This window comes from Ovis canadensis, chromosome 12, assembly GCF_042477335.2.
Source record: "Ovis canadensis isolate MfBH-ARS-UI-01 breed Bighorn chromosome 12, ARS-UI_OviCan_v2, whole genome shotgun sequence".
NCBI lineage: Eukaryota > Metazoa > Chordata > Mammalia > Artiodactyla > Bovidae > Ovis > Ovis canadensis.
This window is the reverse complement of record NC_091256.1, coordinates 25,288,982-26,442,414: the sequence shown is the minus strand read 5'-3', so window position 1 is coordinate 26,442,414 and position 1,153,433 is coordinate 25,288,982. Positions and strand designations below refer to the sequence as shown.

Sequence of the window (1,153,433 nt, the reverse complement as noted above, 5' to 3'; positions counted from 1 at the left end):
CTAGACAGCATATTCAAAAGCAGAGACATTACTTGGCCAACAAAGGTCCATCTAGTCAAGGCTATAGTTTTCCCCGTAGTCATGTATGAATATGAGACTTGAACTATAAAGAAAGCTGAGGGCCAAAGAATTTATGCTTTTGAACTGTGGTGTTGGAGAAGACTCTTGAGAGTCCCTTGGACTGCAAGGAGATCCAACCAGTCCATCCTAAAGGAAATCAACCCTGAATATTCATTGGAAGGACTGATACTGAAGCTGAAACTCCAAAACTTTGGCCATTCGATGGGAAGAACTGATTCATTTGAAAAGACCCTGATCCTGGGAAAGATTGAAGCCTGGGGGAAAAAGAGACAGAGGATGAGATGGTTGGATGGCATCACCGACTCAACGGACATGAGTTTGAGTAAGATCTGGGGGTTGGTGATGGACAGGGAGTCCTGGCGTGTTGCAATCCATGGGGTCTCAAGGATTGGGACACAACTGAGCAAATGAACTGAACTGATATATTTACTCATTTTAGCAATTTGACTGTTCACACATTGGAAATTTTAAGACTAATACAAATATACTGAAGTAATGCCACAGGTTCATAAATAAAAATAAAGTGATGATAACAAAAAAAAATCAAGAGTTTCTCAGAATTATGCAAGATGTTCCTAAAATACATAAAGCTTCTATGATCCTGTCCTTAGAGACTATGATCCTGTCAACTGTAAACATCAAATATTAACAGAGTGGTTCTCAACTGCAGGTAATTGCCCTTGCCCCCAGGAATATTTGTCAATGTTTGAAGAAATTTTGGTTGTCATCAAGCAGGTGAGGGAGCTTGGCAGAGGACTAAACATTCTGCAATGTACAGGACACCTCTCCTCAAGACAAAGAAATCCAACTCAAATGTCTATAGTGCCAGGTCTGTGTCTAAATATTGATCTAAATCAAGAGAGGATGGGTCAAAACAAATTGAAGCTTCTTAACTTGAACTAGTTCTGGTTTAACTATTCCAAATCAATTCTTACTCTTTTACCTATATCATTCCACCATAAATATAACTAATCATCATAATTGAAAACATCTAAAACTAAACAAATAAACCTGCAAAACATAATGTCTTCAGTAGTTTATTTTGAAAGATTCTATGTTTTATTCAAGTAAAACCGTATTGTAAGAAGCTTCTTTGAATTGTGTTACTGCCATTTTGCTGACAGAAGTACAAGGAGAGGCTGAAATGGTTGCTTTCTGACAAGAGGGGAAATCAGTGAAAGTGATGAACTCACTGATTTGGGCATTATGAAGCAAAATGCCCAAAGCCTATTTTCATGTAACTCTGGTACATCTAAATGTGGATATTTTGGCTTTCTGCAGACTGATGACTCATTTGATAGCTGACTTTTTGTGCATGGTGAATAATATCATATTATAGATATATGAAAATTATAAAGGAATAGATTATTGTTTATCTAGTGTGATTTCAACTTCAAAGAGTAAAATCCTTTGACAAAGCAAAAAATAAATCACTCAACTGTCATTTTATGATCCTTAGATTCTATCACTACTATTAGAAATACAAAAATTCTGGGGCAGAACAGCCTATTGAACTTGGTGAGTCATAACGTTTAAGAGGAATAAATCAGAAGGTTTACAAATTCACAATAAGATGAAACTTCTTGCTTTTTTAGAGTTGAGGAAGAAACAGAAAGAGAGTTCAGACTTTAGTAGGTCACTTAGATATGGAAGGAGCCAACCTTAAAGAAACATGAAGTTCTGAAAATAAGCTAGGGAAATATAATTCATTGACTACATTATGGTTTGAATTAATGCTCCAACTAGCTAATTTATTTAAGAGTAATAGGTTTTCTCTTTTTTTCTCACCATAATCTGGCAAAGTTGCTATGACTTTAGTTATGTAGAAATTGAGGCTTAAAGACATTTATAATTGTGTGTGTCATTCAATGAGTGAACCGCAGAAAAAAGTTTTGAATCAAGGTCTTGCTGAAAAACAAGATTATATTATTTTTAATTTTCAAAAATTCTTTTCATGAAGATTGTATGAACTCATTCATGAGTGGTTATTTCTTAATTCTTCATAAATAGCAGAATTAAAATGGAATAGTTTAGACAAAATATGTTTATTTTTCTAGTATCAAGAATCCTATGGGGTGTAATCCAGCCCTAGCATTTGTTAGCCAAGTCCTGAAAAGCCTATTAGAATATCTTCTTCATAAAATAAAGATAATTTCTGTTCTCACTTAAGTGAGACTTTGAAGGCGTCATATCATCTGTTTAGAGTCGGGAGGCTTTGGGCAGAATAGTTATAGGTTTTTGACATCTAGTTTAAGATCATTCTCTCAATGCTGGGAACTGTTTGAGGGTGGGTAAAACACAAATTATAATAGTTTAGATTTAGTGAACACAGGGAGACAGGAATGTAGGACAACCTCATTTGGACAAGTTTATGGGATAAGAAAAGTCACATTAGCGCCTTCCCAGGTGGCTCAGTGGTAAAGAATCCACCTGCAAATGCAGGAGATGCAAGAGATGCAGGTTCTATGCCTGGGTTGGGAAGACTCCCTAGGGGAGGAAATAGCACCCCCTCAGTATTCTTACCTGGAAAACTCCATGGACAGAGAAGCCTAGTGGGCTACAGTACATGGAGTCGCAGAGTTGGACACAACTGAGTGACTGAGCGCACGCACACAGACACAAAACACACACACACAAAGTCACATTAATTGGCGATACATTGCTTCTCCTATTTTAGTTCAAAAACGTTATAAAAAATTCAGGTTCATTTTTCTTTCTCCCTACCATCTTATGACTGTGGCACTTATTTTTTTAATTAAAGGGTAACTTGAACAGTTTTATACATCACACCTGTATCCCAGGGATTATAAAGATAAAAGAGAAGCAAAAAGGGACCAAGTCTGCCCCTTTAAAAATGTTTTTTTCAGGAATGATATTGCTTCTCCTCCCCAATCCCCAGCTCCACTCCGCGGTCACAGCTAAGTAACCAGGTCTCCTGTGTAGCTCTAAGAGGAAATGTGTGTGTGCGTGTGTGCGTGTGTGTGTGTGTGTGTGTGTTAGTCACTCAGTTGTGTTCAACTCTTTGTGACCCCATAGACTGTAGCCCACCAGGCTCCTCTGTCCATGGAATTCTCCAGGCAAGAATACTGGAGTGAGTTCCCACGCCCTTCTCCAGAGGATCTTCCTGAACCAGAAATCGAACCCAGGTCCCCCGCATTGCAGGCAGATTATTTACATCTGAGCCATCAGGGAAGGAAATGGGGAAGGTAAATGTTGGACTTTATAGCCTCTAAAGCAGAGAAAGGAAGTGAAAAAGGTTAGTGAGTTGATTTTGTTGCTAATACACAATGGTTGCAATTGATTTTAGATGAATAATTCCCTAGCTGGCACAGTTGTTCATATTTTAAGAGATTGTACCGAGTCATATGATGTCCCCAAGTACTCTGCTATGTTATGTCCATGCATCACTTCATGAAACTTCACTCCAAGCTTATTTGGTAAATCATAACATTGTTCCTTTTACAGATGAAGAAATTGATGGTAGGTAACTTATCTAAAGACACAATGAGCCAGCAAATGTCAGAGATGGGATTTAGAAGCCTGAACAATTTTTTTAAATATTATTATTGGAATATAATTGGCTTATGATATTATGTTAGTTTCTGCTGTACAACAAAGTGAACCAACTATATATAGACACATTTATCCCCTCCCTCTTAAGCCTCCCTTCCCCATCCCATCCCTAGGGGTCAGTACAGAGCTGAGCTCCTTGTGCTATACAATAGCTTTCCAGTAGCTATCTATTTGACACATGGTAGTGTATGTATCGGAGAAGGCAATGGCAACCCATTCCAGTACTCTTGCCTGGAAAATCCCATGGACAGAGGAGCCTAGTGGGCTGCAGTCCATGGGGTCGCTAAGAGTCGGACACGACTGAGCGACTTCACTTTCACTTTTCACTTTCATGCATTGGAGAAGGAAATGGCAACTCACTCCAGTACTCCTTCCTGGAGAATCCCAGGGACAGCAGAGCCTGGTGGGCTGCCGTCTACGAGGTCGCACAGAGTTGGACACGACTGAAGCGACTTAGTAACAGCAGCAGCAGTGTATGTATGTCATTGCTACTCTCCTAATTCATTCCACACTCCCCTTCTGCTCAACCATGTGTCTACATATCCATTCTCTATGTCTGCATCTCTATTCCCGTCCTGCAAATAGGTGAACCCATAACAAATTTTCTCTAAAGCTTGTGCTATGCCCATCATAGCCTCTACCTCTTTGGATGTAAAGATACAATGTACAACTGAAATGGACATATTAATTGTGATTTATTATTCTATTAATCTTATTATTTATCCCAATTGTGATTCATTTATTATTCTATTATTTTATTATTTATCCTATTATAATTGTTTTATTAATTATTCTGCAGCCAAATACTTTCTCATTAGAATCAAACCTTCCTATAATCAGATAAATTATTTGTCTAGTATCCCGAATATGTTTTGTCATTTTTTGCACAATAAAGTCTGTCTTAAAAAAAATATATTCCACCTAATGTGGAACAGGGTGTCATAGTATTTTTTTCTATACTGAAGTCAATGAAATGGAACTTGTGTTATGAGCCATGTTTTTGTCAGCAACTGTTATCACCCAAGGACATATAGTCAAAATAATTTAATAATTTTATTTTAAAGTGCAAATGCAAAAATGTTTTTAAAAACTCATCTAAAAACAAGTCAGCATGAAATTTTTCATTCTCATATGATATCCCTACAGCTGATTATTTTAAATAGCAATCTCAGTAAAATTTCAAGTTCAGTAAAATAATTTTCTCCCTCCATGCTGCAAAATTCTTTTATGTTTAAGTTGTAAAATCAACAGAGTCAAAATTAGAAACACTGTGTTGCCTGTTACTTTTTCTGAGGCTGATATGAAAACATAATTTGTAATCCACTGAGAAAATACTTAAACCAAAACCAAGCAATCTAACAATAACAAAATATCTATTACAACTGGTGCCTTGCAGATTTTTTCTTAAACCCACTCCTTCTTGGTTGCTGATTGTAACTCAGAGTTGAAATTCTGACCTGACCTTATAGATTTGTTGGGGAGAGTTTCACCTGTAAATAGATACCTTCACTTACATTAAACAAAACACTTACAAATTAGGTCAAACATTGCTCCCTTACAGAACTGAACTTTTTCATGCACAGAGCACCCAGTTGCCACAAAATGTGACTTGAAAGAGATTTAGAAAGTCATTTTATCAATATAACCAAAAAAAGGCAGCCTCCCCCTTAAAAAAAATCAATCCGTTTTTGATTGCCATCCTCAATTATTTCTTTAATATGAAGTATATGAAGAACTCTCTAAGTATGAACTATCTCCAAATAATACATTGAACCATGAGTTACTAATCAATAAATGAACTATTGTGCATGAGATTGGCTATTTAATCTCTGAGAAGGAACCATAGAGAATAAAAGTCAGACAGAGCCAATACGTTTGGAGTCTTGTTATCATATCATTAGTCTTGTTGTTTATAGACTGTTCTAGAATGGTCTAGCTTGGGTCTAACTGGCACGTTAGGAAGTCTGCCTTCTCCTTGGGGAGATTTTAACATATATGCAATGCATTCTGACAATTCTACTATTTCTTTTCCTTCAATACTACCATATATGAATAGCAGCCATGATTAATGACAGCCATTAAGAATATCTTGTTCCCCAAAAGTTCCATAAAACAATCATGGGAAAATAACTGGTTTCCTGAATGTTTGCTTTAAAGCCTAATTCTGATACCTGCTTATCTCCTTTTCTTCCTTCCTCTGCTCCTTCCTTCTTTCCTTCCTAAAAATTTCATTCTAAAGGTCATTAGGTGGGATCCAGGAAGGTCAGAACTCTTTGCTCTAGAGAGGGAGCATAGCACAGGAGTTAAGAACCCAAGTGGAGCATAGCGCAGGAGCAGAGCACATGGCCATCCAGTAAGTTAATAAAAGAAGGTAGCCTGCACGGAGCCCTAGAGCCTCCTGTGTCTCGGAGGCCAAGTAGGGCAAGCAGGCCATTTGCATAGGAAGAGCTGCAATGGTATATAGGCATTGGTGACATGCAAGAGGAACTTGTCAAAAAAGAAAAAAAAAAAAAAAAATATATATATATATATATATATATATGAGGAATGGTGGAAGTCAAGTTCCTGTCTGTGAGATAATACATAATAAGGGAAAAATTAAAATGATTTCTGTGAAGTTGATATCAGCATGACATTATCATTTTGAATATACAGTTGCACCTCAGTATCCACAGTATCCACAGGTGATGATTCCCTAATCTTCTAATTCCAAAATCCACTAACTCTCAAGTTCCTTACATAAAATGTCACTGTATAGTCAGCCCTCCATATGCATGGTTCCGAATCATGGATTCAACCAATGGCACATCACATCCCTGAGGTTGGTTCAGTCTGAAAAAAGGAGCCCCCAGGTATGGAGGGCCAACAGTATATACAGAGACATAACTATGCATGGGAGAGGGAGGGAGTTAATATATTCTTTAGCTCAGTCTTCTGAAAGGCTGTGAAAGCTGAGGATCAAAAGTGACTTGAAAACATATTTTTTTTTTAAATACCGTTGTATATGAAAAAGAACCAGAGCTCTTTGGTAAAATTGCTGATTTCAAAGTTGGAATAGTGAAATATTAAAATGTAAGGACTTCCTCTAAGAAAAGATTAAGGTTTGTCAAAAACAACTGGAAGTCCCCTTGAAGGATCTATTACAGGCCATTTTGGGGGTAATCTGACCAGCAAAATAAATAATGATAGGTGTGGATTATTATAAACAAACAGGAATCCATGATTTTTTGTTGTTGTTTTGTTTACTGAATTAATTATTTCCAGAGGAGAAAACTTTTCCTTAACTTGCATGCCAATAGAAGACTGTAGATGGAATGAAGGAAAGATGTTATAGCCATTTGGCATCTATGACATTGATTATTTATCCAAGAAACAGAAATAGATGTTAAAGTAATGGATGAAGTTTTGATGAGCAATGTAACAGTTTTAATTGCCTCCCTACAAAATCCTTATAAAGACAAAAGATTACTATATCTTGGAGAAACCTGGCCAGGAACACTCAATTCAAGGTATCAAGTTTAGCATTATAAGCAAGGGGACAGATTGAAATTGTGTCTTGTCTGATAAAATGGAAGAAGGGGACATCTTTTCTGTGTTATTCCTACCAAAACTCTATAACCTACATTTGACATTTCAAATAAATGTAATCTAAAGGACATCCTATAAAATAATTGGTCTATAATCTTTATAATGTTACAGTCATCAAAGTCAAACAACAGTTTTGGAGTAAAACAAAACAAAACAAAACAAAAGCAAAAAAAAAAAGAGCTAAAGACTCATAACCTCTAAGTATAAGAGGTGATACTGACTTGATCCTATTTGCAATAAAGGGCATTATTGAGAAAACACACAAAACTTGGATGAAGCTTTTGGATTAGATGATAGTAATATATCACTGTTAATGACCTTGTTTGATTGCTGTGTTGTGACCAGTATACAGAAGGATGTCCTTATTTGTAGTTGGTACATATCGAAGTGTTCAGCTTTGACAGGGCATCATCTAGGCAACTTACTCTTAAGTAGTTCAAGAACAGAAAGGTTTTTTAAGATTTTCTTTCAGTAACAGAAGGTTGTGGTTGTATCAAAATAAAAAGACCCAGATTTTGGAGAATTATAATTCCATATGGAACTTGCTCCAATACATTAACTCTAAAAAATTTGATCCACTATTTTCCATAAAAACTTCTCTTGGAAGTCAAGGGGAACAAAGTTATTTGAAAACGATTATATGATAATTGTGTCTTTAAGAGTCTAACCATAGTTGCAGAAATCTTCGAAGGAGTTCTCATTTAAAAATAATGTTTAAAATGTGTATTTCTAAATGACTCTAATATTATATCTACCAATTACAGCACTTATTCCTTTATGGCTTCTAAAATTAATTTATTTTCCCATTACTCTTTTTCTTTTCTTGGCTGAAATCCATGTTTCCGTATCTCTTTAGGCTATTTAAAGAGAAGCATAGTTCTTTGGATTCTCTTTCAAAGTATTTCTCTGCCATCTCAAGGGGCAAATTTTAAGAGGGTAAATTTGCTTACATAAATTTCAATGTAGTTAGTAGCTCAAATTGTAGAAAATAAGACAAAACACACAAAAGGATTATTTCCTAGATAAGAGGAAAATAATTGATAGATTGTGCTAAGTTATTAAAACTGCTGAGAATCTAAGTTTAAAAATATGGTAAAGTTTTAATTCTTCACAATAAATTGTAGCCCATCCAATTATTAGCACCTATATCACCTTAAATATTTCAAGCTTGGGTCTAAAAAACATGTAGTAGAACTCCTGATAGAAATATAATATTTAGTCTATGTATTATATTGTCTTCTTACTATACTTCCTTTAAAATGTTTCTGAGGTTGAGTACTGCACTTGTGCAAATTGAAAATTAAATATTTCACCCTGCCATCCATCCTCCCTATCTCTTAAGAGGCATGTGGCAAACATCTTATTGTAAAACTCTACTGGAATGAGCTAACTTACAGCTAACATTTTGCTCCATTGTATCAAATGACTTATTTTGTGTGCAGTATGACAAATACATGATTAATTCTCTTTCTGTACAAGAACTTCTCTGCTTGCGTGGCTTTGAAGGGAAAGGTGCCTTTGAGGATGAATGAGTAAGTTCCATAGAGACAAATAGCCTTGAGGGCAGCAGGTTAACTCACTCAATCTGTAGTGAAGCAGTGCTCCCCTGGAGATGCTCCAAAAAGCCAAGAATCAAAAATAAGGAAGTTTTTAATTTTTGTGTTCAAACCCAGAAAAGTTCAGTGTTTGCTTTATATAATATTTTTAGGTGTAAGTGACCTGGAAAAGTAATAGGCAACCTACTGCGTGTGGTCAGTCACTCAGTCATGTCCGACTCTTTGTGACCTCATGGACTGTAGCCCAGCAGGCTCCTTGGTCCATGGGATTTTCCTGCCAGGAATACTGGAGTGGCTTGCCATTTCCTTCTCCACATCTTACTATAAGACATTATACAAGTATTTTCAAATTTAAAAAGAGAAGCTTGAAAGCATTTGAGGACATGGCTTTCTCACCTGCACTCAATTGAGTATTTTACTATGTAATTGTTCCTCAACATTTTAAAACATGATACTAAAGGAATAAAATTCTATAATGCCATTAGCTAGACTTAACAAAAATCTTGCAGATGAGCATATTTATCATGGAATTTAATATAGTGACACAGAGATGCTATATAATTAGATATGCAATATGTCCGTCATGAAAATGAGTTCAAAGTTGACTGGGGATTAAAAATGAGAGAATTTCCATAAGGAAGCAATTTAGTGTTATCAAAAAGGTACAGAATTCAGAATTGGAAACCTGGTAATAAGAATCCATAGGAATATAACATACAAAGTTGTTGTTGTTCAGTCACTAAGTCCTTTGTGATCTTTGCGACCCCATGGACTGCAGCACTCCAGGCTCCTCTGTTCTCCATTATCTCTGAGAGTTTGCTCAAATTTATGTCCATTGAGTCAGTGATGCTATCTAGCATCGCATCCTCTGCCACCTCCTTCTCCTTTTGCCTTCAATCTTTCCCAGCATCAGGGTTTCTTCGCATCAGGTGGCCAAAGTTTTGGAGCTTCAGCTTCACAACAGTCCTTGAAATGAATATTCAGGGTTGATATCCTTTAGAATTGACTGGCTTGATCTCCAAGCAGTCTAGAAGACTCTCTATAATCTTCTCCAGCACCATAGTTTGAAAGAACAATATTCATAGCAGCACTGTTTAAATAGCCAGGACATGAAAGTATATAGATTACTGAGAGCTTATATGATCTACTTCCCAGTCAGTGACACATAAGGCAGTAAACTTGCAGTTACTTTGTTCCTCTAAATCAAAGGGTCCTCAAATTCCACACTGACTATTGAACTTTAGGCCCCCCATGTGAGGAGCTGCATCCTCCCCCAACAGCCTTTTGTGCATGGATATAGAGTAGTCCCTGTTCTGCTTGTTTACTGATAATCCTGTCAAGTGTAGGGGAAACAACCCTGGAAAAAGTCCATATGCTCCATCTTCCCAATTCTCATACCAGGATTATAGTTCTTGTTCTGTTTTTGCTCATTTGGAATAAAGCAGACCAGGATTTTTGGTAAATTACCTAATTTCAACTTTCTCGTCTTTAAAATGCCACTGATACAATTTACTTTCCAGAGTAGCTGTAGAATTTAAATGAGATAAAAGAAATAGACATTCTTTTATATTTTAAGTTGCAGCAATTACTAGAGTTTTATTTTCTTTCTTAGCTTTTTGTTACGTGAAGATGGTCTACTCTATAGCTGAGATTTATGTGCTCCCAGTGAGAATAAATAAATAGCCTCTTTATATGAATGATCATAATGTATAATGGTATTGCTTGAATATATTTTACTTTTCCTTCCAGACTCACTTTTATCTATTTCTTCTAAAATTTTTGCACTTCTGGGAACATGGCAACTTCCTGTAATGGTCCTTCTTGTGTTATTCTCTCTTCAATGACATTCCAAGTTCATTAGTAACAGTGGGATACATTGTTGTCAAGTATCATCTTTAATTATCACACATACTGGGCATGAGATTTAGTTGCCTTTTAATGAAGAGGTAAAATCTGGACTGCTTTGGCTAAGAGGATATTGAAAAAATAGCACCATGCAGGAATAGCCCTAAAGTTAGGCCTCAAGAGGACTTATAGGTTTGACTTTTGATCTTCTAGAGTCATGAGATCACCTTATTATGAAAATGTCAGTCTGCTTAATGGTAAGTGAGATTGTGAAGGGAACTTAAAGTCCCCACGCTGACATCCAGCAGAAACTGGCTGAAGGTGAATGGAGTGCCTTGATCTCTCTGAGCCCAGTTATTATGTCAGATGATACAGTAGTCTTTATGTGTACAAATTCATTTAATTGCCATGTCTTACTGTGTTGGAAGCATAAAAGGGGTAATTTTACCTAGTACAGTCTTTAGTTCTGTAAGCAATTCATGGTTGCTTATATTTTCTTCCTCACTACTCAATTTGTTCTTTGAGAAATGAAATGGTTTTAGGTAAGTATTTTGAATAAATGAGGAAGTCAAGGATGTAAAGTGAGATTAAATCACATATTATTCTTTTACATAAAACATGTTGATTGAGAAGATGTACTAGTCTATTCCAAGAGGAGCCAAAAATATGGCTCCAAGATTTCTTGCACTTGATTTGAACAGAGACACATTATCCTAAATGGACCTAAGGTGATATAATGATAAACATATTTAACTACAAATAGGGGAAGAAAAAGCATGGCAAATTTCCAAGGACTGTTTCTTTTAATATTTTCAACTTAATCTGATTCTGTCATGGCCAAGGCACAAAAAGGTTTGGATAACCCTCTGGGAATTTCCTAATTGTGGCATTTAATCCAATAATGTATTTTAGAATTATTTAATGAGTATATGGACTACAAATTCCTCAGGCTATGTTCCATAAATACTTTCTTTACTTTGGATTTTTATCGTAATTCAGAGATAGTGATTTTTTTTTTTTTAGACTACATATAGTTGGATTGTTGATATTTTTCTTTGTCATTAAATATATGTGATGATGAGCATGACATTTTAGGAAGGACATTGGAAAAAAAAAATAATGTGTGTTCATGGAAAATGACCACAGAAGTCAAGAGAATTGGAGGATATAACCCAGGGAATAAATTCAAGAACTATAATCTATTTCCCAAATATTTGGTAACCTTTACATATAGATGCATTAGACTTTGCTGTGTAATCTCAAAAGACAGAACTTGAAGTTATAGCTTAAAGTTGTAAGAAGTTATATTTCAGCCTAACATAAATTTATGATACCTCACATTCTGCAAATATGATAAAGACTATTTCAGAGTACCTCAGTGGTTTACAAACTTTGTTATTCAGAGAGGTATAAGTATGCAACAAACTTTTTCATCAATTAAGGCAAAATGGTGCAAGAGGCATGTGTGTGTGTGTAACTGTGTAGGATAGCTCATTGCCAATGATCTATTATTTGGAAAATGACTGGTCTTATGTTCATCTTCATTTTCTGTTTTAAAAATGTCCATACAATTTTTGATTACTTTTTTTGGTTCAAAATATTAATCTTGAAGTTAAAATCTACAACCTTTGTAGTAGATAATGATTTAGTAATTATGTTCATGAAGGAATTCAAGCAAACAGTATTTGGAATAATCAGCTCATGGGGTCACTGTAATCCAAAATTCTCTAACTCAATTCTCTAACTCAAAACTCACAATCAAAGGATTTAAGTGATAGTGGTCTTTTGTTGTATCATGATCCTAGATATATATTTTTAGCTTTCAGATAAGGCCTTTGCTTTGTTACCAGAGAACATCTCTTTGTTTTAGTCTTAATAGACACCAAACTCCCTATCATAGATTTCATACCCTGTGGCATGGAAATAAAACCATATAAATTGAATCAGTATTTTTTACAATTGAAGAAAACTCTCACAATGATTACATAAGGATTTACATTTCCTAAGAGGAATTTGTATTTCATATTTCCTAACATAAAATAATAAGACTATAAGCCATATACATTTTTTGCATCTAATAGCAAGTTAGTGTCTTAATGACATTCAGCACTTTGGATATTGAACAGATGGTCATATAAACATTGCCAGCCACAATAAATAATGTAATGGGTGTAAAAATGTCCAGACATTATTTGATATTAATGCCATTTTCATTGTCATTCAATTGTGTTCTCATATTTTCTATATTGTTAATATTTCATCAGCTAACATTTGTTTTTCCCAGTAACTATTATATAACTATTTAAAATTTAACATGAAATAGAATTGAAATACATAGTTCATTAAACTTTGAATCTGTTTATGACTGCTTGAATCTAAGAATCTGATCAAGCAAGAGATATTCCTATTAATAACTAATGCAAGACTGAAACATGGAAGACATCTATATTCTAGCAGTAAAGAGGAAGATAGAACAAAGTAAATTCGCATGTAAAAAGCAAAGCATTAGTGTTATATAAACAATAATAACAGACTTCTTTACAAAAAAAAGTCTTAAAATAATACACCATATATTTTTTTCTAAATGATGGGGAAAATGCATATATATATATCATGTACCCAATCTCTCTTTTCCCCCAAACAATATCACTCATCCTCCAGGGCATTTTCTCTCCAGATGAACTCAAATGTAGCTTCAGAGCATACCTCACATTAATGCTCTGAACAACCGCTACCAATCCATGAGAATTGACACTCAAGTTAAAATCAATTTACCTTTTTATTTGTTACTCCAAAAAGATCATTAGAAGCTGGAAATCCATTCTGGAATGCAAACATGAATTTAGCAGACAGCCAGAAACTTGGATGGTGAAGTTGCCTGTAATCTACAACAGAATAGGTGAATTTCTGAGGCCTAAAACTATCCATTAGTTTAAAGGACATCTAATCTATGAAGATGAAGGATGTTCTTTTGTTCAGCCTACTGCTTTCAAAAGTCATTATTGAAAACATTTAATAAAATCAAAGCCATTTTTAAACAATTCAAAGCAAAAACTGGTAGATTTTCCACAGTAAATAACTTATCTAGATTGGGTATGTGTAGTAGAAAAATGACATTATGCCCTTCAGAGAACTAAGAATTTCCCCTTAATGCCCATCGCATTTCAGGCACCACTGTAAATACAATAAACAGTATCTTTCCTCATAGATCTTGCTCTCTAGCTGAGGGATAGTAGGAAACAAACAAACAAATAAATAAAACATTTTACATAGTGAAAAGGGCTTCCTTGGTGGCTCAGCGGTAGAGGATCTGCCTGCAATGCAGGGGTCACAGGAGATGTCGGTTCAATCCCTGGATCGGGACGATCCCCTAGAGAAGGGAATGGCTACCCACTCCAGTATTCTTCTCTGGAGATTTCCATGGACAGTGGAGCCTGATGGGATACAGGGCATAGGGTCTCATTGAGTTAGACACAACTGAAACTACTTAATAGCACAGCATAGCACCTAGTGAAAAGTGCTCTGATAGAAATTCAACAGAATAAGGAAATAGAGAGCAAGAGGGGGTGTGGGGCTGCTAAGATGCCAGGAAGTCCTCTCTGAGGGCTGAGAACTAAATTACAAAAAGGGAGACCTGGAACATTATATAAATGTTAATGGTATTGTCACTAAATAATGGCTTCTACTTCTTATTGAACTATTAATATTGTTTTGGTAAAACTGTTTTCATGGAAAAGAATGAAAGAAGAGAAGTGCAAAAATAGAAAATGGTATGCACAAAAGACATGGAGCAGGAATGGCTCAGTTCTTTTGTAAAATAAAGGAATGACATTAATCATTCTATACAGAGACTTTCAACTGCCTACACTTGATACAGCATGTTTACTTTAAGTGGAACAAATTCAAGATCAAATGGATTACAACCCACTGCATATAGATTACTAGCATATTGCTATTTCTTTTTCAATATTATTATTCAAACCACTATTACTAGAGGTAGATATTGCTTCAGTGAATAAGCCCACATCTTACTTTACTGTCTACAATAACAATCTGTCTAATCAATGGGACACAAATTTTACTTTCTGCTGAATGTCAGTAGCTCAGACTTGGTTCAGGGTTATTAAACATCTCTCAATTATGTAATATTTTATCCAACAAATTAAAAGCATTGGAAAAATTCACAATTAGTCTAATTATTGTCTGAAGCAGTGGTCAGCAAACCACCAACCACAAGCCAAACGATTTGCAGCCTATTTTGTTAAATAAAGTTTATTTGGACCAAAGCCAGCACCATTCATTTACATTTTGTTGGTGGCTATTTTCTTCCTGCAACAGGCAGAGTTGATCAGTTGCAACAGAGACCATATGGCCTGCAATTCTTAAATACTCACTACCTGGCCCTTTACAGAAAAAGTTTCCAAACACCTTGTGTGAAGTGCTTCAGTAATACTGGAGGACACTTAAAGCACCAGTGTGTTTCATCAAAGCTCTCAGTGATAATTTCAGTCCTTGAATTATATTGCTTCTTATTTTCATCTACTTTCCTCCTCTCCACTTCACCTGAGCCAAGTCATTTAATTTTGTTTTCAGTTCTGTAGAAATAGGAGCCTTTTAAATTTATTCTGCAAAAATATTTTCTTTGTTTTGTAAGCCAAAGTTCAACTTGCTTTCTGCACCAACTGGATTAAGTCTCTCTCTCTCTCTTTTTTTTTTTTCCTCTTTAACTTCCATTAGGTTAAAAATACTTTCTCTTTATCCCTCTTCTGGAACAATTTTAGAAAATATTACTCAAGTTTATATAGTAGAGTGCCTATATAGGCTAAATTTCCGCTGTCAACGTGGAAAAGAGGCTTTGGATCAGTGAAAAATACCTTAGTCCTTTTTGGAGGGTAAGAATCTTATTGGGTTAAGTGAGATCCTTTCATCCTTGATCAGGAATTTTGGCTGTTCAGCTCAAATGAGCAATTTGGGAGGGATTTGCTTCATCAGATGTTTTCTGATAACTAGTAAAGCAGATACCTATCTCCTTTTTTTTTTTGTTATCTTACTTTTTGCAGTGGAACTATCGTTAACTGAAAATGTTGTATTAGTCTCTTGCATATAGCAAAGTGATTTGGTGATATACATACATATATATATAAAACTTTTCAGATATTTTCCTATTATAGGTTATTATTACAAGATGTTGAGTATAGTTTCCTGTACTACGCAATAGGTCTTGCTGTTTATCTATTATATATGTAGTAGTAGTGTACATCTATTAATTCCAAACTCCTAATTTACCCTTTCCCCACCCTTTCCCTTTTAATAACCATAGATTTGTTTTCTGTCTGTGAGTCTGTTTCTGTCTTGAAAATAGATTCGCTTTTATCATTTCCTTTATATTTTACATGTAAGTGGTATCATATGACATTTTTCTTTCTCTGTCTGACTTATTTCACTTAGTGTGATAATCTCTTGGTCCATTCATATTGCTGCAATGGCATGTTTTTATGGCTGAGTAGTATTCCCTTGTATATATGGACTAAATCTTCTTCATTCAGAAAATTGAATGAATTTTCTTCATCTGTTAGAAAACTCTTAGGTTGCTTACATGTCTTGGCTGTTGTAAATAGTGTACCTATCTTGTTTTCCATTTGGAACATTACATTAAGAGGGTCCACGTTAGGAAGACTGATACTTGGAGATGGTTGTCAGAATTGTGACTAACATCTTGCTTTATCACTGCACTTTAACTCTCTTCTTACAGTAACTTGGCCACCTGAAAGGCAGCAAATCAAAGGCAGAATCTTGCAGTTAAGTCCCAAATTACATCATATACAAATGTATGAGTTGGCCTAGTTGTTCACTTTTTCTTTGTTTAAGTTATCTGTGGGATAAGAGCAAAAATCAAGAGAATTCTTTTCACGTATACATCATTTGCAATAATGTGGAAGACTTTGAGCACATTGCACTTAATGAAATAAGAGAAAAGCAAGTTCTGGATGATATCACATACAGGTGGCATTTTAAAAAGTCAAATTCATAATGAATAGAGCAAAATGGTGGCTACCAGGGCCTGGGGGATAAGGATATTGCTTAAGGTTCAAACTTGCAATATGTAGTAAATAAGCCATAAAAATGTAATGCCCTGTATAAGGAATAGAGACAATGATGTTGTGCTACAATCATGTAATGCATTATCACTATACAGGCATTCATATTACAATATATAATCCTATCAAAATAACATGTACATTTCATTTTATTTTAATTTTTTTATTTAGAGGAAGATATATATTTTAAATTTATAGAATTGTATATGTATATAGACAATTAAAAAAGAATCTCTGTTATTAAAAAAATAGCATACTAATATTGTCTAGCAAGATATTTATAAAAATATTGACATTATAATTGCTTCCAATAAGGAGTATTCAAAAATCATAAATGTTCAGGAAAAAAATCATTTGTACATGGTCAAAAATTTATAGAATCTATGCAGGGTCTTATAAGATTAGGATTTTGATGATAACTGATAATAGAGTGCAAAGTATTTCAGGCTTAAAATTACTTTTTTCATTCATTCATTTATTTAACAATTATTTATTAAGCAGTTTTTTCATGTAGATTCTGTGCTTGGCTGTGAATCAACAGTGGTAGACCAGAATATATGCTAATATTCTTAATAGAGTTTGCTGTCAAGTTGAAGGATTGGTCAATAAAGAAATAAAAGCAGAAAGAACATATGCAATGAAAGAGAATGTAGCTGAGAAGAAAAACACAGAAAAAAAATCAACTAAGGGGCAAATGGGAAACAGACATCAGTGTATTCAAATTATTTTTGTTTCATGCTTTAAGAAATTGAATTTTTCATATTACATTTGCCCAGCAATTACAGATACTGCCAAACAAAGAGTGTGTGTATGTGCATTTATATTTATCTTTCGAAAAAAAAAAAAAAGTTCATTTTGTTTTTTTCTGAATTGCATTTGTCATTCATTGACTTTGTGCTAGCTCTTTTATCTTGTTCATTATTATACAAACATTTCCCTTAAAATGGAAAATTATAGTATCCATATAGTCTGATGTGCTCATGCTCAGTCGCTAAGTCATGTCCAGCTTTTCGCAACCCTGTGGACTGTAGCCCACCAGCCTCCTCTGACCATGGGATTTCCCAGGGAAGAAAATGGGTTGTCATTTTCTTCTCCAGGGGATCTTCCCAACCCAGGGACTGAACCCAAGTCTCTTGCATTGGCAGGCGAGTTCTTTACCACTGAGCCACCAGAGAAGCCCTATATACAGTATGGTATGGTGATTTAAGTTACGTATCTCAGACTGTTTTAAAAGTTCAAGTACTACATTTATTATTTTAACTATTTATTTAACTCCTGCTGTGTCCCTTATAGGACTTCCCTGGTGGCTCAGACGGTACAGCGTCTGTCTATAATGTGGGAGACCTGGGTTCAACCCCTGGGTTGGGAAGATCTGCTGGAGAAGAAAATGGCAATCCACTCCAGTACTATTGCCTGGAAAATCCCATGGACAGAGGAGCCTGGCAGGCTGCAGTCCATAGGGTCTCAAAGAGTCGGACACGACTGAGCGACTTGTGTCTCTTATACTGGTCTAACCTTTGACAGGCATGCATGGGTCTTGCCTTCTTGGCATATATATTACAGGGAGTGAAAGAAAGAAAAAAGTAAACAACATGCATTTAAGAAAATTTCGAGATGCTTTCAGATAATAGAAATAAAATGGAGAGACATGATATTGATTGAGATTTGGATGGGAATAATAGTTTTAATATTGAGGGTTCAAAGCAGGTGACTCTGGAAAAAGAATACAGAGCTGAAGCTTATTAACTTAGTCCATTTGTGGGCCAGGCAGAGCAAACACAGACTGAATAGAAGAAACAGCTTGAAAACATCAGTGTAGGCATGGATTTTATGTGTTTTGCAAACATAAAAATAGAGTGATTGGACAATTGTGTGTAGAGGAGAAAGTAATAGTATTTGTCAAGAGAATTGCTGGTCCTGGATACCATGGTAAGGGGTCTGCATTCATGATAGAGAATGAGATGGTTGGATGGCATCACCAACTCAATGGACATGAGTTTGAATAAACTCTGGGAGATAGTGAAGGACAACAAGGCCTGACATGCTGCAGTCCATGGGGTCATAAAGAGTCAGACACAATTTAGCAACTGAACAACATTCATTTTAAATAGGATCTTAGACTATTATAAAGCGTAATTGATAAAACCAATTTATATTTTTAAGATACTTCAGTTGCTTCATACAGAAAGTTTTGGGCCGGGCAAAAGCAAAGAAACCATTGTGAGGGTGGAGTCATTGTACTTGTTTAGTTAAGAGAGGAGAAACATTTGGATCCGGGCATAACGGGCTACCCTGGTAGCTCAGTGGTAAAGAATTCACAATGCAGGAAATGCAGTTTCAATCCCTGGGTCAGGAAGATCTCTTGGAAAAGGAAATGGCAGCCCACTCCAGTATTCTTGCCTGGGAAATTTCATGGGCAGAGAAGGCAGACAGGTTACAATCCATGGGGCTGCAAAGGAGTCAAACACAACTTAGCAACTAAAACAACAAATAGTATAACATGTAGAGAAACATGAAATGTGGGTATGTTATAGATGAAGAGCTGGCAGGATTTGATGATGGAGAAGACGTAAAAGAGGAAACAAGTAAGAATTAAGCAGCTGCTAGTTTGGAGAAGTCAATGGCACCCCACTCCAGTACTCTTGCCTGGAAAATCCCATGGACAGAGGAGCCTGGTGGGCTGCAGTCCATGGGGTCGCTAAGAGTCGGACACGACTGAGCAACTTCACTTTCACTTTTCACTTTCGTGCATTGGAGAAGGAAATGGCAACCCACTCCACTGTTCTTCCCTGGAGAATCCCAGAGACAGTGGGCCCCCGTCTATGGGGTCACACAGAGTTGGACACGACATTTGGAAGTATAAATATTAATACACAAGTTCTAAAAGTTCTAAAGAGGATGTGTAGATTAAGAAAGTTCTAAAGAAGATGTGTAGATTAGGAAGAAATAAACAAGAAATAAATCAGCAACAAATCTTGAGGCTTTCCACTATTTAAAAGTTGGAAAAAGGGGAAGAGCCACATGAAGAGAGAACAAGAATGTTGACCACTGATGAGGAATGAAAATCAGTAGAGGTGGGGGGCCAGAAAAATCAAGAGAAGAAAGGGTCTCAGGGAAGAAGAAATGAATCAAATCAGGTATTCCTGACTGATCTACTGAGGTGAGATACTGAAGAGACCATTGGATTTATCACCATGGAGTTCAGGTGACAAAAGAATTGTCAGGGAAAAAATAAGGACAAAACATTTTTAGAGAAGGTAAAAGAGATAATAAGCAGGAAGAAAGACACAGCAAGAAATAAAAGCAGATATTTGTGAAAATCTTGGTACTTCCCTGGAGGTCCAGTGATTAAAACTCTGTGCTTCCAAAGCTTGGGCTTCAGATTCAATCCCTGTGGTGTGGCAAAAAAAAAAAAAAAAAAGAAAGAAATATCTTAATTTATCTCAGAATTCTGCCTTTAACAATTTGCTTTTTGTAATGTATATATAATGTACATTCAGTGGAAATATACAACTTATTATTTTTGAATGTGTAGACTATAAACCACAATAAGTGCATACCTTTAAATATTGATGCCAGGAATAATTAATTAACTCTAAAGGGAAATAAAAGTATCACCCCACTTTGGTATATTCTCTGCTAACCTGTCTTTCCATTTTGTCATGAGAAGAGCTTTAGTTCTCAAATTTTATTTCATAAAGCATGCTTAAAAAGAAAACATTAAATGTTTTCTTAATTTTAGAATTTAATTCCATGATGATAAGGACATAGAAAAGTCCTTAAAGAGTTATACTGATTCATGACTTATGGAGTATTATGTTAAAATATGCAAGCTGATATTTTATAACTAGATTTACACAGTATGCCTGCAAGAATGCCTGGATTCCTGATTCCTTTAGAAGCGATTATGTATTGCATTTATAATGGTGCTACAGAATATGAACTGCACAAGCTAGAAATATAGTTTTAAAATGTAAATAAAAATAGAACTTTGTATGTTATATAAGTATGCTTTATGTGTTAAATGTGATTTAAAACTTTGAAATATTAATTCACCGAAATCTCCATTAGCTATACGATCTGTACTAATCCCCTTAACAGTTTCTTAAAATAATCAGAATTATAGTATTGTACCCTATTTCATTAGTACCCATAGCTGAGGAACTGCATGTAACCTTTTTATATTACAGAGGAATGGATTTATGGCATGATTACAGCTGTTTTCAAATCAAGTATTTCACTTTAATATTTGCAGAAAAAAAAAAATCCTCTTTTCCTTTGATGGATTTCCACTCCTGCTCTACCTACAAAATAAATCACAGATGTTTTGATATTAGAGCCCTCTGAAAAGTAATCCAGAACATTTGAAAAATGTTAGTATAATATTACTAATTTGTTTTGCTTCCTGTTAATAATAAGAGCTATGTGGTGATTATCGGATGTTAAGATCTAGATTACAACTTGTAAGTGGAACTTGAGCCATTATAAATTATGTTGCTTCTTCTTATGCTACTGCAGTCAAGAAATCCCTAACATGTTCATTATAAATCTTTATCTTTCAGGCTTTCATATATCATACAGCGGTTTTTAGATATGTCATAAAACACTACAGTTTGGGAAAATATAACTTTTCAGAATATCCAGAGAAAAGATTGCAGATAGGATAATTTGTATTTATGGTCTCACTAGTAACAATAACTCCATTTAAGCTAAATATTGAAAGTAATATCAAGATATATGTTGCCAGAAATTGTGAAAGATCTGAACTGTCACCCTACTTACCCAGTATATATCTCAAACACAAACCTGGGTCAGAGTAAAGAACTGTTAGACTTGCAGCACAGTCATTAGCTAAAATAACCTTGCATTGTCTGTTCTCCCATGCCCAGCAATCCAGAAGAGCTTCATTTTGAGAACCAGATGGAAAAATACCTTGTGCACATGGCGGCTCACTCCAAAGGTGAAGGTTAGGAAAATGCACATTTTCTTCATTTTTAAAGAAGAAAGAGATCACTTTCTTTCCTCCCATTCTGAGAGAGTTGCCTCCTGGGGAATGTAAATTTTGGCTCTTGCACAGATAAGAAAAAGTTTGTTGGATCAAAGTAATTGTGGGACCATTAGGCTGCAGAAATAATCCCCATGGTATGTGAAAAGTAAAATATTTCTGGAAGTGAAGGTAAATATTCTTTGCCTTTATAATGTTTATAGGGTATACATTTTTCACTACTCAGGAAGGTGAGATAAGCACTGAGAAAGTCAATGAATATTTATTTCCCCACAATATACAGGCCATACAATTTAGCCTTATTTATTATCTTATAATAGCAAATATCTTCCTTAAATTCTGCAATAAGTACCAAAATTTTATCAAAAAGATTATTATTTTAGACATGCATATTTTATTCTCTATTTATGGTATATGAATTGTATATGCTAAATAATTTTTCTAGGTTTAAAATTATATAGTTTACAAAAAGCTTCTAGAGGACAATTTTTATTTTAAACAATGAAAAATAAAACTTTTAATTTTATCTACTAATTCATATTAAATTACTAAATTTAACTTGAATAAAAATAAAGTTAAATTTAAGGTTATTGAGCTTTAAATTTTATGTTTATTTATTTTAATTTATTTTTAATAGCTTTATTGAGGTTTTCTCTGTCCATGGGGATTCTTCAGTATTCTTGCCTGGAGAATCCCCATGGGCAGAGGAGCCTGGCTGGCTACAGTCCATGGGTTCACAAAGAGCTGGACACAACTGAGTGACTAAGCAGAAGCAGCAGAGATATAGGGCTTCCTTGGTGTCTCAGTGGTAAAGAATCTGCCTGCCAATGCAGGAGGTATGAGTTTGATCCCTTGGTTGGGAAGATACTCTGAAGAAGGAAATGGCAACACACTCCAGTATCCTTGCCTAGGAAATGCCATGGACAGAAGAGCCTGGCAAGCTACAGTCCATAGTGTTGCAAAGAGTTGGACACAACTTAAGAGACTAAACAACAACCAAATTATGGTTGATATTCAAAGATCTCACACGTTTAATATACATGATTTAATGAGCTGGGACATTTGCAATCTCCCCAAAATATATGTGTATTTTAATTGTTTTTATGTAGAACATATTCATTTGAAGATTTCTTTGAAGAGAAATAAAATGGTGCTCATAATAAGAAGTAGAAGTAAATATTACATAAAGGAATAAATGTATATATAGACAGCCAAAATAAAATTGTTTTATTCCAATGCCACTTTTGTGGTATTATGCATTGCCATTATATATCAATATTTAAGCCTGACAAGGCATCATGATTATGTTCTATATACAAAATAATCCCCTTTTCTACAACATAGGCAGTAGAGATAGCATGGTTCTAGAATCAGCATGGCAAATTTGGGGTCCTGATATATTACACTTTCTGATTCTGCATCAGTTTGCATTGGACAAAAACAATTTGGTTCTCAGATGTTGTTTGAGAGTTGTTTTGAATATATAACCAACAGACTTTTTTTAAGGCTTCCTGTAATTCTAAGGGCTATGTATGCCATTTATTTATCTCTTCTGAAATCATCTGGACTTCCCTGGTGGCTCAGAGGTTAAAGCATCTGCCCGCAATGTGGGAGATTTGGGTTTGATCCCTGGGTCAGGAAGATCCCCTGGAGAAGGAAATGGCAACCCACTCCAGTATTCTTGCCTGGAAAGTCCCATAGACAGAGGACCCTGGTAGGCTGCAGTTCACAGGGTCGCAAAGAGTTGGACACGACTGAATGACTTCACTTTCTTTTTTTCTGAAATCATCTAGATGTTATCTTCTTCAACCAAGAGCTCTGTGTTACAAACACAAACTTGTATTTCCTGTTAGAGGAATGCAATGATTTATATTAATTTTTGAGGAGTGGTATTTTTTAGTAAATGTATGATAAAACGGATATGTTGTATAATTAAAGTATGATTTTTGTGAAATGACATTTTCCTCTCTTATACACTCTGATTCAGGTTTATTGTTACTGTTAAAGCATGTGATGTGTGCTCAGTCACTAAGTCATGTCCAACTCTGTGACCTCATAGACTATTTCTTGCCAGGCTCCCCTGTCCATGGGATTTCCCAGGCAAGAACACTGGATTGGGTTGCCATTTCTTCCTCTAGGAGATTTTCCCAACCCAGAGACTGAACCCACGTCTTCTGCATTGACAGGTAGATTCTTTACCACTGAGCCATTTGGGAAGCCCCACTCTGATTTGGGACAGGATGCTAAAGTTCTGTCCAAATTTGTAGAACAATACACTTTTCATTAGAGTTTATACCCTTAAGTAGAAATAAATATTCTAGACAAATACTGTTACTCAGTTCTATACAGTGATTCAAAGGATTGTATTTGAAGTCAAGACTTATTTATGTACATTTTTAAGTTGGAATCTCAGCGGATTATTTTTTACATAAGATTGATCTAAACATATCTTTCCTTTCTTCGGCAGGAGAAGAAAAATCAGAGGACCCAAGAAGTTCATTGAGGTAGCCTGACTCTTGTTATTTCAATGCTTTGACCTAATGTTGTACTTTTCTGTTCAGAACTGCTTGACAAACACCTGGGAATAATGTCAAAATATTTGAAGATTATAAGAAAAAAGAAGATAAAGATTTGAACTTTGTATTTCTAGCTGTCTTTTTCTCCTTACACTGGTGAATACAGTTCAAAGAAATAAGATTATTAAAATATGCTGTTTATAGGGGCTCTGTATCAACCTAGAAGAGTGGGATGGGGAGGTAGATGGAATGGAGGTTCAAAAGGGAGGAGATATATGTATACCTATGGCTGATTCATGTTGAGGTTTGACAGAAAACAACAAAATTCTGTAAAGAAATTATGCTTCAGTAAAAAAATAAATTTGAAAAAAAAGTGCTGTTTATATTTTGAGATTATAGAAGTGATAAATATTTATGGTGGGAAAATTTAAAAATTCATCATGGTAAATTTAAAAAACATATAACCGTCCACCCAAAATTGACCAAACATGCCATAAGTACTTAAAAACATTCACTGTTAATAAAATCATCCAATGCATCTATCTTCAAAATATAGACATGTGTAAAGACATGACTATCACTATAAAATATGTTTATACATATACTTGTTTTATGTGTATGTACTTATATATTCTGCAATTTAGATTATGAACATAGTATTAAAATCTGCTAGGTCATAGCATCATATCATAACTCACTTCATGAAAAACTTTCACATTGTTTTATCAAGAACATTTTTTTGCTTAATATTAGTTTGTATGAACATATAAACATTGATCTGAATAAACATTATTCTGCTACTAGGTATTTGTCTACCTATATTATTTTATATCATCTCTAGTTATTAAAAAAACACAGATATGAGCATTCTTTTATTTAACTGCTACCTGAATTTTAAATTATTTTCTTAGTTTAAATATCTAGAGTTTGTCTATCAAAGGGTCTGTATTTTATAAGAAACTTTGATAAATACTGCAACATTAACTCCAGACAGGTTAAAGTGATTTACTTTGCTAATACTGGACTACAACCTGGACATTTATTATACTCTCATGAACACTACGTGTTATTTTTGAAAGCATTTTCTTCCTTTGGTAATATAAAAGTGTCATTTAATTTGTGCTAAGATGTATGCTGGGCTTCCCTGATGGCTCAGCAGATGAAGAGTCTGCCTGCAGTGCAGGAAACACAGGAGACATGGCTTCGATCCTTGGGTCAGGAAGATTCCTGGAGAAGAAAATGGCAACCCGCTCCAGTATTCTTGCCTGGAAAACCCCATGAACAGAGGAGCCTTTCAGGTTACTGTACAAAGGGATGTAATGAGTTGGACATGACTAAGCACACAGGCATGGCATGATGTATGCTGGAATAATGAATGTCATGTCAAGTATACTATATTGTGATTCAATAAATAGTAATTTGTACATTTCTGTCATATGTTATTGGCCATTGCAGTTCTTCTTCTGGGATTTTATGAACTTTTCCATAGAATAATCAATCTGTTATTTTCCAAAATTTCCAAGGGCATTATTTGTCATATTTGTGGAAAAGTCTTAGCAATTTCTTATTAACATTTTTCTTTTATTCATTTGTTGTGAAATCTTGATTTGCAAATTAAAAAAATGTAAAATATAATGCAATTCTTTTTGATTTTTTAAAATTATTTGATGATTAAGATCCTCTTTGCTTCTGAAATCAGACAAATTTTCCATTCAAAATCCTAATTGTTCTCTGCTCATATAAAGGTGCTGAGGGCTTACATAGTCAGTGATTCTGTTTCTTTACAGTGTTCTCATTAGTGACTTCATTTCTCTGAAAATGTTTGCTTTTATTTATTCTGTTTTTATGTGTTGAGTTACTTCTTAGTTACAAAAATGTTAATAGTACTGTACCCTCCAGACTTTTGTTCACATGATTTATGATTCCATATATGTATAAATATATGTATGGATTATACATATTATTTTATGGAAACAGCAAAAATAAAATAAAACAATTTGAAAGAAGTATGTCACTTATACTATTTTAATTTTATTTACTTTTTCCCTTTTCATAGAGAAATAAAAGTTAGAAATTTTTAAATGTATAATGACTCAGTCAGTGAATACTCAGTAACTGTCGTGATAAGCATGGTATCGGCTAACTTACAAGTGTCCCATGGTTCTAAAATTTAACCAATTCAATACAAATTTCATGTCAGATTCCTCTGTTTCCTATGTATACATAGGAATATGTATATTTTTCTCCTAATTATCTTTGATTATCTGACAGTAACCACTATCAACATCATGACTGCAAACAAGAGAGATTTATTTGACAAAACTATATACCCACTTCTGCATACAGATAGTTAATAATTGAATACATAATAAATTGGGAGAAGGGACAGTTCTTTTCAAAGAAAGATTTGAATTAATAAATGTAGAAAGAGTAATGGAAATAGAAATCATCTTAAGTAAACACTAGTATAAATGAGCACTGCAATTAGAATCGACAATAGATATATCAGAGTCTAAAGTTATCTCCCCATAAGAGACTTACTCATCAAAAGAGAATATTAAATAATGTTATAATTAGGCAAACTTGGAAGACAGCACACTTATCCAGTGATCAAAGTTAGCCTCACCAATAAGATAAATATACCCTAACAACTCTGGATGTGAGGCATAGAGAAAAGTGCCACGATACTGCTGTTTTATTCTTGCCCTCAAATGCACAAACTCCCATCTAATCATGAGGAAACATCAGACAAATCCTACCTAAGGGGCATTCTACAAAATATCTGGTCAGTATTCTTCAAAACTGTCAAGGTCACAAAACAAAGAAAAATTGATGTACTGTTACATATTAGAGGAGACTAAAATGACATGACAACTAAGTACAATGTGTACTTCCAGAATGAATCCTGGACCCAGAAAAGGACAGCACTGATAAACCAGTGAAATTCAAATGACTTCTGTCATTTAATGACAGTGTATCAATGTCAATTTCCAAGTTGATATAATTGCACCATGGTTGTATAAGAGATTATCATTAGGGGAAGCTTGGTGAAGGGTACAAGAGAGAAATATTATATTTGCAAGTCTTCTATAAATCTAAATTACTTTAAAGCAAAAGGCTTAAAAATGACTTGAAACTTAGTGACAATAATAAGTAGTATTTTCAAGATTTGCTGTATTCCCTGATGATTCCAAGTATTTCTTATACATTAATCATTTAATCTCAAGAAATGTATTAGATGTGTACTATTATCAACTCCTCTTAATAACCAAGCAAATAGGTACAAACTGATTAAGAAACATAGCCAGTCATGCGAAACAATACTTCAAAGGTAGGCAGGTGATTGCTCTCCTTGGTGCTCTTAACAACTCCAGTACATACTGCTAATTAATTTCCTCATATTACTATGCTTAATATGTTCTGTCTAATTTAATATTCACAAATTTAAAGTATTTTCAGATTGACTATATTTTTTAATAAACTTTATTTTGGAACCAATTTATAGCTACCGAAAAATTTAGAAGAGAGTACCAAGTTTTCATATGTCCCATAGTTTTCACCATTTTAACATCTTACATTAGAGTCATGTATTTGTCACATTTAAAGATACAATGTTGATATATTATTATTAAATATTACTATTATTATCTCAGTTTGGGGTTCTCAGTTTGTCTCTATTGTTCTCCTATTACAGATCCCACTGGGTTTAGCAGTCAAGTCTCCTTAAGTTCCTCTAGGTGAGCACAATTTCTCAAGTTGTCCTTGTTTTTGATGACTTTGATAGTCTGAGAAGTATTGATCAGGTATGAAAGAGAATGGCCCTCAATTGGGATTTCTCTGATCTTTTTCCTCACGATGAGATCTGGGTGAAATGGTCAGAATCACATTATATCATGGGGACATACTATAGATATAGGTCATCATTGTAGAAGATGGCTGCTACTGCTAAGTCACTTCAGTAGTGTCCAACTCTGTGCGACCCCATAGACAGCAGCCCAACAGGCTCCCCGATCCCTGGAATTCTCCAGGCAAGAACCCTGGAGTGGGGTTGCCATTTTCTTCTCCAATCCATGAAAGGGAAAACTGAAAGTGAAGTCGCTCAGTTGTGTCCGACTCTTAGCGACCCCATGGACTGCAGCCTACCAGGCTCCTTCACCCATGGGATTTTTCAGGCAAGAGTACTGGAGTGGGGTTCCATTGCCTAGATGACCTGAAAGAGAGTTTGTCAGATTCCTCTCCTATAAAGTTGTTCTCCACTCCCTTCCCTTTTCACATCCTACTTTGTGAAAATGAGTTGTTATGCACAGTTTGCACTTAAGGAGTGGGAAGTCATGCTTCATCTCCCTGAGAGCAGAGCATCTCCATAAATTATCTGGAATTCTTCTGCTCTTGAGATTTTTCTCTTCTGCACCATTTACTTATCTATTCTTATCAGTATTACTTTGATGGTGTGTTTATGATTATTTATAATTTATATCGCTGTTGCTGTTGTTTAGTCACTAAGTTGTGTCTAAATCTTTGTAACATGACTTCTCAGTCCATGGAATTTTTTATTGAGTGGGTTGCTATCTTTCTCCAGATGATCTTCCTGACCCAAGGATCAAACATGCATCTCTTGTGTCTACTGGATTGGCAGGTGGACTTTTTACCATAGAGTCACCTGGGAAACCCAAAATTTGTATTATGGTTCACTACATTTTTGTAGTTGTGGCTAAAATTGTTCTAAGTTTGGCCGTTGAGTCCTGTGTCCTTTTGACATAGCTCCATTATTATGGGGATTAGCTTCTCCCCCAAATTACAGGCAAGATGAGAAGAATAGAGGAGACTAAGATCAGAGGGATATATATCTTACAGGTGGGATACTATACTGGTAAAGTCTTTGTCCTTTGAGAGTAGGAGTTTGTTAAAAAGAATATTCTAGGCAGACCACAATTGTTACTTTTTCCCTCTTCCTGCCTCCAGGAGAAATTCCTTGACTCCTCACCGTGAGAACTCTTAAGAGTTCTTGGAGGTAAAATCTATTGAGATCCTGAAGCAATTTAAGACCACAGAGTTCAGGAATTTCTTACTCTCAAGCTAGTCCACAAACAGCCTTTAGGTATTCTTCAAAATCATCAGTTAAGCTGTCCTTCCAGTTGACTGCATCAGAGACTTTTGCTCTACTTACACAGATCTTAATTATGACTTTCTGGATTTACATGTCCCTTCAGATTTGTCCCTGGTAGTGATAAAGAATCTGCCTGTAATGTGGAAGACCCAGGTTTGATCCCTAGGTTGGGGATATTCTCTAGAGAAGGAAATGGCAACCCACTCCAGTACTCTTGCCTGGAGAATTCCATAGACAGAGGAGCCTGACTACAGTCCATGGGGTCGAAAAGAGTCAGACACAACTAAAGGAATAACATTTTCACTTTCCAGATTTCACAGGGTGGCTGCCCTGGGAATTCAGTTTTTTAATGACTCCAAGAAAAGTCATTGATTTTCAACTTGTTCAGTTTGTTTCTTGGGTGATGACATCTATGCTCTTTGTCAAGACATGAAATGGAAGACCAGATTTATCATTTTTCCATTGTTTTTTCAGAGGATATTCATCTTCTTTAACAACAATTTTCTCACTATTATATTGAGAAATAAGAAATTAAATTAATATTTAAATTTCTTGTTATTAAAAATTCTTAATTTTTTTATATCTTATTTTATCTCCACACCATTAACAAGGTATTTAACCACATGGTAAGTACATATTAATACTAGACTCACAAGTGAGTCAATGGAGTTTGACACTTGACTTAAGTTTTCTTATCAAAATACCTATTTGTATTTTATACTTTTTCATTTTACACAATGATCTCATCATCTTATTCATTAAAAACCTTCTATTATGATATGACTAATCCTACAAGTTATATAAATATAAGGTACTTTGAAAACAGTAATCATATAATCATTAAAGAAATAACATTTTGATTCCTATTGTTGACACATTTTGAGGTCATTTCTCAGACTGTAGATTCACTTGGTAGATCAGCATTGTTTTTCTCACCTAAAACACAGCTTTATACATCATTAATAATTGCTTATTTCAACTTATTATGAATAAAATGAAAACATAAAGATTTATGAATGTAAATGAGTACAAACTCCTAGATTTTCACATAAAATTTTCCAATCTTTTGTCGTTGTCAATTCCACAGCTAATTTTCAAAACCTTAAAAAAAAAAACAAAACCTTGAATTTATAAAATCTTTTCAAAGGACATGTTTCCAAAGAATTCAGCCTTCAAGAGAGCACATTCTTTTTTGCTTCCATTTTAACTTGATGATTTTTAATTGCAGCGACTTGTACCATTGGTAAACAAAACTTTGTGAATAAATGCCACCAAATTTTTACCAAAAGTAAAAATTTAGTTGCAGGCCAATGAGGGCACTGTACAGTCTAAGAAGCACACAAGAAAAACAGCATTTTGGATTCTTTGTATCGCTGCACCAGTTTGGAGAGTAAATAGTTTATTACAGGAAATGGAGAGTAATAGTTTATTTCATGAAAGTTAAATAAGTAGTAGTAAAATATATCTTCCATTTTTTCGCTAGTAAAATTCTTGTAATAGAAACCTTTTACTCCTAGATGAGAGACTAAGGATTTTAACATGATAACAAGAGAGAAATGTGTTTAACTTTCAAACTGATTAACCTGTGTTTGATAGCTAGGAAAAACATTTTCAAATTAAAAAGATAGGCAGTATTATTTGCAAAAAACTGTCACTTTATTTTTTTTCATATGGGAATAAAGTACCAAGTACCTTGCATTTTTAAGAAATTTGAGAATATTAAATATCATATTAGGAATGATATTTAAATATTGTATAAGGAAGGCATCCAAGAAAGATCACATATCAGGAAAAAAATTATTAGCAAGCAAGTAGATCCTAACTTATGCTGATAATTCAATATGAAATATATTTCAAACACAAAAACAACTAAAATTGACATCTTATTATCTAATATTATTAAACTTTCAATATTTAGCAAATAAACTATTTACTTCTTTTTTCCTTAAATACTTTCTACATATAATGAAGATACAATTTCAAATAGAGTACATAATTTCTTTCAAAAAATTTTTTAATTGGTTCTTATTCTGAAAATGCAAAATAAGTCAATTTTTTTTTCATTTTTCTTGACATAGAAAGTGGAACAGTTATAAAAGTGAGTAATAAGAGGTTAAAGACAATTTTTAATTGGGAGATCATTTGATATGAAGAAATTCAGAGAATATATGCATGATTATGTTTGAAGACATTAAAATGTGTAAGAAAAAAGGCTGAAGTAACTTTCATCTTGATACACTTAGCAAATCGTCTAACAGATGTTACCAGATTTGCAATTTCCAATTAGAATTTGTTAAACACAATTAAAGAGGATAACCAGCTCTGTTTTTAATTAGTTAGAAAGCCATTATTTTGGTTGAGTTGTTTTGTTTTGTAAAACTTTACAGCAAGTTATTTTGTGTTATAGGCTAAAGTGACTCTTGTACCATTAGTAGGCCTTTTCCAATTTTAATGATCTAAAAGATGTTCTATGCCCAAACTCTGAGGTTTTCCTTCTTAGTTTCTGATAACTCCCTACATCACCACACCATCCAAAACCAGCTCCTACCCTGACCCCCAGGGAATAATGATTGATGTTTGCTTTGGGACATAGACTACTTATTTCTTGTATTCCGTGTCTTCAAATATTGATTTTATTCCCATAAATAATTTGGCTCAGGGTAATCCTAACCAACTTTTACCTCTTTTCTTTCATATGAAAAATGTTAGTTTCCAAATGGTTGCTTTTGAATATATTTTTTGTTAAATACAGAATGATTTATTTAAAGAGGATTAAATCTTGGCTTTCTACACTCATGTTCACCAAGTATAAATATACTGTTTCTCAAACTTTGAAAAACAAAAGCAAACACTATTACTTTTTTGGTATTTTTGCTTCTTTGTTTTTCTCTATTCCTCTCCCCAAATAGATCTATTTCTACCACTTTGAAAAATTTTGAAACAAATAAAATTGTAAAGTGTCCTGAGAAATACAGTAGAGAAAAATTGTTTTCTCAAACCGAGTTGCTACTCTCTGGACCATGCTGTGTTATGCTTAGTTGCTCAGTCATGTCTGACTCTTTGCCACCCCCTGGGCTGTAGCCAGCTAGATGGCTCTGTCCATGGGGATTCTTCAGGCAAGAGTACTGGAGTGGGTTGCCATGTCCTCCTCCAAGAGATCTTCTCAACCCATGGATTGACCCAGGTCCCTGGCATTGCAGGCAGATTCTTTACCATCTGAACCACCAGGGAACCCCAAGAACACTGGAGTGGGTAGCCTATCCCTTCTCCAGGGATCTTCCTGGCCCAGGAATCGAACAGGGATCTCCTGCATTGTAAGCGGATCCTTTACCAGCTGAGCAACCAGGGAAGCCCACTCTCTGGGCTGCTGCTGCTGCTAAGTCGCTTCAGTCGTGCCCGACTCTGCGTGACCCCATAGACGGCAGCCCACCAGGCTCCCCGTCCCTGGGATTCTCCAGGCAAGAACCCTGGAGTGGGCTGCCATTTCCTTCTCCAATGCATGAAAGTGAAAAGTGAAAGTGAAGTCGCTCATCCGTGTCCAACTCTTCTGACCCCATGGACTGCAGCCCACCAGGCTCCTCCGTCCATGGGATTTTCCAGGCAAGAGTACTGGAGTGGGTTGCCATTGCCTTCTCCGGCTCTCTGGGCAGCTGTGGGTTTTTTTCGACTAAAATTCATCACCCAGTTCTAGTGGGTGTGAGGAGGGGGTGGTTTCCACTTAACAAGTAATTCTCAGACACCACCTGGGTGTCCTTCACTTCAACTCATTTCTGGCACTATCTGCCCCCAGCATCAGATTCCACAGGTTGATGCTATAGTTTGAGGACTTAATCTTCTGAGACTGTCTCCCATGCCCACACACACATTTCTGATGCCAGTTGCAAACCCAGGTTATTATTTGTTCTTCTGGCTGCTGGGCAAGAGATTCCAATTATCACATCCTGGAATTCCATTAATTTGCTAGAGGGTGTCAAAGAACTGAAGAAATATTTTACTTTATAGATTATGTAGACATGTGTAATTAAATTGTTAGCCATTGGTGTTTAATTCAACCTCCAGCCCCTCGCTCTCCTTGGGAGGTCAGGGGTGGGGGTTGAAAATTCCAAGCTTCTGTTCCTGATTGGTTCTCTGGCGTAGGAAATGGCAACCCACTTCAGTATTCTTGCTTGGAAAATCCCATGCACAGAGGAGCCTGGTGTACTGCAGTCCAGTGGGATTGCAAAGAGTCAGACACAATTGAGCTACTAAGCACACAAGGACACTTTCCTGATTGAGTCCCCTGGCAACTAGCCCCCATCCTTGGTGCTTTACAAAAGTAACCATATCATCATAAGCACAGTAGTGATGGAAAAGGGGTTGTTGCAAATAACAAGACACTCTTTGATCTTTATGTCTTTGAAGTGATTTTAGTAACCAAGAACAAATATTATAACAAAAGGTACTCTCATTGCTCTTATCATTTAAAACTTCTAAGAGTCTTGGGAACTGTGAGTCAGGAACCATGGATGAAGATCAAATATATATTAGAAATATATATTCGGCCATCTGGATGACCAACTATATGTTTCTTATGAATTACAATAGGGCATTGACCATAGGAACAAATTGTAGCTTGCTGTAGACTTTAATTTGCTGCTTTATTATGCTAAGTCTTGACTTCTAAAACAACACCTTAACTTCTTCTGAATTCATATATATATATATATATATATATATATATATATATATATATTTGGCTTACTTATGATTATTAATGACATTTTGTTCATTATTTCTTACATACTGTATTCAGTGTTGGAAAGTAACAGAATATGGAACCCCAGAATATGCCACCCCAAAATGTGCAGCTTTGACATAATGATTATTTTGAGTTGAAGTTCTTCTCAATAAAGAAGAAACAGATTTAAGAAAAGCTTTCTGAACTTCTCCTATTTGTCTAAAATTAAGGCATGCATTTGTAAAAGTGTCCCCACCCCCTCTATCAGGAGGACACAAGTTAGTCACTGAGACAATTCTAAATCCTTATCAGCCCATGAGGGTGTCAGAGTACTCGACATAAAGAAGTTTATCAGCCCTTATCTACCACTTCCTCTGGTGGACTTCCCTGGTGGCTCAGAAGGTAAAGCATCTGCCTACAATGCAGGAGACCCGGGTTTGATCCCTGGGTTGGGAAAATACTCTTGAGAAGGAAATGGCAACCCACTCCGGTACTCTTGCCTGGAAAACCCCATGGATGGAGAACCTGGTAGGCTACAGTCTACAGGGTTGCAAAGAGTCAGACACAACTGAACGACTTCACTTTTACTGCTTCCCCATGTATTTACCTTTCTATAATTTCCTTCCCAAGAAACTCAAAGTCCTTTTCCTTCATCCTGTCATTTATCTTCAAATTTATTGGTTTTTTTGTAAAGATGAGCCCAGGTTCTAATCATCTGTTTTAGTCTACTCAGGTTGCTAAACCATGTAGCAGTAGTGTAGCCACTCAATTGTGTCTGACTCTATGTGACCTCACAGACTGTAGCCCACCATGCTCCTCTGTCCATGGGATTCTCCAGGCAAGAATACTGGAGTGCCTGCTGTCCCTTTCCCAACCCAGGGATCGAACCTGGATCTCCTGCACTGCAGGCAGATTCTCTCTGATCTACAGGGGGAAAAAAACATAGATCAGGTTAAATAAAAACAGAAATTTATTTCTCACAGTTCTGAAAGATAAGAAGTCCCAGACAGATGCCCTTAAGACTGTGCCTCCCTAGAAGACAGAAGTTTTATAGGAGTTGTTCAAAGACGGTGTCATCAGCTCCTTGCCATTCTTCTGATGCGTTGGTGGTAAGGTAAGTAGGAGTCAGCATCACTGATCTTCAGATCCAACTGGTCTGGAATCTACATGCTTGAAGGTAGAATGTCCTGTCCTATGTTAGTTGCTCAGTTGTGTCTGACTCTTTGTGACTCCATGGACTGTAGCCCACCAGATTCTTCTGCCCATGGAATTCTCCAGGCCTGTAAGCAGCATACCAATACTAATTGTTAACTTCCCCCAACTGGAGGGGATTTCAGTATCTTCAAAATAGCTCAAAGATATAGTTGTGTGTAACCCTTGATAAAGAAATAGGACCTTGCCTCAAGGCTGTTCTTGACTGTTTCTCCCTCCCTTCACCAACAACTGTCTGAATCTGTACATTGGAACTTTGGGAAGGTCATAGAGGTTGAAAGAAGGCTGTTCCTGTAATCAAAGAAATGGGAGACACAGAAAGACTTGTGCCCAGGACCCCCACAGGGCCCTTCCTGGTATCAGTGAGAGGCTACTTCTTGGTTCATAAATAGTCATCTTTTTGCTGTCTTCGCATGAGAAAAGGGGGAGGAATCTCTCTGAGCTCTCTTTTAGAAGGATACTAATCCTATTCATGAGGTCTCTGCTCTTATGAATGAATCTCCTCCACACGACCCCACTTGTAAATACCATAACCTTGAGGATTATGTTTTAACATATGCATTTTGGGAGGACACAAGGCATCTACAGAACCACATTTTTGAGCTACTCATCACTATATGCTCCCATGTGTATGTGTGATGTCTCTGTTAATAAACCTTTTTATCCTCTTGTTATTTAACCTTTAATGAGTCTGATTTACAGAGTCCCAGCCAATGAGTCCAGGCTGGGTAGAGGGAAAACAATTATTCCCCCTCCCTTGCAATCTTATCATGTATTATTTCAGTTAGTTATTACGAAAACATGATAGATGTCATTATCCTCATTGTCTAGAAACAATGGAAAGGTTAAGAAATTTATCCAAAGAAGTGTAATCAGTGAAGAGTCAGTAGGCAATGTAAGGGTCAACACAAATAGGAAAAAAAAAAATTAACAAAAAGACATACTGTAAGATCCAGAGAAATCATCTCTTTTTGAAATATATCTATTAAAAAAAGACAGCATCACTATCTACCAGTTTCTGTGGAAGAATAAGAACCTAACTTTGGGGTCTGCCTCACTTGAAAACTACATCCCCTCATAAAGACATGACAAAATTATTGTTCCTTTGGATTAAGCCAATTAGTTAGTACACATGTTGAATTACCTGTTGAATCTAGAATAAACCATGTATGACAAATGGTGCTGTCAAGTTCCATTGAGGACTCACTTGTCATGTGAGGACTAGTTTTTGTTTATGTTGAAAAGCAAAAGCGAAAGTTGGTCATTTGTGTCTGACTCTGCAACCCTATGGACTATACAGTCCATGGAATTCTCCAGGCCAGAATGTTGGAGTGGGTGGCAGTCACGGGAGTGTATGCTCCTCAGTTTTTGTCTCATCACAACAAAGATTTGGAGTGATGGACATTGAAGCCCCCTCAGCGTGTCACAGCTCTCGGGTCCTGGACAGACTGTGTTATAGCTCTCAGGTCTCAAATGGACTATGTTATACCTCTTAGACAAATCAGTGTTACAACTCAGTGTTACAGCTCTATTTTATTTATAAGATAGCAGGAAAATTCATCTTCGAGGCGTGAGGGCATGTCGATCCAAAGACAGGAAGAGAAGAGCACCCCAGCATGCAGGACACAGAGAGAGAGAGATAGCTTTGACTCCTTTTTGTATATGCCCCGCCCCAGGCCTGTCCTATGTAAATTGGGCCAGCCAGGAGTGTTGTTTGTTTTACTTGAAGTCCTCACTCGGGTCCTCGGACCTTCCTTTGTTCTATTTTCACAGGCTTTTCCCTTCCTTGTCTTTTAACCACCACCATGTTGGACTCCTTTTCCCTATTCTAATGACCTAATAGTAGCCTTTCCCTTCTCCAGGGGATCCTTTCAACCCAGGGATTGAACCCAGGTCTTTAGGATTGCAGGTGGATCATTTACCAGCTGAGCCACCAGGAAAGTCCAAGAATACTGGGGTGTGTAGCCTATCCATTCTCCAGGGGATCTTCTGAAGAACCTAAGCTACTCCATTTTGTTAACAGAAAAACTCCATTTTTTAAGGTTCTGGGAAAAGAGCCGTTGGAAATCCCTTGACTTCACCCCACCATCCACGAGCCAATCGGACCCCAGACCAGAATCTCCTGACTTAACGTTCAGGAACTTGTGGTCTACCTAGGTAATAGGGACCAATCAGAAACCAACACACAACCCTTCGAAAGAAAGTGACCAATCAGACATCCTACCTAGAAATTCTTTTTTTCAGGAACACTCCCTATATAAGCAATGTAATCCAAAACCCAGGGCTCTTCCCTATAGCTGCTGCATCGGTAAGGGTGGGAGCCCCGGCTTGAGCTTGGTAATAAAAACTCTCTTGTTTTTGCATCGGATATCGGCTCCCTGTTGGTCATTGGGAGATTTCGAGACTTGGGCATAACACTTCCAGACCCAGGAATCAAACCAGGGTCTTGTGTACTGCAGGTAGATTCTTTACCAGCTGAGCTACCAGGGAAGCCCTTTTTGTTTATCTTAAGGATGGATACATAATAGTGTGTATCTTCTTGGTTACATAACATGGTGAGATGTCTGTTTTTGCAATCTGTGATGCACAATACATTCTAGATTGATGCTTATTCAATGATAAAACGTTTGTCTTTTTCTTATACTTTAGAAGAGAGGATTACTGGGTCAGGAGATTATTTTTAGGTATGTTCCTTCAACTGCACTCAGTATTGATGCTGACAATATTAAGCATCATGCTTTCAAAAAGCAGGAACTGCTAAGACATAACCTCAATTGTTTTTGTTCTTGAAAAGGGCTGATCAAGAAGAACCACCATATATTCTGAAATAAAGCCTATTTCTATACTCCTCATGAATCACTCAACACTCATGGAGAGCTCCTTTGTTTAGCTGGCTCCATCAAAGCCCAGGCTCACTTCCTTTTCTTTGTCACATTCCTTGTTAATGAATGTTCTCCCTATTGCAACAGCTTTAACACAATCACCTCTTTAATTTGCATTTTGTGTTTAATAATGTGTGTTTTGTATTTAATAATGCTAATACAGTGTATTTTGCATTTAATAATGTTACTAATTTAATACAATGCATTTTTTATTTAATAATGCTAATCTTTTACCAACCCCTTGGATAGTTGTGCTGTGTTTTATTGTCATCATTTTGTTGGTTTTTTTTTTTTTCTTTCTGAATTTTGTCAGTTGGTCTGGGACAGCAGTTTGCTCTCTTTTTCCTTCAGAGGTAATACAGACAAGCTTAAAAGTTAACTTGTTGTCTTGACTCTTATTTTAATTTTACTTCTTTCTGTTGTGGAAATTAATGAAGACCACTCAAAGAAGGACATGCAAAGGTTATTTATTAAGAATTTGCTATAGCAAGCATCAGTCACACCTTGCATTAGCAAAGACTCAAGGCATGTAAAAGAATGTGAATGCTTTAAAACTGGAAGGAAAGGAAGCATCAGGTATGCCCTGATTGGAGGTCACTGGTTTTAGAAAGCTGAGGAAAGATGACTACAAGTGGTGTGTCTTGCCTGTTTTTTCTTTCATGGGAATATTTTTGCCTTTTTCCAGTTGGCCCTAAGTTTGGAAAGAGTGTAGGGAATCTGTCAGTTATTCATCAAATCCTGACAATTGCTGCAGAAATGGTGGTGATCTGGCTTCTGGCACTATTTGCTGAAGATTTTAGGTCAAATTTCTAGTTTCCTTTATGATCTGACCATTGCCTGTTTGTATATTGTCTGTAACAGTTAATGTCATTGCCATTCTTCCTGTCACCTAGGCCCAAAACAATAGAGAGTCCTCTAAGTATTTTTGTTATAATATTCATATTTTCAGTTTTACCTTTTAAAAAATCTTTCACCTTTTTTTATTATATAGTCCTGAACTACAAACTATGAAACTGCAGTACTTTTTCCTACTGCCACATCTTTAATTCAGGTCTTTATTTCTTCATCTAGAAGAGGAGCTGGTGTTCTCATTGGTGATTTCTCTCAGTATCTCACTCTCTGCACAGTCATTAACTAAATAAAATTTTGTTTTAAGTTCTTCACCACCAACCCCAAATGGTCGTTCTTCCTTCTTCCTGTGGCATAGCTGTCAGTTCTGTGCACACTCAGACAACCTACCTTCCTTGTACATAAAATCAGTAAACTATATTTACTGAATGAATAATATTGAAAAAAAAAATAATTAACCCTATAGGCACCCCCACCTTTCACTCTCTCCACAAATCAGTCATTTTTGTCCTGTTCAAAGTTTTATTGAATAAAATGAGTGGATTTGAAGTTTTAAATTTTGCAATGTTATAAATGTTTCCCTAAGATTAACCTTTTACTAAACTTAATGACATTTACATTTTTAGATACAAATAATTCCAGATAAATAAAATGTTTTCTCTAAATAGTTGAGTAACCCTAGTGGAAAATAATTACCATAGCTGTGTCCTGTTGCTGGGATTCCTGCAGCCCAAGGTGGTCATTCTGAAGCATTTCTCCAGGGCCGCCTGTCAGTCATCCCAGTGACGCCATTGACAGCAAGAATCCTGTTATTATCATGGCAAAGAAAGGGCAGCTACCATGCTGTCTCTATTTAGTAGCACCCCAGGAGCACTGCCCTCACCTCAGCAAGGTTTCATTTAATAAATTACACTTGTAATGCACTGGATCCTATCATAGGATTCTCTCTCTCTCTTTTTATCTTTCTCTTTCCCCTTCCTTCTTGTTTTTTTAATTCAATAGTACACCTTCAAAATACCTGTTACAACTTACAGTGTAAATTACAGAGCATGCTCAGCCCTTTTACAAATTGCATAATCTTTAGGTTTTGATGTCAGTCTAGAAGTAAAATATGTTGATTAAAAACATCTTCAAGTAGGACTATCTTTATAGAAAAATTAAATAATTATATGCAAATCAACTGAGATAAACCATCAGCTAAAATCATGTTTGTATTCTTTCGTAGACATAAATTGAGGTAAGCTGGTGGGGAATTCTCCTATTGAATTTTTACAAATTCAATTTTTTACAAATTATTGAAGTACAGTTGCTTTACAATGTTTTATAGTTTCTACTGTACAACAAAATGAATTAGCTATCCATATGCACATATCCCCAACCTTTTGGACTTCCTTCCCATCGAGGTCACCACAGTGTATTAAGTAGAATTTCCTGTGCTATACGGTAGGTTCTCATTAATTATCTATTTTATACATAGTAGTAAAAGCTACCTCAACATAGAAAGGCCATGACAAACACACAGTAAACATTCTCAATGGTGAAAAACTCCCATTGGATTCTCTGTTTAGTCGGATCATAAGCTATTTCCTCCTTATCCTGAATCCTACCATAATACTTTGGAAATAGCATATATGGCAACAAGTCATTTTTAATTGTTTAATTACGCATAACTCTCAGTGCTGTGAATCTTTGTGTGACATGCATTAGATCTTAATGTAATCACTGAAGGCCTGATAATGTAAATGGTGAAAAAGCTGGGAGAGTTGTTAGCCAGTCATATGCAACTCTTTGTGATCTCATGGACTGTAGCCTGCCAGGCTCCTCTGTCCATGGAATTCTTCAGGCAACAGTGCTGGATTGGGTAGTCATTCCCTTCTCCAGGGAATCGTCTTGACCCAGGAGTTGTAGGCAGGATCCTTACCATCTGAGCTATTAGAGATCTGAATGGTAGGATTTTATAATTCCCAGTACTTATCTTGGTCATTTTAAGATTTAATCCTGGTCAATTTTGCAGTGGTGGTGGGAGGAGGTTTGTATGGCTAGAAGGACTCAATGCACACCTTGGGTGAACAGTTCTGGAAGCATCTCCTGTTTCTATGCATCACAGGGTGTGTATCCCTCCTGGAAAAGTGTTCCAGGACACTTATCCTCTATCACACCACTGTTCACATCAATTCATCTTTCTCCCCTAGCTGTCTGTTGTTCCTTAAATAAAAGACTTTTTTTTTTCCCCCTTGGTCCTTATTTACGGTATTTGTAAGGGGAAGGAAATGGCAACCCACTCCAGCATTCTTGCCTAGAGAATCCCATGGACAGAGGAGCCTGGTGGGCTGCTGTTCATAGGGTCACACAGAGTCAGACATGACTGCAGTGATTTAGCATGCATGTATGCATGCATCAGAGAAGGAAATGGCAACCAACTCCAGTATTCTTGCCTGGAGAATCCCAGTGACAGAGGAGCCTGGTGGGCTGCCATCTATGGGATTGCACAGAGTAGGACATGACTGAAACAACTTAGCAGCAGCAGCAGCATGGTATTTATATGTCAGCTATATAATGAATTAATTAATTAAAATTAATAGTAGTAAATATTTAGTATATAATGTGACAAAGCATTAAAGCACTTTTAATAACTCATATTACATATTACAATTTTCAAAAACACAAGAGTTAATTCATATGGAATATAGGTTAGATATAAGATTTTGCTTATATTTCTTCTCCATTGCTCATGACTCTCATTTTTATAATGAATAACATTGCTCAAAATTCTCCAAGCTAGACTTCAGCAATACTTGAACCGTGAACTTCCAGATGTTCAAGCTGGTTTTAGAAAAGGCAGAGGAACCAGAGATCAAATTCCCAACATCTGCTGTATCATCAAAAAAGTAAGAGAGTTCCAGAAAAACATCTATTTCTGCTTTATTGACTATGCCAAAGCCTTTGACTGTGTGGATCACAATAAACTGCGGAAAATTCTGAAAGAGATGGAAATGCCAGACCACCTAACCTGCCTCTTGAGAAATCTGTATGCAGGTCAGGAAGCAACAGTTAGAACTGGACATCGAACAACAGACTGGTTCCAAATAGGAAAAGGAGTACGTCAAGGCTGTATATTGACACCCTACTTATTTAACTTATATGCAGAGTACATCATGAGAAATGCTGGACTGGAAGAAACACAAGCTGGAATCAAGATTGCCGGGAAAATTATCAATAACCTCAGATATGCAGATGACACCACCCTTATGGCAGAAAGTGAAGAGGAGCTAAAAAACCTCTTCATGAAAGTGAGAGAGGAGAGTGAAAAAGTTGGCTTAAAGCTCAACATTCAGAAAACAAAGATCATGGCATCTGGTCCCATCACTTCATGGGAAATAGATGGGGAAACAGTAGAAACAGTGTCAGATTTTATTCTTGGGGGGGCTCCAAAATCACTGCAGATGGTGACTGCAGCCATGAAATTAAAAGACGCTTACCCCTTGGAAGAAAAGTTGTGACCAACCTAGATAGTATATTCAAAAGCAGAGACATAACTTTGCCGACTAAGGTCCGCCTAGTCAAGGCTATGGTTTTTCCTGTGGTCATGTATGGACGTGAGAGTTGGACTGTGAAGAAGGCTGAGCGCCGGAAGAATTGACGCATTTGAACTGTGGTGTTAGAGAAGACTCTTGAGAGTCCCTTGAACTACAAGGAGATCCAACCAGTCCATTCTGAAGGAGATCAACCCTGGGATTTCTTTGGAAGGAATGATGCTAAAGCTGAAGCTCCAGTACTTTGGCCTCCTCATGCGAAGAGTTGACTCATTGGAAAAGACTCTGATGCTGGGAGAAATTGGGGGCAGGAGGAGAAGGGGACGACCGAGGATGAGGTGGCTGGATGGCATCACAGACTCAATGGACGTGAGTCTGAGTGAACTCCAGGAGTTGTTGATGGACAGGGAGACCTGGCCTGCTGTGATTCATGGGGTCACAAAGAGTAGGACACGAGTAAGCGACTGAACTGAACTGAAGAAAACAAAATATTTAAGAGCATCTGAGTTTCCACTTTCAAGAAGGAAAAAAAAAAAACTGAAAGAACATAGTTTGGATATTTTTGTTTGTAATACTTGGAATGTTAGCTCTAATATTGAAAATAAACTAAAATCCACCCTATTAAACTACAGAAATAATCAACTATAATAGCAACAAAGAAATAAATATGTCATATGTAGTCATGATGCCCTTTAATTTTTTCATGATTTTCTAATTTGTGTCCAAAATACATTCTAGATGAAAATAAATCCATCAGATTGATGAGGCTTACTGTTTTCTGTAATTTTTCTTCCTATCAATGAGGGGGAAATATTATTTTACTCTGTGATTCAAAGATTATCCATGTATTTAAAAAAATTCATGTATTAAATTAACATTCTATAGCAATTATCACTAAATATAGCGTCTTTCACCTTATGTGAGTTAAATAACAGTTTTAATCCATGAATTGAAACCCAGAAACCATTTAGTTTCAAGGAGGGAAAAGGAGGCAAGTGAATATGGTAAAAACTTAGAAAAAATAAATTTTTCTCATGGATGTCTGCAGAAATTAGAATGATGATGACTGAAAAGAAACAGACTGGCTTTTACAGACTGAAGGAAATAATGTATCTTCAAACCATGCATTGAAAATTCAAGTCATTACTATTGGATTTGTCAGAATCAGGACAGAAGAGAAAAACTAAAGAATACTGTGTTTCCACAGTTTCAAAATTATCCCAGTATGAAAGACTTATAGCTAGCTACATGTAAGAATGTAGTGCCACTTAATGTACCGATGGTATATAGCTAAAGGTCTATTTACATAAGAAATGGAAAAGTAGCAATGTGTAGAACAAGCATAATATCTGCCTCTAAAATATTCTGGTCTGATAAGGAAGATAGACACACAACTATGGCTACAATTAATTGTTAAGCAGGAGAAAGTGAAAGTGTTACAGAGGCATATAAATTAAGAACTTACATTAATCTCTTTTTATATGAGTGAGAAAGGATTGTTCAGGTAAATCTTTGTTAATGTATCAAGCAGTCTTGAAAGATTAGCTGCTGTTGTTCAGTTGCTCAGTCATGTCCAACTCTTTGAAACCCCATGGACTGCAGCACACCAGGCCTCTCTGTCCTTCGAGCTTGCTCATACTTGTCCATTGAGTTGGTGCTACCATCCAACCATCTCATCCTCTGCCATCCCTTTGCCCTCCCTTCAATCTTTCCAGCATCAGTCCAATGAGTTGGCGAGCTTTAGCCTCAGCATCAGTACCTCCAATGAATGTTCAGGATTGATTTCCTTTAGGATTGACTGGTTTGATCTCCTTGTAGTCCAAGGGACTCTCAAGAGTCTTCCCCAAAACCACAGTTTGAAAGTATCAATTATTTAGCATTCAGCCTTCTTTATGGTTCAACTTTCATATCCATATATGACTATTGGAAAAACCATAGTGTTGACTACATGGACCTTTGTTGGCAAAGTAACATCTCTGCCTTTTAACATACTAAGTTTGTCATGCCTTTTCTTCCAAAGAGCAAGTGTCTTTTAATTTCATGGCTGCCATCGTCATATGTAGTAATTTTAGAGCCCAAGAAAATAAAGTCTGTCACTGTTTCCGATGTTTCCCCATCTATTTGCCATGAAGTGATGGGACCAGATGCCATGATCGTCATCTTTTGAATGTTGAGTTTTAAGCCAGTTTTTTCACTCTCCTCTTTCACCTTCATCAAGATGCTCTTTATTTCTTTTTCTGCCATAAGTGTGGTGTCATTTGCATACCCAAAGTTATTGACTTTCCCCTGTCAATCTTGATTCCAGCTTGTGCTTCATCTACCCCAGCATTTCCAATGATGTACTTGGCTTCTCTGGTGGCTTAGAGAGTAGAGAGTCCATCTGCAATGGAGAGCTGGGTTTGATCCCTGGGTTGGGAAGATCCCCTAGAGGAAGGCATGGCAACCTACTCCAGCAACCCTCTCCAGTGTTCTTGCCTGGAGTATCCCCATGGATAGAAGAGCCTGGCAGGCTATAATCCATGCAGTCACAAAGAGTTGGACATGACTGAGCAACTAAGTACACAGCACTAGGCATAGCAGTTAAATAAGCAGGGTGAAAACATACAGCCGTGGTGCACTCCTTTTGCAGTTGTGAACCAGTTTGTTGTTCCGTGTCTGGTTCTAACTGTTGCTTCTTGACCTGCATACAGGTTTCTCAGGAAGCAGATAAGATGTTTTGGTATTCCATATCTTTAACAATCTTCCACAGTTTGTTGTGATTCACACAGTCAAAGGCTTTAGCACAGTCAATGAAGCACAAGTAGATGTTTCTCTGGAATACTCTTGATTTTTCTATGATCCAACAGATGTTGGAAATTTAATCTCTGTTTCCTCTGCTTTTTCTAAATTCAGCTTGAACATCTGAAAGTTCTCAGTTCACGTGGTGTTGAAGCCTAGCGTGGAGAATTTTAAGGATTACTTTGCTAGCATGTGAAATGAGTGCAATTGTGCAATAGTTTGAACATTCTTTGGTGTTTCCCTTCTTTGGGAATGGAATGAAAACTGACCTTTTACCAGTCCTGTGGCCACTTTTTTTTTTTCCCAAATTTACTAGAATATTGAGTACAGCATGTTAACAACATTTGCAGAAAGAGTTGACCAGTGTGCTCCAGGTCTTGAGGACAGCACATGTGAATATGCTCAAATTACAAAGAACATACTGCTTTCAAGTAAGTAACAATAGCTTGCTAAGGAAATAAATTTAAAAATAAAGACTGGTGGAACTAATACACAATTATAGCAAGATTGTATGACTCAAGGTTAATACAAATTTAATTTATTTCTTATATACCATCAAGGAACAATTGGAATTTGAAATTAGGAACCCAATATCATTTATATCACCAAAACAAATGAAATCCTCAGTTATAAATCTAACAAAATATGTACAAGATCTATATGAGAAAAGTAAAATTCTGATGATAGATGTCAAAGAAGTTCTAATTAAATAGAGAGATATTCTATGTACATGACTAAAAATACTAAAAACTATCAAGCTATCAGTTCTTCCAAAATAGATCTGTAGGTTTAACACAATTCAAATCAAAATGTCAGCATGTTATTTTGTGCCTATAGACAAACTGATTCTAAATTTTAAATGAAAAGGTGAAAAAGAAAAAGCTTCAGCATAATCAAAACAATATTGAAGAAGAACAAAAGTAGTGAAGTAAAGTTACTTGATTTTAACATTTCCTATAAAAATACAGTAATTGAGACAGTGTAATATTAATAAAATAATATGCATACTGATCAATGGAACAAAGAGGTTGCCTAGAAATAAACCTACACAAACATAATCAATTGGTCAGAGTCAAGAAGTAAAGGGAATTCAGTGGAGAAAAGATAGTCTCAATGAATGATGGTAAGACAACTGGACATCCACATGTCACAAAATGAATCTAAATAAAGATGTCACAACTGTTGAATAGGTTTCTCTGGTGGCTCAGATGGTAAAGAATATGCCTGCAATGCCAGAGACCTGGTTTTGATCCTGGGTTAGGAAGATCCCCTGGTGGAGGGCATGGCAACCCACTCCAGTATTCTTGCCTGGAGAATCCCCATGGACAGAGGAGCCTAATGGGCTACAGTCCATGGGGTGGCAAAGAGTCAGACATCCCTGAGTGACTAAGCAGAGCACAACTGTTGGAAAAATTAATTCACAATGGGTTATATATCCAAAAAGAAAATGCAAAATTATGACTCCTAGTATATACTATAAGAAGAATTCAAGTGACTTTTGGTTTAGTGAAGATTTTTTAGATATAACACTGAAATCATGATCTACGAAAGAAAAAAGATTAAATCATTCAAAAAAAAAAAAAAAACCCTTCTGCTCTGCATAAGCCACTGTTAAGAGCATATAAAGATGAGCCACACAATGAGAGATGATATTTATAAAGATACCTGTTAAAGGACTATTATTTAACACATACAAAGAACACTTTAGCATCAACAATAAGAAAATAAGAAACTTAATTTTAAAAATGGGCAAAAATTCTGACATACTCCTCATGAAAGAAGATATACAGATAGAAACATATGAAAGGATGCTCAACATTGTATTGAGTTGTTGTTGTTTAGTCGCTAAGTCTTGTCTGACTTTTGTGACCCCATGGACCATAGCCCACCAGCCTCCTCTGTCCATGGATTTCCTAGGCAAGAATATCAGAGTGGATTGTTATTTCTTTCTCCAGGGGATCTTCTTGGCCCAAGAATCAAACCCACACCTCCTGCTTGGCAGGCTGATTCTTTACCACTGAGCCACCAGGGAAGCCCTGTACCTCAAGGGCTACAATCCATGGTATCACAAAGAGTTGGGCACAATTGAGTGACTGACTGTATTTCATTAGAGAACTACAAATTAAAGCAGTAATGAGATACCACTACACATGTTGGTAAAGATACAAAGCAACAGGAATTCTTGTTCATTGCTGGTGGTGATATAAAATGGTACAGCCACCTTAAATGGCACAGCCAAGAGAGCTTGGCAGATTCCTACAGAAATGAAGCATTCTCTTACCACATAATTCAACAAATATGCTCTTTATCATTTGCTTAAAAGAGTCAAAATCTTTATCTACTCATAATCCACATTCAAATAATTATAGCAGTTTTATTCATGATTGACAAGACTTGGAAGCAACCAAAATATCCTTTAACAGATAAATGGAAAAACAAACTGTGTTACCCCCATATAATTGAATACCAGTCAACATTAAAGGAAATAAAAAGTAAATTCTGTGTCAAAGAAGCATATTATAAAATAACTTTTCAATGATAATATTTTAGTGGTTTCAGTTCAGTTCAGTTCAGTCCCTCAGTCGTGTCTGACTCTTTGCAACCCCATGAACCAAAGCACACCAGGCCTCCCTGTCCATCACCAACTCCTGGAATTCACTCAGACTCACGTCCATCGAGTCAGTGATGCCATCCAGCCGTCTCATCCTCTGTCGTCCCCTTCTCCTCCTGCTCCTAATCCCTCCCAGCATCAGAGTCTTTTCCAATGAGTCAACTCTTTGCATGAGGTGGCCAAAGTACTGGAGTTTCAGTTTTAACATCATTCCTTCCAAAGAAATCCCAGGGCTGATCTCCTTCAGAATGGACTGGTTGGCTCTCCTTGCAGTCCAAGGGACTCTCAAGAGTCTTCTCCAACACCACAGTTCAAAAGCATCAATTCTTTGGCGCTCAGCCTTCTTCACAGTCCAACTCTCATATCCATACATGACCACAGGAAAAGCCATAGCCTTGACTAGATGGACCTTAGTCGGCAAATTAATGTCTCTGCTTTTGAATATGTTATCTAAGTTGGTCATAACTTTCCTTCCAAGGAGTAAGCGTCTTTTAATGTCATGGCTACAGTCACCATCTGCAGTGATTTTGGAGCCCCCCCAAAATAAAGTCTGACACTGTTTCTACTGTTGCCCCATCTATTTCCCATGAAGTGATGAGACTGGATGCCATGATCTTTGTTTTCTGAATGTCGAGTTTTAAGCCAACTTTTTCACTCTCCACTTTCACTTTCATGAAGAGGTTTTTTAGTTCCTCTTCATTTTCTTCCACTTAGTGGTTTAAGATTCCATAAATATGTATTTGAATTTGGGCTACATGTGTCTGTATCTATGTATCTGTGAGTGCTTAATACCTAGATCTCACAGTGTAATTAGTGAGTTATCTAGTGAATATGGATAATAGTTCATGCAATCAACACTGAGCCCTGTGTCAGCTTTAAAGCTCATTTTTATGCATGGTATTTATTTATGTACAGTCACAAATATTTTATTAAAAAATGAAGCTCATTAAAAAAATAGCTATTGCTATCTCTTCAGTACACTTTGTTTTTTTTACTTATCATTTTATTTAAATTTCATTTTCACCTATATGAACACACAGCTATAAATATTTAAATGTCTTGTTATTTTAAAAATATTATTCATATCTGAAAAAATGTGGTACACATTAAACTTTCATTTCAACATATAATCACTTCGGACACTGACTGCAGCCATGAAATTAAGACACACTTGCTCCTTGGAAGAAAAGCTATGACAAACCTAGATAGCGAACTTTGTCAACAAAGGTCCATATAGTCAAAGCTATGGTTTTCCTAGCAGTGTTATACAGATGTGAGAGCTGGACAATAAAAAAAGCTGAGCACCAAAGAACTGATGCCTTTGAACTGTGGTGCTGGAGAAGGTTCTTGAGAGTCCCTTGGACAGCAAGAAAATCAAATCGGCCAATCCTAAAGAAAATAAATCCTGAATATTCATTAGAAGGACTGACACTGAAGCTGAAGTTCCAATACTTTGGCACCTGATGCAGAGCTGACTTATTGGAAAAGACCTTGATCCTGGGAAAGATTGGGGCAACAGGAAAAGGGGAAGACAAAGCATGAGATGGTTGGATGGTATCACCAACTCAATGGACGTGAGTTTGAGTTAATTCCAGGAAATAGCAAATGCCAGGGAAGCCTGATGTGCTGCACTCCATGGGATCACAAAGAGTCAGACACGAATGAGTAACTGAACAACAACATATAATCGTTATTTGAATGACCTAAAAAGAATGTATCTCACTTTGATAAAAATTAACTGCTGAAATATCTCTAAATTAAAAACATTATATGACCTCCAACTTAGTTGATAGTTATGACATGTTTCAGTCTCAAAAAATAAATAAATGGAAATATTCTAATCAAAAGCAACAAGGCATTTTTCAAATGTTAGATAATCTATTTTTTGTAATGGTCAGTTGGTCCTAAGTCACTTCAGCTGACTCTTTGCAACCCCATTTAATGTAATCTTCCAGGCTCCTCTGTCCATGGGGATTCTCCAGGCAGGAATACTGGAATGGATTGCCATTTCCTCCTTGAGGGGAGCTTCCTGACCCAGAGACTAAACCAGTGTCTCTTGTGTCTCCTGTATTGCCAGGCTGGTTCTTTACCACTAGTGCCACATGGGAAGTATATGTACCCAAATGGCTACAGTACAAAAAGACACTGATTTCATAAAATATTCAAATGAATTCAAAGGAATTTTCCAAGAAAAACTATATCTTGACACATAGAAGCAAGCTTGGTGGCATAGAGAAGATCATTTTCCCACCTTAAAAACTGAATAAAACCAGGGTAAGGTATTATTATATATTTTCAGGAACTGTTGACACTTGAAATCTTGGTTGATGCTCTAAGTATGTACCCCAGTTTCGCCATTTTACTGTGATTTTCTCTATTCACACTTACATCAGTTAAAAGCTAACCACCACTCACCCAACCATGCAACAAGGAAATCACAATTATCTAACACAATTCTCTAGTTCATATCTTTACAGTGAGCCAAACAGGGCTTTTGCAACTTTCATTAAACATTCATATGTTAGATCAAATTGCCTTTAAACAGGTGTAGATTGAACTTGATCTCAAGCAAAAGTGTACCTTCATGATCCCCTCATTACTGGCATCTCCATGACACCTGTCAGTTGCAGGAAATCAGGAACAGCTTGATGGAAAACTGTCATAATACATAAAGGGAAGGTATGCCAACCCTTCTGTAATTATATACTCATGTGCTGAAAAGCTGTACGATAGATTTTCATTTGAGTTCGAACTCTTTTAATTCTATTTCAATATTTTCCTGTTACAGTTGTTTGTTAATTTTAAAACACTAAATGAATGAAATTTCTACCTTCTTTGGTTAAGAGGTATTTGAGTTAGAGTTAGCAATACTTTCCTTAGTTACCTTGCAGGAATAAGATACCAAAAAAAAAAAAAAGAAGAAGAAGAAGAAAAGAAAAAAGGTGTTTTCTCCAACATAAAGATATCAAATAAATCTAAGAACCTGAATCCTTGGAGAATTGTCAGAAACTTATTTCAGTTTGAACTCCAAAAGCAATAAAGAAAGGTTTATGTGAGAAAATAAAATAAAAGTAGAAATAAAGTCTGGCCTTCATCCAAATGAGACCTAGATTGGCCTATAAAGTCAAACCAAAAGGAAGTTGCACCTTGTCTTGTTGGTTTGACATCACACCAAAACTATTGAGATAATCTATTTTTCAGGTCTTCAAATTCTTGATATTTTTTAATTTCATAAATATAATTCAGATGTTGAAAAAAATAATAAAATTTTACCCCTCATTGTTTGTATTACAGCCGTCTACAAGTTCTTTTTTTTTTTTCATGTGGCAAACTTGGACATATTTAATATTAGTGCAGGATATTTTAGCTTCAGATTTCTATGTATGTCAAAACAAAAAATTTTATTTGTACATGGTATTTTGGGCGTCCCTGGTGGCTCAAACAGTAGAAGAATACACCTGCAATGTAGGAAACCTGAGTTCAATCCCTGGGTTGGGAAGATCCCCAAAGAAGGGAATGGCTCCCTGAAGAAGGGAATGGCTAGTATTCTTGCCTAGAGGATTCCACGGATAGAGGAGCCTGGTGGGCTATGGTCCATGGGATTGCAAAGTTGGATAAGACTGAGCAACTAACACTTTCACCTTTAGGAAACATAATTAAATCTGAACAATTTTAATTTTCTTTCTTTAAAATAATCATTTAAATACCATTTATTGTTAATAATAAATAGTGTCATGCAATTTAATGTGAATTTATTCTGACTGAAACATTTTTACTGTCAAAATTTTATGAATTTAGAGTTTACTTTACAATATAAATGATCCATTCCAGCATTCAAAAGTATGATGCATATGTTTCATGATTACTAAAAATGAGATCCATTTATCAAAAATAATCTGCTTGCACTTCTGAGCTCTATATCTGTACTTATGACTATTCACATATATCTTTATAGTAATGTTATTTATTTTTGTTTTCACATTTGGTAAATGCCAGTAAAGATTTTCAACTTAAAATGTAAAACTTCTCTAATTATATAAAAAATATTTTTGTTTGAATATTTGACTCTCCAAAGTTAAAAAATCCGTTTATCTAAAACAATTTGTAAAATGAAAGCACAAATGTAATTTGGTATTGGCAGTCATCCTTAGTTCTTTTCAGCCTAACTACCATCTCATTATTTTTCCTGAGGTTAATTAGAAGCAATAATAAAAGAAATCACCACTCATTACTAAAGTTGGCTACCATTTTTTTGCATAATCAGTTTAATATATTTGAACACTAAATTCAACCATGCATAAAAATAGTAATTTCATTATTTTCTCAGGACTCAAAAAGTATTTCTTAAAATCTCAGAGAGGAACTGAACATCTAAAATACAAACATGAATTATTATCAGTATGTGTAGATATGTTTAATTCAAAATAGGGTTTAAACATTATTTTAACATTATTATTATCCTTATTCTAGAAAAAGAAAGCCAAATATTCATTTTTATACCTAATAAGCAAGGATGATACCTTAAAACAGTTGAATTAAAGAAATAAAAGACAGGAAACTTTATTTTCCATAACATAATTTTTACCAGTTTTTTTTTAATGACTAATTGTGGTTCTTTCCTTTGTAGTAGTACTTTAAATCACTTAAGCCTAATTTCATAGCAAAATTCAACAATATTGTAAGGGAAGTAAAATAATCCCTTCTAAAGTACAATCAAAGTACATTAAAATGATGAAAACTTAGTTTTAAAAGTATCTTTCAAACTGCCAAAGGCATTTTTACTCACAAGTTATACTGTATTTCAAGCAAATATTAGGATAAACATTACTCTGGCAACCCAAATATCATGCTTTCTGGTGGTATGTATCATCTTGTTCCTCTTTTCCTTCACTTTGGCCACTATTTGGACGATGTTTATGTATTTTAATGGTCTTAGACTCTTATCTGGATCTACTGTCAAATTTTTGGAAGCATGCAGGTAAATGTCTCTCTTGACTGTCTCTAGGGCACCTTGAAATCAACATACATAAGGTATTTTCTTCTCTGTCAAATTAAAAATGCCTGATAAGTACCCATTTTTCTTACAATATCTCTGAGCATGATGTCTTATTCTTCATTTCTATCATCACCAGTTCTCATGATATCCTACTGTGACATCTCTGCTGATTCTAAGCAGACTGTTTTCATCTTTAGTGTCTCCCCTTTCTAGAACATGTTATATTTCCAATTAACTGGCCCAAGTTGCTGTTCATCATGTCACTCTTTTGATTAAGAAAATACTGTAGATCCCTATTGCCTTTGTGAATAAATCAAACATCCCAAAATTACCATTCAATTAGTGTTCCTATCAGTACTCATGTACTATTATAACTTAACTTATACGAGGCATGACCTAAAGACTAGTCTCCTTTCATCACCCTTAAATACTTTCCGATGACACTGACTCAGCATAGAATGATGTTAAGAACATGGAGTCCAGTGGAGTTTTGCCCAAGAATCTTCTGGAGTTCTTCGGAGACGGAGGTGACTTATAATGAGGTCAGTAAGAGTTAAGAGGACTGGTACCACAGACAGGGTAGAGTTGGAGACCTCAACTTTCAGCCTTCGACAGAGATTAATAATTAGACAGCTATCCATCCCTGGAGAAAAAAATAGCAACCAACTTCTTGCCTAGAAAATTCCATGGACAGAAGAGCCAGGTGGGCCATGAGAAGAAAGAAAGAAACTCACCATCTCAACCGCATCATCACCTGTCTTCTGCCTACCCAAGCCAAGGGGGACCAACCCAGCTCGAAATAGTTCCTCTCACTGGGACAGGGAAAGCAGGTTATATGATCAGCTACCTCAGCATTTTGGGGCTTTGTGTGAGGAACCCCCTTTGTTTTTCCCCACCCAGGCACCAGCTGAGCTGAGACAGGCCACAGAGATGGCTGGTGCAAGGAAGAAAAGTGAGAACTCCCCAACCAGCCAGGTACCTGGAGATAATTCCAGTTCCCACTGCCTGCTCTGCAGAGGACTCAGAGGTTCTTGTCACTGAGAAAATCTACCTCCTTGGAACAGCTTCTGTGAAATCCCTACCTATTTCTTTTATTTTCACACTCCTCCCTGGCAGGTTATTGGAGTTTGCAGATGACAGCTGCCTGAGTTCCTCGCCCACCCCACCCCACCCCACCTCCCCGCCCCAGCAGGACCCCAGCATCTGTGGTGGTGACCAGCTCAGGCCTTTGGGCTTGGGTAAAGGCAATGCCCCCATGGCCACATGAGTGCTCAGGGCCAGCCCCTCCTGAATGGCCCATCACCAGGGTCCACCGATTTGTGTGCATCCTTAGTGACACCTTGCTACCACAGCTCTGGACTCTGACAGCCAGGGCCCCACATCTGCCTGTGAACTCGGATTTGGGTCTATTTCTTCTTACTGGCCGGCACTGTTGGGCTCATCTGCTGCTCTGCTAGCCTTCCCTCTGGGCACCTACACTCTTGTAGTCAGAATTCCATCACAGCAATGCCTGCACTGCTACCTGTGCCCCTGGGGTTAAGACCCAGCCACCCCAGGAGTACCCGCAGGCAGCCATGTACCCATGCCGTTGCCACTGTTGACTGGCCCTTGCTGTTGACCCTGCGTGTGTACTGTTGACCTAAAATAAACAGACTGCCAGATATTTTCCCAGTGAAAATAGGTTTATTGGGATCAGTAGAGAATTGCAATTCAGGTTTTACAACCACACTGAGCCCATGGCAAGGGAAGAACCCTTATGGAGAGGAAAATGATTTGAGAGGACTGTGGTAATCAGAGGCTCAGGGCTTTTCATTGGCTGAGTCCTCGTGAGGGAGGAAGAGGAGTCTTTCACCTTCCTGTTGGGCTCTGCTGTGGTCTCATACTTGAGACCTCCCCATTGTGTTCTCCCAACTCTGTTTAATTGAAGTTTTTGTTTATTATTTTCTTACAGAGTCTACAACCAGACTCTGCCATACACAGGCACTTCCATTGGTCCCTACAACCAACCGTGTGCAAGCTACCACTTTACCTACCACAGCTACCTGTCCTGGTCCCTTGCTGCTGGCCCTAGAGGTGCAACTGACGACCTAAACTGTCTGTGCAGTCAAATGCTTGTTGATGCTGTAATGTGGATTCCAGCAGCCCAGACTGAGGAAACATCATGCCTCATACCTTCACCTCAAGCCACCAAAAGCTCCTGCACTTGGCGGCCTGACCCACTGGACCCAGCCTGACCCACTGGACCCAGCATGCCCCATGTGTGAGAGAAGGGCTTTTCTCATTCAAGTCAGTTCAAAAGCATGAATCAAAACCACAGTTAGATGCCCCCTCAGACTTGTTAGAAGGTCTATTATATAAAAGACAAGGGATTTTTAAGTGTTGAGGAGGACGTGAAGAAAAGGAACAGTTGTGCACCGTTGGTGAGGATGTAAATTGATGCAGCCACTGTAGAAAACAGTACGGAGGTACCCAAGAAATTCAAAATTGTTTTAAAATTATAGTAGAACAGCCTCCGATTTCATTTAATATCTTCTACCATGGACATAAGGCAACCCAAAACCTAGTAAGAGCATCAGCACAGACAGAGAGAAATCTTCAAGTCTGAGCTCAAAGAATGGAACAGGGGTCTCTTGACAGTGACAGGAGAGGCATCAAAGAATCACAGATACTAAAACTGTGAAGAAGGAGAAACTTCCTCTCTGACTGTAGACATGGTCACCCCAAGAGTACAAACCTCAATTGCTTTTTCTCTCTCTCTGACATCGAGCAGCTTGGTTCTGGACATGAATGTTATATTCCTCCAATGCAAGAAGTATGAGACAGAGCAGGTTACATACAACCTGCGCTTCCTGGAAAAAGGAAATTGGGGGCCTCCAGGGAAACAGAAAGTACCCAGGATACTGCTGACAAAGGAAAAGTTTTGCAAAGTGGCCCCATAAAATTGATTATAAATGCTTCAGCTCATCCCCAAATTTCATGCATGAATCTGATAGTATGCACTATCACGGGCTTCCCTGGTGGCTCAGAGGGTAAAGAATCTGCCTGCAATGCAGAAGACCCAGGTTTGATCCCTAGGTTGGGAAGATTCCCCTGGAGAAGGGAAGGGCAACTCACTCCAGTATTCTTGCCTGGAGAATTCCATGGTCAGAGGAGCCTTGGAGGGCTATAGTCCATGGGGTCACATAGAGTCAGACACGACTGAGAAACTAACACACATACACTATTGCAAAGAAAACATGCTGAATTTTGATTATTGATCACTTCCAAAAGAATTTGGAGCAAGTGAGTTGATTGCAATTAAAATAATGAAGGACAACAAAGAGGAATATGAGAGAAAGGAGAATAAATAAAAGTCATTAAGCGGTCCTATGAGGTGGGAGAAGGGTTCAGGATGGGAATACAGGTACACGTGTGGCTGATTTGTGTCGATGTGTGGTGAAAGCCACTACAATATTGTAAAGTAATTAGCCTCCAATTAAAATAAATTAATTAATTTTTAAAAAGAATACAAAAAAATAAAAATTGAGGTAACTTGGTGGAACAAATAACCTGAGAATAATGCACAAAAAAAAGGAAGAAAGAACAGCTTCATCTCATCTGCATCATCCTGTCCCTGTCTCCCAGCAGGGGAGGGGCCAAGAGAGACTAAGCTAGCTGGGCCACAGGACCTGTCGCTGGGAAAGGGAAAGCAGATTAAGTGACCAGATTTATAATACAGTAAGTCCCGTACATAAGAACAAGTTCCATTCTGAGAACACCTTCGTAAGTCCAACTTGTAAGCAAGCCCAACAAAGCCTCAGTTCAGTCCAGTTCAGTCCAGTTCAGTCGCTCAGTTGTGTCCCACTCTTTGCGACCCCACGGACTACAGCACACCAGGCCACCCTGTCCATCACCAACTCCCAAAGCTTGCCCAAACTCATGTCCACTGTGTCAGTGATGACATCCAACCATCTCATCCTCTGTTGTCCCCTTCTCTTCCCGCCTTCGATCTTTCCCAGCATCAGTCTTTTCAAATGAGTCAGTTCTTCGCATCAGGTGGCCAAAGTATTGGAGCTTCAGCATCAGTCCTTTCAATGAATATTCAGGACTGATTTCCTTCATGATGGACTGGTTGGATCTCCTTGCACTCCAAGGGACTCCCAAGAGTCTTCTCCACACCTAAATAAAACAATCTGCTATATAGTACTGTACTGTAATAGGTATATAGTACTTTTCACACAAATAATGCAGAACAAACAGAAAATAAAACATTTTAAATCTTATAGTACACTACCCTGAAAAGTGTAGTATAATATCAACTACCTTATTGATGTTTTTATGCTTTCTTCTTTTATGCTATCCTGAGCTTGAAACAAACTGTACTACTGTGTTCTATACAGTACCATACAGTAAAGTACATAAAAGCATATCTATTTGTAGAGGATGTACCAATGTGACTTACACCAGACACATGAGCTTACTTACCTATTGAACATGTGAACACATATTTGTAATCTTTGAAAGTCTGCAACTTGAAAGTTCGTATGTAGGGGAATTACTCCACTGTGTTGGTTTTGGGTAATTCAGTTTTTATACATATATTTTTTTCAGATTATTTTATATTATAGTTATTATAAGATATTGAATATAGTTCCCTGTATTTTACAGTAAATCCTATTGCTTATCTATTTTATGTATAGTTGTTTGTATCTGTTAATCCCATACTCCTAATTTATCCTCCCCACATACTCCTCCCTTTTGGTAACTATTAGTTTGTTTGTACATCTGTGAGTCTGTTTCTGCTTTGTATATAGATTCGTTTTTATTGTTTTCTAGATTCCACATACAAGCCATGTATTATATTTGTGTAATATTTTTCTTTCTCTGCATGACTTGTTTTTTACATTTGAAGAATTATAGAATCTGAGATGGATGGGAATTTAAAGGTCAATGTTAGCTTGATTCAATTTATTTCAATTTCATAAATACCCTGAAATGCACTCACAGGTGGAAGGTGCTGAATGACTACAGATGTAGAGCAGGGCAGGTCTATTAGGAAAAACTGAGCTCCAGATCATTTTGGCATCTAGTGTTAGAGTGAAGTGCAAATAAATATTAGATGGCATTGTGCTTATCACACTCTAGGCATTCAATAAATATTTGCTAATGGATGAAGGGTAAACTAAAGACATGTTTTTAGAAAGTTTTAAAAACCATTACAATGTGAACTCGGCCCTGCTACTTCCTGTCTCTCTTTTTTTATAATTGTTTCCCTGTTCTCAGGGGTAAACATGAAGTCCAGTTCAAGCCAATAATTGCCTTCTTCAGCTGGGTCCAGTGACTTCCCAAGAGATAAGTATATGACCCAAGTTAAGCCAATCAAACTGTTTCAAAAGAAATGTTCAATTGGGAACTGGAAGAGGTACATTTTTTATTTGCACTTTATTTTGTTTTTAGTTTTTATTTCCTGACACTGGGTTTTGAGATTGTGAGTAGGACCCCAGCAATCATCATGCTTCCTCCTTGACATCCTGATCAGCATTGAGAGAGAATGAGGATGATGTTTAGATATAAACAGAAGTAAAGAGAAGTAGAATATATGAGAACCACTTCTCCCCAAGTCATGTTTTCTTTCATTTGGAAAAAAATTCAATTAAAGTAACTCAGTGACCTTTCTGCCCTCTTACACAAGCAAATGAAACGGTTTATCTACTTATATATTTGGAGAAAACTTTGGACATATTCAGTTCAGTTCTGCCACTTCCTTTTGGAATGGAGTAGCTTGAGCCTGCAAAGGCTATTATCTTCTCCACAAAGAAAATAATTTACCATCATTGCCTGTGACTTCTGGGTAAGTCTGTCTAAATCAAAGTTTCACTTTGAAAGTAAACATGGGTTTTCCCTAGTGGCTCAGTGGTAAAGAATTTGCCTGCTAATGCAGGAGACAGGAGTTCAATCCCTAATCTGGAAAAATTCCACATGCCTTGGAGCAAATAAGCCAATGCACCACAGCTAGTGAGCCTGTGCTCTAGAGCCCAGGAGCCACAACTACGGAAGCCCAAGTGCCCCAGAGCTTGTCCTCCACAACAAGAGAAGCCCGTGCACCGCAATTAGAGAGTAGCCTCAGCTTGCTGCACCTAGGGAAATACTCACGCAGCAGTGAAGACTCAGTACAGCCAAAAATAAATTAACTAATTTAAAAAAATCAGCATGGCTAAGATATCTAAGCCATTTCTTTCAATCTGGCATCATCTGTAATAATGTTGATCTTAGTTTTCCGAATGTTGAGCTATAAGCCAACTTTTTCACTCTCCTCTTTCACTTTCATCCAGAGGCTTTTTAGTTCCTCTTCACTTTCTGCCATAAGGGTGGTGTCATCTGCATATCTGAGGTTACTGATATTTCTCCCAGCAATCTAGTCTCTAGTATGTGCTTCATCCAGCCTGGCACTTCACATGATGTACTCTGAATATGAGTTAAATAAGCAGAGTGACAATACATAGCCTTGAAATAGTCCTTTCCCAATTTGGAATCAGTCCATTGTTCCATGTCCATTTCTAACTTGCTTCTTGGCCTGCATACAGATTACTCAGGAGGCAGATCAGGTGGTCTGGTATTCCCATCTCTTTCAGAATTTTGCACAGTTTGTTCTTATCCACAAAGTCAAATGCTTTGGTGTAGTCAATAAAGCAGAATTAGATGATTTTTCTGGAACTCTAATGCTTTTTCTATGATCCAACAATGTTGGCAATTTGATCGCTGGTTCCTCTGCCTTTTCTAAATCCAGCTTGAACATCCGGAAGTTCTTGGTTGACATATTGTTGAAGCCTGGCTTGGGTAATTTTGCTATGTGTGAGATGAATGCAATTGTTCCATAGTTTAAACATTCTTTGGTATTGCTTTTCTTTGGAACTGGAAAGAAAACTGACCTTTTCCAGTCCTGTGGGCACTGCTGAGTTTTCCAAATTTGCTGACATATTGAGTGCAGCACTTTCACAGCATCATCTTTATTACTTGAAATAACTCAGTTGGAATCCCATCATCTCCACTAGCTTTATTTGTAGTGATGCTTACTAAGACCCACCTGACTTCACATTCCAGGATATCTAGCTCCAGGTGAGTGATCACACAATCGTGGTTATCTGGATCATTAGGATATTTTTTGAATATTTCTTCTGTTTATTCTGGCCACCTCTTCTTAATATCTTCTGCTTCTGTTAGGTCTATACCATTTCTGTCCTTTATTATGCCCATCTTTGTAGGAAATGTTCCCTTGGTATTTCTAACTTTCTTGAAAAGATCCTTAGTCTTTCGCATTCTATTCTTTTCCTCTATTTCTTTGCATTGTTCACTGAGGAAGACTTTCTTATATCTCCTTGCTAGTCTTTGGAATTTTGCATTCATATAGGTATATTTTTCCTTTTCTCTTTCGCCTTAGTGTCTCTTCTTTTCTCAGCTGTTTGAAAGGCCTCCTGAGACAACCATTTTGTCTTCTTGCTTTTCTTTTTCTTGGGGATGGTCTTGATCACTGCCTCCTGTACAATATCATGAATCTCCACCCATAGTTCTTCAGGCACTTGCTCTAGCAGATCTAACCCCTTGAATCTATTTGTCAGTTCCACTGTATAATTGTAAGGGATCTGATTTAGGTCATACCTGAATGGTCTAGTGGTTTTCCCTACTTTCTTCAATTTAAGTCTGAGTTTTGCAATAAGGATATCATGATTTAAGCCACAGTCAACTCCTGGTCTTGTTTTTGCTGACAGTGTAGAGCTTCTCCATCTTTGGCTGCAAAGAATATAATCAATCTGATTTTGGTATTGACCATCTGGTGATGTCCACGTGTAGAGTTGTCTCTTTGTTGTTGGAAGAGGGTATTTGCTATGACCAGTGCATTCTCTTGGAAAAACTCAGTTAGCCTTTGCCCTGCTCCATTTTGCAGTCCAAGGTCAAACTTGCTTGTTACTCCAGGTATCTCTTGACTTTTATGTATAATACTTTTATATTTCAGTTGCCTATAATGAAAATGACATCTTTTTTTGATGTTAGTAGTAGAAAGACTTGTAAGTCATCAAAGAACCATTCAACTTCAGTTTCTACAGCATTAGTGGTTGGGACATAGACTGGGATCACTGTAATATTGAATGGTTTGTCTCAGAAATGAGCACAAATCATTCTGTCACTTTTGAGATTGCACCCAAGTTCTCTGTTTTGGACTCTTGTTGACTTTGAGGGCTGCTCCATTTCTTCCAAGGGATTCTTGCCAACAGTTCAATTCAGTTCAGTCGCTCAGTCATGTCCAACTCTTCACGACCCCATGGACTGCAGCATGCCAGACGTCCTTCTCCATCACCAACTCCTGGAGTTTACTCAAACTCATGTCCATTGAGTCAGTGATGCCATTCAACCATCTCATCACCTGTTGCCCATTCTCCTCCTACCTTCAATCTTTCCCAGCATCAGGGTCTTTTCAAATGAGTCAGTTCTTCCCATCAGGTGGCCAAAGTATTGGAGTTTCAGCTTTAGAATCAGCCCTTCCAGTGAATATTCAGGATTGATTTCCTTTAGAATGGACTGGTTGGATCTCCTTGTTGCCCAGGAGTAGATACAATGATCATCTGAATTGAATTCCCCCATTCAAGTCCATTTTAGTTCACTGATTCCTAAAATATTCATTCTTGCCATATCCTGTTTGACCACTTCTAACTTACCTTTATTCATGGATTTAATATTCTAGGTTCCTATGCAGTATTGTTCTTTGCAGCATTGAGCTTTACTTCCATCACCAGGCACATCCTCAACTGGGTGTTTTTTTTTGTTTTTTTGTTTGTTTGTTTATTCCACTTTGGCTCTGTCTCTTTATTCTTAATGGAGTTATTTCTCCACTCTTCCCCAGTAGCATATTGGGCACTTAGCAACCTGGGGAGTTTATCTTTCAGTGCCATATCTTTTTGCCTTTTCATACTTTTCATGAGGTTTCAGGCAAGAATACTGAAGTGGTTTGTCATTCCCTTCTCCAGTGGACCATGGTTTGCCAGAAATTTCCACCATGACCTGTCCATCTTGGGTGGCCCTACATAGCATGGCTCATTGTTTCATTGAGTTGGACAAGGCTATGGTCCATGTGATCAGTGTGATTAGTTTTCTGTGATTGTTGTTTTCATTCTGTTTATCCTCTAATGAATAAGGATAAGAGGCTTATGGAAGCTTCCTGATGTGAGAGACTGATTGTGGTGGAAACTGGGTCTTCTTCTGATGGGTGGGATCCTGCTCAGTAAATCTTTAATCCAATTTTCTGTTGACACAGCTGGGGCTGTGTTACCTCCCTGTTTGGCCTGAGGCCAATACTGTTGGCCTACACCAAAACTGTTGGCCTGAGACTCCAGAACATTCAGGGCAAATCTGGCTTGGTGTCTTGTGGGGACACTGCTCCTTTCTCCTGGCTCCTGGTGCACACAAGGTTTTGCTTGTGCCCTCCAGGAGTCTGTTTCCTCAGTCCTGTGAAGGTTCTGTAATCAAATCCCACTGGCCTCCATGAGTCCTGGTGTGCACAAGTGCCAGAGTCCAACTCCAGCAGCCAGGGATTCAACCTGAAGAGATGAACGGTGTCAGCGAATGAGACAGCCTCTCATTTTTCTATGCACTGCCTGTTTATTCCAAGTTTAAGATTCTTTTCTATACTTTTACAAAAGCATTAGGCCAGAGGTTTGACATTTTCAGTTCCCCCTCTCCCAGATTTATTATCTCCATAAATCATTGTTGCTCCTCAAACAGAGTTCCTGCTTCAGTGATTCTCTCGGAATCAACCTTATCATCTATTATCTCTCTCTTCTAATGTGTCTTATAGTTAACTTGTGATTACATTGTAACTCATGCTACATTCCTCAGTTTACTACTTATTTTCCTAAGTCCTGTTTGCCCCTAACATCCTGAGCTCACTATCTCTCAAAAAGGCTTCTAGCTATCAGTTCAATTCAGTTCAGTCGCTCAGTCATGTCTGACTCGGTGACCCCATGAATCGCAGCACGCCAGGCCTCCCTGTCCATCACCAACATCTATACCTACCTTCTATAAGCTATAGTAAAATATGCTAACTTTACAATAGTCCTTAAATCTTCAACTTCTAACTGTTATAATTATTTCTAAGCCCTAAATTCAGTAAATTCCTTTGCCATAAACATTCTCCTCACAAATAAGCTTCAGATATCAATCTCTCCCATGGCCTCAAGCTGCGGCCTATGTGCTCATCCTGGAACACTTTTTTGTAAAAGTCCTTGAATGAATGTCAATGATTAACTTTATGAATTATTTTCTGAGCAATGCTGAAGAAGCCTTTGTGCCTTCTCATGCTCCTCTCAAGAACAATAAGCACCTTAATATTACTTTTCAGCCAACTCAGCCGAGGAGAGGAAAAGACAAGTCAGAATTACAAGGCCTAACTCCTTCATCCCGTGATCTGTGCCTGCGGAATGAGTAGAGGGGGCTGAGGACCATGCCTCCATTTTGTCAGTAATGCCTAACATGGCTCCCAACACACAAGGTTTTGTTTGAGCCCTCCAAGTGTCTCTGGCAGGTATGGGGTTTGTTTCTAAACACAATTTTGTGTCTTGTACCATCTTGTTGGGGCTTCTCCTTTGCCCCTGGATGTGGGATATCTTTTTTTTTGGTGAGATCCAGCATTCTCCTGTCCATGATTGTTCAGCAGAGAGTTGTAATTTTGGAGTCCTCTCAGGAGAACATGAGCTCAGATCCTTCTACTTTACCATCCCACTCGAGGACCTTGGCCACTAACCTGTCGATGCACAGGACTGAGTGGCTGCGCTCAGTGTACAGGCAGATGAGCACGTCAAGCAGTGTCTCCATGCTCAGGGCACTCTCATTGCACCTGGGCCCATCCAAGAGCAGCTACTCCAGCTTCTTGAGTCACACCTTGGCTGACATGGTGCTGTATGGCCCATTCCCAATGTGCAGGCCTCTCGCGGCCTACTCAGCCAGTCCATCAGGGACTGAGAAGAGGAGGACAGGCTACTTTCTGCAACATTTTCTTCATAGATTCTTTTTAGCATCAGTAGAAAAATGAATATGTTATCATTCTAATATTTTTCTGAAATACAGATATTTTTGTCTAGTTGCTTCTAATGGTCACAACAAATTTGAACTGCTGACACATTCAATGACTCTATTCATCATTCAAAATATGTGTAATTTTTATTGCAGGACATTGCCTTGGACTTTTCCAAGATTTTTCCAAGATTTTTCCCTTTGTCTCAATACAACTCTTCAGACACAAGTCACTCATTTGTTACCAGTATGAACAAATCACATCATTGATATATGCTATGTTTCCATAAATCTTATAATTTATCAAAATTTTTATTTTTGAGATATTATAGGCAATTTTAGAAGCTTTATTTACTTATTGTGTTTTTTTAAACAAGCTAGATTTATAATTTTTACCATCAAACTTATGATTTTAAGTTCATGAAAACTTGTATTTTTTTGTATTTGAAGTAAACTTTGGATTTTATATTACCTTTGAAACCTATACGTATAGCTACAGATAATGATTATATAACAGTTCTTGATAATTTGAAGAGGCCAAAGACTGCTTTGAGTATCTAAAGGAAGATATTTTCAATTTTTCTTACAGTGTTAAACATCAATGTGCATACTCAGTCGCTCAGTCATGTCCAACTCTTGTGACCCCTTGGACTGTAGGCCACCAGACTCGTCTATTCATGGGATTTTCCAGGAAAGAATACTGGGGTGGGTTGCTATTTCCTCTTCTTGAGTATCTTCCCAACCCAGGGATCAAACTAGCCTAGCATGTCATCTCTGTCTCTTGTGTCTTCTGCATTGGCAGGTGGATTCTTAACCACTTGCGCCATCTGGGAAGTACCAAGTTATACATCAATAGATTTCAATCAATGTTTGACTCTCCTGAACTGCACCCATGTACCATTTTGGACATTACATATCCCAGGGTAAAGCAAGGACCTCAGGCAAGTATAAGAAGTGGACACTTGCTCTATTCTCACATCAGCTTTTATTATCTGCACTTCATTAATGCGTTGGTGAAACCTGTAAAGAGAAAGCAAAGATATTCTTATAATTTTCTTTTCATTCTCTTGGTTTAATTTTATCTGACTGTCTTCTTTAACTGTCCTAATTTTTGTAATAGTCGATTCATGTTATATCAATTACGAAAATAGTCTCTTCTTCTGAAAGGTCTCAAAACTTACACCTTAAAGGCAGAGTCTTCATTTGCAGCATTTCTGAAGTGTTCAATATTCTAATTTCAAATAACCCTTGCACTAACTTACATAAAGCTGAAATCCATACTTAGTCACTATGTCATGTCTCACATTTTTTGACTCCATGACTGCAGACCATCAGGCTCTTCTGTTTGATTTCTCAGGCAAGAATACTGAAGTGGGTTGCCATTTCCTCCTCCAGGGGATCTTCCTGACCCAGGGATCAAACTTGCATCTTCTGTGTCTCCTGCATTGACAAGCAGATTCTGTACCACTGAGCAACCTGGGAAGCCCCTAGAAGCTGAGATGTTCACCCTGTATTTTGCAAAATGGTCGCCTTTTGTATTTGTATAAGTATAGGGGTCGCACAGGGTCGGACACGACTGAAGTGACTTAGCAGCAGCAGCAGCAGCAGCAGCAGCAGCAGCAGCAGCAGCAGCAGCAGCAGCAGCAGCCTTTCTCTGTGTGAACTTCCCTTTAGGACATCTTTAATTATACTTCATCCTCTGAGATGTGCTGTGAAAGTGGATGTGAATTTATTTTCTGATCCGAAATATGGTGAGATGGGAACAGGTTTCAGATTGGTAGAACCTGAAAATGTTTCTCTCCCATTGAAAACTCTTTGTGTCCTGTAGGTATTTCTAACTTACTGCATCAGCCTGAGGTCTCATCCCTTCAGGTTCTAGCACCTTAAAGTCTACACTGGCTCAATGCTAATTTCATCATGTTGAAATTACCACTGTGACAAGCTAAAACTTCTCCCTGTTCAGAATAATTTCCAGGATTGAATTAATTGCTAAATAATTCTTTGTGCACACATCTAATTGGTGATATAAATTAAGTTTAAATACTGCTTGGATATTTACTAAGTACTGATATTATACATCAAAAAGTCATAGATCCTTAGCAAGACATTTCAGTATCTTGATATTATATTGTCAGCAAATGTATCCACTTCTTTTTCCCCCTCTATACCTTAAAAATATTCATCTTAAATTATCAGCAATTTTAACACCTAACATATATTAAATGTATACTTTTATCAGATACTGGCTAAGAGCTTAATATTATTTTAATACTACAAACACCCTTTGAAGTAGCAGATATTGCTATTTCCATTTAACATATAAAACAAGAGAGGTGTAAACAGATAACCTGATTCGCCCAAGATCACCAAACAGTCATCCACTTCAAAAAAAAAAACAAAAAAAATCTATTGGGGAAATTCTATTAAGGTAAGACTTTGGTTGGATTGGTTCTATGACAGATTCCAAACAGATGCAATAGTACTAAAACATATGGAAAACTATCATAGTTTTCAGAATCTAGTGGGTATTCTTCCTTTGTTCCTCCAAATATACTCTCCACCATCTTTCACTTTGACTATTTCCTGGGTAGGGTTGGGGATGCTTTATGAACTGCATTAACTGATCTCCCTGGCTTTCTAGCTTCCTATTGGGCTTAGTTCATACTACCTTGGCAAGAAATTTAGGTCACCACAATGCTGTTCTGCCTGTTTCATGTGACGCAACAAATCCAGTGGTATTTCAAGTAACTATTACTGACAGCAAGGCTAAACAGAATGATTGGCAAAAGTCTGAGGGCAAATTCTTCTCCCTTTCAAACTGCCAATGGGCTGGTGGGAGACAATAGTTTCATATAACTTCAGATGGCAAGTTTGACTAATCAGCATTTCTTTGTAATTTCTCTAACCCTGTCTTACTCCTCTTTTCTCTTATTTCTGTTTCCACATGACGGTATTATTCCCTAAGAATTTGTCTCAGTCTTTGTTTTCAAGAAAACCCAATTTAAGACACCCCAAAGCTCATAAATATTGCATGCACACAAAGTTCCGTATTTGCACAGATGCCTTGATCAAAAATATTAATGCTTTTGTCATATATGTATTATATTTTCTCTTCTGCTGACTCTGTGTACTATATCATTTAATTGAATTTGTATGTCTTTAGATCTTTAGAGATTTTAAATCTTCTCTTCACAAAAACTTTTCATCCTTGCTGGAAATACTTTTCTTTGTAAATTTTCTCACCTGTTAAAGCGATAAAATCTATGACGCATAGAGATTCTCACTCAGCTTTTCTTGATTACGTGCTTGTAGAATTCTAATAAAATCCTTCTCAAACTTGAGCATGCATTAGAGTTACCAGGAAATATGTTGAAAATATAAATTACTGGGCCTCACTGTCAGAGTTTCTGATTCAGTAGGTAGAGAAAGGGTTGAAAATTCCAATTTCTTACAAGTTCCAAAGTGATGTGGATGCTGCTGAACTGGAAACCTCATTCTGGAAGACATTGTTCTAAGGTTGCACCACTGATATATATCATGTCAGAAGTCTTACTCTAGAGCTGTAACTTAAGTGTGTGATATTAACAGGATAGCCAAGTAAACAGCAGAGAAAAACCTATGGGGAAAAATGTAACTGAACATTTGATGATATATAATTGCAATGTGTTTATTTTTAAAATTTTTAAAATTATTATTTATTTATTTTATTTTTGGCTGTGCTAGGTCTTTGTTGCTGCTCCAGCTTTTCTCTAGGTGCAGTGAGCAGGCTTCTCATTGTGGTGTCTTCTCTTGTTGTGGAGCACAGACTTTAGGGCACATTGAAAGTGATGTTGCTCAGTAGTGTCTGACTCTACAACCCCATGGACTGTAGCCCACTCTGTCCATGGGATTTTTCAGGCAAGAATACTGGAGTGTGTTGCCATTTCCTTCTCCAGGAGATCTTCCAAACCCAGGGATTGAACCCAGGTCTCTTGCATTGCAGGCAGATGCTTTAACATTTGAGCTACCAGGAAAGTCCTTAGGACACATGGTTTTCAGTAACTGCAGTGCATGGACTCATTAGTAGCTGCTTCTAGGCTACAGAGCCCTGGCTCAATAGTTATGGCACATGAGATTATTTGCTTCATGGCATGCGGGATCTTCCTGAATCAGGGATAAAACCCGTGTCTCCTGTATTGGCAAGCTGATTCGTTACCACTGAGCCACCAAGGAAGCTCTATAATGTGTTTCTTAAGTAAGATAAAATTGTCCTAAAGATTGATATTTGATCTTTTATGAGAGATAGCCTATTTTATTAAAAAATCCTTTAAGTAAATTGAATTGACATTTTCTTCATAACCATCCTGTTAAGTAGCACTGTTATTACATGTGCTTTAAAGACTAGTAAGTTGGGTGAGCAAACTCCTTCAAAGCACAAGTAGGTAAGTGGCAGAACCAGGCAGTCTGTCTCCAGAGCCCATGCTTTGTTGCCTAAGAAGAGATCTGAACATGAAAAGCAAGACCAGAAAAGGTTAGTGGTGACAGAGCAAACTCTTAACCAGGTTGTGCCACTCCTGAGTCTGGGCTTTCAATCACTGCACAATGACTCACAGTGGGTGTTTTGTTTTGTTTTGTAATGATAGGTAGTTTTTAATCAGAAATAACTATGTTCCAATCACTGCAGTTACCACTTAGCACAAATTCGTTTATTTAGTACTGTAAAACCTGAGATACTAAATACTTAAAAATATTCTCATTTTATGGTTAAGGACACTGGGTCTTAGAGCAAGTTAAGCATTTAGACAGGTTAAAGAGATTGTGATTTTGAGAATCAGAGGCAATCACAGATGTAATTATGCTCTACATTCCAAAATTTTTACAAAATTAATTTGAAAACCTACAACTTCAATTTAATATAAAAATAGCAATAACCACATCAATAAAACAAACATTCAAAAATACCCCCTTTCAACCTTGCAGTAACAATTCTTTTTTGTTGAATCAAAACCAGTTTGTCATCATCTAAACGCCATGAGCTCAAGAAAAAAAAAAAAAGAGACATTAGTCATCCCAGTGATTTCCTCATTTATATAATAATCATTTACTGAGTGTTGTCAACTTATTCTTTCATTTATTTCTCAGCATACATTTTCTGAGTACCTAGAATACCCCCAAAGACTCTTCAATACAGTGGCTCATGGATGAACAAATGAGAAGAGTACCCTGATTCCTTGCTGTTTTAGGTTCCAGCAAGTTATTTTAGGGGAGAAAGCTGATAAGTAAATAAAACCCAATTAAGCAAGGGGATTTCTATTTAAAAAAAAAAAAAAAAAGGCACAAAATCATTCAAACAAGACCGTGAAATGAAAGTTGTAAAAGGGATTTGTAAGGAAAGTTCAAGATGCCATTTGAATTAAAACAGGGATGTCCAAAAGGAGCTAGCCATGTAAAGTCATCCCAGGGTGAGGAAACAAGGGGAACTGGTACTAAGTCCCATGGAGATAAATTTCCTTTATTCCCATTTCCCTCTTTCTCACCCTGAACTTCATTATTCTTATGGAGCCTTATTATGGTTCCCTAACTGATCTCTTTGCCTTTACATGCTCTGATTTCAAGGTTAATATTTGTCCATCTGACAGGCTTATCTTTTTGAAGCACAGATTTCACCATTTAACATCCTTGTCCAAACATTCTCAATAATTTTTCTCTGTCTGTGGTATCACATCTAAACTCAGTAGACTATATTGTTCATGGCAGCCCTTCTTTGTTCTCTAATTTGTATTATATTGGAATTTTCAGCCAATTTTTCAGTATATCCTTTTGTACTCATATATGTTGGCCATTTATTTGTGTTCTTTACATCACTCCATATCCAAATTTTTTTTCCTGTTTTTGTTAACCTAAATTCCATAATTCCTTGCATTTATACATGTCCAGAATGTTCCTATATTTTAATGGTTAATAAAAGTTCTGACCCAACTCAGATTTTTCTAAATTAGTAAATTATTTGAAATCACTATCCCATGATTTACATAACCAGAAAAATAAAATGAACTAAGGAAGTGATTTTTTTTCTTTTCCTTTTTTATTTTTAAATAATAAAAGTATGATAACTCATTTACAGGAGACTTGGAAAATACAAAGCAAAGTCACACGTAGCTCCACTATATATTGAAATTATTTTTAAGTAAATAAATTAAGATTTTTAGTTAGAGTTTCAATATCAAACTTTCAAAAATTAATAGAATGAATATACAGAAAATAGAGGGATGTAGCCAACCAGGAAAGCACTATGAACCAGTTCAAAATAATTAAGATTTATGCAATTTTCACACAACAGTAGGATACAAATTCAATTCAAATTCCCATAGATTATAAGCTAGGTGACACTGGGACATATTCAGGGACATAAAACAAGGTACAAAAATGTCATTGTCTAAAAGTATTGAAATCATACAAAATCTATTCTCTTACCACTGTGGAATTATGTTAGAATTCAATATCAAAGATATTTGAAAATAACCCACATATTTTCAAGTGCAATGTGACATTTCCCAAGAGAGATCTTTGACTTTTGAACAAAATCTGTACTTCAGTTAATAATACTGTATGATTGTTGTTCAGTAGATAAGTCTTGTCTGACTCTTTTCGACCCCGTGCACTGCAGCCTCCCAGGCTCTCCTGGCCTCTACTGTCTCCTGGAGTTTGCCCAAATTCACATCCACTGAGCTGTGATGCTATGTAACTATCTCCTCCTTTGCTGCCCTCTTCTCTTTTTGCCTACAATCTTTCCCAGCATCAGGGTCTTTTCCAATAAACCAGCTCTTTGCATCAGGTGGCCAAAGTATTGGACTTTCAGCTTCTGCATCAGTCCTTCCAATGAATATTCAGGGTTTATTTCCTTTAGGATTGACTGGTTTGATCTCCTTGCTGTCCAAGAGACTCAAGAGTTTTCTCCAGCACCACAATTTGAAAGCATCACATGTTAATTTCCTGTTTTTTGTGCTTTTTTTTTCCACATCATAGTATTTCTTTATATTTTCAGAATTGGATTAAAAGCTTCAAGCCTCATTCAACTTTTTTTTTTTAATCATTAAGCTAATAAACTTTCTAGACTTTTAGCAGTAATACTAGATGCCAAAATACATGGAACTATATTAGAGTTTTGAGTGATTATAAATTAGAAATCTAGCATTCTATTCATACTATGTCAAATAAATGGAATCAAAATGTCATACAGTTTTAGGCTAGGGGAAAAATTCATAAACATATATATATAATATATATATTTATAAAATGCATGTTATTTGTATATATATATGTACATATATATATACACACACACACACACACACACACAAAAGCTTTTCTTCTATTCTTGATAGAGACTTCAGAAAAACAACAACAATGGAAAAAAAGAGATAGAGTAACTGGAAAACATAAACTAGATGAAATGGAAGCCCTGAAGAGGAAATAGAAAAATTGAAACAAACTAAATGCAAGTAGAAGACCATCAAACACTCCAATTGTTTTTAAACATGGCTGTTCACTAGAATTACACATAGAGCTTTGAAGAAAATAAAGCAACACCTGGGCATTTGCATTTTTCAAAAAATTACAAGAAAATTCTCATATGCATCTGGATTATAATAAGCAATTAGAGGTTTTTCTATTAAATGGTAGGTTTAGTGATATAGAATTCTATTATTTTCTGTTGACCAATCATGATACAATGGTATTGAACAAATAACAGTTACGTAATCACAATTGTAAAAGATGTTTACAGAGGGATGGTATGGGGAGGGAGGAGGGAGGGGTTTCAGGATGGGGAACACATGTATACCTGTGGTGGATTCATGTTGATGTATGGCAAAACCAATACAATATTGTAAAGTAATTAGCCTCCAATTAAAATAAATAAATTTATATATAAAAAATTTAAAAAAACAAAATAAAAACAATAAAAAAGTAAAAGATGTTTATCAGTTATCACAATCAATATCACAACCAGTTATCACAACCAGATTTAAAGAATCAAAAGATAATTACATCTGCAAACCATAATAGAAACATGATTCACTTAACCATGTAAAATAATTACATACAATTTGAGGGGTTAAATAGAGTAATGTGGTACATGGAAGGGTACACATAAAAATTACCATCTGCCCAGCCAGTCTATGCCTTTTGGTGGTGCATTTGATCCATTTACATTCAAGATAATTATCTACATGTATGAATAAAAGGTCCATCTAGTCAAGGCTATGGTTTTTCCAGTAGTCATGTTATGTTGTGAGAGTTGGACTATAAAGAAAGCTGAGTGAAGAAGAATTGATGCTTTTGAACTGTGGTGTTGCAGAAGACTCTTAGGAGTCCCTTGGACTGCAAGGAGATCCAATCAGTCCATCCTAAAGGAGATCAGCCCTGGGTGTTCATTGGAAGGACTGATGTTGAAGCTGAAACTCTAATACTTTGGCCACCTGATGCGAAGAGCTGACTCTTTTAAAGACCCTGATGCTAGAAAAGGCAGGAAAAGGGCATGACATAGGATGAGATGGTTGGATGGCACCACTGACTCAATGGACATGAGTTTGGATGAACTTTGGGAGTTGGTGATGGGAAGAGAGGCCTGACGTGCTGCAGTTCATGGGGTCTCAAAGAGTCGGACATGACTGAGAGACTGAATTGAGCTGATGATACTATTCACATTTTCTTCATTGTTTTGGGTTTATTTTGTGTACCTTCTCTTGTGTTTCCTACATAGGGAAGTTCTTTTAGCATTTGTTGTAAAGATGGTTTGGTGGTGCTAAATTCTCTTAACTTTTGCTGATCTGGAAAGCCTTGATTGCTTCATCAGATCTGAACAAGAGTCTTGCTGGGTAGAGCATTCTTGGTTGTAGATTCTTCCCTTTCACCACTTTAAATATATCATGCCATTCCCTTCAGGCTTGTCGAGTTTCTGTTGAGAAATCAGCAATAACCTTATGATAGTTTCTTCATGTTATATGTCATTTTTTCCCTTCTTGTTTTTAATATTTCATCTTTTTCTTTAATTTTTGCCACTTTGATTACTATGTGTCTCAGTGTGTTCCTCTTTGGATTTATTCTGCCTGGGACTCTCTTATTTCCTGGGTTTGGTTGACTATTTCCTTTTCCATGTCAGGGAAGTTTTCAGCCATTATCTCTTCAAATATTTTCCCTGGCCCTTTCTCTGTCTCTTCTCCTTCTGACACGTCTCTGGTGACTCAGATTGTAAAGAACCTATCTGTAATGCAGGACACCCAGGTTTGATCCCTGGGTGGAGAAGATCCCCTGGAGAAAGGAATGGCTACCCACTCCAGTATTTTGCCTGGAGAATTCCATAGACAGAGGAACCTGGTGGGCTACAGTCCATGGGGTCACAAAGAGTCAGACATGACTGAGTGACTAACACACTTTACACGCACATAATGCAAATGTTAGTGTTTTTAATGTTGTCCCAGAAGTTTCTTATGCTGTCTTCATTTTGTTTTTCATTCTTTTTTCTATATTCTGTTCTGCCTCAGTGATTTCTACTATTACATCTTTAGGGAAGTGACTTTTAAAAGCCATAAAAAGGAATGAAATTGTGCCGTTTGAAGAGACATGGATGGACCTACAGACTATCATACAGAAAGTCAGAAAGAGAAAAACACATCATAGAGATGGAAATTTAAAAAAAGAAAAAAGACGGTGTATATGTATACATACTGCTGATTCACTTTGCTATACAGGAGAAAATAACAGATTATAAAGCAACTCTACTTGAATAAAAATTTTTAAAAGAGAAATTGACTTTTTTAGCAGATTCATGTGTTACAATGAATACATTAAGTTTTCTTTCATTCTACTCACTGGTTGATTTATCTCCTTATGAAAAACATATCTCCTAGGTTGGAGCCTTAACACTCACTCTTGATTGTCCTTTGAAGTTGATGCAAGGCATATCACCTTTTGCTTTATCAATCCACTGAAGGAGCATTTGATTTTAAATAAATAGGATGTAGTTTCTGGAAAAATCTTATTTTTTTTTTATTGCTATTTGACATCCTTCAACAACTGTAATCATTTCAAGTTTAGGAAAATGCATATTTGTATATTTTTTTCATGAATTCTCCTAATGATGTCATGCAGTGAAACTTAAAAAAAAAAATCTGTATTCTCACCTTTTGTGTAAACTCTCATAATGTACATGTACTGTCTTCAGGAACTATGGGGAAGTATATGATATTTTTATATTGTGCTACTTTGTTTAATTAGAATTGACTCAGAATGAAGTACAATTCTGCCCTCTGTGCAACTGCCTTGAACTTTCTTCACTTATATGGAGTGCTCAGCTTCGTTGCCAAGCAACCATGCTCAGATTGCTACTTTGCCTTTGCACTGAGAGCAGTCAACTCTACCACATATACTTTGCTTTGCATTTTTTAAGCACAAATAATTTTCTCTTTTCTTTAAGGCAATTGTATCTTTTAGTTCTGTATTCTTGACAGATCTGCTTCATAAGCTATGCATATTCTATATCTTATACGTGACAAGTTTCTTATTTTGTCAATTTAGAAAATTGGAATTTACCTTCTTTTTGCCTTCTTAGTTTATCAGAGATGCAGTTGTGTCTTCAGCTAATGAATAAAATGCCAAGAACATTTACAATAAATGTGAAAAAGAATCAAACAGATGAAAAAACTAATTCAGCAAATATTTATTATATTCTATTTACCCTTTTTGGAGCTGGGGAAATAACAGTAACCAAAGCAGACAAAATACCTACCGCCATGAAGCTAAGATTTTATTCATGGAAAATAGGCAATACTTAAGTGAACAAATAAGAATGCAATTTTATATATATATATATATATATATATAGCTGGTGTCAATAAGTTATATATATATATATAATATATATATAGCTGGTGTCAATAAGTTATAAGGAGGAGAACATTTACTTTTTTTGGCCTCTTTGTATTTACTTATGGCACCCCACTCCAGTACTCTTGTCTGGAAAATCCCATGGATGGAGTAGCCTGGTAGGCTGCAATCCATGGGGTCTCGAAGACTAAGTGACTTCACTTTCACTTTTCACTTTCATGCATTGGGGAAGGAAATGGCAACCCACTCCAGTGTTCTTGCCTGGAGAATCCCAGGGACGGGGGAGCCTGGTGGGCTGCCGTCTATGGGGTCGCACAGAGTTGGACATGACTGAAGCGGCTTAGCAGCAGCAGTGCTCAGTTGCTTCAGTCATGTCTGCCATAGGTGGGCCTTATGGAACATGGACTACGGACCACCAGGCTCCTCTGTCCATGGGATTCTCCAGGCAGGAAAACTGGAGTGGGTTGCCATTCCCTTCTCCAGGGGATCTTTCCAACACAGGGATCGAACCCACATCTCCTGCATCTCCTGCATTGGCAGGCAGGTTCTTTACAGCTGAGCCACCATGGAAACCCCATCTTTGTATACATACATGCCTCTATATATATACACACATATTATATTTATAATTAAACATATTATATTTATAATTCGTCTACAGTTTGATGGCAATTTTTAAAGAAATAAAATTATAAATACAAAATTAGAAGAACTTACAAGGGGCTATACAGATGAGGGATGTGACATGTAAGTATCAGTTTTCTAGTACACCCACCATTGATGTTTGGCTTAAAACAAAACTGACAAGAAAGATGTGGAGCTCAAGGCAGTTAGGCAGTTACCATGCTGTTATTTGGTAGCCAAGGAAAGGCTCACTGAGAAGATGCCATTTGAATAATGATTTAAAATAACTGAGGGAAGTGTTGGCATGGTTGATAAATGGTTACAGGTGGGTCAAGATAAAAAACAGGAAGCTAAAATGGAAAGACAAGATAGAAAGTTGTTGCTGCAGAGTAGAATTTTATGAGTGTTAAAGATGTTGGTAATAAAGAATAGGGTTGTCTGTGAGAATGAACAATTGAAGCAGAATGAAGAATATGATCATTGGAGGATTCAGATAAAAAAACTGAGTAGCAAACTTATTAGATGGTTTTTATACACATATTCTTAACTAATCAAACGTTAAGGCAATATTAATTTTATAGTGTATTACAGTCATGTGCTAAAATCTGTAAATGATGGGTAATGACCTGGATGATAGTAGTGATAAGACTGATAATATTATAAGGAATGGAGGAGGGGCAAGGGTCTCACCAGGAACAACCAGAGCTGTTCAAAGTTAACTATTCCTGTGTGTGTGTGCTTGCGGCCTCAATGGTGTCTGACTCTTTGTGACCACATGGACAGTAGCCCGCCAGGCTCCTCAGTTTATGGAATTTTCCAGGCAAGAATACTGGAGTGGGTTTCCATTTCCTTCTCCAAAGGATCTTCCTGACCCAGGGATCAGGCCCGAATCTCTTGAATCTCCTTCATTGTCAGGCAGGTTCTTTACCAGCTGAGCCACCGGGGAACATTCCTATGTACTTGACAAGTAAAAATCGGTACTGAGTGGTAAATTTTGGTGACCTGAAATTTACAACTGAGGTATTTTAGTGAGTAGAGAGGAAGAACACTGTGAAAATAAAGATGAGGAGCGTTCCAAGATCTGCAGTACATAAGACATGGGGAATGAAAACAGTTCTCACTTGAGGACTACAAATGGAGCATTGTTCTGAGGGAAATCTTGGCGTCATTTCCACTAAGACAAAGGGAATCTTCAAAGAAAGTATTTAGAATACAATGTTTTTGCTGATTAACAACAAAGACACCCTGAAGTCATGATAAAAAAATTCAAATTTTGGAGAGCAGCTTACAACAGCTGACAGGGGCAACTGACAGAGAAAAAGGGACACACAAGATAAATGGAGTTTCCACGATGACAAATGATATATAGGTCTACTGGATAGACTTGCTGTCTGGTGAAATCAAGGAGATTAGTCTTAATGGTCTTAAAGAATATTTAGAGTTACAGAAGGCAATGGCACCCCACTCCAGTACTCTTGCCTGGAAAATCCCATGGATGGAGGAGCCTGGAAGACTGCAGTCCATGGGGTCGCAAAGAGTCGGACGCTATTGAGCGACTTCACTTTCACGTTCGCTTTTCACCATGCATTGGAGAAGGAAATGGCAACCCACTCCAGGGTTCTTGCCTGGAGAATCCCAGGGACGGGGGAGCCTGGTGGGCTGCCGTCTATGGGGTCGCACAGAGTCGGACACAACTGAAGCGACTTAGCAGTAGCATCACACCTATGCATTTATTATATTTGCATATATATCATATGTGTGTGTGCTAAGTCGCTTTAGTCATGTCCTACTGTTTGCAGCCCTATGGACTGCAACCTGCCTGGTTCCTCTGTCCATGAGATTCTCCAGGCAAAAATAATGGAGTGAGTTGCCTTTTCCTTCTCCAGGGGATCTTCCCAACTCAGGGATAGAATCTGCATCTCTTTAAGTCTCCTGCATTGGCAGGTGGGTTCTTTACCACTAGTGCCACCTGGAAAGCCCTATATATAACATATTCATGTATTTATAGACACTTGCAAGAATATAAACACACAGAAATTTTACATTGGAACTTTCAGACTACAGGCTAAAGATGAGATATTAATATTAATTATCATGTGTATGGCTTGCAACCAGCTACTTTCTCTGAAGTTCTATAAGCATTTATCTAAAGAGCAAAATCCAGTGAGAAAAGTCTATTATGTCCAAATTTCAGAGGACCAAACCAAGAAGAAAATTCCCTTGTAACTTAAATCAAAATGGACAATATCATCCTGCTACATTGCTAAACTTATAAGCCCAAGATTAAAATACAGATATCTTTTATGTAATCTCAACATTAAATTCCGTGTTAATTAAGTTAACATATTGGTTAACAGGAATAATATCAATTAAAGTAAAAACAGATAACACATTCTCACATTGCCAGATCTAGTTAATGAGTTCTGAATATATGTGTGCATGCTCAGTCATCTCAGATTCTGCATCTCCCTAGACTGTAGATCACTAGGCTCCTCTGTCCATGGAAGTTTCCAGGCAAGAATTTTGGAGTGGGTTGCCACTTCCTACTCCAGGGAATTTTCCCCACCCAGGGATGGAATCCGCATATCCTGCATCTCTTAAGTCTCCTTCATTGTTAGGGGCATTCTATGCCACCTGGGAAGCCCCTTAATGAGTTCTACTCATCCACTAATCTCACGTTATTGAGCAAACCTTGAATATATGTTTTTGAATTCTTATATTTAAAAGGAAGAAAACCATTTCATAAAGAAATCTTGTGCTTCTTAATTATATTATAAATTTCATTATGTGACTCAGTGCTCTTTATCTCTCTGGTTCTCTAATTTAAATTGAATTTGCATAAACTTTCCTAAAGCCCACACTGGCAATTTATTTGTAAAATCACACTTTGGAAAACGATGTTGCAAATGTCTTTATCTCATTTGAAACATAAAACAGTTAAAGTGTTTTAAAAAAATTCAAACTAACTGACAGTTTCAGTATATTTCATTCATGTACAGGAGGGAAGGCTTATTTTTTATTTCAGAAAGTAATGGAATCAACCCTAAATATTCATTGGAAAAACCAATGCGGAAGCTGAAGCCCACTACTTTGGACACCTGAGGTGAGGAGCTGACTCATTGGAAAAGACCTTGATGCTGGAAAAAACTGAAGATAAAAGGAGAAGGGGGCAGCATGAGATCGATATCATCACTGACTCAATGGACATGAGGTTGAGCAGATGCCAGAAGATAGTAAAGGACATGGAAGCCTGGTGTGCTGCAGTTCATGGGGTCACAAAGAGTCAGACACCATTTAGCAACTGAACAACAACAACAAAAGCATGTTACAGAGTCAGTACTTTAAAAAAGCTTTTAAAAGCTATCAGGTTGTCTGTTCTAAGATTCTGAATAGAAGGAAATGCCCCAGAATAATCACTGTGTACATCAAATATGGACTAGAAAGCCATGGGGCACTGTGGCCTAGTTCAACGGTTGTCTTAATTTTTTACTGCTTTTGCCGGAAACTCTTTAAGCAGTCAATGGGAGTGAGTTATCTGGAAGGAAATGTACGATTTTAAGAAGAAATGCTTTCACATCTTCAGTGAATCTAGATAATGTTTTATGTATCTAAAGATTGCAGCTGTCTGGGAGGGCTGATCCAGATCCTAAATATCTTAAGCCTCAGCTTGCAGAAAAGAATTTAAATGAGGACTTTTGTTTCTGGAGGATTAAAGTATAACAGGGGCTGCTCAGAAGAATTGAGTGTAGGAAAAGAGGGTTAGAGCATTTCAATTCACAGACTAGAGCTTTTTCTCTGAGAGGGCCCTCACTTATTTCCTCACTTTGAGGCTTAAGAAGCACCAGGTCCGGTAAGTGAGAAAAGGCCCCCATGTGAAAAGCACAATCTGAGTTACCAGATGTATGTGTGTGTTCAGTTGCTAAGCCGTGTCTGACTCTCTGCTGTCCCATGGACTATAGCCCACCAGGCTCCTCTGCCCATGGAATTTTCCAGGCAAGACTACTGGAGTGGGTTGCCATTTCCTACTTCAGGAGATCTTGCTGATCCAGGGGTTGAACTTATGTCTCCTGCATTGGCAAGCACATTCTTTACCACTAGAGCCATCTAGGAAATTCTGACTCCTCAGGATCCCCATGGTCAACAAAACATAGCAGCTCAAAGTGTTAGCTAGGAATGATATATTTTTTATTTTATTTTAATTTTATTGGAGCATAGTTGATTTACAGTCTGAAAGGATACATGTAGATTTCTTTGTCTCCATCCTGGGTGAACTTTTCTGGCAATAAATGAATCATCTCCAAAGTAAGATTTTTGAGACTTAGACAAATTCATTAGTTACCAAACGGGGTGCCCTATGGCTTCAGCCAGAAGCTGGTACCTCTCATGGTAGAAGAGGGAGGGAGGACAACTTCCTTACTAGGACCCTGAAGGTGGAAAAGGACACTTCAGTGTAACTGAGACGGGGGCCTGACAAAGAAAATTCTATGTTTACACCATTATTAGCTTACACTTATTATTTCCATATCAACTAGAAATAGTAAAAAAAAAAAAAAAAATGCTTTTTCACATGAATGATGTTACAGATGGTGACTGCAGCCATGAAATTAAGAAGTTTGCTCTTCGGAAGAAAAGTTATGATCAACCTAGACAGCATACTAAAAAGCAGAAACATTACTTTGTCAACAAAGGTCCGATTAGTCAAGGCTATGGTTTTACCAGTAGTCATGTACGGATGAGAGAGCTGGGCTATAAAGAAAGCTGAGTGTCGAAGAATTGATGCTTTTGAACTGTGATATTGGAGAAGACTCTTGGGAGTCTCTTGGACTGCAAGGAGATCCAAATAATCAATCCTAAAGGAAATCAGTCATGAATATTCATTGGAAGGACTGATGCTGAAGCTGAAACTCCAATACTTTGGCTAACTGATGCAAAGAACTGACTCATTGGAAAAGACCCAGGAATGATGCTAGGAAAGACTGAAGGCAGGAGGAGAAGCAGATGACAGAGGATGAGATGGTTGCGTGGCATCACCAGCTCAAGGAACATGAGTTTGAGTAACCTCTGGAGTTGATGATGGACAGAGAAACCTGGGGTGTTCCAGTCCACAGAGTCAGAAAGAGTTGGAAATGACTGAGCAACTGAACTGAACTGAACTGGTGTTGATGGAAATCTCAAATCACTAATATATGTGAAACAAAAAGCCAATTTACCTTTTTTTTTTTTTTTCTTGACCAGGATAGAAGTGTTAGCAAATATAGAAAATCATCTTCTCATTGAGCAAATAAGTTGGCAAGTAATTTAGATTTGGGGAAAATGTGGAATCTGAAATAGATTTCAGCAAAGCAGGGTTTTAATTAAAGTTTATCACTGAATGAATGCTTTCTACATTCCAAAATGGATCTGCTCCTTGGGGGTGCACTGATTGACAGGGATTCAGTGCAAAAGAGACTTCTGCAGCTTCCTGCATATATTTAAGTCACATTCTTCAAGAAGAGTAGGGTTTACAGATTCTTCTGTGTATGTGCAAAGAAAATCTTCAAGCAAGTATAGACATTTTTTGTTTGTTTGTTTTCATTATCCCCCTTTGTCCCTCTTTGGCTAGATCACAGAGGAGACCATTAAATATATTGTCTGGCTCTATACACTATCACAAAAAAGATCTTCACAACCCAGATAATCACGAAGGTGTGATCACTCACTTAGAGCCAGACATCCTGGAATGTGAAGTCAAGTGGGCCTTAGGAAGCATCACTATGAACAGATAGTGGAGGTGATGGAATTCCAGTTGAGCTATTTCAAATCCTGAAAGATGATGCTGTCAAAGTGCTGCACTCAATATGCCAGCAAATTTGGAAAACTCAGCAGTGGCCACAAGACTGGGAAAGGTCAGTTTTCATTCCAATCCCAAAGAAAGACAATGCCAAAGAATGCTCAAACTACCGCACAATTGCACTCATCTCACATGCTAGTAAAGTAATGCTCAAATTTCTCCAAGCCAGGCTTCAGCAATACGTGAACAGTGAGCTTCCTGATGTTCAACCTGGTTTTAGAAAAGGCAGAGGAACCAGAGATCAAACTGCCAACATCTGCTGGATCATCGAAAAAGCAAGAGAGTTCCAGAAAAACATCTATTTTTGCTTTATTGACTATGCCAAAGCCTTTGACTCTGTGGATCACAATAAACTGTGGAAAATTCTGAAAGAGATGGGAATACCAGACCACCTGACCTGCCTCTTAAGAAATCTGTATGCAGGTCAGGAAGCAGCAGTTAGAACTGGACATGGAACAACAGACTGGTTCCAAACAGCAAAAGGAGTACATCAAGGCTGTATACTGTCACCTTGCTTATTTAACTTATATGCAGAGTACATCATGAGAAACGCTGGACTGGAAGAAACACAAGCTGGAATCAAGATTGCCGGGAAAAATATCAATAACCTCAGATATGCAGATGACACCACCCTTATGTCAGAAAGTGAAGAGGAGCTAAAAAGCCTCTTGATGAAAGTGAAAGTAGAGAGTGGAAAAGTTGGCTTAAAGCTCAACATTCAGAAAATAAATATCATGGCATCTGGTCCCATCACTTCATGGGAAATAGATGCGGAAACAGTGGAAACAGTGTCAGACTTTATTTTTTGGGCTCCAAAATCACTGCAGATGGTGACTGCAGCCATGAAATTAAAAGACGCTTATTCTTTGGAAGAAAAGTTATGAGCAACCTAGTTAGCATATTGAAAAGCAGAGACATTACTTTGCCGACTAAGGTCTATCTAGTCAAGGCTATGGTTTTTCCCGTAGTCATGTATGGATGTGAGAGTTGGACTATGAAGAAGGCTGAGCACCGAAGAATTGATGCTTTCGAACTGTGGTGTTGAAGAAGACTCTTGAGAGTCCCTTGGACTGCAAGGAGATCCAACCAGTCCATTGTGAAGGAGATCCACCCTGGGATTTCTTTGGAAGGACTGATGCTAAAGCTGAAACTCCAGTACTTTGGCCACCTCCTTTGAAGAGTTGACTCATTGGAAAAGACTTTGATGCTGGCAGGGATTGTGGACAGGTGGAGAAGGGGACGACAGAGGATGAGATGGCTGGATGGCATCACTGACTCGATGGATGAGAATCTGAGTGATCTCCGAGAGTTGGTGATAGACAGGGAGGCCTGGCATGCTGCGATTCATGGGGTTGCAAAGAGTCAGACACTACTGAGTGACTGAACTGAACTGACTGAACCATGACTATCAGTCATGGTTCCATTTAGGAAAATGTCATATAACATACAGAAAAGGTTCTGGAACTTTCACTTTTTTAGTGAAAGAAGGTTACAGTGTGGACAGACAATACTACACCAAGAAAGCAATTTTTATCATAATGTTCATTTTATAACTGCAAAAGTTTCAAGAGTCATACAATGCACACAAAAGTATAAAAATATACACCAAGAATGCACTACAAACAAACAAACCAATCCCCATCCCCCAAACTCCAGACCTAAAGGCTACACAGTTTTAGGATAGAAAGATAAATTTAGTCTGATTCAGTTGATATTATTCTACAAACTCTTTTGAGATCTCAGATTACCATGTAGACACTCACCCATCTAGGAAAAATGGTTCGAATGTGATTACTATGGGAAATGTATGTTATGCTTGCAGGTCTCTTGACTATAATGAATGGAATGAGCAAGCTCTCAAGGAAATGTTACTGTAAAACCTCACAATCTACTGAAATCTGCCAAGAAAAATATAAAATTATTCATAAACAACACAGTTTCTCACTAGACAAAAATAAAAATGCAATATAAAATACAGACAATACAGGAGGATTTTTTTGGGGGGAGGAGGGGGAGAGGAGGTGATGTCTAGACTACATTTAAACAAAGCAAGACTTGTTGTTCAGTCACTCAGTTGTGTTCGACTTTTTGTGACCCCATGGACTGCAGCACACCAGGCTTCCCTGTCCTTCACCATCTCCCAGAGCTTGCTCAAACTCATGTCCATTGAATCAGTGATGCCATCCAACTGTTTCATCCTCTGTCATCTCCTTCTCCTTCTGCCTTCAATCTTACCCAGCATCAGGGTCTTTTTCAGTGATTCAACTTGTCACATCAGTTGGCAAATATTGGAACTTCAGCTTCAGCTTCAGTCCTTCCAATGAATATTCAGGGTTGATTTCCTTTAGGATTGATTGGTTTGATCTTCCTGCAGTCCAAAGGACTCTCAAAAGTATTCTGCAATATCACAGTTCAAAAATGTCAGTTATTCAGAACTCAGCCTTCTTTATAGTTCAGTTCTCACATCCATACATGACTAATGGAAAAACCATAGCTATGGTTATACAGATCTTTGCCAGCAGAGTAATGTCTCTGCTTATTAATAACGTGTATAGTTTTGTCACGGCTTTTCTTCTAAGGAGCAAGCATCATAATTTCATGACTGCAGTCACTGTCTTCTGTGATTTTGGAGAATTTAAAGTCTGTCACTGTTTCCATTGTTTACCAGTCTATTTGCCATGAAGTGATGGGATCAGATGCCATGATCTTAGTTTTTTGAATGTTGAGTTTTAAGCCAACTTTTTCATTCTCCTCTTTCACTGTCATCAAGAGTCTCTTTAGTTCTTCTTTGCTTTCTGCCATAAAGGTGGTGTTATCTGCATATCTGAGGTTGTTGATATTTCTCCCAGCAATTTTGATTTCAACTTGTGATTCATCAGGCCTGACATTTTGCATAATGTACTCTGCATATAAGTTAAATAGACAGGGTTGACACACTCCTTTCCCAATTTTGAACCAGTCTGTTGTTCCATGTTCAGTTCTAACTGTTACTTCTTGACCTGCATACAGGTTTCTCAGGAGGTAGGTAAGGTGGTCTGATATTCTCATCTTTTCAAGAATTTTCCACAGTTTGTTGTGATCCACATAGTCAAAGGTTTTAGTGTAGTCAATGAAGCAGAAGTAGATGTTTTTTCTGGAACTCTCTTGCTTTTTTGATGACTGAATTAATGTTGATGATTTGATCTCTGGTTCCTCTGCCTTTTCTAAATCCAGCTTGTACATCTGAAAGTTCTCAGTTCACATTCTGTGAAGCCTCACTTGGAGGATTTTGATCATGACCTTGGTAGCATGTGACATGAGTGCAACTGTGTGGTAGTTTGAACATTCTTTAGGATCATCTTTCTTTGGGATTGAAATGAAAACAGAACTTTTCCAGTTCCATGGCCACTGCTGAGTTTTCCAAATTTGCTTTCATATTGAGTGCAGCACTTTAACAGCATCATCTTTTAGAATTTTAAATAGCTCAGCTGGAATTCCATCACCTCCACTAGCTTTGTTCTTAGTAAAGCAAGATTAGAATTTGAACAAATTAATATGGGTCTGTTATCTAAATAAAATTAAGAACAGATCTGTTCATGACTGGAGTCTACCTGTAGTATGTGATTCTACACAAAACCACAAAATCTTAAACTTATGTGTCAGTTATGCCCTTTAGGATCCTTAGAGCATTTGATTAAATTTTAAAGATTCTTTTAGTTATGTTGTATACATGCCTCTAAGAATTAACCTTTGGTACAGGAAGCTAAATGATTGGTTAATCTTTGTTGCATCAATCTGTTTATAAACCACTCATAGCTTTCAGGAATTAGTGAAGATTTGGTGACATGCATATTTTCCTCTGTTATGGGGAAACCTTTGCTTCACTTCAGTTCAGTTTGGTCACTCAGTCGTGTCTGACTCTTTGTGACCCCATGAATTGCAGCATGCCAGGCCTACCTGTCCATCACCATCTCCTAGATTTCACTCATACTCACATCCATAGAGTTGATGATGCCATCCAGCCATCTCATCCTCTGTTGTCCCCTTCTCCAATTGCCCCCAATCCCTCCCAGCATCAGAGTTTTTTCCAATGAGGTAGCTCTTTGCACGAGGTGGCCAGAATACTGGAGTTTCAGCTTTAGCATCATTTCTTCCAAAGAACACTCAAGACTGATCTCCTTCAGAATAGACTGGTTGTACCTCCTTGCAGTCCAAGGGACTCTCAAGAGTCTTCTTCAACACCACAGTTCAAAAGCATCAATTATTTGATGCTCAGCTTTCTTCACAGTCCAACTCTCACATCCATACATGACCACTGGAAAAAGCTTTGACTAGACAGACCTATGTTGGCAAAATAATGTCTCTGCTTTTCAATATACTATCTAGGTTGGCCATAACTTTTCTTCCAAGGAGTAAGCGTCTTTTAATTTCATGGCTGCAGTCACCATCTGCAGTGATTTTGGAGCCCCAAAATATAAAGTCTTTCACTGCTTCCACTGTTTCCCCATCTATTTCCCATGAAGTGATGGGACCAGATGCCATGATCTTCGTTTTCTGAATGTTGAGCTTTAAGCCAACTTTTCCACTCTCCACTTTCACTTTCATCCAAGAGGCTTTTTAGTTCCTCTTCACTTTCTGCCATAAGGGTGGTGTCATCTGCATATCTGAGGTTATTGATATTTTTCTGGGAAATCTTGATTCCAGCTTGTGCTTTTCCAGTCCAGCGTTTCTCATGATGTACTCTACATAGAAGTTAAATAAGAAGGGTGACAATATACAGCCTTGACATACTCCTTTTCCTGTTTGGAACCATTCTGTTTTTCCATGTCCAGTTCTAACTGACCTGCATATAGGTTTCTCAAGAGACAGGTCAGGTGGTCTGGTATTCCTATCTCTTTCAGAATTTTCCACAGTTTATTGTGATCCACACAGTGAAAGGCTTTGGCATAGTCAATAAAGCAAAAATAGATGTTTTTCTGGAACTCTTGCCTTTTCAATGATCCAGCAGATGTTGGCAATTTGTTCTCTGGTTCCTCTGCCTTTTCTAAAACCAGCTTGAACATCTGCAAGTTCACGGTTTAGATAGCCTTTATTCAGATGATAGGTACTTTTTTTTTGCTTATAATAATACATTGTAAATAATGTGCAGATCAAAGCCTGTTATATTTCTTGATTATTTTTCAATATTGTTTAAAAATAAGGGAGAATGATAAGTACATATGGTGACAGTTTAAAACTAACTGAATAGCCAGTGAGGTCACATTATTGTGAAGGATTCATTATTATTTTAGTGTGTCATAAAATCATATGCAATATATGAACTGCCAAGTCTGAATTCTATGCCTTCAGAGAATCCCCACAAATTCTAAGACATGGCTTCACCTTTAATAACAACTTGATTAATATCAACTGTTAGATGGACCAACAAACAAAGCATACATTATCTTTTTTAAAAAATGATGAAATTATAGGGAAGGTTTGGTTCAGGAAAACAGAAGCAATAAGGAATTAGAGCACAGATAACCACTGGATGAGCTGGGAGAACAAAGGTGATGATCTTTTGGTAACAGTGATGTCATTGAAACTGAAGCAGTCAAACACCAGGGGTCCACAATCTCTGCTGGAAGCTGCTGGATGTGCTGCTCTTATTTGGCTCCAGCTGTCTCTACAGGTGCTTCTGGAAATTGATGGCCTGTTCTCTTGGCCTTCCAAACTCATACACGATGCTCATTAAAAATATTACTTTAGTGATGAAAAATATTTCATCGTATACTTCTCAGAGTGCCATATTAAAAAATGCATGGATATTGGATTCTCTTAAATCCATGGAAAAAATTATATTGTCTGCAATGTGGAAAGTGATTTGAAATATAATTTTATAAAACGATAGTGCATAGCATCTTTATATCTCACAACTTGGATAAACAATAAAGCACACATTTTAAGAATCTGAGTATTTTCTAATAAATACTGTTTTTTCCTTTTCCTGTTCCAGTATTCTTCCTATCTTACCTTGCCAAGTAGTTTTATAAGGTCTTGAACTTCTAAGTTATTTAAACTTTATAACAATCCTCATAGACAAGTCATCATTCATTTTATACATTAAGACAATAAGCCATAGAGAGATTGAAGAATTTGTCTAAACATACAGTATACAGTCCTAATTGACCAAGCCAGAAATGAAGGTCAAGAAAACTTAAGAGAAGGCCCAGAAAAAGACTAAATATCAGTTATTATGCATTTCTGCTCTGTATATGCCTGAAGATTACGCATGGTGAAAAGCTATATCTCTTGTATTAACGTCCAACATGTTTAAATAGTTTGCTATGTTTTTCTTCCACTCAAGTGCCTTAATAATGATAATAATCATAACAACTTGGGTTTCCATGGCATTTAATTTTTTTACAAGTTAGTTCATACTTTTAATGTGTGAATATATTCATAACAGCTCACTGTTATCAGTTTTATTCACCTGGAAAATTAAGCTTTAAAGTCAGAATTTATAATATGGCATTTATATTCCCTTTCCTTTGGGAATATATATGTATAATTTTATATTTATTTTTATATATCAAATTATTATAATTATATAGGCATGTACACTAATTACACATAAATATCCATGTTTTCCATGGGCTTCAAAGTTACGTAATTACTCATTGTTTTCTATGCCTATGTACAGTGAATGAATTGATTATACTTTTAGATTAGCAACTTTTATAGACATTTTAAAAACAGAATGTAAGCAATTTTTACCACGTTTTTGTTTTTTGTTGATGTTGTTACTAAATAAGCCAGAAATGTCACCTATTTTTCTGTAGTGTTTAAGTGCTTTGGCAGAAAATGCTGCAAAGATATATACAATGAGGGATAATACTTTTGCCTTTGGTTTAGCAAATAATACAAAGGGAAAAGGCATGATATGCAGTATTTCTCAAAATTATTTAATATGTACCCATATTTTGGTGGGAAGAAAATATGTAAACTTAGGTTTACATCTGACTTAAACATGTATTTAATATTATGCAAAAAGTTCAAAAATAGACCTGGATATAAAACCCATATGCTTTTACAGCTATATAACCAAAACTATTTTAAAAATTAATTATAAACACTATAAAGTTAATAATATTCAAATTAAGAACATTAATTTAATGTCACAAATAATATTTTGCTGAGACTTAATTGCAATAACCAGCCATGCTGGGCAGAAGTGGTTTTTTAATTCAGCATACCTACAAGTTTGTACTCTGTGATAGCTAAATTTTCTTACCAGTATTTCTATTCAAACTGTGGTGGACACTTCACCATTCTAAATCACTAGGCATAAGTGCAGAATTTGCAATTAATATACCCTGTCATTGCCTCATTATTAGTAGAATGTGGCAATCTTTCCATTTCTCATTGAAAATAATACTATGTGGATTCAAAATATCTTTAAAAGCAAAATTTAAACTGAGGCAGGTGATCAGTTCATATTTTTCAATATAGGTCTTAATAAAAATAAAATATTATGTATTTATTCACTTACATGTTAAAAATATTGATTAAATGCCTACTTTGTATCAGGAGCTGGGTACAAAGGAAAATTTATACAAAATCCATTTTCTCATAGAGCTAGCATCTTACTGTAAGAAAAAAGGAATTAAAATCTATGTCTATCTTTCTATATATCTATATCTGTATATTCTAGAACTTTTAAAAATCCAGAGTAGAGTCTCTCTTTTTCCTTGCAATATTAGATATGTAAAAATATACAATGATGTATCAAGGTATAAACATGATGTCTATAAATATTTATATTATGCCCATTTATAAATTATAATACTATTCTGTGGTATCACTTTTAACAGCAAAGCTGATAAATATCCTAAATGCCAATAAGGAGCAACTAGTTGATTAAACCTTAATGAAATGGAATATAACACAGCCATAATAAAATATACTTGTACTATAACAAAATGAAAAGCTTTGCAAATTTTATTATAAGTAAAAAGGCAAGGACTAGATTATTTTATATCATTTGCTTAAAATGGTTCATATCTATCAATTCATCTATCTAGATATTTAGAAGGACCCACAGTGACTATCTGCTTGCAAGAGAACAAAATACAGGTAGAGACATTTCACTGCCTACACCTTTCTCTACTTTTTGCTTTGTGACTCATGAGAATTTTCCAGCTATTCAAAAGTTGAATCAAAATATAGTTTTATAAAGATTTTGCAATGGACTTAAAATTGTAGGGTTCAGAAAGACCAGATGGAGCAACATTGCAGTGTTTGTATTGATATATGAGGGGGATAGCAGTGGAGACCTGTTAAGAAGAGGTTTTCATCTTCAAGATAGCTTTGGAAAACCTTCAAAGGAGTTGGGAGCCTATGGCCCTTGATTGAAATCAGGCTCAATGTCTGTTTTGTAAATAAAATTTTATTGGAACACAGCTACACCTTTTTTTTTTTAATAGATAGTCTGTTCCTGCTTTCACATTGTAACAGCAGAGTTGAGTACTTGGACAATTATTACCTGCAAAGACTAAACATTTGCAGTTTTTGCTTTTACAGAAAAAAAGCTTACTGATCCCTGATGTAGAGTACAGAATTTTATAATGGACAAACTGTGTGGTATTGACTAATGATGAGAGTAAATACTGACTCCACCATTTTTAGCTGAAACAAAGTGGTGAATAAATTTACCAGTTTTTGCCACATATTCAAATAGGATACGGATCACTTGGAGAGGAACAAATACAGGGTGAGGAAGAATAAAACTCAGGATCTCAACAGGATATTGGTGAATTCCTTGAGTGCATCTGTATGATCATGTAGGGCTACAAAATCCTGCTGGAGAAGCAGTTAGGTAGTAGGATAGAAAGTGGATAATTATAGGTTCTAAAACTAATAACCTTTGGAGTAAATCACTCAATGTTTGTGATTCTCAATTTTCTCATGAATATAATAGTAAGTTCATCTTAATAATTGCTAAAGTCCTTTCCTAAACCAAAATTTGTTAAATAATTACTGAAATTTTACTACGTAAGTCCACTAGGTGCTGCTTTTAAGGATTTTTAAGTTAGTGAAAGACGCAAGATATCGAGTTAGAATAGGTAATCTGTCCATTGAAACTCACAGGTAGAAAAGACTTCATTGTGAAGATTTTTATTCAAATAGATACATTATCAAACATTTTAATTTGATTTCAGTCAGTTCAGTTCAGTCTCTCAGTCGTGTCCGACTCTTTGCGACCCCATGAATTGCAACACGCCAGGCCCACCTGTTCATCACCATCTCCCGGAGTTCAGACTCACGTCCATTAAGTCCGTGATGCCATCCAGCCATCTCATCCTCGGTCGTCCCCTTCTCCTCCTGCCCCCAATCCCTCCCAGTATCAGAGTCTTTTCCAATGAGTCAGTTCTTCTCGTGAGGTGGCCAATTGCATCATATTTCACTTTAAAACTACTTACACTTAAAACTCAATAAGGGAAAAAAGCCACCACTCTGGGCGGGAGTGGGGGCAGGGGTGGGGGCTGGAGATATGTGGAGAGAGTGGGAAAAAAAAAAAAAAATAAGGAAAAAGTAACCAATCTGGATGTCACATAGACTGCCATCAAGCTAGCATCACACCTCCACTTTGTATTTATTTTGATAACTTTTCATAAACAGAAGATTTTGATGGCAAGCAATTTCAGAGTTAATTGGTGAAGAACATAAGGCATTCCTTTGCAAGTATAACACCTTATTGAGATGTTTGTCTTAAAAAATAAATATAGCAAGAATGCAATAAAAGCCAGAGAATTTCTTAATGTTTCTTATCTTTTCTCTCTTTTCATTAGAAACAAAAATGATTTTAAAAAGTCACACGCTTAAAAGAGATTTGAACAGATATGAAGACAAAGAACCATTTCAGCATTTTTAATAGCCAGTCGGTTTCTGTCACAACTAAATCTTCAAGCCCTTTTTAGGCCTTTCCAAATTATTGAATACTTTCAAATCCTCCTTGACCTATTTTGCAAAAGTGCTGGTCATTATTTTTTTAGATGACGATGTCTATGATTATTATTTGCCTACACACATTCTCTTTCTTATTCTACACACCATGATGAAGAAATCTGCTAAATACAGAAGTTCATTATATTCAATTTCCATGAGAGAAGAAGTTAATGTTCTTTATTAAGGTTCTACAATGACTAAATTTTCATCCTTCCAAATATAAAATGGCAGTGTCAACACGTTTCCACACCTTCAGTGAAGTTCCATTTCCTCTGTAAACTTTGCCCCTTTCCTCTATTTGATCAGATTATATTCTCAGATCAGTCAGGAACTGACTACATGGAGCTTTATGTGATCACATTATATGAAATTCAAAGTTGCACCAATTTGTTATATTATCTTGCACATCTTAATAAGTAACATAAAACATTTATAAACATATGTGCTAGTATGCATAACAGTTTTTTGCTTTTCTTGTCCAAGTTCCCTTCTTTATTCTGCAACACCTTATCATCAAAATTTCCTTTAGTTATATGTACTTCCAAATGTATTATTTATAAGTGCATAGAGAAATTCCTCCTTGGGCATGAGCAAATAATTTACATTTTAAAATTATATAAAGGTATCAGAATATTTACTAAAAAAAATTTGGGAAGCAATCTAAGGTAATGGCATAGTTGGTGACACTCTAGAAAGATAAGTTTACAGGTAAGTTATGAAAGAACTATGTGTTGGGACTTTCCTGTTGGTCCAGTGATTAAGACTCTGTGCTTCCAATGCAGGGGGCATGTGTTCAATTCCTGGTTGGGGAACTGAGATCAAACATGCCACATAGCCAAAAAAAGAAATGACTACATGTTCTCTCCTGCCAGTGTACACAGAGAACAGAAACACACCTGTACTAATTTTATAAACAAGTTCAGTTTCCTCACCGTAAATACTTCAAAGTACAATTATCTCATACTTTATTTCAAGATAGATACATGATTTTCTATTAATGACAAATATACCAACGTCATATTTTCTTTCTTATGTTTTTATTATAATATTAAACAGAAAAATTTGTGTTTTAAACCAACAAAAATATATAAAGATTTCTCAATTTCCTTTTTCTTGCTTTCTCCTGTCCCCTCCCACCCAATCTCAGCATCCTATTCCCCCTCCCACAAGTATCCTAGAAATTTTGCTATGAATTTACATATCCATTTCCATACACATATTGAGCTATTGTCAACATATCATAATTTACATCTTGCTTTATCTTTTTCCTTAGCAATAAATACATGGAAAGTATGCTTCTGTGTAGGTACATATAGGTCTGCCTTATTCAAATAACTGCAGTCTTCCATATTAAGGATGTGCTGCTGCCAAGTCGCTTCAGTCGTGTCCGACTCTGTGCAACCCCATAGACGGCAGCCCAGCAGGCTCCCCCATCCCTGGGATTCTCCAGGCAAGAACAGGTGGGAATCCAGGCAAGAAAAGGAGTGGGTTGCCACTTCCTTGTCCAATGCATGAAAGTGAAAAGTGAAAGGGAAGTCGCCCAGTTGTGTCTGACTCTTCCTGACCCCATGGACCGCAGCCCACCAGGCTCCTCCGTCCATGGGATTTTCCCTACTGGAGTAGGGTGCCATCACCTTCTCCGATTAAGGATGTAACATAAGTCATTTCACTGACCTTTGGTGAAGCAGTGGTAAAGAATCCACCTGTCAATGCAGGAAACACAGGAGATGAGGTTTGATACCTGGGTCAGGAAGATCCCCTGGAGAAGGAAATGGCTACCCATTACAGTATGAACTTCCCTGGTGGCTCAGACAGTAAAACATCTGTCTACAAGGCAGGGGACCTGGGTTTGATCCCTGCGTTGGGAAGATGCCCTGGAGAAGGAAATGGCAACCCACTCCAGCACTCTTGCCTGGAAAATCCCATGGACGGAGGATCCTGGTAGGCTACAGTCCATGGGGTCGCGAAGAGTTGGACACAACTGAGCGACTTCACTTCACTTCTTCACCCATTCCAGTATTCTGGCCTGGTGAATCCCATGGACAGAGGAGCCTGGTGAGCTATAGTCCACATTCTATCACAACTGAACGACTAACACTTTCAAACAGGGCAACCTATGTTACACTTTTTTCTATAATGCAGTGTACTGGCTAAGAGTATAGGTTCTAGATTCAAACCTATGTATCAGTTTTCTCTGTGTAAAAATGGTAACGAGAGCATATGTCTCAGGCTTATTTTGACAAATGATAGAATACAAGCAAAGTACAAGGGCTGCCAAAAGTATACCAAGCCCTGGTGGCTAAGAGGGTAAAGCGAAGCGCCTACCTGAAACGCAGGACATCTGGGTTTGATCTCTGGGTCGGGAAGATCCCCTGGAGAAGGAAGTGGCAGCCCAATCCAGTATTCTTGCCTGGAAAATCCCATGGATGGAGGAGCCTGATAGGCTATATTCCATGGGGTCGCAAAGAGTCAGTATTCAATAGATGTGGTAATAGATAATAGATAATTGTCAGGAAGCATTTAACAGGAGGCTGCCTGTGTGCTGTTTTGGATTTGTCAGGAATTCTCTGTTTCTTATTAATTCCTGAATACTCAGGAATTAAGAGGAGAGGTAAGCCTCTCCTGGGTGCTGAGGAATCCAGGCATTTCCTTCATTAGTTTTTCTATACGGTGATAAGTATCCTCTTCCTTCTTGTGAACCATATGGTAAAAGTGATTGCTTATAACTCTGTCTTTAATATGGATCACCTATGTAAGTCTGGAATTTTAATATGTATCTTTGCTGAGAATAACTACCTTGTAAGACAGTATATCAGAGAAGGCAATGGCAGCCCACTCCAGTACTCTTGCCTGGAAAATCCCGTGGATTGGAGGAGCCTGGTAGGCTGCAGTCCATGGGGTGGTGAAGGTCAGACACGACTGAGCAACTTCACTTTCACGTCTCACTTTCATGCATTGGAGAAGGAACTGGCAACCCACTCCAGTGTTCTTATCTGGAGAATCCCAAGGATGGGGGAACCTGGTGGGCTGCTGTCCATGGAGTCGCAGAGTCGGACACGACTGAAGCGACTTAGCAGCAGCAGCAGCAAGACAGTATATATGCCCACACCATGTTGATTAAAATACCTTTGCTCCATCAGAGCTCTGGTCCCGTGTCTTTCTTTCTCTCTATCCCTCTCTCTCTTTTTCAGGCTGATCCCCTGGAGCACAGAGGCTCTCTGAGTTCACTTCCCTGCCTGGGCTTCTAAGACCCTCTCCAGAAGGCGTTCTGCGCCTTCACCCCATCAAGAGAGCACCTGAGGCCTTTGTGAACAGAGCAAGCCCCGTGCAGAGGCTTTATTGGCTTTCTGCGTAAACCAAAGAATATCAGCCTCTTTCTCTCTCCTTTACTTTCTTATTGGTCGACTCTGGACCACCAAGTTCTGGTCCATTAAAGGACCTCAACAGATACTAATAGATAACTATTATCATATTCATAATAATAAAACTGTTCATGAATATGAGGTATAGGTTGTTATACTACCGGAATGTTTCCAATATGTTTCATAATCACTATCTCTCTGAGTCCTGAAAGTGGTACCTAACTCCCTCAGCTACTTCCATCCTAGGGACACTCATATAAATATTGTCTGTTGAGATTTTCATCTTCTGCTCTTCTGAAAATCTTCCAGTTTCTGAAGTTTTTGTGTGAACCCCAAGTAACAGAGGGCTTTCACCCTGGAGGCTGATAAGAAAGATGACAAACTAGAGGGTGTAAATATCTAGGCTCTGCTGCCTGTCCTGATGCATCTCCATCAACCAGTTGTCAAAACTACAGTGTGCTTGCTACCTTTAATAATATAGGGTTTCCCTGGTTGCTCAGATGATAAAGAATCCACTTGCAATGTGGGAGACCTGGGTTCAATCCCTGGATTGGGAAGATCTCCTGGAAAAGGGAATGACAACCCACTCCAGTATTCTTGCCTGGAGAACTCCATGGACAGAGGAGCCTGGTGGGCTACAGTCCATGAGGTTGCAAAGAATCAGACACAACTGAGAGATTTTCATCTAATAGTAATTTTTTTTTTTACTATTTCTGTATATTATTATTTATAGTATTTAAATATTATGAATTATAATTAACCAATATACATACAATTATAAAATATTGCTCTTATTATACAGATTTCATATAGACAATCTATGTGGGGGATTATCTAAATATATATTTTTTGTGACAGTTTGCTAGATACAAAATTCCAGGTAGGCAGGTGTTTTATTTTCTTACAGCAGTTTCAAGGTAGCATTGCATTTTTTCCTTTCAGCTTTCACCCCCATTTCTTTGAGTTTGAAATCTTAATCTTGTTCCACTGAAAAAACCTTAACTCTACCCTTTATTTCCTTCCTTTTAATCTTTTTTCTCTAGTCATTTTAGTTTCACCACTTTTACTATGATGCACTTATTTGCTGTTTTCTTTATATCTATATTTCAATGCCATGGTCTGAATGTTTGTGTTCTCCATAATCCATATATTGAAATCCTGACCCCAAAATTAATGTTATTAGGATGTGGGGCCTTTGGAATGTGCTTTAGTCCTGAGAGTGGAGTGCTCATGAATGGGAATCATACTCTCATAAAACAGGCCTGAGGAGAGCTCAGCAACATAAACCCAAAAGAGGGTCCCCACCAAAATCCAGCTTTGCTAACTTGGACTTCACCTCTGGAATGGGGAGCAATAATTTTCTGCTGTTTATAAAACATGTGGTCTATGATGATTTGATATAGTAGCCCAAACAGATTAAAACATGTGCCTGTTTGTTTTCTTTTTATTTATATTTCTCACTTTTAAAATCTATGAATGGCAGTTTTTCAGAAATTTTGGAAAATACTTTGATATTACTGTTTCAGATCTTGATTCTGCTATTGTTTCTCTATTTCCCTATTTGGGGCTCTGTTTTAAACAGAATTCTAAGACAGCCCTCCTTGTTACTGACCAGTGTTCTGGCCTCCTTAATCAATAGAAATTAATAACACGCCAGACAAGAAATTTTGGCAAGACTTTACTGGGGCCCTGCTATAGCAGGGAAACTTGAAAACAAGTAACAGTGTTTCCAGGCTCACTCCCTGAGGTGAGGGAGCTGGTTCCTTATATGAGGGGGGGTGGGAGGTGGATCTAGGAGTTGGGCCAGAGGAGTGGCTTAGGTAGACTACCCACCACCTTGGTGATGCTGTGTGCAGGGAGCATGAATAGCATTCTACTTTTGCTCATGGCTCCCCAGAATTAGCCATCAGGTTTCGGGTCTTTTTATAGCTTGTTGTTCACAATTTGCCCAAACTGCTTATGCACAGTTATTTTTAGCCCTTTGCAGTTTCTTTGCATTTTGCTGCTGGAGGAGACATTTATTTGTCCAGGTGCAAGCACTGAAGCAAACGGTCCCAGGTCCCAGGTTTCAGGTCCCAGCCAGTCTCAGCGTCATCTCCATTTTCTGTTGATACTACCATGGTTATATCATGTTTCATATTTAAATTTTATACACAATTAACCTTACAATAGATCCAACCAGTCTGTTCTAAAGGAGATCAGTCCTGGGTGTTCAATGGAAGGACTGATGCTGAGGCTGAAACTCCAATACTTTGGCCACCTCATGCAAAGAGTTGACTCATTGGAAAAGACCCTGATGCTGGGAGGGATTGGGGTCAGGAGGAGAAGGGGACGGCAGAGGATGAGATGGCGTCACTGACTCGCTGCACATGAGTTTGGGTGAAGTCCAGGAGTTGGTGATGGACAGGGAGGCCTGGCGTGCAGCGATTCATGGGGTTGCAAAGAGTCTGATACGACTGAGAGACTGAACTGAACTGAATCTTACAATAGAAAGATTATCCAATTAGGTTTAACTCATTCATATGAGCACATTAAAAGAGTTTTTTCCAGCTGGTTACAAATAGAAAGTCAGATATTAGAAGCCTGAGGGAAATCTGAGTCTCCTGGGGTAGCTGTAATGTGACAGGGCCTGTGAGACTGGCCCAAGGCACAACACTGCAAGCAGAATGTAGGAGCTGAGAGTATTTTCCAGCTCACAGTCTGCAAGAGAAAGAAGCCCTCAGTCCTACAACCACAAGGAACTGAATTTTGCCAACTAACTCAATGAGCTAGTTGATAAGTTATTTTCTAGAATCTCCAGTGAAGAGTTTAGCTCTGTTGAGCTAAATTACAAAACTACAAAACTAAATTGCTAACCTACAAAACTGCAAGATGCTAAACAGATGCTGTTTCAAGGCTTCTAGATTTATGGTAAGCAGAAAATAAAATTAAAGATCTTTTTTGTACTGTATAGTCTTTCTGTCCTGCCTCCCACAGACAGGGAGTGTGTGTCCCTGTGTTCTCTGCTTCCATAATATTTCATATCTACACAAACATCCATGAATTAAAAAAAATCATAAGTAGATCATTGCTTTATCTTCTCTAGTCAAATGCAATCTCTTGAAAGATAAGAACCATGATCTTCACTTTTTTTTTTTTGCTTCCAGATGTATCAGGTTGGCCAAAAAGCTTATTCAGGTTTTTCTGTAAGATGTTATGGAAAAACCAAATGAACTTTTGAACAACACAATAAATAGCCACACCTGGCCATAGAAGGAATTTTGTTTGAATGAAGTCAACAACAAAGTTTATTGAAATATTTGGTCTTTAAGAGATCAAATTTTAAAGTGGTAAGTTTTGTCATTAATGTAAGCTGAAAATTTTCAAGAATTGGAGGGTTCAAGTACTCTAGGATATAGAGATCCTGAAAAAAAAAAATTAGATTTTCTTTCAGCAATTTAGGTTTACACGCACAGTTATGCACAAAATACACAAACACACATATATAAAAGTAATGCCAAATACTTTTATTATTATTAGACAAATTATATTTTCTGTCTCTTTCCCAAACTTGCTAAACAATTACAAAAAATACTTACTGGCCATCTTCTCCATATGTATTTTCTTTTTTAGTTGATGTTTACTAATTGACTATTAGTCATTTATCAATACTTTTAACCTATTGGGAGACTCCCAAATTCAGAACAATTTACCCTGATCATTTTCCCCAGTGCTGAATTATTTTGAACTTCTGAAGCATTTTTATGTGACTTTAGAGACATAAAATATATCAAACTGAAACTTTTAATAAAACTTTAATGAAGTAAAAAGATGACTTTTGCAAAAAAATGTAAAAGTACAATTGTACCATTAAATGATGTAAGAATCATATCTAGTTTAAATGAGTTGCTTGAAAAATCAAAGAAGCATCAATCTAATACTTTCTTTAAAATGATTCTTCAAACTTTATTTTTTAAAGCAAAATAACGTGTTTCAGTTCAGTTGTGATTTTTGCAAGCATTTATCAGCAATCATGGTTTTAAATATACTAACTCTCAAAAATGGTAAAATGCAACTTCATATTTATTATTTTATTTTAAAATTTAATCTGTGCTAATGAAGCACTCCCATGCCATTTTTACTGTGAACTGACATTAATACTTTAAGAACATACATATCAACATTGTTAGGATCACTAGTGTGACCAAATTTGCATCAAACAGTGATTGATGGAATTACATTATTACATGCTTACTTTCATCAAAGCATATATATAAAACCTTTGAGATTCAATATGCTTTTGAGGTTTTCAAGATTGTTGTGAAGATGTTGCTGTTATTATTGCTTTCTTCATATATTTCCTCTAGTCTCCAAAAGACCTATTGCAAAAGGATTACGACATCTATTATTGAAAGAAATCTTTTTCCAACATGACTGGCAAAATAAATCAATAATTCACTCAAGTTAGCTTTTTCTCTTTTATATCCTGTATATTAAAAAGGAATGAGAATGCATAAACTTAGGTTTTCTTGACATTCATTCTGGCTCTGTGTAAAGATTACTAGCATATATAACAAAATCCAATAGACTCAATATTTAAGTTGTTTACACAACTGTTGAATTCACATTATGTAGTTACCTAAGGAAGTTTTGCACTGTCAGAAAATTCCTGGACTTGATTAGTGTAGTTGATTGTGATGAGAATCTGAAATTCTTGCTGGGACTCTACACCTAAATTCTTCCACCATCAAGATGGAGAAATGGGTTTCCATACCTGAAAGTGGCAACGCTTTCCTCTTTTAATAGTGTATCAACACATGTGAAGCTAAAGAAAACTTTCTTGGAGCATATGTATGCTCTAGAGTTGAAAAGATGAGCATTCATTTCAAAAGATTCACTCTTCTTTTGAAAATTGTTTCAGCAAAAGGGGAGGGCAGTCATAGATGGGTAAGACAAGAATTAGGGCATAACATTTATATCTCAAAAAATTCACTGCACCCAGTTGATTATCAGCTAGGTTGTTTTTCCCTTTCAGTCCTTCATGACGTACCAGCTCTAAATGAAGTGGGAATCCACAGCATGCAAATCTCCCAGTCTACTGAACAGAGAGATCGGAACTAGAAGTCTAATACTCTTTACTTTATTCCCTATGGAAATAACCACTGCAAAACAGAAGAAAAAATATCATTTCAATTGTAATAGCAAATTTTGTTTATTCATGTTTTTATATTTTTGTTGCTGTTTAAAAAGCATACCTTCTTCAGACAAATGCAATTCTCAAATTTAGAGAATCCTATCAAGTATATCAAATATTCTTTTTGTTGTCTTTGCCATACATTATAGTATTGCTGTCTTGCTTTGTGATCTCAAGTTTCTGTGGTGAGTCATTCAATAAAGAAATGTTCCAGCGAATAACTATTATTAAAACTCTACAGATATTATCAGGCATTATTTCCCTAACAGTAATTTGTAGAAAAACTTGGAAGCAGAGAGAGGTGAAAATCACTACACTAAACAAATTATATTTTAACTCTTTAAATTTAACTAGGAAGATCCCTGGAGAAGGAAATGGCAACCCACTCCAGTACTCTCGTCTGGAAAATCCCAAGTACTGAGGAGCCTGATAGGCTACAGTCCATGGGGTCATGAAGAGTCGGACACCTGAGCGAGTTTCAATCATGTCCGACTCTTTGAGACCCCATGGACTGTATAGTCCATGGAATTCTCCAGGCCAGAATACTGGAGTGAGCAGCCTTTCCCTTTTCCAGGGGATCGTCCCAGCCCAGGGATCGAACTCAGGTCTCCCTCATTGCAGGCGGATTCTGTACCAGCTGAGCCACCAGGAAGCTGTAATGTTTCACCACGTACAGCATAAAGAAATTGGGTGCTTGCGCGTGTGCCAGTCTTCTCTCTTTTCGACCCTATGGACTCTAGCCTGCCAGGCTCCTCTGTCCATAGGATTCTCCAAGCAAGAATACTGGAGTGGGTTGCTGTATGTGGGTAGTGCGCAAATAAGCCAAGAGGCGTGCTCAGGCTCTCTCACCGCACGTTTTGTAAATAACGACTATGTAAAAGCTGAGATCACTGATAGCACTGCACATGCGCGTCAGGAGGCACTGGCTTGGTCACGGGTAACTTTGTGCAGTACGCATATGTGAGCCCTGTCTAGAAAACGGCTCCATTACTGTTACATCACGGCTGTGTTGATTGGGTCAGCCATTAGAGGAGAGAATATAAGTGTGTCCTCTGCTACAGCTGCTGCGCCAAGCAGCAGAGAGGTCGTGTTGTGTTAGGTTACGCCATGGCTGCAGCTACAGCTGCTGCATTAGCCAGGAGAAAAGAAACCTGTCTTCAGTTCCTACAGCTCCTGGAATCTTCCAGCCTCTTAGCTCGCAGCTTACCTACCCTGGTTTCAATGAACAATGCGCACAGTGAGGTACAGTGAGACAACTGGCATCACAAACAGGATCGGCAATACACTGTGCCCTCCTCCAGGGGATCTTCCTGGCCCAGGGTTTGAATCTTGCATCTCCTGCTTTGGCAGGTGGACTATTTACCACCAGTGCCACCTGGGAAGCCCCAAATAAACTGTGTGCAAATTATTAAATTTGAATTATTTTGCTCTATTTGAGAAGCTATTAAATAGCAGTATGTCTAAACTTGTATCTGATATTCAGCAGCCACTTGTATAGGGAAAAAGTAGATTTGCACAATATTACATCACTATAAATATGTGGAAAGATTATTACAATGGTTAAGGAGTTGAGCCAACAGATAATTTTTCTGGAACCCTCAACCATCTCTGGGATTGATTCACATTCGTGTTTCAATTTTATCATTCTACCATTTTAATATTAACCTACAGGAAATACATTTATTAAAATTTCAAGTTTGTAACTACTAGGCGTTTGCTGTTATTGTCACTTTCACTACTCTTAGCCAGAAAATAATGGAAGTTTTGTCCAAAGTTAGTTTATTTACCTTAACTTCCAAATCCTACTCTTTTATAAATGTGTGCAGTTTTGAAAATCTACAGCCCATGGGGTCACAAAGAGTCGGACACGACTGAGCGATTTTCATTCACTCGCTTCAAAATGGTAGGCAGCCATAAAATGACAACTGGTCCCTATACATGTTATTTTGTCAATATTGTTAAAGAAAACATTTATGCAAAATCATCAACTACATGCCAAAGAAATTTAGTAGACTAAACTTTTCAATGAAATTTTTAGGATGTTTTTCCTCTCTTTTTTAATTGGAGGATTATTGTTTTAACATACTGTGTTGACCTCTGCCATACATCAACATTAATCATCCACAGTTAAACATGTTTCCTCCCTCCTGAATCTCCCTCCCATCTCTTCTATATGTCAGTCCAAAGACTACATAATCAAATTAGTCACAAACCACACACCCAGAAAAGAAGTGAGCTATATATTTTAAATAAAAATCTATTAAAAAAAACTTTATTTCCATAAGTATTACTTTCTGGAGTACTCGGTAATGTAGGATAGATATTCTATAGCACATCAACTAATATACTTTGAACACTAGTAAGATTTTGATCTTATGCTTCCCTTGTATCTCTACAGTGCTGTAGACAGTATTTTCTGGATTCCTGTTGTTGTTGTTTTTTTTCTTCTAACTGTGTCCTAAGAAAGTGTACATAAGAATAATTTTCTAAGTTGTTTTAGGGCTAAAAATATTTTTTATTTCTTCCTGTCTGATTAATACTTTCTCTGTATATGTAGTTCTGGCTGGAAGTTATGTTTCCTTAGGAATTTGAAGAAGCTGTTATATTTTATTCTAGTGTCTGATGCTGTATTGAGAAATCTTGTGCCTTCTGCTTCATATACTGTAATAGAGTTGCTAACCCTGAACCGATCCCTTTCAGGTTTTAGCATCCTTTAACCTCACTATTCTAAAGAGTGACAGTGATATGTTTTAGCCACAAATAATTTGTGATGTAAGCCACTATACTGTAAACAAAACAAAGCAAAACATAGGCAAAGCAAACAAAAGCCATAGGAAGCTAGTTTCCACTCAACATCCCATAGAAAATATAAGAGCGGAAATCATAATACCAGATGAATGGCTTATCTTCTCAGCATGCAGAGGCTTCTCATATTGTGAGAAAATCCTCTTTTGGTAAAAAGTTGAATATTGAATTTCCATTAGTTTTATTTTAAGAGTTTTTGAAAATGTATAGATCTTGGTTATCAGTTGAACATATTTACCGAATCCGAATTTTTAAAAGAAAAGTTGACTTAAATTTCTAGATCAATAAAATTTTTTTTTGTTTCTTCCAATTTAAAATTCACAGTTTGACTTTTTATCAGTTTGATATAGACATATTTGTCTTCCCTGCTTCCTTTTTCAAGGTACAAAATGATTATTGAAAACAAAGATTTCCTTCTCCAAGGCACACATGAGAGTGTAAACTAACAGATTTGTTAAATTCATTTTTTCCTATAGCTATTTAAGTTTTTGCTATATTTTAGTTTTAAATAACTTTTCTCTGTTAGCAATAATTTCTACATGATATTCACATTTTCTAAATATTTATTATAGTGTATTATTAATTTTCTCTAATTCTTCAAATATATATTTCAATTGCAGACTAATAATTTATCCAATCATGGACTGTGTTTAACTACATTCTTATAAAATAACTTTTTTGCATGCCTTTTTTGCTCATCTTAACATTAAATGAGAGTTATCTAAACTACTTGAAAGCTCTATGTCAAATTTTCCACATGATTTGGACATGACTGCATTTCCAAAATATATAGATATTATTTTCTTATAAACTTTATATTGCTTCAGTTCAGTTCAGTCACTCAGTTGTGTCCAACTCTTTGCGACCACATGGACCTCTGCACGCCAGGTTTCCCTGTCCATCATCAACTCCCGGAGTTTACTGAAACTCATATCTATTGAGTCAGTGATGCCATCTAACCATCTCATCCTCTGGCGTCCCCTTCTCCCGCCTTCGATCTTTCCCAGCATCACGGTCTTTTCCAAGCAGTCAGTTCTTCCCATCAGGTGGCCAAATGAGTTTCAACTTCAGCATCAGTCTTTTCAATGAATATTCGGGACTGATTTCCTTTAGGATGGACTGGTTGTATCTCCTTGTTATATTGCTTAGTAGTACTATTACTCCAATTAATTAATTAAAAGGCATCAGAACTTAAGCTACTGAGTGTTTTTGACTGTTGTTGTTCAGTCACACTGCACTGTTGCTGCTGCTGCTAAGTCGCTTCAGTCGTGTCCGACTCTGTGCGACCCCATAGATGGCAGCCCACCAGGCCCTCCCCCGTCCCTGGGATTCTCCAGGCAAGAACACTGGAGTGGGTTGCCATTTCCTTCTCCAATGCATGAAAGTGAAAAGTGAAAGTGAAGTCGCGCAGTCGTGTCCAACTCTTGGCGACCCCATGGACTGTAGCGCTTTTGCCTCCCTGTTCCTCACCATCTCCTAGAGTTTGCCCAAGTTCATGTTCATTGCATCAGTGATGCTGTCCAGCCATCTCATCCTCTGTTGCCATTTTCTTCTTCTGCCTTCAAACTTTCCCAGCATCAGAGACTTTTCTAATGAGTCATCTGTTCACATCACATGACCAAAATACTGGAGCTTCAGCTTCAGCATCAGTCCTTCCAGTGAATATTCAGGGTTGATCTCCCTTAAGATGTTTGACTGGTTTGATCTCCTTGCTGTCTAAGGGACTTTCAGGAATCTTCTCCAGCACCATAATTTGAAGGCATCAATTCTTTTCACTGTTAAGTTTTTTCACTGTAACAATGAAAAATGATTTTTTAAAGATGCTTCATGTTTGTATTTTTTGCAATTAAAATGTGTCTAATAACATTAATGGCTAATTTTTGTTGCAACTATAACTTAGTCAAACTTACTACCTCCTGAAGACATAAAGATACATACAACTTTATAATTTCCTTATATTTTTAATATAGGATGGTTTAGAATCCATATAAAATGTGCAATATAATACTTAGAATAATTGCTTAATACTTTTTAAAACCCAACTATATATTAAAATTATTTAACAACTAAAAAGTGGAAAAGTTTGGTGTTTTAATAATAATCAGGTCAAATGGTGGTAGAACTTATAACCTGATATATATATATATATATATATATATATATATACATTATTTGGTTTGACAAGATGACATTTACTATGGGTAAATTTTCCCTGCCCAGTATCTTTACTTCACCTTTGTGAAGTCAGCTATTTGGCTTTTGACAACAGAATGACTACTTCATTCTCTAACAGGTGGACTTAACAAAACTCATAGACATTGATATAAAATATATATTCTCTGATTATTAATATAAAACTTTAGAAAAATAAAACTTCCCTACATTTTTCTGTACTCCTTCAAAAAGCACTAGCTTCTGAGCCATGGAAATATATACTATATAGCTTATGTTTATATAGAATAAATGGTGGTGGTTTAGCTGAGAAGTCACCTCTGACTCTTGCGACCTCACGGACTATAGCTCACCAGACTCCTCTGTCTATTATGGAATTCTCCAGGCAAGAATATGGGAGTGGGTTTCCATTTCCTTCTCCAGGGGATTTTCCTGACCCAGGGGTCAAACCCATGCCTTCTGCATTGGCAGGTAGATGCTTTACTACTGAGTTTTCAGGGAAGCCCATATAGAATATATAGAAACATATATACTTAGAGTATGTTTATATAGAATAGAGTGCTTTTTTTCCCCCTGAGAAACAGCTCACATACTCTAAAACTTATATCTGTAGTCATTTTTTTTTGGTTAAATTGTCTGATCAAAATGATTAATGAAATTTCTGTGTCCATTTCTGGGACAGCCAGGTTAAAACCAGGTGCCAGGAAGACTGGAACAATATCTATCTGGTCTTTACATGTCAAAAAATCAGAGACTTCAGGGTCTGTCCGAGTCCTGAAGAAATGTTTTTGTATACTAAATAGTTGGAGCTAGAATTTGAAGTATTTATATTTCCTAGGAACTCCTTTAGGAAGGAAGAACAATTGCCTTCTGCTTTAAAAGCAGAGAGAAATTTCTTTCTCATTCTTAGCCTGTGGGGCCTCTGGCTACTGCTGTAATTAATCTTGCTCTCATGACCCCACATTAGGCATAACAACTCGGGCAAGAGGAGCCAATACACTTATCATTTACTGTATGGTATTTCATTGGAAATCTGTCTCTGATTCAGAATTTCTCATATTGTAAAGATATAATTCTTAAAGATGAATATTAAAAACCTGGCAGTAGTCAGATATTTGCTGGTTGTCCAGTCACTAAGTCATGCCCTACTCTTTGCGATCCAGGGACTAGAGCTTACTGGACGCCTCTGTCCTCCACTGTCTCCCAGAGTTTGTTGAAACTCGTGTCAACTGAGTCCTTGATGCTATCTAACCATCTCATCTATGCTGCCCCCTTCTCCTTTTGCCTTCAGTTTTTCTCAGCATCAGGGCTGTATCCAATTAGTCAGTTTTTCGCATCAGGTGGCCAAAACATTAGAGCTTCAGCTTCAGCACCAGTCTTTCCAATGAATACTTAGGGTTGATTTCCTTTAGGATTGACTGGTTGGATCTCTTTGCTGTCCAAGGGACTCTCAAGAGTCTTCTCCAGCACCACAGTTCAAAGCATCATTTTTCAATAGTCAGAAATAGGACTTGAGTATTTGTGTTGATCAAAAAAATGCACTTAGTTGAACATTCAAGCAAGGGGAATTATTTTTACATGTTAATGACATCAAGACTCTTTGCCAGAGACTTCATCTCCATGATGGGGATATATCTGATACAGAGATGTCAATGTCTGAACTTATGGGACAGACATATCCTACACATTAATTTTATTTTGTCCACATTGTTTTTTTGACTAGCCTAAGGTAAATTTACACTGTTTAAATCTTAGAACGTACCTTATTTTTCTTGCTTCAGAGTTTTTGTCCTAGTGTGAGATAAAATAATAGAGTAAAAAAATTCTATCTTCTCTCATGGGTTCCCCCAGTGGCTCAGCAGTAAAGGATCCATCTTCAGTGCAGGAGACACAGGAGATGCAGGTTCAATCCCTGGGTCAGGAAGATCCTCTGGAAGATGAAATGGCAGCCCAGTCCAGTATTTTTGCCTGGGAAATTCCATGGACAGAGGAGCCTGGTAGTCCATCAGGTCCCAGAGTAGACATGACTGAGCAACTGAACACATTTTTCTCTCATGTATCTCTTACAAATGTCTCTCCTAAAGTTTCTTATTAACAAATAGGCCTGAGTGACATTGGTATCATGGTGGCCTCCTTTTTGTCTCCCTTGTAACAACTGGCATCCATCCATGAGCAAAAGTGCCTCAGTAGAGGCTATGGGACTTGGCACTATGCACCAAGAAGCCTAGGAGGAGTCTTGCCCACCTGTGTACCAGGTAATAGCAAACAGATTTAGGTAAAAAAAAAAAGAAAAGAAAAAACTTGAATAAAAATTGTAGCAATAATAATGCCAGGAACTATGTCTATCTAATTATGTTTTTTCATTTCAATTTGTATTTTATCATTTAATTATTGCTATAACTGGTGCAATATTCCCAACTATAATCATTATGTGATCAAGAGATTAAGGCTCATTTTGGTTCACATATATTTCTTCAGATAATTTGTTTAGAATGAAGCATAGTTAAGACTAAAGATTTCAATTACCTTACTTTCAGAAAAAGCCCTGACACAGTGAAATTATATCATAATAGAATTCTACAATCTAGGTTTTATCAACAACCATTTGTGTTATCTAAAAGTTCACTTAACACCAAACTTTATAAAATGCTGTGTGTTTAAGTTCAGTTCAGTTCAATAACTAAGGCATGTCCAACTCTTTATGGCCCCATGGACAGAGGCACACCAGGCTTCCCTGACCATTACCAACTCCCAGAGCTTGCTCAAACTTATGTTATCCAATCATATCATTCTCTGTCATCCCCTTATCCTCCTGCCTTTAATCTTTCCCAACAGCAGGGTCTTTTCCAATAAATCAGTTCTTTGCACCAGGTGGCCAAAGTATTGAAACTTCAGCTTTAGCATCAATCCTTAAAAGGAATATTCCTTTAGGATTGACTGGTTTGATCTCCTTGCTGTGTGGCTAAGCACAGCACAGCACATCGATAGTGTATATATGTCAATTCCAATCTCCCAATTCATTGCTCCCCCCTTTACCTCCTTGCTACCCTTATGATTGTTCTCAGTACTTCTCTATGTTCAGAAAGATGTATGCTTCCCCCCTGCCCTTAGTTCAATGTGCTTGTTCTCTACATATCTGTATCTCTGTTTTGCAAATAAGATCATTTATATAGTTTTCTAGATTCCACATATATGGGTTAATATGTTATATATATCTTTTATCTTTCTTGTTTATTTCACTGTGTGGCAGGACCTAGGTTTATCCACATCTCTAGAAATGACCTGATTTCATTTCTTTTTAGGGATGAGTGATATTCAATAGCATACATGTACCACATCTTCTTTATTAACTCCTCCAGCAGTGGGTATTTGGGTTGCTTCCATGTTCTGACTATTTTAAATAGTACTTCAAAGAACATTGGGGTGCATGTGTTTTTTGAATTATGATCTTCTCTGGGTATACGTCCAGTAGTGGAATTGCTGGGCCATCAGTTCAGTTCAGTCACTCAGTCGTGTCCAACTCTTTGCAACCCTATGAATCGCAGCACGCCAGGCCTCCCTGTCCATCATCAACTCCTGGAGTTCACTCAGACTCACGCCCATCGAGTCGGTGATGCCATCCAGCCATCTCATCCTCTGTCGTCCCCTTCTCCTCCTGCCCTCAATCCCTCCCAGCATCAGAGTCTTTTCCAATCAGTCAACTCTTCACATGAGGTGGCCAAAGTATTGGAGTTTCAGCTTTAGCGTCATTCCTTCCAATAAACACCCAGGACTGATCTCCTTCAGAATGGACTGGTGGGATCTCCTTGCAGTCCAAGGGACTCTCAAGAGTCTTCTCCAACACCACAGTTCAAAAGCATCAATGCTTCAGCACTCAGCCTTCTTCACAGTCCAACTCTCACATCCATACATGACCACTGGAAAAACCATAGCCTTGACTAGACGGACCTTAGTCGGCAAAGTAATGTCTCTGGTTTTGAATATGCTATCTAGGTTGGTCATAACTTCCCTTCCAATGAGTAAACGTCTGTTAATTTCATGGCTGCAGTCACCATCTGCAGTGATTTTGGAGCCCCCAAAAATAAAGTCTGACACTGTTTCCACTGTTTCCCCATCTATTTCCCATGAAGTGATGGCACCAGATGGCATGATCTTCGTTTTCTGAATGTTGAGCTTTAAACCAACTTTTTCACTTTCCTCTTTCACTTTCATCAAGAGGCTTTTTAGTTCTTCACTTTCTGCCATAAGGGTGGTGTCATCTGCATATCTGAGGTTATTGATATTTCTCCCGGCAATCTTGATTCCAGCCTGTGTTTCTTCCAGTCCAGTGTTTCTCATGATGTACTCTGCATAGAAGTTAAATAGCAGGGTGACAATATACAGCCTTGACGCACTCCTTTTCCTACTATTTGGAATCAGTCTATTGTTCCATGTCCAGTTCTAACTGTTGCTTCCTGACTTGCATGCAGATTTCTCAAGAGGCAGGTCAGGTGGTCTGGTATTCCCATGTCTTTCAGAATTTTCCACAGTTGATTGTGGTCCACATAGTCAAAGGCTTTGGCATAGTCAATAAAGCAGAAATAGATGTTTTTCTGGAACTCTTTTGCTTTTTCCATGATCCACCGGATGTTGACAATTTGATCTCTGGTTCAGGCCATAAGGTAATTCTATTCTTTATTTTGTAGACTTAGTTTATTTTATACTAGAAAATAGTATCAATCTAGTTAAAACATCTACTATAATATTTTTCTTCCATTTTCCCACTTGTTTTACGTTTAAATAATTTTAATCCTGCATCATCTGGTGGGATTTACCATATCTTTGCTAACTTACTATTTTAGAGTTATTAGAAGTTCATTTAAGTTTTTATTTACACTCTGAAAGAATAAAAGAGTGGAAAACTCAACCCAAATTAAGAGAATATTTCCAATCTCCATCTGAATGTCATTCATTGTCTAAACACAGAAATTGTCAAATGAAGCAGCAAAACACAGGACCTGGATAAAATACTATTTCCTGCTGAGTAGATTCCTAGAAGCACTGAAAGTCTTGAAAGAAAAATAGAGAGTTGACTTTGAAATAAGTATGATGTTTCATGCTGAGACAAACCACATTCACAGGATACATGAACATTGAAAATAGAATTGCAAACCAGAAACAGGAGATAATATAATGCTAGCTAGAGATTCTATCTCCCCCGCAAAAAAAGGAAAGCAAAATTTTTGCACTTAGAGGAATTTGAGACATGAGGTTAAAATAAATAGAACAACAGCAACAACCCCTAAGGGTTATACATGATTCCTTTAAAAAGAAGTAAATAAATTCTGTGTTGCAGGTGTATTCCTCTAAAGGTGGATGCCAAAAGTGTAACAGTTGCAAACCTAATTAGATGAGCCAGATGTGAATATGGTGAAAGTCATTTCAGCAAAAAAAAAGAGCTCGGGCATGCTGGCTTTTAAATTTTCCAATCCCCCCTTTCTTAAGTGAGTGTAAATGCAAGCATTTTTAATATAAATTTTTCTATCTTATACATCTTTAGAAAAATTTTTTGTATGTTTTGCCCAAAGCATTGGTATTCATTTAGCTGACAGCAGTTTCACAAAATGCTATCTGCCCAGAATTCCATGTAACTTGTATTAATATTACCACATACTCCTACAAATAAAAGATGAAAAAGAAAAGCAAATCAAAATAGCTTGAAGATCAATCACTACCTAGTAAATTCCAAATAACAATGATCAAATTAAAAGAGAAATATATTTAAGGATATATTTATTTTCATTATAAATCTTCTTAAAGTGGGATAATATTACCATTCTATTTTTGTTTTTCTACTCCTTTCACAAGCAAACCAGACCTTAGTATTAGATGAACTAACAGGTTGAAGAAATAAAACCTAAACACAGGTGTTTAATATGTTATGTGAAATATTGAAGCTGTGAGAAATTAATTGATGTGCTGTGTTGTATCTGAGAAATGATGCAAAGGTGGCATATTTGTCATTTATTAGAAATGTCAAATTTGTAAAAAAACTTACTATAAAAGAGTGAAAAATAATACAATTATGGTTTATATTTATTATATAAGCTATACAAGTAGAGCACTTTATTTTCACTTTTAATTGAACTATGTCATACTTTTAAGATCAAGAAATAAAGCAATAAAAATTAAGATGATCTAGAAAATATTTCAGCTTCTAACAGAATATAAGAACTGCTTATATATAAATTAGGTGCCTTTAAGGTTTTTCTAACAGAATCTTTCAGAAAAGAGTTCAACTAGTGAATGAAGATAATATGTAAGATTACGTAGCAAACAATTTATTGCTATGTAGTTTCTTAAGAATTTATATCTATTCACTTATCCAGGGCTTCCCACGTGGGTTAGTGGTAAAGAATCTGCCTACTATGCAAGAGACCCAGGTTTCATCACTGGGTCAGCAATAACCCAATATTTTTGCCTGGGAAATCCCAGGGAGAAAGGAACCTGGCAGGCTACCATCCATGGTGTAGCATAAAGTCGAACACAGCTTAGCAACTCAAAAACAACACATATCCAATCTCTTCAGAACATGTAAGACATAATTTCTTCTAAAAACTATGAGAGATAAGATACAGCCTTATCCTTAACATACTTATGATAAAGTTGAAAGGACAGAATTTAAAACTTCATAATTTTTAAATAATGCTATATGGCTTGTTATGAACAAACATTCTCTTTAAATCATACAATGTTTTGGAAAACCTTAAAGAAACTATAGGTTTAAGGGTATATGAGGAAGAATAGTTATTATTTACTAAGAGAATGCAGTTGAGACAATAAAGCATGAAAAAAAGGCATTGAGGACCAGTGTGATGGTCTGAAGATGAGTGATCTAGATGATACTAGAGATCACATTAGACAGGGTATCACATGTCTGAAAGGGCAGTTTGAAAGCTCCATATGATGGTAGAGCATAGATAGTGTCTAGTTGCTTGAAAACTGGAAACATATTTTTGGTTTCCAGTCTGGTTCTCCCACTTAGCTGTTGAACATCGGACAACTTGTTCAAGTTCTCTGTGGCTCTGTTTTCTCACACATAAAATAGGTGCAATAATGCTTTCTGGCTCATGGGATTGTCGTGAGGATTAAATAAATTTGTACGTGTGAAGTGCTTAAAACAGTATTTGTTATTAAGAAAGATAAATGTAAGTTATTGCAATTATTTAGCACTCTATATATACATATAGCTGATTCACTTCATTGTACAGCTGAACATAACACATTATAAAACAATTATATACCAATTAAAAAAACTAATGATCTACTATTAAACCAGAAAAAAAATTAAATATGTGTGTGCTTCACAGAAGCAGAACTTCCTTGAATAGAAATGTGAGGACTTCTGTAAATTCTTTCTTCCATAAAATTAATAATAAAAGAATCTTGAATGAAGATCAAAATGAACTTTTTCAGAACTCTGAAAATTAACCAACATTTTACAAGAATTAGGACAGTATTTATTTATTTAATTGGATAAATGCCCAACAGATGTTTTATTAAAGAGGATATACAAAGTTTAAAACATTGATCAACATAATTACTTATAGGGGAAATGAAAATTAAACCTACAATTTGATAACAATTTAACCTCTACTAAAATATCTATAGTAAATAAGGCAGATGATAGTCAAAGTGGGTGAGAATATGGAAAAACAGAAACTTACATATTATTGTTTGATGGGAATGTAAAATGGTGCAGTCACTAGAAAGTAAGTCTGGCAGTTTCTAGAAAGATTAAACATAAAATGACCACATGACCTAGAATTTTGTATCTAACTGACACGTGAAATTTTTGTCCACACAAAATTTTGTGTGTGATTGTAAAGAAAAGCATTATCATAATAGCTAAGTCTATGGGGTCGCACAGAGTCGGACACGACTGAAGCGACTTAGCAGCAGCAGCAGCAGAGAATCCCATGGATGGAGGAGCCTGGTGGGCTGCAGTCCATGGGGTCGCTAAGAGTCCAGGCACGACTGAGCGACTTCACTTTGACTTTTCACTCTCATGCATTGGAGAAGGAAATGGCGACCCATTCCAGTGTTCTTGCCTGGAGAATCCCAGGGATGGGGGAGCCGGGTGGGCTGCCGTCTATGGGGTCGCACAGAGTCTGACACAACTGAAGTGACTTAGCAGTAGCAGAGCGACTTCATTTTCACTTTTCCCTTTCATGCATTGGAGAAGGAAATGACGACCCACTCCAGTGTTGTTGCCTGGAAAATCCCAGGGTCGGGGGAGCCCAGTGGGCTGTCATCTATGGGGCCGCACAGAGTCAGACACGACTGAAGCGACTTAGCAGCAGCAGCAGCCGCAGAAACAATTTAAGTGGAATGGAGAGATAAAATGTGTTTGGTCTATAAAATGGAAAATTATTCATCAATAAAAGAAAATATCATAATATTCCGTGAACTTCAAAAATGTTAAGTGACCATATACAAGGTACCACATATTATATGATTTTATCTATATGTATAGATTCTGAAAGAAGCAAATGTATAGTGACAAAAAATACAGTAGTGGAAATCTGAGGCTGGGCGTAGGATGGGGGCTAACTGTATATGGATATCTGCGATCTCATGGACTGTAGCCTGCCGGACACCATGTGATTGTGATTGTGATGTGATTGTGATGTCCATGTGATTTTCTAGGCAAGAATACAGGAGTGGGTTGCCATTTCCTTCTCCAGGGCATCTTCCTGACCCAGAGGTGGAACCATTTCTCCTGCTTGGCAGCTGGATTCTTTGCTACTGAGGTGTATATGGACATGAGGGGTCTTTTTTTTTTCCTTTGGAGGGATAAAAATATTCTAATTTTGTGACGGATGAAACACTCAGTAAAGGTAATAAAAATTACTGAAATGTAATACTCAAAATAGATGCAATTTCTGTTATGTTAAAAAAACAATATATCTGCTTATAAAAATAATGTCTTAATAAGTTTGTGGAAGGACACGAAAGCCAGATGTAAGCTTTAATTATATCTATCCTTATTTTGACACTATTTTAGAATGTGCACAACATTATGATTTCTCACATTTCATCTCACACCGTCCAGTAAGATAGAAATAGCATCTAACCAAATATCCTTTAACTGATTATTAAAGTGAAAGTAAATATAGACTGCAATAGTTGAACCCAGCTGCTTACCTGTACTTGGGTTTCATTATTATCTAGATTGAATTGGATTGAGTTGGAGATAAATGCAAGATGTAAATTAAGAGAATATTATAGTAATTCGTATTTTCTGTGTCAATACCACCAGGAAAAATGGCAATACTCCAAAGGCACTGCTTTAATAATTAATAAAAATGACAACTTAAAGTCAATACTTGTATAATTAGTCATTTGAAGTTTTCGAATATTTATAGCTCTCCTTAGCACTCTTTGTGGACATGCTTTATTCACAAAAGAATAAGGATTTACCCTTATGGCTCAGTGGTTAAAGAATCTGTCTGTAATGCAGAAGCCACAGAAGATGTGGTTTTGATTCCTGAATCAGAGAGATCCCTTTAAGAAGGAAGTTGGCAATCTACTTCTGTATTCTTGCTTCAAAAATCTATGGACAGAGGAGCATGGCGGGCTACTTGTCCAAAGGGGTGTTCAGTTCAGCCGCTCAGTCATGTCCAACTCTATGCAACCCCATGAATCGCAGCACGCCAGGCCTCCCTGTCCATCACCATCTCCCGGAGTTCACTCAGACTCACGTCCATCGAGTCAGTGATGCCATCCAGCCATCTCATCCTCGGTCGTCCCCTTCTCCTCCTGCCCGAAATCCCTCCCAGCATCAGAGTCTTTTCCAAAGGGGTATAACGGATTTGAAATGACTGAACACAGTGCCTCTCTCTCTCCCTCAGAACCATAGAAATGAGCAATAGAATAACTGTCTGTATAAGGTATTTCAGAATGAATTTTACACGAATCCCAACATGGATGCCTATATTTTAATTTTGTGCACTGAATTCAAAATGTGCAATTACTACTTTGATACTATTCCAACCATCATTAATTCTGTAAAATTTAATGAAGGTGCTGCTGATAACCCAAGCTTCTAGATGGAGGTAATATTTTAGAAGTAACCTACAATTTCAGCTGGAGAGTAGTCAGAGATAAACATTCATGCAAGACTTCAGAACCTAATTGACTTGGTTATATTTCACTTTGAATGGTAGAGATTAGTATTTGTAGATCACATGTTTAAGATCAGAATAATGAGAGAAAAAATTCTATTAGATTCAGGCATTATTTCTCAGTGAGTACAGTTCAGTGAATCAGATTTCTTTCCCATGCCATTTGAGTGAAGCTGCCGAATTCAAAATGCCTTTCCCAATATACCTAAGAAATTGAAAGATTAAACTCTTGGTGATTTTAATGACTTTATAATTGGACTATAAATAATATCCCTAATATACTAATATGAAATTAATATTAAGCTAAATATTCTAAACTCTTTAATTTTTCTTATGGTAAAAGCATTTTCATTAAGTATAATACTATTTCAGAAACTCATCAGTCTAGTTTTGATTTAAAATATGGCCAAGATAATTATATAAAAAGATAATTTTCTGAAATTTTTTTATTAAAATATAAAAAGTAGTGTGTGTGTGCTTATTCCTCAGTCATGTCTGACTCAAAAGTAGTATCTTCCCTAAAAAATTTACATGTTTTTAAGACTATAACAATAGGATGCAAAAATAAGTAACAAGGTTATTGGGCAAAACTTTTGCTTCTAAGTTAAATGTTTACCACAAAATGTATTAATAAAATCATTTCTGGATGTTCTTTAGGATTTCTGTTACAACAACCAATATTCACTGAATATCTACTATGTAATGAAGCATTATAATTGCTTTTTGTTAATCCATAAAATCACTGAACACATATTTATTTGATTTTTCTCATGTACCAGAAATTATTCCAGGGTTTGGAAATGCACGAGCAAACAAACAAGCAAAAAAAAAAAAAAAAATCTCTTCATTCACGAAGATTATTTCTGGGAGAAAATGCAGCTAAGGAAAAAAATAAGCATATTTTGAGACCTAGACCACTTTAATGCTGCTGCTTTCATGATATTAGAAGGCATAGCTAGAATATTTTTCACACAGTTGGGTCACTAATGATATTGGACTAACAGTGATTGTTAGATACAATAAGACTTCCATAATGTTAAGCGTGGAAAGAAAAACAAAAACACAAAAGCCCGCAGAACTCTGTACTGCAGACACATTGAAATAGTAAATAGGCTTATAGAGTCAGAATATAGTAAATATTGTAGAAAATAAAACTGGACAATGTGACAGGCCTTGAGACTGCTGGGGGACTTAGGATTTCAGAAGGCACACTCAGTAGAAATATCATTCTCAGAAGAGGAGAAAGGGAGCTATGAAGTTGTTTGGAGGAAAATAGGAAAAATAGGAAGAAGAAAACTTGCTTTCAGAAAGCAGAAAGAGCCACTGCAAAACCTTTTTATATCAGAGCAAGCATAGAATGTTGAGGAATGATTAAGAGCTGTATGAGGCTAACAGGAAGGGAGGTTTAAAAAGAAAAAAAAAAGACAAGAGAGAAGGAGTGTGGAGTCAGGTAGGGCATCAGAGGTCGTTGGAAAGAACCACAGGGTGTGCCCATTCCAGAGAAGTTATTGTTCAGTCACTAATTCATGTCCAACTCTTTGTGACCCCATGGACTGCATCATGCCAGGCTTTCCTGCCTTTCACTGTCTCCCAGAATTTGCTCAAACTTATATATCTATCGGTTTGTCATCCAACCATCTCATTGCCTGTTGCCCCCTTCTCCTCCTGAGCTCAAACCTTCCCAGCATTAAAGTCTTCTCCAATGAGTCAACTGTTAGCATTAGGTGCCCAAAGTGTTGGAGTTTCATTACAAATACTTCAGTCCAAGTATTTCAGCATCAGTCCTTCCAATGAATATTCAGGATTGATTCCCTTTAAGATCGACTGTTTTGATCTCCTTGCTGTCCAAGGGACATCTCACAGAAGTGATATGGTCAGTCTCACAGGGCCATGCTGAACTTCATGTTGTGGATGAACAGTGATAATTTGAAGGTCACAGCAGGGAGATCAGTTAGGATGCTACTGCAAAAAACCTTGGGAAGAATGATGGACATGTAGACCAAAGTTGTAGAGGAGTAGATACATTTTGAAAGTAAAGCCAGAAAGATTTCTTTGACAAACAATGCAAGGTATGAGAGAGATATAGGACTCAAGTTGATTGCAAAGGTTAGGGAATTATTAATAATAATAAGAACTGTGGAGAAGTTTAAAAATGAAAGTGCAATGTACTTAACTGATTTGTAGAACACAGTAATTCCAAAGTAAACTTGCTGGAGATCTTACAGATGAATTATTTCAATAAGATGATTCAATATATACCAATATGTACCATTTGGCAGAATTAAAAATGCTTTCCCTTACTGTTTAAGTTTGTAACTCTGATAGCTAAAGTGACCTTTTTACCATTTAATAGTTATTTACTTGACTTGTATTAGGAACTAGATGCTAAATAGCTTTTAAGTTTTTCTGTTGATAACTTTTTCTTAAGTTATGAAAATACCTCATGTACTATATAGGACACTCATTCTTTAATCCAAAAAAGTAGCTGCCTATATTTTATTATTTTATATTCAGTTCAGTTCAGTTCACTCCCTCACTTGTTCATGTTTGACTCTTTGAGACCCATGGACTACAGCACGCCAGGCTTCCCTATCCATCACCAACTCCCAGAGCTTGCTCAAGCTCACATCCATCAAGTTGGTGATGCCATACAACCATCTCATCCTCTGTTGCCCATTCTCCTCCTGCCTTCAATCTTTCCCAACATCAGGGTCTTTTCCAATGAGTCATTTCTTCACATCAGGTGCCAAGGTAATGGACTTTCAGCTTCAGCTTTAATTCATATTAATTTATAAGCATTTAATGTACATAAAACTATGTAATGATGTAATGAACACATTTATAAAAATAATTGCATTAATACCCTAAGGTGGCTTTATCAAATCACCACCCATTTTGTGACTTAAACAACATAAATGTACTCTCATATGGTCTGGAGGCCAGAGTCTGTAAATGTTCCCTGGGGTGACATCAGCATCAGCAGCTCCCTCTGCTGACCCCAGGAGAGAACACATTTTCTTGCCTTTAGCTTCTGGAGGCTTGTTCACTGGTCGGCTCATGGCCCCATATCACACCACCTTTATCCCTAGCTTCCGTGGTCACATGGTTTTCTTCCTCTTCTACCTTCAAATCCCTCTCTGCCTCCCTCTCATAAGGACAATTGTGAGTACATGTATGACTCACCCTGAAAATACAAGATGATCTCACCACATCAAGGTCCTTAATCACACCTGTGAAATCCTAGCTAAGATCTAAACTCACACTCACAGCTTAGAGGAGTTAGGACCTGGGAAACCAAACTAGAGAACCAAAAATTATCAGTAGACTTGAAGAACTCTCTACCAATCACTTCTAACTTTTCAATTCAATTTTAAATTAATTTAATGGATTATGTAAGGTAGGCATATAAATTAAATATTTTCTGATGTCATGAGCCAATTTTCCAGCAATCTGAATAATTGCTGATCACTGACACAAACATATATACTTGTCTGTGCATACTCTGTCACTTCAGTTGAGTCCGACTCTTTGTGACTCCATGGACAGTAGCCCACCAGGCTCCTCTGTCCATGAGAACATATGTTGACTGGTTGAATTTTTACTTTCAAAAAACTGTTTTTTTCCTAAAATCATACTGAATTAATTTCCTATTTTAGTGTTGTAGTCAAGTATACTAACTGCCATACTCCTTCACCTGAAGCTTCCCTAATTTGTTCTGTTTTGCTTTTTCACAAATATAGCACTTGGTATATGTCTTTTTAATTAATTTTCTGGCAAAAGTATTTTTTTTTTGCAAAATTCCCTGCCATCTATAATTTTCTTTTACTTCTGTAAGTGTATGTTAAAAGAAAAAAGAAGAAAAAAATCCTTAGACTAAATAGCCGGCCTCAGGTATCCTATAACTCCTATGACTAAAAAGTACAGATAATTTGCTTGTTTTCCCAAGGAAGTGGGCAGGCAGCCAAACCTCACAAGCGAAATTAGTTCCCAATTTAGTGTTCGATGTCATTTCACAAGGACTAGAATGAAAAATGAGACATCGGACATGTTAGCTCTGAGGAAAATTATCACTTCACCTTGTATAGGGCGTCTTTACTGGATGAAATCAGAGGAGATAAATCATCTCTCCCCATGACAGATCTGCCTGTCATCAAAGGAAAGATGTCCCACAGTGAGAGGGCAGGCGCTGTCTGAGGTTCCCTCCGGTTGCAACCAGATATATTTTGTGCCTCAAAATAATTATTGAGATGTGAAAATGTGGATGGTGTATGCAGGACACACTTCCCAAGTCGATTTTTCCAAATATCTTAAGCGAATATACACAAATACGAATAGAAATGCATTCATATTTGTGAACTGCGTATACCCTTGAAACAGTTACTGGGTAAAAAAAACATTTACCAAATGCTATCTGCGGTCAGGTTTCCTAGTGTCTGGTGGTGATCAACATAAGTAAACTCATAAGCCCAAGTAAGATTCATGGGGTTTGTCCCTCAAATTTTCCTTCAGAAAGCAGGAAATCAGCTTAAATTTAAGCACCTACAAAAGCAGTTATATTATGGTCAAATCTCTCATGAAATTTATTTTGAAATCTAAAGTGCCTGTTTAGAAAAAGAGGCATTAACCAGAAATGATATCACTCCTCATCAAATTTTGGGTACATAGAGAGGTGACCTTATGGAAACACAAACAATGGAGGTCAAGATTTCACTCTGACTTTGTGTTTATTCTTGTGCTATGGCATTGCAATTCGGTTTTGGTTGCGGTCTTTAAAAAGGATTCTAAATAGTAGAGAACGTGTTGATGGTGAAGTTGAATACATGCCTTCGGAAATAATAATTACCCAAATGTTTAATAAATGAGTCTTTGTGGCTACAGATAAAATACTGAAAGGCAGCAAAATGAGCATTTTAAAAGGTCGCTCTCATTTCTGAAGGAAGTCAAAGTCTAAACTGCTAGATAACTCAAAAATAGCTCTAGATTTAATAAAACTAAAGCTATATAAACTCCTAGAATCTAAAAAAAAAAAAAAATCTAAATCTACTATTACAAAGTTAAAGCTTTGCTGTAAGATGTCCAAATAAAATATATTTTTTCTCCTAAATTGCTATTCTAGTTTTGCCCCCAAACATCCTTTTGAAGTGATCTTATAAAATAAACACTCTGTCACCTTCTATTTTCATCTATTTGATTAAAAAAATGAAACTTTAAAAATAAATTAATACTCCCATGCAAAAATTGATACAATTCTTTAAAAATTGCACTATTTCTAACATCAATAATATATTTAAATTAAAATAATTAAAATAATTGAGAATAGTCATCTGAGTTTACTTCTCCAAAGAAAGTCAAACATGTGATAAGCCTGTCTGTGATTTTCTATAAGGTTTTATTATATCTTTTTTTCAGCTTGTAGTAATAATAGCTCAGGGCTCATTGACAACTTGTTTATTGATTATGCAAATACTGAGCTTATCCTCTTGTCTGGGTCCTGTCTGGACATAAGACGTACAAGGGTAAACAAAACAGACGTGTCTTCTCAGAAACTGAATTCTAGTGATCGAAAATTCAGTTCATATTGTTGATGAAGTAACTGGAATACTTTAGGGTCAGGTGAACCAGACAGAGAAAAGTGCAGACTGGGACCAGTTAGATCAGCAGGAAAAAGAAAATCATAAGAGATGCTCAAAGCTAAGACCAGGCAGGCCATCAACACAGAAAGAACTGCATGTTTCAAACAAAATAATCTGGATTTAGGGATTATGATTTAGAGTGTGTGTTAATTTCAATAAAGTTGATAGAAGCAGTAATGTAGGAACTGTCTCCAAAGTGATCTAAGAGAAAAATACGTTTGCTGGTTCTGTCCGTTAAGGGTAAAGAAAACCATCTGATTTCATTCACACATTCATTTCTTCATTCTCTTGTCCATTTATTCATCAAAAATGTATTAAGCACTCTCTATATATCAGGAATTTTTCTATTTCATGGGCGTAGAAAGTTAAAACAGAGTCCCTGCCCTCATGGAATTTACAGTTAACTAGAGAAATAAAGGACAATAAAATATGCCATATATTTGAAAGGTAGTAATTATATGTAAATCTACGGATATGGATTATGTGTAATATGCCTATTATATATTCGTATAGATGACATTGTCTATATCAATATCTCTATCTGCCTCTCTTTATTTCTAGAAATATACAGAAATAATAAAAAAAGAAACCTGAGATATATAATGGAAGGAGAAGAAATAGAGATTTGGAAGGTTTCATAAATCATTCTGATTTGATATTTTAGATGAAGCTTTTTTCTAGAAATATTGAACATGATACTATATATATCCCCAGTTTTTCAAATACCTTACTCTCTCCCTCCTCCATGCCTTAATTATCCTGCTCTATCTACTAGGATGCTGTTCCCAAAGTTCCTTAAGATTAAAATACAAAAACCTGACTTTTGCTTCAAAGCCTTCGTTAATAGGACCCCCTCATACATAATGTGTCCTTTCATCCAGGCAGTCAGTTACTCCTTCCCCACTGGTGTCTGAGAGCCCTAAAATATGCTCTCTAGTCCCGTTACTTCACCGTCATGAAGGATTCTCCTAATCACCCTTCAACATTAAAACAAAATAATTTTGAATGCTACTACATATTTATTGATTGCTTAATGTCATCAAGTTCTCTAGTAAATTTTTTATTTTCCATTGTGTAACTTCTTAGTTCAATGTCAATTGTTTGGGAAAGTTGGCTATTTTAAAAGACAGTAACTTTATCTCAGAAATCATCATAGACCAAAATTATACTACTCAAACGTGTGGCAAGGAAGAAGAATCCAGGATACAGAAGACTCCCTTGATGAAAATTTATGCTCTTCATTAATTACAAGTAGTTGTAAAGTGAAAATGAAAGTGAAGTCACTCAGTTGTGTCCGACTCTTTGCGACCCCATGGACTATAGCCTACCCGGTTCCTCCATCCAAGGGATTTTCCAGGCAAGAATACTAGAGTGGGGTGCCATTTCTTTCTATTTATGTTGTTGTTCAGTCACTAAGTTGTGTCCAACTCTTTGCTACCCCATGGACTGAAGCACACCAGGCCTCCCTGTCCCTCACTATCTTTAGGAGTTTGCCCAAGTTCATGTCTGTTAAATCAGTGATGCTATCCAACTGTCTCATCCTCTGCCACTCTCTTCTCCTTTTGCCTTTAATATTTTCCAGCATCAGGGTCTTTTCCAATGAGTTGGCTGTTGGCATCAGTTGGCCAGAGTATTGGAGTAAATCTTAAATGGTACTATGGATATTGATAAGAAGTTTTGACATTGAAAGAAAGCTATAAAATTTCCTCTTACCTGCAAGATAATGAATATACGGCATAATATATGACTCATGACCATTATGAACAAAGGTAATTATTAGTAGAAATTAGGAATTGGATGACTTCCCCTTTGGCTCAGCCGGTAAAGAACCTGCCTGCAATGCAGGGGACACAAGAGACATGGGTTCGATCCCTTGTTTGGGAAGATCCCCCTGGAGAAGGAAATGGCAACCCACTCCAGTATTCTTGCGTGGAAAATCCCATGGACAGAGAAGCCTGCCAGGCTACTGTCCATAGGGTCACAAAGTCAGACACAACTGAAGCGAGGCGGTATTTGCTCATATAAAGAAAAGAAAACGATTGTTGTTAATTACAATAACAACTTCAGCAAATGAGACTAGAGTTAACATAGGGCAAGTGATTTTTTGCTGTAAGAGTGCTTTTTATACATAATATTAAACCAAAATCGTATTGCTTCACATCACTATGCAAGTGATATCTCACTGGCAGTTTATTTCCCTGCCTTCATAAACACACTATCCTAATTTAAAATCTGCTTAAAAGACAGATCTAAAATGCAGATTTGACCATTGTACAATGTTATGTAAAAACTATCTTTAGTTTCCCCAAATCTCAGAGAAAAGAATCAAAACTTCTTCCTTCAATGCCTATCAGTGTAACACCTGTGTACTTACGATGCCACCTGCATTTCTTTTCTATGTCAGAGAAGCAATTCTATTTCCAGGACCACTATGGTTGTGTAACTACACTGACTTCAGAAATTTTGGATTTTTCACATGCTATCCTCTGGGCTCATAAAACTTATTCTCTCCTTCTTACTATCCTGTCTCCAACTCTATATTTTAATATCAGCTGACACTATTTCCTTCAGGATTAGCAATCTGCCTTCCACACTAGCAATCTGTTATTTCCAGGATGGGAGAAGTAATTAAGCTCCCCCTGTATCTTGTGTGTAATCTCAGTTTAATTGTTGTCGCGAGTACCATTTCCATGTTATCCTTGCATATTTCCCCGTCTGTTTCCAGCATTGTTGCGTGACATCCCATAGCTTTAGCTTACACATTTTTTAGGATTCATGACTCAGTTTCATCCCCAGAGATTTTTGCTTAACCACGTCTTAAATTATACCTGAGTCATGAATTTAAAAGAAGAAATGAAAGAACAAAAAAGGTATTTGAATACAATTAATTGTATTGAATGTTTAGAACCATTGTCCTAAAAGGAATTCTGTAATCTTAATGCATTACTTTGTTCCTGGAACAGTATAAGAAGAGAAAAAAAAAAAAATCTGAAAAAAAGACCTTCTTCAGTACAAGTATCTACTAGAAAAAAAATGATTGTGGTTCTGTTGAATTAAAAATATTCAAACTATTGGATTATCTTATTTCCCACCTTTATCCAAAACTCTGTGGCCAAGAGTGCCTACAATCTTTGTGGTTTTCAAATGTATCTTAACAATACATGATAACAAAGGCAACACAATTTCTGATAAGGTCATTCTAAGGCAAACTGGTCCCATGGGTTTAGGGGATCTTAGACAATGCCAGGCAGAAGTCTCTACCCTACTCCAGAGACCACAAAGCCTCTAGTCCTGTTATCACAAGCCAGTAACAAACAGTCTTATCTCTTCATGGGCTTCCCAGCTGGCACAGTGGTAAAGAATCTGCCTGCCAATGCCGGTGACACAGGAGACGTGAGTTCAATCCCTGGGTCAGGAAGATCCCCTGGATTAGGAAATGGCAACCCACTCCAGTGTTCTTGCCTGGAGAATTCCATGGACAAAGGAGCCTGATGGGCTACAGTCCATGGGGTCACAAAGAGTCAAACATGACTGAGTGACTGAGCACGCACTCACACTGTCTCTACTTCTCAATGAAGTTCACCTTCCATAAGCCCATCCCCCCAGGTTCTATGTTGGCTTAGATAAGCAGCTTATGTTATTAAATACAGAGGTAAAGTATATCAAAGGTTTATGTAGGATATGTTTCTAATCCTATGTTTTTATCTTCTATTTATACTTAAACAGGGGATTTTCTGGACTTAGAATAACTTGATGGAAATCAGAAACATCCATCAAACAATTCAGGAGTGAGATAAGTTCTTGAGATTCTTCCCCCCCACCCCCACCTTTGGAATATAGTCAACAATGTTATGTTACTTTCACGTGGACAGCAAACTGATTCAGTTATACATACACATGTAATTTTTCTTTTTCAAATTTTTTTCCTATTTAGGTTTTTACAGAACATTGAGCAGGATTCCCTGTCTACACAGTAGGTCATTATCCTTGTTGGTTATTTCTTAATATTTTAAATATAGTAGTGTATATTTTGCAAGAAAAACATTTAAACAGCTACTATATGGCCACAACTAAAATGTGATTGAATATTCATGATTATTTATGTTTTTAATAAATGAGATTAAATTTAAATTATGTATTTATAGCTTTTCGATTATTTAGCATTTCATGCAACTATATATTGACTCTTTTGCATGGCACCATTGTCTGGTATTTGATTTGGCAGAAGAATAACATAGCATAGTAGATAGTACAATAAAATGCTAGTGACCTTTTAGCGACCTTGTAGAAATTAAATTAGATTTAATTCTCTAGGGAACTCTAAAATGTCTCAATTAACTTAGCATTGAGTAATTAAGAATATGAATATTTTTAATATAAAAAACACCAGGATCCATTTTATAAAAGTTGTTTAAACATAATAACAATCAACATTAAAATAGAGTATCACATAGAAGACATGCAGAGTATACAAATAAAATATAATGATAGTGTAATGACCACAATGTTGTAAGACTAAAATGTTTTAAAATTAAGAGCATAAATTTATTTTCTAACATATTATAAAATTAACATATTCCACAATGCTATCACTGGTTTATCTTTAACTTTTGCTAAAAAAAGTCCAGAATTATAACATTTAATTACAGTAATCCAACAAACATTAAACAAAAAATATACTGACTTAATTCTCTTTTGATGAAGTTATCATATTAAACAAATATGGTACCTCTCAGAGATGGAAAATGAAAAAGAACAAGCACTGCATTAAATCATGGAATCAAATACAGACCCCTTGGGTCAAAATACATTATCTGTCAGAACTTGAGCAATTCATTGCTTTGTTAAAAACTTATGAAATTGAGAGGAAACCACCTAACTCTAGTGCTTGATATTTTAATTGTCAATGTTTCACTATTCACCTTAAAAAGAGATATTTTTCTGATTTTCCTTGCTTGTTGATTTGTTTTTTAGTGTTCTCAAAAGTATTGTAGCCAGGTTATTGCAATTTCCTTTGGCACCTGGTAATTGCATATTAGATCACCAAGGTCAAATTTTGCCACTGCCAGCTCGTATTAACTCTAATTTTTTCCTTCAAACATATCTCAGTTCATATTCTGCAATAAGCTGCTGCAATTTAAAGCTATACCCTAATGACTCCCCTGTGATGTAGGCCACCTTGCTTAAATGGCTCTTGGAATCAGATAAAAATTTATTAAAATTATTAATCCAGAAAATAGCTTTCAGTCATGTAAATGTCAATCAGTAACCTGAATTCCCTAACCAAACACTGTAGTAATTGTCTTCCGCTTGTCCTGTCACTCACAACATCTTACTCTGCATTCAAAATACTAAAATTTCATTATCAAAAATTCTTCTTAAGTAAACAATTCAACCTTAATATTTACATTGTATATGCAGCATAAAAGTAACCTGTAGAGAATTTTCCTTTATAGCTGGACAGAGGAGTCTCTGGGTATTTCAAAAAAATATGTGGTTCTACCAGTGGTTTCCTCTGATAGCTCTTATACATTACTTGCATGACACATTTCAACTTCTTTTCTTTCCTCTTATTACTACAGATTTTTAAATAACATACATACCTGAATGTTGTCTAATAGTTTGCATCTAGCCACGACTTCAATAATGTTATAATTAAATATTTTAGCTCGGCATTTTGGATTATAGTTTTCAGAAATTAACTTGAGATGGCTTAAGAAAAACAGGGTATTTTTTTTAAGTACAAAAGGGTGTGTCATATCTGGACAGAAAAGCTGCTGGGCTTAGGAAGGACTGTGAACAAAACAGGGCGAGCTATCAGAAACACAGAACCTGGGAGTTTACTTTTTTTTTTTTTTTTAAATATCTAATTCTTTAGAGTTGGCTTTGCTCAGTTTTTCTAGAACAATAGATTCTATATTATTTAATGCTCATGATAAGAAAAACAGAATCATCCAATTCTAGGGAAGTAAAAGGATTTCTTTTTTTTTTCCCTTTTCTCCAATCCTACTTTTCCAGGGGAGGGGCTCTGTGACCAGTCTTGAGGTGGGGACTCCTCAACTACACCAACTCCAAAGGGGCCATGTTTCACAGCAACAAAACATGCCCCATTCTGGATGTAAACTTCTGGCCCTACCTCTTGACCAGAACTAAGCATGGAAAATAGGGACCAATTTTCTGTGCTGAAATTTATTCTCAGAGTGAAAGTAAATTGAAAAGTAGAAGAGTTACCAAAGGAAAAAATAAACAGAAAATGGGGTCACAGAAAACAAGGCAACGTATAAATAATAGACTATCATCAGTGAAACAGAGTCATATCCTGCTTATGCTACTTTATAGTTGCACATGGCATGGCATTTAATTTATCTGAGCATCATTTCCTCAATTATACAAATGTAGATTAAATAGCATGAGGCATATAAGTTTAATGGCTGATACAGTGCATTAATTCAGTGAGTCAATATGGCTAGTCCTGCTAATGGTTCATGTTTCTAAGTCTATGAAATCTTTTTAGACAATCATTCCCAGATTATCTAATGACTTACTTCACCTTATATTTCTCATGGCATATTTTATTCTTTAAATTATATAATCTCTATGCATCTTTACTTGTTAACTATCTCTTCCATCAGATTGCAAAGTTTTTGAAGCAGGGCCTCCATCCAAATTGTTCACTAATGCAGTTCCAATTTCTGGAACAATGTCTAGTAGATACATTTTTAGTGAAGAGGAAGTATACTAAATACAAGATGGTCATTCTATTTCAGTGAAATTGTAAAGCATGTAGTTCATCTTACAGATCTTTGACTATATGGTGACATGACAAAAATCACTCTTTAATAAAATTCTGATAGTTTTCAAGGGACTTTTTAAGGTATTAAATGTAAAGAGAATGTTTGATAATAAAAAAGAAGAAAAAATACAATTATATTAGAAAATGGAGTTAGTACGATCTCCATTATTTCAGTGATGTAAGAAGTAAAATGAAATATCTAAAAATGCTTTGTTTTTCTAAAGTGAGAGAGTAGAGTGAAAAAGTTGACTTAAAAATCAACATTCAAAAAACTAAGATCATGGCATCTGGTCCCACCATTTCATGGTGAATAGATGGGGGAAACAATGGAAACAGTGAGACTTTATTTTCTTGGGGTCCAAAATCACTGCAAATGTTGACTGCAACCATAAAATTAAAAGACACTTGTTTCTTGGAAGAAAAGCTATGGTCAACATAGTTCATTTCATTTCAGTCACTCAGTCGTGTCCAACTCTCTGTGATCCCATGGACTGCAGCACGCCAGGCTTCCCTGTCCATCACCAACTCCCGGAGCTTACTCAAACTCATGTCCATCAGGTCAGTGATGCCATCCAACCATTTCATCCTCTGTTGTCCCCTTCTCTTCCCGCCTTCAATCTTTCCGAGCATCAGGGTCATTTCAAATGAGTCAGCTCTTCGCATCAGGTGGCCAAAGTATTGGAGTTTAAGCTGCAACATCAGTCCTTCCAACGAACACCCAGGACTGATCTCCTTTAGGATGGACTGGTTGGATCTCCTTGCAGTCCAAGGGACTCTCAAGAGTCTTCTCCAAAACCACAGTTCAAAAGCATCAATTATTCAGTGCTCAGCTTTCTTTATAGTCCAACTATCACGTCCATACATGATTATGGGAAAAACCATAGCATTGACTAGACAGACCTTTGTTGGCAAGGTAATGTCTTTGCTTTTTAATATGCTGTCTAGGTTGGTCATAGCTTTTCTTCCAAGGAGCAAGTGTCTTTTAATTTCATGATTGCAGTCACCATCAGCAGTGATTTTGGAGCCCCCAAAATAAAGTCTGTCACTGTTTCCATGGTTCCCCATTTATTTGCCATGAAGTGATAGGACCAGATGCCATGATCTTAGTTTGCTGAATGCTGAATTTTAAGCCAACTTTTTCACTCTCTTCTTTCACTTTCATCAAGAGGCTCTTTAGTTCTTCTTTGCTTTCTGCCATAAGGGTGGTGCCATCTGCATATCTGAGGTTACCTAGACAGCATATTAAAAAGCAGAGACATTACTTTGCTGACAAAGGTCCATCTAGTCAAATCTATGTTTTTTCTAGTAATCATGTATGGATGTGAGAGTTGGACTATAAAGAAAGCTGAGCACCAAAGAACTGATGCTTTTGAACTGTGATATTGAATAAGATTATTGAGAGTCCCTTGGACTGCAAGGAGATCAAACCAGTCAATCCTAAAGAAATCAGTCCTGAATATTCATTGGAAGGACTGATGCTGAAGCTGAAGCTCCAACACTTTGGCCAGCTGATGCAAAGAACTGACTCACTGGAAAAGATCCTGGTGCTGAGGAAGGCTGAAGGCAGGAGAAGGGGATGACAGAGAATAAGAAGGTTGAATGGCATCAGCAACTCAATGGACATGAGTTGAGCAAACTCCAGGAGTTTCATGATGGACAGGGAAGCCTGGGGGTGTACTGCAGTCCATGGGGTAGCAAAGAGTCGGACATGGTTGAGTGACTGAACTGAACTGAATCCAAAGAAGCTCTTTCTGGATGTTGATTGCATGCATAAATTTAAACTATTTTGTAGTGTTCTGCACTATGTTCTCAATAAGGAATATATAGTACCAGTTTACACTGAAATAAACGTTCTGTTTTAAATATAACATGGTGTTTTTGAAATAATGTTGTAATCCATATAAAAGCTATTAAATCAAACAATCATTAAATTGGAAGGGGTTAATTGAGATGCTATGAGTTATTGGTCACCAGATGAGATGTAAATAAGTATACCAATAGGAGAGAAGAATTTCTACCATTGAAGGAATGAGTTAGCATCTTTTTAATGGAATGAAAAAAAAAGAGTATTGGATTAGAGATAAAAATAGAAACTAAGACAGACAGATGAGCACTGACAGGTAGATAATATTACCTATAAATGTGTGAAAGACTAGTTACTCTAACCCGAAATGTGAAAGATTCATTCTAGAATGTTCCCTAAGTTTCCCTTTAACAGGCAACTCAATGATTCTATATTTTTAAAGGTCACAAATGGTTGATGAGATTAGTAAAAGCATGAATATCTGACTAGAAACAAGAGCACGTGAGAAATTAGTGAAATAATTGTTTCTTTGAACATAAGAAGTCAATCATGCAAAAATATTTTTGCAAAGTAATTTTATAGTTTCCTCATGGTATCCAACTTCATCCTTTCTGAATCTGATCTTCAAACACCATTCTTTTTCAGGTTCAATATGGTTATCCTGAAATGTTTCAATGTTCTGAGAGAGAAGTGAGGCTTTAGGATAAAAATTCATTGGATTTCCATCTGCTATATCCAAAAACAGATGAAGAATAGGAAGACGTGATGGAATCAGTCTTCAGAAATACATGACCTAAATGGGATGACAAAAATATACATTACATGAAAAGCACTCATTGTACAAATAACAAAATATAGGCAGAATTTCTGAAATTACATGTAATCATATACTGAGGATACTTCATGATGAAGTTAAATTTATGTTAATTGTATAAAGAAAAGAAGAATGACTATTAAAATAATTTATAATGGGCAATAACTTGGCTTTATTAAAAAGGTAAATTAAGTTATTTAAAATCATATCTTATCCATGTAATGTATAATATATAATGTATATAAAGGAACAAACTACTTTGATGACCTTAGAATACTTTTTGTTTAATTAAATAACATAGTCTCTCCTAGACAGAGAACATATAACGTCATTGAGGCTCCTTTTCAAAATTATTCCCCACTCTACCTATACAGAATGAAAATGTATGTTAAGGTATAAAGATTAAGATAAATAATATCTACAAGCATTCCCTGAAAAAAAAAATGCTCTAAAAAAGAAATAATGTGGTTGGTCTTAAAAAAAGTATTGGAGGAAACCATCAAAAAGATAGAATCACCAGTAGACCCAAGTGCTGGACCTTATGAATTGAAGACTCCACCACACCTCTTTCCTTGTAGTTCCAATTGTGCTATTCTTCCCATTTCCAGGAGTTGTTCAAGGATACGTCCTTGACACAGCAATGTGGTATTGAAGCCACCTGGACTGGTTACCTGACTGAGCCCTATTAAGTTCTCTATATAAAGTTTTAAGATGCTGTGGGCAGGTGGAGAAATCTACTCATCTTGAGATCATCTAAGGCAGAGTCCCTAACCTGAGGGATCTAATACCTGATGATCCAAGTTGGAGTTGATGTAATAATAATAGAAACAAAGTGCACAATAAATGTAACATACTTGAATCACCCTGAAACTATGTCCCTCCTGTCTGTGAAAAAAATGTCTTCCATGAAGCTGGTCCCTGGTGCCAAAAATGTTGGGGACCACTGACCTGAGAGGAGCCTGGCAAGTTCCCCTGCTTATTAAAAACTGCTGCTTATCAAGCTGAAGCTGCATGACTCTTTATTTGTTATCTCCCTTCCCTTCAGGGCATACCCCTCTCAATAACAGGGCTGGTTTCAGATTATATTGAGGAAGATTTAAGGAGGATGCAAAACAACAAGAAGGTGTAGGTGATGCAATGAGCCAAACATGAAAAAGCTAAATATTGATGATAGAACAAAGTTATACTATGTCTGAAAAATAATAATGCTCCTTTTGAATATCTATGTCAACATTCATCTTTAGCACAGAAACATGTGTCAAGCTGACCTCTGTTCTACCAGTATTATTTTTCCAGAAATCATAATTAGCAAGTCCCAAACAATATTTACACTAACCAGCCTTTTATTTAGGTGCTTTACAAGGATAGTATTAGAATAAAAGAAGCTTCAGGCACTTCTGTTGCAATAATGGATGTTTCCTGAGATGTGATGATGTCCAAGTTATATCATTCTGATCATAATTTCTAATGCATTACAGAGGAGTGAGGACTCTTGAGAATCAGATGAAATTCTCTTTCATCTAGATTGCATTTTTTCATTGTCCCAATGTGCTTGATATGAACTGACACAGCCATAAATATGTTTATATGAATGGCATGCTGTCATATGAGATAGAGAAATATATAGCCCTGTGTGAAAAATAATTTCAGATACCTTTCAAGGGCTTTCTTGGTTGTTGTAACAGTAATTCTTGCAAATCACATAGTAGACTATGCAAAATAACAATTCTGCCTACAGATTGAGTGAATCGTGTATTCTTCAGAAAGGTTGAACATTTGTGTTCTAATAGTACCAATGGGTAATATGTAGGATAATTTAACTTTCTGGAGGTTTATAGATCTCCAAATTTCCTGAACTACCTCTTGAGAAAGAAACCAAGTGTTCTTGCCCTTCTAATAATTTATGAATGTACCAATGAGCACTGAATGTGTACTCAATTAACTAGAGAAATAGGCTCACAATATTCTAAATATATACACAGAAAAGATACCTACACTACCTATGTTGTGGATAAAGGAAATATTGATTTCATTAACCCTCATTGGGTTATTATCAATGCTAGTGAAATTGAAATGGATCAAGTGATTAGCTCAATGCCTGACAGTAAGTACAGCACAAGTTGTTGAAAATTGGAAGGAGTTGCTACATGAAAGTTACAAGTATCTTCAAAATTTTTACATTATCTGCACAAATAATTGAATAAAATTTATTTCACATTTTGGGTATGACTTTACTTTTTTCTTTTTTTTAAAGGAAATTTAGTTTCCTTTTGGTTTAAGATTTGTTTTGAAGCTGACAATTTTTAGAGTCTTTATTGAATTTGTTACAATATTGTTTCTGTTTTGCCTTTTTAGCCACCAGGTATGTGGGATCTTAGCTCTTCAGTCAGGAATCAAACCTGTACCATCTGCATTGAAAGGGGAAATCTTAACCTCTGGACCACTAGGGAAGTACCCTTTTGTTCTTTTACTTCCCCTAAATAACTAGTGGTGTTAGGTGTGATTGAGTCCTGTGAATGATTTGATTCACTAAATGTACTATTCAGGTTTTTCAAACAGTAGGCTGATATTCCGGATATTCTGGGATGTTGTGTGACTATTCAAATTGCTTCAATATTTTAGCATTATAGATGTAAGTTGTAGCATTTGAGATGAATTTTATATCCAACAATTTATCATACTCATGACCACTATGCTTGCTCTATGTCTCTGCAGTTTTAAACTTGCCATTATGTAGAGATTGATTAAAACACCAACTTCATCATAAACCATTCTCCAAATTCTATACTAATTTTCTTCTTCCTTAAACTAGGGCTAAATGTAAAGGCAGAAGGAATATTTTTGAAAAATCTGTACCTTTTCTTATCCAATCTCTAATTTTGTTTCCACCCTGGCTGAAAAATTCAAGAAAGTTTGTTTGGGAAATTTGCAAATGGGCTCTAGAATTTATGTTAAAATTCAAAGGTCCAACAGTGTCAAAGGGAATCAGGACGAAAGAAGAGCAAAGTTGGACATAAGTTATTGAATTTCAAGATATATGTGCAATAAAGGATACGAGTATGCATGCTCAGTCACTTCACTTGGTGTTCAACACTGTATGATGCTATGGACTGTAGCCTGCCAGCTTCCTTAGTCCATGGGATTCTCCAGGCAAGAATACTGGAGTGGGTTGCCATGCCCACCTCTAGGGGATCTTCCCGACCCAGGGATCAAACCCGGATCTCCTACACTGCAGGAGGACTCCTTACCAACCGAGCCATCAGGGAAGCCCCTCAATAAAGGATAAGCATTGTCTAAAGTAAGGTTTGGCCTTTTGTCCTCATGTCTTAGGGAGTAACCACTAAGCCTACCTAATAAAATTTTTTTGTTTACCTGGACATCTTGGGCCTTGCCACTTAATTGATGCCAACAACATGATTTATAGTGAGGATTTTGGGCCATTTGGTGTCAGCTCCACCGCTGGAGTGGTACAAGATTATCATCAATTATGCGGGTGGTCAGCCATGTCTACCTGTACAATCTCTGGTACATCTATTGACACCAGGACTTGTATGATCTCTCCCAGTTGGCAATACTCTACAGGAAGTGTCAAACATCATTTCTGGGAGAAATGCAGGCTGTTTGCACCACTTTTGTGGGAGATGACAACAGATAGTCTTGTGTCTATTCTGTCCTGGACTTTGCCCAATATGCCTTTTCCTATTGCTTGTCATAATCTATATCCTTTCACTGTAATGAACTGGAACCATGAGTATAATAACACTACTGACTTCTATGAGACTATTATTTATGCACCTGAAGATTATCTTGGAGGCCTCCTCAACCATATGGTAATTATGAATTTGGTGTGAAATTCAGAAAAATAGATCAATGAAACAGAACTCATTGTGTAGTCCAATATGGTACCCACCAGCCGCATGTAGTAGTTTAAATTTCAAATTCAATGAAGTAAAACTAAATATTCATTTATTCAAATGTATTATACATATATCAAATGTTCAACAGTGTGTGGTTATTGTATTGAAGCTATACAGATATAAAATATTTCCATCATTATAGAAAATCCTATTAAATAAATACTCAAGTAGGGAGTTCAATAAGAGACCCAGTTAGGTAGATAGAAAGATATGTCTTGGGTAACTTGTACATTAGAATTTGAGAAGTAAAACTATAAAACTTCTAAAAAGTCACATATGAAACTTTCTTCATGTCCTTTGTTAGGGAAAATCTTCTTAGAACAAAAATACTAATTGTTAGTGAAAGCTATAAATAATTAGGCTGCATTAAATAAAAATTCAGTTCATCAGATGACACCATTAAGAATGAAATGTAGAGAACAGATCTTTGGAAATTAGGGAGGAAGAAGGAGGGTGGGATGGATTGGTAGACTGGGATTGGCATATATACACTACCATGTGTAAGGCAGATGGTTCATGGGAAATGCAGGAAGCTCAACTCTGTGATGATCTAGAGGAATGGGATAGGGAGATAAGATGGTGGCTCAAAAGGGAGGAGTTATATGTGTAAATATGGCTGATTCACTTCATTGTACATAAGAAACTAACAATTTATTGTAAAGCAACTATATTGCAATAAAATAAACAAAAAAATTTTTTAATGAATGAAATGAAAAGTTAAAGAGTAGGTGAACAAATCTGTAATACATATAATGGTCAAAGAGCAAATATGTAGAATATAAAAGAAATTCTACAAAATGAAAGGACAAACATTCCAGTAGAAAAATAGAAGGGACTATGGGGTATTCCTCAAAAGAGGCAACCTGCATATTACACACACACACAGAGACACTTGTACACAACCTCAGTAGGAGTTAGAGAAAAGCCATACAGTGAGATGCTACCATACACCACTGACCAAGAAAAATTAAGAATATTGATTGTCGGTGAGAAAGTGAAACCACTGGAATGCTGGAAAGATTGTAAATAGTGCTTAGATGCTAAAATGATGCTTAGAAAGCTTTTAATACCATTTTCATGTTCAGTTCAATTCAGTCACTCAGTTGTATCCAACTCTGTGACCCCATGAACTGCAGCACACCAGGCTTCCCTGTCCATCACCAGCTCCCGGAGCTTACCCAAACTCAAGTCCATTGAGTCGGTGATGCCATCCTACCACCTCATCCTCTGTTGTCCCCTTCTCCTCCTGCCTTCAATCTTTCCCAGCATCAGGGTCTTTTCAAATGAGTCAGCTCTTCACATAAGGTGGCCAAAGTATTGGAGTTTCAGCTTCAACATCAGTCCTTCCAATAAACACCCCCAGGACTGATCTCCTTCAGGATGGACTGGTTGGATCTCCTTGCAGTCCAAGGGACTCTCATGAGTCTCCTCCAACACCACAGTTCAGTTTCAGTTTCAGTTCAGTTCAGTCGCTCAGTCGTGTCCGAATCTTTGTGACTCCATGAATCGCAGCACTCCAGGCCTCCCTGTCCATCACCAACTCCCGGAGTTCACTCAGACTCACGTCCATCGAGTCTGTGATGCTATCCAGCCATCTCATCCTCTGTCGTCCCCTTTTCCTCCTGTCCCCAATCCCTCCCAGCATCAGAGTCTTTTCCAATGAGTCAACTCTTCCATTGAGGTGGCCAAAGTACCAGAGTTTCAGCCTTTAGCATCATTCCTTCCAAAGAACCCCTTGGCCTGATCTCCTTTAGAATGGACTGGTTGGATCTCCTTGCAGTCCAAGGGACTCTCAAGCGTCTTCTCCAACACCACAGTTCAAAAGCATCAATTCTTCAGTGCTCAGCTTTCTTTATAGTCCAACTTTCACATCCATACCCAACTACTGGAAAAACCACAGCCTTGACTAGACGGACCTTTGTTGGGTAAGTAACATCTCTGCTTTTTAATACGCTGTCTAGGTTGGTCATAACTTTTCTTCCAAGGAGCAAGCGTCTTTTAATTTAATGGCGGCAATCACCATCTGCAGTGATTTTAGAGCCCCCCAAAATAAAGTCAGCTACTGTTTCCCCATCTATTTGCCATGAAGTGATGGGACCAGATGTTAAACAAATACATATGTGTGTACCTGTACCCGTGTGTGTTCAGTCGCTAAGTTGTGGCCAACACTTTGTGGCCCCATGGACTGTAGCCCCCCAGGCTCCTCTGCCTATGGGATTTCCCAGGCAAGAATACTGGAGTGGGTTGCCATTTTCTTTTCCAGGGGATCTTGCCAACTCAGGGATCAAACCCACATCTCCTGCATTGCAGGTGAATTCTTTACCACTGAGCCACCAGGGAAGTCACTATGACCAATAATTCCTCCCTTGGAAATATCTCAGTGACAGAATTACCCTTCCATGTACATCCAAGAAATATACAAGAATATTTATTGCAGCATTATCATTAATAGACCAAAACCTGGAAATAGGATGAATTTTATTATTTACTCTAGCATATTGCATTGTAGTGGTGAGATGCAGAAGAATATATTGTTTATTTTTGCATATAAGGCTCACTAGAGAGGAAACTAATTTACACTATTAGAAACTATGAAGGTTGTTTTCTTTGAGGAACAGAAGCATATGGATTTGGGGAGCCTACATATGAGGAGGTTATATATTGCTAGTCATGCACTATTTCCTGATCTGGGGGTAGTTATAAAATATGTTTACATTGTGATAATTTGTCAGGCTATACACATGATAAATGTCCTTCTATGATGCAAAGTATGCTTTAATAAAATGATTTTAAAATCTTATAGTCTAAGTAAAAAGGAGTATGAAACCTGTTAAATGATAATCATACACATTCTGGAAAGATACTGGTCCCATTTTAACATGATAAAATAAGGTGAAACAAAATGATTGTGGATAACCTTAGCAAATGAAAAGAACAATTAATTATTAATAATAACTACTTAAGTATTTAAGGCAACCTAATAAGTTTTTAAACTAAATTTGTTTTAAACTAAATTTCAACTAAAACGCTTACCTAATTTATGAATTCAGTCAGCCAATTATTATTATCTTTTTTAATCTGGCCTAGTTTTATTTAGAGAATAGATATATACATTGGAATGGTTTCTGAGGTCTTGTATTACTTTCTGTCAGCCAATTATTTATTGAGCAACTACTAAATGCTAATTACTGACCTATAAATATAGAATGTTATAATAAATTAGACTGACACTTTGCATATTTTAGTGAATTTAACAATATAAAGGAAATAGAAGAAAAATTTAACTCCTCTGAGTTTTTAATGAAGATTGTTATAATACCATCACATTTATCAACCAATATGTCATTGATGTATTTATTATCCTATTAAATAAAAAAGTCATAAACCATTATGTGCCCTGGTAAAAAAATGATTTAAAAATTAATTATTTCAGACATGACAATTTCAACTTGAGCAGTACAGTTTTCGTGGCACAGTCAAGACAGCTTATGACCTAAGGTATACAATAGGCATGTGCTTACTGTGTCAGCCACTGAATTGATGGCCAAGGACAAAGGATTAAACAAAATATTCCGTGATCCTCATGGGGTTTGGAACCTGACAGTCTACATACACTTTCGACAAAAATAATAAACATAAAAATAAATCTACAATAGTGATAATTGTTATGAAATAGAAGTTTGCTGAAGTTTGCTGTGAAAACACATGTACTGATACTCAGTTTAGACTAATTGTGGGAAAAAAAACTTCCCTGAATTTCTCAGTGTTCTTGTAAAAAGTCCCAGTTTCCTACAACATTTTCACATGCCGTGAGTTGTGTGGACATTTGCCTAGTTAATTGCTCTGATCCAGAAGTGTAGTAAAATATCTCTCTTTATTTTTTCTTGAAAGGCCCTAACTGTTACAGCCATGAACTAGGCCCTTAAGTTAAATACATGAGGTGGCCAGGGAGACTGGTACTTTATCTTCTTTGGATTTATATATAAATGAGGAATAAGGCCCAGACACTTGGAAATAACTCTAGGTCTTAAAGGCTGAGACACACAGAGTTATTAGACATTTGCCGAGATTCTACTCCCATCTCAAAGGGCTTAAGGAAGGAGGAGAGCTTTTCTGGGGTAAAGGAAACGTTATAAGCAGAGAGAAATAATTTACTCATGGTTTGCTATGGGATTTCCAGTTACTCATGCAGGAAAATTCCCATTATTGGCTCTGGTGATATCCCCATGGGGTAAAGACTGGCGGGGGAGGAAGAACACATATATATTTGCTATGAAGTAATAATAAATCTGTCTTTGATCCAGTACAGCTTGTGTGTCCATTCTGGATAAAATTAATAAAGGTGAATATTAAAAGTTCAACTGGGGCATTTATAGGGATGCAGATGTACCTACAGTCTATCACACAGAGTGAAGTAAGTTCGGAAGAGAAAAGCCAATTTCACACATTAATGTATATATATGGAATCTAGACAAATGGTACAGATAAACATATATGCAGGACAGAAATGGAGATTCAGACATAGAGAACAGATGTGTACGTGTGAGGGGAGGGGAGTGGAATGAATTAAAAGAGCAGCATTGACATATGTGTAAAATAGTAGCTAGGAGGAAGCTGCTAGTAGGAATTTAGTATGAAGTATAGTATGAAGCTAGTAGGAAGTATGACACAGGGAGCCCAGCTTGGTGGTCTGTGTTGACCTAGAGGAGTGGGATGGGAGGGTAGGGGGAAGGTTCAGGAGGAAATGGACACACACACACACACACACACACACACACACACACAGCTGATTACGTTTTTCATACAGCAGAAACTATTATTAACAAAACATTTATAAAACAGCTACACTCCAATAATAAAGTTTTTCATAGTTGTAGAAAAACAAAAGCCCAATGCAAAGAAATAGAGGAAAAGAACAGAATGGGAAAGACTAGAGATCTCTTCAAGAAAATAAGAGATACCAAGGGAACATTTCATGCAAAGATGGGCTCGATAAAGGACAGAAATGGTATGGACCTAACAGAAGCAGAAGATATTAAGAAGAGATGGCAAGAATACACAGAAGAACTGTACAAAAAAGATCTTCACGACCCGGATAATCATGATGGTGTGATCACTCATCTAGAGTCAGACATCCTGGAATGTGAAGTCAAGTGGGCCTTAGAAAGCATCGCTACGAACAAAGCTAGTGGAGATGATGGAATTCCAGTTGAGCTGTTTCAAATCCTGAAAGATGATGCTGTGAAGGTGCTGCACTCAATATGCCAACAAATTTGGAAAGCTTGGAAGTGGCCACAGGACTGGAAAAGGTCAGTTTTCATTCCAATCCCAAAGAAAGACAATGCAAAAGAATGCTCAGACTACCGTACAATTGCACTCATCTCGCATGCTAGTAAAGTAATGCTCTAAATTCTCCAAGCCAGGCTTCAGCAATATGTGAACCATGAACTTCCTGATGTTCAAGCTGGTTTTAGAAAAGGAGAGGAACCAGAGATAAAATTGCCAACATCATGGATCATGGAAAAAGCAAGAGAGTTCCAGAAAAACATCTATTTCTGCTTTATTGACTATGCCAAAGCCTTTGACAGTGTGGATCACAATAAAATGTGGAAAATTCTGAGAGAGATGAGAATACCAGACCACCTGACCTGCCTCTTGAGAAACCTGTATGTAGGTCAGGAAGTAACAGTTAGAACTGGACATGGAACAACAGACTAGTTCCAAATAGGAAAAGGAGTACATCAAGGCTGTATAATGACACCCTGCTTATTTAACTTATATGCAGAGTACATCATGAGAAATGCTGGACTGGAAGAAACACAAGCTGGAATCAAGATTCCCGGGAGAAACATCAAAAACCTCAGATATGCAGATGACACCACCCTTATGGCAGAGAGTGAAGAGGAACTAAAAAGCCTCTTGATGAAAGTGAAAGTGGAGAGTGAAAAAGTTGGCTTAAAGCTCAACATTCAGAAAATGAAGATCATGGCATCCGGTCTCATCACTTCATGGGAAATAGATGGGGAAACAGTGGAAACAGTGTCAGACTTCATTTTTTGGGGCTTCAAAATTGCTACAGATGGTGATTGCAGCCATAAAATTAAAAGACACTTACTCTTTGGAAGAAAAGTTATGAGCAACCTAGATAGTATATTCAAAAGAAGAGACATTACTTTGCTGACTAAGGTTCATCTAGTCAAGGCTATGGTTTTTCCTGTGGTCATGTACGGATGTGAGAGTTGGACCGTGAAGAAGGCTGAGAGCCGAAGAATTGATGTTTTTGAACTGTGGCGTTGGAGAAGACTCTTGAGAGTCCCTTGGACTGCGAGGAGATCCAACCAGTCCATTCTGAAGGAGATCAGCCCTGGGATTTCTTTGGAAAGAATGATGCTGAAGCTGAAACTGCAGTACTTTGGCCACCTCAATGGAAGAGTTGACTCATTGGAAAAGACTTTGATGCTGGGAGGGATTGGGGGCAGGAGAAGAAAGGGACGACAGAGGATGAGATGGCTGGATAGCATCACTGACTCGATGGATGCGAGTCTGAGTGAACTCCGGGAGATGGTGATGGACAGGGAGGCCTGGCATGCTGCGATTCATGGGGTCGCAAAGATTCGGACATGACTGAGCGACTGAACTGAACTGAACTGAATACTAAAATTAAAACTTTGTGAATGCTTTAATTGTGCCAGACACATATGTTAAGTTCTTTATATGTGTTAGGTCACTGAATAGCCACAGTAACAACATATACCATTTATATGCTAGAGGCATAGAGAAGGAAAATATCTTGCCTAATTAATGTGGCTATCTCATAAGTTGTCTTAAAAATACTTCTGATTTCAGAGTCTGGTGATTAAAATTGATGATGTAGGTTGAAAAGACCTTGAGAAAGTTTCACTGAAGATGGTACTTGAAAGAATAAAACAAATGTGAATGGTAGAAATGTTGGTCCCAGCAGATGGGACACTGTCCTCTATAAGATGATAAGGCCATAAGAGTTTAAGATATATAGAAAAGAAAGAAAAAGGTGAAGATGGAGGAAGAAATTATTGAATTATGAATTCAATAGGTCTATGAGGTCTATGGGTCAGGAGGTCAATAGGTCAGGAGGTCTATGAATTATTATAGACCTCCTGACATTACATTTTTATTTTTCAGCCCACTCCTAAGAATTATGTACAAAAAAATATATATTATATGTATATATATATATATATTTGCTGTAACACTATATAGGTGTTCCTGAATAGTCTCACATTTTGCTAAATTGCACACTAAAATTGGAAGACTTACGACAAAAAAGGAGATGAACTTCTAAACAGACCACTTAAAACTCATGCAACTCTACAACTGCAGAGCCCTATAGATGCAACATAAATTCAAAGAAAAACAACAGCATGGGTAGCACCCTGCTGGCATTCACAACAAGCATCACATCCTTGTGTGCCTGCTAAGTTGCTCAGTCATGCCCGCCTCTTTGTGACCCTATGGACTGTAGCCCACAAGGCTCTTCTGTATATGGGGATTCTCCAGGCAAGAATACTGGAGTGGGTTGCCGTACCCTCCTCCAGGGGATCTTTCCCAGCACAGTGATCTTCCCAATCCAGGGATTGAACGCTCTTCTTTTAAGTCTCCTGCATTGGTAGGCAGGTTCTTTACTACTAGAGCCACCTGGAAACCTCTACTTAGTAGACCACATACTTAGTAGACTTAAAACCTTAATTCTGTTACCCTCATCAAATGTGGGGCCTTAAGACGATTCACTTCCAAAAGGGACCAGTGTCATCAACATTTTAAACTATCAGATCCCAGATATGTACGGCTCTTTCATCTTTTTTTTTTTTTAAACATGGAGTAAATATGTTCACATCATCGTCATCTGTGTAGATTCCCCAAATAATTTAACAGAATCAAAGACAATCTGGAAGCAATCAAACAGATAAGATTTCTATGAAACAAAGGCACTTCTATAGGATTTTTAGCTGTTTCTTAAGGTTTTCATGTTAAATACTTGACCTTTCCTTGTAAGAAGGTCTGTCAAGCTAAGTTTTAAAACATTAATGTCCCTGAAAAAAGTTCCTATACAAGTTGACTTATGATTTATACTAATTTACCAATCATATGTGAGCTAATTTGCCTGAGAGTAATATACTTTGTGGCAGAACAGGATGGACTCAGAATAAGTCATAAATGTTATTACTCTTTTCTAAAATAATTTATGTATTAGGAAATTACAGCCTTTTAAATTTTTATGACTGACAATTTATTTTCCAGATAAAATTTATATTATTACTCAGTAATGGATCTTTCCTCACCCAGATGGGAACTGTTAAAAACAATTTCAAGTCTTTGTCTTTATTATTTACTGGGAGTTTACCTCTCTGTTTACAGAGGTAAAGTCAATGAATTCTCAGATCCTTTAATTGTTCATCTGTAAGTTGAAGAGGTTAAAATAGATACGTGTTTTCTACATTTTGATCAATTCTGGCCCAAACTTAGGAGAGGAGAAATGTACATTTACTTTTTGAACTCATTTAGGAAAGAAGAGAAATATTCAAATTATATATGTGTAATATAAATATTCTAAATTATATATATTTATATAACCAAATGTATATAATGGGTTTCCCTGATAGCTCAATTGATAAAGAATCTACCTGCAATGTAGGAGACCCTGGTTTGATTCCTGGGTTGGGAAGATCCCCTGGAGAAGGGAAAGGCTACCCACTCCAGTATTCTGGCCTGGAAAATTCCAAGGACTGTATAGTCTATCGGTCTCAAAGAGTCGGACACAACTGAGTGACTTTCACTTTCACTTCAAATGTATATAATGACTCTATTTAAGTTAGCAGAGGGGTGGTAACATAGGCTTGTTAAGTAGTTAGAATAGGAAAAAGGAGTCCAAAATGGTGGAGGCTAAAACACAAAGAAGAAAAAAGCCCACAAAAATAGAACAAAGGAAGGTCCAAGGACTGGAGTGAGGACCTCAGATAAAACAAACAGCCTTCCTAGCTAGCCCAATTTACATAGAGCAGGCTCAGGGGGAGGAGAAAAAGCATATAACAGTAGGAGCCAAAATTGAGCCAGGGGCTTCTTTTTCCTTTGCTGTCTTTTGGTTTAGCCCATCCTCTTGCCTCGAGGATATATTTTCCTTTGCTTGCCAATAAAGCTGAGCTATAACACTGGTCCATCCGTCGCTTCAAATTTTTGCTGCAGGGAGACAGAACCGAGGAAATTACATACTCCCCTGACATATATCGTGCCGCTTCCCAGATTTAACCTGGCTCAAACAACCTCAGCTCAGCCCCTGTGAGGTGGAGGCCAAGCACAGCAGAAGCTCAACTCAGAGAAAACTCTTGGGAAGGTGAATGTGAAGAAAACCCAGCTCGGTGGAAGTGACAAGAAGCCCACCTTACTGGAAACCAGGACAACAAAAACAGTCAGCAGAAAGCTCACACGGCTCAGTCTCCTACTCCAGAGCTCCGGTTGGGGTAGGAAGTCCTCGCTCCTATGTTTGGAAGGACATATGGCTAATAAAATCTTAATTCCTTTACAATCCCTCATTTCTTGTTTCCTCCAACCCCCTGCAAATAAGTGAGCAGCAGTGGGTGCCCCAGGGTGTCCTGAAGCCTCCACTGTCTGAGGTGCCCTAGTAGCTGTTGCCCAAGCCAGTAGGGGTTCTTCTGTCCTTAATCTTCTTTGTGCCAAGGATCAGGCCAATGAGAATTGTGGGCACAGGTCAGTGTATTTAGCATATTTTCCAGCAGGTTATGAAGGGAATTTCTCAGCATGTTTTTTTCCCACTGCTTTTTCCTCCAGACCTTCAGCTCTTCTTTCTTGGCCAAAACCCTCAGTGCCTAGTTTCAGGGCCTAATGAAGCTCAGGTTCTTGATATCTCATTGAAAAAAACTTCAGCAAAAGACACAGCAATAGTTAAGAGGTGGATTTGTTCAGATTCAGAAAGAAGCACACGCCACAGGGTGTGGGCCATGGCCGAGGGCAAGTGCAGCGCATTGGCCATAGAATGTCTTGCGGTTAGTTTCAGCTGTGAGATTTCATGTGTTAATGAGTGGAAGGATCACCCCAACAATTAGGGAACCACACACTCCTGTCTTTTGACAGTGCCTTGGAACTGTCCTGGTGCTTCTGGGTGTGTCATTCAGCTTGCAGATTGAGAATCAAGGTTTAATTGATTTGACTTGTCATCTTGGATCCATTTGATTTTAATCAGTTTATGTTATGCTGTTGGGCTACATCTTCTTTCAAAAGTTGTGCCCTGCCCCCTTGCTTTCTGCTTCATGCTCTTTTCCTGAGCCCCATCTGAGCCCACAGTGTTGCCTCTACAATCTTCTGGAGCGACAAACAGAAAATAGCTGGCCCTTGGGAGAGAAACACTGTATAATATCCAATCACTCTTTACATTCAGGCCTTCATCCTCCATGTTTCTTACAGCATGTGCCACAATAGCATCTTTCAGTGAATACCCTAGGGCTGGTGACAGGCACACAATGCCTGCCAGAAGTCCATCTGTTGGCGGTATCCTTTCAAGGGGGCAATTTGGCTTCTGGTGATAATGTTTACCACTTTGGGAGTTAGCCCTGCAGGCCCTTTGGGCCAAAATCCTTACCACCCTTCTCCTAAAGTTACAAACATACCCAAACAGATCAAATCTCCACTCCACTTTTATGGAACATCTGGTTTGTTTCCTCTTGTCAATTTGTTCTTAAGCCACTTACTAACTCCTACAAATAGGACCCTTCCCCCTTTTAGGCATTACCAATGGCACCCCACTCCAGTACTCTTGCCTGGAAAATCCCATGGATCGAGGAGCCTGGTAGGCTGCAGTCCTTGGGGTCGCTGAGGGTCAGACACGACTGAGCGACTTCACTTTCACTTTTCCCTTTCATGCATTGGAGAAGGAAATGGCAACCCACTCCAGTGTTCTTGCCTGGAGAATCCCAGGGACGGGGGAGCCTGGTGGGCTGCTATCTATGGGGTCGCACAGAGTTGGACACCACTGAAGTAACTTAGCATTAGCCACTTACTATTAAAATACTCCTAGTACCCCTAAAAGAATCAGATAACCCACTCCTTTATTATTACTTCTGTTATTACCTAAAGTGGGTCTATGACAATGAGATGTTTACCGTTGGAAACACCCTAAACTGCTCTTATGGAGGAGAAGGGGAAGAAATCAGTGACTCAATTTTCTCAGAGCAATAAGAGGATAAGGCTTATGGCTGTTTCCCCAGGTTTCAAGTCTCAGGACACAGGCTTGGGTTGTTTTACATCATGGTACCTATTCCTGTCCACAGTGGACAAACCAGCAATGAGTCAAGATTACAACCCCTTAATCCTACCCAGCACTGGTCACGTTGGAGACCTCTGGGATGCCCAACTCCAGTCTGGGGGTCCCATGAGGTCAACCTGCCTCGACCTTCCTAGGGATCTGGTCCCTGGGAGGTTGTCACACTTCAGCCTGCTCAGGGATCTGGCAGTCTGGGGGTCCAAGGAAGTTGATCTACCTCGACCTGCCTAGGGATCTGGTCATCAGAGATTGTCACGCCTCAACCTGTTTGGGGATCCACCAGTCCAGGGGTTCCAGGAGGTCAACATGCCTCGACTTGCCCAGGGGCCCAATTCTCAGGAGGCTGACATGGCTTGACGAGCCCAGGTATTCAATCCCCAGGAGACTGTCACGCCTCAATCTGCCTGGGCATCTGCACCCTGACCCATGGACGCCTGGCTCTCAGGTTGCAACAGTACAGAGTAGGATAAGCTTCAGAAAGACTCATCCCTAACCCAGTTACCCACGGAAATAGAACGAAGCCTATTAGTTGTGGGACTGTGCAGTCTCAGCAGTAACTCAGGAGCACAACGAGAACCCCATTGCCTTTCTAGAAAGGCTAAATGAGACCCTCCAAAAGTTTACCAATCTGTACTTAGACTCTTACAAGGAACAGGTGATTTTAAAGGACAAATTCCTGTCACAGTGTGCATCAGACATCGGGATAAAGTTACAACAGCTACAGCAGCAGGACCCTCCTGCCTCTTTAAATGAGATGGTCCAAACAGCCATCAATATCCTTTGTAGCAGAGAACAGGAGAGGGAAGACAAGGGCCAGAAAGGGAGAAAAAGAAAGAGACAAGGCATGCCCAGATGCTGGCCACCCTCCAGGCAAACCCCGAGTCTTTAAAAGACAAGGCACAAGGCAAATGCCTAATCTGTAGTCAGGTGGGACACTGGGCCAAAGAGTGTCCAAACCATGACAAGTCTCCTAAAACAGCTTGCTACAAATGCCATCAGTTGGGACATTGGGTGACACTCTGCCCTGGGGACCCAAGAGCCTCAAGATCAAGCCCCAAATCTTCTTTCAGCATGATTCAACATTACTGAAGTGGCCTGTTACATCCAGCCCATCTGTCACAGATAACCAACATGGGGCTGGAGCCAAGGATGAAACTGGATGTGGCAGGTAGGTCCGAGAATTTCTTGGTTGACACAGAGGCTACCTAGTCTTTCCTGACCTCCTACTCTAGAGCCTTCTCCTCCCAAGCCTGTACTTGTTTGGGTGCTACAGGAAAAACAATTATGAAAATATTCACCTGAACACTTCTTTTTTGCTGTGATGGGCAAATATTTTCCCACCAGTTTCTGGTGATCCCTGAGTGTCCTACTCCCTTATTGAGAAGAAATATTTCCCTGTCTTCAAAATCTTGCAGCTTTTGCAGTCCTGATGGAAGATGCTTTAAAACTCTCTTTTGGGGGAAAACTGTTTTCACCAGCCCCCAAGTAAAAAACTCCCGAATGGGACAGGCCATTTATGGGTGTCTGATCAAAGGATCCTCAGATATCAAGTAGTGCTGATGGAAAATCCAGGCCTGACTATATCCCCTTGTGAGGTTCTTAACTCTGCCACTCTTCTGCCTACCACCAAGGGCTCTCTCCCCTTTCAGTCTTGCTTGGAAACTTTGGACCACTGGAAAAAAACCCCGAGAGGGATTGTCAGAAGATCCTCTGACCAATCCTGAGGAAATCTGGTACAGTAATGGAAGCAGGTTTGTGTTGGATGGAGAAAGAAGAGCTGGATACACAGTTGTCTCCAATTTTGAGACCATGGAAGCTACACCTTTGCTACCAGGTACCAATTAACTGAACTCATAGCCCTGATTTGAGCTTTAGAGCTGGGAAAAGGAAAAGGAGTAGCCATTTACACTGACTCTAAGTATGCCTTTCTGGTGCTACATGCACATGCTGTTGTTTGGAAAGAAAGAGGTAACTTGACCATCTGAGGGTTTTCAGTCGAATATGGTGATTAAATCCTTAGGTTCTTGGAGGCAGTCCATCTGCCTGCTGAGGTTTCAGTCTCCCACTGTAAAGGACACCAAAAAGGAAACACAGAAGTGGCATGGGGAACCAAGCAGCCAATCAGGCAGCTAAGAGCAGCATTACAGAACAAGGACCTAATAGGGGTTGCCACCTTAGTTCCACAGATTAATTTGTCAGAAACTCTTTCATATTCTGAAAGTGAGACTCTTTAAGCTAATAGAGTGAGGAGCTTCAAGAAGATCATATGGGGTGGTTCTAAAAGGAGGGGCTCCTTTTTATGCCTGGGAACCTCCAATGGAAGTTGGTTAACTCCTTACATGCCACCACTCATTTAGGGGAGAAGGCCCTCCAAAGATTACTAGAAAGGTCCTTCAGAAGAACAGGCCTCCAAACTACTATAAGGCAAGTGGTCTCCTCTTGTCCCACTTGCCAGTTAACCCCCAAGGAGCTCAAAGACCCCAGCTGGCCTAACTGACCCAATGATGTAGAACCTACCCAGGAGAGGACTAGCAGATGGACTTCACCCAGATGCTAACTTCTCAAGGGTATAAATACTTATTAGTCATGATAGATCCATTCACAGGATGGATTGAAGGCTTTCCCACCCAGACTGAGAAGGCTGAGGAGGTAGTAAAAAAACTGTTCTATGAAATCATTCTGAGATTTGGTTTGCCCAGGTCATTACAAAGTACAATGGGACATCAATTACTTCTAAGGTTGCCCAAGGGGTCTCTAAAGCATTGGGCATTGCTTATTATCTCCATTGTGCCTGGAGGCCTCAGTCTTCAGGAAAAGTAGTAAGAGCCAACCAATTCTTAAAAATCAGTGATAAAAAAGATAACCCAGGAGACCTCACTCAAATGCAAGGAGGCTTTACCAATGGCTCTCCTCTGCATCTGTATTGCCCCTAAGGAACAGATTGGTCTTAGTCCTTATGAGATGCTATATAGGATATCTTTTGTTTATTTCAATGACCTCTCCCTAGATCCAGAGGTTCAAACCCTCCTTTTTTATACCATAGCCATCGGACAATTCCAACAGGATATATGCCTGTGGGGTGTGAACCAGAACCCAAAATATTCTAAAAAGCCACCACTATATGCTCCAGGGACTCAAGTCCTAATTAAAGTCTGGAAAAATGGGCCCCAAAGGCTCAACGCCAGCCCATATGGAAGGTCCCCTACCCTGCAATACTTTCAACCCCCATAGCAGTCAAAGTACCAGGACACAACTCCTAGATTCACTACTCAGGAGTCAAGCTGTGGAAGAAAACAGAAGAGGACACTAAATATACCTGTGAGCCCCTGGGAGATCTCAGATATCTATTCAGAACTACAAATGATATCATTCCAATGAACACACCCAAAATTAAATTTCTGGGAATAAGATTTCTCAGGACAGCTCTAAATGGCCAACACATCTTGCCAGGGATTGTACTCCAAAACAGACAGGAGATAGATCTCTTGATCCCTGAACAAGGAGGGACTTGAGCCATTTTGAATGAGATGTGTTGTTTCTGGGTAAATACCTCCAGCTATGTTAAAGGTAGTTTCACAGTCCTCGAGAAAAACATTTTAGATCCTACAGGACCTCAAGGAATGAGCTGGAGATTTCTTGGGGTGGCTACAATCTCTCTTTGGAGAATCTTTTTCCTGGTGATGGGGAATTTGGAATTGGCTAATGTCCCTACTAATCTTGTTATCACTGAATTGATGCTGTTTGATTGCTTAATGTATTATCAATTGTCTAACCCATTTTGTCTCTGCCCAGGTCAACAGGCTACAACATGCAGTGCCAGTTTAACAAGGATATATAAAACTACAGCCAGCCACTGAAAATATCACCCACCTTTAGATGGACACTGCTATAAGGACTCTGAGGCTTGAGACCAGCAAGAGTGGAGGCCCAATGCCCCTCATCATCCAAGTTCAGCAGGAAGTAGCCAGAGACACCTCAACGCCCCATTCTCAAAAATTGGGCCTCCCATTTCTTGAAGGAGGAACGTTAGGCAGGAATGTTAGGCAGTTAGAATCGGAAAATGGAGTCCAAAATGGCTGTGGCTGAAAGACAGAGAAGGGAAAAGCCTGCTAAAATAGAACAATGAAAGGTGCAAGGACCAGAGTGAGGACCTCAGGTAAAACAACTAGCCCTCCTGGCTAGCCCAATTTACATAGGACAGGCTTAGGGGGAGGAGAAAAAGCATATCAAAGGAGGAGTCAAAATTGAGGCGGGGGCTCCTCTTCTCTTCTCTTCATGTCTTTTGGGTGGGCCAGCTCTCATGCTTTGAGGATGTATTTTCCTTTGCTTGCCAATAAAACTGAGCTATAACACTGGTCTGTCCATTATTTCAAATTTTTGCTGTGGCAAGACAGAACCAAGGAAATTACACACTCCCCTGGCAGGCTAAACCTGGTAAATCATCTCCAATTTTACCATAATGTCACCTTTTCCTTATATTTTTGTTTTTAATGTGCACAGAGGAGCATTTCCTAGGAATCGTTGAATTATTGAACTCCTGGAAAGAAAGTGGGTGTCATATCACCATTGTTGTATTGTTTGGGAGTGTGTCTTATGCTTCTGTTGCATGGTTTTGATGCTAAGCAAGCCCATTTGGCTCTATGGTTAAGCAAACCTGCTTTCTTGAGTGATCATTAACTTACAGGGCTCTCCCATACTTTTTTCTTTATTTATAATCACCTACTGGGATTAAGCATTTAATCATATACTTTGGCCCTTGACTCTCCTTATCAAATTTGGTTAGAACATCTTAAAGTCTTCTCTTTTCAGTTAGTTTATAATCCATGTTCCTCATCATGACCTTCTTACTTTGTAGACAGTGAAAATTATTTTAAGAAATTAGCACTTATTAGGTGAACCTCAAGAAACTAAGGAAGTATAAAAAATACTGAACTTTGCTGTGTAAATAGCCATAATATGATAAAATATAAATTTTTTTAAACTGGAAACTATTTCTTGGGTTACTGACAGTCAAGATTCTTCTGTCCCAAAAGCTGAGCAGAACTCCCTTTTGTCTGGATCAGTAAAAGTTGTATATTTTTATATACAATTTTAAAGAATACACTGATCAGTCAATAAAAATATTTCAATAAAAAAAATTTCCTGAAGTTTCTGGGATATTTTCTATTTTAAAGGAATCTCAGAGATCACATGTATGTTTCCTCCTAAATTAAAATTTAAAATATTCAAGATTATTCTGACCTTTTCTTGATTAAAATGCTGATATATTCCTTAATCTAGAGCTTTCTTCACAATGCTGGTATATCTTAAAGTACCAAAAATGAATTATAAATCCTGGATGGAAGAACAAGAATGATATGATGCAAACACCTATCCTAAGATGCATAACACATGCTATGAAAATGCATGCAGACTTTTTAATGTCCTTTTCAATTACACTGCACATAATTTAATATATTCATGAAATGTCATTCAATTATAAACAATGAAAAGCAAAGAAGTGCTCATTTTCAATATTCCATGATATCCTTTATGCTGATATAGATTTATATATTTTGGTTTAACCAAAAATTTACAATATGTAAAATACTGTAGAATTTCTAATAACATAAGGAAAGAAAATTTGTCATTTGTCACATAATATGATGGTGCCTGCTATGTTATGCCTATGGTTATGGGAATTATTTAAATCTAATGTTAGCATTCCATTGAGACTGTGGCTTTTGTAATATTAAAATAATAATGAAAAAATTTTACTTTAGTTTAATGAAATTTTGTAATGAAGCAATTCCTAGATAATTCTTACAGGAAAAAAATACTCCAAAGTAATGAGCATGTTATGTTTCAAATGCAAAATACTGGAAAAAATAGTCATCTATCTAGGAAGATAGCAGAGGCACCGGTTTCTAATTTTTCATTCAATAATTGATAATTCATACACCCAACACTACTGAGCTTAAGTTCTCCAGGAACTCCACTGAATTTAGAAGCCCCAATGGTGAGATCTTCTAATACTCTGCAGAGCTCCCTCCAAGTCCTTGTACTTAATTGCCTTTCTTTCTAGAATCTTAAATCATAGATGGTAAAGAAAATGCCTACATTAACTGATTATTGAAGATTCCCTAGAGAAGAAAATGGCTACCCATTCCAATATCCTTGCCTGAGAAATCCCATGGACAGAGGAGCCTGGTAGCCTAGAGTCCATGGGACAAAAAGTTAGACACAACTGAGTGTCTAGCACACTTTTCACTTTTTTCAGTTCAGTAACCTATAAGGGAAAATAATATGAATATATATAAATATATATAACTGAATCACTTTGCTGTAAACCTGAAATTAACACAACATTGTAAATCATCTTTACTTTGTTTCCTGAAAAAAAAAAAATTCACAATGTGAGAGTTGTGAGGTAAGTTTTATATGGGGCAAAATGGAGACTATTGCCTGGGAGACAGCATTTCAGATAGCTCTGAGAAACTTCTCCAAAGAGGTAGCAGCAGAGGTCAGTGTATATGGGACTTTGGTGAAAGAGAGCATGCAAACAAGTACATATATTTTGCAGGTTTCTGCTAGACTTGGAAAGGTTACTGCTAGTCAGGAGTCACCATGAAGGATTTTAGTGCTTTTCCAGATGCAAGGAGATGCAAGAATTGAGCTCATAAAATGCCTGAAAATATCCAACTACCTGAAGACCTGTTCAGCCAGTTTCTCCCAAAACACATGTTTACTCATTCCTGATCTACACTCTGAACTCCTTTCAGAGGGTGTTGAAGGTCAGCAGCTGCAGCGGCTCATAACTTGATCCTTGTAGAGGTACATGGCAAGTGTCAATTTGAAGGAGACAACTTCACCTTTAAAAAACTTCAAGTTCAACTTAAAAAAAGACCTAATTTAAAGTAAAAACCAAACAAACAAATAAGAAAAACAAAGAGGATTTTCTCTCTCTCTCTTCAAATTGCATATAAAGAGATATGTATGGAGATAGTTTACTGCAGTGAAAAAGAGTATCAGAATGTGTATCCTGCCATCATATCTGCATATTTCAATACACGTTTTCAATGTGATCCTCATCAAGTTACTTAACTTTTCATGATTGAATTTCCTCATTTGTAAATTAGGCATGATAATAGTACTGACCTCATTTTGGTTTTGCAAAAATTAAATCAGATGCTAATCATGTAAATACTTGTACTTCCTGACACATATTAAGTGCTTAGAAAATGTTTCAGTGGTCTATTACTCATATTATTTATGACCCTTTGTTTTGTTCTATGCTTTCTATTTGTGTCATGACTATGAGAGTTCACACTCTTACACATTGTGTCAATGACTTACCAATTAAGATCTTACTCTTGATCTCTACATCATTTACCCAAATTCCTGTTTCACATCGCCTTTAATATAATTGGGCTTCCCTGGTGGCTCAGTCGTTAAAGAATCTGCCTGCAAATCAGAAGATCCATGTTCGATCCTTTGGTCAGGAAGATCCCCCAGAGAATGGAATGGCTACTCACTCGAGTATTTTTGCCTGGGAAATCCCATGGACTAAGGAGCTTGGTGAGCTACAGTCCACGGGCTTACAAAGAGTCGTCCATGACTGAGTGACTAACACTTTCACTTCACTTTAATATAGATTACTCGGGGCTGCAGATTGCTCCCCTCTGTTCTCCAATTAAACCCACACCTAACTCTAGCTTCTTCAGCCTGAAAGGACTCTATTATCTTCACAGAAATTCAAAGAAATACAAAGGTTTTTCTTACCCTCATCTACCATATCCAATTAACTTAAAAACCTTGGAGGTTCTTCAAAACATAACTCATATCCATTTATATAGAGACTACATCTCATTTTGAAGTATCTATAAAGCTTTAAAGCTCTTTATCAAGAATTGCATCAAGTTTTGTATCAGTTAACTCTAAAAAGCATAAATTATTCAGGTCATTCTCTGCTCCCAAGACAAAACAATTAGATCAAATGATAAAATTCACAAGAATATATTTAGCAATTTTAATATTTCTAACTAAGATTTAATAGTAACAAAAGTTTCCTGATAAAAATCCATCAATGACATATCAAATTACCAAGAAAGATCAAATGAAAATTTGAATAGGAGATTTGAAGATATTTTAAATATTTTTTCTCTCATTTCCAATTTTAATCATTTTCTAAAAAATGAATAAAAGTTTACTTTTGACTTTAATCTGTCACAATAAACGTATTTAAACCAACTTCTTAAAATTAACAATCTACATTATATCCTTCCTCTACAAGTTAATATTAAAATGAATAGTGTGAGATTATTGACATGATAACAAGAATAACTAGAACATAGCATAGTTAACTATGGAAAGGACAGTGCAAGGTTATCTATGGTAGTGGTGGTGGTTTAGTCACTAAGTCATGTCCAACTCTTGCAACCCCATGAATTGCAGCCCATTAGGCTCCTCTGTCCATGGGATTTCCCAGGCAAACATACTGGAGCCAGTACCCTTCCATTCTCCAAGGGATCTTCTGACCCAGAAATTGAACCTGGGTCTCTTGCATCACCATAAAGAAAGTAGATTCTTTACCAACAGAGCCACTAGGGAATCCTAAGGTTATCTATGTTCATGAGGAACAGACATAAATGATAAGCTGCTAAAATTGATAGCTTCTCCTCAGGATAAACAATATGATTTCAAAGAATTATTTACCCCCTCTTCTTAATTTCTACTGAAATAACCACACACATACAAATAAGAGTAAACTTGTACCTGAACTAAAAATTAGAACTACACACACAAAGAAAATTATAATTTCAGCAATAACATCAAAACCAAAATGACTAATGGTCCCAAATCTAGGTGACAAACAGAACCATTTGGAGAATTTCATAAAAATACAGTAGAACTAGAGTACATTTTAAGTTTTATTTTATTTTTGTACTTCTTATATACTATAATATGGGCTTCCCAGGTGGTAGGTATTAGTGATAAAGAACCCACCTGACAATGCAAAAGATGTAAGAGACACAGGTTTGATCCCTGGGTCAGGAAGATCCCCTGGAAGATGACATGGCAGCCCATTCCAATATTCTTGCCTGGAGAATGTCATGGACAGAGGAGGCTGGTGGGCTACTCATAGGGTCACAGAGTCAGCCACTACTGAAGGAAACTAGCTTGCGTGCATATACTCCAATGATCAGATAACTTAGGAAGTGGTTAGTGTAAGAGTCAAAAGCCAATCCTATAGCAATTAGCAGTCTAAAACATAAGGTTAATAAAATTAATAATCAGATTAATAAAGTGAAAGTAAATTAATAATCTGGTTAATAAAGTGAAAGTAAACCCAGAAGAAATTCTCTAGTCCTCATAACATTGAGTGATTTGAGATGTTAGAATGAAATGGGTCATATGGCAACTGTTGATGGGAAGACAAAACTTATTCTGTGGATTTTTGAATCAATCTAACCTAGTGTTAAAGTCAGTATAGCAATTATCTCTTATGGTACATGCTTTTACTTCCTCCTTAAATTTGGCATGGTTAGCAAATATTGCTTGTTCCAGCTGATTCATAAAGAGATAGTTGCATTTGATACTGGCAGCACATGGCTAGGAGAACACAACTAATATTAACGCAACAAATACAGAAATTAAATGCTGACAAAGGGAAGACTGTTTCTTCCTTCCTTATTTCTTCTCTGCGTAGGCACTCCAACCTGCTCTCCTCGAAATTCTAAGTTTATATAAAGCAATTAGGTACTTTAAAAGAAAACCACCAATTTAAGAAATCAAATGAAGATCCCCAGATTAGCAGTTGCTGAAAGAAAGGAAAGTTAGCACCTAGAATATTTTTCCCTTCCAAGTGGTGTGTCTGAGCTTCATGAGGAGCACAAAATCCAGGAAGCTAAAATCAGTAGGTTAGTTTGAAATTGAACCTGTAATTGTCACATCTGAAATGTGTTAGAGGCATTAAACAACAAGTTAAATAATACAGAAAGCTAAATCAGAGACTATTACAAGAGGCATGAGTTCTTAGAGAACTCTGCATGAATATAAATCTTAGACAAGTAAAAAAAAAAAAAAGAGAGATAACTGAAAGAGGACTCTTCACTGCCAATTCACCAAACACAAAGAAACATTCCCAAGTAAGAAGTATAAAAGACATCCATAATGAAACAAAACATCTCTAGCCCTTCTACCTTGGAGTGAGGTGCATGGGATATGATGGACACAGGAGAATCACTAGCAGAAAGATATCTTTCCCAGTGCAATTTCAACAGATTTGGAGGGCAGAACTGGAAGCTTCAGTATATGTTAGAAATAACTCCATACTCATTTAACAAAAGCACATAAAGCAGAGTTCCCTATAATATACCGAAAGCCCTTGTTGGAACTCTGTTCAATATTATGTAAAAACCTAAAGGGAAAATAATTTGAAAAAGATTTTATATATATATATATATATACACAAAATAAAACTTAAAAACTGTAAACAATCTTAAAAACTGTAACCAAGTGTGATTGGAAAATGGCAACTAGACTTATTATGGCAATCGTTTCACTTGATGAAATGATATATAAATATCGGCTCATGGTGTCCTACACCTAAAAATAAAATATATAAATATTGACTCAAGATGTTCTACACCTAAAACTTGGGATGACCCAGAGAGATGTTATGGGGAGGGAAGTGGGAGGGGGGTTCATGTTTGGGAATTCATGTAAGAATTAAAGATTTTAAAATTTAAAAAATAAAAAAGTTAAAAAAAAAATCGAAAGTTAAAAAAATTTCAGCAAGTTTTCTGAACAAACTAAACATTGTGATCTTTTCCTTAAAATATTGCATCATCATTAACTTTATACCAGATATTTATTTAATGCTTAACCGACACCTAGTAGGGGCTTCTACAATGGCTCAGCAGATAAAGGATCCATCTGAAATTCAGGAGACACAGGAGATGTGGGTTCCATCCTTGGGTCAGGAAGATCACTGGAGAAGGAAATGGCAACCGACTACAGTATTCTTGGCAAGAAATTCCCATTGGCATAGGAGCCTGGAGGGCCACTGTCCAAAGGGTCACAAAGAGTTGGACACAACTGAGCATGCGTGTATGCACATATCTGGAAATGTATTAGCCTCTTAGTCTGTAACAATGAACAAGATACAATCCTTACTTTGATGTCAGAGGGATTGTGCATCTTGTGAAGGGTGCAAACAAACGGGTAAGTAAGTTGATGTGCCAATTAACAGCTGTGTAACCTTGAGCAAGTTGTTTAATATCTTTATGTTATTTCCTCATTTACAAAATGAGGTAATTTAACTTCTATCTTGTGATAGGTTGGCTATGGTCAACTTGGCATAACCATGTCTTTCTAAGGTCTCTTCTGGATTTCCAAAACTACTTTTGCCATACGTTTCCTTGTTAGAGTTTGCCAACAATAGATACTTGTGTGAGCTTTGGAAGACAGAAGAGCCAGAAAAGCCATTATTCTCTGGAGGCTGTCACAATGAGACAAATGAGCAGATGGGAGATTTCACTGCATCATTTCAAAGAGCATTGGAGAACTACCTGCTTGGTTGCTGCATACTAAGACAATGAGTGAGAGTTTCACATAGACTCAGCACTGTAGCCCTTTCCAAGACAGTTCTCGGGAGCTTCCGACCAAGATATCTGGTAGCTTTACTGAAATTTGTTCCTGGACTTCTTATCTTTCAGAATCGGCCTTTTATCTTTCAAAATCAGCCTTCTTGATCTTTTTTTTTTTTTTTTTTTCCTTTCAGTCCTTCTAACTTTTCTGTAAGCTTTTAATTCCTGCATTAACTCTTTTATACCTGGAAAAGCTAATGTGGCTACTGTTGGCTGTTGGGTATTAGATTGTTACAATTCTGGTAAAAAGAATGAGGTTGATTTCTCACTTATGGAACACATGTGTTCTGTTAACCAAATATGTGAGGGCTTTAAAACTTTCTGCTTTAAAGTCCAACCACATGATTGTAAACCATCATGTCAAGAGCTGCACAAGGGAACAGATCTTCAGCAGTAACGTGATTAGAAACTGCAGGGGACAGTTTATGGTAACCCATTCACATTCTCCAAGGTCTTTCAGATTCTGCACTGTCCAAACAGGCTAGCTTAACTGGGGTATGACAGAAGACTTCAGCCCTCCATCTTTCAAAACTTTCATTGTGGCACTAAGCTTATCATCTATTTCTGCTTTATTGACTATGCCAAAGCCTTTGACTGTGTGGATCACAATAAACTGTGGAAATTTCTGAAAGAGATGGGAATACCAGACTACCTGACCTGCCCCTTCAGAAATCTGTATGCAGGTCAGGAAGCAACAGTTAGAACTGGACATGGAACAGACTGGTTCCAAATAGGAAAAGGAGTACGTCAAGGCTGTATATTGTCACCCTGCTATTTAACTTCTATGCAGAGTACATCATGAGAAAAGCTGGGCTGGAGGAAGCACAAGCTGGAATCAAGATTGCCGGGAGAAATATCAATAACCTCAGATATGCAGATGACACCACCCTTATGGAAGAAAGTGAAGAGGAACTAAAAAGCCTCTTGATGAAACTGAAAGAGAAGAGTGAAAAGGTTGGCTTAAAGCTCAACATTCAGAAAACGAAGATCGTGGCATCCGGTCCCATCACTTCATGGGAAATAGATGGGGAAACAGTGGAAACAGTGTCAGACTTTATTTTTCTGGGCTCCAGAATCACTGCAGATGGTGACAGCAGCCATGAAATTAAAAGACGCTTACTCCTTGGAAGAAAAGTTATGACCAACCTAGATAGTATATTCAAAAGCAGAGACATTACTTTGCCGACTAAGGTCTGTCTAGTCAAGCCTATGGTTTTTCCTGTGGTCATGTATGGATGTGAGAGTTGGACTGTGAAGAAATCTGAGCACCGAAGAATTGATGCTTTTGAACTGTGGTGTTGGAGAAGACTCTTGAGAGTCCCTTGGACTGCAAGGAGATCCAACCAGTCCATTCTGAAGGAGATCAGCCCTGGGATTTCTTTGGAAGGAATGATACTAAAAGTGCAACTCCAGTACTTTGGTCACCTCATGCGAAGAGTTGACTCATTAGAAAAGACTCTAATGCTGGGAGGGATTGGGAGCAGGAGGAGAAGGGGACGACAGAGGATGAGATGGCTGGATGGCATCACTGACTCAATGGACGTGAGTCTGAGTGAACTCTGGGCGTTGGTGATGGACAGGGAGGCCTGGCGTGCTGCGATTCATGGGGTCGCAAAGAGTTGGACACGACTGAGTGACTGAACTGAACTGAAGCTTATCAGTTCCTACAGAAATGGGATTTTGGTTTAAATCTTAAAGAAGAGGAGAGGGAGAATGGTCTAGGGGGTTCACTTGGCTTTATGACCAATAGGCCCATTCTGAAGCAGACTTGAGCCAAAATTGGATCATCATGCTTAAAACAGGTAAGTTTATATGATAATAAAATTAAACCTTTTAAAAATATGAATCACAATGTATTTTAGATCTCTTGAAGATAGCATCAGCTCACAGCCAACGTACAGCAATCCCTTAACATTCTGGTATATGGTTAAGATAGATACCTTTGGAAATGTAGAGAAAGATTACACCTATATATGTATACATGCCTATTAACATTTTAAAATAATTTTATTAAAATATAAAAAACGTATATAGTGAGAGCTTTTCTCTATAACTAACATATATTTTAAACAAAAAAATAAAATGAAATATCACATACAAATGTACATATATTTATGAAATAGATGAAAATTTAAGGGATTAATTTTGATAAATTAAGGAAATCTAATGTAATCTGCCTATCCAGAAGTCCAATAAATATTATAATTGTGACAAAAACTAATATATGTAATCAACATTTCATTGTAAAACATTTGAAAATTAAGCATAGAGCTATTATTTAGCTGATTTTCTGAATGGGATGATAAATCCAGATAGGCTGATCAAGGAAAACATTACAGAAAGTGAGAAGACACAAATTATCAGTATCAGGAGGAGGTGAAGGGCACATAATTATGGTCTAAATGCAGTTTATCTTTGAAATTCAAGGTTGAGCTAATGTTTGAAAATTAGTCTCTAATAAGTTAAGAGACTAAAGGAAAAAGTAATATAATTTATTCAATATTTATTAAGCCACCATGGCTTAATTACCAGCCAATCAGAAAAAAAGCAAAGAATTTCTTCAGTTTGGTAGAAGAGCATCTATAAAACCTATAGCTAGTATAACACTTCATGATGAAATGCTTTCTCACTCAGAACAAAAGCAAGCATACCTGCTTTCTTTTTCCATGTAACACTGCAGAAAGAAAAATTGATAGAAATAGGAACCATAATGATTGAAAAGGAAGAAGTAAGCATTCCTTTATTCATAAAAAAATTTTTTACAGAAAATCTAATGGAGTCTACAAAAAGACTACTAGAACTAAATCCTTCTAGCAAAGTCGTAAGGCCAATATAAAATGTCAATTGTGTTTGTAAACTACAAAACATTGCTCAAATGATTATGAATATCTTGTATCAGTAAATGTAGATTTTATTCTAAAATATATCTCTTTTGAAATTCTCTTTTTATTGAAGTCTATCTGCTATTGGTATAAACAGATTAGTGCTGAAAATATGAAATATTTTTTATATTCACATATTATTAGTATTTGGTTTATTGCTGTTAAAATTTCAAGTGTCCCTAAATGATCTATATATTCAACAAAATCTCGATAATTCTGAAAGTCTTTTTGTAAAAATAACCAAGTCAAATGTATATCTACACAGGTGCACTCACAGGATATCTGGCATCGTTGAGTGCACAAAGGTATCTAGAGTGCCAGAATGGCTATATGAAGCCCAGAATCCACAGTGGCCTAATGTGAATGAGTTTGAAATGACATCCATCCTGGAAGGAGTATACAGTCTTAAGGAAGTGGGAATGGTGTAATGAATATATTGTGTTAAAACTCTGGAATCCTGCAAGGGCACTATAGATACAAAATATGAAGGAAAGTTGAGAAGATATATTTTAAAAATTATTACTGAGGAGGAGCATCCTTAATAGTTCAGCAGTGATTGTTCTATAGGTCAGAGATTATGCTCTAATGTAAAGGATTTAAGTTTCTTGATATCAATAGAAATAATGGAATCTTACAATTGTATTTATTTCTTTATTTTTGACTGTGCTGAGTTTTTGTAACTACATTGTAGTTACAGCATGTGGGCTTCTCATTGCAGCGGCTCCTCTTGCTGTGGAGCACAGGCTCTAGGTAAGCGGGCCTCAAGTAGTTGTGGCACATGGGCTAGGTAGCTGCAGCTCCTGGGCTCTGGAGCACAGTCTCAGGAGTTGTGTTTCATGGGCTTAGTTGCTGCACAGCACGTGGGATCTTCCTGTATCAGGGATCAAACCCACATCTCCTGATTGGCAGGTGGATTCTTTACCAGTGGGCCACCAGGGAAGCCCCAAGAATTTTATAGCTATGGATAGTAAGTTGAGATACTTAAGAGCCAATGACAAAGTATAGTATAATTACTATATCTAACCACAGAATGGAAGGGTGCGTTAAGAGTGTTTTCAGGTCTGCAGAAGTTTGTGTTAATGTTTGAATTCTTATTGGATGTGTAGTATTAGAGCAGTTTGCCATCACATGGTGCAAAATTTTTATGTAGAGCGGGGAAAAAAAGCTAAATTGTATCATTAAGCAGGCATTCAAAATCTCTTATTCAATCCCCCTACTTACTCAAATTTACTCAAAGATACCTCAAATTGAAGGGAGGCAATAAATGTTTGGGGAAGGACACTGGGATCATGTAATAGTTACACACCATTACTCATTCCCAAAGCTTTGCCTCGTGGAACCTGAAGCCATTTACTGAGGATCTATGCATTGGGAAGGAGAAGGCAATGGCAACCCACTCTAGTACTCTTGCCTGGAAAATTCCATGGGCGGAGGAGCCTGGTAAGCTGCAGTCCATGGGGTCGCTATGAGTTGGACACAACTGAGCGACTTCACTTTCACTTTCCTGCATTGGAGAAAGAAATGGCAACCCACTCCAGTGTTCTTGCCTGGAGAATCCCAGGGACGGGGAAGCCTTGTGGGCTGCCATCTATGGGGTCGCACAGAGTTGAACATGACTGAGGCAACTTAGCAGCAGCATGCATTGGGAAAAATGAATTTCTCTTCCCTTTCAAGTTGTAAGTTGCTGACTTTTTAAATGACATATATGCTTGAAGACCAAAAACCTCACATTCTACCAGTTAGATTTGGGCTTAAAAAAACAATTGGTGATAGTACAGTCTTGGGACAAATCCATTTCACTGAGAATTTAGAAAAACTGTGGTTACTTCTCTATGTTTAGAATCCATGATGGGATTAGGCACTCTTAGTAACTGACCAGATACTTGTATTACTAACTTTATCAATGAACTCAAGATATAGTTAAGGAGAGCTTGCAATGCAGGAGACCTGTGTTTGATCCTTGGTTTGGGAAGATCCCCTGGGGAAGGGAAAGGCTACCCACTCCAGTACATTGGCCTGGAGAATTCCATGGACTGTATAGTATAGTCCATAGTGTCACAACAACTAGGACATGACTGAGTGACTTTCACTTTCACTTCTTGAATAACATCCTCTACAGCTACCCAAGTACCAAATTAATCAATCAACTAAAAATAATACTGTAGCCCTGGGTGAAATTCAGTGATCAGATTCATCAGAAAATACTTGAAAGATGCAATAACAATGCTTAGAATAAGACTGTTACAGAAGTGAATCAAAGATGACCTCTGTTTATTGGCTTTTGAATTATTTATTGCTCCACATACACAGAAATTTGTTATCTTAAAATCTTACCATGGCCAAACTCAAATTTCAACACATCCAATTATTTTTTCTTCCTTTTAAAAATGTATTTTATTTTATTTTTTTAATTAATTCATTTTTAATAGAAGGGTAATTGCCTTACAATATTGTGTAGACTTCTGTCATACAACAATGTGAATCAGCCACAAAAATAATAGGGCTTCCCTTGTAGCTTAGTCGGTTAAGAATCTGCCTGCTATGCAGAAGACCTGGGTTCATTCCCTTAGTTGGGAAGATTCCCTGGAGAAGGAAATGGCAACCCACTCCAGTATCCTTACCTGGCAAATCTCCTCTCCACGAGAGGAGCCTAGGGGGCTGCAGTCCATGGGGTCGCAAAGAGTTAGACATGACTGAGCAACTAACACTTACTTACACTTACTTACTCATTGGTCCCCTCCCATCTGAACCTCCCCTCCACCCCATCTTACCTCTCTAGGTAGCTTACAAAGCAGATTTTAGAGCCTGCTTACTTTGTGTATCCTAGAAAACTGTTGCTTATAGGTGCTAACCTAATTTATCTTTATAGATTAGATAAACCCTGTGGCTATGAAGACTAATCACTGCCTTTTGGAGCTCTGAGCCAGACTCTAGTCAGTTCAGTTCAGTTCAGTCACTCAGTCATGTCCAACTCTTTGTGACCCCATGAATCGCAGTAAGCCAGGCCTCCCTGTCCATCACCATCTCCCAGAGTTCACTCAGACTCACGTCCATCGAGTCCGTGATGCCATCCAGCCATCTCATCCTCTGTCGTCCCCTTCTCCTCCTGCCCCCAATCACTCCCTGCATCAGAGTCTTTTCCAATGAGTCAACTCTTCGCATGAGGTGGCCAAAGTACTGGAGTTTCAGCTTTAGCATCATTCCTTCCTAAGAAATCCCAGGGCTGATCTCCTTCAGAATGGACTGGTTGGATCTCCTTGCAGTCCAAGGGACTCTCAGGAGTCTTTTCCAACACCACAGTTCAAAGGCATCAATTCTTCTGCGCTCAGCCTTCTTCACAGTCCAACTCTCACATCCATACATGACCACAGGAAAAACCATAGCCTTGACTAGATGGACCTTAGTTGGCAAAGTAATGTCTCTGCATTTGAATATAGCATCCAGGTTGCTCATAATTTTTCTTCCAAGGAGTAAGCGTCTTTTAATTTCATGGCTGCAGTCACCATCTGCAGTGATTTTGGAGCCCCCAAAAAATAAAGTCTGACACTGTTTCTACTGTTTCCCCATCTATTTCCCAGGAAGTGATGGGACCAGATGCCACGATCTTCGTTTTCTGAATGTTGAGCTTTAAGCCAACTTTTTCACTCTCTTTCACTTTCATCCAAGAGGCTTTTTAGCTCCTCTTCACTTTCTTCCATAAGGGTGGTGTCATCTGCATATCTGAGGTTATTGATATTTCTCCCGGCAATCTTGATTCCAGCTTGTGTTTCTTCCAGGCCAGCGTTTCTCATGATGTACTCTGCATAAAAGTTAAATAAGCAGGGTAACAATATACAGCCTTGACGTACTCCTTTCCCAATTTGGAACCAGTGTATTGTTCCGTGTCTAGTTCTAAATGTTGCTTCCTGACCTGCATATAGGTCTCTCAAGAGGCAGGTCAGGTGGTCTGTTATTCCCATCTCTTTCAGAATTTTCCACAGTTGATTGCGATCCACACAGTCAAAGGCTTTGGCACAGTCAATAAAGCAGAAATAGATGTGTTTCTGGAACTCTCTTACTTTTTCCATGATCCAGCGGATGTTGGCAATTTGATGTTTTGTTCCTCTGCCTTTTCTAAAACCAGCTTGAACATCTGGAAGTTCACAGTTCACGTATTGCTGAAGCCTGGCTTGGACAATTTTGAGCATTACTTTACTAGCATGTGAGATGAGTGCAATTGTGCGGTAGTTTGAGCATTCTTTGGCATTGCCTTTCTTAAGGATTGGAATGAAAACTGACCTTTTCCAGTCCTGTGACCACTGCTGAGTTTTCCAAATGTGCTGGCATATTGAATGCAGCACTTTCACAGCATCATCTTTCAGGATTTGAAACAGCTCAACTGAAATTCCATCACCTCCACTAGCTTTGTTCGTAGTGATGCTTTCTAAGGCCCACTTGACTTCACATTCCAAGATGTCTGGCTCTAGATTAGTGATCACATCATCATGATTATCTAGGTCGTGAAGATATTTTTTTTGTACAGTTCTTCCGTGTATTCTTGCCACCTCTTCTTAATATCTTCTGCTTCTGTTAGGTCCAGACCATTTCTGTCCTTTATTGAGCCCATCTTTGCATGAAATGTTCCCTTGGTATCTCTAATTTTCTTGAAGAGATTTCTAGTCTTTCCCATTCTGTTGTTTTCCTCTATTTCTTTGCATTGATAGCTGAAGAAGGCTTTCTTATCTCTTTTTGCTATTCTTTGGAACTCTGCATTCAGATGCTTATATCTTTCCTTTTCTCCTTTGCTTTTCACTTCTCTTCTTTTCACAGCTATTTGTAAGGCCTCCCCAGACAGCCATTTTGCTTTTTTACATTTCTTTTCCATGGGAATGGTCTTGATCCCTGTCTCCTGTACAATGTCACAAACCTGATTCCATAGTTCATCAGGCGCTCTATCTATCAGATCTAGACCCTTAAATCTATTTCTCACTTCCACTGTATAATTATAAGGGATTTGATAATATCTGAATGACGCTAGTCACTGTGCCTCTAAGAGTCCCATCTCTGATCCCTCTCTTTGTTCCTCACCTTCTGCATTAAAAAAAAAAAGAAAAAAAAGAAAAGTGAAGAAAAAGAAAAGTCACTCAGTCTTGTTGGACTCTTTGCGACCCTATGGACTGTAGCCCACCAGGCTCCTCCGTCTGTCCATGGGATTCTCCAGGCAAGAATACTGGAGTGTAGTGCCTGGATTATCTCATATGATGAGAGATTTTCCTTGCACATATATATGCTATATATGGTCCTTACACATTCATGGATTATCTTTCCATTCTCCAGCACACGTACAACTTAAGAAGATATTTAGATTGCTTTATCCCAAAGCAGTGGTCAAATAAACTGGGCATAATACTGTTACACTGAGATCATCTTTTTTTCCTTGATCATCCCTAAATTCCTATTATGAAATCAAATTTATGGTTTCTACTTGGCCAGTACAAAATTCAAGTGTTCCTTGAGTTCAGTTCAATTCAGTCACTCACTTGTGTCTGACTCTTTGCAAATCCACAGACTGAAGCAGGCTAGGACTCCCATTCCATCACCAGCTCTTGGAGTTTTATGTCCATTGAGTTGGTGATACCATCCAACCATCTCATCCTCTGTTGTTCTCTTCTCCTCCCCACTTCAATCATTCCCATCATCAGAGTCTTTTCAAATGAGTCAGTTCTTTTCATGAGGTGGCCAAAGTATTGGAGTTTCAGCTTCAACATCAGTCCTTCCAATGAATATTCAGGACTGATCTCCTTTAGGATGGACTGGTTGGATCTCCTTGCAGTTCAAGGGACTCTCAAGAATCTTCTCCAACACCACAGTTCAAAAGCATCTGTTCTTCAGCACTCAGCTTTCTTTATAGTCCAACTCTCACATCCATACATAACTGCTGGAAAACCAATAGTTTTGAATAGACAGACCTTGTTGCCAAAGTAATGTCTCTGTTTATTAATATTCTGTCTAGACTGGTCATAACTTTTCTTCCAAAGAGCAAGCCTCTTTTCATTTCATGGCTGCAGTCACCATCTGTAGTGATTTTGGAGCCCCCCAAAATAAAGTCTGTCACTGTTTCCACTGTTTCCCTATCTATTTCCCATGAAATGATGGGACCAGATGCCATGATCTTAGTTTTCTGAATGTTGAGCTTTAAGCCAACATTTCCACTCTCCTCTTTCACTTTCCTCAAGAGGCTCTTTGGTTCTTTGCTTTCTGCCATAAGGGTGGTGTCATCTGCATGGCTTAGGTTATTGATATTTCTCCTGGGGATCTTGATTACAACTTGTGCTTCATCCAGCACAGCGTTTCTCATATACTCTGCATATATGTAAAAAAGCAGAGTGGCAATATACAACCTTGATCTTCTCCTTTCCCTGTTTAGAACCAGTCTGTTGTTCCATGTCCAGTTCTGTTGCTTCCTGACCTGCATACAGACTTCTCAAGAGGCAGGTCAGATGGTCTGGTATTCCCATCATTCAGAATTTCCCACAGTTTGTTGTGATCCACACAGTCACAGGCTTTGGCATAGTCAATAAAACAGAAATAGATGTTTTTCTGGAACTCTCTTGCTTTTTCCATGATCCAGCGGATGTTGGCAATTTGATCTCTGGTTCCTCTGCCTTTTCTAAAACCAGCTTGAACATCTCGAAGTTCATGGTTCATGTATTGCTGAAGCTTGGCTTGGAGCATTTTTCCTTAGTATCTCTAATTTTCTTGATGAGTTCTCTATTCTTTCCTATTCTATTGTTTTCCTCGATTTCTTTGCATTTATCACTGAGGAAGGCTTTCTTATCTCTCCTTGCTATGCTTTTTAAACTTTGTATTCAAATGGGTATATCTTTCCTTTTCTCCTTTGCCTTTTATTTCTTTTCTTTTCTCAGCTATTTGTAAGGCCTTGTCAGACAATCATTTTGCTTTTTTGCATTTTTTTTTTTTTTGAGATGGTCTTGATCCCTGCCTTGTGTACAATGTCATGGACCTCCATTCATATTTCTTCAGGCATTCTCTCTATCAGATCTAATCCCTTGAATCTATTTCTCACTTCCACTGTGTAATTGTAAGGGATTTGATTTAGGTCATAATGTTGAATGGTCTAGTGTTTTTCCCTACTTTCTTCAATTTAAGTCTGACTTTGGCAATAAGTAGTTCAGCATGTGAGCCATCATCAGCTCCCAGTCTTGCTTTTGCTGACTGTACAGAGCTTCTGCATCTTTAGCTGCAAAGAATATCATCAATCTTATTTCAGCATTGACCATCAGGTGTGTTTTTCCCTACTTTCTTCAATTTAAGTCTGACTTTGGCAATAAGTAGTTCAGCATGTGAGCCATCATCAGCTCCCAGTCTTGCTTTTGCTGACTGTATAGAGCTTCTGAATCTTTGGCTGCAAAGAATATCATCAATTTTATTTCAGTGTTGACCATCTGGTGATGTCCATGTGTAAATCTTGTGTTGTTGAAAGAGGATGTTTGCTATGACCAGTGCATACTTTTGGCCAAACTCTGTTAGCATTTGATCTGCCACCTTTTGTATTCCAAGGCCAATTTGCCTGTTACTCCAGGTAGCTCTTGACTTCATACTTTTGCATTCCAGTTCCCCATAATGAAAAAGACATCTTTTGGGGGGGCATTAGTTCTCAAAGGTCTTCATCAAACTGTTCAGTTTCAACTTCTTCAGCATCATTCATTGGGACATAGACTTGGATTACTGTAATACTGAATGGTTTGCCTTTGAAAGGAGCAGAGATTATTCTGTCACTTTTGAGATTGCATCCAAGGACTGTATTTCAGACTCTTTTGTTGACTATGACGGCTACTCCATTTCTTTTAAGGAATTCTTGCCCACAGTAGTAGATATAATGGTCATCTGAATTAAATTCACCCATTTCAGACCACTTTATTTTGCTGATTCTTCAAATGTCGATGTTCAGTCTTGCCATCTCCTGTTTGACCACTTCCAATTTGCCTTGAGTCATGGACCTAACATTACAGGTTCCTATGCAATACTGCTCTCTACAGCATTGGACTTTACTTCCATCACCAGTCACATCCACAACTGAGGGTTGTTTTTCTTTGGATCCATTTCTTCATTCTTTCTGGAGTTATTTCTCCACTGATCTCCAGTAGCATATTGGGCACCTACCGATCTGGGGAATTCATCTTTCAGTGTCCTTTCTTTTTGCCTATTCATACTGTTCATTTGGTTCTCAAAGCAAAAACGCTGAAGTGGTTTGACATTCCCTTCTCCAGTGGACCATGTTTTGTCAGAACTCTCCACCATGACCCATCTTTCTTGGGTGGCCCTACATGGCATGGCTCATAGTTTCATTGACTTAGACAAGGCTATAGTCCATGTGATCGGATTGGTTAGTTTTCTGTGATTGCGGTTTCCAGTCTGTCTGCCCTCTGATGGAGAAGGATAAGAGGCTAATGGAAGCTTCCTGATGGGAGAGACTGACTGAGGAAGGATGATGTTTATATCCACATTAACCAATTGATAATGCCAATCAAAACTGTCATTCTGGATGTAATATCTTTACTGGAGCAAATACTTATCTCTGTAACTGACATCAGAAATTTATCAAGCATATAATTTTAATAAAATTTTATCGCAAATTAAATTAGTGGCAATTTGCCTTCATGTGAATGGATGGTCACTTTCATTGCTTTTCATCTTGGTCTATCAAATGCCTTGCCTTTGCTATAGTCAACAGTGACATTAATTATCTTGATATCAGAACATCAACATGAGCCTATTGAGCAAGACATACAAAGCAGCCTAGATATCTTCTTAATTTATATGCATTGTATAGAAGGAGAAATAAAACCCATGCATGTATGAAAAACCCCGTACAGCAAGAAGCTTTCTAAGTTTCCATGGTCTGAAGGCATGAAGTGATATTCCCTTAAAGAAAAAGTAAAATCGCTATGCTTTATGCTACCACAAAGCAGAGAAAGAATGATGAAATGCTTTGTATACATATAAAACGATATATAGCTGTTTATATAAATAAATACATAGTTATTTATTTTATTTTTATCTGGGTTGCATCTTCATTGCTTTGCACTGGCTTTCTCTAGTTGTGGAAAGCAAGGGCTGCTCTTCTTTGCAGCACATGGGCCTCTCCTTGTAGTGGCCTTCCTTGTGCAGAGTGTCAACTCTAGGGATCTAGGTTTCAGTAGTTGCAGCTTGCAGACCCTAGAGCATGGGCTCAGTATTTATGGCACACAGACTTAGTTGCTCCATGGCATGTGGGATCTTCCTGGATCAAGGATCGAATCCATGCCCACTGCATTGATAGGTGGATTCTTATCCACTGCACCACCAGGGAAGTCCAAAATGTTTTTAATTTAGGAGGCAAAGCAGAATATATTTAAGTATGCTTCTCTAACTTATCTTCTAGGTGAACACAAGAGACTTTTTAGTGACAAAGCCAGACAATCATACTTTTCACTTAACCAACCAATGACATTGAAAATGTCTGTGGTTCTACGTTAAGCCTTGGACGATATGAAACTCATAGTTTAGACCCTTAAAGATTTTATGTGATACAACTGTTTTCCATTTGAAAAACTGCTTCTGGTTTGCAGCTATGCTTCAATAGAAACTATATACGTGTCCAAGGGACATCAATCATAAAACAAACTAAATTTCCCCTGATAAAATAAATTTTATTCAATTGACAGGACCATGAAATTGGTCATGCACAGCAGTAATCTCTTGCAAAATGGAAATCGTGTATGCACCACCAGATCTAGAAAGGAAAAACTTCACAACTGCTGGCCCAGACTTCCATGGTATCTACCCCTGCTGTTTTGTCAACTTTCCCTCCAATTCACATACCTAGGGAAATTCACTATGACCAGGTAATTGAGAAGAAAAGAAAGAAAAGATAAGCCTGGTTTATAGATGAATCTTCACTGTGTGCTGGTGCTAGTAGGAATTGTCTGACTGGTACAGTATATACACACTGAGAAGTAAGGAGTGTCTCTAAGAGATAACGGAGAAAGAAACACCTTTCAGGGGACAGAATTTCCAGAAACCTTTTAGTTGCTCACAATATTTGGGGTTGATAAATGGCTTTAAGTAGGTGCTAGAACTTTAAGTAGGAATTTACATTAATTCATTAGCAATGGCTAAGAGTTTTTCAGATGAATAGGAACTTGGAAGATGGAGGGCAGGATGTCTTTGTGAGAAGTACATGATTGAACCCTTCAGGATGAGTATTCGATGAGAAGATATGCTAATCTGTGCTGCTGGTTGCTAAGTCTGCATTATTACCAGTCATATCTATGGGCTTTGTTGATTGCAACGGAGAAGCCAGAAAACATCTCAAAAGACTCTTTTTTCCTTTCAAGAGTCTATATTAGGAATGCATATCAGGCTTGTGGGGTGAAAGTGAGGAGAAAGCATTATTAAGATTTTGCAGTGATCAGGCATATGAACAACCACAAGCTGTATAGCAGCTTCTCCAGTCAACAGTTTCCAGAGACTTGAGAATTACAGTTCCCCAATGAAATTTTGAAAACTAACTTCTTCAGCTCATTTAGCTGATGCCATCAGTTATTCTTCTAAACTACCAAGTTCCAAGCTGTTCTCATATTCATTCTCAGTTGCTTAATCATGTCCAGCTCTTTACGATCTCATGGACTGTAGCCCACCAGGTTCCTATGTCCATGGAATTTCTCTTCAGGCAAGAATATTGGACTGGGTTGTCATTCCTCCTCTAGGGAATCTTCCTGACCCAGGGATTGAACCCACAACTCCTGCACTGGTAAACAGATTCTTTTACCACCAAACTACCTGGGAAGCCTGACTATCATGTGGTCTCAAAGGAGTTACCATAGATATAAAAAAATATTTTTTCACAAGGTGGCAAACATGTTCCAAAAGTAGAAAGTGAGAAATCCCCAATTTGTTAATATTCAACTGGCTTAACTGAATCATAGACCTGCCCAGATTTATGCAAAGGAAAAATAGACTCCATTTGTGAAATCCTTCTCTCCAAGTCAAGGGAACATTCATAAGTAGATGAGAAAAATCTTGGCCATTTTTCCTATCAATTAGTCACAAGGCTCAAACTTTAATTTGTCTCAGGGCCCCACCTGCCAACATAAGCTTTGAAAGTAGAAATAAACACTTGAGGAAAAAGTGAGCCACCTGGTGGCAGATTGACCAGATTGGACCCATTCCACCAAGGAATGAGGCAGCAAATTTTCCTTCCTGGGAAGATAACTTGCTCTGTATTTATGTAAGGACTTACCTTCTTACCCACATGCTTTTGTTCAAACCACATTGTTGAGCTTACAATTCAGTTCAGTTCAGTTCAGTCTCTCAGTCATGTCCAACTTTTTGCGACCCCATGGACTGCAGCATGCCAGGCCTCCCTGTCCATCACCAACTCCTGGAGTCCAGCCAAACCCATGTCCATTTGAGTCAGTGATGCCATCCAACCATCTCATCCTCTGTCGTCCCCTTCTCCTCCTGCCATCAATCTTTGCCAGCATCAGGGTCTTTTCCAATGAGTCAGCTCTTGCATCAGGTGGCCAAACTATTGGAGTTTTGGTTACAACATCAGTCCTTACAATTAACAACCAGGACTGATCTCCTTTAGAATGGACTGGTTGGATCTCCTTGCAGTCCAAGGGACTCTCAAGAGTCTTTTCCAGCACCACAGTTCAAAAGCACCCATTTTTCTGCACTCACCTTTCTTTATAGTCCAACTCTCACATCCATACATGACCACTGGAAAAACCATAGCCTTGACTAAATGGACCTTTGTTGGCAAAGTAATGTCTCTGCTTTTTAATATTCTGTCTAGGTTGGTCATAACTTTCCTTTCAAGGAGTAAGTGTCTTTTAATTTCATGGCTGTGATCACCATCTGCAGTGATTTTGGAGCCCCCCAAAATAAAGTCAGCCATTGTTTGCACTGTTTCCTCATCTATTTGCCATGAAGTGATGGGACCGGATGCCATGGTCTTAGTTTTCTGAATGTTGAGCTTTAAACCAACTTTTTCACTCTCCTCTTTCACTTTCATCAAGAGGCTTCTTAGTTCCTCTTCACTTTCTGCCATAAGGGTGGTGTCATCTGCATATCTGAAAGTGAAAGTGAAGTCGCTCAGTCGTGTCCGACTCTTTGAGACCCGTGGACTGTAGCCCACCAAGCTCCTCCATCCGTGGGATTCTCCAGGCAAGAATACTGGAGTGGGTTGCCATTTCCTACTCCAGGGGATCTTCCCGACCCAGGGATCGAACCCAGGTCTCCCACATTGCAGGCAGACGCTTTAACCTCTGTGCCGCCAGGGAAGCCCCTGCATATCTGAGGTTATTGATATTTCTCCTGGCAATCTTGATTCCATCTTGTGCTTCCCCCAGCCCAGCATTTCTCTTGATGTACTCTGCATAGAAGTTAAATAAACAAGGTGACAATATACAGCCTTGACGTACTCCTTTTTCTATTTGAAACCAGACTGTTGTTCCATGTCTAGTTCTAACTGTTGCTTCCTGACCTGCATACAGATTTCTTAAGAGGCAGGTCAGGTAGTCTGGTATTCCCATCTCTTTCAGAATTTTCCATAGTTTATTGTGATCCACATAGTCAAAGGCTTTGGCATAGTCAATAAAGCAGAAATATATGTTTCTCTGGGACTCTCTTGCTTTTTCGATGATCCAGCAGATGTTGGCAATTTGATCTCTGGTTCCTCTGCCTTTTCTAAAACCAGCTTGAACATCTGGAAGTTCACAGTTTACGTATTGCTGAAGCCTGGCTTGGAGAATTTTGAGCATTACATTACTAGCCTGTGAGATGAGTGCAATTGTGCGGTAGTTTGAGCATTCTTTGGCATTGCCTTTCTTTGGGATTGCAATGAAAACTGACCTTTTCCAGTCCTGTGGTTGAGCTTACAGAATGACCTATTCTTACGTCCAAGAAACTTTATTTTACAGAAAAGAAGGGGAAGCCATGGGCTCATGTCTATGGAATTGATTGACTTTACTGTGCGTGCCATTACCTTTAAAGAAGCTGAAACCCCAATTGTGTTGCAACTTCAATGGCTTCTTGTCAACAGCTGCCTGCTATTGTATTCCAAGGGAGTTTGTGGATCTTTCCTAAGTGCCTTGCAAATTGCAGGGTTTTTGTTAGTCTTTGAGAATTATTCACTATTGTGCTGTAGGTTTTTAGTCAGACTAGATCTAAAATGATATAGTGTCCCAGTTAAATGAAAATGGATGGCTGTAAAGCAGACACGTCCTCAGTAAGCAGAAGGAAAATGTGACTGCTCACTCTTTCCCCAGTCATATTGGTGCTTGCTCAATGGACGTAGACACAGTGGCAATGAAAACAAAGATGGAAGCCATGCATGGGCTCAAATTTACAAAGTTTTTGTACCAAGACTGATCTGGCTACTGTCACTGCCGAGTGCCCAATCTGCAAATGACAAAAGCCAACAGTGAAATCTACTTTGCACATGTTTCAGAGTTCCAGCCAAGCATCTCCAAACAGATTGATTGTTTGGGACTCCTCTCATCACAGAGAGAGCAATAGTTTAGAATACATGTCCACAGAGATACAATATTTCCTTACTGCCCATGGTGTCTCTACCAACACTACCATTCATAAACTTACAGAAAGCCATATCCATTGCCAGAGTATCACATACAGCATCTCCAAAGAACATGCTTTATAGTGAGTGAAGGAATTAGAGCAGTCGGCTCATAGCCACAAATTCATTGGTGCAACATCCTTCATCAACCAGAAGCAGTTGTTTGAGAAAATTGTGAGATAAGCTGCTGTAGTCCTAGTTAGGACTTCCCTGGTGGCTCAGACAGTAAAGAATCTGCCTGCAATATGGGAGACCTGGGTTTGATCCCTGGATTGGGAAGATCCCCTGGAGGAGAGCATGGCAAACCACTCCAGTTTACTTGCCTGGAGAATTCCCATGGACAAAGGTCCTGGTTGGCTTCAAGCTATGGGGTTGCAAAGAGTCAGACATGACTGAGCAATTAAGCATGGCACAGAACAGTCTAAGTTATGGGACCATCTTGGAGAAATAAAATCTTGAGTCCTGATCGTGTCATATATGTCTTCAGCTAGTACTTAGTATGTGATGGTCTTTCTCCCATAATTAGAATGTATGGACCCCACAATTCAGGAGATGGGATATGACTCTTTTTTACTCTATATCCAAAGAATCTGCTGTCATAGTCCCCCTTCCCACCCATTCCTGTCATATTGGGCTCAGTGAGTTCTATTCCCAAGGGAGAAAGGTTGCCACCAGGAAACAAGTCATGGTTCCATGAAATTGGATGCCAAGACTGCCACTGGCCATTTTTGTCCCCTTATGCTGCTAAATCAGCAGGAAATAAAGGGCATTACTGTAAAAGCTAGGATGATTAATCAATCACTTTCAGAGAGTTCATCGATTCAATCTAGTAGCTAGTAGCCAAATTGCCCTTCAGCTGTGTTTATTCTACTATTCAGCTCACTTATTGACTTTTCTTTTCCAACAGACAGACTGCCACCTTGGGCCAGTGCTGGTCATAAATTTTTTTACTGCTTTGGACAGATGTTGGTAAGTTTATTCTTACTTGGTAGATAGCAGTTCAGACAAATTGAGAAGCACAAATCTTCCATTTGTACTTGGAATGGCATGCACAATAACAAAGAATTCTAGTTTAAAAAATCAAACTATATTTTATGACCTAGTATATCTAGGTAAAATAAAATATGCAATTTTAGAATATGAGCAGAATCAGCTTCCCCCTGAAAATATTCCTCATGGTCTTCTTGTATTTAGAAGTAGTTTGGAAAGATAATTTCAAGTATTTGTTTAATTACAGAGACTTTCTTCAGGGAAACACTGTTTAACTATTTGAGAAGAGAATTTCTTGATGGTCCAGTGGTTAAGGCTCACCATTTCCAATGCAGGGATTGTGGGTTTGATTCCTGGTTCATAAACTAAGATCCCACATGCCTTGCAGTGCAGTCAAAAGAAAGAGGCTTTTTATTATTTGAAGAGAGATAAATATTTTTTCCAACCACAGAAGAGTGTCAAGAACAAATCTAGAACCTCAACAGTTTCCACTGTCAATTTGAACTTGAATGTTAGTAATATTACTTCTTTTTAAAAATATTTATTTATTTACTTATCTTTGGTTGTGCTGGATCTTGTGACTATGTGTGGGTTTTCTCTGGTTGCAGCATGTGGGAATTACTTCTAAGACTTTATAGCTAACACACCTTCTGCCTCCTTTTGTATTTATAAAGTGGAAATTTCTCAGAATGAAAAATTAAATACTGTTATCATTGAATCTATCAATATATATATAGTCATTTACTATTCAATATTTTTATTGCTTACTTTGTAACAGGTACTATTCTAGTAAATATAGGATACATGGAACAACTATAGCATACATGGAACTTGTAGTCTACTGGGGAAGGAACAGACAATAAATATAAATATAAAAGAAAATGATAAATAACTAAAATATATAGTGTATTATAAAGTGTCACATGCAATGAGTGAAAAGAAATAATAGAATAATTTAAGGGATAATCAGGAATTTTATTCTGTCTCAATAAGAGCAAGAAAACTGTACTAACATCAGGCTGTTGAATTTTTTATTTACTTAAGAATAAAGTGCCAATCAAAAATATTTAATCCATCATGCTGTCCTTCAGGTCTTGAAGCCATAGAAAAATGTACCAGAAATCAGGGAAAGCTGTGCACCTGTGTCTTTCCCAAGGAAACAAAGAGAAGATGAAAATTATCTCAACAAAAAGTGGGAAAATTCATGTTGAACATTTCATATGTTTAACTGTAGAGCTAACACTAACACATAGTGAGGTTTTCAGATGAGAATGTGTTGAGCATCATATGTCTGACTGAGTAAAACAATGCAAATAAAAGTGTCTGAAGGGGGAGGTTTAAAGGGAAAGGTAAATATTATTAACTATTTTTTAAAATTATGTAGGAGTCAAAGGATTGCTTTTTTAAAACTAACAGTAAAAGATTAAGTTAGAAAAAACATGATATTAGGATAATTATAGAACCATGGATGGAGGTTCATAACATTGTACAGGAGGCAGTGATCAAGACCATCCCAAAGAAAAACAAATGTGAAAAGGAAAAAGTAACTTTCTCTAAGAAGCCTTAAAAATAGCTGAGAAAAGAAGAAAAGCAAAAGGCAAAGGAGGAAAGGAAAGATATACCCATCTAAATGCAGAATTCCAAACAAGAGCAAGGAGAGATAAGACAGCCTTCCAAACTGAGCAATGCAAAGAAAAAGAGGGAAAAAAAAAGGGGGGGGGGAGTGGGGAGAGTAGAGATTTCTTCAAGAAAATTAAGATAATAAGGGAACATTTCATGTGAAGATGGGCACAGTAAAAGACAGAAATGGTATGGAACTAACAGAAGCAGAAAGATATTAAGAAGAGGTGGCACGAATACACAGAAAAACTATACAAAAAATATCTTCATGACCTAGATAATCACAATGGTGTGATCACTCACCTAGAGTGAGATATCTTGAAATGTGAAGTCAAGTGGGCCTTGGGAAGCATCACTACAAACAAAGCTAGTGGATATGATGGAATTCCAGGTGAGCTATTTCAAATCCTAAAATATGATGCTGCTAAAATACTGCACTCAATATGCCAGCAAATTTCGAAAACTCAGTAGTGGCCACAGGACTGGAAAATGTCAGTTTTCATTCCAATCCCATAGAAAGGAAATGCCAAAGAATGTTCAAACTGCTGCACAATTGCACTCATTACACAGGCTGGCAAAGTAATGCTCAAAATGCTCCAACCTAGGCTTCACCAATACTTGAACCAAGAACTTCCAATGTTTAAGCTGGATTTAGAAAAGGCAGAGCAAATTGCCAACATCCATTGGATTACAGAAAAAGCAAGAGAATTCCAGAAAAAAATCTACTTTTGCTTCATTGACTTCGCTAAAGCCTTGACTCTGTGGATCACAGCAAACGGTGGAAAATTCTTAAAGAGATGGGAATACCAGACCACCTTACCTACTTCCTGAGAAACCTGTATGAAGGTCAAGATGCAACAGTTAGAGCCAGACATGGAACAACAGACTGGTTCAACACTGGGAAAGGAATATGCCAAGGCTGTATATTGTCACCTTATTTATTTAACTTATATACAGAATACATCTTGTGAAATGCCAGGTTGGATGAAGCACAAGCTGGAATCAATATTGCTGGGAGAAATATCAATAACTTTAGATATGCAGATGACACCACCCTTGTGGCAGAAAGCAAGGAAGAATTAAAGAGCCTCTGAATGAAGGTGAAAAAGGAGAGTGAAAAAGCTGGCTTGAAACTAAACATTCAAAAAACAAAGATCATGGCCTCTTGTCCCCCATGTCATTGCAAATAGAAGAGGAAACAATGGAAACAGTGACAGACTTTATTGTCTTGGGCTGTAAAATCACTGCAGATGGTGACTTCAGCCATGAAATTAAAAAATGCTTGCTCCTTGGAAGCAAAGCTATGACAAACTTAGCACATTAAAAAGCCAGAGACATTACTTTGCCTAAAAATATCTGTATAGCTAAAGCTATAGTTTTTCCAGTATGGTTGTGAGAGTTGGATCATAAGGAAGGCTGAATGCCAAAGAATTGATGCCTTTGAGCTGTGGTATTGGAGAAGACTTGAGAGTCCCTTGGACAGCAGGGAGATCCAAGCAGTCAATCCTAAAGGAGATCAGTCCTGAATATCCATTGGAAGGACTGATCATGAAGCTGAAGCTCCAATATTTTGGCTGCCTGGTGCAAAGAGCAAATTTATTAGAAAAGACCTTGATGCTGGGAAAGATTGAAGGCAGAAGGAGAAGGGAATGGTAGAGGATGAGATTGTTGGATGGCATCACCAACTCGATGGACATGAGTTTAAGCAAGTTCTGGGAGATGGTGAAGGCCAGTGAAGCCTGGCATGATGCCTTCCGTGGGATCACAAAGAGTTGGGCACAACTGAGTGACTGAACAACAACAACAGAATAATAAAAAGTGTTTCAAAAACCCAGAAAACTAGTAGAATAAAAAATACAAAGCTTCCAAAATAACAAATAAAATGATTTGCCTATTAGAAAACAATTTTAAAGTTCTATTACTTCTTACTTCACAAATTGTTTCATACCTAGTATTATCAAGAAGTATTTGTTGAAATGTGGAATGAAGGCAGAAGTTAGAAGGGGTTAAAAAAGAAATGACATTTTAAAATTACACAATAGATAAATTTTTGTAGATGCTTAAGAGAGACTGTTAAACAGAACATTAAGAAAAAAAAAGCTCTCCTTCACGTAGCTCAGTATGACTATTCTAATACAGATACAAAAGAGAAACAAGTGAAACACAATTTTTCTTGAGATTTCTTTCTGTTTCATACTAATGTTTTCCATTTGTGGTTCTATTAATACTGTTGATGAGGCAGTTCTATATTATTGAGTCATAAGTTGCTCAGTTAAGGTAATCATATATGTTTTTGGTAGGTATTTTGGGGGACAAGAAACAAGAATACATTTATTACTTGAAAACATTTTTTTTTTAATCTAATGCCACCTATCAGCAGTTGTGTCAATGCTTAGATATTTTAATCTCCATCTCTCTTTCTTTCTCTCAGCTTTATTTGGCCTGCTCATCATTTTCTGCAAGGCCACATCACATGTCACAGGAAGCTCTGATTCAGTTAAGTTTCCACTAGTGGTACAATCAGACCAGGAATTATGTGAGCTTGGTATTACTGTGGCATCACTCATGTCTAAATCTTCAAGGTATTTTTTTTTTTATTCAACAAAAAATTGGGACTAAGACCTAAACATTTATTACACAGCAGTTCTTTCAAGTTTGAAAACCATAGAGAAAAAGTTCAATTAATAATACAATATTATAAAAATTTAAACAGTTCTTAGTAACTAAAATGCAAATGTAGCAAGAATCCTAAGGGTATTTTTCATATTTGAACCTACATAATACAAAGGCCAACAAAATATTAGCATAATTCTGAGAGAAAACAAGTTGCTTTAGATAGCATAGTAAGGCTAAGAAAGGTTGGAGGGATCTTTCCAAATGCACTGATTAGTAAAATTAAAATTGAAATGTTCTATACCAAGTAGATAATAAGCTTAAGGGTAAAGCTGTTCCTAATGGAAAAACTTACCCTTAAGAGAAATGTAATACCATTTTAAGGAGAACAAAAACAGCACAAAATCCTTTAGATTATCAGATACCTATGAAGAAATTTTAATATGCTTAAAAATGAAACTAAAGAAAAATATCTTAACTATTGGAATATGAGCCACTAGGTTCATGTTCTGCTGTTTTAAAAATGTGATCAAAACAGCATATAGATTTAGAATGAGTGACTTAAAAAGCTGATGTATTTCAAAACACTGTTTTTGGTGGGCTTGTTTGTGTTTATTGTTGTTCCTAAATGATCTTTAAGCATACAGTTCATCTGATTTCACTGTGTCATTTATTTTGAATAATTATGTTGTGTAACTGATACCCAAGAATATAAATTTATAACTCTCTCTATATATTGTATTTTATTTTACAATTTCTTTCATATATATCTCCCAAAGTATTCAAATGAAGTAATGTTGGTAGAAGGGTGATCATGGATCTTTATTAGATCAAAAAAACAAAAAGAAAAAAGAAACACGGAAGAAATGAAACAAACAAAGATCATAAATAAATGTAGCCTAGATATTCCATTTGTAAAAGATTACATATATGTTTGTATTCTTTATAAATAAGAGCCTTTAAAGTTGAAGCCTATGAATGTCAGTAGCTAGAAATCACTTGTCAATATTGCATAAGCTTGTAACATAGAAAATAATCAAGGAAAGGGAAAAAAATTCAGCATGCGTAAGACACCATAGCACATAGTAAGCAAAAGTAGCCCTATTAGTCAACATTCTTAATTCTTTTTAATTTGGAAGTTTCTTAGTGTTTAAATAGATAAATGTGCTACCATGTTGCTACAAATTAATGCTAATACTACCTTTGAAGAAAATTCTTCATAATTTATAAAAGCTGTTCTTTCAACAGTACATTTTATAGCCTCTGATAATTATTTTCAGCCACTAGCATGCAAAAAAGATACCATCAATGTTATGAACAGAGACATTTAGCACACTAAAAGTCTGACAGAATACACTTTAATGCTCTACTTTTAATTTCTTTGTACTTGTCTGGTGTTTAATTGTGTTCATATTCCTTTTAAAGTTTATAATATGCATCTGGTTCTTCTGGATTCTTTAAAGCTTCCAGGATGTGCCACAGTCTTACAATAAAAGACAGAAATTACTTTTAAAAAGTCTCCAGCATGAAAATTTAAACAGTATATTCTTCAGATCCAGGGAACACAAGTGATAAAACCAAACAACTTATATTTTAGTGGCAAAATTCCTTATTTGCTTAAAATTTAATATATGTTATTTTACCCAAATCTTTCAAAAATAGATCATAGACTGAGTTCTCAAAGGAGAACCTGACACTTTTGAACTGCTAACAAAACTGTGATCATAAAATTCAAGTTTCCTTGTGTTTCTTTGCTTAAGAATCTATAAATATTTATGAGTTGTTGGACATATATCTATTCAACAAAAATGGTCACCTTTGAATAGACTAAGTAAATGCTTGTTTCTTTGTACTCAAAATATGAGTAATCTTTACAATGAATTATTTTTACATAAATAATGTGAGATAACAATGCTAGTATCTCCAGGATAAACTCTATTCTTTATTGCAATTAAATTTTCTATTGAAATAAAGTTAATTTACAATGTTGTTTTACTTTCAAGTGTATAGCAAAGTGATTCATATATATATATATATATATATATATATATATATATATATATGGCTTTCCTGGTGACTCAGTGGTAAGCAATTCACCTGCCAAGGCAGGAGACACAGGATTGATCTCTGGGTGGGGAAGATCCCCTGGAGAAGGCAAGCCAACCTACTCCAGTATTCTTGTCTGGGAAATCTCTTGAACAGAAGAGCCTGGCAGGCTACAGTACATGGGGTCAAAAAGAGTCGGATATGATTTAGTGACTAAACAACAACAAAATTATATATATATACATACACACACACATATATGTGTGTGTGTGTTCTTTTTCATATTCTTTTTCATTATGTTATTAAAGAACTTTGAGTAGAACTCCCTGTGTTATACAACAGGTCCTTATAGCTATCTATTTTATATATAGTAGTATATTTATGTTAAACGCAAACTCCTAATTTATCTCCCCCACTATGCCATACACTCTGGAAACCATAAGTTCGTTTTCTATATAGACTCACACACAATTGCATTTTAAATTTGAACAAAATAAATCAGAGAAGGAATGGCTGTTAAATTCTGAGAAAATATTTCATATATTAATATATTTAACAAATTATTTTTATTTGAATCATACAGAGTATGATTCATTTTCTCTTTTGTGAAAAAATGAATAAGCATTAAGAAGAAATAACTGTCATAAATAACTGTCATATAAATATGAATTTTCACCAGTCTTATTTGTTAAAATAGCATTTTGGGTATAACATGCAGTATTTAAAATATGTACTGAAAACAAATTGTAAAATTGTAGGATTTATTTTCATTCACAGAGTAAAAATATCTTTTGAAATGTTCTATTGTTAAATAAATCCATGTTGCCATGACCTGAATACATTACAGTGAAAGTTTCAACTCATAAAAGACTACACATATAGTGATAAAGAGTGGTATATTATAATCCAGTATAATATATTTAAATATAAAAATGAATATCTTAAGTTGTTTTTATTAAATCTGAGAGTGATATTTCTTCTCCTGCTTTTCAATTTACTTGGCTGTCCTTGGTCTTAGTTTCAACACGCGGGATCTAGTTTCCTGATCAAGGACTGAACCTGAGCCCCCTGCACTGGGAACTTGGAGTCTTAACCACCGGACCTTAGGGAAGTCCCCTATAATTCAATAGAATATACATATAACCTGCTCAAAAAAGAGTTAGGGTTCAATAAAATTATGGTATATATTCTGGAATTCAGACAATTGCAGAAAAGCTGTTTCTCATTTTTAAAAAACAGTCTATGACTTAACTGCATATTTATAGTTTCACAGGAAGGCTATGATATCGTCTTTCCTTTCCATCAGTACAATTATATACATGCCACTCTTCTCAAGATATCAGTTCAGTTCAGTTCAGTCGCTCAGTCGTGTCCGACTCTTTGCGACCCCATGAATCGCAGCACGCCAGGTTTCCCTGTTCATCACCATCTCCTGGAGTTCACTCAGACTCACGTCCATTGAGTCTGTGATGCCATCCAGCCATCTCATCCTCGGTCGTCCCCTTCTCCTCCTGCCCCCAATCCCTCCCAGCATCAGAGTCTTTTCCAATGAGTCAACTCTTCACATGAGGTGGCCAAAGTACTGGAGCTTCACCTTTAGCATCATTCCTTCCAAAGAAATTCCAGGGTTGATCTCCTTCAGAATGGACTGGTTGGATCTCCTTACAGTCCAAGGGACCCTCAAGAGTCTTCTCCAACGCCACAGTTCAAAAGCATCAATACTTCGGGGCTCAGCCTTCTTCACAGTCCAACTCTCACATCCATACATGACCACTGGAAAAACCATAGCCTTGACTAGACAGACCTTAGTCGGCAAAGTAATGTCTCTGCTTTTGAATATACTGTCTAGGTTGGTCATAAGTATCCTTACAAGGAGTAAGCGTCTTTTAATTTCATGGCTGCAGTCACCATCTGCAGTGATTTTGGAGCCCCCAAAAATAAAGTCTGACACTGTTTCTACTGTTTCCCCATCTATTTCCCATGAAGTGATGGGACCAGATGCCATGATCTTCGTTTTCTGGATGTTGAGTTTTAAGCCAACTTTTTCACTCTCCTCTTTCACTTTCATCAAGAGGCTTTTTAGCTCATCTCAAGATATAAGTCAATACAAATCCTGGTAAGCAGACTGTCAGCTGGCTGGATAGACAGATTTTTTTTGTAGAATGGATTAGGATATAGTAAGCTAAAGTATCATCTGTATAGTCAAGGCTATGGTCTTTCCAGTAGTTATCTATAATTGTGAGAGCTGGACTGTAAAGAAGGCAGAGCACTGAAGAATGTATGCTTTCAAACTGTGATGCTGTAAAAGACTCTTGAGAGTCTCTTGGACAGCAAGAAGATCAAACCAATCTGTCTTAAAGGAAATCAACCCTGAATACACATTGGAAGGACTGATGCTGAAGCTGAAGTTCCAATACTTTAACCACCTGATGCGAAGAGATGACTCATTGGAAAAGACCCTGACATATTGAGGACAGATGGAGAAGAGGGTGACAGAGGATGAGATAGTTGGAAGACATCACTGATACAATGGACATAAGCTTGGGCAGTCTCCAGGACATGATGACAGACAGGGAGGCCTGGCAAGCTGCAGTCCAAGGGGTCATGAAGAGTTGGGCATAACTTGAAGACTGAACAATAACAAGCTAAAGCTAACAATGTTTAAGTTAAACAAGGAGTGTTGTTAGAGAGCAAATGGTTATAATTCCCTTTTATCATTAAAACATTATATCTTTTTAACTTACTATTCTGTAGAGCAGAGTGACTCAGAAGAAGCATGCTGGACCCATAACCCAGAGGTCAATGGATCAAAACCATCCTCTGCTATTGGTGTATTTTGGGCTTCCCTTGTGGCTCAGCTGGTAAAGAATCCAGCTGCAATGTGGGTAGACCTGGATTCAATCCCTGGGTTGGGAAGATTCCCTGAAGGAGGGCATGGCAACCTCATTTCAATATTCTTGCCTGGAGAATCCCCAAGGACAAAGGAGCCTGGTAGGTTATAGTCCATGAGATTGCAAAGAGTTGGACTCTACTAAGTGACTAAGCACAAGATTTTGATAGAGGATATTGAAAAGGTTCATGAGAATAAAACATACATATAAAGAGGTAGAATATAAATATTTCTACAGAACTCATGTTAGTGAAAGTTGCTCAGTCATGTCCAGCTCTTTGTGATTCCCATGGACTGAAACCCGCCCATCTCCTTTGTTCATGGGGATTCTCCAAGCAAGAATACTGGAGTGAGGTTGCCATGCCCTCCTCCAGAGGATCTTCCCAACCCAGGGATCGAACCCAGCTCCACCCACATTGCAGGCAGATTCTTTACCAGCTGAGCCAACCAGAGAAACCCTCAAAATCTTAGTTTTAAGAACTGCCTTGTTGGGTAAAAACATGAAATTATAGACGTTAACACAAAGCTTTTCATAATATGTTTATCAGACATTGAACATACAGAATATACTTGCTACCTTTAGCACTATAGTTGTTGGCATTTGGGGAGTAGGTGAAGATAATTTTGAAAATATTCCAACTTCATGGTCATGATTGCATAAATATTAGATGGTCAGTCTTTATCTGGAACTTCCACCTCTGACAGAGTCACTAATGCCTCTATCATGGACAGAAGAAACCTTTGCAATTCTAGCAAAATATAAAGTCAGAGAACACTGCTTCAAAGCTGAGTCTATGACATGTTAAAGTAACTAACAGAAATAGATGTGGGAGCTTTTAAAAAGGTCTTTCTTCAACTGTGCATTAGACTTTCTGTACTTGAATAGTAGCTTCAGTATTTTATAGTTGATATTTAGATGTAACTTAATTCACAGATATCTCATTACATAGGTCATGTGGCCCTGCTCAGTTACTGGTGCTATATTATTCTTGAATTTGTTTATTTTCTATTTCTCCAACTAGAATATATACATCCTAGATGCAATGATTTTTACATCCTGTTCAATGCTGTATCCTCAATTAATAACATACTGCCTGACACATATTAGGTTTTTGTAGGTCAGTCAGATATATGAATACATGCATGAATGATGTAATGCAAAACACAAGAATTGTTTGCTTAGCTGTGTTTTGCATTCTCCATCAGGTTGCAAGAGTTACTAATATATTGGGAAGACAAGTGTCACAAAGTGGTGATCTGGTGTAGGATTATGTCCCGTAGAGAAAGTGGTGACCTCCGCCAAGCACTCTGAGCACTGAGCACTCTGACAGGTCTGTGACCACACAAATGAGATTTCCTTTTTTAACTCACAAAATAGTGCTGTGTAGGCTGAGACATCTTTGAGTATAGTAGTCTAAGAAAGTAAGGTGAAAATAACTTTGGATTATGGGAGGTTTATGTCACAGATGGGTATGAGACATATCATGGGACTTACTAAACATTACTAAGCAAAATATGCAAAGTAAGAGGCTCAGGAAAATATATGAAGTGAGAGGATGCTGGTGAGAGAGTTAATTATAGATAGATTCTAAAAGAAAATTGATATATCTCAAATGTAGGTACAAAGGTGGGGGTATAAGAAACTAGCCACCTGATGCAAAGAGCCAACTCATTGGAAAAGACCCTGATGCTGGGAAAGATTGGGGGCAAAAGGAGAAGAGGGAGGCAGAGAATAAGATGGTTAGATAGCATCATCGACTCAATGCACATGAATCTGAGCAAACTGTGGAGGATAGAGAAGGATAGGGAATCCAGTTGTGCTGCAGTCCATGCGGTGGCAAAGAGTCACATGTGTCTTAGCGACTGAACGACAACAAATAAGGAACTAGCAGGGAATGAGGCAGTAAGTTGGCTAAAGAGCTTGTGCTCCATCTGACTATCAAATGTTTATTTTGAAGACAGAGTGAAAAAAATAAAGACGTATGAAGGAAATTAATGTTCATTAGAAACAGTAAGATAATTTTATATAATTATTATAACAATGGATCATCCAATATGTTTTAATCTAATAAGGTAAAATCTTAAGAATTAATGTATATCATGTAATGTGTCATGCAGAAATAAAGAAAATGTTGTCTTTTCTACAGAATAAAATATAAATTGCTAAATCTTATTTACATTTTTTTCCACTAAAAAGTAGCCATGTTTTTTTCCCCATCAATCTTTAGAATTCTTGTCATTATAATATCATTAATGTTCTACTGTTTGTCAAGATAAAGCTGATATTTCCATCACAAAGTAGAGTATTTTACTAAAAAATTTTTCATGATTCCTCTTAAGTTCTGTACTTCAACAACATTCTCTGTAAAGATATTTAAATTCTTTGAACATATTGTATATTTAACCTCTTCAAATATAAGTGATTCATTAGATTATCATTATTTAATTATAATTTTTTATATTTAAGTCCCTTAGTAAACTAGCTGTTTGAGATTACCAAATACAAATCACTAAATACAAAATAGATAACAAAAAAATAATAAAACAGATAACAAAGTTCTACTATTTTCAATATCCCATAATAAATCACAATGGAAAAGAATAGGAAAGAGAATATATATATATTCTCTCTATATATGTATATATAACACACACATATATATGCACTATATATATATATATATATATATATATAAAACACACATGTGTAACTGAATCACTTTGTAGAAAATAACACCTTATTACAAATCAACTAAACTTCAGTAAAATATTTTAAAAATTAAATTCCTTAGAACTTCTAAATCCTTTGTTCTTCACTCTTGCTCCTCTAAAACATGAGCCAGAAAAAATGATATGTGAGAGTTTCAACTTGATTTTCAAGATTACTTAGATAATGTTGTCTCAACTTGTATTCAGAATTTCACAGAAATGAGTCTGGCTCCAATTATAGAATGTGTAATGACTGATTTTGCCAGAAATCTCAGTTATAATTGTTCACTAATTCAGTAGTATCCATTTTGTGGTTGTTCAGTTGCTATGTTGTGTCTTACTCTTTGCAACTCAATGAACTGCAGCACACCAGGCTTCCCTATCCTTCTCTATCTACTGGAGCTTGCTCAAACTTACGTCTATTGAGACAGTGATGCCATTCAACTGTCTCATCTTCTGCCACCCCCTTCTCCTCCCACCCTCAATCTTTCCCAGTATCAGTGTTTTTTCAAATGAGTCATCTCTTTGCATCAGGTGGCCAAAGTATTGGAGCTTCAGCTTTAGCATCAGTCCTTCCAGCAAATTCTTGTTGTTGATTTCCTTTACGATTAACTGATTTGATCTCCTTGCTGTCCAAGGGACTCTCAAGAGTTTTCTCTAGCACTGCAGTTCAAAAACATCAATTCTTAGGCCCTCAGTCTTCTTTATCATCCAAATCTCTCATCCATAGATGACTACTGGAAAAACTATAACTTTGACTATGCAAACCTTTTTCAGCAAAGTGATGTCTTTGATTTTTAATATATTGCCTAGGTTTGTCATAGCTTTTCTTCCAAGGAGCAAGTTAATTCAATAATATCCATGCATATGGAAAAAGACAAACTTTGTCAGAAGACAAACACATAGTTATTTTTAAAAGAACAAATCATCAATTTATAGGCCAAATTGTGTCTAGTATACATTATTTTATTAAAAATAGGATTCATCATATTTATTATAATCAGAAACTTTTAAAATTCTGTAAGTAGTTTAACTCAGAAATAACAAGGTGAATGCAGTTAAACACTCAAATCTGGTAAATGGAATTTGCAGAAAAACTTCTGCACCCTCCAATTTATGTATGTATTTTTATTGTCCTGTGGAAAGTTATAAAAATTAGTCATATCCAAAGGCGAAAAATATCCTCAGTAAAAGAGAAAATCAGAAGACTTTCATAAACATATTGAAATGAAGCAGGATATAGAGAACAAAATGATAATTATAACCACACAGACAACAAAAATTCATTCATGTGAAAATTTAATAAATATTTTTCCAAAGAATTCAGGCCAAAGACTAATCACATCTAAAATGACAAATTCATATTTGCAGAATATTTGTAATGGTATAATTCATATTATCCCTAGGAATAATTTGTATTATCCCTAACTCTGAATCTAAAGATGTTGAGTGACTTTTGAATTTGGGTTATGAAAGAGGAGTCAGCCTTTGCATAATTCAGAAATACCTGAACTGGAAGCCACCATGTATGAAGTTCAGTCACCCTGAGTGTGCCATGCTGTGAGGAAGTCAAACCATATAGAAAACAGTCATTCTTTCTATATCCTGCCTAAATTCCTGACCCACAAAACCTGTGAGCATAATAAAAGGTTGTTTCAACCCTGAGTTTTCAGGTGGCTTGTATTCAGCACAGTAACTGGGTTCTAATTTAAATGCCAGTATTTTTAATGGATTTTATTTTCAAGATATACAGTCTTAAAAAAAATAGTTAAGATTTAGATTTCAATATAGGCAGAAACCTTTGAATTCCCAGATGTTTGCAACTTTCTAAGCATGTGGATAAGCCTGAATTAGAAATGCTAGGAATTATTTTTGTGAAGTCTGGCAGCAGTTCTGCTACGTGAGAGCAGCTGCTGGCTTTAAAAGTAAGAGTTGCACATATTTAATAGCAAAACTAATATCAGCTTATTAAAAATGCATTATCACATTGTTTATTCTGTCCAATGACAGATGCAAAACATGTATTTCTTTATTTAAAATTCAGAGTCTTGAACTGTTTTAGATAAATGGGCCGCTCCTTCATTCACAACAGATAACAAAATAAAAATAGAGGTTTCAAGAGTGCATATAGAGTGAAATTCAATTTCCAAGAAATACTTTTATTTTTACCTTCCCATAGTCAAGAAAGTCCTTGGTGACATTTATTTCGAGAAAAAACCTGAAATAAAGAACATCCGTGACAGGATATGCTGCTGATTCTACATCACTCCATCAGCTAACGGTGACATGCTGGTGGCTTAGCTATAGATTGATTATATTACTGAATCGAATACATTTAATATAATTTGATCCATTAAGTAACTTCTGCCATGCACTTTTATTAATAATCTTACCGGACATGGGTAAATCAGACAATTCTTAAAACTAACAAAAACATAGCTTGTAACTAATTTCTTTAATTCTGCTAAAGACCAAAATATGGAATTGTATTCAGCTTCTGTTTACACAGCCACCTGAGAACATCTTCCCCTTTGTCTGCCATCATGTTTCATTTCTACTGAGGCTTGATTATTTAATTCACTAGAATTGGCCCCAAATATTTTTGCCTGTTTATCAGAATTCAAATTCTATTTCAACAGATAAGGTTATGGAAATATGGAAACAACTGAAAAGAATTTGAAAACCATTGTTTAAATTTCAAATTTATCTTAAACATTAATACTAACAATAGGTGGATCTTCTGAAAGAAACAACTTTGAAGAGGAAGCATTAGTGTTCAGTTAAGTTCAGTTCCGTCCCGTCACTCAGTCGAGTCCAACTCTTTGCGACCCCATGAATCGCAGCACACCAGGCCTCCCTGTCCATCACCATCTCCTGGAGTTCACTCAGACTCGCGTCCATTGAGTCAGTGATGCCATGCAGCCATCCTATCCTCTGTCGTCTCCTTCTCCTCCTGCCCCCAATCCCTCCCAGCATCAGAGTCTTTTCCAATGAGTCAACTCTTCACATGAGGTGGCCAAAGTACTGGAGTTTCAGCTTTAGCATCATTCCTTCCAAAGAAATCCCAGGGTTGATCTCCTTCAGAATGGACTGGTTGGATCTCCTTGCAGTCCAAGGGACTCTCAAGAGTCTTCTCCAACACCACAGTTCAAAAGCATTAGTGTGCTTTTAAACAAAAGTATCTTACTGTATACAAAAATCTTACTGTACTCAGAAATATAACTTACGGTAGTTCTGTCCCAGTTTACATTTCTATGTACACTATGTGGTAAATCTTGAAAATATTAACATAATGATCAAATGCCTGGGATCTTTGCAATTTTCTTTACTTTGATCTCAACAAAGATAGCTAACAAGGATCAACAGGCTAAATCACATCAAATATGGCACATGGTTCAGTCTTTTAGGAAAAGAATAAAGATTAGTACAATAGTATTAATGTAAAGAGTGGAGATGACCTCATATCAATGCTGAATCTGTAACAATCTCATCAATGTAATTGCATCAACATGGCAATTTTCTTACCCAGGGCTTTTTGCCTAAGTGATATATAACCTACAAGACTGTTAAATTTCTAGGGAAGCTCACAGAATCATTTTTACCATTTATAACAAAATGACATAAGGTTTTTTTACTGGGGGAGGGGAGGGCAATCTTTTGAATCAAATAAAAACATAGAAAAATAGGAGTTTGGCATTATTATGACTATATTGATGATATAGCTTTTTATTTTTTCTTTTCAGTCAATGTCACAGAAAGAATTTCTAAAATGATTTTTTTTCTTGCTACTACTTTTCAGAAAGCAATACAGACAGAGAAGTTAAATAATACCCTTCAAACTGAGGTTTATTTGATGTTTCAAACCCTGGAACACCTTTAGAATTATACCTATAACAGTGGCATGGTATTTAATGTTATGTTTTTTTTTTTCCCCTTCTTTCTCATCTGTTTTTAAGTAGGTTTATAGACTAGCATTCAAACCCTGTTAAACAGGGAGATGAAAGTTTACAGAGATAATAGAAAGAATGAAAGGAAGGCTTTATTGATAGCAGTAATAGAGGGGAGAGAAACTAGTCAAACAGGACTGAACCAATAGCTGAAGTAAAAGAAAGTAATCTTGAGAAAATAATAGTACTACTATAACAGTTCAGTTTTTTACTGAGAGTGTTTAAAATGAACTTAACGTTGGCATGTTCAGAAGTTTTAAGTCCGGAGAAAGAGGTTTTTAAAAAAATTATTTTTGATATTATATTTGCAAATATTCAGTGGGACAGGGCTCTCCTTTTCTCTCCTGCTGTTTGCCTTGAGGCTATTTCGCTGTTCATTAGCACCTTCACCAGAGAGTGGGCTGGAGGAAAAAATGAGCTGAAACAGGAGTCAGTCAATTACAGCTCTCATTAGGGGCGCTGGCAAAAAAAAAATATATGGGTGGGCGGAGTCTGAAACTAACAGCTAAAGAGAGGTGTGGGGATTATCCAGGGTATTTTCTTGTCCAAATCATTCTGCTCCCTGAATATCAGAGATAATTGCATGTTGACTATATTATAATACATTTCCATAGCAATTACTGACATGTTTGCAGAAGGGAAACAAAGCAAAAGGGTGAAGTAATTATCTAGGTCAGTGGTTCTCAAATTTGAGCTCATATTGGAATCATCTGCAGAGCTTTATGTAAAGACAGATTGTCAGACTGCACCTATAGAGTTTCTGATGGAATAGGCGTAGGTCGGTGCCCAAGAACATGACTTTCAGGCAAGTTTTCAAGTACTACTGCTACTGCTGCTAGTCCACAGAGATCATATTCCAAAGACAGCTGATCTAGATAATTCAAAAAACATTACACAGTTGCTAACAAGCAATATAGTTGATTGATTTTAATTTTTCCTTCTTGTAGGGCTTATGAATCCTTCTAGTATTCCTTACCAGAATTCTGGAACCCTTTGAAATTATGCTAGCCTGATATGCAAAAAGAGAACATTGAGTTGCTACCCAATATCTAGATAACATCCTAAAATGTAATGGTAAAAATAAGGGTAACATTTAAACATTTGCTTTCAAGTTCATTTATATTGCATTGAGATGTATTGTTTGTCAATTCAAACTGTTAATTTATCAATGAAGTCTCCTAAGTCTATAGTTTTTCTTTTCTTTTCATTTGTTTTAGGTTATCAAAATAGCATCTAGTCTTTGAAAAAAATACCTATAGAAATCTAAAGGAAAAAAATGTAAAAACCTTTACTTTCTGCTTCTGCTTAACCCATAATCTAGCACTAGAGACATATTGATATCTATAGCTACCCAAAAAGAAACATAGACTTGCAAATATATTAGCATATATTGATAGTATTAATATATTTATGTGACTATTATATATTTTGGATGTGACCATTATATATTCTTCTGTAGGCAGTTTTGTTTTTTGATTGACAGTCTACCATGGATATAGCAGAAACTGTTTATTGCTTCCTTTATTCATTTATTTTTAATACCACTGTAAGATTTTAGATCTTCTTATGCCCATGAACAGAGAAGCCTGGTGGGCTGCAGTCCATGGGGTCGCTGAGGGTCAGACATGACTGAGCGACTTCCCTTTCACTTTTCACTTTCACGCATTGGAGAAGGAAGTGGCAACCCACTCCAGTGTTCTTGCCTGGAGAATCCCAGGGACGGGGGAGCCTGGTGGGCTACAGTCCACGGGGTCTCTAAGAGTTGGAGACGACTGAGCGACTTCACTCTGACTTTTCACTTTCATGCATTGGAGGAGGAAATGGCAACCCACTCCAGTATTCTTGCCTGGAGAATCCCAGGGACAGGGGAACCTGGTGGGCTGCCGTCTATGGGGTCGCATAGAATCGGACACAACTGAAGTGACTTAGCAGCAGCAGCAGCAGCATGACCACCTAGATTAGATTTTATTTTCCCATTGTGATTTCCAGTTTTGTGTGGCCATGTGACAAACTTAATAACTGTAATGTGTCATAGTAAAACTGGGCAGGACTCTGTGGGACTCTGCTGCATATAAATTCTTTACATGTTCCCCATTTCTTGTTCCTAGGAAAGAGGCTTCATTTGGTCTCCTAGTCCTTCCCTGAGTTCCAGCAAGCAGATTCAAATAGTTGTGGGCTTTCCAAGTGGCACAGTGCTAAAGAATCTGCCTGCCAATGCAGAAGATGCGAGACATGGGTTTGATCTCTGGTTCAGGAAGATCGCCTGGAGAAGGAAACGGCAACCCACTCCAGTATTCTTGCCTGGATAATTCCATGGACAGAGGAGACTGCCAGGCTATAGCCCATGGGGTTGGAAAGAGTCAGACATGACTGAGTGGCTGAGCACACAGGGAAGGGGGAGAATGAAGAAACAAAGGACGAGTACTCAAGAAATCATAGCTCAATGATGAACTGGGGTCCCGGTTTCTCATCAAGGGATATGCATAACAATATCTTTGAGTTCTTTGGCAGGAACTCAGTCCCCTACACAGTTAGAGGATGATAACTTCAGCCTGAGCACAAGAATTCTGGAACTCTAACCAGTCAGAATAAAACCACATTCTCTGAAGCTTCACCTCATATTTTGCCTATAACATCTTCTCCCACAAACCATCATGGAGTCTGAGGATTTTGAACACAAACCACTCATTCTTCTTGCTTGGCTCTGCAATAAACCTTTTTGTTTTGTTTTGTTTTTTCCTGTTTCATTTTGTTTTACCTCACTGTGTTCGGGTTCACAAACTTGAGTTGTTAACAATTTTGGTGAGACTAGAAGTCCTTGTCCATGGCAGGTCAACTCTGGCAGAGAGCAGCCCTTTCTCTGAGTCTTCAGCAGCTGCTTAAGCTCATTTCTCTCCAGGGAACTTGGAGGGATTCTCCTTGACAGTTGCCAGCCACCCTGGCATGAAGATGTTTGGAGCTGAGAAATGTCCTGATTCAGCATTGCTTGGAGGTGATAGACATGCTGCCGTCCATGGGGTCACAAAGAGTTGGGCATGACTGAGTGACTGAACTGAACTGAACTGTGTCATTCCAGTGTGTGCAGGATGGGAAAATTCTACCCACTCCATCAGGGCTCATTTCCCTTTCAGAAAGTGAGCCACTTCATGGCCCATTAGATTAAGAATTGGTCTAATCTGTTAGGAGAACTTTGTTGGGGAGTGGAAGTATAATTTTTGGCCTACATCTCATCCAATCTCTTGTTTGTGCACCCATGTTTGTTGTTTGTATGTGTGTGTGTTTGAGTATTTGCATTGACTGGTTGAGATATCTCTGGTCTCTGAGTTCTGATGACACTAGGCTATTCTTCCCTATTTCATTGGCTTCACCTATGGTGGACAATTGGTGGGCAATATCCCTTTCTGGATCTAGGGATCTGCAACCCTGAGAGACCATCCTGCATTGCATTAGTTTGCTTTTGGCTGTGCATAGTTAAAAACAGATGATCAGAGATCTATTCCAACTTATATCCTGCAAGGGGGTATATTATGCAAAACTGGTAAATATTCAACTCAGTTCAGTTCAGTTCAGTCGCTCAGTCATGTCAGACACTTTTGAGACCCCATGGACTGCAGGCTTCCCTATCCATCACCAACTCCCAGAGCTTACTCAGACTCATGTGCATTGAGTTGGTGGTGCCATTTAACCATTTTATCCTCTGTAGTCCTCCTCTCCTCTGCCTTCAATCTTTCCCAGTATCACGATCTTTTCGAATGAGTCAGTTCTTTACATCAAGTGGCTAAAGGATCGGAGTTTCAGCTTCAGCACCAGTGTTTCCAATGAATATTCAGGATGGATTTCCATTAGGATGGGTTGGTTGATCTCCTCTCAGTCCAAGGGATTCTCAAGAGTCTTCTTCAACATCCCAGTTCAAAAGCATGAATTTTTTAGCACACAGCTTTCTTTATACTCCAACTCTCACATCCATACATGACTACCAGAAAAGTCATAGCTTTGACTAGATGGACCTTTATTAGCAAAGTGATGTCTCTGCTTTTTAATAGGCTGTGTAGGTTGGCCATAGCTTTTCTTCCAAGGAACAAGCATCTTTTAATCTCATGGTTGCAGTCACTATCTACAGTGATTTGGGTGTCCACAAAATAAAATCTGTCACTATTTCTATTGTTCCCAAATCTATTTGCCATAAAGTGATGGGACCAGATGCAATGATCAGACTTTTTTGAAAGTTGAGTTTTAAGCCAGCTTTTTCACTCTTCTCTTTCACTTTCATCAAGAGGCTCTTTAGTTCCTCCTCACTTTCTGCCATAAGGGTGATGTCATCTGCATATCTGATGTTATCGATATTTCTCCTGGCAATCTTGATTCCAGCTTGTGTTTCCTCCAGCCCAGCATTTCTCATGATGTACTCTGTATATATGTTAAATAGCTAGGGTGACAAAATACAGCCTGATGTACTCCTTTCCTGATTTGGAACCAGTCTGTTGTTCCATATCAGGTTCTAACTGCTGCTTCTTGACTTGCATACAGATTTCTGAGGAGGCAGGTAAGGTTATCTGCAACTCACATCTCTTGAAGAATTTTCCACAGTTTGTTGTGATCTATACATTACTTTGCCAACTAAGGTCCATCTAGTCAAGGGTATGGTTATTCCTGTGGTCATGTATGGATGTGAGAGTTGGACTGTGAAGAAGGCTGAGTGCCGAAGAATTGATGCTTTTGAACTGTGGTGTTGGAGAAGACTCTTGAGAGTCCCTTGGACTGCAAGGAGATCCAACCAGTCCATTCTGAAGGAGATCAACCCTGGGATTTCTTTGGAAGGAATGATGCTAAAGCTGAAACTCCAGTACTTTGGCCACCTCATGCGAAGAGTTGACTCATTGGAAGAGACTCTAATGCTGGGAGGGATTGGGGGCAGGAGGAGAATGGGACGACAGAGAATGAGATGGCTGGATGGCATCACCGACTCGATGGATGTGAGTCTTGGTGAATTCCGGGAGTTGGTGATGGACAGGGAGGCCTGGCATGCTGCGATTCATGGGGTCCAAAGAGTCGGACATGACTGAGTGGCTGAACTGAACTGATACAGTCAAAGGCTTTGGCATAATCAATGAAGCAGAAGTAGATGTTTTTTTTCTGGAATTCTCTTGCTTTTTCGATGATCCAGCAGATGTTTGCAATTTGATCTCTGGTTCCTCTGGCTTTTCTAAATCCACTTGAACATCTGAAAGTTCTCAATTCAAGTACTGTTTAAGCCTGGCTTGGAGAATTTTGAGCAATACTTTACTAGCGTGTGAAAGTGAAGTCGCTCAGCTGTGTCTGACTCTTTGCGACCCCATGGACTGTAGCCTACAAGGCTGCTCTGTCCATGGGATTTTCCAGGCAATAGTACTGGAGTCGATTGCCATTTCCTTCCCCAGGGGATCTTCCCAACCCAGGGACTGAACCTCGGTCTCCCGCATTATAGACAGACGTTTTACCATCTGAGCCACTAGCGTGTGAGATGAGTGCAACTGTGCGGTAGTTTGAGCATTCCTTGGCATTGACTTTCTTTGGGATTAGAATGAAAATTGACCTTTCCCAGTCTTGTGGCCACTACTGAGTTTTCCAAATTTCCTGGCATATTGAGTGCAGCACTTTCACAGCATCATCTTTTATGATTCAAAACAGTTCAAGTGGAATTCCATCACCTCCACTAGCTTTGTTCATAGTGATGCTTTCTAAGGCCCACTTGACTTCACATTCCATGATGTCTGGCTCTAGGTGAGTGATCACACCATCATGATTATCAGGGTTGTGAAGATCTTTTTTGTACAGTTCTTCTGCGTATTCTTGCCACCTCTTCTTAATATCTTCTCCTTCTGTTAGGTCCATATCATTTCTGTGCTTTATTGAGCCCATCTTTGCATGAAATATTCCCTTGCTATCACTAATTTTCTTGAAGAGATCTCTAGTCTTTCCCATTCTATTGTTTTCCTCCATTTCTTTGCACTGATCACTGAGGAAGGCTTTCTTATCTCTCTTTGCTATTCTCTGGAAGTCTGCTTTCAAATGGGTATATCTTTCCTTTTCTCCTTTGCCTTTAGCTTCTCTTCTTTTCTCAGCTATTTGTGAGGCATCCTTAGACAACCATTTTGCCTTTTTGAATTTCTTTCCTTGGGGGTGTACTTGATGACTGCCTCCTATACAATGTCATGTACTTCCATCCATACATCTTCAGGTATTCTGTCTATGAGATCTAATGCCTTGAATCTATTTCTCACTTCCAGTGTATAATCATAAGGGATTTAATTTAGGTCATAACTGAATGGTCTAGTGGTTTTCTGTACTTTCTTCAATATGAGTCTGAATTTGGCAATAATTAGTTCATGATCTGAGCCACAGTCAGCTCCCAGTATTGTTTTTGCTTACTGTATAGAGCTTCTCCATCTTTGGCTATAAAGAATATAATCAATCTGATTTCAGTATTCACCATCTGGTGATGTCCATGTGTAGAGTCTTTTCTTGTACTGTTGCGAGAGGATATTTGCTATAATCTTCAACTATGCTCCCACAAATTAAACAAAATTCTGGGGTTTTTTTGGTAACACTGTTTAACCTCCAGATTCCTTGAGATCTGGGTAACAATGCCCCCTGATATTTCTGCTACTGTATCAGAGTGAACCTCTTGGAATTGTTTTGGCTTTTATCAATATCTTGGGTGTATATATGTTATCTCAGTACATGAGCTCTAGTCCTGTTCTCTTTTTCTTGTTCGATCTTTGTTTATGGGGTCCAGGTAGCTTCAATGCAGATTCAAGTTTATCTGAAAGTGATACATGTGAACACAAATGAGCATTGTGTATTTTTTCTATTACTGTTATTGATTATAACTGAATTGGCAATTTAGCAACTGAAGAAACAATCCCTGAAAATGGCCAAGATGAGTCTCTTTCAATATTCCAAATCTGGGTTTTGCTTTTCAGTTAGAGGAAGCTACTACTACTACTACTTCCAGTAAGTCACTTCAGTCGTGTCCGACTCTGTGCGACCCCATAGATGGCAGCCTACCAGGCTCTACCATCCCTGGGATTCTCCAGGCAAGAATACTGGATTGGGCTGCCATTTCCTACTCCAATCCATGAAAGGGAAAAGTGAGAGTGAAGTCCCTCAGTCATCTCCGACTCTTAGCGACCCCATGGACTATAGCCCACCAGGCTCCTCCGTCCATAGGATTTTCCAGGCAAGAGTACTGGAGTGGGGTGCCATTGCCTTCTCCAAGAGGAAGCTAGCTCTCTTAAAAGACTTGTTATTTCTCTTTCTGTGTCATTGAGATGTAAGTGATATATCTTAATTTTAAGTCTAGTTATCTGTTATCCCTGAGACTGAAGGAAAAAAGGGGGCTTTGTTGTTATTTCGTGGGCTTCCCAGGTGTCCTTAGTGGTAAAGAACTGCCTGCCAATGCAGGTAGCTATAAGAGATGTGGGTTTGATCCCTGGGTTGGGAAGATCCCCCTGGAGGAAGGCACAGTAACCCACTCCAGTATTCTTGCCTGGAGAATCCCATGGACAGAGGAACCTGGCAGGCTACAGTCCATGGAGTCTCAAGAGGAAAGACTGAAGCCATTTAGCACACATGCACCTGATCTGGTATGTGAAGTTGCATGAGAAGCATTGTCAAATGACTGAGAAGCTTTTTCAGGTTATATTGTTTAAGTAAACATTTTCAATATAAGTATCCTAAAAATGATATGGAATTCCTAAAAATATGGTATGTCCCGATAAGATATTGTCAGTCCTAATTTCTAACATATGGTAAATGATTAATGGATATATTTGAAGTGATTATATATGTAATTTTTATTTAAAAACTTACTTAGAAAATATTTATTTTCTGTAAATATTATACTTCTTAGATTATCTTAGAGCTTCCAGTAAGATTCTATATATGAGAAATACTAATTACTATATTTGACATTTATTCACAGGAATTATAATTTTGTTGTCATATTTTACAGCTTTATTACCCCATTGAATAATTTTTCTGCCTACGTGCAGTCCACGCAGTCTTGAAGATGACTTGGTTAGTGAACACATTGTGCACTTTTAGAGTCCATCTCTTTTTATTTTTTTTGTCTGCACTTGGTCTTCATTGCTGCACTGGCTTTTCTCTAGCTGTGGTGAACAGGGGCTGCTCTCTAGCAGCGGCGTGCAAGCTTCTCATTGCAGTGGCCTCCCTTGTTGTGGAGCACAGGCTCTAGGGCCCATGGGCTTCTGTAGTTACAGCACCCTCCCTCAGAACCTGTGGCTCCCGAGCTCTAAAACACAGTCTCAGTAGTCGTGACACATGGACTTAGTTGCTTCCTCGGTATGTGGGATCTTCACAGGGATTGAATCTGTGTCTCATTCATTGGCTGGTGGATTCTTTATCACTGAGCCACTAGTGAAGACCCAGATTCCATCATTTTGTAAAGTTTCTTTAAATTGCCTTTTTAAATTTTTGGCAATTTGATGTGTAAAAAGAATGCTCTTTCTTTGTTGCTTTAATTTGACTTCCTTAGTAATAGAATCAACTATCTTTTTTATGCTGAATACTCATTTATATTTATGCTTCTGTGAAATATCTGATTTAAATATTTCCTTATTTTTCTTTTGAGAATAATTACATTATTATATTCTGGATGGATACCATTTGGCTATTATATTATTGCAAATATTTTCTCCTTGAGAGCCAGTAGTCTTTAAAATTTTGTTTGTGGTCATTTTTTTCCATGATTAGGTATCTAATCTTTATATATTCAGATTTATTATATTATTATGTTTCCCTTTGTGGCTTTAGCTTTTCATGCATTCTTGAAAAAATTCTCCCTTGATTAAAGGCATATATTTAGTCTTCCATCAGATCATTTCAGTTCAGTTCAGTCCCTCAGTCGTGTTCGACTCTTTGCGACCCCATGAATCGCAGCACGCCAGGCCTCCCTGTCCATCACCAACTCCCGGAGTTCACTCAGACTCGCGTCCATCGAGTCAGTGATGCCATCCAGCCATCTGATCCTCGGTCGTCCCCTTCTTCTCCTGCCCCCAACCCCTCCCAGCATCAAAGTCTTTTCCGAAGAGTCAACTCTTCGCATGAGGTGGCCAAAGGACTGGAGTTTCAGCTTTAGCATCATTCCTTCCAAAGAAATCCCAGGGTTGATCTCCCATAGTTTCCTTTATTTTTTAAATAGAATATTTTATTTATGATTTTTAATATATCAGCAGTTATGTTTGAAACAGTGTGAAGTGGAGACTTAATGGATATGATTTTGAAAACTTTTCTCAGAATCATTTACTGAACATCCTTTCTGATTTGAAATGTGACTTGTATATTATAATAAGTTATCATATCTACATGGACCTTAAGGAAGTTTTTCTTTTTATCCTCAGGTCCTAGAGGCCAGGTATAAATTTTAAGCTTCATGAAATTCTCAGTAATTTTACGTAAAGCTTTGTGAGTTCAAATGTGCCTTTCTCTGTAGTGAATAACCTTAACTTTAATTAGATCCTTAAATAGTTATACATACACACACACACACACACACACACACACAATGCAATGTGTTAAAAGAGATTGCATTAAATGAAGGAGTAAGTAGGTGGACCATTCCACTAGAATCGCTGCTATGGAATCGTGTTGGTTCTCCTAAGCAGGCAGAAATCAAAAAGCATTAGAGATGATGCTGAAAGTTATTGTTTGCTAGGTAGGCAGCAAACCGTTGTTTCATTGTATGTAGAGAAAGGCTTTTTAATGTGTTCACTTAAAAATTTCCTTGAAAGTTTTATAGTTTGCCCTATCGCCATCTGGATTTGAGTTTTATTTCTTTTGAATCACTGATCACTGTTTCTAGTTCTAGTACCATAGGGGCAAGTCGGTTCTCTGCTTGAGCTCTCGAGAGCTGAGGCAAATCTGAATTAATCAAAAATTGGCATGTTCCCTCTGCTAAATTTTCAAGGGAGTTTCTTCTATATAGAGTGTTTGATAATATTGAAAACAGCATCTGTTGCAGTTTTTGCTTTGTTCACTGCTTTGCTGAAATTGGATTGTTGGTTCATTGTCACTATACGCAGGCTTATTGTTTTCTTAATTGAAAGGCCAACAGCTGGCTCTTTTTGTTGTGCTCTTCCCCACGTGGTTTTAAAACACTCCTTGGTTTAAAATATGAAGGTGCAATTGTAAATATCTAAAAATTATCGTATATAGATGAGAGAAGGTTCTGATGCAAAATAGGAAAAAACACATGTTAAATTTTGAACAACGCTTTTATTTTAAGCCCAGATGTTATTTATCTAAAATTTCTCAATAAATGAGCATCCTTCAAAATTAAAATATTATTTGTTGTACAAAATAGTTTAACTTGCATTATTCATTAACTTTGTTCCTTCTGCAATATATATGTGTTTACCCCAAAGAAACTGTTCTGATATGGAAGGTAGTCAGAAATTCTCTATAAGGAGGAAGGGCTGAAATAAAACTAAACTTTGGACTTAATGGTTGGTTTTGCACAATACTTAAATTTATTGAATTAAACACCATAGGTTCATGAGAAAGGTTCACTGGGTAAAGAGGAAAAAACAGTGGAGCTATTGGCAGTCGTGTGGATATAAAGTACAATATGGAAAACTTGAAAGGTCTCAAACACGCAGCTGTTTCTTTCTATAAACTATTTGCTGAGTTTCAAGGCTTACAACAGTACATAGAACTAGGTCAATAGTTTCTAAAATGCAGAGTCAAGGGGGGTGGGATGGGGATAGGAGAGAGGCTCAGGAGAGAGGAGATACATGTATATAAATAACATTTACGTCATCATACAGCAGAAATCAACATAACATTGTAAAGCAATTATACTTTAAAAATAAATAACTAAAAAGTTAAGTGCAGCGTGAAAGCTCTGCATTGTGGTGTTAGAAAAGAAAATACCTGCTAGAAGGAGTGGACCTGTCCCACGCACTCTGCTGCTCTCCTCTTCAAGGCATGTGCCAAATTCTGAGGCTGAGGGGTAGGTGGTTGGAGAACTGAATTAGGAACCTCTAAAGAACAGAGAAAGACATCCCTCTGTCTTTCAGTGTTATTGATAAAGAGATATGCCAGGCACTCAATCAGAAATCAGAGGTACATTCATGTGCAACCCAGTTGAAGACGGTGCAGAGGAAATTTATACTCTCCAAAATGTAAATGAACCCCAGGCCAGCCCAGTGCCTGTCTAGTCTGAAGTGAATAGACCCAACCCTGTGCCTAACAGAAGAAAGAGGGGACACCATGCAAACATAACCTTCTCAGAGCCTCTGTGGTTCTTTTGCCATGAAGTCCAGGATATCATAAAGGCATATAATACATATACAAGAGTCAACAGTGTATGACCAGCAATGAAGAGAATAAGAAAACAGAGATAGACACATTACACAAAATCAATTTAATATTATTATATTGTAGGATATGCTTGTAATTTCCCTTTTTTTATTTTTCTGTCTTTGATTATAGCATATATGAAGAGGCCACATAGGAATTTTAACGATAAAGCATTTACTATGTACTTACTGCCTAAATCTTGAATAGCTTCATTTTTATTAATTTCAATTCATAATGACAATCTCAAGTGTTGTTTAAGTTAATAATTTGGAATTATCAATAACATGATAAATGTTAATATCAGACATAATTTGGAACATAAGATGGAAAAATCAAATAGATGAATTTGCAGCCATAATTTTTTAATTGGCTAAATGTGTAGCTGCTTTTCTTTTTCAAATAAAAATTTGTGCAGTACTTTCAGTGGATACAAAAACATCCCTTTTTTAACACTGAGAGTTTCTTTTAGGGAGAAGAAATTTAATCTATGATTATCATTAATTAAGGGTGGTTCAGTACAGTTGATGGGCTGCTACTGTTGACCTCCCAAAATGAAATATAATTGAGTGGATATCACAAAGATAATAATTAACTGAACTGAGAGAGGTCTTTTTAAATATTATATAAGTTAAGATTAATTGGAACATTCCCCAAGCTCCTCAAGTAACTCATTTTTCATTGATAGGGTAGTAGAGAAATTGCATTCAGGGCAGCTATCATCAAAAATGTGATTTCTGTAATTCCCTGCTCTTTGTTAGTAAACTGCTAAATTAGAGATATAACATAAATTGAATTTTTCAAATAAATCAAAGAGAATTTTAACTTATTTTTTTCTTATTTTAATATAAATGTCAATTAACATATGTTAATCATCTAAAGTGAAAGTCATTTAATCGTTTCTGACTCTTTGCGACCCCATGGACTATATAGTCCATGGAATTCTCCAAGCCAGATACTGGAGTGGATAGCCATTACCTTCTCCAGGGGATCTTCCCAACCCAGAGATTGAACCCAGATCTCCTGCATTGCAGGCGGATTCTTTATTGTCTTAGCCACCAGGGAAGCCCATTTAGCATCTAAAGTATTCATGATATGGATTTCAGTGCTGGGAAAACAGTTAACAAAAGATAACCTCAATATATTTTGGGTATTAAAATCTTTATTTTCAGAGAAATTGTATGAGTGTACATTTCTTTTTACAATAAGAAAAATATTAAATTCTTCCATCAAAGGTCATCAGTTTTTTGTGCCTCAGATTATTCTAATAGCTTAAATCCAACAGACTTTGAACCCAAATATAATAACTGAGCACATATTTAATCACATGGTTACTAGATCCAAAGTCTGCTTATAATACAATTGAACATTATTATTGAATGTAGTAGAAGTAAAACTTAAAACCATATCGACTGTTTTCACTTCAATTTATTTCTGTGAAATTCAAGTATATTTTAATGATTCCTGGAGATCAGATCATAGTTTCCTTTTCTGTTTAACCTGTCACTATTATAGACAACTATTTTACATTTTCTCTTCTTTCCTCAAATAGCCAACACTTCTCTGCCATCCTCACTTTTAACTTCATATTTCTCCTCATTGATATGTTGTTTCACTTTACTCCTCCACCGAATCTGTTCTTTACAAAACTGTCAATAACTTTAATATGAGTAAAATAAATGGCCAATTCACAGCATTCATCTTATGTGATGAAATATATCAGAGCTATTCATGTTATGCAGTGACAAAAATGTAGTAAACCACTTGCCTATAATAGCTTAAAGCTCTCAATCTGGGGTTAGCAGACATTGTTTTTACAAAGGACTAGAGTGTGTGGGGTTTTGTGGGTCATTTGACCTCTGTTAAAATTACTCACTTCTGCCACCACAGCAAGAAAATGATCATAAATGAAATGCAAGTAAATAGGTATGTCTGTATCCTAATAAAATGTTCTTTACTGGAACAAGTGTCCTGCTGGATGCAGAGGCTTACAAAGAGAATTTAAGAGTACAGGCTTATAATCACTGGCTACTTCACACAAGGCACAGCAAAGAAATCTTACCTCAGAAAAGAATTGGCCATTATGAAAGCTGAAATTCAGAGACTTACAGGTTGGAAGAAAAACATTTCTTAAACCTAAATAGTCAAAGATACAATTAAAAAATATTTTTTAGGATTTTCCTAATGGTCCAGTGGTTAAGAATTCACCTTGCAGTGCGGGAGGCCAGAGTTCGATCCCTGCTCCAGGAACCAGGATCCCATATGCTGAATCCATGGGGTCGCAAAGAGTCGGACAAAACTGAGTGACTGAACTGACTGACTGAATTGACTAAGGATATGAGGGTCTGTGTGACCCTATGGACTGTAGCCTGCCAGGCTCCTCTGTCCATTGGATTTTCTAGGTAAGAATACTAGAGTGGGTTACCATGTTTTTCTCCAGGGGATTTTCCTGACCCAGGTATTGAACCTGAGTTTCTTATGTCTCCAGCACTGGCAGGCAGGTTCTTTATCACTAGTGCCACCTGGAAAACCCAGGACATGAGAGTAGGGGCTCTGCCCAATATTTGTCAGCTGGAATTTCACTATTGCTATGTAGAGGGATTCTTATATGGCTCCAATGATCTCTTCCCAAAAGGTGAGTGTTTACTGTGGTTACTCTGCCCCAAAGCTACATTTTACTGGGTTTGTGGAGAGTATACCATGCGTGTGCACATGTTCAGTCACTTCAGTCATGTTTGACTCGTTGTGACCCTATGGACAGTAGCCCGCCAGGCTCCCATGCAAGACTACTGGAGTGGGTTGCCTTGCCCTCCTCCAGGGGAATCTTCCCTGGTATTATATTGTCTTCTTAATTCATGAGCTTCCAGACTTAGACCAAATATGAGGTTTTCCAAATAGCCTGAACATGGAGTATGATAAATTACTGCAAATGATTTTTGAGTTGTCTTCCTTGAGTAGGGGTCAGTATATTATGTGTGAGTGAAAGACTGAATATTCTATCCACTAGAATTATTTACAAACATAGAGTGCTGTCATTTCAGAAACAAGCCACATCTCTTTTCATTTAGTTTATTTGGAACCTGATCTGCTCCCTAAGTAAAAGAAAATAAAGCAATAATAAACAAATGAGACCTAATTAAACTCAAAAGCTTTTGCATAGCAAAGGAAACCATCAACAAAACAAAAACAAAAAACAACCAAATGCACAGGAATCCCACAAACTATGAGCGAAGTTCTAAAAAAAAAAAAAACAATAAATAAATGGTTTTAATTCCAGGGCTTATCTGTGTCTAGAAGGTCATTCACAGTATATACAATATTTACATATAAAATACTTAAAGAAACAAATCAGATAGTTTCTTAAATAAGCAGTCAACAGAGAAAATGTGATAAATAGATTTGGAAATAGGCTGAAAATAAAAGTTGTAGAAAAAAAGAAAACTTATACTAAAAAATCAATAGGCGGTTGAGACAATTACTAAATTACAGGAAAAGAGCCTATGATCATCACACTAAATATAGTTTTAAAAAGTAAAATAAAATTTGACATTTAATTATTTTTTTAATTTCTGAGATAGAAGGTTTTAGAATATTTGAGATACAGACAAAATTATTTAACCTAATAAAGATAGGTGGAAAATGTTTTCCATAAAAATAGCTCTAGATGAGAATAGTGAGAATTTGTCCTTTGTAAGTAGGGACAAATCCATTATCACTACTTACATTTGATAATATAGGTGATAGAGCAGAGGGTAAAAGACACACAAAAGCTTGAGGATTAGAAAGATGGCAATTATTTGTCATTTGCAGTTAATGTGATTGTTTAGATGAGAAGAAGATACAGACACGTTATCAGTATTAAAGAAAATAGGATAAAATGGCAAAGTTGGAAACAGGAAAAATATACAAAAGGAATCAGTGTTAGGGAACTCTGCTCAGTACTCTGTAATAACCTACAAGGAAAAAGAATTTGAAAAGGAATCAGTTCAGTTCAGTTCAGTCGCTCAGTCCTATCTGACTCTTTGTGACACCATGAATAGCAGCACACCAGGCCTCCCACTCCATCACCAACTCCCAGAGTTCACTCAAACTTATGTCCATCGAGTCGGTAATGCCATACAACCATCTCATCCTCTGTCGTCCCCTTCTCCTCCTGCCCCCAATCCCTCCCAGCATCAGAGTCTTTTCCAATGAGTCAACTCTTCCCATGAGGTGGCCAAAGTATTGGAATTTCAGCTTTAGCATCAGTCCTTCCAATGAACACCCGGGACTGATCTCCTTTAGAATGGACTGGTTGGATCTCCTTGCAGTCCAAGGGACTCTCAAGAGTCTTCTCCAACACTGCAGTTCAAAAGCATCAATTCTTCGGCACTCAGCTTTCTTCACAGTCCAACTCTCACATCCATACATGACCACTGGAAAAACCATAGCCTTGACTAGACGGACCTTCGTTGGCAAAGTAATGTCTCTGCTTATTTTAATATGCTATCTAGATTGGCCATAACTTTCCTTCCAAGGAGTAAGCGTCTTTTAATTTCATGGCTGCAATCACTATCTGCAGTGATTTTGGAGCCCCCCCAAATAAAGTCTGATACTGTTTCCGCTGTTTCCCCATCTATTTCCCATGAAGTGATGGGACCATATGCCATGATCTTAGTTTTCTGAATGTTGAGCTTTAAGCCAACTTTTTCACTCTCCTCTTTCACTTTCATCAAGAGGCTTTTTTAAAGAATAGATGCACACATATGTATAACTTTTCCATACACCTGAAACTAGCACAGTGTTGTTAACCAGTTATGGTGAAGTTGCTCAGTCGTGTCCGACTCTTTGCGACCCTATGGACTGTAGCCTACCAGGCTCCTCCATCCATGGGATTCTCCAGGCAAGAATAGTGGAGTGGGATACCCCCAATATAAAATTAAAACATAAATTTTTTAAAAGAAAAATAAAAAAGTCAGTGTTTACCAACAACACTAAGACACTTAAATATCACAGTAAAATAAATATCTAGAAGTTAATGTAACTAAAAATATGCAATATATGTGGCAAGACTGAAAATGTAAATCTAGTGAAAAATCACTGAAAATCTGAAACAAAGAATTATACCCAATATCAATAGATAGAATGAACGAGTATCAGAAAGATGTTATGGGGAGGGAGGTGGGAGGGGGGTTCATGTTTGGGAATGCATGTAAGAATTAAAGATTTTAAAATTTAAAAAATAAAAAACTAAAAAGAAAAAATTAAAAAAAAATGCCATGTCTTCTCTATAGATACAAACAGAACTACACACTCAATGATATGAAAATTTATATAGAAAAACAAAGAACTGAAAATAGTTTAAATCTTTCTGAAGAAGAAAAATGTGGAAGGGAAAAAGCCTTTACAAAATCCATAGACTTACTTGAAGCTATAGCAATTTAGAAAGTGTAAAATGTGTACAAGGAGAGGCAAATTGACAAATAGAAGAAAATAGTGAACCTGGAAATAGATCCACACAAATATGCCACTTTAATTTAGAGCTGAAGTGGCAAAATGATCAGCAAATATTTGTTATCCATATGGAAAGAAAAGTGAAATTGAATTCTTCAGTTCATTTCATTAAAACTAAATTCTTCCTCAAAACATATCCATAATTCATTCTAGATGGCTTAAAACTGAAAATTACATATACAAAGCTTTATAGTGTTTGGGGGAATATATAGACAACTATATTTTTTATATTGGGAGATAGAAGTCTTCTTAAACAGGTCATGAAAGCTTTTTTCAGTATTAAAGAAAATGAACATTCAAAATGCGGCAATATTAAGTTCAAACATTTCTGGCCTTCAAAAAATATCTTATAAAGTGGAAAATCAAGCCATAAACTTAGGAAATTATTGGAAACACATACAATATAAAACAATATTTTTTGAATAACAAATAATAACATGTATTATTATAACTGGAAAATTGGATTAAAGATTTACTGAGCAAGACCCTGTCGACCAGAGCTAGCTAGGTTTTACCCACAGCCAGTCTCTCCCACCAAAAAGCTTCCACAAGCCTCTTATCAGCCTTCAAAGGAAAGACAGAATGAAAACTACAATCATAGAAAACTAACCAAACTGATCACACGGACCACAGCCTTGTTTGACTCAATGAAACTATGAGCTATGCCATGTAGGGCCACCCAAAACAGACAGGTCATGGTGGAGAGTTCTGACAAAATGTGGTGCACGGGAGAAGGGAATGGCAAACCACTTCAGTATTCTTGCCATACGAATCCCAAGAACAGTATGAAAAGGCAAAAAGATAGGACACTGAAAGAAGAACCTCCCAGGTCATTAGGTGTCCAATATACTACTAGAGAAGAGCAGAGAAATAGCTCCAGAAGGAATGAAGAGGCTGAGCCAAAGTAGAAACAACACCCAGTTGTGGATCTATCTGGTGGTAATTTAAAGTCCAATGCTGTGAAGAACAATAGTGCATAGGAACCTGGAATGTTAGGTCTAGGAATCAAAGTAATTGGGAAATGGTCGAACAGGAGATGGCAGCAGTGAGCATCAACATTCCAGGAATCCTCGAACTAAAATGGACTGGAATGGGTGAAATTAATTTAGATGGCCATTGTATCTATTATTGTGGGCAAGAATCCTTTAGTAGAAATGGAGAAGCCCTCGTAGTTAACAAAAGAGTCCAAAATGCAGTACTTGGGTGCAATCTCAAAACTGACAGAATGATCTCTGTTTGTCTCCAAGGCAAGCCATTCAATATTACGATAATCCAAGTCTATACCTCAACCACTAATGTCAAAGAAGCTTAAGTTGAATGGTTCTATGAATACCTACAAGACCTTCTAGAACTAACACACACACACACAAAAGATGCCCTTGTCATCATAGGGGACTGGAAAGCAAAGTAGGAAGTCAAAAGACACCTGGAGTGCCAGACAAGTTTGCCTTGGAGTACAAAATGAAGCAGGGCAAAGGCTAACAATTTTGCCAAGAGAATGCACTGGTTATAGCAAACACTTTCTTCAAACAACACAAGAGATGACTCTACGCATGGACAGCACAAGATGGTCAATACTGTAATCAGATTGATTATATTCTTTGCAGCCTAAGAGAAAGTGAAAGTGAAAGAGGAGAGTGAAAAAGATGGCTTAAATTTCAACATTCAGAAAATGAAGATCATGGCATCTGGCCCCATCACTTCATGGCAAATAGGTGGGAAAACAGTGGAAACAGTGACAGACTTTATTTTCTTGGACTCCAAAATCACTGCAGATGGTGATTGCAGCCATGAAATTAAAAGATGCTTGTGCCTTAGAAGGAAAGATATGACCAACCAAGACAGCGTATTAAAAAGCAGAGACATTACTTTGCCAACAAAGGTCCATCCAGTCAAGGCTATGGTTTTTCCAGGAGTCATATATGGATGTGAGACTTGGACTACAAAGAAAACTGAGAGCAAAAGAATTGATGCTTTTGAACTGTGGTGTTGGAGAAGACTCTTGAGTACCCTTGGACTGCAAGAAGATCCCACCAGTCCATCCTAAAGGAAATCAGTCCTGAATATTCATTGGAAGGATTGATGCTGAAGCTTAAACTGCCAATATTTTGGCCACCAGATGTGAAGAACTGACTGATTGGAAAAGACCCTGATGCTGGGAAAGACTGAAGGCAGGAGGAGAAGGGGATGACAGAGAATGAGATGGTTGGATGGCATCACTGACTCTATGGACATGAATCTGAGTAAATTCTGGGAGCTGGCAATGGACAGGGAGGCCTAGCATGCTGCAGCTCGTGGTGTCACAAAGAGTCGGACACCACTGAGCAACTGAACTGAACTGAAGTGAAGATGGAGAAGCTTATACAGTCAGCAAGAAGAAGACTGGAGCTGACTGTGTCTCATGTCATGAACTCCTTATTGCAAAATTCAGACCTAAGTTGAAAAAACTAGGGGAAAACCCACTAGACCATTAAGTTATGACCTAAATCAAATCTTTTACTATTATACAGTGAAAGTAGCAAATAGATTGAAGGGGTTACATCTGATAGAAAGAGTGCCTAAGGCACTGTGGATGAAGGTTCATGATATTGTATAGGAGGCAGTGATCAAAATCATTCCCAATAAGAAGAAATGCAAAGAGGCAAAATAGCTGTTTGAGGAGAACTTAAAAATATTTGAGAAAAGAAGAAAAGCAAAAGAAAAAATGTACCCATTATTGCAGAGTTCCAAAGAATAGCAAGGAGATATAAGAAAGCCTTGTTAAGTGAACATTGAAAAGAAAAAGAGGTAAACAATAGAATGGAAAAAAAAAAAAAAACTAGAGATCTCTTCAAGAAAATTAGAGATACCAGGGGATCATTTCATGCAAAGATGGGCACAATAAGGGATAGAAATTGTATGGACCTAACAGAAGCAGAAAATATTAAGAAGAGGTGGCAAGAATACAAAGAAGAACTATACAAAAAAAGATATTAATGACCCAAATAACCACAATTGTTTGATCCCTCACCGAGAGCAAAACATCTTGGAATGTAAAGCCATGTGGGCCTTAGGAAGCATCACTACAGTAAAAGCTAGTGGAGGTGACGGAATTCTAGCTAAGCTATTTCAGATCCTAAAAGATGATGTTTTTAAAGTGATGCACACAATATGCCAGCAAATTTGGAAAACTCAGCAGTGGCCACAGGACTGAAAAAGGTCAGTTTTTATTCCTGTCCCAAAGAAAGGCAATGTCAAAAAATGTTCAAACTACTGCAAAATTGCCCTCATTTCACACACTAGCAAAGTAATATTGAAAATTCTCCAAACTAGATTTCAACAGTACAATGTCCGAGAACTTCCAGATGTTCAAGTTGGATTTAGTAAAGTCAGAGGAACCAGAGATCAAACTGAATTGCCAACATCCATTGAATCACAGAAAAAGAAAGAGAATTCCAGAAAAACATCTACTTCTGTTTCATTGACTACGCTAAAGCCTTTGTGTGGATCACAGTGATCTGCAAAAATACTTAAAGAGAGGTGAACACCAGACCACTTTATCTGCCTCCTGAGAAACCTATGCAGGTCAAGAGGCAATAGTTTAAAATAGTCATGGGACAAAGGACTGGTTCAAAGTTGGGAAGGGAATACATCAAGGCTGTTTATTGTCACCCTGCTTATTTAACTTATGCAGAGTACAACAGGAGAAATGAGGGGCTGGATGAAGCACAAGCTGGAATCAAGATTTCCGGGAGAAATATCAATAGCCTCAGATATGCAGATGACACCATCCACTACCTAATGGCAGAAAGTAAATCTATGACAAATCTAGGCTGCATATTAAAAAGCAGAGACATTACTTTGCTGACAAAGTTTGTATAATCAAAGCTATGGTTTTTGCAATACTAGTGTATGGATGTGAGAGTTGGCCCATAAGGAAGGCTGGATGCCAAAGAATTGATGCTTTTGAGCTATGGTGTTGGAGAAGACTTTTGAGAGTTCCTTGGACTGTAAGGAGATCCAACCAGTAAACCCTAAAGGAAATCAATTCAGAATATTCATTGGAAGGACTGATGCTGAAGCGGAAGCTCCAATACTTTGGCCACCTAATGTGAAGAACTGACTCATTGGAAAAGCCCCTGATGCTGGGAAGGATTGAAGGCAGGTGGAGAAGACAACAACAGAGGATAGGATGGATTATGGTATCCCCAACTCAATGGGCATGAGTTTGAACAAGCTCTGGGAGATGGGCATGCTGCAGTCCATGGCATCACAAATAGTCAGATACGACTGAGCAATGATGATCTATATAAAGAATATAAAATAGGAAGACAATGTTTTAATAATCTTCTCCTGCATAACAAACAATTCTAAAATGCTTGGTGAAAACAAGTACCATACATTTTTTTCATAGTTCTGAGACATAATGCGTTTTGGATGGCTTGCTTATGGACTACTTTGCTGACTTGGGTTGAGAGACAGAAGCAAAAAAAATCCTGGACGTCATGACCTCATTTCAGCCACCAGCTTTTGCGTGGCTCTGTGGTTGGCTGGCTGGGACTGGCTGGGACTGGCTGGGACTGGCTGGGACTGTCTCATTTCATTCTCACATCTTCCAAATCCTCTCACCATATGACTCCTCCATACTCTTTTTTAGTCAGGCTTCTTTACATGATGGCTTAGAGCTCAGAGAGTAGAGAAGGACATACTAATGGCTTTTTAAGCCTAGGCACAGGAATAACACAGCATTCCTTCTGTCTCATTCTATATGTCAAAATAAGTCACATATTGGAGGGGAGTAAACACAGATACTAACTTTTGTTAAGAGAAATGGCTTTAGAAAACCTTTAGGATAAGGGAATCTTTGAGATTCTCTCTTTTTTTCTTTTTTTGGTAAATTAATTTATTTATTTTAATTGCAGGCTAATTACTTTACAATATTGTAGTGGTTTTTGCCATACATTCACATGAATCAGCTACAGGTGTACATGCGTCCCCCATCCTGAACTCCTCTCCCACCTCCCTCCCCATCCCATCTCTGAGGGTCATCCCAGTGCACCAGCCCTGAGCACCCTATTTCATGCATCAAACCTGGACTGGAGATCTATTTCACATATGGTAATATACATGTTTCAATGCTAGTCTCTCAAATCATCCCACCCTCGCCTTCTCCCGCAGAGTCCAAAAGTCTGTTCTTTACATCTTTGTCTCTTTTGCTGTCTCGCATATAGGGTCATCATTACCATCTTTCTAAATTCCATATATATGCGTTATTATACTGTATTGGTGTTTTTCTTTCTGACTTACTTCACTCTGTATAATAAGCTCCAGTTTCATCTACCTCATTAGAATTGATTCAAATGCATTCTTTTTAATAGCTGAGTAATATTCCATTGTGTATATGTACCACAGCTTTTTTATCCATTCATCTGCTGATGGACATCTAGTTTTTAAACACTTTTTTAAAAATAATCTACCATGAAAACTCATACAAAAAGAGCAAATGTCATAAGCAGACATTCTCCACCAGAAAAAAAAACTAATAACCAGAAAAAGAATCACTCAGCAGCATCAGCCTCATGATTAATCAAAATAAAATAAGACCACCATGAATTTCTGTTTCTCAAGCATTTAACTGACTGGCAAATGAAATAAAATAAAATCTGGCAACATCAAATACTGGGGAACTTCATATTTCTGAGGTTCCTTATTTTTTAATAAATGAGGGTATTAAGTGGTACCACTTTCAGGTAAATGATTCAGCATTGTCTTGAAATGTTGAGCATCTCCATATTTTGGGTGCTAAGTCGCCTTAGTCATGTCTGACTCTTTGTGACCCCCCCTGGATTGTGGTCCACCAGGCTCCTCTGTCCATGGGATTCTCTAGGCAAGAATAATGGAGTGGGTCGCCACACCCTCCTCCAGAGGATCTTCCTGACAAGGGATTGAACCAATGTCTCCTACTTCTCTTGCATTGGCAGGTGGGTTCTTTACCACTATCACCACATGGGAATCCATTTATGCTATCATCCCCAAATTACACTTATATGCATGACACTATTTTGCTGCAATAGACCAGAAGACGTGTAGGAATGCTTCTGATGGCATCATTTGTAAGAACAAAACCTGGAAACAATACCAATGTCCATGAATTGAAAAGCAGATAAATAAAATTTCATAACCTGTTTGGATATCAGGAGTTCAAGGTGCATAGTGCATCATCATTAAATGTTTTTACCACACTGAGAGGTGTTCCTTGGGTGCAGAGTCTATGCTCCTTGCCACCAGTGTTCCCAAGCATGTTCCTCCTTTGTACTTAATTAAGAGCTTATTCATATGTCTAGTATTTTATGCCCAATGAATGGCCATTGTTACATTTATACAATTAAATAATACTGCAAAATTTCAGATTTAAGAACAGTAATTATAGTGTGTGAATCAGAATAAATGATAGGTGAAGCCACTTCTAATATGTTTTAATTCTAATGTTTGCAAAATATTTCATGTATTATAGGAGCAATTTTCCAATTCAATTGTGCCATATTGTTTCTGTGTATATATGTATATTACAGATCTTTCTCCATTTAAAAGATTTTATTTTATCAAATAATTGATATTGATTCATTTCATATTAATTCAGTTAAGTTCAGTCACTCAGTCATGTCTGACTCTTTGTGACCCCATAAACTGCAGCATGCTAGGCTTCCCTGTCCGTCACCAAATCCCAGAGCTTGCTCACATTCCTGTTCATTGTCGGTGATACCATACAACCATCTCTTCCTCTGTCATCCCCTTCTCCTCCTGCCTTCAATCTTTCCCAGCATCAGGATCTTTTCGAATGAGTCAGCTGTTCACATCAGGTGACCAAAGTATTGGAGTTTTAGCTTCAGCACCAGTACTTTCAATTAATATTCTGGACTGATTTCCTTTAGGATTGACTGGTTTGATCTCTTTGCAGTCCAAGGGACTCTCAATCAACACCACAGTTCAAAAGCATCAATTCTGCACTCAGCTTTCTTTATAGTCCAACTCTCACATCCACACATGAATACTGGAAAAATCATAACTTTGACTAGACAAACCTTTGTTGGCAAAGTAATGTATCTGTTCTTTAATATGCTGTCTAGGTTGGTCTTAGCTTTTCTTCCAAGGAGCAAGCATCTTTTAATTTCATGGCTGCAGTCACCATCTGCAGTGATTTTGGAGCCTCCAAAAATCAAGTCTGCCGCTGTTTCCATTTTTACTCCATCTATTTGTCATGAAGTATGAGGAAACATTGGAAACAGTGTCAGACTTTATTTTTTGGGGCTCCAAAATCACTGCAGATGGTGATTGCAGCCATGAAATTAAAAGATGCTTACTCCTTATTGGAAGAAAAGTTATGACCAACCTAGATAGCATATTGAAAAGCAGAGACATTACTTTGCCAACAAAGGTCTGTCTAGTCAAGGTTATTGTTTTTCCAGTGGTCATGTATGAATTTGAGAGTTGGACTATGAAGAAAGCTGAGTGCCGAAGAACTGATGCTTTTGAACTGTGGTGTTGGAGAAGACTCTTGCGAGTCCCTTGGACTGCAAGGAGATCTAACCAGTCCATTCTAAAGGAGATCAGCCCTGGGATTTCTTTGGAAGGAATGATGCTAAAGCTGAAACTCCAGTACTTTGGCCACCTCATGCAAAGAGTTGACTCATTGGGAAAGACTCTGATGTTGGGAGGGATTGGGGCAGGAGAAAAAGGGGACAACAGAGGATAAGATGGCTGGATGGCATCACCAACTCGATAGACGTGAGTTTGAGTGCACTCCGGGAGATGGTGATGGACAGGGAGGCCTGGCATGCTTTGATTCATGGGGTCGCAAAGAGTTGGACACGATTGAGCAACTGAACTGAACTGAACTGATGTGACCAGATGCCATTATCTTAGTTTTCTGAATGTTGAAATTTAACCCAACTTTTTCACTCTCCTCTTTCACTTTCATCAAGAGACTCTTTAGTTCTTCCTCGCTTTCTGCCATAAGGGTGGTGTCCTCTGCATATCTGAGGTTATCAATATTTTTTCCAGCAAACTTGATTCCTGCTTGTGCTTCATTCAGCCCAGGGTTCCTCATGATGTATTCTGCATATAAGTTAAATAAGCTGTGTGATAATATATAGCCTTAATGTACTACTTTCCTGATTTGGAATCAGTCTGTTGTTCCATGTCCAGTTCTAACTGTTGCTTCTTGCCTTGAGTATAGATTTCTCAAGAGGCATGTCAGGTGGTCTTGTATACCCATCTGTTGGGGAATTTTCCACAGTTTGTTGTGATACACATAGTCAAAGGCTTTGGCGTAGTTAATAAAGCAGAAGTAGATATTTTTATGGAACTCTATTCTTTTTCCTTGATCCAACAGATGTTGGCAATTTGATCTCTGGTTCATCTGCCTTTTGTAAATCCAGCTTGAACATCTGGAAGTTCATGGTTTATATGCTGTTGAAGCCTGACTTGGAGAATCATTTCATATAACTGTGCTATATTCTATGGATTTGTATTTTACAAACACTCTGCATTAACAATAGGAATTCTGTTTTGTAATAATAGATATTTACTAGGGAAAATAGTACTCCTTTAGTGCCTTCTGGTCCTCTAACACTTTCTGTGTCTACATAAGCTATGAGAGCTAGTTTTGATAGTTTCTATTCTGCATTTTTGAAAACACACTAATCATATATTACCTAGGGAATTTCTATATAGACATGATGCAGAAATAGTCCTGGATGATCTTTTTATTTTTAGCTGTGCTGCATCTTTGTTGCCTGGCACAGGTTTTCTCTAGTTTTGGTGAGCGTGGGCTACTCCCTAGTTGCGTTGCACAGGCTGCTCATTGTGGTGGCTTCTCTTGTTGCAGAGCGTGGACTCTGGGTGCACAGGCTTCAGTAATTGTAGCTCATGGCTCTAGACCACAGGCTCAGGAGTTGTGGTGCATTGGCTTAGTTGCTCCAGTGCATATGGAATATCCCAGGATGAGGGATTGAACCCATGTCTTCTGAACTGTCAGATTCTTCACCACTCAGTCACCAGGGAAGCCCCTAGCTGATAAAGTAGCTGTGATATTTATTTCTAAGAATATTTTGACCAATTTTAGGAGCTTTTTTCAAAATTCATATATGCCTAGCAGGCTTTTCTAACCATAAATATATGAGAGATGCTGGTTAATTTTATATGGTTTCACTGGTTTCTTAAATCTAAGACTTTGGATCTTTTTCTTCAGTTCCTTATTGTTGTTCAGTCGCTCAGTTGTGTTTGACTTTTGCAACCCCATGAATGGCAGAACACCAGATTCCCTATCCTTCACCATCTCCCAGAGTTTTTTCAGACTTGTGTCCATTGAGTTGGTGATGCCATCCAAACATCTCATCCTCTGTCGCCCCCTTCTCCTATACTCAAATTTTTCCAACATCAGTGTCTTTTCCAATAAGTCAGCTCTTCGCTTCGCATCTGTAGCCAAAGTACTAGAGCTTGAGCTTTGGCATCATTCCTTCCAATGAATATTCAGGATTGATTTCCTTTAGAATTGGCTGGCTTTATCTTCTTACTGTCCAAGGGACTCTCAAGAGTCATCTCCAGCACCACAGTTCAAAAGCATCAGTTCTTTGGTGCTCAGTCTTCTTTATGGTCCAACACTCACAACCATACACAGCTATTGGAAAAACCATAGCTTTGACCATATGGACCTTTGTCAGCAAAGTGATGTCTCTTCTTTTTAATGTACTGTTTAGCTTTATGATAATTTTTCTTCCAAGGAGCATGTGTCTTTTAATTTCATGACTTCAGTCACTGTCCACAGTGATTCTGAAACCCAACAAAATAAATCCTGTCACTGTTTCTATTTTTCCCCCATCTATTTGCCATGAAGTAATGGGACCAGATGCCATGATCTTCGTTTTCTGAATGTTGAGTTTTAAGACAGCTTTTTCAGTGTTTTCAGCTCTATATATTTAATTTTATTATTCCATCTTTTTCAGCAAATTTACAAGGAAATGTAGTGCATTGAGTAAAATACTGAAAGCATTTGGATGGTTAGACATTTTAATTATGAAGCTTCTCATTTCATGTCTTTGTTTGTCATAAAAGCAGATAGTTATTGAGGCAGTTTTAGCTACCTGAACATAAAGAGCCAGGACTATTTCAAATGTTCATGCCAACATCATGCATATATCTAACATTGAGATGGAGTATTCTGTCTGCAATTATGTTTGATTGGTTTTATTTGTCTTTTCCAGGCAGTCTTAAATGAATCACCAAAAAATAGTCCATCAATTCCTCAATATAAAATGATTCATTATCATAGAATGTGATAGTCTCAAAACATTGTTTCCAAAAAATGATTACCTTGCCAAAAGTAAAAGTGTCCCATCTCCTCTGAGAGCATAATAATTCAAGGCTGGAAATGTAGTTTTGTTCCATGCCTCGGTGGATTGAGCACATTTTAGCATACTGTCTAAACTCATGAATAAAAGGACAGGAAAAAATGCAAATGAAATTTATGAAGTACAGTATGTTCTTCTATTGTTAACCTAACTTTCCAGCTGGAAAGAATATGGCTATCTTAAAAGAGTTATTTCTCCCTATATCTCTATCATTTAATCAATTGTATAATTAATACTACTTATAGAGGATATAGAATTCAGTAATCTTTCTAATAATGGAATGAAACAAAGATGTAATCTAAGGACATAAAAGTAATGGACAAATTGACACAGATTTTAATGAGAATTCCATTTTACATTTTTAATGTAAAAATCTTTAACAATTATCCTTTTGGAAGTGAAGGGACTTTTTTTCTTAGTAAGGCTCATTGTTAAAGCAGAAATATAATGCAAGAAAGATACAGAACTAGAATACTGGAATACATAGAAAATCCTAAGAGTTGAGATTATGGAGTCAGTAACATTTTGTTGACTCAAACTTATGCTTTATTATTTCTGAAAGCTCTTTGTAAGACTAGTTTTTATAGAAAGACATGTTTGAAGTACATTTAAACTGTATTTCAATTAAGATTATGTATAAATAACTCTTTTAATCCAAGATTGCCCCTTACTAACTGTGTAATTTTAGACAAGTGATTTAATTTTTCTATGCCTCTGTTTCCTCATCTGTAAACTAGAATAATAAAAATGACAAACTATAGTCCTATTACAAGAATTACATCAAGTTATAAATGTAAGGATCTGGCTTTACCCAAGTTATGCCCTAATCTTTGTGATCCCATGGACTGTAGCCCACCATGCTCCTCTGTCCATGGGATTCTCCAGGAAAAAATATTGGAGTGGGTAGCCATTCTTTTCTCCAGGGGATCTTCCCAACCCAGGGATCAAACCCAGGTCTCCTGTATTGCAGGCAGGTTCTTTACCATCTGAGGCACTAAGGGAAAATGCAGGCCTTAATGTTTGTTTGTGAAGGTGATCCCTCTCCCTTCCCAGGAATGAGAGAAGAATCATTATCACTAGAGATAGAGAAGGCACTGGGTTCAGTCTGGATAAACAGAGCTTACCAAATTAATCCTTATTTATAACTAGTTTAACCAATATATTTGCCTGTCCCCAATGTACAACCCCCAGAAATCTAAAGCCTCTTCCTTTCTCCAATCACTTATATAATTGCATTTTTGAAAAATGGCATATAACTGCCTGAGACTTTGTTGTTTCTTCAAGTTCTCACTTCTTTTCTGGGAAATCCTTTGCATATAAAAATATTAACATCAGTAACATTTTTATGTCTTTTATCTTGTTCATCCGCCTTTTATCAGTTTAATATTCAGGCCCCACTTATATATATAAAGAGGGTAGAGGAAAAATCTTTCCTCCCCTACAGGATGCTTTTGGGAGTTGTTAAGTATGAGGATTGGTTTTGGGAAAGATTTCATAGAGGAAATTGTATTTGAACTACTTCCTAAAAGATGAAGGAGATTGCTAAGGTAGGAAATGGACAGATGATAGAAAAATCATGGACTTTATTGTGTGAATAGTGGGGGATTGATGCTGATCTGGGACATTGGGAAGTGATGAAACATTGTGTGTGTGTGTGTGTGTGTGTGTGCGCGCGCACACGCAGGCGTGCTTAGTCATGTCTGATTCTTTATGACCCCATGGACTGTAGCCCTTCAGACTCCTCCATCTATGGGGTTTTCCAGGTAAGAATACTGGAGTGGGTTGCAATTTCCTTCTCCAGGTGACCTTCCTGATCAAGGGATCTAACCCAAGTCTCTTACATCTTCTACATTAGGAGGCAGATTCTTTACCACCTGAGAAGCTGCTGTGTAATATTAGAGCCTGCTTAATATTAGTTAAAAGGGAAAACCTAAGCTTCTCATGTGGGGTAGCAGGTCACACAGAGGGAGATATTTTAATAGCTTTAGCCTCTGAACGTCTGTGGTTTTGATTAATGATGGATGTTTTTCCAAAAAACTAGGTAGAATATAACTTTCCCTATTACCACAACATTGCAGGTGAAAGGCAGAGGGTTTACAAATTAGAGAAAGAACAAAAGACAAATGCAGATCAGTTATTTTCAGGTTAAAAAGCAAAAACAATATTCAAAGAGTTTATTGGTAGAAAGAATTCTCATTCACAACAAAATAGTGACACCGCATTAACGTTAACTTTGAACAACTGCACAGATTCTGAATACTTTGCAAACAGTACTAAAAACTGACATATATCACAACTACATTGTAACACAAATTTCCTGTTACTTTTTTCTCCCACTAGATTATAACTTCCAGAATAGAAATTGTATTATTATCTATTGTATTATTTCCATGGAACAGTTATAGATCTAGTTATTTGCTGAATAATTTAATGATTGAAAGACAGCAAAAGAGGGGGAATAGTGATATAAAATACTTCATTAAAATAGGGAGTAAAGGATCTCAGATGACACCAGAAAGGAAACTATTCTCACAGTTAAAATTAACTGATGAATTTTTCTAGTTCTTGCTAAAGAGGAACTGGAGATTTATATTTAAGCCAAACTGTAAACCCTTCAGAAATATGAATATATACAGTTAATTGATTGCAAAATGTAACTAGTTTTTCTTCTTCAGTTTGTTCATCCTGTTATGTCCACTTTTTTTAAGTCCTAGGTGAAAACTCCTAGCAATTTTTTCTGGGCAGCTGTCTCAACTCCATATTATATTTGACTATTATAATTAAATACTGATGCCAAATAGCAGATAAAATGAGGAAAGAAATATCATCTTCTGAATTAGGCTTTTATAAGATTTATTTCTCCTTGTACATGTCACCAGTGCAACAGAGTTTTAAAAAGTAATAAAAATAATCACAGGTCGTTATATTGGTAAAGACCCTGCCTGCCAATGCAGGGGATATAAAAGACACGGGTTCATTTCCTGGGTCAGGAAGATCCCCTGAAGGAGGGCATGGCAACCCACTCCAGTGTTCTTGTCTGAAGACTGACATGGACAGAGGATCCTGGGAGTCTACAGTCCATGGAGTCACAAAGAGTCAGACATGACTAAAGCGACTTAGCATTCAATCAAAATAATCACAGAGGTTTCCGAGTGGTAGAAAGAATCCTCTGCCAATGCAGAAGATGAGGAGACATGGGTTGCATACCTGGGTCGGGAAGATCCCCTGGAGGAGGAAATTGTAACACTCCAGTATTCTTGCCTGAAAAATTCCATGGACAGAGAAGCCTGGCAGGCTAAGGTCGTGAAAGAGTGGAACATGACTAAACCACTAAACAACAACAGATCTTTGTCTCAGAAAAAGAAAAAAAAAAATCATTGGAAGTAAAAGGAAGTATCAGTTTACTAGTTTTAAATGTACAATTACATATAGAATAAGATCATGAACAATTACAACAACTAAATGTAAGTTTTTTTTTTTCTGTTGTCTGATGCTAATTGGCTTCGGTCTTGTCTGACTCTCTGCGACTTTATGTAGCCCTCCAGGCTCCTCTCTCCAGGTGATTTTCCAGGCAAGAATACTGGAGTAGGTTGCCATTTGCTCCTCCAGAAGGTCTTCCTGACTCAGGGATCCTCTCTTCGGTAACCAGCATTGGCGGGCAGATTTTTTTACCACTAGCCTCACCTGGGAAGCCCCTTTCTTTCTGTTGCTGCTGCTAAGTCACTTCAGTCGTGTCCAACTCTGTGCGACCCCATTGACGGCAGCCCACCAGGCTCCCTCGTCCCTGGGATTCTCCAGGCAAGAATACTGGAGTGGGTTGCCATTTCCTTCTCCAGTGCATGAAAGTGAAAAGTGAAAGTGAAGTCGCTCAGTTGTGTCTGACTCTTAGCAACCCCATGGACTGCAGCCTTCCAGGCTCCTCCACCCATGGGATGTTCCAGGCAAGAGTACTGGAGTGGGGTGCCATTCTTTCTGTTAGATATATGTAAAATATAGTTTTAATTATTACAAAATTCTGCTGAAAGTGATATTTTGAAAACATAAGGTTGTTCAATATGAAGAACTCAGCTATAATAAGTGTTTACTTTCTTTGTATTAAGCACATACTATTCTAGATAAGACGATTAGACTTTCTAGGCATAACTCAAGAGACTTTACTGTTTTGGGCTCCAAAATCACTGCAGATGGTGACTGCAGCCATGAAATTAAAAGACACTTGCTCCTTGGAAGAAAAGCTATGACCAACTTAGACATCATATTAGAAAGCAGAGACATTACTTTGCCACCAAAAGTCCATCTAGTCAAAGCTTTGGTTTTTCCAGTAGTCATGTATGGATGGGAGTGTTGGGCTATAAAGAAAGCTGAGCACTGGAGAATTGATACTTTTGAACTGTGGTGTTAGAGAAGACTCTTGGGAGTCCCTTGGACTGCAAGGAGATCAAACCAGTCAATCCTAAAAAAAATCAATCTGGAATATTCATTGGAAGGACTGGTGCTGAAGCTGAAGCTCCAATACTTTGGCCACCTGATGTGAAGAACTAACTTATTGGAAAAGACCCTGATACTGGGAAAGATCAAAGGCAGGAGGAGAAGGGGAAGACAGAGGATGAGATAGTTGAATGGCATCACCAACTCAGTGGACATGAGTTTGAGTAAGCTCTGGGATTTGGTGAGGGACAGGGAAGCCTGGTGTGCTGTAGTCCATGGGGTCACAAAGAGTCAGATACGACTGAGTAACTGAACTGAACTGAACTGAGGCATAACTCAGATTGCAGGTAAGCAAACCTAGAGGAAGAATCTTCAGCTTCCTTTACACGTTTTTCAATTAACACTTACCCTTTGGATCAGCTTGCCTCTCTCTCAGGTAATGCCATGGGCAGCTAAATGATGAACTTGCTCTCCCCAGCTCCCTCAAAAGCCCTGATCTATTTTAATTGTTGATCCATGAGGAGAGATGATTGATGTGAGAAAGAAACTAAGGTTGCTCTCTATCACACTTTATAAAATTCCTTTCCATTTATCATTCACTATACAAAAGCCCTCAAGATTAGTTTTGTTTAAAGATTATTTGCATTTAAATTGTGAGGCTATTGTAGAGTACTTGTATTTATGGCTGAGGTTAAAAGCTGAAATCATCAGTGGTTTCATCATTTTTGAAGCAATATTCCCTAAAGCAACCCAAAGCACTGAATGTGCTACAATATCTTGTGGAAATTTCTTTGGCTAGAACAATACGTGGGGTCAACAAAGTAAAAGAGAAAAAAGTGTCTCTATTTTCTACTATGTTGTAGCCAAACATATATCCCAGTAGAATAATAGTCCTTGATGTGAGCTACTCTTTACAAACAAAAATGAAGGTTTTTATTTTCTGAAATTGCAATTGTATAAGCTGATTTTTCTCAAGTATCATGCAGAGTTAATTGACTTCCAGTAACCTAAATTATGCTGTTACCTTACAGTTCAATTTAAAATTGTTAAGCAGAGAAATTTAGAAATGTTAAAATGAAAACATTAGGCATAAAACAGACTGTAAAGTAACATCATACTGCTTCTAAATAGATTGTGCACAATGTGGGTTGTGGCTGTAAATGTAAAACACAATTATATATCTTCTTCCATTGATTTCAAAGAGTTCACAGGGTTATTCCCATGAAACAAGCAAGAACATTATTGAGTTTTACCAGTAAAGATATCTTATTGGAATAACTCCCAAACATCTTTTATTTTAAAAGTTTTGAGATACTTATTAAATAGCCTATACATAATACTTCCAAAAGGATAATTTTTTATGTTAAAAGGTTTTTTTTTTTAACCCGATAAATGAAAGAATCTAGTTTTATGTGTTTAAAAGGTTTAGCAAACAAGACTAATTGCTTAAGGTCTAACTAGAACTGAAGACTGTGTATATCTAAAATGAATTTTTTGAAGGAGTAAAATGTTATTTACTCTGCTTGGTGCAGGCTGACCTATTCATCTTTATGTAAAACATATATCTGAAATCTAATAATTTAATTTTATAATCATGTATTTGGTTTATCATGATTGGTAGAATCTACTTTGGAATTATGTGTTATACTATCAATGGTATACTAATTATTAAAGGTTTATTTTTCCTTTCTGTCTTGAAGCAGAAGACATGGAAAAGACACACATAATTAAAACATAACAAAGCTATTTTCTCATTTATGAATATTTGTTCAATATAGTAACCAAAATATGAAAATTAACAATATCAGTTTATGTTCAGGGTGTTCATGGTTACATGGTCATGAAAACTTTTTGTCAAGTTTCCTAGTGGCTCAGAAGGGATGGTAAAGAATCCGCCTGCAGTTCAAGAGACCCAGGTTTGATTCTTGGGTCAGAAGACTCCCTGGCGGAGGAAATGGCTACCCACTCCAGTATTCTTGCCTGAAGAATCCTGTGGACAGAAGAGCCCGGTGGGCTGCAGTCCACGGGTTTGCAAAGAGTCCGACAGGACTGAGCTACAAACACTTTCACTTTCCATATCCGTTTATTCAGGGTGTTCATGGCTACACATTCATGAAAACGTCATCAAATATTCACTCATAGTTTTACAATTATATATATGCATATAATCTTTTATGTATCTTTGTACATAAAAGATTTTAAACAAAATTCTAAAATAGATACATTTAGTCTATATACCATGTGGACTCTTAACTGACTTGAGGCTGAGGCACAGAGTAAATAAAATAAAATACAAATAAAAAGCATTTTTATAAGAGGTCACAATGACACATAGTTGTAATATTATTCTTTGTTGGACACAGTGCTCACCAGAAATCATAATTTTCTTGATGTTCCTAGATGTCAGGTAAAACCATTTTTACGAACACAGTACATTTAAACTTCACAGCAGCCCTCTTCCTTCATTCAAAGATATACATCATGTATTTAATCCCCAGATATTGCCTGTGTTCAACTCTTTGCAACCCCATGGACTGTAGTCTGCCAAGCTCCTCTGTCTGTAGGACTTTCCAGGCAAGAATACTGGAGATGTTTATTAATTTTAAGTAGTCTTCAGTAGGTTGCAGGTCCTGGATCTAGTTACAGCAGAACATTATTTTGGAACAAGGAGACTTCTAAATACTCATCTATTTTATGTGATTACATCCTCTCCATTTCATAGGGTATTGACACAGAATGTATCCTTGGAACAAAATTGTCATTATTACCAGAGCTTTTTAAATTTGTATCAGCCTGGTCACAAATTTTAAACATCATTTGGAATTTTTTCCAATGGTTATGGCATAAATATATTTCTATATTTTTAAGGATGCATGTGTGCGTGCTATGTCGCTTCAGTCATGTCCAACCCCTTGGACTATAGCTTGCCAGGCTACTCTGTCCATGGGAATCTCCAGGCAAGAGATACTGGAGTGGGTTGCCACGCCCTTTTCCAGGGGATTTCCCTGACCCAAGGATCAAACCCGCGTCTCGTACATCTCCTGCATTGGCGTGCAGGTTCTTTACCACTAGCACCAGCTGGGAAGCCCTTCTTTAAGGATACTGCATAGTTATTTATTTATTATAACAGAAAACTATTACACATAAAAGTAAAAATTGCATATAAGTCCCTAAAATGTTTCCATTATTTAAATAAGATCAGAAATTAAATATTTTTGCATTTTCTCAAAAATACTTAAGAACAATAAAAGTGATATTTTGCTAATGTTTCATTATCAGAATAGAGTGAGAGAAAAAATGAGTGCCTCTTTCTTATTTTTAAAATGTTTCAGATGCTTTAGAGTTTATCCAAATAGTATATCCCTCTTAAACCACTCCAAATATCAGTACATGTTACGCTATTAAGAAATTTTCAGTAAAATTTCAGCTCTCTGATTTCCTCAAGAGACTAAAACAAAATCATTTCAACAATCATAGTAAACATTTGATTGTTGCAAAATCTTTGGGAACATATTTCAACTTTTAGCACAAACTTAAGTCACCATAAGAAGGGACCAGCAGAGGAAGAGATGGTCAGATAGCATCACTGACTCAAAAGAGGTGAATTTGAGCAATCTGTGGGAGATAGTGAAGAACATGGAAGCCTGGCACGCTGCAGTCCATGGAGTTGCAAAAAGTAAGACACAACTTAGCAACTGAAACAATAACAACAACAAAGTCACCATATGTATATTTGAATCTCCTTCCCTTATAATAATAATTCTTAAATCCTAACTACAATGATAGAGATTTAGTTATTTAGTCTTTTATTTGATCTTGATTCATATTAAATCTTTTCAGGTATTTTGGCAATTACAAATATTCCTTGAGTAAATATATTGCCAAATCACAACAAAAATCTTCCTCTACAAGTCGCTTTCACCAACTATGTTGTTTTCCACCAGTGTTTACCCCTTCAAGTTTTTCCTTTCCATATATAAGAGACAAAGTGAAAATGCAGCTAGGAGTTAGTAAAGGAACAACCAGTATCCCTGAGCACATGCTCCAGTTATCTTAGATAATGAGATGACATGGGGATTGCTAAAACTTAATATATAATGTGCATGCATGTGAAAGAGAAATAGAGACAGAGAAAAGAAAATGAAGGGGAAAGAGAAGAAGGAGGAGGGAAAAGAAGGAGTAGGGAAAAGAAGGAGAAAGAGAAAGAAGAAGAAAATAAGTCAATCAGACACTCAGATAAAAAGAGTCAGTCACATCTGAGGCTTCCTCAACCAGCCCCAGATGATTGTAAGCTCCTCGTCTTGTTCGTATGTTCCCTCATCTACAACCCGGCATCTCAGATTCCATCCTTAACCTTATACCACAAGCAGTTAGAACAGAGTTGTGCCAGATCGATTGCAGGAATGGCCCATTCATTCACACCATCCTGTATCTAGGCCCTTGGATAGTGCCCTCCCTCATTGACTGTACACTTGACTTCATGTAGAGGAACAACAGGAGCAAACAACTCAGATGGAGGCTTGAAAAGACACTTTCACACTTTTACTTTTCTTCTTGAAACACTGTCACTGCCACCAAGACTAACCTCTGGAAGGGTGTGAGAGGTATATGGGGAGAGCAGAGTTAGCTACTGAGACCTTCTGAGACGGCAGCGCCTAGCCAACCACAGATGGAGATGCATGAGCAAGCTCAGCCAGAGAAGCAGAACTTCGCAGCCAATACATACACTAGTGAGAAATCATAAAATGGCTGTCTAAGTCATTACTTCTTGCAGCACTTCATTACCAACAATAACTAATTCATGTAGGAATGGTTATTGAAAGTGTCTAATAAAGGGCTAATTTTCACAGACTCAGCCACTGGATCTCCAGACTCAGAGAACCCAGGCACTTCAGTCATTCTAGCTGATGGATAATAATAACAGCACTGCTCAGCCAGTGCAGTAGCTGTTGAGCTCCCCAAAGCTCTCTGTAGCAGCAGCACTTGACTCTGGTATATATATATATAAAAGGAGGAAACAATAAGATAGAGGTGACCAGAAAAAATAAAATTGACTTCTCTAAATATAGATGTTTTTTTTCTAGATTTAATTTTGAAATGTAAAATATTTACACTTATAAATTATGCAATTATAACTATAAATCAAGGCTCAATTCATAAAAATCAGAGGTAAACTGAAAGAAGTGAAACTGTGTTAAGTCTCTATTACAATCAGTTTTAAAAACAGAATTTGACTGCACATGTTAATACTATGGATAAAAAATAAAGATAAAATATCATAGCATTGTGATACCCCAGATATCCATTTGCAAGACAAACAAAGTAAAAGATTAAATAATAATAAAGCATGAAAGTGAATGGTTTAGTTGCTCAGGCCTGTCTGACTCTCTGTTGCTCCATGGATTGCAGCCTGCCAGTCTCCTTTGTCCATGGAATTCTCCAGGGAAGAATAGTGGAGACGGTTACCATTCTCTTTTGCAGGGAATCTTCCCAACCCAGGGATTGAACTTGGGTCTCCTGTGTTGCAGGCAAATTATTTATCATCTGAACCACCATGGAAGTCCAGTGATAAAGCATACCTCAATACTCTTATTATATAATTACTGAGCAATGACTGAAGCCCATGGCCTTCTCTAACATGGCTGTCTCTTTTATCTGCTCTCTTGCTTTCTTTATTTATAAAAAGTTTGCTAAATATGTTTTACTTAAATACATACAATTACTATTAAATTGTACTTCATAATTTAATTTCACCTTATTTAAAAAATTATATATTTAAAAAGAGGAAACTCTTACCATTTGCAATATCCTGAATGGATCTTGAGGGCATTATGCTACATGAATCATGAAGAAAAAGGCAAAGACCATATGATCTCATTGGAATCTAAAAATACAAAAACAAAATAAAGCAAAAAACAAACTAATAAATACAGGGAACATATTCATGCTGGTAGATTTGAGAGATATACATGAAATCCCTCGTCTTTCTCCTCTACATTTTAAAATATAATATTTTAGTATAGTTTTTAAATATGTAGGTATTTACTTAAGCAAGATGAATAAAAAACAAATATTATATATCATCAGTTACACAGGTAATCTAAAAACAACACATACAATGTTTCTACAAAACAGAAACACACTCATAGATACAGAGCACAAACTGGTGGTTGCCAGTAGGGAGAGGGAAAGAAAATGGGCAAAATAGGAGGAGAGGATTAAGAGTTACAAACTACCATGTATAAAATTAATAAACTACAAGCATATATTATACAGCACAGGGAATATAGCCATTATTCTATTCTAACTTAAAATGGAGTATAATCTATAAAACCACTAGGCCATTTAGGAATGACCTAAATCAAATCCCTTACTACTATACAGTGGAAATGACTAATAGATTCAAGGGATTAGATCTGATAAACAGAGTGCCTGAAGAACTATGGGTGGAGGTTCATAATAATGTACAGGAGACAATGGTCAAAATCATCTTCAAGGAAAAGAAATACAAGAAGGCAATATGGTTGTCTGAGGAGGCCTTACAAACAGCTGAGAAAAGAAGAGAAGCAAAAGGCAGAGGAGATACCCATGTGAATGCAGAGTTCTAAAGAATAGCAAGGAGAGATAAGAAAGCTTTCCTTAATGATCAATGCAAAGAAACAGAGGAAAACAATAGAATGGGAAAGACTGGAAATCTCTCTAAGAAAATTAGTGATACCAAGGGATCATTTCAGCAAAGATGAGCACAATAAAGGACAAAAATGGCATAGACTTAACAGAAGCAGAAGATATTAAGAAGAGGTGACAAGAATACACAGATGAACTATATAAAAAAGATCTTAATGACCCAGATAACCCTGATGGTGTGATCACTCACCTAGAGCCAGACATCCTGGAATGCAAAGTCAAGAGGGCCTGAGGAAGCATCACAATGAACGAAGCTAATGGAGGTGATAGAATTCCAGCCAATCTATTCAGATCCTAAAAGATGATGCTGTGAAAGTTCTGCACTCAATATGCCAGCAAATTTGGAAAACTCAGCAGTGGCCACAGGACTGGGAAAGGTCAGTTATCAATCCCAAAGAAAGGCAATGCCAAAGAATGTTCAAACTACTGCACAACTGCACTCGTCTCACATGCTAGCAAAGTAACACTGAAAATTCTTGAGTTAGGCTCAACAGTACATGAACTGAGAACTTCCAGATGTTCAAGCTGGAATTAGGAAAGGCAGAGGAACCAGAGATCAAAATGTCAACATCCACTGGATCATAGAAAAAGCAAGAAAATTCCAGAAAAAGCATTTACTTCTGCTTCATTGACTACACTAAAGTCTTTTACTGTGTGGATCACAATAAACTCTGGTGAATTCTTCAAGAGATGAGAATACCAGACCACCTTACCTACCTTCTGAGAAACCTATATGCATGTCAAGAAGCAACAGTTAGAACTGAACATAGAACAACAGACTGGTTCCAAATCGGGAAAAGAGTATGTCAAGGCTGTATATTGTCACCATGCTTATTTAACTTATATGCATCATGAGAAATCCTGGTACTGAATGAAGAACAAACTGGAATCAAGATTGCCAGGAGAAATAACAATAACCTGAGATAGGCAGCTGACACCACCCTATGACAGAAAGCAAAGAGGAACTAAAGAATCTCTTGATGAAGGTGAAAGAGGAGAGTGAAAAATCTGGCTTAAAACTGAACTTTCAAAAAACTAAAATAATGGAATTCAGTCCCATCACTTCATGTCAAGTACATGGGGAAACAATGGGAAGAGTGAAAGACTTTATTTTCTTGGGCTCCAAATAACTGCAGATGGTGATTGCAGCCATGAAATTAAAACACTCTTGCTCCTTGGAAAAAAAAGCTATGATCAACCTAGACAGCTTATTAAAAAGCAGAGACATTATTTTGACCATAAAGGTCTATTTAGTCAAAGCTGTGGTTTTTCCAGTGGTCATGTATAGATGTGAGAGTTGGACTATAAAGAAAGCTGAGCATCAAAGAATTGATGATTTTGAACTGCGGTGTTGGAGAAGACTCCTGAGAGTCCCTTGGACTGCAAGGAGATCCACCAGCCCATCCTAAAGGAAATCAATATTGAATATTCACTGGAAGGACTGATGCTGAACCTGAAGCTCCAGTACTTTGGGCCACCTGATGAAAAAAGCCAACTCATTAGAAAATACCGTGATGTCAGGAAAGATTGATGGTGGGAGGAGAGGTGGACAATAGAGGATGAGATGGTTGAATGGCATCACCAACTCGATGGACATGAGTTTGAGCAAGCTCTGGGAGATGGTGAAGGCCATGGAAACCTAACATGCTGTGGTACAAATGTTTGCAAAGAGTTGGACACAACTGAGTGACTGAACAATAACAATCTATAAAAATATTGAATCACTATGTTGTATCCCTGAAACTAATGTAATATTGCAAATCAACTATGCTTTGATAAAAGTATTTTAAAATGAAAAACATTAAAATTCTTGTCTTTGTACTAGACACAATAGGATATTATTAAAGTGTTTTCAAGATTGCCATGGCCAGATTTTTTATCGTATTGAATATTTCCTTTTAGGTCCAGACAGCTAGAAAAATACTCTGGTTTCAAAATGCACCATGTTAAAGAATTAATCTAGCAAAATGATAAAAAATAATTATTATTATACACATTGTGAATTTATTATAAATAATAATTATAATGTGATTTTATCATGAAAAGAGCAACACTAGGTATAATAAGACCAGTTAGAATAAATTTGCAATAATCCAAGAGAGCAATTATGATAAATTTTGTACATCTCTACAGTGTAAATAGAGATATGTATGACAGATAATTTAGTGGCAGAATATACAAGATGTGAATGTACAAGATGTTAATATATGGATTGAAATAAAAAAATATCACAGAAAGAGTCTTGAGAGTTTTGAGGAGGAGGTGAATGGCAGTAGTAGCAGAGCCTGGCAGTGCTGACCCAGGCTCTTTTTTGGTGCCCTTGTGGATTACTCTATGCCACTGCCTGCTTTGCTCTTCTTGATGGCTTCTCCCTGCTTGCCCCAAAACTGTGGAAAGTAAAACATCTGTGGGCCCCAACAAAAAGCACCAGAGGAGGAATGTCTTCACTCGACAAGAGCAGCTTTCAGCCAAAGACTCTTGAAAGCTGATATGAAAATATCTCAGCTCCCTCAGCTCCTCAAACTTCGGGTCAGATGAAGAATCTGTTTTGTACTATTTCCAGCATTTCCACATAGAGTTGGCTCCAGGAGCCACTCTCATCCTGTTGTTCCCAGATAAAAGACTGCTTGCTATCAAATTCTGGTCTCAGGAAATCCTTAGAGACTCTAAGACAATAGTGACCTTTACTTGACTAGACACAACTGGAAAGCCTAGCTATTAAAATAGTTATGGCACCTTGCTACTTCAATGGTTAACAATCCACACTTTCACCGGAAGGAGAACGGGTTCAGTTCCTGGTCATGAAACTAAGATCCCACATGCCTGTGCTGTCCAGTCAAAAACAATTTTTTTAAATTGAAAAAATTAAATAGTTATACTAATTTGAGAGGTAAGTTAAGTTATATGTCTAATATGGGTAAAAACTATCCACCAGAAATAGTATTTACAGTTAGTTGATTCAGAAAAAAAAACAAAAAACAATTATTGAAAATATAGAAAATCTGTGGTTATGTTGAACAAGTAACTTTAAAAGACATATTTCTATATATTATCCTTTCAATTATATTTAATTATTAGATTAATAAATTCACCTGTAAGTAAATATGCCTGGTTCTAGCTAACAGCCATGGTATATTGCTATTTCTTATTATAGAGCAATAATATTATTGATAATTTATCCAACCATCCAATCTGTTATAGCTCAAAATAATAAAAATTCATTTCACCAGTTCAGATATATAGTTAAATCAATGGTTCCATTTCAAAATACATGGGAGCTATTTTATAGTTGATTAAATATGAAACAATTCACTTAATGAGAAATCCTTTCAAAGAGATAATTGTTAATTTATAGATAATAAGCATGTGGAGAGAAATCTCTGATAAAAGTTTCTAAACCAACCCATAGTTTTGGAAATTTTTTTTAAAGAAATAAAACAAATATGTTGTTAAAATTACTCCTTTAAAAAAGATGATAAAGTAAACTGAAAGAGAGAGGCAACATTTTTCTAACTCAAAATTTCAGGTCACATACATACTATTCTGTATTTTCTTTTTAATTCAACTCTATCCTATATTTGATGGAAATTTTCTGAAATCATCATGTATAAAAGGGAATATACAAATTGCCCCAGTTTTGTATATTTTCTTTTCCCAAAGAGCTCAAGGCAAGGTTATCTTGAAGTCATCACCGGACCATTTCACCTTGGGAATTTCCAGCTATGCCAGATTCCTGTCTTTCTTTTTTCTTCCAAAATGAAGTTATTAGTTTGAATTCAATATGATTGATTCCTAACACACTGGGTCAGATACTGAAATAGTTACAGGGCTTCTTCTTTTTTTTCTTTTAATGTGCTTTCCCATAAATACACTTCCAGAAGAAAACTGGAAAGAGATACCTTTCACCATTGTGTTTGCTTCGATTCTATCCAGGTGCAAAACTCTGAATAGCCAGTCAAGGTGGGCAGGACAATGCAAACACAATCCTGTCCTGGCCTTTCTATGGTGCCAGCACCTCTGTCAGGAGAACCCATACGTGAGTCATGCACAATATTTTCTGAAACAGTCTTCCCCATCTAGACTAGCAACTTTAAATCATGTATCTTTCTTTTCAATTTGCTAAAAAGCTATATTTTATTTGTACATTTGAAAGCTTGAGGATCATTCATTTTAGTATAAATAGAAGGAAATAGAATTGATATTTTTTTCTCTCAATTTTTTTTTTCTAATAGTATAAAGATACTTCTGTGTACTGGATCTGTTGCCTTCGAGACTTTTTAATCCTGGAATTTTGATATAGCAAAATGGTGCTGTAAATTATAAAACAAGATATTTTAAAAAATGAACCATTGCCTTTAAGACTACTCACACTATGAAATATTTTTGATTTCTAATGCCCCACTCAAAAGTATGCACCCTACCCCAGCCCATCCCCACCCATCCAGTGGTATTTATCTGGAAATACTGCATTTTCCATTGCTTGAATATATTTATAATATTATCACTAATAGTATGAAAGTAAAAGTCACTCAGTCATTGCGACCCATGGTCTATACAGTCCATGATATTCTCCAGGCCAGAATACTGGAGTAGGAAGCCCTTCCCTTCTCCAGAGATCTTTCCAACCCAGGGATTGAACCCAGGTCTCCTGCATTGTGGGCAGATTCTTTATCAGCTGAGCCACAAGGGAAGCTCAAGAATACTGGAGTGGGTAGCCTATGCCTTCTCCAGTGGATCTCCTGACCCAGGAATCAAACTGGGGTCTCCTGCTTTGCAGGAGGATTCTTTACCAACTGAGCTATCAGGGAAGTAGATAGCAGAATATGCAGAGGGCCAACTATACCTCTGTTTTTCATCCATTCTGCTCCTGAATATTAGGGAATTTTAACTTTTATCTGTTATAAATTTTATTGCCATAAACTTTCTTGAAAATACCTGCTGGGATACCTGTCTATATAGTACCATTTTTACAAAATTTAAAGCAACCAAACATTGAATATCTTTATAATGCCAAACTAATTTTCAAAATATTTCTGCCCACATAGACTCTCACTTTGAAGTTTCTAATTTATTATTTGTATTTAATGTGTGCAAAGCATATCACCTATAGGTTTTAAAACATTTCCCCAATTATCTGTTTCTGGGAGTAATTAATATTATTTTAAAACCTAGCTTAATATTCTTCTCTAATCACTTAGCTAAACCTTGGTTATCACATTCATCATCACTGAACTTTTTTACATGGTGAAAACCAACTACAAGTAAGTTCCCTGGGTGATTCATAGCCTGGTTGTTTGTCCTCTGCCTTACACTTGCTCCTGGTTTCAGTTAATAATGGCTTTTCTTTCTGTTTGTGGGTCAGAGAGGCTTAAAGCATCATTTCCCTTTATCTTCCCCACTGAATAGTTTCCTGCCATGCTTTACCCCTGTGTCTGTAATGCAAAAAACATCCGTCCTACCTAAATTACCATTCAAGTGTAATACCTTTTTTATTTAACCCTGAGTGCATGACTGCTCCCTTTAATCCTACTCAATCTACCCTGGACAGGGAAATATCTAAAGGAGAATTTATGGTCCCAAGCTTCAAATGCTATTCCTCCGTGTACTTAGAAATGGTTTCAAAATTGATGTTCACTGAAGTTTTAGATCAAAAATTGAGCATAGATAAAGCCAAGGTCGTGACTAGTCAGCTCACAATTATTTCTGTAAAAGCTTACCTAGGGAGAGTAACCCTGCTGTGCTTTGTATCTCAAATGATGAATTACCATGAGATGCTGAAATCAAGTATTATGGAATATGGGCCCATGCTCTGGCCAAAAAAGAACTCAGGCATGACCTCACTAATTAAGCCAGTGAAGTGATATGACAGACAGGTCAGACTGGTTTAAAGGGTGTCCAGAACTCTAATAGCAGCCACGCTCAGGTAAGCATACACAGAGGAACAGGACAGATTAGAGCAACCATTAACACATTTTTAAATAAAAAGTCAAAACCACTGGCATGGGCTCTCTAGAAAGTTCTCAGCAAGTATGCTGCCTGATACTAGAATATTTTCCTCTTTTTCAGACATTTGATAAGCATTGAATAGTATTCATTTGCCTCCCAAGCTACAATTTCCCATGCTTGCAAAGCAGATGTAATAACGTACAAAATTTATATTACCTGTAGTTCCAGGGGAAATATTCTCTCTGACGCCTTCTCCAATATGCAAAAGACCAACAATCACCAGAAACTGCTAGCAATTTTCTGTATGTATTGTCCTTTTACTTTTACCTTTTCTGCTTTATAGTGTATTACTTGAGTTTTAATTAACTTACATTAATAGCAATATAGGCATATTTGTAAACTTATCTGAAATTTCTGCACAAATTTTGATGAGATGACAAAGGATCACATGTCCCAACATTTCAAATACAGATAATTTATAGAAATAGAGAAATTTAGTACTAGTAATACAATTGCTTTTTAGTTATTGCATTAATTCTTATTTCAGCATCCCCATGGAGAGAAAAAATTTTTTTAATAAAATTACATTTTATGAGTTTTCAATATTCTTCACCACATTTTTTCTCAGAGCATATCTGACAGCTGCCTTAGCTGTGTGTTTCTTGACTCATTGTGAAAACTTACCCCGCACATATTTGTCTGACCCATGAACTGTGAAAAATTACTTCTGACTTTTTAAACCCAGGCTTGAGGTTAAGCCTGGATCAAGCTTAGATCAAGCAGGGACAAGATATAAGGAAGCCCAGAAGGAGTGCAGTGCAAAGCTTGAGGGGCAGAACTGAGATGAGAAAATGATCAAATCAAAGATATCTAACTCTTAATTTTGTTCTCCTGCATCAAGTGCTCTCACATTAAAGTTAAAGGAAACAAGAAATGAATGTAAAATATGAATAAGACGGGGTAAGGGTGATGTTACTGAAGCAAGTTAATTTACCTAACAGAACGTTCTAACCATGTTGTGAATGTTGAGAAAATAATACAGTTTTCTAATTTCCTTTATAAACCCATCCTTTCCCCACTCAGTAGGCGTAAATGAGATGTAAGAAAGCCTGGATTCTAGCCCTCACATCATATAAGTTCACAAATGAGGTGATAAGGATAGAGCCACTTTGAAAAGTATGAAGTGACTACAAAATATTTTCCAGTTTTAGGTTATTTCTTCAATTGTAGAATAAATCCATTAGCCAGCATAGCAATGTTTGAACGACTTAACCACGACTTTTTCAAAAATGTGAATGTAATCAAGGCCTCTGCATGTCAGCATCACAGAGAACTCATGGCTCCTAGGACGCCTTCCAGATGCACCAACAAGTTGACCCCTGTGCACTTCTCCAGCCTCACGGCTCGACAGTCTGCAACTGATTTAGAATTTACCTCCAGATCTTTAGAGGTCTTTTTTTTTTTTTTTAATTTTTAGTTTTTTATTTTTTAAATTTTAAAATCTTTAATTCTTACATGCATTCCCAAACATGAACCCCCCTCCCACCTCCCTCCCCAGAACATCTTTCTGGGTCATCCCCATGCACCAGCCCCAAGCATGCTGCATCCTGCGTCAGACATAGACTGGCGATTCAATTCACATGATAGTATACATGTTAGAATGTCATTCTCCCAAATCATCCCACCCTCTCCCTCTCCCTCTGAGTCCAAAAGTCCGTTATACACATCTGTGTCTCTTTCCCTGTCTTGCATACAGGGTCGTCATTGCCATCTTCCTAAATTCCATATATATGTGTTAGTATACTGTATTGGTGTTTTTCTTTCTGGCTTACTTCACTCTGTATAATCGGCTCCAGTTTCATCCATCTCATCAGAACTGATTCAAATGAATTCTTTTTAACGGCTGAGTAATACTCCATTGTGTATATGTACCACAGCTTTCTTATCCATTCATCTGCTGATGGACATCTAGGTTGTTTCCATGTCCTGGCTATTATAAACAGTGCTGCAATGAACATTGGGGTACATGTGTCTCTTTCAATTCTGGTTTCCTCGGTGTGTATGCCCAGAAGTGGGATTGCTGGGTCATAAGGTAGTTCTATTTGCAATTTTTTAAGGAATCTCCACACTGTTCTCCATAGTGGCTGTACTAGTTTGCATTCCCACCAACAGTGTAGGAGGGTTCCCTTTTCTCCACACCCTCTCCAGCATTTATTGCTTGCAGATTTTTGGATCGCAGCCATTCTGACTGGTGTGAAGTGGTACCTCATTGTGGTTTTGATTTGCATTTCTCTAATAATGAGTGATGTTGAGCATCTTTTCATGTGTTTGTTAGCCATCCGTATGTCTTCTTTGGAGAAATGTCTATTTAGTTCTTTGGCCCATTTTTTGATTGGGTCGTTTATTTTTCTGGAGTTGAGCTGCAGAAGTTGGTTGTATATTTTTGAGATTAGTTGTTTGTCAGTTGCTTCATTTGCTATTATTTTCTCCCATTCAGATGGCTGTCTTTTCACCTTGCTTATATTTTCCTTTGTTGTGCAGAAGCTTTTAATTTTAATTAGATCCCATTTGTTTATTTTTGCTTTTATTTCCAGAATTCTGGGAGGTGGATCATAGAGGATCCTGCTGTGATGTATGTCTGAGAGTGTTTTGCCTATGTTCTCCTCTAGGAGTTTTATAGTTTCTGGTCTTACATTTAGATCTTTAATCCATTTTGAGTTTATTTTTGTGTGCGGTGTTAGAAAGTGATCTAGTTTCATTCTTTTACAAGTGGTTGACCAGTTTTCCCAGCACCACTTGTTAAAGAGATTGTCTTTACTCCATTGTATATTCTTGCCTCCTTTGTCAAAGATAAGGTGTCCATATGTGTGTGGATTTATCTCTGGGCTTTCTATTTTGTTCCATTGATCTATATGTCTGTCTTTGTGCCAGTACCATACTGTCTTGATGACTGTGGCTTTGTAGTAGAGCCTGAAGTCAGCATACATCATGACCAAGTGGGCTTTATCCCAGGGATGCAAGGATTCTTCAATATCCGCAAATCAATCAATGTAATTCACCACATTAACAAATTGAAAAATAAAAACCATATGATTATCTCAATAGATGCAGAGAAGGCCTTTGACAAAATTCAACATCCATTTATGATAAAAACTCTCCAGAAAGCAGGAATAGAAGGAACAGATCTCAACATAATAAAAGCTATTTATGACAAACCCACAGCAAACATTATCCTCAATGGTGAAAAATTGAAAGCATTTCCCCTAAAGTCAGGAACAAGACAAGGGTGTCCACTTTCACCGCTACTATTCAACATAGTTCTGGAAGTTTTGGCCACAGCAATCAGAGCAGAAAAAGAAATAAAAGGAATCCAAATTGGAAAAGAAGAAGTAAAACTCTCACTGTTTGCAGATGACATGATCCTCTACATGGAAAACCCTAAAGACTCCACCAGAAAATTACTAGAGCTCATCAATGAATATAGTAAAGTTGCAGGATATAAAATCAACACACAGAAATCCCTTGCATTCCTATACACGAATAATGAGAAAGTAGAAAAAGAAATTAAGGAAACAATTCCATTCACCATTGCAACGAAAAGAATAAAATACTTAGGAATATATCTACCTAAAGAAACTAAAGACCTATATATAGAAAACTATAAAACACTGATGAAAGAAATCAAAGAGGACACTAATAGATGGAGAAATATACCATGTTCATGGATTGGAAGAATCAATATAGTGCAAATGAGTATACTACCCAAAGCAATTTACAAATTCAATGCAATCCCTATCAAGCTACCAGCCACATTTTTCACAGAACTAGAACAAATAATTTCAAGCTTTGTATGGAAATACAAAAAACCTCGAATAGCCAAAGCAATCTTGAGAAAGAAGAATGGAACTAGAGGTCTTTAATAATGCTAAGAGATGCTGGAATATCTCAGTGCCTTTGCCAAATGGTTCTAGTTCTATCATGAGTATGTATGCTATTTTCGTGCTCACCTACACACTGCCTTCTTTTCATTTAACTATTCATTCATTTATTTGGTTGTGTAGGGTGTTAGTTGCTGGCTCGCTGGATATGTTTATATCCAACATTGCTGGATACTGCAGCATGTGGCAGGATACTCTCTAGTGGCAGCACAGGGGCTTGATTTCCCCATGGCATGTGGGATCTTAGTTCCCAGCCAAGGGATTGAACCTGTGTCCTCTGTGTTGCAACACAGATTCTTAAACACTGGACCACCAAGGAAGTCCCACACACTACCTTCTGTTGCCTTTCTTTTTTTTTTTTCCACACTGCCGTCTTGATGGAACTTACCTGACCATGCAGAGAGCACTTACCTTTTTCTCACGTGGATCTTTACTTCGCTTGTACATATTCAGTTCAGTTCAGTCACTAGGGTGTGTCCAACTCTTTGTGATCCCATGGACTACAGAACCCCAGGCTTCCAAGTCCATTACCAACTCCCAGAGCTCATGCCCATCGAGCCAGTGATGCCATTTAACCATCTCCTGTCATCCCCTTCTCCTCTTGTCTTCAATCTTTCCGAGCATCAGGGTCTTTTCCAGTGAGTCAGTTCTTCGCATCAGGTGGCCAAAGTGTTGGAGTTTCATCTTCAACATCAGTCCTCCCAATGAATATTCAGGATTGATTTCCTTTAGGATGGACTCGTTGAATCTCCTTGCAGTCCAAGGGACCCTCAGGAGTCTTTTCCAACACCACAGTTCAAAAGCCTCAATTCTTCTGTGCTCAGCTTTCTTTATAGTCCAACTCTCACATCCATACATGACTATTGGAAAAACCATAGCTGTGACTACAAAGAACTTTGTTGGCAAAGTAATGTCTCTGCTTTTTAATATGCTATCTAGATTGGTCATAGCTTTTCTTCCAAGGAGCAAGCATCTTTTAATTTCATGGCTGCAGTCACCATCTGCAGTGATTTTGGAGCCCCCTCAAAAAAGGCTCTCACTGTTTCTACTGCTTCCCCATCTATTTCCCATGAAGTGATGGGACCAGATGCCATGATCTTCATTTTCTGAATGTTGAGCTTTAAGCCAACTTTTCCACTCTCCTCTTGCAGTTTCATCAAGAGGCTTTTTAGTTCCTCTTCACTTTCTGCTATAAGAGTGGTGTCATCTGCATATCTGAGGTCATTGATATTTCTCCCTGAAATCTTGATTCCAGCTTGTGCTTCTTCCAGCCCAGTGTTTCTCATGATGTACTCTGCGTATGAGTTAAATAAGCAGGGTGACAATATACAGCCTTGACGTACTCCTTTTCCTATTTGGAAACAGTCTGTTGTTCCATGTCCAGTTCTAACTATTGCTTCCAGATCTGCATACAGATTTGTCAGGAGGCAAGTCAGATGGTCTGGTATTTCCATCTCTTGAAGAATTTCCACAAGTTTGTTCTGATCCACACAGTCAAAGGCTTTGATAAAGTCAATAAAGCAAAAGTAGATATTTTTCTGGAATGGATGTTGACAATCTGATCTCTGGTTCCTCTGCCTTTTCTAAATCCAGCTTGAACATCTGGAAGTTCATGGTTCACAAACTGTTGAAGCCTGGCTTGGAGAATTTTGAGCATTACTTTGCTGGCATGTGAAATAAGTGCAATTGTTTGGTAGTTTGAACATTCTTTGGCATTACCTTTCTTTGGGATTGGAATGAAACTTGATCTCTCCCAATCTTGTGACCACTGCTGAGTTTTCCAAATTTGCTAGCATATTGAGTACAGCACTTTCACAACATCACCTTTCAGGGTTTGAAATAGCTCAACTGGAATTCATCATCTCCACTGACTTTGTTGGTAGTGATGCTTCCTAAGGTGCACTTGACTTTGCATTCCACGATGTCTGGCTGTAGATGACTGGTCACATCTTTGCGGTGTCATGAATATCTTTTTCGTGCAGTTCTTCTGTGTGTTCTTGCCATGCTGTCTTAATACCTTCTGCTTCTGTCAGGTCCATACCATTTCTGTCATTTACTGAGCCCATCTTTGCATGAAATGTTACCCTGGTATCTCTAATTTTCTTGAAGAGATCTCTAGTCTTTCCCATTATATTGTTTTCCTCTATTTCTTTGCATTGATCACTGAGGAAGGCTTTCTTATCTCTCCTTGCTATTCTTTGGAACTCTGTATTCAGATAGGTATAATCTTTCCTTTTCTCCTTTGCCTTTAGCTTCTCTTCTTTTCTCAGCTATTAGTAAGGACTTACCAGACAACCATCTTGCCTTTTTACATTTCTTTTTCTTGGGGATGCTTTTGATCACTGCCTCCTGTACAATGTCACAAACCTCCATCCATAGTTTTTCAGGCACTCTGTCTATCAGATCTAATCCCTCTGAATCAATTCTACTGTATAATGGTAAGGGATTTGATTTAGGTCATACCTGAATGACCTAAATCACTCAGGAGTGGTTTTTCCTACTTTCTTCAATTTAAGTCTGAATTTGACAATAAGAGAGTCATGATCTGAGCCACAGTTAGCGCCTGGTCTTGTTTTTGATGACCATATAGAGCTGCTCCATCTTTGGCTGCCAAGAATATAATCAATCTGATTTCAATATTGGCCATGTGGTGATGTCCATGTGTAGAGACTTCTCTTGTGTTGTTGGAAGAGAGTGTTTGCTATGACCAGAGTGTTCTCTAGGCAAAACTCTGTTAGCCTTTGACCTGCCTCGTTTTGTACTCCAAGGCCAAATTTGCCTGTTACTCTACGTAGCTCCTGACTTCCTACTTTTGCATTTCAGTCCCCTACAATGAAGAGGACATCTTTCTTGTGTGTTAGTTCTAGAAGGTCTTTTAGGTCTTCATAGAGTCATTCAACTTCAACCTCTTCAAGATTGCTGATCGAAGCATAGACTTGGATTCCTCTAATAATGAGTGGTTTGCCTTGGAAACGAACAGAGATCCTTCTGTCATTTTTGAGACTGCATCCAAGTACTGCATTTTGAACTCATTTGTTGCCTAGGAGGGCTACTCCATTTCTTCTATGGAATTCCTGCCCACAGTAGTAGATATAATGGTCATCTGAGTTAAATTCACCCATTCCAGTCTATTTTAGTTCTGATTCCTAAAATATTGATGTTCACTCTTGCCATCTCCTGTTTGACCACTTCCAATTGCCTTGATTCATGGACCTAACATTCCAGGTTCCGATGCAATATTACTCTTTACAGCATTGGACTTTACTTCTATCATCTGTCACACCCACAACTGGGTGTTTTTTTGTTATTGTTGTTTTTTGCTTTGGCTCTGTTTCTTCATTCTTTCAGGAGTTATTTCTCTATTCTTCTCTAGTAACATATTGGGCACCTAATTGGTCTGCGTTTATGTCTTATTTATTTAAGAATAGAAATGATGGGATACTAGATAGTTCAGAGAATTTTTTTTTTTTTAGAGAATCACTATGTCTAAGTGAAAGAGTTCGTAAAAGTAATTTCCTATGAAGAAAAACATTTTTCTTGGTGATTCACTTAATAACCTAAATAATGACTATTCTATTAAGACATTGCTCTTGCAGATCTAAATTGTTATTTCATCTGTGTGTTTGGGTGACTTTGTAAAATGATTCACTGTGTGATAGAGACTTAATAGAATAACAATGAAGATTTAATTTTTATTATAATAATTTAATTATTTTCTCTTAATATTAAAAATATACAGATGACATTCATTCTATACTTTCTACTTGACTAAGAATCATTTTTAAATACATATTTGATAGCTTAGATTACTTGAAAAGTTTTCAATTGGCAAGTTGTACACACAAAAGTGATAATTATATGTTATGCTCAGTTGTGTCTGACTCATTGGAGCTCCATGAACTGTAGCCTGCCAGGCTCTTCTGACCATGAATTTTTCCCAGCAAGAATACTGGAGTGGAGCCATTTCCTTCTCCAAGGGATCTTCCCAACCCAAGTGTCAAACTTGTGTCTCTTGCATCTCCCTCACTGGCAGGAAGGAAGCCCCAGTGATATGTTATATCAAACATTTGCTTGTGGCTTTTGGTGTATGTTTTTATACACTATTATGCACAATCAGGTATTTTGACTGACAGCATTTATTATAAACAATTTCACAACTTCACTTGTGTGCCCAGACATACTGAACCTATGAATGCCAGCCTATGAATGCTTCATCCCTTTTCTTTAGCCATTCAACATTAAGCACATAATTATTGAGTTCTTATTCAAGTCAAACATTATCTTAAGAGGCAAAAGATACAAACAATGAATAAAAGTTACAAACATTCCTGTCTTTATCATTTTGTATATCACTTATCATCTAAAATCTATTTTATCTACAACCTAGGCCCCAAATTAGGAGAAGGCAATGCAACCCACTCCAATACTTTTGCCTGGAAGATCCTATGGACAGAGGAGCCTGGTAGGCTGCAGTCCATGGGGTCGCGAAGAGCCAGACATGACTGAGCGAATTCACTTTCACTTTTCACTTTCATGCATTGGAGAAGGAAATAGCAAGCCACTCCAGTGTTCTTGCCTGGAGACTCCCAGGGATGGTGGAGCCTGGCGGGCTGCCATCTACGGGGTCGCACAGAGTTGGACACAACTGAAGCAACTTAGCAGCAACAGCAGGCCCCAGAATTAAATCTGGCATTAGCCAGAGAAACTTAAGGAACTCTACCTTGAGTCAATTATCTGACATTTAGTATTAACTCACTCTTACTACTTACCTGAGTCTAAACATGTGCAATAATTCCACTAGCTGAGTTTTTGCCTTAGACCTGATCAAATTCCTAACAACTAGCCTATTTCTCACAATACTTGCATTAGACTTTCTGCTTCTGAAGCCTGGTTGGAACGAAAGGCCTAGCACCCTGGCTGCTCAAGTACTAAAGCTGTTCTTTTCCATCATTTTATAAATGTACAGTGGAGACCTGGGTTTAGCTTCCTGCAGATAGACATAGCCAACGTCTACTGACCAACTTGATAGAGCTGCAGATTTTACCTGCCACTAGATTGTCTTTAGTAATTCCTGTAGGAACACCCATTACTTTGTGATACAACTGCTTTTTACTTTTGCCAAGCACAATGAATGCCTACTAACCTTCATCCTTAACATCCCTGGCCTTGCTCCAGGTTAACAATCAATACTAGTTCCAGACTATTATCCTTCTCACTCAGCCCCTAATGCAGGGAACTAAGTCATCCATATCTGTGTCTCAATCTATAACAGCTCCGCAGGGGTTGTGGAAGACATAGACCAAGATGTTGTGTTAGGCAAAGGAAAAGCTGCAGTAAAAGACACGGACATTCCAGCACAACTTTCCAATGTGTAGGCAGGGTTGCAAAACATCAAGTTCAGAAATTCTATCTAAAATTAGAGATCAGTTAATCAGAAGTCGAACAGAGGAGATATAATTACATTAATCAAGTTCTATGAAGAGTTTAAAACTTTAAGGCATTTCCTCTAAGCAGATTTGAAGGATTATTACAGGGTCAATCAGGCAAGTATGCCATCAAAGAGATCCAGCTATAGCTGTTTCTTACATAGTGTCTTTGAAAGAAGCCCAGCTGGATTTGAAACAACCAAGCTGGGTATGGAAACCCAGGTTTGACTTACTGTGATCAATGTGAAAAGGTACCTAAGAGCAACACTTAATCACTGTTGAATTGATAACTTCCTGGGCTTCTCAGGTCATGCTTGTAGTAAAGAATCCACCTGCCAATGAGGGAGACATAAGAGAGGCAGGTTCAGTTCCGGGGTTGGGAAGATCCCCTGGAGGAGGGCATGGCAACCCACTCTGGTATTCTTGCCTGGAGAATCCCATGGACAGAGGAGCCTTGTGGACTACAGTGCTTGGGGTTGTAAAGAGTCTGACAGGACTGAAGTGACTTAGCACAAATACATGATAACTTACTAGTATGTGTCCAGCAGGCCTCTTATATGTGATGTGTGACTCAGTAGATACAGGGTCAGCTGTACTAGACACCAAGCTTGGAGGGTTACGGGGGCACTCAGATGTATGATTGCAATAGCATTTGTGAGAGTTGGAATATTTAGAAAACTCAGAGATTACAGAGTTCTGCAATTGAATATTTAAAATAAATAGTAGAAACGAAACTTAAAAATATACATGCATAGACACCACATGAAAGAAATTATAGCTTGGTAAAATGTCATTGATATGTTTTGTTAAAAATCAAGTTTCAATGACTTTTATATTTCCTTTGGCATCCAGTTGCTTCTATTAATGTTCACACCTGTAGAAAAGAGAAACTCTTGACTCTACTAATCACCCATTTTTCTAAGCTACATCTGTACAGATAAAAATATACAATTAACTGTGATTTTGAGGTATCACTCAGAATAAATTAATTGCATCAAACTATACATGATTTTGGTAATATCAAAAAAAACCACAAGTTCAAGTTCTTAAAGTTACACATTTCAAAATAAACTAACTCCTCCAGTTTCTCATACCAGCAGGAATTTCTTAATTGGCAGGCAAAGAAACTTGTTCCAAATTGCTAAGATGCATTTTGTCTTATATGGCAAAGGAAGAAAATTTGAGGTATGGCTACTTAGCTGGAGACAAAGAAGCAATTCATTACATTGGAAAGACAAGGGGCACAAAAATATACCTGAGGAAGCATATGCAGGCAATTGTGTTCCTTCGCTTTCTGATTAGAAAGGGCCTAAGACTGTAGCTATAGATTAAAATTAAAAAAAAAAAAACACTAAAAGCACAAGGGCAAGAAAAGACTAGCTATAACAACTAAATTAAAGACTGATGTGAATTATTATGGGGTTATTTAGATTATTGATTCATTACATAGCTATAGTCAAAATACCTCGGTCGTATTGTGATCGAGTTGATAGTTTTCAAAGTTCAGTTCAGTTCAGTCTCTCAGTCATGTCCAGCTCTTTGTGATCCCATGGACTGCAGCACACCAGGCCTCCCTATCTATCACCAATTCCCAGAGTTTACTCAAACTCATGTCCATTAAGTCAGTGATGCCATCCAACCATCTCATTCACTGTCATCCCCTTCTCCTCTCACCTTCAATCTTTCCCAGCATCAGGGTCTTCTCAAATGAGTCAGTTCTTCGGATCAGGTCACCAAAGTATTGGAGTTTCAGCTTCAACATCAGTCCTTGCAATGAATATTCAAGACTGACTTTCCTTAGGATTGACTGGTTGGATCTTTTTGCAGTCCAAAGGACTCTCAAGAGTCTTCTCCAACACCACAGTTTAAAAGCATCAATTATTTGGCACTCAGCTTTCATTATTGTCCAACTCTCACATCTATACATGACTACTGGAAAAACCATAGCCTTGACTAGATGGACCTTTTTTGGCAAAGCAATATCTCTGCTTTTTAATATGCTGTCTAGTTTGGTCATAACTTTTCTTTCAAGGAGTAAGTGTATTTTAATTTTATGGCTGCAATCACTATCTGCAGTGATTTTTGAGCCCCCCAAAATAAAGTCTGTCACTGTTTCCACTGTTTCCTCATCTATTTGCCATGAAGTAATGGGACCTGATGACATGATCTTAATTTTCTGAATGTTGAGCTTTCAAAGTTAATTTTTGAAGGAGCCTAAATAATAAATTTGAACAGTATAACCAAAAAAATGTTATTTAAGTTTTCTTTGGGTTTTCATTGTTCATTTTTTGGTGCCTAATCCACAATATTTATTCTTAATGAAGAGACTACTTGTGTTAGTATTGTATATAACCAGTCTCTACCAAAACTCTTAGTTAAATTTTTGGTGTTTGAGAGTCTTTTAAACAAGAAGAATATTTGCTATTAATTACACATTCTATGTTTCTTTATAAATCTTATAAATCTGCTAACCAATGGTTCTTCATATATTTAAATACTACTTACGTAATATTGGATTAAAATTTGATAAAATTAAAAATAATTTGGGGGGACTTCCCTGATGGTCCAATGGTTAAGAAACTGAGCTTCCAAGGCAAGGGGCATGGGTTCAAGCCCTGGTTGTGGAACTAATATTCCACAGGATATTTTTAAAAATAAAATGATATTTTTTGAAGAAATAATTGCTCCTGAAAATAAAAGCCATCTTAAGTTTCAATCTATAAATTTAACAAAGTTGTTTTTTAGAGCATTTAGAAATATCTTAAATTGTAGGTAGAGCATAAAAAGTGAAATATCACAGTACTCATTATTACATTATTACTCATTAATATGCAGAGAAGTTAATGGCACCCCACTCCAGTACTCTTGCCTGGAAACTCCCATGGATGGAAGAGCCTGGTGGGCTGCGGTCCATGGAGTTGTTAAGAGTTGGACAGGACTGAGCAACTTCACTATCACTTTTCACTTTCATGCATTGGAGAAGGAAATGGCAACCCACTCCAGTGTTTTTGCCTGGAGAATCCCAGGGACGGGGGAGGGCCTGGTGGGCTGCTGTCTATGGGGTCGCAGAGTCGGACACCACTGATGGGACTTAGCAGCAGCAGCAGCATTTATTTGAAAACAATATTGAGTATTTAATATAGTCATTATCTTCATATATTCTAGTATTCCCTCAGAATTCATTATCTTTAGACATATTTTTCTGTATTGTGGGGGTTATGCTAACATTATTAGGTTCAAGTAAAAAAGACTAATTCAACGAACAGAAGAATTTAAGTTATGGTTTACTAAACAATTGATTTGGGGGAAAGATTTGGAACTGGCTAACAAAGCTAAACCTATACCCTGCTGTAGTCAAATTCCATGTTTATACAAAAGAGGGTTTTTTTTTTTAGCTCATAAATTTTACAGAAGTGTAATTCTCCTGAAAGCTTTCTTGTTTTTGTTTTTGTTTTTTTTTTTTCCCACGCTTGTCTCCTTTTAGCTTTGCTTTTCAGACATTACCTGGTCAATTGCTCTGTCATTTTTTTCATATTGACCTGGTACTTAGCACTATCAAAAAACTGTGCCTGTTGTCTTTAGTAGCTCATTCTAATTAGCAGCATAATTGTTAAGTTTTGGTTCCCAGATCACAATGTGTTATGTCTATAGCATCAGATTATCCATTTAGAATATTTTCCTAATCCATAATCTTTGGAAAACCCAGGTTAAGCCCTTTTTTTCTTGTCATCTGGTCAATAGCTCACAGGTGTTAAAAACAAGTCCACAAGTTATTTGCTGCCTTCATCTTTAAAGGATGAACTCTAATTCTTCCCTCTTAAATGTGGCAAGACTTAACGCTTTCAGTTCAGTTCAGTTCAGTCGCTCAGTTGTGTCCGACTCTTTGTGACCCCATGAATTGCAGCACGCCAGGCCTCCCTGTCCAACACCAACTCTTGGAGTTCACTCAGACTCACGTCCATCGAGTCAGTGATGCCATCCAAACATCTCATCCTCTGTCGTCCCCTTCTCCTCCTGCCCCCAATCCTTCCCAGCATCAGTCTTTTCCAATGAGTAAACTCTTCGCATGAGGTGGCCAAAGTGCTGGAGGTACACCTTTAGCATCATTCCTTCCAAAGAAATCGCAGGGCTCATCTCCTTCAGAATGGACTGGTTGGATCTCCTTGCAGTCCAAGGGACTCTCAAGAGTCTTCTCCAACACCACAGTTCAAAAGCATCAATTCTTCGGTGCTCAGACTTCTTCACAGTCCAACTCTCACATCCATACATGACTACAGGAAAAACCATAGCCTTGACTATAGACGGACCTTAGTTGGCAAAGTAATGTCTCTGCTTTTGAATACGTTATCTAGGTTGGTCACAACTTTTCTTCCAAGGAGTAAGCGTCTTTTTAATTTCATGGCTGCAGTCACCATCTGCAGTGATTTTGGAGCCCCCAAAAATAAAATCAGCCACTGTTTCCACTGTTTCCCCATCTATTTCCCATGAAGTGATGGGACCAGATTCCATGATCTTCATTTTCTGAATGTTGAGCTTTAAGCCAACTTTTTCACTCTCCACTTTCACTTTCATCAAGAGGCTTTTTAGTTCCTCTTCACTTTCTGCCATAAGGGTGGTGTCATCTACATATCTGAGGTTATTGATATTTCTCCTGGCAATCTTGATTCCAGCTTGTGTTTCTTCCAGTTCAGCCTTTCTCACTTCTATTAAATAACAATCAAAGTCAAGTGGAAGAACCCTTGTTTGGTTTTCTGTTTTGGGGAGAGGGGGTTGTCTTTATATGTATTTTTTGTTTTCTTTTGATTTTTGCCCTGTTCCATGGCATGCAAGATCCTTTCTCCTTAACCAGTGATTGAACCTGTGCCCCCTGCAGCGCAAGAATGGATTCTTAATGACTGGACTGCCAAATAAGTCTAGTGTTCGTATTCAGAGACCAGGTTATAAATAAACACTTTGACTTCTGTCTTGATTGCTTCATCCTGTGCTCCCTTTTGGGCTTCCCTTGTGGCCCAGATGGTAAAGAAGCTGCCTGCAATGAAGGAGATCTGGGTTTGATCCCTCGGTTGAAAAGATCCCCTGGAGGAAGGCATGCAACTCAATCCAGTATTCTTGCCTGGAGAATCCCCATAGACAAAAGAGCCTGGAGGGCTACAATCCATGAGTCTCAAAGAACCAGACAGGACTGAGCCACTAACCACAGCACTCTCTCTTCTGAAGAAATCTCACTTTGGCAAAGGCCAAGAACTGGGAGCCACTGAGACAGCCTTCAGTCTAATAACTCTCATAACTGAAAACGAAGACCATAGGAGTTTGCTTTGAAGCAGATCTTCATCTGTGGTCAAGCCTTGAGGCAACTGAAGCCAGAGTAGGGGGCAGAACTACCCTGAAAAGCCATTCCTTCTGGCCTGCTCCTTGGAAACTGAAATCGTGAATGTCCCCTGTTTTAAGCTCTAAACTTGAGGGAACAGCAATACATAATGTTGAGGAATGAAACTTATCACCCCAGAATGTCTTTTTGGCATGTGGATTATTTTGAGCTGAAAGCAATCAAGACCTAAAACAGTCAGAAAGAAACTTTGACATTCCCCCTGACTACCTAAAATAATGTAGACAGAAGACTTATTTCAGGAAGGGAACTACTACCATAGATAATTACATTATGAACTGAACACCATGCTAGACAGGGAGGAATCTAGCAAAGTCTGTTAAAATTCCTCCTTATGTCTCCATGTCTTCCTGTTTGTTTATCAAACATTTGCTTTTTCATCTCCATGTAAATTGCCTTCTTCCCCTCTGAAGTCCCAAACTATGACCCCCAACATGTTCATTTGTCTTTAACTGTAGATGGTTCATCAGGTGAAGAATCTACCTGCAGTGCAGGAGACACAGGAGATATGGGTTCGATCCCTGGGTCAGGAAGATCCACTGGAGAAGGAAATGGCAATGCACTTCAGTATTCTTCTCTGGGAAACCCCATGGACAGAGAAGCCTGGCAGTCTACAGTCCATGGGTTTGCAAAGAGTCACATACGACTGAGTGACTAAGCAACAACAAATACATGTTATGTATTATATTTTATTCCTTATAAAAATACATTCATATTTTCATGGATTGAGGTTGTGAGGTGCTTATGCTCTAAGATGGACTCAACATATTATTCTCTTAAAGTTATTATTCTCTTTTTGATGCCCAAATTATCACAACATGGCCAAAAGCAAGTAGGCTCTTTGGCCTTTCAGCAAGAATTCAAGTATCTTTAACAGTTTTGTTCTTCTGACTTGAAATCACTAAAACTTCCTAGTAAGAGAACGTTTTAAACACATTTTGTTTTGGAGGAGGAGAGGGGATGCCTTTGCAGGATGATAGGATGCCTCACAGCTGTACTGTGCGTTCCTCTCAGCTTGTTGTCCAGATTCTACTTGCCTCCCTCCCTCTCTTCATTCGTCTACATAATTCAGCCTTCCAGAAAAGTGTCCATGACTCTCTAGGTAGAAGGGATCCATCGCCAGTACTTTCTAGTCTTGTTTGTTATGGTTTTTAGCCATAAGTGAAATTATGTTATGTAAATTATTTGTATCCTTTTGTATTTTGAATAATGAGAACATACTTTAAAAAAAATTTGATCTAAGGGAATGCATTGCCTTTTTCTTTTTCTAAAATAAGTAAATACATTTAAACTATGAGGCTGTATCCTATTCTCTCTTTAAACTTGCCCAACAACAAAGTAGATGGTTATTCTGCACCTGAGAATAGATTCAATTTTCACTTTTATGATTTAAAAAGAAAGTCCCTAAATTAATTCCTAGCTCCATGGGTTATGCTGAAAATAACAAAAGCTAAGATTTATTGAAGACCAATGATTGCCCTGCCCAGAGCTATCTTCTTTATGTGTCAACTCATTTAATCCTTGGGATTACCCTATGAGGTTTTGAACAGATTTACCCTTATTTTAAACTAAAGATATTAAGTCAGAAGAAGATTTAGTAACTAGTTCAAGGTCACAGAGTCAGGGCACTGTAATATTCAAAGTTAAACAGTTTGAATTCTCAAATCTATGCCATCCAAATCACAGTGCTATAATTAGTACACTACCAGCAGATTTCTGGAAAAATCTGTTTCATGAACTATACCAGGCACCATTTCATGTATCATAAAATTTGCAAAGTATTTTAACAGACAGACATTTTTAATTTATTATTTTATAGAAATATAATTTATCTAGAAATAAAGCACTTAAAGGGATCTCAAGTAAGGGGAAAATTTTTCCAGTTCAATTATTCACAGAAAATCTTCAGATGTACACATATTTAGTAATACTTGAATGTGTACAAGTGGAAATTTAATATTTGTCCCTGTAGTGGAAAATACTGGAGGAGAAGTTAAAATCAACTGAATACTTATTACATTTTTCTTGTATTACAGGAAAAAAATAATGAAAGATTTTTGTTTTTATTCCTATCTATAGCTTTCTAAAAGTAAACTCTCATGTTGGCCTTGTTTATTTTTCACATTTTGTAAACATGAGCAGCTTCAGGATATAAAGATGTACATTATATGTATTATGTGTCAAATTATAAATATCAATATTGCAGCCCAAAAATTCAAATTAGCTTACCAGAAATCCGCAGGTGATTTGAGTATAAGCTTTCAAACAGCTCAGTCTTTATTCAAAGTTTGGAACTAGATCTTTCTTGCTGACCCTTCTTTATCCCACATGAAAGACTGCATTAACCCTGAAAGCATATTTCACTTGTCTTCACATAATATTATTCTAAAATTTAGACAGTTTATAAACTATGCTCTCCTCTACTTATTTTTAATTTTAAGATATATTGGACTCCCAATTCTACAAAGTTGGATTATAAAAGTTAAAGTAGATGTTTTTCTCTTTAACCAACTTACATCCCCACAGACAATCTAGGAGAGGTCTCTTTTTTCTGCACTCCTTCCAGCATTTATTATTTATAGACTTTTTGATGATGGCACTTCTAACCAATACGAAGTGATACCTCATTGGTGTTTTGATATGAATTTCTCTAATAATAAGCATTATTGAGCATCTTTTCATGTGCCATTTTGCCTTGGTTAGTATATTCATTTTGACAATTTTGATTCTTCTAAGCTAAGAACATTGTATCTTTCCATCTGTTTGTGTCATCTTCAGTTTCTTCCAGCAACAGCTTAAAGTTTTTGGAGTACAAGTCTTTTGTCTCCTTAGGTAGGTTTACTCCTACATGTTTTATTCTTCTTGAGGCAATGGTAAATTTTAACAGAGAAAAATAAAGGAGCTGTTGGACACAGTTCCACTTCATTTGCACATGTTTAGAGTTTTACTATAAATTGTTTTAAGTATGATGTTATATTTTCAAAACCTACAATGCTTCCATATCCAAAGGCAAGATAAAGAATCCAAAGACAGAAGAAACTTGAATATTGACTATTTTCTAAATGTATGCTTATGACCATCCTATTGAGCTTTAATAAACTGAAACACATTTTGCACTGATCACAAATGCATATTAGAAATAATCAGGACTTTTTTAGTTTGAATTTATAAAAAACTACATTTAAGGCAAACATAACTCATCATCTACAGACTCAAGCACAGTTTTTAAATGCTTAAAAGGACTTCCTTGTAAACCTGCTACACCCCACCCCATCCAAAGATTTCAGTTCACTGTGCTAGGGCTTCTCTGGTGGCTCAGATGGTAAAGAATCTACCTGCAATGCGGGAGGTTGAACCCTGGGTCAGAGAAATTCCCCTGGAGAAGGAATGGCTACCTACTCCAGTATTCTCGCTTGGAGAATTCCATGGACGGAGGAACCCGGTGGCTACTACAGCAGTGGGCTACAGTCCATGGGATCACAAAGTGTTGAACACAACTAAGTGACTAACACTTTCAATTTTCTTTTCTGATTAATTTCTGATTAATCTGATTAATTCTCAATCAGATGCCACCTGAATGAAACATCCTTAGGGTTTTCGAACTCATGATTCAAAAAAGCTCTGTGCTCCTAGTGGGTATGACTAGGCTCTCCCTTCATGCCTATTTACCCACACATTAAGAATTCCTCATAAAAAAATCCATTTTACCTTTTTATATTTTGTGCATGTGTGTGTGAGTTTCTCCGTCCTTTCCGACTCTTTGCATCCCCTTAGACAGGGGCATAACCATGGAATACTCCAGGCAAGAATACTGGAGTTGATTGCTAATTTCCTCCTCCAGGGAACCTTTCTGACCCAGGGTTCAAACCCTGGTCTCCTGCACTGCAGGCAGATTCTTTACCAGCTGAGTCACCAGGAAGCATGAATCCTATTAAAATGTACTTTGGGAGTTTCCTTCATTAACATAAGCCAAGACTTTAAAAATCTATCAGCTGAATTTTTGTATAAAAGCATGGCTTATTTTGTATATTGTATTTGTATCTTCAACAATTCAGTCATTAAAAAAATAAATATTTGAACAAAATCAGTTTCCTCTGGAATTTGGCCCTGTTCTGTTCATTTCTATTGCAAACTGCTAGTCAGGATGTGTTTCTTTTTGCTTGAATTATTGTAAAAAATTACTGTTTTCTATACTACCTAATTCTTTACTCTAGTGCCTAGCAAACCGCTTGAATCTCAGCTCTAATAATGGCAATGTTCTACCTATACTTTAGAAGGAGATAAAACTGATTGGCTTGATAGTTGGTACTTAATATTTGTCCAGAGCTGATTTAACTAGCTCCTCTATATTTACAAAGCTGAGCACTGAAAAATTGATACTTTTAAACTGTGGTGTTGGAGAAGACTCCTGAGAGTCCCTTGGACAGCAAGGAGATCCAACCCATCCATGCTGAAGGAAATCAGTCCTGAATATTCATTGGAAGGACTGATGCTGAAGCTGAAACTCCAATACTTTGGCCACCTGGTGTGAAGAACTGACTCGTTGGGAAAGACCCTGATGCTGGGAAAGATTGAAGGCAGGAGGAGAAGGGGATGATAGAGGATGAGATGTTTGAATGGCAACATGGACCCAATGGACATGAGTTTGAGCAGGCTCTGGGAGTTGGTGATGGACAGGGTGGCCTGGCGTGCTGCAGTTGATGGGGTCACAAAAAGTTGGACATGACTGAGAGACTGAACTGAACTGAACTATATTTATTAGCCCAAAGTTCCCTGATTGCCCCTGGTTATGCCCTTCTTTCTGCCCATAGGCAGCTTTTGATTATGTGGTTCTCTAAAGCATTTGTTTATCCCATAGTTCTCCATCTCCCCAGTTTCAAATTTTCAGTTCCTAAAAATGAAACGACGTACTCCCATCTGTGACTTCTCAGTCGATAAGTATCTAGTATTACTCTCTTCATCTGTGCTCTGATAACACTTAATTTATGACTCCCTAAAGACTCTAATCAGTTTCTACTGTCTTTGAGTTTTTGTGTTCATGTTTTACTTCTCCCAATGGACCCATATTTGAGAGCCAGTCATTTCTTATTTATGACTGAATCACCGTCAGAGCACAGTGCAACATCTTAACCAGAGTAGGAGCTCCAGAATCTTTATTTTGAAGGCAAAATTGCAATTAATAAATTATGTGAAGTATATACAGCCCAAAGTATGAAAATTAGAGACTAAATATATTTTTAGAAGCTATAGAAATAGTTGCGAAAGCAAATGCATGTGTTTCTACATCTAACCACATACAAAAAAAACCATCTAATTAACAGATCCTTCAATTTTAGAATACTGAAGTAGCTGAGTTTTTGAGCTTTTCAAAACAACCATGACAAAAACTTCATAGAAGAACTTAATGTGTGTATAGGTGTTTAGAGAAAATGCCTTTATTTTAATTTCCATTTACCACTATCCTTCCCTAAAATGTCAGAACAGAAAATCAGTAGAATATGTGTAATTTTGTCTTTTTTGTATGAATGTAATGAAATAATTTTCTCATTCCCAAAATAAACTTTTACTGAACAACATTATGTACTAAGCAATATAAATTAATTTTGTCTTTCTAACTCTAGTTGAATGTAGAGAAGAAATTCTCAATTTCAGTCAAGAGATGTAGGACACCTTATTTAGTGCTGTTTTTCAAAATTATATTCTTAAGATATTGATTGGAAATTGAAAATAAGAATATTGATCCTTTAATCATTACCATCCTTACAAAAAATCTAAATATGCTTCTTGACTTAACACCAGTATCTTACTAGAAGAGTCATTTTATGTTCTTCAATTACTTCACATTATCAAATAGAATACTTAATAATGATTGATTAATACAAATTATTTTCATTTCTAAGATTTCAAGATAAAGTGAAGAAGCTCTGTCTGGGATTGTGCATTTCAACTTTTTTTTTTAAGTTATTTGACCTGAATTTTCCAGTTTATATACCCATTTTAAGTGATAAGGACCAATGTGAAACAGCAAAATAAACCTTCTGGAATTTTATTTTCTCCTACTAATTAATTAATCTATTTAAGAACAGTTTTTCTGACATTATTTTTCTGACTTTAGTTGTCTGAAGTGTAACAAATCACTCCCAAGCATAGGCATCTTAAACTGTGATAATAATCATTTGTATTTTTCACAAATTCTGTGCACCAGGAATTTTAGGGCAAGTGACTGTGCAAAACAGATCTCTGCTTTTTTCTGAGATCAATCTCATTCTAAAGAAAGAAAATGAAGTGAAAATACAAGATATCTTAAGAAAATTATTGAAACTGTATAAAATATTTCTGAAAAATATATCTACGTATAGGTATTTATCCCAACTGCTCATTCCCAATGGGTTATTGTTACCATGAATTTTCCCTGTAGGAAGATATGGAGGTTTACATGTGTGTGTGTGTGTGCATGCAGCTGTATGATGAATAAATCTGCTGTAAAATGCAGCAGAAGCTGTCTGCAATGGATGGAGGTAATAAGAGGAGTGAAACTTTCTCTGTAGAAAAATTTAAAATATTCTAAGCTTGGCTAAAACTCAGTCTACTTATTTCATCATCCCAATGCACTGAAAATTCTAAATATTGCCAATGACACAATATTTCTCTGTAAAAATTTTCTTATCTGGTTTAAAATCAAAGAACTTCCTGTAGTTATTGTAGAGTTTTAACAATGTGATAAAAATTCAAATTGCAAATCATCACATTTTTATTACTCCCTTTAATAATCTTTGCATTCTTCATGAAAGATAATTCTGAGAACTCTCAGTTATACAGTAAAATTTGACTCAAACAGATCGGTTGGAGTTAAGAACGCAGTGTGATTCAGAATCAGTCAAACTAATTTTGGGGGCCAGTCTTACCTGCAACCACCATATAATTACAATTTCCTACATATAACAGTAGAATTAAAATAAACCATGAGAGCACAGTGATTGTAAACAGCAGAAATAAAGTTTGAGTTGCATTTATTGTCACTCTCTGTGCAAATTATTCCCTAATTTCGGCAGAAGAATTTCTACTGGGAACATTTCCTCTGGTGTATATTTCCCTTCTTTCAGAGAACACAATAATGCAAAAGATAAAGGACTGTCATCCAAAGGGTACAGAAAACTCCTAAAACTCAACATTTGGAAAACAAACAACTCAATTAAAAATGAGCCAAAGACCTTAGCAGACACATCACCAAAGATATACAAATGACAAATAAGAATATTAAAAGATGCTCCACATCATATGTCATCAAGGAAATGCAAATTAAAACAACAATGAGATACCAAGGCTGTATATGTCACCCTGCTTATTTAACTTATATGTAGAGTACATCATGTGAAATGCCAGGCTGGATGAAGCACAATCTGGAATCAAGTTTGCTGGGGGAAATATCAATAACCTCAGATACGCAGATGACAACACCCTTATGGCAGAAAGTGAAGAACTAAAGAGTCTCTTGATAAAAGTGAAAGAGGAGAGTGAAAAGGTTAAAACCCAACATTCAGAAAACTAAGATCATGGCATCTGGTCCCACCACTTGACAGCAAATAGATGGGGAAACAATGGAAACAATGACAGACTTTATTTTGGGGAGCTCCAAAATCACTGCAAATGGTGACTGCAATTAGGACATTTGCTCTTTGGAAGAAAAGCTATGACCAACCTATACAGCATAGTAAAAAGCAGAGACATTACTTTGCCAACAAAAGTCCATCTGCTCAAAGCTATGGTTTTTCCAGTAGTCATGTGTGGGCATAAGAGTTGGACCATAAAAAAGCTGAGCACTGAATAATTGATGCTTTTGAACTGTGGTGTTGGAGAAGACTCTTCAGAGTCTCTCGGACTGCAAGGAGATGCAACCAGTCAAACCTAAAGAAAATAAGTCTTGAATATTCATTGGAAGGACTGATGCTGAGGTTGAAACTCCAATCTAATGCAAAGAACTGACTCCTTAGAAAAGACCCTGATGCTGGGAAAGATTGAAGGCAGGAGGAGAAGGGGATGACAGAGGATGAGATGGTTGGATGGCATCACTGACTCAGTGGACATGAGTTTGAGTAAGCTCCAGGAATTGGTGACCAATAGGGAAGCCTGGAGTCCTGCAGTCCATGGGGTCCCAAAGAGTCAGACACGACTGAGTGACTGAACTGAACAGAGAAGGCCCGAAACAACACTAACAAAAATCAAGTGCTGGTGAGGATGTGGAACAACAGGAACTCTTGCTTATGATGGTGGAAATGCAAAATGGTTCAACCACTTTGAAAGACTAGACTTACCTTAAGATCCAGCAGCCATGCTCCTTGATATCTGCCCAAAAGAATTTGGACTTCGGATGATGATGCTGAGTCAGTGTAGACTCATCAGCTGTAACAAATGTATCACCCTCATGTGGGATATTGATCTTGAAGGAGGCTGTGGGTGTTTGAAGGCTGTCAGGAGTAATATAGGAACTCTCTGAACTTTCTACTCAGTTTTGATATGAACTCTGTTCTCAAAAAGTCTATTTAAAACTTTAAATGTAATATATTTACCTATCACTTTTGTCTTTTTGTATTGTAGTATATTTTAATGTTTACACATATCCATTTTAACAAAAGAAAATTTTAGTGTGTGAATAACTTTTGCAGCCATTATCAATATTTTTTACTTCTTAGATAGTAAATTTTCAAAATAATCTTGTGATATAGAGAATATATTAAAAAACAATTTGTTCCAGGTGTTACAATTTATTTAACCATTGTTCTTAGTTGCTCCCTCATGTCCAACTCTTTGTGATCTCGTGCACTGTAGCCTAACAGGTTCCTCTGTCCATGGGGATTCTCCAGGCAAGACTACCAGAATGGGTTGCCATGCCCTCCTCCAGGGGATCTTCCCAACCCAGGGACTGAACCCAAGTTTCCTTCATTGCATGTAGATTCTCTACTATCTGAGCCACCAGGGAAACCCATATAACCACTGGTTATAAGCCCATAAGTACCATATATCACTGGTACTTTGCCTCAAGCCTTCATTTTTAAAGCTATCATTCTCTTCAAAAGCTAACTTATTGCTTTAGACAATGAATGCACCTGAAATATGTGTCCATTTCAGATTTTTTTGTTGTTGTTGATCCCATCAGTCCACCAGTAATTGCTACGCTGAAGAAATTTTAGAAGCTGCATCTTGAATTTCTTTTAAGAAATACTTTAGGATTATTGATCTAGTGAATTCACAATCAAGTATATTTTTCTGTTAAGTTTTCAGTTTTTCAGGACACATTGGTGGTGTGGATAAGATTATAATTACACAGGCGTTCCTTAAAGCTAAGGGCTTTCCAGGTGACTCAGTGGTAAAGAATCCACCTGCCAATTCAGAAGATGCAGGAGACTTAGGTTTGGAAGATCTCCTAGAGTAAGAAACGCCAATCCACTCCAGAATACTTGCCTAGAAAAATCCCATGGACAGAGGAGCCTGGTGAGCTACAGTCCATGGGGTAACAAAGAGTTGGACATGATTGATCACACATACACACATCTTCACCAGGCATGCTATGACAAATTTATAGGTTAAAATGTTTGCTTGGTGTCTCATTTCCTATTCAGAAATTAGTAATCAGATTGAGGTCTTCTTTCAAATGTTTTTTAGTCAAATGTTTTTGAGACAGTTCTCAAAAACTATTCCTTGCCATTTTCTGAACTTTAAACTTTTAATCTCAATGTCCTCAAACTTTTGTTAAATGGGTTTCCTGCTATAACTATGCATCACTATGATCGAAAAGAGAAAAGTTTAAGAATACTTTCGTTCATTGCAGAGACTAATAGCATAGTAATAGCATTTACTTTTCATGAAGAACTTCTGATCCCAATTATTTGCGTAACCTGATTTTATGATATTAAGGAAACTCTATTTCTTCTAAAAGTATAAAGTAAGGCGTCAGCCATCTGGCACTCGGCTGCGTAGAGGCAGCAAACCCAAAGATGCATAGGCCATTTATTAATAAATTTGTAAAGGGAATAAGAGGAGAAAGAAATTTAAATAATTTTACCTGATTTCATACTCTCTGTATTTTACACTTACACTTTTTAAGTTCTAAATTTGCTAGATACTTTTCTGGTGACTTTGCATTTACATATTTCTGCTGGTGAATGTCTATGAGAATAAAACGTTTAACTTATTTACAGAAATGATTCACTATTGACATCAAGTTTATGTTGCAGTGCCTACTGCAAGGACTTGGCAAGGGTAAAAAAAAGTCTTGATCCAAAGAACATTCAATCTCTTTTCTTGTTCAGTCATTAATTCTTGACCAACTCTTTGTAGTCCCATGGACTGCACCAGCCAAAGTATTAGAGCTTCAGCTTCACCATCAGTCCTTCCAATGAATATTCAGGGTTGGTTTTTTTTTTTAGGATTGACTGGTTTGCTCTCCTTGCAGTTCGACTCTCAAGAGTTTTCTCCAGCACCACAATTTGAAGGCATCAGTTCTTTGACACTCAGCCTTCTTTATGGCACAACTCTCACATTCATATATGACTAGTAGAAAAAACATAGCTTTGACTAGACAGGTCTTTGTTGGCACAGTGATGTCTTTGCTTCTTAATAAACTGTCTAGGTTTGTCATAGCTTTCCTTTCAAGGAGCAAGTGTCTTTTAATTTTATGGCTACAGTCACCATCCTCAGTGATTTAGAGGTCAAGAAAATAAAATCTGTCACTGCTTCCACTTTTTTCCCCATCTATTGCCATGAAGTAATGGGACTGGATGCCATGATCTTCATTTTTTAAATGTTGAGGTTTTAAGCCAGCTTTTTCACTCTCCTCTTTCACCTACCTCAAGAGGTTTTTAGTTCTTTTCTGCTTTCTGCCATAAGTGTGGTGTCATCAGCACATATGAGATTAGTGATATTTCTCCCAGCAATCTTGATTCCAGTCTGTGCTTCATCCAGCCCAGCATTTCACATGATGTACTTTGCATATAAGTTCAATAAAGAGGGTGACAATATATAGCCTAGTGCTCCTTTCCTGTTTTTGAACCAGTCTGTTGTTCCATGTAAAGTTCTAACTGTTGCTTCTTGATTCACATACAGGCTTCTCAGGAGACAAGTAAATGGTCCAGTATTCCCATCTCTTTAAGAATTTTCCACAGTTTGTTGTGATCCACACAGTCAAATGCTTTAGCCTAGTCAGTGAAGCAGAAGTAGGTACTTTTTTTTTTTCCTGAAATTCCTTTTCTTATTCTATGATCAAGGGAATGTTGCTCTCTTGTTCTTCTGCCTTTTCCAAACCCAGCTTGTACATCTAGAAGTTCTCAGTTCACATAATGCTGAACACTAACTTGAACAAATTTGAGCATAACTTTACTAGCATGCCTGGTGCCTGGAGAAGGAAATGACAACCCACTCCAGTACTCTTGCATGGAAAACTCCGTGGACTGAGGAGCCTGGTAGGCTACAGTCCATGGGTTCACAGAGAGTTGGACACAACTGAGCCACTTCACTTCACTTTACTAGCATGGGAAATAAGTGCAATATACATTCTTTGGCATGTCCTTTCTTTGGGATTGGAATGGAAATTGACCTTTCTCAGTCCTGTGACCACTGCTGAGTTTTCAAATTTTGCTGACATTGAGTGTAGTGCTCTTACTCATTTTACAACTCAACACAGATGTTAACACCTGTTTTGTCAGTGCCAACTTTTCTCTGTGGTTAAAAATATCTAATTATTATCCACTCAATGGCTTCCCTGGTGGCTCAGATGGTAAAGTGTCTGCCTACAATGAGGAAGACCCGGTTCAATCCCTGGGTGGGGAAGCTTTCCTGGGGAAGGAAATGGCAACCCATTCCAGTACTCTTGGCTGGAAAATCCCATGGACTAAGGAGCCTGGTAGGCTACAGTCCATGGGGTCACAAAGAGTAGGACACGACTGAGTGATTTCACTTTCACTTTTCACTTTCACTATATCCACTCAAAATAAAAGTGTAGTTTTCTTAGATTTTATTTGTTATTACATTTATTTTTATGGTATGCATTACTTATAAACTCATCACTATAAAATAGTTGAGATGACAGAACTTCAAAAAATTAAAATGGAAATGAATAGTTTAATAAAATGTTATAACAGAAAGGACTGGGGTATTCTGGATGTTTGGATATTAACTTATCTTTGAGAAACTGAATTCATATTTAATTGGCTTTTGGAAGTTGAAGCAGTTATTATACATTAACACCTAACAGTTCAGTTCAGTTCAGTTCAGTTGCTCAATCGTGTCCGACTCTTTGCGACCCCATGAATCACAGCACGCCAGGCCTCCCTGTCCATCACCAACTCCTGGAGTTCACTCAGACTCACGTCCATCGAGTCTGTGATGCCATCCAGCCATCTCATCCTCTGTCATCCCCTTCTCCTCCTGCCCCCAATCCCTCCCATAATCAGAGTCTTTTCCAATGAGTCAACTCTTCGCATGAGGTGGCCAAAGTACTGGAGTTTCCACTTCAGCATCATTGCATTCAAAGAAATCCCAGGGCTGATCTCCTTCAGAATGGACTGGTTGGATCTCCTTGCAGTCCAAGGGACTCTCAAGAGTCTTCTCCAACACCACACTTCAAAAGCATCAATTCTTCAGTGCTCAGCTTCCTTCACAGTCAAACGCTCACATACATACATGACCACTGGAAAAACAATAGCCTTGACTAGACAGACCTTTGTTGGCAAAGTAATGTCTCTGCTTTTGAATATGCTGTCTAGGTTGGTCATAACTTTCCTTCCAAGGAGTAAATGTCTTTTAATTTCATGGCTGCAGTTACCATCTGTAGTGATTTCGGAGCCCCCAAAAATAAAGTCTGACACTGTTTCCACTGTTTCCCCATCTATTTCCCATGAAGTGATGGGATCAGATGCCATGATCTTCGTTTTCTGAATGTTGAGCTTTATGCCAACTTTTTCACTCTCCACTTTCACTTTCATCCAAGAGGCTTTTTAGTTCCTCTTCACTTTCTGCCATAAGGGTGGTGTTATCTGCATATCTGAGATTATTGATATTTCTCCTGGCAATCTTGTTCCAGCTTGTGCTTCTTCCAGCCCAGTGTTTCTCATGATGTACTCTGCATAGAAGTCAAACAAGCAGGGTGACAATATACAGAATTGGTATAAATTATGAATTTCATTTAGAGCTGTGGTGTGTGTGATGTTTAGTTGTTTAAACAACTCTTTACGACCCCATGGACTGTAGCCCATCAAGTTCCTTTGCCCGTGGGATTTCCCAGAAAAAGAATACTGGAGTAGTTTGCCATTCCCTTTTCTAGTTATTTAGAGTTGTATTAGTTGCTTATTAGTATTGAATGAGGAAAATTGTACAACAGTATACATAGAGACACACATTTAAATAGTACCCACCAAGACAAACTGGGCACATTTTGAGCTTGGTTTAATAAATGAATCATACTACTCAGTGAACTCATTTGCTATGATATGAGTTTAAAATATGGTATGAGTCTCATTTATTAGATATGACTTTACAACTGAAATTTGTAAACAAATTGAAAAAAGCTGAAGACCTTTGAAAAATGTTAGTTTAGCATTATTTTCAAAAGTATGTGATGAATTTTATTAAATATACCTTTAATTTTTATTACCTGCATTGTAATCCCAAGACATAAAGTATAAGACACAGAATACACCAACACAGTGAAATTTATTCAAAATGAGAGATATTTGTAAATAATTTTTTTGAATTGTCAAACTTACTCCTGAGACTTTTAAACTCTAAAAATTTAGATACTAATTTTTATTCAATATTCAACAAGTCAATTAGTAGGTTTTCTGACATGCTACCCTGAGACTGTATGAAATTGAAAATAGATTCTAAATATTCAGTGCTTATGGTGATGCAAGTAAATTGTTGTGAAAACCATGTTGGATAAATACCCAACATTAACTATTAATAAATCATCCACATTAGATAAGGTTGTATTTGCATAAATGAAGAAATAGAAAAGAAATTGTGATATTTTCAACAAACAGTAAAAATTTTCTGTGCATTCCTCAGCTATTTTTTTGCATTTAAAAAGGAAATCTTTTTTTTTTTTAATCTTGGTATTATTCTTCGGATAATTGGCACTTTGTCATAGTTTTTTTGTTGACAATACTTGGGAACACATGCCTATGTATAATATTCTCATGAAGTAGGAGGGAATAGATTTTTCTCAAATTGCTGATTTTAATTTTCTATTTCTTAAGAGATTTTGTAATAGTACATATGCAGATCGATTCATGGTTTATGAAAAGCAAACATTCTGTAATTTAGAAATAAATATTATTTTGTTTAAATATATTTTATTTTGAAGATATGCCAGAAGCTAAATCCTTTAGAAATAATAATTCTAACATCTTGTATACCAATGCAGCAGTGTAAAGCAATTATTCTCCAGTTAAAAACAAAAAATCTAGTATTTAATTACTAGGTTAATAAGTAATTTATTACTTACTATGTAAAAATTTACTCTAAAATCACATTTATGTTTGATTCCAGTTTTAGTATATACTTAACTCTCTAACAAAAAATTTTCTTTTGAGTTATAATTTCATAAGCATCGTCATTGCAATTTATTCACTCTGTCAGTGTTTATCATCTTTTTAACTAACTTTCTGAAAGTCGATTACTCATTTCTGTTTTCAAATGTACCTGGAACTTTTCACATATTTGGGTAATGTTTTCTGAAGTTTTGAGAGCACTGAGCCAGATGTGGAGTTCTTCCATATCCTCACTAAATAGCATTAGGGAAAAATTCCAAGTATGTGGCTGACAGTACTGTGAAAATTGTGTCCCTGCTTCTTACAGGTGCTGAAACCCCATTAAATTTTAAAGTTGGCCACATATCATATAGTCAAGTGAGCTTTGATTCTCCACATTGAGCAAGTTAGTCACATTCATTCCAACATCTTTGAAACCCAAAGAATATCTTCTTAAATGAAATGGCTGCTAGTGCTTTGTGCAAGTTCTTGAAAAATGGGATCTACAAAAGTTTAGTCTAGCATGCCAGTGGATTTTACATGAATTTATGCATTTTGTATAAATAAATCTTAAAATCAAAAACAAACTGTGGTCTTCCCTATTTAATTTCTAAATCTTTAACATACTGCCATTATATATATATATATAATTGAAGACTGATTAAAGTATTCATTGATTCAACGTAATTTTAAAACACCGACTCTGTCCATGTAGGCAGCTACTTGGGGTATGTTGGTTGGTTGGTTTAATCACTAAGTCATGTCCAGCTCTTGAGACCCCCTGGACAGTAGCCCACCATGCTCATCTGGAATGGGATTTCCCAGGCATGAACACTGGAGTGGGTTGCCATTTCCTCCTCCAGGGGATCTTCCCAGGGGATCATTCCTGGATTGCAAGTGAGTTCTTTTTTACTGCTGAAGCCCCACTAGGGGTATAGCAAAGGGGAAAATAAAAGCAAAAGAGACAAGATTCCTCCCTTCCTATAGGTTTTAAGTTATAAGATTAATAAAATAAATTTATATGCTTCACATTTGAGCATATATGTTTATATGTTGATCTAAATATTTCATCACATGTAAATAAATAATTGTAAAGGATGTACTTTCATTTATTATAAGTATTATAAATGTATTTGTCAAGAACTGCAAAGGATCTAAGATTTCACTCTACCTGCAAGCTGACAGTTTAACATGGCACAGTTTTATAGAGGCTTGCAAAAACACGTGAACCTCCGGAGTCATTGACAAAGATCTTCATTATTTGTGGCTGAGCAAAAAGCATAAGCTTCAAGTTTTTAAATCTTATGTGGGCAATGCCGTGGTGGGCTCTGGTAGATGCTGTGCACACAAGCGAGAAATGGTGACCGTGTGGGCTAAAAATCTGTCCAGTTTGTATGTGGATGGAGGGATTATACTGCTTGGACTACAAAGTGAACTCTATACCCCTTGGTAAATACTATCTTCCAAGGCTATTTGCTACACAACTGATCTTGGAAAGAGCATCTGAGAAAAACTGTCACAAAAGACATAGAGTTGTTTTACTACACTCTATGAAATCTTTTTACTATAATGATACAATGAAATCGTTGCAATACTATTAAACAAAGTCAGTGGAATCTAAAAACTATCATGCTTGTATAGTTGTCATCACTCTTTTTTACATTTGACTCAAATTTCTAATTATGCACTATCAGAATATTATTCATCTTCTATTATATTTCATGCAAAAGAGTATATAAGTTGAAATTTAATGACTTTTTCCCACTTGATGTTAGACTTTACAATTTTTTTCTGCACTCAGCTATCTTGTAACTATTATTAGCAGTAATTGATCAAAAGAATACATTCATTATAACACATAAATATATAATAATTCAAATTTTATTTAACAAAAGTATACTTTTATTAAAATATATCTCTGAATGAGATTGACATCCTTGCCCCTAATATACCCATTAATGAATATTACACATTGATGGACTGAATCAACTTTCATTAGAAATTAACTATCCTTTTAAAGAAAAATTAATTTTAAGTGCTAAAATTTTTGTTCATATAAGTAGATGACAATATAATAATTTTATTATAGATTGTCAGAGTTACTTGAATTTTTTAATTACATGGAAAAGTTGCATAGTGATTAATTGATAAATTTATTTTATAAGATATTAGCTGATAAATAAGATTCCCCTTTAATTTGTTAAAGCAAGATTTGAAAAGCAACTGACTTACAAAAAACAAAATTCTTAGTGTGCCAACAGATCATTCATGCCCTGAATTCTGGGAAGCAAACCAAAAATGATTTACAAAATATTATCAACTGACTATTAATTACATCTGTTATGTTTTCACCTAGAGACATGTATTTAATCTTATGTATTCAAAAAGGGTAATGAAAGCTGGAATACTTTTCATGCTAATTTACATTTGCCAATGCAATATTTGTTAATAACAATTTGATCCCTTCACATAACCCAATTAAGAAAGCCAGTCTTCATGGTTAAACTAATTAGGCATATCATAGTTAGTTTCTGTCAGAACAAAAGCTTGCCTTCATTGTACAATTCAAATACATATGCTAATACAAAGTTCAAGATATAAAATCACTGAGAAAATGAATTTCATATCAGCAAGAATATCATTGTGCCATTTTCTACTGAGATATAAAATATTAAGCATTTAATAAAGATTACTTGAAAGAAAAAAAAGCTTTATAAAATGCTTTGCGCATTAATCTGAGCAAACTCTGGAAGATAGTGAAAGGTAAGGGAGCCTGGCATTCTGCAATCCATAAGATGGCAAAGAGTCAGACACAACTTAGTGACTGAACAACAACAAAAGCATTATTTCCCCTTTAGGATCAAGTAATGCTTCATTTGGACTTCCCTGGTGGCTCAGATGGTAAAGTGTCTGCCCACAATGCAGGAGACCCGGGTTCAACCCCTGGGTCAGGAAGATCTCCTGGAGAAGGAAATGGTAATGCTTCATTTAATGTTTACTATTAATGTATTACATGTGCTTGAAAAAAAGATTATCTATGTTAGGGGTGAAGAGTTTCTTTTAAACAATGCAGGCTGCCATGATATAACACTATGGACTGGGTGGCTTAAACAAGGATTCCCAGATGGTGCTAAAGGTAAGAACCTGTGTCTCCTGCCAATGCAGGAAATACAGGTTCAATCCCTGTGTCTGGAAGATACCCTGGAGGAGGAAATGGCTACCCACTCCAGTATTCTTGCCTGAAAACTCCATGGACAGAGGAGCCTGGCAGGCTACAGTTCATGTGGTTGCAAAGAGTTAGACACAACTCAGCAACTGACCATGTCACCACGGTGGCTTAAAAAACAAAAATTTACTTGTCACAGTCCTATCAGCTAAGAAATAAAAGATTAGGGCATGTACAGATTTGAAGGTGATCTGATGAGAGCCCTCTTCTTGGTTTCCAGAAGATCTTCTTTCTGTACCCTCAAATGACAGAAAGACAGCAAGAAAGTTCTCTCTCTCTTTTTTTTTTTTTAAGAATGATAATCCTATTTATGTGGTCTGAATGATTGAATTATCTCCTAAAGCCCTACCTCCTAGAACCATCACTTAGGGTTAAGAATTTCAGCATACAATTTTGGGGGAACAAAAACATTCAGTGTATGACAGTGCTCCTTCCACATTTAGTAATTGAGTACATTGATTACATTGCTCAGATCTTCAATGGCTCTCTTTATTTTTATTTTTTTTAATTTAAATTTATTTATTTTAATTGCAGGCTAATTACTTTACAATATTGTATTGGTTTTGCCATACATCAACATGAATCCACCACAGGGGTACACGTGTTCCCCATCCTGAACCCCCCTCCCTCCTCCATCCCTGTACCATCCCTCTGGGTCATCCCAGTGCACCAGCCCCAAGCATCCTGTATCATGCATTGAACCTGGTCTGGCGATTAGTTTTTTATATGATATTATACATGTTTCAATGCCATTCTCCCAAATCATCCCTCCCTCTCCCTCTCCCTCTCCCACAGAGTCCAAAAGACTGTTCTATACATCTGTGTCTCTTTTGCTGTCTTGCATACAGGGTTATCATTACCGTCTTTCTAAATTCCATTAGTATACTGTATTGGTGTTTTTCTTTCTGGCTTACTTCACTCTGTATAATAGGCTCCAGTTTCATCCACATCATTAGAACTGATTCAAATGTATTCTTTTTAATGGCTGAGTAATACTCCATTGTGTATATGTACCACAGCTTTCTTATCCATTCATCTGCTGATGGACATCTAGGCTGTTTCCATGACCTGGCTATTATAAACAGTGCTATGATGAACATTGGGGTACATGTGTCTCTTTCAATTCTGGTTTCCTCTGTGTGTATGCCCAGCAGTGGGATTGCTGGATCATAAGGCAACTCTATTTCCAGTTTTTTAAGGAATCTCCACACTGTTCTCCATAGTGGCTGTACTAGTTTGCATTCCCACCAACAGTGTAAGAAGGTTCCCTTTTCTTCACACCCTCTCCAGCATTTATTGCTTGTTGACTTTTGGATTGCAGCCATTCTGACTGGTGTGAAATGGTACCTCGCTGTGGTTTTGATTTGCATTTCTCTGATAATGAGTGATGTTGAGCATCTTTTCATGTGTTTGTTAGCCATCTGTATGTCTTCTTTGGAGAAATGTCTATTTAGTTCTTTGGCCCATTTTTTGATTGGGTTATTAATTTTTCTGGAATTGAGCTGCATAAGTTGCTTGTATATTTTTGAGATTAGTTGTTTGGCAGTTGCTTCATTTTTTATTATTTTCTCCCATTCTGAAGGCTGTCTTTTCACCTTGCTTATAGTTTCCTTGTTGTGCAGAGGTTTTAATGAAAACATTTCCCCTAAATTCAGGAACAAGACAAGGGTACCCACTTTCACCACCACTATTCAACATAGTTTTGGAAGTTTTGGCCACAGCAATCAGAGCAGAAAAAGAAATAAAAGGAATCCAAAATGGAAAAGAAGAAGTAAAACTCTCACTGTTTGCAGATGACATGATCCTCTACATAGAAAACCCTAAAGACTCCACCAGAAAATTACTAGAGCTAATCAATGAATATAGTAAAGTTGCAAGATATAAATGAATCAACACACAGAAATCCCTTGCATTCCTATACATTAATAATGAGAAAATAGAAAGAGAAATTAAGGAAAGAATTCCCTTCACCATTGCAATGAAAAGAATAAAATACTAAGGAATATATCTACCTAAAGAAACTAAAGACCTACATATAGAAAACTATAAAACACTGATGAAAGAAATCAATGAGGACACTAATAGATGGAGAAATATACCATGTTCATGGATTGGAAGAATCAATATAGTGAAAATGAGTATACTACCCAAAGCAATCTACCGATTCAATGCAATCCCTATCAAGCTACCAACAGTATTTTTCACAGAGTTAGAACAAATAATTTCACAATTTGGATGGAAATCCAAAAAACCTCGAGTAGCCAAAACAATCTTGAGAAAGAAGAATGGAACTGGAGGAATCAACCTGCCTGACTTCAGGCTCTACTACTAAGCCACAGTCATCAAGACAGTATGGTACTGGCACAAAGACAGAAATATAGATCAGTGGAACAAAATAGAAAGCCCAGAGATAAATCCACACATCTATGGACATCTTATCTTTGACAAAGGAGGCGAGAATATACAATGGAGAAAAGACAAACTCTTTAACAAGTGGTGCTGGGAAAACTGGTCAACCACTTGTAAAAGAATGAAACTAGAACACTTTCTAACACCATAAACAAAAATAAACTCAAAATGGATTAAAGATCTAAATGTAAGACCAGAAAGTGTAAAACTCTTAGAGGAGAACATAGGCAAAACACTCTCCAACATAAATCACAGCAGGATTCTCTATGATCCACCTCCCAGAATTTTGGAAATAAAAGCAATAATAAACAAATGGAACTTAATTAAAATTAAAAGCTCTCTTTATTTTTTAAATTAAAACCAATTTTTTGGTCTACTTCATTTATAAATTTTTGCCACAGCTATGACCTTTTATCAAAATTTCCAGTTTGAATTGATTTATAATCCTTTATTTTTCCATCATGTATGTACTAATGTTCCATCTTTTATTTTTTATATTAGTAACTGGCATCTTTCTTTTTTTTTTTTTTTTGGTGTTTGGTCTAGCTAGAGGCTAAACAATTTTATTGATCTTTTCAAAGAACCAACTTTTACTTTTATTGATTTTTTTCTTACTGATTTCCTGTTTTAAAATCCTGTTTCATGGATTTCTGCTTTAAATCTTATGATATATTTTCCTTCTTGTTCCCTCAACACAATTTCTGCTAGAGAGTCTGTTATGAACTCACGACTCCCTATCTCTCCAATCTTGAGGTCAGTGGTTTCTGCTCTCGTAGAACCAAGAAATGTTGGTGATTTTCCAGCCTGACCAAATTTTTGCTTGCTGTTAGGAACTCAGGAGGAACTTCTAAGCTGCTTCCATGTGGAACCAGAAACTGGAAGCCTAAGGTCTTTTTTACTGTAATTTTTGTTTTATGTTGCTAGTATTTTACCTACACCCTTAAGAAATGGGCTTCTCTTGTGGCTCAGCTGGTAAAGAATCAGCCTGCAATGCAGGAGATCTCCATTTGATTCCTCAGTCAGGAAGATCCCCCTGGAAAAGGGATAGGCTACCCACTCCAATATTCTGGCCTGGAGAATTCCATCGACTGTATATTCATTGGGTCGCAAAGAGTCGGACATGACTGAGTGACTTTCACTTAAGAAATAATCTTACTTTTAATTATTTGTCTTTCTCTTCAAATAACTACCTTTTAGTGGAATATGTTCTTTAGTGTATTATATATGTTTAATGAATGTATGCTTTTTAGATATTTAGCTTTGGTCTATGAGTTTGTGCTTTCTTGGTTGAATAAGTTACTTTGATGATGAGATTGGTTCATGAGTTTGAAGAGTGGAAAGCCCCAAGCACCTCTCCAATCCATCTGATCCAACCTACATGTTTCCTCACCTTAATACTCCTCCTCCTTCACCTGCACATATCAGGTTAACCTCTTTGGTCTTGATTTCATCATCAAATTATTAGCAGAAGCTGCTCTTGCAGAAACTATTTTTTCGGGTGTAATTTATGCTGAAAGGCAAGGGAGAAGTGAAAACTCGAGAAACCAAATATCAGGCAAGAGAATACATTTAGAAATCAACTCTTTCCTCCACCCAAACCTTTGCTTTGCAATGCCTTGATATCCTGTGTGCACCACCATCAGCTGTTTTTGTCAGTTTCTGCAGAAAAAGGAAAAGTAGTCATTGTTGCAAAGCACTGTTGAAAGTATACACAAGAGTCAATTCTTCCTGAAATTTGAGATGCATTTAAAAATAAAGAATTAAAGATTTTAAAATTTAAAAAATAAAAAACTAAAATTAAAAAAAAAATAAAAATAAAAATAAAAATAATCACTAGTTGTGGTGACCTAAAAGGGAAGGAAATCCAAAAAATAGGAGATATATAGTAGATTTCTACTAGATATATAGTAGATATCTAGTAGATTTCTAGTAATTATGTATGGATATGAGAGTTGGACCATAAAGAAGGCTGATCATGGAAAAATTGATGCTTTCAAACTGTGGTGAAGACTGGAGAAGACTCTTCAGAGTCCCTTGGACAGCAAGGAGATCCAACCTGTCCATCCTAAAGGAAATCAATCCTGAATATTCATTGGAAGGACTGATGCTGAAACTGAAGTTCCAATAGTTTGGCCACCTGATATGAAGAGCAAACTCATTGGAAAAGACTTTGGTGCTGGTACAGATTGAGGGCAAGAGGAGAAGGGGGTGACAGAGGATGAGATGATTGGATGGCATCACTGATTCAGTGGGCATGAGTTTGAGCAAACTCCAAGAGATAGTGAAGGACAGAGAAGCATGGCATGCTTCAGTCCACGGGGTTGAAAAGAGCTGGACACGATTTAGTGACTGAACAACAACAAATATATATAGCTGTACCATAGAAGCTAACACAACATTATAAAGCAACTATACTCCAATTAAAATTTAAACTAATGATGAAACGTAAGAGAAAATATTTTTCCATGCACAGCCTTCTTTATGGTCCAACCCTCATATCCATACATGACTACTAGAAAAAACACAGGTTTGGTTATAGGGGCCTTTGTCAACAAAGTGATGTCTCTGCTTTTTAATACACTAAGTTAGTCATAGCTTTCCTTCCAATGAGCAAGTGTGTTAATTTAATGGCTTCAGGCACCATCCACAGTAAATATGGAGCCCAAGAAAATAAAATCTTCCACCGTTTCCACTTTTTCCCATTCTATTTGCCATGAAAGGATGGGACTGGATGCCATGATCTTTGTTTTTTGAATGTTGAGTTTTAAGCCATCTTTCTCACATTCCTCTTTTACCCTCAGCAAGAGACTCTTTATTTCCTCTTTGCTTTCTTCCATTGAAGTGGTATCATCTGCACATCTGAGGTTGTTGGTATTTCTCCAGGCAACCCTGATTCCAGCTATGATATACTCTGCCTATAAGTTAAATAAACATGTGGCAATATGTAGGGATGTATATGTATACACACACACACACACACACACACACACACACATGCATAACTCTCTCTCTCTCTCTCTCTAACTGTTGCTTCTTGACCTGCATACAGATTTCTCAGGAGGCAGTTCAGGTGGTCTGATATTCCCATCTCTTGAAGAATTTTTCAGTTTGTTGTGATATACACAAAGGCTTTAGCATAATCAGTAAAGCAGTAGTTGTTTTTCTGGAATTCTCTTGTTTTTTTCTAATCCAATGGATATTGACAATTTAATCTCTGGTTCCTCTGCCTTTTCTAAATCCAGCTTGAACATTTGGAAGTTCTCGGTTCATGTACCGTTGAAGCCTGGATTGGAGAATTTTGAGCATTACTTGGCTAGCATGTGAAATGAGTGCAACGGTGCGGTAGTTTGAACATTCTTTGTCATCATCCTTAGAGATTGGAATGAAAACTGACCTCTTCCAATCCTATGGCCACTGCTGAGCTTTCCAACTTTGCTGGAATACTGAATGCAGCACTTTCACAGCATCATCTTTTAGGGTTTGAAATAGCTCAACTGGAATTCCATCACCTCCACTAGCTTTTTTCCTAGTGATGCTTCCTAAGGTCCACCTGACTTAGCATTCCAGGATGTCTAGCTCTAGCTGAGTGATCACATCGTCATGGTTATCTGGGTCATGAAGAACTTTTTTGTATAGTTCTTCTGTGTTTTCCTGCCACCTGTTCTTATATCTTCTGCTTCTGTTAGGTCCATACTGTTTCTGTCCTTTATTGTGCCCATCTTTGCATGAAATGTTCCCTTGGTATCTCTAGTTTTCTCGAAGAAATCTCTAGTCTTTCCCATTCTGTTGTTTTCTTCTATTTCTTTGGATTGATCACTGGGGAAGGCTTTCTTATCTTTCCTTACTATTCTTTGGAATTCTACATTCAAATGGATATATTTTTCCTTTCCTCCTTTCCCTTTAGCTTCTCTTCTTTTCACAGCTATTTGTAAGGCCTTGTCAGAAAACCATTTTGCCTTTTTGCATTTCTTTTTGTTGGAGATGATTATGATATATTTTAATTCAGTACTAAAGTTTCCACAAAATTTAAAAGAAAGCTCTAAAATAAAAATATTTTCTCCATGGTCGAAGAAATAATGTATGCTTTATGATTTTGTTCACAAAAGAGGCAAAATATGATATAACAAATGAAAAGCCCTTAATAAATAGAAACATATCAAATAAAACACATCCTTAAATGACTTGTAAATCAGTGTAAAACCCATTCCAGAGAACTGAACAAATAAAGATAATGTGATCATTTATTTATTTTTATTTATTTCACAGAATAAGGACCTCTTTTAATAAAAGACGATTCATAAAATTGTTTTCATAATTATTTTAATATTTTATTGTTTAATGGATAATATTAAACAAAAATACAGTCTTCTAATACTTAAGTATAGAGTTTGTTTTTTTAACTTAACTCTGGGAGATAGAGAAAGACAGGGTATACTGGCCTGCGGCAGTCCACAAGATCCTAGAGAGTCAAACTCAAGTTAGTGACTGAACAATATTCACTAACAGTTAATATATCTGTGATTTAAGAAGAGAATATCCCTCTCTGGGGAGTCTTAGTTCAGTAAAGGTCACAACATTTACATGTCTGCCTTACAAAGAGGTATTCATATGTATTATATATGTTATTGACATTGCTAACCAAAAAAGAAGAAATCTAAAAAATTTTAAAGACTATCTTTTGAAAAACAAATTTCAAAAATGTAAAAATTATAATGAAGCAGAAAGAAAAAAAAAACCCACTAGATTTGTATAACATAATGCTAAAGAAGCTGAAGTTGAAAGGTTCTATGAAGACCTACAAGACCTTTTAGAACTAACACCCAAAAAAGATGTCCTTTTCATTATAGGGGACTGGAATGCAAAAGTAGGAAGTCAAGAAACACCTGGAGTAACAGGCAAATTTGGCATTGGAATATGGAATGAAGCAGGGCAAAGACTAAAAGAAAATGCACTGGTCATAGCAAACACCCTCTTCCAACAACACAAGAAAAGACTCTACACATGGACATCACCAGATGGTCAACACCAAAATCAGATTGATTATATGCTTTGCAGCCAAAGTTGGAGAAGCTCTATACAGTCAACAAATACAAGACCAGGAGCTGACTGTGGTTCAGATCATGAACTCCTTATAGCCAACTTCAGACTTAAATTAAATAAAGTGGGGAAAACCACTAGACCATTTAGGTATGACCTAAATCAAATCCCTTATGATTATACAGTGGAAGTGAGAAATAGATTTAAGGGCCTAGATCTGATAGATAGAGTGCCTGATGAACTATGAACATGAACCATGAACTTCCAGATGTTCAAGCTGGTTTTAGAAAAGGCAGAGGAACCAGAGATTAAATTCCCAACATCCACTGAATCATCTAAAAAGCAAGAGAGTTCCAGAAAAACATTTATTTCTGCTTTATTAACTATTCCAAAGCCTTTGACTGTGTGGATCACAATAAACTGTGGAAAATTCTGGAAGAGATGGACATATCAGAGCACTTGACCTGCCTCTTGAGAAACCTATATGCAGGTCAGGAAGCAACAGTTAGAACTTGACATGGAACAACAGACTAGTTTCAAATAGGAAAAGGAGTACACCAAGGCTGTGTATTGTCATCCTGCTTATTTAACTTATATGCAGAGTACATCATGAGAAACGCTGGACTGGAAGAAACACAAGCTGGAATCAAGATTGCCGGGAGAAATATCAATAACCTCAGATATGCAGATGACACCACCCTTATGGCAGAAAGTGAAGAGGAACTAAAAAGCCTCTTGATGAAAGTGAAAGAGGATAGTGACAAAGTTGGCTTAAAGCTCAACATTCAGAAAATGAAGATCATGGCATCTGGTCCCATCACTTCATCGGAAATAGATGGGGAAACAGTGGAAACAGTGTCAGACTTTATTTTGGGGGGCTTCAGAATCACTGCAGATGGTGATTGCAGCCATGAAATTAAAAGACGCTTACTCCTTGGAAGGAAAGTTATGACCAACCTAGATAGCATATTCAAAAGCAGAGACATTACTTTGCCAACAAAGGTCCATCTAGTCAAGGCTATGGTTTTTCCTGTGGTCATGTATGGATGTGAGAGTTGGACTGTGAAGAAAGCTGAGTGCCGAAGAATTGATGTTTTTGAACTGTGGCTTTGGAGAAGACTCTTGAGAGTCCCTTGGACTACAAGGAGATCCAACCAGTCCATTCTAAAGGAGATCAGCCCTGGATGTTCTTTGGAAGGAATGATGCTAAAGCTGAAGCTCCAGTACTTTGGCCACCTCATGCAAAGAGTTGACTCATTGGAAAAGACTCTGATGCTGGAAGGGATTGGGGGCAGATGGAGAAGTGGACGACAGAGGAGATGACTGGATGGCATCACCGACTCGATGGATGTGAGTTTGAGTGAACTCCGGGAGATGGTGATGGACAGGGAGGCCTGGCATGCTGTGATTCACGGGGTTGCAAAGAGTCGGACATGACTGAGCAACTGAACTGAATGCACTTTTTTGTGTTTGTATTCAACATTATCCTAATAACTCAAACATATTGTTATCCTCAAGCATTTCATTAGATATTCTTTTTGTCTGCGTAATATCTAGCTTTCAAGGAATGGAACCATCACAATGAGAGTAAGGAAAATTCTAAATTGTACTTTTCTTCTTCCAAGAAGAGTATTAGAACAAATTTCATAAGAAGAGACAATTATTTTTGAAACACTTATTGTGCAAGTGTAGTTAAAAAAACAAACAAACAAAAATGTGTATACAAATGCACAAGAAGGGAAAAATGTATCTTATGCAGTATTGCTTAGGAAAAGTAGCCAAACTTCAAATAGCACTATATAGTTGCATTTTTATTATAATGGTATTGATTAATAGTCTTATTTTACTAAAATAAAGAATTATACTAATGGGAAGATCCAGATACACACTATTCTCTATGAATAATGCGGATGAAATGTACTAGAAATGATGATACACGTGGCTAAGTAGAAATAACTCTCTTTCATTAGATTATAATTTAAATACTTTTAAAATAATCATAAATATGCACTATGAGGACCCCAGTCAACATACTCTGCTCTTCCTGTACATATGGATTTCAGTATTCACATATTCCTTATATGAACTGCACTTTAGCATACTGAGAAGTCAGCTTCTCAGTCTTCTGGAAAGAACATTGTTGTAAGTGTTAGTAAGCTAACTTCATTGCCTTTTTATGTTTTTAATTGGTTAGCTTGAATAGCTTCATAATGTCAATAGTCATTGAGAAAATGGGGTTATTTGAGAGAAAGTAATCTCCCTTTCCCTATTGGCATCTTCAGGCCAGACTTCCACAGCCAAAGGGATGAGGAGCCATAAGGCGATTAAACAATAAATGTGAAGTCAGCCTCTTTGCTTTTACTCAGAACTGCACTAATTCCATCAAACTGATTGGGACAAACACCCACAATAGCCAAAACCAGAGGCAACAATTCCAAAGAAAAGAAGGTGTTGTAAATTTCCAGGCATATGCTCTAGGACACAGGCCAAAGGGAGAATTTTCTATTGGTTGATGTGAAGGTACAATCCTATTTTATTCTTAAAGTGATTGCCTTAGTCATCCCCTCATATCATCTATTCACAGAGCAAATAGGATATACAGGCTCCTCTGTCCATGGGATTTCCCACTCAAGAATGCTGGAGTTGATTGCCATTTCCTTCTCCAAGGGATCTTCTTGACCCTGGGATTAAACCCCTGTCACCAGCCTTGAAAGGCGGACTCTTTACTGCTGAGCCACCAGGGAAGCCTAGATATGCTTTTCTAATTTTCCCCAATTGAAAATCCAAGTCTAAGTTAAATATGAATGATCAGAATTATAAACCAGAACTATATAGACAGATGCTGTGAAAGTGCTGCACTCAATATGCCACCAAATTTGGAAAACTCAGCAGTGGCCACAGGACTGGAAAAGGTCAGTTTTCATTCCAATCCCTAAGAAAGGCAATGCCAAAGAATGCTCAAACTACTGCACAATTGCAATCATCTCACATGCTAGTAAAGTAATGCTCAAAATTCTCCAAGCCAGGCTTTGGCAATATGTGAACTGTGAACTCCCTGATGTTCAAGCTGGTTTTAGAAAAGGCAGAGGAACCAGAGATCAAATTCCCAACATCTGCTGGATCATGGAAAAAGCAAGAGAGTTCCAGAAAAAACATCTATTTCTGCTTTATTGACTATGCCAAAGCCTTTGACTGTGTGGATCACAATCAACTGTGGAAAATTCTGAAAGAGATGGAAATACCAGACCACCTGACCTGCCTCTTGAGAAATCTGTAAGCAGGTCAGGAAGCAACAGTTAGAACTGGACATGGAACAACAGACTGGTTTCAAATAGGAAAGGGAGTACATCAAGGCTGTATATTGTCACCCTGCTTATTTAACTTATATGCAGAGTACATTATGAGAAACGCTAGACTGGAAGAAGCACAAGCTGGAATCAAGATTGCCAGGAGAAATATCAATAACCTCAGATATGTAGATGACACCACCCTTATGGCAGAAAGTGAAGAGAAACTAAAAAGCCTCTTGATGAAAGTGAAAGAGGAGAGTGAAAAAGTTAGCTTAAAGCTCAACATTCGGAAAACAAAGATCATGGCATCTGGTCCCATCACTTCATGGGAAATAGATGGGGAAACAGTAGAAACAGTGTTAGACTTTATTTTCTTGGATTCCAAAATCACTGCAGATGGTGACTGCAGCCATGAAATTAAAAGACACTTACTCCTTGGAAGAAAAGTTATGAGCAACCTAGATAGCATCTTCAAAAGCAGAGACATTGCTTTGCCGACTAAGGTCCGTCCAGTCAAGGCTATGGTTTTTCCTGTGGTCATGTATGGATGTGAGATTTGGACTGTGAAGAAGGCTGAGCGCCGAAGAATTGATGTTTTTGAATTGTGGTGTTGGAGAAGACTCTTGAGAGTCCCTTGGACTGCAAGGAGATCCAACCAGTCCATTCTGAAGGAGATCAGCCCTGGGATTTCTTTGGAAGGAATGATGCTAAAGCTGAAGCTCCAGTACTTTGGCCACCTCATGCGAAGAGTTGACTCATTGGAAAAGACTCTGATTATGGGAGGGAGTGGGGGCAGGAGGAGAAGGGGATGACCGAGGATCAGATGGCTGGATGGCATCACAGACTCGGAGGACGTGAGTCTGAGTGAACTCCGGGAGATGGTGATGGACAGGGAGGCCTGGCATGCTGCAATTCATGGGGTCGCAAAGAGTCAGACATGACTTAGCGACTGAACTTAACTCGACTGAACATATATATGGGGCTTTCCAGGTGGCTCAGTGGTAAAGAACCCACCTGCTAATGCAGGAGACATAAGAGATACGAGTTTGATCCCTGGGTCAGCAAGATTCCAAGGAGGAGGCATGGCAGCCCACACCAGTATTCTTGTCTGGAAAATCTCACAGACAGAAGAGCCTAGCGGGCTACAGTCCATAGAGTTACAAAGAGTCAGACAGGACTTCATGACTGAGCATGCACACACACAATGTAGAAAAGTCATCATTACATATCCTAACCTCTTTTCATGATCTATCCTTTCTCTAACCCTTGGATGTAGAAATACTAATATTGTGTCTTCAAAAGTTATAACCTCTGAGCAACCTCTGAGAAATCTGTTTTACTCTGTCAAAGTTAATGACATCTTCTTATATATTTTTCCTCTTACATTTGTAATGAAAAAATTGTGCTTCAGTGGAAATCTATGCATTGTCTAAGGCACACCCTTCCAGGTTACCTCCTTCTGATATTATTAGAAGCATTTCATAATTTTGTGAGTTATAGGTAACTTATAGCAATGCAAAAATATATGGATATATGAGGACTTTTGTTTGTGGAAGGATGCTCTGTGGAGATAACATTAAATAATAGAGAACTTTAAATTGTATTCCACTTTAAATTTTTTTGAGTGCCATAATTTCATCTTAAAAAAAAAATTATGTCTGGGGACTTCCCTGGTTTTCCAGAGATTAAAACTCCACCATTCCAATGCAAGGGCACAGGTTTGATCCTTGACTGGGGAACTAAGATCTCACATGCCTCAGGACATGGCCAAATAAATCAGTAATTTTAAAGTTTTTTTTTTTTTTTTAAAGTCTGTATGTTTACGTTGCTGGATATACTTTGGCCAGTAGTCCCCATTTTATGCAGCTAAATTCACCAGCCCTGCTGCAAGTAGAATGAAAAGATACTTGGTATTAAATATAGTATATCATTACTTTCCATGGTCTTCCACCCTTTCATTTAAGAACAGACATCATTATAAAGTTTCATTAATTGCCTGTTATAGCAGGATATTGAATTAGTCAAGTAAAAAATAGACTATAAGCCTCAATGTAATGAAAATTACATGAACAAACTTAAAGGAGTTCAAAGTGCAACAGAGTAACAATTACATCAGATTAACTGGAATTCTGACTAAATAACTAGGAGAACCTGAAAAACAAAATGTCAGAAAAATCTAAAGAAAATGTTTTGAGGAGGAAGAGTGACCAGTTATGTGCAATACTTTGTCTTAAAAATCCTCTTTAGTTTTGCATTTGAATAATAGAAATAGGTGACTTTAGTTTATGCTTTTCTTATATATGTAAAAATACTGTAATTAAATTAATTATCCAAATGTGTGTTTTTGGCTTCTCAGATTTTCTATTAGCTATAGCATTGCAGTAAAACACATATATATTTAATTACTGTATGAAATATGTTATCCAATGATTTTGACAAGAGTTAGGAGAATCATGCACAAATGGCTATTTCAATGTACATTGAAAAACATACATATCTACATTTTTTCTTATTACATTTCTTGAGTAATAATTAGTATTCACACTACTGTTCTTTAGTAGCATATATTTCTCAATCTTCCTAACTTTGTAATGTTTGCAACATATAGTGACTTTACAGTGTGACATAAGGTTGTTTGTGAAATGCTGTTTTCAAAAATGACCAATGAATACACACACTGCCAGTGATACAGATTTTAGTATACCGTGCTGAGTGTGCAGTCTGTCTGTCTCTTTTTCTCTGTTTATTTAATGGACTCTGCCCCTGGATACTGCTCAGAGAAGAAGCAGTCAAAATTGCTTCTTCTTCCTTTGGCTCAATCATCTTAGAAAAATTGAGAACCCCACAGAGTTCAAAGGAAGAGCAGCCATAGGATTGGGGAACTTTCCTATTTTTAGTTTTCTTTTCCTTTGTTATGAACCTTTAAAGACTAAGATTTGTTGTAGTTTAAAGAGGAAGGATTTCAAAGAAGAGCAAAACATTTGTGAAATGATAAATGTTGTGTTTATACCTTGTTAGTGAGCTTCTTGAAAGTGCTTACAACTTTTAGGGAGGGTAAAGAATATTGAGTAAATAATATTCCCTGCAGAGCAAAAGTTGTGCATAGAGAGGCATCAAGCAGAGAAACTTAGAAAGTCTACAACACAAGAAATGCTTTTCAGCAGGGAAGTCTCCCTCTGAACTTACACACAAGTTAGTATGACATAAATTGCTTTTTTTCAAATTGATAATGAGAGAAGTTAAAATATCTTCCAGGTGATGTCTATACAAAAATTACAAATTTAATGATAATTCAAAATTTCATTTCAATCCAGTAATCTTACTTTTAGAGCCTAAGATACTTTTGGTGTGATACATCAAAATGGAATACAGAGTCCATACAATTTTCTCATGAAATATTTCATTTTTCTCACAGAACTGCTATTTATAAATAGGTTAAAAATCAAACTATATTTGACAAAACTATTCGACTTACATACCTACTACGTGTAGGCATGATTCTAAGTGCTTGAAATACAACAAGAACAGATATAATACTTGCTTTTATTGAGTACATTCTACTAGAGAGGGCAGACTATAAATATATAAACAAATGTATACATAATGAAATTTTAAAAGAGTGGCAAGTGGGTTCCCTATTTCATCACACTCTCCAGGAAACAGTACAGATGGACCCAGTTGCAGGGCAGGAATAGAGACACATACATAGAGAATAGACTGGACCTGTGGACACAATGAGCGGGGAGAAGGGGAGAGCGGGATGAGGTGGAGATTGGGACTGACATGTAACACTGCCTTGTGTAAGATAGCTGGCTGGTAGGAAGCTGATTTACAGCAGTGGAAGCTCAGATGGCTGTTCTGTGATGACTTACAGGGGTGGTGGTGGGATGGAGGTCCAAGATGGAGGGGATATATGTATACACATAGCTTATTTACTTCATTGTTCAGTAGAAACTAATACAACATTGTAAAGCAACTATCAGTTCAGTTCACTTTGGTCACTCAGTCGTGTCCAGCTCTTTGCGGACACCATGAACTGCAGCACGCCAGGCTTCCCTGTGGATCAGCAACTCCTGGAGCTTGCTCAAACTCATGTCCATCAGGTCGGTGATGCCATCCAACCATTTCATCCTTTGTCATCCCCTTCTCCTCCCGCCTTCAATCTTTCCCAGTATCAGAGTCTTTTCCAATGAGTCATTCACATCAAGTGGCCAAAGTATTGGAGTTTCAGCTTCAACATCAGTCCTTCCAATTAACACCCAGGACTGATTTCCTTTAGGATGGACTGGTTGTATCCCCTTGCAGTCCAAGGGGACTCAAGAGTCTTCTCCAACACCACAGTTCAAAAACATCAATTCTTCAGCACTCAGCTTTCTTTATAGTCCAACTCTCACATCCATACATGACTACTGGAAAAACCATAGCTTTGACTAGATTGACCCTTGTTGGCAAAGTGATGTCTCTGCTTTTTACTATGCGGTGAGGGTTGGTCATAACTTTCCTCCCAAGGAGTAAGCTTATCTTAATTTCATGGCTGCAATCACCATCTGCAGTGATTTTGGATCCTAAGAAAATAAAGTCTTTCACTGTTTCCCCATCTATTTGCCATGAAGTGGTGGGACCAGAGGCCATGATCTTAGTTTTCTGAGTGTTGAGTTTTAAGCCAGCTTTTTCACTCTCCTCTTTCACTCTCATCAAGAGGCTCATTCGTTCTTTGCTTTTTGCTGTAAGGGTGGTGTCATCTTCATATCTGAGGTTATTGATATTTCTCCTGGCAACCTTGATTCCACCTTGTGCTTCATCCAGCCCAGCATTTCTCATGATGTACTCTGTGTATAAGTTAAATAAGCAGACTGTTGTACTCCTTTTTCTATTGGAGCTAGTCTGCTGTTCCATGTCTGGTTCTAACTGTTGCTTCTTGACCTGCATACAGATTTCTCAGGAGGCAGGTCAGATGGTCTGGTATTTCCATCTCTTTAAGAATTTTCCACATTTTGTTGTGTTCCACACTGTCAAAGGCTTTGGCATAGTCAATAAAGCAGAAGTAGATGCAATAAAGCAGAAACAACTCTACCCCAGTACAATAAGAGAAAGAAGGAGAGAGAAAAGTGACAAGTATTCTGAATAAAAACAAATAGAGTAGTTGTAGGGAAGGGATAGCTAGAAAAATTGAGGATGTGGGATTCTTTGGCTAGAGTGCCCATAAAATGTGACAGAATGGGAAAAATTTGAACAGAGATCTGGATAATAAGAAGGATTTAAGCATATGAATAACCAGGGCAGGCACATTCAAATAGAGGGAAGGTGATGCCCAAAGATTTTGAGGCTACAAAGAGTTTTGGAGGTGGAACAAATTCCAGGGTAGACTGAGCATCATGAATATTGAGAAAAGGAGAAGTAGAAATGAGGGCAGAGTTGATTTTCTCTGGTAAAGGCATAAGCTGCCAAGAATGCACACAGAGTGAAAGAAATAGGTCAAAAAGATGGAACTTGGCTAAACCCCCTTCAAAAATCATACTTAGTCCAAACTAGGATACAGGCTAAAATCTGTGTTGACCTATATGGGATGGTTAATTTTCTGTGTCCGCTTAATTCGGTTAAAGGTTACTTAGATAGCTTGTAAAATATTATATCCGAATGTGTCTGTAAGTATGTTCCAGAAATGATTAATATTTGAATCAGTAGACTTAGTAAAGAAGATCTGCCCTTAGCAATGTGAGATGAGACACCATTCAAACTGTTAACGGCCTGAGCAGAACACAAAGGCAGACCAAGGGCTAGCTCTCACTCCTTCTTTTTGAGCTGGGACATCTATCTTAACTTGTGCTCCAACATTGGTGTTTCTGGTTCTCGAGCCTTTGGTGTCTTGGACTTTATTGAGAAGTGGTCTAAGAACCATTGGATCAGAGCTGAATACTGAAGTTCTAACATCTTAGTGTGGCAAGTGTATTCACAGAATCAATGGTGTTTAGAAGACAGTACTTTGAGGGAGATAAAAGAAACTTGGAAGAGAAAGGCACCACTCAGATTCTTGATGGCGGGGGGTGGGGGGTTGCGGTGGGGGTGGGGGCTGCGGGGAAGAACAAATAAGAAGGATGAAAAGTAAGGATGCCATCACAAAATCAGCCAGTTCACTAAAACTTCTTAATCAAGAAAAAGGTGCTCTGAATTTAAGAAACTGCATTTAACTGCATTTAACTACCCAGAAAAGGGTATCTAGAATGTTGACCTCTCTTTAAAAATACTTGTAACTGTTAGTCCAAAAATTTTAAAAAGTATGAATTAAAATAAATGGGAAATGGCAGAAATCAACTATAAAAAGATACAATAAGAGTGGTGAAGCAGAAGGAACTAATCAATACTAATTAGCTAATAAAAACATGACCCAAAATCTAATCACAAAGTTGAGAACAATAATAACACAATATTTCAACATTAATTGATTTTAATTATATAGGCAATTAAAGATATGACAGGATACTGAAAGTCAGAAATTAGAATAGAAATATACAAAGTTGTGAAATCAGAGTAGATAGCACTCAGGGAAAAAATTAAATATGAAAAATTTAATTGTAGGAAGAGAGCAGCATCGAAGTGTACCAAGGGGATCATCTTTTGTGAGGTACAGAGAACTATTCTAGAGGATTGAAACTCAATTGTGGTGACAATTATAGGAGTGCACACGACTGTCAAAACTTTTCAAGTATATACTTAACTGAGTGAATTTTACTACTGCCAAAGCTGACTAAATCATTAAAAAAAATTTTTAACAACTTGGTCAAAATTTAGAATCCAGCAACCAGTATACAGGTCAGGAAGCAACAGGTAGAACTGGATATAGAACAACAGACTGGTTCCAAATAGGAAAAGGAGTACCTCAAGGATGTATATTGTCACCCTGCTTATTTAACTCATATGTAGAGTACATTATGAGAAAAGCTGGGCTGGAAGAAGCACAAGCTGGAATCAAGATTGTCAGGAGAAATATCAATAGTCTCAGATATGCAGATGACACCACCCTCATGGCAGAGAGTGAAGAGGAACTAAAAAGCCTCTTGATGAAAGTGAAAGAGGAGAGTGAAAAAGTTGGCTTAAAGCTCAACATTCAGAAAACGAAGATCATGGCATCCAGTCCAATCACTTCATAAGAAATAGATGGGGAAACAGTGGAAACAGTGTCAGACTTTATTTTTCTGGGCTCCAAAATCACTGCAGATGTTGATTGCAGCCATGAAATTAAATGACACTTACTCCCTGGGAGGAAAGTTATGACCAACCTAGACAGCATATTCAAAAGCAGAGGTATTACTTTGCCAACAAAGGTTCATCTAGTCAAGGCTATGGTTTTTCCAGTGGTCATGTACGGATGTGAGAGTTGGACTGTGAAGAAAGCTGAGTGCCGAAGAATTGATGCATTTGAACTGTGGTGTTGGAGAAGACTCTTGAGAGTCCCTTGGACTGCAAGGAGAGCCAACCAGTCCATTCTAACGGAGATCAGCCCTGGGTGTTCATTAGAAGGACTGATGCTAAAGCTGAAACTCCAGTACTTTAGCCACCTCATGAGAAGTGTTGACTCATTGGAAAAGACTTTGATGCTGGGAGGGATTGGGGGCAGGAGGAGAAGGGGATGACAGACGATGAGATGGCTGGATGGCATCACCAACTCAATGGACATGAGTTTGAGTCAACTCTGGGAGTTGGTTCTGGACAGGGAGGCCTGGCATGCTGTGATTCACGGGGTCGCAAAGAGTCAGACACGACTACACAACTGAACTGAACTGAACTGAATGATGTCAAGATCAAATATTATGCAATTAATTAATTCAGTCATTGTTTACTTCAAGGTAATTTGATAATCTCTCTGTGTGTGTATGTGTGTCTGTGTTAGTCACTCATTTGTGTCTGACTCTTTGCAACCCCACTGACTGTAGCCTGCCAGGCTGCTCTGTCCATGGGGTTTTCCAGGCAAGAATATTGGTGTGGATTCATTTCTTCAGGATCTTCCCAACACAGGGGTCAAACCTGGGTCTCCTGCATTGCAGGCAGATTCTTTACTGTTTGAGCCATCAGAGGCACCTGTAACCTGAGTTTAAAAAGACTGTAAGTGGTCTAAAAGGGAGAGAGACTGGTAACTTATTATGAAAGATTAGAAAGAGATCCCACATTAATCTGGGACTGTTAAATAGTAATGGTGTCAAATGTAAGAGATACAATAATGGAACAAAGGGCACTTTGGCTGGTATGGCACTCTAGCTTGACAGTTATTTCTCTCAAAATATTTCAGATATTGTACAGTCATTCTTACTCTCCTATTGCTGCTCTTGAGGCATTCATTATCAGTCTGTTGGTCCTTTTTAATCCATTCAGTCTCCTATGTGGCTATTTGTAAAATCGTCTATATTGTTTTAAGTTGCTGTAACTTCTCTATAGAAACTGTGTGTGTCTAGGTGTGAATTTCTATTCCATTAATATTCTTCCTGCTTACGATTTTTTGAACTGTTCAACATTGGGGTTAATACCTTTTATCTGTTTAAGAAAATCTCCAGCTCTGATTTATGCACACGTTACCTCTGCTGTATTCTCTATCTCGTTTCCTTAGGCTTCAACTAAATGGATGTTAGGGCTTTCCTGCATTTTCCAATTTTATTAATTATTTTCTGTATTTACAATCATTTTATCTTTTGTGTTTCATTCTAGATATTTTCTTCTAATTATCCTTGATATAATATTTTTATTAAGTTCTGTATAATATACTGTTGAACTACTCAATTCTAATTTCAGTCACTTAAATATTAGAATTTCTACTAATTCTTAATTTCTCTTAAGATTAGAATTTCTAGGGATCTTTAAAAATCTGTTGCAACTTTTCTGCAGTTTCTAGGTTCTTGCTAGTTTTATAAATTAGCTTAGATTTAAGTCTATGAAATATCAACCATACTTGTTTTAGTCTTTGTGTGTTAATATACTACAGCATAGGTCCATTTCATGTGCTGTTTGTTATTCACTATTTTTAAGTCACACTTAAATGTTTTTGATTGTGTGATAGACATTATGCTTGGAATATAAAATAATTGCAAAATTAATTTTAGTGTAAAACATGTACTGTTTTTAAATTTATTTTTGAATGGTATTTGGCAGCACTTTATCACTTTAATTCAGTTTTACTTCTTGAGATTTTTTTGTAGGCAAGGACAATGACTTTCAGTTTAGTTCAGTTCAGTTCAGTCACTTAGTCATGTCCGACTCTTTGCAACCCCATGGACTGCAGCATACCAGGCCTCCTTGTCCATCACCAACTCCCAGAGCTTGCTCAAACTCATGTCCATCGAGTCAGGGATGCCATCCAACCATCTCATCCTCTGTCATCCCCTTCTCCTCCCGCCTTCAATCTTTCCCAGCATCAGGGTCTTTTTCAATGAGTCAGTTCTTCGCATCAGGTGGCCAAAGTATTGGAGTTTCAGCTTCAGCATCAGTCCTTCCAATGAATATTCAGGACTGATTTCCCTTAGCATGGACTGGTTGGATCTCCTTGTAGTCTAAGGGACTCTCAATAAGACTATTGAGAACACCACAGTTCAAAGGCATTAATTCTTTGGTGCTCAGCTTTCTTTATAGTTCAACTCTCACATCCATACATGACTACTGGAAAAACCATAACCTTGACTAGACTGACCTTTGTTGGCAAAGTAATGTCTCTGTTTTTTAATATGCTATGTAGCTTGGTCATAACTTTCCTTCATGGCTACAGTCACCATCTGCAGTGGTTTTGGAGCCCCCCAAAATAAAGTCTGCCACTGTTTTCACTGTTTCCCCATCTATTTTCCATGAAGTTATGTGACTGGATGCCATGATCTTAGTTTTCTTAATGTTGAGTTTGAAGCCAACTTTTTCATTCCCCTCTTTCACTTTCATCAAGAGGCTCTTTAGTTCTTTGCTTTTTGCCATAAGGGTGGTGTCATCTGCATATCTGAGGTTATTGATATTTCTCCCAGTAATCTTGATTCTAGCTAGTGCTTCATCCAATCCAGCATTTCCCATAATCTACTCTGTATATATATTAAATAATTAGGGTGACATTAAACAGCCTTGACACACTCCTTTCCCAATTTGGAACCAGTCTTTTGTTCCATGACTTTCATCAGGATGAAAATTCTTATCAAGGAAAATTTATTCTGATTTGCAGTTACTACTTTTAAAGTCCCTCACATTCATTCTTGCCAAAGATCTCTTTTATCTCAGGCACCTGAGATATTCCCAAGTTCTTCCCATTAATTACTGGGTTTATCTGTTTAAAATTCTGTCTTTCCTCTCTGTTGTGGCCAGTGATTTTTCACTATTTTGTTAGTTATTTCGTATTTAAGAAGATATTTAGTTAAGAATAAGCAGTTCAATTTTAGGTCAAGCAATATACAGATGATTTTTATAAGACAATGTAAGTTTTATAATCTTTGAAAAACACTTGAAATACCATTCAATTTCAGGATTTTGTCCAATGGAGTTTTAATTGGTTTAACTCTGCTCTGTTATAAGTGAACTCAATTAAAGGAGACTATTAATTGCTACATTTGTGCCATTTCATTTGCAAGGAATTACCAAAGCCAGTATAACACTAAAGAAAAGAACTTTTTTTTTCTTTCTCCTCAAAGCAGCTGGGCATAGAGAAGGATTGTTCCCTTAAGAACCATAAAACTCTTCCATTTGACAGCCAAGCAGAAAGGTGAGAACAAAATAAACACCGCTGCTAACCGGAGCTGTCACCATGATGAATGCTGATGAGCAATAATTAATGTGGATTCTTTTAAGCAAAGCCCAGAGGTCTAAGCTGATGTCCACTCAGTGATGGGGAAGCAGGAAAAAGTACCAAACAGTGAAGAAACCAGAGGAAGTACTGCTCTTTTTTAAAACAGGAAGCAAGAATTTTAGAGCTGTGTAAATGGCTGATACTCCACATTGTTTGAGCTATTGAATACTATTCAGTTCTAGAACCAGTGTTCAACAAATATTACCTATAATATATATGATTACTCTGCCTATATTTACTTACTTGTTCACAGTTTGTCTTACTGATACATTGTCTGACATACACCTACTAATAAAAAAAAATACAGCTTTGAGAAAAAAAAATCTTGTTCTTTTATCTGAATGCTATTTAGATTTATCACATAAAAATGTCAAATTTACATTAAATTATTTCAGTAATAAAATAATTCTGAAGAAAAGTAATCACATTTTAAAAGAATGGATAGTATTATTGTGTCAGCATTGTAGTATAAATAATATCAATTCATTTATATATTTAGTATAAATGATATTATTTAATTAATTTAGTATAGTATAATTTAGTATAAATGTTTTAATAGTCATTTTGTTCAATGCCAGAGCTTAGAAATAAACACCAGCATGCTTCTTGACACATTATCAAGTCACTTAATTTCTTCAACAAATCATTCATTGGCAAAGAAATATTTTCTATAAATTATCCACCCCAGACTCAGATTTAGGTCTTGGATTATTAGCATGATCCCCATTAATCATTGCTGTACAGCTATGTGTGATAAGTTTAACAGTCAGGGTTCATACACAGAGCAGGGTAGCATATTCCAGGATTATTTTTCCAAACACTTTTTGCTAACTCCTTAACTCTCTGTGCCTTTATTGTAATCTCTGAGACACCTGCAAGGAATTTTCAGCAATCTTCTCTCAGGTGCTGGAAATGTTACTTCAGAAAAACACATTTATGATGATGAGTTCTTTTCAGCTTTGAGGCAAACTCCAGAAACCACCAGGCAATCCTTCTATGGAAGCATAGGTCACATTTTTTCAAGGACTGATTTTCACCAGGGGAATTCATCTGATGTAGTTTCAAGTTTTTTTCTTTTTATAATTTTTCCTTCTTAAATTAGTTCTTCTCTAATGACAGACAGCATGGTTATTTTAGAAAGACTGTTTGATTCTTGGCTTCTAGTTTGTAAGCTAATTTGTAATGCTTTAGTGAGGTGGTCATTTTCAAAATGGCAGGAGAATAAGATTACCTCTGTAGGTAAGAGGAAGGGAAAGGGCCGAGACACCTGAGTTACCATTTACAAAGTCACAGGTCAATCACAGTCTCTTCCAGGAATAGCTGAGAAGCTTCTCTTTGAACACTTCCCTGATACCATAAATTGCCCTCCACTGATCCAGTCTTAGCAGAATCCCTTCTGGGTCACTGCAAGTATAAAAAGGAAAGCTGAGCCATAAAACCTTTAAAACAATTGCCTTATTCTCTCTGAGAGACATTTTTTCCAAATTTTTTTATGTTCATAAGCACATACATACCTCTGTGTGTGGGTGTGTGTTTGCAAAGTGATACAGAGATATTTTATAGGTATATTTGCCAATTTAGTCTTCCTTTCATGAATTATCTGTTAATATCCTTTGATTATTAGAATCATTAAAAAAGACCCCGATGCTGGGACAGATTGAAAGTAGGAAGAACAGGGGATGACAGAGGATGAGATAGTTGGATGGCATCGCTGACTCAATGGACATAAGTTTGAGCAAGCTCTAAGAACTGGTGATGGACAGGGACGCAGTCCATGGGATCACAAAGAGTCGGACATGACTGAGCAACTGAACTGAACTGAACTGATCCTTTGATTAGTTTTTCTTCTTTTGATATTGTTTCTTTTTTCTGAATGTTATTTCTTTAAAAATCATTGGAACAAAGGATTGAGACACACGAGTGTACCTTGCATACTGTTGGTGGGAATGTAAATATGTATACAAACACCATGAAAAACAGTATGAAGTTTCTTCAAAAAATTAAAAATCGAACTGCCACGTGATCTAGCAGTTCCACTTGTGGCTACACATCCAAAGGACACAAAATCATGAGTCTAAAGACATATCTGTACCCCTTGTTCACTGCAGCTTATTCACAATAGTCAAAATGAGAAAACAACCCAGGTTTCCATCAATTGATGAATGGATAAAGAAAATATGAAATAAACACACACACAGTGGAACAGTATTTAGTTATGCAAAGGAAAACATTGCCATTTGCGACAACATGGATGGACTTTGAGGGCATTATGCTAAGCAAAATCAATCAGACAAAGACAGATATTGTATAATATCACTTATATGTGGAATCCATAAACAAATGAACAAAAAACCAAACCCAGAGAAACAGAGATCTGATTTTCAATTATCAGGAGTGGGAGGTGTGGGGCGAAAGAATTGGGCAAAGGTGGTCAAAATGTACTTCCAGTTATAAGATGATTTCTGAGGTAATATAGACAATGATGACTATAGTTCATGACACTAAATTATATATTTGAAAGTTGTCAAGAGAGTAGATCTTAAAAGTTCTCATCACATGGAAACAAAAATTGTAGCTATGTGAGGTGAGAGGTATTAACTAAACTTATTGGGGTGATCATTTCATAATATATGGATATATCAAATAATCACACTGTACACTTGAACTTACACAAATTTATATCTCAATGAAATTGGAAAACACAAAGTAATAAAAGAAATATAGTGACTTCCCTGGTAGTCCAGTGGTTAAGACTGTGCTTACAGGATTGGCCTGATTTTGATTCCTGGTCAGGGAACTAAGACCCCACAAGTGGCACAGCATAAAGAAAGAAAGAAAGAAATATAATTGAAAAAATATTCTATTGAAAAATAATTTTAGAGTAAAAGTAAATTTCTGTGATACAGTTTCAATTTAAGTGATGACAAGCTTTCAAAATAACCATAATATTACAAAAAATAAAATTGTGAAGTTACAAATATTTGGGGCTGAAATATCACAAAAGTGAAAGTGCAGTGGCTTCCAAGAATGAGAGACATGAATGCTTTTTAAAAAGATTGTTGTGATCTTTTGTTTGTTTAATTTGATGTCCTAATAAATCGGTTTGGAAGAATGCACAGTATGCTAATAGTGCCAGTTACCTCTGGGAAGGAAAACGTGGGGTGTGGAAATGGGGATTTTAAGGAGCATTTTCCCTTTTCAAAAGTGTTGGAATATTTGACAGCAAAAATGTATGTATGTCTACTTGTCAATAAGTCAGATGAAAAACCACCTAACCATTCATCGACAGAAGGATGAATTCAGACAATGGGACTATATACTATACTATATAGTGTGTAAAATGAATACATTACAGCTACATGTATCATCATTCCCTGGTGGCTGAGCTGGTGAGGGATCTGACTGCAAAGGGGGAGACCTACATTTGATCCCTGGGTTGAGAGGATCCCCTGGAGGAGGGAACGGCTACCCACTCCAGTATTCCTGGAGAATTCCATGGACTGCCTGGTCCATGGGATCGCAAAGAGTTGTATACAACTGGGAGACTTTCACATGTACCATCATAGCTAAATCTCAAAAACAGTGATGAGAAAAAAAAGCTACAGAGATATCTGTCCATTATGATGCCATTTATATTAATTTTGAAAGCATAAACAATACTATATGTTATTTATGAATATACATGGTATTAATATAATTATGCACATGAAATAATAAATTCAAGATGTGGATTTATCTGGGGAGGCATGAGATTAAAATTGAGAAAAGGTACACAGTGAGTTTCAGCTGAATTTGTACTTTAAAATATTAGAATAAAATGTGGCAAAACGCTAGGAAAAAAAAAGAAATTAGAATAAAAGTATGTTCATTATGCTTTAAAAATATTAAACATCATTGTGATGTAGTTAGTCATTGATTGTATAGAGCAAAACATCAACTAGCATTGGAATTAATGCACTAACCACAAGTGCAAACCAAGCACAATATCCTGACCCAGTCCTTAATAAGAGTGCATTTTGGTTAGATGACGGTTGATATTGTTCAGTGCAGGTCAGTCATTGTTTTGAGGACAAGCTTTGAATAGCTTCATTCATTCACTTATTAATCAATGTAACAAATCATATCAGATCCAAAAAGTCAACTTGTAAGTGATAAATGACTCCAAGCTTTCATAAAAATTTTCCAAATACAGATAATTGTCATACAGCAGGGGTGTAAGCTTGAACATTATTCATGTTTACACTAGGCTTCAGTGATGTTCAGTTAGTACAAGCCTACCGTTGTTCCATATAGAACAGAGCAAGCTTAGCAGACATATGACAGAAAGATTTAAGGTGCACAAATAACTTTTAGGAGTCTTGGAGATTAAAAGTACAGAATAGTCCAAAAGGTGCTTGTTAAACTTTACAGCTGTGCTTCAGTCATAGGTAGAAAAAAAGCAACAAAAATAAGCAATCACACATACAAACACATATACATAAGAAATAGTAAAACTATGAAATATTAAATACATGCCATCACCTGCAGTTTTTAATGCTGCTTCCCTGATATTTCAGTTGGTAAAGAATCCACCTGCAATGCAGGAAACCTGGTTCAGTTGCTCGGTTGGGAAGATCCACTGGAGAAGGGATAGGCTACCCACTCCAGTATTCTCAGGCTTTCTTTGTGGCTCTTCAGGCATAGAAAGTCTGAAGTAGATATTGGCAGATGCAGGCTCACATACAGTGGTTTAGTGGGCAGGGATAATGGAAATTGGTGGTTTCAATGCAACCCATCATGACATTATATAATATTCATCTCAACTCACAAGTCAGAGAGCATTGCAAGTAGTAATATCTTTGTGGGATAACAATAAAACTGTTGTTTTTTGAATTGGGAGGAATAGAAATACACATATATACATACAGAGGAAACAAAGCAAGGAAGGTAGCAAATGATGGGAAGGATAACAGAACCAAAAAGACCTATTTGAGCAGCACACAGGAACACTTCTAGACACTAAAATATGAACTTGAAGACATTCAAGGAGGACTGGGATGTAGTGCTGAAGTAACTGTTTTACAGCTATGGGAGACTGTGGCTTTGTTTTGCTTTTAGTCATATATGTGATACTTTTCTTTCTTTTAATTGAAATATAGGTGATATACATGGTGGCTCAACTGTAAAAATCTGCCTGCAATGCAGAAGATACAGGTTTGATCCCTGGGTTGGGAAGATTCCCTGGAGAATGCAATGGCTACCTTCTGCAGTATTCTTGCCTGGGATATTCCATGGACAGAGGAACCTGGCAGACTACAGTCCATGGGGTTGCAAAGAGTCAGACATGACTGAGCAACTAACACTATAGGTGATGTACATTATATAAGTTTCAGGTGTACAAAATGGCAATTCAGTTTTTAAAGCTTATATGTCATTTATAGTTAATATACAATATTAGCTATATTTCCTATGCTATACAATATATCCTTGTAGCTTATTTTATGCATAACTGTTTGTTCCTCTTATTCCCCTACACCTGAATGGTCCCTCTCTAATCTATCTTTACAGGAAAAAATAAGATAGAAAATTAATATGATGCTAGAACTTATCAAAGAAGTTGGTTGTGTACACAAAATGGGTGAAAATTCTACCCTGATTTTGCTTCCCATAAAAGAGATTCTGTGAGTAATTTAGTTAAGCACACATTTAGTAATAGGTTAATTACTAGTACATTCTGCCAGAACAGTTAAACTGATTTGCATACCTAGGTGCCATCAATAATTGAATGTCTTTAGATTGAATGTCTTTAAAATGAATAAAACTCATCTGAATAAGCAGACTTGACATTACATGCATTCAACAGGATTTACACAACTAAGAGAAAACTCTCATTACCATCTTCATTAAGAAACATAGAAACCAAAGCAGTCTCGAAAAGTTTGCTCCCAAGACCTTAAGAGAGAAAAGGAAAACTTGACAGGGCAAAACAATCATCTCATATCAGTTCAAGAAATAATATTTCAAAGATTTTTTTTCCTAGACCAATTAAGTAAAAGCATTATACACACATGTATTTTTTTATGGCTCAGCTGTAAAGTATCCATCTGCAATGCAGGAGACACGGTTTGGATTCCTGGGTTGGGAAGATCCCCTGGAGGATGAAATGGCAACCCATTCCAGTATTTTTACTTGGAGAAAGCCATGGATAGAGGAGCCTGGTGGATTACAGTCCATGGGGTTAAATAACTTATCATGCACGTAAAAAGAATTGGATATGTGAGGAATTTGGTACCAATGATGCATATATGGCAACCTTAATTTTTGAAAAAGAGAGTGCCAAATAATATTTCACTTTGCCAGGTAATTTTTGATTGATGTTGTGAACTCCCTTGAGAACCTCTGTATTTTGAATATTTACCTCCATATCTCTGTGCAACATTTTTAGATCCCATACACTCTACAGTTCTCCCCATGTAGCCCCATCGTATATGTGCTTCATTTGAAATAATTTTCTGCTTGGAAAATAGGCTGCAGAAAATAGAAAGAAAAAAAAATCACTGCCTTGGATGTTACAATGGCTATTTTATGAGGTATAACTCAAAAAGAAATTTAAAAAAGAGTTTAAAGGGTTGATGTTTCAGGAACTTTTCTTAGAAAATAATCAGGTAAATATCGAAAGATGTAGATGGATCTGATAAAAATATTATATGATAGGAGCCAAAACCAAAGGAGCCAAATAGATATATGTTAATATATTTACATCTATTTTGGCTCCTATCATATATTTATATGTTAAATAAACATATCAATAAGTGCCTGTTAGATATTTGATTTTAAATATCATTGAGGAAAATCTGATCTAACCTTTTAAATTACCACTGACAAGATTGAGTAAATATCTATGATAGATATTTATTTATATGTATTAAATAAATATCAAATAATTTAAAATATATGGTATGCCAGTACATAACATTTTATAAATATTAGCTCATTTAACATGCATAGATGACTTTATAGTCATTAAGTAGATACAATTACCAAGCTTACTTAGCAGATAATATTGTGGTAGAAAATGGTATAAACAAACAAACATTAGTCTAGGTCATACTGCTAGAAAGTGGCAAGGCTTTTTAATGCAAACCAAGGTTATCTGCCTCGAAGCTTATCCTGTACCAATTTGCCAAGAATCCTAAGGAAAATAGTAGAACCAAGAACGATGAATTGGAATATAATAGACTATTTCATTCTATTCACCCAATTCATTTGCCTTTCTGTATCTTAGAGACAGTTGACTTCATTCATCCTCATGTCTCCATCTCGTTCATCCTGCACCAGTGTGCAACAAGAGGCTTTTTTTTTTAATCTATTATATGATCCAGCTATCAAACTTCTGGGTATTTATTCAAAGAATAGAAAAACACTAGTTCTAAAAGATATATGTATCTTTGTATTCACTACATCATTCTTTATAATTAGTTTTACCAATTTTTTTTTTTTTTTTTTTTAAAGACTAGCCAGGACCATTGCATCCTTTCATTACCCAGTAAATAACTTGCTGGGAAATTGATTTCCACCAATAAAGCTGATATTTACATAAGGAGGAAAGTTGTTTCCTACATAGATTGTCACTGTGAAAACAGACTGCAACTGAATAAATTTTAGTAACAATATACTCTGGGATTTTTACTTTCCAGTCACTTTTTAAAATTGAGAGACACAACTAAAACTACAGACTACTGTATATTATTCAGAAATGAAATCCAGTCCTGAACACTTTGGGAGAGAAAATAAATAGATCCTTTTTTGGGGGGCACTGATCTAGATATTAAATTCACATCTGCAAAAGCTCAGGAGAGTTTGCTGTGCACCTTTGCCAACTTACAATACATTATCCATAAGGAGAATACTTCAAGCAGACTCATGTTTAAGAAGTGAAGATAAGGTAATCCATAGGCCTGTTTTTGAAAATAGGTTTGTATAGTTCTTTCATCACTCACAGATGTATAAACAGGAAAAATGGGGGAAAATAAGAATGAGTACCTACAAAATAAAGTGTAACCTTCACACCATCAATACACAATTACTGTATTTTGAAATAGATTTATTACTGAACATAGAATAAATACTAGAAAGCATCTGCTTTTCACATTATGAAATTTGAGAAAATGGATTATATGAAACAAGAAAGGAAGAAAGGTAATAAGAAAACAGCTGAATTTAAAGGGAAACTAAGACTCAAGAAAAAAAAAAAGCCACTTAGACCCACATAAGTGTACTCTTTGACAAAGGAGCAAAATGATACAATGGGACAAAAAAAAATTCCATGAACACAGGATATGTTTATACTTATTTTTTTCAATTCTGTTCATCAATGTCATAATTTTTACCTCCTTGCATAAATTTATTCTTATTTTTGATGCTACTATAAGTAAGATTGCTTTCTTTAGTTTTCAGTGAATTAATTGCTAGTATATAGAAATGTTACTAATTGTTGTGTGTTGATTTTGTATGTTAAAAATTTACTGAACTTATTGATTAAACCCAACAGATTTTTAGTGGCATCTTTAGGATGTTTTATGTATAAAATCCTGTCAACTGCAAATAGAGACAATTTTACTTCTCTGGTCTAATTCTAATGACTTTTCTTTTCCTTACCTGATTGCTTGGTTACAACTTCTGTATTTTGTTGAATAGGATTGGTGAAAGTGGGCACCCTTGCCTTATCCCTGGTCTTAGAAAAAAAGAGCTTTTAATCTTTTGCCACTAAGTCTAATGTGAGCTGTGTGCTTGTCATATATGGTCTTTATAATGTTAATGTGTGTTACTTTTATATCTAATTTGTTGAGAGTTTTTCTCATAAATGGATGTTGAATTTTCTCACTTTTCCAGCAATAATTAAGATGATCATATGATGTTTATATGTCATTCTATCAATAGGATGTATCACATTTTTCGATTTGTGTATGTTGAATGAGTTGACTTTCTTATCTGGTTGTGAGCACAGAACAGATGCCTAGGCTGAAAGGTTTTGATTCTTTGAGGACCAAATCAAGCAGAATGGTGCTCTAAGTTCCCTGCCCAAGCAAAGCCACTGGTTTACTGGGTGGGCTCTCTGCTGGAGTGCTGTGGGTCACACAGCTTCCCTGGTGCTCTGGCCAGGTTTTCTAGTTACGCAGCACTGAGGACTGAATTCAGCAGTGGGCAGGGATATTAACTACCTTCCCTTTCTGGGTGAAAAGGCAGATCAGGCTCCAACGCCAGCAAGGTTTTTTGTTTGGGCACAGGAGAGTTTGCTGTGCACATTTGCCGACTTACAATGCATTATCCATAAGGAAAAGGCTTCAAGCAGACTCATATTTAAGAAGTGAAGGTAAGGTAATCCAAAGGCCTGTTTTTGAAAATAACATTCCCTGGTCAAATGAGGCCATCATCTTGGCTCTCTAGATGTACAAACCTGCTGGCTGGGATTTCTCCTAGATGCTGCTGTAAATTCAGTCTGCCAAGGTCTGAGTTCTAGATGTTGTATGTCCAACCTTCTTTCCCATCGCAATCTGATCTCCAATATTCAAGCTCCATAAATTCCTGCCCCTCTGATCTTCGTGAGGCAAGACCTGCCCAGGCCCCCTGGGAAGTGAACCACAATGTGGAGGGAGCTGGATACCTGCCTAGGGCCCTCTCCTTCCCACTGGAGAAAGAATGGCCCTCTTGGTGTGACTTGGTGACAGCCTGGGGGCAAGAGAGTGTGGCCAGAGAGTGGCCATTCCTCTTATCTTGCTAATACAGTCCTTTGTGGTCTCTGTGGTCAAGGGGGTGCTTCAACTTCACCTTCATACTATAGAATTTTCACAGTGGTGCATCCTCTATGAATCATCGCTAATTGATCTTATGAGGGAGACTGAAGTCTCAACCTTTGTTGCCATCTTGATGATGTCACCTTTTAAAGATAATGTACTCTAAAATTTTATTGTTACTCTAAGGATATTTAAGTACAAACAATAAGTCACTGCCCACAGCTGAATACCTGGAAATAATATTAGTCTTCAAATGATAAGATAAGGCTTTGGTTCTTAGCCTACCATTTAATTCCTGTGGGGACCTTGAGAAAGTCATTTAATTCTCTGAGCCCAGTTGTTTTCGCATGTAAGAGAGGGAACAGCATACTATTGCTCTGCTGATGATGACACTAACGCATGCCAAGTTAGTCTGAGAAAATAGAAAGCCTGTTCGGTCTGTAACTCCTTTGTGCTCAGGTGTTTTAGTCATGTACTGACTCTTTGTGACCCTATGGACTATAGCTCACCAGTCTCCTCTGTCCATGGGATTCTCCAAGCAAGAATGCTGGGGTTGATTACCATTTCCTCCTCCAGGGGATCTTCCTTACCTAAGGATCGAACCCATGTTTCTTGCACAGCAGGCTGATTATTTACCTCTAAACCACTGGGGAAGAATATGAGTAAATAGGTCACTGGGGTCTATTTTTTCATGTATATACTTTACCTGTCTTTTTCCTAGAGTCTCTTTGTTCTAGCCTTTGGTGACTTTTGTCACCAAATGAAAATGAAGAAAGACAATGAATTGTTACAAGCATTTGTGAATAAGCATTTATTCATTTCTATATTGATGAATGAATGAGCATGTGTGTTTATATATAAACACATAAGGCAGCGCTTTGTTTACTATAAAGCAATAGTCTAAAGTTAGCAAAATTTTAATCTATACCTTTTATATTTATTCTTTGATATATTTATCTAATTTTTTTTTCGTGTGTGTGTGTGTGTGTTTTAGCATGCACACATACATATTTTATAAAGCTAGATTCTGGGTTCATTTCATAAGATCTGAAATTCTGATTTCTATGTACCGCAAACAGCCCCAAGTCAGTTGAGGCTGCCCTTTTTTTTTTTTTTTTAATTTTCATCAGTATTTTTATATATTTTTTATTTTACTTTACAATACTGTATTGGTTTTGCCATACATTGAAATGAATCCACCACGGGTGTACATGAGTTCCCAATCCTGAATCCCTCCCCCGACCTCTCTCCCCATATCATCTCTCTGGGTCATCCCAGTGCACCAGCCCCAAGCATCCTGTATCCTGTATCCAATATTTTAAAAAGAAATATCGAGTGTCTATGCATTCAGGCTGTGAGATATGAAAGATATTGCTATCATTGTCTTAACTTTCCTACTAGGCAAATTTTACATATGACTATCAAGACCAGTCCCCACAAAAAATACTAACTACACAGAACTCAATCAAAATTGCTTTTCACTATATATCTACATGGAATTTTAAAGAAAAGTATTCATACAACCTAGCAAATACATCGGAGGAGGCACTGGCGACCCACTCCAGTACTCTTGCCTGGAAAATCCCATGGACAGAGGAGCCTGATAGGCTGCAGTCTATGAGGTCTCTAAGAGTCGGACACGACTGAGCGACTTCACTTTCACTTTTCACTTTCATGCATTGGAGAGGGAAATGGCAACCCACTCCAGTGTTCTTTCCTGGAGAATCCCAGGGATGGTGGAGCCTGGTGGGCTGCCATCTATGGGGTCGCACAGAGTCAGACACGACAGATGCAACTTAGCAGCAGCAGCAGCAGCAGCAGCAAATACATAATTTACATGAAGGAATGCATAAATGCATAATAAGTGAATGAATGCATAAAGGAAGAAAAAGTGAAAAGGCTCTATGTTATACTCTTTATTCTTAAGATAAGAATTTTTTAAAAATTTAAGGCAGTAAATGATATACTTAATCTTAAGTACTAGATATTTTATAAACTCATTTCTCTTATCAAAATATGTGCCTAAATTCTGGTTAGTAACTGATGAATTGGGAAATTGACTCAGGGATTTAGAACTAGTGATGATGAAATAGTCAAACAAATATCTCTATCTTGGGTTAGCCCTCCATAATCAGTGAGAGTATTTAGTTATTTTAATAAGCAATATATCAAAAGTGCCATAATATGTTTTGTCTCTAAAATGTGGGTCTTTGAGCATACACACAACATCCATGTGTTTTACCTGATGGCATTAGCTGTAATAGTCACTTATCATGCAGAGAAGTAGTACTGGTGTGTGTATCACAAAATATGGAGCAACTGCTTCAACAGATTTCCTATTTGTTAAACATGGCAGCCCATGTGTAGAAGAGCTATATTCCAACAGAAAGCACGGGCCAAAAATATAAGCTTAAAGCAGAATTAAATTAGATACAAGAAGAAATCTTTAGCTGGGAATGCCAACTCTACAACATACATACTTCTGTTGGTAAATACACACAGACACAAAAATTTACTTGTTTCCTTTCAACTAGCATGCTCAGAGTAACATATTAAAAGAGAATGCAGTAATATTTCAGTCTCTCTTTGTTCATAAAGAGATAACATCCTTACAACCTGTGTGCTAAATGGCTTCAATCATGTCTGACTCTTTGTGACCCTATGGACTGTGGCCTGCCAGGCTCCTCTGTCCTTGGGATTCTCCAGACAAAAATACTGGAGTGGATTGCCATTCCCTCCTTCAGTGGACCTTCCAAACCCAAGGATGGAACCTGCGTCTCTTATGTCTCCTGCATTGGCAAGCAGGTTCTTTACCTCTAGCGCTACCTGAGAAGCCCTATTTTAACAATGAAAGTGAAAGTGAAAGTCACTCAGTCATGTCCAACTCTTTGCAACCCCTTGTACTATAGAGTTCATGGAATTCTCCAGGCCAGAATACTGAAATATGTAGCCTTTCCCTTCTCCAGGGGATCTTCCCAACCCAGGGATTGAACCCAGGTCTCCCGCATTGCAGGTGGATTCTTTACCAGCTGAGCCACAGTGAAACCCAAGAATACTGGAGTAGGTAGCCTATCCATTCTCCAGGGGGTCTTCCAGACCCAGGAATCAAACTGGGGTCTCCTGCATGGCAGGCAGATTCTTTACCAGCTGAGCTACCAGGGAAGCCCCCAATACCAGTATATAAAACATGTTTATAATTGATAAACTTTATCTTGAAAGGCATATAAACATATAAACAGCATCTGAAAGGCATCACATATTTTGTTACTATTCAGGGCTAGAGAAAAATAATAATAACAAAATGTCAACTAAATTATTCATGACTTTTCAGTTTTAAAATATTTTATGTCTATTTTTTGCACTAAATAATTGAGAGCAAAAGGAGAAGTGGGCAGTGGATGTTGAGATGGTTTGACAGCATCTACAGCTCAATGGACACAAATCTGAGCAAACTCCAAAAGAGAGTGGAATGGAGGGCAGAGGAGCCTGGCATGTTCCAGTCCTTGGGATTGAAAAGAGTGGGACACAATTTTGTGTCTAAACAATAATTTTTCATAAGATGCCCCCAATCCACAGTGTGGATGGGGAAATTTACAATAGCTCTCATTTTCCAGTGAGGATACTAAAGTTTCAGAGGCTGTGTATGAAGACCACACATTGCAAACTCTCTGGTTAAAATACTTATCTTCAGAACCATGCTGAGTAATTAACATTAAAATTTAGCACCATGTCACTAATTAAAACTTTTGTCTTATATTAAAACAATATATTTCGCATAAGACCCTTTGTTGATATGGTTCCTTGGATTTAGAATTTGTATTCCTTTTAAAAAGTCTGTAATTCAAAATACATCATCATTTTTTACTGACCTTATGCTGATTTATTAGTGTTTTATATAAGTCAAATGTCTTTCATGTACATTTTATCTTAATTTAGTTTCCATTGTCACTTTTCACTATATTTATTTATTGATTGTAATGTGGCATTAAATCTCTTTGTAAATTAAATCTAACAGAGATGCTTTCACAAAGAGAGATTGTGTGACAATCTGAACTTCAGAAAAGTCCATGCAATTGGATTTTAAACTCTGTGATAATGTCAATTGCCTTTAGCTTAGCCTTACCTTCTACAGTCTTTGGGAATCCATAACATTTGGTCACGCATGAGCATCTTAAACGTCAACGCTCTTTTTGGTCCTAACACAACACAAAACAATAATTTATTCAGTGAAGCTTGTGCAGCTGAGCTTTCAAATGCACACAGGATTTGTGAAATACATCATAAATGCATATATATATTTATCTGTGTACATATAATTCAAATTATATTACAGAAGAGCTTCTTCTCAGTGAAGGTTGGAAAACACTAAATATTTCATCAACTGAACTTCAATTTTCTTCTAAATATTCACTGTGATAAATTTATGCTCTAATCTGATTCCTTCTTCTTCTTCTTCTTCTTCTTCTTCTTCTTCTTCTTCTTCTTCTTCTTTTAAGTGTATGGGTCAGAGGGTTCTATAGCTGTAGTCCAGCCTTTAGTTGTCTATGTTTTACATTTTAGAGTGCTTCATTAGGTTTGGAGATTTTCCACTAAGTTTTATTAAACGAATTCAGCTGAAAGAGTAAATGTAACTTTATATACAAAGAACAAAAGACTCAGAGAAACTTCACTGCGAGACCAAAAAACCTATTATAATTACTGCCTATGTATTTGCTTTATGCATATTTTTTTTACAGTGAAACAAAAATTAGAATCCTAAATGCAGAGTCTACTAAATAATTTGTCAGATGTTTCACTTGCTCAATTTGGCAAGTATATTATATTTGAAATGTTTCCACAGGTAAACAAGTTGGGAGAACTGTAAAGATGGCGGAGGAATAGGACGGGAAGACCACTTTCTCCCTCACAAATTCCTCAAAAGAACATTTCAACGCCGAGCAAACTCCACAAAACAACTTCTGTAGGCTGGCAGAGGGCATCAGGCAACCAGAAAAGCAGACCATTGTCTTCAAAAACAGGTAGGAAAAAATATAAAAGAAGAAAAAGGAGACAAAGGAGGTGGGGAGGGAGCTCCGTCCCGGGAAGGGAAGCCTGTCCCGGGAAGGGAATTTTAAGAAGAGAGGTTTCCAAACACCAGGAAACACTCTCCCTGCTGAGTCCGTGGTGAGCCTTGGAAACACAGAGGGCAACATAACAGGAAGGAAAAATAAAGAAATAATTAAAACCAAGAGATTACAAGCCCAACAGTAACTCCCCCAGCGGAAAAGCAGCACAGACGCCTGCATCCGCCATTGGGAAGTGGGGGCAGGGCAGGGACGCGCGGGAGGCGCGGGCTGCAGTGCTTTGTAAGAATCGGGCAGGAACGCCCCAAGCGCAACCAGAACGATCTAACTTGGGCTAGCAAACCAGACTATGGGATAGCTACCGCACGAAAAGCTCGAACATAAGACACCACCAGGACCGAGCACAGAACAAAGGACGGAACGGAAAAAGCCAGCTGCAGACCATCCCCCGCTGGGGACAGGCAGCCAGAGCCGTAAGGACTGGAAAGGGGCAATTGCAGACCCGGAGAGACTTTACTTACCTAACTGCAAGCAGGCTCCTTTGCTAAGACTTCTGGGGGTGCTGGACAGTCACCATCTGCCTCACAGGGGGCACCAGCGGTCCACCCAGAAAGCTGAGCAGCAGCGGCAGAAAAGGTGACAAGCCGCGGCGATCGCGCTTGCCAAACTCCTGAGCTACTCGGACCTGGGAAGGGCACAAAGTGCAGTCCCAGCCGAATCCGTGCCTCTGAGGGCTGCCTGAGCGCCAAACCTGAGTGGCTTGGACCGGGGAAGTGCACGCAGCCTAGGGCTGGCCCCAGACAGTTCCCGGCTGAGCATCGTAGAGCTGGAGCGGTTTGTGCGCAGCAAGAAGGGACAGGTCAAGCGGGGCTGAGACACTGTGTGCACACGACAGTGCTATTTGTTTGCAGCATCCCCCCTCCCCACAGCGCGACTGAACTAGTGAGCCTAAAAAACCAGCAAACAGAAGTTAAACAGAGGGAACCACCTTGGAAGTGATCCCACACGGCCCACAACATCAGAGAAGGGCTAGATATATTTTTACTATTTTTACCATCATTCCTTTTTTTTGTTTGTTTGTTTGTTTTGTTTTGTTTTTTATTTTTTTCTACCTTTTTTTTAATTGTTGTCTTCTATTTCTCCTCTAATTTTTCTTTCTATAACCTACTATTACTATTAAAAAAAAAAAGACTTTTTTTTTTTTTTTAAGGCAAACACCATATATAGTCTTTGGATGGTTGTTGGTGGTTTTTTGTTTTTTGTTTTTGATGTGCTTTTTTTTGTTTTTGTTTTTTTTTAATAATTCTTTTTTTTTTCTTTCTTCCTTTTTCCTTCTGCTTCTTTTCTTTAATATTGTATTTTTGAAAATCCAACCTCTACTCTAGATTTTTAATCTTTGCTCTTAGGTTTTTGTTGTCAATTTTGTACATTTAAAAACCCAAACTTCACTACCCAAGTTTACCTGAGAGCGAGATTACTGGCTTGACCACTCTCTCCTCCTTTGGACTCTCCTTTTTCTCCACCAGGTGGCCTCTGTCTCTTTTCTCCCCCATCTCTTCTCTATCCAACTCTGTGAATCGCTGTGTGTTCCAGACGGTGGAGAACACCTAAGGAACTGGTTGCTGGCAGGATTTGTCTCTCTCCTTCTCATTCCTCTCTCTTATCCTCCTGGTCACCTCTGTCTACTTCCTCCCTCTCCTCTTCCCCGTATAACTCCGTAAATATCTCTGAGCAGTCCAGACTATAGAGCGCACATAAGGAAGTGACTACTGGCTAGCTTGCTCTCTCCTCTTGTGATCTCACCGCATCTCATTCCAGTTACCTCTAACTACCCCCTCCATCTTCTCTTCTCCTTGTAACTCAGTGAACCTCTCTGAGTGTCCCTCAATGTGGAGAAACTTTTCATCTTTAACCTAGATGTTTTATCATCGGTGCTATATAGATGGAGAAGTCTAGAGGCTACTGTAAAAATAAAACTGAAAACCAGAAGCAGGAAGCTTAAATCCAAAGCCTGAAAACATTAGAGAAATCTTGAATTCAGGGAACATTAAGCAATAGGAGCTCATCAAATGCCTTCATACCTACACCGAAACCAAGCTCCACCCAAGGGCCAACAAGTTCCAAAACAAGACATACCACGCAAATTCTCCAACAACACAGGAACACTCCCCTGAGCTTCAATATATAGGCAGCTCAAAATTATTCCAAAACCTTTGATGTCTCATAACCCATTACGGGTCACTCCACTGCACTCCAGAGAGAAGAAACCCAGCTCCACCCACCCGAACTCCAACACAAGCCTCCCTAGCCAGGAAACCTTGACAAGCCACTGATACAACCCCACCCACAGTGAGGAAGCTCCATAATAAAGAGAACTCCACAAATTACCAGAATATAAAAAGGCCACCCCAAACGCAGCAATATAACCAAGATGAAGAGACAGAGGAATACTCAGCAGGTAAAGGAACAGGAGAGTTGCCCACCAAACCAAACCAAAGAGGAAGAAGTAGGGAATCTACCTGAGAAGGAATTCTGAATATTGATAGTGAAAATGATCCAAAATCTTGAAATCAAAATGGAATCACAGATAAATAGCCTAGAGACAAGAACTGAGAAGATGCAAGAAAGGTTTAACAAAGACCTAGAAGAAATAAAAAAGAGTCAAAATATAATGAATAACGCAATAAATGAGATCCGAAACACTCTGGAGGCAACAAATAGTAGAATAACGGAGGCAGAAGATAGGATTAGTAAAATAGAAGATAAAATGGTAGGAATAAATGAATCAGAGAGGAAACAAGAAAAACGAATTAAAAGAAATGAGGACAATCTCAGAGACCTCCAGGACAATATGAAATGCTCCAACATTCGAATTATAGGAGTCCCAGAAGAAGAAGACAGAAAGAAAGATCATGAGAAAATCCTTGAGGAGATAATAGTTGAAAGCTTCCCTAAAATGGGGAAGGAAATAATCACCCAAGTCCAAGAAACACAGAGAGTTCCAAATAGGATAAACCCAAGGCGAAACACCCCAAGACACATATTAATCAAATTAACAAAGATCAAACACAAAGAACAAATATTAAAAGCAGCAAGGGAAAAACAACAAATAACACACAAGGGGATTCCCATAAGGATAACAGCTGATCTTTCAATAGAAACTCTTCAGGCCAGGAGGGAATGGCAAGACATACTTAAAGTGATGAAAGACAATATCCTACAGCCCAGATTACTGTACCCAGCAAGGATCTCATTCAAATATGAAGGAGAAATCAAAAGCTTTACAGACAAGCAAAAGCTGAGAGAATTCAGCACCACCAAACCAGCTCTCCAACAAATTCTAAAGGATATTCTCTAGACAGGAAACATGAAAAGGGTGTATAAACCCGAACCCAAAACAATAAAGAAAATGGTAACGGGATCATACTTATCAATAATTACCTTAAACGTAAATGGGTTGAACGGCCCAACCAAAAGGCAAAGACTGGCCGAATGGATACAAAAACAAGACCCCTCTATATGCTGCTTACAAGAGACCTACCTCAAAACAAGGGACACATACAGACTGAAAGTGAAGGGCTGGAAAAAGATATACCACGCAAACAGAGACCAAAAGAAAGCAGGAGTGGCAATACTCATATCCGATAAAATAGACTTTAAAACAACGGCTGTAAAAAGAGACAAAGAAGGCCACTACATAATGATCAAAGGATCAATCCAAGAAGAAGATATAACAATTATAAATATATATGCACCCAATATAGGAGCACCACAATATGTAAGACAAATGCTAACAAGTATGAAAGGGGAAATCAACAATAACACAATAATAGTGGGAGACTTTAATACCCCACTCACACTTATGGACAGATCAACTAAACAGAAAATTTACAAAGAAATGCAAACTTTAAATGATACATTAGATCAGTTAGACATAATTGATATCTATAGGACATTTCACCCCAAAACAATGAATTTCACCTTTTTTTCAAGTGCTCATGGAACCTTCTCCAGGATAGATCACATCCTGGGCCACAAATCTAAACTTGATAAATTCAAAAACAATCGAAATCATTCCAAGCATCTTTTCTGACCATAATGCATTAAGATTAGATCTCAATTACAGGAGAAAAACTATTAAAAATTCCAACATATGGAGGTTGAACAACACACTTCTGAATAACCAACAAATCACAGAAGAAATCAAAAAAGAAATCAAAATATGCATAGAAACTAATGAAAATGAAAACACAACAACCCAAAACCTGTGGGACACTATGAAAGCAGTGCTAAGAGGAAAGTTCATAGCAATACAGGCATACCTCAAGAAACAAGAAAAAAGTCAAATAAATAACCTAACTCTACAACTAAAGCAACTAGAAAAGGAAGAATTGGAGAACCCCAGAGTTAGTAGAAGGAAAGAACTCTTAAAAATTAGGGCAGAAATAAATGCAAAAGAAACAAAAGAGACCATAGCAAAAATCAACAAAGCCAAAAGCTGGTTCTTTGAAAGGATAAATAAAATTGACAAACCATTAGCCAGACTCATCAAGAAGCAAAGAGAGAAAAATCAAATCAATAAAATTAGAAATGAAAATGGAGAGATCACAACAGACAACACAGAAATACAAAGGATCATAAGAGACTACTATCAGCAGTTGTATGCCAATAAAATGGACAACGTGGAAGAAATGGACAAATTCTTAGAAAAGTACAATTTTCCAAAACTGAACCAGGAAGAAATAGAAAATCTTAACAGACCCATCACAAGCACGGAAATTGAAACGGTAATCAGAAATCTTCCAGCAAACAAAAGCCCAGGTCCAGACGGCTTCACAGCTGAATTCTACCAAAAATTTCGAGAAGAGCTAACACCTATCCTACTAAAACTCTTCCAGAAAATTGCAGAGGAAGGTAAACTTCCAAACTCATTCTATGAGGCCACCATTACCCTAATACCAAAACCTGACAAAAATGTCACAAAAAAAGAAAACTACAGGCCAATATCACTGATGAACATAGATGCAAAAATCCTCAACAAAATTCTAGCAATCAGAATCCAACAACACATTAAAAAGATCATACACCATGACCAAGTGGGCTTTATCCCAGGGATGCAAGGATTCTTCAATATCTGCAAATCAATCAATGTAATTCACCACATTAACAAATTGAAAAATAAAAACCATATGATTATCTCAATAGATGCAGAGAAGGCCTTTGATAAAATTCAACATCCATTTATGATAAAAACTCTCCAGAAAGCAGGAATAGAAGGAACATACCTCAACATAATAAAAGCTATCTATGACAAACCCACAGCAAACATTATCCTCAATGGTGGAAAATTGAAAGCATTTCCCCTAAAGTCAGGAACAAGACAAGGGTGTCCACTTTCACCACTACTATTCAACATAGTTCTGGAAATTTTGGCCACAGCAGTCAGAGCAGAAAAAGAAATAAAAGGAATCCAAATTGGAAAAGAAGAAGTAAAACACTCACTGTTTGTAGATGACATGATCCTCTACATGGAAAACCCTAAAGACTCCACCAGAAAATTACTAGAGCTCATCAATGAATATAGTAAAGTTACAGGATATAAAATCAGCACACAGAAATCCCTTGCATTCCTATACATGAATAATGAGAAAGTAGAAAAAGAAATGAAGGAAACAATTCCATTCACCATTGCAACGAAAAGAATAAAATACTTAGGAATATATCTACCTAAAGAAACTAAAGACCTATATATAGAAAACTATAAAACACTGATGAAAGAAATCAAAGAGGACACTAATAGATGGAGAAATATACCATGTTCATGGATCGGAAGAACCAATATAGTGAAAATGAGTATACTACCCAAAGCAATTTACAAATTCAATGCAATCCCTATCAAGCTATCAGCCATATTTTTCACAGAACTAGAACAAATAATTTCAAGATTTGTATGGAAATACAAAAAAACCTCGAATTGCCAAAGCAATCTTGAGAAATAAGAATGGAACTGGAGGAATCAACTTGCCTGGCTTCAGGCTCTACTACAAAGCCACAGTCATCAAAACAGTATGGTACTGGCACAAAGACAGACATATAGATCAATGGAACAAAATAGAAAGCCCAGAGATAAATCCACACACATATGGACACCTTATCTTTGACAAAGGAGGCAAGAATATACAATGGTGTAAAGACAATCTCTTTAACAAGTGGTGCTGGGAAAACTGGTCAACCGCTTGTAAAAGAATGAAACTAGATCACTTTCTAACACCACACACAAAAATAAACTCAAAATGGATTAAAGATCTAAATGTAAGACCAGAAACTATAAAACTCCTAGAGGAGAACATAGGCAAAACGCTCTCCAACATAAATCACCACAGGATTCTCTATGATCCACCTCCCAGAATTCTGGAAATAAAAGCAAAAATAAACAAATGGGATCTAATTAAAATTAAAAGCTTCTGCACAACAAAGGAAAATATAAGCAAGGTGAAAAGACAGCCTTCTGAATGGGAGAAAATAATAGCAAATGAAGCAACTGACAAACAACTAATCTCAAAAATATACAAGCAACTCATGCAGCTCAATTCCAGAAAAATAAACGACCCAATCAGAAAATGGGCCAAAGAACTAAATAGACATTTCTCCAAAGAAGACATACGGATGGCTAACAAACACATGAAAAGATGCTCAACATCACTCATTATCAGAGAAATGCAAATCAAAACCACAATGAGGTACCACTTCACACCAGTCAGAATGGCTGCGATCCAAAAATCTGCAAGAAATAAATGCTGGAGAGGGTGTGGAGAAAAGGGAACCCTCCTACACTGTTGGTGGGAATGCAAACTAGTACAGCCACTATGGAGAACAGTGTGGAGATTCCTTAAAAAATTGCAAATAGAACTACCTTATGACCCAGCAATCCCACTTCTGGGCATACACACTGAGGAAACCAGAATTGAAAGAGACACATGTACCCCAATGTTCATCGCAGCACTGTTTATAATAGCCAGGACATGGAAACAACCTAGATGTCCATCAGCAGATGAATGGATAAGAAAGCAGTGGTACATATACACAATGGAGTATTACTCAGCCGTTAAGAAGAATTCATTTGAATCAGTTCTGATGAGATGGATGAAACTGTAGCCAATTATACAGAGTGAAGTAAGCCAGAAAGAAAAACACCAATACAGTCTACCAGCACATATATATGGAATTTAGAAAGATGGCAATGACGACCCTGTATGCAAGACAGCAAAAAGACACAGCTGTGTATAACGGACTTTTGGACTCAGAGGGAGAGGGTGCGGGTGGGATGATTTGGGAGAATGGCATTCTAACATGTATACTACCATGTAAGAATTGAATCGCCAGTCTATGTCAGACGCAGGATGCAGCATGCTTGGGGCTGGTGCATGGGGATGACCCACAGAGATGTTATGGGGAGGGAGGTGGGAGGGGGGTTCATGTTTGGGAACACATGTAAGAATTAAAGATTTTAAAATCAAAAAAATAAAAAACTAAAAAAAAAATGTAAACTGTGGAGAGTAGGATCATTCTTTTGAGAAAATCAGCAGTTTTTAAGCTTATAAAAAAAAACAAGTTGGAACCATCTGCACTTGCTTTTATATAAAATTTATAAGGCATTTCATTGAGATATTTAAAAATAATTTTAGTCATATGTTGTGTCTTCAAACACAAGTTTTCCCAATCATCAAAAATTTTAGATACTGTAAGTACAGTGAATTCTGTCACCTTTGAGATAGTAGAGGTGCAAAAATATGTTCTTACATCTTCACTTATGCAAATGCCTTCTTGACATGTGTGACTTTGTTCAATGTATCTCTTTGAAGCACAGAATCGATCTTCATGAGCTAAAACAATATTTTATGGAATCTAATTTTACAATGGAGAACATGGGCTGGAATTATTGTTGTTCATTTCTGTTTATGTATCAGCCTGAAAACTGCTAAACTAAGGAGATAGTCTAACTCAAGTTTTATAGGAACACCTGGGTAGATAAGATAAAATCCTATAAGAAGAATGTTTAATTCTTTGGAAGAAATCACAAAAGAGCATAATCTTGCAGAATCCCATATACTATAGGTTTCTTAAGAGTTTAGGATACTTAGTTGAGTAAATGGGCTTCCCTTTGGTTCAGCTGGTAAAGAATCCTCTTGCAATGCTGGAGATGAGTAGAAGGACATGGTCTCATCTTCTCCTGTGAAAATCCCCAAATTAGAACTTGCTGCTGAACAACCATTGACAGGAGAATGTTGGATCCCACCAGGAAAAGATACCCCATGCCCAATGGCAAAGGAGAAACTCCAGCAAGATGGTAGGAGGGGCGAAACTGCATTTAGAATCAAACCCCATAACCACCAGAGACACTTGAAGGGCTCAAACAACACTTAGTGTGCACCAGGAGACCCTACAGAGACTGAGACAGACCTGCTTTTGAGTGTTTGAGTGTCTCCTGTGGAGGTATGGGTCAGCAGTGGCCTGCCTCAGGGGCATGGGCTCTGGGGGCAGCAATCCTGGTTGTGGCATCAGGCTTCTTGGAGGAGTTCACCATTAATCCCACCATACAATTTCCTAGCAGATGACCCATAAACTGCAGAACAATTATACCAAATAAATTCTTGCACTGTTAAGAAAGTTCTAGGACCCACAACAGATTTCCCAACCTGGGAATCTGGCAAAGGGACTGAGAACCTCCAGGGAATTTGACTTTGGAGACCAGTGGGATTTGATTACAGAACTCACACAGGATTGGGGAAACAGTAAGTTGGAGGGCACAAACAAAACCTTGTGCACACCAGGACCCAGGAGAAAGGAGCAGTGATCCCACAAGAGACTGACCCAGACTTGTCTGTGAGTGTCCAGGACTCTGGCAGAGGCATGGGCTGGTGGTGGCCTGCTGCAGGGTCCAGGGCACTGGGCGCAACAGTGCCTTATACAGGACCTTTTGAAGGTGGTCACCATTATCTCCATTACCTCTACCATAGTTTGGTCTTAGGTCAAACAACAAGAAGGGAACACAGCCCGGCCCATCAGAAAATCCAGAAAATTGCATTAATGATTTACTGAGAATGGCCCCACCCATCAGAACAAGTCCCAGTTTCACCCACAGCCAGTCTCTCCCGTCAGCAAGCTTCCATAAGCTTATCCTTATCCCTCAGGGGGCAGACATAATGAAAACCACAGTCACAGAAAACTAACGAAACTGATCACATGGACCACAGCCTTGCTTAAGTCAGTGAAACTATGAGCCATGCAGTACTTGGATGCAATCTCAAAAATGACAGAATGATTTCTGTTCGTTTCCAAGGCAAACCATTCAGTATCATGGTAATCCAACTCTATGACCCAACAAGTAATGCTGAAGAAGCTGGAGCAGTGAGCAGTGGCTTCACAGCACTGGAGCAGCAAGTGGCCTAGAGGAGATACCTTACATCCAAGGTCAGTAGCAATGGCCGTGAGGACATACTCCAGGTCCAAGGTAAGAGACACCCCAGTAAGATGGTAGGCGCTGAGAGAGGGGATCAGAGGGCAGACAGACTGAAACCACAATCACAGAAAACTGACCCATCTAATCACATGGACCACAGCCTTGTCTAACTCAATGAAAGTAAGCCATGTCATGTAGGGCCACACAAAATAGATGGGTCTTGGTGGAGAGTTCTGACAAAATGTGGTCCACTGGAGAAGCGGATGGCAAACTACTTCAGTATTCTTGCCTTGAGAACCCCATGAACAGTACGAAAAGGCAAAAAGACAGGAGAGTGAAAGATGAACTTCCCAGGTTGGTAGGTGCCCAATGTGCTACTGGGGATTAGTGAAAAAATAACTCCGGAAAGAATGAAGAGATGGAGCCAAAGGAAAAACAGCACCCAGTTGTGGATGTGACCGGTGATAGAAGAAAGGTCCGATGCTGTAAAGAGCAATATTATATAGGAACCTAGAATGTTAGGTCCATGAGTCAAGGTAAGTTGGAAGTGGTCAAACAGCAGATGGCAAGAGTGAACATCTACATCTTAGGAATCAGAGAACTAAAATGGACTGGAATGAGTGAATTTAACTCAGATGACCATTATATCTACTATTGTGGGCAAGCATCTCTTGGAAGAAATGGAGTGGCCATTATAGTCAACAAGAATCCAAAATCCAGTATTTAGATGCAATCTCAATGCTCTTTTCCAAGACAAATCATTCAATATCAGAGTAATCCAAGCCTATGCCCCAACCAGCAATGCTGAAGACTAAAGTTGAATGGTTCTATGCAGACCTACAAGACCTTCTAAAACTAACACCCCCAAAAGATGTTTTTTTCATTTTCATTATAGGTGACGGGAATGCAAAAGTAGAAAGTCAAGAAACACCTGGAGTAACAGGCAAGTTTGGCCTTAGAGTACAGAATGAAGCAGGGCAAAGACTAATACAGTTTTGCCAAGAGAATGCACTGGTCATAGGAAACACTCTCTTCCAACAACACAAGAGAAGACTTTACATGTGAACATCACCAGATGGTTAACACTGAAATCAGATTGATTATATTCTTTGCAGCCAAAGAAGGAGAAGCTTTATACAGTCAGCAAAAACAAGTCCAGGAGCTGACTATGGCTGAGATCATGAACTCCTTATTGCCAAATTCAAACTTAAAATAAAGAAAGTAGGGAAAACCACTAGACCATTCAGGTATGACCTAAATCAAATTCCTAAAGATTATACAGTGGAAGTGAGAAATAGATTTAAGGGATTAGATCTGATAGACAGAGTGTCTGACAAACTATGGACAGAGGTTCATGACACTGTCCTGGAGACAGGGAGCAAGACCATCCCCATGGAAAAGAAATGCAAAAAAGAAAATATGTGTCAGAGGAAGCCTTACAAATACCTGAGAGAATAAGAGAAGTGAAAAGCAAAAGAGAAAAGGAAAATATACCCATTCGAATGCAGAGTTCCAAAGAATAGCAAGGAGAGATAAGAAAGGATTCCTCAGTGATCAGTGCAAAGAAACAGAGGAAAACAATATAATGGGAAAGACTAGTGATCTCTTCAAAATTTAGAGATACCAAGGGAACATTTCATGCAAAGATGGGCTCGATAAAGGACAGAAATGGTATGGACCTAACAGAAGCACAACATACTAAGAAGAGGTGGCAAGAATATAGAGAACTGTACAAAAAGAGATCTTCACTATCAAGATAATCACTAGGGTGTGATCACTCGTCTAGAAGCAGACATCCTGGATGTGAAGTCAAGTGGGCATTAAGAAACATCACTATGAACACAGCTAGTGGAGGTGATGGAATTCCAGTTGAGCTATTTCAATCTTAAAAGTAGATGCTGTGAAAGTGCTGCACTCAATATGCCAACAAATTTGGAAAACTCAGCAGTGGCCACAGGACTGGAAAAGATCAGTCTTCATTCTAGTCTCTAAGAAAGGCAATCCCAAAGAATGTTCAAACTACCACACAATTGTACTCATCTCACACACCAGGAAAGTAATGCTCAAAATTCTCCAAGCCAGGCTTCAGCAATACATGAACTGTTAACTTCCAGATGTTCAAGCTGGTTTTAGAAAAGGCAGAGAAACCAGAGATCAAATTCCCAACATCCGCTGGATCATGGAAAAAGCAAGAGAGTTCCAGAAAAACATCTATTTCTGCTTTATTGTCTATGCCAAAACCTTTGACTATGTGGATCACAATAAACTATGGAAAATTCTTCAAGAGATGGGAATACCAGACCACCTGAGCTGCCTCTTGAGAAATCTGTATGCAGGTCAAGAAGCAAAAGTTAGAACTGGACATGGAAGAGCGGACTGATTGCAAACAGGAAAAGGAGTACATCAAGACTATATATTGTCACCCTGCTTATTTAACTTATATGCAGATTACATCATGAGAATGCTGGGTTGGAAGAAGCACAAGCTGGAATCAAAATTGATGGGAGAAATATCACTAACCTCAGATATGCAGATGACACCAACATTATGGGAGAAAATGAAGAAGAACTAAAGACTTATTGATGAAAGTGAAAGAAGAGAGTGAAAGTTGGCTTAAAGCTCAACATTCAAAAAACTAAGATCTTGGCATCCAATCCCATCACTTCATGGCAAATAAATGGGGAAACAGTGGTAGATTTTATTTTTAGGGGGCTCCAAAATCAATGCAAATGATGATTGCAGCCATGAAATTAAAAGAGGCTTACTCCTTGGAAGGAAACTTATGACCAACCTAGATACCATATTCAAAAGCAGAGACATTACTTTGCCAACGAAGGTCTGCCTAGTCAAGGCTGTTGTTTTTCCAGTGGTCATGTATGGATGTGAGAGTTGGACTGTGAAGAAAGCGGAGGGCCAAAGAATTGATGCTTTTAAACTGTGGTGTTGGAAAAGACTCTTGAGAGTCCCTTGGACTGCAAGGAGATCCAACCAGTTCATCCTAAAGGAAATCAGTCCTGGGTGTTCATTGGAAGGACTGATGTTGAAGCTGAAACTCCAATACTTTGGCCACCTGATTGGAAGAACTAACCCATTGGAAAAGACCCTGATGCTGGGAAAGATTGAGGGCCAGAGAAGGGGAAGACAGATGATCAGATGGTTAGATGGCATCACTGACTCAGTGGAGATGAGTTTGAGTAAATCTGGGAGTTGGTGATTGACAGGGAGGCCTGGCGAGCTGTGGTCCATAGGGTCCCTAAGAATCAGACACAACTGAGTGACTGAACTGAATGAAAAAACATTTCAACAAGGATGGGCACAATAAAGTATAGAAATGTTATGGACTTACCAGAAGCCAAAGATATTAAGAAGAGTTGACAAGAATGCGCAGAAGAACTATACAAAAAAAATCTTCATTACCCAGATAACCACAATGATGTGATTACTCACCTAGAGCCAGACATCCTGGAATGCAAAGTCAATTGGCCCTAGGAACCATCACTATGAACAAAGTTAGGGGAGGTGATGGAATTCCAGTTGAGTTATTTCCAATCCTAAAAGATGATGCTGTGAAAATGTTGCAGTCAATATGCCACCAAATTTGGAAAACAACAGTGGCCACAGGGCTGGAAAATGTCAGTTTTCATTCCAATCCCTAAGAAAGGCAAAGCCCAAAATTTTCAAAGTACCACACAATTGCACTTGTCTCACATGCTAGCAAAGTAATGCTCAAAATTCTCCAAGCCAGTCTTCAACAGTACATTAATCATGAATTTCCAGATGTTCAAGCTGGTTTTAGAAAAGGCAGTGGAACCGGTATTCAAGTTGCCTATATCCGTTGGATCATAGAAAAAGCAAGAGAGTTCCAGAAAAATATCTATTTCTGCTTTATTGACTATACCAAAGCCTTTGACTGTGTGGATCACAGTAACCTGTGGAAAATTCTGAAGGAGATGGGAATACCAGACCACATGACTTGGCTCCTGAGAAATCTGTACACAGGTCAAGAAGCAAAAGTTAGAAACAAACATGGAACTGCAGACTGGTTCCAAATCAGAAAAGGAGTATGTCAAGGCTATATATTGCCACCCTGCTTATTTAACTTATATGCAGAGTACATCATGAGAACTGCTGGACTGGATGAAGCACAAGCTGGAATCAAGATTGCCAGGAGAAATATCAGTAGCCTCAGATATGCAGATGACACCACACTTATGGCAAAAGGTGAAGAAGAACTAAAGAGTCTCTTGATGAAAGTGAAAGAGGAGAGCGAAAAAGTTGGCTTAAAGCTCAGCATTCAGAAAACTAAGATCATAGGCATCCAGTCACATCCCTTCATGGCAAATAGATGGGGAAACAATGGAAAGAGTGAGAGATTTTATTTGGAGAGGGGGGCTCCAAAATCATTGCAGATGGTGAGTGCAGCCTTGAAATTAAAAGATACTTGCTCCTTGGAAGAAAAGCTATGATTAACCTGACAGCATATTAAAAAGCAGAGACATTTTTTTGCCAATAAAGGCCCATCTAGTTAAAACTATGGTTTTTCCAGTAGTCATGTATAGATGTGAGAGTTGGACTATAAAGTTGAGTGCCGAAGAACTGATGCTTTTGAACTATGGTGTTGGAGAAGACTCTTGAGAGTCCCTTGGACTGCAAGGAGATCCAACCTGTCAATCCTAAAGGAAATCTGTCTTGAATATTCTTTAGAAGGACTGATGCTGAAGCTGAAACTTCAATACTGACAACCTGATGTGAATAACTGACTCATTGGAGAAGACCATGATGCTAGGAAAGATTGAAGGTAGGAGGAGAAGGGGATGACAAAGAATGAGATGCTTGTATGGGATCACTTACTCAATGGACATGAATTTTAGTAAGTTCCAGGAAGTTGGTGATGGACAGGGAAGCCTTGCATGCTCCAGTCCATGGGGTCACAGAGTCAGAAACAACTGAGTGACTGAACAGAACTTAACTGAGTTGAGTAAATCTGGCATTGGAAATTTTGAAGCTACAGGTAAGAACATGATAATAAGAATAAATTTTATAAGCTGGGGTATGATAACAAGAAGCAGGACCTATCAGGATTGGCATACACTTTTATTTATAACTGAGATGGTCAACTATGTATTAGAATTCAATGAGTATGGATAAACTAATGAAACAAATATGGAGAAACTTCAGGTGTATTGAAATTTCTTACATTTTGTTCAATTTGATTTACTGCAGTAAAACATGTAAATCCATGGGAAATTTACTTTCAATCATTGAGACAGCAAGGCCAAATAGATAAACTGTTCTACAAAAATAACCCATCTTTCTTGCTGCTTTTGACTAAAGTCAAAAGATGACTTGCTAAAATAAAAGAACTCTCTTGCAAAAAAACTCTAGTAAGTTTCAAGAAAATGTTAATCATATATTCACTGAGAATTTATTTTAACTTAAATCCTATGGCAAGTAATATAAAGGCACAAAATATATATATGATAGTTCAGTTCAGTTCAGTCACTCAGTCATGTCCGACTCTTTGAGACCCCATGAATTGCAGCACGCCAGGCCTCCCTGTCCATCACCAACTCCCGGAGTTCACTCAAACTCATGTCTATCGAGTCGGTGGTGCCATCCAGCCATCTCATCCTCTGTCATCCCCTTCTCCTCCTGCCCCCAATCTCTCTCAGCATCAGGGTTTTCCCAATGAGTAAACTCTTCGCATGAGGTGGCCAAAGTACTGGAGTTTCAGCTTTAGCCTCATTCTTTCCAAAGAACACCCAGGGCTGATCTCCTTTAGAATGGACTGGTTGGATCTCCTTGCAGTCCAAGGGACTCTCAAGAGTCTTCTCCAACACCACAGTTCAAAAGCATCAATTCTTCAGTGCTCAACTTTATTCACAGTCCAACTCTCAAATCCATACATGACTACTGGGAAAACCATAGCCTTGACTAGACGGACCTTTGTTGGCAAAGTAATGTCTCTGCTTTTGAATATGGTATCTAGGTTGGTCATAACTTTACTTCCAAGGAGTAAGAGTCTTTTAATTTCATGGCTGTAATCACCATCTGCAGTGATTTTGGAGCCTCCAAAAATAAAATCTGAAACAACAGAATGATCTCTGTTCATTTTCAAGGCAAACCATTCAATATCACAGTAATCCAAGTCTATGCCCCAACCAGTAATGCTGAAGAAGCTGAAGTTGAAAAGTTCTATGAAGACCTACAAGACCTTTTAGAACTAACACCCAAAAAAGATGTCCTTTTCATTATAGGGGACTGGAATGCAAAAGTAGGAAGTCAAGAAACACCTGGAGTAACAGACAAATTTGGCCTTGGATTACAGAATGAAGCAGGGCTAAGGCTAATACAGTTTTGCCAAGAGAACAAACTGGTCATAGCAAACACCCTCTTTGAACAACATAAGAGAAACTCTACACATGGACATCACCAGATGGTCAACACCAAAATCAGACTGACTTTGCAGCCAAAGATGGAGAAGTTCTATACAGTCAGCAGAAAAAAGACTAGGAGCAGCCTGTGGCTCAGATCATGAACTCCTTATTGCCAAATTCAGACTTAAATTGAAGAAAGTAGGGAAAACCGCTAGACCATTCAGGTATGACCTAAATCAAATATCTTATGATTATACAGTGGAAGTGATAAATAGATTTAAGGGACTAGATATGATAGAGTGCCTGATGAACTATGGACTGAGGTTCATGACATTGTACAGGAGACAGGGATCAAGACCATCCCCATGGAAAAGAAATGCAAAAAAGCAAAATGGCTGTCTGGGGAGGCCTTACAAATAACTGTGAAAAGAGAAGCGAAAAGCAAAGGAGAAAAGGAAAGTTATAAGCATCTGAATGCAGAGTTCCATAGAATAGCAAAAAGAGATACATATGATAAGGTAGTCCCAATTTTTGGTAAATGTAAATGTTATTTAGAGAAAATAAATAAACAATGATGCTTTTTCCCTGTAATATCCTCATTTTCCTGTACTCACTGATCTCTCTACTCATCTCTCTAAATTCTTAAAATAATTGTGATTTGTATACATCCATATTTATATGTTAAAGGGATATATGTGTGTGTGTATATATATATATATATATATATATATATATATATATATACCAGTTCAGTTCATTTCAGTAGCTCAGTCGTGTCCAACTCTTTGCGACCCCATGAATTGCAGCACCCCAGGTCTCCATATATATATATATATATATATATATATATATATATATATATATATATATGTATGTAAAATTTCACTTCTATTTATCCTAAGCCCTTTGAATGGAATCCTTTTCTGGAAGTAGCAAGGAGGTAATTAAGGCAGAAAGATCTTCAAATTTTTTGAACAATCAGACTTATTACCAGAACTCATAACGGTAATCGAATAAAATCTACAGTGTGTCTCTCACACTGGATTACCACAGTCGTCTACAGCCTGGATTACCTCCTATTCCACCAACTAGAACAGCTAAAGTAACCCAGAAGGCATCATCTTCTATTAGCATGTCTCTTTTCTGTGTGATCTTAATCTTTTACCACTATTCAAATATCTCTTAAATTCCTCTTTAAACATTTCCCCAGAATGATCTCGTCCACTTTTTAGCTATTTGCTTCGTGTATTTTTTTTTATTATTATGTTTCTTAGTGTCAGAAAGTTGCCCTGAACATGGACGTCCAGAAGTGATACCTGCACTGTGTGGCTTAATTTGGAATTCTCTGCCAAAACGATGGATTTCGACTCCTAGTTCACCACATTCACCCACTGGAACTATGTAAATCCTGTGCATATTCTCCTTATCTTATTCATTCCTGCCAATATCTCCTCTTATTTCAGTGATGTTATGCCCCCTATCTTTTTACCTAGCTGAATTTAAGACATTTCTCTATGGATTACGATAACTATTATTTACATATTTATTTCTGAAAATTGCATTTCCCTGTAAAATGTAGCCTAACTTTGTCTCCTTCAAACCTTTTTATTTTAAACAGTGATGGTTATCATTCTTCTGTGACTTTAATTTTGAGGGGAGGGGAGATTACATGAGCTCAGAAAAAGATCAAATTAAATATTTTAATGATCTTGTGGCAAAGTGTGCCTGGCTAATGTTGATCCAGAGGACACTTTTTTCCTGAACAAGAGACATTTGATGTTCTTTTTCAGTCCTGGATTGTCAGACTTTGGAGTGGCCCTGGGATTATGGCCTAATTATGAGTTCAAACTGTAGAATCCTTTTGGAAAATATATTTATTATAACTGGAAAACCTGAAACGAAGTTTGAGCCAACCTTTAGTGTACAAAAAAGAGTTATTAAAAAACACTGAGGAGCTGGCAGATATCAGAATGGGAAGCAGAATGACATTGCTTCATATTAGCTATTAATCCCATGAAATATTGTCACACTATAACATATGTTTGTCTTACCTTAAACGTTTAGCAAATTTTAGAATGTATAAATTTAAACTATAATATGTCTCTAACATCTACTTAGATAACTATAGTTTGTTCTACTTTTAAATTCTCACAACTTTTGGAAATTACACGAACTGTTTCCCAAAAACTAGGATACAACTTATTATCCATTCCATCTCCATATATTTTTAAAGAAACTGAACTCATAAAAAAATGACAAATTAGTTTCCTTTATGTCACTGCATTTTTTACAGAAATTCTACATAGAAAACTTTGAATTGGTAAATAAATAAGTTAAAACAACCAAAAATATTTTCTAGTTATCTATGGTATATATAAATTCTTTGGATTGAAATAAAGCATAGAAACAATTAATAGCAGTACTTTAATAAGATTCAAGACAAATTAAAGTATGACTTATGCATTAGGGATATGGCAATATGTCATATCTATCTACAGGTAATTAATGAAAAAAAATGTGGATGAGAAGACTGAACAAATGTAAGAAGTCCCACCTCACTCCCCAAATACGTATGTCAAAATGATGCAGTCAACAAATATAATTTTGAAAGTTTTAATTCAATAAAATTTTTCTGGATATCAAAAATTAATTGCTAGACCACAAAGTGATTAGCAGTTGTCATGATTTATCTGATGGGGGCAAAGATCAGATGCACTCTTGAATGATTGTAGTGAAAATGACATCATAGGGAAACTGTAGTTTAGGCCACAGGATTGGATCAGGGATGAAATATTTGGGATGGGGCCAGAAAGCATCTATCACGCCCAGAAAATAAACCTTGAAATTATCTGCCTAGTATTTTAGCATCGTTGCTGAGGTTAGTCTGTGGGTAGAAATGAACTTACCTTTGAGAAATTAAAATCCCAGACTCAAAAAGTTGAGTCACAGGGGAATATTAATATAATTAGAGAGGTGTAAAAGGTCAAAAGAAAAGTGAACAATCAAGGAAAGGAGAGATAATAGAGCAAAATAAAGTATATAAATAATGCTTATGTTTCAAATATTCCATCAGTTTTAAAACATAGATCACAAAATAAGAAAGTGAAAATGCAGAAATTGTATTGATGAATATTAAATGACCACTACAGTTCTCAAAATATATTAAAATTTAAAAATACAATATATTTTTAAAAACTTTAGGAAAGTAGGTAATTCAGAGATAAAAAATGTTTAAACATGCAAATATTTAATTTTAAAATTGTTATTTTATTTATATTCTTTCATATACTCATCTATTTAGTCATCATTCATTTGTTCTTCTATGTATACAATACATATATCTACATAGTTATTAACAATTTTGGCTAACATTAACAAGTTATATTTTATTCTGATTTAAATATAGAACTTTGGAATATAAAAACAAAAATATTGAAAGTAAGCTATGATATAAAATACAGATATATTACACATATCTTTTAATATCTTTTCCAGAAGTCTTTTTTCCTTATATTTAAATGTTATTTATCTGAATAATGCATTTTTATGTAATGTGACGAAGAAGTCAAATTTTGTTTTAGTCCAGGTGTACAGTTAATTATGAAATCACAGTTTTTTAAAACAAAAATAGCTTTCTCATTGAATTATAGAGAAAATTTTGTCATGTATCAAAGTCAGAAATAGAAACTTAGGAATGGTGATATAAGAATAATAGGAAATTTGGAAAATAAATATTTATACATTTTTAAACATGCAGAAATTTAAAAAAATGAAAATCAATGTGAATGGGAAACTGACCCAGCTATCCCACTGCTGGGCATACACACCGAGGAAACCAGAATTGAAAGAAACACGTGTACCCCAATGTTTATCGCAGCACTGTTTATAATAGCCAGGACAGGGAAGCAACCTAGATGTCCATCAGCAGATGAATGAATAAGAAAGTTGTGGTACATATACACAACGGAGTATTACTCAGCCATTAAAAGAATACATTTGAATCAGTTCTAATGAGGTGGATGAAACTGGAACCTATTCTACAGAGTGAAGCAAGCCAGAAAGAAAAACACCAATACAGTATACTAATACATATATATGGAATTTACAAAGATGGTAATGATGACCCTGTATGTGAGACAGCAAAAGAGACACAGATGTATAGAACAGTCTTTTGGACTCTGTGGGAGAGGGAGAGGGTGGGATGATTTGGGAGAATGGCATTGAGGCATGCATAATATCATATGTGAAACGAATCGCCAGTCCAGGTTCAATACAGGGTGCAGGATGGTTGGGGCTGGTGCACTGGGATGACCCAGAGGGATGGTGGGGGGTAGGGGTGGGAAGGGGGTTCGGGATTGGGAGCACGTGTATACCAGTGGCAGATTCATGTTGATGTGTGGCAAAACCAATACAATATTGTAAAGTAAAAATAATAATAATAATTAATAAAATTTTTAAAGGTGTATTAAAGATAAATAGTTATACTAAAATATACAGAAAGTTTTTCTATCAATTGTAAGGGAAAGATAACAACATCTAAAGAAAAGTGAATCAAAGAACTTTGACCAGAAATTTCACAAAATAAGCATGGCAGCACATACATTTAAAGGTACTTTCAATATCTCTACTTGTGAGGGAATTTCAAGATAACTTCAAATTAAAAGTTCACAAATACAAAAGCCAAACAATTTTAGTTTTGGAGCTCTATATGAAGAAATAAAACATGCTGTTACCATAATTCAAGATTGATACATACAAGAATTACATAAAGATCAATTAGAAAAGAGTTAGTCAAATCTTTGTCTAGTAAATGGTAAGAATTCTCATGTTACATTGTTTATGGAGAAAAAGTAACTTCTGAGTGGAATGACCCAACCTTTGTAAAATAGAAAAGGGAACAATTCCTCATTTGTACATGCATGTACACACATGTGTGAATGTGTTTATGAGCATGATGTTATTGCTACTTTAGAGAGATAGAGGGCTTCCCTTGTAGCTCAGCTGGTAAAGAATCTGGCTGCAGTGTAGGAAACCCCGCTCGATTACTGGGTCAGGAAGATGCACTGGAGAAGCGATAGGGTACCCACTCCAGTGTAATTAGGCTTCCCTAGTGGTTCAGCTGGTGAAGAATCTGCCTACAATGCAGGAGACCTGGGTTAGGAAAATCTCTTAGAGAAGGGAATAGCTACCCACTCCAGTATTCTGGCCTGGAGCGTTCCACGGGCTATATATCCATGAGGTCGGAAAGAGTCAGACATGACTGAGCGACTGTCACTTTCACTTTAGAGTGATAAAAGATGGAAAGGAAGAAGATTGGGAAAGGAAAACAAGAAAAAAAGATATCAAAGAATTGGAAGGGAAGAAATAAAATTGTCTCTGTTTACAGATTATATGTTTTTATATATGGAAGCTGGAATAGTTTTTAATTGAAAACAATATCAAACTATTTTTAAGAAATACATACACATTGAATGAGTGTATGGAAAGTTTACAAGTTGAGATTAATAACAATGATTGAGATATAGACAAAGCTAGTCTTGGACTTTCATCATCTTAATATACAGTCTATAATAAACTAATACTTTTAAAAAACTGATACATTACCTTTTGCCTTATACATGTGTATATTCAAACATCTTGTTAACTAAAGAGGTCCATTAAGTCTAAATATATCCATAAAAGTCATCTCTATTCATTTCAGTTTAGTCACTCAGTCGGGTCTGACTCTTTGCCACCCCATGGACTGTAGCACACCAGGCCTCCCAGTCCATCAACAACTCCCAGAACTTACTCAGACTCGTCCATTGAGTCAGTGATGCCATCCAATGTTCTAATCCTCTGTCATCCCCTTCTAACCCTATTTCAATCTTTCCCAGCATCAGGGTTTTTCAGTTCACATTAGGTGGCCAAAGTATTAGAGTTTCAGACTCAACATCAGTCCTTCCAAAGAATATTCAGGACGGATCTCCTTTAAGATGGACTGGTTGGATCTCCTTGCAGTCCAAGGGACTCTCAAGGGTCTTCTCCAACACCACAGTTCAAAAGCATCAATTATTCAGCACTCAGCTTTCTTTCTTTATAGCCCAACTCTCACATCCATACATGACTATTGGAAAAACCATAGCTTTGACTAGACAGAGATTTGTTGGCAAAGTAATGTCTCTGCTTTTTAATATGCTGTCTAGGTTGATCATAGCTTTTCTTCCAAGGAGCAAGCGTCTTTTAATTTCATGCCTGCAGTCACCATCTGCAGTGATTTTGGAGCCCTTCCCACCGAAAAAGTCTGCCACTGTTTCCATTGTTTCCCCATCTACTTGCCATGAACTGATGGTACCGGATGCCATGATCTTAGTTTTCTGAATGTTGAACTTTAAGCCAATTTTTTCACTCCCCTCTTTCACTTTTATCAAGAGGACTTTAGTTCTTTGCTTTCTGCCATAAGGGTGGTGTCATCTGCATATCTGAGGTCATAGATATTTCTCCCTGCAACCTTAATTTCAATTTGTGCTTCATCCAGTCCAGAATTTCTCATGATGTTCTCTGCATATAAGTTAAATAAGCAGGGTGACAATATACAGCCTTGGCGTATTCTTTTCCCAATTTGGAACCAGTCTGTTGTTCCATGTCCAGTTCTAACTGTTGCTTCCTGGCCTGCATACAGATTTCTCAGAAGGCAGGTCAGGTTGTCTGGTATTCCCATCTCTTGAAGAATTTTTCACAGTCTGTTGTGATCCACATAGACAAAGCTTTGGCATAGTCAATAAAGCAGAAATAGGTGTTCTTCTGATACTCTTGCTTTTTCGATGATCCAACGGATGTTGTCAATTCAATCTCTGATTCCTCTGCCTTTTAACATCTGCAAGTGCATAGTTCATGTACTGTTGAAGCCTGGCTTGGAGAATTTTGAGCATTACTTTGCTAGCCTGTGAGATGAGTGTTATTGTTCAGTAGTTTGAACTTTCTTTGCTATTGTCTTTTTGGGGGACTGGAATGAAAACTAACTTTTTCCAGTCCTGTGGCTACTGCTGAGTTTTCCAAATTTGTTGGCATATTGAATGCAGCACTTTCCTAGCATCATCTTTTAGAATTTGAAATAGCTCAACTGGAATTCATCACCTCCAGTAGCTTTATTCATAGTGATGCTTCTTAAGGCCCACTTGACTTCGCATTTCAGAATGTCTGATTCTAGATGAATGATCACACCATCATGGTCATCTGGATCATGAAGATCTTTTTTGTACAGTTCTTCTGTGTATTCTTGCCACATCTTCTTAATATCTTCTGCTTCTGTTAGGTCCATACCTTTTCTGTCTTTTATTGTGCCCATCTTTGCATGAAATATTCCCTTTGTATCTCTAATTTTCTTGAAGAGATATCTAGTCTTTCCCGTTCTATTATCTCACCACGTTTATTAGCCTTTCAAAAACAGCCCAGTCCTGGCTATTAGGCACTTTGGAAAAAAATTGCTCCATTGTTTTCTCAGACTAATAAAGATGTTCATTCAAGTTGTCAGCTAGGATAGATATAATAAGAAATCAATTTTAGCTGTAAAATTATAGTTTCATCTTGGCAGTGGTCTAGGAATATCACTTACTTTATTACTAATTCTGAGATATATATGAGATATAAGTAGGCATTTGAAATTCTTTAAAAAATTTATACCAAGGAAATACTGGAACTTAGATTTTATGAAAAAAAATCTAGATTTCAAGTTATGTTTCTGTTTCCTCAGTAACATATAATTACTCATTTCAATTAACTGATTTGAACCCAGTCACCATATTAACTAAATTAATTGAGCATATTAAATTATTAACTTATCTTCTAACTCTATGAATTTATAATTTTTAACATTTATGATTTTATTGAATTGCAATTTTTCAATTATGAAACAATAGCCATTGTTGCATTACTATTTCACTGAGAATGAGAAATACATTGATGATGTATTTCTGCAGGCCAATTTTTTCCCATACATCTGAAAAGTCATTAATATATTCATGCCCTTTGATCTGGCTATTCTAATCCTAGAAATTTATTTTAAGGAAATAATTAGAAACCCTTGGAAAGTTTTGTCAACAAGAAATTTTACCGCATGTTATATGTGTGTTCATGTGTGCTAAGTCACTTCGGTTGTGTCTGACACTTTGTGATCCTATGGACTCCTCTGTTTTAGGAGTTTCCAGGCAAGAATACTGGAGTGGGTTGCCATGCCCTCCTCAAGAGGACTTTCCTGACCCATGGGTCCCTGAACCTAAGTCTGTTATATCTCCTGTGTTTTAGCAGGCTGGTTCTTTACCACTAGCACAACTTGGAAGACCCACCACATGTTTTATACTATAATATAAAAAGAGAGGTTAATATAAGACACTTAACTGATAGTGTGTGAAGTCATTTTATAGGATGTTCTTAAGTCTAGAAACAGAATAAACTTGTGTTTAAAAACAATGTTAGTTAAAACAGATAATGTATACTTTTATTTCTTTCCAGGTGAAGCACCTCTAAATTCAAAACATGTAATATAGTTGTTAGCTTAAAAGTACAATAAATATGCTAAACATCCCAACATGGGAGAAACAGAGTAAATGAATAAATGTGCTATCCAGAAAGGGCAATATTAAAGCAGCTACTGAGTAAAACATTTAACAATTGTGTAACAAATTGTTTTTTTAATAATACATACCCCACTACCCCTATATTTATTTCCATTACCTGATTCTCAGATCACATGCTGCATAAGTTTTTACCTGCCATCTACACTAATCTGGAGTCTGCAGTGCCAACCTTTTAACCTAACAAACTCCTTTAAGTGCTTTTAGGCTAGGAAATTCCCTAACATTGTAAGTTAGGCCAACAGCTTCTATAATCCTCTCAAAGTTTGTTAAATATAATTTTCCTTATCTTATGTGAAGTTTTAAAATTTGCGGAGATCTTAACTTCCATAAAAAGTGCCTTTATCCCCAGGTCCCAGAAACGTTCTGTTCTACAAATGTTTATCATCATTACAGTAAAGACATACACAGGAAATATTAGCAGTAATCAATTATCTCTAATCAAAACTCAAGCTAGTTTTACCCAATTACCTGTTGAATCTATTGCTGAATGAACATTGATGAAAAAGAGAAAATGAGAGTGAGAGAAAGATGAGGGAAATCAGAAGAGACATAATTAACCAAAAAAGAAATAAATTCTAAAGCCTGAACGCCATGCACCTGAATATTGTAAAAGATTTTCAAGTTCACAGCACCATAAGAAAGAAAAATTGACATGAAATTTCAGAACACTATCAATATAGACTTACAAATGAGAAGAGAAAGAAAGAGAGAAAGAGAGAGAGAAAGGGAATATCCCTCAGTTCTAAGCTTAGGAGAATCTCATAAATCCCATACAATCAGACATGTTAATAAAAACATACAATTTGATAATACAAAGTTCCTCAGAAAAAAAACTTAGCTTTGATGTAGTCTGTGCAGATGTAGAGACAGAATTTTTCACATTTGATAAAAACTGACTAGATAGAAGCCATTCTTCAACAAACCGGTATGGTGTACAAAGTAGTGCATCAGCAAAACGTGTGCCTAGGAAGAACCTCTGCACACAAATTACCAGAAAAATATAATTTAAAATGATTAATAGAAATGCATGTCATAGTAAATGAGCTTTGAGGGGCATTATATGTATGAGTGTACTTTTGTGTCCATGTATATGTTGAATTGTTTTGAAATTGATATCATTATGATTAGGTCATATAACATCCTTAGTTCTTGTAAACCATTTATTGATCTTTACAATTCCTATGCTGCACAACTCTTTCAGATATCATCAAAAGTAAAGTAAAACCTGAAAGGATTTAACATTTGGCATAACGGTAAATTATCAAAAATATTTGTTCTTTAGTAAAAGACCCTGACGCTAGAAAAGATTGAGGGCAGAAGGAGAAGAGGACTGCAGAGAATGAGATGGTTGGGTGACATCACTGACTCAGTGGACATGAGTTTGAGCAAACACAGGGAGATAGTGAAGAACAGGAAAGCCTAGCATGTTGCAGTCCATGGGGGTCTCAAAAAGTCAAACATGACTTAGCTACTGAACAACAATGAAAAAATTTATTGGTAATTATGTCCACTTAAGTAAGGAACTTTTCTGATTTGTTTATGTAATTAACTTAAAATCCTTATTTAAGTTTTCATCTATGTGTGTAAGAGTGAGACTGCTGCTGCTGCTGCTAAGTCACTTCAGTCGTGTCTGACTCTGTGAGACCTCATAGATGGCAGCCCACCAGGCTTCTCTGTCCCTGGGATTCTCTAGGAAAGAATGCTGGAGTGGGTTGCCATTTCCTTCTCCAGGGGATTTTCCCAATCCAGGGATCAAACCCAGGTCTCCTGCCCTGCAGGTGGATTCTTTACTTTCTTAGCCACTGGGCTATCCTAGGGAATATAAATTGTCTTCACTGGGCTGTGTGTTGGATGGTGTAACTGGTGGCCTCTTCTATTGGAACAAGTCATTCATGGTGGTGGCTTAACCATCCTTGATGGTGTTATTTCCATCTTCATTCTAGCTGGTGCTGCTGAATTTCAAAGAACAATTTGCCTTCTCAATCTGCACAGTCACCTCACCTCACACCTCAGGCAGGCACATGAGGTTTATTCCTCAGCTGTCACCATTCTTTCTCAAAAGATTATTTGAGAGTTAATATATATTTTCAAATGGATAAGTACCATGAGGAACAAGAAGGTCGCTGGTCTCTGATTCACACATTACATAGTTTTGTCTAACTTAATCTGACTAAGAACATATTGATTTAGTGCTTGTCTGAGAAACACATAACATCCAAAGTCTATGTCAAGATATGAAGCAATAGGTCCTGTGTTCGTTTGCTTGGGCTTCCAAAAAATTTACTACAAACTAGTGGATTAAAAAATAGAAATGTAACTTTTCATAGTTCCATGGGCTGGAAAGTCCAAGAATGAGGGTTCAGCAGGTATAATTTCTCCTGAGGTCTGTGTTCTCGGATTGCAAATGTCTGTCACCTTGCTGTGTCCTCACATATTTTCTCTGTGAACATGTTTAACTGGCTATTCTTCTTCTTCTCATAAGAAACCACCATAATGTATTTCTCTCATATCTTTATGATATCCAGGTGGCTCAGTGGTAAAGCCAAATTGAGATTAAATTGAAGAAAGAAGGAAAAAATACTAGACCATTCAGGTATGACCTAAATCAAATTACTTATGATTATACAGTGAAAATGAGAAATAGATTAAAGGGATTAGATCTGATAGACAGAGTGCCTGAAGAACTATGGATGGATATTCGTGACATTGTATAGGAAAGAGGAATCAAGATTATCTTCAAGAAAAAGAAATGCAAAAAGCAAAATGTCTGTCTGGGGAGGCCTTACAAATAGCTGTGAAAAGAAGAGAAGTGAAACACAAAGGAGAAAAGAACAGATATGCCCATTTGAATGCAGAGTTCCAAAGACAGCAAGGAGAGATAAGAAAGCCTTCCTCAGCAATCAATGTAAAGAAATAGAGGAAAACAATAGAATGGGAAAGACTAGAGATCTCTTCAAGAAAATTAGAGATACCAAGGGAACATTTCATGAAGAAATGAGCACAATAAAGGACAGAAATGGTCTGGACCTAACAGAAGCAGAAGATATTAAGAAGAGGTGGCAAGAATACACAGAAGAACTGTACAAAAAAGATCTTCATGACCCAAATAATCACAATGGTGTGATCACTCACCTAGAGCCAGACATCCTGGAATGAGAGGTCAAGGACTTAGGAAGCATCACTAGGAACAAAGCTAGTGGAGGTGATGGAATTCCAGTGGAGCTCTTACAAATCCTAAAAGATGATGGTGTGAAAGTGCTGAACTCAAGATGCCAGCAAATTTGGAAAACTCAGCAGTGGCCACAGGACTGGAAAATGTCAGTTTTCATCCCAATCGCCAAAAAGTCAATTCCAAAGAATGTGCAAACCACCACACGATTGCACTCATCTCACATGCCAGCAAATCAATGCTCAAAATTCTCCAAGCCAGGCTTCAACAGTATGTGAGCTGTGAACTTCCAGATGTTTAAACTGGATTTAGAAAAGGCAGAGGAGTCAGAGATCAAATTGCCAATATCCGTTGGATCACTGAAAAAGAAAGAGTTCCAGAAAAACATCTACTTCTGCTTTGTTGACTATGCCAAAGCCTTTGACTGTGTGGATCACAACAGACCGTGGAAAATTCTTCAACAGATGGGAATACCAGACCACATGACTTGCCTCTTGAGAAATCTGTACGCAGGTCAAGAAGCAACAGTTAGAACTGGACATGGATCAACAGACTGGTTCCAAATTGGGAAAGGAGTATGTCAAGGCTGTATATTGTCACCCTGCTTATTTAACTTATATGCAGAGTACATCATGAGAAATGCTGGAATGAATGAAGCACAAGCTGGAATCAAGATTGATGGGAGAAATATCAGTAACCTCAGATATGCAGATGACACCACCCTTATGGCAGAAAGTGAAGAAGAACTAAAGAATCTCTTGATGAAAGTGAAAGAGGAGAGTGAAAAAGTTGGCTTAAAGCACAACATTCAGAAAACAAAGATCATGGCATCTGGTCCCATCACTTCCTGAAAAATAGACGGTGAAACAGTAGAAACAGTGGCAGACTTTATTTTCTTGGGCTCTGAAATCACTCCAGATGGTGACTGCAGCCATGAAATTAAAAGATGCTTACTCCTTGGAAGGAAAGTTGTGAGCAACCTATACAGCATATTAAAAAGCAGAGACATTACTTTGCCAACAAATGTCAGTCTAGTCAAAGCTATGGTTTTTCCAGTAGTGTGTATTGATGTGGGACTTGGACTATAAAGAAATCTGAGCGTGGAAGAATTTATGCTTTTAAACAGTGGTGTTGGAGAAGACTCTTGAGAGTCCCCTGGACTACAGGAAGCTCCAACCAGTCTATCCTAAAGGAAATCAGCCCTGAATATTCATTGGAAGGAATAATGTTGAAGCTGAAACTCCAATACTTTGACCTCCTGATATGAAGAACTGACTTATTTGAAAAGAGCCTGATGATCAGAAAGATGGAAGGAGGAAGGAGAAGATGATGACAGAGGTTGAGATGGTTGGATAGCATAATTGCTTCAGTGGACATGAGTTGAGTAATCTCCGGGAGTTGGTGATAAACAGGGAGGCCTGGCAGGTTGCATTCCATGGGGTCGCAAATAGTCATACACGACTGAGCGACTGAACTGATTGATGGTAAAAAATCCACTTTCTGCCATAAGGGTGGTGTCATCTGCATATCTGAGGTTACTGATATTTCTCCCATCAATCTTGATTCCAGCTTGTGCTTCATTCATTCCAGCATTTCTTCTGTGTGCAGAAGACACAGGAGAGCTGGGTTTGCTCCCTGGGTTGGGAAGATCCCTGGATGAGAAAATGACAACCCACTCCAGTACTCTTACCTGGAGAATCTCATGGGCTGAGGAGACTGTATAGGGTCACAAAGAGTCAGACATAACTAAGCATGCACAGACAACCTTATTTACTTATTTAAAGATGTTATCTTTGAACATAGCGATATCAGAGTTTAAAGATATCAAAGTTTAAACATATGAATTGCAGAGCAATGGGATTTCAGTCTGTAAGTTTCAATATTCTCAATTATTCAACACAATTCAATATTCTGAAAAACTAATGGATACACCCAGGGACCTGACTCACACTTTCCTCAATGAATACCCACTTCTGTAAGTTCAGTGAAAACTCCAAATTCTCCAGTAGCCCAATCTTTTCTCCAGAATTACCTAAATACTTTGTGCTTCAGTAAATGAAACTGCGCCTCTGACTGCTGGAGGCCTCCTTGACCCTGTTCTGATCTCTGACAGGCTTGGTTTGTTAGGATTAATCATATTTCCTCTCTTTCTTATGACAAGGATTTTAATAAGACTTTTATATGATCCATACTGCCTAAGATGACAAATATTTAAAGGCATTAAAGTATTAGTATAGTAAGTAAAATGTGATTTAGCCAATGTTTATTGGTGTTCTTATTGCCTATTTAGACAAAGACTAAAATTAGAATTTCAAATTATTATTTAATATGTCATATATGTAGATAGGGTGGTTAAAAAAATTGTAAACAAGATCTGAAATATGCTGCTTACAAGAAACTCAATTTCACTTAAGAAACCATGAAGCGGAAACTAAAGTAGTCAAAAATGATATTCTAAACAAATAACCAAAAGAAAACATGAGAGGCTGTATTTATATCACACAAAATAGATGACTGTAAATGCCAAACTATAACATGGGACAAAAGAAGGCCACTAGATAATGAGAAAAAGGTCAATTCACCAAGGAGATATAGTGGCTATAAAAATATATTCACCCAACTTTGGAGTACATAAATATATAAGGCAAATACTAACAGAACGGAGGGGGAAAAAAAGACAGCAAGCAGTACAATATTGATGGAAACTTCAATATCCCACTCACGACATTGAATCATCCCAACAGAAAAATCAATAAGAAAACAGCAGACTTGAATAAGCCTTTGATCAAGTGGAACTAAGAGACATATACATAAGATTACATCCAACAGCAGTAGAATAAACATTCTTTTCAAGTACTCACAGAACATTCTCAGGATAGATCAGACATTAGACTACAAAACAAGCTGTAATAAATTTAAGAAGACAGAAATAATATCGGAGATCTTTTGTAATCACAATGGTAAAGAACTAGAAATCAATAATAGAAAAATTGGAAAATTCACGAATATTAAACAAGACAGTGCTGAACAGTCAGTGGAAAAGAAGTCAAAAGGAAAATTAAAACAAATACCTTGAGACAAATGAAAATCAACTCAAAATGGATGAAATACTTAAGCATCAGATCTGCAATTGTCAGCCTACTAGAAGAGAAGAGAGGGTTAAAGCCCCTTGATATTCGTCTTGGCAGGGATTTTTTAATTTTTTTTGGTCTGACACCAAAAGCATAAGTAATAAAAGAAAAAAGAAACAAGTAAGGAATAGTGAGGCAACATCAAACTGAAAGCTTCTGCACAACAAAGGAAACAAGCAACATACTGAAGATACATCTATGGGATGTGGGAAATGTATTTGCAAATCACCTGTCTGATAAGGGCTTAAAATCCAAAATATTTAAGAAATTCAAATAACTCAAAAGCAAAAATACAAAAAATAAAAAATTATCAGATTTTACAAACGGACAAGAGCTTTGAATAGACATTTCTTAAAAGAAGGAATGCATATGAATCAACGAATATATGGATGTGTGCTCAGCATCTTTCAATCATAGAAATGCAAATGAAAATCACAATGAGATATCACTTTACAGCTATTGACACGGTTATTATCAAGAAGAAAAGTTGATAAGTGTTGGTAACAGGGGGCATTAGTACACTGTTGCTGGTACTATAAATTGGTGTAGTCATTATGGAAAGTGATACAGAGGTTTCTCAAAAACTAAAAATAGAGCTATCATATGACCCCAAAATCCTACTTCTGGTCATCCACACAAAATAAATGAAATCAATATCTTTAAGAAATATATGCCCCCTCATGTTCACTGTAGTATTATTCACAATATCCAAAGAATGACAACAACTAAAATGCCCATTTATGGGCAAATGGATAAAGAAAATGTGGCATATATATCCAGTGGAATATTATCCAGCCTTATAAAAAGTGGTATTACCATTTGGGACACATGGATGAATCTGAAAGACATTATACTAAGTAAAATGTCTGAAATGGATAGACAAATACTGCATGATCCCACTTATATGTGAAACCTAAAAAAGGCAAATTCATAAAAGCACAATTGAGGGGTTGTTACTACAGGTTGAAAGGTGGGGTAAAATGGGAGATGTTGGTCAAAAGTTCCAGCTACACAGAATTAATAAATTCTGGAGAAATAATGTACTATATGGTGATTATCATTTAAAATATAGTATTACATGCTTGAAATTTGCAAAGAAAATAGATATGAAGTGTTCTTACTACCAAAAAAATGTACTATGTGAGGTGATAGATATGTTACTTATCTTGATTGTGGTAATTATCTCACAATGTATTTGTATATCAATCTTCATTTTATACAAGATAAATATATATAATTTCTGATTGTCAAATACTCATCAATAAATCTGGAGGGGAAAATAATATGGTCCTTAAGTCCATGCTAGTGCTATAATTTTTAAGTGAGCCAAAATACTGATTTAAATATTTAAAACAGTTAGTGTTTATTTCTCTGTTACTAATACCTGAAATGATCCTAACAGATGCAATAGGGGCATATGATAACCAGGAATTAAAAATGACTTCAATATTTCAAAAATATAATTCCTTATGGTCTTATTAAGTTGTATATGAGGGTGAATGCAAATAAACCTGAGAACTAAAATAATCTTTCAAGTCTTTGTGTGTGTGCCTATGTTCAATCACTTAGTTGTGTTCGACTCCTTCAACCCTATGGACTGTAGCCCACCAGGCTCCTCTGTCCATGGAATTTTCTAGGCAAGAATACTGAAGTGGGTTGTTGTTTCCTACTCCAGGGAATATTGCCTACCCAGGGATCAAATCAGCATCTCTTGCATCTGCTGCATTGACAGGCGGATTCTTTTCCAGTAGCACCACAAAATGTGTTATGTTTAACAACATGAACTTATGGAACGAGAGTTTGGGTTACATACTGTATCCTCTATAAATTATTTTGAAAGAGCATAATATTTTGAAATGTATTAAAAAACTCAAAACCAAAAAAATAATAAAATAAAGACACCAAATTGTCTATCCACAATTTGGAATTCAGTTCTACTTGTTCATTATTTCTACTTGTTTCATTATTTCAACCAGTATCAATTGCCACTTAATTTACCCTAACTCTGCTTTCCTTTCACTCCGATTAGAATTTCCTTTGAAGTTTCCTGGTCATTGAAATGCAGCCCCAGTGTTAGCTTCTATGTAGCCAATAGTGATTCAGATGTCAATACAACAGACTATGAACCATCAGAGTTTCATTAGCTTGAAAAAAGTGATTTATTTAGCTTGCCTTCTAGCAAGTTTGAACATTCAATAGCTGCTAAAAATCTGCAAATAAAAGGCCACTCTGTACACTGTGAGCCTTTAAATGCTTTTTCACTCAGCAGGGTCAAAAAAAAATAGTTTCCTCAAACTGTATTTCAAGCTTTTATACAAAGTATTGGCTTCTATGGGTCTCCCTTGTAGTTCAGTTGGTAAAGAATCTGCCTGCAATGCAGAAGACCTAGCTTCCATCCCTGGGTCAGGAAGATAACCAGGAGAAGGAAGTAGCAAACCACTCCATTATTATTGCCTGAAGAATCCCATGGACAGAGAAGCCTGGCGGGCTACAGTCCATGGGGTTGCAAGAATCAGACATGAGTTAGGGACTAAACCACCACCACCACTGACTATTACAAAATGATTAAAAAAAAAGATAGACTTGAGGAATTACCTTATATCTGTAGACAGAGTTATAAATTTTCTGTTGCAGGGCAAGGCTATGTTTCCTCCCTGTTATTTGACCTGAGGCCAAACTATGGTGGAGATAATGGAGATAATGGTGACCTCCTTCAAAAGGTCCCATGCATTCACTGCTACACTCAGTGCCCCCAACCATGCAGCAGGCCACCGCAGATGCACGCCTCCACCAGAGGCTCCTGGACAATCCCGAGTGAGTCTGAGTCAGTCTCTTGTGGGGTCACTGCTCCTTTTTCCGGGGTCCTAGTGCACACGAGGTTCTGATTGTGTCTTCCAATAGTCTATTTCCCTGTCCTGTGTAAGTTCTGGCAGCTTTGTGGTGGGTTAATGGTGACCTCCTTCAAGAGGGCTGATGCCATACCCAGGTCTACGGCACCCAGAGCCCCTGCCCCTGCAACAGACGACTGATGACCCATACTTTTGCAGGAGACACCCAAACACAGTTCTGTTTCAGTTTCTATGGGGTCTCTGGGTCCTGGTGCATACAGGGTATGTGTGAGCCCTCTGAGCATCTCTGGCGAGTATGGGGTTTGACTCCAAAAATAATTTCACCCCTCCTACCATTTTGCTGGGGCTTCTCCTTTGCCCTTAGATGTGGGGTATCTCCTAGTCCTCGTTCTAGTACCATGCAGCTGCTGCTCCAGCTCTGAGTAGCTGCATATGCATTCATTTCAGTTCAGTTGCTAGGTCATGTTTCACTCTTTGCGGCCCTATGAATTGCAGCACTCCAGGCCTCCCTGTCCATCACAAACTCCCAGAGTTTACTCAGACTCATGTCCATCAAGTTGTGATGCCATGCAGCCATCTTATCCTCTGTCGTCCACTTCTCCTCCTGCCCCCAATTCCTCCCAGCATCAGGGTCTTTTCCAATGAGTCAACTCTTCACATGAGGTGGCCAAAGTATTCGAGTTTCAGCTTTAGCATCAGTCCTTCCACTAAGCACTCAGGACTGATTTTCTTTAGGATAGACTGGTTGGATCTCCTTGCAGTCCAAGGGACTCTCAAGAGTCTTCTCCAACGCCACAGTTCAAAAGCATCAATTCTTCAGTGCTCAGCTTTCTTCACAGTCCAACTCTCACATCTATACGTAACCACTGGAAAAACCATAGCCTTGACTAGACCAACCTTTGTTGGCAAAGTAATGTCTCTGCTTTTGAATATGCTGTCTAGGTTGGTCATAACTTTCCTTCCAAGGAGTAAGTGTCTTTTAATTTCATGGCTGCAATCAACATCTGCGGTGATTTTGGAGCCCAGGAAATAAAGTCTGAAACTGTTTCCACTGTTTCCCCATCTATTTCTCATGCAGTGATGGGACCAGATGCCATGATCTTAGTTTTCTGAATGTTGAACTTTAAGCCAACTTTTTCACTCTCCTCTTTCACTTTCATCAAGAGGCTTTTTAGTTCCTCTTCACTTTCTGACATAAGGGTGTTGTCATCTGTATATCTGAGGTTATTGATCTTTCTCCTGACAATCTTGATTCCAGCTTGTGCTTCTTCCATCCCAGCGTTTCTCATAATGTACACTGCATATAAGTTAAATAAGCAGGGTGACAATATACAGCCTTGACATACTCCTTTTCTTATTTGGAACCAGTCTGTTGTTCCATGTCCAGTTCTAACTGTTGCTTCCTGACCTGCATATAGGTTTCTCAAGAGGCAGGTCAGGTTGTCTGGTATTCCCATCTCTTTCAGAATTTTCCACAGTTTATTGTGATCCACATAGTCAAAGGCTTTGGCATAGTCAATAAAGCAGAAATAGACGTGTTTCTGGAACTCTCTTGCTTTTCTGATGATCCAGTGGGTGTTGGCAATTTGATCTCTGGTTCCTCTGCCTTTCCTAAAACCAGATTGAACATCTGGAAGTTCACGGTTCATGTATTGCTGAAGCCTGGCTTGGAGAATTTTGAGCCTTACTTTACTAGCATGCAAGAGAATGCAATTGTGCAGAAGTTTGAGCATTCTTTGGCATTGCCTTTCATTGGGATTGGAATGAAATCTGACCTTTTCCAGTCCTGTGGCCACTGCTGAATTTTCCAAATTTGCTGGCATATATTACCATATGTAAAAATATAAATATGACTGCTTTATTGACTATGCCAAAGATTTTGACTGTATGGATCACAACAAACTGTGGAAAATTCTTCAAGAGATGAGAATACCAGACAACCTGACCTGCCTCCCAAGAAATCTGTATGCAGGTCAAGAAGCAACAGTTAGAACTGGACATGGAACAACAGACTGGTTCCAAATAGGAAAAGGAGTACATCAAGTCTGTATATTGTCACCCTGCTTGTTTAACTTATATTCAGAGCACATCATGAGAAAAGCTGGGATGGAAGAAGCACAAGCTGGAATCAAGACTGCTGGGAGAAATATCAATAACCTCAGATATGCCGATGATACCACCCTTATGTCAGAAAGTGAAGAGGAACTAAAAAGCCTCTTGATAAAAGTGAAAGAGGAGAGTGAAAAAGTTGGCTTAAAACTCAACATTCAGGAAGCTAAGATCATGGTATCTGGTCCCATCACTTCATGGCAAATAGATGGGGAAGCAATGACAGACTTTAATTTTTTCGGCTCCAAAATCACTGCAGATGTTGATTGCAGCCATGAAATTAAAAGACGCTTGCTCCTTGGAAAAAAAGCTATGACCAATCTAGACAGCATATTAAAAAGCAGAGACATTACTTTACCAATAAAGGCCCATCTAGTCAAAGCTGTGGTTTTTCTAGTAGTCATGTATGAATGTGAGAGTTGGACTATAAAGAAAGCCAAGCACCAAAGAATTGATGCTTTTGAACTGTGGTGTTGGAGAAGACTCTTGAGAGTCCCTTGGACTGCAGGGAGATCCAACCAGTCCATCCTAAAGGAAATCACTCCTGAGTATTCATTGGGAGGAGTGATACTGAAGCTGAAACTCCAATACTTTGGCTCCTGATGTGAAGAACTGACTCACTGGAAAAGACCCTGATGCTGGAAAAGATTGAAGGCAGAAAGAGAAGGGGACAACATAGCATGCGATGGTTGGATGGCATCACCAACCAATGGACATGAGTTTGAGTAAGCTCCGGGAGTTGGTGATGGACAAAGAGGCTTGGCATGCTGCCATATATGGAGTCGCAAAGAGCCAGACACGACTGAGTAACTGTACTGAACTGAGATATACAAATATGTTTTGTTCTTGTGAGTTTGTTTAAAAATCAATTCAAAGTCATCAATAGATGTCCATCCACTGATGGTATAACATTTTGCTTAGCTAAAGAACTAATAAGCAATATGTATAAAATAAAATTGAGCAAGGAACTTTCTGTTTCACTTTTATAGTCAATTTAATAGGAATTTAGAAAACAGTGAGCTTCCTAAGCAAGTAACATAAAAATCTTTCTATGTTTCCATTCACATATCACTTAAATATGACATACAATCTTAGTCAATAATTTCAATTTTCACTACAGTTTGCAAAGACATATGCCACATACACACACACATATATATAAGTATATACACGGTGTCTCTGCAAAAACAAATTCAGACTTTTTTGCTCAGTTCTCTTGAAATACACTCTTGTGAAAATTTTATTCCTTTAAAAATTCTTGCACATTTTGATATTACACCAAACTATTGATATGTATCACATAAAAATTTGACTAGGGAGAAATATGGTTCAAGCCCTTTTTTAAAAAATATAAATTTATTTATTTTAATTGGAGGTTAATTACTTTACAATATTGTATTGGTTTTGCCATACATCAACATGTATCCACCAAAGGTATACACGTGTTCCCCATCCTGAACCCCCCTCCATCCTCCCTCCCCATACCATCCCTCTGGGACGTCCCAGTGCACCAGCCCCAAGCATCCAGTTTCATGCGTTGAACCTGGGCTGGCGACTCATTTCATATATGATATTAAACATGTTTCAATGCCATTCTCCCAAATCATCCTACCCTCTCCCTCTCCCACAGAGTCCAAAAGACTGTTCTATACATCTGTGTCTCTTTTGCTGTCTTGCATACAGGGTTACCATTACCATCTTTCTAAATTCTATATATATATGCGTTAGTATACTGTATTAGTGTTTTTCTTTCTGGCTTACTTCGCTCTGTATAAATGGCTCCAGTTTCATCCACCTCATTAGAACTGATTCAAATGTATTCTTTTTAATGACTGAGTAATACTCCCTTGTGTATATGTACCACAGCTTTCTTATCCATTCATCTGCTGATGGACATCTAGGTTGCTTCCCTGTCCTGGCTATTATAAACAGTGCTGCAATGAACATTGGGGTACATGTGTCTCTTTCAGTTCTGGTTTCCTCGGTGTGTATGCCCAGCAGTGGGATTGCTGGGTCATAAGGCAGCTCTATTTCCAGTTTTTTAAGGAATCTCCACACTGTTCTCCATAGTGGCTGTACTAGTTTGCATTCCCACCAACAGTGTAATAGGCTTCCCTTTTCCCCACACCCTCTCCAGCGTTTATTGCTTGTAGACTTTTGGATCACAGCCATTCTGACTGGCATGAAATGGTACCTCATTGTGGTTTTGACTTGCATTTCTCTGATAATCAAGCCCTTTTTAAAATCTTTTTTTTTCTTGGCAGAGGTGGGGGTGGGTGGGTTTTCTCTCTCACAATGTTTGTCCATATAAATGAGAAAGAATGGCTTGAAGTAATTTACGTTCATAACCAAGTCAAAAATAACCTAAAGTACCCTTTAATACTATTGATGATTCTCCCACACCCAGTCCTGCTTTTTTTAAAATTAATTTTTATTGTAGTATATCTGATTCAAAATGTTGTGGTTGTTTCAGGTGTACAACAAAATGAATCAATTATACATATACATATATCCACTCTTTTCTTTTTTTAGATCAATTTCCCATATAGGTCATTACAGACTGCTGAGTAGATTCCCTGTGCTATACAGTAGGGTTTTATTAGTTATCTGTTTTACACAGAGTAGTATATATTTGTCAGTCCCAATCTCCCAATTTATTGAAACCAAGCTTGTCTTTTAATAGCACTGATTCTTGATCAACACCTCCATCTTCCTCAGGATCACTCATGCAGTACCCATATGTGTTCATTTATATTGTCATGGTTTCCTTGAAACTCCTAATTTTACTATTTTTCATCTCACAATCTTGTTTCTGTATGTGGTTAAGCCAGCAATGCTAATGTTTACCATCTCACCGCCATATATCCCTTGATTTCCTTTTTCTCCTTCATGGACCCTTATTCATTCCACTAGTTCCTCATCTCAGTATATGCATGTGACTATGAGCCTTCCAGTCTAAGGCATAACTTTAAAATAGCAATTTTACCGTAACCCCTCTTCTATTGATACACATGGGATCTATTCTAAACGCCTTTTTAAGGAGCTTTTAGAGCTAAACTTTCTTCTTTTCACTGTACTTTCCATGATTTTCCCAAAGACTGAGAAGCAGGGAGGCTGTCCCAAGAAAGCTAAAGACAAGAAAAGACAAAAAAAAAAAAAAGCACGTGTTCAGCATGGGGAACACGTGTATACCTGTGGTGCATTCATGTTGATGTATGGCAAAACCAATACAATATTGTAAAGTAATTAACCTCTAATTAAAATAAATAAATTTATATTTAAAAAGAAAAAAAAAGGAAAAAAGCATGGGTGCAGAGTAGTAATAGAAGTTAGCTTACTTTGGAAAATGTGCAAATACTCATAAATGTTTTATTCCATGTGCTGCCCTTGTTCAGCATTTCTCAGGAACATATTTCAAAACATCTGCATGCTTTATATCTTTGACAAAATATGTAAAGGTATTAGTCCAATGTGCAGTGACCCCTTAGCCCAGATAACATAATCAAGCTTCTAAAAAAAAGATGCTGTGCTTTCCTACCTTTATTTTCTCATCATCCAACCTCTCCTTAGATAAAGAAGAAACCCATCAGATTATTTCATAGTCTTTCTATAGCTATGAATTGCTAAGAATGACATAGGGAACAGACCTGTGGACACAATGGAGGCAGGGGAGGCTGAGATGAATTGAGAGGGCAGCAGGGTAATGTATATATTATCATATGTAAAGTATATTAACAGCCAGTGGGAATTTGCTATATGACTCAAGGGGTTCAAATCAGTGCCCTGTGACAACCTAGAGGGTTGGGATACAGTGGGAAGGAGATTCAAGAGGGAGGGGACATATGTCTGCCTATGGCTGATTCATGTTGATGTATGGCAGAAATCGACACAATATTGTAAAGCAGTTATCTCACAATTCAAAATAAATATTTTTAAAAAAGAATGACAGTCTTTGTCCTAGCTGCTACCCATGGCCTTGACTGTACTGAATATTGTCTCCTTTTATCTATCAGTTTGTAGGAAGAAACCTAGCTTTTCTGTTTTTTTAAGTTATTTGTTACCACTTCTTTGTTCCTTCTGTCAGTGTCTCTTATTTATATTTATTTGTTCAGAGTTCCATCCGCGATACATTTCTGATGATTCATCCTTGTTCTGTAATATTTTGTCCATGCCTCGGGTTCTACACTATTCAAACATGTCTGATATCTAATATATTTCCTACTCAGGTTGAGCTATAAACCTATACATCAAGATACTCCTTAGATAATTTCACTCGAAAGTTTCCTCAAAGTTTAAGTATGCTTAATATTAAATCCCTTATCCTTTTGGCCAATTTTGCTCTTACTGCCAGATTGCCTGTCCTGTTGATGTTATATACTATTTTTGATCAGATGACCATGGTCATTATGTTAAGTGATATAAGTCAGTCACAAAAAGACAGATACTGCATAATTCCACTCATATGAAGAATCTAATGTAGTGAAATCATAGAAACAAAATAGGCTGTTGGGGGAGGTGGAATTAATGTTTAATAAGTAAAGAGTTCTGGTTTTGCAAGGTAAGAATTTCCACATATCTCTTGCACAACAATGTGAAATACTTAACACTTTTGTACTGTACACTTAAAATAGTTCAGAGAGTAAATACAATACATGTATTTTACCAAAATAAAAAATTAATACATGAATAACTTGATAATTCAGAACTAATGCTTAAAAATAAAAGACATTCATATTTACACGTATTTTATCTCTCTAGGCATTTAGAAGTCAGCCTAGAAAACCATAATCCTGACCTTATTTGAACTTTAATTTTAGGTAAAGTGGTACTTGGGGCTTTCCCAGTGGCTCAGCAGTAAAGAACCTGACTGCCAAGGCAGGAGATGCAAGATACATGGGTTTGATCCCTGGTTCAGGAAGATCCCCTGGAGAAGGAAATAGTAACCCCCTCAAGTATTCATGACTGGAAAACTCCATGGCTAGAGGAGCCTGGTGGGCTATGGTCCATGGGATTGAAAGAAAGTTGGAGACAATTAAGTGACTGAAACATTCAAGATATACTCAGACATCAGGCCTATGTTCATAAATCCTCTTTTCAATTTTCAAGAAAACATGGATTAATTTTCTAGCAACTCTTCTTCATTATTATAGTAGGTTAAATAATAGCTTACAAAAATGTCAAGTCCTAATTCCTTTAAATGTTATCCTACTTTGAAAATGGGATTTCAAAGATGTGATTACATTAAGCTTTTTGAGATGATGAGATTATCCTAGCCTTGACATGCTAGTATGCCTCCTCAGTCTTTCAGTGTCTGACTGTTTGAGACCTCATGGACTGTAGCCCACCAGGCTCCTCTGTCCATAGAACTCTCCAGGCAAGAATACTGGGGTGGATTGCCATCTCCCTCTTCAGGGGATCTTCCTGACCCAGGGATCAAACCCATGTCTCTTGGCTTCCCTGCCTAGGCAGGCAGATTCTTTACCACTGAGCCACCTGGGAAGCCCTAAATAGAATCACGAGCCTTCTTCTCAGGGTGGGTTCAGAAGAAGACCTGACTTCAGCAGAGCACAGCGGAAAAGACAATGTGAATCAGAGGCAGAGAAAGGAGAGATGTTTCCAGGAGCTAAAATGCAGCCACCAAGCTCCAAGAGACAAGGAATGGATTCTCACCACGAGCCTTGGCAGGGAGGGCAGCCATACTGGCAACTTGATTTTAACCCAGTATACTGACTTCCTACTTCTGGCCTCCAGAAATGTGAGAAAATAAGTTTAAATTGTTTCAAGCTACGCACTTTGTGGTAATTTGTTACAGAGGCAATAGAAAAATAAAACGGTGACTAACTTCATAGGAACCTGACTTGTGCTTTGAATGCAAATAAACAAGTAAAAGCCATGAAATAAATGGTACTGACTGAGTCAAAAAGACCTAGGAAAGAAAGAAATTAAGAATTAAGGACCTATGGGATATGGTTAGTATCTGAAATTTTAATTTGATTATAATATTAAGTATGCAGTAATTTGCATATAACTAAAGCAAAATTAATTTGCAAGGTTTTCATAGTATCATGTGTAAACACTCAATTATCATTTTAAAAAAACATAAGCACAATGAATGAAGTAATTGAAGTGAATGGATAATTATTAATATAGTTATAAGTTGCTAAAATTATTGTTATGAACCTAAAGGCATGAGTCACTTATAGACTCCAAGGTTATCTTGCAGTTAATAGAGACAATGAATCTTAAGATACTAAAAAGTTGTTCATATGATATAACATCTTGCAATTTTTTAAAGTGATCAAAAGTATAATCCTTAAGAGCATAGGGTCTGGAACTAAATTTTTTTCCATCTAAATCCCACTTGTAAAATATTGTTACCAGTTGTGAGAACTTGGGCAAATTATTTCACCTTTCTGAACCTTGGTTTATTCAATCTGTAAACTAGTGATAAAAATAGACTTCATTAAGTCTCTCTGTGATGAAGTGGGTTGATATACATATAAAACTTAGAATTATGCTTGGTATTCAGTTCTTTTAAAATATCTGCTAATAAATGAAAGATACTGAAGTACTCATGACCACCCAGGACACAAGCTAAATTTATGATTTTTAAGACACCAGTGATTTTAAGGAATTTTACCAAAATTTACCAAATTTTATAAAAGTCTTAGTCTGTTCTGACTGTTATAACAAAAATATCGCTTAAAGAAGAAACATTTATTTCTCACCAATCTGGAGGCTGTGAAATCCAAGATACAGGCAGATTCAGTCTTATGAGAGTATGTATACCAGTGCACAGAAGACTGTCTTCTCCCCATGTTGTCACCTGGTAGAAGGGGTGAAGGAACCCTGTGGAACCTCTTTTAAAAGGATAGGCATCCCATTCATGAAGGCTCACCCCTCAAGACCTAATCACTTCCCAAAGGCTATACTTTCTAATAACATTACTTTGTGAACTGGATTTCAACAGATGAATTTGATGAAATATGGACATTCAGTCAATAGCTATAAAAAATTGCTAGTTTTGGAAACAAAAATAAAGTAAAATAATACTTCTGTATTAATGCTATTAGGAGTTTCAAAAGTGTTAACAGAGAAAACAAATATTTAAAAGAGGATATAGCCTGATCAGGGCATGGATGCCTCAGGATAGTACTGGAAAACTAGAGTTGAATTATGAATCTTGGATCCCCTTTCTTTAGAATCCATGTAGGCAACTTTACTTTTGTTGAGATATTCTTCCATAGTAAATGGCAATGTGACTGAAAAAATTATTGGTTTCTTTTCCATTGATCTATTTTGAAGGCTTTCTTAAAAAGAATTAACATTTATGAATAGGCAGGTAAATCTCTTATGTGTTGATTTTAGTGATTCACCTTTTTGAAAGGCAGCATATCTCTAAATTTTAGGTATACTTTTCTATAATCTCTGTATTCAACATGACTAACATAAATTTTCAGGAATTTAATCTATTGTAGAAAGTGAGCTAATCTACTGAATTGGATTTTCTTTCTACTCCATCTCACCCTTCAATCATCATGGGACAATAGACATTATGATTTTAACAGCTGCTGTATTGGCAACTCAATTGTGGCTTTGTAATGACAAAGGGCAAATATATCTAATTGTGCATATGAACTCTTGCCAGTAAAAAGCAGCATTAATTTTGAAATCGATCTGAACTGAATATATCATTGTGTTCAGCAATGTTTTAAAAAATTGTTTACCCTTTCAAAATCAAAGTGTTTCAATCAAAATGTGAAAATTAAGCTTTCAAGTGTTGATAAACACCTATATATCTTGTTGCCAGCACATATGCTTGCATTCCTAAATTATATGTAAAGTCCTCTCAAACCCTTTGAATTTATTAAGGTTCTACCCATATTTCAAGGCTCAGACACAAGCCACCATCACCAACAATTTTTACCCAAATAGAGCTATATTATTTGAATCATTTGCACGTGAAGTCATAAAAATTTTCAAGTTGAAAACGAGCTTAAAACACAAGCAGACTTAACTTTATATGGGAGAAACGCAGTTCTCAGGGGAGTTAAGTGCTTCTTCACTGCAACAAAATGCTTAGCACGTGCATGTGTATGTGCACGCACACACACACACACACAATTAGAGTCCCTGGCTACAATTTATTATTAAAATAGTGATTTTTAAATCTGATATGTTTCTGTTCTTAGGGGTCCATGAAAATCAATCAAGTGCCTCAAAAGAGATCAATTGTGTTGCTGAATGACTTAGCTTCTCACATGATACTTCAACCTGATTTCACCCAGAGTACAAGGACCATTTTAATCTGCATTGCTTACATGGGTTTCTGTTAAAAGAGGAGGTCTTCCTGTTAAAAATTAAGCTACTGCATTGAAAATTTCCTCCGTCTCCTGTACTTTTTATATAGCATTCTACCTATAATTTATATATCCGTTCCTCTGTCCATCTTTGTGAGTAGATGAGCATGCACATTGGTGGCACTAGTGGTAAAGAACTCACCTGCCAAAGCAGGTAGACATAGGAGACTTGGGTTCTGTCCCTGATTTGGGAAGATCTCCTGAAGGAGGGCATGGCAACCCACTCCAGTATTCCTGCCTGGAGAATGCCATGGACAGAGGAGCCTGGCAGCCTACGGTCTATAGGATCTCAGATTTGGATATGACTGAAGTGACTCAAGAGGCAGGTCAGGTGGTCTGGGATTCCCATCTCTTTCAGAATTTTCCACAGTTTATTGTGATCCACACAGTCAAAGGCTTTGGCATAGTCAATAAAGCAGAAGTAGATGTTTTTCTGGAACTCTCTTGCTTTTTCAATGATCCAGCAGATGTTGGCAATTTGATCTCTGGTTCCTCTGCCTTTTCTAAAACCAGCTTGAACATCTGGAAGTTCATGGTTCACGTATTGCTGAAGCCTGGCTTGGAGAAATTTGAGCATTACTTTACTAGTGTGTGAGATGAGTGCAATTGTGCAGTAGTTTGAGCATTCTTTGGCATTGCCTTTCTTTGGGATTGGAATGAAAACTGACGTTTGGAAGGAATGATGCTAAAGCTGGAACTCCAGTACTTTGGCCACCTCATGAGAAGAGTTGACTCATTGGAAAAGACTGTGATGCTGGGAGGGATTGGGGGCAGGAGGAGAAGGGGATGACAGAGGATGAGATGGCTGGATGGCATCACTGACTTGATGGACATGAGTCTGATTGAACTCCAGGAGTTGGTGATGGACAGGGAGGCCTGACATGCTGCAATTCATGGGGTCACAAAGAGTCAGACATGACTGAGCGACTGAACTGAACTGAACTGAACTGAACTGAACTGAAGTGACTCAGCACACAAGCCAGCACACAAGAATGTATATCACACAATTTAAATGTCATTGTCTTCAGAGGGGATGACAATGCCTTCTATCATCTCTCACTACCCAGATTATTTTCAACTGCCTACAATAAACCATGTAATCAGTATACTTTCTGATATTGATGATAATGAGAGTAATTCATCAGCTGAAGTGGAAACAGTATGCAAATTTTATATGTATCAACAGTTTGACATAACTGACACCAACATTAATTAATGAAATTAATGATTCACTAAATGAAACTAAATTATCAGGGAAACATGCTTTATAAAGTGGGATGCAATAAACATTTGCTAAACCATATTAAAGTTAGTTTAAGAGCACTTAAATAAATAACATAGTTCTAGTAGACTCAGGGATGGGGGAGCCTGGTGGGCTGCCATCTATGGGGTTGCACAGAGTCAGACACGACTGAAGTGACTTAGCAGCAGCAGCACCAGCAGTAGTCCCTCTTAGAGAGTCCCTTGGACAGCAAGGAGATCCAACCAGTCCATCCTAAAGGAAATCAGTCCTGAATATTCATTGGGAGGACTGATGCTGAAGCTGAAACTCCAATACTTTGGCCATCTGATGAGAACTGACTCATTGGAAAAGACCCTGATGCTGGGAAAGATTGAAAGTGGGAGGAGAAAGGGACGGCACAGGATGAGACGGTTGGTTGGCATCACCAGCTCAATGGACATGAGTTTGAGTAAACTCTGGGAGTTGGTGATGGACAAGGAGGCCTGTTGTGCTGCAGTTCATGGGGCTGCAAAGAGTAGGACACGACTGAGCAACTGAAGTGAACTGAGTAGACCTATTCAGCTTTAAATTATAAATCTAGAAATTAAATATAAGGAAAAAGAAAAATTAGCTCTGTGGGTATTGAAATAACATAGTCAAATTGATCAAGTGGCCTTTTGAAAATGCCTGTGTGTAACTCTGGCATATGTCTATGGTGAAGGGACTAAAACTTACAACAGCTGATATAAGATTTCTATTTCATCGCACATAGTACTGAAGGGATAGGTAGGTGGTCTGAGGATAATGGGTACCTGTTTCATTTATTACTTGGCTTTTTTCTTTGGATCCACAGCTCTTCCAGGGAACTATATTCAATATCTTATATACACTATTATGCTAAAGAAAGAAGAATATACATACAGATGTATGCATGTAGCTGAGTCACTTTGCTGTACACCTGAAACTAACACAATATTGTAAATCAACTATGCTTCTATTAAAAATGAATATTGCCTATATCTAGTGAACTCAACTATAGTGTCTGCATTTTTCATTATCATTTCCAGAACCTAGTGATATGACAGGCACATGGTCAGTGTTTGGTAGTTGTTGCTGAATAAACGAACGTGTGGATCAATAACAGAATCAACTGAACAGCAACAAATTGTTCAGTTTTAGGTAGATGCATGCATGCAATCAAGGACACTAAGACAATGAGACCAGTCAGATCTAATGATAAATTAGGCACATTATAATGTTTCTGGTATTTCCAAAAATTAGAAAATGCTTCCAAAATTTTTGGCTCTTTATAAGCAAAAGTAGACGAGTAATAGTGCTGTGGAGTTCTATTTTCATAAATATAAATCATATTTGATCAAACCATATGTTACAGAGACTTAGAACCTCATAAAACCTCATGTTCCCTAATTACTCACTGTGCTCTGTTATTCTGGATAAAGAGAACTTAATTCAGACACTTCTGAGCATCCTAACTTCCTTTCTGTAATCACCTTAACTAAGAGAAACACATTTCTAAAAAAAGGACAATGGCTGCTGCTGCTGCTGCTGCTAAGTCACTTCAGTCATGTCCAATTCTGTGTGACCCCATAGATGGCAGTCCACCAGGCTCCCCCGTCCCTGGGATTCTCCAGGCAAGAACATTGGAGTGGGTTGCCATTTTCTTCTCCAGTGAAGGAAAGTGAAAGATGAAAGTGAAGTCATTCAGTCGTGTCCGACCCTCAGGGACCCCATGGACTGAAGCCTTCCAGGCTCCTCTGTCCATGGGATTTTCCAGGCAGGAGTACTGGAATGGGGTGCCATTGCCTTCTCCACGACAATGGCCAGGTGATGTTAAGTTTTCAGATGATAGGATGATGTTCATGAAACAGACATAAATACAAAAATTATAGCAATGTATAGCCAGTTACTATAGACTAAAACAAGCTTATGTGCCAAAATGATCACTATGTTTTACATACTGTTACAACAACATGGGGAAACTAAAGGTCATTTTGATTAGTTAGCATATTTATAAATGAAATTTAGAAAAAGTGTCATCAAAACAATCACACCAAAGCAGTGAGGACATAAAATGGGTATAACATTTTCATTTCATATAAAAAAGTTTAGTTCCTGCTAAGTTACTGAATAAAGAATTTCTTCTTGTAAGTTACAAATTTTATGCCCATTGCTATAAAATGCGTTAGAATAGTTAGATGTTTAATTGGAGGAATCATTCGAGGTAAAGTAGTATATAGGATACATTACTATATTAGAATGAAAACTGAACAAAAAAAAGTTTAAGCCCTAAGATAGAATAAATAAGAAAGAGATACATTCATTTCTCTTATGTAACATGTAGGGTGGGTATGACTGGCCTCCTTAGAGTATTCATATCAGGAATAGATACTCTGTCACCTTTGAAAAGGGCTTCTATGGTGGCTCAGTGGTAAAGAATATCCCTGCCAAAGCAGGAGATGTGGGTTCAATTCCTGGGTCAAAGATCCTCTGGAGAAGGAAAGGGCAACCCACAACCAATGGCACTGTGGTCTTTTCCCAAAAACACATAGCCTTAGTGTAATCCCAGTAATATGTGTTCAACTGCATTGGATGGAAAATTCTATCAATGTTAATTACAACAACTTGACTGATATGTCTAGGTGTAAAATGTTTTTATGTTTATTCTATTTGTTGCTTTTTAAGCTTCTTAGACAGAGATGGGCATGGCAACTGACTCCAGTATTCTCATCTGGAGAATCTTATGGACAGAGGAGCCTGGTGGGCTACACGCATGGGGTCGTAAAGAGTCGGACATGACTGAGTGACTAAGCACAGCACAAGCTTCTTGGATCTGTAGCTTGGTGTTCATCATGGATTTTGGTGAGTTCTTTACCATGGATACTTCAAATAAGCTTTTGTTCTTTCTTTTTCTGTTATTCTGATTATCTCTGTGTTGAAGCATTTGAAATTGTTTCATGGTTAGATTAGCTTGGTGTGCTCAGTCACTTAGTCGTGTCTGACTCTTTGCAACCTTATAGACAGTAGTCTGCTACGCTCCTTTATCCATGGGATTTTCCAGGCAAGAATACTGGAGTGGGTTGCCATTTCCTTCTCCAGGGGATCTTTCCAATCCAGGGATCGAACTTGTGTCTCTTGCTTCTCCTGCATTGGCAGGTGGATTCTTTGCCACTATGCCGCCTGGGAAGCCCAATAATTTGATAGGGCTGCCATAATAAAATACAACAAACTAAGTGGCTTAAAGAATAGAAATTTATTTTCTCACAATGCTGGAGTCTAGAAGTCTGAAATCAAGGTGACTGCGGTATTAGTTTCTTCTGAAGAGTCTCTCCTTGGCTAGTAGGTGGTGATTTTTGCCAGCCTTCACTCTGTGTATCTGTGTCTTAATCTTTCTAAGGACATCAATCTTATTTTATCAGGCCCCACTCTAATGACTCTCATTTTAATTTCATTACCTCTTTAGAGTCCCTAACTCCAAACACAGTCACATTCTGAGATACCCCTGCCAACACAGGAGATGTGGGTTAGGATGGTTTGTGGTTAGGATGTCAACAAGCCATCCTAACCAGCTGGTTAGGATGTGCTGGTTGTGGTTAGGATGTCAACATGAATTTTGGGGGTGCACAGTTCAGCCCATATTAGCAGTTCTTGGATATTCTGTTGTGTTGTTGTTCTCATTCTTTTTTCTTCTTTGATTTTCAGTTTAGGAAATTTCTAATGAACTAAGTTTAAGCACATGGATTCCTTGATTTCCTTTTCAACTGGATACAGTCTACTAATAAACTTATCAATGACATTTTTCCTTTCTGCTATTTTTTTTCCCAACCATTTCCCTTTGGTACTTTATTAAATTTCTTTTTCTCTGCTTATATTATTAATATGTTCTTGGTGTTGCGTATTTTTTTCCATTAGCGGATTTAACATATTAATCATCCACATTTTAAATTCTTAGAAAATTCTAATATAGTGTTTCTCTCTCTCTTTTTTTCTCTCTCTTTGGTATGTCTTGTAATTTTTTGCTAACGTAGACATATAATAGGATTTCCCTGGTGGTGCTCGTGGTAAAGAACCTGCCTGCCAGTACAGGAGATGTACGAGATGCTGCTTTGATCGCTGGGTCAGGAAGATACCCTGGAGGAGGGCATGGCAACACACCCTGGTATTCTTTCTCATCGACAGAGGAGCCTGGTAGGCTACAGTCCACAGGGTGCAAACAGTTGGTCATGACTGAAGAGACTTAGCATGCACACAGATGTATTATATTATGTAATAGACACTGAGGTGAATATTCCTTAGTGAGAACCGTCAATGGAAATCTTCCAGTTGAGCTGAGTTTAATGCTTGCTGGAGCTATAGGTGCTAGAGGCTTCAGATTCCTCTATCTCTCTTGTTTCTGTCTCCCCTTTCACTTTGTTCCTTAGTACTTCTTCTCAGAAAGAGTCTGTGACTTGCAGTTTCAGCTGCAATTTCAACAGTTTCAGCTGTGATCCACTGTTGTGTTATTATATATAGTAATATTGGAGCCCTGATGGTGTAATGTTACGGTATGAGAGAAATAGGGAATGTATTCTATAATCGTTTGATTAAACATTCATCTTGTATTGGCTCTCTGGCTCTGGTTGTGAACAAGTGTTTTTCCTTAATGGTACAGCTGTCTTGCCACCCCTTCCACAAGACAAGAAGTTGCTGTGTGTTATTCTAGTGGGAGTTAGAATAAGCAAAATGCCCTTACACTGAGTGAAATAACTCTGGTAAAGGAGTGAAACTCTGGGATCGCAAAGAATCAGACACAATTTAGCACCTGAACAACAACAAAGGCTTTTCACCTGGAGAGTAATCCTTTGTTACAGAGAAAGTTCTGGGCATATTTCACAATGACTTCTCTCCCCCATCCTCTGTCAGACCTATGTGCTTATTCTTTCTGATTTCCACCATGAGAACTTGTTGGTGTTTCTAAAGTAAAATTCACAAAAGTGGAAGTGAGAGGAGCTAAAAATGTCCCTAGGAGATTCTTAGCATTGTGCTGGACCATACTCAGCTTCCAGCAATTAATCCAAATTACCATTATAACTTTCCATCAGGTTATGACCCCAGTAACTGCTGTTCCAGGTATGCATATCTTGGCTTTTCTTCTCTACATTTATCTGTTTCTCCAGATTTGGGAGTGGTGGTTTGTTCTGCAAACTCAGTTCTCTAATAGATTCAATGAAAGTTATTGATTTTAAGTTAGATTCATTAATGACTTCCAAGCTCTTTATATGTTGACACTGAAACTAAAAATTGAATTATAATAGCTTACTTTGTATATTTAACACATTATTATTTTTAATTGCATATCATTTTGCTATTAATTTGACTTATAAAATTTAATTATAATCATATTTGTTTGGCTTGGTGATGCTATCCAACCATCTCACTCTCATAGTAACAAATACTTACCTGACAATCAATAAGAGATTGAGTAAATACTGATCACAATGGAATGACAAATGCAAGAAAAGATAAATAGTAAACAATAATTTGGAAAGTTAATGATCATCATGGCTTTGATGCTCTATGCGAACATAAATTAATTTTAATTTATTCAATTCAAATTTGTTTGTTAGATTAATCAAATTAGAATGAATTTAGAATTCATGTTAGAATTTTTAAGTTAAAAGCAAGCATATTATCATTTTAAACTAAATTCATGCTATTAAAATCTGTAAAAGAATCTTTCTAGGAAAAGTATTATAGATGGTAATGTAGTAAACTGGATAGCAGAAATTTGTTGTGTGTTTTTTCCCCTAATTCTCTCTTTTTAAAGACTAATGTAAGAATTGAATCACCAGTCCATGTCTGACGTAGGGTGCAGCATGCTTGGGGCTGGTGCATGGGGATGACCCAGAGAGATGTTGTGGGGAGGGAGGTGGGAGGGGGGGTCATGTTTGGGAACGCATGTAAGAATTAAAGATTTTAAAATTTAAAAAAAGAAAATAAAATAAAGACTAATGTTAAATAATAGCTACAAAAATAACAAAACAATATTTGAATTCCTTTAGTGGGGCATTACTCTACAATCTATTTCCTGCTGTTATTTTGCCTCATATATTTCAATTTCCTAGTGAAACTGAATGTCTTTGTGATTAGTACATCAGGTTTAGATTTTTGCTGTTTCAAAAAATAATACTACTTAGATGTAGTGTGAATTGATGAAAACATTTCCATCATGAAGAGGCATGTATTAAATTGTGATCTTAGTGTAGGAGATAATAGACTATCTGGTAAAGTTGTTTATAAGAGATGAGGAATGTAAAAATGAATTTAAAATATTATAAAATATATACTTATTAAATTATTGTATTACTAGAATTTTCTGATCAAATGAAACAAGACAATCTAACACTAGAGTGTAGATTTCTTCAAATCAAGATCATAACACTTTTTGTAAATATAATTGAGATATTACCACACTCAATCCTTCCTTATAACTAACAAGTAAAGCTCCTTTTAAGTATGTAAACTTATCTCATGCATTTTATAGCTGTAATATGTATTTAAATGATTTAATACAATACAATATTTTTTCATTAATTTTAATGCTTAAATTTTTCTTTTAAAGAAATATATGCCTTTATATTTATCAAGCTCTATATAGTCATCATATAAGTATTATAGATTCTAAAAATTGAGAAAATTATTTGGCATGGCTAAATTTTATTTTAGAAAATACATAAATGTTGTATTTCTTAAAATATTGTTGCTGCTGGCCTGTCTTTTACCTTAGTATCCTCAAAGTGGAGGAGGGTTTTCCATTACAGGAAATAGTATATATCCATCATTTACTTTAAAAAATTCATAAACTAATAGCTAATAATAACCCAACTATTCCAGTTATTGTGGTTTTCTACCAAAAATATTTTATTTAAAAATTTGAATATATTAGCTCTGTTGTATAAAAGTCAATGTAGTAAATTTCTTGAGAAAGTTACTCATGTCCCATCTTTTTATCATTTGTGTTGGGGAGTTTAGGAGCTTTTTAAAAGAAGGACATATAAGTTAATATTTGAAATAGATATTTAAGTCATCATTTTAAATTAAATACAGTGTGTCTTAGGTGAGCTCTACCAGTGGAAACAGTCATATGTTGCCAACAAAATGACCAATGAATACTATTAAAAGGATTGAATGATGATGCTTAAATTTAGAACAAAAATGGTTATCACTCATATAGTGTTGACTTTTAGCTATGATGATTTCAAGTTTACTCTAATACAAGGAATGTGGAAATCAAAGCAACCTTGAGAAAGAAAAACAAGCTAAAGTACCACACTCCCTGATTTTAAATGATATAACAAAGCTAAAGGAATCAAAAAAGCATGATGCTCCCACAGAATGAGACACATAGCTCAATGGAAGAGAATAGAGAGCTCAGAAGTGAATTTACACTTATATGAAATATTTATTTATGACAAAGAAGGCAAGAATATGCAGTACAATGGGGAAAAGACATCCTCTTCAATAGATGGTATTGGGGAAACTAGACAACTACTAAAAGAATCACTGGACTACCATTTCACATCATACAAACATAAATTTAAAATGGACTAAAGATTTAATGTAAGACCTGAAACCATAAAACTTCTAGAGGAAAACATAGCCAATATGCTCTTTGACATCAGTCTTAGCAATGTTTTTTGGATATGTCCCTTCTGCCAAGGGAAAAAAAAAATGGGACTACATCAAACTAAAAACCTTCTGTAGAGTGAAGGAAAGTGGCAACAGCCTACTGAATGGGAGAAGATATCTGCAAATGATATACAGTTGACTGTTGAAAAACAAGCATTTAAACTGTGTGAGTCCACTTACACGCGGACTTTTTCACTAAATTTGCACTAAATTTGCTGCTGCTAAGTTGCTTCAGTCATGTCTGACTTTGTGCGAAACCATAGACTGCAGCCCACCAGGCTCCCCCGTCCCTGGGATTCTCCAGGAAAGAACACTGGAGTGGGTTGCCATTTCCTTCTCCAATGCCTGAAAGTGAAAAGTGAAAGTGAAGTTGCTCAGTCATGCCCGGCTCTTAGTGATCCCATGGACTGCAGCCTACCAGGCTCCTCTGTCCGTGGGATTTTCCAGGCAAGAGTACTGGAGTGAGGTGCCATTGCCTTCTCCAAAATTTGTACTACAGTACTACACAGTCTGGCATTGGTTGAATCAGAGAATGTGTAACCAGAAATGCAGAGGGTCAGCTGTTAAGTTGTACACAGATATTTTACCACACAGACGATCATTGACCCTAAACCTTGCATCATTCAAGTGTCAACTATATTCTAAAAGGGTTTAATATCATATATATATATATATATATAAACAATTCAAAATTTAAAAAACAATTAAACAACTCAATTTTTAAAAATGGGCACAGGACCTGAATAGACACTTTTCCAAAGTAGACATATAGAAGCTCAACAGGCACATGAAAAAATGCTTCGCATCACTAATAGTCAGGAAATGCAAATCAAATACACAATGAGATACTACCTCACACCTGCCAGAATGGTTACAAGCAGAAACACAACAAATAACAAGTTTTGATGAGGGTGTGGAGAAAAAGAAAGCCTCATGCACTGTTGGTGGGATTATAAATTGGTGCAGCCACTATGGAAAACAGTACAGAGTTTCTTCAAAAAGTTAAAAACAGAACCATAAAATCTAGCATTTCCATTTCTGGGTATTTACCCAAAGACAACAAAAACATTAATTTGAAGTTCATTGCAGTATTATTTACAATAGTCAAGGTATGGAAGCAACCTAAAGTTTCATGGATAGATGAATGAATAAAGAGAAGATGTGAGATATATGGATATATTTTGTCCATAAGGATATCTTGCCTTTTGTGGCAATATAGTTGGATCTAAATTCTGGATGATATTATGTTAAGTGAAATATGTCCAACAGAGAAAGACAGATACCATATGATCTCACTTATATGTGGAATCTAAAAGCCAACCAACAAACAAAAAATTAAAATACTCATAGATTCAGAGAAAAAAAATGCATAGTTACCAGAAGAAAGGGTGGTAGGGTAGGTAAAATAGGTAAAGGGGTTTAAGAAGTACACACTTATATTATAAAATAAATAAGACATTGGAGTTTAAGTATGTAGCATAAGAAATATGGTCAGTTATATTGTAGTAACATTTTATGGGGGCTTATGGAAGGAATCATTTCAGAATATATATAAATGTCAAATCACTATACAGTACATCTAAAAGTAACCTAATATTGTATGTCAATTATATGTATATTTTTCTCAGTTGATATAATTTATTGCAGTTAGCACACAGCTTTAAAATTTACCAGCACACCAATAGTACAAAACTAACCATCATTATAAGGCTTCCCAGGTGGCACAGTGGTAAAGAATTTTCCTGCTAATTCAGGAGACTCACAGAGACTCAAGAGAATTAGACACCTAGACTGGGAAGATCCCCTGGAGGAGAAAATGGCAGCCTACTCCAGTATTCTTGCCTGGGAAATTTCATGGACAGAGGAGCCTGGTGTGCTACAGTCCTCGTAGCCACAAAAAGTCAGACATGACTGAGCACATGTGCACGTGTGTGCGCACACACACACACACACACACACAGCATTATAAGTTATTCCTCCCTTAGGAAATACTAGCAACAACAAAGAAAGGCTGCACAGGGATAAAATAATCACAAATAGGAACTTTTAGAAAGAATCTTTAAATTTAGAACCACCTTTCACATTATTCATTCACTGAACCAGTTATAGAATGCACTGTGTACCAGAAATTTTGACCTTAGGCTTATCTCTTAACAGTACATATTACAGATTAAAACTTAAGAACATGAATGTATATGGTTTCTGATTTTTAGGGATCTACAATCTGATAGATAGATATATATAATTAAGTTCACTAAAATATCAAAACTTTGTTTACTTTTACCATTTTTACCTTTTTTGTAATTAGGGTATAAAAGGTAATGGCCCCTTTTTGCTAATGGTAAGATGAAAATCAAATTCAAATATGAGACAATTTTTCATCTGATCCATGAGTGAGAATTACAGTTATAATTTTTTAGAAGGCAATCCAGGATGGAGGATGAAAAAAATGTCACAGGCTGAATGGAGAAGAAAAAGTCTGTAGGCATGAAAAAGCATGCCGTTTTTGCACCGAATACACATTTATATAGGTACGTTATAGTTCCGTGTGAAACAAATGCATCTGAAGAGATAAAGAAATAGGCAAGGACCTGCTTAAGAAAGGAATCATATGCCAGATAAAGGGTTAGTTAGATCCCTATCCTGCAGAGATATGTACAACACTTTCAAGGTAAACGTTTTATAATTGAAGAGTTCACTCTGGTGTTTAGATATAAGTTTGTAATGGTATAGAGGAGAATAATGGGAGAAAATAAATGGTGGGCTTCCATCAATACAGCACACACAGCAATTTAAAAGGGCAGGGTGGGAGGGGGAGAAAACTCCCGAACAAACACTTAAAACTGACAAATTAAATAAACAACTATTTAACCATTCTTTTAAGCACAGCTAGCAAGTAAGGAAGCAAGAGATATTGTCTGAGCTCCCAAATTAAGCAAAAATTGAAAAGCAGAAGCTGCTGTCAACCTTGGGATAAGATGAAGTGTGGAGAGGATGATGATGAAGGAGAGGGAAAAATTGGAATTTTGCTAAACTATTAGTTTCGTTTGCCCACAGTGGAAAAACACGAGGAGGGACCTTGAAAATACATAAAGAAAACCTTTGAAAGTGCAGATAACGAAGTTAAATCAAGATGGCAGGATATTGTCTCATCTAGAACACGTCACTTTGGAAGTGAAACTGCTCAGGTAAAACAAGAAGTCGGAAAGGGACACACCCAGGGGCTGCACTGTTAAAACAGTGGATACGTGGGACTTTTAAGCTCTAGAACTGTGACTGGTCCAAACTGATAGGGGTGTAAACATAAAATATTAACCAGATTTCCAAGACTTGGTACCAGAAAGCAATATAAAATACCCACTTATTAACACTGTTTCTTACTAATTACTTTTGAAATTATAATGTTTTAGATATACTGTTAAAATGTTAAACTCTACTTCTCTTTTTCTTCTACTTTTTAGAAATATGACTACAGAAAAAATTTAAATTACATATACTCTTGCATGTATGGCTCAAATTATCTTTTATTGGACTGCTCTATCCTGGGGAATAATCTTTTAACACTGGAGATCTCCCTGGCTAGTCACTGTATTATTCTTTGTTGATAATGTTAACTCCCTAAGCAACTAGAATTTAGTTTCTTCTTTGCTTTTGCTTTAAACTATCAACTTAATTATAGAATCTTCTTTTCTAAATAGAAAATCAAATGGTCTAGCCTGTATGAACCATTCCTTTTATTATTTAAAATGAGAATTTTATCACAAATGCCATTTCCACAACTACCTCACTGTGCTTCAGGATATCTTATTTTTCTACTACTTATTTCAATATTATTGTTATTGGAAGTTCCCATTAACTAGTTTTACTTACAAATTTCATTTCTTTGTTTATAATCACTTGTTCTTCCAAACATATTTTGATTCTTTTGTTGTATTTATAATAAAATATTACATTAATATGTTCTTTGATTATAAATTAACTTAAAAATGACATTGAGATAGAGTTTACATCTTTTGGAGGCTTCCCAGTTGGCTCAGTGGTAAAGAATCCACTTGCCAATGTGGAAGAGGCAAGAGACTCAGACTGGATCCCTAGGTGAGCAAGAGCCACTGGAGCAGGAAATGGCAATCTACCCCAGTATTCTTGCCTGGAAAATCCCACAGACAGAAGAGTCTGGTGGGCGATAGTGCATGGGGGTCACAAAAAATCAGACAGGACTGAGCACATGTGCCTGCATGCACACACACACAGATTACATTTTTTAAAATATTGATCCAATCTTCTGAAAGCATATATGCATTTCCCAAGTAGTAGGTTTAGTTTTGTATTTTTTCTTGCAATAGTTTTATTTCTTATATTTATCTGATTAGCTCCTGTCCTTTATATTATAGTCTTTACATTAAGAACTTTTTCAATTTATGTTGAGAGAAATATCCAACTATATTAGAAATTAGATTTTAATAGCATAATTTTTTGCTATAAAAATTGAGTGTTTTTTTTTAAATTCCCATTACAAACTCATTGGTGGTTTATTTAGAAGCATTTACAACATTTATGATTTGTACTTTATAATAGCTTTTTATGTTAATTTACCTGGATCTTTTAAATACTAAGCATATAACATACATGGGCTTCCTTGGTGGTTCAGATGGTAAAAGGTCAGGAAGAACCCCTGAAGAAGGGAATAGGGAATGACAACTCAGCATTCTTGCCTGGAAAATTTCATGGACAGAGAAGGCTGATAGGCTACAAGCACAGGGTCGCAAAGAGTCAAACATGACTAAGCCACTAGTGAAAGTGAAGTCTCTCAGTTGTGTCCAACACTTTGAGACTCCATGGACTGTACAGGCGATGGAATTCTCCAGGCCAGAATACTATATGCTACTGCCAATTTAGAAGATGTAGGAGCCATGGGTTCTATCCCTGGATGAGGAAGATACTCTGGAGTAGGAAATGGCAATCCACCTGTGTATTCTTGTCTGGGAAACCCAAGAGTCTGAAGACTCTGGTGGGATAGAGTCCATGGGGTCACACACACACATGCAACATTACATCTTTTCACTATTGATCTAATCTTCTGAAAACATATATGCATTCCCCAAACTGTAGGTTTCAGTTAAATTCAGTTCAGTCGCTCAGTCGTGTCCAACTCTTTGTAACTCTATGAACCGCAGCATGCCAGGCCTCCCTGTCCATCACCAACTCCCAGAGTCCATCGAGTCAGTGATGCCATCCAACCATCTCATCCTCTATCATCCTTTCTCCTGCTGCCCTCAATCTTTCTCAGCATCTGGGTCTTTTCAAATGAGTCAGCTCTTCGGATCAGGTGGCCAAAGTATGGGAGCTTCAGCTTCAACATCAGTACTTCCAATTAACACCCAGGACTGATCTCCTTTAGGATGGACCAGTTGGATCTCCTTGCAGTCCAAGGGACTCTCAAGAGTCTTTTCCAACACTGCAGTTCAAAAGCATCAATTCTTCAGTGTTCAGTACACTTTTCAGTTCAACTCTCACATCCATACATGACCACTGGAAAAACCATAGCCTTGACTAGATAGACTTTTGTTGACAAAGTAATGTCTCTGGTTTTTAATATCCTGTCTAGGTTGGTCATAACTTTCCTTCCAAGGAGTAAGCATTTTTTAATTTCATGGCTGCAATCACCATCTGCACTGATTTTGGAGCCCAGAAAAATAGTCAGCCACTGTTTCCCTATCGATTTGCCATGAAGTAATGGGACCAGATGCCATGATCTTAATTTTCTGAATGTTGAGCTTTAAGCCAACTTTTTCTCTCTTCTCTTTCATTTTCATCAAGAGGCTCTTTAGTTCTTCTTCACTTTCTGCCATAAAGGTGATGTCATCTGCATATCTAAGGTTATTGATATTTCTCCCTGAAATCTTGATTCCAGCTTGTACTTCCTCCAGCCCAGCATTTCTCATGATGTACTCTGCATATAAGTTAAATAAGCTGGGGGACCATATACAGCCTTGACGTACTCCTTTTCCTGTTTGGAACCAGTCTGTTGTTCCATGCCCATTTCTAACTGTTGCTTCTTGACTTGCATATAGGTTTCTCAAGAGGCAGGTCAGGTGGTCTGGTATGCCAATCGTTTTCAGAATTTTTCACAGTTTATTGTGGTCCACATAGTCAAAGTCTTTGGCATAGACAATAAAACAGAAATAGATGTTTTTCTGGAACTCTCTTGCTTTTTCCATGATCCAGCAGATGTTGGAAATTTGATCTCTGATTCCTCTGCCTTTTCTAAAACCAAATTGAACATGTGGAAGTTCACAGTTCACATATTGCTGAAGCCTGGCTTGGAGAATTTTAAGCATTACTTTACTAGCGTGTGAGATGAGTGCAATTGTGTGGTAGTTTGAGCATTCCTTTGCACTTTTTTCTTTGGGATTGGAATGAAAACTGACCTTTTCCAGTCCTCTGGCCACTGCTGAGTTTTCCAAATTTCCTGGCATATTGAGTTCAACACTTTCACAGCATCGTTTTCCAGTATTTGAAATAGCTCCACTGGAATTCCATCACCTCCACTAGTTTTGTTTGTAGTGATGCTTTCTAAGTCCCACTTGACTTCACATTCCAGGATGTCTGGCTCTAGGTGAGTGATCACACCATTGTGATGATCTAGGTCATGAAGATCTTTTTTGTACAGTTCTTCAGTGTATTCTTTTTTTTTAATTTTTACTTTATTTTACTTTACAATACTGTATTGGTTTTGCCATACATTGACATGAAGCCGCCATGGGTGTACATGAGTTCCCAATCCTGCACCCCCCTCCCACCTCCCACCTCCCACCTCCCACACCATATCATCTCTCTGGATCATCCCCAAGCACCAGGCCCAAGCATCCTGTATCCTGTATCAAACATAGACTGATGATTCGTTTCTTACATGATAGTATACATGTTTCAATGCCATTCTCCCACATCATCCCACCCTCTCCCTCTCCCTCAGAGTCCAAAAGTCCATTCTATACATCTGTGTCTCTTTTGCTGTCTCACATACAGGATTATCATTACTATCTTTCTAAATTCCATATATATGTGTTAGTATACTGTATTGGTGTTTTTCTTTCTGGCTTACTTCACTCTGTATAATTGGATCCAGTTTCATCCATCTCATTAGAACTGATTCAAATGTATTCTTTTTAATGGCTAATACTCCATTGTGTATATGTACCACAGCTTTCTTATCCATTCATCTGCTGATGCTGGAGAGGGTGTGGAGGAAAGGGAACCTTCTTACACTGTTGGTGGGAATGCAAACTAGTACAGCCACTATGGAGAACATTGTGGAGATTCCTTAAAAATTTGCAAATAGAACTGCCTTATGACCCAGCAATCCCACTGCTGGGCATACACACTGAGGAAACCAGAACTGAAAGAGACATATGTACCTCAATGTTCATTGCAGCACTGCTTATAATAGCCAGGACATGGAAACAATCTTCTGTGTATTCTTGCCACCTCTTCTTAATATCTTCTGCTTCTGTTAGGTCCCTACCATTTCTGTCCTTTATTGAGCCCATCTTTGCATGAAAATTCCCTTGGTATCTCTAATATTCTTGAAGAAATCTCTAGTCTTTCCCATTCTATTGTTTTCCTCCACTTCCTTGCATTGATTGCTGAGGAAGTCCCTCCTATCTCTCCTTGCTATTCTTTGCAACTCTGCATTCTAATAGGTATATATTTCTTTTTTTCCTTTGCTTTCTACTTCTCTTCTTTTCACAGCTATTTGTAATACCTCCTCCAACAGCCATTTTGCTTTTTTGCATTTCTTTTTCTTGGTGATGGTCTTGATTCCTGTCTCCTGCACAATGTCATGAACCTCTATCCATAGTTCATCAAACACTCTGTCTATCAGATCTACTGCCTTAAATCTATTTCTCACTTCTACTGTATAGTTATAAGGGATAAGATTTAGGTCATACCTGATTGGTCTAGTGGCTTTCCCCACTTTCTTCAATTTCAGTCTGAATTTGACAATAAGGAGTTCATGATCCAAGCCTTAGTCAGCTCTCAGTACTGTGTTTGCTGACTGTGTAGAGCTTCTCCATCTTTGGCTGCAGAGAATTTAATCAATCTGATTTCGGTGTTGACCATCTGGTGATGTCCATTGTAGTCTTTTGTTGTGTTGTTGGAAGAGGGTGTTTGTTATGACCAGTTCATTCTCTTGTCAGAACTCTATTAGCCTTTGCCCTGCTTCATTCTGTACTCCAAGGCCAAATTTGCCTGTTAATTCAGCTGCTTCTTGACTTCCTACTTTTGCATTCCAGCCCCCTATAATGAAAAGGACATCTTTTTTGGGTGTTAGTTGTAGAAGGTTTTGTAAGTCTTCATATAACTGTTCAATTTCAGCTTCTTCAGCATTACTGGTCAGGGCATAGACTTGGATTACCGTGATATTGAGAGGTTTGCCTTGGAAATGAACAGAGAGTATTCTGTCGTTTTTGAGATTGCATCCAAGTACAGCATTTTGCACTCTTTTGTTGACCATGATGGCTTCTCCATTTCTTCTAAGGGATTCCTGCCCACAGTAGTAGATATAATGGTCATCTGAGTTAAATTCACCCATTCCAGTCCATCTTAGTTCACTGATTCCTAGAATGTCGATGTTCACTCTTGTCATCTCCTGTTTGACCACTTCCAAATTGCTTGATTCATGGACCTAACATTCAAGAATGTGCCTGGCTGCAACATGCATGAGCTCAGCTGAGTGAAGATACCTGGGGCCAGTGGTCAGGGGCAGAGGCCAAGAAGAGCTACCCTGCACCCGAGGACAGAGGTGGTGGCCAGAAGGAGCTACCCCCCGCCTGAGGTCAGGGAGGTGGCCAATAGGAGCTATCCCATGTCCGAGTAAAGGAGCAGTGGCTGTGCTTTGCTGGAGCAGCAGTGAAGAGAGACCCCACGTCCAAGGTAAGTGAAACCCAAGTAAGATGGTAGGCACTGAGAGAGGGGATCAGAGGGCAGACAGACTGAAACCACAATCACAAACAACTAGCCAGTCTGATCACATGGATCACAGCCTTGTCTAACTCAATGAAACTAAGACATGCTGTGTGGGGCCATGCAAGACTGATGGGTCATGGTGGAGAGGTCTGACAGAATGTGGTCCACTGAAGAAGGGAATGGCAAGCCACTTCAGTATTCTTGCCTTGAGAACCCCATGAACCGTATGAAAAGGGAAAAAGATCGGACACTGAGAGAGGAACTCCCCAGGTCGGTAGGTGCCCAATATGTTACTGGAGATCAGTGGAGAAATAACTCCAGAAAGAATGAAGGGATGGAGCCAAAGCAAAAACAACACTGAGTTGTGGATGGGACTGGTGATAGAAGCAAGGTTCGATGCTGTAAAGAGCAATATTGCATAATAAGTATAGCTTTAGTTTGTTTTTCTTTGCAATAATATTATTTCTTATATTTATCTGGTTAAGCTCCAATATGCTACTGGTGAAGAGTGGAGAAATAGCTCTAAAAATAATGAAGAGACAGAGCCAAAGCAAAATCAACACCCAGTTGTAGATATGACTGGTGATGGTAGTAATGTCTGATGCTGTAAAGAAAAAGATTGCATAGGAACCTGGAATGTTAGGTCCATGAATCAGTGTAAATTGGAAGTGGTCAGACAGGAGATGGCAAGAGTGAACATTAAAATGGACCAGAATGGATGAACTTAAATCAGATGACCAGTATATCTACAATTGTGGGCAAGAATCCCTTAGAAGTAATGCAGTAGCCCTCATAATCAACAAAAGTCTGAAATGCAATACTTGGATGCAGTCTCAAAAATGACAGAATGATCTCTGTTCATTTCCAAGGTAAACCATTCAATATCACAGTAATCCAAGTCTATGCTCCAACCACTAATGATGAAGGAGCTGAAGTTGAAAGGTTCTATGATGACATAAAAGATCTTCTAGAATTAATTCTAGGGCCAAAATAAATGTCTTTTTCATCATAGATGACTGGAATGCAAAAATAGGAAGTCAAGAGATACCTGGAGTAACAGGCAAATTTGTCCTTGGACTACAGAATGAAGTAGGGCAAAGGCTAGCAGAGTTTTGCCAAGAGAATGCACTGGTCATAGCAAACACACTTTCCCAACAACACAAGGATGATGTTACACATGGACATCACCAGATGGTCAATATCACAATCAGATTGATTATATTTTTTGCAGTCAAAGAGGAGAAACTCTACGCAGTCAGCAAAAACAAGACCAGGAGCTGACTGTGGCTCAGATCATGAAATGCTTATTGCAAAATCCAGACTTAAGTTGAAGAAAGTGGGGAAAACCACTTGACCATTCAGGTATGACCTAAATCAAATCCCTTATGATTACACAGTGCAGGTGACAAATAGATTTAAGGGGTTAGATCTGATAGAGTGCCTGAGACACTGTGGACAGAGGTTCATGGCATTGTCTAAGCTAAGCTTCAACAGTATGTGAACTGAGAACTTCCAGCTGTTCAAGTTGGATTTAGAAAGGGCAGGAGAATCAAAGATCAAATTGCCAACATCTGCTGGATCATTGGAAAAACAAGAGAGTTCCAGAAAAACATCTACTTATGCTTCATTGACTACACCAAAGCTGTGTGGATCATAACAAAATGTAGAAAATTCTTAAAGAGATGGGAATACTAGACCACATTACTTGCCTTCTGAGAAATCTGTATGCAGATCAAAAGCAACAGAACCAGACATGGAACAATGGACTGGTTCAAAATTGGGAAAGGAGTATGACAAGGGTGTATATTGCCACCTTACTTATCTAACTCATATGTAGATTATATCACGCAAAATGCCAGGCTGGATGAAATACAAGATGGAATCAAGATTGCCTGGAGAAATATCAATAACTTCAGATGTGCAGATGATACCACCTTTATAGTAGAAAGCCAAGAGAAACTTAAGAGGCTCTTGATGAGAGTGAAAGAGGAGAGTGAAAAACCTGGCAGTGGTCTTAGCTGATTAACAGGTATTTATTTTAAATACTTCAAAGCATAAAATAAAATTTCTTTCTAAAAAAATAAAAGCTTCAACATTTAAAAAAAAAAAAAAGGATCATGGCATCCAGTCCCATAACTCCATGGTAAATATAAGGGGAAACAATGAAATCAGTGAGAGACTTTATTTTCTCTGGCTCCAAAATCACTGCGGATGGTGACTGCAGCCATGAAATTAAAAGACACTTCCTCCTTGGAAGAAAAACTATGACAAACCTAAATAGCATATTAAAAAGCAGAGACATTGTTTTGCCAACAAAGGTCCATCTGGTCAAAGCCATGGTTTTTCCAGTAGCCATGTATGGATGTGACAGTTGAACAGTGAAGAAAGCTGAGCGCCGAAGAACTGATGCTTTTGAACTGTGGTGTTGGAGAAGACTCTTGAGAGTCCCTTGGACAACAAGAAGATCAAACCAGTCAATCATAAAAGAAATCAGTCCTGAATATTCATTGGAAAGACTGATGCTGAAGCTGAAGCTCCAATACTTTGGTCACCTGGTGAAAGCGAACTGACTCCTTAGCAAAGACCCTGATGCTGGGAAAGATTGAAAGTAGGGAAAGATTGAAGGCAGGCAAAAAAGGGGATGACAGATGATGCAGTGATTCGATGGCATCACCAACTCAGTGGACATGACTTTGAGCAAGGTCCGGAAGTTGTTGATGGACAGGAAAGCCTGGCGTGCTGCAGTCCATGGGGCCATAAAAGTTGGACATGACTGAACGACTGAACTGAACTGTGAGTACTGGAGTGGGTAGCCATTCCCTTCTCCCGGTATTCCTCTCAACCCAGGGATCGAACCCAGGTCTCCCACACTGCAGGTGGATTCTTTACCAGCTAAGCCATCAGGAAAGTCCATGAATACTGGAGTGGGTAGCTTATCCCTTCTCCAGAGAATTTTCCCGAACCAGGAATCAAACCAGGGTCTCCTGCCTTGCAGGCGGATTTTTTACCAGTTGAGCTACCAGGGAAGCCAAATCACTAACACTTTCACTTTTTTTTCATTTAACCTGCATGTTGCTGTGCTGTGGTTAGTTCATCAGGCATGTCTGATTCTTTGCGACACCATGGACTGTGTCCTGCCAGACTCCTTTGTCCATGGGGATTCTCCAGGCAAGAATACTGGAGTAGGTTGCCATGCCTCCTGCAGGACATCTTCCCAACCCAGGGATTGAACTCGTGTCTCCTGCACTGCAAGTGAATTCTTTACCATCTGAGCCACCGGGGAAGTCCATGAATGCTGTAGTGGGTATCTATCCCTTTTCCAAGGGAACTTCCTGAACCAGGAACTGAACTGGGGTCCCCTGGATTGCAGGTGGATTCTTTACCAGCTGAACTACCAGAAAAGCTCATAACCTATGTAAGTGTAGAGTACCATCAATCTATAGATAAATCTTTATTTTTTCTGTCATTTTAATGATTTGGGATGGATAAATTTTAAATAAATTGCCCAACTTATTATAAAAGAGCAAAAATATACATTTCAAAGTCACAAATTACTTCTATGTAAAATGATTAAGCTGATTTCAGTTTTCTGTAGTAAATAGCTAATTTTATTAGGCTTCCCTGGTGGCTCAGCTGTAAAGAATCCACCTTCAATGCAGAAGCCACAGGAGATGGGGGTTTGATCCCTGGGTGGGGAAGATCCCGTGGAGGAGGGCATGGCAACCCACTCAAATTTTCCTGCCTCGAGAAAACCATGGACATGGACATAGGAGACTGGCAGACTACAGTCCATGAGGTCTCATAGATTCAGACACGACTGAAGCAACTAAGGACATGCACACATACAGTTAATTTTAAAGTGTATTACTGCTAGCATTTTGAGTGTCATAGCCTGTATTTTTGCTACAATTTTTTTAAGGGCTCATATTTTCCTATTTATTTATTGTTGCACTTTGAAGATGCTTTCAGAACTCTTGATACCATTTTAATGGTGACTGAAGGGAGAGGTTAAGTTAGAAACCTGGGATCAGTTCACCAGATTACCACAAAATCCTTGAATTCACTATGCTCTCTGAACACTGCTTTATTGTACATACTGCATAGATATTTAAGTAATCAAACATTATGTAGTATGGTTTTATTTGACAGTTATACTGTAAAATCATAGAATGAGATAGTACTTCAGTCATTAAATAATCATTGAATCTTCTGATTGCCAGCCCATGAGATAATTTCAAATGTGGAATTTTTGCTTTGGATTGAATTTCATTTACATGTACTAATTTACCAAACTTCGCTGCATGTCCTCGTATCAAATAATTTGACATGGATATTTTAATTCATTAGTCATTCATAGCTCATTAAAATAGTTAATGTTGCTTTCATATAAAAAATGGAGATGTTTGTAAAATTTTTCAGCTAAGAAAATTTTCCAGATATTAGAGTATTATACAGTGATTAAATTATAATATATATGTCTATCTCTAGGAAAGCCTGGAGGTAGAAACATAACTGTGATGACAGAGATTGAGAAGAGGAAAGTAGAAGGTTGATAGCTGTAGAAAAGTAGCTCAGTAAACTCTCAGGTTTTAAAAATTCAGATGAGGGGCTTCCTTTGTGGTCCAGTGGTTAAGAATATGTTTTGCAATGCAAAGTATGGTTAGGGAACTAGATGCAACTAAGCCCATGCTCTACAACTACTGGACTCCTCAGGCCATAGCTAGAAAAACTGTGTGCCACAGTGAAAGATCCTGCAAGACCTGACACCACCAAATAAATAAATACAAATTTTAAAAAATATCAGATGATTGCACTATTATTGCCAAAGAATATCACAAGCTTAACATCTGTGACTCTGAGGTTTCAATTATAAGCACCTTATTTATGGCCAGGTGATGCATAGGGAAGATGCATTTTTCCTAAAGAATTATTATTCTAGTTAAATGCTGTAGGAAACAAATCAGAATGAAGTTGTTTTTAGTTTCTCTAAGGCTGATTTTTTGGTAGGTTCTTTTCAATTGTCACATGGATTTGGAAGACATCTATGTAGCTTCTTAAAATCTTAAGCCAAGTTTATTATTTAAAAGTTATATTTTCTACTGGATTTCTGAAACTTTCAACTTTCCATCCAGGTGAATTCCTATATTCTATAATTCCCACTTAACAAACATATATATATATATATATATATATATATACATATATATGTATATATATATGTATATATATATAGTTTTATTTTGCTCTTACAGTTTTAAAAATTATTTGTTTTCTAGATCTGTTCAAACTGGAGATCTTAAATAACCTCCATAAAGAAAGAAGGAAGCATAGTTACAAAAAGGGGACATACCTGATTAGAGGGCAATACACGGACCTGATTCCTTCCAATATATTTCTATATTCTGAAGAGTCATCACAAAAATTTTAAAAAAGAGGAGGAAAGGAAAATCAACTTTCTGGCACTATTTATTTATTTATTTATTTATTTATTTATTTTTTAGTATTCTTTACACTTGTAATCACTTTTTTATTTTTTATTTTTTGTTTGTTTTTTTAATTTTAGTTTTTTATTTTTTAAATTTTAAAATCTTTAATTCTTACATGCATTCCCAAACATATTTAAATCAGGGAAGACCATTAGCCATTTCAGAAATTTTTTTGAGCTGACAGTGATCACCGATTAACTTGCAAAAAGTCAACTTGGGACAGGAACAGGAAAGCAAGTCAAATTTATGACAGTGATCAAAAAAATCTAGAGCAATATGAGATGTTTCTGGAAACAAAATATATTCTCAATACATTTTTGAATTTTCAGAATTTCAAATTTCACTGAATTTTTTAAGGTCAATTAACTGCTAATTTAGAAGCTTACATTAGAAATATCAAAAAAGAAATCAAATGTTGTCTTTTAAAATATGATTTTTCAATTTTTGATCTAAGTAAGATTTTGAATAAAATTATTTTTATTAAAAATTTTCAAAATCATAAAGCATTTTTCCCATATGTTGACAAACAAATGTTGAATTAAGTAGATTTTATATTGTCTATTGCTTGTTGACTTTACTGGTAGCATATGAGAAACATAAATATTAAAAGATGTTGATCACTTATCCTTTAAATCTGTGTAGTGCTTTAGAATCTGCTTGGTAGGTTTACTTACACTGTAGTCATATTATTCATGTGTTAGACCCAACAGTCAGAGAAAGACATTCATATTACTTTTCCATTTTCAAGGGAAAAATGCAGTCAGAGATACTGAATATTCACTGAGGTTGTTACCAAGGCAGAATGAAGATGATTAATCATCTTTCAATAGCCTTCTGTGGCAACACATGTCAAATCTCAGGATAAATCCCTAGGCACCCTAGCCAGGTATATCCTTACCTTTAGCCATAGGAGCTTCTCTATCATAAGCCTGTCAGCACAGAGTGAGCTGAGCAATAAGTAGGATTGCTGACATTTTGCTTAGGTTCCAAGAAAGGTTGCTGTTCTGAGTCCACTGGTGACCGCATACATTGCTCAGGTGGTTTCTGAGATCAGTGGCTTTGGACATCTGGGCCTCCCAAATGCTTCTGGAAAAAGTCTTAGTTGCAATTCTGACTTTTATAGCAAATGTCTTTTTAAATATATGGTCTATCTATATTCAATAAGCTTGGTCATTTTGTGGGTGATCAATTTTGGATGATACATTCTGGTTTATTTAATTACTCCAGTGTACTGTGAAGGTATGTGTTTTATAACGATTTAGATCTCAATATTATAAACGATTCTTGTTTCACCATAAACCTGTCCATGTAATGAGATTAAATACAGAAATAGGATGGTTCATTTAAAGCTCAGTGGCACATTGAAAAGAAGACAATTCATTCCAGAAAAGTTGTGTTGGTAGGCTGATTTTTTATCTTATTGGTTTGTGATCTTGGGGAATTTGACAAACCATTCTGAGCCTCTGTTTGTTTTTCTTCCACCAAGAAAATGGGAATGATAATCTATAGCTTAGTGTTGTCAGAATTAAATAAAAAGTATATCTGCTATGATATCAGAAAAATGGTGTTAAATAATGGTGTATATTTTCAGTTGATTTACTGATAATAGTAAAAGTAAGGGGAAAAAAATCAGATGATTAAAGAAAGAAAATCAGTTATCCAGGCAAGGGTTAGAAGGCTATGCCATACTTACGGTGACTGAATTCGTATGTGATGTCTGAGCTACCTTTTCTTAAAATGCTTTGGAATCTAAACAAACAGCTTAAGAATCCAGAATGTGGATGTGATGTTTTCATCATCAGTCTTACTATGTTCAATCATGTCATAGGTTCTCTTCTTTGTGCTCTGAGAAATAACTTCATGACCTCAACAGGAAACCTGGGCTGGACAGTGCATTGGTTAACATTATAAGAAATGTTTATGAAATATTTAAACAAGAGCAGTGACATGATCATCATCATACTTTACAAACATATTCATATATCTAAACAAAAATGCAACTTAAGTTCATTAGATAAAAAACATTAATTATATATCTAAAAGTGTATGTGATAAGTCCCTTTAGTCGTGTCCAACTCTGAGACCCTATGGACTATAGCCTGCCAGGTTCCACTGTCCGTGGGATTCTCCAGGCAAGAATACTGGAGTGAGTTGTCATGGCCTCCTCCAGGGGATCTCCCTGACTCAGGGATTGAACCTGCATCTCTTATGTCTCCTGCACTGGCAGGCAGGTTCTTTACCATTAGTGCCACCTGGGAAGCCCCACATATCTGATATTACATATTGGTAATATGGAATTTCAACCAAAAAATTTGGACTAAAAATAGTTTGTATTGAAAGAGTTTGCACTTCAAAACATATTTTAATAATACTAGTTTCTATGAGAGGAAAAAATGTCTATTTACACTTGAACTAGTTATTTGACCATTTATTTTACACCAGCACATTACAATTTATGATTTCTAGAAATGTTATCTTATTGACATTGCTAAAGTACTGGAATAACTAGGCTTTTAGTATTTAAAATGAAAATGAGTGTTTAGAGTATGCTGATTGTTGGTTATTAGAATGTAGAAAGAGAATGACAAAGCAAGTTGCCGAGGAAATGAAGGCTTTACTTTCTCCATGATGTGCTTATAAGCACAGTGACTTTCTGTGTGTTTGCTAGAATGTTTGGATATTTAGTTGAGAAATAAGTTGTCTGTTTATTTAAATAATGATGGTGTCTGGTTTATAAATATAGGTAATAAAGCACCACCATTATGCTGTTAACCATAAAAATACAACTGAATCCTAGGCATTCTACCTAGTTGGGTTTTCCCTAAAGGCTTTTGAAAGGAACTGTCAAATGTTTCAATTAAAAAATCTTGGGAATTTTCCCCAGGTTCTAACAAGCTATATCAAAATAGAACTCACTTCATGGAAAAAAGGAATCCCACAGCATTTCTTTTTAATAACTGTTCAGCTACAAAATTTTATTGGTATCTTTTTATGTTCCCTCTAGAGGATGTAATGCACAAAAGCATTGCCACGGAACATATAAAATTACAAATGAAATTTATTGTAAAAAGTAGAATGTCTTCTAGACTGGTGTCAGTATTTATTTCATTCAGAAACCAAAACTGCAGTATAATATATTCATTGTCAGCAAGTCCATGTGTGTAAATTGCCATCCAATGTTATTGACGGATATAAGACAGATATTGAAAAGACAATTTAAAGGTACTCTTCCAAACATAAACTGTTCCACAAAAGCACTGTAAAAACTCCTTCAAGATTTTGGGTTGTGCTTCACATGTATGGTTAACTACATAATTTGGTCGTGTCATAATCCACTGTGTTTGGCAATTTGGCATTAAACGCCTGCAGAGCAGATTGGATTCTCACCACCTCACTAGTAGACAGCTTGAGTCTATGACGAAGCAAGCAAGAGAAGAGATCTAGACGACGCTGACCAGGTGGGGAGAGTTTATTTACACGGTCTCTTATCTCTAGAAGCTGCAAAAGTGCTGAGTCCTGGGATCCCTGAGTGTAGGGGTAGTCCAGCTGCAGAATCAGGTCCCGGATGGCTTCCGGGTCAAAGTGCATGCTGTAGCCAAACACTTGAATGTTATTGATTTTCATATAACCCAGGTTCCGAGATGGGTCAATAAACTCCAGGGGTTCGTAGTAGATGCTCTCGTTGCCATTGGGGCCGTTTGACTTGATGCGACTCCTCAGGTAGATGTGCACGGTCTCAAAAAACGTCTTCCACTTGTTCCCTAGAGTCAGCGACCAGTTGTAACACTGCAGGGGGAGGTCCAGCTTAGTCCGTTCCCAGTCGGGGAAGCTGTTTTCATTCACAGGCATAAACCAGCTCTCAGAGTGGCTGCCTCCGAAAGGGTTGATGTAGATGGCCAACACGGGCTCCAGGGTGCTGTTTTTCGTCAAACAGATCTGTAAAGAGAGACCCAGGATCATGTGGACCAGGCTCGACTTGTACTTGTTGCTCTTTAAGGTGAGGAGCATCCTCTTGCGCCAGGAGGGGTCAAACCAGCTGTTGAGGCGCATGTCGTTGCTGATGAAGATGGCGTGCACCTCCAGCCGCCTGTCGGTTTTCTGCAACAGGTACTTCATCTCCAGGTCTTGCAGGTCAGTCTCGAAGCCGATGTAGTGGTCGGTGGACTCGGCGACCTCGGGTTTGCAGAAGCCCTGGCTCAGCATGTAGCCCGTGTTGCAGGTGCCGCAGCGGGTGCGGTTGTCTGGGGCGCAGGTGAGGCAGGCGGCAGCGTCGCCCACCGTGCAGGGCAGGAAGGCCGTGCAGACCACCTGGTCGTTGGGACACGTGCAGGAGTGCGTCTCTTCTGAAAAACTGCCCAGAAGGCCGTTCTCATTGCAGTAGAGAAAAGACTGGATGCGAGTGAGCCAGTAAGTTGAAGTTCTAAAGACAGAAAACAAAAGGAAACTATATTAATACAAAAGCATTCGTTTGTGTGTGTGTGTGTATCCTGCAGTCAAGTTACCTTGTGTCTGAAAGCTTCACTATTATGTTCTTAGGACCTTTCCAGTCAGTTATTTAACTGAGATTAAAAAAAAAAAACAATCCGTGTAGTTCACCATTTTAAAAATATAAATATAATTATATAATATTTATATATTTAAATTATGTATATATTTCATTCATCATTGAATAAGATTAAAGATAGATACATTTGATTTGAACTGGAAAACTGCACAAAATATCTTCTGAAGAGATTGCATGGCATCTCATTAGTGTCCTTGGAAGTTGATTGTGAATATAATTGGGTTTGTTATAGTTTTGGAATGATATCCAACGAAAGGAAATAAAATGTTTTATCATTAAATATCTGCAGTAGAATTAGAGTGCATAAATGACGATTGTTCGTTCATTCACTCTTAGCTTCATAGAGCACTATGAAGCAGGAATCCTAATTAGAAAGTGAAAAATGAAATTAAAACAACTCTAAATATTCAATCAATGGATTTAAATCCTAGGGTTCCATCAACATTGAAAGAACAAGTACCCACTGAGAGGGAAAATATTATTAAAACATGTTTGATTTTTATCCTTCCAGGCTGCTCAAGAAAATTGTTGGAAAAAATCTCATTAAAACCAACTACAAGTTCTTTTAATAAGGGTTAAGTGTGTTAGTTGAATGGGTTTGATTTGAATAATTAACATTTTGAAATTTATATTTAGAAATCAGGCTAATCTTCATGCAAATTTAAGGTCTCACTTCTCTTCTTTTCCCACATTATTCAAATTCTTTTAGTGTATTTAAAATCTCAGTAAAATAATTAAGGAAAAGCATGTGGCTGTGTAATCAGAAAATTCTTTGTTTTTATCTTGCTACTTTCTCATACTAGCTGCAAAATAATGGAAATGTTGAATGACCTAAGTTAGTAAAGGGCTTCCCAGGTAGTGCTAGTGGTAAAGAACCCATCTACCAATGCAGGAGACAAGAGATGGGAGTTTGCTCTCTGGGTAGGGAAGATCTCCTGGAGGAGGAAATGACAACCTACTCCAGTATTCTTGCCTGGAGAGACCCGTGGACAGAGGAGCCTGGAGGGGTACAGTCCATAGGGTGGCAAAGAGTCAACATGACTCAAGTGACTTAGCGCTAAAGTTAGTAATATCTTCCATATTAAGTTCTTGTGAGAAATAGTTGGCCTCAGCCTGGCTGCATGTGTTTTGACTATTGTACAGAGCATGTGTCACAGTAGACACCAAAAATTGTATATTTCTTGGTGTTTTTTATGCCTTTCCAGTGTTGATTATTCAGTACATATAAGGTTTTCTGCAAATTGTATATATTGTACCCAATCCTTTAGACATTACATTGCTACCATTTAAATAATCTGTATATGCAGTAAAATATAGATATGAATGTGTAAATAATCAGTCAGAACAGTTTATTATCACATTCAGAACAATATTAGAGTTATATATTCATTTTTGGTCCTTGCTCATTCTCCTATTGTGATATAACACTTTTTTTTTTTTTAAGGAAGCTCTTCCCTGTTTTTTTTTTCCAAATAAATTGAATAACTCCTTTATTCCTACTCATAATATTTACTTATTTTTATTCATAGTGCCTTTTTCCACTTAAAATGTTATATCATGTACTTACTTGTTTATACTCCATTTATCCCATTAAGTATAATATTCAACTTGCCAAAATCATATATACTTTGGTTGCAGCTTTAGATCTTGGGCCTAGCAGAATGCTGGGAGATCACAATGCTCTAATACTTAATGAAACTAGATAAAATCCACAGACAAAGGAACATTTTCTCAATGTGCATATTTTTCAGTGAAAAGTTAAAGCACCAAACTTCATATTTCATACCATTGTGAAGACCTAACTCCCGAGATGCAGGAGGTGGAGTTACATAACATATTCTTGACATCTGTACAATTAAATCTATATAAAAATCTCAGTAAATGTATATTTTAAAAACTTTTCTTTTCCAGAGTCCCTAAATGCAACTGTTTTCTATAGACCTGGAATAGAAGGTAAAACCTAATTAAGTTCAACAAAAACACAAAATATTTTCCTCCTAATTGTCTCTTGCACTGAAAAAACACTAACTGGGAAACTACACCTATTAAAATCATTTCTAACTTTCCCAAGATACTTTAAAAATAAGTTCTTAGAAAACTCTCCCAGGAGGCTGCCCAGGGGTTATGAAATAGCAATGACTGGCACTTGGTTAGCCATACAACTATGTAAGCATCTTTTCTCTTCTCTTCTCCTCTGGTTCCTTGTTTTCTTGCTGTGCAATATATATACATATATATATACATATATATACACACACACACACACACACATATGCAAAAACTTTCTTTTTCTGACTGAGGAAATAGCTTGATTCATGATTTCTGTATTTAGTCTCAGAATCCAGAAATTATTACTGACTTGTGATCTGCAGTTACTGATATATTTATTTAATCAATTCACTCTCAATGAATTAATCTCTCTCGTTACCTCCTTTCTTTTTCTCTTTTCCCTCCCTTCCGTTCTATCCTTCTTTCTTTCTTCCTTATTTCTATATTTTCTTTCTCTCTGTAGCCCTATTTATATCTATCAAATATAAAGCATATAAAATATATACCTTATCTGGATTGAACATTATATTTTCTTCCCTAGAATCAAAGCATAAATTCTCTGAGCCAATCCATGTCTTACTGTAAGCTCTCATTGTGTTTCCAAATCATAAGGACAAACCAAAAAAATGAAATAGATAGACCCAAGTCTATAGACAGAGCTCACAAAACTAGGGTGTCATAGAAAGACTCATTTGGACACTTTAGAAAAGCAATGACTTTTTCAGCCTTTTCAAATTCTTTTCACATCCCCCACAGATGCATTATTGAAGGAATGCATTACTGAAGGTTCGTGGGTTTCAGCTTGTCATGTATGAATACTGATAACTCAGTATGCTGTCAGAGCTCCTGTTCCCTAGGACAGAAGAGCTTACACGTGTTTGCTTCCTTGCTGTTTCTTGTCCTTTATTCCCTATTACCTATGTTTTTACTTCTTTAATTACTTCATAGGTAGGGAATAGATTTTTAAAGTAACAAAATTCAATAATCATTCATTGCTACTTGTAAAACCTTGTGAAGGCAGTGTTCAAAAAATAGAAAATGGAGCAAATTTCACGTTTGTACATGGGTTTTCACTTTATCCAAAAGATCATGTAGTTCTTTTTTTTTTTTTTTTCTGACAAAGTAAACTTTAACTGTAGTTTTAAAATTTAAACTTAAAGTTTTGAAGAGAAATATATTCCACATTAAAGAAGCCTGGCATGCTGCATCCATGGGGTTACAAAGAGTCGAACACAGCAGCGACTAAACTTTACTGAAGTATTTTTTTAAAACTCCCTTTCTTTTATGTTGTTGCTCAGTTGCTAAGTCATGTCTGACTCTTTGTGACTCTATGGACCGTAGCATACCAGGCTTTGCTGTCCTTCACTGCCTCCCAGAGTTTGGTCAAACTTATGTCCATTGAGTCTGTGATACTATCTAACATCTCATCCTCTGTCACACCCTTCTCCTTTTGCCTTCAATCTGTCCTAGGATCAGGGTCTTTTCCAGTGAGTTGGCTCTTCACATCAGGTGGCCAATGTATTGGAGCTTCAGCTTCAGCATTAGTCTTTCCAGTGAATATTCAGGGTTGATTTCCTTTTAGGATTGACTCGTCTGAGTTCCTTGCTGTCCAAGAAACTCTCATGAGTCTTCTCCAGCACCACAATTCAAAAGCATCAATCTTTTCTTTTATACTTAAGTATTAAAACAAAGTAATGCCATATTTTTATTCTCATACATAACTTTTTTTCTCATAAACTACTTAGGGTCTACTGGGGTTAGGTTTAGAAGATGCAGTTTGAAAGATGAACTCCTGGCAGGCAAGTAAATCCTTTGTTGCTTTTTATCAAACATGTGGCATTGTTTCTAATAATTACTTAATAGCACTTCAAAAAATATTTACTAAGCAAAGGAAATAGGAAAGAAAAGGGAGAGAAGGAGTAAAGGGAGGGAGAGAATATAAATTAAAGTGAAGGAACTGTACAAATTATAGAAGCATAGAAGAAAGAACATTAAAGTCAATGAATTGATAAGGACAATTACATGAAGTGATTCAAGGGGTTTAAAAACTCCTTATCTATCAGGAAGTAAGTGCATTTGAAACTAATTTCTAAAAAAACAAACAAAAAAACACTTTTATGTGATAGCGTTACAAAAAGAAAATACCTTCCAGAGTTAAGTTAAACTTTTGGAAAAAAAATATAATTAGTTAAAAGCCTATAGCATGTTTATATTTGAGAAATCAGGTACAAACCAAGGTGAGATTAGACATAAGTTTGGTTCTGTTGTCTCTGTTCACCGACAACATTCTTTCTTTCTTTCTTCATGAAAGAATTTTTTTTTTATGTAGATCCTTTTTAAAGCCTTTATTGAATTTGTGACAATATTGTTTCTGTTTTATTTATTTATTTTTTGTGTTTTGGGCCAGGAGACATAGGGGAATCTTAGCTCCCAATGAGGGATTAAACCCCACACCTCTAGCATTAGAAGACGAAGTCTTAACCGCTGGACCACCAGGGAATTCCTTCTCTGTGTATTTAAAATCTGTTCTTCTCCACAGAACATACATTATGTGAGTGTCAAAAGAGCGCTAGACCAGAAGTATGGACACTGGATTTCTAGGACAGTCTTTACCTGGTGACTGGGGACAAGCCACTTTAGTCTCTTTGAGAGAAGACTTTAGAATTCAAAGAAACACTGGTTCAGATTTTGATTCTACAGGACGCTGGGGAATGTGTACAGCTTTCTGAACCTCAGAAGCTCACCCTCAGTTTGCCTGTTGCCCTATTGTCAGGAGGAAATGATGTAACAAATTCCATCGTCACAGAGCCCCCACACATGGTAGCTGCCAACAATGCAACAATAAGAATGAAATGCTAGTAGTCAAATATTGTTGTTATGAAGAATATCAAAGAAGATATTGTCTTGGCCTTGTAGTTTTGAATGATGTTGCCAACTAAAAATTCGCACGTGCCATCTGCCTCTATAAGGACTAAGTCACTAGTCACTGCAGCCACTGATCTTCAACACCCCCCTCATTCAGGAATGAGGCATCTGAGCTCTGGGAAAAACTGGCAGAACAGACCTTTAGATAGTTAGATATTTTCAAAAGAAGATTTTATAGGCCTAACTCTTACATCTCCTCATATGTAGAAAAGCACTAAAGTCATTCAAGATGGCATCTGTTCTTCATTACAAGCAGCAAGCTTAGGCCAAAATGTATGCTTGACTGCATGGACTTCCTTATCTAAAATTATATATAACACTGACCTCCCCTCCTACCTCTTCAGAGCAGCTCTCAGAGTTATCTGAAATGCTCTCTCCCAGACTATTAGTCCTCATTTTGCTCCAAATCAAATAAACTCACACCTCTCACCTTTCACATTCTCTTTCCATCAGCAGTGTTTAGTGGGATTGGTAAAATAGATTCCTAGACCCCACTCCAGACATATTATATGAATCCCTAGAAGCAGGGCCCAGGAAGCTCTTTTGAAAATATCCAGCCCCAAAGACAAAGCCAGTGTGGTCAAAGCAAAGAGCATTGCACTAAAAGAGCTGTATGTACAGAGGACTTGGTAGGAAGGGTCTTGTTTTCAGGAACTAAATGAAAGCCTGTAGAGCTGGAACAGAGAGCATATCAATGCAGTATTAGACTGTGAACTTAGTAGTGGCCAGATCAGCCAGAATTTTGTTTCGGTTTTAAATTTATTCTGTGTGCAGTAAAGAGTGGCAAACGGATTTAGGCAAGAGTCAATGAAATCACTCAGTTGTGTCCGACTCTTTGTGACCCCATAGACTGCAGCCTACCAGGCTTCTCTGTCCATGGGAATTTCCAGGCAAGAGTACTGGAGTGGATTGACATTTCCTTCTCCAAGGCATCTTCACAACCTAGGGATTGAACCCGGGTCTCCTGCATTGCCGGCAGATGCTTTACTGTCTGAGCCACCAAGGAAGCCCCATGCACATAATTAGCAACTATCTTTCTCTTTATGGACTTCCCTGGTGGCTCAGCTGGTAAAGAATCTGCCTGCAATGCAGGGAGCCTGGGTTTGATCCCTGGGTGGGGAAGATCCCCTGGAGAAAGGAACGGCTACTCACTCCAGTTTTCTGGCCTGGAGAATTCCATGGACTGTATAGTCTTTGGGGTCACAAAGAGTTGGACATGACTGAGTGACTTTCACTTCACTTTCTCTTTGTATTATACCAATAGTATTTCACTTTAATTAAAATAAAACATGCAGCCTCAGAGAACTGGTATATACACAGACACTGTTCTATATGAAAATTAACAACCACAGTAGCTATTAGGGGCTCTTTAGGGCTTTCCAGGTGGTGCTAGTGGTAAAGAATCTGTCTGCCAATGCAGGAGACGCAAGAGACAGGTTTGATCCCTGGATCAGGAAATCCTCTGGAGAAGGATGTGGCAACCTGCTCCAGGATTCTTGCCTAGAGAATTCCATGGACAGAGGAGCCTGACAGTAAACAGTCCATGGGTTCGCACAGAGTCAGACATGACTGAGTGGGCACTCACACACAGAAATACCAGGTAGCCATGAACCTTTAAGAACATGTCCAGAAGAAGACAAAGAGAAGTTAAAATGTCTGTATAGCAGCAGACAGCTTTGAATTAATATACATTTGGGGCCTTGTGTCCACAATGTATGCTAAATTTGCAAGCCCTAAAATAGCAATTTTGGGCATACACACACAGAACAAAAAGTGAAGGTGAAAGTTGCATCCAACTCTTTGCGACCCCATGGACTATACAGTCCATGGAATTCTTCTTGCAATTCTACTGGAGTGTGTAGCTATTCCTTTCTCCAGGGGATCTTCTCAACCCAGGGATCGAAACCAGGTCTCCTGCATTGCAGGTGGATTTTTACCAGCTGAGCCACCAGAGAAGTCCAAGAATAAAGGTAATCTATCCTTTCTCCAGTGTATCTTCCTGACCCAGGAATCAAACTGGGGTTACCTACATTGCAGGCAGATTCTTTACCAGCTGAGCTACCAGGGAAATAAACCAAAACCCTAAAGCCTACTTTTAGAATTCTACTCTGTTACAGTTACATTAATAAATTATTTACTGAATTACCCTCATATCATGGGCCAGTCACTTTGTTATTTTTAATCCTTCAACAGTAGATGTAAAATTTAAACCCATTTTACAATTTGAGAAATACATAGAGTCATAGTTTCAACAGCTTTCATATTTATATATATATGTACTAGGTATTACAATGAAAAAGGACTCAAACCAAATCTCATTTTTAATGTGTGTCTAATAGTAAGGAAAAATGAGTTAAGGAAAGATATCCATTTATTGTCATACTGGAAAGCATCAAAGATAAAGCATCAAATATAAAAGATATCTTTATTTTTTTTTACTTAATATGTTCTGTTTATTCATTAAATTATTACATAAAATTAGGAACCTGAGTTACAGCCCACTCTATTGACTTCAATCATCTTTTGGGAGCTAAACTATCAGTGAACCTTATTTTCCTTGAGTCAGATGGAATTTGGAATGAAATATACACTGTTGTAAGAATTAAAGGGAAATAACAAGAAAATCCAGTAAGAGTGCTTGTGCACAGAAAAAAATGATAAATAAATGTGAATGTTTACTCTTATGATGATGATTATAACTACTGTTAACCTTTCAAAGAAATAATATCATATGCAGTTTCTTTATTATAAATGCTATTTTCCCTCTAAAAAGTGGAAATTTCTCTGTATTAATTTGGAAACTCAAAAATCTGAACAAACAATATTTTTCAAATTTGGGACATACATTCTGATGCATGACAGTTTGCACTGAGGTATTAGAACATATGTTGATACAAAAACAATTACCTTCTCTCACAGCTAAATCCTCTTTGAGCGCTAATAATCTTATTTCAAAGGTCCTTTTTTTCCAACCTTCTAATCTTTTTTGGCTTTCCAAATCTGTGCAGTGTGGATCTGAATTTTAAAATCTAAACAACACAACTTCAGTCTATTTTTGAAGTTAAATATTATTCATTTCATTCATTATTCATTTCAGCCTTCATAAATTTGTTCTTCTTCAACCCTAATACTTTAAACTGAATAAGAATTTGGGATTAAGTGCCCACAGCCATTTAAACAGTCATAAAGTGATTATTAGCACAGTCACAGACAAATGATGCCAAATAATAGCCTGTCACTCACTCTCCCCCAGCTCTGCGGTTGTGTCCGTCTCAGCCTTGACAACAGGACCTGGGGCTCATGTTGACACATTCATCACACAATAGTCTCACTCTTGGAGATAATATCACATCCTGAGAAACAGGATATCATTGTCAAAGTTCCCTTGGCTATGAGTCTCCCAAAGAAGCATCATTTATGTATATGTATACGTATATATGGGCTTCCCTGGTGGCACAGTGGTAAAGAATCTGCCTGAAATGCAGGAGCTGCAGGAGACCTGAGTTCAATCCCTGGGTGAGGAAGATCCCCTGGAGGAAGGCATGGCAATCCACTCCAGTATGCTTGCGTAGAGAATCCCATGGACAGAAGAGCTTGGTGAGCTGCAGTCCGTGGGATCACAGAGAGTCAGACACAACTGAAGTGAATAAGCACATATATGTGTGTGTGTGTGTGTGTGTGTGTGTGTGTGTGTATCACGTGTATATAGATACATATCTATAAACCTATAGATGCATATATACACACACGTTTTATTTTTATGAACTTGAATTCACATATCTACTAAAACTTTCGCCTTGTAGGAGGATGATGAAAAAGTGAGTGAAGCAGTTGAAAATGTAGGTGATATTTTAAAGATAATACTAGCTGAGGTTTTTTCAAGTGCACAGTCCATTTACAGGCATTTCATTAACTCTCCCAATTCTCAACTACACCTTGAAGTATGGACTCTTGTTATCCCAATCTGTCTTTAAAGATATGAATTGTAAAAAGCTTAATTAATTAGAACTTGTAGAAGGTCAATGGCACCCCACTCTGGTAATCTTGCCTGGAAAATCCCATGGATGGAGGAGCCTGGTGGGCTGCAGTGCATGGGGTTGCGAAGAGTCCGACACGACTGAGTGATTTCACTCTCACTTTTCACTTTCATGCATTGGAGAAGGAAGTGGCAACCCACTCCAGTGTTCTTGCCTGGAGAATCCCAGGGATGGGGGAGCCTGGTGGGTTGCTGTCTATGGGGTGGCACAGAGTCGGAAATGACTGAAGTGACCTAGCAGCGGCAGCAGCAGAAAGTCAACTAGCTAGTAAGTGACAAAACTCAAAGTATATCCCAGTCATTGTTACTCCTGACAATATGGGGATATAACACGAAAAGTGCTGTGTAAGTTCTGGCAGCTCTATAGTGGGGTTAATGGCAACCTCCTTCGAGGGGACTTATGTCACACCCACATACCCAGAGCCCCTGTCGCCGCAGCAGACCACTGCCGACCTATACCTCCTCAGGAGATGCCCAAACACAGTTCTGTCTCAGTCTTTGTGGGGTCCCTGGGTCCTGGTACACACAAGATTTGTTTGAGCCCTCTGGGCATCTCTGGCGGGAATGGCAGGAAGTGAAGAACTAAAGAGTCTCTTGATGAAAGTGAAACAGGAGAGTGAAAAAATTGGCTTAAAGCTCACCATTCAGAAAACTAAGATCATGGCATCCAGTCCCATCACTTCATTCCAAATAGATGGAGAAACAGTGGAAACAGTGGCAGACTTTAATTTTGGGGGGCTCCAAAATCACTGCAGATGGTGACTGCAGCCATAAAATAAAAAGATGCTTACTCCTTGGAAGAAAAGTTATGAACAACCTAGACAGCACATTTTTTAAGAGACATTACTTTCCCAACAAAGGTCCATCTAGTCAAGGCTATGGTTTTTCCAGTGGTCATATATGGATGTGAGAGTTGGACTATAAAGAAAGCTGAGCGCCAAAGAATTGATGCTTTTGAACTGTGGTGTTGGAGAAGATTCTTGACAGTCCCTTGGACTTCAAGGAGACCAATCAGTCCATCCTAAAGGAAATCAGTCCTGAATATTCATTGGAAGGACTGATGTTGAAGCTGAAATTCCAATATTTTGGCCACCTGATGCAAAGAGCTGACTCATTGGAAAAGACCTTGGTGCTGGGAAAGATTGAGGGCAGGAGGAGAAGGGGACAACAGAGGATGAGATGGTTGGATGGCATCACCGACTCAATGAACATGAGTTTGAGTAAACTCTAGGAGCTGGTGATGGACAGGGAGGCCTGGCATGCTGCAGTCCATGGGGTCGCAAAGTGACAGACAGGATTGAACTGAACTGAACACCAAAAGTACAAACAGTAAGAGCAAAAAGTTCTAAGTGGGACAATATCAAACCAGAAAGTTTCAGTCCAGCTAAACTGTAATTCATTTAATTGAATAGTATACACAGAAAAATCTGCAACTGAAACATTCTGTCCACATTTGTGCTGCATTTAATAGTATAGTTAAAAACCGGTAGTTATGTTTTCCATCTTATGACATAAAATATGAAAAGAAAAAGGCAACATTCAGGATGTGAAATATGAGAAATACAACTCAATTATTTTACTGTATATTAAGGGAATATATTATTTTAAAAATAGAGTCTACATTTAATTTCCTCCAAATTAAAAACTGAACTATTTTGCCAATTGAATCACTTACATGATAAGTTAATAAAACTTGGAAAGTATTTATTATGTGCAAGTTCATTCTATTAAGTAGTATAATTGAGGAATATTGACACAAATGCAATGGTCTCTCCTATGTGCTTTTATAACACCCTTGTTTTTATCCAGCATAATATTCATTATACCAAGTCATTATTACCCAATCGTCTGTATACTTCATTACATTATACATGCTGTGAGGGAGAAGATATATTTGTTTACTTCACCATTTTATTATCATAAAGTACCTTAATCAGGTTATAGTGTTTATGCTTAAGTTTTCACATTAAAACCTTCTGAACCTTTATTAGTCTTGAAATATGTTAATGATGAATCCAAATTTGAAAATCTAAATAATATAAATAGAAGTTTCTAAAAGTAAAATATTCATGAAGAGGCCATTTTATCTTATCCTTCATAGATCTATTCATCTCTGACCCTAATGTTTCAAACTAAATATAAATATCACATGAATGTGTAAATTAAGAACAAAAAAAGAGAAGAAGCTAAAAAAAGCATATTCAAGGCTAAATTGTGAATGTTCTTGCTTGTATTCATTTATTTATCTTTAGCATTTCATATGATTTTCTTGATATTCAGTGTGTGATAAACATTTTCAAAATTATCTTAATTTAATAATTCATAACCAATTTCTCATCAATTAAAAAAATACAATAAAATGTTTCTGTTGGATACCGAAAACTTGAAAACAAAAGGAAATTGTATTATTTAAATAATTTAACCAAAATTTAATGTTTCTATTGGTGACACTATTCATATCTAAATCATATTTTCAATTAAATAAAGAAAACATAATTTGTCCAAATCCAATGTCCATCTATTCATATAATCAGAATGCAATTATGGTATGAATTGTTTTTGACATGCCTGCATTTGTGTGATAAGCATCTCTCCAAACTGAATGTCTCTGGCCTTATTTTCTTCTCTCCTAACACAGCTATCCTTGTTATCTATAATGACGAATATCAACTCATCCCTTTCTGTATCAATTAAAGTAAGATCTAGCTTCTGGAGGCCCTGTACCTGTTCTTTTTGTCATTTTATTACATTTGTGTGCTTCCAAGCTAATCTTCCTAAAATGTATTTATCTCTTATTGTATAATACCTAATAACCTTCATATAAAGTGTATATTGCCTAACTTTTAAAGCCCTTTACAATCATGCAATACCCACCTAGGCTTCAGTACTCTATAAAATATATTCTCCATTTAGGCTCTCTTTGTTCCCCTCCCTAAATATGTCATGCTCAATTTCAACCACAGTGAATTTTGTCATTACAGAATTGTCCTTTTCCCTCTGCTTAGCCAGTTCAAGATGCAAATTTAATCTTTTTTTTTTTTACTGTAAACAGTTCTTCTTAATAAGCCTCCTTATGACAACTTAATTCTTTGATTCTTATATATAATTATATATATTTTATATTCTTATATATACTATATTCTTAATTATATAATTTAATCTATATTACTATACTTGTTAATTAAGTAATGTACAACCAATATTATTGGTAAATATGTTCTTGATGTTTCAACCAAAGTGTATTGTTTATTATAATATCTATATTTTTACATGTTAGTTTTGGTAGTTGGAATATAAGCTTCTCAGAAAGAAGAAAATGAATGTTGTTTCATTGGAATTTTTAGAGATAAGCAAAATCTCTTTCCATGCAACCCCTTTAAAAAAAACTGCTAAATCAAAATTGAATTATGGATTTATATTTGTGAGAAAATGTCAAAGGAAATACTTTAAAGAACTCCTCAGCACAAAATGCCAAATAATTCTAACAAAAATGTCTTAAATGCATTTATGATCTGGAAAAAAATATGGGGTAAAGTTCAGAGGCTAAAATTGAAGTAAAAGGACAAATGTGAAGGAAGATATGGGTGTACCTGATCTAGAGGTTTCAGTGGCTATGTCAGGTATAAGAAACAAAGTCCAGTGACTTGAAAGGCAAGAAGTTGAATTGGAGACCTCTATGAGGCTGGGGAAACACCCTCTTCCAACAACAGAGAAGACTCTACACATGGACATCACCAGACGGTCAACACCGAAGTCAGATTGATTATATTCTTTGCAGCCAAAGATGGAGAAGCTCTATATAGTCAGCAAAAACAAGACCAGGAGCTGACTGTGGCTCAGATCATGAACCCCTTATTGCCAAATTCAGACTTAAATTGAAGAAAGTAGGGAAAACCACTAGACCATTCAGGTATGACCTAAATGAAATCTAGAAAAACATCTATTTCTGCTTTATTGACTATGCCAAAGCCTTTGACTGTGTGGATCACAATAAACTGTGGAAGATTCTGAAAGAGATGGGAATCCCAGACCACCTGACCTGCCTCTTGAGAAACCTGTATGCAGGTCAGGAAGCAGCAGTTAGAAGTGTACATGGAACAACTGACTGGTTCCAAATAGGAAAAGGAGTACGTCAAGGCTGTATATTGTCACCCTGCTTATTTAACTTATATGCAGAGTACATCATGAGAAATGCTGGACTGGAAGAGGCACAAGCTGGAATCAAGATTGCCGGGAGAAGTATCAATAACCTCAGATACACAGATGACACCACCCTAACGCCTCATGATGAAAGTGAAAGAGGAGAGTGGAAAAGTTGGCTTAAAGCTCAACATTCAGAAAACTAAGATCATGGCATCTGGTCCCATCACTTCATGGCAAATAGATGGGGAAACTGTGGAAACAGTGTCAGACTTTTTTGGGGGGGGGCTCCAAAATCACTGCAGATGGTGATTACAGCCATGAAATTAAAAGAGGCTTACTCTTTGGAAGGAAAGTTATGACCAACCTAGATAGCATATTCAAAAGCAGAGACATTATTTTGCCAACAAAGTTCCATCTAGTCAAGGCTGTGATTTTTCCAGTAGTCGTATATGGATGTGAGAGTTGGACTGTGATGAAAGTTGAATGCTGAAGAATTGATGTTTTGAACTGCAGTGTTGGAGAAGACTCTTCAGAGTCCCTTGGACTGCAAGGAGATCCAACCAGTCCATTCTAAAGGAGATCAGTCCTGGGTGTTCATTGGAAGGTCTGATGTTATAGCTGAAACTCCAATACTTTGGCCACCTCATGAGAAGAGTTGACTTATTGGAAAAGACTCTCATGCTGGGAGGGATTGGGGGCAGGAGGAGAAGAGGATGACATGGTTGAGATGGCTGGATGGTTCACCAACTCCATGGACATGAGTTTGAGTAAACTCTGGGAGTTGGTGATGAACAGGGAGGCCTGGCGTGCTGTGATTCATGGGGTCGCAAAGAGTGGGACACGACTGAGCAACTGAACTGAACTGAACCGATGAGGCTGGGAAGACTGAGACTATGAATTTAAAGCGAGTCCGTTTAAAAGCAAAACAAGCAATTAAGCAAACAAATAAGCATTCTAGAAAAGAAGAGAGCAAGATGAGTGCCTACAGTAACCACACTGGGAGTAGAAGAGAAAATATTAATACATAATCTACAAATTCAAAGTATTTTTTTAGAAAACATATAATCTAAAAATTCAAAACCACCAATGAAAATAGTAATTTATTTTAAAGTGATCCCAAGTTGTTTCACTGTGGTGACATTAAATATATATATTTTCTACATCGGTGTATATCTTTTATATTTTGTAAAGGACTTGAAGAATCAATACAGATGAAATTATTTTTGACCATGAACTCACAATAGGAAAAAAAAACAAAAACCCAAAGAGGAACCAGGGTTACCAAGGTTGAAAATGTGCAAAAATCAGAATCGTATCAGCATTGATTACAGAAATGGAAAGCATTTTATATTGAAGTCAATTACCAGCAACATATTTAAATATTGAGAAATAAATTAATTATTTAAAATATGAGAGAGACACAAGTGGTTACCAAAACAAATTGGAAAAATCAGAATCGTATCAGCATTGATTACAGAAATGGAAAGCATTTTATATTGAAGTCAATTACCAGCAACATATTTAAATAATGAGAAATAAATTAATAAATTAAAATATGAGAGACACAAGTGGTTACCAAAACAAATTGGAAAAAAGAAAGGAAATATGATGATGATGATGATTTAAATTTAAACAGTATGAGGTAAAACATCAGATTAGCAAAGCTGAGCAGAAAATTAGTAAATTAAATATAATTGAGATAATGATACTGAGAATATGCACCACAGAGAGAAGAGATTGAAAATATAAAATAGATCAAGAGGATAACATTAGAGAAACTGATAAATACCTAATCAGAGTTCCAGAAGAAGAAAATAGAGAGGAGGTTCCATATAAAGGGGAGATTCCATATAAAATGACAGTAAGTGAGGATTCTCCAAAGTCTATGAAATTCATAAATCTTGAGACAGATGAAGCTCAAAAAGATTCCAAGAAGAATAACTATTCACATTGTACTTAACTTGTGGTTCTTGTTATATGTAACAAAAATTTTTTACAAATAACAAAGATTATATATAACAAAAGATAAAAATATACAAATATTTAAAAGATATTAAAGCATATGTAATCAATGCAGTTATATTCACAATATGCACAAATAGAAAGACTCACTAGGAAAGATACCAATTCTTCCCAAATGTATTTCTATATTTATGAAACTCCAATAAAAACTGCTTCAAGTTTTCTTTTTGTTTTTAGTTATGATAAAAAATATCTGCCTGGCAATGAAAATGACTGAATTCCATCCCTGGATCAGGAGGATCCACTGGAGAAAGGAATGGCAATCCACTCCAGTATTCTTGCCTGGAGAATTCCATGGACAGAAGAGCCTGGCAGGCTATAGTCCATGGGGTTGCAAAGAATCAGACATGACTAAGTGACTTACACTAGAGTAGCTTGTTTTCAGTGAATGCTCCCAATAATAATTTATAAAATTTGACCAAAATAGAAAGAACTACTACTTAAAAGAGTTATACAATGTCCAAAAGCAAAAGCAAAATGAGTTTTTGTCTTTAAAGAAGGGGACACTACCAATGGAGAGATAAGTTTTGCCTTAGGGAACTCCCTAATCTGTACAAAGTGGGAAGGATGGAACTCAATCAGAAACAATACTCTTAAAGGCTCAATGTGTACAGAATGAAAATGGAGAGTTGCCAGAGAAGATATCAAGTGAGGCAATTGTGAGACACATTTTGAGGAATCAACCAGAAAGCAAATGTAAAGACTGTATTCCTTGCCTATCACAGAGGAGACAGTGTTTGCAGTTTGGATGTCTCCAAGGTAGAATGGCTTGGTAAACACATTCAAATACGAGAAAAGCCATGCCTTCGCAGTAAAGAGTGTCACAAGACTAATGATTATTCCTAAACTAACTGTTGAACTAAAAAGACTCACTGTAATAATAAAAAAAAAAAAATCTGTAAAGACAATGTGGTCAACAAATAATAAAACAGCCTGTCAAATTAAAAATCAATACTATTCTAATAAAATAACATACTTCAGAGTCAATATATAATATCACCTACAAAACCCAATAAAAATATGCAGTTACAAGAACTGTGAACAAACAAGTAGATGCCATTCATTGCAAAAAGACAAAGCTATTGATAGAAATAGGTCCCATGACAACCTACATAATTGCTATTGACTGATAAATGTTGACTTGAAACAGAGACTGACAGATATTTCTCCATTAAAGATAGGTTTACTCAAATTACAATTTTACCTATTAAAATAAAACCTAATTCTCTATTTATTCAGGACAAAAAACAGGATAGGGCATTCTGTGCTTTGGAAAAACAGGTCCCTTAGATAATCACAGCTATCTCAGAAAAATTTAAAAAAAATATGAACCCAGATTCTTGCATCTTCTCATTCACAGAAAATCACTAAAATCATTAATGGAGATATGTAAACTTCATGACCAGCAGTAAACTTTTATTGAGCTGTATGCTTGACTACATGTATTTCCTAGGCAAAATTGTGTATATCTGGCCACTCTCTCAACTCTTTGGGGCAATTTCTCAAGAGCTTTCTGAGAAGCAATCTCCTGAGTAAGAGTCCCCAGGAATGCCCTGAATAAAACACAACTCAGCTCTTACATTATGTGTGTTTGTGTTTTTCAGTCAACAGTTTTGACAACCAGGAGGATTCAGAGCAGACTTCTTTCCTTCATCTGAACTCTACAGAGATCTAGGTCTTTGGTACCAGCAAGGGTTCAATGTGCCCATCCACCTCCTTGATGTGTCCAGATGAACTGGGTGAGTCTCTCATGTGGTCTTGGATCTCCCATCTTGCTGACTTCCTGAGCCTTATTCAGTTGTTATAAAACTCCTTGATATGAGGACTAGGGTTTCCTTGAACTTAAGTTCAAGAAGCGGTATCTGGATTCTCCAGTTGAAAGACAATGACAAGATTTTGCTCAGATGAAAGACACCTAGGTGGTTTGGACTGAGTCATTAGGTAGGAGCTATCTGATGTCCTTGCTGGAACTGGCTATTTAACAGGACTGGTCAGAGTAAATTAAAGACATCAAATGAGAGCTTTCAGCTGCAAAGATAAGGACTACAGATCCTCCAAGCTGATACAGCTTTCTCAAGCAACTGAGAAGTTTATGGGAGTGGTAGAAGCAAATCCTCATACCATTTGGGACTCTCATAAGGAAAGCCGCTCAAACTACAAGACTCACTTGTCTAGGGATGCACACATATGTTTGCCCATCCAGCATTCTGAGCACCCAAGCTGGTTTTAGACTGCCAGTGAGAGAAGTCAGAAACAGACACATAAAATTGCTGAAACAACTTGAGGGTAACACCTACAGGATGTAAGCTCACAAATAGCACAACAGCCTACCACACAGCTTTTGATAGTAATATCTTGACAAACCAACTTTAAAATGGGGGATTGTTGTTCCTCTTCTTGTTTAGTTGCTAAGTTGCGTCTGACTCTGTGACCCCATGGACTGTATCCTGCCAGGCTCCTCTGTCCATGGGATTTCCCAGGCAAGAACACTGGAGTGGGTTACCATTTCCTTCTCTAGGAGATCTTCCCGACCCAGGGGTCACACTCATATCTTCTGTGGCTCCTGCCCTGGCTGGTTGATTCTTTACCAATGAGCCACCAGATAAAGCCTCCTAAACAGAAGACAGAGGCAAGTCAGATAGCCAACCTCCAACCAGGTTCATGAACATTTTGTATGTAGCAATAAGCACTAACTTTATTGGAAACTAAGAAAATCTTGCACAGAAATGGCCAAGATAGGGCTCTTTTCACATTCCCAAACTGACTTTTGTGTATGCAGCTTAAAAAAAAAAAAAAAAGGCCAGTTTGATAAATCATCTTTTCAAAATTCTGAACCTAAGGGAACAGAAGTCCTTCTAGGAGGAACTTACATTTTCTCTCACTATGCCTTTGAGATATAAATGTTGTACAGATCAGGGAACTGTATCTAAACCCTCCCCAATTCCTGAGATTAAGTTAAAAAAGAAAAAGGAAAAGAGGACTTTTAAACTTAAGCAAGGACACAACTTATTCTAATTGTTATTTATAAACTAGTGAGATTTATATTGTAATACCTGATTTATAACTTAGTTTTAGAAATGAAAGCTATGAAATCTATATGTATCTGGATATATGTATATCTAGGTTTCTACACTATAAATATATGTTTCTACCTTTGATGGTATTGCAAAATTAATTATAATTGAACTCTATTTCATTGACTTAAAGGAAAATAAGTGCTTCTATAAACTCAGAAACATAAACTAAACCAAATGAATTTCAGTTTCATGTGATCTAGGAAATATTCAGTATTAAATTAATTTTTATTGTTAAAGTTAGTTTAAATTTGTTGGTTTAACTCACATGGACAATCAGGCAAAGGCATTGGAGTGGGTTGCCATTTCCTTCTCCAATAACCAAGTTTACTAAAACTTAAATAAGTTCACATTATCTCTGTCACAAAATTTGTTAGCAAGAGAAATGGGGGGTGATGGCTGGTGTGGTCCAATCTTATGAAGATTTCATGAGTAATCTGAACATAATTATTGAGGAAAAGTGAACTAACTTGACATAAATGAAGTGAGAGCTTTTAGGTGAACTATTTAAGAATAATTATGTTTTATGGTATATCTACTTAAAAGCAGTTTCTTTGAAATTTTAGTAACTTGAAACTTTAGAGATTTGCTAAATTAAGTTAAATGATGGAAGTTATTAAATATCTAGATCACTCCCAAATAAAATTACTGAAACATTAATTACTGAGCATAGGTTCTTACAACGAAACTAAAGATATTTAGAACTATTAATAAATATGTTTGGTGCCACGCTGAGACATTTTCTATAAGAAAGCATGTTTTGGAAAGTATGAATAATATTTATGCTTGCTATTCTACAGAAATCTGATACAAAAGACAGTTTATAATTGCTTACTTCTTAGTTTTCACTAGAAATTAAGGTTTTAAAAGTTGATAATTCTAATTAAAACGTAATTAAAATAGAAAAAATTAAGAAGAAAATCATGTTTATATGTAAAGGAAAAAGAATGTATAAGGAATTTAAATGCCTATAGTTAAGGGAAAAGTAAGTAATTTTGCTCTAAAGTGAAAGTGTTAGTCTCTTAGTCATGTCTGACTCTTTGTGACTCCATGGACTGCAGCCCACAAGTCTTCTCTGTCCATGGAATTTTGCAGGCAATACTGGAGTGGGTTGCCATTCTCTTCTCCAGGGGATCTTCCTGACCCAGGGATGAAACCTATGTCTCCCATGTTGCCAGCAGATTCCTTACTGTCTGAGTCATCAGGGAAGGCCTAATTTTGCTCGAAAGAAAGGCTCAAATGAGACAAGAGAAAAGGACAGAATCTGAAAGGAAAAAAGGAAGTTATAGAAGATTTGTGGAAAAGAAATAATGGGAAAAACAATATATGGTCAGGACAGATTAATTAAAATAAATTTGAGCAAATACATTTTAATATTAAAAGTAAGTTGATACAAAACTACAATTTGGTTTTTTCTCTGTTAAAAGGACAAGATATTTGGGGATATTTATCTGCTTTTGATAACATATTGTAATGTTTCTTCATTGTTTAATCAATATGCTTTAACTTTCTGTATTTGCCTTTGAAATCATGTACTGTCATTTTGCTTAAGTGAATAAGCATTGTTTTATAGTGATCTATAATCTTATTTGACCAAGTGTTTTAAATTTTTGTTATATTTAACTTTCCAAGTCAAATACTAACTTAAGTTTCTCTGACCTCTAGCTAATTGGGACATATCAAAGTGCCCCTGAAATCAAATCCCTCAGAGAGATATTAAACTATATATGTTTATTTGTTATGCTAAAGTACATAGAAAGCATTGTCAAATGAGTGGGAATAAACCTTCTTAGGTTATAGTGTATCAGTTCAGTTCAAGTCGCTCAGTCATGTCCGACTCTTTGCGACCCCATGAATCTCAGCACGCCAAGCCTCCCTGTCCATCACCAACTCTCGGAGTTCACTCACACTCACGTCCATTGAGTCAGTGATGCCATCCAGCCATCTCATCCTCTGTCGTCCCCTTCTCCTCCTGCCCCCAATCCCTCCCAGCATCGTTTTTACCAATGAGGTGGCCAAAGTACTGGAGTTTCAGCTTTAGCATCATTCCTTCCAAAGAAATCCCAGGGTTGATCTTCAGAATGGACTGGTTCGATCTCCTTGCAGTCCAAGGGACTCTCAAGAGTCTTCTCCAACACCACAGTTCAGAAGCATCAATTCTTTCGGCACTCAGCCTTCTTCACAGTCCAACTCTCACATCCATACATGACCATTGGAAAAACCATAGCCTTGACTAGACGGACCTTAGTTGGCAAAGTAATGTCTCTGCTTTTCAATATGCTATCTAGGTTGGTCATAAATTTTCTTCCTAGGAATAAGTGTCTTTTAATTCATGGCTGTAGTCACCATCTGTAGTGATTTTGGAGCCCCCCAAAATAAAGTCTGACACTGTTTCCACTGTTTCCCCATCTATTTCCCATGAAGTGATGGGACTGGATGCCATGATATTGATTTTCTGAATGTTATAGTGTATGGATAGATGTTATTATTATAAATGTTCTAGAAATTATTAGAAATGTTTAAAATTTGGATATGTCTTGGTATTATGAGTCATAATTCTAGTTATTAAGATGTAAAATGCCATAGAAATAACCAAATTTCTTTGACAACTGTATTGTAATCAGATATTTAGCCATTTCATGTTGTCTTGTCACTTACAGATAGTTACTGTTTTATCTGATGCTTTTGCAAAACTGCTTCATATCCTAGAAGATTTATGGAAACCACTTTTTGATAACTATAAGTTTCTGATATCTTTCACATCCTACTGATGAACTGGTGATAATAAATCACAGAATTCTAATTAAAAATCTGTTTCATAAAGCTGTTAACAGAAAATAAAGATCAACAATAATTAGTTATATCTGTCTGAATAATGATATTACTGGCTTTAAAATTTTTTTCAGATGTAAGGAAACCTTTCCCTTTAAACTAATTATGGCTTAGAACAGCTTGATAAATTATACCTTTGTAAACAGAATGGAAACATTTATCTTTTCTCTCTACCTGATGCCTTTAGAATTTGGAAACATTGGTTATCGGTTGACTATAATGTCACATTTGAGAATGTGCATAGAATCAGATATGACCAGACAGCTTTAAACAAATAAGGTGGACTTTGTGGAGCCATAAAGCCCCTTGGAAGAACAGCCCTGGCACTTTGCTCACAGGGTTCCGGGCAGCCTCATCAGCTGACTAAGGAAATCCACTTCCTGGCAGGTGCAGGGACCTCAACGTATATTGCAGACCTTCAAGAAGAGAAGAATCCATCCAAATTTGTAGATATTGCAGGCAGAATCCAACGGCAAGTCCTTAGCATGGCTTTTCCATCTTTGAGAAGCCTTTTAAAAGTTTAATCTGAGATTCCGAAATGTTCCAGTAAAGGCAATTTTAAAAGCCTATGCAATCCACTACTTACATAAATCATCAGGCCAAATTTATTGAAATAAGACTTATTTTGCAAACAATTTAATCTATTATATTTTGGTAGAACATCTGGCTATATTTTGTAGAAGTAAGGGTAATTTTATAAAAGAAAAGTAGGTTTCAGTGGATATGAAGTTCTGGCATTATAAATTATATTTGGTGTTTTATATTTATTGCCTAAGACTCACTACCAAGATGCTGTATTACTGTAAAGCTTAATTGAATTATTAAATGGATCATCTAAGCTTGTTTCTGAAGCTTATCAGAATGATTTTTCTTTGGAGAAAGATCAGATGCTTCATGACTTGCAACACATACTGGAAAAGACATCATTTAAAGGATGCTCTCCAACCTAGCTGAAAGGAACCTCATCAGCTACTCTTAACTAGCTCAGGCACAGCAAAGCTGAAGGGAACTGATTCTTGTATTCATATTTCCCACTTAAAAAAGGTTCTTGCATCAGCCTGGCCTACAGAGAGGACTGCTAACCTCAAACTCGCTTAAAAACAATGCACAAACAGAGGAGAAATCACACCAGGACAAGAAGACGGCATCAGAAGTAGACAACTTGTAAACCAATTATCCTCCTTAAAAATGAAAAAAAAAAAAAAAAAAAAAAGAAGTAGACAGCTATCGCAAGATGCTAAACCTGACCCGTATGGTTATTTATAGTGTTTTCTTGATTTCTTGGACTTTTGTGTATAAGTCAAATGTTTCTCTATTGTGTGTACAATCTTATGCAGCATTTAAAAGTCAATGAAATTCTTGGGTTTATGGTAAATTACCTAAGTTTAGAACTTCTGGTTAACTTGGTGAATTTCTTCTTTCGTGGACTCTGATTAGACAACTCTTAGGACATTTATTCTAGACAAAAGAAATATACTTCTATTATTGATATTACTAAGTGGGTTCCCTTAATTGGCCAATATTCATACTTGCTTTGATTATAACCATAAGATGAATTTTCTTTAAAAGTACCTCAAGCTCAATCAGAGCAATTGGCTAAATTTCAGTTAAAAACCATAACTCCCTATTTAGTAAGAGGGACCCTTCCTCAGTTATAGGATAGGTTTATATGGGTAACAGCATGCTTCAGTCATTTAAGGTTCTCCTTATACTGGGAACAATTAAATCATACTAAAAATAGTCATAAGTCTTGGAAAAGACCCTGTTGCTGGGAAAGATTGAAGGCAAAAGGAGAAGAGGGCAGCAGAAGATGAGATAGATAACATCACTGACTCAATGAACATGAATTTTTGCAAACTCTGGGAAGGAGTTTACAGAGGAGGGCAGAGGAGCCTGGTGTGCTACAGTCCATAAGGTTGCAAAGAGTCAGACATAACTTAGCAACTGAACAAGAGCAATAATAATCAGCATAATGAGGCTAGGAAATTGGGCTGAGTACCTTATAAATAATGCCAATATATCATTACCCTTAAAGATAGCAATTGGTATGGGACAGACTGGAACAGATGATTGGGGATATATTGGCCTTCACCTTAAGAAAGTTCTTGGCTTTAATTCTTGCTTATGACTTTATTAATGCTACCAGTTATATTACTTAAATTCTGCCTCTTTTATAAGATTGCTGTTTCTTCTATTACCCAGTATATAACCAAGCCTCTGACAAATGACAACTAAACAACTGAAAATAATTGATGAAATACACAGTTTTATATAAGATTAGTATGATCACAACAGTGTAACTCTACAATTGGGAGAATCATTTCCTAGTGTTTAACAGACTAGTAAGGTTGGTGGGTAAGATAATTTTATGGCTACCTATAGCAGGACTTAGTCCAGTAACAGCACATCCAGTGGCCTATCAATGAAATATTTTCCTGACCTAGGAATAAGCTTTCCCATCACTGTGGAACAAATTGGTCGTGAAATGATTCCCAAAGCTGGGTTTAACTGACAACCAAAAGAGGAGCATTGTTGTCCATCATCTAGTTCGACAAGAATCAGGTCATTAGCCACTGTTGTCACTGACTGACAGTACACCCTGAAAGGAATCCAAGACAAAAGCAAAATAAAGTGCTCTGTGCTTCAGAAAAACAGGCCTGTTAGATAGTTAGGAACATTTCAGGACAAAAAATTAACAAATTCAGATTTTTGCATCTTCTTGAGATGTCTGATGCTTTTATTGAGATATACTCTTGAGTGCATGTATTCCATAGCCAAACTCATATATACGGGCCACTCACCTTGCCTCTTTGGAGTAGTTCCTCAGAGTTAAAGCTATGACCAACCTAGATAGTGTATTGAAAAGAAGAGACATTATTTTGCCAGCAAAGGTCCATTTAGTCAAAGCTATGGTTTTTCTAGTAGTCATGTGTGGATGTGAGAGTTGGACTATTAAGAAAGCCGAGCACCGAAGAACTGATGCTTTTGAACTGTGGTGATGGAGAAGACTCTTGAGAATCCCTTGGACTGCAAGATCAAACCTGTCAATTCTAAGGAATTCAGTCCTGAATATTCATTGAAAGGACTGATGTTGAAGCTAAAGCTCCAATAATCTGGCCATCTGATGCAAAGAACTGACTCATTGGAAAAGACCCCGATGATGGGAAAGATTGAAGGCAGGAGGACAAAGGGATGACAGAGGATGAGATGGTTGGATGGAATCACCAACTCGATGGACAAGTTTGAGTAAGCTCTGGGAATTGGTGAAGGACAGGGAAATCTGCTGTGCTGCACTCCATGTGGTTGCAAAGAGTCAGACATGACTTAGCACCTGAACAACAACAACAACAATAACGCTAACCACAGAACTGCAAAGGTCTTACTGAACTTAATGTGAATTATGAGTGTGATAGTACACAGGAACACTCAGAGTGCTGATTTAATCATTAATATTTAATGCATAGACAAGACAGATATGATATTACACCTTCAACACAATGGCTCTATATGAACACTACCTGTGCTGGGTGCAAGGCTCTGTGCTCTTTATTATAAACTTGGTTAATGGTTAAACCACAACATCACTTAAAATGAATGGGTGCTCCTGATCTTAACAAATGTCATGTTTTATGGAAATAAACAAGTACTGTGGTTTGTGGCTATGTTAAATGTTGCAAAATTTATACAAAGATTTAAGGAATGACAATTTACATCTCTAAAAATTGGCTTGCTTACCATGAAAATACAAGAAATAACCTTTAACCTTATTTCACATGATATTGTTCATCAGAATGAAAAAGAATGTAGGTATTGCAATGGATGGAATATTTGTATTCACTCAAAATTTATTTGCTAAAACCCTAATCCCCAGTGTGAAAGTACTGGGAGTTAAGGCCTTGGAAGTAATTAGGTAAAAAGGGTGAAGCTCTCATGAATGGCATTAGCACCTTTATATAAGAACTAGAGAGTTATCTCACACTCCTTCTGCTATGTAACAGCATAGTGAGGCGATGGCCATCTATGAAACAGAAAGATTTCTTACCAGACACTGAGTCTTCCAGTGCCTTGATCTCAGTCTTCCATCTTTTTCCTCCTTATGTGAGAAATAAATGTGTGTGATTTGAACCACTCCATCTATGGTATTTATGTTAGAGCATCCCATACTATGATAAGTATTATCTTCTAATTTATTTTTTTTTTAATCTCTACCAATTTAATATTACATTTAAGTCTATGGAAAATGAAAGCAGAATGTGTGGAATGACTGTTTAGAAAATGGAAGCAATCCAGCATGGGTAGTCTTAGGCCCCATTACTTTCTAGACGAATCCACAGTAAATGATGGGTTAGCTTAAAGGACTGTTCCACATCTATTCATAAAACAAAGAGTAGAGTAAGCACTTTTATACTTGGATTCTCAGGCAGACATGAAATGTAGAATATCTTGTTTTCAGTGTACAAGATGTTCCATTAACCATAATATATCTGATTGGGGAAAAAAAATGAGTCACTTGGGATGATGTCAGCAGTGACATAAATCAAATGGGTATTTGAAACAAACTGTTCTCTTTTATTTTCAGGGTAAACCACAATACAAATGGGAACCTCTCATCAATTGGAAGAAAGATAGAAACTTGTGTCACTTGAAGAACTTAATCTGTTCTGTTGGCAGGGGAAACATCCCTAAGTTCATTCCTTAGTGTTGCCAGTTTACCCTTTATTTAATTTTAGACAGTAAATCCAGTTTCAAATCATTTGAAAATGTAGTACTATTAAATTTTGGTTCAAAATTTATTTGAAATTAACTTTGTTTTTCTAATTATTTATTACCTTTGTCATTTATCATCTTTTGCTAATAAAATAATTCCTTGGAGGATAAGAGGCAAATGACACACTATATTCCAAAAACTGCTGAGACCATGATGTGAAAATATTATATGATTAATTTATTTCATGTGTTTACATATAACACATATAGTAAGTACCTATTCTAATAAAAATGGTTTGACCTAATAAAATCATATGTAATTTTCAAGCCAAGGAATAACAAAGGCCATTCCAGACATGGTTTATCAGATACATCAGGATGTAGGTACTGGAAGTCAAAATCACATTCTCTCCAGTCCTCAGGTGCACATTATGTAATAATCACAGTCCTTGTAACAACTCTGTGAGGTGAGTATTATCATCATCCACACTTCCATATTAGGAACTAAGGTACACAGGGTGCCCCTTAAGTAACAGTACAGAATATAAAATGGGCCAAAGCCCATGCTCTTTGCCACTCCTCTCTATGATCTGTGTTATAATTGGCCTAAAAAATACATATAAAGACAATAAATGTTGAAAAAGGACAGCTTTCTAGAAAATTAAAATTTTAGCTTACCTTCTAATACGACAGCTGTCTGAAGTGTTTTGACAGCCCAGATTACCTTTGGAAAAAATGTGAACTGCTATCCTGTTTCAAGATTTAACTAATACAAAGTGAGATGAGAATGTGACTCACATTGACATTCAATATCCAAAGGTTTCTTCTTGCTAGTAACAGGACCTTGGCTTTGTTCAACGCCAGGTGCCCAAATAAAACTACTTTCCCAGGTTCCCTTGAAGTTAGAGGTGGCTTTGACGCACATTTCTAAGGTCGGAGAGTCTGAGATAGCTTTTTTCTCTTGAAAGAAGTCAAAGGCCATGACTTGCTGCACCTCTTCTTGCTACTTATGTAATGAGGAAGAACAAATCTGACTCTATATTAGATCTGTTCCTTTTACTTTGTTCTCTGTTGTCTGTGCTTAGTCATGCTGCCTCTGCACCTTTTGTAGAAGAATATTGCCTATAGCCTGAAATATACAAGGTAGCCTATTCTCAGGGCTCTGACCTTTGAGTCCATTCATATAGTGATAAGTTTCAGAAACTTGTTTCATTGGAGATTTACAGGAACATCATGACTGACCTACAAGGACAGCAGCAAGAACATAGGATTCTAATACCAAGAAGTTTGTAACAACTAACCCCCACCCCCCACCTTGCCTTTAAAAGTATATTGCTAAAACCCTTTGGGGAGTTTGGGGTTTGGAGGGCCATAAGCCACCCATCTCCTTCCATGTCCCTACAATAAACCTTTCTCTGATGCAAACTCTGACTTTTAGTTTGCTTGGTCTCACTGTGCTTCAGGCATAGGGACCTGCAGTCGGAGACACACTGAAAATAGTTGTGATGTCTGAAGCTATAGACACCGTCTTCTGATTTCAAGGGAAAAAGCCAAAAACAAAAAACGTATACATTGAGGGAAATGAAAAAACAGAACCAAAAAACCAGAGATAACTGATCCTGAAATCATCAAGTTGCAAAACCACTGCCAATAGTTAGTTTCCATGGAATTCCTCTTCCTTGAAAAAGAAAGATCCTGTTTTTAGGCTTCAATTAATCAAGTTTTCTGTTAGTTGTAGTAGAATATTGATTACTAGGAACCAGATGAAGTTTCTGAGAAGCATTCAAACTTTGAAAATAAGCAGTCTGTTGATCTTGCTTCTGAGACATCAAGAAACCTGCTGTGTTGGGTTATTGAGGGACAGAGATCTCAGGTGGAGCAACTGGAAATAATCTGCATACTAACTGTGAAAAGGTTTTAGAGGAAATATTGCAAAAAGTAACTTGTTTTCAGCAACTCTAAAAAGAAAGTCAAGAAGGCCAAATTCTTGGAACTGATGTGGAATTAAAATGTTCAGGATGGGGAACACATGTATACCCGTGGCGGATTCATGTTGATATATGGCAAAACCAATACAATATTGTAAAGTAAAAAAATAAAAAATGTACAAAGACTGTTATCCTTAAACAGAATCTATTAGCTCCATGGACAGATGATTTTATGTTCCTGAACAAAGAGTGAAAACACTTAACACAACAATCAACAACACAACAATCAACAGAAGTATTAACAACTTGGAAAAGCATTATTGGATAGACCTGAAATCTTTATAATTCTTGTTTGAAATAAATGCTGTTAAAAAACCTGTGAGCTTTTAGCCTCAGTTAGCTATAACCGTATAATCCATTTGTCTCTAAACAGTCAAGTTAACATTGAGATTTTATACTGTTTCTTCGTTCATGAGGATTTACTCAAATTTCAAATAATAATATATTATTAACTTAGTTATGCTGACATCATTGACTATTTCTATGTATTTGTATATTGTGAAATCCTTGAATATGTCACCACAGAATCCAAGGAGAATATTGTATCTATATACTTCATAATTTAGAGGGGGGAGAGTTGCACTGAAAACTTTAGAATATTCATTCACAGTTTTAGATTTGGAAACAAAGCCAGTAAGCCAATAAACAAATACTGAATTTTTTAAACCAATGTTGCCTTTCCTCCAAAGTAGCCTAAAGTATCTTTTTAGTGTCTTCTAAACAGGTATTTGGGATTTTATAAGAAGTGTTTCATTTCTCAATTCAGTTTATTCCCACATATATCACTTCTGTAAAAGATCTGAAGTACAAACTCTTCCTATTTCTCTAAATTGAAAGAAATGTGTCATCATATATCAATGCCTTAAATTGTTTTGGTGAGAACTGTGCTGAAGCATTACATTTCCCAGGGAAGAACCTAGGATTAAATCAAACCTACAACTTTCATTTCAGTATTCAAAGCATAGTTTTTCATGTTAAATGAAAATAACAGAGTATGTTTTCTTCATAAAAGTGTGAGAAACAACTCTGTCAAATCCTTGTATTTGATACCTTTTCCATTCCTCCTAATCTTTTTATTTCCCCCACTTCTTCTGAAAACATCTTTCACAAAATGCTTTAGATTATCTTATTTTTATCTTGAGAGGATATAGGTAGAGGTGACAGAGGCTGTGCCCATGAACATAAATTGCCAAATCAACGAATCAATTCCTTTGCCATAAAGTCAGCCCATTTGAAATATATGTGTAAAACCAAGAAAATAAACCAAATCTCCCTGACAGAACTGTGTTAATTAAGTCAACCAATTATTTCACTTTTAAGGATACACATTTAGTAAATTTTTATTCAGTAATTCATGTTCAGACATCTGGAATTCTATAAAAATAAAGTTGGGTAACAATCAAATCAAGCAGAACAATATTCTCATTTTTAAATAGTGTACATATATTATAGTGTGCATTTCCTCATTACATTGATAATCTGATAGAACAACAATGGCAAGATTTAAAATCTGAGATGACATTTGTCCAACCAGGTTTGGGGACTTAAAAGCTATGTGATTAGGGAATATCATTAGCCTTTCTATGATTTTTTTTTTTCCTTTAACACACAAGCTAGGTTGTACTAGACTTTTTTTTTTTTTTTTTACCCTGGAAACAATATTTTACTTATTTATTACTTTATTTTTTCAATTAAATTTTTATTGGATTATATTCGATTTACACTGGTTTTTTGGTTTCTGCTGTACAGCAAAATGAGTAATTTATACAGACATGTACATATATCCACTATATTTTTAGACTCTCTTCCCATATAGGTCATTAGAGAGAGTATTGAATAGAATTTCCTGTGCTATTCAGGAGGTTTTTTTTACTCATTATTTATTCCATATTAGACTATTCTTAACTTCCCTGGTGGCTTAGCTGGTAAATAACTCAGCTGCCAATGCAGGAAACTCAATAGATATGGGTTTAATTGCTGTGTTGGGAGGATCATCTGAAGAAGGAAATGGCAATCTGTTCCAGTAAACTTGCCTGCAAAATTCCATGGACGGAGGAGCCTGGTGGGCTACAGTCCATGGGGTCCCAAAGAGTCAGACACAACTGAGCACTCACGCACATGGAATGCTATTTCTAGGCTTTTCTCCAGCGTGAACATTTGACTTTCTACCTGAAGACTCAATAATTCTGTTTTTCTTTTTCCACTAACTTATATAATACCTCCCTGCCCCACCAAATTAGTATCTACAAAAAAGGTTGTAATACCTATGAAAGTTTTCTAAGTAAGAGCTGAGTAGTACTATCCAGAAGAAGGCAACCACCTTCTATTCTCTACATGTATTTTAGAAATATTTGCCACATTGTGTATGTATGTATTTACATTTATACTGGTCTCTTGTGAACTCATCTTGATTCCATTAGCAATTAATTCGGGTTGTATTATTTCTCAGATCAAAACTTTCCAATCATCTCTTTTATTTTATTTTTTTTTAATTTTAATTTTTATTTTAATTTACTTTACGATACTGTATTGGTTTTGCCATACATTGACATGAATCCACATCTCTTTTAAAGTAAAGGTGGAAATCCTTAGTGAATCCTTGAAGACCCTACATAATCAACCCCGCATCCCCCTGATACTGCTCTCTGCCCTCCCCAGGACCTCTTTCTCACTTTCTCACTCCATACACATATTTGCTCCAGCCTCTAGGTCTTTACATTTGCTGGTTCCTATTTCCAGTACTAGATGCATTGATCACATGTCTATATGACTTCCTCTTTCATTTCCTTCAGATCCATAAATTCATTATTTTCTTACTTGAGTTTTTTCAAAGATACCTATTCAAATTTCTCATCACTCCAGCCATCCCTAGCACCCTTCTCTGTCTTGTTTTTCTTATAACTCTAACATTTCATTTCATTTTAAATGTCTCTCTTCACTAGAATGTTAACTTCAGTAAAGGTAGGAATTCTTCTTTTACTCATTTATGGTGGTATTTCCAGAAACACGATCTGGCTTATGGTAAGAATTCAATAAATTATGTTGAAGGATGAATGAATTCATTTAGACAATTTATAAGGGGAGAGGCATATTTAGTAGATGCAAGTAAGTACAGTCTGTTCAATTTGCCTATGTTCAATTTAGAGAAGTTTCTCTTAGCTATAGTGCATTTCTCAGCAAAGCAGAAGCACATTTACTTGAAAATTATTATGCATCACTTCTCCCTTTAGCTCCCAATCCCAGGCTTTGTGTTTCAACCATCAAAGCTCCACTCCATTCCATCTTCTTTTTATCAAGTGCTGGGATATCTGAAATAAAAATTTTTAGTTACAGCAAACTTGTGTGTGTGTTCACTCAGTTGTGTCCAACTCTTTGTGACACTTTGCACTGTAGCCCGTCATGCTCCTCTGTCCATGAGCTTTTTCAGGCAAGAATACTAGAGACAGTTGCCATTTCCTTCTCCAGGGGATCTTCCTGACCCTGGGGTCGAACTTATGTCTCTTGTGTCTCTTCCCCTGCAGATGGATTCTTTACCATTAGCACCACATAGGAAAGGAAAATTTTTAGAATAAAGCAAAAGTGAAGAACAAAGGGAAGGATCAACCCTTGAAGATATTTCTCCCTTAAAAATTGACAAATATTTCTCAGATCCCAGCTTCTCTTATCATGTTCTACATAGATCTAGCTGCCTTTCCCCTGAAAAGTAAATGAATGTCACTCCCATCCAATAATGAAAAATGTCTTGCTCTATCATCAGTATTGGAGTACATTATTTTTCAGTTTCTTAAAGAGACAAAGAGTATGGGAAAGAAACATCTGTGCTTTTACATGATATTAGAATTAGAAATCAAAGCTAAACAAATAAAGCAATAATAACTTTAGGCATCCTCATCCTTCATTTTCTTGGGCTCCAAAATCACTGTGGATGATGACTGAAGCCATGAAATGAAAGGAAACTTGCTCCTTGGACGAAAAGCTATGACAAACCTAGACAGCACATTAAAAAGAAGAAACATTACTTTGCTTACAAAGGTCCATTAATCAAAGCTATGGTTTTTCCTGTAGTCATGTATGGATGTGAGATCTGGGAAAAAAAAAAAAAAAAAAACGCTGAGCACCAAAGAACTGATGCTTTTGAACTGTGGTGTTGGAGAAGACTCTGGAGAGTCCCATGGACTGCAAGGAGATCTAACCAGACAATCCTAAAGGAAATCAACCCTGAATATTCATTGATGGTGAAGCTGAAGCTCCAATACTTTGGCCACCTGATTGAAGAGCTGACTCTTTGGAATAGACCTTGATGCTGGGAAAGACTGAAGGTAGGAGGAGAAGGGGAAGACAGAGGATGGGATGGTTGGATGGCATCACCAACTCAATGGACATGAGTTTGGGTAAACTACTCAAGATAGTGAAGATAGTGAGGGGCAGTGAACATGGTGAAGGGAAGTAGTGAAGGACAGGGAAGCCTGGTGCGCTGCAGTTCATGGAGCTGCAAAGAGTCACACGTGACTGAACAACATCCCTCATGTTCAATGTTTTTTGGACAGAGATGTGGACTATCTCTGAGACTAAGAGCAACCCCCTGGATGGACATAGTGATAACTGTGGAAAAATAAACATGACAGATAATTTCTCAGATTTACCATTTAATGTAAGACTATTTTAATGGCTTTAATTACAATTACATATAAAATATGGGGGGTGCAATTGATTTTCTGAACATGCTCTAAAGAGCTTTCTATTTGTTTTTTTATATTTTAGTAAGAAAATGAAATTTCAAGTAAATATATTATATATGTTTCTCTGAAGAATCCTCTGAGAAAGAAAGCAACATTATGAGAAAGAAAGGTCACTATGCAGTTTTGTGGTCCATCTAATTCATTTTGTGGTCCTTTCTAATTCATTCACTCCATTCTTTTTCTTTTCATTCCATAACACAAAGGGTAATCATCGTTCACTGTTTATATGTATAAACATTGTTTTTATGTTCATTGTCTATATAGTGTAAAATCAGAGGAAAAATGAATTTGTTCTCTAAAGCTGTGTACCATACAGTCTTGTTTTTACAGATAATTTTGATCTACATAATGATGTGTTACAATAGATCCTGGCAGCCTTAAATTTATCCTCAGATTAAGTGTCATGTTGCTCCTGACAAATACTAATTGAATGTATCTGCCTTTCACAAATACAGTTAAAAGCTACCATTAATAGCTGAAAATTGATTGAAGTAGACAACATCTGCTTTTAGAACCAAAGACTCTGAGAAGTAATGTGTTAGTCTGGCAAGTGGGAATACACTCCATTCAGATATGCTATGGCATGTCCTCCACACAAGAAAATTAGCTTGCAAAGTGGCATGTCAACATTCATTTTCATAGGTTTGTAATATCTCTAATCATAACCAATGGGGTTAGACAAAAACACCTGCTGTCTTCTGTTATTTGTCTGACAAATTAAATTCAGAACAGCATGACTACCATATAACTGGATACCCACCCTGAGTTAAGTGTCCTCAAGTGTTCTTGCAGTGTCACTTGTTGGTGTTAGCATTCTAAAGGGACTAAACAATTTCAAATGAACACATTTCCATGACCATTCTTAATAGATTTTTCTGATTAAGACAGTGAGTGAGGTAAATATGTGTATTTATTCATAGAGTAGTTATATGTAGAAAACTTGGGGGGATGGATTGAAGCTATAAAAACATTTGGTTTTTTCCATATGAAATACTTTTGATTCTCTACAGTTCTCTTATTTCTCATTGAATTTGAGTGTTTTGTGTTCCTTGATATTTCTGTACAGATTCTTGTTTTTCCATATGACTTTAAAAGCAATAATTTGGGTATTGTTGTTGTTCAGTTGCTAAGTTGTGTCCAACTCTCTGCAACCCCTTGGACTGCAACACGCCTGACTCCTCTGTCCTTCACCATGTCCCGGAGTTTGCTCAAACTAATGTCCATTGAATCAGTAATGCTATCAAACCACCTCATTCTCTGCCACCCTATTCTTTTGCCTTCAGTCTTTCCCAGAATCAGGGTCTTTTCCAATGAGTTGGCTCTTCACATCAGGTGACCAAAATATTGGATCTTTAGCTTCAGCATCAGTCCTTCCAATAAATATTCAGGATTGATTTCTTTTAGGATTGACTGGTTTGATCTCCTTGCAGTCCAAGGGACTCTCAAGAGTCTTCTCCAACACCGCACTTCAAAAGCATCAATTCTTTGTTGCTCAGCCTTCTTTATGGTTCAATTCTCACATCCATACATGACTCTTGGAAAAACCATAGCTTTGACTATATGGACCTTTGCAGCAAGTTGATGTCTCTGCGTTTTAATATGCTATTTGGGTTTGTCATAGCTTTCCTTCTAATGAGGAAGCATCTTTTCATTTCATGGCTTTAGTTACCATCCACAGTTATTTTGGAGCCCAAGAAAATAAAATCTGCCACTGCTTCCACTTTCCCCCCTTTTATTTACCATGAGTTTTTTTAATGTTGAGTTTCAAGCCAGCTTTTTCACTCTCCTCTTTCACCTTCATTTAGAGACTCTTTAGTTCCTTTTCCTTCTCTGCCATTAGAGTGATATCATCTGCATATTTGAGGTTGTTGATATTTCTGCCAACAATCTTGATTTCAGCTTGTGATTCATCCAGCCTTGCATTTCACATGATGTATATGGACACCATAATCTTCACACTTATTCCTCAACTTACAAAGATTACTAGATCTTTAAATCAAGTTACAGTTGATGAAAAGTTAGCAATTGACACTATTTGGTATTTAAACTACTACTCCATACAAGATATACCTAACCTCAACATAATGCCTTTGCAGAATAGGAAACTAAAAGACCTAAATCCTTTTGTAATCTAGTTGCTACATGTTAGAGCTAACTGTCTCATTGTTATTCAGTATAAATTAATCTAAGGAGAGATAGCTTGTTAAAGGTTTTAAACTGTAGTATCAATCTTTAAACTTTTTTTTTTCTTAACAAATTGCTGCAAAAATCTTGTGTTAGTATAAATGTAATATGCACATAACAACATATGCAGATTTGGATGTATTTATTAATTTTTTACTCTGCAAATACTTGTTTAAAACCCTAAAAGACATAAGAACTAAGAGTAAGGCACCTACATTCAATATCTATCATTTTTAACAATTGTTTTAGCATACAGTTTTCAAATGTACACAAACAGTAGAGGTTTTCCCTGAGGTTTCAAGTATTCATCAACCAGCCTCAACACCTACCGTTTTTTTTTTTTTTTTAATTTTTACTTTATTTTACTTTACAATACTGTATTGGTTTTGCCATACATTGACATGATGAAGCGTTGTTTAACATGTTTTATCTACTCCCTCCCCACCTTTCAGTGGGGTTTGGGTTGTCTGAAAGGTTTTAAAACAAATCTTGGACTTCATGTTATTTCAGTCAGATATTCTGTGTGTGATTCAATATGCACCTCAAAAATTAAAATCTTACAAGGATATTAACTTTCATAATCACAATTTCCATTATCATGTAACAAATTTAGCCATAATTCAGTGACAGTGACTAATATCCAAGTCATATTCCAATTTCCCTGGAAATCTAAAAATAATACTTTTAATTTTAAAAAATCATAATTTAAAAAGATCCTACTATTTTATTATGTAGGTATGTTCCTTAAATCTTTTTCATCTTTGCTTCTTTGTTTCTCCCCATGCCATTGGCTTTTTGTAAATACAATCAAGTTTTGAAAAATATCCCACTGTATGTATCTGAGTGGTGAATTCCTCCCGGTGCTAATTGACATACTCCCTTATCCTAAATTAATTATTTGTAGCCAAAAGTTGGCATCTAAAAGATGATTAAATCCAACTGCATTGTGTTTTGAGGTAGAGGGTAGAAAAGAATGTAGGAGATGTTGAAGATTTATTATTTTTATATTTAAATTAACTTTCTACCCTCTAAGCATAAATGCACACACATACACAACACACACTCATACACAAACACACACAGTATAAACAACTCAGCTTTCAAACCAAGTCCTGTTACTGTCTAAATAGGTTAAGAAATGTGTTTACAGCATATCTAGTGCGTTTTTTTTCCTATTTTTTAAAAAGCAAAATCTAATTTTTAAAAACTCCATTGAGGGATTGTGTGGGTTACAGAATTGGCTTTTATTACCCTTAAAGCTGCTGAATAAACTCATTAGCCTAATGTTTTTCACAAAGCATTGGAAAGTCTAAGTTGGATAATCCTTAAAGACTCAGCTTACAAAATACATTGTTTGGCATTAGAAAACAAAAAAACAGCAATGACAAAATGAGAAATGGATTTACAATAGATACAGCCCTGGAAATGGGCCTTCAAGTGGACCCTAAGCAAGAAGATACAGGAATGTAACATTTAAGCACTTTACCTAACACATTTATATAATTCTCACTACTCTTAACGTAAATGTTATTGATATACTATCTTCTTATAGAGATGCTTAACCAGACACAGAGTGGCTGAGTAACTTTCCTAAGGTCACACAGGTAGTAAGCAACAGATAAAGGATTATACAAAGGCCTTTCTACTCCCTGGCACAACCTGAAAAGTAGATTGATAACTACAATTATAGGAGAAATCCCCATCCAAAATGGGCTTTTTTGCTGCTTGTACATTTTTTTATTATAACCTTGCATCCAGAAAAAAAAAAAAAGCCTGTACTTCAAATGAGATAATTATGAAAATATGGTACTAAGACTACTTATTATAGTAGAAAATACTTGGTTCTAGTCCCAGATTAACTACAAAGTAGTGTTAAATTTTCCTTTAATTTTAGCCTTAAAATAATTACTTTATGCCTAAACAAGGTTATTGATTATTACTATGAACTGGTGTTTCTATTTTAATTTTGTAATAGATAAGTGTTTTTTGAGGACTTAATTTGGCCATAGAGGCTAATACTGACTGTCTTCTGTGTTCCAGGTACTTTTCTAAACACCGTATTTTATTAACTCATTTAAGACTCAATGTGGGCCTGAAGTAGGTACTAACATCTTCTCCATATGGCAGTTAAGGGAAGTGAATTACAGTAAGAAGTGAAGCAATTTTGAACATGAACACTGAAATGGCTGAGCTGGGATTGAAACAGGCAGTATGATATTCATGTATTACTTAATCCTAGGTTTCCATAAAACCAGCTTCTTTATAAAGGCACAGTAAAAGGTAACGGCATTTTTTTTTTTTCAGGTAATTTAAAACAAGACATCAATCAATTCTGAAAGACCTATGCATACATGAGGAAAGTAAGTCAGTCTACAAAAAGGCAGAAGGGATGAAGAGGGAATTTTTTAGTAGGTAGAGAAAACCTAAATTATTTACTCATTTGTTTATTCAAGAAACACTGATTGAGCTGAGTTTTGTTTTGTTTTGTTTTTTTAATTTTTGGTATATGTGTCAATTCAAAGATTATTCCAACAGCTCATCTCATGTTCCTTCTGGTTTGCTTACCAGTATTTCTAAATTAAACATAACAGTTAAAATATGGACTTTTAGAATCTGTTGACATAATATTTGATATAAGAAGAAAATACAAAAGATAATTGCTATTTATGTTTCTCTGAGTTTCTTGTTTGTAGCTAAACAGAAAACATAAAATCCAGTTAGATTCATTTCTAGGCTATCATTATGAGAATTAATATAAATGCTTACATCTTTTCCATGTCAGTACTTCTTTTTAAAAATCATTTTATTTATTTATTTTTGGCTGGATCTGCACTGCCGCATGGACTTTTCTCTAGCTGCAGTGAGTATCTCTTCTCTGGTTGTAGTGTGTGGACTTCTCATTGCGGTGGCTTCTCTTGTTAGGGAGCACTGGCTCTAGGGCACTCGGGCCTCAGCAGTTGCAATTCCAGGAGTCTAGAGCACAGGCTCAATACTTATGGCTCATGGGCTTAGTTGCTTCCTGGCATGTGGGATCTTCCTGGGCTAGGGATCCAACCTGTGTTTCCTGTATAGGCAGGTGAATTCTTTACCACTGAGCCCCCAGGGAAGCCTGACATGTCAGTACTTCTTGATGGTTTATAAATGTTCAGATGTTACATTAGATTTAACACTTTTAAATCTTCTCTTTCTAGTTTTTAACAATTTGTTATCCAAAAAGTTCACTTACACTGAATGCAGACATCTATATTTCAGATAATCAGCTTGTGTTTTATTAAGGCATGTTCAGTTCAGTTCAGTTCAGTTCAGTCACTCAGTTATGTCCAACTCTTTGTGATCCCATGAATCGCAGCACGCCAGGCCTCCCTATCCATCACCAGCTCCCGGAGTTTACCCAAACTCATGTCCATCGAGTTGGTGATGCCATTCAGCCATCTCATCCTCTGTCATCCCCTACTCCTCCTGCCCCCAATTCCTCCCAGCATCAGGGTCTTTTCCAATGAGTCAACTCTTCACATGAGGAGGCCAAAGTATTGGAGTTTCAGCCTCAGCATCAGTCCTTCAAATGAACAACCAGGACTGATCTCCTTTAGGATGGACTGGTTGGATATTACAGTCCAAGGGACTCTCAAGAGTCTTCTCCAGCACCACAGTTTAAAAGCATCTATTCTTCAATGCTCAGCTTTCTTCACAGTCCAACTCTCACATCCATACATGACCACTGGAAAAACCATAGCCTTGAATAGATGGACCTTTGTTGGCAAAGTAATATCTCTGCTTTTGAATATGCTCTCTAGGTTGGTCATAACTTTCCTTCCAAGGAGTAAGCCTCTTTTAATTTCATGGCTGCAATCTCCATCTGCAGTGATTATGGAGCCCCCCAAAATTAAGTCTGACACTGTTTCCCCTGTTTCCCCATCTATTTGCCATGAAATGATGGGACCAGATGCCATGATCTTAGTTTTCTGAATGTTGAGCTTTAAGCCAACTTTTTCACTCTCCTCTTTCACTTTCATCAAGAATCTCTTTAGTTCTTCACTTTCTGTCATAACTGGGCAAAATATTATATGAGGAACAGGGAAAGTAGCAATGAAGTTTCAATCTCTGGGTTGAGAAGATCCCCTGGAGGAGCAAATGGCTAGCAAGTATTCTTGCCTGGGAATTCCATGGACAGAGGAACTTGGTGGGCTACAGTCCACGTGGTCAGAAAGAGTCGGGCATGACTGATTGAGCATACACACACACACACACACACACACACTGGACAGAATTACTTGAGGGACAGGCAGAGAAGCAATAGTGAGCTTTGACTGTAGTCTATTGATTGGTTATTGCCTTATATACCTGTTTTTGTGTAATAAACATTTCTAGATGGAGACTCCAGCATCTGGAATTAGTAGCATTCAAGGTAGAGAACCATCATGTGGCCTATGGACCACTCATGTAGGGGCCCCAGTGTGGGCAGGACCAGTGGCATCATACTCAAGGTCTACTGATCCTCAGAGAGCACTGCTCTTTGCCTGCCCACTTTGCAATAAGTCCATGTGTGACTCCACACAGTTTGGTACCCCAAAGCTTCTCTTTGACATGAGGATTATTTTGAGCTGAAAACAATCAAGGCTCCAAAGATACAAAAAGAAATGTTGGCTTTGCAACATAGCTTCCTAAAATTGACACAGTGGGTCTGTTCCCAGAACAGAGCAATTACCAGAGGTATCTGCAAAAAAATATGAACTAGGTCTGGTGGGGGAAACTCAGGCAGGACCTAGATCAGGGTCAACTCTGTGAGCCATTGTGTCTTTAGGGCCCAGCAAACATTCATTTATCAACCGTTCGCTTTTTCATCCTTAGGTCTACTGCCTCCCTTCCCTTTGATGTCCCAAACTATGATTCCTAACGTCTTCTTGTCTTTAGCTGAAGACGGTATTTAAAGTGAGGGCCTCAGTCATTCTGGGGAGTCCGTTTTTCTGCGTCTCTCCTGGGTATACATGTTATTAAACTTTTATTTGACTTTCTGCTATTAATCTGTCTCATGTCGACCTAATTCTCACACCAGCCAGAAGAAGCTAGAAGCATAGAGGAAAATTTCTTCCTTCCCTATCTCATCAAATCTAGCAAGTAAATATCTCATTGTTGCACTTCTTTCTCACTTTCCTTCAAATTGCTAGATCGGAGATATTTTTACTTTATTTTATCTTTTAGGGAAAGGTAGTTAACTGCTTCCTTTGGTCCTTGTGAAAGGCATATTTAAAAATCTGAAGGCTAATGATAAGAAGCTGCTGCTGCTGCTGCTAAGTTGCTTCAGTAGTGTCCGACTCTGTGCGACCCCATAGATGGCAGCCCACCAGGCTCCCCCATCCCTGGGATTCTCCAGGCAAGAACACTGGAGTGGGTTTCCATTTCCTTCTCCAATGCATGAAAGTGAAAAGTGAAAGTGAAGTCGCTCAGTCGTGTCCAACTCTTAGAAGCTAGTGGTTCTGAATTCTAACAATACAGAATTCTGAAAAATCCAGCTCTTCAACATCTCCCTTCAGCATTATCTTTCCTTTGGTGTAACCTTACTGCATTGCAATCAATACACTACGAAGTATTTGATAATATAATTTTACCACTGAATGAAAAGGGAACAGAAAATAGTTTGTTACATGAGATACATGCATAGAAAAAACAACATATTAAAAAAAGGAAAATGCTGGTATTTTTATCAATTAGGATACATAAATAATGTTATAATCAATGTTTCCTTATAATGGCAAGCATATAAATAAAATTTTACAAACCTAGTTTTCATTAAGTGTAGAATTTCCCTCAAACTAGTACACAAAAGAAAATACCTTCTAAAATGACATTTGAATTATGTATCCACAGTGCCTACAGATAATGGATTTCTAGATCTGTAGACCAAAAAACAATAAGAACAAAGAAACAAACAAAAATCCCATTAAATTTAACTATGACTTACATAAGGAATTGAAATTAAACCAGGGAAAATGCAAACAAGAGGCCATTTAGTCTAACACAACATGTTATCAACCAAGATGAAAGTGCCATGAAATAAAATTACAGAATTATGAGTAGATCAGGCAACTTTGCAAATCTAAAAAATAAGATGTCTTTAAAGACAATCTCCGCCTGAATCTGAGGACACAAAATACCCTGGTTGAGAACTGTCATTTGCTTTTTAAAAGGCAGACTGTGACTAGCATAATCTCCCAGAATATGATAAAATGTGTTTCATTACTTGGGAATATGAAGAGAATGAAAATGGTATATTATTATCAGATATAAAAATGAAAACAAAACAAAAGCAAAATATAGCTCTGTGAGCCACAAGCACAGAGCAATGAAAGTTGTAGAATTAAAAGGGTAAAGCACATATTAAGGAACCTAAAAGCAAAGAGAATATCAAGTATTAAAAAGCAGAGCTGGGTGAATATCCAATGTTGCTTGAAATCAATTTTCACAAAAAATGCTATTGAAATGTGTCTTTCCATTTATTTACAAAAGGAAATACTATTTCCATAAACCAATGTTAAAATTTTTATTACCTAATTACCTTGATTTGAAATAGGTTAAAATGCAAACAAAATCTGAATTCGTTTACTTATGGAAAACTTGCATAAGCATAAATGTGAAAGTTTAGTCAGTAAGTATAGTATAGTTCTAATTATGTGTCTGCTGCTGCTGCTAAGTCACTTCAGTTGTGTCCGACTCTGTGCCACCCCCTAGTTGGCAGCCCACCAGCTACCCCGTCCCTGGGATTCTCCAGGCAAGAACGCTGGAGTGGGTTGCCATTTCCTTCTCCAATGCATGAACATGTGTCTTGCAACATTTTAAATAATATTGTGTGAGGAAAGTGGAAAAGGGAGGATTAGAAAATAAATAGACTTTCTTTGTGAATTCCATGTGCCTATTATTCTAAACATATATAATAAATACATAATGTAAACAAAACTAAATTATGAGTTATGCTATAAGAGTGGTAGAAGTTGTAAAAATACAACCCATGTAGACAGGAAAAAACAAAAAGGAGATATTATGTGAGCCGAGCATTGCAGAATGAATATATGAATAAGTGGAGGGAAACACCAACCCATATTATTTCAGAGAATAATATGCTATACAGCAAAATAAACCACGGAGGGTCAACACCCAACTTTACTCAACTGCCTCTGGGTTTTTTTCACCTGAAGTCCCATTATCAACTTAAATATAGCATATTGAATTCTTCCATTTTTAATATTATTTTTCTGCCTTTAGATCCATATTTGTATAGTCAAGGCATTACATTGTCTTGAATTCATTCATGTATTTATTTGTTAATTCACATACTGATTCATTCATATACTCCCTGAACAGATACAGGTATAGAGTTTACACTGGGCTATATAAGGTCCACCCCTCCAAATTCATGTGCACTCAAAGACCTCACGATGTGACCTTATTTGGAAATGAGGTCTTTGAAGATGTAATAATTTAAGTGTAAATGAGTTCATGCTAGTTAAGGCTAGGCTCTATGTCCAAATCCTGGTGTCCTTATAAGAAGAGGAGGTGGCACAGAGACACAGACTCACAGAGAAGAAGGTCATATGATCATGGAGGCAGAGACTGAAGGGATGTGCCTATAAGCCAGAGTGTTGACAACCACCCAAAGCTAGTGAGGGATAAGAACATATTCTTCCCAGAGCTTTCCAAGGGAGCTTGGCTTTGTCGATACCTTCATTTTGAATTTCCAGCCTCTTGAATGTTATAAAAATAAATGCCTGCTTTTTGCTTTTGCTTTTCACCACCTAGTTTGTGGTCGTTTTTGAGAGCAGCTCTAGGGAACTAATAGAGATACAGGTATAGATATGGGTAAATAAGGCTTCGTCTATGCCAACCAACTGAGATTTTGAAGATGAGTAAATCTAAGTGCATGCTCTTCAGAGGTTGAGAGTCTAGTGCAGAAAATCTGGGAATCAATTTTGAATTCTTTTGTTGGAACAGAGTCACCATGAGCCCTGAGCTTCCCTGCACATTCTTGCTGAGTGTGCCAGATGGCAAGCCTTATCTGTCCGGATACTGGACGGTTTCTGTAGCTTGTCACACAGACAGGTAAGTAGGTCAAGGCAACCTCAGCCTGATGGTGACTACTGTGTGACTATGCACCTCCCCAGGGGAGGGGGACTAGCTTGTTTACTGATTGTTGTTATTATTGTTTAGTTGCTCAGTCATGTCTGTCTCTTTGTGACCCCATGGACTATAGCCTGCCAGGCTCCTCTCCATGGATCTCCGAGGCAACAATACTGGAGTGGATTGTCATTTTCTTTCCTAGGGGATCTTCCCAACCCAGGGATCGATCCCCAGTCTCCTGCAAATCTCCTATTTTGCAGGATCATTCTTTACCACTGAGCCACCAGAATTTTTTTTTTTTTTTTTGCTCAAAAGCTGTTGCGCTCTTGGTGCTAGGTTTCTCAGCTGTGATGAAATCCCACCATATATAAAGCATCTATTTGGACCCATCACTTCATCCCTGTGTGCACTGGAAGCAAGGGGACCTCATGAAAAGTATGCTGGTGTGTTCACTGCTTTGCTGTGTTGTGAGTGATAAGGTCCTTTGTTCCAGACTCAGGAGCATCTTTTGTCAACATCCATGAAAGGTAACAGGCTCACAGATTAGCCCACAAGTAGGGTAAAAAGATTAGCCCACAAGTAGGGTAAAATATCAGAATCCCTACACATTTCTTGACACTTCTTTCTTATCCAGTTATTTACTAAATTTTGTCTTCATTTTCAGTGTCTCTTTGCCTTATCCATAGTGCCACCAAATCTATTAATTATATTATCAAAAACTTTAATTGCTTTCTATATGAACATGCATGTCACCTCAGGTGGAGAGAAAAACAACTGAATCTTCACTGCAAAGCTCCCAATAAAGCATGGCAGGCTCTTGCATCTGTCTACATGCAATGCCTGCAGTATGTATTTTACTATTCATCTCTAAGCATTTCCTTCAAATTATTAGTTAGATAGGCTAACTTCCACACCTTTGTTTAAATAATTTCCTTTGTTCAGATAGCTGCATCAAACTCTGCTTAAGTCCTGTTCTTATATTAATGGACAAACCTAGCAGAGACTCTGGAAACTGTCTTTAGCTCTCTTCTTTCCTTGGTGATTCTGAAGTCATTTAAAGGATCTCTGAACTTATATACAGCCTGTGCCCTAAATGAACCCCTAAATGATGCTCACTTGAGGACTGATTGCAATATATTGTTTTTGTTCTTGGAGCTCAGCAAAATGTACAATCTATAGAAGTAGGAAATAATTATGTACAGTGAAAATAACAACATGATACATACACTGAATACATGGTGGGATTTAAAGAAATCGTTCCCTTTTAAATAGTGTAAAACATTTTAAAAGGCTCATTTGTTTATGCTATGTATTTAAGAAATGGCTTTGAATGTGAAGCATTGAATGTAACACCCTGGGTATAAAAATTAACTTCACCCCATTTCATAGCTTCTCAGAGGAGACAGAGATGTGCAAAATTGATGCAAGAAGAACAAAGAAGGGACAAAAGAGTTGCTCTATGCAATTAGTGTACATACCATAAATTCAACCCTGTGCCTTTCAGGAAAGCCAAAATTAGTGTTTATGTTTAACTGAAATCTTTACAGATGCACGAATCAACCTCTTGAACATCATGAGAAAATATATTCTGTTGAGTGTCGTGAAGGTGACTAAAAAAATTAATTAGATCAGCACTCACAGTGTACTGTGAGTCAGAGAATCATGGAAATTACAACAGAATTGGACCTTGGAGATCACCTTGTCCAACACCTTCATTTGGCAGATGAGGAAATTGAAACTAGATTGGTAAGGATAATTTCCCAAGGTCGCACAGATAATTAGCAGCAGAACAAGACCTCTAACATAAGTATTCAAACTCCTAACTAGGGTCCTTTCAACTGAATAAAGGTCATGCTGTTCAAAAGCATTAAAAATAAAATAGAATAAAGAGCTCCACAATCAAGCATGTTCTAAAAAAGTAAAAAAGTGAACATATATATTATAGAATGTTATAGAAAGATATGTAGATATATATATGTATTAGAAAATGTGTTACAGAAAGATATGCAGATATGCATATGTTTCTGTCTTCTTTCAAAGAAACTTATACGTTTGTTCTTAAAGGATATGTTGCATGTTTCATCTTAACAATTATTAACATGAAAGCTTTGTTGATAATGATAAAGGTGTAAGCAATGAATATGAGACAACTATTCTGAATATGTAATTGATTTTCTGCACAGTTCATTTGATTACATCTTAAGAAATTTCCTACATTTCCACAAATGAATCTAACACCTGAAAATTAAGATCACAATGCGATGGTATGGCAGAGACTATAATTTGTTTCTTCATATTTATTCTTTCTTTTTTTGCATAGTAATCAACTTTTTCACTGAGCACATCATTACAGGGCTAAAGGCCACTTTTCCTAACCTTTCTTACAGCGAAAGTGGTCTAAAAATAAGTTCTGGTCTCTGGGTTGTAATTGGGATGGTATGTTAACTTTTGGGTCATGTTCTCAAAGGAAAAATGTGTGATCTATTTTCCATTTCTCGCTCTGGGCTGCTGGGATGGAGTCACTATGGTGACAGCTGAAACAGCTATCTTGTGGCCTAAGATCAGATCTGTGTGTGGAAGACGGTGACGCAACAGCTAGAAGGAACCTAGGTCTCTAGTATTGTGAAGCCAACATGTCAGCCTTAAAAATCCTATGCAGTTACTTCCATAAGACGAAAAGACACTTCTAGCCCATGTAAACTATCATTCAAGTCTTCCTTTCCATAGCAGCTTATCCTACAACTGACCTCATATGAACAGGATTGATTTGGCTGGGAAATTGATATGTTTACATCAATAGACAATTTTACATTCATAATATTAGACAGATAGATTAAAAAAAAAGCCTTTGCCTGACTTCATGCTGACAGCAATTCATTCATCCTAAGAATTTGAAAATATAATCATCCATTTAATAATTCATTGTACAGCAATATTGATTTACAAAAAAGGAATAATTTTTTAAACTTATTTTTCTGCACTTTCCATACGTTCACCTTGAATTTAGAGGAGTAACTGCTGTAATAAAGGGAAGTCAATTCCGTATCCCTCCTTCTACCATAGTCTGCTTGACTGCCTCACCTCTGTGCTTATCTGGATACCCAAGAGGAATATCCTGTTAATAAATTTCTACCATGTGTGCGTACTAAGTTGCTTAAATCATGTCTGACTCTTTGCGACCCTGTGGACTGTAGCCCACCAGGTTCCTCTGTCCATGGGATTCTCCAGGCAAGAATACTGGAGAAGGTTGCCATGTGCTCCTCCAGGAGATCTTCTTGACCCAAGGATTGAACCCGCATCTCTTATGTCTCCTGCACTGGCAGGTGGATTCTTTATCCTTAGCACCACCTAGGAAGCCCACTTCTACCACAGGACTTAGCATCTATTTTATGCTACCACACCCACTCCAGTATTCTTGCCTGGAGAATCCCAGGGACGGGGGAGCCTGGCGGGCTGCCATCGATGGGGTCGCACAGAGTCGGACATGACTGAAGCGACTTAGCAGTAGCAGTAGCAGTTATACTAATACTAATCAATAATACTAATACTAATTATACTACTACTAATTCTACACTGTACTACTCTATCTTAGTATTACAATAATTTGTTTTTACTTTACTCTCCACTGAAGGCAGGATACCTCATGATAGCTCTTTTAACTCCCAGCTTACAATGCTCAGTGTCTTTGCATTTTTTCTTTCCATTTCCCAGATTTATCCAAAACTCTATTTTGTCTAAACTCTTTCTCATCTTTTATACCTTTGCTCAAATCTTACTTCTTCAGAGATTCTCCTATGTCAAATGACCCTCTCCTCCAGTCACATAAATCCATCTGTTTATTTTCTCCACAGATTTTAACCTTATCCAAAATTGTATTACATGTTTATTTGGTTATTGCTTATTATCTGTCTTCCCTCTTACATTCTTCTAGATGCACATTACATAGAAGCAGTGCTGGGATTCAGTAAAGGCGAACATGGACACGTTTTCTAGCTTTACTGGATTTATAGGACAGTGAAGTCAACAAACATTGAACAAGTAATGACTAAGGTACTCATTAAGGGGTTGATGCAGCTCATATGAAAACAAAATATTGAACTTAATCAGAAATGGAACCTATTTAACTCTTAAAAGCATCAATCACAAATTCAGTGAATCTCACCATTGTACACAATATGGAATAAAACTGCAAATGTGCATAAATCAGAAACTTGCAGTATGATGAGTTTTCAAATAAACTGTGATTGAAATTGATTCATTTTTTAATCTTTTTTACAGGAATTTATTATTCTTTTCTCCATTGAAGGGGTAAATATGTATCTGAATAGCTCCTCCAAATTTTGTTTTCAATACTGGATAACATTAATTCATTTCATATTTACCGACCTAAGTAGAGAATATTCAATTAAAATGGATGCAGTCAATCATTTAATCTGAAGTATTAACCTATTTTTAAAAAATATTCTTAGTTTTTCACTAAGGATATCACTTAGTTTTTTGCACTTTCATGTAAAGTACAAAAGCTTGGTTTTTATATAGAACATTCTGTAAAATATAAGATCAGTCTTTCTTTAAGTCTTATAATAAATGTTAGTTCTACAAACACACATTTGGTTTTCATTCTGTCTTCTTTTCTTTCTATAAAATTCTGAACACACACAGTCTCCCCAAACTATACAATCTTTTTTTGTTTTTTTTCCCCAAATTGTTTGATTGAATAACGAAGTACTATAGCATAGCCAAGCTGACATATAAAAATAATCATCACAGAGGCTTAGTTTAGATGATATATGTAAAAATTAATCACATGGTAAGTCCCCAGAAAGTAGTTACCTGCTTTCCTTGATTTTAAATGGCTTTAATCATATTATTTTGTAATTTAATAACAATTTTATTTATTCTACAAATAGTTATCAGGGGACTAGTATATGATATGTAACACAATTCATATCTATCTGCCACAGACTGTTTTTTGAAGCTTCTAACTGATAAATCAACTTGTTTATAACAAATAACAAGACTTGGTTAATGGATAAAGGTTGCCACTGTTTACTGATTTCATAGAACTTAAATTCCAGCTAGGTCCAGAATTAAATTTCTTTTTCTGGGATGGTAGGGCTGCCACCCAGCTTGTGGTGGGACCTTTGTTCACCAACTAGGGATCAGTGGAACCTGGGCCCTAGCAAAGTCCTCACCACTGGACCATTGGGGAATTCCCCAGAATTAAATTTCTTAAAGGAGAATTCTGCCTGTAATCTGCCAAAAGAGGATACAATGCCACGCTCAACAGCTTATGCTATTTGTTAATAAGATAGGGTTTTAGTATGAACTTTCATTTTCTATCTGCCATGGCTTACTAGTTAAACAAATGAATATTGAAATGGCTTTACCTGTGCCCAAAGTAGCAGATAATCAGGACAAAGACTAAAGTAAGCAAATCAATTTTCAGATACAGGCGGGACGGAGGGATAGGGAATAAAGCATTTACATACAGCCAGTGTTTGGTAAATCCTTGCTGAGTCTATTTATTCATCAAGGCTTGACTCACACCATGTTAAAAAAAAAAGTTCTTATGCCAATGCCAATTATACAATGAAAAGGACAAAAATACAAAATACTTTTAAAATCTTTTGAATGTGTCTGATTACTACTTCATAAAAACAAACACTTAAAAGTTCTGATTTGTGAGGTAAATCTACCATGTTTATATAAGACAATCAAATATGATTTTTACTAAGCTTTCATTTATACCTATTTCAGTTTCTGTCAAAAATAAATCAGATTCAATTTTATTTGGTACTCTCCTTTACACAAAACCACTCTATTACTGTCTGTTAGGTAAGGATCATGATAAGGGATAGAAGTATGAGAAGGTTAATAACAAACAAAGCTACTCCTTCATTCTTTTATTCTTATTGAACTTTTCCTCTATATAAACCAAATCTAAAATTTATCTAGCTCAGCCAATAATTTAAAACAGAAGTACTTTTTGAATTGCAATGATAGTAATTTTTTTGTCTCCTAGGTGAAGAGTGTGTGGAAAGACATATTTTTGGTCATCTACATGCAAATAAGCATTGAACTATAATTTTAGTTTGTAGTGCTATATTATTTACCAGTTCTGGGAATACTTGTAATTCATGCAGTAGATAATTGGAGCATTATGTTCTTTTAAATACCATTAAAAAAGAACAGGTGCAGCTTCTGAGCAGTAAGGACAATAAGCCAATCTGTGTTTGGAGCAGTCTGTCTCATGTGAAGAAGAAGAATGCTACTGGCATAATGAAGATTTTTAAACTGTAGTTAATGTTAGCAAACACAAGTTTGTTTCAGTTGCCTAGTTAGCAGCCTTTCTCGTTCCTTTAGCATTTTCTCCCAAAAGTCACAGAGGACTTATAGTGAAACTCCATATACTCTAATGAATAACATAGAGCATGATATTTGCATGTTATACTTCTCAAATCAAGAGAGAATAAGAACTAAATAATGATAGTAAGAATGTGAATCAGTCAGTTTTCTTAGGTTTTGTTTGTTTGTTTCTTTTTAATGATCTTTGTAAGAGAATAGAGGCATTCCTTCCTTCATAATGTTAAATTTGTAATTATTGGGTGATTTATTAAACCTTTTACAAGATTTTTTTCTCTCAAAGTGTTGAAAAGCTATTAGCAAGGATCATGGTGTAATAAAACATGTTATTCCTTTAAAATACTGAAGTGTGTGTATAGAGTTAAGATGCTGTTATGCATTTATAATCTGATAAAAGTATCATTTTTTAATCCAGTTGTATCACAGCCCTGACTATGCATCTTACTTCTCCCATTTCTCAGCAAAATGTTTAGCACAAAGTAAATATTTAATGTTATTTACAGAATCAAAACAAGAACATAATAAAAACATATTTATTCAGAGTTTACAAGGTATAGGGCTCCATTATGATCTATGGGTTTTGTGGTGTCTTTGAAGTAAGTCTCCAAGTTCTTTGACACTCCTTCTTCAAGAAGGGGAACTTAAATCTCTTCTCCTTGAGCATGAGCTAGATTTGCATATAACACATAGACAATGAAGAAAGTGATTTTATCCTCTGAGAGTAAGTCATAAAAAACTTTGTGTTTCCCTCTTGCTCTTGGATGACTAACCCTGGAGAAAACAAGTTAACATAACAGAAGGACACTCAATGAGATCTTTGACAGCTCTATCAAGGAACTAAGAACTCCTTCCAATAGGCATGCCTGTGAGCCATCTTGAAAGTTACTCCTCCAGCCCCAGTTAGGCCTTCAGATGATTGCAGCATACTGTTCAATTTCATGAAAACTAAGAAAAAATATCCAAAGAAGATACTCCCCAAATCATGACTCACACAAATTATAGTATAAGCATTTATTGTTTAAGCTGCTATTTTAGAGTGATTTGTTATGTGATCATAGATAATTAATAATATTTAGAGTAAGACATAAACTTCTTGCTAAGAACTTGTTACAACATATTTATGTGGTTCCGTTTAGTTCAGTTGCTCAGTCGTGTCTGACTCTTTGCAAACCCATGGACTGCAGTTTGGCTTCCCTGTCCTTCACCAACTCCTGGAACTTGCTCAAAACATGTCCATTCAGTTGCTGATGCCATCCAACCATCTCATCCTCTGTTGTCCCCTTCTGCTTCTGCTTTCAATCTTTCCACCATCAAGGTATTTTCTAAGGAGTCAGTTCTTTGCATCACATGGCCAAAGCTTTGGAGCTTTAGCTTCACTATCAGTCCTTCTAATGAATATTCAGGACTTATTTCCTTTAGGATTGACTGCTTTGATCTCCTTGCAGTCCAAGGGATTCTCAAGAGTCTTCTCCAACATCATGGTTTAAAAACATTAATTCTTTGGCAGTCAGCTTTCTTAATAGTCCAACTCTCACATCCATATAAGACTACTGGAAAAACCATAGCTTTGACTACACAGAACTTTGTTAGCAAAGTAATGTCTCTGCTTTTTAACATGCTGTCTAGGTTGGGCATAGCTTTTCTTCCAAGGAGCAAGGGTCTTAATTTCATGGCTGCAGTCACCATCTGCAGTGATTTTGGAGCCCCTCAAAATAAACTCTGTCACTGTTTCCATTGTTTTCCCATCTATTTGCCATGTAGTGATGGGATCAAATGCCATGGACTTAGTTTACTGAATGTTGAGTTTTAAGCTAACTTTTTCACTCTCCTCTTTCACTTTCATCAAGAGGCTCTTTAGTTCTTCTTTGCTTTCTGCCATAAGGGTGGTGTCATCTGCATTTCTGAGGTTATTGATATTTCTCCCAGCTTGTGCTTCATCTAGTCCTGCATTTCTCATGATGTACTCTGCATATAAGTTAAATAAGCACAGTGATAATATACAGCCTTGAAGTACTCCTTTCCTGATTTGGAACTAGTCTGTGGTTCCATGTCCAGTTCTTAACTGTTGCTTCTTGACCTGCATACAGATATCTCAGGAGGCAGGTCAGGTGGTCTGGTATTCCCATCTCTTTAAGAATTTTCCACGGTTTGTTGTGATCTACACATTCAAAGGCTTTGGCGCAGTCAATAAAGCAGAAGTAGATCTTTTTATGGAACTCTCTTGCTTTTTTGATCATCTAACAGATGTTGGCAATTTGATCTCTGTTTCCTCTGCCTTTTCTAAATCTGGCTTGAACATCTGGAAGTTCACAGTTCATGTACTATTGAAGCCAGGCTTGGAGAAATGTATGCATTACTTTGCTAGCATGTGAGATGAGTGCAATTGTGCAGTAGTTTGAATGCTCTTTGGCATCACCCTTCTTTGGGATTGAAATGAAAATTGACCTTTTGCAGTCCTCTGGCCACTGCTGAGTTCTCCAAATTTATTGGCATATTAAGTGCAGCACTTTCACAGTAGCATCTTTCAGGATTTGAAATAGCTCAACTGGAATTCCATCACCTCCACAAGCTTTGTTCATAGTGATGCTTCCTAACGCCCGCTTGCCTTTGCATTCCAGGATGTCTGGCTCTAGATGGGTGATCACACCATCATGGTTATCTGGATCATGAAGATCTTTTTTGTATAGTTCTGTTTATTCTTGCCACCTCTTCTTCATATCTTCTGCTTCTGTTAGGTCCATACCGTTTCTGTCTTTTAGTTCCCATCTTTGAATGAAATGTTCCCTTGGTATTTCTAATTTCTTGAAGAGATCTCTAGTCTTTCTCATTCTATTATTTACCTCTATTTCTTTGCATTGATCGTTGAGGAAGGCTTTCTTATCTCTCCTTGCTATTCTTTGGAACTCTGCATTCAAATGGATATATCTTTCCTTACTCCTTTGCCTTTAGCTTCTCTTCTTTCCTCTGCTATTTGTAAGACCTCCTCAGACAACCATTTTGCCTTTTTTGCATTTCCTTTTCTTGGGGATGGTCTGGATCACTGTCTCCTGTACAACATCATGAACCTCTGTCCATAGTTCTACAGGCACTCTGTCTCTCAGATCTAATCCCTTCAATGTGTTTGTCACTTTCACTCTATTATGGTAAAGGATTTGATTTCGGTCATACCTGAATGGTCTAGTGGTTTTTGCTACTTTCTTCAATTTAAGTCTAAATTTGGCAATAAAGAGTTCAGGATCTGAGCCATAGGCAGCTGCCGGTCTTGTTTTTGCTGACTGTATAGAGCTTCTCCATCTTTGGCTACAAAAATGTAATCAATCTGACTTTGGTATTGACCATCTGTTGATGTCTATGTAGGGGGTTATATTTATTCACATGACAAAAATATAAGATAGTTTATAGTATATGTGTGTGTGCGTGTGTTAATAGCCCAGTCATGTCCAACTCTTTGGGACCCCTTGTATGGTAGCCTGCCAGGCTCCCCTGCCCATGAAATTCTCCAGGTAAGAATACTGGAGGTAGCCATTTCCTTCTGCAGGGGATCTTTCCCCTGCAGAGATAGAATCTAGGTCTCCTGCATTGCAGGCAGACTGTTTACCATCTGAACCACCAGGGAAGTCCTAGATAGTTTACTATACCGTGCTAAAATAATTAAGTAACTAATAATAAGTAATAATTAAATAATTTACTTTAAAAACTATTGTGTCTTATTGTAAAAATTACATATAGCTCAGCAATCCCACTCCTGAGTGCATATCACAGATGAATTCTCCACAGATCAGAGGCAGAACATGAAGCTGCATATCCACTGTGACAAAGTATATGTTTGTGGGGGTTGGAATTTGTTTGGGTGCAAATCACTCAGGAATGTATGGAAATTATGGTGGATGCCAACTATTAGAACATACAACAGTCACAAAATATGGGTACAGAAAAATGTAGGGATCTTACAAACACACTTTATGGAAAAAAGTAAGAAACAAAATGCAGAATATAGCTAATGCAAATTAAATATATATACTCAAATATCATCTCTACCTGTTTTACAATGACATCAATTCAGTTCAGTTCAGTCAGTCACTCAGTCATGTCCACCTCCTTTCAACCCCATGAACTGCAACAAGCCAGGCCTCCCTATCCATCACCAACTCCCGGAGTTTACTCAAATTCATGTCCATTGAGTTGGAGATGCCATCCAACCATCTCATCCTCTGTCGTCCCCTTCTCCTCCTGCCTTCCCATTTAAAGACATAGATCAAGCCCAATATAACGAGCTAGAATGAAAGGAGAGATAACGAAGAAATAAACATAATATCTGTATACAAAAAGTGAGACAAAGTCCTAGCATAGAATGAAAATGATAACTATGAGCTGTGTATATGATGTACTCAAATCTCTGTACCTAAGTTCCATTAAAAAAAAAATTAAACAGATAAAACAAAAACCACCAACACTGTTATATTTGGGGCTTAAGAATACAATAGTGCAAAAAAGACATGTTCTTCTTGCAAATTTCGTTCTCAAAATATAAGTGAAACAATAAATAAGCAGGAAATATTAAATAAGCATAAATTCTACAAAAAAAGATTAACAGTGTGATGTGTTAGAGTATAAGGTACACTGACTATTGTGAGCACAGAGCCTTCTGAAAGCCTCTCTGTGGAGGTGATATTTGAACTGAGAGCTGAATGTTTGGAATTCTCTCTCTTTGCAAAGCTGAGCAAAGGATGTGTATTCCAGGCAGAGTGCAGATGCTTTGGGTTGGCATGAAAGGGATAACAAAGATCAGTGTGGCTGCCACGTAATGAGTTAGCTGAGAGTGATAAAACAGAGGAAGATCAAGTGGGATTATGTTAGTCTTAGGAGGCAGGTTTGGATTACAGCCTTAGGGTGACATAAAGAGCAAGAAGGAAAAAAAAATGTTTTACAAAGAAAAGCTGTGTAGAAAGAAAACTTTACAAAGAAAATTCTGACTGCTGTGTGGAGAGTGAATTTAAAGAAAGATGAAGGCAGAAGTGGGATGAGGCAGACAGGTTATAATACCACAGCTGTTGCTATCATCCAGGAAGCTGTGATGGTCACTTCGGCAATGATGGGAGGAGTAGGTTTAGAAAGATCTAGGTAAATGGATTATAGATGTTTGGATTATAGAATGCTAACAAGACTTGTTGCTGGATGGCATATGTAGCATGAAGGAGAGAGGAAAAAGAAAGGATGATTCCTATGATATTTATTTGAGCAACTAAGTGGATAGGGACACTGGTACAGAATGGGAATATGTCTTATATGAATATTATTGGTTTAAATTCATCTATTGTGGACTGAGTCACTTATCTTAAATCAGACACTAAAGCATGAACATATTTGAGAATTAACTCTAGAGAGAAAAAATGAAAATAACTTCAGTTTCCCTCTGTTAACCTGAAAAGAGTTCCCAGTAAACTGATAATAGTTAGACATCCCCCATCCCATCTCAGAGTTACAGTAGGATTTGAGATCATAAACTTGAATATACAAATTCTGGGTTCTCACCGACTCTGTCTCTTACTAGATCTTGGATATGCTGCTGCTGCTGCTGCTGCTGCTGCTGCTGCTGCTGCTGCTGTTGCATCAGTCGTGTCTGACTCTGTGCGACCCCATAGACGGCAGTCCACCAGGCTCCTTCGTCCATGGAATTTTCCAGGCAAGAATAACTGGTGGGTTTCCATTGCCTTCTCCATAGATCTTGGATATAAGACAGTTACCTCTCTGACTCTATTTGCTCACTGGTCAGTGGGATAGTCATAGTACATTCCCCATGAGGGTTGCACAAGCTAAAGGCATACAGAGAACTTTGCACAATGCTTGAAACAGAAAGCCATCAATACTGTGCCTCTCAGAAACAATACCCCAAATCTAAATTGATTACTTTCCCTTTCCTGAAAGATCTATTTTCCTAGATGAAACTGGGATAATGCTTCTTTTCTCTGTTCCAGGAAGCATGAGAAACATTGAGGACAAATATTGAGTCAAATAATAAATGGTTCTGACCATTTAGACACTACTATCTAACAAGAAAGAAAGAAATATATTAATCAAATAATCACATGAATCAATATAACATGACCTTTGTGCAAAGTGTAAAAAGTACTGGTAGACTGTGTTGTGGTTGTAGGGCAGGACATGAATGTGAATAAGGGACTATGGGTAAAGACTCAGTGCCGGACTTGAGTGTTTGAAGGAGGCGGGGCTGGTGTGGAGGATGGAAGAGTGTGGGCAGGGTTGGAACAGTTTGGTCAGCAGGAGGTTAAAGATACCAATTTTATCCCAGAGCAAATGGGTGGAAATGGAATTACATGATCTGATTTATACAATTATAACATATATCTTCCCCTTCATGGATCATGGTGAAGGGGCTTGTATAACTCAATGAAGCTATGTTTCATACTGTGTAGGGCCACCAAAGATGGACAGGTCATAAAGGAGAGTTCTGAGAAAACATGATCACTGGAGGAGGGAACTGCAAACCATCCCAGTATACTTGCTGTGAGAACCTCATGAACAATATAAAAGGACAAAAAGATATGACACTGAAAGATGAGTCCCCTACATCTAAAAGTGTCCAATATGCTACTCAGGAAGAGTGGAGGAGAACTACTAATAACCCCAGAAAGAATGAAGCAGCTAGGCCAAAGCAGAAATGATGCTCAGTTGTGGATGTGTCTGGTGATGAAAGTAAAATCTGATGCTGCAAAGAGCAGTATTGCATAGGAACCTGAAATGTTAGGTCCATGAATCAAGGTAAGTTGGACATGGTCAAGCAGTTGGTAGGAATAAATATCAACATCTTAGGAATCAGTGAACCAAGATGGATGGGAATGGACACATTTACTTCAGATGACCATTATATCTACTACTGTGGGCAAGAATTCCATAGAGGAAATGGAATAGGCCTCATAATCGACAAAAAAGTACAAAATGCAGTACTTGAGTATAACCTCAAAAATGACAGAATGATCTTGGTTTGTTTCCAAGGCACGTTATTCAACATCACAGCAATTCAATGCCTAATTCAATGCCTACCACTGATGCCGAAGAAGCTGAAATTGATCAGTTCTATGAAGACCTAGAAGACCTCCTAGAACTAATACCAAAAATGATGTTCTATTAATTACTGGAGATTGGAATGAAAAAGCAGAAGTCAAGAGATACCTGGAGTAACAGGCAAGTGCCAAAGAATTGATGCCTTCAAACTATGGTGCTGGAGAAGACTGAGAGTCCCTTGGACAGCAAGATCAAATCAGTCAATCATTAGGCAATCAACCCTGAGTACTTGTTGAAGGACTGATACTGACATTGAAACTCCAATATTTGGGTCATCTCATGGAAACAGCTGACTCATTGGAAAAGTCCCTGATGCTGCGAAAGATTGAGGGCAGACGAAGAGGACATCAGAAAATGAGATGTCTGGATGGCATCACCAATGCAATGGACATGAATTTGGGCAAACTTCAGGAGATGGTGAGGGGCAGAGAGGCCTGGCGTAAAGCAGTTCATGGGATCCTAAGAGTCAGACACAACTGGGCAACTGAACAACAACAACAATAGAAACATATATCTTAGCCCATGCATTTTTTGGGGGTATTTAATTTGCATAATATTCACAAATTAAATAAATGAGGAATGATAAATTGACAGCCTTTAGGATAACTGGTCCTGGAGAGTTGGAGCATGAGTCTATAGGGCAGGATGACAATTCTCTGAAGGAAGCTATGAAAAACCCAGATGTGGAGTGTGTTCCACATCCTCTTTACTATAAGTTTAGTGACATGGATCACCTGCTTTAATTCATTTGGAATTCAGGGAATATTTGACATCTAGATTAGTAAATGAACATATTTTAATTAGCATCAAAGTAGTTGCCAAGGCCTAGTTTGATAAAATTTCAGCCTTGTTTAAATCTTTCTAAGAAACTAAGATGGCATTTCTTGAATTAATCATCATAAGGCAATATAGCATTTGTTATTAGAAATGCATCTGGGAATTAATCCATAGAACTGCTATGAAAATTCTCAGTTAAAATTGAGAATCAGTAGAGAAGGCCATGGCACCCCACTCCAGTATTCTTGCCTGGAAAGTCCCATGAATGGAGGAGCCTGGTAGGCTGCAGTCCATGGGGTTGCTAAGAGTCAGCACAACTGAGTGACTTCACTTTCACTTTTCTCTTTTATGCATTGGAGAAGGAAATGGCAACCCACTCCAGTGTTCTTGCCTGGAGAATCCCAGAGACAGAGGAGCCTAGTGGGCTGCCATCTATGGGGTCGCACAGAGTCGGACACGACTGAAGCAACTTAGCACTAGCAGCAGCAGCAATGTTACCATTATAGAATATTTAAACAGGATGACTTTGATGATATATATTTTGCTTAAGACTCTGCATAAAGTTCTTTTATGGAAATGCTTCTGGGAATATTTCTTGTTTCAAAGATACTCTAATGTTTTGTTTTGTTTTTTCACTTGTTGGTAGAATTTGAAGGTCTTTTGTTTTAGTACAATATAGATGACACTTTCAAAGTTTTCGGAAATACGTTGTTATTTTTAAGGAATTGCTTATACTTAATTGTGGTTTATATGTATATGGACAACAGAAACCACTTTTGGAAATCAACATGATATTGTAGGAATAGCCAGAAATCATACATTTGTATGCTTCATATCCCCTGGAGGTAGCAATTGCCATGTCAACTACAAATATGTTTGCATTTAATATACCGACCAGAGATATGTGCATCTTAACAATTTGATTTCAGTTTATGGCCCCAGGATAAACAAGAGCATCAATCCATTCATCTCAAATGATGTTTTAGAAGGGAATAGGTTATAAATTATAAATAAATGAATAATTGCTTCTGCCTTAGTTTACATTCTTCATCTCATTTGAATATTTTAGAATATTTACAGTATGAGTAAAACAGGTAAGATAATATGAAATATATGACATTTCAGTCTATTTTGTCAAAATATATATTTTTCTAATTCTATTATCTCTACACTAATATATAAATGTATAAAATAATACCTATATTGCTATAACAGCTAGTTTCTTGCTGAACAAAATTACGACAAATGTACAAAAAATTAAGTCTGCAAATAATAAGACAAATAAGACAGACAAGCACAAATGTGCATGTATGCCTGTGTAAAATCTGTTCATTCATTTATATTAACAGGGCACATGCCTTAGGTTTCTGTCTTTTTAAAGGTAAAAAAAAAATTCTAAGCTAGAAATTCTATTATAGTGCAATTGTATTAAAATAATATTATTATCTGAAACACCAGAATGTTATATTACTTTCATTTTTTTCACTCCCTTTAGCTTTTGTTTAAATTTTTTAAAAATCCGTTCTATTTATCTGACTCAAAAGTTCTGAAACAGTTGACTTAATTAACACTGTGCTCAAAAGTCCAACAAGCATTGCTTAACAAAAATCATCTCTTTTGAACATATATCCAGCCACCATAACTTGTCAACTCAGTTCGTGTCAGATGGATTCCTTCTTTTCTATTCAAATTGGCAAGACACTGGCTACAGTCTTTATTTAACATATTACTAGGATGCACTTCTAATGCTTTTGACTGCCCTCCCTCTGTGAACAATCTCATTCATCAAAATATTTAACTCTCTGAAATAATGAATTATTGTTATCACTGAAATTTTAATTAACATGAGCTTACAATTTCAGCATATTTTCTAATTTTGCTCTATTCATCATCTAATTCATTTTTATATACACACACATTTTTCATATAATCTACATGACTCCTGTAATTTGAGGAGAATAATTATTCCTATCTTAATTTTTACACATAAATAAATTTTACAATACTTGTTCAAGACACTATTAAGAAGCAAATTTAAGACTAGAAAAACCATGAAAGAAGTGCGTATGCGATAACTGTGGTCATCGATTATTGAGTGCATACTATATATCAGACTTTTATTAAATATTTAAAAATCATTTAAACTGGCTCCAAATAAATATATTTTATATTAAAATGCTTGTAAATGACTGAGATATAGTAAATACTCAATAAAATTGAGCTTTTCTAAACCATCATGATACCTAGGTGAGTAGGTAATACTCTTTCCTAATTAATTGTATACTTTCTCTCAATGAACAGCTAACCACATGAATGAGGGAAAGAAGCCCAAGCATCAAATTATTGAATTTTCATTTCAAATGTTGAGCAAGAAGTAGCGGGTTATATGTGTGAATCAGAAAATGATTTGGTCACCCATCTCAGGGAAGGAAATTGGAAGGAAACCCAGAGGTTGTACGTTGGTCGCTTGTCATGCTCTGTCCCCTGTGTTGAGGCAGAGTAGAGGTGGCATTGGTGGGGGACCTCTAGGCCTGGAGATCAGAGCAAAGTGAGCCAGCAGTCCACGTGCATGCTTGCAGAACTCGGCTGCGTGCAACCTTACAGCGAGTAGCAACACAGAGAAAGATGATCCCAGAAAGACTGGCAGAACACCCAATTCTTTCCTTGGGTTCAAAGAGTCAGAGGAAGGTCAAAACACCTGAAAGACCTGAACGTAAAGATGAGAAAGATGCAGAGGGGAATGCATTTATTTGTCAGCCACAGCCTAAGGGTAAATCATATACACGTCTAAGAGAGCAACAGGGATAGACAAAGCTGGAGTTCCACAAAGAAGACATTCGTATCCCAGTGGACTTAGTAAACCCCTGTTAGGTTTAGAGTCAATTCAAGGGTGAAGGAGAAGGAAGAAAAAAAAAAAAAAACCCTAAAGAGATGATCTGATAACTGAATGCAATGAAAACACAGACCAGAGTTGACTGTTAGATTTAGGAAAAAGATCCCTTAACATGCTTGGATTAAATTCCTGCATTCCATAAAACAATTGGATCAATGACAAAAGACTGCATCATAGAAAAAAGTGATTGATACCCCTTTATTTCATATCTGTGGATGTGACCATCAAAGTCATGCTGTGTCTCATTTTATTTATAATTTAAACATAAAGCAAATCATAACAAATCTTCTTACAGGAAAGAGGAATGATGAGGAGGTGGCTTGAGGAAAATAGAAAACATTTTCAAGTTACTGCAAAAAAAAAAAGGCGAGAGAATATACGAGTTGCTAAGTAAGATCTAGAATTCAGCTAAGCCCCGTCTGCAACCATATAGCACAAGAAGTAAGTCCACATGGTTAAGGTTTTCTCCAGGCAATGAATATATGATGTTAGTTATCTCTTTTTTGTACCCAACCTTATATTTATTGTAACTGTGTATTCAGGGTTCCTTATGTCAAATAGAAGGGCTACACAATAAATAAAACTCAATCCTTGTCCCTGAAGAGCTCACTATCAATTGAAAAGACAAACACAGAAGCAAATAAATATAATGAACATATCATAAGTCTTCACTGAAGAATGGAGAACATAGAAAGGCAATTTTTAACTTGTTGGAGAGAAAAGTGGTTAAGAAAAGCTTTCAGGAAAGGAGGTCTTATTTCAAATAAGTCTTGAAAGATATGAAGAAATTTATCAAGCAAATAAGAACAAATACAGACATTAAGAAAAGAACATCCAAGCTGGGCTAACTTGGGTTTTTGCAGTTCGTTCTACATGGTCATAAGCATTTCTCCACCTCAATTTTATTTCTCTCAAATGTTGTTTGTATTGATGTAACCCTCACACACATTTTCACTACTGTTCAAAACTATATTGGTTTGTACTTTAAAACACACATATTATATTAGTCTAAAATAAAGACTCTTCTATAGATTAAAAGTTATAAAATCTACTCCTCTATATGATACTATCATCAACATTATATGTTTATTGGTGACCATGAGGTCATCTGCTATGAAAAAGTAATTTATCTGGGATGTCTCTTTACTTAACCACATTGTATAAAAATGTGCCTGAAACAGGAATCTATTTAGGCATATAATCTTATTATCAACTCTTGACTTTATCATACATAGAAAAGTTAATTTTAGGTTTTTAAAAAATTGTTTTATTTACTAAAATCAGAAATTTTAGAGCCAGACGTAATTTATTTTTTAATGTCTTCTCAACATCACAACAAAACATTTACAGATTGAAATGCTGAAATTAAAGCCATAGGGTATGTTTTCAAACTTGGTGAGATGACGTGAACTGTATTTCAAAACACCTCACAGTTGAGTTAGGCACATTATTCAGTAATCACAAAATTAACATTCTGTAGATTCATTCATCAGAAGGTCCTGCTTGCCTCTTTCTCCACGTACTGGAAAGCTATTCATACCAGCAGCTTAAAACCCTTAAGTTTGCCAAGATTCACAGGTGCCTCCTGCTGAGAATGCCCCTATAGTCCTCCAGTCTCCCCTTGCAAAAGACACATTTCTATTCACAAGAGGTGAAAAACTTAGAAACAGAGAGGCTATTCTTCAAAATCTTTGAAGCCAATTCAATCTGGAACTTGAGCAGTTGTACCTCCTCTTAACAACAGGTGCAGAATGATACACTGGCTCTCTTATAAATATTCTTGAAAGGATTCCTTCGCTTTAGCATTTTAATGCCTTGTCGCTTTAAATGAGGCCAGCTCTTCGCAGGTCTCCTAATTTTAAATGCATCGACTCTTCCATACTGTACCTAATTTATTTTACTAATGAAAATATCCAGTGTCAATTGGTTTGTGTCTCCTGTGCAAATGTGCTATTAAGATATTGCTATATTTTATAGAGTTGATGTTTCTTACATGAAAAGAAAAACCCATTTATTTATCTATACTAAATTACTAGACCTCTTGGTGATTTTCCAGCCAAAAAAAAAAAAAAAGAGATGATTTTAGGCCTGGAATTTAAATGCACACACCTTTGATTGAGACTAGAATTGGGAGATGATTTGAATTGTGGAGAAAATTGCACAAGACTGACTGATGCTAAAGCTGAAACTCCAATACTTTGGCCATCTCCTGCGAAGAGTTGACTCACTGGAAAAGACCCTGATGCTGGGAGGGATTGGGGCAGGAAGGGGATGACAGAGGATGAGATGGCTAGATGGCATCACAGACTCGATGGACATGAGTTTGAATAAATTCCGGGAGTTGGTGATGGGACAGGGAGGCCTGGAGTGCTGTGATTCATGGGGTCGCAAAGGGTCAGACACAACTGAGCGACTGCACTGAAGGCTATTCTTGGAGAACGAAATGGCAACCCGCTCTGGCATCCTTGCCTAGAGAATCCCCATGGACAGAGGAGCCTGGTGGGCTGCAGTCCACAGGATTGCAAAGAGTCAGACATGACTGAAGTGACTTAGCATATGCAAGGCTATTTTAGAATTATTACCACCATTTTCTAACTGTAATCTTCTGAACATTATTTGAACATATTTTAATCTTAATTTTCCCTCTCTGTAAAACAGAATAATAAATCCTGATTTGTATATTTCAATGAGTTAATGGGAGAAATGAATTGAATATCAGTCATGAAAAAATGTACATCTATAAGCTTAAAAATGTAAGAAATAAATATAAAAAGCAAGTATAAAAAGGGAAGATCAAATATAAAATATAAAAAGATTCTTTTCCCAGAAGAAACTTTGGAGAACATTTTTTCATCCTTTTGTTTGACAAAGATTTCTTACAACCCAAAATTGCTAACTACAGAAGAAAATGATTGATAAATTAAATTTCAGCAAAATTTTGAAATCCACTCTTCTAAGGACACCACTAGGAAAACTAAGTAGCAAGACAGATGCTGGGTGACTATATTTGTGATTCCTATACCTGAAAAAATACTTATATCAGAAATACAAAAAACTGTTACAATTCAATAATGAGAAAATAAAATGTTTAATAAAAATAAATAAAATATTTGAGCATACACTTCACAGAATATGATGTATAAATAACCAATTTGAATCTGAAATGATACTGAACATAATTTGTGTGGGGGCAAGAAAATATTTGGTAGCATTCAAGTCAGAAACCACAAAAGTAAGAATTTAAACATGGTTGAAGCTAAGAACAGATGTAAGAAATATTTTAATTTTATATAGTTGGCTTTGGGAAAGAAATGATAGAATCCATATTCCTATTTTTTGCTTTCATGGAAGATGCCATCTGAAAAAGTTCAATGACTTCGAATAAAACTTTGAGTGGATTTTGGTTTTTAGTTTTAACAGTGTTAAACAACATGTCAAAAATATTTTGTACTTAGGAAAATACAACTTAAAAATGGAAATTTTAAAATATTGAGTTGAAGTTTTCTTGAGACAATTTAACAATTAAGATGCTTCCTTTTGATCTCAGGAACAATTTTATAAGAAAAAAAAATCAGATTAACCATGGTACATTAAAGGGATCTAAGATAAAAGAAAAGACTGAAAATAAGCCTGAATGACTATTATCAAAAAAATTTTCTCAAAATCTGGCATTTGGTTTTTTTTCCTTTTGGAGCGTTAGTATTTTGGCTTGAGAAATCTATGGCTTCTGAGCAAAGAATAGAGAGGAAAAGAAGACAGAAAATTCATTCCCTTGTTTAAAATAAAGACAATTAAAAATTGCAAATATTTTCAAATCTCACAGAATTATACATCAACATGCAGCTACAAGAAGATGGAAGACTGTGAGCCTATAGGTTTGTCTGGTCATCTTTATAAAGATAATTGTTCTTGAAGCACAGCAAGAATCTCAGCTCCATGTTAGACTACACCTAGCATCCTGGGATTGCTATCCCTCTAGGCATTACATCCACTCGGTTCAATTTAATTAATCCTTGACAAGCAATAAAGCAAAGAAAGCCAGATGACACAAATGTGAAGCACCCCAACTTGTAAAAAAAAGGGAAACTGGTTCACCAACAGACTACTCAGAGGTCTGGTCTGAGCCAACCGAGAGATGGGCTCCCAGGTCACCTAGCTCTGAAAAGCAACAGGACCTGCTTATGAGTTCCACGGGACTGTAGCAAACAAAGAAGCAGCTGTTCCTGAGTGTGGAAGCACACACTGGAGCTATGTCTCCAGGGCTCGGTGCAGAGGGAGCCGGCCAAAGCACCAATTGCCCAGTCTTTTCTGGAACGGATCTTACTGTATGTTGTACATCCACTATCTGAGAGTATGGCTTCTAGTTTGCATGCATCTGGATGCTGACTGCTACCCTCCCCTTTTAGAAGATACGCCTGCAATGCAAATCAATCATACCTTATATTACATAAAAACTATGTGATCATTCCAATAGCTATGAAAAAAATTGATAAAATTCAACATTATTTTATGGTAAAACTCAATTCTGTCAGATTTTTTTTTCTACATCTATTGGAATGATCATATCATTTTTATCCTTCAGTTTAGGTAGTATAATATACACTTTGCCTGTTTATTGTCTTCCTTACTGCACTAAAACATTAACTTCAAGCTTCCTGGAAATAAATAAGTAAATAAATGTATTTTGTAAGCTGATGTACATTTTGTGCCTATAAATGGCATTAAATATTTGCTGAATAAACAAATAAGTGGTTACAAGATCTAAGTAACATTAATTTTTAAATTTTTCCTTCAATATTTAAGGCATTTAAAAACAGTTCTTTCCAGTCAGGTAGGAATTTCATGTAAAACCTTGCACATGAGAAATTTCACTTAAAATATTTAACTCTATTAGGTGATTTAGAAATAGCCTAAAAAGTCTCTCACTTTTAACTTTTTTTAAGATCAAGATATTAATCTAACCTTACAATAGGTGTGTTTGTATGCTCTCTCCTGGACACATCCTCTGTATTGATATAACCATATATGAAACTGTGACATATACTTAAGTATATTCCTAGACTTTACAGTATTTTCTTTGCTAATTAATTACTGTTTCATCATCATCATCAGAACCATTAATAAAGTGATAACTTTTGAGTGTTTAATAAATGCTGATAGTTACATAAATAAGCCAGTTTAATTCTCATGATACTTCTACAAGGTAAGTACTCCCATTATTTACACATTACAGTTAGGAAAAATGAGACAAAAAGAGATAAATTACTCAAGGCTATCCAGCAGGGTAGTCAGGACACATCTAAAGCTCTATCCTATTTCTTTACAATAGATTGTAATATCTAATGATGTTTGGCTACTATCATTATCCTCCCCTGATTTGAAATATAATTTTCTACCTTCCCTTACTTGTTTTTTCCAGGTAAATTTTGATTAATATGGTTTAAATTGTATAACATTAATGAGGGAGAAATACATTTCTAAGATTTTTCTTCATTCAGAAAATGACTAAGCTCTTAATTTATTCATAATTTCCCTTAAATAGTTTTGTTTTAGTTTATTTCCTTAATTATATAATTTGACATTTTTGTGAATGTAGTCTGCTATTATATTTTGCTACTGGTTTTGCTCATTTAGTAGGTGGATACTAGGGTCTCTTGGACTGCAAGGAGATCCAACCAGTCCATTCTAAAGGAGATCAGCCCTGGGTATTCTTTGGAAGGAACGATGCTAAAGCTGACATTCCAGTACTTTGGCCACCTCATGCGAAGAGTTGACTCATTGGAAAAGACTGATGCTGGGAGGGATTGCGGGCAGGAGGAGGAGAAGGGGACAACAGAGGATGAGATGGCTGGATGGCATCACTGACTTGATGAACGTGAGTTTGAATGAACTCCAGGAGATGGTGATGGACAGGGAGGCCTGGCGTGCTGCAATTCATGGGGTCACAAAGAGTCAGACAACTGAGCAACTGAACTAAACTAAACTAAAAAACTACTACTACTGATCATTTATTTACTTATTTTATAGTAACAAAAAATTTTTTAAGATGGTTTAGGTTTTGTTTTCTGCTCTAGTTGATTCTTTCCAGATAAATAATTATGCCACCTAAAAGTAATAACCATACCTTCTTTGAAATATTAATATCTCTATTTTTGCTAATTCCACCAGTCAGTCAGTTCAGTCTCTCAGTCGTATATGACTGTTTGTGACCCCATGTACTGAAGCATGCCAGGCTTCCCTGTCCATTACCAACTCCCAGAGCTTGCACAAATTCATGTCCATTGAGTCAGTGATGCCATCCAACCATCTCATCCTCTGTTGTCCCTTTTTCCTCCTGCCTTCAATCATTCCCAGCATCAAGGTCTTTTCCAATGAGTCAGTTCTTTACATCAGGTGGCTAAAGTATTGAAGTTTCAGCTTCAGCATCAGTCCTTCCAATGAATATTTAGGACTGATTTCCTTTAGGATGGACTGGTTAGATCTCCTTGCAGCCCAAGGGACTCTCAAGAGTCTTCTCCAACACTGCAGTTCACAAACGTCAATTCTTTGGTGCTCAGCTTTCCTTATAGTCCTACTCTCACATCCATACATGATCACTGTAAAAACCATAGCTGTGACTAGCTGGACCTTTGTTGGCAAAGTAATGTCCCTGCTTTTAATATGCTGTCTAGGTTGGTCATAACTTTCCTTCCAAAGAGCAAGTGTCTTTTAATTTCATGGCTGCAGTCACCATCTGCAGTGATTTGGGAGCTCTTCAAAATAAACTCTGTCACTATTTCCATTGTTTCCCCATCTATTTGCCATGTAGTGATGGGACCAAATGCCCTGATCTTAGTTTTCTAAAATTTCAGTTTTAAGCCAACTTTTTTACTCTCCTCTTTCACTTTCACCAAGAGGCTCTTTAGTTCTTCACTTTCTGCCATAAGGGTGGTGTCATCTGCATATCTGAGGTTATTGATATTTCTCCCAGCAATCTTGATTCCAGCTTGTTCTTCAGCCAGTCCAGCATTACTCATGATGCATTCTGCATATAAGTTAAATAAGCAGGGTGACAATATACAGCCTTGACATACTGCTTTCCAAATTCAGAACAAGTCTGCTGTTCCATGTCCGGTTTAACTGTTGCTTCTTGACCCACATACAGATTTCTTAGGAAGCAACTCAGGTGGTCTGGTATTCCCATCTCTTGAATAATTTTCCATGATTTATTGTGATCCACACAGTCAAAGACTTTGGCATAGTCAATAAAGCAGAAATAGATGTTTTTCTGGAACTCTCTTGCTTTTTCAGTGATCCATTGGCAATTCGATCTCTGGTTCCTCTGCCTTTTCTAAATCCAGCTTGAACATGTGGAAGTTTATGGGTCATGTACTGTTGAAACCTGCTTGGAGAAATTTGTGCATTACTTTGCTAGTGTGTGAAGTGAGTCCAATTGTGAAGTAGTTTGAACATTCCTTGGCCTTGCCTTTCTTTGGGATTGGAATGAAAACTGACCTTTTCCAGTCCTGTGGCCACTGCTGAGTATTCCAAATGTCCTGGCATATTGAGTGCAGCACTTTCACAGCATCATCTTTCAGTATTTGAAAAGGCTCAACTCAGATTCCATCACTTCCACTAGCTTTGTCGTATAAATATTTCCTAAGGCCCACTTGACTTTGCATTCCAGGATGTCTGGCTCTAGATGCATGATCACCCCATCGTAATAGCTGAGTCATAAAGGTCTTTTCTGTATAGTTTTTCTGTGGAGAGGAAATGACAACCCACTCCATTATTCTTAGCTGGATAATCCCACGGACAGAGGAGCCTGATGGGCTACAGTCTGTAGGGTTGCAAAGAGTCAGACACGGCTGATGGATTATCACTCACACTCACTCTGTATTTTTGCCACCTCTTCTTAATATTTTCTGCTTCTGTTAGTGCCATCCCATTTCTGCTAATTCCATATTCACACCTTATTTTACAAGCAGACGTTCCTAAACAATAAGTAATAAAAACAATTGCAGACATTCTTTCAGTTCAGTTCAGTCAATCAGTTGCGTCTGACTCTTTATGACCCAATGAACTGTAGCACACCAGGCCTCCCTGTCCATGACCAACTCCCAGAGACCCATGACCCAAACTCATGTCCATTGAGTTGGTGATGCCATCCAGCCATCTCATCCTCTCTTATCCCCTTCTCCTCCTGCCCTCAATCTTTCCCAGCATCAGGGTCTTTTCCAATGAGTCAGCTCGTCACATCAGGTGGCCAAAGTACTGGATTTTCAGCTTCAGCATCAGACCTTCCAATGAACACCCAGGATTGATCTCCTTTAGAATGGACTGGTTGGATCTCCTTGCAGTCCAAGGGACTCTGAAGAGTCTTCTCCAACACCACAGTTCAGAAGCATCAATTCTTCGATGCTCAGCTTTCTTCACAGTGCAACTCTCACATCCATACATAACCACTGGACCTAGCCTTGACTAGACGGATCTTTGTTGGCAAAGCAATGTCTCTGCTTTTGAATATGCTATCTAGTTGGTCATAACTTTTCTTCCAAGGAGTAAGTGCCTTTTAATTTCATGGCTGCAATCACCTATCTGCAGTGATGTTGGAGCCCCAAGAAACAAAATCAGCCACTGTTTCCATTGTTTCCCCATCTATTTCCCATGAAGTGATGGGACTGGATGCCATCATCTTAGTTTTCTGAATGTTGAGCTTTAAGCCAACTTCTTCACCCTCCTCTGTCACTTTCATCAGGAGGCTCTTTAGTTCTTTTTACTTTCTGCCATAAGAGTGGTGTTATCTGTATATCTGAGGTTATTGATATTTCTCCCGGCAATCTTGATTCCAGCTTGTGCTTCATCCAGTCCAGCGTTTCTCATGATGTACTCTGCATAGAAGTTAAATAAGCAGGGTGACAATATACAGCCTTGGTGTTCTCCTTTTCCTATTTGGAACCAGTCTGTTGTTCTATGCCCAGTTCTAACTGTTGCTTCCTGACCTACATACAGGTTTCTCAAGCGGTATGTCAGGTGGTCTGGTATTCCCATCTCTTTCAGAATTTTCCACAGTTTATTGTGGTCCACACAGTCAAAGGCATTGGCACAGTCAATAAAGCAGAAATATATGTTCTGGAACTCTCTTGCTTTTTTGATGATTCAGCGGATGTTGGCATTCTTTGCTTTTGATTAAATCTAACAAGGATAAATTTTTAAACTTCAGAGAAAAAAAGTTTATAAATATTCTTATATTAATTTTTCTGTCAGTATCTTGATTTGATAAATAATGTTTTCAGGAGAAATACTTGGAGATTATAATATCTGAGGTTGAGGAAAATTCCTAGCAATGGTTTACTGCATAATGCAACTTCTTTCTGTTTTCTTCTCATTTAGAAGATCACCTAACAAAGTCTAAAATTCCTGTGTCACTCTTATTCCTCACAAAACATGATCTAATGGTTTTTCATAGCTTAGTATTCTGGCACTGCACATCAAATTTTTTTCATGCACACTTGACTACATTTTCTTTTTTAGTTTTTTAATTGGAGGATATTTGCATTACAGAGTTGGGTTGGTTTCTGCCATATAACAACAATATGAATCAGTCATAATTATACATAATTATATCTATATCTGTATCTCCTCTCCGTCTTCAGCCTCCCTCCCCTCTCCCAGCTTACCTTTCTGGGTCATCACAGAGACCCTACAGATCAGATAGTGTGTATACGTTTTTGCTACTTTCTCTTTTCGTCCTACCGTCTCTTGGTTACATTTTCAGTGAAGAAAAATGAAAACTCTTTTGCTCTCATGGTCTTGGAAAAAAAGGCAAGCTAGGAGTAGGCTCCCTTCTTGTGGTTACAGATTGGCTTGCTGTCTATGGCTTTATATGGATAAACTATTAATATATGGGATCTGACAAGGTGCTCTTATTCTCTGGGAGGAAAATAATAGGAGTTCAAGAAACTAAGTGTTAGTGTTAGTCACTCAATCGTGCCCGACTCTTTGCGACCCCAAGGACTGCAGCCCACCAGGCTCCTCTGTCCATGAGATTTTCTAGGCAAGGATACTGGAGTGTGTTGCCATTTCCTTCTCCAGGGGATGTTCCAACCCAGGGATTGAATCCAGGTCTCCTGCACTACAGGCAGATTCTTTACCAAAACTATGATCCAAAAAAAGCCACTAGTTCTATCCGCCCTTAGGTACTTCATCCAGAGATGAAGATGCCTTGATCTGTGATAGACAGATACCACAGTTGTCATCCTTGGAGACAGCATATGAGGTGAAGATGACCAAGTATACACCTTTGTCTCTTCTTTTGCGTCCGTGCCTCTGATGAAAGTGAAAGCGAAGTCGCTCAGTCATGTCCAACTCATTGTGACCCCATGGACTGTAGCCTACCAGGCTCCTCTGTCCACGGGATTTTCCAGGCAAGAGTACTGGAGTGGGTTGCCATTTCCTTCTCCAGGGAATTTTATTGATCCAGGGATCGGACTGGGATCTCCCACATTATAGGCAGACGCTTTTGCCGTCTGAGCCACTAGGGAAGTGCATGTGATAGGTTGGCTCTTAAAATGTGTCAGATCTTGAAACTCCTTGCTGAACTACGAAGAACTGAAATGGATTAGCTAAAAATGACAGACATTAACTCAGAAATCCCTACACAGCACCATCCTTCTTTACAAATTTTGCTTGGTGCTCTGTCATTGTTAAATTCAACTTCAGGTCTTACAAGGAAAGTTCTCTCTCTCTCTCTGTGTCTTCTCAAACAGCTATCAGTTTTCTCCTTATGGACATAAAATGCATCCTCCATGTTCTTCCAGCTCCTTTCTTTTTCTCCCCATAAATTACATCTGCTCATTAGTTATTTGCTATTATGAGTTAGTTTCTTAAGATTTTCTTCTAATAAACCTATTCAGTTTCATCTAACAGTGTACTGCCTTTCTTTTAGTATTAAACTTAATGATCATATTTTTAATCCTCTAAAAACTTTCTTATTTTCTGAGGATTCCATTTCATAACTTAATGCCTTTGCATGGACTCAGTATCCTCTCACACTCCTTAGCAATAAGGATGAACAGGAGCTGGGAGTCTTATTTTAGCAAACATGGCAAATTTGGGAAGCACATGGTTGTAGGGATTAAGAACCCATATTCTGGAGCCAAACTGCCTGACTTTGAACCCTAAATCTACAATCACTGATTGAATAAAGTCATTGATACTAGTTGAGTGCTGTGTGTATTTAGTCGCTCACTCGTGTCTGACTCTTTGAAACTCCATCGGCCCTAGCTCCTCTATCCAAGGGATTATCCAGGAGAGAATACTAGAGTGGGTTGTCATTCCCTTCTCCAGGGGATCTTCCCAACCCAGGGATCGAGCCCAGATCTCCTGTATTGCAAGTGTATTATTTAATATCTGAGCTACCAGTGGGTAAATTATTTAGATAATCTAAATTTCAACTTCCTTAATTTTAGGGTAATAACGTTAACTTGTAATACTGTATTAAATTAGCAAAACCAGGTAAAGCACTTAAAGTTTGACTCAGAATTTGTGCTCAATGCACGTTAGCTAGTTATGACAGTTCTCTTTAACAAGTCAGCTGCTTGATGATTAGTAAATCATCACCTTTTATCCTGGAGAAGGAAATGGCAATCCACTCTAGTATTCTTGCCTGGAAAATCCTATGGATAGAGAAGCCTGTCAGGCGATAGTCAATGGGGTTGCAAGAGTCGACTTGTGACGAAACCACCCTTAATCATGCTATTTGTGTGGCATATAATTGGCAGGGCTTCCCAGGTGGGAAGGTGGTAAAGAATCCATCTACCAATGCAGGAGGTGTAAGAAACCTGGGTTTGATCCCTGGGTTGAGAGGATCCCTTGGAGAAGGAAATGTCAACACACTCTAGTATTCTTGCCTGGAAAATTCTATGAACAAATGAGACTGGCAGGCTACAGTCCATGGGGTTGCAACAAAGAGTCAGACACAACTGAGCGACTGAACCCATTAAAATTGGTAAGCTGTCTTTATATTCTTACTATTTTGCTTTTAGATTTGTTTATAGCTTGTATGAACTAATTTTACTTCAGCTCAATAAAAAGACTACCTCAGACTTGATCTTTGCTGCTTCCTTTTAGACACCTACATGAAGTCTTCCTGTTGGGTTGAATAGCACAAGCACAACAAGCTGACCTTCATTTTCTCCCGTGTCCTTTGTCACATCTATGTCCTTTTGTGTTGTTCTATTTGTTGCTGTCTGAAGTACATCTGGATTGTGAGAGGGCATTTCGATTTTAACTGACATTGATTTTTGAAATTTATCCACTCACTTTATAACTTGTAGCAGCTGCCTTAAATGAAATGCTTTAAAGTTTTTTATTTGTTTGTCTTTTGTTTTCTTTTCCAGTGTAAGCTGGTGTATATCTTTGTAATGTTAAGTTTTCTTGATTCATAAAGCCATTTGTTTTTAGAAAATAGTATATCACTTTAATGCTGAAGGAAAGGAACTCTGGGGTTTGGTCACTGCTGTTCAGCTGCTAAGCTGCGTTCAACTCTTTGAGACCCCATGAACTGCAGCATGTCAGGCTTCCCTGTCCTTCACTGTCTCCAGAGTTTGCCCAAATTCATGCCCACTGAGTTAGTGATGCCATCCAACCATCCCATCCTCTGTCACCACCTCTTCCTCCTGCCCCCAGTCTTTACCAGCATCAGCGTCTTTTCCAGTGACTTGGCTCTTGGCATCAGAGGGCCAAAATATTGGAGCTTTGGCTTTAGCATCAGTCCCTCCAGTGAATATTCAGGGATAATTTCCTTTAGCATTGACTGATTCAATCTCTGTGCTGTCCAAGGGACTCTCAAGAGTCTTTTCCAGCACGATACTTCAAAAGCATTAATTCTTTGATGCTCAGCTTTTTTTATGGTGCAACTCTCACATTCATATGTGACTACTGGAAAAACCATAGCTTTGACTATACAGACATTTGTCATATACCATTTCAATTATTCCTATATATGTATACATGAATACCTGTGTGTATATACACAAACACACACACATACACATACATGTGAGAAATGTATGGTAAAAATTAATGATGGGTTTCCCTGGTGGCTCAGACAGTAAAGCATTTTCCTGCAATGTGGGAGACCTAGGTTCAATCCCTGGGTCAGGAAGATCCCCTGGAGAAGGAAATGGCAACCCACTCCAGTACTCTTGCCTAGAAATTTCCATGGACTGAGGAGCCTGGTAGGCTACAGTCCATGGGGTTGCAAAGAGTTGGACACAACTGAGCGACTTCACTTCACTTTAATGATTGAAAGGAGGTGATGAAGGCTGTTTTTCTGGGGGAGGGGTCCTCAGCATGAAGATGATAAAATACACCAAGTTTAAGGGTGCCAAACTGCTTCTACAATGTGTTACCAAATTAATGGGAAAGACTCGAAGCCAAGTATTATTTTATTGATGCAATGACAAGTGATGGTTTTGACACAACCTATTTCATCTACACACATTGAAGCCTCCAATATTATTCATATAAAAATCTTTTCATATAATATGAGTAAACTTTGAGTGTTATTCCTCTCGTATGCATATAGTGTTATTATTATTTTACAGACTAACACATTTGAAAATTGCATTCTATTCTAAGTTGGTCATATCATGCCCACATTAAGATATTAACCTCTCTACATTTTAAAGGGGGAATAATCAGCATGAAAGTTTCATGAATAACATCATAATTCTGATTTAAAAGATGGGCTTCTTATTTGAGATAAGAAAACTATCACAACATTCCAGTAGTGGATGATATTCAGATTCCTATTTATTTTGGCAAGTAAACATACATCCATTTCTCACATAAAGTATGTAAAATTGTGAGAAATGATTCATGTAGAAATGTGGCTGATTTTCAACCTTGAGTTAAATATGTGTAAAAATTAAATGTGCATTTCTTCTAAGAATTTTATTGTCAATAAAACTATAAGATTTGGGGAAATACTAGTGTCTTGAAATCTACATAGATCCTCACTTTATGGTCAATACATGATTAATAACTGATAGTTAATATGATGTCAACAAATAATTTATTTCCTGTGTTCCATAACATATTTTCTCTGAGAGATAATTTCATGTACTGATTAATCATCACAGAAAGGTGCGCATTTAATGCAACCCTTCATCTCATGCAAAATATTGAGGTAAAAATCATAGAGTTCAAGTATATAAAAAATGTGAGAAAAATATATTTTGGTAAACAAATTAGCATTTAACTTGAAGTACCATATTAAGTAATTCCTTCATAGAGATGAAGTAGTGTAGTCTCCAAGTCTTTCTGAGAAAGCAATTAAAGCAATTATTTGTCAAGAATTGGTACTTAGCACTCAGAAATCATCTAAGAAGTTGAGAAAATAAAGATTTTCTAAAATCATTTCAGCTCACGGTAATTGTCAAATATTTTATGGTGATTGAAGTGATTGCATTTTAACTGAAAACAATTCTAGAAGCTGCAATATTGAATTAAAAATTGTGCTATGTTGTTTTCCAAGTGTTTACTTTGAGAAAGTAACGGGCATTTTAGGATGCAAAAATATTTGCTCTGTAAAATGCTTGTTTAAACAAATCTATCTTTTTTCTAATTGTAGGACACTGTAAAAGATTTGACATCCATATATAGAAAGTAGACTTTCAAGCAAAGTTTATAGTAATTCAAACTCCAAATTTTCTTGACTATGGCTGTTTTAAAAAAAATATGTTATGTATTTATTTTAGAAAATAAACATTAATATCTCACAAAATGCAACTTTTTAGTGGAATGTAATGAAGGAGAATCAACTGCTTAGTGAGGAGAAAAATGAAGGCTTCCAAAAGCAGAACTTCCAAGTACCCTCTGCGGCATGAGCCTGTGGGCAATGTCAAATAAGGAACTGGTTCCGACTGTTTAAACACAGTGGTTCTCACTTCAAATCGTGCTGGAGAGAAGCATCTTAATCTTGCACACTGTGGAGTTTGCCTCCAAGATGCAATGAATAGGACGTTTATTTCCAGAAAGTTCACTTAAGTGTTAAGATAGTTCTCTGAAGCTGTCTATGTTGATGATATTCTCAAATCTGACTATTTAAGCCAGCAACCCCATTGAGTTCCAGGGGGGAAGTAACTTGAGGGTGACATGCAATCTTTCTTGGAAGACTGTTTAAATGCCATGAAGATGGGGTAGGAGGTATTGAAATGACATCAGGACAGTTAACCACATGAAAACAAAGGAACAAATCTCTCTTATTTGGAATATATGTTACACTCATGACTATTCCTCTTGGCTCTTAGCTTCCTTTTCCTTAACTCAAAGAATAAGCCAATTTAAAAGAAGGATAAGACAATACTATAAGGTTTTCACTTAAAACATATAATAAACTTATGACCACTATTTGCACACACATCCAAATAAACATATACACATGAGCCCACAGAATTTCCAAAAGGAGCAGAGCCTTTTGATTCTGTTAGTATGGGATGTTTTGGGAGAATGACAGTCTAACATGTATACTATCATGTAAGAATTGAATCGCCAGTCTATGTCTGACGCAGGATGCTGCATGCTTGGGGCTGGTGAATGGGGATGACCCAGAGAGATGTTATGGGGAGGGTGGTGGGAGGGGGGTTCATGCTTGGGAATGCATGTAAGAATTAAAGATTTAAAAATAAATAAATAAATAAATAAATAAATAAATAAAGTAAAAAAAATTAAAAAAAAAAGAAGCAACTATCTAAAAAGAGAGCTTCTATGTTTTAAATTTTGATCACTTTTCTGTATAGATTGTGAGTTGTAGACAGCATTTTCTAGGCAAAATTCCATGGTGACTAACTCTCTGTTCCATATGACCTTTATCCATGAGGAAAAAAATAATACCAAGAAGAGAAAACACAACACAATAATCTCACAGATTTTATTGTTTTAATATTATTTTTCACTCTGTCTAAAATTAAATACTTCTATGACTAGCATATGAGGACTTCCCTGGTGCCTCAGATGGTAAAGAATTTGCCAGCAATGCAGGAGAGGTGGGTTTAATCCCTGGGTCAGGAAGATCCCCTGGAGAAGAGAAAGGCTACCCACTCCAGTATTCTTGCCTGGAGAATTCCATGGACAGAGTCGTTTGGCAGGCTACAGTCCACAGGGTTGCAAAGAATTGGACACAACTGAGTGATTAAGCACAGGGACACAGGACTAGCATATAATTGATGTTTTGTAAGTAAGTATGAATTTGCCATAAAAGATTTGTTTTCATTTAACATCTATCAAGATCTAATAAACTGAAAGATCATGAAATCAGTGCTGCAACTGAAGGTCAAAGTAGAAACTTTATAGATAAAGATAAGGACATTTTAGAGCTGGGAAAAGTAAAACATAGGCTACTCCAAAAGTTAGGTGAAGGAAAGAGCATGAGAGAAAAAATAAATTTGCCTACTTTGAGATTTGTTTTGAAGTGGCCTGTACCCAGGAGGGTGGGCACACCATTTTTTTTTTTTTTATCCTCTCCTTGGAAATTCATCTTGCTGGCTTCCTTGAATCAGAATCCAGTCAAGTATGAGCTACACTATACGAGAAACAATGTGTTTCTTGCAACATTTATACCATTATCCTATGACAAATTTTGACTATGAAACACATTTTGCATAAAATTCACTACCATATTAGTATTGACATGTACATAAAAATGATATTTTTATTTACAAATAAATATTTATTTAAGTGTCTTTCATGTACTGGGTACTTTATAATTCCTCCATTTTTCACATTTCTCAATAACACATTGAAGATGTCAAAATATGGAACTCTTTATAAATTTACAGATTCGCTATTACCTAGCAAATGCCTATGAGTCATCATGGAGTGGTTGAAACACACAAAAAAATAATTTAAGAATTACTTTTTAATATAGAAATGCAAAGAAAATTAATATCTGACTTCCATACAGTTTCATATGAAATTGCTCTCAGCAAATTCCCTTATATTAATATATAAAAGCCATTCTTAATTAAATCACAAATTCTGCAATATTAAAGGATTCTGAAGGCCATACAGTAAGGTCCTTTTAATAGCTGGGATACAAGTTTGGATGCAGTAACATAAGCCAAATAAGACTGGCTTCAGTAAACTTCCGTTTCATTTTCTCTCAAATATGAGTACAACATAAACAATCAAGGACTGCAAAGCTAACTTCAAAGAAATGAGATATCACTAATATTAGTATGTTTTCTCATGTCATAGTTTTTAGTTCTAACCATTACATCTTCATTTTAGTTAGGGAGAAGATGAAACATGTATTCTTCTTTCTTTAAGGATCCAATTCAGTAGCTTCATGCATTTCTTCCACTTATATCCATTTGTTATCCATCCAACGTTCAAGGGAGGCTGAGGGGGTGGTACAGCATGTGCTTTGCCAAAACAAAGGGTTGCATTAGAAAAGAAAGAGAAATAAAGGAAGAAGGGATGTAACCTCTCTGTTATTCAGTGTCTAAGTCGTGTCCAACTATTTGAGACCCCCATGGACTGTAGCATACCAGGCTGCCCTGTCTTTGCTATCTCCTGGAGTTTGTTCAAATGTCCATTGAGTTGGTGATGCCATCCAAATATCTCATCCTCTACCACCCCTTTCTCTCCTGCCCTTAATCTTTCCCAGCATCAGGGTCTTTTCCAATGAGTCTGCTCTTCACAGCAGGTGGCCAAAATACTGGAGCTTCGGCTTCAGCAACAGTCCTTCCAATGAATATTCAGGGTTAATTTCCTTAAGGATAGACTGGTTTGATCTCCTTTCAGTCCAAGGGGACTCTTCAGAGTCTTCTCCAGCATCACAATTCAAAAGCATCAATTCTTTCATGCTCAGCCTTCTTTATGTTCCAATTCTCATATCCACACATGCCTACTGGAAAACCCATAGCCTGGACTTATATGGACCTTTGATGGCAAAGTGATGTCTCTGCTTTTTAATATGTGGTCTAGGTTTGCCATAACTTTTCTTCCTATGGAGAAAGCTTGCTTTCTAAGGAGCAATCATCTTTCTATTTGATGGCTCAAGCTACTTCCACAGTGATTTTGGAGCCCAAGAAAATAAAATCTGTCATGGTTTCCACTTTTTCCCCATCTATTTGCCATGGAGTGATGAGACTGGGTGCCATTATCTTTGTTTTTTTGATTGTTGGGTTTTAAGCCAGCTTTTTCACTCTCTCTCCTTTTTCTCCCTTATCAAGAGGCTCACTTTCTGCCCTTGGAGTGGTACCATCTACATATCTGCAGTTGTTGATATTTCTCCCAGAAATTTCAATTTCAGCTTGCAAATTTGCACCTCTATGACAACCCCACAATTTGTCTTCTAGGTCTATTAGGTCCTCATGAAATCATATACAAGCCCTTGTCCTTTGAAGTAAAAGATTTTTACCTTACTCTCCCAGGTCTCCCTTGAGTCAGTGAAGGCTGGTTCAAGAGTTAATAATTAGGAATATGAAGATGTAGAAACAAACAATACCTGATGGGCTGGGAAACTGGGAAACATTTAAGCTATAAGTCCTTCCTATAGCAGTATCACTGTACTCTTAGTTCCCTGAAAAATATAGATAAAGGCTTGACATACATTCCTAAGTTGATTTTTTATAGGAAGCAGACCCCTCACCAGATGAAAACTGCTGACTGAAAAAAAGATCTTAGAGTGGTTGAAACCAGAAGGCTGGTGACATGTGAAACTTCAACTTGATGCCAACCAATTAGAGAACTGTCCACAAGCTGATCACGCACCCTGAAGCCTCCTCCCTCACACTGTGTTTAAAATTCCTTCCTTGAAAGCCATTGGGGAGTTCAGGTCTTTTGAACATGAGCTGCCTGTTCTCCTACCACATGCTGAATTTTGGTGTAGTAGTTAGGACTAATATCCACAATTATTCAAAAAGGCACTGCAATTCTCATTTCTCCAATAAATCTGTGCGAAGCTATAAAACTACAGTTTGCAACAGATTGCATGCAGAAACAGCAGTGGGGATTCAATTATCTTCTCTTAAGCCAAATATTAAGGAAATGCACAAAAATCATTAAAGTTTAAATGTTATATATGTTATTAATAATATGTAATAAGCTTGCTTAATGTTCTTTAAATTGTATGAATAAATGCATATTTTTAAATCTCTGTTTTAATTTTACTATGGTAAGTATAGATTTCCATTTATATATACATATATATGTAGATTTATAGCTTCCATAACACAAAAGCTTTTCAGATTTCTCAATAATTGTTATGCATTTGAAAGAGTCTTGAGACCAAACAGGTGGTAACTTCCAGTCAAGGTCATTAGAGAATTTAGGCAAGAAGATTTATCACTAAAATAACAGAAAACAACTAAACTTACTGTGCAGAGTGACTCATAGAATGATGCTTAAGGCCATTAAAATGGGCCAGTTGAAATATACCCCTATCCTAAATTTTGGGGGTTTTGGTAAGGGAATAATATCTATGCCTCTATAATTCTTGCCCAAGTTGCCAGTAGCTTATTTAAAGCAGGTTTAATCTATTTTTTTCCAAGAATAAATAATGTAATACCACATAGGATATGTCCAAATTTATATCTGTTTTTAAAGAAACAAAAATCATCACTTGATTGCTGATTATATATTTATTAAAAGAAGATATAAACTATAAACCCTGATCACTTTTTTGAATACTGAGAAACTAATTTAACATATCCTGATGATGACTTAGAATTCTTTTCATTTCTGTATTTCTATTGTTAATAAATTAGGAAATTACTATTCTTCACAGATTTTAACTTTCTTCATGAGCCAAAAAAATGTGACTTTTTCCTATATTTAACAGCCAAATTTACTTTACATCATTGCTTTTAATATTATGTATTTGTGGTTCTTTATTAGTTGCTATAATGTACCATTGAGACTTGCCAAGTACCATTAAGAGTATGTCAAGGCTGTATATTGTCACCTTGCTTATTTAGCTTATATACAGAGTACATCATGCAAAATGTACTGGATGAAGCTGGATGAAGCACAAACTGGAATCAGTATTGCAGGAGAAATATCGATAACCTCAAATACACAGATGACACCAGCTGTATGGCAGAAAGCAAAGAAGAACTAAATAGCCTCTTGATGAAAGTGAAAGAGGAGAATGAAAAAAGCTGGCTTAAAACTCAACATTTAAAAAACTAAGATCATGAAATACAGTCCCATGACTTCATGGCAAAAAGATGGGAAAACAGTGGCAACAGTGACTGACTATTTTTTGGGACTCCAAAATCACTGCAGATGGTGACTGTAGCCATGAAATTAAGACACTTGCTCCTTGGAAGAAAAGTTATAACCAACCTAAACAGCATGTTAAAAAGCAGAGACATTACTTTACTGACAAAGGTCAGTCTAGTCAAAGCTTTGATTTTCCCAGTAGTCATGTATGGATGTGAGAGTTGGACTATAAAGAAAGTGGTGTGCGGAAGAATTAATGCTTTTGAACTGTAGTTTTGGAGAAGACTCTTGAGAGTCCCTTGGACAGCAAGGAGATCCAACCAGTCAATCCTAAAGGAAATCAGTCCTGAATATTCATTGGAAGGTCTGAAGCTGAAGCTGAAGCTCCAATACTCTGGCCACCTGATGCGAATAACTGAATCATTGGAAAAGCCACTGAAGGCAGGAGGAGAAGGGGACAATAGAAGAGGAGATGGTTGGATGGCATCAGTGGCTTGATGGACAGGAATTTGAGCAAGCTGTGGGAGTTGGTGATGGACAGGGAAGCCTGGCATGTTGCACTCTATGGGGTCGCAGAGTCAGACATGACTGAGCAACTGAAATGAACTGAAGACTTGGCGATAACTTGTGTTTTTTCCTTGTCCTCTTTTCCAGGGCAATAGTCTCCCAAATTGCCTGCCAGGAGCCAGCACAGGAGACCTGATGGGCAAGGCAAGTCAGATCTCAAGGGGTCCTCTGCCTGAGCATCTACCCTGAAACCAAAATCTGTCTGTTTACTGTCTGCTATACTATACTCTTCTGACATTACAGGGGGCTATCCCTGACCACCTTTCTCTGGAAAAAGTTAACTTAGAGCTCCAACTGGTCTCCTGCATATGATAGGAATGTTTCAGCTCAAATCCCTCTGATGGCTCTCTAACTTGCCTGACAGATTCCCCTGGACTTTTACAACTTGTGATTGTTTACAGCCCCCAACCATGAGAGGCATGAAGCTTAAAACATCTTAAAGATATAGAGCCTTTTAGACTAAGAATTAGTTTGACTGTTGAGTTAATGTTTACCGCCAGGCCTCCATATCCTTTATCTTTTAGGCAGCTGGGAGGATATTAATCAATGTAAATGGGATGCAGAAATAGGAATATAGTAGTTTTGATGTTAGCAATACTAGACTTTTGAGTTAACGAATTTTCTCTTTGTTATAAATCACTGTACTCCTCTTTTTTTTTGTTATAAATTGTTGTGTCCTTGCTATGTAAGAATGTAACTTTATTTAGTGCTTTCTAAGAGTGGCACCAGACTTTGGGAAGAACAAAGGGTACTATTACCCTTATCAGAAAAGGGCTGTAAAATGTTAATTGGCCTTCTAGCCAGAAGATAATGTAAATCACCTAAGATCCTTTGTATATGGAACGATTTGCAGAAAGAAAGCCTGGTCTTGATAAGGATCAAGGCTGCTGACACTGCATAACTTTGTATTATTCATTGATCTCTATGTACAACCAAAAGTATAAAAAGCTTTCGTGAACAATAAAGGATGGACCAGTTTCTCAGACCAGCTTCTCAAACTGGTTTCTTGGAAACCTGGCCTCCCCTGTGTCGAATCTCTCTCTCTCTCTCTTTCTCCCTCTCCCTCCCTCTCCTTTTCAGGATGAATTCCCATCTGGGGCGTGGAGGCTCACCATGTATACTTACTTGCCCTGGCTTCTAAGACCCACACGAGAGGGAGCCCAAGGTGGGGCACCCTCCGCTATTCAAGCGGGTGCTGGTGGCCTAACGTAGATGGTGCAAACCTCTTGTCTTGAGGTTTTATTAGCTCTCCGCATAAACCAAGTTATTCAGCCTCTTTTCTCCAATAATTTTCCTACTACACTATTCTTTCCTAATCTTATATTTCTAATTAAATAATTCTTTTCTAAGACACCAACTTTGTCCCCACTTCAAATTCCCTGGATCCACTGGGGCTGGAGCCCAGCAATTGCCTTTTTCAACGTTGTGTAATAATTATGCCTTGGATGCTTATTTATATGCTCTAGTAATACAAAGACTTTGATAAAATTAATTACAAAACAAAGAAAAAACGTACATATTTACTGCACTAGACATTGAGGAACCTCCTTTATCTCAAGAGAGTTTTATGCCATGTTGATGATATTTATTACCACAGGCAAATCACATGTTGATACTTCATTTTTACTGTTTCCAGGATATATTGAAAATGGATCCAGATTTTATTTGATTTCTATATATTCTAGATTGACATATATTTATATCTATTAGATTTAAGAAGTAAAAGAAACCAACTCTGATGAACAAATGTTATAAGACAAAATTATTGGAAGCACAGTCAGAGGCAGTATCTCATATATGCATTAAAATGCATTAAAAATAAAATGCATTATTATAAAAATAAAATAAAAATGCATTAAAAAAGTAAGTTTATCTAAGGTGAAGAGGCACTGCTGCTGCTGCTTCTAAGTCGTTTCAGTCGTGTCCGACTCTGTGTGCCCCCTAGACGGCAGCCCACCAGGCTCCTCCATCCCTGGGATTCTCTAGGAAAGAATACTGGAGTGGGTTGTCATTTCCTTCTCCAATGCATGAAAGTGAAAAGTCAAAGTGAAGTCTCTCAGTCGTGTCTGATTGAGAAACCCCATGGACTGCAGCCTACCAGGCTCCTCCGTCCATGGGATTTTCCAGGCAAGAGTACTGGAGTAGCACTATTTTGCAGGAAAATATCAATGAGAAATTGTAATGGGATTCCAAGAGTACTAAACCAAATTTTAAAAAAAAGTTTATAGAAAGATTTCAGTAAAGAGGGGGCATATCGAAGAGAATAGGGGTCAACAAAGAGAGAAAATGTCTGGATATTCAGCAAAGGAGGTGGAAAAAAGAAAATAGGCTAAAAAAGGATGAAAAGAACTCAGGGGAAAATAAGATTGAAACGGATTTTTATACATCATTACTGCATACCAGATGTTGATAAATAGTATTCACAAAGATTTTTCCCCATGAAAGTGTTAAATATCTATTTTCCTTGCATGAATTATAGAGTGGTAACTGCTTGCTGATGCATGAGGGACACAAAGGGTCATGTTTTGATTTTGAGAAGGAAATGTTGAATAACAAAACTTCAGAAAGAGAAGTACACTAGAGAGTCAAATGAACGCAGGAGTTTAAAGGACACCTGAATTCTCTATCTCCTATTTGGTTCACATGCTAGCTTCATTGTCATACACCATGGACAGTATCCTTACACAAAAGAAACAGCTGGCTAGTCTGCTCACCCTCACATCTCATAGTATTAACTGATAGAGACAAAACCAGTCTGATACAGGATAAATGCTATGTCTTACCTAAATTTACGTGTTGGAATCCTAACCCCTGAAGATGATGCTATTGGGAAACAGAGCCTTTGAGAGGTGCTTAGGTCATGAGGATGGAGCCCATGTGAATGAGATGAGTGCCCTCCACTAGAACCCCACCATCATGGCCCCTAGATCCTGGACTTCAGCCTCCAAAACTACAAACTGTTATTTGTGAGTCATCTAGTTTGTGGTGTTTTTTGTTTATAGCAGCCTGAACAGACAAAGACACTGTCTCAGCTCCACTTGAGAGAATGGGGGAAAGCATTTACCTGCTTAATGGAGAAACAAAACAGAACATGATATACATATTGTAACAGGCGATCCAATTTATGTAGAGTGGGAAACATTTTACATACAGTAATAATTCATTGCTGTGTGCATTCAGAGGTTGAACTAAAGTATTAACAAAAATATCACAGAGCACTCATCAAATATGTATTGAGCACTTATTGTCTGGGACTGTGAGAGCTGTCTCTAGAAACTCCAGCCGAAACTAAGCATTCAGATTTCATGAAATTCTGCCTGTATCTCATCTTTTCAGCATTCCACTGGGCAGGGTAATTCTTCCTAAATACGTCAAAATTTCCACAGTTCATTTCAGCATTACCAGATTCCACTTATCCTCCCCTACCCACAGACACTGTTCAGTTATTCAGCTTCATTTTCCTCAAGTGTTCATGTTGTTTGTTCTTCCTCTTAGTTCATAATCATGTCATTTTGAATTGGACTAGAATCGGAGATCATAAGAAGGAAGAGAAAAATGGGAAAGCTGGCTGACTCCACAAAATTATACAAATCTGCATCTGGAGATCAGTTTGAAATGGCACTTCAGTTAAGATCAGTTTGATATGTAAGATTTTAGATTATTGCTATGGAAGTTACGTTAGTTAAAATGCATATTTATATAAGTATATATTATATATTAAGGTATATATATAATGTATATATTTGCATTTAATTCATGGACATAATATATAATATATAGCATATGTACATATATTAATATGATTGTATATAAGTTATTATTAGTAAAATATTCAGTATTAACTCACAAATACCTGGATTCAAGATTCAGTCTTATTTTATATGTTTTCCATATAAGGGATACTAAAGTAGTAACTTTATTTCCTTAACATAACATGAACTATATTTATAAACTTTTCAATGATATACAAGTTAAATACTTTTAAAACACTTGATAGCATTTTTAAAGACAAAAAATACATATTAATATTATATTAGAGCCCATGTTGGTGAAATTTTACTGTAGGAGCCAGGTAGCAACTACTGTAGGGTTTTAGGAGCATGCAGTGGTCAATAACTGCCAATAGGGTATGAAAGTGGGCACAGACAATATATAAACATATGGGCATGGCTTTTTTATTGGTGCATATTTTAATATAAATTCATACCATCCTCATCTATCAAAAATACTATTCTCCATTTGATTTTTTTTCAACAGGCTGATACAAAACTTGGTGAGGGATAGATTTGACCTATTAACTGCTGTCATAGAGAATATGTAGGAGGTACATGACACAGCTCTCAGACAAAGAATGACACAGACTTCAATTCATCCTTTTCTGTGATGTTAGTGATTTCATCCTATATCACTTTCCAATGTTAATGAAGAAGAGATAACTTTACAAAAATGTTTCAATAAAATTTTTGAGGTTAGTTGCAAGTTTGCATGCACTGGCTCAGGATAGCCAAATGCACATCAACTCCATGAGCCATGGCAGTACATTGATAGCTTGAAATTGACCATGGTGGAAATATTTCTACCACAAAACTCAGTAAATGTGAATAAATTAGGTTTTCTACCCCTAGAGAGATGGTTGTTAAGCCTTTAGCAAGAGACTTTTAAATGTAATATTTCCATGGACCCTTGGCTACTCTGTGAATAAGACATGACAGCACAAAATAGTGTAGTTGAGGTGCTTTCTAGGAATATTACATGAATGCTTTTCAATAATTGCTGCAACTATTGTTCTTTAATGAAATGAATATAGCATTTTTACTTATCTCAAAAATTTTTGAATAGCAACAAAAGTTGACTACCTCAAAGAAACCACATGATCACAGGCTTTAGAATTCACTTCAGTGAGAAAAGGCATTTTGATGTCATGGGAATTCATGAGAGGGATAGTAGTAACAATGCAGAGCTGCCACCTAGAAAGAGGGCCACACTTTACCAGAAAAAAATAATTACATGCTATATTATGGAGAAAAAAAAAAGAATCAACTGCCCCACCATTATTTAGGAAGAATTAAGAAATGATGTATGGCAAAACCAATACAATATTGTAAAGTAATTAACTTCCAATTAAAATAAATAAATTAAAAAAATCATAAAATGCCAAAAAAAAAGAAATAATGTTAGTGAGATATATTTTGCAGGTCTCATTTTTGTTTATGCTTATTTTTCCAGATTTTAGAATATCAGATATTGGAAGCGAGTTCTGAGAGTTGGACAAGTTCAAGAGGAAAACTGAAAAAAATTCCATAAAGGAGGGCTAAAAACAAAAATACCTGCTAGAAGTGAATCTTTGATATTACTTATTCACTTCTTTTTCAAAAATTTCTGAAAATACACCCCACAAATTTCCAATCTCTTTTACACTGAATTCTACTAACAAACTCTAGTACATACACACACACACACACACACATATATATATATAGTTTCCCTAATGTAATTTTAGTACATGAAAATCTATTAAGATGGGAAAAAGAAAAGAAAAGAAAAATCTCACATTCCTGGTATAAGAAATATGATGATGAAGAAAAAAAAATACAAATTCAGTAAAAATCTAGCAAGTAGTCTATATTTTTTTAAATCGTGTGGGATGACAATAGAAAACATAGAAATTAAGCTAAATTGAAAAAATGCAAGTCAAGAAAAAGCCTGAAATATCTTTGATTTATTTAGTTTAGAAGTTTTGGACAACAAATATTTAGTTCTATCGCTTTTTGTATTTGTTTCAAATAATGCATCTTTCTATTATACTGCCTATTTATTTATTCTCCACACACCTAACTTGAATTCTTGCATATTTTTCTTAGAAATATTGTGCTGTAATAACACTTATGAATGTTTAATTTTTATTTATTTTTACTAGAAATTAATGTGTCTCTTTTGACATACTTTACTCCATTATTTGTTTCCTTTTCAGGTTCATTTTCCACTTATCCCTTAAACATATTTCCTATGATATTACATTCAGATCTTATGATTTCATGTGCACTGATGTTTGCCATCTTAAGTCTCTAATCTCCCCTGAGCTTCATATATATATATATATATATATATATATATATATATATAATCTCCAGTTGTGCTTGATTAAAAAAACACTTAAAGTCAACAAGTTTATAAGCAAACTCATCAATTGCTTCCATCTCATTCTCTCATATTTCCTCTTATGTTTGAGGATTAGATTATCTATTTCAGTGGTTTACAAACTCTAGCTCACACAGGGAGCATAAGGTTCATTGCAGTTAAATAAGTGTCTTTTTCAAGCTGTAATTCTCTGTTAGGGAATATTTACTTGAAGTTTGCAGACAGATATATTAAAAAATATCTTATGCATGAAATAAATAAGAAAACTTACAGGAACTATAAAAGAACAAATCTTAATCATAGTGCTTAGAGAGCAATTTACAGCAGTGAATGCTTATATTAAAAAAGTGAAAGCTATGAAGTCAATAACCCACATTTTCTCTCTATGAAGCTAGAAAAAGAAAATTAGAGCATTCACATAAAGCAAATAGAAAAAAAGAAATAATAGCAATCACAGTGGAAAATCAAATAAAAACAGAAAAATAATAGAGCATATAAAGGAAACTAAAAGTGTTTGAAAAGAAAGAAAATTGACAAACTGACCAGACAGACAGACAGATAGATCAGGAAAAGAGATGGACAAAAAAATGAAAAGACATCCCAGATACTGGAAGGAGATATTTTTATATCAAACAGTTTCTAAAGGAATGGGGCATACAAATATATAAATTACTCATACAAGTCAATAATGCAAGTTAAAAAAAAAAAAGACTAAGAGGGAAGAAAATTCAAATAGATATTTCCCCATAGAAGGTAGAAAATGGACTATAAACACATGCAAAGATGTTTAGCATCATTAGTCATGATGGGGAAATGTAAATTAAAACCACAAAAGGATACCACTTCACAACTGCTAGAATGACTACAATCAAATGGCAGATAATAAAAAGTGTTGGTAATGATGTGGAGTAATTGGAGCTGTCACTTATAGTAGGTGGAAATATAAAACAGTAGAGCCATTTTGGAAAACAGTTTGCCAGATCCTCAAAATGTTAAATATAGGATTATCTTCTGATTAGCCCATTATGTCAATGCTAAAGGAAAGCAACCCTAACCAACCATTTGGAAGGACTGATACTGAAGCTGAAGCTCCAAATTTTGGCAACCTGGTACAAAAAGCTGACTCACTGGAAAAGACCCTTGGAAAGATGCTGGGAAAGATTGAAGGCTAAAGGAGAAGAGGGTGGCAGAGGATGAGATGGTTAGATAGCATCACTGACTCAATGGACATAAATTTGAGCAAACTCTGGGAGATAGGAGAAGACAGACGAGTGGCATGGTATAGTCCATGGGGTTGCAAAGAATTGGACACAACTTAGTGACTGAACAACAACAACATATCCAAGAAAACTGAAACATATGTCCAGATTAAAAAAAAATAAAGCAGTGCTCGCTTCGGCAGCACATATACTAAAATTGGAATGATACAGAGAAGGTTAGCATGGCCCCTGCACAAGGATGACACGCAAATTCATGAAGCATTCCATATTTTTAGAAATCAAAGAGGACACTAATAGATGGAGAAATATACCATGTTCCTGGATTGGAAGAATCAATATAGTGAAAATGAGTATACGACCCAAAGCAACTTACAAATTCAATGCAATCCCTGTCAAGCTACCAGTGATATTTTTCACAGAACTAGAACAAATCATTTCAAGATTTGTATGGAAATACAAAAAACCTTGAATTGCCAAAGCAATCTTGAGAAAGAAGAATGGAACTGGAGAAATCAACTTGCCTGACTTCACGCTCTACTACAAAGCAACAGTCATCAAGACAGTATGGTACTGGCACAAAGACAGAAATATAGATCAATGGAACAAAATAGAAAGCCCAGAGATAAATCCACACACCTATGGACACCTTATCTTTGACAAAGGAGGCAAGAATATACAATGGAGAAAAGACAATCTCTTTAACAAGTGGTGCTGGGAAAACTGGTCAACCACTTGTAAAAGAATGAAAGTAGATCACTTTCTAACTCTGCACACGAAAATAAACTCAAAATGGATTAAAGATCTAAATGTAAGACCAGAAACTATAAAACTCCTAGAGGAGAACATAGGCAAAACACTCTCAGACATAAATCACAGCAGGATCCTCTATGATCCACCTCCCAGAATTTTGGAAATAAAAGCAAAAATAAACAAATGGGATCTAATTAAAATTAAAAGCTTCTGCACAACAAAGGAAAATATAAGCAAGGTGAAAAGACAGCCTTCTGATTGGGAGAAAATAATAGCAAATGAAACAACTGACAAACAACTAATCTCAAAAATATACAAGCAACTTATGCAGCTCAATTCCAGAAAAATAAACGACCCAATCAAAAAATGGCCCAAAGAACTAAATAGACATTTCTCCAAAGAAGACATATGGATGGCTAACAAACACATGAAAAGATGCTCAACATCACTCATTATTAGAGAAATGCAAATCAAAACCACAATGAGGTACCACTTCACACCAGTCAGAATGTCTGCGATCCAAAAATCTGCAAGCAATAAATGCTGGAGAGGGTGTGGAGAAAAGGGAACCCTCCTACACTGTTGGTGGGAATGCAAACTAGTACAGCCACTATGGAGAACAGTGTGGAGATTCCTTAAAAAATTGCAAATAGAACTGCCATATGACCCAGCAATCCCACTGCTGGGCATACACACAGAGGAAACCAGAATTGAAAGAGACACATGTACTCCAATGTTCATCACAGCACTGTTTATAATAGCCAGGACATGGAAACAACCTAGATGTCCATCAGCAGATGAATGGATAAGAAAGCTGTGGTACATATACACAATGGAGTATTACTCAGCTGTCAAAAAGAATACATTTGAATCAGTTCTGTTGAGATGGATGAAACTGGAGCCGATTATACAAAGTGAAGTAAGCCAGAAAGAAAAACACCAATACCGTATACTAACACATATATATGGAATTTAGAAAGATGGCAATGATGACCCTGTATGCAAGACAGCAAAAAAGACACAGATGTGTATAGTGGACTTTGGGACTCAGAGGGAGAGGGAGAGGGTGGGATGATTTGGGAAAATGGCATGAAACATGCATACTATCATTTAAGAATCGAATCACCAGTCTATGTCTGAAGCAGGATACAGCATGCTTGGGGCTGGTGCATGGGGATGACCCAGAGGGATGTTGTGGGGAGGGAGGTGGGAGGGCGGTTCATGTTTGGGATCGCATGTACACCTGTGGTGGATTCATGTCAATGTATGTTGAAACCAATACAGTATTGTAAAGTAAATTAAAGTAAAAATAAAAATAAAAAAAAATAAAGCACACATGAATGTTCACAGCAGCAACATTTATATTTGACAAAAAGTGGCAACAACCCCAAGTCCATCAAATGATTAATTTATAGGTAGAATAAAATGTGATATACTACTGATACATGCCACAAATGGGTAAACCAGAAAGCACTATGCTACATGAAAGAAGTCAGTCACAAAAGCCCACATACTGTACAAAATGTCCAGAATAATCAAATCTATGGAGACAATTAGTAGATTAGACAAATCTGGAGCGACAAATAGCCAAGGGATGGGCATGGGAATATGGGGAGTATGGGCATGGAAGTATGGGGTGGAAAATGGGTCCAATGAAAATGTTCTCAACTTAAATTGCATACATGTTGAATATGCTAAAGCCCAATGATTGTAAAGAATGCCAATGATTTATTTTGAAACTGAATTTTAAAATGTCTAAACTTTTTTTTCAGTGAAAGAAATTTATAATGTAGATTTCTTAATAATTTAATCATTGAGTCAAAGTTCAAGTATTTTATATTGGTGATACTGATACAAATACATTTTTTAATGAATTTTTTCCTAAAATTTTCATTAGCTTTTCCTTTTATTCATTTTCAACCTGCTCATACTAAGTAAATGCAACTTTTTTACTGCCCTGACTGATCAATATATGTTAAACTACCAAATGTAAAACCCAGGCTTCCCTGAGTCGGTTCAGACACAAATATTTGAAGAGTCTGTCATCATTCACATAAATTGTTTGAAACTTCCACAGCAATTTTCATACATTCATGTAGAATGAGATTTATGGTTTTAAGAACATGTCAAATAAATAAAATGTAGATGCTTTTATTTAAAAGTTACATCTTGAGAAATATCACTTTTTATTCCTGCTTACTTCCCTATGCTTACAATGTAACTAGGTTTTTGTGTTATTATGTTCCCTGTCACACAATTATCAGATGATTACCCTGTACAACAAGTTAGAATAATATCTTGATTCTAATGATAAAAAATTAAATAAAAAGTTAGTCTAGTGTTCCCATTATACATTACTTTGGAAAATAACAGCAATTAATCATTTTGAGACAAGACGATATGTTTTCAAATCATCTCTAAATATACGAATAACACTGTATTATGTATATTACCACACATACATTCAGAAACTCAGTGAGCTGTCCTCAGTTGTCTACATTACTGCACTTGTCTTACCTTTGTCTTGGCAGGCTGATGAGGGGTTGTTTATGACACCTCTTGCTAAGGCTAAAGAGCTTGTGTACAATTTTCTGTGCCTTTAGGAAAAGTTGCTTCATGCTGTTCTCCAGTTGTTCATAGCGGCGCTGAAAATTAGAATCCATTGTCCACAAATGCATTATGGTAGATGTGTTGAGGAAATAATTCATGGGTAGCCTTTTCATAAAGAACTTGAATTCATCTGAAAAAAATGCCAAAATTCAACACTTGAATAATAAAATAATCAGTTTTCCTCTTCTCCAAAGTATATTTAGTATGTTAATGCTGAAACAAATGCAATCTATTATTCTCTGTGAGGCAAATTAATAGCAAGAAGGTAATTTTTTATGATTTAGGATTATTTTCTCTTTTGTTCCTCATAAGATAGAACAAGAACATTCATAGAAAAACGTAATTCAAATAATTGTTCTAAAGCAAATATTTGGGATAAAAGTTTAACTTGAACTTAATTTTTCCATGTTCTCTTTTTGACGATAAGTGAATTTGATGGTGCTGATTTTTTTTTTCCACAAAGTTAATAGTCATTAATCTAGCTTTTATTTCTGGCAACAGCATTAATCATCGGTTTCAAGTATTGTTTATTAAATAAATATTTTCAGAAATTATCCTTAAATCAGTATAGGAGAATACATGGATTTTCATTACTAAATGTTTGCAGTGGTTGAAGAAATATTATCTGGCAAGTGATACAAACCCTATTTTCATCACTATTCTACCCCCAAAAATTTACACAGCATGCATTAAACCTCAGTCTGTTTGTGCCTTGATTTCCTTGTTTGTAAATGAGACAAAAAATTTTTGACTATAAAAATATCATTTTACTTTTAATTTTTATGAAGTTGCAAATAAATTGTTTTAAATGGAGATTTAGTTAGTTGTAAATATTCAATTCAAAAATAGTTATTTTCAAATAACTAGTTACAGGTGTTAGTGTTTACTTGAATTTGGACAAGGTATGTTCATACTGATTCCTTGGTAGAGACTATCTCTATTGGAGTGTTTCAAAACCCCCAAATTATCACTAATATTTAAAAAATATGCCATTCACATGGGAAAAGATAAACTACATTAATATACATATATATACTTAAGGCAATTAATTTATATATATTTTACAAGCCAGGGCTTTTTCAATAATCAAATCCAAACTATTTCATCAATGATGGAAAAGGCAACTTCTAGACAATTAACAGAAAATTATATTCATGAATATTTGGTTGATATTTTTTCTAGAGCAAATAAATACAGAGTTCTGGCATGTTTTGGATGTTAAATGTATCTGGAAGAACAAGGAAACAAAAGGAAAAACAAGACTTTTTATAGTAAAATTCATCATGAAAGAGTTTTGAGGATATATCCATTTGATATGCTTCAAATCATTTTTTTAAGTAAGCAGAGTATAAATAAGAGATGCATTTTAAAATTCCAATTTCACAGTCCTCTACATTTTGTTTGGTCCCATATGTCTCCTTTGACAAATTCTCTCCTTTGAATAAAAGAGTTGGGGCATGGAAATTGGAAAGCATTCCCTGGATTATTCACAGAGCAGATGCCACTACTTTGCAAACTAATCATTCATTTCATTTCATTGTCATCTTTCACTTGAACATTTCTGATAAGCTTTTATTGTTTCATGGGATTGCATATTTTAATTATTTTCATTGCTTATTATGGTAGTATTATAAAAGTTTCTAAATCAGTACACTTTATTCAAGTTAAAGAATCTATTAATTTATTTATTTTACCAAAGTGGATGTAACAGTACATGCCTGCTGAAAACTGGCACTACGTAATTTTTAAAAAAGAGTTTTAACATGACGTTTGAATAATTACTTCATTATGAAGTCATTAAGAGTCACCATTGATAGTCCCCAAAACAGTTATCAGACACCTGTTGTGCACAAAACATACAGCTATTTCTATCTCTGTGTGGGAATATGAATAAACTTTTCATCTTATTTTTAAAAAATAACAAATGACATGTAATATTTTAAAATGCTAAAATAGCATCTTATATGAAATTCATTCTGCTTAGAAGTCAATAGAATGTCCAGAAATATTCCTCTGGATATTTTTTCAGTTAGTAAAATTTATGTTTATATATTATGAAAATTAAATTTGAATGATACATTAGACTTATTACATAAACCTCCAGATTTGCATAACCACAAAGAGAAAATACAATGATTAGAGGACACCAGATAACAGTTAACCCTATAATAATGTCCAAACTCATGTACAAGATAAAGTGCTCTTGCTTTTAAAATGGCAGGCAATGGCACCCCACTCCAGTACTCTTGCCTGGAAAATCCATGGACGGAGGAGCCTGGTAGGCTGCAGTCCATGGGGTCGCTAAGAGTCGGACGTGACTGAGAGACTTCACTTTCACTTTTTACTTTCATGCATTGGAGAAGGAAATGGCAACCCACTCTAGTGTTCTTGCCTGGAGAATCCCAGGGATGGGAGGAGCCTAGTGGGCTGCCGTCTATGGGGTCGCACAGAGTCGGACACGACTGAAGCGACTTAGCAGTAGCAAACAATGAATGTGGTGGTTTAGTTGCTAAGTCATGTCGGACTCTTGCAACTCCATGGACTGTAGCCCGCCAGGGCTCTCTGTCCATGGGATTCTCCAGGCAAGAATACTGCCATTTCCTTCTTCACAGGATCTTCCCAACCAAGGAATTGAACCCAGGTCTCCTGCATTGCAGGCACTTACCGATTGAGAATTTACCCACTGAGCTATGAGGGAAGCACAAACAATGACTAACCATACTTCTTTGGGGAAATAAATTTGTAAAAGAAAAAAAATTAATGTCATATAAAAATATCCTAGGAGAAATTAATTCAGTATCTGGGTTATTAGAGAGATTAATCTGGAAACCCCTGTTTGCAAGATACGTATCAAATGAGTACTTTTGCTCAGCATAGTTTTGAGGACTATGAGAAACAAAGCAACAACAGCAATATCAGTGGTGATAAACATCCTGTGTGTAAGTCAGTCAGTCTTCTTCACAAAAATAATTCACATGAAGTAAAAAATAATACAAAAGCAGATGCATGATATTAATGAATTCTATGGAGGCAAAGAGAATTAGCATAGGTGACATCCTTCCAATAAATTATAGAAGACTAGCTAGGCACCACGTAGACTCTCAAGAGTACTACTGCTCTTCCAATAAAAATGAAATCTTTTCTAAAATAGCTGAGCAAAGTTTGTTGCTGTTGTTTTTCCCCTCTCCTCTAAAACAAACTCTAGTTAACACTTGATATCTAGTTAGTTAACTTTGAAATGAACTCACTGTCTGTTAACACCAGTTCTCGCTTTGGCAGGAACTCAATTGCAGTGCTTTAAATATTAACTCAGTCCCCTCAATAATCCTTCATGTAAATTTTATTGGCACAGTTATGTATGTTGAATGCAGATGACTTTTAGTTTTGTAACTCTAATGTCAGCAAAAAACTTTTATTTTTGCTATTGCATTTATATATTGATCATATGAATTTATATGTGTATGGACTTCATTCTCATGCTTCACAGTTGAATTAAATAGGTAAGAGTGGAGAACGGAACATTTTTATGTGTAAAAGTACCAGCCATAATAGGTAGATCCTGATTTGTGCTTCTGTCTTCATTGATGAGCATGCAAAGCTTTGACCAATGCATTGATTATACATTTTCACATATTCAGAACCTCTGCTCAGAACAGCTTTGGAATACATTTTCAAGAGTATTCTAAAGCACTCTTAAATTTTCTAGAGCTTTGGGAGCACATAATTTACTTCCTCAAAAGTGTAGAAAAGCAATCAGATTTTTTTTATTATTATTATTCAGAGATGATTTCTTGAGTTGTAAAACCAACAACATATCCAAAACAGAAGCTGCTTCCATTAGCAAGTAGGACTATGGGTGGGCAGGATTCAAGGAGGGAATTTGTGCTTTTGTGATTTTTTATATTTCATATGAATGTGTTATTCTACTAAAATTTCAATAAATATTGTTAGCCAGTAAAAATCATAGCCAAAAACTACTATTAAGTTGTCAGTTCAATAGGTATATATCTTATATTTCAGACATTTATATAAAATGCTATTATTTAATGACTTGTTGATATAAAAGTAAAAGCCTACTGGCTCACATTCTGGTTTTTGTTTTCTGTATCAGTTACCATATTGATACAAAGTACCTTTTCAGTAGAAATGACAGTGCAGTATGAATAATAATTTTAAGTATTATGAAAGCATAGCAATAGTCTTATTCTAATAACAAAATATTGTACAATGTATAGCAAAATAAAGAACATGGACACAGAACATCTTTAAATGAAAGGATGTAATAAGCAAAAAAAGATGTATATCAGATATACATGAAGAATCCATGAAAACATTTGTTTTCAACCAGAACTCATCTGTTCATTTCTCATGAGAAAAATAACATCTCATTTTGAGATACTACTAGTTCTTCATACATGTCTCTTCTGTTTTTGTTTGTAAACAAAGAAGTTTTTAAATAATACATGTTAACAATATATTCTATTAACACAAAATTTTCTGTGTTCAGTGAGTTAATAAAATAAATATTAATTCCTTATACTGAATGCAGTACCTCATCTATAAATGAACACATGTCAAATCTAGTCTGTTTTTAAGACTGGGTTTTTATTTATTAGTTTATTTAGTCTATAGCAGGTTTTTACCTATGCTAAGTACTACCTCCAAAGCATCAAACTCTACCATTGAACTTCAAAGTTACTGCTCACTCAGAGCCACTTCTAATAAAGTTGTTTCTTGAGAATCACAGTTTCCTAGAAGATAGTATGGATTCATCTGTCTTCCTCTGATTTTCAAAGAGAAATATCTGCCTAGGAAATAATTTAACTTCAATCCTTGACACTACAGATATGCAAGATTTAAAAAGGTAAGACATAAAATTGAGAAATAGATGGGAATGTGAGTAGGAAGAAGGGCTGATGGGGAACAAAGTTGAAGCAGAAAGTTTAGGTAGTGTCCTGAATGGCAGAAAGTTACTAATGACTGAAACAGAAATCTGACCCTTGAGGGAGCCCAATGAATAGGCAAACTTTGACTCAGCCCATAATCCTGATTAGAACTGCTTGTTTTTTAACTTTTATAAAGTTTTATTTTTCTCCAAACATTTCCAAGGGACTATTTGAATCATTTGTAGCAGTTTAACATTTTCTCAACTTCTACAGTATATCACCAATAGGACTTCAGGTGACCACATATCAATGTAAGTCTATTCAAATCTTTTTATTAACCGTGGGTATAGAGTTTATACTGAAATTGACAAAATACTAGAATGCTGCATAAAATAAATGGCAAGCCTGTTCAATAGCTTGTGAACTAGCCAATTTTATGAGGCCATAAAATGAGGGGTTCACACAGGCATAAATCAGAAATAGAACCTAATTCCTTAGTAGCTGGCCTAGAAATGTTGTGCTTTTCCTGATCATTTTCTTTTTCTCTGAAAGATACATCATATTTTTATGTTAAAATATTTTACTATAGCAAGACAATTAATCTGTCTTTCATCAAATTGCTCTGTTTATGAACCCCCTTCAAATATTTGAAAATTTACCCAGAGCTTACCTCTACAATTATAACTAGTTATCTCTATCGTTATAGTTTATCTCTATGACAAACTATAACTATAGAACAGTCTTCACATTCATAAGACTCAGGTCTTCACATTCCCAGCACTCTTGCAGCTACAAGATATAGCTGCATCATCTAAGAGATAGGAATCAAGTGAACAGGAGCAGAGTTTGAATCTTATGCTGGTGAAGTGATAACAGAGGATGCCTAGAGCAATTCTCTAGGGAGACAGGGATTGCAGCAGTAATGGTAGTGTTTGCTGCTATTGGATGATCAGCCACTCAAGATGGTTATCCTCCTGCTCTCTCCTCTGCTTGACCACTGCCTGCTTCACCTACACCATGCTCATATGATTGACCTTCCTATGTATTTGCCCCAGACTTCAACTAGTGACTATTCTAGTTTTAGATCAGAACTTCAACTATGCTTATCAAAAGGGCAGTAAGGGGCATGCCCCTCTGCTGGTTTTCTTGGCAACCGATAAGCCAACTTGACATCAATTCCCTATAACTGATAGGGAATTGGCCAATCCCTGCCCATTGGTGCAAAGAAGGCCACCTTGTGCTACCCCATTATCCACCACACATGGTGAGGTGTTGCTCTAGGGTCTTGCTTCAGATGTGTAAGCTCTACCCATTCATTAAACCATTAATGTTTCTGTAACTGACTCCAGGCTCTTTCTTCAGTCTTGAAGGCGGGCAAGTGCAGGCCTTAAAGGCTGCGAGGTGCAGCCTTATAGAGATCTAGGGTTCATTGCATTCAGCAGTGGTGAGATTTTTTTTTTTAATTTGTCTCAACCAGGTAGTACAAGTATGATTCTCTAGCTTTCGTGAAGATTCTATGTGCTAACCAATATCCTTTAATTGATTCCTTATCAGATTGGGTTATCTAGAGACTGATTTTCTTACCTTCATCCAAAGAAAAAAAAAATTCTGGGCTACTAGAGGTACTGATATCATAAGTGGTTTGGAAGAGTCTCCATGGATAATAGGAGGCTCTTTCTGGATTTGTTGGGGAGAAAAACTTTTTAAATAAGTGCATTATTCAGGGTGGAAGATTGACAGTGGAAGTACCACCTGTGTTCATCTAGAATGAAGAGCTTGTTGAAGATACATTTGGGACTATGTGCCTATATAGAACTGAATGAGGAACATAAAAATTTCAAAGACTGAGACTGACTTGGTTACTACAAATAGAGATGGCTTGCTTAAAGAGCTCAAAATCCTACATTTTTTTTTTTTCTCAAAGCACAGAATGCTGGAAAGGACTAAAAGAGATCTTTTATCTCTTGCAGCTGTAGGGCTTCAAAACAAATTTTCATCCCAAGACTGAATTTAAATTCCTGCCAGATCTGTTAAAGTTGGAAAGAACATTAGAAGGGGTGGGAACCTGGGAACTGGAAGGTAGACTGGGGGAGGACTGGGATGAACTCAGAGTAATCCAGAACACTAATGCTCACTTTCTTTGTCCCTAAGAAACAGCATCTTCTCTCCTGCCTGATGGACTAGAATATTTTTCTTTGAGTCACTGTAATGATTTTAATCAAAGAAATGACCGTCATTAGGAAGCAAATTTCATCCCATCCCACTTCCATCATCCATCATGTCCCAAGGGAGTTTATTGAAACTATTCTGACTTTCCAGTTGTTATCAAGAATTTGCTGACTTTCTACTGGAGAAAGAACATTAAATGCATTGATAAAAGGAATGCATGCATATCTGATGAATATTATATTCTGTAGGATGGGGACATCTGTTAGTGGGAAAAATCTGTGTGAAATCGGATGGTGGGCTCTGGTTTCAATTAGGATACAATTAATGCTCTGTGACTGAGGCCCAGAAACCTAGTCCAGGGTGCTATTCAAAAAAAGTCTACCTGGAGGAATTTTAGAGTTCAATAATCAGGTCATGGTTCCTTGGGATTTAAATGTGGAATCAGTGCTTTGAGGTCCTATTTAATCTGTATAATTGAAAGAAAAAGAGGCCTGACTTGAGTTTTTCTAAGAATGCTATCTGTAGTTCTGAATGATTTCAAGACTCAGAACTCTTATACCCTACTTAATAGACCACATGTCTCTTTTGCATTATGAATTAACCCCTTGGGCTCCTAATGCCACATGAAACAGAGAGGGGCCTCACAGAAAGTAAACAGTAATTTTGGTTTTCTAGGAAGCCTCCTCAAATCAGGTCCAATGGGATCTTAACCCAGACCATGTTTATTTTCCGGTCTCTGACTAAAGAATTAGAATAGAAAAGCTCTGTCTCACTCACCTATCAGGTAAAACCTATAAAAGTAAGATAGATAAAAGGAAGCTTTCTTCTCCTAGGAAAAGACTAAATTCAGGTGATACTGCCTTTTTTTTTTTTTTTTAAATGCTTGACATGCTTGCAGGACTTGGCGATCTGTTCAACACTGAACATTTTGAAAATAATAATCGCATTCCATCTCTAATTAACTCACATATTGGCGATAGCTCAATCACAGAGTAACTCTAATTAAAGCTGCCATTCCAGATATGGTAGCTTACTGGTGACTGGACTCCTAGCACCAGGGAGGAAGTTTTTTCTATGGTACAAACTCTCTTATCTATCATTATAAAAAGGGAAGCCTGGAAGCAGTTTTCATTCCTATGTCAGCTATGAGAGTGAAGCATCTCCATCATATTCAAGGGTCAAATCATTTCTCAGCCTCTGTCTGCCAAGTGTCTTCAAAGGAATGCAGACCATTGCATCCTGTCATGGGACATATTTTGTTAATGACATCATACTAAAAAATACATGAAAAACACAAGTAACAGGTATCCTGTCTGCTGACCAATACCTTAGCTATGTGCAAGATCTGCAAATGCATTTTATAAAAACTCAAGCCTCTGATGTGTGAGTGCAATTTCTGAGAGTCCAGTGGTCCTGAGCACATTTGGATAGCTTCTCCAAAGCAAAGAACAAGCAACTGCTCTCCTCCAGCTCCCTTTAATAACAAAACTCTAAAGATCTTTGAAGAAATAGCAAATGAATTGTCTCGTAGCATCACTGATAATGATGACTGCAATGATCTCTCTTGGGATGTCAAAGGTGCACGTTGCAGATGTGTGTTCTCCTTACACACTCAAAAGATGGCACTTATTATGTGATTCTGTTACCGTTCCTGGCACAGCCTCAGAGCCCGGCTCTCCAGTTCTCCTGCTGATCCTGTCAGCTACGCAATCCGCTGTCTGCACATAAATTCCTTTTCTGCTGCAGTCAGATTCTGTTCTTGCAAGAATGCTGACTGATACAGTTAATGGGGCCCTCAAATATAATTAGAAGACGGAGTTCAACAAGAGTATAACAAATATTTTTTGAGTGTTTAATGTGTGACAATTGCTGTGCTAGTTAAGAGCTAAAATTACATTAATAATCATTTTTGTATCTGTAGTAGTAATTTCTTCATAGGTTTAGTAAATTAAATTGGATAATAATGAAAATAAAATACCTTTTACATAATTAGTGATAAATAAATGCTAGCTATTATTTTTCTTTTTATAATTTATTCCGTGTTTCTATGTGTGCTGGGCTAAGCAGTAAAACTGAATTTTCTCATTTAATCCTTCCAGCAACCCTATTGCTGGGTACTGGGTACCCAGTACTGGGTATTGCTGGAGATGAGTACTATTATACTCAGCATTTCATTGAGGAGAACAAGTGACTTAGCAAGATTCAGTCACTGTTCAAAGTGACACAGTTATTAATTAGAGACCAGAACAAAAGACGTCTGTCTGAAAAATATGTGGCTCCTATCTTAATAAGCATAAACTCTTTTGAGAGTTGACAGAAAAACAAAATTATTCCTTCTGTTTAAAGACTACTTTTCTTTAGTAGATTTTTCACAAATATTGCTATTTCCAAACTCATAATAACCCTGCAATAGGATGGGCAGGTTTTATTGAGATGTGATGGGAAACATTTTGAATTAAAGGATCATTCAGTTCAGTGGCTCAGTTGTGTCCAATTTTTTGCGAACCCATGAATCACAGCATGCCAGGCCTCCCTGTCCAACACCAACTCCCGGATTTCATTCAAACTCATGTCCATCGAGTCAGTGATGTCATCCAGCCATCTCATCCTCTGTCAACCCCTTCTCCTCCCTCCCAGCATCACGGTCTATTCCAATGAGTCAACTCTTCCCGTGAGGTGGCCAAAGTATTAGAGTTTCAGCTTCAGCATCAGTCCTCCCAATGAACACCTAGGACTGATCTCCTTTAGGATGGACTGCTTGGATCTCCTTGCAGTCCAAGGGACTCTCAAAAGTCTTCTCCAACACCATAGTTCAAAAGCATCAATTCTTCACCACTCAGCTTACTTCACAGTCCAACTCTCACATCCATATATGACCACAGGGAAAACCACAGCCTTGACTAGATGGAACTTTGTTGGCAAAATAATGTCTTTGCTTTTTAATATCTATCTGGGTTGTAACTTTCCTTCCAAGGAGTAAGCATCTTTTAATTTCATGGCTGCAATCACCATCTGCAGTGATTTTGGAGCCCCCCAAAAATAAAGTGTGACATTGTTTCCACTGTTTCCCCATCTATTTCCCATGAAGTGACAGGACCAGATGCCACGATCTTAGTTTTCTGAATTATGAGCTTTAAGCCAACTTTTTCACTCTCTTCTTTCACTTTCATCAAGAGGGTTTTTAGTTCCTCTTCACTTTCTGCCATAAGGGTGGTGTCATCTGCATATCTGAGGTTCTTGATATTTCTCCCAGCAATCTTGATTCCAGCTTGTGTTTCTTCCAGCACAGCATTTTTCATGATGTACTCTGCATAGAAGTTCAATAAGCAGGGTGACAATATACAGCCTTGACGTACTCCTTTTCCTATTTGGAACCAGTCTGTTGTTCCATGTCCAGTTCTAACTGGTGTTTCTTGACCTGCATACAGATTTCTCAAGAGGCAGGTCAGGTGGTCTGGTATTCCCATCTTTTTCAGAATTTTCCACAGTTTATTGTGATCCACACAGTCAAAGGCTTTGGCATAGTCAATAAAGCAGAAATAGATGTTTTTCTGGAACTCTCTTGCTTTTTCGATGATCCAGCGGATGTTGTTCCTCTACCTTTTCTAAAACCAGCTTGAACATCAGGAATTCATGGTTCACATATTGCTGAAGCTTAGATTGGAGAACTTTGAGTATTGCTTTACTAGCGTGTGAGATGAGTGCAGTTGTACAGTAGTTTGAGCATTCTTTGGCATTGCCTTTCTTTGGGGTTGGAATAAAAATTGACCTTTTCCAGTCCTGTGGCCACTGCTGAGTTTTCCAAATTTGCTGGCATATTGAGTGCAGCACTTCCACAGCACCATCTTTCAGGATTTGAAATAGCTCAACTGGAATTCCATCACCTCCAACTAGCTTTGTTCATAGTGAAGCTTTCTAAGGCCCACTTGACTTCATAGCCCAGGATATCTGGCTCTAGGTGAGTGGTCACACCATCGTGATGATCTGGGTCATGAAGCTCTTTTATGTACAGTTCTTCTGTGTGTTCTTGCCACCTCTTCCTAATATCTTCTGCTTCTGTCAGGTCCATACCATTTCTGCCCTTTATCGAGCCCATTTTTGCATGAAATATTCCCTTGGTATCTCTAATTTTCTTGAAGAGATCTCTAGTCTTTCCCATTCTGTTGTTTTCCTCTGTTTCTTTGCATTGATCACTGAGGAAGGCTTTCTTATCTCTCCTTGCTATTCTTTGGAACTCTGCATTCAGATGCTTATATCTTTCCTTTTCTTCTTTGCTTACACAGAGTCAATTATGAGAAAAAATGAGGAAAATAATGAACTCAAAGAAATATAAAAAGAAAGATCATTTTATATTTCTCTGAGGGGCAGGACAAAGTTTTATTTTTCTTTATATTTTCCCTTTACAAAACCCTAATACAGCACATTACACATAGTACGAATTAATAACATGTTTCTTAAATGGCAAAACTGATTGACAGGATTAAGAAAGAAAGGTTTGAAGCTAAATATGAACATATATAGAATAATTCATTTGGAAAAGTTGAGTTTGGTCATATGAAATATGAAGCTGCAAGTAATTCACATGGGAAAATAAAGCTGAAATAAGATGTGTAGTATAGTTCTAAGCTTTAATATTCAGGTTGAAGGCAAGATTATGAGATCAAAACATTGATAATGTCTTCATTTATGGATGAGAAACTGGCAAATGGGGTCCAGGTGGTAAAGTTACAGTTCGTGTGAATTTCAGAGTATCAGTAAAAAGCAAAATATCCTGAAATGACATATGATCACTGGTTATAAACAAAACTGAAAGTACATACTCATATTGCAGAAGGGAAATTTATGAATGGTATCTTTTAAGTATCAAGCATTCTTCTAGGCACTTAGTTCTCTTAATTCTACGTAGTTATTGCTGTTACAGCCACTGTGTTAAAACCACACCTATGACTTAAGAGATGCTGAGTAAATTTCGCTAGGAGGGAAACCTTGTAAGTAGCACTTGGAGAAAAACTGGTGAACACAGAAGCAATGTCTGCTGTGAGAGCAAATCCATTTGAAACCTTGTCCCAATGTCAGACAGAGAATCCAGAGCCAGGGTTATTCTAGTGAGAAGAGAATTTACTTCATACACTGTAAATACTAAGTAATACTCAAAGGATAGATCCTTTCTCTTGAAAGATAAAAATCATGCCTGACACCATCCTCTCCCAGCCCCTCGTACACCAGTCATCAATTTTTGCAGCGGTTTTCTCTTCAACAATGAAAAATGGAAGCCAAAGAACCTTAGTGATTTCCAAATGAAAACAGGTCACAGAAAAATGGTATTAGTACTTAAACTAAGAAATTCCATACAAAATCTGTCTTTTATCCTATGTGACTGCCTTAAATGCCATAAATGTACATGAGGATATATGTTAATAATAACTATTAAAATAGTATTAATTCACAAGTAATTTAACTATTACAAATGATATCCAAACAGTAAACTCTTAAAACTTATGTAAATAAAATCACCATTTCTTTTAAATTCAGACTGACAAATTTGTAATAAAATTAAGTACAAGCATAAAGTTTTTTATCATAAGCTATTCTGATAGAGTTTATTCCAGATATAGTTCCAAGTGTAGTTAGGGCTCTCAATGCACTATGGAAAAATTATCTTAGTCCTTTCTCACTTGATGGAATCTTAATAAATTACTGTAGAACTTTGGAAAACCAACCTTCAACAAAGAGTAAACGCATCTTTTAAATAGTGTATCTTCTCAGAAAAGAAAGCACCATAGGTCCTTTACAGAAAGCACAGGGGAAATACAGCAAGAGAAAGAAGCCCTCCTTATATCTGTATCTATCTGAATCACTGTGCTGTATACATGAAACGAACACAACGTTGTAAATGAACACAGCATTGTAAATCAACTGTACTTCAACTTTAAAATATTAAGAATGAAGACCTCTCTCCCAGTCACAGCACATGTCTACAGGCAGTCAGGCACGATGGGAAACCAGGCAGTTACTTGGCTCTATGATATTCACTAGAAATCTATTTTCTTTTTACTTCCTTTTTCACAGATGCCTTGTATACAACAGAAATTAGCCACTAGAAGAAAACATGATAAAATGTTCAATAACACAGAGTCAGTATTTTGGTAACACATAAATGCCTTGTTGTTGTTCAGTTGCTAAGTCATGTCTGACTCTTTACGACCCCATGGACTATATAGATCACCAGGCTCCTCTGTCTGTAGGATTTCCCAGGCAAGAATAGTGGAGTGGGTTGCCATTTCCTCCTCTAGGGGATCTTCCCAACCCAGACGTCTAACCTGAGTCTCCTGCATTGGCAGGAGGGTTCTACTGCAGAGCCACCACCGAAGCCCATATATGTGTATGCTGCGGCTGCTAAGTCGCTTCAATCATGTCCCACTCTGTGCGACCCCACTGACGGCAGCCCACCAGGCTCCCCCGTCCCTGGGATTCTCCAGGCAAGAACACTGGAGCGGGTTGCCATCTCCTTCTCCAATGCATGAAAGTGAAAAGTGAAAGTGAAGTCGTTCAGTCGTGTCCGACTCTTTGCGACCCCATGGACTGCAGCCTACCAGGCTCCTCTGTCTGTGGGATTTTCCAGGCAAGAGTACTGGAGTGGGGTGTCATTGCCTTCTCCAATATATGTGTATACATACCTTTAATTCTATCTTCAAATAGTTACATATTAGCTTTAATGTAGAATTAAGAGATGCCATAGCATTCTAATATGTATACTATCATGTAAGAATTGAATCACCAGTCTATGTCAGGCGTAGGATACAGCATGCTTGGGGCTGGTGCATGGGGATGACCCACAGAGATGTTATGGGGAGGGAGGTGGGAGGGGGGTTCATGTTTGGGAACACATGTAAGAATTAAAGATTTTAAAATTAAAAAATAAAAAAAAAAAAGAGATGCCATAGTCTCTTTTTATCATGCCATGGTTGAAAAAGATTCCTCAGATTTCCTAATTGTTGAATACTTTTTTCTCTGAATTCAGTTAACCAAATACACTGTGTTGTGTTCGTCGGATACGTTTTTTGTACTGCTACTCAAATTTGTCAGGAACACGACTTTTTGCAAAAAGACAACATGTGATGTTTCCAATTGCCCATGCTTTGTCTATTTATTCCAAATGAAAACATTCAGACTACGGCATTTACACTTTACACACAGCTGGCAGTCATGCTCAGTTGTTTGTTATGAATTTGGAACCATCAAACCCAGTCAAAGGCTGAGAACTCTTTCCACAAATCCCTTTCAGTTGTAGGCTTAAAGCTGGTCAGTGAAATAAACTTGAGATGTAGAAGGTGGACATTAAACAGAAGCCATTATTCTCAGGAGTTTATAATGATGAACATGTGATGGTCACACACAGTTCTTTCCAAAATTCAGTACATGGTAGGTTCTACAGAGAGACCAGTTTCCACGGAAATAGCAGCTTGCCCACAAGCAGCACCTCCCAGATACCTCCCTGGGCTCCCACTGGACAGTGGCCAGATGCTCACTGTCTCCTGGACCTGTTCACAGGCTCTGGCTTCTCCATCCATTCCAGGGCTTTGAGATTAAGTGGATTATGGATGTTTCTCTAATTCTCTGTCTACCCCTGTCATGCCTTCACTTTCCAAGTTTCTCCCTGCTGTAAACACTATTTTCCATGTCAAGCACCTTTATTCCCATAAGCTTTTGTTGCTTTATTTGCTTCAGCTCAGAGGAAAGAAACAGGTGAAGCAGCTCTGGCCAGTTTTCTACTACATCCATTGTCCTCTTCCAGAACATTGATTTTGCTGTCGACCGTGATGGGTCCGATATTAAACTCCTTGCAGCCTCTGGTGGATATGTGACAATGTCCTGGCCAAAGTGACAAAAGCTACAATCTGTGTCTGTATGTTGAGGTTGGAGAATTGCTGTGTAGTAAAGGTTTGCTTTTCAGATTTAGGCGCTTCTCTCTTTTTTTCTCCCAGCTTTCCATGCATCCTGTTGCATGAACTGCAGACTGGATGCTGGAGCAGCCATGTAGTAAGCATGGGAGGAAAGCCAACAGCAAGAGAGATTTGCTCTCCAGTTCCACAAGTCCTTGAAGCAGTCCTGGCAACACTCCCTCACTTCCGTCATCTGCCAGGTTATTGTAACTGAGGATGGGAAAGGAAGAGGGGAATGCAAGTCTTTAAAGCAACAGTCATTTGACATTTTATCTTGAGAGTTCCTTGTTGCTGTTTAGTCGCTAAGTCCTATCCGACTCTTTTGCGACACCATGGACTGTAGCCTGCCAGGCTCCTCTGTCCCTTGGATTTCCTAGGCAAGAATATTGGAGTAGGTTGCCATTTCCGTTTCCAGGGGATCTTCCTGAGCTAGGGATCAAACCTGCATCTCCCACATTGGCAGGCGGATTCTTTACCACTGAGCCACCAGGGAAGGCCCCTGAGAACCACTTATATTCATGGTAATGACTGAAGACTCCAAAGAGCTTTTGTTTTTGTGGTTTATTTTATAGGTATCTACCATGTTAAATTAAACATCTAGCTATTATTACATGTGAAATAACAATAATTTACCCTTGACATATAAACAAGATATTTAAATAATAATAACTACATTTTTAAAAACAAAAGAGAACTTGGGAGAGATTGGCATTGTTACATGTTTGCAAACTTCTCTAATGTCTGACTCAAGTCGAAACACTTGATTCTTGTCTCTGATTCTGCACATAGATTTACTGCCATATCATATGCCATGTCGCTGCTAGACACCTCCGCTATACACTTAAGAAAGAATGAAAATGGAAAAGAAAAGCAATGACATCTTAAAATATTATAACAAGGAGCATGGATTCATGGACCTTCTAAAAGTATTTCAAGGACACCAGCTTTCTCCTGAGAACACACTGAAAACCTCAGTTCTAAAGAATAATATAATATAAACTGCAATATTCAGAGTGTATGTATTAGGTAGCTAGTTTATATGTCAGGTAGTTAATATATAAGATAGCTATATAGTTTTATAGCTAATATCAAATATTAATACTACAATAAAAATAATAATAAATAGGATAAATTTCATTGTAAGAGACAAAATCAGAGCTCCCTTGGTGCCTCAGATGGTAAAGAATCTGCCTGCAACATGGGAGATGTGGGTTCAACCCCTAGGTAGGGTAGGGCTCCTGGAGAAGGGAATGGCTGACCAGTCCAGTATTTCTGCCTGGAGAAGTCCATGGACAGAGGCACCTGGTAGGCTACAGTCTATGGGGTCACAAATAGTAGGACATCATTGAGCAACTAACACTTTCCCTTTCAAGAGGCAATATCACCTTTTATGTGCTTTTCAACAGAAGACAGTATGTTTCCTTTTTGAAGGAAAGGGAACCTATGACATTTACTTTCAAAGAATTTAACATGCAATGTTTCATTTTTCAAATCATTTAAACACAATAATCAAAGATAAAAATCATATATTAGTTTTAAGTTAATAGCTGCTATATGTGTTCAACAGTCTTGCCCTTTTTCATCACAGATTATCTTGGAACTTCCTGGTGCAGAGAAACAAAGTGGAAACAGTCATCATTTGATTTTTTTCCTGAAAGTGCTGCCAAGTTTCAAAGTTGAAGCATCGTATTATTTAGTGTGCTGCAGTGCTCTGTTCCTATGACTAGGGTGCTGAAAACCACCATTACTATTCTTAGTGGAGGACTCTGAGAGCCAGTCATAAAAGATATAAATGATACCATATGGCCTGAAAGCCTGATATTTTTGTAGACACCTAGCATTGTGTACAAGAAAAGTGGGCTAATAATAAAATCACGGCAATATTACTTCTATCTCACAACAATATTTTCAATAGTAATCTAAGCAATGAAAATAATAACAGGTCTAACACCACTGGCAACATTAAATTGAAAAAGCAAATTGCAAAGCTAGTGAAATTGTTATCAGAGGGATTGATCTACAATAGAACAAATATTTCAAGCTCCCAAACAAATGTTCGATAAAGTGATGCTTCACTATTGTGCAAGCATTATGTTAGTGATTTACCAAAGAAATACAACTTAAAGATATCTTGTGGTCTTTCATAGGCTGTGGAAAAACACATAGGACTATAATGAAAGCACACTTATTTTTCTGTTGCATTGGACTTTAGTTGTTCACATACGTTACTTAAGAAAATCCTATAAAAGACTAGACTCCCAGTTTCAAGGAATGATTCTTTGTAGTGGAAACCATTGAAATATTAGACCTTAGCCAGAAATGTTGCTGCCTCTCTGCACAAACAAATGCAGTCAGTGTAACTGTTCAAGAAAGGTTTAGGAATAATTATTTATATATTGCTAGCAAATCACAATTTTATTTTTCCTATTGCATATTAAAGAAATTTAAGAAAAAAAGATTACTATAGGGTTCTCTGGTGGCTCAGTGGTAAAGAATCTACCTGCCAATGAAGGAGGCACGTGTTTGATCCCTGATCCAGGAAGAGCCCACGTGCCTCACAGCAGCTAAGTTTGTGTGCCACAGCTAGTGAGCCCATGCTCTAGAGCCTGGGAACCACAACTGCTGAAGCCCTCACACCTTAGAACCCATGCTCTGCAATAAGAGAAGCCACCGCAATGAGCAGCCTGTGCACTGCAACTCGAGAGTAGCTCCTGCTTGTCTCAATGAGAGAAATGAAAATCCCATGCAGTACAGTCAAAAATAAATAAATAAAATTATTTTTTTAAAAGATTATTATAAAATTGCATCTTTACAGGACACTAAACATATAAAAAAAGATTATCTCTGTATTTATCATCAGTATCCAGCTATCATCTATCTAGTAATATCTATCTATCTAGTTATCATCTCTTACCTGTCTTGTGATGGTCAGGAAAGGTACATTTTTGCTGCTGTAACAAACCATCCCCCATATCTTGGATGCTTAAAGCAACAACAGTGTATTTCTTGCTCATCTCACATGCCCGGTAGAGCAGTGGAGGACTCTACTAGGTCCAAGGCTCACGGAGGTTCTGGCTCTGGCATCAATGGCACACAGTGGAACATAAAGCCTTCGTGGTTTCCACGGTAAGGGGCAAGAAAGAGATGTATGTTTCTGTGTTTCTTTCTTTCTTTCTTTTTTTTTTTTTTACTGCCATAGCCCAGAAATGACACCTTTCACTTGCAGTTACTTTTTATTTGTCAACAGTTTTTCACTCAGCACTATGTAACTGCAATAGGACTAGAAAAGAATTGAGGGAGCAAATAGGATACCTGATGAGTATTTCTCTCTCTGCAATCTGCCCTCCTCCTCATCAGATCTCCTTTGTCCCTCTTCTCACATCTCTCCCAGGAAAGATAACCCAAATATTCTACCACTGAATCAAGTGCAAAGACCAGGTTATCTGAGAGGTGTGTACTAATTTGTAAGTCAAGTTCAGATATAATATGGCTACCATGTAAAGAGACATTACTTTGTCAACAAAGGTCCATCTAGTCAAGGCTATGGTTTTTCCAGTGGTCATGTATGGATGTGAGAGTTGGACTATAAAGAAAGCTGAGCACTGAAGAATTGATGCTTTTGAACTGTGGTGTTGGAGAAGACTCTTGAGAGTCCCTTGGACTGCAAGGACATCCAACTAGTCCATCCTAAAGGAGATCAGTCCTGAGTGTTCATTGAAAGGACTGATGTTGAAGCTGAAACTCCAATACTTTGGCCACCTGATGTGAAGAACTGACTCATTGGAAAAGACCCTGATGCTGGGAAAGATGGAGGGCAGGAGGAGAAGGGGACGACGGAGGATGAGATGGTTGGATGGCATCACCAACTCAATGGACCTGAGTCTGGGTGGACTCTGGAAGTTGGTGATGGACAGGTAAGCCTAGGGTGCTGAGGTTCATGGGGTAGCAAAGCTTCAAACACGACTGAGTGACTGAACTAAACTGAACTGAACCATGTGTCTACATGATAACAAATTAAAAAGATGAGTTATTTGCCTCCTATACCTAACACTACTATTCAAGTATATGAAGAGAGTAGCATTAAAACATATACATTGCCATATGTAAAATAGAGAGCCAGTGGAATCTGCTGCATGATTCAGGGAGCTCAAACCTAGTGCCCTGAGATAACCTAGAGGAATGGGATGGAGTGGGGGATTGGAGGAGATTCAAGAGGAAGGGGATATAAGCATACCTACGGCTGATTCATGCTGATGAATGACAGAAACCGGCACAATATTGTAAAGCAATACCTTCCAATTAAAAATAATCTTTTTTAAAGAGATGTGAACAGGAGACACACAGAAGTTACTATGATTAGTCATCCTAGAACACACCATAGCAGACACTGTAAGGTCTCCTTACCCTAGGGGAGGAAATTGTTTCTTGATTAGGGCTGGTGTTACTGTCCGGGAGGTTCTTCCTTTCATGATTTCCCTTTACCAGTAACTGCTTCCATAGTTGTTTTTCAGAGATAGATCCTAGATCTGCTATATTTCTTTACATTTTGCCTTTCTCTACGTCATAGATTTGAGGAAGACCTGGAAGCGGTGAAGATTCTAAAGGAAGACCATGTCCGTATTCTGATCTTTTACTGAACATGCATCCCTTAGACTTTTTCTTTCTTAACGTTTTAGGGCTTAGAGTCAAGAAGCAGTTAGTTCTTTTAAGTCTGGAGGCCTGAAATGTTTGGACTTTTTCCCTTTCAAGTCCCAAAGACAGCTTGTAGCTTTCATGTCCCAAAGAGAATTCTTTTGCTTCTTCATTATGTGGTCAAACACAGCTATTACCTATCAACACATCCTATGAAGGCTCTGCTTTTTAACCTCTTTCACTAGAGCTATAATTGCACAAGCCAAGAGGGTTTCCTTCAAGTAACTACAAACGACAGCATTACAAAAGCATAATATGGGTGGACATCTTTTCTTGCTACCTGTAGACTGGCCAGTAGGCCAATACCCCTTTGTTTCTGTTTGTTTCTCATGGAAGTATCTCACAGCTAACACAAAACTACTGTGGTAGTGAGTGGAGACCAGGTTATACAGTGACAACAAATCCAGAGGCAGCATAATCTGTCTTTGTCATTATTTTCAGACTCAATGTGAGCCTATTTTTTGGAAACAAATCCATATCTTCCATGCATAATGTTAATGAAAAATGCTATTTACTTAATAATTGCAAAATCAGAAAAATAATGTTTTGCTAACAAATTCCATAAGTCTGCGTTTGCAATACTAAAATCCAAGAAGCCCTAAAAAACAAGCAAGCATTTATAATTGACAAACAAGCCCAATATTACTTATATTCTCTTGGAAATAAATCCTTCCTGAAGCAACCTGAGGCTATCACATGATCTCACACAAGATGGAGTGCTATGTAGCATGTAGTGTTTGTATCATATAATCATTCTAAAGGGTGAAATATTATAAATTTTGGAATACATGTTCAAAAGAGTTTTTGCATATAGTATTGGGTTGGCTGAAAAGTTTGTTCAGGTTTTTCTGTAATATCTAATGAAACAACCCAAACTAACTCTTTGGTCAAATCAATACTACAGACCTGCAATTCCTAAATCATGTAGCATAATGCGGTATCATGTGTGAATGTTTGCACACAATACTTTGATACACATTATGTTTCCCCATTGTTAGTATATTTAGATTGGTGACCTTTCCTACACTCAGTTGTGTCCAACTCTTTGCAACCCCATGGACTATAGCCTTCCAGGCTCCTCTGTCCAAGAGGATTCTCCAGGCTAGAATATTGGAATGGGCTGTATGTTGTGATTATTCCTAGCGCTAAAACCATTTGGGTTTTAAAGATATTTATTCAGTGTAATTGCCTTTTGTATGAGCCAAATTGTATTATCCCACATTGTAAGCACTCAGTTTTGTCAATCAATAATCCAATACTTCATTATAATCTATGGCATCTAAGAAAGAACAGAGAAAATATCTAAGGAATTAGGTAAAAATACTTATGCCAAAAATCTGAACTCTGGTTCTATATCTTCCCTACTTACTGATAAGGATTAATCACATCTCAGAACACCTATGACTGTTTTGCCAGGACTTCAACACAGACAGGATTCCATCTTTCTCACAGCCCCTACCCATTGGTTACATAAATATCTATAAATGCATTGACGACCACTACAGAGATGAAAGAAAACAGACTTGCTCTAAAAGGAATATTAAACACATCGGGTGAGTTAAATGATAAAACAGTATCAGGGTAATAAAAAAGTCAGGAGAGATTTTAGAACTATACAGGAAGTCATATATTTAAATTCAGAAGGTTTTACTTTGTACACAATATTATGTGAAATATTTCTACGGATAAAATTTAGTTACAGGCTTTACGGGAATAACAGTATCTATTAAATGGAGCAGACATCAGTAGAATTAGATCATGCCTACCTTTTTCCTTTCTTTTATTACAATGTCAGCATAATATTTAAAATGTCTCAGCAAACTCTTCTCTTCACCACTTTAATAAGTAGATTTGCCAGGTGCGGCACTAGCAGGAGGCTCATAATGTATTTAAGTTTGAAAATGAGGCAATTATATTTCAAAGTTCTGATTGGCTATATTTTAATTTCAGAACTATGAAATGCACTGATTTAGCTGGTGGCTTGCTGAAGTAACCTTGTACATTTGCACCTATCTCTTTTATTATAACAGAAACACCTTGCCAGGGGTGAGAAGAGGATATTGGTCACAGAAGCCAAGACAGGCTGGTCCCTAGGCTCTTACTATTGATTACATTTCTTGACAGTCACATGGGAAGTTAATTACTAGTAGGCAATTAACACCCATGCAAAATAATAAGGAAAACATAATTATATTGAGAACTCCCAGAGACTGTTTGTAATCTTAAATGTGATATTCCCAGGTCTCTGAATAGTTATGGCAACCCAGATTTTGGCATGTATTTGTGTCTACATTCTTCAACCCACGTCCTATCCCTGACAAAAAGTGGTAATTGTTAACACTCTATTTCCTTTTAAATTATTAAAAAGAATCCTGAATTTTCATCCATCTAATTACAAATTCCCTACAGAGAAAACAAGATAAGATTTACTTTGCATATAAAGTGAATCATCCTTGTAGAAAAACAGATCTGCTTGAGAAATACTCAGGATACCTTATCTAATATTAGTTTGTAATCTTGTTAAATTAAATTTCTGCTTTCTCTGTTATAGGATGGGAGCTCAGTGAATAGATTCTAAAACCAGGCCATCTAGGCTTTAGTTCCCATATTGTCCTCCAGAAACCCTATGACCTTGGGGAAGGTTATTTACCTTCTCTGTCACATATCTGTTCCATAAAGTGGAGTAATGCTAGAGTTGTAATATTTATTGTTATTTTTATCTTAAATGCTAGGTATCCTCATTCTTTCATGAAATATTTTATAACACTAGTGTGCTCCTCTTTGCCTCAGTCCTTACTTCTGGAGTGACATGATTAAAGGTAATGCAATTTTTTTTCCCCACAAGTAGTCCCATACTCATAGATGAGGCACCAAGATAAACGGCTCTTTCCACTTAGAAAGAGAAAGGAGACAGTGGTCCCCTTCCCTAATTTAAAGGTCTCCTTGGAAATACATGAGCTTGAATCTGAACTTCAAATCTTTTGTATGTGTATGAAATATCTTCAGGAACCAACTAGCCTCCTGTATTTAAATTTTATATTATTTTATCCCAGCCAAGAATGTGTTCAAATTCTGGATCTTTCTCTCTCCTTGAAAAGTACAGACCCAAGGAGATAGTCCCTGCTGTCTTCTTGGCCCTTTGAGGCTTAAGTGAGGAAATTAGAGTGAGCTGTGACTACTTTGCCCTCTTGGAATAAAATAAGTTTTATTATCTTTTGAAATCAGAGTAATTAGCTTCTGCATTAGGAAACTAGATCTAACCCTTATGGTATATGAACATGCCTTTAGGAGTCTAAGAATTGCTGCAGGACAGGTAAGAAGTCCAGCAAAGTTATATATTTTCATAAGTCATGGTAAGAAGCCACCTAGGAGGATTTGTGAGGTTTATGAATTAGCACATAAATTTGCTTAACAAATCATTTAGAATCTGCTACTCAATATTAGCAAAAAAAAGAGTCTAACCCCAATTGATTTTTCAATGATCTTAGAAATAAGGTATTAGCAAAAGATGAAAACTTTTACACATTGCTATTTTATACTAAATATCTTTTCTTTAACTGTTTCATTTATTTATTTTTATCCTTTTTTTTTTAAATTTTTTGACCACACTGTGTGGCTTGCAGGATCTTAGTTCCCCAACCAGGGATCCAACTTGGGCCCCCAGAAGTGGAAGCACAGAGTCCTTACCGCTGGACCATTAGGGAATTCCCAACTTTCAATGTTAAAATAATAAAAATTCATATGAAGCTATATATTTGTACAGAGAGACTCCTGAATACCTTTTTACTTAGTGTCTCCTAATGATTACATTTTGGGCCTCCCAGGTAGCACAGTGATAAAAAAAAAAAAAAAAAAAAAAAAAAGTCTGCATTGCAGGAGATGCAAGAGAATCAAATTTGACATTCCTGGGTTGAGAAGATTTCCTGGAGTAGGAAATGGCAACCCACTTCTGTATTCTTGCCTGGAAAATTCCATGGACAGAGGAGCCTGGTAGGCTACAGTTCATGGGGTCGTGCAAAGGCAGACACCACTGAATGACTGAGCACACACATACACACAGATTATATTTTATATCAATACAGCACAGTACCAAAATCAGAACAATGACTTTGGAATAATGTGTGTGTGTGAAGTTCTGTGTTATTTTCTCAGAAGGCTAGATGTATTAATCACCACCACAAGTGAGATACAAATTTATGAGATAATTTTGTATGAGATACAAAATTACTCCTCTGCACCTTTATAGTTCAACTGGTTTCTCTTCCTCTGACCATCCCTAACCCCTGGCAGCCACTAACAATTTTTTCTCTAACATGTCATGCAAATGGAATTAGATTATATGTGATTTACTGAAACTGTCTTCTGTTTTTTTATTCAGCATAATGCCTTCAAGATTTAGCCAAGTAATCATATGGACCAATACGGATCACTCATTCCCTGTTAATGGTGAGTAGAACACAGTGATGTGAATGCGCTGCCGTTGGTTTAACCAACCAACTGATGATGTACTTATTTACAGTGTTTATCTAATACAAGTAAAGAGAACTATCTATTTTTCATGAAATTATTGATGATATGTGAAGGTCTGACCATACCACTTTATTTTTATTTTCTTTTTTGTGCCCTGTTTTAATTTTTATTTTTACTGCCTTTCTGTGCATTGCATAAACATTGCTTAGAATTTTATTTTGATTTTTCTATAGGCCTATTAAAAATAGCTGCATTAGGTATTACACTATATATACATAACTAATTACAGGGTACTAGTGTGGAGGTTTGGCCAGTAAAGGGAATGTAGAAACATTACTTCCTCTTTAAGTTCTTTTATGCTTCTTTGGCATCACCAACTTGATGGACACGAGTTTGAGCAAGCTCCAGGAATTGTGATGGACAGGGAAGCCTGGCACGCTGCAGTCCATGGGGTCGCAAAGGGTCAAACACAACTGAGCGACTGAACTGAATTGATTCCTCTTTTATAGTATAATTCTCCTACCTTTTCTCTACATACATGGAAAACCACATCAGACAGTACTATAAATTTTTTTAGCTATCAAACGTAACTTAGAAAACTCAAGTGTAAGAGTTTACTTATATTTTTTAATCTTTCTGTTCTTTCTTTCTCTTAGATTTTTGATTATTTTATAATTTTCTTTCTGTTTAGAGAAATTTCATTAGCAATCATTTTGGGTTGCTATGTTGATGGTAAATTATTTTAATTTTCCTTCATCTGAGAATATCTTGAAATTCCTTAGTGCTTGAAATGTATTTTTTCCTGGCTGGTGAATCCTGGTTAGCATTTCTTTTCCATCAACGCTGGAAAAAAGTTGTGTCACTTTCTCTGTTCTCCATAGTTTTCAGTAGAAGTCATTCAAGCTGTACCCCCTTAAGAAAGCTGTTATTTCTCCCCTAGTCTTTTCAAGATACTATGTTTGCCTTTAGCTTTCAGAATTTTGACTCTGATGTCCTTGGTGTGGATTTTTTTTGTGTGTCCATTCTCTTTGGGGCTTTTTTCCGACTTCTTGATCTTATAACTTTGTATCTTTGGCAAATTAGGGAAATTTTCAGCCAGAGCATCTTTGAATAATGCTCACCCTCTCCTTCTCTTTGCTTGCAGGTCTCTTTCCTTTCAATGACATGAAAGGTAAATCTGTTAGAGCACTACAGTTCCCTGGAGCTCTGTTTTGTTTTGTTTTTCTTTAATTTAACTTTTTTACTCTATTTTGTCTATCTTGCTTTTAGATTCAGTAATTTATAGTGTCCTATCTTGCAGTCCATTGACTCTTCTTTCTTCTATATTCAGTTATTGAATCTATCTATGTTTTGTTGCAGTTATTATAACTTTCATTTATAAAATTCCCGTTTGGTCTTCTGTTAATAACTTTTATTTCTTTGTAGAGTATGTAGCAACAACAACAACTTATCTTTGCCAAAAACAGAGGTCTAGTCTTTGCTCTCAGCTCATGGGAGCTAATCTGTGTCATGCCTGTTAGGAGTGTCGTTTTGCCTAGGGGCCATGAACAGTGTTATTTAGGGAGGGGCCTGACACACCAGAAAAATCAATAATATAATGTACTGTGGGGACTTTGGGACTTGACCTGGAGACTGAGATTAGCTACATAGGCAATCAATTAATCAGTTGTGCCTATGTGATGGAGCCCCCAATAAAAACTAAACGCAGAGGTTCAGATGACCTTTCATGACTGGTGACACACCATATAAATTGTCACAAACCAATGCAAGGAAAGCAACATGCCCTGATTCTGCAGGGAGAGGGCAAAAGAAGATCTAACTCCAGTAATTCCTTGGACTCTGTCCTATGTGCCTATTTCCTGGCTGCTAAGTCGCTTCAGTCGTGTCCGACTCTGTGCGACCCCATAGACAGCAGCCCACCAGGCTCCCCGTCCCTGGGATTCTCCAGGCAAGAGTACTGGAGTGTCATTGCCTTCTCAGATTTCCTGGCTAAATGTATCCTTTTCTTGTGATAATGTGCAACCATCAGTATAACCATGAGTATAGTAACTTTCAGTGACATCTGTGAGTGCTTACATAGCAAAAGTGAGGGTAGTTTGGGGAAACTTCAGACTTGAAATTGGTGTCAAAAGTTAAGACAGTCTTGTAAGAAATATGTCACCTTTACCTTAGTATTAGTAGTTGGCTTAACTTCAGTCTGAGACTTTGTATATTTTCGTTTGTTGCAATCAAGTTCCTAAATGTTCACTGAAGCATTTTCTTATGGCCCCTTTAAAATCCTTCTCAGATAAATCTGTATCATCTTGCTGTTGGTATTTATTAATGATCTTTTTTCATTCAACTTGAGATTTTCTGGTATTTCCTATGATAAGTAGTTTCAATTGAAACATGAGTCTTCTGAGTATTATGCTAGGAACCACTGGGTCTTATTTAAATGTGTTTTAGAAGGTCACTTCTGACATTGCTCAAGCAAAGAAAGGCATCACTTTATTAATGCCAGGTCAAGGTGAAAGTCCAAGTTTCAATCTTGTAATACATTGAAGCCCCTGGAAAGAAGGGCTTCCCCTTACTGCTAGAAGCAGAGTGGATCTCAGGTTTCCAATGATACCTTTCCTGATAAAGTCTTAATATGAGGGAACTGGGGAGTCATCACTGCTCTACAATGAACCTTCCCTGACACTTCAGGGCCTTGGGCTTCTTGCTCCCTTGGTGGTAAAGTTCTGACTCTTCCCTAGGTATCCTCTGACACCATGGAGGTGAGGGTAATCACTATCACCCAGCAGGACTGAAAGTCCAGGCTCTCTACTTGGTCTTTTATGACATCAGCTCATTGGTGGTGGGGGGTGGGGGGTTGGGGTGGTGCTAAATAACTTCATCACAGAAATCTAGGTTCCCAACTTGGCATTTGTTGGCAGAGGTAGCTTAGGGCTGCAGGTTTTTCTGAGGCATTTGGCAGGGTCAGGAATGGTGTTTATTGTCTAAAAGTTTTCTCTTTCCAGGTTGCCCTTCCTCTGCTAAAGAGAGCAGTTTTCTTGGGGTTTCTTTTGTCCCCACCCATTGATGTATTCTGAGCTTCCCAGGTGGTACAATGGGTAAAGATTCTGCTTGCCAATTCAGATTGGACAGATTCTCCCATGGACAGAGAAGCCTGGCAGGCTACAGTACCATAGGGTCACAAAGAGTCTGACATGACTGAAGTGACTTAGCATGCATGCACACCAATTCAGAAGGCACAGGAAATGCAGGTTTGATCCCTCTGTTGGGAAGACCCCCTGGAGAAGGAAATGAAAACCCACTTCAGTATTCTTGCCTGGAAAATTTCATGGACAGAGCAGCCAGGAAGGCTACAGTCCATGTAGTCAGAGAGAGTTGGCTAAAACTGAGGGACTGAACACACACATACATTGATGTATTCGTGTTTCTGGCGAGCTAGTCAAATAACTATGTGTCATAGTTATTTGACATAAAAGTCATAGAAAAAGAAAAGGAAAATATTAAACAACAAAAATAATAAATATATAGGATTTAAGGTGGTATTATTCCTCACAGCCTCTGATCCCCAGCCTGGCTGCCGCCTTTTACATATCTGTTACAAGCTCATGTTTGTTTCATATAACGACATCTGGAGTTTTAGATGATCTCCAAGTTTTAAAAGGAATAAGAGAAAAAAGTACTGCCAAGCCCTTGTATATTTTTCTCCATTAATTTTCTCAAAGCTACATTTACTAAAACAAACAAACAAACAAAAAGCAAAAAACTTGAATCTCTGAGATATTACCTTATTTGTAAATTTCAGATTGGTAGAAAGCAGACTAAGCTGATGCAGCAATCTCTCTACTTGATTTTAAGGGGTTATCATTAAAGAGATTACAAAAGTGCAAAATGAATAGAAATAGTGTACACATTGCTGTCTTTTATTTTTCTTGCTATCTTGAACTTACATTATGCCATCTATTAGATTATAACACTAAAATCCAAAGATTTGGACCCTAAAATATAGCTATAAAAAACATCAACTAGCAGAGTTAATTAGGGTTACCCAAAGAGGAAAGAGGGACTTCCCTGATATTTCAGTTGGTAAATAATCCACCTGCAATGCAGGAGACACCAGTTTGATTGCTGGGTGAGGAAAATCAGCTGAGAAGGGATAGGCTACCCACCCGAGTATTCTTGGGCTTCGTTTGTGCCTCAGCTGGTAAAGAATTTGCCTGTGATGCAGGAGACCTAGGTTTGATCCCTGGGTTGGGAAGATCCCCTGGAGAAGGGAAAGGCTACCCACTCCAATATTCTGGCCTGAAGAATTCCATGGACTGGATAGTTCTTGGGGTCACAAAGAGTGAGACGCGACTGAGTGACTTTCACTTTCACATTGAAAGAAGAAGGGCTGATGTTGAAGCTGAAGCTTCAATATTTTGGTCACCTGATGCGAATTGCTGACTCATTGGAAAGGATCCTGACGCTGGGAAAGATTGAGGGCAAGAGAAGTGGCTGACAGAGGATGAGATGGTTGGATGACGTCACCAACTCAATGGATATGAGTTTGAGCAAGCTCCAGGAAATAGTGAAGGACAGGGAAGCCTGACATGCTGCAGTTCATGCGGTCGCAAAGATTTGGACACAACTTAGCTACTGAACAACAACAATGAGTATAACAGAAATATATTGTCTATAAATGAAAGAAATACCCTTTAAAATCATATTAAAAGTAAAATTATTTCAAATACATGTGTGAAACATCTACTCTTTTCACAGACTCAGGCCAAAAAAATGTGTGTATAAAGTACAATAAAGAAAGCCACATCTTCCACCATAGTAGGTGGTGAAATCTTAGGAGCTGTGATCCAAAAGGTCAGTAACCATAAACGAGTCTTTTGGGTATTAGCACAGCATTCATTTACTGTTATCTTTATAAGCTCTATCCTGAGTGTCTTTCAAAGACACAATTTTATTTCATATTTTAATCTTCAGTGCCTCACATTCTAATAAAATACATAATTATAATTGGTTTGCTTAATAAAATATGTCTGGGGAGAATTTCATATTATATGAGCTGTACTGTTGTTGTTCAGTCCTAGATTGTGTCTAACTCTTTGTGACCCCAAGAACCATAGCATGTCAGTCTTCCCTGTCCTTCACTATTTCCTGGAGTTTGCTCAAACTCATGTCCACTGAGTCAATGATGCCATCCAACCATCTCATCCTCTGTTGCCTTCTTCTCCTTTTACCTTCAACCTTTGCCAGCATCAGGGTCTTCTCCAGTGAGTTGGTTCTTCACATCAGGTATCCAAAATATTGAAGTTTCAGCTTCAGCATCAGTCCGTCCAATGAAGGACCAGTATAATTTCTCTAAATTCAGAAATGGTCCTAGGGGAAGTTGTTTGATAACAGAAAAGAAATGTTTTAAAGAATACAAAATTCCCCAAATTTAGGTTTCAATGTGTCTAGGGAACTAGGATTCTGTATTTTTGAAGATGTAGATGAATCTAGGGTCTGATCACAGCTTTGTATCTTCAACAGGTGAAGTTTTTCATTTTATGAATAATCTATCAGTGTTAAATTGTGTGCTCAACAATTCACAGTTGGTGCAAAAGCACATATGGTGTAAGATTCAAGGTCCAGTGCTCCCCAACCTCAAGCTTTCAGACTCCTGGGTGAAGTCTTGATAGGAGGACAAAAGAATCTGCCCCTCCCCCACCACAAATGATTATGGATTTCTTCTACTGGAGAGTGTACAAATACTTGTCTTTCAAAATTCAGAATGTCACTTTAATCTGAAAGAAAGTGACTCATAAAGAGAATTAGGGAATATGGAGTAACCAAGGGCTTTTTTTTCCCTTAAGAAAATAAATAAGCAATCTACACCATCAGCTTCGTGTTCAATATGCTATGATTTCTGCATTATAAATGAACTTGTGGTGTGCTGTGCTGCACTTAGTCATTCAGTTGAGTCTGACTCTTTGTGACCCCATAGACTGTAGCCCGCCAGGCTCCTCTGTCCACGGGATTGTCCAGGCCATAATACTGCAGTGGGTTGCCATGCCCTCCTCCAGAGGATCTTCCCAACCCAAGGATCAAACTCAGGTCTCCCACATTGCAGTCAGATTCTTTACTGTCTGAGCCACCAGTGAAGCCCATAAATGAACTTTGTCATCATCTAATTATATTCAAATATATTTTTCTCTCCACAAAACTATTCTTTTCAGTAAAAAGAAATAGGATGGGATTTTTCAAATATTATCTTTAGTGGAAAGCGATTTTTAAATGCAAATAGGAAAACATTGGGTGTTATGAACTAGTAATCTGTAAGCAAAGTGGTAGTGAGGATACTTTCAAGATCTGCTGGGTTGGAAATTGAAGATATTTAAATGAATGTATAAATAAACATGCTGATTTCTAGGATGCAACCTCCCTGTTTAAACAGTGATAACTTATCAATCATTAATCATTTTGTTCCAACAAGGAAATCTTATTTCCCTACAACAGTGGTTCTCTTCTTAAGCTTTGGTATATATTAGCGTCACCTCAGTCTTTAAAAGCCCATCCAAGTTCCATTCCATAACAAATAAAGTAATATATCTAGGGATGGAATGTAGGCATCCACAGTTTTGGTGACCCCCATGAATTATAAATGAGCTTCCCTGATGGCTCAGCAAGTAAAGAATCCACCCGCAATGCAGGAGATACAGGTTTGATCCCTGAGTCAGGAAGATGCCCTAGCGAAGGAAATGGCAACCCACTAGAGTATTCTTGCCTGAAAAATCCCGTGGACAAAGGACCTTGGTGTGCTACAATCCAAAGGGTTGCAAAGAATCGGATAAGACTGAGCAACTAAGCAAACAAGCATGAGTTGCAAATGAAGAAAAGTTTTGGGAACCACTGCTTCTTTCAGTTCACTGCAGTTCAGTTCAGTCACTCAGTCGTGTCCAACTCTTTGCAACCCCATGAATCGCAGCACACCAGGCCTCCCTGTCCATCACCTACTCCCAGAGTTTACTCAGATTCATGTCCATCAAGTCGGTGATGCCACCCAGCCATCTCATTCTCTGTCGACCCCTTCTCCTCCTGCCCCCAATCCCTCCCAGCATCAGAGTCTTTCCCAATGAGGCAACTCTTTGCATGAGGTGCCCAAAGTACTGGAGTTTCAGCTTCAGCATCAGTCCTTCCAAAGAACACTCAGGACTGATCTCCTTTAGAATGGACTGGTTGGATCTCCTTTCAGTCCAAGGGACTCACAAGCGTTTTCTCTAACACCACAGTTTAAAAGCATCAATTCTTCGGTGCTCAGCTTTCTTCACAGTCCAACTTTCACATCCATACATGACCACTGGAAAAACGATAGGTTTGACTAAATGGACATTTGTTGGCAAAGTAATGTCTCTGCTTTGTAATATGCTATCTAGGTTGGTCATAACTTTCCTTCTAAGGAATAAGCATCTTTTAATTTCATGGCTGCAGTCACCATCTGCAGTGATTTTCGAGCACCTCCCCCGCAAAAAAAAAAAAAAAAATCTGACACTGTTTCCCCTGTTTCCCCATCTATTTCCCATGAAGTGATGGGACCAGATGCCATGACCTTAGTTTTCTGAATGTTGAGCTTTAAGCCAACTTTTTCACTCTCTTCTTTCACATTCGTCAAGAGGTTCTTTAGTTCCTCTTCACTTTCTGCCATAAGGGTGGTGTCATCTGCATATCTGAGGTTATTGATATTTCTCCTGGCAATCTTGATTCCACCTTGTGCTTCTTCCAGCACAGCGTTTCTCATGATGTACTCTGCATAGAAGTTCAATAAGCAGGGTGACAATATACAGCCTTGACGTACTGCTTTTCCTATCTGGAACCAGTCTGTTGTTCATGTCCAGTTCTAACTATTGCTTCCTAACCTGCATATAGGTTTCTCAAGAGGCAGGTCAGGTGGTCTGGTATATCAATCTTTTCAAAATTTTCCACAGTTTATAGTAATCAACACAGTCAAAGGCTTTGACATAGTCAATAAAGCAGAAATAGATGTTTCTCTGGAACTCTCTTGCTTTTTTGATGATCTAGTGGATGTTGGCAATTTGATCTCTGTTTCCTCTGCCTTTCCTAAAACCAACCTGAATATCTGGAAGTTCAAAGTTCACGTATTGTTGGAGCCTGGCTTGGAGAAATTTGAGCATTACTTTACTAGCATGTGAGATGAGTACAATTTTGTGGTAGTTTGAGCAATTTTGGCAGTGCCTTTCTTTGGGATTGGAATGAAAACTGACCTTTTCCAGTCCTGTGGGCACTGCTGAGTTTTCCAAATTTGCTGGGACAAGCATCGTCTTTCAGGATTTGAAATAGCTCAATTGAAATTCCGTCACCTCCACTAGCTTTGTTCGTAGTGATGCTTTCAAAGGCCCACTTGACTTCACCTTCCAGGATGTCTGGCTCTAGGTGAGTAATCACACCATTATGATTATCTAGGTCATGAAGATCTTTTTTGTACAGTTCTGTGTATTCTTGCCACCTTTTCTTAATATTTTCTGCTTCTCTTAGGTCCATACCATTTCTGTCCTTTATTGAGCCTATCTTTGCATGAAATGTTCCCTTGGTATCTCTAATTTTCTTGAAGAGATCTCTAGTCTTTCCCATTCTGTTGTTTTCCTCTGTTTCTTTGCATTGATCGCTAAGGAAGGCTTTCTTATCTGTCCTTGCTATTCTTTGGAACTCTGCATTCAGATGCTTATATCTTTCCTTTTCTCCTTTGCTTTTCACTTCTCTTCTTTTCACCGCTATTTGTAAGGCCTCCCCAGACAGCCATTTTGCTTTTTTTGCATTTCTTTTCCATGGGGATGGTCTTGGTCCCTGTTTCCTGTACAATGTCACAAATCTCAGTCCATAGTTCTTCAGGTACTCTATCTATCAGATCTAGTCCCTTAAATCTATTTCTCACTTCCCCTGTATAATCATAAGGGGTTTATATTCATGCTAAATACACTATTTAAGGGTGGAAAGGAAAACTCAACAGATTTAGAGATATAAGTATATGTATTGTCTTAGTTAAATAAAATGGTCCAGTCAAGATTTGTCAAATTTCAAGATTTAAGACAAAAAAAAACAAAAAAAAAAACTTTTGTTACTCCAGCTGACTTAATTTTCACTAAGTTACAAACAATTGTCACAAACTATACTAAAGCTGAGCTTCAAAAATGTGATCCTTGAATGCTCTTATTACTTGACCAACTATTCAAAATTTCACAGGAAACAAACAAAAAAAAGCACTTTTCTTTTTGCATAAAAAGGCTTCAGCATATTAAAAGATATTTAAAGCAAAATTTAAATGGAAATAATCCTTATGCTGCTAAGCTTCAGGGTTGATTTCAAATAATAGTTTTAGAACAGATCAGTCTCACTCTTTAAAAGAAATCTATATAGTGTCGATTAGTATACTGACTCATGAAAGAACATTAAAATGCTATTACTTAGATGAGAAACATTCAAGTGATGTTCCTTAAATAAGATTTAGTTGAAAAGTGAGCAGTTATTCCATTTGGTATGTGTTTTTTGCATCAGCATCTACCAACTAAATAGTTCCATTTGATAATAGTCTGCAGGAAGGTTTCCTTTGTTAGGAAGTGGTGTTAGTCTGCTCTAAAAGATTCCAATTAGTATTAGCATCACCTTCTGAAAGGAAGGAAAGGTTTTCAATAACGAGAAATATTAACTTTGCAGGAGGTTTTGTAAGACCCTTAGAAACATATACCTACAGACAAGGAAAAGAAGTGGAATCAGTAGTGGATTTTCTACATGATAACATTCTTAAAAATGAAGTAAAGACAAATAAATCAAGTGCATTTCCAGAAACTAGTCTGAGTAAAAGGGTCTCAGTTTTGGCTCATGTAAGGAAGAATGGGAGCAAGATGATTGTAACAGTTGAAAGCCAAGATTTTCAATATTCTGCTATGATAATTCTGAAGCTTGTTGCTTTGTATTTTACTTTAATTTTTAATTTTTTTTTCATTTGGTGAATATAAACCACACTTTGTGTCCCTCAAAAAATATCTGTTTGACTCTAAAGTCAATTTTATAATATTTGTACAGAAAGTAAAGATGAATGAGTCCATGATAACCCCAAAGCTCTCAGCATTAACATGCTTTATGTTTAAATGGCTTTTAATTTGTTCATCTCTGTACTCCTCCTGGAAACCCTGAGTGGGCTGATTTATAATTGACCTGAGATGACTTAATGGGCTTCCTTTGAAGAAAAGTAGCAATATGGAGGAAATGAGGATGAGTTATAAAATAAATTTGGGAATATACAACAGTATCTTGAAAAGAGAGTAAAAGAATATTTGAAAAGATGCAAGAGGCAACATATTGAGACCCAAGCAGAAATGTCTGTAATTTAGTCTCATAAGATATAAAGTAGCTGATTCAAAGTGTGTTATGAAAGTTTAGATGGCACTTTTACACATTCAAGTATCTGTTAGCAAGAGATTTTAAGAACTCTGACTAAGAGTTAGCAAGCTTATTTAGTATTCTGGTGATCATATTTGATGATTATTTTGGTAGTTGGAAAAATGAGAGAGCAGGCCCTCACCAAACACCAAATCTGTTGGTACCTTGATCTGGGACTTCTTAGCCTCCAGAACTATGAGAAATAAACTTCTTTTGTTCACAAGCCACCCAGTTTGTGATATATTTGTTATAGCAGCCCAAATGGACTAAGGCAGCCCTGACCTCATGTTGCTTAGAACATTTACTTTAGAAAAACTGCAATTGTAAATTCTGTCTCTGATCCTTTGAGATGTAAATCTTATCACAGCCTCTGGACAGTTTTACAGCTCAGGGATGTCTTTCTCAAGGACCCTTTGAAATATAACCATTGAGAAAGATAGAGTCCCTCACACTCATTCTCTGTGGTAGGGCAGAAACCTACCTCTAACCCAGTAGCAAACACAGATGGCCGATTGACATTGACTAAACCTCTCCCCTACTTGTCCCCCACTACTTTTCCACCAGCTCATGCCAGTATTTAAAAATTCTCCTCAATTCGAAGCAGAATTGAGGTCCCTCTTCTCTCCTATTGTAATAGTTTTTGGATAAAATTGCCCTTGCCTTTTTAATTTGCCTGTTGCAATTTGTTTCTTTGATAACAAGAGCTCTAGAGCCTGTGTGCCACAAGTACTGAGCCCACAGGCTCTAGATCTCATGCATTGCCAGCAGAGAAACCTGGGTGTAGCTGTGAGAGAAAGCCTGCACAATGCAGCGAAAAGTCCCCTGTGTTGTGACAAAGACTCAGTGCAGTGAAAAACAAAGTAAAAATAAATAAATGACTCATTTTCCTAAAAAGGAGAAAGACCATATTGTTCAAACAAACATACCAAATATATATATATATATATATATATATATATATATATATATATATATATACACATACTGGTTAACCTGGATTATTGGTGTGTGTTCTCAATGCCATCTTCAGTGTTATTCTGATGGAGAGGCAGAAGGAGATTAAACACACTAAGGAGAGCAGGAGAAGAAAGAACAAGACCACAGTACAGAGACTGGCATAGTCAATCCGAATCCAGGAGAAGCAGGAGGTATCCTCCCCCAGAGCACCCAGAGGTAGTATGGTCTTACTGACACCTGACTTTGGCACTCTGGCTTCCGGAACTGTGACAGAATTAATTTCTATGCTTTTTCTTTTTTTTAATGCAGATTATTTTAAAAGTCTTGATTGTTACAATATTGTTTTTGTTTCATCTTTTGACTTTTTGGCTGCAAGGCATGTGTGATCTTGTCTCCCCAATCAGGGATGGAACACCCACCTTCCCTGCATTGGAAGGCCAAATCTCAACCACTGGACCACCAGGGCAGTCCCAATTTCTATACTTTTAAGGCACCAAGTATGGCAATTTGCTATAGCAGCCCTAAAACATTACTAGAGTTTATCAGAAATCATTTTAAGTGTATCTTTTAAAAGTTGCAATAATTAGACTATTGTAAAAATGTTAATTCCATTCAAAACATTTTGGATGGAGCCCACTCTTTGATTAAAGTAATACCATAACATTACCATATGTTGACAACTGTGCACTGTTTTCATAAGAAAAAGCAGTAGTAAATGAAAGCAATCATATTATTTTTAGTAGAAAATACAAAATGTTTTTCTCTTTTTTTCTAAGTACTATTGTTAAAATGATAGAACTGGGATAAGCCACTTAAGCACCTGGTTTTAAGGAGGATGCTGTTTATATAGATAAATTCAGCTGGAACCCTGGAGATACTAATGAAATTCACCAATTTAGGATGAACAGCTTCAGTATGGATTTTTGATAAGAAAACAGCTGCTCATCTAGGGGTAGTAGTAGCTAAAGTCTGAAGGCCGTGAGATTTGTCTGTTCTGGAAGATATGATATTCAAGGAACAGATGGTTAGCATAAATAATTCAAAATCACTCTCCAGTCACTTCTTTGGGTAAAAACAATGTGTTGAACTATGTTTACAAGGTTACTTGGAACTTTATGCATACAAACTATTTCTGTCTCCATTCCTAGTTTGCTTTCAGCATGCAATTCCCAAACAAAGCACAAATTTTAATCATTTAAAGATTAGTTCTCTAAAATCAGCACAGAAAGAGGCATGGTATGCATTATATAAGAACACTATTTGAATATTATATGGCTTCCCTGGTGGCCCAGATGGTAAAGAATCTGCCTGCAGTGTGGGAGACCTGGGTTTGATCCCTGGGTTCGATCCCTGGGTTCAGTAGATCCCCTGGAGGAGGGCATAGCTACCCACTCCAGTATTCTTGCCTGGAGAATTCCAATGGACAGAGGAGCCTACAGGGGACTACATTCCATGGCGTCACAAAAGAGTTGGGTATGACTGAGCGACAATGGCACCCCACTCCAGTACTTTTGCCTGGAAAATCCCACGGATAGAGGAGCCTGGTAGGCTGCAGTCCATGGGGTCACGAAGAGTCGGACACGACTGAGCGACTTCACTTTCACTTTTCACTTTCATGCATTGGAGAAGGAAATGGCAACCCACTCTGGTGTTCTTGCCAGGAGAATCCCAGGGACGGGGGAGCCTGGTGGGTTGCCATCTATGGGATTGCACAGAGTCGGACACGACTGAAGAGACTTAGCAGCAGCAGCACCAGCAGAGCAACTAAGCACACAGCACACTTATGTATATTATATGTGCAATCACAATTAAATATGTTTAGGTCTTCAGTGTAAATTCTGTTGAGGTTAAAATGATGTTCACTTACACCGTACATGTTGGTAAGTGAACATGGAAAACTAATATCAATGTTTATAACAATCAACAATAAATAAATGAAACTAACTTTTGCATAGTACTTTATACTTTGTCAACATTCTTTCTAATCCTTCAACTAATTTTTTTTTTATTTTATATATACAAATCTAAAATCACTCCATCAGTTAAGAAAATAAAATACTAGCCTTATAGTTTTATAACCCTACTTGATGCTTAAATTTTATGGTAAAGGTTTTACATATCTTTTGTTAATTACTCTAATCTTTCTTTCTCTTTCTGAAAATAGTCTTCTTTCCTTTTACTTAATTTTTTCCTATGTTTTATATGTATGAATAATTATTTTTCTCCTATTTCAAAGCATATATACCTATACCTGTTTTTATCCATGACTACAAGTCTTATAACATGATTCATAATCTCCTTTCTTTTGGCGGACTAACATTTCCCTCTTCATTGTTTCAACCTTTTTGGTATGAAGATGGGTTTCATGAATTTTCTAAACAAATGTTTACCAGACTCTGTATTCTCCTCAATCCTCTACTCCAAAATTCTTCCTCTTTTCATAATGGAAATTCTTGAAAAAAATGTATTTGTTTTTTCTCTACTTTCTTTCCACTAAGTTATTCTTAAGCTCATGTTTGGCTACACATCACTAATACCTATGTATTTGGCAACTGTTCTCATTCTAAAATGCTTTATATCAGTAATTATTGTGGACAGTGGCCAGAAAGAGTCAAGAGTGAGTTTTCTGCTCTAGATCCTATGGAGGCTTTCAGATCTCCTCTGGCAACTCTTGAGTACCATTCTCTAACCAAGATTTATAAGTGTTGCAGTTTCTAACCCTATAAAGAAGACATCACCATCAATCACTAATATGTTATTCTGACCCTGGCTTCAGAGTTTCAGTCATGCTTTCTTTCTTTTTTTATTTTTTTTAAATTTTATTTTATTTTTTTTTCATTTGTTTCTATTTTTTTTTTAATTTTTAAAATCTTTAATTCTTACATGTGTTCCCAAACATGAACCCCCCTCCCACCTCCCTCCCCATAACATCTCTGTGGGTCTTGAATAGCAAATTCTATCCCTTGAAGACTGCTTCATTTCTACTCACCTCCAATGGTGCTCTGTCCTTGGCAATCAGCCTGCCATCTTATCAGGTATGGCTCCAGGTGAGGCATATAAAGCTTCTTACGTGTTATACATCAAAAAGTCAAATTACTTGTCCAACACCATATAGCTATTCAGCTACTGTGAGATTTTAAAACTTCCTGGGTGATTTACCAGAGCTTTGATTGAGTCTGGGAACTATTGCACACACATCTTTCCTCCCAAAATATTTAAACATGTATCTGTATTCCATCTTGTTTGGTTTATTTTTGTTTCATTGCTTAGTCATATCTGACTCTCTGTAAGCACCATGGACTATAACCTGCCAGGATCCTCCTTCCAGGGGATATCCCAAGTAAGAATATTGGAGTGGGTTGCTGTTTCCTTCTCCAGGGATCTTCCTGACCAAAGGATCGAACCCGAGTCTCCTACATTGGCAGGTGGATTCTTTACCACTGAGCCACCAGGGAAGTTGTCATTTGTTTTCCATAGTCAACATTTATAACAAAAGTTTCCTGAGTCAGAAATTCAACATAGAAGCACACATCCATGTATTGATATTGAACTATTGAAAGAAAGCTATAGATGACCATCATTAGGGACTTAGGCACTTCAGCTATTATTGCTTCCTGTACTCACAGTGGTTGGTTACATTAAACAATAGTTCAATTTTGTTTGCTTATTTATATTCCGGAGATGTGTAACATTTAGGAGAATTTTTAGAAAACACTTTTACTTTGTATTTCAGAATCTAATAATTAAATTTAAGCCATCAGTCTTCCTAGGGCAATGCTTAACCCATTGCAAGAAACCATACTATGAATGGAGTCTAATTATCCACTAGGAAAATGTCAAGGGCACTCTTAACCGTGCAATTTCTCTCGCAAACAAACACAAGCAGGGTTAGGCCTAGAACTGACCCATTATTATAATTAACAGAATTATAAATTGTACGATAGCAAACAGGCATATTGTTGCCACTGTTATGCATCCATTTTGATCTCTCTTCTTCCATTATCCCTGGGGGTATGATGAAATTAAGAAGAATCCAGAAATGTTACCTTATACACCATAAAGGCTAGCACTGAACAAGAAGAAGACAAAAGCCCCAGGCCTGGTAAACCAGTACATTTCAGTCCAATTTTATCCCCTTTGACTGCAGTGACTAGTACAGAATCATGCACATGACACAAGTCAGAACTATAAAGTTCCCATCCATCCATTGATCCATCCATTTCTTTTTTCTGTGACATTGGGAAAAAACATTATTCTTTCTCTCATAGGCTAATCTGGTATGATAAAATTCTGATGCCATTGGTGTGTACATGTATGTGTTGGTAGTCATCATTATCACCAACCGGGGGAAAACTCTCCAAGATGAAAGTCATAACAAAGAAAAGACGAGATAATAAAGTGATAGATCCCTGATGATTGCAATCTGCTCCTCTGCTCTAGGCTCATTTTGCTTAAAATGAAAATCTAGCCATATTTCTCCCCCACTCCTATTTTAAAGTAACTTCTTAAGGCAAAATGCAGTATTATTAACATTAAAAATAAACATTCAGTTTTGCTTCAAGATGGTGGAGTGGAAGGATATGTGCTCATCTCCTCCTACGAGAGCACCAAAATTGCAACTAGATGTTGAACAACCATTGACAGGAGGATGCTGGAACCCACCAAAGAAAGATACCCCACATCCAAAGACAAAGAAGAAGCTGCAGGAGGATGGTAGGAGGGGCACAATCAGGATTAAATCAAATCCTATATCCACTGCATGGGTGACCCATGCACAGGAGAAAAAAAATATCAAAGAAGCTCTTCCACTGTTATGGAGGTTCTGAACCACACATCAGTCTTCCCAGACTGCAGATCTGACAAAGGGACTGGGAATCCCTAGGGAATCTGGCCTTAAGAGCTAGTGATTTGATTATAAGACTGTCAGAGGACTGGAGGAAACAGATCTAAGTCTTGGAGGGTACAAACAAAATATTGCATGCACCAAGACCCAGAATAAAGGAGCAGTGACCCCCACAGGAGACTGAATCAAAACTAACTGCTAGTGCTAGAGGGTCTACTGTGGAAGCATGGGTCAGCAGGAGCTCACTGCAGGGATGGGGCACTGGAAAGTCACTCATGGCATAAATTATCTAGGAGTTGGTCATTAACCCTATCATAGAGCCTGTAGATCCCAGGGCTGGATTGCCTCAGGCAAAAAAACTACCAGGGAGAGAGCATAACCCCACCAACCAGGAGATAATTGGATTAAAGCTTTACTGAGCAAAACCTAGCCACAATGGTATTATCATTCACCTAGAACCAGACATCCTGGAATGTGAAGTCAAGTGGGCCTTAGAAAGCATCACTATAAACAAAGCTAGTGGAGATGATGGAATTCCAGGTGAGCTATTTCAAATCCTAAAAGATGATGCTGTGAAAGTGCTGCTCTCAATATACCAGCAAATTTGGAAAACTCAGCAGTGGCCACAGGACTGGGAAAGGTCAGTTTTCATTCCAATCCCAAAGAAAGGCAATGCCAAAGAATGCTCAAACTACCGCACAATTGCACTCTTCTCACATGCTAGTAAAGTAATGCTTAAAATTCTCCAAGTCAGGCTTTAGCAATACATGAACCTTGAACTTCCAGATGTTCAAGCTGGTTTAAGAAAAGGCAGATGAAACAGAGATCAAATTGCCAACATCTGCTGGATCATCGAAAAAGCAAGAGAGTTCCAGAAAAACATCTACTTCTGCTTTATTCACTATGCTAAAGCTTTTTGACTGTGTGGATCAAAACAAACTGGAAAATTCTTCAAGAGATGGGAACATCAGACCACCTGACCTGCCTCCTGAGAAATCTGTATACAGGTCAAGAAGCAAAAGTTAGAATTGGACATGGAACCACAGACTGGTTCCAAATAGGAAAAGGAGTACATCAAGGCTGTACATTGTCACCCTGCTTATTGAATTTATATGTAGTGTACATCATGCAAAATGCCAAACTGGATGAAGCATAAGCTGGAATGAAGATTGCCGGGAGAAATATCAATAACCTCAGATATGCAGATGACACCACCCTTACGGCAGAAAGTGAAGAAGAACTAAAAAGCCTCTTGATGAAAGTGAAAGTGGAGAGTGAAAAAGTTGGCTTAAAGCTCAACATTCAGAAAACGAAGATCATGGCCTCTGGTCCCCTCACTTCATGACAAACAGATGGTGAAACAGTGGAAATAGTGACCAACTTTATTTTTTCTTGGGTTCCAAAATCACCGTGGATGGTGACTGCAACCATGATATTAAAAGATACTTGCTCCTTGGAAGAAAAGCAATGAACAACCTAGATAGCATATTGAAAAGCAGAGACATTACTTTGCCAGCAAAAGTCCGTCTAGTCAAAGCTATGATTTTTCCAGTAGTCATGTATTGATGTGAGAGTTGGACTATAAAGAAAGCTGAGCACTGAAGAATGATGCTTTTGAACTGTGGTGTTAGACAAGACTCTCGAGAGTCCCTTGGACTGCAAGGAGATCCAACCAGTCAATCCTAAAGAAAATCAGTCCTGAATATTCACTGGAAGGACTGATGCTGAAGCTGAAGCTCCAATACTTTGGCCACCTGGTGTTAAGAACTGACTCATTTAAAAAGACCCTGATGCTAGGAAAGACTGAAGGTGGGAGGAGAAGGGGATGACAGAGGACAAGATGGTTGGATGGCCTCACCAACATGATGGACATGAGTTTGAGTAAGCTCCAGGAGTCGGTGATGGACAAGGAAGCCTGGTGTGCTTCAATATATGGGGTCGCAAAGAGTCAGACGCCACTGAGCAACTGAACTGAACTGAACTGAGCAAGGCTCTACCCACCTGAGCAAGACCCAGTTTTTCCCATTGCCAGGACCACCCCCCCCCCCCCACCCGCCATCAGGAATCTTACCCAAGCTTCTTACCCTCAGTCATCACAGGACAGACAGAAGGAGCAAGAAGCAGCACAGCCTCATATTGGCTGTACAAAAATCATATTACAGAAAGGTAATCATGATGAAAAAGCTGAACGTTATGCAACAAAGGGACAAGATAAATCCCTAGAAAAACAAAGAAAAAGAATTCAGAATAATGATAGTAAAGATGATCCAGAATCTCAGGAAAAGAATGGAGGCAAAGACTGAGAAGATCCAAGAAATGAACTGTATAAGTCCATTGAATTCTCATGGCCAGAATACTGGAGTGGGTAGCCTTTCCCTTCTCCAGGGCATCTTCCCAACCTGGGAATCAAACCCATGTCTCCCAAGTTGCAGGCAGATTCTTTACCAGCTGAGCCACAGGGGAAGCCCAAGAATCCTGGAGTGGGTACCCTATCCCTTCTCCAGCAGATCTTCCCAATCCAGGAAATAAACCAGGTTCTCCTGCATTGCAGGTGGATTCTTTACCAATTGAGCTATCAAAGAAGCCCCTAAGAAACGTTTACCAAAGACCTATAAGAACTAAAGAACAGAGATGAATAATACACTAGTAGGAATCAACATCAGAATAACTGAGGGAGAAGAACAAATAAATGACCTGGGGGACAGAATGGTGGAAATCACTGCCACAGAACAGAATATAGAAAAGAGATTGAAAGGAAATGAAAACAACCTAAGAGACCTTGGGGCAACATTAAACACACCAACATTTGCATTATAGAGGTCCCAGAAGGAGAAGAGAGAGAGAAAGGACCTGAGAAAATAATTGAAGAGATAATAGCTGAAAACTTCCCTAACATGGGAAAGGAAATAGTCAACCAAGTCCAGAGTCACAGAAGCACAGAGTCCCGGGCAGAATAAACCCAAGGAGGAACACACAGACACATAGTAATCAAACTGACAAGTTAAAGGCAGAGATAAAATATTAAAAGCAACAAGGGAAAAGTGACAAATAACATACACAGGAACTCCCATCAGCCTATCAGCTGATTTTTCAGCAGAAACTCTACAAGCCGGAAGGGAATGGCATGATATATTTAAAGTGATGAAAGAGAAGAACCTATAGCCAAGAATAATCTACACAGCAGGACTCTTTCAGATTTGGTGGAGAAATCAAAAGCTTTCCAGACAAGTAAAAGTTAAGAGAATTCAGGACCACCAAATCAGCTTTACAACAAATGCTAATGAATTTCTCTAGGGAGAAAACACACCAAAAGGAAAAGACCTACAGAAAATAATGTCAAGTCACTCAGTCGTGTCTGACTCTTTGCGACCCCATGGACTATAGCTTACCAGGTTCCTATGTTCATGTGATTTTCCAGGCAAGAATACTGGAGTGGATTGCCATTTCCTTCTCCAAGAAATCTTCCTGACCCAGGGACTGAACCCGGGTCTCCCACATTGTAGGCAGACACTTTTACTGTCTGAGCCACCAGGGAAGTATCTTACAGAAAATAAACCCCCAGAAATTAAGAAAACGTTAATAGGATCATACATCAGTTCAGTTCAGTTGATCAGTTGTGTCCAACTCTTTGCAACCCCATGAATTACAGCACCCCAGGCCTCCCTGTCCATCACCAACTCCCGGAGTTCACTCAAAGTCACGTAAATCAAGTGGGTGATGCCATCCAGCAATCTCATCCTCGGTCGTCCCCTTTTCCTCCTGCCCCCAATTCCTGCCAGCATCAGAATCTTTTCCAATGAGTCAACTCTCCGAATGAGGTGGCCAAAGTACTGGAGTTTCAGCTTCAGCATCATTCCTTCCAAAAAACACCCAGGGCTGATCTCCTTTAGAATGGACTGGTTGGATCTCCTTGGAGTCCAAGGGACTCTCAAGAGTCTTCTCCAACACCACAGTTCAAAAGCATCAATTCTTCAGCGCTCAGCCTTCTTCACAGTCCAACTCTCACATTCATACATGACCACAGGAAAAACCATAGGCTTGACTAGATGGACCTTTGTTGGCAAAGTAATGTCTCTGCTTTTCCATATGCTATCTAGGTTGGTCATAACTTTCCATCCAAGGAGTAAACATCTTTTAATTTCATGCCTGCAATCACCCTCTGCAGTGATTTTGGAGACCCAAAAAATAAAGTCTGACACTGTTTCCACTGTTTCCCCATCTATTTCCCATGAAGTGATGGGACCAGATGCCATGATCTTCATTTTCTGAATGTTGAGCTTTAAGCCAACTTTTTCACTCTCCTCTTTGAATTTCATCAAGAGGCTCTTTAGTCCCTCTTCACTTTCTGCCATAAGGGTGGTGTTATCTGCATATCTGAGGTTATTGATATTTCTCCCAGCAATCTTCATTCCAGCTTGTGCTTCCTCCAGCCCAGCATTTTTCATGAGGTACTCTGCATAGAAGTTAAATAAGCAGGGTGACAATATACAGCCTTGATGTACTCCTTTTCCTATTTGGAACCAGTCTGTTGTTCACGTCCAGTTCTAACTGTTGCTTCCTGACCTGCATACAGGTTTCTCAAGAGGCAGGTCAGGTGGTCTGAGATTCCCATCTCTTTCAGAATTTTAAACACTTTATTTTGATCCACACAGTCAAAGGCTTTGGCATAGTCAATAAGGTAGAAATAGATGTTTTTCTGGAACTCTCTTGCTTTTTCGATGATCCAGCGGATGTTGGCAATTTGATGTTTCCTCTGCCTTTTCTAAAACCAGCTTGAACATCTGGAATTTCACAGTTCACATATTGTTTGTTGAAGCCGGACTTGGATAAGTTTGAGTATTACTTTACTAGCGTGTGAGATGAGTGCAATTGTGCAGTAGTTTGAGCATTCTTTGACATTTCCTTTCTTTGGGATTGGAATGAAAACTGACCTTTTCCAGTCCTGTGGCCACTGCTGAGTTTATCATTGCCTTAAACATAAATGGCTTAAATGTACCAATCAAAAGACACAGAGTGGCCAGGTGGATGACAACCTGCATGTATGCACTTCCACTTACCATATCACTCTGCTTGACCTGCTCAAATTGCATGTAATTATATTGTTAATTTAATCATGTTCCCAATGTGGTTTGCACGTATAATTATCTCTTATTTTTGACTTGCTATTGATTGTGACAACTGATAACATCTTTTACTATCATGACTATACAACTATTACTCACTTAATACGATTGTATCATGATTGGCCAACAGAAAAATAATAGAACTCTTTATCGCCAAAATTAAGACCTAATAGAACTTGTCGTTTTAAAATCCAGAAGCATATCAGAATTATCTTGAAATATTTTGAAAAATACAAATGCTTAGGGTATTGCTTTTTTTCTCCAGAGCTCCAGATACATTTCTAATGAGCACTCATGTTAAAAACAACTGGACCATATGATGATCTTTTACTTTTCTTTAGTTTGTTTCGCTTTTTCTATTTCATATTCAGTGCTCCCATTTCATTTAGTTTATGTTTTCACATGTCTCCCTCTTTTTTTGCTATTCTTTCTCAAGCCTTTACAAAGTGTAGTAGGAAAGCTTTTGTGTACATATATAAATATGTATAATATACATTTTTAAAACATGAATTTTTACATAATTAGAATTATGACATTTTGATTCCACTTGTTTGACTTAATAAGACTAGAATGCTAGATTTCTAATTAAAAATAGGTATGCAACAAAGGTTTACTATATAACAAAGGGAACTATAGTCAATATCTTATAATAACCTATGATGGAAAATAATTTCAAAAATAATATACATGTATTTGTATAAACAAACCACCTTGCTGTGCACCTGAAACACTGTGAGTCAACTATATCTCAATAATATATATATATATTTAAAAAATAAACTTTCATCCTGTGACAAATTAAAATGCCAGTCTCATTTCTACCCTTTCACCCTCTATCTTGTTTCTTGGCAGTCCCTGACCATGACTGGCAGATCCCTGGCAAAGTTGTACTTATCCTTCTAGATTTGGCTAAAGTGTTCACTTCCCCAGAAGTTCTTTCTTACTGCTTCTCATCGGTATATCACACTTTATTTTTCTTCTTTGCAACAATACCACCCCCAGGCCTATCTGTGTCCTATTTATATTGGCATCAGCTATTAAAATCTCTCTTCTCAGACAGATTTTGTGCTCTGTAAGGACACAGTCATCATTATTTTATATCTCTTCTGCCTATTAAATACCTATTCCTCAATAAACAATTACTATGTGTGATCACGCCCTAGTGGCTCAGTGCTTTTGCCTGGTTCCAAATATTACTTCTCCATCATGAGACAGATGTTGACTTGGGATGAGTTAGAATTGGATTGAAATAGAATAGGTGGAAAATGACCTCAGGCATCACAGGGCTCATGTTTTAGTCTCTCCCTAGAGAGGGCACAGTGCAGGAGTAGGGAACAAGTGTCAAATCGCCTCCCTAGGCATTTAGACTTTCAAGAAACATTTATTTTTATATCTGGGTTTTAGCAAACTAACTATGACTGCTGAGACACTGACATAGTTCCCACACCTAAATACCTGCTCATTTTGATCAATTAGTCATTGGACAATGGAAGAAAAGGGTGATTAACTGTGAGAGCAAACAGTTACCCAGCAAACAGCACCAACTTACAAAAGGCATTCAGAGAGTGACTATACTTAGGTATTGTAATGGTAAATGTGGTAGCTGCAATTTTTACAGGTCATCTTCCTATGGGCTTAATTATTCTCAAGAAATGTGTCATTGTATTGATTTGCATTCATTCTCCTTCAATTTTGCACTAGGATCATCTCTGTAAAATTCCATTGCTCAAATTTATGTATGATTTTCTCTTCTAAGATTATTATTAGACATGCCTAGGCTTTATTGTAGATGTAAGATGAAGTTATAACTCCCATGCTATACAAAGATATAATGCTTTTAAGTGTAATACAATTCATTAAAGGGAATATATATTTATTCAAGAATGATTTTCTTTTAAAATCTACGTTTCATTCTCTAAAAGAATATGGGTGGAGTTAGAATGAAAAGAGAACAAAGAACATTTTTAAAAGACATGTGTTACAAATGCGTTTCTCTTTTTTAAAAAAAAATCTATTTCTTATAGTTTCAACTAACTGGATTCCTCTGCTTCTCTCCACCCTGTTGGGAAGGATTTTCACATCCTAGAATGTTATCATCAAAGCTAGCTTGAAATTTTAAAAATGCTGAGAAGTTCAAGCATTGTTTTAAAGACTGTTGAACAGATGTAGTTTCTCCTAAGAGACTTTCTTGATGGTAAATACCTTGTATTTCATCTGAGAACTTCAAAATATACCTATGCATTTTAGCAGAAAGTAAGACATCAGGAAAGAAGAAAAAATATCAAGCATGGAGAATAAGGACATGTTGGCATTTTATCTGTGGCTTTGCTTACTGAACAGTTCAAACTGAAACACTGGTGAATATTTTTCACAGATATAAGAATATCCAATCAGAAGTGGCATAATATATCAAAAATTGGCATGTGAAATATACACTTGGGCTTCAGGGCATTCCATCAATGTTCAGAGTTTTATATAAGTGGAATTCAAATATTGGATAGGTAGGATATACTATTTGATTTATAATATATTGATATAACTGAGAGACCCACAGGAGACTGACCCATGCTTGCCTGTGAGTGTCCAGGAGTCTCTGGCATAAGCATGAGTTGGGGTGGCCTGCTGCAAGGTTGGGGGAACTGAGCGTAGTTGTGCATGCATGGGACTTCATTACTTCCACCATAGTTGGTCTCAGGTCAAATAACAGGGAGGGAACATAGCCTGCCCTTCAACAGAAAACTGACTTAAAGACTGCTGAGCATGGCCCCACACATCAGAACAAGACCCAGTTTCCCCTTCAGTCAGTCTCGAACATCAGGAAGGTTGCTCTAACATCTCTAACATCAGGAGGATAAGCTGCCTATCCTTCTCCATCAGATGGCAGACAGACTGAAAACCATAATCACAGAAAACTAGCTAATCTAATCACATGGACCATAGCCTGGTCTAACTCAATGAAGTTATGAGTCATGCCATGTAGGGCCACACAAGATGGATGGGTCATGGTGAAGAGTTCTGACAAAGCATGGTCCACTGGAGAAGGAAATGGCAAACCACTTCAGTATTCTTGCTTTGAGAACCCCATAAACAGTATGAAAAGGCAAAAAGATAGGAAGGACACTGAAAGATGAACTCCCTAGAACGGAGGGTGCCCCATATGCTACTGGAGATCAGTGAAGACATAACTCCAGAAAGAATGAAGAGATGGAGAAGAGCAAAAAACAAAACCCAGTTGTGAACATGATTGGCGATGGAAGTAAACTCCATGCCGTAAAGAGCAATATTGCATAGGAACCTAGAATGTTAGGTCCTTGAATCAAGGCAGATTGGAAGTGGTCAAACAGGAGATGGCAAAAATAAACACTTTAGGAATCAGCAAACTAAAATGGACTAGAAATGGATGAATTTAACTCAGATGACCATTATATCTACTACTGTGGGCAAGAATCCCTTAAAAGAAATGAATAGTCATCACAGTCAACAAAAGAGTCTGAAATTCAGTGCTTGGATGCAATCTCAAAAATGACAGAATGATCTCTGTTCATTTCCAAGGCAAACCATTCAGTATCACAGAAATCCAACTCTATGCCCCAACCACTAATGCTGAAGAAGCTTAAGTTGAATGGTTCTATGAAGATCTAAAAATCTTCTAGAACTAACACACAAAACAGATGTCCTTTTCATTATAGGGGACTGGAATGCAAAAGCAGGAGTCAAGAAATACCTGGAGTAACAGGCAAATTTGGCCTTGGAGTACAGAATGAAGCAGGGTAAAGGCTAACAGAGTTTTGTGAAGAGAACCAACTGGTCATAGCAAACACACTCTTCCACAAACACACTCTTCCAAATACACAAGAGAAGACTTTACACATGGACATCACCAGATGGTCAATACCAAATAAGACTGATATATTCTTTGCAGCCAAAGATGGAGAAGCTCTAAACAGTCAGCAAAAGCAAGGCTGACTGTGGCTCAGACCATGAACCCCTTATTGCCAAACGCAGACTTAAATTGAAGAAAGTAGGGAAACCCACCAGACCATTCAGTTATGACCTAAATCAAATCCCTTATGATTATACACTGGAAGTGACAAATGGATTAAAGGGATTAGATATGATAAACAGAGTGCCTGAAGAACTAAGGATGGAGGTTTGTGACACTATATAGGAGGCAGTGATCAAGACCATACCCAAGAAAAAGAAATACAAAAACACAATTGTCTGAGGAGGCCTTACAAATAGCTGAGAAAAGAACAGAACTGAAAGGCAAAGGAGAAAAGGAAACGTATATCCATTTGAATGCATAGTTCCAAAGAATAGCAAGGAGAGATAAGAAGGCCTTCCTCAGTGATCAAATCAAAGAAATAGAAGAAAACAATAGAAAGGGAATGATTAGAGATCACTTAAAGACAATTAGAGATACCAAGGGAAAATATCATGCAAAGATGGGCGCAATAAAGGACAGAAATGGTATGGACCTAACAGAAGCAGATGATATTAAGAACAGGTGGCAAGAATACACAGAAGAACTATTAAAAAAGATCTTCATGACCCAGATAATTAATCACAATGGTGTGATCACTCACCTATAGCCAGATACCTGGAATGAGAAGTCAATTGGGCCTTAGGAAGCACCACTATGAACAAAGCCAGTGGAGATGATGGAATTCCAGGTGAGCTATTTCAAATCTTAAAAGATAATGTTGTAAAAGTGCTGCACTCAATATGCCAGCAAATTTGGAAAACTCAGCAGTGGCCACAGGACTGGAAAAGGTCAATTTTCATTCCAATCCCAATGAAAGGAAATGACAAAGAATACTCAAACTACTGCACAATTGCACTCATCTCACATGCTAGTAAGTAATGCTCAAAATTCTCCAAGCCAGGCTTCAACAGTACGTGAACCATGAACTTCCAGATGTTCAAGCTAGATTTAGAAAAGGCAGAGGAAACAATGATCAAATTGCCAACATCCACTGGATCATTGAAAAAGCAAGAGAGTTCCAGAAAAAAACATCTACTTCTGCTTTATTGCCTATGCCAAAGCCTTTGACTGTATGGATCACAACAAATTGTGAAAAATTCTTCAAGAAATGGGAATACCAGACCATCTGACCTGTCTCCTGAGAAATCTGTATGCACGTCAGGAAGCAACAGTTAGAACTGGACATGGAACAACAGACTGGTTCCAAATCAGGAAAGGAATATGTCAAGGCTGTATATCGTCACTCGGCTTATTTAACTTATATGCAGCGTACATCATGAGAAATGCTGGGCTGAATGATGTACAAGCTGGATTGTAACTACTGGGAGAAATATCAATAACCTCAGATGTGCAGATGACACCACCCTTATGGCAGAAAGCGAAGAACTGAAGAGCCACTTGATGAAAGTGAAAGAGGAGAATGAAAAAGTTGGCTTTAAACTCAACATTCAGAAAACTAAGATCATGGCATTTGGTCCCATCACTTCATGACAAGTAGATAGTGAAACAGTGGAAACAGTGAGAGACTTTCTGTTTTGGGTCTCCAAAATCACTGCAGATGGTGACTGCATCCATGAAATTAAAAGACCCTTACTCCTTGAAAGAAAAGTTATGACCAAGCTAGACAACATATTACAAAGCAGAGACATTATTTTGCCAACAAAGGTCCATCTAGTCAAAGCTATGGTTTTTCCAGTAGTCATGTATGGATATGAGAGTTGGACTATAATGAAAGCTGAGCACTCAAGAATGGATGCTTTTGAACTGTGGTTTTAGGAGAAGTCTATTGACAGTCCCTTGGACTGCAAGGAGATCCAACCAGCCAGTACTAAAGGAAATCAGTCCTGAATGATGATTGGAAGGACTGATGCTGAAGCTGAAACTCCAATACTTTGGCCACCTGATGTGAAGAGCTAACTCATCTGAAAAGACCCTGATGCTGGGAAAGATTGAAGGTGGAGGAGAAGGGGATGAGATAATTGTATGACATCATGGACTCCAAGGACCTGAGTTTGAGTAAACTTCAGGAGTTGGTGATGGACAGGGAGGCCTGGAGTGCTGCAGTTCATGGGCTTGCAAAGAGTCGGACATGACTGAGCAACTGAACTGAACTGAACCGAGTTGATATAATTGATTTCTAATATACTGATCTAACTTTGAAAGGTTGTGATGCTATGAGGATATTTCAGAATCTGTCTGCTAACTAACCCAAAATACTATCTCATAGCTTCAGTTTTTCCTTGTATTAATTTACACACTATAAGTACAATATACAATCTCAAAACTCAAAGAGCCTATATTTAGAATAACAAGTAACCTACCTTAAGAATGAAAATAACTATTAGTTCTTGGATATTAAGCATGGATTGTTTCAAGCTACTTGCTTTCCTTCTTGAACACTGACACAGCTGAAGCCAGTGGATCCCAGTTTTCATAGAAGTGTGATAGGCTTAATGAATATTCACCTATTGTTGGTAACATTTTTGCCTTGTCCTTCCCTGTGGATAAATATTACATTCCTACCTTATTTAAATTCAGGGTTGGTCATATAACTTCCTTTGGCCAGTAAACTGTAAATCTACAGGACACAAGTTTCTGAGCAGAAGCTTTAGAAGCCAAAATCTGTTCATCCCTCATTTCTCTGCCTGAAATGACTATGGGAAATGCTCCCATGTTCAAGTGAAAGACTGTTCTGTCAGCCTGGATCTCTGATGAGCAAGGACAGAGGGCAGCTGACTCACAGAACACATACAGGGCAAAGGCTAAATCAATGTATGTCATTGTAGAACTCTAAGCTTCTGAGGTCATTTGTTACCTTGTCCATCCTGGCTGATATAAACAACTAGAGTTGGTAAAAGATTATTCTGGGCATTGCGTATTTGCAGAAGCAGGCTAGACGTCTCCCCATGTTACTAGATGGGGAGAAAAAATGATCCGGTCAAAGTAGGGGTATGGTTACATATGAACCAAAGGAAAACCATTTTAAAAAGCCAGGTGCAAGCTTATTACAATTCCAAATACATTTAGCAGCAGGCCTGCAGCCAAGAAAAAGATGTATCCTTTCCATTCAATTTCTATACATTGAACTTCACGACCTTTTGCTTCCAAACCCAGAAAGTGTTAGTCACTCAATCACGTCAGACTTGTTGCAACCCCATGACTGAAGCCCCCCAGGCTCCTCTGTACATAGGATTCTCCAGGTAAGAATACTGGAGTGGGTTGCCACTTCCTTCTCCAGGGAATCTTCCTGACCTGAAATTGAATGAAAGTTTCATGCATTTTAAAGCAGATTCTAAACCAAAGGTAATATTCTAGCGATACCACATACTTCTATTATGAGTTACATAAGCCTTAAGGACTTAAAGAAGAGTAAAATGCTAACACAGTATTTTCATGTATGAAAACTTTAAGACAAACTAATTAGATAATTGCCTAGTGCAGAACAAGCAGATAGGGGAAAGCATTAAGCTAAAAAGATATCCTAATATACTTAGAAGGGTAAATTTACCCATTGCCCATGGCAAGACTATCCATAGCCTTAAATAATCTTGCAAGTGAGCAGTTTTTGAATTAGGCCTAAATTAGGGCTCACTGCTTTACTCAGTGAGAAACACAGAAATCATGGAATGTTATTTCAGGTATAAAAGGCTATGAAAATTATTAAAATCAATATGGAACTCTTCACAAATTCCAGGAAAACCCTAGTATGGTTTATGACAAGATTCTGCTACTTGCCCTGCTAAAAAGCAAACAGACTGCCAATGTGTGCGTGCATGTTAAAATTGCTTCAGTCATGTCCAACTCTTTGCAACCCTATGTACTGTAACACGAGGCTCCTCTATCAATGGGATTCTCTGGGTGAGAATACTGGAGCGGACTGCTGTGCTCTCCTCTAGGGATGTTCCTGGCCCAGAGATTGAACCTGCATCTTTTATGTCTCCTGCATTGGCAAGTGGGTTCTTTACTGCTAATGTCATCTGGGAAACCCATGGTTAATTACAAATTGTGAAAGACTGTGATATAATCACAATCCAAAAAGAGCTCAATGCAACAATGGCAGAAATATATAAAAAAATTAAATATAGCATTTATTTCAAAAATGTGTGTGAGGGTGGGGGAAAGGAGAGAGGATCTAATTTGCCAGCAAGTTATTAAAAACATACTTAGAAAATCTTGCTCACAATTCAATGTTTATGAACAATATGACATAGTTGCCAAAAAATTAGTGCATTCTCAGTCTGCATTATGTCTGTAATAAAGGAGGTATTTATTTTCTTTTATTTTACATTAATAAAACCACAATTACCAAACTGTGCTCTATTCATTCTGAATTCCATTGACAAACCACAATTGCCCCTAAAGGATTATAAGAATAGTTAATGGTTCAAAAATAAAGGATAATCTAAGAGAGAGGGAGTATTAAATTTGCTTGTACAAATACATAAGAGAGATGGAATAGTTTGCAAATACCTGAAGCCTTCTCTGTGGAAGAGGAAGTGGACATTTGTACCAGCACAGAGAGGGTTACAAAGCACAGTTAAAGCGACATATGTTTTAGCACACAGCAACAGCATGCTACTTTTACAGAAACATGAGGAATAAGTAGAATTTTAAACTAAATGAGTCTTCTTATAATTAGAGCCATTCAAACTCATACTCTTCAGCTTCATAATACACTGAATTCCTTACCAGTGGAAGATAAACTTAAATAATTGACACTAAGATAAGGGCTTCCCTGGTGGCTCAGACGGTAAAGAATCTGCCTGCAATGCATGAGACCCAGGCTCAGTCCCTGTGTTGGGAAGATGCCCTGGAGAAGGGAATGGCTACCCACTCTAGCATTGTTGCCTGGAGAATTCCATGGACAGAGGAACCTGGAAAAGGTTTGACAAACTGACCACTAAAAGACCCATCAGTTTTAAAAGGCTGAGGCATGTCTCTACACCTCAATGGTGTTTGTGGACATTTATCTTGTTATTCTATGTGTGTTATCTTTCACAGCCAGTGTGACACATTTGGTCAACCTTCCTGGGATGATAATTGTTCAGAATTCACACAGCGCAGTTACCTGACAATCTGACATAACACCACACATTTGTTTTCCTGCCAATTAACTTCAAGATCTTTCCACTAACACTTTGTCAGCTCCTTAAATGATGCGGTGACTTTTGCCAATAGAAGGGCGATTTTTTCTTCACAGCTAGCTGTTAAGATCATACTAGCAAGATAACAAAAATTAAATGAGACTCTCAGTGACAGGCCATTTAGCCGCATGGCAGATGCTACACGCGTGCTATAGGTGTCACTATCAAAGAGTGGAGTAGGTTGAAGGGATATTGGTTCAATCGAAGAAAATATACCTTTTGTAAACAGACTGATAAGTCTTATGAGCTGTCTGGCTATGCTCTACAAAATGTGCAGTTATCAATGTACCAAGAATCTTGAATTATCATAATAGAATGAAAAGCAATTTTTATAAAAAGTCAGAGATACAGAAATACTATTGTTAGCATGACAGCCTAGATTACCACATTTAAAATTAGAATCTTGTTGAAATATAGCTAACAAATATTAACAGTGAGTGAAAGCATCCAGTATGGAGTTCAACTCCCTCTAAATAGAATTATTATCTGTTTTGGCTCTAGAGTTTCCCATCATTCCATAATGAAATAAGCAAATGATAATATATATAATTCACTGTCAGCATTTAGAAGAATCCAAGACATATGAAATTAGTTATCAGTATCATATTTTATGCAAATATACATAACACACATTGCCAATGTCACTTCCTGTGTCTATGTATTATCTACAAGTGTATTCATTTTACTGCGAGCCACATTTATAGCAAGCCACTAAGTTAAAATAGGGATTCCTTGTTGGCTCAGACAGTAAAGAGTCTGCCTGCATGTCTAATGCACTATAATTAGACTATCTGCGTGAATCCAAAAGTCCAGGTTAAAATTCATATATTGTTGTCTTTGTTTATCAGTGAAATAACTGATGAAGCAGTTCATGTAAAAGATAACAAAATTAACTCTGCACCTATATAAAGAGTTCATTCATTTTCTTTAGCAAAATAATGAAATTTAATAATAAATGGGACATTATGAAAATGAATGGGTAAAACTACTTGGTAGTTTGATAGAGGGGACACTGCCTAAAAATTAAATTAAATTTATACAATAATGGAATATTTAACTTATAGAGTACTGAGTATGCTACATTAGAAGATTTTAACAAAAGCTATGTGATCATTATGAGGTAACTGTGGAAGATATGAATGCACTGAGTATTGATAGCCTTTGTCATATCTTCCTAGAATTTAGTTGAAATGAATGGCTATTTTTATCAAAATGACCCAGAAATCATTAGAAAAGTCATCACATAGACTCTTATAAAACCAACCAAACAGTAGCAAGTAAAATTTCCCTGAATACTAAGTATTATTTATTAACCTCTCTTCACCATAGTCTGTATCAATGAGAAAACAAACAATAAGGCACTTAATATTAAGTCACCATTTATTTTATTTTTATAATGCTGAATCAAAGCCTTACCAAGACAAGTTACCAATTTATGGGTTCTAATAAATATGGACTATGATAGCTTTAGAACAAACACACACATATATTGAGAGATAATTCTTCACAATAAATACTTTTAAATTGATGAAAAAAGCATTGTGTTTTTGTGTTCTGATGTATCTATATAATCTATCATGTTATTGAAAAGAGTTGTTCATGCTATTATTCAGATTTCAGTGATAGAAAAGAAGACTCTCCCCAAAAATAAACAAACAAACAAACAAAAACTCTCAAAACACCTTGGTAAAAACAATACAATATAATATAGAGGCAAGGTATTTTTGTTTCTTAGTTTTTTTTGTTTTTTTACAATATGCCTCCAAAAAGATGAATTGTGCTATAGTTATGGTGATATTTCAAGAGGTGGTAAATGAGGTAGATTGAACCAAAACTTGGGCAATGTCTTCACAAAATATATTTTGTTATCACATTCATCAATCAATCAATATACATTGCAATATATATAATGTCTATCAAATATGGCACACTTTCCTTGCTTCTGTCACTGATTTAAAGAAATGGTGTTCTTTGCCCTCAAGAAACACTAAACTTTTTTTAGATAATTGGGATGATGGCACTGATCTAGGTATGGAAATACATCAGACAAACTGGAACAGGTAGAAGGAACTTGGCAGAAAGCCTTTTGGGATCTAAATCAGGAATCTTTGCATAAAACACATGCTTGGCATTCTACAACCATCATATTTCAGATGATTTAAAAAAATTAATGGAAGTAAAAAATAAAATTTGGCTATGGCAAAGATAGTATTCATAATATATTAAACATAACACAGCAAGTCATTGATGAATTAGAGCAGAAACAGTGACTACTCAGAACAAACAGCAGTGAAAACCAAATCAGTTTTGTTATGTCAGCCTTGAAGGTGCACAGTTTTTGATGCTGAGAGTATCTGTGAATTGCAGTATAGCCAATGAACAGATTATCACAATAAATTCAAACCTATATACATATTATAATACTCACAACTGAGATTTGAATAAAAAATTATTTTCTCTCCCTTACTCTTATATTTCAATTACCAAATGCTAGGATACTGCAGTGGATTGCTGTTCCCTTCTGCAGGGAATCTTCCTAACCCAGGGATTGAACTGGTGGTTTTTACCATCTTCTGCATTAGCAGGCAGGTTCTTTGTCCCCCATGTCACCTGGGAAGCCACTAAGAAGGGAATGGCAATCCACTCTGCTATTCTTGCCTGGAGAATCCCATGGAGAGAAGAACCTGGCAGGCTACAGTCCCTAGGATCACAAAGAATCAGGCATGACTGAAGCGACTTCACACAGAAAACAATTGTGTTTTAAGTATAAGCATGTGACTTCCGAAAAGTTTTACTCATGAGAAGGCAATATTATATATGGTAGTTAATTTAGAACAATAATTTTAGATCTAGTACCTTTAATTAAATAAAATAACTGAATGATAAATGACATAGCTGAAGTTTCAAGAGTTTGATCAAAAAGCTTGTTACTGATAAAGCTTATTTATCAGATGTTCTGGTATTTAGTTTGGACACAATTATGGGGACAGTAGGGTTGAATGTGTCAAAATTACATTAACAAATACATACATTGCCTTTTCCTGCTAGTATATAACTGTAGAACTTCAGATAGCAAGAGCAAAATATATATTTCTATCTAAAATTATATGATTAGAATATGATGTTTTTAGTTGCTTGTGTCTGAAAAGCCAACTCTGCCTGATATTACGTCTATTCACAAACATTCTGGATCCTCTTCTAGGCATATGGTAAAATGGCACTTCTCTGTTTCCTTTGAAATTATCCTTGGCTATAAACTGATCACAGGTAATGGGAGTTGCTCTCCAGTAGCTCATATTAACTCCCAGCAATTCATGCAAGAGCCAGGGACAATTTACAGCACTTTTTCCATGCCCTCTATAGCCGAACCACTCCAGATGGTGACACTACCTTCAGCCTGAACCCAGGAGTGAGGACAATGCAGTGCAAAGACTCCAGCTAGCCTCTGTGGACATGTAGTATGAGTGAGAAATGAACTTTTTATAGCTGAAATTTTAGGGGTGTTTATTACTATTGGTGTGTTAGCAAGCTGATCTTGACTTACATGGAAATGGAAGCCAAAATGGAGGGCTCAGTCCCTGCCGAAGAAAGCAAAAGTGTGCATGTGTGACACTGAATTAGTGGACCGTGGCTGTGTTAGAGACACTCTGTCAGAGGCTAGAATGATGACCATCACATTAAGCAGTGGAGAAACATCTGGTAAAACTGTTATCTGTGTTCTTGGTGATGAAGATCATTGCATCCAATAAATGCACAGCGCCAGGGAAGAAGCCAGCAAACAGAATGTTAGTTCTGATGCTAATGACTGTTTCTGGCAAGGTATGGCAAATTATGACCCTCTGTCACAGTGACACATCGCTCCAGATGGACACTTCACTGTCAGCCCAAGTCCTGGAGGGAACAGCATACAGAGGACTCCAAGCCAGCTCGCCATGGACAAGTGGTATGAAAAAAAATAATTGTAATGTCATACTCCAAAGAGAATTTTTGATTGTGCATTTCTATAGCTAATTACCTAGATTTTGGGTCTGGTACACCACTTCAAACTTAAAAGAGAATTAGTGAGCCTGAAAGCAGAAACAAAAGGGAATAAATAAACAACTAATTAGACTTGAAAGAGACAAACGCTTCTCAATTCCTAATATTAAAATAATATATTTAGTTACAATGGGCTAGAGCAAGGAATAGATTAATTTGTCTTAGGGGGTATGTCCCTAAGGCAAAAGATGTAAGAACCAGTAAATATTCTCACTGGACAAGGCACCGTTAAAGAAGTTTAACGCAGTCGCATAATTCAAACGAGAGAGGTAGGAAGAGAAATAGAATGAAAAAGAAAAAGAAATAGCAAATTTAGAAAACAGATCTAGGGAGAACTGGGTGTGACTAACGTATGATAGGAAAGAACAAATCTGACTCCAGACTGGATCTGATTCTTTTACGTTAACCTTTGTATTCTATCGCTTTTTCTATAAGTTAAGAATGTCATCAGGGCTTCTCAGGTGGCACTAGTGGTAAAGAACTCTCCTGCCAATACGGGAGACATGAGAAGTGGGTTCAGTCCTTGGCTTGGGAAGATCCCCTGGAGGAGAGCATGACAGCCTACCCCAGTATACTCGCTTGGAGAATCCAATAGACAGAGAAGCCTAGGTGGCCACAGTCCAAAGGGTCGCTAAGAGATACAACTGAAGTGACTTAGCATGCCCAGATGCAAGAATGTTGGCTATAGTCTAAAATATACAAGAGTCATTCTCGTGGCTCTGACCTTTAAAGGTATAACACTTTTCCACTCATATAGAGATTAAAAGTTGCAAAATAGAGAATAATATTTGTCTTGTTAGAGGTTTATAGGAACATCACAACCTGATCTATGTAAACAGCAGCAAAAACAAAGGATTCTGAAAGCAAGAAGTTTGCAAAAACCAACTATATCCCTTCCTCTTTTAGTATAAAAGAAGCCTGGATTCAAAATAGGGTGAGATGGTTCTTTGGGACACTAGTCTACCATGTTCTTGGTCTGCTGGCTTTCTGAATAAAGCCACTTCTCTTTACCCCAACAACTCATCTCTCTACTTATTGGCTTGTCATGTAGTGAGCAGTATGAGCTTGGACCTGGTAACCCCTGGCCCATGTACTTGACTGAACTCCAGTGGGTTAGGGTTAGGTCCATGAAATTGACTGAACTCCAGTGGATAAAACATGAGTTGAAATGCAAAAAAAGAAAAAAAAAAAGACTGCCAGCTAAAAATCATATGAAGTTAAAAATTTAAAAACATTTTGATTTCAGTGTTTTCCACCTCACATGGTTCAAAGCAACTCCTGTGGTGGTGAGATGGTTCCCTAACATTCTTCTGACCTTGTTATTTTTTCATATCTGAGAAGGAAAATGAACAGCACTTCCTATAACTATTGGGGAAGCAGAGAATCTTCCATGTCTCTGAGATACTCCTAGGAAATATATTTCTGTGTATCATTGACCCAATTTTTCATATGTCTTGAACTGATCTTTGTAGCTGGGAGAATGGATTCTTGTGATTTATTTGCATTCATCAGAGAGCAGTTCTGGATGTCATTATGAGTTAAGTCCCATAAGCTGCATATTACTAAGAATGGGAAGGGGGGCTTCTGGAAGAAAAATCAGGGTGTTTTATATCAAAGAAAGAAAAAGAACACTGAAAGGAAACTAGGATTTTATTAAAGTTATAATATGTAAAATGTACTGATAGTTAAATGTCAAATGTTTTATATAGATATACTTATTTTCCTTGGAAAATAGTCTTTTCCCATAAATTGATAACTAAATATTATCTGAGGGAGAAGCTACTTCTGAGAAAGAAAATTAAGAATAGTTTACATAAAAATAACAAGAAAGAAATACATTATTTTTTTGTTTGTAAATCAAGTTAACCCAACTTTAATGTTACATTTTGCCATAACAGCAGTAGAAAGTTTATCCATTTTCAGATGAATTATCAAGTGGACAGTATTCTCAGTAAGTAACATCTGTTGCTGCTAAGTTGCTTCAGTCATGTCCAACTCTGTGCTACCCCATAGACAGCAGCCCACCAGGCTCCCCCATCCCTGGATTCTCCAGGCAAGAACACTGGAGTGCATTGCCATTTCCTTCTCCAATGCATGAAAGTGAAAAGTGAAAGGGAAGTCGCTCAGTCGTGTCCGATTCTTGGTGACCCCATGGACTGCAGCCTGCCAGGCTCCTTCGCCCATGGGATTTTCCAGGCAAGAGTACTGGAATGGGTTGCCATTGCCTTCTCTGCAAGTAACATCTAGACAAGTTCATTATCAAGGTGGCCTTCAGCTGCCATTCTTGGTTCATCAAATGTGTATTATTAAATGTAATAGGACATGATCTTGATAACAATCTATGTTGACAGCATACTGTACACCTAGATTTTCTATGCACCAAGTGCTAACACCATTTTTCTAAAGAGTAAAGAAGCCATGTCAAAACTTTCTAAAAGATTTATGTTCTTTATAAGCCAGGCCTGTTATTTTTTTCTTAAGCTTATGTATTACTTCTATCATCATATGACATAGCTACAGGTTAAATTATTGATTCTTTTTAATCTAGAAATAATTGAGGATAATCCAGAATGTGACATGGGAAAAATACCACAGTGCTATTTAGTTTTTGCTTTTTTTTTTTCCTGGCAATTTTATTAAATAGTTGCATAATCCAAACTCAAATAAATTGTGGTTTTAATAATTTAGATGTATTGGTAAAACTGTAAAGACTTCCAGCTTTTTCATTAGGTTTGAATCCTTGATACAAATCTGGGTAGAAATTATCTCTAAATAATTGGTAACATACTTTTTGTTTTTATCTAATTAAATATAATATATTAACTAGTTTTTGTTTGGCACTGTGACTGTGAGGGTGCATGTGAAGGTTTTTTCTCTGCCTCTGTTTTTCTCTGTATCTTTCCCTATATGCTCTACTTTGCTATAATCAGTGTTACATATATGCTGTCATTATTTCTTATTAAATAACATTCTTTTGTTTCTCAAAATATAAAGGTAGAGAATGGATAGACTTGTTTAAAATATAAATATTTCAACCAATACTTCTCTAAGATGGCAAAATATGAAAAGAGAAATACATTCTATTTTGGAATTTTCTGACGCTTTTATTCGCAGGCTATAAAAGGTATATTTTCCAGGACTCTTTTTAACAGAACAAAATGAATCATACATAATCAAATATAAAAGAGCTTAGCATTATATGCTAATTAGATACACTTTTATTCATGGTGATAACAGAAAATACTGATTTTACTGATTTAGTTTTACTCAGTGGCAATAGAAAACACATACAACAGAAAGATATTTGCAAGTTATCCTGACCTGATACAACTTGCAGTACATTTTGTTTTTTTGTTTGTGTGATGGCAGGCATCTGCATTCTGTATGGTTACTATGTGTACTATAATTTACACACTTCTACACTTAACGCTATTTGGACTTAAGAAAGTATTTCCTATATGCAGACACATTATTCTATTTTGATAAAATAACAGGTACAAATATTTTTTTTCCTCAGCTTCAATCAAAATAACTTTTAGATATATTATTTGCATTTTAAATGCAAATTTTAAATAAAAAAACAACATATAAGCTAATTTGAGTTAAATGTTTGAAAGTAACCCAAAATCCCACTCTAACTTGCATAGTCTACCTAGAATATACCTGTATTTGAATTTTAGGCTTGTAGACACATATACACAAATAACTATGCATTTTACCTAAAATTCAAGGAAACTTCTAAAGAGTTTCCTTGACATACTGTCACTGCTTTCCCAATCACTAGGAGTATGAAATAAGTTGGTGCATTTCCTTACAGTCCAGGTACCAAGAATAAAGTCTGTCAACTTAAAGTTGCCTGTGGCGGGTAGGAACAATTTACAAATCTTTTCCCAGTTAAGTACCTGCCTCATACTTCTTGTATTTTCTTTACGTCTATGAGGTAAAATGTTTTATTTCTCAATAAAAAGCTCTTTTAAAATCTATCAAATGTGGTTATCCACAGATTTTAGTAGTTTTGAGAGAAATCCAGTAAAAACAGAATATTTTATCAGTTGTTTAGTTCCAAGAGTGAATTTTATCTTTTACTAAAATCTAATATAGTAATAAAATTTGAGGTTCATTTTTAACTATATGTTGAAAGTGATAAAAGAATACCCTCCACACTACCTATGAAGGGTCAAAAAATTTATAGCAAACTAAGGTCACTCCTCCCATTAGATACAAATCAGCTAAATACACTATGCACCAATTGAAACAAATAATTAAATATAAACATTTTCAACATTATAGACAGTTTCAGAAATATTGTGCAAAAAAAATAGACTTATCCTATAAATCATTGTTTTCTCAATATTAACACAAGCGAACCAGTACAATAAGAGTCAAGTTTTAAACTTAAGATGGGCAATCCAAATATGCTACTGCTGCTGCTAATATGAGTTAACATTAAAGCATCTGATTGTATTAATACTATTACCTTTAAACTAGCAGTTCAAAACCTCTGGACATTGAATATTTCTGACTAAATTTTGACTAAATTACTACCATTTAGGCATACACTATGTAGCAAAATTTTAAAATATTGATTCACTTATTCTGAGATTATATTCTTTATATTGTTTAGATGTCAAAATTCTTATTTTTATTTTTAAATTTGCAATTAAATTATGTTATAAATACAGTAAGATGCACATAAGTATAAACACAGAAAATCTTCAGAAACCCAACATACAATGGTAGCCAACCCATGTATTAAGGAATCTTGAGTTTTTTTTAATACCAAATAAGACATGCAGGGAGAAGGCAATGGCACCCCACTCCAGTACTCTTGCCTGGAAAATCCCATGGACAGAGAAGCCTGGTAGGCTGCAGTCCATGGGGTCGCTGAGGGTCAGACACAACTGAGCAACTTCCCTTTCACTTTTCACTTTCATGCATTGGAGAAGGAAATGGTAAATCAATCCAGTGTTGTTGCCTGGAGAATCCCAGGGACGGGGGAGCCTGGTTGGCTGCTGTCTATGGGGTTGCACAGAGTCGGACATGACTGATGCGACTTAGCAGTAGCAGCAGCAAGACATGCAGACCTTTATCCATTGCATCAGCCCTTGCCTCAGCAAAGGCATCATAATCCTGATTTGGACTAGTACAGTTCAAATCTGCCCATTGGGAAATGGCAACCCACTCCAGTATTCTTGCCTAGAAAATCCCATGAACAGAGGAGGCTGGTGGGCTCGAGTCCATGGGGTTGTAAAGAATCAGAAATGGTTGAGCCACTGAGCACATACACACATATAAATATATGTATATATTTCAATTTCTTTTTGAAATATGTATATATTTCAGGTTTTTTTCAATTTGATATTAAAGAGATTTATTCATATTATTCTGGATGGATAGTTTTATCCCTTACCTTTATAGAATGCCGTTGTGTAAATATACAATTTCTTACTCTGTCTTTGTGGATGAACATTTAGTAGCTTTCACCTTAAGATAATTAAGCATAATGCTACTGTGAACACTCTTGTACATTTATGGGTATTCATTGTTGCAAATATGTACATATTTCTTTTGGATTTCTATCTAGACAATCTAAACCTTCCTCTATTTATCTATTTGACCCAGATACTTTTTCTTCTGTTTTCTCTGTTATTGTCTTATTATAGGGTGATCAAAAATGTTTTATCTTATTTTCTTAGCTATAAACATTTTTCTTATTTTAGTAAATATTCCAGATATTATTCTTGATTTATTTCACTCTAATGCAAAGTACCTCTCTTTGCACATCCTCAACAATGCTAGAAACTCTTTCCATTTACCACCCATTATTACACTATTGTCATACGTTAAAATCTTACATATATTTTATTTCCACATAACTTCATAATTATTATTTTGTACAGGTGATATTCACTTATATTTTCTCACATACATTTGCCATCTCTGGCATTCCTCTTCCCCTTTACATGGTCAAGTTTCCATTAGCATTTCTTGTCTGAACACATCTTTATTTTCACCTTCATTTTTTTTTTCTAGTGGTACATAATTCTAGATTGTTATATTTTTAGCACTTTAAAGATGCCAAAATCTGTTTGTGTTTTTGTTTTGATAAGTCAGGCTTATTATTAGTCCAATGTAAGTAATGTTTTTTTCTCTAGTTACATTGGAAGAATTTTATTCTTTGTTTCAACAGATATGCCTAACTGTGGTTTTGCTTGAATTTGCCTTTCTTTGTGTTCATTGTGCTTTTTGAACCTGTAGGTTGAATTTGGGTTTTCAGTTTTTAAAAAATCTATATCCTTTACATTTTTCCCTAGGTGTATTCCATTTTCCCCTTCATTCTTCTTGTGTCTCAAACTTTAAAATACGTTAGACCTTTCAAGCATATCTCATGCTTCTCATGCATCTATCTAGTATTTTGTTGTTGGTTTCCTCACTGATCCCATTTCACAGTTTTGATTTTATTACTTGTCTCCATGTTCACTGATCCTGTCATCCACTAAGCCAAGATTTCTACTAGAACAAAATTTTGAGTTATTGATTTCAGATACTGAATTTTGGTATTTTAGAATGTCCTTTAGATTGTTTCATAAATCACCCAAATCTCCGGTGACTTCTGCAATACTCCATCTATTTTATCCTTCCTTTCATTTTTTGAACATTTTCATGATAACTATGTGAACATTGTTCTTGCTAATTTCTATATCTGAATCATCTTACATCTGTTGTTGGTTCATGTGCGCTCAGTGTCTTAGTCATGTCCAATTCTTTGTGACCCCAGTGGGCTCCTCTCCATGGGGTTTTTTTCAGGCAAGAATACCAGAGCATGTTGCCATTTCCTCCTCCAGGGGATCTTCCCAACCCAGGGATCGAACCCACATCTCCTGCATTGGCAGGCAGATTGTTTACCACTGACTGATGTGGGAGGCCTGGTTTCTTTTCCTTTTGATATTAGCCATAAGGTCTACTCACATGCTGATGATTAGAGATTTATGTTCAGCATAAATAAAAAGAACTGCAGAGGTTTTAGAAAACGTTTTTTTCTCCTAAAGATGCCACCCTCTTTATATTTAACAAACATCATACGGAGTTGATCTTTTAAGGATAACTTCTTTAGGATCAAGATTTGAGCTGTATCTGTGCTGTGTTATCCTTACATAAAACTCAATCTAGCTCTGACTCTCCCCTGTTCTTAGGGCATGATGCTTCAGAGCTTTCTGTTAGGGACCTAGTGAGCATATGCTACTACAGGCCTGTAACACTGAAGAAGATGCTATTCTATCATGTAGAGGTTTTTAGTTTATCTCTTTAGTCATCTACCACAGGTTAAGGCAAATGTCTTAAAGAGGGCACGGAACATATATTTAAAACTCCTTAAGCCTCTAATTTTCTTAATCAGCTGTGACTGCAAAATTTTCATCTGATTTCTCTGTCCTGGAATACCAGCATTTTCCTGGGACTAGTCCTAAATTTTCAGTTTCGTACTCTGCCCTGAAATGACAAATGTGCTTTAAGGAAAAGCAGTTCTAGAAACAGTGGTACTACCTCATTCTCTCTGGAGTATCCCATCCTTTCCTGTTCTATTTTCAATCTCCTGCCTCTGAAGAGCTTTAATCCCTCAAGCACTTGAAAGTCTGTGGTAAATTTCATCTGCTTGCAAAGATTTTTGAATACTTCTTTAGCATCCAGCACTATCTGAAATTCAGCAAATATCTTGTGGTAAATTAAACTTCTTTAGGCCTATTGAGGCTAAAATTTTGTCATTCTACTCTCCACAACCATTAGAAGCTTTCCTGGTTTCTCTTTTGCCCATCAGCCACTCTGCTTTGTGAAATGATGAGTCCTCAGCCTCTGTTCACATACATAAATAAATTAATGAATAAAACAAGAAAGAAAGAAGGAAAGAAAGACAGAAAGGAAGCAAAGTAGAAATTAAAAAAAAAAAAGTTGTGAATCCTAAGCTTGTATCTTGTGCCAGGAATTTTAGTCCACGCAGTTGTGACTTTTATGATCTATTATATATTTAAATGTATAATTTTAAAATCTCATCAGCTTTTAGTTACTATCAACAGATGTATTGGCCTACTTCAATCTACAACATATCACCTGAAACAAACCCCCAGTTTTCACTTGGTGACTTTCTAAAATATTCTCTCAAAGCAAAATAATATGGGTAGCATTCCTACATGAATTCTACAGACTTGGGGCTTCTAAGATTCTCTGATTTAACATACCATACACTGTAATATGTAGACAGAAGGTTCGTTTTTTCTCTTTAAATTTAACCCTAAGAAGACTACTTTATATTATAGCTTATCTAAAAATGTTGCATTTCATCATTATTTTTAAACATCAGATGGTTCTACTTGAATATAAAATTAGGTTTCTAATATATTACTTATGAGTGTTCTATAGAAAAACTAAAAGGAAGAATTTGAGTTTAGAAATTCACTCTGACAATGTCAAGAAACTGCTTAATTCTAGACAGTTTTTCCTTTTTATATAAATAGAAATATTTGTAAAATTGACGAGGATAATTTATTATACACTATTTTGATTAATATATACATATATATATGTAAAGAAAACATGTATCTATGAACTTTTCCTAGGTCTATTACCTTCCATTTTATTTTATAATTTTGTGGTTCTACTATACAAAATGGTGAGGGCTTGTTGAAAACATTTATGGTGTTTTTCTTGTCTGATATTAGCTGTGGGCTTGTCATATACAGCCTTTATTATGTTGAGATATGTTCTTTCTATGCCTAAATTAAGGGGTTTTATTGTGAACATGGGGTTGCAAAGAGTCGGACACAACTGAGCGACTGAACTGAACTGATTGTGAACATGTATTAAATTTCATTGTCATTGTTTTAAGTGAGTTCACTGGCAATATTATAACTTTCAAGAATGTAATCTGACCTCTTGGCAATTAAAACCTCTTTGCCAATTTGAAACTTAGTCATGTCCAACACTTTTGACTAAATGCTACATAATTATACTTGCCACATTCTGAGGATTTTTATTATTCTACTAACAAGAATGATCATATATGTTGTTGTCATCATTTTTCATTTTATATTGAGGCACTCAACTCTTTATTAAAGTTCATTGATTTATGAAATGAAGGCCATTACAGGTAACATAGTCTATTCTATAAGTAACAATATGGGAGACACAAGTATGCACTCATAAGAATTCAGAAATTGCAGAAACAAACTCCACAGACATTACTAGATCAAAGCTGATCTAAATTTGGTTTAAAACTAAGTAGTAGAGTAAAAGTGCACATTCATGAGATTCCCTTTAACGTGCAGAAAGTATAGAAAAATCCTTCTCTGGATCTTGCCTCAGAAGTGGAACTCAGGGCCCATGAGAATAGTCCAGAAGGGAATCAGAGGTATGGGACTAAGAAAGCCACCTGCCATGTCAGTAAACACAGGCTGTCTGGACTTTGAGCCACCACAGCTCCCCCAACGTGAGCCCAGAAGGAATGCAAGATGGAAACAGGATTCAAACCATCAACCTATCAGATACTGCAGCAGCCCTGCCAGGTTGCACCCTAAGGTGACTCAGGAAAAGCATAGGCTATTGGCCCCAAAAGCTGAAGTGCATAAGACAGGAAAGGCTTCCATCAGCCTTGACTTTTCATCTTCTCTTACATTGAAATAGAGAAGGAAATGGCAATGCACTCCAGTATTCTTGCCTGAAAAATCCTATGGACAGAGGAACCTGGTGAGCCATAGTCCAGGGTCTACAGGGCCACAGAAATGTCAGACAGAACTTAGATACTAAACAACACAGTACACAGAAAAGCAGTCAATTCCTTAACTTGAGATGTCAGGTTTTCCTTAATCAACAGTATCTTCTGATGTTCCAACTACCTGGTCTTCGTTCCAAAAACTCCTCTGTAATCCTGGCTCCTCCCTTACCTCTTGGGGCCATCCTTCAGAGCGACCTGAGAGTTCTGTCTCTTCAGAGCCCTTGAAGAGCTCAGAAAATCCACCAAATAAAACACAATTACATAATTCTCAACTTCTAGGCTGTGCACTTTTTTCAATCCATAGTTTAAATTCTTATACTGAATAAGGCAGGGACCTTCTTTATTAAATGATTAATATGTCAGCTCTAGAGAGGGCTAGGTTCTACTACCATAGTACATAGCATACAAAAAGTACCACATAGGGTTTCAGTAAAATACTGAATAACCAACAATAAAAGCAATATCCACAGCCAAAGAATAATAACAAGTCGAACAAATTTCTTCCAAGTGACAAAAAAAAAAATTCTTCCAAGTATGTAATACTTTCTTCCAAAAGGGTAAAATTGTCTATTCAATATAACATTTTTGGGGGTATAATTTAGAAGTGTTAGATAAAAATATATGTCTTACCTGATTCCTCAAAGTCAATGTTGTAGGCTTTCCAGGTTTCAGTTATGCGAAGAAGATTCTCTTCCATGGCTTGAATGTCCATGGAAGGGCAATTGCATTCTGGGAACTTGGGGCCACAATGACACCAGCAGTCATTGTCCTTGCAGATAAACTCTCCCTCTGAGTTGCAAGCAATATAGCTCAAAGCTGCTTGTACGAAACGCTCCTGAAGGTAGTCTGGAAGTAGAACTTGCAGCCCTTAAAGAACAAACCAAAAAAGGTAATTCATTTTGATAAAGGCCAAAATATAATACATAATTACATTATTCAGAAAATGTCAAAATGTAGCATAAGCTACAGATTCATGCATATTTTAATATGATCATTAGAAAAAATACTGAATTCTGAAAAATTTGCAAATGTTTATCATTTTTTTCAACATATACTAACTCCAAGCACTTTTCAAGAATCTGGGAAATTATAAAGCATTTAATATCTCAAACTATCTGATTTTATTTTTAAAATTGATTTAATTGGCTATTTTAATTTATTGATCAGAATATTTGATTATTTTTATGTAATATAGATAGAACTTACCTTTATATATTTTGAACTAAGATGTATGCATTTCTTTTCCACTTATTTTCAAATATTTTCAATATTTTTATTTTACCTTCAAACTATCAGCTTATCTCTACTTAGATATTATTTGCAGCATTGGCAAAAGTGTTATGAACTGTTGCTGTATCTCATGTCATTAAAACACATAAATTTATATGTGTATGTTTTTCAAACGATCACTTCAATTGACTACAGGGAAGTCATCAGAGAGACTGAGTTGTTTCACTGATTATTCCTCGTCAGTCATAGTGATACCGTTTATTACTTTTCTACATGCAAGTTAAGTTACTAATTCTTAAGAACATATCAAGAATAAAAATAAGGCTATCAAAAATATTTTGGGAACTCTACTAGTTTTACGTTTAAGCATTTGCTACAAAAATCTAATCAAAAGGGTAAATATTCAATATAGTCAGTAGGTAAAAATAAACATAAAAGTAAAGGAAATTTTATTCAATACCTCACAGCTATTTACCACAAAATTTGATTTTTACCTCTTTTACATGCTTCATTTCTAACAAAAAAAAATGTAGCAAAACAAAACAAAAACACATTTTTTGATGCAATCATTATCTACAAGTTTAATATAACTAAAATCATGAATTAACATTTAGGGGAAAAAGTCAGTCTTGTAAAAATCTTGACAATTGTACTTATCCCATTTTTTCAGACTAATGCTACCATAGATTTGTCAGGAAAAGTACTTAGCACATATTTATTACTTTATTATTCATTTTTATTTCATCTCAAATAATATTGAATGCCTTCCATTTGGAAGAGACTTTCTAGGGAAAGTACAACATAAAGATGATGACCAATTCTTGCCCTAAAGGCATTTGCAATATATTTAGTAGAAGAGGCAATATAATATATAATATTAGAAGTATACAATGTTATTATACAATAGCACTTAATAAGTACTAGAGTCAGGCTACATATATTTCACTAGGTATAATTAATTGGTAAAGTAACCACATCAGGTTCATAAGATTAATAAAACGTTTCATTAAAAAGATAGACTGGAACATGATTTGATACATGGATACTTTTCAACTTTAAGAGATTTGGGGCAGCCATGGGATAATACATTAGCATATCACACACAAATGAACTATGGAACATATTTTTTTAATAGCAATTAGTAATATTGTTTTAATTCATATGCACTATGAGAATGCAATGAGTGAGTTTCTTAGAAAAATAAATCCAGGGTAATGTTATTGGGGCTCTTATTTCAGGATGAAGTACCAGGAATTAGTTCACTTGTATTTAAATGATGTTTAACCATGAAAGTACTCTGAGTAGTACTTTAATTTAGATGCAAAAGATATAAAGAAAAAAATTAATTTAGACAGAACACTAAAAATATCTAAACTAAGGAAAAGGGGATAAAAGGCAATTTTTTAGGAGACAGGAGAAGAGGAATGGGATCTACTAGACAGTACTTTATATGATGTAAGGCAGGTGAAATATGTCAAATGACTTGGAGGAGTAAAATGGTAAAGCTAGATATATTCTTAAATGTCTAGTCCTGTAGAACATCAAATGACTGTGTACTTCAGAAATATCTAATATCTGAAAATACTGATATTCAGTGTTAAAAACTGGCTAAGTCAGAGTTCCTGTTAATGAGACTCAGGACTTTAGACCAGATATATGGAACCCACTGATTATCTCAATTTAAAAAAATCAAAAGTGAAAAGAAAATCAGAGAATTTATATAACACTTAAAATGTCACAAACCAAGTAGTTACAGTATAATTTTCAATCTGTAAAAGTGATAGTGCCTTTGCAGAAACAGAAAAGGATGGAAAAGTAATTTGAGAAGGAAAGATTGCTGGCACAAAATGAGTTTAGCTTTAGACATGCAAGGATTTCTATTGCATGTTATCTCTGCTTTATATATTTATCAGTCTAAAGAAAGGAAACTGATATTCTGTAAAACCATATTAAAAATGACAGTTTTTTTTTGGAAAAGAGATTTACAGTCAGACCACTCAAAACTCTTTAACATTGAAACTAGATCATTAATGTAAACAATAATTAGTACCTAGAGAGAAAACTTGGACTGTTTTAACAGACAACTCAGAGGGATTGAGGGCTGTCCTATAGGCATTTTGTTAATGTACAGAAACAACAGAGTACAAATACTGATGAAACCATTATTAGAAAGTCTCCTCAATTATGAGACAAAGCTAAGGAAGAAGAGTTCTGAGCCTAGGGGATATTGTGAAAACGAGCATGTGAGGCAGGGTAAGTGTTACAAGCTGAAAACCCACTGAGTAAAATAAAACCGTGTCCAGTATTGGAGGACCAGTTTTTTTTTTTTTTCAACCAAACTTCTCACTAGGAACAACTAAAAAATATTTAGAAGGCATATTAAAATAATCTGTCTATACTATATAGCACAGGGAACAATAGTCAATATTTTATAAGGCAAAATAATCTAAAAAGTATGTGCAGAGAGATTCATACATATATATATATATGTGTCACAAAATCACTTTGCTGTACACTTTAAATTAACATGAAATTGTAAATAAACTATAATTCAACTTCTAAAAATCTGTTCAAAATGATCCAAAGTCCAATAAAAGTGAGGATGTCTACAACTACCATGACAAGAAAAGGATCCCTGAGGTGAACCACACAGCCTTTGTCTTAGAGTTTTGTCCAGTTAGCAAATCAAAAATTAAAGTTTAGAGCCAGTCATGATAAAAGATACTAAATTTATCCAGATTTTTTGAAATACATAAGGGCTATATACTCAAGCAGTAATTAAACAAAAATTTAGATTTCATAGGTTTAAAGCATACTTTCAAACAAGTCAGTTAAAATGGATTGAAATGCTACTGTGAATCAAAGTAAACTTTTTCTGAAGAAAAAAAAGATCAAGAATTTTAAGTTATTTTTATAAAGCACAGCATCAAATTTAATAAAAATAATGAGCATATAAATAAGAAAGAATAGTTTATCAAAAATGAACTATAAATTAATGTCAGTCACCTAATAAAGAATTAAACAAACACCATAGACAATTTTGACAAAGAACTGGAAACTAAAAATTATAACCAAATGGAAATTCTGCAAATAAAATATATATACATATACATACATACAAACACATGCACACATACATATAGGAGTTACCAATAATAGATTTAATAGCAGACTAGCCACAGCTGAAGAGATAAACAGCAAACTGGTATATATCATAAAAAATATTGAACACAGAATAATAAAATGGCAAATGGATATAAAGAACAGAAAACAGTAGAAAGGACACATAGTTCAGTCTCTTAGTCATGTCTGACTCTTTGTGACCCCGTGGACTGCAGCACACCAGGCCTCCCCATCCATCAACTCCCGGAGTCCACTCAAACTCAGATCCATTAAGTCGGTGATGCCATCCAACCATCTCATCCTCTCCTCATCCATCCCCTTCTCCTCCTGCCTTCAATCTTTCCCAGCTTCAAGGTCTTTTCGAAACAAGGAGTCAGTTCTTTGCTTCAGGTGGCCAAAGTACTGGAGTTTCAGCTTCAGCATCAGTCCTCCCAGTGAATATTCAAGACTGATTTCCTTTAGGATGGACTGGTTGTATCTCCTTGCAGTCCAGGGGACTCTCAAGAGTCTTCTCCAACACCACAACATCAATTCTTCTGAGCTCAGATTTCTTTATAGTCCAACTCTCACATCCACACATGACTACTGGAAAAACCATAGCTTTGACTAGACAGACCTTTGTTGGCAAAGTATTGTCTCCACTTTTTAATATGCTGTCTATGTTGGATATAACTTTTCTTCCAAAAGAAAAGACACATAGGTCATGACTAAATAATCTAATAACACAGTTAATTGGAACTTCATGATGAGAGTAGAGGAAGAAAGAAGCAATATTTGGTGAATAAAAACTTAAGAAATATAATAAATTCTTGAGACATGAATAAAGTTCTAATTTGCATCACACAAACATAAAGACTAGTAAGACAGACAATTGTGAAAATGATCAGCTGACCAGAGAACTTCAGTACTGTATAGCTCATGTCTCAACAGGCATGAGTTTGAGCAAGCTCTGGGAGATGGTGAAGGTCAGGGAATCCCAGCATGCTGCAGTCCATGAGGTCACAAAGAGACAGACACAACTGAGTGACTGAACAAAAAATAGCTCATGTACTACCTAAAGGAATATGAAGAGTGTGAAAACCTAAGGACTCCCTTGAATGTGATGAAGTTGATGTCTAAACTTTTTATCATACATTAAATAGATCAAAAGTAGGCAATGTCTTGTATTATAAATATCTTAAAATAAAAATATTACATGACATATCTGTATGTACTGGCGGAATCTAATGCCAGCAATCTGGCATCAATATTTTCCTTTAAAAAGAACAAGTGAGCAATGTGTATGTGTGTATGTATGTGTTGTGTGTGTGTGTGTTCTCTCCTTGAAGTCACCATTTCATTTCACTGTCCTACAAGTTTTTGTACTAATATATTACATTTTATTACTAAACATCTTTCTTTAATCACAGTCATGTCTCTACTATAAAAATCAATGATTGAAAAAATATATATGTTTTTCTGAAAATTATAAACATACAAAATTTTGTAGCATGAATTACATAAAATATAGTTTTCTAATAATGAAAAAATTTTAAATCACTATGATTTGAATTATTATAATTACTAATAATATACAATTAAATAGTTGTATGTATTAAAGTATTGATAAATAACTTTTAAAGACAAATGTTATCTGTTCCTTGAAAACGCATGATTTAATGAATTAATAGAGCTTTGTTAATTACTGTGGGATTTTTCTAGAAATATAAATTAATATGAATTATTTCAAAGTAAATTATTTGCCTTCTTTTAATTTTTGTATATGTGAGCTCTAAGAACCCTAGAAAAGGAAATGACAACCCACTCCAGTATTCTTGCCTGGAGAATCCCATGGACAGAGAAGACTGGTGGGCTATAACATGGAGTTGCAAGAGTCAGACATGAATTACTGACTTCACCACCACCAAGCCCTAAGAAAATGTGTTCCAACATATCAATAGATTAAAAAAAGGAAACAGGATAGTTTTTTAAGCAATATAATCAGACTTATTATAAGCAAAAAATAATTGCCTAGTGCTCCATCATTTATTATCTATTTGATAATACAGTCTTGTGCCAATTTTGCTGAAACAAAGCATTAGGAACCAACTGATGTGGAAAAATATTTGTTACCTAATCACATGGATCATTCACTTTCTGGGAACTTTACCAAAATATTACTACCAAAATTTAATAACTTTGAATTACTTCTGTTATCCTTTGACACAAATGTACCTTGTTTGATATGTTAAATTCTTAAGTGGGTTGAAAACTTGAAATATTCATTTCAATATGTATTTGCTAATATTCCCTATGAATTACATTTTGTTATATGTATTAAATGTATTTTCATCAATACTTCAGAGTAGTAGATATGGATCTTTCAATTAAAAAAAAAAAGTGTCTGCTCTGAAACCTGATTGACAAAGCCAGACAGAAAGGAGATAAATCCAGCTTACTCACTGCCAGGAAGCATTTGATTTCATTTGTTTAAGTCAAAATCAATGTGCTAATGTGTAATGCATCTCTCTGACATCTCATTTATGAATGTCAATTCTAACATAGATAGTTAAGTCATGGAATTCGTTTTGAATTTTTTGCCTAATGCTGTACCTCAGTAATTCTTATTGATGCTTTCTTTGCTCTGATAAAATTCTACTTCAGGAACAATTCTTTTTCTTCTAGAAGACCAGAGCTTCAGAAGAAGAAGGTCAATAATAGAGCTGAACTCAATATCTCCAAATGGACCAAACACTGATTCTAGTGCTTCACCTCATGCTTACAAGCAAAACACAAGGTCTCTCTCTCTCTCTCTCTCTCTCACACACACACACACACACACACACATCATCTATACCTATGCACATCTATCCATAAAACCAGCTAACTATGAAAGACACAAATACCTATGGTAGCACTTTAATAAAAGATTCATCTGAAACATCAGTTTTTGCAATTGCCACATATAGTGACCCAGGGTTTTATAAATACTTCTCAAAGAGATGTACCATGGTAACCTTCTGGAATTGGTGAGTGTTTTGCATTCCTTTTTTTCTTTTTAGTGGAGAAAGCCTACTATTTTTTGTTATATAATATTTGTATACATATATTTAATATATTAAAGGTGAGATTGAATAGGTGCAGCAGCATGATATTGTAAGTACAGATGAAATTTAAGAAAGAGTACATGGGATATTGAGGGTCTTGATATTGATTTTCACAGCATTATCTTTGCAAGGGACTTTGTGCACTGTGGTACAAATATAGTTGTAACTAGTCCTAGCAAGTAGTAAAATGTGAAAGAGATGAAGGTTTCTGCCTTACATAAATTGAAAGGAACAGAAAAAATAGTTACACAAAAGGGGCATGTCTCCTCATTTATTCCTTGTGCTGATTTTTTTCCAAGGCTGACAGGAGGTAGAAGTTTTATGTTTAAATATTATATTCTTAATACTGAACACAGTAAATCAATAGTGTTAATCCACAAAGATAAAAATCAAAAGTGTTAATAAATACAATTGGATCAATTGAAATAAATATATTTGATATAAAAATCCCTTGTCTTTTTTCTAGTAAAATTAACACTGTGATGGAAAGTCAATACATTTTAAAAAGGGGTGAATAGTAGAGAATCATAGGTAATAATGAGAGATTGTACTTCTATTTAAATTAGAGAAAATATTTCAATAACTTTAAAGCTAAGATTGACAATAATAACTTGGATAGCATTTAGAGTTTAAAAATTTAAGCACTTTCTCTGTGACTTTGTACAATTTAAATTGAATGAAATCTATTTATTAGTTAAGTTAAATTTAAATAACCTGATGCCTTTAAATTTTTAGATGGAAAAATTGAGGGAAAATCCCATAAACTTCTGAAATTTTAAACATTTTTATGTAAAACTGAATAATGCAAATAAAGCTTTAATTTAAGCAATTAAGGAAAGTAGACTAGAGAAGAACAACTCAAAATTACCCCTTTGATCAGTGAATTAAATTTAGATTATGTGTCATCAAAAAGGCATTTTTGAACTTATTCAGCTAGTACATGTTTAAACATGTGGATACATAACCTTTCCCTGTCTGTATGAATGAGTGATATACACATGCTTAAACATTTAGGGGATAAAATAAAATTATGGTTTTAAAAAGTTCCCTATTGAATTATTTCACAAAGTATAGTAATAGAAAGACAATAAATTATTACCATTATCATGAATCTATCTTTATAAAAGAAATAATGCAAGTATAAATATTTTGTTAATATACTCTTAGGTATATAACTATTTGTCAGAAGAGAAAGGCAGCCTTAACTATCATATTAAGTTATGTTTAAAATGTCAAAATTTCACATTACAGTATACTCAAATATGGTTACAAAAAGGGCTTCCCCCGTGCCTCAGCTTATCTTCCTGCAAGGTGGGAGACTTTTCGATCCCTGGGTTGGGAAGATCCCCTGGAGAAGGGAAAGGCTACCCAATCCTGTATTATGGCCTAGAGAATTCCATGGACTGTAAAGTCCATGGGGTTGCAAAGAGTCCAACACGACTGAGCAACTACCACTTTCACTTTCATGAGGAAGAAGTTAAAGCTCAAGGAAAGCTAAGGAAAACTGCTATTTATTGAGACAATGATTACTGTGTGGAAAAAAAATATTATCGTGATGTATTTTCAATTCTTATCAAGTATTTAATTTAAAAAGTAAAGTGAATTTTGACATTCTCTTCATCTGGTCTAGAATGTTTATATCAGTTAAAGATTAGAAGCCTTTTATAAGAATTTTAAAAGCCTAATACTGAACATACAGCTTATTAAAAAAAAGAGAAGAAGAAAGAAATCACAACTGGATAACTGTCATTCAGGCTCATAGAGAATTAATGAAATTTCAGCTACATACCTTGCAACTGAATCTTATTCTCAGGACTCTGAACCAGAACAGAACTGACAGAATCTAGGTTGTCATAGTTACTGCAGCCAAGAGGACCCGTTCGTGTTTCTGTTACCTGAAGAACAAAACATCAACTTTATTATACGTACCAGACCTTACTGTGTTCTTTCCATTCAATCTATTAATAGTTGTCACACACACGTACATTGGACAGTAAACATCACTAAAAAGTCTAGGATCTGATACACATCAACAATACACCTAAGCAGAAAGAAGACAAATGATGCCTTTATCTTCAATTCCATTTCCTTCCCTTTGGCCACGCATCAATCTTCAGAGAAAATAATGGAAGCCGTCTTTAGTCAACAACATCACTCATAAAAGGTTACCGATTTTGCCAAGACTGAATTTACCAAGATATGACAGAGCATGCTCCTTTAGGTAGAAAGCAAGTTTTGACTCATATGAGACTAGTTTCTTGTTTGTTCATCTCTCATCAATAAATCAAAACCATCTTCCAGGCTACTGTCTAAAGACTGATTTTATTATTTCATTTTTCTACTAAAAAAATCTACTATTTCCTACTCTTTTATGCTGGTATCAATATTTAAACTCTTCTGTGTGGCCTCCATCTGCCCCTCTTTTCCCAGAAGGCAGGCAATCTTGCCATCCAGTTGGACTTTGTTAATTCTCTGCCTTTGCTCATACAACATCCTTCACCTTATCCCACCTTTCTCCTTTCAGATAAATTGATTTTTTTTTTTACCCTCAAGATTGACCTTGTGTTCAAAAACCTACACAAAGTAGTCCCTAATGATTCCTACTTGTATTACTTCACCATTTGTATAAAGTTATGGTTTGCAGAGTCCAGCCTTAGCACTTAATTATGGAATCACATAGAGTGATTCCCCCCGCCCCCCCACCATGGGTATTGTGGGATGAATAGTATCAGATGAAATGCTTAAGTGATTATATCAGACTGGAAATTTATCCTGAGGATATTTTCTTTAATACAAATATATTTTAAAGCAGAGGAGTATTATAATCATTTTAGGGTTTTACAAAGATACTCTCAACAACCAGAAAGTTTTGCAAAACACTGTTGATCTCATTTCATTTCACAGTCCACAGCCACACAATGGCTTCCCAACTCGCTCAGAGTGAAAGCCAGAGCTCTTTGGTATGACTAAAAAGCTGCTCTATTTTCAAGATTCCCAATACCTCTCTAACTCATCTCTCCCTCTCTTCGTCATACTCCATCCCAAGCACAATGGCTTCTTTGCTGTTCCCAAAACACATTAGCTATTCTCTTGTCTCATGATTTTTGACTTGCTGTTCCTGTATCTGAAATGCTCTTCCTCAAAATATTTCTGAGCTCACTCTTTCACTTTCTTCATTTCTACTCAAATGTATCTCTCTCCGGATCACTTGGACTAACCAATGTTAAATGAACATACCTTCCCACATTTCTTTATTCCAACTATTATTTCCTCTGCTCCTTACCTGTCCTATCTTTTCCACAGTAGTTTCAGCTTATAACATGCTGCATAATTTATTCATTTATCATGATTATTGTCAATACCTCTCATTAGAATGCAAGCTCCACCAAGCACAGGGGATATTGCTTATTTGTTTACTGAACTATTTGCAGAACAAATCACGCTCTTGTGTAAACCCACAGGTATTAATACTAAGACAAAAACAAGAGGACAGTGTGAGGGGAAAGCCAAACCTAGGAAGATATTAATGTCATTATTAAGATAATGAAGGCCTGAGTGGGACAGTGGCAATATGATTTATCTGAAGAAGATGGTTTTGAAAAACTAGAACTAATAAGACTATGCAATGTTGAGAATGAAGTTTCTAGACTAAGTGATAACATTTAAATATAAGGCAAAGAAACTCCATTGTGAAGAGCATGTAAGGAAGCCTGATTTTGACCATTTTGACTATGACTTGAACAACACAGTAATTAACCTCCAATTAAAATAAATAAATTTATATTAAAAAAATACTATCGGGAGGGTGGTGGGAGGGATGTTCAAGTGCGAGGGAACATGGGTAAACGTATGTCTGATTCATGTTGATGTTTGGTAGAAATTGACACAGTACTATAAAGCAATTATTCTTTATTTAAAAATAAATATTTTTAAATTAAAAAAAAGAAGTGACAATGTGGTATATTTCTTGGAAGCTATGTCAAACATGGAATCACTATTTTGGGAGTCAAAAACACATAGGTGATAATCAAAGACAGGGCAGCGATGGACATGTCACCTCAGGTGCACGCAGAGAATGCATAATTGTATTATGAAAATTCTATCACATTTTCTAAACAGCAAGTCCTTTAGAATAACCCAGACTGGCTATGAGCACACACCAACCACTGGGGATGTGGTTTACTCTTTCTCTAACACCACGTAAACTTGTGTGCTCATCTACTGCTGCTCTCCAGTGGTGACATTGAATAGTCCTTCTTTCGTTCAGGAGAATAATTTCTGACATTGATGTGTCATGTACAGCCATGTACATAAGTATGCGTGTGTATAAATAATATTAAATATAAATGATTCATAACAAAGAATAACAGGAGAATTTTCTGTCTCTAGGATTTCCCAGGCAAGAATACTGGAGTAGGTTACCATTTTCTTCTCCAGGAAATCTTCCCAATCAAGGGATCGAACTCATCTCCTGCATTGGCAAGCTAATTCTTTATCACTGAGCCACCTGGGAAGACCATTTAGAATTTGAGATAATATAAATCTTCATCTTGTTCTATCAGGTAGTTTATTTCCCCCCCCCCCAACACACACCAAAACAACATACATACCACATTAATACACGCAAACTCTAATATTGCCATTTTAAGGAAGCTTTCTAAATAAATATTCTCATTGACATATGAGATCTTAGAAATTGGTATGTAATCCTAAACAGCTAACTGTTGAAAGAGGATAAACAAGATTATTTTTTCTCATTACAGACAATCCCTAATTCAATCACTATGTTCTTGAGAATAAATACAGGGGATTTAAATAAGAGTCTCACAAATTTTAAGAATATTTGAATATCTGTGTGTGTGTGTTCAGTTGCTCAGTAATGTCCAACTCTTTGTGACCCCATGGATGATAGCCTGCCAGGCTTATCTGTCCATGAGATTTCCCAGGTATTATCTCTATTTCTATCAATCATTTTATTCCTGCACCTCTAGAGTATACAATAATAATAATAATATTGCATATTCATATTTATAATTTTATTTTATACTTTATCATTCATAACTGACTTTACTAATCATTGTTTGATTTATTTATTTTTTTAATATTCAGTTTTTTATTTTTATTTTTACTTTATTTTACTTTACAATACTGTATTGGTTTTGCCATACATTGACATGAATCCACCACGGGTGTACATGCATTCCAGAATATGAACCCCCCTCCCACCTCCCTCCCCATAACATCTCTCTGGGTCATCCCAGTACACCAGCCCCAAGCATCCTGTAATCCTGCATCGGACATAGACTGGCGATTCATTTCTTACATGATAGTACACATGTTTCAATGCCATTCTCCCAAATCATCCCACCCTCTCCCTCTCCCTCTGAGTCCAAAAGTCCACTCTACACATCTGTGTCTCTTTTGCTGTCTCACATACAGGGTCATCATTGCCATCTTTCTAAATTCCATATATATGTGTTAGTATACTGTATTGGTGTTTTTCTTTCTGGCTTACTTCACTCTGTATAATCAGCTCCAGTTTCATCCATCTGATTAGAACTGATTCAAATGTATTCTTTTTAATGGCTGAGTAATACTCCATTGTGTATATGTACCACAGCTTTCTTATCCATTCATCTGCTGATGGACATCTAGGTTGTTTCCATGTCCTGGCTATTACAAACAGTGCTGCGATGAACATTGGGGTACATGTGTCTCTTTCAATTCTGGTTTCCTCGGTGTGTATGCCCAGCAGGGGGATTGCTGGGTCATAAGGTAGTTCTATTTGCAATTTTTTAAGGAATCTCCACACTGTTCTCCATAGTGGCTGTACTAGTTTGCGTTCCTACCAACAGTGTAGGAGGGTTCCCTTTTCTCCACACCCTCTCCAGCATTTATTGCTTGCTGACTTTAGGATCGCAGACATTCTGACTGGTGTGAAGTGGTACCTCATTGTGGTTTTGATTTGCATTTCTCTGATAATGAGTGATGTTGAGCATCTTTTCATGTGTTTGTTAGCCATCCGTATGTCTTCTTTGGAGAAATGTCTATTTAGTTCCTTGGCCCATTTTTTGATTGGGTCATTTATTTTTCTGGAATTGAGCTGCATAAGTTGCTTGTATATTTTGAGATTAGTTGTTTGTCAGTTGCTTCATTTTCTATTATTTTCTCCCATTCAGAAGGCTGTCTTTTCACCTTGCTTATAGTTTCCTTTGTTGTGCAGAAGCTTTTAATTTTAATTAGATCCCATTTGTTTATTTTTGCTTTTATTTCCAGAATTCTGGGGGGTGGATCATAGAGGATCCTGCTGTGATTTATGTCTGAGAGTGTTTTGCCTATGTTCTCCTCTAGGAGTTTTATAGTTTCTGGTCTTACATTTAGATCTTTAATCCGTTTTGAGTTTATTTTTGTGTATGGTGTTAGAAAGTGGTCTAGTTTCATTCTTTTGCAAGTGGTTGACCAGTTTTCCCAGCACCACTTGTTAAAGAGATTGTCTTTACTCCATTGTATATTCTTGCCTCCTTTGTCAAAGATAAGATGTCCATAGGTGTGTGGATTTATCTCTGGGCTTTCTATTTTGATATTTCTATATTGATCTATATTTCTGTCTTTGTGCCAGTACCATACTGTCTTGATGACTGTGGCTTTGTAGTAGAGCCTGAAGTCAGGCAAGTTGATTCCTCCAGTTCCATTCTTCTTTCTCAAGATTGCTTTGGCTATTCGAGGTTTTTGGTATTTCCATACAAATCTTGAAATTATTTGTTCTAGTTCTGTGAAAAATATCGCTGGTAGCTTGATAGGGATTGCATTGAATATGTAGATAGTATACTCATTTTCACTATATTGATTCTTCCTATCCATGAACGTGGTGTATTTCTCCATCTATTAGTGTCCTCTTTGATTTCTTTCATCAGTGTTTTATAGTTTTCTATATATAGGTGTTTAGTTTCTTTAGGTAGATATATTCCTAAGTATTTTATTCTTTTCGTTGCAATGGTGAATGGAATTGTTTCTTTAATTTTTTTTCTACTTTCTCATTATTAGTGTATAGGAATGCAAGGGATTTCTGAGTGTTGATTTTATATCCTGCAACTTTACTATATTCATTGATTAGCTCTAGTAATTTTCTGGTGGAGTCTTTAGGGTTTTCTATGTAGAGGATCATGTCATCTGCAAACAATGAGAGTTTTACTTCTTGTTTTCCAATTTGAATTCCTTTTATCTCTTTTTCTGCTCTGATTGCTGTGGCCAAAACTTCCAGAACTATGTTGAACAGTAGCAGTGAAAGTGGGCACCCTTGTCTTGTTCCTGACTTTAGGGGTAATGCTTTCAATTTTTCATCATTGAGGATAATGTTCGCTGTGGGTTTGTCATATATAGCTTTTATTATGTTGAGGTATGTTCCTTCTATTCCTGCTTTCTGTAGAGTTTTTATTACAAATGGATGTTGAATTTTGTCAAAGGCTTTCTCTGAATCTACTGCGATAATCATATGGCTTTTATTTTTCACTTTGTTAATGTGGTGAATTACATTGATTGATTTGCGGATATTGAAGAATCCTTGCATCCCTGGAATAAAGCCCACTTGGTCATGGTGTATGATCTTTTTAATGTGTTGTTGGATTCTGATTGCTAGAATTTTGTTGAGGATTTTTGCATCTATGTTCATCAGTGATATTGGCCTGTAGTTTTCTTTTTTTGTGATATCTTTGTCAGGTTTTGGTATTAGGGTGATGGTGGTCTCATAGAATGAGTTTGGAAGTTTACCTTCCTCTGCAATTTTCTGGAAGAGTTTGAGTAGGATAGGTGTTAGCTCTTCTCGAAATTTTTGGTAGAATTCAGCTGTGAAGCCGTCTGGACCTGGGCTTTTGTTTGCTGGAAGATTTCTGATTACAGTTTCAATTTCCGTGCTTGTGATGGGTCTGTTAAGATTTTCTATTTCTTCCTGGTTCAGTTTTGGAAAGTTGTACTTTTCTAAGAATTTGTCCATTTCTTCCACATTGTCCTTTTTATTGGCATATAATTGCTGATAGTAGTCTCTTATGATCCTTTGTATTTCTGTGTTGTCTGTCGTGATCTCTCCATTTTCATTTCTAACTTTATTGATTTGATTTTTCTCTCTTTGTTTCTTGATGAGTCTGGCTAATGGTTTGTCAATTTTATTTATCCTTTCAAAGAACCAGCTTTGGCTTTGTTGATTTTTGCTATGGTCTCTTGTTTCTTTTGCATTTATTTCTGCCTTAATTTTTAAGATTTCTTTCCTTCTACTAACTCTGGGAGTCTCCATTTCTTCCTTTTCGAGTTGCTTTAGGTGTAGAGTTAGGTTGTTTATTTGACTTTTTTCTTGTTTCTTGAGGTATGCCTGTATTACTATGAACTTTCCTCTTAGCACTGCTTTTACAGTGTCCCACAGTTTTTGGGTTGTTGTGTTTTCATTTTCATTAGTTTATATGCATATTTTGATTTAATTTTTGATTTCTTCTGTGATTTGTTGGTTATTCAGAAGTGTGTTGTTCAACCTCCATATGTTGGAATTTTTAATAGTTTTTCTCCTGTAATTGAGATCTAATCTTAATGCATTATGGTCAGAAAAGATGCTTGGAATGATTTCAGTTTTTTTGAATTTATCAAGGTTAGGTTTATGGCCCAGGATGTGATCTGTCCTGGAGAAGGTTCCGTGAGCACTTGAGAAAAAGGTGAAATTCATTGTTTTGCAGTGAAATGTCCTATAGATATCAATTAGGTCTAACTGGTCTATTGTATAATTTAAAGTTTGTGTTTCTTTATTAATTTTCTGTTTAGTTGATCTGTCTATAGGTGTGAGTGGGGTATTAAAGTCTCCCACTATTATTGTGTTATTGTTAATTTCCCCTTTCATACTTGTTAGCATTTGTCTTACATATTGTGGTGCTCCTATGTTGGGTGCATATATATTTATAATTGTTATATCTTCTTCTTGGACTGATCCTTTGATCATTATGTAGTGGCCTTCTTTGTCTCTTTTCACAGCCTTTGTTTTAAAGTGTATTTTATCGGATATGAGTATTGCCACTCCTGCTTTCTTTTGGTCTCTATTTGCGTGGAATATCTTTTTCCAGCCCTTCACTTTCAGTCTGTATGTGTCCCTTGTTTTGAGGTGGGTCTCTTGTAAGTGGCATATAGAGGGGTCTTGTTTTTGTATCCAGTTAGCCACTCTTTGCCTTTTGGTTGGGGCATTCAACCCATTTACGTTTAAGGTAATTATTGATAAGTATGATCCAGTTACCATTTACTTTACTGTTTTGGGTTTGGGTTTATACACTCTTTTTGTGTTTCTGTCTAGAGAATATCCTTTAGTATTTGTTGGAGAGCTGGTTTGGTGGTGCTGAATTCTCTCAGCTTTTGCTTGTCTGTAAAGCTTTTGATTTCTCCTTCGTATTTGAATGAGATCCTTGCTGGGTACAGTAATCTGGGCTGTAGGTTACTGTCTTTCATCACTTTAAGTATGTCTTGCCATTCCCTCCTGGCCTGAAGAGTTTCTATTGAAAGATCAGCTGTTATCCTTATGGGATTCCCATTGTGTATTATTTGTTGTTTTTCCCTTGCTGCTTTTAACATTTGTTGTCTTTGTGTTTGATCTTTGTTAATTTGATTAATATGTGTCTTGGAGTGTTTCGCCTTGGGTTTATCCTATTTGGAACTCTCTGGGTTTCTTGGACTTGGGTGATTATTTCCTTCCCCATTTAGGGAAGTTTTCAACTATTAGCTCCTCAAGGATTTTCTCATGGTCTTTCTTTTTGTCTTCTTCTTCTGGGACTCCTATAATTCGAATGTTGGAGCGTTTCATATTGTCTTGGAGGTCTCTGAGATTGTCTTCATTTCTTTTAATTCGTTTTTCTTTTTTCCTCTCTAATTCATTTATTTCTACCATTCTATCTTCTATTTCACTAATCCTATCTTCTGCCTCCGTTATTCTACTATTTGTTGCCTTCAGAATGTTTCTGATCTCATTTATTGCATTATACATTATATATTGACGTTTTTTTAATTTCATCTAGGTCCTTGTTAAACATTTCTTGAATCTTCTCAATCCTTGTCTTCAGGCTATTTATCTGTGATTCCATTTTAATTTCAAGATTTTGGATCATTTTCACTATCAATATTCAGAATTATTTCTCAGGTAGATTCCCTATCTCTTCCTCTTTTGTTTGGTTTGGTGGACATTTCTCCTGTTCCTTTACCTGCTGAGTATTCCTCTGTCTCTTCATCTTGATTATATTGCTGCATTTGGGGTGGCCTTTCTATATTCTGGGAATTTGTGGAGTTGTCTTTATTATGGAGCTTCCTCACTGTGGGTGGGGTTGTATCAGTGGCTTGTCAAGGTTTCCTGGTTAGGGAGGCTTGTGTTGGAGTTCTGGTGGGTGTAGCTGGGTTTCTTCTCTCTCGAGTGCAATGGAATAACCAGTAATGGGTTATGAGACGTCAATGGTTTTGAAGTAACTGAGCTGCCTGTATATTGAAGCTCAGGGGTGTGTTCCTGTGTTGCTGGAGAATTTGCGTGGTATGTCTTGCTCTGGAACTTGTTGGCCCTTGAGTGGAGCTTGGTTTCAGTGTAGGTATGGAGGAGTTTGGTGAGCTCCTATTGATTAATGTTCCCTGAATTCAGGAGTTCTCTGATGTTCTCAGGCTTTCGACTTAAGTCTCCTGCTTCTGGTTTTCAGTTTTATTTTTACAGTAGCCTCTAGACTTCTCCATCTATACAGGACTGATAATAAAACATCTAGGTTAAAGATGAAAATTTTCTCCACATTGAGCGACACCCAGAGAGGTTCACTGAGTTACATGGAGAAGAGAAGAGGGAGGGAGTAGTTAGAGGTGACTGGAATGAGATGAGGTGGGATTAAAAGAGGAGAGAGCAAGCCAGTAATCACTTCCATATGTGCACTCCACAGTCTGGACCGCTCAGAGGTATTCACGGAGTTATACAGGGAAGAGGAGAGGGAGGAAGTAGACAGAGGTGGTCAGGAGGATAAAAGAGGGAAATGAAAAGGAGAGACAAATCCAGCCAGTAACCAGTTCCTTAGGTGTTCTCCACCGTCTGGAACACACAGAGATTCACAGAGTTGGATAGAGAAGAGGGAGGGAAGAGACAAAGGCCACCTGGTGGAGAAAAAGGAGAGTCCAAAGGAGAACAGAGTGGTCAAGCCAGTAATCTTGCTCTCAGGTAAGATTGGGTAGTGAAGTTTGGGTTTTTAAATGCACAAAATTGACAACAAAAACCAAAAAGCAAAGATTAAAAATCTAGAATAGAGGTTGGATTTTCAAAAATACAATATTAAAGAAAAGAAGAAGGAAAAAAGAAAACAAAAAACAAAGCCACAAGAAGTATTATAAAACACCAACAACAACCACACAAAGAGTATATATGGTGTTTGCTTTAAAAGTCTTTTTTTTTAAAAAAGTAAGAGTAGGTTATAGAAATAAAAATTAAAGGAGAAATAGAGGACTTAACAATTTTAAAAAGTTAGGGGGAAAAAAAAAGAAGAAGAGAAAGAAAAGAAGAAAAAACAACCCCACAACAGCATCAACAAAAAACAAACAAAAAATTTAAAAAAAAAAAAGGAATGATTGTAAAAATAGTAAAGATATTTCTGGCCCTTTCTCTGCTGTTGTGGGCAGTGTGGGGTCACTTCCAAGGAGGTGCCCTCTGTTTAACTTCTTCTGTTTGCTGGTCTCTTCAGTGTCTGATTTCCATCCTGACATGGGGAGGGGCGGTGGTGGACACTTTTTTTTTATTTTTAGGCTAACTTGTTCAGTCCCGCTGTGGGGAGGGAAGGATGCTGCAAACAAATAACACTGTCGTGTGCACGAGCCCCGCTGGGCCTGTCCCTGCTCACAGCGCACAAACCGCTCCAGCTCTACATTGCTCAGCCAGGAACTGTCTGAGGTCGGCCCTAGGCTGCGTGCATCTCTCTGGTCTAAGCTGCTCAGGTTCAGCGCTCAGGTAGCCTTCAGAGGCGCAGATTCGGTTGTTGACTGCATTTTGTGCCCTTCCCAGGTCCCAGTATCTCAGGTGTTTGGCGAGCACGGTTGCTGCGACTTGACGCCTTTCCTGTCTCTGCTGCTCAGTTTTCTGGGTGTACCGCTGGCACCTCTTGTGAGGCAGATGGTGATTGTCCAGCACCCCCAGAAGTCTTAGCAAAGAAGCCTGCTTGCAGTTTGGTAGGTAAAGTCTCTCCGGGGCTGTGATTGCCCCTTTCCAGCCCTTACGGCTCTGGCTGCCTGTCCCCGGCGGGGGATGGTCTACAACTGGGTATTTCCATTCCGTCCTTTGTTCTGTGTGCGGTCCTAGTGGTGTCTTATGTTTGAGCTTTTCGCGTGGTAGCTATCCCACAGTCTGGTTTGCTAGCCCAAGTTAGTTCGTTCTGGTTACGTGTGGGGCATTCCTGCCCGATTCTTACAAATCACTGCAGCCCGCACCTCCCACACCTCCCTGCCCTGCCCCGACTTGTTAGTGGCGGATGCAGGCATCTGTGCTGCTTTTCCACTGGGGGAGTTACTGTTGGGCTTGTAATCTGTTGGTTTTAATTATTTATTTATTTTTCCTTCCTGTAATGTTGCCCTCTGTGTTTCCAAGGCTCACCACAGACTCGGCAGGGAGAGTGTTTCCTGGTGTTTGGAAACCTCTCTTCTTAAAATTCCCTTCCTGGGACAGAGCTCCCTCCCCACCTCCTTTGTCTCTCTTTTCATCTTTTATATTTTTCCTACCTGTTTTTGAAGACAATGATCTGCTTTTCTGGGTGCCTGATGTCCCCTGCCAGCATTCAGAAGTTGTTTTGTGGAGTTTGCTCAGCATTGAAATGTTCTTTCAAGGAATTTGTGAGGGAGAAAGTGGTCTCCCCATCCTATTCCTCTGCCATCTTCTAATATTCCCCTCATTGTTTGATTTAATATAAAGTTCAAAAACTCTAGCATGTTCAATGTTGCAAATCTATTTTTTGAATTGTACTATTTTTAAAGAACCTACATGTCAATCTAACAAATATGTCTATAATATTTTATATTTTCAATGCTAATGAAAGGAATAAAAATGAAAAGAGAGTAATAAAAGCTAACTTAATGTATAAACATTTGTATAAAGATGCTAACTCTCCAAAAATGAATTCTGTAGTTGTGCCACAACTGATTTCAACTCTGTTTATCAGCAGGCAGATGAGCATCTGACTTAGAGGTTTTCATATGTAATGTAACAAAGGAAGCTAAATTCAGTAGCTAAACATAAAAATGATGAAGACTAACAATAACCCAGTACTGATAGCCTTCAGTGTTTTTAGAAATGACATGCAGAGTAAAAAAACATGTTTTTCTTTTAATCAATTATCTCTTGGTGAGAGGATGCTGAAACAAAGGAAAATCGATTTTAGGACACAAAAATGATATCCTTTCTGAAGTGTTACATTGATTTGTGGTTTTATCTGAATATCATGAGGAAAATTAAGGGGCTGGGAAGCTGAAGAGTGGTATTTTGTGTACAAGAACAGAAACTATGACTTGGCCAGCTGTAAAATCAAAACTTTTAAAAATGTACTGATAGTTAGCAAAAATTTGTCTTCACACTGTAACAAATGTGCTCTTCTCTAATTGACAACTGGTGTAAACTGTTTTTAAATATGTTGTTAAAATTCAGAGAGGATATTAAAAGTATTAAGTGAAAAATATGACCATGTTTTCATTTCCACTTTTCCTATATTGTTTCTATTTTGTTTCATTAAACCATCTATCATTTTTACAATCAGAGAAGTTCACAGAGAATAAAAGAAAATAAATAACTTTCTTATTAAAAGGGATGACTTGGAATTATATAAATAATAATACAGATTCAAATTTATTTAGGTTAAAATAAAATGGCATCAATAATTCATTTGGAAATAAGCATGTTTTGTTATTTTTGATCATTTTCTGGGTCTTACATATCCTAAAGGTAATATAAGCACCATGCCACAAAAATGAATTGGATTTATAAAATTAATTCAATAATAATCAGATTTGCTTGAATCTCAAACAAAAAAACAAGAATAGAAAAAAGTTAAAACAGTGAAAAAAAAGTGGAACAAAAAAGAGTAATCAAACAAAAAACACACCATATTCTTAAAGGAAAATAGTATTATTACCGAGTCTGTTGCTTTATTAGTAAAATTATCACATTGTATCTTTAAAATATTTCTGATCATCAGAACTCCACCACTTACTAGATCTAAGTTTCAAGTTTCTGTCCAGTGAAATAGTTAAAATTTTCTTACAGTCTGAAGAGTTCGTGAAGAAACATGAGATAACCAATGCTATGTGCTTATCATGGGCCTGGAGGACAGTAATGATTGCACAGCAAGTGTAAAGTATGTGTAAGTGTTCACTTTTGAAAGGCAGAGGCACAATAATAACCCTGTGGTAAACTTTTTGGAATCATTCACAGCCTACTTCTAAGACTATAAAATTGTATTTTTTTTTTCTGACATCAGGGCTGCATATTAACATTTTTCTTTGAAAAGAGAATAAGAGTGCCTATATTTTAGGTAATCTTAAATCAAGTTTTAGTCATGTCTGACTCTTTGCAACCCCATGATATGTTGCCCACAAGGCTCCTCTGGCTATGAAATTCTCCAGGCGAGAATCCTGGACTGGGTAGCCATTCCCTTCTTCAGGAGATCGACTGCACCCTTAAATGAGGCTATGCACAAATTTTACAAATCACATCAATGTGAAAATCAAGCACAATATATTAAGAATAATCCATAAGACTAAATCTAAGACAATGGTATAGAAAAAAATAGCAGTTTGATTGCATAGAAAAGGATAGAACAACAGCAACTACACTGAAAACAGAAAAAGTTGCCTTAACTCGAGTATAGAAAACAACTAATGAGTCTCAGAAAAGTATGCTTATATGAGAAAAACTTTATCCACATTTAACGGAAAAAGGTGATAGAAAATGCATATGCACTTTGTAAAATTATGCCTACATATATACCACAAATAGCTCTGTGAAACTGCTATTATTCCAGGCTTTCTTCAAATGGAAAAAAAAATTAGTTTATCATTTTGACTGAACTAATTATTTATTAGAAACTCAATAAAATGTATAATTGTGTGAATAGTATATCTCTTACTGCAAATCTGTAAATGGACATTTTTTAAAGTTTTAATGTTCATGGAAATTTTATCTAAACTTAAAAGGGGGGAGTATTTTTTACCTCTTATACCCCCCCAAAAAAAGACAAGAATGTGTCTGTTTTCTATTACAATGATTTGTCTTTTCTAGACTATTTATTGATCATACGATAAGAACATGGAATAGCAGGATTCTTGTTTGTTCCAACCTGTCATTATTAATGGCAAAATTAATACATGTTTATGTTGGAAATTCAAGCAGTGAAATAAATTGGAAACTGAGAGAAACAATTGCTTTCCCTGATTACATATTTGCTTTCAACTTTTTACCAGACTTGAAAATGGTTGTGATTAGGAGTAATTCCTATTCAGGGCCAATGTTTATTCAGAGCATCAAATTTTCATGTGTTTTATTGTTTACAGCCATTTTTTCTTTAAAAATACTATATTCAATTGGTTCCAAAGTTAGAGTATATTGAAAGTTTTTGAAAAATTTCATATCTCCATTCATTACGTATATGGAACAATAGATAAGTATAATATAACTCATTTACAAAGAATTATGCTCAAAAAGAAAACCTAATATCTTCCTTCTGCATTCAACTGTCTCCTCTACAATCTTACATCTTAGCCATATAATACAAAAGAAGTGATAACATTTAAGAGAGGATCTTGCTAACCTATATTATAGCAAAAGAAACCATCTACACAGGGGTTGGTGTGGGAGGACTAATGAAATTGATTATTGGTATCTATATCCAGATGAACTACATTACCAGATACTGCCTACAGTTTTTAAGGTGGACCACATTTATTCACATTTCCCTCAGAAACACTCTACTGTATAATGCATGTCAAATGCCCCTTCTTCCAGAAATAATCCTTCTAATCTTTAATCACCTCACATACTTTACAATGGTACTGATGAGCCTATTTGGATGGCAAGAATAAAGATACAGACATGGAGAACAAACTTGTGGTCACCGCAGGGGAAAGAGAGGGTGGGGCTAATTGAGAGAGTAGCACTGAAACACACACATTACCGTATGTAAAATAGCTAGCTAGTGGGAAGTTGCTGTGTAGCCCAAGAAGCACAACACAGTGTTCTGTGACAACATAGAGGGATGGGAGAGGGGTTCAAGAGGGAGGGGGCCTATGTATACTTATGTCTGATTCATGTTGTACAGCAGAAACCAATACAACATTGCAAAGCAATTATTCTCTAATGAAAAATAAACTTCAAAAATAAAAATTTAAAAAAAATGGAAGAAAAATTTTGTTGAGAATAAGACTAAAGTAGAGGACATCAACCATATTCGTCTCATATTTCATTTTTATGTCTTATTTAATATAAAAACTAATATTTTTCAAATATATATGTATTTTTATATAGATTTTTATATCAAAGTTACTCATTTTACTATCTCTTTATCAAAAATATCAGTTAACATAATTGTATTCCAACAAATGACTCAATATGCAGAATATATGAAGATATCCATATGATCTCTGGTTTCCAGTTCTCCATAAAAGGAGCTTGGAAGTTGCCATTCCTTCCTCATAACAAGTAAAACAGATGGAAAAATCCACAAGTCTTCTTACGTCCATAAGAAGGAAACAAATTGCTGCTCCAAGATTGGAAAGACAGACAGGGAATACAGGGAGTCACAGTACAAAGCAGAAATTCATGTTGAAACAATCACAGGAATCAGTGCTAAGGTAAGAACACCTGAACTTCCACTGACAAATTGTTGACAGCAAATGTGTGGAAGGGCTTCCCTGGTGGTGGCTCAGTAAAGAATCTATCTGCAGTGCAGAGGCCTGGGTTTGTTCCCTGGGTTGGGAAGATATCCTGGAGAAGAGAATGGCTACTAACTCTAGTAGTCTTGCCTGGAGAATCCCATGGACACAGGAACCTGATGTGCTACAGTCCATGGGACCACAAGGAATCAGGCACAACTTAGTGACTAACACACACACACTCACACAAACACACACATGTGTGTGGAAAGTTTGGGAATTAAAAATAACAGAGAGATCCAGTCATTAAGAGGACTTTCCACTATTTTTGAGATTTACCTCAAGGACTTCAACCAGCTTCCTACAGTAAATATTTAAGAATAATATCCTCTTGCTTTCCATAGTGGGATGGAAAAGAAACCATTTTGAAATACTCTAGAACACTCAGATCTCCTCTGTCCTCAGAGAAAGCTAGATAATCAGAGATTAACTTTCTATAGGATTATCTCAGTCTGAGTGACCTAGGGGAAGGGAAATACCTGATTCTTGTCCTTTCTAGCCATCTTGTTCCATTATAGGTGTGAGGGAGGAAAAATCTGAGACAGTTTTATGAATTTTGCAGTCCAAAGGCATAAATTCTATAAAAAATGATCAAACAATAGGATAATAGAATGTTTCCCTTTCTCCACACATCATCATTGCATTACTCAAGACCTGTTTCTAGCCATTCCTTTTACCCATCAATCACATTCAGCTACCAAGAAAATGTTACAAGGAATATCAAAAGGCACAAAACACAATCTGATGAGACAGAGCAAGCACCAGAACAAGACATGACAAGGATGCTGGAATTATCAGATCAAAAATTTTAAATTACTATAATTAATACACTAAGAGCTCCAATGGATTAATTAGTATATAAAAACAGATACACAAGTTAAGTAGAGAGAAGAAAATCCAAGAAAGAATGGAAAAAAAAATGCTATAGGAATAAATAAAACAAAACACCATAATGGAAAAGAAGAATGCCTCTGATGGGTTCATTAGTCAACAGATGTGAGGAAAGAATCTCTGAGCTTAAAGGATTTATCAATAGCAACCTCAAAAATCAAAAGTAAAGACAACAGAGACTAAGTTGTTTTTTTTTTTTAAAGGAATAGAATATCCAATGATTGAGGAACAAACACAAAATGTGACATAAAAATAATGAGAATTCCAGAAAGAAAAGAGGACAAGGAACAGGAAAAAAAAAGAAACAAGAATTACCGAGAATTTCCCTCAAATTAATGTATAAGATCAAACCAAAGATCCAGGAAACTCAGAAAACACCAAATAGAAGAAAAAAAAAAAGGTCTAAAAACTAAACTAAGCATATCATCATTTATAAATTACAAAAAATCAAAATTAAAGAATAAATTCTGAAAGAACCCAAAGGAATAAAATATGTTACCTACAGAGGAACTAACATAAGAATTACATCTGGCTTCTCAGAAACAAAATGAAATACTGAAATATTTATATTGTTGAGCAAAAAACCTATTAACCTAGAATTTTATGTCCTACAAATTTATCCTTCAAAAATGAAGAAGAAATATACATTCACAGACAAAAATTGAGAAAATTTGTTGTCAGTAGACTGGTCTTGTAAGAAATGTTACAAGAAGCTCCTTATAAAGGAAAATGTTTAAAATATTATAGCTCAGAAACTCAGATCTATATAAAGAAGAATATAAAAGAAGGAATAAATGAAGACAAAATGAAAACTTTTATTTTTCTTATTCTTACTTTACTGAACTGGTAACAGTTTGTTCAAAATAATAATACCAAAATATACATATTATGTGTGTGTGTGTGTATATATATATATATATATATATATATATATATATATATATATAAAGTATGTATGCTTATAGATAGATAGACAAAGTTAGGTTCAGTTCAGTTTACTTGCTCAGTCGTGTCCACTCTTTGTGACCCCATGAATCGCAGCATGCCAGGCCTCCCTGTCCATCACCAACTCCCAGAGTTTACTCAAACTCATGTCCATCCAGTTGGTGATGCCATCCAGCCACCTCATCCTTTGTCGTCCCTTTCTCCTCCTGCCTCCAATCCCTCCCAGCATCAGAGTCTTTCCCAACGAGTCAACTCTTCACATGAGGTGGCCAAAGTATTGGAGTTTCAGCTTTAGCATCAGTCCTTCCAAAGAACACCCAGGACTGATCTCCTTTAGAGAGATCAGTTGGATCTCCTTGCAGTCCAAGGGACTCTCAAGAGTCTTCTCCAACACCACAGTTCAAAAGCATCAATTCTTCGGTGCTCAGCTTTCTTCACAGTCCAACTCTCATATCCATACGTGACCACTGGAAAAACCATAGCCTTGACTAGATGGACCTTTGTTGGCAAAGTAATGTCTCTGCTTTTGAATATGCTATCTAGGTTGGTCATAACTTTCCTTCCAAGGAGTAAGCATCTTTTAACTTCATGGCTGCAGTCACCATCTGCAGTGATTTTGAAGCCCCCAAAAATAAAGTCTGACACCATTTCCACTGTTTCCCTGTCTATTTCCCATGAAGTGATGGGACCAGATGCCATGATCTTTGTTTTCTGAATTTTGAGCTTTAGGCCAACTTTTTCACTCTCCTCTTTTACTTTCATCAAGAGGCTCTTTAGTTCCTCTTCACTTTCTGCCATAAGGGTGGTGTCATCTGCATATCTGAGGTTCTTGATATTTCTCCCGGCAATCTTGATTCCAGCTTGTGCTTCTTCCAGCCCAGCGTTTCTCATGATGTACTCTGCGTATAAGTTCAATAAGCAAGGTGACAATATACAGCCTTGATGTACTCCTTTTTCTATTTGGAACCAGTCAGTTGTTTCATGTCCAGTTCTAACTGCTGCTTCCTGACCTGCATATAGATTTCTCAAAAGGCAGGTCAGGTGGTCTGGGATTCCCATCTCTTGAAGAATCTTCCAGTTTATTGTGATCCACACAGTCAAAGGCTTTGGCATAGTCAATAGAGCAGAAATAGATGTTTCTCTGGGACTCTCTTGCTTTTTCCATCATCCAGCGATGTTGGCAACCTGATCTCTAGTTCCTCTGCCTTTTCTAAAACCAGCTTGAACATCTGGAAGTTCACGGTTCATGTATTGCTGAAGCCTGGCTTGGAGAATTTTGATTTACTGGCGTGTGAGATGAGTGCTCAATTGGTAAAGTTAGGTTAATATGTACCATATTCATTATTGTTTCCTGTTTGTTGACTTTATTATTTGTTTCTATTTTTGTCTTTCATTCTTTGTCTGCCTTTTTTTTTTTTTGGTTTTAACAAAGCATTTTACATTATTCCCTTTTCTCTCCTTTCTTAGCATATGGGTTATAATTCCTTCTATTTTTCTTTCTTTTTTTTTTTTTTTACATTTTCTTGTCATCATCCTGGAGCATGCAATTAGAAATTGTAACTAATTCATGTCTACTTTCAGATAACACTATGCTACTTCATGGATAATGTGAGTAACTTACAATAATAAAATAAGCTTAATTTGTCCTCTCATCTCTTGTATTAGTCCATCATTCTTCACACTTATTTCACTTAAATGAAATAACTATATTAATAATCAGTTTTGAACATCAACACACCAATTAAAAGACAGAGATTGTCAGAATGGAGCAGAAAACAAGGCCCAACTACATCCTGTCCACAAAGAGGCCACTTCAAATTAAAAGTATATTAAAAAATAAAGAAAGAAAATATAATTAAAAAAGTAACAGGATAAGTATATAACTATCTTAATTTCAGACAAAGCAAACTTTGAATCTAGCAGAGCTACAAGAAATAAGGAGGGGCATCACACTATGATAAAACTGTCATCTCTCCAAGATGATATAATAATACTTAACATCTATGTGTTTAACAACAGCGCATTGAGCTAGGTGAGGCAAAACTTTACAGAATTGTAAAAAGAAATGGATGAATACAAAAGCTTAGTTTCAGATTTCAACACCTTTCTTTTACAGATGAACAGGTCCAACAGGCAGAAATTTACAAATCAATAGCAAGATGGCAATGAAAGTGAAAGTGTTAGTCACTCCATTGTGTCCAAATCTTTGCGATTCCATGGACTGTAGCTCTCCAGGCAATTCTGTCCATGAAATTCTCTGGGTCACAATACTGGAGTGATTGCCATTCCCTTCTCCAGGGGATCTTTCCAAACCAGGGATCATATCTGAATTTCCCACATTGCAGGTGGATCCTTTACCATCTGAGCCACCAGGGAAGCCTAAGACGGCAATAGCAATACTAAAAAAAAAAAAAAAAAAAAAAAAAAAAACTTGACAAAATAGATGATGCTAAAATCTGATGGTCATGAAACTTCCCCTTATCAGGGGATTTAAAAGAACAATGAGCATTATCCATTCTCAAATGGCTACAAATAGTATAAAGATAGAAAATGCCAAGTATTGATAATAATGCAAAACAAGTAGAATTCTCATACACTCTACCCAGGAGTATAAATTGGTACAACCACTTCCACTTTAGAAAATTCTTTGTAACCATCTACATAAATAGATGTTGGCAGCTGCTGCTGCTGCTGCTAAGTCACATTAGTCATGTGCGACTCTGTGTGACCCCATAAACGGCAGCCCACCAGGCTCCTCCATCCCTGGGATTCTCCAGGTAAGAATACTGGAGTGGGTTGCCATTTCCTTCTCCAATCCATGAAAATGAAAATGAAATTGAAGTTGCTCAGTCATGTCCTACTCTTCACGACCCCATGGACTGTAGCCCACCAGGCTTTTCCATCCATGGGATTCTCCAGGCAAGAGTACTGGAGTGGGTTGCCATTGCCTTCTCCCTTAAAAGCCAGACGTACAGCCAAATATATAAATATATATATGAAAATGTCTGTAACCAAAAGAAACATGCAAATACGTTCACAGAAACACCATTCTTAATAATCTATAACAGAAAAAAAATCAATAGTTAATTAATAATTTGATGTATAAGTAAATTGAGGATTCAAATACTGTACCACTATAAGAATAAAGTCAATGACACAGAATAACTAGAATGAATCTCACAAATATAATATCAGGTAAAATAAGTCACATATATTTTACTTCCACTAATAAGAAGCTCAATATCAGACAAAAATAATCTATGATGTAACACGTCAGAATGTTGGTTAGACTTTGTGACTAGAAGTCACAGAAGAAGGTGTAAGTGGGACTTCTTGGATTTTGGTAATTAATGTTTTATTCTTTTATATAGATGTTGGGGGTTGAAAGACATTCCAGGCTCAACACAATCTGAACATGACTGTGTACCTTCTGTATATATGCTTTATATCTGTAACACATTTACCAATAAATGTTGGCTACTATCATTGTCCTGAATTACATCAGGGCAGGGACCATGTCATCTATGTCTACATCTCTGAGTGCTCAGTCACTTCAGCCGTGTCTGATTCTTTGCAACCCTATGGACTGTAACCTGCCCGGCTCCTCTGTCTGTGGAATTCTCCAGGTAAGAATACCAGAGTGAGTGATATCTGTCTATTTATCTGTCATCTATCCATTTGTCATCGCTCTAATACTACAATGCTAGCTAGTATCTTTGCAAATTTTCCTTTCAAAAGTACCTTTCAAATTTGTTATTATTATAATGTGATCTTGTAAAAAGAAAGTACTAAAATCTGACACTGAATGATTATTAAAAATAAGTTATTTTAGATGATTAATATAATAGCTTAATTTAATCAAAACACATCCCTTTTAATTATCTTAAAATATCATATTTATTTTATTTCTTTCAAGGCTACAATTATAACTATTCTATAATTATAGATTCATACTTGATAAATCAGCTATCCACTAGGAACTAACTTGAAGATCAATAATTCCTATTTTTATTTTATAGGTATTCATAATTCGAAAAAATACTAAAAGAAATTAGACTTTTCCTAATAATCTCATGTATAGTAAAAGTGAAAATTGCTCAATAGTGTCAGACTCTGAGACCCCATGGACTATACAGTCTATGGACTTCTTCAGGACAGAAACTGGAGTGGAGTGGATAGCCGTTCCCTTCTCCAGGAGATCTTTCCAATCCAGGGATTGAACCCAGGTCTCCCACAATGCAGGTGGATTCTTTACCAGCTAAGCCACCAGGGAAGCAAAAGAAAAATATAATCATATAAGCAAGCTATTTAAATTTCAATTTTTCCTAATGTTAATTAATTTTTATGTTTACTTTGATTAAAAAGTTTAGAAATTTTTCACAAATATCATATGTTTGACATTAAAAAGACAAGTATTTACTGAATTTCCATAACTAGTACTCAAAAGAGAATCTCCAATGATGACACTGGTATCAAAAAAAGGCCCCATGGGTCTAACTTGGAAAGACTTTTAAAAGCAATGAATTTTTAAACAAAATTAAAACCACTATTTCCCAAGAGTAGAACATTATTGGGAGAGTAAATATACTAAGAATTAGGAGATTAAAACCCTCAAGATATTTTAATATCTTACTCTTTTTCTTACCACAAACTATTCTTTATGTTTCAATATGAGAATTATATAATTACAATCATCTACTTATGTTGTCTTTTTTACTTATTTTACCATAAAATCTTTACTCATAATTAAACACTGCCTGGCACATGGTAGAAATAATAATTGTGAACCAAATCTGTGGATATTTTACTTATTATTTAGAAATCTTTATTTAAAAATCCTCTAACATTTTTGAAAACCTCTTGAAGAAAATGGTGTAGAGCCAGCATATATAAATTTCAGAGCTATCAGGAGTCCTAGAAATCATGTAGACTCACCATGTTATTACACAAATGAGGTATCTAGAACCTAGGGAAGTTTTACTAACTCCCTATGATACAAGAAATGGAACTGGACTGGTTTTGACCCTTTTGACTTTAGAATCTTGCAACCATTTCAAATATCATGTTGGCCTTCCAGTACTCTAGACTTGTTTCTGAAACTTTGCTTGCCTTAATCAATCTAATTCATTCTCTCTGACTTTCTCTCACTCTAGCAATAAAGTTATAACAAAGCACAATTTAATTGATTTGGATTGAAGTACAAGTCAATTAGAATAATGTAATATCTTGGGTCATTCTCATGAACAATAAATATTGCTATGAATGTACTGGTTAATATAATTTTGATGGAAAGCCAAGTGAGTTAGCCATTATTATAAGTATTAATTCATTAATGCCTTGAAATATAACCCTCCATATATTCTTAAATTATGCTACCCCAGGCTTTTAAAAAGTAAAATACAAGTGTTGATTACTTTCTGTGTTAGTGTATTGTTTCTTCAGTCATGTCAGACTCTTTGGCACACTATGTTCTGTCCATTGGATTCTCCAGGCAAGAATACTGGATTGGGTTGCCATGCCCTCCTTCATCACCTTGCCCACAAAGGTCTGTATAGTCAAAGCTAAAGTTTTTCCAGTAGTCATGTATGGATGCGAGAGGCAGAGCATAAAGAAATCTGAGTGCCAAAGAATTGATGCTTTTGAACTGTGATGCTGGAGAAGACGACTGAGTCTCTTGGACAGCAAGGAGATCAAACCAGTCAATCCTAAAGAAAATCAATCCTGAATATTCAATGGAAGGACTAATACTGGAGCAGAAACTCTAACACTTTGGCCACATGATGCAAAGAGCTGACTCATCAGAAAAGATCCTGACGCTAGAAAACACTGAAGGCAGAAGAAGTGGGGAACAAAGGATGAGATGGTTGGATGGCATCACCAACTCAATGGACATGAGTTTGAGAAAATTCCAAGAGACGGTGAAGGACAGGGAAGCCTGGTGTGCTGCGGTCCATGGGGTCACAAAGAGTTGGACACGACTTAGCAACTGAACAGCAAAGAATGAGAAACAATGGAGAAAAAGTATGTGAAATAAAGTATTAAGTATCAAGAATCCACCTGGTAATGAAGGAGGCCCAAGAGACATGGGTTCAATCCCAGGGTTGGGAAGATACTCAGAGTAGAGAATGACAACCCACTCCAGTATTCTTGCCTGGAAAGCTCCATGAACAGAGGAGCCTGGTGGGCTATAGTTCATGGGGTTGCAAAAAGTCAGACACAACTGAGCACAAATACAAGCACAAATATTTAATACAAAAGACATGGCACACATTTCATTTAGAAATAAAATAGAGTATATATTCTTGGAGAGTAACTGCTTCAGTGGAGTTCCCATTTGTACTTGCTATTATGAGTCTAGGCATGGCTACAATGATTGACCTATTTTTCATAACCTACAAATTATCCTCTTTCAAAATAATACACATGTATATGACCCACAAACACCTACATGGAAATCTGTTGAGAAAGACTATGCTTTTCCCTCGAGCACACATTAAAATACAGAATTGCACAGGAAGCTAGAAAAGAGTTTGCTCAGGTTCCTAAAGTTTCTATTTAGTGTGATATGGAATATGGTGAACTGGACATAATTTATTTGGAACAAGTCCAAGCAACATCAGGACACCCTTATGCTTAAACCATGGTTACCATGGAATTTAAATGTCTGGCACTTGATTGGTCTTGGGCAGGCCAAATCTATAAGCTCATTCCTACAGATGCTATTTTGATATATTTTAAAATAACACAAAGCTTAAAATCACAGCAATTTCAAGAAAACTCTATAGCAAAAAAAAAGCTTTCATTAGATTTCTAACTACATGTATATATATTTACACAACTGACATTTTTAAAAATATTACATTTTGATAGCTATAACTGACTACCTTACATAAATGATAAACTTGTACCACATTTTATGAAGTTTAAAGGGATATTTTTATTGTACTATAGTTAGCTAAGAGTTTTCTGATGTATTCAATATTAATGCGAAAGCATAAAACCTCACTGCCACAGGGCAGTTACAAACAATGGACACAGACTGCAACCCAGCTCAGGACTCTGGCCTGCCATCTGCGTTCTGGCAAGAGTTATTAGGCCACCACTGCACATGTTGCTGTTACTGTAAGCTTGAATGCCGAGTCCACCAGACCTGAGAAATTACACTTTAGGGCACTCAGGAGCCAGAGGTTCTTTTCTGTTGCTTCACATAAAAAATAGATGTAATCTAAAAGAGCATTTTTTTTTTAAGAAATGAAACAGAAGAGATAAAATATTAAGAATGATTTTATTTTCTTTATTGTTTATTCTATGACTTGCAATCTCATTGGTTTTTAGTTATTATAGCTACTTAAAATTATCACAGATTTTAAAATGCAATGGCAATTTCAGAATTCAAGTATTATTTTTTTTTGGAGTTGGTATAAATCATCACATAAAACTAATAGTGTTTTTTTTGTAATCATTTTTGACAATGATGTTGTCAGCTAGCTTACAAAAGTGAAAATATAAAGTAATAATTATAAGAAAAGCTACACTGAGTATAACAGCATCATTGAAAAAATGGGATTAAAAGTCTTCAGCCCATTTTGCTACTCCCTTGGAGACAATAATCTCTAATTGCAAAAGAACACACACACACACACACACACACACACACACACACTTGGCATGTTCCCTCTGGTCTTTCTCATTCATTTCTCAAATAATTTCTGTACTTTATCCAATCAGTCCAAGCTACTCTATCTTGATGTGTTTTCTCTCTTCTTTGATGTAGTAAACAAAGAAACATACTAAATATACCAAAGACGTTACAGACACTAACCTACGACTCAGCAAATGTCACGAAGTTCACAAACAGAATTTTCTGCCAGGACCAGGGAGCAAAGGATAACACCAAGGAGAGCCACTCACTTCATTAATTCCTGTTGTATAATTTATTTGATCAGTATATTTCTAAATCTACCCAATCTGCCCAATTGGTCCTCACCTGAAGTCTCAGTCAAGCAGTGAACTGTGAGCTGATGCTCCAAATGATATTAACATTTACCAACTGAATTATCTATTTCGCTTCCTTTTGACACTTTAGCTAAAAATGTGCAGATGCAAACGTCAGGTGCTGCAGGAAAAGCACCCGTCACCATATTAAGGATGATAGCAGCTGAATCAAAGGTGCTGCCAGTCCACTGTGGCTGGTAGGGCACAAGAAGCACACCCCGGGACAATCTGTCACTGTCAAAATGCCAACCACAAATGCTCTGCCATACTAGGATACTAACGTAGGGCACCTGGATAAAACAGGCTTATTCTGTAATTCAAATTTAATAAAACTATTTCATTATTATTATTTTTAATTTTCTCCTTCAATTATGGAGTCGGTAGAGTAGATCATAACATTTCCTGCAGCTCCCACTATTTTATTGCAGAAAAAAAGACTTGCACTAAAATTTTTGCCTGACTCCTCTGAAATTCCACATTTAATATGACTGTTCTGAACTACTTATTAAAACATTCCTTATTGCTCTGATTAGAAATGGAAAAATTTTTATCACAGTCTTTTGAAGTTTCAGCAGTACTGAATATTTCTGAATTCCTTAAGCATATCAAAAGTTTCTGACTTCAGTTATCTTATTATAATAGGACAACTAATGCCTGTGCACAGACTAGCTAAACTTTCATACTGAGACTGTCATATTCTTCCATTTGTCACCCAATTAAACAAGCGCCCAGAGAACTGATAAGTGCACATTAAAACTCAACAGTCTCGGGAGTAATTAGAGAGACAGAAGTGGATTTCTTGTTTCAGCTGGCCATTACAGAAACGGTTCTGCTGTCATTTCTTTCTTCCTCCCTTTTTTTCCCCCTCAAAAAAATAAATTGGCTTGCTCACACACAAAAAAGTTATGACAAATTCAAATTCTTTAGCAACTGATTATCGCTAAAAGTTAACACTAAGTTGACTTCAAATGAATTTAAAAATTGTGTAAGAGAAAGTGGAATCGTAGTTCACATTATGACAAGCAGTTGCATTATTAAATTCTTGCATTATTAAAATTCTAAGAGCAAGAAAAAACAATAAACTGGTCAATTATGTCAGGAATATTACTCTTGTAATACTCTTGTATGTCAGTAGTCATATTCTTCAGTGCTGTGGTGCTGGAGAAGACTTTTGACAGTCTCTTGGACTGCAAGGTCAAACCAGTCAATCCTAAAGGAAATCAACCCTGAATATTCACTGGAAGGAATGATGCTAAAGCTGAAACTCTAGTACTTTGGTTACCTGATGCAAAGAGTTGACTCATTGGAAAAGACCCTGATGCTGGGAAAGATTGAAGGCAGGAGGAGAAGGGGAAAACAGAGGATGAGACGGTTTGATGGCATCACCGACTCTATAGACATGAGTTTGAGTAAGCTCTAGGAGTTGGTGATGGACAGGGAAGCCTGGCATGGGGCAGTCCATGGGGTTGCAGTCAGACACAACTGAGCGACAGAAGGGCAACAACCCTCTTCAGTGCTGCCACTTTTTTTTTAGTTGAAAAACTGAGGATCATAATTAAGATAATTGCTTATCATGAAAAATTAATGGATGCATAAACAAAAGTGACAAGGACAAAAAGTTTCATTGTTACAGTATGTGTTTGTCTGTGTCCAAGAATAAATTTAGGAGTGCAATAATAAAAATCCAAAGTGTACTCCCACTCCAAACTTTATTTTCCTCTTCTGTTACTTTTCCTGAAATCCTATCTCTGTTATATTATTTCTTCCTGACTATTTATTTCCTCCTGAAACCAGGGTGCCAAAGTGACTTCTGGACCTCCAGGCCACCTCTGGGACTTCATGCAGCTTTGCTGGCAATACACCATTGAGTGCACCCCAGGAGCCATATTTGCCAGCGTCCCCTGTGGTTTTAAGGCCCCAGGGGTGTTAACTCTGAATCGTGGAGATGCTCTTTAGATATAAGCAGGTAATTTTCAGCCACACTAAACACTAAAATCCACCATATTCATCAAGTAAAATCCTAAAGGAGAAGATGACTCTTCCATGGGTATACAACTTCAATTTTGTAATCTGTGAACAATTACAAAGAAAATACTTGTTGATTTGTATCTCATTCATTTAATATTGTTAGGAAAAGAGTTTTAAAAAAGTGATTTATTCTAAGCCACTTAAGCTTGGCTCAAGGAATTTTTTTTTTGTAACAAAGCTTATGTTTGAATTATTCTCTATGGAAGAATTTCAAAATCAGAAAATAATTTAATCTCCCTTTTAAAACAAATATAATTTCATTTTTCCTTGGCTCAGTTGAAAAACAAGTAGTCTTTTCTTGTTAATATACCGAGTGCATGAGTATTTGCCCAGACACTATATGGGGCCTGATGAAAATGTCTGAGCTGTTACTTCAGCTGCATTATGTTGAGATGTTATTTTAGCTGTTTAGCTGGATTGCCTGCTCCCCCAACTTTACAATAAATTTAACTTATTGACACAGCTATTGTGTCTCCCACTAGCAGCTCTTTTTGTCTCCTGAAAGCCTAATACACATCTGTTATCAGTGAGGGAGTCAGATGAGCAAGTTGGGTATATTTGTTCCTGAATAGTTTCTATGGGAAATTTGACAGATACTTCCATATTGAAAGATATGGAATTTATGAATGAAAATTGTGAAATCTCTTTGGACTGATTGGTCAGGCGTCTTCTCCACTTGTCTATAATTTTTCTGAGGTAATATTGTTTAGGGTATTGAAAAATGACATCCACATTTTTAAAAGTGATATACTAAAAATGGCAAATATCAATCTTATGCTTAATCCTTCTCTTATGCTAGATTTTCAAATATAGAGGATGAAGCAATTAGGTTACTGGAAAGGGCTAAAACAAAACTACAGATAAATTAATTTCTATTCCCAGGTTTGTCACTTGTTAGTTGTACAGCTACAAGTAAGAAACTGCAGAGATTCCACAATGGCTTCTCCATAGATAAAGAAAAGTACTTTACCTGAATTATCTTGGGAAAAATAAATGTCTATATGTAACATTTATATAACTTATATAATACATACAATGCCTAGTTAATTTCTGTGCAAATACAGGTTTCTGTTATCAAAAAAAGAACTAAAGACTCCAAAGTGTACCTCTCATATTAGTCAAGTTTCTATTAATAAGGAGATAAAGCTCCTAGATAACAGAAACTGTGTATTTGTCCTTGTTGATGGAGCTCATAGGTGAACTGCACATAAGAACTGCCCTTGACATATGTGATTACTCAGTATATAAGACTTTCTAAGAAAAATATTCCATAGATAGATAGATAGAAAGGGAAAGAGATCTCAAGAGAGATCTATACCTGTATCTATACATAGGTACATATATATATTTGTGCAACATCTGAAAATATAGATCAAACTGACATAATTTTATAGAAAATTATACATTTTTAACTTAAAGTCATCAAAAAATAAAAAGATGAGCTATATAGAAATACCTGTACAGTTATGGTACAATACTAATAATTGAAATCATTTTGCTATAATATGAAAATCATATTCCATAAAACTTGATTCCACAATGTGTTCCCTACAATTAAAGATGAAACCTTTTGAATATTTTGATTTCCTCACAATTTGTTCTACACCTTTCCTTGACCGAATAATACCTAGGGAATACTAATTTTTTTCCACTTTCCAGTCATTACAAGATGCTTGTGAACTTTTCCCTTAAGTTTTTATAGTTCTATATTACCATAAGAAATTATATTGCATTATGAACTATGGACAGAGGTTCATAACATTGTGCAGGAGACAGTGATCAAAACCATCCCCAAGAAAAGGAAATGGAAAAAGGCAAATAGGTGTCTGTGGAAACTTTAAAAACAGCTGAGAAAAGAAGAGAAGTGAAAGGCAAAGGAGAAAGAATGATATATCCATCTAAAAGCAGATTTCCAAAGAACAGCAAGGAGAGATAAGAAAGCCTTCCTAGGTGAAGAATGCAAAGAAATAGAAGAAAACAATAGAATGGGAAAGACTAGAGGTCTCTACAAGAAAATCAAAGATACCAAGGTAACATTTCATGCAAAGATGGGCACACTAAAGGACAGAAATGGTATGAACCTAACAGAAGCAGAAGATATTAAGAGGTGGTGAGATGACACAGAAGAGCTATACAAAAAAGATCTTCATGACCCAGATAACCACAATGGTATGATCACTCACCTAGAGCCAGACATCCTGAAGTGTGAAGTCAAGTGGGCCTTAGGAAGCATTACTAGGAACAAAGCTAGTTGGAGGTGATGGAATTCCAGCTGAGCTAAAAAATGGTGCTGTGAAATGGTTTCACTCAATATGCCAACAGATCTGGAAAACTCAGCAGTGGCCACAGGCCTGAAAAAGGTCAGTTTTCATTCTAATTCCCAAAGAAAGGCAATGCCAAAGAATGTTCAGACTACCACACAATTGCACTCATCTCACATGCTAGCAAAGCAACGCTCAAAATTCTCTGTTAGGATTCAAAGGTATGTGAACCGAGAAATTCCAGATGTTAAATCCAGATTTAGAAAAGGCACAGGAATCAGAGATCAAATTGCCAACATCTACTGAATCATAGAAAAAGCAGAATAACACCTACTTCTGCTTCATTAACTACGCCTTTGATTATGTGTATCACAACAAACTGGAAAATTCTTCAAGATATGGGAATACCAGACCACCTTACCTACCTCCTGAGAAATCTGTTTGCAAGTCAAGAAGCAACAGTTAGATTCAGACATTGAACAACAGACTGGTTCAAAATTGGGAAAGGAATTCATTAAGGTTGTATTACGTCACCTTGATTATTTAACTTATATGCAGAATACATCATGCAAAATGCCAGACTGGATGAAGCACAAGCTGGAATCAAGATTTCCAAGAGAAATATCAATAACTTCAGATATGCAGATGACACCACACTTTGGCAGAGTGAAGGGGAACTAAAGAGCCTCTTGATGAAAGTGAAAGATGAGAGTGAAAAGTTGGCTTAAAACTCAACATTAAAAAATTAAGATTATGGCATCCGGTCCTATCACTTCATGACAAATAGATGGGGAAACAATGGAAATAGTGAAAGACTTTATTTGGCGGCCGGGAGCGGCGGGGCGGGGCGCTCCAAAATCAGTGCAGATGGTGATTGCAGCCATGCAATTAAAAGACACTTGCTCCTTGGAAGAAAAACTATGAGCAACCTACAAAGCATATTTAAAAGTAGAGACATTACTTTGCTAACAAATGTCCATCTAGTCAAAGCTATGGTTTTTCTGGTAGTTGTGTACGGATGTGAGAGTTGCACTATAAAGGAAGCTGATAATCGAAAAATTGATGCTTTTGAAGTGTGGTGTTGGAGAAGACTCTTAAGAGTCCCTTGGACTGTAAGGAGATCAAACCAGTCAATCTTAATGGAAGTCAGTCCTGAATATTCATTGGAAGGACCGATGCTGAAGCTCCAGTACTTTGGCCTCCGGATGGGGAAGAGCTGATTCATTAGAAAAGGCCCTAATGCTAGGAAAGATTGAAGGCAGGAAAAGGGGATGACAGAGTATGAGGTGGTTCAATGCATCACTGACTCAGTCAACATGAGTCAAGGAAATAGTGAAAGACAAATAAGCCTGGTGTGCTGCAGTCCACAGGGTTGCAAAGAGTCAGACATGACTGGGTGATTGAACTGAACTGAATTGATTTATGCTGAAAAAAATCCTGATTTAGAAATTTTGTGTTTTCTAATAAGACTGTATCAGTTTCCATTTAGATTGACCTCTTTTACTGCACATGCACACACACACACACACACACACACACATTACATGACTGAACCACATGGACTCCATTTTTCCAGCTGTCCTAGGCCTGTTGTCCTACCCCCTCCCTTTCTACATGACTGAGCTTTAACCTAATTCACAAGAAATGCACCCAAGCCACATGAGTTCACAATCAATTTTTACCCTTGCTTGTATAAAATTTGGCAGAGTGCTTTTTTGCTGAGGCAGATAGTAAGGTCATGAGACCTTCAGGGATTAGAAAAAAACTCTGTTGTTGTAGCTACAGACATGTTTCTCCCTTTGTAGTCAGATTCTATTTTTCAATTTGGCCCCTTTCAACTCTTCTGTATTCCTTCCAACAGCATGGAGTGCAGCTGAGCATACTCTGGACCACCATTTGCCCAATCCTGCCTGTATGTATGCTCCCTGCAATAAACTTCACATTACACATTATAAAGCTGCCAGCTTCATTTTTCATTCTCAAAGTTCCTTCTCAGTTCAAAGGGTATTGATAAGTATCTTTGGCTTTCAGTACAGATACACATTTATATATTTTGAGATCCATAACTTTTAACTACTTAAAATTTTCATCTTTCCTATCCCATCCTGCAGTCTCTGGTCTTAACACTTATTATTTTGTTAGAATCTTTTTAAAAAATATTACCTTCAGATTGAGTGAATGAATGATATATTTGCTTAGTTTTTGAATATTCATTAAATATTTCTGTTATCATTATAAGTAAAACCTGTTTTCATAGTTATTTTATATTATTTGAGCTATATACAATGAGTTGAAGTTGCTTTACTTCTGTACATTATAAACTGTATTCCTCTGTTTTTAATATTATTTTTTATTTTTGTGAAATGTCTATACTTTCAAAATGTTATATCTCCTGGATATATTATCTATATTTCATCCTGATTTAAGTTCTTGGTAGTTTTCTATTACTTTTTTTTTTAGATTTGAAACATACCTTCTGTTAATTTTTTATTTGTAACCATTCTCCATTAATAGATATATTTAATCTCAATCACCAAGTATTTGGGGTTGTATTTTTGAAGTTTGCAAGAATTTTCTCTATCATCTCTATTTTTTCAGAGGCTTACAGAGATCGCACACTGTGGTTTATTTTTCTGATCTGGCTCTTCTTATCTAGATTGATATTTTTTCTCTCTTTACTCCCTGAGACTTGTTCAGCTGCTAGAATATTAGAATACTTCATTGTCTATAATTCTGAGAAGTGAAGACTGTGTCATGTAGCTGTCACCTCAAATAGAACAACAGTAGCCTATTCACAATCTCTGCTCTGCTGTTAAGATTTAGTTTCTTTACCCTGAGAAGCTTTCCATGCCTTAGGTAGGAAAACTTGACCAGTTTTTCAACCATTCTTCAGCTCCTAAGAGTCAGGGAAACAAAGCTAAACTCATATGGTGCCAGACATCATTTGCGTGCTGAATTCTTCTTGGTAACAATAAGATTCTAATTCTCAAAATTAAGACTTTCAGAAGCTGCTTCTCAGGTTTTCAGTAATCTCAGGGAAGAAGATGCTTCAAATAATTCTCATGATTATACTGCCCAGGGCTTGTTTTCCACTGGGCACCTAAACATATCTGGCTCAGGAGGTTTGGATGCTTGGCAATAGGAGCTGGGGATAGAAGAAAGTCAATCCTCTCTTTAGCCTGCCATCTTTCCAGAATGCCCCTCTTATCTGTCAAACCGATAAACTCTCTGTGATTGACCTAATTCACTTTCGTCTCTTCATTTATTATCTACATATTGGTGATTTTCACATATTTGCTCCTTGTTTGATTCTTTCTTGCACTTTAGGACTCATCATTGCAACCATCTTCTAGATGTTATTTGGTTTTTCACTAATACCTCATAAATTTTTTGTCACAGACTAAACTTATTATCTCTGTTTCTATAAAACCCATATTATCTCTGTCCAGTCAAATTAATGGAACCACCATATCCACCAAATCTCTCAGGTGTTTATCTTCTCCAGCTTTTTCCTCTGGGCCTAACACTGGTTAGTATGCAATAATGTAAATTATATTTTCCGAAACCCGCGTTTCTCTATTGCTACTGTATGAGTTAAGACTTTTATTTGCTCTTCCATTGTTTACTGTAATAACATCCTAACATATTTATATGCCATTAGACTTTTCTGATCTAATAAGCTCTCCATTATGTTTCTGAGTTACAATGTTAATAAATTTCTCATATAACAACAACAAAATTATTGACATGTCAAAACATTGCTACAGACCCCCAACTGCCTGCCAACTGGCTTCTTGCTTTCTTCAAATATTTTGGTAATACCTGCAAATAGTTCTACACTCAATTTGTTGGTATTAAAAGCTGCTTTATTTTCATTTATTCTCAGTGATCTGTGTGTCTGCAACAATGGCTTGGTTAGGTTAGCAATGAATTCAAGCCCTCTCTGAAAGTGAAAGTCGCTGTCTCCTCTGACTCTTTTCGACCCCATGGACTATACAGTCTGTGGACTTCTCCAGGCCAGAATACTGGAGTGGGTAGCTGTTTCCTTCTCTAAGGGATCTTCCCAACCCAGGGATCGAACCCAAGTCTCCTGCATTACAGGCAGATTCTTTACCAGCTGAGCCACCACGGAAGCCCAAGAATACTGGAGTGCATAGCCTATCCCTTCTCCAGTGAATCTTCCTCACTCAGGAATCCAACTGGGGTCTCTTGCATTGTAGGCTGATTCTTTACCAGCTGAGCTAAAAGGAAAGCTGAAGCTCACTCTTCAAATGTTCATTCTAGGACCCAGACTAAAGAGACAGATTTTCACAGAGAAAATCTTTCACATGACAATGATGGAAACACAAGAACAGAAATTTAACCACAAAATATTTATTTTGAGCCTATGTGTCATGTCCACTAACATTTCATTAACCAAAATCACATGACCACGGCCAACACTAAAGAGAGAAAAAAATGTTTCTTAGATGTCATCAGAGAAATTATAAACTCTTTTGGCAAAGGATGTGCTAAAAGGCGTGTGTTAATAATGGGGTAAAGCTAAAGGCGTGGGTAAGGAACTGGGGCAAAAATAAATCAATCTATGTCATTATCCCACCTGGGTAAACACTGCTCTTCACAAATCAGTCACAGATTTCTTCAGACACACTGAAATTCTCCATAATTCTTTAGCATGGCATACCCTTTTATATTTAAAGCCTTTGTCTTCTGTCTGGATTTTCCATTGTGTGATACCACCCTACTATTTATCCTTCAAGACTCAAATCAGATATTTGGGGGCATTCTTATCAATTCTCTTAGACAAGAATCAATGAATGTCCTTGCAGTAAATTTACTTTTGCTGTATTACCTTTCTCAGTCCAGATATCTGCCTCCCCAGACTAAATCTGCCAAGGCTAATAATCATGCTATTTTCATTTATTTAGTCCTAATATCTAGCAGTGCTGACCATATCACAGATAATAAATGAACATTCACCAAAGAAGCAAATTAACTAGGTAATCTGTAAACTTATGGATAACTTTACACTGATGTAAGGTACTGGACATTATATCTAGCCATGATAGGATCACATATTATGCATATGTCTTGTTTTAATTTCCAAATCTATTAATTCTGTCAAGAGAAATTGTTTTAACTAATCTTATTAAAATAAAATTTAACTATCAGATGCCTCAAATTAAACTGAAAAGATAATCTTATGTATTAAAAATAAAAGGAATTATATAAAACATTTATCTCCTTTTTTGGTCATAATTTTCTCTGAGCATGATATCATTTTCGATGAGATTTTTCAAACTTTTTCATGGACCAAAGGTGAACTTGTCTGAGAGTTTGAACTAAATTGCTTTAGCCATTTTTGAGTTATGTGAAGGTGAGAGTACATTTTTCATGCACCTAACTAAAATAGACTCCAACCTTTTCTACTTACATAAGTCACAAATGACTAATGTTATATATTTTAAAGTTGACAGAATTATTATATTTCTCAAAGAAACCTTTAAATTTAAAAGAAAATATCTAGTCATTTTTAAGATGACAAAAATTTCCATGTACGTGTCTGAAGATTGCTGAACAGAGGATGGTAGTTTAAAAGTAAGGAAAATATAATTAAGGTCAACTCAGATTTCTGTCTAGATTAGATAGAAAAAAAGATATAGGACAAATATCAAATTAGTGTAGCATTTCAGGGCAGAAATGTTAGGAAGTTAATGCACTTTAAAGTGCACTTTAAAATGTAAAAGTAATTTAACCTCAACCTTTTACAATCTGGCTGGAGGGAAATGCAATGATCTGAAATATAAATTCTTTGCCCAGCACATTTTCGAGTGAGATTTGATCACTTAAACTTTGAGTTCCTCTTAAGCAGTGCAATGGGGAAAATATCCATTGTCAAGTGGCATAAAATAAATTTGGAATTATATGTCACATCACAAATCCCCTTTTAAAACTAGCTTAGTCTTTTTCAATTCCCTGGACAAAAGTGTTAAACTTTAAAGGTGGAAAAAAAAATGATATATGTTTAGAATATGAATGCAGAAAAATGCAATATCTTTCTTTAACTTTACATTTATATCAATGACATGCCATACTTTCATAATCATTTGCACTCTAGCTCACTAAGATGGCTTTGAATCTTTGTTCCAGTTTTCACCAATTTACTCAGCTACTCAAGTCAGTGATGAAATGGTGGAATAAGAAAAGGTCAAAGGCACTGCATCATTCAGTTATAGAGACTACTCCCTATGGCGTCACTGATTCAATGGCCATGAGTTTGAGCAGACTCCAGGAGATGGTGAAGGACAGGGAAGACTTGCGTGCTGCAATCCATGGGGTCACAAAGGTAGGACATGACTGAGAGATTGAACAACAACTCCCTATAGAGCCATACATGTAACAGGAAATAAGCCCTTTAAGTGTTGAACAACTTTGTAGGTTGGTTCAAGAAAGCATTGTAAAGGATTTATCTTGAGATATTATGCAGGCTGCATGAGAAAGGTAATAAGACAAAGTCAGGGAGAGTAGTTGGGAAGCTTTACAATGGGAAGTGCCTCAGCTCAATTCCTATCAAAAATGGATGGAAACCAAAAAGATGTTCAGAACTCATTCCTTGATTAAATACAGATGACTAACAGAGAGAATAACATACAAAGAATTCAGATTTAAATTTAGAATTTGATAAAAATATGATAAACAGAGGAAAACATTATAGGTTATTAGAAAAATCAGAAGACCTTGGGTTTGGAAATGGGAATGACAGTACATAGGAATTGCTGACATAGTGTTGATGGTTGATAAAATAGACTAAAACAGATGATCTTGTCTGCCATAATTTCCTATATGCCAATATTTCTATTAATAAAAATGTGTCTCAAATATATAATTATTTATTAGTAATTATTCCTTATAATGAGTTAAATTGACAGTCCATGGGCATGGCAGTGGTTTAGTCAATAAGCCCTGTCCTACTCTTGTGACCCCATGGACTGTAGCCCACCAGGCACCTCTGTTCATGGGATTCTTTAGGCAAGAATATTGGAGTGGGTTGCATTTCCTTCTCCAGGGGATCTTACAGGTCATTTATTCCCTTATACAACACTTCATACATGTAAGGCACTGTTGTAAGTACATTCAATATATCTCTTCTAATCTTCACGACAGCCAGATAATCTTAGTGCCATTACTGCCTCCTTTTCACAGATGGTTAAACTGAGAGAGAAAGAGTTTATTTAAGCTAGATCACACAATCAGTAGACAGTGGAATTGGGACTCCAGCCCAGGGGACTGTGGCCCCGAATCAGGACTCTTCACTGCTCTGTTCCCTTGGCTCTTCCTGACATGATGCGCCATACTGAAATAGGGAGTGCATACAGAAATGTAGAGAAAGTAAAGAATAGGATAGTTCTCTCTTAATTATTTAACTCTATCCCCAGGTATGTAACAGAAGAAATTGAGTAAAACAGCTGATATCTAATAATGGATGCTACCATCTGTTCATAGATAGATGAACCAAATTCAGAACAATATGGGAGAGAGAGACTAAAATTATTTTTATGTCTTTTAACTTAATATGACATTTAATGGTTATCTTTTTAAAAAATATGGAGATAGTAAAACGATTAGTGGTTTCCAGTTGGGGAGGAGGGACAGGACGAATTGGTAGAACACAGAGAATTTTAGGGCAGTAGAAATACATGTATGATCATAATCATAGATACATGTCATCATACATTTATCCAAATCCATAGAACATACTACAAGAATGAACCATAATGTAAACTGTAGACTTCATGACACTATGATGTGTCAATACAGGTGCATCATTTCAATAAATTTATCATCTGATGGAAGATGTTGATTATGGAGGAGGCTACACACACATAGAGGCAGGGAGTATATGAGAAGCATCTGTTCCCCTTAATTTCATTGCATACCTAAAACTTGTCTAAAAAAAATTATTAATTAAAAATACAACAAACAAATTTCAAGGGCCCAGATAACTCACAAACCATGCATATTTATTCCCATCCCAACTAAGAGTTTCTTACTTGATTTTCCAGGCAAGAGTACTGGAGTGGGGTGCCATTGCCTTCTCTGTTATTTTCCAGAGCTTTCACCAAATATAAGGAAATCAAACCAATTCTTTTTGTATTCATACTCTAATGACTAAAATAAAAAGATAATTTTGAAAAACAAATTCCTATTCACTCAATGAATGAAATTCACTCACTACTCTCTATACAAGAATAGTCAGCTATACTGTGAATAAGACTTGGCAGATAGTCAATCTGCAGTTAGCTTAGGAAGCTGACTTTTCCCTTCTAAGCACCTTTGTTACTGGCATCTGGTCTTTCACAAATTCAGCAGAATGCACTCAACAAATATTTGTTAAGTGTCAGTCACTAAGTACATTACTGCATGTATCCTATGATGCTGCCAGCATTTCAAAGGTGAGGAGATTCTGCCAAAGAGTTTGACATGTTAGTTATAGTGATGGGATGTCCTAGTTTACCTGTGATATGGGCTTGATGCTTTGCAAAACAGGAAGTGGAATATACTGAATTATTATATAAGAAACAAGCAATTCTATACTCTTATTTAAAATAAAGTATTTCTAAAAGAGGATTTTGAGTTTTCTTTTTGCTTAATAGGAGAGTTGTTATTGCACTACTCAGAGGAAGAAGAAATATGAGGATGCTGAAATAAATACAGAGGCATATTGGGGATTCCTATGAAACTTCTCAAAGCTATTTCAGCATCCACACAATAGTTACAGTCACTTACCTAATTTTAGCAATCTGGAAACTCGGCTTGCTGCAGTTTCTGATTGCTACAACATCATCAATTCTGCTCATGCTGAGTTAGGTTCATTTAATTTCAATTAGCATTTATTGAGCTCCTATCTTGTACTGAGCTCAGGGTGGAGAGATCAGAAGATAAATAAACTACCTCTTGGAATATAGCATGAGCTCAATAACTATGCGTTAAATAATTACAGCTAACACTTCATTGCACTTCTATATGCTAGGCATTGTGAGAGCCTTTCAAATTATTGGCATCCCTGGTGGCTCAGATAGTAAAGTGTCTGCCTATAATGCAGGAGACCCGGGTTCGATCCCTGGATCGGGAAGATACACTGGAGAAGGAAATGGCAATCCACTCCAGTACTCTTGCCTGGAAAATCCCATGGACCAAGGAGCCTGATAGCCTATATAGTCCACAGGGTCGCCGAGTCAGACACGACTGAGCGACTTCACTTCACTTCAAATATTAACCCATTTGACCCTCACAACATATCTATATAATCCTCAATCCAGAGACAATGAACCTAAGTCAAGGAGCAGTTGAGTGCTTTAATTTATCCAGGTGTCACGACTAGCGATCAGTGAAGCTGGGATTTCCATGCAGGCATTTTGATTCTAGAATTCATATTGTTAAGTATGTAAATAAAAGTATGTGAGTGAGTGGCCTAATGAATGAATTTATATATTTTTAAATGACTAAATAAAAGGTACTAAATAGGGAGATCTTTGAGACATGAGTTAAAATGAATCAATTTAAGATAACATGGGAAGAAAGTCTAGTAAGAAAGAAAAATATGAGCAATAAAATACACTGTATAACTCTATGATTCACTAATAAAAATGTTGGTTGGTTATGAAGAAAAACCTGATTAATGAAGATATTACTTGATCAGGTTTAGTGCATGTTTTCCAAAGCCAATATGCTTCTGAGGAAATCTGTAATTACATGCATTTTAGTTTTAAATTGGGGGTTATCCAAAATCAAAAAAGGTTCTGACAGTTCATTATATTGCTCCACATATTATGATCCTTGCTGACTCCACTCTCCCATTTTCATTTCATTATTATTTTAACCTCTATACTTGCCATTTACTCATATAAAACTACAACAAAACAAGTTTGTTATATCAAAACTATGTTCTCACTTGGAAAACATCCTACCTGTTTTCTGATTTTCTCCATATTATAAGTAAAATTGAAATTTCAATTAACATATAACATAAATTTCCATTTATTCCTAACTGCCTAAAAAAGGCATTCTCTGTATTCACAATGGTTACATTGTATTATGTCTTCCCTGTTGGCTCAAGAGTAAAGAAACAACTTGCCAATTCAGGAGATGTGAGTTTGATCACTGGGCCAAGAAAATCCCCTGGAGAAGGATATAGCAACCTGCTTCAGTATTCTTGCCTGGGAAATACCATGGACAGAGGAGCCTGGTGGGCTACAGTCCAAGGGGTCACAAAAGAGCTGGACGTGACTTAACAACAACAACACTGGGTAAAGGCATCAATAAATGTTTGTTTTTCTTTTTCTTTTCTTTCTTTATGTTTCTTTCTTTCCTAAAGGTTGCTATACTGACATTGTTAGAAAAGATTCTATATTTGTCCTACTATGTAGATAGAAATGCAAGTTTTTATTCCTAGCCTTTGGTTGAATGTCTTGATGACTGCAAATGTTTTAATTATTGTAGAAATATTTGACTCTGTGAAGATAACAGTTTTCCTAGACAAGACAGCAATGGTTCTTTTGGCTTTCCATAGACTCCCCCTGAGAAGACTCTCTGAGTGGGATCTAAGAACCGCAAAGATAAAGGTGATGAATGTATCAAAGTTCTTTCCTCTGTGGCCGACTCACAAACCAGGCATATCTGCTTTTTAACTGGCTTTTACCAAAACTGTTTCATAGGAAACCGTATAAGCATCAGTGGATTTAGAAAACACCATCTTGTAGGAGATTATTTCTAAAATTATCTAGTAATTTTCTGAAAATTGATTTCTTTCCCTAATCTATGACTTAAATCCTCTTATGTTTATACTACCGGCAATTTGAATGGTATCAAATTTTGAGATGTAGTCATAATAGAGTAAGAATTTTGAAAGAGTCTAATTTTACATAATACAATGTTTCATATATGTATAAACACACACAGACACAGGAAGCTCAGATATTTGCATTGTCCAGGTGGTTTTTCAGACCTATCTTTAGTTTTTATGCTGACACCTGCCAGAGTAACTAATTCAAGCAATCCTGGTAGGCAGTCATCATGGGTTTAGTGAAACAGAAGGGTCCTTTTATGGGGATACCACTTGACATTTCCTCTTTTATAGTCCTCTGGGAACTGCAAGTTTAATTTATATGTGGGAAGAAATGGAGTTCAAGATTTATTGATTTAAAGTATTGCTCTTGAGAGCCTTTGTTCCAGATCATTGTTTCTAACAATCCAACTTAGAGTTCTGAAAGATAGATATGATCCCTGACACAACGCAATTGACTTGTGCCTCCTACATCTAAATAAATTTAAATAACAAAGATTTGCATAAATTTAGTGATCTAATATCAGCAACTCTGTTGAAACAAAACAAAAATCAAATCAGCCTTGGTTTCCTGGATAAAGGCAGGGTGATTGTGATCAACACATATTATGTTTTAAAAAGTGTCATCTAATTGTTTTTCATGGAGGAGGTAATATCCCAGGCAATAAAACAGACTTCCTGATGGGGTCTCAAAACAGTCAGGGGTGACTTAGGCAGGAACCAAGAAGAAGAAGCACAGTGGTCCCAATAAATACAATGTTACTTTAAACATCCTGAGAAACTGGCTATATTCAAACTAAGAAAGATGCCCTGGATAGTACTAGAAGAGAAAGTGCATTTTATTTTGTCTAATGTTTCACTGGCAAGAATTTTACTAGGATACCTCTCATGCCCTCTCTTAACCCAACTCCCTCTCACATTCAATAGCTTCCATCAAAGATAAAAGAATACCTGATTAGCAATATTGAAGGATGGGATTATGCATTCTCTACTCTGCTCCTTCTGAAATACCACTTGGACAGATCCATCAGAGGAGTTATATCCCTGTTTTCATAGGTTAAGGTTAAAAGAGTGGCTCTGCCCTGAGGGAGAGTGCTAGGTATTTAATCGGGAGTGAATTTTTCAGAAGCCTGTTGTGTCTGTAGTTTTCCAAAATGCCTAGCAATAGAGCTTATACTTTAAATTCGGTCTTGATGATTCCTGTGAGTACATCTTAATCGGTTCTAAAGTCTTTAAGGGTGGAAGAGAGAAAGCAGTATGATGTTAGAGCTCATGCACTTCAAAAGGAATAAGGCTAGAAATGTTATGGAGTATAAAATACAAACCTAGATTGTCTTAATAATTTCCAGGAAGTTTCTGTGACTTCATATGAGGAAAAAAATTATGTGATCCAATATAGCATTTTGAGCAAATTTATATAGTTATCAAGGGATAACTGCTGCCGCTGCTGCTAAGCTGCTTCAGTCGTGTCCGACTCTGTGTGACCCCATAGACAGCAACCCACTAGGCTCCTCTGTCCCTGGGATTCTACAAGGAAGAATACTGGAGTGGGTTGCCATTTCCTTCTCCAATGCAAGAAAAGTTAAAAGTGAAAGGGAAGTCGTTCAGTCGTGTCCGACTCTTCGCGACCCCATGGACTACAGCCTACCAGGCTCCTCCGTCCATGGGATTTTTCAGGCAAGTGTACTGGAGTGCGATATCAAGGGATACAGAGAAATAGAAATGAAATACCAGAGGCTAAAAGTAAGGACTTCCAACTCTAGTTAGGATGCAGTAAAACATAAAAAAGCATCATTCTCACCCTAACAATGAAAGCCAAACTCAGAGTTTTTCTTTTTAACTATAAGAGTACAGTGGATGCTGTAAATATATCTAAATCCAGAAAATAATTAGCTTTTTCTGAGAGAAAAGAAAACTAGGCTGCTCTAATCTCTGGCAGAGAAGGAAGAGGATAAATCTGCCATTGATAAAATAAAGGGAAACTAGAACTGAATGTTTAATATCTTTGTCAGTGCCAGTATGATGAATTAAAATACCAGGAAGTTCCAAAATGAGTATACATCCTCCCAGTCAATTACTGCCATTAGCCGTCACTGACCATATGAATTTAGCACATGGAAAGTTAGGTGCAAAACAGCATAGCTGATGGAAGCAACTGTGCTTTCCTCAAGTACAAGGCTTTGGAAGAAACCCTCTGATACATTTTTGGCTTTCACCAAGTTCAAGGCATACACTGGGAAATGTTTGACAATAAAATAATTATTCATTTCTTAGTCTGCTTTCCTTGACTACTGCCTGTCGTGCCCTTTGAGTCCACATTCTCTTGCTTTTTCATATATTATTGCTATTGTCAAACATCATGTATATAAAAAAGAAGAAACAGCAAAATGAAGACTGTATGTAAATAATATTTCCTCTGAAAATAAGCATACTTCTTCCTGTATTAGGTTTCTATTAAGTGTGACTGAATAGTCTAATCTGGAATTGAGGTTGACCAGAGCTTTCTTCAAAATTTGACTTGATTTAGTGACTTTTGGCTTAAAACAGTTGGAAGACAGCATCAGCACTTTCCTTTCTGAAGGACTTAGGATCTGGCCAAGAGTGAGATTCAGGAAATTAACACACTCTTCACAACCCAGCTGCCCAACTTCTGAATCAAGAGGAATCTCTTCCAGCTTGAAGGCTTGGCTGCTGATCTCTTGGGATCCTGCAGAATTCTTTGCTTTACAGTCTTGTCCTAACTTTCGGCACACTGGGAGTTCACCTTCCTCCTTGCAGGCTTCTCCATCCACACTTAGAAGGTCAGTGCCTGGTACTTGGCGAAAGCCTGAAAGGCTTCAATGGGCATCTTTCCTAGCTCTTTTTCCCATTGTATGCCTTGAACTTGAAAGTGAAAGTCTCTCAGTCGAGTCCGACTCTGCGACCCCGTGGACTGTAGCCTACCAGTCTCCTCCGTCCATGGGATTCTCCAGGCAAGAATACTGGAGTGGGTTGCCATTTCCTTTGCCAGGGGATCTTCCTGACCCAGGGATCAAACCCGGGTTTCCCACATTGCAGGCAGATGCTTTACCATCTGAGCCACCAGGGAAGCCCAAGACTATAGAGTCCGTGGAATTCTCCAGGCCAAAATACTGGAGTGGGTAGCCTTTCCCTTTGATTTTTCCAGTAGTCATGTACAGATGTGAGAGTTGGACCATAAAGAAGGCTGAGCCCTGAAGAACTGATGCTTTCAAACTCTGGTATTGGAGAAGACTCTTGAGAGTCCCTTAGACTGCAAGGAGATCAAATCAGTCAATCCTAAAAGAAATTAACCCTGAGTATTCATTGGAAGGACTGATGCTGAAGCTGAAGCTCCAATAATTTGGCCACCTGATGCGAAGAGCTGACTTTTTGGAAAAGACCCTGATGCTGGGAAAGAGTGAAGGCAGGAGGAGAAGGGGAAAACAGAGGACAAGATGGTTGGATGGCATCACTGACTCAATGGACATGAGATTGAGCAAACTCTGTGAGATGCTGAAGGACATGGAAGCCTGGTGTACTATAGTCTATGGTCACAAAGAGTTGGACACGACTGAGCGACTGAACAACTGGTAAGATTCTTCTCTGGAACATACTTTTCTCATATTAAGATAGCCACTCCAGTGTTAAAATCACGTATCTACTCTCATCCTTTTACTTTTAACTTACTTTCAAATTTCAAATGATTCTCCCATAGACAATGTATAGTCAAATTTTACTTTCTTAAAAAATTCAATGTGACACTGATGTGCATTTTAATAGAATGTTGATATTATTAGGTTTAAGTCTATTTATTTAATATCTATTCCCTATTTCCCATTCTGTTCTTTCTTCCCTTTTTCTTATTTTTAACTTCCTTTGAATTAGTTTTAAAATAATTCTATTATATTACCTTTCTGTCCTGTTAACTATAATGTTTTGTTATTTTAGTGGTTGTTTTAAGGTTCATAGTATACATACTTATCAAACTACCTTTAAATTATATTATAGATTTTCACTGACAATATAAGAACTTTAAATTTTATACACTTGACCCTTGAACAAGAGGAGGTTAGGGATACCAACCTCCATATGGTAGAAAATGAGTATAACTCATTATTGGCCATCTGTCTCTATGGTTCCTCTATACCGTTAATTCTGTACCCATGGATTCAACTAACCATGGGTCATGTAGTACTGCAGTATTTACTATTGATAAAAGATCTCCCTGTAAGTAGACACTTATAGTTCAAACCCATGTTGTTCAAGGGTCAAATACGTCCAGTATATTTCATCTAATCTTTATGCTATTGTGGTCCTACTACTTACTTATATATATGCCATAAACCTCATAATACATTGATTGTGGTATTGTTTAAAGAAATGCTTCTCTCTTAAAAAGACAAACAACAACAATAATAAAAGATAATTACCAGTGTTGGCACCATTTTCACTTTTCACTTTCCTTCATTCATTTATGTAAGTACACATTTATGTATTTAATGACTGACATTATCTACCTTCTTGCCTGAAAATTTTCTTACATCATTTCTTTCATTCAGGTCTGCCACTGAGCATCTTGCAGATTTCATACATTTGAAAATATATCTTCCATTATTAAAATATTTTTATTAGAAAATAAGCTTTATATTGACAGAATTTTTTAGTATTTTAAAGTTCTCATCTCCACTATTTTCTTACTTGCATTGTTTCAAGAAATCTGCTATCACCCTTAGCTCTATTCTTCTGCACCTAATGTGTCCTTTCTTTCCCCTAACTCCCTGCACCTCATGAATTTATATCTAAGCATTTACAGTCTTGGTCCACCTTATATCTTAGCAAAATGTCCATTTATTCTGGTTGGGAATCCTCTGATAACTAACAGAAAGTAAGATATTCTTTCTTTATGGACTTCCCTACAGCTCAGATGGTAAAAAATCTACCAGCAATGCAGGAGATACAGGTTTGATCCCTGAATCAGGAAGATCCCCTGGAGAAGGAAATGGCAATCCCCTTTAGTATTCTTGCCTGACAGAGGAGCCTGGTGGACTACAGTCCATGGGGTCACAAATTCAAGCAATTTGATTATGAAATGAAAAGTGAAAGTAAAAGTCACTCAGTTATGTCCAACTCTTTGTGACCCCATCAGCTGCAGCCTGCTAGGCTCTTCTGTCCATGGAATTATCCAGGCCAGAATACTGGAATGGGTAGCCGTTCCTTTCTCCAGGGGATCTTCCCAAGCCAGGGATTGAACTCAGGTCTCCTGCATTGCAGGCAGATGCCTTACCATCTGAGCCACCAGATAAGTTGATTATGAAATGCCTCAGTTCAGTTCAGTTCAGTCGCTCAGTTGTGTCTGACTTTTTGCAACCCCATGTACCACAGCACACCAGGCCTCCCTGTCCATCACCACCAACTCCCAGCGTTTATCCAAACTCATGTCCATTGAGTTGATGATGGCATCCAACCGTCTCATCCTCTGTCATCACCTTATCCTCCTGCCCTCAATCTTTCCCAGTGTCAGGATCTTTTCAAACGGGTCAGCTTCTTCACATCAGGTGGCCGAAGTATTGGAGTTTCAGCTTCAACATCAGTCCTTCCAATGAACACTCAGGACTGATCTCTTTTAGGATGGACTGGTTGGATCTCCTTGCAGCGCAAAGGACTCTCAAGAGTCTTCTCCAACACCACAGTTCAAAAGCATCAATTCTTCGGTGCTCAGCTTTCTTTATAGTCCAACTTTCATATCCATACATGACCACTGGAAAAACCATAGCCTTGACTAGACAGATCTTTGTTGGCAAAGTAATGTCTCTGCTTTTTAATATGCTGTCTAGGTTGGTCACAACTTTCCTTCCAAGGAGTAAGCATCTTTTAATTTCATAGCTGCAGTCACCACCTACAGTGATTTTGGAGGCCAAATGAAATGCTTAGCTAGGTGTAATTTTCTTGACCTTTCTTATGTTTGGCATCTTTTGAGTTGCTAGGATCTGTGGGTTGTAAATATCTTAACTAATTTGGAAATTGGTCATTAACCCTTCAAATATTTTTCATTTAGTCTTTGGTAATAGATTCTAAGGTCCACTCCCAACCCTTTCCTTATGGTATGCACAATCTTCGGTAATCTTCTTCCACTAAATTTAGATAGAACCTATGACTTGGTTCTTTCCTGGTGGCTCAGACGGTAAAGCATCTGGCTACAGTGTGGAAGACCCAGGTTTGATCTCTGGGTCAAGAAGATCCCCTGGAGAAGGCAATGGCAACCCACTCCAGTACTCTTGCCTGGAAAATCCCATGGACAGAGGAGCCTGGTGGGCTGCAGTCCATGGGGTCATGAAGAGTTGGGCACGACTGAGCGACTTCACTTTCCTTTTTTACTTTCATGCATTGGAGAAGGAAATGGCAACCCACTCCAGTATTCTTGCCTGGAGAATCCCAGGGATGGGGGAGCCTGGTAGGTTGCCATCTATGGGGTCATACAGAGTTGGACACGACTGAAGCGACTTAGCAGCAGCAGCAGCAGCAGCAGGAGTACCCTTTGGTATGCCCCACCAGTGAGGCATGACATTTCTAAGCATTTCGTGCAGTACTCCATGAATTATTAGCATTTCCCTTCTGGCTTATGGGCACACAAAATCACTATGCAGGATGACTGCAGCCATGAAATTAGAAGATTCTTGGTTTTTAGAAGTAAGGCTATGACAAACCTAGTGATGGGCTGTGTTGTGCTTTGTTGCTCAGTTGTGTCCAACTCTTTGTGACACCATGGACTGTAGCTCACCAGGCTCCTCTGTCCATGGGGATTCTCCAGGCAAGAATACTGCAGTGGGTTCCCATGCCTTCCTCCAGGGGATCTTCCCACCCAGGAATGGAACTGAGGTCTCTTGCATTGCAGATGGATTCTTTACCAGCTGAGCCACCAGGGAAGCCCAGACAAACCTAGATAGCATATTAAAAAGCAAAGACATCATTTTGCTAACAAAAATCCTTATTGTCAAAGCTATGGTCTTTCTAGTAGTCATGTACAGATGTGAGTTGTTCAGTCACTCAGTTGTGTCCAACTTTTGTGACCCCCGTGGACTGCAGCATACCAGGCTTCCCTGTCCTTCACTATCTCCCAGAGTTTCCTCAAACCCATGACCACTGAGTCAGTGGTGCCATCCAACCATCTCATTCTCTATCATCCCCGTCTCCTCCTGCCTTCAGTCTTTCCCAGAATCAGGGTCTTTCCTAAGGAGTTAGTTCTTCATATCAGGTGGCCAAAGTATTGGAGCTTCAGCTTTAGCATCAGTCCTCCAAATGAGTATTCAGGGTTAATTTCTTTTAGGATTGACTGGTTTGATCTCCTTGCTACCCAAGGGACTCTCAAGAGTCTTCTACATCACCACAGTTCAAAGGTATCAATTTTTTGGGACTCAGCCTTTTTATCTGTCCAGGTTTCATATCCATACTTGCCTACTGGAAAAACCATAGCTTTGACTATATGTACCTTTGTAGGCAAAGTAATGTCTCTGCTTTTTAATACTCTGTCTAGGTTTGTCATAGCTTTTCTTCTAACAAGTAAGTGTCTTTTGATTTCATGGCTTCAGTCACCATCCACAATGATTTTGGAGCCCAAGAAAATAAAGTTTCTTACTGTTTCCATTGTTTCCTACCTATTTGCTATAACACCAAATGCAAATCAATCCTGAATACTCATTGGAAGGAATGAGATGGTTGGATAGCTGAAGCTGAAGCTCCAATATGCAAACAGATGACTCACTGGGAAAAACTCTGATGCTGGGGAAGATTGAAGGCAAAAGAAGAGGATGGCAGAGGATGAGATTGTTAGATAGCATCACCAATTCAATGGACATGAACTTGGGTGAACTCCAGGATACGGTAAGGGACAGGGTGGCCTGGCGTTCTGCAGTCCATGGGGTCACAAAGAGTCAGACAACATGCCGCTATTTATAAGGAGGACTGATGCTGAATCTTAAGCTCTAATACTTTGGCCACCTGATGCAAAGAGCCGACTCATTGAAAAAGACCCCGGTGCTGAAAAAGATTGAAGGCAAAGGAGAAGGGGGTGGCAGAGGATGAGATAGTTAGTGTTATCAACTCAATGAACAAGAGTTTTAGCAAACTCCAGGAGATAGTGAAGGACTGGAGAGTGTGGTGGGCTACAGTCCTTGGGGTCACAAAGAGTTGGACATGACTTAGCAACTGAAAAACAACAACAAAATATATATAAGACATTATTTTTATTAAAAACAAAAGAAATTAAAAATCAGTTCAGTTCAGTTCAGTCGCTCAGTCGTGTCCGACTCTTTGCGACCCCATGAATCGCAGCACGCCAGGCCTCCCTGTCCATCACCATCTCCCAGAGTTCACTCAGACTCACGTCCATCGAGTCGGTGATGCCATCCAGCCATCTCATCCTCGGTCGTCCCCTTCTCCTCCTGCCCCCAATCTCTCCCAGCATCAGAGTCTTTTCCAATGAGTCAACTCTTCACATGAGGTGTCCAAAGTACTGGAGCTTCAGCTTTAGCATCATTCCTTCCAAAGAACACCCAGGGTTGATCTCCTTCAGAAATTAAAAATAGTTTTGGCTTTTGCCCCCCAAAAATTATTTATCAAAAGCCACGAAGACATGGCACACAGGAAATAAATATCCATAATGCAAACTGCAAAGTTGTTATCAAGCATATGAAAATGTTAAATATGAAAAAAAATATGATTCTTTATTATTCTGGAGATTTTTGATTCCAAGAATTTAATCATGGCACAATAGTACAACATAGGAGTATGAAGAGGAACTAAAGAGCCTCTTGATGAAAGTGAAAAAGGAGAGTTAAAAAGTTGGCTTAAAATTCAACATTCAAAAAACTAAGATCACAGCATCTAGTCCCATCACTTCATAGCAAATAGATGGGGAAACAGTGGAAACAGTGAGAGACTTTATTTTCCTGATCTCCAAAAGTACCGCAGATGGTGACTGCAGCCATGAAATAAAAACACGCTTGCTCCTTGGAAGAAAGCTATAGTCAAACTATATAGCCTATTACAATGCAGAAACATGACTTTGCCCACAAAGGTCCATATAGTCAAAGCTATGGTTTTTCCAGTAGGCAAGTATGGATGTGAAACCTGAACAATGAAAAAGGCTGAGTCCCTAAAAATTGATGCCTTTGAACTGTGGTGATGTAGAAGACTCTTGAGAGTCCGTTGGGTGGCAAGAAGATCAAACCAGTCAATCCTAAAAGAAATTAACCATGAATACTCACTGGGAGGACTGATGCTAAAGCTGAAGCTCCAATACTTTGGCCACCTGATGTGAAGAACTAACTCCTTAGAAAAGACCCTGATGCTGGGAAAGATTGAAGGCAGGAGGAAAAGGCGATGGCAGAGGATGAGACAGTTGGATGGCATCACCAACTCAACGGATCTGAGTTTTTGAGCAAACTCCAGGAGATAGTGAAGGACAGGGAAGCCTGGGATGTTGCCGTCCATGGGGTCACAAAGAATGGGACAGGACTGAGTGACTGAACTTAACTGAACTGAATATGTCTTGGCTATTGTAAATAGCCTGAACAGAACTATTGGGGTACTTGTATCTTTTCAAATTAGAGTTTCTCCAGATAAATGCCCAGAAATAAGATTGCTGGATCATACGGTAACTCTATTTTTAGTGTTTCAAGGAACTTTTATATTGTTGCCATAGGGGCTATGCCAATTTATATTTTCACTAACATTGTAAGAGGGTTCCCTTTTCTCCACACCCTCTCCAACCTAGACAGCATATTAAAAAGAAGAGACATTACTTTGCTGACGAAGGTCCATCTAGTCAAAGCTATGGTTTTTCCAGTAGTCTTGTATGGATGTGAGAGTTGGACAATAAAGAGGGCTGAGCACCAAAGAATTGATGCTTTTGAACTGTGTTGTTGGAGAAGACTCTAGAGCGTCCCTTGGACTGCAAGGAGGTTTAACCAGACAATCCTAAAGGAGATAACCATGAATATTCATTGGAAGGACTGATACTGAAGCTGAAAGTCCAATACTTTGGCTACCTGGTAGAAAGAGCTGGCCTATTAGAAAAGACCCTGATGCTGGGAAAGTCTGAAGGTGGGAGGAGAAGGGGACGACAGAGGATGAGATGGTTGGATGGCATCACCAACTCAATGGACATGAGCTTGAGCAAGCTTTGGGAGTTGGTGATGGACAGGGAAGCCTCGCATGCTGCAGTCCATGGGGTTGCAAAGAGCTGGACATGACTGAGCAAATGAACAAGGAATGACAACTTAGCATGATTAGCATTTGAATTATAAAGAACACTCACATTGGAATCACAGAGTCGGGCACGACTGAGTGACTGAACTGAACTCCAGCCTTTACTATATCTATAGACATTTTAATGATGGCCATTCTGACTCAGGTGAGGTAATATTTTATGGTAGGTTTTATTTACATTTCTTGAAAATTAGCAATGTTGAGTATCTTATTATATGCTTGTTGATCATCTGTATGTCTTCTTTGGAGAAAATTAAGTCTGTTTAGGTCTGCTGCCCATATTTTGATTGGGTTGTTGTTTTGCATTGTTGATCTGTATGACCTGCTTGGGTATTTTGGAAATTAAGCCAGCTGGGTATTTTGGAAATTAAGCCCTCATCGGCCACATAATTTGCAAATATTTTCTTCCAGTGCATTGGTTGTCTTTTCCTTATTTTTACGGTTTTCTTTGCTGTTCAAAAGCTTATGAAATTGATTAGGTCCCATTTTTGTTGCTGTTGTTGTTTTTTCCCTATTGCCTTAGGAGATTGACCTAGGAAAACATTGATATGGTTTATGTCAGAGAATGTGTTGCCTATGTTCTCTTCCAGGAGTTTTATGATATCCTGTCTTATATTTAAGTCTTTAAGCCATTTTGAGTTTATTTTCAGTCAGTTCAGTTCAGTTGCTCAGTTGTGTCCAATATTTGTGACCCCACGGACTGCAGCACGCCAGGCCTCCCTGTCCATCACCAACTCCCAAAGTTTATTTTAGTTTACTGACACATGTGTTGTGGTCCAGCTTTCCCATCACCACTTGTCAAAGAGACTGTCTTTGCTCCATTGTATATTCTAATGTTCTAATGTATATCCTAACTTTATGAATAGCTCTTGAAGTTTATATTAATGTATCTTTATAATTTCAGAAATATAAATGAAGCTCTAAAGTCATGGAACTTCTTCTCAATATCACTTTCAACACCCTTAGTAAACTATGCAAGACCAAAACATCATTTGAAGATGGACTTTTTAGCTGGAATATGGACCTGTAAGTTGATTTTATCATATTGTTTGTGCCTTTTACTAAATTTGTTGGAAAAAAATCTAAATACCATAATTTTAAATATATTTCCAATAAGTTTTCTATGTTAGAAAAATGCTAGGAATATATTATTATATTTTTTCTTTTAGAAAAATAATGATAACTTTTAGAGTTTTAACAGGTTCAAAATTTTAATTTAAAACAGAGTATTAAAGAAATTTTGGAAAATGCATATAGCATATCAGGCAATAGATTAAAATTTCCACAATATATATATTTTGATTTTTCCCATCTTTGTCAATCATATATTAAAGTTCATTCAACTATTTCGAAATAAATCTAAAGAATATGTTAGTGTGATTTTTTTTTAGGTAACTTGAGTCAATTTAATTGAATGTTCTGAAAATAATGGAGAATCCTGGACATTATACTTGATATTTTTTGCACTAATAATTATATTGAGAAATAATATTTGACATAAATGCCATTACTGGAATAGTATAGCAGTTAATTAAGCTATATGCACATTTGAGCCATTCCTTTTTTGTTTACAGATGTGTTAATGAACTTCAGTCTACATTTACATTCATGATTATAAGAGATAAAAGCAACCATTTGTTCAATTTCCTTTTCTAGAAACTGGCTCATAGTTAATGCTATTTATCCAGCTCCTGTGTTTTTAAAGAATTAGCATGATAAAAGCAGGCATGATAATGCAGATTTAACAATATTTTTGCTGTTATCTGATAATGATCTTATTTGACTTTATTTTTTAACAATACTCTGTCTCCTAGATTCTACCAATCACGAGATATCTTCATACAACATTTGTTCAAGAAATTATGTGCCCACTACATGACACTTAAAACCCAAGGTTTTTTATCTAATCAAAGAAATTGTAGATCTTGATATCCCTAGTGTGAATCTTTAAAATATAAAAGCAACACAGAACCTTTAGAGAGTTGGTAGAAGTGTTCAGCTTTTTTTTTTTTTAATTTTAATATCTTTAATTCTTACATGCATTCCCAAACATGAACCCCCCTCCCACCTCCCTCCCCATAACATCTCTCTGGGTCATCCCCATGCACCAGCCCCAAGCATGCTGCATCCTTTGATTTCAAATATACTACAAAAGCACTTTGCAGTCAGTTGTTTATTCAAGTAAAAGGATTTCAGAAGTTGAATACCCTTGGATTTTGCTTACACACCCACCACCCTAGCCATTCAGTCCCTTTCACCCTGTTCAATTACATCTAAGCAATTATAATCTTATACTTGAGGAGGGACGTCTTTTATCTTTTATCTATATATTTGATAACAAAGGAAAATAAAAGATATTCTCCCCAGGAAATTACACAGCATAATAAAAGTGTGCATGAAATTCAAGGACCCTGTAGACATGCTCAAGAATCTTTCCCAGAGCTTTCACAGTAGCCCAGACTGCAGCTGACACTGGGTCAGATAATCACTAGTTACTTTACTGCTTCAGGTGGGAACTCCATCCATGTTTAAATTTAATTCTGAAAAGTCTGATCGCCCTCCCCTCTTTCCCAGCTCCTACTACCTCACCCTTGCAGGCCTTGGGTACTTTCAGATTATTTTCTGAACCTTGTTGCTCCCAGTACACATTAACCTCATTCCCTTTTTTTTTTTTTTTTTAAGGGTATCAACATTTTTTTTATTTTTTTATTTTTTTTATTTTTTTAATTTTTAGTTTTTTATTTTTTAAATTTTAAAATCTTTAATTCTTACATGCATTCCCAAACATGAACCCCCCTCCCACCTCCCTCCCCAGAACTTCTTTCTGGGTCATCCCCATGCACCAGCCCAAGCATGCTGCATCCTGCGTCAGACATAGACTGGCGATTCAATTCACATGATAGTATACGTGTTAGAATGTCATTCTCCCAAATCATCCCACCCTCTCCCTCTCCCTCTGAGTCCAAAAGTCCGTTATACACATCTGTGTCTCTTTCCCTGTCTTGCATACAGGGTCGTCATTGCCATCTTCCTAAATTCCATATATATGTGTTAGTATACTGTATTGGTGTTTTTCTTTCTGGCTTACTTCACTCTGTATAATCGGCTCCAGTTTCATCCATCTCATCAGAACTGATTCAAATGAATTCTTTTTAACGGCTGAGTAATACTCCATTGTGTATATGTACCACAGCTTTCTTATCCATTCATCTGCTGATGGACATCTAGGTTGTTTCCATGTCCTGGCTATTATAAACAGTGCTGCGATGAACATTGGGGTACATGTGTCTCTTTCAATTCTGGTTTCCTCGGTGTGTATGCCCAGAAGTGGGATTGCTGGGTCATAAGGTAGTTCTATTTGCAATTTTTTAAGGAATCTCCACACTGTTCTCCATAGTGGCTGTACTAGTTTGCATTCCCACCAACAGTGTAGGAGGGTTCCCTTTTCTCCACACCCTCTCCAGCATTTATTGCTTGCAGATTTTTGGATCGCAGCCATTCTGACTGGTGTGAAGTGGTACCTCATTGTGGTTTTGATTTGCATTTCTCTAATAATGAGTGATGTTGAGCATCTTTTCATGTGTTTGTTAGCCATCCGTATGTCTTCTTTGGAGAAATGTCTATTTAGTTCTTTGGCCCATTTTTTGATTGGGTCGTTTATTTTTCTGGAGTTGAGCTGCAGAAGTTGCTTGTATATTTTTGAGATTAGTTGTTTGTCAGTTGCTTCATTTGCTATTATTTTCTCCCATTCAGATGGCTGTCTTTTCACCTTGCTTATATTTTCCTTTGTTGTGCAGAAGCTTTTAATTTTAATTAGATCCCATTTGTTTATTTTTGCTTTTATTTCCAGCATTCTGGGAGGTGGATCATAGAGGATCCTGCTGTGATTTATGTCTGAGAGTGTTTTGCCTATGTTCTCCTCTAGGAGTTTTATAGTTTCTGACCTTACATTTAGATCTTTAATCCATTTTGAGTTTATTTTTGTGTGCGGTGTTAGAAAGTGATCTAGTTTCATTCTTTTACAAGTGGTTGACCAGTTTTCCCAGCACCACTTGTTAAAGAGATTGTCTTTACTCCATTGTATATTCTTGCCTCCTTTGTCAAAGATAAGGTGTCCATATGTGTGTGGATTTATCTCTGGGCTTTCTATTTTGTTCCATTGATCTATATGTCTGTCTTTGTGCCAGTACCATACTGTCTTAATGACTGTGGCTTTGTAGTAGAGCCTGAAGTCAGGCAAGTTGATTCCTCCAGTTCCATTCTTCTTTCTCAAGATTGCTTTGGCTATTCGAGGTTTTTTGTATTTCCATACAAAGCTTGAAATTATTTGTTCTAGTTCTGTGAAAAATGTGGCTGGTAGCTTGATAGGGATTGCATTGAATTTGTAAATTGCTTTGGGTAGTATACTCATTTTCACTATATTGATTCTTCCAATCCATGAACATGGTATATTTCTCCATCTATTAGTGTCCTCTTTGATTTCTTTCATCAGTGTTTTATAGTTTTCTATATATAGGTCTTTAGTTTCTTTAGGTAGATATATTCCTAAGTATTTTATTCTTTTCGTTGCAATGGTGAATGGAATTGTTTCCTTAATTTCTTTTTCTACTTTCTCATTATTCGTGTATAGGAATGCAAGGGATTTCTGTGTGTTGATTTTATATCCTGCAACTTTACTATATTCATTGATGAGCTCTAGTAATTTTCTGGTGGAGTCTTTAGGGTTTTCCATGTAGAGGATCATGTCATCTGCAAACAGTGAGAGTTTTACTTCTTCTTTTCCAATTTGGATTCCTTTTATTTCTTTTTCTGCTCTGATTGCTGTGGCCAAAACTTCCAGAACTATGTTGAATAGTAGCGGTGAAAGTGGACACCCTTGTCTTGTTCCTGACTTTAGGGGAAATGCTTTCAATTTTTCACCATTGAGGATAATGTTTGCTGTGGGTTTGTCATAGATAGCTTTTATTATGTTGAGGCATGTTCCTTCTATTCCTGCTTTCTGGAGAGTTTTTATCATAAATGGATGTTGAATTTTGTCAAAGGCCTTCTCTGCATCTATTGAGATAATCATATGGTTTTTATTTTTCAATTTGTTAATGTGGTGAATTACATTGATTGATTTGCGGATATTGAAGAATCCTTGCATCCCTGGGATAAAGCCCACTTGGTCATGATGTATGATCTTTTTAATGTGTTGTTGGATTCTGATTGCTAGAATTTTGTTGAGGATTTTTGCCTCTATGTTCATCAGAGATATTGGCCTGTAGTTTTCTTTTTTTGTGACATCTTTGTCAGGTTTTGGTATTAGGGTGATGGTGGCCTCATAGAATGAGTTTGGAAGTTTACCTTCCTCTGCAATTTTCTGGAAGAGTTTGAGTAGGATAGGTGTTAGCTCTTCTCGAAATTTTTGGTAGAATTCAGCTGTGAAGCCATCTGGACCTGGGCTTTTGTTTGCTGGAAGATTTCTGATTACAGTATCAATTTCCGTGCTTGTGATGGGTCTGTTAAGATTTTCTATTTCTTCCTGGTTCAGTTTTGGAAAATTGTATTTTTCTAAGAATTTGTCCATTTCTTCCACGTTGTCCATTTTATTGGCATACAACTGCTGATAGTAGTCTCTTATGATCCTTTGTATTTCTGTGTTGTCTGTTGTGATCTCTCCATTTTCATTTCTAATTTTATTGATTTGATTTTTCTCTCTTTGCTTCTTGATGAGTCTGGCTAATGGTTTGTCAATTTTATTTATCCTTTCAAAGAACCAGCTTTTGGCGTTGTTGATTTTTGCTATGGTCTCTTTTGTTTCTTTTGCATTTATTTCTGCCCTAATTTTTAAGATTTCTTTCCTTCTACTAACTCTGGGGTTCTCCAACTCTTCCTTTTCTAGTTGCTTTAGTTGTAGAGTTAGGTTATTTATTTGACTTTTTTCTTGTTTCTTGAGGTGTGCCTGTATTGCTATGAACTTTCCTCTTAGCACTGCTTTTATAGTGTCCCACAGGTTTTGGGTTGTTGTGTTTTCATTTTCATTAGTTTCTATGCATATTTTGATTTCTTTTTTGATTTCTTCTGTGATTTGTTGGTTATTCAGAAGTGTGTTGTTCAACCTCCATATGTTAGAATTTTTAATAGTTTTTCTCCTGTAATTGAGATCTAATCTTAATGCATTATGGTCAGAAAAGATGCTTGGAATGATTTCGATTTTTTTGAATTTATCAAGTTTAGATTTATGGCCCAGGATGTGATCTATCCTGGAGAAGGTTCCATGAGCACTTGAAAAAAAGGTGAAATTCGTTGTTTTGGGGTGAAATGTCCTATAGATATCAATTAGGTCTAACTGATCTAATGTATCATTTAAAGTTTGCATTTCTTTGTTAATTTTCTGTTTAGTTGATCTGTCCATAGGTGTGAGTGGGGTATTAAAGTCTCCCACTATTATTGTGTTATTGTTGATTTCCCCTTTCATACTTGTTAGCATTTGTCTTACATATTGCGGTGCTCCTATATTGGGTGCATATATATTTATAATTGTTATCTCTTCTTCTTGGATTGTTCCTTTGATCATTATGTAGTAAACCAAGCTCCACCCAAGGGCCAACAAGTTCCAAAACAAGACATACCATGCAAATTCTCCAGCAACACAGGAACACTCCCCTGAGCCTCAATATACAGGCAGCTCAAAATTATCCCCAAACCTTTGATGTCTCATAACCCATTACGGGTCACTCCATTGCACTCCAGAGAGAAGAAACCCAGCTCCACCCACCAAAACTCCAACACAAGCCTCCCTAACCAGGAAACCTTGACAAGCCACTGATAGAACCCCACCCAAAGTGAGGAAGCTCCATAATAAAGAGAACTCCACAAATTATCAGAATATAAAAAGGCCACCCCAAACGCAGCAATATAACCAAGATGAAGAGACAGAGGAATACTCAGCAGGTAAAGGAACAGGAGAGTTGCCCACCAAACCAAACAAAAGAGGAAGAAGTAGGGAATCTACCGGAGAAGGAATTCCGAATATTGATAGTGAAAATGATCCAAAATCTTGAAATCAAAATGGAAACACAGATAAATAGCCTAGAGACAAGGATTGAGAAGATGCAAGAAAGGTTTAACAAGGACCTAGAAGAAATAAAAAAGAGTCAAAATATAATGAATAACACAATAAATGAGATCAGAAACACTCTGGAGGCAACAAATAGTAGAATAACGGAGGCAGAAGATAGGATTAGTGAAATAGAAGATAGAATGGTAGAAATAAATGAATCAGAGAGGAAACAAGAAAAACGAATTAAAAGAAATGAGGACAATCTCAGAGACCTCCAGGACAATATGAAACGCTCCAACATTCGAATTATAGGAGTCCCAGAAGAAGAAGACAGAAAGAAAGATCATGAGAAAATCCTTGAGGAGATAATAGTTGAAAACTTCCCTAAAATGGGGAAGGAAATAATCACCCAAGTCCAAGAAACACAGAGAGTCCCAAATAGGATAAACCCAAGGCGAAACACCCCAAGACACATATTAATCAAATTAACAAAGATCAAACACAAAGAACAAATATTAAAAGCAGCAAGGGAAAAACAACAAATAACACACAAGGGGATTCCCATAAGGATAACAGCTGATCTGTCAGTAGAAACTCTTCAGGCCAGGAGGGAATGGCAAGACATACTTAAAGTGATGAAAGACAATAACCTACAGCCCAGATTACTGTACCCAGCAAGGATCTCATTCAAATACGAAGGAGAAATCAAAAGCTTTACAGACAAGCAAAAGCTGAGAGAATTCAGCACCACCAAACCAGCTCTCCAACAAATTCTAAAGGATATCCTCTAGACAGGAAACACGAAAAGGGTGTATAAACCCGAACCCAAAACAATAAAGTAAATGGCAACGGGATCATACTTATCAATAATTACCTTAAACGTAAATGGGTTGAACGCCCCAACCAAAAGACAAAGACTGGCCGAATGGATACAAAAACAAGACCCCTCTATATGCTGCTTACAAGAGACCCACCTCAAAACAAGGGACACATACAGACTGAAAGTGAAGGGCTGGAAAAAGATATACCACGCGAATAGAGACCAAAAGAAAGCAGGAGTGGCAATACTCATATCCGATAAAATAGACTTTAAAACAAAGGCTGTGAAAAGAGACAAAGAAGGCCTTTTTTTTTTTCTTAGTTACACATAAGATACGTGAACTTTGCTTTACAATCCATCCATCTCTGTATCATTCCTATATTGTTCTCTAATTCCCCTCCCTGATCTAAAGTTCCACTTTTTTTTCCCTGTTTCCAGCCCTGCTACATACACTTTAAAATATTTCCATTATGGAGACTTCCTTAGTTACTGTGATACAGAATCTGCCTGCCAATGCAGGAGACATAGGTTTGATCCCTGGTCTGTGAGATACCACATGCTACAGAGCAACTAAGTCCATGCACCACAACTACTAAGCCTATGCTCTAAAGCCTGGGAGTTGAAACTACTGAAGCCTGCATTCATTCCCTAGAGCCCATGCTCTGCAAGGAGAAGCCACCACAATCAGAAGCCCTTGAACCGCAACTAGGGAGTAGCCCCTGCTCAGTGCAACTAGAAAAAAGCCCAGACGGCAATCAAGACCCAGAACAGCCAAAAATAAATAAATATAATATTTTAGAAACTATTTCTATTGTGTGCATTAGAACTCCTTTTCAAGACTCCTGGATAAAGAGCATTTTCTGGAGTCCTTTCAAGGCAAAACTGTTCACTCTCTCACACTCCAGGTTACTCCTCTGTGTTCCCTAGAGCTACTGTGAGTTTACTTACTTATAAAAGTCACTTCTACTTTGAGGCTGGCTCATTTATACCATCCATGAAGCCTTATCAACATCAGCTGTAGCATCAGTGTCTAGGAACACTGCCTGCATACAATAGCCTAGCCGTTAAAACATGTGCCTTTTGTGATACAGATTTCTATTCTGGGATAAAAGAGTATGTACAAATATCCATTAAGTTTTGATATGAACTGTGAATGAATACTTACTATGGATACAAAAACTCTATTGTATAATTCTACTTGGTGTACTGAGTGAAAAATCAATAGCCATATAATAAACACACTTGCAACAATGATGTCTTCTATTAGAAAATATACTTTAAGTCACTGTTTGTATCACTGAAATTGATTTCTGAAAAAGCCTATTTCTTCTCAATAACCTTAAGCTAAATGCCTACAATACTACTCTACCTTACAATATTTTAAAATTAATACAACATTTGCATTCATGCTGGCCACATTTGTATCTATATGGCATAAATATTATTTATGTACTTGATTACTCAATACAACCTAAATCTTATGGTCAGAGGTAGACTATAATTGTACAATTTATCTCTACAGAAGCCTTTGTCTTAACCTCATTTACAAACAATATTGGAAATCGGCAGTTATTATTTGTGCAACTCTTAAGCTAAAGATATTTTCATGTAACCTTTTATTTTCTCTAGGAGAATCTTGGAGAAAAGATGTACCTTAGGCTAATTTGTCTAGCATTCTCAACATATCAATGTACTAATTTTTCAAGTAACTGAAAAAATATAAATACTAATTTTAATCTCACAAAGCAATAAAAAATGTTTGATGACTGATTTTTACATTAATGATGACATGTTACATTTAAAACACAAAGAAATGCTCTTTATGTTTTATTTTGTTCTTACTACTTTGTCCAGAATCACACCATGACATTGTGCCAACTCTATGGTCTGTTAATTTTACAATGGCCCCTGGCCAAACCCAAACACAATAACATGCTTATCCAAACTGCCAGAGAAATATGTCAAAAACATCTATTGTTCTGGAAACTACTGCCTCTCTCTCTCTCTCTCTGTCTTTCTCTCTTTCTCTTTCTTCTGAAAATTAAAGGTATCCTGTTTCCCCATTCTCTCAGCTTTCATAAAGTCAAATTTAGTTGAGTCAAAGGCTAATGATTTTAGCAAACACATGGATTTGTCCACTAGTTCCAGATTATGGTGCATATTGACTTCTAGAAACTTAGAAACAACTACTTGTACTCCTTAACTGTGTCTCTAAAAACAAAGAGGGAATTACTCCTTGACTTCTTAATGATTTTTGTGCCACTGACTCATTTTGAGCCCAGTCATCTACTACTCAGGATAGTGTTTTAAATGCACACAATCAAATTATGAAGTTTTACAAAAGAAATCAGTATTATTAAAAAAAAGTTTCATCCATGTATGCTTTGTGTGTGAGTCTAAGTAGTCAAGGACAAACTCAATTCATGGGCATTTCAATTAATGCTCTGACTTGAAAAACCTTAATCCAGTTATCTAGTTAACAAAATTACATGAAAAAATATATATATAATTTCATCTTAAATGTATTGCAAAACTCAAAACAAAAGGAAATCACACATTATTCTTCAAGACACCATGGTTTACATCAGTGAGCCATAAACATACATAGAAACGGATTTTAGAGACAGAAAACACAATGGTATGATATGATGGTTTAATCACTAAGTCATATCCTATTTTTGCAACCCCATGGACTATAGAACACCAGGCTCCTCTGTCCATGGAACACTCAAGACAAGAATACTGGAGTTGGCTGCCATTCCCTTCTCCAGAGGATATTCCTGACCCAGGGATTGAAACCCAGTCTCCAGCACTGCAGGCAATTCTTTGCCACTAAACCACCAGGGAAGCCTCATGGTATGATATAATCATAGGATTAACATAGTCATACCTTTATGGCAGTGGATGCAATTTGAATGTGGTGAAGTCTCCGAAGGGTGCTGTCCCTGTCGATGAAATAGGAAGCAGCCAGCTGATGTAGAGTCTCCAGAGTAACCGAGGAGCTGTTGGTGCTGGGGTCACTTCCTTCAGATCGTTTGCTCAGCTTCCGCTTGTCCACAAAAATTGTGAGTGACTCCTCTCCTGCATGAATAATATTTTACATTATTCCATTTTCCACTTAAAATCAGTGTTTAAATTACCTGCTACTGAGGAAGCCTAGATTATAACCATTATGAAAAAAAGAGTGACAAATAACAAATGGGCAGGGAGTTTTGTTTATATTTTTGTTCACAAATACTTCACACATACCTAGAAAAGTACCCGGGATGATTGATGATGGTTGTGAATACACATATTTACTAAGCATTGAATAGCAAGCTTTTGTGGAATTTTTTTCTCTAGATTTTATTGACTCTTTCGTATGGTTTAGCTTATCAAACACTAATGTGACCCCCAAATTAAGCAAATTAAGATAAGAAAATATGTAAAACAAACAATAGTTACTATAGATCATTATGGCAAATGGAAACTTGATCAAGTATATTAAAAAATATTGTTGTTTAGTTGCTAAGTCATGTCCAATTCTTGATTTCTCAGGCTAGAATACTGGAACCATTTCCTTCTCCAAGGGATCTTTCAGACCCAAGGATCAAACCTGCATTTCCTGATTGGCAAGCAGATTCTTTACCACTGAGCCACCTTGGAAGACCACTTCAAAACATTAGCTGTTTTCAATTGTATCTGTAAAATGCAGAGAAAACATATATATGCCTATATAATTATATAAATATGTATATTAAGCTCAGGGTTATCATGAGAAACACTGGGCTGGTTGAAGCACAAGCTGGAATCAAGATTGCCGGGAGAAATATAAATAACCTCAGGTATGCAGATGAAATCACTCTTATGGCAGAAAGCGAAAGGGCAAGAGGAGAGTGAAAAAGTTGGCTTAAAATTCAGTATTCAGAAAACTAAGATCATGGCATCTGGTCCCATCACTTCATGGCAAATAAATGGGGAAACAATGGAAACAGTGAGAGACTTTATTTTTTGGGGCTCCAAAATCACTGCAGATGGTGACTGCAGCTATGAAATTAAAGGACACCTGCTTCCTGGAGGAAAAGTTATGACCAACCTAGACAGCATGTTAAAAAGCAGAGACATTACTTTGCCGACAAAGGTCCGTCTAGTCAAAGCTGTATTTTTTCCAGTAGTCATGTGTGGATGTGAGAGTTGGACTATAAAGAAAGCTGAGTGCCAAAGAATTAATGCTTTTGAACTGTGGTGTTAGAGAAGACTCTTGAGCATCCCTTGGACTGCAAGGACATCCAACGAGTCCATCCTAAAGGAAATCAGTCCTGAATATTCATTGGACTGACTGATGCTGAAGGTGAAACTCCAATACCTTGGTCACCTGATGTGAAGAACTGACTCATTTGAAAAGACCCTGATGCTGGGAAAGATTTAAGGCAGAGGAGAAGGGGATGAGATGGTTGGATGGCATCATCGACTTCAAGGACATGAGTTTGAGTAAATTCTAGGAGTTGGTGATGAACAGGGAGGCCTGGTGTGATGCAGTTCATGGGGTCACAGTGAGTTGGAGACGACTGAGTCACTGAACTGAACTGAACTGAACTGAAGTTCAGAGGTTTCTTGTGTGTTGCAGTCCATGGGGTCACAAAAAGTCAGACATGACTGAGTGACTAAACAACAACAAATACATGACATTAAATATTATATTATTGCATGTTGATAGCTTTGTAGAAATCACTAACATCCATCCATGGGAGCTTTAGGTACTTGTCAATGGACCCCTTAAGGTGAAATTTGAAGTTAAGCAAATTACAGTTAAGCTGCAATTTTCAAGGTTGACTGTTGATAAAAAAAAATGTCAATGCCATTTAAGACTAACACTAAGAACTTGCCATCCTCAGACTTCCAGATTCCTGGATTATCTAGCATATAATTGTCAGACCTGAAGCTTGTTCTCATTCTTTCAGAAACCCATCTGTTCAGGTGGCATTATGCCCATTGACAAATTGGCAAGCCAGTTTCCTAAAACACCAAATAAGGTTTCTAACAGAAGAGTTTGCTTGTCTTCTCAAAATTAAAAAATAATGCAATTTTAAAATGACACAGTCTAGTGACCATCTAATTCTAAGTGACAGTTTCTATTTCTCTGCAAGAGATAATGTGAGTTGCTCTCAGAAATAATGTGTCAACAATGTTATTTCAGAAAATTGCATTCTCAGCTTGTATTTGGACCTCAGCATGCCAAATCAGGAGATGCAAGAGATGTGGGTTGATCCCTGGGTCTGGAAGATCCCCTGGAGAAGGAAATGACAACTCACTCCTACATTCTTGCCTGGAAAATTCCATGGACAGAGTGGCCTGGTGGGCTACATTCTGGAGGATCACAAAGAGTGAAACACAACTGAGTGTGTGCATGTGCGTGTGTGTGCACACACACATGCACACACACACACACATATCCTGGAAATCAATCAGATTAGAAATATAGAAGGAAAAAAAAAACCTTCAAAAATATGAATGAGTGGATCAAATTATGAACAGCATTAAGTCATTTGCATGGTAACCAGCCTTCACATGGGAACATCTGAAAGCAAAAAGGAAATATTTATGTCAAATACTATAAGGAAAAAAAAAAACAAAACACAGCAATCATTTACCCCTGAAGGGAAGGATGAACTGGTTTGGAAATTTGGTCTCACTGAATCTGAGACCAACTCACACATGTACCTAAGCAAACGTCTTGCCCATGGAGACAGAAAGATCAGTGCTATTATCTTCTTATGATCTAAGAAGTCACAAGGCAGCTCAATGGCACATGCAAGTGCTATGATCTGAATTTTGTGTCTCACAAAATTCATATGCTGACATTCTGTCCTTCTAAGATCATGGCATTAGGAGGTGGGGTCTGTGGGACATGCCTAGCTTATAAGAGCAGAGCCCTCAGGAATGGAAGTCATGCTTTGTAAATGAGTCTCCTAAGAGATTCTTGGTCCCTTCTGCAATGAAAATATACAAGGAAAAATCTGTGACTGGAATACAGCCCTCACTCAACCATCTTGGCATTCTGATCCCTGACTTCTAGCTTCCAGAACTTTGAGCAAGACGTTTCTGCTTTTTACAAGTTACCCAGTCACTGGCATTTTGCTATAGCAGCCTGAACAGACTAAGACAGCAAACAGCGTCTCTTCTTAAATACAGTTAAAAACCAAATGACAAAGATATCTTGACAAAAGTAAATAAAAAAGAAAGAAAAATTAATTATCTCTTCAGGCCAAAATTATCACATCAGAAAACTAAGTAGACTGAATAGTGCTAAAGACTAACACTTGCAAATCTGCTTTAACTGAAACACTTTTCATAAAGTAGAACACAGAAGATATAGGTTAAAATATCCATATGCTGACAATGTTATGAGACTTCAGAACATGTTTCCTAGACCTAGATATATTCAGTGGGGGTAAAAATGTAATGATAGAGATCTACACAGCCTACTTAATAAGATAGGTCATCTAGTGAAATATGAAACCTTATAATAATAAAGAAGAAATGAAAATTTCTTCTCAACAGTACATAGAACATATTGGCCATATAATCCATTAAAAAATCCTTAGCAAATTTCAAAAGTTTGAAGAAAGAAATCAGTTGAGAAAGTTTTTCTCCTTGATGACTCAAGACGAGCTCCTATGAACTTGCTTTGTCTAGACTCTTTCTATAGGCATGTACGAGTCCAACTTTAGGAAGAATTCTGTCAAGTCACTTTAGCAAGAATCCCCTAGCCTGAACATCTGATCATCTTTAATAGCCTACCAAATTCCTCATCCACCACCATCTCCCTGGTGACATTTGGTAACCTTGGTCTGCCTTCAGCAAGATTCTTGTTAGGTCCCTTTAAAAAGAATTATTCTGCCTTCTCTGTAATATTCTATCTACCAATCCTTCCACCCTGCTCATAGACTAAATGCACCATATTCCTGGCTCTGCTCATAATTAAGCACAATCTCCCCTGCTATACAATTCTATTGTAGGAGGCCCCATGCATGAAGTGTGCCTTACTGTTCTTCATCAAATGTCCAGACAACTGTTTCTTTAACACACTTACTGATTCAGGTCAGTTCACTTCAGTTCAGTCGCTCAGTCATGTCCAACTCTTTGTGACCCCATGAACAGCAGCATGCCAGGCCTCCCTGTCCATCACCAACTCCAGGAGTCTACCCAAACCCATGTCCATCTAGTGGATGATGCCACCCAACCATCTCATCCTCTGTTGCCCCGTCTCCTCCTGCCATCAATCTTTCCACCATCGGGGTCTTTTCAAATGAGTCAGCTCGTTGCATCAGGTGGCCAAAGTATCGGAGTTTCAGCTTCAACATCAGTCCTTCCAATGAACACCCAGGACTAATCTCTTTTAGGATGGACTGGTTGGATCTCCTCACAGTCCAAGGGACTCTCAAGCGTCTTCTCCAACTTCACAGTTCAAAAGCATCAATTCTTCGGTGCTCAGCTTTCTTTATAGTCCAACTCTCACATCCATACATGACCACTGGAAAAACCATAGCCTTGACTAGACCAATCTTTGTTGACAAAGTAATGTCTCTGCTTTTTAATGTCTATGTTAGCCATAACTTTCCTTCCAAGGAGTAAGTGTCTTTTAATTTCACGGCTGCAGTCACCATCTGCAGTGATTTTGGAGCCCAGAAAAATAAATTCAGCCATTGTTTCTACTGTTTCTCCATCTATTTGCTGTGAAGTGATGGCATCGGATGCCATGATCTTACTTTTCTGAATGTTGAGCTTTAAGCCAACTTTTTCACTCTCCTCTTTCACTTTCATCAAGCGGATCTTTAGTTCTTCACTTTCTGCCATCTGCATATCTGAGGATATTGCTATTTCTCCTGGTAATCTTGATTCCAGCTTGTGCTTCATCCAGCCCAGCATTTCTCATGATGTTCTCTTACTGATTATAATATACTAAAATTAAAAATTGATAGAAACTTTTGAATTTCCTATGGATAGATATTCTATTGTATAATTATTGTATAATGGGATAAATGAAAGAAAAAATAACAAATATTCTAAGAAAAATTGAGGAAAATATAATATAATTCAATGAAGCAAAGATGGGCTCCATAAAGGACAGAAATGGTAATGGACCTAACAAAAGGAGAAGATATTAAGAAGAGGTGGCAAGAATACCCAGAAGAACTGTACAAAAAGATCTTCACAACCCAGATAATCACGATGGTGTGATCACTCACCTAGAGGCAAACATCCTGGAATGTGAAGTCAAGTGGGCCTTAGGAATCATTACTATAAACAAAGCTAGTGGAGGCGATGGAATTCCAGTTGAGGTACTTCAAATCCTAAAAGATGATGCTGTGAAAGTGCTGCACTCAATATACCAGCAAATGTGGAAAACTCAGCAGTGGCCGCAGGACTGGAAAAGGTCAGTTTTCATTCCAGTCCCTAAGAAAGGCAATGCCAAAGAATGTTCAAACTACCACACAATAGTACTCCTCTCACATGCTAGCAAAGGGATGCTCAAAATTCTCTAAGTCAGGCTTCAGCAATGTGAGAACTGTGAACTTCCAGCTGTTCAAGCTGCTTTAAGCAAAGGCAGAAAAACCAGAGATCATATTGCCAACATCTGCTGGATCATCACAAAAGCAAGACAGTTACAAAAAACCATCGATGTCTGCTTTACTGACTACACCAAAGTGTTTGACTGTGTAGACCACAATAAACTGTGGGAAATTCTTCAAGAGATGGGAATACCAGACCACCTGACCTGCCACTTGAGAAATCTGTGTGTAGGTCAGGAAGCAACAGTTAGAACTGGACATGGAACAGACTGGTTCCAAATAGGAAAAGGAGTACATCAAGGCTGTATATCAGAGAAGGCAATGGCACCCCACTCCAGTACTCTTGCCTGGAAAATCCCATGGGTGGAGGAGCCTGGTAGGCTCCAGTCCATGGGGTCATGAAGAGTCGGACACGACTGAGTGACTTCCCTTTCACTTTCATGCACTGGAGAAGGAAATGGCAACCCACTCCAGTGTTCTTGCCTGGAGAATCCCAGGGAGAGGGGAGCCTGGTAGGCTACCATCTATGGGGTCGCACAGAGTTGGACACAACTGAAGTGACTTAGCAGCAGCAGCAGCAAGGCTGTATATGTCACCTTGCTTATTTAACTTATATGCAGAGTACATCATGAGAAATGCTGGGCTTGAGGAAGCACAATCTGGAATCAAGACTGCTGGGAGAAATATCAATAACTTCAGATATGCAGATGACATCACCCTTATGGCAGAAAGTGAAGGAGAACTAAAGAGCCTCTTGATGAAAGTGAAAGAGGAGAGTGAAAAAGTAGGCTTAAAGCTCATCATTCAGAAAACTAAGATCATGACATCCAGTCTCATCACTTTATGGCAAATAGATGAGGAAACAATGGAAACAGTGACAGACTATTTTGGCGGGCTCCAAAATCACTGCAGATAGTGACTGCAGCCATGAACTTAAAAGATGCTTACTCGCTGGAAGAAAAGTTATGACCAAGTTAGACAGCATATTAGAAAGCAGAGGCATTATTTTGCCAACAAAGGTCCATCTAGTCGAGGCTATGGATTTTCCAGTAGTCATGTGTGGATATGAGAGTTGGATTATAAAAAAAGCTGAGCACTGAAGAATTGATACTTTTGAACTGTGATGTTGAAGAAGACTTTTGAGATTCCCTTGGACTGCAAGGAGATCCAACCAGTCCATCCTAAAGGAACTCAGTCCTGAATGTTCATTGGAAGGGCTGATATTGAAGCTGAAACTCCAATACTTTGGCCACTTGATGCAAAGAACTGACTCATTTGGAAAGACCCTGATGCTGGGAAAGATTGAAGGTGGGAAGAGAAGGGGATGACAGATGAGATCATTGGATGGCTCCACCGATTCAATGGACATGAGTTTGAGTAAACTCCGGGAGTTGGTGGACAGGGAGGTCTCATGTGCTGCCGTCCATGGGGTCACAAAGAGTCAGACACGACTGAATGATTGAACTGAAAGAACTGATACATAAGTACATCACAATTCTATGTAAAAATATTCAGATTTGAAAAGTGATATATTATTCAATCAACCACAATTTTGTTTTCAAAAGTAATTTTCATCCACATTTTTAAAGCCAGCTGTAGCTCATAAGCATGACATGAGTGCCAAAGGACATCCACCCATTTTGTAAAAACTAAATGTGATTTTCAAGTGATTCAACATTCTGAGTCCATTAGAAAGTGAAAAGGATTAATGATTGTAGATATAAAAAGATGTGATTATTCACATAGAAATCATGCAGCTGTGCCTTTTACAACTAAAATGCTGCGGAGGTTTATGGACTTTAAAAGCACATACTGAAGATTGCTTTCATAGAGAATGCAAAACAGAGGACTGTAAAACCACAAAAAAAAAATCATGACTTTAATGATATCCTAGTGTTAATTCATAGGGTAAGATTAGGTATATTCCATATATTGTGGACATCACAATTATGTGTTTTTCTGTCCTGGTTTTCAAGAGTTGATTTTGTGTCCAGGAGAAACAGAAATGAAAGAACTTTCATTCTATTACCTTTTCACTTGGATCTTCTCAACTTGCATTCTCACATATATAGTTTTTAGGGATGGAGGTAATGCTTTCAAAATTTCACAATCAAAAGCAATGGAAAAGAGAATGAGTAACAGAATCTACAAATAAATCAACAAAAGGCAGTAGTTTATTATTTGCAATTTTAATTGTGTCATGGATGCAAACATGCACACATGTATTGCCGTTGTTCAGTCACTAAGTTATGTCCGACTCTTCCTGACTTCATGGACTGTAGCCCATCAGGTTCCTCTGTCCAAGGGATTCTCCAAGCAAGAATACTGGAGTGGGTTGCCATTTCCTTCTCCGCGGGATCTTCCTGACCCAGGAATCGAACCCGCCTCTACTCCATTGGCAAGGGTATTCTTCACCACTGAGCCTCCAGGGAAGCCCATGTATGTATTAAGGGTCCATTGTAAAGAACAGTGAGTGCTGCCCTTTAACTTGGTATCGAAAATAGAAAATGATAAGGTCAGCAGAATTCATAAGAGCCAGATGTTCCCTGATTCAGTATAAGTTTTGAAACACATCAGAAAGTTATTATGCTCATTTTTTCTTTTTATGCCTTTGCCGTCTGCCAGTAAGATAGCATGTTCCAATGAGAGCCTTTTTCAACTTAATTCCCAGAACGAGCAGACACTCAGAGTGCGGGATCCATATATACTGAAGAGACATAATACTGGGGAGACACAACAAGTATTATGTTGTGTAGTTGCAGTGCACTGAGTTCTGAGGTTATTTCTTTTTTAACTGCAATGAGGGTAACTCTTGGATGTTTTCTGTATTTTATTTTAACATTGTTACTACCCATGGACTAGTATACTGACTCCAGTATATATCATTCCACCCAGGTGAAAAAAAAAAAAGTGCATTTATGGCAAATATCTTCCCAGTCATTCAACTTTCTTATCCTTGAAAATCTTACTGTGAATGTCTATTTTGCTTTTGTGTGAGTTTCATGTATCAAAAACTGCTATAAGAGGAGAATAACAGGAACAACCAGTGCAAATACAGTTTAAATGTAATTGTAGGTTTTATTTTTGATGTATTGTTTTAGTTCAAAATTGTTATCCTATTTTTGGTAATAACAGGTCATATTAGTCCTTGTGTTTTTCATTCCTTAAAAAATTCTCCAAGTGTTACTATATTTTAAGTATCTCTGTCTTTTTAAATTTTACTTCACTTTTCAGTGTTTACTCTCACTGCTAATGATCATTGTTTCCTAGCTTTTTGTGTTAAAAGGTATATCCCCTGAAGACATATATCTTTCCACTAACATAGTGTTGCAGAAAAAAGACAAGGTTTTAGATACAAATAGAAGGGGAAAAAAATTTAGAAAAAACAGAATTCTGATAAGGAGCAAAGTCAAATATATAAAGACAGTAAAAAACAGACATGTTGGCTTAATACCAGTTGGCATCTGCCAGATATTTTGCAAAGAAAATAGCTAGCCTTATATAGCTTTGACAAAAACATAATATGTTTTGCAAAACACTCTAAAAAAAAGCAACTGACCTTATGCTTATTAAGAGTTATCCCCCACAAGTTGTCAGAAATATTTCTAAACAAAACTGCCCAGAAACAATAGTTCCTATAGAATAACAACATGAATAAAAAAAGTAACTGGAAACATATAGTTCCAAGGAGAGATGGAACAGAATACACCCTGAATGAAATAGAAATTTCATGGAGCAGTTTACAAACAATGCTATAATGAACATTTTTGTGATGTGTAGTTGTAGACTCTTGCTATTATTTTGGTAAGATTGATTCTCAGAAGTGAGATTTCTGGAGCAGTTAAATGCAGTTGAAATTTATATAGATACTCTAAATAGTGCTGTTCAGACTTAATGTGCATATAAATCACCTGGAGATCTTGTTAACGTATAGATTCTGATTCATTAATCTGGGATGGAATCTGAGATTTTGCATTTCTAACAAGTTCCAAGGTGATGCCGATGCTCTTGGATCGTGGACCAGCCTCAAGTAATGAGGCTCTCAACCACGTAAAATTTATTACCAATTTAAATGTCTGTCTTTATCAGTGACCTGTGTGTTCCTTTAAGGAAGGTCCTGAATCTTTGTGCTTTTATAGGTAACTCAGTACATATTTGTCAAATAAATGGACAAGTGATTTATCTGTCCTATTAAAGTGCTATACAGAAAAACAAGAATAAATATAATTGTATTTATGAAATTCTAAAACTCAGCATTTATCTTTTGACTTAGTTGCCAGGAATGCCATTATTAAGACCAACTGACATAGCAAATTTAATTTCATTTTCTTCTTTGTTATCTTTATTATGATTCTTATAAATGGGCTCAAGACATTTTAGTAGGTAACTGCCTTATAACCATTACATGTGAATTAACAATATTACTTTAATTTCAAAGTTTTCATTCTCTTCACCAGAGAAGTGTGAATGACAGAGACAGAAATGAAAGAATAAGAGAGAGACAGAGACACAGAGAGCTGACAGAGAGATGAACTGATATAACTAATCTTAAGTAGTATGAGTCTAAGTAAATATTCAGCCTTAAATACAAATATGGAAGTGTCATTATTTTAATAATTCCTTGGAATATAAAGTTTAGGAAAATTGTTCTTTTCTTTCTTTCAATACTTTTTCTTGAACAGAATATGTATTCTAATTAGAAATGCAACTGACTATGCATTTCTCATTACTTGAAAATACATAGAAATAGTTCCACGTATTTTCAAGTAATTATTCCTATTTGGCTAAATAATAAATTATATGTATTAATACATACCTTGGTAGATTAACTTCTTTAAATTATATCACAGATAAACTAAAATAAAAGGAATTTATGCCTCCTAAGAAGAGACAGTGAAAATGAGAAAGACAGCTATTAATCTATTTTGAAAGAAGATGATGCATAACATAGAATTAAAAACTATCTTTCAATATTTTCTACAAAATGTAATTTACATACAGAAAAGTGAAAATTGAGCATTTCTGAAATTAAATGAGGATATTTGGATTTCCATACTTATAGGGATGCAAGGAAAAAAAATAAACTAATATTGTATCATATCCCAGCTTACTGACCTCTTGTTTTTTCTTTGACAAATATACACACACATAAAATATATATCAAAACATTTTTGAGCTAAGTAAACTACCTTGCAGATACAGCTAATTATATGCTATATCATCATTGAGGTAGTATTTATTTTACATAATTACCTTAGTAAGTTAATATTAGTCTGCATTTCAATCATGCATTTTTTTCATCCCAACAATGAAGAAAATATTTTCTATAGCTAATAAAATTAAATATCTGACAAAATGCTTTAAATTGAGCCATATGGTAATCCCTGATACATTCTCATAAGAAGCACTTTCAGAAAAAAAAAAATTTCAAAAGCAAACTTGCAAAATATATATATATATATATATATATATATATATAAAACTCTTCCTGCTAAAAAATTAATGATGGCTTTTAAAACTCTGTGCATTCAAAATCAAAATAGAACTGTTTTTATGTTGCTGAGAATAAAAAAAACCCTTAAAATTGTAAATGAACAAATCTCAATACACAGTCTATTTGCTTATAGAATGAATTTTGGTCCATTAGGAAAAACATCTCTGAGAAAAAGAGTACTTTGGAGGGAAGTTATTTTGCCTAAACTGTCCTCACTGAGTACATTCCAGACCCTGCTGGCAGAGGTATGAGTTGACAGACTGGTGGGGGTTTACCTGTGAGTCAGTAACCCCACCTCTTCCTCTTCTTCCTCTTTAGGATGTGCTTTGGAGAAGGAAATGGCAACCCACTCCAGTATTCTTGCCTGGAGAATACCATGGATGGAGGAACTTGGTGGGCTACAGTCCATGGGTCGCAAAGAGTCGGACATGACTGAGTGACTTGAGTGACTTCACTTTCACTTTAGGGAGCACAGAGCACCTGCTGTGGTCGGCTTCTCACCTCCTTAAGACTTTAAAGAGCCATTTCACCAGGAGGTGTTCACATTCTCCAGTGACTATGGATGGCTCAGAGCTTTACATATGACTGCTTGGACAAGTCTTTGCAACTGTGGAGGTGAGGCTCAGGTCAGATTTAATTACTACTATAAACATTTTTTTATCAATTTTTAATTAATTTTGATTTTCATCTCCCTTAATCCTTTGTCCTTTTCTATTGATAGAGAATCCTGACCTGTTATTACTGAACACCCTCTGTCTGCTCAGTAAGCTCAACAATATTAAGGTCTTTTTGTTTCCATTCACTCATTTTTTTTTTTCCTTTTTTGGTATTTCTGTATTCAGTACACAGATGCACTTTATTTCAGTGTTTGTCATAGATTATATTATAATGAAATATTTTATAAAAACAGTCCAGAAATATATTCCATAGCTAGAAATCAATATATCCCAAGAGTGCAATCTTTTCCAAGATTGATTCTTTAAATTTAGTAGCTTATTTTAGATTTTTAAACTGTGATGGAGTTTAGATATCATTATCCCAAATAGAAGCAGGCTAAATAACTATATTGAAAAATAGTTTGGAAGCTATAAGATGAAACAAACATAGAAAATGATATATATTGAAGAAGGTTTTTTATAATTTATTTTCCCCTATAGGAAGATAATTTAATCACTGACTTTTCTATCATAAAATATCCCATTAAAGGCTTCGAATATCCTATCCCAAGTTTTATGTCTAAGTCAATAATATGATGTACTAAATAACTCTTGGGGAAAAAAGACATTTTTCATTTATTTCCTTTTCATCACTTTAATGCTGGTAGAGAGTATTTTACACTCAACTTGTTTTGAAAAATGTTTAAATTTAGTTGAAGGTCTAGTTACTTAGAAAGCATCTACTTATAAAGTAATGAGTTTTCAGATGCAGAGTAGTATATATAGACTGGATAAACAACAAGGTCCTACTGTATAGCACAGAGAACTGTATTTAATATTCTGTGATAAACCATAATGAAAACCAACATCAAAAAGAATGTATATATATATATGTATAACTGAATCATTTTACTGTAAGGAAGAAATTAACACAACATTTCAAATCAACTATATTTCAATTAAACCATAAAAATAAAATTTTAAAACCTGGCTTTTTATTTAAAACATCTTGCGTGTATACCTGACATCCTCAGTGTTAATATTAGAGTTGTTCTTCAGTCTTGGTCATTTAATGAGAGAGAAAGAGAACTTACTCAAGTTAAACACCATCAGTCTCATTTTTTAAAAATGGAGTAATACAATTTCATGTTCAGTCAGGTAAAACATATGAAGTTAAAATACACTTATAGGAGCAAAAAAGTGTCATTACAATAGCAATAATTTTAAAAATGGCTGAAATCAACCTAGTATACATTTTAATTGCTAATAGTTTATATCCTTAAGCTACTAAACTAATTTCATAGATTTTAACTAAATTATTAACATCACCCAACAGAGAGATTTCTGAAGGAAAATATAAGTAACATTTAAAGATGAAAAAAATAATTTCAACAGAAAATACCAGGAATACTAAATCCAAAGGATAGTCGGAGATTAGATGGCAAATGAGGGTGCTGATTCTATTCTTTCCCCCAACCCACCATGGAAGACAATGCTTGAATAAAACTTTTAAGTAACTGAAGTAAATCAATTTTGAGAAAGTAGATTGTCATTAACAAATAATCAACCTTAAAAAGTAATTTACCACAAAGGTTTTCATCAACCATGTTTATAAAAACAAGCCAAAAACATATAAAAAAACAAAAGGTATCTTAAGGTGACAAAGTGACACCATAATGCCAAAACAATGAAATAAAAAAGTCACCATAGTTTTGTTGCTAAGGAACAAATTATCCCTGAGAATCATCTCTACTTTTGATCTCTTCTGTTTCCCTCTTTGTCACTTCCTTCCTTTCTTATTTGAAGAATATATTTCATGCTCTGAAATTCTTCTGGGAACTCTGTATTGTTGATGTAATGAAACCTAGTATGGTGTGTGTTGCAAGAACACTGAACTTTTTAAAAGGAGGTGTTATAGAAATAATTTAATTTTGACTTTCACTTCAGATTTTATTGTATTAATAACCATAGTCATTACAAAGCCAAATAGACATAACTTTCAAAGAATCAGTTTTCACAATTATGGGGATATTTTTTGTCATTGTTTTGCCATCTACAGTGCTATAATAACAACAGCAATTACATAAATGCATGGCTTGTTTATGGCACTTACACTAATCTTCCCATGTCCCTGTCACACAGGCGTTACTCTCCCCCATTTTTCCTTAAAAAAAAAAAAAACAACTAAAAAGCAGTGAAATTACTTGTTTTTAAGGTCTCAATTTATTTAAAATTAAAAAAGAGTCAGGATTCAACAACAGGCTTGTCTGATCTCTTTATCTCATTATTTTAGTATTATTTATTTATGGAGGAAGGTAATGGAGAAAGAATGTGCATTACAGCTAAACTTTTCTGTCTGCTTGGACTACCGCTTTCTTCTACATTTAATTCCTCAGGGTTCCATGGCAGGCTTGCTTCTTTAGTGTGTCCAGGGATCTCTCCTTTTTCACCCTCCCCATACCTGGCTCACCTGCTCTCCCTCTTATCCTGATTCTCTCCAATTCTGAATCTATTAGTTTAACTGACCCATTCTGGCTCCATGGATTTGCTTCTTTCATTCAGTCTTCTTCCTGAATTAGACCTCAATTATCCTCTACCATATATTTCATCATTTTGACATTTATCTAGTGGACTGGGCAGTCTCAGCTTCCTAGCAAAGCGTAGTTTCACTTATTCATTTAAAAATTTAACAAATATTTAAAGAGAACTTATTGTGTGCCCAGCACTACTATAATGTTGATTGAAAAAACTGCACAATGCAGCAGTTGAAAATTAACTTTTATTTGGTGGACAAAATTAAGGACCTAAGCCCAGAAGATAGTCTCTGAGGTCACTCTGAGGGACTGCTCTGAAAAGAGAAGGGAGGAGTCAGGATACATAGGAGTTTTGCAACAAAAATCAGATAATGGAATATCAAAAAATTACTATTAATTAAAGAAACATTGAAAAAACTGAAATTCAGTTTTAAAAAGCAGTTCAAAAAGTTTAAAAAAGAAATTTAGGTTAATGAATTTAGCACTTTTCTATGTATGGGAAGATGCAAGAGTCTGTGCTAATTGAAATCGTTGATATGCACTTTAACTATCTAGGGCCAGTATCCTCCTTCTCTGTCAGGAATCCCATCAGGGTGCACAGCTGGGGTGGCTGCAGTGACTGATGACTTGATGGCTGCAACATGCTTTGTTTAGACATTGGTATTTTCCATCCACAATAACTGTGGGTGGTAAATTGGTAACAAATACAGGAAAGATTCCTGTCTTTAAGAAAATATGCAGAAATAACAGATGATAAACCAGGAAACCCATAAATAATTTTTTCACATAATAATAAATACTATGAAGAATGTAAAATGAGACAATGAAATAGTAGAGACTCTTAGTGGTCTATAGGCACTATTGCTGATCAGCAATGTTACTCCCCTCTGAGAGTAACATTTGAGCAGAAAAATGTGAAGTTTCCTTGTGGCTGAAAAATCAAGCACAATCAGGAGAATGGTCAGATGAGGTTTCAGATGAAAGCCAGTGGCAGATCACTCATGTGGTGCCTTAAGAAACCACAGAAAGGCATGTGGATTTCATATCAAGTGGCTAATTGTAGGCTGAGTTAAAAAACTCAAGTTTTACAAAGATGTGTGCAAAGGATGAACCTTAGGAGTAATCTAGAAGAAACATGATGGTCACTTGTCTAGGGACACTGGGGTGGGAGTCAGAAAAGAATTTGATACAGGATATTTTTTGGAAAAATAAACTGATGTGACTTGGTGATAGTCTGGACTGGCAGGAAAAAGGGAAAAATATACATGCTCTCAGTTCAGTTCATTTGCTCAGTTGTGTCCGACTCTGCGACCCCATGAATCACAGCATGCCAGGCCTCCCTGTCCATCACCAACTCATGGAGTTCACTTAAACTCATGTCCATCGAGTCGGTGATGCCATCCAGCTAAGACAGGAAAAATAAAGGGCAGGTGGTCTTTCACATCACTTCACCGTTAGTGTGAATCAGTCTGTCTGTCTTCCATACACTTCCTAAGAAATTGACAAAGGGGCAGGGAATCACTGTTTCCATGGTGATTCCTACCCAATTTTGTCCAATGGTCCTCTTTACAGGAAAGAGTAACATCCATTTTAAATGGAATATTTGGACATTAAAGTTCTATAAAACATTATTAAATATATGGAATTCTGGTATACATTTAAATTTTAGAAAAATATCATTTTCTTCCTATTATACATTATCTCCCCCCCCAAATCATTTACATGTATTCAAAATACTGAATTATATATCACCATGATAAAACACATGTAATGATATTTAATCACATGGAGGAAGAAGTAATATTATTAATCTCTATTTTCATATTATGCATCTTCACTGATATTTATTTCAATGAAATACTCTTTTAACATCATATATCATATGATACTTTCTTCATATCATATATCAACCACAATCAGAAATGTTAAAATAGCTCTAAAAATGTAATTTTGGAATTTTAATTTTTACTTCAGGACCTTTCCTGCTCTCTGAAAACAGAGCCCCATCTGTGACTAGAATGCTTATTATTCAAATTTAAACAAACTTTGGCATATCATCTTGCATTATAGAGTATCATAACTATGCCTGTATTTAGTCTACGTTATTAGATTGTTAATTACTTTCAGGCAGAAACTAAGTGACAATCCTCTACCCCACCCTTGTGAACACCATACAAGATATTTAGCAGTAATTCAATAAATGTGCTGATTAAGTTAATGAATGAAATCTAAGATTATTCAAACTGCAGCAATTTGGATGAACCAACACTGTTCCTTGACTTATACAGTTTTATGCACAAGCATACACAGGCACAAATATTTCAAAGAGTCGTACCTCCCAGAGTAGCAGAGAGCAAGAAATGCGTCCCATATTTCTTGATAAGATTTTCTGTGATTTGCTGAAGGGTAGGTCGACGTCCCAAAAGTCTTATGTTGCGGAAGAATTCAGGGGCAAGAGGCAGAGGGGAGCCAAGGAAATTTCTTCTCTCAACTGCAAGGTTATTTACTTTCCAGCGGCCAAACTCCCTGAAAAGCAAATTTATTTTTATTCATAAATACATAATCTATCTGAATGTTTTCATTTGAAAAGTTCACTTGGTAGTTTTGCTGGAATCACTACATTACAATGATTTTTGCTTGTAACAATACTGCATGTGCTATGAGTAGGAGAAGCAATATTTATAATTTATGTAGCTGAGTGACTATTCCGAAACCAAGTCATGTAGAGGAAAAATAAACCACTTAAAGTAAACAGCTTCCACTGATTTTTTTTTCCTAAGGAATTATGTACTTATAAAAATGATTTCATTATGCATAGAATATTAATGTAGAATTATTTTTTAAAAGGAAACAAAAGCAATATTTTATTATTTTCCAATGGAAGTTGAAAAAAGATTAAATTTATTTTTATCATTAATGATTCTTTTTCTATTCAGTTTAGATTGGAAACTTGCAAGACTTCAAGAATATTAAGGAGCTTAGAACGGACTTTTGGACTCAGAGGGAGAGGGAGAGGGTGGGATGATTTGGGAGAATGGTATTCTAACATGTATACTATCATGTGAATTGAATCGCCAGTCTATGTCTGACACAGGATGCAGCATGCTTGGGGCTGGTGCATGGGGATTACCCAGAAAGATGTTATGGGGAGGGAGGTGGGAGGGGGGTTCATGTTTGGGAATGCATGTAAGAATTAAAGATTTTAAAATTTAAAAAATAAAAAACTAAAAAAATAAAATAAATGATCAGTCAGCATGAAAAAAAAAATATGATCAACAAAGAAACTAGTTCTTGTAATAATTGTTGTGTACCGTATATTCTGAAACCCCAATTCAACTTAATCAGCAATTACTCAAGAAGCAAAACTACTTTTAAGCTGGATTTGGTCAAATCAGAGAAATAGCAAATATGAATATAAAAGATTTATATAAAAAATGTTTATATTTTTATTGAGTTAAAGCCAACCTAATAATATTTTAGAAAATGACTATGCTGAACTAGATTACCTGATATCAACTATACAGATTTTTTTTTCCCCCTTCAGGAATGATCTGATAAATCTCAAGTAGCTTCTGCAGAGAAGATTTCCCTCTACTAGATTTAAAATCACCTATTTGTGTAATTTGACCTCATTACTACTTAGCAAATAAAATGCTGATTAAATATTGTATAAATAGGTGCCATATTTATTTACATTTTTGCCTACAAAAAATACCTGTAATGCCCTACAAAAAAGTGCATGATAAAGATACCTCTGTGAAAGTGAAGTCGCTCAGTTGTGTCCTACCAGGCTTCTCTATCCATGGGATTCTCCAGGCAAGAATACTGGAGTGGGTTGCCATTTCCTTCTCCAATACATCTGTGAACTAGACTCTAAATGGAGTTCACATTCTAGGGACAGTTTTAAGAACAAAGATGTTAAATTTTAAACACATTCAGATTGTGATAAGCGCTGAAAGCTACCACAGGCAGCCTATTGTGACGGCCCATAGGCAAGATGGCCCTATTTTATCATAAGTGACCAGAGAGGGCAACTCCGGAGAGGTGCTATTTGACACTTAGGCAGTCATTAAAGGAAAAATACAAGAGACTAGTTGTGGGGAGGCACAGAAAAGATTTACACAGAATAATGAAGAATGGCAAATAAATACTTCCAGGACCAAGAACCCAGAGAAGGCAATGGCACCCCACTCCAGTACTCTTGCCTGGAAAATCCCACGGACAGAGGAGCCTGGAAAGCTGTGGTTTATGGGGTCACTGAGGGTCGGACACGACTGAGCGACTTCATTTTCACTTTTCACTTTCATGCACTGGAGAAGGAAATGGCAACCCACTCCATTGTTCTTGCCTGGAGAGTCCCAGGGACGAGGGAGCCGGTGGGCTGCGTCTATGGGGTCGCACAGAGTCGGACACGACCGAAGTGACTTAGCAGCAGCAGCAGGAGGACCAAGAACCACGTCCCTGATGGAGTCTCTAACCATGAATCATTTGTTCCTCTGACACACATTTGGCAGCCAAACAATCCATCCAGTCTTTCAGAAACTACAAGATTCACGGAGGAACCTAGGTAAGACCAGCCTGAAAATGTTGCCTTCATTGAGACACACCTGCTACCACCTCTGTAAATCAGCAGATCCCAACAACTTTAAATAGTATGATCATGCCAACGGTTCTCAAATATCAGGACCTATTAGAATCACCTGGAGACTCCATCCCAGAGTTTCTGATTCATTAGGCCTCGGATGGGGTCAAGAGTTTGCATTTTCAACTAGCGATGCTAATACTGCTATTGCTGGGATCATATTTTGAAGAAAACTACTGATTAGATCATTTGGTGTGTTGCTTTAAGTCAACTTTACTTTGAGTAAATTTTAAAACTCCTTTTCAGTAAATTTTGGAAGTTTATTACTGGATTTATTATTTCATGTTTCCTCAGAAGAGAGTAAGAATGTTGTTGTTATTATCTTCCCACACCTGATTGATAAGAGTAATTTCCTATTTCTTTTTATTTTGTAAGAGATTTACCTGAATTTATTTGTGCATGTGTGTGTTTGATATACATGTAGAATATACAAATGGAAATATATATTCAAAATATTAAGGTTTTAATGTTTTGTGACATAAGGTATAAAATAAAACAGTGCTTCTAAAAGTTATTTATTAAACCATGATCTAAATAATAGTTGCTCATTAATTTCAAAACTTTACTCCCCAACAGTTACTTTTTTATCTGCTGAAAAGATTGTATAATTTTATCAAGAGAGAGTAACATAGCATGAAACTAAAGTTACGGTATATCTTTCTCAATGGTTTAAATGAACAGATTTATAAACTTATATGCATTGACAAATACTCATAAGATACAAATTGCTAAGTGAAGTAATTGGACTTTAAATAACCAAGACAAATTTTTGCTGGTGATTTTTTTTTACAACCTGTACAAACTCTTTCTAAATTGCTATTTCTTGCTAGATGACTATAGGTAAATACATAGCGGAAGAGTGCAATCCCAGCCTCCCTTATTTTTTTGACAATTAGTCAATGTATACCAGCAATCCATGATCAGTACCAACCCATGATCTATTCTGACTTGAAATATCTGCAACTTTCTTTAGCTTGTTCTTCTTAAATTTAAATCAACTTCTGAACTCAGCTTATGACATTAATTTAACAAGAAAATTTACTAATGGTTTGCTACTTATTGTCGTAGCTACCAGAAATCTTGTTAGTAATATAGATGAATAGAAGAAAACCTCTGACTTCAAGAGTTCCAAAATTATACTAAGTGAAGTATAACATGAATGAATAAATTGCAAAGCCTTCACAACGTGCAAGAACACAAGTGGGACAATAACTTAATGAACATAACCCTTTGGCCCAATTCCTTGATATAAATGTTACTAATCTAACTCATTTAAAATATGTTTTGTCTTTCCTTAGATATGCACATCTCACATGGCTATTAAGAGTTGAAGACTATGGACAATCTTCCAGGCAGCTTTCTTCATCTTATCGGATGCTTTTTATTACGTCAGTCTGTTAACACCGATTATGTTTATGGTCTCAATTCACCTTCTGACATTTCAGTGGGACAAAACACTTTGCCGTACCATCAGGTTAATTTATTCTCTCTGTCATACAACACTAAGAGTAAAGGACAAATCCTTTGGGAGTGTCACCAAATACTAAAACTAAACTAATTAACCAGTCAACCAACTAACTAAATGGATAAATAAATGAATTTAAAAAACAGGATTGTTAGTAACTGCAGTAAATTGTTTTAATTTTCAAAGCTTTATTTAAATTATTCTCCTAGTTTTTTTAATATTTTTCATATAAAGAATGAAATATTATACTTTCTATTATTTGCATAAAAACACAAATATTGGTGTGAGATCTGAGAACTCTTATTGCTATTCACATTTTGCTTGTGTTGTAATGATATATGATCACTGCTATAATCTCTATAAATTTTTGGTGAAAACCTACTTAGAACATACTGAAATCATCCTCAGAAGTGGTGATAAGAGCACTTCACGTGAAGGAAATAATTTCTGGACAGTTAAGTACCATACTGTGAGCTGTCGACACAGATATGAATTCAAATAATGTGTCTCTTTCACCTGAGCACAAGTATGATTGCGTTTATCGGTGTTCTTCAAAGTCAGTATGGCCATGCAGCTTACTGTAATCAAAAAAGTGTGAGCATGTAGGTTATCCTGGATAATCAGCTTGGAACCCTGATCAAGAAAGATGATTCAAGCCCCTTCCTTCAACCACTGGTCCTGCACCTTCTTAGGATGAACACGAGAATGAAGTAAAAAGAGAGCTTGTCATGTAATCTACCAAGATTACAGAGCTGGTCGTTTGTTTGCTTGCTTTCTAGCAATATCATGGCTAAAATCAAGTATTTTAAATTTGAGGTAATGAGAAGACAACAAGGAACAATGGTTGTACATGAATAAGAAATTAATGGGTACAGTTTTTTTTTTTTTCTTTCCTGAAGAATAAATTCACTTCAGTTGGAACTAGACCATGCATTCATTAAATTTTGGAAAACAAAGCAATAGAGTGCTGAATTGAAAACACGCTGCCTGATAAGATTATCATAATAAGAGCATTTTACCTAAAGGCATCTCAGGATTCTATCCAGATGCATTATGTTTATATTAAATAAGAACTTTGTTATATCTAACTAAATGCTGTATTCTACCTGAAGCCTTCATAGAACATAAATGTCATCTCACTATAACTTTTGGAAGTCTTTAAGTGACATCACCACAATCATCATTGTTTAGTTTAACTCAGCCCATTTATAAGCACCACTATTTTGTAGAACACTCAAATGGATTATAACCAGCTCAGCCAGAACATTACTTTGAAATTGTTTTCTTTGGCTCTAAGGGGCCTCCATTAGTTGATTAGAGCTGCATGTTTGCTGCTAAAAATTCGGACTTGCAAGCATCATTTATTATGTGTGTCCGTGTTTACTTTTCTACAACCATATTTATTATAATTTTATCCCTACCCATCTCATAAAAAAGATTAGAAAACCTGAATGACATCAACAAATTCCTTTTAAATAATGGTTACATCATTGCCACATTGCCATTGACCTTTGTTATTTGTATTTACATTCTGTGTGAATACATAAATGTACTCAGTACAATTGACTTGTACTTACACTTGACTTACAGTTAACTACCATGCTTTCTTTAAAATTACACATGTATACTTGGTTCCTGAAACATACAGAATCTACCGTGGTTGATATTAGATATTTTATACTCACTACCAAAGGAAGGGCAAAATAAAAATATCAATGAAATGAATTTATACATTTGCTGAAAAGGTTTATCTTTAACTGCTAATTTACACTAAATAAAGTTGTTTTGTGAAGTCCTAAAATCTATTATTACATTACTTTTCATGATACTACATTTGTTGGCTTGAAATTTTAATTCTGTCAATATTCATTAAAACTTGGAGACACAACAGAATGTTAAACAAAATATATTGCCCAAGAACTAATGTGTGGACAATTCTAGCCTAAGAATTATGAATTAACTTGCCAATTTTTAGCAGCAATAACCTTCTAATTGCATCTGTAAAATCATACTGGTCTTAAGAAAGGCCACTAATAATCAATACTGGTCTCCCATAATTCTATTATGTATAATTGTTATATATAAAACTGGCTTTTAAAAAGTTCTTTCAGAGGAGTTTCTACATCTCACAAATGATGCTGTTTTCCATTTGGCCAGAACAAGGAAAATGTTGCTAATGGCCTGAATAACAGTAGTTCTGAGGCCAGTTTTCTAAAAGCAACTGAATGCTGAGCAGTTGGCAGGATAGAGAATCCATTCTCTTTCGCCCTCCTGTCCCTTAATACACTGACACTTTCTCTTTTTTTTTAACAGTAGCAGGATTTTTAAAGCTTGGGAGGTATTTTAATATGAAGCTAGGAATTTAGAAGAATTAATCTATTAAAATACTGGAAGAAAGGCATAATAATCACATTATGACTTATGTGAAATGTTTATATGCAAGATTTTTGAGAAGCATCATTAATGACTATTGCATTTTGAATAAGCTGCCAAATGTAGAGCAGAATGTTTGTGCTGTGTTAAGTTGCTTCAGTCGTGTCTGATTCTTTGCGACCCCATAGACTGTAGCCCGCCAGGTTCCTCTATAGATGGGGTTCTCCAGACAAGAGTGCTGGAGTGGGTTGCCATGCCCTCCTCCAGGGGATCTTCCTGACCCAAGACTTGAACCGTGTCATTAAAATCTCCCTCATTGGCAGGCAAATTCTTTACCACCAGCAACACCTAGGAAGCCCTCAGAGTAGAATGAAGACCAAATATCATGATTGCAATAAAGTATTACCCATCCCAGTAAAACAATAAGAATTCATTGTATTAATAGCTGCAGCCTCTTGACTATGTTATTGAGTGTATGAGATCTGGATGGGGTTACTGAGAAATTTTATAGAATGGTCTGGTTTGTGGCTACTAATGTATTTTTCTAATTCTTAAAATATGTTACATTTTTAGGGCTATGAAATACTGAAAATGATTTAATTTTATCTTGAAAGTGCGAAGAAAGTGAAGTTGCTCAGTCATGTCTGAATCCTTGTGACCCCAAGGACTGTAGCCTACCAGGCTCCTCCGTCCATGAGATTTTCCAGGCAAGAGTACTGGAGTGGGGTGCCATTTCCTTCTCCAGGGTATCTTCCCAACCCAGGGATAGAACGCAGGTCTCCTGCATTGCAGGCAGATACTTTACCATCTGAGCCACCAGGGAAGCCACAATTTTAAATTATTTTCAGTAGTTTAATAGGTATTTGAATCAAAATTTAAGGGAAATACCAAAGGTATCCCCAAAAGTAATTCACTTCAAAGGAATATAATGGCACTACTTGCTTATATACTTATGTAGATATATATACAGGTGTGTGCTTAGTCATGTCCAACTCTGTGATCCTATGGACTGTGTAACCCACCGGGCTTCTCTGTCCATGGGCATGCTCCAGGCAAGAATACTGGAGTGCGTTGCCATGCTCTCCTCCAGGGTATCTTCCCAACCCAGGTCTCCCACATGGCAGGCAGATTCTTTACAATCTGACCCACCAGGGAAGCCCAAGAATACTGAAGTGAGTAGTCTAGCCCTACTCCAGGGGATATTCCAAACCCAGGAACTGAACTGGGGTCTCCTGATTTGCAGGTGGATTCTTTACTACCTGGGAGAGGGACATGGCAACCCACTCCAGTATTCTTGCCTGGAAAACCCCATGGATGGAGGAGCCTGGTAGTCTACAGTTCATGGGGTCGCAAAGAGTCGGACACGATTGAGCGACTTCACTCACTCTTTACTACCCAAGCTACTGAGAAAGCCCACATATGTGTGTATATGTATATGTGTGTATATATACACACACACGTATATGTGTATATATATATATAGGATTTATTATTCATTTTTAAATTAAACCACTCTTTTGAAGAGATGTTAGCAAAAGTTTTGAAGTAAAAAATAAACATACATGGTGCCAATGAATGACTAAGTTGAGAGAGGGAATGATTTAACAAGCAAAAGCTTTCTTTCTAAATTTTGGAAATATAGTTTAACATCTGTTACATCTCATCACAATTATCTCTCAACCACATTCATGTAATTACACAGATTTCATAATTATTGATCAGTGTAGATAAGAGACAAACACAACTGAGCTAAAATAAAATGTCTACTTGATTCTCTGTGAAAATAAGCAACAAACAATTACAAATGTCTTTCTTTGAAATTTATAATTACAAAATTAATTATTTATTTTGAATAATGAGTCAAAATTTCCATTTCTTACATAAATTTAAATATTTTAGGAACTAATACTAGTCTTTCAAAGGAGAATAGATTTAAGAGTCAGCTAAAGTTTTAAATTGAATTTTCACCAATTTAGTTCACAAAATTCAAAGGTATGTACATTTTTGCAAGTTCTTAGCCTCAGTGATGTAAAGGCATTTAATTTATAAGTCTACGTTTGATAATACTACCTCTGTAGAGTTTTACAGAAGAAAAATTTGGAACATTAGCTTAGATGGTGCAAGGAGCAGAGTTTATTTCTTAGTAAATTTTGTTGTGAGCACCCTTGTGCAGTCACAGATTTTAGTCCCAGCCAGCTCCTGGTGGCTCAGTGGTAAAGAATATGCCTGGCAATGAAGGAGGGTTGGGTTTGATCCCTAGGTTGGGAAGATTGCCTGGAGAAGGAAATGGAAACATACTCCAGTATTCTTGCTTGGGAAATCCCATGGACAGGGGAGCCTGCTGGGCTACAGTTCATGGGGTCATAACAGAATAGGACATGATTTAGCAACTAAAGAACAAAAACATAACTATGAATCAAGGTAATTAGTAAAGTTAATGAGAAAAAAGTAGGGCTTGCCAGGTGGCTCAGTGGTAAAGAACCCTCCTGCCAATGCAGGAGCCACAGGAGAAGCGGCTTCACACCCTGCTTGGGTTGGGAAGATACCCCAGAGGAGGAAATGGCAACCCACTCTAGTATTCTTTCCTGGGAAATTCCATGAACAGAGAGGCCTGGCAGACATGACTGAAGCAACTGAATATGTATGCAATAAGTAAAATAAATAAAAAGAGTTAAAAATAAGACTACACCCAGTTCAGTTCAGTTTAATCGCTCAGTCGTGTCTGACTCTTTGCAACCCCATGGACTGCAGCACGCCAGTCCTCCCTGTCCATCAAGAACTCCTGGAGTCTACCCAAACTCATGTTCACTGAGTCGGTGATGCCATCCCACCATCTCATCCTCTGCCTACACTCAAAGAATCTGCAAGTTATTTTTCTTGGTCCAATACAGATTAATAAATGCTCCTTAGAAAGAATACATGTGAAAATAACAGTTACCTGCTAACAAAAAAATCAATTTTTATTTGCTAATTTATTTAAACATTTAATAATTTCATTGAGAATTCTTCATGATGGTACACACTCTACCTTAAACATTGGATCAAACATTCATAGACCATGAATTATGACAAGGTGAGTAACAAATCAAATATCTGAACCTGCAATAAGTGAAAACTACATATACTTCTTCATTTCAAATAACCTACAAGTTGTCATCAAAAATGCAAGATCAAGGACATTTTTTTATTAACTAAATTTTTAGAGACAGTGAATACAAATTGCTAATCTTTTCATGAAAATCTCCCATAATAAAAATTATTTTTAGTAGTAACTCACCTTAATATAATATTTTTCCTATATTGTTTAAAATGCCTTAAATAAAACTTTTTTTAAATGTTATGATTTTTCCCAGATAGTAAAGGAAAACATAAGTGTGTTGTAGTAGGTCACAGGTTTTAAGATACATATAATTTATTCAATTTGCTATTAATTTTATGTCTTTCACATCCACATGTGAGGCTGGATATGGTGTTTGATGACAAAATAAATTTTCAGAAAATGTATAATCTTAATTTTACAAGGTATACATTACTCATTTCCCTAAATTATAACCTTTCAGCTTGAATCAGACTTGAGTTGTCAGAATGCTGCTTTACATACTAAAAGCTTGTGAAATATAAACTGTAATATTACCTTTCTGTGGATATTATCATCATAACCTAGAGATTACATACTGAAACATTTTCTAACAGACACTCAGTTCTCCTGTCTTCTATGCTTGGGGTTCATATAAAATAAATTTGTTATATTTAAAACAGATAACCAACAATGACCTACTGTATAGTGCAGGGTACTCTGCTCAGTATTCTGTAAAGACCTAAATGGTAAAAGAACATGGGAAAGACTAGCTATATGTGCATGTATAACCGAATCATTTTGCTGTACACCTGAAACTAACACGACAATGTTAACCAACTATGCTCCAGTGTAAAAGAAAACTTTTAGAAAAAAAGAGAAAAAATTGTAATATCACCCACTATGTCCACCCTTCAAAAACATCAATAACACATGAGAAGATTGCTGTCTTATCTGCTCTTCCAACCCTGTCTTCTGCTAATTCAAGTCCTCTTGTTCTGTGTATTTTTATTAATAGCAGAGTATTCTTTTCCTTCATAGTACTAAATATATTTATCTTTGTGATTATTCTGTTCACATCTGCCTCTTCCATTATACAATAAGCGCCACATAGATGTGGATTACACCTTGTTTCTATAATTATGTATTCTTAAGCCTCATATCCATGATCCATCCTCGTTGCTCAATAAATACATACAGAATCAACAAAGGAGTGAATGTTATCATGTGAACTAAGATGACATAAACACTAAAGTAAGAAAAAAGATGAAGTTTCTGAATTATGAGCACATACCTTGGCTAAAGCTTATAGAAAACCAAGCTCACTGGAAGAATGCATTTCTCAGTTGAACTCTTTGAGTGTTCAAATGATAGTGGGAGGTTAGGAGTTAACTATGTACATTAAATTGAGAATCACTAAGGACTAGGTAAAGATCTACTCCTACTAAAAGTCAAAACACATATCTGAATTTTGAGAAAGATTCTACCATTGTCCATGAGTGCAATAGGAATGCTGGTATCAGTTATAAGAGGATTTTCAATCTGCTGTCAGACTAAAGGCAAGGAAAAGACACTGATTGTACAAAATCAATTTCCATCTTGCTAGGGAGTAGATAAATCTATAAAACACACTTTGACTAGTAATAAAATATAAGTTGCTTTTACTCATTAATAGGCAATAAGTTTAAAGTTTGATCAGTAAGAAGTAAAATTTTCATATTAACGATATACTTGAAATTTTTATTGTTAAAATAACATTTACCTCAAGATGGAATTAGAAATGATACTTTTAATTAGACTTTCATTTAAGGTGACTAGGCCTTGAGGTTTAAACTATTGCACTGTGAGATATATGGGCTTTTCTTATCTTCCTTTGATAAATGAGAGGATTTAGGTGTGAACTGTTTCTCTGGAGATGTATACCTAATAGCTTGAATCCAGGGAGCTTGACACCAAAAGTATTAACCTTAACTTCTTTACAGATTAATAGCTACCTTGTTTGAAAGATGGATTTTAATAATAATAAACAATGTTTTTGTGTTTTAGTGTGTGTTTGTATTTATGTGTGGGGGGATCAGAAAAGGGATTATATGGTGAAAGAAAGGAGGAGAGATAGAAACATATGTAGAGAGAGAGAGGTGGGAAGGAGAGAAGTTGGGAGAAGACTATCAATCAAGTGGGGAGGAAGATCAGAAATATTAATATAAATTATTGTAATAGAAGCAAAATTCTGACTACACATTAATCATCTTTTGTCCTGACTAAACATCGATCCAAGAAACAAAAAATGCAAATTTCTATTTGGTAGAAGGAGCTTTAAAAACCCTTGGGACTAATTCACATTTCTCAGAAGAGGATGGTAAAGTTGTAGGAACTGAATGATTAAAGAGGTGTATGCTCAATTGCTTTCATAAGTCATATAGCAAAGCCCAAAATCCAACCTCAGGGCGCAGAGAATAAAAGCCTCAGAGTGAGAAACAGGGAGAAAGAAAAGAGATCCTTTGATCACCCAGCAGTGATGAAGGAATTCAAGGGTGAAATTGGGACGATAATGGAAAAAATCTGTTACATCAAACAACCAATAAGCTGAATTCTATCAATATGTAGCTAATGCATTAGAAGGTTTCCAGAGCAGGATAAATTCCTGTAAATCCACAGGGAAACTTAGACACCATGATAAAGGTTAACATCACTGAATACAAATGGAGATACCCCATCACAAGAAATAGACTTATTCTACAACAGGGATACTATGTCTCATCACTTTATCAGAACTGCTTGCCCTGAAAAGTATGCATGTAGAAAAAAATAAGTCCATAAATATAATCTACTGATACTTAAAAAAATAAATGATGTCTCCTCCTCAAAGTTTTGAAGAAGGAAATGGCAACTCACTCCAGGATACTTGCCTAGAGAAACCCATGGACAGAGGAGCCTGGCGGGCTATAGTTCACGGGCTTGCAAAGAGTCGGACAAGACTTAGCGACTAAACCACCAACATCACCTCAAAGTTTGGTTTACAAAACAGAATGCTGGACTGCTGAGTAGTACAGGACAATTACATTTGAGAAAACCTATCCAAATGCTGAAAATCTCTGGAAAGAAAGACATTCACAACAGAAAGAACCAACCAGGTGTGCAACTTAATAGGCAAAGTAAATGAACAAGCTGCATTCAATTAAAGTGCTAACACACCTAGAAGAAGATCAACCGCGTAGGATTCAGGGAAAAAATGCTAAAAACAAAACAAGAGACTTTCTTTTAAAAAATGAAAGGCCAAAATGAAGGACATACCAGTCAAAGTTTTGGGGAACTATAACAACCACTGAAAACATCTAGAACACATATTATTACTTCATTATTGACTTCGAAAGGAAGGGAATCAGTAGGTCTAAAATACCAACGAACTTAAAGCCTATCATGGAGAGTCACTCTATGTGACCAAAGAAAATAGAAAATAAAAAGGTGAAATATAATCTAGGGAGTACCTAATGAAAATTTCCCAGAATGAAGCAGAATGATAGATGAGTGTGCATGGGGTAAAAATGAGGATATTATAGAGCAAAAAGAAAACAAAGAAAAATATTTTCATCATCTTAAAAGGAGAAAACAACAACAACAAAAAATTTCTTAAATTTCATCTCAACAATAGAGGATTAAGAGAAATGCCAAACACTAGGAGCCATATAAAGGAAAACAGGAAAAATGCTCTTTGACATACCCCACTTCTTAAAATAATGAAAATAAACAGAAAAATAAACAACCGGGACCTAATTAAACTTAAAAACTTTTGCACAGCAAAGGAAACCATAAACAAAATTAAAAGAAAACCCTCAGAATGGAAGAAAATATTAGCAAATGAAGAAACAGACAAAGGATTTATCTCCAAAACATACAAACAGCTTATGGAGCTCAATATCAAAAAAGCAAAAAATCCAATCAAAAAATAGATGGAAGATCTAAATAGGTATCTCTCCAAAGAAAACATACAGATGACCAAAAGATCCATGTAAAGATGCTCAAGATCACTAATTATTAGAGAAATGAAAATCAAAACTACAATGAGGTATCACCTCACACAGGTCAGAATGACCATCATTAAAAAAAATATATATATATAAACAATAAATGCTGGGGAGGGTGTAGAGAAAAGGCAATCCTCCTACACTGTGGGTGGGAATGTAAATTGATATAGCCACTGTGGAGAATAAAAAGGCAGTTCCTGAAAAAGCTAAACACAGAACTACCATGCACATGTATTCAGTTGCTAAGTCATGTCCAACTTTTTGCAACCCCATGGACTGTAGCCCACCAAGCTCCTCTGTCCCTGGGATTTCCCAGGCAAGAATTCTGGAGTGGGTTGCCATTTCCTTCTCCAGGGGTCTTCCTAAACCAGGGATTGAACCCATGTCTGCTGAACTGGCAAGCGGATTCTCCACCACTGAGCCACCAGGGAAGCTCAGAACTACCATATGACCCAACAATCCTACTACTCAGCACATACCCTGAGAAAATCATAAGACATATGGCACATAAAAAAAGACATATGCACCCCAGTGTTCACTGCAACACTATTTATAATACCCAGGACATGTAAGCAGCCTAGGTGTCCATTAACAGAGGAATGGATAAAGAAGATGTGGACATATATTCAGTGGTACATTAATCAGCCAGAAAAAAAGAATGAAATTGAGTCAGTGGAAGTGATGTGGATGAACTTAGAGTCTGTCATACAGAGTAAAGTAAGTCAGAAAGAGTAAAACAAATATCATATATTAATGGCATATATCCAGGGGGTCACAAAGACCATGGGGTCACAAAAGTGGGACACAGCTGAGCGACTGGACTGAACTGAATGCATATATATGGAATCCAGAAAGATAGTACAGATGGACTTATTTGCAGGGCAGTAATAGAGGCACAGACATAAAGAACAAACTTGTAGACATAGGAGGGGAAGGGGAGGGGAGCATGAATTGAGAGAGTAACATTGCCGTATATACATTTCCATGTGCAAAACAGCTAGCTAGTGAGAAGCTACCGTAGAGCACAGGGGGGCAAGCTCAGTGTTCTGAGGGGACCTAAGGGGTGGAGTGGGGGGAGGAGGGGGAGGGGAGGGAAAGAGGGCATATATTTACACATATGGCTGATGCGTGATGTTGTGCAGCAGAAACTAACACAACATTATAAAGCAATTATATTGCAAAATAATATGGGAAGGAAAATACGTTGTGCTTACCCATTTTTACTCCTTTTTTCCCCTTCTTAATATTTCAAAGTTCCTTCACCTATTATTTCGTTCCTGTTTGGAGAACTCTCTTCTAAAGTACATTCTATGATGATAAAAATCTCTCCATTTCCCTCAATCTGATAATGTCTTGATTTTTCTTTTATAGATTTTAAATTCTGGGTTGATACTTCTTTTCTTCCAACTTTTGAAAAAAAAATCTGCTTCCATTTTTTTCTTATGTGAAATTTCCTGCATTTAAATTGAATTTCCCCTAGGATGGGGTTATTCTCCTGTTGATTTTGATTTTTTTTTTCTTTTGCCTTCAGAAGTTTGATGTGGCTTAGGGTGTATCTCTCTACAGTTCCCTATTTAGGATTTGTTCAGCTTCTTGAATCAAGGGGATTATGTCTTTTGACAAACTTGAAAAGGTGTCATTTCTTTGAGTTCTTTTTCAGCCTTGCCATCTACCATCTGGGATTTCAGTGACATAAATGTTAGATATTTTGTTAAAGCTCCAAGGATCTCTGAGCTCTGAGGCTCTTCACTGTGTTTTATTATTGTTTGTTTTGGCTGAATTTATTTTTTTTGTTTGGAGGAGGTGATTCATATATATATGAATATATATATATATATATATGGCTATTCAGATTAGACAATGTCTTTTGTCTTTAAACTCGCAATTATTTTTTCTCTTTCCCTGTCATTTACTGTTACCCAATCCATTGACAGCCTGCTTAAGAATGTATCATATTTTAGGACAGTTTTAGGTTCACAGCAAAATTATGGAAAGGTATGGAGATTTCCTATATATTCCCTAGCCCCTCACACAAATTGCCTCCCCCATTATCAATATCACTTACTAGAGTGCTACATCTGTTGCAATTTATTAACCTATATTGATACATTATAATCACTCAAAGTCACTCAAAGTCCGTAGTTCATGTAAGGTCCACTTTGGGTACAGTCTATGTGTTGGAAAAATGTGTAATGACATGTATTCACCAAAATAATATTTTCACTGTCTTGAAAATACTCAGAGATTCGCATGTTCATTTCTGTCCACAACAACCCCTGGCAACATAGATCTTTTTACTGTCTCCATAGTTTTGTCTTTTCCAGAATTCTATATCTTTGAAAATTATAGGATGCAAACTTTACTGATTGACTTCTTCCCCTTAATTATACGCCCATAAATTTCCTCCATATTTTTTCAAGGTTTGATAGATCATTTACTTTTAGCACTGAAAAGCATTCCATTATCTGGATATCCATACCTACTGAAGGGCATCTTAGTTACCTCCAAATTTTGGCAATTATGAAGAAACTTGCTATAAATATTTGTATAGGTTTTGCTGTGGACATAGCTTTTCAAATCCTTTGGATAAATACTTGGTACAACTGCTAGACCGTACAGCTTCCTAGGGGCTTCCCACTGGTGCTAATGGTAAAGAACCAGTCAATCCAGGAGATATAAGAGATCCCTGAGTTGGGAAGATCCCCTGGAGGAGGAAATGGCAACTCACTCCAGTATTCTTGCTTAGAAAACTTCATGGAGAGAGGAGTCTGGTGGCTATAGTCTATGGAATTGCAAAGAAAAGGATATGACTGAGTGACTGAGCATGTAAACACACACACACACACACACACACACACACACACACACACACACACTAAGAGCTGGTTTAGTTTCCTAAAGAAACTGCCAAACTGACTTCCAAAATGCCTGAACCATTTTTCATTCCCACAAGCAATATATGAGAGTTCCTGTTGCTTTACATCCTTGCTAGCATTTAATGTTGCCATTACTCTAGATTTTGGCTATTCTAATAGCTATTCAGGAGTACCCCATTGCTGTTTTAATTTGCATTTCTCTGATGACATGTAATGTGGAGCATCTTTTCACATGCTTATTTGCTATCTGTATATCTTCTTGGATAAGATAGATGTTTACTCATTTATTAAGTAGATTGTTTTTTATTGTTTTTTTAAGTGTTACCAAATTTTCCTTTAGTATTACATGTGATATGTACAACTGCTATTTTTAAAATGGGTAACCAACAAGGACCTACTGTATAGCACAAGGAACTATGTTCAGTTTTATTGCTGAATTGTAATGGTTCTTTGCATATTTTTAAGGACTTCCCTGTAGCTCAAATGGTAATGACTCCACCTTCACTGCAGGAGAAGATTCCTAAGATCCTCTGGAGAAGGGAGTGGCAATCCACTCAAGTATTCTTGCTTGGAGAATCCCATAGACAAAGAAGCCTGTATTGCTACAGTTTGTGGGGTCACAAAGAGTCGGACCCGGCTGAACAATTAACACAACACTTGCATATTTCAGACCAGAGTCCTTTATCAGATGGGTCTTTTGTAATTTTTCTCCAGTGTGAGACTAGTCTTATTCTTTTGACATTGTCTTTTGCATGGTGTAGGTTTTTAATTTTAATAAAGTTCACCTTATCATTATTGCTTTAATGAATCATGCTTTTGCTGTAGTATCTAAAAGTCATTGCCAAACCCAAGAACAGGTAAGTTTTCTCCTATGATATCGTTTAGAAGTTTTATAATTTTGCCTTTACATTTAAGTCTGAGATCCATTTTAAATTAGGTTTTGTGAAAACTGCGAGGTCTCAGTCTATATTTCTTTTTATTTTTTGCAAGTGGATATCTAGTTATTCCCACACCGTTTGTTGGAAAGACTACCTTTACCTCATTTTATTGCCTTTGAACATATTTATGTGGGTCTTTTTCTAGGCTATCTATTCTGTTACACTGATCTCTTTATCTATTCTTTTGACAATACCACACTACCTTGAAAACTGCTTCTTTATAATAAATCTTACAGTTGTTAATGTTAGTCCTCCAAGTTTATTCTTAATTATCATGTTAGCTAGTCTGAGTTTTATCCTCCCCATAAAAACTTTAGAATCAGTTTGTCAATATCCACAAAATGACTTCTTGGGATTTTAATTGATAGGCCATTGAATCTACATACCAAGTTGGAAAGAACTAACATCTTGAGAATATTGTATATTTCTCTCCATGAACATGGAATATCTATATTTTATTTAGTTCTTTGTTGGTTTCATTCTCCAGAGGTTAGCAGTTTTACTTATATAGGTCATTTACATATGCTATAAATACATATGTATTTATTTTTTGTATCAAGTTGTTAAACACAAATTCCACTTGTTCATTGCTGATATATTGGAAAGAAATGGCCTTGTATCCTGAAAGCTCACTGTAATCGTATGAGTTTCAGAAGTTTTTTGTTGTTGTTGTTGTTGATTCTTTCAGAAGTTTTGACATAGATTTTCATGTTATTTGAGAGCAAAGACAGTTTTATATCTTCCTTCCTAATCTGTATAACTTTCATTTTCTTTTCCAATTGAATTAACTAGGACTTCCCACACAATGCTGAAAAAGAGTGATGCTAAAGGACATCCTTGCCCAAGGGAGAAAACTTCATTTCTCACCATTAAATGTGATGTTAGCTGTAGCTATTGTGTAGATATTCTTTATCAGGTTGAGGAGTTCCCAAATATTCCTAATTTACTGAGAGTTTTTATCATGAATAGGTGTTGGTTCCACTTATCATGTTATAATTCCTTCTTATACTTAGATGGATTCAATTTGTTAGTATTTTTAGTTGAGGGTTTTTGCATTTATGTTCGTGAGAATTATTGCTCTCCAGTTATCTTATACTATTTGTCTAGTTTTGGTATTAGAGTAATATTGGCATCTTAGAATAAACTAGGAAGCATTTCTTCTGCTTCTGTTCTCAGAAAGATAGTTATTGTGGAGAACTGATATGGTTTCTTCCTCAAATGTTTAGTATAACTCACCAGTGAATCCATCTGGACTTTGCGCTTTCAGTCTTCAAAGGTTATTAAGGGTTGTTTCAGTTCATTTAACAGATATAGGCCTATTCAGTCTGACTGTATTTTCTTGTGTGATTTTTCTGCCTGCTTGATCTGCCTGTTACTCATAGAAGAACGTTAAGATCTACTGATTTTCTGAAATCAATTTTTGTATTTTTCCATTGATAATTTTCCGCTATTTTAAAATATTTTTCTTCTTTTTACATAATCTTCTTTAAAAGTCAGTGGGCCACCTTTTAAGAGACAACATCATTAGCAAAAGTCCAAATTGCACAGACAGTTCTGAGGCCCCCTTCTCCTACCCGCCTCCTCACCCCCATACCCTCACCCCTCTCAGGCCACTGCTGCTGCTGCTGCTAAGTCGCTTCAGTCGTGTCCGACTCTGTGTGACCCCATAGATGGCAGCCCACCAGGCTCCCCGGTCCCTGGGATTCTCCAGGCAAGAACACTGGAGTGGGTTGCCATTTCCTTCTCCAATGCATGAAAATGAAAAGTGAAAGTGAAGGTGCTCAGTTGTGTCTGACTCTTAGCGACCCCATGGACTGCAGCCAACCAGGCTCCTCCATCCATGGGATTTTCCAAGCTAGAGTACTGGAGTGGGGTGCCGTTGCCTTCTCTCAGGCCACAAACCTCCAATATCCAGACTGAAGGCTTGCCTCAGGTTGTAGTTTTCACACTGCCACCAGAGGACACCAAAACTAGCCCATCACATAGTAATGTAATGGCCTGGTAAGGAGAAGGAAGTGATTTTAATGACTTTTGTTGTTTTCAGTAGCTCAGTCCTGTCTGACACTTTGCCAAGCCATGAACTGCAATAGGCCAGGCCTCTCTATAAATAAGGAAGGCCTCTGTCCTTCGCTATTTCCCAGAGTTTGCTCGAGACTCACATCCACTGAGTTGGTGATGCCATCCAAGGATCTCATCCTCTGTCAATCCCTTCTCCTCCTGGCTTCATTCTTTTCCAGAATCGGGGTCTTTAACAACAAGTCAGCTCTTCACATCAGATGGCCAAAGTATCAGAGCTTCACTGTCAGCATCAGTCTTCCAGTGAATATTCAGGGTTGATTTCCTTTAGGATTGATTGACTGGTTTGATCTCCTTGCAGTCCAAGGGACTCCCAAGAGTCTAATCCAGCACCACAACTCAAAGGCATCAATTCTTCGGTGCTCAGCCTTTTTTATTGTTCAGATCTAACATCTGTACATGACTACAGGAAAACCGTAACTTTGACTAGATGGACCTTTGTAGGCAAAGTAATGTCTGTTTTTTAATACACTGTCTAGTTTTATCATAGTTTTTCTCCGAAGGAGTAAGTGTCTTTTAATTTCATGGCTGCAGTCACCGTCCACAGTGATTTTGAAGCCCAGGAAAATAAAGTCAGTCATTGTTTCCATTGTTTTCCATCTATTTTGCCATGAAGTGATGGGACCAGATACCATGATCTTCATTTTTTGAATGTTGAATTTTAAACCAGATTTTTCACTCTCCTCTTTCACTTTCAAAAAGAGACTCTAATTCCTCTTCACTTTCTGCTCAAGGGTGATATCATCTTCATATCTGAGGTTATTGATATTTATCTCCACAATCTTGATTCCAATTTGGATTTCATCCAGCCCAGCATTTCATGTGATGTACTCTGCATATAAGTTAAAAGTAAGGTGACAATATACAGCCTTGACGTACTTCTTTCCCAATTTAGAACCAGTCCATTGTTCCATATCCAGTTCTAACTGCTGCTTCTTGACCTTCCTGCAGGTTTCTAAGGAGGCAGGTAAGGTGGTCTGGTATTCCCATCTGTTTAAGAATTTTCCAGTTTATTGTGATCTGTAATTAAAGGTTTTTAGCACAGTCAATGAAGCAGAAGTAGATGTTATTTTTCTGGAATTCTCTTGCTTTTTCTGTGATCCAACAGATATTGGCTATTTGATCTCTTGTCCCTCTGCCTTTTCTAAATTCAGCTTCAACGTTTGGAAGTTCTCAGTTCACATACTGTTGAAGCCTAGCTTGAAGGGTTTTGAGCATTACTTGGCTAAGTAATTACTTTGTAAACTGATATCACCAACTCGATGGACCTGAGTTTGAGCAAGCTCTGAGGGTTGGTGATGGACAGGGAAGCCTGGTGTGCTGCAGTCCATGGGTTGCAAAGAGTCAGACATGACCGAGTGCTCAAATAGTTCTAATGTTTCTCACAACTCTGTCATTTCATCTGTTCATTTTTTTAAAATTATTATTCCATTTGAAATTTTCCTGGTTTTTGGTATGACAATCCATTTTTACCGAAAACCTAGATATCTTATGTACTGTGTTATAAGACACTGGGTCTTATTTAAATCATCTCTTATAGTTGGATTCCTCTGATACCACTTATAGTGAAAGGGAGGGGAGCATTGCTACATTGTGTCCTATGCAAATAGACATTCAGTTTCCCTATCCAGCCTCTTTGACACTCCAGGGTATGAGTGGCTCCTAGAGGAGATGTGGGGTCAGAGTTTCAGCTCTGAACTAGACTTCTGCTACACCAAGGCCAGCTTTGAGAAGCAGTAGTATTAGTCATAAAGATACTAATACTACTAGTATTACTAGTAGCTCTACAGTGCCCCACCTGGCTTTTACTGATACTGCAGGGGTTGGTGGGAGGCAGGGGTTGATTCATTTCTGCAGAGTTGTGGAAAAACTTCTTATCTTTGACACTACTGCTGGCACCATACCAGTGGAGAGAGGAAGACAATTCTGATAAGCCTTGGTGGGGGTTAATGTGTGGGCTCCACATGTAGACTACACCGACACTGTGAGAAAAGGGTCTTACTACCACCCAGCAGGGATGAAAAGTTCAGTCTTCCACTCACCTGGATTTCCCTAGGACATCTTGCTCTGAGGGGTGGCTCTTTTGTTGCAGCCTGGCAAGGGTCCCATTTGTTATTTGTTGGCACGGGACAGTGAGGAGAGACTGGTTGTCTCTAAGTATTTGGCGGGGGTAGAGACATTACCATCTAATTTTTTTCTAACATACTAGTCAACTTCTTTCCTGGTTGAATAACTACAGCTGTTGTTGTTCAGTTACTAAGTCATGTCTGACTCTTCTTGATCCCATGGACTGGAGCACACCAGGCTCCTGTGTCCTCCACCGTCTCCTGGCGTTTGCTCAAATTCAGGTTCATTGAGTCAGTGATGCTCTCTGACCATTTCATCCTCTGCCGCCCCCTTCTCTTTTTGCCTACAATCTTTCCCAGCACCAGGGTCTTTTCCAAAGACTCATCTCTTTGCATCAGGTGGCCAAAGTATTGGAGCTTCAGCTTCAGCAGCAATCCTTCCAATGAATATTCAGGGTTGATTTCCTTTACGATTGACTGGCTTAATCTTGCAGTTCAAATGACCCTTGAGAGCAGTCTTTTATTGAATTTTGTTTGTTAGCTTGTTTTGTTTTGTTTTTGGTCTATAGACCAAATGCCAAAATCTTTTTCTTTGGCATTTCTAGTTTACTAACTTTTTCACTCCAAGTCTGGGATATATGAGGCAAAAAGCAAATCTAGGAACTCATCAACTGTCAGTGCTTGGATTCTAATGTCCCTAGCCAGTTCACCTTCTTCCCTACAACTTTTAAAGTCTCCTTAATTTTGTTTTATATCTAATATCTTTTTTTAGTGGTGCTTTTTGGGAAAAATCAAGAAAACTATATATAGACATACTCCTTAAAGCAGGATTGCTATAACAATGATAATATTTTTAAATTATTTTTCATTTATTTTATTATAGGTATTAAAATATAATTGCATTATTAAATACAAAATACTGCTAAGAGACCAATAATCCTAGTAAATGCCAAGGAAGAGTTACTAAACTTTTAATACAGGTATCTGTTAAAAATGGTGCTTTCCAAATAGAATCTAGAAAAATTTCCAGAGAAACTTATTTGCAGGGCAGGGATAGAGAAGTTGCAGTAATGAATAGATGTCTGGACATTGTGGGATAGAGGAGGTGGGATGAATTGGGAGACTGGGATTGATACATGTGCACTACCTTATGTGAAGTCAATAGTTAATGGGAACCTGCTGCATAGTACAGGAATTTAGCTTAGTGCTCTGTGATGACCTAGATGGATGGGATAGGGTGGGAACAAGCAGGGAGGTCCAACAGAGGGGAATATATATATGGCTGATACATTCTGTGTACATTTCTGTGTACATATATATTTCTGTGTACATCGTTGTACACAGAAACTAACACAACATTGTAAAGCAACTATAACCCAATTTTTAAAAATCCACTTGAGAAAACAAAAATTCTTTCTACCAAGTTTATGCACCTTTCTAAAGATCTCTGAAAAGAAACGAGAAAAGTATATACAATATTTTTTTTTTAACTGTTAGAGTTTTTGGAATATGTAAGAGTGGTAAATTAAGAAACAAAGTCTAGTGGAAAAACTATCCCTATCCCTTCGTAATTACATAAGCAATTTAATTTAACCTGAAGGAGAGTTATGTGTTCATTTAAAGGTAGGGTTTTTGTGGTAATCTTTATTTTTTATTTATTTATTTTTTGTAGTAGTGATCTAGGTGACTCAGTGGTAAAGAATCTGCCAATGCAGGAGACATGGGTTTGATCCCTGGTTTGGGGAGATGCCCTGAAGGAGCAAACAGAAACCCACTCCAGCATGCTTGCCTGAAGAATCCCATGAACAGAGTAGCCTGGTGGGCTACAATCCATGTGGTCAAACAAGAGTCAGACAGGACTCAGTGACTAAACAACAACAATGGGACCTAATCAAACTTCTAAGCTTTTGCATTAGAAAGGAAACAATATATGAAACAAAAAGACAGCAACAAACTGGGGGGAAATATTTGCAAGTGATGCACCCAACAAGGGCTTATTTTCTAAAATATGCAAACAGCTCATACAACTCAATAACAGAAAAACAACCAACCCAACCAAAAAATGGGTAGAAAACCTAAACAGATATTTCTTCAAAGAAGACATGCAGGTTACCAACAGGCACATGAAAAGATACTCAATATTGCTAATTATTAGATAAATGCAAATCAAAACTACAGTGAAGCACCACCTCATACCAGTTAGAATGGCAATCACTAAAAAGTCTACAAATAAAAAATGCTAGGGAGGGTATGGAGAAAAGGGAGCCCTCTTACACTGTCGGTGGGAATCTATTTTGGTGCATCACTATGGAAAACAGTATAGCAGTTCCTAGAAATATTAAAACCTTAAGTTCCCATACTATCTAGCAGTCCCACTCTCGGGCATATATCTAGAGAAACGCTAATTTGAAAAGATACATGCACCCAATTTTCATAGCAGCACTATTTACAATAGTCAAGACATGGAAGCAACCTAAAAGTCCATTGAGAGATGAGTAGATAAAAACATGGAATATATATAGAAGAGAAAACTAATCAGTCATAAAGAAAAGAATGAAATAATGCCATCTGCAACAACATGAATGGACCTAGAGATTATCATACTAATGAAATATATCAGAAAGAGAAAGACAAATGCCAAACTATATCGTTTATATGTGAAATCTAAAATATGACACAACTGAACTTATTTATGGAACAGAAACAGACTTAGACTGACACACATGGAAAATAAACTCACGGTTACCAAAGGTGGTAGCAAAAAGGGAAGAGATGAATTTAGCATTAAGGACTGGGATTAGCAGACACAAACTACTATGAACAAAACAGATAAACATCAAGGTACTTTTAACACAGGGAACTATCTTCAATGTTTTGTAATAAACCATAATAGAAAAGGATATGAAAAAGAATATATATATATATTTAATTTATATGATATACAATTATATATCATATTAATATGATATATAATTATATAAGTTATATGCTAATACTCTAAAATAAATAATTATATAATAAACATATAACTTACAGTGTTAATTTCTGTTGTACAACAAAATAATTCAGTTATATAGCTTTGTTGTACATCAGAAATTAACATTGCAAATCAACTACACTTCAATAAAAAATAAAAATAAATGAAAGGGAGCACATAACCAAACATTTTCTAATAAAATGTATAATCTAATTATGTATAATATTGACATAAAATCACATTTCTCTATCTATGTATAGTAATGGTTAACATTTACATTTCCCTAGATTCCTCTGTTGAAAATGTTTTTGATGACAAATATGATAGAATGAAGTTTGGTTATTTTTTTCCTTTTTTATAATGGGAAGTTGTTGAGATTACCAAACACGCTCTATAAGGAAAAAAAATACTCACATTGTAAATAAAAATAATTAAATAAATAACAAAAAACAATCTAAACTAGTTATAAGAGCAAGAACAAGAACAAAACAAATTTGCCTAACATGCACTAACATATAATATGTGGTTGAGCTACTACCTTCTCACATTTTAAATATCCCCTATGCCTCCAAGAGATAAAATTCTTCTTATTAGCTACTGAGGCCATAAATGTTAAAAAAAAGGCAAGAATCTCAGGACCACAGAGTTCCTCCAAACAAGAACACTTTTAATAGTAAATGCTGCACATACTCAAATATAATGCAAATATATATTTTAGAATGCAGAAAATATTCAGCTTCTTTCTGCTGAATATTATTTAAAGTACTTATTAGAAAGTAAAATTAATGATGACCAATAAATATTTTTTGACTGTGTAGGATTTAATAGTGTTTGCTTCAATGAATCAGCTTCAGAGAAATATAAATTTAATTTAATATTAAAGTAAATGTTTTATTACCATCATATGGGGCAGGGGGTATTTCAAAGATTTATTACATATTAATGCTGGTGAAGGACATAATGATAACTTTAATAATTAGATAACATATTTTAATTTATGAAGTTTAAGCATTAGCAGCAGATGGAAATTAAGTTTTGGTTAAATTTAACAGTAAGATCATGCCAAGAAAATCCCAAGAGAATAATTAAAATGAAATATTGTAGAAACATTAATATTTTGAGGTCCAATGAAATCTAAGTTAAATTATATGATGACTCTTCTGATGATAATTACTGAAAATGTTTCATAGGAAAGAAATAATGCAGATGGTCAAGGTTCCTGTGAGGTGGAAAGTGATCAGGTTTTGGGGAAACTGATATATTCTAATCAGAGATAGCAACTGAGTAACACCAAATTAATAGTAAATAAAAGCTGAAAAGGGAGGTGGTAAGAAAATTCAAACTAAATGTTAAGACATCTAGCTAAATTATTACATAGTTATTAAATTGACAATGAAAAGGAATGCATTTTTAATGTAACAAATCAGACATCTATTTCATTTATAAAATTTAGACTAAAACTAAAACTAAGTATTTGAACAATTGACCTTCTTCATTCTGGGTTGAGCTTGAATAACTATTTTATAAATTAGGTATTAGGAATCTTCTGAAAGAACTAGGTCAATTAAAAGTTAGTAAAGCCAGAAGTCCAGATGGTATTGAATTCACCCAAATAAAATTACCTCTGCTGAATTTGGCTTATTCTCATCATTCAATTATTCATGTGATATATGTGAAAATCTGGCAAATTGGAAAATCGCCATTAATTTGGTCCATCAATGGAAGATGACTCATTTCTCCTAACCACCAATTTAAACACAAGTGTGTTCTTTCCCTTCAAATGTTTTTAAAAGGAACTGTATCTATAACACAAAAAATGAACAATCAAAAGAAAATCACAAGTACTTAAATCTTTTTCCACAGGTTAGTAACAAAAATAACCATTTGCATAAAAGTTAAGAAGTAGTTGTCTACAGAAAAGAAACATTTTCTGTTGAATAAAATGATAAAAAAATTAAGAAATGGAAACCTGCAGAGTGGGAGAATTTTGAACTTATACATTTTTGTTCTACAATGTATTATGACCCTGAGTAAATCACATTATATCACTCAGATTCTTAATTTTCTCTGCTATAAAATCACACTTAGTATCCTTTTTTCATGTTTCTGATTTCCTGCTTAAATTTAAATAATTCTGTAGAAGAAAATTTACATGCTTAAACTTCTCATGATTAAACGTAGATAATGTAAAATCTCTAGATAAATGTAAAATCTCTAGATAGCTAGTATTTGATTCATATTATTTTTCAAGGACATAAATACTGAAAATTATTTTATGCCATCACATCATATGTATATACTTTAAGAACAAAATGCTGTTTGTTTGGCTGCATTTTCCATCGTTTGTTTGTTTGGGCAATATTCAATACTCTGTGAAAACATAATTGCAATCAAAGATATAGATAACTTTGTATCTTTTTTCTCACTGAAGACTCACAATATTCCTATAAGCCATAAATAATTATTTTTATTATATGTAGATCATAAAGATAAGGCATAGTAAAGTTAAAATACTTTAGTTCAGTTCAGTCACTCAGTCGTGTCCGACTCTTTGTGACCTCATGGACTGCAGCATGCCAGGCCTCCTTGTCTATCACCAACGCCCGGAATTTACTCAAACTCATGCCCATTGAGTCAGTGATGCCATCCAACCATGTCATCCTCTGTCATCCCCTTCTCTTCTTGCCTTCAATCTGTTCCAGCATCAGGTTGTTTTCAAATGAGTCAGTTCTTCCCATCAGGTAGCCAAACTTGGAGTTTCAGCTTCAGCATCAGTCCTTCCAACGAACACTCAGGACTGATCTTTAGGATGGACTTCAATCTCCTTGCAGACAAAAGGACTCTCAAGAGTCTTTTCCAACACCACAGTTCAAAAGTGTCAATTCTTCAGCACTCAGATTTCTTTATGGTCCAACTCTCAAATCCATACATGACTACTGAAAAAACCATAGGCTTGACTAGACAGACATTTTGTTGGCAAAGTAATGTCTCTGCTTTTTAATATGCTGTCTAGGTTGGTCATAACTTTCCTTCCAAGGAGTAAGCATTTTTTAATTTCATGGCTGCAGTCACCATCTGCAGTGATTTGGGAGCCCAACAAAAACAAAGTACTTGACCTGTCTGAAATAGTGTTCAAGTCAGGACTGCCCAGCAGAAATTCGGTGACTCAGAAATGCTATTAATACTATCTGAGCAGGAGGGTGACATAATCTTAAAGTAAATGAACAGAAGGTTGTTGTAGTGACATTTAGACTAAAACGGGGTACCTGAATTTTTTATTGGTAGTGTTCTTACATTATCATTGTGTCATTTATGTTTTAAATTTTTATATAATTTTAAATGTTACTTTCCATTTACAGTTAAAATTTTCAGCTATAGCCCCTGTGTTGTATAATCCATCTTTAAGCCTATCTTACACCCAAGAGTTTATGTCCCCCAGGCCCCCCACACCTATATTGTGCCTCCCTCCCTGGTGACCTCTAGTTTGCTCTTATATCTCTGAGTCTGTTTCTGTTCTGTTATATTCACTAGTTTGTTGAAAACCATACAGTATTGAGTTCCTCAAAGTGCAAAATACTCTATGTCTTGTCTTATCACTTTACAGAGCTGGAAACCAAGTCTTCATTAGGCTTGCTTAAATGTCATTGCCAAGGTCAAGGAATAATACAAAACATATATTAAAAAATTAGAACATAATTGGTTGTAAAAACATTTTTCATTTTTTAAGTAAATCAAATGCATTGTGATGAACTGAAACTTGTATTAACCACATGTGTAAATCATATCTAAAAGTGAGAATAATATTACTAGTCAAATTTCAGAGAAGTCTGGACTGTCTCAAAGTGAGTACATTATGCTCCTGTGTCCCTCTGTATACTCAAATACTTTTATACATCTGCATATTCAAATAACACAGGCATCTAACATGTGAATGCTTAAAGAGACATATCATATATTAATCTAAACTAGCTGTTATCATAGTATGATAGTATTTTCTTACTCCTGAAATTCAAAGTCTAAATTTTCTCTTTATAATTAAAATATATTCAAGGGTAGATTTTAGTCATCAACAATACTAAATATGGCTAATCTCTGCCCAAAAATAACTTTTGTATTTAGAAATAGAAATAACTTCATTTTTCCTTCTCCCTCACATCTGTCCTTTGAAATAGTAACAGAAAGACAACCAAAAATAAGGAACAAAGTTTCCATTTACAATAGAATGGTAGATTGTCTTGATCATGAAAATAATTAAACATTCTGCTGCTGCTGCTGCTGCTGCTGCTAAGTCGCTTCAGTCGTGTCTGACTCTGTGAGACCCCATAGGTGGCAGCCCACCAGACTCCCCCGTCCCTGGGATTCTCCAGGCAAGAACATGGGAGTGGGTTGCCATTTGTTTCTCCAGTGCATGAAAGTGAAAAATGAAAGTGAAGTCACTTCAGTCGTGTCCAACTCTGTGTGACCCCATGGACTGCAGCCTACCAGGCTCCTCCGTCCATGGGATTTTCCAGGCAAGAGTACTGGAGAGGGGTGCCATTGCCTTCTCTGAATTAAACATTCTAGACTAAACTAAATCTTTTAAAATTGCTGAACTGAGAGTAAAATTAGAGTTCTTCAGAAGCAAAAATCAGAAAAAGCAAAAACATAGAAATAAGAAAGTACTCAAAAGTGAACAATGCTATATGCCAACAACTATCGGACATGGTTAAAGTAGTCCTAAGTATAACATTTATAACCTCAAATGCTTACACTAGAAATCTTACACTTGTAATAAAAAATAAGGATAACAAATCAAAGAAAGAAGAAAGGGGACAAAAATAAAGAACAGAGTAATAACAGAAAAATACAACAGGGAGAACCAATAAAGAAAAAAGCTCTCTTTGATGTAGGCAATGATAGGCAGATAGATGGATGATAGATGGTAGTTCAATAGATAAATTGGATTACGTGAAAAAAAAATTTCATAAAAGGATTCAGTTGACTAAGTGAATAGGCAACTATGGAATGGGAGATAATATTTTCAAATCATGTATCTTGTAAGGAGTTAATATCCAGCATATGTAAAGTTAATATCTAGATATTTTTACATATATCATATATACATTTATGTATATATTTTGCATATGTCTTATATATATATGTATATCTTTACATATATATTTTTCATATGTTAATATCCAGCATATCCAGCATTGTTGTAGCTCAATAAAAACAAAAAGAACAAATAACCCAGCTATTAAATGGGCAAGGAACTTGAACAGACATTTCTCCTAAGAAGATACACAATAGACAAGGAGCATATAAAGAGATACTTGACATCACTAATCATTAGGGAAATATAAATCAAAATCAAAGTGAGTTACTTCACTCTGTATAGTGGGCTCTGGGAGCCGGACTCAGTGCTGTGCTCGGTGACATCCCAGAAGGGAGGGATGGAACAGGGGGAGAGGGGTTCAGGAGGGAGGGGATACTTGTGTGCTTGTAGCTGATTCACGTTGTTGTATTGTAGAAACCATTGCAATATTGCAAAGCAATGTCTTTAAGTTAAAAATAAAATTTAAAAATAAATACAGAGATATCACCTCATACCTATTAAGGTGGCTACTATGAAAGAAAGGGAAGAAGGAAGGGGGTATAAGAGAGAGAGAAAGAAAGAAAGAAGGGAAAGGAGTGAAGGAAGGCAGAAAGGAAGGAGGGAAATAAATCCTGACATCAATGAGGATGTGGAAAATACAGACCTTTGACCTCTGTGCACTGTTAGTGGGAGTGTGCAGCCAGCAACCACTGTGGAAAGTAATACAGTGGCTTCTTTAAAAACTCAAAATAGAATTACGATGTGATGCAGCAATTTTACTTCTAGGTATACACCCTCCAAAAAATAATTTGAAAGCTTGATCTCAAAGAAATATCTGTACACTCATGTTCACAGAACTAATAGCCAAAAGGTTACCACCCAATCCCTACTTGTTTTCATATACTCTCTTATTTGTTACTTATGGTTTTTAGTATATTGGGACACACTTTTTTTGTTTGCTTGTTTTGCTTTTTAGGAAACTGCTATTCTAAGTAACTATTGTTTAAAATAGCACAAAGTAAAAAAGCCCTGTAATAGAAAACAAGGCTAAGAACTCAAAGTAAGGAGGGGTTCATAATGAAGAGGATGATGTATTAAACCCAAAGAATTTATGGTTGATTGCAAGGGAATTTTTTTTATTGTCTCCTGACTTTTAGTTTATCGAGAAAAATTTTGACAGCTTATATCCATATTTATATACTGATGCAAAGAACTGACTCATTGGAAAAGAACCTGATGCTGGGAAAGACTGAAGGCAGGAGGAGAAGGGGACAGCAGAGGATGATATGGTTGGATGGCATCACCAACTCAGTGGACATGATTTGGGGTAAACTCTGGGAGTTGGTGATGGACAGGGAGGCCTGGCGTGCTGCAATTCATGGGGTCACAAAGAGTCAGACATGATCGAACGACTGAACTGAACTGATTCATGTTTATAGAAGCATACAGGCTTTCTGAGATCATTAATTTGTAATTCAAATAGTAATTCAAGTGCTAGTCCACTAAGATAAAATAAAAATACATTTGTATGATGTTTTCAATGTTAATATGCTTTTATACATGCTTAAAATGATTTCAGTACCATTCTGACATGTTTTATCAAACAAAAAAATTTTGGAAGAAATATGGTAAGATATGTCAAATGCTTAGCACAGTTTCTAATATTTAATTACTTACTAAAAGAACTCCTCCTAAGACTAAGACCATCATCCATCATGGCCACTTAAATCAGCATCATGAGTTTGTCATACTGAATCTTCATGTCTCTTTCCATTTGTTATTGTTTCCTCAGCATTCTTCCCCTCCCCAAATTCTCTACCCTATTAACTGTATAAGCATAGAATAGTCCTCTTTGAAAATACCCGAAACTACCACCTTCTAATCAAGGCTTCTTATTGCTCATCCTCAATCATAATCAACATTACTCATCCCTCTCCAGCTTATTCAAAATATACAAGGTGAGAATAAAGAAATTGATTAGCCCATGGTACACTACAAAATGGCTGTTTAATTTTCAACACAAAGGGTATAATTCAAGTCAATAAATATTGAATGAATACCTGCTAATGCAAGTATTAATAATTTCCTTAACCACAGGCAGGATTCTACAGTTTCAGGAAGGAACTAAGGTGTCTCCATTTCCTTCTCGTCTTCTTAGGTAAATCAGATTTTCATGCCAGAGCCTGATCTAAAACCCTTATATCTTTCATTTCCAAACCTAAGCATCTTCTGTCTTCATGTATTTTCATCTTGATTCTAGGAGCTGGGCTTCTAGAAAGAGTGCCAGTGAGCTAAAACAGTAAGCTCCAAGCCTCACATGATAGTGTTTAGTATCATACATTTTTGTGGTTTGAAAAGGTAGGCCATTTGTTTTAATATTGATTATCAGGGAAGGTTTCATAGAGGAAACAAGGTTTAAACTTTGCCTTGAAAACTGACAAGATTGTTCATATATGAGAAATGTGAGTAAAGCATTCAAGGTTAAAGGAAAGACTATATGCACAGACATAGATAGTGAAAAGTACACTGAACATTGGCAGAACAGAGATTAATCCCAGGTACTGAAAGGCAGACCATAAGGAGGGAAATAACAAACTTTGGGAAGAAAACACACATACACACACACACACACACACACACACACACGCAGTGGTTGAAAACAGAGTATAATGATTAAGAGTTTGAGGTTTAAAACTAAAAACCATAGGAACAAAATGAAGCTACTAATGATAAGCTGTCTTGAGAATTCAAAGAGGAATGTTAATGCATTAATCACCAAATCTGGAAAAGAGTATTAACCAAATACCACTATTCATTTTCCTGTTATCTTGAGTATCTATAGAATAAAGATTGCTTTATTCTCTGAAAAAGCTTAAATCATCATAGTTTTATTTTTTAATAAAGAAACCTAAAAGCTTTCCTTGTATAAAAAGTTTATTTGATCTTTCTTAGGTAAAATAAAATTACAAAAAAAAAACTGGTGACAGAATAGATGAGAGAGGAAGAATTTGGAACTAAAGAGAGCAGAGTGATAAAACAAATGTAAAGTGTATTCCCACAGATCAAAAAGCATTTATAAAGACTGAAACATCAAAACTTATAAGGATAGTGCCAGTGGAATGAACACTCACATGCCTGGAGGCATTTGATCACATTTTCTGAATATAAATTCAAGGCATATGTTCTTTTAATTGGATAGAACATTTAAAATACTGTCCAGAAAACCTTAGTCACAGTAACTATTCCCAAGGTCACCTTGCAGATGAAAACACTTAATAATGAAACCATTTTTATGTTTAAGTAACTAACCACATTTGAAGCGGTGCCAAGATTGAACAGAAAATGATTGCCATTTATAAATTGTGCTATTGTAAAGTTAAAGGTAATAATAGTCCAAAGAGTTCCTATGTAGTTGAAAATGAACTATAAGTTAGAGATATTATAAAGAGGAATACACATGCATTCCAAAGAGGTAAATAAACCTTGGCAGGTTATAAAAGCAAAGAGACAAGTCAAAGTACAGAATTTCTGACAGTACATTTACATGCTCCTCAGAGGCATTTGACAAAAAATGTATGCATCTCACTAGCGATCTCCCAAAGTTATCTACCTTCACACCCTAGAGTGTTGAAATAAATAAAGAAGCTTTTCCCAAGTTAAAAATACCTTAGTTATAAATCCAGTTATGATTAAGTTGCCTCTGTGTCTCTAAATAAGAAAGAAATAGACCTTAGGAAGTATTTTCTATATTCTCTGGTTTTCTACTGAAAAGATTCTTCCTAAAGTTACTGAGAAATTTCAAATGTGAGAGGTATAAGTGTTTAGAAAGCAGAGCAAGATAAAATTTCTTAAATGAAAGTACTAAAATACTGACTGCAAATCTTAAATTAAATCTCATTTTGTATCATCAGCTAATAAGAGATAGCTAAGGATATGAGTGATATTTCGGAGAAATGTCACATCATACGTGAAGGGTTATTGCCTTCGTGGTCTCTAACATTTAATTGGAAATCTTTGCCAACTTGTGGATATAATAACCCATTCTGGGAATTTGTGGCTTATTGCTTGAGCAACAGTGTCATTCTGTTCAATCTGAGTTTCAAACATTCATTTCAAATTCACCAATGTATTCTTGCAGAAACTAATACAATCAATTACAAACTTTACATTACATAATGATTTTAATTTACAAATAACTTTTAACACATATCGTCATGTTAAGATGGGGACTGCAGATTACAAATGATTTACAACACACTGAAAATAGAAGAAAATTAAGAGTATAATTGGTTGTAATTATTTTAGTGTCATTAAATACAATGGGAAAAATTGGTTGTCCAGTTAATTAAGTAAAGAGAATTAGTACTTCCAGAGGTTTTTGAAACTATCTCAAGAGGAGTTTGTAATCTGCTTAGTAGATCAGTACAACAAAATTTAATCAGGTCTTATTCCAATACATTTAAATAAGTCAAGCCAATAGTAAAATGAAAGTAGAAGAAACAGGTAACAGATGAAGCAGGAGAATGAAAAAAGGCAGAAGTCAGGGTAAGGAGAGATGAGGAGGGCAGACTGAAAATGATGAACGTCGTAAAATAAGATGCACCAAAACAATAGTGGGAACTTGACACATTTTGTTTAGTAGGGAAGGCTATTTAAGCAGAGATAACTACAAAGGAACACTCTACAAACTATGTCATATATGTATGAACAGCAACCACATATAATGTAAGCAGATATCCACTTTTACATGTGCAACTTTTTATTGATAGAATAACATCATTAAAAATGTGTTCCAGATAAGTGTTTTCTAGGTTGTTTCTTATTTAATCCTCATAATAAGCTTTGAGTTAGCTACTTGGACTCTCTCGAAATGACAAATTAGAAGGCGGAGGTTTGAAGAAATAAATCAATTGCACGGATGCACAGTAAGAAAAGTGTGATTCTAGTCCAGATTCATCTGACCTTGATGGCCTCTAATTGTTTGAGTTTTACACCTCTATTATGCAGGCACTTTGTGAACTAAATATTAAAACACTTTTCAAGTCATGTTATCAAATTCAGAAAAACAGCGGCTAGGTATTTGAATCTCTGAGCTGACCTTTTTTCCATAAAATGAAATTTTAATAAATATATAAAAATAAAATATAGCTGGAAGAGATGTTAAGAGCCCTCTAGTCCACTTATGGGCTTTATGATTTTTTTTTCCCTAAAAGATCTGATTTATTTTCAACCTATAATGAGTGATGTCATATACAGGTCACTAGGCTAGACATTTTGATATGTAAAAAGAATATTTTAAAACCTTGATCCCCATCAGAGATCAAGCTGCATCAAAAACATGCTTTTTAATGCAGAATAAAATATCTGAGAAATACACATGCAAATAACATGCTGTGGAAATGGAGAGAAAGGTCTAATTAATAGTAACCAAGGAAATTAAATCTTAAGAAAGTAGGTTACATTTGAAGATATTAAAGGATTATTAAAATTTCAGTAAATGAAAAATGAGAAAAGATTATTCAGGGAAGGAGGGAAGAGTATAGACACTGGAAATTTGGTCTCACAAGTTTTTCTAACTTGCTTAATGGGAAAAAAACTCAAAAAAGTATCATTAATATTGAGAAAGTTAATGGATACAAAGCTAATGTAATATTTGAAATAATGTAACTGTTACCACAATCATCAATGTTGTTGCTATAGTTAGAGAATAGAGTGGGCAGCTGCTGTGAGTATTCTTGGAAAATACATTTAACAATGAAATGTGATATTATGTTATTTTACCAAGAATGATAAAATATGATTTAGGGACAGAGTAAAATAAAAATTGACTGAAAAAAAAATATGACTATGGGATATGATCTGACACAGTCTTAAAAAAATAAATTTAGGCCAGACAATAGAGAATCTTAATGGAAAGAAATTTGAAATTTGTTTCTAGACTAATTCTTATGACTAGGTTTTTAAGAAAAGAAGTAAATAAATAGATTCAATTTGTGTTTTAATAATATGTTATATATATATATATGCTTATCAATTAACAACATGCTAATGCATTTTAACTCATACTATTAATTTTATAACTTTAGAAGCACATAATATTTTGTATAATTTGTAGATAAAGAAATGGAGACTTCATACATTAGCTGGTTTCCATATCATTAGCTTATAGGTGGTAGTGTGCATGCTAAGTCACTTCACTAGTGTCTGACTCTTTGTGAAAGATGGCTGTAGCCCACCAGGCTCTCTGTCCATGGGGATTCTCCAGTCAAGAATACTGGAGTGGGTTGCCATGCCCTGTTCCAGGGATCTGCCCAACCCAGGGATTGAACCCAGGTCTCTTACATTTCCTACACTGCAAGGCATGTTCTTTACCACTAGTGCTATAGAGCCAAGACTTAACCAAGTCCTCTAAATTCAAATCTAATCTTCCTGCACAATATATTCACTTATCTGTATATTTTTAAAGGAACTATTGTGTGTATGAGTATTACGACAGTGATTAATATAGACACAACCCCTGCCATCATGCAGTTTACAGCCCAGTAGTAGAAACGAAAATATTTACACTGTGACTTATAGTATAATAAGTGATATTTAAAATTTAAAGGTAGAAATTTAGGAACACAGATAAGGAATAATCAGCCAGATTGGGGAGTAAGGGAAGGTTTCCTAGAGAAACAAATTCTGAGTTAGGCAGAATAATGCCCCTACTTCCAAATGTCTACATGCTACTCCAAAGAACCTATGGTTATCTTAAGTTATATGAAAAGGGGAAGGAAGATTGCTAGTCAGATAAATTTAAAATAGAGAGGTTATTCTGGATTAACTAGGTGGATCCAATGTAATCAAGGGGACCGCTGAAAATGAAGAGAGGGATGTCCCTGGGAGTCCTGTGGTTAAGACTTTGCATTCCAATGGAGGGATGTGGGTTCAATCCCTGGCTGAGGACCTAAGATCCCACGTGCCTCTCAGCCAAAAAACAAAAACAGAAAATGAAACAATATAATAAATAAACAAAAACTTTCAAAATTGGTCCACATCAAAAACAACGACAGCAACAACAATGGAGGAGAGAATCAGAGAAATGGCAGCATAAGAAAGATCTGGTACGACCACGCTGACTTGATATGGCCACAGGCTAAAGAACGCTGGTGACCTTTAAAAAAAAAAAGAGCAAGAGAGAGGGGGGTTGGCAAAGGAATTAATTTCCCTCCAGAGCCTTTAAAATAAGTTTAGAACTACTGACATCCTCTTAGTAAAAAGCCATGTTGAACTTCTGGCCCCCAGAACTAAAAGAAAATAAGTTTGTGTTGTGTTAAGCTGTCAAGTTGGTGATTATTTGTTACAACAGCAACGGAAACTAATACAGATTTCTATATTGGGATCCTCAATGTACTAATAAGAAGTGTGGCATTTCCATGATGAATCATTTACAACTTACAAGCAGAAAAGTAGCAAAAAGTTTGTGTTATAGAAAGTAACACTAGTGTTACACAAGATTTAGGAGTTGAACGTGAAAAAAGAAGGTAATCAATACTGAAAACACATATTACCAATAAGCTGCCATGAAGAAAGGTGCTAAAGACAGTAAGGAAATGAAAAACAGGGCCCTTGCCTCCAGTCCAAAAGATATTCTAAGACTAGAACAATCACATATAATTACAATAAAATTTGAAAGAGCACCACTATGCAAAAACCAGAGAGAGAACGGAACTCAAGGTAAGATACCCAAAAGATTCAAAGGAAAACCCTAGAAAAAATGACATTTGAGGTAAAAGAGGGTAAGAGGAGTCAAAATTCTTCAGGAGAAGTATGAAACTGAATAGTCTATAGTAAAAAAGAGCCTGGGTGTGTAGCTTAATATACGATTGATTTGTTGACAAATAAGCAGGTAACTAAAGATCGTATTAGGCTTCCCTGGTGGCACAGTGATAAGAATCCATCTGCCAAGCAGGAGACGCAGTTTTGATTCTTGGATTTGGGAAGATCCCCTAGAGAAGGAAATGGCACCCAACTCAGTATTCTCTCCTGGAAAAATTCCATAGACAAAAGAACCTGGGATCACAAAAGAGTTGGACACAACTTTGCAACTAAGCAACAAAAGTTATTATTTCCAATATAAAGAAGTTCTAGGTCATGACAAAGTCAGGACTATGACCAAGAAAACTGTTGTTCAAGTAAATCGAAGGTGAAAAGCACTAACTATGAAAATGTAGAGGAACTAAAAGCCTAACATAGTGAGTGTGTGGCCCTCAGGTCGCTCAGTCGTGTCCGACTCTTTGCGGCCCCATGGATTGTAGCCCACCAGGCTCCTCAGTCCATGGGATTTTCCAGGCATGAATACTGTAGTGGGTTGCCGTTTCCTTCTCCAGGGGATCTTCCTGACCCAGGGATCAAACCCAGGTCTCCCGCATTGTAGGCAGACGCTTTACTGTCTGAGCTACCAAGGGAAGCCCACGTGTATGTGGCCCAAATGGATGTAAAAATTAACCCTATATAATAGTCAAGGAACCAGAGATAATACTGCCAACATCCCGTTGGCTCACTGAATAAGTAAGAGAGTTTCAGAAAAACATCTAGTTCTGCTTTATTGACTATGCCAAAGCCTTTGACTGTGTGGATCACAACAAACTGTGGAAAAATCTTAAAGAGATGGGAATACCAGACCACCTGACCTGCTCCCTGAGAAATCTGTATGCAGGTCAAGCAGCAACAGTTAGAACTGGACATGGAACAACAGACTGGTTCCAAATCAGGAAAAGAGTACATCAAGGCTGTATATTGTCACTCTGCTTTTTTAACTTATATGCAGACTACATCATGAGAAATGCCAGGCTGGATGAAGCACAATCTGGAATCAAGGTTTCTGGGAGAAATATCAATAATCTCAGATATGCAGATGACACCACCCTTATGGCAGAAAGTGAAGAACTAAAGAGCCTTTTGATGAAAGTGAAACAGGAGAGTGAAAAGTTGGCTTAAAACCGAGCATTCAGAAGACTAAGATTATGGCATCTGGTCCAATCAGTTCATGGCAAATAGATGGGAAGCCATGGAAACAGGGACAGACTTTATTTTGGGGGGCTCCAAAATCACTGCAAATGGTGAATGCAGCCATGAAATTAAAAGACACTTGCTCCTTGGGAGAAAAGTTATGATCAACCTAGACAGCATATTAAAAAGCAGAGATAATACTTTGCCAACAAAGGTCTGTCTAGTCAAAGCTATGGTTTTCAAGTAGTCATGTATGGATGTGAGAGTTGGACTATAAAAAAAGCTGAGCACATGGACACATTGGACACATTTGAACTGTGGTGTTGGAGAAGCTTGAGAGTCCATTCAACAGCAGAGACCCAATCAGTTAATCCTAAAGGAAATCAGTCCTGACTATCCATTGGAGGGACTGATGCTGAAGCTAAAACTCCAATACTCTGGCCACCTGACATGAAGAACTGACTCACTGGAAAAGACCCTGAAGCTGGGAAAGATTGAAGGCATGAGGAAAAGGGGACAACAGAGGATGAGATGGGTGGATGGCATCACCGACTCAATGGGCATGAGTTTGAGTAAATGCCAGGAGTTGGTGATGAGCAGGGAAGACTGGCACGCTGCAGTCCAGGGGGTCGCAAAAAGTCAGACACGACTGAGTGACTGAACTGAACTGAATAGTCAAGACTTGGTTTAAGGGGAATGTATAGAGACTGCAAGGAGATCCAACCAGTCCATTCTAAAGGAGATCAGTCCTGGGTGTTCTTTGGAAGGAATGATGCTAAAGCTGAAACTCCAGTAACTTTGGCCACCTCATGTGAAGAGTTGACTCATTAGAAAAGATTCTGATGCTGGGAGGGATTGCGGGCAGGAGGAGAAGGGGATGACAGAGGATGAGATGGCTGAATGGCATCATCGACTTGATGGACGTGAGTCTGAGTGAACTCCGGGAGTTGGTGATGGACAGGGAGGCCTGGCGTGTTGCAATTCATGGGGTTGCAAAGTGTTGGACACGACTGAGCGACTGAACTAACTAACTATAGAGCCTTTTGATAACAGTCTTCAGTTAATGTCATGAAATAACCTATTTGTCAATATTTTCCAATGATGAGGAGGGAGCAGGGGGGAAATGGTCTGATAGCCGGAGTTTTTAAACAGCAGAGGATTCTATTAAAGTGCAGAGGTGATATGGACAGTTAGGAAGTAATAACACTGTAGTGGTGCAAGGGAGTAAATTTAAGGTAAGGAAGGGTGTGTGAAAATAAGATTCTCCTTGATTTGGCTGCAGGGGAAATAGCTTCAGTGCGGTGCTGGGTGTCAATTATATCACTAGGAGGTAAAGAAGCTTACTATGTGAGATGCTTATTTACTGTGAAATCAGACATTTCAGAGGTATGGGGAAAATGCCAGGTAGGGGTCAGATTAAAGGGAAGTTGCTTCAGCAGAGAAGTAACACACTGATATCTGAGAGACTAGCAGAGAACAGAGAACTCTGTATCCAGGGATTTTTGCATTCATGGATTCCACCAACCGCAGATTAAAAATATTAGAAAAAATTACAGAAAGATCCTAAAAACAAATCTTGAATTTGCTGTGCACCCAGCAAAAATTTACATAGTATTTATTTTGTATTTAGTACCATTTACAAACATTCACAGTAAGCATTATAAATACTATAGTTGATTTGAAGTATGTGCATGCATGCTCAGTTGCTCAGGAGTATCTAATTCTTTGCAGTCCTATGGACTGTAGCCTGCCAGGCTCTTCTGTTCATGGGATTTCCGAGGCAAGAATACTAGAGTGGGCTGCCATTTCCTTCTCTAGGAGATCTTCCCACCCCAGGGATCGAACCCACATCTCCTGTGCTTCCTGCATTGGCAGGCAGATTCTTTACCACTGAGCCACCTGGGAAGCCTAATTTGAAGTATATTGATATGCATAGATTAGATGCAGATACTGTGCCATTTTATATAAGGGACTTGAGTATACACAGATTTTGGCATCCACAGGGGACCTGGAACCAGCCCCCCAGGGCCTGTGCAGTACAGCTGTACTGAGGGACAGCTGTAATGAGCAGCTTCTATATGAAACACTAGGCTGTGATGTACATATGTAGACTGAATGTAGCATCTAGAAGTCATAGGATGGAAAACTTGCTAAGGTCTATTTTAATAGACAAAATAAAAGATAATAAGTAATTCCCTGGTGGCTCAGAGGTTAAAGCGTCTGCCTCCAATGCAGGAGATCCGGGTTCAATCACTGGATCGGGAAGATCCCCTGGAGAAGGAAATGGCAACCCACTCCAGTATTCTTGCCTGGAGAATCCCATGGACTGAGGAGCCTGGTGCACTGCAGTCCATGGGGTCACAAAGAGTCGGACACGACTGAGTGACTTTAACTTTAATTTAACTAAAATAATGTCACAGAAGAAATAAATAAAAAATAAGAGAATCATTAAGTATTTGAATCTATAAGATTTGGCTGCTGCTGCTGCTGCTAAGTCACTTCAGTTGTGTCCGACTCTGTGCAACCCCATAGATGGCGGCCCACCAGGCTCCCCTATCCCTGGGATTCTCCAGGCAAGAACATTGGAGTGGGTTGCCATTTCCTTCTCCAATGCATGAAAGTGAAAAGTGAAAGTGAAGTCGCTCAGTAGTGCCCAACTCTTAGCAACCCCATGGACTGCAGCCTACCAGGCTCCTCCGTCCATGAGATTTTCCAGGCAAGAGTACTGGAGTGGGTTGCCATTGCCTTCTCCCTAAGATTTAGCTGCTATAACTTAAAAGTATGAAAGGGAAAGGTGAAAGAGAAAATTCTGACATTGCTATTCAATGAAATTAGAAGGCTGATGATGCTAATATAAGAAGATACATGATAAGGAGTGAGTTTTGGACCAGTGTGTCATTTTTTCATTTATTAAGCCTGAGGCATTAGGGACATCCCAGAGGAGATATTTACCAAATCATCTGAAATTTTGCTCTGAAATTCAGAAATCAGGGGATTATGTGAGGGATTAATCTATACTCTCCAACATCATCAACATAAATCTATAGTTAAAGCTATGTTAAATATATGATCACCTATAGAGAATGAAATATAAGAAGAAAATACTAAGAATCACTAAGAGAAATGATCATTTAAAGTATGGACAGAGTGAATGGACAGACAGAAAGCTATGGAATGTTCTGGGAGTTGGGAACAGAACTAGAAATGATAGGGACTTTGGAAAGCAAGTATTAACTGTGGTCAACTACTACAAAGTGTTGCAAGGAAGAGCCAGTTCTGATTCCATGATGGATCTGTTTCTTTGACTTTTAATCTTTGTTTTTCATTGCTTTCGTATTGTAATCAAACAAAATGACATGCCCTGGGGAGCCCTGCCCCTCTGCCTGAAGAGATCAACACATCCCTTCCCTGAGATTGGCCCATTCCAAGAGATTTATAAGAAAATGGTCTTTACTTCCTCAACTCCTCCCTCTCTTTGTTCTATCAAAGAAATTGGCATCCAGACCCCCACAAGATGGTTATTTTGCGAGGTTAGTCTGCCATCTTCTTGGTCAGTCAGCTTTCCAAATAAAGTCATATTCCTTGCCTCAACATCATGTCTTTTGGTTAACTGGCCTGCTGTGTGGTGAGCAGACCAAGTTAGGACTCTGTAACAAAAGTAGTCGAATAATAATTGGAAATGTTAATTAAGTACTTTGTTTCACATATTGTTCCAAATATAGTGTATATTTTAACCCATTAAGTCGTGGTAGCAGTGAGTACTAACTGATCACCATACCGTTCCTTTTTTTCTCCTGCATGCACAGATGGATACCATGCCTCCTTCTCAGTGTGGATGTCACTCTGTAATTAAGTTCTGGCTACTAGAATGGATGTATACAACATCCATTCCTGGGCAACCAAACCTCCAACACAATGTGCTTTTCCTACCTATTTCATAAGGGCGGCCTCACAAAAGCTCCATTAAGTTGAGAGAGAGGAAGGCATGGGGCAAAAAGTCAAATACATAGAGGAGATCTTGAGAACTAAAGCTCCATAAAAACTTTGACTGGGAACTTTACATGGCACTGGAAGCAAATAGATTGAAAGAACACCAGGATTTTTTGGACCCGATATTGACAAAGAAACCATAAACCTGGATTAAACAAAAAATAATGAGAAAATTATTTACCTGTTTAAACCTTGAAAATATTTAACTGCTTGAGCCTTAAATGCCCACCCTAGAATAAGAAGCAGACCCCAAAAGGAGTGGGGGCCACAAGGAAGAAACTCTACCCTAATACCTGTTGCAGAGGTAGCCATGAAAAGCAAGGGACAAGGAAGAATTTTCAAGATGGAAGAGTTGAGGACCAGAGGAGGACACACAGAACTAATTTTCTCACAGACAGTGGAACCTAAGTTTAATTAATCTATCTATTGCTAGGGTAGGGAATCTTCAGCGTGTCTAACACCAGAACTGCATACTACCTATTGGTTGACAGTTACTGGATGTCTTCTATTCTTCCCTCTTCTGAATGAGATTGTATTATGGTTGTCCAGTCTCCAGTCCATAGAATAAGTCTGTAGTCCATTAGTTGAAAGAACTCTGCTACATTCATTGCAATAACTTGATAAAACTTTCATTTGTCTTCCTTGGGGTGGGTGTAAATATATTTTATATATTGTTACAACCTCACCAGAGCCATGACAGGCTCAGAGAGGTGCACTAGGCCAAGAATAATCCCTGAGTCATGCTTCCGGGACTTCCGGGGATGGTAACTCTGGCCAATCAGAGAGATGATAACTCTGGCCAATCAGAGGGATGATGACTGGCCAATCAGTAAATACCAGGAAACCTCTGCAGCCAATCAACCCTTGCCAACTCCCTGTCTTTGTTCTAAACTTATAAATACTGCTGTAAATCTGGGCTCGGGGCTCTCCTCAAGACTCCACTGTGCTGGATGACACGGGAGCCCTGGCTCGAGCTGGCAATAAAACCCCTTTATGCTTTTGCATTGCTGTGGACGTCTTACTCTCTCAGTTTTTGGGACTTGGACTCTGGGCATAACAATATAAAAGAAGAAGGTTGAATAGATATTTGTGATCCAAAAGGGTGGACTTTTATAGAGATTGCTAGTTGATCACCACTCTCAGTTCTTCCTGGACACTTAGCCAAAACCACAATTTCCTGTTCCTTATACTATTTTCCGCTGGATCATGGAAAAAGCAAGAGAGTTCCAGAAAAACATCTATTCTGCTTTATTGACTATGCCAAAGCCTTTGACTGTGTGGATCACAATAAACTGTGGACAATTTTGAAAGAGATGGGAATACCAGACCACCTGATCTGCCTCTTGATAAATCTATATGCAGGTCAGGAAGCAACAGTTAGAACTGGACAGGGAATAACAGACTGGTTCCAAACAAGAAAAGGAGTACATCAAGGCTGTATATTGTCACCCTGCTTGTTTAACTTATATGCAGAGTACATCATGAGAAACACTGGACTGGAAGAAACACAAGCTGGAATCAAGATTGCTGGGAGAAATATCAATAACCTCAGATATGCAGATGACATCACCCTTATGGCAGAAAGTAAAGAGGAACTAAAAAGCTTCTTGATGAAAGTGAAAGAGGAGAGTGAAAAGGTTGGCTTAAAGCTCAACATTCAGAAAACTAAGATAATGGCATCTGGTCCAATCACTTCATGGGAGATAGATGGGGAAACAGTGGAAACAGTGTCAGACTTTATTTTTTTGTGGCTCCAAAATCACTGCAGATGGTGACTGCAGCCATGAAATTAAAAGACGCTTACTCCTTGGAAGGAAAGTTATGACCAACCTAGATAGCATATTCAAAAGCAGATATTACTTTGCCAACAAAGGTCCATCTAGTCAAGGCTATGGTATTTCCAGTGGTCATGTATGGATGTGAGAGTTGGACTGTGAAGAAAGCTGAGCGATGAAGAATTGATGCTTTTGAACTGTGGTATTGGAGAAGACTCTTGAGAGTCCCTTGGACTGCAAGGAGATCCAACCAGTCCATTCTAAAGGAGATCAGCCCCGGGTGTTCTCTGGAAGGAACGATGCTAAAGCTGAAAGTCCAGTACTTTGGCCACCTCATACAAAGAGTTGGCTCATTGGAAAAGACTCTGATGCTGGGAGGGATTGGGCGCAGGAGGAAAAGGGGACAACAGAGGATGAGATGGCTGGATGGCATCACTGACTCGATGGACATGAGTCTGAGTGAACTCCGGGAGTTGGTGATGGACAGGGAGGCCTGGCGTGCTGTGATTCATGGGGTCACAAAGAGTCGGACATGACTGAGCGACTGAACTGAACTGAACTGAACTGAACTGAACTATTTTCTATGTTGATAGAAATAGCCATATGATTGAGTGCTAGTAAAAATATGGCAGACAGAAATGATGAGACCCATTTCTAAACCTGCTGTAGGAAAACATCTCATGGCAGGTCCTCCATGATCCAGTCTGACCAACAACTTCACATGGATGGAGTGGAAGATGATAGAGCTGTCAGTAACGTGGGGCTCCTGAATGATTTCTATTAGCAGTGTAGCAAAAAGAACACGAAAATGTTAACTTGAGTCATCCTCCCAAATACAAAGCAGAGGAGAAGAGCACACAAATCATTAGAACAATCATATAGTAGATTGATCTCCAAGGATATTCATGTACACAGTAATTTTTATCATTTCTTGAACACTTAAGTTTCAGGAAACGTTCTAAGCAATACAGGCACAGGTGAGGGAAAAAAAGACAAAAGTCCCTAAACAAGATAATTTCAGATAAAAATAAATGCTCTAAAAGAAAAAATAAAAGTATCAGCACTCTTACCTCTGCAGACCAGGAATATGAACATTGAAATGTTCTGTGAATGCCAAAAAATGTTTAGTCACTGAAACTTGGGAGTTTGTCACAGTAGCTAACTGAACGTCAAGAGACTTTCCTACAACTTTTAGGCAGATTCAATTATTAACTTTAGAGATAAGGAAATGGAGACACTGAAAAGTCAGGTTACTCACCCAAGGTTACACTAGTTAGAATGTAGCAGAGCAGAATTGAACCCAGCCAGTTTGCTTACATGGCTTAGAGGTGTTTTATCCTATGACACAAAGGCTTTGAGATTGAACAAGAATAAACATTGATGATTCTGGGAATCATTATTTTAGAGTAGTAATGAAGATAAGGTATGATTGTGTACAGAAGATTTAAAGAGAGTGGATATAGGCGATTTTAGTGAATCTCTTATCCAAGATCAATCATTTTCATAAATCTTGAGAGACTCAGCATTATAAAGCTTACAGATAACTATGAGACTTCTAAAATCTGAATACCATTTTATTTCTAGGCAAAAACATATCAATGATTATATTCACCCTGAATATAAAAGACTTGCTGGGCTTACCAACTTAGCATTCTTTGTAGTCAATGTAAGCAAAGAAAAGGGTCAATATTAAAAAACTGTTAATTTTTTGTAATGGATTCTCCTCTTTCATTATGCTAAAATATCTCTGAAATATCTTGACTTTCAAAAAGCAATTGCTGTCAACAGCAGCCTATCAAAGGATCTTTATTTTAGAAGAAGCAGGACACAGAAATCATTGCTAAGTTTTAGACTTAAAATGGATAAGGCTGTCATTACCCTATCCCAACCTCAAACATACCTAGGAACAGCTATTCTAAGTTTTTCTCTCTTGCCTCAAACCTCAGCAGTGCTCCCACATTGTTCACTTACTGCCTTGCCTCCAATTTTATAGCAGAAATTGAGGCTAATAAGGAGAAAGTACTTCAAATTTCTCATCTTCATTTCTTGAGTTGCCTTTCAAAGCTCCTGCCCACTCCCTCTGCCCATCTGTCACAGGGAAGGTGGTGATGTCCTTTCATTTTGAACCCTGGGTATGAGCTCTAACTCCTCATCCCAGCTTCAAGCCCTTTGTTCCATCAACGGCTACCTTTCTCTTGCATTTTTAATCATGCTATCTCTGCCATACATTAGTGTCCCAGTTCTTTAGAAAGTCATTCTGGGAAAAAAAAAATCGCATTGGACTATTGTCATTTTCTAAATATAGTGCCTATTTCCTCATACACCCATTCCTTCCCCCATTTTTTCACCTGTCAGAAAGCCCTCTTCCTTACATTTGCCTGTTTCAATCACATTCATCTTGCAATATTTTGACCTTAACTTCTCCTTCTCAGTAAAACCTTTACCAGTTTCAGTGGACAGAATTATTCAGCTGGGCTACTTTCTGGCCACGATTGATTGATATCTTTCTTTATATTAGCTGTTTAAAAAAAATAGTTTATCTGTTACATGCCAGTCTCCCTCGTAGGCTGAAAGCAGAGTTCATGTGTAAGCATAATCAGTCCTGAGCACAAATGCTCAGGAGCATTTCAATGCTCAGTATATATTTGTCACAATGAATGAAAATACTATTTAAAGAAAGAAAGCAAAGAAGATACACATTTCTTCTTTCTTTATATTGATAAAAACTTTGGACAAGGGAAGATTTGCTCAAACTGACTGCTTTAAGATGGACCTTAAAACTAGACTTCTTGGATGATAAAATCAATATAGTAATACCTGTCATTACATCTCTTCCCAAGAATCTTTTTTCATTTTCACCTGAGCTCTCATTTCCATTCTTATTTCATTTACCTTTATCTAATATTTTCAGTATTTTTGTATACATAGGAAAGGGAAGGAAAGTGAAGTCACTCAGACGTCCGACTCTTTGCGACCCCATGGACAGTAAACCTACCAGGCTCCTCTGTCCATGGGATTTTCCAGGCAAAAGTACTGGAGTGGGTAGCCATTTCTTTCTCCAAGGGATTTTCCCAACCCAGAGATCGAACCCGGGTCTGCCGCGTTGCAGGCGGATGCTTTATTGTCTGAGCCACCAGGGAAGCCTTTGTATACTTTGTCTCATTTCTATAAAGAGCTTAACTTAAAATATTTTGACTTGATCCAATCTGCCTTTTATTTGCTTAGAGAAATGGGGTTGTATAAAATAGTTTATCTCAAGTCATTTTTGCCCCATAAAGTATTTTTTTTAATGAGTGTTTATATTTTGTCACCAACTGTGCATGAAACCCAATCTTCCAACATGTTTCTCAAGGCAATGCACCCTTGGACCTATGGTTCTCCTTGTGTCTGGTGATATATGTGGGGGTATAGAAATTTTTTTAATTATTATAATCTCTCCCTTCCATCTTTATTCTCCTGTGTAAAAGAATAAAGAGTATATCAGGATTAATTCTTTTGCTTCAGAGATGGTTCACCCAAATTGATCCTTAAATTATGAAGCTGGGTCACATTCTGACTGGTTCCTCTTCCCAAAAATGATTACATCAGACATAGAGTCTCATGTTTCCTTATATCCTTCACTCCTTTAAGTAGGTGAACAGTTTAAGTAGTTTATCTTATTGAATGAGTGTTTCCCTGATGGCTCAGTCGGGAAAGAATCTGCCTGCAATACAGGAGACGTGGTTCAATCACTGATTCAGGAAGTTCCCCTGGAGTAGGAAATGTTTAGAAAAATAATGAACTGTCTTAGTTTTTCCAAGTTGTATTGAGAGCAAGGCTAGACTTCATTAAACAACATAACCCTACCATCCTTTGGATCAAAGTATTGAAGAATAAGGTTATGTCACAGAAGAATGAATCAGAGCTAATCTCCACCATTAGACTGCAAGGAGATCAACCCAGTCCATCCTAAAGGAAATCAGTCCTGAATATTCATTGAAAGGACTGATGCTGAAGCTGAAACTCCAATACTTTGGCCATCTGATACGAAGAACTGACTCACTGGAAAAGACCCTGATGCTGGGAAAGATTGAAGGCAGGAGGAGAAGGGGACAACAGAGGATGAGATGGTTGGATGGCATCAACAACTCGATGGACATGAGTTTGAGCAAGCTCTGGGAGTTGGTGATGGACAGGGAAGCCTGGCGCACTGCAATCTATGGGGTTGCAAAGAGTTAGACATGACTGAGCAACTGAACTGAACTGAATCTTCACCATAAACTCAATAACCAATTACAAATATCAGAGGTGGAAGGAAGTGATTACCTTTATATTTATTATCCTCAATTTGAACAAAATAACAATGCTTTGAGTTAAGTTGAAAAATATCTTTAATTTATATTCTCAATACTTTTAAATTAGCTATTTATAAATCATGTATAAAACAAAATTCCAATGGAGAAATATTTGAAAACACAGTAAAATCTCAAGTATTTGATATTTTTAAATAAAAACTAGACTTCTATATCTGGAAATCTTAAAAAATGATAGAATCAATGGTTTGTGTAATGAATGCTATCTCTTGATTACGAAATAAGATTTTTTTCAGTTCCACTAGTTTTACATTTTAACTGACTAAACATGCCATTTAGTCATCGTCATTTTTATGGATTGTTTTTTGATTATCTTTGGAAGCACTATAATATCAAAAAAATGTCCTCAATGCATTTTATTTGAAAATAATCATGTCCCTTATTTTCACCCAAAGTTTATAGAACAATCAAGATTTTTTTAACAATTAATATTTAAACAGTTGATTTTTCCATGCTGGTATGAAAAATTCATACCATTTGGAAAAAATGTTGCTTGCCACAGCATTTAGTAGATTTTGACTTCAAAATTTATCTTGTTTTTCATGTTATCTGCAGAAAAAATATAAGGCTTACAGTGATTGAATGGATTTTTTCTGAAATTAGTAAAATTATGTTTTTAAAAACTATTTGTGTATACATACATACACACATATATGTATACATATATACATACATACATATATGTATACATACATATACATAATACATATATAAATCAGATACATACATATATGTATACAGATACAGATACATACATATATGTATACATATATATACACATACATATACACAATACATATATAAATCAGATACCTTTCAAATCAAATATACCAATAAATTTCACATAATACATCTAGAAACTGGAGAATTTGAAATTATCAGCTACTGTATATAATCAAAATATAAAATTATTTCAAATTTCTGAAAATTTGGAAATTTGCTCTGTGCCTTACCCAGTTCTAGGGGTGATAGGAGTGAAATAAAGTCCTGAGAGGTGGGTCGTCTGAGAAGAAAATGGTCCTTTGTCCCTACATATAGTCCAGAAAAAATGCAAGGTGAAGGAAGTGCTTTGCCTGGGAACAAAATACTAGTCTGTACCCAACATTTAAGCAGATGCACCTAAGAGACCTCCGTAGGGATTTGCACGTTTCTCATTCACGCTATAACATCATGGATGTGACTAAGCAGACAGACCTGAGGAAAAAGGGATGGCTTTTAAAGGCTGAAAAAGGGGAATACATAGAGTGAATTTTATCAATGAAGGGTGGTGATAAAGGCATTTCAGTGGAATAAACGATGATCTCAGTGACCAGAAACAATCATCTATTACCAGGTCCTAAGTCAATCTTTCCAAACAATTTCAGAGAAAAGAAGGAACCCTGAATTGATCAAGTTTAAATTTCGACTCACCTCCAGGTGGCGCTAGGGGATAAGACCACTCACACACACACACACACACACACACACACACACACACACACACACACACACATCCCACGAAAGAAAATTCATGTTGAAATGCAACACACACACACACACACACACACACCACGAAAGAAAATTCATGTTGAAATGCAACACACACACACACACACACACACACACACACACCACGAAAGAAAATTCATGTTGAAATGCAAATCTCCTGAACATGCACACACACACACACACACACACACGACAAAAGAAAATTCTTGTTGAAATGCAAATCTCCTGATAAAAATAAAGATACATTCCCCTTACATCTGCAGTTGTGTGATTGTTAGCTGTAAAATCATCATCATCCCCATCATCACCATCACCATGTCCTAAGTGTTCATTTTGTTTCAAGCAGTCATAAATTGCTTCACATTAACCATCTCATTTAATCTGCTGAACATCTTTAAGCGATGTTATTCACATCTTTTTACATAACAAAGATCAGGAGTAAGTAACTTGACCAAATCATACTTTAAGGACCCAGGATCTTTACTAGGATTGTTTTAATTCAAAGTATTGATAGTTTCTTATTTAAAATATTCATTAACTCTAGGTAGTTAGATCAGCTACCTATAGAAGTAAATAGATACACAGACAGACTGCCATATGATAATAAAATCTCTTTTATACATCTGTCCTAGTCAGTGAGAGTTTAATGGGGAGAAAAACCATTTTTCCACCACAAATTTTATCTAAAGTCAGATTTTTAAAATTATATTGTTACTATCATTTTTCTGGTTAGCATAAAAGCCAAATAGAAATTAGAAAGGATATCAGGTTCCTTTGTTTTCACAGTCTCAAGGAATATTGAGTATCAAAACGATGATTTGATTTTAAAATGCAGTTGACATGTTTAGTGATCAAATGGGAGCAGTGGATATGCTCACTAAAGCCATAACATTTACACAAGGAGAAAAAAGACTTGTGACTACCGCAATCTTCATTTGAAGGATGAAGTGTGTTACAGTAGTTTAATATTTTTAATCTGATGAGATTTGCTCAGCTGAGTGAATAAAATAATAATAAATGTTTTAATATTTAACAGATAACAAAATTGTATGTTCTTCAGAGAAATGTTTAAAAGGATATAGAAAGTTTACACAAGAATTTTTTTTTTCTAATATGCACTGTGACTGGTTATTTAACTGTTCTTTGTGGTTGAATATGATAACTCATGTCACTGAGATTACACAAAAAAGCAAGACAGACATGACAAGCATAGGAGAATCATGAGACAGCTGCATAATTACTGCAAATGAAAGCCTTCAGTTACACATAAGAAATTATGAGAGAAAATCCCCCTGCAGTTTCACAGCTTGAGTACACAGAAGTGCTGAGTGATAAATTCTTGGGCTTTTTTGGAAAAAAAGTATCAACAGTTTTACAACCTGAACTCTATATAAATAAATGAATACAGCATGCTTGTGTTTGCGTGTTAGTTGCTCAGTCACGTCCAATTCTGAGATACCATGAACCATAGCCCGCCAGACTCCTCTGTCCATGGAATTATCCAGGCAAGAATACTGGAGTGGATTGCTATTTCCTTCTCCAGGGGATGTTCCTGACCCAGGGATCAAACCCAGGTCTCCTACACTGCAGGCAGATTCTTTAAGGTCTAAGCCACCTGAATGGAGGACAAATATACCACTGGAAGAGTATGCTTCTGGAATTAAAGATAGGAACTTGAGGAAAACAATAAACAAATACAAATGATGATTTCATGACCATTTACAGGTTAAGAGCAGCTGAGGCTGTTTTCAGTGTGTTCACAATGCAAAAAGTGGGAGGAACATGTGGAAGAAATTGCTAGATACAGTCACACTGTATTGTAATGAAAGCTACTAACTTGGTTGGGTAAGCAGGAATGAAAAGAAATCATTCTCTATGATCTGTAGTTACAAAATTTGAATGATGTCTTAAAACTAGGAGGCAGAGGAGAAAGAAGACTTAAAAAGAGGGATTAAACATGAATAGGGCCAAAACTAATGTAGAAGTTTTGAAAATTATGTTCCATTATAATTTTTGGAGATTGAGATCACACTGTCTCCAACACAGAATGAGGCTATATTCCAGAGCCAATAATTTCACCACAAGCCATTGAATATGAACATTTTCTCTAACAAATTATTGAATGTTATCAGAAAGAAACAAGGAGCTATTTAGGGGAGAATCTTACCTTTGATAAATCACTGAATATAGTACTTTACTCTCCAGAATATGATGACAAATATTGCTTTTGAAACATTTGCCAAAGTTTGATAAGTGTTCCCCTTGATTAATTTTGGGGAAGAAAACAACTTGTTTAAACTGTTTCATCAATAATATTTACTGTTACTAATTATCAAATATTACTAAGATGTCATTTGTAATATTTTGAATAACAGATATCAGGGTTTATATAGTTAGCTATTAAAAATACTCTGTAACCACAAAGCAATTATTATTTTGATGATAATATTTGTCATAAGTTTAGTGAAATAAATTACTTCTAATTGGAACTAGAAGATATGCAAGGAAGCATTAAAAATAACAATACTGATGGCTTTTTAAAAACTGTAGCATTTTACAATCATTAGGTTAGCCAGAGGGAATAAGATTCAAAAAAATTGGGAGTTAATAAACAAAAATCTGATAAGACACTGCTTTTAGAGGATGAAAACAAAAGTTATAACATTAAAACATTTATGATTTTTCAGTGTGCACAAATTTTAAAATAAAAAGTTTAAAAATTAAACAAAAGGAGTATCAGTAGGACAAATACATGAAAGTCATAAACATCCAGCATGTTCATGTGGAAGACTGGCACCCAGAGAAAAGTTTATGCCAAATACAAAAGGGAATAAAAATAAATTTAAAGTTATTTTGAATAATAAAGAGATAGTTATCACTTTAAACAGCAAAATCCTTGATTTGCTCACAAAGTCCTCAAAAAATAATAATGAAATGAAATATTTGTTGGTTTTAGAGGGAATAAAGTCCACTAAAGGAAAATTCTGGTAAACAACAATTTATCTACTTCAAATTCCAGATCTGAAATATTATCGCCTACTATGCCAATAAATGGGTTCACAGAATAATAAAACCACAATCATCAAACACTGAGAAATAATGTACCCAAAATGGTTAAGAAGAAATTGACATGGACTTTGAAATTTTAGAGATGAATAGCAAGTAGATATTCAAATTTTGTGCTGAAGGATTTGATATTAAGTCCATGCAAATGTTAAATCAGAATTGTAAACTAATAGTCTGGATGTAAGAAAGGAGCACTCCTCACGTGTTGATGTAAAGACAAGTCCACTCAAGAAAGTTATCCCGTGATCTAATAATACTCAAATAATTAGGCATGTATCTATTCAAAAACCAGTTTTTAATATGCCTGGAGAGCTAATGTTCAGTGTAGTGAGTATAGTCAACAATATTGTATTAGAAACATCAAAATTTCTGAGACAAAATCTTAACTATCCTCAACACAAAACAAATGACAACTATATGACATTATAAAGGTGTTACTCTAGTTATATTGCAACATATAAATGTATCAAACCAACACACAATTGACCTTAAACTTATACATTGTTATATGTCAATTATATCACAATGAAAAAATGAGTTCTTGATTGAATGATATAAACTTAATGGACTTTTAAAAATTTACCTATACATTGCAATCACTTGAAAGCACCTTAATTTAGCTATGAAAACTAATATATCTAGATTTTATAAATTAAAGTGAGTTTGTTAGAATAATAGTTTCCTAAGGACTCTTTATTGTTATTTTAGGAAGTCTAATTATTATGCAATGTATAGTGGAGCCTGTTAAACACTCACACAACAGAAAAAGTGTTCTGGTACTCCTGGGCATACCCACAGACATCCAGAGATGACCATGTGACTGACTTCTGCTGTCAATTACAAGCAGAAATTATGTGTGTTCCCTTGCAGGTCAAGCTTGTGAAAATACACTGTCTAAACTTTGGTATCTTCTTTATCTCTTTCTGGAGAAGGCAATGGCAACTCACTCCAGTACTCTTGCCTGGAAAATCCCATGGACGGAGGAGCCTGGTAGGCTGCAGTCCATGGGATCGTGAAGAGTCGAACATGACTGAGCAACTTCACTTTCACGCATTGAAGAAGGAAATGGCAACCCACTCCAGTGTTCTGGCCTGGAGAATCCCAGGGACAGGGGAGCCTGGTGGGCTGCCGTCTAAATACAGTGAGGTTAACTCCCAGTGCAAACATGAAAACCACATGTTGAAGATAGTAGATTACTCATCTCTATTATATGAGCAAAAAGTAAATCTTATTTATATTGGAACCATGAATTCTTGAGTCTATTTGTTGCAGCAGTGAGCTTACCATAACTAATACACAAAGTTTAGCAACATTACCAAGCTGCTCCTGTTACATAGACATTTTGGTAGTTTTGTGTTGTTCTTCAGTTGCTAAGTTGTTTATATATTATAAATTGATAAGCATATATGTCAAAGAAGAATTACATGTATGTGCATAAACATGTGTGTGTGTGTGAGAGAGAGAGAGATGTGTGTGTGTGTGTGTCTATGTAAATTTGCACAATGTCATCTGTTTTTTCGGAAAAGGCAATGGCACCCCACTCCAGTCCTCTTGCCTGGAAAATCTCATGGATGGAGGAGCCTGGTGGGCTGCAGTCCATGAGATCACTAAGAGTCAGACACGACTGAGGGACTTCACTTTCACTTTTCCCTTTCATGCATTGGAGAAGGAAACGGCAGCCCACTCCAGTGTTCTTGCCTGGAGAATCCCAGGGACAAAGGAGCCTGGTAGGAGGCCGTCTCTGGGGTCGCACAGAGTCGGACACAACTGAAGCGACTTAGCAGCAGCAGCAGCAGCAGCATCATCTGTTCTTTAGCTCTTAGTTCTTCTAAGAACTAAGGTGGGAGTAAGTATGGTAGATAAGAATCAAAGGGAAAACTGCCCTAACTAAAGGGTCCATCATCAAGAGGACTTGAAGATCATTGCCAAAGAACTTACAGTTGACTGAACTGATATACTGTATGGTAACCAGTTACTAATCATTCTGACTTCATGTTGACCACTACATCTATCCATTCTGACTGCCTCCCACCTGTGTGCTCACAGTGTGGAATTAAATATGCCTGCTCTCCTTTACCAGCCTGTTCTCATCAGTAGAAAGAATAGTCAAGCTTGAACTTGTAGTTATCAGAATTCAGCAATGTCTTCTGGTAGGTAGAGAGTTACCAAGACCCTTCTGGAAACAATAGACCCCTTCTATTTCTTTTGTCTTGTTTACATCTTTTACATTTATTTTTCGGCAATCCCTGATTGACTGGAAATAAAATCACATTTCTCTGTGCATCAAAGACAAGACAAGCCTTCACAGTGATCTACTATGATTTCTCCAAGGGCATAACAATAAACCAGGTGATTTCTTTTTCATAAATACTGTCTCTAAAAAAAATAACAGAACATGTTTCTTGATTTATCAAAACAATTACACTCTTTGTGTTTCACTGTGAAGGGTTCTCTGATGATTTGTCCCATTTTTCCTTTTCATCCATCAATATACCCACACATTCATCATGTTAAAATTTATCAGACCATTTTTGCAAATAAAACTGCAAAAGTTTTGGATACAAAAATGAAAAACAAATTTGTTCTCATCCCTAACATTTATAGGTATATTTATTGGTAATATCAATTATTAGCAAACAAGAGCTGTTATCAAGCATTATTGCCAACATTTCTGGATGTTTCTTATAAGCTTGAAGCCATGCTAAGTGATCTGCATAAATGATCTCATTTAATACCTACAACAGCCAAAGTAGACCTTTTACCTTTATAATATTTTCAAGAGAAAATCAAAGAAAAAAAATTAAATCCCTAAATGCAGAAGCTATTGAGTGGTGGACCTATGTTTCAAGAACATATTGTTTCCTAAAGCCTTTCTTCTAAGGTAAATTCATCGTCAATATAGGTACTGTGGTCAAATTCATTAATGTCCCTAAGGTTAGAGAACATATGTATAGTAGGTGGTCAAGTCTTAAATTTTTATGCTATCAAAAGAGCGACAGAATCAAAATAAATATGAAATTAATAGGATGACTAGTACATGCACATTTTAATAGAGTTGAGCCAGATATTCATTTCTAGTGATCCAATTATGGCATTGCAATTTAAAGCAATATTTTACACTATTTGCTCTTCTGTTGATGAAATGCTTATAGTGTTGAAAATGAATTTAAAGTTCTAACTTCAAGAGTATTTTCTGATGTAGGAAACACCTTAACAACATCCAGAACAACTGGGCATCCATGTCTACATAAAATGTTTCCTGGAAAGAGGAGATCAATTCCTCATAACAGAGCCCAACCTACACTCTATAATCTTTCTGAAATCTATCCCACTTCTTGTTAACTTCAACTCATTGATCCCAGTTCCATGCTTTGAGGAATGCATAAGAAACCTCCCTTATAAGCAAGATTTAAAAATCAGTACAAAGCCAGTGTCCCAGTAGACTATTGTCTACTTTATCTGTATCATGTTCTTTGACAATTGAAGGTTTTCTCCTTTCATATTTCAGTAGCAAATTCTAGGGGAAATGGGAATGGAACTCTTTATTTCCTCTCAGCTGTGGTATTGGTAATTTATAGAACTACATGGTGATCCCCAGGAGAACAAGGACTACATAACAAAAAAGTATAGGTCATCACTATATTATATATACCCATATATATATATATATATATATATATATATATTAGGGCAAGTGGCTAAGTTTCAGCTTTTCAACATAACCACACAATAGTGACCATTAATATTTCATCAAGCTACAGTATTCACTGATTCCATGATTATCTTCCCTTGTTCTTTGAACTGAAACTTTTGCAACTTCAGTTCAGCTCAGCTCAGTCGCTCAGTTGTGTCCGACTCTTTGTGACGCCATAAATCACAGCAAGCCAGGCCTCCCTGTCCATCACCAACTCCCGGAGTTCACTCAGACTCATGGCCATCGAGTCAGTGATGCCTTCGAGCCATCTCATCCTCTCTTGTCCCCTTCTCCTCCTGCCCACAATCCCTCCCAGCATCAGAGTCTTTCCAATGAGTCAACACTTCGCATGAGGTGGCCAAAGTACTGGAGTTTCAGCTTCAGCATCATTCCTTCCAAAGAAATCCCAGGGCTGATCTCCTTCAGAATGGACTGGTTGGCTCTCCTTGCAGTCCAAGGGACTCTCAAGAGTCTTCTCCAACACCACAGTTCAAAAGCATCAATTCTTCAGCGCTCAGCTTTCTTCACAGTCCAACTCTGCCATCCATACATGACCACTGGAAAAACCACAGCCTTGACTAGATCGACCTTTGTTGGCAAAATAATGTCTCTGCTTTTGAATATGCTATCTAGGTTGGTCACAACTTTTCTTCCAAGGAGTAAGCGTCTTTTAATTTCATGGCTGCAGGCACCATTTGAAACTTCAGTAGGACACAAATGCTTGAGTTTTAGTGAACACTATATCTGCAGCTATAGCCCTGGGTTTCTTGGTTGGTCCATCTATGTTATACTGAGATCTTTCTGATGGTATGTCAGGGCTTCAAGCAAGAATTACACATCTCCTTTCTTTAAGCAATAAACATAGAATAGTTATTCTATCTTTCTTTACTCATTTATTATGAACTATATTATGGGTTGAATACTTGCACGGGTTCTTGAAGAAAGTCACACAGATTGACATCAAAGGAATTAAAATATCACAAGGAAAAATCCAAAGCTTAAGCTATGACATTAGCATGAAAGTGACTATTCTCCACTCAAGAAAATGTAAATCTTATCAAGGTCTATGCATAGTTAATGAGAAAGTTAGCTTAAGATAAATATCACTGCATATGTTATTTACAAAGGGAACTTAGTTTGTAGAAAGATAGGTTTCTGAAAATATAAGTATAAATTTATGTTGGTGTAGACAAAATGAAGTGTAACAAGTTCTAACAAAATGTACTTTTCGTATAGCACAGTCACAATGTGAGTGATAAATAAAATTACACTAAGGGGAAAAATATTCTCCTTTCCCTTCCTCCCTTTCTCCCTTCCTCCCTTTCTCCCTTCCTCCCTCCCTCCTTTCCTCCATTCCTTTCTTCCTCCCTTCTGTTACACTTCATCTCAATCTTTTATTTTTTGTAAATGTTTTTACTTAGAAAAATATCCATGAAAAAATGATGAATATTTGATGAAATAACTTTAGAATTTCAAGAATGTCAGCAAAAAAGCAGGAATTGCATATAATATTAAATTATATTAATATTAACAGCAGGTGTCTTGAAAGAAGAGAAATATCTAAGTAAGAAATCAGTCTCCACAGAGCATCTGCTTAACAGTGAAGATCCTATGCTTATGTGCTAAAATTAAAAGACTCTTGCTCCTTGGAAGGAAAGCTATGACAATTCTAGACAGCATACTAAAAAGTAGAGACCTCACTTTGCTGACTAAAGTCCATAGGCAAAGCTATGGTTTTTCAGTAGTTATGTATGAATGTGAGAGTTGGACCACAGAGAAGGCTGAGTGCCCAAGAACTGATGCTTTTGAACTGTTATGCTGGAGAAGACTCTTCAGAATCCCTTGGACGGCAAGGAGGTCAGCTCTGTCAATCCTTAAGGAAATCAACTCTGAATATTCTTTGGAAGCACTGATGCTGAAGCTGAAGCTCCGCTACTTTGGCCACCTGATGTGAAGAGATGACTCATTAAAAAAAAAATAACCCTGATGCAGGAAAAGATTGAAGGTAAAAGGAGAAGTGGGCAGCAGAAGAAGTGACGGTTTGATAACATCACTAACTCAATGGACATGAATTTGAGCAAACTCCAGGTGATGGTGAAGGACAGAGGAGCCTGGCGTGCTGCAGTCCACGGAGTTGCAAAGAGTCAGACATGACTTAATGACGGAACAACAACAACATTTCCTATGTGGTTGATAATCAGAGGAAGCTAGATGATCAAAAGAAGCTACGAGTCCCTCTGCCATCCATGCCCATTCTGTCCTGAAGAAACGAACTGAACTAAACTGAGTAGTAGCTTCCCATTTCCTATGCCTGTCAACTTGCTAGCTCTTGTCTATCTTCTATTGATCTTGGATTCAGACACAGACTTGGACACTATCGAACACTATGCGCAAACCTTTTTTATGATGTGTTTTTAATTATCACAGTATCTACTTCTGGCCATTATTCCACAGGAAATAGATATGCCTCTAAAAAAAAAAAAACTGCCTATATTTGACTTAATTTCTTCAGTTCTGCCTTGAATACTTTAAATGGAACCACTCAATTTTGTCCATCTAATAAGCCCTTCATCCAAGAATTCAAAGATAACAAACTCTGAGAAATGTGGTCTTATGTCTAGGGACAACTAATATAAATTTAAGTTTGCAATATTAGTGATCTGAGCAATTGAGACAACATCTAAGAAGTCAAAATAATAGTAGAATAACTATATTCCTACTAAAGAACAACTTCTCTTATTTTGCTGGAGTATCTTATGTGAGTCAAAAACAAGGAAAGAATATGATGTCTATGGCTAGAACCACAGGTTTTGTGATGTTTTGTTTAGTTTTCAAAATTTAAAGTTTCCTAGACGGTCACCAAAACACAAACCTAGAGAATATTATACTTAGTGAAGTAAGTCAGATGCAGACAGACAGATAGTATATGACATCATTTCTATCTAGAATCTAAAAGTAATGAGTTTATATATAAAACAGATGGCCTGACAGGCATAGAAAACAAATTTATGGTTACCAGAGGGATGAAGGATGGAGTAAGGGACAAATTGGCAGTGTGGGATTAACATATATGAACTACTACACATAAAATCACTTCAGGGGAAATAGACGGGGAAACAGTGGAAACAGTGTCAGACCTTATTTTTTTGGGCTCCAAACTCACTGCAGATGGTGATTGCGGCCATGAAATTAAAAGATGCTTACTCCTTGGAAGAAAAGTTATGACCAAACTAGACAGCATATTCAAAAGCAGAGACATTACTTTCCCAACTAAGGTCTGTCTAGTCAAAGCTATGGTTTTTCCTGTGGTCATGTATGGATGTGAGAGTTGGACTGTGAAGAAGGCTGAGTGCCAAAGAATTGATGCTTTTGAACTGTGGTGTTGGAGAAGACTCTTGAGAGTCCCTTGGACTGCAAGAAGATCCAACCAGTCCATTCTGAAGGAGATCAGCCCTGGGATTTCTTTGGAGGGAATGATGCTAAAGCTGAAACTCCAGTACTTTGGCCACCTCATGCGAAGGGTTGAATCATTGGAAAAGACTGATGCTGGGAGGGATTGGGAGCAGAAGGAGAAGGGGACAACAGAGGACGAGATGGCTGGATGGCATCACTGACCCGATGGACGAGAGTCTGAGTGAACTCTCAGTTGGGAGTTGGTGATGGACAAGGAGGCCTGGAGTGCTGCGATTCATGGGGTCGCAGAGAGTTAGACATGACTGAGTGACTGAACTGAACTGAACACATAAAATAGATAAGCAAAAGATTTACTGTATAGCACAGTGAATAACCACGTTCTGTCAGACCTCTCCACCATGACCCGCCCGTTTTGGGTTGCCCCGCAGGCATGGATTGGTTTCATTGAGATAGACAAGGCTGTGGTCCTAGTGTGATTAGATTGACTAGTTTTCTGTGAGTATGGTTTCAGTGTGTCTGCCCTCTGATGCCCTCTTGCAACACCTACCATCTTACTTGGGTTTCTCTTACCTTGGGCGTGGGGTATCTCTTCATGGCTGCTCCAGCAATGTGTGGTCCACTGGAGAAGGGAATAGCAAGCCACTTCAGTATTCTTGCCTTGAGAACCCCATGAACAGCATGAAAAGGCAAAATGATAGGATACCAAAAGAGGAACTCCCCAGGTCATTAGGTGTCCAATATGCTACTGGAGATCAGTAGAGAAATAACTTCAGAAAGAATGAAGGGATGGAGCCAAAGCAAAAACAATACCCAGCTGTGGATGTGACTGGTGATAGAAGCAAGATCCGATGCTGTAAAGAGCAATATTGCATAGGAACCTGGAATGTCAGGTCCATGAATCAAGGCAAATTGGAAGTGGTCAAACAAGAGATGGCAAGGGTGAACGTCGACATTCTAGGAATCAGCGAACTAAAATGGACTGGAATGGGTGGATTTAACTCAGATGACCGTTATATCTACTACTGCGGGCAGGAATCCCTCAGAAGAAATGGAGTCGCCATCATGGTCAACAAAAGAGTCTGAAATGCAGTACTTGGATGTAATCTCAAAAATGACAGAATGATTTCTGTTCATCTCCAAGGCAAACCATTCAATATCACAGTTATCCAAGTCTATGCCCCAACCAGTAATGCTGAAGAAGCTGAAGTTGAATGGTTTCATGAAGACCTACAAGACCTTTTAGAACTAACACCCAAAAAAGATGTCCTTTTTATGATAGGGGACTGGAATGCAGAAGTAGGAAGTCAAGAAACACCTGGAGTAACAGGCAAATTTGGCCTTGGAATGCAGAATGAAGCAGGCCAAAGACTAATAGTTTTGCCAAGAAAACGCACTGCTCATAGCAAACACCCACTTCCAACAACACAAGAAAAGACTCTACACATGGCCATCACCAGATGGTCAACACCAAAATCAGATGGTTTATATTCTCTGCAGCCAAAGATGGAGAAGCTGTATACAGTCAACAAAAACAAGACCAGGAACTGACTGTGGCCCAGATCATGAACTCCTTATTATCCAATTCAGACTGAAATTGAAGGAAGTAGGGAAAACCGCTAGACCATTCAGGTATGACCTAAATCAAATCCCTTATGATTATACACTGGAAGTGAGAAATAGATTTAAGGGCCTAGATCTGGATAGAGTGCCTGATGAACTATGGAATGAGGTTCGTGACATTGTACAGGAGACAGGGATCAAGACCATCCCCATGGAAAAGAAATGCAAAAAAGCAAAATGGCTGTCTGGGGAGGCCTTACAAAGAGCTGTGAAAAGAAGAGAGGTGAAAAGCAAAGGAGAAAAAGAAAGATATAAGCATCTGAATGCAGAGTTCCAAAGAATAGCAAGAAGAGATAAGAAAGCCTTCTTCAGCTATCAATGCAAAGAAATAGAGGAAAACAACAGAATGGGAAAGACTAGAGATCTCTTCAAGAAAATTAGAGATACCAAGGGAACATTTCCTGTGAAGATGGGCTCGATAAAGGACAGAAATGGTATGGACCTAACAGAAGCAGAAGATATTAAGAAGAGGTGGCAAGAATACACAGAAGAACTGGACAAAAAAGATCTTCATGACCCAGATAATCATGATGATGTGATCACTCATCTAGAGCCAGACATCCTGGAATGTGAAGTCAAGTGGGCCTTAGAAAGCATCACTATAAACAAAGCTAGTGGAGGTGATGGAATTCCAGTAGAGCTGTTTCAAATCCTGAAAGATGATGCTGTGAAAGTGCTGCACTCAATATGCCAGCAAATTTGGAAAACTCAGCAGTGGCCACAGGACTGGAAAAGGTCAGTTTTCATTCCAATCCTAAAGAAAGGCAATGCCAAAGAATGTTCAAACTACTGCACAATTGCACTCATCTCACATGCTAGTAAAGTAATGCTCAAAATTCTGCAAGCCAGGCTTCAGCAATACATGAACCATGAACTTCCTGATGTTCAAGCTGGTTTTAGAAAAGACAGAGGAACCAGAGATCAAATTGCCAACATCCATTGCATCATCAAAAAAGCAACAGAGTTCCAGAAAAACATCTACTTCTGCTTTATTGACTATGCCAAAGCCTTTGACTGTGGATCACAACAAACAGTGGCAAATTCTGAAAGACATGGGAATACCAGACCACCTAACCTGCCTCTTGAGAAATCTGTATGCAGGTCAGGAAGCAACAGTTAGAACTGGACATGGAACAACAGACTGGTTCCAAATAGGAAAAGGAGTATGTCAAGGCTGTATATTGTCACCCTGCTTATTTAACTTCTATGCAGAGTACATCATGAGAAACGCTGGACTGGAAGAAGCACAAGCTGGAATCAAGATTGCCGGGAGAAATATCAATAACCTCAGATATGCAGATGACACCACCCTTATGGCAGAAAGTGAAGAGGAGCTAAAAAGCCTGTTGATGAAAGTGAAAGAGGAGAGTGAAAAATTGTTTTAAAGCTCAACATTCAGAAAACGAAGATCATGGCATCTGGTCCCATCACTTCATGGGAAATAGACGGGGAAACAGTGGAAACAGTGTCAGACTTTATTTTTGGGGGCTCCAAAATCACCGCAGATGGTGACTGAAGTCATGAAATTAAAAGGTGCTTACTCCTTGGAAGAAAAGCTATGACCAACCTAGATAGCATATTCAAAAGCAGGGACATTACTTTGCCGACAAAGGTCCATCTAGTCAAGGCTATGGTTTTTCCTGTGGTCATGTATGGATGTGAGAGTTGGATTGTTAAGAAGGCTGAGTGCTGAGGAATTGATTCTTTTGAACTGTGGTGTTGCAGAAGACTCTTGAGAGTCCCTTGGACTGCAAGGAGATCCAACCAGTCCATTCTGAAGGAGATCAACCCTGGGATTTCTTTGGAGGGAATGATGCTAAAGTTGAAACTGCAGTACTTTGGCCACCTCATGCGAAGAGTTGACTCATTGGAAAAGACTCTGATGCTGGGAGGGATTAGGGGCAGTAGGAGAAAGGGACGACCAAGGATGAGATGGCTGGATGGCATCACGGACTCAATGGACATGAGTCTGAGTGAACTCCAGGAGATGGTGATGAACAGGGAGGCCTGGCATGCTGCGATTCATGGGGTCGCAAAGAGTCGGACACGACTGAGCGACTGAACTGAACTGAACAGTGAATAACATTGAATGTCTTGTAATATCATATAATGTAATGCAATCTGGAAAAAGTAACTGAATCACTTTATTATACACAAGAAAATAACACAATGTTGTAAATGAACTATAATCCAATAAAATGTTTGATAAAAAAGAGATTAGAGCATCAAAACAACCTAAAAGTTCATCAACAGAGGAATGGGTAAAAAGATGTGGTACACATATATAATGGAACGTTGCTCAGCTATAAAAAGGAACAAAACTGTGTCATTTGTAGAGTTGTAGATGGATGTGGAGACTGACATACAGAGGGAAGTAAGTTAGAAAGAGAAAAAATAATGTCATATACTAACACATATAGAATCTAGAAAAATGGCATAGATGATCTTATTTACAAAACAGAAATAAAGACACAGACAATGAGAACAAACATATGGAAACCATTAGTAAGATAGGATTGAGATGAATTGGGAGATTGAGATTGACAAAGATATATTATTGATACTGTGCACAAAATAGATAGCTAATAAGAACCTATTGTATAGCACAGGGAACTCAAACAATGCTCTAAATGGGTGGCCTAAATGGGATGGATATCCAAAACAGGAGAGGATGTATATATATGTACAGCTGATTCATTTTTCTGTACAGTAGAAACTAATACAACATTGTAAAGTAACTATACTCCAATAAAAATGAAAAAGAACAACAACAAAATGTTTACTAGAGAAAGTTACAGGTTTTGTATCTTGGATATTGACAGAAATGTATATTTTCTTGTTTGCTGACTATATGATTGAGAAAGCAAATCTAAAGTATGGGGAATGTTCAGGCTCATTTGTTCTTTCAGCTCTCAAGGTCCAGAAGAAAGAATAATGCATTGATACTAGCACTGATACTGGTGTAATATTAGGCACATGCATTTTTGCTAACATATTTTCAGGACCAGGATATATAGAAAAATAAAAGATGTGTATCATAACATGAGATGTGTATTTGAAATAAACTGAGCAAATTTTAAACACACACTTGTTTGTATTTATCAGTTTGTAGTACATGTGCAGGAATAGCATCTTTTCTTGATGAGCTATGTGTTACTTACTTGTACCATCTTATAGATAATATTTAAGATCTCTGTGGAAATAATGACAGATACTCAATTTTTAATGCAGTGTAAATGGTTAGTTAGGAGGGTTAGGGTTGGGGTTACAGTTAGGGTTAGGTTAGAAATGGTTAGTAAGGAGATTTAACTAAGAAGGGGAACTATATAGGGCAACTTCCATTTCACAAAGGCTAAAGGAAGGCAATGCCAAAGAATACTCAAACTACCGCACAACTGCACTCATCTCACATGCCAGTAAAGCAATGCTCAAAATTCTCCAAGCCAGACTTCAGCAATATGTGAACTGTGAAATTCCAGATGTTAAGCTGGTTTTAGAAAAGGCAGAGGAACCACAGATAAAATTGCCAATATACGCTGGATCATTGAAAAAGCAAGAGAGTTCCAGAAAAACATCTATTTCTGCTTTATTGACTATGCCAAAGCTTTTGACTGTGTGGATCACAATAAACTGTGGAAAATTCTGAGAGAGATGGGAATACCGGACCACCTGACCTGACTCTTGAGAAACCTATATGCAGGTCAGGAAGCAACATTTAGAACTGGACATGGAACAACAGACTGGTTCCAAATAGGAAAAGGAGTACGTCAAGGCTGTATATTGTCACCCTGCTTATTTAACTTCTATACAGAGCACATCATGAGAAATACTGGGCTGGAAGAAGCACAAGCTGGAATCAAGATTGCCGGCAGAAATATCAAGAACCTCAGATATGCAGATGACACCACCCTTATGGCAGGAGGTGAAGAGGAACTAAAAAGCCTCTTGATGAAAGTGAAAGAGGAAAGTGAAAAAGTTGGCTTAAAGCTCAACATTCAGAAAACTAAGATCACGGCGTCTGGTCCCATCATTTCATGGCAAATAGATGGGGAAACAGTGGAAATAGTGTCAGACTTTATTTTCTGTGGCTCCAAAATCACTGCAGATGGTGACTGCAGCCATGAAATTAAAAGATGCTTACTCCTTGGAAGGAAATTATGACCAACCTAGATAGCATATTCAAAAGCAGAGTCATTATTTTGCCAACAAAGGTCCATCTAGTCAAGGCTATGGTTTTTCCAGTGGTCATGTATGGATGTCAGAGTTGGATTGTGAAGAAAGCTGAGCTATGAAGAATTGATGCTTTTGAACTGTGGTGTTGGAGAAGACTCTTGAGAGTCCCTTGGACTCCAAGGAGATCCAACCAGTCCATTCTAAAGGAGATCAGCTCTGGGATTTCTTTGGAAGGACTGATGGTAAAGCTGAAACTCCAATACTTTGGCCACCTCATGTGAAAAGTTGACTCACTGGGAAAGACTCTGATGCTGGGAGGGATTGGGGGCAGGAGGAGAAGGGGAAAACAGAAGATGAGATGGCTAGATGGCATCACTGACTCGATGGCCGTGAGTCTGAGTGAACTCCAGGAGTTGGTGATGGACAGGGAGGCTTGGTGTGCTGGAATTCATGGAGTCGCAAAGAGTCGGACATGACTGAGTGACTGAACTGAACTGAAAGGATGATTTGGGATTCCCAAGCAGCTTAGTGGTAAAGAATTCATCTGCAATGCAGGAGACATAGGAAACGAGGGTTGGATCCCTGGGTCGGGAAGATCCCCCGGAGGAGGAAATGGCAACCCACTCCAGTATTCTTGCCTGGGAAATTCCATGGACAGAGGAGCCTGGCAGGCTACAGGTGGAGTTGCAAATAGTCAGACATGACTGAGTGACTGAGTATGCAGGCACAAAGAATAATTAGCAATATATTCTGGCCTATAAAATAGGCCTCATTCCCTCATTCCCTCATTCCCTTCATTGTGCAGTAGAAATTAACACAAATCTGTAAAGCAACTATACCCCCCAATTAGGCAAAAGTAAATAAAAAAAGGAACAGTCCTTATGCATATTTTCAATGTGTGATACCAGAGTAAAGCAAGCAAATTATTTGTGCAAGCACGTACCCAACGCAGGCATGTCAATTTTTCCTATTGAGTATAGCTGATCCTGAGCAAAAAGAAAAAGGAAGCTGATTCTTTTGCTTTCAGTGCTTAAATGAGGCAGCATGCCTATAATCTTGAGAGAATACTCAGCAACAAATCAATTTCCCTACCCTCCTTAGGACAGTGGCCTTTCAAAAACTTCACAGAAATGGTTAATCTGCTTTGTCCCTGTTGCTCTCAAAGCTTCCCTGAGAACTCTGTGCAGCACAGCTGCACTGCAGATAGCCCGACGGTGTCATTAAAACGAAGAGTATCTCTGGAGAAGGACTGTAATCCTAGAATGAAAAAAAAACAAAATCATTTTTTTTTCCTTTCTATCTGTAGAACCCCTGAGAACACGGAGGACTCTTACATAACTTCCAATATTTGTACAACTTGTCCCAAAATCACATCTCAATTCATTGTGCTTGTGACCTATGAGAAAATAAGAAGGTAGTTTGGGAATCTACTCTTCAGCGAAACAGAAGGTCAGGCAAAGAAATGGATAATGTCAAAGGAGTAAATTTAAGTCCATGAGGAGTAGCTCCTCTTTTTCCATCCCAACAGCAAAAATGATGGAAAGGTGCCTTGTGTCATGATTTCATTCAGAGCGGTTCATCCAGTATTATTGATATACAAGTTGATCTTGCCTAAATGCCTGTCTACCAACCTTCTCCCCATATTTAGGAAAAAAAATGTGAAAATGAATCAAATCCTTTTTCTAATAATACAATTCAGTGAGACCATGTTCATCAGTCCATAGATGCACTTTGATTTCCTCATTTCTTGTCTTCAGAAACAACTGTGTTTTTTGAGCTGAGGTACATTTTATAGCAATACTTAACATATACTACCTGGATATTTTATGTATGTGTGAATTATAATTTATGATAGCAAAAGCCATTGAGTTATTCTTCTGTGGAAAAATATATCTTTCAAACTAGGCTTCCATGTCCATTGGTCTACCTTATTAGATTAGGGTCTAACAACAAAAGTCTAATGAAATTTGACTGACTGGACTTACTAGCTATTATTGAGAACCAAAAAAGAGAGAAAAAAAATTAGAAATGTCTATTTCTATAATCACATTTAGAAGTGACTCATGGTATTATGTTATACATCAATTCTGTATCCTATGAGGAAATCAAAGGTAAATAAAATATTTAGATAAGAAAAGCTTTCAATTCAATCTATTATGGGAGTCCTGCCTTTCTACTGAGTTAAGCTGTGTGTATTCTGATAGAAAACAGGGTCTTACTGACCCTGTTTGAAGTCTTACTGACTTGAAAAGCTTATATAACAAAGGATTGGGAAAGCAGAGGACCTTCCTCAGGAGACATCTGTCCAAACACATGGGGTGTTAGGGAGACTGTGTGCTGTCCCCCTGAGAGCCAAGGTTCTCGATTCTATAATCAAGTATTTGAGGATTCTGCCATTGATTAGAGTCTTTGAAGACACTGCTTTTTGTCTTTGCTCAAAACACAGATCTTTACTCTGCCTTTATGTGGACTGGGTTATCCTCTCCATGGACTTATTACTCATCCCTAGAACTTAATGGGAAATAGCTTAAGAGTTTTGAAGTATGAACAACTGAGGCTAAAGTTTCTAATAGATTGGTTAATCAAAACTAAATCATGACAGTCATGTTCCAAAAAAAGAAAGTTGAGATTTAGCATTGAGACTGCATACCATCCTTCAAGTTCTTATTCCCTTTTTCACACATGACAATTAGAATGGAACCCTCCTTGTACACGAGATAACCAACTCTTTTGAGACCTCTCAAAAACACTAATGTGTGATGCAATGGCAGATGCTCCTGTCAGAGCCAGATGCTTAATCCTGAGCTCACGTCCTAAAGTTAAGAGACGGCTGAGTACACTTTGTTCTGATCAGAAGCTCCAATTGAGCAGAATACCGAAATCAGATTGATTATAGTCTTGGCAGCCAAAGATGGAGAAGTTCTAAACAGTCAGCAAAAACAAGACCAGGAGCTGACTGTGGCACAGACCATGAAATCATTATTGCCAAATTCAGACTTAATTTGAAGAAAGTAGGGAAAACCACTAGACCATTTAGGTATGACCTAAATCAAATCCGTTATGATTATACAGTAGAAGTGAGAAATAGATTTAAGGGACTAGATCTGATAGACAAAGTGCCTGATGAACTATGGATGGAGGTTCATGACACTGTACAGGAGACAGCCATCAAGATCATCCCCATGGAAAAGAAATGCAAAGAAGCCAAATAGCTGTCTGGGGAGGCCTTACAAACAGCTGTGTATAGAAGAGAAGTAAAAGGCACAGACAAAAAGGAAAGATATACCATTTGAATGCAGACCTGCAACGAATAGCAAGGAGAGATAAGAAAGCCTTCCTCAGCGATCAATGCCAAGAAATAGAGGAAAATAATAGAATGGGAAAGACTAGAGATCTCTTCAAGAAAATTAGAGATACCAAGGACACATTTCATGCCACGTTGGGCACAATAAACGGCAGAAACTGTATGGACCTAAGAGAAGTAGACAACATTAAGAAGAGCTGGAAAGAATACACAGAGGAACTAGACAAATATGATCTTCATGATCCAGATAATCACGAAGGTGTGATCACTCACCTAGAGCCAGACATCCTAGAATGCGAAGTCAAGCAGGCCTTAGGAAGCATCACTACGAACAAAGCTAGTGGAGGTGATGGAATTCCAGTTGAGCTATTTCAAATCCTGAAAGATGATGCTGTGAAAGTGCTGCACTCAATATACCAGCAAATTTGGAAAGCTCAGCAGTGGCCACAGGACTGTTTAAATTTCAATCCCGAGGAAAGGCAATGCCAAAGAATGTTCAAACTACCACACAATTGCATTCATCTTACATGCTAGCAAAGTAATGCTCAAAATTCTCCAAACCAGGTCTTCAACAGTACATTAACTGTGAACTTGCAGATGTTCAAGCTGGATTTAGAAAAGGCAGAGGAACCAGAGATCAAATTGCCAACATCTGTTGTATCATCAAAAAAGCAAGAGTTCCAGAAAAACATCTACTTTGGCTTTATTGACTATGCCAAAGCCCTTGACTGTGTGGAACACAACAAACTCTGGAAAATTCTTCAAGAGATGGGAATAACAGACCACCTGACCTGCCTCTGGAGAAATCTGTATGCAGGTCAGGAAGCAACAGTTAGAACTGGACATGGAACAACAGACTGGTTCCAAATAGGAAAAGGAGTACATCAAGGCTGTATATTGTCACCCTGCTTATTTAACTTCTATACAGAGCACATCATGAGAAATACTGGGCTGGAAGAAGCACAAGCTGGAATCAAGATTGCCGGCAGAAATATCAATAACCTCAGATATGCAGATGACACCACCCTTATGGCAGAAAGCGAAGAGGAACTAAAGAGCCTCTTGATGAAAGTGAAAGAGGAAAGTGAAAAAGTTGGCTTAAAGCTCAACATTCAGAAACCTACGATCCTGGTATTTGGTCCCATCACTTCATGGGAAGTAGATGGGGAACAGTGGAAACAGTGACAGACTTCATTTTGGGGGGCTCCAAAATCACTGTAGATGGTGACTGCAGCCATGAAATTAAAAGACGCTTGCTCCTTGGGAGAAAAGTTATGACCAACCTAGATAGTATATTAAAAAACAGAGACATTACTTTGTCAACAAATCCATCTAGTCAAAGCTTTGATTTTTCCAGTAGTCATATATGGATGTGAGAGTTGGACTATAAAGAAAGCTGAGTGCTGAAGAATTGATGCTTTTGAACCGTCATGTTGGAGAACACTCTTGAGAGTCCCTTGGACTGCAGACAGCTTACACAGGAACTAAAAATTTAGTAGAATCGAAAATGAATCTCTCCTAATATTTGTTATATTTGATTGGTGCAAAGTCTCTTTCCTGTTGTTCAGTCATGTCTGACTCTGAGATCCCATGTACTGCAACTCGCCAAGCTTCCCTGTTCTTCACTATCTCCTGGAGTTTGCTCAAACTTATGTCCATTGAGTCAATGATGCCATAATTTCCACTCAAAACTGAAATGGGAAGAATAATTCTCAGATACAGTACTGGAGAGAAGATTTTTCTTTGTAAATATCCATAGACAAAAGTTTTTCACCTAGGCTTGCTCATAAATCCATATTGCATATAAGATTATCTTCCTAAGGATTTTACTGTAATAATTCAATCATAGCATGAGGACGAAGAGTACTGTAGCATGGTATACTATGTTATGAGTAGACCTCAAGCTCATAAACAAATACATTCATAATAAACATCAGTGGAAAAGAGATTAGCAAACACAGGGTAAATCACATGGTGTTCAGCAAGGTCTCAACTGTGAAGACCCTTCAGGTATTATTGAATAGGGAGAAAACTCTTTTTGAAAACATAACTGGAGACTATGTTATTTGAGAACTCTCTGTTAAGCATTATGCCAATTATTTTATGTGCATTAATTTATTTCCCCTATAAATCCATCACCTTTATATTCCCAACTTTAGTTGAGAAAACTGAAATAAGCAAGCTGAGTAAACAGAGCAGACACACAAATACTCGGAGACCACATATAAGTTATTAAACTTGACTATTATCCAGGCCACTTGATATTGAAAAGGGAACACACCAATTACTATTGCCAAAGTGCCCTCCAGTAGTACCATCTCAGAATCTTTGAGCACAAATATAAATAGCAAAGATTCGCTCGTCCACTGCTGCTATGGTCTGAATATTTGTGTCTCCCACAAAATTTACATGTTGAAACCAAATGTCGAGGGTGATGATACTGGGTAGTGGTCAGGTCATGATGTCTTAGCTCTCATGAATGAGACCGATGTCCTTTTAAAAGAGTCCCCTTTTGCAAAGTCAGAGACAAGGAAATGCCTAAAACCTGGAAGAGGGCCCTCACGCAGCAGGCTGACATTGTGATCTCAAATTTCTACCCTCCAGAATGGTTAGAAATCAATATCTCTTGCTTATAAGCCACTCAGTCTATAGTATTTCTTTATAGCAGACTGAACAGACTAAGACAACTGATATCCTCACTTCCTGATTTGTACTCAGTAGTTTTTTTCACTCATTTGTAAAAAAAAAAAAAAAAAAATGGTATTGTTGTTTTTGTCCAGTCACTCAGTCCTGTCCGACTCTGCGACCCCATAGACTGCAGCATGCCAGGCCTCCCTGTCCATGACCATCTCCCAGAAACTGCTCATGTCCATTGAGTTGGTGATGCCATCCAACCATCTAATCCTCTGTTCTCCCTTCTCTTCCTGCCTTCAATCTGTCCCAACATCACAGCCTTTTCTAATGAGTCAGTGCTTCACATCACGTGGCCAAAGTATTAGAGTTTCAGCTTCAGCATCAGTCCTTACATTGAACACTCAGGACTGACTTCCTTTAGGATGGACTGATTGGATCTCCTTGCTGTCCAAGGGGTTCTCAAGAGTCTTCTCCAACACCAGAGTTCAAAAGCATCAATTCTTTGGCACTCAGCTTTCTTTATGGCCCAACTCTTATATCCATACATGACCACTGGAAAAAACATAGCTTTGAGTAGATGGACATTTGTTGGAAAAATAATATCTCTGCTTTTTAATATGCTATCTAGGTTTATCATAGCTTTTCTTCCAAGGAGCAAGCGTGCTTTAATTTCATGACTGCAGTTACCATCTGCAGTGATTTTGGAGCACAAGAAAATAAAGTCTGTCAAAATATAATTGAGTGATCACACTCCTTGATATTTCCCCAAAGGATCTGATGAAATACATACATACAAAAACCTGCACACAGACATTTATACCAGCTTTGTTCAAAATTTCAAAAACTTGGAGGCAACCAAGATATCCTTTAGTAGATGAATGGGTAAACAAACAGTGGTACATCCAGATGATGGAATGCTATTCAGTGCTAAAAAGAAATGAGCTATCAAGCCATGAAAAGACATGCGAAGCATAACACATATTACTGAGTGAAAGAAGCGAAACTGTAAAGACTACAAAACATATGATTCAAACTATATGACATTCTGGAAAAAAAGCAAAATTTTGGAGACAATACAAAGATCAGATTTACTATTAGTGGGAGTAGGAGTGGAAAGAGACAAAAACAGGCAGAACACAGAAAATTTTAGGAGGGTAAAAGTACTTTGTTTGATACTATAATGATGGATATATATCATTATATATTTATCCAAACCCACAGAATCACCTATACCAATAGTTAGCCGTATGGAAAACTATGAACTTTGGGAGATTATGATATGTCAATGTAGATTTACCCTTGTAACAAATGACCATTCTGGTGAGTGATGTTAATAATGGGAAGGCTGTACATATCTGGGGGCAGATCGTTTATGGAAAACCTCTGTATCTCCCTCTCAATTTTGTTGTAAGTCTAAACCCTCTCTAAAAAAAAATAAAATCATAAAAAAACAAATTCAATCATCACAACATTCTTAGAGAACACTTTTTTCTGGTAATCTCAATTTCCTTTCCCACTCATCTTAAAAAATTTAATGAGAATTGGACCATAAAAGAAAGAATGTGTATAAAAATCAAATGTTCACTGAAGATCAATCATATATGAATCTCTTAGCTATGAAGCAGTTGCAAAGTTTAGCATAATAAATAACCTAGCACAATAATGATGGTAATAGGCACTATGATAAATTATTACTAGTCATAGGATAAAGTTCAAAAATTTGAACAATTTAGCATTATTTTAACCTACATGCCATCAGTGACCTTATGGGAGTAGAAATTCAGAAGAAACTGTTATGACAGGGTGATAAAGAACACTCATTTGAAGTAGAAGCAGAGAACACTGTATGAGTTATATAATTGACTTTAATAGAATTGTATTGAATATACATTACACACATGGTCATAGAAATTGTCACAAATGATTAATGACTCTCTAAATCATGGTATGAGTTTCACATCATTTTATAAAGTCCATTAACCTACAAAGTATTTTAGTCATGATCTTTGTTCCTTTTTATGAATAGCCAATGTCATATTCACTTGGAAAATTATAAACATTTTGACTCACAGATCTGGAAGGGCCCTCAGTAAGTTTGCTTGTCTCTCCATCACTCACTGACCAGTTGTGTATGTCAGTCATTCCAGAAACAGATACTTGGATCCTCTCAGGAGAAAGGATTCAAGCATTCTAAGTTCAGATTACTTACACTTAAAAAATTCAAAATGCCAATTTACCTATGAAACAAAGCAATAGTGTATAGCCCAGAATGGAAGTAAAATCAAGAATTGGAGTCAGGAGGATGTACTTAGGAAATTTTAAATTATTTCTTCCTCCTTCCTTCATTTCTAATCCTTTAATTCATTTTTAGTTGGAGATTCAATATTATTAGTTGAGTTATTTATATATAGTTTTCTTCATTTATATTGCATAGGGCTTAAAGCAGAAAGTGTTAATTTAGAATTGGACAACATGAAAAATTATGCAAATTTTTCAATTTCAGAAGATTATAGATCAAAGAAGGCAACCTAACTTGGAAAAACTGTCATGGAATGGATTAAGTTACTAATTCAAGTACAGAATATCCATTTACCCTTAGAAAAACAATAATCTTTAAAATATATATGGAACAATTTGTCATCTGTCCCTTCAAAGCAGCAACAAGAATGAAAGGATATTCTATTAATTTAAATGAAGTAACACTTTTTTTTCTCTAACATTCATTGGAAATCATTTCCAAGTATTTTCCAGTTCTAAAATTAATCCTAAATATGGAAATATTTGCAATTCCAGAAATGATCAACATCAATAACAGCAGAAATATCCAATTTATTTGAGAATGTCTATATTTTTGTACATTGTAATGGTGTGCTGCTCTTCATGGGATCACGGTGTTAGACATAGCGACTGAACAACAAACAGCAATAAGCATGAGCTACATAAAAGAAAGAATAGATAAAATAGAGAATGATACTATTGCAGAGTATTAGACAGTAAAACCATATAAAAGTTAAGAAAATGTGGCCTTTCTAGCAGCTTTAACATACTTTCAAAAGCAAGAACAGTTATTCACACATTGGTGAGAATAACCATCAATTGCACTGAAATGAGTAATAGAAAACAATTTTTGTATAGGCCACTCTAGCGGCTATCCTAAGGAGGAAAAAAAAAAAAGAAAAACAAACTGCAACAGTAGTGTTTCAACTGAGGTAAGAGTATACTGCCAAAATATATAATGAGACAAATTTGCCTATTTATCCATATGTAAAATTAACAACTATAAAAAATACTAGCGGGCACCTCAAAGTAATGACTATAGAATGCTAATCTAATTGATTAAGGGGCTCTAAGATGTTGGTTATAAGCAACAAATCATGAAACATTTTTTCCCTTTACATAATAAGATATTTCTTTACATCTTTGATATCTCTGTACTATCACCTATGATCCCCAAATAACCTTCCACTGTTTGAAAATCTTAGGTCACAGATGTTCATATCCTTAATAGCAAAGAACACAAATTGCTTGCCAATTTCTATCTAAAATAAATGATAGGTTTGAAGATGAGAATCTTAGACAATCTCTCTTAATCTGGACATTTTTGTAGGCTGCTTCTTCTCCCTAGAGGGCCCCTATTAACTTTTTTTCCTTTGTTCTTCCTGCCACATTTATCTTCATTGTTGAAAACTCAGTTTAGAGTTTCCTCTCCCTAGCAGCAATCTCTGAAATCCCAAAGACTAGGTTATTATTGTTCCTTGGTTAGCCTCAAACTTTGTGCAAACCGCCTTAGCATGTATAAATTTTATCCATAGTATTATTAACTTGAATATCTTCCCCAGAAGATTGTAAATAGCCTGGGATAGAAACCATCTTATATTTTTATTGTATTCTCAGTAACAAGCACACAGAGGACTTTTGGGTGGTTGGGATTGATACATATATACTACTGATACTATGTATATATGTGATACTGATACTATGTATAAATGATAAATACTATGTGTAAATGATACTATAAATAAATAATAAATGTATCATAAATACCATGATATATGATATCTATATACTATAGATAATAATGAGAACCTATACTATAGCACAGGGAACTCTACACAGTGCTAGGCAGTGACCTAAGTGACTTTGTTATTGGTTTAGTTGCTAGTCACATCTGACTCTTTTGGGACCCCTGTGTACTGCAGCCCACCAGACTTCCTGGTCCATGGGATTCTCCAGGCAAGAATACTGGAGTGGGTTGCCATTTCCTTCTCCAGGGGATCTTCCTGACCCAGGGATTGAACCCACATCTCCAGCACTGGAGGGCAGATTCTTTACCACTAAAGCCACCTTGGAAGCCTCTTTGTAAAGAAACTATACTCCAATAAAATTTTTTAAAAACAGATAAATACATATGATTTATTGAAGGATTTTTACAATTAATCAAGAATAAAAATAGCATATGGAAGGCAGAAAAACACTTATTGTACGCAAGTCATCAATCCCCCCTACACACACACACACACACACACACACACACACACACACAGAAAGGCAGTAAAATTTATCACCATAATAATCCTTTGTGGACTTACTATGTGTCAAAGCTTTATATACACTGTAGTTTTTAATTCTCACACCCATCACAAAAGCCGGCATTTTATATCTGAGGAGACTGAGGCTTTAAGGTAGTAAGCAGCTTATTCAGGATCTTGATTCTGGCTGCCTGATTCCATCTTTAGTTATCATGCTATAGTTCTTTCCCTTCATATGTACTCTGTGGTGACTCAGACAGTAAAAGCATCTGCCTGCAATGTGGGAGACCCGAGTTCAATCCTTGGGTCGGGAAGATCCCCTGGAGAAGGAAATGGCAACCCACTCCAGTACTCTTTCCTGGAAAATCCCATGGAAGGAGGAGCCTGGCAGGCTACAGTCCAGGGGGTTGCAATGAGTCAGACAGGACTGAACGACTTCACTTTCACTTTCTTTCCCTTCTTATGTACTCAGTACTTCCATTTGTTCACTTATTTAAAAATAAAGATGGAATATCCATTATGGGTATATAACACATATTAAAATGATCAGTTTTCCCAGGCCACACAAGCATGGGAAGGGAAAATATGCAAACAAGAAAAAAGAGATGGCATGTTAGCAGAAATGGAGGCCAACACTGAAAGCATCTATATCATAATTCTGAGGAGCCTGGAATAAATGCTATATTTTCAAAAAATACAAAATGATATATAGCACAATAGCTTCCCCAAAATAGAGAAATTTTTTTTTCAATATGTATGCGTTTTCTCAATTCATATATTGGCTGGAAATTCTTCCAGTTCCTTGAAAAACTTCTAATGAAGTCCAGGTTTAATTTCAGTGCTTTGAATAGCACAGGAGACTGCAGATAGAACAACATTAAAGCAGCATCCTCTTTACTGCATTAGCAAATATCTCCGTTAAAATGCAATTAGCAAAAAGAAAGAGCACTTTCCATTTAGTCAATTTCAGCCTGTCCTATACAATTTTAAGGGGTTTGTGTGCATGCATATGTGTGTGCGTATATCTAACTTTAAAGTCAATCCCTAACAATAACAAGGGAACAAATCAAAGTGAACAAAATAGTTTTTAGAAGACAGAATATAGAAAATGTCTCCAAATAACACTGGCTGATAATTTATCATGAATGATAAGAGTAAAACATATTCATGTCTGCATCTCCTACTAGCCCATGGATTTCAGGAAAGAAAGAGTCATGCCCGTACCTTTTTCATTTCAAGTTACCATGTTTTGGCATTCAATAGGCACTGAGTATATATGTGCTGAAAAATAACTGTCAAATGCTTATTTTTCCCTAACCTAGCAATTTCCAGAAACTGGTATAAAGAAGGCTGAATTTCTCATTCTACTTGACAATGCCAGAATGATTTTTCTTGTTTCTCCCTAGTGACCTTAGGATCACAAAAAGATTCTGTTTACAACCCGTAAGGTGACCACCAAATGCCTGAAATAGAGCTTGCTTCATTTCTTTTCTTTTGCTTAGAGTTTCTCAGTTACAATTCCAGAACTACATTTCTGAGAAAAAATGTTCCTTTACTGTTTACGCTAAATGGACAAGTAGCTAGATCACAAACAAAGCAAAGAATGAAGTCATGAATTGAAGATATTTTATGGAAGCTAGCAATGCAATCACAAGAAGGAAGATGAGTTGAGGCAGTAATAATTTAATTAAAAAAATGAAGTGGATCAAATTGGAAATTTAACCTAGGGAGCACATCCGGGATATTACTGCTGCCACTCTGCTTTTTACACAACTTTCAATAAAATTCAAATAGGGAAGACAGGCTTACTGTAAATCACAATAGGCAAAGAAAGTACAAAGAGCCATTCAGAAAAAACTAAACTCACAGAGGAAGGAAACGGCCTCTTATTAGACCCAGAATTTAGGAAATGGAAGAAAATTCAGGCCTTTTACTTTGAATTGCAACATTACTGCCTTAGTTCTTTTTGAACTCAAGACCTCATAAATGTTTAGGTCACATGCTTCCAGCTCTGCAAATTGAGAAGAGTGCTCTCTCTATGTGACTTCACGCAGTAAATACTATTTGATCCATCTCAAAACAGCCTCCTAGGAACTAGAAAACCTAGAGGGAAAGCCAGTCATCTTCAAAAATTAAGCTCTGTGGTCAGAATCTTTAACATGAGATAAGCAAAAACCTCTCTAATCCTTAATTCCAGACTCTGTGTGTCAATGACTATGTGTCCAAAATTCTCCTGACACTTCCAGAATAGTTGCATGAGGAGTCCTGGACACTGCTTTCCTGATTTGCCCACAGATTAATGCTCTGTGAACAGTGTTTCACTTATTGCTCCATATTTTATGACTGAAATGACCCTGCTCATACACTAAGCACCATGCACCTCCCAAAGTGTCCACCATTTTAACCTGTACACACAGCTGTACTATCAGAGTTTGGGTCCATGCTTAGCTTCTACCTTTAAATCCTACTTATGTTTGGTCAAGAATAGGAGACACATCCCTTTGGAGCTCATTTCTAACTGAAATGGTTAGAACTGATATCTAACAGTTATTTAGGATGAAATACGTTTCAATTTAGGCTCAGGATTCATTCACCTCTGATTTGAGCAGAAGATAAACACTTATTTAAAATATATAATAGCTTGTTTTTCAGGAAATATGGCATTATATTATTTTTTGTTAATTACTATTAGATGGTAAGGGTTCCCTTATGGCTCAGCTGGTAAGAATCTGCCCACAATGTAGGAGACTAGGTTTGATCCCTGGGTTGAGAATATCCCCTGGAGAAAGGAAAGGCTACCCACTCCAGTATTGTGGCCTGGAAAATTCCATGGACTGTATAGTCCAGGGGGTAGCAAAGAGTCAGACACAGCTTAGCAACTTTCATTTCACTTCACTTCATTACATGGTAAGGAACATGAAACAAATAATGAGGAATTTACAGATTCAGTCCATAACATGTCATAGCTGAGCCTACGTATGTACAATTTTCCAAGTGAAATGCTGATAGTCCAGTGCAAGATTAATTATAAATTTAACACTTTAAGCTCACCACTAAGAGACAGGCTTGGTAATTGAAGGATAACTCATTCCACAAAATGATGGCCATCTTAGCCTAGGTTTTGGGCTGGATTAAATTTCTCCAATTTTAAAAAGTAAACCAAATAGGATTTTCCCTTAATTCATCTTATGAGTCACTTCATCAGTTTTTCATTTCTTAATTGTAGAATAATAGCACAGATTGCAGATGGGATAAGTGTAGGGTGTGGGGTCAGCTCAGAAGCGAGGAAGGGGAAACACTAGGATTAAGAAAGACAGTTTTCTAGAATGTGTTTAGGTGAAGAACTTGAAACCCACAGGATAGAAGGGGAGTTAGAGAGAGAGGAAGGGTTAGGCTTAAAGACATCAATCTATTTCTTCCCTGGTTAAGATTGTAATTCCTATTGGTGTCATTAAGAAGACACAGAGGCTACACGCTTATGGACTAATTCTATTTCTTACTAAGTTCATTATCATTAGAATACATAACAGTATGGTTCTGAAGAGCTGATGCTTTCAAATTTGGTACTGGAGAAGGCTCTTGAGAGTTCATTGGATAGCAAGTAGATCAAAACAAGTCAATCCTGAAGGAAATAAACACTGAATATGTATTGGAAGGACTGATGCTGAAGGTGAAGTTCCAGTACTTTGGCCACCTGATGTGAAGAGATGACTCACTGGAAAAGATCCTGATGCTGGGAGGGATTGATGGCAGGAGGAGAAGGGGGCGACAGAGGATGAGATGGTTGGATGGCATCACCAACTCAATGGATATGAGTCTGAGGAACCTCTTGGAGACAGTGAAGGACGGGGATGGACAGGCGAGCTGCAGTCCATGGGGTTGCAATGAGTGGGACACATGAACACAGACTTTTTTTTTTTTTTTGATATTTTGGTTTGCACTATAGCTCCAAAGCAGACAACTGATGCTACATAAAGAATAAAACCTTTCTCTTATTTGGGAGAGAGAGAAACAGAGAGAGAGGTGAGAGAGAACGTGTTTTAAATTTCTGTTTCTCATCATATTTCAGATTTTCAGTCCAAGAGACTGGACACACCAGGCAGAGTAATTTACCCTGGAAACATTGCAAATATATGATAAACCATCCTGATAGTTATTAACATTTTGCTTAAGATTCATAAATACTTAACATTTCTATAACACTTTAGTTTACAAATTGATATTATCAAGAGGTTATGAATATTCATAGATTCATAAAGAAGAAAAACTGACAAAGTGGTATTTGGAAAAGAAGTAGATTTATAATGAAAGGTATCTTTCTAACACATATTGAACACTTGTAAGATATGCTACTGTCTGTAAAAATATGCAATTTGAAAAAAAAATATGCCCCATGTCTTGTTGAAAATAATACAATCATTTCAGGCTTTTTAACTTGTTTGTTTTCAAAAAATGTCACAGAAATCTTTTCTATTAATTTCTAGTTAATTGTAGGCTATCATAGATTCATGTAGCTTGAGGAGTTTGAAGATGGATCAGGAGTTTCTTATGGACTCAGTGCTGGTCAGTTGCTCAGTTGTGTCTGATTCTTTGTGACCCCTTGGAACGAAGCGCAACAGGCTTCCCTGTCCATCACCAACACCTGGTACTGGTTCAAACGCGTGTCCATCGAGTCAGTGATGCTATCTAACCTTCTCATTCTCTGTCATCCCCTTCTCCTCCTGCCTTCAATCCTTCCCAGTTTCAGGGTCTTTTCCAATGAGTTAGTTCTTCACATCAGGTACCCAAAGTATTGGAGTTTAAGCTTCAGCATCAGTTCTTCCAATGAATATTCAGGACTGATTTCATTTAGGATGGACTGGTTGGATCTCCTTATAATCCAGGGGACTCTCAAGAGTCTTTCCCAACACCACAGTTCAAAAGCATCAATTTTTTGGTGCTCAGCTTTCTTTATGGTCCAACTCTCACATCCATATATGACTACTGGAAAAACAATAGCTTTGACTAGACAGACCTTTGCTGGCAAAGTAATGTCTCTGCTTTTTAATTTGCTGTCTAGGTCATTCTTCCAATGAGCAAGATTCTTTTAATTTCATGACTGCAGTCACCATCTGCAGTGATTTTGGAGCCCAAGAAAATAGTCTCTTACTGTTTCCATTGTTTCCCCATCTACTTGCCATGAAGTGACGGGACTAGGTGCCATGATCTTCGTTTTTTGAACGTTGAGTTTAAGCCAGCTTTTTCATTCTCCTCTTTCACCTTCATCAAGCCAGGCTTCACATACTCAGTTCACATACTGTTGAAGCCTAGCTTGATGAAGGTGAAAGAGGAGAAAAATATATTTCACCTTCATCAGGAAGCTCTTTAGTTCTTCACATTCTGCTATAAGGGTGGTATCATCTGTGTATCAGAGGTTATTGATATTACCCCTGACAATCTTGATTCCAGCTTGTGCTTAATCCATTCTGGCATTTCTCATGATGTACTCTGCATATAAGTTAAATAAGCAGGGTGACAATATATAGCCTTGATGTACTCCTTTCCCAACTTGGAACCAGTCTGTTGTTCCATGTCCCGTTTTAACTGTTGCTTCTTGACCTGCATACAGATTTCTCAGGAGGCAGGTCAGGTGGTCTGGTATTCCTGTCTTTAACAAATTTCCACAGTTTGTTGTGGAGTCAAAGGCTTTGGTGTATTCAATCAAGCAGAAGTAGATGTTCTTCTGGAACTTTCTTGCTTTATCTATGATTCAACGGATGTTGGTAATTTGATCTCTGGTTCCTCTGCCTTTTCTAAATCCAGCTTCAACATCTGGAATTTCTTGGTTCATGTACTGTTGAAGCCTGAAGAGTTTTGAGCATTACTTTGCTAGCATTTGAGATGAGTACAATTGTATGGTAGTTTGAACATTCTTTGGCATTGTCTTTCTTTGAGATTGGAATGAAAACTTAGAAAAAAAATATTCTTTCAGATATGCACTTACTACACTGTTCTAACTTTCACCATTTCTCAGATAAATGTATCAGTGTAAGTGTATTATTTGGCAAAAAATCAAAATTATATTTAATATGTTAATGCAATTGAAAGTTCTCTAGAGAGTAATTTGATTCTACTCTGAATCATCTTGATATAAAAGTTTTAGAACATTTTACATTTCTCATAGGAAAATTCCTTTCTTTTTACATGTTAAATATAGATCTTTACTTCTTTACAATCAATCAATAGTAGATGGTTTATAACGAAAATCATTGCATCTTGCTCCAAGTTCAGGGGTGATTTATCAGACTAACTGAAAAAATTGAGAACAAATCTATATGTAGAACAAAGGTGTCCCTTTCAGAAAACAAAAAAATTCAGACGATCAAAGCATCAACATAAAATGGTTGATACATCATTTTGGCTAAAGAAAATTTGATTTAGACCTTCAAAAATATATTTAAACACCATTCTCAGGATTCAATAAACTTTAGTCTGGATGATTCTAGTCTACCAGGAGAAGCTTCAGAATTTGTGAAAGCATGGTTTCTGAGTGTTAGACTTGGAAGAAAAAGTGAATACTACAGGTTTGTGGATGTTAAATATCCCACAACAAGAGGTATTTGTTTTTCAGTCGTTCAGTCATGTCTGACTCTTAGTGACCACATACACTGAAGCCCACCAGGCTCCACTGTCCATGGGATTTCCCAGACAACAATACTGGAGTGGGTTGCCATTTTCTCCTCCAAGGCATCTTCTGGCCCCAGGGACCAAATCCCTGTCTCCTGCACTGGCAGGCAGATTCTTTACTGCTGAACCACTAGGGAAGCCCAATGAAAAGGATAGTGTTTCAAAAAAATATTGTCTTGTAAACTATCCATAATGTACTTCCTGAGAAAACAGTGCTTGATCTGGGTATTACATATACTGGAAATGGTTCATTTCAATGGTTATAAGTAATATTCAGTTCAGTTGCTCAGTCATGTCCAACTCTTTGCGACCCCATGAATTGCAGCACACCAGGCCTCCTGTCCATCACCAACTCCTAGAGTTCACTCAAATTCATGTCCATCAAGTTGATGATGCCATCCAGCCATCTTATTCTCTGTCATCCCCTTCTCCTCCTGCCCCTAAGCTAATATATATATATATATTTTACTTTTTAGAAAAAATCCCCTAAATCTGCCCTTTTATTATTAAAAGGAAAGATAGTCCAGACACTTTTTAAATCTCAAAATATGTTTCTATGCAATATCTCAAAGCTTCTTAACCTAATTTATACTCTGCCCCACTTAACACACCACGCTTTTATCTTATTTATTTCAAAAATCTTTCTGTACCATCCAGCAACAAAACCCAGTCCTTCATTATGTTCATGCTAAGATATAAATATCATCATGACATTCTCTCAAGGGTAATTACACTTGTAACAGATATTCTAATCTCTTTCTTTCTCTCTCTTTCTATTGCAATTTGAAACTAAGAAAGTTAGAATTCTGCATATAGAACATTTTCTGGGACATCTAGGACTTAGAGCAGACACATGGATGGTTGTTACTCAAGAAAGATGCATTATCTTTGCCATATATGAACAACCAAACTAAAAAAAACAAACAAAAAATCCTTCATTTACTAAACATTTTAACTGAAGTGACATATGCAGGCTCTCATCAGAGAACATGCTTGGTTTACAGTTTATTCCACATTTTGCATATTGCTGGACTTTTTAGAATAAGGTTCATTGCTTATAAGGCTAGGAAAGAAGTAGAGAAATATAAGAATGAAAATTGCCTCTAATTAGTAATACAAAATTCACAAAGTGAAGAGGCAAAAGGTGACTATATTTTAGTATTCTTTGACACGATGTAAAACATGACCATAATAACACAGTAAGCCAAAACTTCATCACTAACGCCAGCTGATTAGAGACTAAGTCAAACTACAGTTTTTGAAAGTGAGATTATGCTGGAAGTGTGACAGCAGCATCACTTCACATTAAATGATACAATTTAGTTTGATTAAAACTTGACTATTTCTGGTATGGAGAATGATCATAGAGACTTATGCAAGATTAAACTCTGATTTTAAGCAGCTATAACTGAACATGAATATTACAAAAATAATGCAAAGGAAATTTGGTATCAGAAATGTTCTATTCTCCTTGTTTGATGTTTATGTACTTGTATGCATGTGTTTGGCTGCATATAATTCATTTTCCTCTCTTTAGAAATAAAGTGAATTACAAGCCACCAATCACTTAATCATTCTATTCAGAAACTAACTTTTTCTCTGTGCCCCATCTTGTCTAATTTGTTCCCATAATCTCTTTATTCCATCCCACATGACTGTCTGTCAAATTTGCTCCCATTTCTCCAACACCATTGGTACTACCTTAGCTTCATGTGGTCAAATCTCTCAACCTGAATATCCTCTAAACAATCTTGTCTTCTATGTACTTATGAGTGCACTTTATTGCTCTTAGTTGTGCCTTCTAGAATACAAATCTACCCACATCAGTCCTTCCTTCAATGGCTCCTCACTACCTTCAAGCCAAATCCGGATGTCTTAACATTCAGATGCTGACCTAGTGATCCAGCCTCATTTCTATGGAGGACCTTTAATAACATTCATACTTGATTATTACAACTGGAAGGAGGTGCCCCTGGCTTCCATGGGTAGAGACCAGAGATGCTACTAATTATCCTAAAATGCACAGTCAGCCCCACAACACAGAATTATTCAGCCCAAAATGTCACACTGAGGTGGCTAAGAAAGCTTTTATTTCCATAAACAAAAATCTTTTCTGCTATTTTGCTGCACCACTTGAAATGTTAACTGAAATGATGTATCCTTCGTGAGGGACACACACCAGGATTATTTTGTTCAATTCTGTCTTTAGAATTAAGGTTTAACAGAGTTAATTTATGTTTAAAGAAGAAGAGTTCCTGGAACTTGGGAGAGCCAGTATATAAGTATTTCTTAAACGAATGAATGCTGAATACCTATACATCCTCTTCTGCAACTTGGGTTTAATAGAAGAGAGAAAATCCAGTATTTTTTATTTTTTAAATTGAAGTATAGCTGATTTACAATGTTGTGTTAGTTTCAAGTGTAGAGCAAAGTGATATAGATAGATAGAGAGATAGACAGGATATGTATAGATACATATCTATTCTTTTTCAGATTCTTTTCCCTTATAGGTTATGACAAAATATTGAGCAGAGTTCCCTGTGTAATACAGCAGGTCCCTGTTGGTTATTTACTGAATACAGTAGTAGTATGTATATGTTAATCCGAAATTTTTAATTTATCCTCCACCACCATCGTTTTCCTTTGGCAACTGTAGGTTTGGTTTCTATGTCTGTGGGTCTTATTTCTGTTTTGTAGACAAGTTCACTTGCATTATTTGTTTCAGATTTCACAAATAAGTAATATCATATACCATTTGTCCAGTACTGTCTTTTCAGGCCAGTGGCCTGATAGAGTTCAAGGTTTATCAGATTTTAAATAATAGTTCTTTCATTCAGGCTGAAGGTATTTGAAAGAACAACAGCAGATCCCAAGTGTATTAGTTTCCTATAAAAATTCTGTAACAAATTCCCAGAAACCCAGTGGCTTAACACAAATGTATTATCATTTGTATTATCTTAGTATTATCTTAATATTCTGGAGGTCAAAAGTTTAAAATGGTTTGGCATGGTTGCCTTCTTTCTGGGGGCTCACTGTAGAAAATATTTTAAATTCCTTGCCTTTTCCAGCTTCTAGAGGCTGACCACATCCCTTTCCATGGCCCCTTTTTCTGTCCTCAAATCCATGAATGTAACCATCATCAAATATCAATCCCTCTCTTACCTCTAATGCTGTGGTCACATCTTGTTCTCTGAATCTGACCATCTTGCCTTTCACATAAAGATACTTGTAATTAGATCGGGTCCATTTAGATCATCCAGGAAAATCTCTTCATTACAAGGTCCTTAATGATCACATCTGCAATATTCCTCTTGCCATTTGATGCGGGTTCTATCTCTGGGTCAGGAAGACTCCCAGGAGAAGGAAATGGCAATCCACTCCAGTATTCTTACCTGGAAAATGCCATGGACAGAGGAACCAGGCAGGCTACAGTCCACGGGATCACGAAGAATCAGATATGACTTAGCAAATGAATACACATGTATGTATTCCTAGATTTAGGGGATTAAGGAATTGGGGTTGAGACATTATCCTGACTACCACATCAAATAATAATGAATGGAAAGTGATTACTCAGTCATTTATTCATTCATTTAATAAATATGCAGTTTACTCCAGGAGCTGCACTAGGAAAGATGCCCTTAAGACATTGGAAGGAGAAGGTCAACCCACTAGGTTAACAGTTACCATACTGAATGAGAGAGTGATAAATGCTTTCCCAGAGAAAAGGAGAGGGCTGTGGGAATGGTCAGCATCACTTCTACTAGTGTTTACAGGGACTTTCCCTCATTTCCTTCTCTTCCCTCCCCCCATTTTTCAGCTCAAGGGTCATAATTTACTTTAGCAAACTCATATTGTATATTCAAAAGGTTAGTACTGATAATTAAGATCACTCTAAGTTTTATGGAACAATAAATTAGTGGCAAAAAGAAAGGGTCCTGCATGGGCTGTTTAAAGACATTTTGAAACTGGCTTCACAGAGTCAACAACTTAATCTAAATTTTTATTTGATCGATGTTATGGGAAGGGAGGTGGGAGGGGGGGTTCAGGATTGGGAACTCATGTACACTTATGGTGGATTCATGTTGATGTATGGCAAAACCAATACAGTATTGTAAAGTAAAATAAAGTAAAAAAAAATGGTTATATTTTTAAATACATGAGGTTTTTAAATAAATTTCCAGAAGAACTGGACTGTAGAATCATTTCACTAATATTTCACTTCAACTCTCTATGTTTAATAGAGAATTGGCATCATTTTAGTTTCAAATTTCCACAGTTGTGATGCTGAATCTGTATTCAGTGTAGCAACTTTTAAGGATATCTTTTAAGAGCTCTTTGTTTAGTAAAGAATTTAACCTTATCTCAAAAGAGGTCTAGTTCTCTTAGTTCCTGGGAGGTTATCTTTGCTTTCCTTGGGTCAGCCAGACATTCACATTGTGATTCAGAGTGAAGACAGGTCACTTTAAAAAATCAAAGGAATAACAATGCGATTTAGGGTAGAAACTTTTGGTTATGCAGTATCAGTACACATGGAGATTGAGAAACATGTGGGCAAGCAAACAATCATGTCTACATGACAGGCACCAATAAAAACTCCCAACACATGTTTGTGTGATCTTGGCAATTTTTGTTGTGTCATTAAGTTGTGTCTGATCCTTTGTAAACCCATGGATTATAGCATGCCAGGCTCCTCTGCCCTCCACTATCTCCCAGAGTTCGCTCAAATTCATGTCCATTGAGTCTGTGATGCTATCTAACAATCTCATCCTCTTTTGTCCCCTTCTCCTCCTGCCCCCAGTATTTCCCAGCACCAGGGTCTTTTCCAATGAGTCAGTTCTTTGCATCAGGTGGTCAAAGTATTGTACCTATCGCTTCACCATCAGTCATCCCAGTGAATATTCAGGGTTGATTTCCTTTAGGATGGACTGGTTTGACCTTGCATTCTAAGGGACTTTCAAGAGCTTTCTCCAGTACCATAGTTTGAAAGTGTCAATTCTTTGGCAATCAGCCTTCTTTATGATCCAACTTTCACATTCATACATGACTACTGGAAAAATATACCTCTGACTATATGACCTTTGTTGGCAAAGTGAAGTCTCTGCTTTTTAATACCCTGTCTATACCTCATGAGTATTGTTGCATATGGTGAAGCTGGGACAGCTGCATAAGCCAGCTCTATAGGGAGAAGACAAGGGAGGTTCCATGTGCGACACTTCCTCAGACTTCACCCTATGCAGTTCTCCTATGGCATATTTTAATCTGTTTTTTTTTTTCCCCTTTAATTAGGCTTAAGTGAGTAAAATAGCTTTTGGTGAATGAGTTTTCTCCCCCACACCCCAAACCACACACACACACACACACACACACAAGATTAAGCCTTGGAGAACAGAGTATCTGGCTTTTTGGCTTACCACTTTAAACTTACTGTCTGGTACAATATGATCTATATGGCATTTGACAAATATTTGCTAAATTGATAAATGACTGTTTATGAATGGTAGTTTTCATTTTGATATGAAAATAAAGCAAGATGCTATGCATGTTTATTCACATTATAAAAATTCCTATTATCTAGAAAATACAAATATACACACACATATATAATTGCACACTTACACACACTTAACCTTGGGAAAAATAAGTAAATTTGCATATAATAACTTTTTATTTCTGTTCTTGTTGCAGGTCCTGCTGACATAATTTAAGTAAGAGATTAATATTAAGGTCAAAAGATAGTGGTTTAAATAAGTCCATGGGGCCCACAGCAAAATTAATAATAATAAATAACCTCTTTAGTTAGGAAAAATAAAATATATATACAAGTGATACAATCCACAACTAAAAAATAAACAATTTCAGGACTACAGAAATTTGTTCTTACTAAATGACCTGTTTCTCTAGCTACTTCTTTTAGAGCTGCAGGCTTTCAAAGGATTTCTTACCTGCAGATGTGTATAGAAGTCTATCATAACATATTTATGTTCTATAAAATCCATATAAATCATGAGTAAGAGAAATGGTCAAAAAACTTAAAAAGCAATCATTTTGGCCCTTTTCATAAAGCTGGAAAAATATCATAACCACACAGGTAGAAAAATATTCTGAAAGGAGAAAAGTGCTTGTACTAAGACGTAGTACAGGAAATAGTTGAATTACTTCCATTTCAAAATGTAGATTTATTTTTATAATTCCACTGATAGTTTTAGTCTTGCTTTAAAATCATGTAAGATATGTAGTATTTATGATTATACACTAATATATGGCAGTATTTGTATTTTTGTGTTACTAAAAATATTTTCATGTTTTATACTTCTCCCATTGAGTTTCAGCCAAAACATTTTTCACTGTTTACAATCTTTCAACAATCTGTTAGTTTCCAATAACATAAAGATGAATAAAACACAGGCCCTCTCCTCAAAGATCACAGTGTGTATGTGAGAGGGTAGGGAGGATTAGATAGGAAAATAAGTGATGCAACAAAATATATCATTTCTTTAGATCAATTTTAACTTATTCCATCATGATTATTATACCATATTATTATTTTCTAGCATATAATTTCAAGGGATACATTATTTTCCATTGTAAATATACAATTAGTATTACCAGTCCCATAATAGAACACTTATGTATGTTACTCTATAATGTTTTAATTAAATAAATATACTTATCTCAGTATCTCTCTATCTCTCTGGATCTCTGTAATTAGAACAGATTAGGCAATATAAACTGTATTTGTACTCAAAAAGTAGGTAATGAAGTGATATAATCAAGGTGAAAGTTGGTGAATTAAATTACTTAGAAGGGAATTTAAACAATATTAGAGCATAAAGACTAGAGAAAAGGTGAATATGACAAAAAGAAATAACATTAAGATAGACCAATAAGAAGGGGTAAGTAATTGGATCACAGAGATTATAAGGGAAAGATATCAAGTATGATGAGTTTTGACCTGCAAGGCTAGGTCACTTACAAATAACTTTGGGAGGCTACTATGTGTCAAAAGCTACTAAGTATCAACATGACAAAAAGAAAGAAATCACCATCCTTGTTTGTTATGGACTAAATATTTGTGTCTGCAAAATTTATGTGTTGAAACCCTAAGCTCAATGTGACCTGAAGATAGGGTCCTTGTGGAAGTAATTAGGATTAGATGAGGTCATGAGGGTGGGGCCCTCATAATGGCATTAGTGCCCTTGTAGGCAGAGGCAGCAGAGAGCTTGCTCCCTCTTTTTCCAGAACAAAGTAGTAATGTGAGCACACAGAAAGACAGTGGGATCCTACCAGCTAAGACGAGAGATTGCATCAGAAACTGTCCATCCTGGCACCCAGATATCAGAATTCCAGCTTTCTGAACTGTGAAAATATAAACTTACACTACCTAGTTTGTGGTATTTTGTTACCAAGGCATGAGCCGAATAATACTCTACCCTTGGGATTTGAAGTAAAGAGAGACTTCATTTACTAAAATTCTTGCTAGTAGCATAATATAGAAGTATATCAGAGAGATAACTAACAAGTCCTGGGAATTCAGGGAAATCTTATTTTCTAAAAGATATTATGCTTAAGCAAACAAACAAACCAAAAGATGAGTAAGAATTAACCATAATTAATGCCAAAAATTGTGAATGGATTTCTCATTAGAAGAAATAGCATAAGTTGAAGCATGAATATTTACAGAAAAATCTTAAATAGTTGGTTCTTGTGAAAAGCAAAATTCTGAGAAAGACTCTAAGATTTCCTCTTTGTTCTCTTGATTCCAGAAAAAATTGTGAACATAATGGAATATCTCTGCTTTTATTAAGTTATTAACCTGTCAACTTTGAGTTCAGCAAAAGGGAAAGGATCTGAGTATACCGGAGTTAACCATGGAAACTCTTATCAGGATTTGGAGCTTTTATGAAGAAAGAGATATTGAGGTGTGAGGGAGCTTGTGGACAAGGCACATGACAGAGAACTGTGGAGGACCTGAAGCTGCTGAGAGGAGCCCTGGACCAACAGCCAGCAAAGAACAAAGACCTCAGTTCTACAACCACAGAGATCTGAATACTATCAGCAACACTGTGAGTTTGAAACATGACTCTGAACTCCAGAAAGAGAACCAAGACCAAAATGCCTTGATTTTGGTCTCAAAATAAACTGATCAGAGAGACTCCCAAGTCCTGAACCCTGACCCACAGAAATGGTAAGTTGGAGCTGTCATGAATGTATAACTTTGTGGTACCTAGTTAGGCAGAAATATCAGGTTAGCCAAAACATCCATTCAGATTTTTCTGCAACATCTTATAGAAAAACCTGAATGAACCAGGTTTTAGCCAACCCAATAGAAACCCAATATATTATTTTGCTGGCCAATTGTTAAGGCATAACTGAATCTTTCTGACCCCATGGACTGTAGCATGCCAGGATCCTCTGTCCTCCATCATCTCCCTGTTCAGATTCATGCCCATTGAACTGGTAATGCTATCTGACCATCTCATCCTCTGCCATCCCCTTCTCCTTTTGCCTTCTACCTGTTCCAGCATCAGGGTCTTTACCAATGAGTCTGCTCTTCGCATATTTGGCCAAACATTTGAAGCTTCAGCTTCAGTCAGGCAGCATCAGTCCTTCCAATGAAAGAGACCTTAATACATGAAACTTGAAGAGGCAAGACAGAGGAGCTTGGGCTTCATGATGTGGATTGTGAAGACCCTCTGAGTGACTGTAGCAGGGACACATGTCAGATTTCCTTGCACAAGGCTGTAGTATAGAGGGTAAATAAGAGGGCACTACTGCTGATCTTGTACAACACTATAGAGATCCTCTGGCAAATAGAAAAGGAGAGCTTGTCTAGAGCAGCAGCTGCGAGAATGGAGTAAAGTGAATGCATTAAAAGAGATTAAGAGGTGAAAGGACAGACGTGGAGATGTTTGCACATGGCGAATGAAAGAAGAAAATAGTCTGGAATGACTCCTGAATTTCTACCATGAATGTCCAAGTAAATGGTGGGCTACAGTCTAATGTGGGAATACAATGGAAGGTGGCAGATGGGAAGAAATAATAAATTAAACTTTGGAAATAGTGTTTGGGTGTCTATATAGAACAGAATGTGAAGGAAAAATGATGTCCCAAATGTGTGGCATGTTTTTGTGTGAAATATTCACACTCCCTTCTTGGAAGAAATTAGCATTTCTGATAAAATGTTCAGTCAATTACAAGATAAACTTTTAACGGTATTCAGATTAATTCTGGGAAATGAATCCCCCTCCCACTCAGCTGTCAATCAAAAGTCTAATAATCAGATTTTTTTTTTCAAGTTTGCAAGGATGCATACCTCTCTTTTTTCCTTATAGATGTCTTTAACCAGCATGTGAACTGGTCTGATTCAGAAATCTGCCTTTGTATTAACTTCAAAATAATGCTTGAATGTATGTTCACATATCAATGTCCTGAACATTTAATTTTAGAAAATATAAATGGATCTGTCTGGTAAGAAGTTAGTTATATTAGTCTTCATACCACTGGACAGATGAGACTATGAGAAGGAGATAGTGGAGCCCAAGGAGGAGAGAGAAGTGTGACAATCAAAGAGCTAAGAATTAGAACAGAGAATAGTCTTACTCTTTAAAAATATGGATCAAAATGTGACTATTATGCATTGTGACAGTTGTAATGGTAAATTTTAACATGTACTAAATATATATTATAATACTTACAAAACTGTCTTTGCAAATATCTTTTATAGTAAAGCTTAAAGACTGAAATTTCACTACCAACACACTGAATCTAGAGAAATGAATTGAAAAGAGAGTGAAAGGAAGAAATGACTGAGTGATAAAGAGACTGTCTACACCATTAATTTTCCTGCAGATGGAATCACTCTAAAAGAGTGGGCTGAAGAGTCCATAGACTGATAAGAATCAAATTTGGCCTACAGTCATTTGGCCAACTGTACATTCACCTCAATTACAGTCATAGGTGACATGGGAGAATGGCTTATTTACTTCATCAAAATCAAAGCTGTCCTATGAGACATTAAATCACTAAAAGATCCTAACTTAAAATCCAACCATTTCTGATTGTGCTAGTTATCAACTCAGTGGATATTAATTTATTTAAAAAGTCAAGCAAACCAGGCTTCTGCCTGATTCCCGAGAATGAAATTAGCCCGACAACAGAAGCCACAACATGCCTCCTCCTCCATGAAGGTTGTTGGTGACTATCTGAAAAAGGCTTTGTGCTCATCCATCCATTCATTCATTCACACATCCACTCGCGTACACAGTAATTTGATTGCCTTCTCTGTTTTCACTTTGTAAGGTGCTAAGGATGCAATGATGAGCTAACTAGACAGAATCCCTGCTCTTATATTAGCCTCAGGGGAGATGAGTGTTAAACAAATATTATAAAGTCAATATTTTGAGGGGGGAAGGACAAATTAGGAGCTTGGGATTAATATACACATGCTATTCTACATAAAATGGATAACTAACAAGGACCTACTGTATAACACAGGGAAATCTACTCAATAAACTGTAGTAATCTAGATGGTTAAAGAATCTGAAAAAGAATGACTATATATATATGTATATGCACACACATACACACACACACATATATATATAACTGAATCACTTTGCTGTATATTTGAAACTAACATAATGTTAAATAAACTAGACTGCAATAAAAATTTAAAAAGCAAATTAATATTTTTAGTAAAATATCAAAACCACAAAGAGAACGATCAGAGAAAGGAGAGAGAACACATGAAAAGAAAGTGAAAGTGTTAGTCACTCAGTTGTATTTGACTCTTTGCGACCCCATGGACTGTAGGCCCCCAGTATCCTCTGTCCATGGAATTCTCCAGGCAGGAATTCTAGAGTGGGTAACTGTTCCCTTCTCCAGGGATTGAACCTGGGTCTCCTGCATTACAGGCATATTCTTCACTGTCTGAGCCACCAGGGAAGCCTAGGGTCAAATTTTAAAAGGTGAAGGAAAACGTCTTTGAAAAAAATTTAAGTAGATTTGTGAAGAACAGAAGGAAAATAACTAGAAAAAAAGGAATAGAGGCTTTCCAACAAATGAGGCATGAAAGATCATAGGCAATATATCTTTCAACACCTACACACAAAGCTCATCCAGAGAAGCTGTAGGATGAGAAAGGAGGAGATAGAAGTGGAAGTTTTCTGTTGGTTGATAATTGCCGCATGTCTCAAATGATCACTAGGATAAGTCTAGCTAAGATTTGTCACTATACAAAGATATGATGTAATAGCTCACAATATTCTCCACACTGCGCACTTCATACCTGTGATGCATTTATTTTGTAACTGGAAGTTTTAACCTCTCCATCTCTCTCATCTATTTCTCTCATCAACCCACTACTCTTTTCTCTCACAGCCACTTGTTTTTCTTTGTCTGTATGGTTCTTCCTGTTCCGTTGTGTTTCTTGATTTGTTTTCTGATTCCACATATAAGTGAAATCATACAGTATTTGTCAGTCTCTGTCTGACTTGTTCCACTTAGCATAATATCCCCCAGGTCCATCAAAGCACGCACTGTGGTTTCAAAAGCCATTTATATTCTTTCTATAATTAGTTTGCTTGAAACATGTTGAGTCCAAGACAAGCTTTACATGAACTATGAAATTACTGAATAGAATATTTGTAAATTTTTAGGTCTGAATTTCAATGTAATGCTTCATATTATCAAATATGTTGCATTTTATGACAATGTTTGAACTAATAATCATCACTTATCATCACAAAAAAGGACCTGAGTAGACATACATTTGTACCTGTGTGAAAAATCTGAATTAGAAATATTTGAAACTCATGCTAGATATTGTTCCCACGGGTTTCTTGGCTTATTTCATTTCCAGTGCCATAGTCCTCACCCTACCAACATACGCAACATCCCCTTGACTGTCTTAGTGAAGAGAATAGAGAAATTTTAAATCAGAGAGGACAGGAAAAAGCAAGATGCTGCAAGAATGATTCCAGCCATTCCCACATCCTTAACATTTTCACAAGTCAAAATAATTAATATCTTCATGCACATACACATTGCTTTCCTATGCTGATTCTTTGAAAATATCGAAATTAGATAAACCATCAGTTAATACAATCAATAAAAAAGAGAAAAAGCAGGAAAGAAATAACGATAGGCACAGATATATGTGTGCGTGTTTACATGGGTGCAAAGTAGCTTCAGTCCATGTACGATTCTTTACAACTCTATGGACTGTAGCCCTCCAGGCTCCTCTGTCCACACAACTCTATGCAAATAAATTTGAACTCCTACACAAAACTGATGCTTTTTTTAGAAAAATGAAAATTTCTAGAACTTAACCAAAACCAATCCTACAGGTAATAGAATTCTAAACAAGGTATAGAGATAGCAGAAACATTTTAGAGAGAAAATTAAAAAAACGACTCTGAAAAAACACCCAGTACTAGATTCAGATGGTATTACCATCAGATACAAATCTCTCAGCATTTGCATTTTTAGAAAGCCGTCACAACACAATGTTATGTTTAGAAATAATCAGGCTTATGGGGAAAATAAGTTAGAGGATTCTCAAGGGTAATGGGAGGGACAGGCCTGCCAGAGGCAGGGCAGAGCCTTAAGAGTTGAGGCCTCTGCACCCGGGCACAGACCTGGACCAACCGCCGACTTTCACAGCTACACTGACCTGGACAGCAACAATCAAGCTCAGAGGATCAGGCTTCAGGACCCAGCTCCTGAATGCTTCTGGAGGGCCACATGGCCTTACGGATGACCACTTTGGAATAAAGACCACACACGCCTGGTATTCCATGTCAGGCACTTGCAGTGACTTCTGTACTGTCCCGCACTCCCCGCAGGACCTTGCCACAGACTGGAGACATGGCTGGTGCTGTGATCACTGCTGGTCCTAACAGACTATGACTATGACTAGAGGTGTTTGGTTTCAGACGCACTGAGGGGAGAAGTGAATGACTTCCATCCTGGGAGGCTAAGGGAGGAAAGCCCAGGAGTCCAGACCTTGCAGAGACTCAGATGCCACTCAGCCTGGTGTCTTCAACTCTGCCTGCACAGCTTCTGTAGCATCTGACCAAGTTCAAAGGAGTGACCATTCCCACCAAGGCAAACTGCATTCTGCAGTGAGCCTCCATGTCTTCCGCCAGGGAGCTCAAGCCCTGACATAATATACATCCACTGGCTGGTTAGAGTCAGAAAGCAAAGCTGTGTGATGCTCAAGCCATAGCCCCATATCATTCTGGTAGGGTTCTGTCTGACATAGGATCAAGTCCCATACCAGCTGGAAGGCAAGCAAGAAAGTGCCCCTGGAACAAAGGGTGAATGCAGGCTTCTGTGTTGATGAACTTATCCTTCAGCTGTTGTTATTTAGTGTTGTTATCCCAGATGCACAGAAAGAGTATGCGTGAACCAAAGTGACTACTGCATTATACTGTCACAACCTCTTTATTTACTCATTGTTTATGAGGTAATTTCAGTTTCTAAAACATGAAATACTCTAAAACAGACCGTTGGAAAGAGCTGGTAATTCTACATGCCATTTAAACTACTCCAGAGCATTAATTTCCAACCAAACAATTTTTTGATGAAGCAAATGTAAATCAATAGAATAAAACAACAAATACTGCACAGATAGTTCACAGGCCAATCTCTATGTGATGTAATTAAAAATCTAAACAAAATGTTAGAAAATAAATCAGAGGTCCTCATTTAAAGAATATTGCAAGTAAGAGAGCGACTCTAAGAAGCCAGGGAGGTACACAGATTATTCAGTTCAGTTCAGTTCAGTTCAGTCATTCAGTCGTGTTCAACTCTTTGTGACCAGACGGACTGTGGCATGCCAGGCTTCCCTGTCCATCACCAACTCCCAGAGCTTGCTCAAATTCATGTCCATTGAGTTGTTGATGCCAGTCAACAATCACATCGTCTGTCATCCCCTTCCCCTTCTGCCTTCATTCTTTCCCAGCATCAGGGTCTTTTCCAATGAATCACTTCTTCACATCAGGTGGCCAAAGTATTGGAGTTTCAGCTTCAGCATCAGTCCTTCCAATGAATATTCAGGACTGATTTCTTTAGGATTGATTGGTTTGATATCCTTGCAGTCCAAGCGACTCTCCAGAGTCTTCCTCAGCACCACAATTCAGAGGCATCAGTTCTTTGGTGCTCAGCTTTCTTTACGGCCCAACTCTTACATCCATACATAACTACGGGGGGGGGGGGGGGGGGAAAGCCATAGCTTTGACTAGATGGACCTTTGTCAGCAAAGTAATACCTCTGCTTTTTAATATGCTATCTATGTTGGTCACAATTTTTCTTCCAAGGAACAAGTGTCTTTTAATTCATGACTGCAATCACCATAAGCAGTGCTTTTGGAGCCCAAGAAAATAAAGGCTATCACTGTTTCCATTGTTTCCCCATCTGTTTGCCATGAAGTGATGGGACCAGATGCCATGATCTTAGTTTTCTGAATGTTGAGATTTAAGCCAGCTTTTTCACTCTCATCTTTCACTTTCATCAAGAAGCTATTTAGTTCCTCTTTACTTTCTGCTATAAGGGCAGTGTCATCTGCATATCTGAGGTTATTGATATATCTCCCCGAAAACTTGATTGAAGTTTTTGCTTCATCCACAGCAAACCCCCCTCGCCATTTTGCATGATGTACTCTGCATATAAGTTAAATAAGCAGGGTGACAATATACAGCCTTGACGTACTCCTTTCCCAATTTGGGACCAGTCTGTTGTTCCACGTCCAGTTCTTCTGTTGCTTCTTAACCTGCGTATAGATTTCTCAGGAGACAGGTAAGGTGGTCTGATTTTCCCATCCCTTTAAACATTTTCTACAGCTTGTTGTGAAAAGTTCTCCAGTGGATCACGTTTTGTCAGAACTGTGCACCATGACATGTCTATCTTGGGTGGCCCTACATGGCGTGGCTCATAATTTCATTGAGTCAGACAAGACTGTGATCCATATGATCAGTTTGGTTAGTTTTCTGTGCTTGTAAACCATTCAGCACACATTATTAGGAAGTTTATTAGTATAACCCATGATATTAATATATCTGAGAAAAAATTCAGATTACCTCCTTCTTGGACCTGAAAAGGGGTTTGTCAGACTCAACACTAAGTATTCATAAAAACAGAAACACTGAACAAAATAGAAATTGATGGATGACCCCTTAATGACTAACAAATGCATTTACCAGTGATCTTCATTACTTGCTGATTCTGTATCTGTGATCCACCTACTGGCAAAAATGTATTTGTAATCCTAAAATCAATACTTGTGGACTCGCTGCAGTGATTGCGGAACACAGACAAGAGCAGGCCCGTGAAAAGTTTGAGCTGTCCAAACTTGCTGAGGTCCAGGGCCACTACAGAGCCCATCATAGGATGGAGACAGCATGGGGCAGTGCAGTGTGGGCCACGAGCCCAGTGTTTAGCCAGCTCTACCACCATTAGTGGGACAGTCTCAGGCAAGTCACTTAAATCCGCTCTTATTTCCTCTTTTGTAAAAGAAAGGAAATATCAGAACGAGTTGTTTTAGGATTTAAGATTATGTGAGACACGTCTGTACCCCACAAAAACACACACATACTACCCTAGGAGCAGTGGTTCAGTAAAAGCATACCTCATTTAGTTGCATTTTGCTTTGATGTACTTCACAGATATTGCGTTGTTTTCCCAGTTGAAGATTTGTGGCTACCCTGAGTCCAGCAAGTCTATCAGTCCCATTTTTACATTTGTTCAATTTCTGTATTTCTGTCACATTTTGGTAACTCACAATAGTTCAAACATTTTCATTATTATATTTCATTTGTGATCAGTGAACTTTTTTTAAGGACGGAAATGTATACAATTTTGGTGGTGGTGGTTTAGTTACTAAGTCGTGTCCGACTCTTGCAACCCCATGGGCTGTAGCCTGTCAGGGTCCTCTGTCCATGGGTTTCTCTAGGCAAGAATACTGGACTGTGTTTGGTGCCCTTACAATGAGGTACCACTTCACACCAGTCAGAATGTCTGCAATCCAAAAATCTGCAAGGAATAAATGCTGGAGAGGGTGTGGAGAAAAGGGAACCCTCCTACACTGTTGGTGGGAATGCAAACTAGTACAGCCACTATGGAGAACAGTGTGGAGATTCCTTAAAAAATTGCAAAAGAACTGCCTTATGACCCAGCAATCCCACTGATGGGCATACACACCGAGGAAACCAGAATTGAAAGAGACACATGTACCCCAATGTTCATCGCAGCACTGTTTATAATAGCCAGGACATGGAAACAACCTAGATGTCCATCAGCAGATGAATGGATAAGAAAGCTGTGGTACATATACACAATAGAGTATTACTCAGCCATTAAAAAGAATACATTTGAATCAGTTCTAATGAGATGGATGAAACTGGAGCCGATTATACAGAGTGAAGTAAGCCAAAAGAAAAACACCAATACAGTATACTAACACATATATATGGAATTTAGAAAGATGGCAATGATGACCCTGTATGCAAGACAGCAAAAAAGACACAGATGTGTATAGCAGACTTTTGGACTCAGAGTGAGAGGGAGAGGGTGGGATGATTTAGGAGAATGGCATTGAAACATGTATACTATCATGTAAGAAACAAATCGCCAGTCTATGTCCGATGCAGGATACAGCATGCTTGGGGCTGGTGCAAGGGGATGACCCAGAGGGATGTTATGGGGAGGGAGGTGGGAGGGGGGTTCATGTTTGGGAATGCATGTACACCCGTGGTGGATTCATGTCAATGTATGGCAAAACCAATATAGTATTGTAAAGTAAAACAAAGTAAAAATAAAAAATTAAAAAAACAAAACAAAAAAAGAATACTGGAGTGCATAGCCATTTCCCTCTCCAGGGGATCTTACCAACACAGGGATCGAACCCAGGTCTCCCTCACTGCAGGAAGATTCTTTACCAGCTGAGCCATAAGGAAGCCACAAATACATATTGTATTATTATGTAAATATGTTTAAAAGAAACACAAGCTGAAATCAAGATTGCCAGGAGAAATATTAATAACCTCAGATATACAGATGATACCACCCTTATGATAGAAAGTGAAGAAGAACTCAAGAACCTCTTGATGAAAGTGAAAGAGGAGAGTGGAGACCTGGCTTAAAACTCACAGAAAACTAAGATCATGGCATTCAGTCCCAACACTTCATGGCAAATAGATGGGGAAACAGTGGAAACTGGCAGACTTTTCTTTTTTGGGCTCCAAAGTCACTGCAGATGGTGACTGCAGCCATGAAATTAAAAGATGTTTATTACTTGGAAGGAAAGCTATGACCAACCTAGACAGTATATTAAAAACCAGTGACATTACTTTGCCAACAAAGGTCCATCTGGTCAAGGCTACAGTTTTTCCAGTAGTCATGTATGGATGTGAGAGCTGGACTATAAAGAAATAGAAGCAACCTAGATGTCCATCAGCAGATGAATGGATAAGAAAGCTTGGTACATACACACAATGGAGTATTACTCAGCCATTAAAAAGAATACATTTGAATCAGTTTTAAAGAGGTGGATGAAAATGGAGCCAATTATACAGAGTGAAGTAAGTCAGAAAGAAAAACACCAATACAGTATACTAACATATATATATATGGAATTTAGAAAGATGGTAATGATAACCCTGTATGTGAGACAGCCAAAGAAACACAGATGTATAGAACAGTCTTTTGAACTCTGTGGGAGAGGGAGAGGGTGGGATGATTTTGGAGAATGGCATTGAAACGTGTATAATATCATATAAGAAACTAATCGCCAGTCCAGGTTCGATGCAGGATACAGGATGCTTGGGGCTGGTGCACTGGGATGACCCAGAGGGATGGTAAGAGAAGGGAGGTGGGAGGTTGGTTCAGGATTGGGAAAACGTGTACACCTGTGGCAGATTCATGTTGATGTATGGCAAAACCAATACAATATTATAAAGTAATTAGCCTCCAATTAAAATAAACAAATTTAAATTAAAACTAAAAAAAAAAAAAGAAAGAAAGAAATCGAATGCCAAAGAATTGATGCTTTTGAACTGTGGTGCTGGAGAAGACTCTTGAGAGTCCCTTGGACTGCAAGGAGATCCACCCAGTCCATTCTAAAGGAGATCAGTGTTGAGTTTTCATTGGAAAGAGTGATGTTGAAGCTGAAACTCCAATATTTTGGCCACCTGAAGCTAAGAGCTGACTCATTGGAAAAGACTCTGATGCTGGGAAAGATTGAAGGCAGGATGAAAAGGGAATGACAGAGGATGAGATGGTTGGATGGCACCACTGACTCAATGGACATGAGTTTGTGTAAATTCCGGGAGTTGGTCATGGACAGGGAGACCTGACATGCTGCAATCCATGGGGTCGCAAAGAGTCGGATGCGACTGAACTAAACTGAACTGAAAAGAAAATTGATTTATGTTTTTTTTTAATTTTATGTAAAGTAGTGTAACAAAATGTGATTATAGACTTTGATAAGTTAGAAACACAGACTACAAATACTAAATTAACTACTATAGTATAAAATCAAACAATTACGGTGAATACATCAGCAAAAGAGATGAAAAGTTGAGTACTAAAAAGTACTCAATACAAAAGAAAACAGAAAAAAAAGAGGAAAAGTGAATCAAGAAAATCAGGAAAAATAGAAGACAAATAACAGGACTGCAGTTATTAAAATATATCTATATTTAATAATAATATCACATGTAAATTGTTGAAATTCTGATTACAAAGCCAGAATATGTCAGACTGGAGTAAGAAATAAAAACAAGAAAGTATTTAAATATAAAGAAGCAGATTTTTGGATCGCATCCATTCTGACTGGTGTGAAGTGGTACCTCATTGTGGTTTTGATTTGCATTTCTCTAATAATGAGTGATGTTGAGCATCTTTTCATGTGTTTGTTAGCCATCCGTATGTATGACCCAGCAATCCCACTTCTGGGCATACACACCGAGGAAACCAGAATTGAAAGAGACACATGTACCCCAATGTTCATCGCAGCACTGTTTATAATAGCCAGGACATGGAAACAACCTAGATGTCCATCAGCAGAGGAATGGATAAGAAAGCTGTGGTACATATACACAATGGAGTATTACTCAGCCGTTAAAAAGAATTCATTTGAATCAGTTCTGATGAGATGGATGAAACTGGAGCCGATTATACAGAGTGAAGTAAGCCAGAAAGAAAAACACCAATACAGTATACTAACACATATATATGGAATTTAGGAAGATGGCAATGACGACCCTGTATGCAAGACAGGGAAAGAGACACAGATGTGTATAACGGACTTTTGGACTCAGAGGGAGAGGGAGAGGGTGGGATGATTTGGGAGAATGACATTCTAACATGTATACTATCATGTGAATTGAATCGCCAGTCTATGTCTGACGCAGGATGCAGCATGCTTGGGGCTGGTGCATGGGGATGACCCAGAAAGATGTTCTGGGGAGGGAGGTGGGAGGGGGGTTCATGTTTGGGAATGCATGTAAGAATTAAAGATTTTAAAATTTAAAAAAAAATAAAAATAAAAAAAAATAATAAATATAAAGAAACAAGACAAGACAAGGAAACAACACATGTCCACTGACAGACAAGTGAATTAAAATGTGATATTATATATATATGTTTACACAAACACACACACACATAGAGTGAGTTTTGATATTACCAGTCACCAAAAGACTACAACTGACTGAAGACTCAGATGACTGTTAGCATTTTTTAAACAAAGTACTTTTCAATTAAGGCATGTATATTGTTTTCTTAGACACAATGGTAATGCACAATTCATGCTGTAAATATAACTTTTATATGTACTAGGCAATCAAAAAAGTCAAATAACTTGCATTACTGTGGTATTTGATTTATTGCAGTGGCCTGGAACCACACTCACACTATTGCCACAGTATTTCTGTACTTGCTGAGAGTCTGTGGTGACTTTACAGAACATGATTATCATGAAGAATGAGAACCCAATGTGCAAATATATATTACATATGTATATAGAAGATATATACATAGTATATATAGTACATATATACGTGAGTATATATATATGAACAAAAGTGTAAGTGTTAGTTGCTCAGTTGTGTCCGAATCTTTGAGACCCCGTGGACAGTCAGGCTTCTCTGCCCATGTGATTCTCCAGGCAAGAATACTGGAGCGGGTTATCATTTCCTTTTGGAGTAGGTTGCCAGGGGATCTTCCTGACCCAGGGATCAAACCCGGGTCTCCGGCACTGCAGGCAGATTCTTTACTATGTGAGCCACCAGGAAAGACTGTGTGAATGCATATGCACCCCTATATGTGTGAATGTATATACACCCCTATATACATGTGCATCCTGCGTACATGTGTATGCATCACATATGTGTGAAAAGTAAGAATGACACAGAGGGGTAATATTGAAGGCTTCATTGCTAAGTTAAGCATATGGAAATCCCATAATCAGCTTTACTATCTAGCATAGCATTAGATGCTCTCACCAACGTAATTGGTTAAAACAAAAAAAAAAAATTAGAAGCATAAATACTGAAAAGGAGGGAACACTAAAATATTAATATTTGCAGATATGATTTAAACCTGAAATTCCACCAGACTCAACCGGAAAACGTCTACAAACGATAAATAATTCATTCAGGTAGTGAGGCGTGAAATTAAAACACAGAAATCAATAGCCTTCATGTATACACGTAATGACCAATTGAAGATATAAGGTAAAAGAAGACCTTATTTATATTAGCAGGCAAAGGAAAATTAAAAGCATGCAGGAAAAAAAAAATCAATGAAAAATAGGAAAGATCTACTTGAGAAAAAATTTTAAGCATTCTTAACAATCACAAAAGTAGAAAGAAACAAGGGGAATTAGATACCATATGAAGACTCAGCCTCATAAAGGGTTCATGTGCAGGGCATATGGAAAAATAAATAGGCATACATTTCCAAAAAAATGTTGGCAAAAATAGTGGCATGGGGAGATTAGCACTACCAGAAAACAAACATAACATTAAAAACTGAGTTATTGATTTCTATATTAACAGACCAACAAAATAAGCTGATTTTTCAGATAATAAACTCATATACATATAGAAATTTACTATACCATTTACTATACTATAGTACTTCAGTTAAAATAGGTAGGATTGAAATTTTAAACCAAAGTGTTGTGATAAATTTGTGAAATATTGGAGTTGAATTGATACCTCATCACACACTAAAATGAATCCAAACTGATTAAAGACATACACATATATAGATTCATATAATTTTTATATTTACCTCCAATAATATTGTGGAAGGTATGGCTAATTAATCTATAACCATAGACTGGAAAAGGCTATTCTAGCTGTTTCAAAGTCTAGAAGTTATAAAAGAAACTTTTAATTCTACTTTGTATTAATATAAATAACATTCTATGCCTAGATACCCCATATCACCACGCATTCAGGCTCTCAGTTGTGTCCATCTTTTTGTTACCCCATGGACTCTAGCCCGCCAGGCTCCTCTGTCCACAAACTCCTCCACCATAATCAAAGACAAAAAGCATAACAAACTATGAAAATATCAGAATTCATAGTACAGATGAAAAGTCTAACATACCTAACTTGTAAAAAGCTCTGTACATTAATAAGAAAAAGATCAGTCCAATAGAAAATGGGTAAAACAAATGAATAGGTAATTATATATGCTTAAGTAACACGTTCACCACATCATAGAGCTGGATTCCTAAAAATGGTCTTTGTTGCTAATCTAATTACCTTTGTTCATATGCAGGTATGGAAAATCCACTTTGAAAAGACTTTCAAATTTCATTTCCCCAATGATAAGTAAATAATTTCAAAACGACACTCTGAAATAACTGATGTCTAAAAGGACTGTCCTTTAAAGATATACACTAAACAAAATGCTAGTGATTTTGTTTTTATATTTAAACTAATGAGATTTTTTAATTCCTCTTTGTGACATTCTAAATTTTAAATAAAATATACTCTTCATCATAATAAAAACAAGAGTTTTATCTTGCACATTTTCTTCTTCTTTTTTGATGAAAAAAATACCTTAGTAATTTAAACAAAGAAGCAGTAAATGACTGTGGACATCTTTAAATAATCAGGGACACACAATTTTTCAAGCCACAGAGAAGTATTACCACACTATTATTTTTTTTATTCTCATAACAATCCAGGTAGTCAAAACTATCATATCCTTATTGCATCAATGAAGACAAAGAGGATTGCAAATCCTATCTCTGTAGTGTTTAATATGTGTAATAATTTATGAATATTATTCTATTTTAATATAAAAGCAGCTCACTGAGAGAAAAAACTAAACAAGTTAAGCAACAGCTTGTCTTTGGATGTTCTGCAGCTTTTTCACTCAGTCATTGTCTTGATTAAATGATACAGAGAAGCAGCATCAAATCCATAATATTCAGTATACTTAAAGGAATGCACGTTATTAAATCTCATATTAAATCTGCAAACTTTACTCAGAATTTGAAGCAGGCATAGCTAAATTAGAGTTGTGTAATGAAACCATGTTATCATCTATCAGCCCATCTATTTATAACTTGTTTTCATAGATATTTGGAATTTTGTGTTTCAGTAAGCATTTTTAAATGTGCTAGAAATTGTGCTATAAGTTTTATTTTTTTATTCTCATAACAACAAAACTAGTCAAAAGTATCTTCATAATAACTATGAGAAACAGAGGATTACAAATATTCATTAATCTGTTTTGATGTGGAATAAAAATGTCTGACATCATAGCATAATTTCTTAAACAACAGATTATATACTCTCCTTAAAAATATTCATATATATTTGTTTATAACAAATGTATTTTGCTGAACTTCTAACATAGACAAATGCATCAGTTTTGAACCTGTAAATTGATATGTTACATTATTAAAGCAATTTTACCTCTTTACAGATTAATGTTTATATTTGTTATTGTTTTCAACTCATTTTTCTTTCTGAGCTATGAGAAGTGGAAAAGGGCAGAGATCAATTCACAGGCAGGATTTAGAGTAGTGATGTCCAATAGAATTTTCTACAATTATTGAATTTTCTGTATCTCTGCTCTCTGATATGATAGCCACTAGCCATATGGGAAGATTGGATGAAGGTGGTCAAAGGATTCAGTAAATAAATTCTGAGGAAGTAATGTACAGCATGGTGACCACAGCTAATGATAATGTATTGTATACTTGAAAGTTGCTATGAGAATAGATCTTAAATATTCTCACCACACACAAAAGCTAACAATGTAAAGTGACAGATGTGTCAATTAATCTTATTTTGGTTGTCGTCGTTTAGTTGCTCAGTCATGTCCGACTCTTTGTGACCCCACAGACTGTAGCCCAACAGCCTCCTCTGTCCATGGATTTCCCAGGGTAGAATGCTGGAGTAGGTTGCCATTTCCTTTCCCAGGCACTTTTCCTGACCCAGGGATCAAACCAGTTCTCCTGCATTGGCAGGCAGCTTCTTTACTGCTGAGCCACCAAGGAAACCTTCCCTGGTGGCTCAGAGGTTAAAGCGTCTGCCTCCAATGCAGGAGACCTGGGCTCGATCCCTGGGTCGGGAAGATCCCTTGGAGAAGGAAATGGCAATCCACTCCAGTACTCTTGCCTGGAGAATCCCATGGACGGAGAAGGTGTTACAGTCCATGGGGTAGCTAAGAGTCGGACACGACTGAGCAACTTCACCTTCACCTTCACTAAATCATCAAGTTGTAAACATGAAACTTACACAATGCTATTTGTCAACCATATCTCAGTAAACCTGGAGGAATGCGTCCAATATTATTTTGTTGCTTTGTTTATATATATATATATAAATTTATTTATTTTAATTGGAGGTTAATTACTTTACAATATTGTATTGGTTTTGCCATACATCAACATGAATCCGCCACAGGTATACACGTGTTCCTCATCCTGAACCCCCCTCCCTCCTCCCTCCCTTTACCACCCCTCTGGGTTATTCCAGTGCACCAGCCCCAAGCATCCAGTATCATGCATCGAACCTGGACTGGCAATTCGTTTCATATACGATATTATGTTAAACGCCCCAACATTCGAATCATAGGAATCCCAGAAGAAGAAGACAAAAAGAAAGACCATGAGAAAATATGCTTTGATTTTTAAAATTAAACCAATGTAACTGAATTGTTTATTTTAACTAAATTTAATTTTTATTAGCCACAAACGAACGATGGATGATGTATTGGGCATTTCACCTCTAAAGTTTATGCCAAACTAGCACCTCATTCATGGTAGAAGTCCTGTCAACTTACATCCAGACGTCTCTAAACTAGCACCTCATTCATGGTAGAAGTCCTGTCAGCTTACATCCAGACATGTCTCTAACGTGCCCATTTTTTTCATCTTTCAAACCATTATATCAACAAAGGTTACAAAGGCTTTCTAACTAGTACACCTGTTCTACTCCTGCAGTCTATTCTCCAGGCAGCAATAAAAGTAAGTCTTTAAAAAATCAAATTAACATAAGAAAATTCTAAATAATGAAAGATTAGGAGATTTTTTTTCCCCTAAGATCAGGTACAAGTCAAGGATGCCAATCTTCACCATTTTCTGTTTAACAGAGCATTGGAGTTTCTAGCCAGAGTACTAGGTCTTGAAAAGGAAATAAATGGTGTTCACACTAGAAAATAAGTATTTTTATCTATTTGCAGATAAAATAATCTTACATAGATAAAAGTCTAATGAATACATACATACACACATAAACCCATAAAGCTAGTAAACAAACTCAGTAAAGTATAGAACTCAAAATTAACACACAAACATTAGTTGCATATCTGAGCATTAGCGATGAGTAAGCCAAAAACTATATTAAAAGAACAATTCTATTTACAGTAATAGTAAAAGGAATAAAATTTCTTAGAGATAAATTTAGCCAAGGAGGTACAAGATTTGCACACTGAAAAATACAAAACATTTTTAAAGAAATTAAAGAAGACCTAACAAATGGAAAGACACACCATGTCCACGAAATGAAAGACTTAATATTGTAAGATGAGAATATTACCCAGAGCAGTTTTGAGATTCAATGCATCTCCATCAAAGTTTCAACAGCATACTTGAAAAATGTAAATGTCCATTTTAAATTCATATTTAAATGGGAATAACCAAAGGGAAGCTGAATAACCAAAGCAATCTTAAAAAAGAACAATGGAGTTGGAGGTCTTACACTGCCTGATTTTAAAATTTACCACAAAGCCACAATAATTAAAATAGTACATGGAACAGATGTATAGACCCATGGAATAACATTTAGAGCCTAGGGAAAAGCTCTCACAACTATGTTCTATTAAATTTTGACACCGATGCCAAGAGCATTCAGTGGAAAAGAACAGTATCAATGCTTGGGAAACTGTGTATCTTCATGTAAAAGAGAGATGCTGTAACTATCTTACATACACCAGATTCATAAATTAATTCAAAATGGATCAAAGATCAAAAAAGTAGCCCTAACACTGTAAAATCCTTGGAAGAAAACATAGAGGCAAATCTGCCTGGTCCTGGCCTTGGCAATGGTATCTTAAATGTGACTCCAAAAGCAGAGCAAAAAATAGATATGTTAGACTTCACCAAAACTAAAAACATGTGTGGATATAAGAAAGCTATCAATGGAGTAAAAAACATGTTTGGATATAAGAAAGCTATCAAGGGAGTAAAAAACAAACAAACAAAAACATATAGGAAAACATATTTGCCAATCATATGTCTGAAAAGGGTTTCATAGTAAAAAAAAAAAAATTAAGTTTACAACTCAACAGCAAAATGAAAAACAACTTAATTTTTAAATGGGCCAAGGATATGAATAGACATTTCTTCAAAGAGGATTTATAAAATAGCCAATAAGCAGACTAAGCAATGCTCAAAAGCATTACTCACTTGGGAATAACCAAAGCACAAATCAATATTGGGATGGTTATAATAAAAAAAAAAAGAGAGAGAGAGAGAGAAAGGGAAAACGAGGGGAGGGAAAGCACAAAGGGAGAAAGGAAAGAAAGAAGGAAAGATTACCAAGATGCAGGGAAACTGGAGCCCTTGTACACTGCTGATGGAAATGCAAAATATTGCAACTGCTATAGAAAAAGGCTTAGCAGTTCCTCAAAACTGTATACATAAATTTACCATATGATCCAGCAATTCAACCCCTATACACCTAAAACATTGGAAACAGGAACTCAAACAGATGATTGTACACCAATGTTTATTAAAACATTATGCACAAAAGATGGAAACAACCCAAGTATCCATCAACAGATGAATAGATAAACAAAATCTGGTATAGACATGTAACATATTTTTCAACCTTACAAAAGCATGAAGTTCTGCTACAAGTTGCAACATGAGTAAACCTTAAAAACAGTATGCTGAGTGTAATAAGTCAGACACAAAAAGAAAAATACATACAAAAGTGTATATATGAAAGATCTAAGACATACTTATAGAGATGAAAGTGTATTAGAAGTTGCCACAGCCTAGGAGGGAGATGGAATTGGGTATTATTGCTTAATGGGTACAGTTTCTGTTTGAATTGAGTCAATGTTTTCAAGCCAGGTAGTAGTGGAGAAGGTTGTACAGCATTGTAAATTTAATTAATGCCATTGGTTTTATACTTTAACATTGTTAAAGTGGCAAATTTCATTATGTATATTTATTTCTCCATAACTGAAAAAAGGGTAAGGTAACAATAAAACTCTAAGTCATATTTATTTTTTTAATGTAAATTTTTATTTTTACTTTATTTTACTTTACAATACTGTATTGGTTTTGGCATACATTGACATGAACTCTAGACATAGAATTTTTTTTTTTTTAATTTTAGTTTTTTATTTTTTAAATTTTAAAATCTTTAATTCTTACATGCATTCCCAAACATGAACCCCCCTCCCACCTCCCTCCCCATAACAACTTTCTGGGTCATCCCCATGCACCAGCCCCAAGCATGCTGCATCCTGCGTCAGACATAGACTGGCGATTCAATTCACATGATAGTATACATGTTAGAATGTCATTCTCCCAAATCATCCCACCCTCTCCCTCTCCCTCTGAGTCCAAAAGTCCGTTATACACATCTGTGTCTCTTTCCCTGTCTTGCATACAGGGTCGTCATTGCCATCTTCCTAAATTCCATATATATGTGTTAGTATACTGTATTGGTGTTTTTCTTTCTGGCTTACTTCACTCTGTATAATCGGCTCCAGTTTCATCCATCTCATCAGAACTGATTCAAATGAATTCTTTTTAACGGCTGAGTAATACTCCATTGTGTATATGTACCACAGCTTTCTTATCCATTCATCTGCTGATGGACATCTAGGTTGTTTCCATGTCCTGGCTATTATAAACAGTGCTGCAATGAACATTGGGGTACATGTGTCTCTTTCAATTCTGGTTTCCTCGGTGTGTAATTTTATTTTTTAAATGATGATCATCTATTGGAGGACATTAGGTGATAAATGATTTGAGAGTTTCTTTTAAATATGACTTAGACATGAATCCACCACGAGTGTACATGAATCTAAGTCATATTTAAAAGAAACTCTTAAATCATTTATCACCTAATGTCCTCCAATAGATGATCATCATTTTAAAAATAAAATTAAAATTCTATGTCTAGGGTTTCAAGATCCCTGAGTTGGGATGCCTATAACAATAGACCAGTCAAATAATGTGATATCCTAGACTCAGGCTGAAATATGGGATGGAGCTAAATGGATGTATTAGAGATCTAAAAGTGTTTGTTAATGGACTGAATATGGCTAATGAGGGGAAAGAGGGTATTGGGAATAATCCATAGGTTTTAAAACTCAGCTAGCAGCTGACTGATGATAAAGGGGAGGAGGCAGAATTGTTGGAAGCATATCAAGAATTCTATTTTCAACATATTAATTTTGAGCCAGGCATTTAATATCTAAAAGAAGATGTCAACAAAGTAGACAATTACGAGAATCAGGATGGCCTTCTGAAGAGAGCTCTAAATTGAAGGAACCTATTTGATGTTTATATTAGTAAATACTTGTATTTCACTCTATGGATGGGATTGGATAACATTTCTTAGAAAGATATTTCAGTTTCAAAGGAAAAGATGTACCAGAGCAGAGATTCAAGGCAAGAAAACATTTAAATGAGAAGCATTCCATCAATTCTGAATGTGAATTAAGAAGGAAACTTATCAAGTAATATACAAGTAAATCCAGAGATATGATGAGCTTCGGAGTCTGTAGTTTCACCATTGCAGTGATTCTGACAACCCCTAAACGGAGTTGTTGCTCATGGTTTACCTACTTTACAGACAACAAAACTACCATCATAGGAAAAAAAACAATAACTCACTCAAGTTTACATAATTAATAAATAAAGAGGCACAACTTTAAAGTCTAGACTTATTTCTATCATCCTCTCTTATAAAAACAAGTCTTTAATTTTTCTTATTATAATATTATAAATCTACAAAGTTAGGATAGTAAATTTAATTATCCCCATTTTTTTAATCAATGAGAAGTATGAACTTCAAACATATCTGATGATCTGTTCAGTGTTTCTCTGGTAAGTGGCAGAGTCATGACTGGGGTTCATGTCTCAAGTCCTGCCTAAGTCAAGTGGCTTGCCCAGCTATGCTCCCATTATAAAAGCAGCTTTAAATATACTATTTAAAAAAACTGTGTGTTGGTCCTAGCTTCTCCTTTTGGCAATACTTTGTTTCCTTGACCTTTTCCTCCACCAAAAACACACTGATGACACACACAACCTTCTCAGCACCTGTATCAGTACAAGCTTTTGAGGACCACAAACCATTAATTTCAATTATGGGCCAAGCCAGCCCTGAACTTCAGAAACAAAACTTGTATTATTTTTACAGTAGGGCATGACTACCATTAACTAATTAAAAGGGAAATAAAGATGAAAAAATAACATAAACATGTATTTATGTCTTATTTCTGTTTTTATATATTGATATCTGTAACTTCACTGGATCTTTAAAATTTTGCTTTCTTGGTGACTCAGCTGTTAAAAAAAAAAAAAAGCGACCTGGCAGTACAGAAAATGTAGATTCAATCCTTGGATCAGGTAGATCCCCTGGAGAAGGAAATGGTAACCCACTCCAGTATTCTTGCCTGGAGAATTCCATGGACAGAGGAACCTGGTGAGCTATAGTCCAAGGGGTCACAAAAGAATCAGATACAACTGAGTAACTAAAAAACAACAAAAAAGCTCTAAGTTTATTGTATCTTTAAAATTTTAACTGGTCAGGTACATGTATATGAATAACCTTAAGTTTTCTTTTTAACCACCTTCCCTTTTAGCCTCAATTATATGAAAATATTCATAACCTTCAATCAGAGAGCCATTAAATATCAAATAATAATAATAGAAATGAGTGGCAGTGATTGCTTACTTTTCATTAAATCCATCAGCTAATTCTCATTCATCTTCCAACCCAATTTAATTCAACACACACTGATATCTTATAGGTTCCTAGGCATATGGATTGTACTTATTTCCAAGACAATTTCAATATCCTTTTCATTTTCTTACAGATAATATGTGGAAATTAACTTCTTCAGATTTTATGTGGAAATTTTCATGTTAAAAAGTTCTATACAAAGGGGTAAAGCTTATGGTGTGCAAATTTGAAAATACAAAGGAAGAGATAAATCATAAGTGACAGAAACTTATGTGTTCATATACAAAACATAGATACAGGTATTGCCCAAGACCATTTACACCTTGCAGAGAATATGTGTGACAACACATTTTCTCTTGTAATATGAACTGTTTTGTTTTAAAATATTTCACACTTCAGGAAGCCTTATAATTGCCTTACAACAAACTTTCCAGTTTCATTTACCCTTTTCATTGACATAAATTTAAAGCAAAAAGAAAGAAAAAGAGATGCATGTACATACTTCTTAAAAAATCTTGAGTTGTTGTTTCTAAAATTTTCAATCTTCCCAAATTTTCCTAATTACTTTGTACTTAGGAATCCTGTCACATCTTTCCCTGTCCACAAACTGGGATTTACATTCTCCCTCCCAATACACCATCATCAATGAAAACATTGTTTTGGGTTCCCAGGGCATATTCAACCACTGAGAAAACGTGAAATGTGTACTCACTTCAGGAGTCCTAACTAACTCAGACTTCAGCTTAGTAGTGCAATATGTTTAAAAAACTAACTACACACTTCTGCAAAAGATTGCCCTGAGCCAGGATTTATTTACTGAAAAAAGCAGGGAGTGTGGCACTAACGTTTTTTAAAAATCTTCCTGAGAAAAGAACAGCCTACTTTTGGCAAATGCCGAAGCCAAGTACATGTTTATTCAATTTTTTGTCCTTTTAAAGTATGCCCTTCAAAGTTGTCCTTTATTTAACAGTTCAAAAGCCCTTCTAATGAATTTCACTGACTTTCACATATTAAAAATGTCCTAGTATTATATATTTCCTTTGACAAAATCAGCAGCCACTGACTTGGCCACAGAACAGTTCCAGCATGTCTGTCCAGGTTGTGAAGTCCAAATTCATGTGCCTCATTCTGGATCTTGAGGTTCAAGCTGTATCAGTGAGTCACCCCAACCTAATCCAGGCAGAGCAAGTACTGCAGCCATTCCAATTCACTGTAGTCATGTGGGCCAGCCTCATTCTGAATTTCCTCAAGTGCTTTCATCACTTGGATTTGGCAAACTGACAGCTGAGAATAGATACAGTATTGATTTGTGTCTTCTCGGTGGTGCAGGTGGAACAGGGAAATGAAAGGAGGCTCTTGAAATTAGTAGACTGGCATGCATCCATCCCTGGGATGGATCCCATTTTTTTCCCCTATTCATCTCATTTTGACCAGGAAAATATCTAACTGGGTGCTTTGTATGAGGCCCTTCACAAAGTAATTCCCTTGGTGGTTTTGTTTTGTTTTTATATTTTTAATGGGGCATGAGATTCAGGAGAGTCTCAGTTTCTTGTTAAGTGTAAAAATAACAGTAAAACCTGACTTCTGATTAATTGAAGACATTATTTCCTAACTTAGGACTGTACTAATATAGCATTTACAATTATGAGCACCCTGAGAAGGAAGAAAATATTTTGGTTAAGTTGTGACATTATGTATTTCTTATAAAATTGCAGTTACCTTCGAACTATAAACCTCTTAGGATAAGCTAGTAAGTTCTAAATGTTTTCTCTGACTCCTTACAAATTTCTAGAGAATAATGAACTTTTATCAATTATGTGAGATTTGTACCTGTTAGCAATTTTAGATATATTTTATAGTATTAGAGAGTAAATCACTGTTTTGTTGTTGAGGAAAATAAAGCATGAATACTGAAATAAATTTAAATCATATAGCCTTAGGAACATGCCCTAGTTCTTCCATTACGCATATACTTAGCATGAAAATATTACTCACGATTTCCAAACTTTATTTCCCTTGATTTCTGTATTGTGAAAATAAGAACACTGAGTTCAAAGGATAATGTGATACCTAATATTTGTGAAGAGGTACTTCTTAAATTGTTAATAAATAAATATTAACGATGGTTCATTCTTATAGGTAATCACTAAACTCTCCTAAATTGTATAGATTAATAAAATAATACTATGAATTATTAATTTATTACTAGGTACAAGTTATTGTAACTATTTTTCATGTATGAATTCATTCAGTCATTACAATAAGCTCATGAAGTAGTTATAGTTACCTCAATTTTGCAAATGAGGAAACTGAAGCACAGAACAATTAAGTAACATCACGCAGCAAATAATGGGGCTAAGACTCAAATCTCAGATACCAATATCCAGAATCTTTGTTTTAACTTGGTCGCTACACTTTAATGCATCTCCATTACATATTAATTTTCAAAACAAAATTACATTTCCTAAAAAGAAAACTGTATTGTCATTGCTTCTCTTATACATTTTTTAAGATAAAAATAATACAAAACCTAAGACTGAGGTCCTCTGTTAGTAACACCAAGGCTCCAGGAAGAACTGCAATTACAACTGGAATTTCAACATACAATCATTGTTACTATAAGGATAAAGAAATTCATTTTTCTGGTAAAGATATTTGGAGTAAAAGTATACATTTCACATAAAACATGTTTAAAATATTTGTGTACTGACAATTAAACAATGTTCAAAGGGAGATTTATCTGACAGAGAAGGAAGTACAATATTAATCACTGACATCACTGAGTACCAAGAATATGAGTATGCCATTTTTGATTAATATATAATTCTCAGATAATGAAATACATTTGTATATAGCAAATAGGAAAAGGAGTACATCAAGGCTATATATTTTCACCCTGCTTATTTAACTTATATGCAGAGTACATCATGAGAAACACTGGACTGGAAGAAACACAAGCTGGAATCAAGATTGCTGGGAGAAATATCAATAACCTCAGATATGCAGATGACATCACCCTTATGGCAGAAAGTGAAGAGGAACTAAAGAGCCTCTTGATGAAAATGAAAGAGAAGACTGAAAAAGTTGGCTTAAAGCTCAACATCAGAAAATGAAGATCATGACATCTGGTCCCATCACTTCATGCGAAATAGATGGGGAAACAGTGGAAACAGTGTCAGACTTTATTTTTTGGGCTCCAAAATCACTGCAGATAATGACTGCAGCCATGAAATTAGAAGACGCTTACTCCTTGGAAGAAAAGTTATGACCTAGATAGTATATTCAAAAGCAGAGACATTACTTTGCCGACTAAGGTCCGTCTAGTCAAGGCTATGCTTTTCCCAGTAGTCATGTATGGATGTGAGAGTTAGACTGTGAAGAAGGCTGAGTGCCGAAGAATTAATGTTTTTGAACTGTGGTGTTGGAGAAGACTCTTGAGAGTCCCTTGGGCTGCAAGGAGATCCAACCAGTCCATTCTGAAGGAGATCAGCCCTGGGATTTCTTTGGAGGGAATGATGCTAAAGCTGAAACTCCAGTACTTTGGCCACCTCATGTGAAGAGTTGACTCATTGGAAAAGACTCTGATGCTGGGAGGGATTGGGCGCAGGAGGAAAAGGGGATGACAGAGGATGAGATGGCTGGATGGCATCACTGACTCGAGGGACGTGAGTCTGAGTGAACTCTGGGAGTTGGTGATGGACAGGGAGGCCTGGTGTGCTGCAATTCATGGGGCTGCAAAGGTTGGACATGACTGAGTGACTGAACTGAACTGAACTGAACTCTTCCATATGTGGGAAAACAAAGATGATTGAGTTAAGCATAAATTTACAAAGGTATAAATTTCCTTTAGATTAATAGTGAAATATTGGCTTATGCTTAGCATTATACCTGCTCTTCCCTTTAAACTGATACACTGTGATTCTGGACTGATTTGACTGCCTCTAACTTTCTGATAAATTAAACTCTTGGTTCTCATATACTCAATTCTAGAAATCTCTTTGTGGGAGGGTCAAAAAGTATTATTAGTAGCATCCTTAACTAGCTTATGGGAGTACAGGGGTCAGAGACTCTTGAAACACAAGTAGTCAGCTCTAAAGTAGTCACCTCATCAGTATGTGAAAACAGCATATCATTCCACATTATTGACGAAATGCTCTTGACCTCAAATTCCTTTGCATTGCTTTAGCATTGCTTTCTTTTTACTAGAATTTTTATTTTTACGCTATCAGAAGAGGGTCACATAAAAGTGGCCTTGAAAATCGGATATTAAAAATAGAAGACTGAGGCTTTAAGTTTCACATGAAATAGGAAATAGAAAGCTTAACTTTTGCAAAAAGAAATGCAGGGACAAATGAATTACAAATCAGTTCTAGGAAAATCAAGCATTAAATGTCATTTCTTACTTTAAGTAATGAAAACTGAAAACTCTGATCTATATCAATGTAATTAAATGTGTTTCCCCACTGTAAAGATTTAATGGACTCTAGTAAAATATTTCTGGAGAGAAATTTCACGTATATACCAAATATTGTTTGATTTTAACATAAATATTTTATATTCCCCAAAGTTCACCTTCAGGGACTTAGTCTACAAAAATAATGAGACAATTTGCACATGCCAAGCCTCCCTGTCCATCACCAACTCCAGGAGTTTACTCAAACTTATGTCCATTGAGTCAGTGATGCCATCCAATCATCTCATCCTCTGTCATCCCCTTCTCCTCCCGCCTTCAATCTTTCCCAGAATCAGGGTCTTTTCAAATGAGTCAGGTCTTCGCATCAGGTGGCCAAAGTATTGGAGTTTCAGCTTCAGCATCACTCCTCCCAATGAATATTCAGGATTGATTGCCTTTAGGATAGACTGGGTAGATTTCCTTACAGTCCAAGGGACTCTCAAGAGACTCCAAGAACTCTCCAACACTACTGTTCAAAAGCATTAATTCTTCGGTTCTCAGCTTTCTGTATAGTCCAACTCTCACATCCATACATGACTACTGGAAAAACCATAGCCTTGACTAGACAGAACTTTGTTGGCAAAGTAATGTCTCTGCTTTTTCATTTGCTGTCTAGGTTGGTCATAACTGTTTTTCCAAGAACTAAGCATCTTTTAAATTCATGGCTGCAATCACCATCTGCAGTGATTTGGAGCCCCCTCGCAAAAAAGTCTGCCACTGTTTCCACTGTTTCTCCATCTGTTTGCCATGAAGTGATAGAACCAGATGCCATGATCTTAGCTTTCTGAATGTTGAATTTTAAGCCAACTTTTTCCACTCTCCTGTTTCACTTTCATCAAGAGGCTCTTTAGCTCTTCTTCACTTTCTACCATAAGGGTGGTGTCATCTGCATATCTGAGGTTATTTATATTTCTCCTGGCAATCTTGATTCCAGCTTGTGGTTCATCCAGCCCAGTGTTTCTCATGATGTTCTCTGCATATAAGGTAAATGAGTAGGCTGACAATATACAGCCTTGACGTACTCTTTTACCAATTTGGAACCAGTCTGTTATTCCATGTCCAGTTCTAGTCATTGCTTCCTGACCTGCATACTTATTTCTCAACAGGCAGGTCAGGTAGCCTGTATTCCCATCTCTTTAAGAATTTTCCACAGTTTGTTGTGATAAACAGGTCAAAGGTTTTGGCATAGTCACTAAAGCAGAAATAGATGTTTTTCTCGAACTCTCTTATTTTTTCTATTATCCAATGGATATTGGCAGTTTGATCTCTGGTAACTCTGCCTTTTCTAAATCTGTCTTGAACATTTGGAAGTTCATGGTTCACATATTGTTGAAGCCTGGCTTGGAGAATTTTGAGCATCACTTCATTAGCATGTGAGATGAATGCAATTGTGCAGTAGTTTGATCATTCTTTGGCATTGCCTTTCTTTGGGATTGGAATGAAAATTGACCCTTTCCAGTCCTGTGGTCACTGCTGAGTTTTTCAAATTTGCTGATATATTGAGTGAAGCACTTTCACAGCATCATCTTTCAGGATTTGAAATAGCTCAACTAGAATTCCATCACCTCCACTAGCTTTGTTCATAGTGATGCTTCCTTAGGCCCACTCCACTTTTCATTCCAAGATGTCTGGCTCTAGGTGAGATATCATACCGTCCTGATTATCTGTATCATGAAGATCTTTTTTTGTACAGTTTTTTTCTGTGCATTCTTGCCACCTCTTCATCATATCTTCTGCTTCTGTTAGGTCCACACAATTTTTGTCTTTATTGTGCCCATCTTTGCATGAAAGGTTCCCTTGGTATCTCTAATTTTCTTAAAGAGATCTCTAGTCTTTTCCATTCTATTGTTTTCCTCTATTTCTTTGCACTGATTACCGAGGAAGGCTTTCTTATATCTCCTTGCTATTCTTTGAAACTCTGCATTCAAATGGGTGTATCTTTCTTTTTCTCCTTTGCTTTTCACTTCTCTTCTTTTCACAGCTATTTGTAAGGCCTCCTCAGACAGCCATTTTGCTTTTTTGCATTTCTTTTTCTTAGGCTTGGTCTTGATTCTTGTCTCCTGTACAATATAATTAACTTCTGTCCACAGTTCTTCAGGCACTCTATCAGATCTAATCCCTTGATTGTATTTCTCACTTCCACTGTATAATCATAAAGGATTTGATTTAGATCATACCTGAATGGTCTAGTGGTTTTCCCTGCTGCTGCTAAGTCGCTTCAGTCGTGTCTGACTCTGTGTGACCCCATAGACGGCAGCCCACCAGGCTCCCCCGCCCTGGGATTCTCCAGGCAAGAACACTGGACTGGGTTGCCATTTCCTTCTCCAATGCATGAAAGTCAAAAGTGAAAGTGAAGTCACTCAGTCATGTCTGACTCTTAGCGACCCCATAGACTGCAGCCTACCAGGCTCCTTTGTCCATGGGATTTTCCAGGCAAGAGTACCGGGGTGGGGTGCCATTCCCTACTTTCTTCAATTTAAGTCTGATATTGGCAATAAGGAGTTCATGATCTGAGCCACAGTCAGCTCCCAGTCTTCTATTTGCTGACTGTATAGAGCTTCTCCATCTTTGGCTGCAAAGAATACAATCAGATTTTGGTGTTGACCATTTGTTGATGTTCATGTGTAGAGTCTCTAGGAATCAGAGAACTACAAGCGACTAAAATGGGTGAATTTAACTGATGATCATTATATCTGCTACTGTGGGCAAGAATCCCTTAGAAGAAATGGAGTAGCCCTCATAGTCAACAAAAGAGTCCAAAATGCAGTGCTTGGATGCAATCTCAAAAATGACAGATTGATCCCTGTTAGTTTCCAAGGCATTATTCAGTATCATAGTAATCCAAGTCTATGCCCTGACCAGTAATGTTGAAGAAGCTGAAGTTGAACAGTTCTGTGAAGATGCACAAGACCTTCTAGAACTAACACCCAAAAAAGATATCCTTTTCATTATAGGGGACTGGAATGCAAAACAGGAAGTCAAGAAACACCTGGAGTAACAGGCGACTTTGGCCTTGGAGTACCGAATGAAGCAGGGCAAAGGCTAATAGAGTTTTGCCAAGAGAATGCACTGGTTATAGCAAAAACCCTCTTCCAGCAACACAAGAGAAGACTCTCCGCATGGACATCACCAGATGGCCAACACTGAAATCAGTACAAGTTATGCACTATTACAGCAAATGATATAGTTCTATATTCTTTGACATGGGAATGTGTTCAAGGTATGTTTTCCAGTAATGAAAAACAAATTTTTAATCAATTCTATAGCAAGAATTATTTTTAATGTCTAAATAAAGATATGTATTCAACATGTGATAATAGACAGTTGAAAATATTTACAGTAATTGTATCTGGGAAGACAATCCTTACAGTTTTAATTTTACACTGATCCCTTTAGAAAGACTGATTTGTATGGCTGTAAAATGGCTCACTGGATTAGCACTGGAGCTGTGGAGTTGGATACCTAGGTGGTACATCAATTCCGCATTCTGAGCGCTGATAACTATTTGAAGAGTTAGAATACCGACTTGTCTAAATCTCAAGCTTCCTCTTCTGTAACATGAAGATGTTAATAGTATCTAGCCTAGACTTTCATGTGTGCGTGCTTAGTCACTTCAGTAGTGTCCTCTTTGTGACCCCAAGCACTGTAGCCCACCAAGCTCCTCTATGGATGAGATTCTCCAGGCAAGAATATAGGAGTGGGTTGCCATATCCTTCACCAGGGAATCTTCCCAACCCAGGGATTGAATACTGTCTCCTGTGTCTCCTGCAGTTCAGGCGGATTTTTTACCTGCTGAGCCATCAAGGAAGCCCCTGGCCTAGAGTTTCACTAAGGATTAAATGACTATCTAAGTAAGCAGCATACAACTCATATCAGCCAATAATGGCTAGCTATTTCTTAACTATGCTACACAGAGGAAATTATTTTATTAGGTCTTTACTTTTCTTATTCATGCATCATAAACATTCTTATTTCTTAAAGAAAGAATAAAATTTGGACTTATTATTTTGATTTTATAAATGCTTTGCAAATACCAATACCATCATTAAGAAATATCACTTCTCAACAATGGCATGAAAAATTAATATTTTTCTGTATCAAGGTTACTAATAGCCTTAGACTTCATCCCTTCTGATCATTGTTATCGGTGAATTGAAGAAAATAATGCATAGTCACCAAATCTGGATGTGTGTGTGTGTTTGTATGCTTGCTCAGTCATGTCTGACTCTTCGTAGCCCCCATAGACTATAGCCCACAAGGGTCCTCTGTCCATGGAATTTTCCAGGCAAGAATACTAGAGTAGGGTGCCATTGCCTACTAAAGGGGATCTTCCTGACCCAGGGATGGAAACTGTGTCCCTGTGTCACCTGCATTGATAGGCAGAGTCTTTACCACTGCACCACCTGGGAAGCCAATTTGGATATGACATCTAGTTAAACGATAACTATTTTATTTGATTGATGAATCAAGAATGAAGAGTCATTTGAAAGGCAAAGTTGGCTAAAACCAAATGGTGATATTTAATAAGGATAAATGCAAATTTCTGGATATAATTTCTAGAAATCAATAGTAAAAATGGAGGAACCTTGGCTTGAAAACAGTTTATCTGCCAAAGACCTGGGAATTTTCAGTTAATCAAAGTAAATAATATGACAAACTAGCAGAAGCTAATTTAATCCTAGGTAGCATTAATAGAGTTATAGAGTGCTTATCATGGGAATTGATAACCTCTCTATACGCTGCACTGTCAAAGTGAATTTTGAACACTGTTTAATTCTGGATACTAAAATTTAGGAAAGGAAATGAAAACAAGAGGCTATCATTCTTTGTTATAAATGAGGACAGGTTTATAATTTGAGATGTATGATAATTCCTTTTTTCTTTTTTAATTATAGTTTATTTATAATATTATATTAGTTTCAAGTATACAACATATTGAATCTATATTTTTATATAACATAATCCCAGCAAACAAAAGTCCAGGACCAGACAGTGGAATTCTACCAAACATATAAAGAAGAGTTAATACTTACTCTTAAATTATTCTGAAAATTTGAAGAGGAGGGACCACTCCCAGATTAATTCTACAAGACTACTATCGAGTTGGCATAAAAACCAGGAAAAATACCACAAAAAATCCAAAGATAATAGACTGAATATAGTTGCAAAAGTCTTCAAAAACAGTAGCAAATTATATGAAAATTCTTGAAGAGATCAGGCATGCTTAGAATGAACCTGCATTGTAGGATGCCATACCCTCTATTTCATTTTTACTGACTGTTTTTTCTCAGTCTTGTTTTTTAACTTATCCTCATCTCACTGATCCTAAGCATTGGTGTGATACAAGGCTGGGTCTTGACCTCTTTTTTGCTCTGTTGACATTAACCTTTCTGATGACCTTATCTAGCATCATGGCCTTAAAATGCCATCTTTATAATGATGACTTACAAGTTTGTATCTTCAGCTTGCATTTCTTTGCTGGACTTTATGCTGCAATATCTAAATATCTTCTGAATATCTCTATTGGGAAGTCTCACAAATCTTAAACTCAATAGATGAAAAATTAAAATCTTGATTTTCTGCCCCCAAAAACATTATTTTAAATTTCTCCTTTTCTAGGTAAATGACTTCATCATTGCTCTTACTTAAAGCATCCAGAGCCATCTTCGGCAATTCTCTTTCTCATTTTACCTTCAAATGTATTAATATCTTGCACTGTATGCATGAACTGTCCAGTTAACACCAAATTCAAGATTATTAATTTGGTTTAACTCACCAACTCTCACTTAGAAAAAGGCAGCAGACCACAGTTTTTGCTTTGGCCTTTACTTCACTAAGTCAATTCTGGACTCAAAGGTCAGAGTAGTACTTAAAAAAAATCTGTTTACACATATATGAATGTATATTAATTATATGAACATATTTAAGTATGTATATAAATATTAAGAGTTGACAAGTAAAAATAAACCATTCTCCAGTACAAATGTTCCTTCATAACACAAGTACAAATAGAGATGGAATAGACATACCTTAGCATAAATCATGAAGGAATCCCTTCTGCATTGAGTTGCTATTAAAATGCATAGCACATTATATTCATTTATTAGATTATTTCCAGTTATATGGAATGTATTTTATCTATAGGAATAAAAAGTCATTCAGTCTGTAGTCAATATCATTTTCTAAGCTCCTCTTATGTTCCAGACACTATAGGGTGCTGGATTGAATAATGTGCCCTAAGAATATATATCCAGGTCTTAACCTCTGGTACCCATGAATGTGACCTTATTTTAAAAAAAGAGTTCTGGAAATAAGGTTCAAATGGACTATTATGATTCCAGTGGTTGGTATTCCTATAGCAAGAGAGATATTTGGAGACAAGGACATATGAGGAAAATACCACGTGATGACAAAGGCCGTGTGTGTTAGTCATTCAGTCGTGTCCAACTCTTTGTGATGCTATGGACTGTAGCCCACCAGGCTCCTCTGTCCATGGGATTTTCCAGGCAAGAATACTGGAGTGAGTTGTCGTGCCCTTCTGCAGGGGATCTTCCTGACCCAGAAATCAAACCCAAGTCTCCTCTTTGTAGGCAGATTCTTTACCTTCTGCGCCACCAGGGAAGCCCCAAACAAAGACAGAAACTGAAGTAATTCATCTAACAAGTCAAGGAATACCAAGGAAACCACCAGAATCTATAAGAAGATCAGCTATGTGTTCTTTGTATCTTTCAGAGACAGCATGACACCTTGATTCTGGACTTCTAGGCTCCAGAAGTGTAAGTTAATGAACTTCTATTGCTTTATGCCACCCAGTTTGTGATCATTTATTACAATAGCCCTAGGAAACTAATACAAGTTGGTACTAATGATAGAGTGGTAAGAAGTCACAGTCACTATGCTTGGTGACCAGTGGGAAAAGCCATTAAAGATGAATACTCATCAGCATGAAAACTGTGTTATGAATATACACAGGATGCTGTGAAATTATTTAGCAAGGGACAGCAGGAAAAAATGTACTGAAGTGAGGCACTGGGCAAGTTCTAGCTTACATATTTGGCTTTTGAGGGTACTAGGTAAAAGAAGTCGGTACTTAATGACTGCTTGAATGAAAAATTAATTACTGATTTAATGTCTGGACTAGAAATAAGGCACACTGAGGCCAGAATAATATCATATCCAGAAGAAAACTGTGTAATTGGTAAAATTTTATCCTAAAATAAAGACCAAAAAACGAACTAATTAATAACAAAAATGCAAGTAAAGTACTGTAATAAACAGGCTTCCCTGGTGGCTCAGATAGTAAAGAATCTGCCTACAAAGCAGGAGACCTGGGTTCGATCCTTGGGTCAGGAAGATCCGCTGGAATAGGTAATGGCTATCCATTCTTGTCTGGAGAATTTCATGGACAGAGGAGCCTGGTGGGCTATATAGTCCATGGAGTCACATAGAGTTGAACATGACTGAGCAACTAACATTTTCACTTCACTTCACCAAGATTTGATATGGTTGTATGTGATAAAATTCTCATCAAAAAAAGAAAATGCATTTAAAACTATGGTGACCACACCATACTATCCATTTCCTTTATTCCTCTATTTCCCATGGTACAAGCAGATTTTTTACTATCTGAGCTACCAGGGAAAGCCTTCTTCTTCCTAATGGAATCTTATTTTTGATCAACTATTTAACCATATACTTTATGGTTCATGTATCTAAAAAAAAAGACTATTTTCATTTTTCCAAAAATAGATTTTGATGAGCTGACAGCATTACATGCCTTTGCAAATAACTGGTTTAGGGACCAACGTTCAGCTAATTGGTGGGAAAAGGGTCCAAATGACTGTTTATAAAAAGCAGTTTCATAGGACAAAATTTAGCACAATTATATTGACATAAAGGACTCTTTCATGAATTGAGAGAGATACATTCCTCTTTTCTGGGAAAATAAAATCATAAGCTTAAGTCATATCATTTGGCACATTTGAGCATATTCTTTTCTTTGAAGTATTAACAAGACCTCAATAAATAAATATAGATGTTACTGGAACTGAAATGAACCAGCTGACAATTGATTTTAGAATATGAGAATTCTTGGGGATCTTGATATATTATTATTATTATATCAAGTGTTATTATTTTTAGCCAAACCTTAATTGGGTTTCACTCAAGAAAAATGGAAGGGGAAGAATTGGAAATAAGACGTATATATATTTCTTTTGATTAATGAGTTTTACTGCCCCTGAGTGTGGAGAAATATGCAGTCATGGGTCAACAGAGCATTTTGCTGTTTATATTGATAATTGATAGGGATTGTAACAGCAGGCTTATAAGCTGATGAAAATGTTCCTGTAGAGATGAAATAAACTTCCCAAACCAGATTTTGGGAGGAAGAGGATGTGGATTATTCATCTCTAAAACTTTATACTACCTCACAGTAGTGCTTCATAGTAGACACCTGAAAAAAATAATATGTTGAATTTCATCTGCTGATATATAATTGCTAGTCTATACTCAAAGAACTCTTCAAGAAAATTAGAGATACCAAGGGAACATTTCATGTAAAGATGGGCACAATAAATGACAGAAATAGTAAGGACCTAACAGAAGCAGAAAATATTAAGAAGAGGTGGCAAGAATACACAGAACTATACAAAAATATCTTAATGACTCAGATAACCACTATGATGTGATCACTCACCTACAGACAGACATCTTGGAGTGAAAAGTCAAGTGGGCCTTAAGAAGTATTACAGCGAACAAAGCTAGTGGAGGTGATGGAATTCCAGCTAAGCTATTTAAAATCCTAAAAGATAATGCTGCAAAAGTAGTGCACTCAATATGCCAGTGAATTTGAAAAACTCAGCAGTAGTGACAGGACTGGAAAAGGTCAGTTTTCATTCCAGTCTCAAAGAAAGACAATGACAAGATTATTCAAACTACCTCACAATTGCACATATTTCACATGATAGCAAAGTAATGTTCAATATTCTCCAAGCTAGGCTTTAACAGTACGTGAACTGAGAACTTCCAGATGTTCAAGCTGGATTTAGAAAAGGCAGAGGAACCAGAGATCAAATTGCCAACATCCGTTGGGTCACAGAAAAAGCAAGAGAATTCCAAAAATCATCTACTTCTTCTTCTTTGATTATTTTATAGTCTTAGACTGTGGATCACAGCAAACTGTGGAAAATTCTTCAAGGGATGAGAATACCAGACCACCTTACCCACCTCCTGAGAAACCTGTATGCAGGTCAAGATGCAACAGTTAGAATTGGACATGGAACAACAGACTGGTTCATAATTGGGGAAGGAGTATGTCAAGGTTGTTTATTGTCTCCCTGCTTATTTAACTTATACTCAGAGTACATCATGTGAAATGCCAGGCTGGATGAAATAGGCTGGAATCAAGATTGTGGGGAGAAATATCAATAACCTTAGATATGCAGAAGACACCATCCTTATGGCAGAAAGCAAAGAGGAACTAAAGAGGCTCTTGATGAAAGTGAAAGAGGAGAGTGAAAAAGCTGGCTTAAAACTCAACATTCAGAAACTGAAGACCATGGCATTCTGTCTCATCACTTCATGACAATTAGATGGGGAAACATTGAAACAGTGACAGACTTTCTTTTCTTGGGCTCCAAAATTACTTGCAGATGGTAACTGCAAAGATGCTTGCTCCTTGGAAGCAAAGTTATGACAAACCTAAACAGCATATTAAAAAGCAGAGGTATTATTTTGCCAGCAAATTTCCATCTAGTCAAAGCTATGGTTTTTCCTGATGTATGGATGTAGGAGTTGGACCATAAAGAATACTGAGCATCAAAGAACTGATGCTTTTGAACTATGGTGCTGGAGAAGACTCTTAAGAGTCCCTTGAACTGCAAAGAGATGAAACCACTGAACCCTAAAGGAGATCAACCCTGAATATTAATTGAAAGGACTGATACTCAAGCTGATGCTCCAATACTTTGGTTACCTGATGCAAAGAACTGACTCATTGGAAAAGACCTTGAAGCTAGTAAAAATTGAAGGCACAAGAAAAGGGGACAACCGAGGATGAGATGGTTGGATGGCAACACTGACTAATGGATATGAATTTGAGCGGGCTCCAGGCAATGCTGAAGGGCAGCGGGGCCTGTCGGACATGACGAAGCAACTGAACAGGGACTAAAAACTCAGCGATGATTAGCATTTGAATTATAAAGAGCATTTATAGTATGCCAACAGTACTGCAATCGCAACTTGTCATCATGATGGGTATCTAGTCTTTGATGAACTATTAGAAAACAAAAAATATATTCATAGAAACCAACAGATTTTAAAATAGATCTTTTTAAATAGAAACTTGAAAAGATCCAACTGAAGCTTTTAAAACCATACATGTTTTCTATGGAGTGTAAGATATAGAAATGTTCTTTTCAGTCACTTTTTCTCCAAGAATTAAGGCTTCCCCTGGTGATCTCCAGGTGGGAAATGATTGAGTTGCAACCACATTGTAAATTAGATTGAATCTATTTTGCCAGATTATTAGGGTCAATGAGAGAGATCACACATGTCTGTCTTCATCACTTCTTTAAGCACTGAAGACAGTTAACTTTATCACTTTACACTCAATACCTGGAGGAGGACAGACAATACTAATTAGTTTTCAAAAGCCATTCTCTTCAGTTCTGCAATATTTTACAGGGAATGGTAATGTGTGCATAACCTTAATCTCTGCTGCACTGCAATTTTACTTGGTTAGCACAGCATATGCTATGAAGTTTAAAATGAAACAAGGGATTAGATTGGTCAAACACCTTAAACTCTATAATTAGAAAGGCTTTCTGGAGATTAACTTCAAAAATGTTTTGGTGCAAATTATTAATACTCCTCTTTAAAAGGGCTTTAAAGTTATATTGTATCTGAATACTCTTAAATATGAGATTATGGTAATAAGACTCAATAAATCTTGCTGAGCTGGACTAGTACAGCTCTAATAATGGCAATAATATAGATACATACAATAAGATCATCTAAAATTTTCGGTTCCTTTACTATGAACCAGAAACTAAGTGGTATATGCAGAGTTCACGCCATTTAATTCTTGCAACAAATCTGTGAAGTAGATATTATTATTCCTAATGTATTGATGGATAAAAAACTAAGGAAGAGAAAAGCGATGTAACTTGACTAAAAGGTTATCCAGTTCAAAATGGTGTAACTGGAATTCCCAAGAAATATGCATTTCTTACCCATGAAACATGATACTCCAGTGTAGATGAGGATAGTACAAATTTACAAAGATTATCTGAAAATGTCACTTTTGATCCTTCCTAGTATAAATATTTCCTGAAAGGAAAAGTATGATACCCCTAAACTATACAGTTCACATTTCCTTTCCATTTTCACATTTTTTATATTTTTTAAGAAAGGGTAAGAGTGAAAAATTAAAACCTTCATTCTCAATAGGCTCATACCTGGTGCCAATACTATACTATACATACCTGGGTTCACTGTAAAACAATACATTTCTACTCTCAATACAAGTAAAATAAAATAAAAGGAAAGTATTAATAATTTGGGTATCAGGTAAAATAATTTAAAACTTCCTTTAACCTAAATTTTGTGAATTATTGCTGATAAAGTCTTAGAAACGCTATTCGTGTAAGGGAGTGATTTAATTATGTTGAGCTTCTTTCTATATTCATAATTACTGTATTTTCTTTTGCAGAAGGAAATGGCAACCCATTCCAGTATTCCTGCCTAGAAAATTCCATGGACAGAGGAGCCTGGCAGGCTGTGGCTGTGGGATTGCAAAGAGTCAGACACAACTGAGCGACTTCACTCACTCTTTCTATACTCATATTTACTATATTTTCTATGTAGTTATGATCAAGCTGAAATCACAAGGTTGGGAATAAATCATGTCTGAATTAAAAGCTATCCATATAAATAGTGTTTCGTCGAGGACATCAAAAACATTTTCAATACATGAAACCCATTTAAAAATAGTATCAGGAGATTTTTACATCTAATACATGATTCCAGTGTTGTCGTTTTTGTAATGTGCACTTCAACATTAACTGTGGGATTCTGGAAAACATTATATATGCATTTAAATATGTGAAACATATTTATATGTTTGCGTATGTATACGTGCATTTGTGTGTATATATATATATACACATATGTATATATGCAATACATTTATAATATATATATACAATGCACATATTGTGTATATATATAAATATATACGTATATAGTTCTGTGTGTGCCAAAGGACCAACGAGTTTGCCTAGGATGATTACAGAATTCTCTTAGATCAGGATAACAGGTATTACTTACATCAAATTAATTTACTAATTGATAATGGCTTTTGGGTACACTTCTAAGAGAGACACTATGGTGAGATCACCTCTGATAGGACAAAAAGCTCTCTGTGGGAGGGGGAACAGGAAAGACATAGTAGCACATATTAAAAAGCAGCAAGTTGGCATACCAATGTATTTTTCAACATATACCTGAAGAGAACTTATGATACAAAGTAGCCATGGAATCCATTTCTGCAATAAGGACAATACAAGGAAAGCCACAGGTTCTTTATATATGTATAGCAACTGACATTAGAAAACTTTAGATATATAAAATCATACTCTTTTGCACTCCCTTCTAATTATCTAGTAAAATCATATGCTTAAAAGAGGAGTTGAACATATATTTTAGATCAATTTTCTTATATATAGCCCACATCTCAGAACTACTAAATTTTAAAAGCATGCTGAAAAACCTTGAGTGCATGTATTATGCTGAAAGTGGTTGCTAAGATTTGCATTTGATTATGCTAAAATGGGTGTTATGGCTACTTTTGTGCACTTACTGCAGAAGTTCATTTTTAAGAAATGTTTTAATATATCTACATGCCCTAGAGCTAAGCCAAAGGAAAAGGGAATAAGTTGAGGAAACACTGTTTAAGTATTTTATTTTAAAAATCCCCCCTGCATTAAAACTACTATTTTGCTTGAGAAATTACTAAACAGCAAGGCTTTCATTCTTTTAAACTCAATTTTAATCCATACAAAATATTTAACATCAATTCTGTTGTATTTTGAATTTCTTATCAGTTAGGTAAGTGAAGTATGCTCGGTAAATTGCTCATCATAATTAGTTTTAAGCTCAATTCAAAGAAACAAACCAGAGAGTACGCACATGATTTTAAAGTGTCAAGTCTTTCACTGCTGTAACATTTCCCTCATTCTTTACTTATGATTATTTAGTCTTATTATTATGGAGCATTTAATAAGTTCTCAGAATAAAATGTAATTTCCCTTTTTAATAAAAATGGGATCATTAAACAGAGTAGTACAATTAAATTGTCATTATTTCCAATAACACGGATTTCAGCTGTCAATGGATTCCTTGTACTCTTTTTCTAATTATGAATTTTCCTTTCTATAGAGAATATTCATGTGCATAGGCCAAAAAAAGTAAAATATCTAAAATTATATCATTACAAAGAGTAGAAAGGAGAGATAAGAAAGCCTTCCTCGGGGATCAATGCAAAGAAATAGAGGAAAACAATAGAATGGGAAAGACTAGAGATCTCTTCAAGAAAATTAGAGATATCAAGGGAACATTTCATGCAAAGATGGGCTCAATAAAGGACAGGAATGATAGGGACCTAACAGAAGGAGAAGATATTAAGAAGAGGTGGCAAGAATACACAGAAGAACTGTACAAAACAGATCTTCATGACCCAGATGATCACAGTGGTGTGATCACTCACCTAGAGCCAGACATCCTAGAATGCAAAGTTAAGTGGGCTTTAGGAAGCATCACTATGAACAAAGCTAGGGGAAGTGATGGAATCCCAGCTGAGCTATTTCAAATCCTGAAAGATGATGCTGTGAAAGTGCTGCACTCAATATGCCAGCAAATTTGGAAAACTCAGCAGTGGCCACAGGACTGGAAAAGGTCAGTTTTCATTCCAGTCCCAAAGAAAGGCAATGCCAAAGAATGCTCAAACTACCACACAATTGCACTCATCTCACGTAAAGTGATGCTTAAAATTCTCTAAGCCAGGCTTCAGCAATAAGTGAGCTGTGAACTTCCAGATGTTCAAACTGGTTTTAGAAAAGGCAGAGGAACCACAGATCAAATTGCCAACATCATGGAGAAAGCAAGAGAGTTCCAGAAAAATATCTATTTCTGCTTTATTGACAATGCCAAGGCTTTTGACTGTGTGGATCACAATAAACCAGGGAAAATTCTGAAAGAAATGGGAATACCAGACCACCTGTCCTGCCTCTTGAGGAACCTGTATGCAGGTCAGGAAGCAACAGTTAGAACTGGACATGGAACAACAGACTGGTTCCAAGTAGGAAAAGGAGTACGTCAAGGCTGTATATTGTCACCCTGCTTATTTAACTTCTATGCAGAGTACATCATGAGAAACACTGGGCTGGAATAAGCACAAGCTGGAATCAAGATTGCTGGGAGAAATATCAATAATCTCAGATATGCAGATGACAGAAAGTGAAGAAGAACTAAAGAGCCTGTTGATGAAAGTGAAAGAGGAGAGTGAAAAAGTTGGCTTAAAGCTCAACATTCAAAAAAATAAGATCATGTCATCACTTCATGGCAAATAGATGGGGAAAGAGAGGAAACAGTAACTGACATTATTTTTCTGGGCTCCAAAATCCCTGCCGATGATGATTGCAGCCTTGAAATTAAAGGAGGCTTACTCCTTGGAAGGAAAATTATGACCAACCTAGATAACATATTAAAAAGTAGAGACATTACTTTGCCAACAAAGGTCCTTCTAGTCAAAGCTATGGTTTTTCCAGTGGTCATGTACAGATGTGAGAGCTAGACTATAAAGAAAGCTGAGTGCAGAAGAATTGATGCTTTTGAACTGTGGTTTTGGAGAAGACTTGAGAATCCCTTGGACTGCAAGGAGATCCAACCAGTCCATTCTGAAGGAGATCAGCCCTGGGTATTCATTGGAAGGACTGATGTTGAAGCTGAAAGTCCAATACTTTGGTCTCCTGATGAGAAGAGCTGACTCATCTGAAAAGACCCTGATGTTGGGAAAGATTGAGGGCAGGAGGAGAAGGGGTCGACAGAGGATGAGACAGTTGGGTGGCATCATCAACTCAGGGGACATAGGTTTGGGTGGGTCTGGGAGTTGGTGATGGACAGGGAGGCCTGGTTCATGCAGTGGTTCATGGGGTCGCAAAGAGTCAGACATGACTGAGTGACTGAAGTGAACTGATATCATTACAAACTGTACTAGTTTCTTTAATCAACATATTTCAAATAAGGATCTCAAGGGTTCTATTATTCTCTTAAATAAGACAGTTAAAATCTCATAAGTCTTAGACATTAAAACTAAAATATAGCACCAAAGTTTAGAAAACACAATTTAATTAAAGGTAAGAATAAACTGTATTTTGCTATTCACAGTTCTTTTGTCAAATGTATTCTGTATTCAATATTAATGCTCATTTTAATGTTTTCATGTAAACTGCGTTTATTTAAATATTTTTTAAACAAAAGTTTGCATACTTATAAAATATAACCCATGAACATTCACCTAAATCATAGTATTAAGTGAACAAGGTAATATCCAGCCTATCCTTGAAAAATCTTTTGCCTCCTGGAAAGGGAAATTCTCCTGAATGTACAAAAAATTATACCATTTCAAATATATGGCTTTTGTAGCATGTTTAGAATGGTGATTTAGTAAACCACTAAGGAATTCTCATACATAATTCCTTTAGTGGAACATTTCTTGTAAAATCAAAGCATATTACAGTGTGGTAATCCTGTATATCAAGGACTTGTACTCAGGCATTTATTTATTTTTCCTATCATTTTGTCAAAAATCTTTGTATGCTACCATATGTAAAAATAGACCAAAATTATATATTTAATTTCTTCTCTCAATACATGGTTTTACTAAGCAACAACAGACAATAGAGTAAAAGGAGATGCGACCTTATCTCTGTATAATTTTTTTGAATTCCAATTGCATAACAAAGTTATTAAGCATTAGTAAGAGGATTAACCATGATTCTAATTGAAGAAAAATATCTTTCATTTAGCTATGTTTTGGGCTTCCCTTGTGGCTCAGCTGGTAAAGAATCCACGTGCAATGAGGGAGACCTGGGTTCGATCCCTGGGTTGGGAAGATCCCCTGGAGAAGGGAAAGGCTACTCACTCCAGTTATGGCCTGGAGAATTCCATGGACTCCATGAGGTTGCAAAGAGTCGGCCACGACTTAGCAACTTTTACTTTCACTTTCTAACTGTGCTTTTGACACAATTCGATTTTTTATTAAAACTATTCAGTGTAGTTTTATTAAAACTATTCAACTATTAAAACTATTCGACTATTAAAACTATTCAGCGTATCCAGTTTTCCTGGCATATTACAAGTAACCAAACCATTGATGAATAAAGCACAAGCTGGAATTAAGAGTGCCAAGAGAAATATCAATAACCTCAGATATGCAGATGACACCATCCTTATGACAGAAAGTGAAGAACTAAAGAGCATCTTGATGAAGATGAAAGAGGACAGTGAGAAAGCTGGCTTAAAACTCAACATTCCAAAAATTAAGATAATGGCATCCAGTCCTATCACTTCATGACAAATAGATGGGGAAACAATGGAAACAGTGACAGACTTTATTATCTTGAGCTCCAAAATCACTGCAGATTTGAAATTTCACTGCAGCCATGAAATTAAAAGACATTTGTTCCTTGGATGAAAGGCTATGACAAACCTAAACCGCATATTAAAAAGCAGAGACATTACTTTTCCAACAAAGGTCCATCTAGTCAAAGCTATGGTTTTTCCAGCAGTCATGTATGGATATGAGGGTTGGACTATAAAGAAAGCTGAGCACTGAAGAATTGATGTTTTTGAACTGTGGTGTTGGAGAAGACTCTTGAGAGTCCCTTGGACTGCAAGGAGGTGAAACCAGTCAATCCTAAAGGAAATCAACCTTGAGTATTCACTGGAAGGACTGATTCTGAAGATGAAGCTCCAATACTTTGGCCTCCTAATGCTTACTCACTTGAAAAGACCCTGATGCTGGGAAAGACTGAAGCAGGAGGAGAAGGGGTAACAGAGAGCTAGATGGCTGGGAGGCATCATCAATTCAATGGACCTGAGTTTGAGCAAGTTCTGGGAGTTGGTGATGGATAGGGAAGCCTGGCGTACTGAAGACTATGGGGTCGCAGATAGTCAGACACTGCTGAGTGACTAAACATCAACAACTCACTACTGTTATTGATGACTCAAGATTTGGTTACAAAACTGCTGCTGGTGCTAAGTCGCTTCAGTCATGTCAGACTCTGTGCGACCCCAGAGATGGCAGCTCACTAGGCTCCCCCGTCCCCGGGATTCTCCAGGCAAGAACACTGGAGTGGGTTGCCATTTCCTTCTCCAATGCATGAAAGTGAAAAGTGAAAGTGAAGTCGCTCAGTGGCATCCAACTCTTAGCAACTACTTTCATTCAAATTCAATCTTTGCCCCTAGAGCAAGATGTTACCTGGACTGTTTAAATCAGTTTGTCATGAAGGTTCTTATTCAGAGTGAGGAATTCCACTCTAGAAGCCCTGAAGTACTGATCAACCCTTTAGGTTGTTGGTAATAAAAGGAACATCATTTGTTTTTTTTTCTAATATTTTCTCAAAGTCACATGCTATCACTTCTAAAACATTTGCAGATTCTCTTTCATTACAATACATGGGAAATGATAAAAAGAAGGGCTTTGGCAGTACTGCAAATGTACCTGGTTAAGATTCACAGTTCTTAATATTCATTATGTCATCCTCCTAACTAACTTAGGCAAGTAACGTCATTGCCATTTTATAGATGAAGAATCCAGAAGATGATTAAATGAACTGCTCAAGGTCACAAAGCTAGTACATGGGCAACGCTAGGACTGAAACTTACAAGCAGCCTTACATGTAAAGAAAGTAATGTCTCCACCAAGTAATCGTACTAGCTTTAAGCATTTTTAAATCCTCACTTCAGTGTTCTTGCCTGGAGAATCCCAGGGACAGGGGAGCCTGGTGGGCTGCCAACTATGGGGTTGCACAGAATCAGACATGACTGAAATGACTTAGCAGCAGCAGCAGCAGTGATATTTTCATTAGGAAGTTATGCTATTTACAATACATATGTATGCCACACAAAGCAAAACATTGTTGACCTCAACCACAGTGTCCAAAGAGGTACTTCCTGGCATAGTTCCTTATCCTAGTCCCTGTATCAAAAACAAGTTTAGGTTTGAATGCCTCCTTCTTACTAAGTCTTCAAAGACTGCTGCTGCTGCTGCTGTTTAGTTGCTAAGTCACTTCTGATTCTTTGCAACCTCATAGACTGTAGCCCACCAGGCTCCTATGTCCATGAGGTTTCCCATGCAAGAATATTGGAGTGGGTCATCATTTCCTCCTCCAGGGAATCTTCCTGAGCCAGGGTTTGAACAGGTGTCTCCTGCATTGGCAGACAGGTTCTTTACCACTGAGCCACCATAGAAGCCCCTTCAAAGACTAAGTATCTATGTATTTACTGAAAAATAGTGATTTTATCAATTATGGAAACTCTCCAACTAAATATAATGACTTTCTTGATGCGTTGCATTCCATTTTTTATGTTATAATTTCGAGAATACTAGACTATAACTTTAAGAATACTTGCAGAAGAATGGCAAACACAGGGGTAGGTAAATGAATACACATACACATGAATGAATACATACACATATACATTTAACCCTTGAACAAAATGAGCTTGAACTGGCTGGGTCCAACTTATACATGAATTTTCTTCAGTAGTAGATAACACAGCACTACACGATGCTGGGTTGGTTGAATCCTGGGTTGGATGCAGAACCTCAGATATGAGGAACCCGTATATGGAAGGCCAAACACAAGCTATACACAGATTTCCAATTGTGCAGAGAATTTCAGTGCCCCTAACCTCTTTGTTCAAGGCTCAATTGTGTGTGTGTATGTGAGGAGACAGAGAAAGGCTAATTAATGTCTATATTCATTTCTAATAGAGCATGTGTTCTTAACTGTCTCCATCTGCCAAGCTGGATGTGGGTAGGGGGTATGAGTAGGGAGGAAACTATAAACTAAAATTATGTTGTCAGTCCTTTTTGATATTTAAACATGACCCTTTAGGTATGCTTTACTCAACTGGTAAAGAATCGGCTGCAATGCAGGAGATCCCAGTTCGATGCCTCTGTCAGGAAGTTCCTATAGAGAAGGAGAGGCTACCCTCTCCAGCATTCTTGCACTTCCCTGGTGGTATATGTCCTGACTCTGTAGGCATAAAGCTTTAACATTCCTTTTTCCAAACCTTCTGCAACACAAAGGAAATGCGTGCCTATTGTAACCACAGGCAGATGGAGGTTGAACATGGATCCAATATGCAGAGGCTATTGTGCTTGTCACTGTGAACTAAAGTTCAGTTCATCTTATGACTTCTCACTGGAGAAAGTAGTTCCTACCTTCTACCTCTAGACTCGGGGCTTTAGGTCCACTTTGGCCTTTTCATTTGATTCTGAGCTTCTGCCATCCTCTTCCCATCTGTCTGCAGTCCCTTACCATAACAAGCATGGTACTTATGGCCCCTGTTATACCACTTACAAGCCATGGGCATCTAAGACACATTCCAGTTTCACCCGCCTAAACATATTTTACTATAATCAGGCCACCCATGTCATGTTGAAGTTGTTCATGTACAGGTGATTTGGAACAAGCTTGCAGCCTCCTCCAATTACCAGCGAAGTATATCACTATGGCTGCTGTTCTCAAACTTTCCATAATTATCGATATTGTTAACCCTTTCTCTCCCCACCTCCCCATACATTTTTACTCAGGCATTTGACTTATTTTAACCAATTCATACTTAATTATTAATAACCTTCACATCCTAGGCCAGAAAAAATAAGTCTTGGACTTTTTGCTTCCCTCATGTCATATCCCAATTCTTTCTACACAGAATACAGTGAAACTCTCTGATATAATTATAACCTAAATTTGCTATTCTCTGAGTCAGAAAGTTTGGGACAGAACTGAATCCCCTTTTGGAGTTTAAATATAGATTGAATTAAAGCTATAATTAATTTTCTTTGGGAGTAATTTAATTAAGTGAATTTAATTATTAAAATTTTCTCTACAATATACTAGGAAGACTATCTCATGAAAAAGAAAAGGTAAATAATATTTTCATCTTTGCACAATAATACATGAATAATTAACCCTTTTTCTGAATCATTATTTTTATGTATGAGATGATTTTTACAATCTTCATCTAAGAAAAAAATGAATATATAAATCTGTCATGTTCTGCTGAAATGATACTCTACTATTGAATTAATATCCTGGTCAGTGTGGATTTTATTTTCATTAAAATTACATTGAACATATGTTAAAGAAAGCATTTTTAAGCTACAAAAAATAGAAATTGAGTTAATTTTGAAATATTCCAATCAAACTGCAGTTTTAAAAAATCACATACATTCAAAACAATTTAAAAGTTACCAGTTATTTTTCTCAGTGATGCACAAAACAGTGTAAGAGGACAAATTTTCATATAATTAACATTCCACTTAAGCATTAACAATAGTTCATACCCTTGAGTACAAAGAGACTGTATAATTCCTTTAGAGATGAATAGGGTGAGGACTCATATGTATCTTTATAAAGGTGATAAACTATTAGCTTTAAAACTTCATTGATATCCACACCTGACTAACAGGGTGTAGAAAAAAGTCCAAGTTTTAGTATAGCCCACGTGGAAATTTGAATTAATAGAAGTGATGATAGAAAGCTATGGGCAGCAGAAAATATAACTCAATTTATATATTTAGCAGGGTGTTTTCTTCTTACAGGTGACTATATCTCATATATTAAATATCATGCTGCAAAAATTATAAATGCACATTCTTCAAGTTTGGATCAAGTGAATCAAGAAAGTCTAGTTTATAACCTATTATTATATTGAATGTAATTCATGAAACACTCTATGCTAAATATATGATGGTTTACTTTTCAGATGGATGCAGTACATTGGGCTAAAATGACACAAAATCTATTCAGTGCAAGTATTTCTCAAAGTATTGCCCACTGAACATCTGCACCAGAATTCCCTGAGGTATTTAATAAGAATTCACATTTCCAGGTTGAGGATGAGGCCTGCAACATCAGACTTCTCAGAGTTCTAGGAATTTGCATTATTGTAAACACAAGCAAAGTGAAAGTGAAAGTCACTCAGTCACATCCAACTCTTTGTGACCCCACAGACTATACACTCCATGGGAATTCTCCAGGCCAGGATACTGGAGTGGGTAGCCTTACCCTTCTCCAGGGAATCAGATTTTCCCAACCCAGGGATCCAACCCAGGTCTGCCACATTGGGAAGCCCAAGAATACTGGAGTGGGTAGCCTATCCCTTCTCCAGTGGATCTTCCTGCCTCAGGAATGGAACCCAGGTCTCCTGCAATGCAGGTAGATCCTTTACCAACTGAGCTACCATGGAAGCTCACACAAGCAAGTTTTGGGCAAATTGGAGTCTGAGAATTTCATTCTCATATAAATTTTTTTTAATTTGATTGTATATATAGTTGACTTTGCTGGTGGCTCAGAAGGTAAAAGCATCTACCTACAATGTGGGTGACCCAGGTGCGATCCCTGGGTCAGGAAAATCCCCTGGAGAAGGAAACGGCAACCCACTCCAGTACTCTTGCCTGGAAAATCCCATGGACCAAAGAGCCTGGTAGGCTACAGTCCATGGGGTCCCAAAGAGTCGGACGTGACTGAGCAACTCCACTTCTTCATAGATGATATACAAAATTATGATAGTTTTAGTTGTACAGCAAAGAGGTCCAGTGCTATATATATATATATATATATACACACATATATATATAAAATATTGTTTTACATATATATAAAACAAAAAAGTTATATATATATATATATATATATATATATATTATTTTTCAGATTATTTTCCCTTATAGGTCCTTATAAAATGTTGGGTATAGTTCCATGTGCTATACTCTAAGTCCTTTTTTTTTCTTTAGTCTATATTATATATAGTAGTTTGTATCTGTTTATCCAAAACTCCTAATTTATCTCTTTTCCCTTTGGTAACCACAGGCTTGCTCTCTATGTCTGTGGGTCTATTTCTGTTTTGTAAATAAGCTCATTTGTATACCATATAAACATTTTTATGTGAGAGAATTAACTTGGTGGATGGTTCATCAATTCCTTGAGTTAAGGATTTAACTATTTTTGGAACACACACACACACACAGACACACACACACACACACACAAACCAGGGCTTCCCTGGTTGCTCAAAGAGTAAACAATCTGCCAACAGTGCAGGAAACCTGGGTTCGATTCCGAGGAAGATCCCCTAGGAATCTTACAAGAGAAGGAAATGGCAACTCACTCCAGTATTCTTACTTGTAAAATTCCATGGACAGAACAACCTGGTGGGCTATAGTCCATGGGGTTACAAAGAGTTGAACACAACTGGGCAACTAACATTTTCACTTTTCTTTCATGTATATATATATTGAGAGAGAGTAATCCAATTTATGTTAACAGGGAGGTCACCTAAACAGCATAATTTTATTTAAAAGAACATTTCTTCCATTAATTTCCTGAAATACAGTTAAGTAAAAAAGAAAAATAGTAAACATTTCTTAAGTGCCTACTACATGTTAAGCATAGCGTCTTACATTTATATTTCAGTTTAATCTCACAACATTTATGAGTTAGGTGTTATTTATATTTTAATAGGTGAGGAAACTAAGATGATCTCGTAAACAGAATTGTTGTCTCCTTCCTGGTGTTCCTCTGCTGTGAAAGCCTTCCCCATTCTCACTCAGCTAAACATTTACCTACTTCAAAACTAAACTCTTCTAAGAAGGCATCATGATCAACCTCTACACGGTACTTCTCCTTAGATATGTCTCTTATAACATTAATAACAGACCCATGCCATCACTGGGCAAGCTGCAGTATTGTCTGTTTTTATGTCTGTTCTCACCAGTGACTATGAATTCTGTGTGGATAAGAATTTGTCTTAATTCACATCGTTGGTGTCTTCTGAGACAACAGAGAGAACACTTCATGTACAGACTAAATTCAGAAAGAGAACACTTCATCTACAAACTAAATATCTTAAGACCTACCAGATATGTGTGAATCAAGATGAGTCACTTAATTTTTTAAATTAAAAACACACACTAACATGGAAAACACATTCACTCCTCCAAACACAATAAACAAAAAGCACCAGTAGTGCCCTTAGAAAACAAAGATAAAAAGTAGTTTCAAACAATCCTGACAGTTTGTTTTTTCAATCTTCCTGTGACTAAAATCTCTGATTAAAAATAGAAAATCTTCCTAGGGGAACAAATTTCTGTTCCTATGTGCATCTTCATCAAGTTACAATGACTTCAAGTTAACAATAAAAGTAACACTACCTGAGTATGAAATTGAAGTATATGCTTATAAAGTACAATACATAGTTTTCATTTAGAATTTCCCAGGGGGTTTATAGATTTAAAAAAATGTAAATAGGTATGTAGTGCTCTGCTGTTCATAACCAGTCTCTGGGTATATATAGATACAAATGAAACAGGAAAAAGAAGGCACAGCACATATTACATGGTATTTCCCTATGTTGAGCATCATGTACCGAAATTAGCATAGAAGATAGCATGGTCCTCTACCTCTGTATAAAACAAAGATTTCCTGACTATAAACAACAACAACAATGACAACAACCCACTGTCCTACCTCCCCCAATTTGATCAGGAGGAGAAGGAAGTGAGAGAGGATGAGATCGTCGGATAGTATCACCAACTCAATGAACGTGAAAGTGAAGGTGTTAGTCTTTCAGTTGTGTCAGACTCTTTGTGAACCCGTGGACTGTCGCCGACCAGACTTCTCTTCTCCAGGGGGTCTTCCCAATCCAGGGATCAAACATGGGTCTCCTGCATTTCAGGCAGATTCTTTACCTTCTGAGCCACCTGGGAAGAACTCACTGAAACTCCAGGAGAGAGTGAAGGACAAGGGAGCCTGGCATGCTGTATTCAATGGGGTCACAAAGAATCAGACACAACTTAATGACTGGACAACAACAACATCTATCTAATTTGAAATTCACTATATTATATTATCTGCAATCAAGAACAAAAGCCATAATTAAGTCATTCATTTTTAACAATGTAAAGCATGTCTAAGGTCATATATTTTCAGTTGTTCCCTGTCTTACAGATGAATATACTGAGTCTCAATATTTTTCAAGTAAAGAACATTGATACTTGTATTCTAATGTCCTAATGATCAGAGAGCAGTCTGTCCATTGGAATTCTTGTCCTTTGTACCACACCATTGACTCAGATAACAAGCATTTATTGACTTCCCAGCAATGTCGACATATAAATCCTCAGAAGGTTGACATGTAAGATAGTGAAGACATCTCACTATGTGAAGACATCTCAAATCCATGGAAGGGTTCGACTAAAAAACATCTAATATGGCACAGAAGAGAGAATTGAAAATAATATTTTGTCATTCTGAATTTATAACAGACCTCCAATCTATTAGGCATTGGAGATTTCCAGAATTTCAGATTTGAAAAGGATCTTGAATATTATCACAAAGACTTAATCATCATAACTCACTTAGGTTAATTATAGGTGTAAATTAGTCATATAATCTAATTTTCAAAGGACACAAAACAACCTCAAAGTATCACTATCCATCTTCAAAAACTCTTAAAATTCACATTAATATACAAAAATCTATTGCATTTCTATACATTAATAACAAACTATCAGAAGATAAATAACAAAGAATACATCAATAACAGACTACAAGAAAATAATCTTATTACAATTGCATCACAAAGAATCAAATACATAGGAAAAAATTAACCAAAAAGGTAAAAGATGGTACATTAAAAACTATTAGATACAGATGAAAGAGATAAAATAAAACACAAATAAGTGGAAAGATATCCCATGTTCATGTACTGGAATAATTAATATTGTCTACATTACCCAAAAGTCTACAGATTCAACAAAATATCAAAATTCCAACAGAATTCTTCACAGAAACAGAATAAATAATCTTAAAATTTTGTGGAAACACAAAAGACCTCAAATAACCAAAGTAATCTTAAGAATAAAGAGCAAAGCTAGAGACATCTCACACTCTTATTTCAAACTATCTTACAAAGCTATACTAATCAAAACAGTATGATATTGGCATAAAAACAGACACACAGGTCAATGGAACAGAATAGAGAGCTCAGAAATAAACCTATTCATATAGAGTCAATCAGTTTAAGACATCAAAGTGTCATAAATGTTTTAGTTAGGCAGAAATTTATAAGTTTTCTAAAATACATATATTATACATATCATGTATATGTATGTATACAAAAGCTTTTACACTATGCTTGATAAACACTTGAGAAGACATCCAAAAAAAGAAGAGATGGAGAAACTAGAAAACATAAACTAAATGAAATGGGAGCACTGAATATGAGATAGAAAAAGTAAAACAGACTAGATAAAAGGTCATCAATGAGCTAGCATTAATAGAATGTTAGATCTTTAGCTTTTAAAAAACAATAGATATGCAACAAGCAACGGAGTTTTACTGTATAGCATAGGAAACTATAGTCAATATATTGTAATAACCTATAATGGAAAGTAATTTCAAAAATAATATGTGTATACATATAACTGAATCATCTTGCTGCGCACCTGAAATATTGTAAGTCAACTAAACTTCAATATAATGTATATATTAAGAAATAAAAATTAAGACAAGTGAGCCAAGAATATACAGTGGGAAAAGACAGTCTCTGCAACAACCAGTGTTGGGAAAATTGGACAACCACAGGCAAAAAAATGAACCTGGATCAATATCTTACACATACATAAAAATTAAAGAAATTAAAGATATAAGTGTAATACATGTATAATGTATGAAATCATAAAACTCCTAGAAGAGAACAGAGGCAATAAGTTCCTTGAAATTGGTCTTAGAGAGTTTTTTGGATTTAACACAACAAGCTAAGGGAACAAAAGTGAAAATAAGCAAGTACAGCTACATTAAACTTCACCTATCCAAGAAAGGAAATTATCAATAAAATGAAAATCAAACTTAAGGAATGAAAGGAAATGGTTGCAAATTTTATATCTGATAAGAGGCTATAATACAAAATACATAAGGAACTCATACACTCCAATAACAAACAAACAGAAAATCCAACTAGAAAATGAGTAGAAGAGCACAACAAAGCCTTTTCTTTTCCAGATAAAATACTCAAAGGGCCAATGAGTATATGAAAAGATGCTCAGTGTCACTAGTCATCAGGGAAATGTGAATCAGAATTGCAATGAGATATATCACCTCACACCAATTAAAATGACTAATCAAAAGGACAAGAAATCATGAGTGAAGAGGGAGAGAAAAGGGAACCCTTGTTCGCAGTTGGTAAAAGTATAAATTTGTACAAACACTATCAAAAACAATATGAGGTTTCTCAAATGACTAAAAAAGAACTACCAAGTGATATAGCAATTCCACTTCTGAATATTTATCTGAAGAAAATGAAAATACTAATTTAAAAAGATCCGTACACCTGCATGTTCATGCAGAACTACTTACAATAGCTAAGACATGGACACAGTCTAAGTGTCTGTAATTGATGAATGGATACAAAAATCTTGCCATTTTCAACACCACAGATGGACCTTGAGGGCACTATGCTAAGTGAAACAAGTCAGTCATGAAATACAAATACTGTATAATTTCACTTGCATGCAGAATCTGACAACAAAAAACAAACAGAAAAACAAGACAGATACAGAGCACAGATTGGTGGTTGCCAGTGGCAGGAGGTGGAGAGGATAAGTGAAATGTGTGAAGGGAGTCAAAAGTAGAAACTTCCAGTTATAAAAGAAATAGGTTCTGAGGATGTGATGCATAGCATGGTGACTATAGTTAATAATAATGTATTGTATATTTGAAAGTCATTAAAGGAGTAGTTCTCATTTAAAGTTCTCATCATAATAAAAAATAATTTGTAACTATACATGGCAATGGATATTAACTAGAATTATTATAGTGATCATTTTGTAATATATACAAATATTAATTACACTGTACACCAAAAACAAATATTTTATGTCCATTATATCTCAATTTAAAAATAGGAATATAGATAAGTCATATAATTTAATTTTGAAAGAATGTAGGACAAACTCAAAATATTTTAGATTTTCTAAAATGGTTGAGAAGCAAAATCAATTATTCTAATTAGTTAATGTAGTAAATTGAAAAAATGTTCCTGAGTACTGTGTATTAAACAATAACTGTGAACAAAAGAGGGAGTTTGACAGCCAAAAGGCACATAAGATAAGATACTCATAACATAAGTATGAGTATCTTATATAAGTATATGAATATCTTACATAAGATACTCAACATCATTAATTATTAAAGAAACGCAAATCAAAACTACAATGAGGTGACACTTCATTCAGAACAACCATCATCAAAAAGTCTACAAACAATAAATTCTGGAGAGGGTGTGGAGAGAAAGCAACCTTCCCACACTGTTGGTGGGAAAGTAAATTGGTACAGCTACTATGGAGAACAGTATGGAGGTTCCTTAGCAAACTATAAACAGAGCTATATCTGACAGAACAATTCTACTCCTAGGCATATCTCTGGAGGAAACAATGATACAAAAGGATGCATGCACTGGATGTTCATTGTAGCACTATTTACAATAACCTAGGATATGGAAGCAAACTAAATGTCCAAAAATAGATGAATGGATAAAGACTACGTGGTACATGTATACAATGGAATATTACTCAGCCATAAAAGGAAATGAAATAATGTTACTTGCAATGATGTGGATGGACCTAGAGACTGTCATCCAGAAAGAGAAATGAATATATAATATCACTTACACGTGGAATATAGAAAAAAAGGTATAGATAAATTTACTGGTAAAGGAGAAATAGAGTCACAGATGCAGAGAAAAAACGGATGGTTACCAAGGAGGGAAGGGCAGGGGAAGTCAGACAAACTGTGAGACTGAGAGTGACATATATACACTGCTGTGTATAAAACAGATAATTAATGGCAGCCTATTGTTTAGCACAGGAAGCTCCATTCAATGATCTGTGGTGATCTACATGGAAAAGAAATCTTAAAAAGAAAGTGGATATATGTATGTGTATAACTGACTCACTTTATTCTACAGCAGAAAATAACAATATTGTGAAGTAACTGTATTTCAATATTTTTTTCAAGAAAAAGAGTTTAATTCAAATAAAATTCTAGATATTTAAAAAATACCCAATATATCAACCCTGAGTATTCATCATAAGGACTTTCACTGAAGCCAAAGCTCCAATACTTTGGTCACCTGATGTGACGCGCCAACTCATTGGAAAAAACCCTGATGCCGGGAAAGATTGAGGGTAGGCAGAAAAAGGGGTGACAGAGAATGGGATGGTTGATAGCATCACCAACTCCATGAACATGGAGAAAATTGTGGGAGATAGTGAATGACAGGGAAGCCTGGTGTACTACAGTCCATGGGGTCACAAAGAGTCAGACACAATTTAGCAACTGAACAACAACCCAATATATCTAGTGAAAGGGCTCTGTGACTAATCATATAGTTGTGATTGCTTACATCCCTTTTCTTTGTTTATGGATCACTTTGTGTGTAAATAAACCTTGGCCAGTATTCAGTATTGTCTGCCAGTATCATTCACTTTCTACCATCAAAACAGAACATTGATCTTGGTCAATCGTCATCCTGTTTGCTGTAGCACAAATGACTCAGAATAGCAGATCTTCTTCATAACTCCATAAATTAATCCTGATTTCTATAAACCAGTTAAAGAAATCCTAACATCCTTGCCTGGAGGAGACTCTTGAGAGTCCCTTGGACAGCAAGGAAATCAAACCAGTCAATCCTAAAAGAAATCAACCTTGAATATTCATTAGAAGGACTGATGCAGAAGCTGAAGCTCCAACATTTTAGCCACCTGATGCGAACAGCCGACTCATTGGAAAAGATCCTGATGCTGGGAAAGATTGAAGGCAAAAGAAGATGAGGGAAGCAGAGGATAAAATGGTTGGACAGCATCCCCAACTAAACTGACATGAATTTGAGTAAATTCCAAAAGACAGGGGAAGACAGAGGAGCCTGATGTGCTAGAGTCCATGGGGTCACAAAGAGTCAAACATAACCTGGTAATTGAAAAACAACAAACCTCCTTGCCGGTACTACTGGGGCAGGATCAGTGGCTTACGGCAAGCAGATAATTCAATCCCCTTGCAATTATTATTTGCTCATAGTGAGATGTGTGATCTATGATGGTCACATCAGGTCTTACAGAAATCTTGTGTTATACAATTCAGAGAAAGCTTTCATTCTCTTTTGCTGAACATGAACAAGGAAGCTTCCAGTCCTCAGGCCTTCAGTCATATCATGTCCCTGAGGGAAAGCTGCCTGAGGACAAATCCTGGAGGTGCTGGAGGAGCATAGAGAGGAGCAACACAGGAAAAAAACCTGGGGCTCAATAGTCTCTTGGAGTGGGTCCAATATTTGGACTGTCTTATTTGTCTTTCTGTTTAAGTCAGTTTTAGTGAGCATGGTGCATGGGTTTGCAAGATCAACATCACTGGGGAGATGGATACCAATGCAAATTCTAAGCTCCATTCCAGATCAAATAAATCAGAAACTTGGAGTGTTTCTGGAAGTTCTGTGTGGCCAAGTGAGGTCTCCATGACATTCCCAGGTACACCAAAGTTTGAGAGATGTTAATATGAGCCAATTTCAGTCAAGATTTCTATTAATTATAGTCAAGTGTACCCAAAGTAATAAAAAAAGCAATCCCCTCTATCAAACCAAGTGTGCCACATATACATACAGAGTTGCCAAATAATGCTATATTTTTTAAAAATTTAATTTTTAAAAATTTTCATAAAATTTAATATAAATCTCTCTAAAATTTCAATTTGAAGTTGTTATTCATCTCTATTTGTAATTCACAAAAATTCATTTTCTCCACTGAACAAAAGAAATATATATATATATGAGCGTATATGTATCTTATCTACTATTAAATATACATATATTTGAAATGCATACATACGTATATATACACACGCATGCATGCACGTGTGCTAAGTTGTTTCAGTCATATCCAACTCTTTGTGACCCTAAGGACTGTAGCCTGTCATATATATACACATATGTGTGTGTGCATGTATATATATATATATATATATATATATATATATATACTTATACATCAAATCGGTTCAGTTGCACAGTTGTATCCGATTGTTTGTGACCCCATGGACTACAGCACGCCAGGCTTCCCTGTCCATCACCAACTCCCAGACCTTGCTCAAACCCATGTCTATTGAGTCAGTGATGCCATCCAACCATTTCATCCTCCGTCATCCCTTCTCCTCCTGCCTTCAATCTTGCCCAGCATCAGGGTCTTTTCCAATAAGTCAGTTCTTCGCATTAGGTGGCCAAAGTTCAGCTTTAGCATCAGTCCTTCCAATGAATATTCAGGACTGATTCCCTTTAGGAATGACTGGTTTGATCTCCTTGCTGTGCAAGGGATAAGGGACTCTCTAGAGTCTTGTCCATCACCACACTTCAAAAGTATCAATTCTTAGGCACACAGCTTTCTTTATGGCCCAACTTGCACATCGATACATAGTTACTGGAAAAACCATAGCTTTGACTAGACAGACCTTTGTTGGTAAAGTAATGTCTGCTTTTTAATATGTTGTCTAGGTTGGTCATAGCTTTTCTTTCAAGGAGCAAACACCTTTTAATTTCATGCCTGTAGTCACCATCTATAGTGATTTTGGAGCTCAAGAAAATAAAGTCTGCCACTGTTTCCATTGTTTCCCCATCTATTTGCCATGAAGTAATGGAAAATAGATGGGGAAGCAATGTATATACCTATATATAGGTATAAATAAATAAATAAATAAATAAATAAATAAATATATATATATATATATATATATATATATATATAGAGAGAGAGAGAGAGAGAGAGAGAGAGAGAGAGATACCTGCCCATATTATCCAACATGGAGCTTCCCAGGTGACTCAGTGGTAAAGAATCTGCCTGCCAATGCAGGAGACGCAGGTTCTATCCCTGGGTGGGAAAGCTTCCCTGGAGGAGGAAGTGGCAACCCACTCCAATATTCTTGCCTGGGAGATCCCATGGACAGAGGAGCCTAGTAGGCTACAGTCCACGGGTTGCAAAAGAGTAGGGCATGACTTAGCCAGTAAATAGCAGCAATAATTATCTAACAAAGAGCTTCTAAAATCCTTGTAATTTCTTTAGGGTAAAGGGTGCTTTACCTTTTCCTGAGGATAAGGGTGCTTAAGAGCCATTTTTGTTCTAGTATTTGGTCTTTGACTTCAATTCCAGACACAGAGCTTCTAAACCCTTTGGAATTTCCTGAGTAATAGGAGTATCTTTGGTCCTAAAGAAGTAAATGTGTGTGTTCCTGGATGAGGAGAGTTAGAAAAATAAAGCCATGATTAGAAACCTGTACCATTTAGCCTCATCCCTGTCCTCCAAGGAGGGAGTTAGTAATTATTCAAATTTCCATAAAAATCAATAAACTAGGAGCTTCAGAGAGCTTCTGGGTTTGTGAACATATGGAGAGGGTGGGGAACCCTGGCTCCATAAATACAGGAACTCCTGGGCTTGGGACTCTACTAGACCTTGCCCTGTTCTGGCCGTTTATCTGTATTCTTTAATCACATCCTTTATAATAATCTAGTAAATATAAGTAGAGCTTCCCAGGTGGCACTAGCGGCAAAGAACCTGCCTGGCAATGCAGAAGACATAAGGGACACAGATTTGATCCCTGGGTTGGGAAGATCCCCGAGGAGGGTATGGCAACTCAGTCCAATATTCTTGCCTGGGAAATCGCATGGACAGAGGAGCCTAGAAGACTACAAATCATAGGGTCACAAAGAGTCAGGGACACGACTTAGCACACACACACAAACATAAGTAACTATTTCCCTGAGTTCTGAGAAGCCACTATAGCAAAGCATCAATCTGAGTTAAGAACTCTAGTAATCCTCCCACCCCTGATTTTGAGCCAAGTAAACATCCCCAATTTTGAGCCAAGTGGATAACTTGAGGATCCACTACCTGTGTCTGGCACCCAAAATGAGACAGACTTTGTGGGACTGAACCCTTAACTTATGGGGTCTGACAAACTCCAGGTAGTTAGTATCATAATTGCCTGTAGAACCCTGATTGGTGCCTGGAAAGTTAAGAGAACTGGTGGGAGAGGGGAAACCCTGCATATTTGGTGTCACGAGTTCTGTGGCATGAACAAGGAAAAGAGAACCAATAGCCTACTTCTAAGAGGCAGGGTTACTTCTTATTAATCTAATATGTAAATATAAATTTGTTAGTACACATCATCCTTAGAGAAATAACAGTTTTGAGAATAAATCCACATGAACCACTGCTGTCATATCATGAAAACTGATGTCATATCATGTAGGTATACATATTTGTATGTATGACAAAGTTCATTTTTATGGTATTATTTTTCTCAAAAAGGAGTTTAACTTAAAGAAATTAAATACATTCCTATATTTAAAATTACACAGTTGATTATAGTTTCACTTGTGAAATTACAGGCTATTTAAAATTATATATATATGCAATTAATATATTCATATATTCATCAACTGGAAGAGCTTTAGACACATGAACATTCAGATGTTAATGGTCTATAATAGTTCCTTCTTATTGTAAATTAAAATTAGTTACATCATCTCTATACTTAACAGTAACTATCAATTTTAGAAATCCAATTTACTTTTAAAAAATCTTTTTCAACTCTATGTTGAAATATCTTTGAAAGTGTCTCCAGAGAAGAATGTTTTGCCATTAAAATCACCCAGTCTATTCATAGAACAAATGAAAGTCTTAAGTTCACATACTAATGCTGAACTTATAAGAAAATCAGAATCAAGTTTTACACCCATTCAAATATATTTACTGCTTAATGCTCAAGCTTGACCATTCAATATAAAAAAGAAAGTTAAATAATAAAATTTGAAACCTCTACCAAAAAAGGCACTATATTCATAAAGTGATAAGTTGAACTTTTCTGCCATGACTTCTTTAAAGTGCACTTACATTTAATTTTTTAAAAATTAGATTTCTTGCCTGTTCATATTATTTTTCATAATGTTCTCAAAATGTGATTTTATGAACCAACAAATGATACATTTAAAGTATGATAAACTTATTCAATGTTGAGTAGGTCTAGGGAAATATCAGCATGAAGAGTGAACAGCCTATAATCTAACTTGGTATGTGTCAAACTGTGATACTTTGGCTACATAGAAAAGTTTTATTAGATTTATATTCAGTTAATCCATTATGTTCTGCTGAGTAAATCACTTGAACTCAAAAGGCAAAGCCTTAGAAGCTGCATATCCCAAGCCTGGTTCCAATTTTTCTAACAAGGTGAAAACAGAATGAATTCAATCAAAATGCCTGACAAAACCATGCATGGAAAGAAGAGATGCCAATAGCACATTACTTTAAATCAAATACAAACAGAGGAGCCAAATGATTTCATTCTATCTTCACTGCCTAGCATAGAACAAAACTTGTAGGGATTTAAATTGAATATCACCTTGAGTACATGAATGATTTGATGATTCTATGAATAACAAATCAACACATTAGTAAATCAGAATATAAATAAGGGATGTACTTTCTAAAGGAAACTGAGAACTAAAAGATGATTCTTTAAATAAACTAAAAAGTATTGAGCTTCTTCCACATTTTGGAGTTAATCTAATTCTCTTTAATGTAACTCTTCCATCACTGTATTTACTGATTTTGAATCAATGTTTCCATCTCAATAGGTAATATGATAAATATGTCCATGCCAAAGTGAAAAGTAAGTGAAGAATTCCTTGGCCCAGAAAGTAATGCATATTTTAAGTAGAGCTTCTTAAGAGAATGCATGAAATGGATCTGAATTCATTTGGAATTTACTATGTGCCAATGAACGTACCTTATTCCATTTAATTCTCTAAAACAGCCCTAAGAGACAGAGATAATTACTCCAGGTAATTTTACAAATGACCAAATCTGATCAGGAAAAAAAAAAAAAACCTATACAAATTAAAATTGAATCCTTACTTTTCATCTCATATTTCATGCTCTTTAAATACTATTACTTTTCATTCTGCATAGTTTCTCCATGGCTTTGTTATTTGCAAATAATAATTTTAATGAAAAAATTTCAGTCTGTTGCAAACCAAAATTAATAGCAGTGTTATGCAACAGAACAACCTGACACATTTTGAAAGTTACTACTGAATGAAGGAAGGAAAATGAATCCACTAAAGAAGTACTATAGCCCATGGCCAAAATTCAAAGAAAAGATATATTTCATTTTCAGAAGAATGTCTTTAGATGTAAAAGTGGAACCATGCTAAAAAGATGCGGGTGTTCTTCTTAGTACAGTTACAGATGCTCTCAATGCCGTAAAGCAGGTTGCTACTTATTACTGTGTTTACTTATTTTGCTTAGAGATGAATGGAAAGTACTAAAATGTTTTAATATGTGCATAGCAACAAAGACAGAATATGCTCAGCCAATATGGAAAGCAATATATTTAGTTTAAAAAAAGTTAACAGTGTTACGTTAAATTTATAAAGCATTTTATAGTTTTCAAGGCTCTTTCCCACATAGTATGTACCGCTCCAAAAGCCCTGTGAGATTGCAAGTAAAGATAAATTAGTAACCCAATTTTATGGGTGAGCAAATTAAGGCTCAGAAAGATTAAGTGTCTTACATAATAACACACATAGTTTTTATGGTGCCATTTATATATTATCAAAGTCAAGTTTCTTTCTAGATTTTCTGACATTCTCCAACAACAGTGATTTTACTATTTGAGATAAAGTCTTACAAATGTTTCCCTAGTTTGCAAAATGGTTTTAATCTAAAGACTAGAAGTGAATGAATGCCGTGAAATAACAACTATGAAGCCCCATAAAGGCTTTCAAAAATCGTTCAGAGAAATTAGTATATTTCTAATACAGAAAGCCAAATATGTAAATAAATGAACCAAAAAGGAAGCAATTGTTCTTCAATTTATAGAAGCCGTTAAAAAGGACATCCATGCCTTGCATCAACAGTTCCTGAATTTTTGAATTAATAATACCTCATTTTCTTAGTTTGGAGTAACGTGAATTATTTTCAAAGAATCAGCCACATGTCACATCATTTTTTAGCATGAATAATGATGGGCAGGTTTGAGCTCTAATGATGCTGTGGGATCACAGAGTTTGCAGCTTGGAGGCTTACCATATAAATTAGTGCAGTATCACATTAGCAAACAAGGCACAATCAGAGAAATGAATTCAAACTGAAGGAAAGGAATTGTCATATATTGAAATAAAGCAAAAATGCAATACCGCTTTACTCTTCAATTTAATCTTTCGGAGTTCTGAAGATGGATTTGAGGATTTCGTTTGCAATCATCCTTTACCATGCAGATATGCTGCAGTAACTATATTAGAGCAGACAAGTAACAGAATTATTCCAAATATATTCAAGTAATTGGACTGAAGACCAGTCAGCCAGATCAATGTGTCCTTTTCATCTCATTACTTAGGTGGTACAGGATGCCTAGTAACATTGAACAATACCTGATGACTTTTGGTGTTGAGGCAGCCTGCTTTTGCCTATTTTTTCATTTTTACATTTCAAATCTGACTTCCAAGTTATTTTCTGCTTTAGAGAGAGCCAATAATTTCTTCAGGCCAACCCTATTAGATTTCACCAGAATTTTGTGAGTTGTAAACTCTTAAGTACTATAAAATTGTTAATATGTATAATTGAAGAAGTAAAAATGTTCACATGGTTATAGGATAATTGGTATTAAATTCAGCTCCATCACTAATTCTTTGTGCTACCAGACCCTACACACAACTGCTCCACTGGCTACTTTCTTTCATCTTACTGAGAAACCAACAAGAATATGGCAAAGATTTCATAGTGATCATCTATCCATCACCATCCTTTAATATGCTATGGACCATGTTTTATAAGCTTAACACACATCACGTTATACTACTGTTCCTGCTAAGCCTGTATACTCATATCACTGTGAGTCAGAACTATCTGGATGAGTTTCCTGACAGATTAGATTTCAGTCTCAAGTGATATAAAATGAATACATTTTAGTTTGGCTTTTCCTTCACTTATTTTTCACAAACTTATTCCAGCTTTGAGGTGAACCCAGATACATAATGTCCTGCTGTGATATACATCCAGTTAATTTAAAATAGACAAGCATCCTGTATGCTGAAAACAGTTTTATCATTACAAACAAGGAGTTTGCCTCAAAAAACAAATAACTCTGGGTACTCTTGACTCTGGCAGATGCTTCCTAAAGTTCAAATGAAAATTAGAGAAGAGTTCTAGCTTGTAACCAATTTAGTTATCTTTTGTACCTAATTCACTTTTAATTAAAGGGTTGAAAATGAAGGAAGAGATCAGTACAAAGTTAAAGGTTTCACACAAACATCACTGAACCTCTTCGTTGATCAAATTAGATGCCAGATTACAACCGATCTGAAAATATATCAGTCTGAGATATTAGTCATGTTCCTTGATCAGAATCTCTTTGATCATTATAGAACAAGTTTTGTAGTAGCAGCAAAGCAATTTATGGGGGGCGGAGGGGGGCTACAAATTGCTTGAATTTTGACAGCAACTGTGAGGGCCATGTCCACAGAAGATGCGCATCCTTCCAAGTGGATATCCACACAGTTTTGGATTGCCACCTAACACAATAGATTACCATCCCCTTAACAGTATAAATGGAATCTAAACTATTTAACCCTTCTATAGTCAATAACTGATATTGGCACATCAAATTCTCTCCAGACAGTTTAAATTTGAAGGCACTGCTATCCTCCAGTTCTTTAACGTGTGTTAGTTGCACAGTCGTGTCCGACTCTTTGCTCCCCCATGGACTGCATCCCGCCAGGCTCCTCCATCCATGAAATTCTCCAGGAAAGAATACTGGAGTGGACTGCCATTTCCTTCTCCAAGTTCTTTAGTAAATTCTGGTGAAAAGAAATCATACTGGAGAAAAGAGATATATGCACCATGCAGTATATTCATTTAAAGCAAGTAAACTCTTTAATTTATAGAAGGTTTTGTACATGGAAACAAGAATATATTTTCAGTGTTAATTTACTTTTTAACAAAACAGATATTTGAAATGTTATGACTATGGTTTTTATTCAGAACAAATATGCATAATAAAAGAAAAAATATGGTACATGAAGCAAGTTTCTCTTAAAATTGGTTAAAAACAAAAATTTGGTATCACTTAAACAGCTAATGTTCTTTTATTAGATGAGAATTTGCTGCTTTAACTTAGAGGAATTTCTAAACCAAATTAAAAATTTAATCAAACAATTATGTTACTCCTTGATATATTTCCATTACTCCTCACTAGAATGTTATTCTTGATATATTTCCATTACTCCTCACTAGAATGTTATTCTATGCTTAATTATTTACATTTTTGCTATTTTAATAGATACAATTCATTTCTTTAAATTAGATTACATATAGATTATTTAAAGTAGATTTTGTATGTGATCTCAAACAAAGTACATACATTTTATTGTTGTTGTTTCAGTCTTAACCTATAAAATGAGTATTGGACTACACTCTGCTTAGGGCCCCTTTCAGCACTAAAAAGTCTTGATTTAAAGATCTGATATGTTAATTAGTAGAAAAGACTTATTACTGATGAATTCCAAGCACATGGGTCGATGAAGCTTATTTACTAGCTTATTTACTTATTTACTACCTTTTGAATCTACTTGAAGACCAATATACTCAAATTTACTATCACAATTAGTAGATTATTTGTTCTCCAGAGAGGAAGTTTTTGTCCTGAAGAAATTATTTAAATTAAGCTATTCTTTCTGAGGAGTGGGGTGATTTAACCCCCAGGGGAGACGTGGTAGTGTGTGAAGACATTTTTAGTTGTAAGAACTTGGGGTGGGGTTGGAGGTGGGTATTGCTACTGGCCTCTAGTGAGTAGAAGCCTGCAAACCTTCTAAGCACCTGAAAATGCACAAGATAACAACTAGGACAAAGAATTAGCCCAAAAGGTCAATAGTGCTGAGCTTGAGAAACCCTGTACCAAGTAGGAAAAAAACTTTCTGCCTTTATCCTACTCTTTTAAGAGAAATATAAATGCCTATATATTACATAACCTTATGATGGCCATAGCATACTTCAGGAAAAAAAGCAAAAACTCAGCCTTTTAATTTCTAGATCTGTATCACTTTCAAAACTATAGTCTAATATCTTATCTTAGCTTCTTTTTTCTTAATTTTGTAAGATATTTTGCATATCTTACACATTAAAAACAGAGCAATTTTTTTTTTTATTTTTTACTCTTTAAACTGTCATTCTGTCTTACAAATTGATCATTCTTTGGCAGAAGTTTCAAGTAATTTCTGTTTAACTTTAAAAATTGACATGAATATCTCATGTTGAAAAATAGAAACTGAGAATTACACTATTATTTTCGCAGCCCACATTTCCTGAGCACCTGCCGCATGCCAGCATGAAGTGAAGGAGCAGACAGACCCCATGACAAACTGGAGAAACACAAAGGGAAATGTTTCTATAAAAACCCAAGGAAGGATAAATGGGACATTTCCAAGGGAAAAAGAAATCTAGCCTTTTAGGGATGAAGAGTCATGAGTGAGAGGAAACGATAGAAAATTAATCCAGAGATGCAGACAAGAGCAAAAATCACATAAGTCAGGGAGGGCCATTAATGGAAACCAGTAGAATATTTTACAAAGGAAAATGTCAGAATCAATGTCTTTTCATTTCTCTTTTCTTTTCCTTTCTTTCCTTCCTTCCTTCTTTCATTAGTTTTTTTTTTTTTTCCCTTTCAGTTGTCACTAGCTATTTAGAAGAGTACAAGCTGAAAACGTCATAAATGGGGAATGCCCTGGTCTAGGTTAGTAGTGCTGAGAAAGGGAGAAAAAGTGGATATAGGATAAAGCTTAATATCCTAAGATCTGCTAGCATATCAGATGTAAGGGTCAAGGGAGTGTGTGCTTCCAGGCTTTTTGGCTTAAATATTTGAATTCATGATACTGGTCATTACTAAGAAATGGAAACCAAAGGAGCAGGTTTGTTTCTTTGAGCAAGTTTTTTTTTCTTCATTTTATTTTTTGCTTGCTTACTTGTTTTATGGAGAAAAGTAAGTCTTCTATTTTGAACATATTAAGTTTAGGATCTCTATTGCACATACAAATAGAGATAAAAGAAAATATTTGGGACTCATGGGAAGATTAGAGTTTGGATTACAAATTTGGTGTCATCAGTACATAAGAGCACACAAATAATATTAAGTGAAATTACCTATAGACAATATAAAGATAGAAAAGAGAAAAAGAAATAGAACAGAGGCTAACAGATTAGAAAACTTAGAGGTCAAGGGGATGACATGGAATCAGAAAAAGGGAAAGAGAGGATCAGCGAGTTTTAAAAGGGAAACCAACAGAAAATGTCCTCCCTTAAAGACAAGTTAAGTAATAGTTCAAAAAGAAGGTCTGATGACAAAGTGTAATCCTACTGAAGTTAAAGTAAGGAGAGAACAGAGACTTGATGGTGAAAGTGAAAGTTACTCAGTTGTGTTCAGCCCTTTGTGACCCCATGGACTCTTTACAGTCCATGGAATTTTCCAGGCCAAATACTGGAGTGGGTAGCCTTTCCCTTCTCCAGAGGATCTTTCCAACCCAGTAATCAAACCCATGTCTCCCACATTGCCGGCGGGTTATTTACCAGCTGAGCCACAAGGGAAGCCCAAGAATACTGGAGTGGGTAGGCTATCCCTTCTCCAGTTGATATTCCTTACCCAGGAATTGAACCAGGATCTCCTGCATTGCAGGTGGATTCTTTACCAACTGAGCTATCAAGGAAGCCCATAGTGAGAGGCAATTTTGATGACTTTAACAAAAGTTATTTCAGTGAAGCGCCTGGGTCAAAGTCTGATTGGAGTGGTTACAAAAATGGAGACTTGCAAATACGGTCTTTTGAACAAGTGTTTATTTTTCTTCCTACTGAAATATTGCTAATATGGCATTAAGACTTTTTCAATGGCATACATTTACAAGGTGGAAAACCAAAGACAAAGAGTAAAATAATAGCAGACCAGATATTAAAATCCATTTTTGAATTTGGAAATCAGTTTAGAAGCAGGAGGAAGTGATAATTTACATGCTTGAAGGGTTAAATGCAGAGAAAGCAAATCAGTTTGCTCACAGAATCACCAGTTACATGAGATATGGAGCTGGGAGAAGGTATATGGCTGCAAGTTTGTTTATACCTCAGACACTTTTGTACCCAGCCCCAGGTCACCACCTCCCTACCCCATGCCTCGCATACTCCCCTCCTGCCCCTCTGTGTCCAGGAAATCTGACACTGATTCTCAGAAACAGCATTCAGAGAGTTCATGTCTGTATGATACCTGAAAGATCAGACTTCGAAGACAAAAACACAAACCAAGAACAAGAAATATTTCACAAGGATTAGGGAAGAACTGAAGGGTATTTATCACATTACTTGGTAATTAAACATCTAAACATGTAATAGATAATAGCTGTCATGTGAAATATAGATGATCATTTATACAACCTTGTGGTAAAGAAGTTGAAAAAACCATCTACTGTATATAAAAACACAATTAACAATGTTAAACAACCATCTTGGAAAAGATGCTTATGACGAGCCTAATGAAGAGAAGGTTACCCTTTCTGTTACAAGTGCTCCTGAAATTAAGTTAGAGGAATCTGGACAACTCCACAGTGAAATGAGCAAAGAATATACAAACCATTTAAATAATGTAAGAACCACATTGAACTTTACCATCAATTAAAAAATCATTAATGGAATATTTTGCTTCAGCAGAATTAAAATTGAGTTTTAATTCTACCCATTGTTGAATGTGTAGTAATAACTTTTTGAAGAGCTTTGTGATAAAGTTGTTATTTCAATGATTAAAGCCTTTGATAAGGCAATTTTCAGATCCTTTTATTTAGAAAAAAAGAAGTATGTGCTTGTGTGTGTTATTGTGTTGTTTTTGTTTCTATTAACTAAAAAATTGAAAATTTTGAGTTACTACAATACCTATCCTTGGGAATTGATAAAATTAGGATTATACAGAGTGAAGTAAGCCAGAAAGAAAAACACCAATACAGTATACTAACGCATATATGTGGAATTTAGAAAGATGGTAATGATAACCCTGTATGCGAGACAGCAAAAGAGACACAGATGTATAGAACAGTCTTTTGGACTCTGTGGGAGAGGGAGAGGGTGGGCTGATTTGGGAGAATGGCATTGAAACATGTATAATATCATATAAGAAACAAATCGCCAGTCTAGGTTTGATGCAGGATACAGGATGCTTGGGGCTGGTGCACTGGCATGACCCAGAGAGATAGTACGGGGAGGGAGGTGGGAGGGGGAGTCAGAATTGTGAACACGTGTATACCTGTGGTCGATTCATGCTGAAGTATGGCAAAACCAATACAATATTGTAAAGTAAAAAAAAAACAATTATTAATTAATTAATCTAAAAAAAATAGGCATCATGGGTACATACATGCAATATCATGTAAATACTTATAAGGATGATGCCAGTAATGAGACTTTTCAAAGCCATCGGACTCTAATCTCTGGAACCTGTACATGTTACCTCATAAGGAAAAAATTCCTTTGTCCATGTGATTAAGTTGAGAATCTTAACATGAACAGATTTCACTGAATTATCCCAGTAGGTTGTCCTTATAAGGGACGCAGGTGAAAAAAGAGAAGGCAATGTGCCCACCAAGGACCAAGGCAGATGTGGGAGTAACGTGGCTACAATCAAGGGAGGCTGACAGTCTCCAGATACTGGATGCAGCTGGGAACATACTCCTCCAAAGTGTCCAGAAGCAGCATAACTCTGCCACTACTTTCAGCCCAGTGATACTAAATTTTGGAGGTATGGCATCCAGTACTATGAAAGAATACATTTCTATTGCTTTAAAGCATCAAGATTATGATAACATGTTACAGAAGCTATAACAGGCTAATACACTACCTTATATTCATCAGTAAGGAAAATGTCTATATTTTAACTAAGATTGTCAGCTCATGAATCATACATATCAAAATTACATGAAAAACACCTAGAAACTATACTGACAGGACTTACACATGAATATTAAGATCCTTGGTAGTTTGTGATTTTTTTCAATTTTGACCATAACCATAGATTACTTTTTTCTGGTGAAAAATGTTATTTTAATTTTAAACAAAGTATAATAATTTTTAAACAAAATGTATTTGTGTGTATATCAACTCCAAAATATCCCCATTCTAACCAAGTAAGCTAAAGTGACAAAGTTGAGGTTTTCTGCTGCTGCTACTGCTAAGTCGCTTCAGTCGTGTCCGACTCTGTACGACCCCACAGACGGCAGCCCATCAGGCTCCACCATCCCTGGGATTCTCCAGGCAAGAACACTGGAGCAGGTTGCCATTTCCTTCTCCAATGCATGAAAGTGAAAAGTGAAAGTGAAGTTGCTCAGTCGTGTCCAACTCTTAGTGACCCCATGGACCACAGCCTACCAGGCTCCTCCGTCCATGGGATTTTCCAGGCAAGAGTACTGGAGTGGGGTGCTATTGTGCCTGGAGATATTGAGCCCTATGCAGTGGCATTGTTGCCTGACGAAGTTTTTGAATACATCTTATTACAAATGGTTTGAGGCTTAGGGAACTTTTGTGTTTTTCTGTGTGTCAGTTAGAAATTATATTTGGCTGCTAATATTAGAGACTCTGAGGTTTCCCGGGTAGAATCAGTGGTAAAGAATCTGCCTGCCAATGCAGGAGACGCAAGGGACATGGGTAAATCCTTGGGTTGGGAGGATCCCCTGGAGGAGGAAATGGCATCCCCATTCCAGTATTCTTGCCTGGAAAATTCCATGGACAGAGGAGCCTGGAGGGCTATGGTCCAAGGGACCTTAAAAAGTCGGACATGACAGAACAACTGAGCACATGCTTACATACATCAGAAACCCTGGATCACTGACTTCAGTGTAGGATAGGTTTATTTCCTCTCATGTGAAATTAATCTGAAGTTAGGATTAGTGAGGGCTGGTGTAGAAGCTCTGGAAGTCACCAGGGGCACTAATGTCTTCTGTCTTTATTCTTTCACTTTTAGGACACTGCTTCCTTCTCAAGGGCATTCAGTTGCCATAAGGTAGATGTTGATACAACATTTTAGGAGAATGGAAAGGGCCAAAGGAGAAGATACTTCCAACCAAACCTCTTAGAAGTTTTACCTACTAATATCCACTCATATCTGATTGGCCATCCCAATTTTCAGTGAGGCAGCAAAGGGTAGTCTTATTGATGGACGCAATTACTAAGGGAGAAGGGAGAATGGATATTGGTTTGACAGCAGGCAGTAATTATCATATCCACCAAACCAACAACTAAAGATGTCATTGAGAAGTATTCAAATCACCATCTAGGAGGAGTCACTGCTATGATACTTGTTGCCGGTTATATTACTCTAGAAAGAACAATTCAATGGCAAGATTGCTCTGCCTTAAGACTGAAGACTGACTATGTCTCTTACTCCTTTTTTGCCTACTATAGACAGCAAATAGACTAAGTTCCTATGTTAAGTACTTGGTTCAAAAAGCAGTCAATTTATTCCATCTAAAATTAAGACTTGTAAATCTTCAATTTGTAGATTATATAAATTAATGATTAATATTTAATGGGCTTCCTAGGTGGCGCAGTGGTAAAGAACCCACCTGCCAATGCAAGAAACACAAGAGACAGGAGTTTGATCCCTCGGTCAGGAAGATCCCCTGGAGTAGGAAATAGCAACTCACTCCAGTATTCTTGTCTGGAAAATTCCATGAACAGAGGAGCCTGGTGGGCTATTGTCCATGGGATCTCACAGAGTCGGATACAACTGAGGGACATTCAGCACAAGAGCTTCAGTTCTTGTGAATCGTTAATAGAATATAAAGCAAGTGAAACAAAGCTTAAATGAATATTAAATAGGCATACAAGTAAGCATTTTGATATAATTGTAACTTTTTAAATTAAAAGATTATGCAACAAATTAATATTAGTATAAAAAAATAAGAATCTAAATAAAATTCAATATCAAAATGATCTTCAAACAATGTTCTCTTTTGTGTATTTCTATATTTATGTTACATATTTTATTCTACCGTGTCTGTCACATTCAGTATGCTCCTAAAGTTAAAAGTAATTTTTATCCCCTTTGATTGCCTTTTAAATTAACTTCTATAGAAAACAAAATCTTGATTAAAGAACGATCAACTCAGCACACAAATCTATTAGGTGGTCTCAAGAACTATGAGCCTCTTCAAAGATATATTCTCTCTGTATGTATATATGTGTCTGTATTTGTTTATATTTCATCCACATCTCTAAATATTTACATAAATATATTAGCTTTATATACTAGATCTTATCTCTGCTATAAACATTCACAAATTGCTTTCTCCCTATTTTTGAGTTGCTCACTTTTCAATCTGTTATCTAATTACTAAACATCCACTGGTTGCTAATCCTGCCTATATACTCCTAGCTGCCCCTTGCCCAGAACACCATAAGAGAAGGAACTCTGTGATTTATTCCAAGCATAACTGTTACCCCTATAATATTTTTCCATGCATAACTTCTGCTGGTGCACTGCGTGTGCTTAAGAAATGACCTGGAGTTCATTTGAACTAAGTTTCAAAAACAGAAGTAGAATATAGATACATGAGCATAATATTTGAAGACTCTTGTTGTGGAGCAGGTATCCATAGATGTTCCTGACAGCCACGGCCTGCTGGATGTCTCTAATGTGAATTTGAGATAGGTTATAAGGATGCAAACATGAGTTTAGCACCAACATATACTCCAGTCACTGTGATGTACCTTATGCTCATTATTCCATGTGATCCAAACATTATTATAATTATTATTATTATATGTCATCAATTACCAGTAAGGAAACTAAAGCTTAGAGAGTATAAGTTAGCTTTGACTGAGATCTTAGAGCTGTAGACAGCCTTACTCCAGAACGGAAGTGTTTAGCCACACGTTAAGGACCTGTATTTGAGAACATGAAGAGCCTTACTGAGTATAGACACCTGTTTCCTTCAAGAGAAAAACAAGTTCGGATTATCGTTTCCTCTAGATTCACAGTTGTAACTAAACCAGAGGGAAGGACATATAGGAGATTAAATAGGTTTATTGACATGCTTATTTCAGAAACTAAAGTTAGTTTCACAATAACCCCTATATTTTCATGTAGCTAAGAAACGGACACTTCAGAATTGTGTAAAATGCCATTAAATTCAAGTGAACAGAAACAATTTTCTGAAATAGAGTGAAAACCTATTAAAATGGAATCACAAGTTAAAGTAAACAAAACTCACTTAAAAGGTGGTTTTTCTAACATGGTTGTTGCTGTTCGGTTGGTAAGTCATGTCTGACTCTGCAACTCCATGGACTGGAGCATGCCAGGCTCACCTATCTTCTACTGTTTTCCAGGATTTGTTCAAATTCACGTCCATTGACTCAGTAATGCTATCTAACCATCTCATCCTTTGCCACTCTCTTCTTCTTTTGCCCTCAATGTTTATATTATTAGATATACAAATTCATTGACTTTTAAAAAGATAATTTGTTATGAGATGTAGCTGTGCAGTGAAATTACGTTGAGTTTCATTTTCCTTTAAAAAATTGAGTATAGAATTCCACATTCTGTGCATTTGTTTTACCTTAAATATATATTAAGGACTTTGGCAGAACTCTTCTTTAGTCCAAGTATACCTGATCAACACAATACGCCTAATTGTCTACTGATATTTACTTTAAAATCCTTTTCAGCAACATATAAATATTTAATAATTCAATTTATTACTGATATAATATTTATGTTATAGCCGTTTCTAGAAGTTATCTCTCAAAAATTTACCTGTTTTATTATTATTTATAAAAATGTATTCAGCCCTTCCTGTAGCCTGTATTTTTATCTTTTGGTTTTCTTTTTAGTGCTATGTAATTGGCCTTTTTCTAAAGTTAAAGAAGAAGGATTTGAGTAGCAAGCAATACAGAAACAAAGACTATTGAAAAAGATAAATTGTTTTCATTATAAATGTGAAAGTTATCTTAATATGAGATAAGGCACCATATACTCATTGCAACTCTGTGGACTGTAGCCCACCAGGCTCCTCTGTCAGTGGGATGCTCCAGACAAGAATACTTGAGTGGGTTGCCATTTCCTTCTCCAGTATATCTTTCCCATTCAGGAATCAAACCAGCATCTTCTGCATTGGCATTCTGCACTGCTCGTCTTCACACTGAGCCACCTGGGAAGCCCCTATTGAAAGATACCTGGATGAAATATATAGTGTAAAACAGAAGGTTCTTCTCTGAATTTAGAGAACTAAGTGGTAAGTGTAGCACCTTTGGAATAAGGCAGAATTGCAATTAGTCCCTCCACTGGGTGTCTAGTTCCTAGGCTAAGGACTTTCAATCCTCCCTATACATTGCCTGGGGGCTTCCCAGGTGGCCCTATTGGTAATGAATCTGCCTGCCAATGCAGGAGACGCAAGAGATGCGTGTTTGATCCCTGGGTCAGGAAAACACCCTGGAGAAGGAAATGGCAACCCACTCCAGTATTCTTGCTGGAAAATTCCACAGACAGAGGAGTCTGGAGGGCTACAGTCCATGGGGCCGCAGAGAGTCAGACACCACTGAGCGACTAAGCACACATACACTGTACAGTCCTAAAACATCATATTAACAAATATATTCAAAAGCAGAGACATTACTTTGCTGACTAAGGTCCGTCTAGTCAAGGCTATGGTTTTCCCAGTAGTCATGTATGGATGTGAGAGTTGGACTGTGAAGAAGGCTGAGCGCTGAAGAATTGATGCTTTTGAACTGTGGTGTTGGAGAAGACTCTTGAGAGTCCCTTGGACTGCAAGGAGATCCAACCAGTCCATTCTGAAGGAGATCAGCCCTGGGATTTCTTTGGAGGGAATGATGCTAAAGCTGAAACTCCAGTACTTTGGCCACCTCATGCGAAGAGTCGACTCATTGGAAAAGACTCTGATGCTGGGAGGGATTGGGGGCAGGAGGAGAAGGGGACGACAGAGGATGAGATGGCTGGATGGCATCACTGACCCAATGGACGCGAGTCTGAGTGAACTCCGGGAGTTGGTGATGGACAGGGAGGCCTGGCGTGCTGCAATTCATGGGGCCGCAAAGAGTCAGACACAACTGAGCGACTGAGCTGAACTGAACTGAACAAATATATCAGCGTTTTATAAATATTCAGCCTCTTCCCCTGACGCTCACTGCTTATGGACTTTGGGTATTAGTGTATATAATATGGTTAATTATACTGCACATTTCTTACAGCATGACTTGAATAGGAGCTGCAGTAAACAACTCTTATCAATAACAATCTTTTTTCATGTAAAATGACACCTCTTTTAATTATACCTATTTACCGTAAAAAAAACTCTAAACAAAAGCTGGTTGATGATGATAAAAATTGATTATAAAATATTATATTTTATCATGTTCTTATACACCATTATTTTCTCATTCTTTTTTAAAATTAAAATATCACTCAACATCACACTGCTTTTGTCACCTAGTATAGCTAACACATTTTATGCCCTATATAAATTCTCTTCCCCATATCTTACATTCATTCTTTCTTAAGTGAATTTTTATTTTCCTTTTCCTTGCATATTTATCTGAACACTTTCTAAATATTCTGCTCTGTTCTTCGTGACAAAACAACCTAGAAATTCAGTATTTGTCCTTTCGTGTAGCATAATATCTTCCAATTTTGTCTATGTTGTCCAGATGACAGGGTCTTCATGCTTTTTTATGATTGAATAATATTCCATCATATGTATGTAAATACTGCATTTTCTTTATCCATTCTTCTGTTGGTGGACATATAAATTGTTTTGATATCTCGGCTATTGTAAATAATGTTGCAATGACCGCAGGATCCTTGAAATCCTGACTTCATTTCCTTTGGACATACAGCTAAAGTGGGATTGCTGGATCCAATGGCAGTTATATTTTTAATTTTTTCTGAGGAATCTTCATACTTTCCTCTAATTGCTGCATCATTTTAACCAACAATATAAAAATCCTCCAATTTCTCCATGTCCTCACCATTTGTTATCTTTTCTTTTTTGATGGGTCATCCTAATAAACCATTGCAGTTTTTAATTGCATTTCCCTGAAAATATCATTCAGCATCTTTACATATATCTCTGAGAATGAAACTAGTCACCTTTAAAACTTTAAAAACTAAAACTTGAGGTATAACTCATTCTAAAATTACATATAGCTCAGTTTGTTTGCCTTTTTTCTACCCAAAATCTACAAAATAAAAAATAAATAACAACAACAAAAAGAACTGAACTTATCCAATGCATTTGAAAAGAAATTGATGCTGAAAAGGATTGAAGGCAAAAGGAGAAGGGAATGGCAGAAGATAAGATGATTATATAGCATCACCAACTCAGTGTACACGAATTTGAGCAAATCAGGGAGATAGTAAAAGACACAGGAGCCTGGCATGCTGCAGTCCACAGGGTCGCAAAGACACAGGTACGACTTAGCAAGTGAACAATTTATTGGTTACTCAATTTTTTAACCTAAGTGGTTTTCCTGGAATTCTCTTGAGAAAGACTGTAGTAGATATGGGATGAATAGTACTTGAGGTTAACTGAACAGACATGGGCAAGAATGATCAAGACCCAGTGTGAGTTCCTCTGAGATTCTCATGTGCCTTCCACCTGCCAGCCAATACTTATGCTATTTTAACTTGAGCCTTCAAACCTAAGGTGAGATCAGCCTCTGTGTGATCCTGTGCATTCTGAAGTTTCACAATTCAGCTATGGTTTGACAAGGAGAAAATGGTACCTCTAACATACTTATTATATCGCTGTCAAACCCAAGCCAAGGCATGCTGCTGCTAAGTCACTTTAGTCGTGTCTGACTCTGTGTGACCCCATAGACGGCAGCTCACCAGGCTCCGCCGTCCCTAGGATTCTCCAGGCAAGAACACTGGAGTGGGTTGCTATTTCCTTCTCCAATGCATGAAAGTGAAAAGGGAAAGTGAAGTCGCTCAGTCGTGTCAGACTCTTAGCGACCCCATAGATGGCAGCCTACCAGGCTCCTCCAACCATGGGATTTTCCAGGCAACAGTACTGGAGTGGGATGCCATTGCCTTCTCCTAAGCCAAGGCATAATGTATCCCTATTCAAAATGTACCTCTGATAGTCTACTTTTTCTGTGAAAAAAAATTAATTTTTTGAAGATACAAATCGTTTCATTCTTTATAAAATATCTGAGACCCTGGTATTAAAGAATTCTCATGAAAAATTTAGAATTATTCTATATTTTCCATGGTAGTACCCATCTGTAAGCTATGGGCTATTTAGCTTGTCTAAGAAAAAAAAGCAAATTTTAAAATCAACATCCATCCTTTAGTGAAACTTCAAATATTAGAAAATTCTAATTACTTGAATTCCTTTATGATCAAAGGAAAAGAGGAATAAAACCATGTTTTGACAGCATTACATTTAAAAAGTTAAAATTCATCTCAAAACTGAAACTAATTTTCAGAAATAAAAATTCAGTCATTACAAACTCACCAATTTCTTATTGAATTAATAGAGACAATTAAACCCAGAAGGTTTCTTTTGATTACTTTTGTTCCAAAGAGACAAAATATAAAATTTATATGAATTTTAAGTTTAAATCATTGGTTATAACAATGTGTTTACCAATATTTATAATTGAGTTTGAAGATTAGTAATATAAGTACTTATGACTATTTCATCCAAACGTAGCTTCAAAAATATTTTATCATTATGAATGGATATTTGAAATAAAACTGTATGTAGAAATAACTTTTATGAAATTTTGATATCTGATACTAAGCGAACAAAGATGGCAAATCCTACACACACATACACGCACATATACACAAACACAGATTTTCATATTTTCCCTGTACGAGCCTTAAATCTTAAAAAGTATGTGTATACATACATTTATACACACACACATTTTAGGCTCCAAAGAAACTAGAAAAGAGAACAATGGTCACAAAAACTGAAAGTTAATGCAAAGTACTGGGGTATAGGCCAATTGCAAGCGACAAGGAAAAAAAATTGCCTAATTAGAAAAAAAATTTCCAGGTCAATATGCAAATGTCACTTGAAAGCATTCTGACTTTTGAAATAAGCTGTTTCTCTTGAGAGGTTTTACAAATATCAGCTGTGTTTGTATAATGAGTTTTCAAGCAAACCAAATTTGGGGGCCAAAGTAAACTTTTATAACGAATCTATATATGAATCTTAAATAAGCTTCAATAAGCACACAGATGGCTTTGCAGGTGGTAATGTCTTAACAACTAAAGCTTTTCGAGAAGAAGCATGTGTCAGTGTCTTGAGGTAGTGATGGGCCCACAACAGAGCTCTAAGAATTCTCCAGTCCATGGAGCTGACCTCTTCTGTCAATCATTTGGCCACCGTGATGTTTTCAATTGTCTCAACATGTCACACTCACTCAACAGTCTTTGTGTTACCAGCCCTAACTGTACATTCTGAACAGGTGTATAAGATATGTGTGAGAAAGGTTAGAGATTATCAGGGCTTGGAAGGATGCAGTAACTGACTTCCCAAAGAGAAAAGAAAAGCTTTAGTAGCACATGCAGTTAGATCAGACTTTTCACCCTTCCATATGAGAGTGGAAGTGTTAGTCACTCTGTCGTGTCTGACTCTTTGCAACCCCATGGACTGTGGCCAGCCAGGCTCCTCTGTCCATGAGATTCTCCAGGCAAGAATGCTGGAGACAGTTGCGATTTCCTTTTCCAAAGGATCTTCTCTACCTAGGGATTGAACTCTTGTCTCCTATATGCAGGCAGATTCCTTATCATCTGAGACACACGGAAGCCCTTCCACATGAAAGCAGGATAAAATCAAATGGCATTATCCATTTGTAATCCTAGGTTAACCAAACTGATCAACTATTTCTAATTAACAAATGAATTATTGTTATTGGTATTTAATCGCTAAGTCATGTCCAACTCTCTTGTGACCCCATGGACTATAGCCCACCAGGCTCCACTGTCCGTGGGATTTCCCAAGCAAAAATACTGGAGTGGACTGTCATTTCCTTCTCCAAGGGATCTTCCCAACCCAGGGATCCAACCCATGTCTCCTGAATTGGCAGGAGGATTCTTTACCACTGAGCCATCAGAGAAGCAACATATGAATTACCCACACAATTTCAATGAAGTGTTAGGTTTTGACAAATTTCTGTTTAGAAAAATAGCCACTTTAGCCCCCCAATTGTAGAAAAGGTCATCAAACCATCATTTTGGTAGCAAAATTATTATTATTCTTTAACAGTGAAACATCATAAGTCTTATCACCCAGGTAGCAACAGTGATCTCATTCAAAGGTCCAGCAAAGATAGTTGAGATTTTATAGACTGCCAAGCTAGAACAATGATTTTATCAAAAGACATATTTGCAGAGGAATTTTAGTTCTTCCACCACCTAAAGGTTTCAATTTTAGTTACCAGAAAGAGGTCAGAACAAGCTTTTTGGTGCAACCTCTTGAGTGAAAAGGGAATAGTGTCCTGCCCTTGAGACATTAGCAAATAGAATAGTTGCATGGTTATCACTTAGTAGGAAAAGGATAACACAAATATCATCTTGGTACCAGCTATTCTACTGACAACTGCACGGACCTTTCACCTAAGGCTAACTGCAATTAAAAATTTTTAAAAATTTATACTGCAATCCAGTAAACTGCTAATTACTAGGTTTCTTTCATATGCACTCCTAACATTTGTGAATTTTTGCATCAAACATGTCTTATTTTGTGGACTGGATGCAATTGAAATATTACAGTATTGAGCAGTCTATGGTAAAGGGTACTTGAACAAGATTTTTTTTTCCTTATAGTAAAGGGTACTTGAACAAGAAGTGGTATGAAGGGCAATGAGGCTTTTAGGAAAACCCTGATTTTTAGCAGATTCTTTCAACCATCTATGATGGATTAACTGTTGAAGATGTATGTTTTAGGTGATACTGAAAATGAACCTATACATGATTTGATTCAATCTTGTGTAGAAACATATCATTAATGTATATATACAGGGCCTTCCAGTGGGTACAGTGGTAAAGAATCTGCCTGCCACTACAGGAGACTCAAGGGACACAGGTTCAACCCCTGGGTAGGGAAGATGCCCTAGAGGAGGAAATTGCAACCGACTCCAGTATTCTTGTCTGGAAAATTCTCTGGACAGAGGAGTCTACATTCTAATGGGATCACAATGAATCATATATGACTGACTGACTGAAGATTCATATTCACTCACATATGTATACATTTATATGTGTATATGTATATATGTCAGACTAGAGAGGAGATCATATGACTATAATAATATGTGATATTTGTGAAAAGTAGCTGATTCTCTATGGTATAAATTTGACCTTTATTTCTTGAAATGAGTTGCATATGTGATTATATAAATAAATATCAGTTTGTTCTGTTTAGACTCCCCACACCATCAAGGGCACGTTCTAATCACTAAAATATCATGATGCCTAAAATCACTATGCCCATATTCTGTAGTCTTTGTATATTGCAGAAAGTCTTTGAACTTCCTGCAAAAGTTCTCATACTCTCATCTGATCCTCACAGAAAACTTTCTACAGTCTCTTTAGGATTCTTACAGACTGATCTGCCCCATTTGATGTTTCTGTGCATTGTGACTATCACAACAGCCTGCAAGGTTTTCACAATATTTTAAATATTGTTGAGTAATGCTTATATTTTATTTTCAAAATTCTTATGAGAAATGACTAGAATTCTAATGTTTTCTTGATATTTCTATTCATATAAAAGTGTGGGTCACAAAGAGATTTCTGAGCAGAACATTGATATTTAGCATGAGAATAAGATATCTGAGAGTCAAGCTTGGCAGAACCTAAAAGATGAATTGCATCAGAAAGATGCTTGGAGGTGTAACACAAGCAAAACTATGTAGGCTATTGAGATAAGACTTTACTTATTTTGATGATACACTGAATTTTAATGCCATATTGGGGTCCACACACATTTTCTAAAAACACCCAGCCTTACAAAACACTTCTACATTCAAACTGTGAGATGAAAACAAATATTTACTTCTTGAAAATAATAAGCAATTGATACACATCCCAAACTTCTTTCCACTTTTTTATCCATTTTTATTGAGAAATAATTGACATGCATCACTATATAAATGTATACACAAGTATTACTTACTTTGGGTAGATTATCATGTGTGGCTAGATTAATGAATATGGTTTCCAGTAAGTTAACTGATGTATCTCTAAGAATAAACTTGAGGTATGATATAAAACTTCTTCAATTTCTATATGATTTCTTAATGAATTTTTTTCTGACCATCCAGTTAAATTTCAAAACCTGACTCCAACACATACATACCCTATCCACTTTATCTGCCATATTTTTCCTCTACAAAACCTATCACCATAAAATAATATGAACATACCCCTTTACTCACTGGTGGTCCCATGCCTAAGATTCTGCACTCTCAGTGCAGGTGGCCTGGGTTCAATCCCTGATCAGGGAAGATACATCCATCTGAATGCAGAGTTCCAAAGAATCTCAAGGAGAGATAAGAAAGTCTTCCTAAGTTGTCAATGCAAAGAAACAGAGGAAAACAACAGAATGGGAAAGACTAGAGATCTCTTCAAGAAAATATTTCATGCAAAGATGAGCACAATAAAGGACAGAAATGGAATGGACCTAACAGAAGCAGAAGATATTAAGAAGAGGTGGCAAGAATACACAGAAGAACTATACAAAAAAGATTTAAGTGACCCAGATAACCACGATGGTGTGACTACTCACCTAGAGCCAGACATCCTGGAGTGCGAAGTCAAGTGGGCCTTAGGAAATATCACTACGAACAAAGCTAGTGGAGGTGATGGAATTCCAGCTGAGCTATTTCAAATCCTAAATGATGATGCTGCATTCAATATGCCATCACATTTGGAAAACTCAGCAGTGGCCACTGGACTGGAAAGGGTCAGTTTTCATTCCAATCCCAACAAAAAGCAATGCCAAAAATGTTCAAACTACCACACAGTTACACTCATCTCACACGCAAGTAAATTAATGCTAAAAATTCTCCAAGCTAGGCTATAACAGTATGTAAAAGAAGAACTTCCAGATATTCAGGCTGGATTTAGAAAAGGCAGAGAATCCAGAGATCAAATTGCCTTGCCAACATCCACTGGATCATTGAAAAATCAAGAGTTCCAGAGAAATATCTACTTCTGCTTTATTGACTAGGACAAAGCCTTTGACTGTGTGGCTCACAACAAACTTGGGAATATTCTTAAAGACATGGGAATACCAGACTACCTTATCTGCCTCCTTGTATGCAGGTCAAGAAGCAACAGTTAGAATTGTACATGTAAAAACAGACTGTTCCAAAATTGATAAAGATGTACATCAAGGCTGAATGTTAGCACCCTGCTTATTTAACTTATATGCAGAGTACATCATGTAAAATACCAGGCTGGATGAAGCACAAGTTGGAATCAAGATTTCCAGGAGAAATATCAATAACCTCAGATGACACCACTTACGGCAGAAAATGAAGAGGAACTAAAGAGCTTCTTGATAAAAATGAAAGAGGAGAGTGAAAAAGCTGGCTTAAAACTCAACATTCAAAAAACTAAGATCATGGCATCTGGTCCCATTATTTCATGGCAAATAGATGGGAAAACAATGGAAACAGTGACACTCTTTACTTTCTTGGGCTCCAAAATCACTGCAGGTGGTGACTGAAGTCATGCAATAAAAGATGCTTGCTCTATAGAAGAAAAGCTATGACAAACCTAGACAGAGTATTAAAAAGCAGAGACATTACTTTCTCAACAAAAGTCCATCTAGTCAAAGTTACAGTCTTTCCAGTAGCCATGTATGTATGTGAGAGTTGGACCATAAAGAAAGCTAAGTGCTGAAGAATTGGTGCTTTTGAACTGTGGTGTTGGAGAAGACTCTTGAGAGTCCCTTGGACTGCAAGGAGATCAAACCAGTCAATCCTAAAGGAAATCAATCCTGAATATTCATTGGAAGAACTGATACTGAAGCTGAAACTCCAATACTTTGGCCACCTGATGCAAAGAACTGACTCACTGGAAAAGACCCTGATGCTGGGAAAGATTGAAGGCAGGAGAAGAAGGTGATGACAGAGGATGAGATTGTTGGATGGCATCACTGACTCAATGGACATGAGTTTGAGCAAGTTCTTGGAGTTAGTGATGGACAGGGAAGCCTGGCATGCTGCAGTCCATGTGGTCACAGAGAGTTGGACATGAATGAGCGACAGAACTTATTTACTCATTGGTTACTGTGCATGTGTGCATGCTAATTCATTTCAGTCATGTCTGACTCCTTGGGACCCTATGGACTGAAACCCACCAGGCACCTCTATCCATGGGATTCTCCAGGCAAGAATATTGAAGTGGGTTGCCATGCCCTCCTCCAGGTAATATTCCAAAACCAGGGATTGAACCCACATCTCCTGCAGCTCCTACATTGTAGGTGGATTCTTTACCATTGAGCCACTGAGGAAGACCCACTGGTTACCCTTAATAGAATGTAGGATCCATAAGGAAAGACATTTTTGTCTTTGCTTTTTCCCCACTGTGAATATAATATATACATATAAAACATGAAACCAGAATTTCTTCTGGTGGTGGTGCTTTAGTAGCTAAGTTGTGGCCAGCTCTTTTTGATGTCACAGACTGTAGCCTGCCAGGCTACTCTGCTCATGGGATTCTCCAGGCAAGTATACTGGAGTGGGTTGCCATTTCCTTCTCCAGGGGATCTTCCCAACCCAGGGTTCGAACCCAGGTCTCCTATATTGCAGGCAGATTCTTTACCAACTGAGCCACATTATAAGGGTGGATAAAGAGGCTTTCAATATACATATACACTTATTTATAGTGGTCTATAATTTTATCTTAATATAGTGTTTGTTATTTATGTGAATATTGGCAATTTAAATAACATTTATTTAAATATTATATCTGGAAAATATTAGAAAGAATGGAAAGTCATGGTAAGTGGGGGCTTCCCTGATAGCTCAGTTGGTAATGAATCCACCTGCAGTGCAGAAGACCCTGGTTTGCTTCCTGGGTTGGAAGACCCACTGAAGAAGGGATAGGCTACCAACTCCAGTATTCTGGCCTGGAGAATTCTCCATGCACTGTAGAGTCCATGGGGTCGCAAAGAGTCAGACGGGACTGAACAACTATCACTTGGATGGTAAATGTCATGAAAATACTTTTTAAACATGAGTACTATTTTAAAAAATTGCTTCAACAAGAATTTTCTTACTGTGTAATTTGGTTATCATTTTGTACACTAAACTATTAAAGGTAATATTTCTTAGAATAGTCACATGAAAGTTTTGAATAATAATATAATGGTTCTAAGACATTTTTTTAAATACACACATTTTTATTATGTCTTCATGTGTTAACAGCAAAAACAACTTGCTCTTCATTTAAATCAGAATATGCACATTACTGCCTTTTAAAAAAATATAAATTGCTTATGAGAGCATTTATCTAAAATTTTGTAAGTTTTTATGTCCTTGCCTTTATGATTTAATAAACATATGAAGACCCAAAACAAACGTTTGTGTGTGTATGTGGTTTGTGTGAATTTGGAGAACAAATTTTCAGAATATATGCCTAATTTGTCTCCTTGTTTTGGTTTTTATGTCAAAAATAATGCAGATAACTTTAGATTTCATAATTGGAGAAATAAACCACCTAATGTTTAGCTTCTTATTTATTCAATGGTATCTTGACTTTTAGGTTTGAACCATGTAAAGTGTTGTAGAGAGTAAAATCTAAGGTGCTGATGTAAATATGTAAAACATTTTTTAAGTAATGTCATCTTTAGCATCTTAATACTGCAAGATTTATAATCATAAAAAAGTTCAGTTTTCTAATAATCAAAATGAGAGCTGTTTTTAGCTTCCTTAAATATAATAAAATATGGAATTCCATTATAAGGCAAATGCTAAAGTCATTCAGGAAAAAATATTGATTCTTTAAAAGACAAAAGATTTAATAATTTTTAAAAGTTGTTTCTAAAACTTGAGCTAACATTTAGATGTCATTTCTGAGCATAAAGTACCAGATTAATCCAAAATTCCACACAATGGTAATTAAACTGAATATTCAAACACACACAGAATTAAATTAGTTTCAAGAAAAGAAAGTACTACCATCTTAATCACCAATTCTGAGTCCAAAGTAGTGAAATTTTTAAAAAGTAAGAATCAACTACAAGATATGTTACTCAGATTTACAAACAATAGCTATTAGAGTGTAATAGCTATTACACTTTTAAAAAATGCATAATTTTGAGAACTTTTTATAGACATATAGTTGCTAACACAATATGTAGGGTTTTGTAATTACTTTTTATTTGAAATAGTTGATTTACAATGCTGTGTTTCTGATTGACAGAAAAGTGAATCAGTTATACATATTATATATATATATACATACATATACATATATATCCACTCTTTAAAGCATTTATATATATACATATATATCCACTTTTTAAAGCATTCTATTCCCATATAGGTCATTACAGAATACTGAGTAGAGTTTCCTGTGCTATACCATGGGTTCTTATAGCTATCTATTTTATATATAGCAGTGTGTATATGTCAGTCCCACAGTATGTAGGTTTAATCCCGGCAGTAGTATCAATACAGTGAGAGTCCTCAGACAAATTATTTAACTTCCCTGAGCTTCAGTTTCCTTATCTGAAAAACACACAAGGTACAGCTTGTGAAAGAGTCAAAAGTGGTCATGGCAATGCAGTGTTTAACATAAAGTCCCCAGTGTTAAATTCCATAAAGTCCCAGTTCCTATTTTTGTTACTCATTTGTGTTTTTTTCACGGATGTTTTCTACATGATTTCCTTATTCTTCCCAATTTTAAAAATCATTTTTCCCTTTATCTCTTTCTGACTACTCAATGAATTATCTATCTAGCACCCATTTTCCTGTCCACATTTCCCAAGGTAGCCCTGACATCTTATCAAATGACAGGATTAATGTCCCAGCCCTGATAATTTCTGTGGCATGGAATGAGTTAGTTAACATTTTTACATCTGAGCCTTCTAATCTGCACAGTGAAAATCATAGTGGAACTTAACCCATGGTGTAATCTGAGAATTAACTATGACAATGTGTGCAGCGTTTAGAACTATGTGTGCAAACCTCAACTGTGACCAGGGTGATATAAGTGAATGTGTGCTTTTGCTCTTCCCCGAATCAAGTTAACAAGTGATTGTCAGTATAGAGATGGATACATTTTGAATATATTAAATAATCTATAGCTGGAAAGATCATATTGCTCAGATGCTTTATGAATCTCAGAAAAGACACCAGAAAATTAGATCCTATATTATTAAATTATTTAAACCTTCAGAAACCATAAAATTAACTGTCACTGAAAAATGACACCTGTTGTAGAGGAATCAACATGAAAAATGACCCATTCAGAACACACGCTGCAAATCCATTATAAACATTCCCCAATATGATCAGTGACTAGAAACACAGTGAAAACCAGAGCACCTGTAGGATTTCTAGAATTTATGAGTGATTTATATCCCACCATAAATATCACGTATTGTAAGTCTAGTCTTCAGAAATAAGAGCTGAAGTCCAGGGCTGGGGAAGTGTGCTGCAGGAAAGAATTAAACTCTTGAAACTCCTTCAAAAACTAAAGAGCATTTTGAGTATTTTTAGTTAAGCTTGTACTTTAGGTTTGCAATTTTTGACAAATAGCTTTCAATATTAAAAATCTTTTTGCCATACATCATTTGTAAAAACTAACTTTCATAGAAAAACTTAAAATACTAGAGCATTACCCTGTTTCAGTGCAGTACTTTGTGTTTTGAAACATTCATTAGAGATTTTTAATCTGGCTTTGGAAAAGTGACCAATTTTCAACTGCGGCTCAGGTAAGCAGCACATTTCTATTGTCTTCTCTCTGGAAGGGAGAGAAGGAGATTTTCTAGACCACTAGCCCATCATATTGGTTTTTCAGATGAGCAACTCTTCACGCTTTGGTCAGTTCCAGCTCCCTGAAGGGTGGGATCTGAGGCGTCATGACCCTGGATGGGGTGTCCTTAGAGCACCAAATCTAGTCACAACGGGTTAAATGTTGCTTCATACGGTTGTATGGGGGTTGACCTCTTCATTTCTGAAGGCTGAATTTTTCCCTTTTACAATGGGAATGTTTGTTTCAATTCACTGTCATCAACAAAAACAATAAATTATTCCACATTTCTGTAGTAAGACCAGCATTTTGCTAAGGCATCTAAATTCATTGCCTTGACTTGAGTTCTCTGTTTATTCATTTAGCCTAAAGTCAAACAGAGCATTGACCAAATATTATAAATATTTAAATCTATTTATATAATAGCATAAAATTTTCCCTCCATAAATATGATGAACTGTCATCAGATAGATCAATGACTCTTACCATGCAAAAAATTACTGTACCTTTACATATTTGGTAAGTGGACAAGAAAAATATTGCCATTCTTTCAACTTAAGTTTTATTTATACTTTATATTTATGCATCCAATACAACACAACTTAAAATATTTTAAAACTAAAATCATTAAAAAAGAATGAAATATTGTCTTGATATTTTCCTATTCATGAATGAACTTGTCAAACTTTTGAATTCATGTATTGCTCTCAATTTTCCAACCAAGAAACAAATCGTATGCACATACAGCTCCTACCACTTGTGCCAGACATAAAGGTTTTATTTATTATTATTATTATCATTATGGCAGTTTTCATCTGCCTCTAAAAATAATTTTATTAATTTGTATTACTGTCATCCAGTTTTGAACAATGTGGAGTCAGTTTGTGTTAACCTAGTTTCAGCGTTGCTCACAACCTGTCTTTTTATAGATCTGCATCCTGAATACTGTTATATTTAGCTTCTTAGTTGGTAAGCATTCCATATGCAGCATTTTCATTTTTTAAGTAGGTACAGTGAAATGTATTGTTTGGATTATAAATCCAGATAAATAAATCCAGCTTATTACAGATTTTATAATATGCAGCTCCTGCATTTTTCCATGAAAGACAACTTGCATACATATAACATACTTGAGTCTTAAACTTGTTCTTAAATTGTGCTGTAGATATTCAATGTATTCTGGAATGTGCTGTTACACACCAAAGTATTGAGGCCAGCACAAAATACATTAATGGTTATTATTTTCTAGTCACTCAGGATCATAAGTACTGCCATTTCCTAGTCTTTCTATATTCATTCAGAGCTATCATAGCTTAGAAAACAACCTGATGTTGGCAGAAGAGCATTTTAAAACAGGAGGCAGAGTTTTTGTATGAAGAACAATATAGTCAGGGAGAGTAGGGGATCAATATTGTCAGAATTGTATTATTAGAGATCTTACATTCAAGTCTTTACTCCATTTGAGTTAATTTTTATGTGTAGCATGACTTTCTTTTTTATGTGACTATCCAATTTTCCCAACCCCACATATTGAAGACACAGTCCTTTCCCTGTTGTCCTAAGTATACATCAATAGATGACTGGATAAAGAAGGCATGAAACAGACATGCAATGGGATATTATTCGGCCATAAAAAGAATAAAATCTCATCATTGGAAACAACATGGATAACTCTGAAGGCTGAGGAAGACAAGTGTCATATGTGATTTCATTTATATGTGGAATGTAAAAGACAAAGCCAAACTCATAGATACAGAAAATAGGCTGATAATTTCTAGAGGGCTGGATGATTGGGGACAAAGTGAGAGAAGGAAGTCAAAAGGTACACATTTCCAATTATAAAATAAATAAGTCTGAAGGAAATAGTGCAGAGCATGGTGACTATAATTTAGAATATCTTCATACATGCTAAGTCACTTCAGCTGTGCCCAACTCTTTGCAACCCCCTGGACTGTAGCACATCAGGCTCCTCTGTCCGTGGGATTCTCCAGGCAAGAATTATGGAGTGGGTTGCCATTTCCTCTTCCAGTGGGTCTTCCCAACCCAGGAATCAAACTCACATCTCTTACATCTCTGAATTGACAAGCAGGTTCTTTACCACAACTGAAGTTGCTAAGAGAGTACATTTTAAAATTCCTCTACACAAGGAAAAAAAATGCAATTATGTATGGCAATGAGGGTTAACTGGACTTATCCTGGTGAATCATGCTGTTGTATACCTGAAGTCAATATAATGTTATATGCTAATTATACCTCAGTAAAAATCACATTATTATAGGGACTTTAGAGAGTCACACATATTTTTAATTCAGATTGTCAAGGAACCATTCAATGGCTTATGATAACATGCCAACTCTGTACTGCTAAGAAATGCCTGAGAGAAAATTTGTTCTACAAAGTCTGAAAAATAGACTACCTTCTTGCTATACATATGAGAACGGAACGGCTACAGCATGTGCAGTGGAAATATCTGTAAGCATCCAGTCTTTTTAGAACTTAAAGATTTGCCATGTGAAAATGATAGAGGAGCTGTATAATATGTCACAGATCAAGAAAAACTAAATCCAGAAGCTTCAAGGATGTTAGCTTCAGAAAGTCATCCTTAGACAGGGTGTTTCTTTCTAACATAAGAAGTAAATTTCAGTACTGTGCCAGCAGTATCAAAGAAGTATGCAAGATGACACGGACTCTTTAAAAGAGCACTCCTGGGAGAAAAGAAGCCAGAGAGAGAAACAGATGTGATTAAGGGGAAGATGGATGGGAGAAGGGAGGACTTCAAGGGGACTAGAATTGCAATAATAAAATAAAAATCAGATGAAAGGGAAACACAAACAGAACTGACAGTTCACATAACTGTATCAGGACATGGAGGAAAATATTGAGAAAAGTATCTTAGAACGGAAAAGAAAAAAGTTTAAAATAAGGAGCAGCAAGGTGATAGCTTGAAGGTCAGAAAAAGAATGTGAGTTATATGAATCAGATGTGCTGTAGAACAGTTTTCACACACAGAAAATAATTTAAAAACTTAGGTGGAAGAAATTCTTATGGCATGAAAAGTTTGTGAACTTCAGTGAATTAACAGTATCAAGGCAATAACAATGACTTAAAATTTAATAGATGTTAGCAAATAAATATATATTATCTCAAAATAAGCCTAAAACAGGCACATATCTGGGGACTGTAATTTTACGACCCCTATTCTCTTTTTAATGGAGGAGGAAATGGCAACCCACTCCAGTATTCTTGCCTGGAGAATCCCATGGACAGAGGAGGCTGGTGGGCTCCAGTTCATGGGCCGCTAAGAGTCGGACACGACTGAAGTGATTTAGCATTTAGCATTTACATCTTCAGTCAATTTCCAATAACCAATTTATTTAAACAATTGAGAAATATGACAGTATGTTAGATAGAGCTGAGAAAGTGAGGGTCAAATTACTTTGATCAAAGAAGTTTGTATCTTTAACTTGCAAATAACAGCAACTTCTCTACCATGAATCAGCAACAACATACTTAATAAAGCATAAGCGCACAGTATGAAAAAGATTAACATTTTAACATTTCACCTTTGTACTGGAAATATGAACTGTAAACCAGATAAAGTACAAAAAGAGGTTCAGGCGACGTGCAACGCTGTACAACAGCTAAGTTGGCAAAACCTTCACTTGGATTTAAAGAACCATACTTGTTAGAATTATTTCCAAATCAATAACCATTAGCCCCAACAATGTTGATTTGTGCCTTTCTGAAAGGTAAATGGCTCAAACAAAATTATTGCAATAAAATCTTCCTCTCTAACAGTATTCATTTCAACATGAAGCCAATAAATTTGACTTTCATGATAAGCCAATAAATAATGAAAAGCCCAGCATTTTATTTTTAATCAGCAAAAATTTAAATGCATTGGCATATGCAATGTCACTATTGCAAAAAAGCTGTGCAGTTATATTTTGTGCTTTTGTTCTTTTCATTTTCACTTTCTTTTTTTAATATAAATTTATTTATTTTAATTGGAGGTTAATTACTTTACAATATTGTATTGGTTTTGCAGTTATATTTTGATATGTACAACATGAAGTTTCAAAAATGAAGCACACATGCCATTACTATTACAACATAATTTGAAGATTATAAATGTTTATTAGTATCCTTTAGTTTGAAAATTTTCCAGAGGATAATTTTCAGGATTATTTCTGAAGGAAGAAGTAAAACATTCTCAGTCTCAACTTAACACCAGGCAAATCATAAAATTATATTAATAAAAGTGTTGCTATAGCAACATTAATGCATAATTTGCATGCAATTTTATTTCATATAGTATAGTTTCTATCATTTTTATCTCTCTCTCTCAGTCATGTCTGAGTCTTTACAACCCTCTGGACTGTAGCCCACCAGGATCCTCGGTCCATGAGATTTCCCAGGAGAGAATGCTGGAGTGGGTTACCATTTCCTTCTCTAGGAGTTCTTCCCCGACCAGGGATTGAACCCGTGTCTCCTGTGTTTCCTGCACTGCAGGCAGATTCTGGACTCACTGAGCCATTGTGGAAGCCCCTTTCTATCATTTTACCTTCTTATATTTTATGAGAGAGCATGTGACCTGATTAAATTGAATATATTTATTAAATACAACTACTATTAGAATATAATAATAACAGAAGTATTTAAAACATACAATTTTTTTTAAAGTAAGAGTTTTTAGAAACACATAATCTCAATTGTGCAATATATGCCCAGTAAAAATATAGGATGAAAACACACAGAAAGTTAAATTTGGTTGTCTCTCTCTGGTAACCTTATAGAATTATTATAATTTGCATACTTATACCTAACCTAGCTCCAGACAGCCAAATCACTTTGCTTTCTTTATTGTTTTCATTAGCTTAAAATTATCCATGTAGTAGTTAATTTACTAATAAAAAATAAAATATTGTGCTAAGGGTCACATAATGTTGAGTTTTGAATGAGCATTTAGAGTATTATGTTATAAACAGGTTATTAACTTTCTCGAATACCCATTTTGGGGAGGGAGATCTAAAAAATTATTTCAGGGATTAGTGTGAAAATTAAAAGAAACTGTAAAATATCCACAATACTGCTTACAACCTGGGAGAGTATCATGTAAATGGTCGATTTCCTAACACTGTGTTCCCTTGTCTCTACGTTTGATGTATGTGTTTGTTTACTCTTCTTTTTCTAGCTTTAAAATGTTAGACTCTTAAAATCAAAGAAATTATTACACAGGATACATTTTCAGATGAGCTTAGAAAACACATCTCTACCTTCAAACATGGATGTGAACAACTAGACATACTTTTAAAAGCTATGAGCCAAAGACATGTGTTCTCCACTAGTTTGGCAATGTGCTTTTTATCTTAACTTTATATGGAGAAAAAAAAAAACCCAAGTAATTAAAAATGCTTTTAAAAATAGCAAAGTCTTCTAAATTTCAAGTTACTTAAATTACTCAGTTTTTGTGCCCCCATTTTGTATTAACACAAAATGCTAAACATAAAACCTGTTGTACATATGAAGAAATAAATCATACAAGCAAAATTAATCTGCAGCCCTCCTTTCAATAAGAATCACTCTCTATGATATATTATAATGAATAGTCGAATTTAAATAGCATTTATAAAATAGTTTCATTAACAAAGTAGGTAGATTACTTTGTTAAAGCTAATGATTATTTTCAAATTACTGAAGGTGAAAAATATTTGCATATCATTATTAAAAAGTAGCGGTAAGTGAAAACTTTTCCCTTAGCACCTTAAGCAAAAAAATGTAGCCTTCTAACCCATCTTAGATGTCTGACTGCAGAACTATAAGGTAATCAACTGTGTTGTTTTAAGCCAATAGAAAGTCAATATGTCTATTGATACTAAAAAGTATTATGAATGGGATTTTGGGGTTTTTTCATTCAGGAAAAGGATGCCTTCTAATTCTATCACATCCTCTCCACTATTAATACCTCACAGTCAAAAAACATACTCATGCTGTACCCTGCTAAAAAAAAAAAGTCTCAGTTAACTTTATCCCCTTGTAGCTACCATCCATAGGGTCACAAAGAGTCAGACACGACTGAGAGACTTCTCTTCACTTCACTTTATCCCACTTTCTCTTCTTGACTCTGCAGTGCTTCTTGCACATGTCTGAAATATGTCTTCTGTTCATTCACTTTTTAGAAGAGCTATATTGAAGTATGATTTATATAAAAAGAACTGCACATATTTAATCTTTACAATTTGAAGAGTTGTAACATAAAACATATACCCATGACATCATCTCCACAATCAATATAGCAGACATATCCAACACCTCCCAGAACCTATTTGTCCTTTGGTTTTTGATCTTGTTTCTGAGTTTTTATTTAAGGTGCACAGCATGTTGTTGTTGTTGTTGTTGCTTTTAATTATTGGAGTGTAACTGCTTTACAATGTTGTGTTAGTTTCTGCTATACAACAAAGTGAATCAATTACATGTATACATATATCCCCTCCTTCTTAAGCCTCCCTCCCCCCACCCAAGGTCATCACAACGCACCAAGCTGAGCTCCCTGTGATACACAGCAGCTTCCCACTAATATCTATTTTACACATGGCAGTTTATATATGTCAATGCTACTCTCGATTTGTCCCACCCTTCCCTTCCTGCCCTGGGTGTGCATGTCCATTCTCTTTGCCTGCATCTCTATTTCTACTTTACAAATAGATTCATCTGCATCATCTTTCTACATTCCGTATACATGTGTTACTTCTGTGTTTTGTGGTCAGAACACTTACCATGAAATTAGCCCCTCTTAATAAATTCTGAAATGACATCACTATATTGTTACCTACAGGCCCTACGTTGCACAGCAAATTTCTAGAACTTATTCATCTTGCATAATCAAAACTTGACACCCACTGAATAACAGCATCTCATTTCCCCTACTCTGAGCCCTTGACAATCACTATAGTATTCTCTGCTTCCATGCGTTTGACTGTTTGAGATGACTCATGTAGGTGAATTCATGTGCTATTTGTCCTTCAGTAACTGACTTCTTTTACTTAGCGTAAGGATGACAACATCCTCTGTGTTGTCACAAGTGGTAAGATTTTCTTCATTTTTTAAGGCTGAGTCATATCCATTGTGCATATTTTTTTTATTTATCCACTTGTCAATGGGTACTTTGGGCTGTTTCTCTAGCTTGACTATTGAGAATAATGCTGCAATGAACCTGAGCATGTAGATAACTCTTAGAGATCATGATTCTGATTCTTCTGGATATATATTCAGAAGTGGGATTGCTGGATCAGTTGGTAGTCCTATTTTTGATTTTTTGAGAAATGTCCATACAGTTTTACCTAACCATTTTACATTCCCACTGACAGTATACAAGGGTTCTGATTTCTCCACAGTCTCCCCAGTGCTTATCTCTTTTAAAAATATTAGCCAGCATTCCACTTGATGTCTTTTTATATTAACTTCATTACCAAGGTATTAAATGTACTTTCCATTTCAGTCTCACATCATTATCATCATAATAACTTTGGCTAAGTTGTGTACTTCTTTTCCTTACTAGCCAATATATCAATCCTTCCTCTGAAAGATACCATCCCTGGTATATTTCCTTTACTTTTGCTACTACCTTAAAGCTGCGAATCTTAGTACCTTTTCCCATACCATATACTGTGTTCTCCCTAAGTATATGCACTCAATTCTAAAGCTCAATCTTTTCCAAATGAAACTCTCGAAAGCACAGTTTAAAACATTCAAATGGGTTCCCAAAGAATACTTGCTAAAATAAAGACTCAGACCATCGATTTAAGATCACAAAGTTTGTTCAATGTCAACTTTTTAATCTTATCCTAAAAATAATAAGAAAAAACATGTTAACTACTTGCTGTAAGTTAAACATTTCTTTAGCTACTTTACATATACCCTTTCAATTAGTATTAACAGCATAGTATACTAAGTTTCTGACATATTATAGCAGTAAAAAACTAGAAAAGAATACCTACCATTCACAGAGTTTTAATTCAAACATGGGACCTTGTATTACCAACGGGAAAGACCAGTAATAAGCTACTGAGAAAATGAGCCATGGAGGAGTTGTACAGAGGTTTGAAATGGTACCAAATGGAAGTAAACTAATCAGGAAGTCTTTACTGAAAAGGTGAAAATGCTTCAGTGAAAAAACTTCACAGAAGAAAGTAGGAAAATGAGTTGTGTGAGCATCTGTTCAAAGAGCATTCCAGGAAAGAAACAGAATATGCAAAGGCCCTGAAGTAATTTGCCTGATACGTTCCTAGGAGAAGCAAGTAGGCAAAGAGAACTGGAGCTCAGTAAGTGGGGAACAGTAGGAAAAGTGATTTGTGACCATCTTAATACTCATACATCACTGAACCAGTTTTAATTTCTGTTTTGAGTATGATGGAAAAATTCTGGAGACACTGTAGCCAATGAATGATTTAATTTCCCTTCTATGTTAATAGAATCTTTCTCGATACTAATTCAAGAGTACACTAAAAAGGGACAGCAGTAGAAACAAGAATAAGAAAGGTGCCATGAGACAATGCACGTGTTTCATTGCCACACTGATAGAGAGAAATCGTACAACAGCCCAGATTTGCTGATAACAGGCATCCTGAATTCAATTTTCATATAATTTTAAAATATCATGTCTCCTATTTCATTGCTTACTATCATTTTATTTTCTCTCTATTAACAAATCTGTTACTAAATTCATCCTCATCAAAACAGCGGTCAATCAAATTATTGTTGTTCAGTTGCCGTCATGTCTGACTCTTTGTGACCCCATGGACTGCAGTATGCTAGGCCTTCCTGTCCTTCACTGTTTCCTGGAATTTGCCCAAGTTCATGTCCATTGAATCAATGATGCCATTCAACCATCTCATCCTCTGTCATCCTCCTCTCCTTCTGCTTTCAATCTTTCTCTGCATCAGAATCTTTTCCAAAAAGCCTGTACCTCACATCAGGTGGCCAAAGTATTGAAGCTTCAGCATCAGTCCTTCCAATGAGTATTCATGGCTGATTGCCTTTAAGATTCACTGGTTTGATCTCCTTTCTGTCCAAAAAAGCAGGGAAAGCCACTAGACCATCCAGTTCAGTTCAGTTCAGTAGCTCAGTCATGTCCGACTCTTTGCGACCCCATGAATCACAGCACGCCAGGCCACCCTGTCCATCACCAACTCTCAGAGTTCACCCAAACTCATGTCCATCGAGTCAGTGATGCCATCCAGCCATCTCATTCTCTGTCATCCCCTTCTCCTCCTGCCCCCAATCCCTTCCAGCATCAGGGTCTTTTCCAATGGGTCAATTCTTCGCATGAGGTGGCCAAAGTATTGGAGTTTCAGCTTTAGTATCAGTCCTAACAAAGTACATCCAGGACTGATCTCCTTTAGAATGGACTGGTTGGATCTCCTTGCAGTTCAAGGGACTCTCAAGAGTCTTCTCCAACACCACAGTATGACCTAAATCAAATCCCTTATACAGTGGAAGTAACAAACAGATTCAAGTGGTTAGATCTGAGAGACGGAGTGCCTGGAGAACTATGGACAGAGGTTTGTGATACTGTACAGGAGGCAGTGATCAAGACCATCCACAAGAAAAAGAAATGCAAAAAGGCAACATGATTGTCTGAGGAGGCCTTACAAACAGCTATGAAAAGAAGAAAAGTGAAAGGCAAAGGAGAAAAGGAAAGATATATCCTTTTGAATACAGAGTTCCAAAGAATAACAAGGAGAGATAAGAAAGCCTTCCTCTGTTATCAATACAAATACATAGAAGAAAACAGCAGAATGGGAAAGACTAGAGATCTCTTCAAGAAAATTGGAGATACAAAAGGAACATTTCATGCAAAGGTGGGCACCATAAATGACAGAAATGGTATGGACCTAAGAGGAGCAGAAGATATTAGGAACAGGTGGCAATAATACACAGAAGAACTATACAAAAAAAAGATCTTCATGATACAGATAATTACAATGCTGTGATCACTCACCTAGAGCGAGACATCCTGGAATGTGAAATCAAGTGGGCCTTAGGAAGCATCACTAGGAACAAAGCTAATGGAGGTGATGTAATTCCAGTTGAGCTATTTCAAATCCTGAAAGATGATACTGTGAAACTGCTGCCCTAAATATGCCAGCAAATTTGGAAAACTCAGCAGTGGCCACAGGACTGGAAAAGGTCAGTTTTCATTCCAATCCCAAAGAAAGGTAATACCAAAAAATGCTCCAACTACCACACAATGGCGCTCATCTCACATGCTAGCAAAGTAATGCTCAAAATTCTAAAAGCCTGGCTTCAACAGTACATGCACCAAGAACTTCCAGATCGTCAAGTTAGATTTAGAAAAGGCAGAGGAACCAGAGATCAAATTGCCAACACCTGCCAGATCATAGAAAAAACAACAGATTTCCCGAAAAACATCCACTTCTGCTTTGCTGACTATGCCAAAGGCTTTGACTGTCTGGATCACAACAAACTGTGGAAAATTCTGGAATAGATGGGAATACCAGACCACCTGATGTGCCTCCAGAGAAATCTGTATGCCAGTCAAGAAGCAATGGTTCGAACTGGACATGGAAAAACAGACTGGTTCCAAATCGGGAAAGGAGTACGTCAGGCTATCATTGTAACTCTGCTTATTTAACTTCTATGCAGAGTACATCATGAGAAATGCTGGACTAGATGAAGCACAACCTGGAATCAAGATTGCCTGGAGAAATATCAATAATCTCAGATATACAGATGACACCACCCTTATGGAAGAAAGCAAAGAAGAACTAAAGAACCTCTTGATGAAAGTGAAAGAGGAGAGTGAAAAAGCTGGCTTAAAATTCAACATTCAGAAAACTAAGATCGTGTAGCATCTGGTCCCATTACTTCATGGCAAATATATGGGGAAACAGTGGAAACTGACAGACTTTATTTTGGGGGGCTCCCAAATCACTGCAGATGGTGTCTGTAGCCATGAAATTAAAAGAGGCTTGCTCCTTGGAAGAAAAGGTATGACCAACCTAAACCCCTTATTAAAAAGCAGAGACATTACTTTGCCAACAAAGGTCTGTCTAGTCAAAACTATGGTTTTTACAGTAGTCATGTATGGATGTGAGATTTAAGCTTTTGAACTGTTGTGTTGGAGAAGACTCTTTAGAGTTCCTTGGACAATTCAGTTCAGTTCAGTTCAGTCACTCAGCCGTGTCCAACCCTTTGCAATACCATGGACTGCAGGACGCTATGCCTCCCTGTCCATCTCCATCTCCTGGAGTTTACTCGGTCCAGCTCTCATATCCATACATGACTACTAGAAATACCATAACCTTGATTACATGGACCTTTTTGGCAAAGTGATATCTTTGCTTTTTAATAGTTGTCAACATGAGCACACAGTTACAATGAGTAATTTGCATAAGTATGGGTATGCAGATTTCTTCAAATTACTATCAAATGACCATATAATAGTAAAAATCTGACTCCTACAACATATTTGGAGATTTCCAGTTGATGTACCTTGATCTTTTCCAGCTTCTTTGGAAAAGCTGCTTTCTAGAGAGGTAAACTAGCCTGTAACATATTCATACATATTTTAGTTGCCACAATTCAAAGCTACATCTCAGTTCTATTTTGGAGTTCTTTCTGCACAACATATCCCTGAACCTTAACTCTTGGATAGCTCATAGAAAAGTTTCAGAAATCAAGGAATTCCCTGCTGGTCCAGTAATTAGAACTCTACACTTTCACTGCCAGAGGACTGGATTCCATTCCTGGTCAGGGAACTAAGATCCCACAAGCCCCATGTCCAGGCCAAAAAAAAAAAGATTAAAAATACTTTCCAAATCAGTTCTTAATTACTGGTGATTAACTGTAATCAGAGTGACAGCATGGTCAGAAATGTGACTAGGAAATATTCATCTTCTATCTAATATGATAATCTTCAAAAGTAAAAATATCCATTAAAAAGGTGAAAGAGGATCAGGAAAGAAATTGTAAGAGTTATCAAGAAGAAAGAGCCAAGCCGAGTACCTTCAACTATAAACGCAAAGGAAAAATGAATTTGGACAATGAGGTGTAGTCAAGAGCACCCTATGATGCACTGACAAGATGCCAATAATAATTATATTGATAGAAACATCAGTTACTTAATGTCAACCTCTAGACTAAGTGCTTTCTTGACACATCATTTAGTTGAATTATCACATAAAATATGTATGGTAAATACCATCATTATCTTCATTTTACAGATAATAATACAGATAGAGAGTTTAAGTGACGTGTTCAATTATGAGATATTGAAGAGGCCAGACCATAATCCAAATGTAGTCCATGCTTTTTAAATTGCTATGCCATTTAGCTACTCCCACACCATCACAAAATTGAGAAGACGACCTTGGATTTGGTAATTAGATGACCACTTTTGAATTAAAGACAGTAGATTGTGTCAAGAGTGAGCAGATAAAACACCAAATCTATTTTTCTCTCTAGGCATTTTCATTAAAATACTTCTTTTTACATTCTTAGCTTATATATTAATCTATGAGTTTATCCTTTTTTTGAAACATCACCTTCAGTTTCATAACATCACTTTCCCTTTTTTAAACATGGAAGTTGCTCAAAGGTAGTAAAAAGAGTGAGAAGTCATGAAACTATCTTTTTTAGCCAAAGAAAATACAAGATTTGTAAGCTTACTCATAATAAAGACAAACGCATTTAAATACCAAGGTATCACTTTAACAGATGAAGTCACTGAAAGCCATTTAAAAATTTTAAAGGTATGTAACTTTTCACCAATAATGCCATATATAAGCATTTATTTTACAGATATATAGAACAAAAATATTTTGCAAAGATGTATTTCATATCAATATAGACTACAAAGAATTTGAATGCCAACATCAGAGGAGTGGTTCAATCAGCTGTGTTTTTACATGTAATGGAAACCATGCAACCACTGAAACAAATGGCAGGCTTATATAAACTGAAACTATGGTTGCCTCTGATGAAAACTTGAGAACCAGGGTGAAAGAAAGTAAAGTCGCTCAGTTGTGTCTGACTCTTTGCAACCCCATGGACTGTAGCCCACCAGGCTCCTCTGTCCATGGAATTTTCCAGGCAAGAATACTGGAAGGGGTTGCCATTTACTTCTCCAGGGGACCTTCCCGACCCGGGGATCGAACTTGGGTTTCCCGCGTTGCAGGCAGACGCTTTACCATCTGAGCCACCAGGGAAGCCACCAAGGACCAGGGTACTGAGGTTCAAAACTAGGACAGGGACTTACTTTATACTGTAAATCAATTTGCACTGTTTTAATTTGTACTAAATATGTTAGCTTCCCTCGTGGCTCAGTTGGCAAAGAATCTACCTGCAATGCAGGAGACCCAGGTTCAATCCCTTGGTTGAGAAGATCTTCTGGCAAAAGGAATAACAACCCATTCCAGTATTCTTGCCTGGAGAATCCCCAAGGACAGAGCCTGGTGGGCTGCAGTCCTTGGGATCACAGAGTTGGACACGACTGAGCGACTGATTACAGCCCAGATTTAAATAATAACTAAAATTTTGATGATCAATTTTAGTTATGTCTACCTTTTCTTAAAAAGGCTATTTAGCAGTATATTTTCATAACTTTAAGGATATGCTTAATGAACATAACTGCAACATAGCTGTTCACATATGATTCTAGATCTTTCCTGTCTACAGGTACTTTCCTATAGTTGGGAAGGTTTAAAGACATTTCCAATAAAACTTGACTTCACTTTAACCTGACATCTCCTGCTTGCCCTTGTAAAAATTGATCACCAAATACAGAAGTTTACTTCAAATTTGACTTTTATCAGAGGTTAGGTGAATCACAGAAAGAAAATATTTTTAAATACCTGAAGTCAGTTTTGGTCCTCATTTGCCACTTTGCCAGTGGTAGGATTTAAAAATCAGAGAGAGGGTCCTTGTTTGCCACTTTCCCAGCAGTAGGATTTAAAAGTGAGGGGGTCAGTGTGGTGTGTGGATATCAATGCAGTTACTAAAACAAGAAACCACTGAAGTAAGCTAAGAACCACTACAGCAGTAAAGGTTATAATTCATTCTTAGAAACAAGACACAGCAATCTCACTGTTGGGCATACACACCGAGGAAACCAGAATTGAAAGAGACACGTGTACCCCAATGTTCATCACAGCACTGTTTATAATAGCCAGGACATGGAAGCAACCTAGATGTCCATCAGCTGATGAATGGATAAGAAAGCTGTGGTACATATACACAATGGAGTATTACTCAGCCATTCAAAAGAATATATTTGAATCAGTTCTAATGAGGTGGATGAAACTGGAGCCGATTATACAGAGTGAAGTAAGCCAGAAAGAAAAACACCAATACAGTATACTAACACATATATATGAAATTTAGAAAGATGGTAATGATAACCCTGTATGTAGGACAGCAAGAGACACAGATGTAAAGAACAGACTTTTGGACTCTGTGGGAGAGGGAAAGGGTGGGATGATTTGGGAGAATGGCATTGAAACATGTATACTATCATGTAAGAAACAAATTGCTAGTCTAGATTCGATACAGGATACAGGATGCTTGGGGCTGGTGCACTGGGATGACCCAGAGAGATGACATGGGGAGGGTGGTGGGAGGGGGGTTCAGGGTTGGGAACTCATGTACACCTGCGGTGGATTCACGTCAATATATGGCAAAACTAATACAGTATTGCAAAGTTAAAAAATAAAATTTAAATTAAAAAAGAAAAGAAACAAGACAGAATCCCAGCTATCAGAACTGAGTCTATGGAGTTCAAGTTGCCCTAGAAAAATACAGCAGAGGGAAGGCTCAGTCCTGCAATGCAGGGTTACAGCCGCCATCCACATTTCTTTCCACTGAGCTCAGATGTATACAAGGGACTCATTATGCCTATTTCAGAGGACACAAATCAAAAGGTTCCAAGCTGGTGGGAAACAAGGACTAGCAGGTATAGGGAATAGGTCAGAACCTCACAGCTAAGTTGTATAATTAAAATGCAGTTCAGTACTATATGTGCTCATATCTAAATGTTGCAATTTCATCCATCATAAGGGATAATTTCCAATTCTCAGCAACATTGAAAGATCATCAGATACAAAAGCAGTGGTGGCATACCACATTTTCTTCTTGGTATGGAATGCTGAAGTATTGACAAAAAGCCATAATTTAGCTTTATAAAGCAAAAAGTTCAATTGGTGTGGTTCTTGCTATTGAAGTCTATCCATAAAATGAAACTCTTCAACTCCACTGTATAATTTATGTCAAATTAATGGTGCTGTAAATTACTCAAATCTGTTTGTCCTGCTTAAATTATAACCTTACAGGTTTTTTCTTTTTTCTCAGAAAATTTACGCCTAAGTAATATGTCTGATAGGATAATGCTTAGTTACTGAAAGATCTCAGAAAAAAGAGATAATTTATGACACATTGTGTATTATCTCTCTATCTAGAATGCTAGTTTGAATTGCCGTGTCTAAAAGTATGGTATTCCTGAATCCGCATAACATTATTATTTTTAAATAAAATATTTCTTGAATTTTAATGAATATTTTATCTAAATAATAAAATAAGCAGGGCTATTGCTTAATTGTTCCCTGATAGCTCAGTTGGTAAAGAATCCACCTGAAATGCAGGAGACCCTGGTTCGATTCTTGAGTCAGGGAAGATCCGCTGGAGAAGATATAGGCTACCCATTCCAATATTCTTGGGCTTCCCTTGTGGCTCAGCTGGTAAAGAATCTGCCTGCAATGATGGAGACCTGGGTTCGATCCTTGGGTTGGAAAGATCCTCTGGAGAAGGGAAAGGCTACCCCCTCCAGTATTCTGGCCAGGAGAATTCCACGGACTGTATAGTCCACAGGGTCGCAAAGAGTCGGACATGACTGAGTGACTTTCACTATTGCTTGATTAACTGATCTTCAAATGAATTTAATGTTTCATGTTATATAGGTCACACTCAAATATTTATATTCAAATTTAAAAGATAATAGCCAGGTCCATACAAATGTGAACAAAACTGACATGTATTTTCATGGGAATAAACTTTAAGAGCAACTGTTCAAGCATCATCATATTTTTTAACTTTGAGTACTGGTGACAAGTCATATTTCTGCAATGATTTGTTGCCTGTCTATATAAAGGATTATTATACATACATGGAATTTTGAAAATTATATAACTACAGAAATAGCACACACAACTAATAATTGTGATTTTCCTTGTCCAGAATGAATTCAAATGTATTGTTTGTTATTTTGATTACCTGACTAGCACAAGCTTATTGTAATAAACTGCACAATTTCAATAAAACAAAGGGAAAAACAGAAAAAATGATAATATTTCATATAGAAACTTTAATTTTTAAATTTTATCACTTCTTAGTTAAAAATAACTATTTTAATAAAATATTAAGCTAAAAGTGATTAGTATTTCATTTTCAATACAAAACATCTCATGGGAAAATGAATGCATTCATGCCCATAAACTTTGCAAATAATCCACTGCATCCTTCAAGAATTTTCTACTGCATAATTATATTTTTTCTGTCAGTTAATGCAAACTATATTAATAATAATCTATATTTTATTTGCTTTTTTCCTGAAATGTCATTCAAACATTTATCTGCATTGCTGAAAGAATTGAAAAAGAACAAAATCAGAAAATAATTTGCACATAAACCCATGAGATCTAATGGGCATTCATTTTTCGTATAAAATATGAAGTAAATAATGCCATTAAAAAGAACACACTGAACGGAATAGCAGAATATAGGAACAAAGCACACTCATCCATACACAAATACACACACAAATGGAAAGAGTGATGTGCTGGAAATTATCAAAACAAATATGTAAATCCCAGTAGTTTTCTATGAAACAGAACCCTTCTATCCACACTTTGTTACTGCTCTCGTTCACACAGAAGTCAAATTCTGTTCCCGTAAACAGAGTTTTCACTGTTAAAAGTACAGATATCACAAATCTTAAACATTAAAGTCATGGAATTCTACATAATGGAAACAATGAAATGCCCACCTGCCACTTCTTTTATTTCCAAAATAAGATACTTTAAGAACTATAACATGCAGCTGACAATTTATGAATTCGAAACAGACTTCTCATTTTTCTGGGTCATTCAAAATGGATGATATTCAGAATCTATATCACAGACAAAAATGATGAAAAACAATTTTAATTGGTCGTCCTTTGACCAATTATCCATCAGAAACTCCCATCTTCCAGGGCACAATGAGAGTTTTAGAACTGTGAAAATGGATAATGGAAATCTGGTTTAAAATGAAGCTGGGAAAAACAGTTTTCCCGCATGTACTCCTGGTCTCAGCTTACCCAGTCACCCGAAGACAGACCTCCTCACTGCTCAGAGACAGCAACCCTTCATCACTTACAACCAATGTGAAACTGCTACAACCCTGTCTTCTTCCTCCCCCAAAGAACTTTCGGTCATAACAACTTCCTCTGAGGACCTAATAAAAACTAGCCTCCCTTTCCCCTCCTTGAACTTACATGTGATGTGCCATGGTTTGGAATTCCTCTGCTATTCCCTAACAAACTCATCTTTGCTTAATAACAACTGTCATTAATATTAGAGTTGAAACTATAATTTTACAATGAAAGAGAGTGGAGCTTTGGAGCACTTTTTATCTTTTTTAACTTTTATGTTGGCATATAGTTTATTTACAATGTTGTATTCTAACATGTTGGATGTTGGTATATAGTTGTATGTTGGTGTATAGTTGAGTTACAATGTTGCATTAGTTTCAGGTATTTATACTGTAGTATATATTGTTTCAGGTATTTATATTGTTGTTAGTTTCAGGTATATATAATGTTGTATCAGTTTCAACGTGATTCAGTTATGCATACACATGCCTCTATTCTTTGCCAGATTCTTTTTCCATATAGGTCATTATAGAGTACTAAATATAGTTCCCTGTGCTATGGTCCTTGTTGATGATACATTTTTTATATAGCAGTGTTTATATATTATTCCCAGCATCTGAACTTATCTACCCCCCCCCAACGACCATCTTTCCACTTTAGTAACCATAACTATCTGTTTTTGCTTGCAATTCTACTGCCTGTTGTAAGAGGTGGACCTAAAATGATTCTTGAAGGTTCTGTCTACACAAGACTTAATAGAGGCATGAACCTATTTTCCTGCTTCTCAGCGAAGTCTACTTTAATCCGTCTGTGAAAATTCTCCATTTGCCATGAGAATTAAGAATAGACCTGACTTAATTTATCATTAACCTTCCAGATGTTGAAACTTATCAACTCACAGATAATGGTCATATTTAATATTTGGGACAGGAGCAAAAGTTGACTGATCTGTGTTAATTTCAAACATAGTTTATAATGTTTGTTTTTAATTTTTTTCTAATAAACGCATACTTAGCATGGCACGTTTAGTTATAGACATGAATAAATACATGAAATTCATTAAAAGAGATATAGACTAACAAACATTTTAGAAAATGCTGTTTTGTTAACAGGATCACTTCTAATGGAGTAAGAAATTAAGAATATGGTTTTAAATTATAACTAAAGAAATGGAGAAAATTACATGTATTCTCCACTACCCTGGATCCAAGTCTTCATCTATTCCTTGTTATATGACTGTAAATCTCACAGCTGCTATCCTTGTTTTGACTAATATTGGCTCTCTAGTCCACTATCTTCATGGTGTCAAATAATCTCTTAGAAAGGAAGTCTGATTGATACATATACACTACCATGTATAAAACAGAGAGCCAGTGGGAAACCGCAGAGAGCGCAGGTCAGTACTCTGTGATCACCTAGATGAGTGGGATGAAGGGAGAGGATGGGAGGTCCAAGAGGGAGGGGATATATGTATACGTATAGCTGATTCACTGCTGTACAGCAGAAACAAAATATTGCAAAGCAACTATACTCCAACAAAAAATGAAGCTCTCTGTCAAATGTCAACTAAAAAAATAAAAATTAAAAAAGGAAGTCAAATCAACCATTATCCTCTGGCTAAAATATCAACAATCAATAAACTATCAACACTTTCTCTTAGCATGTAGAAAATCACCTGATCTCAACTCCAGACATTCAAAACCCCCAAAATTGAACTTCTGGGTCTTTCTCTAACCTCATCTAACATCACATACCTAGTCTTCCAAAGTCTTCAAGTCTTTTCTCTAATGGCTGACTGCAATTTCTTCTACCTGGGATATTCTTTCTCCTTGCAACCTGTGTATGGCGCATGCTCACTTTTCAGATTGCAGCTCAAATGTCACGTTACCACTATTACTTATTATCATTGCTACTACCTCCCTCTGCAGCTGTCTTCCCTTAGTTCTTGCTGTTTCTTTCTCTTACAGCAAAGGTCACAGTCTGAAACCATTAATCCTATCTGTCTATCTACCACATTCCATTGTCTTTTGTCCTCCAATTTTCTAGTGAGTAGCTAGACATCATTCTTGTAATTGCTTTGTTATCTACTTGTGCTCATTATATTTACTACAGCAGGCTATATCTTTCGGTCATGTTAATGGAAATGTTAATTCTAGCCACTTTATGAAAAGCAAAAAAAAACAGGATACGTGTACTCTAAGAAGCAGAATTATGTGTAGTCATGTGCTTTGCTAGTCTGTTCAAATGTTTGTAAATGACAAAAAAATTCTCAATTATCCACATTCCAGATTTCCATGAAACAGAAGCTATTTTGGTTAAGAGCTATAACTCATATGAGAAGTGCAGACCACCCTAGGAGCAAAGAAATATAATTTTGTCTGTGCTTTTGTTTTTCAAGGAAAAACTTGGTTTTGTCCTAAAGTAGTAGTTCTTGGCTCTGTGTGTGTGTTGATTATTTCTTTGACATGATACACTGGTGGGACTTATTGGGTGTCCTAAAGAGCTTTTTGTCCCTGTGGGTGTAATGATTCAGATACTATACACTGAAACTGAAAAATCATTGAGATACATATCATCTATTGATTCATTAAATATAGAAAGATGAATGCATTTATAGCAATGTAATTAGCTTTAACATCCTGAAGCCCTGAGACTTGTCTTAAAGGAAAGTGTCAAATCCCAGAATATAAAGAAGCATAAGGAAGGGCAAAACTTGGAAAGCAAATTTTACTAGCCTTGGTTTGTAACACCTCAAGCCTAGAAAAACCATTTGACACTTTAAGTATTTGGAAAGGGTTCTAAATAGGCATCACTTAGACAAATTTCAGGTCTTATCAGTGGACCATGTCAGAATTTTTAGAACACTTCTTTTGTTGAGTAGAGTAGGAAATAGCAACCCACTCCAGTATTCTTACCTGGAGAATTCCATGAACAGAGGAGTCTAGCAGGCTACCTCCATGGGTTGCAAAGAGTCAGGCACAAAAGAAGGCTCTTGAGAGTCCGTTGGGCTACGAGGAGATTCAACCAGTCCATCCTAAAGGAAATTAACCTTGAATACTCAATGGAAAAGACTGTGATGTTTGGAAAGATTGAAGGCAAAAGGAGATTGGAGCAACAGGGGATGAGATGGTTAGATAGATTCACTGACCCAATGGACAGGAATCTGAGCAAACTCCAGGAGATAGTGAAGGACAGGGCAACCTAGCATGCTAAAGTTCATGGGATTGCAGAGTCGGACATGACTTAGCAACTGAACAACAATTTGTTTTTTATTTAATGCTCAACCCTCTGGATACAGAAGAAAGTCTGTTTTTTGAACAATCTAATCCATACCAATATCATAATCTATACTTTTACAGTAGAGTATACTTTTGAAACTTTAAAAATGACATCTGATTCTCATTGAACTTTCAGAATTTAGAATCTTTCTGTTTCTTAATTTTTCACAGCAATATATTTATTTGCTTAGGTCAATAAAAACCTGCCCTCTTTCTAACCAGGATTTAGTTCAGCAAATCAATTATATAACAGAAGTCTCATTGAAGCGTCATGTGTGTAGTATAATAAGGTTTCTTATTTAAGAAACAAATGGTGGCTATACTTATGGAACCAATTCTCACAAAGCTATTCCAAGAAAATTAGCCTAATACTTGGTTTCCAAAGTTTATCAGGGGTGAGGAACGTTTCTTCATGCCAGGCTGGGAAAGAGAGGTGAAATCTCTTAGAGAAACTCTCTTGGACTTGGGTGTCCTATTATTGCGATAACAAACAGTAAAAGCTTTTAAAAGTCCAATCCAAAATGTATTTAAAAATTTCAGACAGAAATTCAATTTGCGGTCTTAACGATTGCTCGGTATTGCACACTTCTAGTATCACAAGTAAATTCAAGGTCTCTGGAAAATTAACATCCATGCTGCACCTATATAAACAGTTAGGCCAAATCTAACCATGCAGACTTCTTTGCAGTCAAGAATCTCACGTTTAGATTTTTAAGATTGCCAAGTGAGTAGGAGGAAAGTGTAGGAACCAAATGCAAATAACTTTTAAATACAGTGGATGTCTTCAGTGAAAAATGTGGCAGGGTCCAAACACACCTTTCAGGGTTATTTTATTCTAGGAGGATTCTGAACTTTCCATCGCCTTTGAACTATTTACAACTCTGCAAGTTTTAGATAACTGACAGCAATGCAAATGACTCTTGTTCATAGACATGCAAATAGCTTTTGTAAGATAGAGAGACAATTAATTATCCTCTCTACCATGGAATAAACTAGCTACACATCTATTTGTAAATTCACGTCTGTATCCCTGATTGAATTCTTCTTTGAAACAGTATAACTTCTAACTAGTTCCCTATTAATCAGTGAGTTAAATAAAAATATTGTACACATTTATTTTCTGTATCTATGAAAGTCATACACTTTTTATAAAATAACCTTTTAACACATGCATGGATTGAGGGAACTAATTTGCCTTAGCTAGATGTAGATAAGCATTTAAGTACTATTGAATTAGAAGCAGCATGAAATTTTTGTTTTAGTTTTGACTTACACCAATTTTTGAGTGGACAATTCCAGAGCCAAAGATTTGAAAATTTATATGGCCAATAATCTTTCCTAGAAGGCTATAATTCCATGACTTTCTTAGATAAATAGTACAGAATAGATAAATTTACCCAGGATAAATTATCATTCCCAAAAGAAGAGCACAAGGAGATCCAAATGTGCATCTCTTAACATCTTTGAATTATAAATGGCAGATAACATGATACAAATACCAATAAAAATGCTTAATAATTCATTTTAAAAACTTTTGTTCTTAATTCAAATTGTTCCTAAAAGATCATCTGAATAGTACATCCCATGCAATATAATGAATATAGAAAATATGTTTGATTGAAAATGATATTAAACAAATAGAATTATGAGACTTATTGGTCTCAATTGTCTGTGGCTGCAAACAAGCAAATGACATGGTGTGAAGTACAGACAATGCCATCTGGTGGGAGCTATTACTGTATTATTATTGTATTTATTAAGCATACAGTGTGTCCAAGACTGGAAAATGCTGGAACTATGACAAGCAAGATATTATATTTTCTCTCAGAAAGCTGAGACTCTCAGGTAACTCTGTAAGATAACTACACAAGTACAACTAATGTCTTATAAATTCTGCTCTTTTAATGAAGACAGATCTTCACCTGAGAACGGCTCAAAGCATTCTGTGTATACAACGAGCATTGTTTAATGTTATTAAATTTTTATTAAAAAATTAGATGACTGCTTTTGATTTCTTCAGCAAAATGCCAAGATACCCATCATATATAAAAATTAACCAAAATAGGAAAATCTCAATAATATTTCAACTTTAACTTCTCTACTCTGCTGCTGCTAAGTTGCTTCACTGGTGTCTGACTCTGTGCGACCCCATAGACGGCAGCCCACCAGGCTCCCCAGTTCCTGGGATTCTTAAATCTCTATTACAAAGGAAAACACTCATTTATGATGTAGGAATAAAATCAGCTTTGTTGTATCAACAGGTCATTTTGCTAATACTTTGGGAAACCAGCACTCAAAAATTTTATTATGTGTTTAAGTAATTTTTATGCTTATATTTGAAAATGTTTAATGACTTCTTCCCTGGAGAAGGAAATGGCAACCCATTCCAGTATTCTTGCCTGGAGAAGCCCATGGATGGAGGAGCCTTGTGGGCTACAGTCCATGGGGTCGCAAAAAGTCGGACACGACTGAGTGACTTAACTAACTAATGACTTCTTGGTATACAATTAAACTATTTAAAAATTGTATCAAAATATAACCAATTCAGTTAATTTATATTAATAAACTTAGGAACAATAAAATATATTCAATTCAGTTCAGTTCAGTCCCTCAGTCATGTCCGACTCTTTGCGATGCCATGAATCGCAGCACGCCAGGCATTCCTGTCCATCACCATCTCCCGGAGTTCACTCAAACTCACGTCCATCGAGTCAGTGATGGCATCCAGGCATCTCATCCTCTGTCATCCCCTTTTCCTCCTGCCCCCAATCCCTCCCAGCATAGAATGAGTCAACTCTTCTCATGAGGTGGCCAAAGTACTGAAGTTTCAGCTTTAGCATCATTCCTTCCAAAGAAAAAGCAGGGCTTATCTCCTTTAGAATGGACTGGTTGGATCTCCTTGCAGTCTGAGGGACTCTCAAGAGTCTTCTCCAACACCACAGTTCAAAAGCATCAATTCTTCGATGCTCAGTTTTCTTCACAGTCCAACTCTCACATTCATACATGACCACTGGGAAAACCATAGCCTTGACTAGACGGACTTTTGTTGGCAAAGTAATGTCTCTGCTTTTCAATATGCCATCTAGGTTGGTCCTAACTTTTCTTCCAAGGAGTAAGCGTCTTTTAATTTCATGGCTGCAGTCACCATCTGCAGTGATTTGGAACCAAAAAAAATAAAGTCTGACGCTATTTCCACTGTTTCCCCATCTATTTCCCATGAAGTGATGGGACTGGATGCCATGATATTCGTTTTCTGAATGTTGAGCTTTAAGCCAACTTTTTCACTCTCCTCTTTCACTTTCATCAAGAGGCTTTTTAGTTCCTCTTCACTTTCTGCCATAAGGGTGGTGTCATCTGCATATCTGAGGTTATTGATATTTCTCCCGGCAATCTTGATTCCAGCTTGTGCTTCTTCCAGCCCAGTGTTTCTCATGATGTACTCTGCATAGAAGTTAAATAAGCAGGGTGACAATATACAGCCTTGACGTACTCCTTTTCCTATTTGGAACCAGTCTGTTGTTCCATGCCCAGTTCTAACTGTTGCTTCCTGACCTGCATACAGGTTTCTCAAGAGGCAGGTCAGGTGGTCTGGTATTGCCATCTCTTTCAGAATTTTCCACAGTTGATTGTGATCCCACACAGTCAAAGGCTTTGGCATAGTCAATAAAGCAGAATAGATGTTTTTCTGGAACTCTCTTGCTTTTTCCATGATCCAGCGGATGTTGGCAGTTTGATCTCTGGTTCCTCTGCCTTTTCTAAAACCAGCTTGCACATTTGGAAGTTCTCGGTTCACGTATTGCTGAAGCCTGGCTTGGAGAATTTTGAGCATTACTTTACTAGCATGTGAGATGAGTGCAATTGTGCGGTAGTTTGAGCATTCTTGGGCATCGTGAAGAGGAGTAAATATTTGTTTTAAATAATGTTCTACAAGATTTTGTTATAATTTTTTTTTCTTGTAAGATACATAGTGGAATAGCAGAAATAATGCTAAAAAGAATATAGGGGGGCAACTCACTTATGTAGAGGTATTTTGCAACAGTATATGCTTCACTCCTCAAGATACTACAATAAAATCAAAAGTAAGATGAGGAGATTCCAAATTAATAGTCCCTAAGATCGCTTTGAAGTCCAAGAGTTCTTTTAGAATCACTTTTTGATCATTATATAATATTAAGCACAAGCTTTAGATGCTGCTACAAAAATTACAAAAATAACTAAAATAATGTGATTTTATTACAAAACAACATGGAAGAAAATCCTAAATATAATTTTTAAGCCATTATTCATTTTTTAAACACCAGATGACCCAGTAATGGTTCTCCCTCTCTTCTCTTGCATTGTCTTATCACTCCTGTCTGTATATAAACTGTACTAAAATCAAAGCCACAAAACTACTTATCAACAATATTTTTAGAATTACATTGTCAAGAAGACATATTTCGCTCCTTTGGAGAAATTTACAGTTTACCAGTAGAACTTTATTGTTAGGTTAAACTAGTAACCTATGCTGAGTTTAGGTTTTATACCTAGAGGTTTTTTTACCTAGAGGTCTTTTTATGAGAAATCATTTATGAAACCTCATTTTTTTTTAATTTTTACAATGTTATGTTGGTTTCCACCATACGACAACAAAAATCAACCATAATTATACATATACCCCACCCCGCTCCTGAGCCTCCTCCCATGCCCCACCCTGCTCCTCTATGTCAACACGGAGCACCGGCCTGGGCTCCCTGCATTATATAGCAACTTTTCATCAACTATTAATTTTACACACAATAGTGTATATATGCTGATGTTACTTTTTCCATTCATCCTACTCACTCCCTCCCCCACTGTGCCCACAAGACTATTCTCTACATCTGTGTCTCCATTCCTTCCCTACAAAATGTTCACTTATATTATTTTTCTAGATTCCATACATATGGTTAATGTGCAATAATTGTTTCAATTTCTGACTTAATTCACTCTGTAAAAGGCGAAAGTAACAGGCTCTCAGTTCAGTCAGTGCAGTTGATCAGCTGTGTCCTACTCTTTGCCACCCCATGGACTGCAACACCCCAGGCCTCCTTGTCCATCACCAACTCCCAGAGCATGCTCAAACTCCTGTCCATTGAGTCAGTGATGCCATCCAACCATCTCATCCTCTGTCGTCCCCTTCTCCTCCTGCCTTCAATCTTTCCCAGCATCAGGGTCTTTTCAAATGAGTCAGTTCTTCGCATCAAGTAGACAAAGTATTGGAGTTTCAGCTTCAGCATCAGTCCTTCCAACTAATATTCAGGACTGATTTCCTTTAGGATGGACTGGTTTGATCTCCCTACAGTCCAAAAACTCTGAAGAGTCTTCTCCAACACCACAGTTCAAAAGCATCAATTCTTCAGTGCTCACTTTTCTTTGTAGTCCAACTCTCACATCCATACATGACTACTGGAAAAACCATAGCTTTGACTAGACTGACTCTTGTTGGCAAAGTGATTTCTCTACTTTTTAATATGCTATCTAGGTTGATCATAGGTTTTCCTCCAATGAGCAAGTGTCTTTTAATTTCATGACTGCAGTCACTATCTGCAGTGATTTTGGAGCCCAAGGAAAGAAAGTCTATAACTGTTCCATTGTTTCCCATCTTTTTGCCATGAAGTGATGGGACCAGATGACATGATCTCAGTTTTTTAAATGTTGAGTTTTAAGCCAACTTTTTCACTCCCTCTTTCACTTTCATCATGAGGCTCTTCAGTTCCTTTCCTCTTTGCTTTCTGCCATAAGGGTGATATCATCTGCATATCTGAGGTTATTGATATTTCTCCTGGCAATTTTGATTGCAGCTTGTGCTTCATCCAGCCTGGCATTTCACATGATGTACTTTGCACATAAGTTAAATAAGCAGGGTGACAGTATACAGCTTTGATGTCCTCCTTTCCCAATTTGGAACCAGTTTGTTCTTCCCTGTCCTATTCAAACTGTTGCTTCTTGCCCTGCTTATAGATTTCTCAGAAGGCAGGTAAGATGGACTAGTATTCTCATCTCTAAGAATTTCCACAGTTTGTTGTGATCCACACAATCAAAGGCTTTGGCATAGTCAATAAAGCAGAAGTAAATGTTTTCTGGAATTCTTGCTTTTTCAATGATCCAGCAGATGTTGCAATTTGATCTCTGCTTCCTCTGCCTTTTCTAAGCAGGCTCTAGGTTCATAGAACTAGGACTAAATCTACCATATGATCCATCAACTCCACTACTTGGCATATACCCTGAGAATTTTTATACTCAAAGCCACTGGAATAATTTTCACAAAGATACCACCCACATTTAGAAAATGCTGGTTTATATGAATCCAATTCCACAAATGATTAGTGAACTGTAATTTTGTCTGAGATACATGCTAGGTCTAGCACAGAGGCAGGTAGGTTATTACTCCTGCCATTCAAAGCAGGGCATTCACCTAGAGTAGATGTTTCTTCCCAAGACAGCCTAAAAGTGATGCACTCCCAGCTCTCAAGGCAAGTTAAATGACTGCAGGAGTAAAGGACAGGCTAATGCCAGCCATATTGGGGGAGTTCCTTTTTCTTTACGGGATCCACCAATCTCAGATTCCAGAGAATGATTTCATCACCATTATGAGATTTACTTATTTTCATTTCTGCCTTGGTTGCCTATTGCAAATTAGGATGTGGTCAAGTCTTTTCTGATTTGAAATCACACCTTCTATTTACTCTGCTTAATGGTGTCATCTTCAGAGGGGTGTGTGTGTGTGTGTGTGTGAAGACAGATAATGGGAGAGGCTTAAAAGTGAACATGTTTCTTCTCTTTTGACTCTGAAATGATTCAGAGCAGCAGATGTAAAGGTGAAAGTAATTTGCTGTACTCTTCACCTTCCACACTTCTGAGAAGAGAAACATGTGTTGCTCATAAGCAGGCATGATGTTCATATGAACATTACAGTAAAGATGAAATAAAGAGTATTTCAGCTGAAATTGGCTATATTAATACAAACTGTTTTTATATAATCCTAGTACCATAATATGGTTTGATTTTCCAGCTTCAATTTATTTTTAAGTTTAAAATAGCAAAAGTATGGCACAAAACTCCTTTATATTTAACCAAGTAGAAGATATACATCAAAAACTAGATCATGACTAATATGTGAAAAACTAGATCATGGCTAATGCACAGCGTGGTAACTATAGTTTATAATATTATAGTTTATATTTGCTGAGAGGGTGGATCTTGAGAGTTCTCATCACAAGTAAAACATTTTTGTGACTATGTATTGTGATAAATATTGGCTAGAATTATTATAATGGTCATTTTGCAATGTATACAAATGTCAAATCATTATGTTGTTCATCTGAAATGAATATAATCAAAAGTATATAATCAATTATATATGTTGATTTATAACTCAATTAAAAAAATAGTTTGTTCTAAGACAGAAGTCCCAGTTCACTCTTTTCCATAATAAGATGTGTGTGTGTGTATGTGTGTGTGTGTATTTTGAATGAATTAATGGTAGAAAGATGTTTAACTCTATGATGATCTAATTTAGAAGTATTATTGAGGCCAGGATAAGAAAGAAGATAATTTGAATGCAAAGCCTGAACAGTAAATCTCAAAATGTGAAGAGTGCCAAGGAAAGGCTGAAGTATGAGCCCAATTTTAATAGTTATGATGCCAGAAACAGAGGTAGGGAATCTCAGTCTTATGAAATATAATACTAACCTAATATCATATCAACAATAAGTCCAATTTCCTCTAGTAAAGCACCTGAATCCATAAGAAGGGACAAAACAGGACATTTGATATTGTTTCTGTGTGACAGGCCAATTTTTTTACTCTCATTCAAAGTGTTTTTTTTTTTTTTCCTACTAGTGAAATGAAAGGAATATTCACAATGTCTTACTTTTTTTCAGAAAAATACTTTGAATCTGCTTAAAACTGCTTTAATCTAAAATATGCTAATATAACATGTATTTAAGAATCATACTAGTCTATGCCTCCTCAGGCAGATATCAAAAATCATTTTTGAAAGCTAAAATATAATATAAAATGCAGTCACTGAATTTTTACATGGATTCTTTATAAAATTAAAGAAAAAACTATTTACATGACTTGCTAAAACTACATAATGACTAAATTATTATGGCAGCATCAATAATAGAGAGTTTTTTTTTCCCCTTCGAACAGATTTAATATTTTAGTTCATGTATTTAAAGTTGTTAAGTGAATGTCGCTCAGTCATGTCCCACTCTTTGTGACCCCATGGACCATACAGTCCATGGAATTCTCCAGGCCAGAATACTGGAGTGGGTAACCTTTCCCTTCTCCAGGGGATCTTCCCAAACCAGGGATCGAATCCAGGTCTCCTGCACTGAAGGTGGGTTCTTTACCAGCTGAGCCACAAGGGAAGCCCTCATGTATCTTACATTGTTTCAATATCATTCTCTTTTTAGAAGCAACTAAGATTGTTTATCTTGAAAAATTACACAGGAACTTTAGAAATTCTAGAAAATTCTGAGATCTTTATTTTCAGATATCAAGTTCACTAAGTAAAAGTCTTTAAATTACAAAACTATGTTCAAAACAAATTCAAATAATGACCCTACAAAAAAAATGCAGTCAGTTCTATGGCATGTTTACAAACACAGCTTCTCTATGGGACTTCCTTGGTAGTCCAGTGACTAAGACCCAAGGCTCCCAGAGCAGGAGGCTTGGGTTCAATGTCTGGTGCGAAAACTAGATCCCATGTACTGCAACCAAGATCCAGTGCAGCCAAGTGAATAAATTTTGGAGCTTCCTTGGCAGCTCAGTGGTAAAAAAAAAAATCTGTCTGTAATGCAGGAGACCCAGGAACGATTCCTGGGTCAGGAGGATCTCCTGGAGAAGTGAATGGCTAACCACTCCAGTATTCTTGCCTGGAGAATCCCATGGGCAGAGGAATCTGGTGGGCTACAGTCCACAGGGTAGAAAGAGTCAGGTAACCAACATTGAGCAACTAACACTTTCTTCAAAAAGAGGCCATCAAGGACTATGCTTCAGTGGAATCTCATGGTTAGAAATAAAATTAGAGAATTTCCTGTCATCTTCATTTAATAAATAGGGACTCAGAGACAAAGTGATACCATTTTATACATTTATACAAAAAGTAAATGATAGATACAGGCCTGAAACCTAGATTCTATAATTCCAAGTTCCATAAACCTTAGTTCTGTAATTCTTAGTTCTTAGTCTTCTCTCTATCCTACCCTTAGTTCCATTCACCTCTCTATTCTATGAGCAGGATTAAATTAACATAATGCCAAAAATAAGTAGCTTAACTCTTTAAGCTAAAGGCCAAGTGAAAAAACAAATGATTTAAAACCTTTTCAGTACAGTTTAAGGACTACATGGTCACACCTAAAAATAAGGATTTGCAAATATGATTTCAACATTTATAATGGAAAAACAGTGCTCTGGATTGCATTCTATACATGTTTAAAAAGTTAGGAAAAAAAATGAAGAATAGGACAACACATTTCATTTCCTCCATAAATGGCATAGTTAACAGATCAACAAAGAAGTCCGTATTCTGTCAAATATTTGAGTGTTATCGGGGAGCTATCAAGGAGGACTGGGGTTTACTGGATAAGTGCTGTGACCCAGGTTGCTTACACATGAGCTTGGGGCCAGGGGCCTCTGGTACCCAGGGCACATGAGTGTTTCTCATCTCCTCATCACCTGGTGTAACTTCTGAGATCCCACAATCAGGCTCCCTCTGGGAAGAGTGGTCTCAGCAGTAGCACCTCAGGCCCCATGCCCTATCCTCTGAGTCTCCAGACACTCAGCACATCCCAGGCCCTCCTTTCCCAGCCCCTCCACGAGACCTGCCCTTACTCCCTCACTGCCCAGCACATGAGGCCATAAAGCACACCCTGTGGGATCCAACTGTACCTTGTTTGCATTTAACACAGTCAAAAATAATATCCTCTATGGGAATACTAGAGAAAAGCCTGAAGGTTAATACAGAACCACAGGGCTTTATCTGAAGCCCTTGAGTGAAATGTATCTGAGTTCAGTTTTTCAGATTTCAGAGGAAAAATGAGGTATTTTATATATTTTTTTATATATATATATAAAGAGAGAGAGAGTATACCTTATATTATATCCTTGGTGGAGTCTAAGTCATCAACTCAAACACATCAGTGCCCTTGAAAAGCAACATATGAATATTTCCATTAAATACAAAAATAAAACCTAGAGCCTCATGTCTTTCCAGGGCAGGACAAGTTTTGAAACCTAAAGTGCTAAGAGAAAAATGGCTTAATTTCAGAATGCTGGGATTTTGAAATTTCTGATACAGTGCTTAACATTGCAAGAACTGAAATGTATCTAGCTGGAAGGTTTCTGTGGTTCAAAGATCTGTGGTTCAAAGATCTGTTTATACTCTTATTCTGTTATGGCAAAACCAATCCAGTATTGTAAAGTAAAATAAAGTAAAAATAAATAAACAAACAAAGGAAATAAAAAAATAAATAAATAATAAAAAAATATTTTTACATCCATAGGTTTTTTAAAGGTTTCTAAAATAATTTCATTTATATAATAGATATTATTTTTAAATGTGCACATTTGAAATAAGGAGGATATTGGATTATAATGATCAAGTACAGATTTTCTTGATAAATTTGTCAAACAGACTAAAAAGGCTTTTATAGTACATTCAATGAGATATGGACACACAAGCAGTGCTCTCCAAAGTAGAAGAGTCAGACTGCCGTATACAGAGAGGTATGATTTCTACAAAACTGAAAATGAATAGGATACCTGTGTACTATGATGTGAATAAACAATGAAGAGATAGATTTGGTACAATGGTTAGAAGATGCAAGCTCACAAATTGTGACTTTTGACCAGGAAGGCATTCCTAAGTGTCATGTTTTATCCACTGGTTCTGTATTCTTGGGAAAGAGTGAGTTCTCAATCCACTGAAACATTGAAAGAAAGGGGTGATGACCATTTGACAGTAGTATTAAACATATGGATTGCACAGCATGCATTAAATATCATTGATTTGAATAGATGAATGCTAAGGACATTTTTAATCATTAGAATCTTTGATTTTATATTATTAAAAAGTCCATTTTCTGTAATAATAAAATGCAAAGAAAGTTATTATCCCTTTGCTTTTTATAAGTATGAAAAAGTATTCTTATGTGTAATGGATTTAAGGATTATTGTAAAAAACACTTTTTACAATGAATAATCTTTTAAAGATTGCATTGTGTGAGGAACTGCTTTATAACTTTAAATGGGTGTGTTTATTTAAATCTAATGTTCGATTCTGTTTTGGAGCAATAGTAGTGTGTGTCTTTAAGATAAGACAGCTGTGCACAAGCCCACAGCCAAGTCCAGTCTTTGCTAATTTCAGACTGACAGGGAGGTAGTTTAATTAATGAGCTAGCTGCTAATATCTGTTTAAGTGAGCAGCCAAAGAAATGTCTTTTAGAAAAAGGACTTGCAAATGAAAGGCAAGGCCATTCTCGATGCCTCTTTTCAATTGTGTCAAAAAAGAAAAAAACAAAGAGACTGCACTTATTCGGAAAAAAGAAGACCAGTAAAAAAAGAGCAGAGACAGACACAAAAGTAATCGTATGTCTGCAAATATATATTGCAGTTTAGAGATACTGGTGCCTTCACAACAGACTTGTACATACGTGAACTACCTCCACATATTGTGAAAACTCTGCCTTGACCATGGGTAAATCATCCCGAATATATATATTGGAATATTGAAGTCACTCAGTCGTGTCCGACTCTCTGTAGCCCCATGGACTATATATATAGCCCACCAGGCTCCTCTGTCGATGGGATTCTCCAGGCAGGAATACTGGAGTGGGGTTGCCATGTCCTTCTCCAAGGGATCGTCCCAACCCAGGGATCAAACCCGGATCTCCCGCATTGCGGGGCAGACACTTTACCCTCTGAGCCACCAGGGAAGCCCTTGGCCGAAAAGCTTTAATAATTCTTTGATAGTAACCAAAGAGCATGAAACTGTCTCCTACACCTATAATCAAGGTTACAAGCTTTTACTCTTAAACTAAAATGGTTTATTAATGTTTTTCCTGAGTTTGTTGATACAATAAATAGTACACTTTTTATATTTACAAGGCATTTGTTTACTGGAATATTAAGAGAGATAGATGAAAGGAAAATAAACACTGCATGATCGCTCTTGGAGTAATCTTTTTCAACCAACACTTGCTGGACATCTATGTATTTCATACATCACTTCAGTCTGAGGCAAATTCCAAGGATAAATACTACTAATTGATATAAAACTCTTGTCTAGGCCAAATGAACTTCAGTGGATAATGTTTACATCTTAAGTCTAATTATGGAATTATAATTCCAGTTGAAAATAATAGGGAAAATAAGCAATTTATAGAAAAAGTAATCTCAAAAATAACTATAAGTTGTTACTTCCATGAAAGAATGGTTTGATGATAGAAACTGAATAAACGTATTCTACTAAAAATCATAAATATTCAGTATAAATTACAGCTTTAACTTTGGAAGTTAAAACATGAAGGTGAGGATTCTTTTTCTGTTCATGTTATATGCTTGTTAACATAAAAACAATAGTAACCTAATCTTAATTTTATAACTAATATTTTGGAATATTATTGGAAACAATTTTTAAATACTGCAATTAAATAGCAATTGCATCATTGTACACTAGGTCATTTCAGTCATGTCCGACTCTTTGTGAACCTATGAACTGTATGTAGCCCATGAGGCTCCTCTAGCCATGGGATTCTCCAGGCAAGGATACAGGAGTGCATTGCCATGCCCTCCTCCAGGTGGATCTTCTCGACCCACGGATCAAACCTGCATCTCTTAGGTCTCCTGCACTGCAGGCAGATTCTTTACTGCTAGCGCCATTACTTTTATATTAAAATAAAGAAGACCTAATAAATGCCATTTTAGAAACTTTTCTTACTTACAATAAGAAATACAATGCTAAAGACTTTTTTTTTCATAACAGTCCTTTTAAACACACACACTCTCAAGAAAAAAGCCAAGGAAACTCTTTAAAAACTATTATTACTCAACTTTCTCACTTGAGTCTTAAACTTTGCATTTTTGGAATAGTGCCCAGTTTAAAAAAAAAATGCATGTTAACAATTCAAAACCCACAGAGCAATGATAACAAGAGAAAACGATACTGATAACGTTGGCAATTAAATTTATAAGAAAATCACAGAGATAAGGGTAGCAAAGAATTAGAGTGCTTGGTAAGATGAAACTAGAGAAACATACAAGCAACTTATGCAGCTCAATTCCAGAAAAATAAACGACCCAATCAAAAAATGGGCCAAAGAACTAAATAGACATTTCTCCAAAGAAGACATACGGATGGCTAACAAACACATGAAAAGATGCTCAACATCACTCATTATTAGAGAAATGCAAATCAAAACCACAATGAGGTACCACTTCACACCAGTCAGAATGGCTGCGATCCATAAATCTGCAAGCAATAAATGCTGGAGAGGGTGTGGAGAAAAGGGAACCCTCCTACACTGTTGGTGGGAATGCAAACTAGTACAGCCACTATGGAGAACAGTGTGGAGATTCCTTAAAAAATTGCAAATAGAACTACCTTATGACCCAGCAATCCCACTGCTGGGCATACACACCGAGGAAACCAGAATTGAAAGAGACACATGTACCCCAATGTTCATTGCAGCACTGTTTATAATAGCCAGGACATGGAAACAACCTAGATGTCCATCAGCAGATGAATGGATAAGAAAGCTGTGGTACATATACACAATGGAGTATTACTCAGCCGTTAAAAAGAATTCATTTGAATCAGTTCTGATGAGATGGATGAAACTGGAGCCGATTATACAGAGTGAAGTAAGCCAGAAAGAAAAACACCAATACAGTATACTAACCCATATATATGGAATTTAGGAAGATGGCAATGATGACCCTGTATGCAAGACAGGAAAAAAGACACAGATGTGTATAACGGACTTTTGGACTCAGAGGGAGAGGGAGAGAGTGGGATGATTTGAGAGAATGGGAATTCTAACATGTATGCTATCATGTAAGAATTGAATCACCAGTCCATGTCTGACGTAGGGTGCAGCATGCTTGGGGCTGGTGCATGGGGATGACCCAGAGAGATGTTGTGGGGAGGGAGGTGGGAGGGGGGGTCATGTTTGGGAACGCATGTAAGAATTAAAGATTTTAAAATTTAAAAAAAAGAAAAAAAAAGAAAAAAAAAAAGAAACTAGAGAAACAAATAATCAAATAATGTATTTGTCTGAATGCCAAAAAATCATAATTGTTTTTTTCTCGTCTATAAATAATTATATGAACTAGGAATTCTGTTCATTTTTTTCAATACAACAGAAGCAAATGTGAATGTACTTTAGGCTAAGTATTATTATTTATAAATGCTATTAATTGTTGCAAAGCATGTATTTACTTATCATGAGGCTATATACTATCCCCATTAAGAACTCGCTTTTCTGAAATTCCATTATAACTCCTAAAGCCTTGAATTAATATATCTATTTTCTTCCTCACTGAAATTTTTCCAGTGTCAACTGAAAGATACAAAGTATGAATTCATATACAGATTCAACTGTGAGTTAGAATTGAATATCAAAAATTTAAATTTATTTTATGGTTTACTCTCAAAATTGGAGATGTAATTAGAGTTGTTGAGTAGATATATTTAATTAATTTGTTATTTATATATAAACTCACTACCTAGAATACTCTCCTTAATTTATCACTGAATGGTATTGTGCTAACAGACTAATGGAAGGATTTATGGAAAATCAACCAACTAGGAAAAATAGCTTCCTCACTATAGCCCTTACAGCATAACATACACAAAACAGAAAAGAATTGAAGTAATGAGGAGAATGGAAGTTATTACAAAATTTAGATTTAGGTACCCATGAACACAGAGTAATCTGAGAGATTTTTAGATATTATTTTTAAAAAGTATTTATAACTGACTTTTGCAAAAGACAAAAGGCTGCAGATAGGAGAATTCACCTCAATTGATTTTCATTTTCATGCTTATCAATTTGTTCTGATATTTTCCCATTTTGCTTCTGGGATTGCTAACATTGAAGTTTATAACTCAAAGATCTTTAGAAATCTAGAGCATCCTTAATTTTACAAAAGAGGATACTGAAGCCTGAGAAATTAACTTACAAGCCTGAGGTTAAACAGTTTGGTTAGTGACAAAGAATCAATTCAATCTCCTCGCTTACATTCAAGAGGGTATATTTTCAATGAGATGAGCTTGATTTTGAAACCAAGCAGCCCAAATGTAAAGTGAGCAACTTCTTGTTCTAGGAATATAAAGGCAAATAGAAATAAAGAAATAAGATGAGGTATATAAAATTGTAAAATTAAAACAGAAACTAGAAAGGTCCTGCCTCCAAGGCACTCATACTTCAGAGGAGACAACAGGCGATATTAGAGCAGTATCAAAGGTACAAGGACAGATATTCAGGGATAGGAGGGGTAAACAAAAGGGAAAAGAGTTTAAGTTTTTATTTTGCTAACCTGTAAACTGGGAATTATTTTAAGAGGGTTGGTTGGATGGTTTAATGACATAACGTGAAAGTATAATCACGTAATTAAATCACAGAATTTAGTTCCATCTTTTCTTAGTCTACACTATACGGATGCTCCATCTGTTGTTATTTAGTAGCTAAGTTGCATCCAACTCTTTTGTAACCCCATGGATTGTAGCCCACCAGGCTCCTCTGTTCCATGAAAATTTTCAGGCAAGAATATTGGTGAGGGTTTCCATTTCTTTCTCCAAGGAATCTTCCCGACCCAGGGATTGAACCAATGTCTCCTGCATAGGTGAGCGGATTCTTTACCGCTGAGCCATCAGGGAAGATATACATGCTCCATAAAACACTGTTATCCACTAGAGGGTATCATATGGACTTTAAGATATTAGATCATCTTTTTTACATTTTATGGCCTTTTCTGTTAGGTGCAATTTTGTTTTAAGTAACTTTGCTATAAGAAGCATATTTTACTAAATGTTTTATTCCAATTATTTTTGGAGCTTGAAATATTTACATTCATTACATTAACTATATTTTTCTGTAGCTACCTTGTTTTAAGTTATATTTATCATTTTTATTTAACCTTTAAGCTTTTATATTTTTGTTTTCATATATAGCAAGGAAATTTAAGATGTAATGCTGAGTTTTATTTTATATCTGTCTTAAGTTTGCAATAATATTTGAACTTATTTTTCCCAGTTCCTATTTTTAAAATTTAAATAAACATAAATTTTCCCACTCCACTTAATGCTACAAAGATAGATTTCACTACATTCTGGGCTCTTCCCTTTCCTGTTCCAAATTTACTTCTGGGCATCTTTGTCACTGATACATAATTGTTAATGTCAGTAATCACTTATTTCCTCCTAGACTGGCCAGAATTTGCAAATAAAACATGTCAATTAGTAAAAGTAGAGTGTAAATAAACAAATTATTTTTTAGTATAAGTATGTCCTAAATATTGCATGCTGTACTGTGCTTAGTTGTGTCCAACTCTTTGCAACTGTAGCTCACCAGGCTCTTCTGTCCATGGGGGTTCTCCAGGCAAGAATATAGGCATGGATTGTCATGCCCTCCACCCAGGGGATCTTCCCAACCCAGAAGGGATTGAACCCAGGTCTCCTGCATTGCAGATGGATTCTTTACCATCTGAGCCACCGGGAAATTCCAAGAATACTGGAGTGGGTAGCCAATCACTTCTCCAGGGGATCTTGGGTCATGCTTATCTGCCAAAACCTCTACCTACCACACTATTCTTGAGAACTACCATCTCCAAATATCATGGAAAAGAGAGAAATTGAATATTTATACTCTGGTTGCATCACAAGGCAGAGTTCTGCAGGAGAGAGACAACTGCACAATTCCTATTTGGAGCCACCTCTGGGTTTCTGAGCAGGTAGCTGATAGTAATGATATAATTCCCAACTGTATTTACAGTAAGTGTCACCTCTGTCAAGGCTACTGGGCTTGCTCTGTCTTAAGCATTAAAATATATTTGCTAATCATTGATTCATATAACCATTAAAATGCTTCTCATATTCTGGCAGAAAGTTGAATGCCAACCAAGTTACTATGTTATGAGCTTTCAATACCCCCGAATATTCATTGGAAAGACTGATGCTGCAGATGAAACTCCAATACTTTGGCCACCTGATGTAAAGAGCTGACTCATTGGAAAAGACCCTGAGGTTGGAAAAGATTGAAGGCAGGAAAAGGCACAATAGAGGATGAGATGGTTGGATGTCATCACCAACTCAACAGACATGAGTTTGAGTAAACTCCTGGAGTTGGCGATGGACAGGGAGGCCTGGCATGCTGCAGTCCATGGGGTGGCAAAGAGTCGGACATGACTGAGCAACGGAACTGTTGAATTTACACTGTTTTAAATAGAAAAATTAAAGTGATGCTATAAAGAACTGCTATTTAGAAGACATTTTAAACCAGAATCTCCTTTTTTCTTTAAAAAATATATACATTCTTAATGTTCTTTTGTAAATGATATCATGATTACTATATCATGATTATTTAGTGATTTAGTATATAGTGATTATTTATATCACTAATAAATACCTGTCCAATTTATATTCCTGATAAAAAAAATACTTGTATCAATTATATGTGGTACATAGAAAACCTTCCCAAAACTTAGAGGCTTAAAGAAAGATTTGGTGTTTGCTTATTAATGATTCTGTGAATGAATGAGCATTATGAGCTGGGCTCAGCTGTCTGATTCTTCCAGTATGCCTTCTCATTAATGTGGTTTTCAGTTTTCTACCAGATCAGCTAGGTCTGAGTATCCTGGGATGGCCCCACTTCCTCATGTGGTGATTTTTTCGGTCTGGAGGCTGTCAGGTCCAAAACACATCATCTGGCCTGGTTCCTCTCTGCTCTGCGTGGTTTCTTCTGCTCTATCGGTCTAGACTGAACTTCTTCAGAGGTTGTTTTCAGATCTGATTCAATGCAAGGCAAGTGCACAGGCACTTTTATAAGCTTCTACTTGCATCATATTTGCTGATGCCAGACTGACAAGAGAAGGCAAAGGCCAAGCCCAAAGCCAATAGCCCAAAGCCAAATATGCAAAATCGTAAATATGGGGAGATCTGAGTCACCATGAGATGTGACTGTAAAAATCTGATACAATTTTATTAGATCTCTGGCAAATAAATCAAGGGTATATTTATTGAACAAACCTGACTAATAAATGTGAACAGAGAAAGACGTAAGTTGTGCAAAGGGTTTGTTTTTATATATTAGAAGATTTAATTGCAAAGATGTGGTCATTATCTATGGAAACTTTTGGTTTTACTTAACTGTGGTAAAATGATTAATGAATTTAATTTCAAAAGTATGGGTTTTAATTATTTTTTAACATGTCTGCTGTTTACAGACATACTATTTAAAATCTCTGGACGGTAGCTTTTTGAAATTGATACAGTATCATCAATAAAGGGCTACAGTAAAAATCACATATTAAAAAAATGGAAGGTCTTTGTAAGCAACAAGGAAAAATTTGTTTTTTTGTACAGAAATGCATGTATATGTACCAAAATATAATTTTGTATCAGAGCACATAATTGAAGATTCCTATAGAATGCAAAAGGGCTTAATAAACTTTAATATTGGATTTGCGAATAACTCAAAGAAAAAAATTAATCTACTTAATCTGAGGATTTCAGTTTTTTAATTCAAAGCTGACACAATATGTATTTACTTATTAAATGATTATGAAATATAAAATCCATATGAATAATTGTCTAAAATATTTAGAGTCTATACATGAGTGTAACAACTAAGCAGTTTAAGAGTATTGTTATTATTTTAGAGATCACTCATTTTCCCTTAAAAACCCCATCCTTCTCCCGTCCTCATGGAGATAACTGCTATCTTGACTTTTGTTATAGTCTTTTCCTTGGGAATTTTTTAGGTATTACCAACCATGTTTAGGCATGCATATCTAAATGGAATTTAGTTTTGCCTGTTTTGTGAACTTCGTGTAATAAAATCAGATTATGTGCAAATGTTTCCTGTGTTATGCTTCTTGAACTTAACATCCTGCTTGGGAGATTCATCCAGGATCCTGCTGGTGGCTACACTCTTGTTAACGTTAATATACCTGAATTGATCAGGGTTTTGGTTGTTTAATGCTTTTAATTCTAGGAAATACCTACATATCTGAAAGTGTTTTCCTCTTTCTCCTAGAAATGTAATATTTTTGCCTTTCTTATTTAGATTTGTATTCCCTATGAAGTAGATTTGTGAATATGATACTGGAAAGAGATCTCATTTCTATTTTTCTCATGTGTGTGCTCTCAGTCACTCAGTCATGTCGGACTCTTTTTGACCCAGTGGACTATAGCTCACTAGGCTCCTCTGTCCACAGGATTTTCCAGGCAAGAATACTGAAGTGGGTTGTCATTTCTTCCTCCAGGGGATCTTCCCAACCCAGGAACTGAGCCCGCGTCTCTTGCATCTCTTGCGTCTCCTGCCTTCCAGTTGGTATCGTTACCACCGAGCCACCTGCAAAACTGCTTTTCACACATGGCTACCCAAACTGCAGAACCATTTATTCAAAACTCTCCCCTACCCCACATTCTACCCCTGTCATGAAGTGTCCAAACACTTACTTTTTTTCTAGACTATCTTATCCCTTCCAAGTCATTCTTTAAATATAATTTTTCTCAGGGAACATTACCAAGACCAATAAGGCATCATATTTATCCCTATTGTCTTTTATTCTCATTCAAATTTTGCTTTGAAAAATCGCTCTGAGGAAGCAAGCTAAGTTGTAGTAAAATGATACATAGTAATATTATTCTTTAAAGTTATAAGAAAAGCATCATTACTCCCCCCCATGATTTTCTTACACATGTAGTTAAAAAAAGAATGGTAAAAGTTAGGGGGCAAAAAAAGACTTTCATTTTCTAGCAACGTATATGAAGATTTACACGAGAAATATCTTTTTTGTGGGATAAAAATCACCATCTATTTTATCTTAGAATTCGTATCCCTGGTTCAAGATAATAGTGTCAGAAATACCAAAAGTGTGTCCCTTGTTCAGAGCCCCTATAATTTATTAAAAGGATGAGGATTTCTGTGGTGTGGAAGAAATTATATGTTTGCTGGTGGGCCTACTGACTGAGGGTGTTTCTAGACCATAATAACTGCCATCACAAGGCTTCCACTTATTGAGGGGCCAAGTGTACTCTTATTTTGTGCTTTACATGGGCAAAATTTCTCCAGGCATAGTTCACTTTCTAAAAGTGAGAACACTTACTTAAAATGCTTACCCTAAGTTCCATTATCCATCTTTAGCTAAAATATAGTGGAAAATCCAATCTTTAATATTTAACCAAATAACAATTTAAGTGTTAGCAACCTCATTCTAGGTCTTCAATTCAATGATTTGCTCATAAAGTAATCACGTCATATTTTTAACGTAGCTTCAGAAGAAAACCTAAAAATATAATACACTTCAATTTAAAAATAAGACTTGATAGTTGACACAAATGCACACTATCAACAACAACAACAAAAAAAAACGGTGGTTCCTTTTACTTTAAGTCCTAACTATGATTCTGGCAATGTTCAGTTGTTATGATCTTGTTGTTCTATATTTGAGGTGAAAAGAAAAATATGTTACTGGAAAAGAAGATAAAATGAAGACTGACAACTGAAAGAAATTTGACCTAATTATTCAGGCTTAATATGTTGTACATTTATAGCTAAAGCATTTCAGATATTATGTCAATGCAATAACTTGCAAAAAGAAGATTATGACAGTAATAAGCACTTGTAGATAAAATGATAAATGATAAAATAATAAATTTAGTGCTTAATAGTGAAAAATACTAATTTTCCACTTATGTGTCTTAGATATTCACTAATTCAGTAATTAAATATTTATGAAACATAAGTCTCTAAAAATTATTAAGACAAATATTTAACACAGAGGTAATAACTAAACAAAGCCAGAAATCCATTCTAATCTTTGAATTAGATTCTCAAGTTCTCAAAAATAAAGTCAACTTCACTAGGGAAAACTCATACCCATATTAACCCATCTATTATATCAAAGAGCCAGGTAGACAGCATTCTCTGAAATGTGAAGAAGTACTCGTTGGACAGATGAAATATCTCACAGTGCCAAGGCAAATGGAATCCTTATGAGTATACTACACCATGCATTTTATAGCAACCATCACTGATCATAGCATCATCAGCCAATGTGTCAAAGGCTATATAAGTTGTAGTCTGGTCCAGGCAGAAGGACAGGGACATCTTAGTGCATTGTTTATAAATAAACAATTCCCATTTATGTTTATTCAAACCACAACAGTAAAAACATAAGAAGGATGAGGCGTAGAGAGTTACTGAAGGTCTTTATGAATAGAGAAACATGAAGACAACAGGGAATGCATGAACCCTACACACCAATCGCAAGGCATTATTTTCTTTATTACCTTTCACTGTGGTAATCCAAAGATTGCCTCTTTCATTCAGCCAAGAACCTCTGTACACGTGTCAAGCCATGTTTGCAACTCACAGCCAATCAATCGACAATCCAAAGCTCAACAATCACACACAAGACAAGACCTCAGACCTCCCAACAGAGATGCCATGGATCATTGAGACATGCTCTGGCATCAGTCTGTTTGAGAGACTGTTAAAAATTTTTCTTCAGAATGCTGAAACAGAAGACAGTCTCACTCTCTGAAATTTAATAGCTTCACTCAGTCTGTGAAAGAAATCTGGCTAAACCCACAAAAACATGTAAAAATGATTATAACTGGAATCATAATATATTGACTGCTTCCTGGTGTATTTCAGAAAGGAAACCTTTAATACTTGTCATTTCATTCACTAGTGTAGAATAATTCTTTTTTGCAGACTTGTGACAGTGCTCTGGCTGCCTGGAATAAAGGGACACACTCACATAGAGCAAGAATTGCGTGATGCCTTACAGAACATGTTTAGTACCCTCAGTCTCTTCTGTAAATATGCATGGCTGATCGGATTTATACATTTCTCAGAATGCTATATGAAAGACTACATACAGATCAGAAGCACAGTGCCCTCTGGTGCGCATATAACATAAAATAAAATATTTATATAACAGGAACTACACAGATACAAACACCAATACAAAATGAAATGTTGCTTCTGCATGCATGCTAAACCAGTCTCTGGGAATTGTAAACTTCTATCATGAAAAAACAAACCAAACCGATAACCTTCATAAAACGTTCTTTATGGCATAGATCAATGCAATCTAACCCATTCAGGCAACCACTTGTATACCCCTCTACTTAATGGATTCACTGCACTTGTGGGAAGCAAGCAGTCTGACAGATTTAATGTATGACTCCTTTTGTGTAACTTATTTAGATTCAAGCTTAGAAGAGCAGTGAAAGTTAAAAGCCATATATCTCCATCTCTTCCTTTTTCTTGGCCCTTGCTCCCAGATCCTATTTACGTGCATTTCCTTTTTATCCCATGGCCATTTCCTCCAGCTTCTGAATGTGCAATTACCTTGAAGGTAAAAAATGATGAGGTGACTCAACTTCTTTCTCAGTGATTCATAGAAGATGCCATTTCCATTTAAGCTAAAAAAGGTTAACAAAGCATGGTACAAGGTAGAAAGGAAATGCCATTCAAGAAATTCTGATTCAAAATTTTGAGCATTTAAAGCGATAAACCCAGCGTCACAGTGAACTGAATTTACAGCAGGGTAGCAGTCTAGAATTTGGGAGTGGTACACAAATGGTCACCATTATCCAGTCTTTCTGGAAGAAGTTGCATCTACAAGAAATACTTTGCAAATAACCAGAAAACTTTACCGTGGTGAATGACAAATAATAACCCTTCATATAAAACCCTTTCCCATCTGAAACTTGCCCTTAGAGCAACTTACTTATCCACCACCTTCAAGGAAGACATCTCTGCCATTGCTTTCCCTTTGCTTCATACCTGTATATCTTGTATCTTGTGCTAAATCCCTGCCGGCTTCTGTCCACAAAATCTGTGTATTCCTGTGAACGATGGAAGGGTCCCTTATCAGAGAGGAGCCAGTCGAAGGGGCTTGTGGCATGCTGATCCGAAACAGCAGCAACCGCTAAAACCCAGCAATGAAGACTCAGTGCTATCCACTCCCATGGAGCCATCAGAGAGAACAATTCAGCACCAGCTCTGCTCCGCCATATCATGCTTCCACTGGGGACTTAGAGCCTTCATTCTCTTAGCTTTCCCTCAACACCTAGACAAAATACACAGGCAATTAGTTAGCCCCTGGAAGGTTCTTTTCTAGCAGTTAAGGTGCTGAGGTGGAAAATCCTTTTTTAAAAGTCTAATACCATTGTCTTAAATTAGATGATGGCAAAAGTCAATCGCAAGTAGTACACCAAAATGATTTCTTTTTTTCCAGAGCTCTTTCATACTTAGGTTGTTTCTTCATTTGTTAGAAAATAAGTCACTGAGTTCCAACAAACCTTGTCAGGGCAACATCATACAGTGGATCACTAAAGCCCACTCTGAGCAATGATCATCAGAAACTTTCACTCATAATTACTTTTTCAGCATAAATGTTTTACGACACTGAACAGTTTCAAAAGAAACACTTGATATGTTTATTTAATAAGTTATGTTGTAAATTTTAACAGTACATATATTTTATCCTTTACTTCTTTTAGAGATAGGCTTTAAATTAATTAAAATTATGCAGGTAGTTATTTCCATAATATAGATAAACTAAGATGGAATGGAACTGTGGGTCTTAGAATACATAAATAATATTGTGTGTGTGTTTATGCATCTGCCATTTATCTAGCTCTATATTTAGATAGATGGATGGGTGTGAGGGTGGGTAGGAGTGGGGGTAAGCATGTTTATTTAGATATTTTTCCATTATTCTGATAGGGAAAAAATTTCCTGATTATTTAAACAGAATCATAATTAAGTAATTTCTAGGACTCTGAAAGATTTAAATGTGCATCTGTGTGTTATTCAAAAGATAAATTGGCATATCAATAAAATTCATATACACAACAAAAAGATGCATATTATATATAAACTATGAAAATACATACACTAATTTTATAGTCATTCAAAACTATAGTAACAGTAGGTATCATCCCAGTGTGATACAGTGTAATGACTTTACACAAAACAACTGATACAATATCTATCAGTTCAGTTCAGTTCAGTCTATAGGTTATGCAAAATATTCTACAAATATCTGAATTCCATTTTACTTTCCATCTCATAAAACCTTTTCAATATTATTATTTATACCACATAAAACTCTGCAATAGATAAATTCTGACTAGCAGGAAAGTCTGATTGTGAGCATTTTGGGTCAGTAAAATCTCTTTTAGAGAGCAATCAATATGCACAGTATTAAGTAAAATATTTTAACTATAATGGTTGCCATATTTCTTTGGTGTTAGGTTAAATTGATTGATAAGCTTAATTTGCTTTTAGTTATAAACCTTTAATTCATAATTTAATCCTAAACTATTTCAATATGAAAGATATACAGCAATTTTGCACCTAAAAAGTATCTCAAAACAATGATATGATATGATTGACCTAGGTCATCAGATTCAGTTTCACCCTCTATACAATTATAAGGTCCAAAATCCATACACTACCTAATTCACCCCAATATTATGAGTTGTTTCTGTGGTGAATTTTAAATGTGATGACTAAAAAATGACCTCATCTGTAAGCAATGTGGGACACCTTACAAGTGATGATGCTTTAAAAATGATTGAGCATAAGAAAAGACAATATCATATAATAAAAAGATTTTGGAATAGAAGTTAAAAAACCCTGATTCCCCATTAATTATTTGTAGAAACATAACACTGTCAAATGATTTAGGTCATAACTTCCAGTTCTGATGAAGAAAATAAATTTTTCTTCCATATAGTTTTTATGTGGAAGCTATGCCATTTTCCTTAAAAACAATATATTTTATTTTTATTCATAAACTAATAATTATTATTATGTATAATGGTAAAGTATAACACATAATGACTAACAAATATTTCTTATCTTTGTGAAACACATTTTTGTTTTCTTGATCAAATGTATTCAAATAAACAACACAATCACTGCTACCCAAAAGTTGTATTTTCTTATCTAAATTATCTAGAATACTACCTAGCATGTAGTGAGGACATTAGGAGTGTTTTAAAGCATATTTTATACTGGTACAAAATCATATAATTATATACCTTCAAATTAAATCCAACTCTTTAAGGTCAAGTACATGATTTTGTTAAGATACAGCATGTTATTAACATAAATGTAGGATATGATTGACCCAGATGCCACTTAAGGTACTATCCTAAAATTCTGTAATTTTTTAGTATATAATTACCCAGAACGACTGCTTTTAATATTTTTCTTTACAAATAGGTTGAATCTGTATCAGGATATTCATAGTTCTTACTTATAATACATAGAAAGCTGGAAAGATTTTCTTAAATTGTGTCCAGGGAAACTGCCTAAAAATGTTAGTGTTAGATTTATTTGTGTTTCTTCAACTTCTGATATGTGTACATGTTTCCCTCTTCTCTTTAGAAATGAGTTTTTCTGACAAAACAGTTTATTAGCACATGGGAACAAGAATCCTGCCCAAATTTAAGTAATTTGGAAGATCTATAGAAATCATTATATTATAAGGTCTTTGGTGGCTCAGCAGTACTGAATCCACCTGCCAATGCAGGAAACACAGGTTCAATCCGTGGTCAGAAAGATCCTCTGGAGAAGGAAATGGCAACCCACTACAGCATTCTTGCCCAGGAATCCCCATGGACAGAGAAGCCTGGCTTGCTAGAGTCCATGAGGTCACAGAGTCGGACACAACTCAGCAACTAAACAACAGCAACAACGACGACCCAAGTATGATACCTAACAGTTCTATTGAAGTCTTCCGTAAGAAACAACTTCGCAGAGTTACAAAACGAGAAGATAAGTAGAGTTAAAACACATTAACACATTATTATATCTAGGCTTTCAAAAATCCTTAGAACAAGTGACCATTAGGCTCCATATTCATGAACAAAAAGACATCATTTATCTGATTTTTCAAAAAAGCAGGTAAATGCACATGTGAATTACCCTTGTACATGAGTACTAATTTTAAAATTATTACTGCATTGTCTTTATTATAATATGATAATTTCGTGAGCTCTATTACCAATGGCAAAAGTAATGAGTAGATTCCTTTGAGGATATTTGGAAGTCACAAGAAAACAGCTAAACTCAGAGGTACTATTAGGAAAAGAAATCATGAGGTAGTATGAAACTGAAAATTATAAATAATTCATCAATTCTATTCCCTGGAGTGCAGGGATAGCACAAAATGATCTCAAGTTTACTATTCCTGAATAAATGCCTAGTGAGTGAAAATCGCTCAGACGTGTCTGACACTTTGTGACCCCATGGACTATACAGTCCACGGAATTCTCCAGGCCAGAATACTGGAGTGGGTAGCCGTTCCCTTTTCCAGGGGATCTTCCCAATTCAGGGATCGAATCCAGGTCTCCTGTATTGTAGGTGGATTCTTTACCAGCTGAGCCACCAGGGAAGCCCAGGCAGATTTCTGTTCTCTTTTTCTTGTTGTTTAGTCACTAAGTCATTTCCAACTTTTCTGCCACCCCGTGGCATAAGTGCCTAAGAGAACAGTTAAGGAAATAACAACGTCAATGCACAATACAGAACATGTAAGGGCATATTTTATGAATAATAAAAGAGATATATTAAATGTATTAAAAACAAAAACATGAATTTATATTAAAAAGTAGTATTGCTCTAGATTCCCTTTTCATAAAATAAAAGAAAGACTATTGAAATATCATACTACTTAAAAATATATATTTAGTACATGGTCTACTTGTAACAAATCATTTATCATAAAATAAAATTTAGTGAGAACATTATCAATTCACACATTATTATTACTTGTAAATACCTAATGGCCTTGAGAATCTACTCAGAAAAAAACACACTGAGAATATGTTACATACTTAGTAATATATACCAATACATGTAATATACAGTAAATGCATAAAATATGATATATATATGTATTCTAGTATATTAAATTAGTCTTCCTCACTAACTCTCCATAATCTTATTCCAGGGTAGTGATGCACTACTTTTACCTAAAATGTTGACACCTTATGTGCATTTGAAATTCATAGAATAGGGAAATGTGTAAAATAAAATATGTTCTATCATATGACAAGTGAATTTCTAATATAACTGAAACTACAAAGATGAAAAGCAGATTAGGAATCACTGATACAGACTTATTACCCTTTAGAATCATTAGTCAAATCATTGAGGATCATCATGTAAACCATGTTAATTCATTATCCAATATTTAGTTGGTATTCCAATGCTAATGATTCATATTTATTAAACAATTAACATTTCATGCTATATGATTGCTTTTATATCTGCACTTGGACCGATTTTCACTAAATGTCTAAAGTATTTTCTGAGGAAATAAAATCCACTTGGGACCTTGTGAATGCAAAGAAGTTTCATAAATAATTGTGTCAAAGATCTTTCTTTTTTTATTTTGAAAAATGTAAAATGCACAGATAAGCTAAGAAACTAGTAAACACATATATCCTTCAACAATTGGTTAGATTAACCAATTGTTTATGTTTTACCACATATTCTAGTCAGTATTTCTCTCTTTTTCTCTCTGTCTCAATCCCTTATAGATTGTTTTGTATGGAAAAAAATCTAAAGAGAATTGCCTAATTTGCCAAGGTCATAGGCCCATTCATTAAATTTCTCAGTCTGCGCAACTACTGCATTGCTCTATGAAGTAGCTTCTTAACATGCATAATCACTAATATTAAAATTTGTAAATATAAATATTTGAATCATCAAAATAAAGTCCCCAATTCCCAAAGTGATAGCATTCATTTAAAAAGCCACATTCTTCCAAATAATGAAATGTAATATATTATTCTATCAAGTACAAACAGTTATATTTATATTTATATATCAATTTTTAAAATATGAATGTATTTATTTTATTTGGAGGCTAATTGCTTTACAATATTGTATTGGTTTTGCCATACATCAACATGAATCTGCCACGGGTGTACATGTGTTCTCCATCCTGAACCCCCCTCCCACCTCCCTCCCTGTACCATCCCTCTGAGTCATCCCAGTGCACCAGCCCCAAGCATCCTGTATCAAATCTATCAAGTATACAAAGAATAACTGCATTATAAAATAAGCATATTTGTATAAAATAGTTCCAAATTCTATTAGTATATAACATACTATTATCTTGTGTGCGTGCGTGCTGTCACTTTAGTCATGCTGGACTCTGTGACCCTATGGACTATAGACTGTCAGCCTCCTCTGTCCATGGACGTCTCTGGGCCAGAATACTGGAGTGTGTTGCCATGTCCTCCTCCAGGGGATCTTTCCAACCAGGGATTGAACTCTCATCTCTTAAGTCTCTGCATTCGTAGATCGGTTCTCTACCACTAGTGCCACTTTCAAAGCCCCATTATTATCTTACCAGATAGTATATATTTTCATTATATATTGAAATAAACATTAGCTCTGAATGAAATAAATGCTAGCTCTAAATAACTGTTAAATATAACATTGTATAAGTAAATAAGTGATGGAAAAGTTAAAACATACCTGTAAATTTTTAATAGTGTCTCCACATTTATTCATTATTTATATTCCTACTTAATATAGAAAATAAGCATAAAAGAGAAACTCTTATCCATCATTTACAATGTACAAAACACTCTGATATGTTGTGAGATGGGTGTAAACCCTAAGGGCCACAAAAAATACCACTTCTGTCTTCAGAAGTTTAGAATTAACTGAGGAATGCCATATGTAAGGCAGGATGCACTGCCCCTAGTCATCTCTGTCAGAAACAGATACCTCTGTCAACTGAAAATCAACATTCTCCCGTTTGTTTCTTACTCTGGTGCCTTATCTTACAAATGATATTTCCCTTCGCTCAGATCTAATTTTCCTTACCGTCCAGCTCCAGAATTCTAAGAGTTCTGCCTCCTGTTGTGAGGGAAAGGTTGATGACCGAAACTACCTCCCTCTGCCAGGCACAGGGGTAACCACCAGCCTGAGCCTGTCTCTCAGAAGGAAAACACAGGCTGAAAACTAACCGGAAGAATTTCTGAGGGGCTGAAAGGAGGGGCATTCCAGCCCACAGTAGGTCTCATAAAACTCACCCAGGAGTGTTCTTGGGAGGGACTAAAAGAGGGAGGAGACCGCAGGTCCTACTAACCTCCCAGAACATGTATGAATTACTACAATAGCTTAAATGATCATCCTAACACCGATGTGACTCTCTCCAATCTGTCTTTTTAACTGCAGAGCTACCTTACAAAAAAAAAAAAATAATAAATAAATAAATTTGAGCTTGCAACATTTTTACTCCCACTCTGTAATCATGAAGTCTTTCCCAATAATTAGGCAGTAAAAATCTGCCTGCAATACAGAAGCCGCAGGAGACACAGATTGGATCCCTTGGGTGGGAAAGATCCCCTGGAGGAGCCCATGGCAATCTGCTCTAGGTTTCTGGAGAATCCCCCTGGACAGAGGAGCCTGGCAGGCTACAGACCATAGGGTCCCAATGATTTGGACACGACTGAGGCAACTTAGCACACACACACGCCTGTGATCATGATGTTGCCCTCTGGATAATATCCAAACTCTTAAGAAAATTTATAAAACTTCCTTCCTTGGCTTCTCTGGTGTCTCAGGGGTAAGGAATTCACCTGCCAGTGCAGGAGACAAGGGTTCGATCCCTGATTCAGGAAGGTCTCACAAGCCTCTGAACAACAAAGCCCGTGCACCACAGCCATGGAAGCTTGTGCGCCCTACAGCCTGTGCTCTGCAACAAGAAGCCACCACAATGAGAAGCTCGCACATCATAACTGGAGAGCAGCCCCTACTCGCTGCAACTAGAGAAACCCATTGTAGCAAAAAATATCAAGCAGAGCCAAATAAATAAATAATTTTTAAGTGTCTCCCCTTGTTTAAATTCATTCAAACCCCATGCCATGTATATGCCACTACCATTATCAACCAAACATCAACTCTGTTCCAGCCATAATTTTATTCCACAAATTCTCCTCACTTTCTCCCTATCCTCAGCACCTTTGCTTATGCAGTTTATTTCACCTGATCCATGATTTCGACCTGGACCTTTTCACCTGCCGAAACCCAACCCTATCTCTGAACTTCAGACTAGGTTGCGACTTCCTCCGCAAAGCCTCTGTGTGACCCTTCCAGGTTAACCAGTTATAGTTTATGAAGCCATCACTTCATCTATTATAGCACATTGACACTGCATATTTATCTGTGTAATGTTTATTTGTCTGCATATCTCCCCTGCCCCCAATTAGACTTCGTTTTAGGAGGACAATAATTGTTCCTAGTTTAATGGCAACTGAGTACAGTTAGCAAAGTGTCTGAAATAAAATTGTTTAATAAGTATTGTTTGAGTGAATGAATAAATGATGATAAATTAAATACTAAATTGAGGTGTAATTAATGCGATACAGATGGCAAGGTTAAGAAAACTTCTTCAATGTGGGGCAAAAAAAGAATATTTTATGGAGGAGTTTGCAACTGACCTATGCCTCAGGATGGCACTGGCTTTGACAGTTGAGAAACGAGAGAAATGGAGTTCTGAGGTCATAGTTTCTGTGTTCAAATGATAATCATAAATGATATGTTCAAGCAGTACCAAAGCAAAGCATTCTTAATGTTCAAAAATTGTGAAGAACAAGGATCTGAAAGCATCATTATTAATTAGCTGTAGGTAGACATATAAGGTATTCTCATGATCACACACACAATTGTGGAAAGTTAGGAAACTTTTCATTTATGTTCCATTATTCAAGGTTTCAAAAGATAGACCAAATGAATGAGAGTTCATGAGCAAAGTCAAACACAAATCCTCTTCTCACTAATGAGTACAGTGTATCACACAGTATTGCAACCGTTGAATTTAAAGAATAATAATATAGATACAACAGTGGAATGGGTTGGCACCTTGCTTTGGAAGGTGGGGGATGGGGAGAAGACTGATGATGAAAATGGCATGCTATATTTAATTTCTTTACAACAAAATAAACATATATTAAGATCTTTTGATATGCCATGCATGTTACCAATATTTCCTCTTTTGCCTCCTAGAGGCACAGTTTGGCATGTTTTATTATCACCATTGACTTATTTAGATGACTCAAGTTCAGGGTGAAAGAACATGCAGCAGTGCAAGGTTTCAAGCACTTCTTTTGAACTTAAACCGAAAACTGTGCTCTCTGTTAGACCACACCACAACCAAATTAGAACTAATTGCATATTGGAAGTTATTTATTAGGATTTTCATTGCCACTTAATGAAATGCTTTTGAACAAAATAAAATCTTTAAACGGACAATATAAATAATGAAAATAGAAAATAAAATGAAAATGGGAACATTTTATCTCAGGCAATTATAAGCAAGTGATCTGAGTAACTACATATTATGAATTTTCATAATATAGGTTTTCATATGATGGCTTTTCAAAGCATGTCTGCTCCATATACTGTAATGTTTTCAATAAAGATAATAGCTTAATCACCTAAATGTTACTCAGTTTAATATCTTTTAAGACATACTATAAACTAAAAAACAAAAATCAGAACTAAGGGTTTCAGAGTGTATGTGTTATTTATTGTTAAAAGTATAATCATGGTCAGATCGATTTAATATACCTATCTGATCTTCAGAGATATTACAAGATTAATCTAATGGTCTGATTACTCAATCTGATTATAAGTTGTTTTATAGTATAACAAAAAGAAAAAAAAAGCACCATCCAACATACATAGAACTGGTATCTCAAGACAGGAGACATAATATCATTTCAGAAGAGTGAGATGACCTTAATATTTTGTTGAAATGTACCTATAAATTTTTATATAAGGTCAGTTTTATTATGTTCTCAAACATACCAGATAATAACAAGAATATGAGGATCATTTCTAATAAGTATTATTTGAAAGTACAACAGTGTGAAAACTCAAGACTACAGCTAAAAACATAGATATATTTATATATTATAGTTACATTTAGCAAGGAAGATCCCTGGATATAACAAAAATAATTTTAAAGATATAGCTTTTCATGAATACCAATTAAACTCGTGTTAAATTTGACATATTCAAACATGCATGCATGACATGACACATCGTCTTCCTATATTCATGTACATACAAATTACCATCTTTGAATGTTCATGAACTATATGTAGTACATAGTCAAATTTAAGAAAAGAATGAGAGTATCATTATTCAGTGATTTACATCATCTTTTTAGTTATGATGCATTTATGACTTTAATTCAATTCTAGTTATTATCTATAATTTTATACTTCATATGGCCTAAAATTGCTCTTCCTTAATCTAGACATTGTTTATTTAAAGGTATTGATTTTTAAAAAATATTTATTTAGTGACAGACTTTATTTGGGGGGACTCCAAAATCACTGCAGATGGTGACTGCAGCCATGAAATAAAAAGACGCTTACTCTTTGGAAGAAAAGTTATGACCAACATAGACAGCATATTAAAAAGCAGAGACATTATTTTGTCAACAAAGGTGCATCTATTCAAAGCTTTGGTTTTTCCAGTAGTCATGTATCGATATGAGAGTTGGACTATAAAGTCAAGCACTGAAGAATTGATGCTTTTGAACTGTGATGTTGGAGAAGACTCTTGAGAGTCTGTTGGACAAGGAGATCCAACCAGTCCATTTTAAAGGAAATCAGTCCTGAATATTTATTGGAAAGACTGATGCTGAAGCTGAAATTCCAATACTTTGGCCACCTGATGCAAAGAACTGACTCATTAGAAAAGACCTTGATGCTGGGAATGATTGAAGGCAGGAGGAGAAGGGGACAACAGAGGATGAGATGGTTGGATGGCATCACCAACTCATTGGACATGAGTTTTCACAAGCTCTGGGAGTTGGTGACGGACAGGGAAGCCTGGCGTGCTGCAGTCCATGGGGTTGCAAAAAATCGGATATGACTGAGCAACTGAACTGAACTGAACTGATGCCAAGTCTTAGCTGCGGCATGTGAGACCTTCTGCTTTCCTGACCTGGGGTTTCTGAATTGAGAGCACTGCCTTAGCCACTGTGCCACCAGGGAAATCCCTAAAGGTATTGAATGTTTAAAGAACCCAGTGGAGTAGGTAGGATTTTAAGGAACCCAATATACATAGGTAGGATTTTGCCACTCTCTTTTCCATACTTCACCAGATGTATAGAGAAGTCATTGCTTTATCTTAACACATCTGTTGAAGTAAACAGTAATATGCTAAAATGGAAAGAAAATCATTCTGACTCTTAGCTATGTAATTTATTACTGGGTTTATATAGGAACTAAACCAAAATTAAGTTTTTCTTTTTCTTATGAATTGCTAATTCTTGCATTTTTCCCTTAAACAAATTTATAAAAAGTAACACTGATCCTTGAAGCGAAAGAAAAAAAAAAAGCCATTCAATTCCAGACATCACAAAAATCTGAAGTTCTCCACTCAGAGACGACAGAAATAATAGAATGCACTGATTTGACTTAGCAATTCTTTTTGAATTTTAAGGACAAATTGTTTCTGTGGGTTAATAACTATTTTAAATTATTTTCAATGTTTGTTGGAAATTATTAAAATAACTGCCTACTGGATGGATTTTCATTCATTAGCCTTCTAAAATTTTACAATGTACTAATATTATCCTCTTAAACACCTTAGTTTATTACCAAATGATGAAGGATCTGCTGGCATAAGAACCTGTGGAGCCCCTCATGTCTAACACCCTGTCATGCACATTGTAAGGTTTGAGAACACTGAACTGAATTCCTTTTCATTTTCTTGAAAATATATGAGCTGCTTCATTAGGTACTGCTTACACTAGAAAGAGATTGTCACTATATTAATATGATATAATGTATTATTATTGTACTTTCTCAATATTCTTATTCTAAAAAAGTTGAGCTTTCTTGTTTTAAATCACATTGTTAAGACTGGGCTTAGAAGTGAATCTTCTTAGTCATTTAACTCTGCTAAACCTGTTTTCCAGAGGGCACTTGTCGTTATTTATTTTATTTAGCTGATGGAGCAATACAGTGCCTCTGAATTACAGCTTTAAGTGTTTTCCATCTTAATGAGGGTTAGTATTCCTCTGAGGAGGTTATATTGTGGAGGGAACTAATCTCCTGCTTGATTCTGTCAATACAATCTTGTCTTACCAATAAAGAGGAAGTTAAATGCTACTACCTAATGGTAGAACTGATTAGAAAAAATGAATAGAAAGTGAGTTCCATTCTCTAGTTCTGTCCAGAACATAGGAGACATTATTCTTAAAAGCCCAAATTTCTAGAGTCACTTGCTTTATCTTTACACTTTAAATATAAAATATTTTGGTGTTTTGATATAAGTGATCATAGAAAAAAATCTTGGTAAGATTCAGATTGTACTCAATTTTCATTCAGAAGGAAAGTGGTCAGAGACTTAAGAATAAAGTTCAAATGGAAGATATTTAGAATAGTATTTTTAGATTAAAAATCTATTTTTAAGGTAAAATATAAGGGATGCTTCAGAAACCTTATTATAATTAGTATCTTTGACTACCAAAACTGAGAAGCAGACGACAGTCTAAAATAAAGATTAAAATAATCTGTGTACAGGAATGAAGTGGAAATAATGGTACCAGACATCTGGATTTAATATGGTTACTATAACTGGAAACACAGTTCTGCTTTTTCTGGCATGCTCCAATAATAAAAAACATTCTGGCTTGTGAAGGACAAAGTGCTTCTTGTCAGTAAAAGAATTCTGCCACGAAAATGCAAGTTTATAGGGAATCTGATGAAAAAAGTTAATTGAAAAAAACATACTCTGTGCAAATTCATGCACTTGCAAAGATAATAAACCTTTTGCTCCTGCCTTTATGGACAACGGCCTCAGTTACAGTTTTGCAAAGTTTTAGAAATGCTTTATAAAAAATATATATTTATGGTGATCCTGAGTAAAAATTGAAAGTATAATACTAACTTGTTGCTTAGCTAAGGTATCTTTACTACTGTTGATAAAGGCTTGATGATGTATTCTAAGACTAAAACATAATAACTGGGATGAAGTTCAGAAATCTTGGAGTTTGGTAACCAAATGGACAATAAATCTCTTGCTCTTTAATGAGATTAAAACTTGCTTTGAAGTTAACCAGGCCTAGAAGGTGAAATGAGCTTTTGAATTAGAAATCTCTATACTGAGAAACACAAATAGAAGTGTATAATCTGAAGTCACCCACACACAAAAATAGTGTGTGGAGAAGGCAATGGTAACCTGGAGAAGACAATGGCACCCCACTCTAGTACTGTTGCCTGGAAAATCCCATGGTCGGAGGAGACTGGTAGGCTGCAGTCCATGGGGTTGCGAAGAGTAGGACACGACTGAGCGACTTCACTTTCACTTTTCACTTTCATGCATTGGAGAAGGAAATGGCAACCCACTCCAGTGTTCTTGCCTGGAGAATCCCAGGGACGGTGGAGCCTGGTGGGCTGCCGTCTATGGGGTCGCACAGAGTTGGACACGGCTGAAGTGATTTAGCAGCAGTAGCAGCAAGGAAGTTCCAAAAAAGTTTAATAATATTATTAAAAAGTTTTTTCAAAGAACCGGACTGTTTCAGGCATAGAAAACTCTTTTAAATTTTCAAAATAATAATATTCAGTTTCTTTATATTCATTTGCAAGGAAATGAAAATATTCGAACTTCCAACATAAGAGAGGGCTTCCCTAGTCGCTCAGTTGGTAAAGAACCTGCCTGCAGTACAGGAGACCCAAGTCTCTTTAATAGTTATCCTTTAATACTCTAGATAAAAAATACATTTTTTACTGACCTATCTGTAAACTGAGGAATTTGACAACTATCTTTTTCTCTTAAACAGAATTATATTTACAATATCAAAATTGGACATGTGTGAAAATACAATGAGCGATCAAGCATTAAATTTGCCTTGTGGATTAATTCAAAGCATACTTCAAATAGCAAAAAATAAAAATAAAAAAATATGCCTCTTAAGCACAAGTGTGTCTTTTCATTGTTATATTCCCAAGCTTTACCCTAGTTCACTCAGGGGATCAGACATCCACTAAATATTTCTTTAAAACGAACCAAAAATAACAAAAAGACGTGATCTACAGCAAACAAACCAATCTATCAGCAAGCCGTTAAATCTTTGTCTGCTGTTCTCCAATTTCTTCTGAACCACCATCTAATAAATAGTGTCAGAACATTTGTGTTGCTCTTGTTTAGTTGGGCACTAAGCTGTGCCCAATACTTTGTGACTCTGTGAACTATAGCCTGCCAGGCTCCTCTGTCCATGGGATTTCCCAGGCAAAAATACTGGAGAGGGTTGCCATTCCCTTCACCGATTCAGAACTCCGGGTATTTGTACTTAAAGAATGGACTTCAGCAATGGACTTTTGCTTACCCAGTTTGCCAGAGATGCTGGACGGTCTAAGTTTGCATCGGTAACTATCCTTACAGTGCCTGGCATTGGCAATATATTCTAGCTTGTGTAACTAAACTTTTTTCTAAATATGAACACCTGCTTTCCCCATCATTGCCCAACACAGAATTGTGAAAACATTTGGTATTTTCAAGGACCACTCTTGGCAATAAATTACTTTAACTGCTAAAATAGCTCACTGTCTCCACATTCAGGGAGATATAAAGAACTTAAGATACTAAGTTTAAAACGAAAAGTAAAGTAAATCTATTTTTTAAAGAAATCTAGATTATTAAAAAGTTTTTATATAAAAAGAGCCAGCCAGGTTTTGAAGAATTTTATAAGAAAGAATAAATAGGGCATTACTCTATCAGAAACAGAGAAACTGTTGAATATAAGCTAATACCTAGCATATCATGTACATACTAGAGGTAGTTTTAAGTCTTCATTGAATTTGTTATAATATTGCCTCTTTTTTCCTGTTTTGTTTTTTTGGCCACCAGGCATGTGAGATACTAGCTCCCTGACCAGAGATGGAACCCACATCCACTGCATTGGAAGGTAAAGTCTTAACCACTCCTAGTAATTTTTAAAATCATACTGTCTGAACTGGCCAGGAATACCTTCTAAATAATAAACATAGGAATCAATATTGCAGGATTTATCTGAACCAAAAATCTGGTAATAGAAAAAAATTAATAAATAGTTAATAACTGTCCAGTTTCAATGCTGAGCAAATACATTGTTATCTTCAGCTCAGACCTTTGCAAATCTATATCTAAAAGACAGTAAAGTAAGTCAAATTGTTATCATTTTTGTGATGAAAGAATCATGTGACCCTAGACTAAACTTTGGTTTACCTTACAGATTCAATGTTATTGATGAGAAAGAAATATATTTAATAGTTAATCACAGTTTATGTCGATGTTGGAGTTGCTGTTTTTAGTCTAAATCAGAACTGATTTCCTTAAAGAGACACTGTCAAGGATAGGTTGGAATAGTTCTAATGACATGAGTGATCTTTCATATCTTCCTGGCCTACCTTCATAGATTGTAATTTTTTGTTTTGTCTTTTAAATTGGTTAAATAAGAGATGTGTTTAAATGTTCACATTTCATGGATGGATGGAAGAGACACATGAAAACCTGTTAGAGTTCACTCTAAGAAGAAACATGGATGCTGCAAGTTATTTTTCTCCACAGTTATGTCACTATTCAAACATAATTGGTGTTACTCTTTTAGCTGAAATATAAAGAAAACTATACATTTAAAATAATCTGTCCTTGATCTACAAGCTCCCAAATAAGCAGACAAGGTGTTGCAAAAATGTGTATGTTGGGAAGTAGCAATGTAAGACTAGAAGTTCCACTCAGAGGTGAGAAGGTGCTGAAAAAAGTACTTAAGTCAAAAAAGAGGCTTCAAGAATAACTTTGTGCTTCTTAAGAAATTGCTCAGGGTTGTTTTTCTTAGCTATGAAATTTAAGTTTCAATTCACAGGGAAGACTAGATTCATTTCTCTCGGTTCACATTTCAAAAAAAGAGAAAAGTGTTGTTTTTCAGTGATTGGGAAAATTTCAAAAGTGGAACAGAGTATAACTTACATATCAAACAAATGCACATCCTATCAAAAATTGCTTACTCAAGACAAGTTTTGAACTAAAATTAACAAGTTGGTTAAAAACCTCATTAGGAGTGAAATTAGTAATAAGAAACAGAAAATATACTTTCTAATCTGTCGCTGTTGTTAAACGATCATTGGCAATTCATTTTTATTCTAGACTATTCAATTTTGGAAACTCTAGTCTTATTCCACATTATTTGATAGTATAATCTTGAAAATATTTTATCACATGTATATAATCTATTGAAACTTTGTATTCTGGTGACAGGCCTGAATGAATAATTAGAAATTTTCATAGTAAATTCAAGTAAAGCCACTCAGTTTAAATGTTTTGAGTAAGCTAGACTTGTCTGTATATTAATATATTTGATGTTATATAAGAAAATGTTGAGAAAAATATGGGTTAATTATCTTAAAGGAGCATTTTTTTACAACTCTGTTGTGTGATTTATTCAATCTTTAATGATTTTCTTCTGAATAATTAGATTTTGTTGATTACTATTTGAGGTGTTCATTTCTGAAAAAGACTATTCCACCATCTCCGTACATACATTTATGGGGCTGATTTTTTAAAACCATTAGAAATATTGCCACACAAAGATAGGAAAGCCAGTTAAATATATTATCTATCTCAGAAACTCAGTGACCGAATTAACTTTTGTTCTATATTTACTTGGGCTACCTCAGAAGGAGCTTCTACACACAGTATTAAATTGCATATCTAAAAGCAGTTACAAATACTTGTATCTTAAAAGTGCATGCATATCAAAGATATTACAAATTACAAAGGACTCATGATAAGCAACCTGCATAAATATGTGATTTTGTATTTTGATACTTGAGTGAATCCATTTAAATTTACTCCTTGATTTGATTTAATCACTTTTCCAAACTGGCTTCTTTTTAAGAACATCATTTGAAATGTTTTAAAGATCATATATTTAAATTGTGAGACTGTTTAATGAAACTGTGAAGTAGTGGGTCATTATTTGACACTGAAAAACTAAAATGCATGCTTACTCAGTTCTGGTCTTCCCAAGGCTAGATTGTTTTTTAATGATGCAATATTCTAGAGATAGCTTTTAAAATTAACAAAATGCAAGACTCCAGAAAAGTTAATAAAAAAAAGCTCAGTCCTGATGAGGTTGGCTGATACTCACAGAAATCAGGAAGAAAAATTCTAACTAACTATAAGCATTCTTTCGCAATAAATCTATAATGAAATTTAAATGAAGCACACCATTATGAGACAATAATTCTTATGTAGCAGAGAACTACAATACATTTGAATGTAATGTTAACATATTTATTAATTTAATCAATAAATATGTATTTTATAGACTTAATTTGCTGGAACTGTAACATGGTAGTTTCTCTATTAGCTATTAAAACAAATTTGTTATGCCTTTGGTGCTTTTAAAGTCATCCATGTCTGAGAAAATTAGTGTTTATGCAGTAATACAAATACTCCTAAAATATAAGTTAATATAGGTTACATTGAGGGAAATTACCATTTATATCTCTAAACTTGAGAAATTATAAATTGTAAAAAATAACAGTGAATATGGAAGAAAAAGACTCTATAAGATTTCCTAATTATTAGATTGCATGTCATATTTTCACATCTGAATATATGCTTTCTTGGTTAAAAATAAATAATTAAAAATTAACACAATTATTTATGGTAAGATAAATTACCTAGCAATCTACTCAGCTCACTAAAAGTATATTAGTTATATCTTTTAATCTTTAGGGGGAAAGAAACTGGTTAGAAAATTATCACTGTGTTTATTTCAATTAGAGCATCTATTAGTTATTCATGATTTGCTACTTTGAATATGAAATTGAGAAATATCCCAGAACTGTTTGCATGAATACTTTATTTCAAACATAAATATAGAAGAGCTAATTCATAGCTTATGAAATAGTTATCTATGGAAACTTTGTAACTGGATAGGTCTGCAAATAAGTAATTGGATATAAATATTCTTAATAACCCATCAAATATCCTTGAAATGATAGCGATAAAAGCTTTAAAATATTATTGATGAGGATATTTGATGACCAGCATAAAATGCCTAGAGTGGCTATTTGATATTGCTAAGAAAGAAAAAGCTGGATCAGAACTTCCAGACATATTTTCAGTAAAAAGGCCATTAGTGTTCATGATGAAATTTCATCTTCAGAAAATCTTTTACTCTTATAGAGTGGAATAAACATCTTTACACCACCCTTTTCTTTTAAGAGTCAAGACTATCCATTAGCAATCAATGATATTAAGCACATTTCTTTTTTCTTTTGCTCTCCTTTAGAACTCATGAATTGTAAACATTAAAATCATAAAACTAAATAACAGTACATGCAACTCTGGTCAGAGTTACACTACTAAATGTCTAAATGAAATTTTCCAAGTAATTGCTAAATTAAAACACCAACAATGCTAGATGTCACCTAATGAATTCTGGTAAGCTAAATATGAGTTGATAAATGGTAGGAATTACCAGTATGATTTTTCTCAAGTTTATTCATTATGAAAGTTGTTATATGAAAATATTTTGATCTTGTTTTCAATTAAACTGAGAGAAATCAACAAGTTAATAATGTAAACCTGCTAAGAAATCAGACTTTCACTAAATGACAGTGAAAAGCCAGTCATGAACAACTATTTTTGTAAAAGTGACTCTTTTCACAGGACAGACAGGATTAAAGTCATAAGAACTAATGTGCCTTAAGGAGTAAGCTTTTCTCTTTCTAAGCTATATGATATCAAAATATGTAAACTCATTAGACACCATAAAAACAAACCAAGAATATTTGGTACATATATATATATATATATACATATATATATATTTTTTTAAGTTGAGTCAACATTACTTCTTTCATGGAGAGTTTTATCAGAAAACAAACAAAAAAAACCCAAAAAAATCAAATGCAAATGATACCTTTTTCAAAATATATATTGTCTCCACAACATTTATCCTTTTAAAGCATCCTTATTTAGGGTCATTTTTTTCTACAACAACACTCTGGTGTTTTCAACTATGTGAGAGATAAGGGGTGTAAAGAGTAGACAGAAATCTTACTAGGATCCCATTAGTGAGGAGGAACTAGAAATAAAACTGAGGAAGGAAGCTTAGATCCATCTCTCTCTACTTTCACAATAACCCACTACTAGAGGTAAAAAGAAAAATGTTAGAAGACCTCGTTAATCATAGGTCATAGCCATAATATACAAATACCTTTGGGATATTTTTTGATAAAAGATGTTTGTTAAAAAGTTGACACAGATAATCTTTATATTCCTCTTTGTGTCTGAACTTTGAGCTTCTGATACTAATACTCAATTTTCTAAATGATTTAAATTTTAGACACTTACTCTGGTCAGTAATTACTCATTTGGGAACTAATATGAAAAAAGTCAAAGTAACAAGTAACATAGGAAACTGAAGCATAGGTTGATAAGAAAGCATCAAAGTTTTGAAGTTCTCAGTTGACTCTTTTTGCACTTGTAGAGAGAAAAACACAAAGGCACTATCTTGAAAAGAAAGTCTATTTTATTTAAAGAACACACAAACCTAGCAGTAAGGCTAACTTCATATATGCATGTACGTGTATGATACATACACATAGACACCATCATGCACACAGACACTTTTAGAATCCCAATGGTTTCATCCTACTGAGGTCTGATTTACTTGACTATCATATACCAATTATTCAGCATGATTAAAATAAAAAATGCATTAAACTTTATAAAAATGTACATTTCCATTACAATGTTGAGTTTATTTAGAGAAAATATCTCAAGAGAAACTGAAAGGACATATTATCTGATTAAATGATGAGTGAAATCAATCATATGGTATCATGCTTATTTTATTTTAAAATACTATTAGAGCAATGTAATTTAAAATAAATGCCTCTTCACTCACCCAAAAGTGGACATACATATGTAATATAATATATAATAATGTCATGTTCACTACAATAGAACTCTAGAAGATAAAATGCAAAAGAACTAAGAAAGTGGAATTCATTGATGAATTACTTCTTCCAGTGGAGTAAAAGCTACCTCTTGCATCAAACTAAGAAAAGCACTATAACTTTGCAATTTTATGACCCAAAGTTGCAATTATCTTGCATATGTCTTTAATATGTTATCAGTGAGCCTTACAAGCAGAAAATTATTGATCAGAGATCTACATCAATAAATGTAAGCACTTAAAATATTTCCAGAGAAAAATCTTAAAGAATACAATTTGTTAGAGAAGAAAAACTGTTAGAAATAAATGGAACAGTTTTAGGATTGTACCTTATTAATATTTCTTTTTGCTTCACTGTGTGGGGACTCCAGACTCCCTAAACATACTAGCATAACATAACAAAACAATATCAATAATAACAACAGAAGTTTTTCAAATTGAGTTTTAGCATTTTAATTGAGTTTTTTCCGGGGAGGGAATTGTTGTTAAATCTGAGAGTGGAAGAAATCTATTGGCTGGTAACATTATACATCTACAAAACTTGGAATTTTAAAAGTCTTATTTATGGGAGATTTTTCATAATGGAAAAAATTGTTTATATTGTATTTTTCAGTTTCTAACGGGTCTCCTAAGCCCAAAGATTTCTGTACTGGGGTCAAACATATCTTACCTTAAGGCAAGCTCTTTTCTCACTGTATTTGACAACACAACCCATATCTACTCTAAAGATTTTTTTTTTTAATTAAGAAAATTGCATGAAAATGCCCCCCCCCCAAAATTTCCCTCAAGCAGTCAGAGTTAAATTTCTGTTTGAAGATGCCCTGAATAGTTCTCCAGCTGTCCTTTATGTATTCAGGTCTGTGACCTTAACAAGCAGTTCTAAGGCATTTCTGCAACTACTTACTTCATTCGGGTTCTACATTCCTTCCTCTGATGCCTACCCTCTCCATTTGTTCCTCTCACCTTGGCCCAGTTTATGATTTCTGTAATATTGTTAGACATTTAAGTAAATGTACCTTGAACACTCAAATGAATGCATGTTAAACATTTAAATGGATTTAAACGGCTCATGAATGCAAATATTACGAAGTTATGCATCATAGCAGACCCATTTGAAAATACATATAACCCATCGCTTCAAACAGGGGGAAAAAATGTCACGGGACGGGTCAAACACAGGTTATCTCATTGTCAATAAAATATAGACATTCAGTTCTTACCTGCTTAACTGCATGATGATAAATCTAAATGGCACGCAAAAGAAAAAAAGTCCCCCAAATCTGATCATTTGTCTTCGAAGCGGCTGTGACAGTTTTAGACACTGGTGCTTTCTTCTTTGCTTATATTTGACTGGCTAGACTATTTGTAAGCAATAGTAGGGTTATTTCGCAACACCAGTCACCTCTTCGCCTTTTCAAGCCTCGGGTGGGCATTTCACACAGCTGGAAACATGCATGTTATCCTCGGAGGTAACAGCCTCCCCAGCGTTTCCTAGTCGGATTCCCGTCCAAGGGAGGTCTCTGCCCCTAAAGGGCTGCTCACGTTCCTGACCTGGTTGGTGCAAAGGAGAAGGCTCTCTGGGCTCAACTCTTGGGGACTAGGAAAACAGCCATCGGAGACTTCAACTCTCAGCCACCGTTCAGCTGCAGATCCAGCTTCTCTAGCGGCCGGGAAGCACCACCCCCTCTCGGGTGGATGCCGAAGGGGAGCGCGCCCAGCCTGGACCCTCCTACCTCGCGCCCCACCTCCAGGAAAGGGGGACAGAAACAGAAAATCCTAACTCTCAAGTGAGGGTAATAATAGAAGCTGAAAGACTCCCAATCCCTAAGGTTTGCTTTACACTTCCATTCCAACCTCTGGCTCCAAGTTGACATCCAACTCCTTTCCTCCACCCCTCCCGCCAGCCAGATCCCTGCGAGTTGTTGAAGCAGGAGAGGGTGTGACGGTCAGCTACACTTTCCCACAGAGCCCAAGAAGTCAGCTAGCTCTTCTAAAGCCAGCTAAGCGGACGGATGCAGACGGCGACTTTTTTTTTTTTTTTTTGAGGCAGGCATGCTGGAGAGCCGGCAAGTCTTAATCTTAGTCACAGCTCATCACAAATAATAATAAAAAATAAATAGAAACGCAGATGGGAGCGGATGAGGAATTCTCATACCAAATGTGGCCTCTCGCACAGAAAAGCGGTTTTGCTCAAAACCGGCGGGAGGAAGGCTGGCAATGGAGCGGGAAGTAAGGAAGCACCCCTGGCCCGCGCCCGGCTCCGGGGCTGCGATGCCCCAGCCGGGCGCACGTTCGCCGCAGGGGCCGAGAGCCAAGGCTGCGCCTGCGGGGCGGGCGCGGCACGGGGTACCGTCCCCACCCGGGCGAGTAGTCCCCACTCCAGGCGCCCAGCCCGGGCAGCCTGGTCCACCCAGCCCCATGTCCTCCGCGCCCCCGGAGCCCAGGTAGCTTAGGCGTTGCCACCAGCTGCGGAGAAACCTCCAGGCGAGTCGCCTGTTGCTACCCCACCCGGCAAAAGCGCCTTTGGCGGTACGAGCCTGCTAGACGCGCATCTCCCCTCCACCAACTTGAGTTTCAGGTTATGATACAGGAAAACGCACTTACCTAGGTACCTTACATCTGTGCCTTACTGGGGTAGGCTAGGTTAAGAAGCAAAGATCTGACTGCACTGAAAGTTAGATTTTTTTTTTCCTTCCCTCCCTCCACTCCTGCGCAACAGCAGCAGTCCTCCAAAGAGAATGTTTGAATTGGTGAATTATGCTAAGCCCTCGTTTCTTCAGCTGAAGTCTCGGACGCTGATGGCACTTGTCTGGCAGAACGACCAGGATGGGAAGGAGACCAGGTAGAAACTAGTGACGGGTGAGGGGTGCCAAGCGGTGCGGACCACAGGCAGCCCCGTTTTCTCCCTGGGAGCCGGGGTCGGGGTGGGGGGAAGCCCTTGAATCCCAAGACTGGGGGATGGGGTGTCGCTGCAGCTGGAGTACTTTTCTGTCTGGAAGCTAAAAGGCTCTTGAATTAAAAAAAAAAATTTTTTTACTTAGGTTTTCGAGTCAGTCATCAGTCATCAGTCATCAATGACGACAGAAATAGTTATTTCTGAGAAATTTTTTTAAGAAAGAAAAGAAAGAAGGGGGAAAAGGGGGGGGCTTGAACAATAGGTTTTCACCTCTATCCATCAGAAATGTAAAAACTAGCAACTTGTTTTTATTGGGGGGAGGGGGGATTCGCAGAGGGGAAAAAAAAACTCTATGCATTAGAGATGACTGATGATACATTCAGGTTTGGCATTAAATAAATACTGTGTCCTTGTCAGTGTGTGAAGTAAAAGCTGAGATTTAACTGTTTCTCAACACAGCTATACTTAAAAGGGAAGTGGTAATCGTAACTGTCAGTTTAGCCCATAAAAATGCTCATAAAAGTGAAAAAAAAAACACTGACATATTAACATCTTTATTAAAAATGAGTCTAGGGGTTGAACAAGTGTGAAGAGGGAGGCAATTAATTTTTTCATATAAAACCTGTCCCTCAATTTCAGTGATTAGAACCAATATAATCAGTACTTGCTTCTGATAGTTCTCTTCCTCTGAAATGAGCACTCTGTGTCCAATTAACTGTTCACAGGCTAAATTCATAAAATCAAAAATGTACTCCCAAGTGTGATGCCCGAATTTAAATACAACACCCAAAATAATGTGTTCATGTGTGATTTGGGATGCTGTTTAAAAAAAAAAAAATGGTGCACTCAAAACTCACACTCTTCTTGTTACCATACAGTGGATTTTAGTGCTTGATATCCTGAACCCATAAAAATACACTTTAGGAAAGTCCTCCCTATTCATGTAATTGCTTACAATGAGCAAATAGTGACCTGAACAACCTTCTAAAGATCAAGAACTAGTGAACTTTCTTAGACCCTGTGATTGTCAGCAGGTCTGTTTTAAGCTCGTTCTTAGATAAACATATAAAATTTGATCTTTCAAATGGCACAAGAATATGTGCCAAGAAGCATTGCGGGGTGGGGTGGGGGGGGGTGAGGCTGGGGGGGGGTGGAGGGAGGGGTGGTTAATATTTCCTATAACCTGAACATAAATGAGTGCAGAAATAAATAAAATATGTAAAAAGGGATGGGGTGATTCATTACATGGGCTTTATCATAGTAGCACAATTGCAAGGAACATACTAATTAATCAACAGGGTCACACAGATCTTTGGGCTCTGAAAGTGACAAAAATGTAAGACATGAGATATTTTTTAAACACACAGGCTTATTAAAAATAACACTAGCAGTAAGTTTCTAATCACATATGAAGAGAAGAACTTACCAGAGAAAATTTCAGGAAGCAAGAAGACTGTGAGAAAAATACATCCAGGATTCCAACAGATATTCCATGAGCTTCCAAAGCAAGGTAGAGTGATGAGCTTCAGGCTGATGGAACTTTGAAATAATCAGCAGTTCCTGGTGGCATGTAACCAAGTAAAAACCAGTTACACGGAAAGCCAGGAAGCCCCAAGGAAGGGAGGCAAAATGTGAAAGAGGTGCCTTTTATTGGGGCGGGGGGGGGGGACGGGGGGGAGCTGAGAAGCGGGAGGGGGGTAGGCTTATTTTTGGTGATCCATAGGCAGGCAAAGTGAAAATTTACGGACTGTACAGCCCCAGACAGTGGGGGAAAATAGAAGCTGTGTAACCCCAGAGACCAGAAGGTGGACTACAGATAAATCTGCGAAGAGAAGTAAAAAGATGTGTTGAAGACAGCGAGATAAAGAGAGAACTAGTGAGCGAAGCTGTAGTCATCCTGATAGAGCAGCAAGAGTGATTTAGTCTGCTCGGGAGGATCCAATGAGAATTCAAGAGGGCACCGCTTCGGAAATCCTGCTCAGATCTTCCCTCTCTCAGTTCTTTAAGAGTTACCTGCGCTGGGAACATTATTATTAGGGTTAACAGTATTCCATCAGTGCATTCCACTAGGATCTCCCTTTCTTTCCCTCGCAGCAACGGAGGGAGGCGTAGTAAGGAAGCCCAACTCCACCGAGCCCCCCAGATAAACCCCTGTGTTCACTTTAGGATGGCCGGATCCTCGAGGATTGGCCTGGGGGGCTGAAGATGCGGAGGAGGCCGGGTCTCCCGGGCGCTTTCGGGGGCTCAGGGCCGGGAGGCGTAGGCAGGGGGCTGGGGAACCGCTGCTGGAAGCGGCGGCGGCGGCGGCAGGAGCCCTCCCAGGTCCTGCTTCCTCGGCGAATCCTGCTTCCCCGGGACTCCAGGCAATGGGCTTCCATCGGGAACCTCAGCTCCAAGTGCCTCACTTTAGCAGCTAGAGCTTTGGAGGTTCTGAGGATCGTCCCTGTCCCTGGGGGCAGAGGGTGGCAGGCTGCGAGTCTCCCGCGCCCCCTCTGATGCCTGCACTGGTAACGGAGGGAGAGTGAGTCAGAAATGGTTTTGCTGCCGAATGCATTATCTGGCCATGTTCACAGCCCTGTACCGCACAAGCGATCGCCTGATCGATCCGGTAAGACAAGCCTGATTCCTCTTCCCCTTTCCTCTACCGCCCCATCGCTTCTCCAAACCCAAACCCCAACCCAAATCCCAGCTTCTCTCTCTCTCTCTCATTCAGGAACTTCCCTTTTCTATTTGAAACCTACTTTCCCCAGGGAATTGCTTGTGTGACTGAAGGGCTGGTGATTCTCTTTGCAGATGATTTAGATTTTGGCAGTGAAATGCACCCCCGTGCCAACCCCACCCCCCACCCCCCACCCCAGACACACACACCCTCCTTAGAGAGGTTCTCTTCATGCCCCAGGGATTCACTCTCAGCCCTAGGGTCTGGGTAAAGAGCGCAGTGGGAGTCTTTTGCCCTCTTATCTTCCGCAGGACCCCGAAGCTTAAGCATTATTCGCCTCTCTTTTCTTTCTTTCCTTTTCTTTTTTCTTTTTTTTTTTTTTAGAAATAGGAGGGAAAGGTAGAGTGGAAATTGATTTCTTGCAGAGACTGAGGCGCCAAATGAAAGAGGGAATAAACATTTGCCCTGGATAAAAATGTTCTTGGTAAGTAATCTTATTTTCTGAGGTTGAAAAGGAAACACATTGCTTCTCACTGCCCCATCCCCCACTCCATTCATTTATTTGCTCTCTGTATGTAAATCACGAGCCGGGTCAGTGGAATTTTTCTTTTCCTTCTTCCTAGGAAAGTAGGAGCTTGTAAGGATGAATTTGAAGTAAAGGGGCTTGAAGAAGGCAGTGTGAAGGCTTTAAGGTCCTAATTTCCTGCATTCAAAGTACAAACTCAGTTAAAGCTGATGCCTGCTTGTTTGCTAAATGAGTAGTTAAATACCTCCCTGATTTCTTACTGAAATTTTCCTTTCTGAAAATAAAGAATATAGTTTGGGGTCTGTGTCTATGCTTTTCATATAGCTTGACTATGTTCTAAAATATAATATTTTCTCAGTTTCAGAAATAATGTGAATCGCGCCCCCCCACCCCCACCCCCGGCCTTTTCTTTGCAGGGGGGGAGGGGCAGGAAAGATGAAGTCATAGAAACGTTTTACAAATGTGTGCACCTTCCTTCCAATTCTTGCACCGGATATAAACTTATAAGGTCCAGAGTAGGCTTTTGCATGTCATGGTGATACCTGTGAATTCATCCAGTCCTCTGGCTTTCCTGAGTCTACAGCGTCCCCAGCCTGCACAGACTCCTGCCTGGAGAATGGGTAGGTGGAGGAGTGGGAGGAGCCAAAGGTTGACTGTGTTGACATCATGTGTCACTAGGTGCTCAGAATCACAAAGCTTGCAAATTGTGTGAACTCGGTTTTGCTAGTGTAAACTGACCACTTTGGAGGTGAATACTTAAAGGAGACCTGCTCTAAAAGAAATTGTTGCAATTTTGAGTTCAAAAACATGATTTATTGGTGAACTACTCATATTCACTTTTTCCTCCATTGTGATCATTCTTTCCACTGTAAACTCCTTATCCTCAGTTTTAATGATAATGGATTATTTAACTGTCCCAAAATGTAGTCCTGATACAAACAGACTGCCTTTAACCTCATATGAAATAATTCATCTTAAAAATTCCATGGATGAGAGAGTAAAAATAGACTTTATTTCTGATCATCAATTTTCTAGAACTTGCTAATGTAAAATCCCAGGACTAAGTGGGTGTGTGCATGTGTTGAAATCCGTACCTATTATTCCTATCAAAATAGGCAAGGGAAAAATTTTTTTCACAAAGGACATGTTTGTATAACTCTTTTTCTTTCTCTCCTCAGGCTGTATTCCATAACTAATGATGCCCTAGAGCAGAAGGTTTCCTTCAGTCATCTCATTTAACCAAAAGGATGATTTCTGTGCATGTCCCTGTGTTTTAGACACATGTAGCAAGGGAGATTGGCGGTCCACCCAAGGAGGATGACTTGTTACAAACACAAACCTAGCAGTTGTGGTTTGAAAGAACATACTTTTTATATAAAAATTACAATATGCTGTTCAAACCTATTTAAGCTGTTATTCAAGGAAATAGAATTATTTATTGAGAACCCAACTTAAATTAGAAAAGTAACATTGACATTTTTAGCACATATGTGAAATAAATGTGAGATTGATATTCTTTTAAATATTTAGAGAAAAAAATAGGACAGGATGAAAAAATACTGTGACCCATGGCTCCTTAACTTTAAAAGAGTTTACGGCACCTAGACATCAATAAATAATGAGTATTTTAACATTATATTAGATCATGTGATTATATTTGATCAACCCCCAGATAGAGTTGTCTCCTAACTGGTTTCTACCTAAGCGCAAGAAAGTTTGAGCTTAGACCTTACTCAGAAGTTATGCATTATATTTTTATGTTGAACTTGTCTTTTCCTGGGTAGTCTTCACACACATCTGCAGTTGGTATTTTAGCCAATTTTTGTTATTGGTAATGTTCTTGTCTGTTATTCTGGCTCCATCTTTTTTAAGAATATGGGTATCACCTAATATATTTCTTACCTATTAATCCACTAAAATTTCTAACACAAAGCAACATTTAAGTCATGTTGAATTAAAGAAATTATGAAGCAAGTTGCTTGTGAAGAAAAGTGTCAATATACTTCAGATTATTTTAACCTGAAATAAATGTGTAACAAAAATGGGTTATAATGAGATAAGTACAGTCAAACTGTTCCTTGTATACATATGTAACACTCACATTTATACATATATAGTTGCCCTCATTAAAATGCTTAAATTTATTCATTTTAGTCTTATGCTTATTTTGATTTCAGAGTTTTCTCTTTGAAAGTGTCTAAAACTTCTTCAATAACTAAGTGTGAAAGCATCTTCATGTCTTATCTCATGAGACTATAATGGAGCAGGACCCTAGGAGGCTTTCCTAGAACAGACCCACACACATGTCCTCCACCCGCCTTTGTAGAAAAACTTTAGTCAAGGAATAAAGTTCATCAGAGAAGTAAGAAGATGCAGAGAGAAAGAGAAACAGTCAAGCATGACAAACTAATACTTTATCCATTAAACAAAGTCAAGGACCTTAGTTCCTCCTCAAAGGCTATAGATAATATTCTGAACTATATCCTTTGAGCTGTTTTACAGATACTGAAACCCCCACCAGGTGGAAGTAGTTACTGTTGTCTGCCCAGAGACAGGGAGACCTCCAGGCAGGTTGGAACCAGAAGGCTGATGATATTGACTCCCAATCACCTCATTATCAACCAAGCAGAAGAATGAACACAAGCTGATCGTGCCCTGCTCCTTGAATACTTAAATAAGACTCCTCACTACTACCCGCCTCCGTGGTAGGACACATGGTCTCAAGGGCATTAGCCCTCTGTGGCCCTCTGTGCTTGTCAAAGAAATAAAGCTATTTCTATTTCACCCAAAACTCTGTCTGATTTACTCCAGCACCATTGTGCAAAGGCCAAATTTCAGAAACAAGGTCAATATGCTGCTAAATGAACTGACCAGTACATTCACATCTCAGAAAAAGTATACTGGAACTTGAAGGAGTATTAAAGGTAGCTTAGTCATTTTCATTATGATGAAAAATTTGAGCACCAGAGAAACTGAGTCATTAGTGTAATCATACACTAGCTACTAACCCAGGGAATTTTAAATATAGTTTTAGTAACTATAACTAACTAACTAACTATAACTAATACTAACTTAGCTAGTATTATTCTGAATCAATTATATTCGATTGACATTGACATTGAAGTCTTTCAGTCGTGTCTGACTGTTTGTGACCCCATGGACTGTAGCCTACCAGGCTCCTCCGTCCATGGAATTTTCCAGGCAAGAATACTGGAGCGGATTGCCATTTCCTTCTCCCAGAGCTCTTCCGGACCCAGGGATCGAACCCAGTCTCCCTCATTGTAGGCAGGCGCTTGCTAAACAAGTAGTGTTTTTGAAATTGGGCTAAACAATAAATGAAAGAGAGAAAAAGCAGTGTAAAGATGAATATATTGCAGTCTTCTCCAAGCTTATTTTGTTGCTAACACTCTTTATTGTAGATTTTTTTTTTCTTTTTCTGCTGTGTTTTATCCTCCCCTTTTCTTTCCATCCCTGTCCTCAAAGATTGGGGAATATTTCATGACATAATTTTACTTTCTAAGGAAAGATTCTCAGTGTTCTGTTTGTATGTGCATTGCGTTGTTCACTAGGCTATGTTCCACTACACAATACAACCTTAAAATGTAGATAATTTCAGTCACCTGCAACATCATTTTCCATCATGTCACTTCTATTTTCCTCATTTTAAATTTCCTGCCAATATAAACAGTGGGATTGTATGAAAAGAAAAGCCAGGATCTCAAAATAAGCTATTTAATAAGACCCTGACTTACCTCAGAAATAAATTAAAAAAAAAAAACAAACCTCACACACACAGACACTGTGAAATAAATGCACAAGTTAAGACAGTGCATTGTGATGAAGACATTAGGTGGAAAAAAAAATGTTCTGGTCAAAAAGTTCTATACTTATTAGGAGAAAAGCTGTAAGACTATAGCCATTTAGAGGGTGTTCAATTTTCTGCAGTGGCTGAAGTCATATCAATCTTCTACATTCTTTTATATATGTCAATATTTGAGTATTACACATAAGCCATAAGTTTTGGTAATGACAAACATAAAAGACAAGCATTAACATGAAAATCCATGGGAGTTATTATTACTTCAGAAGAGATATCATTCCTGGATTAAACAAGACAGTAATAGAACCAAATTTAAACATGTATGGATGTGAGAGACTGTGAAGAAGGCTGAGCGCTGAAGAATTGACGCTTTTGAACTGTGGTGTTGGAGAAGACTCCTGAGAGTCCCTTGGATTTCTTTGGAAGGAATGATGTGCTCTCAAGTATAGTGTTATAATTTTACACTAACTTCAGTTCAGTTCAGTTCAGTTCAGTCACTCAGTCGCGTCCTACTCTTTGCGACTCCATGAATCGCAGCACGCCAGGCCTCCCTGTCCACCAACTCCCAGAGTTCACTCAGATTCACGTCCATCCAGTCAGTGATGCCATCCAGCCATCTCATTTGCTGTCGTCCCCTTTTCCTCCTGCCCCTAATCCCTCCCAGCATCAAAGTCTTTTCCAATGAGTCAACTCTTCACACGAGGTGGCCAGAGTACTGGACTTTCACGTTTAGCATCATTCCTTCCAAAGAAATCCTAGGGCTCATCTCTTTCAGAATGGACTGGTTGGATCTCCTTGCAGTCCAAGGGACTCTCAGGAGTCTTCTCCAACACCACAGTTCAAAAGCATCAGTTCTTCAGTGCTCAGCCTTTTTCATAGTCTAACTCTCACATCCATACACGACTGCTGGAAAAACCATAGCCTGCACTAGACGGACTTTATTCGGCAAAGTAATGTCTCTGCTTCTGAATATACTATCTAGGTTGATCATAGCTTTCCTTCCAAGGAGTAAGCGTCTTTTAATTTCATGGCTGCAGTCACCATCTGCAGTGATTTTGGAGCCCCCAAAAATAAAGTCTGACACTGTTTCCACTGTTTCCCCATCTATTTGCCATGAAGTGATGGGACCGGATGCCATGATCTTCGTTTTCTGAATGTTAGATTTAAGCCAACTTTTTCTCTCTCCTCTTTCACTTTCATCAAAAGGCTTTTTAGTTCCTCTTCACTTTCTGCCATAAGGGTGGTGTCATCTGCATATCTGAGGTGATTGATATTTCTCCCGCCAATCTTGATTCCAGCTTGTGTTTCTTCCAGTCTAGCATTTCTCATGATGTACTCTGCATAGAAGTTAAATAAGCAGGGTGACAATATACAGCCTTGACGTACTCCTTTTCCTATTAGGAACCAGTCTGTTGTTTCATGACCAGTTCTAACTGTTGCTTCCTGACCTGCATACAGATTTCTCAAGAGGCAGGTTAGGTGGTCTGGTATTCCCATCTCTCTTAGAATTTTCCACAGTTTATTGTGATCCACACAGTCAAAGGCTTTGGCATAGTCAATAAAGCAAAAATAGATGTTTTTCTGGAACTCTCTTGCTTTTTCCATGATCCAACGGATGTTCGCAATTTGATCTCTGGTTCCTCTGTGTTTTCTAAAATCAGCTTGAACATCAGGGAGTTCCCGGTTCACATATTGCTGAAGCCTGGCTTGGAGAACTTTGAGCATTACTTTACTAGCATGTGAGATGAGTGCAATTGTGCAGTAGTTTGAGCATTCTTTAGCATTGTCTTTCTTTGGAATTGGAATGAAAACTGACCTTTTCCAGTCTTGTGGCCACTGCTGAGTTTTCCAAATTTGCTGGCATATTGAGTGCAGCACTTTCACAGCATCATCTTTCAGGATTTGAAACAGCTCTACTGGAATGCCATCACCTCCACTAGCTTTGTTCGTAGTGATGCTTTCTAAGGTCCACTTGACTTCACAGTCCCAGATGTCTGGCTCTAGATGTGTGATCACACCATCGTGATTATCCGGGTCGTGAAGATCTTTTTTGTTCAATTCTTCAGTGTATTCTTGCCACCTCTTCTTAATATTTTCTGCTTCTCTTAGGTCCATACCATTTCTGTCCTTTATCAAGCCCATCTTTGCATGAAATGTTCCCTTGGTATCTCTAACTTTCTTGAAGAGATCTCTACTCTTTCCCATTCTGTTGTTTTCCTCTATTTCTTTGCATTGATCGCTGAAGAAGGTTTTCTTATCTCTTGCTATTCTTTGGAACTCTGCATTCAGATGCTTATATCTTTCTTTTTCTCCTTTGCTTTTCACTTCTCTTCTTTTCACAGCTCTTTGTAAGGCCTCCCCAAACAACCATTTTGCTTTTTGCATTTCTTTTCCATGGGGATGGTCTTGATCCATTTCTCCTGTGCAATGCCACGAACCTCATTCCATAGTTCATCAGGCACTCTATCTATCAGATCTAGGCCCTTAAATCTATTTCTCACTTCCACTGTATAATCATAAGGGATTTGATTTAGGTCATACCTGAATGGTCTAGCAGTTTCCCCTACTTTCTTCAATTTCAGTCTGAATTTGGTAATAAGGAGTTCATGATCTGAGCCATAGTCAGCTCCTGGTCTTGTTTTTGTTGACTGTATAGAGCTTCTCCATCTTTGACTGCAAAGAATATAATCAATCTGATTTTGGTGTTGACCATCTGGTGATGTCCATGTGTAGAGTCTTCTCTTGTGTTGTTGAAAGAGGGTGTTTGCTATGACCAGTGCATTTTCTTGGCAAAACTCTATTAGTCTTTGCCCTGCTTCATTCCGCATTCCAAGGCCAAATTTGCCTGTTACTCCAGGTGTTTCTTGACTTCCTACTTATGCATTCCAGTCCCTTATAATGAAAAGGACATCTTTTTTGGGTGTTAGTTCTAAAAGATCTTGTAGGTCTTCATAGAACCATTCAACTTCTTAAGCGTTACTGGTTGGGGCATAGACTTGGATTACCGTGATATTGAATGGTTTGCCTTGGAGAGGAACAGAGATCATTCTGTCATTTTTGAGATTGCATCCAAGTACTGCATTTCAGACTCTTTTGTTGACCATGATGGCGACTCCACTCCTTCTGAGGGATTCCTGCCCGCAGTAGTAGATATAATGGTCATCTGAGTTAAATTCACCCATTCCAGTCCATTTTAGTTCGGTGATTCCTAGAATGTCGACGTTCACTCTTGCCATCTCTTGTTTGACCACTTCCAATTTGCCTTGATTGTACACTAACTTAGAATATTCCAAATGATGAAACACATATTAAGAAGAATTTGCATTGGTTATTTTATGTCTTAAATCTTGAAAAAATCCACACTAATTCAAAACCTATGTGTTGACAAATACAAATGTGCAGTTGTTAAAGGAAAATATAAGTTCATAGAATTCTTTTGAAAGCCTTCTATAAACCTCTTTACATAAATTATGTCAATATCAAGCTGTGTAATTTTGTTATAAACATTCCATATATGATGTAATAGTCTCAAAGAGCTTAATTAATTTGGCAAACTAAGTAGGGGAACCAGAACTGAAAGTCAAGGGGACATACAGTTTTGAGCCATTAGCCTGCTGCAGCCCCCTTTGTCTGACAAAGTAGTAAAGCTATCCTTTTCTCCTTAAAAAAACAATTAAGTCAATTTTTATGACTTCATAGTCTCATTTGATTTCCATTGTACTTTTCAATCATATATATAATACTGGGATATAGAAGTACTCTGGGAAAATTTAAATAGTGTTTGTATTGTTGTATGTGATTTTGTGTGATTGATAATGTCTTCACATGCACATATTGGAATTAAGAGCTTAACCTATTTCAATCACAACTGCCTACAATCAGTTCCATGAAGAGGAAACAGTTATTGTATATTTCCATTATTTATTCTTAACTCACCTACTTTGTATCTCTGCTAACTCGTATAGGATCTTCAACAGAAAAGAAGCTGAGTATTTAGTTAGTAGATGAATTTAAGTACTTCACCAAACTTTCCCTCTTTAACATTCATAAAAGGCTTACTATATTTAATTTTTATCCAACATTTAGAAATATTGTTACCAAATGACAACACTCTTCAAGATATTTTCAGAATATTCAACATATATTAGGCCTCGTAAACCATGTTGACAATGATGACTCTTGGCTTTCACATGGCACTTTATGTTTTGAAAGATACTTTATTAGCCACCATACTAATTTAATCCACTCACCATGCTGTGAATTAAAAGATTTTGTTTATTTGAAGATGAGGAAAATGAAATTTGAGAAAATTGAAACATCATTATTAATTAATAAGAGAAATACTTGAGTTATTTTTTTAACCGTATTGCATTTTCTAATTTGCTGGAGAAAGTAAATGTAACAATACATCAAGATACGTGTTAATTGTTTAATCAATTATTTATGTAAGTGTAGATACTAACTTTTGCAAGTTTAATATGCTTACAGAAGAAAGAAATGTTTCTGATGTTATGAGCTGCATTACAAAGCTATCAGTTTACATAACATTTTGTTAAAATTTTGAGATTAACCAAAATAATTAATAATGACAATCACTAAATTCTTTGTACTATTAAAATTTATTGAAGAGTGTAATGATCAAAATATCTTCATTGACATAGTGACCCTATGGATTAATGCAATGTCAACTAACATGTATAAACTTGCATAAATTTAGAAGTCATTTACAAGAAAAACAATTTTGAAAACAATCAAGGAAATAATCACATACAACTTTCTTATAATCCTTCCTTGTATCTGGATTTCAGTAGCTATTCAGTATGGCAATAATAATAATAGCCACTCCTATGAATGTCCACATTCTAATTTCTAGAATATGTAACTAGGTTATTTAATATGGTCAAAAGAAACTGCCAATTTCAAAAGGTTAAGGACCTTTCAAAGAGAAGCAGAGAGAAGCCTAGATGAGCTGGGTCTGCCTAATGTAACCACAAGCATCTTTACAAGAGAAAGACAGAAGGATGGAACCAGAGAAAGAGATGTGACCCAGAAGCAGATGGAATGATGGGGTATTACCATAGCTAAGGAATTCAGGCAGAGTACCCTCTAGAAGCTGGAAAAGGGGAAGACACAGACTCTTCCCTAGACCTTCCAGAGGAAATGAAGCCTTGCTGACCCATTTTAGACTTCTGTCCTCAGAACTCCTACAATAAATTTGTGTTGTTTTAAGACACTCTGTATTTGTGATGATTTATGTCTAGTCAAGCCTATGGTTTTTCCAGTGGTCATTTATGGATGTGAGAGTTGAACTATAAAGAAAGCTGAGAGCCAAAGAATTGATGCTTTTGAACTACGGTGTTGGAGAAGACTCTGGAGAGTCCCTTGGACCGCAGGGAGATCCAACCGGTCCATCCTAAAGGAGATCAGTCCTGGGTATTTATTGGAAGGACTGATGTTGAAGCTGAAATTCCAATATTTTGGCCAACTGATGCTAAGAGCTGACTCATTGGAAAAGACCCTGATGCTGGGAAAGACTGAGGCCAGGAGGAGAAGGGGACAACAGAGGATAAGACGGTTGGATAGCATCATTGACTCGATTCACATGGGTTTGCTGGACTCTGGGAGTTGGTGATGGACAGGGAGGCCTGGCGTGCTGAGGTTCGTGGGGTCGCAAAGAGTCAGACATGACTGAGTGACTTAACTGAACTGAACAACAGTAGCAATAAGATTCTGAGTCAGTTAGCAAAGAGTTCAAAAATAAGCAGGAAGTTGTTTCCTTTAGAGGACCTTTATGATTTCACAGCAAATTCTTGTTTTGTGGCCATTTCATTCCTCCAGGTACTTGAAGAGCCAAGTTGATTCTTCCAACTTGGTTATGTAAGGAATGGATAGAAACCAGGATGTTGAGAACTAGACAAAGCACTATTTTCCATGAATAAACTAACAATTTAAAAGCGTATAACATTACATAGTTTTATTCATTTCAAATCTATTACTTGGTATAGTTTTACTCAATCCATACTGATTTGTTTTTTAAAATGCAGATATAGGTGTAACTGAAGATTATATGAAAAATATATGATATGAAGAAAAAGCACAAGAAGATTAAGTGCAAAAGCCAGTGGAAATTAGCAAAATATTAGAAGAAATTTGAGATCTAAAATGAGACCACAAGAGAATGACTGACAGGAAGTGGGAGGACTTTTATTTTCATGAAAGGATTGATATGAAGCAATTTGATCATTTTGTCTTCTCCTTTTATTTTGTACAGTACTGCAATCAAGAAAAGAAACTGAACGTTTACTTAATTAGGATGCATCATTAATTTTAGTGTCTCACGGACTCCTAAGGCCTATCACCTTTTAATGAAAATAAAAAAAAGCTAAACTACCTTATTGTTAATTCTCTTGGCATTTCAAAATCTTTCTAATACTTGTACTTCCTATTTCACAAAAATACGTACTTGTAGGAGAATGAAAAACAATCCTTCACATTGATTATGGAGTTTTGTCTCTGAGGAGAAAATATGAATTTACAGACAAAAGCAATTTCAGAAGACTATATAAAATGAATTCATTTCACATCTATGGAAGGACACGAAGCCTAAAAGTCAATTCAATAAATATCTATCAAGTATTCATTCAACACTCATGTACTATTGGTTATATACAAGCAGCAAGTTTCTAAACATTAGAATGATATAAAAATAAGGAAGTTATAGCTTTTATGTCCTACGAGGAGGATAAGGGGTGTGAACTGACAAATATAAAAGGTCTTTTTTTGACTCCATTCTGCACTCTATTCACATAATCAATCATCCTTTTATCATGAGACAAAAATATATATTGATTGCCATCCAAAAGCCAAGCACTTCTGAAAATAATGTATGGAATAAGATGACCAAAGACATGGACCCCCAAGTATCTTACAAATATTGACATTATCACAACAGCAACAACAAAAGAAAATAACAAACCTAGAGTTGAATAATTGGTGGTGTCTTTAGCTTAGGCATAAATGAGATGTCTTGAGCAATATGTGCTTCGTTCATTTATATTATTTAATAGCTTCTGGAAGCATATAAGTTTCTTACCTACTGAAGTTTGTTAACTACTGTCTGTACTTGTTGAGAGGAAGAGTTTCCTTAGAGTTTGAGTCAATAGTTTCAAGAGGATGGATGTTTTTTATATTATAAATTTAAATTGGGAGTTAACAATTTCAGTATCTTGTTGTTCAATTAAAATTTGAAATTTTTGCTTACACATCATTCAGTTGAGTCAACATGATGAGTGTGGTGATCTGATACACAATGACTCAGGAACGCAGATGCCTTCCATCTCTGACCCAGTGTCCCTCTAAGTTCTTAGATGCTCTTTATTCACTCGGTAAATATGGGAAAGAGAAATTGTGAAAGGTCACTTAGGAGATTTCATGGACCAGACTTAGAAGTGGCTCATGTCACTTATATTTACACCCCATTGACCAAAACAGTTTTTATGCCCATGTCTAACTGCGAAGGAAATGGTAAAGTGAAGTCAAACTTTGTGTCTAGGAAGAAGAAAAGACCATGGACAGCTATCTGCTGCATTGGTATTCTCAAACCACAGCATTCTGATATGTGGTTATAGCATCAACCATCCCTTCATCTCTGCAGAGACCAGATTTAACTTTGCTTGTGGTAAAGAATCTGCCTGCAATGCAGGAGACTTGGATTCAATCCCTGGATCAGCAAAGTTCCCATGGAGAAGGAAATAGCAACCTACTCCATTATTCTTGCCTGGAGAATCCCATGGGCAGAGGATTCTGGTGGGCTACAGTCCACAGAGTGAATCACAAAGAGTTGAACAGGACTGAGCGACTAACATTTTCATTTTCACTTTGTAGGATAGAATTAGATGAAGTTTTGTGAATGATACCCTACTGGGTAACAGGAGGAATTCCAGTCCTTGTCAGCATCTAGAATGGGCTCTGCACATGGTTTGTGCTTGATAAATGTTTACTAATAAATTACTATTCCCATGGTCTTGGAGGTTCCCATAAAATACTCCTGTGCCCAAATTTGTCATTCAACTCTGAATCTAAACACAGATTTAGACTTTTTACAAAAGTAAAATCAAAATAGATCACAGACCTAAATCTAAAATGTAAAACCAAAGCCTCCTAGAAAATAATATAGAAGAAATTTAGGTGACCTTGACTTTGAAAATGATCCTTTAGCTACAGCACCAAAAGCACAACTTATGAAAGAAAAAAAAAATGATAATTGGTACTTCATTAAAACTAAAAACTTTTTATCTGCAAAAGATACTATTAAAATAATGGAAAGACATAGCATGAACTCAGAGAAAATATTTGCAAAAAGGCATATCTGATAAAGGATTGGTATTGAAAATAGACAAAAACTCAATAGTAAAAAAAAATGAAAAGTTTTGGGAAAAGATCTAAACAAGACCTCAATAAAAATTTACAGATGACAAATAAGTAGAAGAAAAGATGTTCAACAGCCTGTGTCCCTAGAACATTGCAAATTTAAAAAGCAATAAGATGACACTGCACACTTACTACTGCTGCTGCTGCTGCTAAGTCACTTCAGTCATGTCCGACTCTGCGACTCCATGGACTACAGCCCACCAGGCTCCTCCATCCATGGGATTTTCCAGGCAAGAGTACTGGAGTGGGTTGCCATTGCCTTCTCCAGCACACTGATTAGAATGACTAAAATCCAAAAAGAAGAAAAGAAAAACTAATAATAGCAAATGGTCAGATGATGTGGAACAACAGGAACGCTTATTTATTGCTATTTTGGAAGAAAGTTTGGCAGGTTTTTATAAAGCTAAGCATATTATTATATGATTCATCAACAGAATTCCTTGCTATTTACCCAAATGAGGTAGAAAAGTATGTCCACAGAAATACCTGAAGTTTTATTTTTAATTGCCCCAAATTGGAAGCAGCCAAGTCATCCTTCGAAAGGAAAATGGGTAAATAAGCTGTGGAACACCTGCACAGTACACTCTTATCCAATGATTAAAATACGTGCACCAGCAATCCGTAAGAGGACACAGAGGAACCTTAGATTCATATTGTTTAGTGAAAAGAGCCAACCTGGAAAGGCTAGGAACTGTATGATTTGAACTATATGACATTTTGGAAAAAGTAAAACTAGAAGCAGTAAAACAATTAGTGACTGATTAGTGGCTGATTTTTATTGGTAGAGGTGTTGGGGAGGGTGGAATAAATCACAGGAGCACACAGGAAGTCAATCTCAAATCAACGGTCAAGGCTTCCAGGACAGTTCAATAACTGACCTTCCTTCAATATCTCTGGTTGCTGCATTTCAGTCATTTTTTAAAGTTTATTCTCATCATCTTGAACTTTTAAAGATACAGTCCTTGAATTCTTTCACATTTATGTCTACATTCAATCGCTTGGAGAATTCACTCATTTCCGTGGCATCCAATATCATCTGTCTACTGAATACTCTCAAGTTGATATTTTCACAATGATCCTTTGCCTTATACTTTCCAGAGTCGATACAAATTCCTATTTAAAAACTTCACTTGGGAGTAGAGTTATCATCCTAAATTTAACATGTCTAACATTCTCTTTAACTCCAACATTTCCTCAAACTGATTCTACCAAAGTTCTTTTCCAACTCAATGAACAACAATCCATCTTTGCAGATAGGAAAAAGAGAGATAGAGAGATCTTTGACTTCTCTCTTTCTCACAGAACTCCTATTCAAAGAATCAAAAACCATCTTGATCCTACCTAAAAAATACAGCCAGTGATCAACTACTTCTGTTCTCTTTCCTTGCTAATATTCTAGCCCAAACCACCAACGTTTGCTAACCTGATTTACTGTAAGAATATCTTCTTTGCTCTGTCTTCCCATTACCATTTCTTTCTATACTTAACACAACAAGTACTATAATTCTGTTAAAATGAAAATTTAATAATGTAACTCCTCTGCTGAAAATATGCATAAATTTCCTATTTATCTAGAACAAATACCAAAATAATTAACATGGATCCAAAGACCCTAAAAGATTGAATCTTTCTTTATCCTCTAGTCTGTTATGACTGTACCCTTAGCCACTCTCTTCCAGCCATCTTGGCTTCTTTGCAGAAATTACAAGACATGTTCTTCCTTAGGCCATCCTATTGAAAAGAATTCATATTTTATACTTGTCTGATCCCAATTCCAGGCCTTATTGGGTTCCAAAGAAGCTGTTCAGTATGATCTCCCTCTAGAAAAGCTGGATATTCTCCATGATGCACATAATTCATGAGAAATAAGGTGAAATACCAGACCACCTTACCTATCCCCTGAGAAACCTGCATTCAAGTCAAGAGTCAACAGTTAGAACCAGACATGGAACAACAGACTGGTTTAAACAACAGACTGGTTTAAAATTGGGAAATGAGTACATCAAGGCTGTAAATTGTCACCTGCTTATGTAACTTCTACGCGGACTATATCATGCTAAATGCCAGGCTAGATGAATCACAATCAGGAATAAAGATTTCCAGCAGAAATATCAACAACCACGGATATGCAGATGATAGCACTCCAATGGCAGAAAGAGAAGAGGAACTAAAAAAAAAAATCTCTTGATGAGGGTGGAAGAGGAGAGAGAAAAAGTTGGTTTAAAACTCAACATTCAAAAGACAAAGATCATGGCATGCAGTCCTATCACTTTATGGCAAATAGATGGGGAAAAGTGAAAAAAGTGACGTATTTTCTCTTCTTGGGTTCCAAAATCATTGTAGACTGTGACTGCAGCCATGAAATTAAAAGATGTTTGCTCCTTGGAAAGAAACCTATGAAAAACTTAGTGTATTATAAAGCAGAGACATCACTTTGCCAACAAAGTTCTGTCTAGTCAAAGCTATGGTTTTTCCAGTAGTCACGTATGGATGTGAGAGTTGGACCATAAAGAAGCCTGAGAGCTGAAGAACTGATGCTTTCAAATTGTGCTGGAGAAGACTCTTGAGAGTCCCTCAAACAGCAAGGAGATCAAACCAGGAGACCCTAAAGGAAATCAATATGGAATATTCATTGGAAGGACTGATGTTGAAGCTGAAGCTCCAATATTTTGGCCAAATGATGTGAAGAGCTGACTCATTGGAAAAGACCCTGATGCTGGGAAAGTTTGAAGGCGAAAGGAGAAGGGTACAGCAGAGGATGAGTTTGTTAGATAGCATCACTGACTCAATGGACATGAGTTTGAGCAAACTCCAAGAGACAGTGGAAGACAGGGAAGCCTGGCATGCTGCAATCCATGCGGTCACAAAGAGTCAGATATGATTTAGTGACTAAAAAACAAACAACAACAACTCCTTCAGGTCTCTTTTCTTTCCAAAATGCCACAGTGCAATCCTTCCTGTATTGTGGACAGCACCCTGAAAGTTGTTCTCTTCCAAAATTCCAGGAGAAAAGTGAGCAGAAATGTCTCTCCTCTGATATTTCTAGTAATCTCTACTGACACCCAGACTTCACCTTGTTCTTTGCTTCCTCTCCTTTTTTCCTATGGTCAAGAGGACTTTTGTTAATTTCCTATAAGTGAGAAAACTCTCATTACTTCTAATGTTCTTAACATTAAAATAAAAATTCTCTAGATTAAAAATTATCTGCTAGAGTAAAAAGATTCTTCTGTGAATCCACTGAGATCTGACTCTCAAAGGGAAGTGTTAAAAATTTGTTTTCTTTAATGTTTAGCTCTTGCAAACAAAAACCACTTTGGTTTCATACCATACACTCAGTTGAGACTAAAGAAATATATTCAAGACATTAACTGACATTGTTTTTCCCTTTAGGGAGGAAACAGCAAGCAACTTCTGAGTTAAAATATTAAAATACTACCCCATTGAATTAGAACAAAAATAGACTTATGCACAACTTTCACAAGAATAATATGAGGTGATGAGTTTGAATTCATCTACATGCAAGGACATTCTTTTATTTTGGTGCAAATATTCCTCTATGGTCTTCTCTATGACATTTCCTAGGAAGTTATCAATACACCCTAGTAGATACTGACTATTTGACTCAGAACAATTTGTGCCCTCAAAAGTCAAATGCCATCACTTCTGTTCTTTTCACAGTATTGATTCTATCAAATATCTGAATTGTGGGGTCTAGGTCACATGCTTGGGGTCCTGAAAAAAAAAAGGCAAAGGAGAAAAATAAATCTGTATTTCGCTTCTACAGTTAAAAGGTAATGGACTTCATAGTCAATAACAGAAATTAAAACAAAATAGTGACTGTCTACAAAAGTTAAATTTTAATTGACAGATGATTGTCAGTTTCTCATAGAATCATCCTTCCCTTAAGATGGTGGAATAGAAGGACGTGCTTCATCTTCTCCTGTGAAAACTTCAAAATTACAACTCACTGCCGCGCAACTATCAACAGGAGAATGTAAGATCCCACCAAAAAAAGATACCTCATGTCCAAGGGCAAAGGAGAGGCCCAAGAAGATGGTAGGAGGGGCAAAATCATGTTTAGAATCAAACCCAACACCCATATAGAATCATAGGATACCACTGATTGATTAATATTATCATGCAAATATATTTGAAATGTAGTCATCTTACTTTGTTCCCACACAAATTTTATCTTTCCAGCAGCTTTTCTTCAACCTCCAAACCAAATAGTCAGTATAGAAAAATCTATGGATATTGTCCAGTACAGTTACTCCTTTTGATAAATTCTAATTGAGTTTCAAGAGAAGTTGTAAATGAACCAATGTAACAATTCATGAATTTACTCATATTATTGCCCAAAACACACTAATACATATAATTAAACATTCATTAGAAAAATAAGAAATACTTTCAATATAGGTTGCTAAAGTAAAAAATCATTGAAAATTATAAAGATTAATTTTCTTAAAATTTATATTGTTTCACTTATTTAAATTTATTTACAATTTGTATTATAAATATATACATACAATAATATTGTAATACAATATTTGTTAAATCTTTGTACATGTGTGGTACAGAATCCTCAGTTTATTTGCTATTCTCCCATGAATCAATTGATATTGCTCAAAGGCAAGACACAAAAATTTTTAATGTTATATAAATGACATTAGGGATCCTAAAGATATCTTACTTAAATACAAAAATACATACCTCAATTTTTCCATATTTAATTATGTTTTATTTATATTCCATAGATGGAAAAACTGAGAAAAGATATTGGGAAAGAAGAGTGAAATTTTGGTCACAGATAATAAAACCAAATATTTCTAACGAAACTTTAAAATATTAATGTTTATTGCTACTATTTCTGACAAGATCTTAATTTGTTTTGAGAAACCCATAGTTGTTTATTTTTTTGAAATTCACAGAAAATATGCAGTATTTGTTGTTAAGCGTGAGTAATTAGGCTTTCTAGGTGGCTCAGAAGATAAAGAATCTGCATACAGTGCAGGAGATGAGAGTCCAATCCTTAGGTTGGGAAGATCCCCTAGAAAAAGTAATGGCAATCCACTCCAGTATTCTTGCCTGGAAAATCTCATAGACAGAGGAGACTGGAAGGCTATATTTCATGGGGTTCCAAAGAATTGGACACGATTAAGCAAATTACACACACATGAGTAACTGATGGCAGATTTTTAAAAGTCACCATTTTCTTGAAAAAGTATAAGAAAGCATGCAAGTTTTCTTTTCAAAGGGCAAATATAAATTTGCAAATTAATATATACAAAGATAAAAGAAAGCAAGCTCAATATATTCATGGTGCTCTATGTCCCACACATGAATAATAGAAGATTTTCATACACTGTAATCACTTTACTATTAGCATGTATAACCAGTTCAATTCAATTCAGTTGCTCAGTCATGTCTGGCTCTTTGCAACTCCATGGACTGCAATACGCCAGGCCTCCCAGAGTCTACTCAAACTCATGTCCATAGAGTCAGTGATGCCATCCAACCATCTCATCCTCTGTCGTCCCCTTCTCCTCCCTCCTTCAATCTTTCCTACCATCAAGGTCTTTTCTAGTGAGCATCTCTTTGCATGAGGTGGCCAAAGTATTGGAGTTTCAGCTTCAGCATCAGTCTTTCCAATGAATATTCAGGACTGATTTCCTTTAGAATGGACTGGTTGGAACTCCTTGCAGTCCAGGGGACTCTCAAGAGTCTTCTCCAAAACCATTGTTCAAAGGCATCAATCCTTCAGCGCTCAGCTTTCTTTTGGAGAAGGCAATGGCACCTCACTCTAGTACTCTTGCCTGGAAAATCCCATGGATGGAGAGGCCTGGTAGGCTACGGTCCATGGGATCGCTAAGGGTCGGACATGACTGAGTGACTTCACTTTCACTTTTCACTTTCATGCATTGGAGAAGGAAATTGCAACCCACTCCAGTGTTCTTGCCTGGAGAATCTCAGGGACAGCAGAGCCTGGTGGGCTACCATCTATGGGGTCATACAGAGTCAGACACGACTCAAGTGACTTAGCAGCAGCAGCAGCAGCTTTCTTTCTAGTTCAACTCTCACATCCACACATGACTACTGGAAAAACCATAGCCTTGACTAGACAGACCTTTGTTGGCAAAGTAATGTCTCTGCTTTTTAATATGCTATCGAAGTTTGTCATAACTTTCCTTCCAAGGAGTAAGCATCTTTTAATTTCTGCAGTCACCATCTGCAAAGATTTTTGGAACCCCCTGAAATAAATTCTGCCACTGTTTCTGTTGTTTCCCTATCTATTTCCCATGAAGTGATGGGACCAGATGCCATGATCTTTGTTTTCTGAATGTTGAGCTTTAAGCCAATTTTTTCACTCTCCTCTTTCACTTTCATCAAGAGACTCATTAGTTGTTCTTCACTTTCTGCCACAAGGGTGGTGTCATCTGCATATCTGAGGTTATTGATATTTCTCCTAGGAATCTTGATTCCAGCTTGTGTTTCCTCCAGCCCAATGTTTCTCATGATGTACTCTGCATATAACTTAAATAAGCAGGGTGACAATATATAGGCTTGAAGTACTCCTTTTCCTATTTGGAACCAGTCTGTTGTTCCACGTGCAGTTCTAACTGTTGCTTCCTGACCTGCGTATAGATTTCTCAAGAGGCAGGTCAGGTGGTCTGGTATTCCCATCTCTTTCAGAATTTTCCACAGTTTATAGTGATCCACACAGTCAAAGGCTTTGGCATAGTCAATAAAGCAGAAATAGATGTTTTTTCTGGAACTCTCTTGCTTTTTCGACGATCCAGTGGATATTGGCAATATATAACAAAGTTCTTGCTAAATATGCTCAGTAATAAATTCTGCCTAATATAAATAGGTGGTTTATTTATAATAGTGTATAAAATTCACTGTTGCATTAGAATTTGAAAAATTGTACATACGTATCTATCAATGTTAGAAGTAAAAATGTTTTTCTTTGTTTAATACAGGTCATTTTTATTCTATGCACTCATAGAAAATTCTTCAAACATCATCGCTACACTAATGATAAATTTGGTAGTCTATGATCTTGGTATGCTCATTCTCAGTCATTAAATCATGTTCTACTCTTTTGTGACCCCACAGACTGTAGCCCACCAGGCTCCTCTGTCCGTGGAATTTTTCAGGCAAAAATACTGGAGTAAGTTGTCATTTCCTTTTCCAGGGTATTTCCCCACCCATGGATCAAACCCACGTCTCCTGCACTGGCAGACAGATTCTTTACCTTTGAGCCACCTGGGAAGCCCAGTGATCTTGTTAGCTATCCTTTTTTCACTCAGAGTTAGAATATACTCCAGTCTTCCTGTGTTTTCCTAAAACTGTGGACAGTACAAAACCAGTAAAAGGCAGATAGTGTATTAGTCTGCTCAGGCTGCCATAAGAAAATACTATAGACTGGGTCACTTAAACAATAGAAATTTATTTCTCGCAATTCTGGAGGCTGTGAAATCAAAGGTCAAGGTGTCCACATGGTTGGTTTCTGGTGAGCACTCTCTCCTTGACTTGTAGACGACTGTGTTCTCAGTGTGTTCTCACGTGGAAGAGAGAAGATTTGGTGTCTCCTTTTTCTTTTTTAAATATTTTATTTATTTATTTTTGGCTGCTTTAAGTCTTTGCTACTCTGCAGGCTTTTCTCTAGTCGCAGACAGTGGGGGGCTACTGTCTAGTTGCAGTATGGGGGTGTCGCATTATGGTGGCTTCTCTTGTGGTGCACAGGCTCTAGGCATTCAGGCTTGGGTAGCTGTGGTGCGAGGGCTCAATAGTTGTGGATACCAGGCTCTAGAGCACAGACTTGGTTGTTGTGATACATGAGCTTAGTTGCTTTGCAGCATGTGAGATCTTCCTGGACCAGGGATTGAACCTATGTCCCCTGGATTGGCAGGCAAATTCTTTACCACTGAGCCACCATGAGTGCCCCTCTTCCTCTTCTTATATGGGTACCAGTTTTATTGGATCAGAGATGGCCTTGAGGACCTCTGCTGCTGCTAAATCACGTCAGTCGTGTCCAATTCTGTGCGACCCCATAGACGGCAGCCCATCATGCTCCTCTGTCCATGGGATTCCCCAGAAAGAATACTGAAGTGGGTTGCCATTTCCTTTTCCTCATTTGGCCTTGTTGCTGCTGCTGATAAGTCACTTCAGTCTTGTCCGGCTCTGTGCAACCCCATAGACAGCAGCCCACCAGGCTCTCCCGTCCCTGGGATTCTCCAGGCAAGAACACTGGAGTGGGTTGCAATTTCCTTCTCCAACGCATGAAAGTGAAAAGTGAAAGTCCAACTCCATGCAACCTCATGGACTGCAGCCTACTATGCTCCTCTGTCCATGGGAATTTCCAGGCAAGAGTACTGGAGTGGGGTGTCATTGCCTTCTCCTTAATAACCTTGTTAAAGGCCTCAGTCCAATGCATCACATGGCCTGGGATGTTAGGGTTCCAGTATCTGAATTTGAGGAGACTCAATTTAATCCACAGCAGCTAGATCATGCCAAAAATGACAATTCACTCCAATAATATTTTACATTGACTTTTAATTTACCCAATAATTTTTTTTAACCCTTGGTCTAGAGCAGGAGTAGGTCACCACTTAAGTTCTGTCTTACCAAACACGAAAATGCTTCCACACATTCTCCAAAAAGAGTGCTCATGAGGGAAGCTGTGGGTATGCATAATTTTTTTTTTTTTGGTTTTTGATAACACCCTACAGTATGTAAGATTTTAGTTCCCAGTCCAGGGATTGAACCCATGCCTCCCACATTAGAAGACAGAGTCCTAACCACTAGAGCTCTAGGAAATTCTTGTAACTCCTTACTATACTCCAGCAAGAAAATGAGCATGGCAAGGTAGACCCAGGATATCAAGTTTATAACAAACACCATAAGAACACATAGGGGTAAAAATTAGGAAAACTCACAACTGAAATTTCTGAGTCTTTTTTTTTTTGCCATATGGAAATATTAATACTTAAATAGATTCACTTTTATATAAATTCTTTTCATTTTCTCAATCTATATGCCCTAAGAGATTTCTTAAAATCAATGGTTAGTGTAATGACTGGATTGATCTGGACACTTGTCATACTGTTGGTTGCTCATTGTCTGAAACCCATTCCTACAAGTGAGGAATTCTCCACAGCATGAGATGAGGTTGGGCTCAGAGAAGCTATAGAGATGCACTTTTCCAGCTCAAGCATATGTTGTAAGCTGTATAATCAGATGCTCATGCCTAGCAGAGCTTAAATCTTCAACTAGGAAGACAAATCATCTCGCACAGTCAGGATTCATTTTCCTGGTAGCAGTTGGGTTGGCTGCAGCCCCCTCTTTGTGGTTCTAACAGCAGGAGCAGTGCTGGCAACACCTTTAGCTGCATCTAATATCCTGTGTCAGGTCTCCTGGTGGCTCAGAGGTAAAGAATCTGCATGCAATGCAGGAGATGTGCTTTCAATCCCAGGGTCAGGAAGATTCCCTGGAGGAGGAAATGACGACCCTCTCTGGTATTCTTGTCCGGAGAATCCCATGGACAGAGGAGCCTGGTGGGTTCCAGTCATAGGGTCACATGATTGAAGACTTAGCACATACGCATGCAATATCCTGTGGCACAGAGAGCTGGAGGTGAATGAGGTGGAGAGTATATACAGTCTCACTAGATGGGCTCTGGGATGAGACTTTTGCTTTCAGTTGGCCACCTTGCATTCTTTGCTCTTGATTGTTTTCTAAGCCTGGTTCTGTGGGCATATTGGAGAAAATGCGAGTTAATAAAAATCTTCCCAATAAAACCAGACTTCTGCATACATAATCCATAGTTACTTCTAATGCCTATTTATAGAAAACTTTGCAAGTAACTGTAACATGTGTGCCACCAGTCTAGATGACTCTTCTGTGCTCCTGATAGATGCATTAAACTGACCAGGTATGTCATAAAATGTTGCAAATTAATAAACTCAAAACTGGTCTCATCATCTTTCCCCCTCAAATCCAATGCCTTTTCCAGTATCCTTGATCTCAGTGAGTGGTCCCATCAAACATCCAACTGTGTGAGTCCTTCTTGAATTACTTTCCTACTCTTCCTCCATATCCAATAATCAGCAGGTACATACAACACCATAAATAACCCTGTTCTGATCAGTCCTTACTGACTGTATCATTATAACCATTGCCCAAGCTATTATAAATATCTGTCATTTGGACCACGGAATGCAACACGTAACTGCATCTAACCGGAATTCTCTACAACCTCATAGAGAGAGATATTTTCAATATCATATAAACCTTGCCATCCCCTAATTATAATTACTTGCTCCTTAGAATGGTTTCAGCTGTTAGGTTGATGCACAGTTCCCCAATTTGACTTATAAGCCACCTGACCTGACCCCAGTCAAATTCTCCAGCTTCAAGTTGTACAAAAATTCTCTTTACCTTCTTTAATCAAGACACTGCCTTATTTCATTCTCTTCTGCCTGCCATGTGCCCATATGCTTCCTTTACACTTGTTATCTGTCTGTTGGGAATAAGACTCCTAAGCTTGCTTGATTTCTACTATGTTTTCATATCTCAGGTCAGGTGCAATTATCTGGTGGGCCTTGGACATCTCTGATTAAATAATATCTTTATTATAGGCCTAACATCTGTAGGTATGTGATCATGCTACATATAGCAATCAGTAATTATTATATAAAAAACTGAATTAGTATTTCAATTTAGTGTAAACCTAATAGTTGAGTTAGCTGCCCTTAGACATTGATACTAGAATATTAAAGATTGGTTTGCCATGGTCAAGAACGATACCATCAGGTAAACTTTACAGCTTTTCTTATTTTAATAAAATATTTTATTATAAAAATTAAATGCCCATATATATATATGGAGAAGAAAAAATAACAATATAACATTGATGCTCTGTCAATTCTAAGTGGCCAAATTGACCTAAAAAAAGAAAAAGAAAAAAATGCTTGTTTTCTCAAGGAATTGTTGTTTTGTTGTTGTTTAGTTCCTAAGTTATAACCAACTCTTCTCAAATCTATGGAATGTAACCTGCCAAGATTTTTCAATCAAGAGTACTGGAGTAGGTCACCATATCCTTCTCCAAGGGATCTTCCTGACCCATGGCTAAAATCCCTGGCTGTTGCATTGGCAGGTGGTTTATTTACAACTGAGCCACCTGGGGAGAATTTTCCCAAAGAATAAGATATAGCTTTTCTTTACTGTGGAGCTGACTTTCCCAAAAAGAAAAGCAATGGTCAAGAGCTAAATGCTGGGCCTATGGAAAGAGTGCTCATTGGAAAACTCACAGTGATAAAAGCAGGAGGAGGTATGTGGGTCCGTGATCACTTAGCACACACCCAGATGGCAGGGCATGACATCACAATCTAGGTGGAGGATGCTCATCCTTCCTTCACAAGATCCTCAAAGTGGCAAGAGCAGTAAAGTGTCCCCTCTTTATGGAATCTGGGTCAAGACATAATAGCAATGTGATGGAGCAAAATAGTGACTCCAGTCCTATCCTGCTGGTCCAGTATTTCAAATGGAAAAGCACAAACCTCTCCTTAGCAGCATTAGGAGCCTTAGTCCAGGTCTTCTCTGGACCAGAAACAATTGCCTGAAAACTAGACTGTGAATTTTTTCTCCAGGGCTCTGCCCAAGCCGACTTCTTTCTCTGGACGTCAGCCTCTTGGAGATCAGTTTTGGTCAAGTAAACACTAGCTTCTTACTGAAATAATTAAAATGATGAAATATGAATAATTCTAATTGCTGTGGTAATCCAAGTAGTAAGAACTAAAGAGCTCCTTCATGAAAGTAAAACAGGAGAGTGAAAAAACTGGCTTAAAGCTCAACATCCAGAAAATGAAGATCATGGCATCTGGTCCCATCACTTCATGGCAAACAGATGGGGGAACAGTGGAAACAGTGACAGATTTTATTTTTGCGGGCTCCAAAATCACTGCACACGGTGACTGCAGCCATGAAATTAAAAGATGCTTACTGAGCGACTACACTTTCACTTTTCACTTTTTACTTTCATGCATTGGAGAAGGAAATTGCAACCCACTCCAGTGTTCTTGCCTGGAGAATCCCAGGGACGGCAGAGCCTGGTGGGCTGCCGTCTATGGAGTCACACAGAGTCAGACACGACTGAAGTGACTTAGCAGTAACAGTACTCCTTGGAAGGAAAGATATGACCAACTTAGACAGCATATTAAAAACGAGAGACATTATTTTGCCAACAAAGGTCCATCTAGTCAAGGCTATGGATTTTCCAGTAGTCATGTGTGGATGTGAGATTTGGACTATAAAGCAAGCTGAGCACCAAAGAATTGATGCTTTTGAACTCTGGTGTTGGAGAAGACTCTTGAGAGTCTCTTGGACTGCAAGGAGATCCAACCAGTCAATCCTCAAGCAAATCAGTCCTGAATATTCATTGGAAGGACTGATGTTGAAGCTGAAACTCCAATACTTTGGAACGGACTCACTAGGAATGACCATGATGCTGGGAAAGATTGAAGGCAGGAGGACAAGGGGACAACAGAGGATAAGATGGTTGGATGGCATCACCAACTCTATGGACATGAGTTCGAGTAAACTCCTGGAGTTGGTGATGGACAGGGAGGCCTGGCATTCTATAGCCCACGGGGTCGCAAAGAGTTAGACACAATTGAGCAACAAGATCACAGTTATCCAAATCTATGCCCCAACCAGTAACGCTGAAGAAACTGAAGTTGAATGGTTTTATGAAGACCTACAAGACCTTTTAGAACTAACATCCAAAAAAGATGTCCTTTTCATTATAGGGGACTGGAATGTAAAAGTAGGAAGTCAAGAAACACCTGGAGTAACAGGAAAATTTGGCCTTGGAATACAGAATGAAACAAGGCAAAGACTAATAGATTTTTGCCAAGAAAATGCACTGGTCATAGCAAACACCCTCTTCCAACAACACAAGAGAAGACTCTACACATGGACATCACCAGATGGTCAACACCGAAATCAGATTGATTATATTCTTTGCAGCAAAAGATGGAGAAGCTCTATACAGTCAACAAAAACAAGACCAAGAGCTGACTGTGGCTTAAATCATGAACTCCTTATTACCAAATTCAGACTGAAATTGAAGAAAGTAGGGGAAACTGCTAGACCATTCAGGTATGACCTAAATCAAATCCCTTATGATTATACAGTGGAAGTGAGAAATAGATTTAAGGGCCTAGATCTGATAGATAGAGTGCCTGATGAACTATGGAATGAGGTTCGTGGCATTGCACAGGAGAAAGGGATCAAGACCATCCCCATGGAAAAGAAATGCAAAAAGCAAAATGGTTGTTTGGGGAGGCCTTACAAAGAGCTGTGAAAAGAAGAGAAGTGAAAAGCAAAGGAGAAAAAGAAAGATATAAGCATCTGAATGCAGAGGTCCAAAGAATAGCAAGAAGAGATAAGAAAACCTTCTTCAGCGATCAATGCAAAGAAATAGAGGAAAACAACAGAATGGGAAAGACTAGAGATCTCTTCAAGAAAGTTAGAGATACCAAGGGAACATTTCATGCAAAGATGGGCTTGATAAAGGACAGAAATAGTATGGACCTAAGAGAAGCAGAAAATATTAAGAAGAGGTGGCAAGAATACACGGAAGAACTGTACAAAAAATATCTTCATGACCCGGATAATCATGATGATGTGATCACTAATCTAGAGCCAGACATCTTGGAATGTCAAGTCAAGTGGGCCTTAGAAAGCATCACTATGAACAAAGCTAGTGGAGGTGATGGCATTCCAGTAGAGCTGTTTCAAATCCTGAAAGATGATGCTGTGAAAGTGCTGCACTCAATATGCCAGCAAATTTGGAAAACTCAGCAGTGGCCACAGGACTGCAAAAGGTAAGTTTTCATTCCAATCCCAAAGAAAGGCAACGCCAAAGAATGCTCAAACTACCACACAATTGCGCTCATCTCACATGCTAGTAAAGTAATGCTCAAATTCTCCAAGCCAGGCTTCAGCAATATGTGAACCGTGAACTCCCTGATGTTCAAGCTGGATTTAGAAAAGGCAGAGGAATCAGAGATCAAATAGCCAACATCCGCTGGATCATGGAAAAAGCAAGAGTTCCAGAAAAATATCTATTTCTACTTTATTGACTATGCCAAAGCCTTTGACTGCATGGATCACAATAAACTGTGGAAAATTCTGAAAGAGATGGGAATACCAGACCACCTGACCTTCCTCTTGAGAAATCTGCATGCAAGTCAGGAAGCAACAGTTAGAACTGGACATGGCACAACAGACTGGTTCCTAATAGGAAAAGGAGTACGTCAAGGCTGTATATTGTCACCCTGCTTATTTAACTTATATGCAGAGTACATCATGAGAAACTCTGGGCTGGAAGAAACACAAGCCGGAATCTAGATTGCCTGGAGAAATATCAATCACCTCAGATATGCAGATGACACCACCCTTATGGCAGAAAGTGAAGAGGAACTAAAAAGCCTCTTGATGAAAGTGAAAGAGGAGAGCAAAAAAGTTGGCTTAAAGCTCAACATTCAGAAAACGAAAATCATGGCATCAGGTCCCATCACTTCATGGGAAATAGATGGAGAAACAGCGCAAACAGTGTCAGACTTTATTTTTGGGGGCTCCAAAGTCACTGCAGATGGTGACTGCAGCCATGAAATTAAGAGACGCTTACTCCTTGGAAAAAACGTTATGATCAACCTAGACAGCATATTCAAAAGCAGAGACATTACTTTGCTGACTAAGGTCCGTCTAGTCGAGGCTGTGGTTTTTCCTATGGTCATGTATGGATATGAGAGTTGGACTGTGAAGAAGGCTGAGCGCCAAAGAATTGATGCTTTTGAACTGTGGTGTTGGAGGAGACTCTTGAGAGTCCCTTGGACAGCAAGGAGATCCAACCAGTCCATTCTGAAGAAATCAACCCTGGGATTTCTTTGGAAGGAATGATGCTAAAGGTGAAGCTCCAGTACTTTGGCCACCTCATGAGAAGAGTTGACTCATTGGAAAAGACTCTGATGCTGGGAAGGATTGGGGGCAGGAGGAGATGGGACGACAGAAGATGAGATGTCTGGATAGCATCACGGACTCGATGGACGTGGGTCTGAGTGAACTCTAGGAGATGGTGATGGACAGGGAGGCCTGGTGTGCTGCGATTCATGGGGTCACAAAGAGTCGGACACGACCCAGCAACTGAACTGAACTAAGCAACTGAACTGAATGAACTGAATCCAAGTAGCTTAAATACTATTTATAATTTTAATAGACCTGATGCTGTTATAGTTCTGTTTCATTCTTGTAATTCCTTCTTCACATCTTAGTATTTTCCCAGATTTCCTTTCCTTTTATTATATATTATTGTATAAAAGATCTGAGATGGAATTCAGTTTAAATTTCTCAGCATCCTATTTTTCAAAGAGATTTTAACCTTATTTGTTTTCTTAGGAATTAGACATTTTGGATATATCAATTGTGTGTCTTCACATCTGTCCTGGGAATATGAAAATTTTGTTATCATTTGTCTAATGGAATATGTGAGCCTCCCTGGTGGCTCAGTGGTAAAGAAACTGCCTGCCAATGCAGGAGATGTGAGTTCAAGCCCTGGGTGGGGAAGATCCCCTGGAGAAGGATATGGCAACCTACTCCAGTACACTTACCTTGGGAATCCCATGAATAGAGGAACCTGGCAGGCTACAGTCCATGCGGTCACAAAAGATTTGGACACATCTTAGCGACCAAGGAATAAAGAAATATATATATTTCCCTGTGTACTGTGAGTTTTTAACTATATAAAGATCTTGATTTTTATGGGGACGACAGAGGATGAGATGGCTGGATGGCATCACTGACTCGATGGACGTGAGTCTGAGTGAACTCCAGGAGTTCGTGATGGACAGGGAGGCTTGGCATGCTGCGATTCATGGGGTCGCAGAGTCAGACACGACTGAGCTACTGAACTGAACTGAACTGAAACTTTAAAAAGTAAGGTCTTATTCCAATTATAGACATTTGAATATTGTATATTTTTCAATAATATTTACATTTTCCTTTCAAGTATCATAAATAAAGTTATAGTAGTTACCTGCATAAACCACAACCTCTTGGTCCTACTATATAACAAGTAGAAAATACAGTAAAAAATTAAAATTTTAAATGTTACTTGATTAAATTTGGGAGCAATATTACAGATTTCCTTTGTGGTTTAAAATTTTGAACTCCAATTTTCTATTCTTATTACTGTTATTACTGTTCAAATTTTTATTAGAAACTAGTCACAATTTTAAACTGCAAAATAAAAGTCATTCTTTGGTACAGATTCTGAGTAGACTGTCTTCAAATAATCATAATCTAATCTTTCAAGTTAAAAGTTTTGTGAGAAAAAGGAAAATGTCAAATTCTTCCCGTATTGTGAACAAAATCATTTAGTAATTTAAAATAATGTAATTTATAATAAAAAGGCTGAAATTGTTATATAAACTATATCATATATAAATATTATCTATGTTATAGGTTAGATATTACATAATCATATATAACCATATATGATACTATACATAATATTTTTAACAAATTAGAAATTACTTTTTATTTATATAAAATTAACAGTGTGCTTCACAATAGGTTGAACAATAGAAAAATAAATGAAAACAAAGAAGATAGAGACTATATATGCAATGATTAAAATCTGAATAAACATCAGCTCAATAACTGTCAATTTGCCTGAACATCAAAAATAAATATAAAAATTGTTTCAAATATATAATTATTTATTAATTTTATGAATATCTATTTATGTGGTGTGCAAATTTATATTGCTTATCTATCTTAAATATTTCAGTGTGCCAGTGACATTTTGGATAAGAGTTAATGAAAAATGATTTATTTTAAAAGCACAGTAAAAATCTGCAGTGATAATTTGTGATCTAATTTACTAAAATGTTAATAATGTCAGAAACCCCATGTGTTTGATTATTAACATCCCTTTATTACTACCTCCAAAAACTATTTCTATAGAATCTTAAGGAAGGGATGATAGATAATCACTGAGATGAAGGAGAGTATGACATATTGAAGCTTTTGAACAGTTGAAAAAGAGGAAAAAGCCCAAACTTTGGAATAAGAAAATGATCAAAGTAGATAAAACATTGTAGATAATAACCATAGATTATTATGGTTATTCAAGACTTCCTAATTCTGAGCCAGAGTACCTAAGGAGGGAACCTGAAGAAGCTGAGAACAAATTGATTTTTCTTTCTCCTCCCTCCCCTTCTCCTTCTGTCCCTCCCTAACTCCGACAGCCAATTCTTTCCTTTATCCCCTTCCTTCCTTCCTTCTTTCCTTCCTCCCTCGTTCTCATTTTCTTTATATATAACCTTCTTTTCCCCTAACATTGCAGAATATCAGAATAAAATTGGTGTTTGGGCATGGTTTCCAAGACACAAAGTGTACCACAGTGTGCTATTTAAAGTGACAGGTTACAAAGCTATGAAAGTGAAAGTTGCTCAGAGGTGTCCAACTCTTTGTGACCCCATGGACTGTAGTCCATGGAATTCTCCAGGCCAGAATACTGGAGTGGGTAGCCTTTCCCTTCTCCAAGGGATCTTCTCAACCCAGGGATTCAACCCAGGTTTCCCGCATTGCAGGAAGAGTCTTTACCAGCTGAGCCACCAGGGAAACCCAAGAATACTGGAGTGGGGTAGCCTAGAAGGCAGTTAGTGAGCTTGATATGGTGCTCTGTAACGGAGAAAAACACGCTTGCAGAAAACTATTAAAGGACTGAGTTATCAGCTGAAGAATTGTATAAGAGTGTCACAGGCAGACCTCAAGGGGCAAAAACAATGAGACTTGAGATGGGAGTCCATCAGCGAAGAGGAGACCATCTCAAGAGCTAATTGAAAGTGAAAGTATCTCGAGTTCTGTAGATGCACAACAGAAGCCCGCAGGACATGTATTGAACAGCCAGACAAGGGGCATTATTGTCATTAAGACTCATACAGATTCACATAATACTACATAAATCTAAGATTGCCTTCCCTGCTACCACAAGGCCACAGTAAACTTCCCCATTTACTAGGACACAATATTGGAAGTAGAATGGGAAGGAAAGAAAATCTGAAATATCAATGATTTATCACAAAATAAATAACCAACATATTTGGATGGTTACAGCAATATCAGACAAAACATTCCATAAGACAAAACTGTCAATGGAGGAAAAAAGAAAAAAAAAATTTTCTTTAAATGAGAAAATGCTCAGTCTATCAGGATAACATGACAATTATGTCTCTACCTAAGATGTACATTCAAAGTTGAATTTTTTAAGTTACATAATTGCAAAGATCGCCAAATTGTCTGGGGGACTAATACATATACATGGATATGTATGTATTAATCACTCAGTCGTGTCCAACTCTGTGCAAACCCATTGTCTGTAGCCCACCAGGCTCCTCTGTCCATGATATTCTCTAGGCAAGGATACTGGAATAGGTAGTCATTCCCTTTTCCATGGACTCTTCCTGACCCACAGATTGAATGCAGGTGTCCTGCATTGCAGGCAGATTCTTTACCTTCTGAGCTATCAGGAATGCCCAATACATATGCATATATATGTCTAATACAAAATCATACAAACAATGCTATCCAATCTACTATAATTAATTTTTTAATTACAGGATAAAATGTAGGATATTCACAAATATGTGAAAATTAACATATTCCTAAGTAACAAATAAAGAAGAAACAAGGGAAGCTAGACAATACTCTGAGATGAATGCAGTTAAAGAAGCTTTTAGAAAGTAATTAATGGCTATAAATGCCTATTTAAAAAAGAGAGAAAAGATTTGAAATTAGTAATATAAATTTACATCTTGAAAAAAAGAACAATAAAAAGAACAATCTGGATTGAATCAAGCATTAAAGAGAAAATATCAATAATAAGGAGTAGAGACAAAATTTTAAAAAAGAAGATAAATAGAGAAAATCAATAATACTCTATTTGGTTCTTTAAAAAATACTGACAAAATTGAAAAACTTTAAGGTATATTGACCAAGAGAAAAGAACAACGTATTAAAATCACAAATGAAAAGGAGATTACACAACTGAATTTACAGAGGCAAAAATATTTATAAGGGAATACCATGAGCAACTGTATGCTAACATATATTAAATAATCTTGGTAAAATGAAACATTGCTGGAAAGGTACAAATTAGCAACTTTGAAGTATAAAAAAGAAAAAAAATGAATAGACTTATATTAAGTGTAGAGATAGAATTAGTAATTCAAAAACTTCCCCCAAAGAAAAGGCCCAGATGGCTTCACTGGAGAATTCTCAGCATTTCAAGAATTTATCCCTATTTTTCACAACTCTTTAAAAAATAGAAAAGGAAGGAACACTTTCTATACTAGTCAGAGTTTTCCAGAGGAATAGAATCAATATTATATATGAAGAGAGAGAGAGAGAAATTTATTACAAGAAATTGGCTCATTCAATTACAGAGGCTTAGATGTCAGACAAGTTGCTTTCCATAAGCTGGAGACCCAGAAACACATGTAGTATATGTCAGCTTGAGTCCAAGGACCTGAAAACCAGATAAGTCAATGATGTAAATTCCAGTCTGAGGGCCAGAGAAGATGATATGAAATGTCCCTGGTCAAACAGTGATACACAGAAGGAATAGATTCCTTCTTTCCTCACTTTTTTGTATTTTTCTGATCCTTTGTGGAACAAAACTAGTGGAGGTGATGGAGTTCCAGCTGAGCTATTCCAAATCCTAAAGGATGGTGCTGTGAAAGTGCTGCACTCAATATGCCAGAAATTTGGAAAACTCTACAGTGGCCAGAGGACTGGAAAGGTCAGTTTTCATTCCATCCCAAAGAAAGCAATGCCAAAGAATGTTCAAACTACAGCACAATTGCACTCATCTCACTCACTAGCAAAGTAATGCTCAAAATCCTCCAATCCAGGCTTCAGCAGTACATGAACCATGAACTTCCAAATTTTCAAGATGGATTTAGGAAAGGCAGAGGAACCAGAGATCAAATTGTCAACATCTGTTGGATCTCTTTTGAAAACGCAGAAGAGTTCCAGAAAAACATCTATTTGTGCTTTATTGACTATGTCAAAGCCTTTGACTGTGGATCACACCAAACCGTGGAAAATTCTTAAAGAGATGGGAATACCAGACCATCATTCCTACCTCCTGAGAAATCCGTATGCAGGTGTGTCAGATGAGTGCAATTGTGCGGTAGTTTGAACATTCTTTGGCAGTGCCTTTCTTTGGGATTGGAATGAAATCTGACCTTTTCCAGTCCTGTGGCCACTGCTGAGTTTTCCAAATTTGCTGGCATATTGAGTTGCCACACTTTCACAGCATCATCTTTTAGGATTTGAAATAGCTCAGCTGGAATTCCATCACCTCCACTAACTTTCTTTGTAGTGATGCTTCCTAAGGCCCATTTGACTTTGCATTCCAGGATGTCTGGCTCTAGGTTGATGTACACACCATCGTGGTTATCTGGGTCATGAAGATCTTTTTTGCATAGTTTTTCTGTGTATTCTTGCCACTTCTTAATATCTTCTGCTTCTCTTAGGTCCATACAATTTCTGTCCTTTATTATGGCCATCTTTGCATGAAATGTTCCCTTGGTGTCTCTAATTTTCTTGAAGTGATCTCTAGTCTTTCTCATTCTGTTGTTTTTCTCTATTTCTTTGCATTGATCTGTGAGGAAGGCCTTCTTATCTCTCCTTGTTATTCTTTGGAACTCTGCATTCAGACGGGCATATCATTCCTTTTCTCCTTTGCTTTTAACTTCTCTTCTTTTCACAGCTCTTTGTAAGGCCTCCTCAGACAACCATTTTGGCTTTTGGCATTTCTTTTTCTTTGGGATGGTCTTGATCACTGTCTCCTGTACAATGTCATGAACCTCCATATATAGTTTTTCAGGGACTCTATCAGATCTAATCCCTTGAATGTATGTGTCACATTCAGGCGTTTTATAAATTCAGCTCTTTTATTTTGGTCTAGGATCCATTTATAATTAACTTTTTGTTGTATATGGTGTATGGTAAGAGTTTAGCTTTTTTATATTAATAACTTTTCAGTATAGTTTATTGAAAGTATTACATTTTACTGATTCAGTGATGTGGTACATTTATTGAAAATCTATCGGCCATAAATGTGTAGCTTTATTTCTGGACTCTATTCTAGTCCCTTCCTCTACATGTCTGTCCTTTTACCAATACAAACTTGTCTTAAATTCTCTAGCTTTGCATTAATCTGGGTCAAATTTATTTAAAAATATTTTATGATTTGTTACAAGAGAAACAACAATAATCCAGATATGCAGTTGATACCACCCTTATGGTAGAAAGCATAGAAGAACTAAAGAGCCTCTTGAAGAAAGTGAAAGAGGAGAGTGAAAAAGTTGGCTTCAAGCTCAGCATTCAGATGGCATCCAGTCCCACCACTTCATGGCAAATAGATGCAGAAACAGTAGGAACAGTGGCTGACTTTATTTTGGGGGGCTCCAAAATCACTGCAGATGGTGACTGCAGCCATGAAATTAAAAGACGCTTACTCCTTGGAAGGAAAGTTATAACCAACCTAGACAGCACATTAAAAAGCAGAGACATTACTTTGCCAACAAAGGTCTGTCTAGTTAAGGTTATGGGTTTTCCAGGCGTCATATATGGATGGGAGACTTGGACTATAAGGAAAGCTGAGCACCGAAGAATTGATGCTTTTGAACTGTGGTGTTGGAGAAGGGCCTTGAGAGTCCCTTGGACTGCAAGGAGATCCAATCACTTCAGTCCACTCGCTCAGTCATGTCCGACTCTTTGCGACCCCATGAATTGCAGCATGCCAGGCCTCCCTGTCCATCACCAACTCCTGGAGTTCACTCAGACTCATGTCCATTGAGTCAGTGATACCATCCAGCCATCTAATCCTAGGTCATCCCCTTCTCCTCCTGCCTCCAATCCCTCCCAGCATCACAGTCTTTTCCAATGAGTCAACTCTTCTCATGAGGTGGCCAAAGCACTTGAGTTTCAGCTTTAACATCATTCCTTCCAAAGAAATCCCAGGGTTGATCTCCTTCAGAATGGACTGGTTAGATCTCCTTGCAGTCCAAGGGGCTCTCAAGAGTCTTCTCCAACACCACAGTTCAAAAGCATCAGTTCTTCGGCGCTCAGCCTTCTTCACAGTCCAACTCTCACATACATACATGACCACAGGCAAAACCATAGCCTTGACTAGATGCACCTTAGCCGGCAAAGTAATGTCTCTGCTTTTGAATATGCTATCTAGGTTGGTCATAACTTTTCTTCCAAGGAGTAAGCATCATTTAATTTCATGGCTGCAGTCACCATCTGCAGTAATTTTGGAGCCCGAAAAAATAAAGTCAGCCACTCTTTCCACTGTTTCCCCATCTATTTCCCATGAAGTAATGGGACCGGATGCCATGATCTTCGTTTTCACTCTCCTCTTTCACTTTCATCAAGAGGCTTTTTAGTTTCTCTTCACTTTCTGCCATAAGGGTGGTGTCATCTGCATATCTGAGGTTATTGATATTTCTCCTGGCAATCTTGATTCTAGCCTGTGTTTCTTCCAGTCCAGCGTTTCTCATGATGTACTCTGCATCTAAGTTAAATAAGCAGGGTGACAATATACAGCCTTGACATACCCCTTTTCCTATTTGGAACCAGTCTGTTGTTCCATGTCCAGTTCTAACTGTTGCTTCCTGACCTGCATACAGATTTCTCAAGAGGCAGGTCAGGTGGTCTGGTATCGCAGGTGGCTGCGACCAGCACACTAAGTGCGGTCGAGAGGAGCTACCCCATGTCCGAGGTCAGGGCGACCGCTGAGAGGAGCTACCCTGTCTGAGACAAGGGACGACGGCTGGGAGGAGCTACCCAGCGTCTGAGGTCAGGGGCGGGAGCTGAGAGGAGCCACCCCACACTGAGGCCAGGGGCGGCGGCGAGGAGGAGCAACCCCACACCCAAGGCCATGGGCAGCGGCTGGGAGGAGCAACCCCAAGTCCAAGGAGCAGTGGCTGCGGGGGCGCAGGAGGGCCTAGAGGAGCCATCCCACGTTGAAGGTCAGGAAGGGCGGCGATGAGAATATACCCCTCATCCAAGGTAAGGAGCAGCTGCTGCGCTTTGCTGGAGCAGCCTGAAGAGATACCCCACGCCCAAGGTAAGAGAAACCCAAGTAAGATGGTAGGTGTTGCAAGAGGACATCAGAGGGCAGACACACTGAAACCATACTCACAGAAAACTAGTCAATCTAATCACATGGACCACAGCCTTGTCTGCTCAATGAAACTAAGCCATGCTATGTGGGGCCACCCAAGATGGTTGGGTCATGGTGGAGAGGTCTGACAGAATGTGGTCCCAGGCATACGGGAATGGCAAACCACTTCAGTATTCTTGCCTTGAGAACCCCATGAACAGTATGAAAAGGCAAAATGATAGGATACTGAAAGAGGAACTCCCCAGGTCAGTAGGTGCCCAATATGCTACTGGAGATCAGTAGAGAAATAACTCCAGAAAGAATGAAGGGATGGAGCCAAAGCAAAAACAATACCCAGCTGTGGATGTTACTGGTGATAGAAGCAAGGTCTGATGCTGTAAAGAGCCATATTGCATAGGAACAAGGAATGTCAGGTCCATGCATCAAGGCAAATTGGAAGTGGTCAAACAAGAGATGGCAAGGGTGAATGTCAACATTCTAGGAATCAGTGAACTAAAATGGACTGGAATGGGTGAATTTAACTCAGATGACTGTTATATCTACTACTGCGGGCAGGAATCCCTCAGAAGAAATGGAGTAGCCATCATGGTCAACAAAAGAGTCCGAAATGCAGTACTGGGATGCAATCTCAGAAATGACAGAATGATCTCTGTTCATCTCCAAGGTAAACCATTCAATATCACAGTTATCCAAGTCTATGCCCCAACCAGTAATGCTGAAGAGGCTGAAGCTGAACGGTTCTATGAAGACCTATAAGACCTTTTAGAACTAACGCCTAAAAAAGGAGATCCAATCAGCCCATCCTAAAAGAGATCAGTCCTGAGTATTTTATTGCAAGGACTGATGTTGAAGCTGAAACTCCAATACTTTGGCCACTTGATGTAAAGAGCTGACTCATTTGAAAAGATCCTGATGCTGGGAAAGATTGTAGGTGGGAGAAGAAGGGGATGACAGAGGATGAGATGGTTGGATGGCATCACCAATCAATGGACATGAGTTTGGGTAAACTCAGGAAGTTAGTGATGGACTTGGAGGCCTGGGGTACATGGGGTCTATGCTGGCATCCATGGAGTTGTAAAGAATTGGACACAACTGAGCAACTGAACTGAACCACCTTAAAAATGGCACTGAATTTTTTAAGTTTCCCATTTTTCAATGTTTGTATATAGATTTACAACTGATTTTTGTACTTTGAGCTTGGATCCTATGATCTTCCTGAATCATTAGTTTTAAATCCTTTTTGTAGAATTCTCAGCATAATCTATATGTACAATCATGTCATTTCTTTATAGATAGCTTTACTTCTTCCTTGGCTATCTGTACACCTTTTGGTTATTTTTTTTTTTTTCTTGTCATACTGTAGTATTTAGGACTAACTCTGCTTAGTTACATGAAAGTGGAGTTCAGATGTCCTTGGTTTGTTGTCTGAGAAGAAATATTATTTGACGTTATCTATAGGCTTTTCATGATGATAGAGATCAAATTGAAGACAATTTTATTTTACTCTGTTTCTAGAATACCAGGAAATCATATCATGATTGATAATTGAATTTGTTCAAATGTCTTGCTGCATTTATCATATGTTCATACAGTTTTCTCATTTATTCTATCTGTACTGTGATTTGCATTTATTGATTTTTAAATATTTAATTTTGTATTTCACAAACCTTGATAGATGGCTCATGAATAATTGTATGCATTGTTGGATTTAGATTGCTCACAGTCTATTCATGGTTTTGATCTCTGTTCATGAAATATGTTAGTTTCTAGTTCCCAGTATCAGAGTAACACCATCTGATTTGGCTACTTGCTCTTCAGTACTTTGCATTCCACTAACAGGAAGTTCCTTGTGGTCCCTTGAACATCATATCCTGTTTCTAATTTCTATTCCTTACCTCACAGTATTCTTTCTGCTGAAAGTCTCATCTATGTCCTCTTGGCTGAATTCTGCATTCTTTAAGACTTCTCAATCCATCCCAGGCTAGATTACCCAATGACAAGTATTTCTTCTTACCTTTAATCTATCTCTAATGGTGTCCAGTTGTTTGCTTATATCCCTCTCTTATTCCCTGATGGCTCATATGGTAAAGAATCTGCCTGCAATGCAGGAGGCCTGGGTTCAATCCCTGGGTCAGGAAGATTTCCTGGAGAAGGGAATGGCTACCCACTTCAGTATTCTTGCCTGGAGAATTCCATGGATAGAGGAGCCTGGTGTGCTACAGTTCATGGGGTAGTAAAGAATCAGACACAACTGAGTGACTGACAGTCAACACACTCATTCACTAGAATGTGATGTCCTTGAGAGAATGGAACAAAATCTACCCATGATTGAAAAAGCAGCAGAAGGTGATATTAATTAAAAATGAATAAATTAAAGAATAAATGACTTGGAGATGCTATTTCTTCTGGAGCGGAAAGATAATTTAAATTCGTGTAATGCAAAAAATTGATAAGAACAATTGTAATTATAAGGAATATCAAAGTTTGTCTGTTAGAAAAATGTGGAAATCACATTAATATGGCTTCAAGACATTAAATGATTCTAATATAAATTATTTCTGAATTCATAAAAATATAAAATGATACATTAAATTTACTTGACCTATATGTTTGTGAAATGCTTGTTGGAGCAAAAAGATTTCTGTTGAAATCTAAAATAATTTTCTGTTATTATAAACTACAGGTTTCTATATCTGGAAAATTTTTATATATCTATTTTGAAGCACAAATTTTTAAAGATATACTTGTGACATTATTGTTTTCATTCAATGTTTTTGTCACCTTTAAAATATCATAATTATTCAAAATCTGTTGGTGATTTCATTATTCAAAAACTGAGTTGAGGATTCCAGTATATTTCTGTACCTCATGGAATGTTATTTGAGGATATTGTTCTTTTTATTTTGGTTACAATCCTAAAAGTTTTTCCTGTATTGGCATTAATATATTTGCCATGTGTCTGATTAAAACCATAGGAAACTTAACTACAAAATACTTCAAAAATATTTTTCTTTCCTTCCCACACTGTCTCTTAGTTTTTGCATGATTATTTTGCTATATGTTTCATAAAATATATTCTGCTGTTTGTGCATGTAACAAAATATGACTTACTAATTGCCAGCTCCAGTGTTTTCTGCAAGTCTTGATTCTGCTCAATTTAACAGTGGCCTTGCATATAGTCAATCACAATGTTCTTATCACTTGACTTCATGGGGTAGCAGTGACTTCGCATCCTGCATCATATCTTTCCAATCATCTTTTTTTGCCTGTGTAGCAAAGACACTTCCTAGGATTCCTAATATGCCACTTTAGAGTATATAATTAATGGCAAGGGCTGGTTGAAGCACCATGGGGGTTCCTCAATCATTGCTGTGTCCCTTGAACTCACTGTCTATACAGGACTTAATAGTAATAGATGAACAGGGAGCATTAGATAAAGAAAGAATGTGTCATTTGATCTTAGTGAATTTCCTCATAAATATTCCATGTTCAGAATTCTGGATTTTTATTCCTAAGGTAGATAGTGGTTTCTATTTCAGGATGGTTTTTATATTATAAGATAAAAAGACTAGATTTTCCCCTCAACTGTGAAGATTTTAGAATACATACATGTCAGATATTAAACAATTTAATGAAATTAATGCTTTGGTTTCATGTACAGCAAGACAGTGCTTATATTATATATTAAATATGGCAAAAAAGTGCACTCAGAATCAAAGCACGCTGGACCAGAAAAAGTCAATTATCAGATGTTATATATTTTTTTCTTTAGTAAATATTATATATACATATACTCTCCAATTTTCAAGTTGGCCTTTCAACAGTAATATGATATGTACAGCACAATGAGTAGTTCAATTTAATCATCTAATTTCTAAGAGTTTGTAAAGACAAATTAAGTCTGTTAAATGATTCAAATTGTACAGTACATATAACTTTTTAATCAATCAGCTAAGCTCCTTGAGATATTTGGATTTACCAAGGTTGCAAAGATATTAAACAATGAAACAGAGGGATATTGAAATTTCTTCATTTTCACTTCCTAAGTTCCCTTATCAATTCAATCAGCAATCCTAAGGTATTGAGTTTATTGACGTCCCCAGTAGATTTGAAGAATTTAATACGTAAAAATTATTTTGGAAATACAGCATTTATGAAACAGAAAGGACAGAATACAAACATCAGAAGAATCAGGTTTGAAAAATAGTTCTTCCATATTGCTGTGGACCTAGTCCCAAATATGGAACTATGTGCTTGGTATTGAGAAGTGAACAGTAGATGTGTGTGTGTGTGTGTGTGTGTGTGTGTGTGCGCGCGCGCGCATGTGTGTGTGTGTGGGGGGGTGTGAGTGTGTGTGTGTATAGAGTGGAGCAGGACGCTATGACCCTTCTCCCTATGTCCTCAGTCTGCCTTTTTTTCTGTAGAAAAACTAGCCAAAGAATAAATTTAATCAGAGAAGTGAGAAAATGTAGATGTAAAGGAAATCAATCAAACAGGACAAAAAAAAATTAGTCATTAAACAAAGTCAAGGACCTTTAGTTTCTTCTTAAGGGCTACAGATAATATTCTGAGCCATATCCTGTGAGCTGTCTTACAGATACTGAAACCCCAGCAAGTGGAAGACTTTAACTTCATGATGCCCAGACTGCAGCCATGACATAAGGTGCCACAATTCCAAGAACTGGCCTCAGAGAAAAGGGAAGAAGCTGACCTTGGAACTGATGATTTACTGCTCTTAAAATAATCAAGATTAATGCTGATCAGCCCACCTGTGATCACTTGATTTTACCAATTTCAAGATGACTGTCAGAGCTGACTATGCTATTTCTGCATGTAGCCCCCTCCCTCTGCCTGTAAAAGTTCTTACTCCCTGATTGTCATTGTGGGGAGTCACCCTTTGGAAATGAGTTCACTCACCAGCTTCTCTTTTGTCAGCCTCTGAAAAAGAGTAAACTTTCCTTTCCACCAACCTTGTCTCTTTGTTGACTTTAGAGCAGTGAGCAGACAAACCCCAATTCTGGTAACAGTTTCTTGGCACCCAAAGTGGAACAGCAGGGTTCTAGCAGTGTCTGGGTCCTCCAGGTTCCCTAGAGTAAAGCCACTGGCTGCAGCGATGTGCCAGGATGGTTATGAGAACAGTATGGGGCTCCCAGTGTGTGATTGCTGTGCTCTTGTGACCTTTGGCTCCTGGGATTTCCAGGGCAAAGCCGCTGGTCCCTGCAGTGCGCAGGGATGGTGGCCATGAAGCCACCGCTCTGTGATGACTAGCTGGCCCTGAGAGAGAGATTTGGTGGAATACTCCTAGCAGATGCTGAAACCATTTGTTTTGAGGCACCTCCCTGTTTCTTCTTTGCTCAGCACTGCTGCCAACTTAGAATTTTCCCTGGTGAAACAGAAAGATGCATCTGCATGAGCCAATGAGCTACAAGACCTAATAAGTCCAGCAGTTCCCTATCCCCCCGCCCCTGCTCCAGGGAAAATTTCTCTTTTGAGTACGAAGTTCTATTTGGGTATTTTGCCACTTGGTTCTGATGTGTGTCTTCTATTGAAGACCATTTGTGTTGAGAATGTATTTGTTTGGATTTTGTATGAGTCCCATCTTGAAGGATCGAGATAATTCTGTCTTCTGGTGTGCGAATTTGTATTCCATTTGGATAATGGTATCCCTGTTGTCTTTTTGTAAAATGGGAAACCCAAGTTCTTTTCATTAGAAAAATTTAAGCTGCAAAACTGTGATTAAAGAAAGGATTTTTAATTTTTTTTAACATTGTGTAGCTAACAGTGCTCTTTAGATTTCAAAGAAGATTGGTTAAAATGAAACTCTTTTGAAACTCCAAAACTGGATCTTTTTGTCTATGCAGTTAGAGAAATCTAGCTTGATAAAGTACTCTCTTCAAAATCCTGACCTCAAGAGACTAAAAATATACCTAGGAGAAAGTTTGAAGTTAACTCATCTCATCCTTGAAATGCAAACACAGTCCACTTTTCCTAAGACTTCAGCCTTGGTTGAAGAAAAGAGGGTTTGAGTTTATAAAACACACATCTTATACCATCTTAAAGAGAAATTGTACTATAAAAAATGTATTTTCTTGGAGATTATGAAATATATTGTTTTTCAATAAGAAAATGCTAGTATAATAGTTCAATTACATGTTTCTTGTTTTTGTTAAGATTTTTAAGGGTTAGAAATTTCAATATATAAAAATAATAAGGAAAACACTTCAGTATGCAAAGCAAATAGCATATGTATTGTTGGTGGGAGGAAGTATAAAGAATGGAGAAAAATGATAATTTTGTTTTTCATTTGGTTATTTCTGGATGGGGGTTGAATAATCTTGATATAGAATGTGTGATAGATGGTTTGCAAAAGAGGAACTTTGAGAAAAGGATTTTGTCTCTTGTCAGGAATGATTAAGCTTAGACTGAATTTAATTAGGTAAATGAATTTCCTTATTAACAGCAAACTGATGTGACACTGATTTCTTTTTTTTCTGTAAAGAGAACAAAGGTCTCCTAGAATATTGAGCTGCTTTTGATAACAGAGAATTCTAATGGAAAGTTATTGTTTTGCTCCTAACCATATTTTTGACCCAATGTTCAAGATGGAAAAAATTGTCTAGTGAAGTTGTCACAGAGTATATAACTGCTTATGATGTATATTACTGCTGGCTTTAAGTTTATCGCTTGAAGCACATGTAAAATGTTTGTGAAGCAATTGGGTATAGCTGATAAAATATGTACTTATAAAATATTTCTCCATCAACATAAACCTTTCTGTACTTGTTTGTCATGTCTGATTAGTTTTCCCCAATGTGTATAGGTTCAGTTCAGTCCACTCGCTCAGTCATGTCCGACTTTTTGCGACCCCATGAATTGCAGCATGCCAGGCCTCCCTGTCCATCACCAACTCCCAGAGTTCACTCAGACTCACGTCCATCGAGTCAGTGATGCCATCCAGCCATCTCAGCCTCGGTCGTCCCCTTCTCCTCCTGCCCACAATCTCTCCCAGCATCAGAGTCTTTTCCAATGAGTCAACTCTTCTCATGAGGTGGCCAAAGTACTGGAGTTTCAGCTTTAGCATCATTCCTTCCAAAGAAATCCCAGGGATTTCTTCCAAAGAAATCTTCACATAAGCTGGAATCAAGATTGCCGGGAGAAATATCAATAACCTCAGATATGCAGATGACACCACCCTTATGGAAGAAAGTGAAGAGGAACTAAAAAGCCTCTTGATGAAAGTGAAAGAGGAGAGTGAAAAAGTTGGCTTAAAGCTCAGCTTTCAGAAAAAGAAGATCATGGCATCTGGTCCCATCACTTCATGGGAAATAGATGGGGAAACAGTGGAAACAGTGTCAGACTTTATTTTTTTGGGCTCCAGAATCACTGCAGATGGTGACTGCAGCCATGAAATTAAAAGATGCTTACTCTTTGGAAGAAAAGTTATGACCAACCTAGATAGCATATTCAAAAGCAGAGACATTGCTTTGCCGACTAAGGTCCGTCTAGTCAAGGCTATGGTTTTTCCTGTGGTCATGTATGGATGTGTATAGGTAGGCAAATATATAAACAAACAAACAAAAATAGACCTAGTACTGTGATAAATGAATGGACCCAGATCAGGCAACTGAGCCACTTTGGCAATGTTGGAAAAATATATTGACAATCAATGATATCTATGGAAAGATTTGCAATTAAAAAATGAACATGATTTTTAAAAATGCTTACATATTGAAGTATGGGAAGTCATTTTGGATTATACATTATTTAGTTTGGACTTTAGGCTAACCAAGAAGCCTATTGAACTTATACCACACATCTACTTTAACCACTAAGAAAAAATACATTCAGAGAATAGTACAAAAGTGGATTCTGATTGTCATCCTCATTGTAATCTTCTAAATTTGAAATGTTTGTTCAAGTGACAAAGCAATTAAAAAGAGAGGTAATATCTTCTCAATACAAAATACTGATTCTAAGCCTGGAACTTGATATTTTTTCCCTAACGTTATATCCATTCCCCAAGTTAGGCAGGCCTACATCCCATTTCTGTTGAGCGCAGAAGAATTGATGCTTTTGAACTGTGGTGTTGGAGAAGACTCTTGAGAGACCCTTGGACTGCAAGAAGATCCAACCAGTCCATTCTAAAGGAGATCAGTTGTGGGTGTTCATTGGAAGGACTGATGCTGAAGCTGAAAGTCCAATATTTTGGCCACCTGATGCGAAGAGCTGACTCATTTGAAAAGACCCTGATGCTGGGAAAGATTGAAGGCAAGAGGAGAAGGGGACAACAGAGGATGAGATGGTTGGATGGCATCACTGACTCGATGGACATGAGTTTGGGTGAACTCCGGAAGTTGGTGATGGACAGGAAGGCCTGGTGTGCTGCGGTTCATGGGGTCACAAAGAGTTGGACACTACTGAATGACTGAACTGAACACCCCATTTCAGCAAAATATAAACAAATGGTCATTGTCTCAGTCTTTCAAAGAACCAGGGAAAGTTGAAGCAGAAATGCAAATTGAAACTGCATTCCTCTGCCAAATTGATGACTAACCTCTCTCCAAAACTTTACTCCCTTTTTTTCCACACTTGTTCTTTTTCAAGTATGAGGAGCTTCAAAGAAAAGGGGAGACTAAAACAGAGCAGGACCCTATGCTCCTTCCCCCATGTCCTCAGCCTACCTTTTGTCTGTGGAAAACTGTAACCAAAGAATAAGTTTAATCAGAAAAATGAGAAAATACAGAAGCAAAGGAAAACCATCAAACAGGACAAAATGATAATAGTTTAGTCAATAAGAAAAGGCAGGGACCTTTAGTTCTTCCTCAAGAGTTATAGATAATATTCTCAGCCATATCCTATGATCTGTCTTACAGATAGTGAAACCTCCACCAGGGGGAAAAAGTTAATTACATGATGACCACGCTCTAGCCATGACATGCTGCTGCTGCTACTAAGTCGCTTCAGTAGTGTCCGACTCTGTGCAACCCCATAGACAGCAGCCTGCCAGGCTCCCCTGTCCCTGGGATTCTCCAGGAAAGAACACTGGAGTGGGTTACCATTTCCTTTCATAAGCTGCCACAGTTGCAAGAACTGGCCTCAGAGAAATGGGAACAAACCGATCCTGGAACTGCAGATTAACTGTTCTTTAAACAATCAAGATGATGCTGATCAGATCATCGCATAACCAATTTCAAGATGACTGTCAGAGCCGACTGTGCTCTTTCTGCATGTACCCACCCCCTCCCTCTGCCAAAAAAGCTCTTACCCACTGATTGAGGGGGTGGGGAGCTGGCCTTTGAACATGAGATCTCTTCCAACTCCTCTTTTGACAGCCTCCGAAAATAAGCAAACTTCTCTTTCCACCAACCTTGGCTCTTTATTGGCTTTAGGGCAGTGAGCAGCAGGAGGACCCCACTTCTGGTTACAGTTTTTGGCACCCAATGTGAGGCTGCTGTGTTCTAGCAGTATTTGGGTTCTCCAGGTTTCCTGGAGTGAAGTCACTGGCCATGGCAATATGCCAGGTGCTGATGATACATACAGGATGAATGTTTGAAAAGCTTTTGTTTGATTAATTGGGAAAGTTCTTTGAAGTCTAAGGAATTCTCCAACCTCACAACAACCAGACCTGAACTGCACATAACTGTCAGGTCAGAATGAATGTAGGAAGTATCTCAAAAGCTTTCCTGCAAACAGGTACACAAACATGATCTATACCCTAGAGGGTCAGAATGAGGTCTTCATGATCAAAGCATAAAGCTTTAGTGGCTAGATGCAGTGGCAGAAGCAAGCAGGGGGAGGATAATTAAATACTTGAAAGTCTGGACTTGAAAAAATGGAAAAAAGGAGCCTGTGGTGAGGAGTTGGAGCAGCAGAGGGTCAGAGTACAAGAAAGCATTCTGAAACTGCAAGATTCCAAAGGGGCTGATATTCCTTGGGACATGGGAAATTGCTATGAGATTTTAGAGTTTGAAAACTAATGTGGTAATCAGCCTGAAACTCTTATATGAGAACTTCCATGACTCTTTGTTGGGAGTGCATCTGGCTACTAGAAGTAGCTGAAGCAAACCCTTTCTATGGGGAAGAATCCGACTTGCTCCCACAGACTAAGCTTTTTATACAAGAATAATTCTTCCAAGATAGTGGATATATGTACCTTTATAGCTGATTCACTTCACTGTACCGAAAGAACTAACACAGCATTATAAAACAACTATACTCCAATTTTTTTAATGTCAAAAAATACCAATCTGCCCATACACACCAGTAGATATCTATGAAAATATTTAGAGTAACACATTTTGTAATAGAAAAACCTCTTTTTAAAACCTTTGGCCAGGAAATTTGAAGAGTAAACACTGGAAAACAATACAGCAGTAAAAATTAATGGGCTCCATAGCATCACAGACTTAATGGACATGAATCTGAGCAAACTCCAGGAGACAGTGGAGAACAGAGAAGCCTGTCATGTGTGGGGTCACAGAGAGACATGACCTAGTGACTGAACAATCTGTTCAGTTCAGTTCAGTTCAGTTGTTCAGTCATGTCCAACTCTTTGTGACCTCATGATTGCAGCACTCCAGGCCTCCCTGTCCATCACCAACTCCAAGAGTTCACCCAAACTCATGTGCATCACATCAGTGATGTCATCCAGCCATCTCATCCTCTGTCGTCCCCTTCTCCTCGTGCCCCCAATCCCTCCCAGCATCAGCGTATTTTCCAATGAGTCAACTCTCGCATGAGGTGGCCAAAGTATTGGAGTTTCAGCTTTAGCATGAGTCCTTCCAATGAACACCCACGACTGATCTCCTTTAGAATGGACTGGTTGGATCTCCTTGCAATCCAAGGGACTCTCAAGAGTCTTCTCCAACACCACAGTTCAAAAGCATCAATTCTTCGGTGCTCAGCTTTCTTCAAAGTCCAACTCTCACATCCATACATGACCACTGGAAAAATCATAGTCTTGACTAGACAGACATTTGTTGGCAAAGTAATATCTCTGCTTTTGAATATGCTATCTAGGTTGGTCACAACTTTCCTTCCAAGAAGTAAGCGTCTTTTATTTTTTTATTTTATTTTATTTTTATTTTTTAAATTTTAATATCTTTAATTCTTACATGCGTTCCCAAACATGAACCCCCTCCCACCTCCCTCCCCATAACATCTCTTTCGTCTTTTAATGTCATGGCTGCAGTCACCATCTGCAGTGATTCTGAAGCCTAAGAAAATAGTCTGTAACTGTTTGCATTGTTTCCCCATCTATTTTCTAAGAAGCGATGGGACCAGATGCCATGATCTTCATTCTCTGAATGTGGAGCTTTAAGCCAACTTTTTCGCTCTCCTCTTTCACTTTCATCAAGAGGCTTTTTAGTTCCTCTTCACTTTCTGCCATAAGGGTGTTGTCATCTGCATATCTGAGGTTATTGATATTTCTTCCGGCAATCTTGATTCCAGCTTGTGCTTCTTCCAGCCCAGCGTTTCTCATGATGTACTCATAGCAACATCTATATTCAGCAAGACAGTTGGATCTTACCAACCTTATATTACAAGAAGCAAAGTATTTCACTCAAGAAGGGCAGACTTCTTAGTCAAACCAATAGTCTAGCCAATGTTCCCTCTCAGACAAACTAGAAAAGGTGAATAAAGCAATAATCATTTTCTTGAACACATCTGAGAGCTAACAAGTAGTAAAAATCATAAGGTTAACATCCACTAAAATGCAAAACAAACAAGAGAGGTCCGCCTAGAATTTGGGGTCACCTTTTTTAGAAGAGCAGCTGCCAGTTCTGGAATAAGATGCTGGACAACGAAGACCTACTCAGAGAGCTTATTTCCGTCAAATTCTTGGGGGTAATAAAAGCAGAGTCTAGAGTCTGCCAAAACAGGAGAGAAGGGGAGACAGAAAGAGAGTGAGTGAGGGAAAGAGAGAGAAGAGACAGAGAGACAGACAGATATAACTAAACAGTGAGAAAATCTGGTTAAATCCCTGAACCAGAATAGATAGTCACTCAAAACATAGGAATATGTGCTAATTAAGAAATATAAGCTTACTTGAAAATATCCTTGAAACAAAAATTAAACAAATATTTGACCTGTAGAGACGTCAAGTGGAAACAGAAAGAAAACAACAATATGGACATATAAAGATGAAGATAGAAATGAAAAAGGATGGAAAACAGAAGCTTGTAGGTTACTCTAAATGAGTGTGTGAAGGAATATATATGTTGTCTTACTCTGAATGTGTGTGTGTATAGTAAAAGCAATAAGAGCATGTAAACTGTGAGGGGAATGAATAGTTAACACATTCTGAGATATTTGCATTAGCCAAGGGAAAACTGAGAAAGTCGATTTTTCCTAGGTCATGTATATTCTTGTATGTATATATTTCTAGGATGACCAATAAGGAAAGCGTGGAAGAGTGATAGCCATCATAACTATTTTTAGGAAGTAGAAAATACACAAATCACTTAAAGCAGGCAATCTTAAATATAAGCTGCTTGCAAGAGACAGTCGAAATACACCTTCAAAAAAGTTCAGAAGGTTGAAAAGAAAATAATGAAAATATATATACCATACAGGATATGAGCCAAAGGAGAGCTCACATAACTATGTTAATGTCTAACAAATTAGAATTTAAATCAATAAAAAACATTTAAAGGAATAAAATGATAACTTTTAGAGAAATAATTTAGTTTACCAGTTGTATATAAGAATTATAAATTTGTATGCTCTATACACCCCTTCAAGGATCACAACCTTGTTGTGGTGAAGGGGATTGCATAACTCAATGAAACTAAGAGCCATGGTGTCCAATATACTACTGCTGAAGAATGGAGGGCAAACGCTAATAGCTGCAGCAAGGATGAAGCAGCTGGACCAAAGTGGAAATGATGTTCAGTTGTGAATGTGTCTAGCAGTGAAAATAATATCCAGTGCTGTAAAGAACAGTATTGTATAAGAACCTGGAATGTTAGGTCCATGAATCAAGGCAAATTGGATGTGGTGAGGGAGAGATGGCAAGAGTGAACATTAGTATCTTAGGAATCAGTGAACTAAAATGGATGTGAAAGGGGGGAATTTAATTCAGAAGGCCGTTATATCTACTACTGTGGACAAGAATCCCTTAAAAGAAATGGAGTAACCCTCTTAGTCAACAGAAGAGTCTGAAATGCAGTACTTGGGTGCAATCTCAAAGTAATAGAATTATTTCAGTTTGTTTCCAGGGCCAACCATTCAACATCACAGTAATCCAAGTCTATAAATTAAAAGACCCTAGTTCCTTAGAAGAAAATATGACCAACCTAGACAGCATATTAAAAAGCAGAAACATTACTTTGCCAACAAAGGTCCATCTAATCAAACCTATGGTTTTTCCAGTAGTCATGTATTGATGTGAGAGGTGGACCATAAAGAAAGCTGAGCACCAAAGAATTGATGTTTTTGAACTGTGATGTTGGAGAAGACTCTTGAGAGTCCCTTGGACTGCAAGGGGATCAAACATCTACCCTAAAGGAAATCAGTCCTGAATATTCACTGAAAGGACTGATGCTGAACTAAAACTCCAATACTTTGGCCACCTGATGTGAAAAACTCACTCATTGGAAAAGACCCCAATGCTGTGAAAGATTGAAAGCAGGAGGAGAAGGGGATGATAGAGGATGAGATGGTTGGATGCCATCATTGAGTCAATGGACATGGGCAAGCTCCGGGAGTTGGTGATGGGAAAGAGAAGCCTGGCATGCTGCAGTCAATGAGGTCACAAAGAGTTGGACACGACTGAGCGACTAAACTGAAATGATGTCCCCACCGCTGATGCCCAAGAAGCGGAAGTTGACCAGTTCTATGAAGACTTACAAGTCCTTTTAGAAGTAACACCAAAAAAGATGTCTTTTGCCTCATGGGAGATTGGAACGCAAAACTAGGAAGTCAAAGGACCTACCTAGATTAATGTAAGTTTGGTCTTAGAGTACAAAATTAAACTGTACAAAGGTTAACAAAATTTTATCAAGAGAACACACTGGTCATAGCAAACACACTCTGAAAAGACCACACAAGAAAAGACTCTACACATCAACATCACCAGATGGTCAATAGCAAAATCAGACTGATTATATACTTCGCAGCCAAAGATGGAGAAGCTCTATACAGTCAGCAAAATCAAGACCTGTAACTGACTGTGACTCAGATGATGAGCTTCTTACTGAACAATTCTGGCTTTAATTGAAAAAAGTAGGGAAAACCAGCAGGCCATTCAGATATTACCTAAATCAAATCCCTTATGATTATACACTGGAGACGATGAATAGATTCAAGACACTCGATGTGGTAGAAAGAGTGTCCGAAGAACTATGGACAGAGGTTTGTAACATCGTACAGGAGGTGGTGACCAAACCACCCCCACGAAATAAATGCAATAAGGCATAGTGATTGTATGAGGAAGCTTTACAAATAGCTGAGGAAAGAAGAGAAGCAAAAGATAAAGGAGAAAGGGAAAGATGTACCCAACTGAGGGCTTCCTATGTGACACCAGTGTTAAACAATGTGTCTGCCTATGCAGGAGATTTAAGAGATGCAGGTTCAATCTCCAGTATTCTTTCCTGGAGAATCCCATGGACAGAGGAGCCTGGCAGTGTACAGTCCATAGGGTAGCAAAGAGTCTTACACAACCGAAGTGACTTAGCATGCACAGAGTTCCAGAGAAGAGTAAAGAGAGACAAGAAGGCCTTTTTAAATTAAGAATGCAAAGAAATAGAGGAAAACAGTAGAATAGGACAGACTAGAAATCTCGGCAAGAAAATTGACGATATCAAGGGAACATTTCATGCAAGGATGGTCATGATAAAAGACAGAAATGGTAAGGACCTAACAGAATCATAAGAGATTAAGAAGAGATAGCAGAATACACAGAAGAACTATACAAAAATGTCTTAATGACCTAGATAACCATGATGGTGTCAGCACTCACCCAGAGCCAGACATCCTGGAGTGTAAAGTCAAGTGAGCCTTAGAAAGCATTACTACAAGCAAAGTTAGTGCAAGTAATGGATTTCCATCTGAGCTATTTCAAATCCTAAATGATGATTCACTTAAAGTGCTACACTCCATTTGTCAGCAAATCTGGAAGATTTAGCAATGGCCACAGGACTGGAAAAATTCAGTTTTCATTCCAACTCCAAAGTAGGACAATGCCAAAGACTCTTCAAACTACCATGAAATTGTGCTACTTCACATACTAATGAGGTTACACCTAAAATTATTCTAGCTAGGCATCAGCAGTACATGAACTGAGGACTTTCAGATATAGAAGTTGAGTTTAGGAAAGGTAGAGAAACCAGAAATCAAATTGCCAAAGTTCATTGGTTCATTGAGAAAGCAAGAGAATTTCAGAACACCTACTTCTGCTTTATTAACTACAACAAAGCCTTTGACTGTTTGGATCACAAAAAAACTGTGGAAAATTCTTACAGTTGGGAGTACCAGACCACCTTATATGTCTATTGAGAAATCTATATGTGGGCCAAGAAGCAGCAGTTAGAACCAGACATGGAAATATGAAATGGTTCAAAATTGGGGAAAGATTACATCAAGGCTGTATAATGTTACCCTGCTTGTTTAATTTATATACAGTGTATATCAGGAAAAACTGGGCTGGATGAATCACAAGCTAGAATCAAGATTGCTGGGAGAAATATCAACAATCTCAGATATGTAGATGACACCACCCTAATGGCAGAAAACGAAGAGGACTTAAAATCCTCTTGATGAGAGTGAAAAAGCTGGCTTAAAACTCAACATTCAAAAAAAACTAAGATCATGGCATCCCATCCAATCACTTCACAGCAAATAGAAGAGGAAAATGTGAAAGCAGAGACAGTTTTTATTATCCTATGCTCCTAAATCACTGTGGATTGTCGCTGCAGTCATGAAATTAAAAGACGCTTTCTCCTTGGAAGGAAAGCTATGACAAACCTACAGAGCATATTAAAAAGCAGAGACATCACTTTGCAGGGAAAGGTCTGTGTAATCTATTAAAAGGCAGAGACACCACTTTGCAGAGAAAGGTCTGTGTAGTCAAAGCTATATTTTTTTCCAGTAGTCATTTACAAATATGAGAACTGGACCATGAAGAAGGCTGAGTGCTGAAGAATGGATGCTTTCAAATTGTGTTGCCAGAGGATTCTTGAGAGTCCCTAGTGCTACAAAGAGATCAAACTAGGCAATCCTAAAGAAAATCAACCCTGAATATTAATTGGAAGGACTGACGCTAAAGCTGAATCTCCAATACTTTGGCCACCTGATGTGGAGAGCGGACTATTGGAAAAGACTCTGATGCTGGGAAAGATTGAAGACAAAAGGAGAAAGGGGCAGCAGAGGATGAGATTGTTGGATGGCATCACCAACTCAATGGATATGAGTTTGAGCAAACTCTGGGAGATAGTGAAGGGCAGGGGAGCCTGGCATGCTGCTGTCCATGGGGTTAGAGAGTTGGACATGACAGCGACTGAACAACAACATGCTTTATACAGTGAATGAGGAGAAATGACAAAGATTGGTTAAATTATACCAAAAAAAAAAAAGAGTAATAGAAAAGTGGTCAAAAATGGAATTTCTAAAATGTTTAATACGAAGAAATAATTGTAGTTTTTATGAATTTAAAAATGCATCATTTAAGACTGTTTTAAATGCTATGTTGTTATAATAATTAAAATAAGCCTTTAGTCATATGATACCTTACAAAACAGCTATTCATTAAAATGCATAAAAGGGTAAAACTCATGAGAACCTTATCTGTTTTGATAATTAACATTTTATGTAGTAAACATAAATTTTCAAAATTTAGAGAGTACATTATCTGTAGAAAATTAAGAAAATATGATTTATGGAGAATTATCTCTCATCTATCTAGGTCTATTCTGTTTGCTTATCTTTCTAGTAGCTACCATAAAGAAAAATGTAGTTCACTACAGCATTTTATTTTGGATTAAAAAAATAATTTAAAAACTGATAAGTTCTTATCAAAGTTAGCAAAATATCAACTTTGCAACTTAAAATTATTTTAGCTTTATTTTAAAATTATTCAAGATACAGTGTAGAAAAAGATAAAAATGTGAAATAAAATCATTAAAAAATTAACACATAAAAACATTTTAATTTTGGCATATGTTCCTTGTATCTTTTCTAAGGGCATAATAACACTATTTATTATTAGAATACCATTCAGGGTACTGCTTTGCCCCCTTGATATTATTTCTGAAAATATTTAGTATTTTGGTATATTATAATAATCATTTTAACAAGCAAATATTTTATTATTTTGACATATAGTAACTTGCTAAACATTTTTAACATTTTTATTATAGCTGTTGCATATTTGAATATATTTTCAAGTAATGTTTCAACTAATATATTTTATATACAACTTTTTCCTCTGGTAATTTGTTGTTGTTGTTTTTGTTGTTGTTACCAGAGCCATAGGAATGGGAAAATTGGGTTAAATACTGAGTAAAAACATGATTCTGAATATAGTGTAACTTTCCAATATATTCTTTCATAAGTTACCTGAAACTTATTTGAATATTCTCAAGCATTTATTTTTTTAGACCATCAGAATTCCTATTAAAATTTGAAATGAGATAAAATATTTTAAAATATTTTAATACTATTGCCTGGAATTCAATATATATTTTTATTTTTTACTTTATTTTACTTTACAATACTGTATTGGTTCTGCCATACATCAACATGAATCTGCCACGGGTGTACAAGTGTTCCCTATCCTGAACCCCCCTCCCACCTCCCTCCCCATACCATCTCTCTGGGTCATCCCAGTGCACCAGCCCCAAGCATCCTGTATTCTGCATCGAACCTAGACTGGTGATTCATTTCTTATATGATATACATATTCCAACGCCATTCTCCCAAATCATCCCACCCTCTCCCTCTCCCACAGAGTCCAAAAGACTGTTCTATACATCTGTGTCTCTTTTGCTGTCTCACATACAGGATTATCGTTACCATCTTTCTAAATTTCATATATATATATATATATATATATATATATGTTAGTATACTCTATTGGTGTTTTTCATTCTGGCTTACTTCACTCTGTATAATAGGCTCCAGTTTCATCCACCTCATTAGAACTGATTCAAATGTATTGTATTTAGTGGCTGAGTAATACTCCATTGTGTATATGTACCACAGCTTTCTTATCCATTCGTCTGCTGATGGACATCTAGGTTTCTTCCATGTCCTGGCTATTATAAACAGTGCTGCGATGAACACTGAGATACACGTGTCTCTTTCAATTCTGGTTTCCTCAGTGTGTATGCCCAGCAGTGGGATTGCTGGGTCATAAGGCAGTTCTATTTCCAGTTTTTCAAGCACTTATTGAGTACTTAGTGTGTAGAATGAGAGAAAAATACACTTTTGCCTGGAGAATCCCAGGGACGGGGGAGCCTGGTGGGCTGCTATCTATGGGGTCGCACAGAGTCAGACATGACTGAAGCGACTTAGCAGCAGCAGCAGCAGGAAAGAAAAAAGCAGGGTTACTGCCATTGAAGTATTTATAAATGATTTCAGAGGCTACAACATTACAACTCAAAGAAAGAACAACTTTTCACTTTTGTCTAAATTCAAGACATTCATGCTATTATCCACTTGTTATTAAACTTTTAAATTTTGTTTAACATGTTTCTTGGAATACTTATGTTTTGACACTGCAGATATTTTTTGACTCCTATCTTCACCTATTACAATTTAAGACATATGACATTCATAAGACAGATCATAATTTTCTGCTATATATGGGTTCCTGAAAACCTTTTCCTGTAAAAATCATTCACTAAAAATAATAGGGCTATGGGAATAATAAATTTGGTGCCAATAACTCAAAACCCAGTTCCTGGTGATAAAAGCCTTAAAAAAAAATAACAATCCCAATACTAAATAAATTTATTTAATATAATTAAATCTCTACTGGAATTTGCACCTGGAATGACAATCTTTTGTGGCTTTAAACATGAGATTTGTGCTTCCTGGTAAGTGAGAATTCCAGAAAATGTCTTTTTTCCCTATAGAGGGAATGGTTTTATCAAAGTTAATAAATAAATTTTGGAGAAGACATTTTTATTAACCATTATTTTAAAATAAAGGGCAATATGCTCTTAAGCTTCTCTCTACACATGAATAGTCCCAAGATACATTGGAGAGTTTAGCAGTTTCAAAACCTGTCAAGCATCTTCTTCTTACACCAAAGGAAGGGACCTCTGTGGGATTTTCAGTATTTTGAAGGGTTGCTTCAAAACATTAGCTGGGGAAAATTGCGTATAAATGAGCATGTATTTGCTGATATCATTCTCTTATTTATCCAATGTATATAATCCAATTCACATTGAAAAACAAGTATGTTACAGAACAGGATGCCTGTCAACAGCTCCATTTCCACAGTAAAGTTTTATCAAAGTTTTTTTCTCTTTTTGTATGCTTTTACAAAGCTCCTTGTATTTGGACATTTTGAGCTAATAAGCCCTCTAATATTAAGTTACTTATGTCTTTTTCTAACATACTTTCATTTTTAAAATAATCAAAATAAATGTTTACTTATATTGTTTCATATACCTACTTTCATTTTTCACTTTTTTAACCCTATAACTGAAAAGGAACTTACAATTAATACCTTTGCTTCACTTGTGCCGGGTTATGTAGGTGGTATTCCAAGTCCTATTCCATTGTTTTCTATTATGCAGAAGAAATAAATACATTAATTTTGATATGTTTTCCCCTTTAATAGCTATATGAAATGGTTTTCTTTTATATTTGTTTAGCAAACTATTACTTTACTAAATCAGCTCTTTTATTAAAATATAATATTCTGTAAGAACCATAGGGCTTCATTTCATCGCTGTAGCAAATCAGCATGAACAGCTTATTTCAAATCAGTAGCAGAGCATTTATATTAAAAAATTATGTAAATAACATTCTAATATTTAAGATGTAATGATATTGTTAGGTGAAGTAGATAAGAGTATACATGGTACCTGCTCTAAGTACTTTCATAATTACGCAGTTTACCACATATTTCGAGAATTGTTAGTTTTCAGATTATAAAATGATTCCGGCTCTGAACTAATCACAAAGATGGTTTCTGGTCTCTCCTAGCTTTTCACTTTGATTTTCTTTGTTATTCATTTTCTTTTCCATTATAGTACAAATGAAATCAGACAGAATTTAGATAGATGAAGCTTAAAAATCAATGGCTAAATAAACCAGAATAACAGAAACCTTGATACAGTGATGTTGAGAGAATCAAAACCATTTCACATGGCTATATAATCAAGTTTCTATGAAGAAAGCTCAAAATTAGAAGAAGTATTGTATGAAAAAATATTCTTCTAGTGTCTGTTCATCCCTAACAATCTCTAACTTTGAGAATTGTATTTCAATATTAGGATAGTTAGCTTCTGGTGTTTGAAATATTTATTAAAAAACTTAAACTATAGCTGTAAATATGCTGAAATAGTGTCTCTTTAAAACACATTCTTCAACTCACTTATTCAGTCATCATGTATTGAGCTTCTACTCTGTGCCAGTAGAGTAAAAAACAAATAAATAAATAGGTAAAGATGCAAACTGGAGAGATCCTGACATTTAAGGAGTTAAGGCAGAGAAGCTTAGAAAAAGACTGAGAAAGAGAATCTGGAAAACAGAAGCAATGTCTCAGAAACTAAAGAAAAGCAGGATTTAAAGGAGGATTTAAGAGTATCAAATATCACATAAACATCAATTAAATACAGACTGAAAAGTATCCATCTATTTCATCTGTCCCTATCCAGTATCACATAAACAATTAAATATAGACTGAAAAGTATGCATCTATTCCATTTGTCACTATCCAGAAAGTTAGGGATAACCTCTGGAGAAATGAATTGCATGTAAGGATAGATGTCAGATTGCTAGTGTCTTAAAAGTAAATGTGCATGGGACTTTTCTGGTGCTACAGTGGTTAAGACTCCACGCTCTCAAACCAGGGGATGTGGGTTCAATCCCTGGTCAGGGAAATAAGATCCCAAATGCTGTGCAGAGTGGTTAAAAAAAAAAAAAAAGGGAAATGTGTAAAATGAATGCACACAGAAGCTGATGAAAGTTGATTAAGGCCTGAGTCTGGTTCATAGTGCTACACCAATAGTGACTTTTCTGGCTATATCTAGATAGAACTTTGGGGAGAAGAGCATATAAGAACCTGTGTACTATTCATGAAAGTTCCTGCAAATCTATAATTATTTCAAATGAAAAATATTTAAAAAATGAATGGCTAATCCAAGTAAATTTGAACCCAATATTTTGATTCTCTATTCTCACTGGAAAGAAAAAAATATATAACATTAAACAATCTTCATTTCTATTTGATAGCTTGTTTATCATGGTATTTTGGATATGGAAGTTCTGTCACCATTTGGGCAGTACTGTAGGACTGAGCAAATGAATGAATATATTGATGTTATTAGGGGTCATGGATCTCACTATACAAGTGAGTAAAAAGTGTGTAATGAAAAAAGGCAAAAAAGCATTCTGTGGTCTTAGATTACCATCAAAAATATCAGTATAAACTCATGATTTCAATATTTTATCCACATTATAGCAATATGTACCTATACATAATTCAACGTGTAGCTTACTTACATGATTAATATATAGTGTGTTTATGAAATGAGGTCTGGCATGGGAAATTCCTGAATTTAAGATTTTCGTAAAAAAGTGGATATGCTCACTACTGAGAAACCCTTGTTTCAAGCCTCAAGCGGGCTAAGCCAGGAATAACCTAGGCAATTTTGTCTTACTCAACCCACTTAGAAATACAGTGTGTGATCATGTCAAACTCGGTCAAAAATGTTCAGTGGTGTGTATGTGTGTGAGTATGTTTGATAGAGAGTGATAATAAGTATTAAATTGTAAAATGTTAACAACTAATACATTTGAGTGAAGACTGTATGAATGTTCTTAGTAATATTCTTGCCATTATTATCTGAATTTGCAATTATTACAAAATTAAGATTAAGAAAGACCAAATGTAAGATAATTGAGGTAAGAGAAGAAGGGGATGACAGAGGATGACATGGTTGGATGTCATCAGTGACTCGACTGACATGAGTTTGAGCAAGCTCTGGGAGTTGGTGATGGACAGGGAAGCCTGGCGTGCTGTAGTCCATAGGGCCTCAAAGATTCAGACACAACTGAGCAACTGAACTGAACTGAAATGTAAGATGAATAAATAGAGATTATATAGAAACTAATAATTTAAAAGTTATTTTTAAGGGAAAAAGAGAAAAAATAATTTTAATTAAATGAATAAAGATAATTATTTTAAGATACTAACTTTTTTGAGTATAATCTGCCATGTGTTTTCAAATGCATCGTGAAAGTGAAAGTGAAGTCGCCCAGTCGTGTCCGACTCTTTTCGACCCCAAGGACTGTAGCCTATTAGGCTCCTCCATCCATGGGATTTTCCAGGCAAGAGTGCCGGAGTGGATTGCCATTTCCTTCTCCAGGGGATCTTCTCAACCCAAGAACTGAACCCGGGTCTCCCGCATTGCAGGCAGATACTTGCATCATAGGTATTCATTAATCCATTCCAAATCTTCTTATGGTAGGCTTCTTTCCCAGTTTACAGAGGAGAAAACTGAGCCATGGGAACTTTTTTAAAAAATAATTTTTAAGTTAATCTGCTATATTTTAATCAGTTCAAGAAACTTCCTTATTTTTTCATTGCATGGCATACAGGATCTTAGTTCCCAACCAAGGATCAAAGCCCAGATCCCCTGCAGTGGAAGCATGGAGTCTTTACCACTGGATTGACAAGGAAGTCCCCATAGGAACTCTTAATTAGCTTAGCCACAGTTTGCGTTTTATTTAATTTATATGCAGAGTACATCATGTGAAATGCCAAGCTGGATGAAATACAAGCTGGAATCAAGATTATCGGCAAAAATATCAATAACCACAGATATACAGAAGACACTACCTTTACGGCAGTAAGCGAGGAGGAACTTAAGAGCTTCTTGATGAAAGTGAAAGAGGAGAGTGAAAAAGTTGGTTTTAGTTGCCACTAAAATCGTGGCATCCAGTTTCATCACTTCATGGCAAATAGATGGGGAAACAATGGAAACAGTGACAGATTTTATTTTCTTGCGCTCCAAAATTACTGCAGATTGTGACCACGCCATGAAATTAAAAGACATTTGCTCCTTGAAAGAAAAGCTATGACAAACCCAGTTCAACTCAGCTCAGTTCAGTTGCTCAGTTGTGCTAGACTCTTTATGACCCCATGGACTGCAGCATGCCAGGCTTCCCTGTCCATCACCAACTCCTGGAGTTGACTCAAACTCATGTCCATTAAGTTGGTGATGCCATCCAACCATCTTCAATCTTTTTCAGCATCAGGGTTTTTTCTAATGAGTCAGTTCTTCGCATCACATGGCCAAATATTGGAGTTTCAACTTCAACATCAGTCCTTCCAATGAATATTCAGGACTGATTTGCTTGAGGATGGACTGGTTGGATCTCCTTGCTGTTCGAGGGACTCAAGAGTCTTCTCCAACACCACAGTTCAAAAGCATCAATTTTCCAGCATTCACCTTTCTTTATAGTCCAGCTCTCACATCAATACATGACAACTGAAAAAACCATAGCCTTGACTTGACAGATCTTTGTTGGCAAAGTAATGTCTCTGCTTTTTAATATGCTTTCTAGTTTTGTCACAACTTTTCTCCCAAGGAGTAAGTATCTTTTAATTTCATGGCTTCAGTCACCATCTCCAGTGATTATGGAACCCCCCCCCAAACTAAAGTTTTCTACTGTTTCCCCATCTTTTTGCCATGAAGTGATAGGACCAGATTCCCCATCACTTCAACCCAGACAAACCCAGAGAGAGTATTAAAAAGCAGAGACATTACTTTGTGGACAGAAGTCCCTCTAGTCAAGGCTATGGTTTTCCCAGTAGTCATGCATAGATGTGAGAGTTGGACCATACAGAAGACTGAATGCTGAAGAATTGATCCTTTTGAACTATGGTGTTGGAGAAGACTCTAGAGTCCCTTGGACTGCAAGGAGATCAAACCAGTCAATCCTAGAGGAAATCAGTCCTGATTATGCATTAAAAAGACTAGTGCTGAAGCTGAAGCTCCAATACTTTGGCCACCTGATGAGAAGATCTGAGCCGTTAGAAAAGCCCCCCGATGCTGGGAGAGATTGCAGGAAGGAGAAGGAGATGACAGAGAATGACATGGTTGGATGACATCACTGACTCGATAGACATGAATCTGAACAAGCTCTGGGAGATGGTGAAAGACTGGGAAGCCCGACATGCTGCAGTCCATGGGGCTGCAAAAAGTCAGACACAACTAAGCAACTGAACAGCAACAACAACAACAGTTTGTGGATTCCAAAATCCTTTTTCCTCCTCTTTTCCTATAATTTTCAGGGATGGTTCCCTCATAGCACTGTGATAGGACATACATTTTACTTTACATGTAGAAAATAGGTAGCTTCCTGTCACTGCAGGAATGACTAACTTCTTACACTGGCGTTTGGTGTTTTGGACTCTTCCTACTAAAAAAGGAAAAGAAAATTCAGGACCTAAATCTAAATACTACCTCCACATATTTATAAATAAAGCAGATGTACACATTTTGTTAGAAAATGCAGTGCTTGCAGTTCAACTTCAACAAATATGCTTTAAATGACATCTTTCAGATCCATAATATAACTATCATATCTTTTTTTATTGAAATAACTATCATATCTTAATGGTTATTAAGCCTGCACCACAGCCACTGTTTTCAATCTGATTGCAGCAGCAGTAACTGGATAGGTTGTGAAAACACTAGTCTCTAACCATACAACTGCTGGCTTTTTGACATGTGACTGAGGGAGAGAGCAGTTAAACTTCCAAGATTCTACTCCATACACCCTTCCCCCATCCACCACCCACATTTTTTTTCCATTGTCTGTATTTCCACTGTCAAAGCACAGTTATTGGCTTTTGTATTTTGACATCTATGCTTCTGGGGTATAACAGATTCAGGCTACTATTTAAATGAACAAACACCCCAGGGTGCTGAAAGTATTAGTTGAGGTTTTCTAGAAATTTGCCCAGAAGTTCCTTGCTTCTCAATACTTTTTTCAAGTCATTTAAATACAGAACTGTAGTGATTCCTGGTGTTATTAAAAAAAAAAAAGACAGAAGCATAAATAAAAATAACCCCTTCTTCCCCAGTTCTTTGAAAAATGATAAATGTTTCAGGGAAGAGATACAGGGATATGATTCAGACTAGAGTTTCAAACATGAATTCCAAAAGTATGAAGTGGTCTGTCAAATTTTAGTGACTTATCTGACTTCTCATTCTTAACCAATAATCTGTTTTACTGTCTAGTGAAGGGCCATTCAAAAAACCTAACCTGGAGAGTTTGGTCACTTATTGTTTGAAATCTATGAAAATAATAATAGCTTGAATCTGTTTAAAAAAATTGCACAAATTGTGTGTTATATGATAAGCTACCACACATGCTATTTGTAAGTGGTTAGTTTTTCATTCCTCTGTGAAACATAAGGGAAAATAACCCAAACTGATTTCCTTTGCTCGTAAATCATAGGGTTATTTTGATACTTAAGAAATTGGAGAGTGAATAAATGGATTATTGTAAATGTCATAGCAGTACCTGTGTGCCTGGTAGGGATTTAAATTCTACAGTAATATGTGTTTGATAATAGCCACAACTAGAGGAGATCATAGGCAATTTAAAGTACAAGTGAGTTTACATTAATATAAGTAGGTCTTTATTAGAGTAAAATGCAGCCATCAGATTATATTTTAAACAACAGGGAGATGGGACATGATAACAACTGTGAACTGTATCACATAGAGCAGAATAAAATACAGAGAAGTAAAGAACCCAGGGAAAGATACTCAGCGCTTCTGAAATGACTGGCTGCAGGCAAACAGGAAGGCTTACTCCTTGTGCTCAAGTAGTAAACACAGAGGAAAGACAAAAGCTAAAAGAAGCTGTTCATGTATTATTGTGAACTTTCATAGGGACTGATTAAGAGCTCAGATAATTTGCTTCTTTGCTACTGTAGATGAATTACCATTATATATTTGTTTTACATAATTATAAAGCACCTAAATACAAGTTCTTAGGTTGCTGCCCTTTTTTTGAATTGCTAAGTGTTGTGCTACCTTGGTGTTGCTCAATCACAACCTCTGTTCTTCATCAGGCCACTTTAAAAATTGACTGTTATTGGAGTATAGCTGCTTTACAATATTGTGCTAGTTTGTACTGTACAGCCAAATGAATCAACCTTATATACATACATATATAACCCTCCCTTTTGGACTTCCTTCCAATTCAGGTCACCACAGTGCATTAAGTACAGTTCCTTGTGCTACGCAGTATGTTCTCATTAGTTATATATTTTATATATAATATCAACAGTGTTGCATTGATGCATGCATATTCAGTCATGTCTGACTCTTTGCGACCCTGTAGACTATAGCCCACCAAGCTCCTCAGTCCATGGGATTTTCCAGGCAAGAACGCTGGAGCGGGTTTCCATTTCCTTCTTAAAAATAATTGCATACCGATACTGCCAAATCACACCATGGATGTCATGGACTACCAGGGTTCTCTTAACTGCTCTAAATAGTCATTTGTGTTTTCACATCAGATTAGAAGGCCAAATCTAGAGAATCAGTTTGGAAAACTCATTTTAAAATTGTGTTCTTCTAGAACTACTCTCAGTACCCAAACCTGTATTGGTCAGGGTTCTCCAGAAATCAGAAACAATACCTTATAATACTTTTAGTATCTATCAAAGTGTTGGCTCACACAGTCATGGAGGCAAAATCCCTAGGTCCACCATCTGCAAGCCGAAAGCCCAGGAAGAACAGGGAAATACTTTGAAGTCCTGAGAGCCAGAGAGCAGATGGTAGATTTCAGTCAGAGTATAAAGGCCTGAGAGACAGGAGTGCTGGTATCAGCAGAAGGTCAATTTTTCAGCCATAAAGTCAGGCAGAATGAATTCGACCTTCTTCATTTTTGTTCTAGTCAGGATTTTAGTAGGTTGCTGCTGATGCTGCTAAGTCACTTCAGTCGTGTCCGACTCTGTGCGACCCCATAGACGGCAGCCCACCAGGCTCCCCCATCACTGGGATTCTCTAGGCAAGAATACTTGAGTGTGTTGCCATTTCCTTCTCCAATGCATGAAAGTGAAAAAACAAAGTGAAGTTGCTCAGTCGTGTCCGACTCTTCGCGACCCCATGGACTGCAGCCTACCAGGCTCCTCCGTTCAGTAGGTTAGATGATGCCTATTCTCTTTGGGGAGGGCCATCTGTTTTACTCAACTGGCCAGTTCAGTTGCTAATTTCTTCTACAAATACCCTCTCATACACACCCAGAAATAATGCTTAACAAGATATCTGGGCATCCAGGGGCCCAGTCAAGTTGACATACAGAATTAACCATTACAGTCAGTCCTTCATAGCCATGACCACACTACATTTACTCTCTTGTTCACTGACATACTTTTCAGACGTGGTCTATCCTTATTTCCACTACTTCTTCACCTCTAATTCACTCTCTTGCCCATTTTATTTTCTTCCCATTCCTCTGTCATAAGCAGATTATTTTCCCTTTCTTTCTTGACTTCAAAACTAAATGTTTACTGCAAAGTCACCAATTATGTTTCATCTAAGAATCCATTTGTAGATTATGTGACTGGCTTTTTCTGGACCATTAGACACTGTTAACCACCACCTACTTCCTCAAATTACTCTTCTTTCTTGCCTCTTTGTGGTAACTAATTCAACATCATCTTATTGGCCATAATTTCTCATTCTCTTTAATTAGTTTCTCTACTATTCTTTTCCCTTAAATGTTGATGTTTTCCCAAACTCTGTTCTTTATTCTGTATGTATTTGAAGTGAATCTTTAATTGAAATCTTTATAGCCTACCACCATTCCCTGAACATTCTACTATTCTGACAGTATTCACAAGGTTTTCCAATGCTGTAACCTCATTTAAAGGAAGAAATCATAAAATATAACTGGAGAACTTATTAAAATTTATAAAAGCCTGTTACAGCAATATCCCAAATAACATGTCCTGTTTTGTTTGTATGTCTTTGTATTGCACATCCTAACAGAGAAATCCAAATATTTTCTAATCTTATATGCTAGTCACTTTTGCTTTCCTTTAAATAAATTTAACAATCAATATCCATAAAACTTTCAATTAACATAAAAATAGATGTGAATTCTTACTTTCTACTTTATATGCCATTGTAGATCGAGATTCCATTAACAGATACTGTCTTTGTAAAAAATAGACTGCATATTTGTTTACTGCATTCTGCCAAAGTAAAGTATATTGTAGTCCAAACATATTAAAAGTAGTTTTGTAAACTTTACTAAGCAAATCTGATAGTGCAACTGAACTTGAGAGGAGAAATGGTATTTGTTGATGAACACATATTCCTTAACAGATATACAAGCTGCTAAGTACTCACAACTTCAGTATAATTTTAAATCAAGTGTGTAAAAAAGTTGTCTGCATTAATTCAAATATGGTCATGTTGAAGAAATCATAAGTATCTATGTTTTCTTCTTCAATAATATTTTCAAAGTGTAAACCAAACAGAAATAATAAATTATATGTATTATTTAAAACTGATATGGATGCCCTAAAAATGGATGGTATGTTAAAGGGATGGCAGAAATATTGCAGATTTAAACTAATGTGTACTTATACTAAATCTTTTTCATTATAGGAAACAATCCCAAGTTTCTTCAATCTGGATTTATTTTTGACATTCATACAGTTTTACTTCTAGCTGACATAAATGCATTAGAAATTTGACCCCACTTTCTTGTGCAACAAGAGAGACCGCTGAATATTGTCTATATCATTATTTTTACAGTTTTATAATATTCTTTCCAAATCTTGTGAACTTTCTTGTCAATTAATATAGACTCTAAAATATTGTCTAAAGCCAACCTAACAATGCCTGGGATAGAATTAAGATATTACATATATTTGAATGAATTTAGGAATAAATGAGGGAGATTTGTTGGCAACATAATTATCTTTGGGAATAAAGACAGGATTAATATTCAAGTTAAAGTTTGAAGAACTTACATGTGATATTTCCATTATAAGATAATGGATAAAGGCATTCTTTTATTATAGCTTTAAAATTCATAGGTTTCCTTGAAAATTCTCATTAGAATTAAATTCTGATTAGAATTAAAATTCTTATCAGAAATGTTCTGATTATGCTTCCATAGGCATTATGCAAAACTACTATTTATTGGCCAAAATACGTTAGTCACTGAAGAAATAATTTAAGGTGTTTCAAATCTGAATAAACAATATTCTAAGGTGAAAGTATTAAATTGGGTAAAAGGACCTGTTACTTAATGAAACAATTTCAAAGGAAACTATTTTAAGCTCAGTCTGCTAAGAAGTGAAGCTATTTTCAGTGGCTGGATGATGTGAAACATTGATTGCTAGCCAAGTAATAGATTAAGTCTTTAGGAACACAGATGAGTCAGTAGTGAAGTAATAAGCATAATAATACTTAGCACTTTTAATCTTCAAAACATTTTATAAACATTATCTAACTAATCTGTACATCAATCCCATGAGACAGATGAATATCATTTTCATTTTACTGATCATAGTACAAAGAATACTATTTGCAAATGCCAAGTCAGAGAACACAAAATTCTGGTTTTGTACCACCAGTCTCAGAAACTCAAAACTTTTAAACTAATTGCAAGTCTGAGGCTCTGTACATTATTTAAGTTGATTTTTAGAGGTTAAGTATATGATTCCTGAAAGGTTGTATTTATATATTATAGGTAGCATTATATACTTTACATACAAATTTAATTATCATTTAGTTATATAAACCATTTCACTATATTATTCTTTCAAATTACAGCCAAGATTATGAATTAATTATTCTTTTAATATCCTGTGCTTTACTGTATTTCTTGTTTAAATAATTATGGTTGATAATACTTAAACTTTCTCCATACTCTTATTTCTCTTGTTTTTTTTTTTGGGGGGGGGATGATTTTAAAATTACAAAAAGAACACAGTTACACTGTAACCAATGACACTATGTAAATTACAGATGAAAGTTTTTTTTACCCTAAACCTATCACACTCATAGACCTGGGTCAGCAAGACCAGCAGCCTGGAACGTTATATCTTCCAAAACGTTCTCCTTGCTCACACTATACTCATTTGGAGAGATTCCATTTATTTTCTTGTAAATTTTTCATAAAGAAATAGCAATATACTTTGCTCTTTGTCACTTGCTTCTTTCACTTAACAGTAAAGCTAAGCTAATTTTGCCACTTGTCATTGTTGTTGTTCAGTCACTAAGTCATGTCCAACTCTGTGATGATTATAGTATGCCAGGGTCCTTTGTCCTTCACTATCTCCCAGAGTTTGCTCACATTCATCTGCGATGTGCCAGTAATGCTACCTAACCATCTCATTCTCTGCTGCCCTCTTCTCCTTTTGCCCTCAGTCTTTCCCACCATCAGGGTCTAGTCCAATGAATCAGCTCTTGGCATCAAATGGCCAAAGTATTGGAGCTTCAGCTTCAGCATCAGTCCTTCCAATGAATATTCAGGGTTGATATCTTTTAGGACTAACTTGTTTGATCTCCTTGCCATTACTTAACTCCAGTCCTCCAAGGACTAAATACTAAACTCCTTCCTGAGTTCTCCAAGGCCATGTCTGCCTCTGTCTCCTCTGATCTCAGTGCTCATGTCTTTCTCAGCTTCATGATCTGCTCCCGTCAAACTAGTCTCCTTGGAAATTACCAAGCTTGCTACTACCTCTAGGCCTTCAGGTTTTATATTTACAGTCTTCTCAGGTAACTATTTGCCTTATTATACTATTTTTAACAACTTAAATTATATAATGAGGATGCATTTGGCCTCCAGAAAAACAAATAATCACGTTTCTTTCTTGGCAAAATGAGACTCATTTAACCTTTTACTTAAGAAATGCTATTAAACACCATGAAACTTTTCAGTAGCTAGTAACATTTTTATCAAAGATGGCAAAGTCCTTGGGTTTATTCCTTCTCTTCTTAGTAGTTTGCCATGAGTGGACAGATCCCCACAATGCAGGATGCCATTGCCACCACCCCAATTCCCAATTCTTACTCGGAAAGGCTCTTTCTGATCATCTCATCAAAAAGCTAAGTACTTTGGCCACCTGATGTGAAGAAATGACTGATTGGAAAAGACCTTGATACTGGGAAAGAGTGAAGGCAAAAGAAGTGGGCAGCAGAGGATGAGATGGTTGGATGGCATCACTGACTCAATGAACATGATAAAGGACAGGGAAAGCTGGTGTGTTGCAGTCCATGGGGTCTCAAAGGATTGGACAGGACTTAGCAACTGAAAAACACTTATTTAGACTTACCCTTCATCTTACCACTTACAAAAAATGATATATATATATATTTATTAATCTATTATCTTTAACCACGTTCTTATTGATATTGACCAATTAATTAGTATAGATATTTTTCAAACTTTGTATTTCATTTGTTGTTTTATTTCACTGACACTGATAAATTGGAGATTATTTCACACATGTATTGCTAATATGATTTTTCTGTAAATTTTATATATTTTGCCAAATTTTTGAAATGTTTTAGTTCAGGATTCTGTTTTCTAAAATATGAACTCTTGTCTACCATCTGAATTGGACTTTTCTAACTTTTTGTCATATAAAGTTGATTTATAATATGATGAAATTTTTTCTTTTGTTGCTTATGAGGTAAGGTCATTCTCATCCCTATAGTGTATATGTAGACCCTTACCTTGTAAGCAATATTTTTAAATTAATTTCTTAAGTCATTTTTTATTTTAAATTATACTTTGACACAGGAGTCTGTCTTTATTTTTAATTGGCACTCAGCAATACCATTGCATGGACATCACCACATTGTCAAAACCAAAATCAGATTGATTATATTCTTTGCAGCCAAAGATGGAGACGCTCTATACAGTCAGGAAAAACAAGACCAGAAGCTGCCTGTGGCTAAGATCATGAACTCCTTATTGCCAAATTCAGACTTAAATCGAAGAAAGTAGGGAAAACTACTAGACCATTCAGGTATGACCTAAATAAAATCCCTTATGAATATACAGTGGAAGTGACAAATAGATTCAAGGGATTAAACCTGATAGACAGAGTGCCTGATGAACTTTAGATAGAGGTCATGATATTGTACAGGAGGCAGTGATCAAGACCATCCCCAAGAAAAGGGAGTGCAAAAAGGCAAATGTTTGTCTGAAGAGACCTTTCAAACAGCTGAGAAAAGAAGAGAAGCAAAAGACAAAAAAAAAAAAAGGAAAGATATACTCATCTGAATGCAAAGTTCCAAAAAATTGCAAGGAGAGATAAGAAAGCCTTCCTCAGCAATCAATGCAAAGAAATAGAGGAAATAATACAATGGAAGGACTAGAGATCTCTTCAAGAAAATTAGGGATACCAAGGGAATATTTCATGCAAAGATGGGCATGATAAAGGACAGAAATGGTATGGACCTAAGAGAAGCAGAAGATATTAAGAAGAGGTGGCAAGAATACACGAAGAACCATACAAAAAGATCTCAGTGACCAAGATAACCAAGATCATGAGATCATTCACCGAAAGCCAGACATCCTGGAGTCCGAAGTCAGGGGGACTTTAGGAAGCATCACTATGAACAAAACTACTGGAGTTGATGGAATTCCAGCTAGGCTATTTCAAGTCCTAAAAGATGATGCTCTTAAAGTGCTGCACTCAATATGCCTGCAAATTTGGAAAACTCAGCAGTGGCCACAGGACTGGAAAAGGTCAGTTTTCATTCCAATCCAAAGAAAAGCAATGCCAAAGAGTGTTTGAAATACCACACAACTGCACTCATCTCACATGCTAGCAAAGTCAAGGTCAAAATTCTTTAAGCCAGGTTTCAACAGTATGTGAACCAAGAGCTTCCAGATGTTCAAGATGGATTTAGAAAAGGCAGAGGAATCAGAGATCAAGTTGCCAGCATCTGCTGGATCATTGATAAAGCAAGAGATTTCCAGAAAAACATCTACTTCTGCCTTGTTGACTATGCCAAAGCCTTTGACTGTGTGGATCACAACAAACTGTGGAAAATCCTTAAAGAGATGGGAATACCAGACAACCTTATCTGCCTCCTGAGAAATCTGTATGCAGGTCAGGAAGCAACAGTTAGAACCAGACATGAAACAACAGACTGGTTCCAAATTGGGAAAGCAGTACATCAAGGCTGTATATTTTCACCATGCTTATTTAACTTCTATGCAGAGTACATAATGAGAAATGCTGGGCTGGAAGAAGCACAAGCTGGAATCAAGATTGCCAGGAGAAATACCAATAACCTTAGATATGCAGATGGTACCACCCTTATGGCAGAAAGTGAAGAGGAACTAAAAAGCCTCTTGATGAAAGTGAAAGAGGAGAGTGAAAAAGTTGGCTTAAAACTCAACATTCAGAAACCAAAGATCACAGCATCCGGTCTCATCATTTCATGACAAATAGATGGGGAAACAATGGATTGAGTGACAAACGTTATTTTTTTTGGCTCCAAAATCCCTGAAGATGGTGACGGCAGCCATGAAATTAAAAGATGCTTGCTCCTTAGAAGAAAAGCAAAGACCCACCTAGACAGCATATTAAAAAGCAGAGACATTACTTTGCCAACAAAGGTCTGTTGAGTCAAAGCTATGGTTTTTCCAGTAGTCATGTGTGGATGTGAGAGTTGGATCATAAAAAAGCTGAGCACTGAAGAATTGATGCTTTTGAACTGTGGTGCTGGAAAAGATTCTTGAGAGTCCCTTGGACTGCAAGGAGATCAAACCAGTCAATCCTAAAGTAAATCAACCCTGAATATTCATTGTAAGGACTGATGCTGAAGCTGAAACTCCAATACTTTGGCCACCTGACTCATTAACAAAGACCCTGATGCCGGGAAAGATTGAAGGCAGTAGGAGAAGGGGATGCCAGAGGATGAGATGTTTGGATGGCATCACCGACTTTATGGGCATGAGTTTGAGCAGGCTCTGGGAATTGGTAATATTTCTATTTTACTAAAGTAATATAATGCTAATTTGATTTCAGTGTTTTACATACTATTATAACATCAGGCAGTAAAAATCTCTTTCCATAGGTTTACTGACTCTTCTTGAGTATTAAATTTGTATATTGTTAAATGAAACATTTGAAATTATGTGTTTAAATGCATCGTTTTTTTTTTCTTTCTTTCTAAACCCCTGGTGACATAGCCTGAGTCCTCAGCACAACAAAGCCTGTAAAAAAAGATCAAAGAATACATACTTTATTTAGTAAGTGTAAAATGAGGCAATAAGAATGGGAAGAAAAGAAATAGGAGTAAAGAGAATGAGAGATAATGGGAAGGGATGCATTCCCATGCTAGTTACTGATTTAAGTCGATTCCAGGGAAAATAGAATAGACTGCTCCAAAAGATTTTACTGGATGCTGAGGAGTTATCACAAAAAGGTTCAAAGAGAAACTCTTTCTTGGTGTAATCCATTAAGCGGGAAAATAGTTTTATTCCAAGATGAAAAATTCCTCCATCTTCTCTGGTTGTCTTAACAAGTCTTTTCAGCAGCTCTTTGGGCTCATTGATCTATTCCTTGCAGTGTGGTGTTCAGTAGCTGATGAACCATAAACCCAGGCATACATCTGTTTGGTCCTCTTATGAGTTGATGATAAAGGAAAACCTGGTTCTCCCATCCCAGTAGATGGATTCTATTATTTAGGCTATAGATGGATCACAGCAAGAAAGCCATCTATATTCAAAGTCTTTTAAAATAGACTTTACATTTCTTCTAACTGTGTCTCTCTTGCATTGGTCTGAAAGCTTTTTATTTATCCTTGTCAATAAGTATTTTTACTAAGGAGTCACTCATTTCCTCAGTATTTACCCATTTGTTCCCATAAATCTGGAAGCAGTGTATTTTTACAATTATTTTAGTCTCTTCTCTATAGATGTTTTATCTTATTTCTCACTTCTATTTTTCTTTTTGATTTGTCACTCTGTGTTTTTTGTTTTAAGATTTACTTATTTGACCCTACTGAGTCTTATTAGCAGCATGCAGGATCTTTAGCTAGGGTATGCAAATTCTTAGTTGCAGCATGCATGATCTAATTCCCTGACCAGGGACTGAACTCAGGCCCCCTGCATTGGGAGCATGCAGTTGTAACCCCTAGACCACCAGGGAAGTCCCTCTTTTTAATATTATACAAGTTTGTCTGTCTCATTGTTCATGTCAAAAAGAATCAGCTTTTCAATCATTTACCTTCGATTTTTTGGTTTAGTTTCTTCATTATTAATGCTGACTTTTACTCGAAATGTATTTTTAGTTTGGTGCTTTTACATTGAAATTATTCATGATAGTAATTTAGACATGGTCTTATTTGAAGAAAGTGACCCAAATAGAATAATATCTTAACGTGTCTTTTTCTAATAAGCTTAAAACTTTTATGAGTTATCAGTCTAAAACAATGTTATAATCACATGAAGAATGACTACAGATGATTATATTAACAGTAAAAATTAAATTTACTTCTAGATAGTGGAGAAATTTCAGTGAAAGATTTGTGTTCATTTTGAAAGTTAGGAAACAACTAATTTAATAAGTATATATTAAAATGCTTAATCAATCTTAGTATTTCAAAGAAAAAATAATAGCTAGTGTTATTTCTAGTAGTCGTTTTTAAGACCGTCTTTGCTATAATAATTTTCCAATAATATTGAGTCAAATGTGACAGTATAACAAAGGAGATGAACAGACAATGTATACTAATCGTGGTCTAGTTATTTAAAAATATTTAGCATTTTTCTACATTAGATTTTCAAAATGTACTCTTTGAAGGATTTTTTTCACTCATGCACTCTCCATGACTGTATATGAACTTCCTCAGTGATTTTTAACACAATTTCATAATTATTTTCTTTATATAACCTTCATAAATACAGCATTTATTGTGATAAATCAAGTGGTATCATTATTATATTTCTTCTAATAAGTTTGCTTACATCTTCATTTTGATCAAATTCATATTTTAAAACACGACAAGAAAAACTAAACATAAAGTTCTCTCTGTGTGTCCATCTGGGCTGCCTTCCTTCCTCCTGGGACTTCCCAGGTAATGTGGTGGTAAAGAACCCACCTGCCAGGGCAGGAGTCTCAGGAGACATGGGTTGGATTGCTGGGTGGGGAAGATCCCCTGGAGGAGGAAGTGGCAACCCACTGCAGTATTCTTGCCTAGAAAATCCCGTGGACAAAGGAGCCTGGCAGGCTACAGTCCATGGGACTGCAAAGAACCTTTGAACTGTCTGAGCACAAGCACCTTGCTCCTGAAGTACGGTGTGCCTCTGCACTACACGGCACACAGAGCTCTCAAAGATGGGAGTGCCTGCTTGACCTTAAAGCTTGATTTTTACCCTTTCTCCTGAAAAGAGTAGCATTCTTTCCTAGGTCTGTAGGGTGATGTGTATGTGCTTACCTGGACCATGTTCCCTTGGGGAACTTCATGTAGAGTACCAGTATGTTATTTTGATGTACAGTTATTTGTCTGGAAAATGTATATGACTGTGCCTTCCACTTATATCAGGCAGAACGATTCAGAGCTTTCTGAGAGTCTGTCTCCTGGATGATAATCTTCTATTTAACTCAAATAAAATCCCCTTTTTTCTTCTTAACTTGATGGTTTAATTGAATTTTCATGGACAACTTTATTTCAGTAATGGACTAGAATGACTTTGACTTATCTAGCACCCAGTATATCAAACTCTCAGTACTCTTTGACCAAAATCTCTTTACTTCTACAGCCTTCTGCATGATCATTTTTTTGATCCTTCCATATTTTCCTAATCTATTATATGCTCCATAAAATTTCTTTGCTGATATTTAACTATATTACCACCAAATTTATCTCCTTCAAATCTGTAATATTAGATGTTGTGAGAGAGAGAAATTAAATTATGCCTTACTCTATATTTACTTTGTCTAGCTTTAACCTAAAAGTCTTCCCCCAAAAATACCAGCGAAATTTTAAAAACTCTTCTTCAAAAAATAGCATTAACATTTTTGCATGATTAGCTCTTTTTCATGAATCTCATTGATATTTGAATCTGACATATTTCCCTAATAACTCCTTCAGGGTAGGGATTTTCTTTATTATATTGTCTACCTTAGTATCTTTCACTAAGTAATCAGGAAATATTTGATAAAGTATTATTTTAACTCCATTTTGGGGAATTATTCATACTGTGAAATGCAAGACATATTGTGATGAAGTTTTCTAGTAAGCAAGTAAAAGGAACTCAATAAGAAAAGCTTCTCAACAATGTATTAATAGTATTTTAATATGTAAGCCATCAAATTTGTTTCGTATGTTTCAGTTTTAGTTCCATTTACAGTATTTAAAGGACTTTATCATAATAGTGTAGGAGTTTTTAGAGTATGTAATTTTCGTTTTCACACTAGAGACATTTATTTTAAAAATACATTATGTGCATGTTTACAATGAATGGAAAGAAATTGGAAGGAAATGCCAAAAAGGAAATTTTCACTCTTAATGACAATATGTTATATAGTCTGTATAGTTTGAGAATTACTTCAAGTAGATTTTTTCTGCTAGTCTGTTTGGCTACTTAGCTAAAGATGAAAGCCAAAATTTTCTCTCCTGTTACTTTTTAAAAGCTTTGCAGACTAAACTTTGATTTCTAAATTATAATTTTCCAACTTCTACTCTACTCTTAATGCTCTTCACTGTTAGACATGAAGATTAAGAAATATGTGTCAAACTTGATATGTGTGTGTTTCTGTGTATGGGGGGGGGCGTGGATAGAAGAAGAGGTCACTAGAGAATTTAAAAATCTGACCTATTTTTCTCCTGTACTCTATACATTAACTTTGTTGAAGTCTGCAAAAATCCCATACTTTTCCATATGAAAGCAATCTTCAGATGCAATTTAGTCAATCAGAAAAAATTATCTTCATAATTCTAAATTGTTTATTTAAAGATATCTAAATAGATTTACAAGTAAAAAATTTGTATCACTGTAATGCTGGAAACCAGCTAATTTATCTTATGTTTCTGATGCATTCATACCCATTATCATTACATGGTCAGTTATTATTTCATAATTATTTAATGGTAACAAATTTTTATAATATTTAAGCTACCTCAAGTACATTTTTAATTTAGTAAGTTTATATGTAAATAAGTTACTGATAACTCAGCAAGATTTGCATTTCTTTTCTAGCAGAAAGAACTAAAGAAATTTTTAAATATATAGGTCTAATTTTTGAACTTTGTCTTATAAATTCTTTTTTTTCTATAAAAGTTGCCCTATATTTTATTTATTTTTTTTAAAAATTTTCCTTTATTTTATTTTATTTTACTTTACAATACTGTATTGGTTTTGCATACATCAACATGAATCCATAACGGGTGTGCAGAGATGTCTTATAAATTCTTTATCCTAGAGTTTTCCTTTCAACATTTTATCTCCAGAATTTCTTTTCTCTTAAATATTTGAGGCAATCCTACACCTGTGATACAGCCTCAAACTCCTCAATCTCAGTCTGTTCCTGACTGAGCTATACATAGTAAAAATGAAGACATATTTTAATTTGTGATCTTAGATTTGGTAATATATACCCATCTAGATCTTATTTTTTAATACTCTTTTATAATCTTTGCCATGTGCTATAGATTTAGTTTACCAGAAGGCCATAGTAATGAAATAATAAGTGACAAAGAGAATAAGAAGATAAAGGAGAGAGGCAAATGAGAAACAAGATTGAAAAATATCTTGTGCATACATTAGTTAGTTCAGAATTTCAAGGGAATTCCTTGGCTGTCCAGTGGTTAAGACTCCACCCTTCCAATGCAGGGAATGTGGGTTTAATCCCTGGCTGGGGAGTTATGATCCCACATGCTACTTGGTACAGCCAAAAACTGAGCAAAAAAAAAACAAGATAGAACTTAAACAAGATCACAGAGTCAAAAACCAAACTTGAAGGGGTAGAATTTCGCACAATTAATCTCAAGGATATGAAATGCAAGTTGGTGAAAAGATATCCAAATTTGTAAGGCAAACACATGACTATAATCAGTTTCTTATACAAACTATATAGACTTTGTTCCAAAAAATTCTTAAGGTTGCACACTAGTAAAATTAATTTGGCTGATGATGAGAAGAACATTGAAAGACCATCTCTAGTATGTTGTGAGAGTATAAATCATGTTACCTTAAATATTGAAAACGACGGATGGACTTCAGAAGTAAACGTTCATGAGAGGGGGCTGCCAGCAAGATATTTAAGGAGACATGATATAGTTCAAAAGAGTAGGGGAAATCCCTTTTCTGCTGTGCCTAAATACACAAATAATTTTATTCAAAAAGAGACTTACAACTCCTCTACCCTGAGGAGCAGGAGGCAAACTAAGGGTAAAAGACATATGCAGGCAAAAACCTAGAGACTTGCAATGAAAGAGTTAGAGGGTTGAAAAACTGTAGTGTGGTAGTCATCCACATTTCTCAAGCAGACAGAAAACACCTGGTGAAATGTAGTGGGAGAAAAAAAGCCTTGCCAAAAACCAAGTGAGCAAATGTACTCAAAGACAATACTTGGAACAAGTAGATAAGCCAAACTCCAAGACTCTCTTTGATTAAGAAAAATACCTGAAGGGAGAAGCAGACACCCAGCTTGTAAACATAGGCAAAGTCAGGTTTATGGGAAAAAATGAAGTGTATGCTCTTGAAGTGCCTGCTTTTGGATGACCCATAGATGTGAGGTGAGGATGAGTTGGTGTTTAAGTGTATACATTATACATGTTTATATATCATTGGCAGGGTGTCAAAAAGCAAACTAGACAAAGAGATGACTGTGCATGTAATTTACAAAAGAGTGTTCCTAGGGAAAAACTGGTAAAGGTGTGGGGAAAGCTGGGCAAGAGAGAGGAAAAGGCATAGTCACACAAGTGTCTGATTTCAAGTCAAGTCCCCTTATCTCGTAGAGGAATTCTGAAATGTACAAAATGGTACCCCAGGAAAACTGAAATTCCCAGGCACGTTGGAGTCCAAGGGAAAGCCTCTGAAGATGTTCAGATATCAGCCAGTGGAGAAAAGCACATCAAAGCAGAGGAAGAAGTGTCACAAATGTAAGAACGTTTGAGAAGATCTGGGGGAAACACTAGCAATGTCTGTTACATCATTTATGGCTGTTCACGCGGCTGATCATAGTAGTACTCCTTGTTATGCTGAATTTCACTGTTGACAACAAAAATGGGGAAACATTTTTTGCACATTGTAGGGTTTTCAGGGAATTCTGTTGTCATTTTCACATAGTTCTGGGTTTGGGGTCCTGGCACCCCAAAGTATTATGAAACATAGTTTGTTGGTTACATATAGATGATGATCTTCAGAGAGGGCTAATACAGGTGAGCATTTTTCCTTAATAATTGGGCTTTACAATGTATATTATCTGGGACAGGGGTACTAAATGGCAGTATGACATGGAACAACAGACTGGTTCCAAGTAGCAAAAGGAGTACATCAAGGCTGTATATTGTCACCCTGCTTATTTAACTGAGATGCAGAGTACATCATGAGAAACCCTGGACTGGAAGAAATACAAGCTGGAATCAAGATTGCCGGGAGAAATATCAATAACCTCAGATATGCAGATGACACCACCCTTATGGCAGAAGGTGAAGAAGAACTAAAAAGTCTCTTGATGAAAGTGAAAGAGGAGAGTGAAAAAATTGGTTTAAAGCTCAACATTCAGAAAACGAAGATCATGGCATCCGGTCCCATCACTTCATGGGAAACAGATGGGGAAATAGTGGAAACAGTGTCACACTTTATTTTTCTGGGCTCCAAAGTCACTGTGGATGGTGACTACAGCCATGAAATTAAAAGATGCTTACTCCTTGGAAGGAAAGGTATGACCAACCTAGATAGCATATTCAAAAGCAGAGACATTACTTTGCTGACTAAGGTCCATCTAATCAAGACTATGGTTTTTCCTGTGCCCATGTATGGATGTGAGAGTTGGACTGTGAAGAAGGCTGAGCACCAAAGAATTTATGCTTTTCAACTGTGGTGTTGGAGAAGACTCTTGAGAGTCCCTTGGACTGCAAGGAGAGCCAACCAGTCTATTCTGAAGGAGATCAGCCCTGGGATTTCTTCGGAAGGAATGATGCTAAAGCTGAAGCTCCAGTACTTTGGCCACCTCATGCGAAGAGTTGACTCATTGGAAAAGACTCTGATGCTGGGAGGGATTGGGGGCAGGAGGAGAGGGGACGACAGAGGATGAGATGGCTGGATGGCATCACTGACTCGATGGATGTGAGTCTGTGTGAACTCCGGGAGATAGTGATGGACAGGGAGGCCTGGCGTGCTGCGATTCATGGGGTCACAAAGAGTCAGACACCACTGAGCGACTGAACTGAACTGAACTGAACTGAGCTTTATATCAAACAAATACTATGAATGAACTGGAACTTTCTAAGAGGCCAAGACTCTTAGTAGGTTATAGTTTCTGTGAAGCACGAAACCAATAAATATCTACCCATCACTGCCATTTAGTACCCCTGTCCCAGCTTATTTCTCATTAAGGAAAGATTTTGTTTTTCCAGATCCACTCCCTGCCCCTCCACCTCCCGGTAGCTCAGATGGTAAAGAGTCTGTCTACAATGTGGGAGACCAGGGTTCGAACCCTGGGTTGGGAAAATCCCCTGGAGAAGGAAATGGCAATCCACTCCAGTACAATTGCCTGGTAAATCCCATGGACAGAGGAGCCTGGTAGACTACAGTCTTGGGGTTGCAAAAAGTCAGGCATGACTGAGCGATTTCACTTCACTTTCAGATAAATAGCATTTGGATAGTGAAGCTTTAGTGCTGCTGCTCACCCATGGGTTTTCACTACATGCAAAAGATGAAAAGAAGTGCACACTATGGAAATTCTAACATGTATACTATCATGTAAGATTGAATCGCCAGTCCATGTCTGACGTAGGGTGCAGCATGCTTGGGGCTGGTGCATGGGGATGACCCAGAGAGATGCTGTGGGGAGGGAGGTGGGATGGGGGTTCATGTTTGGGAACACATGTAAGAATTAAAGATTTTAAAATTAAAAAAATAAATAAATAAAAAACTAAAAAAATAAAAAAATAAAAAAAAAAGAAGTGCACACTATGGTTACACTCCTTAATTATAATTAGATACAAACATAACAGTGATAATAATTTTGCTTCTGATTCCTAATGGGCTTTAAAGTAGAGGTCATCCAAATTTTAGTAATCAGTCTTAAAAAATGTATATAATATAACTCAGGATGTATCCAGACAGATAATATACATTGTAAAGCCCAATTATTAAGGAAAAATGCTTACCTGTATTAGCCCTCTCTGAAGATCATCATCTATATGTAACCAACAAACTATGTTTCATAATACTTTGGGGTGCCAGGACCCCAAACCCAGAACTATGTGAAAATGACAACAGAATTCCCTGAAAACCCTACAATGTGCAAAAAATGTTTCCCCATTTTTGTTGTCAACAGTGAAATTCAGCATAACAAGGAGTACTACTATGATCAGCCGCGTGAACAGCCATAAATGATGTAACAGACATTGCTAGTGTTTCCCCCAGATCTTCTCAAACGTTCTTACATTTGTGACACTTCTTCCTCTGCTTTGATGTGCTTTTCTCCACTGGCTGATATCTGAACATCTTCAGAGGCTTTCCCTTGGACTCCAACGTGCCTGGGAATTTCAGTTTTCCTGGGGTACCATTTCGTACATTTCAGAATTCCTCTACAAGATAAGGGGACTTGACTTGAAATCAGACACTTGTGTGACTATGCCTTTTCCTCTCTCTTGCCCAGCTTTCCCCACACCTTTACCAGTTTTTCCCTAGGAACACTCTTTTGTAAATTACATGCACAGTCATCTCTTTGTCTAGTTTGCTTTTTGACACCCTGCCAATGATATATAAACATGTATAATGTATACACTTAAACACCAACTCATCCTCACCTCACATCTATGGGTCATCCAAAAGCAGGCACTTCAAGAGCATACACTTCATTTTTTCCTATAAACCTGACTTTGCCTATGTTTACAAGCTGGGTGTCTGCTTCTCCCTTCAGGTATTTTTCTTAATCATAGAGAGTCTTGGAGTTTGGCTTATCTACTTGTTCCAAGTATTGTCTTTGAGTACATTTGCTCACTTGGTTTTTGGCAAGGCTTTTTTTCTCCCACTACATTTCACCAAGTGTTTTCTGTCTGCTTGAGAAATGTGGATGACTACCACACTACATTTTTTCAACCTTCTAACTCTTTCATTGCAAGTCTCTAGGTTTTTGCCTGCATATGTCTTTTACCCTTAGTTTGCCTCCTGCTCCTCAGGGTAGAGGAGTTGTAAGTCTCTTTTTGAATAAAATTATTTGTGTATTTAGGCACAGCAGAAAAGGGATTTCCCCTACTCTTTTGAACTATATCATGTCTCCTTAAATATCTTGCTGGCAGCCCCCTCTCATGAACGTTTACTGCTGAAGTCCATCCGTCATTTTCAATATTTAAGGTAACATGATTTATACTCTCACAACATACTAGAGATGGTCTTTCAATGTTCTTCTCATCATCAGCCAAATTAATTTTACTAGTGTGCAACCTTAAGAATTTTTTGGAACAAAGTCTATATAGTTTGTATAAGAAACTGATTATAGTCATGTGTTTGCCTTACAAATTTGGATATCTTTTCACTAACTTGCATTTCATATCCTTGAGATTAATTGTGTGAAATTCTACCCCTTCAAGTTTGGTTTTTGACTCTGTGATCTTGTTTAAGTTCTGTCTTGTTTTTGTTTGCTCAGCTTTTGGCTGTACCAAGTAGCATGTGGGATCATAATTCCCACACAGTTCAAAAGCATCAATTCTTTGGCGCTCAGCTTTCTTCACAGTCCAACTCTCACATCCGTACATGGGCACAGGAAAAACCATAGCCTTGACTAGAAGGACCTTAGTCAGCAAAGTAATGTCTCTGCTTTTGAATATGCTACCTAGGTTGATCATAACTTTTCTTCCAAGGAGTAAGCATCTTTTAATTTCATGGCTGCAATCAACATCTACAGTGACTTTGGAGCCCAGAAAAATAAAGTCTGACACTGTTTCCACTATTTCCCCATCTGTTTCCCATGAAGTGATGGGACCGGATGCCATGATCTTCGTTTTCTGAATGTTGAGCTTTAAACCAATTTTTTCACTCTCCTCTTTCACTTTCATCAAGAGACATATTTCTCCCGGCAATCTTGATTCCAGCTTGTGTTTCTTCCAGTCCAGGGTTTCTCATGATGTACTTTGCATATAAGTTAAATAAGCAGGGTGACAATATACAGCCTTGATGTACTCCTTTTGCTACTTGGAACCAGTCTGTTGTTCCATGTCCAGTTCTAACTGTTGCTTCCTGACCTGCATACAGATTTCTCAAGAGGCAGGTCAGGTGGTCTGGTATTCCCATCTCTTTCAGAATTGTCCACAGTTTATTATGATCCACACAGTCAAAAGCTTTGGCATAGTCAATAAATCAAAAATAGATGTTTTTTTCTGGAACTCTCTTGCTTTTTCCATGATCCAGCGGATGTTGGCAATTTGATCTCTGGTTCCTCCGCCATTTCTAAAACCAGCTTGAACATCAGGAAGTTCACAGTTCACATATTGCTGAAGCCTGGCTTGGAGAATTTTGAGCATTACTTTACTAGCATGTGAGATGAGTGAAACTGTGTGGTAGTTTGAGCATTCTTTAGCATTGCCTTTCTTTGGGACTGAAATGAAAACTGACCTTTTCCAGTCTTGTGGCCACTGCTGAGTTTTCCAAATTTGCTGGCATATTGAGTGCAGCACTTTCACAGCATCATCTTTCAGGATTTGAAACAGCTCCTCTGGAATTCCATCACCTCCGCTAGCTTTGTTCGTAGTGATGCTTTCTGAGGCCCATTTGACTTCACATTCCAAGATGTCTGGCTCTAGGTCAGTGATCACACCATCATGATTATCTGGGTCGTGAAGATCTTTTTTGTACAGTTCACACTGAAAGACAGAATGAATGTTTGAAGGCCATATCTTTGTCTCTGAAGTTCGCAACACTGATACCAAAGTCCAGAATTTCATTGAGGAAAGGAGCAAAGGCCAATGAAATTGTAATTTGATAAACATGATGAATCTACCACCAACTTTTGTGTTCACTGAAGACAATTATATTTTAGTTTGAGCTAAACAACCTAGTTCAATGTTAGGAACTGAGGTGGTAAGTAGTTGTAAGATGATTACAGAAAATGGATGAGATATCCCTGTCCTCAAGGAACTTGTGACTCATTTGAAAGGCACATGTGAATACTTTAATTAATGTGAAAATAATTTGGTTCAATATAAATTAAATGCAAAATTGTGTCATAATTTTAAGAGTTAGAGTAGGATTTTAAGAGTTAGGGCAATATACAGTTTTCTTCCTGAAAGAGTGACTGGGGCAATACAAAGCCTTCATTGCATAGTTAAGACTTCAAGAGCATTTTAAGTTACCCTCTAAGAAATGGCTTATTTAAAGATAATTTCCTTGGAAATTACCTTAACAATTAAAACACACCAATAATTTGTCACTACCATACACAAATGAGTAATGAGAGAAAGGCAATTAAATAAAGATGAAATTGGCAGGTACAACCATAGGCAATTTCTAATAATGGATTGAATAATTGGGAAATAAATGAAACACTAAAGAAAATGACAAAAGAAGAGCAAGAATTATAAATTTCTAGTGCCAGGTAAGGCACCACTTTCCGCAACCCCAAGAGGCATCATTCAAAGTCAGAGTCACTCCTTGCTACCATCTGAAATAGTATCTCATGAAATTATGTAGCACCATGACAAACAAGGGTTCCAAAAAGTAAGGAAGCTAAACATAGTGAAAGATCAGTATAGAAGACTGAGAAATCATCAAGGAATCATGGAGGACAGAGGCTTCCCAGATGTGCTAGTGGTAAAGAAACTGACTGTCAAGACAGGAGATATAAGAGAAACGAGGAGAAATTGGAGCTCACTCTAGTATTCTTGCCTGGAGAATCCCATGGACAGGAGAGCCTAGCAGGTTACAGTCCTAGGGTTACAAAGAGTCAGACATGACTGAAGCGACTTAGCACTCACGCACGCAAGGAGTACAGAACCATCCACTGAAGATCTGGGCTTTGCTAGTCAGTGTGGTGAAAACCTGCAGGTAGTCCCAGGGTGTAGTCAACACAGTCCCTTTCAGCCCCAGATGAAAGGTAGAGGAATTAGAGCCAAGGCTTGTCTGGGGGGTAATGGATGTTAAATGTGAAAAGGAACTTAGTGGTCAGAGTTTTTCAGAATGATATAGACAATCAAGAACTTTTGTTCCAGGATGCCTCAGGGATGTTAAAATACAGGGATATTCAATTCCCTCATATAAAATGGCATAGTATTTGCATATAGCCTATGCACACCCTCCCATATACTTTAAATCATCTATAGATTACATATGATACCTAGTACGATGTAAGAGCTATGTAAGCTCTTGCCTGGAAACAGCAAATTTAAGTTTTGGTTTTCAGAATTTTCTGGGTATAGCTATTTATTTTTATGAATGAGATGTCAGATTTTATTTTCATTTCCATTGCAAATTGATCATGGAGAATGTTGTTGCTCAATCTCTCAGTCATCTCTGAATTTGGTGACCCCATGGACTGCAGCACACTAGGCTTCCTTGTCCTTCACCATCAGCACCAGAGTTTGCTCAAACTCACGTCCATTGAGTTGGTGCACCATCCAACCATCTCTTCCTCTGTCGCCCCCTTCTCCACTTACCTTCAAACTTTCCTAACATAAGGGTCTTTTCCAATGAATCATCGGCTCTTCACATCAGGTGGCCAAAGTATTGGAGCTTCAACTTCAGCATCATTCCTTCTAATGAATATTCAGGTTTGATTTCCTATAGGATGGGCTGGTTTGATCTCCTTGCAGTCCCAAGAGACTCTCAATAGTTTTCTCCAACACCACAGTTTGAAAGCTCAGCCTTCTTTATGGTTCAACTCTCACATCCATACATGACTACTGAAAAAACCATAGCTTTGGCTAGATGGACCTTTGTCAGCAAAGTGATTTCTCTTATTTTTATTATGCTGTCTAGGTTTGTCATAGTTTTTCTTCCAAGGAGCAAACATCTTTTAATTTTATGGCTGCAGTCACCATAAGCAGTGATTTTGGAGCCCAGGAAAATAAAGTCTATCAGTTTCCATTGTTTCCCCATCTATTTGCCATGAAGTGATAGGATCAGATGTGTAACACAAACTATAAATAAGCACATTATTGTAAATAACAATGTCATCCATCCAATGGGCAGTTATGTGACTGTTCACCAATGGACACTATGATTTAAAATAAATTAACAAGAAGTATATCAATGAGCTCTATAAAATTTCATTAGGAATTTTCTGGTTTAAAACAGAGTATTTTTAATCAACTATTGATTGAATCTGTGGATGCAAAACCTGTGGATATGAGGGCCAGTTGTACCACATTTGTCAGTTCTATTATTGTTGAAAGTCACTCAGTCCTGTCTGACTCTTTGCCCACCAGGCCTGTAGCCCACCAGGCTCCTCTGTCCATGGCACTCTGTAGGCAAGAATAGTGGAGCGAGTTGCTAATCCCTTCTCCAGGGGATCTTTCTCACCCAGGGATCTAACCTGGGTCTCCTAAATTGCAGGCAGATTCTGTACTATCTGATCCACCAGGGAAACCCTAATTATTGTTGAACATTTGGATTGTTTATTTCAGTATTTTGGTCATGTAAACCAAGTTGCTGTGAACTTTCTCATACACTTCTCTGTGTACATATGCAAAAGTTTCTCTGTGGTATACATTGACATTATCAAGATATGGGGTAAACATATATACATATTGTGTATCTTTGCATGTATATATAAATATACATACACACTTATGTATGTATGGGTATATGTTTTTATACCACATCTACAGGTGAATGAATGACATTTCCCTTATTATGCTGTGGTTAAGTGTGTTCACATCTACTCCCCCTTTTTTTGAAATACATGTTCATATCATTTAAAAATTTTTCTACTAGATTTTTTGCCTTTTTCTCACTGGTTTTCAGTTGAAGCATATTCCCGAATATCAATCTTCATCTCTTATATATGTTACAGATAACTTGTACAAATATTCTTGACTTTTAATATTCTCTTTATGATATTCTTACATTAAGAAAAGTTCTTAATTTTACTATAGTTCTATATATGTCTTTTTCTTTTAATATGTAGTTTTCAGATATATTTAAGAAATCTTTGTCTATCTCAAGGTCATAAGCCTGCCTTACATAGTTATTTTAATGTAAGTCTTATAATATTTCCTTTAACATTTGAATATTCCATTATCTGAGATTGATGTATAAAATCTGTATGGAAGATATCTATCATAATTTTTTCTATAGGGATATCTAATTGGGTCAGTACCGTTTAAGTATTTCTCATCCCTTGAGATCTGCCTGCCATCACTCTCGAGTCTTCACATACAACAATTTCTGTCTCTGTGTTGTCCATTTTGTGTTTCTAAGCCTGCCCATCTCCCTCAAATTCCACTATCTTAATGACTACTACCAGCACTCTGACAATTTACACTTAATTGTAAGTGATTGCTGATGCTTTAGAATTATTATCATTTTATATTATCTTTTACTTTTTCCCAGGAAGGGCCTAAAATTGGTGGTCTAGTTGGCTATTTGCACCAGGTAACAATTTTTCTTTTTATCACTTGGGTATGATCTAACATTTTTGTTTAAGGTGAGTTTTTTTTTCATTTAATTTCTTTTTTTATATAATGCATTATTAGCCTCTATTTTTGGCTTGAATTGCTGCTACTTGAATCAGTTACATGTATGATAGCAAAAACTTAAAAAAAATAGCTTGTTTGAAAGTCATTTTTAAAAACTTCAGAGAAGCCCTTTTTTAGAGTCAAAATGTTAACTTTTAAAACATTCCTAATTAATTCTTCACTAATATATAGAGTCTAGAATGTGGTTTTTAAAATAAGAAAATACACATGGATATCTATTTAAAATTAGAGTGGCTAAATTTCTCTTGCATTGATCTCTCTTAGGGCTGTGCTGGTGACATGCAAAAAAAAAAAAAAAAAAAAAACCTTTTTGTGAGCATTGCTCTACTTTGCACATCTGTCCCGATTTCCTCTAGCCCCATCATTATCACAGTTTGCTTAAGTTCTAGTTCGTCAGGGATCACAATTTTGTTCTTCACTTAATTAAGACTATTGAAAGGAGCTGTTCTTCCATCAGGAGTAAAGCTGTAGCTGCCTAGTTACCTCTGCTCAGCATCTTCTTCCAATTAAATATGAATCCTTTTTTTTTTTTTGCCATCATTCTCGCAAATGTGACATCTTAAAAAAAATCTTTCAATGACTTTTCTGGCTATTTAATAGGAACTTGGCAGTTCACGCTTAATTTGATTCTCCTCTCTGAATAACCTCTGCTTTTCCTGGAGTTTCTGTGTATATACCACTTGATGTAATGCATTGTGAGTACATTTAATCACTAATCTTTTTTAACCTACTGGAGTTTCTAATTTGTTTTTATGACCAAAATCACAGATAAGTGTGCATAATATAGTGTATCTACTTACATCTATCCAGAGTTTACTTCCTGATAGTCAAACAGCTGAAACCCAAAAACAAAGAGAAATCAGCAAAAGACTATAGCTCTCAGTATACAGAGAATAACAATGTGATTGAAAATAGTTGTATCCTCAGAGAAAAAAAAGAAGGCACTGGAATTGCTTGTAAACTGCCAAAAGGAAAAAAAAAAAATCTGTCAATGAAAATTTCTCAAGTAAAAACTCTAACAAGTTCCATTAGAGTGCCCTTTCTAATCTAGCACATATGGCACATTCTTTAGGAAAAGTCAAATGGTAAATCACAAAACACTCTATTTGTGTTTAGTGTTATTAAAATTATGCAAAGTATATTTTCAAATCTCAATGGATTTAAATCAGTAGTAGGAAAAAATCTGGGAAATCTTGAAGTACTTAAAAATTAAATCACTCAACAGTAAATAACCCAGTGGAAGAACATAATTCAGAACATATTTTGAGTGAAAATGAAAGATAGCAATATCTGGATATAATGGGATATAGTGAAAGTAGTGCTTAGAGAAACATTTTTAGTTTTAAATACCTACATTATAAAGGAAGACCCAAAGTTATTAATCTAAGTGTCTACCTTATGAATCTAGAAAATGAGGAACTTAAATTTAAAACAATCAAAAAGAAGTGGTGGAATATCAGATTAAAAACCAGTGGGGCACATTATGGCTTACAATTGTTAATTATCTTTTATCTTTTGTCTGGCTATTGATTGTGAAAACTAATAAACATTTTTTACTATTGTGAATAATAAAAAATAATGAGATAAAATAGAAAATAAGGAGAGTTATAAGAGAGAAGAGAAAGACAGAGACATAGACTATCAAAATCAGGGGAGGTCATCAATACAGATCCCAGAGCAATCAAAAGGATGGGATGCCACTCTTACAAATGACTGTATGTCAGCAAATACAATGAAAAAGAAAATGTTCTAGAAACATACAAATGTGGGTTTGTTACTTATAGGTAGAAGAAGGATTTATGAAATTACATCAAGGAAAGAAATTAATGCAGGACAATACTTCTGTAAAGAAATACTTCCCTACTCATTTTATAAGGTCTGTGTTACCCCAATATCCAACCAGATAAAGACAAAATAAAAGGAAACTACATACCAGTATGTCTTATGAACATTAATATAAAACTCCTTCATTAGATATTAGCAGTAAAAAAAAAAAAATTGTCCTATATCAGGAACAAATGGTGTTTATCCCAGAAATAGCAGGTTGTTTTGAGATTCAAAATCAGTTAATGTACCATACCCTATTCAAAGAATAACAGACAAAATCCATAATATCATCTCAACAGAGATAGCAAATCACTTCATAAAAATAATCCATTCAGAGTTTTCCTATTGACCCAGTGGCTACTAGGGACACTGGTTCAATCCCTGGTTTGGGAAGATTCTACACGCGTCAGGGCAGCTAGACCCGTGAACCACACTACTGAGCCTGCGTGACTTAGAGTCTGTGCTCCATGAGAGAAGCCATCACAATGAGAAGAGTAGACCCCGCTAACCATAACTAGAGAAAAGCCCTCACAGCAGTGAAAACCCAGTACAGTAAAAAAAAAAAAAAAAAAAAAAAGAGTAAATAAATGGACTCAGTGGGAGAAAGCAAGGGTGGGATGATTTGAAAGAATAGCACTGAAACATGTGCATTACCATGTGTGAAATAGATGAGCAGTGTGAATTTAGTACATGAAGCAGGGCACCCAAAGCTGGTGCCCTGGGACAACCCAGAGGGATAGGGTGGGGAGGAAGGTGGGAGGGGGGTTCAAGATGGGGAGGATCATGTGTACACCTGTGGCAGATTTACACTGATGTTTGGCAGAAACCATCACAGTATTGTAAAGTAATTATCCAGTTAACAGAAATTAATTTTTTTAAATAAGTAAATAATAAAATAAAAGACTAATCTCAACCCACTCCAGTATTCTTCCTTGGAAAATTCCATGGATGGAGAAGCCTGGCAAGCTACAGTCCATGGAGTCACAAAGAGTCGGACACAACTAACTGACTTCACTATTGACAATCTAGGGAGAGAAGGAATTCTATTAACCTACTACAGAGTATTTATGAAAAAGATATAACTAACAGCATGCTTAGAGGTCTGGATACTTTCTCCTGAAGGTTGGGAAGAGTAGCCATGTCATTCTTGCCATTTCTAATCACTGTTTTACTGGAATTCTAGCTAATGCAGTAAGCCACTGAAAAGAACTTAAAGACTTACAGATATGAATGGATGAAGTAAAACAGTCTTAATTCAATGATGACATAATCTTGTATGTAGAGATTTCTCAGGTTTAGAAAGGATTTATATATAACTTTACAGTAGCCATGGAGAAGGCAATGGCACCCGACTCCAGTACTCTTGCCTGGAAAGTCCCATGGACGGAGGAGCCTGGTGGGCTGCAGTCCATGGGGTCGCGAAGAGAAGGACACAGCTGAACTGCTTCACTTTCAATTCTCACTTTCATGCAATGGAGAAGGAAATGGCAACCCACTCCAGTGTTCTTGCCTGGCGAATCCTAGGGACAGGGGAGCCTGGTGGGCTGCCGTCTATGGGGTCACACAGAGTTGGACAGGACTGCAGCGACTTAGCAGCAGTAGCAGCAGCAGTTGCTGTAGCCAATAAGCAAGCTTTACAAGGCCACAAGATAGACACATTATACACAAATCTATTATAATTCTATCCATTATTTACAGTTTCCAAAAGTGAAATAAAAAAATTCTTTTCACAATAGCATCAAGGTGAATAAATAATTAGAGGTGAGCTCAAGCTGGTTTTAGAAAAGGCAGAGGAACCAGAGATCAAATTGCTAATATCCGCTGGACCATTGAAAAAGCAAGAGAGTTCCAGGAAAATATCTATTTCTGCTTTATTGACTATGCCAAAGCCTTTGACTGTGTGGATCACAATAACTGTGGGAAATTCTGAAAGAGATGGGAATACCAGACCACCTGACTTGCCTTTTGAGAAACCTGTATGCAGATCAGGAAGCAACAGTTAGAACTGGACATGGAACAACAGACTGGTTCCAAATAGGAAAAGGAGTATATCACGGCTGTATATTGTCACCCTGCTTATTTAACTTATATGCAGAACATCCTGAGAAACACTGGGCTGGAAGAAGCACAAGCTGTAATCAAGATTGCTGGGAGAAATATCAGTAACCTCAGATATGCAGTTAACAACACCCTTATGGCAGAAAGTGAAGAGGAACTAAAAAGCTTCTTGATGATGTGAAAGAGGAGAGTGAAAAAGTTGGTTTAAAGCTCAGCTTTCAGAAAACGAAGATCATGGCATCTGGTCCCATCACTTCATGGGAAATAGATGGGGAAACAGTGGAAACAGTGTCAGACTTTATCTTTTGGGGCTCCAAAAGCACTGTAGATGGTGATTGCAGCCATGAAATTAAAAGATGCTTACTCCTTGGAAGAAAAGTTATGACCAAACTAGATAGCATATTGAAAAACAGAGACATTACTTTTCTAAGAAAGGTCCATTTAGTCAAGGGTATGGTTTTTCCAGTAGTCATGTATGGATGTGAGAGTTGGATTGTGAAGAAAGCTAAGTGCCGAAGAATTGATGCTTTTGAACTGTGATGTTGGAGAAAAGTCTTAAGAGTCCCTTGGACTGCAACCAGTCCATTCTAAAGGAGATCAGCCCAGGGATTTCTTTGGAAGGAATGATGCTAAAGCTGAAACTCCAGTATTTTGGCCACCTCATGTGAAGAGTTGACTCACTGGTAAAGACTCTGACGCTGGGAGGGATTGGGGGCAGGAGGAGAAGGGGATGACAGAGGATGAGATGGCTGGATGGCATCACTGACTCGATGGATGAGTCTAATTGAACTCTGGGAGTTGGTGATGGACAGGGAGGCCTGGCGTGCTGCAATTCATGGGGTCGCAAAGAGTCGGACAAGACTGAGCAACTGAACTGAACTGAACTGAACACATGTAATGAAAGTTTAACAAAATACAATTCCTATACACTGAAAACTATAAAATAGTGCTGAAATAAAATGGAATACTACTTCTTAATAAAAAGGAATAGGCTATTTATACATGCAGCAGTATGAACAAATCTCACGTAGAAGGCAGATACCCAAGAGTACATATTGTATAATTTCATTTATATGAAACATTAAAGAGGCAAAAATATAATAAAAAATCAACTTAGTGGTGCCTGGGGCTGGGGAAGATGAGGATCATTTCGAAGTGAAGGGAATGATATTTGTGCAGTGTAAATTTTGTCACAACAAAGTTATTTTAAAAAGAGAAAAATAGCCCTTTGATTATAAATAAAAATATTATCTGAAACCAATTACTGAGGAAAAAAGAATGACAATGCTAAAGATTTCCATTTATCCACTGAAAATGTTGAAACAACCAAACAAAGCCTGTAATGATATTCAGAACCAATCTGAAAATAATATATTCATAGATTGAACATATAGATATGAAGTTATTTAAAAATTGCCACAATGAAATTTTCAGAGTTCTAGGACATTAGCTATCCTCACAAATATTTTATTCCAAGCTTATTCCAGAGTTTGAAGCACAGAATGAGGTCAATAAACCTATTTTGATTAAATAAATGAATAAAAGTAATTTGCTACTTCTACATAAGTCTCTGGTGATTTAATTTGGACCTTTATTTAAATAATTATGACATATTTGCATACATTTTTTAGAAATATGTGACAACTTTGAATACAACAGTAATATTACCATCATTCAGATTAAAGTGGAAAGACATTTTGTCTGCTGTTATGCTTTTATTACATCTAAGATGGGTCAATAAATAGAAACCAATTAATTGCTTCACTTGCTTCCATAAAATGATATTCTTAGAGAACCACTAGGTTTTGCATAAAAGCTGCTTAATTTAAGCATTATACATTGTGTGATATTTATTGACAATTAAGAAGAAAATGTTACATTATTTTAAACATTTTATTTACAACTGCAGGTGTCCCTTTCAATGAGTTAATTGAATTTTTTTTTAAACATATTCTCTTAGGGTTTTGAGAAAAAGGAACTTGTCTTAAGTTGGATAACATCCATACATAGCACCATTTTATATTTGGCTAATTCAAATAAACACATGAAACAAATCATATGTTTTGCTTTTGAAGAGCATTGAAATACTGTATTAGGGCACTTTTATTAAAAATAATATATGAAAAGATATCTTTTCTCGCCATGTTCTGTAGAGATTTCATATTCACCAGTTTGAGATATGCTCTGGGTATCTTGCTTCCCCATTTTAGTAAACACGATTAACCATTCTCTTTTTGACATAGTTCAGGGAGACAGGCTTTGATCCAACTGCCTCTTGGCTAAGCCTCTAGACTCTGGGACTCAAACAGATCAAAACTACTTATTCTATGATAAAGACTTTGAAACTGCTATGGAAAGGCTTTACAGTTCACTTTCTGTAAGTTGTGCATATTATTAGAACATTTTTACTGTTTTTAAAAATGAGTATAAGTTAATATATAATAATAAAAAGCAACTTTGTCTTGTTTTGTGTCCTTTCTTTCTGAATAATGTCTTCTGGATTGAGCCTGGTGATTGACAGCATAAATATTAAGTCTTGAATCTTACATATCTAATACTTGTTACCCAGTTATCTATGAATCTATGAATCCTTACACTCTCACAAATTGTGCTTCTCCTGGCCTATATTTATTTTTATTTTTTTTTTTTTGGTCTAGGTTTATATATTTTAAAAAAATGTTTACTTAAATTTTTGGCCACACTGGGCCACCCGAGGGATTTTAGGTCCCCAAATAGGGATGGAATGTGTACCCCTTGCAGTGAAAGTGCAGAGTCTTAACCGCTGGATCACCAGGGAAGTCCCTGGGGTGTATATTTTTACTGCATTTAGTTTGCTTGACTTTACCATAACTATATCGTGAATATTACAATGATCAATATCCATTACTTTCCTGGAGACTATTGACTTTGAAGGAAAGAAAACTTGGCTCCATTTTATAAACTACATAGAAACAATTTTATGCTTCTCTTTTAGTGGTGAAGTGTATTTCAGATCCTCTTCAGGCACTGTGAAACATGTGAAGCCTGAGAGCCTTAACCTTAATCTCTTCATCATCATTTCTCCACTCTCCTCTTCCATAATAATTTCTAGGAAATTCAACAAACACTTAACATGCACATGCCCTTCCCAATATGATGCTCATATAATAATGCAATTGTAAGTGAAAAACAAAATTCCCTTGAGAATTTTAGACATATATCACCAAACTACTGTCCAAAACAATAGACATGAACCATTTTAAACATGGATACTTGGTATGCCACAAACACAGGCTTTAGTGTAGGGAAACTAAGTGCTAAGTGGCTTAGATTTATCCAATTTACAAGGTTTTGTGTTATATACATATGTTTTGGATGTTTTTCAGAGAGGAATTATGTAAGAATATTGCCAATGATTACAACAGTAAAATTATAATATTTGTCCTATTAAAATTGTCCAGCCTATGAATTTAACATAGATTACATTCTTTGTAATTTTACTTGTTAAGTAGAAATTTCATGGACTTTCTGTAAAAATACTTTATGCCTTCAAATTCACTTTCAACTCTTCAGTCTGGCTTATTTTTATTCACTGGTACAGGGCAACTTAACTTTATAGCACCTGTCAGTATTGTGGGTGATTAGTTTCCGGCAGTACCTTTGGATAGCAGAGCGTGGAACAGTTGGTAGAAGATATCTGTGCATTGTATGGCCAGTCATCCTTTTGCCCAGAAACTTACTAAATCCTTTTTATAACACACTTCATCATTCCCATCCACAGGCCTGATATCCTATCTTTTGTACTAAAATCGTATAGTTCAGCTCTTCAAGCAGGTTTTATCCCAAATAGAACTACTAATGTACACTCAGTAGAAGATGGGTAGGTAATCAAATCTATGGCTATTTCTATTATTTGTTTGAATTTTACATTTGTTTCCAATGAGTTTGTGTATTTGGGAGTTACATTCTTAGAGAAATTTGGGAGCATCTGATTCACACTACCAAATGGGTTTTAATTTCATTAACTTCATAGTCTAGTCTAATATGTTTATCTGACTTAAAGTATAAAATAGTATATAGCACTTACATATAGGAACTTCCCTGGTGGCCCAATGGCTAAAACTCTGAGCTCTCAATGTAGGTGGCCCATGTTTGATTTCAAGTCAGGGAATTATCAATAGATCCCAACTAAAAGATCCCACATGCTGCAACGAAGATGTAAGATTCTACATACTGCAATTGAGATACAGTGAGGTAAATAAATAAATATTTTTTAAACAACTACTTTTAAACCACGAAAATACTGAAAATAAGAAAGGGAAGTGATAATAAAGTCCAAATTTCTTCTTTGATTTTTATGCCCCCACATGATTTTTCTCTCCCTACTTTTCTGATGGTAACTCTTGTTAGTCTCTTCTTTATTTACAAGTTTCTAATTAGGCCAGTTTCTTAATTCCTAAGCTTCTAGATTTGTATTACAACTATTTTGGTTACAGTCTACGGTTTCCAAAAGACTCCATTTTTAGACCTTGGTAAAGTCTTTGACTCAGGTCTTGAAGTCTCAGATTTAAATGCCAAATCCTCAAAATATTCTGACTTGATTAGCTCCTTTGGTAATATGTGCCCCAGCTATTATATTCTAATTATGTTATCTGCTTTTTATTTTCTTCCTAAGAAAATGTCTCCAGCAGCTAGCAAAGTTCTGGGGACACATTGCATGCCTCATGCATTTTAGTTGAATGAAAGAATGAAATAATAAATCTTACACATTAATAAAAATAATCTGCTAGAAAAAATTAAATAATATATAAAAGTACACTCAAATATGATAGCAAAAAGAGATATTCCAATTGAAGTATTGAAAAAAATCTGGTCAGCATGCCAAAACCACTTTTTCATAGATATTTTACAATCCTGTCAATTATATACAGGAAAAATAGGCAGGTTAAAAACATTCAAAAAATGAAGGACTTTTTCCTCCATTTCTCTCTCTTTTCAGATATATAACTAAAATCTTCATATGTCTTATTAGGGGACATTTCTGCTATAGAGCTAAAATGATCAGATACTGTCTATCCCAGGTAAATTTCTAGCTTGATCGTCTTCACAGAATGTAGGGAAGGCCAAAGAAATATTGTGGAAAATCCATTTTCTTTCTTCAGAAGACTAACAATTTCAAAACCTCTGTAGTTTAATAAAGTTTAATTTTTACTCAGTAGGTGGCCTTCCCTATAGTTGTTCTAGTCCCCAAATCTTTCCACCTTGTAACTCCGTTCTGCTCATGACTAAATCTTCACAGATTGGATATATAATAGAGGGTCCCCTGCAAAAGTGATGCATATTCCTTTTGTACACATTTTTTTCCCCAGAGCTCAGTAACATGGCCTGGTCCATGTAAAGACAGCTGATATAATTATGTGCAGAGGAGGAGAAAGAAGAAATTTTTTGTGAGCAAAATAATGTTTATAGACATACTTAGAGAATAGTTTTTCATCTATTTAGTTTAGCAGGCTTCCCCAATGGCTCAGCAGATAAAGAATCCATCTGCAATGCAAGAGACACAGGAGATGTGGACTTGATCCCTAGGTTGGGAAGATCCCCTGGAGGGAAAAAGGACAGCCCACTCCAGGATTCTTGCCTAGGAAACCCCATGGACATATGAACCTGGTGGGCTACAATCCAAAGGGTCTCAGAGTCAAATGAGACTGAACACACACATAAAGTTTAATAATGTGCACCATTTTCCCTTTAAAATTTCATGTTTACAAATGTCTTCTAGAAACATAGTGACACTCCATCCTAACCCAATAAATATTATCCAAAAAGTAAGGGGCGGGGCATGGCTAATGAAGTGACCAGGATAAACATACCTAGATAGCTGGCCAATACCTCTGATGATCCAGCTGCCCAATTCAAACCCATTTGAGTCCTAGCTGTGATCTGACATGTACCATCTGATAGGGATTGTCAATTCTGGTTTCAGTTGTGTTGGACAAATTTCTGGGACTTATGGTTGGCTGAGATTTCTGAGTGACAGTCATTGCAGGAATTCTCCAAGTAGATAACACACATTTTGTAACTTGTTCCAGACAAAATGTCTGGAGCAGTGGGATAATGGGAATGTAGCCCAATTCAAGAATGGAAATGTTTGTAGTTTATTTCCCAATCCCATTATATACAAAATTCACATTGTTTGGTGTAATCTATTAAAATGTTTCTGTCTATTCAAACATATGTGCCATACTATTTGTACAATAAATTTATTCATTGATTGAACAATAAATTTTTACATTGATTAAATGGAAACAATGCCCCCCAAAAGCAAACATGCAAGGTACTTATAAATAACAGTATAAAAATAGTAGCTAAAAAGAATTAACTGGATCTATTAATATTGACCTTAAAAAGTTGTCAACAACATTTGATTAAATGACAGGGAATTAGTTGCTGACCAAGGTATATGAAATTGTTAGGTAGATAGAATAGGAAAAAAGAGTCCAGAATGGCAGTGGCTAAAAGACAAGGAATGGAAGAGCCCACAGAAATAGAACCAAGGAAGGACCGAGGACCAGAGTGAAGACCTCAGGCAAAACAAGCAGCATTTCTGGCCAGCCCAGTTTACATAGGGCAGGCCCGGGGGAGGAGAAAAACATGTAAAAAGAGGAGCCAAAATTGTGCTGGGGCCTCTCTTATTTTCACTTCTTTTGGGCTGACATGCCTCGAGGATTTATTTTCCTTTGCTTTCTAAATAAAACTGAGCTGTAACACAGAGCTGTAACACTGGTCCATCACTTCCAATTTTTGTTGTGATGAGACAGAACTGAGGAAATCACAAACTCCCCCAACATCCATGGTGCCATGACTCAGATTTGAGAAAAGAAAAACATGCATGTAAATATTTCCAGTGTTTTGTAGGTTTTCACTGTGTTATCATTGCTTTACCCGCACAGTGTTTTAGTATAAACATTCTAGTTTTATTCTCTAACTATGTATCTATTTTATTTGTCAATGTACTTACTGGTTTTTAAATATTAACTATTTTATTTTCTTAGTATATTATTTCTCTCTCCCCTAACCCTCTCCCATTCATTCAGTATGATTATTTTCTGTCCAGGAGAAAGGACATAAAGCAAAATGTAGAAGAAAAGTGCTATTTGTTCATAAAAGTATAGGTTATTTTGGCCAAAGAAAGAAATCTGGTGCAAAATATCTGAGAGAACATACAAAGAATAACTTAGAAACTTCTCACAATTCCCACCAAACTTCAACAAATCATAAACAGATTATAAAGAGATGCTGAATTTTGCTGATATATGTATTTCCAGTTTTACCCAATCCCCAGGGCTTCCTGGATGGCTCAGTGGTAAAGGATCTGCCTGCCAATGCAGGAGACTCTGGAGATGTGGGTTTCATCCCTAGGTCGGGAAGATCCCCTGGAGGAGGAATTACAACCCACTCCAGTATTCTCACCTGGAGAATCCTATGGACAGAGGAGCCTGGTTGGCTACAGTCCATGGGGTCACAACGAGTAGGACACTACTTAGCAAGTAACATCAACAACAACCCAGTGCCCAAACATTGAATCTTTCAGGAATACACAGTAGAATGTGCAGAAAGATGTTTAAATCTGAGAACAGAGTAGATCTAAGATCAGCTCTCTATGGAAGTGGCAAGATCCTAAGGGCTAACTGTGTGGTGTATGTAGACCAATAGCATCTAAGGCAACAATGTCCAATGGTATCATATTTATAAATTTATTTTTTTGTGACCACACTTAAAAAGTTATAGCAAAATAAGGGAAGTTAATTTTAACAATAATATATTTTTTCAAGCCCAATATAACCAGATGTAATGATAGCAATAAGCACTGAGTTGTTTTCAGTCACTAAGTCCTCTCTGATTCATTGCAACACCATGGACAACAGCATGCCAGGCTTCCCTGCTCTTTACTATCTTCCAGAATTGGCTCAAATTCATGTCCACTGAGCCAGTGATGCTATCCAACTATCTCATCTTCTGTTACCCACTTCTCCTCAATCTTTCCTAGTATCAGGGTCTTTCCCATTGAGTCAGCTCTTTGCATCAGGTGGCCAAGGTACCGGAGCTTCAGCTTTAGCATCAGTCCTTCTAATGAATACTCAGGGTTGATTTCCTTTATAATGGACTGGTTTGATCTTCTTGCTGTCCAAGGGACTACCAAGGGTCTTCTCCAGCACCATAGTTCAAAAGCATCAGTTCCTCAGTGCTCAGCTTTCTTTATGGCCCAACTCTCACATCCATATATGACTACTGGAAAAACCATAGCTTTGACTTTATGGACTGCTGGGAGTCAGCACGGGAGATCCCACCCACGGCAAAGGTCATGAGGAAGAGCCCTGACGGGCAAAGGCGGGTCAGGTCTCGAGGGACTCCCTGACCCCACCCATGACAAGGTCATGCGGGCAGATCAAGACTCAAGAGGTCCCCTAGATCTGCTTGAGCATCTACCCCTGAAACCAAAATCTGTCTGTTATACTATACTCTTCTGACATTAACGGGGGCTATCCCTGACCACCTTTATCTGGAAAATTAACTTAGAGCTCCAGTTAATAGTCTCCTGCATATAAAAGGAGTGTCTCAGCGCAAACCTCTCTGCTGGCAGACTAGCTTGTGTGACAGGATTATCCGCACTCCTGCTACTATGCACATGATTGTTTACAACCTCTCAATCATAAATAGCACAGAGAGTTTGGAGTATTTTGAAAGTCTTAGTTAGCATAGGGCTTTTCTAAAGATAAAAATCATGTTGGTGAAGGGTTTCATTGCTGAGTTAATGATTGCCACCAGGCACTGGGAGTATGTTAATCAATGTAATTGAAATGTAGAAAAAGAAATATAGTAGTTTTGATGTTAGCAATACTAGACTTTTGAGTTAATGAATTTTCTCTTTGTTATAAATCACTGTACTCCTCTTTCTTTGTTATAAACCGTTGTATCCTTGCTATGTAAGAAAGAAACTTTATCACTATCTTAAGACTAAGTAGATCTTAAGGGAAAACAAGTTTTCTGATTGACTAACCTTTATCAATAGAAAGAAAGATGGGGCCATAAAATGTTAATCAGTCTCCAGACCAGAAGATATTGCAAACAAACTTAAGACCCTTGTAAGAATAAAGATACGCAAAGAACACTCGGTCTTTAGATAAAGGTCAGAGCAGCTGACCCTGCACGACTCTGCTTCTTACATTTATCTCTATGTACAACTTAAAGTATAAAAACTTCTCTGAAAAATAAAGAGAAGAACCAGGACCAAGACCAGTTCCACGAAAGCCTGGTTCCCCTGTGTCATCTTTTCGTTCTCTCCTCTATTTTCTTAACTGCAAATTCTTTCCTTATCTCTCTCTAAATCGATATATCTCCCTCATCTCGCCGTCCACGCTTTGGATACCCTGGATCCAACCAGGGCTGGACCCTGGTAATGGACTTTAGTAGGAAAAATGATGTCTCTCCTTTTTAATAGATGTCTAGGTTTGTCATAGCCTTCCTTCCAAGGAGCAAGCGTCTTTTAATTTCATAGCTGCAGTCACTGTCTGCAGTGATTTTGGAGCCCAAGAAAATACAATCCTTGGGAACCATTTTTCCCTGGCCAAGTCAGAACCTCTTTCTTTAGAATCCAGGCTACTTATATTCTTCGTATTCTACTTTCATTCCAATTTTGTTTGAAATATTTTGACACTCCTCACTGGCACAGCTGGACCAAGGATTTAAAAATCTGAACCTTTTTCACATTTGAGACTTCCACAGTGGAAGTTTACCAAAGTCCAAGAATAATTATAAAATACCCTACCCCCACACCCATGGATGTTGCTGTGTATACACCAGGAAATTTTCCTTCCAGTACTAAAATTTGCAGGTTTTATGTGCTTTGTTTCATAAAGAAATCTCATTTTGAGAAGCAAGATGATTTATTTTCCTTGTAAGTTTCTTTGTATGCAACTATTATCTGATTAGACACAAATTATACAAGAAAATAATTAAATAAATGTAAATTGAAGCAGGGTATCTATGATGGTATCTTAGAAATATAAAGCAATTTCTTTAATCCCCAGAGAAGCACATTTCTATTATTTGCTCATATTAATTTGACTTAATAGCATCTTTTCTATTTCTAACAACCATGAGCATCTGAGGGAGTCTATAAGCTCTAAATAATTCACTTTCTTCCTTGAAATCATATTGCTAAAGTACCACTTACTTCAAAATAAATTCAGCCACAAATTTATCTCAGCAGTTGTTAATACTGGGATTACCTTGAAAAGAGTTTAATATGTCTGTAGTAACATTGTGGGATTTTCCCTGGAGGCTCAGACAGTAAGGAATCTGCCTCTAATGTATGAGACCTGAGTTCGATCCTTGGGTCAGGAAGATCCCCTGGAGAAGGGAATGGCAACCCACTCCAGTATTCTTGCCTGGAGAACTCCATGGACAGAGAAGCCTGGTAGACTACGGTCCATGCGGTCACAAAGAGTCAGACATGACTAAGCAAATAACACTTTTACACACAAAGGAATGTTGCATAATTATGGAAGTTCTCAAGGAAGCACTCATTTAAGAATAGATTATTATGGAAACAAATATTTGTACCTCAAGCAGCTATTGTTTGTTTCACTAATGTTTATTTTCCCTAAAAGTTTATTGTTAAGTTAATTTTATTTATGTTGATGAAATGGTATTTACTAGATTTCTTTCCATGGCATTGCTATAAAGTATTTATTATTTTCCCCCCAAATTTTCTACTTAATTAAGTTCAACCTAATATCATCTCTCTAAAAATAGAAAAATAATCACTTCAGTAGGAATAACAGTTTTCAAGGGGCACTTGCTATGTGTCTTGAATTGTTTCTAATAGTTCAAGAAAGGGTAACATCACATTGATATGTCTAATATATAACTGGTATTCTACTGTTTTTACTTATATAATCCTTATTTAATCCTCAAATGATATGGAAACATAAGTATTATGATTACCCCCCCTACCAATGAAGAAAATGGGTTAGACAAAATGTCCATCAGGAGATGAATGGATAAGAAAGCTGTGGTACATATATACAATGGAATATTACTCAGCCATTAAAAAGAATACGTTTGAGTCACTTCTAATGAGGGGGATGAAACTGGAGCCTATTATACAGAGCAAAGTAAGCCAGAAAGGAAAACACCAATACAGTAGTATATCAACGCATATATATGGAATTTAGAAAGATGGTAACAGTAACGCTGTATGTGAGACAGCAAAGGAGACACAGATGTATAGACCAGTCTTTTGGACTCTGTGGGAGAGGGCGAGGGCAGGATGATATGGGAGAATGGCATTGAAACATGTAAATTATCATATGTGAAATTAATTGCCAGTCCAGGTTTGATGCATGATACAGGGTGTTCGGGGCTGGTGCACTGGGATGATTCAGAGAGATGGGATGGGGAGGAAGGTGGGAGGGGGATTCAGGATGAGGAACACGTGTACACCCATGGCAGATTCATGTCAATGTATGGCAAAACCAATACAATATTGTAAAGTAAAATAAATGAATAATAAAAAGTCAAAAAATAAATAAATAAAACATCCCTTATTCAATAATGACGATGGAGGCAAAATATACAATGTGCAGAAGTTAGCAATTATGTAATATATCTGTATGGTAACAGATGATGATGAGACATTGTGGTGATCATTTTGAAATGTACAGAAATACTGAATCACTATGTTGTATAATGGAGAAGGCAATGGCACCCCACTCCAGTACTCTTGCCTGGAAAATCCCATGGATGGAGGAACCTGGTAGGCTGTGGTCCATGAGGTCACTAAGAGTCGGACTTGACTGAGTGACTTCACTTTCACTTTTCACCTTCATCTATTGGAGAAGGAAATGGCAACCCACTCCATGGGCTACCCTTGTATTTCAGCTGATAAAGAATCTGCCTGCAATGCAGGAGACCCCGCTTCAATTCCTGGGTTGGGAAGATCCCCTGAAGAAGGGATGGACCATCCACTCCATAATTTCTTGGGCTTCCCTGGTGGCTCAGTCGGTAAAAAAATGCACCTTCAATGTGGGAGATCTGGGTTCCATTCCTGGGTTGGGAAGATCCCTTGGAGGAGGGCATGGCAACCCATTCCAGTATTCTTGCCTGGAGCATCTCCTTGGACAGAGGAGCCTAGCAGGCTACAATCCATGGTGTTGCTCAGAGTCAGACATGACTGAGCAATTCAGCACGGCACAGCACATGTTGTGTAACAGTAACTAGCATAGTGTAACAGGTGAATTATACTTCAAAGACAAAGAGATTTATAGAAAAAGAGATCCGATTTGTAATTACCAGAGGCAGGGGTAGGGGGAATTGGCTGAAGGTGGTCAAAAAGGGCAAACTTCCAGTTATGAGATAAATGAGTCCTGGGGATGTGATGCTAAGATCTTTTTGCTAGGAAAAAATAGATGTTGCTGTTTGTGAATTGTGAAGGAACCTGAAATACCTTGAACCTTACTTTTCTATCATTTCCACTAAAATATTTCTTTTCTTTTTTATTGTTTTATTTTTTATTATTTATTTATTTATTTATTTTACTTTATTTTACTTTACAGTACTGTATTGGTTTTGCCATACATTGACATGAATCCACCACGGGTGTACATGCATTCCCAAACATGAACCCCCCTCCCACTTCCCTCCCCATAACATCTCTCTGGGTCATCACCGTGCACCAGCCCCAAGCATGCTGTATCCTGCGTCGGACATAGACTGGTGATTCGATTCTTACATGATAGTATACATGTTACAATGCCATTCTCCCAAATCATCCCACCCTCTCCCTCTCCCTCTGAGTCCAAAAGTCCATTATACACATCTGTGTCTTTTTTGCTGTCTTGCATACAGGGTCGTCATTGCCATCTTTCTAAATTCCATATATATGTGTTAGTATACTGTATTGGTGTTTTTCTTTCTGGCTTACTTCACTCTGTATAATTGGCTCCAGTTTCATCCATCTCATCAGAACTGATTCAAATGTATTCTTTTTAACAGCTGAGTAATACTCCATTGTGTATATGTACCACAGCTTTCTTATCCATTCATCTGCTGATGGACATCTAGGTTGTTTCCATGTCCTGGCTATTATAAACAGTGCTGCGATGAACATTGGGGTACATGTGTCTCTTTCAATTCTGGTTTCCTCAGTGTGTATGCCCAGAAGTGGGATTGCTGGGTCATAAGGTAGTTCTATTTGCAATTTTTTAAGGAATCTCCACACTGTTATCCAAAGTGGCTGTACTAGTTTGCATTCCCACCAACAGTGTAGGAAGGTTCCCTTTTCTCCACACCCTCTCCAGCATTTATTGCTTGCAGATTTTTGGATCACAGACATTCTGACTGGTGTGAAGTGGTACCTCATTGTGGTTTTGATTTGCATTTCTCTAATAATGAGTGATGTTGAGCATCTTTTCATGTGTTTGTTAGCCATCCGTATGTCTTCTTTGGAGAAATGTCTATTTAGTTCTTTGGCCCATTTTTTGATTGGGTCGTTTATTTTTCTGGAACTGAGCTGCATAAGTTGCTTGTATATTTTTGAGATTAGTTGTTTGTCAGTTGCTTCATTTGCTATTATTTTCTCCCATTCAGAAGGTTATCTTTTCACTTTGCTTATATTTTCCTTTGTTGTGCAGAAGCTTTTCATTTTAATTAGATCCCATTTGTTTATTTTTGCTTTTATTTCCAGTATTCTGGGAGGTGGATCATAGAGGATCCTGCTGTGATTTATGTCTGGAAGTGTTTTCCCTATGTTCTCCTCTAGGAGTTTTATAGTTTCTGGTCTTACATCTAGACACCATACACAAAAATAAAATATTTCTAACATAAAAATTAAGTTTGCATGTCCTAGACCCTCAAAATTAAATTTTGGCATTATTTATTTATCAGATTCATTATGTAACATTGTGTGTTAAAATCTTAGAATTATATAAAATCATGGCTCTATAAAATAAGACTCAAAGGTAATCTTGAATATTGTCAAAGAGTAAATGTACCTGAAAATAAAATAGGCAAGGAAGGCTTTATCCAAAACAACCACAAAAGGGGAGAGAGATTGAACTCAGCTCCCATGAATCAAAAGATGGGAGAGTTTGAAAGCTTTGAAATAAGCTGGTAGCAAAGCACAGGGAGACCCTAGCAGGTGGTGGGAAGGTTTGATGAGATATTCTGTGTTTGTTAGGTGTTGCTTATGGAAGTTAGGTTACTGACTTACCACAGTGACTAGGAGACAGGGGAGATGTTTTGTTTGATGGCTACATTTCAAATAGATGTCTCCCAGGTCCTTGAGAAACACATACTTGGTTTTGTTTAAAAAAAAAAAAGTAATAAGCTGAGATCTCAATGAAATAGATTTGGGAGATCAGACTGGGGAGTACTCAATCCCTGATACCAAAGCTGAACTCAACAGGAAAAAGACAGGCTCCTCTTCTTTTCTGAAAAAAGACTTAGCCAATGAATTGTCACGACTGTTTTCTATATTTTCCCAACTTTCCTTTTTGCTCTATAAATGGGTTCTCCTTCCCTTGCTGTGTGGGAACTTGCATGGGCTTACCAAGGTTGCAAAGAGTTGGACACAACTTAGGGAGTGAACAGCACCATGGCTGCAGACTCCAAATTGCAAATTTTTTTCTGATCTCAAGTAAAACCATCTTTGCTGGAGAAATAACTGGTAGTCTATTTGTTTTAGTTCAGTAGATTATAAAACCAGCAAGAGGTTGAGAGAGTTTTCATCTCAAAGAGGCAGAGCAAGAATTTATAATCAAAGGTTTTCTGGAGTAAATGCTTTAAGAAAAGGGAGGTTATGACAGGGAGTCAGGAAGAAACATGTGTGATTTAGTTGAGGGGAATGTTAAGGCTGTCTTGGTCAATACTTGATATCAACTGTTACCACTTTTTTTTTCTTTTCAACTTTTAATTTGAAATAATTTTAAGTTTATAGTGTTAGTCACTCAGTCATGTCCGACTCTTTGAGACCCCATGGACTGTAGCCCGCCAGGCTCCTCTGTCCTTGGAGGAGGACAAGAATAAATTCTTGTCCAGGCAAGAATACTGGAGTGGGTTTCCACTCCTTTCCCCCTGCAAAGATTGCATGAAAGCAGAGAGTTCCCTTAGTCCTTTCCCAAATTCTGTTATCTTCTTATACAACTATAGTATAATTATGCATACAAGCATGCATTCATGCTCAGTTGTGCATGACTCTTTGCAACCCCATTGACTGTAGCTCGCCAGGCTCCTCTGTCCATGGGATTTCCAAGGCAAGAATACTGGAGTGGGTTGCCATTTCCTCCTCCAGAGCATCTTCTCAACCCTGGGACTGAACCCACATATCCTGCATTGGCAGGCAGATTCTTTCCTACTGTCACCAGGGAAGCCCCAAGGCAGAAAATTTCCTTTATTTCTCTCAAATTTCCCAGGTCTAGGTCTCCCAAAGTAGAATATCTTCTAGAAAATGTACCAGTATAAACAAAATAATATTGATGTTATTGGCTTCTAACTCGTAGAATTAAAGAAGTATCCACATGTCCATCTGATAAAGATAAATGAGGAAAGAAATACAGAAAATAATGAGGGAAGAGGAATATTCTTTGTTATAGCATAATTTAAATTTATAAATGTTGGGAGGAAATTAAATAAAAAGTCTACTATTAGCAAATGTCACAATCATAATTATTGGAAGCAATAACCATCAACAGTTGCTAAAATTAGTGGGTAAAATATGAGAGAAAGGATATTTGCATAGTTTCAAGATCTCTCTGTATACAACAGGTTAAGGTCAGTATACATTTCATCAAGCATATAAAATATAATAAATAAATAATATAGAGTAAATATGAATAAGCATAATATAATCACCATTTATGTTTATTTATAATTCCAATTTCATGGTAAATATACACAAAGATATGCAGATGACACCACCCTTATGGCAGAAAGTGAAGAGGACCTAAAAAGCCTCTTGATGAAAGTGAAAGAGGAGAGCGAAAAAGTTGGCTTAAAGCTCAACATTCAGAAATTGAAGATCATGGCATCCGGTCCCATCACTTCATGGGAAATAGATGGGGAAACAGTGGAAACAGTGTCAAACTTTATCTTTTTGGGCTGCAAAATCACTGCCGATGGTGATTACAGCCATGAAATTAAAAGATGCTTACTCCTTGGAAGAAAAGTTATAACCAACCTAGATAGTATATTCAAAAGCAGAGACATTACTTTGCCGACTAAGGTCCGTCTAGTCAAGGCTATGGTTTTTCCAGTGGTCATGTATGGATGTGAGAGTTGGACTGTGAAGAAGGCTGAGCACCAAAGAATTGATGCTTTTGAACTGTGGTGTTGGAGAAGACTCTTAAGAGTCCCTTGGACTGCAAGGAGATCCAACCAGTCCATGCTGAAGGAGATCAACCCTGGGATTTCTTTGGAAGGAATGATGCTAAAGCTGAAGCTCCAGTACTTTGGCCACCTAATGCTAAGAGTTGACTCATTGGAAAAGACTGTGATGCGGGGAGGGATTGGGGGCAGGAGGAAAAGGGGACGACCGAGGATGAGATGGCTGGATGGCATCACTGACTCGATGGACATGAGTCTGAGTGAACTCCGGAAGTTGGTGATGGACAGGGAGGCGTGGCGTGCTGCGGTTCATGGGGTCGCAAAGAGTTGGACATGACTGAGTGACTGAACTGAACTGAACTGATACACAAAGTGGTCATCATTCAGTTAACTTCAGTTCAGTCAGTCAGTCGTGTCTGACTCTTTGCGACCCCGTGAACCGCAGTATGCCAGGCCTCCCTGTCCATCACCAACTCTCGGAGTCCACCCAAACCCATGTCCATTGAGTTGGTGATGCCATCCAATCATCTCATCCTCTGTCGCCCCCTTCTCCTCTGGCCCTCAATCCCTCCCAGCATCAGGGTCTTTTCAAATGAGTCGGTTCTTTGCATCAGGTGGCCCAAGTATTGGAGTTTCGGCTTCAATATCAGTCCTACCAATGAACACTGAGGACTGATCTTTAGGATGGACTGGCTGGATCTTCTTGCAGTCCAAGGGACTCTCAAGAGTTTTCTGCAACACCACAGTTCAAAAGCATCAATTCTTCGGTGCTCAGCTTTCTTTATAGTCCAACTCTCACATTCATACTTGTGGCCACATATGCCAGCCCTCAATTGGAGCCTCCTCTTGATGAAAGTGAAAGTGGAAAGTGAAAAAGTTGACTTAAAGCTCAACGTTCAGAAAACGAAGATCATGGCATCCAGTCCCATCACTTCATGGGAAATAGATGGAGAAACAGTGGAAATAGTGTCAGACTTTATTTTGGGGGGCTGCAAAATCACTGCAGATGGTGACTGCAGCCATGAAATTAAAAGACGCTTACTCCTTGGAAGAAAAGTTATAACCAACCTAGATAGTATATTCAAAAGCAGAGACATTACTTTGCCGACTAAGGTCCATCTAGTCAAGGCTATGGTTTTTCCAGTGGTCATGTATGGATGTGAGAGTTGGGCTGTGAAGAAGGCTAAGTGCCAAAGAACTGATGCTTCTGAACTGTGGTGTTGGAGAAGACTCTTAAGAGTCCCTTGGACTGCAAGGAGATCCAACCAGTCCATTCTAAAGGAGATCAGTCTTGGGTGTTCTTTGGAAGGAATGATGCTAAAGCTGAAACTCCAATACTTTGGCCACCTCATGTGAAGAGTTGACTCATTGGAAAAGAGTCTGATCCTGGGAGGGATTGGGGGCAGGAGGAGAAGGGGATGACAGAGGATGAGATGGCTGGATGGCATCACGGACTCGATGGACGTGAGTCTGAGTGAACTCCGGGAGATGGTGATGGACAGGGAGGCCTGGCGTGCTGCGATTCATGGGGTCGCAAAGAGTCGGACATGACTGAGTGACTGAACTGAACTGAACTGAAGATGAAATAGAGTTACCCCAATTTTTCACGTGAGTAAACTAAAACAGAGATTTAAAAAAATGACTTTTCAAGACCCTAGGAATACAAGTACCAGCACTGCAAAAGAGGGAAGTTAGCACTCTGTGCTGTGGCAGTCAGTATATTTTTAAATGGTGACGGCAGATATAGCAACTCACATACTCTTTTACAGCCTAACTTTCATTCTTGCAGTAAGAGCCAAGCTCTGTGTTCTCTCCCTTTAAATCAGGGTGGGTTTGTAGCTCTGTCTGAAATGATTTTATTTGACTCTCAAGGTAAGGCTATAAAAATTTTTGCACATGTTCGTTGGTGGCTTGTGCCACCATGTAAGCTGCCCTGAGGCCTTCATGCTGTGGAAAAGCCCCAAAGTGCTGATGCATAAGGCCCATGAAAATAGACCTGATTTGACAAGAAGTGAGTGACACATTCCACCTCCATCCAGTCTGATTGTCATTGCAGGAGTAATTCACATCAGAAGTACCCTGCTTGGTCCTTTCCAAGCTCCTTATTTACAGAAGTTATGAGACATCTTAAAATGACTGCCGTTTGAAGCCACAAAGTTTGGTGGCAATACTCGTATTTTCTAACCAAAGCCTTCACTGGTTAACACATATAGTCACGGCTTGTCTCCGCACCTCAATAACTCATTCTTCTTACTTTGCTTACAAGCAAAGTAAGATTTGTTTCTAACAAAATCTTATTTACCGTGTATTTTACATATTTGTTCACATGTTCCAGGCTCCTTTCTCCATGGGATTCTCCAGGCAAGAATACTGGAGTGGGTTGCCATGACCTCCTCCAGGGGATCTTCCTGACCCAGGGATGGAACCTGGATCTCTTATGTCTCCTTCATTGTCAGTCGGGTTATTTACCACTAGCACCACCTGAAGCCTCCAGAGATAGTCTCATTCTTGGTCATGTAGCCCAAAAAAATATAATTCGCAAAGATTATGTACCCAATGTTCACTGAAGCACTATTCACAATATCCAGAACATGGAAGCAGCGTAAGTGTTCATAAACAGCTTAATGGATAAAGAAGACACGGTACATATATACAGTGGAATATTACTTAGCCATAAAAATGAGCAAAATAATGTAGGTGCATTTAGAGATCATCGTATGAGTGAAATAAGTCAGACAGAGAAAGACGATTATCACCCGCTATCACTTATATTCGTAATCTAAAGCAGGGTACAAGCAAAATTATTTACAAAACAGAAATAGAGTTACAGATGTAGAAAACAACCCCCCATGACTACCACAGAGTAAAGGGAGAGATAAATTGGGAGATTGGGATTGACACATACACAATACTATACCTAAAATAGATAATAAATGAGAACCTACTGTATAGAACAGGGAACTTAATACTCTGTAATGGCCTGTAAGGGGGAAGAATCTAAAAAAGAATTGTCACATGTATGATGTGTAACTGATTCACTTTGCTGTATAGCAAAAACTAACATGACACTGTAAATCAGCTATACTCCAATAAAAATTTTTAAAAAGAATACTATGTAGTATAGATAGTCACACATCCGGGAGTGCCTCACATGGTCTCTCTAAGCTCATCCAAGACCAGTCATGCATTTAGAGCTTTGACTTAAGTTTGTTTCCTTTGTTATTGAAAAGATTTTAAGGAAGTCCTTGACTGTATAAAATGTTCTTTCCATGAGAACTAAAACGAAACGAAAGAAAAAGCTTACTTCATGGTGTTAAGCAGAGAAATAGTGTTGAAATCAATTTGCCTTCCTGGTCTCAAAATAGTGTTATTAACATTGGTATTATTTTTGTTATTTTCCTTAAGCCTATAAATATGACTTCTTGACTTTTGTTTTTCCTTTTAGTTTGAATAATGTAGGCAGGGAGTGGTGGTGAATTCTCCCTCTCCTAACACAAGTATAGTTACTGCAGGGCAGGGAGGCTTTCCAGGGCTTTATGGGCTTCAGGTCACTTCTTCATCCCTGAGAGGTGAAGTCTGTACATTGATCACAAAGCGCATCTATATATTTTTTTATATATTGGAAGAAGGTCAAACAAATTTTCCTTCTTAAAACATATCATCTCTATTAAATGGCTTTTTAAATAACTGCTAAACCCATTACCTTTTTATCAATAGGAAATGTCCATTATTTTCTTTCTTGTAAACACTGCATACTGCCAGTTATAATTGCCGAAAGAAAGAACTGTTGAAAAGAATGTCAAATATAATTTCCCAAAAATTTTCCTACCATATCTTCACTTTTTTCCTCCATATCTCCTTGAATTATAAATGTCAAAAGAATTTTGGAAATTATTATTATAGACATAAGAAAATTTAGATCCATAGACTACCTTTTTCTACAGTTAGCATGAAATTAATTTATTAATTTATTAATAATTAATAATTAAGGAAAGAAATTAATTAGTGCAATGGTATTAGTAGCTATTTTTCCTAGGCCACCAATCCAGTGTATGTGTACATTCAAATACAGTCACATCTAGAGTCTTTTACCACAATTATTTTAAATTCCATGTGTCCAATATTTGATTTATTATCTGAATTTTGTCTGTTACTTATACGCCAGGTGATGCTCCTGCCAAAACCAGATCTGTTCCAATTCCTATATAAACGTGCTCTGTTTCTCAGATAATCATGGAGTGACCTTGTGATATTATAGACCAATAATTAACTGCCTAGTCTGGTTTTAAAGTCACTGGGGAAATTCCTTCAGTGTTAAATCACTGTTACTTAAACTTATAATTCTTTATTACCGGTCTATGTTTGAACAAGTTTTACAGTTTTGGAGATGATTTGTCCATATTCTGTTCATATTTTTTGTATATGTTTTGTATGTTTTTTTAAACTGATGAATAAAGGAGTCCCATTTTTATTTAGGCATTTATTATTGTTTGTGATATTAGAGTTTTCTGTGAAGGAAAAGACTGTGTAAAAATATTTACTGGAAAAATAATCCAAAAGTATTAACTAGAAATAAGAAAAAGTCACATTTACATGGCTCTTATCTCATTCTAATATAAAAATATAGGTTTTCTTTAACATATTCTGACATTACCTTTTACGTATAGTACAATGAGTCACATATGCAGCTCAAGACCCAGGATTAAGTTTTAAACACAAAGAAGAACTTTTCAAAGAATAATGTGGAAACATACTTCACCATATGTAAAATAAATAGCCAATGGGGCGGGGGGAGAACTTCTCCAAGAAGGGACAATGTTTATTTATAGGAAAACCAGTTTTACAAATGTGCTAAAAATTGGCTGCATTTTCACCTGTTTGAGAGATCTGAGGTAACTTAGTATTTGTGGAGTTTAATTTTAAAATGGCTAATGTGTTTTTATTACAAAATCATGAGTTTTTTCCTTTAGTGTGCATACAATCTAAGAAGATATTCTCTGGGCTTTGAGAAATACTTAACAAGTAAGATGCTATGGAATTAAAATGTTCTACTAGTTTTGGTCATAAAAATGAGTGATAAATAGGGGTTGAATTCATGATTTGGGGGGATTATCCATTTCCCCTCCCCCAAGAGTTTGTACTTTGTAGGATATCTGTAATACTATGATGTTATACTAATTATGTTTTCATATCTTATCAATATGAAAGAAACGTGAAATCTATCTTCCCTTAAAATTATTTGCTAAATCTTTTCATGTGTGCATCAGTTTCCCATTGCTGCTATAACAAATTACCCCAAATTTGATGACTAAAAATAATAAATTTATTATCTTTCAGTTCTTGAGATCAAAAGTCTGAAATGAGTCTCACTTGGCTAAAGTCAAGGTGCTGGCAGCGCTGCATTCCTTTCTGGGATCCATTCCCTTGCCTTTTCCAGGTGCTGGCTTTCTTTGTTCCTAGCCACTTTCCACTTCCAAAAGCAGTGATTGTGAGTTGTTGTTGGTGGTGGTGAAGGCTTGTGGACTCTACATCACATCACCCTGTATCACTCTGATGCTCTTCTGCTCTGTCTTCCACATTTAAGGATCCCTGTGTTTACATTGGGGCTTCCCATGTGCCTCAGTGGTAAAGAATCCACCTGCCAAGCAGAAGACACAGGAGACACGGGATCAGAAAGATCTCCTGGGGAAGGAAATGGCAGCCCACTCCAATATTCTTGCCTGGGAAATCCCATGAACAGAGGAGCATGGCTAGCTACAGTTCATGGGGTCACAAAGAGTTGGACACAACTTGGCAACCAGATAACTACAACAATGATTAACTACCTAATACTGTCTACTGTGTTAATTTCTCTTGACATGTAACAATTTTGCACGTTCCAAAGATCAGGATGTGAACAAGTTTGGGAGTCCATTATTTTGCGTACCACCATATATTTTAAAGATGTTTACTCCTTGGAAGGAAAGTTATGACCAACCTAGATAGCATATTCAAAAGCAGAGACATTACTTTGCCAACAAAAGTCCGTCTAGTCAAGACTATGGTTTTTCCAGTGGTCATGTATAAATGTGAGAGTTGGACTGTGAAGAAAGCTGAGAGCAGAAGAATTGATGCTTTTGAACTGTGGTGTTGGAGAAGACTCTTGAGAGTCCCTTGGACTGCAAGGAGATCCAACCAGTCCATTCTGAAGGAGATCAGCCCTGGGATTTCTCTGGAAGGAATGATGCTAAAGCTGAAACTCCAATACTTTGGCCACCTCATGCGAAGAGTTGACTCATTGGAAAAGACTCTGATGCTGGGAGGGATCGGGGGCAGGAGGAGAGGGGATGACAGAGGATGAGATGGCTGGATGGCATCACTGACTCAATGGATGTGAGTCTGAGTGAACTCTGGGAGTTGGTGATGGAGAGGGAGGCCTGTCGTGCTGTGATTCATGGGTGGCAAAGAGTCGGCCACGACTGAGCGACTGAACTGAACTGAACTGAACTGGTATATTTAATCAAAGGGGTAGACTGAAGTTTGTGGGAAATAAATTGCCTTTAAAAAACATTATTTTTACAAATGTTCCAATTTTAAAATGACAATACAATGAAACTCATGTTTAGAAAGTCCTCTAAAAGCCTCAGGTTCTTTTTTGAGAACATGTTATTTACTGGCATATACACAATGTAGTAGTTACTCCCTTACCTACAAAATATTACAATGAGAGAAACTGAGGTAGATTTTAAATTATGCATATATTCAAATACTTTCTTAGACTAAAAATATGGTTCATTTTACAGCATAGGTAATTAAGTTCACATAATTTGAAAACAGTATAGGAATTGGTCAAAATTGCTGTAATTAATTTTACGCATTTGCATACACATTTTCATTTTCCATGACTGTTCAGCAGAATTTGATGCTGCATTACTGCCCACTTCTCTCTCTACAATATTTTCCACAAGTCAGCAATCAATCTATTCTTTCAAATTAATGCTACTCCTAACAAGAGATCAAATCAAACAATGGCCAAGTTCCAGGAATATTATTTCCTGTTTCTATATGCCCTACTGAAATTTATTTATAGCCGGAACACGCCAGTGGCAGTAAATCTGCTTATTCAGAAAGAAAATAATGGATGTTGTGTAAATACAGACACTTATGGGAAAGTGTTATGTGAATACAACTTCTGCTGTGATCTTCAAGGTAAAATATTAATGGACATTTTTTCTAATAATGTAGCTCATTGAAAAAGTAATTAGAAAAAAATTATAACTCTCTGTCAAATGTTTATAGTGATTTGAGGATTATTTTAGTGATATCTGAGCTCCCAGTGTGCTAATTTCCTACTGTTGTTTATACAGTAAAGAAGATTAAAGGCAAGTTTTGTTCTTTTGATTCTACTTTGCATATATCAGAAGAGTCATCTGATTACTTGCTTAAGAGAAACTCTGTTGGCTGAATATCCTAACTTATGACAGTGTTCATGGCTTACTATTTAATTAAGCTCATTAACTTTATTTTCTTAATGACAAAATTGATAAGCTAGGACAGATACCACATTTAAAATTATAAAAAAGGAGATCGAATGATTTAATATGTTTGAACTTTAAAATTTATTTTAAAAAATGATTTTGTTTTCTGTTTAGAGCAGAGTTTTTTCTATAAGAGATATAAGCACTTTGTAAAACAAACATATAATAAATGAAAAAAAGACAGTTTAAAATTTTAGAAGGAAAGATTTTTATAATTTTATTATTTTATTATTAATACAATATTTATGGTATTATATAATATAACAAAAAAGAAATGAAAATATTTTAAGTTCATAAAGAACAGACTCATTAATCCAAGAATATATGAATCTAATCTGAAGAGAGAACCTACCCTGAAGAAATACCAACTTATTTTCACAAAAGTATATGTGCTTGGATGACCAGTGCACCACTATTTTACTAGTTAAACTTAAAACACAAACTAACCATCTGGTAGTTTTTAAATGACCACTATTATTAGTAACTTTCTCCCCTCATTCTGGTCCTCCTATATTTCATACTACATATAGGAACAGAATGACTTAAAACATGTAAATCAGATAGTCACAATGCCAGTGATTTTGAATTTTTTATGAAATCTGTCATAAAATCAAGTCTTATAACATTATTTATGAAGCTTTGCCAGTGTGAGCTCCTAACTAATTAATTCTCTAGTACTTCCTCTTGCCACTCCAATTACTTCTACTTTGGAAAAAATGTTTTTCCTAATTCGAAATCTTTGCACTTTTTGTTCTGTCTTTCCCCCCTGTTTTTCCCTTAATTTCTTTGCTGACTGGCTTCTCTCACTTTATATGTCTGAACTAAAATAACATTCTGGAAGAGTCCTTCCCTAATTATACATTGTAAAGTAATAACCACCTTCTGTTACTCTTTGCTTCTGTTACTCCTGTTACTCTGTTACTCGGACAAATCTGCTTACCTTTAACCACTTATCCACTCAATTTGTATATTTTTATGTTTGTTTAATCACTTAATATCTGTTTCAACTCCCCCTGATTATGAATGCTGTGATAAATGAGAATATGTCTCTGTTTGTATCCATGAGTCCACCAAAGATTGAGACAGGGCTGAGCAACTGAGCAAATATACATATAAGATGTGGAAATATATCAAATTAGCATTGGAAAATTAAGTGTTTGAGAACACTAGGAATTGTAGATATAGGAGTAGTAATATTATTGTGTTTAGTGTGTTTGTTATTTTAAGGAAGCCTTTTAAAAGAGGAAAGTGACCAGCCTCATTCATATCTTTAAATTTGGATGATACAAGGAGGGATAGTGTGTGCGAGTGTGCTCAGTCATGTCCAACTCTTCGTGACCTGGTGGACTGTAGCCCGCCAGGCTCCTCTCTCCATGAGATTTCCCAGGCAAGAATACTGAAGTGGATTTCCATTTCCTCCTGCAGGGGGTCTTTCTGACCCAAGGATCAAACCTGCATCATTTTCAACTCTTGCACTACAGGTGGATTCTCTACCACTGAGCTACCAGGGAGGGATAGTAAAATGCTTATAAAACAAACTACATGAGAGTTTAGAAAAGAGTTAGGTAGGGAGTATACATGTTCCCTATATTAAACATGAAACACCACTTATAAAAATAAGAAATGTGCAGAAAGTATGCATTTATTTGGAGGCACTTTGCATCTCTAGTATCACTCATATATTTCAAGTTCAGCAAGCAACATTTCAATATGTAGTTATGTGCCACAAGTACAGGTTAACAGAAACGTCAGTGTGGGTGAAATAGCAGATAAATACAGTAAAATTTATGGAAGTCAACAGGATGCAGAAGAAAAGGCACAGGGCCTGTGGTTTAGGTAGTAGCTCTGCAATTTTAAACAAGATGAAAATGTCACAGACCTGCAGGGTAACAGTACGATCAGGATATGCAGCTTGGCAAGATTTGAATGTATAAAAATTACATAGGGAATATCCCTGAGATTTCAGGTCCCAAAATTTGATTTTCTCAGTACACTTCAAACTTAGCAAAGAACTTAAGAACTTAAGAAAACATCATTTACAATGATGGAAGGTATAATTTAAAGGTATGTAGGAATGATATTAAAGCTGAAACTCCAGTACTTTGGCCACCTCATGCGAAGAGTTGACTCATTGGAAAAGACTCTGATGCTGGGAGGGATTGGGGGCAGGAAGAGAAGGGGACGACAGAGGATGAGATGGCTGGATGGCATCACAGACTCGATGGACATGAGTTTGAGTGAACTCCGGGAGTTGGTGATGGACAGGAAGGCCTGGCGTGCTGCCATTCATGGGGTTGCAAAGAGTCGGACATGACTGAGTGACTGAACTGAACTGAACTGAAGAAGTGAATAATCAGCAACTTGTTCAGAAAATAGATATTTGAGGAAAACGGCTGGATACAGAGATAGATGGTAAATAAAAAATGGATGGATGGATGGATGGATAGATAGTGTTAAACATATTTCACTGATGCTCTGAAAATTCTTCAGGAATACTCTCATGAAATTGAGAGTTTAGTAACCAGTGTATCCAGATTAGGGCTTCCCTAGTGGCTCAGATGGTGAAGAATATGTCTGCAATGCAGGAGACCCGGGGTTGATCCCTGGATAGGGAAGGTACCATGGAGAAGGGAATGGCAACCCACTCCAGCACCCTTGCCTGGAGAATTCCATGGACAGAGGAGCCTGGTGAGCTATAGTCCATGGGGTCCCAAAAAGTTGGACCCTACTAAGTGACTTTCACTTTCACTCACATGAAAAAAACATGGAAAAATCACTTCCCTTTATCTACCATAATGTTAGCATCTCGTACATCTTACTTACACAGGTATGGACTCATTAAACCAACTATATCAAAATGTTTTCCCTCATACGCAGTACAAAAGGAAGAATTCTTGCCAACCTGGAGAATTTTCAAGTTCTTTGGCCTCTTTCATATGGATTAGTTTTACAGATAGATCAGCCTTTGGAAATATATGGTAGCAATCTGCTATAAGCTGCCTTTTATTAACACATCATGCTTTTTCCCTACCTGCCTTGGAAATATTCTATGAGGAAGAAAAATGATATTACTTGTGAAAAAGTTTTAATACTCTACATGTTCCTGTAAATATAAAGCACATGACAAATATTGCAAAAGTGGGAATTATCTCTACAAAACAATAATCCTGCATATGTATTACAGTGTGGGAGACCTGGGTTCAAACCCTGGGTTGGGAAGATCCCCTGGAGAAGGAAATCACAACTCGCTCCACTGTTCCCATCTGGGGAATCCCATGGATAGAGGAGCCTGGCAGTTTATAGTCCATGGGGTCGCAAAGAGTTGGACATGACTGAATGACTAACACTTTCTTTCATGTATTACAGGAGCATTTAAATATTGGGAGCACCATATCCTAAATATGCTGTGAGGTCTAGAAAGTACACTAGTATACTCAGTCTCTCCTGAGTTGTGATGATTAATGACCAAAGTTATTTTGGACCATTTTGATTCTATAAATCAGTTCATACTGATTCCTATGCTTCATATTTCTAAAATGCTTTCCCATTTAGAAAATGCACTCATAGATACTATTTTATTTGTATTATATAAAAATATTGTGGGTAATATAAGCTAATATTAATATAACTACTGCTGATAATAACTATTACACTATTCTTCCTATAATTTTCAATTTAATTTTGCAGGTAAAAAAAGATTAAAAATGTAACTCATTTAACCAATATTAGCAAATTAATGAAAGTGAAAAGTGAAAGTCACTCAGTTGTGTCTGACATTTTGAGACCCCATGGACAGAGTGGGAGGCCTTTCCCTCCTCCAGGGGATCTTCCCAATCCAGGGATTGAACTCAGGTCTCCTGCATTACAGGCAGATTATTTACCAGCTGAGCCACAATGAAGCCTATCAAATTAATAAGCAGACATAAATTTATTATTCAAAAAATCTATTTTTATCACATAAATACACTTTTATTTTAACTATGCATTAAAAACTCTCAAATACATGGTTTAAATAATACAAAAATGCAATGATATTTTAGTTGGGGTTTATTGTTTGAAATATATATATAAAATAATCACATCTTCTATTTTGATTCTATTGTGCTGTGCTCAGTCATTCAGTCATGTCCCACTCTTTGTGACTCCATGGACTGTGGCCCACTAGGCTTTATGGAATTTTCCAGGAGAGAATATTGGAGTGGGTTGCCATTTCCTACTCCAATTTTGATTTTACCTATAGGTAAATCTCATCAATAAATAACTCACAAATCAAGATGTCAGATAGAAATATATGCAACATGAATGCACCTGGAGACTATCAGTAAAGTATGTCAGATAGATAAAGACATATATCATGTGATATCACATATATGCACAATATATACAACAAAAGTATGATACTAGTGAACTTATTTATAAAACAGAAATAGACTAACAGACTTAGAGAGGAAACACATGGTTACCAGGGGGAGGTAGGAGTGGGTGAAGGGTAAGAGTAAAGGATAGATTGTGTTTGGGACAGACATGTATACGCTGTTATATTAAAAATGGGAAACCAACAAAGACCTACTGTACAGCACAAGGAACTCTGCTCAGTATTCTGTAACAACCTAAAAGAGAAAAAGTTTGGAAAAGAATAGATACATGTATAACTGAATCACTTTGCTGTACACCTAACTCTAGCACAACATTGTTAATCAAGGATGCTCCAATATAAGGTACAAATTTTAAAAATATGTATTTGCATTGAAATAAATCAGGAAAAAATCCTGTGATTTACCAATCATTAAATTTTCAAATGAAGTACTTCAAGCATTTTTTTTCATTCTTATAAGAAACATTAAATGAAAATAAAGTATACAAAGTACTCGGTTCTGGATGTAGGTATAAGTGTATGTGTGTGTTTGTGCATGTCTCATTTTGAGAGCTTTTCTCTAGGAGTATAACAAATAAATAAGGCAGAAAATAAAAAATTAAAATGTAAACATTTCCTGAAAGTTTCATCTCTAAGAAAACCTGCTGCTATTCAAATATATGTTTAATATACATCCATAAGAAAATCTTTGCTTTGTGATTTTCCTTTAGTGTTTCATTGGTATGTTTAATTCAACTTTTTAAAAATTTGAGTTAGATTAAATTTTGAAGAATATCTAATATCTGATATGATTATGCTAATATTCAGTAGAAATTGGGCTTCTCTTTTTGCTCAGCCGGTAAAGAATCTGTCTGCAATGTGGGAGACCTGGGTTCCATCCCTGGGTTGGGAAGATCTCCTGGAGAAGGGAAAGGCTACCCACTCCAGTATTCTGGCCTAGAGAATTCCATGGACTATATAGTCCATGAGGTTGCAAAGAGTTGGACACTACCAAGTGACTTTCACTTTCACTCAGTAGAAACAACAAATGATAGAATCACTGTTAATATTGAAAAAGTCATCAATAAGTATTCAACTCAAACTAACAAAATGAGATGCTGAGTGCTGAAGAATTGATGCTTTTGAACTGTGGTGTTGAAGAAGACTCTTGAGAGTCCCTTGGACTGCAAGGAAATCCAACCAGTCCATTCTAGAGGAGATCAGCCCTGGGTGTTGTTTGGAAGGAATGATGCTGAAGCTGAAACTTCAATACTTTGGCCACCTCATGCGAAGGGTTGACTCATTGGAAAAGACCCTGATGCTGGGAGGGATTGGGGGCAGGAGGAGAAGGGGACGACAGAGGATGAGATGGCTGGATGGCATCACTGACTCAAGGGACTTGAGTTTGAGTGAACTCTGGGAGTTGGCGATGGACAGGGAGGCCTGGCGTGCTGCGATTCATGGAGTCGCAAAGAGTCGGACATGACTAAGCGACTGAACTGAACTGAGCTGAACTGAACAAGGATCTACTATATAGCTCAGGGAACTCTGCTCAATGTTATGTGGCAGCCAGGATGGGAGAGAAGTCTGGGGAATACATGTATCCATATGACTGAGTCCCTTCACTATTCACCTGAAACTATCACAACGTTATTACTCAGCTATACCCCAATACACAAAATACAAAGTTTAAAAAAATAATAATAGAACATGAAAAATGGATGAAACTAATATTTCAGATAGTGGAAGATTCTAAACTACAGCCTCTATTACTTGACAATATATAAATTATTCTCAATTCAAAATATATTTTCTCATATATTTCAAAATAAGGGAGCAGTCATAACTTCTTGGTACACCATAATGTACTATGCTCCTAAGTTAGTGGTTTTTTTTTTTCCCACCTAAATTCTTTTCATTTTTTTCATTTATGTTTTAGTGATGTACTGAAATAATTGTTTACAGTGATATGGTACTGTCTTTAAAAGGGTGACTTTTTCCTTGTTTCTCACTGCTCTGAAGCAATTTAATGAAGCCCTTAGTCATGAAATATTTCTATTTTATGTAAGGATAATGATTTAAAAATATTAACCTTCAGAGTTGGGTTATCTGGAAGTTGGTGATGGACAGGGAGCCCTGGTGTGCTGTGGTTCATGGGGTCCCAAAGAGTCGGACACGACTAAGTGACTGAACTGAACTGAACTGAATGCAGAGTTGGATATTTACTCAGTTTACATTTGTGTTATGCTTCTTATCTAATAATTATGCAAGTCCAGGTCACATATAAAATAGTTCACATATGTTTTCAATTATTTTAGTACCCTGATATTAAAATAAATTTTATCCACATTATGAAAAATTCAATAATTGCCAATTGTAAATGCAGACATATTTTTAAAGAAATTGTATACATTTAAAAGATACATTACAAGATATATCATATACAGATATAAAGCCATTACATATTATGTTTATCCAATTATTATCACATTTTCTATAAGCAATGAAATTATATTATTTACCTTACAAGTTAGTGTATTATTCTTTTGTGGACTTTCCAAAATGGTTATGAGTTTCTTTTATGCTTGAAATGATAATTTCCTTTTTTATATTATACAAAATTTGTACCTAAAGAGCAATTGTCTTACATTGCTCCTAGCATTCAAGCAATGTATTGGTCTTATTTATCTCTCCCTTTGACTGTAGGGAATTGAAGATATATTTGAGAATATCCTACTGCTCTATAAAAGCACCAGTATGCAATCTTCCTCCTGCCTGAAGGCAAAAATATTTCCCATTCTTCCTATTAAAACTGTATTTTTCAATGTGAAGGGGACAGTCCCCCTCCTGCATAATATTCCTGAGGGTAAACACAACTTGTTTCAAAGGACACAAACTAAATAATTTATGAGTTTCCTCTGAAAAATTTTAGGCACTGGAACACTCCAGATTGGAATGTCTTGTATTTTATTAGGTGTGTTTAACATTTTCTTCCACTTGTCATTAGCTTCCCATATAATATGCCCATGGAGTGCCAGTGGAAAAGTGGTCATGATGGATTTAAACTGAAAACTGAGGTCACCATTATATATTGAAGTATTAGATATTAGTTTGCTGCTGTAACAAAGTAGCATAATGAGTTGCTTAGGCCGGTGGCTAGAAATTCCAAGGTGTCCACAGGATTTCTTTTCAGGGCTCTAAGGAAGAAACTGTGCCATGTATCTTTTGTAGCTTCTGATGATTTGCAAGCAGTATTTGGTATTTCTAGGCTTGTAGAAGGCAATGGCACCCCACTCCAGTACTCTTGCCTGGAAAATCCTACAGGCGAAGGAGCCTGGTAGGCTGCAGTCCATGGGGTCGCAAAGAGTTGGACACGACTGAGCGACTTCCCTTTCACTTTTTACTTTCATATATTAGAGAAGGAAATGGCAACACACTCCAGTGTTCTTGCCTGGAAAATCCCAGGGACGGCGGAACCTGGTGGGCTGCCGTCTATGGGGTCACACAGAGTCAGACACGACTGAAGCAACTTAGCAGCAGCAGCAGCAGCAGGCTTGTAGAAATATCATTCTAATCTCTGCCTTCATCTGCACATAGCATTCTCCCTTGTATATGCATCTGTGTCCAAATTCCTCTTCTTTTAAGTCCATTGGACTTCCCAGGTGGCTCAGTGGTAAAGAATCCACCTGCCAATGCAGGGGACACATGAGATACAGGTTCGGTCCCTAGCTTGGGAAGATTCCCTGAGCAGGAAATGGCAACCCACTCCAGTATTCCTGCCTGGAAAATTGTGTGGACATAGGAGCCTAGTGGGCTACAGTCCATGTGGTCACAAAGAGTCAGACGCAACTGAGCGACTGAACATGCCCACACGCATAAAGACGCTAGTCTCATGAGATGGGAGCCCCCTGTACTGCAGAATGCCCTCATCCTAATCACATCTCAATGACCCTACTTCCAAACAAGATCACATCCTGAGGTGCAGGGGTTAGAATTGCATAGTATGAATTTTTAGAGAACACAATTCAACCTATAACACTTCCTAAGTCACCCCATCTCAGTAATTATCAGGAGACAAGATGATGTCCTTGTCCTGCTGAAGTTTCTGTTTTAATTGCAGGGGCAGAGAGTGATGCAGCAATAAGCAAATAGATAAATAAAGCAATGTGATAGCAGACAGTGACAAATCCATGCCAACAGACAGGGGAAAATTCATTTGGATGAAGCACAAGGAGGTAACAAGAGTGCCATTATAGAAAGGATTATCAGGGAAGGCCTCTCCTATGGACAGCAGAGGCCTGAATGTGGGCAGACTGCAAGTGCTGTAACACCTGCAGGAAGAGGGTTCTTCCCCAATCCATGAGCTTGCTGACAACAGCAAAGGACCAGAGGGGAGGCTGGTGTTGTCGAGACAGGGTGAGAACAGTAGCATTTGCGGTCAGAGAGGTGGGCAGTGCTGGGCAGGGTCATGTGGGGTCTTCAAGGCCATGACTGGTGGCTTCCACATCCCCAGGGGGAAGAGAAGCCATAAAGATTTTAAGCAGGGAATAAAATGAGCTAACTTGGATTGCAGATTATTAGGTGTTGAGTGGAGTGGTAGTGTTGGGGTTGTGGGGATGATGTAGAAGGAGAGAATTCAATACGGAAGCTCTTGCTGCAGTGGAGGCAAAACCGGATCTTGACTTGGATTCACAGAAGGATGGCAGTGGATGTGATGAGAATTAGATAGAACTGTGACAGGTGATTATGATTATATGCTGATGTATTAAGTGACTTGTTGAGTATGCGAGAAATACACAAGTCAACAATGTTTCCATTATCCAAGTCTGAGGCCTGATGAACTACGTGAAGGGTACTACCAGTGTCAGAGAGATAAAATTCCAAGGAAAAAGTCTAACTGTAGAGTAAATCAATGCTAAGTGCATAAGCTATCTAGTAGGCGTTTGAATGCACACTTCCAGATTTAAGGACAGAAGCTTGCATTGGATAAATCAACTGACTGAGCCATGTGCATAAGCTTTAAAAAACGCAGAGAAGTGGAGATTGACTTTACACACATTTTCCTTTACGAAACCCTAAATACTTAAAATGGTACAATTTTGAAAGTGTTTCTTATAATTTGGCCCACGTCAATTTCTATATGTAGACATAATTGTAAACTCTCATGGGAGAGTTGGCATTGAGTTGTTCTGTGTGATTTTTAAATGCTGAATTTTCTCTGTGAAGCTATAGTCTTCTACAATCTGGGGATTATCCCCCCTTCCACTGCTACCATCAAAGTCCAAAATGTTAACAGCTCTCACTGGTCCAAACTCTCTCTTTCCTCCATGCTATTCTCTGTACATATCAAGCACATTTCTTGGCATTTTGCTCTATCTCTGCTTGCAATGCCCTCCTCTGCCTGCCACAGGTCTCTGTTAAAATGTTGCTTCTTCTGAGATGTCTTCTTTGATTAGGTCCTTTCCCTCTATTTTTCTCCGCCTTATACTGATTTATTTTTTTCCTTATAGCATTTTCACCATTGGTGCGTTACATGCTTATTTAGCTTTTGCTTGCATAACTTGAAAAGATAATTGTAGGCAGATTCTTTACCAGTTGAGCCACAAGGTAAGCCCAAGTATACTGGAGTGGGTAGCCTATCCCTTCTCCAGGGGATCTTCCTGACCCAGGAATCAGACGGATGGCACCTGCATTGCAGGAGGATTCTTTACCAACTGAGCTATGAGGGAAGCGCTTGAACATCAGTTCCATGCTTATATATTTTGTGACTACTGTGCCAGGCTTCCCTGGTGGCTCAGATAGCAAAGAATCTGCCTACAATGCAGGAGACATGGGTTCAATCCCTAGGTCGGGAAGATCCCCTGAAGGAGGGAAGGGCAACCCAGAATTCTTGCCTGGAGAATTTCATGGACAAAGGAGCCTGGTGGGCTCCAGTCCATGGGCCGCAAAGTTAGACATGACTGACGCAACTAACACTCACACACATCTACTGTGTCATGATAGCATGAAAGAGTACTTGGCACACACTAGGTGCTATAATCCATGACTATTATTCTACATTACATGCAGCAGTCAGTCATTCTGAGGTCAGTGATGAACTCCATCATCTATGGCAAACATAGCTAAATTACAACACGTTTATACCACACGTATTCGATAAAACATTCTTATTAAAGTAACAATTATCTCAAAGGTATGAGTCAATGGATTTTGAAATTATCAACAGTTGTCTTTCAATATCAGAGGTAGACTTAGCAAACAGAAATACAGAACTCTGGTTTATGATGAAAAGTTGGATACACATATAATGATAATTGATGTATAAATAGTTGCTTATCTTTTTATCTATCTCAACAAGTTTGATCTTAATTTAAAACTTGGAACTCAGGAGTACATGTTTGTGCTCTAAATTTTCTTGCTACTGAAGCTTATAGCTTCTTTTTAAAATTTAATTTAAACAAAGGTGTATTGAAAATGGCTAATAATTTGTTTGTAAACCACCATTATGAGTCATATTGTGTATATTCTGATACAAAATTAAATGTCAAATTATTAAAAAATAGTGTATCAAAATAGTATATCTATTTCATGATATATTTGATTATTACTAAATCATCTTTCTTTTTCCATTTTCTAAGAAATTAGATACTTTCGTGGTCAACAGATTTCTTATTATTAAACTGTCCTTTTCATATTAAGTAAGTCTTATTGTTTTTCTCAGCTATTTCTCATTACAATGTATGTTAGATGTATTGGTTATATATTGATATTAAATTGAAACTGGCTTTTTACTTCCAAGTATTAGTTTCAGAAAGGAGAATTATAAAGTTGACATAAAAGGCCATATACATGCTATATCAATTATAACTCTATTGTTACACTTTTTGATATATCTATTGTTTTATTGGCATCCATGTCACAGTTTACCTTTTTTTCACAATTGCATATATACAAAAATAAGAATGCCATGAGAATATATTTTACTTTTACTTAGCTGGATAATGGGGCACTCTATATCTAAGCTAAATGGAATTACTTTTACTTAGCTGGATAATGGGGCACTCTATATCTAAGCTAAATGGAATTATTTATTGGGCTTACTGTATCTGTTCACTGTGGGATAAGCTTAATTAAACTATTTTCAGCATTTGTATGAATACTTTGAACTTTTCAACTTTGTAAAAATGTTGGCAACTCTTTTGTTGGAGTAAGACTCTGACATGTTGATTTCAGTTTTAGAGAATGGGAAATGCATCTCAATTTTTATACTTTCTCTACATTGTCTATAGTACATAAACAGAAAGAGGAATAAAATTGGTGATTGCTTTTCTAGGGCACATTAACTCCTACACAGTGCATTTCAGAAGGAAATGAAATGTGTGGTCTCATTTCAAAACTTGTATTATTGAAGTTGTGAAGAGATTCAAATTTGAAGCATCTGAAGAAGACTGTGTTTGGTTCTTTGTTTTCTTTAAAGAAAGAAATCCCTTTTGGAAATACAGATAAGTTAGGAGTGTGTTCAGTCTATTTCTTTGTGTGACTATCTTTCTTTTTTAAAGCAGCAAATGCTTTAAAAAGTTAGTAAGATACTTGATAAGTTTCTCAAAATATTTCATTTTTGCCATATGAACTATATTTTAAAATCGTCTAATTTCTTATTTATTTGAACCCATTTCACATAATTTTTCTTCCTTAGAATGTAATAGCTATAGTTCAGATAACTACCCTTCATTAAGTACCATATATTTTATAATCAGCTAAAAGATTAACATTGCTTATGTGTCTTTGTTGGTATTACAAATTGCTACTGGCTACCATCATTGAGTTTAGGTTTATATACGCAAAGTGTATAAGGTCACATTTAAAGTGTTGTACATGACACAAAAATGCTCCTCCTTAACATTTTCATTATAATTTATTTAAAGTGTAAAAAACAAATCTTTCCAATTTTTCCTTAATTTTCTCAAAAAGAAATATCTTTTAGCTTAAGAATTACAAATACGTTCAGTCTAGGGCCATTTATAGACCTCTTAGTTTGACTAGTGAATTATTAAAATAACTGAATCATGCCTTAAAAAGAAATAGTAGCATTTATATGTGTAGAACACAAAATGATTAGTCTTTAGTTTTCTGTAATAAAAGCAAAGTCCTGCAGTTGTAATCTCCTCCATCCACTCACTGCTCCTAGAAAGACATTGTGAAAGTATGTCTTTCTTTCTTATCCCTACAATGTTTTTGATCATGCTAGAACCACTTATAAAATTATGTAGGTCAGTTATTTAATTTTTGTGATATTTAAGCTCATTGTTCAGAGGTTAAAGTGTCTGCCTGCAATGCGGGAGAACTGGGTTTGATCCCTGGGTCGGGAAGATCCCCTGGAGAAGGAAATGGCAACCCACTCCAGTATTCTTGCCTGGAGAATCCCATGGATGGAAAAGCCTGGTGGGTTACAGTTCAGGGGGTCGCAGAGAGTCGGACACGACTGAGCGACTTAACTTAAGCTCATTGTAATTGAATAAATATTGAGTAATGTCAGAATAATAGACACAAAGTACCAGTCTAATTAATTGCATTTTCCCTGTTTACATACATATTTGCTAAACATATAACTATACATGATATATCTTTTGATGAAACTATAATGAAGTAATTACAGTTCAGACATAGAAAAATGGAGTTGAGTGGCCAATAAGGACCTGTTCTTAGGCAAGTTCAAGCGCCACTGAGAACTTGAACTTCCTGTGAACTACACATAACCCAAGGATTCCAGCCATTTTCACAGCTGCTAGCTGCAACCTGTGTCTCAAGGTTGATAGATTTGTAACTATTCAACCATTTTGGACCTCAACCAATCCTTACTAAACAAGCACCTTTCTTGCCAGCTCCAATTATAATCCCTGATACAATTCATGGAACTAACTGCAACCTTGTGGTTTGTACTTTTATAAAAGCTTCATTTTGTGGTCCAGCAGAACACAATTTGAGAGCTTTTTTATTCAGTCTCCTGGGTTGTGGTCCTAACAAACCTCAAATAAATACCTCGTTATTTTAATCAGGTCTTTGTTTCTCAGCTTTTAGTTAACAAAAGTGATGAGCTCTCTTTTTAAAATAGTCTACAAAAATGTTATGAGAAACAGTGGAGGTTTATCACTTCAGTTCAATCGCTCAGTTGTGTCCAACTCCTTGTGACCCCATGGACTGCAGGATGCCAGGCCTCCCTGTCCATCACCAACTCCTGGAGTTTACCCAAACTCATGTGGAGGTTTATAATTACTTAATAAAATGGTAAAGAAAAGGAATGTCCTTTCTTTCCTGGCAGTCTTCCCTTGTGGCACTTAGTTCCTGTGAGTGCTCGTGACTCTGCATGACTGCTAGTCACCGGAGTACCCTCATTACAGAACTCTCACTGTCCCATCCATCTGTTTTCATGAGACTCTATAAATTAATCACCACTAAACCCTGTACAGTGACGAGTCCTTTGTCAGCTGTGTGGAAAATCAGCAGTTCCCAGAGCAAATGATGGACAGAGACGCTCACTCTTCTGTTCTCCTTCCTTTAACTCTTGCTTAACTCTTACTAAAATTCAATTTCGGAAAAATGCCTTTGCATGTACATATTGTTTGGAAATGGGACTAACTTGCTCTTTGTGTCACTAATTAATTTGTGTGTGTGAGCTCAGTCATGTATGACTCTTTGCAACCCCATGTACTGTAGCCCATCAGACTCCTCTGTCCATGGAATTCTCCAGGCAAGAATATTGGAGTGGATAGCCATTCCCTTCTCCAGGGGATCTTCCTGATCTAGGGATCAAACCTGGTCTCCTGCATTGCAGGCAGATTCTTTGCCATTTGAGCCACCAGGGAAGCCCAATTAATTTGGGGTCAATGTGAAGATATACATAAGGAAACTGGCATTATGATACAATGAGAACGATATACTTTTATTTTTTCCTCAGTGCATTCAGTAAACGTTTCCTGATTACCTGAAATATGTCATGTACTATGTAAGATCACTGTGATCATCAGGGAATTTCTATGATATGGTGATCAAGGAAAAAGGAAGAGAGAGATCTGAGAATATGACTCTGATGTTTGAAATATACTGACAAACACAGTGTTGGTGCTGTTGAGGGAAGCAGCTTGCTTAGGAGGGGAAGACAAAGAAATTATATTTAGTTTTGAGGGCTATTTTAAAATGGCAGAAGGACACATATGGAAATGAACCTTAAGTAAATAACCAATGATAGTTTCATGTGTTTGTGACTCATCACAGAAACATAAAGCAATTACTAACATTTATTGAACATTCTCATATTCCAGACATCATTCATATCTCTTTACCTCTTTTAACTATTTAGTGTTCACCACAATCCTGTAAGACAAATACCATTGTTATCTCAATTTTCCAGTTGAAAATAATTGAGACACAAATTTTGCCAGTTCCTGAAAAACACACAGCTGGTAGGTGTTGGACTGGGATTTGAACTTAAACGGTCCAGCTCCAGAGTCCACCATCTTACCTAAATCTGTATGTAAATTCTTTTTATCAAGGAGAACATGTTGCTTTTAGAATTCTATTCTTCATCATTCATTGTACCTATACTAACCTACTAGAGCAATTATTTTTAGGTTTTTTAATATTTGACTTCTTTCTAAAATACATTATCCAAAATTAATGGCTTTAGGGTAGAAAAATATCTGGATTGCAAAGGATTTTGGAATATAGAATTTATATACTTTATTTGAATTTTAAAGGAAAGGGAACAAGATTGTTTACTTATACATGAGAGTTTTCTGAGAATTTCTGATTTCTGGAGCAATATCTGTCTAACTGTTAGACTTCTCATTGTACCAAGAATTCATGCTGTTATGGCAGCCAAGCTATAGATGAGTAACAGGGTAGAATAAAGATCTGCCAAGTACAATCTGAGCTTTTTTTTTTTTGTAAAAATATCCTAAATTAATGATAGAGTTATTGAAGCTACCTAGATATTAAAGCTCCTCAGTTGTAGTACTTAACTCGTGGGTGGTCTATCCAGATCTCTTTGTTGTCTGCCTTTTCTGTCACTATCTCCACATTTGCAGGTGTGCACACTATAGTAATAGCTCTTGGAATCCTAAGTAGCACAATGTAAGTTAGCTTTGAGTTAGACCCACCAGGTGCAGGGACCAGCCTCTGGAGGCTGTGCCAATTGGGGTTCGCTGCTTGGAATTTATCTTCTAAAATGTTAGTTTAGCCTCAGATTAGATGTTCTTTTGAATGAAGTGACATACATTTGCAAGATGTTCATGATCATTTTTCAAAATCTATTTTGGATTGGAGAGATTAATTGAGAGAAAGAAAGAAAAAACAGATACAAAACGAAGTAAGAAGAGAATAAATAATTCATTAAAATATTTTTCTATTACTATTGCATTTAATTTTTTTTTGGATGTGGACCATTTTCAAAGTCTTTATTGAATTTGTTACAATATTGTTTCTATTTTCTGCTTTGGTCTTTTGGCCATGAGGCATGTAGAATCTCAGCTTCCAAACCAGGGATTGAACCTGCACACCTGCATTGGAAGAAAGAGTCTTAACCACTGGACCACCAGGGAAGTCCCTCTATCACTATTATGGTGTCCACTGTAGCCTCACCATATCCTTGACTTACATTGTTTAAACATTTACATATTTGTAATAAATTCTTTTCTTCCCTGATTATGTAGAATTCATTTCTATTATTTCAAATTAAGTTGCCAAGCTCTTACTTCAATACTGTAGCTATTAGGAAGCAACAAGCTGTTCAAGATTGAATATCTCAGAAATAAAACTTGCACTGTGTATTTCAAGAAAGGTTAAACTTCTACATTTGGAGGAAAGTAATAAGCAAAGGAAAACTATAAAGATTAATGTTTATGCAAAGCACTTATAGGAACTGAAATTCTGAAACAGCTAGAGTCTTAAAATTAGAAAACATTGAATTATTAAAATTATATTCCTCTTCTGTGAGTTGAAAATCCCCCAAATTGCATCCATACTCTTTCATATACAAGAGGATGAAGGATGCAGCCCATTAAGGCAGTCTTGTCTTACCAAAGGCTAAGCAGGGTCTAAAGAAGTGTAAAGCCAAGCATTGGAGTGATGTCTTTTGTATGGTGTTTTGAATGCACCATTGAGATGTTATAGGACTAACACATTTTTGAAGTCGATAAGTAAAGGACACTGAAAATATCTGAAATTTTGACTGTTACCAGTAACATCTGAGACTATGACATAATTGAGGTTATCCATGGCCTCAAATTCCCAAATGGATTAGTACCTGTGATTGATTTCACAATGGTATTTAAGCCAAAGTTTGGTGTAGAGCAGAAGTCTTTGGGTTAGATTTTTGACCTTGTGTTAAGCAAAATAACATTGTGTAATCAATAATAAAAGTTGTAATAAAAAAATAGAGTGAATCTGGATGGATTTATGTGTATATATTATGCATGTGTTATGTATGTTTCTTTGAAGGGCAACTTGCAGCAGTGTGTCAAAGTTTCCAAACTTTGAAGAAGCTACCAAAGAAGGATACTGCTGCTGCTGCTAAGTTGCTTCAGTTGTGTCTGACTCTGTACCACCCCATAGACAACAGCCCACCAGGCTCTGCTGTCCCTGGCATTCTCCAGACAAGAACACCAGAGTGGGTTGCCATTTCCTTCTCCAATGAATGAAAGTGAAAAGTGAAAGTGAAGTCGCTCAGTCACGACCCCATGGATTGCAGCCCACCAGGCTCCTCCGTTCATGGATTTTCCAGGCAAGAGTGCTGGAGCGGGGTGCCATTGCCTTCTCCGAAAGAAGGATACTATTCAGCTGCAAATAAGACATACTTGTGAGCAAAACTCTGATACTTTGTAAAACAGAAGTCATCACTACAGAAGTCATCTGTAAACTGCCTATTTTCATGCTCTGATAAGAAGCCCAATTTAATTACTTCAGGATCTGTCTGGGAGACTTCCTTGCTGGTCCAGTGGTTAAGACTCCAGACTCCCAACACAGAGGACTTGGGCTCAATCCCTGGTCTGGGAACTAGATCCCACATTATGTAAGTAAGACCCAGCACAGCCAAATAAATAAATAAAAACCTGCCTGGTGGAACTGAGAAAAGGGGTGGTAATTGGATGATAAACTGATGGTTCCCATTCCTAGTATAATTGCATGAATACTAGCTCATTTAGCGAGGTCTGGAAGATCTGTTTATGAAGAGTTTGGTTCAGCTCCCAAACTCATCTTTCATTTCCTCAGTAATTGGTGAAATTCCAGTACTCATACTCTGAACTCCACAGGAATAACCATAGTTAAACAAATGGAAGGGAACCTTCTCCAAAGAAGAGAGGCGCCATATGCATTTGCATCCAGTGTAAGATTTGAATTTGAACTTAGACACTTAAATGAAAAAGATTGGGCTTCTCTGGTGGCTCAGATGCTAAAGAATCTGCCTGCAATTCAAGAGACATGGATCCGATTCCTGGATTGGGAATATCCCCTGGAGAAGGGAATGGCTACCCACTCTAGTATTCTGGCCTGGAGAATTCCATGGACAGAAGAGCCTGGGAGGCTACAGTCCATGGGGTTGCAAAGAGTCAAACATGACTGAATGACCATTTTTCACTTTTGGGGGTAACTGTAAGCTATAGATCACTTTCCCTTAGTATAGGCTTTAATTTCTGAGTCAGTTATTGTGAATTAAAAAAAAAAAACAGCTCTTTTTTTGGTTACTTAAGAATTTCTGAAGATTTTCCATAACTAGAGGTGACCACTAAAGAACAATATTCTTGACATTGAACACTGGAGTGAAAATTGAAGCTGGAGTGAAAGATACTAAAAGGAGCTATTAGGAAGGTGAGGGAATTGGTCCCATATACATCTCTGCTTCCAGGGTGGTGCCACCGGTAAAGAATCTGCCTGTCTAATGCAGGAGACATATTGAGAAATGGGTTCCATCCCTGGGTCAGGAAGATGCCCTGGAGGAGGGCATGGCAACTCCCTCCAGTATTCTTGCCTGGAGAATCCCATGGACTTAGGAGCTTGGCAGGCTACTGTCTATAGGGTCGCAAAAAGTTGGACATAACTGAAATGACTTAGCAGGCACACAGAGGTCTGCATATTTAACACAGGTCTGCCAGGAAATGCATCATTCATGTGTGTTACTGCTGAATCTGGTATGGAAACCACTATCTGCGAGGGACCAGTGTGGATGACACAACCTAATATTACAACTAAATATGTTTTTTAGGCTATTTCTTTACAGCCATTTCAGGGGAAAAAAAAAGTATACATCATCATGTACACTAAGGCTGCAAAAATTTTACTAGAAGAAAAGGAAAGCAGATGGGGGAAAAAAGGTGAACTTAAACAGGAAAAAATAAATTACTCATCACACCTATATCTGGATTGTCATTAATTGGCTGATTTTTATCTTAAAGGAATAATTGTACTTTTGATAGAACAATGTATACTAGGCTTTTAGATAAGAAAGAAAAAGTCCAGGGCTGGTTTACATGAAAGAGATAAAATATAAAAAATAAATCTTTCAAAGAAATAAGTTGATAGGCATTTCAATTGATTTTGCTTCTGGATACCATTGAGATGGGTTTTGGGGTTGAAGGCCAAGATCCTGGGGAAGAAGAGAATTAAGAGAGTGATAACCCCATACAAGTGTAAGAGAGAGCTTGTGGTAATACAGTTACAATATGAATCACAAGGCCTGCTTTTTGTGAATATTCAGCACAAGATTCACCACAAAAGGTTAGATCGCTTAAGAATATTGGTTCTATTCATACAGATGATAAAAGCAGATTTGGAATAGTTGATGGTGCCGCAGTATCCACATCAGTTCTACTTTCTTCTCAAATCATACAGAACAGGATAAAACACAATCAGAGGCTGCTGTTTGAAAGGATTAGACCGAATGATCTTGACTTTGAATTTAGTGTGGGGCTCTATTGGTGTGGGTGATGAAACATCCCGCATTGATTGCCAAAGTGTCCATGTGATGCTGAAAGCATTTCCTGATCTATCAAACGTTCCAAAATGTCACGTTCTGAGATTCTTTGCAATGTCAAGAAGACTCTAAGTGATCAAATAGACAATCAGCTAAGGAGAAAATTTGTATACCTTTCTGATAACTAATTCATTTATGTATTTTGCCAGCCAAAAAATTAGTAATAAACTTCATTTTACATGGTAATCAACCTGATTTTAAATTCACAAGAACATAGATTTTTTTCCATTTATGGACATTATATAATCAGAGTTTACAGTTCTACAAACATACTTGTGAGTATATAAAGATTATTCAATGAGTATATGAGTAATCATAATAAAAAAGAAATTAATGTGAAAATCATATGGAAAAATTATGTAAAGAAATATTTATATTGAAAAATAAGAATAAACAAATGAAATATAGAGAAAACAGTTAACTATATAAAATTTGAAGTGAATCTCAAGAGTAAAAATTAAAATGTGTCCAATAACAGAAATTTGAGAAAAGGAAATAATTTCCATTGGGGAAAGGATTTGAAAAGAAACTCACTGAAAAGAGAGGGAGGGGGACAGCTATTATCTTTTGTCTTCAAAACACTTTAATTGTTCTTCAATAATTTTAATTAATTTAAGGATATACTTTTTTTTTGTTTGTTTGTTTTGTGGAAGCATGTTTTCTTTTTCAGTCTAAATATCTAGCTTGATCTATTCACCTGGATGCTTTTAGTGATTTTCTCAAGAATTAGCAATGGATTTACTTTGTTTTATAAAGAAACACAAGACCAGGATTGAGGAAGAATAGTACTGTTTTTCGTGTACTTTTGCACATTATTTCTTAAATTGTAGTTATGATCTTGATTAAATCAGTTTTAAATTATGACCTGTTATCTGCAGTTGCGGGCTTCCCTGATAGCTCTGTTGGTAAACAATCTGCCTGCAATGGAGGGGACCCCAGTTCAATTCCTGGGTCAGGAAGATCCCCTGGGGAAGGGATAGGCTACCCACTCTAGTGTTCTTAGGCTTCCCTTATGGCTCAGCTGGTAAAGAATCTGCCTGCAATGCAGGTAGACCTGGGATTGATCCCTGGGTTGGGACTGGAGGAGGGAAAGGCTACCCACTCCAGTATTCTGCCCTAGAGAATTCCATCAGGCATTTCAGTTTTCTAATGGTAATGACAGTGGGTATTTTTTCAGAGGAAATAAACTGGATCTTAAAATGTTTTCAAACTTATTTTGTAATGAGGTAAGCTAGCTATACAGTCAAATTCACTATAATAAAAATAATATACAATGTTTCATGGTTTAGAAAATATATTTGTTGCTGTAATAAAGAAAGATAATAAAGGGTGATTGAGTAATATATTTTTTGGATTTTCTATAGAAATAAAAAGCACTATTGATGCAAAATTGTTTTTTAAAACTACTATTTTACTACAAATAATAGTGTCAAATATTTGAAAATATCTGCTTAAATCACTATGATTTTAAAAATATGAGTTTTTAAATAGTTTTAAATTCTGTGTTCTCCTGAATATTTGTAAACTAACACATAAAATATGAATGCATGCTGCTGTGCTATGCTGTGCTTAGTTGCTCATCATCTCTCTTTGAGACCCCATGGACTGTAGCTGGTGAGGTTTCTGTCTATGTGGGTTTTCCAAACAAGAATACTGGAGTGGGTTGTCACTGGACAAGGGATCTTCCCAACCCAGGGACTGAACCCAGGTCTCCCACATTGCAGGCAAAGCATGGTATGATGATATTCAGATTCCAATGTTCTGAATATGTCAGAGAATCATTCATGAATTTCCCACATTTAGATGAACAGAACATGATACAACTAATTTTATAATCTAAAATGTGATTGATGAAATGGGACTATGATGTGAAATTAACATTTTTCATATTAGTAAAACTATAATCTTGTGATTATCCAATCTTTATGTTTAAATACTTTATAAGTTTTCAAAGACATTGAACTTTGAATTTGGAATGTAGCTTATAGGTCATCCATTAATAAAGCACACATAGTATAGACTTCTTTGAAAAAAATCATATGAAAATTTAAAACATAAAGAATATACTTAAAATTTGAAATTCAATGAACAAGGCATTATATCCAAGACAGGCTTCAGGAGACATGACAGCTAAATGTCATGTGATATCCTGAATAGAATCCTAGAACAAAAAAAAGGAACATTAGGTAAAAACTAAAAAATTTGAGTAAAATATGAAGTTTTGTTAATAGTATTTTTTAATATTAGTTAATTTGTAAAAATGCACCTTACTATTGGAAGATATTAATAGTAAGCAGTTATAGAGCAACTATGTAGTATTTTTGTAACTTTTCTGTAAATTGACATCTATTCTAAAATATTTAAAAATGTCATCCAAAAAAAATTAAAATGTAATGGACACGTTAAACAGAGCTACATAGTAGAGACCTACTTGAAAAGATAATTATTTAAAATAGAACTAGTAATTAACAATAGATCTAACACAAATTTTTTTCTTCTTGGCCTTTTGGCTAAGATCAAGTGTAAACCCAGATCTAGAGGATAAGCCACAGAGAGAAGTTGAAATAGAAAATACAATATTTAGAGAAATAATATGTCATTGTTATTTGAATTAATTTAATTTCTAATAAAATTCATTCCTTTAGCAATCATTAATGTTTTCTAGATGCTTTTTAAAAGGTGCACAGAGTATAAATTTACAATATAATTGTATGTTCTACAAACTCACTATAAATCATTATGAGACTAGAATAGATATACTCAACATGTTTCATAAAATATTTAATAAATAATATGTATTTGTGTGACAGATTTGACCTAAAGCACAGAAAAACACATTTGAAAATTTCCTATTTGATAGGAACTTCATATGAATGCGAGATCTTACTGTAGAATTGCTAATTTTTATATTTATTTTTTGGAATCTTTGTTTATTTTTTAAATTATGATAATTTGATAATACATTTATAGGAGACTTGGTAAATACGGAGCAAAGTTGCATATAGTTCCACTATATATTACAACTATTTTTTAAGTAGATAAATTAAGATTTTCAGTTTCAATATACCTCTCTCAAAAATTAATAGAATGAAAAGATAGAAAAGCAGAAGGATATCCTAGACCTGAAAAGCACTATGAACAGATTCAAGATAATTAAGATTTATACAGTCTTCATTCAATAGCAGGATACAAATTCTATTCATGTTCCCATGGACTATAAACTGGACCATACGCAAGGACATAAAACAAGGTGCACAATTTTTATGGTAAAAGGTATGGAAATCATACAGAGTCTGTTCTCTTATCACTGTGGAATTATGTTAAAGATAAATATCAAAAGATATTTGAAAATAACCCTCATATTTTCAAGTGCAATGCATCATTTACCAAGAGAGATTTTGACTTAGCCATTGAAATTTAAAGACTGAAAAAACACAGAGTGATTGCAGAAAGCATTGAAATAAGACTAGCTCTTTTTTTTTAAAAGATACATTTTCTTTGTCTCATAATTTACTTTAGAAAATGATCCTAATGGTCTGATTAACTTAATACAGTACATTTTCAGACATGAATAATTTATAGCTATTTCACTGACCAGATAGAGTTCATTAAATTCTATCGATCCTATGGTATAATTGTATATGGGATGATTAATACATGAAATTCAATGATCAGTTATTAAACAAAGACCACTGTCCTACATGAATTTCATAATAAAGAGACTACTTTAGTATATAATGTGGGTTTGAATGATGAAAATAACCAGGTAATTGAGAGCAAGCTACAATTAGAAACTGTACAGGAGTAAAAAGTTGATAACAAAGGCATAATGGTTTCCAGCTATATTCTTATTTCTGTCTTGCTTCTACCACTTGCCAAGATGATCCTACTTTCTGCTAATTAATTTGAAAGGATGCTTTATTTGGAATTAGTTTCTTAAAACTTTGAAAGAAAAAGAGCCCTGATGACTGTTTGCCAAACTGGAAACAATCGACATGGTCATGAAGAACACCTAACAGATGATGCTACATAATGAGAAATCTTTTTTTTTTTTTTCTTATCTGTTTTAGTTATATGAATGTGTGCTTGTAAAATAGAGAAAAATGGGGAATTTGAAGATAAAGCATTTCTTGGTATAAAAAGAAAGGTGTTGTTCATTATTATGAGGAAAGTTTGATCAAGTAAGGCACAGGTAATAAATTTTCTCATATTCTAAAACAATATCTTTGTGCTGCTCTTTCTACAGTTCCATGTTCAAACTGTAAACTATTTGAAGTAAAGCTGAAACATCATATTCTTTTTTTTTTATTTTTACAACCTAGGAGAAATAGCTTTTCATGAAGTAAGAGATCAATATCAACTTGAAAGAAAGAATAAATTAATAATGAGAACAACAAATGAATGACAAATGAATGACATATTTTGGCTTAAATGAATAACTTGTAATAGATTTAAATGCATAGAATTATTTATTCTACAAATAAATAGTTTTATTTCAAAACAGATTGAATCTGAGGAAAACCAAGATTTCAGATTTGGCATAGCAACCTCAAAAGCTGCTAACATTTCTTAAATGCTTACTATGTCTCAGTTACTCTTTTAAAGGCCAGACTTAATCAGATTCAGTTCTGAATATCAATCTATTGGTGAAGTTCTAATTAATTTAGATTTAAGCCATTATTAAAATGTGTAGATTCTACACACACACACACACACACATCTAGGTTTGTGTATACCTATTTCTCTTTCTTGGACAATTTAGTTACTTTACAAATTATATATCACCGTCTCTATGCCATTTCTATTCCTTAATTATTCTAGTAGATATTTTAAAGATATTAAAATAAAAAAGACCAGCTACCATCTACCAGGTATGCTTACAAAATAATCATTTACTTTAAGCTGAAATATTTGTGAATTGAAAATGATTTGCTTTAGATATTAAGATAACAATAGTAATTAACTTTCTCTTTCTTTCCTTCCTCCTTCCTTTTTTTTAAAAAAATAAAGTCAATACTTAAGTGAAGCCAAGATATACATTTCAGAGTTTTCTATTTGAAAGACTCTCTAAATAGTTTTGCATCTTTTGGAATGGTCATATACTTGGCCTGAAATTATTTGGAACAATTTATTTTACTTTGTGGACACTTCTTCCTATTTAAGCTGAACATTCTTGTTTTTGCTTAACAGGTTACTCCTCCAAGATCTTTTTTGCCTAAGTAAACAGATAATAGAACAGATTAATTATCTGTTGTAGAAGATGTGTGTTAAAGTTGTCATCCTTAAATAACCTTGGTTCAGCTCATAAAAAGGTAAAGCTTATTTTAGTCTGTATTTTGAGAATTTTCTCTGTGGAATATTGTTTTGTCTCCTCTCCATCCAGATTGAAAAAAAAGCATATGTCCTACCAGTGTTCACTGTTCCAAAAGTAAATATGTAGTGCTGTAAAACTACAATGCAAAGGTAATGAGTTTGTGCTAGACAGAATGATCTTGCAGAAAAATACTGTATTATCTAATACTACCAATTTTTCTTCCCAGGTAAAATAAAATAGTCTAGCTAATGAAAAATAAGCCATCCCCTACATCTGATGAAATAGCTTAGGGGAATGATACTGGGAGACAAAGATTGCATGATGTATGTGGGGTGTGTGTGTGTGTGTGTGTGTGTGTGTGTGTGTGTGTGTGTATGATGGACAGGAGCTGGGACAGACACAGTAAAGAGTGCTGACTACAGTGCACTCTGTGGGGAGCTGCCATGCAAGTTTGCTTGTTTGCCTGGTGTTTTGAGACTCAACTTGAGGTCCAACTGCATGTCTCATGTAATAATCAGAGGGAAAAATGGTGTCTAGAGAGAATAAATTCTGAGTCTAGGAGGAATCACTATTAACCTCTCACAAGCTGCATTCTTACTGAGGAAGGTTGCATAGATTGAGGCCATTCTATCCTGAAAGAGGGACAGGGTTTCATTTCTACTTGTAAGTATATGGCATGAATAAATGCTTTTTGCAATTGAATGGAAGAGGTAGAATTTAAATTCGGTGGCATTAACTGTTTAAATTAATCCAGTAACTACCTGCAATCTCTTTGTGTGTATGTGTATACATATATCTATGTAAGTATCTTCATATATATCACATACCCATCTAAATACACAGCTACTTCTCTATCATCTATCTCAGTCTGTCAATTTACCTATCACCATAATTTTTTATTGAAAAATTCAGTGTAAATTCTCTTAACTTTTCATATCATCATTAGACCAAGGCATGTATTTGCCTTGAAAGAGCATGAAACAACTGCATATCCAAATAAATGAAACCTAGCCAGGGCGGATCTCAAAATTCATGATTAGTGCTTTGTAATTATCAAATGTCTACATATATTAGACATCTTATATTTTAACATTCTAGTGTTTTGACTGTTTAATATATTCAATGGGCCTGTTAATCCATCAAGAATATGTTAACGGAACTTGATGAAGTGGTATATCATTCTTCTGTTCAGCCTTTGTCCCCTGGGTAAATTATCTTACACTATAGTTTTGAGTATATTAAAGACTCTCTTAGGTATTACTTTGCAATAAAATACATAAACAAATAAAAGCATTAGATATAGCATGGATCTTTTAGTCGCATTCAGCTTGTTTGGTCTGGGAATAAGACTCATTGTTGTTTAGTCCCTAAGTTGTGTCTGATTCTTTTGTGACCCCATGGACTGTAGCCCATTATGCCCTCCTGTCCATTGGATTTTCCAGGCAAGAATACTGTAGTGGGTTGCCATTTCTTACTCCAGGGATCTTCCTGACCCAGGGATTGAGCTCGAGTCTTCTTCATTGGCAGACGAATTCTGTACCACAGAGCCACTAAGGAAGTCCATAAATGAGACTACTTCATAGAAATATAAGCCTTGGGTTATATAAACAGAGGTCCACATAGGTTTTGAAATTTAATTAGCTTTAGCTATGAAATGTTTTATGATACTTAAGAAAGGATGCTATATTAACATGAATTATTATTTACAAATAATACCAACATCATAATTACATGTCCTTGGATAGACAATCACAAGCAACTAAGATCCACAAATTGTGTGGCCATTTTTTTTCTAGTGATATGGAATAAAAATAGAGAGGCTTATATCTGTTTCATACATGTTTTTACATCTTTTTAAAATATGTCTTATTTTGACAGATATTTTCTTTAATATCTATAGGTTGTTTCTGAACTTTAAACTCTGTCCATGAAAACATTGTGTAGAAGTGAAGCTCCTGATTTTACTCTCGGTTCTCTGATCTTTTCTTCCTTTATTACTTACGTTCTTGGGGTCAGAAGAGGCTTTGCAGGGTCAGTCACCTTATTTCTCTGTCTCTAAGAGAGACTTTATTTGAACTTTCACAGAAGATGGTTTTAGATTGCCTTAAAGTTTTAATATTGAGAGTTTATTCCATGTTCTCCTAAAGCAAACTAGTGCCGAGACTGGTACCCTTGTAGTCAGAAAGTTATTCTGAACTGAAAGTTTATGTCACCTTGAAAGAGAAGCGTGGCCATTGGTGTATGAAGTAAGAGTTTGGTCTGGATTATTGCTTAATTCCACTCTAACACAATCCTATTAATTTATTAGATTTTGTTAGATGTAATTTCTCTTGAGCGATTATTTCATAGCTTTTGTTTTTCAAATGATTTATTTTAAAATATGTATATAATCATAAAGTAATTTTATTTAATAAAATATTTTATTTTTGCTTTAATGTTGGATTCTGTTCTTTGAGATTCGTTATCTTGCCATAGTCAATTTTGTCATATATATAGAATATAGTAGTAGCAAATGAGATCAAAATATCCCAGGTAATAAACATATTCATTAGGGAAAGTTTTGGAAAGGTACGAAGAGATTCAAATACTAATTAATGTTTCAAGCTGACATTTAAATGTATACAACTAAAACTATTATGCTGCTATAGTAGGAGATTTAGGACAGTTCCTAGATTCCAATGGGGCTTCCTGGTGGCCCAATGGTAAAAAGTCTGCCTGCAGTGCAGGAGTTGCAGGAAAGTTGCAGGTTCGATCCCTGGGTTGGGAAGATCCCCCGGAGGAGGGCATGGTAACCCACTCAAGTATTCTTGTCTGGAGAATCCCATGGAGAGAGGAGCCTGGCAGGCTACAGTCCATAGGGTCACAAAGAGTCAGACATGACTCAAGCAACTTAGCACGCAGGCATGCAAGCATACATTCCACTATGTATAAACACACACACACACACACACACACATACACATAATTATCACCCATTGTATTGTTTCAGTTAAGTTCAGTTTCTAAGTCGTGTCCGACTCTTTGCGACCCCATGAATCGCAGCCCCCCAGTCCTCCCTGTCCATCACCAACTCCCGGAGTTCACTCAAACTCACATCCATCAAGTCTGTGATGCCATCCAGCCATCTCATCCTCTGTTGTCCCCTCTCCTCCTGCCCCCAATCCCTCCCAGCATCAGAGTGTTTTCCAATGAGTCAACTCTTCACATGAGGTGGCCAAAGTACTGGAGTTTCAGCTTCAGCATCATTCCTTCCAAAGAAATCCCAGGGCTGATCTCCTTTAGAATAGACTGGTTGGATCTCCTTGCAGTCCAAGGGACTCTCAAGAGTCTTCAACACCACAGTTCAAAAGCATCAATTCAACGCTCAGCCTTCTTCACAGTCCAACTCTCACATCCATACCTGACCACTGGAAAAACCATAGCCTTGACTAGACGGACCTTTGTTGGCAAAGCAATGTCTCTGCTTTTCAATATGCTATCTAGGTTGGTCATAACTTTCCTTCCAAGGAGTAAGCGTCTTTTAATTTCATGGCTGCAATACCATCTGCAGTGATTTTGGAGTCTGACACTGTTTCCACTGTTTCCCCATCTATTTCCCATGAAATGATGGGACCATGAAGATGCCATGATCTTCGTTTTCTGAATGTTGAGCTTTAACCCAACTTTTTCACTCTTCTCTTTCACTTTCCTCAAGAGTCTTTTTAGGTCCTCTTCACTTTCTGCCATAAGGGTGGTGTCATCTGCATATCTGAGATTATTGATATTTCTCCCGGCAATCTTGATCCCAGCTTGTGCTTCCTCCAGCCCAGCGTTTCTCATGATGTACTCTGCATGTAAGTTAAATAAGCAGGATGACAGTATACAGTCTTGACGTACTCCTTTTCTTATTTGGAACCAGTCTGTTGTTCCATGTCCAATTCTAACTATTGCTTCCTGACTTGCATATAGGTTTCTCAAGAGGCAAGTCAGGTGGTCTGGTATTCCCATCTCTTTCAGAATTTTCCACAGTTTATTGTGATCCACACAGTCAAAGGCTTTGGCATACTCAAAATATTGTATTGTTTACCTTGTACTATTACAATATGTTTACTTACACCTCCTAGTAATCAAATTAGATTTTTCACTTGATCTTTTCTTCTGCCCACACTTCTCTCATGATTCCATCATAATCTATTCCTTTCCTTAAATCAGCAGTTAAATATCAGATACTCTCATGTCATTTTTCCAGTAAAAATGTCCTACTGATTCTTGTACTTTTCTGAGTACTGTAATTTATATTTTACGCCCTCTAAAAATTAAATTTAAAATAGAATTTAATCAGACACTTACCAATCTTAAGGGACAGATCAACTGTCAATCTTTGGATCTCCTAATTTTCAAAACTCCCTCCCAAGACCTTGCCCTAACAAAGTGTTCACATTGTCAGATGTTTCATAAACTTTACAAAATTGAGACAAGTTCATCTTGATCCATTATCCATTTCCACTTTGATTTCCCATCTGTCAAAATTTCCTTTTCATTGGATGACATAGGACTGATCTTGAGAATTTGGGTGAAGTTGCCAATATAAATTTTTTCACGTATGAAGTTAAGTTGCCTTTTGTTCTCATGTAGAATCTTCTTCTAGGTATATTTCTATTGCCCATGACTTGGTTTCTATTGATGCAAACTAAAAATAGAAGTTGTTTCATTTCAGGGAAAGAGAGATAGATAGAACACAAAGAACAATCACAAATAAACTGTACATCTGTTTCCTTTTCTGATGGGAATTTTGGTGGCTGTGAGAATCTGCCATTCTGATAGTCAATTGCAGGGGGCATAATTGACTGATGGGCTCAGCAGTTGCATCTTTCAATCCATCCCAGGATTTGAACCAAGGCCTCATTCTCTCCAGGCTGCTCTTAGCCATGATTGAATGTGGAGGAGGTGTTAAGGCAAGTGCATTCCCGGCAGATACAGAATTCCTCTGGCGACTGACTGTAGCTTGATGACTCCCTAGGAGCCTCGCGGATCTTTTCTTAGAACTACAATGCAGTCTAGGATGTTTCAATCCCACCTTCCTTTCTGCTCTCTTTCTCTGCTTCACTTGGAATCAGACTTGCACCATTGTCTGATACTGATCACCTCATTCTCTTTTTCTCACAGGCATTTCCATGAGAAAGTTCTTGGATGTTTGTACTATCTTGGCATCTGCTTCTCAGAGCACTGGGCTAATAATATGGGAATCACATGAAAAATAATTTATCATAAAATTTTATTTCCAGGCCACAAATCTAGAATAGTATTATAAAATAGTTAAGATGTCTAAGATGGCTCCTAAGAAAAAAAAAATTATAGATTTTTTCCCTTAAATTTGACAATGGCCTTAAAATGTATGTTGTTAATGTACTATAGTTCTACTGCATGAAAATTTTTTGAATGATAAAAATAAAACAATGATTCACAGTACCAGAAGAGACTGGATCAAGTTCTATTCTTCTCTTTTAAAATTAATATCATGTGATGTACTTAAGGGATTTACATCCAAATTTTATGTATGTGGGGGACATATATGATAAAGGCATGTCAGGCATTTAATTAATAAAATCATGTTGCTTTACTTTTTTTTAAATTGTGGTATTTATCAGGTTTTACAATTTTGAAATTGTAATTTTCCTGATTCTAGAAAGCATTATTATATTTAATATTTTATTACTAAATTTGTGTTATTTTTCTTAAAAAGAATCCTTCAAGTTACGTAATCCTCAGATGCCACAAAACTTGAATGTCTATGCCACCCACTTCTAAACTGATAGGAGATAAAGAAAGGACATGGCAGGAAAAAAATATACTTAACTAATTATCTTCAAGGCCTCCCCTCCACCCAGTTTACCAGATGCCCCATTTTGAGGAAAAATTGAAGTGAAGAAAAAAATATGCTTTCTGTTGTTGTTCCCGATAATTTTTTGGTCTTCATAATCAAGAAATAAATATTTAAGTTCTTTTCCATTTATTTAGTCATGAAATGTATTATTATACTGATACTAATGATGTAGTATTATGATTTAGATTTATTATTCATATATGTTCTTCTTTCTCAGCACTCTTATACTTTTTATTTATAGACATATTTAAGATCATTATGAGCAACCCAGGTGGTTCAGTGGGTAAAGAATCTACCTGCAATGCAAGAGATGCTTGCTGTTGCCAGTTTGATCACTGAGTGGGGACGATCCCCTAGAAGAGGGCATGGCAACCCACTCCAGTATTCAGTATCCAGTATTCAGACTCCCATAGACCAAGGAGTCTGGTGAGCTATAGCCTACAGAGTCTCAAAGAATCAGGCACGACTGAAGTGACTGAGCATACACACACATAAGATCATTATAAATAATAATAATTTTTCATGAATAAAGGGCTATGTAACATTAAGAAGTATTTTTCCAAAGACTTGCCATGTTTTTGTTAATGTATTATTTGTTGAAATTATTATTTATATTGATTGATTGTTTTTACCTACATTTTTGAAATGCTTCTCGTTCCTTTAGCTTGGATTTCTTTTTCCTTTTTCCAAATTTCTTTATTCAGTTCCCTATTTTCCTTTTTGTTTTTGCTGTTGTTTAGTTTGTTAGTCATGACCGACTCTTTGTACCCCATAGACTGCAAACGCCAGGCTTCCTTCTCTTTCACAGTCTCTTGGACTTGGCTCAAACTCATGTTCATTGAGACAATGATGCTTTTTATATTTATTTCTATACAATTCTGTCTATGTTGCTTTTCCTATCTTATGTCTTCTTTTGCTTCATTATTGAGTTCCATATCTATCATCTGGATCTATTTTCCTGTGAAGTCAATAATTCTCAGGATTGAAGTCAAGTGCTTAAAGTAGCGTTTTTTGCAAAATGGTCTTCTTCTATTATTCTATTTCCATTTGGAAAATTTACACACTTTACCCTCTCATCTTGAAATTCTTTACTGCTAATTGTCAACACAATATGCCTATTTATATGTATAGGAGCTTGTTGAAAAATTATTCTCTGATATTTATATCTATCTTTATTTGTCTTCTTTCCTTTTTTTTTTACCAGATATAGAAAAGACAATTCACATTTTTGTCTTGTCCTTAATATTTTTCCTTTATGTCTTCTTCTAGATAAGGATATCAGCCTTTTCATTGTTCTCAATGGAAGTCTAACCTGAATGCCAGAGAAAAACATTGTTTTCAACTTGAAAACATTGAGAAGAAATATGTGAGTAGAGACAGACAATAAAAGGCTGACAGCTGATATTGGTCAAATTGAAGAGTTACTCATAAGAACTGAACTCTGCCTACTTGGATGTCTTCTTTCCTCCCCGGTACCTCTTAAATGTTGTGCTTTACAAACATCATTTAAAAATCCCCACGCTGTTTTTACTTTGTCCATGGGAAAGACACTAGTCTGACAAGACAAATATGAACTTTTATTTGCAAAGAGAGCGAGGAAAAATGACTTGAAGTCTGTGGAGTTCCTATGAAAATGTCTTCTCTATTTAGCCAGTGTTTTATAGTTATCACCATACAAAATATGTTATAAAATCAACTACTACTCTCTTAAAATAAACCACTGTATATGTTTGTATTTTCAATGCTAACAACCAAATGTGTTATTTACACATAATCAACAAGATGCTACACCAAACAAACTATGGAAATAGAGTTAATCAAACATGGGACTTTCTCTATTCAGAGAGAAAGAAAAGAAAGATAAGAGAAAATACATTTATAGATCTATAACTAAATTTTCAATTTTGGTGTTATTATAAATGTTAATGCTTTTAAAATTTTGAATTAAGATTATTCTTTGCTAATATAAGGAAATACAATTGGTTTTTTATGTTGACTGCATCCTGCATTCCTGCTAAACCCATTTATTAGCTCTAGGAAACTTTTTGTATATTCTTCAGAATTTTCTACAAACTATTGATGCCATCCATGAATAGACATATTTTCATTTGATTTTTTCCCAATACATTTGTTTTCTTCTTTTGTCTTGTGGCACTGGCTAGAACTTCTAATACTATACTCAACAGGAGTAATGAGAGTGGCTGTATTTGCCTTGTTTAGGTTTTCATGGGGAGAGCCTTCAGTTTTTCATCTGTTGATATAATGCTAGCTCTAAGTTTTAGGTAGCTTTTGTTTATCAGATTAAGAAAGTTCTCTTTTATTCCTATTTTGCTAAGAGTATTTATCATGCATACTTGTTGAATTTTGTCAAATGCCTATTCTATAACTTATTGCCATGATTGCATTGCTTTTCTTCTTTTTTTGTTAAAATGGTAAATTACATTGTGATGAAGGTTTACTGTTCTCCCCAAACTTCCAGATTAAGATTTTTGTTTTTAGGCCGGTATGATTCAGGTGGAGATTCTAGACCCTCTCACATGGTTTTTGCTCCTTTCCTCCAGTTCCGCACCATAATAGACACTTCATAAAATTTTTTCTGTTGTTGTTTAGTCAATAAACCATGTCCAGCTGTGTAGCCTGTAGACTGTAGCCTGCCAGGTTCCTCTGTTCAAGCGACTTTTCACCCAAGACTACTGGAGTGACTTGTCATTTCTTTCTCCAGAGGATCTTCCTAACCACAGATTGAAACTGCACCTCCACTGGCAGGTGTATTCTTTACCACTGAGCCACCCAAAAAGCTCTTTCTAGTGTTGGTATAGCTTATGTTCACTGTACGTGTGCAGCTCTTTCTAGCTCTTTTTTTCTGAGGAAGAAGCCAGAACAGAAAATACCTCTTAAATGAATTAAAAACTAATATTATTTGAAAATAAATGCAAAAAAATTTAGTCAGTGTAAAGAAATGAACCACTTTCCCTAATAAGAGAGGAAGAAGATTTCTCATCATATCAAGGGAAACTTTTGTTTCTATTCATGACATGAGCCTTGGAGACTGAGCATAAAAAGTGAGCAAAGATATACCAAGGTATACGTTAGAAAGCATCTTAAGCCCATATGAATAAACCACTTAGTAATACCTAACAATTATAATTTCAACCCCTTTAAGGAATGGAATATTAAATGAGTAAATCTGAAATTATCTGGTCAACCCTAGTAGGGTAATCAGCCTGATAAACACTTGCCATTCTCCAAGGGAAAGTGGGCTTGTCTGACACAATCACTCTTGACAGTAACTCCTTGTCCTGCCCCCTTCTGCCTATAAATGTCTCATTTTATATAACTGTTCAGAACTCCTTTCTATCTGCTAGTTGGGATGATGCCCTACTCAAGACTCATTGAATACAGCCAATAAGACAGATAAAATTTGCTGCGTTGAACTTTGTTTCTTAACAGAAGGTGCATTCTACTTATTTTGGAAGATGATCATGACTCTTTTTAGAGCTTCTTAACTCTTCAAGATAAATGATCAGATAGGGCACAATATAACCAAGTCTCTTTCTAAGGAATCAAGTACAAATGTTATTGATACATGGCGACAGGGCAGAAATGTATGCCATAAATATAACCTGTTTCCAATTGGGGGCAACAGAAAATAGGGGAGTAAGTCATGGAATTTCCTTGATTTTTTTCCAACCAATAAATAGGATTGATATTGACGTCTTGATTATTGTTGTTCAGTCACTAAGTCATGTCTGACTTTTTGCAACCCCAAAGACTGCAGCACATCATGCTTCCCTGTCCTTCACTGTTTCTTGGAGTTTGTGCAAATTCATGTTCTTTGAGTCGGTAATGCCATCCAATCATCTAATCCTCTGTCATCTCATTCTGCTCCTGCCTTCAATCCTTCCCAGCATCAGAGGTGAAGAGCCGATTGATTCATTAGGAAAAAAACCAGTCGTCTTGATGGTAACGTCTAATTTCATTAGCTCTGAAGAGTAAGGGAAGGAGTTCTTTTCATTCCTAGGATTGGGTCTTAAACTGAACTAAACACTAGCAAAGACTGTGCCACATGGAAGAGCACCACTGAAAGCAGATGCCAAGAGTAAAGCTAAGAGCCCAGAGGAAGACCCATCAGGTTCCAGGATTTTCTGCACCAGAACGTAGCAAGCCCTGGCTTGGATTTCATGAGATTCATCTAGCATATCTTACTCTTCTAACTTCTTCTAGACTCAATTTTGTGTTCTCATGGTTGGGGTTCTCTTTTCTTCCCCTTCTAGACAGCTCACCTGAAGATTTTATGTTCTGCAAAGATGTGAATCTTTTCTGTGAACTGTTTAAGAGGCAAGCTTTAAGGAATACAGGATCATTTAAGGAAAATCTGGTTTTACAAATTTAAATATATTCAGGGCGAAAAACAAGCCATTTCACAAGTCTGCGATTGATAAAATTATGAGAAAAATCTTAAGGGAGAAACACAAGCCTGAGGGATTTGGATAATAATAACCTGCAGCTGCCTTTGTCCTGAAGAGGATAAAATGAAAACAAATGATTGACTCCCTAGTGAGAAAGTTTAAATTCAAATTTCTGCTTCTAGGTGAAGCAGCTACATTAGCCCATAAAACAGAGACTTATTGCACTTTCCTGTTCCTACCCACCATCCAACAAGGATTTATCCCCCCAGATCCATTGTTGTTCTGTTCTGCCCAGGAGGCATATCTCCCTGAACTGGATCACTCAGAATCTCTTGGCTTTTGTCTTTCAGTTTGCTGCAGCTGAGAGATGTCTCTGTTACTGACCCTCCCGAAACAGTCCTTCTCTCTTGTGTTCTTCTGTGCAGGGTCATTTGAGCCAAAAGAATGAGATGGAGTTGGATAGAGAAGCAAAGGCAGGCATCATTTTTTGATTGGAGAGTGGAGAGGTGTGAACTTGGGCTCTAGAGGATGTGCTCTTCTGGCAGGGTTGGGGAAGGGGCTGCTTTACAGGGATGTTGTGGATGGGGAGGAGCCAGTGTGCTCAAGTAGGGAGTCCAGCTGTGTGGCTTGTGCACCAGATCCGAATGTGGGGAGTGGCATCTATACACGCCCAAGCCAAGCAGCCATTTCACACCAGGAACTGACCAAGTCTGGAACCTCTGCACGCACTACTCTGTAAGCCAGGGAAACTCAAGTCAGCACAAAGAAGACAAAGGTTAGACTTTATTGTCTTATCCACATTCTGTTTTTATTTCCTGAGAATTGTTAAGAAGCTTTGTGGGTGGCCACTGGTGGGAGAACAGGAGTAGAAGGAGCAGGCAGTGGGGCTGTCGGTCCCCCTTTCCTGCTGGGCTGTCAGTCTGGCCGTGGCCTTCCTCCTGGTGTGCGAGCTTGCTCGTGGCCGCTCCAGCCTTCCCTGGGTTCTGGTTGTGGTTTAGTTGCTAAGTTGTGTTAGACTCTTGCAACCCCATGGACAGTAGCCTGCCAGCTCCTCTGTCCATGGGATTCTCCAGGCAAGAATATTGAAGTGGGTTGCCATTGCCCTTTTCTTCTCCAGGGGATCTTCCCTACTCGGGAATGAAACCCAGGTCTCCTGCGTTGCAAGAAGACTCTTTACTGACTGAGCCACTTGCGAAGCCCTGGGTCCTCGTAACATCTTACATCAGATTCTCCACTTTTTCTTCCGGTCAAGGTGGGCCCTGCTTCGCTGTTGCTCGCCCAGGCTGCCCTGCCATTTTTGTTAGTTAACCTCGCCTGCGTCTCTGAAAATAGCGCTCTCTGTACATTCCCTTCAGTGAAACTCTTTAGAGCCTCCTATCTGATTCCTGCTGGGCCTTGGACCTCTACAGTCACACGATGTCACAGCCTGAATCAGAACCCAAGCTGTGTGACTCCTGAGCTTGCTCTTTTAACAGCAGACTCTGAAAGGGGAGGGGGTAGCGTTTACTTCAACTGGAAGCCCTTTCGACTCAGTGTCTAATTTATATTTGTCTGAATTTTTTTTTTTCTTTCCTCTTTAATGTACTTACAAGTCACTCGGGTTCTTAGAGAATACTTCCTGCCTGCTGGATGTATTCCTGGCAGTGCCAGTTGACGCTGCAGTTCTGTCTCTTGATCTTACCCGAGGACGCTGGGTCTGCGTGATCACCAGAGCCAGCTCACTGGTGACGGGAGGGCCATTTTAAAAATCCTTTGAATGTGAGAATACACTTCCTTCTTGGAGTGCAAATGAGAATGTATTTGCCGTGATAACACTGGGTGATACTATTTCGCATTCCCTGGAAGCAACAGCTCAGAATTTTTAACTCGTAGGTTACAGGATCATGAAAAGCCTTTCCAGTCTGCTTTAAACAACATTTGTTCTTTATCTAGCAGGTGTATTTTTAGCTCTGCTCATCACTAGGAAAGACGAGTTAGATTTCTGCTTTCGAATTCCCAGTAGTAAATTTGATCCCTCTAAACTTTCTGTGACACCTCTGATTTTTATGTCATCATTATCTTTACAGCCTGGCCTTTGAAGGGACTGATACCTCGGAGGGATGGTGGCTTCTTTTGCCATAACATTTGCTTAAAGAGAAAAATGAGCTTAAAATAAAATATATGAACTATGCTGCTGCTGCTGCTGCTGCTGCTGCTGCTGCTGCTGCTGCTGCTGCTGCTGCTGCTGCTAAGTCGCTTCAGTCGTGTCCAACTCTGCGACCTCAGCGACGGCAGCCCACCAGGCCCCCCTATAGTAACATGTAAAAAGATATTTACAATATGAACTATACAGTAATTTAAATTTTTAAAATCCATATTAAAAATATGTATATAAAACAGAGCTGTCTTCAAAATTGGCAAGCTAGCCAACCAATATGTGCATGTGTGCTAAGTTGTTTCAGTTGTGTCCAACTCTGTGAGACACTAAGGACTGCAGCCTGCCAGGCTCCTCTGTTCATAGGATTCTCTAGGCAAGAATATTGGAGTGAATTGCAATGCCCTCCTCCAGGGAATCTTCCTGACCTAGGGATCGAACCTGTGTCTCTTATGTCTCCTGCATTGACAAATAATATAGTAAGGTTCAAAAAAAAAATTGAAACTATTATGAAGGGCTAAGTTTAAAGTTTGGGCTTCCCAGGTGGCACTAGTGGTAAAGAATCTGCCTGCCAATGCAGGAGACCTGGTTTTGATCCCTGGGTCAGGAAGATCCCCTGGAGAAGGAAATGGCAACTCACTCCAGTGTTCTTGCCTGGGAAATCTCTTGGATAGAGAATAGCCAACTACAGTCTATGGAATCACAAAGAGTCGATATGAGGGCTCTCTTCAAAACTGGCAAGCTAGCCAATCAATATAGTGAAGTTCGAAAAAATACATTTGGTATTTGAAACTGTTGTAAAGGACTTGGTTTAAAGTTTAGATGTTGCTAAATGCTGCTAGCTCCATTAGACTCTTAACCCTTACACGTGTTACTAATACAGAAAACATTAGATAATGACAGCAGATAGGAGATACATTGTAAATTTATTAATGTCTGCTGGAATATTCTGGGCAGATTTAGGTTTCAGTGTGAAAGACGACCTTTTCAGTCTATCTTCAGTGTTCTCCTAGATAATCTAGATGTTATCCTTTATTTTATGGGATGTCCATGCTAAAAAGGATGGCAAGGCCTTGAAAGGACTCTTCAACACATTACCATTTTATTTTTCTTTTAAAGTTAGTAATACCATTCAGTTATAAGTGAGTGAAGTCGCTTAGTCATGTCTGACTCTTTGCGACCCCATAGACTGTAGCCTAACAGGCTCCTCTGTCCATGGGATTTTCCAGGCAATAGTACTGGAGTGGATTGCCGTTTCCTTCTCCAGGGGATCTTCCCAACCCAGGGCTCGAACCCTGGTCTCCCGCATTGTAGACAGATGCTTTATCAGTGCAATTTAATTGATGTCATGGGGCTTCCCAGTGGTAAAAAATCCACCTGCCAATGCAGGAGACACAAGATATGTGGGTTTGATCCCTGGGTCAGTAAGATTCCCTGGAGGAGGGCATGGCAACCCACTCCAGTATTTTTGTCTGGAGAATCCCATGGACAGAGGAGTCTGGCAGGCTACAGTCCATGGGGTCGCAAAGAGAGGGACACAACTGAGCAAGTAAGAAGCAACTGAAATTGTAAGCTCTGACCATGAGGATTCCAACCTCTCTACCGCAAGTGTGGATTTTTTTTTTCTTTTGGTGGGGGGCAGTTAGGGGGTGGGTGGGAGATAGGAGGGAGGTGGAGGGGGAGAAGGTGCTGATTAGGAGATAGCTCCAGGTCTTAAAAGTAAATTTGTTGGATCATAGAGTATGGTTATAAATGGTAGATGTTTCCAAAGTGGTCATAACAATTTATTCTTGTCATAAGTGCACAGACATTCGAGTAAGCCTTACCCAAATTTGGTCACATCAGCACTTTCAATTTAATAAAGTGGTTACCAAGTGTTAAAAAAGTTCTATTAAGATATTCATATTAAACTAATTCAGAACATAATAAACTGAATATTGGGCAACAAAGCTTGCATTACCTTGTAGAATTTCAAGAAAAGTATTCTAACATGTATTTCTTTACTTAACAAAAACAGTCAATTAAATTAGGGTTGGCCCAAGAAGTGTATATTTTAGCTGTTGTGTATTTGTGTTGTTGCTGTATAGGATTTATTTTATTGACAATAAAATGGAGAGGATTTTAAATTAGAGCTTAACTTGAATAATTTCACATTTTTCTGTGTATATTTAGGAAATGCAATCTGATGTTTACTTTGAAATTCAACTGAATTTGACTTACATATAAAATTTTCTCCATAATTTAGAATATCTTGTTTCATAAACATATTTTCCAGTATTACTGTCTGGAATTAGAACATCTAAATCACTTCTGATTTTTATGTTTCCAGGCTAGAGTTAGAGTAATCACAGAAACTACTTGTGCTTGCAAAATAACACTTAAACATTATTGGGATGTGAGATGTATTTATAAGTTCTGCCATTAAGCTGAAGCTAAGCTCAGGATATTATTTTATTTTTTTTTCTGACCCAGAACAATTGTTATATGCACAAAATTGTGAGTTGGTATTACACATGTGTATATGCGCGTGGGTGAGAGAGAGGAGGTAAGAGAGAGAGAAACTGATTCCTAGGGAAATGATGAAAACCATAGAAGATGGTGCAGTGAAGTTGATTTTTTGACAGTGGTTTCAGAAGTCTCATCCCAAATGACAATAAAGAAAACGTCAGTGTTTATGGCAGATGAAGACTCTATGACTTGTCATTGTCTCCCTTGTTTCAGTATAGTTTTTGTGGATAAAGCTCTTACCCAAGATTCATTTCAAAAAAAAATTTTTATCCAAACATAAGCTGCATTTAATAAGTTTAAAAATAGATAACATGTTTTTGTAAATCTCAGATTATATTAAAATATTTTCAGGTATGAACCTTAAGTACTTACTGAATGCATTTTTATTTGTAGCAGACATTATTAACATAAATTTTAAAGATGATATATTGTATTGTAAATTAGCCTGTTAGAATATATAATGTGAAATTAATTATTAAATGAAATATTTATTAATATCCCCAATTATTAATACTTTTAATAATGTTTTATATTGCATGTGTTGTGTATAATTGCATCCCAATATATTGTGATATAAATATGAAAGTGAAAGTGAATTTGCTCAGTCATATCCAATTCTTTGCAACCCTGTGGGCTGTAGCCCGCCAGGCTTCCCCATCCATAGGATTCTCCAGGCAAGAATACTGGAGTGGATTGCCATTTCCTTCTCCAGGGGATCTTCCCAACCCAGGGATTGAACCCAGGTCTCCCACATTGCAGGCAGACGCTTTAACCTCTGAGCCACCAGGGAAGCCCTAATATTGCCCCATATATTGTGATGTACTCACTACAGTGGGCTTCCTAGGGAGCTCAAATGGTAAAGAATTCGCAGGAGACCTGGGTTTGATTCCTGAGTCAGGAAGATCTCCTAGAGAAGGGCATGGCAATCCATTTCAGTATTCTTGCCTGGAGAATTTCATGGAGAGGGGATTCCGGTGGGTTCCAGTTCATGGGGTTGCAGATCTGGACACTACTGAGCAACTAACACTTTCATTACTTCGCTCACTACAGTAACTTTGTTAGCTACTCACAATAGAGAAGCAGTCTTTAGGAAGTTAATTGAGTCATCATGGGTTTCACAGATCAAAAAAATTAGGAAATTATCCTGGCTTCTGTCATCTACCTTAATAACCCATAATGCTACCTCATACAGGATAACTAAACACATACACCTACAGATAAAAGACAAAATGATTGTGTGAGGAGGACTTTAAATAGTTGAGAAAAGAGAAGTACAAGACAAAGGAGAAAAGGAAAGATATACTCATCTGAATGCAGAGTTCCAGAGACTAGCAAGGAGAGATAAGAAAGCCTTTTTAAGTGAACAATGCAAAGAAATAGAGAAAAACAATAGAATGGGAAAGACTAGAGATCTCTTCAAGAAAATTAGAGGCACCAAGGGAACATTTCATGCAAAGATAGGCACAAAAAAGGACAGAAACAGTATGGACCTAACAGAAGCAGAAGATATTAAGAATATATAGAAGAACTATATAAAAGAAAAAAAGATGTTAATGACCTGGATAACCACAATAATGTGATAACTCACCTAGAGCTAGACATCCTGGAGTGTGAAGTCAACTGGCTCTTAGGAAGCATTACTAAGAATAAAGCTAATGGAGGTGATGGAATTCCAGGTGAACTACTTCAAATCCTAAAAGATGATGCTGTGAAAATGCTCCACTCAATATGCCAAAAATTTCATCACTGGCCACAGGACTGAAAAAGATCAGTTTTTATTCCAACCCCAAAGATGGGCTATGCCAAAGAATGTTCAAACTATCTCATAGTTGCACTCATTTCACATGCTAGCAAAGTAATGCTCAGAATCCTTCAAGCTAGGCTTCAATGTTATATGAACCAACACTTCCAGATGTAAAAGCTGGATTTAAAGAAGACAAAGGAACCAGAAATTAACTTGCCAACATCTATTGGATCATAGAAAAAGTTAGGGACTTCCAGAAAAAAAACATCTACTTCTGCTTCATTGACTATGCTAAAGCCTTTGACTGTGTAGATCACAACACACTGTGGAAAATTCCTAAAGAGATGGGAATACCAAATACCTTACCTGCTTCCTGAGAAATCCATATGCAGGTCAAGAAGCAACAGTTAGAACCGAACATGGAACAACGGGCTGGTTCAAAATTGGGAAAGGAGTACATCAAGGCTATATATTATCACACTGCTAGCTTAACTTGTATGCAGAGTACATCATGCAAAATGTTGGGCTGGATGAAGCACAAGCTGGAATCAAGATTGCTGGGAGAAATAGCAGTAACCTCAGATATGTACCTCAGATATGATACCACCCTAATGGAAGAAAGTGAAAAGGAATTAAAGAGCTTCTTGATGAAAGTGAAAGAAGAGAGTGAAAAAGCTGACTTAAAACTCAACATTCAAAAAAGCAAGATCATGGCATCCTGTCCCATCACTTCATGAGAAATAGATGGGGCAACAATGGAAACAGTGACAGACTTTATTTTCTTGGGCTCCAAAATCACTGTGAATGATGACTGCAGTCATGAAATTAAAAGACTCTTTCTCCTTGGAAGAAAAGCTATGACAAACTGAAAGGTGTTGCTCATCCACGAAAGATGTTGGGATTCTTGGCCTCCAGAGGAGAAGAATTCAATCTGGGGCCAGTGATGAGGCTTGATCGCTCAGAGCTTTTGTATAATAAAGTTTTATTAAAGTATAAAAGAAATAGAGAAAGCTTCTGACATAGACATCAGAAGAGGGCAGAAAGAGTGCCCCCTTGCTGTTCTTTAGCCATGTGTTATATAGCTACTAGCAAGCTGTTAATTATAGAAAGGAGATGTCTAAAACTCAGAGTGGCACTAGGCCCCTTAGCCACAGCATGCATTTTGAGATAACATTGGCACCAGGTAAGTCATCCTGGGCCATAAAATGGTTAACATGAATCTTGAAGAGAGGCAGGTTTCCAAGTAAATATATAGTTTCCTTAGCATAGATTAGGAGAACAATTAGGAGTAAAACATACTGGTTTGCTGAGCCCTTATTGGTTCTGAGTCTTAAATGGAATGGACTCAAAGAAAGACAGAGTCTAGGGTAAATACATAGTTCATTAACATAACTTAAGAAAAGCATTTCCATAAGAAAAACACATTGCTTAGCTCAAGGCTTGACAGGTGGAGTTAAGTGTCCTCCTGGCCACACAGAATTCAAGAGAAACCTCTTTTTTAATTTGTATAGTAAAGGGAAAATTTCTAACACTTGTTTGTTTCCTCCTGCCACTTAAGAGAGAGAGAAAAAATGTCTGACACTTGCAGCATATTTTCTCCATTTGGAGACCCCTGGCCTTCCTGCCTGTTACCCTCTCAAAACCTAGACAGCACATTAAAAAGCAGAGACATTACTTTGCTGACAAAGGTCCATCTAGTCAGAGCTATGGTTTTCCCAGTAGTCATGTATGGAAGTGACCTGATATGACCTGATGTTTGGCCACCTGATGTGAAGAGCCAGCTCATTGGAAAAGACCCTGATGCTGGGAAGGATTGAAGGCTGGAGGAGAAGGGAACAACAGAGGATGAGATGGTTGAAGGGCATCACTGATTCAATGGACATTGAACAAGCTCCAGGAGATGGTAAAGGACAGGGAAGCCGAATATGCTGTGGTCCATGGGGTCTCAAGGAGGCATGACTCAGATATAGATGTTGGGGAGTGTGTAGTTTCCTCGGTCCTGTCTCACTGAAGCAAAAATTTGAAGTGACAGACAGACCCGTGTTATAGCTCAGTTTTATTAGGAAAAACAAAGGGTAGTACACCCTTGAGGAGTGAGGGCAGGCTGACCTAAAAGACCAAGAGAAGAGAGGCCTCAACCCTCCCAGGCTTCCTTCTTTTATACGTTTGTCTCCTCGCCCTGAGTCTGCCCTATGTAATTTGGGCTAGCCAGGAGAGCTGTTTGTTTTACCCGAGGCCCTCACTCTGGTTCTGGGACTTTCCATTGTTCTATTTTGTGGGCTTTTCCCTTCTTTGTATTTTAGCCACCATCTTTTTGGACTCCTTTTTCCTATTCTAACTACATAACAAAACTGTGGTAAGGGTAATGGTGGTAATGGTGACCTCCTTCAAAAGGAGTTACACCAGCTTGCTGTGGCTCCCAGGACTATGTATCCAGTGCCCTTGACTGGTGACCTGTGTCTCCACTGGAGAATCCTGGACTCTCACAGGAAAGTCTGTCTCAGTCTCTTGTGGTGTCACTGTTCCTTTCTCCTAGTTCCTGATGCACACAAGGTTGGTTTCTTTCTTTTTTTTTTTTTTTTTTTGCCCTCCAAGAGTCTGTTTCCCCAGTTCTGGGGAAGTTCTGTAATCATATCCCACTGGACTTCAAAGTCAAATTCCCTGGGGGTTCTCAGTCCCTTTGCCAGATCCCCAGGTAGAGAAATCTGTTGTGGGCCCTAGAACTTTTACAAAAGTGTGAAAGCGTCTTTGGTATAATTATTCTATAGTTTGAGGGATAATTTTTGGTATAATTGTTCTCCAGTTCTCCATATTTTGAGGGAAAACTGGGAGTGATACCTATGAAGACTCAGGTATAGAGAATGGGCGTGTGGACTCAGGGAAGGTGGGGAGTGTGGGACAAATTGGGAGGTTGGGATGGACATATATGCACTACCATGTGTAACATAGCTAGCGGAAAACTGCTATAAAGCACAGGAAGCTCAGCCTGGCGCTCTGTGAAAACCTAGAGGGGTGGGAGGGACACTCATGAGGGAGGCTGTTTATCTACTTACACAGGTAGAGCTGATTCACTTCATTGTACAGCAGAAACCAACACAGTATTGTAAAGCAATTATATTCTGATAAAAAAGATATTTATAGCAAGGGATTGGTTTCTGTCATTATGAAGCCTGACTCAGAAAATCTGAAATCAGTAGGCAGACCATCAGAAAAGGGGTCTAGAACTTATGTGCATGAGCTGAAGCTGCTTTCCACAGCAGAATTTCCTCTTCTGGGTTGTCTCAGCTCTTCTCTTAAGGTCTTTTAGCTTCTTGAATCCAGACCACTCAGATTATCTAGAATAATCTCTCTGTCTTAAGGTCAGCTGATTGTGGACTTTTAATCACCTCTACAAATTCATTCACGTGAAGAGAAAATCACTCAGTCATGTCTGACTCTTGTCGACCCCATGGACTATAGTCTATGGAATTCTCCAGGCCAGAATACTGGAGTGGTTAGCCTTTTCCTTCTTCAGGGCATTCAAATTTGTTCATAGCAGCCCATAATTTAGTGTTTGGTTAACAGGAAACTGTAGACTCACCAAGTTAATGTATAATACTGACCATCACTTTGAGTGTACAGAGTTCCAGGCAGAGGGACAAGTCAATGAAGATCTTAAAGCAGAACATCTAGCCTGCTGGCATAACAAGGGGCTCCGTGTGTCTTGTGTGGAGTGAATGAAATAGAGAATTGTGGGAAACAAAGTCATAATCAAAAGTAGAGCCCAGATATAGGTAGGGTCTTTTAAAAAATTGTATCAGAGTACAATTGCTTAAGTGTTATTAGTTTCTACTGAACAGCAAAGTGAATCAGCTATATGCATGCATATATTTTCTCTTTCTGGATTTCCTTCTCATTTAGGTCACCACAGATCATTCAGTAAAGTTCCGTGAGCTATACAATAGGTTCTCATTAGTTATCTATTTTACACATAGGAGTGTGTGTATATATATATATATATATATATATGTATATATATATATATACACGCACACACACACACACACACACACACATATATCAGTCCCAATCTCGCAGTTCATTCCACTTCCCAGTCTCCACCTTGATGTCAATATATTTATTCTCTATATCTGTGTCTCTATTTCTGCTTTGCAAATAAGATCATCTGTAGCATTTTTCTAGATTCCACATATGTGCATTAATATATGATATTTGTTTTTCTCTTTCTGACTTACTTCATGAGGCCAGATTTATGTAGGTTCTTCTGAGTTATAGTAAGAACCTGGGCTGTACTCTCAGGCACACAGAAATGCATAAATTTACATGAACTGAGTCATACTTTATGTCTGTGGCTACTCTATTCAGATTAGACTAGAGGGTGTAAAGGCAAAATTGATGGGAGGCTAGTCTATAATCCATGAGGGTTTGAGAATGGTGTGGCATTTTCACCCTGTCATTTATGTTAAAAATAAAGCAATGAATGTTTGCTGATGGGCTGGATAAGAAACATGAGAAATGTGTAGAAACAAGTGATTCCACTCTTTTGGCTGGAACAACTGGAAGAACTGAATTGACCTTAATTCAATTCTATAAGAGGCAAGACTTTAAGAGCTTTATGGAGGGGATACCAGGGGCTCAGGTGTGTGTGTGTTGCATACCAGATACCTATTAGACATGCAAGTTGGGGTGACAAATTGGTTGTCTGAATTTCAGAGAATGGATCCAAATTGAGATTTATCAGTCTGTGGATGTCATCTAAAGTTGTAAATTTTGAATTGGAAAATGGAAAGGAAAGGAAGGCATTGATTTATGCATTTTTTTGGATATTTTGCTTTTCATTATTTTAAAACTTCTGTTGATTTCTGATTAAATTTCAAGGAGTTACACTCACTCCATAATACATGAAGAAACATAAAAATCACTCATAATTCTACCACTTAGCATTGAAAAATACTAAATTATGATTATGCTTTCATCCAAATTTTTCTCCTATATTGTTTCTTTAATTATTTGAAGTCACAAAATATATAAATTTCACAGCTAATTGTTTTGCTTCAAATTCTATGTAATTATTGTCTTTAGTGACTGAATAATGGTCTATTGTATATGAATACATTTGGATAATGTTTTTCATTAATCTTCATCTTCCCTCTATGTTCTAAATATTATAGGTATGATCGTCCTTAAGTATTATGTTTTAATCATAAATATATATTATCAAATGATATTATTATATACATTTAGTCACAATTTTCACTCAGTAACTGAAGAAGAGGAGATTTTTCTGTTTTATGGTGTTGTTAGTCTGAAATGCTAGCTTATAAATAAAGATCAATATTTTAATGAGTCTGTTAAGTAATAAAAAGACAGAGACCAGAAATGGTATGCTATAAATGGGAAAAAAAAATAATCTCTTTTCAGCAAACTTAGGCAATCAAAGGTGATTAGAATAGCCTGTTTACTGCTGAAGAAAGATATAGTGTCTGTGTAATTTAGATGGCCTACTTGCTAGAAATAAATGAGAAAAGCTGCTTAAATATGTGTGTTGCCTAAGATATGGGAAATGATGTTTAGAGACTTTTTTATCTTCCTATTTCATGAGAAGAAAAGTTCTCAGACATCCTTAAACTTATTCTCCCAAGACATGCATCGAAGGCCTGATTTTCAACACACCAATTTCTGAACTTTAACTTACCAAAGAGTTTTCCATCCCTAGTGAACAATTTCCACTTTTGCAAAATGGCAGGAAATGTCACATTTGACAACTACTCACAGAAATCAGTTTCACTCAAAAAAGACTATTTGTGAAAGAAATTCATACACATACTGAATCCTGTTGAAATCTAAAATGAGATTGAAAGCATACCGTGAGCTGCTATTGTTGAATGAATGGAGGCTGAGCAAAAGTGTTACTTCTAAAATAGCTTGTTTTTTTAATCTACTGATATAAAAAAGGTGTATTTCCCTGAAGCTATCAACAATGCTGAATAAATATAAATGCAAACTTTGTATCTAATTACAAATGGAAATATACCCATTGAAACTACAGTATAGAAAATGATTTTACTGTAAATATAACTAGACAATAAAACTCATAAATTTCAATAAATAGGTTAAACAGGTACAAATTCTAAAACAAAACTTTTTTCAGGAAAAATGAAATCAGTACATTGGATGCTATATATGTTGGTTCTCATTAGTTTACTTTGCTAATGATATATCTGATTTAAAATGAGAAAGCTTCAAAGGTTGTAACTTAGTTAAATGGGTGTGCAAACCATCTCAAAAACAATAAACTTACATTGAAATAGTTTCAGAAAACCAAATCAAATGTGTAAACAGGGGAAGATCAAAATAAGTACAATTACCCCAGCAACCAAGTGGGCTTATGGACTAATTGGTATTTTCTTGGGCTTGAATGATATTCATTTATTAGTTATTAATTCATTTAAGTTCCTTAGCAGATTACTACATAGAACCTACATTTTTATGAAACAAAATTATAATTCTGTATTTTTTTAGAGAACAGTTTTACTCTCAAAATGAAAACATTTTATTTCTATTAGTAAAATAAACTTGCCCCCCTTTTAAGAGGCAAATCTTCAATAGGAGACTAGACTTTATTAGCACTGCTATTAAAAGCAAAGTTAGGGATACTTTTTAATGAAAGAGACTTCACACTATAAAAAGGGATACAGAAGATTTGAAAATCTGAGTTCAGTCTATGTGAATCACTTTTTTTCAGCAGGTCAAATTTTCATCATCTATAATGAGGGACTTTTACTTGATACCTTCTAAGTCTCTCTCCAGCTCTCAGGTTTCACAAGAAAATTGTGAAACTTTTTGTTATTCCAATATCCAGTGGTGACGGACTAAGATACAGAAAGTGTGATGGAGACTAAAGAGCTGGCAAGTAGGTCAAGAGCAGCATCCTCATCTGGAATCTGCCTTCCTTATCTGCAAGGCTGTGCCGAGACTCAAGTAAGATACACTAAGTCTCTTACAAATGAGCTATATTCTGAGAGTGCGTTCCTAAGTCCAATTTGTTTGTAAGTCCAAACAAGTTAGTGTAGGTACACAACTAACATAATTGGCTATACAGTACTGTACTGTAATAGACTTATAATACTTTTCACAAAAACAATACACAAAAGCAAACACAAAAAATAGTACTGAACGCAAAAGGACAACCACTTGTAGAGGGTGCACCCGTGTGAAGTGTGTGCCAGACACATGAACTGACTTACATGATTGGGCAAGCAAACATACATTCACATCTTTGAAAGCTGGAAAATTGAAGGTTCTACATAGGGGACCTACATAAGGGACCTATAATCTATATATTTTAGTGTTTTGAATACTGTGAAGCCTTATACAAATGCAAGTTATTATCAGAGCACTTAGTCATCTTTAGAGCCTATAAGCATATTTTTGTTGCTTCAAAGTGTTTACTCTCAGTGTTATTTAGCCAGATTTGTAGCCCTTGAGAAAAAGTAGAATGAAGACCCAAGCTAGGTGGAGATGAATGAAACAACTGGAGTTCACGTACAGATGCTAAGTTCCTTCAGTTGTGTCCAACTCTTTGTGACCCTGTGGACAGAAGCCCATCAGGATCCTCTGTCCATGGGATTCTCCAGGCAAGAATACTGAAGTGGGTTGCTGTACTTTCCTCCAGGGTATCTTCCCAACCCAGCAATTGAACCCACATTTCTTATGTCTGCCTGAATTGGCAGGCGGCTTCTCTACCACTAGCACCACCTGGGAAGCCCCACTGATTCTGGCAACTGCTAACCATAAAATCTTGAGCAAATTATCTTCCCTTTCCAGACCTTAGTACACTCACCTATAAAGTGAGGATGATAAACATCTACATTCCAGAGACACTGGGACATGCATATGAGAAAATGTATATGAAAACAACTAGCATAAGTCTTGTAGGTGAATGTTTCTTACATTTTATTGAATTCTCAACTTCCTTTCACCCTTACCATCTTATTCATTTGTCAGAAAGGTCTGTTAAATCTAGTTCATAAATACCTCTCAAAATTTCACCTTCCTCTTTATTCTCACTGCCAATACTTTAGTTTGAGCCTCCATTAGCTATTTTATGAACTGATAAAATGAACTCCTAACAGTTTGCCTTCAGTCTTTCCATCTCATAAAATATTCTCAACTCTGCTGTCAAAATTACCTTTCTAAACTGAATATATGATCATTCCATTCCTCTGCTTAAAAACTTTAGACATTGGGGGGAAAAAAGAGCCCTGATTCTCCCGCCTCACATCTTGATTCCCTCTTGAAACAAACTTCTACATAACTCACTTATCAGCTGAGTTCATTTTAGCTGTAAAGGTTTTAATTATTGGTCTCAGATTATCTTTCCAACCTCTACATTACTACCTTAATTTCCAGACATGTCACTCAATCCGCATTTTATAAGTACGTTCTGCCATTTCATATAAACATACCTCTACATCTGCCATTTCTTCTGGTGGGAAAGTCCTATGTTCTCTCAACAAATCAATTCTATTCTTCATTTTCATTTTGGCTCTGTTGTTGAACCTTTGCTAAAATTTAAAAAATAAAATTGCAAGCACTTAAAATATTTAATCTGCTGCTCTTGGTCCTCAGATTATATTGCAATTTTTGATTTATATATTTTTTATCTTTGAGCTTCAAAGAGTAAGAGCAATTTGATATGCCTTTTTATACCCCCAATTTCCCCCTGTGCGTTTTATTGCACACTACTATCATAGATCTAAAACGTTTTAAAATAATGAATTAAGTCTATGAAAAATAGTGATGGCATATGATTTCCTGTTATAACTTAGGAACTTTTTAAATAAGGTATTTAAGAGCCTTATGGGGAGAGAGTAGACATTTGAAGTCTGACTGATAAATAAAGTATCAGTTTTAGGAGCTGAGGACAGACTATACTAGAAAAATCAGAAGAGCACAGAATAATGCTTGATTATTTTCACTGAACATAGCAAAATAAAAAGCAAAAGCAAAATATCTAAAAGCCTCTTCTAAAGCCACATACCCCTTCATCTCCCGCTTCATGATTCTTCCCTTTACTCCTTCCTACTCCACCACTGCAGTTGTGGTTTTGCTATAAACTCATCATCTTACTCATCAATTGATAATTTCTGTATTAGGAACTTCTGTATTAGGATTTTCTGTATTAGGAACTGGTACTCCAGTGGCTAGAACTTCACCATTCTCAAAGCAGGGGGCCCAGGTTCGATCCCTGATCAGAGAAGTAGATCCCGTATGCTGCAACTAAGATACAGTGCAGCTGAATAAATAAATATTAAAAAAATAATAATTTCCCTGTTAGTAAAACCAGGGCATTTCCACCATCACTCTACACAATGGGCTGCTTACTGTCTTAAACATTTCCTTTTCTGGCCTTCTGACATCCATTTGTCATGTATTTCTTGTCATCTCTCTGGCCAACATTTCCAAGATTCTTTGCTAAGTCCTTCCCTATACATTGGCCTAAATAAGGGCTCAACTGTGGCTCTACTTTAATTTTTTTTTCCAAAACTGGTTATTATTTTGCATCTTTATACGCTATCTACAGGCTTTCCTGATAGCTCAGTTAGTAAAGAATCCAACTGCAATGCAGGAGACCTGGGTCCAGAAAGATCCGCTGGAGAAGGGTTAGTCTACCTACTCCAGTATTCTTGGGCTTCTCCTGTGGCTCAGCTGGTAAAGAACACACCTGCAATGTGGGAGACCTGGGTTTGATCCCTGGGTTGGGAAGATCCCCTGGAGAGGGGAACGGCTACCCACTCCAGTATTCTGGCCTGGAGAGTTTCATGGAAGTCCATGGGGGTCACAAAGAGTCAGACATGAATGAGCGGCTTTCATTTTCACTTTTCATACCATCTACAAGTAGATGATTGACACATTTATATCTTTTGCCATGACTTCTAAGATACATTCGAGAATATTCAAGTTGGATATCTCAGATATCACATACCAAAAAAATAGCATTTCTGAAAGGTGAACTCTTGGTTTCTGCTCCCCAACTTATCTCTATCACCTAGTGGCATCACTATTTACCACTTGCCAGCAGTGAAAAGCTATTATATATTGCCTTTACATGAACTTGCCTTCTTCAAAATTAAGTACTAGTGATTCTAAATTGTGTATTGTCTCTATCTGAAAAATCAATTCTGCCATTGGCCTTCAGAGGACACTTCTAACTAGATCTCAGAAATCTAATCTTTACCCATTTACACAGCAACCAGAGTGACTTATTTTTTTAATGGGAAAGATTTTATTTGCACAAAGAATTTGTAGAATCATTCCATATTTTTTAAAATTTATTTTGTAATTGGAAGTAAATTGCTTTACGATGTTATGTTGGTTTCCGCCATACAACAATGTGAGCGGAGCCTGGCACTCTGTGATGACCCTGGCGGAGAGGTGCAGGAGGAAACTCAACAGGGAAGGCATATGTACATAACAATGAGAGTGACATTCTTAGATAAGTACCACTCAAATGTCTATCAACTGCTTAAACTTCTTTAGAAAATCTCCATTTATTGAAGAATAAAGATAATTTTTTTATCATAGTCTACAAGGTTCTCATACATGTATAAGAACTGAGTCTTATACATTCTCAATTCTCCAATCTCAACTGATATTCCTTTCCCTACACGAAGTCACCCATAAGCTTCTCCTTGCCTCAGGGCCTTTTTACATACTCTGTGTACTTTCATTGAAATCAGTCCCTATCCATCTTTCAAATCTCCACTTAGATGAGACTAAAAGGAATATTCATTGATCATCCTAATAAAATCAGGTTGCTATCCTCATTCTTTAATTTAGCAATATTTAGATCACTAATTAAATTTTTAATTTATTATTTTATTATATTTCTGCTCACTCTTTAGGATGTAAGCTACATGAAGCTATGAAAATGGTACACAGTAACTGGAGAATATATAATATGGTAAGCATTCTATAACAATTCTAGGATAGACAAATAAGGGCAAGTATAAACATTAATGCCCATACATGAAATGCCCTTATTCTCCTCAGTTATACCTACATAGTTTTCCTGCATGGAAAAGAAACCAGTGTAGAATGTGGAGCTATACCTTAGAAACCCTAGAAAGTATACTAATTTTGTAGAAATTTGTGGAAAACTATGGAAAGAAAGATTCTGTGATTTGCCTTTAGGTTAAAGTATGCATTCATGTCTACATCATGCATTCTGAACCACAATGCTGTACTACTTTTGAACAAGTCTTTAATCTGCTCAGTTAATTTCAGTGGAATTTTAGGTAAAAGAGGTTCACCGATACCTACCTGTGGGTTCAAGACCCCACATGAAAACTACTTAAAATATTAAAATTTTATTTAAAATAAGCATTTTACTACTTAATTTACATATGAAATAATTTTATTGTATTTAACATTAGACATTGGGAACAATTTTTAGAAGCTGTAGGCTTTTTTGTTCTTCATAGTTGCTTGTATTTGCCAAAATTTTTAAATAATCATCAAAAAGATAGTGTCTCCTTTTAACTTTCAAATAAAACTTTCATTTTAGTATATACTTACTAATTTGTTAGTTGTTTGTTATAGTTTCTGTTAGTTTCCATATAACTGGGTGTATATTTTTCAGATTTTTAAGTAAAAGAAATTAAATTGATAAGACTTTCGAAACATCTGAACACGCTGACTAGTGTGGTTATTTCATGTGAAAATAGTAAGATATAAATCAGTCCAATCTAGTTTAGGAGTAAGGAAAGCAAATCGCAAAAAATGTTTTTATATTTTTTCAAATAATAAGGATGAAAATGAACACTTTTTTCAAAACAAGTATATATATATGTACACACAAAATAAGTAGATACATGTACACACAAAACAAGTATATATATGTACACACAAAACAAGTATAAATATGTGTATATATATACACACACACACATATATATTTAAATTAAAACCTTATCACTTCAGCACAACAGCCATCTTGACTACTGACTTCAGAGCAAGGATCTTATTTGTACATAAGAGCTATAATATGAATGAAAGATAAGAATAAAGGTTTGAAGACATGTTAATAATCATAGGCTCTGCATGCCCTGAAGATTCAGCCAGGGGCCAGTAGGACATGAGGATACTCAAATATATATTTTATTATAAAATCATGAGAAAACTATAACAAATACTACCTCAAAATACTAAATTAAAAGGTACTTCTGGAAAAACATTTAGATTAAGTGTGTAGTATAGATTCCCTTTGTATACAGAAAACTATATATATATGTTTAAGCATGACATTACTATAATCAGGAAAGGAAGATATGAAACAAAGCTGGAATTTCTGATGAAGTTCCAGACTCAAGCTGATCCTTCAGGATGCTCTTAAGTGTAAATTCTATCTTAAAGTTTATCTACCTACAGGAAAAGGACCTGGATTTTTAATCTCCAAACTGTCAATGTTTGGCTGCAGTCACTCTCAGGGTGGAGGGGTTTGTTTGGGGCGGGCAGAGAGGATGAAGCTGGGTTAAAGCAAAACAAAACAAAAACACACAAAAAATGCATGCATTCTTGGCTTTTCACAAACAAGCAATTTCAGTGCTCAAGGGCATCCATGTGGAGAAATGTACAAGTGCAGACTGTTAGCTGCAAAGTCCGTGAATACAAGTGGAGTAGCTCTGCCTGAGAGAGTGGTCCAAGAGAATGGAGGTAGTAGAAGAGAGTGCCAACAATGTTCACTGGAAAAATGTTCTTTTAAAAAATGACTTGTTATTGTTTTCTATAACCATGCCACTGTTAATTGTAGGATGGAGTTTAATATATTATAGAAGTGATGGAGACGTGAACTGGAAGAGCATTTGAAAATGTTGCTTTAGAAAACTTAACTTACATAAAGTGAAAGTGAAGTTGCTCAGTCTTATCTGACTCTTTGCGACCCCGTAGACTGTAGCCTACCAGGCATCTCTGTCTGTGGGATTTTCCAGGCAAGAGTACTGGAGTGGGTTGCCATTTCCTTCTCCAGGAGATCTTCCCAACCCAGGGATTGAACCCGGGTCACCCGCATTGTGGGCAGACGCTTTACCATCGGAGCCACCAGGAAAGCTCAAAGTGTCCCTTATAGTTCAGGACTGAGATACACATCATTTATATACTTAAAGTCCAAATTGTATCGGTGAAGTGCCTGGGTATTGTGTAATGCTGATTGATTTAAGCAACTACTAGAAAACCATTGAAGATGCAGTTATTATTTGCAGGATCTATATGGGACTTTGAACAAGAGTATTTAGAACATTCTCTGAGTCATTCTGCTTAAATTAACTAAGATACCTTAAGTTGTTGCTTTTAGTTATGCTTCTGGTCAGCAGAACTGTGGGACTTGACTACATTTTAATAAAAATATCCGTCTTTTACGAAAAACATAGACATTTTTGTAACTTTATACTAAATATCCTAATTATGATTTTTCTGATAATGTAGCATTAAATCCATTTGAAGTACCAGCCCATGATCTTCATAACATATGAGCAGATGAACCACGATTGTATTGTTCTTACAAAATCATGAAGATATTTGTTTATTCAACAAATAATGAATTAGCACATGCTGTGTGTCACCCCACTAAGTCATGGAAACTCAGATATTAATAAATATATTCTGCCTATCATGGAGTTCACAGTTCTTTTGATGATCTTTTTTTCAGTCCGTAATTTAGCACAGTGTTGAAGCATGTAATCAAGCTCAGGGAAGCCATTGCTTCTAGGGGCTTCCCCAGTGGCTCAGGGGTAAAGAGTGAAAATGAAGTGAAAGCGAAAGTCGCTCAGTCGTGTCTGACTCTTTGCAACCCCATGGACTATACAGTCCATGGAATTCTCCAGGCCAGAATACAGGAGTGGGTAGCCTTTCCCTTCTCCAGGGGATCTTCCCAACCCAGGGGTTGAGCCCAGGTCTCCTACATGGCAGGCAGATTCTTTACCAGCTGAGCCACAAGGGAAGCCCAGGAATACTGGAGTGGGTAGCCTATCCCTTCTCCAGCGGATCTTCCCGATCCAGGAATTGAACCGGGGTCTCCTGCATTGCAGGCGGATTCTGCAATTCAGGAGACCTGGATTCAATCCCTGGGTTGGGAAGATCTCCGAGAGGAGGGCATGGCAACTCACTCCAGTATTCTTGCCTGGAAAATTCCATGGAGAGAGGAGCCTGGCAGTCTACAGTCCATAGGGTTGCAAAGAGTTGTACATGATTGAAGCAACGAGCACACAAACACATTGATTTTATGGATAGCCATATGCTGAATTACTTACAAAAATCTCCCCTGAAGTTTTCTACAAAATACTTTCAAGTTGCTTTTTTAATGTTAAGTTTCTGTAAAAGCATATTATGTCACATTCATGCAGGAGTAAGTAATTTTAATGAAAACCTTATAAAAGATGTGCTCCTTTCACTGGGGACTTCTACTTTTAGCACAATTTCCAATCTATGAAACGTTTATCAGTAATAATCATGAAGGAATTGCCTAACCAAGAAGTTTACAATACAATGAAAAGAGATAAGAATGTATCATGTAAGAATGAAAAAATGAAGTGATACTATACAAGTGAAAGTTATTTATTATAGAATTTAATTCATTTTAGCCCATGTAAAGTGGGCCCACTATACAAAACAAATTAGAAAAGACAGATAAATATAAAGAGAAAAGGAACGCAAACAGTAACTTAACACCAGAGATAAATAAGTTTAGACTGCTGGTGAAGGTTTTTTAAACTTCTCTATGTGTTTAATCACTTCAGTCATGTTTGACTCTTTGCGATCCTATAGACAGGAGCCCACTAGGCTCCTCTGTCCATTGGATTCTTTAGGCAAGAATACTGGAGTGGGTTAATTTGCCCTCCTCTTCTCTAAATATACATATTTTTTTCCTACAAAGTTAAGATTATACTCTGCACATAGTTTACTAGAATGTGATTTTTAATTAGCAATATAATATAAAAAGCACTTTTTATTTTTAAATGTATTTCTACATAATCATTTCAAAGATAGCTATGTATTATTCCAATTCAGGATAAACTGGTGCAATCTTCAAGGTAATCAATACTTTTGAATGATTTCCAAAATACATAAGTGGCTAATGCAACTCAATACCAGTAAAATAAACAACCCCCAAAATGGGCAAAAGACCTAAACAGACATTTCTCCAAAGAAGACATACAGATGTCGAACAAACACATGAAAAAATGCTCAATATTACTCATTATTAGAGAACTGTAAATCAAAACTATAAAGAGGTGTCACCTTACATAGGTCAAAATGACCATCATCAAAAAATCTACAAATAATAAATGCTGCAGAGGTTGTGGAGAAAAGGGAAACCTCTTGCACTGTTGGTGGGAATGTAAATTGATACAGCCACTATGGAAGACAGTATAGATTTCTTAAAAAGCTAGAAATAACACTACCATATTACCCACTAGGAGAAAGCAATGGCAACCCACTCCAGTACTCTTGGCTGGAAAATCCCATGGACAGAGAAGCCTAGTGGGCTGCAGTCAATGGGGTCGCTAAGAGTCGGACATGACTGAGCATCTTCACTTTCACTTTTCACTTTCTTGCATTGGAGAAGGAAATGGCAACGCACTCCAGTATTCTCGCCTGGAGAATCCCAGGGACGGGGGAGCCTGGTGGGCTGTCGTCTATGGGATCGCACAGAGTCAGACACGACAGAAGCGACTTAGCAGCAGCAGCATGACCCAATAATCCCACTGCTGGGCATATACCCTGAGAAAATCACGACTGAAAGACACACGTACTCCAGTGTTCAGTGCAGCACTATTTACAGTAGTTACGGTGTAGAAGCATCCTGGATGTCCATTACCAGATGAATGGATAAAGAAGCTGTGGTGTATATACACAGAGAAATATTACTCAACCATAAAAAGGAGCACATTTGAGTTAGTTCTAATGAGGTGGATGAGCCTAGCACTTATTATACAGAGTGAATGAAGTCAGAGAGAGAAACAAATACCATATTTTAACCTGTATATACATAATCTAGAAAGATGGTACTGATGAACCTATTTGCAGGGCAGGGCAGCAGTGGAGATGCAGACATAGAGAACAGACTTATGGACATTGGATAGGGGGAAGGAGAAGGTGGGATAAATGGAGAAAGTAGCATGGAAACATGCACTGCCATACATAAAGTGAATGAGAAAGTGAAAGCCACTTACTCATCTCTGACTCTTTGCAACCTCAGGGACTATACGGTCCATGAAATTCTCCAGGCCAGAATATTGGAGTGGGTAGCCTTTCCCTTCTCCAGGGTTTCTTCCCAACCCAGGAATCGAACCCAGGTCTCCCACAACGCAGATAGATTCTTCACCAGCCGAACCACAAGAGAAGCCCAAGAATACTGGAGTGGGTAGCCTATCCCTTCTCCAGTGGATCTTCCTGACCCAGAAATTGAACCAGGGTTTCCTGCATTGCAGGCAGATTCTTTACCAACTGAGCTATGAGGGTAGGCCTAGCCAGCAGGAATTTTCTGTATGACTCAGGGAACTCAAACCAGGGCTTTGTAGCAATCTAGAGACGTGGGATGGGGTGGGAGGCTATATACCTATGGCTGATTCATGTTGATATATGGAAGAAACCAACACAATATTGTAAAGCAGTTATCCTTGAATTAAAAATAAAAATAAGTGGGCTTTCTTTAAAAAAAATTACTGAAAAGAATCCTTTTTGAGTTCTAAGAATTTTTGTATTTTTAGATTATATGACATTTCTCTGAAACCCCGTTGTAACTGATATCCCTCTTGGTACTATTAATTAATAGCTTTTTCTTCACACTCTTCCAGTTCTGTGCTTCATTTATATATTTGTCTTAGTTTTATATACATCTATAAGCATTTGTGAATTATTTATAACTTTCACTTGAGCATCTTCCTATTTCTTATCAATGTTTAAGAGGTCTTAATTATTAATATAAGATCTTAATTATTAGCATTGACATTAAAACATTATAAACATCATGTGTTATTTAGCATTATTTGTTAAATAATGCTGATATATATTTGAAATGATCAGTTTGGGATTTTTTTAGTTTATGCTTTCTGTATTATTCTTAGAAGGTCATTTACTAACCAGATTTATTTTTACTTTTTTTTTATTAAAATGTATGATTTTTTGATTGGAGTGCAATTTCTTTATAATATTGTGTTAGTTTCTGCTGAACAACAAAGCAGATCAGCCACCCGTATGAATGTATCCCCTCTTCATCACTACAGAGCATTTAGAGTTCCCTGTGCTATATTGTAGGTTCTTGTTAGTTATCCATTTTATATATGGTAGTATAAATGTCAATCCAAATCTCCCCGTTCATCCCATCTCCCTTCCCCTCTTAGTATCCATACTGTTTATTCTCTATGTCTGTGTCTCTGTTTCTGCAATGGACCTAGAGACTGTCATACAGAGTGAAATAAGTCAGAGAAAAACAAATACATACTTGAACAAATATGAGGAATGTATACCCTGTGGCTCAGCAGGTAAAGAATCTGCCTGTAGTGCAGGAGACAAAGGAGATGCAGGTTCAATCCCTGGGTAGGGAAGATCCCCTAGAGGAGGAAAATGACACCCTTGTCCAGTATTCTTGCCTGAAACATCCCATGAACAGAGGAGCCTGGCAGGTTACAGTCCAAAATGTTGCAAAGAACCAGGTAAGACCAAGCGACTAAGCACAAGCACAAGATTTTTTTAATAATGAAATGTTTTTTGATGATTCTCTTTATAGTAATCACCTTATCAGTATCTTTTATGGAAATATCTACTTTTCTCTACAAAATGAAATAACTTCCTGTACCAGCACAATACTGCTTTGAAGATTTCCCATCTTAATTTTTCTACCTGAATATTCCTTTATATATAAAACTTTATTTTAAAAACTTGTAATTTATTATTTTAATTTATTCTCTAATTAAATTTATTTCTCATTTTACCAGCTATTTTTGTTTGGTTTATTTTAGATAGATAAATAATCACATGATCTGCAAATAGTGTTAACCTTCCTTTTTTATTTCCAATATATACCTTTTCCCCACCCATCCCTCCTTGCATCATTAATTTCAGGGTCAAGCATTTATTTTTTTAAATGCTAAATAGTAATAATATGAATAAGCATTTTAATAGTCTTCATGATTTAAGGGAGATGCCTTGATCATTTCACCATTAAAGTACTTCCTGTTAATTTCAGATTACTTTATTATGCAATTAACTGAAGCATGATAAAATATCCAGTAAATGATAGCTACTATAGAGTTCTGCCATAAATTTTCTGGTACCTATTTTAAGTAATAACAAACATGGTTAGCATTTATTGAACACTTTCATGTTCCAGGTGTAGGTATAAGTATTTACATATTATTTATATTTAATTTTCATAGTGAAGTTATTATATAGATAAAGCTGAGACTCAAAGATATGGGAGCTGGGATCTGAACTCAAGTTGTCTGTGTTCAGAGTTCTTACAAAAGCGGTATGCTGAGTATCAGTGACTGTTGAAACTCTTAATTGGGAAAAAAAAAAAACCCAAAACACAAAATGCCCCATTCTGATCAGTATTTCTAAAGGGAGCATTAAGGGGAAAATAAATTCTATTTCAGATGTGCTGAATTTGAGTATCTCTGTAAAACAGTAATATATACTAGTTTGGCTCCCAGAGAAAAATCCTAGATACTGTATTCAGTTCAGTTCAGTCGCTCAGGCTTGTCTGACTCTCTGCAACCCCATGGACTGCAGATGCTGTATTAGACAGTCAGTTTAGCTAAGTGAGCATTTACCAAGTTGAGTCATGTTACAACTTGACCCTAGTGGGAGGTCTCGTGGCTTGGAGGACAAGTGTAGGCAGATAGTGAAAAAGGCAAAGGCAATTCCTTGTAAGGAAATCTTTTTATTTATGTTTTCTCAAGCAAGAGAGGAAATTTCTTACTCAAGAAGTGAGGAAGGTTTGGGAGCTGTATCACTTCTTCAGACACAGAGAGTTCAAGGGGATGTGGACTTCCAACTTCTCATGTGGACTTTCCCATCCTGAGTATCAGGGCTCCTTCCACTCACTGTTTATTATGGTCCTGATTTTGATGAAGGAATCTTGTTCAGAATGACAGCTTTCTCTAAAGTTCATCTACCCTTACAATTGAGTATGTTTTACTTTTTCAGCTCTGTCCTAAAACTTTAGAAAGACAGAGTCATTGACTGCTTTTAAAATTTGAGGTACTTAAAGAATTGTTTTAAATCCCAAATAGTCAAAAGATTTTAAGCAAAGGCTATGGATTCTTTGGAAATACATTCCCTGCAAAAATTTTTGAAGCCATTGATATATTTATTTTAGGTCAATTCCACATGCCAGTGCCCACTTTAAGGACTTTGTTCTCTACTACTTTATTTTTCTGCTTAATTCTATAACACTTTTCAACTTAAAAGGAACTACATTGTGACTATCTGGAAAAAATAGATAAGTATAGCTATATCCTTAATCTCAACATTGGCCAGAGAAATTTTACTGTGCCTTTATTGATCAAAGTATTTTTAAACCCTGTTTCTTGCTGTTGAATTCAAGCAGTAGTCTGCTTTATAACTTTGTAAGGTCATTTTCATTTCTACTTTGAAACCCAGCTGTGCTGTGAGAGCATTCAATCTGAAGGTCTCAGTGATTTAATATAAGACTTTTATGTCTTGTTTACATCACAGGCAGAGTTCACTGAAGCAGTCCTCCACCATCTTGAGGCTATGAAACCTGGTACCTGGGATCTCTGAGAGAGAATGTTGTGGAGGAGGATGAGCGAGGTAGAGGAGATATACTGGTTCTATTAGACAGAACTAATCATGTTGTACCAACCTTAACCTTAAATGGGCTTCCCTGGTGGCTCAGTGGTGAAGAATGTGCCTGTAATGGGGGAGACCTGAGTTCAATCTCTGGATCAAGAAGATCCCTTGGATAAGGAAATGGAAACCCATTTCAATTTTCTTGCCTGGGTAATACCATGGATAGAGGAGCCTGGAGGGCTACCATCCCTGGAGTCACAAAAGAGTCAGGCACGACTTAGCAACTAAACAACAACAATGAGGACAAACCCAAAACACATAATTAATAGGAGAATATGAAAATTTGTTGGGGTTGACTATGCTGCCAATTTTTGTTGTTCTTTTTTTGGTCTCCTATGATTAGCAAACATTTCAAAGCCAGAGAACAGGGAATAAAATTTAAAAGTCTATATATTTTTCTTTCACAGTGTATAATGTCTAGGGTAAATGATTGAGTGCCTTTGGGGATAAGCTGGAAAGAAGATTTACAGTTTAATATTTTAGTTCTGTTCAGTTCAGTTCAGTCACTCAGTCGTGTGGGACTATGCGACCCCATGGACTGCAGCACACCAGGCTTTCCTGTCCATCACCAACTCCCGGAGCTTGCTTATGCTCATGTCCATCACATCGGTGATATCATCCAGCCATCTCATCTTCTGTCGTCCCCTTCTCCTCCTGCCTTCAATCTTGCCCAGCATCAGGGTCTTTTCCAATGAGTAAGCGCTTTGAATCAGGTGACCAAACTATTGGAGCTTCAGTTTCAGCATCCATCCTTTCCATGAGTATTCAGAGTTGATTTCCTTGAGGATGAACTGGTTTGATCTCCTTGCAGTCCAAGGGACTCTCAAGAATCTTCTCCAACACCACAGTTCAAAAACATCAATTCTTCGGCACTCAGCTTTCTGACTCTTTGTGACCCCTTGGAGACTATACACGGAATTCTCCAGGCCAGAATACTGGAGTGGGTAGCCTTTCCCTTCTCCAGGGGATCTTCCCAACCCAGGGGTTGAACCTAGGTCTCCCACATTGCAGGCAGATTCTTTACCAGCTGAGCCACAAGGGAAGCCCAGGAATACTGGAGTGGGTAGCCTATCCCTTCCCCAGCAGATCTTCCTGATCCAGGAATTGAACTGGGGTCTCATGCATTGCAGGCAGATTCTTTACCAACTGAGCTATCAGGAAGCCCTTCTTTATAGTAGTGTCATAGCATTCTTACTCAGGGAGCAGAGCCACCTCTATTTTTAATACAGCTGAGAGTGAAACGTAACTGAGAATGGAGTCTGGTTGAGAGGATCAGAGCATTCATTCCGATGAGGCAGTGCAAGTCTCTGTTTAAAGACAAAAATAGAGGTATATGTGCATATATTAGAGCTTTAATAAGCTGTCCATCTATTTAAGACTAAGGTAGATCACAATAGCATGAGGTCATTAAAAGGTCTTTGGGATAAGAAGGAATAACTTCCTGAAATTCAAGAAGAGGGCTGTTTGACCAAAAACGCTCAATGGGATTGACATAACTCAGTGGGGTAACTTGATAACACTCAAGTTACCTAGAATCTAGCAAAGATAACATTGCTTTCATTAGATTTGTTTCCCAATCTGTTCCCTAGTTTTTAATATGTGATCTGATAATTATAAGAATTCAGTTTGTATTATAATCTGCATGTAATCTACATATACACAATATTATAACTAGCAGGATCAAAATGTGCATCTTTTATTATATCAAGTTGATAAAGATAAAAATAGGTAACAACTAATCTCAAATTCCAGTCTTTAAAAGTATATTTCCTAGAATTACTCTTGGTACAAAATTACTTATAATTAGATTAACATTTAGAGGTGGAGAAGATAAACCACTCTATATATTTCCATCAGTAAGAAATATAATAGGGGGAAGGAAGTCTTACTTAACTTGCTGGAGGGGGCTGGCAGAACAGAAATTGGGTACAGCTGCCAACTTATCTCTAAGTCATACTGCAATCTGCATACAGTGTACCAGGAAGCTGTCGCTGACACTCAGGGTTTAGAAACTGCAGAATGTCAGCTGCAGTCAAAGCTCCTGTGCAGTCCTAAGCAGCTGACTGGCAAAAGAACATGAAGACTGGCCTGTCCTTGCCAATCCCCATGCTTGACAAAAACCCATGCAGCCACTGCCAGAGGCAGAAGCTCATTTTGCTTCAGCATTCTAAATTTAAGAAAGTACATCTCACTGGCAGACTATAAATAACACCTAGAAATCCAGGGGTAACAGACCTCAGATATGCAGATGACACCACCTTTATGGCAGAAAATGAAGAGGAACTAAAGAGCCTCTTGAAAGAGCCTCTTGATAAAGGTGAAAGAAGAATGTGAAAAATCTGGCTTAAAACTCAACATTTCAAAAAAGATCATGGCATCTGATCCCATCACTTCATGGCAAATAAATGGGGAAACTGACAGACTTTATTTTCTTGGGCTCCAAAATCATTGCAGATGGTGACTACAGCCACAAAATTAAAATGTGCTCGGTCCTTGGAAGAAAAGGTATGACAAACCTAGAGAGCAAATTTTAAAAAGCGGAGACATTACTTTGCCCACAAAGATCTGTCTAGTCAAAGCTATTGTTTTTCCCGTAGTCATGTACAGATGTGAGAATTGGACCATAAAAAAAAGCTGAATGCTGAATAATTGATGCTTTTGAAGTGTGGTGTTGGAGAAGACTCTTGAGAGTCCCTTGGACTGCAAGGAGATCCAACCAGTCCATCCTAAAGGAAATCAACCCTGAATATTCATTGGAAGGATTGATGCTGAACCTCCAATACTTTGGCCACCTGATGTGAAGAACTGACTCCTTAGAAAGGTCCCTAATGTTGGGAAAGATTGAAGGCAGGATGAGAAGGGGACAACAGGGGACGAGATGGTTGGATGGCATCATCAACTCAATGGACATGAGTTTGAGCAAGGTCCAGGAGATGGTGAAGGACAGGGAAACCTGGTGCGCTGCAGTTCATGGGGTTGCAAAGTATCAGACATGACTAAGCCATAGAATGACAGCAGGAAGTAAGCAGCAAAGTGTCAACATATTTTAGGGAAATCAGAGTTGGAGGATTCATTAGTATGCTATGAATTTAGTGCTGAGACCATTGGCGACATTAACCAGAATAATTTCAGTGGATGCATGGATAGGAAAACCAAGGCTCTTCAGTGAACTTCAAGGGACAGAGGGTTCCTTGGGAAGAGATGAGCACTTAAAAGACTTTTCTCTGCTGGGAAAGAGAGAAGGTATTTCTCTGTAGGACATAAAATTGAATCAAAGTTTTCTAGGGGTCGCCCTTTGTCTTACCTTTTCCCTTCTCTTCTCTATCATGTAAGGCAGAAAGGACATTTGGAAATATTTATTATGTGGTAACAAGAGTTAGTGAGCTTGAGAGAAAGGATGATTGAGAGAATGAGGTCTCTGAGGAATTTGGAAGGTAAATAGTGAAGTTAGGAGAGAAGATGAACTTCTGCTTTTCTCTGAACTGCGCTTTTTATCTTGGCCATCTAGTTCTGCTTTAAGCATTGCTGACTTTGTCTTGAGTCCTTGTAGCAGGAATAGTTCTCACTCTCTTTTCCTTTCAGAGATACAGAACTGTCCTAAGGTTGAGTTCTTTCTAAAAAGAAAAATGTTTAATAATGGTGTGTGATTCGGTGTATTATGTGAGTCCTGTCAGTCATTTCATCATCTCTATTCCTTCTATCACCAGGTTTTCTCCAGTACTTATGGTCTGTGGGGCCCTAAATGAGAAACCTTAAAAAAAGATGGGTTAGCTTTGCAGTTGGAAACTAAGATGGCGCCTGGCGGAAGAGATAGGGATGTGGTCTATGTTACAGTTTTTGATTGGCTCTCTTGATTTCCGTGCACGTGGAGAGCACATGATCACCATAGAGTCCTGTTATAATGAAGGCACATGACGATTTGACCTTTAACGTGATTGGTGCAACTATGGAAAGTCCTTCACAAAACCCCCTTGCTTGACTATATAAACCAAGAGTTTGTGGCAATAAAGCGGAACTGCTTAGAGGGAATCCCTGTCGCGTCTGATTGTCTCTCACTTGCCGAGGGGCGGGGTTGGTGGAGAGCAGGCTCACCTCTCCTCGGGACCCCTCAGCTTTGCTGAGGGAAGTTCCACTGCCTCTCTCTTTCTGAGGAGCGCCCCGCCCCCCTCCCCCCGCAACGGTCAGTTGTAGTTTTTTTTTCTTATTGTTTTCATATTTTGAGTCTACTATTTTACTGGTTAGAGTAATATTCCAGTTCTAGGCAACTGCTGTTATACAGACTATAACATTGCATAAGTATAAAACTTGATTTTAATCAACACCTAAATCCTACTCCCTTTAATGTAGATTTTACTTATAGATGCCCTGCAACTACTAAAAGTTGAAAAATCAGAATTAAAGTTTCATCTTATAATTATATGAAAAGAGTATCTTAAACCAGTCTTTCTCTTCACTTTATAGGAAAAAAAATTGTATTATATAGTAACAGCTGTCAGCAAACAGTTTATGTTCTAATATATTTTTATAAACTTTATACTCGTTACTAAACAGGTATTGATTCTCAGAAATGTTTATATAGGTATAATTTTTAATAAAAATATTCTACGGTTTATGAAAAACCATCTGGGCTGGCATCCGTGACTTTTTGACTCTTTCCATAACAAACTCTATCATCTTAAACTTATCAGTTTATTTTTTTGGAATCAAGTTTCCTACTCTTTAAATGATAATATCTACTTGATCTTCCTTAAATGTAGGCTATTGGTATGGAATGTAAAGTGAATTTGTGATTCAGGTCCCTAGACAAAACTCACTGTCAGTTCCATCATGTGGAAGAAAATTAAACCAGTATCAGGTCATGAGCTGAAAAAAATGTCTTTCTGGGTTATTGGAAAGATGGAGACAGATACTGTCTTATGACACCTGGGGACTGACTTTGCTACATGAGAATGTAGCGTGGTTGTACTACATTTGTTTCAGAAAAACCTGATGTTTATAAATCTTTAAATGAAAATAACATACATTGTGTCTTTTTTTTCTGATAAAATGTTCTAAACTCTGATGACTGTGTGTAACAAAAATTATGTTGTTTTATCAACTTTGGCAAATTCTCTTTATAGAGAAGATGAGCAGCAGCTATGCACATAGTTAGGGAATGCGGCTTCCAGGGAGAAGCTTCAGTTATTAGTATTAATGTATTTTCTGCTCTATGTCATCGCCATGGCACCTTTATTTATTTAAAAGTAATTATTAAAAGTAATCCTTTTCTAGATAATTTGGCTGTGGTTATGGTATGTTTTCTTCCTGCCAAGGTACAATTTACTTAAATATTGAAATTAGAAGTGATACATGGCAATGCTCAGTCATGTCCGATTCTTTGAGACCTTATGGACTGTAACCCGCCAGGCTCCTCTGTCCATGGGATTTTTTTAGGCAAAATGCTGGAGCCAGTTGCTATTTCCTCCTCCAGGGGGGTGCTCCTGACCCAGGGATCGAACCCATGTCTCCTGCATTGGCAGGTGGATTCTTTTACCAATGAGCCACCAGGGAAACCACAGAAGTGATATTACAGTGATATAATAGAAATATTTTGAAAAATTTAAAAGTGACCTATATATTGAAGACAAACCATCGACTTGTAGAAATGAATGATATTCAAAAAGAATTAAGAAGTTAGTTTTTTGTTATATATATATTCTGTATTGTGTTGAACCTCTGTTTCTCACTGTCAATTCGGTATCTCAGGAAATATGACCTATAATGCCCCTTTGGGGTGTATAGCTTGAGAATTAATGATGCAAGGATGGAGCAGTAATTTGTACTTGCTCATTTCGTTAGAGAAATTTCAGGATTCAGTCCTCGTGGGTCTCAAAATAGACTGATAGGGATGCAGTGCGTTACCTTCTGGCCTGGAGATGCCGTTTCTAATTCTTACCTCTGTTCATAGGAGATCCCCAAGATTTCAGAGTCCTGTAAAAATCAGCACGTTCCACTGGTACCTCATACTCAGAGTCACTGCAGACAGTCTAGGAATTGGCGGGCTGTTATGTGACTAGAAGGCGCAGGCGCACTCAGTGACATCACCAAAGCCCTCAGTGAGTAGCTAGACTCTCAGAGCAGGACTCATGACAGCCACGGATTTGAAGAACCTTCACTGAAGGTTTGGAGCCTACTCTGGGAGAATCAAGACTTTTTTTTTTTTTTGACAGATGTAAGGACATGAAAAATTCTGAATTCAAAATAGAATTCATACCAAAATTAGCTCCACACATTGAGTGTTAGCGAATACTTGTCCCTGGAAATTGTTCAACCTAATTTTATTTAAATATGTCCATTAGTCCACCCACCCCAATAGCTCACATTCCTGTGTGAATGAATCCACAGGACATTTAGATTTAACGTTTCCTTAGTTTTCCTATACCTCTGCAAAAATACTCAATTTTACTATGGGATGTTGCTGTGTCCTTTGAGGGTGGCAAGATGTAATAGAGTGTTTTGAGTGTTTTATGTATTTTTTTTTTCCTGTGGTAAACTATATGATCCAATTTAATAGCAAATTTATCTGCAGGTAGAATACAAAATGCATCAGTTCAGTTCAGTTGCTCAGTCGTGTCCGACTCTTTGTGACCCCATGAATACAAAATGAAAATCAATATTAAATAAATATATTTTTGGAAATGATATGCATTAGTATTGCTATGAACTTATGAAATGCAAACAAGTCAAGGTATTTTACACCTATTAACTATGTACTTCAACAGCTGTATGCTATTTCTATCTCTTTTTAATAGATGCCTAAACACAATAAAAATATATCAGATGAATTTTAAAAGGAATACCACATTGATTTTCGATCAGGGAATTAAACTATTATAGAATTTTTAATAGCAATTTCTGATTGCTATTATAATAGACTGATTATTGGAAAGCATTTTTCTTGCTTTTCTCAAAATATTTTTCTTGAATTTTTCTGAGCACATTGCTATTTTAATCTATTTTTTATATTTGCCATTAGTTTAGAAGTACTTAAAGTCAGATAGTACTTACTTGTAGACAAATTATTAATCACATTTATAAGAATGTATGCTTCATGAGTCTAGAGTGTGTGAGTTTAAATCATATCTTTGATCCTGAACACAATACTTAAACTTTCTACCTTAAATTTTTTTCCTCCATGAATTTGGAATAATCATAACTACCTCATGCTTTTTTTATGAAGGTTAAATTAACTTCTTAGAAAGATTTTAGCATAGTTGTAAGTAAGTAGCAAGATTTAAATAAATGTTAATATTTTTATAATCAGTGTTTATGACATTTGTTTTAATCAGAGTTTTTATTTGATATTTATTTGTTGAAGAATAATAAACAAAATATTATTATATTGTATTTTAAGCTATTCCATTATGTATTGTATAGAATAAAGAATAAGTCTAAATATATCTGAACATAATATTTCATGGAAAATTCAACTTGATTACTGGTGTTTTAATCTCTTATTAGGAGTATACACTAAGCATAGTCAGATATTTTTGTCAACAATTAAATAATTGGCACTGGTTGTTCACCTGTCTTAGCATCTATATCTTTATGTATGTGTGAAAAGTATTTTTTTCTGTTTTTATTTTAATTTTTCCCAGTTTTATTTAGATATGACTGACATATAACATTGTGTGGTTTAAGGTGTACAACATGTTGATTCAATATACTTAAATATTGCAAAATGGTTACCATAATAACACTGGCTAACACCTGCATCACATCACAGAATTACCACTTCATTTTTTGTGGTGAAAACATTTCAGATACATTCTCTTAGCAACTTTCAAATATATGAAATAGTATTATTAATTATAATCAATATGCTTTACATTAGATCTTCAGAATTTATTCATAACTGAAAACTTGAGCCCACTTACCAATATCTCCCTATTCTCTCCACCCCACAGCCTCTGGTAATCCCTTTTCTTCTCTCTGTTTCTGGGAGTCGACTTTTTTAGATTACATTTGTAACTGATATTATACAGTATTTGTCTTTATGTCTGAATTATTCTCCTGAGCATAATATCCTCTAGGTACATCCATGTTGTTGCAAATGGCAGAATTTCATTCCTTTTGATGGATGAATAATATTCCGTTGCATGTATATACCATATCTCCCTTATCCATTTATCCACTGATGGAAACTTAGGTTGTTTCCAAATCTTAGCTATTACCTGCATCCACTTCTTTGCCATGGCCTCCTAATGGACATATCTTCACTTCTTCCTTGACATGGGATTGGTTATGTGGCTTATTTTGGAGATGGCATACAGGTAAAATGAGAACAGGCTTTAAGGCTTAGGTATTTCAACTTGCCATAAGGTAAAAAAAAAAATGTCCTCTTTACACAAGGAAAAAAACAGAAACCCAGCAGCATAACTGCCCCTCAGACTCAGAATGAAAACTAGAGTCATACCAACATCATCCATAACCTGAAGCAAAGTCGGTCTCAAGTCCAGCGCATACTAGCCTGGGTCCCAACTGGCTCACACATATGTTACAGGAACTTTTAAAAGAAATATACTAAGCTTTGAGTTGGTTTCTTACTTTGCATCACTAAAAAATATTTTCTTGACTTTGTATAAAGAAAGCTGAGCACTGAAGAACTGATGCTTTCGAACTGTGGTGTAGGAGAAGACTCTTGAGAGTCCCTTGGACTGCTAGGAGATCAAACCAGTCAGTCCTAAAGGAAATCAGTCCCAAATATTCATTGGAAGGACTGATGCTGAAGCGGAAACTACAATACTTTGACAACCTGATGTGAAGAACTGACTCATTGGAAAAGACCCTGATGCTGGGAAAGATTGAAGGTGGGAGGAGAAAGGGATGACAGGATGAGATGGTTGGATGGCATCACCTACTCAAAGGACATGAGTTTGAGTAAACTTCAGGAGTTGGTGATGGACAGAGAAGCCTGGCATGCTGCAGTTCCTGGAGTCACAAAGAATCGGACACAACTGAGCAACTGAACTGAACTGAACTGATGTTCTCTTGGCATAAGAATATCTTTTTCCATATCTTCAGATTTCTGGCTGAATTAAAAAGGCAAAATAAACCACAAAAGATAATTTGTCATAATCTATGCAAACATAGACAATTAAAGAAAATATCTTGCATCTTAAAATGAATTTGTTTGTCATGAATGAATGATGTTTTTCTCTAGCCAAATACTTAGCAGATAAGAACTTTCATCTTCTAGAATTAATGGCACATGCAGTGGAACATGAACTGCTTTATTATATTGTAAAAGCTCAGTAACTCACTGAGAGACCTTTGAGAGTACCTATAAGAAAACATAGGACTTGGATAAGGTAAACAAGGACAAAAATCATCTGGGAAGGTGCTACATGAATTTGATATTCAGATGTAATAGTCAATGCTGCTTAATAAAGAGGGCAAGATCAGGTGTGTGATTGTTTCAAGAAGTGAAAATAAATGATCTAGTTTACTTTCTTTTTCCAATCTGAGGAACTGGGCAAAGTCTACTCTGTAACCAACTTCCCTTCTGACCCTGAAAAAGTTAGATGTTTTCTTTTTTGGAAAAATGTTATTGGAATATAGCTGCTTTACAAAGTTGTTTCTGCTGAACAGCAAAGTGAATTAGCCATACATATACAAATATCGCCTCTTTTTTTTTTTTTTTAATTTCTTTCCCATTAGGTTCACCACAGAGCACTTAGTAGAATTCCCTGTGCTGTATAGTGGGCTCTCATTTGTTATCTACTTTGTATATAGTAGCGTATTGGAGAAGGCAATGGCACCCCACTCCAGTACTCTTGCCTGGAAAATCCCATGGACGGAGGAGCCTGGTAGGCTGCAATCCATGGGGTCGCTAAGAGTCCGGCACGACTGAGTGACTTCACTTTCACTTTTCACTTTCATGCATTGGAGAGGGAAATGGCTATTCACTCCAGTATTCTTGGCCTGGAGAATCCCAGGGACGGGGAGCCTGATGGGCTGCCGTCTATGGGGTCGCACAAAGTCGGACACGACTGAAGCGACTTAGCAACAGCAGCAGCAGCAGCATAGTAGTGTATATCTGTCAATCCCAATCTCCCAATTTATCCCACTACATGGCCTTCCCCGCCTTGATGTCATGCATTTCTCTACATTTTTGTCCCTGTTTCTGCTTGACAAATAGGTTCAGCTGTATCATTTTTAGATGTTTTCTTAATGACTTAAATGCTAATGGTTGATTACAAAGCTAAATCTGGAATAAAACAAAAGTTTAGGTGTCTTATATTCATTTAAAAATAATCTATATTTACTTTCTCTCCTGAATGCTAAAAGGGAAGCATGGAAAGTCCATTGACAGTTCATAAGCTTGCATGTTTACCTTGTTCATAGCAAAAGATTATTTTAAGGATCAAAGATCATGTATGTGCAATTTCTTTGAAATCTGTAGTTTGAAGCAAATAATGAAAACATTGAGAAAATCATACCTGACAACTATAGTATAGTTAGTTCTTGAGTTTTCCCTATGTGACTATATATTATGGGATTAAAGCATGTATCTTTGCGAAAATTAAATTTTCAGAAAAATTATTGCTGCACACAATGTCTTGGTTTTAATCTAGAGAATAAGATCTAGTTTTAAAATTTTTAATTGACCATTCTACAGAATATTTTTAATCACTACTGAAATCAAGAACAGCTAAGATTTTCTTAGCTAAAATTATTAATGTATATGCGAAGCATCTGAATACAAATTAGTTAAGTCCTCTGTGAGTTATAACTTACAGATAATTCCTTAAGTAGCAGAAATTCCCTGTAACCTAATACATCTTGGAATGGTCATAAATTTATTTATTAAATATTAAATATTTTATAATATCAGTGGCACCAATAAGAATACTAATAATAGTAAATAATATATTTTATAGTAATATTTTTCAAAACAATTCAAGCATTTGTCAGAGAAACTTACTCATGCCCCAGAAATGCTTTTGTCTTGTTATTTCATAGAGGCATTAAATGAAGGAAAGAAATATATTTTCAACCGGACAATGATAGCATTTTTCATCAAAACACCATGGCCATTTTGCCTTGAATATAATTTCAGATACAAAAGAGTAATACTATCTTATAACCACCTTAATCAAAACAATTTGTTCAATTATTTTACTTTAACACATATTACATAATGCATATACTGTGTCTGTACTTAGGAAGATATTTTGTGACTCATTTATAATTTTTCAGTGCCTAGAATTTCTCACATTATGTCAAAATGTTCGCATTAATTCTCGTAATGAAAATAATTAATTTTCTTAGAAAGTAAAAGTCGTCTGTACAGCTACTCAGCATGCTATGTGTAGAGGACAGTGTGCCCCAGAGAAGTTGGGCAAGCTGGGGTGGGGCAGGGCTGGTGTCCTGTTCTTGTTACCCCTGTGGGGGGTCCTGGCACAATAGCTCAGGAGTCTTCATCTTTAAAGGAAATAAGGATTTAATTACCTTACATGTCCATCCTAAAGGAGATCAGTCCTGCGTATTCATTGGAAGGACTGATGTTGAAGCTGAAACTGCAATACTTTTGCCACCTGATGCACAGAGCTGACTCATTGGAAAAGACCCTGATGCTGGAAGGGACTGGGGGCAGGAGGAGAAGGGGATGACAGAGGGTGAGATGGTTGGATGGCATGGCCGACTCGATGGACATGGGTTTGGGTGAACTCCGGGAGTTGGTGATAGACAGGGAGGCCTGGCGTGCTGCGGTTCACGGGGTCACAAAGAGTCGGACACGACTGAGCGACTGAACTGAACTGAACTGAACATGGACATGAGGACAAACTGAAGTAATTGAAGTAAAGATTAATATTTAAAAAATGTTATGTGCATTCCCGAAAACAATAAACCCCAATACCAGATCAAAAATGTTTGAAAGTCTCTGGAATCACAGGTGGCAGAAGCTCCTAGAGGCTGAGCCCTTGGCATTCCCCCATTCTGTAAGGCTGTTTCCTCATCTTAACATGGGGTTTCCTACTTTTTATTAGTCAAACTTTTGTTTAACCATTACTATTTTATAGAGTCCTTTCCTAACCAGCCTTCAAAGTGGCCTACCCCCTCATCAAAGCCATTCTCTAGTTTGTCATCTTTCTTCATTTTTGTCCTTAGAATTTATCACTGTGTGAATTGATTTACATGATTAGTATTCACTGTCTCCTTCAGGGGCAAGGAGCTATATTTATTTACTTAATTATAACATTGGAATACAAGTATATAGGCCATTAATAAATATAGCTTTCTAAGAATTTCTATAGAATTTCTAAGAATTCTTTGTGCATCAAATTTAATAAAAGAAGAGCAAAGTATTCAATGAAATTTTTGCATGAGATTGTTATAGTCTGCTTAGTTGCCATAACAAAATAGACAGAGGGGTTTAGGCAGCAAATTTTTTTCTCACAGTTCTGCAGACTTGGAAGTCCAGGGTCAAGTTTCCAGCTGATTTGGTTCCTGGTGAGAGCGATTTTCCTGGCTTGTAGGTATTACATTTTCCCTATGTGTTCACATCTTCATGTAGCTATATTTCAGTGCACGCATACAGGGAGGTCCAAATGCCATCACATTGGGCTTCCACCTAGGAATTTTGTGGCAGGATGGTGGCAATAGTGGTGGAGAACCTGCCTGCCAGTGCAGAAGATATGAGAGACCCTGGTTTGGTCCTTGGATTGGAAAGATCCCCTGGAGGAAGGCATACTCTAGTATTCTCCCGTGGAGAATCCCATGGACAGAAGAGCCTGGCATGTTATAGGCCACAGGGTCACAACGACTTGGACATGACTGAAGCGACTTAGCACACGCACACAAACATTCAGTTCGTAACAAAGATCAAAGTAGTTTGAAAAGCTTTTTGTGTTAAGTCAAAATCCTTTCACAAGCTTTTTGTGTGAAACCTGAGTAATCAGCATATATTGTAAATTATTGCTTTAATTTCTACCATTATATATTACATTTTTTAATGCCCATGATTTTGCTAGCTATTAATTCTTAGGTTTTAATTGAAGGCACATTTAAAACATTAAAATAATTAAAATTTTACTTTTATTGCATTGGCATTTCCTGGATGGTAATAATTTTATGGTTTTAAAATTTGGGAGGAACTATTTATTATAGAACTGACAGTCCACAGGTGGGTAATTAATAGGAATTATAAAAGACTAGACTATCTCCTTGATTTATTTTATTCTTAAACACTTAATCAGACTTTCATAACCAGAATAAACTGCTAAGGAAAGTTAAACTCCATTAATTCTTTCAAGGCCAATTTAATGATCACTTCTATAAAATAATTATCCCAAGAACATATGAAAAATTCAGGTAAATATCACTCGGGTATTCTATTAATTTGATCTAAAGATCATCATCTTGCAAAATAAAGCATAATTTAGATACTAAATGCATAAAGCAAAATTCTATATGTTATTAATAAAAAGCCCATTTATTTGAATGAGGAATTAAGATACCAGTTTTCATAAAATTCTGTTACACTGAATCTTCATTGGTTTCTATGATACCAAATTTTAGAAAGTTCTAAGCTAAGTCCACCAGGACTTCTGTGGTGGCTCAGACAGTAAGGCATCTGCCTACAATGTGGAAGACCCAGGTTCAATTCCTGGATCAGGAGGATCCTCTGGAAAAAGAAATGGCTACCCAATGCAGTACTCTAGCCTGGAAAATCCGATGGACAGAGAAGCTTGGTAGACTACAGTCGATGGGTTCACAAAGAGTCGGACACAACTGAGCGACTAAACTTTCACTTTTCAAGCCAAATTAATTTTAAAAGTCATGACATTTTAATGGCAAAATTGTACAATGGAAAATATGCTTAAATAATAGAGTTCATGACATGCCTTACCTGTATCGAGTGAAATCCAATATTAATTCCAACAAATAACCTTCAAAAGAGTGAATTTTACTTTCTATTTAAAATGTAAGCAGAAAGCAAAGCTATTTTATTTTTTTAATCTAAAATCATTAGAAGCACAAAATTTCTACATATACAGAATTATTGAATGATTGAGAAAGTGAGTGAAACTTGAATTAGCTTTTCTTGAAGATAGCTGAGGTTTTACCAGCCTAACATTTTAATTTAGAGAGGAGGATTTAAGATAACAAAAATGCCTTATAATCACTTTATAATCAATAGTTAAGGCTAAATTTTCAAGTTAAACTTCTCAGGAAAAACCTCAAGTGAGCTAAGAAGAAGTTATTTTGTTTCTTTGGAGCTAATTTTCTGTTCTGTAAAATGAAACAGTTTTTCTAGATGTATCCAAACTGAGGAGGCAGAGAATTAAGCAGGAAATAGACAGGAGAGGAGAGGTCCAGAACCTTTATACTTTCAATTTTTCTTAAAATTCTTGAGTAGCATAAATAGCATTGAAATATGTACTCTGGATACATTTAATCGTTTTTATGTTCACTGAAAAGAGCTTACTTCCTCATCATCCCTATGTCTTATGTCATCCCCTGTCTAATTCAAGGCATATTTTAAAACACTTTAGTTGGAAATAATTTTAAATGGAAGAAAACAGTTCAAAGGACTCCTGTATACCCCTTACTCAGATTATTTATTATTAACATTTGATCCATTTGATAGTTTATTATTTTGCTCACTCATTCTCTCCTGGTATGCATCTCTCTTCTGAGTATCCAAAATGAACCTTTGAGAAGGCGTTGCATGTCTTATGGGGCTGTATCTCTACCTGCCTAAGCATCCATTTCCTAAAAATAAGAACATTTCTTAGATAATTATAGTGTGCAGCAGTTAAATAACTTCAGTGTGTTTAGCTTTGATATATTACTTTAATCTACCTCATATTCTGGTTTTGTTTACTGACACAACAATGCTCTTTCCTCCCCTCCAGTGTAATATTCAGTCCAAATCACATGTCACATTAAGTTTATCTATCTCTGGTGAGCTTTAACCTGGGATATTTCCACAGCCCTTGTTTTGTTGCTTTGTTTTTGGCATTTTGATATTATCAGAGTGTAGTTCTCTCCACCCCCGTCCTTAGAAATTCTTCATTTTGATTTTGGTTTTATTGGATGTCTGAGGGACATTGTGCCTCTCAAGCCATCACATTAAGAAGCACACGATGTCCATCTGCTGATCAGGAGTGATGTTAATTTTAATTAACTGGTCATATATACTGTATGTATACTTCCTCCTATATATTGTCTTATATTTTAAGAGTATACAGATATCATATTTTCCATCAACTCTCTCGTCCTCCAGTTTTCAATCATTGATGACTATGATTCTTTCCTGAATCAATCTTTACTGTGATGGCTGCAAAAAGATCATATTGCAACTCCAGCAGTTCTTCCATTTTATCAAGAAGTACTCAGCCTTCCAACTGTAAGACAGAGTCTTCCCTTCATCCTCATTTGTGAATTTCCCATTGGTTTGGGTTCATGGATTCTTTATTACTCAAGCGTTTATAATCAATTGTTTTCTGGGTCAAACTGTCCCATATCTGGAACTTTTGAAGTAGTTATATTTTTCTTATGAAAGCCCCATCATTTGTGTTTTTGCTTTCTGGAATAGCAAGGCATTTCATATTTATTCTGTCTCTGCTTTGCTCTAATTCTGGAATCAGCTACTTCTCTAAGGAGCCCTGATTTCTCTTTAAGGAATGATATCAGAAACAAGACCGGGGTACAGGTGTATTCATTGTAACTGAAATGTCTGTTTCTGGGCTTCTAAACAGAGAAAGTACATGCGCATATACGCATGCATATAAACAGACAAATATATATGTGCCTATGTGTGCATGCATAACTGTATACACATACATACATACACGTTTTAGAAGCCATGAGTTCATGCTTATAACCACCAGTTCTACTCTATTCTCATAAAGTTCTTTTTTGCTTTCCCCTTTCCATATGCATATGTGTCGTCTTCAATGAAAACCTGACTCCTGACAAGACCAGCACATTTACTTATTAGATCACCCTATGAAACATCTGAAATATTCTCAGAGTTGCTTGACCTGTATGACTATAAAAAACACCGTTTCTAAAACATGCTGAAGATTGATTTGTGGCTTCCCATTTTTTGTTCATGGATTACTTAGAATTCTCTCTTTCTTCTGTTTTTTTTTTTTTCTTTCTTTCTTTTTCCCCTCCTCCTCCTCCTCCTTGTCTTATACCTGTCTCTTCCTTCCACCCTTTGTAGGTATCCAATGCCATTATTTTCTTCTTTATCCTTCCTGCAGCTCCTTTGGTAATGATCACATATGTATATCTATGTGTGTGTTATCTTTATATTAACACACAATGTATTTCCCATTTTTCTTACACAAAAGTTAGTATATAATATATGGTCTTATACATTTTGCATTTTGTATTGATGCTTGCCAGTTTCACCTAACAGTCACTGTATTATTTACAGAGATCTTCCTCATATATTGGAGAAGGAAATAGCAACCCACTCCAGTACTCTTGCCTGGAAAATCCCATGGACGGAGGAGCCTGATAGGCTACAGTCCATGGCATCGCGACTGAGAGACTTCACTTTGCCTCACTTTCCTCATATATTGAAGCTCAATCCTCAGTGACTCTAAATGTGACTATATATGCAGACATAGCTTTTGAAGAATTGATTAAAGGAAGCCATTAGGGGAGGCCCTAATCCAATATGACTTGTCCTTATTGGACAAGAAGAGGAAATTTGGAGGGCAAAGGGACATACGGATGTTGGCACAGAGAGAGGGGAGGTATTGAGGGGAGATAATGAGAAAGTGGCCTTCTGTAAGCAAATTTGAGAGGACTTGGGAAAAATTAAACCTATCAGCGCCTTGATCTTGGACTTTGAGCCTCCAGAATGCCAGAAAACAAATATCTCTTTGGTCACTCAAGCTGTGCTGTTTTGCTACATTAACACTAAAAGAGTAATGCATTGTTTACATAGTTAAGTATTTTTTTAATTGCCCTCAAAACCAAATTACTCTACATATAAATTCCATTATTCTGCATTTCCACAAACAGTTGGTGAGACTGCCTCTTCTCTTCTAGGTTCTCTGAACAGTTGAATTGTCAAGTTTTGCAATTTTGCCATCTAATGGGTACCCTTATAGCTCAGTTGGTAAAGAATCTGCCTGCAGTGCGGGAAACCTGGGTTTGATCCCTGGTTGGGAAGATCCCCTGGAAAAGGGAAAAGCTACTCACTTCAGTATTCTGGCCTGGAGAATTCCATGGACTATACAGTCCATGGGGTCACAAAGAGTTCTGACACAACTAAGTGACTTTCACTTTCAATGGGTAAGGAATGTTATGGATGACAGTTTTAATTTGCATGTATCTTATGATGAGTAAAGCTGAATATATTTTCATGTTTAGGTCAGCTTTATATTTCTTAGTTTGAATTGTTTGTATCATTTGTTAGTATGTATATGTAATATTTTGTCTTTCCCCTTGATTTTAAAAAGTTCTTCCTACATTAGGGACATTAGCCCTCGCTGTTGTTGTTTAGTCATTTAGTCTTGTCCGACTATTTACAACTCCATGCACTGTAGCCCACCAGGTTCCTCTGCCCAGGTGATTCTCCAGGCAAGAAGACTGGAGTGGGTTGCTATGCCCTCCTCCAGGGGATCTTCCTGACCCAAGGATCAAACCATGAGTTCCTGCATTGGCAGGTTGATGTCTTCTACATTAGCGGGTCGATTCTTTACCACTGAGCCACCTTGGGAAGCCCCAGATTAGCTCTTACCTGTGCTAAAAGCCACAAACATATTTTTCTAATTTGTCATTTGTCTTTAAATTTAAACTGTTTTGCCTTGCCTAAGTTTTTGATATAATCAAATATAATTTATATAATCAGTTATATTTCTTTTTATCCCATCTGAATTTATCATAATTAGAAGATCTTATGCCCAGATTGTAGTGGGATTAGCCAATGATTTATTTTTGCCTTGTATAAGTACTGTATGTTTTACTATATAATTTGCAAATATCTCTTTAAGATCTTTGTAAACACAGAGTTTATTCTTATTTATCTGTGGAATGTGAACTGAATCTGTTTTCATCTTTTTCCAGATGTTTATTCATTCATCCCAACACCATTTACTACAAAGACTAACTTTGTTTCAATGAGTTGATATTTTATAGTGTACACGTATTTCTACACATAGTCCTGGAATTTCTTTCATGCCCTTTTTGTTTCCCTCAGTACTATGGAGTTTTAATTGTAGAGGCTTCCCTAGTGAGCTCTTTCTTCCCCATGTTTGCCTAGCCACTCTGGTGTACTTATTTTCCTTATGGACTTCAGTGTTCACGTCTAGTGCCATGAAACAGGTCACAGAGATCACATTAAGCTCACACATTAACAAAGGGAGGGTTGGCACTATGATGCACTTAAGATTTCCTAAATAAAGTCAAGGCCCAGTTTTATATTAGTTTAGGGTTGGTTGTGACTTCTAAGGGTATTTTATAGTTTTATTCACAGCAGTTTTAGCATTTACTTCCAAGCTTATTCAATTTATACTTCCTCTTTTTTATTATTATAAATGGCATTTTTCTTCCATTGTATCTTCTAAGTTTTTATTTGTGTTCATAAATGCACTTAGATTTTGCATGAGAATTTCCCATGTTGCTACATTGCTGAATTATTTGTAGTTAAGGTTGTCATTGACTCTAGGTACTTACAGGTGTACTATTAAGTCTTCTATAAATATAGTTTTCTTTTGTTTCAATTTTATACTTCTAATTTTCTTTAAATTTTATTGGCTAACACCTATTTATCAAATATTATTGGAGATAGTGAGCATGTTTATGTTGTTGCTAATCTTGTTAAGAACACATTTTTTTCACTCGAGTAGGTAAATAATTTTGATAATAAATTCCTAATAAAAGTAATTTTATGCACAAATATATAATGTATTAATTATATTTGCCATAAGGTGTAGATTCCATTGTTTTCAAGAGAAAACTGGGATTCAAAAATGTCCAAAGCCTAAATATAAGTGTATATTAGAGAAGAATGCAAACTCAAGGTACTCTCCTGCCATTTTACTATCTTTCCATATTCCACAGTATCTTCAGAATTGCTATAATTATCTTTTGTGCTGAATTTATATGTTTCTTTTCTCTTCAACTTTTTCTTTTTTTCCTCAATACCTTGCCACTCTTTGAATATACTGTTTTGTGTTTATGTTTATATAGAAATATTTAGAAAAGTGAGGTTGTGCTTAACTATTTTTTCCTCTTCTGATATGAAAAAGTAAACTGCATATTGTCCTAATGACTGAAAAAAAAAATAAGTTGGAGGGAGAAGAAAGGATTGCATATAAGTGCACAAAGAAGTAAATTGAATCAATAGCCACATTAAAATATTAATACTTTTGTTTTTATTTACTTTGGGTATTAAATTTTATCTAAATTCTTATTTCCCCCAGTGTATCCTGAGACATTTGGATGTGCTTACTAATAACTTCTTAGAGAAAAATTAATAAATTCAGGGATCTCATAACACAATGCACATAAATTCTAAATCTGTACTCCTTATAGTCAGCACCCCTAACTATAAAATTAACATGGATTAATAGGAATAAAATAAGATATGACCAATGATGTAGGGAAATTGTTTTGTTAATTTGGAATAATTAACACATTGGTTTAGTGAAAACAATAAATGAATTGAATTTTATAAATGATTAGTACAATATTGTTATTTATTTTTTAAATTGATGAATCAATTTTTATTGAATTACCATGTTTCAGGTGTACAGTGAAGTGATTCAGTTATATATGTACACACAATAATCTTTTTCAGATTATTTTGCATTATAAGATATTAAATATGATTCCTATGCTATATAGGAGGGGCTTATTGCTTATCTATTTTACATATAGTATCTGTTAATTGAAAATTTCTGGCTTATCCCAGCCCTCCTCTTCTTTATCCTTTGGTAATTGTGAGTTTGTTGTCTATGTCTGTGATTTTATTTCTATTTTATAAATATGTCCCTTTGTATTATATTACAGATTCCACATAAAAATTATATCATATGATATTTGTTTTCCTCTGACTTACTTCTCTCAGTGTGATAATCTCTTGGTCCATCCATTTTCCTGATAGTGGCATTATTTCATTTTTTAAAAATTTATATTTTTATTGAAGGATAATTGCTTTATGGAATTTTGTTGTTTTCTCTCAAACCTCAACATGAATAAGCCATAGGTATACATAGATCCCCTCCTTTTTGAACCTCCCTCCCATCTCCCTCCCCATCCCACCACTCTAGATTGATACAGAGCTCCTGATTGAGTTTCCTGAGCCATACAGCAAATTCCCATTGGCTATCTATTTTACATATGGTAATGCAAGTTTCCATGTTACTCTTTCCATACATCTTACCCTCTCCTCCCCTCTGCCCATGTCCATAATTCTATTCTCTATGTCTGTTTCTCCATTGCTGCCCAGTAAATAAATTCCTCAGAACCATTTTTCTAGATTCCATGTATGTGTGTTAGAATATGATATTTATCTTTCTCTTTCTGACTAACTTCACTCTGTATAATAGGTTCTAGGTTCATCCACCTCATCAGAACTGACTCAAATGAGTTCCTTTTTATGGCTGAGTGATGTTCCATTCTGTATACGCACCACATTTTTAAATCCATTCATCCGTTGATGAACATCTGGGTTGCTTCCATGTCTTGGCTATTCTAAACAGTGCATGTATCTTTTTGAATTGTGATTTTCTCTGGATATATGCCCAGGAGTAGGATCATATGGTAGGTCTATATTTAGTGATTTTAAAAATCTCCATACTCTTCTCTGCATAGGATGTACCAATTTACATTCCCACCAACAGTGTAGGAGTATTCCTTTTCCCCCATACTTTTTCCATTACTGATTGTAGATTTTTGATGATAGCCTTTCTGTCCTGTGTGAGGTGATACCTCATTTTATTATTTTTGGTTTGCATTTCTCTAATAATTAGCGATGTTAAGCATATTTTCATGTTCAGTTGGCTATCTGTATATCTTCTTTGGAAAAATCTCTATTTAGATCTTCTGTGCATTTTTTGATTGAGTTGTCTATTTTCTGATACTGAGCTGTATTACCTGTTTGTATACTTTGGAATAAGCTCATGTTGGTCTCATTGTTAGCAAATATTTTCTTTAAGTCCAAATGGTTTCCTTTGCTTTTCAAAAGCTTACAGGTTTTATTAGGTCCCATGTGTTTATTTTTGCTTTTGTTTCCATTACACTAGGAGACAGGTTGAAAAAGAGTCCTGTGATTTATGTCAGAGAGTATTTTGACCATATTTTTCTTTAAGAGTTTTATAATGTCAAGTCTTACATTTGAGTCTTTAATGAATTTTGAGTTTTTTTCTCTGTGTGTGTATCAGGAGAGGGGGTGTTCTTGTTTTACTCTTTTACATGGAGCTGTCTAGTTTATCACACACCTCTTATTGAAGAGGCTGTTGTTTCTCCATCATACATTATTGCTTACATTGTCATAGATTACTTGACCTTAAGTTAATGAGTTTATTTCAGTGCTTTCTATTCTGTTTCACTGATCTATGTGTCTGTTTTGGAGCAATAATACTGTTTTGATTACTGTAGCTTTGTATTATAGCTTGAGGCAGGGATCATGATTCCTCCAACTCTGTTCTTTCTCCAGGTTGTTTTAGCTTTGGGGGATCTTTTGTGTTTCTATACAAATTTAAGTTTTTTGCTCTAGTTCTGTCATTAGTAACTGATACGGATTTTCTTGAGTCTATAGATTGCCATGGGTTATTGTGGTTGTTGTTGAGTTGCTAAATTGTATCTGACTCTTTGCAACCTCATACTGCAGCACACCAGGCTTCCTTGTCCTTCACTATCTCCCAGAGTTTACTAAAACACATTTCCATTGAGTCAGTGATGACATTCAACCATCTCATCCTCAGTCACCCCCTTCTCTTCCCGCCCCCAGTCCTCCCCAGTGTCAGGGTTTTTCCAACGAGTCAGCTCTTCCCATCAGGTGGCAAAAGTGTTGGCCAGCATCAATCCTTCCAATGAATCTTCAGGGTTGATTTTCTTGAAGATTGATTGGTTTGATTTCCTTGCTGTCCAAGGGACTCTCAAGAGTCTTCTTCAGCACCACAGTTAAAAGCATCAGTTCTTTGGTGCTCAGCCTTCTTTATGGTCTGAATCTCACATCTGTACATGACTACTGGAAAACTATACCTTTGACTAGACCGACCTTTGTCTGCAAAACAATGTCTTTGCTTTTTAATATGCTGTCTAGGTTGGTCATAGTTTTTCTCACAAGGAGCAAGCATCTTTTGATTTTATGGCTGAAGTCAGCATCTACAGTGATTTTGGAACCCAAGAAAATAAAATCTGCCACTGTTTCCATCCCCCCACCCTCTGTCTATTTGGCATGAAATGATGGGCCTGGATGCCATGATCTTCATTCTTTGAATGTTGAGTTTTAAGCCAGCTTTTCAATCTCCTCTTTCACCTTCATCAAGAAGCTCTTTAGTTCCTCTTCAGTTTCTGCCATAAGGGTGGTATCACTTATGTATTTGAGAATATTGATATTTCTCCCAGCAATCTTGATTCTAGCTTGTAATTCATTCTGCTTGCCATTTCACATGATGTACTCTTCATATAAATTAAGTAAGCAGGGTGAAAAAATGCAGCTTTAATGTACTCCTTTTCCAGTTTTGAGCCAGTCCATTGTTCAACGTCTGGTTCTAGCTCTTGCTTTTTGACCTGCATATAGTTTTCTCAGAAGGCAGGTAAGATGGTCTGGTATTCCCATCTCTTTAAGAATTTTCCACAGTTTGTTGTGATCCACACAAAGGTTTTAGTGTAGTCAATGAAGCAGAGTAGATTTTTTTTTCTGGAATTCTCTTGCTTTTTCTATGATCCAATAGATGTTGGCAATTTGATCACTGGTTCCTTTGTCTTTACTGAATCCAGCATATACATATGAAAATTTTTTAGCTCACATTGTTGACGTGAACTTTGAAAAATTTTGAGCATTACCTTATTAGCGTGTGAAATGAGTGCAATTGTACAGTAGTTTGAACATTCTTTGGCGTTGCCCTTCTTTGTGTTTGGAATGAAAACTGACCTTTTCCAGTCCTTTGGCTACTGCTGAGTTTTCCATATTTGCTGGTGTATTGAGTGCAACAATTTAATAGCATAATCTTTTAGGATTTGAGTATCTCAGTTGGAATTCCATCACTTCCACTAGCTTAGTTCATAGTAATGTTTCCTTTAGCAGGGCAAAGGCTAACAGAGTTTTGCCAAGATAATACACTGTTCAGAGCAAACACTCTCTTCTAACAACACAAAGACAATTCTATACATGGGCATCAACAAATGATTAATTCCAATATCAGACTGATTATATTCTTTGCAGCTAAAGGTGAAGAAGTTCTATACAGTCGGCAAAAACAAGATCTTAAAGTGACTGTGGCTCAGATTCAAGCTCCTGATTGCAAAATTCAGACTTATATCGAAGAAAGTAGAGAAAACCACCAGACCATTTAGGTATGGCCTCAGTCAAATCTCTTTTGATTGCTCCATGGAAGTGACAAATAGTTTCAAGGGATTAGACCTGATAGAGTACCTGAAGAACTGTGGATAGAGGTTCATAACGTTATACAGGAGGAGGTAACCAAATCTATCCCAAAGGAAAAAATGCAACAAGGCAAACAGTTGTCTGAGGAAGTCTTAGAAAAATGTGAGAAAAGAAGAGGAGTGAAAAATAAATAGATAAAAGCAAAGGAGAAAGGGAAAGATATACCTAACTGAATGCAAAGTTCCTGAGAATAGCAAGGGGTGATAAGAATACCTTCTTCAGTGAACAATGCAAAGAAACAGAAGAAAACAAGACAATAGGAAAGACAGATCTCTTCAAGAAAATTAGAGATACCAAGGGAACATTTCATGTCATGGGTAGTACAGTCATTTTAACAATATCAGTGATTCCAATCCACAAACACTGTATATCTTCTGTTTGTGCCATCTATGATTTCCTTCATCAGTGTCTTATAGTTTTCAGAGTAGAGGTGTTTTACTTACTAAGGTGGGGTTGTTCTTAGGTATTTAATTCTTTATGATGTGATGGTAAATGAGATTGTTTCAATAATTTTTCTTTATGATATTTCATCATTAGTGCATAGAAAAGCAACAGATGACTATTAATTTTGTGTCCTGCAATTTTACCTAATTCGTCGATGAGTTCTAGTAGTTTTCTGGTGACATCTTCTATGTATAGTATTATGTCATCTGCAAACAGTGGCAGTTTTACTTCTTCTGTTTCAATTTGGATTCCCTTATTTATTTCTTCTCTCTAATTTCTGTAGCTGGGACTTCCAAAAGTATGTTCAGTGAAAGTGGAGAGAGTGAGCATCCTTGCTTTGTGCCTGAACTTAGAGGGGATATTTTCAGCTTTTCACCATTGAGTGCATTAGCTGTGATTTTTATCATATATGGTCTTTATTATGTTGAGGTGGAAGTGAAAGTGAAGCCATTCAGTCGTGTCCCTCTCTTTGCGATCCCATGGACTGTCATCTACCAGGCTTCTCTGTCCATGGGATTTTCCAGGTAAAAGTATTGGAGTGGGGTGCCATTTCCTTCTCCAGGGGATCTTCCTGATCCAGGGATCGAACCCAGGTTTCCTGCATTGCAGGCAGATGCTTTACCCTCTGAACCACCAGGGAAGCCCTACTTTCCCAAGAATTTTTATCATAAATGGGTGTTGAATTTCATCAAAAGGATTTTCTGCATCTCTTGAGATGTTCACATAATTTTTTGTTTGCCTTGTTTTTGTTTTTTGTTTGATTTGTTAATGTTATATATCATTTTGATTGATCTGTAGATATTGAAAATCCTTACATCCCTGGGATAAATCCCACTTGATCATGGTATATACTCCCATTAATGTATTGTTGGATTCAGTTTGCTGGTATTATGTTGAGGATTTTGGATTCTATGTTCATCAGTGATATTGGCCTGTAATTTTATTTTTTGTGTGATATCTTTGTCTTTTTTTGGTGTCACCATGATAGTGACCTCACAGAATGAGTTTGGAAGTGCTCCTTTCTCTTCAATTTTTTGGATTAGTTTCAGAATGATATGTGTTAACTGTTCTTTAAATATTTGGCAGAGTTCACTTGTGAAGCAATCTTATCTTGGACTTTAATTTGTTGGGATAGCTTAGTTTTTATATTACTGATCGAATTTCAGTACTAGTAATTAGTCTGTTTATATTTTCTATTTCTTCCTGGTTTAGTATTGGGAGATTGTACCTTTCTAAGAATTTGTCTATTTCTTCTAAGTTGTCCATTTTATTGCTGTATATTTGCTCATAGTACTGTCTTATGACCCTTTTCATTTCTTTGGTGTTGGCTGTAACTTTTCCTTTTTCATTTCTGATTTTATTGATTTGGACCTGCTGTCTTTTTACGTTACAAGTCTTGGTAGAACTTTATCAATTTTGTTTGCATTTTCAAAGAACCAGCTTTTAGTTTCATTCATTTTTTCATCTTTTTTTAGTCTTTATTTCAGTTCTGATCTTTATTATTTCTTTTCTTCTACTGATTTTAGGTGTTGTTTGTTCTTTCTCTAGTTGCTTTAGGCATAAGTTTAGATTGTTTATTGGAGATATTCTTCTTTCCTGAGGTATGCTTATATCACCATAAACATTCTTGTTAGAGCTGCTTTTGCTGTGTACCATAGGTTTTGCATCCTCATGTTTTAGTTTTCATTTGTTTCTAGGTGTTTTCTGGTTTCTTCTCTGACTTCTTCAGTGATATATTGGCTGTTTAGTCTCTGTGTGTTTGTGTTTTTTTGTTTCTGGCAGTTGATTTCTGGCTTTCTTTTGCTTTTCATTTGTGTGGAATACCTCTTTTGCTCTGCTCACTTTTAGGCTATAGGTATTACTAGTCCTAAGTGAGTCAATTCTAGGCAGCATATACTTGATTTTTTATTTTGCATCCCTTCAATCAGTCTGTGTCTTTTGGTCGGGATATTTAATGTGTTTATATTTAAAGTAATTATCAATGTATAGTCTCACTGCCATTTTTTTTGTTGTTGTTTTGGATTTGTTTTTGTAGGTCTTTTCCTCCATTTCTTGTTATGTTCTTTTGTGATTTGATGACTATATTTAGTGTTCTGCTTGGATAAGTTTTTCTTTTTGTATGTGCATATCTGTTATAGATTTTTGGTTTGCAGTTATCATGAGATTTTTGTATAGTAGTCTACATATGGAGAAGGCAGTGGCAACCCACTCCAATACTCTTGCCTGGAAAACACCATGGACGGAGGAGCCTGGTAGGCTGCAGTCTAGAGGTCTCTAAGAGTTGGGTACAACTGAGCGACTTCACTTTCCTTTTCACTTGCATGCATTGGAGAAGGAAATGGCAACCCACTCCAGTATTTTTGCCTGGAGAACCTCAGGGACAGAGGAGCCTAGTGGGCTGCCATCTATGGGGTCGCACAGAGACGGACATGACTGAAGTGACTTAGCAGCAGCAGCAGCAGCAGCTACATATGTGCATGACAAGTTGCTGATTTCTGAATTTCAAAAAATTTCACACACCCTGTATTTGTACTCTCTTCCTGCACTGCAGGAGGCATAATAAGATATGGATTTGAACCCCGGGTCAGAAAGACACACTGAAGAAGAAAATAGCAACCCACTTCACTATTCTTGCTTGGGAAATCCCATGGACAGAGAAGCCTGGCGGGCCACAGTCCATAGAGGCACAAAGACTCAGACATGACTGAAGCAACTTAGTGCACACACACACACACATAATGATTACTTTTTATATCATATTTTACATCTAATTGTATTGTATATCTATTAACTGTTTATTGTGGGTACAGATGATAGCATTACTTGTGTATTTTATCTTCTGTGCTATATTTGTGCATTGATAATTTCCTCCTTTCTATATGTTTGCCTTTCCTGGTAAAGTTTTTCATTTTATAATTTCTTATTTCTACTTGTTGCCTTTTCTGTTTTACCTGGAGATATTCCTTTTACATTTTTCATCAGGCTAGTTTGGTTGTGCTTAGCTTTTTTAGATTTTTGCTTCTAAGTCTAGCTTTTGCTGCTGTTTTTATTCAGTCACTAATTTGTGTCCCACTCTGCAACCCCATGGACTGCAACACACCAGGCTTCCTTGTCTTTCACTATATCCCAGAGTATGTTCAAACTCGTGTGCATTGAGTCGGTGATGCCGTCCAACCATCTCCTCCTCTGTTGCCCCCCTCTGCTGCCTTCAGCCTTTCCCAACATCAGAGTCTTTTCCAGTGATTCAGTTCTTCACATCAGGTGGCAAAAGTATTTGAACTTCAGCTTCAATCCTTCCAATGAATATTCAGGTTTGAGTTCCTTTAGGACTCACCAGCTTGATCTCCTGCAGTCCAAGGGACTCTCAATAGTCTTCTCCAGCACCACAGTTTGAAAGTATCAGTTCTTTGGCATTCACCTTCTTTATGGTCCAGCTTTCACATCCATACATGATTATTGGGAAAAAACATAGCTTTGACTATATGACCTTTGTCAGCTTTTTATTTTTCCATCAAATCTGAATGAAATCATTGTTGGGCAGAGTCTTCTTTCATCACTTTAAATATCTCATGACACTCTTTCCTGGCCTGCAGAATTTCTGCTGAAAAATCAGCTGGTAGCCTTGTGAGGCTTCCTTTGTGTTTTTTCCCTTGCTACTTTTAGTATTCTCTCTTTAATTTTTGGTCAGTTTTGGTTACAATGTGCCTTGGTGTGTTCCTCTTTGGGAACAAAGTCTGTTAGGGACTTTGTACTTACCTGAACTTGAATGACTATTTCCTTTCCCAGGCTAGAGAAGTTTTCAGATACAATCTCATCAAATATTTTATAATGTTCTTTCTCTCTGTCTTCTCTTTCTGGGACCCCTTAATATGAATATTAATGTGCTTGATATCCCAGATGTCTCTTAAACTGTCTTCATTTCTTTCTTTTTTTTCTGTTCCCAGGAATTGATTTTTACTGCTTTATATTCACTGATCTGCTCTTCTGTATCATTTAGTCTATTATCGATTCCTTTTGGTGTGTTTTTCTTTTCAGTTATTGTATTCTTCATTTCAGTCTGGTTCTTCTTCATACTTTGTAACTTTGTTAAAATTTTCTAACTTCTCACTTTGTGAATCCATACACTTCCCAAATTCTTAGGTCATCTTTGCAATCTTTATTCTGGGCTGTTTTTCAGGAAAATTGCCTACCTATACTTCACGTAGTTCTTCTTTTGGGGCTTTTTCTTGTTCCTTCATCTGGAACATATTCCTCTACTGCCTCATTTTGTCTAATTGATATTTGAATTTTTATGTATGTAGTAAGTTTGGTTGTTTCTCAACCTTGGAGAAGTGGTCCTCTGTAGGAAGCATCCTATGTATCCCAGCAGTGCAATCCCCCTCTTGTCACCCAAGCTATATACTCTAGGTGTTTCTCCTAAGAGGGCTGCATGGCTACTTCTGTTGTGGTTTGACAGCTCTGCATTTGGTCTGGTAGCCTTAGTTGGTCCCTAGTCTGGTTGATTGCCAAACCCTGCCTTGTGTGGGTGCTTTTGGCTGCTTATTAGCAGGGTATGGCCATGAGGAGCCTGGTTGGTTACAGAATCTTAGGGAACCTTGGAGCTAGCGCTGGCTCACCGATGTGTAGAATCAGTGTTCCAAAGACCAGGGCTGACGTCCACCCATTAGTAGGTGAAGCCAAATCCTGGGGTTAATGCTGGACTTCTCACAGGCAGAACTGGTTCCTTGAGTCTGGTTGCAGGTCACAGTGATCCCAAAGCTTGTTTCAGATTGGTGGGAGGGACCTGTTCTTGATACAGTGGGGAATAGGTTCTGGAGGGGTCCCAAAGTTTGCATTGGCCTGCTAGTTGGCAAGGCCAAGGCCCAACTGGTCCCAGGATAGGGTCTGGCCTGCATTGCAGGATTGTTTTTTTCTTGCTTCTTGTGTCTTCTGCCTAATAGGTGGTGAGGCTATTCTAGAGGCTTATTCAGGTTTCCTGGTAGGAGGGTCCAGGGCCTGCCCACTGGTGGGAGGAGCTGGGTCTTTGCCCTTTAAAGGCTGGGCAGTGTCTAGGGTTTTGTTGTTTTGTTTTGTTTTGTTTTTGAGACAGCTGTGATCTCAGGAAGTCTTTAGGCATCTTGTCTGGTGGTTCAGATGGTAAAGCTTTTGTCTACCATGCAAGAGAACCAGGTTTGATCCCTGGGTCGGGAAGATCCCCTGGAGAAGGAAATGGCAATCCACTCCAGTACTATTGCCTGGAAAATCCCATGGACAGAGGAGCCTGGTAGGCTACAGTCCATGGGGTCGCAAAGACTCGGACACGACTGAGAGACTTCACTTCGCTTCACTTCACTTCTGCTCTTGGCTGAGGCTGTGACTCCAAGGTGAGAGGCTGGAACCCCATCTCTCCAGGAAACTCTCTGATACCAGCAGGTAGGACCAAGGCTCCTATGAAGTTACTGCTTTTGCCCTGCATCAATCACAAGGTGCATGAGATTTGGAATGCACCCTTTGAGTAAAGTCTTTATTTCCCCAAAATCCAGTGGGGCTTTTAATATCATTGGACTTCAAAGCCAAATTATCTGGAGGGTCATCTTCCTCGTACTGGACCCCTGGGCTGGGGAGCCAGCTGTGGGGCTCAGAACTCCCATTCCTGTGATAGAGCGTCTGTAATAGAATTATTCTCCATTGTGTGGCTCACCTGCCTAGGAATTATGGGATCTGATTATCTCTCTTCTGCCCTTCCTACCCATCTCATTCTAGCTTCTGCTTTATATCTTTAGTTGCATAAGATTTTTTCTGACAGATTTCCATTTTTTCCATCAATAATTATTCTGCAGATATTTGTGATTTTGGTGTGCTCATGAGAGGAGGTGAGCTCAAGGTCTTTCCACTCTGTCGTCTTGGTCATTATTCTAGCAGAGTACTTTTACATCAACACGAACTACTGAAAATAAGGAAAAAATAGAATTTAGTATTTCTGGGTTCACTCATACTATTTTATGAAACTATTGGAATTTCAGAAAGCAAAAATGAAGCTTTACTACTCTAAAATTTATCATTACCAGTCTTGTAAAAATTGCCTCTATTTTATTTTTGATGCTATTTTTATGTCCACATCAAGTTAATGCTGGATTTGCAAAAGTGAATTTAAGTTTTCCACCTTTATATATGTCTGGGAAGAGATAAAACAGAAAATACATGTAGAAAATAATTGATCTGAGTCCTCATCTCAGTATTTTTTGTATGTGCTCTTTAATGTTTAATGGGAACTTGAGATAGTCTTTGTTAAGTTGCTAATTGAATATCATTTTAAAATGCATTTAGTTCCTTTAGCTACCTAAGTAAGTGAAAATATTTTATGGGATCCGTTTAATCACTACATTCTGGTTTTGTGTTGTGTAAAAGGGTCTGCTTTGTCTTTTAGTCCATCATTTGTAAAGACATATGTGAAACAAACCTAGAGGAAGAAATGGCAGCTCACTACAGTATTCTTGCCTGGAAAAGTCTATGGACAGAGGAGCCTTGCAGGCTGCAGCCCATGGGGTGTCAAAGGATCAAATATTACTGAGTGAATGAGCATGCATGCATATGAAACAAAATGATGGATACTTGCATTTGAATACATGATCCTAATTAGAAACTAAATGAGTGGTTTTCATTTATTTTAGTTTTAAAATATTCTTTTTTACATGTGCTAACAAGAGCAGAAAGATTTCTTATATGTAAAAGTATAGCAAGAAATATTACATGTGAAAATATCTAAAATTACTTTTTATTTGTAGAACTTTAAGCAAATATTCAAAAGTGTTTGTCTTAATGTTTGAAGGAAATCCATTATCCATTTCTACACATCCTTTTGACTTATTGCAAATTAATCAGAAAGAGTCAATTTTTTCTCAATATCTCTTTTTGGAAATCTTATGATAAAACATGAATCTGCTTTCAACAAATGTTAGGCAGGGTGGTCAGCTCAATGAGGTGCATAACAGCGCCGGGGACCTGAGTCATGTTTCCTGTTTTCTTGAAGAACATTCCTTAACCAAATAAGGAAAATTTTCTATATGCGATAGCATAAGGAAGGCGTTGCATGAGCTCATTCTGCCTGTCCAATCAGGTATCGCCAAGTACCCTGTAACTGAGACAAAGAACTGACTGTATATAAACCGCCATACTGCTTTGTTCGGGGCTCTCGTCTGATTCCGCTGCGTCGAATGAGGCTTGAGCCCTAGTGCGCTAGAAATAAAAATTCCCTTCTTGCCTTTGCATTACCACGGTGGACTTGTTCACTCTCTCGGTTGGTTTGGAGATACGGGCTCGGTGCATAACACAAATGTGATTATTTTTTTCCACTTCTTATATCATAGAATTTATATTTGCAGGCAATAACTATTTCAAACTCAATTCAGTCATCATACACACTAATTACCATTGGCACTAGTCCTTTTAATGTTCAGTTGCTACAATATTGTCAGTTAAAACAGTCAAGTCCCATAATGATTGTTTGGAAGCTAAGTAACTATGAAACGCTAAAACGTCATAATTGTTTTAAGCTAGTAGGTAGTAGGTAGTAATCTTATAACAATAAAAAAATGATTAATTTTTCTTACTTATGAAAATGACTGAATAGAATCTATTTTTATTATACACATGAAATTATTGCTTAAATATTTATAAGATTGCTAACATGAGCACATCATGACTTAGGTACAGGTTTTAAAAATGCTAATGTATGTCATGTGGACAATTCTTAAAGGGATGGGAATACCAGATGACCTTACCTGCCTCCTGTGAAACCTCTATGCAGGTCAAGAAGCAACAGTTAGAACAGAACATGGAACAATAGACTGGTTCAAAATTGGGAAAAGAGTGTGTCAAGGTTGTATATCGTCATCCTTCTTATTTAAGATATGTAGAGTACATCATGCGAAATGCCTGGCTGGATGAATCACAAACTGGAATCTACATTGCTGGGAGAAATATCAATAACCTCAGATATGCAGATGACACCACCCTTAGGGCAGAAACCAGCCCTAAGGAACCATTTGATGAAGGTGAAAGAGGAGAGTGAAAAAGCTGGCTTAAAACTCAACATTCAAAAAACGAAGACCATGGCATCTGGTCCCATCACGTCATGGCATGTAGATGAGAAAACACTGAGAAGTGAAAGACTATTTTCTTGGGCTCCAAAAGCACTGCAGACAATGACTGCAGCCATGAAATTAAAAGACATTTGCTTCTTGGAAGAAAAACTGTGACAAACCTAAACAGCATATAAAAAATCAGAGACATTCCTTTGTCAACAAAGGTCCATCTAATCAAAGCAATGGTTTTTCCAGTGGTCATGTATGAATGTGAGTGTTGAACCATAAAGAAGACTGAGCACCGAAGAACTGATGTTTATGAACCATGGTGTTGGAGAAGACTCTTGAGAGTCCCTAGTGCTGCAAGGAGATCAAACCAATCAATCCTAAAGGTAATGAACCCTGAGTAGTCATTGGGAGGAATGATGCTGAAGGTGAAGCTCCAATACTTGCGCCATCTGATGAGAAGAGCCAACTCATTGGAAAAGACCCTGATTCTGGGACAGATAGAAGGCATGAGGAGAAGGGGTTGACAGGGCATGAGATAGGTGGATGACATCACTGACTCAATGGACGTGAATTTGAGCAAGCTCCTGGAGATGGTGATGGACAGGGAAGTGTGGCGTGCTGCAGTCCATGGGGCCACAAAGAACTGGACACGACTGAGAGACTGAGAAACAGTGTGATACTTACTTCAAAGAAAAGAAATAGAAAAAGTTAAATGCTCTCTATTGTGAGCCATACTACCACACATTACATATTTACCCCTCAAGGTTATAGTGTTCCTAATTTTAATTAAGACAAAATTTGTTTCTTAATTTATAATCAGTTAGCATTCAGTCAAGAAATTTTGCTTAAAAATTACTAGTATGTCTCTTCATATGTAGCTATGTAAGTAAAACTAATTTTGTTTATATGAAGTATAAACTTGGTCAAAATGAGAAGGAAACACTGATAAGTATTTGGCTGTTTTTGATCATAAGTTAGTCTCTTTACTAGTATATAATTTTTTTTTCTATATTTAAATCTGCATGATAACCTGTACTCACCTTTACCATTCCTATATAAAAAATATCTTCCCAGAATTTATAAAAGAGAAACTTCATCTGGTGGTTTATCAGTTTATTTTGGCAAATGTTTGTCTTCACATTTCAGAGAGCTATGTTTCTTTACCTATGATGACAATCTAAATTATATATTAGGTGATTATAAAGGGAAAAATAAACTCCTATGTTCTGCTTTAAAATTTTTTTCCAGTCAGTTCTAGATACAGCAGAGATCTTGCAAGGTTAAACAATTAAATTCTTTTCTGAATATCTTATTTCTCTTAAAATTCTTAGTTCTTTTCCCAGAAGCTGTGTGATTCTTCTTTTCGTGAAGAGGGCATGACATCATCCTGAAGATAATCTTTATGCTCTGGAACTTTTATTGAAACCTGGTCTATCTGTGGAGTTTCTCTTCTGATTAAATAATTGAATGCCAGTGTATTAGTTAAACCAGATTTAACAGTTCCCTTCTGATGTGCTTTGCTTTTCCCCTCAAAACGAAGAATAGCTCTACTAAAATTCAATTTAGTTTGTATATCAATTTCTACCACTTTACATTTTCAAATATCTGCTAAAGATATTTCTGTCTTGTAGGGTTTTTTCTGTCACTTTGGTTTCTGCTAAACCAGAGTTAATTTTTTCTCCCTTCTCCTGATTTTTAACATCAATAACCTCTTTTTTAAAAAAATTTCAATAGCAACTTCCTTTAAAATGAAGTCACTACAAAGCAGTTTCATATAACATATGAGATCATATGCAAACTATTAGTTCATGTGGGATTTTTTTATCATTATTCATATTTGTTAGTTGATAAAGTATATCAGAAGTTAGCATTTCCATTTGGAGATTTTGATTAATATAAATTTTCTTATTTAAATAAATTAAAATAGATGGAAAATTCTCTAGCATTTGTCCTTAATTGGATATTCAGAACTTCATAGTAAGATAATGCTGTAATAGACTCTCATCATGTTACTTTCCTAAATTTCGAGGATAGTCGTTGAAAGAAGGGCTATTACATATAAGCAAGAATTCAACATATTAATCTTTTATACATAAGAAGCAAATATTCATATTTTCTAAGAGTCCCAAAGAAAGCACTGTGTCATGGAAATGCTACCTTAAAACTAGCCCTCATTGAATTTTACCTCTTTACCCAAAAAATACTACAAAAGCTTTGGCTTAAACCTCTGGGCTTTCACATTGTTTATGTAATCCAAAGACTGTTTCTAGAAACAATTGTTCATTCATTTCTATCTTGCTTAAACAATTTTAATGTTATTATAAAGATAGCAGATATAAATTGATGGACTATCTATGCTGTCATGCTGCTGCTGCTGCTGCTGCTGCTGAAGTCACTTCAGTCGTGTCCGACTCTGTGCGACACCATAGACAGCAGCCCATGAGGCTCCCCCATCCCTGGGATTCTCCAGGCAAGAACACTGGAGTGGGTTGCCATTTCCTTCTCCAATGCAAGAAAGTGAAAATTGAAAGTGAAGTCGCTCAGTCGTGTTCGACTCTTAGCGACCCCATGGATTGCGGCCCACCAGGATCTTCCATCCATGGGATTTTCCAGGCAAGAGTGCTGGAATTGGGTGCCATTGCCTTCTCCAATGCTGTCATAGTTGACTTTAACTAATATATCTAACTTACTTAGGCTTTAGAAGGAATAATATATCCAATGGAAATCTTATATTCTTAAAAGTAAATAAGAGCAGCTTGATTTAGTTAAAAGGGAATACAACTGCTAAAAGAGCTTCACAGAATTCCTAGGATTACCAGGGACAGAGTTTGGAAAATACTACTAGGGACAATATTATTTTGCCTATACAAGAGCCTTCATTTCACTGAAATAAATTGTGTCAAAACCAAACTGTTGCTAAATTATTTGATTGTGTTAGGAAATAGCTAACATTGCCATTTTCATTTTTAGTAACTGAAATGATATGATGATTCCATATGCCAAATCCGGCGTATATAATTTTTTAAATAATAACTTATGTTAATATATGTAAATTCAATTTAAAAACCAAGATAAGATTACTAGACTTAATATGTCAAATAGGTATTACCTTTTACAAAGAACTATTAAGTTTGTCCACCTCCCTTTTGAAGAGAAGGAAGTTGAATAAATGAAGACAAGATAAAAGAATTATTCAAATTAGAGGTCTTATTTTATGCAAGTCTAGAAAGTCTTCTTTAAGGCTGTGGGATTTAACTGGCCTTTGAGCTCTGGAGGAATTTTAATAAATGTACACAGCAGGAAAGACATTCCAGGAAAAAGGATGAACCAGAATGAATAAAGGGGTAGACGGAGAGGAAATGAAGGGGTAGAAGACAGGGAAGTGAATTAATGTACATGAGTTTTAAGGCGTGGAATAATAGAGTTGGTTGCCTAACATTTTGGAAAGATAGAGGTTAGATAGTGGATTAATTAAATACCAGGAAATTTAAATATTAGGAATAAGCGAAGAACTAAAATATTTATTACAAGGGGAGTGAATGGTCAATGTTGAGTTTTATTTCTATTATTCTGATAGCAGCATCTATAGTGGGTATGAAAAAGGAAGTATTAAATAATGAAAAAAAGTTAAAACAACAACTGTAAGCCAACATGATGTGTTTGAAATTCAACTCCAGTGAAGATATACATTCTCTCTGACACTCAGCGTCTTACTACATTTTCTCCCTAGAGATCTGCTGTAGCACACTATCTTAAACTCTGCTTTAAAATAGAACTGGCGTCAAAGTCTATGTCTCTCTAGCTGCTTTATATGTATGTGCTCAGTGACTCAGTCACGTCCACTCTTTGCAACCCCACATACTGTAGCCTGCCAGGCACCTCTGTCCATGGGGATTCTCCAGGCAAGAATACTGAAGTGGGTTGCCATGCCCTCCTTTGGGGGATTATCTTAACCCAGGAGCAGAACCCAGGTCTCCCACATTGCAGGCAGATTCTTTACTGTCTGAGCCATGAGGGAAGCCCAGCTGTGTATTTATTTAAACACTCCTGTCACTTGTTATCATTAAAGTAGTGCTCATTCTGGACTTCTCTGGTGGCTCAGATGGTAAAGTGTCTGTCTACAGTGCGAGAGACCCGGGTTCAATCCCTGGGTTGGGAAGATCCCCTGGAGAAGGAAATGGCAATCCACTCCAGTATATTGCCTGGAAAATCCCATGGACAGAGGAGCCTGGAAGGCTACAGTCCATGGGGTCGCAAACAGTCAGACACGACTGAGCGACTTCACTTCACTTCACTTCAGTGCTCATTCTAACCTGAGTCACTAAAGTGAAAGTGAAAGTCACTCAGTTGTGTCCGACTCTTTGCAACCCCATGCACTAGACAGTCTATGGAATTCTCCAAGCCAGAATACTGGAGTGGGTATCCTTTCCCTTTTCCAGGGGAGCTTCCTAACCAGGGATCAAACCCAGGTCTCCTGCATTGAGGGCAGATTCTTTGTCAGCTGAGCCACCAGGGAAGCCCAAGAATAGTGCAGTGGGTAGCCTTCCCTACCCTGGAATCAAACCAAGGTCTCCTGCATTGCAGGTGGATTCTTTGCCAGCGGGGCTACCAGGGCAGCTCTGAGTCACTGTAAAGATGGATTTGAAATAGTGGTCGCCGTGTGTCTACAATGAAGTTAGCACTCAGTGTTATTCTGAATCCACCCTTTCTTACAAAACACATGTAAGGCAGTTCCAGCAATATTAAGAAAGGCAAATTGGTCACATATGCTTTCTGTGGAAATAGTAATGCACAGAGAGGGAAAGAAAGTATATAGGGGCTGAATAACATTTAGTTTTATATTTGTTTATATGATTTTTCGTGTTTATTGCCTCTCATTATCTTATAACAGTTATACCAATGGAAAACTACGTTTTGTTTGCCCTAGTTACATTTTTAGAGTACAACCTCATAATATTACTAAAGGGAACTTGCCTATTCAAAGTAGATTCGTAATTGACTTTTCTGACTTAGTCACATAGCATTTTCCCCTGGACTTTATTTTCCTCATTATACCCCACTTTTCTTTTCACCTAATAAATAATTATTTTGTCACTAGAGTCTGCTCAGCAGTAAATTTATAACAATGAATACCAAACACAATGAAATTGCACATCTGCACAGTGACAGAATGTGGTTCAAAGCAAAGGAAAAAAAAAAGCAGCTACAATTTAACTGAAAAAAAGCAGCTACAATTTTCTAATTGTCACTAAGATATAACTTTTGCTCACATTACTTCCAGATTTTTTTTAATAAATAGAAAATAACTTGAGATTCCATGCGCAATATGTAGCCAATTAAGAAAGGACTGACCTTAATGGATCTTTGAAGATTTCTGTGTATCTGAAGAATACACCAATTTATTCTCCTGTTACCTAATTTGTCATTCTTTTTGAGAGGTAATATTAGGATCTGCTGGGTTTTCTTAGCTGTCACTGTCTGGTTTTTTTTTTTCTTTTTTAGAAAAACTTATATCTAAAGAAAGAAAAATGAAGCTTGCTCTTATTTAACGATATATGTGAAAGTAATACCTTGACTCCATAGCTGGCATGTAGTAAGAACAACAAAAACATTCCATATCTTCCATTTTGACCGTTTTCCCACTACCACCAGTGCTATTAATAGATTTAACAACAAAATAAAAGATGCTAATTATAGTTTGAGAGTAACTCCTTTTTAAATGAGCAAAAAACAAACATGAAAAAATTAGGAGCATATTTATGGGTATCCAAGAAACCTTTCAAGTACAATAAAATATTGTAAAACCAGAATTCATTTATTTCCTCTTATTCTTTAACTAAAATACACTACCACAAAATTCTTACTTTGTGGTATAAATTATAGTCGTAAGGTGTAATAATTTGTAAGCTATAAGTCATTTATCAGGCTATGCTAAGAATTCCCAAATCATTAGTTGAGTTTCAGAAAAATTTTGTGATCATGCTGATGCTGTTCTCATTGGATGAGTTATGCCCTCTCTTAGTTATCACTTTGCACAGGGAAACATAGGCATTCCTTGTGACTGTGGCACAATCCTTCATGATTTGTTACAAAGGAGAAAAATGAATCATGATACTTAACACTTTATAGCTAGGTGCAAACCCAAACACCTGTACTTCCAACATTCTGTGACAGTTTCCATCAACAGTGCCACCAAGTTGCCTCCAAGGCCTTTTGCTCCCCATCCTGGCCAGGACCAGATCTCTCTAGAAGAGTAAGCAGATGCTACAAATGGCCCCCACTGCCCTTACACTGGTTACCCAGTGACCTCCATGCTTTCCCACACCTCTGTTGGTACTGCTCTCATCTCTACCACCTACCTCTGAAGTTAGAACAAGGGAAAACTACTAGGCGACTTGTAACCTCAATGAATACTTGGTGTATATAAGTTATTCTTTCTTTATGATGGCAAATTGAATCTCAACATTTGATGCACCAAAATCAAGTCTATTAAAATATTCTCTAATCCTTAAGATTCTCTGAAGTGTTTACTCATCATTATGTATATTATGAATTAATCTAACACATAGTATATTCAATTCAGTTCAGTTTAGTCGCTCAGTCGTGTCTGACTCTTTGCGACCCCATGAACCGCAGCACCCCAGGCCTCCCTGTCCATCACCAACTCCCGGAGTTCACTCACACTCACATCCATCGAGTCGGTAATGCCATCGAGCCATCTCATCCTCTGTTGTCCCCTTCTCCTCCTGCCCCCAATCCCTCCCAGCATCAGAGTCCTTTCCAATGAGTCAGCTCTTCACATGAGTTGGCCAAAGTACTGGAGTTTCAGCTTTAGCATGCATCATTCCTTCCAAAGAACACCCAGGACTGATCTCCTTTAGAATAGACTGGGTGGATCTCCTTGCAGTCCAAAGGACTCTCAAGAGTCTTCTCCAACACATGCTATATTAGAAAGCCATTTATCAAATTGTCCTAACATCTTAAATGACTTGAACTAATGTCTTTGTTGGACAGAACATAAATTATTAATTTTGTATTTCACTGAAATTATTAATAAGTATTTGCAAACAGAATAAAAGGGCTTAAAGATTAAACCCATCTGTTCTGTAGCTATTTTCAGTCTAGTGGCTGAATATCAGCCTTATATGTATGTAAGAAAAATATGAGCTGGAAGAGGCACCTACAGTTAGATAAGTAGAAAAGTGAAGTGGCAATAAACTACTTTATGAACAAATTAATGTTTAAACAATTGCCTTTAAATCTATGCACATGATGAACAAAACTATATAGTAAGTATTTCCATGTGATCGCAAAGAGTTGGACATGATTGGGTGACTAACACTTTACCCAACTTACCTATCTTTTCTGCAAAAGGTAATATGAGAATATGCATCATTTGTAAATGCTAAAATATTTTATATATTCAATAACAAATTTAATTTAAAATACCTCATGTTATTTATGGCATGAGCTGAAAGTTTACAATATTTTTCTGTTTATTTTCCATTATTTTAAATGAGATTTATATGTTAGTAAGATTACATATTTCTACCTCTAACCAAATTCATTCCTCCCTATCTTTGGTTTCTTTACCTCGTTCAGATTCTTAATGCTAAATGTCCAGTTCACAAATGGAGTACAACTCCTGCCAAATGAAGTACATAGTTAGAAGTAATTTAGCCACCTTTATTTTGCATTCATGTAATTTTCCTCTTAAGCAGATGCAAGAGTTTTAAACTTGAATTAGAAGCTACAATTGAAGACCTACTTATTAATATAAAGTCTAGAAATGTCTGAGAAATTAATAATTGTTTTGATTAAACTCTATCCATGTAGATGAATAAATGAATAATTTCAGAGTTAATCAATCAACCAACACAAAACACTTTTATAATAATACTTTAAAGTCACATATGCCACAGCTAATTTCTAGAAAAAAATAAATTCTCTTCTCAAAAAGAAAATGTCTTTCTCACTTACAATATCAACAAAATCTCATTTGAAATACTTTGTCATATTATATAATACTATTCTTAGATTGCCTGGTTTGACAGTACCTAATTAAATAAAAGGAACTAAATATGTTATTTTCCTTCAAAAATTGGTCAGTGTACTTGCCAGGGAATCTTTTTAGTAATTAATTGACTAAGTAAAAGCATTTGCAATAAAATAGTGTTAATTATTTCAAGAACATTTGAGATTTAACATTTTATGCTTTTTAATAAAAAGAATTTTTGTTTACTGTATTTGTTGTTGGTCAGCTGTCTAAGTTGTGTTTGACTCTTTGTGACCTATGGGTTATAGCATGCCATGCTTCCCTGTCCTTTACTGTGTCCTGAAATTTGCTTAAGTTCATGTCCATTCAGTTGGTGACTCTAACCATCCCATCCTCTGCCACCCTCTTCTCCTTTTGTCTTCAGTCTTTCCCAGTGTCAATATTTTTTCCAATGTCCTTCAGATCAGGTGGCCAACGTATTGGAGCTTCAGCTTTAGCATCAGTTCTTCCAATGAATATTCAGGGTTGATTTCCTTTAGGATTGATGGGTTTGATCTCCTTGCAGTCTAAACGACTCTCAAGAGTCTTCTCCAACACCACAATTTGAAAGCATCAGTTCTTCAGCTCTCAGTCTTTTTTATGGTCCAAGTCGCACATTCGTACATGATTATTGGAAAAACCATAGCTTTGACTATATGGAACTTTGTTGGAAAAGTGATGTCTCTGTTTTTTAATATACTGTTTGTCATAGCTTTCCTTTCAAGAAGTAAGTGTCTGCTTACTGTATAAATAACCTATACTTAATACACTTTTAAAAATATACTGAAAATAGAATTGTGATACTTATCAGTAATTTGGATCAGTCAAATTGTGGAAGAGTAGCAAAAAAAAAAAGTGGTTTTTTTTTGGAGGACTATATTCTAAACCATATATTGGAGAATAGATGAGAATCTGTGGTGTAAAGTTTTAATGCAAGTGTAAATAACGTTAAAAAAAAGCAAGAAACTCGATTTTTAAAAACTGAAGTTTGCTGGATTTATAATATTTCAGATGCAAAGTAAAGTGATATATATTTCACTAATTTGTTTTCTAATATTCTTCTAATATTGTCAGTGTATAAAATTGTAACAGATGTCTTTATATTAATTTTGTATCCTTAAGCTTTACTGAATTCATTGATGAGCTTAAGTAGTTTCCTGGAGACATCCTTATGATTTTCTATGCATAGTCATGTCATCTGCAAAGAGTACAGTTTTAATTCTTTGCCAATTTGGATTTCTTTATTTCTTTTTCTTTGATGATTTCTGTGGATAAGACTTCCAAAAATCAGGAAGCTTCCGCAATCCTCTAATCCTTATCCATCAGAGGGCAGACAGAATGAAAACTACAATCACAGATAACTAACCAAAATGATCACCTAGATCACAGCCTGTCTAACTCAATGAAACTATGAACCATGCTCTGTAGGGCCTCTCAAGATGGACAGGTCATGGTGGAGAGTTCTGAAAAAAATGTGGTCACTGGGGAAGGGAATGGAAAACCACTTCAGCATTCTTGCCTTGAGAACTCCATGAACAGTATGAAAAGGCAAAAAGATATGACACTGAAAGATAAACTCCCCAGGTCGGTAGGTTCCAGATATGTAAATGGAGAAGAGTGAAGAAATAGCTCCAGAAAGACTGAAGAGGCTAAGCCAAAGAGAAAACAGTGCCCAGTTGTGGATGTGACTGGTGAGGGAATTAAAGTTCAATGCTGGGAAGAACAATATTGCATAGGAACCTGGAATGTTAGGCCCAAGAATCAAGGTAAATTGGAAGTGGTCAAACAGGAGATGGGAAGAGTCAGCATAGACATTTTACAAATCACTGAAATAAAATGAACGGGAATGGGTGAATTTAATTAAGATGACCATTATATCTACTACTGTAGGCAAGAATCCCTTCAAAGAAATGGAGTAGCTCTCCTAGTCAAGAAAAGAGTCCAAAATACAGTACTTGGGTGCAATCTCAAAGACAACAGAAATCTCTGTTCATTTCCAAGGCAAATCTTTCAATATCACAGTAATCCAAGTCTATGCCTTTAGAAGGCATAGACTAATGCCAAAGAAGCTGAATGGTTTTCTAAAGACCTACAAGACCTTCTGTAACTAAAACCAAAACAAGATGTTATTTTCATCATACCTGGAAAAGGAAATGGAAACCCACTCCAGTATTCTTGCCTGGAAAATTCCATGGACTAAGGAGCCTGGTAGGCTACAGCCCATGGGGTTGCAAAGAGTCAGACATGACTGAGCCACTCCACTTCCACTTTCATTATAAGGGACTGAAATGCAAAAATAGGGAGTCAAGAGATACCTGGAGTAACAGGCAAACTTGGATGGAGAACAAAATGAAACAAGGCAGGGGCTAACAGAGTTTTGCCAAGATAGCACACTGTTCATAGCAAACACCCTCTTCTAATAACAAAAGAGATGACTCTACATGTGCACATCACCAGATGGTCAATACCAAAATCAGATTGATTATATTATTTGCAGCCAAGGATGGATAAGCTTCATACAGGCAGCAAAAACAAGACAGGAAGCTGAGTATAGATCAGATCATGAACTCCTTACTGCAAAAATCAGATTTAAATTGAGGAAAGCAAGGGAAACCACTAGACCATTCAGGTATGACCTAAATCAACTATCCTACTATTATTCAGTGAAAGTGACAAATAGAGTCAAGGGATTAGATCTGATAGATAGAGTGCCTGAAGAACTATGGATGGAGTTTTGTAACATTGCACAGGAGACGCTGATCAAAACCATCCCCAAGAAAAAGAAATACAAAAAGGCAAAATGGCTGTCTGAGAAGGCCTTACAAATAGTTGAGAAATAGAAGAAGCTAAAGATAAATGAGAAAAGGAAAGATATACCTATCTGAATACAGAGTTCCAAAGAATAGCAAGGATAGATTAAAAAGAAAAAAAAGCTTGCATCAGTGATTAATGCAAAGAAATAGAGGAAAACAGTAAAATAGAAAAGACTAGAGATCTCTTCAAGAAAATTAGAGATACCAAGGGAACAATTCATGCAAAGATGGGCACAATATAGGACAGAAATGATAAGTACCTAACAGAGCAGAAGATGTTAATAAGCAGAAGAATAAGCAGGAGAACTATACAAAAAAGATCTTCATGACCCAGATAACCATGATGGTATGATCACACACCTAGAACCAGACACCCAGGAGAGTGAAGTCAAGTGGGCCTTAGGAAGTATCACTATGACCAAAGCTAGTGGAGGTGACAGAATTCCAGTCGACCTATTTCAAATCCTAAAAGATGATGCTGTGAAAGTGCTGCACTCCATATGCTCTCAAATTTGGAAAACTCAGCAGTGGCCACAGGACTGGAAAAAGTCCATTTTCATTCCAGTCCAAAGAAAGGCAATGCCAAAAATGTTCAAACTACTGCACAATTACGCTCATCTCACATGTTAGCAAAGTAATGCTCAAAATTCTGCAATATAGGCTTCAAAAGTACATGAACCAAGAACTTCCAGATATTCAAGCTAGATTTTGAAGAGGCAGAGGAACAAGAGGTCAAACTGCCAACATCTGTTGAATCATAGTAAAAGCGAGAGAATTCCAGAAAAACATCTACTTCTGCTTCATTTACTTTGCTAAACTCTCTGACTGTGTGGATCACAACAAACTGTGGAAAATTCTTCAAGAGATGGGAACACCAGACCACCTTACCTTCCTCCTGAGACATCTGTATGCAGGTCAAGGAGCAAAAATTAGAACTAGATATGGTACAACAGACTGGTTCCAAATTGGGAAAGGAGTACATCAAGGCTGTATATTGTCATCCAGTCTCTATTTAACTTATATGCAGAGTACATCTTGCAAGAAATGCCAGGCTGGATGAAGCACAGGCTGGAATCATGAATATTAGGAGAAATATCAGTAATCTCACATACAGATGACACCACCCTTATGGCAAAAAGTGAATAGAAACTAAAGAGTCTCTTGATGGAGGTGAAAGAGAAGAGTGAAAAAGCTGCTTAAAATTCAACATTCAGAAACGAAGATTATGGCATCTGATCCTCTCACTTAATGGGAAATAGATGGGGAAACAGTGGAAACAGTGGCTGACTTAATTTTATGGGGCTCCAAAATCACTGCAGATGGTGACTGCAGCCATGAAATTAAAAGACGCTTGCTCCTTGGAAAAAATGATATGACAAAACTGGACAGCATGTTAAAAAGCAAAGGCATTACTTTGCCGACAAATTCCGTCTAGTCAAAGCTATGGTTTGCGCAGTAGTCATGTATGGATTTGAGAGTTGGACCATAAACAAGGCTGAGCACTGATGAACTGATGTTTTTGAACTGTGATGTTGGAAAAGACTCTTCAGAGTCCCTTGGACAGCAAGGAGATCAAATCAGTCAATCCTAAAAGAAATCAGTCCTGAATATTCATTGAAAGGACTTATATTGCAGCTGAAGCTCTAATACTTTGGCCACCTGATGTGAAAAACTCATTGGAAAAGACCTTGATGCTGGGGTAGATTGAAGGCAGGAGAAGAAGGGGATGAGATGGCTGGATGGCATCACTGACTCAATGGACATGAGCTTGAGTAAGCTCCCAGAGTTGGTAATGGACAGGAAGCCTGGCTTGCTGCACTCAATGGGTGTAAAGAGTTGGACACGACTGAGTGAATGAACTGAACTGAAGTCTTCAAAAACAATATTGGATAGAAGCAGTGAGAGTTTACTTATTCCTTATCTTAGACAGGATGTTTTTAGCTTTTTATGGTTGAGTATGATGTTAGTTGTGAGTTTTTCATATGGCCTTTATTATGCTGAGGTATGTTCTTTCTGTGCACTGTGTTCTTTCTGTACTTTCTGGAGAGGTTTTTTTTTTTTTTTTTTCCCCTATCATAAATAGACGTTGAATTTCATCAAAAGATTTTTCTGCATCTATTGAGATGATTTTAGGGGTTTTGTCCTTCAATTTATTAATGTTGTGTATCACATATACTGATTTGCCAATATTGAAAATCCTTGCGTCCCTGGGATAAATCCTTCTTGATCATGGTGTATGAGCCTTTCAACATATTGTTCGATTTGATTTGCTATTATTTTCTTGAAGACTGTATCTCTATTCATCAGTGATATTGGCCTGTAATTTTGTTTTCTGTGTGTGCGTGTGTGTGATATCTTTGTCTAATTTTGGTATCAGGGCAATGCTGGCCTCATAGAATGAACTCCAAAGTATTCCTTCCTCTGCAGTGTTTTGGATTAGCTTGAGAAGGATAAGTGATAATTCATTTTAAATGTTTGGTAGAATTTACCTGTGAAGCCATCTGGCTCTAGACTTTTGTTTATTGGGAGATTTTAAATTACAGACTCAAATTCAGTACTGGTAATTGGTCTCTTCATATTTTCTATTTCTTCCTGGTTTAGTTTTGGGAGATTGTACCTTTCTAAAAATGTGTTAATCTCTTCTAAATAGTCCATTTTATTGGCATATATCTGCTCATAGTAGTCTCATATAATCCTTTGTATGTCTGTGGTGTCCATTGCAACTTATCCTTTAACATTTCTGATTTTTATTAATTTGGTTCCTCTCATTTTCTCTTGATGAGTCCAGCTAAAGATTTATCGTTTTTAAAAATCTTTTCATAGAACATATTGATATCTTCAGTTGTTTTTTTAAGTCTCTATCTCTGCTCTGATCTTTATGATTTCTTTCCTACTACTAATTTTGGGTTTTCTTTTTTCTTTCTCCAGTTTCTGATTTTTTTTTAAATATTATGGAAACTATTGATAAGCATACAAAAGGAAATTCAAATAATGTAATTAGTGTTCTGTTGAAATGTTAATACCTTAAGAGGTGAAAACAGATTAGGAAACAATATGTTGTTTTGTTGTGAACATAGGAATTTTTCAGCAGTAGATTTCACATATAAGTTATTTGAATAAAGAAGTACAGTACTCAGAACTCAGTCCATGGAATGTTCCATGTTTATGAAGTTTGTGAACACTTTTAAAGTACAAAATCCTGGTTTCTACTGAAATATCTCTTCTATCTCTGGGGTTGTCTTGGTAAATCACATACCTGTCAACGGTTAGTGACCCCATAAAATCTACTCCACAGCCCAGCACTTGTATCCTTCTGCAGCATTTCAAATACTTTCAGCTTAAACAACTTCAGGGAAAGAAAACGAAAGGCTATTCTGTTTTCAAAAAGCTCTATAGACAAATATATTCATGTATAGTTCAAGGAAATGATCATGCAGTTTTATTGTTCCTCATTTGGACCCTGATGTCTGTGAAATTTAATCTTCCCTTTCTGTGAGTTAGTCTAATGAATTATTAATGGATTATTTTTATCATGTTTCCATAATTTTTCTTGTTCTTAGCACAATGCTTTCACGTCCAACATTTGTTCACATGTAATAATTTGTCTTATTTTCTCACCCTACCTGTCATTTTCTTTTGATGAGGCTATTTAGTGTCATACTGGAGGCATCTATCATTCCTTAAGCATCTAAAATAAGCAAGCATCTGTTCTAGTTCCTTTAATATGCTAGGTCTTTTTTTAGTATTCTAGCTTAAAGGAAAAAATAATATCTTCCTTTTAAGTTTTTAACCATCTCATCTCTTAATCTAGCATCAAGAATATTTATTATTATATTATCAGCACTATGACTAGTGAAACTTCCTTTATAACTCTTGATTTTTAGAAAACAGGAAATAGTCTCAAAATTTAGAGACATAGACAACTAACACATTAAATTATTTAATGACTTCAGTTCAGTTCAGTTCAGTTCAGTTGCTTAGTTGTGTCCGACTCTGTGACCTCATGAATTGCAGCATGCCAGGCCTCCCTGTCCACCATCCGGGAGATGGTGATGGACTCAAACTCATGTCCATGGAGTCGGTGATGCCATCTAGCCATCTGGATGTCACCCCCTTCTCCTCCTGCCCCCAGTCCCTCCCAGCATCAGAGTCTTTTCCAGTGAGTCAACTCTTCGCATAAGGTGGCCGAAGTACTGGAGTTTCAGCTTTGGCATCATTCCTTCCAAAGAAATCCCAGGGCTAATCTCCTTTAGAAATGGACTGGTTGGATCTCCTTGCAGTCCAAGGGACTCTCAAGAGTCTTCTCTAACACCACAGTTTAATGACTTATGTTGACTGTAATATCAAGGTATAATTCCATCATGTGATAAAGGCTGTCAGAAAAATCAATGTGTCATTTTCTTGAATGAAATGATTTTCTTCAGAATAAAGGTGATGCATGTTTTGTTTTGCATGGCTCATAGTCAAGTATATGTTATTTTCTTGATATATCATAATTTAAGGAGTTCAGAGAAAGTTTGAGAGAGGTTTCTCAGGAGACTCTATGTTGTTGTTCAGTCGCTCAGTCATGTCCCACTCTTTGTGACCCCATGGACTGCAGCACACCAGACTCCATGTTAGAAAAAATAAAATCTTCACTTAAAATGTAAAACTGTCATTTAAATACAAAATACAGTTTTAAGTAGACACAGATTTTTAAACTGATGAGACAGGAAGTATGCACGTTTTGTGTATTTGTATATTATTTGTATGTATGCATACTTAAATTATTTGATATTCTTTTGCAATTTGTTTTTTTCATTTATAATATATGTATTGCACTCGTACTATGTGTCTGGTGCTGCGCCAGGTAAGAGTTATTCCAATGATGAACAAAATAGGCACAATTTCTGCTCTCAAGTATCTTGCCTAGTGGGAAAGATATGAATAAATATCAGAATATTTGAGGCAATGTTAAAAATGATAACGCCTGCAAATTTTTCTGAACTGATGAGACATCAATTAACTGATTTTTAAAGTCCAATAAATCCGAGGGATATCAAACAGAAAAATATATGACCAGTTATATCAAAATGAGAAACTGCAGAAAGCTAAAACACGAGACCATCCTTAACACTATTAAAAAAAAAAAAGACATCTCTAAAGGTCACAGATTAAGAGCTGACTTATCTCTAGCATCCATGTGGTAGAAAAAAATAATTGCTGAAGTACAGTTTTATACACAGGTAAATAATTCTTCAAACAATAAAACAAAATAATAAAAGTAAGCATTTTCAGACTAATAAAAGCTGAGTTTGCTTACAGCAGACCAGCATCAATGAAGATTCTAATTTCTAAAAGAAAATTACCGAGTAAGATTATTAAGATTTTGGACAGGATGATTCTTTGTCAGAGGCTGCTTTGTGTACTGTAGGATGTTTAATGACACCCCTGGCTTCTACCGCAGGAGGCCAGGAGCACAGGCAAGGCATGGCCATTGAAAATATCTTTAGACATTGTTAAATGGGCTTCCCTGGTGGCTCAGATGGTAAAGAATCTGCCTGAAATGAGGGAGACCTGGGTTTGATCCCTGGGTGGGGAATAGCCCCTGGAGGAGGGCATGGCAACCCACTTGTATTCTTGCCTGGAAAATCCCTGGGGACAGAGGAGCCTGGAGGGCTACAGTCCATGGGGTCACACAGTCAGACATGACTGAAGTGACTAAGCAAAAAATGTCTGGTTGGGAAAGGTGAATCATCCTTATGAGAACTAGCACCACAGAAGAAAAGTTAATGCACCTAAAATAGTAAAGAGAAAGGAGGTACCAAGTACAATAAAATGCATGGCTGCTTAGTAAAGCATCATCTTCAGCGTGCTTCTCTGATGGCTCAATGGCTAAAGAATCCACCTGCAATGGAGACACAGGTTCGATCCCTGGGTAAGGAAGTTTCCTAGGAGAAGGAAATGGCAACTCACTCCAGTGTTCTTGCCTGAAAAAACCCATGGACAGAGGAGCCTGGTGGGCTTCAGTCCACTGGGTCGCAGAGTCAGACATGATAGAACGACTGAGCATATCATCTACGTACTTCATATCAAGATTTTGAGTGACAATAATGCTTTATATTATTTTAAATATATAAAACACATTCACCTATATATTCAAATTTGAGCTAATTTTGAGAATCCCTTGTATAGCAGATATTCTGTCGATTATTTTGCATACAATTAATCCTGGAACAACACAGGGTTTAGGGTTGCACATCCCCAGGCAGTTGATATTCTGCCTGTAAGTTTATAGTCTGCCCTTCACAAGGGTGTTTCTACATTTGCAGATACAACCAGTTTCAAATCATGCAGTACTGTAGTATGAATGTACTAAAAAACCCATGTGTAACTGGACCCCTGAAGTTGAAACCTGTGGTGTTTAGGGTCAACTGTATATGCAAACTGGAAACTGAAAATCATCAGCTGTCACACAGTGTTACAGAGGAAATGATTCTAAGATATCTGTCTCCAGATAAAGGTATATTTCATCATATCATATCATCATGTGTGGGATATTTTCATTTATCTCTCATATTTATTCATGTTACCATATATTATTAACTGGTTTGCTGAGTCTTCTGAGTCACTTTAGTTGTGTCTGACTCTGTGTGACCCCATAGACAGCAGCCCACCAGGCTCCCCCGTCCCTGGGATTCTCCAGGCAAGAACACTGGAGTGGGTTGCCATTTCCTTCTCCAGTGCATGAAAGTGAAAAATGAAAACAAAGCTGCTCAGTCGTGTCCAACTCGCAGCGACCCCAGGCACTGCAGCCTAAGGGACTCCTCTGTCCATAGGATTTTCCAGGCAAGACTACTGAAGTAGGTTGCCATTGCCTTCTCCAATTAACTTGTTGAGGTAAATACAAAGATAGATACATAGATGGATAGATGTCTAGATATTTATAGGAATCCACAATCCAATGTATCCTTTTTAAGTGTTATAACTTAGATGATGTATTAATCAGGTTTCTCCTGAGAAACAGAACCAATATGATGTGTATGTATGTAGATATATATCATGATTGTGTGAGAGCCAATTCTTTACAATAAATCTCAGAGACCTTGAAGAGATTCGTTATATTTGGCTCCTCCCGTGGCCATGGAAGCTTGGTGAATCCAAAATATTGATGAGGCGGAATGGCAGTTTGAGCCCAAAGGCAGTCAGAAGTAGAATTTCTTCTTGCTCAGAAGAGGTCATTCTTTACTTTACTAAGGCCTTCAACTGATTGTGTAAACCCCACTCATATCACTGAGGGTAATCTTACTCAAAGCTCACTGATTTAAATGCTAACCTCATCTTAAAAAACTGGACACAGAGCTTCCATATGACCCATAAATCCCACTGCTGGGCATACACACCGAGGAAACCAGAATTGAAAGAGACACATGTACCCCAATGTTCATCACAGCACTGTTTATAATAGCCAGGACATGGAAGCAACCTAGATGTCCATCAGCAGTCAAATGGATAAGAAAGCTGTGGTACATATACACAAGGGAGTATTACTCAGCCATTAAAAAGAATACATTTGAATCAGTTCTAATGAGGTGGATGAAACTGGAGCCTATTATACAGAGTGAAGTAAGCCAGAAAGAAAAACACCAATACAGTATATTAACACATATATATGGAATCTAGAGAGATGGTAACAATGATCCTATATGGGAGACAGCAAAAGAGACACAGATGTAAATAACAGACTTTTGTACTCTGTGAAAGAAGGCAAGGGTGGGATGATTTGAGAGAGTAGCATTGAAACATGTATATTATCATATGTGAAACAGATCATTAGTCCAGGTTCAATGCATGACATAGCGTGCTCAGGGCTGGTGCACTGGGATGACTCTGAGAGATGGAATGGGGAGGGAGGTGGGAGAGGGGTTCAGGATAGGGGACACATGTACACCCATGGCTGATTCATGTCAATGTATGGCAAAAACCACTACAATATTATAAAGTAATTAGCCTCCAATTAAAATAAATTAATTAATTAAATGAAAGAAAGAAAGGAAAAAAATGCTAATCTCATTCAAATGAATACCTTCATGGAAACATCCAGAACAATGTTTGACCAAATATTTAGTCTCTATGTCCCAGCCAATTTGACACACACAATTTACAGATGGTATAAAAACAAAACAGATAAATTCATGCAGCATATAAAGAAGGAGATTTGTCATTTTTATTCTTTATATAAGGTCTATCTCAAGATACAAAAAGTCATATAGTATATATAATTTATATAGTATATGTCATTTATAAAAATAAAATTAATCTAGGCATAGAGTATAAGCTAAGTAAAATGCATTATATAATTTGGCATTTATGAAAGACAGACTCTTGAAGGTCTTGATATATATATACAATACATATAAAGCCACCAGAATAATTTTTCTTTGACTTTTTTGAGTTAAAATTCCTAAAGATACAATTATTCACATTAATCCTTTATCTAATTTTTCAGTGAGAAAAACAGATTCTCCTCTTGCCCAAAAATATTGTTATTGCTTTAAAGAGCAACCAACAGCAATCCAAAATCTAGAATTTTAGGTAATTTTATTTTAGAGTACTTAGAGTCAACCTGCCCGGAAATGTACCCAGTTATTTTGCATGCTACAGAAATATTTCTTGTTCCAAGGATATATTTGCTTTTACTAGGGGCCTCTATAACTTTCACTGCTTAAGTACCTAAGAAATGACATATCACTTACTCTAGCAAAAGGCTTACACTTTTAAACAATTCACCATCCATTTTAATGGAAAAATGGTTATTGTTATCCAAGTCTAATCATGTCATGAGCAAATAATTTTGTCTACGATTTTCCTACAGTTTTTTGAGAAAATTATGTTTTTCTTAAATTGTATTACTATAGTAAGTCAGAAATCAATTTAGGTAAGCTAAAGTCTCTTCATGACTGCATGGACTATATAGCCTGCCAGCCTCTTCTGTCCATGGAATTTTCTAGGCAAGAATACTGGAGTGGGTTGCTCTTTCCTTCTCCAGGGGATCTTCCTGACCCAGTGATTGAATCCGTGTCTCTACCTTGGAAGCTCCGTGTCTTCTCCGATGGCACAGTGGGTAAAGAATCTGCCAGCAATGAAGAAGATGTGTGTTCAAGCCCTGAGTCAGGAAGATGCCCTGGAGAAGGAAATAGCAACCCACTCCAGTATTCTTGCCTAGAGAATCCCGTGGACAGTGGAGCCTGGTGGGCTACAGCCCATGGGGTTATAAGAGTTGGACATGTCTGAGCAGCTGGATGCCCAGCAGCATACCTGTCTACTATATAACTTCACATTTTATTTTCTAATAAATTCTGTTTCAAAGCAAATATTTTCTTATAAATTTAGAAGAAACCTAGCCTCACATAGCCCTTTTTCCAAATTCTTATGATTTTTTTTCCCCTGAGGGGTATTATATGGCATACAAGAAGAAAAATTTCTGTAAATAAAGACATCTGAGAAATGACATACATATTGTCTTGGAAATTTTTATTACATATAAATATATAAGTATGCTGCATATAAGTCATGTAGTAAACACTTTATTGATTCCAAGCTTATGTAATCATATGATTAAAAAAAAAAAAACTCATAGAACACAGCATCCAGACACAAAATTTTCACAACTTTCAGTTAAAAAAGGCATATGTAATCAATGAAAAGTTAGGTTTATACTTTAAAACTTATTATAGAAGTAATACACTTTTTATTTGGAGAAGGCAATGGCAATCCACTCCAATACTCTTGTCTGGAAAATTCAATGGACAGAGGAAACTGGTAGGCTGCAGTCCATGGGGTCGCTAAGAGTTGGACACAACTGAGCATCTTCACTTTCACTTTTCACTTCCACATATTGGAGAAGGAAATGGTAACCCACTCCAGTGTTCTCGCCTGGAGAATCTCAGGGATGGGGGAGCCTGGTGGGCTGTTCTTGCCTGGAGAATCCTAGGGATGGGGAGCCTGGTGGGCTGCCATCTATGGGGTTGCAGAGTTGGACACGAATAAAGCGACTTGGCAGCAGCAGCACACTTTTTATTATTTTTAAGAAAATATTACTAAGCTACTGAAACAAGTGACAGGTTGTTACTAAAATTCTAAAGGATAGAAAATGTACTGATCTTTAGGGATACAAATGACTAATTTGTATCATTTGCTAACTTTCAGCTAAATTTGAAATGTTTCATTTAGATTGTTATTACACTGTTCCCCATTCAATTGCATAATTTAAAATCTTTGCTTTGGTACTCCATTCAAAGTGAAAAAATTATGGCTTTAAAAGTATACCAATGTGAAATATCAAAGTGAATAAAACATGGAACAGGAATTTACAATGTTAGAGAAAATCCAGGGTTTCCTTACAGAAATTTACATTCTAAAAAAAAAAGGCTTCCCTTAGAATTAAGCAATTCTCAATTTCTATAAATAATTCAGAGAGACTTAAACCAAAAAATGGATGTTGATATAAAAAAATGTTTTTTGTTAAGTGTTAAATTTGAAAAAAAAAAGAAAAATTCTGAGTTTTGTTTCCTTTTACACTGCAAGGTTGATAAAACATTCCTTCATGTCCTTCAGCATGGCCTGGGATAGGCCCAAGCCTAGACTCTTCAGCTTGAATAATATACAAATCCATGGCCTCAAGTCCTCTTCTTCCACTTCATTATTCAAAGTAAAAGCAGCACCCATCCCATGCTCATCCCATGGGCTGGGGTCCAAGAATTGTGATTGCCACTGACACAGTGACTGGTCAAGGCTGTGAAGTCACATCATTCATTGGTACAGCAGGACTGCATGAAGCAATTTTCAGTTTCCAAATACCTCCACTATGAACCGTCTTAGCTTCCTCTTTGGAAGGGCATCCTGAAGAATATTAGTCTTTGATTAATTTTTAATTTATCAAACAGCAAAGGTGAAGTTACACTGTATAATATGAAGGGCAAATTCTCAGTGACTTAACATGGCAAATCTTAGTTTCTTGCTTAAACTACAGAATCAACACAAGTCATTAGGGATGCTTGGTCTCATTGTAGCTCCTCAATGATTCAGGTTGAAGCTTCAGTGAGGAGCTTCTGTGATATGATGAATAAAATAGAGACTTGTAAACTTCCATGAGGAAGTGATACACATTATCTCTGTTCATACTTCTTTAACAAAATCAACTTGTTTGGGTAGACCAAACTTAAAAACAACAAAAAATAATTAACACATGATGGTATGAGATGGTGATATTTCAGTGTTTTTAATTTCCTGATTTCTAGAGAGGTTGAGCTTATATTCATGTTGTTAATGGCCATTTGAATATGTTCTTCTGTGCGATACAGTTTTAATTCTTTTGCCTGTTTGTCTATTAACTTCTCTGCAATTAGCTTCTGTCTTTTTTGTAGGATTCTGTCTGTAGGACTGATTTATCTATCCATCCATCCATCAATCAATCATTTCTCTTTTTCTACCTGTATCTAGAGATTATAATTCCCTTGTTGATTATGTCCTGCAAATATGTTCTCTACCTTTGTGATTTGCCTAAATGTTATATTTTAATGGATTAGTGTTCTTAATTTAATGAAGTGCAGTTTATCAATTTTCTCCAACTGTTTTTCTTTTCCTTCTGATTATGACTTCTTAATTTATCTCACAAGAGAAAAATTACAAGTTGAGTGTATTTAAAAGACAACAAAATACACCAAAATTAACACAAATATTGACTTAAATTGAAAGAGTTTGAGGAGGGGGGAACAAATGTAAAAGGTGATTTTTGGTTGCTTTAATAGACACTGTTTAGAAAGGAAGGGACACATCATTTTATATTAAGCTATGGATATAACTTATATTTGGTCGCAAAGATGTGGACATGACTGAATGACTGAACTGAACTGATAGATATAAATTTTACCAAAAATATAAAAGTACTCATCTAAATATCAGAGGTACCACATAGAAAAGAATGTGTCTGTATTTATACTTTTTCACATAAAGAATACTGCATATAAAGGTAAATTAATATAATTTAAAAGTCCCAACATATCACTTGTGTCAAGAAAAATAATGGAGCTTATCTCCCTTATAGGAGGAAATTACTTGCATATTGACTTATGGGTCAAAATCTTATTGACTGCTCTATAAGCTTGAAGTTAACTTATCAGGAGACTTGAGAATTTAAAAAAAGTTATAGTCACACAGAAGCTAAAAGCAAAGAGAGTGCTCTAATATGAAACATGTAGAAAGAAAAACAAAGATCCACTAAAACAATATTTAAGGCTTTAATGTGAAAGACAATAATTCACTGTTAAGATGTTTTCATTATCATTTCTATGAACCAGTTGCACAGCAGCAAATTTCATATAATGTAAATAGCAAGTATGCAATGATATTTAGGTGGAAATGCAGAAGACTCTAATATACTTTCTTAGTCCAACCAGATAAAATGTAAAATATAAAGTGGGCAATGGAATACCTAAGTGTCATAATTAAGACAGTAAAGTTTAATGGTTTATAGTAAATTCTGTTTCATAGTAAAATTCGTCAAGCATTTATTGAAAATTCACAAAAGGGACCCAGGAGTAGTAAGCCATGATAAAACTTATAATGTACATACAGTCATGTCTGATTCTTTAGGGTCCCATGGACTGGGGCATGCCAGACTCCTCTGTCCATGGAATTTTCCAGGTAAGAATATTGGGTTTCCATTTCATACTCCACAGGATCTTCCTGACCCAGGGATCAAATCCTCATCTCCTGCATTGCAGGCGGATTCTTTAAACCACTGCACCACTTGGGAAGTCCTGTAATCTACATATTGCTTTCTTATTATGCCATCATTTTATTTCATCTACTCTGGTTTTGGCAGCTGAGAATTTCTCAGAAACTCTCTTTGAAAAAGGATAGAGTTTTGAAAACTCATTAAAAAAGGGTATCACAATTCTAAATAATAGTAAAAATGCAAGGCAATGTATAATTTATCTCTCATATTAAAAATTAGAATGTTTTGATAGAACAATTGGTATGAATTAATGGCTGATAAATAATTAATAGGTCTGAGAATATCTTATGGTACATGACTTTGCCTTAGGCTGAGAAAAAACAACTTGGTCCTTAGATAGAAAATTATTTAGAAATACTAATATACCATTAGCAATGGCTTCATGGTTGAATTAAAGACAGGATTGGCCAGGAAAAATTTCATACAAAGTGTCCTCAGGTTAAAAATAACAGTCCAGTTGAGGAACAGATTAGAATAGCTGATGTACAAAAAACCCATAAACTTCTTAAGAAGTTTCTACTTAAAAATGTACCTAAATGAAATGAAGGAAGAAGTGTTTTACATACTATATTGCATTGGTAAATTAAGAAATTAAGCTAGTATCTGTTATATTTCATGATTATAATGATTCTATTTACTAAAACTAATAGATAAGCCTTCATCCTGAATGATAAAATAATGACATCTTTCTCTTTCTTATAGCTTCTCTTTCTATAATTTAAGGGATATCATTTGAATATTTTATAATCTACTTCCTCATAACTTTAAATTATTTCAGAAGCACATACCCAACTTCAAGATGCATAAATATGGTCCAATAATACATTGAGCTCAATGCTTTCTGTCACTATTTACAGTAACTATCTTGTTGCTTTCCTGAAGTCCCTGTAGCCCACTGTGAAGAGCTAGGAGGAGTCTTTGAGACTTTAACTTCTTTGCATTCCCTGTGTCTCAGAAGGAAATGTCATTTCTATCTTCCAAGACTGTTTACTATACAAACATTCTTGCAAAGTTTGTCTGGAGCAAAACATCAGAGCTTCTCCCTCCCTGACCCGCAGAAGAAGGAAAGAGCCACGGAAAACTCTCTCCTCAATTAATCCACCATACCCCCTGTCACCTACAGTTGTGCCTCAGGTCAGGATCACCGATAAGCATGAAGTGAAAACCTTTGGATGCTATAGTTACATTGTTGTTGTTCTTCAGTCGTGTCTGACTCCTTGTGACTCCATGGGCTACAGCACGACAGGGTCCTCTGTCCCGCATTATCTCCTGGAATTTTCTCAAATTCATGTCCATTGAGTCAGTGATGCTATCTAACCGTCTCATCCTCTGCCACCCCCTTCTCCTTTTGCCTTCAGTCTTTCTCAGCATAGGGTCTTTTCCAGTGAGTTGGCTCTTTGTAACAGGTGGCCAAAGTATTGGAGCTTCAGCATCAGTCCTTCCAATGAATATTTAGGGTTGATTTCCTTTAGGATTGACTGATAAGCTTTCCTTACAGTCAAAGGGACTACAGTTATGATGGAACCTTAGCGATCATTAACAGTTTCAATTTTTTTTTTCAATAACTATATTTCTGTGATTTCCAAAATAATCTACTTAGTGTTTTCAAAAATCTGAAGGCAGATAAAACAATGTTTTAAGTTGACAAGGGAGTGTATGGCACATCACAAATAACCTAACCTGGAAAAAGTTAAGCAGATAAAATAAATTAAGGAGTTGTAGGAAGTTGGACGGAGAAGGCAACGGCACACCACTCCAGTATTCTTGCCTGGAAAATCCCATGCACGGAGGAGCCTGGTAGGCTGCAGTCCATGGGGTCGCGAAGAGTCGGACACGACTGAGTAACTTGACTTTCACTTTTCACTTTCATGCATTGGAGAAGGAAATGGCAACCCACTCCAGCGTTCTTGCCTGGAGAATCCCAGGGACGGGGGAGCCTGGTGGGCTGCCATCTATGGGGTCGCACAGAGTCGGACACGACTGAAGCGACTTAGCAACAGCAGCAACAGGAAGTTGGAAGAAAAAAAGGAGCACTTGATTGTGAGAGCAATCAGGAAAGTCTTCATGGTAAGATTAACCCTCTGAACTGAAGGATGGATAACATTTTGATTGAGAGAGTAAGAGGGCAGCTTACCAGGTAGAGACAACAATAGAAGAAAACTTTTTTTTCTTACAATTATTTTCTGTGCAGAGTTAAATTTATCGCTTTTAAAAACATCCGGGTAGCATTTTAACAATTAGAAATGCAATCATGGTTTAGGGCAGCTGATTCTGCACTTCTGATTTAGTTGAAAATGTGATGTTAAATATCTTTTTAGCTTTCATTCTCTACTCTCCTAAAGCTTCCCATTCAGTCATAGAGATCAAAATTTGTAGATAGAAGATGAGTGCTTTTCACGTGGATTCAATTCCTAATGAATGAATACATCTCTATTTATATTTACCCTGTGTAAGTTCGACAAACACATGGTAAATTTATTTTCTTTTTTATTTGTGTAGGAAATTGCCTTGAAACTGCTATCAGAGCAAGTTTTCTTTCCTTAGTACTGCAGATTAGTATACTTTTCCTCAACTATGTTCATGGTGGTTTAGTTGCTATGTTGTGTCTGACTCTTTGTGACGCTACGGACTCCAGCACACCAGGCTCCTCTGTCCATGGGATTTCCTTGGTAAGAATACTGGATTAGGTTGCCATTTCTATCTGCAGGGGATCTCCCCAGTCCAGGGACTGAAGCTGAGTCTCCTGCACTGAAGGCATATTCTACACAAACTGAGCCATCACAGGGTCACGAAGGGTAGCTTTTGCAATATGAACAAATTCAATTCAATGGCCAGCTTTCCTTGATACAATAATTTATGTTAAGCAGACAATCTCAAAACAGCAATGGTGCAGGTAGGAGGTAGTGAATAATAAATGGCTTTCTCTGTGTGACTATAGAATAAAAATACAACTTTTCAAAATAATATAGTTGGAACTGATTGGTAATAAGAGTTTCTACATCATACTTGTCTATACTGATTCAGATGGTTAAAATCAATATGCCATAGTACATCTAATGAAAACTGCTGCAACATATGTGTAATTAATAATTAAATATTTCACAGAATAAATTTCCTTTCTATGTGTATGTGGGGTTTTTAGATATCACATACATTGAAATTTCTATAAAAAGATCTATATGAACCAAGAAAAATTAAAATAATTTCCCCATAATCAGTATCATTTAGTATTAATAGATCATAGACTTTTAGATTTGATTCAGTTCTGATTTCACCCTCACATTTGCTAATAGTGTAACTATAGAAATGCGTTTTATTATTACTTCATTTATTTATTCACAGTTGTTTAATAAATAAGGAATATAAGTAAGACATCATATATCTATGCAAGGAAAACAGATTCTTTCTTCAGTACAAGGGAAGGAAGATAAAATTGACGTTCAGTATACCAAGGCTTGGTAAATGTTCTTATTTGGGAATGCTTAAAGAGGATGAGATGGCTGGATGGCATCACTGACTCGATGGACGTGAGTTTGAGAGAACTCCGGGAGTTGGGGATTGACAGGGAGTCCTGGTGTGCTGCAATTCAAGGGGATGCAGAATTGGAAATGACTGAGCAATTGAACTGAACTGAACTGAAAGTAGAAAAAGGAAGAGAGTTCCAGAAAAACATCTATTACTGCTTTCTTGACTATGCCAAAGCCTTTGACTGTGTAGATCACAATAAACTGGAAAATTTTGAAAGAGATGGGAATACCAGACCACCTGACCTGCCTCTTGAGAAACCTATATGCAGGTCAGGAAGCAACAGTTAGAATTGGAGATGGAACAACAGATTGGTTCCAAATAGGATAAGGAGTACATCAAGACTGTATATTGTCACCCTGCTTATTTAACTTATATGCAGAGTACATCATGAGAAACCCTGGGCTGGAGGAAGCACAAGCTGGAATCAAGATTGCCGGGAGAAATATCAATAACCTCAGATATGCAGATAACATCACCCTTATGGCAGAGAGTGAAGAGGAACTAAAAAGCCTCTTGATGAAAGTGAAAGAGGAGAGTGAAAAATTTGGCTTAAAGCTCAACATTCAGAAAACAGATCATTGCATCTGGTCCCATCACTTCATGGGAAATAGATGGGGAAACATTGTAAACAGTGCCAGACTTTATTTTGGGGGGCTCCAAATCACTGCAGATGGTGAATGCAGGCCATGAAATTAAAAGAGGCTTATTCCTTGGAAGGAAAGTTATAACCAACCTAGACAACATATTGAAAAGCAGAGACATTTCTTTGCCAACAAAGGTCCGTCCAAAGAATTGATGCTTTTGAACTGTGGTGTTGGAGAAGACTCTTGAGAGTCCCTTGGATTGCAAGGAGATACAACCAGTCCATCCTAAAGGAGATAAGTCCTAGGTGTTCTTTGGAAGAACTGATGCTAAAGCTGAAACTCCAATACTTTGGCCACCTCGTGTGAGGAGTTGACTCATTGGAAAAGACTCTGATGCTGGGAGGGATTGGGGCCAGGAGGAGAAGGGGATGACAGAGGATGAGATGGCTGGATGGCATCACTGACTCGATGGACATGAGTTTGAGTGAACTCCGGGAGTTGGTGATGGACAGGAAAGCCAGGCGTACTGTGATTCATGAGGGCACAAAGAGTCAGACACGACTGAGTGACTGAACTGAACTGAAAGTATTACTTTGCCAACAAAGGTCCCTCTAGTCAAAGCTATGGTTTTTCCAATAGTCCTGTGTGAATTTGAGAGTTGGATTCTAAAGAAAGCTGAGCGCCAAATAATTGATGCTTTTGAACTGTGATGTTGGAGAAGATTCTTGAGAGTCCCTTGGATTGCAAGGAGATCAACCAGTCCATCCTAAAGCAAGTCAGTCCTGAACATTCCTTGGAAGGACTGATGCTAAAGCCAAAACTCCAATACTTGGCCACCTGATGCAAAGAACTGACTCACTAAAAAAGACTCACTAGAAAAGATTGAAGGTAGGAGAAGGGGATGACAGAGGATGAGATGGTTGGATGGCATCACTGACTCAATGGACATGAGTTTGAGTAAGCTCCAGAGTTTGTGATGGACAGGGAAGCCTGGTGTGTTGCAGTCCATGGGGTTGCAAACTGTCAGATATGACTGAGCAACTGAACTGAACTGAAAGTATTATTTAAGTAAGAGGAGATACCAAACCTTGTCTAGGAAACCTTCCCAGAGATACGGACAGGCAGACTGCATCCTAAGGTATGTAGATTCACCAGTTAAGAATAGGTTGAGGAGAGAGAAAACATGAAGCTGTCAGAAATATTTCATAGAACATTTCCTTACATGCAGTAACAAGGATGCTCTCAGTTCAGTTCAGTGGCTCTGTCGTATCTGACTCATTGCGACCCCATGACACAGCACACCAGGCCTCTGTGTCCATCACCAATTCCCAGAATTTACCCAAACTCATGTCCATCAAGTTGGTGATGTCATCCAGCTACCTCATCCTCGGTCGTCCCCTTCTCCTCCCGCCCCCAATCCCTCCCAGCGTCAGGGTATTTTCCAGTGAATCAGTTCTTTGCATCAGGTGGCCAAAGTATTGGAGTTTCAGCTTCAACATCAGTCCTTCAAATGAACACCCAGGACTGATCTCCTTTAGGATGGACTGGTTGGATCTCCTTGCAGTCCAAGGGACTCTCAAGAGTCTTCTCCAACACCACAGTTCATAAGCATCAATTCTTTGGCACTCAGCTTTCTTCATAGTCCAACTCTCAAATTCATACATGACCACTGGAAAAAACATAGCCTTGACTAGACGGACCTTTGTGGGCAAAGTAATGCCTCTGCTTTTGAATATGCTATTTAATTTGGTCATAACTTTCCTTCCAAAGAGTAAGCGTCTTTTAATTTCTTGGCTGCAATCACCATCTGCAGTGATTTTGGAGCCCCCAAAAATAAGGTCTGACACTGTTTCCACTGTTTCCCCATCTATTTCCCATGAAATGATGGAACCAGATGCTATGATCTTCATTTTCTGAATGTTGAGCTTTAAGCCAACTTTTTCACTCTCCTCTTTCACTTTCATCAAGAGGCTTTTATGGTATATCTTATTAAAGAATGTAGGCATCATTTTGATTTAAGCTAGTGAAGGATTTTACATAGGGGATGATAAAATTTTCAGCTGTAAATGCTATGTGAGGAAGGAAGAGGAAGGAGATGCCCAGAGATGTGGACTGGGAGTGCACTATGAACTAAGTTAGTAGTAGTATAAATAAAGAAAAAGTGTGTATAAATTAGAGAAATATAAAGAAGCTCATATAGATTATTCCCTCTACTTGCTTCTTTCAGCTTTCTCAAAAGATAACCTTATCAAAGAGTTCTTTCTTTACTGCTTATACCAAAGTAGTATGTGTGCACATAAACAGACACAGACACACACACACACATACACACACACACATGCAGATACTGCTCTATTCCTTTTATATTTCATTGCTTTTCTTTATAGTATGTATCTGCACTTAGTATCAGAGAAGGCAATGGCACCCCACTCCAGTACTCTTGCCTGGAAAATCCCATGGATGGAGAAGCCTGGTAGGCTGCAGTCCATGGGGTTGCTGAGGGTCGGACACAACTGAGCGACTTCACTTTGAATTTTCACTTTCGTGTATTGGAGAAGGAAATGGCAACCCACTTCAGTGTTCTTGCCTGGAGAATCCCAGGGATGGGGGAGCCTGGTGGGCTGCCGTCTATGTGGTCACACAGAGTCGGACATGACTGAAGTGACTTAGCAGCAGCAGCACTTAGTATGCTATATATAGTTTACATATTTTTTTTTACTGCATGGCTCTCTTAAATAGACTTTAAACATATCTTTTCAAAAATAAATCATTAGCTACTCTTTTTCCTAGAATAGTTCTTGGAATAAAACAACCATATGGTAAACAACTGTTCAATAAATACATCAAGAGTGGGAATTGGCAGAATCTAGTAACTGATGACTTTCATATTTTATCTTGTCTCTGATGTTAATTAACCTGTGATAGGAATGCTCCATATATTTTAGACATTGTCATGTAAAACATCACAAAATTTCTTGGTATATAATTTGCTACTGTTGTTCAATCATTAGGTCAAATCCAGGCCTTTGCAACCCAATGGATTGCAGCATACCAGACTTCCCTGTCTTCCACTATTTCAGGATTTTACTTGAACTCATGTCCCTTGGGTCGGTGATGCCTTCCACGCATTTCATCTTCTGCTGCCTCCTTCTCCTCTTGTCTTTGGTCTTTTCCAGTAAGTCGGCCCTTTGCAACAAGTGGCAAAAGTACTGGAGCTTCAGCTTCAGAAATAGGCTTTCCTATGAACATTCAGGGTTAATTTCCTTTAGGATTGACTGGTTTGATCTCCTTGCAGTCTAAAGACTCTCAAGAGTCTTCTCCAGCAACACCATTCAAAAGCATCAATTCTTTGGCAGTCAGTCTTCTTTATGATCCAACTCTCACGTCTGTACATGACTACTGGAAAAACCATAGCTTTGACTAGAACATTTGTCTGCAAATTGATGTCTCTGCTTTTTAATACACTGTCTAGGTTTGTCATAGCTTTCCTTCTATGAATCAAGCATCTTTTAATTTCATGGCTACAGTCACCATCCACAGTGATTTTGGAGCCCAAGAAAATAAAATCTGTCACTGCCTAAAACTTCTTCCCCTCTGTTTGCCGTGAAATGATAGAACCAGATGCCATGACCTTAGTTTTTTGAATGATGACTTTTAAGCCAGCTTTTTCACCCTGCTCTTTCACCCTTACCAAGAGGCTCTTTAGTTCCTCTTCAATTTATGCCATTGGAGTTGTGTCATCTGCATATCTGAGGTGGTTGATAATTCTGTCTATATTGATTCCTTATAATTCATCCAGTGTAGCACTTTACATGATGTACTCTGCATATAATTTAAACAGGCAAGATGACAATATATAGCCTTGTCATACTCCTATCTCAATTATGAACCAGTTAATTATTCCTTATCTTATTCTAACTGTTGCTTCTGACCCACAAACAGGTTTCTCAGGAGACAGATAAGGTAATCTGGTATTTCCATCTCTTTAAGAATTTTCCACAGTTTGTTGTGATCTGAACAGTCAAAGGTTTTAGCATAGTCAATGACAGAGTAGATGTTTTTCTGGCACCCCTTTCCTTTCTCCATGATCCAAAAGAGTTGGCAATTTGATCTCTGGTTCCTCTGACTCTTGAAAATCCAGCTTGTACATCTAGAAGTTCTTGATTCACATAAGACTGAAACCTAACTTGAAGGATTTTGAGCATTATATTTCTAGCATTTGAAATAAGCACTGTTGTACAGTAGTTTGAAAATTCTTTGACATTGCACTTCTTTGGGATTGGAATGAAAACTGACCCTTTCTAGTCCTAAGGCCACTGCTGTTTTACAAATTTGCTGACATATGGAATGTGGACTCTAACAGCATCATCTTTTAGGATTTTAAGTAGTTTGACTGGAATTCCATCCTTCCACTAGCTTCATTCATAGCATTGCGTCCTAGGGCCCACTTGACTTCACACTCCAAGGTAGCTGACTCTAGGTAAATGACCATGCCATCATAGTTATCTGGGTGACTAAGACCTTTTTTGTATAGTTCTGTGTATTCTTGTCACCTCTTCTTAATCTCTTCTGCTTCTGTTAGGTCTTTGCCATTTCTGTCCTTTGTTGTGCCCATTTTTGCATGAAATGTTCCCTTGATATCTCCAACTTTCTTAGAACAATCTTTAGTCTTTCCCATTCTATTGTTTTCCTCTATTTATTTGCATGGTTAATTTAAGAAATACTTCTTATCTCTCTTTTCTATTCTCTGGAATTCTGTATCCTATTGGGTGGATCTTTCCTTTTCTCCCTTGCCTTCTTCATCTCATCTTTCCTTAGATATTTGTAAAGCCTCCTCAGACAACCACTTGGCCTTCTCGCACTTCTTTTTCTTTGGACTGATTTTTGTCATCACCTCCTGTACAATGTTATGAGCCTCTGTTCATAGTTCTTCAGGCACTCTGTCTACCACACTTAATCTATTCATCAGCTCCACTGTATAGTGGAGGGATTTGATTTAGGTCATACTGAGTGACCTACTTGTTTTACTTACTCTCTTCAATTTAAGTCTGAATTTTATAATAAAGAGCTGATGATGTGAGTCACAGTCACCTCCATGTCTTGTTTTGGCTGACTGTGTAGAGCTTCTCCATCTTTGCTGCGAAGAACATAATCAGTCTGATTTTAATATTGACCATCTGGTGATATGTAGAGTCATCTCTTACATTGACCAGTGTGTTTTCTTGAGAAAATTCTGTTAGCCTTTACCCTGCTTCATTTGGTACTGCAAGGCCAAACTTGCTTGTCATTCCAGGTTATCTCTTGACTTCCAGCTTTTGCATTCCAGTCCCATATTATGAAAAGGACATTGTGTGTGTGTGTGTGTGTGTGTGTGTGTGTGTGTGTGTGTGTGTGTTCGTTCTAGGTATTATGTCTTCACAGAACCTATCAACCTCAGCTTCTTCAGCATCAGCTGTTGGGGCATAGACTTGGGTTACTGTGATGTTGAATGGTTTGCCTTGGAAATGAACAGAGATCATTCTGTCGTTTTTTAGATTGCACCCCAATACTACATTTTGGACTCATTTGTTGACTATGAGGTTTACTCCATTTCTTCTAAGGGATTCTTGTCCACAGTAGTAGAGGTAATGATCATTTGAATTAAATTTGCTCATTCCTGTCCATTTCAGTTCACTGATTGCTAAGATGTCAATGTTTACTCTTCCCATCTCCTACTTGACCATGTTCAATTTACTTTTTGACCATGTTCAATTTACTTTGAGGCTTGGACCTAAAATTCTAGGTTCCTGACCAATATTTTCTTTATACCATCAGACTTTAATTTACTTTCATCCCAGACACATCTACACCTGAGTGTCGTTTCCACTTTGGTCCAGCCACTTCATTATTTCTGTAACTATTAGTAATTGTCCTTTGCTCTTCCCCAGTAGCATACTGGACACCTTCTGACCTGGGGTGCTCATCTTTTCCTGTCTTATCATTTTGCCTTTTCATACTGTCCACAGGGTTCTCCAAGCAAGAATATTGGAGTGGATTGCCATTCGCTCCTCCAGTGGACCACATTTTGTCAGAACTCTTGCACAGCATAGCTCATACCTTCACTGAGTATTGCAGACCTCTTTGTCATGACAAGGCTGTGAAGGGGTGGCATATAATAGGCCCATTAAAATGTGTCATAAAGTTCCTTGTCCTCTTATATGAAAAAAAAATGCATCTCAGAAAGAGGTAGGTCTCATTGGTAACATATCTTCATCCTCATAATTTGCTTTATTAATTGTTAAATTGTACAACTCACTTTTACATTATTAAAATGCAAAAATAATTTGAATTTACAAAATTTATTTTATTAATATATATTTATTTATTTTACTTTACAATATTGTATTGGTTTTGCCATACATCAACATGAATCTGCCATGGGTGTACACGTGTTCCCAATCCTGAACCCCCTTCCCACCTCCCTCCCCATACCATCCCTCTGGATCATCCCAGTGCACCAGCCCCAAGCATCCTGTATCCTGCATTGAACCTAGACTGGCGATTCATTTCTTATATGATATTATACATGTTTCAATGCCATTCTTCCAAATCATCCCACCCTCTCCCTCTCCCACAGAGTCCAAAAGACTGTTCTATACATCTGTGTCTCTTTTGTTGTCTCGCATACAGGGTTATCATTACCATCTTTCTAAATTCCATATATATGTATTAGTATACTGTATTGGTCTTTTTCTTTCTGGCTTACTTCACTCTGTATAAAATTTAATGTTGGAAAATCAGACACAGAAATAGGCAATGGGTCACCACATGATTTTAGAGACTATTAATCTAGTTGAACATCTTCAATCAAAAATGCCACAATGTAAAACAATAGAGAAATTCAAATCCATAGCTATGAACTCCATATGGTTTGAGACAGCACATCAGAATTTTCTACCAACTGGCTCTTTATTCATACATGCTAGAAGTCCAGCAAAAGCTGATTGTCATAGCTTAAATAAAAAGGCCCCAAGGACACATCATCAGCAAGATAAGAAGAAGGGTCTTTTTGGGGAAAAATGTCTCCACTATCACAGCTGGTAGACTTGACATGAAAAGAGATATTATTTCAGGATCCTTTCTTGAACTTCTTTTCATTTCAGCACAGTGAGACAAAAATAATAAACTGGTAAAAAGCAAGTGAAAGACGAGGGTGACTGAAGTCATGATTTTGAGCATATCTCAAATAGATGTTATTCCTACATCTCAGTATTTAAAAATGTTTAGTAAAAGAGGTAGGAGGGGAAAATAAACTTGGCAAAGATAAAAAGACAGATGAGGATATATGATTCTGCAAATGTGCAATTGTGTCATCCTGTCAGCATATCACCAATTATTCAATGATTGCTCATGGCGATTAAAATAATCTTACATATTTTCTCCCCTGTAGCATACATCAGTGATGAACACCTGAAATCTTGAAGGCCTTAGAGCTAACTTTGCTTATATATGTATGAAAAATATTATTTTTAATTCATATGTATATGACTTGAATTAAATAAGAAAAATGGAAACTTTAATATTTTAATACATTCTTGACAACTTTATATCAGGTCAAGTCAGTCACTAAGTCATGTCCAACTCTTTCCAACCCCATGGGCTGCAGCATACCAGGCTACTCTGTCCATCACCAACTCCCAGCGCCTACTCAAACTCATGTCCATCACATTGGTGATGCCATCCAACCATCTCATTCTCTGCCATCCCCTTTCTCCTCCCACCTTTAGTCTTTCCCAGAATCAAGGTCTTTTCAAATGAGTCAGTTCTTCACATCAGGTGGCCAAAGTATTGGAGCTTCAGCTTCACATCAGCCCTTCCAATGAATATTCAGGACTGATTTCCTTTAGGATGGACTGGTTGTTATCTCCTTGCAGTCCAAGCAGCTCTCAAGAGTCTTCTCCAACACCACAGTTCAAAAGCATCAATTCTTTGGCACTCAGCTTTCTTTATAGTCCAACTCTCTAATCCATACATGACTACTGGAAAAACCATAGCTTTGACTAGACAGACCTTTGTTGGCAAAGTAATATCTCTGCTTTTTAATATGCTGTCTAGTTTGGTCATAGTTTTTCTTCCAAGGAGCAAGTGTCTTTTAATTTCATGGCTGTAGTCACCATCTGCAGTGATTTTGGAGCCCCCAAAAATAGTCTGTCACTGTTTCCATTGTTTCCCCATCTATTTGCCATGAAGTGATGAGACTGGATGCCATGATCTTAGTTTTCTGAATGTTGAGCTTTAAGGCAACTTTTTTACTCTCCTCTTTCACTTTCATCAAGACTCTCTTTAGTTCTTTGCATTGTGCCATAAGGGTGGTGCCATCTGCATATCTGAGGTTATTGATATTTCTCCTGGCAATCTTGATTCCAGCTTGTGCTTCATCCAGCCTGGCATTTCATATGATGTATTCTGCATATAAGTTAAATAAGCAGGGTGACAATACACAGCCTTGACATACTCCTTTCCTGATTTTATATATAATAATTACTATACTTTATATAATAATTACTAAACTAATACCTGCATAGGGACATTAGATAGAAATCTGTTACAAAAAGATTCAAACTATTGTGGTCCAAACACAATAACTTCACTGTAACTTGACTGAGATATTGTCGACCATATATTACTGCAATAGTTAGTTATAGCTAGGTAATTTAATTATTTTAATAAAATGTGTTCATTCAAAATAGAAACAATATGGCAAGCCTTACAGATTTGAAATTTAAGACTAGTAAAAATAACAGAGGTGAGAAAATACATTGTTATATATAAAGGGAGAATTATTGAGCCCCTTCTGTTTCATGTTTTTCATATGTACTTTCTGACAAATAGAAAAATTAGAAGAGATTAGTGAAACATGATTTTCACTCTAAGAATTCTATCAACAGAAATGCACTTTATATGAAACACTGAATAAGATATTTAATATATGATAAGCACTTTATTGATAAAGGCTGACCTGGGGTTTGACAAGTCTGGTCCTATATATGGGCAGGTTGCTGAATACCTGATTTATATTATTTTAAGGACTTGCTTTTGTTGAATCATAAAATATTTTCTCTGACCTCTCAAAATTCATCATCATAACTTATATAGTTGCTTTCCTATTATTCCCTTTCAATTTTTTTTGGGGGGGGTTGTTTTCTTTTTTAGAAAAATTTTCCTATATATAATGTGGTAGTTAACTAGCTTTAATTTATGTGGGTATTGTTTAATAATAACTTTATTATTGTATTAATTTCCACTGTATAATTATAAGGGATTTGATTTAGGTCATACCCGAATGGTCTAGTGGTTTTCCCTACTTTCTTCAATTTGAGTATGAATTTGGCAATAAGGAGCTCATGATCTGAGCCACAGTCAGCTCCCAGTCTTGTTTTTGCTGACTGTATAGAGCTTTTTCATCTTTGGCTACAAATAATATAATCAATCTTATTTCAGTGTTGACCATCTGGTGATATCCATGTGTAGAGTCTTCTCTTGTGTTGTTGGAAGAGAGTGTTTGCTATGACCAGTGTGTTCTCTTGGCAAAACTCTATTAGCCTTTGCCCTGTTATTGACATTGTTTCAAGTATTGGTTCTTAGTCAGAAATAATAGGAGTATACTAATGGTGATGGACAGGGAGGCCTGGCGTGCTGTGATTCATGGGGTCGCAGAGTCGGACACGACTGAGCGACTGAACTGAATATTTCTTTATATTGTTGCTGCAGTCATTTTCAATTTATCCTTGTATATTATTGGACTCTAAAGCAAATTATTTTGTCTAAAATTAGATAATTTATCTTTAAATTACTTTAAAAGTATTTCAGTACTCTTATCCATGAAAATGCTGTGTGTGTTTGTGCTTAGTCGCTCAGTCGTGTACGACTCTTGCGACCCCATAGACTGTAGCCTGCCAGGCTCCTTTGTCTATGGGATTCTCTAGGCAAGAATACTGGAATAGATTGCCTTTTCCTTCTCCAGGGGATATTCCCAACCCAGGAATTGAACTTGGGCCTCCCGCATTACAGGCAGACTCTTCATTGCTTTTAATTCTACACATACTTGTGATTTTTGTTTCAGTATTGAACATCAATTGCTTTCCCCTATTTACCCTTAAATTCTTAGTTATTTACAATAATTCAGTATATTTCCCAAGATTCTAATGCCGGTTGACATTTTCAGGAAGAATTCAGGTTGTCCTGATTACTCAGTCCTTTTATGTTAAGATTCTCTTTTGAAGATTTTGTTACTGTTGCTATGCTTTATGAACAACAAATCATAGATGTAAAATTTGCCAGTCACATAATTTTTCTTTCAAAATTATTTTCATTCTACTTTTTTTCTGTTAGCTTCAGGTGACATTATGATCAATTTCCATTTGTTTTCTTTCTTGTATTTTTATAGCAACCACATTTTGTTTGTTTTGCTTATTATTTTGCCTGTCTACTTGTGGGACACATTCTTTGAATAAAAATTGTATCATTTCATCAGGATAAGTTTGCATTTAGTGAACTGTAATTAGGTAAACATTTTCATTTTACCTAAATGCTATGCTAAAAAAAAATTCAAGCTCAACTTCTGCATTGTCTCCACATGTAGGTGTACATCATGTTACTGTTTCTTCTGTCCTCACCTTTCTCCCGACTCAAAGGAGTCTTATGTTTTGCAATACTTTTAGCTTCTTCCTGCTCCTCCTTTATTATATTCTACATATAACCTTTTTTATCTTACATCCTTTGGTTTAAAAAGTTAATATTTTCTTTGAGATCTCCAAGACAGATCTTTTTTAAAGTATATATATATTTTTCCTATGACACGGCTCCTCTTGCCCCAGATTTTCCTTAAAATGTTCAGTAGTTTTCCCTTCTCAGATGGATTCTCTGATCTCATGGATCTCTTTTATGTACCTTCAAAAAATATTAAGAACAAAAAACGACAAGTGCATCTCCATGACTCAGCATGGCTAATTAATATGAGGTTCTTCTTTATCATTTTTGTTTGATTGCTTTATGTTTCATTTAACCAGATTTATTGTCAGTGGTAGTAAATTTTCTCATTAGTACCTTCTTAACTCTGGGGTGTATGCTTCATTTATACATCACCTAGGTTAAACATTTTTATTTTTAACAATGGTATTGTATATTTTGAACAGGACTTTACTTAAAAATTAAAGCTAATAGTCTTACCTATTTCATCACTTTCCAAAATGTTATGATTCTCACTGTTATGGTCAGATGTTTACTGAAAAGTCCCTGTATAAAACAAGCCATAGTTCCCATGCATAATTTGAAGTAAAAGTTATTGAAAATATTAGCACTGCCTTTGATTACTTTATCTGTAAAAACTCTATATCTTTATTTATTCTCTGAATTTCTGCTGTCTTGCTAATATTTTATTGATTTCTGTTGAGCTTATGTGTATTAGAAAACAATAGTTATAATATTTATAATATTAATCATGCTGTATGGAAATAAATCTTTGCAGTTATTTTTTTTTCTAAATAGTATATACCACATTATTAGCAGAAGACTCATGATAGTTATAAATGAAAGGCCTACAGAGATGTTTGCAAATCACCCTTGATATGGTTCTAGCTTTTGTGTTTTTTGACCTAAGTACAAAATTCCAGGGACTTTAGAGGATTGTGAAAATAAAATGGAGTTATTAAGAAATATTAAGTCAAGTTGAATTTGCCTTCTTTCTGCAATTGTGAATGTTTTTAAGAACTCTTAAAGAAAAAAAAAAAACACATTTTTCAGGTTCTTCTTTTCCCACTCTATGTAAATCATTCTACAGGATTGAATAGAGTTCCCTGTGCTATTCAGTAAATTCTTATTAGTTGTCTATTCTCTATATATAGCAGTGTATGGATGTCAATCCCAATCTCCCAAACTATCCCCTCCTATTATCCTCTCTGGTGATCACAAGTTTGTTTTCTACATCTGTAACTCAATGTACACTTTGTAAATAGGTTCATTTGAACCACTTATTCCGCTTCTACATAAAAGTGATATACAATATTTGTCTTCTCTGTCTTACTTCACTCAGTATGACAACCTCTAGGTTCATCCATGTTGCTGCAAATGACTTATTTCATTCATTTTCTGCCTGAGTAAATGTTCCATTGTACATGTGTGTTATCATATCTTCTTTATCCATTCCTCCATGGATGGATAGTTAGGTTGCTTCCATGTCCTCAGTTCAGTTCAGTTCAGTCACTCAGTCATGTCCAGCTCTTTGCAGCCCCATGGACTGCAGCATATCAGGCTTCCATGTCCAACACCAACTCCTGGAGCTTGCTCAAACTCATGTTTATTGAGTTGGTGATGACATCCAATCATTTTATCCTCTGTCATCCCCTTCTCCTCCTGCCTTCAGTCTTTCCCAGCATCAGGGTCTTTTCCAATGCGTCCCTTCTTTGCATCAGGTGGCCAACATATTGGAGCTTCAGCTTCAGTGTCATCCTTCCAATCAATATTCAGGACTGATTTTCTTTAGGATTGACTGGTTAGATCTTCTGCAGTCCAAGGGACTCTCAAGATTCTTTTTCAACACCACAGTTCAAAAGAATCAATTTTTTCAGTTCTGAGCTTTCTTTATAGTCCAATTCTCACATCCATACATGACTACTGGAAAAACCATAGCTTTGACTAGATGGAACTTGGTCAGCAAAGAATATTCTCTGCTTAAAAAAAATTTTTTTTAATTTTATTTATTTATTTTTAAAATTTTACTTTACATTACAATACTGTATTGGTTTTGCCATACATTGACATGAATCCACCACAAAGAAGATGGATAGATGACCAAGAGGCCTATGAAAAGATACTCAACATTACTAATTATTTTAAAAAATGCAAGTGAAAACTACAGTGAGGTCTATTAAAAAGCAGAGACTCATGTCTATTTAGATATTCCACCCATTTTTTAAATCAGATTGGCTTTTTTATACATATTGAGCTTCATGAGCTGTTTCTGTATTTTGGAAATTAATCTCTTATTGGTTTTATTTGCAAATATTTGCAAATATTTTCTCCTATTCTGTGAATTTTCTTTTCATTTTTTGATAGTTTCCTTTGTTATGCAAAAGCTTATAAATTAAATAGGTCTCATTTGTTTACTTGTGTTTTTATTTTCATTTCTCTAGGAGGTGGATCAAAAAAGATTTTGCTGTGATTTATGTCAGGAAGTGTTCTCCCTAATTTTTCTCTAAGAGTTTTATAGTGTCCAGTCTTGCATACACTTATGTTTTAACACATTTTGAGTTAATTTTTCTATGTGGTATTAGAAAATGTGCTAATTTCATTCTTTTACATGTAGCTGTCCAGTTTTTCTGGCACCACTTCTTGAAGAGACTGTCTTTTGTTGATTGTATAGTCTTGCCTCCTTTGTCAAAGATAAGGTGTCTATAGGTTCAAAGTTTATCTCTGGACTTTCTTTCCTGTTCCATTGACTATGTTTTTGAAGAAAAACACATCTTGATAAAATTATGTAGAATGTGATAAATGAGTCAGACTCACTTGCTTCTTTGTTAGCAATTATTTTGTATAGTGGTAATATAAGTTTCAATATCAATCCCACAAGAGACTGAACTAGACCTGCCTACGAGTGTCCAGGAGTCTCTGGTGGAGGCATGGGTCGACGGTGGCCTGCTACAGGGTCGGGGGCACTGAATTCAGCCGTCTTAAGAGTGGAGAGTACTGACAAAACATGGTTCACTAGAGAAGGGAATGGCAAACCACTTCAGTATTCTTGCCTTGAGAACCCCATGAACAGTATGAAAAGTTAAAAAGATAGGACACCGACAGATGAACTCCCCAGGTCGTTAAGTGCTCAATATGCTACTGGAGAAGAGTGGAGAAATAGCTATAGAAACAATGAACAGCCAGAACAAAAACAATCCCCAGTTGTGGATGTCACTGGTGAGGAAATAAAGTCTGATGCTGTAAGAACAATATTGCATAGAACGTGGAATGTTAGGTCCAAGAATCAAAGTACATTGGAGGTGGTCAACCAGGTGATAGCAAAAATGAACGTCAACATTTTACAAATCAGTGAACTAAAACTGACTGGAATGGGCAAATTTAGTTCAGAAGATCATTACATCTATTACTGTGGGCAAGAATCCCTTAGAAGAAATGGAGTAGCCCTCATAGTCAACAAAAGAGTCTGAAATGCAGTACTTGGATGCAATCTCAAAAACGATAGAATGATCTCTTTCATTTTCACGCAAACCATTCAATATCACAGTAATCCAAGTCTGTGCCCCAACCACTAATGCCAAAGAAACTGAAGTCATACGGTTCTATGAAGACCTACAAGACCTTCTAGTTCAGTTCAGTTCAGTTGCTCAGATGTGTCCAACTCTTGGTGACCCTATGTATTGCAGCACACCAGGCCTCCCTATCCATCACCAACTCCCAGAGTCTACCCAAGCCCATGTCTATCAAGTCGGTGATGCCATCCAGCAATCTCATCCTCTGTCATCCTCTTCTCCTCCTGCCCCCAATTCTTCCCAGCATTAGGGTCTTTTCCAATGAGTCAGCTCTTCACATGAGGTGGCCAAAGTATTGGAGTTTCAGCTTTAACATCAGTCCTTCCAGTGAACACTCAGGACTTATCTCCTTTAGGATGGACTGATTGGATCTCCTTGCAGTCCAAGGGACTCTCAAGAGTCTTCTCCAACACCACAGTTCAAAAACATCAATTTTTCGGTGCTCAGCTTTCTTCACTGTCAAAATCTCATATCCATACATGACTACTGGAAAAACCATAGCCTTGACTAAACAGACTTTTGTTGGCAAAGTAATATCTCTGCTTTTGAATATGCTATCTAGGTTGGTTATAACTTTCCTTCCAAGGAGTAAGCGCCTTTAATTTCATGGCTGCAATCCCCATCTGCAGTGATTTTGGAGTCCCCCAAAATAAAGTCTGAGACTGTTTCCACTGTTTCCTCATCTATTTCCCATGAAGTGATGGGACCAGATGCCATGATCTTAGTTTTCTGAATGTTGAGCTTTAAGCCAACTTCTATGAAGACCTACAAGACCTTCTAGAACTAACACGAGAAAGAGATATCCTTTTCATCATAGGGGACTGGAATGCACAAGGAGGAAGTGAAGAGATACCTGGAGTAACAGGCAAGTTTTGCCTTAGGGTGCAAAATGAAGCAGGGCAAATGCTAACAGAGTTTCGCCAAGAGAACACACTGGTCATAGCAAACACCCTCTTCCAACAACATAAGAGAAGACTCTACGCCTGGACATCACCAGATGGTCAATACAAAAATCAGATTGATAATATATTTTGCAGCCAAAGATGGAGAGGCTCTATAGAGTTAGCAAAAATAAGACTGGGAACTGACTATGGCTCAGATCATGAACTTCTTATTGCAAAACTCAGGCTTAAATTGGAGAAAAGTAGGGAAACCCACTGGGTCACTCAGGTATGACTTAAATCAAATACCTTATGATTATACAGTGGAAATGACAAATAGATTCAAGGGATTAGATCTGATAGACAGAGTGCCTGAAGAAATATGGACAGAGGTTTGTACCATTCTACAACTTACTATAATCAAAATCATCCCCAAGAAAAAGAAGTTCAAAAAGGCAAAATGGTTGTCTGAGGAGGCCTTACAGATTGCTGGAAAAAGAAGACAAGCAAAAGATTGCTGAAAAAAGAAGACAAGCAAAAGGCAAAGGAGAAAAGGAAAGAAATATCCATGAGAATGTAGAGAAATCCAAAGAATAGCAAGGAGAGACAAGAAAGCCTTCCTCAGTGATCAGTGCAAAGAAATAGAGGAAAACAATAGAATGGGAAAGACTAGAGATCTCTTCAAGAAAATTAGAGATACCAAGGGAATATTTCATGCAAAGATGGGCTCGATAAAGGACAGAAATGGTATGAACAACAGAAGCAGAAGATATTAAGAAGAGGTGGCAAGAATACACAGATGGATTATATAAGAAAGATATTAATAGACCAGATAATCACGATGGTGTGATCACCCACCTAGAGCCAGACATCCTGGAGTACAAAGTCAAATGGGCCTTAGGAAACACCACTATGAACAAAGTTAGTAAAGATGATGGAATTCAAGCTGAGCTATTTCAAATCCTTAAAAATGATGCTGTGAAAGTGCTGCAGTCAATATGTCCTCATATTTGGAAAACACAGCAGTGTCCACAGAACTGGAATGTACCAGTTTTCATTCTGATCCCAAAGAAAGGCAATGCCAAAGAGTGTTCAAATTACTACACAATTGCATTCATGTCACATGCTAGCAAATTAATGCTCAATGTTCTCAAGCTAGGTTTCAACAGTATACAAACCAAGAACTTCCAGATGGTCAAGCTGGATTTAGAAAAGGCAGAGGAACCAGGGATCAAACTGCCAGCATCCTTTGGATTATTGAAAAAGTAAGAGAATTCCATAAAATCATCTGCTTCTACTTCATTGACTACACTAAAGCCTTTGTGTGGATCACAATAAAGTGTGGAAAATTCTTAAAGAGATGGAAATACCAGACCACATTATCTGCCTTCTGAGAAACCTGTATGCAGGTCAAGAAGCAACAATTAGAACTGGACATGGAGCAAGGGACTGCTACCAAATTGGGAAAGGAATTTATCAAGGATGTTTATTGTCACCCTGCTTATTTAACGTGTATGCAGATTATACATGCAAAATGCTGGGCTAGATGAAGCACAGATTGGAATCAAGTTACCAGGGAGAAATATCAATAACTTCAGATATGCAGATGACACCACTCTTATGGCAGAAAGTGAAGAGTAACTAAAGAGCCCGTTGATGAAGATGAAACAGGAGAGTGAAAAGCTGGCTTAAAACTCAACATTCAAAAAAGGAAGATCATGGCATCCAGTCCTATCACTTTATGCAAATAGATGGGGAAACAATGGTAACAGTTACAGACTTTATTTTCCTGGGCTCCAAAATCACTGCCAATGGTGACTCCAGCCATGAAATTAAAAGAGGCTTGCTCTTTGGAAGAATAGCTATGACAAACCTAGACAGTATATTAAAATACAGAGATGTTACTTTGCTGATGAAATTCCATCTAGTCAAAGCTATGGTTTTTCCAGTAATCATGTATGGGTGTGAGTAATCTGAAAAAAAAAAAGTAATAAAGTAATCTGAACCTTGGAAAATTGATGCTTTCAAACTGTGGTGTTGGAGAAGACTCATGAGATTCCCTTGGACTGCGAGGAGATCAAATCAGTCAATCCTAAAGGAAATTAGTCCTGAATAATCATTGGCAGGACTGATGCTGAAACTGAAGCTCCAATACTTTGGCCACCTCATGTGAAGAACTGACTCATTGGAAAAGACCCTGTTGCTGGGAAAGATTGAAGGCAGGAGGAGATGGGAGCAACAGAGGATGAGTTGGTTGGATGGCATCTCCGACGTGATAGACATGAGTTTGAGTAGGCTCTGGGAGTTGGTGATGCATAGGGAAGCCTGGCATGCTGCAGTCCGTGAGGTCGCCAAGAGTCATACAACTGAGGAACACAAACTGAACTGAATATCAGTTTGATTGTACATCCTATGACAGTTCTATTTTTAAATTACACACACACACACACACACACACACACACACACACACACCTGTGAGAAATCCTGTATAAGTAAACACAAATTACATTTTTAAGAGAATGTAAGTCTTTTTTTTTATCTTCTTAAAGGACTTTGGGGATTTGGAGAATTTAATGGTAATAAAATAAGTGAGCACACTTTGAATTGTGACTTAAAGTCTATACAGATAGAAGCTTTGTGTTTTCATAGTTGGGCTTCCCTGACTTCCCTACCACATGGCTATACTCTTAATTTCAAATTCAGTTCAGTTTAATCGCTCAGTCATGTCCGACTCTTTGCGATCCCATGAATCGCAGCACGCCAGGCCTCCTTGTTCATCACCATCTCCCGGAGTTCACTCAGACTCACGTTCATCGAGTCCGTGAGGCCATCCAGCCATCTCATCCTCGGTCATACCGTTCTCTTCCTGCCCCCAATCCTTCCCAGCATCAGAGTCTTTTCCAATGAGTCAACTCTTTACATGAGGTGGCCAAAGTACTGGACTTTCAGCTTTAGCATCATTCCTTCCAAAGAAATCCCAGGGTTGATCTCCTTCAGAATGGACTGGTTGGATCTCCTTGCAGTCCAAGGGACCCTCAAGAGTCTTCTCCAACACCACAGTTCAAACGCATCAATTCTTTGGTGCTCAGCCTTCTTCACAGTCCAACTCTCACATCCATACATGACCACAGGAAGAACCATAGCCTTGACTAGACGCACCTTAGTCGGCAAAGTAATGTCTCTACTTTTGAATATACTATCTAGGTTGCTCATAATTTTTCAAGGAGTAAGCGTCTTCCAAGGATGGCTGCAGTTACCATCTGCAGTGATTTTGGAGCCCCAGAATTAAAGTCTGACACTGTTTCCACTGTTTCCCCATCTATTTCCCATGAAGTGATGGGACCAGATGCCATGATCTTCGTTTTCTGAATGTTGAGCTTTAGGCCAACTTTTTTGCTCTCCTCTTTCACTTTCATCAAGAGGCTTTTTAGCTCCTTTTCAATTTCTGCCATAAGGGTGGTGTCATCATCAGAATATCTGAGGTTATTGATATTTCTCCCGGCCATCTTGATTCCAGCTTGTGTTTCTTCCAACCCAGCGTTTCTCATGATGTACTCTGCATAGAAGTTAAATAAGCAGGGTGACAATATACAGCCTTGACATACTCCTTTTCCTATTTGGAACCAGTCTGTTGTTCCATGTCCAGTTCTAACTGTTGCTTCCTGACCTGCATATAGGTTTCTCAAGAGGCAAGTCAGGTGGTCTGGTATTCCCATCTCTTTCAGAATTTTCCACAGTTAATTGTGATCCACACAGTCAAAGGCTTTGGCATAGTCAATAAAGCAGAAATAGATGTTTTTCTGGAACTCTCTTGCTTTTTCCATAATCCCAGCGGATGTTGGCCATTTGATCTCTGGTTCCTCTGCCTTTTCTAAAACCAGCTTGAACGTCAGGGAGTTCACGGTTCACGTATTGCTGAAGCCTGGCTTGGAGAATTTTGAGCATTACTTTACTAGCATGTGAGATGAGTGCAATTGTGCGGTAGTTTGAACATTCTTTGGCATTGCCTTTCTTTGGAATTGTAATGAAAACTCACCTTTTCTAGTCCTGTGGCCACTGCTGAGTTTTCCAAATCAGGTCTATGAATCACGGCAAATTTAACTCAGATGACCATTATTTTCAAATAGATATCATAAAATTTGTATTGCATTAATTTCCGTAGATTTTTATGTTACCAATGAATGCCTGTATAAAAGCTTAGTATTGGATATAAACTCTATTCAAAGTGCTTTAAATTCTTTTGGTAGTACATTCAGTGATTTGTAGCAAGATTTTGGACTTAGGCTGAAATCCAGATGTACTGTTTGCCAGCCATGTGAACCTAGGTACATTACTTGGGTTATTCAGTGTGCCTATATATGAGATTGCTTATGGTGAGGGTTAACTTAATTATCTTACATTAAACACTTAGAATAGTATCTGGTACACAATGGTTCAAACTTTTAACTTTTATTATTATTGGCTTTATTTTGTTAAATAAATTATCCACACGCATATATTAATGTTGAAAATAAAATGACTACCCAAATCATTCATAGCATGAGTAGTTAATGGAACTAAGAATTTAAGTAATCTCAGTCTCTTCTTGTGAATATAATTTTAATTTGGACTATGGCAACCCACTGCACTACTCTTGAATGGAAAATTCCATGGACAGAGAAGCCTGTGGACTGCAGTCCATGGAGTTGCAAATAATTGGCCATGACTGAGCAACTGACCACATGAGCAAATCATAATTTTCTAAATAAATTATACAAATTTCTTTATTCTTTCTGCTAATGTTCTTAGGATGTGTTATGGATCATGTTTCTAGTAATTATGTTACTTCATTATACATTTTATTTTTATATGGGCTTTTGAGGATTAATCAGACCATTTCTTGAAACTGTAGATTATTTTATGCAAAAGGATTGAACATGAGAAATAGATCACAGTATAGTTATTTCCAGGTACTATTAGAAATAATAAAATGAAATTAACTAAGTTGCTAATTATTGAAGCTAATGTAAAAAATTATTTTATATATATTGACAAAAAATTTTAATTATTATAATTTACATCATTTACAATGACAAAAATTACCAGATACTTGGGAATAAATCTAAAAAAAACTATAAAAACTGTGCATACATTTTTTAAAATATTTCTAATAATAAGTGGATTTATGTTTGTGATTTATAATGCACTATATTAAAATATCCTTATTCTCCAAATTTTCTATAAATTCAATATAATCCTAATAAAATTACTAGTAATATGTTAGGTTTATTTATATGTTGTGTGTGTGAATATTCTTAATTGATTCTAGAATATATATGGAATTGCAAATGGCCAGGAGGAGCCAAGAGAAATATAAACAAGAAAAAGAAATTTATGGAAATATTCTATCAAATAACAAATGCAATCATTATCATAAAGCTAAAATAGCGTTGTAATATTAGTGGAGCAGAATTCAACTCAATGAAGGGAACAAAATAAAGAATTCAAGGGACATATTCGCACATCCTGGTCACTTGTTTTATATCAAGTTGACAATATAATACAGTAAGAAAATAATTATATTTAAAAAAAGAATAGTGCTAGGTTAATTGACCATTGATATGCATAAAAAGAAAGCCAACTCTTATCACACTGTATATGTAAAACAATTCTAGGAGAATAATAGAATGTACCATAATAAAAGCTCTAGAAAAGTAAATTAACATTGGGCTATATCATCATGACCTTATATCAAGCAAAGACTTTGTAAATAGGGCCTAATAAACACAGACCATAAAGAAATGTTTTTAATTAGAAAATTTTGATAATTCAAGTAGAAAAATATTAGACTTCAGACAGCTCAATAAAAATGAACCAAAGACTTGAAAAACACTTTATTCCTTTGTGTATTTTCTTTTTTGACTATCCAAGTGACCTATATGGTAGAGAAATACACTTCATTTCAATTACGAATTATCTCATTAATTGTCAAAGGGATGAAAATTAAAACCAGAAAGTTAAGCCTACATGACTTCTGGGGCAGGGTGGGAGGCAGTCCTGACTTGGGGTTAAGATGGGGAGGTGCTGACAGTACTGTGTACAGGTGGAGATAGGAAGGATTGAACCTTTCATACACTGTGGAAATGGGAGTGCATACAATCATATTAGAAAGCTTGTCACTAGTTACAGTAGTGGAACTTATCCATATTCTATGGCTTGATATTTTTATTCCTATGGATATACCCAGTAGAAATGCCTATGTATGTTTACAAGGAGATGTGCACATGAATGTTTATAACAGCATTATATTTAGTAGCCCCATACTAGACTAAACTTAAATATCATTAGTGACAAAAAATAGCTCATTTATGATATATTTATACAGTCAAAATGGATAAATGCATTTATGATGGTATCCTCCAAATATAAGAGTGGGCAGAAGATGCCAAAACAAACAAGTATTTTCTCTTTGTTTCCATTTATTTAACTTCACAAATAGAGAAAATTATCTATAATGCAATTAATGTTTCCTTTGTTGATGTATGAAGTGTTTCTATGATGCTTGTAATATTCAAGTTTTATTCATTGCACTAATTGTTACTTTGAGAAAACTTGTTATATAGTTCACCTTTCTTCAAGTATGTTATGCTCTAATAGACATGCTTACTTTTGAAATTCTGTTTGGTTTTTGGCCAATGATTTTTCCCTCAGCCCATCACCTTCAGCACACTGAAACATCAGCCCCTCTTTTTCACTTTTTCTTGATCTTATTCATGAGATTTCTCCTCTAAACTTTCCCATTCAATTGTGTATCTAAAAGATGCTTCTGATATTTTGCTTTTTCTTTTTCATTATGGTTTACTACAGAATATTCAGTATGGTTCCCTGTGCTATACAGTAGAAACTTGTTGTTTATCTGCTATATTAATACATAGAATAGTGTGCATCATTTAATCCCAACCTCCCATCCCAACCCTGCCCTGACACCCAGCCCTTTGGCAGCTACTAATCTTCCCTCTATGTCTGTGAGTCTGTTTCTGTTTCATAAATAAGTCATGTCATATTTTAGATTCCACATATGCTGCTGCTCCTGCTGCTGCTAAGTTGACTCAGTCATGTCTGACTCTGTGCGACCCCGTAGACGGCAGCCCACCAGGCTACCCCATCCCTGGGATTTTCTAGGCAAGCATACTGGAGTGGGTTGCCATTTCCTTCTCCAATGCATGAAAGTGAAAAGTTAAAGTGAAGCCGGTCAGTCGTGTCTGACTCTTTGCGACCCCATGGACTGCAGCCTACCAGGCTCCTCCGTCCATGGGATTTTCCAGGCAAGAGTACTGGAGTGATGTCATTTGGTATTTGTCTTCTTTCTGGTTTACATCACTTAGAATGGTAATCTCTAGGTCTATTCATGTAGCTGCAAATGGCATTTTTTCATTCTTTTTTATGGTTGATTAATATTTCTACATCTATGTATATATAATCATATCTTCTTTATCCATTCATCTGCTGAGGGAAATTTAGGTTTTGTTTTTTTGTTTTTGGTTTTTTTTTTTTTTTTTTTCCCATTGGCTATTGTCAATAGCACTGCTGTGAACATAGGGGTTTGTGTACCTTTTCAAATTGACAGTTTGTCCGAATATATGCTGAGGAGTTGTATTGCTGGATATGGTAGCTCTACTTTAGTTTCTTAAAGGGATCTCAGTCCATGGGGTCGCTAAGAGTCGACACGACTGAGCGACTTCACTTTCACTTTCCCTTTCATGCATTGGAGAAGAAAATGGCAACCCACTCCAGTGTTCTTGCCTGGATAGTCCAGGGATGGGGGAGCCTTATGGGTAGCTGTCTATGGGGTCGCACAGAGTCGGACACGACTGAAGCGACTGAGCAGCAGCAACATACTCTTCTCCTCTCACCTTGAACTTGGGGTATCTCTTCACAGCTGCTCCAGCAAAGCGCAGCCGCTGCTACTTACCTTGGACGAGGTCGCCCCTCCTGATCTTGAATGTGGAGTAGCTCATCTCGGCCCTCCTGCCCTGGTGCAGCCGCCGCTCCTTGGACGTGGAGTACCTCCTCTCAGCCGCTGCCCCTGACCTCAGATGTGTAAGACAGTAGGACGTGCAAGAGGGCATCAGAGGTCAGACACACTGAAACTGTAATCGCAGAAAACTAGCCGATATAATCACGTGGACCACAGCCTTATCTAACTCAATGAAACTAAGCCATGCTGTGTGGGGCCACCCAGGACAGATGGGTGATGGTGGAGAGGTCTGACAGAATGTGGTCCACTGGAGAAGGAATGGCAAACCACTTCAGTATTCTTGCCTTGAGAACCCCATGAACAGTATGAAATGGCAAAATGATAGGATACTGAAAGAGGAACTCCCCAGGTGGGTAAGTGCCCAATATACTACTGGACATCAGTGGAGAAATAACTCCAGAAAAAATGAAGGGATAGAGCCAAAGCAAAAACAATACCCACTTGTGGATATGGCTGGTGATAGAAGCAATGTCCAATGCTGTAAAGAGCAATATTGCATAGGAACCTGAAATGTAGGTCCATGAATTAAGGCAAATTGGAAGCGGTCAAACAGGAGATGGCAAGAGTGAACATCGACATTCTAGGAATCAGTGAACTAAAATGGACTGGAATGGGTGAATTTAAATCATGACCATTATATCTACTACTGTGGGCAGGAATTTCTTGTAAGAAATGGAGTAGCCATCAGGGTCAACAAGAATCTGAAATGCAGTACTTGGATGAAATCTCAAAAGCAACAGAATGATCTCTGTTCATTTCCAAGGCAAACCATTCAATATCACAGTAATCCAAGTCTATGCCCCAACCAGTAATGCTGAAAAATCTGAAGTTGAACGGTTCTATGAAGACATACAAGACCTTTTATTTTATTTTATTTTATTTTTGAAATCAGATTAATTTTATTCTTTTTTTTTCTTTTTAGTTTTTTATTTTTTTAATTTTAAAATCTTTAATTCTTACATGCGTTCCCAAACGTGAACCCCCCTCCCACCTCCCTCCCCACAACATCTCTAACACCCAAAAAGATTTCCTTCTCATTACAGGGATTAGAATGCAAAAGTAGGAGGTCAAGAAACACCTGGAGTAACAGGCAAATTTGGCTGTGGAGGACAAAATGAAGCAGGGCAAAGTCTAATAGAGTTTTGCCAAGAGAACACACTGGTCATAGCAAACACCCTCTTCCAACAAAACAAGAGAAGACTTTACACATGGACATCACCAAATGGCCAACACTGAAATCAGATTGATTATACTCTTTGCAGTCAAAGACAGAGAAGCTCTATACAGTCAGCAAAAGATAAGACCGGGAGCTGACTGTGGCTGAGATCATGAACTACTTATTGCTGAATTAAGACTTAAATTGAAGAAAGTAGGGAAAACCACTAGACCCTTCAGGTATGACCTAAGTCAAATCCCTTATGATTATACAGTGGAAGAGAGAAATAGATTTAAGGGCCTAGTTCTGATAGATAGAGTGCCTGATGAACTATGGACACAGGTTAGTGACACTGTACAGGAGACAGGTATCAAGACCATCCCCATGGAAAAGAAATGCAAAAAAGCAAAATGACTGTCTGAGGAGGCCTTACAAATAGCTGTGAAAATCAAAGTGAAAATCAAAGGAGGAAAGGAAAGATATAAGCATCTGAATGCAGAGTTCCAAAGAATAGAAAAGAGAGATAAGAAAGCCATCCTCAGCGATCAATGCAAAGAAATAGAGGAAAAGAACAGAATGGGAAAGACTAAAGATCTCTTCAAGAAAATTAGAGATACCAAGGGAACATTTCATGCAAAGATGGGCTCGATAAAGGACAGAAATGGTATGGACCTAACAGAAGCAGAAGATATTAACAAGAGGTGCAAGAATACACAGAATTGTACAAAAAAGATCCTCACAACCCTGATAATCATGATGGTGTGATCACTTACCTAGAGCCAGACATCCTGGAATGTGAAGTCAAGTTGGCTTTAGAAAGCATCACTACAAACAAAGCTAGTGGAGGTGATGGAATTCCAGTTGAGCTATTTCAAATTCTGAAGGATGATGCTTGAAAGTGCTGCACTCAATATGCCAGCAAATTTGGAAAACTCAGCAGTGGCCACAGGACTGGAAAAGGTCAGTTTTCATTACAATTCCAAAGAAAGGCAGTGCCAAAGAATGCTCAAACTACAGCACAATTGCACTCACCTCACATGCTAGTAAAGTAATGCTCATAATTCTCCAGGCCAGGCTTCAGCAATACGTGAACTGTAAACTTCCAGATGTTCAAGCTGGTTTTAGAAAAGGCAGAGGAACCAGAGGTCAAGTTACTGACATCTGCTGGATCATGGAAAAAGCAAGAGAGTTCCAGAAAAACATCTATTTCTGCTTTATTGACTATTCCAAAGCCTTTGACTGTGTGGATCACAATAAACTGTTGAAAATTCTGAAAGAGATGGGAATACCAGACCACCTGACCTGCCTCTTGAGAAATCTGTATGCAGGTCAGGAAGCAACAGTGAGAACTGGACATGGAACAACAGACTGGTTCCAAACAGAAAAAGAAGTATGTCAAGGCTGTATATTGTCACCCTGCTTATTTAACTTCTATGCAGAGTACATCATGAGAAACGCTGGGCTGATAGAAGCTCAAGCTGGAATCAAGATTGCTGGGAGAAATATCCATAACCTCAGATATGCTGATGATGACACCACCCTTATGGCAGAAATTGAAAAGGAGCTAAAAAGCCTCTTGATGAAAGTGAAAGAGGAGAGTAAAAAATTTGGCTTAAAGTTCAACATTCAGAAAATGAAGATCATGGCATCCGGTCCCATCACTTCATGGGAAATAGATGGGGAAACAATGGAAACTGTCAGACTTTATTTTTGGGGGCTCCAAAATCACTGCTGATGGTGACTGCAGCCATGAAATTAAAAGACGCTTACTCCTTGGAAGGAAAGTTATGACCAACTTAAATAGCATATTCAGAAGCAGAGACATTACTTTGCCGACTAAGGTCCGTCTAGTCAAGGCTATGGTTTTTCCAGCAGTCATGTATGGATGTGAGAATTGGACTATAAAGAAAGCTGAATGCCAAAGAATTGATGCTTTTGAACTGTGGTGTTGGAGAAGACTCTTGAGAGTCCCTTGGACTGCAACGAGATCCAGCCAGTCCCTCCTAAAGGAGATCAGTCCTGGGTGTTCATTGGAAGGACTGATGGTAAAGCTGAAACTCCAGTACTTTGGCCACCTCATGCGAAGAGCTGACTCATTGAAAAAGATCCAATGCTGGGTTGGGGTGGGGGGGTTGGGGGCAGGAGGAGAAGGGGATTACAAAGTGTGACATGGCTGGATGGCATCACTGACTTGATGGACATGAGTTTGGGTAAACTCCAGGAGTTGTAATGGACAGGGAGGCCTGACGTGCTGTGATTAATGAGGTCAGAAGAGTTGGACACAAATGACTGAACTTAACTGAACTGATACTCCTCTCCATAGTGGCTGCACCAATTTACATTCCACCAGTGGTGTAGGAGTGGTCCTTTTTTTCACACCCTCTCCAGCACTTGTTGTTTGTAGACTTTTAATGATGGCCATTCTGACCAGAGTAAGGTGATACCTCATTGTAGTATTGATTTGCATTTATGTAACAATTAGTGATGTTGGGCATCTTCTTTTTATGTGTATTTGTCCATCTGTATTTTTTTGTTCTTTTTTTAGAGAAATAGCTATTTAGGTCCTCTTTCCTTTTTGTGATTGTTTTATTTGTTTTTGTTGTTTTTGTTATTGAGTTTCATGAGCTGTTTCATATTTTGGAAATAAGCCCTTGTCAACTGCATCATTTGCCAATATATTCTCCCAGACTGAATTTTGTCTTTTCATTTTATTTATGGTTTTCTTTGCTGTGCAAAAGCTTTCAAATTTGATTAGGTCTCATTTACTTATTTTTGCTTTTATTTGTATTGCCTTGGGAGACTGACATAAGTAAACATTTGCTGGTTTATATCAGAATGTGTTGCCTATGTTCTCTTCTAGGAATTTTATGGTGGCATGTCTTATGTTTAAGTATTTAAGCCCTTTTGAGTATATTTTTGTGTATGGTGAAAGGCTGTGTTCTAACTTCATTGATATATATTCAGCTGTCCACCTTTCTCCACTCCACTAGCTTAAGAGACTATGTTTTTCCCAGTGTATAATCTTGCCTTCTTTGTGGAAGATTAATTGACTGTAGGCGTGTATATCTGATATTTTATTACGACTTTCTAGAACTTTTGTAAAACCTAGTTTTTCAGGTTATTTAATTGGCTATGTCTCAATAAGTAGAAGTGCCCAGAATGTGTTTAGTTCTGTTTTTACTTTCTTTTAAATTTTAATTTCACTTAAGTTTGCTTACTTGGTGCTATTTTCAGTACAGTAAAATATCCTTCAATTCTGAGTTTGATTTTGCTTTGAATCTCAATTACTCCTTTGAAATGCCTGTAATTTCCAGGTGGCGCTTTGTTTCTTTGTCTCTTCTCTCAGAATTTTCAGCTCTTTGGCCTGTACCTGTACACTCTCAAAGAGCCTCTCAAGTATGCTCTTAATATCAGTCATTAAAATGGCCATAGGCTTATTTCACCCTTTACTCCTTTCCATATTTATTTACTTTTGTGTCTTTGGTTTAATTCTAATCCTCAGTCTCTTCTAGGTTCCTTTTTCTCACATGTTGTCCTTTTCACATCCCTGTTTCCATTTTTTTCCTGAAATTAGAAAAATATATATATAACTATTTAAATTCCCAATACCTATGACTATTAGGATTATTTTTGAATCTCTGTTTACATCTTATTTGAAGGCCTTATATTCAAAAGCAGAGACATTACTTTGCCAACTAAGGTCCGTCTAGTCAAGGCTATGGTTTTTCCAGTAGTCATGTATGGATGTGAGAGTTGGACTGTGAAGAAGGCTGAACACAGAAGAATTCATGCTTTTGAACTGTGGTGATGGAGAAGACTCTCGAGAGTCCCTTGGACTGCAAGGAGATCCAACCAGTCCATTCTGAAGGAGATCAGCCCTGGGATTCTTTGGAAGGAATGATGCTAAAGCTGAAAGTCCAGTACTTTGGCCACCTCATGCAAAGAGTTGACTCATTGGAAAAGACTTTGATGCTGGGAGGGATTGGGGGCAGGAGGAGAAGGGGATGACCGAGGATGAGATGGCTGGATGGCATCAGTGACTCGATGGACATGAATCTGGGTGAACTCCGGGAGTTGGTGGTGGACGGGGAGGCCTGGCATGCTGCGATTCATGGGGTTGCAAAGAGTTGGACATGACTGAGTGACTAAACTGAAACTGAAACCTACCAAAGGCTAATAAAGCCCCACCAGTCAAATCATCTTTCTGCTTCTGTCAAATATCATTTCCATATAGGTGTGGGAATATTGTGATCCAGACTAAACTTGGTCTCATCTAGGGCAAAATGTGGCAGGGATTAATCCAAGACTTTTCTTCTTTTTCTTTTTTAAGACGATGTAGATCTTTCTTTTCTTAACTATAAACACCAGATTCAGAAATTTCAAAGTTATGGTAGAGATTGGTATCTAATAACTTCTCTCAGTTTTATGCTTTAACAGAACCATACATTTATCTGCGCTAATAATATTCACTGGATGAAATACTCAGATTTCCAACTGCCCTACTAAATAGGACAGTAATGTGAAAAATTTGTAACCTCAAAGATATCAACAGAGATGGCTGAATGGGAAACCTGTAAAAGAATATAGACTCAGCTGGGATGTGTCCTTTTTGTTATTCAGTCACTCAGGGATGTCTAACTCTTTGCCACTGACCCTGTGGATTGCAGCATGCCAAACTTCCTTGTCCTTCACTATCTCCCAGAGTTTGCTCAAACTCATGTTCATTGAGTCTGTGATGCCATCCAACCATGTCAATTGTTCTATTGATAGAACCATCTTCCGTTGTCCTCTTCTGCTTCTGCCTTCAAAGGAGACCAAAGTACTGGTGCTTCAGCATCAGTCCTTCCAGTGAATATTCAAGGTCAATTTCCTTTAGGATTGACTAGTTTGATCTCCTTGCTGTCAAAGGGATTCTCGAAAGTCTTCTCCAACACCACAGTTCAAAAGCATCAATTCTTTGGTGCTCAGACTTCTTTACAGCCTAACTCTCACATCCATACATGACTACTGGAAACACCATAAATGTGACTAGATGAACCTTTGTCATCAAAGTAATGTCTCTGCTTTTTAATATGCTGTCTAGGTTGGTCATAGCTTCTCAAGGAGCAAGTATCTTTTAATTTCATGACTGCAGTCACCATCTGGAGTGATTTTGGAGCCCAACAAAATAAAATCTGTTACTGTTTCAATTGTTTCCAGATCTATTTGCCATTAAGGGATGGGACCAGATGCCATGATCTTCATTTTTTTTGAATATCCTTTTGACTTTTTCATTTCTAACTATTTTCCTGCCTTGTATTCAGAGTAAATATGTGGTTTTGCAACTAGGAGGAGAACATCTATATCCTAGGGAGTCTAGTATAAATATGGAAAATATCTGAACCCCTAATGTGTTTTGCAGAGCATCCCTACCAACCCTATCTCCAGATTCTTTCATGTTATGAAAAATATAACCTGTAGGCATTTAGGAAAGAAGAGTGAAAATATTATTCCCATCCAGTTTAGACTGTTAATAACTCTTTTAGTATAGCTGTGTGTTATTTTTCACCTTTTTTTTTTTTTTACAGACTGGTCAGCTCTATTATCACTTAATCCATATTTTATGGAAGTTTAATAAGGAGAAAACTCACAAGAAAGAATCAGCATATGACTTTCCATCCCCCCCCCCCCCACCACCACCATTTTCTCTGAGTTTGGGAGCCACAAAACAGCACCACAGTCACCAGAATTTTTACCACAGCATAAAATAGGATCCCATCATTTCACCCTATAGTATCTGTGTCTCCCCTGCCCACACCTTGCTTTCTCTATAGATTTCATTAACATTTTAGATTCTGTTTTTTATAGCACAGTACTCACTGCTACTAAATTCACTAACAGAATTACAAAAGGTGTCTCTTACAGAATCACTCAGGTTGCTAAAACAGGTTAGCTTTCCACATATATAAAAAATATCTTGAGGGAGATTCAGACAAAATAAAACTGGTAGTACGTATTCATTTACAATGAATACTAAGGAAAATTACTTGGGAAAATTATCCAAGGCTACCCACAAAATAACAGTTTGTTTCTTCAAAGCCAACAATTTCATTATAGTCTGCGAAAACTGAGTCTTATGTAACACAGGTGTGAAAACCCATTACCTTTGCCAGATAACATAACTTAAGGAGAGTCATTCTATGACCTTTCTTCTTTTGGTGAGAAACAACTTATTGGGTTCTCTGACATGCAAAGGCTGAGACTTGTACAAAGGTGTGACTCACTGAAGGTTACTCTGTGGGTGTGTCTGCCACATCATACATACTATTTTTAGAAAATCAGGGAAGATGCTTGATTTCAGTCATTGTCATTAAGGCATTATTTTTAAAAACTATAGAATCTGTCATCATTTTTGTTTATTTACATATTTAACTATGAAAGCAATTTGAACTAATTTGTGTGCTAAAGCATGTTTAATGTGATACCCAGAGATGTATTTATATAAATTTAATTTTGTATTAGCTCATTTAAAACTTTTTCATTCTATTCATAAAAATACAGTATATCATGTTTTTAATATTAAAATCAGAAATTTTGTGAGTTGACAGTGAAAGCTAAACATTTAGTGCCTGAGTCTACCCCCTTTCCCATGCCAAATCACATGGAATGGCAGGAACACATTTGTAGAATACTGGCTAATGATGAATTCCTTGAAGAGAGTACAGCTGATTGATTTAAACTGAAACAATTAGAAATAAAAAACAAACAGTAATTGAACACACATGGGAAGCTTGTCATCTTTATCATCGTTCTCTGACTCACATGGGATGAGGATACTGTGTTTCCAAAGAGACACTAATTCACACACAATCTACACATCCTCAACTAATACAATAATGGACAAATCTAGGCCCTTTAGGCAGCTCACCCTCCAGGTACCAACGGTTGGCAGCAGTTTCTCCTACCAATCCACTCCCACTCCAATCTCCACCTAACTTCCCACAATTTATAAAGAACACTAGAGCTCTCAAGCAATGTGCTGGCCAGCACCGGAGAAAGAAGAGGAAAGTTTATCCTGAATCTAAACAACAACAACAACAACAACAAAAAAAAAAATACAGAGAAAACAGAATACGAGCACAAGAGGACAAGGAAAAATGTTAGTATTTGCATACTGAGAATATGCATGCAAGCTTGCAAGGTAATGCTCAAAATCCTTCAAGGTAGGATTCTACAGTACGTGAACTGTGAACTTCCAGATATACAACCTGGATTTAGAAAAGGCAGAGGAGCCAGAGATCAAATTGCCAACAACTGTTGGATCATAGAAAAAAGCAAGGGAATTCCAGAAAAACATCCACCACTGCCTCATTTACTATGCTAAAGCCTTTGACTGTGTGGATCACAGTCAAGAGACAGTGAAGGACAGGCAAGCCTGGCGTGCTATAGTCCATGGGGTCTCAAGAATCAGACACAACTAAGAAAGTGCACAAAGCAACAACTGAGAATAAGTGTGCAGCTTTAGAATACAGGAGGAAAAAGCCTATCCTGGAAGTATCTTTCCTTTCTCAATGCGATTGCTTTCCCTAAAATCTACCATCTTGCACTTAAAAAGAGGTTAGACTCATTGGAAAAGACCCTGATGCTGAGAAAGACTGAGGACAGAAGAAGGGGCGACAGAGGATGAGATGGTTGAATGGCATTATAAAGACAATGGACATGAATTTAAGCAGGAGATAGTGAAGGACAGGGAACCCTGCTGTGTTGTAGTTCATGAGGTTCCAAAGAGTCAGACATGACTCAGTGACTGAACAGCAGCAGTAATTTCTATTTAGTCACCTAGCTTTGTGATTTTGATAATAAAGTATTGCATTTTGAAGCTTTGCTTTAACAGAATCTGCAGATCATCAAATAATTGATTATGTTTAAATAAAATTTAGATGTATTTTGGCTCAGTATGAAATTGGAATGTAAACAAACTGGAATAAATGTTAAAATCTTTATCCTATTATTCTATCTTAGTTCAGTTCAGTTCAGTCACTCAGTCATGTCCTACTCTTTGCAATCCCATGAATCACAGCACACCAGGCCTCCCTGTCCATCACCAACTCCCAGAGTTCATTCAAACTCATGTCCATTGAGTTGGTCATGCCATCCAGCCATTGCATCCTCTGCATCCCTTCCCCTCCTGCCCCTAATCCCTCCCAGCATCAAAGTCTTTTCCAATGAGTCAACTCTGGCCAACTTATCAGAGTTTTAGCTTCAACATCAGTCCTTCCAATGAACACCCAGGACTGATCTCAGTGTTGGATCTGCGTGCAATCCAAGGCACTCTCAAGAGTCTTCTCTAACACCACAGTTCAAAAGCATCAATTCTTCAGCACTCAGCTTTCTTCACAGTCCTACTCTCACATCCATACATGACTATTGGAAAAACCATAGCCTTGACTAGATGGACCTTTGTTGGCAAAGTAATGTCTCTGCTTTTCAATATGCTATCTAGGTTGGTCATAATTTTCCTTCCAAGAAGTAAGCATTTTTAATTTCATGGCTGCAATCACGATTTTCAGTGATTTTGGTGCCCCCCAAAATAAAGTCTGACACTGTTTCCACTGTTTCCCCATCTATTTCCCATGAAGTGATGGGTCCAGATGCCATGATCTTCGTTTATTCAAAGTTGAGCTTTAAGCCAACTTCTTCACTCTCCTCCTTCACTTTCATCAGGAGGCTGTTTAGTTCCTCTTCCTTTTAATTTTTATATTCTTCACTTTATCTGCTGTACAAACCCCTTTCATTTTTCTCTGTGAAAATATTCTGAGTCAGATTGGAAATGATGGTAGCTTGGAATGTGACAATGTTGAAGATATAGAGGACTGAAATAATTTGAAATTTATTTATGAAGTGAGATTGATAGAAAGTAATTATGAATAAGATATAGTTTAATTATATCATAGATGAAAGTGATTTTATCTTTGTCATCCTACTTAAGAAAAAAGAGTAACCACTTGTTTCTGTGTATTTTATATAGAAGCACATAAATGCTATTTTTACCCTTTATTTCTTTTCACTTCTGATATCCCAATTAGGTCATAAACATTGATGTTAAAAGATTATTTATACTTACATTTTGATTTATTTGCTTCTCTTTATATAAATGTTTCTAATCATGAAGCATATGCTATAAATTTATCTTCTGGTACTTCCCTTCCTTGCCTGATGTAGTCTAACTATATTTGTCCATTTCAGAACCAAAGTGTAATTGTTAAGTCCTTTGTTTTGTGTTTGTGTTATAATCAGTGAGTCTCTGGTAAGTATGCGTTTAATATTCCCTTTTGAAAAAAATCATTAAATTTAATAAATTTGGATAGATTCAAACAATTTTTGATAATAAAAGGCAGCAGACATGTATGATTTTCTGATCTAAACCCTGCTTACATAGCTACTATGGAAATAACATCTGTCCTTTAACAATAAAATCTCCTTCCTTCTAGGTAGCAACTGTTAGCCTGTAGAACAGGTGAGGCAATGTGCTATGCAGACATTTTAATAAAAAAATTTATAAATAAGTACATAAATTTATTAAATTTAATAACTTTAAATTTATTTGTACTTGAAGGATAATTGCTTTACAATACTGTGTTGGTTTCAGCCATACAACATGAATCAAAGTGTACATATGTCCTCTCCCTCTTGAAACTCCTGCCTACCCCTCACCCTAGCCTATTCCTCTAGGTTGTCACAGAGCACCAGGTTGAATTCCCTGTGTTATATAGCAAATTCCTACTGGCTATCTATTTTACATATGGTAATATATTAATATATATTTCAATGATACTCTCTAAATTTGTCCCACCTTCTCCTTCTCCCACCGTGTCCACAAGTCTGCTCTCTATGTCTGCATCTCTACTCCTGTCCTCAAATAGGCTCATCAGTACCATTTTTTCTAGATTCCATATATATGCATTCTTGCAAGGTATTTGTTTTTCTCCTTCTGACTGCACTCTAACAGGCTCTAGGTTCATCTACCAACTAGAATTGACTCAAATTAATTCCTTTTTATGGCTGAGTAATATTTCAGTGTGTGTGTGTGTGTGTCTGTGTGTCTGTGTGTCTGTGCGTGTGTGTGTGTCTGTGTATATATATATATACACCATAACTTCTTTATTGATTCATCTGTTGATGGACATCTAGGTTGTCTTGGCAATTTGCATTTGACATTTTCTATTTAATTTAAAATACATTTTTGATTGATACAAAAGAAGAGAGGTAATAGTGGCTATTACCTATGTGCTTTTAGAAAATCAAAAGTAAAATACAGAAGGAATTTGGAACCATATTACATAAAAGAGCACTATGGCTTTTTACAGATTTATATATAGTAGCAATTAGACAAAAGTTCCCAATAATATGTAATTATATGAAACAACATATGATATAATTAATATATCAAGAAGATAAAAATTAAAATGTTATATGGGGTTTTTTATCATGTTTAACTCTTTCCTTTATCTGCTTATTTTAATTACTGCATTTCTCTTACTATTATTTGTTAAAATTTTTATTTGTACCACATTTCATGTTTTATCTTTTAGAGAAAAAAATGAATAATGGGATAAAAGTATTTTCAGTGAATGATTCTTACATTAATAATCCAAAGTTTTCAGCTGTCGATATTTCACACATATATACTACTTAAACCAAATCATATGCTTATGTTAGTCTCTTATTTTTCTTTGAAGAAAAGAATATATCCCAGGGCTATGAACCACATTTCCATAATTATACTAATGAACCTGAGTTTTGTAATGCATTCAATCATGAAATCAGTTCCTGACTACTAGCTGCCTTTAAATGAGAAACCAGGTTTTATACCTACAGGGAAATTCAGACAAAAATAACCCATATTGTAAGAGCTGGCCAAAATTTAAATTGAATGTGAAACTTCTTAATTTTATATATTTCCCACTTCTCTCTAGGATATCCCTGTTCACATGCAATATTGAAAAAGCATAAAAGGAAAAGTCAGAGATTCTGTCCACTAGAGCAAATTAGAAAAAGAGGTTTTTTTTTTCTTTTCCCATGTAGTCTGATTAATATTAATTTGCATTATTTTCAGCATTGTTCTTCACCATGCTATATTTTTCAACTATGCCAGTTAAATTCAGGTCATAATGCCATAGTCAGAACCACAATATGAGGAGCATGTTTCAAGAGGAGCAGGTGCTAGGTGTCCTGCTCAATAGCCAGGGCCTCAAAGATAACATGACTACTTAGGCAGATGTGTTCACAGGACGGTTCATCAATGACAACTAGGAGCAAGACTTCTTTCAACTAGGAGCTGGACTTCTTTCCATATTCATTGGACACCTTACTTAAGCCACAAACTGAGCTAGGTCAAGGGACTATAAATCAATTAACCTGTGATCTTTCCCTCAGGGCATTTATAATCTAGCAAGTACTTGCAAGTCCTCCAGGTCTAGGTAAGCGAGAAGCCTCCAAAATTTTGAAAATAAGGGATTTAGCAAAACGGCACTAGTAAGACAAAGTTGTGGTCTTTTATCCCAAGACAAAAGTATTTTTATCTTAGGCCATGTTTTGCTGGGTTTCCCTGTGGCTCAGCTGTAAAGAACTCACCTGCAATGCAGGACACACAGACCTGGGTTCAATCCCTTGGTCTGGAAGATCCCCTGGAGGATGGCATGCAACTCACTCTAGTATTCTTGCAGAATCCCATGGAGAGAGAAGCCTGGTGGGCTACAGTCCTTAGGGTCACAAAGAATCAGACACAAATGAAGCAAATTAGAACATACACATACATGTTTTCCTATCTGCTGAGATATCCTTGCTAGGATGGTCTCTGAAACAAAAACAGGTAGAAGCATGTCCTGAGGCTGATTAAAATGGAACAAAGATGATAGGAGGGATTTCTGAACTTTAGTTGTAGATCTGTGAAAATAAAACTGAATATATCTAAGCAATTAAAAATAAAAGGAAAATAAATACTTAAAAATATTAGCACATAATGACAGCCTTATGCACACAAATGTGTGGCTATAATGATAATAATGAATATGGGGAGAGTAGGGCAAGAGAGTGGAAGTGGTACATTTTAGAGATTTTTTTTTTTTGTCTTTTTCACAAGCTGAAATTTTATCTTGCACAGTAGGAAGCTGGATACCATGGATAAAAAGATGAATTTGGAATTAGAGGAGCGGAATTAAAATCCTAGGACTGGCCTTTAAATGTTGGAGTTTTTGGCAAGAACTTTTGAGCCTCAATTTCTTCATAATATGTGAATAATGATACACAATTCATTGAGAATATTCTAAGAATCTAGTGAGATAATGGGGGATAGTGAGTACTTGGCCATGGTCATGATGTCTAAGTAGACTTGTCAAACAGGACCTGGGCATACTGCTTCGATTAGTTTTATATTGTTGCAACAATTAACCAAACAGTGGTTAAAATAACAAAGTCTATAATCTTATTGGGCTTCCCTGGTGGTTCAGCAGTAAAGAATCTGCCTACCAACTCATGAGACCTGGGTTTGATCCTTGGGTTGGGAAGATCCCTGGGAGGAGGAAACAGCAACCCACTCTAGTTTTCCTGCCTGGAAAATTCCATGGATGGAGAAGCCTGGCAGGCTACAGTCCATGGGGTTGCAAGAGTCACATATGTCTTAACAACCAAACCACCATGATTTGATAGTTCTGAATGTTAGAAATCTGAAAATGGGTCTCATTGAGCCAAGATCAAGATGTGTTCCTTTCTAGAGGCTCTAGGGAAGAATCTTTCTCCTTCCCTGTCAGCTTCTAAAGAAAGTCCATATTTTTTTTGGCTCATGGACCATTCCTCCACCCTCAAATCCAGCAAAATTGGGCTGAGCCTTTCTCACACTTCCACCACTAATTATTCTTCATCATTTTTCCACATGTAAGGACAATTGTGATTATGTTAGGCCCTTCAAATAATACAGAATATTCTAGTTTTAGATCAGTTTATTAGCTGTTTAATTCCCTGTGTAAACTTAATCTTCCTTTGTCAGTTATTAGGATGTGGACATCATCTCTAGGTCATTATTCTGCCAAAAATACCACACCTTGGTTTAGTGATTGTATCTGTAATATACTTGGTAATATTGAGAAGGAGTTCCAAAATTCCTTCAGAAGTTGGACTGAGAGTCAGGTAGTCAAAGTAAGGAATCACAAAATGATAATACAATGGAAGTAAGCCTGAATAAACTCCAGGAGATAGTGGAAGAGAGTTGCACTGCAGCATACTGGCATGCTACAGTCCACGGGGTTGCAGAGTCAGACACACCTTAGCGACTGAACAACAACATAATAGTAACTATAGTTAATAATATTTTATTGCCTATTTTGTAATCTTGTAAGGGAACAGAGGATAAGTAGACTTATTGTGGTGACTTTTCACAGTATATATAAATATCAAATAATTATACTGTACACCTGAAACTAAAAGTTATATGTCAATTAGACATCAGTTTTTAAAAACAAAATATATTTCAACTTTCATTTATTTTTTTGGTGCTCTTCCTTTCATAATAGTGATTCAAGTTTTTGATTAACATTACTTTATTCCTTTAACATTTCTTATAAGTCGGATCTGCTGGTTATGAGTTGTTTTATATCATTTTCTGTTTGCTTGAAAAACACTTCTCATTTACTTTAAATGTGAAATTTCTCTATGTCAGGGGAGTGTGTAATTTCCTGAGTTCTGTTTCACCACAACAAAGATTTGAAACAGTGGACAAAAGTGTTACAGCTTGGTTACAATAGTCTTATTCAACAAGTGAAGAAAAGTACACCCTTGAGGCATGAGGGTGGATCAGCCCCAAAGGAGAAGCCTCAACCCTTCTTGCCTTCCACCTTTTATACATTTGTGTCCTCCCCCCAACCCCAAGCCTGCTCTATGTAAATAAGTCTAACCAAGAAGGGGGAGTGTTTGTTTCACCAGAAGTTCTCATTCTGGTCCTCAGATTTCCTTTTGTTCCATTCTGTGGCCTTTTCCCTTTTCTTTGTCTAAGAGCCACCACCATTTTGGAGTCCTTTTTCCTGTTCTAACTACCTGACATCCCCCCCGTCAAGAGATGGGAAGCCCAATTCTTTGGGAATAGGGGCATCAAGGTCTCTCTGGCTACTGCTTGCTGAACTGGGATGGTGAGGGGCATTGGGCCTCCCCTGCTTGCTAGTCTCAAGACTCAGACTACTAATAGTCCATCTAAGGGTGAGTAATATTTTCGATGGTCAGCTGTAGTTTTATATATCCTTGTTGAACTGGCACTGCATGTTGTAGCCTGTTGACCTGGGCAGAGACAAAACGAGTTCAGTTCAGTTCAGTTCAGTCACTCAGTCATGTCCGACTCTTTGCGACCCCATGAATCACAGCACACCAGGCCTCCCTGTCCATCACCAACTCCCAGGGTTCACCCAAACTCATGTCCATCGAGTCGGTGATGCCATCCAGCCATGTCAACATCTGTCATCCCCTTCTCCTCCTGCCCCCAATCCCTCCCAGCATCAGGGACTTTTCAATGAGTCAACTCTTCCCATAAGGTGGCCAAAGTACTGGAGTTTCAGCTTTAGTATCAGTCCTTCCAATGAACACCTAAGACTGATTTTAGGATGGACTGATTGGATCTCCTTGCAGTCCAAGGGACTCTTAAGAGTCTTCTCCAACACCACAGTTCAAAAGCATCAATTTTTTGGCACTCAGCTTTCTTCACAGTCCAACTCTCACATCCATACATGACTGCTGGAAAAACCATAGCCTTGACTAGACGGACCTTTGTTGGCAAAGTAATGTCTCTGCTTTTGAATATGCTATCTAGGTTGGTCATAACTTTCCTTCCAAAGAGTAAGCGTCTTTTAATTTCATGGCTGCAGTCACCATCTGCAGTGATTTTGGAGACCAAAAAAATAAAGTCTGACACTGTTTCCACTATTTCCCCATCTATTTACCATACAGTGATGGGGCCAGATGCCATGATCTTCATTTTCTGAATGTTGAGCTTTAAGCCAACTTTTTCACTCTCCTCTTTCACTTTCATCAAGAGGCTTTTTAGTTCCTCTTCACTTTCTGCCATAAGGGTGGTGTCATCTGCATATCTGAGGTTATTGATATTTCTCCCAGCAATCTTGATTCCAGCTTGTGCTTCTCCCAGCCCAGCGTTTCTCATGATGTACTCTGCATAGAAGTTAAATAAGCAGGGTGACAATATACAGCCTTGACATACTCCTTTCCTGATTTGGAACCAGTCTGTTGTTCCATGTCCAGTTCTAACTGTTGCTTCCTGACCTGCACATAGGTTTCTCAAGAGGCAGGTCAAGCGGTCTGGTATTCCCATCTCTTTCAGAATTTTCCACAGTTTATTGTGATTCACACAGTCAAAGGTGTTGGTAAAGTCAATAAAGCAGAAATGTTTTTCTGGAACTCTCTTGCTTTTTCCATGATGCAGCGGATGTTGGCAATTTGATCTCTGGTTCCTCTGTCTTTTCTAAAACCAGCTTGAACATCTGGAAGTTCACAGTTCATGTATTGCTGAAGCCTGGCTTGAAGAATTTTAAGCTTTACTTTACTAGTGTGTGAGATGAGTGCAATTGTGCGGTAGTTTGAGCATTCTTTGGCATTGCCTTTCTTTGGGATTGGAATGAACACTGACCTTTTCCAGTCCTGTGGCCACTGCTGAGTTTTCCAAATTTGCTGGCATATTGAGTGCAGCACTTTCACAGCATCATCTTTCAGGATTTGAAATGGCTCTACTGGAATTCCATCACCTCCACTAGCTTTGTTCGTAGTGACACTTTCTAAGGCCCACTTGACTTCACGTTCCAGGATGTCTGGCTCTAGGTGAGGGATCACACCATCATGATTATCTGGGTCGTGAAGGTCTTTTTTTGTACAGTTCTGTGTGTTCTTGCCACTTCTTCTTAGTATTTTCTGCTTCTGTTAGGTCCGTACCATTTCTGTCCTTTATCGAGCCCATCTTTGCATGAAATGTTCCCTTGGTATCTCTAATTTTCTTGAAGAGATCTTTAGTCTTTCCCATTCTGTTTTTTTCCTCTATTTCTTTTCATTGATCCCTGAGGTAGGCTTTCTTATCTCTTCTTGCTATTCTTTGGAACTCTGCATTCAGATGCTTATATCTTTCGTTTTCTCCTTAGCTTTTTGCTTCTCTTTTTTTCACAGCTATTTGTAAGGCTTCCTCACACAGCCATTTTGCTTTTTTACGTTTCTTTTCCATGGGGATAGTCTTGATCCCTGTCTCCTGTACAATATCATGAACCTCAGTCCATAGTTCATCAGGCACTCTATCTATCAGATCTAGTGCCTTAAATCTATTTCTCACTTCCACTGTATAATCATAAAAGATTTGATTTAGATCATACCTGAATGGTCTAGTGGTTTTCCCTACTTTCTTCAAATTAAGTCTGGATTTGGCAATACAGAGCTCATGATCTGAACCACAGTCAGCTCCTGGTCTTATTTTTACTGACTATATAGAGCTTCTCCTTCTTTGGCTGCAAAGAATATAATCAGTCTGATTTCGGTGTTGACCATCTGGTGATGTCCATGTGTAGATCTTCTCTTGCGTTTTTGGAAGAGAGTGTTATGACCAATGCATTATCTTGGCAAAACTCTATTAATCTTTGCCCTGCTTCACTCCATATTCCAAGGCCAAATTTTCCTGTTACTCCAGGTGTTTCTTGACTTCCTACTTTTGCATTCCAGTCCCCTATAATGAAAAGGTTATCTTTTTTGGGTGTTAGTTCTAAAAAGTCTTATAGGTCTTCATAAACCATTCAACTTCAGTTTCTTCAGCGTTACTGGTTGGGGCATAGACTTGGATTAGTGCGATATTGGATGGTTTGCCTTGGAAACTAACAGAGATCACTCTGTCATTTTTGAGATTGCATCCAAGTCTGCATTATGGAGTCTTTTGTTGACCATGATGGCCACTTCATTTCTTCTGAGGGATTCCTGCTCACATTAGTAGATATAATGGTCATCTGAGTTAAATTCACCCATTCCAGTTCATTTTAGTTTGCTGATTCCTAGAATGTTGATGTTCACTCTTGCCATCTCCTGTTTGACCACTTCCAATTTGCCTTGATTCGTGGACCTAACATTCCAGGTTCCTATGCACTATTGCTCTTTCCAGCATCGGACCTTTCTTATATCACCAGTCATATCCACAGATGGGTATTTTTTCCCTTTGGTTCCATCCCTTCATTCTTTCTGGAGTTATTTCTCCACTGATCTCCAGTAGCATATTGGGCACCTATCGACCTGGGGCATTCCTCTTTCAGTATCCTATCATTTTGCCTTCTCATACTGTTCATGGTGTTCTCAAGGCAAGAATACTGAAGTTGTTTGCCATTACCTTCTCCCTGGGACCACATTCTGTCAGACCTCTCCACCATGACCCAACCGTCTTGGCTGGCCCCACATGGCATGACTTAGTTTCATTGAGTTAGACACGGCTGTGTCCCATTTGATTAGATTGACTAGTTTCCTGTGATTGTGGTTTTAGTGTATCTGCCCTCTGATGCCCTCTCACAACACCTACTGTCCTACTTGGGTTTCTCTTACCTTGGATGTGGGGTATCTCTTCACGGCTGCTCAAGCAAAGCACAGCTGCTGCTCCTTACTTTGGATGAGGGATATCTCCTCACCCCCGCCCCTCCTGACCTTGAACGTGGAGTAGCTCCTCTTGGCCCTCCTGCACCCACGTAGCCACCACTCTTTGAACGTGGTGTTGGCTGCAAGAGACCTCACAGATGCGTGGCCAAGAGGAGCTACCTCACGTCTGAGGTCAGGGGGACAGCCAAGAGGAGCTGTCCCACATCCGAGGTCAGGGGCAGCAGCTGAGATTGCCAGGCTTCGAAGGCACAGGAGGGAGGAGCTACCCCCTGCCTGACGCCAGGGGTGGTGGCCAGGAGGAGCTACCTACCCTAATATTCTAAAAATATTCTTTTGCATTTTTCAAAAGTTTTAAGTATTTTCTTTCCAACTCCAGTTCTATAAGCACCAGAATACATTTTTTTCATATGATAGAGATAGATGTTCATTTTTAGGAAATAGGCAACTGTTTTAGCTTCATTTCATTAGTATTTTTATTCTCTCAATCTTCTCTGCGATGTCTTCTCAAATTCCTTCATGTTTTTTGCTCTCTTTGGTTTTTCCTTGAATTCAATTTTTTTTTTTTTACTCACTCCACCAATATTGCATTATCTTAATAATTATACCTTTATGAACAATCTTGTTAGCTCTGGCTATTCCTTATCATTTTTCTTCTTCATCAATATATCTATTCTTCAGTTTTTATAACCACAAAAATTTTAGAATCAGTAATGTTTTCACACATTCACAGAACCAACTAGGAGTTTATTTGGAAGTTAATGAATTAATTTACTATTTGGTGAAAAGTGATGTTGTTCAGTTGGTAAGCCATATCCTCCAACTCTTTGTGACCCCATGAGCTCCAGTTATCCTGTTGTTCACTATTTCCCTGAGTTTGCTCAAACTCATGACCACTGATTCCATCCAACCAGTTCATCCTCTGTTGCCCCCTCTTCCTCTTGCCCTCAGTCTTTCCGAGCATGAAGTTCTTTCCTAGCATGAAGTTCTTTCCTAGCATGAAGGTCTTTTCCAAAGAGTTGGCTCTTTGCATCAGGTGGCCAAAATATTAGGGTTTCAGCATCAGTTTTCCCAGTGAATATTCAGGGTGGATTTCCTTTAGGATTGAAAAGTGATGTATTTAGCATATTATTTTGATATCTTTGAAATGTTATAGTTCTTTATTCTTTTACAGATTTTTAATGTCTTTCAGGAAGTTTTATAATTTCTTCCATAACATTCTTGCATATTTTTTCTGATGTTTGTCTAAGGTAACCTATATATACTCTTCTGTAAACATCCTTTTAATGGCAGTTTAAAATTTTTTATTGTTGTGGCATAGTAAATAATTGATTTTTAATAGTGGCCTTTGAGCTAGCAACCTAGCTAAGTGGACTTATAAATTCTAGTTTTCTATAGATTTCTTTGAGTGGATAAACATATTTTCTGAAAACTCCATATTATTCATTCATTTTTAATCATAATAGTTATTGTGTGGCATAATTACAGTAATTAGGATTGCCAGTACAATATGGGCAAAATGTTCTCTGTTTATGTTTATTCATTTTATTCCATAGTCTCAATTTTTATTTTAATGGAACTGAGAGCTTATGTAGTTGAATTTACATATATGGAAACCCTGCAAGAACTGCACAGAAATAAATCACCTATGTATTAAAGTTAATTTCTTCGCTTGAGGTTTTATATCCTGCACATGTATTATAAACTATAATCTGAAATCCTCAGGAGAACAAACCAAAATTATGTAACCTAAATAGAGGCTTACTGTTTCGTTGCAACTCTGCACCCTACACAGCTATCTTCTCCCCTTCCTCATCTAGCTATTCAAGCAAACATGTGTGACTTAATAGTTTGGCAAATATTTCAAGGGTAGTTATGGCTTATTGACAACATATGCCTTTGCACTAAACTTCTTTTCCTTTTCAGTAGCTAGGAATTATGATTATTTCTTTTGTAGTGTTTAACCCTCTTTCTTTCAGTGTTGGACTTCAGAAAGCAGGGTGAAACTTCTTAGCATAGCTCATTAATGCTTTCTAACATTAACATTTATACAGTTTGGAGAGTATAGCTTAAGTCTTTAACTGGTGAACAGGAACATGAGGTGTCTGAAATACTATTGTCTCTTTCTGAAGCTAAAGATGAATGATTCTCTTTCTTACAAGCTGGAAAAATGACAATAAATATTAACAAATGTTTGTATTCCCAGCTGACGATAGTGGTAAAGAATCCTCCTGCCAAGGCAGGTGACGGAAGAGACACGGGTTTGATCCTGGATTGGGAAGTTCCTCTAGAGAGGGGCATGGCAATCCACTCCAGTACTCTTGCCTGGAGAATCCCATGGACAGAGGAGCCTGGCAAGCTACTTTCCATAGGGTCACAAAGAGTTGGACACAACTGGAGTTACTTAGCATGCAGAACATGCATATTCCTCATAAAATCAATCTGAAGGGAGTACCATGAAAGTAGAATGCTTTTTACTTTTGAGTATTATTATGGACACATGACTTGTTCTGTTTTACTTTTGGCAGGTTCAACTAATTTTCAGTCTATTAAATAGCATATATTTAAAGTGAAATTTATCAGAACCTTACCAATGGGAGGTTCAGCATCAAGTTTTACACAACCTTGCTGTCTGGAAATAATCAGGTGTTTTCTGCCCATATTATACTCCCAATACTGCCCATACTATACTCCTATAGTCCTAAACCCAGACAGTAATCAGATTCCTGAGGAGCCCAGCTTCCTTCTAGAGGAAAGTAGTATCAGAAATAAATATCACTGTAAGTGGGGTAGCAATGCTTCCAAGTCACTATCATGAATAGAGCTAGAAGGATATAATAAATAATGATATTTTCTTGTTTTTATCGAATATTAAACTTTAACAGGTATTTAATTTCTAATCCATAATACAACTTCTAACTTAACTAAAAAGGTTTAATCTTAATGAAGATAGTATAATAGTTTATAAATCTAACAGGCACAAGTGAATAAATCTACATGATAGATGACAAGATATAAAAGTGGATACAATTTTTGGTTTTAGTGAAGCAGAATTATAAAGCTTGTATTAAGTGCTCCTGTGCTTGTAGAACTTTTAAATACAACTTTACTCAGCTCCCAACATGAAGTTTATACTATCCTTTTATCTTTGTTGAGTAACCCGATATTATTCTGTCTTATGCCCAGCTTATTGTGTGTGCAGGATTTCCTGGTGGCTCAGATGATAAAGAATCTGCTTTCAATCCAGGACAACCAGGTTCAATCCCTGGGTCAAGAAGATGACCTGGAAAAGGGAATGGCTACCCTTGTATTCCTCTAGTATCCAGTCTAGTATTCCTGCCTGGAGAATTCTATGCACAGAAGCCTGGTGGGCTACAGTCCACGGGGTCACAAACAGTCAGATATGACTGAGCAACTAATACTATTGTGTGTGTGTGTGTGTGTGTGTGTGTGTGTGTGTGCACTCAGTGGTGATTTGTGAAAAGAATGTGGAGTTTTCTTTTTGGATACTTCTTATTGCACATTCAATTTTTTAAAAATAATTGAAATATTCAGCTGTATTGTCAAATGTGTTCAGTTTTTTGAATGTTATATCTGAACTTTCCACAGTTTTTGACTATAGTTTTATACCCTTAATCATTAGTTTAAGGTTTCTTTGGAGGGGACTGTTAGTATAGTCTATCAATAATGATTGTTCTTCTATGGTGTTGTGTTCTCACAGTCATTATAGTCTTCAAATTTCTGCTTCTGTATTTGTCAGTTTTTGCATAATCTATTTTGAGGTTATAGTGTTAAGTGAGGAAAAAAAAAAATTAACTGTCCCTGTTCCTCAAGAGTACATTATCAGGGTTGAGAGTATCAAATACTGCTAACTGATTGCCAACGGCAAGTCCTCTTCTTCCAGGGCTTAGAGCTAGGTTACATTTATCAGCCTCCCTTATAGTTAGTTGCTGCCATGTTACAGAGTTCCATGCAATTAAATGTAAGCAGAGTGGTAGGTGTTACATCCATCCTGGCTCAGGAATGTACCAACATGTAATCATCTCTTACCTCCTAATATGGCAGTTAGACTTGAAGTCTCAAGATGTCACTGATAACCAAATTCTTAAGACAGAAAAGACTGTAAACAAGGGTTCTTGAATGCCTGTGTGGAGTAGAACAACCTGACTTTTAAAATTGTAGCCAACCAGAAAATCCCACCCTGAAATACTGCATGAATGAGAAATAAGCATTCATTGAGGTAAGCCTCTGATATAGTTATTTTTCAAGAATTTACATGATATGAATTTTCATGTCTGCTGTTAATTTCTATGAATATGTTTCTTTGAGAGTTAATTAGATGTTTACTTATTTTTATTTTATATTATATATCTGAATTTCTTTTGGAAATTCTTGGTATGATTCTGCTGCCTTGTTTGCTCTGATTCATGGTGCAGTGTTTCCTTGTGTATTTTGTTATTTTTGAATGTAAAATCAAATTTCTTGGAAAATATTAGATATATATTATTTGAGTCCTGAAATGAGGGTAGGTTCATTTTGAAAGAAAAAAAAATATGCTTATGTGATAGCATATGAAATTATCAATAAGAAAAACATATTTTGAATATTTTCATGAGTATTCACAGATAGCACTTTTCTGAGCAAAAATTGCTGACGACTTGGTTTCAAATCTGTTGTAATGGTGTTGACAAAAAATTAGTCAATAAGAAAGAAGTGGAACATTTTATTTGAGCCAAATTTGAGGATAATGACCCAGGAAGGGCATATCAGAAAGTGCTAAAAACTGTTCCACCTGTTAGGAGTCAAGGCACAGATATGTAAGTTTTTAAGACAGAGTGCTATATATTAAATAAACTATTGACAGTTTACACAATATAAATCTGTGTTGTCTTGACTCCCTACAAAATCAAGAATGAGTATCTTTTAAGGAGCTGTCTTGTTAATGCTAGCAAAATGTTGCTCTTTAAGGTTAAGCAGATATTTCTGCTAATGGTCTGGTAGACAAGTGGGTACACAACCCACAGCAGAGGGAGGGAGGAGACAAAAGAACAGAGAAGTATTTTTTATGTTTAAGTTTAACTTATCCTGCCATAAAATTTTAATTTTATTTCACAATGGAAGTAATGAATTGTGAACTCAGGAGAGATTTATTTGCATAATCTCCTGTGGAGCCATTTATTTACTTTACAAAGGATAATTGACCTTAGGGCCTTCTATTCCATCCCCAGAGAGGGTTTGTTTACATTAGAAAGACAGACTCTCCCTATAACCTTCTCTGGAGGAGAAGATAGGCAACAATATAAGCTCTAAAATTCAACATTTCAAGATCGCTCTCCTCTGGCAGAGACCATCTGAGTGCACAGGCTACACCTGGCTCTCATTGTGTTGTGTCGTGCAAGTCTCTGAAACAGAATTTTTGTTGTTGCTGTTCAGCTGCTAAGTCCTGTCCGATGCTTTGCTACTCTTGTCTGTCAAGGACTGCAGCATGTGAGGCCTTCTTTTCACTCGCCATCTCCTGGAGTTTGCCCAAGTTCATGTCCATAGAGTGGGTGATGTTATCCAACTACATAACCCTCTGCCACCCTCTTCTCCTTTTCACTTCAGTTCAGTTCAGTTCAGTCGCTCAGTCGTGTCCGATTCTTTGCGATCCCATGAATCGCAGCATGCCAGGCCTCCCTATCCATCACCATCTCCTGGAGTTCACTCAAACTGACGTCCATCGAATCAGTGATTCCATCCAGCCATCTCATTCTCTGTCATCCCTTTCTCCTCCTGCCCCCAATCCCTTCCAGCATCAGGGTATTTTCCAATGAGTCAGCTCTTCGATCAGGTGGCCAGAGTACTGGAGTTTCACCTTTAGCATCATTCCTTCCAAAAAAATCCTAGGGCTGATCTCCTTTAGAATGGACTGGTTGGATCTCCTTGCAGTCCAAGGGACTCTCAAGAGTCTTCTCCAACACCACAGTTCAAAGGCATCAGTTCTTTGGCACTCAGCTTTCTTCACAGTCCAAATCTAGTATCCATACATGACGACTGGAAAAACCGTAGCCTTGACGAGATGGACCTTTGTTGGCAAAGTAATGTCTCTGCTTTTGAATATACTATCTAGGTTGGTCATAACTTTTCTTCCAAGGAATAGGCTTCTTTTAATTTCATGGCTGCAGTCACCATCTGCAGTGATTTTGGAGCCCCCAAAGATAAAATCTGACACTGCTTCCCCATCTATTTCCCATGAAGTGATGGGACCATGAAGATGCCATGATCTTCATTTTCTGAATGTTGAGCTTTAAGCCAACTTTTTCACTCTCCTCTTACACTTTCATCAAGAAGCTTTTTAGTTCCTCTTCACTTTCTGCCATAAGGGTGGTGTCATCTGCATATCTGAGGTTATTGATATTTGTCCAAGCAATCTTGATTCCAGCTTGTGATTCTTCCAGTCCAGCGTTTCTCATGATGTTCTCTGCATAGAAGTTAAATAAGCAGGGTGACAATATACAGCCTTGACATACTCCTTTTCCTATTTGGAACCAGTCTGTTGTTCCATGTCCAGTTCTAACTGTTGCTTCCTGACCTGCATATAGGTTTCTCAAGAGGCAGGTCAAGTGGTCTGGTATTCCCATCTCTTTCAGAGTTTTCCACAGTTTATTGTGATCCACACAGTCAAAGGCTTTGACATAGTCAATAAAGCAGAAATATATATTTTTCTTGAACTCTCTTGCTTTTTCCATAATCCAGCAGATGTTGGCAATTTGATCTCCGGTTCCTCTGCCTTTTCTAAAACCAGCTTGAACATCTGGAAGTTCACGGTTCACGTATTGCTGAAGCCTGGTTTGGACAATTTTGAGCATTACTTTACTAGCATCTGAGGTGAGTGCAATTGTGTGGTAGTTTGAGAATTCTTTGGCATTGCCTTTCTTTGGGATTGGAATGAACACTGACCTTTTCCAGTCCTGTGGCCACTGTTGAGTTTTCCACATTTGCTGGCATATTGAGTGCAGCACTTTCACATCATCTTTCAGGATTTGAAATGGCTCAACTGGGATTCCATCACCTTCACTAGCTTTGTTCGCAGTGATGTTTTCTAAGGCCCACTTGACTTCACATTCCAGGATGTCTGGCTCTAGGTGAGTGATCACACCATTGTGATTATCTTGGTCGTGAAGATCTTTTTTTTACAGTTCTTCTGTGTATTCCTGCCACCTCTTCTTAATATTCTGCATCTATTAAGTCCATACCATTTCTGTCCTTTATCGAGCCCGTCTTTGCATGAAATGTTCCCTTGGTATCTCTAATTTTCTTGAAGATATCTCTAGTCTTTCCCATTCTGTTCTTTTCCTCTACTTCTTTGCATTGATCTCTGAGGAAGGCTTTCTTATCTCTTCTTACTATTCTTTGGAACTCTGCATTCAGATGCTTATATCTTTCCTCTTCTCCTTTGTTTTTTGCTTCTCTTCTTTTCACATCTATTTGTAAGGCCTCCCCAGACAGCCATTTTGCTTTTTTTTGCATTTATTTTCCATGGGGATGGTCTTGATCCCTGTCTCCTATACAATGTCATGAACCTCAGTCCTTAGTTCATCCGGCACTCTATCTATCAGATCTAGACCCTTAAATCTATTTCTCACTTCCACTGTATAATCATAAGGGATTTGATTTAGGTAATTCCTGAATGGTCTAGCGGTTTTCCCTACTTTCTTCAGTTTAAGTCTGAATTTGACAATAAGGAGCTCATGATCTAAGCAATGGTCAGCTCCCAGTCTTGTTTTCGTTGACTGTATAGAGCTTCTCCATCTTTGGCTGCAAAGAATATAATCAGTCTGAGTTAGGTGTTGACCATCTGGTGATGTCCATGTGTAGAGTCTTCTCTTGTGTTGTTGGAAGAGGGTGTTTGCTATCACCAGTGCATTTTCTTGGCAAAATTCTGTTAGTCTTTGCCCTGCTTCATTCCGTATTCCAAGGCCAAATTTGCCTGTTACTCCAGGTGTTTTTCGACTTCCTACTTTTGCGTTCCAGTCCCCTATAATGAAAAGGACATCTTTTTTGGGTGTTTGTTCTAAAAGGTCTTGTATGTCTTCATAGAACTGGTCAAATTCAGCTTCTTCAGCATTACTGGTTGGGGCATAGACTTGGATTAGTGTGATATTGGATGGTTTGCCTTGGAAACGAACAGATATCATTCTGTTGTTTTTGAGACTGCATTCAAGTACTACATTTTGGAGTCTTTTGTTGAGCATGATGGCTACTCCATTTCTTCTAAGGGATTCCTGCCCACAGTAGTAGATATAATGGTCATCTGAGTTAAATTCACCCATTCCAGTCCATTTTAGTTCGCTGATTCCTAGAATGTTGACGTTCACTCTTGCCATCTCCTGTTTGACCACTTCCAATTTGCTTTGATTCATGGACCTGACATTCCAGGTTCCTAGGCACTATTGCTCTTTCCAGCATCAGACCTTTCTTCTGTCACCAGTCACATCCACAACTGGGTATTGTTTTTGTCTGAGGTGCACACAAAACCTATGAGGTTAAAATAAGTAACTGCTACTTGACTAAAAAGGATGCACAACATGAGAGTTGCCAGTTAAATTTTATTTGGAGCAAGATGAAGCCTGCAGCCTGGGAGATAGCACATCAGATAGCTCTGAGAATCTGCTTCAAAGAGGTAGTGGGGGAAGGTTAGTTCAGTCACTTAGCCATGTCCAACTCTTTGCGACCCCGTGGACTGCAGCACACTAGGCTTCCCTGTCCATTACCAATGCCCATGCATGTGATTTTGTTGAAGGGTAAGTTCATGCTATCAAGCACTTGTCTTACTAAAGGTTTTCTGCTAGTCACGAGGTAGTTAGAATAGGAAGCAGGAGTCCAAAATGGTGGTGGCTAGTAGACAAGGAAGGGAAAAGCCCATGAAAATAGAACAAGGGAAGGTCAAAGGAAGGTCTGAGGACCAGAGTGAGGACCTCAGGTAGAACAAACAGCACTCCTGGCTAGCCAAGTTTACATAGGGCAGGCCCAGGGGGAGGAGAATCATAGAAAAAGAGGAGCCAAAGGGCTCTCTCTCTCTCTCTCCCTCTCTCTCCCATGCACTGGCACACTCCCCCACTCTCTTCTCTTCACGTCTTTGGGTCGGTATGCCCCTCACACCTCGAGGATGGATTCTCCTGTTATTTTCTAAATAAAATAGAGCTGTAACATGGAGCTGTAACACTGAATTGTCTAAGAGCTATAACATGGTCTGTTCCAGACCTGAGAGCTATACAACGATCTGTGCAAGACCCAAGAGCTTGACACACTGAGGGCTTTAATGTCTGTCACTCCAAATCTTTGTTGTGAAGAGACAGAACTAAGGAGAATATTCTCGCCTGACGTCACCAAGAAGGGTTTAGTGCTTTTCTAGATACCAGGGATGCAAGGATTGGGACCATGGAATCAGTTCCTGAAAATATCTAACCTTCTATAGATCTGTTCCACCAGTTTCGCTGGAGCACAGAGTGTGTCACTCTCCATCCCAGACTACCTTCAGGGCATGTGGAAGGTGAACACCTGAAGTAGCACAGAATTCAATCTTCACAAAGGCAGATGGCAAATGCCCTTTGCAACCGCCAATTTGTTCAGTTCGGTTCGGTTGCTCAGTTATGTCCAACTCTTTGCCTCCCCATGGGCTGTAGCATCTCAGGCTTCCCTGTCCATCAATAACTCCTGCAGCTTGCTCAAACATGTCCATCGAGTCAGTGATGCCATTCAACCATCTCATCCTCTGTCGCCCCCTTCTCCTCCTGCCTTCAATCTTTCCCAGTTTCAAGGTCTTTCCTAATGAGTCATTTCTTCTCATCAGGTGGTTAAATTATTGGAGCATCAGTTTCAGCATCAGTCCTTCCAATGAATATTCAGGATTGATTTCCTTTAGGATTGACTGGTTTGATCTCCTTGCAGTCCAAGGGACTCTCAAGAGTCTTCTCTAATACCACAGTTCAAAAGCATCTCTTCATGTCTTTGGGTCGGCATGCCCCTCAATATGGTCTACAATATTGACTGGAGTAGATGAACTTCCAGGAGTCTTCTCATTTCTTTAATAAATAAATGTTGATACATGAGTGTTTTGCATACTAAAAATAAGTTTGTAGGTAGAAAGGATGAATAGTGTGGATTTTTAGGACAGTGAAAAACTATACTGTTTGTTATGTAGTATGGGTTTATGTCATTTACATGTTTGTCAAAATCCATAGAATATCTAACACAAAAGGTAAATACTAATGTTAGTGGTTGTGATCTCTGGTACTGTCGGCCTGTAGTGGCTTGAAGCAGGATACAGGTTTCTGGCCAGAGACTGAAGTCATATTTACCTTTCATATAAACATTTCTCATAATCCACATGCAACACA

General features: G+C 36.9%; 1 protein-coding gene and 1 non-coding gene across 4 annotated transcripts; one reads left to right on the top strand and one right to left on the bottom strand.

Moving 5' to 3' along the window:
• Positions 1-373,719: 373,719 nt before the first annotated feature.
• Positions 373,720-866,042, bottom strand: BRINP3 (BMP/retinoic acid inducible neural specific 3). 3 transcript variants are annotated; one of them, XM_069544560.1, is made up of 8 exons: positions 865,847-866,042; positions 842,300-842,585; positions 622,247-622,437; positions 605,566-605,756; positions 544,427-544,532; positions 535,829-536,065; positions 466,674-466,896; positions 373,720-375,196 (listed from the first exon to the last, which is right to left on the bottom strand). In XM_069544560.1, the coding sequence occupies exons 2-8, from the start codon at positions 842,533-842,535 to the stop codon at positions 374,080-374,082; spliced, it is 2,301 nt and encodes a 766-aa protein (XP_069400661.1). In that variant the 5' UTR covers positions 842,536-842,585; positions 865,847-866,042; the 3' UTR covers positions 373,720-374,079. The 3 variants fall into 3 exon arrangements, with proteins under 3 accessions (XP_069400661.1, XP_069400662.1, XP_069400659.1); XM_069544561.1 differs by lacking the exon at positions 865,847-866,042 and adding an exon at positions 864,129-864,432; XM_069544558.1 differs by lacking the exon at positions 865,847-866,042 and adding an exon at positions 862,745-863,200.
• LOC138416727 (U6 spliceosomal RNA) lies at positions 463,573-463,679 on the top strand. The gene has a single exon (XR_011247843.1). It is a non-coding gene; the product is annotated as a U6 spliceosomal RNA (small nuclear RNA).
• Positions 866,043-1,153,433: the final 287,391 nt, after the last annotated feature.

What these genes read in the sequence shown, in the direction of transcription:
- BRINP3 (XM_069544560.1), bottom strand. Translation starts at nt 842,535, where the DNA reads ATGATATGGCGGAGCAGAGCTGGTGCTGAATTGTTCTCTCTGATGGCT. An exon ending in GCTCTCTGCTACTCTGGGAG is followed by an intron (nt 605,757 to 622,246) that starts GTACGACTCTTT and finishes TTATTCATGCAG; the next exon opens with GAGAGGAGTCACTCACAATT. An exon ending in TTGCATCCACTGCCATAAAG is followed by an intron (nt 544,533 to 605,565) that starts GTATGACTATGT and finishes TTTGTTCTTCAG; the next exon opens with GTAACAGAAACACGAACGGG.